At 41.4% G+C, this 1078379-nt stretch overlaps 5 protein-coding genes, 1 long non-coding RNA gene, 1 other non-coding gene and 1 pseudogene across 17 annotated transcripts; 6 read left to right on the plus strand and 2 right to left on the minus strand.

Annotated features, from left to right (window-relative positions):
* Nucleotides 1–82693: 82693 nt before the first annotated feature.
* TENM2 (teneurin transmembrane protein 2) lies at nt 82694–735582 on the plus strand. Of its 8 annotated transcripts, XM_077137594.1 has the most exons (29): nt 330123–330624; nt 331156–331238; nt 381653–381862; nt 455764–455998; nt 487445–487683; nt 537463–537585; nt 548171–548376; nt 572475–572670; nt 579023–579124; nt 596110–596304; nt 601897–602097; nt 603837–604022; nt 641619–641765; nt 666269–666479; nt 671666–671785; nt 674730–674991; nt 675752–676019; nt 679483–679626; nt 680287–680536; nt 688096–688116; nt 691006–691238; nt 692417–692571; nt 693720–694594; nt 700626–700801; nt 703084–703319; nt 715957–716253; nt 717792–719406; nt 731742–731872; nt 733494–735582. In XM_077137594.1, the coding sequence occupies exons 2-29, from the start codon at nt 331223–331225 to the stop codon at nt 734253–734255; spliced, it is 7812 nt and encodes a 2603-aa protein (XP_076993709.1). In that variant the 5' UTR covers nt 330123–330624; nt 331156–331222; the 3' UTR covers nt 734256–735582. The 8 variants fall into 8 exon arrangements, with proteins under 8 accessions (XP_076993707.1, XP_076993708.1, XP_076993714.1 ...); XM_077137592.1 differs by lacking the exons at nt 330123–330624; nt 331156–331238 and adding an exon at nt 82694–83027; XM_077137597.1 differs by lacking the exons at nt 330123–330624; nt 331156–331238 and adding an exon at nt 329558–329852.
* On the plus strand, nt 120931–121037 carry LOC143665107 (U6 spliceosomal RNA). The gene has a single exon (XR_013166779.1). It is a non-coding gene; the product is annotated as a U6 spliceosomal RNA (small nuclear RNA).
* Nucleotides 735583–756084: 20502 nt separating the features above from the next.
* Nucleotides 756085–920456, plus strand: WWC1 (WW and C2 domain containing 1). 3 transcript variants are annotated; one of them, XM_077137600.1, is made up of 23 exons: nt 756085–756401; nt 830889–830998; nt 844305–844508; nt 856521–856597; nt 857929–858008; nt 862926–863055; nt 864440–864586; nt 865824–865897; nt 870165–870407; nt 877188–877277; nt 878218–878753; nt 881790–881898; nt 882354–882434; nt 883072–883158; nt 884464–884656; nt 893533–893685; nt 895214–895305; nt 906423–906549; nt 907822–907986; nt 914489–914581; nt 916633–916866; nt 918607–918728; nt 919691–920456. In XM_077137600.1, exons 1-23 carry the CDS (start codon nt 756283–756285, stop codon nt 919755–919757), a joined length of 3333 nt encoding a protein of 1110 aa, XP_076993715.1. In that variant the 5' UTR covers nt 756085–756282; the 3' UTR covers nt 919758–920456. The 3 variants fall into 3 exon arrangements, with proteins under 3 accessions (XP_076993715.1, XP_076993716.1, XP_076993717.1); XM_077137601.1 differs by lacking the exon at nt 756085–756401 and adding an exon at nt 802832–803036; XM_077137602.1 differs by lacking the exon at nt 756085–756401 and adding an exon at nt 825739–825834.
* Nucleotides 920457–931704: 11248 nt separating this feature from the next.
* Nucleotides 931705–962161, plus strand: RARS1 (arginyl-tRNA synthetase 1). The gene is made up of 15 exons (XM_077137603.1): nt 931705–931796; nt 932641–932775; nt 936650–936838; nt 938786–938894; nt 939438–939538; nt 939962–940083; nt 941065–941185; nt 943326–943455; nt 944512–944616; nt 949323–949501; nt 950964–951073; nt 953798–953903; nt 960255–960427; nt 960874–961121; nt 961944–962161. Exons 1-15 carry the CDS (start codon nt 931752–931754, stop codon nt 962051–962053), a joined length of 1983 nt encoding a protein of 660 aa, XP_076993718.1. The 5' UTR covers nt 931705–931751; the 3' UTR covers nt 962054–962161.
* Nucleotides 962162–975610: 13449 nt separating this feature from the next.
* FBLL1 (fibrillarin like 1) lies at nt 975611–976747 on the plus strand. The gene has a single exon (XM_077138097.1). The coding sequence runs from the start codon at nt 975611–975613 to the stop codon at nt 976628–976630; it is 1020 nt and encodes a 339-aa protein (XP_076994212.1). The 3' UTR covers nt 976631–976747.
* Nucleotides 976748–987355: 10608 nt separating this feature from the next.
* On the minus strand, nt 987356–1011756 carry PANK3 (pantothenate kinase 3). Of its 2 annotated transcripts, XM_077137605.1 has the most exons (8): nt 1011597–1011756; nt 1004650–1005002; nt 1004097–1004156; nt 1002037–1002290; nt 999416–999592; nt 996623–996746; nt 994663–994788; nt 987356–993649 (listed from the first exon to the last, which is right to left on the minus strand). In XM_077137605.1, exons 1-8 carry the CDS (start codon nt 1011622–1011624, stop codon nt 993599–993601), a joined length of 1173 nt encoding a protein of 390 aa, XP_076993720.1. In that variant the 5' UTR covers nt 1011625–1011756; the 3' UTR covers nt 987356–993598. The 2 variants fall into 2 exon arrangements, with proteins under 2 accessions (XP_076993720.1, XP_076993719.1); XM_077137604.1 differs by lacking the exon at nt 1004097–1004156 and having other exon boundaries at nt 1011597–1011753.
* A 467-nt stretch (nt 1011757–1012223) lies between these two features.
* On the plus strand, nt 1012224–1057624 carry LOC143664594 (uncharacterized). Its single transcript, XR_013166534.1, has 3 exons — nt 1012224–1012335; nt 1015273–1015392; nt 1057263–1057624. It is a non-coding gene; the product is annotated as an uncharacterized LOC143664594 (long non-coding RNA).
* On the minus strand, nt 1025199–1026042 carry LOC143664593 (small ribosomal subunit protein eS1 pseudogene; annotated as a pseudogene).
* Nucleotides 1057625–1078379: the final 20755 nt, after the last annotated feature.

The following is a 1078379-nucleotide window of genomic DNA, read 5'->3' on the forward strand; positions in this document are numbered from 1 at the left end:
TTCAGGATCTATGTATTGTTTGATTCACTCTACTAGTATTTAATGAATATATAACTTGCTGTTAGTAGCACTGGAAATATAACAGAGAGCAGGAAAAGAAGGTGCATTCTTAGAGTCTGAAATAGAGAATGGACAGAAGTCTCCATCAGATGGGAGAGAGCAACCACGGTGTCACAGGTGAGAAAGCACATACCTTGCAGACGATATAACACTTAATTGGTGGGAGAAAAGGCTAAACAATTAAACTGATCTAATGTTTTGAAATACTTAGAATTTCTAGGCTGAGGACATGGAACTTTGTTCAGTAGACAATAGAGAGCTTCTTTTGGAACAAGAAAGTAACAAAATCAACCCAAGGCAGTTAGGAAACGTCAATTCTTATTGTGATAATAGGATCTCTCGTTCATTCATTCCTTCATTCGTTCACCAAATACTGGTCCCATGCATCCAGTCTAGAAGGAAGAATAGTAGGAGAGCCAAAGAAAAAGAGGTACATATGTAAACAGGTATGAAAGAGACATATTTGGAGTCAATACATGAATAGGATTTCAAGTGAAGTGAAAGTCAAAGAAATAACTGTAAATGTGTTTTCTCTATTCCTTGTTAGAAAAATAGAAGACTCTTTTCAAAAATCTAATTATGTCATTTTTGTAACCGCCTACCTTTGTCTGTTGTGAGCAAGTCTTAAAGTTGTATTGAACAGATGACCCGAGATAAAAAAAAAAGCTAGGAGAAGAAAAACCTAATATATTCAACCAACTGCAATAAATCATATTTTTAAGATTTCGTTTAGACTATCACGAATAATTTTATATTTGGCCTCTAAAATTTATGAACTATATTTAGATGGCATTTCAACCCACAAAGGCAAATAAATTTATTTAGATGATATACAGGTTTTCTAAGAGTGGAACTTTTTCACATAAAGTTTTTATTTTAATAATTTGAAACAAACACCACACATATTTGTTGAGATGTTCTCAAGGTCAAAATGTTCAAATGCCATCATCAGTTTCGTAAACCAATGCAAACTTGTCATGAAATAAACTGGCAAGGAATCATGCTGCTTTCTTTTTAAGTCCATAAAATAATGTAATTTTTCCTCCATCAAATCAAATTGTTGCATAATGGAGAGTATAGGCAGCCAGAATCAACACAAATATGGGGATAAAGTTGGCAATAACAAAGCAGAAGTTGTGCTCGAAAATTCTTTGAAGTGTTTCCTCAACCTGCAACCACAACCTATTCTGTAAGCTTCCCAGCCCATAGAATCCCTGCAGAGGACAAGAGAGACCAGGTTTGTTTGTAGGACCCAACCCTTCTGGCTGCAAATGAGTAGGGTGAGAACAAGATATAAGACCCAAGCTGAGGGTGTGCCATGGTGGCTCAACAGGCAAAGTTCTCGCCTGCCATGCCGGAGACGCAGGTTCGATTCTGCAAATTTTCTTCACGAAAGGTAGATAATGGCAGTTGGGAAGTAATGCACGTTAGGAAAAGTTCCAGCCTCATCAGTGGCAAAATACAATAGAGACATCTTGGTTTCTGCTCTTGCTGGGGTCAGGTTTGCTCCTCTCTTTACCTGGGTCTTTTGAAACGCCTGGGATTCTTGCAATAAAAGTCCTGTCTTGTTTGAGATAAATTAGTTTTCATTGCTTGCAACTGAAAACAAAACAAAAATACCTTATTCTGTACAGGTCCTTCATAAATGCCATCAATAACAATTTGAAGTTTAAAAATTAGCCTGACATTATATAGTCAGCAGGAACTATTTTTCAACTCATGGAATTTGTCTTTGGATGAAAACAGATTCTTGTGACTTCAAAACCAAAATTCAGTTTATAGTGATTTCAAGATTCTGTAAAGTCTTGTATAGGTTCTCCTATATTTCCCTCCACCATGTACAAACCCAGAATAAAGAGAATTCCTAGTGCAAGCCGAAGGAAATCAGCCATGCCACAAATATAGATGGTCTTGAACTTAAAGTCAATTGGAATGGATTGTGAAATGGAACTAGGACAAGTCCTTTTAGAAATAAAGTTAGGGCAAAAAAACTGTACTTTCCAGAGCAGTGTTGTGATCTTGATGTGATTCATTTTCAGCCCATTGCTTGAAATATTCACAAAATTCGCCTTCCTCATTTAGTTCTCTGAACTGTTCAAGGATATGTTTATCAGCAGCAGGAAGAAATGCCTGGTAGCTTTAGAAGATTGCCCTGTCTCTTTGTATTACTTCTTTTCAACTCTGATGTTTACTTCGATTTTCAAAATGACACTGAGGAGGTCTGTAGGTTCTGATGGATTTTGGTAAGCTGAAACTTGGTGTCACAGAGACCACATCTCCCCCTCAACAACAGTAATAGGTTATTAATCCCTTTTTCTTTGTCCAGGACACAGCTTCCTTTTTTCCTGCTTTTTGCTTTTTTTAAAAATTTTTTCCAGAGACACATATTAAAAATTAATGACTTTGAAATGCTTTTAGAAGAGTATCCACTTTTCTTTTTTTTTTTTTTTTTTTTTTTTTAAAGGAAAGACAGAGAGAAGGAAGGAAGGAAGGAAGAAAGGGAAACATTTTTAAACATTTTCTTGTTTTTATTGTATTCTGTTTCTCCGTTTTTGTTACATGGGCTGGGGCCGGGGATCGAACCGAGGTCCTCCGGCATAGCAGGCAAGCACTTTGCCCGCTGAGCCACCGCGGCCCGCCCTCCACTTTTCTTTTGTTAGCAGTTGTGATACAAGAATAGTATACTTCAGGAACTTTCATTATAATGCCCCTTATAGACAGAATTCAATTGAAAGATGTTATTACTGTTTTTTAATTGCTTGGGCTGAACTTTCAAGGTTTATGATGTTAGCACAGACCCTCAATTGAGCTGCATCCTTTTATTCAACTAGGGACTGTGTATTCCTGTACATGTTAACACTGAAGAATCATAGATGCTAGCCATCTGTAGATTGGATTTTTCCCCTTCTAGTGATGTAGGCCTGTATTCCTAGAGAGTACTGTTTTAAAGCACCCCTAGAGAGTACAGATTTAAAGCACTCCTATAGAGTACTGATTTGAAGCACATTAGTTGCAAATTTAAAAGCGAGGGCCAGTTTGCCTGCCATGTGGGAATCCTGGGTTGATTCCCAGTCCATACACTTCCAAAAAAACCAAACAAACAAAAATTCAACAAATGGTGCTGCAGTAATAGATACTCACATGGAAAAATAATGAAATGTGACCCCCCCATATAGTATACCAAAAAAAATAATAATAAGGGCCAGTATATAAAGTGAAAGATTCTTTCAACTGTAGTTGCATGCTTAGAATCACGGGGCATTTTCATCATTCTAGGTGACTGCTTAACTCATTGCTGAAGAAGACTAAGATCAGAAATAGTCAAAACATCTTTCTGTAGTTTAATGGACATTACAAGATTTCAATGTTACAAGATTAGTGAGACTAAGAAGGATGATAAAATTAAGGGGGTTAAAACTACCCTAGATGAAGAAGGATGCCTGAGTGTTATAGGAAACCAATCCTAGCAGGACAGGTAGGAGAGAGGAAGAATGCAACCCGATTCTCACCTTCCTCCTGGTGTCTGATGAACTATTGATACTTCCCAAAATGGTGGGACTTTTCACAATGAAGCAGCAGAACGAGAAAGATGCCGAACTTGCAGCAGGGTTTATTTCTCAGACCGTTTTCATGAATTATTCCAAATCGATAGTCTCCTACTAAATAGATCCTTACTGAGATACCTCAGTGTAATGCATTACTATATTACTGCATTATCATGGTTTCCCTTTGACACCTTGACATTGACCATGGTCAGTTTTGTCCCTTAAATGTCACTGTGGATTGAAGTTCTCCTACTTTTGCACAAGCGTGACCTCCTCTTTGAAAGCATGAGGCATACACCCCATTGCTCTGGCCAAATTCCAGGTTAGGTAATTACATTCTGTTACCTAAGGACCCCCTGTAGTTTCAATTAGAAAAATCGTTTTGCCTCACTCTTCTACCTGTGGTGTTGTATAAGGATAGATACTGCACTGCTAAGCAGCAAACTTGTCTCACCCCAGAAGGGGTTGCTCTTTATCATCATCCTTAATTAATATTTATTGGGAACCCACAGGGTGAGTGGCTTGGGACAGGGCGACTTGGTAATTAAATGTTCCCAAGTGGCAGTTGTTTCCTTTGAGAAAGAATGTGGGCAACCAAAGTTTGAAGTCTATTTGTTATCAAACATTGCATCTATCCTTGTGATATGGTGCTACCTTCCCCTCTTCTGATATCTGTCCATCTGTTACACCTCTAATCAAAAATATTTTTCAGATAGTTGGATCCTAATAACCTCAGAATTATATCAAGAAGCTCTTCGTGGGTGCTGACCAGAAAGTGTGCACTGGCCTTTCATTTCTGACCAATTACGGATGACAAATATCTGCTCTTCTCTGGAGGAGGGAGGGTTTGTTGTCCTAATGAGCAGCATGCTTTTAACATTGCTACCTGACCCCTGTGTTTCTAGGATTACATTGTTGGCTGGGCCATCTGCTATTCTTTTTTGCTCTCTAGCTCTGTTCACAGGATGAAACTCTTAGAAAGAATTGGGTTTGATGCCTCCTTTTCCCTCGCTCCAGACACTGCAGATTTATAGCTCTGCTTATTTCAGCCTGAACACAGGTCTGTCCTGATGATCATATTTCTTGCCCTGTTACTAGCACAATGCTCAGACTCTCAAGAGTTTATATTGTAGAGCATACTTTGCTAAGAGGGCATGATATTGCCATGAGGAGCAAATATTTCAGAGATTAACTTTTCAACCGAAGAGGGCGCATTCCTCTACTTGCGCTACTAACTTCTTGGTCTAAACTTTCTCATACTGCACAGCTTCACACTCTTGTATCCTGAGCACAGATGTGAGGAAGATGCAAGGAGTAAGCAAAGCAGCTGCTCTCAGAGAGCTTACACTCCAGCACTAAATAGAGAACCCTCCACCATGACATCACAGAACCTTTAGGTCTTCTCAAAGATGATCGCAAAATATGAATCGATTAAGAAAACTACTCTTTCCATTTTGTTTTCGTTGCATTACAAATTTTTAAAATATTCACACCTTCCCTTTGATTTCAGAATGAGATGACTTGTGTTAGTGTCATTAATGAAAATAGTCTCTGTATTTAGAGAGTTAATAAAAAAAAATCTATTGTTTGCATTTGTTTACAAAACCAAAGTTAAGAGCTTCATTTAAAGTGCTTACAATAAGGTTTTACCTTTAAAAATTGGGAGGGGGTGTCCAATAAAAAAAAAAATTCTCAATATACTCCCAAAGGCACTATACTTGTGAAAATCCAGTGATTTGGTTGGATGTGCTTCCTCCTGTGTTCCTGAGCCTCCACCCCAGTTCAACCTCTCCCTTTTCCTTGTCTACCTTTATCCTACTGCCCCGCTTCTTGTTCCTTCCTCTGTGTTCCATGGAACCTCTTTTTTCTGTCAAGGTATGCCTTGTATTCTTAACATTTTCCTTGAAGACCTCCTGCACGATCCCACTGTAAGAGGACTTCCACCGCAGGTGTTTAGCAGGTGTCATCCCTTACTGGCAAGCAACATCATGAATACTATAAAGATTGCAAAAATGGAAATTTTAATGAAAGGTAACTGGGAGCTCAGAGAATTGCTAGACAGTCTGGAGAGTCAGTTAGAAATTGGCATGGGGTCCATTCTGCCCCCCCAATGTACTTCTGTTGTAGAGAAGCATACTGAAATATTTATGGATAAAACGATGCTTTTTCTAGAATTTGCTTTAGAGTTATGCGGTGGAAGATGAGGGTAGATGGGAAACAAGAATGGAATGAATCAGTGTGTTTTGTAGCTGGATGTTGGGTGCAAGGGAGATCACTTACCGTTCTCCCTACTTTTGTGAGTACTTGAAATTTCCATGATAAAGAAACATTAAAATAAAAAGATATATCCAAGGCCGCTGCTGCTCCTGGGAGCTTCCTAACTACTTTGAATTGGCAGAGGTGGGCGTTGAGACTCTCAATAAGGAGATGAACTCTAAAGGAGGTGTGCTTGGTCCATAGGTATTTTCCTTGCCCTGATCCAGCCAAGAGTATGTGCATGCGTGAGAGCGTATGTGTGCAGTGTATATGTGTGAGGGTATGCACTCTGTGAGCTGTGTGTGTGTGTGTAGGTGTACGATTGTATATGTCTATGGGGTGTATGTGTGTGTGTGAGTGTGTATTTGTGCATGTAGTCGTGTGTGTGTGTGTTCAGGTATACAAGTTTGTGTGTTCTCTGAAATAGGTCTTTGTGTGTATGTTTTTAGTTGTATGAGTCTGTTCTTTGAGGGGTGTGTGTATTATAAGTGTGTGCTCTGTTAAGTATGTGTGTATTGTGCATGTAGGTATATGAATGTGTGTGTTCAGGGAGGGATAGGTGTGTGTTTACATGATTGCATGTGAGTTTGTTTAGGAGTGTGTGTTCTATAAGATGTGTATGTATGCATGTGTGTAAGGTATATGGGTGTGTTTGTTCTATGATGTGTGTTTATATGAGTGTGTGTTCTATGCGGCGGGTGTGTGTGAGCACTTGTGTGCAACTGTCAGTGTGTGATAGGTGTGGCAACATGTGAGGCCTGAGAACAGAAATGGCAGTAAGTCCACAGTAAGTCTGTTCCATATTTAGTTTGCAGCTGCCCTGTTTGATAATCATTTCAATCTTTGAGGTTTCTGTCCAGTGAATACTAGACTCAAAGTGTAAATGTCTGTTCCCGCTGGTTGAATATGTTTTATTATTGTTAAGACATGGTTTGCATGCACTCAATCATTGCATTTAATGTAAAGATACAAGCTGCAGTGTAGCTTGTTGTCAATGAGTTTTGCGTACTACATCTCCAAAATATTTAAAGATAAAGGTGCCAAGGTGACCTGGATGATTAAGAAGCAGGAAATAAAGAAACAGTGAGAAACTGAAGCCCTTGTCTGATTAGGGAACTGCAGGTAAAATGAGCACTTACCTTTCAGTCTCTGTCCCTGGGCTGAGGTCCAAATCCAGGCAGGCAGTGTCTGAAAAACTTGCTTTTCATGCCCAGTTTCTGGCTGTATCTAGAAAGTACATGGCAGATTCTGAAAGTAAAAGGGATCCTCTAGGAGTGTGGTGAGATGCAACTCTGGGTCCTTGGGGGAAGAAGCCATTCCTCTAAAGAAATATAGCAAGCTATTGGACAAAGGCACATATACTGGCTGACGCTGAATACATCCTCCTCAATTTTTCCCCAGAGCTCACAACTACTCATTTTGTTCTACAGGATTAACATCTTTAGAAGCTCTTGTCCCTGCAGGATTCACTCCATACTTTTTTAGTATGACATCCAAGTAAGAACCTTCATGAGACTTCAAGAACCTTTCCTTTTTCTTTCCCATCAGTTTGGTCCACACACAGCCTACCAACAGTAGTCACAAATAATTCTCTACTTAACCATGCTACTCGCGTCCATGCATAGATGCTTTGGGTCAAGTGTCTCCCACTGTCTGGATGGCCCTTCTTTTTTTTATTGCTATTTTTATTACTTATTATTTAGGCCTTAAACTGAGAAGTACATACAATTCTCATGGCTTAGAGATCGCCATAGTTGTAGCACCAACATAGGACTTAAAATATATATATATATATATTTATTGAGAAATTTTCACACACATACAGTCCATCCGCAGTATGTAATCAGTGGTTCATAATATCATCATAGAGTTGTATAGTTATCACCATGATCATTTTTAAAACCTTTGCATCACTCCAGAAAAAGAAATAAAAAGGAAAAACTCATGTATTCCATAGCCCTTACTCCTCCCTCTCTTTATCCACTAATATTTTAATCTACCCAATTTTTTACCCTTTATCCATCCCCAATGCTTATTTATTTTTTATCCTTATAAGGGTGAGTAAGGATAAAGGGAGCATCAGACACAAGCTTTTCACAATCACACAGTCTCATTATAAAAGCTATATACTTATACAATCATCTATAAGAATCAAGGCTACTGGAATACAATTCAGTAGTTTCAGGTGCTTCCCTCCAGCCACTCCAATACACCATAAACTAAAAAGGGTTATTTATATAATGCATAAGAATAACCTCCAGCATAACCTCTAGACTCTGTTTGAAATCTCTCAGCCATTGATAATTTGCTTTGTCTTATTTCTCTCTTCCCTCTTTTGGCCAAGAAACCTTTCTCAATCCCTTGATGCTGGGTCCTGGCTCATCCCCAGGAGTCCTGTCCCACGTTGCCAGGAGGATTTATACCCCTGGGAGCCATGTCCCACATAGAAGGGAGGGCAGTGAGTTCACCTGCCGAGTTGGCTTAGAGAGAAAAATGGACAGCCATTCTTTTCTTCTTTGCTTTACTAATTCTTACTTACCCCTCTCAATCCAAATTATGTGACCTCTTCTGCCCTCAGAAGCCTTTCTGGCCTTCTAAGTCAGAAGCGATCATCTTTTGTGTTTGTGTTGCACTTGGTTGGGTGTCTTGGTGAGCTGACCTTTACATTACCTGGTATGATCACTGTAGATTTTCCCCCTGCTTCATGCTAGAGGGTAAGCCCCTTGGAGCCAGGGATTGTATCCTTCACTCTGCATGTCTTCTCTACCATGGCATCTAGCACTATTTGACCAACATCAGGTGAACAGTTGGTGTAATGGACATGCAATCAGAAACGTGTTTTCAGTGAGTCTTTCAAGCAGTGACTGCATGTTTATTTTGCTAGTTGGCTTCGCATAGACACAATAACAACTTGTCTTAATGTGTAATTTATTAGTGGCTTAAGTTCAGTATGTTTTCATATAGCATCTTATTCTCTGTATTGACTGCTCACTCCCCAAATCCTTCTTCCATTTCCTTATTCCTTCTACACTCTGTTCACCATTTACCACCCTGGAGTTAAGATCAATGGTGGAAGCTCTTTGGCTGTGTTAATATAGATGAAGATGATGTGAGAACTCGTTGACTCAATTACTTCTTTTCCCCCCATTTCCTTAGTTAGGAAAGTACAAGGATACTATAAGTAGCTGGACTTTGCCAGGTTTGGTTTTGACTGGCAGTTAAAACTATTTGTTGAATCAACCAGCTAGTTACAACCAAAGAAGTACTGGGAAAAACAGAGAAAGAAGGTACATGGAAATATATGAGAGAGCTTGATTTTTGCTACATTTTAGGTATAATTGCCACATCCCTAAAAAGGAACTGTTTTTCCAAACTTTACACTTGACAAATGTAGTGGAGCATTTGGAAGCAAAAATGAAAACTAAAAAAGTCCTAGGTCATGTTCTCTGCTGTAGATATTTTGGCATGGCTAAGAGGAGCTAGGAATTTTTCATTTTTGACATGAACTCTGACCACTATTCACTTGTAGTTTTAGTAGAATGCATATATTTAATCAAGACAGGGTAGAGTTTGTGATAACTATTGTGGGCTGTGGCCAGAATAAGGATTTGATTGGCTTATTTGAACTGAGTGAATCTGCATCCTATGGTGCATGGACTTAAAGTCCTATTTCTTCTCTTTTTTGTTTAAGAATCAGGATTATAAGCAGTCTAATAGTGAATCAGGAGCTAATAGGATGAATACATGCAAGAAAACAGCATGCAACAATTTAATGAAAGAGAAATGTATTATATACTCAAGACACAAATAAAATGCCACTTTCAGATTACAGTTTTTACACTCGTGTTTGCTTCATTTTCTTTAACTGCTATTTTACTCAACTACAACTTTTAATATTCATTGGACAAACAATATACTGGAAAGCTCGGCTATTTTCAAATCTTTGTTGAGCTCCTTCCAGCATACTTTTATATTTCACAGTCTATAATGGAGTATTTAGCGATAATAGGACACTGCCTCTTGCATGGTTAATTTACTTTACTTCTTTTCAAGATGTCTAAGAATACTGGGATAGAAAAATCTGTTGGTTGATTCATTGATTTCAGTTGAAATTACTGAATTTCCATTGGGATCAGTGTTTTATAAAGTATGGTCCATGGATAATTTTTTCGATATCAGGTAGAGATTCATACTGAAAATGCATATTCCTGTGAGTTCTAAAACCAAGCACATCAAACCAAGGTCTGCATTTTTAACAACATTCTAGAAAAATCTGTGCATAAAACTTTTGAGAAGTACTGGTTTAAGCAGCAAAGGTAATACTACCACATAATCTGTTATCTAAGAAATAAGTAGGTTTTAAACATTGTCAATATAAATTTAATCTCCTATTTGTGTATGGCTTATATTTTATTTATCATGTTAATTGTACTGGTTTAGGTGTTAAACATCCCTTCTTTACTTTGATACCCCAATCCAAGCAAACCTCCCCTTCCCAGGTTAGGACGGTCTGTTTAAATCCCTCATGAAACCCAGCTCCTGTGGGCTTGGTCTCTAAAGCTGTTTAGCCTCCTTTTATTTCAGCTGCATTGTTTTATTCTCCTCTTTCCTCTTCTGATCAAATGCGCAGCTGTCTGATTTATGCAGATGAACAACCTACCAACTCAACTTTAATCCTTCCTACACCCCGAATCAATACTCATTAATTAATGCATGCATTTTTAAGTAGGATATTTAAGACTTTGGTTTTCAGAAATTCTTCCAGGCAAGGAACATGCCTAATTTAAGCTTAAAAATAATTTGGGGCTAATATATTATTATTTTTACTAATTGAAGTAATGTATTTTGTGGTGGGATATTTGGAAAACAGTAAAAAAAAAAAAAAAGTGAGTTAATAACTCAATATCCCAAAATGCAGAATCATTACTATTTTTAATTGAAAGAATATAGTGGGAAAAAAAAAACATTAAGAGTGCATGTTTATGCAGTTTTGCTTCCTCTTTCTTCTCACTTAACAAATCTGAGGCTTGAATTAGACAGTGCCTTGGTGAAAGTTCAGTTGTGTGGGTGGGTGGGAGATATAATATAAAAAATGAGCTGGGGGCGCACAGAAAGAAGAAGAAGAGATGAGGATGATAATATTGATCTGAAAGTTAATCTAGATGTTATATGCCAATAGAATAACCAACTCTTCCCTTTCACCTATTTTGGCATTAGTAAATAAGGAATTGGGAAACTCTGTAATGAATTATCTAAGACAACAAAACCTCACTATCAAATTCCATTATTACAGGCATGGCACATACTTCACATTAGAATTAAGAACAAACCATTACAAATATAGGAACACTAAATTTAATCACAGGATTAGGTATAGTATTGGGGGTCACTTCATCCTTTATTTGCAAAGTTAATTTGGGAATTACTTTTTTTAAGAATGTTTGATTTTCTTTGCCTAAGTTTTACAATTCTGTTGGTATCAGATCCCTGATAGTATTTCCTTATTAGCCTATCATTATTATTTAAAATATATCATTTATAATAATATTATTAATATTATTAAAGAAGTTGTGGGTTTACAGAAGAATCACACATAAAATACAAGTTTCCCATATACCACCCTATAGTAAACAATTTGCACTGGTACGGTATATTTGTTACAATTGGTGAAAGCAATTTTTTTATAATTGTACTGTTAGCTACAATCCATGGTCAAACTATGTGTCACTGTTTGTTCAGTTTCATAATATTTTTAAATGTTTATTCTAATAACATATATATAACCTAAAATTTCCCTCTTTTAACCACATTTGAATTTTTAAATCAGTGCTGTTAATTATGTTCAAAATATTGTGCTGCCTTCACAACCAACCGTTACTAAAACATTTTTGTTGTCACAAATACAAACTCTGTGCATTTTAAGCTTTAACTCCCTATTCCCTACCTCTCCCCATCCCTGGTAACCTATATTCTGGATTCTAACTGTATTAGTTTGCTTATTCTAATTATTTCATATCCATGAGATCATACAATGTCTCTCCTTTTATGCCTCTCTTATTTCATTTAACATGATGTCTTCAAGGTTCTTCGACATTATCACATGTATCAAAACTTCATTCCTTTTTAGAGCTGGATAATATTCCACATGCATAGACACCACATTCTGTTTAACTATTCATAGTTGATGGACCCTGGGGAGTGGCATCCATCTTCTAGCAATTGCAGATATTCCACTATGAACATCAGTGTGCAAATATCTCTCTGGGTCCCTGCTTTCAGTTCTTTGGGGTATATACCCAGAAGTGGGATTGCCAACTCATATAGTAATTCTATTTTTAACTCTGAGGAACTGCCAAACTGTCTTCCACCGTGGTTGCCCCAGTTTACATTCCCACCAGCAATAAATGAGTGTTCCTGTTTGTCCATTTCATCCACAATACTTAAAATTTTCCATTTGCTAATAGCAGCCCTTGTAAGGGGGTGAAATGGTAACTTAATCTCATTGTGGTTTTGGTATGCATTTCCCTATTGATCTTGAGTCTTTTCATGTATTTTTTGGCCATTTGTATACCTTCTTCGAGGCAATTTTTAGTCAAGGGTTTTGCTGATTTTTAAATTTGTTTGTGTCTTTCAGTTATCAAGTTAAATATATAAATAAAGATTTATTTATATATTCTGGGTATAAAACCCTTACTGGATATGTAGTTTCCAAATATTTTCTCCAATTGTGTAGGTTGTCATTTTACTTTCATGATAAAGTCCACTGATGCCCAAAAGTTTTTAATTTTGTTGAGGTCCCATTTATCTATTTTCTTTTTGTTGCTTGTGCTTTGGGTGCAAAGTCTAAGTAACCATTGCCTAACATGAAGTCCACTCTGCCAATCTCTGCCTTTGACTGGAGAGTTTAATCCATTTACATTTAAAGACACTACTGATAATATGGGACTTTCTTCTGCTATTTTGCAATATTTAGTCATTGTAAGTTATGCCTTTCTGTGTCCCTTAAATCTTCTGTTAAACATATTTACTTGATTTTTGTATTGTGCATTATTGAGTCTCTTCTCATTTCTAGCTGCATATTTTTTCTGTATATTCCTTGTGATTACCATAGGACTTAATTTTAATACCCTAAATATATAATAATCATATTTGATTAGATACCAACTTGACCTCAAGAACATACATAACACTGTTCCCTCTGTCCCTCCATACTGTTTGTAATTGTTACCAATTTTGTCTTTGTACATTGCATGTTGCAAACCATAAATTTCTCATTACTTTTATGCATTCTCATTTTAACATCTGTAGGGAATAAGAAGTAGAGTTACATACCAAAAAAAAAAAAAAAACAATACAATAGTACTGTATTTGTAATTAACCAAAAGGTTACCTTTTCTGGAAGTCTTTTATTTCTTTATGCCTTTTGAAACAGTCTAATGTCCTTTCCTTTTGGTCTGAATAACTCCCTTTAGCATTGCCTGTAGGACAGATTCTAGTGGTGATGAACTCTCTCAACTTTTGTTCATCTTGGATTGTTTTAATTTCTTCCACATTTTTGAAAGAAAATCTGGACAGATATTACATCCTTGGTTGGCAATTGTTTTCTTTCAGCACTTTAAGTATTTCACCCAACTGCTTCTTGTGTCTGTTGTTTCTGATTAGAAATCTGTACTTAATCTAATCGGTGGACCCTTGTGTATAATGAGTTACTTTTCTCTTATTTCAGAATTACAGAACTCTCTCCTTATCCTTTGCAGTACGTGACAAGGCATGTTTTTCAAGTTCATCCTGTTTGGTGTTCTCTGGGCTTTTTTGGATGCGCATAGTTACATCTTTTATTAAGTTTGGAAAGTTTTCTGTCATTATTTCTTTGAGTATTGCTTCTGCCCCTTTCTCTCTTTTCCTTCTGGCTGTAGCATAATGTATAGCATAATGTATGCTTTATGGTATCCCAGAGGTCCCTGAGGCTAGTTTTGCTTTCTATAATTATTTTTTCTATCTGTTCCTCAGCCTGACTCATTTCAATTGTCTTGTCTTCAAGTTTGCTGATTCTTTCTTCAGTGAACTCCAATCTGCTGTTGAATTCTCCTGGGAATATTTTATTTCTGTTATTTTGGCCTTCAATTCCAGTAGATAGACATTTTAAATGTCTGTCTCTTTACTGAGATCCTCATATTGTTCATTCATTTTTTTCTTGATATATTTTAGTTCTTTCTTTGTCTTTTACTTTTTAAACATCTTTGTCCAGTGTGTCTATAGTCTGGTATTCTTTATTGATGTTTTCTGGATTTTTATCTTCCTCCTGTTGAATAGGCCGGGATTTCCTGTTTCTTTGTTTATCTTTTCATCTTTTATTGCACACTGTACATTTATTTTAATATGTACTCCCCGAGATGTTCATTTCCTGAGTTTGAAACCAGCTGGTGATATGACAGAGATTTTCTTGAGAGTCCAGTGCTAAGAAAACCAAGCAAATCTAAGCGAAGAACACCTTTCATCATTTTTACAAATTGACTTTACCTTGTCTGATGCTTTCTGCCAGTGTTGAGCACTCCCTATCCCAAAGTGAATGCAATGTGTGGGATCCTCCTTGTCTTTTCAGAGCCTGGTCTTGCCCTGGCCATTGCTTGCTATTGAATCTGTTTACAAGAGTTTGAATGCTCCCTCTACTTCCCAGGAAATCGATTTTCCCCTACCTAGTCTTCCGCTGCAGGAATTAAAGCACATAAGCCTTTGCCCCAGGCCATCTCCCTCAGTTGTTTCATATACTGCCTTTTTTATCTCAAGCTACTTTTGCTTGGAGGGCAAATTTTGGGAGTTTCCCAAGTCAGTCTTTCCCAGTGGAACAAGGCCAGGGACCTACAAAGGGAGCTCCAGGGGCTCCAAACTGCCCTGGGGAGGAGATGAGAGAAGGGACAGGAAGGGTACCAGGAGCTTTTCCACTGTTTCTCAAAGCTCTGCTCTTTTGACTTGGCCCCTGCAGCCAATGAAGTCATTCAACTGTCCTCTGTAGATTGGAAGAATCATACTGTTTTTAAGTCTTCTCTGCCGCTTGTGTCCAGGACAAATTGAAACAGGGGCCACCCTCAGAGCCAAGCCCCCAGCAATTCAACATAGCTCATCAAAAGCTGTAATCAGTGCTCAATGGTCCGCAATCAGTCCACTTCCTTCCCCTACCCTGATCCTGGTGAAGTGGATTTATATGTCCCTCTACACCAGGGTACGGACTCCACTGCTACCTGCCATGAGTTGGGTCTAGGCAATGGTCACCGCTACTTGGAGAGAGAAATCTGCTGGTATATTTCTCTTTTTCCTACTCTTCTGTGGATGCTGTACAGTATTCTACTGGACTCTAGAGTTTTGAATTAGTTGGTTCAGACAATTTTTGCCTATTTAACAGTAGATCTGGTAGAGGGCCTGATTCCTGGGGCTTCCTATTCTGCCATCTTCCCACAATTCCCTCAATTTTAGAACTTCACAGAACTTATCTTTCGCATGCCTAATAGGGAACAGATGCAGTTTCTGTCAACTGGTAGCAACACTTGAGTTCTTCTAATGAAAATTGTTTAAGTGCAGAGTGTTACTATTCTGTTAGTAGGGTTATATTGGGCAACTGGCATTATTCATTATTTCTAAATGAAGTGAAATGTGGACCCCCATGCATGAAGATATTTATTACTTATTGATATTTAAAGGTTGTTAAATTAATCTTATTTAAATTACTCCAACTGCCAACCACTGTTACAATAATTTATTATATAATATTACTTGAGGGTTTTCTTTTCCTTTAATATAAAAGTTGCAAAAGCAATATATTGCCTGTAGATTTTTCCTACAGTTCATTGTAACTGTGACTAATTCATCACAGCTGTTTAGACATGCAAAATCTATAATACTTCATAACGTTGATTTTCTGTTTCTGTTTTCTAAGACTGGAGCTTGATTTGAAACCATATAATGAAAAATTACATGCATCTCACTGAAAGAAATATCACTTTAGCCACTTGGAGATGGGAGACCATGAAGAGCTGTGTACTATGCGAATGGGGATTGTGTACATGAAAGTCTGACAACTTCACAACTTTGTTATGCCTCTAAATAGTATAAAGACTAGCTGTTTGATTTTGATCCTGAATTAATGCTGTTGCTTTACCTTGCCTGGCTTTGGTGAGCCTCTGCTAGTTAGATCAGAATTTCTCCCAAAATAGAATTCCCCATGGAATATTAAGGAGATACTATTCCCTTTCTGAGTTATCCATACTTTCTCTTCCTTCCCCCTCCTTCTCCTTCTTCTCCCCTTTTTCCAAAAGATCATTACGCTATTTTTAATTTTCACCATTCAGAGGGGCTGGGCAGAGGCTAAAAAGAAAGTGGCAGTTTTGCTCTTTCCAGCTCTTACCAGATCTTATAATGAGTTAAAGAAGAAAATAAATCAGGGCTAAAGTAAGGCTTTGTGTTTATTGGTGGGGATGGATTATATCTATTCCATTAACATGGGTGATTGAACACTGCCTCAGTATCATTACGTTTGATATTCAAACTGATGTTATCTTTTTCTGAGTAATGACTGAAAGCTGCCTTAGTATCATTATATTTGATATTCAGTCTGATGTTATCATTCTTTTGGTTTGCATGTGGAAAAGACTGATGAACTATTAGTTACATCAAATCTTTAATGTGTGCAAATTAGTCAAATGCAAAATATGTTTATAATATTCATGCCTATTAGTCTATCATCTGTATTTTTTTTGAGGCTCCATACAAGGGCACAATATGGGATGGTCTTAACTGTCACTTAACCATTTAGAGTTTAAATATTAAAAGCACAGGGACCCTTGAAGAACAAGGGATGCATATGGGCTACAAGGAAAGGGATTTCTTTGCCAACCAAACCATTATTTTTTAAATAGGAAAGGAATTGAAGATGCAAAATGAAACAAACCAAAACAAAATCTTGATCGTTAAAATAAAACAATTTATATGGAGTTAGATAGTTTAATAACGTGGTACAAATTGAGCATGCCTTCATGCTTTCAGAAAACACTCATTTACTAAGGGCATGTAGCAATGCACACAATAGAAACAGACTTTACCTTCATGGAGTTAGGAGAGGCAGACATGAATCAAAAAACCATATAAAATGTGTAATCACTGGTTTTGACAGGTTCTATAAAGGAAAATGAAGGAGGTGATGAGAAAGTATTAAGGAGGTCATAATCTTAATGACCTTGGACAAGGAAATCTGTTTTAAGGAATTGATATTGAAGCTCAGGCCTAAAATCTGAGCAGGAATTAACCAACAGACAACTGAAAAGAACATTCCAGATGGAAATAACAGCATGACAGTAACTTGTTCTGATATGACTACCTTTTTAAAAACATGCTCACTTTTTTTTTTTTACATGCTCCATCCATGTTTTTGAGTGGCATGTAATATTTTACATGATGCTCTAGCAAAGATTTTCAGAATCCATGCAATAACTGAATTGAATATTTTATGGTCTGGGCATTAAGAAAAATGAATATGCAAATAATTTTATGTAACAGCCACCTTTATGATTCTTCTAAGATGGTTGTCATTTAACATGGAGAGAACCACTCTTAACTATAGCTAACTTTATGAAAGTTGGTTTTCAGGCCAACCTGGACAAAAAAAAAAACAACCAGAAAGCACATGTCAGTATTTTCATAAAAGGAAAATAATTTGGTATCTTACTGTTACAAATATACTGATGTCTGAAGTTATACTGAAAGCTATTTTTAGTAAGTAAGACTCAGCCTTGGTGTCAGATTTGCTGACATAGAATTCATTTGATATAATGATACCTAAGAGTTGCTTGAATTCTGTTCCACTTCCTGATGCCCAATCCCATTTTTAAAGTGAATATGAAAAAAAGGGTGACTTTTTAAAACTATCAGTTTAACAGTTTCCATCTTTGAATTCTTATTTAATTTCTAGTTACAGAACATGAGTGATTGTCTTTAGGATCGTTCATACATGGCACATCAAAGTATTTGCTGCATAGTATTTGAAGATATTTCTACACATGAGTTTCTGGGCTTGAAAATTATCCATCTTCCTGAGCCTGCTTTCTAAATGTGTCTAAATTAAATAAGTCCCAATTAATTTGTTTGTGAGAGTTCTATCACCATTCACATAATTAGTCATCAGACTTAAGCAACTTTAGTAATGTAAAATGTCAGTTAAGAATTAATACATATTATTAAAGCAAAACAAGTTGCCAGGAGCATTTTTTTTGAATCTGTAATTGGATTTCTGTATGTTGTCCTTAAATATAAGAACTCAACTATCAACTTTTTAATGATAAACTAATTGTAATCTTGTTATGTATGCCTTGCTTTCAGATACACAGAATAGTATCTATCTCTTAAGATAGTAAAAGAAGGAAATATATTTTCATTCAATCTTGTTCTTGAACTGTATTCTTTCTGGATAATTTTAATTATTTAATTTGTTAGGTAAGCATCCCATTGGCTATAGGATATAGAATCAACTCTCCCTGTTGCTCCTCATTAAAAATAGGATATCCCATTTTTATTAACACTTTGCCAGTATCAAAGGAATAGTATGTATAAAAAGAGGTTCAAAGAACCTGTGATCCAGCAATGATACCTAAGAAATCAATGGGAGGGTATACATCTTTTGTATAAAATTCCCAACCTCTATGGAAATTAGGACATAGCTTGCTGCAGTACTCTCAGAAATACCTGTCATTTCCATGGACCTTTGGGCAGAATGTATGTAGCAATCACGTCCCTGGCCTGGCCCAGGTGATACCGTGCAATTGGGGGCCATGATGTCATGAGTAATGATGGCTTCCCCTTCAGCCCTGTCATACAATATCAGATTGCTAAACTCTAACTTTCACAGAACTAAACTAGAAGAAAAAAATAAAACAAGTATCAGGTTGCTGTGGATGAATTACTGAAATGACTCGCCATTGAATAACAATCACCATAGGAGTCTGATTTTTATTTTAATGAAATCCATAAAGGTTCTTTCTCTGTAGATTTTATTTTTCTTTCTAGTATAAAATTAGAATTTGTCACTCACTATGGGATCTGACAGTTAAATAATAGTTTGCAAATGATTAGTGAAATGAGAAATTACTGCCCACAGAAAGGCTTCTGTGACTCAGCAGATAAGGCTATGCAACTCAAGTTTACCAAGGAAACCCCACCGAACATGGGGAAAGTTTTAATGGACAGAAAGGCAGAAGTAATGTTGTCTGGTGAAGCCTACATGCCAGTTTGTTAAACTTCCCTTCATTATCAGAATAATTTTCACGTAGGACTTAAAACCAATTGGCCAGAGCCTATTCCACTTGAAGCATTTTCAGCTTTGGAAAGGGGTGAGTGAATTACATCAAAATGGTTTTCCACACCCCCTTTCCTCTCCTCTGTCTCCCTTTAATGGAAAAGGGAAGCTGGTAATATAGGGCTATCTTGCTAGTACAGCACCAAGTACAAAGAAAGGACAGTAGGGGTGGTGATTTTAATTATCTATGTAAATTAAACTATGTGTTACAGTCCTGTGATTGAAACTCATTACTTTAACTTTATTGTTTAGTTATGAGTGTAAACCTCAGCTCAATTAAATTATAAACCAGATCCTAATGGCTCCAAACATTCAGCCTTTCAAGAAAAAGAGAAAAATACACATAGGACGAACGAGTCCATCACCTGTCTTTTATGGTATCACCTCAAACATACCACAGTGAGGCACATACTGGAAAGATAGTTTATGCTTTTTTATAGCCTTTACTGGATAATTTTTTTAACTCAATATTAGGAGCTGTTTATTATAAATTAAAAAAAAAAAGATAAAGTGGATACTTCTTTTTATTTTGTCAATTTTACTGAAGAAATGAAGAAATAGTCGTCTCATAATCCTCTCCCTCAAAATATGTGAACTAGAATCTTTGGCTCTGTATTCCCCTAATATTTGACACATTTTAATATTTTAGGGTTTGCTGTTTCTCACTGTGACAAATAAAGGTCATTCTTCTTGTCTATATTTTTGCTACCTCAGGGGAGTATCAATAACTATCAGATTGTATAAACTCAGTTAAGTGCAGACTAATTGTCCTTAAGTTAAAATATATTAAAATATCTAATTGTAGTGAGGAGCAATGCTTTATTTCCCCTTGAGTTATCACTGAATCAGTTTCCTCACATGAGAGATTTATTTAGAGATAGTTTTACTTCATTTTAAATAATTGAGGACATTCCCAAATGCCAAAGTAATTGGATTAACTTGGAAGTTTATTTATTCTACAGAGTTATTTAAATGTAGGTGTATTTAATTGACAATTAACACATTTACTTTTGATCAATTCTTTCTTGGAATTATATTTATCTCAATTGTGATATTTTGATTTGTAACAATTATACACTCGAGAAACTAATAATTTGGAATTTATTGGGTATTCAAAGCTATTCAACTTTTCTAGCAAAAGCCATTAATATTAATAGTAAATAGTAGTAGTAAAAAGAAAAAACACTTACCATGTACCAGGAACCATGCTGAGCATTTCACAGGCATTGTCTCAGGTAGTTTTAATAATAACACAGTGAAGTGAAGGCATTCTCAGTATTTATGGTTCCCTTATCCCATTTGAGGCCTACAGAGTCTGAGTAACCCAATGCAGTTAAAAACTAGTCAGTCTCCCAGGGATGAGCCTGGTGCTGGCATCCTGGGATCAAGAATGCCTTCTTGGCTGAAAGGGGGAAAAGAAATCAAACAAAATAAGGTTTCAGTGACTAAGAGATTGCAAATAGAGTTGAGAATTATTCTGGAAGTTCCTCTTATGTAAGCTTTAGCTAGATGTTGCAGATTGCCACAGTATGCCAAGCCCCAACCAACAGTATTGTTGAAGACCCTAAAGAATACCCTAGCTCTTTGTAAGACTCTATCAAAGTTTTTCTTAGTAAGTTTATTTTTTCAGAAACTTCAGGCCTCCAGAGTGTTCCTATGCCTGAAACCCAGAGGTACCACTCTCTCCAAGGGCATCAACCAGTTTCATTCCTCCACTCCATAAGGTCGACACCCTTTTCTAGTACAAAGACGTTAAAATGGTCATCACCCAGGTACCCCTGATCATTGAAAGAATGACCGAATGAGAGGGAGGGAGGTATAACTGAGAAATTAGGATTTAACAGGTGATTATAACTGCTGACTTATTATATAGTGTAGTAGTTAGACTCAGGTGTCAAGTTAGCCAGGTGAGGGTGCTCTGTTTTTCTGTTGCTGTGGACTTAAATCATCAGCATGTGAAATTCACCTGTGGCTGATTACATCTATGTATGGGGGGGTGCCTTCTACACTGAGTGATATTTAGCAATATCAAATTTAATTAGCTGGAGGCTAGAGAGAGAGGTTGGAAAAGAACTCAGCAGCTCAGACCCAGATATTTGGAGATATAGAAAGGACACACACCAGGGAAAGCCATTGGAACCCAGAAGCTGGGAGCAGGGGGCAGCGGATGTCACTATGTGCATTCCCACATGACGGAGAAATCCAGATAAAAGTTAGCTATCATTCTCTGGGAAATTCTAAATTTGTAACTAAATAAATCCCTTTTATAAAAGCTCATCTATTTCTGGTGTATTGCATTCTGGCAGCATTGCTAAACTAAAACATACAGATATTTCTTTTTAGATTCTAGTGTATTAGAATAGCTAGAAGGAAATACCTGAAATTGTTGAACTGTAATCCAGTAGCCTTGATCTTTGATCATGATTGTATAACTATACAGCTTTTATCGTGTCCCATGTGATTGTGAAAAGCTTGTGACTGACACTCCTTTTATCCAGGGTATGGGTAGACGAGTAATAAAATAAAGACAAAAAAAATAATAATACTAACAATAGGGATAGGTTATGGGATGTTTTGGGTTTTCTTTTTTCTTTTCATTTCTTTTTTTAGAGTAATGAAAATCTTCTAAAATTGATTATGGTGATGAATGCATAACTGATGATGATACTGTAGGAGTCATTGATTGTACACTTTGGTTGGATTATATAGTGTGTGAATATATCTCAATAAAATTGCATTATAAAAAAAAAAGCTAGTCAGCAGCAAAGCCAGAATTAGATCCCAAATCAGTTTGACTGTCAAGCCCATGTGGTAAGAATAACTAGAATGATAGAACAATGTCATTGCAGTTAGACCTAAAATACAAAAAGAGGTATCTAATATAAATGATATTTACCTATCATCCTCTGACAGCCTTTCCAGTATCTAAGTGTTATTAGCTAAACTCTTGAAAGCAGATCAGCATCTCATGTAACTTTGCATCTGGAGCATCACACAGCACTTGGCACAAATGGAATCTCAGTAAATATCTGTTCAATTGAATTTAATACATATTTACTTTTGAAATGCAATGACATATAAAATATATTTGCTCAGTTTGGTACATGGCCATATTAATGCATAAAATTTAACATCCAAAGTATTCAGATTTATAATAACCTTCTTTTTCTTGTGTCTTCTAAATGCAACACTATCCTTAATAACTAGTATCTTCTCTAAAGCAATTTTCCTTTTACCCTACTGATAGGAAATTTCCTGAAGGAATAACCCTGATCATCCCCCTCAGGTACCTCATCATGCATCTAGTTTAGTTTCTAAGTTACATAGAAACAAGCTATCAGTAATTCACAGAGTTTGCGTTATTCCCTTTGAAAATGTCTTTGCTCCTGGAAGGACACTGACTGAAAAGGGAAATGGAAATAGAGGCTCAGCTTTTTATGTTCCACATAGTAGATATCTGTCAAATAATTATTTTCCCAAAACTGTAATTATTGAAAAAAATTCAATATTTGCAAAAAATAAAATAAAGATTGATGCTAAGGGCTTTTTTTAAGGGATGAGGACTGAAGAACTTTATCTATGATTACATCTGTCACCACTTAAATTTCAATTTCAATACTTTCGCTCTTGTATATAGCACATATAAACCTCAATCCATTGTTTCCAGATACAAATATTAAACCATAATCTTTTTCAACTCCTGTTTGAAGATGAGATAGATCCCAAGTAAAGCCCTCAATGACACTGACCAAAAAAACAACTTTATAAACAGAGTAGAGGAAGGAGGTGAGTGAGATCTGTCTGAACCTGGCATCAGCCCCTTTCCTGCTGCTATCTATCCTTGCTTCCTTCTCCCTTTGGGTCTATGTCATTTGCTCTATAAACATTTATTGAATACTTTTATGGATAAAGCATAAATTCAAAGATAAATAAGAATAGCCTCATGCCTTATCTAATCTACAATCTAGTAAAGGAGAGATACAAGATAAAATATGCCAAAGAAAATGCTAATTTGTTCTCTGAGGAGGGCAGGTAGAAGACTGGAAATTCAGAGCGAAAGAGGTAACTTCTCATTTGGGAGCTGTCCGTTGGGTACTTTTTCAGTTGAGAGAGTAAAAAGTGACTTGAGCCTTAAGGACAGAGTAGGACTGGGCTTCTGTGTGTCTGTGTACTCATGACACCCTGGAGCTTCTTTCTGCACAGATTCTTTCCTCCTTTTCCTCTGTAGAACAGGATCAGCCTTCTTCCCACCACAACTGAGTCCTCATCAGCCCTAAATGCTTCTTTGCTGCTAATTCCTATGGTAGATAAGGAATTTGCATTCCTTTATCATAAAAGGATTTATCACAAAGACAATCTTAAGAACTCTGCCATCAACTAGGTTTGTGGCAGAGGAAATTCACCTCTCCTTTTTGAATCTCATTATCCTCCTCTAAGAATATCAGAAATGAACAAAAATGGAGATTACAAGTACCAAGTCCAAGCCATTGGTCCTGACTGCCTGGAATACTTTCTAGGCTGTGTACTGAGGATTAAGAGACCAAGCCTGAATTCAGCAAAAAGAGTTTGGTGGTCAGTTATATCTATCACAGGTATTGAAAAAAGGCTTGGTACACTGGCCACATATTCCTAAACTCACATTTAATCAGTTCAACTAAAATGAATTTCCACATTTTGTTTGACTAAATACCAAGTCTCTATCTCCCAATTTCCACATGAGGAATGGGGTTTTGAGGTAGAATTTCTCAGTTTAAATAATTTGTAGAGGCAATTTTAGAAAGTCATTGCCAACCTCTATTCGTAACACGTATGGCTTTTAAAACAAAACTAAAATACTGAACGCTTGAGTTAAGTGACGTTCTGTATTATTGAGAGTTTGGACTGGTGAAGCAAACAATTGGATTGGGAAGCTCTAGATTTAAAAATGGTTGAATATCAGTTGTATTGGGAGAATAAATAGACTCAAAAGATCCTTGGCTTGACTGGATTACCTGGGGAATACAGGAAATGTGACACGTGGATCCACTGAAAGCATTGGAGAATAATGGTGGGATGTATCCAGTACAAAAGCTCTGATATAAACAGAGTAGTGTGTGTTTATTGCTAAAACAATTTGGCATGGTCCACACAGCTATGCTGGCAATTCTGAATCGTGCTTACTTAAATTATGAGTTTCATCAGCAGAGTTTCGAAATAGTTCATTTAAATGAATACCGGAACACTGGATACTAAGGTGCATTACAGTGCTTAATATGCATAATCTTTATTTTATCCAGATCACAATCCATACTCTCCCATGGATGCATGTTTAATCATTGGGTAGAATGGATCTACGGCATGTGAGCTGTCAGTTCCTCTGAATAACTAGAGAGGAATAGTGTCTTCTGCATGTTTGTTTTTCTTTTACTGACATTTCTTTGGCAGTATGCTTAGTCTCCTAACTACAACTCTTAGGTATAGGAAGGAGCTGAGATTTATTATGTAATTATTTTTAAAGCATAATTTGCCTGTGGCCCTCCAGTGACACAAGTGTCAGGATTACCTATGGAACACAAGAAAAAGCAATTTAATTCTTCCTGTTCCTGAACCTTTGTTGTGTCTGTTTTTAAGAAAAATAGTTTTTGTGTGTTTTTTTCCCCTTTTGTTATAATTTGTAAATGGAGTTACTTGAGGTATTATATCTTACGTTGAAGCAAGAATTAGAGCAATAGTACAGCACTTCTAGTTGTCAATGACTTTAAATTATAATTGATTATTATACGAATAAAGAGTTGATGGGGGATTGGATTTTAACAGAAAATAGGACTAGGTGTACCAGGTTGGAAGATAATATTTTATTGTGCAAGAGTCAAAATACAAAGGTTTCCCCAAAGTCTCATTTTTCATAGACATGAGATAAAAATTGTAACTCTCATTTCACTGGGATTTGGCCATTTGTTGGCTTTAATTTAATTGGACAGAAAGCAAAGAACAGTGGTTTACTTTGAGCTCTCTTTTATCTTCCTTAGTAACATGTCACTTACATGACCCATGGACTCTGAGCGTTTTTGCAAAGACCTCCTTAAAGCATGGCAGCACTTATTTGGGCACTAAAATATGTTTTACTTGGAGATGTTCAGAGGCAATAAAATATAGATTATCATTATAATAATAGAGTAAAAGTCACTGAAAGGAAAGTAAACAGCAAATATTGGCTGAAACTGGGGCAGTGAAAATGAAGCCTGCTTCCTAGAAGTTAACGTGCTCAGTTTTATAGGAGATATATAAATGCCTTATGAGCCTGTTTGGTAGGAAACACTTAAATATGCAAATCCTCAGTAAAGTCTCATTACTTAACATTTCTAAATGCTTGTTTTGGCATGTTGTGCTCTCTCTTTGGTGTACATGTCATAAGCAGAATCCACCAGAATGGCCATTTTAGAGCAGGTGTTTTTGACTGGATGAACTGAACACACATTTCTAACTGCTCTAATGAAGAACATTTATTCTTAGCCTGGGGTATTCAGTGATGCGCTGTGATTCCTCCATATCCATTCAGCAGAAGCTTTCCTGTTTCTCAAAATACCTCACCCTAGACATTCAGGAGCCACTTCTATAGGAGGGAAAGTAGTTTAGCCTTCACTAAGGTCCTATTGTTAGCTTTGCTATTGAGTTGGCCCATCATCCTGCTGAGTAAGACTCCTCTCTCCTGAGTCTCACAGTGGTCAAATCAATGCCTTCCTTCTCAGGGAAGGAAGAATGATGTGCATCTCCTCTGTAGCCTTTTGTTCTCTTAACTGCTTCTCTTACTGCCCAGATTACCTGTGATTTAGGCTGCAGTGTTGTGTGGATAAGACTATGTCATTAGGACACATTGAGGGTTTCAACGAACTGGTCCCATGACCTTGCATAAGTCATGGTAGCTTGCTGAACCTCATTTGCCCCCTTTTTTCATTCCAAGAGTTATTATTAAGTTTCAAGCCTAGTTTTCCAAGTGTTATTCAAAATACTAGAACTACAAATACACCATCCCTAACTCTGAGGATCCAGCCATCTCTTAGAGAAGACAGGGAAGGAAGCAGCCAGATGACCACAGCCCCATCATCTTCCCAGAAGAAATAGGAGGCAAGTGAGATGATTAAACCAGTCAGTGTTTCCTAAGTTCTCTATGGTGCTATGAATTTCAGGAAGTGGCTGTGTTAGGAGTGATGCTGGTAGAGTTACATCCAGGAGCCATGTTCATCCCTAGGAACACACAAAGAGGTCTAAAGGGTTTGAAGTCTGGTGAGAATTACCAGGATTATTCCTATAAAATAAAATTAAAAAAAAAATTGCCATAGTCATTCCATGAGAAATTTAAAAACTAAGTTCTAGAATTAACTAAAGGAATGAGAGACCCCATTGGAAACTCTAGGAGAACTTCTTGGCCTGGATGACTGACAGAACTTATTCCCTCCAAGTGACACTGCATGCAGAGGGGGAAATGTAAACAACTCATATGGGATAGTAAGGACAGTTGTCTGGGATAGCAAGTTTCTGCAGGTAAATATTGAGAGTGAGAGTTGTAAAATTATTTTGGCTCTTGTCCATATGAGACTTAATTCCTTTTGAATCATGATAATAAGTAAGATGTCACTGGCAAAGCACACTGAACTATGAAACTGTCATATGTGCTTCAGATTGTATGCACATTAACGTAATTTGCCAACTTACAAGTGTTCTACTATTTATAGGGGATAGGCTAGAGTATCTGTGTAAGTAACTGCTCAGGGAAGTGGCATTGTTTATATCACAACGAATTTTATACATTAAATACAGTATTGTAGTCACAGATTTCATATCATTTTTAAATCAAGAGACATAATTTGGAACCCTTTCATAGACTGCCTTGTCTTAAGCATTTTTCCTAACTGTATATTTTGGCTATATATTTAACTCATTTATTCATGCAAACAAGTATTGATGGAGAAGCTCTAATGGCTGTGGAGACAGACGTGAGCTTAGGGCTGGAGATCCGGATGTGGAAGTCTTCAGGGTTCTGCCCACAAAGAGGCTGAAGGCAATGGGAGAAGATAAGTGCTTTGTAGGACAATAGTTAGTTTACTCTATAAATATTTGGGACAAATGTATATAAATTCACTTCTAGGCTGCTTATTAATTATATTTATTTTGCCAAAGGGAGTTTTATTCATGTGAAAATTGTTCTTTTGATGAACTCTCTAGTAATCTTTGCTCTGAAATAGCTACAATATAAGCTTTAAGAAATATTTTTTTCAGAAATTTCTCTTGATAATAAGTGCATAAGAATGCCAGAAAACTGAGCAAAATGCTAATTACTGCATCAAAACTCTTGATATAAAGTCTACCCAAGCATCTCTAAATGCAAAAAATGAAAAAAAAAAATGTAGAAAAAGGAAAAAGAATTGGGAGAACCAGATAAATCTAGATTTCTGTAAAGGGACTATAGATAGCAAATTCCTAGTTGTTAGTGAATGATATCTAACCTAAGGTGTAGTCTTTACTTCCTGACATTGTAAGAGCTTGAGGATTTGTAACCTGGATCCTTCTTTTGAAATTCCATCCCACAACTAAAACTTGAAATGCATTTCCACTTACATATCTTCCCTAGACATTTTAATGAAAAACAAAAAGGAGAAAAGTTAGGTTTCACAGTAGATCTCTAAATAGAAACCTAATTAAAGAAATTGATAATTTTTCTTTGATGCCGCACTCGGGAGTCTTTTCCCATCTCTAGTGGGAGCATCTCAGCATCTAGAAGAATTGTACTTTTGCCTGTGGTCTTGACTTGGAACTTCATATGGCGATTAAGACACATTCTTCATACTTGCATATGTACAAAGGCATAGATGTTCTTTCAAATTATACCCACCTTCTCCTTAGGCTAATGCTGTATTAAATTGCATTGAAATGCAAAGGTACCTCGGTATAATGATTTTCCACATCCCATTTACTTGTTGATTATTAATGAATGCTTCCTAAGCTGCATTCCTGCTATTTTGTCTTTAAGACTACTTTCTGGGGTTTAGCCTCATATTCAAGAGGCTAGTCAGAGTTCTGTGCTTGCAGCTTCATTAAAATTCTGTCCTACACATCATCTGACTCACACTTTATAATCTATCAGAACACCTGTTTTCTTTACAATGGCCACGAGGCAGCTCAAAACACTGTGGTATTTAGCATTTAATAATGAGCACAAGATATGTATTTTTGACACTTTAAATTTCTTTAGAAAAGTGCATGGAAGAGAGCCAAGTTTGAATGAATTATCTAAACTTTGGCAATTTCATAACGTGAATTTTAACCAACTTTTTAAAAAACATGTATCAGAAAGTGCCTTCTCTCTTTGTCAGTGGGCATTACGTTGGCTAACTAGGAATGGATGTAGAGGGAAGTAACTTTAAAATGTCATTGCATAAACTAATAGTGATATGGAAGGTATTTTAAGAAGAGTCTGTGCATTATTACTTTCCCTATTTACATATCAGTCTCACAGACACTTCATTGTAATTCTCACTCTGAAAGGAAGCTGAGAAGCTTAATGTCACTGTTAATATCTAGATATATTTATAATTTGGTGACTTAAGACAACAATGGGCATTATATTTATATGTATATGTATATATATTCTTTTAAGTTCAGGCATTTAGAAATGTAATTGTTAAATGGTCCTCAATATAATTGTATCTGTTTGAAATTCTTCAAAGGAGGGATAGGGAGATAATGGATGGTATCAGAAGGGTGAAAGTCTGTCACTATATTATGTAAATGAGGAAATGTCTCCTAGCGCTTATGAACTGCTATAGTTTTAAGCGCTAATAGAGGACATACTGCAAGTTGATTATTGTAATCCTGCGGCGTTATCTCATCAGTGAGCGGATTAAGGGAGCTCTCTCTGCTAAGGGGTCTGAATAAGCATTTTCATTTACTCCCTGCTGGGTCATTGACAAATGGAGGTTTTATCTGGGAACATTTAAAAGCATATACAGTAAACAAACCTGTAGTTTTTTTTTGCCTGGTTTGGGTCCCTTACTGTATGTGTGCTGTCTTGGAAAACCTGATATTATGCATCCTAGTGATCAGCTGATTTCTGCTGTGCTTTCCAAAGGGAAAATTATGTGCCCACGCTCGTGGGGGCTGGGGGATAGTGTGGGAGGGTGAGAATAAGATCTGCCCAATACAAAAGTATATAATAGTCTAAATTTATTTCCCCTCTTCCTTCTATCCCTTGTTCGAGTACACACAATTGGTAATGACCTGTTCCCCTGTCTGTTGACCCCAATAACGCTGTCCTCCAAAAATTTGGATTTCCCTCTACCTCACCCTAAAATTAAAACTTACCAGTCTTATGTTCCTCTCTCAAGGTCTCAAGACACCGCTAACTGCATGCAATTTAATTATAAGATTGGAGAAAATATGTTAATAAGTGAAAATAGATTAATGTACTAATATTAATTAGATTGAATCATATGAAATTGTCATTTTTGTAGGTCAAAACTGTTGAATGTTGGTAATTTCACATGACTCAATCTGGAATTTCCAGATAATATGTGTAGGTTAACTCAGATTTTAATAAGGAAGGGTAGATAATATCTGATGAGTACGTGAGTACTCACCCTCCACAATACTGCATGTAGGTACCAGACACTTTTCATACATCCTATCATTTAATCATGTTGCCAACATGAAAACTTAAACCAGGTACTTGGTTCAGGGTTACCTAGTAACAGTAGTGGAAGGTCACTTTTGTCTCCAAAAGGGTCCAAATGACTCAATGGTAATGGTGTACCCATTTCAGGGAGACCAATAGTGGCAACCATTAGGAAGATGGGGTTGGGGGGAGAAAAAGACTTTTTAGCCTTGAGATCATACGTTGGCACCCAGGCTGTGTGTTTAGATCCAGCCTTAGAGAATAGAAAACATATGACCTACTATGAGAGCCTATTTGTGATCAGTTTTAGGCAGCATTGTTTCCATAGAGAGAATATGGAGAGAACACAGACCTACTTAGTCAACTCTCTTCCTGCACTCCGTATGGGGTTCAAATCCATAATACTTTCCCCCTCTGCTCCAGAGCACGATACATTTTCCTGCTCAGGCATCTAACAGCTTGTAGCAAACAACCAAGTGTTGCATTATGTTTTGTCTAACGTTGTTCTCTTATAGCTTCTTATGCTTACACATGATCTGCTCATATACATTGGAACTACTTCCAAGGAAAAAACAATGTCTTCTCTTCATTTTACATATGCCGTAGGGTTCATCCCAGTGCTAGGCATATAATAGGTCACTAGGTACAGCTGACTAGTTGATTAATTAATGTCCTCAATTATAAATTTCATTTCCTGATCTGACATTGATCCCTTTATACAGAGACAAAACCCTAACATTGCAAGTTTTTTCTATGACACTGAGTCATTAGCCAGAAACATCATTGGCTATGCCAAAACAAAGCATGTTCTTGAATAGGATGCTAGGTATGTAATACACATTTATTATTATATCTTGGAACCAACAGCTCAATAGCTAATATTGGTATATTATTTTCATGAGAACAGAGAAATTCAAGGTGTCCAAAGATCATTGTTTTGTCCCACATACCTCTGACTAAAGTAAGGAATTACGGTTCACAAAGAGAAGGCTAGAAAGATTCTGGAAAATATGAAATCGGTTCAGCTAGATGTCAAAATTGTTTAAACGCATTATTTCCCAGAAGTTATTTCTAACCTTTAATTCATAATCAAAGGCGATTGTTTTTGAAACACAAACACACAGACTTAGACACATATAATCAGGGTGGATTCATACAGGCCCTCTAAGAAGCATGATGCCAAATTAAATTTTAAGTTAATGCTAATTTTAACTTTGGTTTGATGTTTACAAGATGAATCATTTAAGATGTAATAAATTAGTACTTTAAGATGTATAAAATAACATAGAAAATATTCTAAAACTGAAGAATCATGTTACCAAATGTTGGAAATTAGAACTTTGATTCACCATTTTGTGAGCATAGACTAAATGGAGCCTAAACATTTAATTGAAGTTAAAATTAGAGTTAATGATACCAGGTATTTAATCAACCAATGCCTTAAAATACTGAAGATGGAGCAGTTGGGGAAGTGCACATTTGAGCTTTAAAGTATCGTGGTATCGTCTGTAGCAAGTAAGTGTCTGTGTTATACCAGGTCTTATGGAGCGATACATATCAAGATGCCTATACATAGATGCCCGTATAGCATCACACAAAGTGGTTATGAAACAGCAGGATCTCTGCAGGAGGCAAAGAGATACCTCAAATAGTACCATAATCAAACCTGGAAAATGGTGTAATATCATCAGATGAATGGTTAGGTTTATATAATGTTTTTAGTTAATCTCTGTCTTGCTTGCCAGAAACAGCCTCGCTGACGTTACTTTGAGTAAGGGGTGAGAGAGTGGAGTTTTATATGAGGCTAATAATCTACTGGAACATGTAGAAAGTTGGTGTATAATGTCTAAGTAAGATGAAGAAAGAAAGGGCTATTCTGGGTACAGTTAGACTTTCCTAGAGACAGAGTGTTCCAGAAGCAAAAAGGCTCTAGAGAATTCTGCAGAATAGAGATCATGGTTCATCATTCTAGTTCTCTGGGCATGATGCCTATGGCTTTGTTTCTCTCTCTGCTTGTTCTTTCTACCCTTTACCAAAATCTACTCACTGTCTTGTCTCTACTTGATAGCATTGCTGTGCCAGTGTGAAAGAATTATGTACCTAGAAAAGCCATATTTTAATCCTGATCCGTCTTGTAGAGGCAGCCTTTGCTTTTAATTCCTATCTAGTACTGTAGGTTGGAAACTTGATTAAATTATCTCTATGGGGATATGATACATCCAATTGTGGATATTAACCTTCAATTAGAGGGAGATGTGACTCCACCCATTCCAGGTAGGTCTTGATTAGTTTACTGGAATCCTTTAAAAGAGGAAACATTTTGGAAAAAGCCTTGAGAACCATGGGAGCCCACACAGCCAGAGACCTTTGGAGCTGAAGAAGGAAAACGCTCCTGGGGTTGCTTTATGGAACAAGAAGCCTGGAGAAACAGCTAGCAGATGTCACTGTGTTTGTGATGTGCCTTTCCATTTGAGAGAGAAACCCTGAACTTCATCGGCCTCTCTTGAGTGAAGGTAACCGCTTGTTGATACCCTAATTTGGACATTTTCACAACCTTAGAACTATAGAACTATAAACTTGCAACTTAATAAATGCCCCATTTTAAAAGCCATTCCATTTCTGGTATATCACATTCCAGCAGCTTGCAAACTAGAACAGTTGCTTACTATTCTTGCTTCCTCTGGCTTGTCTATCAATTAGATCTCTTACCTGTCACTCCGGTTCTTAACTTCTTAATTCTTTCCTGATACATTTCAATTCCTGATACATTGGCTCAGATTTCTTTTATGTACCAGGTCGTATTTGCCACAAATCGCCCATAAGTTAGAGCTTACCCCAGTTAATTAGCCAAGACATGGTGAGATGGAAATGATGGGTGGGTGATATGGCCCAGACGTGGTTGTGGAGCGTATGACCATGTGCAGGCATGCCCCTTCTGGAGGCATTAAGGATGTGGTTGTGATTGCACTCAGAGTCCTGGAGGCAGTAAGTGGCCATGATAGGCAGGTCTCAGAACTAAAGGCCATCCAGCTTATCCAAAAACAAAGTTTCCCAAAAATTAACTTTCAGTATATTATACAAAATGGGTTAAGCCAAAGATATGGGTTGAGGCAAAACAAACAAATAAAAACAGAGCAAAACAAAAAAGTCAAGTGTATCAGTACTCAAATATTTTTTTTTTCTTTAGACGGGGCCAGTGGTTTTATTGCTAACGGCTTTATTTACCAGAAGGGAGAGAAAAAAATGAAACTTAAATTTTGAATCAGGGCATATCCATTGACTTAAAATGAACAGATTGTGGCATGACTAGAAGTAGGTAAAGCCATTGAATTTACCTAGGATCTCTGCAGAAACATTCATCTTATGAAAGTTTATATTGTTTATGTTGGGCATTAGTGAACCAAGCTTATTACTGTGTGTGGTGAAGTCTTGGCACAGCCAGTATTAACAGGGCATTTTAATATGCTTCCCTACTGATGGCAGAAATCCTTATTAATCAATCTCTATAGTTTTCTTCAGAGATGAGTTTTAGGGAATTGTGGGGTTTGCATTAAGGAAAATATTACTTCTGTGTTGGAGTGTGAAATTTATGCAGAATAGTGTCCAAATGTGACTGGGCCAACCTGAAGCTTAGAAAGGTGTAAAAGTCAGCTAATGCAACATTATATCCATCAGCTCTTTCCTTATTAGCGTGTCTGTGATCACTGTAGAGAAATTGCCTTTAGAAAAAAATTAATTAAAAAGGTTTTACTCTCTTTTTTCCCATATACCACCAAAAAGAGCATTAGTGTACAATATTAATTTTACACTATTAATTTTAGTGCTGAACTCTCTATATTAACTCTCAATTTATACAGTTCAATTATGTTTTTCAATTATGTTTTTCAGATTTCCTTAAGACCTTTTCAGTGTTTCTAATAAATGGGTTAAGATATAGTCTCTTGCATTTCTCTTTCCCCTTTAGAAAGTTACCAGTTGAGTTCTCAATTTTTTAAAATATCACTACTCTTTAATGCATTAAACACTACTTATATCATGACAAGACCCTTTTGTGGTTAAACATGAAGTTACTTGAATATTCTGTATAAATTAGTTTGCTTAGAAAAAAATCCCATTTGGAGATGGACTTAAAGCAATTATTTTGATAGATTGAGGGATGTCGACACTCACTTCAGAATAAAAAAGGCATTCTATTAAATAGATCACCCAGCCACCCTTATTTCAAAGATCAGATAGTTAAGACAAAAGATCCAGATGGTCAGGCAAAGAGCTGAATGTGAATTTAGCAATGACCGAGAATGAGAAGGTCTATTCCTAAGTCTCCCCTAATTATCTGTGGGACTGCAGGCCCTTTCTTTTCTCTCTCTGGGTCTAGATTTCCCCATTTATAAAATGAGGCTATGGAAAAATCAATCTCTAGGGATCTTTGCCTATATTGTGGATCTGATGGAACATGACATAAAGTTGGATTATAATAATAAAAATCTAACTAAATGCTATGCTACACTTTTATATTAAGATAGTAGCGTCATGACAGAGAACAAAAATAAGTGAATCTCAATTGGGTTCATCTAAGGGGTAATGCCTAGAATTGGAGAGTACCTCAAGTTGCTGTAACTATTTCCTATTTTGTGCATTTTATCCCATAAACATGCCTCCATCCTACTAAAAAAAATTTTAATGAGTGTCTTCTCTTGTGCAAGTGCATGGACAACTATATGCAAGTGGTGGTACATTAATTTCCTTGGGGGCTGCCGTAACAAATTACCACCAACTGGGTGGTTTTAAATCATGGAAATTTATTCTCTCCAGTTCTGGAGACCAGAAGTCTGAAATTAGGGCCACACTCCCTCCAGGGTGAAACCATTCCTTGCTTCTTCCATGTTCTGGTAGTCACTGCCGCATTCCTTGGCATATGACCACATCTCTTTCTGTTCCATCTTCACATTATCTTCTCCTGTGTGTGTCTGTCTTTAAACTTCCTCTCTGTCCCGTCCCTTTCATAAGGATACTTGTGATGGCTTTTATCCCTGACATTCAGATAAACCAGAATAAGATCCTTAGCGTATCACATCTTGGCCATATAAGGCAAGATTCACTGGTTCCAGTGATTAAAACAGGGAACATTTTGGGTGTCCCCCATTCAGTCCCCTACTGGCAGGTTACTAGTGAATGGCAGGTTACTAGTGAGCTTGGACCTCGTGTGGGCAGTGAATGGTGGCTTATGATTACACACAGGATGCAGGTTCAGTGTTGCCAGAGTTTCCAATATTAAAAGTAAAGCTAGAAACCTGGATTTTGTGTATATGTATTTGGGAATGAAAACCCTAATATTTGATGTTAGCTCATTGGAAAGAGAAAAAGAAAGACTATGTGTGCCAAATAAAACTCATCTATGGGCCACAGTCACTGCAAGGGCTGCCTGTTTGAAATCGCAGAAAAAAAAAAAAAAAAACAGAATAAAATTACCTTTGAGAGAGCACTTTGCATGCATATTCATTAACTCAACAAATATTTCCTTAGTACCTAATAGAATAATATTTATTTTAGATTGACCAGGGGAGACCTTGCTGCTTTGAGAAAATAACTCCCAAAATGTAACTCTCATAGTTTTTCTTAAGAAGAACAAAAAACATTAGTCCCATATTTTCTTTCCAGAGAGGTTACCTGTGAGGCCATGCCCTTCACTGAGATTAAGGTGGCTTCATGATGCTGAATGAAGTCAAACTCCAAATTCAGTGCCATAACTGTGGTCTCATCCTTGAGTACCTTGGAAATAATGGTTCCTCTGGGTTTCCTCATATCTCGCATTCACCATATAGTCATCTTGGCTATTTTAAGCAGGATTCCTTAACAGGTGGAGAAGGCAAGGCCACTCACGTTGCATATAGACCCTCATGGCTATTGTGTCTGCTCATCATTAGGCCAACATATAAGAATGCCAAGTCCTGCAACGATTTCGTTCTTCATTGTCTGTTAACTGCATACTTCGTTGCTACAAAGGGTGAAAATTCTTGGAGTGGTCAATCTGCCATCAATAGTTCTGAAACCTTTGGCAAATTCATTAACCTCAGTTTTACTATGTAGAAAATAGGGATAATAATAATATCTACCTCAATCAGTTGTTTTGAGAATGAAGGGGATCAATGGATGTGGAATGTTTAGAAAAGTGTCTGGCATATAGTGAGCACCTAATAAGCATTAGCTAGTATTATTATTTTCTTCAATACCAATGTTATAACAATTAAGTATCAGTAAATACCTTTGTTTTGCTATTCTATCTCTTTCCCCATGGCAGTGCTTCTCAAAATGCATCACGTGTATGATTCACTTAAGGATCCTGTTAAAAATGCAGATTCTGATTCAATAGGGCAGAGGTGGAGCCTGATTCTGCATTCTTCACCAGCTTCCAAGTGAGGCTGCTGCCACCGATCTGAAGATTTCCTGTTAAGCAGCAAGATGGTCTACAAAACTGACTGCACTTTAGCATCACCTGGAAAGCTTTGAATAAATACCACTGCATAAGCCCCAGCTCAGCCCAATCAATTCAGCATGTCTGGTACTGGGACCCAGACACTGGTATTTTGTAACAGCTTTCTAAGGGAGGCTGATAGGCAGCAGCGATTGAGAATTACTGTCCTACTGTATAAGAATTTCTTCATGCCCTCCCAAAAAATGGGATACAAAGAAATGCCAGACCTCTCTATTATAAGTTAAACCCTTGCCCCACCTGGAAGAAGCTAGGAGCATAAGCAAAAACGCCCTCTGTAGTAGTGGCCGCTTCTGATGGGAAACACAATATTTTGGTATTTCCCAACCTGGTGCTGTTAACAAGAATCATCCCTTGTTTGTGTTTGTTAATCAGCTTGATGAGCAGTTCTGTATCCATCTTCCCAAACTGTGTTGGCCTGTTTCCAAATCAAGTGCATAAATTACACACTGCCCTCTCTTCAAGCTGTCGCCACCCTTTAGAACACCAGAAAGGATTTCCTTTGAGCATGCCCGCCTGTGGAAGTGGATTGCTTATGCTGGGACTTTGTGAGTGTTGGTCTGATGTGACACTTGCATGTGTCACAATATTATGACACTGTGGTAAGAATCTTTAATGTTAAGTAATATTTTGACCAATATCCAAATGTCAGGTTTTTACAATTTTTTTTTTTAGATCAGGCTCTGCTTATATAATGGTGTTTCCTCTAAGAGTTATTTATAGGTCTTGAGCCTACAAAGTACCAACCTAAGCATTCTATTCCAAGAACAAGGAATGACATATGGTTAAGTGCCTCTGAGATTTGCTATCAAATAGAATGCATGAATATCCTGGTAGTTCTTTAACAAAAGATGAAACAAACCGAGATGCCAAGAATATAGAAATTTCGAGAGGGGTCAGCTCCTGTATTTAAAAGACACTCTGGATATCACTGGCGTCCCATCCACCTGGGACCTAGAGTATCACTTCTAACCTTTCTTTCATTTCTGTATGCACCCATGGCAGTTTATCTTCAGCTGTCTTTTCTGGGCCGAGATCCTTCTACCTTCTCAGGTAGGGCTACTACTGTAGAAGTCACCTTGAACTTGAAATTTCTAGCAGGTTACAGAATACTTTGAGAAGTGGGAGGAGAAAATAGACCAAGAAGCAAATAGTAAAATCTGCTTAAGTTCCTAGCAAGTATTGTCAGTTATGTGACTTGGTTGACACTATTAGAAGAACATAGTTTTTATTATTATCATCATCATCATCATTATTATTATTTCAGGTGTTATTTTTATCACTATTATTATTTGCTTCTAGGTATGTCTAGAATTATCATGCATGGAATTGGGGAGTGCTTGTGTTTTTAGGTGTGCTCAGAGATTGATCTGCTTGTTGATGGTTAGCAGGGGCCTAACCAATGATTACAGCACCTGCCCACGGAAGGAAGAAATGTTTTCATGGCCTTCAAAACAAAAAAGAAAACACGAACAGTAGTCACCATTTGCAGAACAGCTTCTGGTGCTTCCATGAACAACAAAAAGAGACTTCTACTGCATGAATCCAGGATGTTTAAAAGTGACTAGATAGATATCTAAGTCAGTAGATTTAGAGTGGTGGAATAACAAAAGGTCATCTCTGAAAAACTGTCCAAGATATGAATGTAAACAGTCAGCTTTTGATGTCAAAAATTATCCATCATTATCTACTTAAGAAATAAGCAGTGGCAACATTTACAAAAGAAGCCTGGAATACCCTGCAACAGATTGTTAACAGTGGGGTAGTGGGAATAAAAAGTTCTATACTTTCTGAATGTTTTGAAACAAGCCTATATTGCTACTTATATAATCAGAAAACGGCAGTAGCAACTGTTGATTGCTTTAGTTTATTTATTTTTTTCTTCTTTGGCTTGTTTGCACTTTTTGATTACTTTGTAGTCAACATTTATTGTTTCAATAGCCCTTAAAAATAAGTTATTTTATAAATACCTCCTTCCTTAAAACAACAACAACAAAAAACTTCTCTGGGTCTCTATTCCTAGGAAGTTGATTTCCTTCTTTCCTATTTCCCATTCATTGAGCAATCGGTTGGTTTGTGCCTTCTCCCATAGATTATGTCTTCCATTAGCATACATTTGGTCCCTTTGTGTGTCTCAGAATAAAATCTCAGTTTGTGTCTTTAGAAATCTGCTCTTGTGTTGTCCACAGATCTATCAAGTAAAAGAGTAAAATTGTGGGATCTTGCTGAAATGTTTATGCATGTATTTCTCAGGGTATATGCTATACCCTTTCATGACAACGAAACATCAGAAAAGCATAGAGTCCAGGTGGATTTTAGTGCAATCAATCACTTGTCTCCTGGCATTATGAAAGAACTCTCTGGAAATACAGGAACTGTGGTCAGGAGCCCCCCACTCCTCCCGCCACAATTCCCTCTCATTGACACCGCCCACCCATATCCCATATGGAAAGAGAGAATTTTTACTTGCAAAATTGGGCAACTGAAACTTCATATTTCCATGTAGAAAAAAAAATTCTTGAATCTGACTTTTTAATCTAAAAGGAATATTTCTAAATCAGTACGTGGGCCCTCGTGAACAGGCAAGCCAAAGAATCATGTTTGTTAGGGCTAAAGATTTAGCAAAGAACACCTCCCATCCTGCTGTAACCCACCCCCAAAAAAAGTAGACCCTTCATAAATAATATGTACAGGGCATCAAATATTTTGGTAATTGCAATTTCACAGTATAACTTGTTTTCCCTTTTCATATACTTATATGACATCATTTCAACCCCAACATTTTATTCCCCATGGCTTGCACTGTTTGGACTTTCTACCTATATCCATTTTCTTCCTTCTTTCCTTTCTCCCTTGTCCTATTTTATAAGTGGATGCTAATTCTTCAAAGATAAGAGCAGATGACTCTTTTTCTCTGATAGCATTTTCTGACCCCCCAGGGCCGAAATAGATACTTCTATACCTGTGATCCTATGATATCTGGTGCATACTTCTCATAATTATTGAATAAATTATTGTGCCTTGTGAGTTATAGATTCAGAGTTCTATGAGAGTGGAGACCGTGAATCCTTGTACATAGCATGCAGCACACAGTGGGAAGTCAAAAATATTTACTGAGTGGAATTTTAACCAGGTGACATAGCACTAGTGCTCCTTGCCATGACCAAAGAAAGATAAATAAGTAGAGTGTGCCAAGGGTGTGCTGCCAAGGGTGTGCTGACCAAGAGGTCAAACCACCTTGTAGCTTTTCGGAAGCCTCCAGAGAAGTTCCATACTTCCTGAAAGGGAAAAAAAAAATCCAAATGAATGGAAAAAAGTTTGAGCTGAAACCATTAAATACTTTTAAAAAGTCCTTGCAAGCTATTCAACAATTGCTTTGATAGCTACATAAAATCAGTCTTCTGACAAATTTCATATTGCCATTTTATTTAGATAAACTTCAGTAATTAAAGTGTCCAGTGTGAGTCTGACAATTTGGAAAGCTGCGTATTAGGGAGCAATTTTGAATGATGCAATGTGACAGTAGTGGGCAGTAATGGAAAATACATTCATCTTCGATAAGAAAGGTCATTCCCTTCCACTGTTCCTAGTGCTTCTGGAAGTCAAAAATGTACTGTGATGGGGCGCATGGGTAGTGCAGTGCTAGAATGCTTGACTGCCATGTGGGAGACCCAGGTTCGTTTCCCAGACCATGTACCCTTCCCCCGTTCCCCCCCAAAAAAGTAATGTACTGCAAGATTTCATGGGCAAGGGATGTGTGGTGTTTGGCTGGATATTTTGCCCTGTGGTGCCAGGTGGAAGAAGATATTAGGGAAAGAGTTTAGTTTGGGAGTAAAGCATGAGCACTACGTTCAGGATTCCAGTTCTGTCCCTTACTCATGATGTCACCTTGGGTAAGTTTCTTAATCTGAGTCTGGGTACTTTCATCTTTAAAAGTTGGCTGTAATAATACCTATACCATTAGTTGGTTGGGAAAAATAAATTAAATTCTGCATATTAAACCCTTAGCAAAGGGTGCATGGTTAGTTCAGTAGTAGAATGCCCATCTTCCATGAAGGAAACCCGGGTTCAATTCCTAGACCATGCATCCCCCCAAAAGAGAAAAACCCTTAGCAAAGTATCTGACCCATGCAAATGAGCTGGGATTCAAACCCATGTCTGTCTATCTAGCGGTATAAAGAAAAAATCTTTAACGTTTTCAAAACTCATTCTTTGAATACACCACACCCTGTAGGATACTTAGCCAAAAAGAAAATGTGATGATGTTTATGAACATCGACCATTTGAAGCTGACAATCAGTGACATATTATTTGTATATCACACTAATTTGTTGGGTTCATTGGAACAAGCTCCCCTCACTTCTCTATGCCATCATCTCTCCTTCCTATGTGCTTATAGAAACACTTTTAGCTCCTTTTCTGGTCATCTTTTGTCACCAAGAACTAGCTTCTGGCCTTTGGAAATTCTTTGCTATATATTCCCATATGATTTTTTTTCTTTAATTTTAGTTCATCTGAGTAAGTAGTGTGGACATGTGTCAAAGTAGACCAATTAAGCAAAATAAGAGGAAGATTTTCCCTATGGTCTACTTTAAATCTGTATCTAATTATGGTAAAGTGACAGTCGTGAAGGAGGCCTTGGTGTGATCTGCCCCCTTTCATCTCGAGGATTCTTTTCTCTTCTTCATACAGTATTAGGTACAGAGGTCTTGGTGATGGAGTGAATGAGTGGTGTATACTTTTTAGTTCTAAAGTTGGAAATTCAGGTGGAAAGAAAATAAGTCAGTATGATTTCTCTGCCATCACAGGCCCCTTGCATTCTGAGCCTGAATCTTAGTTCTATTCCAGACCAACTGCTCATTCATCTCTCTGTTCTTGTCTTCATATTTATAAATAAGGAGATGGAGGTATGCTTTCCAGGAGTTACTTTGAGCCCTTGAAAACATAGTAACCCCATGGTTTTAATTAACATAGCTATAACTAGACTCCATCTCCATGCTGCCATTACCTCTTCCACATTACAACTTAATTATCATCACCTTCCATGCCTGAGAGAATGTTCCTGTCTTTTGTAGGATACTCAGCATATATCTTAAACCCTGAGTGTTTCTTGCTGAATTCATGGGGTAAAGAAAGAGGGAGAGGGAGGCTGAGATAGTTTTCTTGTGAATTTGTTTTGACACATGGAGTCTCTCAGACCTTGAAAGTTGTAAATTTACAAGTGCATCCACATAAGCAATTGATTGGATTCCGTTGATTAATAAAGAAGTAACTTAGCTTATGAAGGCTCAAATAACACATTTAAAGTTAAATTTTCCAAATTCTGCAATAGAGTCTTAATTCTTCTAGACTCCAGAATGCCTCTGGAGGTAAGAAATGCACAAGTGAGAGAGGTTTCAGCATTCACAGTGGCCAGCATATATGGCCCCTCTGCAGATCTCCTACCAACAGGTTTATATCAGATGAATGCAATAGAGATGAAAGGAATGACTACTCTTCCAAAATTAGATTAATCAAGATTGTGACTTTTAACATGCTTGTTCTATGCATTGTCTATCACAAGGAAAAATCTTGTATGTTTTAAACCATTTTTTTCAGAAAAGTTCTTTGGATTAAGCCCTATAGAATGTCTTCTAAAGCAGTCTTTCTCCAAATGAGATCCACAGAACAAACTGTTACCTGTCCACACCAAGATACGTGTAGAAACAGGTGTTTAGAAAATATTAAAGCAATTTGACATTGCCGAAATATTCATTTGTCTAGTAAGTCACTTTTTATTATATTTTAAATCTGTGCCAGATTGGAAACCTTTAAAAAAAAATCAGTTGTTTACACAGATAATTTCAGAAACACTGTTCTAGAAGCAATACTATAAAAACTAAAAGAATAAAAGCCCAAGAAATTAAACCAAGAAGGTCTGCCCAACGATTTTTGTGTGTGGCTATTTGTGGTGGGAGGGTTGTGTGTGCAAACAGCTGCACACTGCCTAGTTCTGACTCTGTGTCGGGCGTGGGGCTTAACACCTTACTTCCCTTATGTCTTTTAATCCTCAGGCCAGTGTGTGTGGTGGGCGCTTTGTAGGCCCTTGTTTTTTGGCCCACAGTGGATTTTCTCACAAAATGGTAGTTATCAGATGAAAGCCCTGATTTAAGTTTTCATTCTCGTTGTATCGATCCCGTTTTGTCAAAATAGGCTCGTGACCCAAGAACGAAGTTCCTTCCAAATCCTGCGAGCGCACAGCAATCTGTCTCCTTGCTCAAGAGTCCTATTTAGGGGGAGGCCAGCGCTCTGAGGCCCCGTTTGAGAAATTGACAAATGCATAGCCCCACTGCTGCCTTCCTTTCGGGGGTAAGTGTGGCTTCTGTTACAGCAAGAGGACATGGTTGTCTGTTTGCTGTTTCCCTCAAATGTGAGCACTGCTGGTGATGCACGTCAAAAATGGAAGTAATATCATTTGAAGTAGCTCGGCTAGGAGCCCAGGAGCAATCTAACTGCATTAACTGCTCCGACTGAGTGGAGGAGGCTGGAGAGGGTAGATGGCTTGCCTGAGCTGGAGTGAAGAAAACAGCGGTACGCAAACCCATGCCTGCAAGTAGCATGGGAGCCTAGAGAGGTTTCACTTACAGCCTTCCAATAAATGACACGAGGGCCTCATAGGACATCCAATATTCTGTTTACCTATTAGAAGTGGCTGAAACAGAGTCTTCCTTCATGTTTGAGGCATGTGTAATAGTATTCCTTCCTCCACACCTCTTTGAGCTATGGATGGCTATTGCTTTAGATACAAAAATACCCTTTATGTATTTCTACTGGTGATTCCAAAGCACTATGCTGGGACCATGTGCTTTCATTATGTGTTTTCTAAGTGCCACGGTCTACAGTCTGTCACTCAATAAACTAAGGTTCAAACCATTGAAATTTTTTTTCCATTTTTTTAATAATAAGTAATGACCCAGCAAGTTATCCTAGGGTGGGGGTGAGAACCCCAGCAATTCTCTCTCCATCCTTGAACTACAGTGAACCTTATTATCCAGCACTTTCCCATCCACAGTCTCAATTATGCTGTAAGTTAAATCATTTTCTAGGTATAACGGTAGATGGAGTACCTCACTCTCACTACCATTTTCTGTGCAGCACATCTTTGCTTGGCATTTTCTTCACACATGACTACTGAGCAGTGCTAAGTGGTATGTGCAGACTCATTCAATCCTCATGCTCCCACCGTGAAGTAGGAGTTCATATTTTCCGCATTCGCAGGTAAGAAAACTGAATCTTAAAAGAGTTCAGCAACTTGCCCAAGATCTTAGTACCAGGAAAGATGTTCCTTATCTCTTTAAAACATTCAAAGTCCCAGGTGGGCCATGGTGGCTCATCAGGCAGAGTTCTCGCCTGCCATGCCAGAGACCCGGGTTCGATTCCCAGTGCCTGCCCATGCAGACAAAAAAAGTCTTATTAATAGGGCAAGATATATGAACATTTTAATTGCAGCTCACTGAATCTACCTATGTATATCCTATAAAATAAGGTATATTATCTAGTCCAGATGATAGGGTGAAAGTAAGACAAAATCCCCAACTTTCACAAAATATCAAGTAGGAAATATTACTAATAGGAAGATAAAATATATGTCCAAATACTCTAAGCCCCATAAGGGCAGGGACTATATCCAGTTATTTACCAACACATTACTGAAACCTAGGACAAAGACTAGTTCATAGTAGGCTATCAGTAAATATTTGTTGAATAAACAGTTTTTTTTTAAGTGAACAAATGAACTTAGAAATGTTGGGAAACACATGGCACACTCTTTGGGCTAATTGTAAAGTAATTGTAGAAAATGAAATTTAATTTATTTCCATTCTCCTGATTTTTAATAATAACAGTCTTGTTCCTATTCTAATGGTCTGTGCTTCCCAAAGAATTAGGCTACCCTCTTGGTAACTGAACCAACCAATCTAGCCAAATTACATAACCAATGAGCTTCTTGCTTACCCTATGACTGATTGCTTTTGGACAATTACGACTCTGGGTCAAAAATGATGCTCAGACAATCTGCTGTTTCTATCAGGGTCTGAGCAAAGTTTTTTTTTTTTTTACAAAGTTTGATTGGTATACTCTGTCCACTCCAAAAACATAAGTACACCCACAAAAACACATGAGCACACACAGAGCTTGGTTCAAAGCAATGGCAGAAACCTGGAGCCCAAGGATATTGCCAAGCTATTGGCCTTAAGTCCACAGATGGGTGATTCTGACATAAACCTTCCCAAGCTACCTCTAGCTTCCTTTCTGTAGCACCTGCAAGGTGCCCGAATCAGTCTTGGTAATGCTTCTGCCAGTACAGACCACACACTGTGAGAAAAGGAGGTGTTCTAGAGTGAGGAGGTCCACTCGTAAGGGAGGGATAGGAGAAATGAGAGCCTCGATCCTGGTAAGAGTTTCCAAGCTAAGCTAATCGAATCTGGAGATGTGGCTTTCAAGATTTTCAATCCCAAGCTTCTTCAAGTCAAGATCTTTTTTACTTCAGTCCCTATTCTCTTACACTTTCTTTTTCTTCTCCAAAGCATTAAAATGGTACTAAACATTTTACATAGATATTATATATATGTGAGTCATATGTAAGTCATGACATATAATAATAAAATGGACACTTGTAAATCACCATCCAACTGAAGGAATAGAATGTGACCACTAACATTTGGAGCCTCTTCTGTGCTACTTCTGGATCCCATCTTTTTACCTCCCCCATCCCGCCCAACGCTATCATTTCCCCTTGCTCAGGCTCTTAGTTTTCTCTGTAGCTTACCCAAAATGTATGTCCTTAAGCATATATTGCTTAATTTTGCTTGTTTTGGAACTTTATATAAGTGAGTCACACTGCATGTATTCTTCTACAGTTGCCTCTTTTCATTAAACATTATATTTCCAAAGAGTTCTCTGTATTGATTCATGTGGTTATACCGCTTTCATTCTCACTGTTTTATAGTATTCAATTATGTAAATATACCATAATCTGTTTATCCATTTGGTTTGTTTACAGGATTTGTTTTGTTTTGTTGTTATTATAAGCTATACTGCTGAGAACATTCTTGTATGTGCATCTCTTAGAAAGAACACATTGGCAAGAGTTTCTCTTGGGAGCATACCTCAGGATGGAACTGCTAAGTCATAGGATATATCCCTGTTCAAGTCTACAAGAATGTAAGCTTCAGTTCATAAAGTCAGGGATTTTTGTCTATTTTGTTTATTGCTATATTCCCAGAATCTGCAGCAGTGTTTGGCACAGATTAAAAGCTCTATAGTTATTAATCGAATAAATGAAGATGCCATGAAAAAAATATATGTGTCCAAATAAAGGACTGTGCAAACTAGAACGTGATATGCAATGATTTTTTTCTCCTGACCCTAAAGCTCTGTGCTTTCTGATTAGGATGATCACAGGAAAGCCTCTTGAAGGCAGTGGGATATAAGTAGAAACTTAAAAGACCTTGACTGTTAGAGATGGGAAGGTAGCGGTTTCCAGGTAAAAGGGCAGGGAAGAAAGAAAATGGACAGATCTAGCGATGAAACAGCTTGGTCGAAAAATGTACATGAAACTAATTATTATTGGCAAAATAGTAGATGGGGTCAGGAATGGAAAAGTTGAAGAACAAGTTAATGCCCTTGGTAGGAATGCAAGTTCCTGATTTGGAGGTGCCATGCTCATGGTGTCTTTCAGAAGATTTCTTTGACAGGCATGTATATGATGGATTATGGCAGAATCTTGGGAGAGGCATTGCAGGCAGAGAACTGTCCAGGTGACTATTGCACTTATATAGCAGGTAAGTAAAATAGCATAAGGGTGTGCATCAAGATGCAAAGGAAGATCCAGGTGCAGGATACATATAGAGGTGGAATCAGCAAAAACTTAAAGCATGGTATAGGAGATGAACATACTGATTATGAACCAGGATTCAGAAACTACTCCTGTCACTTGCCTGTCTTAGATAAGCTTCGATGAGGTTCTGAGCCTCTCAGAGGCCTTTCATCATACCGTATGGAAAGCACAGAGCACAGTGCCTGGAACCTATAAATTGCGCCATCCTCCATAAAGGATGGCCACTGTTACCATCCGTGAGAGGAGGTAGGGAGTAAAAGATGGAAAGAGTCATGGGATGCAGAAAGAGTAACAGGTTTGAGGTTTAGCCCATGTTGTGACAGTGAGCATGCCCATTAGGAAGCTCATATCTGGATTAGGACTAAGGACTTAAAGAATCAAAGTATCAGTATTGATGATTAAAACAATAATGGCTATTTACCAAGTGTCAAATGAGGTTTACGTAGAAGTCTCATAGATATTAAGTGCTGAGGGACAGGGAATACTCATAGGGAACTGCAGGGCACCGCTTAGCTGAGCAGAGAGAGGAAGATGGCATTCCAGGTAAAGGAGCTCGTGTGAGCCAGGCTTGGATGCAAGAATGCCCCTTATGTATATCAGAGAGCATGGAAATAATTTTAGTGGAATGGTAGATGATATGGGACCAAGAGGAGATATAACCAGATTCTAGAGGACATGGATTTACAGATTAAGCATGTAAAAATAAGCAATGGCCAGTTAAATTTGTTTTATCAATAAAATGGCCAGTTTAATTTGAATTTCAGATAAACAAGTATTTTTTAAACATAGCTATGTCCCAAGTAAAATTATTCATTGTTTATCATAAATTCATATTTCACTGGGTGTCCTATGTTTCCTCTGGGAATGCTATGCGAGGACAATTGAACTTTAGGAATATTCAATGAGAGCCATTTGAAGGGCATTTGAGCAATGGAATGACACGATGAGCAATTTTGAGGATGATTAACTTGGTGTGCAGGATAGAGGAAGTGAGTCTGCAAGTAAGGAGGGCAGCAGGTGAATGTTCTAGGGATAACATGGGTGAGAGCTGACAAGATTTCCCCCTTCTCCCACCTTCTCTGAAACTGTGTTAGCATGCTGCCCCATCACTCCAATTGTTCTTTATTCTGGATGCAAGCTACCTCTTTTGAAGACCTGAGCAAGAGTGCCTGAACCCAGCATTTTTCATGTCTTGAGGCTAAATTTTCTCCTTAATATACTCCCATCTTTGTTATTTTTTTTTTTTCTTTTCTACCTCTGGTAATTAGCAGCATGTATTCACATGCCAGTTCTAGGTCAAAAGAAATCATAACTTCTCAGATGAAAATACTTGTCTCTCTTCTTTTCAAATAGAGGTGCAGAACTTTTAAAATCCAAGTTTAGACAAACTTTTCAGTCCCCTTTTCTGATTGCTCCTTCTGGACACACCTCTTCAGGGGGTTCTACTAAGGAGTACAGTGCATCTACAACATAAGTTAGTGGCCATTTGGGGTATAGAGGGGATCTGCTCATTGGACACTGTAGCTGCCCTGTGGTTCAGGTAGGCAAATGGAGTTACAGCCTCCTTTGGGGTTGATGTTGAGGACTCTGCCCCTCTTCTGCAATGCAAATAGGGGACTTGGGGTCTAAGTAAACAAGGAAAAGTCGGGCAGAAATTATCACAGTGATGACGATGCTTTAACTGTGGTTGCATAAGAGCTAAATGTCATATGCAAGAAAACAGTGCCAAGGAGAAGGGACAAAATAATGAGGCTGTTCACTGAAAACTGATGTTAAGTCTTACTAAAAGGTCAAGAAAGAGGCAACATATGAGGATGGTTCATAAGCGCAATCGACTTATGGTTGTGTAGAGTGCTTGGCCAAGGGGGCAAATGGAGATGGAATCTAACTCGTGTTCTTGCGCAGTAGTTTGCTCTGCCATGGGTTGTATCTAATCAGAGGTGATGCCTTTTTCTAATTAGTATGAAGGTGTCCTGTTAGTGTATTAGATAAGGGTGGGACTGGTCAGGACAGAGTTGAATCCTGTCTAGTTGTTAGACTGTATGCTAATAACTGACCATCCTGTGTCTGAGTTTCTTCATCTGCAAAATGGGATAATAATAGTGCCTACATAGGCTCATTTTGGAGTTCAATAGGACTGATTAAATAGTGTGTAAAATGTTTAGGACATGCTACAAATAAATAATCACCACTACCAGAAAACCCTGAAGCTAGCAACACATACCATCTGTAAAGCACTTAGGAGTCATGTAAAAGGCTGTGAAAACAGATTTACCATTCCTTCATAAAGATCAGTGGACCAGAGAGTAATTATATTGGCTTTGTGGACCATACTGTTTCCTTTACATATTCATCTTTTTAAAAAAAGAAGAAACCTTTAAAATGGAAAATATGTTCTTAGCTTGTAGGCCATATACAGGCTTGAGGCAGGCAAGATTTGGCCCATGGGTGAGAGTTTTCTGACTCCTGAGAATCATAAAGACGTAAAAGAAAGCAATTGTCTGTGAGTTAAGAGTTTTAGAAGGAGCTAGACAATAGGTAAACAGAACACACCACTTACTTGCTCTAAGACCTCAGACCAGCCCCCTAGGAATGGTGAGAGCAAAGACTCTATGCTGTTTCATCCAAGGTCAGATGGTCAGCCCTAACACAAGGCTTAGCATGCCATATATGCTCAGTATATATGTTTAAGGAATGGATTGAAATGATTCAAAGGTTTTCAGCTGGATTTCTTCATCTGTAAAATGCAGAGAACAACTTTGTCAGAAATAAATGAGATACTATATAAAGTGCATTTATTACCGTGCCAGACATATAATTACCATAATCTCATCATCGTTATATTTCAGTGTCACCTTTATCAATGTGTGCTTAGCTATCATTTCAAATTACTGTATCAATAGTCAGGAACTGATAGGAAAGGAAAATTTTAAGGTTCTAAGGATAGGCTGATTAAAAGCAAAGAAACAATTGCCTCGTTCATCAGAAAGGGAATAGTTATCTCAGAATGATGATCATTTCTTCTTGAGAAACCAAAACAAGACCTTCAGAGAATGCCACCAATTTCTACCCCTGACCCTTAGCGTGGACACATGAGCCTCTATGAGCTCTCATGACCTTTGTCCTTTTCCATTCTCTCAGGCATGTTGCAAAGATTAATGTCAACAGGCACTCCTTGGGGAAAGGTGCTGTTATAACCGAGGTGGGTGACATTAGCATGAAATGTATGAGGATGAAGGTTGCTGATGAAACAGACTTTATTAAGGTAGGGATGCATCTGAACATGAAGCAATTTGCATTGTAAGATACCATTCTATTTTACCTCCAGCAGAAAAATAAGTGGCGATAACAAAGCCAGTGTATTTGACAGAGCTATAAAACAAGCAGTTTATAATTTAACAAAAGAAGGAAACTTTTCAAGTATTGCAGAACATGGGACAGTGTAGGGTAAAGGGGAGCGTTTCGCATAGGAAGTACTGCCTATGATCCAAAACTGTCAAACTGTGCCTCAGTTACCTCATCAGCAAAATGGGAACAGTTGATCCTCACCTAGCTGATGGCAGAGGTATTTTGCCACTTGCTTTCAGACGAGTTTCCATGGATGTGTGATGATATTTTAAGACATTGCATACCGGAGATAAATGCAAGCCAAATTTGAAAGTACATGTAGAGTGTATAAGGTGATTTCAAACACTTGAGTCACACGTATCCTTTATTTTTGAAATAAGGGTTAGAAATCAGCTGGAATTACAAGTCTCATCAGATTCGTTGAACTTGATGCAATTTAAATAGGCTCATTTGAGCAAAGTGCAGAATGTTGTTTGTTTTCCCAAGTTCAACCAGTCTGCCTGCTGGATTGACTGGTGATGTCTTGATTGGGTATGATTCCCCTTGACTCATTTCTCTGTTGTTGGTAATTAAAAGCTGTCTGGTTTTATTCTCATTTAATGATAAGTGAAAGGGTAATGTCTGCCAGACTTTTCCCTTCCGCTGGCGTGTCTAAACAGAGCAAAGCCTTGGGACCACCATGGATTTTAGGCTGGAAACTCTGGTAATTGAATATCAATGCAGACATTCAATTGAAGTTCTGCACGTGGAAGCTATCAACCTCCAAACCAATGGGAAAACAGCCCCCCAGAGTAAATGGACACATTGATAGAGATGACCTTATCCTCTCACTCCAGTTTTGAAAAGCAGAAGCTTGTGTGAGTAGGTAGAAAATGCTCTCTATCAGTTGCAGTTTCCACAGGTCTCTGGAAGTAGGGCAAGTGCCTAATTTTACACTGGAAGGAGAATCCATATCAAAGATGGTGACAAAATGACAGTTACGCTCTCTCTAGTCTTGGTATGTTTTGTTCTGGTTCTAGGAGCTTTCCCTTCATTATGGTTTTAATCATCACGATCAGCATTATTATAATCACAAAATGTCAGCCAGAGAAAGCGATAATCTCATCGTCATTATGTTTCAATGTCACCTTTGTCAACTTGTGCTTAGCTATCATTTCAAATTATAGTATCAATGCTGTAATTAGATATAATTTGTGATATGACCAGCATTCACAGGTGAGTAGTTTTACAAAAAAATCCCACACCGACGAAAATAGTTTATTATTATAGATCTTTTTCTTTCAGAACCTTGTATGCTAATATGGGCTTTTACTTGAGAAAGATTCCAAATCAAAATGTTGCATTTGAAGAATGCAACAGGATTTAATATTTGTGACTTGAATGTTATACCCCATGTATATGAGTTTGAAGCACTGGAATCTCTCTCTGATTCTCTATAAATTTTTCTATTAACATGGCATATGGAGGGTTTTTTTTAGGATTGTCCTCATGTAGGCAATTAATGAAAATTCATATGCCTCTATTTTATGAGTCAAATTCTTTATTGAAATGGACCATTCTGTAATGATTTCTACCATTTCATTGCACAGAATCATAAGTTTCAAATATTTTCCATCCTGTTAACTTTTCTTTTAACCAAGATGAGATTAAGGGGTAAGAGAGAAAGGAGAGTGATGATGTGCAGAGTGGTTTTCTACCTTCCCTTATGGGAAGAAGAGACACAGGCTGAAAAGTAGGACTGGTTGATCAAGCATAAAAGTGATTCATGAAATGTGACATCTCTTTAACATTGAGGAAAAAATGCTTTCCTTCATTGAGTGCTTTCTCTTATATGCAAAATATTGACACATCCCTATTATATCAAACAAAAGCCTTCTCTCTGAGAGATAATTTTATAGAGTGGCTGGTATCATGTGATCTTATTAATATTTATGAAATATGATAATAATATGGAAAAGGGAGAAGTGGAATACAACCCTATCTTTCTAGACCCTATTCATTTCGGCTTCAAAATGTTTTTTCATTTCACACATCAGACGCTAATTAGCAAATATCTAATTAGTGTTAGAAGATTAATCGCTCATGGGAGTTGTTGAGGCTTTGTGCTTTCATGCATGCAAAAACAGTGCCACTTTAGGTGCATTTGTTAAGGTACAGTAACTTTAAATGATACAACTTTTATTTTTCTTTGAAAAAATTTGAATTACAGCAATGGAGTGAATGTAGGCTCAAGTGAAAACAGCAAAGAACACACAACGGGAAACAGAAGAAGGGTCCTGGCAGAGACACACATTCAATCCAACCACCGAGGCCAGAACCTGCCCTGTTTTAAGCACTGCGGGACACCCTCAGAGGATTCAGGGTGTCTTAAACTACAGCCCCTGTCCTGAAAGATCTCAGGGAATTGAAACAGGATTTAGCCAACTAAGGTCCCTGGGGCCAAATTCAGCTGGCCACTGTTTTTTATATGACCTGCCAGCTAAGAATCATTTTTATATTTTTTAAGTGATTGAAAGAAAATTGAACAAAGAATAATAAATATTTCATGAGTTGTAAAAATATATGAAATTCAGATTTCAGCGTCCATTAAAAAAGTTTTATTGAACAATATAGAAACGTACTGTCTGCGGCTGCATTTGTGCAGTAAAAGCAGAATTGAATAGCTGCGACAGAGAATGTATCACCTGCAAAGCCTAAAATATTTACTCTTCTGGCCCTTCATAGGGAAAACATGCCCACACCCGGATTAAAGCTAATATTATATATATAATATGTTTAGGAGTGGTTTGGGATGTTAGGTAGATCAATTTCAGTTCCATCATTTGTTGTGTGCCTTCAGGCAGGTGGTTTAGCATTTCTAAGCCACAGTTTATAGTATAGTAGTTATGAATTTCTTCTTAGATCTATGGAAACTGAGGTTTTTTTGAAGAATTAAATAGGATTACTAATATAAAGTGCCCAGTCTGGTACCTGACTCATGTTAAATGATCAGCAAAAGTTACTTCCCTTCACCCCCATCCCTTCCTAGATATAGAACAAAATTAGTTTTTTTTTTTAATTAATTCTCATTTTTACCCTCCCCTGAAAAGTTCCTAAATGGAAGTGTGAATGGACCAGAAATAGGAGCAGTACAATTTTTCACCCTTTTCACTAATAAGAAGGAAAGGAGAATACTAAACTAAAATGATTTTCCTGGAGATTTTCTGCTTCTAATAGTATTGTACTTTGCCCCATCAGGTCCCCAAATGCCCTTAAGCGTCAATTCCCTCTTCTAATAAAACCTGAGAGAAGTAAGTAGCCAGGAAAAATTTATTGTTAATCTAGATTCCAATGATGTTGTTCCTGTTTTTTTAACTTATAAAATTCTCTGTCCATACCAAATTCCTATTTACAATTCATAGCTGTCAGGTCTTTCATTTAAGTACACACATTAAATTTATTGACTATATCCTGCAGAGTTAATGATGGATAACTCATTAAATGCCACAGGGAGCCAGTCTTTTATAAGTAAACTTTGTTTTTTCGGAGGGTAAGGTGTTTTGGGGGGGGGGGATTTGGGGTAAACTGGAAACTTAAAAAATATATATATTCTCTGATCTGAAAAAGCTCTGTATTTTTTAGAGAGAAAAAGAAAAGCAAGACAAAAAACAAACATCAAACTTCAGTGATATAAATAGTAAGATTGGCTTCTAGACTCAATGTATCTGCACTGGAAATGTGGTCATAATTCAAATTCCTTTATATGTTCTTGGGAAACAAGACTGCAAAGTAATAAAGGGGTTTCAAGTGAGGTTTAAACTGAAGACATAATGGCTCCATTTAATCTCTCTGATGGTCCTGAGCAACCTTAATAAGTTTTTCCTGAAACAATATACATTCAAAAAATATTTTGAGATTAAATAGATTTTAGGTGGCTGATGCATGAGTCAATAATTTCAGAAATGGAAACACAATCACACATAGCAGACAGTCACAGACCATGAAACATAAGCAGGGCTCACTGTAAGTGATTAAAAGTTGTGGGCGAGCAGGAAAAGCTGCTGTCCACCTCCACTTCTGGTCTCTGTGTGCAATGTTCCCATTCAGGCTGGAAGTGTCCTGGGCACTAGACAAACTGTATTTATGGAGAGTGGGAGAAAATGACCTCACAGTAGAAGGGAAGGATCTGCTGCCAATCATGGAATGAGCCAGAGGACTGGACTCTCTCTACTTGAAGTTTTTTCCACCATCTTATGAAAGCCAAATAGAGAAGGGAGAAGGAAACAGATTGCAATGCAAATAGAGGAAATTGGTCACCAAAAAAGGCTCTTCACATTGAAGAGAGTATGTCCCGGTTAGGTGGTGGGTTAATGTACATTTATCAAGAGACTCTCTATTATGTGAACTCCTTGGAGATTTATTACCATGGTCTGACCCCCCTGGAGCTTACATCATCTCTTTCCCATGGCTATGGATTGATATCTGAATGAGATCCAACAGGAATCGGGATAGCTATAAAAAATACAGATAATGGGGTCCTCACTCAGTCTGCCGTCCTCAGAATCTCTGTGGGGTTAAAGCCAGAAGTCAGAATTTTAATTCTGAATCACATGATTCTTAAGCCCTTAAAGTTTGAGAAAAACATTACTGGGTTATTATCAAATATGAAAAATAAGCAGGGTTTTTTTTTCTGCCCGTGGATTGCATTGTTTTTACCTATTCCTACATAGGTAAAGCCATCTCTCATAAAAGTTTCATTTTTGTTTTCCACACCTTTGCCTACTATTAATAATCTAGTTTCTTTCTGCCAACCATAGAGAACTTTTGTAGTAGAAATTCAAAAATTTTTCTGAAGCCAGTCATGAAGTAAGAATCAGGCACCTAAAATGGCCGGAATAACTAGGTGTCATTCTTATCTCTTGCTGGGTGCCAAACCACCCCCCAAACTAGGGGATCTGTAGGTCATTTTAGTGGGTCTCCTGTCTGACTCACCTGGGATCAATTATGTGACTGCAACCATCTCAAGGTTTAAATGGAAAAGAGATGATCTTGGACAGTGTTTCTCAACGTGTAGTGCCTAAATCTGCAGCATCAGCATCACCTGGGAAGTTGTTAAAAATGTAAATTTTTAGGTGCCATCCTAAGCCTGTTGAATCAAAGCCTCTTAGAACAGGGCCAAGCAATCTGGCTTAACAGTCCCTGCAGGTGATTCCAACGCACGTTCAAGTTTAAGGAACCCAGGTTTAGGGTCCATCCAACTGGGACGGTGTCTTTCGACTCCAGGTGGTCTCATCCTCCCGCAGGCTGTCATTTGTGCCATAGCCTATCAGATAAAGCAAATCACAAGGCCAGCCCAAAATCATGGGGAGAGAAAATATACTCCACCCAGTGTTGGGAGGAACTGCAAAGAGGCATGCAGTAAGGATGGAAGTAATTGTTTTGGCCATCTTTGCAAACAATCTACTACATCGAGTGATAACATTAAAATAGACTTAGATTATTCTCACCAAGATTCATCAACATTTTCCAGAAAGATTTTTCTCTCCTATGCTGAATAGAATGACTGCCTAGGTTCTGATCATATGGTTGACTACATTTTACAACATTTAGAATCAAGGAGTGACTCCAGTTCTGGGAGGAGGGGTGGACCCCGAAGGCTTAATTCAGCTTGTTCCACATGGCTGTGTATACTTGACCCTCTAGTGTGAATACATACATAAATGTTTGATGGTTTAGTGATCTATTGGACATGGAGCCCAGAAGAGAATTTTCAACATGGAATGTAATACTTATGATAGAAAAGGTACGGAAGATAGTATCTTCCTGGGCTGTGTATTTTAAAGTATCCTATCACATAACGTGGAAATCGATAGCAGCTTTTTGTATAGTAATATTAGGAGCACATTTAAAATATATGTTATAGTTTGGAAATGTTGATAGCTACAATGCATGCATGTCGCTGCGCTTGTATAAGGGATCTTTTTACTTCATCTGCCCTGGAACTTACCAAGGGTACTTTTATTCTATCTCTTGTGTAATGAGACTTCGGGTTTAGAAAATTTAGACCTATCTATGTGTATGTTTGTATTTAACTGTATTTTCATGTCTTTTCTTCATCTATTCTTTCATTCAAAAACTGTTTACCAAGTGCCTACGAGGAGATAGGCACGGGGGAGTCAGAAATAATAAAACTAATCCCTACCTTCATGGAGCTTACATTCTAGAAGGAGACAAAATATTTACATCAATAATAAATATATAGCTTTAAATATAATTTCAGCCAGTAAAACAAGCTATGATGAACTCTGCATGTTTTTGGGGAATGACATTAATATGTATTCAAATAACTCTAGCATCAGATATAACATGTAAAAGTATATTTTATAAAGTTTTATTTCTTAAGATAGTAGCATCCAAGTATCTACCCCATCATCTGGTTATATACTGATTGTTCAGGACCCTTATTCGAGTCATCAGGAATATTTTCTAATTGATATTGAATAATTTTATGAATTGTGCTTGTTCTGCTTCATGGTGTACTGTGGAGAGAGCATTTGTTTGGGATCCCACAAAGCCTGGGTCCGGACTGAGCCTTGGTGGTGTGGTTATTTAATACTGCTGGGCTTTATCGATGCCACTATCAAGTGAGGATACTAATGCCTGGTTCTTAGGTTGTCCTAAAGCTTACATGAGATGACATGTGCGGCATTGCCGACCTCAGCCCTCTGCAAATAAAGTTTCTAACGCGTTTGTACATGAGTAATCTTTCCCTCTCATTTCACTGAAGCTCTGTGGTCTTTCCAGGTTAATAGTAGTCTTCTAATGGCCACCTAAAAACAATCTTATGATGATAGATCAAAGATCCTCTTCTCTGAAAGAATACTCAAGAAACTTCCCAAATTTAAGTCCAACAGTGAGCAGCCTGCCCTTGCTGCATAAACATATATATATATATATATAAAACTTTGTTATAGTTCTGAGATTTTTTTAAAAAGGGTCATAGGTCATTTTTACAACTTCAAAAATGTACAAGTTTTCCAGTGGTGCATTTTACATCAAATACAATGAAAGAACATTAACAAAATGCATTTATGCTAAAACCTGATTCATACTTTTATGGTTTGCTACTTTTATGTGTGCATCCAAAGTTTTTGAATCTTTTAAAAGCCCTCTTTGCATACCCTGCATTCCGACTATATTTTATCTTCCTAATTTAGACTAGTAGTCTTAATTACATCTGCTGCACAGCCTTGTGGACAAGGCTCCCTGTTTCACCCTCTATGAGTAATTTACAACCACGTGGGAAGCCTTTCCAGATCATACACATCAGTGATAGCAATAATATTAGTAAGGGAAAAACTTGGTACTGTCATGTTTGACTCAGCTCAAAGTGCTGAAGCTTTAATCGTAATGATTTGCAAATGATAACATTATTAGAAAAAAGTTGTTGGATGCTAATCACATATGAAACAGCTCATTCAATTTTCAGAACTATCCCGTTATTTAGAACATATCCTCTGCGCTTTCCTTAGGAGAACCGTGAGGCTCAGAGAAATTAAGTAATGTCCAAATTCACAGGCTAATAAGTGGTGTGGCAGAGATTTGAACCCCATTATTCTTCCTCCAGAATTTATATGCTTAACCACCATGCTATATAGAGCGTCTGACGGAGAATACACTGGGACTCAGTGATTTGTATCACTTGCTCTATGGCTACACAGTGACTGTCCTCTAAGTGTATTTTTTATTACTGAAAGCTAGTGCTTGGCTTTTAAAATATTCTTATATTAAATGAGTCATTGTCTTTTGGAATTATGCCCCATAAATAGCATGATATACCCAGGAACCTTGGAATGTGAACTTTATAATGCTGAGGCTTCAATTCCAGACCTGAAAGGAAATCTTTATTCAAGAAACGGAGCCTGGTGCTTCTGTTAACTCAAACCTCCTCTAGATGACGAACGCGAAGTCTTTGTAACTGCTGAACTGAACATTTAAGTGACAGAAGGTTGCACAGAAGGTAAATATTCTTTGAGATGTAAGCCTAAATTAGGAAGGAGCGGGTGGGGTTGATCATGAATGGGTGCCTACGTTTGATAGTCTCATGATTCAGGTGTCCTGCAGAGAGATGTTGGCAGGGACTCTGATTATAAGGGGAGGGGCACTCTTCCAGGCAGAAATAATGACAACTAAGCATCAGATATTCCATGGCCCCTTGGCTTTCTTCCACACACAAAGACTGAACTAATCTCTCTGTCAAATTCAGTGTGCTAATTGACAACTTACCACCCTTAGGCCATATTTCTCTCCCCTTCCCCATAATTGATACCTCAGTCATCATGCTGGCCTACTCTCCTGGGCAATCTGGAGACAGTGACCCCACTTAACTGGCCTTCAAAGGGGCCGTCACGAAGCTTGCCCTTGATACATCCATGACATGTCAGTCCAAGGTACAGGGTCAAACTGAGGGAACTTAAAGTCCACTTCTTTTAGTAGACAAGCATCTGACAGTGGGATGTGAAGGAAAAAGAGTGATTTTGACAATATAGATGCTTTTCAACTGAGGGCCCACGCTATGGTTTTTGTAAATGTTTTGAAATGCTTCTCTTTGGTGATTTTTTTTAATCACTATGAAGATTCATGCCAAAATACGGCAACTATTCTGGCAATAAATCTAGAACTATACAATGAATAGTAGAGCCATCAGGCACTTTGGGGTTTATGTCATTTAACCTTCTCTTTTTACAGATGTATAAACTAGAGAGGTCACGTCCTTAGTCCAAAGTCACATAGCTAATTAATTTAGTCTTTCATAATATCCCCAAAGAGCAGAAGATGTGGAAATATCCACTAAACTTGTATTCTCTTTGCACTTTTAATTAATTTGATTTCTGTTTTTCTCATATTTCCAACATAGCCTTCAGTCCTTCCAATTTAAGGGACTAGAAAAAAGGTGGAGATGGGGATGGGGAGAAGGACACGTTGGCATATGTTAAAATCCTTTACAGCAAAATAAAACCTTACTTCCGATTGCTCATGGTTCTTTCCCACAGCAAGCCAAGGAATTTTCCCATAAGTAATTATAAAACAGGTTAAAGAATAAGGACTCTGGTCATTCATTGATTCCTGATTTTTATTTCCAGACTTATTCCCCAGGATGAGAGATTTGAAAGAATAGATACATTTGTAATATGACTAGAATAATTTTACCCACCTCAGGGATTCAGTGAGTGTTTAATACCATAAAGGACTCTGAAATAGTCAGATGAAAGGTGCTTTCGAAAGCAGACATGATTACTGGATTAGAATTTCAGAGAGGGAGAAAGGAGTCTTTTGTGTTGACAGGTTTTTTTTTTCTTATTCTTTTCTTTTTTTTTTTTTTTTCAGTTTTTATTCCCCCTACCAATTTTTTCTATTTCAGATCATGTCCTTGACTGGGTACAGCTCTCAGAAGAAGAAATATGTGTTGGTGTAAACTAATTCGTTCACTTTTGGATTTTTTCCTAATATGCATTTTAGCATCTTTTCATTCACAGGACTGATTTTCCTCATTTCTTCTGGTTGTGAAGTTTGTAAGGTAAAGTGGAGTCACTTGGGGACATTGTTCTGTGACTGAGTATTTATTATATGTCACAGAGGCACACACATGTGTATACACACACACACACCCCTACCTATATTGAATTGTTTGGCAACCAAACCAATTTTGTTGCATTCTCCAAAGATTGCTATCATATCATTAATCTCTCTCAGCCCTTAAATCTGGCCTTTTGCCATATTCTGTCAGAAAACAAGATATAGACCATTTATTTTTAATACCTAAAAATAAATATGCTGAATCAACACTTAGATGCAGACACATATGCATACACACACACACACAGCTGTCTAACATATTTTGCAGTTGTTGGAAATTCTGTGTGCATTGGGTGGGGGTGCAGTTTATTGAGAGTGAAATATTTTATTATATTAGTTGCAAAGTGTTCTTTGCTATTAAAATAACTAGTGCTCATTAATAATCCTGCAGAACTGTAGAACAGCCTTGGAGCTGCAAGAATAGACTCTTAATCCTTTGTAGAATTCTCCTTTTTTTTTCCCCCTCCCTCCATCTCTCCTTTCTTTCCTAATTTCTTTCTTTCTTCCCAGAAACATCTATCATAAAAAAAAAACTATGGTAGGGATTGTGTTTATGGTTGTGCTTCAATTCAGCCAATCATAGTAGAGCAATTTTATGGCCTCTACCAAGGGATGAGTATAAATATATCTTTGGTTTGAAAAGACTGGGGATAACACCAATCCAAAAATCTAAAAGCTTTGTTTTACTTTTGGTAGACCATTTGCCCTACTGGTGATTTTAAGCACAATGTCTAGTACTCTTGAACTTTACGAGGCTTATGAAAATTTGTGTCCTAAAAATGAAGTACCATGGCTCTGAAATGAAAATAAAAATATGAAATCCAGATTAATCAAGTATAACTAAATATCTACCAAACCTAACATTTTGTAAACTACTGAACTGCTCCCCAAGTTAGCAGTCATACAGTTAGATAAAATTGGATATTTGTTGCAGCTATTAACTATTTATTGATATGCAAGCTTAGTATGGAGGAGTTTTCAAAATAAGGGCCCTAGAAACAATGAGCAGTGGTGGGGATTCGTAGTGGGGGTGGATTATTTGATTAAACACAGTGTGATGCATTAGCTATTGTTGTTGTAAGGAATACATTTCCTCCTGCTTTCTCTGTCAACTAAAAAGTTGCTTGTGAGCTGACTTTGGTTCCATTATACCTATGTGCATTTATGGACTCCTCCTTCAGTACGATTGCCAGGTGTTAGCATCTGCCCTGAGTGATTTCAGGCATTTTCCTTTGAATGAAAATGGCTCACTTGGAAGGTTGCGAAAGACATATCCGGGAGGAATTGAGAGGTTTTTGTGTTGCAATGCACTGGGAAGGCTTGCCAGAAATTGCCCGTTTCAGGCTGATGATGCAAAACTAGACATCTGTTAAATTAACATCTACCTAACGTTTTGCCTTCAGTCAAATGCATTTTTTTTTCAAAAAATTAAATCTCTTTCACCCTCTCCCGCTTTCTTTCTTTCTTTTTTTTCACTGTCAAAACAATCTGTCACACGATATTTAATTTCTGTGTAATGGGTTACTTAAAGAAGCCAGCATATGGCGCAGTGAATGTACCTAGCTATGAGTTATAGGCAAGTATACATCCCGCTTGTTTGTTGTTCTCCTGAAGCATATTGTGCCCAGCATAGATGTTCGTATAATTTTGGATTCCCTCAGCTTTGATTTGCATTATTCTCATGGTTTTTTTTCTCAACTCTTGCCTTTTAGCATTGAAATATTAGTGTATTTTGGTTCTTCTTCCACCAAAGAGTCAGAATTCACTTTGTGTTTTGGATAAGTGGTGATCATGTACAGCTGTAAGTTTCAGGGAGAGAGAAATGGTGATCCCATTATATACATGACACTTTGCAGACTCCTCCTGGAGTCCAACCATCAGTTCATAGTAGCAGGCCAACCTGTGGCCTGGCCCGTGCTCTAGCAGGGCCTAATCTTTGGTCCAATGACAGCTCTCAGGACGCCAGACTGGACACATGCATCCTTGCTTGTCGCGGTAATTTCTGTATAACCAATAACCTCCTTTTACACTGCAGCTGCCCTTTTGTTGGGGATGAAGAATCTAAAGTCATGGTCACCATGGAAAACAGAAATGAAGCATAGTTACAATTGCTCATGATAATCCTTCCAGCCATCCAATAAAGTGTGGGCTAAGTGGCTGTGTATATACACCTGATATAGTACTGCTTGTGTATGTATTTAGGAAAGTGCTGATTAAGTCAACACATACTGTTCTCTATGTGCCAGACACTTTTCTAGACCCTGAGAATGATGTTGCGAACAAGAGAGACAAGATTGCCGTTCTTGGGGCACTCACATTATGATGAAAAGAGACCAATTAAGTGAATGAGCTTACTGGCAAGCAAAATATAAGGTTACAGATTATTATATCTATCCATCTATCCACCTATCTACCATCTATCTATCTGTCCATCCATCTACCTTCTTATATATCTTATTAGGTATACACTGAACAAACAAATATATCTGTGTATCTATCTTCCTACCTCTTATAATAAGCAAATAAATGGACCCATAAGCAAACTGCTTGCAAATTATTTTTACTGTCTATAACAACAAAAAAATCCATTATATATAATCTATCTAAACAATAAACGAACACCGCTGTAACATGTTTTGAGATTATATTTTCTATCTATCTATCATCTATTTGTTTTTGCCGAGTTGCTGTCATCAATTTTGCGTAAGTTAAATGGTTGTACAAACCTATTGCTTACTTTCTTTGCAGGGCAGAAAGTTCATTTCTATGTAATTTGAAAGGTCCCCAGTTTGCTCTTTATTGGGACTGTTAATAGCAAGCTCTGGGAGGCTTATTTGGAAGGGAAGGCTCCCATGCAGCGGAGGACCTCAAGGCTGTTGGTGACAGGCACAGGAGGAGGTGACAGAGCTCCCTCAAGCAAGGCACAGAAGGCATCTGCTCCTTGGCGACTGTTCTCTAATTGTTCATTCACTGAACAGCTATGTTGGACGATTTCTGGGGAGAAAAGAGCCCGATATAATACCTGCAATAAATCACTTTAGTCTATTACTTATTAATCGAAATTCTCAAGTGCCCTAGAAAGTATCTGTAGGCCGCTGTCAGTGCAAGCCTACCACAAATGAATGTGCTAGGCAAGGAGGCCAAATCCTTGGTCCACTTGTACCAAAGAACCTGGCCGAGCTGTGTTATTAATCAGAGCAAAGGAAACTCTTAAAGTTCAAACAACATAGATAGACTGAGATCTATATTAGGCAGAGTGAACAGGGCATAGTATTCATTTACAGAAAACATTGGTTTTCATCATTGACTTCTTGTTTAGGTTTATTTTGAAAATGACTACTTTTTCACATGATTTTGACTTGGAGTCTCTGAAGTCTCTGATTTTTTAAATTCTGCTTGGGAAGCTACCGTGTTTAGCCAATTCCTACTTGGGAGCCCTCACTTTAAGCAGACCTTGCCAAAGTGTCTTGAAATTGCAAGCTGAATGCCGCTGAGTTTATTAAGAACCAAAGATGGACTTTTACCCCCTTTTCTCCCACAAAAGCAGGTGGCCATGTTCATATTGTGCAGAAACCCATCGGCGCCATAGCCTTGTAATGTTGCTGCTTTGAAAATATGAAATGACGGGCTTGTCTGCAAACGTAGTTCATCCTAAGTGTTGTAGGTTAGACTGACATTTCTTTTCTTGTTGTCTTAAGAGAAGTCAAAAGTGATAGATGAATAGGGGATTACTTTTTCAACCTAACAGCATGACTCCTTGTGGCGGCATGAAATCATGAAATTCCTGCATTTGACAAATATCTGGTATACCTTACCAATTGCCAGCCACCGTAACTGGCGTTGGTGTGCAATGGCAAGTTAGAGAAAAGAGAGACAGAGAGGTAGAGGCAGAGATGGAGAGGGAGATAGAAGGAGGGGAAAAGGAGGGAAAGAGAAAGGAGGAAGGAAGAAAGGGAAGGGAGGAGAAAAATCTGAGTCCTGCTCCATGAAATAGAATGACAATCTAGTGGAGGAACTAGGCATTATTCAATAAGCAACAAATAAAAAATGTAATTACAAACTGAGGAAAATGCTTTGAAAGGCAGAAGTGGGGTTCTAGGAAACATATAGCAGAGAAAACTGGCCTATCGTGCTGGCAGCTGAAACGATTTCTCTGAGGAAGCGAGTCATGACCTAAACACTCATGAATGGAGACTAGTGAGTTGGTGATTAGCAGAAAGATCATTCCTGATGCCCGGAGAGCGTGGCCCAGCGATGGGAGAGAGCCCACGGCCTCCAGGACCCAAGGGTAGGGCAGCGTGGCCGCAACAGGGAGCCGGAGCAGAGTGGTGTCCACCGGGCTAGGGGGGCGTGCAGGACCCCCAGAAGGAAAGAATCCCCACTGTTCGACAGCAAACTCTGCCTGCCTCAGCGGGTGTAGACGAGCATGGGAGCAGCACGTTGAGGCCATCCACCCTCATACAGTGGCGGCTTCCATGCCTGGTTCTGGTCCGGGTCATGAGAGCTGAAGGGAAGTGATCCAGAGGCTCTGTGTTCACTACCAAGTAGGCTTGTGGATAATGAAAGCTTTAAGAAATGTTAAAGGAATCGTGGGCATCATATGTGATGAAGAAAAGATTGGGGGGTGGGGGTTGGAATGGACTCTCAGGGTCTGCGTGCCTTCTGCACAAGCTGAACAGTGCCCGGCTAATTTCCCTTTCTAATGAGACCAGCACAAAATCCGTCCATTTAGGCTATTCAGCTCTTAGGTAAATGTACCAAGCTGTCGGGGTAGAGGGGAGAGAGGGGTTGACATTGATGGATGGCAGTTAAATACCAGAGTCTCCAGCTTCACACAGCCATTTCTAAAGCAGTATTGTGATGGAAAGACCCCAGAAGATTCCAGGTGGGCAGGGCAGGCTGGACAGGGCCCAAGGACCTCCCTCCTAGGGGTGGAGGAGACAAGATGGGGGATTCTGGACTCTGTCAGAATGGAGAGATCCAGGCAACAGTCTGGCGCACCGAGACAAGGCCTTCAAACAGCACTTGATTCTCACGGGAAGCGGGTCCTGTGGGACATTAGTAGGACACGGGTCCTTTCCTGGCACAGTTTAACATTTTGTCCAGAATTACCACCAGAGCAATGTCACGTTGCCTTGCTTATCTCTGTGGCACTTTCTGAACAGTAAATTGTTATTTATTTTGATTCTGAGAAAGAAAGGACATGTCTCTGGATTGCCTTAAGAAAATGGTTCAGTTGATGAAAGGAAGGTGATCATTTCTCACCTCATTAGTTGGATGGATCGTTGTACCCTAAATATAAAAGATGTTAACCCAGCCAAACTCCTTGGAGAGGCCTGAAGCATATATGTTTTTATTTTCATTAATTTTTCTGGCAGTCATGCTGATCAGGTGTTTAGATTCAGTGGCCTCACTGTAAATTTTCATCATTTAAATGAATCTAATGGCTAAAGGAGATTTGGGGTTTGGGGCTGTTCTGTGGGTTGGATGCAGGGTTGACGGGTATCTTGACAGCTGTGGAAAATGCTGCTTGCCATTCCAATATGTTTAACTAATTTAATTCTCAGAACAAGCCAAAGGCATGTGCACTGTTATTTTTCGCATTTCACAGATCGGAAACTGAGGCACAGAGAGGTTAAGGAATTTGCCCAAGGTCACTAAGCTGGTGAACAAAGGAGCTGGGGTTCAAATAAAGGCAGCTTGGCTCCAGATCCTGTTTTCCTAACCACAGTCTATATTACCAAAAAATGGATTAGCCTAAGAAGGTAGCGGAGATAAGAAACTCAGGGGGCAGTTGTTTACTTCCAAAGGAACTTTTATCTTTCTCTGATCCTCCTCCTCCAACCTGTTCCAACTGTTCAGAGAAGACAGATGCTTAGGGGGATGTGAGTGGCAAAGCAAAGCAAATCCTTATAAATGATTTTTTTAATGTGAGGATTAAAAATTCAGAATTTCTCATCACTGGCCTCTCTGGAAACTAATGGCTACCCATTGAATTAAATACTTCCCCTCTCCCCAGCACATAGACACGGGTGCACACACACACACACAAACACACACATACACACACCCACACATGCACACACAGCTGTTTTTCAGTGGCCCTTGGAAAACGTTCTGTGTCTTTTCTGCGCTTGCTCTGAGTCCTCTAATTTGGGGCAGGCTCCAGCAACCAAATATATCAGCAGCTCTGAGCAATGTCCAAGGAGTTCAAACCTTAAAAATGATTTTGACAATTTTATGTTAAAAGGCCGTCCCAGAGAAATACCGAACAACCGTACCTTTGTGTTTAAAATCGAAACACCTAATGGTTCCTGAAGCTCCGGCTTTCCCTTTTCTTTGTGTCTATTTACGTATTGTATCTCACAAATTCATATTCAATACTACGTTGTCTTTCATTCAGCTTGATGTTTGTCAAACCGTGGAAAAGCATCTTGCTTATAAGTTACTGGGTTCTCTTCACTGTTTGTTTTTTGAACAACATACGGAGTCATTATCCAGTTCGTACTTAGAGATTCAGCCTTGCTGCCACAGAGCGATTGCTGCTCTATGGAAGTAGCTGGCTTCTGTCACCTGTGAAAACAGAAGAAAACAGAATGTTTAAGTCAGTATCCATCCCCAAGAGGCCACTCCTCCATTTTGCTACTAAGAAAAATAAATCCCTCCTTGACACATTGGCTCTCAATACCTCCTCAAATCAGCAAACATAGCCAATCCCAATCTGAATGTCGGTCATTGCAACTAAATTCCGGGCTGCTAAAATGCATAGAAACACCATGGTACCTTCTGAATAAGAGCAAGAACTAGCCTTTTCAACTTCCTTGAGAGGGAAAGGAAACTTCAAGGACATGATTACAAAAAAAAAAAAAAAAAAAAAAAAGGACGGCAGGGAAAGGAATCTTGCTGTTTGCAGTTCATTCTGCAGCTTTAGTTCTGAAATCCTATGTTTGGGGAACCCCTAATGGTTAAACTTACACAAGCAGAAGGAAAGTAAAAATGCCCTTATTAAATTTCCCATGAACGTATTTTAAAATTTCCCTTTCTCCTGTCTCCATGTCTCAGTCTGAGAGTCATTTTGCCTCTCTCATCTGTTTCCAGCTCAGTTGAGTTACAACCAATCAGATATAAGGAAAATTAGATTTTAGTGGAATATTTGATTTTCTTTGCTTAATTGATTTAATTGCAAGTTTCTATTTCAGACTGGTAGAAATGCAAAGATTTTCAATCAAATGTAGAAAAGCTCCCGTTTTTCTGTGTTCGACAATGACAAACTTAAAAGCTCAATGTTATCCTGGATTCTGAAATGTAAAGGAAAGAAATACTGGTATCTTTCTCAGCTTTTTAGAAGACTATTTCGGAGTTACTCTTTCTTGTACACATATCCCATATCGAAATCCTGTGTTTACATTGCCATATTCAGGTGGTGTTGATTTTCATTTTTGTTTATGAATTTCTGTTTGTCTGCGGGAACAGTGTTTGTGTATCTATTATACACACCTAGTCGTTGTTTCCTGGGGCATTTAATCCTACAAAAGGTTCTTTTTGCTGCTGGTAAGCAGATGACTAGCCAAGAATAGTTCTCAAGCTGCCACAGTAGGCCGGTGGGCCTTTCTGAGCATTCTCAGACCAGTCACGACAAATGGATTCTGGCCTAAGTCGAAGCCTGTGATGGACGCTGGCTGCTGAGGACACGGGGTTAAGAAGGATCCCTGGGAAATGATGCAAGGCTCAATTATCAATGGGAAGGGCAGCATCCCACCTCTACCCCTTTCTGGCCAGCAACATTGTTCATATGTTGCAGTTATCCAAAGTCTCTTTTCTGAAACAGTGCTGCATCTTTGCATGGTTCCTGAATTCCCTGCCTCCTTATAATGACAATATAGGGGCTACTGTGGTTACACATTTCTTTATTTGGCATTTTATGATTATTTTTTAACCTCTGTCTGCTTTGGAAAAAATTAAGGTTTTTTTTATCACTGTGAGAAAAGTGTATTATATCTGTATGTATATGTGTGTGCACAAGCCCTTGGTGTATGAAAATTTAATTGTGGGTGGTCCCTATTTGAATTTCCTATTGGGTATGTTGTATACCGATTTGTCAGTCTCTTTATTCAGAATACAAGTTTTACTAAGAAAATATGAACATCTTAGTCTGTTGTGTGCTACAGAATTGAATAGTCATTATTGTCACCATATGCCTATTTTCAATGGAAACTTCCTGCTCTACAAAGGTAGGAGAGCAAGAGGTGGAGAGCATGGGCTCAGGAGACAGATGGCCTGTATCAGGATCCTGCGATGCCACTCACTAATTGTGGAACTTCACACAAGTTACTTTGCCTCTCTGGCATTTATTTTCCTCATCTGTAAAATGGAAATAATAAATGGGCCTAGCTCACAGGTCATGCAAGAGTTTAAGGAGGTAATATGTCTGAAGTGCCTATAACAGTACCGGACATATAATAAGCACTAAATAAGTACTAGAGGATTACTCCTGCACTCGTCATATCTGCCGGATTCTAGGCTGAGCACTTTATACGATTTATTTCTTTTAATCCAGTCATTCTCAACCAAGGGGTGATTCTGCCTGTCAGGAAACATTTAGGAATGTCTGGAGAGAGTTTTGATTGTTACAGCTTGGGGGCATCTGATGGGTAGAGGCCAAGGATGCTGCTAAACATCCTGCACAGTACAGGACAGTCATCTACAACAAAGAATTATCTGGCCAAGATGTAGTAGTTCCGAGATTGAAAGACCCTGATTCATCCCGTAAAGTAGGAATTATTAATATTGTGCCCCTTTTACAGAAGAGAGATTCTTAGACTTAGAGAAAGTTTTAACTTCTCAGGCCCCAAATTCTGTGCTTCTAACCACCACTGCCTTTTGAAGAAGGGAAGTTTGTTTCATTATTGAGATAAATGTGTACATTGCACGTTAAAACCCCCACAACTGAAACCTGAGTGGTTTGTGCAAGGGGAGAGTTATGGCATGGACTCAGGCACCATCTAGGGTGTGGCAGGAACTAGGAGCCTCCTCCCACACCAGGCCTGACTCTCTTGAAATTGCTGGATTGTGGACATATTGCTGGACCCAGGAGTCTCAGTCAGTGTGGCAAGGGTGATGGTGGGCATTCCCGGAGCTGGGACAGTCTCCATATGCCAACAGTTGAAGAAGTATGTTTTTATATTTTAACAACCGATTGCTTCAGCCCCGAAGATCACTTTAAACATCTACTTTCACAGAAACTGGTGCTTTCCATGAGCTCAAGTTAAAAGTGTAAAGAGTGAGATTATCTAAAGAAAAAGCACTAAGTAAATGTCAGTACGGTTAGTTTGCAGATATGGCAAAAATCATAAAGATGTGACGCAAATGATGGATGAGCGGGGAACACTTCATTCCATATGGCCCTGGACAACAGGTGCAGCAGAGGGTTCATCTCTGTGTCCCTGTGGGGCCTGGCATATAGCGGGAGCTAAGGAAACGGGTGTGTAATGAACGCTTGTGTCCTTCCCCACTGCAGTGCATTTTGAATGGCGATGATACCAGGAACCTCAATGTATAAAAATCCCTTCCAGTTCTAGGCCTCCCATTTTATATTGGATTTGACTGTTAGCAATGATTGGGTGGTTCCACTTTTCAGTCTCTCAGCCTTTGCTTTAATTATGACCCATGTCTACATCACAGGGAATCATCCATCTGCTGCGTCTCTCCTTGATGTGTACGGAGAATTAGCTGAATGTATTCAGAGAATCGTCACTCAAAATCTGTCCCCTTCATTATGACCTACAGTTCAAATGCAGGTGTCACGAAGCAATTTTTAATCTGCTGCAGAGTCCTGTGGTTTGGGTGAAGAGGGCCCAACTGTTAAGGAGTTGGGCTCCCGAACCATTTCTTTATGAATGTTTGTAATGGGACTCCATTTCATTCCCTCTGAACCTAGCTAAATAAATGGCAATGCAGTTTATAGTCCTTGTATGTATAATCTTAATTTTGACTTTCATTGGATTAAAAAACTGATGTTTTTGGTGGTTCAGTGGATTAAAAAACTGACGTTTTTGGTGGTTCAGTGGTAGAATGCTCGCCTTCCATACAGGAGACCCAAGTTCAATTCCCGTACCATGTGCCACCCCCCCCAAAAAAAAAATCTGCCATTTTTACCCACTTGCTCCTGTCTATTTTTTATCCCATATTATGTAGACTCTTGGCCTGTTGCAGTATCTACGGGGGGACAGGGTAAGGGAGAATAAAAATATGTTTTGTGTAGCCGACAGCATAACATGTTGGAGAGAGAGAATTTTCCCTTCCAAAAGTACAAAATTGGTCACAAGAATGTAATCTGTTTGCAGAAACCAGTTATGTTCAATGGGTAGGTGTTTTCGTGCTTCAAATTAATATTTGTCCTTTAAAATAGCAGATGTTTAGCTGTATATGTGGGCAGTCAACATGAGTAGGCACACCATCCCTGTTCCAAGTGAGGGACTGAGAGACAAGTGGGGCTCAGGCAGCCAAGACACTGCCCGCCCCTGCCTCCTACCCCCTCCACTCTGTGTTGATGTTTTCTTGGCATCTCAGATACACACCATTGAGCTTCGCTTCTTGAAAACATTGGAGCTACATTGCCTGGCACACTGTTGTCCCCTGCTCCAAGTGTGGTCCCCAGACCAGTGGCATCTGACATCACCCCAGGACTTGACAGGAATGCAAGTTCTAACCCACATATCCTGTAGCAGAACTTGCATTTTAACAAGATCCCGCATGATTCTTATGCACACTGAAATCTCAGAAGCACTATGACCTCTGACTCACCTTTTCAATGGCTCTTACCATGAATTTGTCTCATTTTATATATTTCTAAATTGTACTTGCTGTTTTGTATACTTTTCCTTGAGGGCAAAGATTATGTCCATTTTTTACACCCATTTAGCATGGAGGTATGCTTCCTTAACAAAGTGGGCACTGAATTACCTGCTAAATTTAATTTAGATGCTCAGATTGTAACTGGAGGGAGGGTTCATAAACCCAAAAAGAGAAAGGGACCAATGCAGCACAGTTATGGATTTAAGCACATTTAACTCTTCTACTTTCTGGCTCTGGGTTCTTGAGCAAATTATTTAAATCGCCTACCTCTCAGCTTCCTTAAGTATAAATAGTACAAGTAATAACAGCTATCTTATAGGTTTGGTTGAAGGATCAAATATAAGAAACAATTAGCACGGTGCTGATTGGTTCATATGGAGTTCTCAATAAATGTTAGCTAATTTAATATTACCATTTAAGGTACTAGGTTGTATGCATATTATAATCCCCAAAAGAATCCTTCTACATTTTTAAAAAATAACCTTGTGGTTCTCAACAGGAATTGATTTTGTCCTCCAGGGTACATTTGGAAATGTCTGGAAAAATGTTTGATTTTCACAAGTCTGGGGAGGTACGCTATTGGCATTTAGTTGGTGGAAGCTAGAGATGCAATCATCCTATAAGGACAGTCTCCCACAAAAGAAAACTATACAGCCCAAAACATCAATAGGGCCAAGTCTGAGAAACGCCCTATCACCCAGAGTGTCTCAGGTTTAGCAAAGTAAGTAACCCTTTTCCTTGAAGATTTGAGTCCCTCGGTGTATTTATTCTGTCAAATATTAATGTTGAAGTCCCTTGTCAAAATCCATCTACTATGAGACAAATCATTGCCTTTTGGAACAGAACCACTCACTAGAAAACCTGATGCAGCCTGATTAACCTATTAAAGGTCATAAAACAATAACAATTACATTGCATATTTCATTCTTTACTATCAAAGAGAGCTGGGTCCTTTGAAATGTAAAACATCACAAGTGAAAGAATCCTGCCTCCAATTCCCCCAGGAGAACAAGGTCACTGTATAAATAACACTCTCGTTCTCCTATTAATTCCACTCCATTGTGGGATAAGCAGGAAGCCCCAATTGTTGGGGAGAAAGGAGAAGCCAGAAAAGTCCCGTCACCTTTCTCTGAGGTCAGACCATGTAGAGCTGTGATCCACAGTTCAAAATAGATGCCGAGAATGGAGCCAAATAAAGTCCTTAAAGCTGGTAGAAGGATCAAACATGAAACTCTTGTTTCTTTTTACCTAAGAAATCAGAGATGCTGCAAGAGCCCCTGAGAACATATTAATTTCCCAGGTACTACTGCAAAAAGAAGGGCAAGGAGGCGAGTGTTAGGTTTTCTTCCTACTGTGAACAGATTAAGCAGACACCAATTTACACCTCATTGTTAAGGGTAGCTTTTTTCCACAAGTGAGACCATATTTACATCTTTTGTAATTAAGCTATAGGATTTTTTTTTAATGGCATTTAAACCACCATAGATCATGACGTAAATATTTTATGTTAAATGGGATCAAATGCTGAAATATAGACAATAGAAACATCAAAAATGATTTCAAGTCCCATGACCACCATCAGCTGCTAGGCTGGGACCAGAGCTGTGCCTGTAGGTGCTTTTTGGTTTGGGAAAAGGCAGTGAATGACTAACTGAAGCAGCTAGAGAGAAGGTGGGGAGGGGGCCATTTGCAATTTGGAAGGGCTCCATTCTGCCAGCTTCTCTGAAAGCAGGAGCCATGGCAGAGACATAGCGAGTGTCCCCAGCCATTCAGGGGGCGCCAGCCTTCAGCAGGAATGCAAAGCTGCAATAGCATCCAACCATCCATCTCCTGCCTACTTTGTTTTTTGGCAATTTTCATTTCTAGGAAAACTGAACCTAGAGAGCTGTATATTAAGAGCTCAAAGAGACCAACATCCTTTATTCCACGCACAAGAGAATTTAGTTGTATGAACAGGCATTCCCCCTCTACCAAAGAGTTTGTATGGTTACCATAAACAATAGCATGACCAAACCAGATACTGAATAATTGCAGTGCAATGGGGAAAATGAGATGAGGGCAAGAAGAAAACTGGATGGTTTCAGATGAGATTTCCACAAAGATTGAGTCAATGAGGTGACGTTAAATCAGCCCAGGTCACATCTGTGCCATGGTGGGTAAGGAAAATTATTGAGAGCACACCAGCTCAGGTTACACCTTTGTGGGGCAGGCAGCACCCCCCACCCCCTGCCCCCCACTCCACTACCCACCAAGCAAAGAACTCACAAAGTATTCAAATGGTGCTTAGTCAGATTTGTGACCAATCAGATGTTGTGGCTTTAAAGAAATAGTGGCAATCCTCGCTGAGCTATGAGCTCAAAGGATGCAAGTCGCATTACATCATGCTGTAGGTACTGTAAACTGCTGGTGCTCATTCAGCATGAAAAGAAAAAAAAAGTTACTTTTAGACTTTTTGTGAAAAAGATACAGACACATCAACAACTTGGTCTTCCAAAAAAAGAGACCAGATTGACCCATTGGTTTCTTCTTTCTCCTTGTATTTTGCTTCGTAGTTTCAAGCAAGCTTGGAAAGCCTCCTTTTCTTCCCCCCGGATAAGGGTGCCTATTTAGTTGTGAAGTCATCTGTCTTTGCCTTTGATTGCAATTCTCAGTGCTGAAAAAACTCACTGTTAGAAAACTTCCCAAATAACCTTCTCCACCTACTCTCTTCTTTGACCACAAAGCCACTCCTGTGTTCTATTAAGTGATGTATCACATATTTTTGTTAGTTGCACCTGCTTTGTATCCTGACAAACACTACCCATTGTCAGCATTATCATGAAAAGTAGCTCTGGGCAACCTTAACACAGCAGAATTCTTTTTTTTTTCCCCCTCAATTTTTGCAAATACTTATTAAGACTATCCTATAGTCTTAACTAACCTTAACTAACCTTAGCATGGTTCAAGGTTCTGGGGAATCCAACAATAAACCAAGAAGACAACTTGCTGCCCTCTTGGAGCTTATGTTTTGGTATAAGAAGTCAGATGATGAACAAAATAAGTAAGCAAACTCTATAGTGGCTTAGAAGTGTTAAGTGCATTGGACAAACAGCAGAAAGGAAGGGATGGGGAATTTGGAGGGAGAGTGTAAAACAGTTTTAAATAGGGTGATCCTGGTAGGCATTGCTGAAAAAAAAAAGCTATTAGAGCAGAAACGTGATGAGGTGAGAGAGTAAACCATGTTCACAAGGAGTAGAATTCAAGGCAGAAGGAACAACTTTGCAAAAACCTTAATGCACCATCTGGTATATGAAGGACTAGCAAGCAGGCCAGGAAAGCCGGAGAGGAGAGAGAAAGATTAGTAGGAATTGATATCTGATGGGGGAAGGACAGAGCATCAAGTATGTAGAGCATTGTAAGTACTTTGGCTTTAACTTTGGGTTGGATGAGGGGCTATTGGAGAGTTCTGAGCAGAAGCATGAGTTTACCTAGCATACATTACAAAAAGAATCATTCTGATTGCAGACTTGAGAATAATCAGTAAGGGGCAGCATCAATTAGCTATTGCTGCAGAACAAGCTACACTTAAACTTGGTAGTTGGAAGTAACAATACTTTATTATTTCTTACGACTCTGTGAGTTGGCTGGGCAATTCTGAGCTTGCCTAAGCTTACTCATGCAGTCTCTTTCCAGCAGGTGGGTGAGGTGATGGCTGGACTTAGTGAAAGAGCCACATATGGTCTTTCATCCTCAAGGATACTAGACAAGACTTGCTTCGTGGGGGTGGCAGTCTTCCAACAGGGCAAGCCCCAATGTGTTAGCACACATCATGCCTTTTCTTGTGTCATGTTCACTTATGTCCCATTGACCAAAGAGAGTTACAAGGCCAATCCTGGAGTCAGTGTGGGAAAGAACTACATAGAAAGGCATGATACATTGGGAGTCCTTAGTGTAATATCGGCCACAGGGGCCAAGCCTAGAAATAATAGAAAGCAGTTAGGAGGCTATACAATAATCCAGAAAAGAGATGATGATGGCTTGCGCCAGAGTTTTATCACCAGAGTGATATCTTAAGAAGTACCCAAATTCTGAATATATTTTGAAGGGTGATCTTATTTGTACTGCCCCAAGTCAATGGGAAAAGGCTATTAAGCTTCCAGAGATTGGTGATGTTCTTGTTATGCATGAGATGATATCACAATAAAGTAAATGAGATCAGGGATAGGTTTCTTTTATTGCCAATAATTATTCAATGAGCTTTCTGAACAATCATGGACTTAGTAATTCACTTAGTGCTGTGGCTGTACACAGCACCCTGTCAATATCATCATCAGCTAATATTTATTGAGCATCCTCGGAGTACAAGGTATTGCACTCACAGCGACAGAGGTGAACTGCATTAATTCTTTCAGCCGTTGCAGGATTACTGAGTTGTTTATGGCATCAGTCTATTAATTGGTGACCCAGCAGCCTCATGGAACCTATTTCACCTCCAGAGGACAATCTCTTACTACCTTGGAATTGTTTTAGCCTAGGTGGAATCTTACTGAACAGAGAAAAGATAGGATTTCTACCTTTATGAGAATAAAGTGCATTTGCTAACACTTTTTTTGTTAATCTTAATATCAGAGACTGGGAGAATTTATTCCCATTTAGTGGATGGAAAAATTGAGGCAAATATTGACTAAGTAATTTGCCCAAGGCCATATACTGAAATGGTGGCAGATTTGGGATTGAAATACAGTAACTTTTCTATTGCATTATGCTGCCTCTCAGTGGTACATGTTATTCCCATTTCTCTCTCATGCTAATATTTGGTCATAAAAACTCCAACTAAAAAGATTTAACCGGCAGTCTTTGTTCTTGAGGGGAGTCCGTGATGCTGCTTGACATCTGCACAGCCTCCCCACTGAAAAGTGTTTTTGTTTGTTTATTTGTTTTAAGCCTCTTGTTACAGAGCATTTGTCAATTTTTAGACTCACCTCTTTTTTGTGTTAGTTAAATCTCACCAGAATGTGGTTGATGCTTTTAGAGTGCATCTAGAAATTTTAGGAACCGGCACATGAAACAGACGATTTAATTGAGCCCCCTACGTTCGTTTTGTTCCAGGAACACTTATACAATGGGAACTGTTCTGATTGATTCATTCTTTTTGAGAGGATTCTTTTTTGAATAAAAATTAAATCTGGAGGTAAGAAAAACTGAGTGGCAGGGGGACAGTTTAAATGCCAAATTTATTTGTAAATCTTGAAAGTAGCACTATGCATGTCATACACTCTCAGAATATCTGTTTGTTGTAATTCCATCACGTTGCATGTGTTAGTGTGTATCTCTTCCTAGCAGCTTCTAGAGCTTTTCAGATATTCGGCATCAGAAATTGCACTGTTTTATCCCGGATTTTACAAATAGCACCCTGATCATTGTAAAATAGAACTATCTGAGTAAAGTTGTGAATTGCTTTTGTGATTGTCATGGGTAGGCGTATGGAAGAAGCTGGCAAACAGTGCAGCACCCTGGTTACTGTACAAATAAAACCTGTAGCAGTGAAAGCATTTTTCTGATGAATATGTTCAAGGCTGTGGTCATTTTGTGCAACTTCTGGTTGGATGCTTTCAAATGTTCCGTATTGAAAAACATCAGAAACAAGAACTAAACAGTCCACCAAAGCCTGCATTCAGCTCACGGGAGAGGACTGTAAATTCTTACTTACAATTTCATTGGGGCCAACTCTATTTGGTCCACCATGGGAAGCAGAGATTTGAGTTTCTCTCGATTTGCTTCCCATTCTTACTTTATGATTAGGTGGCTGCTACTTTGGTTTTCACTAACGGTTATGTTCAAATCACTATGCATAACAGAAATGGAAAACACACAAGACCAACTTCTGCTCAGGAGACAAAAATCCAAATGCCAGAGCATGGTAATTAATGTATGCAATTTTATAAGTTAAGTAATTCATTTTAATTGGCTAAGATCTGATATAATTATAATAGTCAATAACCTGATTTCAGAAAATTATTTATATCACTAGACTTAAATCATATTACATACTCATAGCAATTTTGGGAGCTGATATTAAAATGGACCTGAATTATCTCATTTTTACCAAATAAGGATATGTTAAGAGCTTTAATCAGACTTCAAAGGTTATGCCCTTTTTTTCAGGATTTTTAAAAAAATTTTTGTAAAACAGTAATTTATAGACAATTCCCCTATCTTGAATTCTAATGAATACAGACAGAAGCAGTCTGAGGGTGAAAAATCTTTCCTTATAAAGTTTCTTTTGTCTAAGTAGAAAAGCCAACTAGGGTAAGGTGTCTTCTGTAATATTCTTCTCCATCATAGCCACTCTAAGGAAACACAAACCTCCCAGGAGAGATAAGTGTAGAATTGGTCCTGAAATGACCCCATACAAGAGACCCTAAGGAATTGTTTACCCTTTCTCTAAGGATTAGTTGCAGTGGATCAACACAAGCTGATATCCAGCTCATGTGTAAATGATTGTAGAAAACTGATATTCTACTAAAGGGTGATTACTAGTTCTAATAAAAGAACCTCAGTTTGGTGGAATGAACTAATTTTGACATTAACTTTCACACTGGTTGATTCAAAGCATGTGCTAAAAAAAAATACATGCCAAAGTAAACAAATAAATGGCCCCTCATATCAACTGTGATTAAAAATCTATTAAAAAAAAGATTCTATATACTTTTATAACTATTCTAGCCTGATTCCATCAATAATTTTCTAAAGACCAGGGACTGTATTATAAACAATTTCACATAATTTCTGAATGATAGAATTTATGCTTCTTGGTACTTGCAGTATAAACACTAAATCAACATTTTTATAAGCACATTGTATACACAAGGTAGTATTCAAAGGATAGTCATGTATATTATAACATATATATATAAAGTTATATAAATAATTATATTTTATATATATAAACTAGTTCCTGTAACATTCAGGGAACTTTAAATTTATTTGATGATGCAAGATATTAATCTAGTAAAGTGACCTAGTAATATTAGAAGAGTCTGACATGTTTAAGGCAGGACAAGATTAGTTGTGAAATTATTTATAGTAAAATATTCCAGGTAATGGGTACTCTCCAATTGGAGTCAAGAGCTTCACCATGAACTGTTATGATCTGGAAAGGCTTCTTTGAGGATGTGAAAACTGTATGTTAAACAAAAGCAGGCATTTGTGTAATGAAATAAATTTTAGTTGAATGGAGAAAATGCAGAGGCAGCAGAGGACAAAATGTGTCTGGAGGTGTATAACCCAGTTGGGTGGGAATAGAAATATGTAGATCAGAAAAGATGAGTTCAGGCAAAATTGGGATGACTCCATTCATTCATTCATTTGTTCATTTTCCAACACATATGTAACGAACACCCCGTATATGTTAGGCAGTGGTCTCGTTTACTAGGAATACAGGAGAGAACAATAACAACAGATATGCCTTGACGTCATGAAGCGTATGCAGGACTGGTATAAGCCTATGACCTTTTGGTGACATTTATTATCCTGTTTGGGGTGCAGGGGACTTTTTGCTTGTGCAAGGACAGATAGAGATCATTCAACTTTTTCAACAACCAGTAACAGTATGTATCACCGTGCACACAAAACACCACAATGCTGGTTGCCTGAACTTTTTACATCATCACAGTTATTTTAGTATTGTATAAAATTAACCAGAGAGAGAATAAAAGAAAGCATAATTATCGCATTTACTTAAAAAGAAAGGGATTACCAGGCGGGCCGCGGTGGCTCAGCGGGCAAAGTGCTTGCCTGCTATGCCGGAGGACCTCGGTTCGATTCCCGGCCCCAGCCCATGTAACAAAAACGGAGAAACAGAATACAATAAAACAAAGAAAATGTTTTCCTTCCTTCCTTCCTTCTCTCTGTCTTTCCTTTAAAAAAAAAAAAAAAAAAAAAAAAAAAAAAAAAAAAAAAAGAAAGGGATTACCTGGACTGCATGCCCTGTGTGTTTGAGTGGTCATTTCAGCCTCCTCGTGTTGACTTAATGGACAGCTTTCACCTAGTAACACCCAATTTTCCACATATGGAGTGGGTGGTCTGGGAGCCCTCCTTCAAGCATAATATACACCAGGTATGAGAAACCAACTCAGAGAGAGACGCTTTTTTTTTTTTATAGAGAACTTCACTGGATTCCATCTCCTTATCTCATTCTATAAATATTTCCTCTTTATATTATTTTGTATAATTATAATGTTTTTCACAGAAGAGATGTGAAACCATTTCCTCAAAAAACACTGTCATTGAATTTTAATTTGTTTAAAAAATTTAATCTCCAGATGATCAAGCAGTCAACAAACATTTACCCGGTTAGCAAGCTACTTTGTTTAAAGATTTATGGAAGGTACAAAAGATGCAGAGATTTGTAAAACAAGGATAATGCTCTCATTTAATTTGCAATCTGATTGGAAAATGGTGCACAATTCTAAAACCTAAATGTTAATAAAACAATAAAGCTTGGGCTAAGTTCTTAAAGCTTGTCATGGATAAAACTGTAGAAAGTAAAAAGTCAAGGGTTACATCCCAGCTTTACCATTTATTTGCTCCTTTATCTCACATCAAGCAAGTTATTTTACTGAACCTCAGTTTCCTCATTGTGAGGTTTTAGAGGCAATGATAAATAATAGTTATTAATAGACACTTTTATTATTGCTAACTATTCTTTATTATCTATGTACTAGCTATTGCTCTAATCACTTTATATTGATTAGCTAATTAAATAGATCTTCACAATATTTTACAGATGAGGAGGGTAAGGTTTAGAGAGGAAAGGAACTTGACCAATGCCCCACAGTTAAGAAGCAAATTGTACGGTCAGAATTGGGACCTAGGACCGATTCCAAATCAAGCTCTTAACTATTTATGTACATTGCCTTTCATGGAGCATTTGGGGTAGCTACTGTACTTAAAACCATTTCATCACTGTAGACCTCCTTTCTGGAGGAATGGAACTTGTCTTTGTCTTAGATGAACAGATTAATTGGAGTTAAATAAGTTGCAAGGAAGAAGACATTCTAAAGAGAACAGGAATGTGAATGAGGCTTGGGAGGGGTGTGAATGGATCCCTCCCAGGGAGCAGTGGGCTCCTGTAGGGTTGCAATATAATGAATATTTACATAGATAGATTGGTGTCAAACTGCAGAGGGGATTGAATATGAGGCAAAAGAAACGGAACTTTATTCTGTAAGGAACGGCGAACCTTTGATGTTTTTAAGCTGATACGTAAGAATGAAATACAACAGACTTTCAGTTGGCCAATCCATAACTGTGGGGAACAAATGTCATTCAGGGTGGCATTTTAAGAAGGTTATTCTGGCTTGTGAAGGATAAATTGGAGAAGAGAGGAAAACCTCTTAAAATGGTTGTTTTCAGCAGCTATGTCATGACAGCTGGGAAGAGTGTCACAACTAACAAGCCACTAAGAATAAAGCATTGGTTTGCCTAAGATTAGCTGCTTTACACGTTTGGGCAAATTCAAGGTCACACCTTCACTTAGATTCCAAATGCTTTCTTGAGATGAAGAAAGGAGGTGGTGGTACAATCAGGGTGGGACCATAAGGAATGCCCCTGGGAGTGGGGGCTGCATTGGAAAATCACTTTCACGTGTGTTAGGACAGAAAAGAAGAGTGTGGAGAAGCGTCCTATTAAAGGATTATTGCAACAGTTCAGACAAGAGTACATGGATCAAAAGGTGTCAAGGGTCTGGAAATGAAACAAGAAATTTAAGAGACATGAGGCTGGCATTTGATAGGTACAGAGGATTGAATGATAAGAGAGAAAAGAAGGAAGTTCTGAATCATACCAATTTACATACTTTACACAAATGACAGAGCTTTCTTCAAGGGAAGGCTCCAGAGTTGGTTTTAGAAGTTCTCGAGTTTTAAGAATGTTACCCTAGTGGAAACAACCAGAGGGCGGTTTAAATAACTAGAGCTTACAAGAGAGATCGGCATGAAATAAAGTCTTGTGAGTTGTCCATTTCAAGGTGATAAAATATAGTCTTAGTCATTAAAAAAAAACAAGAGCCGTTGGATGGATTTCCTAATAATAGTACCTAACATTTACAAAGCACTTGCTGTATGCCAGGAACAGAACTCAAAACAGCTCATACAGTATTTATTCCTCATGACAGCCACGTGCACAATGCACATGGTATGATTCCATCCATTTTGAGATGAAGAAATAGCTTGGTCAGGTTTACATAGCAAGCAAGTGATGGAGCTGGGATTTGATTCCAAGCAAATAGGTTCCAAAAACTGAATGCTGGGCGGCTCAGCAGGCAAGAATGCTTGCCTGCCATGCCAGAGGACCTGGGTTCGATTCCGGTGCCTGCCCATGTAAAAGAAAAAAAAAAAACTGAATGCCCACCTATCACATCATACCGCAGAGTATCTGTGAATATATGTAGCTCACCCAAGGGAAAAAGGATCCTTTCAAAGGATCCAAAGACACATTCCAATATGTGTTAACTTTATTAACCTGATTTGGTCCACTTCTGTATAGTCAGATCATCCCTCTTTACCAAGAGACCGTAAGGATAAATTATATATGCCACAGTACAAATTATACCCATACAGAGTAGCTACCTCCTCACAAAGGAAGGGGTAAAAATAGGCAAAAACACTGATAAGGATTTATAGCTTAAAATTTTGAAAAATCTCTCTTTTGACTGGCCTTGATTTCTTTTTTGTTGAATATGTTTTGCTGATCCTTTTCACATTGCCCAGGCCCACTCCTTCCCTGCTTTTATTTCACTAAAATAGTTGTATCCTTGTAATCAGGTCTTTATTTTTATTGGCAGAAAAACTCCCCATCCACTTACTCCCTTTATAAAGTTAATTTTAAGTATAGAACCTATATCAATAATGTCATTTAAAGGAAGCTGCTTCCAATACACTCTGCAAAATGTCTGCAGAGGATTCCTGATTTACCAGGGCACCACTTCCCTTGGTGCTGGCCGGTCTCTGCAGCTTCCTTTCCCTTCCACATCTGAGCACTCTCTGTTCTCTGGGCAGCTGCCTTCTGTTCAGCCCCCCTGTGTTCTCCCTTCTCTGCTCTGCCTTAATGATAAGTAAGGTTTCATCCTGATCACATTGCGGGGGTGGGTGGGAAGGTGACGCCTTTGAGTCTAAGCTAAAAACATCTCCTCCTCCTGGCAAACCATGAAAATCATGGCACTTCCAGTTTAACAAGATCAAACAATCCCTGTTTGGATGCAGCAGTGTGGCCAGGTTAGGAGAAGAGGGTGCTATTCTTGGGCTAATTCTCATTCAGTACCTGGAGGCCTCCACTAGAACTCTGAAATACTGGATGCCTCGGGTCCGGGAATATATTGTTGCAGTGCACCTTAGTTGAGTTGGCATGATTTAGTTTTTATTCATTTTTTTTAAAATGATAACTCCTAAGTGGGGCACACGGAATTCACCTTCTGATGTCGGTAATGGCTTAATTTGGAAGAGATGGTCATCAAAAGCTTGGGCGTCTCCTCTTCCTGCTGGCTTACTACTGCTTTAGGTCAGGTTACCATGGAAAGCAAGCTGTTGTTTTTACCAATAACTTATACAAAATACTTGACCTTGGAATCAGCAATTTACATCCTTATGAAGGAGGTCACTTAGGGAATTTAACTGTGTAATCATAGCCCCCAAGTGGCAGGAGATGTGTAGAAATGAAACAAAGCTGGTAAAACACCATTTGAAACTATTTAGAAGGGTGAATCATTCTTTTTTACTTTGTTTTAAAATATGTAATCTACTTTAAGATGGTACAGGAACACAGAAGGATGCAGTGAAAGTCTGTAGAAATAGTGACTCAAAACTCTGTTCCAGGCCCAAGAAAGCAAGCCTGTTGTCACATTTGGAGGCAAATCAGAAAGAATTTAGGTTTTCACTTTCCTAATAGCCTGTTTTCCAACACCCTGCATTCAAACATCTTGTTCTCCCATTTATTTTGATTTTATTAATAAAACTAATGGAGAGAAACACCTTTTAAACTTGAATCAGGGAACAGAGGTTTTGCAAGTGTTTATATTTTGGTGTGGGCTTTTTTTTTTTTTTTTGAAGTCAATTATCAAGACGAAGCATTTGTTTCTTCTTTTGTTTACCCGTGGCAGTTTGTCAGCAGTTATGATAAGTAGAGTTCCATCTGCCAGTAAAACTACATTGCAAATTGCCGTAGAAATTAGCAGCTTTCATTTTTGCCTACATAAATAAATATGCGAAATAAATTGCACATAAATGCATCCTAAAAAAAAAAAAAAATCACAGGTACACCACACAGTTAAATGCCAATCAGACAAAACCACAGACACGTTAGGATTATCTCAGTTTTCAAACCTGGAAGATACACGGATGTGTTTCTAAATGAGAGAGGCAGTGTATCATGCTCGCTGAGATAAAAACAGAAGCTGCCAGACACTGCACTGTGGCTTTATTCTGAGAATCCTTTGCCTGAAAACCGCTCTATCTTTTCTCAGTTCCTTCTCTCTCTCTCTTTCCCTCTCCCTCTCCTTCTCTCCCTCTCTCCTCGCTGTCTTTCCCTCTGCTTATTGTTCTCTCTCTCCTGCCTTTGATGCACATACGTTGTCACATTCCATTGACTCAAGCCTAGCCGTGCTTTCGCCAGGCAGCAGCAGCCTCTCCTGCGAGTTTTAGTCATGTGTGCAGCTCAGTTTGATCGAGCGTTCCTTTTCTGCCTTTTCACTCTTACAAAAGATTAAAAGGTGGCGTCACATCGCTCCCCTGTTCCTTCCCGCAGGAGGGACTTAAAAGGGACAACAAAAACTAATCACTCTCAATAAGCATTTTCTTACTGGAAAAAAAAAAAAGAAAGAAAGAAAAAGAAAGGGGGAGAAAAAAAAAAAAGGCGGGGGGTGGACTTAGCCGTGAAATTTGAGACCGGTGGAGAGGATTGGGCCAAGCTAGAGATGCTGCATGCTGCTAACAAGGGAAGGAAGCCTTCAGCTGAGGCAGGTAAGAGCGCCGATCGGAGGGTTTGACCGAGTGGCTTAGTTAAATCTCTGTTTTCACCGTTTTATAATTGAGAAAGGCATCCGCAGCTGAAGCCGATTTTTCAGTCGGCTTCCTTTTGTTTAACATAGAAAGTACCTGTATTAATTTTGATGAATTAGAGCATGCAGCCAATTCAATTGAAAATAGATTTGTATAGTAAATGCATTTATACTGAGTGATTTCTCCTCCGTTTTATTTAAGGGAAGCGATCAGAAAGATGATTTTGATCAGACTAGCACTTTGCATTATGTTAAATTCTGAACACCTAACAGGGGGGAAATAATAATCCAATTGATACTGTTTTTCAACTCCCAGCTTTCAACCCTGGGAGCAGCTAGCGTTTGAAATTTTTCTCCTGACTTAACTTCTGATGTGTTATACTAATTTTTCACCGGAGGTTTAAGCAAGGGTAGAGTTTTATTTAAGTCAAGCTGCTGGAATTTGTTTGGTTTGGATCTTTGTGGGTGAAGCGCTTCTTAGATCCTTCTATCTAACCTGTGTCCGGTTGATGTTTCATAAATGGAGACTAAGTGTTGTCCCAGATGAAAGATGAAGTTAAAACATCAGGTTAGGGCATGTCTTAGAAAAGGATCCAGTAAATAATTAGGATAACAGAATTATGACAGTTTGAAATGGGAGTTAACTCTGGAGGTGCTATTTGATATGCCGTTTCTGAATTGTGAGCAGCTCAATAATGAAGGGGACTAATTATCAGTCTCAAGAAGGAACTTTGCATGAGGACCCTAAAAATAGAATACTTGTGGATTTCTATTGTAAGTGGCTTTTAGGAATATGTCCCTTTTGTGCACTATGAATGGGAGTTTGGGATTATATTTGATGGTATTTCTCCTTTAAAGAGCTTTGGGATGAGGCTTAAAAGGCACACATCTATCTTAGCATTGAACAGACACAAAATGTAATAGTCTAATCTCCCAGCACCTGATTTTTGTTGTTGTTTTAAAGTTTTAATTGTTTGTTTTGCACCTCAGTCTTTGTTGATTTTGCATTCACTGCCTCTGCTGCTAAAATGCATTCTAGCATGAATGAACTGAGATTGAAAATGGGGGGAAAAAAAACCCTAATGAGCAGAGTTGCTTTTTTTTTTTTTAATTTAAGGATAATAGAAATCCAGTTTATATCCAGGTGTTTATCTAAGATGTAGAATGTTTTAATTCTTTTTAAATGAATTCTTTTGGATGGGAAAAGCTGAGTATTAAAAGTATACAAAATTCTGGTAAAAGAATGCTTCTCTGGAAGGAAATATAAAAAGGTGACTTCAATACCTCCACAAGGTTGGTCCTAGAAGGAACTGCTATACTATGCTATTATTAACTTCCGCAACCATATATGTGAGGATAATTTATGTATTTGTTTGATGATCACATTTTTCTGCCCGAGTTTCCAAACTGAACTGGCTCCTACAGTACCCTACTGTGGCTTGGTTTGCTAGACCATCTAATGGCATCTTGTGGGTGCAGCCCTGTGAATCCAGTGTTAAGAGGACATCAGGAGCTGCTGAATATTGGGGTGTGGAGACCAAACGGACCATGGGTCTGATCACACTTCATCATTCAGAGATAATCTCCAACACAAGTTCCCTGGGGAACCCCCTGATAACAGGTGTGGGGAAGCTTAATTTTTCTATCACGGTTTTAAAGAGAAGAGAGAGGTGCTATAGAACGTTTGGAGTATTTATGCTGGCGGTGGCATAGTTAGTTTTAAAAATCACATCAGATGTAGTTTTCTTCTTTTCTTTTTTCCACTCACATAAGAAACTTTGCAGAATCTTGAAGGAGCTCTTCTCAAATGCAATCCATTTTTTCTACATAGCTTTCTTGCCTAAAATCTTTGCTCTGGAACTCTAACTTTGCCTAGTGAGTGAGTGCTGTTATTCTGCCACTGATAGTGGTAATTATTTCTTAAATAAGTGGCAAGTGTTGAGCAGGATGTGCCAGGAGCAATATGTTGTCTGTATCATGTACGATTTTTAAATACATTGGTGAAAATAGCTTCTTTAACGTGAGATGATATATTTGAAGTTGCAGGTTATATATTTGCATCACTGAGCCACTGTCCTTCCCCTAGAGAAGTAAATAGAACTAAAAAGTAGGCAGAAATATTTCAGTTGTAAACTGGACGATATTCAGTGTGCACTTTTTAGGCAGATGGTAATCAAAGCTATCCCTCCTCAAACTAACTGATTCATAAATAGCATTTTTCTGAATTTTCCAGTAGATGTTGCTGGAGAGCAAAGAAAAGGTCTTTTTTTTTTTTTTTACAGGAAAAAAAACAGAGATGAAGTAGACTTATAAAAAAACCAAGGAAGACGAGCCTTCTCCCCAAACTCTGCTGATAGCATTTACATAATTTTCTAACTAATGAATTATATTGAATCATTCCCTTTTATGATGTTCTATAGAAAGCTACTAAAACTTGAGTTAGAATTTTAAATTATGAGATTGTTCTCTTTAGTCCTTATATATAATGTCTGTTTGCTGTTTTCTGTTTTCAAAAAATCAAGTTAACTGCACATTACTATTCAGAACATTTCATCCCTGAATGCTAAAACCCTTTAACATGCAAATATGATGTCAGAGGAAGAACTGAAATAGAATACCCTGAGAAGAGTAATGATCAAACGCATTATAAAAATATGCACCAGTTGCCAACACGTAATGAAATATTAAGAAATTAAAAGCATGCAACCTCTAAAGTAATAGAATTTCATTGCTCTGAGACTGTTTTCCCACTGAATATTAAGTGCTTAATAGATCTACCCGTAAAACAATCGAAAACCTACGTGGTTTGTCACTGAAGTTCTTTCATTATATGAGTTTGAAAAATTAGCCCAATAGGATTTTCCTCAGAATAGGAAATGTAATTAACATTGGATATTAAGTGCCAGATTTCCAAAGCAAAAACTACAAAGCTTGATGGAGAAAATAGAAATGCAGAGAGAAAGCATAAGCGCTAGAAGCTGAGAGGACGCACACTGGAACTACTCTGCTGGTAATCACTCTGATAAAATGACAAAGACGTCCCAGAGGAGCCCAGGATTCTAGTACCCAGACACCAACTGATGCAATTTCAGGCAACCCTGACCTCTATTCATGGGAATATTTATTTTTGGAAATGATCAATTAACCGATTTCAATTGTGAAAGAGAAGTGTGTTGTATGTGTGTAAATGTCTGAGTATGTATGTATATACACATATATTTTTATACACTTATGAATATGTCTTCCAGTTCTAGGGAGGCTTTAGGTATTGCAAAAGCACTCACAGACAGGACCAAATGGATAGCCTATATGGTAGTATTTTCGTGTTTTCTTACCTTAAACAGGCAGAACTCTTCGCTGGCAGGTTTTTCTTCTGCATTGAAGCACTTCTTTGTCAGTTTTCATTCCTGAGGTGTGAAATGCTCCATAGGATGTTTTGATTTAACACTCATTCATTCCTCTTTTTCTAGGAGAAAAAAAGCTTATATTTGGAAGACACGAGTGTCAGCTACTTTTATTTTGTAATTAGCACTGTAGGTCCACTGGGGTAAGGGTGTTCTAGATATTTACACTTTGATTCAAATACGTTATGTGCTTGGCCCATAGTGGTGGTGGTATTTTGTATGTTTTTCCCCATTTTTAAATAAAGGAAAGCTTTACAGTTTGGCAGGAGATCTCAGTTTCTTTTTCTGGTTTAGTTGCTCTTGGCTTTTGTTTTTCTTTTGAATGATAGCTGTCAAGCACTGACCGTGTACAGCGCACCATGAGCTAAAGTGTGCCAACTGTGACCTTCACCAAAACAGGAGTCCGTCTCCTCACTGAGGTTGTAACCTCTTGAAGACAAAAGATGCGGGCAGCACCTGCAGAAATACCTAGATGGGCTGGGTCCCAACAGGTGCTGAGGATTCCATTTCAATTAGGAGTGGAAGGTGAAAATGATCCTGACCGGCAGATTGAGAGGGATTACGTGGGAAGTAGTGCTCAAAGGAGTGACTGGTGCCCGGTCATTCGAGGGCCTTGAATGGCAGGTCAGGTTATTTAATAGTCACTGCGGAGAAGTGATCTGGAAGCATCCAGAAGGGGTATATGGAAAGACCTTGGCGTAAGAATGGAGAGGAATGAAAGAGTCCATCCTGTAGTGTTCTTCCCAGCCCAGAGACTTCAAAAGGCTTTTCAGAGAGGGCATCTGCTCTCCCATTAAATTGTTGTCTTAATGAGCTATTGACATGGGCAGGACATGATTTTACCTTTTAGGAATGTTGTTGAAAAGACAGCGAGAACTCCTCATCTAGAGGCTGGAAGCCAGTCAATCATCTATTGCATTCGCCTACGCACAGGTGGTAAGGGTGAGAAACATCGTCCAAGAAAGGGAGAACGGTTGTGGGAGACACCTCCCTGTCATAACTGTTGCAAATTCTTGTGTGCATTGTCGAAGCCCTGGCCTCATTAGGCAGGATTTTGTGTATATGCATTTGTTTTCGTGGTTTTTGTGTGTGTGTGAGAAAACCCTTCACTATTTATCAGAGATGAGACCTGTACTTTGGAAGGCATGTTCTCTCCAGACTGTTTGGGTAAAATCAATTAACGTTGTGTTCCTCTCTGGTTTCCTGATGTTGATTGGGACCGATTTTTATGACAGGAGGGTTTTCCATCTCTCTGAAAAAGATACAGACTATATTTATTGGAATTAATTGCCTCTCTGAATTTCCTGTGTTGTCAGTTACTTTCTGTAAACTTTGACTAACTTAACCTTGAGCTCTTAGATGCCTACTGTATTCGACTGATAAGCTCAGCTGTGGAGACTACTGTAACTATATAATGGAATTTTACATGTAAACATATAAGATGTTTTCATGCAATCAGTTGAGCTGCACAATGAAAAGGGGCAGCGATAATTCTTAGCACAGTAAAGTGGAGTGCCACCCTTTTCCTCAGAAATATTTATTTTACCAGCTTCGTCGGTAAGATAGGCTTACCAATATCACCTCCGAACCACACTAAAGATGCGTGTCTGCCTTGTCCTCCAGCCACTCTAGTGTAATTTGTTCCATTTACTTTTCAAAGCTTTTCATCTTCCCACTATTTTAATGCCATCAGAGATGGGGGGCTTCCCATGACATTCACACTTGACATTATCAAACACAAAAGGCATCACTCATACACTTGACTGCATTACAATGCACAGGGAAAAATAGATCCCAAAAGCTTAGAAAGTATTGTTTAGTACCCTGAATGTAGGTGGATTTTTTTTTTTCCTATTCCCTACAGCCTACCTCATTTGACTGTTTTGCTTCTGCATGTTTGCAGAGGATCCTGAAAACCCTAGCAAAAGCAGTACTCACAAATCTAAGCCATAACATCCATGCAGATTTATAATCATGGGAGGTATTTTTATTAATATGATGAAAAATTGCCACTATATTATTATTGTCTGTTATTTGCTAGGTACCAACCACATTTTTGATGCAGTACCAAAGTTGAACCTTGCACTGAAGCTGTCATTTCTCCGTTGACTTCGGTTCTTCTCCATTCTGACTGTCAGACAGCTGTGGCTGAACCTTGCCCTGACTCACTCATCTATGGTCATTGCTTGCCTGTGGTATTGCTGGGCAGGCCAGAGATCTATTAAAATCCATAGCAGACCTGTGTTTACCCATGAAATCCTGCATGTGTATGAGCATTTGGGGGATGTATTCATAAAGTTTTGATAAAGTTAAAGCAAGTTTATCTGTATCTCCCTCTGCTTACTCTTCTGAACCTTCTACTCAAAGACAATTTACCCTCCATATGTAAGACAATATTTGTGAGCTGAACAAACAGTGTTATCAGATTGTGGTGAATTGCTTCGGTAGTATTACATCATGCATTGAGAGCGTGTGTGCTGTAAAGCTCTGTAAAACAGCCAGCTTCCTGGTATCCTACAGATTTAATATACTTCTGCAGCCGAGTACTGGGGAAGGATTTCTGTAATTGGAGACAATCTAGCAGGGAGAACTTTTTAAGCCATTGGAGGCTGAATTACAAGTTTTTGAGAAATGTGACTTTATAGGCTTGAAACTAATGGATTGCAAGTATCTCTTAACTGGACAGAATCATAATTGCCTCTATAGTACCATCCTGATTATCCAGAGTTTGAATTTCCAGCACAGGGATTATCCAGGTTTCCTGTCTGACTCCTTTGTCTTCCTGTTAACTACCTGACGTGAGTCATTTCTCTAATTATTGGTACCTCCTCTGCTGTTATGGAAGGGCATATCTGAGCAGCAAAATCCGAACCAGTGAATCGTCCTTCAGAACAGCTAATTGTGCAAAAAGTCAGAGTGACTAGGTTTTTAAACCATTCACTCAAACTGATTGACTAAATTTCATCTGGGGCGGTGGAGGGGGGGTGCATCTTCCTATTTACAAAGGATGGTTTACTATGGCTGCTTGTATGCCAATGTCTTGCCAACTAGTTTAAGTATCAAAACAGTAACTTAATCAGTCTGAATGATATCAAGTAATTGGTTTCATTGTTCTGACTTTTGTCTTCCCCTTGCCCACCCACACCACCCTCCCAGTACAATCACCTTTTGGAATTAATCGGCTGGGTATTGGGAATAGCTCATATTTTGTAAGATCATTTGGATCCAGTAGGTGTAGCTTCCTCAGTGGTTCTGAGTTCTGTGTGGCATGTTCCTGTAACATTAGGTACAAAGATGCAATGTATCATATCCTGAATCCTAGTATTGCTCCAATACCAGTCCTGCATTTCCATCATTAGCTGACTGCTAGTTCAGCCTTGGAAATTATTGTTATTTTTAAGATTTGATCTCTACAGTATTTGTACTTCTCCAGAGGAGTTTAGAGATGTGAAAGCCAGACCCTGGCTAAAATGGTGAAAAGATAGAAAGCGGAGTTGCCCTTTTCAGAGACACTATAATCACAGGATAGGCGCACAAGTCACCTTCTACATTCTAAGTTTGCAAAATGAAGCACTGGGTTCTAGCTGTTGGATACCACTACAGAAGCAGAATTTGATTTCCTCTCCTATTCTAATACGTCGTTTGTGGCTTTGGGCATCTTCAAAATCCTGTGGTCATATCTGCTGCTTTATTAACACTACCTCATCAAATAATACACTCTTCTCTTAAACCCTTCCTATTTGACAGACACACTTGTCCACAAATAATTGGTTGCACTTTGAGGTCTGTTACCAAAATTCACAAGATGTTTCTATTTGTAAATGTAATATTCAATGTAATATAAGTGACAAAATATATACCGTGCTAAAGAGCAGAAAGTGGTATTATCTCTTGATACTAAAAAGTATTCTGCTCTTGCTAAATTAAAATTAAGTTCAGTAGAAAGCAGTTTACTGGACATTTTAAAATGTATAGGTGTAGCAGATAATGTGGTATAATGACAATTAGTTTTCAAACATATTTTAAATGAAAATGCAAATAGTAACATAGTACACAAAACTGAAAATGGGAAACCTTGGCGCCTGTTAGAAAAATCATTGACAAAGCTCATCACAAGCTGTGTATTTGCAGGAGATGCCTCTTATCATTTCTATAGGTGTGTAGATACACGAGTATGTACATATATACATATATAGGGAGAATTATATGTGTGTGTCTGTGTGTGTACTGAGAGGGAGAGAAGAGGGAAGGAAGGAAACGGGCATAAGGAACGGGCATATTCCTGTAAGCTGTTGTATGGTGGGTGTGTATGTGTTTCTAGCTTCCGTTATTAATTTCCCATGATGTGACAGGCAGTGCGCTGGGGGCCAGGGATGCAAAGACGAGCAAGATGTCATTCTTAAGGTGTTCCTAATCTACTCCTAAATTGGAGAATATTTTAATGTTGAATGCTTCACTCACAGATGTATTTAACAGTTGGAGATGTTGAGAAAAAAAACGCAAGATCCAAGGACTACAAAGTCATTTGAGCCTTTGCTTATGTATCTCTCGGCTTTCGCTATTTTGCTTGGTCGGGTGAAGAGTTGGAAAAGAAACACAGGCAAGCATGATATGGCAACATATCACATAAGGTGATCTGATCCCCTAGACCAATTTAAAAAAATCTGGCCTCATGGAATAAAATTCTGGTTTTATGGAAAGACAGGCCAGAATGTCTGCATTCTTTATTACCACTTAGGCTGATTCAGGTCACAAGCCAAATATAGGTTCAGTTTGCCTGATATAGAGTTTTCTAAGAATTCTATACATCATTCATGCAAGCTGAGAAAACAAGGCAAGTACTGCCAACATGTGTAGAATTAAACATGTACACAGAACGTCTTGTTTGAAAATGTAGGTAAACAATCGTGCATACTTCTCTAGAATTAAATGGGCTTACATGAATAAGATCCTTTTATTTTAAATTTCATGGTGTTTGTGGGGTATGTGTTTTATGTGTTTATACTTGCATATTGTATGTGATTTATACACACATACATATAGTCTCTAGAGGTCAGTAGAATATAAGAAATGGGCAAACATTCAAGTCTAGGTGAGACCCAGCAATTTTGAAGATCATTTTTCAAGTGGTAAAATGATGATAGTCAACTAATGACATTAGGAACTGAAATCATTAATCAGCGTTAACAAAAAAAGTCATGTCACTCTTGTTCCTGAAATGAATCTAATCTATTTGTTTTAAGCAAATTTCAGATAAATGAACATTTACATGGCAAGAAACTTGACAGAAGCCCAAGCTGTAATTACTTTATTATGGTTTATTGTAACAGACCATGATTTTCCAGAACCTTTTTTGAAGAATTTTTTTAATCTTACCCAAACAAAAAGGTAAATTGTTTTTTAAGCACTTCACTATTCCATCCAAAATAGTATTTCCTTTTCAGTTGCCAAACCTCTCCTCTCATCTCTTAGACATGGATGTGCTGATGATTTATACGATGTGATTTTATTTGTTCTTTTTCAACTAAATGTCCCTGATGTTGGAAAGCTTGTTACCAAATTGTGATTTCATTTTATATTGCAAGCTAAAATTGTTAAATGGTTAACAGTCCACAAACTGCTGCGTAATTGAGCATGTTTACCAAGTTTTTCTCTGGGAAAGTCATGCACAGAAAGTAGAGAAAATGGTGGCATAGAGCTTTGAACTGTTTGACAGTGGAGTTGTTTGTACCTCATATCACACCATCCCATGGAAGGCAAAACAGTGCAGCAGGGCTTCAGATTTCATTCAAATTTGAGAATGAATGATTATCTTTAAAGCTGAAGATGTATGCATGGCTTGGAATATAACATATCTTGCATACTAATACCACTCACACTTAGAACTAATCTATCAATAAACTAATCCCATATCTGTCTATTTACATTATTGAGGACAGCATTCTTCGCTCAGTTTTCTTCCTTGGTGAATCCTAAACTAGGGGTTGCAAACATGAATGCTCAAAAAGGAAATAAGGCAGTCAGAGAGCTCGTGGACGCCTATGGAGCAGTGAAGAAAGCATTACAATTAAACACATATATGTGCAGGCTAAGCATTTTCCGGAAGTGACCATATGCATTTAAAAATTTTTAGGGGTGGGCCATGGTGGTTCAGCAGGCAGAGTTCTCTACTGCCATGCCAGAGACCCAGGTTAATTCCCGGTGCCTGGCCATGCAAAAAAAAAAAAAAATTTGTTAGGCTTTTTCTTCAGTCATCACCAGGAAATCGCCGTTAATATTCAGTAAGTATTGATGGAGCACTTCCAAAGGCTATTCTACTCACTTTGCTGTTGTTATAAAATGAGGAAGATACAATGTATTTCCTGTCCTCAAGAAGTTTACAATATAATTGATGCTTCCCACCAATCATCTCCCCCTCCTCCTGTGCCTGCATCCCAAGCTTCTACCTTCTGTGTTCCATGCCTACAAAATTCCTTTGAGTTCTTTTAGCTTTTGTGCCTTTATAGATGCTCATCTTTCTTGCCTTCTATACATTCCAGCTTGTCCCTAACTAGCTCCTATTCATCTTTTAGGTTTCAATTTAAATCTCCTTTCCTCCCTAAGTCTGAATCTGTAACAATGCATCTACCTTATCATAGCACCATTCTCATTTTATATAACTGCTCATTTAATTGTCCATATTTCACATAAGCTTTCAAGCTCCAGAAGGAACCATGTGTCTAGCTTGGCCACTGCTGTATAACTGGTGCCTAGTAAAATACCTGCAAGCATAAAGCTTGTTTAGTCAATAACTGTTAAATGAATGTTTATATACATAAGTATTCTCAATGCATTGATAAATTTAAATGGCAATGTTACAGCTTCAAGAATCGGGAAAGGATTAATGACGGTGTTTGGGCTCCAGCCTTACTCAAGGGTAATTAGCCCCATGCGTTACCTTACGCCTCTCCTTCTTTACGCTGAAAAAGATCCAGTTTCCTAAGTACTAAACAGAACCATCCTCTTGAGATGGTGGGGCCCGTACATATTGTAACTATTGTCTCCTCCTTAGTCTCTGATGATGTTACTTGTGATGAAAGGTAGACTTGTTTTGGGGTAAGCTTAAAAGAGATGACTCCCTCTCTCCACTCCAGTAACTGTTTTCAAGATGTCAAACCTTGGGTATCAGGACTGCTGAAAAAGGCTGTGACTGCGTTTTGCATCCATGAATATAGATTGAATGCTTACTCGCATTTTGTTAGGAACCAGAGATTCAGAGTCGATGAAGCAGAATAAATATATATTGATTTGTTTTTAATTGGGTCTATGGGATCAGGTCACTTTATGTAAGGATCTTCTGCCCCCAAGTCAAACTTATTTGTATTTCTTTTCCAACTCTCCTCCTTTAGTGTTTCAGTACGCTCTTTGAGTTCTGATTTGATAAGATCTAACTGTCCTTGCTTGTTGGTGATCGAAAAGGCCCTAATTGGTACTAATCCTCCTTTTAACACCCCTTGGCTTAAGTTAAATGTAAGGTAAATAACAATGTATTTGCCTTATTATAGGGCTGTTCTCATTTTATATAACTGCTCATTTAATTGTCTGTATTCCACATAAGCTTTTAAGCTCAGTGAAGTCAGGAAGCATGCTTCTCACTGATGATACAGCAGTAAATTCAAGCTTTTCCAGGTTCCCACAGCATCAGTCTGCATGGAAGGATGTATTTGGACGACCAAACAACTTCTGGTGCATGGTGCTGCTGTCAGGGAAACCGTTTCACTTCCATTTGGGTTTTTGATTGGCCATTTTAGTTAAGGCACACCCTCAGCATAGAAAATTATTCCCATATTGCCCTGAAATATGGTTGAAATGGATGTGTAATTAAGAAGTGAATTGGCAGGTTTTAATCTTTTATGATTTAAACTGAGCTGCTTTCCATGTATTGCCACCTCTTGATTTGTAAATTTAGGATGTTTGGTGAAAAGGTATAAGGAATGTCCTAGAAAGAACATTTAGCTATTTTATCTTCTTCTTACTATTATTAATTTTTAAAAATTTCCTTCTGGCTTCATTATTTAACCCTGTGTTCCACGTTGTTTATTGTAGTTTAAGTTATGAAGTTGAATATTTTATAAAGTGTATAAGATGGGAATACCCCATGCATTTATATGATTAAAGCTATTTGGAATGAGGTTAGTGTTCAGAAAGAAGCGAAGTATGGTTTATAAAACACAAAGGGCTGGCTATTATTCTATAAACCGGTAATACTTGCTATCTCTTGTTGGTGATTTTCTTCTTAATATTGTATCCCAGAAATTAAAGAGAAGACCATGGAACATTAACAATTAACAAATTATTTTCTTTATTTTTGTTCAAAATTTAAGAACTCATCAATCAAAATATGTTCTTAAAAATGCACTCTCATTTTTACTACACAAAGTTACAAGCAAACTTACAGCTATCCTAGAAGTTATATAGATGACAATTTGATACAAATGTTAATCAAATTATAAAATGATTATTTTAAGTTATCCTAATAAGTAATAAAAAGCTGGTCAATTTTCTGCCCTCCTGGCAATATATATATTAGACAATTTGATTTCGCAAATGCAATTTCCATCTCTCTCCTTCTTTCTTTCCATTCTCTCTCAAAAGTGTCCTATTAAATCCATTAGTACAGTTTACATAGGAACTCTTAATACCAAGAATTGTGTATTATATTTCTTCTTAGATAATAAAATGTACTTAGGAAAAAAAGAGAAATAGTTCTTTTAAAAATGGAATATGCTTGCCATGAGGAAGTAGATTCAATTTGTGAAGAATCATAACCACTTCATGATATTCACAGAATCCCTCCTTTTCAAAGTATTCTGACATGAATAGTCAATATGAGAAAAAAATAAATTATTTAAATTTAGATGTGTTTCCTTCACAAAAAAAAATATATACAGTTGAAAAGAAATAGATCTTTGACTTTTTGACTCAGGTTTACTTTGGAAGATTGAAAGTGCTCATGGATTCGTTATTATTAAATTGGTAATTGTTGAGCTCTGAGGAGGGGGCGCAACATCTTCAGTCTGAGCTTATTACAGTGTAAAATATGGATTGCCTCTACCCTAATGGCCTCGGAATCCTATTACCATCCCATTAGAGAGTGTGGGATTTTAGTAATTCTGTTGTTGTTTCCAGTGGGCAGTGAATATAATGGGGAAGGGCAGGGGTTAATGCAATTCATCTCTTTTAATACTTGTAACTCCCAGTCCCGTTTCACTCACTGTGGTTTCATTAGGGTTTTTTCCCCTTCTCTCTGCAGCTTTAAAGCCAATATCTTTCTGTTGTCCTTTCCCAACCAGAAGAGATCGGGAGAATAATTTGGAGATTCTTAAGGTTTAAAGAGAGCTTTAGTTATTAGCTTTTCATAACTGAAGATAAGTAAATAAGGTGTTGCATAAGCTTGTTGTGAAACAGGCCGGAGCTCAGAAAGGTTTTCAGTGACTGTCGTTGTGCCAAGAATAGTATTGAAATAGCTCTTCAATCAAGATCATTTATAAGGCCTTTTGGAAGGAGGAGCATGAGACAAGTGGTTCGAGTCGATGCATGCCAGTGTTCTGGGTAGAATGTTTCCATGCGTTCATGGAGACAGCTGTGTCCTGGGCGCTGGTGGTGCCAGGAGAGGAGTTGGGAAGGGTTTCAAGGTTGATGCACATCAGATTCCTTTAAAGAGAAGTTTACGAGCAACAGTTGCTTTCTTACCTATCAGGCATGCCCAGTGAATGTACACGTCTGATTCTGTGTCTGTGGTTTTATTCACGAAATTTGTTTTTAGCTAATACAGCTTTTTTTTTTAAATAAATACGAACATCAGATTACTTCTCAGAATGTCAAAACAAATTAGTTTCCAACAGTGATGCAGTGAAAGGTGTAACTATTTTTCCCTTTTTATATGTCAGAAGGCATTACTAGGACAGGAAAATTCCCACTTTCCTGCTTTACCCCTTGAGCCTGGCGGTTTGCAGGGGTTTATTTAGTGCAATGCCCAAGGCTGGTCACCTAGAACTCCAGCACCCGGCTCTGCTGCCATTAATGAGAATCACATGCTGAGATCCAATGAGGAAAATAAGCTCCAAAAAAGGCAGGGAATGGTAAGAGGTGATCAGATGATTTCAGCCTGCTGAGAGTGAGAGGTATTCCCAGGGTTTATTGTTCACCTTCTCAGAGAATTAAGTTTCCGTATGTGTCATCATAAATGAAATAAGTGTGCAACATAAATGCAATATGAAAATGTCTATTGGATAACATGGTCGAAAGCTGGTGTTTGAGGGGGAAGAAATTTCCTTGTCTTTCTGATCTAGATAACTTGATTGCCCACCTGATTGAAGCTAAAAGAATAAGCCTGGTATCAGGTTGTACTTAGATATGGTGCCTCGGTATAGAATAGTTTATAAATTCCTTGAATATCCATGCACTGAGTTTCCTGAAACTTGAGATATCACTTATCATATTTTAGACAGATTGCAATGATAGGACTTCTTTCCATCCATTGGGTGCATTGAGTGAAATTCACTTTGGAAGGTGATTGTATAACTACAGATGCAATTAGTTTTCATTCAAATGAATTGCTATGAATAAGTCTTGTTAACGGCTATTATTTCCTTTTGATCCTCAATTATGAGCTATCTTTTCAATCTATTGCTGTTCCTTCAACTACTTGAGAAGCTCAAACAAAAGTAAAATAATATAAAATAAAACCTACTGTAGGTACATACTGGTGTAATATTTAATCTCTTAAAAAAAAATAGCACATACACATGAGAGAGTTTGCAAAAAAATACTAAACCCCTGGACCAGACACGTAGAATCACTGTAGAATTACTGTTTTGCAAAGGACAATATGGGGGAAACTGGTAACTCAACAAGTAGAATGTGGACCTCTGTTTCTCATTTATGATTAGGTTCCATTTAATTCCTCTTGTCCCTATGTTCTTGGAACTTGCCTTCTGATCTATCAAGGAATATGAAAAATCAGAGGACACTGTGTCTGCTTAGTGAAAAAAAATGATGCATCCCCTTTTATCTTCACAAAGCCTTACCCTGTCATACATAGTCTCTGTACAGTGCTCCTTTAACACTTGTGGAATTATCAGCACACCAATAATGAAAGTTATCTCCTCTTTAGAATAGGGTGTTTTGTTTTGTTTTCAGACTAATATCAGAATTCAAAAGTAATGTATATTGTGCCGAGGAACACATCGCATACTGAATATCATATTTTATAGCATAGTCTATCACAGGCTTTCTCGGAAAAATGCTCTCCAATAAGTTTATGATGGCAACAGAAATTAGCCCATTATATTTAAACATTTATACTCTGACTATAAAAGTAGAGTGATCCTTGCAGAAAATTCAGAAAACATTAAGGAGGATAAAAATCACCCATAATCCCCCCAATTGTTTTTTCCAACCTAATTAAGTAAATGAACATTTTAAAAATCAGGATTTTGCTTCTTGCATTTCATTGTTTTATTGTGGGAATTGTCCCATCACTAAATAGCACCCAAAAGCATTGCATTAATATTTCACTAAAAGTATATGCTTTAAATATATCATGCTGTGTCATGACTTTTTAAAAATATCTTTCATTGTTTTTTCCAATTATAAAACTCTGTGTTTATTATAAACTAATTTGAAAAATAGAAAAATGAAAGTAAAATCATTTTGAAATGCCACAATATAAAGATAAACACTTGATAGTTTGGTGTGCCATTTTTATCATATCTGGTATATGATAATATATTGTCATATATAATATATATTTGACATTATATGATATATAAATATATGATAATATATTTAATTGTATTAATTATTTCTATTGAATTTATGTAATTGAGGTATTCACTTTCCACTGAATTTTCTGCTTGTTTTATTTTTCTAAAGATGTTGTATTTTTAAATTATATTTTTAAGTACTCTTAATACCTTTGGTACTATTTTTTAGAATGTAATAAATTGCCATTTGTCATATTCATTTGCTAATACCTTACCCTGATAACTTTTGGGTTTTTTTTTTTAGCATAAAGATATGTAAAATGTTTATGTAGTAAGAGCTAATATTTTAGATATCATGGACATTCTCTTTTTTAAAAAAAGAAACACCTTACATGGTCAAGTAAGGTGTTTTATACTAGGTGTATTATATTTTCTCCTAGTAATTTAAAAAAATAATGCTATGATAATATTGCGTTCTTTAATCCATTTAGAAATCTGTTTTTAGTGTGAGGTGAGGATCTGTTTTCCCAAAATAGTTCTATTAGGTACTCACCCATATTCTATACTCAGTTGTTGTTGTTTTTTATGAAATAGTATCCATTTCAGGCTTTCTGCTCTATAACATGTCCTTGCATTTGTTTTTGTTTTGTTTGTTTTTGCCCTATTACTGCACTCTTTTGTTATTGTAAATTAAGTAAGTTTAATATAAGAGAGGGAGGCCCTGGCGGGCCATGGTGGTTCAGCAGGCAAGAACGCTTGCCTGCCCTGCCAGAGGACCCAGGTTCGTTTCCCAGTGCCTGCCCATGTAAAAAAAAAAAAAAAAAAGAGAGAGGGAAGCCCTCCTCTTTATTTCTCTTCTCTTCAGAATGTCTTGTTAACTCTTATTTATTCTTCCAGATAAAGTACAGAATAATTATATCAAAGCAATATTAAACACCCATTTTAAATGCATATATTCATAGCATAGAATGCATAGGAGCACATATTTATAACATAATTTTATTAAATTTCCATCTTGATTATTCCGTTCTATTTGTAAATGTGTGTTTAGAAGTGGGGAAATGTTGCCATGCTGTAACCATATTTTTCTCTTTAATTTGATGTTCTGTTTAATTTGGTACTTTTTCTTTTTAGCAGTAAAATATTTCTTCCTTTTTAAACATGTGGGTTTGGTGTTTTGACTCATTTCTCTTTCATTCATCTTAAACAGATATTTTTCATAGATTTTCATGAAAAGTATCTTTTTTATTTACATACAGTAATGCAGAAAATTTCTCTCACATCTAGTTTCTTTTCTTCTTGAGAAAATAAAAAATGTTAAAAAGTACTCATAATATTCGTCTACTGAGAGCCAGATTACAATCCCCTGAAATGTAACTGCACAGAATTGAATCCTGATCTAATGTCATTGGTTTTTTATCCATGAGTGTGTTAGCAGTAAGTACACTGAGTAGGCTGAAGAATTCTGAGTGCTCCAGCTTTCCTGCTAAGAATCTCCACAAAGAAAGTTTTCCTTGGAAAACATTTGAGAAATAATTCATATAGTATCCGTTTTTTGACATTTCACAGCCATTATTATCATATCAAAAGGTCTAACAAGTTTACAATAAAACCTTGTGGATTAATTTGAACCCATCTTCTCCCAGATTTAATCAGCAACCCACCATTTGCTAATTGGGGGGAGTGGGTAGATTGTTTATTTGATGGTTTGCATTTTGATATGGGGTGAGAGTAATAGCAATTAACCAACCATGCAACGTATGTTGAGTTTTCAAATAAGATAGGCATTGTTGCAATCAACTTAAATTCCCAGTGAATCCTGTTGCTTTTAGGTATAGAATGAAAGATAGTTCTACTTACATTTTTGGAGACAGATTGCAGAGTTTTTTCTTCACTGACTGATTAGTAGGAGTTGTAGTTGAAGTAAATAGTATGACATGCTCATCGTACCTAGTAGCTCTATGATTTTGCAAATAAATTAAACTTTTTTGCAGTCTGTAAAATGGGGACAGTATCTTGCAGGAGATTCTGAGGAACAGAAAGGGTGCATACAAAGCCCTTAGCACAATTTCTACATAGTGTTGCCACTCACAAAATGTTGTTGGCATTACTGTTGATAATCGCTGACAACAAAAATGCATAGGATATATTCCTGGCTCTCAAGCACCTTTAAGTGGTGCAATAAGAAGTAACAATTTCATAATGCTTTGCAATTTAAATGTATTTTAATGTACACCATTGAGAGGAGAAACATCCAAGCTAAGTAAAGTAGAAGAACAGGAAAAGTCTGAAGGAGTTGAAATAAAGTGCTGCAGCCGTCCTCGGGAGGCGCCGATTCCACACTGCAACTTGCACCGATAAAGATGAGAAGTCATCTCTTTACCATGAAGACTTTATCCAGGTTGAGCCCTGAAGGCTGTCACACAATTTGATGAAACCGAATCAAAATCGCATCAAAGTTCAGTTCTTCAGCTTGAAGTGCTTGCCAAGTGAGGCTCCTTCTCTGGTAACTCTTTTATGAAATGTGATTTTAAAAGCATCCCAAAGTTTTAAGTGCCTTTGTGCCGTGTTGATGTCTGATTCATCAATAGATAAACATCCTGCGACTGTTACTGCAGCTGTTTTCATCCTCCTGGAAGCAGAGCCTCAGCTCAGCAAGAACGATGTGGAAATGTTGGTAAACTCCTTTATTACTTAAAGCCTAGGCTACTGTAGTTCTCCATTTGTGGGTCTCCTAAACTCTGTTATTTATTGGATGCAACTTAATGGGATAAGGAGGCCTGGAATCTTCCTGGCTTTTTGTCACCTCAGCATATGTAGAAACATCATTTCAATCCTTGTGTTGGTTACCCGTGAAATTTTACATTAATTGTGATGTTGCTTTACTTGGACAAATGGCGTATCAAAGATGGGATTTCACTCTGACTGTCCAGTTAACTTGTCTTTCACCAGACCCTGTGCACTTCCAAAGGTTTGAACTTGGAACTCCTGATATGCCCCATGAGCTGGAGGTGGTGTATTCAAAGTTATGTTGACTAGTTTTCACTTTCATTGTATTTTTTAAAAGTAAACTTTTTTTTTCTTTTTTACTTAAACGAAATGCATATCATTTATAAATTTGAAAAAAACAATTTTTGCTTTTACATCATAATCTTAATACTCCCAATGAAGGGGAAATATCATCGAGATATTTTTTTCTACACACAAACTATAAATGTCTCATAAAATGAGATTAATATCACACCTATTTAGTAACCTACTTTTTTTTTCCTGGCATGGGCAGGCACCGGGAATCGAACCCAGGTCTCCGGCATGGCAGGCGAGAACTCTGCCTGCTGAGCAGCGGTCGCCCTACCCTAGTAACCTACTTTTTAAATTGGTTATTCCAGAAGGCTTTTCTATTTTTTAAAAACTTTATTTTATTAACGACATAGTATTTCATGTTATAAAGTTGTGATGTATTTAATTCATTTAGCAATCATTGCTCGGTCTGCACATGGACCTCTGTTAGTTTCTTGCAATAGAGTAGAAGATGAAACAGAGTCCATACCTCTGTGGGAATAACTCCCTACTCTTGGATATCGGAGGTCCTCTTGTTTTGGTGCTATTGTAGGTAAGAAGAGTTTGGTCTTAATTGAATCACTCAGGAACATTTAATCTAGCCCTTTCCTTCATTCATACTAAGAATGCATGTGTTTAATAAAAATGGCCATAGCCTTGGAGAAACTTTCAGTGCTCTGCTCTCTTTTGTAGATCTCCTTCTTATAATCATGTCCCCCAATTTAATCATCTTTTTTCTGGCCATAAATTATGCCATTCCCCTTGGGCCACTTGAAAAAGACTTCATTTGGACTGTCTTTGGGGGTTATAAGTCCTATGCTATTTGTCAAATCATCCTTCGCTAGAAGCCTAGCCCAAGAGTATGGGACTCTGCCCAGTCCCATTGCTTGAGGCTTCTGCCTGTCTGGGAAGAGAAGTTGGGAATTGAGAGTTAAATTAAAACTGTGAGTGTTTATTCCTCATTTACACTCTAAATTGGGAATTCGCCTTTAGATGATTACACAGACGCTTTATTCTTTCAGTCCGTACACAGTGTTCATAGAAATGTCGCTGGCATTGTAAAGGATTCCCTGGTTACAACTGTATCTTTTAGGGTTTAGTCATCAACCATCATTTTAGGTCTTTGCATTACTTTTCACAAGCATTCCTGGAATGGGTCATTACAGAACAAGAATATTTGTTATTTTCTTCTTTCTCACCTCCAGGAGATATGCCTATTGTTGCTACATCTTGCTAATCATATCACACAAATATCAATGGGTGGCAACCACAAAGAGATTTAGAGATAACTGTGATCCCTGTCTTTGCTGAAATGTGACACTTCTCATGGGTCCCTAGACTTCCTTGCTCATTCGTTAAATCGCACATCCGCTGACTGATGGAAAAGGAACATTGCATAAAGTTGAAACAATTTTTAAAATATGGAACTTAAATTCTTTAAATGTGCTAGTGGATTAGAAATCTGGCTTGACGCATCCACTGCTAAAATTAAACTGTATTATGATCATCTCATGCACTACCAGGTGCTCGTTTCTGTGTCCTTCTGTCTTTAGCCAGCCAGTATGGAAATTGTATTTCCCATTGATAGATAACATCAGACTTCACACCTTAATGCAATATGTGGGATGCAAACTTGAGAAAGCACATGGTATTTTATTTTAATCTTTAAAATAGATAGTCTATAAAAGTATAATGCTTAGTCTACCCCACATGGAAGGGTAGTGATTGAATATGATTCTAGAAGCCAGGGTTGTCATGAAGCAGGTATATCTCTTCTAGATATTGAATATCAGATCACATCACGTTATTCAGTGTATAAATAGTGTTCGCATCCAGCTTTCCTTCCATATAGCGATTTAATTTCCACGTTTTATTTAATAAAAATGACAACATTCTCTAAAGCCTAGATTCCAACTTGAATGCTTCAAAAGTAATTTTGAATTTGTGGCATGCCTCAGTTTGGGTTTTTGTTTGTTTGTTTGTTTTTTTCTTATTTGAGTCAATGATTCAGATAGTAGGGAGAAAAAGAATTAGGCACTTTTGTCTCTTCATATAAAAAGAATAAATCATAAAGCAGTGATTGCCTGTCTTTGATCATATGTTATCCTAGATGACTTAGAAGAAAATCCGATCAGTTCACCTATTTCACACTATTTTTGATACGCCAAAGCCCTCACAATTTTACTTACAAATATATATTAGGCAGTGAAAGGCTGATTTGCTCTGGCAGTTGGAAATGCATTATGTTTGTTCTGACCCCTGCTCAAATGAAAATAGAATGGTTCCAAATCTTGGAATGATCCCGAAACTAAAATTACTCATTTGAAACTGCCGGGGCTGATCGGTGCAAAATCGAGAAGCTCTTTTTGACTCCTTCATTTGGAGAACATCGATTTCCAGGATTTAAGATAATCATCTCACCTTATTATCAGATAAATCTTTTACATGGGCAGCTACTATCTCTGAAGACATTCTCTCACTTATTAAAAAAGGGAAAGGGAAGAAAAGGTACCAGGAGACTGGACAAGCAAAAATGGAATTAGTAAAACTGAATCAAAAGGCCATATGAAATAAAATTACATTTTTATCTCTTGGTCGTCACTTAAAATCACAGAACCTCTAAGGTGCTACAAAATCTCTAGTGCAAGGCCAAGTTTTGAAGAATGGAAAAAACTGAATTCCAGAGAGTCAAAATGACTTCCTCAGCAAATTAATGATTGAATCTGGTTTTGATCCCATGATCAAGATTTCTGGTTTGAAATCTAACACCACCAAGATTCACAGTAAATAGACCCATTCTTAAAGGAAAGGTTAATTTTCTAACCAATTACTTTCTAAAAAACATGTATATGTGTATATATATATATATATATATGCTAGCCCTCAAGCGTCTGTGAAATATTTCTTGTATTGTTCTCATTAAGGAGAGTAAACAGAGAATGGTTTGGGTACTTTCAGTTATTTAGTATTCCTTTAGCAATTTCAGACTTATTTGTGTCTAAAGAAAGAGGCCTCTTCTATTGAAACATGACATATCAGCTAACTGCTGGTTTTGGTTTTGAACTTCAGAGGAAGGGTTGGCAACAGTGTTTGCACTTAATGTTTGTGATGTACAAATAGAACATCGTTTAAATCCTCAGCTAGAACAGCCTTGTGCAAACCTTTATCTACCATCTCTCCTCTAACCCTCCTTCGCCCCCAAACATAAAGGAAGGAAAACTCCATTGCTGGCTCTAAGCATGGGGATTATTGGAAAGTCAGAATCACTATTTGGTTTAAATGCAATTTCAGTGTGTAAATGTTCACATCTACCTAAGGATATTATTAATGAAAGGCAACCTCCCCGTGACATCCTTCCTTAGGTTCCCACTATTGATTTGAATCCTTCCGTCCATGCTTCTTTGCCCAGTATCTCCTGGCCCCCTTCTAGTGCATTGGCAAGTTTTCTGTTAGATCACTCAACCCTGTTGGGATGATGGAGGAATAGCACCACTGACTTAGTATTAATTATGTGCCAGATAGATTGCAGTCATTATCTCAAGTAAACCTCAACACCCTGAAAAGTGAATATCATCCCCATTTCTTAGATGAGGAAACTGAGACCCAGAAAGCTTAAGTAATTTCTATGGATCCCAGAGTTAGGAAGTAGAGTGCCTGGATTTGATTGTCTGAGACGCTATTCTCTCCGCTCTCCTGGCCTGCCTCCACCGTGGACTTCCCCATAGATCCTCAGTTCCAAGAATTTCTTGAGCTGATTCCCACTGATATTATTGAACCCCTCTGGTTTTCCATCCGTGGATTTTCTCTGTTAATAACAGAGATTGGCACACACACCCCGCTCCCCCCAATAAGGCATTCAGAGCACGATAAAATTATCTTCATCCACCAAGACTTCTGTGTTAGATTTGGCGGAAGGGGCCCAAGATTTTCTCCAGCAATCAGTTTGTCTGCAGAGAACACAAAACAGTGCAAGAACTGAATGAAGCTGCCAAGAACACATGAAGAGGCCACCCCAGAGTCATGCCAAATTCAGCTTTTTCCCAGGCTCAGCCCTTCACTTTTCATCCCCCACTGTCTTGGAATTATGAATTTCTTCTGGTTAAAGTAGAAAGGCTGGGACAAGTATTCCTGGGGTAACACAATGCATGTTTGAAATATCCCTTGGATACTAGGTATATATAAAATAGGCATTTGGCACCACAGAAGGGTAAAAGTAGATGAGATGGCAGGGGAGTTAGATAGAAATAATTGGGTTCTAATACTACTAATATAGATGCGATAGCATGCTGCTACATTGTAATTAATATTTGATTCACTACACTTTACTTTATTTCATAACACTATAGTATTACTTTTAATATTATACATAAAAGCTGTCTTGGCGTTTCTATAATGTTCTATATAAATTTCTCCGATCATACTTACCCCATTCTTAAAATCACACACAGCGCACATACACACGCACACACATATACACATACACATGTGTATAACCTGCTCCCACTCTGCTGTGTACTTGCTACCACCTTGTGCTATCCACCTCAAATTCTCCACTGCCTCGAATGCATTCTAAGTACCCAGGAAGTGTTGATTGAGAGAATGAATGAACAAACCTATGAATGACAGGAGGCAACAAGAGCACACCCACCACACTCTGTAAGTTTAGAGGCGTTAACCCCTCTTGGAATCAGAAGAATTGGTTCCTGAGAGCTCAGTGAAGCCTGCAGGAGGAAAGTGAAACTGGCTCATGGACATCATATGTGGGCCACTGTCTGTTAACTTTCCATTTTTACTTTACATACCAGGAGAGCAGATTGATATTGCATTTTAATTGTGTATATTAGAGGAAGGCATATGGTTACAACATTTTCTTATTTACCTTCTGTGACATGAAATTTGTCATTTTTTTCCCAAAATAAAGGATTGAAGGGAGAGCGCCTGCTTTTTGCACGAGTTCAGTTTTCTTCCGTGTGAAAGTCTCCTGAGATGTGTAGCGAGTCTTGCCAAGATAATCCTGGCACCATTTTCTTATTGCCATGGTGATCTCCAGCTCTCCTGAAATCTCAAGGGGGACTATGATATTTTAAAAGCAACTTGAATTTTGGTAATTAAAAAGGCTGGAAGGAATAATCTTTCTACATCTTGCCAGCTTGGGTGAATATGGATAGTGAGTGATGTCTGGAGGGGAAGGAGATTATCATGCTTTATTAGGTGGGTAACCCCGTGTTAGGAGATGAAAAGCATCGTGGAAGTTATGTACGGGGTATTTATGGCAATTCAGAACCTTACTGTGAATCTGAAAGTATGTCTAATTGCAATCTTCCTACAAACAGCCATTCTCTTTCCTGGAGTCGCTAGCATTTTAACAGAGTTGAAGGTATGATTGTCAGAGCATTTTAATGACGGCAGCAGTGTGTGATATATGTAGATTTTGGCAGTTATCAAAGTAAAGGGAGAAAAAAAACGATTCTCTTAAACTGGAAATTAAGTAAGACAAGCATAATTCAGACTCCAGGTTAATCACACCTTCTCCCATTAGGTAAAGTTCTTACACTAAGAGTTCTTTTGAACTTCATTTGAGCAATCCTGCTGCCTAGAAAAGCTTCGAAGATTAAAGGGTTTTGTTTCACTTGAGAAGACAGTTGGAAAAAAAAATTAGGCATTCCTTTTGAGCTGTAAAATGAGCACTTGGAATAAATGAACATAGAAGCAAATACTAAAGGGCAAAACATCCGTAGGAGAGAAACCCTGCGAGTAGAAGGAAAGTAACTTCTTGTATTTTTGTACATAACTGTATATGGCTTCTATAGTGGAAAGTTATGGGTGGATTAAGGTAGGGCTTGGGTTTGGGTGTGTGTGTTGTCCTATTAAGACAGCGAATCATCAAGAGCAGACAAAGAGAAAGGGTGAAACAATGCTTTTTGATTTGGAACTTTACAAATGAATGTAGATTCCCAATTTGCAGATGGGCATTTTAATTGATTTTTATAAAACCACCCACACCTAATGTTTCACGGTTAAAAATAAACCATGCAACTCTCAAGCGCTGGCTCTGTCACATAATTAAAGTCTGATTATAGCTGCATATTACCACAAGCTAAATGTTAAGAATTTTCTATGGATAGTTTGAGTCAGTTGGGGAAAATACTACCAGAAGGAATGGTGTGATTGCCCCCATGGTGAAACTTAGAAACCCAATTTCTTGTTTTAAATCCCTCTGGGTAAGATCATTTACCATGTTGCTCATAATCTTATTTTTTATGCCATTTTTAGCTGCTGTGACCTGAAATAGAAATAGTCAGATGGGTTTGTTGGAGTTATGTGCGTATGCACGTGTGTGTGTGACTTTGATTTTGTTTTGTTTTTAGCACAGAGATTTGGTGATTTTAAAAAATTGCTAACTATTTTTTGATTAGTGAAATGTCTTTATCTTAGCTGGCAGACAACTTTCTGAATGTAAAATCTCAGTGAGGGGGTTGAAAAGAACATTAACAGCTTCATTATTTAGTTTTCATTTACTGACTACATGGAAACCAGAAAAATACAAAATACTCTTAAGCCTATTTTAACGTAGCAATGTGCTGATGTTCAAATTAAGCAGAGAACTTTATTCTCAGATGTTCTCTCTAATGTTATATCCCTGTATTTACTATTGTAATCTATGCATTTAACCAGGCATAGAATTTTTACTTTCCGATAGTAATATGTGTCTGAGATTAAAGGAAAGGTTTGATTTGGGCAGCACGTTAAAAACTTTTTTGGTTAATACATGTTTTAAGCGTTGTGTGTTTGTTCTCTTTTATATAGAAGAGACTTTTCCTTCATCTTAAGAACAGTTCTTTAAAAACCTGCACCATTTAAGAGAGAATTTTAACCCCGCCATGTCGTTTTAGTGTTTCTTTTCCTGAAAACAGATCGACAAATGTCATAAATTAGTCTGCAAATTTTACCTTATTATGCTTCCTCCTTCAAAAAATATTCAGGAAAGTGATTATATGTGGTGTTCAACTCAGGGCTGATGAGTTGGTTATAATTATCAAGGCAGACATAATGAGATGAAAACAACTCTTTCTCCAGCGTCTCGGAGGAGTTTCAGTCACTATCAAAACCCTGTCATGCTGAGTTAACTGTTTTCTGCCCAAGTAGATGTCAACACAATTAATTTCACAGTTTCCTCAACTATATGGTTAAATTGATTTGCTCATGGAGGCAAGAAGATCCGCATATGTTAAGGGTGGGATTGATTTCTGGGTTTTTCATAGGTAGATAAAACAAAAAGAAAGTAGGCATTTATTTTTATTTACATGGGATTAAATGGCATTTTCTCTCTCTCTCTCTTTTTTTTTGTTTAGGTATGTAAGTATGGGTGTGTATCTAGCTGTCTATCTGATGTATGTATAAAAGCTATTTGGCATTGTCACTTATTTGGCATTCTATCATTTAGTCATTCAACATGTATTTATCAAGTGCCAACGTTGCATGAGGATGTTCATCAGGCTCTGAAGTACAGTGAGAACAAAGCAGAAAAACCCTGTCCTTGTGAGGTTTGCAATCCATTTGGGGAGAAAGACATTATCAAATGATTGCACCGACTGTATATAAATAACAGAAAAATGAGAAAAACAGTGAGATGATTCACGTGGTACTGATAACTCATTCTTTCCCCCTGGTATAATTAATGTTTGCCATTGAAGATAGTTCAACAGAACTTTCTGCTTCGATGAAAATGTTCTACATCTACATTGTCCAACACAGGAGTCTTTAGTCACATGTGGTTCTTGGGCACTTGAAGTGTGATTAGTGTGACTGAAAAAACTTGGATTTTTAATTTTCTTTCATTTTAATTAATTTATACTTGTATTTAATTAGCTGCATGCAGCTAGTGACTGCCATATAAAACATATTATTCCTGATATCACTTTTGTACTTGAAAATGGCATTTGGTACAACATAATGGCAGGACAAGGTATATACAGGTTTAATTTATCATCTACTGCATGAACTATAAGGGGCATGTTCAAAAAGCAAGAGAATCCATAAGGGAATGACTATGAATTTTGCATATTTGATAAGGAATGATGAAATAATGTCCTTGATCTTAGCATGTGAGTAGACTACAAATGAACCTTTAATTTACGTCTTGAATTGTGTATACCTGGTTAGGATATCTTCTTAGGTCTAATTTCTTCTTTGTCATTGTTACTCTATGAATCACTGAAATCATGTATTAATTTAGTTGATTAATATGATTTATTACCATAAATCTGCTCCTTTAGCTTATGCTGTTACTTAGTATAAATTGCAAGCACATTTTCTCCCAGAATTATATTCAGTACCATTTCACTGTAACCATTTTCTCATTCTCATTTCTTAGCCAGTATGTATGTATTTATTAATGAAGGGGATTGAGAGAGAGAAAAGGAACTGGGAGTGAATAAGGAACAAAGACAGAAGAGGAAGGGGAAGGAAAGGAAGGGAAAGAAAAAAGGGGTGCTCTAGATTAAAACAACACAGAGAAGATAGCTTTTGTTGCCAGGAAACCTAGAAATCCTTTGGCCATGAATACTGCTATGATCATTAAAGCTGCTGTCAGATTTCCTTCCGTTAGCATTTTTATTACTCTCCAGATTCCTTTTCCCTGCAGAATTTTGTAATGTCCAGAATAATAAGGTGTGTTTGGACCTTGCATTCCTCAGCTGCTTCTTGTTTGTTTCTCATTCTGTTTCTCACCAAAGAAGGAAAAATGAGCCGAACAATTTTCTGCTCCTTCTTCTTTCCAGTGGATATCCAGGACCTTTTAACTGACTGCCTCATTTGAAACCCTGTGCTGGCCATCTGTAAGACAGAATGATGACACGTGCATGCCACCTCTGCACTCTGGGTTCATGCCTTCATATTGTCTTACCATCTGTATTTATTTATTGATGAAGGCAGAGCAAAGGAAAAAATATTTCTCTATCAATTTCTACTGAAGATTGAGTGTTTTGGGCCATGGTGTAGGTCAACTAAGCTTTGGGGGTAAAAAAGGGTACATATTGTGGAGATACTATTTAGACTACTTGCTAAAGTCCATTGCAGAGGAAATTGCCTCTTCATGAATACGTTTGAACTCAATCAGTTACGTACTTTTTTTCAATTGCTATGAATTGAGTGCATATTATACACCGGACATTTTCCTAGATTTTGATGAGAGAGAGGGAACAGGACAGACAAGGAAGCATCACTCGATGGAACTTGCATTCTGTCCAAGAGACAGAAAAATACACAAACAAAGGGACAAAAGAAAGCTTCAGATACAAATAAAAGCCATAAAAAAATAAATACAGAGTGGTCTCATGATAACTGGCCCTGAGAATGGTTCCCTTAGGGAGGATGGTCATGGGAGGCTGGTCAAAAACAAGGACATTTGAACAGAGATGTGGATAATGCAGGGCTTTCGAGGGCATGTAATGGGCCTGGATCCTGAGATGGGTCTGACCTCAATATTTTGGATTCCCAAACTGAGGAAGAACACAAAGAGAAACAGTTGGCTGGAGCAATATGAAGGAAGCACAGGGTAAGAATAGTTGCTCAACTATTTGGAATGTCATTTTGCCCATGTTATGGTTTGGTAGCTGATTAACAGACCAGACAGTTTCTTAAATTCCATTAGACATGGTAAGGTGGTAATATGATTTCACATTCATTGGTGAAGCTAAGGCTCGTGGTGCTTCCTTGAGTTGTGTAATGCCATCTGTTTGGGGGAGGAAGTCCATGTTGACTTCAGATGTCAAAGTTCATTTCTGGGAGTTAAAAAGGACTGTCCAGGTTAAGATATGCTCACAGGATATGTGAAAGTATCCTTTAAGACCATAGAATCAGTTTAGCAAATAGTAAAGAAGTTGAACTTTTACTGTGTAGGGGAGGCAGGAGGGAATTGGAGCTCCCAGCCTTGCTGAAGAGAGAGCACCTTGCTACCAAAAAGAGGTAGAAGAAGGAATGGGGAGATCACAGTCTGAAAATTATATATGTAAAGAAATGAGTTATTCTCCATTAAGTGCCTCACTTAACTGATCTGAAGTTTCATATAACGTGACTGTGCATCTAGAAGTGTATTCAGAAGAAAAGGAATGAAATTTCTCATTTTCTGAACATCTGCCTCCTATAGCAGGACACACATAACTGAGTCACCAAATTAGCATGAAACAATGTAGTAATAACCCAGTTTATGATTTTCTTAAAACACCAAATTTGAAAGCACTAAAGAAAGATAGATGATAGTTAAAAAACAAACAAACAAACAAACTATGAGAGCAGGACCTGTCAATCTTGACCACTACTAAAATAATATCTGACGCATAGTAGGTGCTCAGTAAATATTTGTTGAATTTTCAAGAATGGTGGAAGGTAGAGGTAGGAAATGAGATCACCTCTGCAATTAAAATCACCCCCAGTAAAATAGCTTAAATCTGAACTTTTATCCTTGAAATTCAAATTGAATAGTTAGTAATCAGTGAATTACCATTTCATTGACAAAATGGAGCATTGTCAATCTCCTCTTTTATGTTACAAATCAATATTGATGATCAGTGTTGGTTTGAATCATTTTCTTGAGGCTTTAGCCACTGTTAATTTGTGGGAGGGGGATAGTTTTTCTTGTAATCTAATTACTTTCTGGGTCACCATGTCTCTAAATAACTTCTCTTGCAGGATTAGGGATTCGACAAGTCTCATTAAAATATTCCCTACTGTTTGCCCATCTGAGAAAAAGTAAGTCCCCTGTAGTATGTTTCTGATGTCTGGAGCATCAGATTGGGAAGGGGATGCACCAGTGGGTTCATCCAAACTGTCTTCGGTGGACAATTGTGATGGCCTAGGCAGGTGCTTTGGGAGATGCCAGAGCTGTAAGCAAACCAAGGACCTGGCCTCAAGTGGTTTGGAGATCATTAGGGGGAAAAATGATGCACAACCAATAAGTAGTATAAAGTGATGAAAGCTCCATGAATGAAGTCTGTCAATGATCCAAAGAGAGAAGAAATGACCAAGTCTGCCTGAATAGATTAGGAAAGGTTTCACAGAGTGGAACCTTGAGAGATATTGGGATGACAAACAGGAAGATATTCCAGATGAAGGGAAACAATTTGAGCAAGGATTTGGAGGCTTGCAGTATAGCCAGGTGTGTTCCTTGACCAGCAGTTAATGGCCGGGGATGATGCAGGAGGTGCAGTAAGAGAAGAAATCAAAGAGATTGTCCAGGCTAAATCATCCTAAGGTAAACTAAGCACCCTCAACCTTATGCTGGAGGACATGGGGAATCACTAAAATGATTTTAAACAAAAGAACACCATGGCTCTATTTTTTTGTTTGCTTCTTTGTTTTAAGCAACATGGAAATAGCACAATCCAATTTTTTAAATTCTTTTTTTTATAATTAGTCATCACTGATTAATTACCTACCATGGCCATATATATAACCTAACAGTTCCTCTTTTATTTATTCAGATATGCATTTCATTGCTGTTAATTACATTTACAATGTTGTGCTACCATCACTACCATCCATTGCCAGAACATTTCCATCCTTCCAAATAGGAACTCTGTACATTTTAAGCCTTAACTCCCTATTCCCTATCATCACTCCACCCCCTGGTAACCTATATTCTAGATTCTGATGGCAATAGAATAAATTAAACAGAAAAACATAAAATCACACTACACAAACAGTGAACCCTGAGTTAAACATGGACTATAGTTAATAGTGCAATTAAAAAACAAACAAACATGATTTCATCAATTACAACACATGTACCAATTGTAACAAATGTTCCACACCAATGCAAGGTGTTAATAATAGGGGGATGGGTATATAGGAATCCTGTATTTGCTGCATGACCATCCTGAAAGCTCACAACTTCTCTCTTAATAAAAAAGAACCTACCATTGAATGAGCTTTCATCTATGTGCTGGAGATAGGGAAATAACAAAGAATAAATACTTAATGTAGAGCACACTGTGACTCTCAAAGGCACTGGTGGAAACATGTCACATTATCCAAAAAGTGCCATTGAATAACTATTTATTCCAAAGTGCTTCCCTTAAATATAGCCTTATGTTCCCACTGAGAAGTTTTCCCCTGAGATCACGGCTGATGAGCATAATTAGGCCACTTGTATGTACACTGGAGTATTGTATTGGACGAGTTCTCCTCTTCATCGGGTAGAATGAATAACATATGATGACCAATTTCAACATTGAATGCAGTGTAACTCCCTCATGGAGACTTGGTTTTGAACTCAATGTGGATTTGATACAATCACACCTCCTTACTGTAACTGCACCTGCCGGGCACGGGGTATTTGGATTGACTTTTTTTTTCTCACCATTTCTTACATGTCGTGAGAACTTGGGGGGTCTTTTTCGTCTCCTACAATGATTCTGAGCTAGGAATGCACATCAGTATCATGGGAGGAACTTTTTAAAAATAGGCAAAATCGGGTGCCACCCAAGAGATTCTAGTTCCTAGATTAGGGATGGAGCCCAGGGAAATTTGTAATGTTAAAAAGTTCCCCCAGGTGATTTTCATGCATTCACCCACTTGAGAAACCACTAATTCTAATCAGACATTCCTTTCTACCCAACAAATGCACCAATTGTTAGAGCCAGACTAAAAATCCAATCCTTTGAGTCCCACCCCAGGGCAAATTCCATTAAATCACATCTACTTGTGTCCATCCAGCCTGTCCTGGACCTTGACCCATAACATTTGTATTTGTGCTGCTTTCATCGGGGAGGTGGTGACTTGGAGGAAAACTGCAGTACAAGAATGTCGTTCTCAACCGCAGCTACATATTAGAATCACTGGGGAGCTTTAATAAAATACTGGCGCTCTAGGGCTAGCCCGTGAGATTCAGATTCAATGTTTGCTAGGCCTATCTCCTTACCTTGCTAGAGATGGAGCTTCACTTAAAGTGTTGGTTTCCTCATCTGCAAAATGGGAGAATGATATTATAACCTATGCTAGGGATTATACGAGGTCACAGATATCAAGAGAATTTGTTATCTCTGAAGTATTGTACAAATATTATTTCCAATCTCAGTTAACCAACTGTGTGTCTATGTTGAGCCGCCTCAGATGAAATCATTATTTTAAGTTTTGTGTATCTAGGCTTTAAAGATCTACGCTTTCTGGTGTCCCTGAATTAGGACTACTCCTGTTCTGAATATATCAGGAAGTCAGTCAGGCCAATGGGCATAGCTCAAGTGTCACGAATTCAAATGCCCACAGGGTCCAGGCAGATCTTGGAAATGAGGGAAGAGGGCCAGCTGTGAGAAAAATCATTCAGCCTTCTGAGCCACTTTTGATTGAGACTTGGTGGGAGAGAAATGTCTCTGTACTATTAGAAAAGTAATAGTGTAAACATGGTGACAAATAGCATCTGGCATTAGGTCTCAGAGTCTGCAAACCTCACAGGGCTGGGAAAGCTATTGAGTTGAATGCCCATCTGAAGGGGGCAGCTGTTTTCTCTTCAATCCAGTGTTGTCAGATCATCCCATTTTCCTCCTAGGAAATCCAAAACCCAATGTTGTAAAAGCTCCCAAATTTAAAAGTAACTAATTTTTAAAAACAGTAAGCATTTCAAAACTGTCATTGGCTAGTATAAACAAAGCAAATTTGTGGTCTATGCTTGGCCAGTGTATCCCATTTGGCCTGCACATCACCAGTTGATGACCATTCCTTTGGGTCTTATACTACATCCCTTCTATCAACTAAACCAGTGTTGCTGTTTTTATATATGTTGTTCATGAACAAACAAAATGTAGTGCTGCGCTAATACCCAGCTGGAAATCTGTGGCATGAATCCTTGTTTCATCTCACTAAATGTTCTTGCATTTATTCATATAGATTGCATTAATTCATTCTATCAAATTTACTGAGCAGATGCTATGCTAGACCATAAGGATACAAAATTGAATATAAAATGTATTCTGTGTACTATACAGTTTTCAGTCTAGTCTAGAAGATATGCCCAGTGCAATGACTAAGACCTGAAAGAATGTAAGGGGACTAACCTGAAAGAATGTAAGAGGACTATGAAACAAAGACATCTGACCCAGCCTCCTGGATAAGCCATTGTTTTTTTATTTTTTTTTCACACTAATAACAGAAAATCTCTTCCCTTTTCTTTGCTAGTTTTTTGAACATTTGGTCAGGGTATGGAGTCCATTGTGGTCTTAAGACCACCTCAAACTTTTGGTTCTTTTGATGCTTAAGAGATATTCGATGCCCCGAAGGTCATGATAAAAATCTAAAAGTCCTATCAGCCAATGCATTGCTAGTAACTAATGCCATCAACAATTTATCTGAAATGCAAGACACGTTGCAGCTGTATTCAACCAGGAATAAAGCCACTGGGAGCATGTGGTGCACACAGGCTCCTGGCTTTCACATTTGCTCTCCTGGTTTCGATGGTCAGTGATGCCAAGTGATTAGCCCTGGGGACTGTCTCTTGTAGAGCCTTCTCTCCAGGGGAGTGTCTCCCAAACCCTGAGATGGTTATCTGTTAATGGAATGAAAAGCAAGTTGTGAAAGTAGGCCATGTGCATCACAGATAAACATGAAAATTTCATTGGCGAGAGCCCTCCTCTCCCTGCCAAAGTGACCTTGGTTGGCGCAAAGATGACAGAGTGCTTCCTTGCCCGGGTCTGACAGCATTGCTATCACAGCACGTTTGACAAATCGTTCACATTAAATCGGGGGGCACTTTCGGCAGCGCCAACGTCCCCTCTCCATCACTCCTGATTACCACACAAACGTCAACCGTGGCACCAAGCACATTTGTCAGAGGGAGTAAAAAGCAGTTGTTAGTAAGAGCGCTACCTGTCATACTAATAGACTAGAGCTTGTTGCTTTGTGTGTCGCAGGAGCCTACAGATTTGCAAAAAACCAAAACAATTTTGGGGGAGGATGGTCCAGTGTTTCTTGAAAGCGCTTTTGTGCTTTGGTAAAGAGAGAGATTGAAAGCTTGTCAGTTGGGACACCTAGATGTCTTCTCTTGGGAGGGGAAACAGATTCTGTGTGTGTGTGTGTGTGTGTGTGTGTAACTACCCTTTAGTGACTGCTGTCGATCCATTGTGGAGGGGGTGGGGATGCCACCAAACTGGCATTAGCAACTTTTTCAGCTGAGGAAATCCATACTCTCTAAATTTTAATTAGTTAAAAGAAAAAAAGAAGGAATGGAACAATTTTTTGCTATGCATTAGTGAGCATCTTATCTTTTTGTCTTTAAACTTTATGAAACTACATGAAGGAGGTGGTGGGTGGGTCTGCTCCTTTCTATCACCCTGTCCTGCAGTGTGTATGTACCATGCTTGACATCCCATGCCTCAAGTGTTTTTCATACGCATTGCTTCAAAATCCAGCCAAAACAACCCTTAGAGGTTGCACTATTTTGCCCATTTAAGAGATGACAAAACTGAGACTCAGAAAGGTTGCTGCCCTGGATTACACAGGTAGGGTTTTATTTCTAGTCCATGTGGATTGGTTCAAGTCCACAATAGCCATAAGATTAGGTATCAAATAAAGAATATGTATAATGATGTAAAAATATGCAATTTGTTGAAATGATTGCTTTGTTGGTCCCACATTGCTCCTTCACAACTGTGCTTCTCAGACCTTCTTCTCTTCTCCTTAGGTCCTCATTCATGAGTTTATTTTCATTTAATTTCTGCCTCTCTTCTTTGCCTAAGGATGCAGAAAACTTTTATCTTGGAAAATATTTTTAAAATGAGGGAAAGAAATGTTTAAAGAAGAAGGTAGAGTGAAGGACTCTAAATAATGGCTTGAGGGAGTGTGAACTCCTGGTACTGTAAACAAAGGGATTGTTGTGTAGAATTTTGGGAGCCCTTGCTATTCTCCTTTTTAACCTTCTGCCCCTTTGGCTTCTTGTGAATTCACTCTTCTAAGCCTTGTAACAGGCAGGCATGATCAGTTTGAAAGGAGGTACAGTTGGACAATGTAGCAATTCCTAAGTGTTTGGTTCCTTTTAGGTTTTCTTCCAGAAGGCTTAGGTCAATATTTCTGGATGCTTACATTGGTGCATTTCCATTGGATATTTTAGTTCCAGTCAAGGTGCTTTTCATAGGACAAAATATGTTATCTGTTATTAGCTCTTCCTTCCTTACTTCTCAGATCCTGCAGTCAGGTAGCCCAAATGTTTTAAGCCATCTCTGATTCAAAAGGAGACAGTCCCTTATGTATGTCAAATTGTATTTATCAAATTGTATCGCATACTACTGTGTGCTCCACACTGGACTAAGCATTTGGACTATCAAGGGAGATATGGGCTTCTTTCTGGTTGAATGTGGGTTACCCTGAAAGCAGAAGCGGTCATCTGCCTTGCCCACCTTAACTGTGGGCTTCCCAAATCATCCTCCCTCACAATAACTTCCTGACTTTTCCTCACAGCTTTGCATTACTGAATGCATCTCATGCACCAGCTCCTGTTCTCAATGGACTCCTGGGTATCATATAACTCTATTTGGAGGTCAGAATGGTCTCTAAGTACCAACATTAATTTGTTTTTCTTTAGTAGACTTCCTTTCACACTGCAATATATGAAGCTGATCAAAAGAGGAGCAGTCGAGGTGAAATAGGACCCACTTGGTCTGGCCCCTGGACACCTCTAGAGAGGATAGAGCTCTGCAAGAAGAAAGTGGAGAAACCATGGTCTAGGATTGCATCCAGCTCCCACCACAGAGCGAGGAAAGCTGCTTCCCTCTCCAAGACCCCACCCGTTCCTGTTTGCATGTGTTTCCTTGACCAGCGTTGTTCTGTAGGAATGTTCATGATAAAAGAGAGAGATTTTTCAAGGAAGTTTAGATTGTGAGGAAATTTGAGGAGATTTAACGTTTCTTGAATGATAACACTTGTTCTAGTTTGCTAGCTGCCAGAATGCAACACACCAGAGATGGATTGGCTTTTAATAAAAGGGGATTTATTTTGTTGGTTCTTCAGAGGAAAGGCAGCTAACTTTCCACTGAGATTCTTTCTTACGTGGAAGGCACAAGATGGTCTCTGCTGGTCTTCTCTCCAGGCCCCTGCGTTCCAACAGCTTTCCCCGGGGTGACTTCTTTCTGCATCTCCAAAGGCCTGGGCTGAGCTGCAAGTGCTGAGATGAGAAATGCCAAGCTGCTTAGGCTGTGCTACGTTGCGATTTCTCATTTAAGCACCAGCCAATTAAGCCAAACGTCACTCATTGTAGCAGACACGCCTCCTAGCCTACTGCAGATGTAATTAGCAATAGATGAGGTTCACATACCATTGGCTTATGTCCGCAGCAACAAAACTAGGTATGCTCACCTGGCCAAGTTGACAACTGAATCTAACTAACACACACTTTACACTTTGCATCATGTTTCAAAAATTGTGAAGCTACTTTGTACTTATTTGCCTCAACTGATCACCATTTCCCAGTAGTTATCTTATTTTACAACTAAAAAATGAAATCAGGTGACATGTCAAAGGTTAACATTGGAAAGTTATTATTGGGCCCAGGACTGGAGCACGAAGCCTCAGGGTCAGGCCCTGCTCTTTCATTTTGCATCCTGCAGCTCAGAGCCATGCAAAGCCTTCCTCAGTAGAGCTGCCCCTCTCTTCCACTCCCTCATGCTGTGTTTACACAATCACATTTCAACCTGTAGCAGAGTTTCCATCAAAACACAAATTTCCATGGAAATGAACACAGAAAAAGAAGCTAGGTAGAAGGTGGCACTTATGTAATTTTCATAAGATACTTTGCCTTATTTCCTTTATGTCTAGGTGTACTGCATGATTTTTTTAAAAGGCTAGGGAATGCGGCCCCATGTTAATTTCCATGACTACATACCCAATCATCCAACAGTGGCTTAGTGGCATATGATATATTCAATACATTTTAAATACTGCTGCATTTAAAAATAACTTTAAAAGGTTGTGAATGTCAAATTGAGATTCAAAATATGTCAGATAGCTGTCATTTTTATACTCTTCATTAATTTCACTTGGACTCGGTGAATTGTATTTGACAAACTGTTATCATACATTCACTACAAGTATGCTACATTTATGGAGCCTGTTCTTGATGAACGGGATGTTTTGAAGGGAACTTTAATATACGACTTCTCTTTGACCTCCTAGATGACTTGAGACCATCAAAAGACAAGTGTGGCAGTATTTGATCCTAAGGTTTTCCAAAGGATAGCATTTGGAAAATCTTCAAGAGGTTTGCTCAGGGATGGAAATGTCCACCGGAGAGTCTCCAATAACAAAAACAGACACATTGGCTCTAGGTGTAAAATTGCAATCTTGGGACTAGCGCTAAGGCAAGGGGTCATGAATCAAAATTTCCTGTTGGCAGATCTGAGCAGGCGGAGGCATGCACAGAAGAGTTGAGCCTGCTTATAAAAATAATGTTGTTATTAAATTCAGTAGCAACTACCAACTATCGAGTGTCATATGAAGAAAATGATACAAAGAGCAGAATGCTTAAAAGCCCAGATTCTGGTGTCAGGCTCTGCAAGTTCCATCTCCAGCTCCACTACTTCTCTGTGACTTTGGGAAAGTCACTGAACATCTAGGTCCTTCAATTTTCTAACTGTAAAATCAGGACAATAATAATGCTGATGTTGTAGGTGCAGATTACCAAAAGGATAATCTGAGTTCAACAAATGTTAGTGATTATTATTATTATATACCAGCATTGTGCTAGGTTCTTTCCATATGTTCATTTAATTCTCCAGCTACCCTGTAGGTTAATATTACTAGGATCATTGCTGTTTTACAAATGAAGAAATGGCTCCAAGAAATGCTTATGTTGTCCAGAATTTATCTACCTATTGAGCGGCAGGGGCAGGGAATCAGGTAACTGATAACAATATTGGAGAAGTCATTTTGACCTTTGAGGTCAGTTTGTTCATCTGTAAAAGGAGGTAATTAAACTTGAAGGTCCCTCCTACATCAACCAGTATTGGTTGTCTTGTCTCCAGGAGACAGCCCACTGTCACCCACTGACAAAGATGAGTCATGTAAATCCAAGCCCAGGTTACAGAAAGCCAAGTTTATGACCTACCAGACTTGGAAGTTGGTTTCTAAAACAAAATTTCTTCCTTTTCTCCCTTATAAGGAAAACAGTCCATGTTATATGTATGTATGAGTATTAGTGTTACATTTTCAACAGAGCTTTAAGGAAAATGTCAATAAGTAAAAGATCTAGATATGTTTTTATATTGCAGCTCTGGAAGAAATTTTACTTAGAAATCAAAGATTTAAAAACCCTATATTGTTCTTAATAAAGAAAATTGTTTATATATATATATTACATATATATATATAATATATATTAGCTTGTTTTCTTTTTCTTTATCTCAGCTTCACCATAGGACATTTTAATATCAGCCTATAATAGAATCAGATATATTTTTTTAATTTGGGAGATCTTTAGAGATCATTGAGACCAGAATTCACAAGTTTCTCATTTACCCAAATTTATTTGCTTTAATCAGAAAAATAAATGGCAAGATCAGAGTGGGCTGTGGGGCAGAAAAGCTTGGACAAACTGGCCAACACACACCCAGACTAGAAGGGCTCTTACTGCTACTCAATTCTAGGGATTGTGCCTGAAGTTATGCTATATCTTCTGATTCTTTTTAAAACAGAATATCTGTGCTCATGGGAATGATACAGAGAAGACTAGCATGGTCCTTGCTCAAGGATGACATGAAAATTTGTGAAGTGGTCCATATTTTTTATAAGATGGTAGATTCAAGAAATGCCTTTACAGTAATAAATTTGAATGTTAATGGACTAAACTCATCAATGAGATGATACAAATTGGCAGAATGGATTAAGAAATAGGCTCAATCTATATTCTGCTTACAAGAGACTCATCTCAGACCCAAGGATACAAATACATTAAAAGTGAAAAGATAGAAAATGATATACCATGCAAACTGTAATGAAAAGAAAGCAGGAGTAGCTATACTAATATCAGGCAAAATAGGCTTTAAATGTAAAGACTCCATAAGAGGCAAGGAAAGACACTACGAATAAATAAAAGGGACAATTCACCAAGAAGAAATAAGAACCATAAATATGCTCCTAATCAAGAAGATCCAAAGTACACGAGGCAAACATTGACTAAAATGAAGAAAGCATTAGACGTTTCAACAATAATGGTGGGAGACTTCAATACACCACTCTCCTCTATAATTAGAGCAAACAAACAGAGAATCAGCAAGGAGACAGAGAACTTAAACAATTTGATGCATGAATTAGACCTAGCAGATATATATATATAAATTGTTACACCCCAAAACACCAGGATAAACATTCTTTTCTAGTGCTCGTGGGACCTTTTCCAAGATAGATCATATGCAATGGCACAAAACAGGTCTTTATAAATGAAAAAAATTGAAATTATTCAAAGCACTTTCTCTGGCCACAACAGAATGAAGCTGGAAATCGATAACCACCTAAGAACCAGAACTTTCACAAATACATGGAGATTAAATAACACATTATTAAATGATCAATGGATCAAAGAAAAAAAATGCTAGAGAATTTGGTAAATATCTGGAAATGATAAAAATGAGAATATAACATATCAGAACTTATGGGATGCAGCAAAAGAAGTTTGTTGACCTCAATGCCTACAGTAAAAATAAAGAATGAGTGGAAATCAAGGACTTAACTGCTCATCTGAAGAAACTAGAAAAAAATAGGACACTAACCCCAAGGCAAATAGAAGAGAAAAAATAAAGATTAAAGCAGAAATAAATGAATTGGAGAAAAAAAAAACAGCAACATAGAATCAATAAAACCAAAAGATGTTTCTTTGAGAAAAATCAATAAAATCAACTGACCCTACTAAGCAGACCAAAAAAAAGAGAGAGAGAGGATGCAAATAAACAAAATCCAAAATGAGAAGGGTTCATTACCAAGGACCCCGAAGAAATTAAAACAGTCATAAGCAAATACTATGAACCACTATATACCAACAAACTAGACAACCTAGATGAAATGAACAAATTCCTGGAAACAAACAAAACAGCCCACATTGACTCCAGAAGAATTAAAAGATCTCAGCAAACCAATCATGAGTAAAGAGATTCACTCTGTCATCAAAACTCTTCCTATAAAGAAAATCCCAGGGCCAGATGGCTTCACAGGGGAATCTTATTAAACATTCCAAAAATAACTAACACCAATCCTTCTCAGACTCTTCAAAAAAATTGAAGTAAGAACACTACCTAACTCATTTTGTGACACTAACATCAGTCTAATACCAAAACTAGATAAAGATGTTATAAGAAAGGACAAATGCAGGCCAATCTCCCTAATGAATATAGATGCAAAAATTCTCAACAAAATAATAGAAAATCAAATCCAATACACATTAAAATAATTATACCACAACCAACTGGGGTTTATACCAGGAATGCAAGGGTGGTTGGTTCATCACAAGAAAAAGAAATAAAAGGTATCCAAAATAGAAAGTAAGAAGTAAAACCTTCATTATTGGCAGATGGTGTGATACTATACTTGGAAAATCCTAAGAAATCTGTAACAAAGCTTCTTGACCTAATAAACAAGTTCAGCAAAGTGGCAGGAAACAAGATTAATGTGCAAAAATGTAATGTTTCTATAACAAGCAATGACCTAACTGAGGAGATGATTAAGCAAAAAATTCCATTCACTCAAGCAACTAAAAGAATCAAGTATCTAGGAATAAACTTAACCAGAGATGTAAAGGACCTGCGTGCAGAAAACTACAAAACATTACTAAAAGAAATCAAAGGAGATCTAAATAGGTAGAAAGACATTCCTTGCTCACGCACAGGAAGATTAAATGTAGTTAAGATGTCAGTTCTAACCAAATTGATCTACATATTCAATGCAATACAAACAAAAATTCTAACAACTTACATTGAAGACTTGGAAAAGCTAGTTATCAAATTCATTTGAAGGGGAAAGAAACCTCGAATAGCTAAAAATGTCGTGAAAAAGAAGGAAGTGGGAGGACTACCACTTCCTGCTTTTAAAGCTTACTATAAAGCCACTGTGGTCCAAACAGCATGATTATTGGCACAAAGATAGAAGTATTGACCAATGGAATCAAATCTGAGGTATGGAGATTGACCACCAAATCTATGGTCAGTTGATCTTCCACAAGGCCCCCAAATCCACTGATTTGGGGCAGAACAGTCTTTTTACTAAATGGGCATGGGAGAACAGGATATCAATAGCTGAGAAATGAAAGAGGGCACTTACCTTGCAAAATTAACTCAAAGTGAGTCAAAGACATAAATATAAGAGCCAGTACCATAAATCTCCTGGTAGAAGCTGAAGGAAAACAGCTTCAAGACCTAGTAATAGGAGCTAGCATCTTAAACTTTACACCCAAGTACAAAAAAAAAAAAAAGAAAAAATTGAAAATAGGAAAAAGATAAAATAGAAAATTACAAGAAAAAATAGATAAATGAGATCTCAAAATCAAATGCTTCTGTGCCTCAAAGGATTTTGTCAGAAAAGTGAAGAGGCAGGCAACTCAGTTGGAGAAAATATTTGGAAATCACATATCCCATAAAAGTTTAATGTCCTATATACATAAAGAAATTATACAGCTCAACAACAAAGGACAAACAACCCAATTATAAAATGGACTAATGATATGAATAACATTTTTCTGAAGAACAAATACAGATATCTCAAAAGCACATGAAGAGATGCTCATTTTCGTTAGCTATAAGGGAAGTGCTGATCAAGACTACAATGAGATACCACCTCACACCTAATAGAATGTCTGCTATTAAACAAACAGGAAACTACAAATGTTGGAGAGGATGTGGTGAAACTGGGACACTTATGCACTGCTGATGGGAATGTGTAATGGTGCAGCCACTATGGAAGACAGCTTTGCAGTTCCTCGGAAAACTAAATACCGAGTTGCCCTATGACCCCAGCAATATCACTACTCAGTATATACCCAAAAGAGCTGAAAGCAATAACACAAACAGACGTTTGCACACCGATGTTCATAACAGCATTATTCACAATTGCCAAAAGATGGAAACAATCCAAGTGCCCATTAACAGATTAGTGTATAAACAAAATGTGTTATATACATACAATGGAAGATTATGCAACAGTAAGACAAAATGAAGTTCTGAAGCATATGACAACAGGAATGAATATTGAAGACATAATGCTGAGTGAAATAAGCCAGGTACAAAAGGATAGATACTACATAATTTTGCTGTTATGACCTTGATAAAGCTGATCTCAGAGGCTTATAATGTAGTATATAGGGGACCGAGAGATGCACAAAAGCTACAGATGGGTGAATGGTTAGCTAATGAGGTTGAACTTCAGTGTAAAGGAATGGATAGAAGTAAAGGCAGTTCACTAGTGGGTTTATCAGTAATATTGCCATATTGAAGGTGAACATGATTGAAAGGGGTTGTATAGAGCCATGTATCCCACTGATTAACACTACAAATATAAATAAGTTCTTGCATGAACTACTTCAAAGGTATGAACCTTGTACAAAGAGTCAGTAATATTGGAGTCTAGGGGGAATACTACTATTAATGCTAGACCTTTATTTAACAGGAAGATGTCAACAGTACCACAGCAATACCAGAGGTAAATAATTGGGGGGAGAAGGATAAGAGCTAAGGAGAGGTTTGGATTTTCTGTTTGGTGAGGGTGTGCTTATCTGTATTTTTCTCTTTTGAGCAATGAAAATTGTCTAAAATGGAGAGTGTTGAGAATTGTATAACTAAATGAGGAAAATGCAAGCCATGGATTGTTTACTTTAGACATTATCCATGATGCCCAATGGATGGAGGTGGTTGAAGGTACGCCTGAGAAGCAGAAAGGTGAACTGTGGTGTATAATGTGATGAGATATTTGTAGCGACAGAAAGGAATGAAGTCATCATGCAACAAGGTGAATGAACCTTGGGGACATTGTGTTGTACAAAATAAGTCAGAAACAAAAGGGTAAATATTGTGTAGTCTCTTTTAGGAAATATTTATAAGAAAATTGGGGCCGAGATTGTAAGCTTGTATAACAGTCACATTAAATCCAGAACTGTAAATGTTATTTCTTGATTTTGAGATGCTGTGATCTATAAGTATAACCTGGCATTTCCCTGGAACTTTGGGTGCTGTGTGACATCTAAGACTAAAAGTAGGAGTTCTGCAGGTCTGAAAGTCGACATTGCTACATACACAACTATTAAAGAAACTGAAAAAGATCAGGCAGGCTTTAATTAGAGATAAGAATGAAGCTGATCTGGTCCAGACTAAGGTAAATCAGAATACAGGGTAAAAGATGACATAGTCTGTATTTTAGAACTTCACTACCATATGAGACAAAAGGAAGAGAGGTCTATTGTATCCAAAACCTAAATTTCCTGTAGCACAGAATCTAACTCAGCCTGTCTGGATAGCTCATTTAAACAACCCAAACCCATGGGAATGGGGACTTGTGATTCTTTATAGCTTAATGTAATACCCAGAGTTATAGCCCCAATACCCCTAAAGATTGGGAGAAGGATCAAAGGAGAAGGAGGAGTTATAACAGAGAAGATCAGATTTAACAATTGAATATGACTGCTGAATCATTACATTGATATTTATTTCAGTCTCCATTGTCTTAGAGCTGCTAGAAGGAAAAAAACTGAAATTGCAGTACTGTACCCCATACCAAACTCTGAAATCTGTTCTGTCACTACTACTTACCATGTACTTCAAAATGTATTGCTTTTTTATCTGTGTTATATTTCACCATAAAGTGTTTTAAAAAATCTCATTTTTATGATAAATTTAATATTTTTTGAATGGTATGGATTTAAAAAGTGTGTAAACACTGTTTTAAGATAAATACCTGTCCGAAGGCCATTTTTTTGTCCCACAGTTGGCCATTCCTTCAATCCAATCCCCGCATTTTCCATATAAGGAAATTACCACACAGAGAGAAGTTTCAGGTCACCTTTTTACTTTCTCACAGTCATGCAGTGATGTCGTAGCTGTGCAGAATCCGAACCAGGCTCCATGTTTCTAATACTTGGTTATCTTTCACTGCATCAGTCTACCACTTTTACTTGTTTTAGGAGTGGAATAAGGTTGAGTGGTCTGATAACATGAGAATAAATATTATTTTGTTCTCATATTTGGGAAGAGAAAAAACTTTCAGATTGGATTGATAAACCAAGGACTGTGGTAAATGAAACAAAACCAAAATTAAAAAATAGAAGCTTTTCTAGCCTTATGATTTTCTGGCTGCATGAAGGAAAGAGAAACACATCAAAATCAAAAGGACAGTGTGAACATCAATAAGGGAGAAGTCTGTGCGAATGAGCAGGGAAGATTGGGGATTGCTGGGAGAATTGAGGTGAGTCACCCCCATGTTCCTTCAAACCATATCTCATAGCAGTCAGGTTTTTAAAGCTTGTCTGTCCCTCGGCTCCCTTTCTGCTTTCTCTCTTTCCCTTAGAAGAAGGTAAAACCCTCGTAAGTATGTGCGAGGTTGATCTCACTTATCTGCACGCATCATCATTGTTGGCTCCAACTGGAGGCACATGGTGCCTTTATCTCACCATGGGGGTTCACCATCCTTCATATTAGTTATGTTAATGTAAACGAGGAATCTTAAGGGTGAAATGATAATTTATGAGACTTGTACAGAGCCTCAGACTATACTCATCAACAGTCTAAGCAGCTTCATCTTGTTTCAGAGTGAACCATGCATTTTATAACCTAATAAGGGTTTTCGGTATAACAAAATTTATATTTTGAAGTGAACTATTATTGTGAATAATACAGGGGTAGGGTGAAATTTTTTCTGTGTGTTCAGGAATGTTTGTCCATCACTGTGATTCCTCCTTAAGGATTAGTGGGCAGTGACTGCTAGCAGGTGACATACTTTGAACAAGTCTTGCTGATTGGGAATTGGCTGTAGGTGTCTTTTGAAACCCAGGTGTTCTTTTTGTCCTTTGTTTTGTGTGCCTTTGATCCTCAGACTCCTTGACTCATTTGGTTTTTGCCGCTGGTCATTATTCATTGTACCTTCTGCCTCTGGAAAAGCCATAGGTGATCGTTCTTTGGGGTATGAGAAATGTTCCAGGTACCCCCTTGAGAGGGGGCTCAGACTTTGTGACATGGCAGATTTTTTTTGAACTGTTAGTGTCATTGTTGAACAGACAGTCAGGCTATCTTTTAACTATGACTCAGGGACACAACAAACAGCTCATTTTCTCCCACAGTTGGCATTACTTGAGAGAGGGGGAAAAAAGGAGTATGTAACCCCCAATTAGCCCCAGCCTTCATCCCCTTAATGTTTCTTATGCTCTTGGTGAGAAAAAAGACTAAACCAGTCCATTATTTCTCCCTTAATCCATTTTCACTTTTTTAAATCTATTTTTTATTATCAAACCAAAACAACCTACAGACATGAACATTCTTAACAAACAAACGTTCCGTGCATGGTATACCATTAATGGCTTACACTATCATCACATAGTAGTATATTCATCACCCTGATCATTTTTTTAGAACACTGGCATCACTCCAGAAAAAGAGATAAAAAGAAAAAAGCTCATATATACCATCCCCCTTATCCCTTCCTCTCATTGACCACTAGTATGTCCATCTACTCCATATATTTTAACCTTTGTTCCCTCTATTTTTTTCTATACCCCATACCACTCCCTTCATTGTTCACTAGTATTTCAATCTACTCAGTTTTTTTTAACATTTGTTCCCCCTGTTATTTATCTGTTTTTAATCCATATTTTTAAACTCATCTATCAATATCATAGATAAAAGGAGCATCAGACACAAGGTTTTGACACTCACATAGTCACATTGCGAAACTATCATTATATATTCATCTTCAAGAAACATGGCTACTGGAACACAGCTCTACAGTTTTAGGCACTTCCCTCTAGCTTCTCTAATACACCTTAAAATAAAAAGGGGGTACCTATAAAATGTGTAAGAATAACCTCCAGGATAACCTTTCAACTCTGTTTGAAATCTCTCAGCTACTGACACTTTATTTTGTCTCATTTCTCTCTTCCCCCTTTTGTTCAAGAAGGTTTTCTCAATCCTTTTTTGATGCCGAGTCCCAGCTTATTCGAGGATTTCTGTCCCACATTGCCAGGGAGGTTTACACCCCTGGGAGTCATGTCCCATTTAGAGAGGTGAGGGTGGTGAGTTTGCTTGTCATGTTGGCTAAGAGAGAGAGAGAGGCCACATCTGAGCAACAAAAGAGGTTCTCTGGGGGTGACTGTCAGGCCTAATTTTAAGTTGGCTTAATCTATACTTTGTGGGTGTAAGTTTCATGTGAACAAACCCCAAGATTGAGGGCTTGGCCTATTGAGTCCCCACTGCTTGCAAGAATATCAAGAATTCTCCAAATGAGGAAGTTGAATTTTCCCGCCTTTCTCACCATTCCCCCAAGGTGACTTTGCAAATACTCTTTTATTCACTGTTCAAATCAATCATCTATCTTTCCTTCTGGTTTCATTTGTGCCCCCAGCCCTCCTCCCTCTATCGTTCTCACATTCAGCTTCATTAAGTGTACTAACATTATTGTGCTACAACTAGGTAGTATTGTGCTGTCCATTTCTGAATTTTTACAATCAGTCCTGTTGCACAATCTGTATCACTTCAGCTCCAGTCATTCAAAATCTGCCCTGTTTCTATCTCCTGATGGCCTCTGTTCTTAACTGAAATTCTCCAAGTTCATTCATTAATGTTAGCTCATATCAGTGAGACCCATGCAAAAAAAGTCGCCTTTTTTCTTAGGAAATATTTGAACAAAAGACCATTAGATAGAATCAGCTTCCAGATTTAAATACTCATCCAAGGATAACCATTGTAATCAGCTGAGCTTGCAAAGAACACACAATCATAAAATCATTTAATTAAATTCCATCAATGTTGTTTGTTTTGCTGCCCATTTGGGTATTAATAACACCGTTGCTGTTTTTAATGCTGAAGGTTTTACCACTTAATTATTATCTTTGCTTATTTGAGATGTTAGCTTCAATTTGTAGTATTCCATAATCACATACTGGGTGTAGCTTCACTGGATATAACATGCTTTCCAGAACTAGGGGTCCCACAGCCTGTGCTTGATCTGGAGATGAAGCCATGGAAATCAAATAAAAACATTTGTTAAATTGTAAAAATGTAACACAGCAAATAGGAATGGTTATTCAGACTGTGAGTAAATTTGATGGGGTGTGAACTGATCACTTTATTGCACTCTGTTTATAGCATCCTTGCCATTTTCTGAGATGGCAGCCCAATGCTTTTCATTGTCTTAATTAGATTAAGAATGGATTAGAGGAGCCAAATCTATTATTAAAAAGGCAATTCTGCTGTGTTCCTGAAAAGCCCCTTTTGGTTTTTAATTTCTTAAATTCCACTGAAGCAAAATTGCAAATGCCTTACTTGTAATTATGAACGTGCATGCATTCATTTAAAGGGCTGTAAGAGTATTAGGAAAATAAGAGCTTCAATTTTTTTCAAAATTATTTCTGAATAGGAGAAGGAAGCAAGAGACAGAGGAAGGGTGGGGTTGGAAGTCTGAGTTCCTTTTTCCTATGCAAAACAAGCAAACAACATGAGAAATAAACATTGTAACAATTTTCTTATTCTCTTGATTTATTCACACATAAAAAGAGCAGTGTATACTTATGTGAGCAGAGAATCTTCCCAGTACTTTAATTTTTTTCCTTTCATTTATTCCATGCCTGAACTATTTGAGACTATAGGCTCCTGGTTTAGATTGAATATTTGCTCTATGGGAAACTTTCCATGATGATTATCTGGTTTTGCATTTGCATATCTACCTCTCCCCCTGGTGCCTATGCAAATGCAACTTTCAGTTTAAAGCTTTATTATACAATCTGTTATAAATATTATGCAAGTATTGCTTTGAATTTCTGTCAGAGGATAGCTGCTGTGTTGAAAACTGCAGTTTGTGTGTGTGTGTATGTGGGTGGGTGTGGGTGGGTGGGTGGGTGTGTTCTTCAGTAGGTGCCCTAGTATTAATTTGTTGGGTTTTTCTCCCCTCTAAACTGTGTCACCTTGAGATGCTATTTCTCACATAGTTCATCTGCAATTTTAAAACTACGGTAATCTTGTGATAAAATTTTGTAGTACTACACACACACTAGTGCATGTTAAAACTGGTGAGATTTGAATAAGATCCGTGGCTTACTTAATACTATTGTACCAATATCAATTTGCTGATTTTAGTCATGTGCTGTGGTTATGTAGATGATATCACTAGAGAAAGTAGGAGGAGGGCTACACAGGAACTCTGTACAATTTTTACAACTTCTTGTGAGTCTTAAGTTATTTCAAAATAAAACTTTAAGGAACTGAGCATAAAGTTTTAGTCCCTTAACTCCTAAATTGCTACCAGCAAATATTGACCCCTACTTGATCTATATTAACTTTTTTGATAACCAACACTCAGATATTGCCTGCTTTTTGAGCACACAATTCTCTGAGCACATTTCATTCATTTCCTATCCACTCAATCTCAATAGGCCCATAACTGCATGGTCTTTGGAGCCCTAGAAACTGTGCTTTGGACATAGTTTTCTCAGTGCATTTGGTTGATGAATGTTCGAATTGGAAAGTAAGTCATGGCAGGATGGTTAAAAGAAAAAAGAACTACTCTGTTTGCATAAAGTATAATGCTTGACATACAGTAACTATTCTGCATATCTGAATGAAAGAATAAATTAATCAATTTTGCTCACATGTAAACTTTGTTCACATGTGAATTTTGTTACTTAGCAAGAGGAGACCCAGTTACTGCCCAGTACTCTGTTCTTTCTTTTAAATACTTTTATTAAGAAATATCTGCACACACATAGTCCAACCATATTATACAATCAATGACTCACAATATCATCATATAATTGTGTGTTCTTCACCATGGTCATTTTCAGAACATTTGTATCATTCCAGAAAAAGAAAAGAAAAAAAAGAAAAGAACTCATACATCCCATACCCCTTACCCCTTCCTCTCATTGACCCACAGTATTTCAATCTACCTCATTTTTACCCTTTATCTCCCCCTGTTATTTATTTATTTTTAATCCCCCCCCCTTTTTTTTTGTTTTACTCATCTGTCTATACCCTGTATAAAAGGAGGATCACACACAAGGTTTTCACAATCACACACTCACATTGTAAAAGCTATATAGTTATACAGTCTTCTTCAAAATCAAGGCTATAGGAACACACTTCAACAGTTTCAGATACTTCCCTCTAGCCACTCCAATACACCATAAACTAAAAAGGGATATCTATACAATGCATAAAAATAACCTCTCGAATCTATCTGAAATCTCTCAGCCACAGAAACTTTATTTTGTCTCATTTCTCTCTTCCACCTTTTGGTCATGAAGCCTTTCTCATTCCCAAAATGCTGGGCCTTGGCCTATCCTGGTGAGTCAAAGGTCACATTGCCAGGGAGATTTACACCCCTGGGAGTCATGTTGCATGCAGTGGGGAGGGCAGTGAGCTCTTCTGCAGCTTGGCTTGGAGAGAGAGAGAGAGGCCACATCTGAGCAACAAAAGAAGCTCTCTGGAGGTGACTCTTAGGCATAATTATCAGTAGGCTTAACCTCTCTTTTGTAGGAATAGGCTTCATAGGGGCGAGCCCCCAAATTGAGGACTCAGCCTAATGAATTGTTTGTTCCCACTGCTTGCGAGAATATCAAGAGTTCCCCAGATGGGAAAATAGAATATTTCTTCCTTCTCCCCGCTCCCCCAAGGGGACTTTGCAAATACTTTTTTATTCTCTGCTCAAATTACTCTGGGATATATTAGGGCATAACACTAACCTATACAAACCAACAAGATCTCACGCCCTGTTCAAGATTCCATGTAATGATAGTGTTCAACTAAACTGACCATACAAGATAAATAAAATAATGTATGACCCAAAATATAAATTGTGTTCCAAAGAAACATCTTTTCCTTTGGTCTCACACAGAGGTTGAAGTTTAAAATATAGACCATATCATCCTTTATCCAGGATTCTGATTTACCTTAGTCCTATCCAGATAAGTTTCATTCATAACTCTAACAAAGTCTGATCACTTATTCAGCTTTTTTTAACAAGTTACTGAATGGGGTAATGCTGACTTTAATAGTGTCAGTGCTCTAACTGAGTCTCAGGTGTCACATAAATACACAAAATTTCAGGGAGTACTCTGTTCTTTTGAGTATTTTGTGATGGGCTCAGATTCTGACATCATGCATTAGTTGTCATTATTTCAGTGTAATAATATGTTCAGATTGGAAGTCTTGCAGCAATGCCTAATTTAGGAAGACTGTGACAAAATTTGTCACTCATTGCCTATCCCTCAAATGGGAATCAATGTCATCACAATATATGATAATGATAATGACGGCTATCATCCATCAAGAGATTAATATTCTAATGACTTTACGTTCATTCCCTTGCTTCATTTTTACACTGCTACTAGCCTTGAGTTTAGTAAAATAACTTGCTTAGGCCCACACAGAGTTGGCTTGTGAGTCACACAGCTGGGATTCAAACTAGGAAGCCTGATTCCAGAGGACATGCTTTTAACCATCCATTATATGGTCTCCTTTTCCTACTTGTTTCCTTATCCCCTTAAATGATGAGTGGTTTTCAATCCTGGAGATGTAGCAGAATCATCTAGGAACCTTTTCCAAGCATGGAGGCCATTTATTGTACTATAAATTAATTAAATCTGTGCATAGCTCTAACGTAGTGGAGCAGTTGCCCCAGTGCCCTGCCTTTGGAGGGATGGAGGAGGAGCCTACCCTCTCTGCAATTAATTTCTCAACCATTTGTTAGCAACATGCTTTTCGTATTTCAGCTAGAGGATTTCCGTCTCTGTTCCATCTGTCACTGATGTTAATTTTAAAAGCATTTTACTCATATAAAGGTATCTGATTTGCCAGAAAAAGAGAGGTCCATACCAGGGGTTCTAAAAAGAGATGGTGAGAAAGATAATTGGGGGGTGGTTTTCACTGGGGCAAATGGGGTCTATATGTCCTGTCCCTAGTGGGTGCTCACCATGAAAATCCCAGGAGGTGGCCACCCTGAAATGCTCCCCATGTTCTGGATCTCCCAGGTTTTCAAGAGGCCAGAAAGCTAGAACTTGTTTCTTTTGTTTTCTACCTTGCTGTTAAATAACTTGGCAGCTAGTTCCGTTTGTTTGTTTGTTTGTTTTTCAGCAAAAAACAGGTCAATATTTATTCATCGGTGATAAAGCAGAAGAATTTGTATACAGCTCAAATCAAAGAGCTGCTGTATTGCTACATTTTTCTTTGCATTTTGAAATAAGTCTTTGTCTCACACTACAAAATACAATGGGGGGCTCCAATCTTTGTCAGAAAGTGGCATTCTAACTTGACCCAAAGTACAAATGTTGTGGACCTTTTTTCCTCATCTATGAAATTGAACCTAGATGGGGTCATTGTAGAATGATAGGAGGCATAATATGGTCTTGGAAGTAAAGCTGGTGTAGATGGGACCCTCTTGCTACTACCTAAGAGCCTCATGATTTTAAACAAGTTATTCAAAGCCGCATTAAACAAGCTTTCAAAGCTGTATGCCTCATCTGTGAGATGAAGACATAGAAATGGACTCACATGTCTGTCTTGAGGATTAAATTAAATTGTGTGTGTGAAGTGCTCAGTAAAATAAAAATAAAATTAAAGATCTCAAGGGTACTTTTTCAATAGACTAAAATCAAGCAAGCCATTGCCCTTGACATTGACCCATTGCTCTTGGTGACCTCGAGCATTAGGTAAACCTGTTCACTCCTCCTTTGCTACTCCTTTCTTTGGCATTTCAAAGCCTTTTCCTGTTATTCCTTCTTTTCAAAAAGTAACAGGACTGATACTTTCGTGGAAAAGGATAAAAATCCAAATTGTGTAACTCTTTATTAACCCGCCTTATGTGGATTATGCTTATCTTCGGAGGTTATGCTTAAAGGACCTTAAAGGAAATATCTTTGGGATGATTAGAAGCAAAGTGGGATTAATAATGAATATATGTATGTATTTTAAGAGCAGGGCTGTGTGAAATGTGAAGAGTCAATAAATGCCTGTTGACCTTCTCAGAGGTCACCACTCAGCTGGGTGGCTGATTTCGCAGGGCAGGGGACAGCTGCGGTCTAATTCCGACCTGCTCTTAGATCTGACGATGGTATGTGCAATTAGGAAAATGTCTCTCTAATAATGGTTATCTTTTTAAAACATGCAGACAAGGCACAGCTGTGGGGAACACTTTGGAGAGAGAAATAAGAACAATTCATAAATTCCAAAAGAAGCAAGTCTTAAACTATCCCATTTCAGTAAAAGTCTGAATAGTTCCCTATTCCTTCTGGCTCATAATTTACTGAAAATCATTTTATTTTTAAATGAGTGGATAACTCTTGAGCCAAGAACTGTTCATGGTCATGTGAGTGCCTTGGGATTTTCCATTTTGCTAATCACGCTCTTCTGGTTCTAAAATTCTACGTCAAACTGTGTTGGATAAAAAACTTTTATTTTGGCTTTTATTGTTTGCTCAAGAACTCAGCTCAAAATGTGCTACAGGTAAGCTGTCTTTTGAGAGCATATATCAATGCCACTTTGCCTCACTTAATATATTGGTATTTGCAAATAAGGGAGCTGTCAGTCTGGGGTTACAGCCCTCCTCTCTTTTCAATTCTTTAGAAAAGCAATCTTGAGAGAAGAAATGTTTTTATTTCTCTTTCGTTTTGAAAGAACTTTAGATTTCTCTTCCACTATCATGGCCCAGGTTATTTTTCCCTCCCCATCCCCTCTTTCACTAACCCCTACCTATCAGAAAATAGTTCCGTGCCTTCTCCCCTTAAAAAAGATAGTCTCAATTCACAAAAGGCTCTGAATAATTAATTATTAATTAACAATAATAATGATGTGCAAATGTTTTGCATTTATGTACTATTTTAGATTTCCAAAGTCCTTACACAATGATTACCTTACTGTTCTTAATATCAACAGTAAGAAAGAAGACAGGAGGGATGGAAAAGACTTGGAAACTTCATTTACTGTTTCATTTACTCATCCAGTCCACAAATGTTTAGTAAGTATCACTGCATACAAGACATTGTTCTAGGAGTAAGGTCTACAGTGAGAAAAAGAAAACCCAATGCATTTTATTATAAGGACCAGGCAATAATGACATAAAAGAATATGTAAGATCATTTCTGATCATGATAAATGCTTTGAAGAGGGTAAAATAAGATGCTGTCTTTGGAGGGTGACTGCTGTTGTTACTTTAGAATGGGTTGTCAGAGAAAGCAATTTGAGCTGAGACCTAAATTGCTCAAGACAAAAATTCACAAAGCCTAAAGTGATCAAGCCAGTGATGTGGGGAGAATGGCAGAAATATGGGGCAAAGTAAGTAGGGGCCAGGACATTTAGGACTTTCTACACCATGGTAAGGATATTTATTCAGAAACATTGTTTCATTGCCTGCAATAGTGCCGAGGGACTAAGCAGTTTCTCAGGATCTTTCCCCTTGATTGGGAGTAGAATGGAGTCCGGTCAGTATAAACGCAAGTAGACTTTGCCATTGCCACCACTAAACTGTGAGCTCCCAGAGAAAAGGCACTGCCTCATTCATCTTTGCATCTCAGGCTCCACACATAGAAGAACCTAGTATGTAATAAACACATCTTGTTAGACACACTGAGCTTTCAGAGCCTGGTCATGGACTACTTGCTTCAAAGTCATCTAGGGGTATTTATTTAAGATGAGGATTCCAGGGCCTTGCCCTGGGCTTATGAAATGCAGAATTTCTGGGAGTGGAGCTGTTCATCTGCATTTGCAACAAGATCCTCCAGGGATTCTTACCCACGGGAAATTTGAGAGCTGACCTCCTTTCCATTTATCCTAAGAAGTTCCTCCTATGGTAGAAAATGTTCAAAGGCAAAAATATTTAGGCTAACAGGTCTGTATATTCATGAGAGTCCTTCCTACGACTTTGCGTGTTTATACTGTCTTATAGACTGGACCTTAATAAGATCACATAGGCATGCCAATTTCGCTAAAATGCTTGCAATTTATCTTTATTAATTCAAGCAAAATGGGTGAAATTTAGAAATTAATTATATTTCCAATTTGCTCTATTCCATCCTTTTGATTTTATTATCAAGTAAGCAAACCTGACCTTGGCTAAGGCTCACATGTGACAAGGAGCGCCCCCTCTCAGCTGTCCATGCAGCACATCTCTAAAATCCAGAACATGAAACTAAAGACCCTGCATACGTGCCGAGCAAACCAAAGTATGGCATGGTTTAAAAGTACATATCAGGGTGATGCGACGGTGGCTCAGTGGCAGAATTCTTACCTGCTGAAGACCCGGCTTCAATTCCCAGTGCCTGCCCATGCCAAAAGCAAAAAAACAAACAAAAAACCCCACACATATTGCCTTGATGAGCTAATTTTTTTAAGGAAGAAGAACTGGCTAAAATGAGTTGAGATTCAAAATACGCTCTGCCTTTAACAAGTTCTATCTAAATATTGACGAATATTTAAGCTCCTCTGCTCCTCCATTGAGTTTGTAGAACGATATCAGAGGGAAAGATTCAGCATTAACTGGTAACACACAGTTCAAGGGAGAATATTTCTCCTGCTACGAGTACATGGTGCTTTTGAAAATCCCTCAAACACCATAGACATAGCAATTGCTTAAAGTAGTGTTTTTAGGGATAAAAATGACAGGCACTCAGTTGGGAGGCGGGATAGGGCTATAGAGTTTGGTTGCTCTGTGTGCATTCCAATCCAAACAACGGAGACGAGGCCATGGTGTGCCAAGTCTTTCATTTCATCTCAGGGTTTTTGTTTTATTTACTTCTTTCTGATACTTCCTTCTTTCACTGTCTTGTCAAAGTGGCATCATCTGTTATTGTCAATTTCCTGTTGCTGCTACCTGTTTTCTAACAAAATATAAAATTGTACTGTGGGAGGGAAGACAGAAAAGTCAGATCTTTTTGGAACAAAATTCTCTTAAAAGCTTGTCTCAAAATGAAATAAAATGACACCACAAGAATTACCACCAAGGGAATACATGAGATGGCAGAAGGGTGAGACTTGCTTCAGGGCTCCTATCTTAAGAAAAACAGGGCTGCTATTTCTTGTTCCAGAACAAATTCTTTTAAACCTAGATTATTTAGTAAGCTCTCCCCTCCCCAGAAAAAAGAGACTTCATTCGTTTCATCTTCCAGTACTGTGTTCTACCTGTTATTACTTGTTTGGGCCTGGCTTTTTCGATGGCACAATTTCTACAGAATAGCTGAATACTCTTTTCCCAGTTTGTGTAGTTCTCTTCACCATTTCAGAGAAAACCAAATGAGAATGTATTCACCTTCTTTCAGATTCACTTCTGCTGCCTGCAGTCAGTTGAGCCAGCACAACTTGACTTTGCTTCGTAACGCTATGCAGACCTCCAGACCTGCCCTTATTACAGTTTGGTTGTCAGCAGGTTCCATAAGGGCAGCAGATTTTGTGTAGCTAGCGTGGTGATTTTTTAAATTGAATTTAATGCCTTTAGATGAGTACAGTCCCTACTATTCACTATTGCCTCGCATCTGGCTCCTTCCCTAATGGTAGTTACCCACCTGGACTCTGAAGGAATCTTGGAAAGACTAACTCATGTGTGATCTTTTGTGGTAACTTTTTTCTACTTGTGCAACTGCTAAGTATTTGTGTGTGTGTGTGTGTGTGTGTGTGTGATGGTTGTGCAAATATGTGTTGGTGGTGTTTGTCTTGGTTGGTGCATTTGTGTGTTGAACGAAGATGGTTGAATATGGTGTGTGAGTGTTGGGTGGGGATATGATGTGCTGGTTATCTGTGTGTTACTTGAATGCATGTGTTGTGTTGGTACAGAGGGAATACTAGTGGAGAAGCTGGTTGCTTGTGCTTTGTCTCTTTTTTTCCCCATTATTGTCAAATGCACTCTTTCTGCTTTGGAAGATTCAATAATTATTATATGTATTATTATATATATTCAGTTATTCAAAATTTAGGCGGTTTTCATGTTTTATCTGCCAACATTTACCCTGTAACTCATACCGCATCTTACCCTTCTGTAAGACATAATTCTGGCATAATATTACACATCCATATTAAAAGAAGAGTGTTCTGGGCCTCAGAAGTTTGACTATCGGTTTAGACTTTGGGATGCAGGAATTTTCTTTAACAATAGCTAATGGCAATCTTTTAACTTAGGACTCTATAACAAGAAAATTTGTTGGGAATTACAAAATGTATTCTGTAATCTGGTTACCAAATACAGCTGAAGTATTTATCTGCAAATACATAACATTATAGAGAGAGCTATAAAAGGGCTACTTCTCATATTAATTAGCTCCCATCCTACTTCAATAAGAAACTGTTTGCCCCTCTGATCTAGGTACATATCCTCTTCTTTCATCACCTCATTCTGATCTATTTGCTGATTTTCAGTGTTCCATTCCTGAAGGCTTCACTTAGCAAATCACTTCTTTAATTATGGCTGGTTTACTAAAAACAGAGAAGTCTCACATGATGTTTTTGCAGCAGATAGAGATTCGGACTTTGAATACTTATGATCAACTATATTTTAGTTCTAGACACTGTTTTCCTAATTTGCAATTGAAAAGACTTTGCAAAACTAGGACAAAAATAATCATTCACATTGGCCACTGAAACTCCCTTTTATTACCAATAGATTTAATCCCATGTGCCATAATGTGGCTTTGGAAAACACAAAACCAATTTCCTGGTTAAAGAATATTTCAAAAGTCTCCCCACTGTTCAGAAATGTCTTACTCCAGGTTTATTTTAACTATTCTATTATCACATGGCACCTCACCAAAGCTTCCACAATCTTTTTATTTCATCATTACTTACTTATCCTAATTATTTAGGAATTATACTCACAGTAATGTTTATGAACTAAGAAATGTTACATATATGTGTGATTGGTGAGCACATATGTGTCTGAATATTTCAGATGAGGAATAAACAAAGGTAAAGGTAAGTCAGAGAAGGAAAGTCTCATGTATAACAGTTATCTATTGCCGTGTAACAAATGACTCCCAAGTGTATTGGTTTAAAACAACAATGAACATCTAAAAGTGCTGATGGTTTTGTGGATCAGGAATTCAGGAGTTGCTTAGTAGGGTGGTTCTACCTCAGGACTCTTGTGAGTTTGCAGTCAAGATGCCCACCTCAACTGCAGTCATTTGGAGGGTTTCCTGGGGCTGCAGGATCTTCTTTCCCAGTAGCTTATTACATGGCTGGCAATATTGGTACTGGCTGTTGTAGGGAAGCCACAGTTCTTCAGCTCTTCCCTGCTGGGGTTTCTCCACAGGTTTCCTGAATGTTATCATGACAAGGCAACTGGCCTTCTCCAGAGCAAGTGATTCAAAAGAGAGGAAGTTGGAATGTCTTTTCTGATCCAACCTTGGAAGCCATCCACCATTGTTTCTGTCATTTTCTGCTCATTATAAGTGAGCTACAGAATCCAGCCATATTAAAGAGGAAGGGAATGAGGGTCCGTTTTTGGCAGGGAGAGGTGTCAAAGATCTTTGAACAAATTTTAAAACCACCAGTGAGTTTTCTGTAATTTTTCGTCCAGGTAAACAGACCGAACTCAGTTTGGACAGTATTATGTGGTTTATAATACAGTGTGTTTCTACCATATATTCCCAGATTGAATAACAACACATTTCATAAAACTAAAACCATTACTTGGTTTCTTGGCTGAAAACGATTTCAGTCTTCCCTATTCATTTGGCAGGGTGACTGTGTCCTAACAGAACACAAGAACAGGGCTAGGTCCGTGGTTTATAAACATGGGTTCCACCTCTGACTCACCTGAAGCTTTTTTAAAAATAAAGGTCCCTAGGCCCTAGCCCGAATCTACTAAACCATGAGTTTGAGAGAATGGACTGCTGGGAATTGTTATCTTTAAAGTCTGTAGATGATTCTGAGTTGGGAAACACTGGTATCGTTCGCCAAATCTATCCACCAACTAAAAACACTTGAAAAATGGTGCCTTTGAGGAAAAGGGGAATCATTGACACTCTCATCATAAGCCATCTTATTTTGCTTTCAGAAAAGGCTCCGACTGGGTTTCCAGGCCCTTTGCCCACACCAGGCCCCTGAATGTGATGGCTGTCTGGGTCGGTAGATGCTTCCCTGAAGACAGTAACACTGGGGGCAGCAGCAGTGGTGAAGGCACTGGCCCAGAAATGCATTGTTCACGCTTTCTGGAGACAATGACTCTCTTTCTGATTATAGACGTCCTCCTTTACCCAAAGGCTTTCCATGCAACCAGGGGAGCATAACAATGACACAAGGACTTGGAAAGGAAATGTCTTCATTGATTTTTATTTCATGAATTAGAGCCTCCATAAAAATGGCACTGACTTGTTTTACAGTGTCAATTTGTGAAATTGAGGGGAGGACTGTTAAAACCCATCCATTTTCCCAAACTTTAAACCACCCTAATGAATTAATCCATAGATAATAGATTGAATTCAGTGCAATTACCCTAGTAAGAAAGGCTTGTTAAAAAGAGATCAGGCAACTCACTAAAGAAAACAGCCATTTCAGCTATTAACTGGATTTCATCTGGGCTCTGATAATTCAGGATATGTACTCCTTTGAAAAGAGAGGTTGTGGGGTCCCATTGTCAGTGTAGAGGCCAGATGCTGAGTTCACCTGTTGAAGTTGCATTATGGAGAAAAGATGATAATCCTGACAGCCATTGTCCTGATAACCTCAAGATCTCAGGATGTGTGTTTGATGTATCCCAGCAGCTCTTACTAAATGTAAGGCTTTGATTCCCCAAGGCAAGAAGCTCATCCTTACTCCAACTCCACCCCTTATTAACTTAAATTATCCTAATCACATTAGTTCTAGTGAGATACACATTGTTTTGAATAAACTGCTAAAAAGAAAGTTTCTGTAGCTATTACACAAAATGTGGATGATCACAAGAATTTCTTGTATTTGCAGAGAAATTTGCATTTGAAAAGCAGTGCTATAGAGGCCACTCTTCTAAGACATATCAAATTTCAGGCATTGAAAACAAGGAAACCTAACACACAGTCCTAGCCCTCAAAAGGTTGCCCTAGCCACCCAGGGGCCTGATTTTATTTAAGTTGCTTATCTGTTTTATCTCCTGGTTCTTGTTCCTATCCATTCCTCATTCTCAATTTTCTTCAGAAAGTTCCTAAGTGACGGTTCCTTTTCCATCTTGCTGACCATGCTCTTTGGATTTTCCAAAGACATTGTTTTCACTTTCTCACTACCCTACTCAAAAATCTTTAGTTGACCCTGTTACTTGTAGTTGTGACCCAAAGGCCATAACTTGATGTTTAAGACCTTCCATGATTTTGTTTTCCTTATGTTTCTAATATTGGATTCCAATATCTTCTTTTGTGGTATTATGTCTTGTGTATTCCTTCTTCTTTGCTCATGAAAATAGTCTACAGGTCCCAGCCAATACCTCTTTCTTTCTAAAACATTTCCTTCCTCCTCTCATGCGCAGTGATTGCCTCCAGTTTCTATGGTGGTGGAAAACACTAAGGCACAACATATGGTTCTATAGATGGTGGTTAATGATGCAGGCTTTAGAGTGAGCTGGCTTGCATTCAGATTCTGGCTCTATCACTAGCTAATTGCATGACCTTGAACAAATAACCTCTCCAGCTTCAGTGTCATTTGTAAAGAGCAAACAATAACACCTACCTTTCAGGAATATCATGGTGGTTAACTGAGGATAGAGAAATCCCTTGCAGAATGGTTTTGCTGCTAATGCTCTGCAGTTGTTCATTTACTCTTCCTGCCTTGCAGGAAGAGTAATTAGTCATTGATGTGTGGCTGTGTATTTTTTCTGTTATCTTCCAAATATATGAGCAACCACCTAAAAGAAACTAGTGCTTAGGATCTTTCACAGTTGAGTCTAGCATAGAGCTTTGCCTAAAATAATGGTGATGCATAATTTTCATATTCATTAAGTCAATTACTGTAAGTCAATTGCCCTGCCATATTAACCTTGAAAACAATTCATGATGTAAATCCTGTATTATCACCATTGTCTGCAGTAGAAAAGTTGAGCTTAGAGATCTAAGGTATCATAAGTGGTGTAACAAGTTGAACAGGCCACATTGTTCAGTGTAAAATTTTGAAAAAGAGAAAGAGAAGAAGGGAGGGAGAGAGAGGAGACAAGACCTGATTTGGTCCAAATACTGGTTTACCACTTTCTAGATGTGTGATTTAGGGACAATTTCCTACTCTGTATAAGCCTCAGTTTGTTCATCTGTAAATTGAAAGTATTGATAGTTTGTACCTCATATATAGGGCTTTTGTGAGGATTAAATGAGGTAACCCAAAATTTAAAATGTGGCATATGCTAAAGGCTTTATAACTGTTAACTATTAATTTTTCTTCTTATCCCTGTAAAACTTAAGCACTTAAACCCTATATGCAATCCTGCATTGGTACACATTTTCCAGTTGATTGGTTTCACACCATGGTCTCTCTGAACTAAAATAGTTGAAAGGAATCATAGAAAACCAGGACTAAGCAGGTACATGAACTGACTTCACACTAGACCATGAGCCTGGATAGACTCTGAACACTTTCAGGGCTTACTGGTGGGGTAATAATAGCATTCCATGCTCACCTTTGCTGTGTTCAGTAAATACACATGTCTGATTTTCACATTGTTACATAAAAGTCAACTACATTAAGGCTATAAAACTCTCTGGGATTTGGGGGAAATTATTGTACTTCTTGTGCTTATGACACCACCAAGGGTGTGTTATAATCACCCAGGAACGCACTGCTTGTTTTATCTTGTTGTGATTCCATCTGTACTTCGGAGAGAAAAAAAGAATACGTGGGGCAGTGCTGTGGGAAATTCAAAAGCACTTCTTTGGGTGACTTAGAGAGTCCAGGCAATATGTGATTTTAGAGATCACTGGTCTCAAAAATATCTCTAATTAAACTCTCCCACTTTCCCAAACATTTATTATTTAAAATATGATCACCATTCAATACTTTTAAAACCAAACACTGGAATAGTATGCTAGGAATGCAACATCAAAGAATGTCACTACTCAGAAGGGAAATAGCAAGGCAGAAATGCAAGAGCTGCATCTGTGAGTAGCTTTTCTCTACGGGGAAACCCCCAGAGTGGAAAATCACTGCCTAAGGCAAAACGATGAAGAAGATGGATTTATTTTTACCCACTTAGGAAAATGTTCCCTAGTGTCCTTGTGTAACCAATAGAGTCTTGGATCACTGGCAGAGATTGCTCCTCAATCATAGTACTTGTGGCTGTGGTTATTAATTCATTCACTCATTCAACAGATATCAATCAAGCACCTACTATGTGCTATGCACTGTTGCAGCTGTTTGGGATGATATAATGTAGATGAGAGCCTTGCCCTCTTGTTGCTTGTGTTATAGGTGAAAATGACAGGCAATAAGCTTGTAAATAAGCATGACGACTTCAGCTAATAATTTGGCTGTGAAGAAAACAAAGTGAAGTAATGGAATAGATAATACCAAGGGGATAGTGTGCATGGGGCTACTTTTTGGAGAATGGTCAAAAGGCAGACCTCACTGAAAATGCGCCATTTGAGCTGAAGCTTAGCAATGATAAGGAGCCAGCCATGGAAATATCTAAAATGTTCTAGGCAGAGGGAATAGCTAGAGAAAAGGTCCTAAGGCAGAACCCAGCAGGGTGTCTCCCGAGATAGAAAGGATTTGGATGTGGCTGTGCAGTAAGTGTAAGATGGTGAGGGTAGAAGATGATGTTGGCAGGAGCCAGATTACATGTGATCTCATAGGCCCTAATGTGGAGTTTGAAGGGCTCGTTTCTGTCACTCTAGTGAGGAGCTTTGGAGTCAAGGTCATGACCTAATGCTTACTGAGTCTTTGCCACATTCCTATTACTGTTACATCATTTGTTCAACCCTCACAACTAACCTGTCTAAATACATATCATAATGTCCATTTTACAGATGGGACAAGTATAGTGCGGAGGCAAAATGATTGCCCAATACCACGCTGCTGGTCTCAGTCTTAGAATCTGAACTCAGGTCTGTCTGACTCCCAAGGCCATGCATTTCTACCCTGTCTCTGTGTCCCAGTCACTGATAAATATTCATTTCAAAGAAATGGGTACCAATTGGGTTCCAAATTGCACGACAATTAACATTTAAAAAAAAATTATTCCAATTTTTTGAAGGGGGAAGCCAATATTGAGGGCAAAGAAATAAGTTACTAATGGCCAAATTTAAAACACTGATCAAGAGAACTTTTTTTTTTTTTTTAACTCTGCAAAGTGGCTTCCAGGCAGCATGTTTTTCATTGTCTTCTCCATCATTACTACATTCCCCTTGTTATTACATTCTGAAGTATGGATCTTCCAAATATCTCTCTATCTCCTCTTCTCTCCATGTCCAGAGCTGCCACCCATCCAAGCAATCATCACCACTCACCAAATGCTCATTGGAATAGCACTTATTCTCCCTACATCACGCCAGCCCTGTCAGTCGGTCTCTACCTTGCAAAGAGATCAATCATTTTCAAGTTGAAATTGGATCATTGAACCTGTCTTTCTTAAATCACTCAGGAGAGGCTTTCCATCATCATTAGAATAGAGAACTAATTGCCTTACCTGGACCACAGGGTACCTGGCCCCTGACTCCTCTTGGGACTCACCTTAGTATCTGAGCTCTTGCCCACTGGACTTAGTCCTTTTCTTCTGATCGGAATTGCTTCTTTCCACTTGCGGATAATCTCACCTTATCGAACAATGCTCTCCTTACATCCCTCCCCATTACCTCCTGTTTCTCCTTTAGATTTTGCTTTAACTCTACTTCCTCAGAAGTGACCCCTCCACTCCCTACTCCCAGGCTAGGTCAGCAGGCCTGCCATACATTTTCATAAACCTCTCGACATTTTCTTTCATGACCGAGATGGTGGACTGCAATTATGTATTTATTCATCTGATGATTTATCCACTTCACTCACTTGAGTGTCAGTGTTTTGAAACCAGGGCCTGGGTTGGTTTTGCTCACCGTTGTTCACGCAGCACCTGCCATGATGCCTTGCATAAGAACATGCTCAACAAATGCCTGCTCATCTCACCAGTCTGCATTCACATCTTCTCAAAGCAGTGACTGCAGATGGGTATAACCTTACTCTTTCTTCTTAAACCATCAAGTTGAGGGTTTAAACAGCTCCTGGGCATGTTGCCTTACAGAGACTCTCAAGTCAGAAGCAGGGCCCATGTGAGAGGACATTTTGAGGCCCCCTGTCGAGGGGGACCTGACATGGAAAGTCTTTGACCAATAAGCATTACTAGTCCCATTGAACATGACCGCGTCTGTGGGACAGAGCAACCTTTTGAGAAGGAGGAAGCTCTTCGAGAAAATCGTTCCGTGTTCCTTGTGAATAAATTGGCCTGTTATGAAATACGTGAATACTTATAAATGTAATAAAATACCAAAGTGACACTGGAGTGGAGAGTCAATACATTTACTCGGCTCTACATGTTGAATCAGCTTTTTAATACATATTTGTAAGGCAGCCACGGGATTCATATTTGAATCTGTTTTACCCAGTCGAGAGACATAAATCAATTGTGAATCCTGAAATGATTGAGCTTTCACCCTTTACTTTCAGTCCCTTTACTTTCCTTGGACCCAGTGTTGATCAGTGATACACATACGCACGCGCACACACACACATATGCACACATGTGTGGGGTGTAAGGTAAAGTATCCAACATGTCACCTACTCTAAGTAGGTGCTATCAAATCTAGCTATTTTTATTCTACACATTTTTAAAAAATACTCCAAGAGGGGAAATGTTTTACTCTTGATCATGTCGACCAAAAAAAGCTCCTGTCTGCTTGACAAACATTTTACTGCTAAGTGCAATTTCTCTGCTCTTACCCCATGTCATTTCCTGGGGTAAAATGGACAGAGTTTATATGTTGCAGGTGTAGAGCTTGTAGAGGGAGAAATTGAGGATAGTTGTGAAGTTTCTAGATTAGGCAGTAAGTGTCTTTAACTGAGATATAGAGCATAAACAAAAGAGCACCTCTGAGGGAAAATAGAACTTTAATTTGGGGTATTCTGAGTTTGAGATGTCGGTAGGACATTTATGTGGAGATGCCAGGAAGGCAGAATGGCTCAAATTAGAAGTTCAAGATGGAGTTGAATATTTGAGATGCAGCAGCATTTAGGGAGTGCTCAAAGTCGCAGAAAAGGTGGAGATTCCTGAACTTGAGGTGGTTGCCTAAGTAAACAGGGGGAATGTGGATTTATTCAATGTGGCTTCTCTCCTCAAAAAGCTTATACTCCTGTAAAGAGGGCAAGATACACTTGTCACCACATTCAAGGTCAAAAACGTTTGAGAAAAAGAAATGTTTAGGGCTAGAATACTTGGCAAAAGCTTCCAGGAGAGAAAAAAAAAAAAGTTGAGCTGAATTGGCCTTTGAAAAATGAGTGGAATTTAGAGAGGAAAGTAGAAGACATTCAGGAATAATTAGAGCAAATCAGTCAAACTATTCTTTAAAAACATATGGCAAATGCTGGATTTATTCCAAACAATTTTCTTCATAATATCAGGTAAAGTTTCATGCGAAGCTTCCTGAGTGTTCATTTAAGGATCTTTCCAAAGCTGTAGTGAATTTGTGGCGCCAATTGACCTAACTATTGTGTGGGTTAGCTTGGCTCCTTGAAATATGGTCCTAACAGATTAGCTACGCTTGTGTTTTCATCCTCCTTTTTTCTCCCCTCTCTCCTTTTCCTTTCCCTCCATCTTTCAACAGGAATTAATTAATCACCTCATATGGTCAAGACACTGTACCCTTCTCTAGGTACAATTTTCAAAAGAACACATTTGAATAAATAATTAATAGAAATACATCTCTGGAAATATATTTCAAAGAACACAGTCAATCATTTTGTAGTCCCTATGTGAAAGGCAGTATTTTTTATTACCAACAGCAATTTTGCTTTGCTTCATTGATTCAATCCCAAGAGAGAAATTCCTTTCTGTTATCAGGAATGGTTGGGCTTTTCCTGAGAAGCTGGTTTGTTGCTTTATTACGGTTACCACGGGTGTTATAACTGCTTGGGGTTCCTCTTTGAGTTGGTAGCTAGAAAACTTGGGCTTAGAAACAAATTTCTGGCTCAGATACACTGAATCATGAACTCCAGAGATGGGACATGGGATCAAAAAAAAAAGCTCAACAGTGATCTGAATAGTCTAATGAGTTTGAAAACCATGGCTCAGTTTTTGCTTGTTTTTAAGGCACTTTATCATGAAACTGGAAGCTGGTTTGTTTGACTATCTGCCTAATAACTGTACTGCAATATAGCCCCAAGAAACACATCCAGATTACTATTATAAGCAAGAAATTCTTCTATTTGGCATAGATGTTACAAATAACTTAAATGTTAAAATCCCCAAATATGTAGACAATTGGAAATTCTCTTCTTGGAGTTAAATGGATGTTTGAAAATATCAGTTTTCATTGTTCTTGTAACATTTTTTTCCTATACCAAACACAGAAAGAGCTCCATAAATGTCTCACAAATTTAATTTTTTTTTTTTTTGAAAAGGGAGACAGAGAAGTTAAATGACTTGATCAAGGTCATCCATCTACTTAGATGCAAGAAACCACCACTGGTGCTAGGACCTGTATCTTTTGATTCATAATCCGATGTTCTCTCTGCAGTACCAGTTTCAGAAAGAAAATTGGTGGCTCTGTAAATAAAGTTCTTTTACCATGTACTTAAGTTTAAGCGATCCCACCTGAATCCCCCAAATTCCACAACTTATTTAGCCAGGGAGGAGCTGTTAAACAAACCTTCAGTATATTGAAAGCTTCCCCAGCATTCATTTGTCCTTGAAACCTTTTTTTTTTTTTTTTTTGGCAGTCATAGAGATGAGCATCAAAAAAAGATTTTAAGTAAAATTAACTGAAAGACTTCTAAATGCTATAGGCATTAATCTGGATAGGCCTTTTCTTAAAGTTTATGGCAAACCAGAATGTCATCAGACACTTCAGGTCCCAATTGGGAAATATGGTACTTTTCAATTCTGACATTGCCTGTACTAGTTTCTCAAAGGTGGTGCAGGAGGTTGCTATTGATTTTCTTTCCATTTATTTTGTTTATCTTATAAAATGCTGTGTGCATTTGATTGCCAAATTGGCTTCATTGCAAACTCTAGTGGAGGCCAGATCACTTTCTCAGTTACTTCAGCTGTTATTATATGTAGCTATGATAACTTTCAGGTCTGCATGCTGCCATCTTCTAAACAGCTTTTAAAGAGTCACCTGCTCTAACATCACGTATGTAATACAGTGGTATATAATTCATAGATAAGTATACATATAGTGTGGGTTTGCACTTTTAGAAAAACTGACATGAACACAAAAGTAAAAATATGTTTTTGACAGCTAATATAGTTCTGAAAACTAATTTTTTTTATTGTTTCTACCCAAGGTCATTCAGAAAAATAAACTACCACTATTAGTCTCTCACTCCGTCTCTTCCTCTCTCTCTCTCTTTCTTTCTTACATTCTGGTTTTTGTTTGTTTGTTTGCTTGCTTTGTTGAGAATGTTCTCTAAGGGCATATCTGTATTCTCAGTAGACCAAACTCAAAGAAATAGAGCTTTTAAAGGTGAGCCAATCACCAGTCACATACTGAGTTCAAAGAATTTCAGCCATTCCCCAAATTCCATAGCCCTATCAGCATTGTATCTCAAAATTTTCTCTGAAACATCATCCTAATTTCCCTAAGTATAAGAATTCTGACTGTCAGTGATAAATTAGCATTTTGTTGTTATTTTTCAGATCATCATACAATCAAATTTATATACTTGGAAAGAAATACAGAAGGAAGAGGGTTTTTAAAAAAAATTTTTTTTGACCTGTTATTTTAATATATCAGCCTAGGACAAAAGTTAGCATAGTTCATGTAATTTTTAAAAGGTTTAACTCACCTTCTTACAGAGTATTTTCACATATTTAAAAGATGTTTTTTTATTTAAAGAAAATAAATATCAGCTGATTATGGAAAATTCTAAGTATACAATAATTAGATTTAAGAGGATTCTCTTGGAGCTGCAATGCATGATACACACTTCTGTGAAAAGCATAATAATCACCTATACAATTAGCTAAATGATTCTCTTGAGTACAAGAATATAAATTGGTGAGTGGCTATCTGCATTAATCAGATAATTTCCATGTTTTACTTCGGGATATAGACTTTTAAAAATATTGCTTTGTGGGTTTTATTTTAAATAATAACTCACTGAAATGGAAGCAAAAAAAAGTTGATTTACTCTATGCTTCAATGCCTTAATGTTCTGACCGATTTTTGAAGGATTTAGCACTGTGCCTAAGGGAACCACAGAGGAGAGGGAAGGAAAAGTGCATCCAGAGCCTTATCGGATTAATGTGTTCAATCATTTCATTCATTCATTCATTCACTCATTCATTTACTTAACATGTAGTGAATGCTTGTTGTGCACCACAGTCAGGAATGTGAGTTGCAGATTCATACATGAAAGTTGTGATTGCTGATTAATAAAGCATCAATCTAAAATAATACATTTAACATGAGAAAAAGAATAATAAAAACATATGCAAGTTGGGCCATGGTGGCTCAGTAGGCAGAGTTCTAGGCTGTCATACTGGAGACCCAAGTTCGATTCCTGGTGCCTGCCCATGCAAAAAAAAAATAATAGTATATATATATATATATATATATATATATATATATATATATATATATATGTATGTATAGATATATACACACAAGTTATTTTACTTATAACTTGCTTTATAATAATCTCACTGCATATAATAACAAAATGACCTCCACTATGCTAGGCACTTTAGATTCACTCTGCTGCCTTCAGCTCCTCTGCAAGTTTGACATTGTGGCCCAGCACAGTAGCTAAATGACTAGACTCTTTAGCCACATTGTCTGGAACCAAATTCTGGCTCAGCCTTCTTAACATTTCAGTGAATCAGGATCTGTTCTTTGATCTCTCTTTGCCTCTATTGCTCATGTGTAAAATGAACCTATGCCATAGAACTGTTGTGAAGATTAAATGAGTTGATGACATATTAGAACTTGGAATAGTGCTTGGCACACAGCAAGGACAACATAAGTATTTGCTCATAGTATGATTGGCACTATTTGTTATCTATACTTTATATTTGTTCTCTATACTTTCTCATCATTGCTTTGATGAGAAGTAATGCAATAGTATTAAAGGCAGAATTTATTTACATATTGATTTTGCGAGGGATGGCCTGAGACAAGCCTTTTTCAGATGTTGATTTGGCCCTTGAAAGTTGGATGGTATTTCAAGCCAAGTAAGGAAGGACAGACCAGGGAGAAGAAATGAAATGGATGAAGGCATGAATATATGAAAGTCCTAAATTTGAGGGAAAGTAAGTAATAGTGGAGTCTGGACTGCAAAGTGTATAGTAAGAATGAGAAAAATAGCAGGTTATAAAAGATCTTGAATACTATGACTTGGTTTACATAGGTAGATCGGATTGTGTGTGTGTGTGTGCTTCTGTGTATGCATACACATGTGCATGTGATGCTCACTTTGGAAAATTCATTGACTATAATAATATTTTGGTTTCAAGTTATTGTTGCCTTTAACTGTCCTCATTAGATAATCTTAGCACCCATCAAAAGCTGATCTGATTTGAGCCCTAAGAAAGAAGGAAATCACTCAGGCACAAATAATCACAGTGTTACAGTCAGTAGTACCATAAGCCAGGACAGTGGCCATCAGTAAAACAGATCAAAAATTAGCCTGAGATCAAAACCACCAGCCCTGGCACAGTAGTAATTTTCTGATTGATGGTGAGTAAGAAAAAAACCTATTGGGCATAACCTCAGCTATATTTCAGGAATCCTGTACATTTGTTCTAATTTATAAAGTATAATAAATGAAACACCAAGAAGGATTAGTTGTCAGCTACAAGACAGAGTGTGAAAGATGAAGCACTCCTGTCTTCTCCTGATGTCAGTTGATCTATTAAATTAACAAGCGTATAGATAGATTATTTAAAGATCAATTTAGCCAAGAATTGCTTTCAAATGAGTGCATCAGGCATCAAGCCTGTTTTTGTAGATCATTTTGTAATTGGAATACATATCACAGGCAACTTCTCATCACAGGGCTCAAGCAGTTTCAATCAGGAGACTTTGCTGCTCCTGCAAAGTGTGTGAAAATCAAAAATGAGCAGATCCACTTCATTATGTATAATGAGGAGATCTGTAGTTACTCTGCAAGTAAATGCAGAAAAGAATTGCTAGAAAAATGCTCCTTGTTCACATTACTGGCACTAGGCTAACACTTATGTCTTAGAAATCTTTTCAGCATGAAAGTTTTGGAATTAAGTTCCTAATAAACTTAGAAAGTCCAACAGCTGCGAGTAATTATGATACAAGCATATCAATCCATGTGCAAACAGATTTATTCGGTAAGCTCCAATCCTCTTGCTAACCCTTCACTGCAATAATTAAGCACACTCTAATGAGTTTGCTCGCAATTTCCATATGATTTTCCCCCTAATTATTATTTGAGTTGCCCATGTTTATAATACTTAGTAATATCCTTAAAGTATCAATGGTGAAGGCACAATTTTGGCTAGGGTATTAATTTGAATTTCCTCATTCATATGCCAAATAAACTAGGGGAAACGTTTATTTGAAGGTCAGAATTTTTGAAATTGGTTTTATGTGAATGTTCCCTTGTTTCTATATCCTTATTCAGTACCCGTAGAACCAATGAGTCATCTCAGCCTAAATCAGGTCATGTCTTTCCCTGCTTAGAGACCTTCCCGTTCTTTCTGTGGCTGTAAGTCCTGGAATGGCCTGGCTGCCTGGCTGTGCTTACCCTTCAGACTTGGCTCTTACCCCTTGCTTACATCCCTGTCTCCAAAATACTGGCCTTCTTCCTATTTCTCAAGTAAGCCTTTGCACTTATTACAGCCTTGCCTGGAACATCTTTTCCCCATCACTTCACTGGATGGCTCCCTTTTATTAGCTGTGTGTCTATTCAGATATCACCTGTCAGGGAGAACCCTGACTCTCTTAGCTACAAGCAATCATTCATTCTCTATCACCTTACCCAATTTTATTTATTTAAGAAAAAAATCCCATCACTATTTTAAATGAGCTCCTTTGCTTATTTACTTGATTATCATCTTTCTGTGCCCTTTCCCACCTAGAAAATAAGCTGTGTGAAGTGTAAGGATGTCATGTCAGGGCTATCTTGCTCATCTATTTGTCTGCGGCACTTAAAACAGTACCTGGTACATAATAAGCACTCGGTGAATACTTCTTTAATGACTGAATAAAGAATTGAATAAACTGGGGCAATAAGGACTCTCAGCTGTCTTGTTGATCCACCCAACTCTCAAAGAGCTCGAATCGATGCAGCCTTAAGACCAAAGCACGCTAGGCAGAGTTAGGCATGAATTGTATTGGGACTTCCGAACGAGAGAAGATTCTTTCCAATGGTGGCTGGTCAGGAAAAAGGGTGGGGATGGGGTGCCAGAGAGCAGCTTATAAGGGTTCAAGACGAAGACATTTCATAGGGTGTGACAACAGAGTTTCAGCAGAATCTCTTGACACAGGGGTTTGGAGGTTTGTTATCAGCAGTGATCAGGGGAGGGGAGCTTCATGGCCTTGCTTACATACCATCTGTGCAGTCTTTCCTCTCTGGGGAAGTCTTATGACCTTTAATGTCTGTTCCTGTCATGTAGGTAGCTACGTGCAATGACCTGCTCTCAAAATCAAGGGGAATCCTGGGCTCTGGATCCCCATAGTAGTCTACTGTCCATCTTACAGATGAGTACACTGAAGTCTACTTGCATTCATGACTTGTTGCCACAAGGATACAGCCTGCTAGAGCACATTGTAGGAAATTAGATCTCCTGTTTCCTAATTCTTGGTCCAATGCTCTATCATTATGCTACTAAGAATTGAACTCTTGGTAGGTCCGCTTTCAAGTGTGTACACATATGCAAATTCCATAGAAGTTACAAAGAACATTTCTGCCTATAGAGGAAAGCAAGTGAAATAGAAATATATAATATATATTTATATATATAGTATATGTATATATATATATTTTTTCTCTAGATGCATCTTTCTTCTTACCTTTAAAGCATTGGTTCTCTGAATGATCCCCAAACCAGCAGATCAGCCTCACCTGAAAACTTGTCAGAAATGCAGAGTGTCTGGCAGATGTCCCACCCACTGAAGTAGAAATTCTGGAGTCAAGCAATCTATGTATTTTTGAGCCCTCTAGGGTATTTTGATGCACACTCAAGTTTGAGAACCTTTGCTTTAACTGATTTAATATGATAAACAGAGCCAAATAGACCATGGATAGTAGTTTCCCACAGTGCAATAAGAGAACATTTTATCACCTACTTATCATGGCTGATTGCAGAAGCCTGTCTTATAGTGACAAAGATTATCCTTCCGTGTAGGCAGTTCATTGAGGAAGCAGTGAGTTCATCAAGGTGATTCAGGGACAAACAAACAAGCAAGCATTTGGTTTTGTTGAAAAGATGGTCACAAGCTTTCTCACCATAATTCTGGATGTTTCATCTCTCAAACAATCCTTTTGGAATCGACAAGGGAATAGAACATACTGCTGTAACAGTTTACTAACTCTTACTAAAACAGTAAAAGCTTTGGAGCATCAAAATCAATTTTTATCATAAAACAAATAGGTTTTAGAGTTAAAGCTATCTGCTTCACTTACTAACTTGGTGAAACTGGGCTAGTTAACTTTCTCTGAACATCACCTTCCTCACCAGTGAAAAGAAAGTAGCAATACCAACGTGGTTGGAAGGACTTTATTAAATAAAATAGTGTAGTTAAAGGACCTCTCGACCTATACTGGGCCCTCATAAAAATGACACTCTTTCATTTGTGACTTCCCCTTCTCTTCCTCTCTTAGATAGAAAGAAACAAATAGGTCTTTTCCTCAGGCACCGCACTTTTTTCTCTTTGGTGACACCCCACATTTCCAAACTTAGAAGTATTGAGGAAATGAGGAGGAGGAGACAATGAATTTGAGAAAAGAGAAATAATCTGAAAATGTCATAGTTTAAATGTTGGCATAGACAGTGCTTATGGAATGGACTCTTTTCAGCTGAGACAACATATTGTACAGAATAGATTCTCAGTAGCTATCCCTAAACATATAACTAAACTTTACTCACTCCTACTCCTCATGCTCTCTATATAAATGTGTGCATATAGTGTCTCTACACACACACACACACACACACACACACACAAACACACACATTGCACATACCAAATAGAGCCTATTGTAGCTTTTATTTATCTGTGCGATAGGAAGCCATTGTTTAGTATCATTCCTGAGAAGACCAGTACAAGTATCACAGCAGGGCTTAAAATCAAGATATTTAGGTCAGAGGGGAAAAGAGAAGAATAGGGCTGTAAAAAGATTGGACATATAGCATTGTTCAAAAGAGGAGCTACAATGGAAGCTGAGTAATATACTTTGCAAAACTAAGCACATCAAAAGAGTGACCAAAGGTTGATCTTCTTGGTATCATTTGGGTTTGCACATTAAGTGCATGAATTGTAAGCCCTCCTCAGTAGCTGTGTATGGGTATGGTGCATGAGGAAGGAGTGCAGTAGGAGGGAAGATGTGTTCTATGGAGAAGAGTGTTGGAAACTGCCTCTTTAGGTAAATTGCATAGTTTTATATGTGACAGTAATGCCACGGTCCTCAGCAAACAAGCTTAAACCATGAGGTTTCCCACAGAGAATATTTCCATATGTCACCTGTAGAATGGGATGTGACCTTATGATGGCCTCAGGGCCAAGTTTTTCTCTCAAACAGCCTGCCTTGTCATTATTTCAAAGTCTTCTATGTATTAATTATAGCTTCTGTTTTGGGGGTTTTGTTTATAGTTTATTGAGGAATATATCATAAAATTGTACCATTTCAATGATTTTTGGTACCTTTGCTGACTGGTGCAACCGTCAGCATAAATCAGTTTTAGAACATTTTCATCTTCTCCTTAAGATCACTCATCCCCATTTACAGATAATCCCTATTCACCTACCCAGCCCCAGGCAGCAGTGATCTACTTTCTGTTTTCATAAATTTGCCTCTTTTTTGAAGATTTTACATAAATGGCCTCATACAATATACTTTTGTGCCTCTTGCATCATGCTTCTTTCACTTGGCATAATGTTTTTCAGGTTCATCCATGATATAGCAAGTGTCAATAGTTCAGTCTTTTTTATTGCTGAATAATATCCAGACAGCTTCTCTTAACAATAAAACTGACCCATATTTTTTTTATATGTATATCTTCATAAAAACTGAAGGAAAAGCAGATGTTTCCAATAAAGAATACAATAGATCCAGATTCAGGATAGAGGTTTCTTGTTTGCATCTCATGCAATAATTGCAGCTGATTGTACTTTCTTTATCATGTCATCTTATAAAGAAAACACCATGTCAAGTATTACTTACTGTGTTTCACTTTAAAAAAAACTAATTTCACAATAGCATATTCAAACCCAGAATAGTGAAAATGTAAAAGCAATCTCAAGCAAATCATGGTTGAAAAAGTGGTAGGTGTTTGTTTGGAGACTGCTGTGATGCAAATATGGGTTAAGTAATGTAATGGAGTTAAAAATTATTCATAGTATTAAGATGAGTCATAGAAATCTGAAAATAAGTAGGAGATTCATTGCTTTTAATATTTGAAAGTAAATTAATTCAGTATCTCATAGTTTTGTTGGTTTCATTTTCTTTCATATTCTAATACCGTGTCAGAGAGAGTGCTGCAATATTTACATATTGTCTTTGCTTCATGCAATATAGTTACCCGCTCAAATTATCCACCTGGATCCATTTAATTTTATAATGGGTTTTTTTTGGAAGTTGAGTTGTAGAACGTCATAAATGTTCAGGGAAAAGCATGCCACTGTAGGCTCAGAAATTATATATATAAAAAAAGCTTCCAGTGCACATGCTAAATAAAAACGAGTCATATAAAGTTTATTAACCAAACAAATTAAACCAGCTTGGTAATGGGTGTTTCACATGAAATTCCCAGAGCAGTATAAATGTACTTTGCAACCTGAGGTTTGAGCTCATGTTTTTCTCATATAGCATTTGACTTTTTCTGTTTTCCCAGTTTCTCTTCTAAAGGGCAGATATGCTATCTTCCTTACACTGAGATAGGAGATGTCCCTCCAAAAAGAGTATGGATTTCAGGATTCAAGCAATTCCAAAAGATTGTAAAAGGAGTTAATAGGTGGTTTGTAATGACCAAACGATAGGTGTCAGGATAGTATTATGCAGTCAGTAAATGGTAGTTACCATTATATATAAGGCACATAACTTCTATCATTGTTTGCATTTGACAGTTGAGGAAACTGAGGCCCTAGGATGTCAAGTAACATGTCCAAAATCATGCAGGTAATAAATATCAAAGCCAGGATTTGACTCTGCATCTCTTTTAACGTAGCAATAATGCTAACCCATCTCTCAAAGTAGCAGGTGGGAGAACTGCCCCTCTGTACTCCCACTGGCCACCCACCTACATTAACAAGCCAAGGGACCTCTAAGGTCTCAGTATTAATCTAAAGGCTGAGAGATTCATTCCATTCCAGGTACCTTTTATTGAGCAGAATCAAATTTTCATTTCCTTGAACTCTTAAGGTGGCTCAGGGCTGGGGTGAAGGAGGAATCAGTGTAAATTGCTTGGTGGCATAGTATATAGACTGCATAAACTTTAATAACTTCCAGCAAAGTGCAAATAATATTCAAATTTGACTCTCCAGAGATATGCCAAACACTACAGGCTAAGGGCAATCCTCTACAAAATTGCCCTTCAGTCACCCTTCACAAGTTTGATGGTCCAGGCCCAGAAGACTTCTGACCACCTGACTGCAAATCTCAGGGTTCCCTTTCCCCCTTGGGTTGAAAAATTATCTGAAATGACTCAAAGAACACAATCAAAGCACCATACTTATGATTATAGTTTTATTACAGTGTAAGATATATAAATAAGAAGAGACACATAGGACAGGGTCTGAGAGGTCTCAAACACAAGGTTCTATGTCCTCATGGCATCAGAACATGTCTTCCTCCTGGCACTACAGTGTATCTTCTCAATCGTGGAGGCTCACCCAAGCTTTAAGTATCCAGAGTTTATATGGGGTTTCATTATGTAGACATAACTGGAGGAATCAATGCCTACCTGGTTGAACATCATCTCCAGCCCCCTCCATTCCCAGAGGCCAGGAAGATTGGACTGATATGATTGCCTTTTTAAGCCCCAAACACCTAATTACATGATTGGTCATTCCGGTGTGGCTAGCTCCCACCCTAAGACTACTGTGTGGCTGGCCTTACCATGTCAGCCTGTCAGCACTATGAGGTAAGATCAGGGCCCCACCATGAATAACAAAGATGTTCCTATTATAGGAAAGTCCGGAGATGTAGAGGTTACCTCCCAGGCAACAAAGACAGACACCAGCCAAGTTCATTATATACAGATGGAAGGGGGTGCCAGTATTGAGGAGATAGCACTGTCCAAACTTAGTGAAAGGGTGGGGGAAAATGGGGATGATGGTGGCTACCCATGAACCGGACGGGAGGTGTTACAGTTGCCAGGAGAAGTGATAGCACTCTTCAATCAAGTCAAACATGGAAATCAAAAATCCCTGTCGGGATTCCTCAGTGCTATTCACAAGAAAATTTTGTTTTCTTTCCTTTTGTCAAGAACATGGGATTTAGAAAGCCAGGTGTTTTTATATTATTACTAAACATTAAGGCTCAGAAGAAAATAGACAATGAATCTTTTAAAGAATGCTTTCATAAGTCATTCGATGTATGTTATCCAGTAAATAAGAGTTTCACAATATATTACTCTGTAGAAGAAAGGTCTAACGTTAAACTTTGATATCTTTATGTATTTTTAAAGGTTATCCCTGAGGGAACCATATGTAACAAGAAAAGCTACATAGATATACATATATATATATATTTATAGCACACAATCCTTTCCTGTATTCATTCCAAGTAATGGGTTTCATCTCGTAGCTATTCTTTTCTGTAAGAGGTTTATTTTATTACCCTTGTGTATTATTTTCTGATGCTATCAGTTGTAGTGGGTCATTATCCAAGAGCAGGCTTATTTCTAGAAGATGTTATTAAATGTTGTGGAGGTATTGTTATTCCCATTAAAATGCCAAAAGAAAGGATAAATGTTAAAGTAAGAGGATAGTTCTGAAGAAACCAAGCTGAACCTTAGAAAATGACAAAATTTGGGCTAAAACCTTGAGCTGTGACTAACTTCTTCTTAGGGGGTAGCTTGCTCCATTTTACCTACACAAATGCTTTGGTGCAGGGAACACAAAATCAAGTGTATTTTGGAGCTATATAAGTGATACAAATGAGCGAAGCAGGCAGGATGGTTATAGAGATATGGTAATGAGACAATTTCATTTTTTTTTTACATGGGCAGGCACAGAAAATTCATTTTTATGTACATCCTATGATATAAAAATAATGGCACAAGTGCAAGGTTAAAAAGTAACAGAGTTCTGGTCAACCAAGTTGATGGCATAAGATGCTCCAGGGTGGCGATCCCCCTAGAATCTTTCAACAACTACAATAACGGCAGAGCCATCTTCCTCAGAACTTGAGAAAATATTTAAATGGTTGCAGTCACTGGGCAAGTGTTGAATCAAGAATATGCAGCTTTAAAAGCAGCAAGAGGAGTTCATGGTGACTTTATTGGCCACCATGGCGCCTTTATTGGCCACACCCCCTCCACAGCACAGAAGTAGAGCCAGTTTGTGTTTCCATTGTGGCTCCCTGGCACTAATCTGCAGGGAACAGAGTAACCCCTATGCATGTATTGGGGTGCCTGTATGTCATTACCAATCTCTCCAGCAGCAGCCTGAAAGGCTGAACCAGGAAACTCAAATCTGGCGCACCAGACCAGAACTTGCCTTGCAGGCAGAACATCCTCTGGACAGCTGAAACTTTATGAGAAACAATTAAGTCAAAGCAGCCTGGGACAAATGATTATCTCCTTTAAGTGAAAAGATAGAGCAGACTGGAGGGAAGAAAGAACTCTACTACATAGGGAGTAGAGGGAGCATTCAAATTACTGTAAATGAGGAAGCTCCTAAGGCCACAAGCAAGTACAAGCCCTGGACAAGAACAAGCTCAGAAGAGATGGGAGGACCATGAACTTCACATATGCCTCAGGCTTATCTTCTTGATTAGAGGGCTAAACACTGAAGAAAAACACAAACCAGCACAAAGCTAATTTGAAGTCTGTGAGAGGTACTTTTTGCATTCGTTTTTGTTAGCTCCTGGCACTCAAGTAAATCTCTTGCCATATCAGGAGCTGAACAAACAGTTCAGAGTCTAACTCCCAGAGCTGACACTTAAAAAAAAAAATTCAAAGTGCAACAAAATATTACAAAGCAAACAAAGAAACAAGAAATGATGACCCATTCAGAGGAATAAGGAAAATATTTAGGAAGACTTTTCAAAATGTGGTCCTCAGTGTGTGCAAGGAGGTAAAGAAAAACACAGAGAAAGAACTAAAGGATATCAGAAAAACAAGGAATGACCAAGATTAGAATCTCAGTGAAGAATAAGAAGCTTTTAAAGGAATCAAACAGAAATACTGGAGTTGAAGACCACAATAATAAAAATGAAAAATTCCTTATCGGGTTTCAATAGTAGATTAGAGCTGGCAGAAGAAAGAATCAGTGAACTAGAAGACAAGAACACTGAACTCATTCAGGCTGAGGAGCAGAAAGAAAAAGAAATGATAAAAGTGAACAAAACTTAAGAGAACTATGAGACATTATCAAGTGAACCAATATATGCATTATGGAATGCCAGAAGAAGAAGATATGTAAAAGTTTCAGTAGGGATATTCAAGGAAATAACATCAGAAAACTATTCATATTTAATGAAAGACATGTATATCCAGTAAGAAATCCAATGAACCCCAAACAGGATAAACTCGAAGGAAATCATGTTCAGACACATAGTAGTCAAACTATTGAATTCCAAGGACAACAAGAGGTTCTGAAAGCTGCAAGAGAATAAAGCAGCATATTATGTGCAATGGAGTTCCACTAAGCTAAGTGCCAATTTCTCTTCAGAAACCTTGGAAGCAAGAATAAGGTAGGATAAAATATTTAAAGTTATGAAAGTAATCAATTGCCAACCAAGAATTTTACATCCAGTGAGATTCTTTTTCAAAAATAAGGGAAAGATTAAAACATTCCCAGATGTACAAAGGCTGAGCAACTTCATTACCACTAGACCTGCCCTACAAGCAGTGCTCAAGGGAATTCTTCAGACTGCAAGGAAAGAACACTAGACAGAGAATTGAAGTATCTCAGAGATAAAAAGACCTCCTGTAAAGGTATCCATAGAGTAAATTATAAACACAAGTTCTATTGTAGTAGATGATTTAGTATGTATTTTTACTTCTTATTTGGTTCTAATATGCAAATATATAGAAAGTAATAGTAAATCTATCATTTTGGAAATACAATGTATGAAAATATAATATGTAGGGTGGTGTGACAGTGGCTCAGTGGCAGAATTCTCACCTGCCATGCCGGACACCTGGGTTCATTTCCTGGTGCCTGCCCATGTTATATATATATATGGTAACAAGTACAAAGAAAAGGTGGGTGATGGTGAGGTATAGGAACATTGTGAGTATGTATTACTGAAGTTAAATTGGTATCAAATCAAATTTGATTGGTATAGAAATAGGATGTTAAATTTAAGATCCATTGTAACCTCAAATAAAATACATGAAAAAATATATGCAGAAAGAAATGAGAAAGGACTCAGAAAGTACACTGCAAAAAAAATAAATTAATATGAAAGTAGTCATTAATGGACAAATTGGGAGACAGAAAAGATATAACTTATAAAGACCAAATAGTAAAATGGCAAAAGGAGTCCTGCCTTAGCAGTAGTAACTTCATGTGTACATGGATTAAACCTTCCAGTAAAAAGAGAGATTGGCAGAATAGATAAACACTGTTCATAGGTGACTCATTTTAAATTCAAAAATATAAGTAGAGTGAAAGTGGAAAGATGAGAAAATATATATGCCATGCAAATAAGTAGCCAAAAGAGAACTGAGGTATTTATACAAATATTAAAGACTTTTTATCATAGATAAAATAGACTGTAAGACAAAAGATATTATGAGGGTCAAAGAAGATCACTATATACTGATAAAGGGGCCAATTCAACAAGAAAATGTAACAATTATACATATACATACACCTAATGGCAGAGCCCCAAAATATATGAAGCAATTATTGACAGATTTGTAGGGCATATTATTTAATACTGTATTAAAAGTAGGAGACTTCAACTTACCACTTTCAATAATGAATAGAACATGTAGACAGAAGATCAATAAGGATATAGGAGACTTGAATGATACCATAAACCAAGTAGACCTAGCAGGCGTATATAGAGCACTTCACCTGACAGCAGAATACACATTCTTCTCTAGTGGGCATGGATCATTCCCCAGGATACAGCATATATTATGTTAGGTCATATATTTAGATCACAAAACAATTATCAATAAGCTCAAAAATATTGAAATCATACAATGCATCTCCTCCAATGACAGTGGAATGAAACTAGAAATCAATAACAGAGGAAAAAGTGGAAAATTCATAACTATTTGGAAAATAATCAATGTCCTCTTAAACAACCAATATCTCAAAGAAGAAATCACAAGGGAAATTAGGAAACAATAATTGTGGTAGATGAAAACTAAAACACAACATACCAAAGCTTATGGGATGCAGTGAGGGCAGTTCTGAGAGGGAAATTTTTTATCTTTACATGGTAACATTATAAAAGAAGAAAGATCTCAAATCAAAGAACTAACCTCAGAACCAGAGGATCCAGAAAAATAAGAGAAAATTTAATCCAAGGCAAGCAGAAAGAATGAGATTACAAAGATTAAAGTAAAGATAAATGAAATAGAGAATTAAAAAAATCATAATAGAAACTTTGAGTCCAAAAAAGTGAATGCAAATAACTAAAATCAGAAATTAAAGGGCATTAGTACCAACTTCACAGAAATAAAAAGAATTTTATCAGGATACTATGAACAACTGTATGCCAACAAATTAGGTAACTTAGATGTAATGGGAAAATTCCTAGAAACATGTTAAGTATCTGTACTGACTCAAGAAGAATAGAATGTCTCACCAGACCAACACCATATAAAAAAATTGAGTCACTAATGAAAAATCTTCCAACAAAAGAAAGTCCAGGACCACATGGCTTCATTGGTGAATTTTACCAAATATACCAAGGAGAAGTAACACCAATTCTGTTCAAACTGTTCCAAAATATTGAAGAGGAAGGGATACTACCTAATTCATTCTATGAAATCAACATAGCCCTAAAACCAGAGACAACCAAAAATACCACAAGAAAAGATAACAGACTAATATCCTGTATGAATATGGGTGCGAAACAACAACAACAAAATACTAGCTGAACTGTGTTAGTTTGCAAGCTGCCAGAATGCGATATACCAGGACTGGAACAGCTTTTAAAGGGGGGAATTTAATAAGTTGCAAGTTTACAGTATAAGGAAGTGAAAGTGTCCAAATTAAGGCACCAACAAGAGGTTACCTTAATTCAGTGAAGGCGGATGGCTCAGGAATACCTCTGTCAGCTGGGTAGTCAAGTGGCTGGCATCTGCTGGTCCCTTGCTCCTGAGTTCCGTTGCTTTCAACCTCTGTTCCTGTGGGGGTTCCTCACTTTGCATCTCTGGGGCTGGCTTTTCTCTCATGGCTTCCCTTGGGTCTCTCCATGTTCTGGCTTGCTTAACATCTTGTGGCGATGTCCGCTGGGCTCCACGCATCTCCAAACATCCGTGTCTTTGTTCTCTGCCTCTCAGCTCTGCTCTGAAGTTTCTATCGCCTTGTAGGCCCTGAGGCTTCTGTTATTTCTGTCAGCTCTGTCATTTTTCTGTGCTCTCTCTCCAAAATGTTTCCTCGTTTAAAGGACTTCAGTAAACTAATCAAGACCCATCCTCAATGGGCAGGGTTAAATCTCCGTCTGATCAAAAGATCATACCCACAATTGGGCGCATCTCATCTCTGTGGAAATAATATAATCAAAGTTTCTGCCCTACAGTATTGAGTTAGGATTAAAAGAAATGGTTGCTCCTGTAAGATTGGATCAGGATTAAAACAGGGCTTTTCTGGGATATGTAATACTTTCAAATCAACACTAGCAAACCAAATATCCAATAGCACATTAAAAGAATTATACAATATGATCAAGTGGGATTTGTCCTGGGTAGTCAAGAATGGTTCATGTCATGGTCAGGATCATGTGTCAACTTGTCCAAGTGGTGGTACCTGTTTGTCTGGTTGGGTAAGTGCTGGCCTGTCTGTTGCTATGAGGACATTTCATAGAATTAAATCATGATCACATCAGCTGCATCCATAGCTGATTCCGTGTGTAATCAGCCAAGGAGAGTGTCTTCTGCAATGAGTGGTGTTTAAACTAATCACTGGAAGCCTTTTGAGGGGGATTCAGAAGAGACAGGCTCTCTTCCTGCTTTGGCCAGCAAGCCTCTCCCATAGAGTTCGTCCAGACCCTCCATTTGGAATCGTCAGCTTCACAGCCTGCCCTACATATTTTGGACTCTACATTCCCATGGTTACATAAGACACTTTTATAAATTTTATATTCACGAATATTTCCTGTTGATTCTGTTTCTCTAGAGAACCCTAACTAATACAGTTCAACATTAAAAAATCAATTAGTGTAATTCACATCATTAACAGAATGAAAGTGGGGGGCAACGCATAGATGGCCATCTCAGTTGGTGCAGACAAGGCATTTGATGAAATCCAGCACTCCTTCATGATAAAATCACTTAGAAAACCAAGAATAGAAGGAAACTTCCTCAAAATGATAATGGGCATATATGAAAAACCCACCAATAACATCACACTCAATGGTAAAAGACTGAAAGCTTTCCCTTTAAGATCAGTAACTTGACAAGAATGCCTGCTGTCACCACTGTTATTCAACATAGTACTGGAAGTTCTAGTCAGAGAAATTAGGCAAGAAAAATAAATGAAATGCATATAAATTTGAAAGGTTGAAGTAAAACTTTCTCTATATTTAGATGACATGCTTCTATACATAAAAAAAAAAATCCTGAAAAATCCTCAACAAAGTTACCTACTTGAGCTAATAAGCAAATTCAGAATGGGGTGAGAACAACCAAAATTCAGTGATGTCTCTATAAACTAATATCAGACAATCTGAAGAGGATATCAAGGGAAAATCCATTTATAATATTCATTTGAAAGAATTAAATACCTAGGAATAAATTTAATCAAAGATGTAAAGGATCTTATACACAGAAAAACAAAATTACCTAAAAGAAATTTAAAAAGACCTAATAAATGGAAAGACATTCCATTTTCATGGACTAGAATACTAAATATTTTAAATGTCAATTCTGCCTAAAGTGGTTTACTGATTTAACACAATCCCAATCAAAATGTCAGCAGCCTGCTTCCCAGAAATGAAAAGCCAATCATCAAATTTATATGGAAGGGTAAGGGACCCTAAATAAATATAATGAAAAAAAAAATCTTGAAAAAGAAGAATGAAGTTGGAGGACTCACTTCCTGGTTTGAAATCTTTTACAAAGCTACAGTAACCAAAACAGTATGATACTGGTACAACAGCAGACATAAACCAATGGAATTGAATTGAGAGTTCAGAAATAAATCCTCAGAACTACAGCCAATTATTTTTTGACAAGGATGCCAAGTACACTCAATTGGGAAAGAATAGTCTGTTCAACAAATGGTGCTAGGAAACCTGGATCTCCATTTGCAAAAGTATGAAGGTTTACCCTCCCTACCTCACACTATAAACAAAAATTAATTCAAAGTGGATCAAACCTAAATATGAGAACCAAAACTATAAAACTCCTAGAAGAGTAAATAGGTTAGCATCTTTAGGATCTTGTTTTGGCAGTGGTTTCTTAGACTTGACAGCAAAAGCATGAGCAACAAAAGAAAAAATAGATAAATGGGCTCTCATACAAATAAAAAAATAAAATAAAATAAAAGCCTTTGTGTATCAAAGGACTTTAATCACAAAAGTGAAACGATAACCAAAAGAATGGAAGAAAATATTTGGAAACTACTCATCCAATAAGGGTTACTATCCAGAGTGTCTTTTTAAAATACCACAACTAAACAACAAGAAGATACACAAACCAATTTTTAAAAAATGGGCAAAGACTTAAATAGACATTTCTCCAAAGAGGACATACAAATGGCCAAAAAAGCACTTAAAAGATGCTCAACATCATTAGCCATTAAAGAAATGTAAATCAAAATCACAATGAGATACAATTTCACACTCAACAGAATGACTACTATTTTTGTAGTGGGAAATAATAAGTGTGCAGAAGATGCGGAGAAATGGAAACACTGATTCACTGTCGGTGGGTATATAAAATCAACTAGCCATTGTGGAAAACAGTTTCCTATGGAATTACCTTACCACATGAAAATCCCACTTCTGGGTACATACCCAAAAGAATCGAATCTGGGACTTGATCATATATTTGTACACTGGCATTATTATTCACAGTTGCCAACAGAGAGAAGCAGAGAAATGTCTATCGACAGATCAATGGTTAAACACAATGTGGTATATACATACAATGGAATATTCTCCAGCTGTAGAAAGGAATAAACTTCTGACACGTGGGACAATATGGCTGAACTTTAAAGACATCGTGCTGAGTGAAATAAAATAGACACAAAGAACAAATGTGTTGTGATCTCATTGACAGAAATACTTAGAAAAAGAAGATTCACAGATTCAGAAACTAGAATACGGTTTACCATGGGCAGCAATTGGGTAGGAATGGGGATTAATGCTTACTTGGTACAGAATTTTTTATTGGGTTAATGGAGGAATTTTGGTAAGAGATTGTGGTAATGGTAGCACAGCATTGTAAATGTAATTAACACATCTGAATTATGTTTTGAATGTGGTTAAAATGGGAAATTTTATACATATATCCAGAATAAATATATATAACAAGAATACCATTTTTAAAAATGTGAGTGTGCAACACAAATGATAAAATTTAAACTATGGACTATAATTAATAGCATAATTATGATAATATTTAATCAATTGTAACAAAGGTACCAAACTAATGCAAAGTGTTAATAATTAGGAGAAATGACTGTATAAGGAGGATTATATGGGAACTCTGATTTTTTTTGCATGCTTTTTCTGTAAACTTACAGTTCTCTAATTAAGAAAAAAACAAAGAAAAGAAAAGTGTCAGGTGTGGCATTGGAAGTGGAAGAACTGTTGAAAGCTGGGTGGGTCATGAAAAGTATACAGCTGTAATTCATCCCAAGTGAACTGCTTCTTCCATCTTTTTGAAGAGTCTTGGTCAAAATCCAGATAAGGGTAAAGATTACCAGCAGCCGAAGGGAAAATAGGATGCAATTGAGATGCTCTTAAGTATCTGGATAGGATTTCAGAAATAAGAAAACTTATCTAGCTTTTTTTTTTTCCCTGTAGGCCGTACAAAACCCTCAAAGATTTCTTTGGATTGGGGAGTGATATCAAATATTCAGCTCGGGAAAATTATGATGTTAGGTGATTCAAAATAAGGAGACCAGTCCCGAGGCAATTACAGTAGTCTACAGGAGCAACCATGGGACTGAAATTGGCATAATTACATTGTAAATGAGGGACAGATGGAAAGTTGATGGAGGTGATGGATCCAGGTTGGGTTTAAGGTCCAAGAAGGTAAAGATATTGAGCCAGACTCAAAAGATGTTGTTCCATTGATAAAATAGGACTATAGGAAAAGGAGCATGTTGCAAGGGAAGATGCTGAGTTCATGCAACATTTACTGAAGTATTTTGCATGGGCAGGCATTCCCAAGGACAGGAACAGGGAAATGAGTAATGTACATCTGTCCCGCAGGTGTCCCGCAGGCTGACCCCCATTTGTAGGAGATGCTTTTCTGTTCAGCTTTGGATATAGTGAGTTCAAGATTCTGGCAGAAACCTTCCCAATTTAGGAACATGAGTCCCCTCTTGGCACTCTCCCTCATTTACCTCCTATATTCAATCTCTTGGTACATTTTGACTACAAGTCTCCAAGTTGTGTTTCAAAGAAAGCCTGGGGCACAAAATCTAAGAGACAGATGTTCTCTTCCAAAAGGTAGTCCTCAGAATTTGCTAAGGTGCATCTAAATGTGGGCACACCTTTGTAAAAAAAAAAAAAAAAAAAAAAAAAAAACACAACACAGAAACCAAGCCATGGAATGAAAGACAGACGAACCAGTCAAATCACAAGCATTCAGACTCTCCATAATAAGGTGCCTCAGGAAGTGCGTTATACAAAATGTCCCACTCTGTACAGAGGCTGACCAGCTCTGTCCAGTTGTGCTTGGACAAAGGGCCCCATAAGAGTGAGTTTGTCATTGTTGAAAGTCAGTGTGCAGTGTTTTTTATTTATATGTTACAAAGGTACACACACACACACACAAATGAAATATTTAGAAAAATGCATTGAATAGGAATTCTATTATTATGTAATGCACAAAAGAAGTAAATTAACATTTGCTCATCATATACTCTGCACCAGGCCCTGCCCTGGTTTTCATACCATGGTAATCTTGTTTAGTATCTGACCCAGCAAAGGGAATACAGACTGATTATTGGAAGTCTAGACCATCCTAGAAAATCTGGACCATATGTTCAGGTACCTGTAACTTCTCTCTTCTCCTAATAGAGCTTGCAAACTCCAGCAAGGTATTTGGAAGTCTGTTTGATCTTGGTCTCTAGTGAGAAGCAATGTGACTTTTCAGTTGCTACAGTCGGACGGATATGAGTCTGGGAAGAGGGTGGAGGGTAGAAGGGTTCAGGGGGACCCCATAACACAGGCTTTGATCTTCCCTGACTCCCCTTGGAATAGCTCACCTTTGATGTTAGGAATCAGTTAATTGCTAGTTAACATTGGTTTGAAGGACTAGGAAACAGTTGGAAGGCTCTGTTCTCAAACTGTCTGTACTTTGATCTGAGCAACTTTCCAGCCTATTTCCAGAGTATTTTGAGCAAATGAGAAGGGACTGGTCCAATGCCCACTCCCCAGCTGTGGCCCCAGTTTTGAGCCTCTTGTTCCATAGTGGCCCTTGTTAGCACAATTCTCACTGCTTGTGTTTACGCTGGTAGTAAAATAATTGGCTTTAGGATCAGATTGTAAACATCTTTCCCACTGCAGAAGGCATACAGCTTGATAGTTTCCCTCCATGGATCTTGATTTTGAATCTCCTGCCCCGTTTTTGTGCATATGCTAAATATTTCATGTAGCGCAATCTTAATTCTTGAGATGGTATATCAAATTAATGGGTCTGGAGTCAAATGTCTTGTCCTTTTCTTTGTTGATGTAAGTTAACATCCTCCAAGGGTGACCTGAACAGCTGAGAAATGCTTGGGGCTTTGATGGGCAGGTGGTGCTGGAGAACTCAGCTAGCTTTTCTCTTTGAAACAAGCAAACACAAGTTGGCACTGTGCCTAGTAATAATTCTCCTAATGAACATGTTTCCCTAGTCTGGGGCCAGGCATTGTGACCATGTCATGGGACTAACAAAGAGATAATTTTCAGCGCCCTGAGAAAAAACAAGAGGGAACCTTCCGAGTATGTTTTGTTCTTTTGTCATGTGACTGTTCCCTTGGAAGACGCAGACAGGGGCGATCTGAATGTTTTTAGAGGCAGTCCATTAGTTATCCTTGCTGTCCTCATCACATACCTTGAGGGTGCTAACAGTGTGTTAAGTATCCAAACAAATGTAATATGTTTGACCCTCTTGTGTCTGAACCCCTTATCCTTTTGCTATGAATCTTAGGAGTAGATTCGTACCAAAGTATCTCAGGCAACAGAATATTGTTCAGTATCACAGAGCTAAGATATTCATTCTTTTACATGTACGTTTTCTAGCTTCTCAAATGGAAATTGAGCCGTGTAGATTAAGCATGAAGACACTGAGATTCTGGAATGACTTGTTTAAAAGAATCCTTCATAAATTTGGGTTTTTTTTTTCTCTTTTCTTTTCATCCCACCCCCACCTTGGGAGATGCCCCAGAACGCAGAGTTTTAGGACTTCCTGACCTTCTGTAAGTAATAATGAAAGTCCTCAAGCCCAGAGAAATGAAGCCACAGGGTCTTTTTCCATAAAATATATGGTGTTCCCTTAGTCTCAATATCTGTACCCTTCTGTGAGAAGCTGGTTTTCCAACTGAATTTCCTCATTTAGTAGACTTCATTCTATATGCATAATTGGGAATTAATTTTCTAATTAGGTTCTTCACATTTATGAAGTTGTTTGATGGGGTGTCTTTTCTTATAACATGGCCTAGAGGCTAAAGTAGAGGTAATAATTCTTTTTTTGGCTTTGCCCCTAATTCAGTTCCTAGGAAATATATTTAACTTTTATGAGATCCCAGTAATACATCTTTAATGCTAGTCTACCTTTGAAAGGTTGTTAGAGGAGGGCTAAGGCTTCAAGACTCATTACAATACAGTTGATTTTATTTGCAACAGCTGCCCAAGGAAAATGAAGCCATTTCCTTTGCAACATGATGAGAGTACCAACAACTGAGGAAAGTAAAAACAGATGATATTGGGAGGCAAAGTCATATTGAATTGACACTTGAGATGCAGAAATGACATCAGAGATTAGAAGGCCAACATTTTTACTGTGAATATGCAAATAAAACTCCATCAGGTATAGACTGTAAGAATCTGTCACGTGGGTTCCCTGTGACTTGCTGTGATGACTCCACAGGTGAAGAGATTGACAGTCTGTGGTTCACTCCCTCTCTGATCCATGAAGGCAAGCCAGTGTAAGAAAAACTAAAAATGAACTTTTTGCTTCATTCCCATATGAAAATCTAAAGACGGAAGTAAAAACTAAATCCTGGTGTCATTATTTTTGCACCTAGCTTGGGCTTTTACTTATTAGTATGGGTATAAAATAGTATGTTGTAAGGAACGTGCATTGACAGATGGTCCTTCTCATTTTGTAGGGAATCAGTGTAAAAACCCTTATTCAAAATGTAGCTCAAAAAAAGGATATTCTCAGCAGCCTCCAAAGAAAACCCACCCACCCCTTGCACTAATTTCCTTTGAGCATCAATATCCTCTTTTGAAGTTTCACACTCACATATCAGGAACAGCAAGAAAGTAAGAGAGCCAAGTGCCTGTACAATGGTAAAAGGTAACTGATAGTGAGACTTGGGAGGAAAAATTCTTATGCCTGGCCTGTATCACCCATTACCACTTAAGACACTTTCTGTGGTCCCCATAGCTACCAAATTTGTAATCTCTACTCTAAGAGTTCCCGGTATAACAGCTACAACCTATAACTCTAAAGAGACCACAGATAATCACCTTAGAAAGAGGCCACATGACTGAATGGCAATTGTGTGAATTTTAAATCCATTCTCTGTATTGGATCCAGAGTCATCTTTTGAAAATGTAAATCAATTCACATCATTCCTTTGTTTTAAACCCCTCAATGGTCTATATTTAGAATAAAATTCAAACTCTTCATTGTATTTAACAGTAAATTTTAACTGTAACCCCTTCCTTTCTTTGTCTTTCTCCTTAGCACTTTTATTCTCCTCCATAACTTCAGCCTCCTTTCTCTCCTTCAGGAGGAGGCATCTCTAGCCCCAGATTTGTGCTCAGTTCCACACTTGGATTTGTAACAGCTAGCAGTTCATGTCCCCCTTGAATTCTTGGTCAGCATGTCCAAATTGGAATTCATCATACCCTCTCCCAAACCACTGAACAACTATGGCTTCTAACTAGTGTCAGTGGCATCCCAGGTGCTACAGGTAACCAGAATCAGAATCTCAATTATTTTGACTCCTCTCTAGCCCCTCTCTTAATTGCTTGCCATTTTTTCTATTTATACTTTAATTTGTACTACCCTTTACATTCCTGCTACCATTATTGTCATTCAAATCATTATTCTCAGTACCTGAAATAGTGAAATAACCTCTCAACAGGTCATCCAACTTCTCTTTCGTTTGTTTCCCTTTCACTCCCAGGTACGAAGCTGTGAGATTAATTTGCTGAAAGTACAGATATGATCACTTGAGGTCTGTGCTCCCAAACAATTATTAGCTAGGTAATAAAGTCTAAACTCTTTAGCTCAGCTTTCAAAGTCCTGTAAAATATGACCCCCACTGCATTTTAGGCTAGTTTCCTGCTTTTCATTCATTATTCTATTCATTCATTCATTTTTCAGTAACTGCTGAGCTAGAGCCAAAAAGATGCAAGGTCCTAGATATATAACATTGAATTATGCAAACATGAAACTTTCTGTCTAATGGAAGAGAAAGGTCAGAACACACATACACACACATAAATGTAAGTGGGAAAATAGAAACAGAGAGTATGGTGAAAAATGGAATGACAAGGATACATTTGAATACCTCTCACATTTGACCTAAATCAGATAACTTAATGATTCTAAATATTTCCTAGACAATTCTATTTTTCTTTCCTTATGCTCCCTCTTCCCAGGATGTCCTTCCCTCTAATAGTCCATATCTTATTGAAATTTAAAGGCATATTTGTTGAACCTTAGGTTGTGTGTCCCTAGAATTTACTTCTCCTGGATCCATGCATTCTAAACCCTCAACAAAAGTAGTTTGGAGAGGGATTCAACCCGGTTTAGGGGGGAGAACATGTGATCTTGTCCTAAGCCAGACAACACACTCCATTTCTTTAGCCATAGGGACTGGGTTTACAAAAGCATGTGACTTAAGTTAGGCAAACAGCTAATTGGAGGGGTTTTAAAGAAGCCTCTGGGAAGAGAAACTTATTCTTTTTTGATGGACCTGAATCTGAGAGGGTGGAAGGTTTAGAGTTGCCACAGCTATCTTTGTTGGATAATGGAATCAAACCAGATGTAGATAGAGAAAAAGACACCAATTTCTGAAGTCACAAAACACTGCTGGAATATTTAGTTACATAAACCAATGATTTTCCTTTTCGATTAAGCCAGTTTGAATTGTGTTTTCTGAAAGAGAAAACAAATGGAGCCAGCCAGTTTCAAATGCTACTGCTGTCTTTAAATCTTTACCGATACTCCCAATTCAATACAGCTTCTCTCCACTGTCAATTTTGCATCCTAGCTATGTTACGTATGCTATTCAGCCTTGCTTTAGAGTTCTTTGTGAACTTGTTTTAGTCTCCTCTCTGCTAAAACAAATACCGTGTGATGGGAAGGCTTTACAATAGGGATTTATTGGCTCATGTTTTCAGAGGTTAAAAGGCTTTCCTCCCCAGGATCTGTATCTTCTGGTTGGCTGGCAATCTTTGCGGTTCCTTCACTTTTCCATCACGTGGCAATGCACATGGGGCCATCTTCTCCATTCTCTTCTGGGTTCTGCTGACTTCCAGCTTCTGGCTGCTCCCGTGGCTCCTCTCTCCTTCTGACTTTCATTCTGCTTATAAAGGTCACTAGTAATCCAGATTAAAGATTGGCCTGATTCAGTTGGAAGAGATATTACTTACAATGGGTTCACACCCACCAGAATGCAGACAGAACCCAACAAATGAACAGAATTAAAAGACTAAGAATGTGTTCAACTTGGGGCACACAGTTCAATTCACCACACTGGCCTTTACTCTAAGAGATCTGAAGCTGTCTGAGGATAGATGACTTTTCATCTCTAGAACTCTCGGTAGGCCTAGCAAAGAAAGCATGGACTAAGATGAGGCAAGTGACGTGCCTAAGGTGCAATATTTAAGAAGACGCTCACTCTCAGGTGCCAACTCCACCTATGGAGAATGAAGTCCTCCTTAAATCTTGCTTCCTTGGTTCCTAACCCTAATTTGAATCTTACTAGCACAGTAAATACTCAGTAAGTTTTTGGTAAATTTAAACCATTGCATGTTTTTTATGGAGGTGGGAATTATCCAGGATTGCATTTTTCTTTGACATTACACTCATCTGACATACCCCGTTCACTTGTTTTCACCTTTGACTTTTCAGCTTGAAGCCAGCCATCAATAAACAATGATTATAGGGAAACATTCTTGATGGCATGACTCTATAAACCTCTAAATCACATTTCCCAAAGTAAAAACTCTGCCAGCCAATGAACTGAGAACTAATACGGAACAGGAGGATGTAAAGAACTCAATATGCACTCATTTACTTATATTTTCATAGTTCAGTGTCTGTCATGGAGCCTGAATTATACAGTTCGTTATCTAGGTCAATGTAGCAAGCCATCTTGTCAGCACAGATGTGAAACTTTTGCACTAGAATTCTCAGTGGTGAAGTTGCTTCCAAGTTGGCACCTATTATTAATAAAATTGTTAAAAGCAAATAAGTTAGAGGAACAATTAAGGCTATGAAACCTACACAATAAGCACAATAGGCTGTAAACATTATAAATGTATTTTATTCAAAATTTTATTAGTTATTTAAAATTAGGGGAAATTAATAGCCACTTTAGGTTTCTTGTTTATATCAGTGCAACTTGATTGGTTGCAAACAACAGAAATTGACTCTGAATTAAAATAAAAATGTTTTAAAAAGAAATAACAAAACCCAACAAATGAATGGAATTAAAAGAAAAGTGCTGTAACTGATTAGGAAAAAAGACAGCTCCAGAGAACTGGGTACAAGAAAATAAATGTATAGTCATTTCAAGGCAGGTAAAAAAAAAGAATTCAAACCAAAAATGTTTTCCTTACATCATTTCACTCAGTTTTTGTCTTTGTATTATTCTACTAAGATTAAGCCCCAGGACTGTGGGTCCAATTCACTTGTTCGTGATCATATGTCCACTCTTGAACTAGAGAAATCAAGGTGCCTTATTTGAAAGTCTTATTGATACTATACGCAAACAGTAGATGGCCATTACATTTTTGCAGTTAAAATCTGAAAGCCTTTACTGTGCTACATTATACATATTCGGAACCATTTGCTATCTTTTGTTGGACATGAACAAATTCACTTCATCGTGATGCTTTGCTGTAGCAGTCACATCACATTTGTTCACATTTCAGAAGCATGAAGCTGTGTTTGTAGAGTTGGTGAATTTGTTAGAAAAAAGAGATTTGGTCTTGCTGTATTTTAATCCAACCGTTGGGCTAATCAAGACGTAAGGGACCGTCTATTAGCAAATGAATTGGACTGATCATAGTGGTACTGAAGACATGTAGGTGTCCAAGACACAGGTTGTAAATGCCAGATCCTGTCCCCAACCAGCCCTTTATCCCCTGGATGATCCTTGGAAACCTGTGTGCACAATGAAGACTGGTCAGGCACAGAGATACTTTATTACTACTTTAAATATTGACTCCACTCACCAATGTAGAACTCAGATGATCTGGCTGGAATGTACAGAAGACTTTTCACCTGTGTTTATTAGGCCTTCGGAGCCTAGAACTGATGAATGCTTTTCTGCAATCACAAATCTGTTCTTACTCACGAAATCAAGGAATCTCCAATGAAACTGCAATCCCTTCTCCCCAGAGGACCACAGAAGCAAAGTATGAGGAATCAAAGGTTTGGTCAAATGGCTAGAGTTCAGCTTCCTGGAGCTGCCTAATTCAGGCCTTTTCTGTTATTCAGAGCTGTTTCCAAGGTAGCTGCGTCCATGCCCCTCCACAGAGCCACTTATAAATAGTAGGGTCAGGACCAGCTTCATGGGTGCGTGACCTGCACAGTTGCACAGGTGCCTGCCTTCAGAAGGGTCACACGCTTGGTTTAATAGCTCTGCTATCCCATCTTGAAATTCTTAATCCAAACAAATCAGGACTCTCCTGTTATATTCTTAGAGCATTTCTGATTTAACGTTATAGCAATTTTCATGTCTTTTTTGGAGACTTTATATTTTTAGTTATTTGAGGAGTCTTTCCTATATCAGACTGTAAGCTACTTAAGGGAAAGTACTAAATCTCTCTTGGTCTCCAGTGTATGCCAAGCACTTAACATGTTTCCAGAGTACATAGTAAACATCCCATAAGTATACATTATTTAAAAAAATAAATAAATGTCTGAGAGTACTTGATCTTTTTGCAAAGTTGTACTTGATCTTTTTGCAAAGTTGTGAATAATCTGTGACGGCAAGAGTATCAGAAAAGTCATAAGGGATAAAGAAGGGACATGTAAGAAAGGACTTTGGAAATCTGGATTTTGTTTTTCTTTTTTTCTGTTGTTGTTTTGGTCCATTGCTGACTTAGTGACTATGGGACTGAGGTGAGAAGAAATGGATACTTTGAATTGGGGTGATCAAAGAGAAGGTGCTTTTGGCTTGAGGCAAGAGTGTTGGAAAGGAATCAGTTATGTTAAGCACTGGGAAAATGGTTTTCTAGACAGAGGAAAGTATAAAATGCAGACACCCTACAGTAGGAACAGATGCAGGATACTTGAGGACCAGAAAGAAAGCTGGTATGCTTGGAACACAGTAAGCAAGGATGTAAAGGGGAGAAGTAATCTGAAGCCTTTGACTTAATCCAGTATCTGTGCTGGCTTGAAGTTTTGTGCCCTATGAAAACATATTCTTAAACGTAATCAATTCTTGTGGTGTGGACCTAATGTAAATCAGACCTCTTCAAGATGTTACTTAAGTTAAGGTGTGGCCCAATACAATCAAGATGGGTTTTAATCCTATTATTGAAATCCTTTATAAGCAGAAGAAAATTCAGGCAGATAGAGAAAAAGCCACAGGAAGCAAGAGCTCATCAATGAAATCTGGAAGAGAAGAGACAGGCCAGAAGAGGCCGCCGTGAGTTTTTTCCATGAGGATCCCAGGAGCAAGCACCACCCTCAGCCAGCCCCACGATGCCAGTCCGTGCAAAGAAAGAATCACTTTAATGGCATCTTGGTTTGAACTTTTTCTAGCCTCAAAACCATGAGCTAATAAATTCCCATTGTTTAGTTAAGCCAACGCATTGCATGTTATTTGCTTGAGCAAATAAAAAGCCCACAAAACTAAAACAGTCTCATTTGGAGCAGAAGTTGGCAAATGATTTCTGTAGAGGGCAAGACAGTAAATATTTTAGGCTTGCAGACTTTTCAGTTTCTGACATGACTACTTAAAGTTCAAGCAGAATGCAAATACTTACAGATACTTAAACAAATAGATGTTGCTGTATTCCAATAAAACTTCATTTATTAAAAAAAAGACAACAGGCATTTGGCTGGGTATGCCCCCATTGACCTTAGTTTGCTTATTTCTCATCCACTAGGACATGTAACCAAATGCATCCATATCACGTGGGGTGATAAAAATGCGTATTCCTGTGCCCTCCTCCAGATACACTAAAGCTAAATCTGTGGGTTTGAAATCTAAGAGAGTCTTATGCACGCTAGCATTGAGAATTACTGGTTTAGAACCCATTCCATTACTTTTGGACCGTTTTTCAAGTACTCAAAAATGGCAACTGACTGACCTCAGGTAGCACATAATCTAAGTTCTCAGGGTAGAAAGATTAGTATTGGAAATTTCTGTTTTAACTTAAGGGCAAGTGGGTTTGGGGAAGAGAACTGGTCAACAACTGGGAACGGACTGCGCCGGAAGATTTTAAGAAGTGCATTTTGTTAGTAACAGGAGAAGAAAGCTCTGTTTAGATAAGGCTGAGTAGATAGCCCTCCCTTTCAGTTCCCTAGTTTTAATTATTGATGCTAAAAATATATTTCCCTTAATTGTTTTGTGAAAATAAGTTAAATAAGGAATAAAGCTGTTCCATACATGCACAGGCAAACATTACACTCTTTTCACATAAACACTGGAATGATTCCTCAGAGTGTTCCTATTCAAATTTGGTTGCAAAATAACACCCACAGAATGTATTTCCAACCTCAAAATACTGTGACAGTAAGCAGAAAGCGCTAGAGAACCTGTTATGCTTTATAGATTGCAATGATTATCTTGCAGGAGCAGTTGATGCATTTGTTGGTGTTCATTCTATTTCACATTTGCATTTAAATTCCTGTGGAACCACGATAAGATAAAGAGGAAAACAAATGATGCTTATTTGTTGTTCTATTGAACTCCTATTATAAGTATTGCTTTAAAAGAGGATGAAGCTTTGCGAGGGAGCAATCCACATGTTCTTAACAAAACAACAGATATACATTCAATCGTCACCCACAAATATGCAGGAAAACATATCCCTAGGGCTTTAATAAAATCACAAATCAATAAGGAATGACCCAAAATATGGTTGAGCACAAAGAGCAAATGAAATACTCAGTACTCTCTTTCACACAGTTATCTACATTTTATTGATAAGTAAAAAATGGAGAACTGAATTTGGGTTTTGAAACATCATCCCTTTTTATTTCAGGCATTCTTTTTAAACAGTGCTGGATATTCACATTTCCTGTTTCAAATAATCAGTACATCCGCAGCCTGATCCCTTTGATAAATTTATGCAGAACAGTTCTACATACAGGACAATTCTCTCTGCTCCTCTAAGCTCTCTGTTTTGCTGGCATCCAAGGAAAGCATCTTTTGTAGAGTTCAATTGTACATTCTGCTAAGTGGTTGTTGGGTTTCTCTACCTGTGCAAGAAATGCATCTGCCTCCCCATATGATGTGTTCACTGTAGCAAGACCCAGAAGAATGAGAAAATGCCACCTTCTTTCTTCCGAATTAGTAAGTCGCAGATCAATGCTCGGAACTTATTTAAACCATTATTTTCAACACCGCACTCTTATTTCTATATACCTGAAATGAAATCAACAGTCCAATGACAACAGTTAATTATATAACGTATATGAACTCATAACAAAAATGCCCCCAACTTTGCTATGTTTTACAATGCTTTTCTCAAAGGAAATAGCATTATTCAAGCCCTCTTCTCGACATTGACAGTAATGGTCTGCCAAAGAAGGAGACTTTTCATAAGAGATGTTTCACAAAAATTAAATTTAGTTGTCAAGTTAGGAGCTTTAAGTCTAAGAACTGCTGTTTCCCTTATCTTATTTCTTGGATATTTACTAGCATATGGGCATATCCCATCCTGCAGGAAAGATATGTGTTTAGCTTTGTTTTTCCCGAATTTTTTTAATCAGGAGACTTGTTTCTTTTTTCTACTTATTATTTTTTAATCTAACACTTGGCCTTGGAACTTGTATTCCTGTGAACGCATGTCATGAAACTCTGATCTAAGGAGTAACTACTGGATTTTCCTGTCTTTATATATAATCATTTATATCCAGCCAGTAAAGATTTGAAGAGCTTCTCTGTATTAGGTTCTGTTGGATGCTGGAGACACATCAATTCAATAGTATGTCTTTATTCTATTTTCAACATATATGAAAACTTAGCTGCTAATGTAAACACATTTTATAAAAATCAGAGTGTCATGGTATATCAAATAGAGACAGTTTTGGAATCTGAAATCAAGCGTTCAGAAGAAATACAAAATAAAAGATATCATGCCTTCCATGTCATTAGGGCACCTTGAACTGAGCCTTGTTCCTTATTTATGTGACTCTCCATGAAATCCTGGCAATGATGAATGTAAATAACTCATGGTTAGGAATTTTAGGAACGGAGAAGCAAGGAAACTCAAAAGCATTTATTCTAGCCTCTTCCTTTAGCTGACTTTCTATTATCTAAAGCAGTCCCTTCAATGTTTTGAAAATCAGATCATAAACCACATTTTCTAAGCTTCCTTTCTTAGAATGTGAATTTAGATTTGCTCTAACCTGGCCCATTTTTCCAATTGTATGGTGAGTTGGGTTAGAAAAAGTAATTTTAGGAGAAGTAGTAAGCATTTAAAAAGTTCATAGCAACTTGAAGCCATAGATTTGAATAGTGGGGCCCGGAAAAAAAAGCAATTCTGATGATCATTTCTGCACATGCAGCTGGTACCACTCACGTGATGTCAGTACAGCTGCAAGAAGTAGCCAAGTTAACTTGATCCAGTGGTTTCCATAAATTATACGTTTTATTAATTAGGCTGTTCAGCTGCTAGTCGAGAAACGCAGTTCAAAGCGACTTAATAAAAGCAATGGTGACAATAATAATAATTAATTAATTAATACCAAAAAAATTTGGCAGGTACCGATTGTGTCACTTCACCTCACAGTGCAGGGATATAGTTTGCTTCGGGCTGGACTAGATTGAGTGGCACAAATCATGTTGTTGGGACCTTGCCTGTGCTGCTCCTTCTCCCTCTGGTTTGGCAGGGATCTCAGGCAGACCCTCCCCTTGGTTCCCAGCAGCCGCAGGCTTACATAATCCTCACACGTAGAAATTCCAAGAGAAAGAGAACTCTCCTTGTCAACGATTCTCAGCCTTGACTCTGCGCAGACTGTCGCAACTCATACCTGTTCTGCCACAAATCACTGCGATCAAGGGAATAGAATTACCTGATTTGCCAGGTTGCCAGATGATTCCATTCCTGGTATTGGCATAAACTGATAGCAAATGAGAGTGGGGAAGGTGTGGCTTTCCCTAAGGGAAATTGAGGGGTAGCTACTCAGAGAAGGGGGAATTGTTGCCAGGCAAGAAAACTCAATAGGTGCCCATTATATTTGTGTTTTTGTTTTTTGAGTGAAGATTTACATAGAACCATGAGGGGTGAAGTAAACGAAACGTGGAGTTTCTCAGATTGAATCATTAGATCACGGTGGGAGGGGGTCCCAAGATCTGACCGCTCAGCCGCACACTCAGCTCGAAAGGGAAACCGACCATCTGTCCTGCTCTGTCTGAGATGATCCTGGTTTTTGTCTGTTGTCCAGCATAATTATTAATAGCATCCCTGTTACTCCTGAAATTGTCCTGGTTTGCTTGGTAAATTTTATAGTCACCAGATCTTTGGGAATGTCTGAGACCAATATGTCCATTAAACACAATTTTAAAATTCTTGATCTAGACCAAGTCATTCATTTTACTAAATATCCCTATGTCACACATGAATAAGATGAAGATATTACAACAGTTTAACTGATCATCCCCTCCCATCTTATTCATTGTGTCTGTATGGAATTTTGTGTCTGCTCATTTCTCCCTACAATTTAAATATTATCATTTTATATCCTTTAATATTGGTTTAGAGTTGCCCACATTTAAAAAGCACTGTTTGTTCGTGATTGCTTCTTAAATCTCAGACTTTCCCCTGAGATAAATTTTCATCTTCCTGAAGTATTCCTTTAGGACACTGCAACTCCATGGACCAGGAATATCTTCATCCTCACCTGGGGACTGGTTAGAAATGCAGATTCTGGGTCCCACCCTTAACCTACTGTATCAGAATTTATGTTTATGATAAGATCCCCAGGTGATTTGCATACACTTTAAAGATAGAGAAGCCGTGTTTTACAACAGTGGTTTTCCAAACTGGCTGTACCTTAGAATCACTTATCTGGCTTTAAAAGTTACAATTTTAAAATTTTATATGTATATATATATATATATATATATATATATATATATTAGAGATAGAAATATAGAGAAATACCTTGGCCCCTACTGAGACCAATTAAATCAGAATCTCTGGTCATCGTACTGCTACTCTAAGAGTTCCTTTAGTTAGGATCTATTAAGCAACAAACTCTGGTGATTTTGTTTGTTTGAAAACTGCTTATTACTCTTACTGAAAATGGCTTAGGCAGTTACACAGTTCTAAGGTGACACATTTTCTCTTGGTATTTTAAAGGTATATGTCACTCTTTTCTGGCTTTAATTGTTGTTGCTTGGAAAACTATTGAGAATAAACTGTTTTTCCTTTTTTGGAGATCTGGGTTTATAATTTTTGGTTATGCTGGGATAGTCTCACTGTCTTCGATGTTGCATGGTTTCCCTTCATTGTGGCTCGGTGTACATGTCTTATTATTATATTTAGTTTTTTACTGTATTTTCCTAATATGAAAATTCAGGGTTTTTCCCATCACTTCTGAAAAATTCTTAGCCATGTTATTGTGCCATAGTTTATCCACTCTTTATTTTTTCTGGAATATTAGGTAGATTTATGCAAGATATTTCATTTTTTCTTCCTCTCTGTCTCATTTTTTTCTTTCATATTTTAATATCTTTGTCTCTCTTCAACATTAAGCATAAATTCTTAAATCTTCCAGTTCTAATCTGCTACTAAACATATACATTGAGTTCTTTTATTTCAAATATTTTATTTTTTCACTTCTTGAAGTTATATTTAGAATATTACATTTTATAAAATTCTCTTTAGAATATTCTATTTCTTGAAATTTTGAGAATATGCCTGGTGTTCATTCCTTAGCATCTTGCTCTTTGATCAATTTTCAGTTCTTTTTTAGAAGTACTTAAACACAGATATGTTGTATGTACTCTCTATTTCATAATTACAACATCTAAAGTTGTTTTCTACTGTTTCTTTTGAATGCTGTTCATTGAAAGATGTTTCCTGGTTTGTATTGTAATTTGGGAGAGTGAGCTTACGTTATCTAGAATTTATTTGTGGATATTTTATGAAGCTTAAGTGAAGGGTTGATTCCATCCTGGTAGAGAAATTTGTGTCAGCTTCTGTCAGGTTCTACAAGGAGCTACCAGTTCAAGATTAGGTTGGTTTCTTGTCTTAGGTTTCCTGAAATATGTTGGCTAAGTAAATTTGAATCCAAAATTTGCAAGGGGGCAGACCTGTGTGTATGAACTTTTCAGAACAGAGGGTTTTTATTTGCTTGTTTTAATTTTTCCCTCATCTAGTATTCAGCCTTAGGCAAGAAAATTCCCTGGTCTGTTGCTTTGCTGCCTGGTGAAATTTTTTCCAGTTTTCTCTTTCCTTGAGGTAAAGTGCCACAGTATGGGGCCATTCACTCATTGTTGTTAATGAGCAAGGTAATGCCCAAAGTTTAACTTGTTCAGGGTCACATGGCACAGCACTTAGAAGGCAGAGCTGAAACAAGAACCCAGATCTTCTCATAGTCTGGTTGTTTTCTCTTCCAGAAAACAAGCTGTAAAAATAGTAGTGCCTTCTTCCAATAAGAATGATTTCACCTTTGCCTCTAGTTGGATAAGTAACGGCAAGATTCAGTTATTCCTCATGGTTAAGCTTGATGAATTGTAGAAATAGGTTACTTAGATATATTTTAAAAATCATAAGAACATAAAAAAGTCATATGGGATAAGACTTATAGTCCACAGTCCTTGGCATTTTGTCTTTAATAGTGGCACCAAGGGACATTGGTGTGACATAATGATAGTTACCCTCTGTGATATTGTCCTCAAAGGGGGCATCCCTAACTGGGAAAGATCTATCATTCAAGAATTTCTCTACAACCTTCTTGAACTCTCATTATATTTTTGGTTTCTACAACCTTCAGGCACTGCTTTATATGGAATTGATCTTATGCTACTCAGAACATGGGCTAAATAACCCTGAAGTCCTTTTAAAATATGATTTTAAGTATCATAAATCTTGTTGTATAAGTAGACTCTGCAAGTAATGGGAATAGAGTAAAGCGATTAAGACATGGACTCTGCAGTCAAACAGCCTATGCTGGCTTTGTCCTTGGGTCCTAGCTGTGTGACCTTTGGCAAAACCATTTACTATTCTGTACCTCTCTTTTCTCACATGGAAATGGGAAATAGTCTGGAGTTATCCTAGGGTTATTGTGAAAAATGATTAAGATAATATGTGTAAGTTACTTAGCACGAGACCTAGCATATAGTAAAAAACTGAATGAATACATTCTGATTATTAGCTTTATTGATATATTATAATTATTGCTAGTCAATGAGTATTTTCAACAGGGTCACAAATATCATAAAAGACTAAGTATAACACCATTTCATTTATTACAAAATAACTAGATGGTAGGGGGCAGAATATGACATGAGTTGGAGAAAATTAACTCTTATACCTTCAAATTAATTTAAGTTTTTTTTTTATGGGTACTGATATGTACCCAATAAATCATCGACCTCTCAGACAGGAGTCATTAAAACATCTTTGAATTTGCTGTGGTGAGAGTCCCACATGATGAAAAAGAGAGATATAAACTGAGCAAGTAAATAATGTCCCTTGTGGTTCCATTCAGGATTTGTTCTTGTATAAATTGGCTCTGATATTTGGTCACTGGGTTCGTTCAATTATCTTGTATTATTTTTGAAAAGGAAGAAAAGAAAAACACAAAAATCATGGGGCATGTAATAGCGCTAATGTTAATAAAATTGAATGGTTTTTCCTGGAAAGTGGCCTCTCCACTCTTTCTTAAATGTCTCAGCCTGCCCCGACATTTACTTCACACTAGTAACAGCACTCAATTTTCATTGACATTATCTTCTAAATACAATCAGATCAAAAATCACCAATATCATTCTCATTCCTCTCCTGCAGGGAGATAGAACAGGACAGGGTCCTTCTGATAACCGCCTTCAGTAACCTCTGATGCCTCTACTTGAAATGCTTTGTGTGGTTTTCCCCTGGCCAGAATCAGATGTATTCATGTAAAACAGGTGATCTCCATCAGCAAAGGTGCACAAGGTGACATCTGCCTTTAATTGGACTTTCCTCCTACTGGGCAACAGGCCCTCTGTGGGCTGGTGGGTTCCTGAGGGTGGCTTGTATCAAATGGAGCCTGCACCCACAGGGACCTTTCCAGCCACGTGTGTTTATGATTTCCCCTGGGGGCTTGTGCTCACACCTGTGGGTTAGAAGGAACTGAAGTGAAACATCTAAGGAATGGTAGTGAGCATTTAGGATGTTCTAACTCAGTTCCCAAAAGTGTTAACTCTGTTTTGTGACTCTTTCAACCACAAACTAAATTTGCTTAGTCTTGCTAACAATGATTGAGAATTGTTCTTCAGTTACCCTCTGAGTGACCTTCAACAAGTTATTTTAGCTCCCGAAGCCGAAGTTTCCTCACCTGTGAAATGGGATGAACTACAACTATTTCTTTTTTTTATATATAATTATTTGCAAGCTAAATGAAGTGGTTCAAGTGTAACACTTAGCGTGCCTGACACATAATATATACTCTGTGTATTTCAGTAGCTTTTCCTACTGGTAATCATCCCGTAAACCCATGCTAAGATTCTTTTCACAAATGGTTTGAAATCTCCTTTCCTCTATCTATTTCTGAAAGCACAATGGGCAATTGAAGGCATCATTTTACATTCAGCCCAAATTCTAATTGCACTTGATCTGCACAGATGTTTGAGGAAAAAAATATTTAATTATCTGGATAACTTACCAATGTTGTGGAGAATAAAATCCATATGTTGGATTTTCTTCTCCACACTTAGGGTAACCAACCATCCAGGTTTGCTCTAGATTGAAGGGGTTTCTGAGACCTGGCACCTTCAGTGCTAAAATTGAGACCATCCCAGGCAAACCCTATGTGTTATAGCTACAAATAAATACTGTAAGACATGCAAATCTGATAAGCTTTTAAACAATGCATAGGCTTTTTATAAATTAAAAGCAAAAACCCTTTAGTGTAGGAAGTGTGGGAGAGGAGAAAAGAGATATCCTTACAACTGCTTTAGCTGCAAAAATAGCTCGATATTCAATGAAAACTGGCTTAAAAGTAAGGCACTCCATTCTGGAGGTTGATGGTTCCCAGATTGGCCCAGTAGTTCAACACTGTCATCAGCTTCTGAAGTGTCCTTCATGGTGTTAGCCATGTTTGACCTGGAACCTACATGGGATTTCATCTTCTATGAGGATCACAGCTCTCCCAGGACAACATCCAAAACCAGGAAGGGCAAATGTTGCGGAGGTCTTACCTCAAGCATCTCTCATTTTTCATTAGGGAAGAAAATCACTTTCAGAATCACCTAGCCTATTTTTCCTCAGGTTTCAGTAGATATCGTTGGATCATGTGCCCACCCATCAATCAAGTCAGCAAGTAACATGGAATTACCATAATGAGACAAACCATAGGTCATCCTCTGGGCTAAGAGAGGGCCCACCTTCTCTGAGCATGTTTAACATAAACAAAAGTGGGATCTGGTTAGAAAAGTAGGCAGGAGGTTGTTGAAACAGCTGTTTAGCTATGAGTAGGCAAACAAAGGTGTCTGGCGTGGGCAGGGAAGATGGGGCAGTCTGTCTCTTTAATATCCACTCTTGTTCTTTAGTAAGCTACTCCCACTGATCTGAAAGCTTCTTGTTGGGTATGCGTGCATTCATCTGTTGATTTCACTGGTCCCTGAGTATAATAGGAATATGGCAGATGTACCACCTTCTATGGATTGGTATAGATGGTGAGGCCCACGGAGGGGCTAAAGGCTTACAATTCATCAGAAACCTCTCCAAATCTCAGTTTTTCTATCTGCCACTTGATGCATGGCTAGAAGCCTTCTAAACTAGAAGAGTCTAACCAGGGAATACCAAGGAAAGGACTCTGCAGAACGAAGTTTATTTCCTACCTGCAAATCAAATAAGATATTGATCTTTCATCTCAGGAGACCGTCTTTCACTGGACCTTTGATGTCCCAATTCTTGTTAACAAAGCGACCAACAAGAGAAAAATATGATCTGGTTTGGTCATTTTTGAGAATCTCTCTCAGCTTTCTGAGTTGCTCCTTGCGTGTAAACTGAATGTTTATGCTCTTCCCTCTTCTCTGGGGCTGCTTTGTTCAAGGTCGTTGAAGCAGATCTTCCTTAGCTCCACCAAGAACCCTCTATGAAAAAAATCTAACTGTTGCATAAATAAGCCTTTAACGGAGACTCAGTTTGTGCTATCAATATTCCTTCTCGTTTATACTTCTTAGGTCTCTTATGAGGATATTATGAGGTTTCATTGACTAATGACCATGGTGTTGAATCCATTTTAGCAGTGTTCCACAAATCCTAATAAATGCTATTATTCCTTGGGTGGCTCCCCAGTTGCTTTACTCTGATTTCTAACGTCATCCATGCACCCTAATGGGGAAGTAGATCCTCCAAGCGCTTCCTGGTGTCTTAGAAATAAAAATATGTCAGGGCAGAATGAAGTTTAACTTTCCTAGAGATCTTGAGTGAGAATAATCTGGAAAACAGTGACTTCTGATATTAAAGGCGGAATGGATAAGATATTTGATCAGGAGTCAAAGAATACGTTAGATATGGTCCTGCATTTTAGCTGAGCACATATTTAGCACAATCATGGGCAGCGCCTTTGGTTTGGACTTTCCAACCTGAACTAAAAAAAAAAAAAATGACAGGCCTGTTTTCAAGGAATGCAGTCTGATTTTGGTGACATCCTACCTGCCATGGTTCTCAGCGTTTTCGGGACTACCATCGTGTGTTGCTTTAAACATTTCTACAGCAGTTCGTGGTTTCTGTGTTCACTTGCAAGTGAGTAATCTGTTCAGATGAGGGAGAAGGAGTTAAATGATCCACTTTCAAATTATACTGTTTGTAGATTATGGGGAGCAAATTTAAGAAAAAGAAACAAGAAAATCTTTATTTAATTGGTTTGGTGAATACAACTTGCAGTGGAAAGAAATATGTGAAACTGTCCTGCCCGAGACAAACACCACCTAAAACGAGGGAAACGTATCACACTGATTTATTCCATCGCTTGAAGACAGTAAGTTGGAGGAGGCATAAAGAGAAAAGAAAAACACAAATTCATATTCGATGACACAGAGGATTGGTTTAAACAAAGCTTTGAACACCCTCCTCACAAGCGTTGGGCAGTGTGATTTCTTTTTCTGATATGCCATGCTCAGCTGCTCCAATTCATTCCTTTAAACTGCAGTCACCCATCTCACCTGCCAAACTTTTTCAGCTCAGACTCCAAATCGGAGGAAAGTTGGTATCATACTGAATGTACTTTGTAGAAAACAGAGGGCTGGATGGCTGATGAGCGAGAGACTGCCTGTAATTAAGCAAAATGGTTAAAGCATAGCTTTCAAAAGAGGAATATTCTTAGACAAACCAGTGGTTGGAGGTCATAGGCTGCTCTTTCCTTTGCTAATAATTATAAAAATCCATTGCTGCCCCCTTTGAGCTTTTTTTTAATAAAAGGCTATTAAAACTGAATAAAAGCCTAATAAGTAGATTAGTTAGAACAATAGTCCTCATGAGAATGTTTTGATTCTGAGTATAGCTGCTAAAGATAACCCTAAATGCAATCAGGTTTACCTCCCTGCATGTATGAAAGGAAGGTAATACCCTCAGAGATTTTTCCAACAGATGACATTATTTTTTTAAGTGTCTCTTTCTACATTTAAATTAGTCTTTCCTCTGGGCACCAGCAACAAAACCTTTGTCAAGAATCACCAGAGAAACAGAGCTCTGAATAAATGCTCAGTGGAAAATTATTTTTGAGAATTTGGTTTTAGATGTTTCACATCAAAAAGATGGATGGCGGTGTATCCAAGAGGGAGCACTTTGTGATCCTTCTCTATCCTCTTTGTAATTGTAAAGATCAAAACTCCCAAGGTGGCCAGAGATAAGGACAAAGGGAGCAGTGCAATTTTACTAAACATATACACATTATAAAGGGCCGTGGAATCCAATGTCAAAGATGGCATGGCCACGTCCTATCCTCTTTGTTTCATTTTACTAATTTCATTCCCTCTGGCCAGATATTCTTTCTCGTTTCCTCTCCCTCCTCCCCCTCCCTCTGCTCCTTCCTCCTCCCCCTCCCCCCTCCCTCTTTCCCTTCCCCCCTCCCCCTCTCCCTTTCCCGCTTCCCTTCACCCTCTCTCCCTCTTCCCCTCTCCCTTTCTCTTTCTCTCTCTTCCCCTCTATACACCAATTTCCCCTCCATGAGACTCAGGAAAAACTCATAGACTTGATCATTCAAATTCTAATGGGATATTAAGCAGATTCTTCAGACAAAATAGCACAGTGAATAAGGATGATCTAGATTACCTCCAATAGCATGTCCCTTTTTAAGTGCCCTCCATTTCCCATCTCCACCTTTCCTTTCTTCTTTGAAAGGTATCTTCTCTTATGCTTCCCTTTGTTAGTCACCTCTCAGTTACACCTGCAGTTCTCAACAGTCTTCTGGGCAACTCTGTCTTGTTGCAGAGAAAACCCTGGGTGATCTGATTTTTGCAGGTGGTTTTAGGAAGTCCCCTCTTGTGAAATTTAAAGGACTCTTTACATGTGCCTGTCCACACCCACCCAAATGTGACAGTAAGTCTGGAATCTTGTAACAGATTTTTTTTTCTTCCACCATTTGAATTAAGCATTAGGTCTCGTGGTTATAATGCAGGGAGTGATCGACGTAGGACACTGCCAACGTGGTAATGGTTTCACACGCTCACATAACCTACCCACAGTCCTGCAGTGGTGATTGGTAGGCCTTTTGTTTTGTAAAGATAATGTGAATTAAAAATGGCATTTATTTTGAGACTATTTCATCATTTTATAATAGCTATGAAATAATTGGAGAAACTTTTGAGTGCCCATCAGCCAACCAGTAAGATCGTATTTATTAAGCATAGTCATAAAGCTGTTTTAGGAGCAATCACTCCCTCTATTATTATTTTTCTGCAGAGAGAATTTTATAAACTAATGCTATGAAATTTTTCTCAAGCACAGCCAAAGTAAGAGTCATTTGGAGAACTACATAGGCAGGGTTCTATTCCAAGCCTCTTCATGAGCAACTTGGATGAGGTCCCCACTGGTATATATTTTTAAAGTTCCCCAAATGATTCTGATGTCCAGCCGGGCTTTATTATTATGGACTTAGACATATGCAAGATAAATGTATTTTATATTGAGATTTTAATGTATATCTGTACAAATACATGTATTTGTCTATTTAACCATTTTATTAATAAATATCCATGTATTATATCATATTAATTCCTTAGAAACATCTATAACATATATATATAAAAATTAAAGTTATGTAAAAAAATTAAACCTGTAGCTGTAGATACACATACCCAGAATTATCATAGACAGAATGACCACAAATATTTCCCTAAAAATTGTTCACAATTGTATACATTCGACTTCTGAAATAGTGATTGCAAACTCCCTGAGATATAAATATTTCATGTCGAAATAGTTCATTTTTTGAGTTGTCTGTATGTGTAGTGTGTTGCGAAAAATGCTTTTCATGCATTATCTCATTTAATCCTCACACAAACCTGTGTAACCAGTATTGCACTTCTTCTCTAATGCAAAATATGTGTTCTTGAAAAATTTCATGGCATGCAAAATCACACACTGAAAGTAAGAGGATTTATAGGAAATCTGGGATTGGAGTAGACTATGCAAAGCCTATTCAGTTTGTTAACCAGAGAGTTAACAAAACAATGATAATCCTAAAAAATGAAATACTGGCAGTGTATTAATAGATTTCTAAATCATTCATATGTATATGTGTATGTGTGTGTGTGTGTGCATGTATATGTATGCCCGCACACACACATATATAAATTTACCTTTAATAAAAATGTTAAAGGTAGATTGACTAGAGACTGTGAAAGGTTAAGGCCGCTGAGCTCTGGAGACAAGGGCAAAATGCACAAACATCAGGGAGAACTATGCAAGTCCTTCCACGATAGAGCACTGAGCCAAGAAGAAATGGGGTGAGTGGGAGTCATGGAGTCAATACTGGATTATGCTGTGACATGCTGTATTCAGCTGTAGTGTTTGCTTTGCGTTTATCTGTGATGAAAATCATAGAGGTGCTAGAGAAAATTATATATGAATCAATGAAACTTGTTATACTGGCATCATTCTCTTATTTGCCAGTGGCACATCAGCTAATACACATTACAGAAGCACCTTTTGTTAGAGAATATATTGTTCAAATATTAGCCACATCCTACAGGTAAGGAAGTTTTAACCTACGGAGGCAGGCATTTTTGGAAGGACTGAATTTCACTCGCCCTTCCCTTCCCTTTCCTCCCCTATATTTCCAGCAACGAGGGGAGCGGTGGTCCCCGATTGGGCATAGGTTGAATCTTATCTTCAGCAGAAACAGAAGGGGGTCTGATCTGATCTTAGGCAGAAATAGGAATGTTTTCTAATCGGCAGCTATGAATAAATCTATAGAGAGATATTTCTCTGTACAATTACAGAGCTATGGAGAGGCTCTTTTATTCTAAGATATCTTCATCACTTTTTTCTGTGCTATACTTTTTCAGTTTATCATGCGTTTTCACACTGTTCATTTGATCTCCATGATCCTGTTCAGACTGTGAGAGGAGCCATCGCTAAGCCCTTGTTGAAGATGGAAGACAGAAAGTGCAGATAGGCATTTTATGGATTGAACGGCTGAATCTTTGCCACATTCTTTTCCTTTGACCCTGATTCCAACGTTCTTGGTACCCTATTGCTGAGAAGCAGAGTGACACACATTCCGAATCTTACTAAGAAGGCTGAGAGTACTTTTTTCCCTACAGGAATAATACCGTGACTTAGTGTTGTTGGAATGACTTGCTATTAGTGAGGGTCAAGCCTTATGGGCTTCATGGGACCCTCTACTGGGATCTGCCTCACTTCAGTCTGGGTGGATTGGTGGGATGGAGAATGAACTTTGGATTCAGGGGATTTTGGGTTCCTATCCTAGTTCCACTCTTAGTAAATAGTCAACTGCTTACTTATGCTCTCTGGCCTCAGTTTCCTGATCTATAAAATAGGGATAATAACTTTGGCCATAGAGGGTTGTTGTAAAGAGCAAGTATATAAAGGAATGTTAAATATATGGTAGAGTGCAAGCACAATTAACAGTAAATGTGATTATTATTAGGATGTTCCTTTGGAAAAACAGGTTATAAAATCAAAATAGCCTATTTAACGAGAGAACTTAAAAAATGAAAAAACATTCATAAGGCAGAGAATGCCTCTAGGAGTACATATGTATATGTATATACTATCAAACTAAATTATCTGTCAAATTATATAAAATCTAGTTCGATATACTGAATTTTCCAGGACCCAGGTGTAGGAGTCCATGCGAGCTACATGTTTGTCTGTATCATCCATCATATATATGAGCTCTCTAATAAACTTGATACAGTTAAAAATCAAAGGCACAAGCAAAACAAACAGCATTAATTTTTCTTACCCCCCTTTTTATAAAAACATCTAAGGCAGCTATACTATCTGATGTATTCATCAAAGTAAAAAGATAAAGAACAGAAAGCAATATAGGAAAAAATAGATTGTGAATATATCTATCGGAAGGATCAACCTAGCTGCTATTATTGAACTTCAATATTAGGCTACGATTTTCTCAACATATACATTAAGTTCATGGTACTGACTTAGATTTCTATCAGAATGGGCTTAGGGTTAGGGAAAGATGGCAATTCCTGAAAAAAAAGCAAAAGTTTTCCAGGTATTGAATTGCAGAATACAGATTTCATAGCCAATATTTTATCAGGGATACCAATGGAATCTCTAGGCAATATCCTCAGTGGCTTTTCTTGATAACCAGTGCACAAATGCACACACATATGATGTAATTTGATAAGAGCCAAGGCCATAGCATTAGAATCTGCATCAGTATAGATTCATTCTCTGCAGCATAAAACCAAGGGCCAAGCATGTGGCCTTCTGCTGATCTAACTTCAAGTATCTAGAGGGGTGCTTGGATCACATATCTCACAGATGAGCTTTTCTGACCCATCATTTCTCTCAGCCAGGCTTGCAGCACATCTTGGACTCAATCTGAGGTGATGTTCTCTGAAGAAGGCTGGCATGACGATAAATTCTATTAGATATTGATAGCTGATCTGTGTGATCTGAGAACAAACCAAGTGCTAATATGCTTGATTCCTACATGAGTATTTACCTTCACAGATGTGAGTACAGGTGTACATGCTGGCAGTTATTTCCTTTGGAAAAGGACTTTGACAAACCATTGACCCAAGGACAAAAGAAGAAGAAAAATAGAGTGACAAATAGGTAGACCAGAAGAACTTTGCTGAGGAAAGTTACTGCTTATTGAGCCAAAATTAATTCTGTGCTTTCTGGCAGCCAAAGCAAAAAGAGAAATGTGATGATTTGCCTAACACTTATGTAATAAAAGAAGCCATGCCACTTTCTCAGAAGATAGCACCCTTTCCCCGTCTACATAGAGAATTCTAAAAGATATCATTAAAAATCTTCAAGACTTTGTATAAAGAAACTGAAGCAATGCTATCTAGTATGATTTTGATTTCTAGCAGTGTTACCAATGTGTAGCTGCCATTTCCCATTTACCTGCTTCTATGCATAGTCCTATGGATGGGACACAATGAAGTAAGGCAAAATGTTTTTACTATTTAAAATATTGCATGTTTTAGGTGATGGAATATATCTCCTGTTAAATAGTATTGTTTGGATTTTGCAATGGGGTGTGTACTGTTTTAATCATCTAAAAAACTAATGAATTTATTCAAATTTTTTGAATGAAAGATGTTTTCCACTAACGTTTTTATTTGACCCCATGCAAACCAAGTTTACTCATTGCTGATAGAGTAGAATGCTGGTCTCCATGGTTGTTCGTTGGGTAGTTCCCTGAAGCACCATTTGTCTGACATTCGTTCTTTCAAGTAGCATGTATTAAGCACCCACTATACACACTGTATTTCAAGTATTTGAGATTGCTGGCCAGAAGGTGATGGGCAGGCTTCAGTGTTAATGATAAAGGATGCTTGTGCAACATTGCAGGATGACATTCAGTCCTTGAAAAGATCCAAGATTGTAGCTCAAATACTGACTTCCGGGTTGGTGGTCTCGGAGAGGAGTGTAGTTGAGAGATCCCGAATGAATCTGCAGTTTCTATTAAATTTGAACCCTAGAGACACCTTCATGTGAATACCTTATTATTTTTTTTGAGCATAGAACAATTCATATTATATACACCCTTCCACTGACCTGTCTCTTTGAACCCTGCAGGCACTTGACAACTAATGAATAAAATAATATTGTGTGCTCTTGGGGCTATTGCAGACCCCTTTGAGTCTATAAAAGCTCTCATTTTCCCATTGTATGAGAGAGGATACAACATGGAGAGCGGCTGTGTAGAATAACTGAAATAGCATGGACTAAACCCCAAGGGCAATAATGACATTGTACCCACAGAGCAAAGTTAGAATGTTCTGTAATGATGCCATTAGACTCCTGAAAAAAGCTGACTTATTGCTGACTAGAATTTCTCTATTACATTCTCTTTAAAAGAGGAAAAACTCCAGGGTGTGTGGCTGTGTGTGGGTATTGACATTGAGTATCTGTGCTCCTATCACTCTGATGAAATCGTCTGACCTTCCTGCCGCAGTTTAGTCAACTCAGCTGCCCTTTAGATGGAGACAAATGAATTTCCAGGATTATGCAGGTCAGGTCACCTGGGGTCAAAAACTGATTATTCAGTCATGCTGTCACCTTTGTTTTACCTCGACATCTTTGAAGGTTTGTTCTTTAGGCCTCCTCCTTTGATGTGGTGCCCCCAAATGTTTATTCCTGGGAAAGTACATATGCAACTCAAATACAGAGACCCACAATTTATGCCCGTAGCTCATTTCAGTGCACTCCCGTGGAGACAGATACCCAGCAGTGACAGTCCGAGGTATTGATTTGACAGGAAGAATTCTACTTTGGAGAAAAGAAAAAAGACATTAAACTTTGTGATGAAGGTTCTGTTGCTTATTAGCAATGTGACCTTGGACAAGTTATTTCATCTTTCCTCATCTGTAAAGTGATGGTATTAATAGAACCTCCCTCTTGGGGTGAATCATCAAAGGTAAATAAGCAAAACCCTTAGTAAGTACTCAGTAAGTAGGAGCAGCATTGATGAATGCGAGAGCAGGAATAGCTGTATCTGGATTTTTATCAGAGGACCATCGCCCGATGGAAATGTAATCTTCCCAAACCCAGAATTCAGATTGTGTTTATGTACTAGCTGCTCATACTGTCAGCACTGAAGCTTTTATAAATGTCTCCATATCAAAACACCACTATCTTTATGTTGCCGAGCTGTATTTAAGTTCTAGCCACAGACAGCTCCAAATTTGCATTCCCCATATCTGCATTCTCTGTTTCACTGTCTCACAAAACAAACGCAGGAAAGTAAATCTTCAACTTAGAACACCCATTCTATCAAACCGATGTTCCGTCCAACGAATGGCTAGGGGAAAAAAAAGAAAGTTACACATCACCCCAGTCATGTGCAAACATTCTGAAAATCACAACTGAGCCCAAAGCCCATGTGATATAATGAGATTTTTTTAAAAAGCAATGTTATAGTCTAACAAGATTGGCATGGTTTATTAATGGTCTGTGTCTCTTTTGAATTGGGAAGATAAAGTATCTTGTTTCCTGTTGTTTGGGGTAATACACAAGAACTTTTGCATCCCTACTGGTATTTAAATAAACCTGAGGATGTGGAATTTGATGACAGATTGCCACATGAAGCTGACTAGAAGAGAGAAGGGATTCTGCACTCAGACAGCGGTAGTCCTGTCTTTCCATTAACAATCTTTGGCTTTCTAAAATTGTACGTAGTCACAATCCATCTTTGCAGCATCTGGTCACCCTGCAAGTCAGAGAGATGGGCTTTAGTGTCCAGCTATTGCTACTGCTGTGTTCCAGTGTCACCAGGACTGTCCAGTTCTAGTCACAGCACTCCTGGGTTCATTTGAAGACAACTCGTTCTTATAAAACCTTAGGAAGTTTTGTATGACCTCATGGTTTGATGACTTTGTATGGGAGGCTGTCTAGCATGCTAGTTAAGGGTGGTTGAAATCCCAGCTCTGATATTTATGAATTGGGTGACTTTATACTTCTATTTATCCATATAAAGGAAAAATATAATAGTACCTAGTTTGGAGGGAGTAAATGAGATCCGGCACATGATCAACATTACAAAAAAAAAACAGCTGCAGTTATTATATGACAACTAGAGAGTCACATTCTCTTCTAGAGGGCACAAGAAAAATGGTTATATTGAAATAATGCCTTTACAGGAACCTGTCCTCTCTCTACCTTCCATCTTTATCCCAGTAGTTGTACATACCCTAAATCACCTGAGTAATATAGAGGTGTCAGAGATCAACATGACATTCAGAACCTTAAGGATATTTTTGGACCTCATAATGCTTGACAACAACTTGGAATAGGCAATGTGAAATCTCAAGCCCACTTCTGGAGCCAGTTTTGAAAAAAGTCATATTATCTAAGTCCCATGTCACTGTAGCAATTCAGTATTTGTGCTTACATGGGTGCCTCTTTCTATGCATTACCAATTTTTTCAGACTATTGATATTGCATGTATTACCATTTTTAGTGACAGGTCCATTTTGTGAATTTCAGTGATGGATTTTTTCCCACTATTTCTGTCTTCAATTCATACTTCAGCCTTTTTCTTTTTTTATATGTACGTGTTTACCCTTTGAAGTTAAGCATTGTTATCTCACTCACTATCCCCCTTCTTTACCCATTCGTCTTTTCCTAGTGCTATACAATTATCCCATAAACCAGCTCTCCAAAATAAACAGTACAGAATATGGTTGCTGGTTCATTTTGGAATACACAGTCTAGGTGAAAAGAGAATACTCAGAATACCTGCAGTTTATAACTTATTTCTATTACCCTGCATTCAGGAGTACTAGATAATCATTTAAGATTTTAATAAGCGGGCTCGGTAGTGTGTACAAAGCAGTGTGGCAAGGATAAAACTGTTGTATCACATGTAAAATATGTGCATTTGTGGCTTGGCATGGTTCAGGGGCATCAGTCAGGGAAGGCTTCCCAGAAAATGGCAAATAATTCTTTTTCAGAATCTAGAAAGGGAGCTTTGGGATAATAGTTTTATGCCCAGTGATTGCTACCTGCAACTTTATTCTGTATGCATATCCCATAAATAATATGTTTTCAATAATGCAGTGGCTCCTTTGTTGGGACAATGTTTCATGAAATTAAACCTAGGTTTCTCTCACTCCTGAAATGCCCTTGAAAAAGGCATGATTATGCTGGGGCTTTTGTGAATCTAATGCTTTTTGTCATCAAGAAAAAGTCAAACTAATTAAACCATGTGGGAACAGAGCACCTGAAAATGACCTCTTAGAATCAGCTAATGTGTGTATGTAATTCTTTCAACTAAATGTATGCATGTTATACAATAAGGACACTCAGTGGTCAGTGGCTTTCCTTCTATGCCCTATTCAAACTCTTCCGCTTTGCCTTTCAGTATGTCTGGGACAATGGAATGTTGTCATGTCTCTTATTCAACTGCTAGTCTAAGAACTCTCAACGCTTGTTTAACAATAGACCAGAGTGTTTCCAGTTATCTCGAGGGAATAATACAACCCACCATGATTCTCCAGTTTATTTTTGGTTGCTCTCAATGATAAGGGAAATTTTACAAAATGATCCGACAAAATATGTAATCGCATTTACTCTGTGTTGTTGAATCACTAGTTACCTTCCATGGATCTATATATGGGGAGCTGCAAGAAATCATTCAAATGTCTCAGCACTGGAATACTGGGCTATGGGGATAAGGGCAACTGCTTTTGGTTTCTCTGTCAGACGTTATTCTGTTTAAGTTGTTTGGTAGGCACATCAGAGTTAAGGAATTTACTTCCCTTCACTAAAATCTACTGGTATTTGTTCTAGTTTGCTAGCTGCCAGAATGCAACACACCAGAGACGGATTGGCTTTTAATAAAAGGGGATTGATTTTGTTAGTTCTTCAGAGGAAAGGCAGCTAACTTTCCACTGAGGTTCTTTCTTCCGTGGAAGGCACAGGATGGTCTCTGCTGGTCTTCTCACCAGGCCCCTGGGTTTCAACAACTTTCCCCAGGGTGACTTCTTTCTGTATCTCCAAGGGCCTGGGCTGAGCTGCGCTGAGATGAGGAATGCCAAGCTGCTTAGCTGTGCTACATTGTGCTCTCTCATTTAAGCACCAGCCAATTAAGTCAAACGTCACTCATTGCAGCAGACACGCCTCCTAGCCCACTGCAGATGTAATTAGCAACAGATGAGGTTCACATACCATTGGCTTATGTCCGCAGCAACAAAACCTGGCCAAGTTGACAACTGAATCTAACTACCACAGTAATTATATCATATATTCTGTGTACTAAGTTGCTCTCCTGTTTTCTTCATGTTTTTCCAACACTGTTATTCACTGCCCCATCAAACATCACTATTTTGAATTCTTTTTTTCAGCATAAGCCTCTGTAGGAACCTTCAAATATTTTTGAACCATATGATCCCAAAATAAATTTCAAAATATAATTTTTAATGGAAAATACTCTACAACTATTTGTTGATAATATTAAAGACTTTGAATTGAATATAGTTCAAATTATTGATCTCTTTTACCCCAAATTAACAGATCCAAGCTACTCCATTGTTTATAAGATAGAAGAATTGGACATAGTCTAAATGTTTGCCATAAGTTTAAGTAATTGATGTATTATGTTAATGTAATAAAACAGGGTCTGGCTTAAAATTATGACAGTTCAATTTTTATGTTTAAAGATAGGGAATAGTATTTGTGGTATATTCTTTAACCTAAAATAGCAGACATCAAAATTTTTTCTCTATAACTAATCCTGTTATTTAGAAAGATTAAGTTTTTATACCGACACATACCACACACATACACACACACAATATTAGAAATATCTGCAATAAAATTGTGGCTATCTCGGGGTGTGAGGGTGGCTCAGTGGTAGAATTCTCACCAGCCATGTGGGAGACCCAGGTTTGATTCCCGGCCCATGCACCTCTCAAAACAAAGAAACCAACAGAACCAACCAAACAAACAAAAATTCAACAAATGGTGCTTCAGTAAAGGGATACTCACTAGGAAAAAGAATGAAATGTAACCCCACCATACAGCATACAAAAAAAAAAAATTATGAATATCTCCAAACAATGAAATTACAGGAAATCACAGGTGATTTTGCTAGTTCATTTCTTTTTTGTGTGTTTTCTAAATTTTCTGCAATGAATGTGTATTATATTTCTAATTGAGGGAAAATAAATGTTTTAACAGCCAGACACAGTTCACTTATTGCTATCATGTATAGCTGATTGTTCCTGCCTTTCAAAATGAGCCATAAAAATGGGTTCCAATACCGGGCCTTGTTTGTTTTGGTGGCAATGGTATGGTGTCTGGACAGTGGCGAAATTATTTACAAAGCAGATCTCACAGGCAGAGTCATTCTCTTCCTTCGTCTGTGCTTCCACAGCAGTCTGACTTTCTGTTATAGCACCTGAAATGTTAAGTGCAGTTAATTGTTTATTATACTTTGACTCCACCCCCAGCCACCCATTAGACTACATCTTATTTGAGGGCAAGGATGAATACTTTTAGGCATTCAATAAATGTTTTTAGAGTGTGTGAATGAGTGAGTGAAAGTAAAAAAAAATAAGAATCCATTGCTGCCAACCAGACCTGGAAAACAGTGGACAAATGCCTTCTCTCACAGCCATTTATCTGGCCTGACTTTGTCTGCATGATTGCTTCAAAATCTGCATTCTCTTTACCCATCTAGTTCCAGCCTAAATGTTGACTATGGCTCTTTCCGTCAAAGGATGGCAATGAAGATTTTATTTTATTTTTTTCAATTCCTGTTGCAGGGAATGTTTCCTTTTAGGAAAACTAAAATTGAATAACTTTTCTTCGACAAAGTTGACACTCTCTTTACTCTCTCCACAATGGCTGTATTCAATCAGTAAGCAGTTGGAAGCCAAGCTGAACATAAAGTGATTAAAAGAAAACCAAAACACAAATGCATCCTCTTGAAAATCTAATCCCATTATGAAGCTTTAAGCATGAGTTATGAGGTAGCTGGAGCTGGCTGGGTCTTGAGGAAGTACCTATAATTTCATATCAGCTGCCACAGACTATTTCTTATAGCCTTTCAGACTTCTCTCTAACCTTAAAATGTGATTTACTCTGTTATCATCTACTTATACAGTCTTCGAGATCTACCTAGGAAAACTAGTATTAGTAATATGTTAAACCATAATGTTATAAGAAACTTACTTTTCCTACGTTTATATGGTGAAATTCAAATGATAAAAATAGAATAAGTAATTCAGAAGATTTCAAAGTTCTGGCTGTTAAAATGAAAACATTTTCTCAATTCAAGAATCTTGGCCTGCATATGTTATCAGTGAGTATTATAGATATACTCCCTTTGAAAACATGTATACTTTTTATTCAGTTTAAATTAGGAGTAATTAGACTTATTTAAAGCTTAGGGGTCTATGGTCATGGTTAATTTCAATATATTCTATTCATAATGAAACTTTAACCAATTTTGGTGCCAAATGAAAATTTTAATTTTAGAAAGGATAATTTAATAAGGAAATCTTCGAAATGAATTTCTTAGTCTGTTTTCTTGAAATGTGTTAACAGATATTGATCATCTAAGGCATTTGAAACAACGTAAATTTTATTCTGGATCAGTGTTCTGCAGAAAGGCTTTGATTATATTAGCAAAGAATCTAAAGTATAGTCTCTGTCTCCAGATGTAGAAAAAGGAAAACTGAACCCTTTTTCAGTGGTCACCTAGGAAAAGCTGAAATCTTTTCTGAAATTAATAGCTTCATGGCTTGTTCTTCATTATGGTAGCAGTTCTTTTTAGGTTAGCTCTTTTCATTGGTCAAACTAGTCTTTATAAATCTGATTAAATATCACAATTCTACCTCTGTATTTCCTTTCTGTGTACCTTGTCGTCCTTCAAGACACAAGCTTTGGAGGACGTTATCTTCCAGGCTGTAGTGGGATTTTCCTTCTTTAGTGCTCCCATAGGCACTGCAGCCTAGTTATTTAATTAATCACTCCATTCCTGCCACCATTGCTGAAACCTGTTTTATGCTGGGTACAGTACTAGGCTCTGGGCATGCCTTTGTAATGTTTCTAGGCTTGTAGGGAACATGAGCAAGAATAGGACTTTTGGAAAAAATATATGGGACATCCTAGTTTAGAATAGGCTCAAAAAGAAAAAGAAAACCTTCCTTGACAAAATAACAATGGGGCTGAATCTGAAGGAGCCATAGGAATTCAGAAAAACAGTTGGAGAAAGTAGTACCAGGCCAAGAGGCATTATCAAGGATTTGGGACAAATGAGGAAGCTGTGGTTCAAAGAACGGAAAGTCATGGCAAGAGGGAAAAGGCTAGAAATGAGGGGAGTTAAAGGGAGAAACACTAGAAAACCCTCTCAGTTATAGTCAAGATTTTTTCCTAAGGGCAGAGAACCGAGAGAGACATAAAGAGATCAATAGTTAAGAAAGCTTAATCCGGCTAAGGTATGGAAAACAAGAAGCTGGCATGACCTGGTGAAGAAGCTGTAGCCATTGTAAACCAGATGAGAGAGGATGTTGGCGCCCAGACTGGCTTGACAGCTTGGCCATCCAGAGCACCAGGCAGCGCGCAGGCAGGCTTAGGAGGTACAAATGCAGATAAATGCGTTTGCGATTCAAACACGGATCTCACATGCATTTTTTTTTTTTTTTTTTTGTATGCTGTATGGCAGGGTCACATTTCATTGTTTTCCCATGTGATTATCCTGTTATTACAGCATCATTTGTTGAATATTTGTTTTCTGTTTGGTTTCCTTGCTTGTTTGTTTTCGGGGAAGTGCATGAACCAGAAATCGAACCCGGGTCTCCCATATGGCAGGTGAGAATTCTACCACTGAACCACCCCCGCACCCCCCTCACATACACTCTTATCACTCTGAATTACAATTGCTTATTTTTCTATACCCCCTGTGAAACCATGAAGTTTTTTTTTTTCGTTTAAGGCATTTTTTATAAATCTAAACCCTAACCCACCTTTTGACAAATTTTAGATGCTTGGCACATGATTAGAAATAAACTTTGCTTGATGCTATGTTGTAAACGCTCTTTGAATGATGTTGTAATTATTTCTGTGCCTCTAGAAAATAGTTTCACTAAAAATGCAACATATAAACTATGTAATGTTTTCTAATGTAATGTTTACTGTTTTTACATTTTAAAGCCACGATGAAGTCAAAGTTACCCCAAAAAGGGCGTTTTTACTCTATAATCAATCATATCTACTTATGGATGGCTTGTTAAGTCCCTTAAACTCCATACTCCAAATCACACTTCCAATAGTGTTGGTAGCATTCTCCTGGAAAGTTCTGGCATTTGTGCACACGCAGAATCTTTTTTTTTTTTCTTTTCTCCTTTAATAAAAAGGTGATTATGCACTCCATATGGTTCTGCAACTTGCTTTTTTCTAACAACATTTCATGGATAGCTTTCCATTTCCTTTAACAGCTGCAGCTCATTTCAAAGATGGAAGTACAATAACTTATTCCCCTACTAATGAGCATTTAAGTTATTTCTGTTTTATTCAATGTTGTAAACAATGCTGAAATAGACATCTTTGTACATTATGCTTAATTTCTATAGTACAGATACCTAGATTAGGTTTGCTATATCAAAGGGCATATGCGTAGCAAAGATTTACATGTGTGTGTATGTGTGGTCAAATTGCCCTCCAAAAAGATCGCACCTATTTATTTTCCCACCAGTAGTGTAGGAGTACCCAGTTTTCCATATCCTCATCAAATCTGGCCAATCTGTAAAAGAAGCATTTTTCTCTCCTGTTTTCTTTCTTCTCTCTTGCAATTTTCTACATTTCCCTTCTAAATCATTTATTCACTCTTCAGCTACATACATTTCGTTATTCATCCCTTCTCTTAGGGGCATGTTTGTGAGGGTGAGTGTGTGCTGTTTGTGTTGAAAAAGAGTGCACACCCCGCTTTTGTAGTCTTTTTCATAGAAGCCTGTTTTCATGGATACAGTACCCTCTCACATGTCTCTGTGGTTAATAGATATAAATTATTTTGAAAAATAATTTCATTAGAGTCAAGCAAAACCTCTTTCCTCTGGGATAATTGTTTCTCTTCGTTCATACTATTGGCATTCCTTCCACCTGGTGATTTTTTATTGCCTATTCATATGTATATGTAAATATCGATTGATCAATGCAAAGAATTACTTGGATGTCATCTACAGTTATGTATGTTAGTTTCTTTAGGAGCCCTTTTCTTGGAATGGATGTAATAACTCAGGTTCTCTATGGTTAAGAGATGGCTGAAGCCTGTAGCCCTTTAGGCAGAGTATGTGGGAAACTCTGGGGCAAGCTGGGAACCCTGGGGTAACACTGAGACCTACGATATTAGACAATTAATGAAATGTAATCAGACTTTGTTTATACCTTACCTCTTCAAAACTTAGAGTTTACCCTTTGTTGTTTTGTTATTAGAGAGACAAGTAAGTAACAAAGAGGAAAAAAAATAATGATACTTCTTTTTGCCAAATGGAAACTTTCAAATTGGTTATATTGAGATTTTTAAATCTATACATAGCCCAAGATCATGCTGGGATACACGCTGTTGAACGCGCAACATTGTTTTAATGTGTTGGATATGTGTACTAGCATAGTCTTCTGTAGAAATAGATACTAATAGTGGCAACCACATTTATTTCTTTCATGGTATTTAGTGCAATCTGTATTGTGTGTGTACGCTTATTTGTTTGAATATTTATTACCTGTCTTCTTCAGTAGTGACAGGCAGGGGGACGTGCTTCTCTTTTTCACTAGGCATCAGAGACAGAAAAATAAAGAAAATAGCATGATCCTTGCTGCCGCTGTTTTTATTATTATTACTTTGTCTTAGTTGCTCAAGGAAAGATGATTCCTATGGCATGATCTTACTTCCTGGTTGTAAAAATACCACTAGCCCATTATTAGGAGATGAACGCTGTTCATACAAATAGAATAATGTCCATTATGCTAATCGTTAAAAACTAGAGTGTTTTGCTGTTGTTATATAAACATCTGGTTGAATGTGATGGAATCCCAAAAGCTACTGATAATTGGGTTTATGTAAGAGAATAAACACAGGCGGCATTAGAAATACATTGTCATTTTCTCCATGCCCCAAATAGCATGGTTTTCTGAGATAGAGAAGACCATATTTGTCAGACACGAAATTTGTGTTCTTATGAAAGGGGCACCTGATGTTATAATGAAACTCACAAAAGCATGTAGAGCAGTTTGGAAGAAAACAAAACGTCCCAAATCATAGGAATAATTGATGGGCTCATAATAATGCTAATTTTAATAACAATCAATCTGTGAAGAGCCTGCCAGCTTCACTCGCTAACATATTCTACTCCTATTTATGATGATTCTAATGTAATTGCAAGTATTTTAAAATTAAAAGTGCATGTAGAACTTGGATAAAAGAAATGCCTTTTGGGTGGCTGGGTGGTCATTGTGCTTGCCTGGCTCCCTGAGCTTTCTGAAAGGACAAATTGCATACTCTGTGTGCATGTGGCGGTGAGTCAAACTAGAGGGTCTACTCCAGCAGCTGGCAATGGGACCACCGTGCCAGCTCATCTTCTCCAGCCACAATTCAGTAAAAGGATCATGATCAACACTTAGATTTATTTTGATGAGGAAAAACATAAAGTGTACGCCCAAGCTTCCCTGATGAGGTCTTTAGCATCAGACCGGATGCTGCTGCATGAGACAGATGGTCACAACCTCGGCTACCTGTTCCAACTGGTCGATGGTCTTTCCAAACGATGCCGCCTGGCTGTTGGGTCTGCACGCTGGTGACCACAAGGGATGAGCCTTTGTCTCAGCAATGGCACTGAGCAGGAGGCATTTACATTTTGGAAACTCCCAGTTCATTCTCTGTGCCTTCAGCCTCAATAATACGCCGCTCTGTATCTGCCTTATCAAGAATGAGGGCACACACTGGCATTTCACTCACGGTGTAAACGAATAAGTAAGCAGGGAGAATGACTCATGCAACAAATGAGGAAAGCGTGTGCTCTCAAACAGAGCTTGGGTAATATGGTAAGGAAAGGCTCCTCAAGCCAAATAGCCTTGCCCACTCTTCTGCATGTGCAAGATGGGGGACAATGGAATAATTGGGTTAAAATACTTTATTGTAGGAAAAAACTATGCTGTATGTGCTTTTAAGAACACTGAATTGTTTTCTTCCTTCATCAGCAGTCCTCTGTAAGAATACCCCTATTTATTAAGAACCTACTATTGCCAGCCATCTTCACATACATTATCTCAGTCAATCTGTGGAACACAGGTGTTAATAGCACCAAGATGTAGATGGAGGAAATTGAGACATGTAGAGCTTACGCTATAGCCCAGGTATACCTGGCTTCTAAATGGAGAGGCCAAATTGGAACCCAAATGAGATCATATGGACTCTCTACCCCAAACCCTTATCAAGTCTCAATACTGCCTTGCTAGCTCACATCCTAGGGTCATATTTTAGAAGACTCTGGAGGCCTCATGTGAGATTGTTAGTTACCAATACTTAAGCCTTCCTTCTCATTATTGCCAAACTTTGCAGTTTCAGAAACCAACTGGAAAAGAGAATTATGGAATGAAGACTCTGAGTTTTTACATTCTATCTGGAATCAACCAACAAATCAATCACAACTCTTTTTCTTTCTTTCTTTCTTTCTTTTTTTGGTCCTCTTTTTAATTTTTCTCTTTCCTAGGAAAAGATCCTCTGTGAGTGGGTCTTTCAACACTGCTGGGCGGGAATGCATTTTCAGAAACTTAGTGGTTGGTTCTGTTGGTTTCTTGCCATATCAGTAATTATTTTTCAGATAATTTTCACCTCTACTTTATACTTGTGACCTTCTACCTGGTCCCTAATGCTTGCAAAATAGAATAAAAACATATGGCAATTTTAAGTCAAGCTCCTCATAGTGGTTTAATTCTAAACCTCATCAAGGGAACGAAGTGGTTGAGGCAATTCGTGATAGATAATCATAAAAAATACACAACAATCCATAGCAGGTGATTAAAAATAAGTTGTGTCCCTGTTACTAACTACAGAGCATATTTTCCTTTCTAAAACTGATTAAGGGACATGGAGGGCATGGAATCATGAAGGCTGGATGAGAGTGCCCTAATAGAGGATTATAGTTGGTTATCAGCTTGTAGACTCACATAATTATCAGTTTATAGAATGAAGTAGACTGAGTTTAAATTTAGCACCACCACTAGTAGTGGTTTACCTTGGACGAGTCACTTACCATCATTAGCTTCAGTTTCCCCATCTGCAAAATGGGAAAACTGCATATCTCATAGGATTGATGCAAAGATTAAATAAAATAATGTATTACAACACTTAGAAAAGTACCTGGGATATAATAAGGCTTGGAATTTACTGATCACTTGCTATCATTTGCGAGATCTTAAGTTCCTGTCCTGTGACAAAGGACATCTTTGTGCATATGCATATGAGAAGAGAAAGCTATGTCCTTCTTAAATGCTAAAGACATGTGGGTTCATACTTTTGTGACAAAAAGATTATTTTATGTGGAGCTTTGGACTTTCCCTATCCCTAATAGAGTAGATTAAAGCCGGGAGAGGTCTGTTATCTTTGGTGAATCGTGATTCATGTCTTTATGACTTAAGTGTTTAAAAGAGATGTAGCCCATTTGTTCAGATTCATTTCCTCTTGGACATCCATTCCAGAGCCCAAAGGTTGTCATGTGTTTACTTGGAGGCTCTATTTCCTTCAGGTAGTGTCAGCAGAATAGTCACTTTGATTCAGTGAGGGTTTTAAAAAGGGAAACATTTACAGAATAGAAATATAGGTAGATCTCACCTACTGGGGACTGATGAGTTTCTATGGTAACATCATCCAGCCTCACGAGGGCCAGTCTCATGAAATGGGATTATGTTCAGAGATGTGTTCTGGAATTTCTTGAAGGACAGCCTTACTATTGAGATTAAGTAGAACATAGGTGGGTATACCACTGTGGCTGTGCTGGGATGCTGAAGCCATTTGAGCCACGGGTGTCTTAGTTATCAGAGAATATAGAACCTTAGGAAGTGAAGTTTGTGGCATCTTTTCTCATAGGGAGGCCCTCAGCAGAAGAGTCCCCACTTCCCATTTGCCAAGTGCATATTGAAATCCTAGAGAGTGAGACAAAAGCATGGTCTAAGGCAGTCCAAATCTCATCACCAGATTTCTACCATTGAAAAATATGTTGCCAAATTGCATCAAATACATTGCCAGATGTGTGGTTTACAGAAAAGAGATCTGTACTAATCAGTGCATGGTGGTAAGATGCATGCTCTAAGTTGCTCATTTGGTGTTTTGTTGTTGGCCTTTCCTGATAAGTTCTCTGGTAACCTCCAAGGAAATTGACTGACTCAGGTTGCACTATAGGATATCAAGAAATAATTTAGGTTTGATTTATTTAAGTCAGTCATTTTAAATCAAAATGGCACTGTTGTAACATTTGACTTATTTACATATCTACATATATATACATACACACTCTATGTACTTATTCAGCATAATTGCCATTATGTTTATTTTTAATTATGAATGCGCAGATAGGTTATGGAGACCATTGTTTTCCAGATAAAGTTACTTAATCTTCATCATAAAGTAGGAGAGGGTGAAGTGTGGAAGCACTAGGTAAGGGAACACATATATTCTACACCTTATATATCAAATAAAATCTCTCTGTGCATGTACCTAGTGTTTTCACTTTGTTCCATAGCTGCATTGATTGATAGGCAATTTTGTTCACTTACTGTGCTAGCTTTGAGGTTGAGAGTTCACAGCTGTTTTAGTTAAGGTATTTTAAGGAAAATTCTGAGTGATTAAGGTACTCTGAATTAAGACATTTAAAAAAAAAAATTAAGACTCTTCATCCAGCCAATTATGTGCTATTTACAGTAGCAGAATTTAATACAGCAAAAGCAGGCAAGAATTTTGCTTCTTCCTCTGCCTTTCTCTCCCCTGTCCTCTTCTTTTTAAATGGTACATTTGTTTGTGTGTATGTGAGAAAACATTAGAATAAACACATAAGCAGAGAAGAAAATGTTTTAAGACCTCCCGCAATCCTATCACTTAACAAGAATCACTATCCACATTGAAAGATACGCTCCCAATCTTTACTCTACAAAGGATAGGTAATAAAATAATAATAATAGTAATGGTATTTACACAGCACTTACTCCTCTGTGCCAGCACTGTTAAAAATGCTTTATATTTAATCCTCAAAAGAGTCCCATGAATTAGGTGCACTATTATTATCATCCCCAGTTTATGGAGAAACTAGGGCAGAAAAAGGTCAGGTGACTTCAGCAAGGTTACAAAGGTAGTGACAGAGCCAGGATTTCCTCTCAGAGAGTAGGGCTCTAGATTCCCTGCTCTTAATTACTCTGTTATACTGCTCTCAGTTTGTGGTGTTTGAAGCAAAAATAGCATCATATTTTACTTACTGCTTTATAGTTTTATGTGTGTGTGTGTTTTTGCTTGATGTATTGTGAGCATTTCCCCCATGTTGTTATGTATTCTATGGGATCCTTTTTAAGGATTCTCTTTTTGATTCCATTTAAGAGGTCAAATGAGAATTTATTTAAATGATCCCCTATTGCTGGGCATATAGGCTGTGTCCATCGCAGGAGGTTGTTGAATTGAGGAATTTCTGTCTTTGTCCTCGAAACACTAGTGTTCCAACTAACTCATATACCAACTTTGTTTGAAAAGCAAAACAGATTGCATGTTGCAAGACAGAGCTGCTGGCAAAAGACTCCATCGTGTCAGATTTATACAAACCCATCTCCTGTGTATTGCACCATGTCCTAGAAAACTGAAAACCATGAAAACAAGTGCTCATATTTTAAGGAACTCAATGACAGCTGATAAAATATTGCATTTTCTGTAGCAGTCTTTGCATAAAGCGTCCACCTTAAAGAAATGGATTTGATGGGGCTAGGTGGTAATTTTTTAACACAAGCAGTGACAAAATAAACACCATCTGTTAGTATTGACTTATTCTGCAGTATTCTCATGCTGGGTGATTTTATTTCACTCTTTTCAGAAATAGTTAATGACACATCTGGTAGTCAGTGAAGGTACACTTTGGGCGATTAAATGTGGTCATAAGTTTATACAAAATGCTAACAGAACACTTCTCCCCGCCACCCCCCTTTCTGTTCCAACCAACTGAATACATCCAAGTCCCTGGCTAATTACTCATTTCAAACCTTGCGCAGAATTACCTGTTAGGTGGTGGTTGAATTGGGGGACACACTTGTATTATTTTGAGTCCTCTGGGAAGTGGACACCAAGATTGAGATTAGATATGCAAGATATTTATTGGGGGAAACACTTCTGAAGGACAAAGGGCATGGAGGAGGAGAAGGTGGGGAGAGCCTTCGGGCAGCTACGCTAATCTGACATCAAGAAAGAGTGGAAAGGGCGAAGGATTGGGTAGGAAAAGCCTCAGAATGCACACTTGCTTAAAAAGTTGCAATCAGAGCAGTGGTTCCAAAATTGCCCTTTGGAGCTTTCCCACATCCCGTAGGAATGGGCATGAATTCGTTTCTCCACTGAGCTCTGTCATCATCTGAGAGCAGCCCATCAGCACTTTGGCGTCTGCAAAAACACAGTGGGGACAGAGGGACCCGTACCAGGGCTCTCAGTCAACTCTGTCCCTCCAGCAGGAACTCTGAGTGGCCCAAGTGCATGATTGCCACAAATATAAGACAAAGCGAGAGAGGAGATGTTCACTGCATTTATTCATCTCTGCCCTTTTTCTTAAAAAAGAAAAGACTTTATTTTAAAGGGTCAATTCTCCCTCTCAATATCTCCACTGGACAAGCAGCCATAGTTGTGTTCTAAAAGGATACGTGGTTGAAGTAGCATGTCCTGTTTCTATTAAATTCTTTTGGCCAACGAAAAGGGAGGAGAGCTCAACACTGTTAACTCTTCCTCCTGCTCTTTAAAAACTCTCAGAGGCTCTATTGCTGCTACGAATTTCTCTCTCAGTGGAAAGTATTCCTTTGGTTTGCTATAAATCTTGACAGGTGAGCTTGAGAGGCCCCTCACCTATTTGCATAGAAAAATCATTTGGGAGTAGGAGTAGTTGGAATTTAGGAAAGAACATTTGCTTTCCAGTAATTCAAAGCCCGAAACATATTTTGAGGGGGAGAAGAAGAAAATGAATACCATATTATATTATCACTTCCTATCTGCCAGGTCTTTAAAATTCTTATGATGTGAGTAGGATTATGTTTCTGTTTATTTTGTTGGGTTTGTTTGTTTTTTAATAGAAAAAGAAAGTAAGTTTCAGAAAGGTTTAGTGCCTTCTCATTGGCACACAGCTAGAAAGGACAGATCTGGGGTTTAAACCTTTTCTTTCTCTGTTTTTCTTGAGTTCATATGTGGAGCAGATTTACTGACGAGTTCCCACTTATTTTATTTTACTTTCATTATTTGGGACGGAGTTCTAATGGTTGTGCATAAACATTTACTGTATGGTGAAAGCGTTCTGAACATTAGAAACTGACATTGTTTTACCATCTCTGCTCCCAAATAGTATGTGGCTATGAATTAGTCACTTAAATTCTCTGGACCTCAGCTTTCTCATCTATAAAGAAAGGAGATTGGGTTGTATAGTGTTTATCAAACTTCGGCCTTTTTCTCTTGCCATTATTTTTGCTATATCTATATGGTCCCCATAATTTATTTGCTTGATATTTTATTTTTAAAAATTCCTCCCTTTTAACTTAATAGATTCCAAATAAAATCAGTATTTCCCTGTTTAGAAGGGAATGCCAGCAGGTGGAATCTAGCTAGCTGTTGACTGCTGTACGTTGTGATTGGAGGCTAAGCCTTCCTCCCGACCCCCACCCCTTCTCACTCACTGTTTATATAGGAGATTAGCAAGGAATGTGAGGTGTTAAAGAAATGCTAGCAATCAACTGTGACTTCCTCCTTAATGTAATCAGAAAGGTCGATGGAAAATTGAAATCAAAGTATTTCTAGTGATAATGTTCTTAGATCCAGTGCTATTTGACACTTTCTACTTGTAGCATCTCACATCATTTTGCATGTGACCAGAGTCCCGTACATAGGGATACACTGGAAAAAGGAATTCTAAGTCATGCTCTTGTAATTTCCGTTCTCCTCTACCTTCACCTACCTCGGTCAGCCTCATTTCTCCTCATCCTTTCAATTGCAAAATTCCTAAAGACCATCATTCTTCCAACTGCAGAAATGCTCTGTCCACATCTTTGCACAAGAGTTAAAAAATAAGACCCAGAATGAGCAAAAACAATTCCTTCTTATTCTTTGGGGAGGGAACAAGAGATGGAAGGAGACAGAAACATATAGGCAAGATAAGCCCTGAGGCAAGTCACACTGTATCTTCTAGACGCCAGCATTTTACCCAGTTAAGAACAGTTTAAAGTATCTACTTACTGTGCGAATAAAGTTGGGGCTGAGTACATGGACCTTTATATCCCACATCTCCCATCCTGTGGTGCTGGCTTCTCCCCCACCCTGCCACCACCCAAAAGCAACCCTTTACTGCATTTTAACTCGTGCTATTTTAGAATGACTGTGGGCATTGCAATCAAAACTTGATTCAAATCCCAACTCTTCCTGAAACAGGGAAGAGATGATGAAATGATCTGATGATGGGAAAGCTGGGAGCCGGCCTTGTGGTGCAGGGGGAGAGGGTGAATTGCAGGGGCAGAAGGAGAAGGAAACAGGTTAGAGAAAGAAAGGGCTGAGGAAATTCCATCCCTGGTTTCAGAGCCTTTGCCCCTGAGACTTTGCCCTTACTGCACGGGTGTGCTTTCTAATGCACTAGCTGTGCTAAGTACTGTGCATCTGAAATCTGAAACTGCTGGCATGGTCAAAATCTTGGCTACTTTTTTTTGCTCCATGTGGGAGAGAAGGGTATCTCCTTCTTCACCCTCTGCCTTTCTACCCATCCAGCTGCCTCCCTGGTTCAACGCTTGGTCGCCTCCCTCGCCCCCATCCCTCTGCTACCTCATGAGTCCACGTCTGAAATGATTTTCTTTATGCCTATGTCTCCTTGCTTGCTGTCAGACTCCCCTCACTAGTTTGTAAACTCTATCTGACGGGTCTTATCTGTCCTGTTCACAGCTTGTTCTGAGAGTCTAGAACAGTGCTTGCCTCATAGTATCAGGTCAAAAAAATTCATCGGAAAAAAAATTGAATTGATCCAAGAGAGTTGCCCCTATCACTTTCACTCTGACTTAGAGTTTGTTCCTAATTGTGGCTGTGCAGTACCATCACCTGGGGCCTTGTTAGAACCGCACTTTCCAGATCATCACCCGTGGGTAGTTTGATTCAGTTTGTCTTGGGTGAAGCTTTGGAATCTGTATGTGTATTGAACATCTCAGTTGACTGGCACCCAGCCAGCACCTGGAGTGCTACGTGGGAATTTATCCCATGGGGAATATTACTGAACACAGAACATCACTGTCAGCATCACCTACACCAGATTTCCTGCATTGTGTGCCATTACACGTATAGCCACACATATTCATATGTATGCACATGTGATTTTTTTAAGTACAGACCTCAGAGGAATTAGCCACTTTGTGTCCACCCTTCCAGCAGAAGCCATGGTATTCAATAATACCCTGACTGCAATACGGTGGGAAAACTGGCTGCCTCCTCCCCCTAAAAAGGTAGGTAGACTAGCTTGACAAATAAAGTGGTCAACTGCTGAGAGGTTGTCTAAATGGCCTTGGAGCTTTCTTATGGAATGGCATCAGAACACGATAGCTTTGTGGCAGGTGGGCTCCGGTGTTGCCAACCCGTGTGTCTCAGGACAGCTGCCCGGTTGGCTTGGTGGTGGAGGTTGGTGCCACAGTGGAGGAACTGAGAGCACAGACATTACAGTCAGGCATCTCAGAGCTGCTGCAAACTGAAGTGGGATGTGGGGTGTTTGATGTAGCCTCTGTGAGCCTCAGGTCTTTCATTGGTAATCGGGGATAATACTTTCAACCTCTTGGGTTTGCAATGTGCTCGCAGCACAGTGCATCTGGCATTCTGTACAAATGGTGCTCAATAAATGCAAATATAACCTCTCGGAAGACTGGCTCATGCCATTCCATGGCCAGAAAATGTCCTACCATGTCTCCAAATGCCTAAGAAATCATGTGCTCATTGGTCAAGAGAGACACCAGGCAGAGGTGTTGGTGGGCATTGAACTTTGTGTTAAAATTTCTCCAGATTGCATTTGATACTTGCTCTGAATAGTTCAGATTTTAATGAATGGCTTTTTATGGACTTGGAAAATTTTCCCAAAAAAGATGAATTGAGTGTCCAGAAAAAAATGGGCTTGATTCAACTTTGGGTTTGATTCAGACTACTCAAAATTAATCTCCTAAGGAACAATCTCAGTAGGTAAACTAGGGTTTATTATTGCATGACTGATGCGAAGAACAGTTGTGCCTCCCCTTGAATATCACCTGTGTTTTAAAAAATATCTAGGTCATAATATCATTGATTAATGCATGGTTGGATAAGGCACAGGTGGGAGTGGAGGAACCAGGGGTTGATGGTGGAAGAAATAGAGCTGGGATGATTCCGCATGCACAAAACCAGTGTGCCGGATCTCTGGCTAGGCTTGATTTCTATAAAAGGGTGCACTGAATAGCATGACTGAGATGCTGCATTGGTGCAATCATTGCTATATACGTAGGCTTTTAGTTACTTATGGAAATACTCCTTACTTCTGTTTGGGGAATCCCCAAAGATTCTACTTAAGGGTGAGATCCAGGGAAGCCCAATACAAATGCTCCTTTAAATAAAAAAAAAAAATTGATCATGAAACAGAACAGATGACTTGGTTGGTTACTAGTTGGTTGTCTACCAATTGCTTACATTTACAATTCTGTGTATTTAAAATATTTCAAAAGGCACCAGAAATCTCACATTGAGTTTCTAGTATTGTCAAAGTACACTTTTTTGCGTGTATCTTTGAGCTCCTCCTAATTGGATATCTCCCTAGAGTTCCCATCTTCGTTCCCTCTCCCCTGTACCTGTCCAGCTCAGTTTCTGGCTCTCACCGAGCCCATCTGTGGGCGCAGGTTACCTGCTAGGAGAGTGCTGGTTCTCTACTGTGGCCACATATTGGAATCACCTGGGGAGCTTTATTGGAATCACCTGGGGAGCTTTACAAACCAGTGATGCCTGGAGTCACACCCTCTGGAGATGCTGGTTTAATTGATCTGGGGTATGGCCTGGGAATCAGGTTTTTGAAAGTTCCCCAGATGAGATTCTCAGGCATAGCCAGGGTTCAGAACCACTGCTCCAGAGAGAAAAGCATCCTTTTCCCCAGGACCAGAGGTGACACAGCTGTATTTTCTATACCTGACAAATTAGCCGCAAATTAGGCCCCTGACTGCTTTTACATAACAATTAACACAGCCTTGTTTTCATGGGAGATGATTTCATGATGAGCCCCTTCACTCTGTCATTTCTTTGCTTTGCTTTCTTAGTACGCTGTACTTTAAATGAGCTTAGTGGATGGAGTCTCGTTGGTTGAGACTGAGCCTCCTAATCATTTCTCGCCTTCCTCATACTTTGGAGAATTGGGCCCCAGCTCTTCATCTCTGGATGTGCATGAATAGTTCTCATTAGTTGTGGTAAGGGCCTTAAGTGAAACTACAGAAACTCACTGAAACTGGACCATGCAATCATATTGTTTGTTGGAAGGGATTTTAAAGTTTACATGCAGGAAAAAAAAAAACATTACCATCACAGGTAAATAAATAGTCCTTCCTTTCACATTTGAGTTGGTCCACGCAGGAGCAAATAGCCACCAAGCGTCCCACCTTGGGCTACAGAAAACTTGGAGATATTCTATATATAGCTGTACAAAATTCTACTCTCATTTTTGATTTTGTCATTTCCAAAAGGAATAAACACTTCTCTGAAATGGTGGTGCTTTTTTTATGGGATCCCAAACCTTAGTATCTAGCTATACTTATTCACAGAGCAGAATTTCCCAGGGTGTGGGCGCTGCAGATGCCGTAGGGAGTGCAGCTGATGTGGCATTAAATAACTTTGGATCACCTAGTGAGGGACCTCGATTTTTTTCTACAAAGGGCCAAATACTAAGTATCTTAAGCTTTGTGAGCCATAGAGTCTCTGTTACTTTACTCAACTCTGCTATTGTGGTATGAAAACAATCATAGACAATTATGTAAGTGATGGATTTAGCTCCAAAAAAGAGAGAAACGTTTTTGATGGATGTTGAAATTTGGATTTCATTTTAACTTTACATGTCATGAAATATTATTCTTGTTTTGATTTTTTTCAACCATTTAAACATATAAAAACTGTTCTTGGCTTGCAGTTTGTACTGAAACAGTTGTCAGGCTGGATTTGGCCAGCAAGCTGTAGTTTGCAGGTTCCTGCTGTATAAGAAGTGTCATTTTGATGCTAGACATTTTTGCCTCTCTAAAACTTAGGAATTTCCTTTCTTAACAAAGAGTGAGGCCTTGGGTTTATCACTTTAGCAGCCAAGAGTATGTAGCTAGAATTTAACTACATTGTGTTGAATGTTTTAAATTTCATTTTTAAAATCACCTTCTTTCTGTGGCTAAATAGATTCTCTATTCACAGCAGTGATTTTAAATAAATGATTTGATATACAGAAATTAAGTAGAGAATAGTCCCGGTGAAACATAGAAATGGCAGCAATGATGAAACTGACATTTGAAGAGTTAGAATTTGGGAAATCGCTGTCTGGCTTTGATTATCCATGGCTTTTTTTCCTTGAGAGAACTTCCTGTGGGTCTGAAAAAAATAGATTAAAATGTTTCAAACAGCTCAAGATATTAAAAAAAAAGGAGCCCCGATTAAATCTACAAATCCACCATCCTCTACTTACCAACAGCCAGCTGAGGTATGAAAAAGAAAGTAAAATGAAGTTAACATTTGAGAGGTTCTGATACCTGGTACAGCCTGAATGAAACTTGGAGACATCACGTTGACTGAAAGAAACCAGATACAAAAGGACAACTATTGTGGGATTTCACTTATATGAAATAATTCAGATATGCAAATTTATAGAGTCAGAACATAGACTACAAGTGTGGTAGTTAGGTTCAGGTGTCACCTTGGCCAGGTGTAGGTGCCTAGTTCTATTGCTGTGGACATGAACCAATGGCATGTGAACCTCATCTGTGGCTGATTACATCTGCAGTCAGCTTGGAGGCGTTCCTGCTGCAATGAATGATGTTTGATTTAATTGGCTGGTGCTTAAGTGAGAGACTCAACTAGCACAGCCCAGGGAGTTCAGCATATACCTCATCTCAGCACTCACAGCTCAGCCCAGACCTTTGGAGATACAGAAAGGAATCGCCCCAGGGAAAGTTGTTGGAACCCAGAGGCCTGGAGAGAAGGCCAGCAGAGATTACCCTGTGCCTTCCCATGTAAGAAAGAACCTCAGTTGAAAGTTAGCTGCCTTTCCTCTGAAGAACTATGCATTTTTAACTAAATAAATCCCCTTTTATTAAAAGCCACCCGTCTCTGGTATGTTGCATTCTGGCAGTTTTGGTAGACTAGACCAAGTCACCAGGGGCCAGGGTGAGGGTGAGAGTGGGGAGTTAATGCTTGTTTGGAACAGAGTTTCTATTTGTGTGATGCAAACTTTTCTGGTAATGGATAGTAGTGGTGGTAGCATAACATTGTGAGTGTAATTATTGCCAGTGAATTGTTTATTTGAAAGTGGTTAACGTGGGAAATTTGGGGGTGTATGTATGTTACCCGAATAAAATTTTTTTAAGTGAAGAACTGTGCAACACAAACAGTTCTTCTGTTTGTGTAGGATTCTGTATTAGAATCCTAATATAAACTGCAGTTAATGGTGTAATTATAAGAGTATTGTTTAATCAATTGTAACAGAAGTACCACACTGATGCAAAGGGTTAATAGTGGGGAGAACTGGGTGTGTGAGGGTGTTGTAGAGGAAGTGTATTTTTGTTTTCTTTTTAACATGGGCAGACACTGGGAATCGAACCCGGGTCCTCTGGCATGTCAGGCAAGCATTCTTGCCTGCTGAGCCACTGTGGCCCAGAAGTGTACTTTCTGCATGTTTTTTCTGTAAGCCTACAACTTCTATAAAAAAGATAAATTAAAATGAGATGCCTCTAGAAATATATAGAGCAAGAGTAATTTAAGTACCTCCTTTGATCCTGTCTAGAAAAGTTCAATATTGTTTCATTTAATTCTCCACCACACCCTTTATCTTAATAGTTAATGTTTGTACTGTACATCCTCCCTTTTCTTTCTATGAAAGTACTCAGTACATGTTTAAACAGATCAACATATATAGGAAAACAGATGGTGAAAGCATTCTGAAATATTTTTTAAGAGTGTATTCTATATATTCTAAGCAAAAATGACCAACTGCTCTTTGATTACACATTTTCCCATTAATGCAAATTCCTTGGCTCCATAGTCTCTGCAGGGAGACCTCAGCTGCCCAAGGAACCTCCAGGCTTCTGGTCTTGCTGCCTCCTTGAGCCCTTCCCTCTCTTCCCACCTCCTCCCTTTCCATTCTCTACCTAGCAACCAGTAAGACCTTGTTAAAAAGTAAATCAGCCTAGGGGGTACAAGGGTAGTTCAGTTGCAGAACTCTCGCCTGCCATGCGGGAGACCCAGCTTCGATTCCTAGCCCATGCACTTCCCAAACAAACAAATAAAACAAACAGTAAAAAAAAAAAAAAAAAAAAAAAAAAACACAAGCAAACAAATTCAACAAATGGTGCTGCAATAAGGAGATACTTGCATGGAAAAATGACATGTCATCCCACCATACAGCATATAAAAAAAAAAAAAAGATACTGCAAGATCACAATGCACCCTGGCCATAGCTCATGCTCCCTTTTCAGTGCAGCCTTTTCAGTGCAGCCCTCTGATCTTCTTCAGTTTCTCCCACCTGCCAGGTGCCTCCCTTGGGACCTGAGATCGAGGTGCTCTTCCCTCTACCTCAGGGTTTCTCAAGACATATTTTTACTGACGTTTTGAGGTGGATAATTCTTTGTTGTGGAGATCACAGCATTGTAGGATGTTTAATAGGCTCCCTGGCCTCTATCCACCAGAGGCCAGTAGTATCTCCCACTGCCAGCCCCAAAGATGTGACAACCAAAAATACTTCTGGACATTGCCAGAATTGTTCCTGCTTGAGAACAGCAGCTCCACCTAAAACACTGCCTTTATATTTTTCCTTTTCACCTTTTAGAACTCGGCATAAATGTTACTTCTGCAGAGACACTCTATTTGAATCCTATTTTAAAAAGTGTCCCTCTGGTTTGAATGTCTCATTCCACCCTTCACTTTTCCTTTTGGGTACTTGTCTCGATTTGCAATTATATATTTATGCTTCTTTGTTCCCTATACTATACATTCCTTGAAGGGTTGTTAATTTGTGTGTTGCTTTATTTTTAACATTTAGCATGGTGCCCAGCATATTGCACTATCTCAATAAACATTTTGAAAGACTGGACACCAATTTTAAGTCAAATTTTCATTGCATAAATCTATGTACCTGATAATTTGTTAGCATAAGCACCATCCATCTTTAGCTGCTCTAGTTTGAGTTACTTAAAACAAGAATTAATTGAAGGTTCAGAAATTCTAGATATAATGGTCCACCACATTCTCTCTCTTAGTGATTAAATTGCTGTCGTATTTAGGATATTAACAAAATGCTCTTGAACTTGCCTTTACCGTTGACAAGAGAGTAAACCTATCTCCAAATACCATGGAGGGCAATTTCTCCTCCTACCATTTTCCTGTTATATTAGCCTCAACAGGAAGCCTCAAATATGCAAAGACATGCACTAAATAAAAAGGCCCTCTGACCCTTAATCTTCCCTTTACCAATAAGTCCCCTGCCTCTTGAGTGACTGGTGTTATTACCGTTAGCATGACTGCTTAGGTCAAAGCACTGCATTTCTTTCTGTAAAATAATGAGCCAAGTGTTTTATAAATATAATTGTATTTCATCCCCCACAGTCCTCCAACAGGGCCACCGTGTTCAGATTGTGCACTGCGCAAGCCCAGGGGCCACCATTTGTAGAAATTATGATATGAGTGGCAGCACTTAGGGTGGGAAAATGTAGTGGCCCTGCCTTGAGGCTGTGAATGTCATCACACTTCTTGTTCAGGTCACTGAGGTTTGTGAATAGTTCTGTCTCCGTGTGGCTGGGAAGGGGCTGAGCTGGGATTTGAACCAGGGAAACCTACAGTAGAACCCTTGCTCCTCACCACTCTTAGTCTGCCAATGTCCTAAAAGGCATCCTCTCGCAAGGGCAGAGAAGCAGACTGAATAAATCAGTATGGCCATGTTTGCCTGGGTTATATGGAGTCGTTCTTTATAGAAAGTACAAAGCCAGCCTTTAATGACTTGCAGTCTTTAAATGACTAGCAGTAAATTGTGGGTATCATAATTCAGTCCATCTTGGAAATAGAAGGTATGTTTTCAAAGCAAAATAAAAAGATTCCATCTGAATGTGCCCTGATTCTATATTCCGTAGCATTGTCCTTTCTCTTAGTCTAACGTACACTGGAAAAGTGAAAGCACTGTCTGGAAATAATACTTGATTCAATACACAGTTGTTCTCTACCTTAAGAGAAAAAAAAAAAGGAAGAAAGAAAGAAGAACAACTAGCAGATTTTCTGGAAACTCCAGGGAAAACAATATGTGAATTAATTTCAGTTTCATAAGAGCAGCAGGAATTATTCAGGTAAAAATATTTATGTTAATATGATGGGAACTGCCATATTTTTTCAGTGTGACCAGTAGCGCTTTCTAAACAACAGCTGTTAGAGAAATGTACACAAGAAATGTAATTGGTCTATGTAAAATGTAATTTTTGTACTCTAGCTATTATGGTTTATTCCGATCATTACATTTTCCTCCACGTGTCAGGATGTGGGGATTTTGCAAAAGTTGCAAGTTCATGGTTAAATGAGGCACCATTCTGACTTGGCTAAACCTATATAAGCATGAAGTGATGAATACTCTGAGTTGGTTGGAAAGTTAGCTCCGTATAACGGTGGCATTATCATCATGTTCTTTTGATATCAGTTTTAAATTACTCCGCATGAAATTAACATAAGATAGCAATTACTCCCTGGTACCCTGTGGATGTTCTAAAGTTTCAATGAGAAGAGGAAAAAAAGAAAGATTCCTGGCATGTAGTGAAAGATTCCTGGCATGTAGTGCTGGAAACTACTGTCTTAGAATCAGTCCGATTAGGCATTGCTTTTCACTAACTGCAAGTGAGACCTTGGACAAGTCACTGAAGCTCCGAATATGTGTCATGTCCTCTTTTGTAAAATAGGAATGAAAATAAGAATCTCCACCCCAGAGATCGTTAGGAGGGTTCACTGAATCTATACATTTCTAAGGTGTTTGGCAAAGTGCCTGATTCCTAGTTAATGGGACTCTAAATTACAGCTATTACTATTATTGTAAATATTCTCGCCCAGCCCTAGGGAAGGATCTGCCTACATTGCTTTAAAAATATTTTGTTTTTTCATGATTTTGCTAGCTTTTCAGTTGCCCCTGACTCACCATTTTTTATTTGTATGTTATATTAAATTGGGGCTGTACTAAATGTAATTTTTAAAAAATACTATTTTCTATCCATCCCTTGAGAGAATATTTGTTTTGGTAAATAGAGGTATATCATGCTTAATCAGACCACCAGGCTTATTCAATTCAAGGAATCTTCACACCATTTTGAACACTGCAATGGTTACAGAAAACCATAAATGTAATCCTTGTCTTAAAAGATATCAGAGAGAGGATCATTGCCATCTTTTAATGCAGAAGACGAAAAACCTTGAAGCACCAAAGACAGGTTGAACACACATATAATAAATGATGTGACATGCTGATTTAACTATTTAATGAGCAAATCTAATTAGCTGTGCCCACCCATTCATTAAGTTACACAAATCAAATAAATAGCATCTGCACTTCCATGCCTGAGTAAGCAAGTTCCATGCATGAGGACATGAAGGACAGAGCCAGGGTGGCAGCAGCTTGGGCTTCCATGCCATGTCCTTCCTTTACAGAGCTCTGCCTTCCAAGTCCTTCCATGCCATCCTGTCTCTATTTTCTGAGTCCGTCTCTGCCTTGCCAAAATACTTGTTTATACGTTGGTGTTCTGATTTGGATCTTTCTTCTCTCAGTGGAGATAAGTCCTTACCAAGCTCCACTTTGAATGAATGAAAAAAGCAAGGCTCATTTTGTCACAAAGTGAAATGAGACCCTTTAACTAGTAAATGTGTTTTCAAGGACTGCTGTTCCCAGAATAAAAATCTTGTCAAAAGCCCATCTCTCTCTCCCTCTCCTGATCTTGCTTTCTCTTTTGTACACAAACATGAGCACCGGCAAGCAAGCCGAACTTTGGGGACACCTTTTGGCCTCCTTCCTTCTCGTGGTGTCATTCCGTATGTCACAATGGCCTTGCCTACAATTAGCTTAGAAACTTCTAATTTAAAGTGAAACCTACAGTTGGCAGTATGCAGCTTAAAATGGCCATTTTAGATCACTTTTTAAGCAACAAATGTATTAGGTGTGATTCCTGTTGAGTGCCCATAGGATTAGAATAAACGCTCTCTCTCTCTCTCTCTCTCTCTCTCTCTTATAGTAGGATGTACCAAGAATTATACTGAGTTTATTACTAGTCCTTAAGAAGATGACAGCTCATTGATGTATTAGTTCCAGGAAAGCTAAATCACCAACTTAGGTCTTTTTGTGTGATGTAGCAAACAGTTTTCTCCTAGGCAAGTATGCAAGAGGAAAAAGAGGTGAGGGTGTTCTCCTCTCCACCAAGACCTTGTGTTTTGTGTAGTTTCTGTTATCTCTTCCCAGGCTGAGCCTGCAGATGAAATGTAAGGAATAGGGAGGAAGAAGGAAGGAAGGAAATGTTGGGCCAAATAAGAGAAGGAGTCCCTTTAGGCTGCAAAATATTTCCCTCAGAGAACTTTGTGGTGGAATTGGCCTGAAAGCTGCTCTCTCTTGGATTAACTTGCTTGAAGCTTTCATTCCCTCACCTGAATATAGCCAAGATGTGGGGTATTGGTAGCCAGCCAGGAAGTGCCTCTGCCCCTTTTGCCTTCACGAGGTTACCCTGCCAGTCTTTTCTGTGCTCCAGGACCCCTGTCTTGACAGTTATTTTTTATCTATTACTACAGATAATTTGTTCTGTTCTTCTGACAACTTTAGTTTCTGAGAGCTGTAATCTAAGCATACCTTACCCTAAACAAGCTATCCCTGATTCTTCTAGTACAGAGCCTTTAATAAAAACAAAAGTTATTACATGACTATGTGGGGGAAAGGAAATGGCTCACCCCACCCCACAATTAGAAAGATAAAATATTTTCAAACATAAGAGTTAAATACCAAAATAGATGGTACATGATTGAGTACATAAACAGCACTGAAAAGAAAGGGATGGTAGTGCCAGCCAGAAAAATAAAAGAAGAAAAATGAAGGAATAAGAATTGCATCTAGTGACTTTGAATAGAAGTAACCTTGGGTGGCTTAACTGATTTTGCTTCTTGCTTCTGCGTTTTCAAAGAATTAGCCCTTTTATCATGAATACTTTTATGTTTTGTGAATTACATCTGGGCTGTAATTCTTTAGGGTGAAAACAATGTGGTGTCTTCCCAGCCTTTCTCTAGACTGACCAAGGAGTGTAAGAACAGGGCGTGTGTTATGTTGGGCCCAATGTAAAGAAGGGAGAAGGTATTGGTTCTTTATGTTGAGTCAGTTCTGTGACCTGCATTGCTGACACCACAGTTTGAATAGTTTGAAGTCAGTAAAAGTCGCTATCAAGAAATCACATCTTGCTTTGAATTTTCAGGGGTATCTAAGGAGGCCAACCTCCTTGCTATGCCCCAACTATCCCCAAGCTTTTTGTGAATAAAGATATGTAAAGCACTTGAGGACTTGGAATTTAAAGGAAAACTCTCATCCCTATGTGATCCCTTATAGAAGATACAGCTACCATGTTCCCATTACACATGTGTGGGAGTTTACCCAGCGCAAACTAGGTGATTATTTAATATAACATGAGTCTAGCTAACAGGAGAACAACTGTTTGAATGAAACACACACTAATAAATATGATCCTGACTTCTTATAACTGTAATTCTCAAAAATAATTGGTAGAAATCTGGCTGTTCCCATTTGTTTCTTCTTTATCCCTGCCTCCAGTTGTCGAGATGAGCTCCAGAGTGGGTTTCTTATTTATGATTGCCTTTTGGCTCTATCATTGGCATCCTGCTTGCCATTTGTCTGTATCTATGATTCATTTCTGAATATGAAGCTAAAAAGGAATGAACAGCAAAGCGTTGTTATTTACTGGCTGGGTGGGGAGGGGAATGAGGATTATCCTAACATTCAATTACAGTTAATTCATCCTCCAATAGCTTCCTCTGCTGGATGCTTAGCAATGATTTAGGCTTGTAGAAAAAAACCCTGCAATACAGAGTTGATATTAAAAATACACAATTAGTAGCAGCGTGAATTGTCCATGATAAACTTGGAGCTTACCTAGAACCCTGTGCCTGAACCCAGCCGAGAGCTCTGGAAGTCTAAAGCTCTATTCCATTTGGGCTCAACCTAGTGAACTGGACTGAAGCATCTGAGAATCGGTCTTTCTCTTGATTGGGTGGCAGGCAGGCATGACTTTTATAAGACTCTTTAAGGAGCTCTGATTAGTAGAGGTTCCTCATTACTTAGGGAAATGATATCCAGAGACATGTCCAAGTTTCAAATATTAGCTCCATTTTACCAAATGGAACCAAATGGGTTGGTTGCTCAGAGTTTTCTGGCCCCACTGTTGGTTTGCTCAACAACTATGGTTGGTTCTTGCTGTCTTGATAATGTTTCAATTCATCGATGTTGAGAGACAGTCCTCGGGTTGGAAAGACAAATTGATTTTGTCTCAAATTCTGATTCCTATTGATTGGTAGTGGCTGCCTAAGATGTTGCATGAGAAGATGATGATCTTGCAGTCAGAGCTCAGTAAAACTAAGGTCACCACAGTTGAGTAGTACTTTCTGCCAAGGGTAATGAAGTTCTAGAGGTTACCTGTGTATGTTTCTCTATCTATCTATTTCCTTATCTGTCATCTATAGCTATATCTGTGTAGGGTCATTGTAAAGATAAAATGGCACAATATTTGTGGCAGATATTGGCTAGTTGCTCACCAGACCATTCCCCCTTTTCCTCTTGGGCAGACAACTGGACTCCATGTTTACCTCCACTTGCAGTTAGGTGTGGCCATGGTACTACTGAGCTCTGGCTAATGTATCGTATGTGTGGAAATGGCACATTCATTCAGCACTTCTAGACCTCGAAAATAAATCTCTGCACACAGGATCCTCTGTTCTTTTTGTGCACTGGCAGAATGAATGGTGCGGACTCAGATCAGAGGACTTAGAGGAGAGTGGAGTTATAAGAAGAAGCATAAGTTCCTGAATGGCTGTGTGGATCAGAAACCTCCTACCACCCCCCTCACCCCACCCCCTTTTGCCTACCTACCTGTGTTGTACTACCGTGAACAAGAAATACGCTTTTACTATGCAATGCTACAGGATTGGGCTTTTTCCTACTTTGCCTAATACTATATATGGCAATGCTTTTTATAAAATGTAAAGCAGAGAGGAAGGGTAGGTTGTAAATATAAAAAAGGAAAATATGTGATTTCTATTTCTGTACACATTTGAAGTCTGCCAAGAAGATTCCCAAAAGCATTCTCTTTCTTTCATTAAATAGGCAAGTATAATACTTTCCTCCCTTCTTTATAAATCAGATACATGCCTTGAACTGTCGATGTGGTACAATCCTCCACGATGATAACAATATCGACATCCAAATCTACGTGTCAACTATACCAGGAATATATAGTTTCACGTTATACTACGTGAAATATAATAAGTTTCACGTTATACTATGTGAAACTATACCAGAGCTCTGGGGGAAATCACAGGAGTGAGCAAAAAGGGGACACTTCACCCCCATCTCTCTGCCCCAATCACAGGCATCTTTGAGTCACTTTCCTGCCTCGAATGGTCCCTGTCTCTTCAGGCTCATATGTACTCTATGGCCTTCTCTTATCTCTAGGTTATTTGATCTTTTAGTCTCATTTTCTTGCCAGCAATTTTCCTGTTAATTTTTATAGAATTTATTTTTCCTTTCCTGAGCATACTTTTTTGGATGTATCTTATTTGAATTTCATTTCATGTAATCCCTCCAGTGCATCCAGGCCATTTTGGTTCTAACCGCGTTGCCTCTTTCCTGACAGCTGGGTATTCACCACAGAGTACAAATATATACTTAAGTCCAGTGTCCACAATCTGTACAAATAGAACGGTAAAATTACAGTGAAAATCAGGAGAAGAGATGGTAGCTGTCCAAGAAGTTTTATTCTTACAACAGGGCAGCTAGATCGAATGAAAGAGGACAGGCCCTCTTCTTTCTATCAGGCTTTATCACCACATTATCATCCACGTTCTCCTCTCCACGGACATAGTTTCTTTGTTACGCAGTCCATGTGGTAGAACATAGCTGCTGAAATCTGAAAGTTGCAAGTTCTCTCTGATCAAGAAATCAGCCCTGACTTTTAGAAGTTCTTCTAATACCATGTGGGGGGTGGAGGTAGATCTCCTATTGACCTACCTTGGGTCACGTGTCCACATCTGGTTCAGTAAACTCTAGCAAAGAGCAAAGCTCTGGAGTAAACATGAGGCTGCCAGATTCTAACCCTGTGGATAAGTAAAGAGGAATTGTTCTGAACCAGAAACAATCCCAAAGAATCTGGTACAGAGAAGAAAGTGAATGGTAGAGGGGCACAGAGCACTCAATGCAAAAAGGAAGAGAAAGAAGAGAAACTGATGGTAAATTAACTTCTGAATCTGAAATGCAGTAGTTATAAATGCTCAAGGAGAATAATCTGGTTGTTAACATATGCTGCTGTGTTCTGTCCCACAAATGTCCATTGAACGTACACTACTTGGCAGGCATCAAGCCAGATACAAGGAGCGTTGCTCTCAAGTAGCTTTCAGTCTAGTGGGAACGATAGAAACAAACAGGAAAATTATAGTTTTGCAGACAGTGAACGCAGGAACCCAGCGGGCACGTACACAGCCCAGATAAGGAGAATGGGGTCAGGGAGGGGAGGAGAGGTGGTCTGCCTAAAGTGGCTGTCTCTGAAAGGCAGAATAGGAAGTAGCTTGATTAAGAATGGGTGATCAGACCATTTAGAGCACAAGGGATAACCTAAGTGAAGGTAGGACAATGAGAAATATTATGGTGTGTTCTGGGAAGGCTCAGACCACTCTTGCTGCAGCATAAATTAGGAAATGAGGTGAGAAAGGCAGTAGAGAAGGGAGAAAGGGGCAGATTTTGTTGGTCAGGTTGATAAATCCAGACATTATCTTAAGGTCATTGGGAAACCACTGAAAGATTTTGAGCAGAGGTGTGGCACAATCAAACTCGTGTTTTATGTAAATAACCAGAGCAGGCATGCAGAAAATGGAATTGAGAGAAAACAAATTAGGAGACAGAGACTAGTTTAGTAGCTATTGCAGTAATCCAGAATAAAGATGATGGTAATCCAAACCAAGTAATGATAATGTATCCACTGATTATTCATGAATTCAACAAATTGTGATTAATATGTTTTATGTGCTGTATGCTGTGCTAGGTATTTTACATGGTCTACCTAAAATGGTCCTCACAAAAACCTTAGGGAGTGGGTGGGCCACTGTGGCTCGGCAGGCAGCGTTCTCACCTGCCATGCTGGAGACCCGGGTTCGATTCCCAGTGCCTGCCCACGCAAAAACAAACAAACACCTTAAGGAGGGAGGTAGAGTTGTTGCAAATGAGAAAACAGAGGCTCAGAGCAATGAGTTTCCTGTCCAATCTTATAGACAACAAATGGGGACCACAATATTCAAACCCAAGTCAATCTGACAACAGAGCTTGAGGAATTAACTACTGCATCAATGGTAATAGCCAAAGAGCAGAAGGATGTGGGCTAGAAATATTTAGGAGGGGAAATTAGGCAGACTGGGCAGCTGGCCAGGTTCAAGGGCTAAGAAGGGAGCAGAAAGCACGAAGGACACCTACCATGCTTTGTGCATAGGTGTTTGGGAGGGTGGATTCAGAAGGACTGGGTTTTACCCAAACGTGAAATGAGTCTTTTGACATTCACTCCATATGAAACGCATCCCCTGAAAATCCAGTCATTTGGCAACGTCACTCTCTCTAAACCCTTGACCTCTAATCTGTGGGTCAATCTCTTCGCCCATTTTGGCTTCACTTCTTTACCCAGCCTGGGCCCCTTGGCCAATCTTTTCAGCTGTATATAGTTTCTTCGGTCTCTTTGTCCCCTGACTTTTGCCATTTCCTTCTTGCCAATCGCATTCCTTGAATGAAATCAACCGTTTACCATGTGCTGGCTCCCAGCAGCCATAGAGAAGATATGTAAAATTCAGCCTGGCCTTTGGTAAATTCACTCGCTCTCATCCTTCCCCTCCCCCTCTCAGTCTGCTCCTCCCGATCTGCATGGCCTCAGACTCTTAGAACCTAGCCAGCCACCTGCTCTTTGCAAGGATGATTTGGCCACTAACTTTGGATATCAAGGTCCGAGTTGAGGTCTCTCAACTCTGTTGTCCCCACCTCCATGTTCCTTTCTGTCCTTACTCATTCGTCCTCCTCTCTTCGCTCTTATTTCAGAAAAGACGTGCTTTTCATCTTGCCACCACTGAGTCTTGATCTATCAATTATGTGCGAACTCTCTTTTTAATGTGTTTAAAATGCATTCACGGTGCCAATTTAGTTAAAGTCAATTTTTAATCCTTATTATTGCTATTTAAAAATGGATTGTTTTTGTCAGAAGAGCTGCATGGACTCAAACTATGAAAAGGGCTAAAGTTTTTTCATCCTTACCTCGGGTCAAGATGAAGTAGATTAAACTCCAGTCTGGTAAACCTTAATTAGACCCAAATGATGCTTAGCTTCCATTTCCAAGACTTAGTGAATTACCAGATAAAAATAAGTCTAATGAGTAAAGAAAAGAAGAAGTCATTAATATCTGAAAAACTAGGTCTTTTAGCATGTATTATATTACCAAGTCTTAAGATGCCATCATTTATAGGAGAGATTTTATTAAGAGCAATTGGGGAAATTAAGTGTACAAATAAACGTTTAATCCCAGTTTCCAAAAGATGAAAGTGAAAATGCGGGTAGGGAATAAATCTTATAGTTTACAACAATACAGTAAATTTTCTCCCTAGGATTATGCTTTTCTTTTATCTAGCACTTGTAGCTAACTTTGCGTTGGTCACTTTATACAATTCCTTTTCATGATACAAAACTCTCTGTTTTGTATCAAAGTTCTTTATTTGTGTATTTTATAAGGAAGAAGCATCTCAGAGTTACGCTACCCATTTCTCTCTCAGTTTAGGAATCAATACCGCAGTACCTGTGTTCAGTGGCCTTATTTGGAAATATAAACATAATAAGAAAGGAAAGTCCTTAACTGCAGAGGTCTTTTTGAATAGGGTACAAAGCATGAACCTAAACATGATGAAATCAGAACACACTTTTTCAGTGCTTCACCCAGAAGGAGTTTAGGGGAGAAAACTGTTTACTTTCTCTAAAATGACAGAATATTTCTTGCAGCAAACATCGATGTGTGTTTAGGGTATGAGTGTTTCCCTTATTACATGATAAAATCACCTTCGCCTTAGATTTTGGTATCTTCCTGCTGGTAGCATCTCATTGTACAAGTTAATCCTAAAACAGAACTAGACAAAAATATTTCCCTACCTGGACTAATGAGCTCACAGTTTAGCATGTCTGTATGCACGTGTAGGTATATTTTTAATGGATTTTGAAAGTGACACCATGGTGTTTGCATTTTTCAGCAAGTATGACAGCTCCTGATCTGTGTTTATAAGAATATACTAAACTCTCTGATCCTTTGCCATGTTTTCTGCCCTCCCATGAAGATTCTGTTTTTCCCCTCATCTGAAATACAATGCTGGTAAGAGGTGCCAAATGAACAGCCCAGAAGTCAGGAAGCTACTTCTTACTCCCTTCCTGAAATACTCCCCTTGGGCATCTGCACCAAAGCTAACTGAAGAACACTCTATCTTCAACTTCCTGTTCAATTCGGCTTGGACTATCTTCCTGATGAATCATTTTACTAATTTGGGCACAGGGCACTGATCTTGTATACCAAACATATGTGCATGCACATACAAAAGCACACCCACACAAACATACACACGTGTGTACAAGCATGCATGCACATGTGCACATGTATACCCACACAAAACACATGTATGCATGCACATGTGTACACCCACACAAACACACGTATGTGTACAAGCATGCATGCACATGTCCACACATATACATGCACGCCCACACAAACATACACACATGCATGTATGAGCGTGCATGCACATGTGCACAGTGCACACATGTATGTGTACACCCACACAAACACACACATGTGTGTACAAGCATATGTGTACGTGTACACATACAACCAATGTCCTTTTACTCTTCTCTTTCCCACTGAAACTTTTTCCTTTGCTTTCATTTCCTCATTTCTCATTTTCCCCTCAACATTCCCAATACTGAGACTCTTTGGAGGTTATCCTATAGCTCATCTCTGTTAAGAATATGATATCTCTACTGAAAGGGCCTGGATTTATCTTCTTACAAGATCATCAAACAGTCCTGTACACCAGGTATGGACCTTTTCTGGACCTGCCTGAGTATAAGAAACATCAAATAATTGAAGCTTAACCCTAAAGAAGTGAAGGTCACCTCGGCCTTGCTTCAGCCTTGTGCTGGTCATGTTGTGTAGGTGAGGTGCTCCAAATTGAGAGTTCACACAGCCTTCTCTATTCCACGGTGTGATCACAAGTAGGGATTTCCATGTGTTTTCTGATGCTTTTTTCCTATTACTTCGTGTTGAGGGGATCTTGATTTTCTTGATCTAGAGCTTCCCTAGAGCTGCAGCTTTCTTTGCCATTGGCCTAAGGCAGGAGATCATTAAAGTCATTTCTTCTTTAGGGTCACAAAGAAGCATGGATTGGGGAGCGGTCTCACAACTCACTGTCAATCATGGTTCTACTCTGTTCTTCTCCTTTTGTCTCATGCATTGAGAAAGGACATCTCTGGGTCGCAGCTAAGTCTCTGTGGAAAAGGTTGGAAACAAGAGCAAGGGGAGGACAGCAATCTCTTAATTGAATTCCCAAGTTCATTGAATCCCATGCTCTTTTTTTGGATAGACCTGCAGCCTCTGAGGTCAGGATCCTCCCACCCTATCAGCTTATGGCCCAACAGGCCACTGCTGTGGAGTTCTCTGAATATAGACAAGTAATAGAAACTGGCTCTGTGCCAAAATCCAATAAAGGAGGAAAAATTTATTAGAAGGATGTGTTGGTCAGACAGAGGAACCTTATGCCAGTTGAAGTCCTAGGAGATTCTTGGGGTATTTCCCCAGTCTTTTGTTCTCCCCTGCCAGCCCCAACTCAGACTCTACCCCAAAACTCATCCCACCATGCAAATGTTCTAAGAAATGATCATGATGATGAATGTGCAGCTATGTGATGATATTGTGAATTGCTAATTGTATATGTAGAATGGAATGAGCATAATTTAAGAATGTTTGTGTTTCTTTCTTGTAATATATTTTTTTTAATTAGTAATAAAAAAAAAAAAAAAACACTCATTCCACCAGAGCTATTGCCACAGCTCCATGTTGTGCATTCCGTCCTGGATGAGTGGGGCCCAGAAATGCACCATAGGTGGGGAAATTGCTTCCAAAAATTAGCTCAGAAAGGCCTGGGTTACTGATATATGCATTAGTTAGGAATTTTGTATCCCATTCTCTACATTCTCTACACAGAACACCCTTTTTTATTGTAAATGGAAGTTAGATCACCAACGTCATACTTATCTCAGGTTAGGCTCTAAGGATACCGAGGGGAACGGGACATGGCCCTGGCCTCAAAGGTCTCAGGGTCTTGGAAGGAAGAGAAAGGAAAGTTACTATCACAGCATATCCTGAGTATGTAATAAATGGAAAAATACTGGGGAGGTTAGATAAAGGGCACCAGGGGGAGGTTGGCTTGGCAAGACATGACAGAGGAAATGAATTTTACACTGTATCTTAGGAGAAAGAGAGGGGTTAGTCAAATTAAATTAGGTGACAGGTCCAAGTAGAGGGGGCAATAGATATGAAAGGCTGTGACCACATGTTTCTTTGAGGATTTTGCAAGCCTGCAGCTTAGGTGTAAATATGACACTTGCAGGGTCTGAGATGGAGACGGGGCTAAAGAGACCATGACAGTCCATTTAATCCAAGATGAGCCATTGAAGGATTTAAAGCCAAAAAATTCAAATATCATTTTCAGTTGTTTTGACCCCTAGGATATTTTGACTTTATGATTATGAAAACAGATATTTTAAATGGAATTATACCAAGATTGATGAATTTTTACCGAGAAAGTATTTCCTAGGGACAATAAGATTAAGCCAATTTAGTTTCTCAATCAATTTCCTATACCTTTTCTCATATAAACCGTTTATTCAGAGTAAATAATGGAATCAGATTGTCTTTGGAGCCAAAATGAGAGAGGAAACAAATTCAAGGCAGGAAGAGAAATACATCAATGGGTTCAAAACTTTCCTCTTTGCGTGTTTTATATAGGTCGTGCCAGTTGCTAAATATGGAATATATTCCTGCCACATTCCGGTATTGTTTTGTGACACTTGAGAGATCCACTATAATTTGGGGATGCAGTTTTAGGAGAATGCTTCTGTTACTACAATTTTTTTTTTCTAATTCCCTCTCTTCTTTTAAGCAACTAAATATACTTCCAATGGGCCTTTTTAAAAAAGGGAATGGGGGAGTCCAGCAATTAGGCAAACATTGTTTGCTGTCGTAACACTGAAAAAGTTTGCCTAATTCCAGGACTCCCGTCTTCCCTCTCCTGGAAATGAAGTGAAATGTGGGAATGAATTGAAAATGCTTCTAATGTACTCCTCTGGAGCTCAGAGTGGAGGTAGGACCCTTCCAGCCATTGCACACACCCACCGGTGGCTGCTGATGGGCGCTATTATGCCCCCAGGCTCTTCAAGGCCTCGCGGGGAAAGCAGTCTCCCTGTGGTCCACAGCAGCTCAGGAGCCCCGGGAGGCGATAAGGTCCTTTGTAGCAGAAGCAGTACCTCCTGTCATGAAGGCCTGAAAACAAGTCGCTTGGGAGTTGATGACTGGAAAACTGTATTCTGAGGGATCCCAAGGTGTCTTTTTAACATCCATGCCTTCTCCAGCAATCCGCTTGACTGTCGACTTAAGCTTTCATCTCCTCCCATGCCACCCGGTTGTTGTGTCACGTCTGTGAAATGTACATCACTCCCTTGCCTTTCATGTAGGGGGTTATTACCAAGATTCAAGTCTTCGTCCGCAATGGGTTAATGTCAGTCGGAATTAACAGCCCTTTCACTCGTTGGTCTTTATTGTTCATACTTACATAACTCCAGATTGTGGCTTTAGGTGGGGAGACCCGGGGAGTGCAGAATGAGCCGAGTTCTGAGATAGTTACTTCTTTCTTTAAAAAAAAAAAGAAAAAAGAAAGGTTTATTGTATTTATGCTTTTAATAAATGAGTTGAATGACTTCCAGTATAACTGTCAAAAATGAAATACAAGCCTTTGTTTTATGCAAACCTTAACCATTCAATTGGATTGTTAACATTTGGTAGCTGGGCAAATGCAACTTTCTGAGGCAAGCCCATGCGGTGTCTATAATATAGAATTGTGTAAGAAAAAAAATCAGTTTTAAATCTTTTCTATTACATTTATTCTCAGGTCAGGAAAATTTACATAAAGGTATCTTTATTCAGATTTTATACATTTTCTAGCAGTACTAAGGCCACACTAACCTGCTTTCTCTCACTTGACCTTCGGCTCAAGAGTACGTGTGCTACATCCTCAGCAACAAACTGACCAATCGCAGTTCTAAATTCTCGAAGTGAAATGGCTTAGAAATAGGCTGAATATTTTCTCAAATATCCGAAAATAACCTGAATTGTATTTGAATGATTTCATCAGCATACAGTTCATAATATGAATTCTTTGCCTCCCGAGTGCTTCATTTTCTCTAGAATGCTATAGTTTTTCTGTCATCCATCCCTTTTAAGCATTTAGCAATGCTTGAAACATAAAGTGTTTTTCCTGCTTCTTGAGGAAGTAGTATTTTCCCTTTCCAGCGAAGAGGATTTATAACAAAGGATAAGCACATGAGGTTTGGAATCAGCTCACATTTATAATCCAAGCTGCATCATTTGCAGGTTATGTGCCTTTGGCTTTACATCTGTAAACCTCAGTTTCCTAATCTACAAAATGGAATTTAAAATATAAATAAATTCCATTGGCCAGAAACTCTATTTGCTTTCAGGTATGGACCCAAAGGGGGCTTTGGACAAAGTGGAAATTTGCTCTGAAAGACCACACCGCATTCAGTGCTGTCATTAGCTGTTGTTCTACATTTGACAAATACCTTGGGTTCTCCTCTTCTGAGATTTTAGTGGCCCTAATTCCCAAAGGACTTTTTTTTTCTTTTTGAAGTAGGTAATCCTAAATGTCTTTGCTGTTCTAAAATTCTGAATATCTGAATATGTACAAATTAGATTTTAGACATGCTATTGTAACTATTACCTGAATCGAAGGGGACACATTGTCTCTCCAATTCAACTAGGGGAACTGCAACTCTTCTAGCAGAGTCAAGCTCAGGGAGCCTATCAACCACTTTGTTTTAGGGAATTTTTTTCAACGTGCTCATAATTCACTCAATCCTCCATTCCATTGCGGCAAAACTAGTCCTACTTCCCTGCCCTCACTAGAAGCTGTGTGGTGTGGAGGGAACATTCTCGAGCTTATCAGTCAACAAATTGGGCCCTGTTCCTTGACCCGGGGCAAGTCACAGCTTCTCTGCATCTCTAAAACAGGATAATCATTTCTGTCCTTTCTGCCTCGTTGGAGACCATGATATTAAAGCACTTTTTGAAAATATTCCTGTGATGAACAACTTCAGGATGAACTATTGGTAGTATTAAAAAGTACAGAGACCCCCTGGAAGTAAAAGAGGTCAAAGACAAATATGTTAGTCCAAAGACAGGTCAACTGAGGTTTGATATCTGAATTTTTTTAACAAAATTCATTGCATGTTGGAAAGAATATGGGTTGTAAGATCATATAGATCAGGAGTCATATAAATTGGAGCGAAATCAATTTCAAGTACAGCCAAAAGGTTCCCAGTTAATCAAGTCTAATTTGAATCAATAGTTTGGTTTGATGTTTTTTCATCTTTCCTTAAAAATGGACCAGTTTTGTGACCTCTGGCACATCGCTTAGCTTCTCTGAGCCTCAGTTTGCTTATCTGTACAATGGTGATTCAAACACTGGCTGTTTTTCAAGATTTATGTGGGAAGCAAAGAATGTAAAATCCTAAGCACTCTCCTAGAGACATAGATGCCTAAAAGAAGTATTGATTATTATTTCTAGCTTTTATGTCTTTCAGGTGTACAATTCAACCTGATGTTGAACCCAATCCATGTAATATAAATTTTTTTTTAGATATTGAAGAATTGTTTTGCTTTTTATTCAGAAATAAAAGAAGTATGAAATGAATTCTACCATAAAAAAAGCACAGATGGATTGGGAATATGGTTAAAATAGAAGACAAGAAGGAAATTATTTGTCAGATTGCAGATCCCATTCCTAATAAAACATGCATCACCTTTCAAAGGAAATGTTAGGATGGAAACACGTTTTGAAATGGATTGGCTTACAAGCTTGTTAAGTCTCTCTTGAACTTAGTTCTTTTCTTGGGTCAGTACTCCTGTTTTCAGTGGCTGATCACAGAGGACTAGATAGAGAAGACAGCTCTTGGTGACAAGAATTGAGATTTCGGAACAACACCCAGATGTGAGAAATACTCCCGAGGGTTTGAGTTCGGAGGAACCTGGAGACACAGGGGGTGCCTTGAACAGCTGGAGCTGGGTTTCCACAGGGAAAGGAGATGTTGCTGAGGAGGTGAAAGGTTTGAAATGAATGTTTGATGAACTGAGAAGAGTGCAGAGTTACAGACAGCGACTAGCCTAAAATGCGGACGATGGCTGGGCATAGGACTAACGGGAAGAAGGAAGCAAAATCTAAGTAACATTTGTATTTACAGAATATTTGTAATAAAGTGCCAAAAAACAGAGCCTCCCTATTGACTGAGCAGCCCCTCTGAAAAATGTTTCTCAACCAAGGTGACTTTTGTACCCAAAGGATTTTAGCAGCATCTGGAGACATTTCTGTGTGGCGTGAGTAGGAGGCAGGTGCTGGCATCTAATGGGTAGAAGCCAAGGATGTTACTAAACACCCTGAAATACCCAGGCCAGCCCCCATGGCAGAGAATTATCCAGGCCAAAATGTCAACAGCATCGAGGTAGAAAACCCTTGATCCAGAACAGCATTTTCCAAACTATATTCCAGTAACATGCCAAAGGGTGATAATTAATTAATTACATGGGATGAGGATGTCCTTGAAGAAGAGAGGTCCTGTGTTCCAGTAAATTTGGGAAGCTCTGTATTCAACAAACTTAAGTAGGTTCCTTTCACACAGAATGTCTCTGAGCTTTTAATAAAAAAAAGGAAAGCATTTCCAAAACCAGTTTTCCAAGAAATACTTTGTAAATCATGAACGTTTCACCAAACACAGTATGGAGAACACTCATCTCGTATTTCACGTTAATTACTTTTTGGTACAGTATGCACTGCAGTATCTACTTGAGAAGGAATGCACTTCATCAATGTTAAATTATTTAAAAATGAACCAACAATAAACCTCGCCATGTCATAAAAGTAGAAGCCCAAAATGTTGCACCTGACAAACAACTCCATCCTCTGATGGTGGGACAGTGAAGAAACAAAGAACGTCTTATTTCATAGTCTCTCCACACCCTCGCTAGTAGTAAGAATGACAAAGGCCTGATATCTCATCAATATGCCTGGCTTTTCCATAGTATAGGCACTCAGTGCATTTGTAGAACTGAATTTATTGTTGATGCTTAAGTGATTCTCCCCACCCCTGTTGATATGTGAGTAGTTAATAGCACACGCTCACATCTGATTGCTTTATTTGTAAAAGATTTCTATTCATTTGCATTTTTCTCTGAAATATTGCATTTATTTATTTCAGGACATCTTCTTAGAAGATGTATTCAAGAGAGAGAGAGAGAATAATGTATACTCCCTGGTTGAATGCAAGGCCATAATTTAAATAGAGGTGTTTGCCTGACATCAGAGCTTTTGAGTGAAAGTAGAAACCCAGAGGGAAAAAAAAGGGACAATTTATTATTGTTTACTTGTTATACTGAAGCCTTGAGTTCCCTTTGTTACTTGAATGTAACATGCATTTCTTCCAAGGGCCTAGGGAATGAGCCCTAGGCTGAAGAGAAAATCCAGCATGTGCTGTGCTGGAGTGGAATCTACAGTCCTCTATTGCAAATGCCTATTTATTGAGAAACAGGCACATGTGTTTATTTTAATGAATTCTTGCAGTCTAGTGTCCCAACTACTTAATTTTCTAAGAGAAAAAGTATATCTCATCTCTTTTTTGATCCTTCTTACTATAATATTAACAAATTTAATAGCCTTAAGACTTTTTGTCCTTCCTTCATTCATTAGCTTGATGTTCTACCTAATCCCCATTTCCATTTGCAGAAAAATCAGAATCACTTTCAGCTTGGGGATAGCTGTTAGACCCTGGAAGTAGGCTGGGGAATTTAGGGAGCTGTGTTAAATGTTAAAAATCACCAGAATATTCTTGATTATAAGGCACTCCACATCGTGGCATTGAAAGGTGGCACATGAGGAGGCAGCTTCCTAAGCTCTTATTCTATGCCTTGCAGTAGTTTATACCTTCAGAAGAGGAAGATAGCTGTTGATGTGATGGAAAAGAAGGAAGGAAACACAAATCAGGGAAAGGACTGGCCTCATATCTACAATACTTAATATATTTTTATTTCAAGACTACTTAAATTGCCTGGAGACGAGTTTTACCAAGATGATTTAAGGTTGGTTAAGGTTTTCAATAAAAGTTGAGGGAGCTCCTCCAAATGGATTTGCTGTTTAGAGAAAATACAGGTTAAAGGCTAAGATCAGACTCTGGGGTGGAGGAATCTGTGTGTCAATTCTGCTTGTCTGGTCTACTAACTGTGTAAACATTGAGTAATTTATCAGCTCCACCCCCAACCCACTCTCCCACCCCCATTTTCTTATCTGTAAACTAGGCAGGGGAAAGGGAAGGAACATTTCCCTCCTGGTTGGGTTTGGCCAGAGTTTCTCAACCTCAGTGCTATTGTCATTTGGAGCCAGGTAGTCCTTTGTTGTGGGGGCCTGTCTTGGGCGGGCATTGTAGGATGTTTAGCAGCAACCCTGACCTCCACGCACTAGAAGTCAGTAGCGGTTGCTCCCCCACTGTTAAGGCCACCAAAACTGTCTCCAAACATGGCCAGATGTCACCTGCAGGCAACGTGCACCCCCCACCCTCTTTGCCCAACCTCCGTTGAGGACCACTGGTTGGAGGTTAGAGTCAAATGGTGTGATGCAGCTAAGGAGTTAGGGCCATGCTCAGCTACTGTGGTCAGTTACCACTACTAGGTTTATAAAAATATACTATATCTCTTGAAGTGTTCAAATAGAGTTGAGAGGCTATTCTGAGGGATACTCTTACGCAAGATTCAGCTAGATATTGCTAATTGCCAGGGTTTGCCAGCCCTCAACCAACACGATTCTTGTTAGCCCTAGAGAACACTCAGGGCTCTGTCTGAGATCCTATAAGAGTTGGCACACTAAGTTTACTTTTCAGAAACCTAAAGCCTTCTGTTGGGTCCTAGGCCACATAAGTCCTGAAACCCAGAGGGTCCAGCCTCTCCAAGAGCATCAACCAGTTCCATCCCCCTACCCCATATTATCGACAGCCCCTTCCAACATGAAAACAAGTGAAACCGGGCATAATCCAAATATGTCTAAAGATTGGGAGGAAGATCAAAGGAGAAGGAGGAATTACAACAGAGAAGTGAGGATTAACAAATGAGTATGACTATTGAACCATTATATTGATACTTCTTTTCAGTCTCCAGTGTCTTGAATTAGCTAGAAGGAGAAACCATACCAAACATTAAAATCTGTTCTACAACTAAATTGTTAAAATGTACTTTGAAATGTATTGCTTTCTTGTATATGTTATATTTTGTCATTTAAAAATGTTAATATATATATATACACACACACTACATATCGGAAAGAATTGATGACACAGGTGAGGTTATGCAGTTTGATTTTGTATTAAATACAACTGAAAACTTTGTGTGTTAGTTTTCTACTGTTGCCCGACCTAGCAAATGACCACACAAACTTAGTGGCTTAAACAACACACATTTATTATCTCCTGCTTCTGCAGGTCAGAAGTCCCACACGGATCTCATTGCACTACAATCAAGGTGTTGGTAGGGCTGTGTCCCTTTCCAGAAGCTGTATGACAGAATCTGTGTGCTTGCCTTTTTCTGTTTCTAGCGGCTGCCCATGTGACTTGACTTGTGGCCCTCTTTCTCCATCTGTTAGCATCAAGCTGTTAGCGTCTCCCTGCTTTTGTAGTCACAGCTCCCTCTGGCCCCAGCCGGGCAAAGGGGCTCCACTTTTAAGGAGTCATGCAATTAAATTGGGCCCACCTGGATATTCCAGGATCGTTTCCCCACCTTAAGGTCTGTGAAATCCCATCTGCAAAGTCCCTTTTGCTGCACAAATTCCAAGGTCATCTTTGGGATTCATTATTCTGTCTACCATACCTTATTTCTCCATTTCCAATATGTCTTGGGAGAAATTCCAGAGGATACTTATTTTTAAAACATTAGCTGTTAATTTTTCAGCTTTGAAGTTAAATGAACCTAGACACAAAAACCTCAGCCCCTTTAATTCCCACTCACTCTAGATTAATAAAACTCCCAACCTGTATGGGCTACATCCCAGAACCAAGAATGAGTAGAAGTTTCTGGAACATTGCCCCTGTCAATTTCCAGCTGTGAATCCCCATGTGTCCTATAGTCCACGTGTCTGACCCAGTGAAACTCAGCCGTGTCACTTCTGCCTCTCCCGAGGCACTGATTCCTACAAGCCCACAATTACTGGTGTCAGCAAGCATGTGGCTGCAGCTCGCTGCATGATTAGCTGTTAATATTTTGTAAGAGGAATCATTTGAACCCCATCAGTGTGCCCATCAGAGATAAATCAGTTTTCCAGCATATCAGACCAGGCTTTCTAATGTTAAGGGCTCTGCCATCACAATAAAGTGTGACTCATTTTCCAAGAAAGCTTTATCTTTTTTTCTTTTAACAAGGAGTCCATGGATCCTTGTTGTGGGTATAAGGAAGAGAGGAGGTGGGTCTGGAAAAGTTGAAAAATACTCAGCTTTTCAACTAAATTCTTAAATATGTTCCTATTTTGATCTTATACTTCTGTCTCCTAAATTTCAGAACATATCATTTTCCAAGATGAGTAGTAATGGGGAAATGGGTCAATTTATTGGTAGTGTAAGTGTGACGAGGCAGCCAACTACAAAAATCCTCTTTGGTTAGGCTCCAGTATCTTGGAACAGCTAGAAGGAAAAAATCTGAAATAGTGTAACTGTAACCCATACCAAACTTTGAAATCCGTTCTATAACTACTTGTTAAAATGTACTTGGAAATTATTGCTTTTTTGTATATGTGTCCTATTTCACAATATAATATGTCTTTAAAAATCCTCTTTGGAACCAGTACGATGGCATTGCATTTCTTCATCCCTGAAGGACTTGAGCAGTTCAATCCACTGCATCTGTCATTAAATACACATGAGGTTGTGTGCTCAGTAATTATAACTTCATTGTCATGCTTTTAAAATTTAAGGTTTTTTCTTTTAATTAATGCTTAAAACCACACTTTTATTTCCCACTCTTGGCTAGGACCAACCAAACCAAGAAAAGTAATAGAAGGTGATCTTTTGCTTAATGGTGGCTGACTTGCTTTATAAAGATTGTTCTGTCTGGTGCTTTCCTTATGTTCTGAATAAAATCCAGACGCCCTGCCTGATACGGCCCCTGCGCCTTCATCTCGTGCTGTTCTCTCCCTTGTTCATTGTTCTATGGGCTCATTGGACTCTTTCTGTTTCTGAAGCCTGCCAGATGTAGGATTTGGGGATTTGCAGCTGGAAGTTGACAAGAAAGATGTTCCAGCAAGGATGATGTTAACAGCTCTAATTAAGGCACTCTCTGCATTCTACTATCCTTGTTCCATTTTATTCCCTTCACTTACCCAACCTGTAAAATGCTCTCTTTCTTATCTGTGGATGTTTTGCCTCGTTTACTAGAAGGTTAGCAACTAAGCAGGGGCCGTGACTAGCTGGCTCACGGCTATGTCCCCCGTGCTTACTGCAATATTGCCACATAGTTGGGGCTCATAAAATATCTGTCAAATGAATGTCAGAAAGAAAACGAGCCTTCATTTACCAAAATTGGATAACATTCCACTAGTGCAGGAACACAGATACAGCTTAAATGGTGGCATGCAAACGAGCTGTATACATCAGAGTTCAGGCTCACTGAGGTAAGAATATGTGGGTTTATTAGCCCTTCTGACACTGTGGAAATGACAGTACCCCAACTGCTTGATGAGAAGTGAGTTTTCTGGGTCCTCTGTAATTTACCCAGGAGAATTTTTACAGTGAGACCAGAGTTTGGTTTCTTTGCTTTTGTCTATCTTGTTTCATACTGCATTTTATATCCGGACATTATCAATACATAATAATACAAATTTCAACTTCTTATAAAGCATACCTCTTAGACTTCAGTGTGTGACTTGCCATCCTCTTGTAAGTAGCTTTGGAAAAAGATAATCTGAAGGTAAAATACTGCCTTTGCTATTTACATGCTGTGGGACTGTGGGCAAGTTTTTTAACCTCTAAATCGCCTCATGTATAAAGCAGGGAGCTGCTTTAAGAGGTTCTCATTTACTAATTTAAGAAATATTTTATTGAGCACTTATCATGGTCTGGGCATAAACTAGGAGCTGGGGAAGGACTGGTATACGAAACAGACAAGATGCCTTTCTTCATGGGGTTTGCAGTCTAACAGGGGCAACAGGCCAAAAATCAGGAAGGAAATTTCAGTGGGTGGTAGTGTTAAAAAGAAATAAATAAAAAGAAATAAAGCTAGGCTTAATAGAGAGAGGTGAGGTGGATGTATGGAGGAAGGGGGCAACACAGAAGGAGGAGTTGCCAGGGAAGACTCTCTGTGTGCTGCAATCTGAAGGCTGAGATGGAGTCAAACGTAAGGAGATCCAAGGAAACACGTTCCTCGAGGGATAGATAACCTTAGGCACAAAGTCCCGGAGTAGTTCAGGGAACAGAAGGAAGGCTGTTGTGGTTGAAGTGGTGAGAGAGTGGTGCCAAATGAGCTCAGCAATTGAACGAGTATCTGGGCAGGTAAAAGATTATTTTAGGAGGCATCCTACGCTTGTAGCACTTAATAATTGTCCAATAAATTTAATTTGTCTCATTCTCTTTCAAATCTAGATTTTCCAACTAGAAGGACCATACTTACTCTCTCCAGTAAAATGAAGGGCATAAGAAAAAGTATGTTCAAATACTTTGTTGTGTTCTTGTTATTTTGCATTTATCTCCAATCACTATTTTGATTGCTGACACAGAAAATTGGTTCTTATTAAAATTCAATATATTTTTTAAACTAAAAGTGTTTTCCCTTAGATTAATGCAAGCATGGTTGTTATGATATGTTGTAAAATCAATGATGCTATTTTAAAACAGATGTTTTGGTATCTTCAAAAAATATATGTATTGAGAAAAAAATGCTTAAAATGTACATTTCCTGAAAGCCCCTGTGAATGCAAAACATCTGAATGTTTTCTTTGGAAAACTTTAAATGATAAGTCGGTTTTCATCAATCTGGCATATTGTTTGTTGTCCCAACGAATATTTACTATGTGCTGCCAGCTGAGTGCTATGCCTCATGCTAAATGCTTATTTTCAGTCCCCAAGCTCTGTGGATTTTACAAGACAGATACCTCTGGCATAGGTTTATTTATTTTTTCCCTCCAAACTTCTAACATCTATCAGGGTTCCACCCTCCCTCACTGTTTTTTCTGCTGCATCTTCCTAATTGGGCCTTCTCAACTGCACATCTGACCCAATATTGTCTGCCCTGAAATCTTCCTTGGCTTCCCCCATGCCTTAACCAGTTCATCAATTTCTTTACCCCTTACTTACATTTCTTTGTGAATCTCTTGCCCCTCCCTATTGGCCACATTGAATTTCCTTCGGTTCCATCAGTGAAGTCTTACTCTTTTTCTCAATATGCTGTTGTTTTGCCTGAAAGTGCATTCTTCCACTCCCCTAGGCGTGTTCCATTTAGTTTAAGTCATCTCCCCAGAGCTGCAGTCCAAGACCCTCCCAGCATCCAGTGCCCTTCTCAGGTGCCCAACCAACTTCTGAATGGATCAGAATGACTCCCCTCCATTGTCTGTTTATCCACACCAACTAGAGACTGTTAATTGATGAGGGTGGCTTCATAACACAAAGTTCCTTATTAAATCCCCAGTGCCAGGCACACTGAATGGCATAGAGCAAGCACTCAAGAAGTGCTTCTTGAGTTTAATAGTGTCCTTTAAATTTGTAAAGTAGTAGATAAGGGCTACTCATTAATTGAAGTATAGCTTCATGATTGAGAGTCAAAAAAACTGATATGCTCATACCAATGTAGGTAAATAAAGTCAGAGGGGTTTCTTTCCTTTTTCTTCCCTTCCCTTCCTTTTCTTTTTTCTTTTGTGTGTGTGTGTGTGTGTGTCTGTCATCCTTCACCCCATGCCTTTGGCAATTGCTGTATCCCACCTGGTATAAAGTCTAGATTTCTTCTTTTCTTAGTAGGACCATTTCAAATTTTGGAAATCTTGGCAGATACTGTAACTTTCATTCCATGGACTTGCTAATGACCATGGATGTCTCCAAGAGTCCTAAACGCCCCTGGCTTTCAATTTTATCCTGTAGAATTGATTGCTTTGAATTTCTAGTGTTAGTAATTAATTGAATTAATAAGTCTTCATGATAGGTTAATAAATATGTTTTATTGAAGAAATCCCAGCAGTACAAATGCAAAACTTGTGTGTTTTAAATTTTAAATGGTTACCAAAATGAAACCTTCAACTCTACCCAAAGTTCAGCTTGCAAAATCAGCAATGAATCCATTAATTTCTTAACATTGCTTTTCATATATCTTGTTTTGGTTCCCATAGGCATCTGTTGAGTCCCCCCTAAATCAAAGATTACTTCATCTATCTGCAGTTTCTCAACTTGGGTGGAGAAGCTCACAACTTCTGTAATCTAGATATAAGCCTGTTCATATCCATCCCAACTCTTGGACTTCTCGCCATCTCTGGCCAAGGTTTAAATTTAGATTCAACTAACATTTTGTGAACGCATGTTGTTCTAAAATGGTGCTAGAGATTTTACATGTATTTTCTCTGTAAATCTTCACAGCTCTGGGTAGTAAGTATTGTAACACCATTGTGCAGAGACCCAGAAAGATTTAAACATTTATAAGGCCACAAGTCTAGGAAGAATTCAAACCAGATCATTCCAACTCCAAGACAAACTCTTCCCTTTGTGTAGCACTACCAAATAAATCTCAGCTATCTCTTCCAGTTTGCCTTTTTGGTACAGATATTACCATCATTTTTATGATCTGCCCTTCTCATTGGGAAGTCAAAGGTGCTGGGCCTATCACCTAACTTTGCTGGGCTTGATTTATAGTTTTGTCAACATCTGAGCCTGTATAGCTTGCCAGTTGACAGTTTCAGGCTTGGGTTACATGAAAAGGAGATACTCTAGTTAGCTATGAGAGGTAGGGCCAAGGGATGGAGGTTCTTTGCACATGCTTTTCCTGTCCCTGAAATTCTTTTCCTCCACCCCACTGCATCTCCTACCTCTTGCATTTAATGAGCTTTATTTAACCCCCTCCCTTTATTTTAGCAAGCATCTTCAGTCCTGCCTCCAGGCAAGGATTAGATAAGTCTTTCTGATTTTAAATGGAGAAGCTGAAGGGGAGCGCCCTGTGCTTCACCCTCAACCTTGAAGCCTACACACTCTGCCCCCACCAAAAACAAACAATAAGAAAATAAGAAAAAACCTCAGTCAGCTTCCAGAAACACTGTGGGTGGGAACCGCAAAGACTCGTGAGAATTTCGGGTATGGGGCAATATGCAGAGGAGATCCACACAAAATACATGTGGCCAGTGCCAGGCTGGCCATCTGTTACTGCCAGGCAATATCAGGAGGAGCCGCTTGGTATGCTCAAATGTGGACATGCTCATCGAGAAGGCAAATACTTGCCATTTAAACAAACATCTAAATATAACCACATATTTTCAGTGATAAACCATTTTGTTTGTTTACTTTGCTTTCCCTTTCACCTGTGCTCTAAGGGAGTATCCTTACCAATATCCCACATTCCTCACAAAAGCATCACCCCGAAAACCTGGGTTCCGTTTACCACCTACAGTGGTTCCTTAAAGGAAACTTTCTCTATTCCCTTGTCACGTATATTAATGCTGACGAATATCAAGTTTTGATTTTCAAGCCCTTAAGTCTCTAATTTTATTTATTTCTAAAAGATAAAGAGCTGTTTTGATTACATGTTTATTAGAGAGCTAAAGTTTAGTTTTTGCATCTGAATAGGCCACTGTTCTCCTTCCTATATTAGTAAGTGTTTTTAAAGCTCTTGTGTTCTATTAAAATAACAATATCAAATTATGTAAATGTGCTAATTGCTTTATTGAAATTAATACCCTTATTTAGCAAGTTAAACCTTGCAAAATGGCCATTTTTATTAAAAATTATGGAAGTGTGCTGGCTGTTTAAAGGCTAATGTAATTGGGTGAACCTAGCAACTGGGAAATGTCAATTAATGAGAGATTGTTAAATAATATTGTTTAAACAATCAATTTTCTCTTGTAGTTTGGAAAATGGTCCTGGTAAAATAATGACTGTCTAAGGCCTGAGGGAAGGTTTATGAGTATTTTGTTATGTCCTGTTTTGGATCAGTTGGATTTTCTTTTTGGTTTGTCAAAATAGGTTTCATTTAGTCATAGAAATTTAAATTTAGCAGTTTAGAGGAAATTATGCTCAGGATATTTCTTCTCTGTGGAGGTCATTTTCTGGCAAAAAAATAAAAATAATTAAAAGGCCCCATAGTAGCAACTACAAGTATTTGTTGAAATATTTGAAGATATATAATTTTCTTGTTGGGATACTTTTTCTTTCCCTCCTTAGAAAAGGATTTTGAGATTATGAAGTCATCTCTTTGCTCTGGAGAGCAAAAAGCATCATATTCCATTTGGAAGATATTGAGTATTTTTATTATGGGTCTTAATTTTTTAGCTTCTCTACCATTGAAAATAATGCTCGCCAATGAAACAACGTTAAAATTCATCATCTTCGCAATAGCCTTCAACAAAAACTGCTGGTGACTCTATTTTTTTCCAGTGTTAATATTCCCGTTGGAGGATAGTTCAGAAACGTATTTATGAAAATATCTTGTGGTTTCCAAATAGTTGTACAGAAGGGAATTTTTGGTCACTCATGCAATTTATAGAATTGAGGTCAGCTGAGAGTGTTGGGACAGTTCTGACTGAGTCTGTGAAGACAAAAGTATGAATAATACTCTAGATCTCTAAGCTCATTTCTTATTGCACATTGTTTGTGAGTCACTGACTTTGAAAACCAGGAGAGAGAGTGAGGCCCACATTTCAGCGTTTCTCCAGAAACCCCTGTTCTTGGTGTCATCCAACATTTGAAAATAAGCATTGTAGGTGGTGGATCATGTGTAATTTCTCATGCTTTTTTGTGATGACTAGATGATAGAGTTCCTTTATTATATCATATGACAAGGCTCAGTCATATGATATGATAGGGTCCCCTACCCTGCTCCCCCATCATCCTGGAACCAAACCATTACGGAGTTTAATCTATTTAAGTTTGCTTTGATCACACTGGTGATGGCTTGGGTGTGTCCCATAGACTTCTTATGACTTATATGAAAAAGATTGGTTTTATTAATCTGATCATTCATTAGCAAAAGCTAACTTTTGAAATTCTTGGAACTGAAAATTTGCAAAATAGGTTCTTAATATCTTAACCAGCTGAGTTCAAATCAGAGGAATTTACCAAACTAGCTGTTATGTGTATCCTCTCCTCTACCAAATATATGCAACATGAGCTGCAGAATAATAAGCATACCAGGATAGTTATATTCCTAACAGTTTCAACATAATGTCTCTTGCAGTGAAATTGTCTGTTCAGTTATAAGACACTCCTACGCTGTTGAAATAGCCATCTAGATGTCCTCTGGTTTTGCGTCAATGCCAGCATTCTTTTGAAGGAAACATGTCCTTAGTTCCTATGCACAAGAGCACAGTGCAGCTGAATATTTCATTCTTGGAAGATGGAAATATTATTTCATTGTAGACATCAAAACATCAGACAAAAATCCCATCCCAAGTTGATTAACATACATTTTTACCCTTTAGACTTTTTTTTCCAATTCTAATGGGAAGAGTTCAACTTCTAGCTCTATCAATAGAGTTTTTTTTAGCAAGATGTAAGGTTTTCGACTCTGTTATGAAATGGCATGTGTTTCATGGAGCTGAAATTTGCTGGCACCTGCTGAGTGAGATTTCTCTGGTATGTGCTCTGGGACCATTTTTATCAAGTGCATGATCATTTATCCGGCTTTTGAGGTCTAAACCAGGTTATCCTTTTATCTTTATCTTACTCTGAATTTCCAAATGCTTTAACCAGGTCATAATAGGGCAAATCTCAGCTCACCAGGCCTTCAGAAACAAAGTCATGGTGTTGGAAGCTTGGTTGTCTCATAATAAAAACTTTTTTTTTAATTTTACCTATTTTTCTCACTTGAAAATATATTGTTTTGTTTCTGTCTAGAAAATCTTTGGCATAATTGAATCTCTTCTTGTGGACTCTGGGTGGTCTCTAAAGCACCAGTTTCTCAGAGTCTTTCTGAGATATTTAAGGCTATTTGTTTGCCTCCGAAATGGTCCCAGATTACTGTGTTTGATGAGTTTTTATGGCCTTTTTATAGTATTGCTTTCTCATTTGTTGCTTTCATGCTGTTACCTTGTCACAATGCCTAGCAAATAGTAGGCACGCATTAACTATTTGTTTAATGAATAAGTGGTTGTCACTTTCCACTTCTATTGCAGCATGTCTGGCTATAATATTTCTTCTCTCATTTTCTAACTGGCTTCTAATTTTCCATGGCTTTTGAAATCAGATAGCCACAAACAATGCAACTGTGTACAAATCAAGAAAAAGAACTGGAGAAGAGAACTTTACTCCTATGGAGAGTAAAGAGCCATCTAGGGCTTAGATTTTGTGACATCTATTTTGACTGCTGAGGGGTCTTTTTTAAAAACTTGCTTTCTACTCTGAAACTGCAAAGTTGTGAGATCCTTGAATTCCAGATTGGTAAGGTATTTTTGTATTTCGTTTGCCTTCAGATAGTCATTTCCAGCACCTCGGAGCGCTGCCAGAATCAGGATATATGAAAATCAAGTAGGCCATTACTGTGTTTGTGCTCCATTTTAATTAGATTTCTTTTAGATTTTTTTTTAAAGCTGTCCAGAGAGAAATGTGTCCCTTCTGAATGTAATGTCCATTATGCAAAACTTAAGTGCATCTGAGGGTTTGGAAAGTGTAAAATTTACACTTACAGCCCTGTTTAGTCAATGTGATAAGATTTAAGATCAATTATGGGGGAACAGAAAAAGAACTGAATACATTATTGTTTTCAAGAAAACTTAAAAGTTGATAAGAATTTTTTTTTTCCTCACTGCCAAATGGTAGACAGTTTGCTTTTTTGAATTTCACTTGAGCTTTTGCAGTTGTTGGTCAGATCCACTTCTGTCAATCTCTTAGTGTATGTCCTGGCTGGAAGAGTTGGGAGGACAAGAAAATTTCTCATTAGTGACATGTAGTGACACTTCACTTTATTGTGCACGGACGATTTTCTGACAGAGATAGATGACAAGGTTCGAGTTTCCAAGAAAATGTTATTCCATCATTCAGTGGGGAAGCTCTGAACCAATCTTTCCGATTTACAAACAGGCTATAGATGTGCCAAATATGACAAACTGATACTGAAATGCAGAGCCTTGAAATTGAAGAAGGCTCCTTGTTCGTTTTGGGATGTATGAGGTTACAGGAAACTGAACACCTTAACCATGTCATGTTTTCACTTTTCATTAAGTGTTGGCATGTGGTGCCTGTTAGGTATAGAAAACTCTTCATTAATGTTTGAATTTTTGACACTGGATTCCTCTTTTCCGATCAGAAAACGTTTTCCTGGCATGGAAAGGACAAAATAATTTTCTCCATTTTCTTGAACCCCATTATCTTTATTTAACTCATCAAATTGGTTTGCTACTGTCAAAAAGAAAGTCATGCCTCCATGCAGTGATTGACGTTTGTGCCTGCCCCAACATTCTTATCTCATCACCCACTTAGCAATAGTGCCCATTTTCTGCTTGAGAGTCCAGAAAAGGAACCCATGATTTAGGCGAAGCATATCAGCTGCTTCTCTCCCCCTAGCTACATGGTGAGATGACCTAAGCTGGGCCAACCAGAAAACCTCTCAGATATCTTAATTAAAACTTTGACACAAAGCAGCTCAGAGTGTGGGTTGGAGTGGTATAAACACTTGAGAACTGAGACTACTGCAGCCAGTTTTAACTGCTAAGAGAGAAGCCAGCCCAGAGACAAAATGGACCCTCATGAAAGGGCAGAGCTGAAAGAATTGCAGACAAATGTAAACAGAATCCTGGACCTTTGAATTAAACCTTCCCCAAAGCCTTTTCTATTTTCACACTTTCTAATATTGTAACCCCATAGATTTCCCTTTATTATTCAAGCCCATTGGATTGAATTGCCCATTACTTGTAATCAAAAGAGACTGAGTGGTGAAACCACTCAACTTGTCTTTTATTTAATTATCTGGGACTATTACAAAATTGAAAGCCATAGTATGAGATCAATGTTATTAGTTCTGATAGTATCTCTAGTCAAGGCTGCACTGGTAATAGTTAAGAATAGGCTCTCGGGACAGGGCTGGGGCTGGTATGTAGCATTTGGTGATTTGATTTTTTGTGGTGTAATTATTTCTACCACGGCCAGTTTCAAGCTATTCACATGACATCACTGAATGTGGAATTGGAAGGAGATGGTAACAGGTAGCTCACTAGTTCATAGTAGCCACACCAGCATATCACTACCTGTAGTATAAACCTCTAATTTTACATAGGAGAAAGCTATGATTCAAAAGAGTTAAGAGGTTCCCAGAAATCACACAAATAGAGGTAAGGCTTAAACCAGAATTCACATGCTCTGACTTCTGAAGCCCAGTTTTTAAATAAAGTAATGGTCTGATTTACTTATGATTACAAGTACACATGCAAGCACATTTATTTCTTTTAAATAGCAGGGCCTATAATTCTCCGCTTAAGACTGGAAAGCTGTCCAAATTTTCACAAAGTCAAATTCAGACTTTGCTGCTCCATTAATCAATAAGAATCCGGGGTATCTTAAAGGAATTCACTACCATGTATTGACTGTGAACGTGCCAGCCTCTTGCCACATATTACCTCTAGACAGCACACAGGGGAGGTAGTATCCTTTGCTCCATTTTATTGATGAGGAAATTAAGGCTCAGGGCGATGGAAACTTGCTGTGGTAGGTAGGTTCAGGTGTCAACATGGCCAGGTGATGGTGCCTTGTTCTATTGTTGGGCACTTGAATCATTAGCATGTGAAACTCATCTATGGCTGATTACATCTGCAGTTGGCTAAGGGGAGTACCTTCCACAATAAGTAATGTTTAATTTAATTCGCTGGGGGCTTAAAAGAGAGCAATCAGAAGTGCACGCAACGTAGCACAGCCCAAGCAGCTCAGCGTGCCTCATCTCAGCACTGGCAGCTAGCCAAGGCTTTTGGAGATGCAGAAAGTAATTGCCCCGGGGAAAGCTGTTGGAACACAGAAGCCTGGAGAGAAGGTCGGCAGATAGCACCCTGTGCCTTCTCGTGTAATAGAGAACCTCAAATGAAGTAGAGAGAACCTCAAATGAAAGTTAGCTGCCTTTCCTCTGAAGAACTATAAGGTTTTAATGAAATAAATCCCCTTTTATTAAAAGCCAATCCATCTCTGGTGTGTTGCATTCTGACAGCTTTGGCAGACTAAAGTAGTTTGGTACTAGAGAAATGGGGTGCTGCATTTTGCAATTACCAGACATGTTCGAATGTTTTTTTTGGATGGATAAGAGGAAGATTTTGGAGGAACTGTGAAGAGCTTGATGGAGAAGGCCTGGAGTGCTTTGAAGAGACTGTTGGCATAAACAGAACCACTGCCAATCTGAACAAAGCCGGACAGAAAAGGGACAAATTAGAGTTTGCAGACTGAGAGCTTTGGAAGCTAGGGTCTGAAGCCACAAAACCTTGGGCCAGAGGAGTGGACCACTTACATGTGGAGAGGGTGAGTTTGCCTCAGGGGCATAGGGTGGGCCTTTTGCTTCATTGCTCAGGAAGAGTTGTGTCACTCCAGGTATTGGAGAGGGTAGAGTGCATAAACTGGGGATTGGGGGAAGCCTAACTGCCACCCCATTGTTCTGGAGGGGTTGAGTATATGCCCTGGAGATGGCAGAGATCCAAGGTGCTTTCCCAAAGCATGGAGAGGGTGGAACCAAGAAAAAGTGGTCTCCCCATTGCCCCCCAAGATTACAACCATCCCAGTGTTTGGAGAGAGCAAGGCCCCTGTATAGGCCCTTGGAAGGGGTGGGAATGAATACCAGTTTCTAAAGCCCAGAGGATAATGTGACTCTCAGACTTTGAAATGCAATGGAGTTTGCCCTGTAAGCTTTCAGAACTGTTTGGGTCTGGTGACACCTGTTTCCTTCCAGTTTCTCCCTATGGAAATGAAAACGTGTATACTCTGACTGTCCCTCCTTTGCATATTAGTAGCAGGTAATTTGTTTTTGAGCTTCACAGATCCAAAGCCAGAAGAGAAATTTTGCCTTTTAAGTATGGCTTAAGGTGAGGTGTACTGTTGACAAGGGGTGAACACGTGGTAGGTAGGTTCAGGTGACAACTTGGCCAAGTGATGGTGTCTAGTTCTGTTGCAAAGGACTTGAATCCTTAACATGTGAAACTTATGTATGGCTGATTACATCTGCACTTGGCTAAGGGGAGTGACTTCTGCAAGGAGTGATGTGGCTAAATTCACATCTCACACCTGATAAGGGGTGGAGTGAGAACTTGATCCCAGGTCTGTCTGACTTCAGCTAATGGGCTAGCTGTCCCCACTTGGTGCATTGCTCTAGAGGGGTTGTTTTACCTCTGTTTGCTGGTGGGTTTGGGGAATTTCTGTACCTTCAGAAACACTTGTGGGGAACAAATATCCATACCTGTTATCATAAGAAACAAAAATGTGGATGGAAGCAAGGGTTTGCCGGACATGTAGATAATGATATCTATGGCCCTTTGGGGTTCAGGTCGTAATTATACTTATTTTCTCTGCTGCCCAATCCCTCATCTCATCTTTGAGATTTTGGGGGGGACTCTCACAGAAGAACTCACATCTTGTCTTAAAGACCCTTTTATAGTTTTGGTAACAGATGGTGGTGATGGTAGCACAAAACTGTGAACATAATTAAACCCACTGAATTTATATATTTGAATGTGGTTCAAAGGGGAAATTGGGGGCTATTTAAATATTACTAGAATAAAAATTTTCAAAAACCACATAGAACTGTACCACAAAAACAGGGAACCCTAATGTAAACCATGGACTGTAGTAATAGTACAATTAGAATAATATTCTTTCATCGACTGCAACAAATGTACCACACTAATGTAAAGTATAAATAGCAGGAAGGGAGGTAAATGAGAACTCTGAATTTTCTGCATGATTTTTCTGTAATCTCATAACTTCTTTAATAAAAGAAAGACCCTCTTATAACATGGAATAAGAAATACTCATCCACTCCCAAAAATAAATGTAAGGAATTGGTAGTTGATATCTTAAAAGCAAGGGAAAAGGTTGTATGTTCTAAATAGGTATCAGTAATTATGGCTAATAAAAGCTAGACTTGTTCAAGAGAAGGCTGCTGCATTTCATCCTTCTTGTGCCAGTTACCATTCGTTTGTGATTTCCATGGTTTGTCAGTGTGTTCTATATGCACTTCACTGAGTGACTCTGTGGCTTTCAATAATGTGGTCTGAATTATTTAAGTGGGATGATTAACATTATCTGTAATGCACCCTTAAGAATACAGGGGCAATTAAACACTGAGTTTGACCTACTGCCCTCTTGTGTAGGGCAGGGAAGATGTACACAGCAGAAGTGATTGCCAAAATCAATTCTCTTCTACTCGAGGTTCATTCTCCTTTTCCCTCTCCCTCTCTCACTCCCTCCCTCTGTCGCTCCTTCTCCACATTTTACCCTTTATAACTTGTGAGAAACTGACTTGCTCTGTTTCAGTCTAAGTAGCATTAGACTGTCTCAATGAAAATTGAAAATGCCAGTCAAACAGAACGCCAGGTATCTGGATATTTTGTAAATGGTGTAGCCAAATTCACTAGGTATATCCATTGTGCATCTACCTCTTTTTGGAGTCCTATAGAAACAATAAATACTGCGATTTAAAGTAAGTAATAACATAAACACATTAGTATCCCTTTGGAGTTCCATGGCAATCTGACTGTTGTATGTCAGGCAGCCACACCAGATGCGTCTGAAATTGTGATCCAATTTGAGAGAATACCCGATTGCCTAGCTGGTTTCTCAAAAGGTAAAGATGAGCAAAACTAAGTACAAGTACATAGGTACTTTCAGTATTTCAAAAAGCCAAATGAAACTCGTGCATTGCTTGGTACAGACGATCAAAAATGCCAGGTCTTTTTTGCCAAGAAAATTAAAAAGTTAGCTCTGTGTAAACATGGGAAATTAATCAGTTGACACTAAATAAATGCAACTTGGTAAACAAAATCTTTTATGACTAGATTTACATAGTGGGTTCTTTGAAAGAAGGATTGGGGTCGATGGGTAAGAACTGTTGACCAAGAAAGTTCAGTGGTCTATATCAATTCAACAATTATTCATTGGCCTCCCAAGTACAGCCATGCAGTAATGATATCAACACTGCTGTCAGGGTACTTACAATCTAGCTGGGAAAGAAAGAAAAAAAGTTTTTAAAGAACTGAAACAGATTTTCTAACCAAAAGGGATTTAAACACAGAAGAGCCATGTACCTATAGTCAGTGATTTTTTTTTATATGGGCCAAAAATGAGACATTCTCAAAAGTATCTATTTTTGTCAAACCAGTTAGCAAATCCTGTATCTTAGCGTCTTTAGCTTAAATATTTAAGGTCTCCATAAAAGATGCTATTTGGTCAGAAGGTCATTTAAAACCACTTTCGAACCTTAAAAGCTTTGCTGTAATAAATGGGTTGGATTTGCAGGCAGATACCTAAAAAGATTGCTCGAGGTACAAAAGAAGCCCTGGAGTTGCTGAAGAAAGGCCTTTGGAAAGAAGAAGCAATGCCTGGAAAGAATACTGCCAGGTGAAGCAGCTCAAGTGGGAATTTGGGGGTTCTGATTGATATTCGAAGGCCTTGAGGCTGAAAGATGCCAAAAGGAAGGAGGCAGCCGTAACAAGACGCCAAAGAAGCCTGCTACACAGTGAGGAAGCCGACCTTCCCTAGCCACGGTGGACTTGGCTGGCTAAACCTTCCTGTTAGACCCGGCTGCAGATCAACAGGTCTCCCTACTGAATGGCAGCAAAAATGAAGCTGAGTCTATGCAATTTGCCCAAGGCCATAGAAGCATGTCGTGTCACACCTGGGATTAAGATTCAGATCTTTCTGCCTTCCAGAAAAACAACACTGTCACTCAGGATCATGTCCTATTTTTAAGTTCATTAGTTAACCTCTGGGTACTTAGCCAGTATCAAGAGCCAGTACGTTAAAGTGTTTTAAATGGAGGAATCTAAAGTGATGAGCCTCCCATTGCCCGGCTCATGCTCTGAGCCCCCGCAAAGGTTCATCTGAAGCCAGGCTGCTCATCCCCAAGTTTCGCTGGGAGCGGGGAAGCGTCTCTTCTCTGATCAGAGCATGCCTGTCACAGAGCGTTGACGGCTACCGAGCAGTGCCTGCTCAAAAGAGCTGCTGCCCCAGCTTAGGAGTCCAAAATCTGTCTTCTGGCAGAGGCTTAACTGTTTGGCTGCTGCTTCAGAAGGTCCATGCTGGTGCCTCCCAGGAAGAGCGAACCCAGCTGAGAGGCTGCCAGTTGCAGGCAATCTTCTCCTTCATTTCAACTCAACAAGCATTTAATGAGCTCCTGCCGAGGGTCTGGTCCTGTGGGGGGCTGAAGCCCTCTGGGGTTAGACTGGGGGTCTACAGTCATGCCAGGGAGTTTACAAACATAAGGAGGCAACCAGATGAGACATCAAGGCCCTACATAAGTAAGAACTCAACGATCAGGGCTATAAGAATTTGGGAAGTGTTCCAGCTTCTGGAGGTAACACTACCCCTACACACAGACCAGTGGCAGCATTTTCTAGAGACCCAGAGAAAATTTCCCACCCTAACAGGGCTCTTTGTATCACATTTGGACACTAGGAAAAAATAAGACAAAATGAGACCACCATTGCAGGGAGACTTCCTAAGAATGAATGAGGCTGCCCCAGTGCCCAAGATGCTTTTCCAAACAGCTCCACAGGGCATTGAGCTGATCCCATGTTCCACTCTGGGGTCAAAGGGAAGCCAAGTTTTGCCCAGCAGTTGTGGTGGTTGTTGTTAATCAACCCTTCCATTGGAAACTCCTGGCTCCAATTTGCCTCATTTTTGTTCTGTGACTTGTATTATTTTGTCCTTGTTTTTCAGCAGTTGCTGAACACCCACGGGTTTCCTGGCACTCTGGAAAATGCTTGGGTAGCAGCGGACTCATAACTCAGAGACAGGTTGCTGTGCATGACTGCTTCATATCTGGCAATGGCAGTTGCACATTGGAAGTTTCTGGCTGTGCTAAATTCGAATTGTTTATAGAATGAAGAAAGTAGCATTAGGGACTGTCAGAACAGAGCGATGAGTTGAGCTGGAGCTTGCATCATGGCAGATCTGCTTTTTCACACTCTTGATCCCTGTCACCTCCTACAAGAGTGACTTCGTGAGTAAAGTGATTTGCTTTTAGAAGACTTATCACAACTCGCATTGAGTAATTATTAGTAAGATAATTTACTGTATGTCTTTCTCCTGCACAAGGCTGTAATGCCCATGAAGGCACTGACAAAGTGTAGATTCTTCATTGTTGAGATGCCAGTGTCTTAAATACCTTTGGCATGAAGTCAGCACTTGATAAATATTTATTAGAAGGATAAATGCTAGAAATGGAATGAAGTATATCACTGAAAATTGGTTCATATTAAAGTTAGTTCATATTCAGGGAGGAGTTTGAGAATAATGTCTGTAAATATTACATTAAAGTGAGTTAAGGTTATTCATCGTGATAATGTCACTCTCCTCACATGCTCCCTTGTGTGGGAATAGGTGGCATTACAGCCAGTGGGTCAGGAACTGTGTTCTAGCTACGGCTGGGTCAGAGATGACTTCTGTAATTTGGGGTGAGTACATTTCCATTCCTAGGAGTCTCGGTTCTTTAATCTACAAATGAAGGGGTTGAAATGATCAAGTCATTCTGTGATTTTTGCAAAAGGCAGACCAAAATGGAAATATTCCTAATAGCTTTTCTGTTGGACTAAGAGGATAATTTCACCAATTTTCTTTCCTCTGGGGCTTGTGGAGAGAAAACGGACCCAAAGTCTAATCTGCTTTTTCATTATCTGGATCCCAGTAGCACGCAAGTCAGAGTCCTGGGGAAACAGTTCTGTATTCCAGGAACCAATAGCAGCTCCCTAAATAGGAGAGAAGCAGGCAGAGGCTCCAGTCTGCAAGCCTGTTGACTAGAAGGCTTCACTGCCTTCCATCCATGTTAAACTTGATCAGTGTCTTTGGAGGGTGTAATGCTCTAAGCAGCTGCCAGCAGGACAGACAGTGTCTTCACAAACCTAGTGTCCAAATGATGGTGTGCCTCCGGCCACACCCACACCCTTCCACCCAGAGCTCAGAATAGAGTAAGTTGTGAAACCTCATAAAGGACATGTTTCAACCCAATTCCACTTGTGTTTCTTATTTATTCTCTCCTGTTTTGATTGCTTAGTTGGGATGTTATCATGAGCAATGAAACGACATGGTAGAGACACTTTGGAATTTTCCCCTCCCCTCCAAAGACTCCAGTGCAGTCTACCAGCATTGTATAATAACTTCTTGTGGCTGTAGTAGTTTCTTAACTGCTACCAGAAGATAATATACCAGAAAATGGGATGGCTTTTATAACGGAATGTAATCTTATAAATTTATAGTTCTAAGCCTATGGAAATGTCCAAACTAAGGCATCCAGGGAAAGGTATCTTAATTCAAGAGAGGCTGATATGTCTGGAACGTGTCTGTCAGCTGGGAAAGCATGCTGGTCTGTTGCTTTCTGCCTCTGTTCCTGCAGGGGTTCCTCACTTTGGGGTTGGTTTCATCTCTTGGCTCTCTCCAGGTTCTGGCTTGTTAATCTCATGGCAGCATCGGCTGGGTTCCACACATCTCCAGATGTCTTTGTCTCTGTTCTCCAAGTGTCGGCATCTGTATCAGCTCTGCTTTGAAGTTTCTGTTGGCTCTAAGGTTTCTGGCTCTCAATAAAATGTTTCCTCTTTCAAAGGACTCTAATAAACTAACCAAGCCCCACCTGAAATGGGTAGAGTCACATCTCCATCTAATCAGAGGTCACACCCACAACTGGATGTGCCACATCTCCATGGTAATCATCTAATCAAAAGTTTCTACCCTAGAGGATTGAACCAGGGGTAAAAGAAATGACTGTCCCCACAAGATTGAACCAAAATTTAAACATGGTTTTTCTGGGATGCATAATATTTGCAAACCTGCACAGTGACCTTTTCCCCACCCTTAAAGATGCTATTGTCTTCTGAAAATAGTTTTTTCTTTTGTAAAATAACTTCCTACTGATGTTATAATAATAAAATCCCTGGAATGACTGACAGATGTGGAGATAGATTTCTGAAATGTTTCATTAGCAAAGTGTGCTGATCTAGAAGACTCCTGGCTTGCTCGCTGTACCCCAAAAGTTGGGTTGTAGCTGCCTTTGCTTGGATTTGCATATGTTCTTCCCGTTTTCAGTTGCCTCCCCTTTACCAAAGAAATCACTTTTCTGAATTGACAACTACATATCTCTAGTCTTTACCTTCTCTGTTATTGCCTTCTCTTCATTTATCCAGTCACATAAGGTTTTAAAAACTTGAATGCAGAAACCTTATTGCAGTAATTGTGATCTTGGAAACTCAGGGCTCCTTGCATTTCAGCAGAAGACAGCAGCTTCTGAAAGACACTGAATAGAGCCTGGGAAACCTTGCACACCCACTCCTGATAAAATGCCTTTCCTGTCTGCTTTTGGATTGTGTAGTCAATTGACATTTTGTTGACTGGGCTTCCCTTCAGTCTCCCCTTCTGTGTAACTTCAATTCTCCCTCTGCTACAGTTTCCTATTTCTATTCCCCATGGTTTTATCCTTCAGCTGGGCTAATCTTCGAGAAACAATGCCTTGAATCTCTCTTATTTCTTTTCTATTCCATGCCCTACTTGATCCCTATCTTGCCTCTGTAAGTACAATTGGTATACTGCCAAGATAAGAACCATACTTTAGCCTCAGTTATTGGGCTCAGGGACCCATGAAAGGTACATGACATTTCAACCAGAAATTTCAACCAGAAGTTGGTTCTCTGTGCTTTGTTCTGCAAGACTAAGGATGAGGACAGTGATTGGTTGGTTTCTTCAACAGTAATCTCTTCGCTATATCTTACATATGGTGGCTAAACCAATCAGCCTCTGTAGCAACAAATCATTCTACTTCCTCTTCAGGAACCTAATCTAACTCTATTTGGAGGCTGAAGTTTTCTTATGCTTCTATTCTTTTTACAATCTGATCTTCACTTTAATTCATTCTCACATCTTTCCAATAACCTCCCTCATTCCCACTAAAGCCATTTGCTTCACTGTCCCCTTGACCTTCATTTCTATCCCTCTTGTATCTAGCATGGAGGGGAGACTCAGCTGGAACTTTAAAAGTGACTTCACTTAACCCCTTAGAAGTATCAAAAAGAAAACTGATTCTCATTGACTGAAGAAAGCTATCTCTAAAAACATTATATCCTGACTTTTAAAGCTGTATACCCAATACATTTTCAGTTTTGCTTGGTGGGTTTCTTTGGCCTGGCTACTATTTTAGCAGCTACTATTAGAGCCAGGCTAAAGTGTTCAAAAAAGGTGGAGAATTAGGAGGGAAATTTTCCAGAGTGAACTGAGGAAGAGGAATCTAATAAGGAGAAATGGGCTAAAGGAAGTCGGATTTGTGACTCTGTGTATCTGTGCCCCCCTCTCATCCACGTGTTGCCATATGGGTCATTAAAATATAAGACATCCATTCCCAGCCACCAAAGGTTTAACAGTCCAAGTCCTTGAATTCATCTGAACCCTGAAGGAAAAACAAAACACCCACACATAGTTGCTTTTTTTTTTTTTTTTTTTGTCTTTTAACACAAAGCCTAGGAGTACACTTACGGGGAGATAGCTGAGGCCAGAGCTTGAAAGTCCGATAATTGTTGACTAATGGTGCTGAGGTGGTAGTTCCAGCATGCCAGTTAATGCGTAACGTCTCCCTGCATGCAACCTGCTCAAAAATGTTTACAGCTGCTCAGCTGCTCCCGTTTGCTGAGGAAAACATGAGGACCATGGGCCTCAAAAGGAGAAACTACATGAGCTCCCTGAGTGGCCTGGCGTGACCTCATTCGTAGAAAAGAGACACCATCCTCAAAAAGAGGCAGAGAATCTGATAGAATGTTTGAGGTAACTATTGAGCTGACAAAGAGGCTTGCCAAAAAAAAAATGCGTAAATAAATAAGTAAAAGATAATAGGCCTTCCTCTTCCTTCTCTGTGTTTGAGAACCTTCCCATTAAGAGAACACAATATGCAACCGCAAACATGGGTCAGCCTCATTAGGAAGAAAGGAAATTGTTTGAAATACATCTCAAAGGGAAAGAAAAAAGCTGTCACTTTTTTTAAGGACACTATTATGTTCTTATTGACAAGACAAAAGAGTAATAAAGTTAAATTAGAGCCACTTTAAGTGTGATAGTTTGGTTGAGGGAATATAGAACAGCCCTTGCTATTTAAAAAAAAAAAAAGGAAGGAAAAAGTTAATCTTTTTCTCAGCGTCTACTGAAGCAGTGACTATTGACCTTACACCTCATTGAGAGCATTCTTGAGTCTGTTCCAGAGGTAAAATTCTTACCTCATTGATACGATCCAGGAATTGTTTAAGCTAGAAATGAGCTTGAATAATCATTACATCGGAGTCTCTCATTTTATAATTGGAGGGACTGATGTCTAAAGCAGTTATGTGATTTAGCCATGCATACCCAGCTTTTGGATTTCGAGATTAAATTTGGGAGGTCGGAGCAGCAAATTATTTTCTTCAGGGATAAAATTTGTTTATTCTGCCTTATCGTGAAATCAGCACACTGAAAGCAAATTTCATGGTGATTATTCGGGAATCAATCTAGACGTATATTGAAGGGTTCTGAGTATTCTCCCGGGGCTCTCATGAATTGGAAGGGCCTCAGGTCCCCTTCCTTATCTAGGAGAAGCATCAGACAGAGGAAGGGTAAGGACGTCCCATCCTTTCTTACTACTGTCGCCTGTGTGACAGTCAGCACCTCCTTACCAGCACACTCTCCTTGTTGGAACAGGCACAGGGTCTCTCTAGCCCCTGCTGTGAAAAGAATGAACCAAAAAGACCCTCCTAGCCACAAGTGAGTTATGGGATTCTCCTGAGCTGCAATGAGAAAGGCCAGACACCTTGGAAGTGACAGGCTCTTCCTTATAATATATGGTAGGAGTTCAGAAAAAGGAAAATGCAATAATTTTTTTAAGTACTCTGGACCATATTCCTCTCTTGCTTCCCGCCTGGAGAAGTCTGCACACGTTTTTATTTGGAAAGGTGCATTGTGACACTTTATATCATTCCTTCCACCTATTAATAGCTCTGGCTGCCCCAGGTGCTCATTTTCAAGACGCCCTCAGAGCAGGGAGACTTCTGGCAACTGCTCCGCAGCTGACAGCTTCTGGGAAATGGCAGGTTTTAATTGATGTATTGTGGGCACTGTGCTTTCTCTGTGTCTCTCTACAAAAAAAAAAAAATGAGATGGCTTTAGTATCCTCCTAGGAAGTTTAGATTTTAATATGTCAATTATTCCACTTTTATTGGAACTTGTATGTTTGTGGCTGACGGATGGCCTTCCAGGAACCTTTCTGTCTCTGTGTGACACTAGCACTCAACGTGAACATCACCTGTTTCGCTTTGTACAACCTCTCTAGACAGGAACCAACCAACCACCCCTGTACAGATTCTCATCAGAACAGCAATTTATACAAATTCTTCTCAAATTAGCTAGCTGCCTGTTAAATAATAATTATAATGAGATCAAATTAGGATGTGATGCCAGAAAAAGGGGAAATGTGAAATGCCAAAATTTCTAATTTTAAAGTAGTCCTGGCAGTATGTCTTTGGCTGTTCCTAAAGGAGGAATAGTTCCCCAGCCAGCAGTTCCATGGGTATTGGCTGCATGTACCAGCCCACGTAATCGTAGCTTGTTGCCAGCTTTGCAAAGGCAGCAGGATATTTCCCACGGGTCTCGGGGAACACCAGCTCTGGATTATACCGGCCAGAGAGGCCACCACCTTAGTGTCAGCTTCCATGTGGGTCTGGCAAGACTTTTGGTCTCAAAATGAATGTCGGAAGATCTCGTGCTACATCAGTTTCCCTCCACAGTCCAAAAGAACTTTACAAACCAAAGACCAGCCCAGCTCTGTTGCAGTATAATTCACCTAACATAAAATTCACCTATGTGCAGCTCTTTGATGTTTTTTAGCTTATTTGTAGAGTCATGCAATCGTATCTCCCTCCACTTTTAGAACATTTGTACTACCCCCAAGATTTGTTTGCTACCGCCTCAGCCTGCAGCTACCAGTTATCTACTCTTTTTCTCTATAAATGTGTTTTTTCTGGACATTTCATGTAAATGGAATTGTATCATGTGTAGCATGAGGTTTTGGAGGTACGTCCTGGGTAGCATGCATCAGTAGTCCACTCCTTTTTATTGCTGAAGACTATTCCTTTGCAGGGCTGTACCACATTTTCTTTATGCATCTAACAGTTGATGGACATTTGGATATTTTCCAGTTTGGGGGTCTTATGATGCTATGAACATTCACATCCATATCTTTAGTGTGGACATGTTTTCTAATAACCCTGTTACCTGCCATTTATTAAATGCTCAGGGGTACCATACCATGATAATCATTGTCAATGCATTCTTTCTAACCTTCATAACAACTGGTGAGGTCGGTCTTATTGTCAGGAAATGCAGGCTTACAAGGAACCACCTTACTTGAAATAATGTTTCCCAGGCCCCAAATCAAACTCATGTGCTTTCCAGGATGCCAGTCAACCTCTTTAGCTCTCTAAGTGAAAAATGGAAATTTGCACTGAGTTTCCCCAACAAGCCCCAATGCCCATCTTCCTGCTCTATCAAATGTCCCTCCTGTGGTCACTACAAATGGATTTGAGATTTGCAAATCTGCCTTAGGATTCTTTCGCATAGGAATATTCTCTTTTAAATTGCAGCAGTCTCAAAGATGGCTTCCAGTCTGAGTGTAACGTTGATACGTGAATCACTGCAAATTTATCAATTCCCTGTTCTATGGCCCAGCACCAGGATAGGCACTTTGAAGATGTGCCAGAGCAATGGTAAAGAGCCATGGCCCATTGAGGGCAGTGTGATTGGAAGGCAAGACCCATGTAGAAGTGTCTAAGTTACATGAAGCCAACTACAGGTGCCATGGTTGTTTCCATGATTTAAAAGCCTGTGCCCTACACTCTTAACACTCACAACTCATATGGCACCTGCCTCTTTCTTTCTCAAGTTAGGTGGACACTGCAGATGCTAACTTACTAAAACAAGGAAGGAGCTGGACTTTTTACCACTAATGAACTAGTCAGAAGACAGTCTGTGAAAACGTTCAGGAAATATTAACATCATATAAGCTGTTTATAAAAAGGCTTTCCAGGTAGTTATTAGATAGTCTCAATTTTTTCCCCTAGAAAAAGAGATAATTCTCTGTGTATGTGTAATATATATATAATGTATAATATATGCACTTATTTTGGCTCCTTTTAACTATGTAGTTTTTCATTGACTATAAGTCTTTATTAAACTGTTGTAATGCTCCAGGTACAATGCAAGACATTTAGGCTTTAGTAGGGAGAAAAATAAGTTCCCTGCCCTCCCAGAACATATAGTTTTATGGGGAATTCTTGGGGAAGATAGATATTTAAAAAATAACTCATACAAGTTGTGAGAAGTACTGTGAAGAATAGGAGACTTTTTTACAACCCTGTCAGGGACAGAGGGCAGTGAACTTATGCTCAGCTTTGCATTAAAACAAAACAAACAAAAATAATAAAGCATAAACACAACAAAACCTCTCAAGCCAATGTGTGGAGAAAGAATTAGTAGGGGCCACGTGGTTAGACTGGTGACTAGACTGGCAGGCAAGATGGAATGAACTATACACATTTGCAGATGCAAAGATCTTCCTTCTGTGTCTCTTTCACATGTTCTGCAAATCTTCCATAAAGATTGGCAATTTATCCATCAAGCCTGGGTAACCTAATATATCAATTCTCCATTTTCCTTGCCCATGTTAGTGATAACATATCTCCCATTAACCTATGCTGAAAGAGCTATTTCTTTTCTGAGAATCTATTTATGTCCCCCTATAACTTTCTTAAAAATATGCCTCTGGGATGTAATACCTCAAGCTCATATTCTATCTGAAATGTGAATACTTTTGCCAAATTCCAGTAACATCAATTGGACCTTTTCTGACTCATTTGATCATGGAATAGTGGGTATGTTGTCCCTTGGGGGAAAGACGAGGCCCATCCTTTTCATTTGAAGGAACTAAAAACTGAATTTGATTTTTTTTTTAAGCTTGTCTTGCATTTAATCTTCCCTGTTGACACTATCCTATGACATTTATTTCAATTATTTCCCATATCAGAGAAACAACAGGTAATCTTCGTTCTAAAATTTCTTTGAGTTGGTGTGTCTTCTTGTTCTTATCTCTGGTTTTTATAACCCTAAGTGACATACTGGATTTTATTTCAGCTCCTTCTCGCTGAATAGCCTCAATTCTTTGCACAGTTCCTTACATAGCCTTTCTAGCTGGTTCTTGTTACTTTCCAGTTGTCAGAAACTTTTAGCTATGTGATCCTTTTTCCTTAAGGATTTCTAAGATGAAAGCCTGGCTTTACCTTTCTTAATCTCCACAGTCCATCAAATTTGCTTTATGAAAACGTGCTAGCCTGTACCACCTTATACAGAAGAATTAGTTGTCCATTTTCCTTCCAATTGCCTGTAGTTATTAACAGAAATTTTACCCATCCATCATTTTCATATTTTTCTTCACTTCTCCTTACTGGTAAGAAGAATATATAAGCTTTTCCCCAAACATTCGTTAACTTATTTAATCATGCAGATTGAGAAGCTCTGATATTTCCACTGAATTTCTCTGATATGTTTTAAAGGTGTTGATATGTAAAGAAATTTCACCCTGTAAGAGCTGCTGGTCTTTCATTAAACTAACAACAATTAACACTTTGTATATGTTTCTTCATTTTTTAAAAGACACGAAATGTGTTATGCATCAGAGTATATCTGTTGAAGTACTTGAGTATAATTTTTACTGTAACAGTGGAGAAACTGAGTCAAAAGTGAAAAAAATGCATTATTCAGCACAAAGACTACAGAAAGCATTATCCTAAGAATTGACAGGGATAGAGTGATAAGACATGACTCTTGTCTTTAAAGGACATGTATTTTAGCAGGTGAGGGGGGAAGGGTGTTTGTATATCCACACTAAGATGAACATTAAGGGAAAGAGAGATTTGTAATAGAGTAGTTCTGAGATTTCAGTATTAGGTCCTGTGACCCACATCTGCCATGGGGGCACAAAGGAAACACAGTTACGTCAGCTTGTGACTATACATTGGCATTTGAAACCCATGTTTTTGTTGAAGGAGTATGTTGTTTTTGACCCCAGATCTCTTAAACCATGTAAATAATATCAGTAGGGACATGCCCCCCTTTTTAAAAGGGGGGAGGGAACTGATGTGGCAACTGGAATTGGACTGATCCCTAGCCCCATTGCCCATTTAGATAAAATAAAAATAACAGTAAACCTTTGCTTTGTCCAGGTGTATTAGACTTTGTCAACAGTAATGAAAATGATTTATTTTTAAGGTGAAAAGGAATAAGATGGTGAACTGAAGAATTTGTACCTTACCTAAGGGGGATGTCATCAGCCCACCTGGAGGACTTTCACAAAGGAAAATGAGCCAAACTAGCAGAATTAAATGATAAACTAGAGTCAAAGTACCCAGCAGAGGAACTGACATGTAGTAGGTGCTCAGTGAATATAATTTTCCCATCTCCATTCTCTTGCCCCTAATCCAGGATGTTTTCCCCTTTGCTTCTGTGGCTGTCAGTATTAGCCTGCTTATAGGAAGTGCAATACAGACTCCTGTGACCCCCACTAGGTTTGTGGATCTGATTCTCAGAGTTGACATCTTCCTCCTTGATGTACTAGGTAAATTTAAAAAAAAATTTTTTTTTTTATTGTACAGTGTAACATATATACAAAGCAAAGAAAGAAAAAAGCAATAGTTTTCGAAGTACTCTTCAACAGGTAGTTACAAGACAGATCCCAGAGTGTGTCATGGGCTACCATACCATCCTCTCAGATTTCACCTTCTAGCTGCTCCAGAACATTGGAGGCTAGAACAAGTAACTATTTTTTTTATCATCACAGTTGACACTTTTTTTCTTTTTTGTGAAAAATAACATACAAAAAAGCAATAATTTCAAAATACAGCCCAACAATTAGTTGTAGACAGATTTCAGAGTTTGGTATGATTACAGTTCCACAATTTTAGGTTTTTATATCTAGCTGCTCTAAGATACTGGAGACTAAAAGAAATGTCAATTAAATGATTCAGCAATCATATTTGTTTGTTAAATCCTACCTTCTCTGTATAACTGCATCATCACCATTGATCTTTCTGTCCCACTTTTTAGGGGTATTTGGACTATGCCCATTCTAACTTTTCCATATTGGAAGGGTCTGTCAATAATGTGGGGTAGGGAGAGAAACTAGCTGATGTTCTGGAGAGGCTGGGCCCTCTAGGTTTCAGGACTTATCTGGTCCAGGGACCCATCTGGAGGTTGTAGGTTTCTGGAAAGTTACCCTAGTGTGTAGAACCTTTGTAGAATCTTCTGTATTGCCCTAGGTTTTCTTTAAGATTGGCTGGAATGGTTTTGGTTGGGGTTTGGCAAGTTATGATAGGTAGCAATGTCTAACTGAAGCTTGTATAAGAGTGACCTCCAGAGTAGCTTCCTGACTCTATTTGAACTCTCCCAGACACTGATACTTTATTAGCTACACTTCATTTCCCCCTTTTGGTCAGGATGGCATTGTTGATCCCATAGTGCCAGGGCCAAACTCATCCCTGGAAATCATCTTTCACTGCTGGATGTCATGTCCCACGTAGCAGGGAGGGCAATGATTTCACTTGCAGAGTTGGGCTTAGAGAGAGTGAGGCCACATCTTAACAACAAAAGAGGTCCTCTGTAGGTAACTCTTAGACACACCTATAGGTAGGCTAAACTTCCCAGCTTATACATAAGCTTCACAAGAGTAAGCATCAAGATCAAGGGCTTGGCCTATTGATTTGGGTGTTCCTAAAGTTTGACACAATATCAGAGGTTTCCCCGATGGTGAAGTTGAATAGTTCCACATTTTCTCTCCTGTCCTTCAAAGGACTTTGCCAATACTTTTTGATTATCTGCTTAATATATTCTAGAATGTATCTAGGCATTACATTAAGCTATACAGGATTAAAGGCCCTCATTCTTATTCTGGGTTCCCTGTGTTTCAATTGTTTACATGAGCTATCCAGACAATTAGATTATGTGCTATAGAAAATTTAGTTTCTGGACAAAATAACCCTTTCTTCCTTTGGTCTCAAAGAATAGGTGAGGTTCTCAAACATAGACAATGTCTTCCTTACCCCTGTGCTGTGAATTACCTTAATCCTGATCTAATTGACTTTGTTCTTATCTGTAAATATGTTCTAAGTAATTTTTGACCAAGCTCTTGCCCTCCTCACCTTGCAATGGTCCTGTTCTTATAATCCAGTATTTTTTAAAGTTTTGAGTCTGGTGGAAAAGGAAATGATTCCAGAGTGGTACATTTGTGGTGAACTGATATCTTCTGCTGGGATAGTTGTCACACCATAGATGATTGTCTAACCATAGAGGCAATTAGTTAATCAAGAATGGTTGACTGTGGCTTCCGAACATACTGTAGTGAAGTAATACATCCATAGTTTGATCCTCTCTTTAGACCTCTGGGAGCCTTTTTGAAGATTAAAGTCATTAAGCAAATAAACCGGTCTGTCATTAAAGTGTATGTTCCAGCCTGGGTCTTTTTCATTTTCTTTTAAATCAAAATGATGTAGGTGGCTGTTATAGATTGACTTGGAGCCCCCCAAAGGACACGGTCAAGTCCCAGCCTCTGGTTCTGTGAAATGTGAACTTATTTGTAAACAGGGCCTTTGACGATGTTTTCCGTTAACATGCACTAAACTGAGTTAACTTGGGCCCTAATCCAGTGTGACCGGTGTCCTTGGAAGGAGAGGAAATATGGACAGAGAGAAAGACAGGCAGCCATGTGATGGAGGCAAAGATTGAATTATGCCACACCCAAGGAACACCATGGGTTGCCGTGAGACACCAGGGGAGAGGCATGGAAACAGGTTCTATCCACTTCAAGAGGAAGCAGGATGCCACTGACACGTTGATTTCAGACAGTTAGCCTCCAGAACCATCAGAAAATGAATGTGTGTTGTTTCAGCCACCAGCCTATGGTACTTTGTTACAGCAACCCTGGAAATTAAGACAGTGGCTTAACCAGCATGAGGATAGTTTCTCTCCTCTCTCTTTTTCCATATTCCTAAATAGGCCTGAAATGACATTTTTTTTTCAGATGAGAGAGAATTCCTTCTTTAGTGGCACAGCCCTTTTAAAGGTTTCTGAGAACTTAGGATTTAACTTTTTTGATGTGATTATATTATATTCCACTAGTATATCAGGAAATATGCTTTGGGAAAGACTTTGGAGAAAGGGTATATAGAATACAGTGATAGCAGGTAACATCAAGGGGACTGGACTTGAATGTGGTGTCAGAAAAGGCTTCCGTAAAGAAGTGAGCTGTTAATAGGAGGTAATTAGAGGAAGTGGCTGAGGGAGGGAGAAAAAAGAGCAAGCGTGAATTGGAAGAGAAAATGCTGTGATCCAGGGACCCAAAGAAGGGCAGGGCTGTTGGGTCAGAAAGAGGACCAAGAGAGAGGAGTGAAATAGAGAGAAAGAAGTGGGCAAGGGCCAGGCCGTATAAGGATCTGTGGGCCATATTAAAGGAGTATGGACTCTAAGCTTGGCAAAATGGAAGCCAGTGCCAGATTTTTCAGGAGGGGAGTGTAATACTCAGATTTGTTTATAAAAGATCACTTTATTATCCAGATGGATTAAAGATTAGAGAGAGGGGCAAGAGTGACATTGAAAGAACCAGTAAGAGGTTGTCCCATGGTGCAAGATGCTTTGATGGAATAATGGCTCCACCCTGCCCCTTGGAAGATTACAATATAGTAAGGTAGCAGACATATGTATGCAAAAATAGCACAGTGAGTATATGATAGTGACATAGGAATTAAGCAAGATAAAGTGAGGAAACGGAGAGGTCACTTTTAGCAGAGAAAATCAGGGAAATATCTTCTTATGTGATGAACAGGATCCAACTGTTAAGGTCTTAGGTGTGTTTTGTTTTGTTTGTTGTTATTCTGATTTTAGTTCATTCTGCTTCCAGAGTAAGAGACTCCTCTAAGAACTAGCGTCCCCACTGTGTTTTGTTGTTGTTTTATTCTATTTTGATTTTAAGTCATACACACACACACACACACACAAACACACACACCTATTCAGGCTCACATTATCCTTGTCATGCAAGTAGAAAGCAGTTTTTGTTACTTTCTTTTTCGCAAGAGAGGTTTAGAGACAAGCCTTCTCTTCTACAGAGGACATACTGATGCTATGTGAACAATACATACACATAGGCACACACAAATGACTGTGTAAAAGTTACCTTAAAAACTGTAGAATTGAATGCTTTTAGAAAGGCTTACACAAAGTTTTCATACACCTCTTGGGGCTCCTTCTTGAAATACCTTCACGATCATACTAATCATTCATTTATCACTGCTCACACTCAGCGCTATTTCACTGGGGGGTGACTGGTCAAGTATGGTCCACTGGTGAATCTCTTGCAAAAACACTCGATGATCTCTCTCTAAGCAACTCAGCAGGTGAACTCATGCCCTCCCTCCTCCGTGGGACATGACTCCCAGGGGTGTAAATCTCCTTGGCAACATGGGGCATGACTCCTGGGATGAGCTGGGACCTGTCATCATGGGATTAAGAAAACCTTTTTGACCAAAAGGGAAAAGAGAGAAATGAGACAAAATAAAGTTTCAGTGGCTAAGAGATTTCAAACAGAGTTGAGAGGTTATTCTTATGCATAATATAGATATCCTTTTTTAGTTTGTAGTATGTTGGAGTGGCTGGAGGAAAGTACCTGAAATGTTGAACTGCATTCCAGTAGCCCTGATTCTTGAAGATGATTATATAACTATATAGCTTTTACAATGTGACCATGTGATTGTGAAATCTTTGTGTCTGATCATCCTTTTATCCAGCGTGTGGATAGAAGAGTAAAAACATAAGGACAATAAATAAATAAATAATAGGGGGTGAAAAGGGGTAAAAAAAAAAATGGGGTAGATTGAAATCCTAGTGGTCAATGAGAGGAGAGGAGTAAGAGGTATGTGATACATGGGTTTTTCTTTTGTCTTTTTATTTCTTTTTCTGGAGTGATGCAAGGTTCTAAAAATGATCGTGATGATGAAGGTACAACTATGTGATAAAAAAATAAGTGGTCTAACTGATCATCCAGGTGTTTTGAAAACTTAATTCCAGCTGCAGGTTCCATCCAAGGGAGCTGTGAACTGATTTTTCAGAAGGTTCCTTAGCCTAGGGTCAGTTGTAAGTTTTTAATCATAAGAGGCTATCCTCAAAGACAGTGTTTGATTTTGTCCCTCGTACTGGAAGGGGGGTGGGGGAACAAAGCCTTATTCATGTAAGTATTTGAGAAGTGCATGTTGGGCCAGAAGAATGGGTGATTATTTGAATGTGAATTTTTATTATACCTGGTGGTCTCTAAGTTGAAAAATGGCACATCTCAACTAAGAAAGATAATAGTGTCCCATAGCTTTGCAGTCTTAGACCACTCCAGGAAATTCTGTTCCATTTTGAATGATGCAATTTAAGATCACTGAAAATTCCAAATGCATCCCCCCAAAAAGTGGAAAAACTGGCATTTTAAGAAATGCTGTAGAAATTTGGAAGGCTTGACCTTGAGATTTAGAGATACATTGCAGCTGTCTCAAGTATTGTGAAAGACTGTCGGGGAAGAGAAATGAGACCAATTCTGCCTGTGTATTTCTTAGTATACCTGGGTAAATCAATTGAAATTGCAGAGATCTTAATATGGACTCACTGTTGGAGGAGAAATTTCTGACATCCCGATGTAGCCAAGAAAGGAACGGGATGTAGTTCCATTCAGGTGGGGAGTGATCAGAAAGAGACTGGATATTAATAATAAAAGTTGCTAATATTTCTAAGGCAATCAATGATTCGAGTGTTTTCACATGAATTAACTCAATCATCATAGCAACACTTTGCGGTAGCTTCTATTGTTATTCCCATATTATGGATGAAGAAATTGAGGTCCAACATGGTTAAGCCACTTGCCTAAGACCATGTGATTAGTAAGTGACAGACTGGAATTTGCACCCATGCAATCTGACCATACAGTTCTCTGGGTGGCTATCGGTGAGAGATGCTGGGTGGGATTTTGTCCTGGGTTTCCCAGGTGGCCTTTGAAAGGGCACCAATATTCTGATTCTGTGGTGGTGCGTAATGAATACACAGGGGCTTTTTAGACGGTGTGCCCAGATTTCCTGAGGTTGAGCCTCCATGCTGAGTCAGTCTGTCTGCTGAAGCCATGCACAGCATCCAGGTGCCTAGACATGCCTACTCCTAGTCACTTAGAATTGGGGTTCACTGTGTCTTGGTAGGGTTTTCTTTGTCTGCCTTATTGATGCTGTCCATTTCAGCAGCCATGCCGTGGCATTCAATTTTTTAGAAACAATCACAAAAACACTACTGGAAAAACGTCCTACTTTTTTGGGCTATGGGCTTATGACTACAACGTCATTCTAGACATGATGGACAGCTGCTTATCTTCTTCACCATCAGAGACTGCACGTTGTGTGAATGTCTGAGAGGGATCTTGGCTTAATTGACCCTTTGTACCTTAGGAAACGCAATGAGAAATGGAAAATGCTTCCCGGTTCAGGACTGGGAGAGAGAGTCCTTTTCCAATTTGATAAGATCTAGCTGACCAAGAAAAACAACTGACCCCATTTCATATACAGGTACTTTAAAATAATTTGACAACAGGTAGTTAAAATGTAAGGATGCCAGGTTGTCAATCACATCTCGTCCTTCTGGATTTTAACGCCTGTTTTACTTGAGGGAAGATGATATTTGAACATTTTATGGCATCCATCAACAGAAATGTGTGCATGGTTTCAAATAAGGGTTTTCAGCCTTCTGAAACCAATTACTTCTGCCTAAGTGGAAATGCCAAAGCAGGGATGTGTCAGCAACTAAGAAAATAGTTGTTGTTTTGTTTTGTTTTTTTAAAGAATTAAATACACACAATGATGCATGAAACAACAGAGATCATGTACCAGTGCGTACACACACACACACACACACACGCACGCACAAACCTTTTTAAGAGATATTTCAAAAAGTCGGTGTCAAGCAATGTTAACCTAGAGAGATGCAGAAATGTCAGACACATTACATGGGCAGGACTTGCGGTTGGCATTTGGCTGCCAGCGGGGGAGTCATCCTCCGGCAACTAATTCCTCAGGAACTTCATGCTGAGTCTGTCTACAGGGAAGGGAGAGAAAAAAGGGAGGAGGGGGGAGAACAGATAGTGCCTATTATATTTTTCCTTCCCAGCTGGAGAAGGCCTCAGCTGTGTCAGGCTGGGCGCGCTGGTGATTTTCTGTAGTTAGAGGGTAAGGCGGGCAAGAAGAGCACCCCGTTCCCAGTCCATGCCAATGGTGAGGCAGCCCCTTCTGGTCCTTAGCATTGCTGGCACGACCCAACGCAAGCCAGACTGTTTCTTATGGAGACTCGTCAGTGCTTCGCCTCGGCCTGTGGATTTTCTCCATGAGAAGCTTGTGATGGAATGTCTGGGTAAGGACGCTGGATGTGCATGCAACAGCTTTTCAGTGAACTTTCCTAATTGATGGAGTAGTTGGCTGGTGTATTTACTTTAACCCTTCAGTGGGTGTTTGGGGAAGAAAAGGGGGTTGGCCATGAAATGGTTTGATTTTTGTACTACAGCTCTCTGACAGGAGTTGTGAATTCTTTTCGGTGTAGTTCTTCATTCCTACTAAGCTGTTGATCTGCATTTCTTTTTTATCGCCTCCCTCCATGATGGCTCCCAGGTATATCGCCAGAAAAAATATTCTATGGAAATGGATATAAAATGGGATTTATTAACTGGGAACATCTGTGAAGTCAAGTAGCATGTGTTTATTGCTGAAATACTCTTTCCAGTTACTCTCCCGACCTCTGTCACATTTTTTACCCTCCAAGTCCTGTTTCTGGTAGCTCCCCGGAACCACTTTATTGTGGTTCTGTACCAAGACATTTTAAACATGGGCCGAATGATTCATTCTGTGAACTGTACTTCTTTAAAACATGGGTTATTCCTGCTATTTGTGTCTGATATTTAGTATGCTGGACAGATGCCTTGGAAGCTCCTGGTGTCTTTTGCTGCAGGTGGCTGTTGACAAATCTTCAGGTGTACCATTTTTCCCTTCAAGTGATGTGCTGAAGTCACGGCAATTTAAATGAAATAATAACCCTTTTTGCGTTAGGGCAACTTATGGCTTGCAAAATACTTTTACTTTTATTATCTGATTGATCTCATTTTGTCGTTACAGCAATCCTATGTGTGGTTAAGGCCATTACTGTTAGCTCCAAGGAGACTAAGGGCAGTGGACTTGTAGAACGGTGCATGTGTTGTTATCTTAGCCCACTGCATGTCTCAAGCTTTGGTTTTCTTATGTGTCTAAATCATAGGCAGTATAGACACAACCGTTCAAACAAAAAAGCCTGCATCCATCTTGTCTGTTCTTATTTTTTTAATTTTGGGGGATTTTTTTTTCCCTATTTTGCCCACTGTTTTTTTTTTTTTTGCTTCTCAGGGCACAGTAGGCACAGCTGTGAAGTGGAACAAGTTCAACATGAGCCCACCTCATCTCTCTTTTCTATGAAGCCCTCAAGACACACACATGCACACACAAACCTTGTTTGCTTCCTAGGTTTAGGAGCCCTGAGATTCAGGTTCTCTGTTTTCTCTCATTTAACAGGAAAATCATTACAAAATCTGATAAAGAGTTAATATTATCTCTCAAGAATCTAGAGAAAACAAAGATAAGGTCCTATAAGGGGGCAATTTCATTTAAGTTTATCTGAATAGAGGGGTTTTGCGAAGACCAGGAGAAATCCCAGCATCCTGCAAACCAGCACACCTCAGCTACCTCAGTCTTTAGGAACAAGTGCCTATGTCCCCAGAAGCTAGTGAGGGCAGCTTCAAGAGCCCATGTCTACTGTCTCTTCAGAAAGTATTAGCATTCTCACAAAAACCCACCACCAGAGACCTTGAGAAGTAGGTAGAGATCAAGTACCTAGGAACACACAGAAAACGCTACTGCCACAAGCCTCATCTGATTCAGGACGGTGTAGACATCTCTTCCCACTTCCATCCACTTTTCCTCAACCAAGGCCATGCCTCCCTCAAACACTCTGCCTCAGTGACTAACTAGTTCTGTGTGAGAACAGGGGCTGAGGCTTGAGCTGTCATGACACACACACTCATGAAAGGGAGTGAGGCATCTCTTGTTGGGTTTACCAAGTATGCTTGGCTGAACTTTCTTATGTGCCTTTCCTTGGACTTCAGTGAAAGAACAAGCAATTTCCCTTTACATAATTCCTTTGTCAAGGCAATTTTCAATTTTCAAGCTTTTTTCTTACACCATTGACCAATACCCTGATTTCTTTATAGAATGTTCAAATACCCTCTCACTCCAGTCCCAGTCTCTCTTCCGGTTTTCATCAACACACGTATGCAGAAGAGATGTATAATATCACTGTATTTGCACTGGCATGGAGTTGGGGTGAGGGGGCAGGGCCGTCTTCTATACTTTATTTTTTGAAGTTCTGAAAACTCTTGGAAAGTACATGGAAGGTGCTTGGCCAAGGGGAGGGGGGGCGGTCATAAAACCTTAAAACATCAGAGCTGGAAAGCAGCATGCATGGTATTTGGTACAGTTGTCTGCCTATAATGATGAGGAAACTGAGGCCTGGGGAAATTGAGTTGCATCCCTGATTACAATGTCGTGGTTATGCTGCATATTTTCTGTTTGCCTTTCACATTCTCCTCAATGCTTTGAGACTCTGAAAATTGACCATATAGTCTGCATCAGTGAGCTCCCTTGACCTCTACCTACCCACCAGGTCTAAGCAATGGGAGGAAATCAGAGAATGGAGGAGATATCAGGATATTTATGATCCACCCTCTTCCTTGTCTTGGTGCCATGGCTTGGCTGTTTCCCTCTACCTGAGTGGCAGCTACCTCGGTGCTCCTCTCTGTATAGTTCTGTCTCTAGGCTCCCCTAATTGCTTCCACTCTTTTCCCTTGGGAGCCATCAATAGCAACAGCTTCCCTTTGTTGCTAGGCCTGGAATGCTGCATCATCCTTTTGATTTCCCTAAACCTTGCTCACGGTTTTTAACACAGTCCCCTTAATAAATTCTCTTCAAATCACCCAGTTGGTGCCATCTGTTTTCATGCTGGGACCTTGATGGATACGATAACAGCAAGAGTGAAAAATACAGCCCAGCTAGTTCTCCATATCCTAATACCTACGCTATTACTCTTTCTACTCTACTGCTTCTACAGTGGATGGCTTAATACTTTTCATAATTATAGGTGGTACTTTTATCAATACATAATACTTCCCATAGTGTATAATGACAGCATATAGTAGTTAAAAACATAGGCTCAAAGTTTTGGTCTCAAATCCCATTTCTGCCACGGCTAGCTGTCACTTAACTAGAAAGTTATTAAACGTCTCAGTATCTTCTTTTGTAACGCTAAGACTATTGCACAGATTAAATACTGTCTGTTCATTCAAAGAACTTAATGCATATAAACATTGAATGTTAAATGTTCATAAGTGCCCAGCACATGCTAAGTGCTCCAGAAATGTTACCTTATATTAGTATTTGCTATTTGTTCTGTACATGATCATATTTATTAGGACTCTGACTCTCCAAGTGGAAAACTTTGCATATTTTCCCAAGCCTGGCACTCTATCATAAAATTTCATGAGGATAAAGTCATCCGTTCCCAGGAATTCTGAAGAACCATGGGGGAGGTGGAGAGGTGCACGTAGGTGGAGGTGTGAGTCACAGGATGTGAGGACGGATAGGAGAGAAACCTAGGCCTCTGTGGTGGACAAGCTGTGATCTGCTTAGGAGGGACGGGAATCGGCTCCCTTCGAGCAGGGTGGGCATCCAGCTCTGGACAGCTTGGCCTGGGAGAGGACCATGGAATCTCACATCCCACAGATCCATCATTAAGGGGTACAGTCACGAGCTGGCTGTTCCTGTAACAATAAGGATGCCTGGGGTGGTTCCCATAGGTGCTGATAAGTCCCCACCTAGAGTCAGTATTCCTTTAGATTCAGGATGTGAAATTGTTGTGTTCCTTAAAAAAAAAAAAAAAAAGATTGTTTTTCCTTTTGAGTTTTTGATGAATATCCAAAAATATGAAACTGGTTAGCCTTGAACATCGTCACTTCAGTATGGATTTGACAAGAAGAGCTAGAGCCTCTGAATGTGATGCCCGGCTATTCTCTGATGAAGATACCAACATGCTCTGTTTTATCCTCAGTAGCTTTGTGCCTTGTCTCCCCAAGGGCCTTGGTAAATCGTGGCTTCTCTTACGCATGCTCTATGTGTGTCCAGTGGATTCACTTCTATCATTGCAGAGGAGATGGTGACATGCCTCTAAAATAAAGAGAAATAAAGTCATCCCATGTTCTGTCATTTAGGACAGTGACAACCTTCCGTTATTACTTTTTGTCAGACAAGGAACGAGTTTGATGTACTGTTGGAGGGCATGTGAACACAAGAGAAAGTCTTGGTGATATATAGTCACTCTGGGTCAGACATGGGGCTACCACCCAATCACAGGCCACCCAGGCTTCTTTTACACGTCCCTTTCCTGCCTGTTTTCTCTTTTGCTTTTATTATAATTTGATTTCTGGAGAAGAAGTTAATTATTCTGAGAGCCTGCAGGCTGGCTGAGGCTAGGTAGACCCTCAACCTCGATGGGGTTACTTGTAAAGAAATGACTGTGGGTGCCTCAAGAGTGTATGGCAGGGCCATGGTGGCTCAGCAGGCAAGAATGCTTGCCTGCCATGCCAGAGGACCGGGGTTCGCTTCCCGGTGGCTGCCCATGTAAAAAAGAAAAAAAGAGTGTACGGCAGCCTGCAGATGGCTTCTCGTTGCTCTGTCCACGCTGTGTGTCCACCCCAACCCCAGGCCCCTACAAGTGACTGCTGAATGTCTCTGTGTCTAGGATAATCGATGACTAAGATGGCAGAAGAATGTATCCTCCTTTCTAAACTCACTGTTTTACCACTTTCAATGAACCTTCTCAATGAGACCCACCCTTAGACCATATACCTTACCATACTGTCTAAAATTAAAAATCACCTTCACATCCCACCCACCCCCTCACTCTCAATCTGCCTTACCCTATTCTAAAACTTTTCGACTTTTCCTGTTTTTTTTCATAGCACTTACGAGTAGTCTCTGACATGCTCTGTAATCATGGACTCTGTTACTGCTTTTTATTTATTTATTTTTAATATTTGATCGATTTTTTTTTCTGTCTATCACTAACATGTAAGCCCACCAGATCAGGAATCTTTTTCTGTTTTGTTCATGAATATAGCCTATGGACTATATACTGCCTGGTATGTGGTCAGCTTTCTGCCCATATTTTGCAGAACAAATGAGGGGAAAAGTGTTCCAAAGAGCCATTCAAAGACATTACTTATCTCCAGAAAAAGACCCAACACTGACTTTCTCCACCTTGAGGAATATGTACTGCTATTAAAAATAATCATTCTACAATCGCAGTCTGTAAAAATGTCAGTGTCAATTTATTCCTGCAAAAGAAATGTTGTCTTTGTAACTGGAAAATGTTTTCATTTTAGATTAATAACAAGTTGAAAACCCAAAGTGGAAGTCTGGTTGAGCAGCAGAAATTTCTCTGCAGGCTGAATTGGCCTTAGCATTATGGACCTGATGCAAAGAATCAAAATCCATCCCATAGCACTCGAAGGAAACTGGAGGCTCCTTGAGCTTCCCAACAGCTGTTCAGGGCCCGTAGCCTTCCCATCCCTTCTCCCACCACTGATGTATCCAGCAATTAGCGTGTGTCTGCTGGTCCAGAGATAGAACTGCAGAGATGGTGCCAGAAGGGCCACATCCAGCAGCATCGCTGATTGGGAAAGTTTCATCCACTTTGAATCACCAGCATGCTTCTCCCAGTGAGCTGTGCATGCCGCAGGAATGAGCTCCTCTGCTGGAAAGCATTAAGCAGCTGCAGAAGCGCTGCTTGACTTGGGGCTGGCCTGCAGAACGTGTTCTTGATTCTCAGATGGCTTTTTGGAAGGGAATCATGGTGATTAATTTCAGCTTCCCCCATACCCACACACACACACATGCCCACACAGCTCTGTAGTATTCAACCACTGAACTAAGGATTTGCCTTGCTCTTTAGGAGAAAGAAAGTCCACCCACCACCCCCACCACCGCATCCTCCAACGTCTTTATTTTATCCTTAAGTGTGGGAGAATGTAGCTTTGTCTAATCACCTGTTTTTCATCTATGTATTCAAGTATTAGAGTTTCTTTATCATCTAGGAGAAAATACATTAAGGATCAAAAAGAATACGTGATGTTTGTGATGGCTGATCATTTTCCTAGAGAGTTGCTCTAGGAAAGTTGCTCTTTCCTCTCGTCTTCATAGTTGAATTTTGCTTGTGTAAGGGTCTGTGTGACTTAAGCAGGTATCCTGATAGGCAAGGTTCTGGTTGTCAGCGGGCCGTGGTGAGGTTAAGGATGAAAAGCCAATTTTAGATATTCTCCGCATATTGATCTCAGTTTATCAGAAAGGCTTTTGCTGTGCTGGTTCACTCCTGTGCTTAGGCAATGGCTTTTACAGATTTACTGCCACAACTTATTCAATCTATTATAAAGTAGCATCAGCATTCAGGGTGCTTTTCCCCTGTCTTTGACCCACTTTTAAAAACATCCAACTAAAGAAGCTTCATTAAGTTTACCTACAGATTGCAAGACAATCAGAATTCCTCTTACAGTGTTACCAGAAGATTTACTATAAGTCCCCCACACCTTACCCTCCCAAACCTGCTGTCTTTTGGTCTCAAGAAGGGCTGCCATGCAGGAAATTCTTTACCAAAATCCAATTGAACGGCCAGAGGTTTTTCTTTTTTCCTCCCACTATTCCTTTTCCATTGTCACTGATTATCCTGCTCACAGACTCCACTTTCACACTTTCTCTTTGCCCAGCCTCCTCCCTACGGAGCAGTCAGTGCCAGACACCACAAGTGTGGCCCTAATGCACATGCTATTAAATGTTGCCTCTCAAACTCACAAAAGAGTGCATTCCAACCCTCTCGTTGAAGGAAGTTTGTTTGAGATTCACCACTTAGAAAAATATCGTCAGAACAAGTGAAAGCTTCAAAAGATATTTTTTAAAATGCTTTTTGGGGTGGAGTGGTTTGCATTCCAGCCTGTCTGGTGTGGTCTTCTTTATTTCTTACCTATATGGACCCTAGAAAGTACAACTTGTACCAGTAAGCTTTTTCCAGATCAGATATCTAAGTCACGTTGTTTTTTTGCATTAGGTGTTTTATGCTGAGAATTTGAAATTGCAGCCCTGAGCCCCCAAGTGATCAGAAAATGTCAATGTCCCCAGACATAGTAACCAGCTGAGATACTGAGGTGCTGCATGCTGAATGGAGATTATATGATGATGATGATGATGATGATAATGATGCCTGTCTCATGAGGTGGGAAATAGAAAAGAAGGAAAGGAAAACAATGCCTTGCACAGACATAAGCACATTGTCTGCAATTGCTCCTGAGTCATTTATAAGTTTCTTAACTTCATGATCACCTATGCCTTGAATAAATGGAAAAAATGGCAATGATTACTGCCAGCTTTTCATGAGGTTGTTTTAATATCTTGTGTTTCTCCTGTGTAGTCTGAACATCCCTTCACTTGAAATGGTCTGCTTGGTTTAATTAAGCTTTCCCCTAGCTCTCCAACTTGTTGAGCTTGACAAGCATTAATTGTTATTTATTTATTTATTTGACATCAGCCCTCTCGTCCTTGCCTGACAAAGAAGCCAACGAGTGACTGACAAGCAACATATTGCTAATTCAGGCTCTTGCCAGGGAAAAGCGTCCCAATCCATGAAAGTCAGAATTTTCAAGCCACTCCTATTGATAGTCTATGTTGAATCTCTTTATTTTGACTTCTTAGGTTAGGCATTGTTAGATAGGATCTGGCAGGCAGAGGAAATGGTGGAAAATTCCCAACCTAATGTCCAGCTGTGGCAAAAAGCAAATATACATATATATCACTGGGGGCAAATTTGGAAGATCCCTGAGTCTTCCTTCCACTGTTTATACTTTCACCTAAAACGACAAGCTGGTCTCTGTTCTTTAAGATTCAGTCCAGTTTTCTTTTTGCTGCCATCATTGTGCCTCGTATATCCTGTTTAAATTAGCTTAGCGATTTAATTTAAATTGTCTAGATTGTCGGCTCTCCGAGGAGAGAGATTGTGTCTTACTCACTGGCTTGCCCCACCTGGCAAAGAGTAGCTTCTGAAGAAACAGACCTCTACGGAATGTGGGTTGTAAGCTTTGTGATCTGGAAGCTCGGGAGAGCCTACCTTTGTTTCCGACGGCCCACTGAGCTACACGTGGCATGTGTGCCTTCTTTAGATCTAAACGGAGCGCGTTCTTGGGTGGAAAGGGGGCACTTGGAGACCTTAAGCCTGTGAGGATTGACTCTACCGGCTTCGGTCTCGAGCAGAGAAGATCAGGGCCAAAATGCATATTTACAATCTGTGAATGAATGAGCCTTCTCCACCTGCCCATGGGGAGGGCTCCCCACCCTACCCTCCTCCAGCCGTACACATCTCTGCTGTGATAGATGGAGTTGACCGTGCAAATTGCTATGCTGATGAACCGCTCAGCTACCTGGGCAAATGTTCCAGAGACATCTCCAGGGATAAGCCACATTTTAGAGAGGGATTCATCCACAGCCTGGGGTGACCCTTTCAGTCCTCAGCTGGTAGAGTACAGTGGGTAGGGAAGATGAAAGGACTACATTATCAGTGTTCCGATTTCAGCAGCCCCGGTGCCACAGCCTGTCCTTCGGCTGGTGAGGAGCCTTATTGCATTTTTCACTCCTCCCAGAAAGTTATTCAAATTGAGACCTACAGGTCTGGATGTCACTGTACTCATTGAAGGAGGGAAACCAAGAAGCTGAACTGAAAGCACTTAAAGGAAGAATGCATTACCTTAAAATATGCAGATGGAAAACTGACATTATTGTCAATGTCAGAAGTCACCTTTCTGAGTAAACATTCACCTTTGGGCAAATGCAGGGATGTGGTTCTTTCCGTTTACAAATGACTGAATATGCAAATGCAAGGGTTAGAGTTGTGCCCCAGAATGCAGAGTTGTCTTTTTTTATCTATCCATAATGAGGAACATGCAGGAATCTGTCAAAAGAAGCATCGTGGGCTTGATTTGTGCCTCTGAATACAGGGGATTTCAGTGTTAAATCTGCCAGCTGGTTTTATGCCTAAGTATTACATCAGTCTCGTGTATGATCTTGCATCCTGTGTAAAATGCAATATTTTGGCCTAATGGGCTGGATTAGCAAGAGCTAGGAAGCCATAAATGAAAGTTTCTTGTTTCTAGAGAGCAAGTTAGAGCTTTTATATTATCTGCTGCAGAGCTCAGTGAATTTATATGTATCTCTTGGGCTTTGGTAATCTTCGTGTTAATGTCAAAATTGATCCCATTGTTATTGAGATGTGTGGGGGTTTTTTTTGTTGTTTCTTTTTTCAGGGCAAAGATGCAAGGTGCCTGTTGCCAGGGCTAATGAATATCTGCATGGGACACGTTCTTTCCAACCTTTTCCCAGAATTGAGTGAGGTTTTCTTGGTGCCTGCTATCATATTCATATTTATAGTGCTGCCTTTTTCTGCAATTCATTCATTAATTTCAACTCATGTTTATTGTGCACCTACTGTGTGCCAGGCACCTTGCTGGATTCTGGGAATGTAATGGTGAACAAAATCACCTGCACGCTTCCCCCATAAGATTCCAGTCTGGATGAGAAGACTGGAATAAATAAGCAATGTAAAAAATTAATTGCACGTTTACACTAGTGATGTGTGAGAAAACAGAAGGAAGTGATAAGAGGGCATTGTGGGGAGGGAGACCCCCCTCCCCCAGATCAGTTGGTAACAAGATAGTATTTAAGCTAAGACAGAAAAGATGTGATGAAGCCAGGCTTATAAATAGAGGAGGAAAGAACTTTCATGACAACAAGATTAATATGTACAAAGACCCTAAACTGGGGAAGAGTTTGGGATATTTGAAGAATTACGTGGAAGTGAGCAGATCTCGGTGCAAAGGGAGAGGGCACAATGCAATGAGATGGAATTAAAGAGGCTCCAGCAGGGAACAAATCATGCAGGGCCTTGTAGCCATAGTAAGGAATTGACTATTTTATTGGAAGTGCAGTTAGATGCCAGGGAAGGGTGTTTTTTAGTTCAGGTTACATTTTTATAAGACTGTCTAATGATAGATAGAAAAGAGGCAAGAGAGAAATAGGGCAATAATGCTGTATGTCTAGCTAACACAATGGGAGTCTAGGGTCTACAGAGATGCAGAGAATCTGAACATATTTTACAGGAAGACTCTCTGGGGCTGGATCTACACATTTAGTGGAAGAATCTGCAGCATGGATAACGTCTCACTCCACTATCAGTTTGAACTCTGATGCACTCGGAGCCTGTAGACCACACTTGTAGGGGTGAAGACTGGCAGATCCCTTTGACTGGCAGATGTGTTTAAGCTTGACATCTTGGTGCATGACAAGAAAGATTTATTTTTAAGCTTTGATAGTCTTGGATGGAATGTGGGAGCTATTGCTGTTGACATGTGAATATTTGCCTGCACTGTCATACAGCAGTCATATGCTCAGTGTGAACATGGCATTTCTTGTGATTTGCAGTCATAACTAGCATGTGGCTGGAGTTGTTCATTCTCTTTCCTTATTAGTAATGCACGTCTTCCATTAGCATATGCAGCTAACTACTCCCATTCCCCTGTGCAGTGTTGACATTCGTTGTAATGATTTATTATCCAAGCTAAATAACCCTCAATATGAAACAACAAACATGCCTGTGTTTGTGTTTTCCATTTGTTTTGTTTTCTCTTTCTTGCTTCCACATAAGTAGATAGTTCTTTATGTGATAATTACGTGGTACAGACTCAAGCAATTCAGAGCCCACTATAAAGATAAAGAATGCTGGCGATGTTTATTTTATTTTTTAAAAGAAGTGAAAACCCACCAAATTTTAGCGGCATCCCACTTGAAGCGTCGGAGTTTTGAAGAATGGTATAGATTGTTAAGAAAATGTTTGTTATGAGCAAACATGCTGTACAAAATGTAATGATCTATGAAAGGGCACTCGGGCATGCTGGGGAGCTCCCCATGGCCCCTGGAGTCTTGTTTTATTTGTTTGAGATGCTTCCGGAAATTATCTGACCCATCAAGAGCACTCGATAGTTATCAGGTGGCAGAGAGGTATGGTTGGGAGCCAGGGTTCTGATGTGTCACTACCTGAGTTTGTAGCCCAGCGACTCCGCTAACATGCTCTGCGACCTTGGGAGCTTCCCTTAGCCACTCTTCTATTAAATAGAGACAATAGTTATGGCTATTTCATAATGTTCAGGTTAAGATTAAGTAAGATCATAGATATAAGACTCTTGGAACAGTGCCTATCTCACAGTCAGTGCTCGCTGTTATCATCAGTAAATGGCCAAGAATGTTCCCATGTGGCATTATATATGAAAATATATCCATATAAACATATATAAAAAGATAGAGAAATAATCACAGAGACCCTTATTTGTAAACATGTATGTGTGCCAGTGAAACTAATATGGAGGGTGCTTTAGATTTTAGGCAGTGGTTTATTTGTCATGATAAAGGTGTGTCAGTATTTTACCCTCTACAACAGAGATTAGAAATCTGGGTCCATGACTTATTTCTATGTCAGTCAAAAAGCACATTCTCACCTTGCCCATTCATTCTAATCCTTCCAGAGTTTAGGTGGTTCCTTTTAGGCACTTCACATTTTGACCCTTCTCAACATCATCTTAGACATTGAGCCTTTTCATTGGCTAATGATAACTTACATATCCTAACATCCCAGAAACCCACATTGCATTTCCTCCAGTGAAAATTACCTTACCTGGCTTATTATCACAGTTTTGTTTTCTGAAGAATTAGGAACACTAATTTTCGATTGAGCTGCAGCCTAAAAATCTAAACAGGTTATTCTTGCCACAGGCTTTTCCCCAATAGAAAATTGTTATTGATGTTTTCTAAGTATCACATTCCATTCACAGGTAAAAAGGCTGCTTCCATTTGCCATCTTTCTAGTGATTTTTTTCTGCACTATGTCTGCAAGTCAACACTCCTGGGCTCAATTAAAATATGTATTTAGACACCGGATTTGCAGAGAGATGATCAAACTTGAATACTAATACCTGGGTTATTGTCTACAAATAAGAGGATGGTGTGCACTAAGGGATTGCTTTGGAGGCAATGCGCAGTGAACCCAGGACACCTGGGGGTGACTACAGCTCGGTACAAGCCTACAGTGGGATTTTGCAGCAAACGCAGAGTGTTGCTCATTAAAATCAAAATTTGATTGGGATCTTGTCTACATGAGCAATCTGAAGCCACCAAGAGCCTGCTGCTTCCTGCCTTCCCAGTGCCTGGCAATCCCACAGAGGGGTCAGTTCTCCTCGACCTCTAACACATAATATCATGATAGCAGCTAACATTTGTTGAGTTCTTACTATGTGTGGTGCCCCATGACCCTGACAGCGGATAGAATGATCAAACAAAGGCAGACACAGCCCCTGCCTCACAGAACACCATCCGTTCTAGGGACTGGATTTGGAGTAGGGATGGGGGGCTGGGGGGAAAGACAGGGAGAAGCAGTGGTAAGATAGAAATAGACCAAATGACCACACCAATAAATGTAAAAGGGCAATTGTGGCCAAATGCTGTGCCTGAGGAGTGGAGGTTTGACATAATCATGGTTTCCCTGCAGATATGGAGACTTACTGACTAAGAAGGAATCTTTCAGCAAGGGAAGCAACGTACTGATGGCCCTGTGGCCAGTGAGAGCATGGCCAGTTGAGAAACAGACCGAAGTGTTCTAGATGTCTGCAGCCATGGAGAATGAATTCTGAAATGAGATTGGAGAAGTGAGAAGAACTAGTCTGCCAAGACCATGTTAGAAGTTTTGACTTGACCTCTTATACCACTCTTACTCCGAGAATAGTTCCTCTTAATATTATCTCTCCGAAGTTATAAGTAGATTAAAGTTGAGAGTGAAAAACTAACCTTTTCCTCAGCTACGAATTGGCAGATGTGGGATCTGAACTAGAGTCTAAGCTGGTAAACACCATATTGTACCGCCTCTGTCAGATGCATCACTCACATTTTCACTAGGTTTTGACTCACAAAGGCGTCTTCCAGTTGCAGTGTGGTCTTTCCGTGGTCTGTTGCATAAGTATACTACTCATGGTTTCTGCATCAAAAGAAAGCCAAAGTAACTGCTAGCAGACTAAACAGGTACGTAGATGAACTTTTACACAGCAATTGTTATTTTCACACCCAATCCCATTCAGAGGGTTTGAATGGTATTTGGTCACCATGCCTGAGAGGAGATCGCTCAGCCTTCCTGGCTGCAACAAGTTGTAAAGTCCAAAAAATTGTAGTTTAAAGGAAACAAAATTATATCATTGTGTCATTATATTATTGTGTTGAAAATAAAAGAGACGGGAGGCGATGAGGAGAGAAGAGACAAATAGTGTGTTATAAGCCACTTCAATTTCTCTCTCTTTTTAGGCTTTTTCTTTGAAGCTAAACACTTGATAGATTAGCCTGGCACTAAAGAAAATGCCCTTTTTACTTGCAAAAGCTTGGTAATTGCTGCAGAAAGATATTTAGTGGCTCAGAATATTCATATAATCAAATGAGCTTTGAACCTTACCTCCACGGAGGCTGTGGAGTAATCCAATTCAGAGCAATATGGCTTGTCTCTGTGTGCACCTTTTCTTCCCCAATCATTTCATCCTTTCTGTTGGCCCTAACAGGTGCCATCAACAAAGCTACCCCAGCATCTTAGAGAAAAAGTCAAGACTCGGGTACAAAGGAAAAGAAAAAGAGTAGTTTTAAGTGTTTTGGTTTTGGTTTTTGCTCCTTTGTTTTCTTAGTGACAGTTGAAACAATCCTGCAGTTCTCAACCCATGCTACTAAAATTTTGTTGGGCAGTTAACATCTCAATTCATAGGCAACAGTCTCCTGACCAATCTGCTCTGAGCTTTGAACATATGGCTCTGTCTGATGGCTTCATTGATTTCACCAGGAGAGTTTTAGAAGATCTCTATTTGAGGGGGCAGCGACGACACAGATGAGTGATACACTCCTGGAATACATTATTGCTTGCCAAGTTTGAGAATTGATTCATTCTAAACCATCTTAATGCTGAAATGCATTTGATTAGCTGGGTCCAACTCCTCTTCAAAGACCCTGTGACCCAGTGCCATTCATACTTTGCTATTAACCGGGGACTCTATTTGAGCTCTTTAGTTTGACATTAATTTTCTTATCATAGATATATAAGTATGGTGGTGGCCATACCTTCCCTGGGACTGAGAGTTAAGAATGATCTTACCTTGAAACTCTATGCCTTGCTTCCTGTTTTTATTATTATTATTATTATTATTTCTTTGTAAAGACTTTCTTTTTTCCTGAAATAAAAGTAGCTTTTCAGCCATCTAGGTTAATCCGCTGTCCATAAAGGAATCCACTCACGTTTTACCCGTGTATTTTACCTGAATAATGAGGCTGTTCTTGATAAATAAGTGCTCTCTGGAATATAGAAATGGCCTTCAGTATCCCTGAACTTTTCAAAAATTAAAACCACTTGAGCAAATAATCTATCTAAAATAATAATTAAAATAATCTAGGCATTACTGGATTCTAATGGGAAAGGCAGCTTAGATTACAGGTTAGTTGTCTGGCAGTCTTGGAAGCTACCTAAAAGTCCACCAGTTGTGTGATCAATGTCTCACTGTCAGGACATCTCACTTATGACCTGATTTAGCGTTTGCCTCGCGGCATGGCTCTCTACTCCTTCTGGAAGCTTATCCCAGTGGGTGCTCTTCTAGGTTTCCCTGGGGAAAGGGTAGAAGCCAACCCCTCTCACTTTGTGTTAGAGCTTTGAAGTCGGATGTTTTCAATTACCTACCAGGCCTTGCATTTTCTTTAACACACCAAGAATCAGATTCATTTCTGAAGCTCTTAACACATAAAAGTGCCCTATTAATATTTTGCTTCGTACGGATTGCCACCATGGCAAGTCTAAGCACATACAATAGCCAGGCTTGCATGTTAAATAAAATCAGTGTCCTATTAGCTTTTTTTTTTTTTAATGGGTGAATCAAACTCTTTCTCGTTTTCAGTGTTTTTAACCTTGTTGAAGCTACTGGCAGGTCTTTTATTTTCGAAGTATATTTTACAGGGAAGAAGACTTTCTAAATATGATTTAATTCTTTTCTCCCCTCCAGAGAAATAGGATTTAAAACTTTGTGCTTGTACCCTCCAGAAACAGCTCCACCATACAGAGTTAAAATAACACAGCAGCGAAAAAAAGATGCTATATTGTTTCAGAGTCGAGATCTGTCCCTTGTGATAAAGAGATTTAAACCGTCACTATTTACCGAGTGAGAGCCAATCTGAGCCATGGAATATATTGAAATGATAGAATGCTTTCAAGTTTAGCATTTTTGTGTGTGCTCCATGGTTGGAAATTCTGTTGGAGAAATATGGTTCGACTATTTTGACAATTTTTAACCTGCTTAAATTGGATTTTTTAAAGTGCACAAATTGATGTTCTGCCTACTTGGAGAGTGTTTGAAAGATACCAAGACTTCAAAGAAAAACACTGAGAGTAAATCAGATGCAAACATTCCTGAATCCATCCTAGCAAAATTAGTTTAGGATTTCCTAGGGCAATGCTAAATTAGAACGATGCTCAGGCATCAGGGCGAGAACCACTGGCAATTGTCTTTTTTTGTTGTGGGGCACTGGTGGCTGAGGAATGGAAAGATATTTTCATGTGTTGTGGGAATCGCTAAAGGACACAAGCTTCATAGATATTTTCTAAGGATGCAGTTGAGGAGCCTAGCATCTCTGCCACTGTCAAGGAGAATTGTGTCAGTTTCTGGTCCATTGGAATTTGAGGTGTCTGGTGGCCTTTCATCCCCTTGCTGCTCCTTCCTGCCTTCCCATTTGGTCATCAAACATCTTTCTCTTTCTTACTGCAGGGTAAATTAGGTCTCAAAAACAGCAATGTGTATTAGACATGATATTGGCTCCAGAAGCTGAAAGCGGGTTTTTTTAATGAAGCCAGAGAGATGGAGTGATCTGCTTGATAATAAAGCTTAGCTTTAATGCCAGCTCCATGCTGTTACAGCATATTACTAAACAGCAAGCAATGTGGCACAGATGTTGTGGCGGCCATATTTTACACCATCCAAAAGGTCATGTCGCTTGTTATTACATTCAGAATCAATATTAAGTGAGCGTTCCAAATTTCAGCTGTCAGTTGAATTTATTGCTGCAAACCAAAGCTGAAGGGTTCTCGACTGTGATTCAAGCAAGCTAACAAATTAACTAATATAAGGGCATGCCTAGGAGAAGCAGGTGACTCACACGCCAACAGCAAAAGCTGGGTTCATATATAGCTGCAAGAAAGTGCTGCCCAAGTTGCCGATAAGGAACAACTGCCATCTCAATATTGAAAAAGAGAGAAAAAGGAATAAAATGCTCTCGGGTGGATGCGATATGCTGAGGACAGCTTCTTAAGATAAAGCGTAATGTAGACATATCTCTATGACAATGCTCAAGATCATAGTTAGTGCATCTTGGATCTTGGGGATAATTTCACTTGCATCGCCAAATTTTCCCCAAGGTCTGATCATCTAATCTTATGCCATAGTCTTCTATTTCATTAGGCGACTGACATATGTCCACCTAAGTATAGATACAATGAACCAGTCATTAATTGAGCTACACTCTTCTCAGTATTATCATCTCAACGGCTACATTAAGCAGAGCCCTTTGGAGCTGTCGTCAGTTCTAGGAAGGATACAAAAGATTGAATAGACACCCATACAGGGACACCCCCACTGCCAAATATGATTAATAAAAGTTTGGGGAATATCGTAGTTAATGAGAAGAAACTGAGGGTAGCGTTCTATCATGAGGACACGAGGGGCATACCAACTCTCACAAATGTCATATCGATGGACTCTGCCCAGAACAGTTGATGAGAAAGTAATGGAGAGAGCTGGCTACAGATGGTCAGCAAGCCTATGTGTCTCCATAGCCATGATTTTCTCCGAAATTATTTGTAAGACCTATTCTTAAAATTGTCTTTCTCTATAATATATTCTTTGCCAGTGCATCCATTGAGAGAATGGATGTTGCCCGATTAGCAAGTGGTCCAGAAGATGCGTTGGGGTTTTTGCAGAATATGAGCTCCCAAAACGCCAACCCAGGGTAAAGCAAACAGGAAGAAATCTGGTTCTATGGCCCAATGGCTGGTTGGAAAATATCACTGGAGTTTGGGCATATTAGTAAGTCCCCTGCTAACTTCTAAATGGACTTCAGATTTTTTTGTTGTTGTTGTTGTTTTTCTTTTTGACAAAAGCAGTGCTCACTCTTGAATATTTTCTTTCATCCTACCTTCTGTTACAAATGCAGGTTATGATTTTTAATTGACTTCACTAGAAGTGTTTAGGGGGGAAAATTTGCAATTCTAGTAAATAAGTACTTCAGTCAAGGACTATTCATTATTCAAGATTCAATAAACATTTTTTGAGTACCTACTTTGGGCACATTCTATGCTAGGTGCTCTGGTATAAAAAAAGATGAATAAGACATAGTCCCTAGTCTCAGGGACTAGGTGAGAAACAGTTATATCCAAGTAAATATAAGGCAGTATAGCAGTATGTAGTTTAAAATTCCATTAGCTTTTGACCCAAAACGTTTGTTTCTATGAATTTATCCAAAGAAACAAGTAATGTTTAACTGAATATTAGCTGCTTCATGGTGACTGGCAGGTAAGTAGATGCCCAATGACTGTTTATTGAATAAATAAATTTTATTGAGCATTATTTATAAGAGCAGATATTGAAAAGTTCTAAGTGTGTAACCAAGAGAATTGGTTAAATATGTAATGACAGCTGCAGATTAAAACATGTCACAGGAATTTTAAATCATGTGAAGAATATTTAATAACACAAAAAAAGATTTCTAAATATGTTGTTGAATTGAAGTGGCTTACAGAGTAGTATTTATAATATGATTTTGATTTTGTGGAAAGAAAAAATGAAATTCACACAGAACTGGAGAAGAAACATACACCTTCTCTGTGAGCAAACCCAGCGACTGAAGGTTTAACTGAGAATGAAACAAGAACTCATAAAAAAATCAATCCATACAAATTCAAATATTTTGTTTCAAGTTAAGGCATAGAAAAGCATAGTTTCTTCACTAATCTTAACGGGCAGGGCAAGCACTTTCTTCAAGTTTGTGTCTTCATACTGCAATTGTTTCTTTCTTGCATAAACCGCTCCCATTATGCATCATACATGCGTTCCTATTTCAGTTCTTAAAAACACAGCAGAAAATTAAGATGCATGCAAAGAAGTCTGAGTCCTGAATCCTTCTAAACCTTCGCAATTTCCCTGTCAATTGTTTCCATTTGTATCCATACCTGAATTGGCTGCTTTGCGTTTAGCAATTTGCGAGCCTCAAGTCTTTGCTAAAGCACTGAACTTAAGAAAACTCTTTGTTTTTACACCATGTTATTGGGTCATGCTATATTTAAATAAATTGTGAAATCAGATTAATATATAACTAGCATAAATAGGTTTGGCAACAAACACCATTTGCAGGAGCAAAAGGGGGAGGTTTTAACGGTAGCCTACTTGCTCCATGCCCTGGGTGGGCTTGTATGCTTTACAGAGGGGACAGAGACCAGCTCATACTGATCCCACAGGTCTTGCAGATGCAAGTTGGTTGCTTCGTGTGTGCACCTTAGCAGGAGAGAGGAGAGTGAACTGAGCAATCAGTTAACCACGATGTAACTAGTGCTTATCTCCAAAAGGGGAAATTAGGATGCATTAGTATTCTCTTTTTGTCCTTTTCTGTATTTCCAGAGTCTTTACGATGAGTATACTTTAATAAGCAGAAAAGTGATTCGTATAATTAATGAACAAATAATTAAAAGCTAAAATACAATGTGCCTGGTGCTATGCTATATGATCCCGTCTGTGTTTGAGAGGTGGCGTAACGACTCGCTTAGCAGTATCACCTTTGTGCTTGCACTCCCTAGCTTCCTTCCTCAGCTCTGCCACTTTCTTATGTGGCTTTGGGCAAGTTTACTTTAAGCTCTCTACAGGACCACAGTTTATATAACTGCAAAGCCGACCTAGTAGTAATAGAATCCAACAGCCAGGGCTGTGAAGATTAAAGTATACTGAAATCTTAGAAGAGTGCATGATTCAGAATAACAGCTTAATAAATGTTAGCTAGGTCATGTTTACTAATATTTTTCTTACACTGTCAAGGGGTTTCATTTCTAGATTATGGACCAAAGCTTAACTTGACCTATCATTCACAGAAAAATACAAGTAAGTGAACGAATAAGTGGGAGCTTGTGTGCTAGAGAATGTGGGGTCGACAAACCACAGTTTTCTTGGAGCACAGCCACGCCCATTCATTTATGTGTTGTCTGTGGCTGCTTTGGGGCACAGCAGCAGAGCAGAGTTGTTGCTGCAGAGACCGTACGGGTGGCAAAGGCCAAACATTTTCACTCTCTGGCTGTTTATGGAAAAAGTTTACAGACCCACTACTGAAGGGAGCTCATGGAGATAGATATCCTTATACAGAAGGTTTTGTGAGCTGGAGAGCAGATTTCAAGAGGTGGGTGGGGGCAAAAAGGATTCTCAGATGTAAGGAAAGGACTGCTGAAACCAACAAAGCAGTCTCACTTATGTGGAAGAGGAGAGGGAACAAAATTTTGGCTAATCCAGGTAGACAGCAGTGTGAGAATTTTTTCTGACAGCAGCAAAGCCATCTTCGTGTAGTCTGTTGGGCAATTGGGAGACATGTTAGAGGCTATTGAGCAGGACAAACACACCAGAACATGTCTTAAAGGGGATTATATGACAGCAGTGTGTGCAGGGACTGTTTAAAGTAAAACCATAACTGGAGAGTAAATGGGGACCTGTTAGAATATATGATTGTGAGGAAATAGTGTCTCCGCGAGGGAGGTAGTGGAAGGGGATAGAAAATTAAGTTTCACATAGTCCTTTAATCCTTATATGAATTATTTCCCACATTCTCACAAACAAAACACGGTGGGTTTCTCCCCTGGAAATAAGCATAACAATATATAGTCAACAGCAGAGTTTATCAACATTAGCAAAATGGCACAGTGTTTTGTACAAAAGGAATCATAATTCCAAAATGGGAACATTTAATCTGGATAAAAACCTGAAATAGGCTCACATTGCAATTCTGTAAAAAGTGTCTATATATGTAGGCTGCACAAGCTCTAATTTGAGGAAACAACATTAAACCAGTCTTATTCCATCAAGAATCCTGCAATGGCAGGATCTGGATACTTACCTTGCTAGTTATCAATGTCTGATCTGACTTGTACTCAACTTAGCCCTTGGCTAATGGTGCAAGCAGAGTTAACACATATCGGGCTGTCACCCGGTGCTTAGAGTTTCTTTAGAGTCCTTTATTGTGGCACAGAACATCATAGTGGTAATGAGGTGGAAGGAAGAAAGTTTCCATCCTCAAGGTAAAGTGAAAAGGAAAGCATCCAGCATGCAACCTTTAAAACACCAAGGAGATCAGCAGTGGTAGGTGGCAGCATTACCTGCCGGCTTGATGTGTTTTGGAAATGCACCTTCAGGGTCTTCTGTTAATTATTAAAGCTTCCATTCATGAAAGGTCCTTAGCAATTTGGCACCCAGAAACAACCCAACAGTGGAGATGTTCTTAGGGGAAATTGCCTACCAACCAAGAATCTCTCCAGCACTCAGTGGAGGAATGGAGTAGCGGAATGGCCATGACCTTCAGTAGCCTAGACCATGCATTGTGAGATTCCAAAATGCACGTTCAAGGTATCTCAACTTTTGCAAAATTTGGTGGTGGGTGGGGGTAGGCACTTGCACAGCAGACTCTTTGGACAAATGAAAACATATTACCTCCTTTTGTCCTATACACAGCAACGCTATTAGGATCAACTCTTCCTTTATAATCTTGGCACTTGAGGTCTTAGAATAGCATGTACCAGGACAAAAGCTGTTTGAAGGACTGAATTGTTGGAGAAGTCATGGTCAGTGGCCCTGGCCCTGATATTGGAGTCATATGACCAGGTAAGCTATCAGACCAGATGCAGCTCAGAGAGAAATGCTTCCTGAAATGCTTTGTAAGACCTGGCATCACCGTAATCTCCTGAGGATGCTGTTCACAAATTCTGTTTTGTTCCCAGCAATACTCTGTAGAAGTCCACATCTGACTGGACTTGAGCTTGGAGAGGTGAGTGATGAATAGGAAGAGCTTATTTAGAAACACAGCCTTCCTCATACTTTGCTAAGAAAGGTTTTGAGCTATCCTTCAGTGTTCCAAAGAGCCCTCAGCCAAACTCCTAGGAGCCTCATGACAGAGCTCAAATATCCCAAAGCTGCAGATATAATGGAGAATTTCCCAAAGCATGGGAAAGTGCCACTGCTGACACACCAGGTGAGACTAGGTGATATGCATACCTGGCATTAAGTAACACTGAATCACATAGGAAGGAAATCATTCTGTTTTTATTCTCTTTCAAGCCTTCTTATTACATCAAGGAGACAGCCTCTTGATGGTACTACCATGTTTTTTAAAACTTTATAATACTTATAATTAGCCCCAAAAGAAAGAAGCTAGCAATAACAGTTTTGCAAGAATTCATGAACATTTTATTTCTACTTAATTTGTTTTTCACCTTCCGTATTACAGCCGGTCCTTGTTATTTGCAGATTCTGAATTTGCAAATTTGTCTACTCACTAAAATTTATCTGTAACCCCAAATCAGTACTCATGGAGCTTTCATGGTTATTCACAGACGTGCAGAGAGGCAAAAAATTTGCCTTGCCCATTGTGCACATTCTTAGGTAAGGTTGAACAAGGCAGTGCTCTGCCTTCTTGTTTCGGCTCTCATACTGGAAACAAGTGTCCTATTCACGTTACCTTTAGTACCATGTTTTTCATAGTTTTGTGTTTTTTTGTTGTTGTTGGTTTTGCCTTTCAAAATGACCCCCACGGGTAGTGCTGAAGTGCTGTCTAGTGTTCTTAAGCACAACAAGATGTGATGTGCCTAACAGAGAAAATACATGTGTTAGATAAGCTTCATTCGGGCACGAGTTACAGTGCTGTTGGCTGGGAATTCAATGTTAACACATCACCGATATTTTAAGTCAGTTGTCTTTAATGAAACCACATCTAAAACAAGATGATGTATTGATCAATTGATAAAAGTATAGTGCTGAGTGGCTTGCAGGGACCTAACCTGGTATTGCCCATAGGAGCAATGTTTTAGTATTGCTAATTCAATGTCTGATGCAACTTTATAGATTATAACTACTGTGAATAATGAGCACCAACTGTATTTGTTCTTGCTATTAACTTCTATTTATGGCACAAATAGTATTATGGAATTTCTTTGTGTTATAATGTCGTGATGCCAAGTTTCCTTTCAAATATACCTATTTAAGTAAAATTACTAAATTAATTTAAAGAAAAAATAATAAGCAAATGTAAATGCAAGTACTATGGGAGTAAGGCCAAAATACCAAGTGAAGGAGACAGACAAATAAGTTGAAAGAACCTTGCAACTAAAGAAAGCATGTATTTATCACCTTTCTTACTGATTGTCTCTTTAGAGTCTGGTTCTATGGGAGTGCACGTTTAACAGAGGCGCTGTGAATTGTTGTGCAGAAAATGCAATAAGCAGATGACGCATAGCCATTCTAAGCCCAAATCTTTAGGCCTTGAAGACCTTCAAAAGAATTGATGAAAATGGAAGAAGATTAAGAATTTTCTATGTCTATTCTAAATTTCTTACAATTAGTAGCAGGCCACTGAATTACAGTTGATAATATTGCTCATCAGACTTTAAAACACAATTTGGCCAATGGCCCAAGCAAGCTGATACTCCCTGTCTGATAGAGAGCAGCCCCTGTGCAGTCCCAGGGAGGGCAGGTGCTCACACTGCACCCCAGGATGTCGCTGAGATGATCTCCACGAACAGCTCCTTGCATCACACTGTTCTTCAACCTGTCTCATCGTGAAACCCAGCGAAGGGAGGGTTTTTTGGCACTGGGAACAAAAGATGTAAAAACAAAAAAGTACAAGGGAGCAGTCAAACTGAAATGAGAGCAATTAAAGAGACAAAAAGTCCCCTTGGCTGCCTTTTGGGTACTTTTCTGATCTTTCCACCAAGGAATTAGTAGCTTTTAATTTTCCCCACCTCAGTTTAAAATACAGCTGGCGGAAAAGAAATGAACATTATGGGAAGCTGCTTTGGATTAAAAAGCAAATGTAGGTGAGTGGGCCAAACAGCTGTCAGACTGCATGAATGCAGGGTCTGCTAGCTCTGTGGTCAGGTTGATACTGGACCGAGAAGAGCCCCCAGTCTTAGAAGTAGCTGCTTTTTTATTCCTCTTATTTCTAAATATTAGATTCCTGCCCTTCTCTGACCTTGGCATTTTCTATGATCATCTAACCAACTTGTTGCTTCTGCGACTTAAAAGGCATAGGGCTTCTTAATTTTCAAAGCACAAAAGAAGAAGGACAGTGCTTTTGAAACTGGGTGAAAGCTCAGGTTCTGTTTGCAACACAGGAGATGAAACATTGATCGGCTCCAACTAAGAACAGGAACTTTTGCTTTTTGTTTGTTGTCTTATTTGTCTTTGCCTCATCCCCCAGGATGGTTTTGTTTATTGGCACAAAGTGGGTCCAGTCCACTCAGCAAGTCCAAGGAGAAGGGGTCACGGTAGTCAGGGTGATGATGAGGGTCAGGCCTGGGGCGGCTGCGGGGTGCAAGAGAGACGTGTCTGCGGATGACCAATGGGCACTGCAGGGCACACCCGTGTGGCCCCAGCAGCAGACCTCACCGATGGGAACAGGGAGTACAACATTTCAGAGAGAAGGGTTCCTGAACCCCGGTTTAACAAGCCCTCCACAGCTCTCGTTCCAATCCCCAGGAAACTCATTAAAGCAGTTAGATGCCACAGCAGTGTGCACTTAAGGCAGAGAGGAAGTGCAGCCGTGCTTCAGCTCTACCAATGCAAATGCAGCTCCTCCATTCATCAGCCCAGCCTCTTACTCTATACAGACTTTGAGATGCTTCAAGCCTTCCAGTAATTAGCTCAGGAAGGATACCAAATTGTTGTGTGGTTTCTAACCGTGCAGAAACGTTCAACCAGTGCAGGAAAGGTTCTTTGCCTGCCAACAAATCACTTGTCCTTCTGGTGATTTAAGAAAATTTAAGAAGGACTTGTTCAAGCTTAGGGGTACCGTGGGCCCCAAACACTACACCTGGCCTGTCATGAGTCAAGGTGTGTGATTGAAAGAGAGGGTGAGGGAAGGATTCTGGGGGTAAATCCTTAGGCCAAAGCTAACTGGTCCATGTAGTGATAATTTCGTGGGGGTGTTTTGCAACTCAATTCTTGGCCGATTCAATCAAGAATGGACAGGAACACAATAGTATTGTCTTTATAACAGCTGTTATATGTGTGGGTGCTAGTTCACTGCCTGATTGAAATTCTGGCTCCTATCACTTATTAATTTTTCGACTTTGGCCAATTTACTTAATCTTAGAGATTAATCTCAGTTTCATCATCTGTAAAATGGGGAAAAAAATAATGCTGACCCAACAGGATTTATATTTCGGTAAGGGGATAAGTAATGTTTGTAAATATGATTCACACAGAACCTAGCATTTAAGATACATTTCAGTAGAAGACCGATGCTCTGCCTTCTCTCCTGTTCCGCCCTTCCCACCATACCTCTCCCTCCTTTCCCTCCTCTTCTTCTTTGTCTTCTCTTTTGGTAGCAGCTGATATCAGTGCTAGTGATCCAGGTTAGTGCAAATGGTTAGATCACTTGAAGCTGGAATAGTGGATTTCACAGAAGGCATCCATTTTTCCATTTTAGTCTGAGTCATATGCTAAAGGGAAGGGAGCCCTGATCAGGACAATCTGTATAGTTACAGGATGAAGGATAATATAGTTCCCTTCATCAGGTAGTTTACATTCCTGGTGGCCTCGCTCACCTGCTGTCAGCCCCCACCTGCGTGAGGAGTTATGTGACTTTTGGATGCTACCGAAATGTAAAACTGTGTTTCCCGTTCAGCCAGCCAGTGAATGTCAGGTTTCACACATTTGCATTTGTCATTGTAATTCTTTTGTTCCAAAAGCCGGGTGAAAGGAAGGTTAAAAGGGATGTCATACATTGGAAGGAAATATCAAAATGTATCTCTTCAGAATATCACACACAATTGAGAGTTTGTGTTATTTGGGTTTTGATTCAAGGTAGAGAATCTGAAATACTGGCGACAAATGATTTGCGACACCTACTCAAGTTATTCAACTCCAAACTATTTCAATAAATCTGAGGATTCATCTATATCCTGTTAAATTAAGGTTTTTCCATTTTGAAGGAAATGGTGCCAAATTGATAAAGTCTTTTGAATTATTCTCTCTAAATATACTTAATCTTCATTAATGTGGTCCTGCATGGTATTTTGAGCCCATCTGAACTAACAGGAAAAATTTTCACATATCTAATTCTTAAAATAGAATTTTTTTCTACCATACAGTCTGCCAAGGCATGTGTATAGAGAGATGTTAGGTACATAGAGTTTTCCTCTCCTAGGCTCCTATCCTGTTTTATCCTCACCCACATTTCTAAATATCATACGATGTGATTTTATGTAGTCACCGAGTTTTCTTTATTTCTCCTGGTTTTCCTTAGTGCCATGGGAAGATAATTCAGCTATCCATTAATATGCACTTCATTCGGTGAAGTCGTTTTATGGGAGTTTCTTTCCTTTTTTGTTCCTTGCTGATGTAGCTAATGCAACGATATGCATTTCAATTCCCCGGCTCCCTAGATTCAGACCTTGAGAGTAGCTGACACACAATTGATTTCCAGCTCTGCAAGAAAAAGGGAAACAGTAGAGAAGTCAGATGGATTGACTGCTGAGATACAGACCCTGTGGGATGCTTCAATATCATCCCCATCTTAAATGTATGTGCAGCCCCTCGTCAATAGGAACATCATCAGGATAGTAACGTCAGAGAGTCCAGACAGAAGTTTAGCCCATGTTCATCCCTCTTCAGGTCTGCCCTGAACACGGTTAAGTGCCAAATTTACAAATCCAGACTTAGTAAATGGGCAAATCAGAACTTGAAACACTGAATGATAATTAGTGCTGAAGCATCTTAAGAGATTGTTAGTTAAGAGGTGGCAAACTTAAATGTCTACAAGTACCAGGAAGGGTAATGTAAGACAGCCAGAGCTAAATTACTCTCACTCTTACACAAGCATAACATCTGCTTTTTCTTAGTTTGATATGAATTAGAGGGAAAAAAATTGGCCAAGCAAAATATATCACCTAAAATGCGTGCATCATCTTTTCCTACACGCTGCCATTTGGTGACCCCTGAATTAGCCCAACCCCTCATTTATAGAAGAGGAAATTCAGAGCATGAGAAATGAAAACCTTTCCCAAAAGTGTCACACACAGACTGTCCCAAACTTTTCACAACCTTTTATGCCCTTATGCCATTATCAGATGTTGTGCTTTAAGTTCAACTTCTAGTTTTGGAGAACCAGACTCTACAGCCCTGGGCACCAAGCCTCTCCAGCATGCTATTGCTTACTGTATCAAGACATCCTTTCCCTTAAGAATCACAGCAACTCAACTCAAACTGGCTTCAGCAAAATTCCATATATAAATGAAAAGCTCAGAAAAATTCCAGCTAAATTCACGCTTAGATCAAGATGCTTAAGTGATGTCAACAAGGTATCCTCTCTTAGCGCTTTCCTCTGTCATCCCCATTCTTAGGAAGACTCTTCCCTTATAAGGTCAAGACGGGTTCCAGTAGCTCTAGGCTACCTTGTCTACCTGCTTAACCAGCCAATCAAAAGAGAGCTTCTCTTTCTTAATGGGTACCAACCACAGAATCCTAAGCTTTAGTCCCATTGGAGTCACCTGGATCATGTGTCCTTTTCCGAACCTATGATCATGGCCAGGAGAAAAGACTAAATTAAGTGGCCAGGGGATGATGCCATCCCCACTGATACTTCCTGGATTAGAAATTAGAAGGAAAGATTGAGATACAGTTCCAAAAGAAGAGGGTGGGAACTCGGCAGGCAAAACCAATAGATATATCACCTATCGTGCTTCTCCTCGCTTTGCTCAGAGCCTACTTGTCCCATTCAGGAGCTTCAGCGGGGGGGGGGGGGGGGGGGTGTTAGGTGATTAGAGTTTGTAGACCATGTCTCAGGGACACCTGAACCATTCAGAAGGTACATATTAGGGAACGGTATAACTTCCAATGGCTCAGATACAAAAGTCAACTCTTTTCTTCTATTTCCCCCATTCTTTCCTTTAGCATATTAAGTACTTCCTGATACCAGGCATCATACTAGGTATTGTTGCTTTATTTTTTCACCTAGCAACCATGCAAAGCAGGGACGATTAGTCCAGGTGTCAGAAGGGGAGCATCTGCTGTTCAAGTTTTAAACTGTGTTCAAAGGAACCTGAGATTCCACATGTAAGGGAGAAGGACATGGAGAATAGAAGAGGTAGAATATTAGACCAAGTCCTGTCTCAACCAGAGGAGTTCTTTCTTCGAACATTTTAAAGTTTTACATAATTTATTTGAAAAAATGAAAGTCACTGATGCTTAATTTTTTTTTCCTGAAAAGCACTTAACAAGTAATTAAGTGATTTTACTGCTCACTGCTCTAACAGTTGCAAATGACAGAATTCCAGCTTTAACTGGGGGGTGGGGGGGGGGGCAAGAAGAAAGGAAATTTGTAAACTGAGATGGTAGAAAAAATTCAGGCATGGCTCAGTTGAGGGGTTTGGAAGCTTTCACCAAGCTCAATGTGTCTTCAAATCTTGTTCTGCTTAAAGGCATTTCCATTTGTTTACCTCATGTGGAAGTGAGGTGGCTTCCAGCACAACTCCAGATGTTTGTGATTTGGCAATCTCAGCAGAGAAGAGACTTTCCTTTTCCAGTAATTCCAGCAAAAGCCCTGCCACTGAGCCTTATGATCATTTGGCCTAACTTACATAGCAGGCCTGTCCTCACCCACCATGGCCAGAGGAATACCAGGGCTTGTTTGGGTATGGGAGAATCAGGTATCCATGTGTGCTTCCCTGGGACTGGAGATAACCCTATTCAAAGGACATGGTCTGGGAGTATGGGAGAGATGGTCCCCTAAAGGAAAATGAGAGCATGATTACCAGAAGGCAGCACACCAAAATCCACAGGTCCACCACTGTGGGACTGCAGGAATCATAGCATAGACATTTAATTTGAAATAAAATATTCTTTCCTATATGTCATGTTATCTCTATTTTGTCCTCGGTATACCATTTGGCTTAGTTTCCCAACAGCTAAAGCAAATACCATGCAACGGGTTGGCTCAAACAGTGGAAATTTATTGGCGTGCAGTTTTGAAGCTTGGGAAAGTCCAAAATCAGGGGTGTCAGCAAGGCAATGCCTTCTGCTGAAGACTGCAGCATTCTTGGGCCGGCTGCCAGTGAAACTTCGGTTCTTGGTTTCTCTGTTACTTGGCAATGCACATGGCAGCATCTTCTCCTTTCTCTTCCGAGTTCTGTTGACTTCCAGCTCCTTGCTTTTTCCTTGGCCTTCTCTTTCTCTGAATTTCACCCTGCTTATAAAAGACCCCATCAATCCAGGTTAAAGCCCAGCCTGATTCACTTGGCCTCAGCTTAATTCAAAATATCTTCCAAAGTTCCTATTTACAGTGGGTTCAGACCCACGGGAATGGATTAAGATTCAGAACATGTTTTGGGGAGGGGCAGGTATGTAATTCAATCTGCCACATCATTCAGCATCACAGCTTTTCTATTAGTTTTCGTTGAATTCTTTTTCTTTTCCCAAGGCAAAGAGCAGTGAATAGGTGGTGGTTTCTACATTCTTCTGTTTGGCCAAAAGTAAGTGGTGTCATTTTTATGTTTGAGAAGATGCATGTACTGTAAAATGGTTCAGAGCCCTAGTTTTGAAGTCGAGAGATGGGTTCAAATCCTGACACCACTGTGGGGTCACTGTGTAGGCCGATTGCTTCACCTCAGCCCCCTCATTTGTAAATAGCTGATGAGGACACCATCTTCCGAGGGTATGCGTGAGGGTGAATTGAAATGATATGATAATGAAAAAGGCCTCAGCATGGCGCTTCATTCAAGGGAAGTGTTGCTTTTGTCTTCCTGAAGTGATTTACCCCCAGTGAGTCTTGAAAGTATGAAATTCCTTGGAGCATGTGAAGCCCAGATTAATTATAGTAAAGGAATTTTTAAAATATCTCCTGGATTAAATATATTTCATAAAGAAAAAATATACCTAGTTTACAACTCATTATGATGATTAAAGTATTATTAGTAATTGTTGGTAGTGTACCAGGTAACAATGAAACATCTAACAAGATGTCAGAATTAAAGGAAATAGCCAAGCCCCCTGAGAGTTAAAATGGTAAAACTCACCAGAGAATGGATTTTCAACAACACCGGGCATGTAGATCATGTATTAGTTAAGGGATTGATAGCTGTGGTAACAGAAAAGTCTAGACTCCCAGTGCTTAGAATAAACACATGTATCTCAGGTGGGGAATCAGGAGCTCATGCTAAGTGAGTGCAGAGCTTCTGTTTGGGCTGATGGCAACATTTTGATAATGGATGGTGGCTAATTGCTAATACCACCTTAAAAATATGATAAACACCGATGAACTGTATACTTGAAAGTGGTTAAACTGGGAAATGTTACATTGCATGTATGTTACCGCAACAAAAGATTTTTAAAAATCCCCCCAAAACCCACATCAGAACTACTTCTCCCATCATAGTCTAAGACTAAAGGTCCGGCCCTCCTCACAGTTATTCAGGGACCGAAGTGCCTTCTGTTCCATGGCTCTGCTGTCCCTTAGATCATCAATGTCCTCTCCATCAGCCCTAGGAAAAGTACTCCTGTTTCTTAGTCACTTCAGCCTGGAAGTGACATACGTCACGTCTGTTCCCTTTTCATGAATTATCATATGGCCCTCCCTAGACGCACGTGAAGCTGGGAAGTGGAGTCCTACCATAACTCTCCGCGATGGAAAGGGCGCAAAATCCTTCCAAACCAGCCGGTCATAGACCCTGCAGCACAGCATTGGGATGTGCAATTCTGCCAGCATCGTGAGCAGACCACTGTCTCTCCTTGAGCCTTGCATCTGCCTTACTCAACGTGTTTCCTGATTGAATAAAGGAATTAGTGAAACAGTTTGACAAATAATCAAGATAGACTGCAAAAATATAATTCCTAGGCAAATATTTGCAAAAAAAGAAATCCATATTTTCCTTTTGCTGATCTCTGTGCAACTTGTCCACCGTATTGGTAAAGGTTGGATAACGATCATCTTAATAGCATCTGACTAGAGGACACTAAGCAAGAGCTGTCCCTTATAGGAAGCCAGAACGAGTCGTAAGTTAGTGGTTGTTTCACCCTGACTCCAAACCCTGACCTCGGAGCAAGTGCTGAGCCCACCTCGTTCCTTAACTTGCCGGGGAGAAGCTGGAGGTAAACCCGAGCAAGTATAGGGGACAGCTTGCTCTGTTTCTCTCTCACCAGAATAGCTGAGGTTTGCTGCCCATGAGCCCCTCTGCCTAGTTGACTCCTGACTCTCCGTGGCTTGTACAATCTGTCATTTTCCAGGTTGGCCAGACATTTTGGATGACCTGTTATTAATGATCACTATAGCATCCAGAGGAGCTCATTTGGTTTGTCTTTGTTCCTTTTTTACCACATTGTCTGGATTCCAGTTAATAAACCAACTCTGCAGGCTTTCATATATATATATGAAAATATATATATATATTATATATATATATATTTTGTTTTCAAAACCAACAATATTCTCTGATACTTCTTCCTCCCTAGTTTAGAGCCTATCTGCAGTCAGATTGCCTTAGTTCAAATCCTGATTCAGCTACAATCAGTTAAATGGAACTTTAATAATAGTTCCTACTTTAGAAGGTTATTATGGAAAAAAGTTTAGCACAGTGCCTGATACATAATTTGTCCTTAATAAATGTTAAATAGCATTATTTTATTATAATTATTTGGGTATTCTTTAAAATTAAAAAAAAGGGCTAGATCCTATTATAGTTCACAGATAAAGGAAATAACATCATGGAAGTTGGGTTTCATATTGCCTGGTTTCTTGATTTAACCTCTAACTCAGCTCTTTGAGTGTATTTTTTGTTATTAACGACAAAATAAAAAGAGGTTTTTTTTAAAAAAAAAAAGATATGATGAAGCCATGCCCCAGCTTTGATTCCTGCACAGAGCCTCCATTCATGTCATTGCAATTTCTCTGCATGGATTGATGGCAGAATATGTTTCTAAGATTGTTTAAAGCAGGGCACAAAAGAAACCACAGTGGCTGGGTCCACAACTGGCAAAATGGGAGAGACGGAGTGTGTGAAAGAAGCTGTTAATACAGACCAGAAAAACGTTAAGCTAAAAAAAGTAACATGCCCAACTAAAAGTCTGAAAGCAAAAGTTTTATTTGGGCAAAGCGATGTTCAACTCGGCATGATTCCTACTTAGAAAATGCACATGCTTCGCCTTCTCCAACTGCCAGAGCATTATTTTTTAACACAGAGGAACCAAAATAGAGAGGGGAATAATGGGCTCTCAGATCATCTGTGCCCAAAAGCAAACCTAGAAATACAAATGTTGAAATGCCTGGACCGATCAGGGTATAAAAGGGAGGGTTCCCGTAACCCCTCAGTCCCAGAGGTGCCCCTCCACCGTCTTTCACCACCCCTGTGGGCAGTGGTATTAACAAGGTTTATGCCAACAGAGAGACGGCTCTTGTGAAGAGAGAAGATACCTGGTTATAGAGTCACTTTTCAGCCCTCCCTCTTTGAGTCTTCTCCTCCTCAGATCTCTGCAAAGACTTTTCTTTCCCCCGAAGCCCTCGAATGATAATCCTATTAGGCGAATGTTGCCTGAAAAAGCAGCTTCTCCATCAAATGCTTTCCCTATTGAACACAAAGTGTTCCTCCAGCACCACTCAGAAAGGCATGTGCTCAGGGAGCATCGATTCTCCCTTCTCTGCAGGCCAGTGAAAATGCACCTTTGTCTTTTTCCCTTTTCACCCCGACTCCTAGGATAGGACACGAATTCCCATGGCCATTCACATGTCTGTGACAGGCTTCTATTTTGCTGTGTCCTGTACCTTATCAATAACTGCCCACGTTGATGTGTGGCTTCGATTGCAAACCCCAGGTGTGAAAGCATGGTGTGTCCATAATAGTCCTAGAGTTTATCTAGAAAAGCATCATGTCTTTAATAAGAGCTCTCTAGTCATGTTTTAGCCATGTATTTCAGTTTTTTTCATACTTTTCATTTCTCCTTGGTAAATTGTAAACTCCTGTACACAAGACCTGTATCATATGTGTGTGCACATGTGTGTATTTTGTGTATCTTTATCATACGTGTGTATGCAGGTGTGTTTTATATATAATTTCCCCATATACAAAAATGCAAGTATTCCACATACATTATAGCAAAGTTATTTACGCATATTAAATGCTGCGTAAATAGGCATTGAATAAATCAGGGAGGAAAATGATTACATAGCACACAGAGAAATCATTTGGAGCTCCAAGTGTGATCGATGAGTCCCAAACTTCGCAATCAGAAATCAGAAAGAGAGCTTTAGTCTTGACTTCAGCCCTCTCTTAAACTGTTTAAGGGAGAAAACCAGTTTTGTGGGGCCTACAGAGGACTTAAGAAAATTTGGAATTACTTGGCTAAAATTACTAGATCTGCAGTTTCTCTTGGAAAATCTGATAGTCTGACCTCTAAGCTACATCTCTACGTGGCATCAGTCAGCCTGGGCATAGGGAGAGCTGACCCTTTAGAGGTCATATACACTCTTCCGAGGCCATAAGCCCAAATCTCTGTATTCTTTCACCAGCAGTGTAGCTAGGAATCACTTACCATTTATCATCAAGCTTGTAATATTGTTCCAAGGAAAATGGATTATTGTTTATCCCCATACCTCGATCCAAAGTAGACAAGTAAAAGACAAGTCAAGAGTATCACCCTTTCATATGGCCAGCTTTACTCCTTTGTGGAATCTTTCTAGGCCCTTTAGGCGAATGAACTTACAAGCCCTGCCTTAGACAAATCACACAGCCCTGAGCCTCATTTAAGGGTCCTCTCCTTCCGCAATTTTCCCATGAAGATAAAATATGGTCACTGTCGCAATGATGTTATGAGAAGCCCAAGGACCATTAGTATGAATCAAAGGTCAGCCGTTGGCCTCTGGCTTACAGATCATCTCGTCTATCCTGGGGTAGCTTGAGAGGAAGGCAGAGCATGGCTGAGCTGTTGGAGGGGCACGTTCTCTTTTCCATGGCCAGTTTTCCTATCGTTGTTTATGGCACAGATGCTAAGAAAGGCCTTTGGAGCTCATCTGAACCAGAAGCATGCTTCAGGAGATGAGACACTCCATGTGTGGCTCCAGGAGTATTGCTGGGGACTTTAAAACAATGTTTTCTGTCTACCTCACTGACTTTAATAGTTCCATAGGAGCCACAAACAGCAGTTGTATACAACCTTAAGTTTGGGGACTTCCTCCAGTGCTAGCGAGTCAGTCAGCAAAGCATGATGTCTCCCTGGGAACATTTACCAGAGGTCATATAAATCTGCATGGAGGTCTGTGCTGCCTTTTGTTTGTTTAAGGTGACATTTTTACCCCATGAGACATTGTTCTGTTAACAGGCATTACCAGGATAATATCGATGTCAACATTTGCAATGTTATGAAGAGAGTTTCACGGTTTCTGCAGGAGCCCTCTCCTCTGAGGCTTCTGTCCCTGATTAAGTTTTCCAATTTGTCTCCTCCTTCCTTCCTGGCATCGTGCTGAATGGAAAGTATACAGGGGAAGAAAATCCTTTCCTTTTGACATGCCCACATCTCCTGGATTCGCCAGGACCATCAACAGATACAGGTTCCTACTAGCTTTTAGTAGTGGGTTGGGGTGAAGTGCCTTCTCCTTCCCCTTAAAGCCTCTGTAGATCATTGCCCTTCATAGGGGGAATTAAATCATGGCCTAAAATTAAATATTCTCACCTCCCCTTCTGAGATTACATAGCACACAGAGAAATCATTTGGAGCTCCAAGTGTGATCGATGAGTCCCAAACTTTGCAATCAGAAATTTGAGATGGTGCAATAGAGACTGGGCTTTGAAATCAAGAGACAACCAGGTGCAGATCCGTACTCTGATACTTCCTTCTGTCTGATCTTGGGCTTGTTTTTCTGATTTGTAACGTGGGAGTTATAGTGTAACTCTTTGTAGGATTCTTCCAGAGATCAGAAGAAATAATATAATAATGACTTAAACATACATAACAGATCATAGTGAGTGCTTAATAAATATCAATTATTATTTTCAACATACTTCTACCTCTTCTTTCTCTTCTCTTCCATCTTTTTCTTCCTTTCTCTTCAGTAAACCATTTGTAAATAATGTATTCACTCTCTAATTATAATTTATCCTTAAGAAAAGCCAAGAAGGGGGCTAACATGATCAACTAGAGTACAAAGAATTGAAATACTCTAGCACAACATAACTTTCTTTGGTTTTACTTCTACATTCACCTTTCTGCTTGCTTGGGGAGAAATATTAGAAAAAATGTTAATAAGCCCTAAATTTGAGAAGTAAGAATAGAAAAATGATAGACAGTAAAGAATATCGCTTAGGGCTCCTCTCCCCAACAATTATTATTCCTGAATATTTAAATTCTATTTCTATCCACCTATTTAATTGAAGAATATATTACAGTAGATGTATCACCCAGCAGTCCACTCAGAATCCAGATAAAATCTAAAGCTGCTTCTACAAACACACGTTCTACAAATGCTACAAGTGGAACATGTTTGGCAAATAAAATCCTTGTTTAAGAAGACAAACATGTTCTTTGGGCCTGACGAATTACACATGTTTATTTTAAGACTGTTACCTCTGCTGGTGAACTTCAAAGGGAAATAAGTTATTTGGGTCAGTGCAGTTCAGGGAGGAAAGGTTGGCTATTACGAGAGTCAGGTCATGAGTAATTCCTCAACTAGGAGAATTTGGGGGGGAAATTACATGTGGAAAGTCTCCTTTACATAATGGGTTTGCTAGTCTTTGCTGGAACAAATCAGTGAGTATTTATTGATCCCTTCTGTGTCCTGGGTACTGAGGTTGATACGGGTGTATACAACAAGGGTTAAATTAGTGTTGCAAAGAGGAAGACCTGGAAGGGTTTGAAAGTCTGCTGGGATTTCACCAGCCTTAGATCCATGGTGGTACACCATAGAAAAGTAAAGTGCTAGAAGGTATTGATGAGAAAAGTGAGGAAGGCATTTAGGCAAAACCACGGGGATGCAAACTTAAAAAGCAAGGGTGCCTAATGCAATGTGGTGTCCTGGATTGGATCCTGTAGATTCCTTAGTCTTGACAAGTGTACCCTGGTTATGTAAGATGTTGACACTGGAAGAAACTGGGCGAATTTTATGTGGGGACTCACTGGGCTATGTGTGCCATTTTTCTGTAAGTCTAAAATTATCCCCAAATAAAAATGTATCTTAAGAAAGAAAACCAAGGGCGAAGAGTACTGAGTAGAGCAGTTCATTAAACTGACCTGCAGTTTGGGTAGGTGAGTAAAAGTACTGCTAAGTTGGAGAGGTATGTTGGCGTATATTATGCATTGATATAAATGCCAGACTGGGTTCTCCCCCCACTGGGGTACTGGGGAATTGTCTTACAGCAAAGTAGTAATATGACTGAAGTACAGTTTTAGGAAGATTTACTTTGGTAGAAGTATGTAGGAATGACAGGTAGCAAAACAGATTAGTGCAGATGCACACGTTAGCGAGGTTCTTTGGGGGTCTAAGAACAAGCCAGCAAGTGCTCAGATGAGAGGTTAGAAAGGAAGAGACTGGTTGAAAGGCATCACTAAGGAATCCTGAGAAGGACTTGGTAACAGATCACACATGGAAAATGAAGGGAAAGGAGTAATCAGAGATGACCCCTAGTTGTTAACAAACCTGTATACTTTGGAAATCAAGGCAGGAAATTTTTTTTGGGGGGGGGGAAGCTGGGATTTTGTGCTTGCTTTTCCTCTTAGCATTCAGAGGGTACAGTGATGGGGATACATCAGATCAGATCTGTCTTCCAAGTTATTGAAGATTCAGAAGTGAATTTCAAAAGAAATTAAGGGAGACATCCACATTGAGCTTTGTGTTGGATTCTGCAAGGGAGTGACCCAGAGAACAAACATCTAGGGTCCTCCTTTTGGCAGAAATCTAGAATAAGGAGTCATAAGGGTAAGGAAAAAGTTGCTACTAAAATGGGCTGTCCACTTCCAAGTGTTTCTGTGGCATCTCTGGAATTCCCCTCTCTAGCTGTCTTCCAAATTCCTGATGTAGCTTGAATCACCATGTCATCCTCCAGGGTAGTTTTTTTGTTGTTGTTGTTTTCCCCATCCTTTTCTCATTCTTATTATTAAGGTGGCATTTACTAACAGGAGTCATAAACTCTTCTGCCTACAGAAACCAGAGATCCACTCTATTTCATAGGGAATGTCTTAATTCCCTATGAAATACCTTATAGAGAAATTATTAGTGGTAATAAGGAAATGGAAATTATTGCTGTTAATCTCAGCCTAACTGTCAAAGTTGTTTGACCATTTGGTACGCTTGGTATTGTCAGATCCACCAAGTTTTGAGCCCAAGTCAGCTGAAGGCCCTCCAGTGTGAGGTCTCATTTTGTGGGAAGAGCCACTTGATCCTGAGAGTCCTGACCTCCTTTTTCTTACGGTTCCCCACTGAAAGCTTCCTTAGGTGAAGTAGGACCCATTCGAAATGGCATCCCCTTTAACAAGGGGCTATATTTGTCCCCTTCAACTGAACAGCTCTTAGAAGCAATGAGCATTTGGGGAATTTCTTGTTTAGAAATAATGTGTGCATCAAATTACCCATTACAGACTAATTCAGAGCTGAAAGATAAATGCTCATTTTCCCCTGTGTTAGCACCTTTTGTGGCCACGAGGCTAATAGTAGCATTGCTAGTCATCATCTTTCCATCCTGATGGGAACGGTTGGTAAACAGAAACCCCTTTCACATGGAGGCATTTTTGGAGGAAGGAGAATATGTTCCTTTCAGATTGTGCCATTCACCTGTCGTTTCAGATCCGAAGATTGAATACGCTTTGCGTGTTATAATTAATTCTCTCATTGCCTTGGAGATCATTGCTTTTGGCCACTCTCTAGGAAACGAAGAGTGTGATGTTATGTGTCAAACATGAATACTGTGTCAGGAAAGGGAAGGAGAGGAAACCTGTTGCTGACTGACAGCTGCAGGGGGAAAAAAAGTCCTTTGAAGTAGCTTGAGAAAGTGTTTTGAATTAGTTTGAGGGAGAAACATGTATCCCACAGAATGTGTTTATGGCTTCCCAGAAGTGAAACGTACTTGAGCTGGGTCATCCTGTCCAGTGAGCAGTGCTGTCATCACTTGGACAGTACGGCTGATAACAGCAGTAGTTGTTTAGTGGGGGTTACTAAGTTCCAGGGACTGAACAAAGTACTTTACATGATTTATTTCATTAACTCAGTCGGAGGGTCTATTTACAGATGAGGGAATGGCTGCTTAGAAAGGTTCGGGCCAACCCCAAGCACACCCAGTTGGAAAATGGGAGAGCCTAGGATTCGAAGCAGGGAGGCCAATCATGGGACCGCAGCCAGGCAACACCGATCACATGGAAGCCAGCTTACCTGGCACCTTCCAGCCCAGTCGCATTTCCATCAGCCGCCTACCACTTAGAGATTCTAAGCAGGTCACTTCTTTGAAAAGCCCTTCATTAAGGTCACTCTTTTGAAGATGCCAACGATGCCACTGCCGGCCGCCTACTCCCCAGGCAGGTGGAAGGGCCCCGAGAGCCGTGTGGGCGTGGGGGGAGCTTTGCAGTGGAGGGCACCCATGAAGAGATAAAGTGCAGAAAGCAGGGCAGGGGGCCAGAAATATGACAATAGATGGCAAACTCCACACTCTCGCCTAGGGCCAGCCCTGCTTCAAAATGAAACTTCCACAGGAAAACTAAATAAAGGAAAGAAAAGCCAAACAGAACAAATTCCCATTTAGTCAGCTTTTACTGTCCTCAGAGGCTCCGTGTTTATGCTAGATCTTAATTATGCTGCTTGTCAAAGACACACTAAACTCCGCTGTGGTTGAGGAAGCTATTTTATCTTTTTATCTTTACAGTCAGAAAAGGACTTTGTATGCTGAATCCTACCCTGGTTGAGCTTCAAACCTGAAATAAAAGCAGGTCTCTTTCTCTCCCTCTCCTTCCCAATTGTCCCCACCTCTGCACTGCTGTCCAGGAACACTTTGTGAGGAGGCTTTGGCAATGTCATCAACAAGCAAAGATGACCTTGGATAAATCTCTGCTGTCTAAACCCCATGCATTTTCTCCCCAAGCCTCCCTCTGCAGGGATCTTTTTTTTTTTTTCAACATGGGCAGGCACCGGGAATCGAACCCGGGTCCTCGGGCATGGCAGGCAAGCACTCTTACCTGCTGAGCCACCGTGGCCCGCCCCTTCTACAGTGATCTTGAGAGGCACTTAGCTGTGTCCTCCCACGAGGGTGGGTGTGGGAGCCTTCCTTTGGGAATACTCAGGGTGATATTTGTGGGCAAAGGGGGGTTCACTCGAGGTTTTGGATGCGCAGCAGTGTGCCTTAAATAACAGTGAATCCCATGGTAGGAATGTTATTCTAGTCATCTCTCTTTTAATCCTTCAGATTTAATCAAGGAGAATATCTTGGGTTGGTGTTCCTATAATCTTGCTTTCTTTTCCTTGTGTCTATTTTTACCTTCGCTTTCTATTTATGGCAGGTGGTACTTGTTTTATGTTTCTTGCTGTGCCATAAAATAAATTTGAATGGGGATAAAGTGAATTAATTTAAGGAAAAAATATTAATTAAATAAGAGTACATGATAATGCAAAATCTGTGAGGGGAATGGCTAACTTCTTTTTTTAAAAAGCTCTAATCAAACCATTCATGCCAACTGAGCCCATGAATCAATTTGTCCATAGAAGCATCTCTATGTACATGCATGTTTTCAGGGATTCTTGAACATTTTGGCAGATCCTTGACGCAGAATGTTCTGATGAGAATTTCAGACCTCCAAAGGAAGATATTCGAGGGGAACATGTTCCTCTCCAGTTCAAGTTTATAATCTACAAAAACAGTGGTCTGAAAGGACTTAGATGCATGCTGGATCTGGAGCTTCAATTTTCTTTACCAAAATTCAGATACCTGGACCTATACATAGAGATTCTGTCTCTGGAGGTATGGAGTGAGACCCAGATATGTGCATTGTAATAATTATAGGTGTCTCAGGTGAGCACTCCCAAGTAAGAATCACCAGTGCTAGCACTTGGTCAGTTTACCACCCAGTGTTGTGTGCAAAATGAGTGACCATACTTTGTAAATAGAAAGCCATCCAGTGAAAAGAGACCATACCAATGGAAGCTAAGTTACAGAGACATTGCTTATAAAAATATGTTCACCAAACGGCTAAGTTACTTCCCAACCCCTTTGGACTCTCTGGACTTCAGCTGCCTGACCTGGAAAATAGGGATGATAATGTTTTACCTATGTGAGGATAAAATATCTAGCTGAACAACCCATTGAGGTCCTTTTTATCTGCACGCTATGCCCAAGGTAACCCTTAAAACCTTGTTCTTAAAGAGTGCCACGGATGTCATAAAAAAAAAAAACTTTCCTAGTTCCTGTTAGAAGCAAGTCGAGTCAGGTTTGATTTCACAGATCAGAGGAGAACCATGAGTCCCTCTGGCAGAAGTTTGACGGTCCTTCTCTTCATCGAGCCAAATGATGCAGTTTATCTTCTGGTCTCCGAGAAAACCAGCAGGGTTTGTCATGGAATACCTAAGTCTAGAACGTGCTACATCTTTGACGTCATCCAGGTGTCATGCTTGAGCCTGCTTGCATGGAGTTCCCTTTCTGCATCAAGGTCTCATAACTAGCATTATCCTGCCATGCCTAAAGCCTTTGAAAAGTTTTTCAACATTTAACAAAGCAGTGCCTGCAGTTATAATGTGCTCATTAGGCCGTTTGTTAGTTTTGGCAGCACATGTAATCTGCTACTTGATTTCCACTGAATTTCAGTTCTGTCGGGCATCAATGCCCGAGAAGTGCTGGCAGCCCCCTGGGCTTTGCCAAGGGCTACTGTGTGTGTTTGTGTTTTCCACTGAGCTGGGCTGATGATGGCGTGGCACACATCCCTGTCTGCATCTCCACTTACGCATGGTCTGAGGGTTCTTTCCATCATCCCAGAGCTTTTCTTGATCATCTGGAACCAAATTAATTCCAGAGGACCCTGGAAAGAATATACCCAGAATCCCCAGTAGATTAATAAGCTAAGTCCAGCCATTCTTTGTCTACACCTTAGATTCTGAAATCTGGAGTTCATTAGTTCTTCCCTTGTTCTAGGTCTCGCTTGTACATCTCAGAGACCCTGCCTTGAAAAACAGAGCTCTTCTTCTAACTTACCATTTTTCATATAAAAGACTCTGACCAACTAATATAGTAGTTCTTTTTTTTCTTTTTTAATATATCCTTTGAAATCCAGTGCTGTGGGGACTGAAAACATTTTGGCAAGTGTTTAGGATTTTGTAAAGAAATGATTTGGGCCACTGAAGGAATTATTTTTATTTTTATTTTATTATTATTATTATTATTTTTACTTTTGGTGGCTGGTTGAGAAGGCAATGTTTATTTATTCCTCAGTCAATAAGTTAGTGCCTAGCAGTTTCTGAGGCATTGAAGGTGCAGAGATAAATAGTATCTGTTCAATTCCCTAAAGGAACTAACAGTGCGTGGGGAATGCCAGACTTCAAAACCGATAAACACAATGGAGTAAGATGAGTGACACTATGAATCGAAGCCTATGGAATCAATAGAGGGGGACTAAGATGGACTTTGAAAGATAAATAGGTCCTGTGTTGAGACAGACCCAAGAGGAGGCAGGACTGAAAGGGAGAAACAGAGAAAAAGAGAACAAGGGAAGTGATGGTGCAATAAGGTAGGTTGAGTCTAAACATTGGTGGTCATGAATACTGGCTCACATTGGAGATTTGTATATGTGGACTGGTAAGGGCATAACCTTGGGTGTATTGACCTAACTTGGAGGGCTGGGGTGGGGCCAACAGGCAGGTAATGGGTGATAGTGATTAAATGGAAGAGGCAGAAACATAGCAAGTGTGGGCACTGCTTACGACCCTCAGGACCTTCTTCTGGAGGAGTGGGTCAAGATTCTGATCACAGCTTCATACTTAATACATTTCTTCTAATGCATTTATTGCCCCTTCTGTAGTAAGACATGATAACACCTTCTCCTGCAAGGTAGTGGGAGCATTAACCGAGATGACGCTGCAGAATAATCTAGCTGAACCTCGGATGGGGAGCAATCTGTTTGGGATATGTTCCCTGGAGCCCTCCACTGCCCTTGAATGAATGGTCTTATACGGGAAGGAATTGAGCTTTAGAACTGAAAGGTGTCTTTTCCTCCTTTAGGCATTTCATAATATTTTGTTGAAGGGTGCCCAAGATGTTCCCTACAACTTGAGATAAACCAGTTTTGCACTGGGCACTATACACATTTTTCAAAGCAGCTTATGATAAGTTCCTCTACTGTATATTCTGATCATTTAAAGGGGTTCTTCCTCATTCCCACCAGAGTGATAAAGCATTCATGTTGGTTTGAGTAAGTGTAGGTGCATTGTAGTGCGACTAATGATGTCTGAACAAGTTCGCACCTGTCAACCTTCATTCTTTCACCGTGAGACTAGCAGTTATTTCCCAGGATGCCCAAATATTGGCTTGAGTGAGTCCTAGAAATGATGACATGTTAACCCTGTATATTCAAAGGAACTCAAATGAGTGCTTGCAGGAACAGTTGGAAACTGCAGGCAAATACCAGCAGGGAGACCTGAGTGCAAAGCTAATGCCTGATGTAAGAGGCATTAGAAAGAGCCTTGGGCACAGAGAGGAAATATGGCAAATCAATAATTGGCTAAACACCTCTGTGATGTTTTCAAATTCTTTACCTATTACACAGTGACAGCAAATCTGCCTGGCCTGGACCAGATATCTCCTATGTAATCATCTATATGTGATGCTGCAAAGGGCCCCCGGTGCCTGTGGCCTGGAACTAAAATTCCACCAATCAAGTGTCCTCTAAAAGGGAATGACACCCGAAGCACTGTGGAGGTCTGTCTCCCTCACTTGCTTTCTCTGTTCCTTTAAATAGATAAAGATTGGAGAGTAGGTTTTGATAGATGGGAGATTTGAGTGCAAGGGCGTCCTGCAGGAGTAAACCAGGGAGGAGAAGAGGTAACATCAATGGAAACAGAAATGAGCTGACGGCAGTTTTCCCATTCTCCACCTGTATTCTCTCCAGGTGTGGCTCTGCCCTCTGTTCATCAGATTGGTCAGGAACTACCAGACCTTTAGGGTCGTCCCATTACCAGGACTCAAATGTGATACTTGAGGACTTGTGGAAGTAGGTTATTTTTTAAAACAGAGGCAAAAGTACTGGTGATTCAGAGGTGAGGCCTCATGCCCCTTCCTTCAATCCCTCCTTCCCTCCCTCTCTCCCTTTGTATTTTCCTTCCTTCCTCCCTCCCTTCCTTCTCCCCCTCCTTTGCTTCCTTCCTTCCTTTTACCTGCTTACTAATTAATTTATTTTAGTTGCCGTATCTTTTTATCAAGGTATAAATTATATACCAAGAAAGTTAACCATTGTATGTGACGATTTTTAGTAAATTTCTGGTTATACAGTCATCCCCAAATCCAGTTTCTGAATACTTTCTTGATATCAAAATACCCTCATGCTTGTCCAATTTATCTTTAACATGCAAACCCCGCTCCAAAATTGGCTAGTAGATAATCTTATTTGAAAAATCAAGGAAGCATGTTAGTAATCTCTCATTCTAAAACTGCATTTAAAATTATTTTCCTAACTTATAGTATAATAAAATTGCAGTATCATGAAAAGAAAAATGGGGAACGAAGTGGTCTTTTATACCTTTTGGATGCAATGTGCTGAGTTGCGTTTCATCATATCTCGATGTTGGATACTGAGATTTGAAGAAACAGAAACTGTGGGTGGCAGGAGGGGAGAAGAACTTAATTTTTGGGCTACACACTCCTTCTACTGTAGGTTTTAGCTTTGGGCTGGCAGTAATCAGGACAGTAATAATAATCATCTCTGCTACTTGTTGACTACAAATCTATTTTATTCCCTTTACGTGTGTTATCTCATTTGAACTTCACCATGGCTTTCTCCCTGTATATAGATTAGGAAGCTGAGGCTCAGAGAGATCAGATCAATTTTTCAGCATCGCTCCAGAATAGGTGGCAGAGGTCTGGATCAAACCAAGGTCAATCCAGCTATCCAGCCTCTACCTTGAAGACCACACTTTACCCCATGTTGAGGCAAATGAATCAAGGCACAGGACAGCCTCTTTGCCAGACGTCTGCTGCTAGTACTAGAGCAGAAAAATGGAAAATGTGTGGCCCTAAGGTAAAAGGTAAGTTAACATAAGGTTTAACGGCCACCCCAAAGTGCTGGGAGTAAGAAATGATTTAAGAGGAGCATGCTCATGGCTCATTCACTGAGTCGGTTTGGAAGTTCTGAGGCCTCGTGCTTTGAAGCCTGTCCGTGTTGGAGGCGGCGGTGTGAGAGGGGGAAGCAATGGAAGGACAAGCCGCTGCTTGATTCACCTTTGCTGACTCACCTCATGGGAATGAACTTCACCGGGAATCCTTGGTAATGCTTGAGGAGGCGTCATGATGCGGCTGCCTGAATAAATGCGGAATAGGCATTATCATCCAGCTATTTGGAGGGCGTGTGGGGGCATTGTCGAAAGTGTTCTCTCCCTCAGCTAACTCTCCAGTGCACCTCTCATCTACCACTTAACGCATAAACATTGCCTCAGATCCGATTGTTTCCTGTGTGTGTTTTATCATTTATCCCTGTGGTTCTCAAACTTGGTTGAGTACCATGGCCATGAGAGGCACTTATTAAAAGAATAGCTTTCTGGTCCCCTGAGAAATTTTGATACAAATAGGCCTGAGTGAAGGCTCAGTTCCCTGTTTTTGTTTTTTTTTTTTTTTTTTGCATGAGTAGGTACCAGGAATTGAACCTGGGTCCTCTGGCATGGCAGCCAAGAACTTGGCTGAGCCGCCGTGGCCCACCCTCAGTTCCCTGTATCTTTTTAAAGTGTTTCCTGTGATTCTTGGGACTGAGCAAAATTTGGGATTTGCTGCTCTTTAATACACTGAGTCCGTAAGGGCGATTTGGTTTCTTAGTATCTGGCAGGGTACATGACACAGAGTAAAGCTCAGTGGATATTTGTTGATGAAATTAGGAAGTGAATAAGTATCGGAAGTTCCTTAAGGTCAGCGATGATGTATGTAACTTACCTCCCATGATGGTAGCAAACACTGATCAATAATTGCTTATTGATTGATTAGTTTTAAATCTATCGGTTTTGTTTTCCTATCCCCCTGCTCAGCTCTGAGCAAATTGCCATGAATCTGTTTCAAGTCTTGTGTTCTGAAAATCCCAGTGCCCACTTAGTCAGGTGAAGTGGTGAAGATACCATCCAGGCTGTTTTGGTGAAGTTTCAGGAGTTGACTTATCCTAGAACTCCAAGGAGAAAAGCACTTCCCCTATTTTGCAAGTTTATTTTGCTGTAGTACAATGAATAATTGTCCTGAGGGGACTAGACAGCATCGGAAAGTATTAATCTTAGATTTTCATTTCCTGTAAAATAACTTTCCACTTATGACATTCAGCGAGACTACTTTGGGTTTCAGGAAATATGCATATTTTATCACAGACTGTTCTAAGTGGGTCTCCCAAATGTATCTGCAACTAAGGAGTTAAGAGGGGCAGAGACAGGCAGCAGGGCAAACCCAGGATGCCAAACTATCTGAGAATGCTGGAGGTGGAGTGAGACAGGGCTGCTGTAGGCTGCACAGCTGGTACATCATTGTCTAATTTTAAGCTCATTGTGTTTTAAAATATTTGCATAGGAAATTATTAAATGCGTACTTGGTGCAGAATTTGTTTGGCGTGATGGAAAATTTTGGTAAAGGATAGTGGTGATGGTAGTGCCGCATTGTGACTGTAATTAACGCCACTGAATTATAAAATTGGATGTGGTTAAAATGGGAAATTTTAGGTTGCATAAGTTACTAGAATAAAAATTTAAAAAATAAAGTAAAACAGGACTGCACAATACAAACAATGGATCCTAATTTAAACTATGGACTACAGTTAATAGTACGATTGTAATACTATTATTTCATCAGTTGTAACAAAGGTGCCACATTATTGCAAAGTGTTAATAATGGGGAGCAGGGTATGAAAGCTCTATATTTTCTGCAAACTTACAACTTCTCTGATTAACAAAAAAAAATTTTAAGTGAAAATAAAAATAGGAAGAATAATAATGGGATAGCATTTGCGTAGTCCCCATATTCCAGGCATAAAACTAAGTTCTTTCATGCATCATGCTATTTATTTGTTTCTTTGCAAGAACCCAGTGAGGTGGTGTAGCAGATTGCATGTGAGTGCATTCCAGCTCAGACTGGCTGGAGGTGAACAAAACAAAACAAATCTTTTTTTTTTTTTTGCTCAGGAAACTGGAAATTCCAGGGATAGCTTCAGGCATGTTAGGCTTCAGGGACTCAACCCATATTATAGGATCCTTCTCTTTTCTGTTGTCTTTTCCTGTGTGGTGATAAAGATGACCAGATCCTCTCAAGATCAAGTCCAGTGGGGAAAAATTATCTTCTCCAATAGCACTAATAAACTCCTTGGGCTTCACAGGGACATGAGCCATCCCCAAATCAAATGCTTTGGAATGGAGATGGAATATGCTAGCTGGGTAGCCCTATACTGCGAAAACTTCTAACAGCATTTGCAAATGACTACAGTGACTTCAGTCTACAATTTACTTCAATTTTGACACTACTTGCAGTTCAGCCCAACTCCATAGGTTAGGATCAATTTCTAAGAAATTACCCTTCAGGTACAAGTCACAATTTAGGGGCCCAGGACACCTGTACTTCTGACCTACTGGCTCCAAATTTGGGGTTTCCCACAGGTTCAAGAATTTGCTGGAATAACTCACAGAACTCACTAAAAGCACTATGCTTATGATTATTGTTTTGTTAGTATAAAAGGATGCATATTAGATGTCAAAAGAAGACATGCATATGGGGAAACTTGGTAAAGTCTCAAAAGCAAGCTTCTGTGTCCTTTCCATGTGGAGTCAGAGCAGCCACTCCCACCCACCACATAGCAATGTATCTTCAGCACAGATGCTCACCCGGTTTTGAGTGTCCAGAGTTTATATGGGATTTCCTTCGGTAGGCATGAGTGGTGGAATCAGTGCCGGGTGGTTGAACTCAATCTCCAGTCTCCTTCCCTCCTTGGAGGTCTGGTTGAAATGCCCAGGGTCGAAGTCCCTAACCCCTAGTCACGTGACTGGTCTTTCTGGCATAACCAGCCCCCACCCCAAGAATAAGAGTGAGGCTGCCCCTACGTTATCACCTTGTTAACAGGTGAGCTATTGAGCCTGATAGAGAGCCTGCAAAAGGCACTCCTATCAGGAGAAATTCCAAAGATGTAGAGATTATCTCCCAGGAACCAGGGCCAAAAGTCTGACACGTTTTAAAAATTCTGCTCCTTGTGACATAGACCAAGAACAAAGATTGGTGGTTCTCCAAGAAAACTGGACACTGATCAATGTATTTTTCCGTTGCAAATAAGATAATAAGAAAAAAGTTTAACTCATGAAAAAGACTACATAGAATAAATAAAACACGAATTCCCTTTATTTTTATCTGATATCACTAGCAAGTCCATGGGAAAGTGAGCTCAAGATGATTTTTACTTAGTAATCTTTATTAATTGTGTTAATAAAGATTATTTATGCAGATTCAGTCATGCAGTTGTTTGTTTTAAAGAGACCAACTCCCTAAAATTTGGCATGTGTGATTTAGGGAAGATGAATAACAGGGGCCATTTCTTGTTGGTGAAGAGAATGTAACTGCCTAAAATCCTGATGTCCAGGTCACACCCAAAACCAATGAAATCAGGATGTCTAGAGAAGGAATCTAGGCATCAGAACTTTTTAAAGATCCTCAGGTGATTCCAATGTGCAACAATTAGGAAACCACTGTCATAGGGTGTGGAAGCAACAGCAAACACTACTGCCCTGAATGCTAATTTCTACATGGCCGTATTTACGCGATTAAATGAGTACAGCACAATCGCCAGTAGAAGAACTGCTCTGGGGGCTCAGCAGGAGGCAGTGCAAAGCCTGAGTCAGAGATAGCTGGGTTCAAATGATGGCTTTTACGTTTACTGGCAGTTTGACATTTACCTGCAAGTGCCTTAAACTTCCTTATGGCTCAGTTTCAGTTAGAGACTAGTAATCTCTGACCATTGAACCTTCTGGGAGAAACTATGTAGAAAGTTCCCTGCCTAACACATGTCAGTTCCCTTCCTTACACCATTACGTCTATCAAAAGGGAAATAGAAATTCCTTGTCTTTGTACTTACTGCTTTTCAGTCTTTGTTGCTGTCCTTTTGTTTTTAACATTGACAAAGGATTAAAAAAAATGTATTTTAATTAATGATATAAAGGTTGGTGTTTTCTTTATCATTAAATATGTTTGCCCCCCCCAAAAAAAATATATATATGTTTGTTCCCTGAAATATTGGGAGTGCCAAGAAGAGGTGGCCCATTCATGTTACCGGACAGAGGCTGTAGATTTTTCTGCCCGATGCTCTCAATAACCGATTCCTGAGACACCGGGGTCTCAAAGAGAGAAAGAGTTTATTATGAGCACATAGTAGGAGAGCAGCTGGCCTAAAGGCCCAAAATCTGTCTCTCTGAACTGTAGTAATTCTGATAGTTTCATTAGCGAAACGATGGGCAGTGTTTAGGAAAACGAGCACAGTGGCCCCTTTGATGTAATTAGAGGTGATCTAATTATTGAGCATGCACAGGTTGATTACATGCTTAGTCACAGGACATGTGTAAAAAAGTGGTGGAAGAAGGTATGGGTGACTTGTAGTTAAAGCCTAAGCTACTGCACGTGCCAGGCAGGCCCATTTTGGTTAGAGCCAGTCTTGGTTATCAAGATTACTTTGGACTTGGGGGGATTAGCTCTGGGCCGACCCAAGACCTTCATTAATAAACATTAGGGGCTGTCTTTAGATTATAAGATTCTACAGTTGAAACACTGGATAACTGGGTACAGATGAAGATTAGTCACAAGGCTTTCACAGTCATAGGGGCAGAAGATAAGGGCTATACAATCATTATCAGAAATCAGGGCAGCTGAATTACAGTTCAGAGATTTCAGGAATTTCTCTGTCTCTATTCCAATATACCAGAAATCAAAAAGAAATATCTGTACAATGATTCAGTAATCAAAACCATCCCTTAAATTCTGATTTCTCAGTAATGTTCATTCATTCATTCATTCATCCAAGCAGGATTTATCAAGTATCAACTATAACATTTCATCAATCACAATATGTACTCACTTGTAAGATGTACCTTTATTTTGTGTATGAATAAAAGAGAAAAAAAACTGCAATTAAATTGCGCTATACCTTCATGTATAAAATAAATTCCTATTTTGCAAATGTTAAAAAAAAATTTGCATCTCCGGGTTAGTGTACTCCAGGATGCTAGGCATTAGGATACCATTTCAGTCCTGAGTCAGGAAAGGACCAGTATGCACAGTTGGCCTCAATCCTCTCTCTCCAGAGAAGAGAGTCGACTCCAGTTTCATCAGGAGAAAATTCATTTTCATGCCTCTTTTAGATCATCAAATGGCATGCACTGATCACTGTTTCACCTCTGAGAAATAGTGACCTGTTTAAATGGCCCCCATTTTTAAATCACTTTTCTTCAAACAGGACTAGTTTAAAATGGTTGTACATCATCCCACCCACTGAAGGGAAAGTGAAAATGCTCTCATTATTTCAACAGATCACATAAGCCCTGCTACAGGCAGGCAGGAGGTAGGAAGTTAGAGGGAATTTAGTCTGATAATCTCGGGTGCTTTCTTCCCCCGACCTTCCCATTCAACTGAAGATTTTGTGTTTTGATCTCAAATGGATCAAAATATGAGAAGACTGGATAAAATTTTCTGAATAGAGCCTTTTGCTCATATAATACAGATAGGCACCCCACCCCCACCCCACTCTCTCTCCTTATATTCCAGCCCGAAGCCTGCTTTCCCAGAAATGTATCTACATTTACTGTTTTATTATTATTATTTTTTAAGCGTGGAGACCAGGTGTCTGGGGAGAAGATTTTTGCGATAGGTGAACCATCCCATTGGTAATTCTGACCTTTTCCACTTAAATGCATTCTTTGTATTTACTTCGGGAAATTCAATTTTTGGTGACAGAAAAAAAAAAAAGTTCCAAAGGGAGAGACCAAAAATAATAGCCATGTCAAATCCAAATGTGAATCCTACTAATAGCATGTTGGTGAAGCATGCTGAGACCCTGCTCCAGTCAACAGAGCTTTCCTTTTGAAGGTAAGCAATTTAGAGAATGAATCTGCTCTGTCTTCTGATAGGAGGATGGGTGCCAAGGTTAGATCTTTAAGGAAATGATCTTATTAGTCCCTCTTATTAAGGAAGCCTCTGCAGTGTGTAGACTTTGAACCTGCCTGATAAAAAGTAGGTCTTGTCAAACAGCTCACAGCTCCTAGTGAAAAGGTTGAACTTTGTTGGTTTAGATCATCCAATCCAAATGCAAACATGTTTCTAAGCTTCTGTTTGCATACTCTGGGAGGAAAAAAAAGACTTCCTCATTTTCCCTGACGCTGACACTAATAGCATTCCAAGGGGATGGCAGCTCCCACTGAAATTATTAAATCAGTGTGTTAATGGTGCACGCCAGAAGGCAAAAGTTTCTTGCGGAACCAGAAATTGAAAGCTTCCTATTGTCATTGTGGGGGTCCTTTGTTTCTTTAACTCTTCACCCCCCACCCCATCCCCCCCAACAGATCCTTGTCCTTCAGTTCCTCTACTATTATATCTCCCAGCTGACCCCATCTGGAAGCTGTAAGGCTGAAATTTTGACAGCTTTGTCATTTTCGTAGCTGTGAGGGTTGATGTCGCGTTTACAGGATTATTGCTCTCCAGGAATTCTTCACTACATAATCAAGCAGAAGGTCAAGAGAGGTGGAGAGAGGGGAAAAAAAAGCTCTAATTAAATCAGGAAGAGCTGACTTGTGCCCTAAGAAACACGGTGCAATTTCAGGGAGAGCCCAGTGCGCGTATCCAAGTGCAACAATTGGTCCCAGTCAGGGGCCGCACTTGTCGCGATGGACAGCAAAAAAATTGCCATTAAAGTGAGTAAGTCCTTGAAGAGTTGGGCTTCATGCTTTGCTTTTATCCTGCTATTAAGGCCCTTCTCAAATCAGATTAAGGAAAGGCACTGTAACACATAGCTTGATTATAGTAATGGAAAGAGGAGAACAAGCTCTCTTCTTGCCTCTGTAGCTCTTGAGCCTGAGATGTTTGGCTTCCGGGTTCCAGCCTGATGTGTAATGCAGCTGGACAGCAGTGACTAAATAGAATCAATCAAAGGGAAGTACGGAATTTAGTCTACTGGGAAGAGAATTAAGAAGAACCTTGCTCCAAGTTTTTGCATAATGGGTCCCTGCAACGAGGATCCAGGCAACATGTAGAATTCCCAGAGAGTCAACCTGCTTTATTCCATTTAGTCCAGCCAGTCTTAACTGAGACCTACTATGTGCCAAATACGGGGCAAACCTTTGTGTTTCTAGCACCTGTCTTACAGAAGCAGGATGGAGAGTTTAACCTGCAGCAAAATCATTAAGGAGGAAATGAGTATAACTCTCTGGTCTGAGAGTCTCATAACCTTCCCTCCTGTGGCCTCCTTTTTTCTGCAGTGGTAAATTCTGGTGGAATGAATCCCAGGAGAGCATCACCACCCTGTGTACCAGCCTGGACACTTAACTGTGGTTCATAAACACATTATTCTTCCTTCCTTTATTCCCCTACCCTACTGTCTTCCTCATTTGACTTGTCCCTTTGCTATGTCATGGGGCCGTCAAAGAATGGTACTGTTCCCAGAGAACAGCTCTCCTTGACACTAGGAGATGCAAGTGTCCTTAGCTACAGGCCTGGTCAAAAAGGTAGCCAAGAGGTAATGTCTGCTCCAACTAACCATCGTTGGACTGTCTTTTTCACTGCCATAGTTTGACACTTAGAAGGATACACTTAGGCTGCTGTTCAAAGCATGTGATGCTTTCAAGGAAATTGTAGAGCATGAGATTTGATATAGAAGCGTTAAGTTTCCCTAAGCAGTGTAATAATAATCATAATAATAAATAGGTCATTCCTTCCATTTCTATTCAATAAATAGGCTTTTAGAGAGAGTTCTACAAAGGCCTCTATTCCTGGGGCACAGACCACCCTCGGAGGGTGGGTTCTTTGCAAGGCTGGTCTACAGGGCAAACTTGTACTGTTATCACTTCAACAGAGACAGGCAATTCCAGGCTCTAGAATGAACTTTCTAAGACAGAAATTGGAATGTGGCCCTTACTTGAAATTCTTCAATGGTTTCACCACCTACAGGACAAAGCCAGTACCTTGTCTCCCTCTTTAGCTTCTTCTCCTCACCACCTGCCTTCTCCTTTATGCTGCCATAATGCCAGATTCTTGGATGATCTCATCTTGTTTCACACTTTGAACTTTTATTTACGAGGCTCATTCTATTTAGAAAGTTCTTTCTTCCATTTCTATACCTACTTGAATAACTCCTACATAGCCTTCAAGACCCATTCAGACATCTTCTTTCAGGGAACTTTCTTTGTCCACTGTCTTCCTCAGGCTGAGGAAACATCCTTGCCTTTGTGCTAAAGGCATCACAGTCTAACCATTACATGAGATGAGTTGTTTCCTGTAAAGTACTTAGAACAGTGACTGGCACTTAGTAGATGCTCAATGCTTTTTAGCAGCTATTATTGTTGTCCCTATTGTTGCATTTACGACCTTACAATTCCAGTATTTGCTCACCTGTCTTAAGTGTCCATGGGGCACAGAGTTCCTGTTCATGCCCCTCCAGGTTGAACAGGATAATTCGTGGGATTGGGGATGATACTGTAAAGTTATATAAGACTCTAAAGGAGACCAGTAGTGAAGGAAAAAAGAGTCAAACCAACCCAGACTAATGATGTGGAAGGCCTTCAGAGGAAGAAGTTCTGTGTATCTGCCCAGGCTTCTGAAAGAGGGTTGCTTTGTTAGAGTTTGCCATCCCTTTCACACCAGACACACAACACTCAGAACTGGCAGAGCACGGGACCGCTGTGCTTTAGTGGAAAGAGTTTTGCACTTTGCGATGCCGCATGGATTCTGGCTTCAGACATTGCCATAGTGAGCTGCGTGACTTAGCACAAGGCACTTTTTGCATTCAGGTATCTCAGCTCTGCCATTCCCTGATTCTCAGACCATACTGTTGGAGAATAGGAGGGATACATGATTATTAAAAACCTAGTTCTTGCTTCTGAATTTGCTACTAGTCCAGCATTTTCTCTGTTTATTCTCTCCATATAGTGCTATGTCAAACCTTGTGTTGACAAGAAGCTAGAGAATTGAGGCCTCCACCTTGCTGACTTAAACTGTAGCTGAGCTAGTAGCTGCAGACATCCCTATCTTTACCAACACATCTCACACCCTGCTAATGTCTCAGGGACAAGGCTCTGGACCATTGGCCACTTCAGCCCTGTTGCATCTTCTAAATCCTAACCATAGATCAGCTTTCTAAATCGAGCAGGTGATGAATTGTTAAATTCTTGAACCTGTGCTGCAATAATCTTTCCACTGCCCTACACATTACAATGCAGAAAAGCAACAGATGTTTTCCTTATGACTCTGGGAGCATGAAATATTGATGGGCGAAGGGAGCATGGATGTAGTATTGAGATTCGCCTACGACGAAGGCAGCAGTTCTCATTTTCCACCTTTCTCTTCAGATACTTAGGACATCAAGAAAGCCCCAAACCCAAGATACCCAAGGCTAGTTCAATGAAAGCTCTTAAAAAGCTGTGCAGTGAAATCTGTCAAAAAATGTCTTTATCAGTCTCCAGGGACCAATTGCTAATGCAGCTAATACACAGTTGATCTGTACAGATGATTTTCCCCTTGTCCCCAAGGGAATTTCTACAAACACTTTGGATTTACATGGTGCCAAACCCAAGTAGCCTGTAGAAAAATAAATAGCATTTTAACACATTGGAGCATCAGTTCCCAGGATGAAAAGTAGCATTCAGCCTCTTCTCTGGGTTTTCTATCTGGGCTATAGGACATAATAAAAATGTTCATTTTTAGAACATTTCTTTTCCTGGTGACATTTCACTCTGAGGCCTTGAATTCTGCAGGGGAAAAGGCACAAAGCAGAGACTCTGATTCAAAAAAAAAGACGTAATAAAGCAAAAAAGGATGGAACTTCATCTAGGACAGTATTTCCAACGCATGTTATGTGTGCCATATGGGTACCAGTGTATGTGCTACAGGCATAGATGACTTATTTATATATATATAAATTTATATATATATAAATATATATATATGGTGCATGATTTAATGTATTTTAATTTTTATATTCATCTATCAATTTTAATGCATATTAGAAATATGTAGTTATATGCAGCTCACATATTCAATCTGTGATTTCATGGATATTATTACCTAGGATGAGACTAAAGTTGGAAACATGAAGTCAATTTGAAAAAAGTATATGTGAAGTGAAATAATCAAGAACTGAATGGAACCGTAGCTACAGCAGCTGTAGGGAAGGACTGGAGACAGCAAAACTCCAGAAGGTAGTATAAAAATGATTAACATTTGGGAAACGCCAATCTAACGAAATTGTCCACCCTTCTTTGGTTAGTGGTGATGGGGGTGACTCTGTAACCCCTGGTACATCTGCCTATGGAGACAGCAAGCGCAGGTCCCCCTATCCTGTGAAGTGATTCCCTGTGGCCCCTCTACACAATGTCCTGTTGTCTGAAGTCCTGTTTTCCTTGTGGTTTTGTTTTTGCATGGGCAGGCACTGGGAATCGAACCTGGATCTCCAGCATGGCAGGCAAGAACTCTGCCTGCTGAGCCACCATGGCCTGCCCTCCTTGTGATCTTAAGCAGAGAATTATACATGCTCCTTATGCCTCGACCTGACATGTCCTATCAGCACTCTTCACAGTGACATGTAAGGTGGGAGGTTGCAGATCACTCAGGAGACACTCCATTTGGAGAGGGATTCCCCAGATAAGTGGACTCTGCCCTGGACTCTCAAGTGGAAGTGGAGATGTTTAACTACCCTATGCTCTATACTAGCCCATGATGAAATGATAATGATACCAGCCCCCTTCAAGTCTTCAGTATACGCCAGGCGTTACATATTGAGTCTAACCTTCAGAAGAGACAGGTGAACCACTCTTCACTCCACTATATACTGTTGGGAAACTAAACCTAGAGACTTAGAGCAGAGATTCAAACCTGGTTCTTCTGACCAAGAAGACAGACAGACTTCCCAAATCAAAATGAGGCCACTCCCCAGCTGTGAACACTTTTAGAGCCTGGCTGCTCCTGCAACTGTGCTTCTCCCCATGGTGGGCATGTGCAAGTCCTACAAAGCCTTCCTTGGAGGAGTGCTCAGTCTCCAAAGTCTTCCCTGGCAATCAAAAATCATAGACTAGGAACCTGTTGACCATGATCTTTTCTCAGGTATGGCAGAGAGTAGGAGGACAGAGGGATGGTTGGCATGAGAGGAGTCTCTACACCAGGGTTTTGTTTCCAGCTCTCTAGTAAACTCCTGCATGAACTTGGGACAACCCCTGATCCTCTTTTTTCTCACTTATAATGTGATGGGTTTGGACTAAGTACCATTAAGACCTCTGTATCCACATAGGGGAAAGTAATTTATTTTGTTTTGCCTTGACTATTGAATAGGTCAGAAGGAGAGGATGGTGTCACAGGGTGGTTGCTTAAGGAATAGAAGAACTTACCTTCACTGGTGACTCAGTCTAAGAAGTGACAATAGACTTGCATCATATCATAAAGAATCTCAGATGGTTTACGGAGGGCATTTTGCGGAACAAAATTAGATAAGATGGCCTGGGGAACGTAGGACCACATTCTGTCCCTTCCATGTGCTCCCTCTTTGGACTGTGTATGAGAAGCCCTGCTGCCATCCCAGCCACAACTTTGAATGTTGTAAAAATCCATCAAATTTTTTACCAGCTTCTATCGATGAGAAAAAACGGTATGTGTACTCTCTTCTAAAAGCTGAAGGTCAACTTCAGGGAATAAGATGACTGTTTTTCTTTGGTTTTATATAAGAAACTTATTCAGAGGCGGGGACTATACAACTTTGGATTCTTCTCTACCACTTTGACCTCTTCTTAAATCACAATTTAAAGACAGCGTTAAACAATTGTTCTGAGCCAATAGAAACAGGAAGTAGGCAGTTCCTTGTGTTGTTGTGAAAGCAAATGATAGTTTCTTAATTCCGCTGCCAATGAGACACACCTATGCCTCTAGAGAGTCTCAGCAATACATACTCAGAGGCATTCATCATTAGTAATTGCATTTGGGCTCCCAGATAGAAAAAATCCTTGAATTAAAAGACCACCAAGAGTGCCTGCATAATATTTCCAGAAACAGAGGCGAGTGGGGTAAGACTAGCATTCTAACCCCACACATTGCAGAAGTACAAATGTCCCAGAAGAGTGAGAATTACCCTCAGATGAGAGAAGAAATGTTAGAAATGTAGGAGAAGAAACGTTAAACTTAATGCTGGCTAATTGAACATGTACGATGGAGGGAAAAATAAGAAAAATGTTAACTTAATGAAGCAAAATCATGGCTCGTATTAGAAAGTGATTAGCTGTGATCTGTGCAGTGACAAAGGCAGGCCATGTTGCAACTTGATTTGGCTGATGTGTTTCAGAAGACTCATAATTCATGTTTCAACTGGAGAAACAGCTTCAGCAAATGATGCAATGTACCGTATTTTTGTTCTGGTGGTTTGATGAGAAGCAAAAGATGGAGTCTTTTCAGACTCTAAATGAGGAAAGCATCTTAAAGCTCTCCATGCACTCCAGCTGCCCTTCAGATTAAGTCACAATGAACGCTGGTAGTGCTGGTATTTCTTAGCAGGGAAAATGTTGTAGACTCTGCTTCTTTTGAAGGCTTATCATTTCAATAGCCCTTGTTTATCTAAGCAAGAATAATTGCAGTTGATACTTCAAATAACTGCATATTCAAGACCTGCTATTTATTTATATAGAAGAGGGCTGCAGTTTTCTATCAACTTGGTTGTTAGAGGAAATATATGCAGAAAAGCTCCTGTGTTTTTCAAAGATATAAGTAATAATATATATTGAAACCCAGCAAAGAAACTGCCTTATACAATAGGAAAGAGGTATAGTTCTTTTTTTTTTTTTGGAAGTGTTTAGAAAATGCTACCAAAACCCTTACGAGTAAAATGGTTCAATAAAAGCTGTGGAGCCTCCTTTTTGCAGAACTTTAAAAATTGAAAGCAATTACTTTCTGAAAAAATGTTCACTTCATCATGAAGTTAAATCCTGGCTGTGTATTAAGGCGGACACAGGACTGACTTAGAACCTATTTGTTCGACAGTGAAATGGAAATTGGGCGAGTTACACTGGTTTTACCTTCAGCTTTGTGGGGGAATGGAAGGGGCATTTCACAGGATGTCAGGTCTTGTGGGTTTCAGCTCAGCTGTGCTGAGTGGAATGAAAGTGAGTTGAGTCCCTTAACCACCCCCACCCCCACCCCCGGCTGCCTTTACCCTCCTTTGTGAAATGCTGGGCGTTGCCTGAGAGTGGAGGTTCTCGACTTCTGTTCCTTGGAGCTTGGAAGGCAGGAGCTTGGAGGTTGGGACCACTTCTTTCCCATTTCAAGTTGAGCTGCTCTAATCGGTTTTAGATGTCAAAATTCTGAGGTACAGTTTTAGTTAACAGAAGAGTGTTCAGTTGATTTGAAAATGTTTGGAATCCCCTTTTAAAAAGTAAATGTTTCATGATTTCCTCTCTGAACACTCTCAGCTTTAGTTTTCATCGACATCTCTGTCACGGGGGCAACTCGTATAAACAAGTGTATTGAAGGGAAATGATTGCAGTGACTGCTGTGCTTTGCCCACAGGCTGTCAGTAACGATGGGATTGTTTGGGGAGCCACTAGCAAGTGTGAACCATGTCACTGTGAGCTTGTGACGTTCAACTCAGCATCTTCTGAAAATTCACAATAGCTGAGGGTTATTAGGAAGTATAGCATGCCAGGGACTGAGCTAAGTTCTTTACATTTCTCCTCGAATCCTCCCCATCCTTGAAGTGAGTCTTATTTTCCATGTTTTTCAATGAGAAAGCTGAGGCTCAGGGAAGGAAAACACCTTGCCCAGGGCCACAGAGTTAGCAAACGAGTGGCAGCACCTCAGACCCTTTCCAGTCGCAGTGCTGGGGGCCAGCAAGAGTGTCCGCGAATGACCCTCGCCAAGACTTTAAGGCTGAAACTGTCTTCTAAGTTGGTTATGACTTAGTTATTAGAGGAGTAAATGAGATTCCTCAGTAGTCTTCCTCACAAGGAATGATATCTGTTTCCATCACTCCAGTTAATTGCTTCTAAGTCCTTTCCAAGAAAAAGTACAAGCTGAGTTGGATTCCTTAGTGGAGAAGACTGAGAGGAACCTCTTCTCACTGACAGCATGGTCGTGCCCCCACCTGGCCGAGACCTCCTTAAGGGTCAGCGGGCCGAGTGACCCAAAGCTCTGGGCCTCGGAGCCAATGCTCCATCCTAAAATCATCCTACAGGGCAACATGCATCTTTCACTTTCCCTCTCATCAGATCCTTGGGTGCCTGGGTGGTTGAATCATTGTGCAGTGTATACATGTGTGTGTGTGTTTTCTATACTCTACCTAAGAAATTGTACCTTTTCATGTGTTGTTGAAATCTCTGCATCTTCCTGCACAGGAGCAAATTTCCCACCGATCTGCTGGTGGTGACTTTGCCCCTCTGGGTTCTTCTCCACGGACCCACATTAGGTTCCCGTTCCAGTGCTTCCATCTCAAACATCATTTTCTACCCAGGGTATCTGAGTTGGGGTAGTAAGTCACTGGAAGTGACAGTTACTTAAGAAAATGGGCACAACCCAGGAATGCCTGTTCCAGGACAGCCTCTGGAGAGAAGCAGGCTGCTCATTGCTCCTAATATGTTTTTGGAAGAGACAACTGACTCTCCCCAAATTGAGGGCTTGCTGGGATAAGCTGACTTAACCGGGAGGTCCTGCTGAGGGTGGTTTCACTAAAAGGTGCCTGGGGCTTTCGCAAAGTGAAGTCACCTCCGCCTGCCAAGCAGAGTCTTTCTAGCTAGCCACCGGGGGAAGTCCATAGCCCTCTCACTACTCCTACAGGGGAGGAAGTGTCTGTCATCATCCACCTTTGCCGTGCCAGGGAACAGTTCGTTCTGCCTGTGGCTAATAAGCCCAGCTCAGAATACATTGTTGAGCTATCAACAAGAAGGGAAATGGCAGCCTGAAACTGGGAGAAGTGTTCATTTTGCTGAAGAACAGACTTGGGGACAGAATGATTGTTCCTCTTGGCTAAACCAGTAGACTTCCATAGGGCACCAAGGAGCATTTGCTGGGTGAGCGTGACTGCTGTTCGTCTAGCTCGGAAGGTTAGTCATTTTGCTAAATATACTGTATTTCCCTTAACAGCTCATTCTAAACCAGTCTTCCATGGATTCGACTAAATGTTTTTGGTGCCTTGTCAGCTGTGCTGCTTTTCATATCAGTGCTCCCCACCCCCACCCCCCAACCTGGGCAGGCCAAGCATTATCTGAACTTTCTTCCCAGGAGTCTCTTCTCACTCCCGGGAAAGTATCCCTTCACCCTGGCTTATCTGCCATGATGGCCATATTTCAGTGCTCTCTTGGCTTCTCGTGGATGAGTTGGGACACGCCTCGAAGTGCTTTTGTTTCCTCTGAAAGAGGTTGAATCAGGGAAGAGAGAGGGAGAAAAACATATATGTGGGAACAATTTAATTGTATCCATGAGGATTCTTAGTAATCAGGATTCCAGTGTGTGTTTTCCAGAGCCTAGAGCTGACATAAATAATGTAGCGTACCTCGCTTTGTGCAGGCTTGCTGAGGAATGCTGATGGAGAAAAAGCCAAACTGGGATCTGAAGCTCCCGGCTCCCGGCACAGCCTTTAAAATCCTTTTATTGAGTAGTAGTTTTAAAACTGCAGCCAGGGCCTTGGCAGGCAAGGCTGTATCTGCCAGGAGAAGCCGAGAGGAGAGTAACTTTGGAGGAGGCTGCTTGACTTGGTTTTTGGAGAATGAGAACCCTACATGGTCTGGCTGTCTCCAGCTAACGATTGGTTAATTTCATTTTGTTTCCCTAATCCCAGAAGGAACAGGACAGCTCTGTCAAGTCCCTGAAAGCCGGGTGAGTGTGCCGCTGTTACTAACAAGATATGACCAGCCCCTCAAATGTAGTTAAAAGCATCTTGCTGGCCTTTTAGTGGCTCTTGCCTTAATGGTAAGAGCCAAATGAGCTTTGCGGGACAGCTAACCCCAAATGAAGTCCTGCCGCGTAAACTCATTTAAAGGCGAAGTGTGCTTTGGGGAGAGCCAAATGCCGCAGTTCATTTGCAGGAAGGAAATGAATGTGTCTTTAGGTGGGATTTTTCCAGGTCTGCCAAGCCAATCTCCAATTGGAACATCTTCCAGGTTTGGTTTTAAAGTGTAGCGTAAGCCTTGTGTTGACCACAAACCATGGAAGTAAAGGCAAAAGGGGGTGCGGGGAGGCAGTGTGGAGTAGAGACATGTTAGAAATAAATCTCTGCTGGAACATTAAGGGATAGACTCTGGGCATTCAGTAAGAAAGATAGCTATTCCTCTGCTCATGTTCTGGTGGTTTAGAGAAGGACCTCAGGGAACATTTGTTTTTGTTTTGTTTTGTTTCCTTTTGATTAAGGCGTTTGGGGTCTAGAAAAGAAGATTAAAGCAGGATCCGTTTAATTTATTTAGTTTGCCTCACAGACATGAAGCTTCGGCATGGTAAGTGTCAATTACATTCCTACTGGTTTGGGTGGCTAGTGGAGTATAGGAGTTCTCTAATGCGCGTGCTGAACAAGGGTCCGTCTAACCCTTTCCAAATCCGGACCGTTCTACAGTCTTTGGAGTCTTTGGAGAGTAATAGAAGCTATTGTGTCAACGCAGAAAAGTTTAGCTGGCCTGGGAGGATTTATATGACTTTCCCCATTTAGGGATGGCTGTCTCAGCTGTTGATGATTTGACAGTTATGGGGTCTCCTTTGGAACCCCATTGTAACCCACAGCCTCAAGCAAGGCTTCCATATTGAGGGTAGTAGCATGCCCATCTGTGAAATGGGCATGAGACCTGATTAAAAATATAGCAACTCTGCTCCTTGAAAGTGTCTCAGTCATGACTGTGAATATGTAAAAAGGAGAAAATTACAGTAGAGAAAGAGCTCAGGTGTTGCATGCAAGCTGTTCTTGTAAGACCAAGGTTAGAAATGTTTGAAGTGCCCTTAAACTGTATTGTTTGTTGTTTTTATTTATAAGTGCATTGTAAGGAGCATTGTAACTGCAGAGAGAAATGCAGTGCTTCTTCTAAACAAAATTCAGTTTTTATAACCTAAGAAGTGACCTGAAGGAATCTGAGGAATTGATAGCAGGCCGTGGTTCTTGGATACAAAGTCATGGATTCATGTTTAATTTAACAAAACATTAAACATTTCATGTTTAATTTAATGAAACATTAGAGCACTAGGATTTGTCACCTTCATGACAGAATGTCAGGACTGTGGGATGGTTTCAGAATATATGTTCTTTCTGCAGAATTCACATGTGACACTGGAAATGTTTCACATCCAAAGACCTATACTTTTTCCTAGGGATCTTTTTTCCTCTAGTTAAAAAAGGAAAAGTAAAACAACAAAAACAACACATTAAGCATGCACTACTACTCTAGCTAATTTTAGGGGGGTTATTAACAGGCATTTAGGCAAATCTATTAACATTTAGCATCCGCACAAATGCGGTTGCATTTCTACTTTTTTGTCCTTCTGATAAAATAAGGACAAGGAAAGAATGGGCATTGGGACCATTTGTTAGGAGTTAAACTTTTTGTTAAATCCATTTGGATTTTTTTAATGAACTATTTAAGAAGGTGGGGCAAGAGCTACCAGGAAAAAAAAACAAGTAAATGAATCAGATTTATAAGGATTGTAACCCACGACACAGAGGCAGCCCTTTGTGCTGCCTCGCTTGCCAGATCTTTTCTTAGCCTGGAATAAGTGGTTGGAGGTTGATACTCCTACTTTGCCTTTGGCTTGTGATGGAAAATTTCCCTTTCTGTATCTCACAGTCCTGAAGTATAGATATGCGCTGCCTTTCTCCCCATATTTTGCAGATGGGCGGGGCTCTTTTTTCATCTGAATGAAATGTTTAGCTCCTTTCTATGGAAAACAAGCACTTATGTTTGAGCAATGAAGGCAATTACCAAAACATGTAACATGCATGTTGGTGTGTATATATGTGTTTATACTCATACTCACACACTCACAATATACAGGCATGCAAAGCACCCCTCCACACACCTAAATGGCTGCATCCTTTCATTTGAATTATCTCCTGAACCATTTCTGTAATGCTGTATAAAATGCAGCATAGAATCAATTGAGTGTATTGTTTTGTTTTGTGGTAACAGGAGTGCAGATATCTCTATATGTGCAGTTACTTTTTGTGCCTTGAAGTGACTGAGAGCAGATGCTTCAGAGAGAGATGTCATATTAATGCAATTCAGAGAAGCATATGGCAAGAGAAAAATCACTGTGACAGTTACTGACCTGTAGAGCAAGTGGCCTTTTTAACCCTTAGAAAAATTGTTTTAACCACATCCTAAGCAACAGCAGATACTTGATTTGGTTGAATAAATGTTCAAGTCCCTTGTATGTTGCATCCTTGGAAAGGGAGGACAGAAACGTGGCCTGGATTCATAGAGAGCCCACTGTTCATTCCCGGGGTCAGGAGGAGTGGGGAAGCCCACTGGGACGTGGCAGAATGAATGGTGTGCACCTTTGCACAGCCCGCTGCTGGGAGCTGCGTCTGGGCACGTGCTCTCAGCCTCGGGGCCTGAGGACTGAGATCCAGTTGGGTGGGTTCTGGCTGACTTCACACCGGCTTGCGATCGATCGCTCCCCCTGATTTCCTCCCCTCTACAAAGCTCAGCCCCAGTGGGTGGTTCCTGGTGGCTAGAGGTGCTCCCAGGAGCCCTCGCACGCAGCCTGCCTGCACCTTCCCTGGCCTTTCCCTGACAATTAACCTGACATGTGCAGGTGGCTCTGGTGGTCGAGGTTGACAACTTCACCACAGAAGGCCCCTTCTGAGTCCTGCCTACATGCCCAGCGCTCCCATAGCCACTGCAAGGAAAAGCAAATGAAACATGGATCCCCCCTCAAGGAGCTCATACTCTAACGGGTAAGACGTATTAACCAAAACCCAATGAAGGATCCTGTGTGCCAGGAGAGCAGAGGAAGGAGACTTTGGCATGGTCGCGGTACCTGGAAGGCACGGAGAAGCGGGTATCCAGTCCTCAAAGGAGGCCAGGAAAGGCTGTCAGGAGCCCCTTTGTCCCAGGAAGTAGCGGTTCGCCTGGCAGACGCGGGGCAGGGCATGGAAAATGGTAACACTTGGCAGGTCAGGGAACTTCAAGTGCACAAGGCACGAGGAAGGCAAAAGATTGTGCTAGAAAGATGAACAGAGCCCACGTGGTGAATAGTTTTCCATGCCATAGAGTCTGAATCTTCTCAAATAGGGCACAATCTCAGATGTCTACAGCAGCTGAGCAATTCATAGAAGCAAGCAAAGCAGGGACTAGTGCATATCAAAAACAGCACTGCAAGGGCTCTTCATGTGAAAGCTGCTAAATTTTACAGTTTCCATGACTAATTCAACTTAAAAAAAAAAAAGAAAGTTGCGGGCTACCACTGTGTGGGACAAAACAAATCACCTGTGAAAGATCCCAGATGGAGCCTGGGGGCTACTAGTTTGCAACCTCTGCAAATAGACAGTAGGGAGCCTGCTAAAGGATTTAATCAACTGGTTAACTGGATTCAAATTTGAAAAGACTTTAGAAAGAAACTTTTACAAAGATATAAATAGTGTGTTAGGGGAAAAAAAAAAAACAGGGATTCTTTGACCGCCCCCCCAGAAAATCTAGTCATAAGAGAGGACAAGTTCATGTTTATACCTGGATTTATATTTGTATATATTTAACAAAGGCTGTGTTTGGATTCCTTTAAATAGTCAAAGTTTCTGAAGGTGGAGTCTGAAAGCAGGTTGAAAAGCTGACTGAAGATAAAGACATGCCCAATTTAGCATGTTACAGGTTTTGGATTTTTGTTTTAATCCCTTTGGGTTATTTTTGTTGTTTTGGTTTTTGTTTTTTTTTTCATGTTTTTGTTTGTTTAAATTTTCTCACCTGCAATTTAACTTTTTACTATTATGACAATGGTAGAGGTGAGAATGTCCTGGAGGTATATATCTTTTGAGAATATAGCCCCCCTTGAGTTTACTTGGGATGGTGGAAAGAAGGCTGGGGATGACTCAGGAGCCTTCAATGGTTAATCTTGATGCCCTTGACCTTGCCTCATCTGCTTCCATTTGACCCTCATCTGGACCCAGGCAGGGACAAGCTGCTGCTTCCTCGTGGCAGTCTATGGGGCAGAACCTCCCAGGAAGGACTGGTTCAAAGAGTCCCATCATTGGGAGGAGAAGCGGTATCCCACAGGCCGTGCCATTCTAAACTGTCAGGGCTCCTTCGTGAGTTAAGTGCCAGGCTGGCCATGGGAAACCTGCTATTGAGCCTTGGTTTGGAGTAAGAGCGCTGGACATTTAGCATTTGTTGACATGACTGAGCTCTTGGTGCCCTAAATTATCTGTCTGAAGAGTAAATGGAAGTTCTTCTCAACTCTATGCTAGTAGTGCTAATGACAATTTTATTTATATATATATATATAAATCCAAGATACCATTCAAGCACCAATTCCGCAAACATGCCACTGTTTCTGAGTTCCAGAGGCTCCCGCCTTCCTGCCCACATTACCTTCCCACTGTGTACTCTTGCAGCACACTCGTCTAACAACCCAGCACCTCCTGTGCCCCTTGCTTTTGTTCTACTCTAGGCAGGTCCACTGTGGTACTCAGCCCCTTTCCTTTGGTGTGTAAAGGAAAACAAACAAACCAAAAGCATACAAGCAAACAAAATCACCTACCCGGGATCTTTGAGTGGAGCAGACATCTCTGAAAATTGGAGGAGAAGAAAGATTTTCACGTGCCAGCAATGAAAGGAACTTTAATAAAATATTGAATGCCCCTGGTTGGTTCTATCCATATGTGGCCCCAGCACCCTGCTAAAGGTCCCTGCTGCCTCTCTCTCCCCTCTCTTTTCTCTCTCTCTCTCTCTACTAATAGGCCAGAAATTTAAAAGTGCTCTTCCCACTGTGCTTATGTGAGCAGTTGAGCACAGTCTACCTTTGTACCCCTAAGCCAGTCCCTGTTGCAAGAGCAGAGATCACATAATGCACTCTGGCAACAGGAGCCAATCTCTTCTGGTTGCATCTCAGCTTTCTCACTTCTGCAATAGAGAAGACAATAGAGATGTATTCCCTCACAGATACGAGTAATGCCATTGCAAGCCACTGCCCCTTACCAACCTCCCAGATACCAAGAAGGAAAAAATTGCTTCTTTTTCATTATTGTTTTAAAACACAGTTTTTCAGATCATAAGCCCTTATTATGTATTTCATTATGCTTTTCAATATCCTTCCCACATGGATGATGGATTGATAGGGTGATTGATTGTAGAGGCCGTGTAGACAAGAGCCAAGAACGTGGACTCTGGAGCTCCACCACTCATTAGCTGTGTGACTCTGACCAAGTGACTTTCCGTTCTCTGAACTTCAGGTAAAAGAAGGGTAATCCTCGTTCGCCCCTGATTGGCTTGTGTGATTAAATAAGATAATGCCTTGTGAATGCAGTTATCTTAGAACCTAGCACAGACAACTGTTATCTGATTTGTCTGTGTTCCATTTCAGCATTTCATTCTGATCAACGTTTCATAATGGGATTTTCCCTCCATTTCCAAAAGAATTTCAGTTTAATTTGGTAGGGTGCTGGGATTCTGGCACAGGCCAGTTCATGCCTCACCCCAGCAGGTGGAAATTGACTCGGTGTTTCGTGATAACTGATCAGCCTCCTACTCAAAACAGGAGCTGGCCAGCCCTGCTGCCTTCCTCTAAGCAGGCTTTCAGTTTAGTGTATCTACTGTGACCTTTCTCTCCCTATTGCTATTTTAACCAGACAGCCAACAATCCCCTAGGTGGTTCAGAATAACTGGCACGAGCAGAACGTTTTTTTTTCAAGCAGGACATTACAAGAAACAGAAATGCTTTGAATTATGTCAATCATCTTTAATAGAAGAGAATCCAATTGTTTGCTCTCCGTTTGCGTCCTCAGAGGGTGGGGCTGGCGAGGGGGGGGCAAGGAACAATTATTGCAACAAAATTTTAATCAACAGTTTCAATAACAATATTGAATTAAAAAGTTACTAGCTACTAGTTAGAGCATGGCTTATCTCATACAAGGGCAAATCAGTCATTCTGTGGTGATTAACATCTATTCAGAACAGAGAATGTATTATGGGTACTAAATTATCACTGGAATTAATGCAGTCTTTTTAAAGGGTTTAAAATATGTTAATAAATACAGTATTCCAGCACCTGCAGCTCAAGGAACCAAAGTCATTAAAGATGGATATAATTATATTTATTATTGCAGGGATCTAGGTAGGGGGAAAAACAGTTTAATGAGCATGAATGAAACACGGGTTCTTTATTTAAAACTTCTTACCTAAAGAAACTGTTCCCTTCGAGAAGTTATTTCAGAGAATCATAGAGTGAGAAGAGAACTATATAAAAAGTAAATCAGGGATGATTTCCAACGTCTGGGCAGTGAAATTCCGGGGTGCACTGAGGGCAATGCAAAACACCCCCACTTCCTTCCCACTGAACTTAATATGGAATTCAGCTTCCACTGCAAAGCCTGCCATGTCTGATCAGCCTATAGCCCCTTCTCCAACTTCAGTTCCTACCGCTTTCCCACTCCTGGTCAGCCCAAGACTCACAGAGTGCCTCGTTTCATTTTCTCAAGCACTTCAGGCTCTTTCCTACCTCAGGGCTTTAGCACATGCTTTTACCTCTACTTGACTTTTTTTTATAGCAATAATTTTGTTTGTTTGTTTGTTTGTTTTTGCATGGTCAGGCACCAGGAACCAAACCCGGCTCTCCAGCATGGCAGGTAAGAATTCTGCCACTGAGCCACTGTCCTACTGCCCTCTACATAACATTTTACAGCTACTTTGATGTAGCAGTTTGCCAGGCTCTGTTCTAGACAGTTTTTAAGTACTAGTTAAATACTTACAACAGCCTGTGGACTAGGTCTCCATATCACCCCCATATTACAGATGTTGAAATAAATCAGAGAGAAGCCAGTGTTCTGCTAGCTTGACATCCCTGTCTTTGCCATGATATTCTGAGGTTTTATGGCCTTTTGGTAACATCAGCTACTTCCATCCCTAGGATCCCAGCTTAGATGCCCTCCCTGACAACTTTATCTAAAGTCACTCCCTTGCACCCCCATTTCTCTCTCTCAGGATTCATAGTTAGTCCTTTGCAGCATCCATTAGCACTATTTAAAACACTTGTATGTATGCATATTTTTAGTTGTCTTTTCCCTTCTCTTCTCCATCAACATGTCCATGAAGGCAGATACAGCTTTTGTTCCACACTTGAATAAATAATATTTTTGCTCATATGAGATAAAGATATATATTTTTTATGTATCTTGCTATATATATCATATTTATTGGAAAAAAGTCTTATATATTCTCAAACTGATGCATAAAATATAATTTTGTTAGGAAAGGTAACTCTTTTTTGTGATTAAGTATTTTCTTGCTCAATTGATATTAAAAGAACAGTGTAATATAACAATTTCTGGGTTAAATATGGGTCCTCATGCATGGGAATTGTTGACCGGGTCTAACCCCTTTTTGGCTGATTAGGAACTGGAGGACCTGAAAGGGGAAGATGCATTTTCAAGGTGGGGAACTACTTAGGGTCAGGGTTCAGTAGCTAAACCTGGTTCGTGTCACTTGCCATCCGATGTGGATTTGGCTTGCCACCTTCCTCCTACTGTAGCCTGTGCCGATAGCATTGGGAAAAGCCAATCAGAAACAAAGGAGGTTTTTCCACCTGACTCTGGCTGCTATGGAAAACATTGTGCGTGACAGGCCGGGAGCTGTAGATTGAAGCTCTCTTATTTTTTAAAATCTTGGGGATATTTGAGGTGAGAATTAACTGTCTGCCTATCCTCGTGGCAGAATGCATTTGAAATGCTGCTTCCCCTTACGAGGTGGAAGAGGAAAAATAAACAAACCCACATCGTCTGGAATTAAAAATGGGGGTCCCAGGGCTATGTATCATGCCTACCGCAAGACACCAGCCTTGGAGAAATCGCCTCATTTTTCAGGATTGCTAGCTTTGTTGGGGGCAGAGTCTGGCTGCTGTAATCCCCAGCACCATGATTCTTTATCATCTGGGAGCCATGAATTACCTAGAGAATCTGATTAAAGTTTGGGGCGCTATGTCCAGAGAAAAGGACATGAAATGTTTTGCGATCATTTCAGGGAGGTCATAATACACACTTTTGTTCATTTATGAATCTCCAAGAGGCTCAAGTTTCCAGCTTATAAAGTCTTAGTAGCACATAGTAAGATTAGTTAATAATAGCTAATAACTGTTAAGTTCTTATCATGTGTCAGGCACTTTGCTGATTTACATATACATATTCACATAAATATTTCACTTAATCCTCAAGTATCACAATTATTCCCAATTTACAGATGAGGAAACTAGGGGTCAGAAAAGCTAAATAAGCCAGGAAGTATTTGGAACTTGGATTAAAACCCAGTTTACCCAATGCCAGAGCTATACAAAGATAGCCATAGAAAGTTTGCATAAAGTAGGCCTTCCCCGGTTTGCCTGCCAACCTAGGGCTTCCAATTTACAGATGTCCAGTGGGCTGATGGGTCCTGTCTGAATGTGAAACTCTTTTAGGAATATTCAAACTGGATTGTCACCACACTTTGTAAGAGACTATTAGTGTGAAGTGTTTGGTTATCTCTTGCTTTCCTCAAGAGGATAAACAGTGAACCCATTAGAAGTTGTTTAACAGTGTTCCTTAGTCCACTTCTTCTTTCCTTTTTAATGGAAGCAGAAGTCATTTTCACTTAGGCAGGGGGTCTTATTTTGCAAGTTAGAACTAATAGTTTTAGTGGAATTAAATATCTCTAAATTTGTCCTTTTTTATTCATTGGGCTTTATCTAACCATTTGATCTAGTAATTAATTTCTTAAGCACCTGCTTTGTTCTAGGGGAAGGTTGGGGAGGTTGGGCCCTGAGAATAAAGGAATGAATCAGAGATAGCCTCTGGCCTCAGGGAATTTATAGTCTAGTAGAGGAGCATGTAGGCAAAATGAGGGTAATGCTTTCTGAGGCTCGAAGTATGGTTGTTGCAAAGGAGAGAGTGGTCAGTTCATTTTCAAAAGCTTGTGACTATATGCAAAAGACAGACCTGGAGAAGCAGCTATGAAAACTCCTGTACTGGGAGTTCTCAAACTTGGGTAGATGTTAGAATCCCCTGGAGGGGTCATTAAAACACAGATCGGACTTCCGGAGAAGATGGCGGCTCAGTAAGACGCGCGGGTCTTAGTTCCTCCTCCAGAAAAGCAACTAAAGAAACAGAAACAATACGAAACAGCTCCCGGAGTCACGACAGAGACCAAAAAAGACAGCGTACCCCATTCTGGAACGGCTGAACGGGTAGGGAGAATCCACTGCGGTGAGATACCCGAGGGGTGCACGTTTTCCCGGCTGGGGTGGCTGGCGTCTGGGGTCCCCTCCACGCACGTGGCTCCCCGGTCTGACTGGGAACATTGGATAGCGGGGCCCTCCCGTCACGCTTGGCGTCTCAGGCCAGCTGGGCAATTTGGACCGGCACTCCCCCAAGCCACGGCCAGCGACCCCCGCCTCCACGCGCGGTTTCCCGGGCGACTGCCCTGCAGACAAACGACCGCCACGAGCGCCACCTACTGGGCAGGAAAAGAAAAACAGAGCCCAGAGATTCCACAGAAAAACCTTTCAACCAGCTGGGTCCCACACCCAGGGAGATCTGATCAAATGCCCAGACACCAGCAGAAAATAATGGATGACGCTCGGAAAATTGAAGATATGGCCCAATCAAAGGAACAAACCAATAGTTCAAATGAGATACAGGAGCTGAGACAACTAATGCTGAATATACGAACAGAAATGGAAAAACTCTTCAAAAACCAAATCAATAAATTGAGGGAGGACATGAAGAAGATATGGGCTGAACAAAAAGAAGAAATAGAAAATCTGAAAAAACAAATCACAGAACTTGTGGGAGTGAAGGACAAAGAAGAAAAAATGGAAAAAACAATGGATACCTACAATGGTAGATCTAAAGAGACAGAAGCTACAATTAGTGAACTGGAGGATGGAACAACTGAATTCCAAAAAGAAACAGAAACTATAGGGAAAAGAATGGAAAAACTCGAGCAGGGAATCAGGGAACTGAATGACAATATGAAGCGCACAAATATACGTGTTGTGGGTGTCCCAGAAGGAGAAGAAAAGGGAAAAGGAGGAGAAAAACTAATGGAAGAAATTATCACTGAAAATTTCCCAACTCTTATGAAAGACCTAAATATACAGATCCAAGAAGTGCAGCGCACCCCAAAGAGAATAGACCCAAATAGGCGTTCTCCAAGACATTTACTAGTTAGAATGTCAGAGGTCAAAGAGAAAGAGAGGATCTTGAAAGCAGCAAGAGAAAAACAATCTGTCACATACAAGGGAAACCCAATAAGACTATGTGTAGATTTCTCAGCAGAAACCATGGAAGCTAGAAGACAGAGGGATGATATATTTAAATCACTAAAAGAGAAAAACTGCCAACCAAGACTCCTATATCCAGCAAAATTGTCCTTCAAAAATGAAGGAGAAATTAAAACATTTATAGACAAAAAGTCACTGAGAGAATTTGTGACCAAGAGACCAGCTCTGCAAGAAATACTAAAGGGAGCACTAGAGTCAGATATGAAAAGACAGAAGAGAGAGGTATGGAGTAAAGTGTAGAAAGAAGGAAAATCAGATATGATATATATAATACAAAAGCCAAAATGGTAGAGGAAAATATTATCCAAACAGTAATAATACTAAAAGTTAATGGACTGAATTTCCCAATCAAAAGACATAGAATGGCAGAATGGATTACGACCCAGCAATACCACTGCTAGGTATCTACTCAAAGGACTTAAGGGCAAAGACACAGACGGACATTTGCACACCAGTGTTTATAGCAGCATTATCTACAATTTCAAAGAGATGGAAACAGCCAAAATGCCCATCAACAGACGAGTGGCTAAACAAACTGTGGCATATACCTACGATGGAATATTATGCAGCTTTAAGACAGACTAAACTTATGAAGCATGTAATAACATGGATGGACCTAGAGAACATTATGCTGAGTGAGTCTAGCCAAAAACTAAAGGACAAATACTGTATGGTCCCACTGATGTGAACCGACATTCGAGAATCAGCTTGGACTATATCTTTGGTAACAGAGACCAGCAGGAGTTAGAAACAGGGTAAGATAATGGGTAACTGGAGCTGAAGGGATACAGACTGTGCAACAGGACTAGATACAAAAACTCAAAAATGGACAGCACAATAATACCTAAGTGTAATGTAACTAGGTTGGAACACTGAATGAAGCTGCACCTGAAATATGGTTTTTTGTTTGTTTGTTTGTGTGTTTGTATCTTTTGTTTTTGTTTTTTTCTCTTTCCTTTTTATATATATATATATTATTAGTATTATTATTTTAATTCTCTTCTCTATATTAACATTCTATATCTTTTTCTGCTGTTTTGCTAGTTCTTTTCCTAAATCGATGCAAATGTACTAAGAAATGATGATCATACATCTATGTGATGATACTAAGAATTACTGAGTGCATGTGTAGAATGGAATGATTTCTAAATGTTGTGTTAATTTCTTTTTTTTGATTAATAAAAAAATTAAAAAAAAAAAAAAAAAACACAGATCGATGGACTCCACCCACAGAATTTCTGATTCAGTGTGTCTGGTGTGAGTCTCAGAATTTACTTTTCTAACAAAAACTCAGATTATGGTGATGCTGCTTGTCCAGGGAACACACCTTGAGAACCACTCTTCTAGCCTTCCTAGAGGAAAGACAATATAGAAAATGCTCCTGTTGTTTCCTGATTTTCATTCCTTTAATTTTGAAATACCTAAATTTACCCTCTCTCTGTCTTGCTATGTGGTGTGAGTTTATTGATAAAGCTGCATGCCTGTTTTCCAGCCTTTAAAAGTATAGTTCTTTTTTATCTGCAGGCTTTTCTTTTTCTTTCTTTTGTCTCCTTTTTTTTTTTTTTCTTCATTGAAGTCCCTGACTTTGACCTCTCATGGGTAGGAATGGTGATAGCATGCTAAGAAAAAAAAAAAAAAATGTGCCCCTTATATGAATTATGAGTTGTATATTTTCCTGTGCAGCTGAGTCTGTGGGTATGAATGCATTTCCCAGGCAACACCGTCATCAGCACTGTTCCTCATAATTTATCATGTCTCACAAAGTACTCTGGACCTGCGGAAGGACCATAAATAGACAACAGAGCAGAGTAGTCAAATTTCAGACTCACTCCTACATATCCTTTCATCATCTCAGATCCTGTATGGCCCATATTACTTTCCTATAGGAGTAAAAGAGAGGGGCAGAGTACCTAAGCAAGTCTAAAACAGTTAAGTGGTTCTTTAAAAAAAAAAAAAAATACGATGGCCTTTTCATAAAAAGAAAATGAGAACTCATGTCAAAAACCAATACCAAGTTCCTACATTAATGATTCTTTCTCTTTCTCTTTATTTTGGGAGTCTGGTTTGCATAGGAAATTAAGAACGTTGTGGACAGAAAGATGATCATTTGTCAATCCCTTGCAGCAGTTTTCCCAACAGTTCCTTCAGCTCTAAGTGCTTTTAAGCATCTGTCAGGATTATATGATAGCCTTAATGGGAGGAAACAACAACAATAACTGCTGTTTGCTGCATAAGAATGAATTGAGTGGTTCCCTCCTTCCTGGGCTACAGTGAGAATGCCTGTGATGTCCGTTTATGGCTTGGTACATGCAGCTGTGCAGTTACTGTTTACACTTAGACCTTAAGTTGTCTGTAATTTTTATGCATGTAGGAATGATGCCAGTTGAAAGAGAGAATGGACCAAAAAAAAATATTTAGCGTCTCAGAGATGAGACAAGTCAATAAACAGCTTGATTACTAATTCATTCAGGAAAAAAATAATGGCTTTCTAAACTGAAACGACCAAATCCAATAACTAACTGTTTGTCAGGGCAGTAATAATGGTATTTGTATCTCTTTTAATTGGCGTTAACCTTTCCCTTCATGTGTGCAGTATTAAAAAATTAAAGAGGAAAGTATTTAGAGGCATAGATTTACGGCACTTCGTGGATTACATGCTTTTAATGAGGTCAGGACAATAAAACATCTGAGCAGAACCTGCTGCCCAGTGATGAATTACTCCCTTATACAATAGATAGACTACAGCGTGTGCACACGCATGCATGCGCGCGCGCACACACAGGCTAAATGCTGGTCTATATAGCGCAAATGATTCCTCACTTTGATGTTGAGCTAGCACAGGATGTTCCCAATTTACAGCAAAGAATGTCAAGAAATGTTCAAAATACGTAGTTGCAGTAAACTATCTGAAAATAGAAAGTTTCCAAACAAAATACATCGTGTTTATGTAAAAACTTAATGTAAGTCTTTATATGTAAGGATGTATATGCAAGTGTGGAAGGATGGGTGGGTGGATGGGTGGATGCATGGATGGGAAGGGAAGATAAGGGGAAAAGGGAGAGGAAAAGGAGGGAGAGAAAGAAAGGAAGGAAAGAAGGAAGGAAAAAAGTAGAAAGGACGGGGAAAACGTGGAAGGATGCACACAGCGCAGCTCTGTGTTAGCGTGCTCTGGCTTATAAGAGCCAATTACACAGCATCCTTTCCCGGCCCCATTCTTAGCTTAAAATCCGAGATGGTGGGAGTATTTATACCACAGAAATAAACAAATGTTATGAATCAGGCTTTTTTTTTTTCCTGGAGAGCTAGTTGTAAAGCCTTTATCAGCACATGGACACCAAACTATTCAGAGTTTCTATCTAGAAAGTGGGTTTATTTGGAGAAGGTAGGGGTGGGGGGTACTGGAAGGAAAACATGACCTCTTTCCTCTATATTTTATATGTTTTTTTTATTATTTGAAATTTTCTTTGAGCATTTATTATTTTTACGATGAAAAGAAACATTTTATTTTACTTTAGAATTAACCTATCACCCTGAAAACATTTTTTTAAAACTTAGAAATAAATCACTTTTACTTTATGTCAGGTACAAATTACTTATACAAGGGGGAAAAAATCATACAAATACAGACTCCAGTGACAGAGGACTTAAGACTCAGCTGCAGGTATGTCCTTTGATGGTGAAAACTTCCCCAGTTTTTCCAGAGCAGAAGGAACCACAACAAAAGCATTCACCCAGATGAGTCCAGAGGAGTGGAGTGGGTTGAGTCAGATCCCATTCCTGGACAAATTCTAGTGAGAAAAGGCACAAGATACCTCCAGAACTCAGCTCCTCATGCTGGCTGGTTGCCACAAATCTTGTCACATTCTTTGCCTAATCAGCAAACTAGAGTAGGCTGTGCAAAAAACATCGCTAATGAAGAGACAAGCACCCCACTTTAGATAAAAGAGCTTCAGTTGCACAGGAAATGTTCTAGCCGTGTGGACCATTCTGACTATCACTGAAATATGGACACTTAACTTGTTTCCACTTTGAAATGCTGAGATCTCTAGTCAGCCTTATAAAGGGGCAGAGTGAAGAAGGCTCATGGTTTTCCCTTTCTGTTCATTTTTCTAAGTTGTTCCACCTTCGCCGACAGCCACCAACGCCAGGTGATATCCTACTTTTGACAGAATTGCTCCTCTTTTCCTGTGGACACTTGCAAGTGGAAGCCTAGCTCATGGCATGAACATACCCGAACTGCTAATGAAAACAGATGCTTGGTTTTACAAACAGTTATTCATTCACATACCCAAATTTGCATTTTTGTGTGCCAGGCACTGCATTAGGTATGGGGACGCAGTGGTTAACACATCAGGCAAAGACTTTGCTTCGGTGGAGCTGACTCCAGAAGGTAGAGACAGATAGAAACAAATAAACCAATTTAAAAAATAGCAGAGAGTAAGCTACATTTGCAAAACATGAAAGAGGGGTGTGTGATAGTGGAAGGTACTTTCTGAGGAGGAAAACTTTGAACTGAGATGGAGATGACAGGAAGGAGCCAGCCATGTGCACGTTATTCTACAAAATGTGTCTTCTAAAGGCTCTTTATGAGGCCTTTTCTGCACTAAAGGAGAACTTTTTAAAAACATTTTTATTGTGCTTACAAATATGCAGCATAACGTTTCCCACCTTTGTTAAATGCATTTCACATGCTCTGCCGCCATCAGCACCCTCCGTTACCAAGACTTTTCCACACCCAAATGGAACTCTGGACACGTTAAGCATTAACTCCCCATTCGCCGCCCCACCCAACCCCTGGTACTCCGTAATCTTCTTTCTGTTTCTATGAATTTGCATATTCTAGTTATTTTTTTATGAGCGAGTTCTTGCACTATTAGTCCTTTTGTATCTGGTTTATTTCACTCCACATGTGTTCATGATCCATCATGTCATAGCATGCATCAGAATTAATTCTTTTTTAACAGCTGAATAATATTTCATTGTAGGTACACACCCCATGCTGTTTATCCATGTGTCCACTGACGTACACTTGGGTTGCTTCCTTCTTTTGGCTATTGTGAATAATGCTGCCATGAACATCAGTGTGCAAATACCTGTCCTGGCCCCTGTTTTCAATTTTTGGGGGTCAGTACCGTAAGTGGGATTGCCAGGTCATTGGGTCAGGCCTTTTAAGATACATGTCCAGAGAAGGATAGATTATTGATGCTTTGTTTCTTTCCTGGTAACACTTTCAGAGCAAGCTCAGGTGTTCTTCACTGCTCCAAGTACTTTTTAAAAATAGTCAAAACCGGGATTGGTTGCGTATTTGTAGCTGATTTCATGCGCTTAAATACTCCCAAGGGTGCTTACTGGTTACTGGTCATTGCCATCAGTGGCAACAATTGCATGATGGCCACATAGGTGCACACCTTCCCCTTCTCATGTAAAAGAAAAATAGAGAATAGGTCACTCCTGATTTGAGATGTCATAAACTATGACATCTCACAGTTGTGTCTGTACTATTCCAGCAAAAAGACAGCAGGATAGAGGGGGACTGCACATAAACGTGAAGCCAGGAATATTTAGGTTCAAATCCCTGCACTGTCACATACTCTATGTCACTGAGCCGAATATTGATCCTCTCTGAATATAGAGTATCCTCGATTATGACATAGCGATATAAAAATGCCCACTTTATAGATTGATAGTTAAAATGAAATGAAGGCATGTCTACAAAGCACCTGGTTTGGAGTAGCCTAGCGCTTCCTTTTAAAGAAGTTTCTAGATACGTTGCTAAACCATGACTCACTGGAATGAGGCTGTCATCACAAGGTGACAGAGTTCTTTCATCCATCTTTGCTTCGGTCTTTCTGTTGGATGCAGAGCTGCAATTTGGGACTTGAAGCTGCAACAAAAGTTTGCCATTTGTGCAAGAAAATTGAGAATGGCTGCCATTCTGTTACTATGTTGCATAACTGAAGACAAAAGAGGCAATGCTAATTGGGTACTCATCAAAGGAAACATCCTTCTTTTAATCCTTCACTTATTTAGAAGTTACTTTCTAACCTTCCCCTAGCCCATTCTCCCATCCCCTTGCATCCTTTAGTCCTTTTTTACTCTCCCTGAAGTTCCAGAAATAAAGCTGAGCACAAACTGGAAAGAATTTCTAAACCACATGATGTGGGCTGGGCAATTTATACAGCAAACTGCATTGCCCGAGAACAGAATTGTAAAGACATACATGAATGCTGACTATTCCTAGGAATAATGGAAGCTGCATATGAATATAAAAAAACTAAAAAAAGAAAAAACTTGGGAGAAAAATAAACACAACAGAATTAGCAAGGTAATGTTTTTATGTTATTACCTTCAATTAACTAAAAATATCAATACAATATATTCCTCAGACTGTCTCTCAAACATCCCCCACCCCTACTTTTTAATGGGAGCAGGGAGGTGGCTGGGAGAAAGAATACTCACTGGATTGAGAAAATAATTATTATTCCTGAGAAGTACAAATAATGGCTAAAAGGGGCCTTATTTTTTATTTTATACACATCTACATCGTTTGATTATTTTTTTGAATGAAGCTGTACTACATTTTTGAATTTTTAAAATAACACTTTTAGAAACTGTTGGAGCAGAGGGAAGAGCTCCTCTCTACACAAGACAGCGAGGTTGTTTTTAAGTAAGTTTTGTTAACAAGTGACAATTACTTTTTTATGATACATTTAAGATAGTGAATTATGAATGACTGAAAATCCCCTCCAGCCTAATTGAGAACCATTATGTCTGGTAATTGCCACTGATTTCTGCAAACAGTCATTTTTCTCTGGCCTATTAACATAATTTGAATTTTTAATTGCCCTTCATAATTGTCTATTGGAGTTAACAAACAGTCCCACTCACTAACGGGTTGAGGCCGACCCCTGCCCAGGGAGCTCACACCAGAAGCACCTAGATCACTGAAGGCCACTCACACACTGGCGGGAGTGTCAAATCGAGGTGGCATCTTCACCAATGCCACCTTTACCAACGGGGCATCTTTTTAAGGATCTGCTGAGCTGTGGTGTATTTTCAGACTGAACACGTCGAGTATGCCCATTTTGTTTTAAAACTGCCTTGCCAAAATAGGAGGAGCATCACACTTCCAGAACTTTCATCTCAGTCCTTAGTGTTTCCCTGTGGTAAGAGTGTACATTCTGGAAGAAGAGAAAAACACACCCCTCTGTGTCCTTTTCCTATAGGATTCACGGTATAATTAAATCACTGACATTAGGAGGGCAGGATTCCCAGTGTGAGCACACACACACATACCCCACAAAATCACTTTATGATCATGATTTAAACATTTAGGTAAATTCAGGAAAGTATGAAAAAGAAAATTCCCTATAATTCCACTAATAGCATGTATTAAATTGATGCACAAGTGCATATATATATATATAGTATATATAGTGGTTTCTCATATATTTTCAGACATTATTTAATATCCTTCTAAGATGTTTTTATGCCCTACATAATGATTCAGTGGGTGCATTTGCCACTGGTTATCTAAGCAATCCACTACTGTGGGATATTTTAGCATTTCAGTTTTTACCATTACAAAATAAGTGGCTTAGTGAACCACCTTGCAGTATTTTATATACATCTCTAATAATTGCATCAAGAATGTTTCCTAAAAGTTGAGTGATTCAAGATCACTCTACAGAAAGGTTTTATTGCAGTGTGCACTCCTCATCAGTATTTAGGAAAGCCTTTCCCGTCTTCCTCACAACCTTAGATTTTAACATTTATTAAAATGTTGGTCCAGTTGCTGAATTTTAAAAAGTAGTACCTCATCATTTTTTTAAAGTTGTATTTATTTGATTAATAGTGAAGTCAAACATCTTTGTCACCTAATTATTAATATGTGTATGGGTGTGAATTTGTGAATTGCCTCTGTGCCCCTACCCCCACCGCCACCCATTTTTTTTTATTAGCATGCATATCTTTTTTCTTATTGACACAGCCAAGGCTTTAAATTCTTTATGCTTATTGATGTCTGGAGATAGCTCTGCCTCTGAGCCACCGGGTGCTCAGTGCCAAAAGAATGGTAGATTATAACCGCACAATTAGTTCTGCCGCTGCCTAACGGAGGGCTGGTTTTTCTCTGCTGCCTTCCTGCTCTTATGTATTTGCAGTAGGTGAGAAGGGACATCTCATCTCTCAGTGCAAATACTGAAGCCATAAACAAAACTGTCGCAGGGGCCTCGACGGCTGTCTTCCATCTCCCAGGGTCCGTCTGCTCCTGTCTCAGTTCCCCTCAAAAAGTGCCAGTGAAACCTTTGGGAGCATCACCCCAGTTTCATGCTGAGGTGAACAGGAAATGCCCTTAAGAAATAGAAACTTGAGCCACTCCTCTGAAATACTAAATCACAAGCAATTTTCTCCATTCAAGTTTGTAGCATCTGACAGAAAGCGACATCTCATCCATACATCGATGAGGAATCTGAATCTTAATGATACCACAGAAAGCCCCAGAAATGGTCAGCAATTCCAATGTGAATATCTGAATCCGGGCACTTGCCTACTCAAGTCTGTTTCCAAAGTGGAAGCTCCAGGGTCCATTTAAGCACCTTGAAAGAAGTGTCCTGGCTAGGATGTTAATGGTGTTAGCTCAGGCATCTAGCTGACTTGCCCGTGTGTGGAGGGCAGGCCGAAGCTGAGACATCTGTCCTGCCTTGAAAGCTGTCAGCACTATTTGCGCGAAGGTTTTCAAAGTGGCCATGTTTCTTCATAACTTTTTTATTATTATTATTAATTTAAAAAATTAACACAACATTTAGAAATCATTCCATTCTCCATAACTTTTTGGATGAGTTCAACAGGACCATCAGGGAAGGGTGCTAAACTAATTCCTACAGTCAGGCTCCCAGAGGTCAATGTCTGCTGGTGACTAAGAGGATGACGTTGATTATTAAAGTAGCAACAGTTTGTTAACATTCCTGACACATTCTGTTCTTTCGGTTTGAAACTACCAATCTTACTTCTTTTATATCCCTAACCTCTCCTAAGAAATTCCCAGTGATAGCGTGTGTCTCTGTTTCCCATCTCACTGGGTCCTTCTCATAAGCTCACATACTTCGTGTCAAATTCAGTTTCCTCAGACCAGGTATCTGGCAATCTGCTTTCGTTATCTCCGTGACAGGGAGAAAGAAACAGGATTGTGCAGTGAAATTTGTGGTAAAATTGTGGCTGGGTTTCAACCATTACCTTGGGCCCTGCCTTCCTCAAAGTGTAAATAATACATGATCACCTCCTCAAGGCAGGTGGTTTCCTTCAAGGAGAATTATGGACGTTTGGTGACGGAAAGCTCAGTATCTGGAGTCAGAGAGAAACTGGCTTGAATTCTGGGTTAAAGGTTTTTGTTTCATTTTGTTTTGTTTTGAGTTAAGTGAGGGTTGGGGTAGGGTTGTTGATCATATTCAGTGAAACGACATGGGTACCCAGAATACACTGTTAAGTCTAAGTACTGCTATTTTTATTATTTAAATTTGACAAAGATTGTTGTGTTCAAATCTCAGGACATCTGTGTCAGGTGTTTGTATGTGTCTCCATCATCTCAGAGACATCTCCATTCCCAGTTGACTCCTGCTTGCCCAGTCCTGCTTTTTATGGAAATAGAAAGTAAAAATATGGGATAACTCAAAAGATGCCAGACGAATCTTTGCCCCGAAGCCAACTGTTTATTCAGCTCACTCAACTAACAAATAATTTCACCGGTGATTTATTGTTTTCCTCAGTGAAATTTTCCTCCATACATCCATAATTAAAAAGGGTGCATAGCAGTAAATCGGTGAACCTGTCATACAACACTTGTTAGCATCGAAAACCAAGGCATCAGAGCTTTTAGGAAAGAAAAATGGAGAAGTTAGATAGAACCTGAGGTATGTAATTTTGTTTAACCAGTTTTATTTTAGAAGCAAAAGGCTGTGGTTTTAAAGACTCGAGGCCAAAATACAGAGTAGCCTTAATGTCATGTCCTCCAATACAGTGTCCTAATTTCCATTGATATTGAAAATCTGCCTCTTATTAGCAATGAGCACAAGCTGTGATTATCATTGCTGTTAGAGAAGGAATGCCTTTTCTTTCTTTCTTTTTTTTTTGTGATAAAAAACTTTTCCAAGGTCACCAAAGATATTGAATTATTTAATTCACAAGTTGTCCTTATTTTTATTTATTTATTTTTTGCGGGGGTGGTACATGGTCAGGAAATTGGGCCCGGGTTTCCTGCATGGAGGGCGAGCATTCTACCACTGAACCACCCATGTCCCCACAAGTTGTCTTTATTTAGGGCACATCCAACACATGCTTTGCCTGTAGGGAAGGGCTAAAAGTATCAATAGGTAAGTGTTTGCATCTGAATTGATGGCAGAGAAAGAATTTTAACTTGATGGACCGTTCAGAACAGATATAGTATAGTTTGGACCCTAAGTTTTATGCCAAGCTAACAGACAGCTTTGGAATTCTGCTATATGATCTGTACACAAAGGTCTAATAATGACAATTTTAAAACATATTAGAAGAGAGAAATGATGAGAGGATTTTTAAAAAGATGTATGTGTTGATTCTATACCTGTTCAAACGTGACTGAATGTTGTACTTCAGCAAATTCTACAGAAATAAAAATGGGTTTGGTGCTGTCCTCGTTGAATTCATCCTAGAATGTCTTCACTCTTCTCCCCTCCTTCCCCCATCCCATGTTAACTGAGAACCTGATAAAACAGCAAACAAGACAGAAGCCTCATTTAAGCCTGCAAACCCTACCTAATCTCACAGGAGGATAGCATTTTGAAGGAGAAAGAGAGTAACAACAGGTAAAACCACAAGGCAGAAAAAAGAAAGAGAATAAAAGAAGCATCAATAAAATATACTCTACTAATAAGGGCCACTTTGAGGAAGATACTCAGCCTCGCAATAAAGATCACAAATGAATTAGTGTCAAAAAAAAAAAATGCAAAAACACATTTGGTCTACCAGAATACGTCAGACTGGGTTGAAAATCACGTCTGCCTAGAGAACTATCAAGCTTTCCCAACTCTCCATTTGAGCGGTAATTGTGCCAGTGATTCTTAATGTTTGGAAAGGCCTTATAAAGTATCACTTTTTTTTTTTTTGCACAAAACACCCAATTTGTTGGAGGGAACATATGCCACCTAATCAGGCAGGATATTCATCTGAAGAAAAGTTAACATTTATTTTAAAAATTGTCAAATTGTCATGGTTTTTGTTTGTAAATTTTCATTTTTATATAATTCCAAAATTACATACAAATTGCAGAGTAGTCAAAGGAGCACACATATATCCCTTACCCAAATTCACCAATTGTTTGTATGTACCCCATTTGTCATTTACTTTATCATTTTTTCTCCTTTCTTTCCCTCTCGGCCTCCCTCCTCCTTTCTCTCATATTATGCCCCTTTACCAATGAATAGTTCATTGTGCATTTCCTAAAATCAAGGGAATTCTCTTACATAATGCAGTACAGTTATCAAAAGCAAGAAATTTAGCATTGATAAAATATATTATCTAATCGTCAATCCATATTCAAACTTCATAAGTCCTCACAATAATGTTCTTTATTGCTGTTTTTTCCAACTTACTATTCATATCAAGATAAAATATTGCATTTAATTGCCATGTCTCTTTTAGTCTTCTTGAATCTGAAACAGTTCCTTTTCCTTTCTTTGTCTTTCATTATCACAAAATTTTTAAAACATTTCATTGACATGTTATATGCGCGCACACAGCATAAATACACAGTCCCATGGATTTTCAGAGACTGAACATACCCATGTTACCAACACGAGGTCAAGAAAAGAGACATTACGAGCACGGCACAAGCCTTCTTCAGCAGTTAATTTTTATGGTACTTACTGTATAGCTGCAAGAACACAAGAAACATGAATTTCTGTTGACCAAATTCAGCTGTATCATCCTAAAATATCCATTAAGTATGTCTGTGAGTCTTAATACTGTACTGCCCAGACTTCTCACTGCTATCTCTGGCCAAGCCCAGTTGAAACCCAGCATTTGCCTTGATGAGACTCAGATCGTGGATGATATTGTTTATATCCTCAGATCAGAATTCCTCAAACTGTCAGTCATGCAGGACCCTTTTATAACTTGATCCATCAGGGACCCTTTATACATTGTCCTTCTGCATATTATGATACTTTAAAAAATATTATGAAAGAGAAGCAGCGGGAGGAATTAGAGAAGAATGTGTGTTTCTCCCATATCTGTTCCGCTATAATGGAAGGTTGCACTTCAACCAATTGAAATAAAAATGATAGAAATAAACATGAATCTGATGAATGAATTCACACCACATGTGAGTCACCACACAAGCCTGGTCTACTGATGAATGTCAAGTTGTTAGAAAAGTATGTGACCACTTACTCTCACCTTCTGTTATTTAGCTCATTGGGTGCTGATCGGGCAGGGCCAGTGGATGGCACTTTGAGTAGCATTTAACTAGGGCAGTTACCTCCTAGTGGTCAGAATTCAGCTCAAGGCTTAGGTTCTCAGACTGCTTTGGGGCCCTATTAAATGCCTCTCTGGCCAGCACTTAAATCTTGTTTGTAACATACTTTTATTTATGTGATTTGTTCAGTGCCCTGACTTGACTCTGGGCTCCAGGAAACAAGAGCCTCTCTCAACCTTGCACACCATTTTATGTCAGTGCCTGCACATAGTACGCATTCAATAAAAAACTGTCAGACGGAAGACTTAAATACATCAGTAGTGACTTCTGACGGATGATGGAACAAAATAAAGCTGTGGGCTAACCTGAGAGTCATGTACACCCAATGAAGTTGCGGTTAACATAAAAGGAAAGGGATCATTTTTGCTCTGAGAATTTGAGGAAATTTAGAAGGCTTGTTTTAGGTTTTAAGGGAGGAAATCGCACTTTTGAAAGCGCCGAATTGTGTCTTGAATATACACAGTAGGCGCTTAAAAAGCATTCCTTTCTAATGAATCATGTTGAGTGCATGGCATTACTTTTGCAATTGAACTGCATGTGACTATTTTCAGAAACTTCTATATTTGGCCAACTATATTTCTTTCTTTGTTGGAGAGTCACATTTAGCCAGGGCTTGTTCCAGTGCGTATTCTTAACATTTGTGGGGGCGGAGGTGCAAAGTAAAATTTTACTAAGCAACCAGAGCCTGATTTATTCAGAAAAAAATCGAGATTATAGAAGGTTTGTAGGAAACGGAAGGTTTTAAAAACAAAACCTGTGAGTACTTTGTTTTCAAGCGTTCATGAGTGGTTGCTTCTTCACCTTCGCTTATTTTCCTCCATGAGCACGATGATGATGATGATGATAACAAAGGTTTGATGCTTGACTTATCATAACAACAGGAACTAGGCGAGTTGTCCCAAAACTCTCTCTCAACCATAGAACCTGACCTCCGGTGCAAACCCTTGAAATTGTTTACTTTGAGATATCAACTTCTGAGGATTTGGGGTGTGTTGTTTCTTCTGTGTGGCTGTACCTTAAATTAGGACCGAATCATACTAGGCAGAGCAATCAAGAGACCCTGTCACAATATAACATCTATGTGGGCTGATAAATTTTTGATGGTGAGGATCTGTATTGGAAGCATGCATTTCCTCTTCACTTGTTCATTTTAGCTTTCTCCGTCTTTTTGTGGCTTTAGCTATGACTTATAACTCAAGTGTGGCATTTTCAGAGAACCAGGGGAGAAAAAAGTAGTATAAATATAAGTGTAAAAGATACAGCTCATTCTGTCTTTGAAATTATTGGTGTGAAAAGAGCTCAACAGTGTTTTATTTAAACAAGGGCGGCTTTGACCTTGATTGACTTGCAGCAAATTGCCTGGTACCAGAGGCAAAAGGAAGTGGAGAGAAAAATGGCAATCAGCACCAAATGTTTCACATATTGATTGACAAGCACCAGAGATGTGCTGGAGTAAGATAAATTGGCCAACAGGGCCCATCTTGACAGCTCCTGAGATGGGAAAATTGTTCTTGTTAATTTGCTGCGGGAACCTTGTCATTTATGGTATGTGCACGTGAGTGCCTTCTAATTGTGTAAACAAAGTCCAGATGCCTATGCAACATCATTCCGTCTTGGCTTTGGTCATTTTGGGGTATGCCTCACCAAGACCGATTTGTAAATGGCTTCCAAATTGGGGGAGAAAAAAGAGAAACAGTGCCCCTGCTTTAAGCTGGCATTTTCACCTGTGATAAAGCAAATTACTTGGCAGGCATCCTCCATTGAACAGTAGCTTTCAGACAAACTCATGTGCAGAAGTTCACCTTCCATCCATGGCCCGTGACCCCTCTTTTGGCACCCTGAATCTAATTGACCATGTTTATCTCACCTCAGGTTTGAGTCTGTGGTTTTCCAGTATGTAGATTTTATTTCAGTGATTTGAGAGTGGCCCCCAAACTCCTTCAGAACCTTTTCTTATCTCTGCCTCTTCATTATTCCTCTATTTCTCCTTTAGTCTTCCAATTATTCCTCTAGTACCCTCTTTGCTCCTCTTTTCCCCTCCTCTCCCCATGCAGAATTAATGAGTGCCTGGCACCTCTCAGTCACCTTCTTATAAGTCTTTCTAGAGAATGGCCTATGTTTTGCAGCAGACAGTAAGCACATAGCCAAGAAGATGCACCCAGAAGTAAACTTTCAGTCCTTTTTTTTGCCATTTTTTTCCCAAATTAAATAAAAATTCATGTTGAGATTAAGGTTATAATTTAAGTTAAGCCATTTCTGCTGAAGTTTCTTTCTAATTTTTTTTCTCAGTAGACACGCTCACTATCATTACTTGCCCCCTCTCTTCTCTTGCACTCTCGCTCTTGCTGAATCTTTCAGACCATTAGTCCACTCTACATTGGGCACAAGTGATATTTCTTTTCACTGAAATCAGCTGTGTGAAAGAATCATTCTAAATTCAAAGATCTGTTCTTACTCGACCTTATTAATGGCACAGTGCATTACTTTCCCACTATCTGAAATGGGGAATCCAGACTCAGGAAACTTCTTGGCTCCCATATTACTTTGCACCCACCCCTTTAATATCAAGTCCTTCTGGTGCAGACAAGTCACATGCATGTTCAAAAGAGGCTGGAATATGGAATAAGAGAAGGCAGTGGTGGACCCTGAAGTGAACTGAGGAATATATATCCCAGTTGAGGAATTCAGTATTATACATACAGACAGACAGAAGACAGACATAGTTTTCTGCAGGCTGTAGAGCTGTAGGGCTGTCAGTCTGTGATTCCCAATCTAAGCATACCACTGTTCACCTATTTTCAAGTACCCCTTCCTGATATTTTTGTCTTCAAAGAGCCCTCAAAGGTAGGTACATGGGATTCCATTCTCCCCACTTTCCGTTGCAAACAGAATCACCAAAACTTTGACTTACCTTACTAGATGGAACCAGGACTGGAAGCCTGGGTTGCGTGGACTTCCCAATTGTCACTTTTCTACCCTACCCGGTGTCATCCAAGAGCCTTTTTCTTTCATCCCCCATCTACTCAGCAATGTCTAGTTTTTATAATGGTCTTCTATATCCGGTTTTCATCAGCCTCTCCTTCCCCAGGCAGCCTTCACCACACCTTTCCCTGTGCCCTCCTGTTACTTTAAACAGATCCCTTTAATAGTAATTGCCACATTAAAATAGAGCAGTATTTCCATGACCTATTTACATGTCAGTCTCCCCCAACTCAAGTGTGACTTGCTCAAGGGCAGGGGCTCTGTCGAATGCCACATTGTGTTCCTTCTGTCCAGCACAGCTCCTACCACATGGCTAGCCCTCGGTGAGTGCTGGTTGAATGGATTTGAAATGCTATGATACATGCATGCCTTAGGATACACGCAGCAACTTAGAAAAGTGTTGGATTCAGCATCCCCACCACTCTAAGCTTTTGTCTCCATGCTGCCCGGCCAGCAGATCACTTAATTGAGAAGTCATCCTGAGTCAGAAAAGAGAGGTCAGGGGGAGCTCTGGTCTGTAGGCCGGGCTTGCATGGCTAGATAAAGTTCATCCCCAGGTAGCCTAAAAGTCCTGAGAAGTCTTTTTTAGAATGTTCAGGTGGTGTTTACATGGTGTCAGCAATCTTTTTAGAGGTTGAGAACAGACAAAACCACAGAAGAAAATGCAACAGGTAACACTGAAAGCTTAAATACTAGAGTATTGGGGGATCTTTTTGATTAACAAATTAATAGCCCAGGATATCATATGAGCCACATTCTCGAGGTTTGCCAGGGACCACTTTATTTGAAGAGACAGTCTCTCTGAAGTCCCGCGAAGAGGTGTCTTTCTCCCCTTCTATCTCCTCCAGAACAATAGTCTAAGGATTCAAATTTACATGATCATATTCCAAATCGTGCATTATTTTGAGGGCAGTAAAAGCAGAGCATTGGAGAATCTTACTTTTGGTTTGACCCATGGAAATCATCTAATTTTATTTTCATGGATTTCTCTACCAATAGTGAAATCACTCTCACGTCAGAAGGTCCATTCAATTTATGTACCAATAAAGTCCTTTGAAAGTCCAACCTTCCATTCATCCAGACCCTTTCCCCTATGCTTCTATTTCTTTGGTTTTGCCAATAAAGGCAAACCTTCTACAACGGACGTGAATTTTTGGACTGGATTGAATTTGACCATGTCCATACCAGCCCAAGTCTCCCGTTCTCCTAGCCCAGCTTCTGAATTTTCTTCAGACCATCTTCTGACTTGAATTTACCTCCCCACACACCATCTACCCGTTTTCTTCTGAACACCTTCCAATTTACAGATGTCCATCTTGAGTGCCCTGGCTGCATCTATACATGTGTTCTCAGTATCTTTGCATATAAGTTGAAGAAGTCCAGCCTCTCTTGAGCAAAGCCTTGACTTCTGACAGTGGTTAGTTCATTTTGGCCAAACACCTTAATTCTGTGCCTCAAACCAAACTTACATTGATGTAAAACAACAAAGCCATTTTACATGTGCTTCTGTTAAATCATATCTTCCCATCTAGGACTGGGGTATGGTCTGTTTTGTTTTGTCCTGTTAAACTAAGCACAAAAGTTTACATTTATCATCTTAGATTTCAGTGTGGGTGATGCAGATATTTTTGAATCCTCATTCTCTTATCCAAAGCATACACTTTTTCTTCTAGCATAATGTTCTCTACAAATATGATAAGACTGCTATTTCTTTCCTTATTTGTTTTCTTAATGAATCTACTGAGCATGACAAATAACTGAACAACTGTGGCATATTATTAGGAACAAGCAAAAAAATAAACTTCACTGGGTCACAATGGATGGCTGAGTAGGTCATGTGAGCTGGGAGAGGGAAAGCCAGATCATGAGAGTTGCTTCAAAGTATTAAACTGTAAATGCATAATAGAATCACCGTAGATCTTATCCTTGGGTTGAAAACTCAAGTGCCCTCAGGGATTAGTTAGGAAATCGGAGTGCAGCCAGGGGTAGGTAAGAGATCATGGATGGGGCTTGTAGTAAAGTGGAAAGTACTGCATGCTTCAATCAAAGGCATTAACAGTCAATTAAAATACTGTATTGATAAAAAATATGTATGTCTGCCAGATTCTGCTCTAGAAGGCATTGTTGAAACCAAAGAATAAATGTGTATATTTCTCCCTTATAGACAGCAGCCCCCCTCCCCTTAAAGTTTTCCCGGATAGTCAGTCATTCCTGAAAAGCTACTGAGCTTTCTTTCTCCTTGGGTAGTTGTTAAGGTATTAGTTGGTTCACTAGCTGGTGACTTTATTTTTTTGCCTGTGCTGACAGTGTCAGTGTTATTTGTGTTGATTGTTGATTCGTTGCTCTCAGAGGGCTCAGCTACCTGGCTGAAGACTTGAGGAGAGGCTGGACATCTTCCTCAGCTCCACCTTATCCCCACAGCCCTGCTGCATCCAGCACCCTGTTACTGGGGCTGCTGGGAGTAGACAAGATGAACCACTTAGAGCAGGCCTTGAAAGTCACATACATTGCATTGGTTTCCTGTGGCTGCTGAAACAAATTACCATAAACTGAGTGGCTTTAATACCACACAAACTTATTGTCTTACAGTGCTGGAGGCCAGAAATTCAACATCAGTCTAGGTAGGTTGAATCAGGGTGTCAGCAGTGCCATCTTCTTTCTCGAGGCTCTAGGGGGATATTGATTTCCTTGCCTTTTCTAGCTTCTAAGGGCTGTCCATAGCTTGTGGTCTCTCCCTGACTTCATTCTGGCTTCTGCCTCCCTCTTGCCTCCCCATCTCAAGATCCATAACTGGATCACATCCGCAAAGTTCTTCTGCATGTAACATACTCAAAGTTTCCAGAGATGAGGAAGGGGGCATTTGGTGGGGGTAAGGACATTACTGTGCCTACCATATACATCATAACTGATGGACCATGAAGCCACCCGGAAAGAGGAAGCCTTCAGCTCTGTCACCTTTATTCTAAGTGGTGGATGGAGCTGAGTGTGGTGGGAAGTTCATCAAGGTGACGGTTCCACTTCTCTGCTGTGTGGAAAGAGAAGATGGGAACACCTCCCCTGGGCTCAAAATTTAAAACGAGAAGATTATTTATTTTTTCTCCCCTCCCTCCACATTTAACCCAGGGATGCTGTAGCCTCATTTCTCAGAGGAAGCAAAGCAATAACTACAAACCAGGGAAAGCCTGGGATTTGCTCCAGAAGATGGGGGCTGCAAGAGTAAGACGTTTGTGATACTTTAAGAGAATCTCCTCTCCAAAGAACCTGACTGGTTAAGAGAAAGCAAGGAATCTGAACTCTCGGGCAGTCTCCAAGGGCTGGCTTCTTTTGTTGTTGTTGTTTGTTTGCTTGTTTGTTTCTCAGATAGCTTACAAGGAGTTAAGAGTCGCTCTTAGTGCTAGATTCAGGAATTTGTGTGATGTAGATGAGGTTGGACCTTAAAAATGCTAAATAATTACAACTCTGAATTTTCTCATGTTCATTCATGAAGGTGTGATCTTTCCCACCTAGTATTATCACTCTTGGGGTGCATGAATCACTCACTAATTGTTGCCCTAATCCCAGGGGAAAAATTTCCCCATAGAACTCAACAGCAAAGAGCAAAGTGTTGAAACCTATATATGAAGAAATGTTTCAGGTTCATGGAGAGTTCCATTTCCCAACCTGGAAATTTACTAGGAGTTGTTATTATCTGTAGGTGGATGGGGACATATACTTAGTGAGTGAGAGCCAATTTTATCTTAGTTTGTCCTCTGGATCATGAATCCTGAGTCCTGGTGTGAAGTTATTTGTCTTGGAAGAGAAGCTCCTGGGTTAGTATTTGTGCGCAAAGTGATTGATTAAAAAATAAAATAAGGTAACAAAGAAAAAATTATATATAGTTCTATATCCAGATTTATCCTAACAGTCAAGGATTTTAGACAAGAATTTCTATAGTGCCAAGCACCAAAAAATATTTGATAAGGTGAGAAAGCCTATTATCTATGTTCCTTTCCTTGTACATGTTACTCATCTTCTTAGTCTAGGGTATAAAAAGTTTCCCAGAAAGGCTTCTTAGATATTGCCCTTGGATCTTACAATGCCAGAACCTGAGGGTAGACTTTTGATTATAAAGAATAAAGAAGTTCTGGGGCTGAAGCTTTGATTGAGGACATTTCTGTCTTTGTGGGAAGCAGCAGCAGCAAAAAGGAGCCCCATGGTCCAAGACCCTCTTGGGTCTTTCTGCTGGTGACAGGTGGAGAGCCCTGCAGCTTACTTGTTTAAGACGCAGGTGGGGAGGAAGAGAAAGAAATAAGAAAACTGTATTCTTTCCTCCTCTCTTCATTTCTCCCTTGTAAAAAATAGAAGTCAAGGAGTTATTGTCTCTGTTAGAAATATGTCACTTACCATTAGAGTTACACCAATCGATACTCTCTTAGCTGACCCTATGATTTAAAAAAAAAAAGTAGGGAGAGGGGTAATATTAGCTCTTTATTGCTATGTCTATCCTACAAGAGAATTGTTACCACCCCATAATTTTCATCACCCCTCCACCCCATCACTGTATCCTTGATACCACTAATGGCGAACCAGGCAGCCAGGGACATTTGAAATGATATTTAAATTATCTGAGAAAGGCTTCTAATTAAGCTAGTGAAAACTATGTATATATGTATTTCCCACTATATGTGTGTGTGTGTGTGTGTGTGTATGTTAAAATTGTAGGTAGGTGATTTGCTTTTCAACTTTTGTAGGGTTTCATGCGTTAAAGCTATCCAAATCAAAGGTAAAAGCAATAAAAGGACTGTTGATCTTAATATATTATGTCAAGATTTACAGTAACAAATTATTGTTCTCCAGCTATGAAGATATCATTAAGCATATGCCAAGCAATCAGCACATGACTGTAATAGGTTCATGAAGGAAAGGCATTTTCTAATCGTATTCAGTGGTGTTTTTCCCAAGACAGCAACAGCTTTTATAAAATGATGGTAATATCTCTTCATTATAGAATCTAATCTCCCCAAAAGACATTCAGCAGCTGCAAAACCCCAGCATCTTTTAGTTGTAAATTGTTTTTTATTATTTATCCCTATTTAAGTAAAGAAGAAACGGCCATCGAATGATTTAACAAGACGAGAATTTAGTGATTTTAACATTTGACAGCCCGTGGTTGTTAGCCCATGCATTGATCTCTTTAGATCTGGGCTGAATGGTAATTGGTGCTTTTTTTGCTCTGGAATCTCTACTGTGTGAGCTGCGTGTGGGTCTCAGAGAAGGCAAAGCTGCGTGATCGGCTCTTTTCATATTTCTCTTTCACACAGAATTCAAAGTTGTGTGTCCTCATCACAGAAATTAAGAAATTGCACAGTCAGACAAAAAGTAACATCATGTGCCTTACCTCGACTCACAATTTTGATACAGTGTGTCATTATGGACTGGATCTGGTACACATGATTCAATACAGGCAAATGACAGTCACAAGATGGAAAGCTCTGTTTGAGCAATGGATGTTATGATTTACTGGTGCACAGCCCGTTGCAAATGATACTCCACAGTGGGACACAAATTTAGGTTCTTAAGAAACTGCTCATGCCCTGTTTGAAGCTGTTCTGTGGAATTTAAAAATAAAATGGCACTAATGAGTTTTCACATCACTCTATCGGTAGACCTCTCAGGGGACAACCAACCAATTTAAATAAATAAGGTTCCATAACCCTATGGGAGATTCCAGGGGTGAGATTCATTGTAATCGAGGCTTGGTTTTAGAAGAGGAAATTTTGCTCTTATAACATATATTTAAGTAGATGGCTACGGCGTGGGTTTGTGGCAGTATTTCCTTTGTGGATGTTTTAAGGCAAATGTTTGCTTTTTGTCACAAGACTTGGCCTATTCGCTTCAAGAGGTTTAAGCAGTTCCTCCACCATTAATACTGCATGATTGTCTAGAGTAGTGGGTCACCCAGAACCAATTAAGCAACTGTTTCATTTCACAGACTATTGCAATTTGCTTTTCATTTATTCAGTGCAGACCGAAGTTATCTACTTGCGGTCATTTCCTACCCAAACTTTAGATTTTCAACCTTATAGATGGAAATCCATCTTCTAATGTTGTGATCAAATAGCTTGACTACAGCAAAATTCAAATGAGACTTTTTAAAAAAGCATACTGAGCTTTACCTAAGTAGCTGCCTCCCTACATGATAACAACTGGGAAATTCATACCTTTGTGAACCTACATTTCTACCTATTCAATAATGGTAGCCTGATGCTGTTTACCATTTCATTTGTATTATTTATATATCAACCAAAGGGAATGAACACTAAAAAACAATTTCCCATTGCCTGTCTTCCATTCCTTTTATTTTAAAAGCCCTGAAGATATCGTTTCCCTATAAATAATAATAAAAAGACACTATATTAATATTTCAGCAAAGATCCCCATCTATTCTCAGGCACTCCCGAGTACATATTCACTAATATATATACACACCCCTCCCTACAAATTAACTGTGCCTGAGGCTTGTGAGAAAATCAGGTCAAGCTAAAGGAGAAATCAGAGAACACATCCAAAATTAATTTACTACTCTGTACCACATGTGAATATGGGTGTGCAGGGGCTGGGGGGGCGGGTGGTGGTGGCAGGGAGTGACTTATTTTCTGGAACATTCCTATCCCAGTGTACTCTGAGAGCTTTTCACTCTGAGGCTCTGTCTTGCCAGGACAAAGATGAAAGTTCTCCTTTCTCGGCTTAGATTTTATTAACTTTCCTTAAGTGTATAAAAGCGGATAAAGGGTGGCTGCCTTGTTAGTTCTGTTTTAAAACATTGGCAGTTCTTTTCAAACTTTTTCTTCCTGGGAGGTAATTTTTTGGTCAAATTGTGAAATAAAATCATTATTTGCTTATCTGTGTGAGAGAGATTTTCTAGGCATGCTCAGAATCATTTTTAAAGATTTAAACGGTTTTCCTTCCGGTTATTAAATGTTTTCTGTCTGCTCTTTCAGCTCATGCTGTGTGCTGAAACCAGCCAATGTAAATGTGGTGGTGGGAATAACGCTTCTTCAGCCATGTTTAGACAGGAATCGTTTTTGACTCCTCTCTGTCTCTCACAACACTAATCCGCCAGCAGAACTTACTGGCTTTACCTCCAAAATGTGTCCAGAACCTGATCTTTTACTCCTTCGTCACCACCGCTCTAGCCCAAGCTCCTATCATCCCCTGCCTGGATTCTTGTGTAACCACCTTCTAGTGGGTGTGTCTCTGCTTCCACCCTTGCCTCCGATACATCTCCTCTCAGCACAGCAGCCAGAGTGAGCTTGCTGAACCGTGCATCAGATCTCGTCACTCCTCCTTCAACTCTCCAGTGGCTTCCCACCTCACTGGGAGTAAAAAGCCAGACTCACTGTGGCTTGTGAGCCCTCCCTCCTCCCCGTCCCGCATTCCAGCCTAGGCTCACTGATCTGCCTGCTGTTCTTGGAATCCACCAAGCACACTGCCAGCTCAGTTTCTTGTCTATATTATTCATTGTGTCTGGAATACGATTCCCCAAAATATCAACCTGTGCTCCCACCCTCATTTCCTTCCAGTGCATGTTCAAATGTTCTCCTAACTGGGAGGTCTTCCCAAATGACCTTAGATTAATGACACCCACCTCTTGACCCATACCCTGCTATTCCCCAATTCCCCTTACCTTTCTCTGTTTGTCCCTTTATATCCCAGAAATGCATGTATACCTGTGTGTGTGTGTGTTTGTAACTATCGGTAAGTATATATGTTTGATGTTATTTGTTAGTTGTCCTCTTTCCCTTGCGAATATAATTTCCAAGAAGGCAAAGCTTCTGTTTTTTTCACTTCATAGACCCAGCTCATAGAATTGTGGTTGAAATATATTAGACACTTATAGAATATGTGTTGAATGAATGAATGGGAGGGAGGGGAGGAAGGAGAGGGAGAGGGAGAGAGAGAAAGAGAAAGAATGACAGAAAGAAAGAGAGAGGGAAGGAGGGAGCAAGGGAGAATATGAAAGAAAGAATAAATGTGAAAGGGCCCAAGAATCACTTTCTATGATGGTCTAGGAACTCTGATGGAAATTCCCTACTGGTCCTTTTAACTTTCACATAATCTTTCGTCTTGACTTTCCTTATACTGGATAGAAACTCTTTTTGTTTAGGTATACATATGCCAACTCTTTGCTTAAGCAATGTGACAGGTTTTCTGGGATCATAGGTAAAAAAAAATAGTCAGGAAGAGGACCATTCCACTTTCTGACTGGACAGTGACCAGTCAACCCCCACCCCCACCCCTGCTTTGCCAAATGAGCCAAGTAAATGCACCCTTACCTCCCAGGTGAGCATTAATTGCTGTTTGCATCATGCTTTGACATCAGATGAAAGCAGTCATAAAGCAAAAAGTGTTATTACACTGCAAATGGTTTATAGGCTCTCATTTAGCTCTGGAAACTGATCAAGTGGGAATGTTGAGTCATGAGACTAAGGATGGCCAAATATTACACTTGTTATAATTAATCTGAGTTGAAGTTTCAACACAGTGACATGTTCCCTTTAAATAAAGTTAAGTCCTCTAAGGATGCCTGAGTCTATATGGTCTCAGTTTTCATGTGGGAGCTAAAATTTTTCAGGCATGGCAGAAGGCAGGAAAGCAAACATGTCCCTGACTTCCTGTGAAGCGGGGGGACTATCTGGGCAGACTGCTGAGTTTTCAGACATCTTCTAAACGATCCTCTTTGTCTCTTTCCCCAAATGGGACAAGGATGAAAATGGTCACAAAATTATGGGGATTTTGAAACTGGAATTGAATTTTAAAGTCCTATAATTGTATCTTTCATGGAATGTCAAAACACTGTCTCTACCCTTGCTGACAAGGTCTGCTCAGGACTGCTGAAATAATTCCTGTGATGGGGAGCTTACTACCTCATGAGGATGCCGATTCCAGTGTTATTCACCAATTGCTGTTAGAAAGCTCTCGGTGTGTTTATTCACTTTGCCAACAGATATTACTAGGCACAGTCTGCGTGCAAGTACTTCTTGGTGCTCTGGGAGAAGGAGAGATTAAAAACGATAACAAGGTAGATTCAACAAGCAGCTGGAGTGATGTCAGTACCTAGAAGAAAGCCAGACATGTAGTAGGTATTCAACAAATGCGTGTTGAATGAGTGAATGAAAGAGTAGTTACAGTCTAGAAAGAAGGATAAAGCCTATGCCAATGGAGCCATACGACTAGGTAGGACTTGCATAGGTAATGTGGTACAGATTGAGCTGACCATCTCTTTTCACTTTCATCATTCCTAGTACTGACATCTGAGCCACCTTATTTGAGTCATTTCTTCTTCCAGTGGGTCATGGATCAATTGTGTGAGGATTGATGCAACTTCCCTTACCTCTTTTCTAAGCTCGAGAGCTGTGGAACTATTAACCTAGTAAATGTTTTCTAATGTACACATCAATCTGAGTTTTCTCTCTTGAGCAACTCCAGCTTCTCAAATTGGCTCCTAAGATGTTATCCAGCATGGAATGCCCCATGCAGTGTAGATGTGATCACACCAATCTAGAATACAATGGGACTCTTTTTTCCTGTGATCTGGGAATGCTGCTTATGCTGTCTTATACTGTATAAACCATTTAATCATGGAACTCTTCTTTCCTGGAATGCGTTTTTGCATATTATGAAAACCCAGTGTTCCAAAGAACACAGATTGTTAAATAAGAGTCTAATAGTATTGTTTTTTAAGATGAAGAATACCAGTTTTACACATCTTGCATTGGAATTATAGGATTGTAGTCTTCTAATATGACATGCTGTAGAGTCACATTTTTATCATCTTAACTTGAACTTTGGGGTTTTCTGCTTGCCCAATTTGAATATTGGAGAGTAGTGAAATTTAGTAGAATGAGCCTTGGACTCAGGTCACTAACTCACTGTGTGGTCTAGGGAAAGCCACTTTCACTCTCTAAACCACAATTTTGTCATCAGCAGAGTCACCTGGTTTGTCTAGATATTATCTGAGGTCCCTTTTAGAGCTAGCATTCTGTGGCCTTTATCCATAGCCTTCTATCGCTTTGTCCACATCATTCAGTGACTTTTATTATTCTCAAAAAAGAGCAAAAGATAATCAGAAAGCCGTGCTAAATGGAAGCATAACAAAGGAAATGGAGAGGAGGGCAACTCTACCCTCAACTTCTGAGACTTAATTTAACAGGGCAAAGCTCCATAAATTGTGAAACAAATATGAGCTACCGGCCACAATTGTCTTTGTTCTTTATATGTGTAATATAGAAGATTTTCTGTAAGACAAGATAGACTGAGCATTACCGTGTAAGGTAACTGTCACTGAACCTTTGCCTCTTGTAGGATGGTTTTGCAGGGTGCCTACACAAGCCTGTGTGTTCATAGCAAAAATTGCACATGATTGCATCACTTGCCACTCACTCATCTTAAGTCTTCCCGCATTTCATCCCTGGTTAGTAGTGATTTCTTCTTTGATAACAATGCTTATTTGCAGACAGTGTCAAAGCAAATCATTTCCTTTGTCACCTCCCCCTGACAATCCTTCAGTGCCTCTGCCTATTCCAGAGCCTCTGCCCCATCCTCTCTTTACTTCCTCCATTCTCTCTCTCCTCCATCTATTCCCTTGTCTAATTCAAAATTCCCCTAGTTGGAAAGCAATCACAGTTTCCTGCTGTGTGGTGTTGTTTCAGAACTACGGAGAGTGGCGCTGGGCGTGGCGACAGCAGGAAAATCCATTTTTGCTGTGCCTTGCCTACGGCCCTGAGGTTCCCAGTTTGGGACACCACAGGTGGTAGAGATGACAAAACTCCACACAAAAAAAAGCTTTTCCGTACGACCGGCTCTCCCCAGGGCTCTGGAGCCAAACCTTAAACCGTCACTTGCAGAGAACAGATTGCATCTGGGCTCGGCTGCCTGTCCGATGTCAGCCGGCTCGGCATTTACCTTCCTTTCCAGGCTGACCTCTGAAGATTGGGGCATGCTCTGTGAGCACTGTTATCGTCCAAACGCTACGGCCATTGTGTCTGCATGGGCGAGCAGCCGGCTCCTTTCCAGCTCAACACTGTAATTTTATCAACTCTGGCTCGGAGAAACCTATATTTATAATGCTAATTAGGAGGGCACACATTTAATTTGAGTGGAAGACTGTTTGTATCTCTCTGAGCCTGATAGCACAGGACTCGAGCGACAGCACTCAGAGGCCGAGCAGGCCTCTCTCCCTTTTCCAAGTATTTGAAACAGGGTTTACTCTTGCCAAACAATTTCTCTGTTGGATGAAAGAGAGAGAGAGAGCGCTGAATATGCTGGAACTCAGAAAACTTTGCGTTTATCTCCCGCCTGCATAATATATTTCTCTGTGCACTGAGAAAACATGCCTCTTATGTTATCTAATTGTTTCCTGACACATTTAGCAACATTTCACACTCTTTAAAGTGACATTAACATTGCTGACAGTGGAGGTGCTTTCATTAGATGGGCTTTGAATTGTAGCCAGGATGCACTGCAGGTCTTCAAACAAGCTTGTACGAGGCAAGAAAGGCATTATTTATGAAAATAGAGACTTGGCCAACAGTGCCCTGTGGATGCATATTAATTTTGCTGAGTCTAGTCAGTTTAAGAGTGTGTACGTGCGTGCATGAGCTCACGCACACACACACACACACACACACTGCATCTTCCCATAATGATAATATATGTGTGCAGGCACGCACACACACACACATAACAACAGCTTCCCATGAGCTCTGACACCTTAGTTCTCTACCAGCTACTTGACTGCATGCTTATCATGGAAGTGCTCAGAAACATCACTCCTTCCACGTCTTTTCAACCCGGAGAAAGCAGTGGGCAATTCCATGTGCAAGTCGGTTTGCACGTGGCTATTCCACACATGTCGGTCAGTTTGCTGAGTAACCACGTGACTGGTGCACACGGTAGACATAATGGTCACGTTGCAGTGGGAGAGTTAATTCTCCTTCTCCTTTTCTCCCTTCTTGCTTCCTCTTACCCCAGAAGGCTGAGGGGGGTAGGGGGGGGGGTTGTTTGTTTGCTTGCTTTGCTTTGTTTTTTCCTTTTTCCAGTTGGCTGCATTGATGCATAATTTTCCCTGGAGGATGTTCTAAATGAGCCTTCAGAGAGTCCTCCCATACAAGTTTACTCTCCTCTGTGGGGCCTGAAGAGAGGAATTTGAAGGTTCATTCTGACCTTCATGAAGAAAGTAAGCCAGGCTTGGAGAAGGTGGGGGAAGGAGCAAGTCAGTTTGTGAATTTCTGCCAGGACGCTAGCTCACCATGTGATACCGACCCAGTTATTTATCTCCATGCTTCACGTGGACAGAATAATATTTAGAAATTGTGGAATTTTAAAGCTGAATGAAAGTTTGCTACAGATTGTTAGGTCATCCCCCCACCTAATTTACTCAGCCTTCCCAGTTTATCCTGGTTGGAATTACTCTACTTTCCCTGCATCTCTGATGTCTCAATAACTCTATGTAGATATACAATGCTAGATTGATCAGAATTAGAGTCTTGGTTTTGCCAGTCACTTGCTGTGTGACCTTGGCTAAGTTCTTTGATCGCTATAGGCCTCAATTACCTTATCTGTAAAATGGGGATAATAATAGTACCTATTGTAAGTATTACGTCGATTACAACTCATGAAACATGCTACACCTACTATCTAGAGCATCATGACTGCTCAAGAAATGTGAGCAAATATTAGTCTCTTCCCCTGAAATGTGGGTTCCATTGTAGCAGAGAACACATCATTACATTTCCTAATAGTACTAGGTGCTGCGTCAACTGAGTCCTAGCAAAGGTGAGCAGTTTGCCATCGGTCACACAGCTAGGTAGCTGCTGAGACATGAGAAATCCTGGTCTCCTAACTTCTCGCCCAGTGCTTTTTCTCACCAATTGCTAGTGGGGACTCCACAGGTACAAGGCAATGACTTCCAAGCCATTGTTCAGAAAAGGAATGAACTAATGCCTAATGACCTAATGCCAGTCTAGCACAGATTTTCAATTCTAGTTTTAAAACATTTTGACATCATTAATGGGAGCTTTTCTGCCTTTTGGTTCAGTTGTGAGTGGTTAGACTACCAATTTTCTAGTCTTTAGCATCTTATCCAGCCATTAAATGAGGAATGGGTGGGGCGCTATTACCGTGGGCAGCAGAGAGATGAAATAGCTCAAGAACCTGCAACAGAAAGTCCGTGTTTTACTTTTGCTGTCCCTAAAGCACAAAGCAAAGCAGAATATGCTTTAGAACTGTTTGCTATCTTCAGACAAAGCCTTGGAAAAGAAAAGCAAACAATAATGATAATGAAAGTAATTATCATTCATAATTTACTTTCATATATGTTGGTCACTGAGTCCTCAAAAGGCCCTGGAAGACAGTAGGCTTCCTATCTGATACCCCTTTTTTGTACAACAATATTACTATCCACTTAGAAACTTTATATAAAGTGTCTCGTTTAATACTTATAATGACCTGTGAAGTATGTTTGTACATATTTTGCTTATCAAACAGTTGAGGGCAGAGAGGTTAGGTGGCTTACCCAGTCACCCAGTGAATCAGTGGCAGAGACAAGATTGGAACTTCAGTCTGACTCCAGTGCCAACCACATTGGCACCCAGTAGTCAGTGCTCCATTATTACAAAAACTGAATTTACTCATCATTTTCTCTGCAGTGTGGTACGAGGTCTAGAGTCAGAAGACCTGGGTCCAGATTCTTCCTCATCAGCCATTTATACCCTCTGTACTTCAGCTTTCTCACCTGTGAAAGGAAGATGAATATTACCTACCTGAAGGGATTTCTGTAAGATTAAATATAATGCTGTGTGTAAAAGGCTTAGAAATAATGCCTGGTCCATCATAAGACCTTAGTAAATCTCAGCATTTCCATGTACCAGGAACCATGAGAGGTGAGCATACAAATAAGCAAGATAGATTCCCTTGCATCATGGAAGAATGTGTATTTTCCAAAGGAAACCTTTGAAAATCAGGTTTCAGCATGGCATAGAGTTTGTTTAAATCTTTCTCTTGCCATATTTCCCCCAACTAAGCTCTTTTGATAGTATAGTATGGATTCTGGGAAGGTAAGAAAATGGCCTGACGTGTCTTCTGCATGTTACTCAGCACAGAAGACAACCCAGTGGTGATTGTGTTGCCCACAGAGTTTAGCACTGTGATCTTATATTGTTGGAGAGGATTGGGTCACAGCTGCCAAGTAGTCCCCTAGGGTGGAAAGTTCTTAATTAGAGTAGAATCACATCTTGCACAGGGGTTAGGTTCCAGGCAGGTAATACCACCTCCTTTAATTCCCCGTGGTGCCATCTTGGAGACTAACGACTGACATGCCATCTCGTAATAAATCTAATAGTCAGCTTTTCCTCCAAGTTTGTGAAAGCATGCTGTGCTTTCATGTGAGCACCAGATAAAAGTATGACTTAATATTGTAGGCCACCCGATTTAAAAAAACGAACAAGCCAAAAACCAGACTTTTAAACTCAGAAGAAACTCTGCTCAGCTCAGCGAGATACTCACGCATTGAAAGGCACCTAAAACCTGAGACCAGACAGCCACAGCACCCAATAGTGAGATCAGTGGCATGGGTACCTGATATGTATCCAGGACATGTTAGCAGATTGAATTACTGTGATCAGCCAATCACACTGCCATTTATTATGTACTGGTTCTGGGCTGGGTGCTAGAATACAAAGAAGGATCATCCACAGTCACAACCCAGAGTTGATCTTAGTTTCAAGACAAGTAAACATGCTGACATGTGACAAGTGCAATGATACAAGTATGCCTTGTGGACCAGTGGGTGGTCATGACCAGGAAGGACTAATGCAGAAGGTGATGCTTGAGCTGAGACTTTAAGGAATAGGTTTTCAAGAGAAGGTTGAGACCACTTACGGAAAGGGAATACCATCCATGCACATGGAAGGATGTGAGGAAGAAAAGATACATAATCAGCAGTACAGTTGCTCTACTGTAGTTAGAGCATAGGGAATGAGGGGATGTGGCAAGAGATAATTGCCATGCGAGAGTTTGAACTGTATTATGTAGGCAGTAGGCAGTCTTGGGAGAGTTGAAAGGAGCATGACATGAACAAATGTATATGTTCAGAAATGTGCTGGCCCTTTTAAGGTGGGGAGAAGCAGGAATGAGGGATAGGAGTGAGAACCAAGCAAGCCAGAACCATCGTCACGCCCATGCTGTCTTAAGCAGTAGCCACTAGCCACATGTGACTATTTAAATATAAATTAATTAAAAGTAAATAAAATAAAAAATTCACTTCCTCAGTTGCAGTAGCCACATGTATTAGACATTGCAGACATAGAACATGCTCATCGCTGTAGAAAGTTCTATTGGATAGCACCGATTTAGACAATTACACAGGAGCAAAATAATGGTGTCATCTCCTCTTAGAGGAGCCAGGAGATGTCATTTCTGGTCCATGTGTACTCGAGGCTCTATTACGTTTTGGTAAACAATTGTCACTGCAGGTGAGGTGGATTTGTAGATGTGTCACTGCAGGTGAAGTGGATTTATGTCCTCAAAAAAGGAAACTGCACACATTCACTGCATATTCACTCATGAATATGAGAGAACTGACATTGGAAAGTTCCAGAAATCATAGTTCAAAAATAAATGTTATTCCCCATCTATAGCCTAATCTATATTTGACACCTTCCAAAGTGTCACACTGCCAGGAAGATGTGATATATAAACATGCAAGTTGCTGGTGATATCGTAGCAACACCCAAATGCCTAGAGCCCCAAACTGTGAAGACAGTTCATGCTTGAGCTCCTGAAAGAGTCCCTTTAACTGGGGCAAGTCCAATAGCATGTCACTCTTCCAATAAATTATGTATATTAGCTTCTGCAAAATCAGGGTGGTTTTGCCAGGGCCATCTGAAAACGATTTGTTTTCAAGAAAATGCTTAACTGGGCTTTAGTGAGTTCAGTGAAGTGTGAGTGAAGAGGGCAATTAGGTCTTCTGCTGTAAAAATAAAAAACTTTAAATGGGGTGATGTGGAGGGGAGCAAACCTGGTTAGGCTGATATTGCCTCATTGAGAAGACATAAGAGGTCATAATGAAAATTCCTCGGGTGAAGTTAAATAACATAAAATGGAGTCTGAAATTCTCCCTTGAATCTCCTGCCTCAAAAAAGTTTTCCCTCTGTCTGACTTAAATTTCCCAATGGCAATTTCAGCTTATTTGCTTGGTGTTTTCTTGGGGAGGGGGAAAAAAGCTGACTGAATCAAAATTTTCACTTCTAATGCCTGCCCAGTTCTCATCATTTGGAACAAAGAGTTACTTCAAGATTGATCCATACATTAAGTATACCTATCTAAAGTCATCATATATACTAGCTCTGGGTTTCTCAACCTCAGCACTGTGACATTTGGGGCTGGATGATTCTTTGTCATGGCACTCTGTCCTGTAATGTTGTAGGATGTTTGGCAGCATCTCTGGCCTCTACCCAGTAGATACCAGTAGCGGTTCTCTGTACTGTTGCATCAACTAAAATGTCTGCAGACACTACCAAATATTCCCTGGGAGGCAAAATTGCCCCTTGTTGAGAATAGCCTCACATTATAACTAAATATGAGCAGTCTAGTCTAAGGAATATATGTATAAGATTTATAACATAGAATATATTACATATAGCACATCATATATATTTTATATTTTAAGATGCTTTTCATTGTTGTCACCTTATATTCTACCATTATGATTGAAATACTTTGCTTGGTCTTTTTTTTTTTAGCTTAAGATACAGGCAAGAAATTAAGTCCCCCACCCTTAGCCAAAGATCAATGTGGTATACGTAAGGTCTGATGCCAGTTAGAAGATGATTTGAGTTTCTCTCCAATACCGAGCCCAGAAAGCTGCTGTAGTCCATGCTTGAATGGTAACTAGTAGACATCCATCTGCTTGTATCTCTTCCCCACTCTCTGATGCCCACAATACTCTTATAAATAGATTAGATTCCTCCCACCATAAATGGTTTCTCTGGGATCCCAAATGTTCAATTTCTCTTGATTTAACAGGAAGGGAGTCAGCTTAAAAGAACATGAAAATCTCATACTGGAGGCAGAAGACTTGGAATGTGTTTCCAGCTCTTCTACTAAATAACTGTGTGGCATTGGCCAAGTCATCTTCCCACTGGGGCTGCGTGATCGGTTTTAGCCAGGGATGCCTTTGGCTCCAAGTGACAAAAACCAACTCAACCCACTTCAAAAAAAAACACAATCAAATGACAAACAAACAAAAAAACAGGGTATGATGAAGTGTATATTGACTAATGTGTTGAAAAGTTCAGGTACAGCATTGCTTCACACCTGGCTGAATCCAAGTACTCTAATGATGTCATCAGGAATGCATCTCCCTTCATTTTGCATCTGCTTTCCTCCTTGTTGACTCGATTCTCAGGCAGACTTTCCCCTTGAAAGTTGGCTGCACTTGTTCAGGCTCACTACATCCTGGTTTTGCTCCACTGAGAAAGAATGACGGCTTCCCTGCCCATGGCACAGCAGTGCACACACAGTTAGGGCTTACAAGCCATCCAGAACCAAGAAATGGCAAGTCTCCTCATTTCCACTTTGGTCCCTTGAACCTAATATGTCTTAAGCACCTAGATTGTTTCTAGACTTCCCAACAACATACAAGCTAGTGATTATTATCATCAGAGAGGCTCAGAGAAGTGAAGTAAGTTGCCCAAACTTACACAGAGACTAAGCGGAAGAGCCTGGCTTCAAAGTCTGTGCCCTCTCAATTCCTTCTCTGGACTTTGGAGGATAGATAAAATTAGGAAGGTAGAGAAGTCAGGTGGATCACACCGTGGGGAGACAGAAATTAACATTTGCAGAAGGCAAATAGGCACTCGCATCCCCCAGGGCCCAGTGTTTCATTTGGGGCAAAATGGAAAATGGGATTGGGTTGAGGTGGCATGTTGAAGCCAACTAATAGGTGAATTTGAGTGTAAGGCAACTCTGGTTTCTAGAGAGGCCAATTATAATTTTTGGTAATGTACACATCTTGGTTCTGACTCTTGGAGGTGTTAACATCCTTGGTCATCTAACTTGAAAACCAGTTGACAGTGTTGTGGTAAAGATGGAAGGGACTTAAGTAAAATCATTGAGCCTGGTGTTTTTTGCATGAAAGAGGCTCAGCAGCTGTACTGGGAATCTACAGTAACAAGTAAGATCATCTGGGAGCAGGGAGTCCAGTTAGAGCTGTTGTAAGGGTACCTTGTGCAGCTGTGTTGGTGGCCGTGGCTGACATGCCCCAGTGCCTTATTGAAGCCCATTGTATCTTGATGAAGAATGCCTCACCACACAACGCTCTGCAAGTGCAGTGTGCAGAACTAGTCAGAACTTGAAAAATCCAGTGCCCTTTCCTGAAGAATTTTCTCTTGGATCTCAAGGGTAAATAGATTCTATTACTAGAAATAAATAAATAGCATGGAAGCAAAGAAGGATAATAGCTCAGGTATTTATTTATTTGCATACATATTCACATGCCTGCTTTTTGACTCCATCAAAAATAGGAGCCTTACAGGCCCCAAACATTTGAAGAAAAGTGAATAATTTAGCCAAACATCTGAGTAAGTAGCAGTTATTAGGAACGATCATTAGGACAATTTTTAAAACTTTTAATGAACCATTTTGCCTATGTTAATACAGTCCTTTTGGAATATTCAACTTTAATAAAAACCCATATTATTAAGTCCTTGAGCTTTCTAGAGTAGTAGTTAGGTTCAGGTGTCAGCTTTGCCAGTTGATGATGTCCCATTGTTCTGCTGTTGTGTACTAAAATCATCAGCATGTGAATTTCATCTATGGAGGATTACATCTGCAGTTGGCTAAGGGGAGTGCCTTCTGCGGTGAGTGACATTTAATTTAGGTCAGAAGAGAACTCAGTACAGTCCAACACAACACACCTCAGCACTCAGAGCTGATGTGGACCCAGACGTTTGGAGAGTCAGAGAAGAAACACCCCAGAGGAAGGAGTTTGAATCCAGAAGCCGGGAAGGAAGCCCAGCAGATGTTGGTGTGTGCGTTACCTATGGGACAGAGAAACCCTAATGAAAGCAAGCTGCCTTTCCTCTCAGGAACTGTAAATGTGTAAATAAATCCCCTTTATAAAAGCCAATCTATTTCTGGTGCATTGCATTCCAGCAGCTTTAGCAAGCTAAGATACCAGGCCTACAAAGGATTTTCCATTTTTGGTTCAAGAATTTCTTTCTCTCCTAGGACTTTTGTTTCTGTCCATGGTTGTGCCCCTCCTCTAAGATTACCTTCATGGTGCAAGAGAACCAAGGAATTCACGGTCCACATCATGGTTCACGTTTTAGCAATCACTCCTGTATAAGGTGGGACATAGTGGAATGAAATATTAAGTGTTAGGCTTTGGATTCAGACTGCCTGGATTCAAATCCCAGCTTGGCTCCTTGCTAACATGGTAATATTGGGAAAGTGAGTTCATCCAGGCCTTAAGTTTCTTCACCTGCAAAATGGGGATGATAGTAGCACTTAGTCCATGGAAAGTTGTGATGGTTAAAAAGAGAAAAATATATGTAAAATGCTCAGCTCAGTTCTTAGCACAAAGCAAAATTACATACATATTAAATGTTAATCTATTATTACATCTTCTATTGTTCCAGTTGGCAATGAGGTCATCTAATTTGTCATTTCGAATGCATGTATTCTTGGTACTGTTTTTCCTCAGTTTTTGAGCATGTCTCTCTGCTCTACCAGATATCCTGACACCCTGTCACTACGTAGATCAATTATGCATTGCCTACTTGAAACATTTTCATATCTGCTTGCCATTAATCTTTTGAATGAAAAAGGAGCCAGTTGTTTTGAGTGAATTTGGGAAAGTGATCTGCAACATGCTATCATAAATTAGTGAATATATTAAGAAGAGTTGGGCAGAGTAGCAATTTCACTGATCATATTTACTTCTTTGGGAACGGAGAGAAGATTACAGTCCTTTGCCTTTGGGTGGGAGAACTGGTATACCGGGATCCAAGTCAATTTAAGGCACAAAATGCTGCTGTAATGGAGACAATGGGAGTTAGCTCAACATAGCTCCAACCACAGATGGTTTAGGATAAAGAACTCAAGAGTGACTGGAGCTGAAGGTGAATGAGAGCCTGGAGATTGGATGGCAAATAAATGCTAAGCTTCTGCTCTATCTCCCTCACTCTATTCCATGTCCATTATTTTTCTAATTGATGATGACATTATTCCTCACTGAACCCAGGGCTTCCTCAGAACCCTGCTCAACACCACATTACAAACAGCCCCTACCAATCTATCAGGGTTAGCATGGAAGTTCTTTATCTGACTGTAGTTCTCTCACTCAGAAAAATTTCATGAGTTGCAATTATCCTCAAACTTTATTCCTCTGTAAACAGATAAATTAGGAAAAGTTGAATCAGTCCCCATTTTTAAGATCCTGGAGAATCCAGTTACACAGATAATTAGTTTATGCTTTGATTTATACAGGGATCTTGGAAAACACACACACATACCCACCCCACAAATACACAGGACTATATGAGCTTAATGAATGACATACTGCTGTCTTTACCTTTTGCTTTTTTAAGAAATCAGTGAAACCCAGTTTTGTATATATTTATCAGGGACTCTATACCTATCTAAAATCGAATGTCAAAATAGTTCGGGGACCACAAGGTGTCTGTAGTGCATAGAGCGGGAACCAGGTATGTGCGTACCCCTTGGTTACACGCCCATCACACGCCAAGTAGTTCTGTAAGAAATCACAGCCTATAACGTGAGCCTGTCTAAGTTCCAGCTTTCTCCCCTGTTCTTTGGAACCTGTTTGTGTCTGTACAGATGGTCTCTGTCAGTTGGAATAGTCAGGGGGAATAATGTAGTATAAATGAACAAAATTAGCAAATAGCATAGCAAATAGAGAGCAGCATATCATTTGATTGGGGCAAATCTAGGGACTGAGAAATTTCCCAAGTAACTGTAGGTACCAGGGAGCAGAGTTTAAGGAACTACCAAAACAAGGGTTTAAAGGGAAAATAACAGGCATCAGACAGTTTTGTGATATGTATTCTCAATCTGCTGAAGTAACCCCAGTGCTTTCATTGTGTTATGTCGGCTCTTCCATTGTCTGTATTTGTATAAATTAAAAAGCCATTCTGTCTGGACAATATGAAATGAATTCATGCTGAACAAAATTTCAAAAAGTTCATGTAAAGAATGATTTCACAGCAACTATCATATCAGGCGCCTGGAAAATTGCACTTGAACTTCAGTTCCACCTCAGTCACTCAAAGGAATTTAAAAATTGGCTCCCAGCCATCCTTGTTCTTCAACATGCAGTTTCAGACATGCCTCAGTGATGCAAACTTTAAAGCCTATTGATTGTGAGTTAAAATCTGTTCCTTCCAGAGCTCTGCTGCTAAGTGGATGTCAATCCTGACTTCACAATGCCCTGATCCAAACACCTGGGTATTCAGGAGCCTTGGAGCAGGTGGAGGGTAGCATTGCTATGAAGCAGTCACCTTGAACGTCAAAACAAAATCACAGGAAAGCTTTGAACCTTGTGGGATTGTAGCTGCTGTGAATTGTTATTCAAGGAAATATTTCTTACTTGAAATCTCTGGAGGATACCTTGGGATTAGGAAATGGGAAACTAGAAACCCAATTTCCCTTAAGTCGTCCCCCACCTCTTTTGTGACCCTCTTCCTTTTTGTCACCATGCCGTTTGGATGAACACCGTGGTAGAGTAGTCAAAACGGGGATTTTGGATTAGGCAAACCCAAGTTGATTTGTGGCCCCCTTGCCACAAAAAGAGGTAGAGAAATTCTACCTCTTTTTGTACCTCCTTTCCTCATCTATAAAATGGAGATTATGTTCATTCTGACCTAATGGAGTTGTTTTGAGGATGAAATGGGATAATACATAAAATTAAATAACATAGTGAGTGATATATAGTCATTTCACAATAAATGTTAGCAGTTGTAGTAGTTAGGTTTGGGTGTCAACTTGGCCAGGGATGGTGCCCAGTTGTTCTGTTGCAGTGGACTTAAATCATCAGCATGTGCATTTCATCTATGGCTGTTTACATCTGCCATAGGCCAAGGAGAGTGCCTTCTGCAATGAGTGACGTTCAATTTAATTAGCTGTAGGCTTAAAAGAGAGAGAGGTCAGAAGAGAGCTCAGCAACTCAGACCCGGACATTTGGAGATGCAGACAGGAATTGCCCCACAGAAAGCCATTTGAACCCAGAAGCTGTGAGGGACACCAGCAGACATTGCCGTGTGCCTTCCCATGTGATAGGGCAAGCCAGAGGAAAGCCAGCTGCCCTTCCTCCAAACTGTAAATTTGTAACTAAATAAATCCCCTTTATAAAACCCAGTCCACTTCTGGTTTATTGCATTCCAGAAACATTAGCAAACTAAAACAGCAGTTAAACTATCTAACTATTCATTATAATATAATATAATAAGAATTATTGTTATAATTAATATAGTGGTAGCTATTACTATTAGTGGGAGGCCTATGGATGAAATTATTGATTAAATGCTAGCATAGTATCTGCTGAAACTATGATGTGTTTAGTCTACCCTTACCAGAGCATCTAGCAAGCAAATCATGCTTTTTATGGCTTCCAAACAGTTGGGAATGAATTGAATTTTCAAAATGAAGCTCCATTTGTCCATTGATCTATTTCAAGAGATGATTCATCTTTGCTTCAATTGTGTCGCTAGGCAGGAGCCCCTAAAATTGAAACTTTAAAGGTACCTCACCTCCTATCCCTTTCTTTTTTTTTTTTTATATGGGCAGGCACTGGGACCCGAACCTAGGTCTCCGGCACTGCAGGCGAGAACTCTGCCACGGAGCCACCATTGCCCCCATCCCTTTCTTTTATTCCCACCCTCAAATAGGGTAATTGGCAAGTGATTTGATACCTCTGTGCACCATTCTGTTCTTTCTCACCAAAGTACCTTTCCTCATCTTTCAAAGATTGCTCAGGCATTGTCTTTTCTAAATATACTTGTTCGACTCTCCACCTCTCCCTTACCTGGCCAGGCTGAACCAAGTGTCCCTTTCCTCTACCTCCACAACACCATGCAATTATCTGATACCACCCTGCTTTGTGCCAAGTGACATTGAAATGGCCTATTTACCTGTCTGTCTCCTCCACCAGACTGTGAGCTCTCTGAGGGGCAGGAATGGTGTCTTGTTTATTTTTGTATTCTCAGTGACCCGCAGAGTGCACATAGAAATGCTCATAAAGATTACTAAACCAAACTAATCTATAAATAGCTTTTAAACTCACTGAGAACAGATCAGTAAATATAATTATAAAAGCACCAACAAAAATTGGCATCCCGTTGAGGCGTTTGAAAATGTCTACACATATGGTATATCTAAAAGCAAGAAAACGCTTATCTTCTGGCTCAGACACTTCTTGCCTGAGTTGAAAATCTAACCTTATTCTAAAATCTCCTTTCCCACCTGCTTGTGCTTCTCTCTGCATCCCCAGCGTTAGGGCATAACCCATTGGCTACTACTATTGGATCAGTTTCCTGAGCTTCTTAAATGAACAAGCCAATAGCCAAAGGATTGCAAGGAACCCAAGAAGTAAGAGTGAAGCACGTGAAAATACACATGGTGATTGTCCTCACTCTGTACTTTAGCCGACAGGTGCTCTCTCTCATGTGAAAAAGGAGGTTGCAGCAGTTCTCCATCTGGGAGGACTTCTCAGTCAGAGGGCAGCTCCAACTCACTCCCCCATCTCCTGCCAGGCTGGCTGCTCATCCTTGTGACCTGGAGTCATTTGTGTTTCTCTTTGTAAAATTTCTCCCATGTTAGCCACAAAATCCTCATGGTCGAGAGGAGGGCATTGTCCAACCCTTCAGGATGCAAATGCATCGCCACTTCCACTTTTCCTTCACTTCTTCCCTGGAGTGAGTGATTTGGTTTTCATCTACTTTACTTATTTGCTCATTTGTTCAGTGGGTGCTATTCTTTAGGGAGGCATTGAGGATGCAGGGGTGAATCAAATGGACAGGATGTGGTCAGGACTATGAAGAAATTTAAACAGGCTAATAGAATGGACTAAGCAGGGGTCAGCTTTTAAGGAGACAGGAAAAGGTTGAATGAAGTAAAGAAGCAGGCTTGTGAATATGGGCGAGGTAGAAGGAAGTGTCTCAGGTAGAGGGGACAGGAAGTGTAAAGACTCTGGAGGTGGAATGGCTTGACATACTCAAGAGAGGGAAACAAAGATGATCAGTGTTTGGGGAAGAACAGGCTGAGGAGAGGGTGGTAAGGAGAAGGTTGGAAGGGAGGTGGGTGAGGCCACTCTGGGCCGGAGTGAGGAGCATATAGGTCACCATAAAGACTCTGGATTTCATTCCACATGCATTGGAAAGCTATTGGCAGGTAACAGTTGGGCAAGCAACACAACCTGATATCTATCTTTCAAATATTATCTGACTGCCATGGAGACTGGATGGCGATGGTGGGGGGCGGGTTACACGGTAGGAGCAGAAGCAGAGAGACCCGTAAGGACACAGTGCATGGAGCGATGACAAAGGAGGTTTAGACTAAGAGGGTGGCAGAAGAGTTAGAAAGACATCGTTGCCTTCCAGATTGATTCCCTTTCAGCAGTGTATATGGTTATTTCTGCTCGTGCCCCTTTTTTTGAAAATTTCAACCACCCGTCTAATGCATTTGGACATTTGGGGATACATCAACTCACTCTAAAAACACATCTGGAGCATTTCATGTTTTTTCTTTTAAAATATTTTCTTTTGTAATATTTGTATGGTGAACTGCTTTCAATGTAAATTTTCTGGGGATGCTCTCATGACACTCATTGCTGACCTTTGACCCCTCTGTCCTCTCTCCCAGGTCGTCCCATTCCACCTACATCCTCGTCTAGCCTCCTCCCATCTGCTCAGCTGCCTAGCTCCCATAATCCTCCACCAGTTAGCTGCCAGATGCCATTGCTAGACAGCAACACCTCCCATCAAATCATGGACACCAACCCCGATGAGGAATTCTCCCCCAATTCATACCTGCTCAGAGCATGCTCAGGGCCCCAGCAAGCCTCCAGCAGTGGTAAGGAAACTCTGTGGTGTCTCAATGTGTGGTGTTTCGTGTGTGGCTCTCTTAATTCTCCAGCAGCATGATGTCTCTGAGACAAGGGAGGGGGAGAGAGGGATGTGGGGAGCATAAAGATGAAATACGCTTGTCATATTGTGGCATCACAGCTCCAAGGCACATTTGTTGAAGGTCAAGTGACTGAAGAGGCTGGGCTTACGTTCACAGGCTTTGGTCCTCCTTCAGTGGGAGTAGCTGGCCCATTGCTGCACGTGAGAGAACGCCGGTTTCAAAGGTGAGGTGCAAGAGACGCTGGAATATTGAATTTTGTATTGCCACTATTGAGGTCATAGCCACATGCTCAATTTGTGTGCATCTCACATCCCTTGTTTTTTTGATAGCTGCCTTCTGACTCCTTCTTTTCCTTGGTCATTTAGATGCTCTTATGATTAGAATGCATTCCCTTGACATGAATGCTGAGTGTCTTGCCAAGTCTGGAGAGCATTTGGGGATGACCTCTCCCATAACCCTGTACATGTGCACTTCAGTCAGATTTAATAAGCTGATTGTGTTGTGCTATGGTAAATATTGCCTTTACATCTATAGTTCTCATTTTGGTTTCCACAGTCACAAAACAGAGGGACTGGCCACAAGGTACCATCCTACATATGAGGACTTTGCAGCTCCTGCCACAAAGTGTAGATGAAATTACTCTGGGTCCAGCAGAAAGCATGCCTTACTTTAATTTCTTCTGTGGGTGATATGTTCATTCCTGTGAAAGTACGAAGGGGGCAAACCTAGGGGTTAGGTACTCATGGCCCTAGGAAAGACATTTGCAGAAATTAGTTGCTCGTGACCTAAAGGCTTTGAAAGTATCTTCTGAATTGGACATTCATGATGTTCATTGATTTATCCCTTCAAAAAAAAGAGTGGAGATTTACATGTAGAGGGTGTTCATTGATGAGATTTTGTTTTGGCTCCATCCATGAATATATGCCACCACTGGCCTCAACCTCTCCAATTAGAGAGGACCTGCTAAATAAATTTAGATGATTCATTCCTGGCATGGAATGATGAACTGCTACTTTTGATGTCCCTTGCCCTTCTTCAAAGCCAGGCCTGATACAGTTAGTAAACTCATATTCTTTTTCAAAAAAAATTACCTAATCAAATCTCTCATCAAATGAGCAATCCATTGTTGATATTATGAAGGCCTTTAATCTACCATAAATCTTTATTAGAACTCATCAGAGCTTCTAGTTTGAGAGAAATGTGATTATGGCACTCTTAAAATGACATTACATCATTGGGGTGATTGGTTTATCATTTGGAGAAGAGACATCAATCATAACTAGCATAACCACACAGTAAATGAATTCAACCTTTCTACCACAGAACAATGACACTGTAATTGCTCAAAATCAGACTTAAAATGAAATCCAAAAATGCTCTTTTTTCAAATATGATGTTAACTTAATGGAAAATATTATGAAAAATCATGTTTGAGGAAATTCTATATAATTAAAAATATGTAGAAATACATTCCCTTTTTTCTTTCATCAGAAGCTGATTTTAGCTACAGAATCATTTTTTTGCCGCCGAGATTATGTTGCATTTAATTGAACTACCCTCACTTATGTTTTGCTGCTTTTTATTTCATACTATGTAATCGTGATGAATATTGTATTATGAAGGACAAGAGGCTTTTGAAATGAGGTGCGCCTGCTGATAGCTTTTTAAAACAGACAATTATTAGGGAGAAAATGAGCTTTTAAAAAGCTATATCCTTTTATGCATATATGGATATGCAAGCAAAGATGATTTCCATAAGAGAGGTCAGTTCACATCTCAGGGCTGCCTAGCAATGTTTTCTAGTGATAATGCCATGAGTGATTTCTTTTCTTTCAGATAGTGTAAAAGATTGAAAGTTGTTGATATGGTATTTTTGTTGGGTTTATGCCTACTCAAGACCTCATTTTGGACACAACAGATCTGTATTTTCAGAGTCAAACTTATCCATTTTTCATCACTCCTACCAATTTGTTCAGTTCACTTAAGATTGATAGCGATTTAAGCTTTGGTAACGGAGGGGAAATACCACAGAAAATGAGGGTGCGTTTTTTTTTATCCAAAATGATTTCTTCACATGAGAGGTGACGGCCCAATTTTGAAATACCCTTGTTTTCAGCAGGTACTTACCTGAGAGCTTGGTAAACTCTGGCCAATAGGCAGTCATTCAAAATTCTTGACTGTGCCTTAGCTAAAGCAAGAGCAAATCAAGTCTGTGTATATGTGTACACTCACGTCTCTCTTGTGTGTGTTTCTTGTGGAATGGATTTGGGGTCCAGGGCAAATTGGGGATTCTATCAAGATCTGAATGCAGTTGCCATGAATTTAAATTTGACATAAAGGATTGGAAATAGAGTTTGACACAGAAGATGCAAAGGGCAGAGCTGTGCCTGAGTGTTCTGAATTGAGTTTGATGAAAGGGGCTGGATTTTTCCATAGGTACCGTGGCACAAAAAAAGCACTCCAATGATTGGCTGCATTGTGTTTAGCTGGTTAATTACACAGAGTTTTTGAAGTTGGGCTCTCAACACCCTTCTGTTCTGAGGATCTACCACCAGTTTGATCTTTGTTTCATCTTTAGATGAAATAAAACACCTTCTGTGTTAGTTAGATTCAGTTGTCAACTTGGCCAGGTGAGCATACCTAGTTCTGTTGCTGTGGACACAAACCAATGGTACATGAACCTCATCTGTTGCTAATTACATCTGCAGTCGGCTAGGAGGTGTGTCTGCTGCAATGAGTGACGTTTGACTTAATTGGCTGGTGCTTAAATGAGAGAGTGCAATGTTGCACAGCCAAGCAGCTCGGTATTCCTCATCTCAGCACTAGCAGCTCAGCCCAGGCCTTTGGAGATGCAGAAAGAAGTCACCCCAGGGAAAGTTGTTGGAACCCAGGGGCCTGGAGAGAAGACCGGCAGAGACCATCTTGTGCCTTCCATGTAAGAAAGAACCTCAGTGGAAAGTTAGCTGCCTTTCCTCTAGAGAACCAACAAAATAAATCCCCTTTTATTAAAAGCCAGTCCATCTCTGGTGTGTTGCATTCTGGCAGCTAGCAAACTAGAACACCGTCCAATACGTTCACCCCATAAATGGCCATCAAAACTGATTTCCTGCTCACCTCTCATTATTGCTGTTATCATTTCACATTGGCGAAACTCATCATTTGGAGAGTCACCGCCTACATATCTTCTCCAAGGAGCCCCTGTTCCAAAAAGACAAACTGAACATATGTAAGAACTAAAATGCTTTTGCCCAACACGAATACCTCCTCAAAGCAACAGCAAAACTTTACCTTTATGGTTCAACCATCATTATTTTCTATGACTGTAGTGCATTCTTTAGTGAATGGTACTAAAACTTGGGCACCTTTGGAACCAGGTTGCTACAACCCTCAATTTACGTCAATCAAGCAGATACCCAGGAACAGCTAGTGAGACACTTAGAAGAGAGGTGCCTCCCTTCCCCTCAAGCATTTTCTTCCCTGTAGCTGGGCTCTGGGAAGTGGCTCATCCGTGTTCTGACCTTCTGCCAGGGCAAGCTAGTTCCAGAGATGCTTCCTGTGCACAGCAACATAATAGCAAATCCTATGAAATAACCCATCTGGAAAAAAAGAATCAGAATCCCAGCGGCTGCATAACAGCGGCTCCCCCAGCTGTAAGAATGAGACTACCTTCCAAGCCAGAACAGGGTTTGCAGTTTGCTGTCAACATACGAGGCAGAAGATTCGCAGGCAGCAGTATTACAACCCAAAAGCAGTGGTTTGCTTCCTGCCCATGAAAGACTGAGTTTTAGTTTTCTTGAAAGTCTAAATAAAGGGATTTGGAATATTGGTTGCAACATCAAACCATACATAAGAAAGTTAGCGAGGATGCTTCTGCCAGGACCCTTTCAGTCGCTTCTATGTGACAAAAGACCTGTCCCAGCTCCAGAGTCTCAGTTTGTAACTGAGGACATTAAAAGTGCCAAACACTTTCTGAAGAAGAGCTATGCCTTGGTTAAGGCAAAACTGAAATGTGTATCAAAATCATCAAGCTTCTGCTTGCCTGTAGAGTGGTCTAAGAATTCTGTTGTCTGGCTAATTTAATGGTTATCTTATTTATCTGGCGTCATAAAAAAAAATGCTTTATTCATTCATTCATTCCCTTTCTCCCACCCCCATCCCACCCCCAAAATTCTGACAGCTTGTAAATTGAAAAAAAACATAAGGAGCTACTAGAAAACTGTGACTACATAACACAACCAGGTAAAGGAAAAATCTAGGGGGCAATGTTCATATATATGTATATAAAACCTGTTCCATTATTTGAGTTAGACAGAAAACTTGATTCTAACCTTCCTAGAACCCAAAGCAAAAAAGGGAAACATAGAAAGAACAATATGTAAGACATCCAGGAAGTAAAAACACACAAATTTCTCCAGGGGAATTCTGAGCTTCTCAGAGTGAGACAAAAGAAATTTCTCATAAAAAAGTTAATGCATGCATTCCAAATGGCCAAATTCTCTATAACTTCCTATAATACACGTGAGAATGAATTACTTTTTGACATTTCTTGGAACCTCCCTCCAAATAAGCCAGAGAGCACTTTCAGTTTAAAGAAGAGCAAAACATTCTACTGATGTGCAAAACTCATATAGCCAAAGGATAAAACTCAAGTTACTCTATAGATAAACCTCAGTTCTCCCAGAGGTCCATGTAAAGGGCATATCCCAAAGGTGATAAACCGTAACTATCATTTCTGATAACTGAATTTCTTATGGAATTATCAGACTTTGAGGTTATATTCACAATCCACAACCTGAAAAGCAGATGCCATATATTACACATTTGTCTTGACAGTTACATAGAAGTTAGAACTAGTATCCTCTAATGAAACTAAAGCTCCTCTCCAGGACAGCCTCACCAACCTGCCCCCTCCCACTAACCAGGGGGCTGGACTGGGGATGAGAAAAAAGGGAGTCCACAGAGGTAGATTTTTTTCTTTCTTTTTTTCTGGGCCCTCTAGGTTCCAGGACTTATCTGGTCCAGGGAGCCATCTGGAGGTTGTAGGTTTCTGGAAAGTTACCCTAGTGCATAGAACCCTTGTGGAATCTTATATATTGCCCTAGATGTTCTTTAGGATTGGCTGGAATGGTCCTGGTTGGGGGTTGGCAGGTTATGATAGGTAGCAAGGTCTACCTGAAGCTTGTGTAAGAGCAACCTCCAGAGTAGCCTCTCGACTCTATTTGAACTCTCTCTGCCACTGATACTTTATTAGTTCCACTTCTTTTCCCCATTTCGGTCAGGATGGAAGTGTTGATCCCCGTGGTGCCAGGGCTGGATTCATCCCTGGGAGTCATGAATAAAAAAATAGGTTTTTATGGTTATTTTTTTGTAAGTTAATAAAACATCTTTCTCTTATATATCTTATGTTTGGGGTAGAATTTTTCCTCAAATATGTTATAAATTACCTTGCCTTCGTAAGTAGATTGCACCCATTGTGATCTAAATTACTTTAGGATTTCCTGACTTGCTCACAGCAATGTTTATGCACGTTGATGATTGTTCTGAGCTGGTAATACCATCGTTTTGTTTTCTTTAGAAGTTATTATATGTTGTGGCATTACTTGAACTACCTCTCCTAGTGCTCTGCATTTTAACCTTGCATTCTTCTCTTCATAGATATTTTCTTTTAGCTTAACTCTATTAGTTGGAGATCTCCACTGTAGCATCCCTGGTGCCAGATTCATAGTAGATGCTCAATAAGTATTTGGTGAGTAAAGGAAGGAATAAATGTCTTTAGTAATCTTCATTTCATTAATTTTCTGCCTTTCATATATGGATGGGAAAGTGGATAATTATATCATCTGAACAAAGGGGAGAAGATATATTTTTTTACAAAACATATTTAAGACACCTATTTTTGTTTGGTTTGGTTTGGTTTCAGGTATGTAATCGTTCATCTTTAAACGATAGGATTTAAATTTTTGCACTTTTTTATTTGCATTAAGACACCTGATTGGCAGGGCCAATGCAGATAATATTGGTGGCAGCACCAGGACATGGAGTGTGCTGGAAGGCATAGGAGCCCACCTTCCATGTTGCAGAGAGGCTGGACTTGTCTGGGAGAGAGCCCATTATTTACTCTTGATATTCGGGTCAAGAAATCTAGTCCAGAGATCATCCCTGCACAGTCTGTTTCCCAAGTCAGATTTTTTTTTTTCTGCAGGAGCCATTTGATTCCAGGTTCTTCCCCACATCACTCGGATGTCCTCCTGCAGAGGCTCAGAGCTACCTGTAGCCCCTTCCCGGTGCCAGGCAGTGGTGTGGCCAGGGCTGCCTCTGCTCCACAGTGGTTCCTCGTCCACTTCACAGCCTGGGCAGCCTCCAAGATGTCATTCCCAGGCTGTGGACAGACTCCAGATGACAGGGCACAGAGACAGCTCTCACTCTGGCTCCCAGTACAGTGCCACAGGGACTTGGCTGTCAGCCCACAACCATTTATGCCCTCACATGTGGCCCATTTCCAAGCAGCCTGGGTAGCAAGCTCAGAGGGGAGTGGAAATCCTGAAGGAAGTTCCAATATGCAAGGCCAGAGACATCTATATCTGAAAAAGGGTCAATTACTGGCAACTATTGGGTTCTTCTGTCTATAAGCTATTATGCTAAGCACTTCAAATTACTTACTTTGTTCTTTTATTTAATCCCAAGTACGTCCCCATGCAACAAGGATTGCTGTTTTCTCTAGTCTATAGATGAGATTACTGTGGCACCCAGAAGTCGGAGGCTGAGGTCCCCAAGCTGGGAACAGAAGGACCTGGGTTTCAAACCCACTCTGCCTATTTTCAGACTTCTCTCCTTACACCTTGGTTATATGTCAAGCTCTAAAACATTGGTGTGGCCTAATGAGATATACAGAAGACAAGGTATGAGATTATCAGACTAAAAGACATGGTTCCCGTTTTTAAAAGATTGAAAAAAACGAAGTGCAGCACCCTGAGAATTTGGAATTGATAGTCCTCAAGACTCTTTGGCAAAGCAAAGAGATATCAGACCCGTTCTTCTTTGCATTTGTGCCATCTTGCAAACCGCACACACACAGACACATACACGCATACATCTGCAGTTTGTAGGTCCAGCAATTTTCAGCCCAGCTAGAGCAGGACCACTCTTCTGCACCACAGTGCAAATGAGCTCACAGTCAAGACGGACAGGTAATTCCTTTGGAGATACACAGCGTGAAAGTGATGTGCAGACAGAACAGCTCGTCCTCAGCAAATCATCTTGATATTGACAAAAATCCCAGGGTCGATAGGCATTGTGTACATTCTCCCTCTCCATCTTCGTTCCTGGCTTCTTGGTACATACAAAACGATGTCCCAGACCATTCCACAGGCTGGGAGCTGTGAGTGGTATCTTAACAGTTTCCTGCCCTAACTGTTTTTACCCAGAACTTCAGCTCCACTTGAATCCCCTGATGATTAACTTTAATTCTAACTAGCTTCCTGCATGAAATCCAATCGCCATATTAAAAAGTGACTCAGGGGCGGGCCGCGGTGGCTCAGCGGGCAAGAGTGCTTGCCTGCCATGCCGGAGGACCCCAGTTCGATTCCCGGCCCCAGCCCATGTAAAAAAAACAAACAAACAAACAAAATATAATAAAATAAGAAAATGTTTAAAGATGTTTCCCTTTCTTCCTCCCTTCCTTCCTTCCATCCTTCCTTCCTTCTCTGTCTTTCTTTCCTTCCCTTCCTCCCTCTCTCTTTAAAAAAAAAAAAAAAAAAAAAAGTGACTCAGGCTCTTTAAGATAGTAGAGATGCCTCGATTCTCTGCTGAATCAAAGGATATATTTCTTTTATTAACAGGTAGTTTCAACATATTAAAGCCTCAGATAAAGTTCTTATATCCCTCTAAAAGAAGAAGAATATTCCTAAGAATGTGGACTCTGAAGCCTGTGCTACTTGGATTCAAATTGTGGCTCATGAATGAAATTCGAGACCATTATGTTGAGTGAAATAAACAACGTCTATAAGGATATGTACTGTAGTATTTCACTCCTATGAAATTTCTAGAAATAGTACATTCATAGAGATAGAAAGTAGATAGGAGGTTACCAGAGGCTTAGGAACTTGTTGTCTGATGAGTCCATACTGTTTGTAAATTTTGGAAATTTTTAAATAAAATATGAAATTAGAAGATAAATTACGACTTAGCCACTTTCTACCTTTAAGATCTTGAACAAATTAATCTGTGTCTCAGTTTTGTTTTTGTTTTAAATCTGTAAAATAGTAATAAAAGTCTGCAACTCCTAAAGTTGTTACGAAGAGTCAGCAGTATTCTGATGCATCTGGATATCTTGAAGGGAGATTTAGACAATTAGAACAGTGACTGGGTTTGATAGTAATCATTTTTAATATTTAAGAAACACTCTCAAGGGCTTATTACACGACAGCCAGTGCTCTAACAGTTTTACAAGTGGTGACCCATTTTCTTCTCCCCAACGAGAAAGAAAATGGCAGCCTTTGACTCTGGGAGCTGCCCTGGCGCTGACACGCGAGTGCAGGCATTGTCAGGACCTTCCCAGCGCTCAGAGCTGGGTCTCTGTGCCCTCCCCCGGGGCATAAACAATCGTGAAGTTCACCACCATCCAGCAAGGCCACTCTGAGACTATGGTGAGGTGAGTTAAAATAGAAACAAGACCACTTCATAATCTGGCTGAAGCACCATCAAAAACAAAGGTCACTGTTCAAACCACAGACACCCAGAACCTGCCCCTCTCCAGGCTAAACTGGGGAACTGCTGTCTCCTGCCCAATTGTGGCTTTACCCTTGCCCTTGTCTGCCCTCCCTATGAGATGCTCAGTCATAGAACTATCCCTGCTTTCAGAAGTACCTGATACAGAGTGAACATCCGTGTCCTTGAACTCTCCCTGAAATACATGGAGGAGCCTGGAGACTCTGAGAAGTGTTTTCTAACACTCTTTTATTGAAGCACTCCATGGTGCACCATTGCATGAGTTCTTTGCCGCTGCAAGAGTTAATAGACCTGACTTTGTTTAATCACTGTGTGTTCCTGGTGGGGTTTTGGCTGGAGAATATTGACACCACTATGCTATGAGATGGTATTACTATCATCTCTGTTGTACAGATGTGAAAACTGGAGCACAGAGGAGTTAAGTTACTTGACTAAGGATGCATAGTTATTAAGCCGTACAACAGGTATTTGGTCCAAAGAAATCAGTCACCAGAGTGCTAAGTATATAGAAATCTAAGTAAAATTTTAAAAGACAGCTGTAAACCTCACGAAGAAAATCATGTTCAGGAAATAAAACTTAGTCTGTGCTACATGGCCGAGTTCTAAATAGCATGTACATGGCCGTAATGATGTCAACACTGAGAAATGATCTAAACAGTTTATCAGGAGAATGGGAGGGATGGGAACTGTGCCTATGTGAACTGGGTAGGTAGAGAAAAAGGACTAGATCTGCATCTTCGATAGTGTGAAGTTAATTGTAATGCCTAAAATTGAAAATTCAAGAAATAGCTGCAGGATGCATGGGTGGTTCAGTGGTTAGGATGCCCGCCTTCCATGCGGGAGACCCGGGTTCAATTCCCAAACCATGTATCTCCCCCTCCCCCCCCCGCAAAAAAGAAAGAAATAGCAGCAAAACATGTTTTTTTAATAGACCTAGGAGATAAATACCAAAATAATCACCAAAGAAAAGGTAAATATGATTGCTTCTGGGAAGGAAGAAATTGGTGGTGATGAAAGAGAATTGCTATTTTTGAGACAAATTGTAGAACTATTTAAACCAGGTTCGTGTACTTCTTTTTATGAAAAGAAAAAAATTTACAAGGTGTGTACAAGAGATTAGACATGCAAAACACTTCATATAGAATTAGAACCCCAAACACTAACTATTTAATATTCTCATACATTTTTTTCATTCGACAACTGTGTGTTGATTTGGGACTATATGTTAGAGACTACACCAGGTGCTGTGAACTGAATGGGTAGGCATTGGAGCAATTTGGGGGGATCTGAAGATTTGTCTGCATCTGCCTCTGTTGCTTACTTAGCCCTGTGAAAGCATTAGGACTTTAGCTCTTTATCCCATACCCAGCCCCCAGGTTGCAAGTTCCCAGCCTCAGGATGGCAGAAGATTAGAGAAAGTCCTACAACTCTTGTTCCTCCTTGTTGCTAACCTAGTATCCATTTTAACTAAGCTCCCGTCTCTCCCCCAAAGCATTTCCAACCAACTCAGCCTAGCTAGAACTTTTCCTTTTCAGAGCAGAATAGTCTCATAGCCTTCACTGTTCAATTTAGCACCTCATTACACTCTGATTTGTAATATTCTCCTGGTGTTGTATGCATATCAATCACGTGTGTCAATATTAAATCATCACCATTTAAGGGAAAGGTCATTCTTTATCTTTTTATATCAGTTAGCACTTGGTACAGGTTTAGATGAACTCAAGACATCATTGTTCAGCTGACTTTAAAAGGACAATGGTAGACTTATACAAAAAGATGGTAGATATTTTCCTGTAAGACCTTCAGATTGGGGCCTGTTAGCTGTAGGTCATTATATAAGTTTTTAGAGCTGAGACCATTTGAAATTATCATTGTAAACTTGATCACTCTTAAAAAGAACAGAAAAGGCATGAGTACGATGAGAAAAGATCATGTTTGTTTAACTTACTGTCTCCCTTGGAATGGACAGAACAGATGTGGACTAAGGAAATAGTCCTCTCTTCCTGGGTTTTAGTAGCTGCTCTGCTAAGTAGATGATAGCTTTGAGATAGTTGCCTCCATTAACATGTTTTCGATAATACAGTGAACTAGCCAGGGAAATGCAGAGCCTTAGCACCCAACTAAATAGGAGCAGCATAGAGTTGCTAGATTTTGGATGTGGGAGTAGAAGCCTGTTTTATGGATTGAATTATGTCCCCCACAAAGACACGTTCAAGTCCTACTGTCTTAGTTTGCCTTTTCTGCTATAACAAATATTGTAGACTCATTGGCTTAAATAATAGCGATTAATCACCTCACAGTTTTGGAGGCTACAGGTCCAAAGTCAAGGCATTGGCAGGATCATGCTGTCTCCAAAAAGTCTGGTGGCAATACATAACTCAATCTCTGCCTCCATCACCTGGTCATCTGTCTCCTTCTGTCTTCCGCTTTTCGTACTGCACTGTCCAAATTTTCTTGCTTTTAAGGACTCCAGTCACATTGAATTAAGTTCCATCCTGGTCCACACTCATGCCCAGGGCCCTTGCATCTTTTCTCTGGGAAGGCTTCTTCCTCTCCGTACCTCTCCCCGCCCCCACCTCCTCTATTATTGCATTCACCAAACTACTTAATTGACTGCATTTACCATTAAATTTAATCTCTTTGAAGACAAGAAATGTATCACCCTATGTCCCATTTTATTCTGCGAATGGAGCTAGCACAGCTCCTGGCACGTAGTGGGCACCTAATAATTATTAGATGAATGAACAGAGAAAAACGAAATGTTGTCAAAGGATGGAAGAAAGCTGTGTTGAGGGTACTTTCAATTTTCAAAGAATAGTTCAAGAGAGTGGTAGGGGTGTCTCCAAGTTCACAAGCTGTCTCCCAGTTCCTTAGTAGAACAGGTAAAGAATTAAGAGGGCATTTCTGGATGATGGAATAGTGCAGTTTGAATGGTGAAGAAACTCAGAAGCAAGCAAAGAAAACCAATACAGATAATCTTTAAACTCTAGAATCTGAATAAACTGTTGAAATATATTGAAAAAATTTCCTGTGGCACTTTAAAATTTCATCACCAGCCTTGCCTCTAATTCCCGTGGGGCCATTCCCGACCCTTTCTTTTTCAGTTTCTGTCAAATCTTTTGTTTTATGATTTCTGCCACTTATTATCCTTATTCCTTTCTTGTGCTTGTAAAGCCAAAGATGAGGGGGCACACACGCATTCTCCATCCTGAAGCATTTAGGCGGTTATCACTTAAATTAATGTTTTCTGCTAGAGTTGTATTTTAGTGGAAAACAACAATTATTTCTAAGACAGCATCTTGGAGTTGAACCAATTCTATCAGTGAACACTCAACCATGGGAAGCTAACAATAAAAGGCAATGATCAATGGTTCTTTTTTTTCTCTCTTCCATGCCAAAGGCAGGCTTTGCATCCTTTTGCTTTAAAAAACACTAAGCTGATGGTGTAGCTACTTTTTAATACCTCAGCCAAACAGTCAGTGCCCCTATTAAAGAAAGATCTCCCAGTTTATCTTTATCACATTTTTCCACCCTCATCCTCACTTAGGATTTACGAAACTGCTTCTGTGTATGTTGTGACCTCACAAACCCCTGCTTTTGAATTGTGTTGGTGTCCAACTGTGTGTGTGTGTGTGTGTGTGTGCAGGGACAGGACTCGTATTCCTTCGTGCCAGCTCCCCAAATAGTTCCACAATGCATTCGGTGGCATTCACACTTGACTGGAATCACATTTCAATCTGTTCCATCTGATTGGATACCGTGTTTTCTTCCCTTCTGTGGTAATGGAACACTCGTTCCCAGTTCCCAAGGTTATTTTCATTTCAATGACCTTTTCCATCTCCCTGGGGCGCCTCACCATTACCCACCCCCTTTGCTCTGCCTGCTTAGGGTATCGCTCTACATGTTACTCTTTCTGCAGTAACTGTTATGTCTGATACATTTCCATCAGCAATTTCGTGGCCGTGAAGGAGCAATGATCTTTACCAGTTTATGACTCCCCCTGTTTCTACTTGGGTTCTTCACGTGTTCTTCTTGCTCAGGTCAAGCAATTTGCTTTGAAAAATGGGAAGAGATAGGATGGGGCATCACCTGTGTAAGATATGAGGATGCTGGCTTTACGATTTCTTTTGTTAACCTGTGCACCTTCTCTTGAAGATTGGAAACTGGTTAGAATAGAAGAGCTGAGGATGTGTTGTGAAAATAAGTCACAGGGAGGGGAAAAATCTCATATTACACTGGGCAGATTTGGCCTTTTCTGCCTCTCTTTATTGATCTCAAATGCTGAAAGTGTTCAGAAGATAAAAAGAATCTGTGAAACAAAGAAAGAAAATCATGGTGAAGAAGAAAAGAGCCCTGGAAATGTGGGGGGCAGAGAATCAAAGTTTGAGTTCTAATTCTACTCAGAACTCACTGTAGCAACCGGGGCAGTCCTTTCACCTCTCCCTCTCTCTCTCTCTCTCTTTTCCCTTTACCTTATGCAGTGTTAGGGGAATGTGGGCTATGTGTTTGGAAAGACCTCTTCCAGCTTTCAAATGTCACTATTCTAGGGAAAGAATGATAATTAGGCACAACACATTTACTCCACTTCCATTGATGGGTTGAGATGGGAAGTCTGTCACCTCTCTTTAAAAGTGCAGAATTAATGTTCACTTCCTAAAGATGTGAAACTTAACCCTGTTTCTTCTTTTTCATTAATGGTGATGATGAATTATGATGAAAATGATGTTAAATAAAAGTGCTCCTCGAAACCTTTTTGACTTGTCCATCTTCCTATTTTTTAAGCGTTTTTACTTAGATAACAACATATAAAGATCAGGATATTTTATATAAACATTCCTAATTCTGTCTTTCTATAAATGAGATATCCGGACATGCCAGCCCGCATTACGTCATAACCGCAAAATGCTGGAGCCAAATAAAGACTGCCCAATTTTAGACAGAACGTAAGTTCTCCATGTACTCATTGAGGTGATTTGAGTGTTCTCTATCAGCGTTTGGACTTGGGACCCAAGTTCTTTAGCTTGTCAACATCATTGATGATGATGATGATGATGAAACCACAACCATTACCATTGTCATTATTAATAATCTCCATGTTTACATACTGTCTTTGCCTTTGAAAATATTATCATGTGTACTCTCTATTTAAATCCCCACTACAACCATGTGGCAAGTAGAATAGAGAGGAAATTATTACCTCACTTATCAGATAAAACAATTGAGTGTCAGCAAACTCAGGTGACTTAGTAATGGGCCATGCTTAGTCTAGCAATCTGAAACTTTCCACCACTAAAGAGCTTTCATTATTTTCTCCCTGTACCTGATGTTTTGGAGGACTTAGTCTACATAATCACACACATTTGGTCATAGTGTGTTTTCTTATTTCAGGTGACATGAAGACATGCATTCGTGTTTCACACTATTGATTAGTTTTAACAGACTAAAGTAATAGAATTCTTGAGGAGAAAGGAAAGATTTTCATACACCTTGGGCTTCTACTATCCCCCAAATTATACTCTGTCTTCATGATTGGTTCCCTAAGCTACTAAGGCTTTTCCAGCTGTATGTCCACTGTTCTTCAAACTCGACTCTCATTGATGAGTTTATTTGCCAAGTACGATTACACCTGCTCATGGACACATTCTTTGGTTCCTTTACACGATTACCTTGGATTTCTATGCTTTCCTAGCTGGACTTTTAAACAAGTAGATATGATTGGGAGGAAGGAAAGGTGAAGTGGTTCATGGAAAGGTTAGATGAGTTTTAGGGAGCCTGGGTAGCTAGATGCCCTTATAAGGTAGCTAGAGTTCATGCTGGTCTAAGATCAGTGATGAGATAGCTAGAAGGAGAAGAAATCAAGTTTTTAATATTTTTGATGGGGAACATACCACATGAAACATTACCTTACCACTGTTTCCAGGGTTGGTACTCAGAAGCCATGGGCTGTCAGCACATTTTGATTAAATACCTACAGCCTGTCCATCATGTTACAGGTGCTGGTAGTGTTGATATTGCCTGGATTTGAAACACCGTTGTCACCAGAGCTAGCTCCCTTGGCTTCCTCCTGCCATTCTGTCTGACTAATGAGTTTTGCAGCTCTGAGGTTGTCCTGGTCCTGACTTGCCCATTCCCTCACAGCAGCACAAGATCAGTGTGTGGTTGTTTTTTTTTTTATTTCAAAATAACCCAGAGGCTTCTAGGGCTTTATTTTATTCAAATCTGCTTTGGGAAAGAGTTAAACTTTTACAAAGCGAATTTTCCTATGCTGATAAAATCTATTTTTACTTTATCACAAGTTATATTGTGTCGCACACTGTCTCGTGTCCTTTATGAAGAGGGTCCACATGAGGACTAAGTAAAAGGAGGTATTCTTGACTATAAGATGACATTGGTGGTAGGCACACTGTGGACTTAATTATAGCATTTCATGGAGGGAAAAAGAAACGCTCCAGTAAACATGTGCATTAATCGTAAAGCTCATCTTAATTTCAGGAACAGTAAATGCAAAAAAAATACTTCCCAGATGGTAGAAACACAGCACACACATTTATATAAGCCAAATATATATGTATATTTCCAAATGTATAGACAATAAATGCCCAGCTCACATCCATGCCTAAAATTGCATATTTTAAACGATCTGGATCAAATTAAGTTTATCTCCCAAGAAATATTCCCATGTTGCATGCATCCAAGCTGTGATGGGCTTCTTTGACCTGAGAAGTGTTTTTCCTTTCTGAGGTGAAGATCCAAGAGTGTAACACACCTTATTGTCAGGTGCAGTCCCAGAGCCAAGAGCAGATGGAGAGAACGTACATGCCCGGGCATGGCTTATGCCACCCAGATCCATTGTGCAGCTATTTGGGGATGGTGACGTTTCCATTTTCAAAATCTATTAAGTTTCAGAGTTCAAGCCAAGAAAAGGAGCTTAGAAAACCTTTCCTCAGCAAACTTGGGGAAAAGGTGGGAACCAGAGCCCTTATTTTGGCTCCATCACAGTTCTGAGAAACCCCCTTTTAAGAGCTCCAGAGTCTATGTCTTATATTTTTTTCCATTTGGATGTTGTTACCTTGGGCTAGTTCTTTAATTAACTTCTCTGTGTTTTAGTTCGCATTTATAATGCAGGGTAATTATGCTTTAAGATTATATGTGGAAAGAATGCCCCTCCATTGCAAAGTGAGAGTCAAGCATGCAAATGATCATTATTATTTATTAAAAGCAATTATGCACCACATGGATGGGACTAAGCAGTCTCATTCATAGAACTCAGAACCTTCACCGAGATTCCCTCATTAACCCTGACATTAACTCTGGGATTTCACTGGCAGCTAAACAGAGGTAGAGACTTACCTGGTTGCTGGGTTTCTCCCTCTCTTACAGACTTTTTACCCTTCATCAGCACCTCCTGATGAATACTTGGAGTTAGCAACTCAGAACTCACTGTCTGTAATAAACACAGGGGAATTCACACAGCACAGTAACTCAGCAGCCTCTCAATCCAGAGAGTTGGCAGATCATCAAAACTACTCACATACCTCGTGTTCAAGGTGTATACATACGTGTTAATGGTCCTACTCCCTCAGAAATTGGTCAGACCAGTTCAGGATTGGATGACAGATGTGAGAGAAACAATTTCAGAGGATTTGAGCATGCGCTTTAGCTTCTGACAGCGTACTAGAAAATTCCGCTCATAAAACAACCAGGCACACTGATCAAGACCCCTGCCGTGTCCAATTAGACTTCTTTAGGAAAGAGCAGCCTCTTTAACTTTGTGAGTTCCTGGGGGCTGTTTATCTTTTCCTTTTGGCTTATCACAACTCTTAAATTACCTTAGCATATGCTTCATTGCTAGGATTTTTCTTCCGTTCCTTTCCCACAGGAAACAGAAAAGGTTTTTTATAAGAGACATTTCAAGAAAGTGTTAGAGGGAAACCATTGTTTAATGAAATAAAGAAATAATTTCCAAAAGCTTTTAAAACTATGTAGTAGGACAATCATTCAAGTACAAGATCAGCGCCTAAGTGACAGCAAGTCATATCGTGACAGAGGAATTACCTTTAGTGTATCAGCTGTGATTTCCTCTTTCCCTACTTCCCATGCTTCGTACATACTCCAGACCCAAATAATTGCCCTTGATGTGCTTTTGAATGTGGTTAAACAAATAAATAAATAGAAGTATACATGCTATATACTCAGTAATCTAAGGACCCCTCTGTTTACTTCTAACCAAAAGTGGGGCCTCATTACACGTTGGCTTCCTGGGAAACATGGCAAAGTAGTTCAACCTACCCAGCATAATCAGTTTATACTTCCACCAGGCATCTTTCCTGCTGCAAGTACTTTAGGAAATTGTAAATTCTTCAAGGGCAGAAGCTCTGTTATATTATCCTTGAATATTTGTCACCTATAGAGCACAATGCCTGGCACATTGGGAATTGTTAATGACTATGAGATGTATAGATGATATATGAATAGATAAGTGGATGGATAGATGGATGGATGAATAATGGATGGATAGGTGGCCTATACTTGACTTTCTTGGCCTATGAAGTTTCTGTATTTTATCTAGGGTAAGATTCTTACGCCTACAAATCAGGCCAAAGCAGCATGTTTAGCAACATATATATTCATTGCACTTATAATAAAATCCAGACCATTTATTGTAACTAACAGGATGTGATTTGGCTAGAGCCTAACACTCCTAATTTTATCTCTTACTGTTCTCCTTTCCTCTCCCCACTCTGCACCATCACTAACTTCTTTGCATTCTTTGAAAACACTGAACTCACTCTTGTAACAGCCTTGCATTTCCTGTTCCATCTATCCAGAATGACCTTTCTCCATTGCTCCCCATGGCTGAGCCGGGCATTTACTTGAGGCAAATGTCATCTTTTCAGAAATGCCTTCCCAATCCAGATTTTCTCCCTAGACCTTTTCAGTATACTCAGCACTGAAAACAATGCCTGGCACTTAGTATGTGCTCAATAAATATTTGTTAGGTAATTAATAAATCATTATCCATATTTGCCAAATATTCAATATGTCACTGTAAGAAAATTCTTGTAGTTATTCTTCTTCCTAAATTCCAATTTAAAAGCAAAGAATCTGAAGCCCAAATCCAGGGTGAAAATGCTCCTTTTGTTTCATTGTCTTAAATCAGCAGCAGCTAAGAGGTTTCCTTCCTTCCTCATCCAAAGACAGAAAACCTTGGGAAAGATCAGATTGAACAAAGTTTGAAAGAGAACTTGTAAGACTTCTCAGCACCTTTCAGTGCTTAGGTGAATGGATGCCTCATTTCTCAAAGCTATTTGACCAGAAAACAGTTTTCCTTCCTCCTCCTCCTCCTTCTGCTCCTTCTCTTCCTTCTCCTCCATCTTCCCTTCTTTCTTTTCTCCCCTCTTCCCCTTTCTTCTTCTTTTCCTCCTCCAAACTCCTGTTTTTCTTCAACTATTATTGACTAATTTTTGATGGCATACGGTTTAGAAAACCCTAGCTTAGGAACTACCATCTATTGCAGATTATTGTGCCCTGAGCACTGTATTCACCCCCCTAAATTTGGCCCTTCCTGCCCTCTTTTGGCCCCGACTACCTTTTACTGATGAAGAGAATGAGCCTTACAGGGTTTAACTGACATGACCAAATCCACATAACCTTCAAGCGTAGCAGCTACAGTCTGAACCATTGCTGTCGTCATTCCAATGACCTTGTTATTCTCACTGCCGCTGCTTCCCAAGGCAGTGCTTCTGGTTGCTTAAATCAGAGGCTCTCAGTAGCAAGCTGCAGAGTCACTTCCATATAAAACAGAGATTTCTAGCCCCTATCTAGGACTTCTGCTTTGGTATGTCTGGGGTGGGGCAATCAGATTTGCATTTCTAACCTCAAATTTGCACCTTCCCAGGAGGTGCCTGATAACTTCCAGTCTAAGGTCCACACCTTGAGAACCACTGGCTCAGAGCTTGACTATCACTGTTTAATATTTTTTTGCTAATAATGGTATTAGAGGCTTAAGAAGACAAAGTCACTTTCAAGTAATTTTACTGCCTTCAAAGGATTGAACTCACTTATTTCAATTCTACAAACATTTATTGAGCATCCACAGTTATAGACATTAAACAACTTATAGGGATTCCAAGATGGCTATGACTCAGTACTTGGCCTTCTGGAGACCCTTGCCTACTTAGTGGCAGCGGGGAGGGAAGGTGGTTAAGGAGACAAAGGTAAACAGGTGGGTGTGATACAACAGGTCAGATGCTCTGAGAGTTGTAGGCACAGAGTGCTGGAGTGGCACAAGGAAGCCTTCCTCAGCTGCACTGCAGCTGGAATGGGGAAAGCCTCCCCACAGTGATGAGAGCTGACTGGTATCCTAAGTCATGATTGGTAGCCACCTGGGGTGGGGAGGATTTCAGGGCAAGCCAACAGCAAGCCCAGCAGCACAGAGGCATGGAACTATGGAAGACTGGGGTGCATTTGGCAAAAAGCGTGAAATGCTTGCTGCAGAGGCTAGGTGCAAATATAGCTGGATTGAAGTGAAGGGGGTTGGGAATTCGTGGGAATGCAGTTGGAATCTGGTTGTGAAGGATCTTATCTGCACACCATGGATTAGAAACAGATATCAGAGAATTTTTTATGAGACTTCATTGTTGAGGCATGTGGCTTCTAAGCAAAATACATGGTATCATGATTCATTCATAAAAGCATTCTTTAAATGTTTTTGAGCACTGTTTGGAAGATAGGACAATATGAAGCAGAATAAAACTTTAACCTGTCCTCTAGGAAGACAAATAATGTATTTCCAATATAAAATTCAATACTAAGATGAAAATTTGCCTTTATTAAAAGGCATAAATTGAGCACGGGACTCAAGTGTGTACTTGTACACTTATTCTCTTAGCAGCATTATTCAAAATAGCCTAAAAGTGGGAACGAGCCAGTGTCCATCAACAAATGAATAGATAAGCAAGACATGGTATCTATACACCCAGAGAACTATTATCCCATCATAAAAAGGAATGAAGTTCTGCTACAGCCTACGGCATGAACCTTGTAAATGTTATGCCAAGTGAAATAAGCCAGATACAGAAAGACACATATTGAATGATTCCACTTATGTGAAATATCGAGTATAAGCAAATTCATAGAGACAGAAAATGGGTTAGAGGTTAGCAGGAGCTTCAGCGAGGGGAGAAGGGGGACTGTTGCTTAATGGGTACAAAGTTACTTTTGGGGGTGATGAAAACGTTTTGGTAATGGATGGAGGTGACAGTAGCACAACATTGTTAGTGTAATTAATGCCATGTGACTGCCTACTTAAGAAGAGTTAAGATGGCAAATGTTATGTTATATACAGTACCTCCATAAAAGCTTACCTCAAAAGAAAAGCTTCAAGACACAGTGCTGAAGTCCTGAAGCAGCATGGAGGGGAAGATGTCTCATGCTGGGAAAACCAGGGAAGGCTACATTTGCGGTACCTCCTGTAGGAAGCACAGAGACGGGAGGTAAAGCAGGTCCTCATCATTAACCTGTCAATACCTTCATGAATATTTTTGTAGATGAGTCTCTTATTCACCTCAAAGAGAATAAGGATAGAATCTGGGGGGCGTCAACTCACAAGGCTGTTAGAGAAGAATTGCCTTTAGAATCATGCCTGTTTTTTCCTCCTTGCTAAATCTCCAGAAAATAGCTCTCATGTGCATTTCTCCAGCCTGATTAAAGGGTGCATGTGCAAGCCTCTGAATAATTGCTGCATGAATCTTTATAACCACCCGAAATGAGCTTAACTCGGTTGGTCTACGATGGCAGAAAGGCTTATAATGTTAGGCTCATCATTCTATCATGCTTCAAAGAACGAGAGGCAGAGACCTCGTTCTGCTCTTCTTTCTCTTCCTGATTAATCCACACTTTTAGAATATGAGTACAGGCTGACTGATGAGCTGGTTTAGTTTAGCTTTGTAGGATTTTCCCCCCAATTTCGCAAGCAATGAGGACCCATGCTACATCTACTCTTTCATTTGGTTCCCAAGTCTCATTTGTGCCATTAGCTGAACTGGTACAACTCGTAGTACCTTTTTATCTCTACTCAAAATTCAGAGACTTGCCCTTCTCATGTAAATATAAAGTGTTCGCAGTAAAGACAGCCCTGGTAAACTTTGCTTTTGGGCACAGAAACAATATTAGCTAAAGAGGTGGTTGTAATACAGATGCTTAGAAAAGTAGGAAAAAATCTGGTCTAAAAAGATTTATCAATCCCATACCAGCTTATAGTCACCATTTTCCTTTCTTGCTGTAAACTCTTGAGAATTCAAGTGGGAACACTATTTACAATGATCCCTGTCAGGAGAGGTTGAATCCAGATTTATCTGACTGCCAAATCACTATTACCGTTAAAATCTAAATAAAATGAAAAAGGAAGAGACCTCATTCTTCCCAGTAGTCCAGTAATAGTTTTGTGCTTAATGCCTTGTTGGCATCTGGATTCCTTGTCACCTTTGTGACTGCCACCTCAGCTTAGTCCAATGGTCCTTATTTTAGCAGAAAGGTAGAGATAGAGGGATATGTACGTGACAGATAGATATAGGTAGATGAATAGATAGATGGACAGTGGCAGACAGAGAGAAGCAGAGATAGGTAGATGTACAATGATAAAGATAGAGACAGAAATAAAAACCTAAACCCATGAGCCTATGAATTCCTTATGAGTTTGATATGAATGAGCTCACATCAGCAATCCATGTCATTTTATTTTTTATATCTGCTGGCTACCTGGCACCACCTAGGAGATGGAAGTTGGATCAAAATATTCACTCTGGCCCTTCCAGAAGGGGCAAAGTAGTTGGAAGACAGGGATTCATGAAATGAAGACATAACTTCCTCTACCCCCGCTAATCTGGGTCATCTTCCAAAACTCCTTTGTCATACCACTATTTAAGACTCTTAAAATGCCCATATCTTGTGAAGTGTGATTTTCCTCCTAACTAACTCTCCTACAGATGCCTCCAGTAATGACAGTAATAATTTAGTACAATGGTTCTCAAAGTGAGGTTCAGCAGAAGATTCTGGCAACTTGTTAGAAATCCTTGGCCTCCCATCAACCACCCCTCCAGCAGCCCTTCCTCCTTAGAACCTCTTGAACCCTAAGGTCTCGGTGTGGGACCCAGCAATGGGTGGCTTGACAAGCTTTCCAGGTGATTCTCATATCTGCTTAAGTTTGAGGACCATGCACCCAGTGGCTTAGTCTTGCCTACCTATCTCTTTAAGCTACTGCTAGCAGCTTTGGCTGCACACTGGAATCATCTCAGGAGTTTTAAAACATGTGGATGCAGAGATTGAGACTGGGGTACAACCTAGGCATCACAGTGTCAAAAAGCCCTCCGGAGGCTCCAAAGTTTCACATGGAAGCAGGTGTAGGAAAATCTGGGAAGAGAGACTGAGGGCCTGCAAAAGGTTAGCAAGTTATTGTACAAGCTATAGATCAGACTCGAGAAGTAAAGGAACCTTACCTTACCCTGCGTCCTTGACAAGGGTAGGAGATGGAAGAGACTTTGCCAGGAGAAAAGCTACAGAACCCTTACATGGAATGGATGTAAAGGAAAAAATGAGAAGGAGAAATGAAAGATAACTGAGTGAGTTATTGATCAGGATTAGGAGAATGGTGAAGCCCTTCCTAGGAGCAGAAATATTGGGGTCTGGGATAAAAGGAAATGTTGGGGGATAAATGAGAAATTCATTTCTGATGCTTAGCAGGCCGTTGAAAGTTGGGGTCTGGGAGACACTGGGAAAGTGGGAGAGACAGGGCTTTTACCATTTTCTGCCCAGAGGTAATGTTTGAAGTCTGTGGAGGGAATGGCAATGTTAAGGGAGGGCTTATTCCTAGGAGGAAAAAGACTCTAGCAATGCTTACAGTCTCAGAGAAAATAGCAAATGGGGCAGTAGACCAATATTTCAAGAGTTGGGAGTAGTCATGTTAATGTAGCATCATTCAGGCTTAAGGAAGTGTGGGGGATGAGTACGGGAAATGTTATTGCCAGCAATACAAAATGCTAAAGACAAGGCAAAAAATCACCAGGAGTGATTACCTGATACTTTAGGGAAGAAGAAAGCTTGTGAGCTCATAAGAATGAGAAGAAAAACAAGAAGGAGGGAGCAGGGGAAGAACTCACATTTGCAGTTCATTTATCATGTGCCAGGCTTTGGTTCAAATGCTTTATTGTAACTCATCTGATGATCATCAACTTGAACTATTAGCTATCCCCATTTTACAGATGAGGAAACTGAGGTGCAGAGATAAGTGCTTCAACAAGGTTCCATAGGAAGTGGAGCCTAGATATCTTACCTCTCCATGGAAGATATCTGACCCACCACCTTTACTGGAGGTGGAAAAGCCAGCAAGGGAGATGAGGACAACTCTGCTCCAGACAGAGTCCTATTCCACAGAAAATGCATTCCCTTTCCTGAGAGAATGTCGCTGGGCCCATGAGCACATGCCTATCAGGTTGGAACAAAAGCACCCGATTCTGACAGAAAGTTGACGTTTGAACAAAGAGAATTAAATAAAAGAGAGTATGTTAAATTAATTTGAAAGGTCTTGTTTAAATCCACTCACACAAAGGCGTTCTCAATTAAAGCTCTTATTTTACCCTTGGCTCACCTCCCTAAGCTTAGTTCTCTTTACAGCATAGAGCACATTCCAGATGATGCCAGGAAAAGTTCATTTCACACCTGAAATGGTAGCCCTCATACCGTTTCTTACAGTATCTTTCCGTCTGTGCCCTCAACCTACTAAAAAAAAAAGAAGGGGGGTGAAAAAAGGAATGATCTCGTCCTCTGGAAACATCACACTGAGGCAAACGTTTAACTGTGGTGTGTTCGGAAACCCTTAGATGTGAGGGGCTGGGGAGATGTGAAACTTTCCCTTGCAATTTTTAAAAAATCATCAAAGCACTTTACATGCATGAAACCACCGACACTTACATGGGGAAGGAATTATTATCCGTGTATGATGAAGGTGGAAATTGTGGTACCAAGAGGTTAAACGATATTCCCAGCAGGTGAGAGAAGACGCTTCACCAGGCCTGACGTGAGAGTGTCTGGATTTGTGTTTGTTCCCCTATTAGGGCTGGCCCAGGGAGCCAAAAGAAAACTTGGGAATTCGCATAATGATCGATCTACACATGATGGTGAAAAAATCACTCCCCATGTCTGAATGTGAAATGTGGTGGTGAGAATTCATTGCAAATGGGCCTGGACTTAGCCCACTGACACAGATTAGCTTTTGAAGTGAAAGGAGTGGAGGTTTGGCCCTCTTTTCAAACAGTTAATTTTCTGGTTAATCACCGGGTTGGTTAATAAGCACCTGGTGAGGACGATGGTGGAGGAAGCTGTTCCAAAATGGGTCATGTCTTCAGTCAGCCTGGCGTGTCCTGTCTTGACGGGATGCCCTGGAAGCCGGGAGACTGGAGGGTGGAAGGGTGGGTGACGTGGAAATCGTGCCAGGACTGCCCATGTGCGACGGGAGGAAGGCAGGGTCGGCAGTGGCCACCTCTGTTGGAGATTTGCTGCACGGGACACATTCTCAGAGCCCCTGCAGCCGGCCAGGAGGGTTAAAAAAAGAAAACAGACCTGCCATTCATGTGCCTTGGAATTTCCTTTTACTTTTTTTTAAAAATCAATGTTATGAACTAGATATGCGTTTTCTGTGCTCTACAAACATAGTTGATAATTGGAATATACAAAGAAACTGTAGAAAGACAATGAATGAAAAGTACCCAAATTTGCACATGCAGAGAGAATCACCTTTTTATATATAGCTTTCCTCTCTCTCTCTCTCTCCCTCTATTAGATGTATAAGAAACTCTAAAATATAAGCTCTGTGAGAGCAGGGACTTAATCTAAATTGTTCACACCCAAATTGCTGGCACTTGGTCTCTTCCTGGGTCCTAGTAGACATGCAATAAACATTGGCTAAAACTGGGAAGAAAAATAAATTGAGTTTATTGTATGTTACACATAATTATATAATATGGTATGCATAATTATGTATAATTATATATGTGTGCTATTTTTAAATACCAAACCGAGAGACTACCGAGCAGGTCCATCGTTCAGTGTGTGATGTACGGCCCCATGAGCCAGCGGCACACTGCGGGGCTATGGCTCAGAGTTTGGGCTCCGGGGTCAGACTCTGACTTTTCCTAGCAGGTAACCTTAGATAATTACTTAATTTCTCTAGGCCTCAGTTTCTTTAGCTATAAAGTGGGGGCAATGATATTACCCATCTCATAAGGTCACTGTGAGAGGAAATTAGGACATGTGGTTAGCATCATGCCTGGCATAATCAAAATTTCTTGGTAAATACTCATTTTTAAGATGATCATATGTTATTAAATATTATTCTAAAGCACCATATTAATGTTATTCCATCATGTTACTGTGTCACAATATATCTAAACACAACTCCCCCTTTGTCAGGAGCCTCCTTTTCTGTTGTTATTAAAACTTATTTAAAATTTTGGTCATTAAAAATATGGCTCTAAAGACCACCGTTGGTTACAAACAAGTGTTTTTGCACATCTATGATTGTTGCCTTGGGAAAGAATTATAGAAGTAGAACTATAAGATCAGAGGCTTTGAATCTTTTTATGACTTTAGATAATACGTTGCCAACAGAAATTTAACAGTGTAAAAATTGGCGATAGTGTCTGAGCAAGCCTGTTTCCCACATCCTAACTGGGCACGTTGTTCTCTCTTTTGCATTTTGGCAGATTCATCTCAGAGGACAAATCCCTTGCATTTCTCAGGCCGTCTTTGGTTAGGCCAAGGAGGAGCTATACCAAGGAGCAAAAGATTTTTAGGAATGGTGAGGGATATGCAGGTGGGCGGCGCCTGAAGGAATGCGGAGGTGTGGGCCCTGGGTCCCGAGAAGCTGCAAGGAGTATCTTAGGATGAGCCAGACTGTGTCCCCTCCAATAAATCTAGGTATTCAAGCCTAGTGTAGAAAGTGCTCAACAGATGTTAGAGAAGGGTTTGGAGACTGTCTACTCAAAGTGTGTTTGGGGGCTAAAATCTTAAAGACAAGGAGAAAATGTGTCTTCTTTCATATGCGCTTTCTGTTGCCTTGTCATTTTAATTACCTTGCCCTTCTCAAGATAGCAGATTCAAGGCCATGTCAGCCTCCTCAGCCCCAGAGCCTGCCTCTGTGACACGTTATATATAGCTCACACTTGGTGGGGCTTCCCAGCAGAAGAGGATTCATCCCTCCTACAGAGCTACCTCCTCAGGAGGAAAACTGATAAGATGGTTGTAAAATTCCTCTGAGAAATGGAATCGGTTTTATAAATAAAGTGTTATGGCAGCCGGCTCATTGAGAACGAGACCCGATGTCACTTAAATGTTTTGGAGCTCACTGTATCTTATGAAGGGGAACCTGTTTTCATATTGCAATGCTTCGACTCTGCCTGGAAAGTGATCACGTGCGACAGTTTGCTTTTTTACTCCCCCACTTTATATGAAAGGAGCGGGGCACTTAGGGTGGCTGTATTTGTTCCAAAACAGGAAAACAAATCTGGCATTTTTACATATTATTCTGCACTCCTGGGAAAAATAGCTTTGGCAGCCGGAAGGAAATGCGTTTCAAACTGCAGCAGTTCCCGTGAATGTTTTGTTGCAGCTAAAGTAAATCCACTATTTGACTGGAGGTGGCATTCATTCAGCTAATAAGCATTGCACGCCTACCACAAGCCAGCACTCTTGTAAGCACTGTGGGTTGGACCGTAGCCAAGGAAGGCGTGGCCCTGGCCTCATGAAGCTTGCATTCTGAACTTTTTGTATTGACATGTATGTAATGATTGCCAGTGTGATGCTCTGTAAACATACAGGGTGCTGAGATAGAAAATAACTTGGAGACACTCACTTGGAATAGGGAAGGAAGGTCTATCAGTCTGGACTCTCCAGAGAAACAGAACCAACAGGATGTATATGTACGTATACACATTAAAAGGTTTACTGTAAGGAATCGACTTGCATGATTGTGGGGGCTGGCAAGTCCTAATGCTGTAGGCAAGAAACTCAGGGAAGAGTGGAAGGTGTAGGCTTGAGGCAGAAATTCTTTCGATTCTTCAGATCCCTCAGTTCTTGATGTTGATACCTCCAACAGGTTGGATGGGGCCCACTCACGTTAGGGAGGATGAGCTCCTTTACTTAAAGTCAGCTGATTGTAGATGCTAATCCCATCTACAAAGCACCTCCATGGCTACAACCAGGCCAATGTCTGGCCAAACAACTGGAGACCACAACCGAGCCAAGTCGACACATAAAATCAACCATCTCAGGAGGCTTTTGAAGAGGTGACTTTTTAGCTGAAACTTGGAAAGTAAAAGTAAGGTCATCAAAGTTCGGGTGGCTGGGGGTAGGGGTGGGGCAGTAGGAGCACTCTGTTTCAGCCAGTAGGAACAGAAGGAAAAGGTTCCAAGGTCGGGTAGTACTTACCTGAAGGATTTAAAAGAAAATGTGGGTGGCTGGAAGGTAACCTGCCCAGGGGAGAGGAGCCTGAGCTGAGACAGAAAGGTAGAGGCAGCGAGTTTATTAGAAAGACAGAAACCAGGCCCCATCCCAGAACTTCTGCATCAGAATCTCATATTAACTAGATCCCCTGATGATTCTCTCACACATGCATTAAAGTTTGAGATGCACTAATACAGGCAATTGTTTTAACTGCAGTGGAAAGTTATTGATAGATTGTAAGTGAGGTCTGGCATGACCATTGTGGCTGAATAGAGGAGAATTGGAGGCTGGAAAAACCAGAAGCAGGGGGACTAGTCAAGAGGCTGTGGCAGTAGTTCATCTAAGAGGTGAAATTAATTAAACTAGATTACAGAGAAATTCGAAGCATGACTATTTACCTGGGAAGCCTTCCTGCTGTCCCACGGGTGTGGTTAAACAGACAAAAATAGGCCTGTCTATGTCTTTTGGGCAAGAAAAAGAGAAAATTTCCTTACCCTACATTAGATTATTTGTCTCAGAATTCAAAGGAAGTCAACACCACCAAGGTTTGGATAAGACACAGGGGTCGTTCTTCCTGAAATATCTCTATGTGGCTAAAAGCACGGGCTGTAGACTCATCAGAACTGTGCCACCAGCTTGCTTCCTTCTCACCTTACCTGAATGGCAGTGGAAGAGTTACCCACACTCTCTATATCTTGGGTTTCTCATAGGAACAGAGGAACAAAATTATTTCAACACTTTCCTTAGTAAGTGATATGTTAATTGAGAAAATGCATTTGAGTTCCTTAACAGGGCAGTCCCGCTCTGCCCAGGACTGTCCTGCATCCTGGGAAACCCCTCAGTCCCGGGCACATTGGGATGGTTGGTCCCTCTAACTTTGGGACTTTGGGGTAAACTATAGGGAGTTGGGGAGAGCAGGTCTCAATTTAGAGTCCCTGCACATGATATCCTAGTCTACTCTCTAAGCGTCTGTTCCTCTATCTGTAAAACCTGGACATGAAAGTCTGGTCTGTATTTCTGGGCATCCTTGTAGGATGGACTTGGACATGTTATCATGCCATGTAATAATATTCAGGGACATTGAGCCCATAAATGATCTCGTGATCGAAATCATTATTATTAGGGTAACCATGTAGGGGATTGTTAGAGGTAGAAGAAAAAAGAAATCCAAACATAATTGTTTCCTAGAAACCCTCTGCCAATCTCCTTTTCATTATTGGCTGGTTAGAAATAAACAGGTAGTGTTACAATTCAACTTTCAACCTCATCATTCTGTGATGGAAAAGGGGGGAGGGTCTTGCTACTCAGAAGGTCTGGAGCGCCAGCAAGTTGCTGCTTATGAATCTTCCTTAGGATGAGAGATTAGACCTGTTGCGTGACTAAAAATGAGCCATTATGAATAATGATTATCAGAAGCTAAATTTGCAGCAGCTCGTAGAGGCAGTATGCCGTCTGTAGCTGGGCCAAGGCTGAGATTTTTTCAATGAGAGCATCTGGCTTAAAAACTCTACAGGAGTAGGATGGGAATGGAGGAAGAACATTCAAGAAATCCCTAGGAGACCTTTTTAAATTTAGCACTCAAGGCACTAATATCAGAATATAGCAGTGCGCCGATGAGAAAACGAAGGAGGTCTTTACAAATAGGAGTATTCGGGATATCTGTGTTTGAGAAATTCTTTTGGACAAAAGCGGAGAAAATGACATTATCTGTAATTAGAAATAATAATGTGTAATTGGTTCATTTGCCATATTTCTACAGTTCTGATTTAGTTGAACAATGTGATCATTATGCCACCAGTTTTCAATAGAGGTGTCACAATGAAAAATAATTGCAATATTCCACAATATTAACTGCACCCTAATTGCAAAAGTTTTGAAATATAATTACCATGAAAGCTAATGCGACAGGGAACATTAAGCATAATTAGTGTTTTTTTTTTTTTTTTTTTTTAAAAAGGAAAAACTGTTAGGAGCTTGTTATTGTCTGGTAAGGTAGCTTCAAATTAGCTGGCTGTAGAGCACTTTCATCTAGCTTTTCTATAATTTTCATTATTAGCACAGACTCTAATAAATTTATTTGACATAGCTCACACCTGCCAACCCTGCAGGAGATAACTTAGAATGTGTGCCAGCCCCAAGATTTCCCACTGAACCTGTCAGAGCTTCCGACAAGGAGGCAGCCGCAAGTGAGGTTATTTAAAATAAAATAAAATAAAATAAAAACCCTCAATTGCACATTACGCAGTTCAAATTTAACACTTAAGCTGTGTTTTAAGTAATTTCCATAGAAAGCCCGTGCTCTAGGAATGCAATTAAGAGCCTCTTGTGGGTGGCGCTAAACAATCAAATCAGTGAACATTTCAAAGCGCTCCTAAGGTGCAGCCCGCTCTCCAGAGACTAGCAGACTCTGCAGGGGAGCTGACAATTAGCCTGTGCACCTGTTTGCCCAAGTGCAGCCCCCGATTTTCTGAGAAAGGCGCCCACTGCCCACCAACCCCGAACTCAGTGGCCACACACAAACCCCTCAATTTCGCCTTTGACAAAACTACTCAAGGTCAGCATTTCGAAGCAATCATCTGCCTCCTGCTGACCCCGGTCTCAGCCTCTCTGAGGGGTTTCAAAGTCAGGATCTTGACTTCACAAGGACCATCTGATTCAGGCAAGACGTGTGCTCAGCACCGTGGGGGGCCCAACTCCAGGGGGTGCCAGTCCCATTGTTTTCCATGCAAAGTTGTGTTTTGGGTGTGTGCAATATGGATGGTGCCCCCTATTGCTTCTGAGTTTTCTTTTGAAGCGCTCTGCATTCCTTAGATTGAGAAGGGAGAGCTGGCAAAAGCAGGGCCAGAGATTGAGTGTGGATATTTTTGAGACCTGACATAGATTCCAATTAAAAATAGGCCCTGTATCCTAGATGGCATAGCAAATGAAATCTAAAATGAAGGAAGCATACCAACTTAAGAGAGCATCAATCTGAAATATCACATTCTGTGTCCATGTCTCTCAAATTTGAGGGCTCACAGATCCCAATGTACAAAATACTGCATCAAAAGTCAAACACTGTCACTTTAGATGTTGTCTCTTATGACACCAACTCGGTAATAAAAATTTGTATAAAGGTAGGTGAAAAAAAATGTTTTCTGGTCATCAAGGTGGTCCTTCAGCCTTTAGTAATTTTCTTTTAAAAATAAAGATAAATACTTTTGGAGGTGCAAGGGTAGATCAGTGGTAGAATTCTCACCTGCCGTGTAGGAGACCTGGGTTCGATTCCTGGCCCATGTACTCTCTCCCCGCCCCCCCCCAAAAAATTCAACAAATGGCATTGCAGTACAGGATAGTCACATGGAAAAAGGATGAAATACAGCATACATACACACATACATGAATTCCTTTGTAAATTATTGTAAAATATTTGTATTATAGATCTAATCACTCAGAAAGAGACATCATTCTATCTTCTTCCCTGTGGCCCTACCACAAAGGTAAAAGCATCATCAAGTTTGCTCTCATAGCTATACAACCAATTTTTTAACATGAGGCTGCCCTAACTTAATTAAATCTGATAGAGACCATGACATTGAAGGCCTTTGGAAATCAGGAAGTTCTCTGGTACCTGTAGACCCAATGTCTTATGGAAAGACATGACTAAGAAAGCAAGCCACATGTCCATGTGCCTCGGTTCCTTCATTTGTAAAAATGAGGGTTTTCAACTTGATGATCCTCTGGGGTCCCTTCCTGAGCTGAGATTCTCCATCTCTAAGTTTTAAGTTAGTTTTTGACTGGAGCATTTCCCCTGTTTGCATGTATAATATGTCCGGCCAATTCTTGGTCCTCAGAGTCACTCTGTTCTAGGCTTTCTGTTGTTAGGACCACACATTCTGTTGCAACAGATGATCCTGAAAGTGTTGTCTAGAGACTTGGAGGAGAAGTTGTATTCAGTTTCTCTATCTCTTTTTCCCTGCCCCCTCACCACCACTCGGTACCTCGCCACGTAGTCCTCCGCGCATTAGATTCTCAACAAATATCTACTGATCAAAGAGAAACCCCGACTTTGGCAGTTCTCCAGACAGAGTACATTGCTTGCTTGGAGAAAAAGCTACCATGGATCAGAGTTAATCTTTAGGTCTACAAGACATGGGTTTCCTAGGAGCTTCCCTTAGTTCAGCATTTGAGGCCCATAATCTGCTGAATACAGTATCTTTCAATTTATGGAAAGGGGTCATATATTTTAGTGGTTATGCATGACTTAAATAATGCTTAATGCTTATTATGATTCCTCAGTGTGACATTTCTGCTGAGTTTTATATTTTCTTTTTCTTTCCTTTTTTTTTCTTTTAAAGCAAAAATTGAACTAGCTTTATTCTCTTCCAAAGAGAAGAGTTTTCTTTTCTAAGGGAGAAGAAAAGCAAACTAGAAACTCACAGCATAAATCTTGAAATCTTGGGTGTCACACAGAATTTTTTTTTTCACCTCATAGTGTATCCGAGTTTACAGTTTGACTTTTGAAATAGTTACTGGATTGAACATCTGATCATTGCCTTACTGTCAAAATATTAACTAAATTTATTTTGTCCTGCTGTGAATGTGTACACAATTATTAACATGTGACTTATCTTCTAGGACTTGCCCAGCACTCAATTTAGACTTATGTAAAAATCTGGCCCATTTGGATTTATAGCTGAACTTATTGATCTGTAATAATGAGACAAAAAAATTTTCATTCCTGGTTTAGGAATTAGCTCAGCTTTGGCAGATAGTTTGTGTGCTACCACTTTTCATTCTTGCACTCAGGGCAGACATCACTAATCAACTAACACACCCCTCTTTCCTGCTGGGAACAAATACAGCCTGCGGATGCTTCTCAGCAGTGCTCCAGGTAGCCACTACTAATCAATCTAAATTGGCATGCAAGAAGAAATGCATTTGCCACACAGGGCAAAAATGATATGAAATGTCAGCCTCACAGATGTGATTCCCTGCAGTAGACAGGACGCCAAAGCCTATATTAGCCTCTTCAAAATGCGTATTTAATATTCCCTTTCCCTCCATTATGTATGGAAATAATTAAGGCATGCCAAGTTTTAAGTTCTGTTTGGGAGAAAAACTTCTAACACCTTTGGATTTCTATACAGCTTCAAGATCAAACTGTTCTTGCACAAAAAGAGCCGTCACTGCAATTCACTAACTTATAGTTCAATTCATATTCATTTTCTCCAAAAAGAGAAAAAGCCACCCTTATAGTACAATTTCAACTATTAAGTCACTCTTCCACGGGGCAGATATTTCTGAATGTTTAGTGTCTTTCTTTGTCTTGAAGTCTGATGCTAGATAGCATCTTCCCACAAAACAAAAATATTCTTAATCTTGATGGAATTATATTTATAGAGGAATACTTTATCCTAAAATGTGTTAAACTAAATAAATCCATGACAGCACAGTTAGATTCATAAGAGGAAGAACCTATCATTACTCTCAGATTCTCTTTAGATCTCTGCTAAATTGAGGACTGTGCAATTCATGAACACATATTTTTTGGTTAAATAAACCCTAGGGGTAAAAAAATATATTTATGCATCAAACACTTGTTATTAAGAGCTTAAAATGTAAACTTCTTATTAGAAGATTTGAGGTCTTTTTTCCCAACAGCAAAAATGGAATTGAGTGATTTTTATTTCCCTTTGTGGGAAGGCACAATCATACCCTCTTTTACTGGATATGAATATAATTGCTTATGGTTTTGTTTCTGTAGGTCTGGAGTTATTACACAGAAATGACAGTGGGTGCTGTGGAGTGGGTAGTGAGGTGAGGAGCCCAAGGAGATCAGCAAATATCTGTTGGGCACCCACTGTGTAAGGCACTGGGACTGCAGCTAGGCTGGTCCTGGTTAGTCCTTGGAGCGCTGGGCAGGAGCAGTGACTATGGAGTGTGAGAAGCAGGACTCAGTCCATTGCAATAGCCTTTGGGTGGTGAATATTTGCTAATGTTTGCTGAAATGGCCTTGCCCTCAATGGAAAATATCAGACTATGGAAATACATACAACCAGGGACTGATTCATTGAAGGAAGTTCTTTGTGGGCAAGGACTACGCCTGTCTAGTTCATTTTTGTATCCCAGCAATTAGCACAGTGCTGGGATCTCATAGGCACTCAATAAATACATGGAATGAAATACACAAAGGAACTGTAAAGAAACATATGGGGAGTGAAATATGATTTTGTATGTTCCCTTTGCAGGTAATGAGCTCCCTAAGAACAGGTCCAAGTCTACTCCCTCCGTGTTCTCAGATCCTGACATTTCATGATCATACAAATATATATATATGTATGTATGTATGTATGTATGTATATGTGTTTGCAGGATGATTTCAGAGGTATCCCCGAAATGAATTAGCACTAAATTAGGAGTCAGGATGTGAGACAAAGGAAAGAACCAGAGTACAAGGTGATTTTAGACCACTGTGATTTTAAATTTTAAACCTTTTCCTTCTCTCAAGAGCAAGTGAAAAATGTGGGTGATTTTTTCTAGCATATACTCTCTGTTCAGCATTATTCCTTGTGCCAGCCCCTGGTACACCTGGGGCAAAGGCAGGGAACGGTGAGGGGCTTTCCCAGGTGGAGCAAGACCAACCAAGCAGCAAGGAAGCTCCAGGCAGGTGTGAAGTGATGAATGAGGAGTTATCTCTAGGAAGGCCTACGGGCTTGCATTCCTTAGCATCCCTGCATTCCTGAAAAGCTGTGCAGCGACCTCAGCAAGATGTGGCAGCACCGCCAGGGTGCTCAGAACCTTGGGAGTGCTCGCCCGAGCTCTCTGGCTGGCTGGTGGACAACTCGATTCTGCATCTTTCTCTTTCCCTAGCACTTCCTGGAGTCCTTGACTCCATTCTAATCAGCTGCATCCATTTTCTTTGCCTGTGATTTCAGTGAGTTGACTTCATACCTAAGATCAGTGGTTTCTAGAAACTTGAACAGAGCAATGCAAGCAGCAAGTTTCACGTACAGTCACCCACCATATTTTTATATCAGACAGGAAGAATAATTTTCGGTGGTGTTACAAAGCATATTTATTTATGCAGACGCTCTTTTTATCCTTCTTCTAACAGGATATTGGCACCGCTTTTGAATAGGGGGGAAAAAAGCAACCTGTTCCCATTTCTCAATCCCCTTACTGCCAACTTGGAATTGAGGCCATCTTCAAGAGTTTGAATATTGTCATTGTTGATCTATTGCTAGTTTGTAGTGTTGAATTTAAAACAATACAAGTCAGTAAAGCTGACACAGACAGCAATGTGCGTTCACTCTCCTGATGTTTTCGCAGGCAGATCGGAGAGAGGGTTGCATCCCCTTCCCTCGCTTAGTCAGGCCATCCCATTCCTTGGGAGGCCCGTTCACTGGGGAACTTCCGTGGTTCCCATCCAGCTGCACTGATGTCTGTCCTGGTCAAAGCACCACCACCTACCTGCTTTGTAACTTTGGTCAAGTTATTTAATCTATCTTGTCGGTAGTTCCTCATAGAGTTTAATGGAGCAAATAGCAAAGCCCACTCCCTGATGTTGTGACAACAATTAAAGGAGATCGTTTATATATATAGTAAGAATGGTGCCTGCGTCTGGTGAGCATCAACATTGGCTGCTGTTGTTATTATTACTTCTCTTTTTGTTTTATGTGTCTAGAAGAGTAAGTCACCTTTGTGCCTTCAGTTGAAGGGCCTGAAATGTGAGAAGGAAAGGAGAGTTGATGCAACCAAGATTGAGTTTTCCTATTTCCTCCTATATTCCGCTTGGCCTGGGGATTCCTGCCTCAGTGATCCAAAATAGTTTGATTTAGGCTAAAATCAAGGCATCAGGGCTGCAGTCCTCATGGAGGCTTTTGGGGAGAATGCATTTCCTTATCCTGGCCTTTTCCAGCTTCTAGGGACTTCCTGCATCCCTTGGCTCATGGCCACTTCCTCCATCTTCTAAAGCCAACAGTGCTGGGCTATCTTTCTCGTGCTGCCTTCTCTCCTGTTCTTTCTCTTCTGCTTCTCCTTTCCACCTGGAAGGACACTTAGGATTATGGGCCCACCTGTGTATAATCCAGGGTAATCTCACTGTCAGGAAGTCATCCGATTAGCAACCTTAACTCCCACTCTCCTCCCCTTGCCTTGTAATCTAACATATTCACAGGTTCTGGGGATTAGGGCGTGGACGCCTTTAGGAGACAATTCTGGCACCCACTACTCTCCCTCCTGTTTGGGCCAAGCAGATGAGAAAGAGAAACTCATTAAGGAGCTAGCTTTTCAGTGGCTATTAATGCAAAAAGGGTGGACCCCAAATCAACAGGAAGCACAGCCAGAAGCAATGTTGTCAAAAGGGGATTTGGTCCACAGATATAGGAAATGGAGTTGGAGAGATGGGGGGTGGGGGGGAAGGAAGAAATCAAATCCCTGACAACATATGGTCAAATCTCATCCCAACTGAGCTTTTATTTAAGGTGCCTGAATCAGTTCTTGGAAGTGTCTTTTCCCCTCCTGTTCGGTGAAGTTTGCTCCATATTGAATTGCTTTTCTGCTCTACACCCCCATTCACCATCAGCTCCCTTCAGCTGGCATCGGCCTCTACAACTCTGCTGATATTTGAAACATGTGGCTAGGTCTCGATTTCCCAGCAAAAATCTTTTGTTCCCTAAAATCAGCTTGCCAATTTTCCACCTAATCCCCATTCTCCAATCCCTCCCCTTAGGACAACCGAAGTCAAAGACAGAAATCTAAACAACAGGAGCCCTTTTGGCTTCATGCTATCCTTTAGAGAGAAAACCCATGAATGACAAGAAAGACTACCTTCTCTATTTCTCTTTTCATAGGAAAACAAGTTCATATGTTTTTTCTCCATGAAAAAATTGTATTTCCTTAATTTAGTGGGCTTTAATTGTTCCAAAATAGACTTTACCAATAACTCTACTTATCCTGGAGGCTAGTCATATGGTACCGAAGTAAGAAATGAGGGTTCAAACTCTATATAGATGTGGGTTCCATTATATGTGTTGTCCTTTTATTGGAGTGACCTCAGATAAGTTATTTCTCCCTGGGCCTCAGTTTCCTTCTCTATAAAAAGGGGATAACAAACGTACCTGACTGGGCAGTCTACGGTGGCTCAGCAGGCCAAGTTCTTGCCTGCCATGCCAGAGACCCGGATTTGTTTCCTGGTGCCTGCCCATGCAAAAAACAAAAAGTACCTGATTTATAGGTTTGTGATGAGAATTAAAGAGGCTAAGAACATGTATTGAGCATTCCCAAGCACTTAACATGGATTATCGCATGATATTATATATGTACTGTCACTTAGCAGAGTGCCTGACACATAATTAACCATCAGCTAATGGTCGCTAGTTCTGTTACTATATGACTTCAGCTGATCTGCTACTGGAAACAAAATACTATAACTTTCTTATGTATCCAGTCCTGGGAAGAACCCAGAATCAGTTGAAAGCACCCCAGAATCTCTGGGGGTTTGTTTCAGACTTTATTGTATGACAATTTTGCTTGGCCCATCAGAGCCAAAGGACCTGGTGAAAAATTTAAATCTGATCGGCGAGAGTCAGCACTCTCCGTGTTACCCCCCCCCCCCCCCCCCACCGCACTCCACCCCTCTGCCACCAGGTCAGGGAAATCATCAGTCCCAGGGAGCAACTACAAAGCTGTCTCCAGAGCCAATTTCCTGCTGAACTGTGTGTTACACTCTTAGCAACATTCCAAAAATTATACTCTCTTCAAAGCTGGCTTTGATCTGCACCCCCTCCCTTCCTTCTGGTCCAGCCTTTGCGAGGAGCACATCTCCAGGAGTAGGGGTTCACCTTGAAAGGCTGAGATGCCTGTGTGCAGAGCTCAGCTCTTCCTGAGAGGGAGGGAGGCCCTGGGAATAAAAAAGAAAAGAAAAGAAAGAACGAAAAATCTCTGGGAGGCCTCACTTACTCTCAGTGGCCCACTACCCTTGACTCGGCAGCTCAGTCTCATCTCTGGGTAAGAAAACCCACCAGCACAGACTTTTTTTTTCCATCCACAGAACAGAAGAAGCAATTGCTATATAGTTGGCCTGCCCTTTGTGTTACCTAAACGAGAAGCTTCTTTGGGCTTCTCCCTAAGAGTTCATATGTAGGAGTTTGTAGGGAAGGGGTTAGAGAGGGGAGTAGAGAGAAAGAGCTTTTCCTAATGGGGAGAGATTGTGCCAGTTGCTTTCAAACTGAGGCAGGCCCTTTTTTTGATGCCACTTAGCATCAGATGGACATGATGGCTCTTTGAAAGGAGGAATTCTAGCTGAAGTTGACTTTCCCCGCCTTCTCTCCCCAGACCTCCTCACTTACTCATAAATTATAATATGGATGTCGGACGGCCTGTCAGTGCCCAGCTCGCTGTGCCAAAGTATCAGTCAGAAAGAGGGAGACAGCAAAGAGATGTCAACCCACTCCGGTACATGTGTTGGACTTGCCATCCGAAGTGGAGCGCAGGCTCCGGTGGAAAGACGTTGCTGAAATAGAGAATGAGTACAGCTGGTTTCAAAAGTGGGCGTTGGCTCCCCAACATCAATACCAATAACACTCCCAGGGAGGGAGTCAGCCCCCACTCATGGTTCCCGCTAGGAGGCAGCGAACCCCATGTGGTGCCCAGGGTTTATCTGTGGATGGCAGGGAAGGGTGGCAGGGCTGCCCTCGGACCATCCCCTACTGAAGTAGAGGAAGACTCTTGCTCACCAAATAAGTTTCCTGTGGAATTCTGGGTGTTTTGCAAATCCTATCCCTAGCCCAAGAGAAAATTCCATCAGAAGCCAGGAGAAGAGAAAGGAACAATTGATGATAACACTTCATCTTTTGATGAGGTTCCCTCATCTGTGGTGGGTGTGAGGATCGAATGCTATAAAGCCAATAACCATAGAACATGATCTTCGTTTCTGAGCTGGGAGTCGGGGAACTCTTTTTTTTCAAAAAACAGTAATAGGATTTATTACAGACTGGGGACTGGGTAGGGGCTGCAAAGCCTTGTTACAAGGCTTTGCTCACTGATGACCTTGAGAGAGTGACCTCACCTGTCTGAGTGTGAGCTTCCTCACCCATGCGATGGGGAATTTGGAGTGAGGATCAATGATAAAAACCCATGCAAACACTTCTCCCGGTGCCTGACATGGTTCTTGGCCCACAGGTTCGGAGTTCCGCTGGGATGACAGCAACGACAGGACTCGTCACAGCCAAGCATCTCATTCGTTTCTGTCTCCCTGCGCCTGGCACAGTGTCTTGCATTTAATAGGGGCTCAGTCTATCTTGAGTGAATTGAGTTGACTTTTGCAAAGATAGTGTTTGCAATATGTTGAGGAAGGTCTCTTTACAGGGACCTTGGGAGGCATCTTTCGTAAAGTTAAAGCATCTTTTTGTAACCGTCCCTATATTATTCTTTGATTATTGTTGTAGTATCTTGCCTGTGGAGGAATCCTCCATAATAAAAAACAACAACCTACCGAGGTTTATTCATACATAACGTTTAGGACAGTATTTAGCACAAGGCTAGCACTCCAGGAAAGTTAAATAATAGTGAAACAACCCATTGCCTGCCTTGCAAAACATTGATTTCTTTATAAATCTTTGGCACTGCATCCGTGGTCTAAAGGAAGGTTTATTTATATCTCCCATTTTTACCAAAGCGTAGCAGTTAGGTTGAGTGAATAAAATCAGTTACCACTGGCCCTTAAAAAAGCAACACTGAGGAATGCGTAGTGCAAACACAGATGCCCCAGACCCCTCTGCATCATGCTGACCATTCTGGTAATTAAAAACCACCCTGACACTTGAAACTCATCAGAAGTAAGCTGCTGCCCCAAGCCGGGGAGGACGTCAGACCCAGTCCCACCTGCACACCACCCTGTAAGCATTGCCTGCTGCATTAGCAAGCTGGGACTGTTCCATTAGATGGAGCCGCAGCTGAGCCCGCAGTTTGATTTTTGTCGCCATAAAGGCTGGACTGGAATTGACACTAGAGTAATTAGGAATGAAGTCTCAGATCTTGACTTATCAAGCACGCTGCCAGGGAGGGAGGCGGGAGCTGTGTGGCAGCGTTGGGGAAGCTGAGATGGGCGACCTTGCAGGTTGACCTCACTCTTAATCTTTCTATCACAGAGCCCAGCGAGCATTTGGCCAGAACCTCCTGTTAGGCTTGATGAGAGCGGTTCGTTTTCCTAGCCGGTAGGCACTTAGAAGAAAAAGGAACAGGAGAGTGGAGCCAATATGGGAAACAGAGTTACTGTGGGGACAAAATGTTCTTCTGAGCAGCTTGAAATGAGCATAATTTTGGAGAATTTCTGCAATAGCCGGTTAATTCATAATTGGGTTTGCTGAGCCATCAACAATGTGTTGCTTGTATTGTCATCTGCTGGGAGCATATGACTCCATGTGTGCGCGTGTGTGTATTATAATGTTCCAGTACTTTGATACTTCACTAATGTGCAATCTCTATTTCTTGCTTTTGTCTGGGGGCCTCTCATATTACATTTAGATTGTATCCTTTATCATCCCAAATTGACATTTATGCTTTTACTTCTATTGTTTCCCCGGCTTCTCCCTGGTATGGATCAACAATTTGTTTTAATCTCCGTCACGTCTCTTATCACCCTCGACACAGAGGAGTAGTCATTTTGCACTGCCATCCGCCTACAGAGGTTGTGTTACCAAGAGGGTAGTGGGTTCCTTTGCCCTCTCCCCACAGTCTGAAATGCTGGCTAACGTTAATTGCTTTTCCAGTTAGTTTATAAGAATGCAGAAACCGCTGAATGCAGCTTGACTGGTTTTGATGAAAGTAATGGAATGCTGGTGCTTATGAATAAATAAATCTGATTTACATAGAGTACTATTGTGGTGGCGGATAGGAAGCTGCCGAATGCAAGCAAATTACAGTTTTAAGGAAGCATTATTCTTTGGCTTTCGCTCTAAGTGAGGGAGAAGAGCTCAGGTTTCCTTGAGGGAGGAGGTTCTCCTGACCTGAAAGAAAAATCCAAATGCTCACTGAGAACAGGTTTGGTCTGGAACACAGGGAGAATGCATTGTGTTTAGAAAGAAACTGTGTTTCTAGATCTCACTTTCTGAAAGCCCCTTAGAGAAGGCATAGAGACCAGTAAGCAGTGAACAATTTATGAGAAAGGAACTGGAAATGTTTGAGGACATTGAAGATGGATATGGTGAAGGTTCCTGCAGGGAGCTGGAAATGCAACAGTTGCTTTTGGGGTTTATTCGTGTATCCTAAATTCCTGCAACATCGAGGTGACTTGAAAAGAAATAAATCACTATGAGACAAGACAGAAGTGAACCATGCCTTGTGTCTGAGAACTCTGATCTCAGGTTGGGAGTGCTTTCTCCATTTGCAATGGGGTGGAAGTAAGAGTAATGACATCAGGGTGTCTGCATTTTGGAATGCATGAAGAGTGTTCTAGGCCCCACCTAACAGGGAAGGAACTGTGAGCAGAATAGTAACAATTCAGGTAGGCACTCTGACTAAACAAGTAGCAAAAACAGTATGTTTTAGAAATGACCTTATTGGCTGCTTCTGATAAATGAATGAGGGTTCAGCACCAAAATGCATTCACTTGGAAAAAAAATGTTTGCTACAGGTCATGTTCTATTCTAGATGCTGAGGGTATAGCAGCGAATAAAGCAAAGTCATACCCTCCAGGGTGCTTCCATTCTCACACCCAGCCCTTAGCAAACACTACCCAGCTCCAAGGAGAAAAACAATGGGGGGGGGGGGGGTGGGATCTTGAAATTCCAGGACAAGAGTAAGTAGATAAAATTTCCAGCAGAAGGAATGGTTTTCGTTGCATTAAGTGCATTGCGCAATATGACAGCCTCCAAAATATCTAAGAAAACACCCAAGAGTGGCCCAATATTCAATTTAGGAGTTTAAGAAAAATCACCAACAATCTGAAGAAGAATAAAAACAAATCTGACTTATTTTGCCCATTCCACGGTCTTCTATCTATAAATATACTTGAAATTAGGTTATTTCCACTGTCACCCATCATCTTGCCTTCCAAGTTCTTCTTAATTATTTCTCAAATCCTGATAATGTAGCAATAGACTATAGATTAAATATGAAATTACAACAAATCTCAAGCACCCAACGATTTATGGACCAGTCTTCAGGCTTGTATGAAATCAGTCATCTAGGAAAATGTATGATTTCACCTTAATATTAAAAATTGCTGGCAGCATCTTCATCTTATCCGATTGGCATTGTCCTGATGATAAGCCACAGTTAGCAGAGAGAGAAATTGTGTGAAAAATTATGAAACAGACACTGAAAATTTTATTTGTTCCATTTGGATGTGCAAGGAATTCACTTGCTGTGTACAGAATAAATAGAGTTTACTTTTTAATGCCCGCTCTGGTTCTAAATATCTCAAAAGTCTAGGGTCAGTTAGACCCAATCACAGAAGTTACATTCATAGATGGAGAGGGAGGAGGTATAATTATAATGAAGCTATTTTCTCTAAAGGAAGAGTTTCTTGGTCAACAGAAAATGATGTGCATTATGGAGCTTAGAATAGGTAATGAGATTTGGTGATTTGGTATAGCTTAATATAATACGATCATGCATTCCAAAGTATTTTGAACAGAAAAGAAAAATGTATTTAGAAAGTCCCTTGAGGGACTGGAGGAAATATATGAAACAATTAACTTCCCCACCTGGGAAATTCCTGAAATACTCTCAAGCATTGAGGACTCCCAATTTAATAAACTAAGCCCTTGATCTTGAGGCTGGCCCTTATAAAACTTATTTCGGTCATAGTTAAGTTAAGCCTACTTATAAACATGCCTAAGAGTTACCCCCAGAGAACCTCTTTTGTTGCTCAGATGTGGCCTCACTCTCTGAGCCAAACTCCGCAAATAAACTCATTACCCTCCCAACCCCCCAACCCCCCACGTGGGACATGACTCCCAGGGATGAGCTGGCTTTGCCGTTGTGGAAATGAGAATGCCTTCTTGACCATAAGAGGGAAAAGAAATATATCAAAACAAGGTTTCAATGGCTAAGAGTTTCAAATAGAGTTACGAGGTGTTTCTGGAGGTTGCTCTTATGCAAGCTTCAGTCAGATATTACAAATTGCTATGATATGCCAAGCTCCAACCAACAGGATTCCTGAAAAACCTAAAGAAAACCCAGGGAGCTATATAAGACTCTATAAATGTTTTACTGAAGTTCGTTTTTCAGGAATGGAAAGCCTCGAGATTACTCCTAAGCCAGATAAGCCCTGAAGCTTAGAGGTGCCAGTCTCCTATAGAACATCAACCAGTTGCATTCTCCTACCCCATAATGTTCTCACCCCTCTTCAACACGGAGAAGTTAAAATGGTCATTGCCCAAATATTCCTAAAGAGTGGGAAGAGGATCCAAATGAGAGAGAGGAATTGTAACAGAGAAGTTGGGATTTAACAAATGAGTATCACTACTGGATCATTCTATAGATATTTCTTTTTAGTTTCTGGTGTATTAAAACAGCCAGAAGGAAATTCCTGAAACTGTGAAACTATAGTCCAGATCGCTCTAGTTTGCTAGCTGCCAGAATGCAATATATCAGAAACAGAATGGCTTCTAAAAGGGAGAATTTATTAAGTTACAAGTGTACAGTTCTAGGCCATGAAAATGTCCCAATTAAAGCAAGTCGATAAAAATGTCTAAATTAAGACACCAACAAGAGGTTACCTTCACTCAAGAAAGGCCAATGAAGTTCAGGGTTTCTCTCTTAACTGGGAAGGCACATGGTGAGCATGGGGAAGTCTGCTAGCTTTCTCTCCAAGCTTGTTTCAGGAAGGTCCCCCGGGGAGGTTTGACTTCTTCATTTCCAAAGTTCTCTGGCTGCTCAGGCTCTTGAGGCTCTTGTGGCTCTAAAGCTTGTTGAAATATGTTTCCTTTTTTAAAGGATTCCAATAAACTAATCAAGACCTACCTGGAATGGGTGGAGTCACAGCTCCCTCTAATCAAAGGTTAATACCCACAGTTGGGTATGTCACATCTCCGTGGAGATAATCTAATCAGATTTCCAGCCTACAGTACTGAATAGGGATTAAAAGAAATGGTTACCTCCACAAAATGGATCAGGATTAAAGCATGGCTTTTCTAGGGTGCATAATCCTTTCAAACTGACACATATACTAGACTTTGAAATTTGCTCTATAATAACTTGTTAAACTGAACTTTGAAATGCATCACTTTTCTGTGTATATATTATGTTTCACAATAAAAAATGTTTTTATTTAATTAATTAACAACAACAAAAAAAGAGAGACATGTGTTGGAAGGTCAAAATGTATTACAATCTGAATTCCTTCCTCCCCTTCAGAGTTCTAGAGAATTTTGATTCTAAGCCTTCAAAGTGTGGTTCTTGGAGCAGCACAGAGGGAGGTCGTGGGAGCTCTGAGCAACCCAGCCTCTTGGGCCCCACCCAGACCCCCTGATCAGACTCTGTAGTGGAGCAAGATGCCCAAGTGAGCCACACGCACTTACCATGTGGGAAGTGCAGGTCTGGAGACGAGTTGTGCTATCACAGGCAGGAAGTCTAATGGGAGGAGAGGATTTCTTAGTGTCTGTCAGAAAACATGTTCAGTGGGAGCCCTGACCCAATAATAATAATAGTAGCAACAACAACAAAGGTTTATTGAACACATTCTGAACAAGACACTATGTAAAAGCGATCATATACGTTACCGCAATGTAATCCTCATGCTGACAGCCCTACTGAGCAGAGTAGTCATGTCCCTACTTTACAAGTGAGAAAATGAAGGCTGAGCAGAGTAAAGAACTCTCCCCCCATCACAAGGCTTGTGAAGACCAGAGCAGGTTTTCTTCTTAACCACCCACATGGGTCTGACTTCTTAACCCATTTTACCAAAGTCCCCTCAGTCAGAGGTGCTAGTGGATGGCAGCAGCCATGTAATGAGGGAGAGATCAATGTGTTGAGAAGGAAAAAAAAGAAGTTAAAAAGTGGGAACCATCCTTAGGAGGTAAGGAGAAAGGAAAGGCCAGCAAAGTAGTCCTTGACATTTTATCACACTACGCCCCCACTTTGCATTCCCCAGCTAGAAACCTGGCAGTCTTCCTGGAGTCTTCGCAGCATGAGGCCAGGAGTCCACCCACCTCTGTCATTTCCTCACCCCACTATCTCTTGATAATATCCATGACTCTGAAGTCCACTCTACTGTCCTAGTGGACCTCATCATCTGTAAGTGGGTCTACCACAATGAATGCCCTCTGAACTGGCCTCCCACACTCCTGCCTCTCCCTTTTCCAGTCCACCTGCTGCACTGCTCTTCATAACTCCTATCTTCCTAGAACGAAACCCAGCCATGTTCCTACTCTGCTTGGCTCTGTGCCACGTCCTGAAACTCGAGGGCTGATGGAATATATGTTTTGCTATCGAGGAATTGACAAGTCCGTGGAAAGCTTCACAATCTTTCTGATCTTCCTCTCATTCCCCTCACTCCCTCCCTACACATAGTGCTCTGGCCACCCTCAGCTTCTCACCAGCACCTTCTTTCCACAGCTCAGGATGCTCTCCCCCCACCCCATCTAATTGGTGAACTCCTGTCCATCTTTCAATAGCCAAGTTAGCGGTGCCCTCCTCTGTGAAGCCTCTTAGACTTTCCCAGGCAGAAGTACTCTCCCTTCACTTATAACTCCTTTAGATAAGTCATCATTTTGATCATCCACTTTGTTTCCCCTTCTAGATTGGGATTTGTAACCCATCATGTCCCTGGAACAGAAAAAGCACAGAGTAACAATGAAATGGCTTAGGGATCCAAAAAATAATTGGACTTTAAAATAGGTTGTTGTACTATGTGATGATATTAAGAATTACTGATTGTATATGTAGAATGGAATGATATCCTAATGTCTTGTTTGTTAATTTTTTTAATTAATAAAAAAATTTTAAAAAAATAGGTTGTTGTGATTTAAGCCTTTTTAGATCCATCCCCTCAGTGCCATTGTCTCTTATAATCTAATCAAAGCTGTATGAAGAGGTTGTGGAGTGTCACAGGCTTTAATTCATGATCTAAGGGCATCACCTGGTCTACCAGCCAACCGCTTTGACAATAGCCTTGTTTGCATTTGAATGGAAACAAGATTAATTTATGTATTAACAATTTAAATTACCTGTATAATTTCAGAACATCTGCCACTGAGGAAGAAAGGCAGTTTGGGTGACTTCAAACCAGAATTATGTTCTTAGGCAATAGGTTGTCAGAGTCATTCACATCTGAGGTCCTAATAATGTTCCAGGCTGAGTGGTTGATGACTTCCGCAAGCATTAGCTCATCTACTGTTCATCAGACCCATGTAAAGTAAATGTTATAACTTCCAATTTACAGATGAGGAAATCAAAGCCCAGGATGTTAAATATTTGGGGATATGCTAAATACTTTGCCTCCAACGCTATCTCATGTAGTTAGTAAATGCGGAAGTTGGGAGTTAACTTTCGGGTGGGAAGCCCAGATTCTTCCCACTATAACTTACTGCTTCATCCACTTTTTCCTCTCTTTATTGATGATCATTTTCCTGTGAAACTTCCTTGGGATGGAGGTGATAATATGTATCTATATTGATACACAATATCTAACTGTAAAGCCCAAAGATGCCAGAATAAAACATACGTGAGAATATATCTTAATGCTTTACAACCATACCTGTTATGTGCATAATTAATTGTGAACAGTGCAAGTCCTGGGTCTCCTCCTTTCTGCTTTCTTCTCTCCTAAGCATACCATATGGAAGAAAGGATGCTTCATTTTAGCTCAGGGATCTGATTGTAGCATCTCCCCACATCAAAACCCGTTAGTCACAATTTGTCTTCCTACTTATTCCTTATAGGTAAGCAGAATCAATTGCAGTTCTTGGCTCTCAGGCACAGTTAGCTGAACAGAGATGACAAGCAGGGCACTCTTGCTGACTCCTGTGGTGGGGTTGTGGGGACCAGCTCTGATCTGTTTCTGCCCGTGGGCGCTTGCCAAGAGCCGTGCAGCCGAGTCAATAGGATGCCCAGTGATGGGCCAAACATTGTTTTTCTCGACAGGAGCATGCAGAGTAGGTGAGAATGTCCAACTGGCTGGGTCTGGCCTGCCAATTTTGATGTCTCCCAGCAATAGCTAAAAAATGGTAAAACTATTTAGAGTTTGTGACATAGGTTAACACTTTCAATACAAAGTAGCCAAAGCATTGAAAGCATTCATCAGAACTGAAGAGACTCCACTGAAATAAGCACCTCGACACATGAGACTTATTCCCCAGCACTGTTATTCAAAGTGAGACAAGAACCACCTCCATTCGAAGAACTGGAGAGTTTGAGATTAGCTGCCTTATTTAACATTGCCCAGTGGGATGCTAAAACTGGGGCTTCAACCGAGATCTGAGGCCAAGTCTAATCCATACATTGGATTACAGAATCCGCATCTAAGAAAGACCCTCTTTCTACCCTGCCTTTGGGTAGGAAGGGATAAAACACTAGGTATCATTTCACATCCACCAGAATGGCTAAAGTGAAAAAGACTGACAAAACCAAATGTTGGCAAGGAGGTAGAGCAACTCTCATACATTGCTAGTTGGAGTGCAAAATGTTACAATCACTGTAGGAAACTATTTGGCGTTTTCCTATGTAATTGTATATCCAGCCATCACGCATCTAAGTATTTACTCAAAAGAAATGCAAATCTTTATCCACAAGATATCAGTGTTCATAGCAGCTTTAATTCTTTTTTTTATTAATAAAAAAAAAATTAACACAACATTTAGAAATCATTCCATTCTACATATGCAATCAGTAATTCTTAATATCATCACAGAGATGTATGATCATCATTTCTTAGTACATTTGCATCGATTTAGGAAAAGAACTAGCAAAACAACAGAAAAAGATATAGAATGATAATATAGAGAAAAAAATAAAAATAATAATAATAAAAATATATAAAAAATATTTAAAAAACAAAAAACAAGCTTAAAACAAAAAACACAAACAAACAAACAAACAAAACTATAGCTCAGATGCAGCTTCATTCAGTGTTTTAACATAATTACATTACAATTAGGTAGTATTGTGCTGTCCATTTTTGAGTTTTTGTATCTAGTCCTGTTGCACAGTCTGTATCCCTTCAGCTCCAATTACCCATTATCTTACCCTGTTTCTAACTCCTGCTGGTCTCTGTTACCAATGACATATTCCAAGTTTATTCTCGAATGTCAGTTCACATCAGTGGGACCATACAGTATTTGTCCTTTAGTTTTTGGCTAGACTCACTCAGCATAATGTTCTCTAGGTCCATCCATGTTATTTTACAGCAGCTTTAATTCTTGATAACCCCAAACTGGAAAAAAAGTCAAATTTCCATCCACAGGTGAATAGATAAACAGTGATCTCATCATACAAAGCAATACTATTTAGCAATACAAAGGAATGAACTAGTGAGAAATGCAAAAACATGGATGAATCTCAAAAACATTACACTGAAGGCGGGCCACGGTGACTCAGCAGGCAAGAATGCTTGCCTGCCATGCCAGAGGACCCGGGTTTGATTCCCAGTGCCTGCCCATATGAAAAAAAAAAAAAATTACATGCCTGCCCATGTGAAAAAAAAAAAATTACACTGAGCAAAAGAAATCAGACACAAAATCATACACGCTTATGATTTCATTTATTTAAATTCAAAACAGGCAAAACTAATTTAAGTGATAGAAATCCATATTTGCTGGAGAGTGGGGGAAAATGTCAACCACGGGTGATTTTGCACATTTCCCAGGCAGTGCAGTGGTGCTAATGTAGTCTCCTGGATGCGGGGACACCCACCGGGATTATGTTACTCCCTTGGGGGCCTTAAGTGCATAAATCAATCCTTATTTTTATGCCAATCCATATTTGGAGGGACAGGGATTCCCTAGAAAGGAGCAGGAGGCAACTTTCTGGGGAGATGGAAATATTCCATGTCATGAGAGGGCTGATAATTGCGTGGGTGCTTTTATTTATGTACATAAATTTCACCTCACTTTTCAGAAAATGAGAGGGGGTGGGGTATGGCTATAAAACGGCAACATGGAAGAACCTCATGTTGATGGAAACATTCTGTTTTGCAACTGAGTTTTCATCAGTATCCTGCCTGTGAGATTGTAAAGGGTACCCGGGATCCTTCCGTTTAATTTCTTATGACTGTATGTGAATCCATGTTATCTCCAAATTTAAAGTCTATAAAACAAAATATCCTTGACAGCCCCAAAATTGAACTCCTTGTACTTATGTAAACCCATTGTCATGTTTGAGTGTACGTAGACCCATGCATGCACCACGAGGGGAAAAAAAAGAGGATTTTTATGTCTCTTTAAATCTCTTTTGCTTTGTGTTTTAATTTCTCCACAAATGTCTTTGTGGTCATGACTAAGCACCTACCTTACCGATGGGGGTAATTTCATCACTCTAAAGTCAAAGATCGCTGTGACTGAGAATGACTTAGAATTTCCCCAGTGTCTTACAGTTCGAAAATTGCTATGCAATGCAAAGAACCCCTTTCCTGGGCATGGCATTATTCCACTAGCATTGTGGAGCACACAGTGCCTGTGGGGCATCTTCGCTGGAGAGTGGGGGAAAATGTCAACCACGGGTGATTTTGCACATCTCCCAGGAAGTGCAGTGGTGCTAATGTAGTCTCCTGGATGCGGGGACACCCACCGGGATTATGTCACTCCCTTGGGGGCCTTAAGTGCATAAATCAATCCTTATTTTTATGCCAATCCATATGGAGGGCTTCCTCTTGTGTGCTGCACACAGAGAGGTAGGGCAGGATGCTTCCCGGAGATAGTGATTTGAGTGCAAGGAAAGCAAGTGATGGAACGATATTGGAATTTAGCTTTTTAGGGTTTTTTTTTTTTTGGAGGGGGGAGTTATTTCTTTATTTAAATCCCTTAGGAAGGCAGCATTGGCTTGCAAAAAAGGAGAGAGAGGGATTCGTCAATGGGAGTGAGGTTAATATCAGGACAAAATCCAGTATCTGCCTTGGCTTGCTTAGAGGCTGTGGCACGCAGCCGTTGGTTCTTCATTGCTGACCTGTCTCCTGGGCCGCTGCCCACACCCCTCTGAAATACACTTAGCCTCGTAGATTCTGCCTTTACCAAGTGCCTGCCATAGTAAGGCTGATATTCTAAATTACAAATGCCAATGATTATCAGAGTGTATTTTAGGGAGGCTAATTTTATTTTTCTGGAAGGGCTATCTCCAGCATTATCCCAGTATGCCCACGGAAGTCCACGGAGCTGAAGTGGTTGATTCCATTTAGCAGGAAGGGAAATCAGCTAATCACAACCAAACCTCCTTCTTCTTCCCTTTTTTTGATGGTGAGGCAGCCTAGTAAGACTCGGAAGGCGAATCTGTTAATAATGAAAAGATTTTTTTGTCATTTCTCATCTCTCCTATTAGCATTTCCTCACTCCCTCTACGAATCTCCCCTGCCACCCCACCCCCGAAATGAAAAAAGAATGCCTGTGGTCCCATCTCATCCTTACTCCCAACAAGAAAACCTGCCAACTTTGCTTCCCTCAGCGTCCTGCTCTTGATGGGCCCTGGGTGTCAGGTTAATCAAATAACATGAAGTTTTAATGCATGTGAAAGCATTCATTTCCCCAGGCCCACAAAGGATATTCCTAATGAAATTTTTAGGCAGATAGCTAAAGCTTTTGTATTTCCAAAATTATTTCCCATGGGATGAACGATTATTGGGTGATTCCTAAAGATGGATCAATAGGCTGATCTCATTCCCTGGTACACAAGAGGCACCGAAATACTTGTTGGAGGAAATGTATAAAGAGAGACAGGGTAATTCCTAGACATTTCTAAGAGCATTTGGGAAATGCCTGGTAGAGGATGTTGGAACTTGGCAGACTTTCCCATGATATTGCTGTGGTCTAGAAAATTCTTTGAGTCCGTGCAAAATCCATGAGTTTTCAGCTGTGGTCATTTTAAGAAGATACTCCCAGAACTCCCTGCAATTTTCCCTTCTTTACCACTTATCAAGTTCTATTGAAGTTGTCTGTCTCTCCGACCAGACTACAAGCGCCTCAAGGATAAGAAATGCATCTGAGACACCCCTACATGCTCAGCTTCAAGCTCAGACCCTGGCACGAAATAGATACTCAAAAACTATCGATTGAATTCTAACATCAAGCATTATTGTTGGCTCATTTTCAGGAAAGATTGCCCATTGAGTGGATTATCAAAGAAGTTGGGCTCTGGACCTGAAGAGGTCGGAGAGATGTTCTTCGGGGGCATGATCTTATTTCAGATCCCTATGAATTCTTTCAGGGGAGAGTGGATTCTAATCAAGGTCAGCCATGGGCCACAAGCAAAAATAGAGACCAACAAAACTGGTGGGAGAAGATTTATGAAACTTTTCTTTATGGCTCAGAGCTATGGTTTCACGCAAGATAAGAGTGTTGTCCCTCAGATAGGAACAGGAGCGAGCAGTTCAGCTCTGCCTCTCTGCCTTCTGTCCTCTTCATGCACCAGTTCTCAAGACAACACTGTTATCTTGCCAGAAAATACAGCTCAAAGCATTACAGATGTCTGGTACAAGCGGAACCCATCTTAATGGTTATTGCTTAAAGAAGAGGCATGCTCAGATCTCTTTACTGTGCTCTGGGGAAATAGCAATTTTTACTTTATTCCAGAGAAGACCAGAGACATAAAAAGATCAATTGGGTTTGGCCTATCTTGGATAGAGGAGGCTTTTTCAGAGGTAATTTAAATGAAAAGCTTGGCATGACCTTGAGACTCTTCGCCAGAAATACGGATTTCTTAATAGTTTTTCTTGTGGTGCTTATGGATGTTTAAATGCCGAATTTTGAGTTGTTGTAGGAACAAGTGAGTTAGTACAAAGAAGCAATGAGGACTTAAAAGACGAATTTTGTTTGTTTGGTTTTTGGCATGGAATCCAGGCTTACTACAAAAAAAAAAAAAATCCTGATTTTTGAGTTCTTTTGACAATTGACTTGTGATTTATTTGAATTATCTACTCTTTTTAATGATGCTCAGCCAGATTCTGACAGAGTAGATTGCACGAAGAGCAGAGAGAGATTTTTTGTAAAGAAAGTATGATTTCTTTTCAAGGTGCCATTGAGTAAACAAAACTGGAATTCATTAAATGGCAAAAAAAAAGTTACTGTTTTGCTCTAATAGACAGTGATCAATCTGAGACATACAGTGATATGTATGTACCAAAAATGCATGATGCTTATGATTTTGTTCATCCTAGGAAGAGTTGTTTCTCTTTGATTTCTGCAAAAAGCAAACAGATCCTGAAGTAGCGCAATCCCATTCTAACCACCCCTTATCCCATATGCTCTGGAGATAAAGTAGTACCTTTTGTCCCTTGAAAAGTATTGCCATTTGTAATCAGCCCAAGTTCCCTGCTATAGAGACTGTCAACAGCAGCAGAAACTTTTAAATTGCTTGCCTTTGATGAAAATGAAAATGTTATCCATGAAACATCTCTAAGAAAATAAATTCCAGTCCAATTCCTGCTATGCAAACAGATACATACAATATCTCCCTGAATCAGCTTTTTCTAGTCTGAAATGGAGCTACTGTACTTTATTATGATGTCAGAGATTGAACTTGGGTGAGAATGCGCTTCTGATAATTAAGATCATATCGGGTTTGGAAAGCCTAATTCCTTAAAGAAGATAAAAGTTTCCTGATGGCATAGACTTGGAATGCTTATAAACTCGGCCATAGCATGGCATAGATACAGGAGGATGGGTTTGAAATTCCTTCTTGCAGAAATGTGCAGCTAATAACAGACGGGAGAGCACCCCAATTCCATAAGCCTATTAAAAAACAAAACAAAACAAAAATACAAAGCATCTCTTGGAGCAGGCAGGTGGTGTATCATATGTTCCCGGGGTGGAGAATGAGCTTCTTGCCTTTAAAAGTAATTGATTTTATAGTGGAACGTGTCAAGAGCACTGTTTTTCAAAATGATTCTGTTCATGAGTGTTGGGAAATAGTACATGCTGCTAATTGCTTCAGAAATAGCTGGATTATTTAACTTTGGTTTAGAGGGTCATTGGTGGGAAGATCTGGTACCTTTTCCCCTATTGCAGATTAATAGCTGTTTTGAAACTGCATCTCCTTTTGCTGTTCCAGAGATGAAACTGGCATCCCCTTGCTTTTTGTCTAGGGCACCAGCCACAGTGTTTTTAGCTCAAATTCTATGAGCGTTCTAAATATAGCAGTGTGACATTTCTGTTTCAGTGAAGCCCAAATAGTAGGTGAGACGCAAAACACAAGAGAAGAAAAGAAATTCATGTTTGCTGATTTTACCTTCGTCCATATTGAGCTGCTTAGGTGAACAGTTTTAAGTAGGGAAGCTGATTGCATCTGGGGAGGAGGAGAAGGAGGGAATGTTACATTCTGTGAGGTATAATTTATTGGACGCTTAGCAGCATGCCTCCTGTTGTAATTCTGTATGTAAATGTCTCGATCCTGTACAGATTGATTGTGAGAGGATGTAATGTGGAACCTGAGCAAGGCAGCTTGGTTGCGTTTCCTTGTTGTATGTTTTTTGGTTTTGTTTATTTTCCCCTCAGTAGCTTCTTTAATGAGCTGAAGTGGATGTGTCTAATTCAGAGACAGTCTGTGTTTGTTCAAGGTGTCAACCCACTAGTATAAACCAGGACCATAAAACTGTTATTATAAACTATTATTACAAATAATAAAATAAATATTCTAAAATACACATATATAAATATATGTGCAAGACTGAGTCAGGCTTCACTTCGCAAGCCACATATGGTCTCTACCACATACTCTTCTTTTTTTCAAAGCTTTGAAAGTGTAAAAACATCTTCATCTTGGAGGCCAAATATGTCCCTTGGGCCATGGTTTGCCGACCCTGCCCTCACCCATGCCAGACGCTTCTTGTTTGAATCCTCACGGCACCCTGCGTATTGTACTGTGAATAGCGGGACCCTACACTCCTGGAATGGAGCTTGTCATCGTTGTATAACCTATGCACTGACAAGGATTTCTTTCCTGAATATAAGGTGATCTCCACCTTCCAGTTTCATATTCCGACTGAGGAAACAAGGTCATGTGCAAAAGCCATTTGGGTAACAATTCAGATCGCATTGGGTGTTCATGACAGTCTTTTGGCAAATTTGGCTTTCTGGAATGTAACTTCAAGTTGAGAAATAAGTTTTTAAATGACCCCTTAAGTTCTCAAATTAGCTTTTTGAAAGCCTGGCTGTGCACCTTCCTACATTCCTTCATTTGGCCTTCATTTCGTGTCTTTTTCATTCTTCGTTACCATACCATCTTTAACAAGCTTAATTATTTTTTAAATAAGACATAAGAGGTGGACAGTGAAGACAGAGGAGCATATACATGATGGTGCAGGGCTGTGGGCCCAGAAGGCTCCCCAAGAGAATCCCCTGGCAGCTGACCTCGAAGAGGGAGACGAAATAAATCAAAGCGCGATGCAGAGCTCTGTGACTGTATAGTACAATTGTGTTTGCTCTTAATTGGTTTTCCATCATCAATTAAGCATTGGATTATGTTCATTATGCTCTCTATAAAAAGGAAGCCAACTCTAGCTTCCAATTTTGAACTATTGTATCAAAGTGGTTAAAATGAGAATGTCTAAGCACTTGCAGACAGTTAAGTTTTGGTTTTCTGGAAAGCTCGTTTTATTTGGACACTTTTCATTTACAGACAGTGTGACAGGAGACCCACTCATGACCCAGAATCACCGGGTATTGGAGAACAGGGGCTGGCAGGGCAGATGTCGTGGGCTGGCTCTCACTTTCCAGCTGTGTGACTTGAAGCAAGGTATTAACCTCTCTAAACCTCAGCCTTTGATCTCTAAAAGGGAAAACTTCCCGCAGAGTGATTGCAGGGATTAAATACGATTACCTATGTAAAATGCTCAACATAAAACCTGGCATATAGTAAGTGCTCAAAAAAGAAAAAAAAAAAAAGCTAGCCATTATTATTATTATCAATATTATTGATGATTAAGTATGGACATGAATGTCACAGTGTGAAGGAGCTAGAGAAAAGTATACGTATGGGGAAGACATCTGGGATTACACCTTGTAGGAGATGCTACTCACTCTAGAATTATCAAACCAGTTCTAGAATTAGGTTAAACTAGGGGTAATTCCCCTGGGTCCCACAGTACCCGGTCTACTTTTTTTTGGAAAGGTTAAGAGAGCCTGCTTTCTACCACAACTTAATCTGCCAACATAATATTAATCAGATCTTACTATAAATTTCCAAACTGTTTAAATTTCTGGTTTTCTATGACATTGTTTTACTCCTAAACGTTGGGAGATAGAAAATGCGGAAGTGGGTGGAACAATGACTTTTTCCTTAAACCAGAAGAACATACCCATTCCCCCTAGCACAAAGGGAAAGATGCAAATTTTCTCTCCTGAAATTGTCTTTGAAGTTGTTTTGCCTTCAATCTGTACTGTGTCTGACAATGTAATCCCAGTGGGTGCAGGTATGCCACATTTGTTTAAGCGTGAGGACCCAAAAAGGACTCTTTCCCCCCGGAATACAGGCACCCATCACAAGTCTAGCCACTGATGTAACACAGAGAAAGGGCTGCTTCAGAGGAAGAAATCAGGGCGAGGGAGTTTGGCTGGAGCAACGAGAAACACCAAACCCCTTGGGGTATTAATCAAACCGGCAGTGAGGTCCCTGCAAGAGAAGACAAAGATAGCAGCCGCCTCTGGCTCGGGGCTTGCCCACCTGGCTCGTGCCTCCCTACCCTGCAGCAAGCCTCTCCTAGTGCAGGGCACAGGTCTCCACCGAGTGGAAACCTCAGCCACTGCTTCCAGAGCCTGCTGTCCGCATCCTCAGCACCGCGGTCGGCAAGCAGGAACTTTTGCCACGGAGAAGGCTTAGCTTACTAAGCTTTCAGCAGGGCGCTTGTGCAGGCAGCACTGTCCTCAGATCGTCCCAGGTAGGCAAAATGATGGGTTGCATTTTCATTTTCGGAGCCTAAACAAAGAAAAGGGGTGGCAGCACAGCCACAAAACAGCAGGTGGCATTTTAACTGTAGTCTCGTGAGTATTCGTGGGAAACGTCAGAACACCTAAGGGACGGGGGGGCAAGAGCTAGGGGAAGGTGTTCCCCCCAAAATGTAAGAAGAAATAGGACAGATGCTGCTGTACAAACGGAAGGGTGAGCAGAGGAGATGAGAAGAGCGGTTGATGAGTTAATCATCGGTGACTATGGCACTCTTAGAACTCTCATACTCCCCCCACCTGTTCGTGTCCTCTTTCGGGGATCACCAGCTTTATAAGCTAAAATCGCCGTTTGATTCTGGTTTCCGTACTCCCCTCTCCATTCTCCTGGTCCTCAGATCCCTGGTTTAGGAGCCCCCCAGGCTTGGATGAGCAGGGCTGTTGTGGGTCACCGGTCTGGGGCAGTATAGCTATGTTCATTGCACCACACCTGTTTCCCCAGGTTAAGCCATTGCCTCTGGAAACCTTGATATCCCTTTCCATTCATTCCCTTACTCAGCAAGCAGCTGCTGTCCCCCCACCCCAACCCCTGTAATAGGCTCATGGGGCTCAGGGCTCAACCCATCCATCGTGCAAGTGGATAAGGACAACACTGGGTGGGAAAACAGCATCTGCATGTGGTACCCTAAGTCACAGAGAAAAGAAGAGCAAGTTCCACCTGTAGGGGAGGAGAGTGGTCGGGACAGTACTCCAGGAGGCTCTGAGACCTGAGAGATGAGAAGGCACTTGCTAGCTGCCAGTATTCACCGCAGAGGAATACAACAGGCCAAGTCATTTTAGATGTCGCATAAATTGCCAGTACCGCATTCCGTACGGCTGGCATTCCTTACATTCCTGAAGGGTTTTCTCCCCTCCAATAAATCCATGGTCTCATGCACAGCAGTGCCATCACATTCAACAAGCAGGTAAGAGGGCAGGCCACAGTGGCTCAGCAGGCAGACTTCTCGCCTGCCATGTTGGAGACCCGGGTTCGGTTCCTGATGTCTGCCCACGCAAAAAAAAATGCAGCTAAGAGTTTCTCCATTTCTCCGAGCTCATGTTCTGTATCTCGGCTCAGTATATAGCTGAGCTGTGAGAGCCATTAGGGCTTCTTTTAAAAGGGTTTTTAGAATTTCCCCCCTTCTTTTGTCATTTTCCATTTTTTTCCTTCTCATTCTCTCTGTTCCTTATGTAGTCTAGTGTCTTAAACAGCTGGCTGTAGATACAGAAGCTCTGAGCAAACGACATTCAAAGAAAGCCAAGTACAAAAAACTATTAGGATATTCCTGTAAGGCTTTTACATTCCTGTTGGTTAGGCTTTTTGTTTTGCCAGTGTGTAGATTTTTTTTCTTCTTTCTTCTCTGATTATTATTTTTTTTAAAGGACATGGCAAATATATTGGAAACAGACTTTGAAGTTGCCAGGTTGATTTCCTCCCTTGTTTTTTAGGGAATAGCACTTCGGCTTTTCTGCCTGAAAAGGTTCCTGCTCAGATGTGGGATTTTTCCGCCATTGACATGAAATAATTCTGTCCAGTTCTTAGCAGGCGTCAAAGAGTTCATATTTTTTAGTTATATTATATGTTAAAAATTAGTATAAAGTAAATTTGCCCTTATTGTTTACCATTTTATGAATTTTAGCAGATATATAGATTCATGTAAGTGCCCTTATCGGTACAACTCCATGACTGCAAAAAATTCCCTAGCACTATCCTTTTGTTTTCTTTTGTTTTTTAATTAAATGTGTTTTTTTATTGTGAAATATAACATAAATAAATAAATAAATAGAAATAAATATAATATATACACAGAAAGCGATAAATTTTCAAGTACTTTTTAACGAGCAGTTATAGAACAGATTTTAAACTTTGATATGGGTTATAGTTCCACGATTTTTCATTTTTTCTTCTAGCTGCTCCAAGATACTGGAGACCAAAGAAATATTGATATAATGATTCAGTAGTCAGGCTCATTCGTTAAATCCTATCTTCTCTGTTACACTTCTTTTTTTCCTTTTTTGTGAAAAATAACATATATACAAAAAAGCAATTAAGTTCAAAGTACCTCACAACAATTAGTTGTAGAACAGGTTTCAGATTTGGGTATGGGTTACAGTTTCACAGTTTTAGATATTACTTCTAGCAGCTCTAAGGTACTAGAGCCTAATAGAAATATCAATATAATAATTCAGCAATCATACTCATTTGTTAAACCCTAGCTTCTCTGCATAAATCCACCATCACCTTTGATCTTTCTCCCACTCTTTAGGGGTATTTGGACTATGCCCATTCTAACTTTTTCATGTTGGAAGGGGCTGTCAATAAAATGGGATGGGGGGATGGAACTAGTTGGTGTTCTGGAAAGGCTGGCCCCTCTGCATTTCAGGACCCATCTGGAGGTTGTAGGTTTCTCTAGCGCTATCCTTTGGTAGTCACACCCTCCTCACTCCCAACCCTTGGCCATCATCAATCTGTTCTCGGTCACTGTAGTTTCATATTTTTGAGAATGTCATATAAATGTGTCACACAGTATGTAACCTTTTTGAGTGTGGCTTCATTCATTCAAAATGCCTTTGAGGTTGAACCAAGTTTTTGCAGCTATCAGTAGTTCATTCCTTTCTATTGCCGAGTTGTATTCCTTATACTGATGTACCACACTTTGTTTATCAATTCAGCAGTTGTGGAACATTTGGGGTTGTTTACATTTTTTGGTAACTATAAATAGAGCAGCTATACGCTTACATCTGCAGGTTTTCGTCTGAACATAAGTTTTCATCTCCCTAGGAGTTGAATTGTTAGGTGGTGTGATAAATCATTATGAAAAACTGCCAAACTGCTTTCCAGGTGGTGATACTATTTTGCATCCCCACCAAACATAGGAGAGTCCCCATCATGATATTCGGACCAGCTTTTGTGTCTGTCAAAGGTAAAATGTATGTTTCTAATATTGTACTCGCCCCTTTTGTCATGGGCTGCCTCTGGTTAACTCCAGAGGTTGGTTTGTTTTGTTTTGCTTTAGTTCTCTAATGGAACACAGTCCTTACATTTTCTGCCAGTCACCTCATTTTTTTAAAAAAAGAAACCTAAAGTGAGTTCGCCTACTTTCTTAGTCCTATTTTTGGTTTCTTCTTCGCATCAAACTCCATGTGCTTCAATTACAAAAAGGCCTAAGTGATGTATTTGCACTGTCCGTGGAGGCAGGGGGATGATGCTGAGGATAGTCCAAGGAAACCCAGGTGATTTAACCTCTTCTTCCCCTCCATTTCCATCTTCACTTCATGAATCCAGATGCCCTGCCCTACCCCAAAGTAGGGTACCCCATAGTACCCCAAAGGTCATTACTATTTTGCTCTATGGTATAGACTCCATTCAGCCATTCAGAATCCAGGGCAGGAATTCTGTGCCTGAACCTTACAAGAAAAGCACTATAGCGCATGTATTCTGTGGCAAAATTCAGGACACCAGTTCACCATACTCTATTGTCTAAAAGTAAACATAGAAGGCAGTTGGTAAATATCACATTCAACTGAAAACACAAATGAATCAAAATGTGATTCATTTGTGAATCACATGTGATTTCTCTCCATGGGTAGTTACATTCTTGGGAGTTTTCCTGTGGGCCATGAGACATCCTTTCAATGGTCTTCTAGCAGCAAACCTTGTACATTGGGGCATATTTGTGTATAGACCCTACTGAATAGTGAATTAGCCTTGGGAGAGAAGTCTGGGGTGGGAAAACGGCAATGATGCTTTTATTTGGTTTAAAGATGTGCATACATGGGAACTTTTCAGAGTGAAATGTCATAATAGCCCTTACACGATTTTGTATACGTGACATAAACCTTTATTTAAACCATACATGGAAAACGGAAGCACTTTGATAGTTGTAACCACAGTGAAAACAAAAAAGCGTTAAGGTTGATCCCTTGTGGCTCCACCGAAAAGTCAGCATAAGACATAGCTACCTTTCTGTGCACTTCCAAAGGCCAGGGACTCTGTACCTAAAAAATCCGTCAGACCTCAGGTAGGTGCTCAGTCATTAGTTGCCGAAAGAATGTACACGTGAACAAATGAAGGAATGAATGAAGGAATAAATTAGCAAACAAGTGATTGTTAATGGTTTGTCATAAGTGGGCTTAGTCCATCAAGAGAAGGCAAAAGGAATCTTGTGGACAGAACTATCACTTCTTTCTCAGTTTCTCTTGGAGAATATAAAAGGCTTTATCAAGCAGCTACTTGCACATGACATTGCTAGGATCTGTACAAAGAAATCCATAAAATGGAAACTCTTTCCAATTAAATACCATGTATAGGTCAGAAAGGCCTTTAAAGATTTAATGGGCTATGGGCAAATTCAATATATGATGTGTCCGTGTTAGCTCCAGTGTCCATTCAAGAACAGAGCAACCATAAAACGTCCCAGGCTTGTCAGGACAGGACTGAGGAAACCATTGGATTTCATCCTGATCCAATCTGAAAAGGCTTCCTGATGGGAGTAAAATTTCATATAGTTTGCTTTTGATTTGCAAACCTTGAGCAGCCCCGTCCTTTCTCTTTGCCACATCCAGTGACTTTTTATATCACCAACTACATGGATGAATCAGGATTCGCCATGCGCAGGTGAGCCCGTGGCCTTTAGCAATGAGTCTTTAATACAAGAGATTCATGATGGAAAGCAAACATTTTCAGGTGGCAGGAAGAGCCACAGGAGATCCTGTTAGTCAGAGTTTGGAAGTGAAATGTGTCTATTCCCACTTGGGGTGTGTCAGAGGCCTCTGCCATCATTAGCTCCATGGGGATTTCTGCTTGTAAAGCATTTGTTGTTATGTTTGGGTTGCTACAGGAAGAGAAAAAATTGCTACGGTTTGCGTGAGATAGAGCTGTGTTTTGGCAAGGAGGCCCACGATATATTTTCTTCTTAGAGCTTCAGTCACGTTCAAGTTTTTAAGATTTGTCTCAAAATACCATGCATCTACCCCTTTGAAAGATTTTCATTTCTGTTGGAATTTGGAATGTCCCCTCAACTCTTTTCTTCTTGCCGTACTTCTCAATGTGCGCATAATCATTTTTTGTGTCTACTAAGTGTTCCAGGAGCTGAGTATTCAGCAGAGAATAAAATAATAACATCCTTGCCTTCACTGTGTGTACTCTCTAGTGCAGAAAGACAGATAATACACCAACAACTAAAAAAAAAAGCAAAAATGAATAATGTACCAGGTTGTGTTATGTGCTTTAGAGAAAAAGAAAGCAGAGTAAGAAGTAAAAGATGGGTTGAGTTTGCTCAGGAAGCGTTCTCTTAAAAGGCGACTTTTGAGATGAGACCTGCAGACATCCAAGGAATGAGTTTAATTAGCTCTACCCCCAAGCCGAGGGTTCTGCAAGTGCAAAGGACCTGAGGCAGAAGCTTGCTTCGTACAGTCTCCAATCAAGCAAAGGCCAGTGAGGACCCATCTCAGAGCTTTTCTTCTTCACTTTACCTGTTTTATTTTGAGAATTAGGTTTGAGGCTGAGAGAAAGAGACACACCTAGGCTGATATTCTGGGCTCTTTCTATACATGTTCCAGATTTTAAATGTTTTTGTTCTTGATTTTCCCTCTGCCTGAGACATTCTTCCTCCAGACACTGAAATGGCTCTCTCCCTATTTCCTTCAGGTCTCTGATCAAATGCCATCTTATTGGGAAAGCCTTCCCAGACCACACTTTTAGAGTGTCATGTAGGCAGTGTTAGAAATGGAAATCATTTTCTAACCAAACCTGAGTATTTCACAAGAGAGAACAATACCTCACTCTCTACATTTTGGAATTGAGAATGATCCCATTTGAGATGATAAATACTAAAAAGTTTTAGCAACCTAAGCAACCCTGGAAGACAAATTGCCAATTTGTGACTTGAGCCATCAAAACGTGAGGAGCACTTCTGTGGGCTGGGAAAGGGTGGGTTGCAGTGATGGAGCAAACTCCACAGACAAGCAAAGAAACTCAACAGTCTTGGGTTTCACCAGAGGCTTTTCATATTAAGTGGGGGCTGATGCTGACCAGCATTGCCAGGGTCAAGGAAAACTCAGCCTTGGCTAACTTTAATAGGGAATAAGAGAATTTTTAAAAGAAAAAAAAATCTACTTTGAGGCACTTCAAATTGCCCACCCTCAGGTGGTTTTATTTCAGCGTATTTACGCTGCAAGTGGTAAAGATTAAGCGTGCTAGTTATTTTGATATCCTGTAAGACCACAACTACTCTATCTCATTGGTAGGAAAAAGAATTCTTTATTCATAACGGTGCTATTTACCTTAACAGTACCCGGCAACAGAAAATTTTCCAAGTTATTAAAATAATAATCTTTGAATCATAGGGTCTGTATCACCTCTCTCTCCACCATCTCAAGAGAGAATTAGCCTATTCAGGAAAAATTAAATAAATGCTGACATTTACTAAATAATTTGACTGTAAGACATTTTCTAAGCACTTTAACTGTAGTATCTCATTTAACTCTATCTAAAAGCAGGAACTAGTATTAACCACATTTTATGCATAAGGAAACAGAGAAAAGGAGTGATTAAGTTTATCATAAACCTGGGTGCCTAACTCCAGTGGTTTCCCAGAAAAATCTGGAGATAGCATTGTCAAAAGTCTGAAGGACTCTGGAAGTACCATCTTGAACCGGTGACACAGAGCGGGAGCGCTGACATCATCCACTCCTCCTTCCTTCCGCCACAAAACCGAGAGCCCCAGAGCAGCCGGCCCTCCCAGGGCTCCTGGACTCTTCCAGGGGCTGTTTGTATCCTGGTGCCCTGGGAGGGAGTTTTCTCCCTTTCCCTGCTCAGCGGCTGGGTACTCCTGCCGATGGCCCAAGCCGCACGAGAAGAAGTGTACCGTGTGAGATGTCTGATTCTTGCACACTGTGAGATGTCTGAGCCACTTGAATTGAGAGAGAACCCCAACCCCAGGGCAACTTCGAGAGAAAGCAATGAACAATTACAAACCAACTCCAAATGATGACCCATCAGTCCACGAACCATGTAAGCCTGGATAGTGCATGCTTCTTCTACAAGCTCCCAGATGGCCATTTCTCTTGGGTGACTTGCTTGTGTGTGTGTGTGTGTGTGTGTGTGTGTGTGTGTGTACACGAACACATGTGTGTGTATTTCAAAGGCAAAAAGGGAACCCTGAAAATGTCTCCAGCATAAGCCCTATATATCCCACTACATCAGGTGTGGCTTGACATAAAACCAGATGCAACTCAAGGTCTGACATTCACTGACTTATGTTTATATAGGATGGAGAAACTTTTGTTCCCCTGCCCTATAAGGCATGTACCATGAGAGATGTGGGGAAAAGGTCACCCAGATAGTAAATAATTCTGCAGAGCTTTGAAGTGAAAACGCCCCAGGAACCTTTATCCCGTCCTTACCATTTAACTGGTGTGTTTCCGTCGTTCTTGGTATTAATGAATAAAGTAGATCAGAGTTTCTTCCCATCCTCCTGTATATCAGAGACTAAATCCGAAATCAAAATCATACTTTATCTTTGTTTTGATACTCTTCCTGTATTCAGGAGAGAGCCAGGTGAACGGAGAGAGAGAAAGAGAGAGAAGGAAGAAATACACCCCAAGGAAAACCTAGTAAAAGAGCTGGAGTGGGATCTTGATGGAAAATTCTACTGTGATTGTTTTTTTAATAGTTTGGTCTTTGAAAAGCATGTTATCTTTCATGGGTAGGGAAATATCCCAATTTTGCCCGGTATATTTTACAATAAGACGTTGAAAAGCTATGTGATGAACTGGAATGAGAGGAGTTTAAAATTTTGATGCAATTCTCTGCTTAGGAAAGTGATAATGCAGCTCAAATAACAGAAAGAGTATTTTCTGCCACAGTGCAACAATCAACATATAGCTGGAGCGTATTAATAATTTCACTCCTAAACTTCTCGACAGGGAGAGCATGGGTCTTAATAGCATTGTCAGGATCCTCAGGGCAATTGAAAAACCCAAAATCATTACTTTCTACTGATAGGCTTTCCTCTCCCAGAGGATGCCAAAATACCTAGGGTAATGTAGATTTATTGAAATGCTCAGATAGGCGCTGCTCAGATGGAACTTTGTAATAAAATCGTCTCTTTAGAAGAGTTCCTCAGCAGTATTTCATGGGATCTTTTTTTTTCTTCTTCTTATGACTGTCGCTTGGAAAGTAGCTAATGCAGTTGACATTGATCTCAAGTGATAATTTCCTGATGATTTAGGAAAGAAACAAATGAATTTAGGGGCATGGTAAAATGATGTGGCGCATATGATTAAAATGCCCGTCTCACCCATCACGGGTCAGAACTTGTGCAATGTGAATATGTTGGTCCCAAACCCACAATTGCTATCATGCTCCTAACCTCAGGGCAGCTGCTAATGTGACACCCAATTCAGAAGGCCTGCACCTACCCACCGCAGAGTGGCTGCCTGCACCCGGCGGGGTTTTGGATGATCATAAGAACAAATTCCAGATTTCCCCTCAGACCCTCAAGCATACAACTGGCTCTCAAATGACCAGCTCCTATCTCTGTCTGGAAAATGTCAATAGCCATGAAGTCCCCACCAAAATGCTCCTGTGGAGGGCCCACTTCAGGTTGCCAGGGCAAGATGTTGTTTTTTTCTTTTTTTAACTTTTTTATCATGCAATATAGCATATATGCAAAGCAAAGAAAGAAAAAAGCAATAGCATTCAAAGCACTTGTCAAGAAGTAGTTACAGGACTGATCCCAGAGTTTGTCATGGGCTACAAGACCATCATCTCAGATTTTTCCTTCTAGCTGCTCCAGAACACTGAGGCTAGAAGGAATTTTTTTTTTAATCATCACAAGCAACATTTTTTTTCTTCTTTGTAAAAATAACATATATACAAAACAGCATTAAATTTCAAAGCACGGAACAACAGATTACAGAGTTTGGTATGGGCCACAATTCTATAATTTTAGGTTCTTACCTCTAGCTGCTCTAAGATACTGGAGACTAAAAGAAGTATCAGTATAATGATTCAGTAGTCATACTTGTTTGTTAAATCCTACCTTCTCTGTGTAAGTCCACCATCACTTTTGATCTGTCTTCCACTCTTTAGTGGTATTTGGGCTATTGCCATTCTAACTTTTTCATTTTGGAAGGCGCTGTCAATAATATAAGGTTGGGAGATGGAACTAGCTGATGTTCTGGAGAGGGTGGACCCTCTAGGTTTCAGGACTTATCTGGTCCAGGGACCCATTTGGAGGTTGTAGATTTCTGGAAAGTTACCCTAATGCATGGAACATTTGTAGAATCTTATATAATGCCCTAAGTGTTCTTTAGGATTGGCTGGAATGGTTTTGGTTGAGGTTTGCCAAGTTATGGTAGGTAGCAATGTCTAACTGAAGTTTGTGTGAGTGACCTCCAGAGTAGCCTCTCGACTCTATTTGAACTCTCTCAGCCACTGACACCTTATTTGTTACACTTCTTTTCCCCATTTTGGTCAAGATGGCATTGTTGATCCCATGGTGCCAGGGCCAGACTCATCCCCGGGAGTCATCTCCCACACAGGGCATAATGTGTTTAAGTGGTATGGAGTGAGCCCCATCTGAGATCTAACTTTGGTTAGATAGTCTGCTACAGACAGGCATTGAGGTTATAAAAAGCAGAGGAAGTGGCCTTTTGTATGAAGTGTCCACAATAGGCAATCCCACAGAAGCAAAAAGTCCATTTGTGATTGCCAGGGGCCAGGGGAAGGATGGGCACGAGAGGGAATACTAATGAGTGATGGCAGTGTTCTAAAACTAGTAGTGATGGGTGTCAAACTTGGTGAATATACTAAAACCTGCTGAATTGTACACTTTAAAAGGGTGAGTTTTGTTATATCACAATAAAGCTGCTATCCAAGAAAGAAAGAATCAGTGGTTAGGCATCACAGGAGAAAACAAACAGACCAAAACAGAGGAGGTCACAAGGCACCTTCCCCCTGGGTTGGGTCATCTCCTGCTAAAGGGACTTCTGAGGACAGTATGAATTAGGGGACTAAAGAATGGCCCACCCTGATTACAGCAATCAACTGCTAGGAACACAGGCAGAAACCTGCTCTGATCCTCTCTGTTGTGGCTGTCCAAACATAACCCCCAGGGACGTGAGTTGTTTATTCACTCGCTCATTCATTCATTGAGCACCCATTTTGTACCAGGCTCTATAGCCTTGTGCCGGACATGTAAAAATAGGACAGACAGAGTCCGTGAGGAGTTCACAATCTTTTGGGGAACATAGTAGAGGAGTCCAAAAATGATATAAAACTGTGTGCCAAAGGGTTTGAAAAGTTGTACCCAGCATGCAATTATGTACCTAGAAGTGCAGATGTTTTACGGTTAAATACAAAATGTATGGAGGGAAACTTATAATCATTTAACCTCTCTGCATCTCAGCTTCCTCTTCCTTAAAACAGGGGAGACCCATACTTTGAAAGTGATCATAAGTTTTAAATAAACTGAAAGATTTGGAGTGCCCATCACATAGCTGGGTGCTTATTAAATCGGCACTTTTATTCTCAGATGATCTAAGATGTCCCTTTAAATTCTAGTCTTTTACGAGTTTATATAGAGCTGCCAAAACTTTGTTTCCTGAGCTTTCAAATGATCGCTGCTCATGACGGCGATTTCCTGGTCTCTGCCATGCCATGTCGATCTGTGTGTCCTTGGCAATGCACTCAATGTTTTCTTCCCTCTCTCTGAGGTCATATATTTTGTGTAAGCAAGAACACTACTAAATCATTTCTTATGGTTGAGCACAACCGTTCCCTTCTCTGGCTCTCTGTTCAGGCTGAATGAGGCCGTCCACCAAGGACAGTCCCCAGACACAGGTGTGTGGAGCCCAAGTCAAAAGGCACCAGCCAGTCCCCCGGGAGCTGCCAGGGGAGGATATAACGTGGCTCACTCCTTTATCTTCCTTCTTTTCTTCTCTTTCACTTTGAAATTTAGAGGATGGCTGCATTTTCAGCTTGTTGCAATAGTGGCCATTTTCTGAAAATATTCTAGACAGGCCAACTGCCCTGAAAAGCTATAAATCCCAGTTGTGAGTTTAATAATAATAAAAAAAAAACTGACAAAAGCATATTCTTTTGGAGGGGGGAACAAATCATCTAAGAGCTAGCTGTTAGGCAAAGAAGAAAGAAGCTCAGTGTCCAACATGCTCAATACTTAGGGACAAAAAGTAAATTTCTTTCCATCTCTTTCCAAATGCAGGGGGCAGACGGATTTGGACCCATTCCCTGTCCCCCACTCTCACCCCAGATTGTTGGCAAAGTACCTCCGGTAGGCAGGGCAGGCTGAGTTGGGAACGAGCGTGGCCCTTGCTTCTGCGTCTAGCAGACCTAATCACTGCTGGTCCCTCATGCCACTGGTTACGTGAGCCAGGGATGCAGCAGACAGCAGCAAGTTTGGGCAGGACCTTTGGGGAAGACATAGAAAAGAGATTGCACTGCAGTTTAACTGTTCCAGCCTATTTCTCCTGATTGAAGCAGCACTGAGAGGTGCAGAGCTTTGAGGTAGGAGAGTCCCTCCAATTTCTCACAAGATTTGGTTCTGCCATTTAAGCAAATGTGCAAAGAAACAAGTCGAGGCAGTTTTCCTCTGTATTTCCTAGGGAATATCTAAGCCAGGGCAGAGGTCCCTGCTTCCTTCCTGTGTGAGTGCACAGTGGTACCTGCTGTTCCTTTGCATGTGGCAGAGTGGGGAAGAGACCAGGACTCTGTGACCTTGGGCATGTTACATATCCCCCCTGAACCTTAGATGCTGGGTCTGTGAACTGGGGGTGATAACAGACCTAGCATTCACATCCACAGAATGGGGCTTAGGACTTAAACATGCCTTGTGGGGGTCCTGATTTTGTCCCCCAACACTTGCCTTCCACAATTCCCACTTCCCCAGGGCTGGAATGTGGGAGTGCTCTTGTAGAGCACCTTTGACCATGAGGATGAGGAATGAATGGGAATATCTGGAAATAATTTTCATGCAGCCCTCAGGACGGTGCCAGACACACAGGGAGAGCTGAGCACCTAACAGCTATTGTCAATATTACTGTTCTTTTGGAAACAGTGCTGAATCCCAAGTTCCATTTGTGTGAACTTCTACAGAGAAGCTCATGCAACTTCTCTTTGGCCAGGTTACTTGTTTACTGTGAGCTTCTGCAGTAGAATTATTGAAGATGGAGGGGGTCTACCATGGTGGTTTCGCCTCCATATGTTGATTGGTCTCTCCCTCCAAGAGTTGCCCCGCCAAAGAGGTAAGAAAAGTGGGGCCCACAGTGCCATAGGAGGGACCCACCATTTTCTTCAACACCACATTGTCATCACTGGCATTGCCATTATCACTGCTATCAATGAAACAAAGAATAATTACTAATAGCTTACTGTGTGCCAGAGATTGTGCTAGGTTCTTTATAGACATATTCTCATTTGATTCTCCTAACATCCATATGAGATGAGTAAAATCATTATCCCCATGCACAGATGAAGACACAAATAGGTAGTTCGCCTGTGGTCACACACTTAGTAAATGGCCAAGCAGGGATTTGAACCAAACCATAAGCCTAGTCCACTGCTATATATTACTCCCCTTACTTCTAATCAGAGGCAGTAATTGTTCTTGAAAATCTTCATCCCTGATTCCCTTTGGATTACCTTCAAGGTCAAATTTGAACAGGGTGGGTGTTCTGGTGCCTGCTTTCACCAACTAGAGACTGCCTATACTATCCCTACTCCTAGCTTCCTCAAATTGCAGTTAAGATGCAACTTGCTCCCAAAAGGATGGTTCAGTAGAAGAATGCAGAGAGTTCATGGTTAATTCACCATCTCCAGGCCTGAAGGCGTTGAAATTTTTAAGAAAAACAATTGGCATACCATTTCCAGGAATGAGTGATTTATTAGCCAATAGGCAGGTCCCTACTTTATTTTATCTTTCATATAGTTTATCTTTATTTTTAATCATAAAGAAAAAAGTGGTGTACATTGTAAAGTAAGACAAGGCTTTCTTAGTTTGACCCTGCCTTCCCACCTTGGGAAGGGTAGGCCTAGCCTAAATGCCTCTCCCAGCTGTGTATTTAGAAAGATTGCCCCAATGATAGCCAGTTATTAACAATTTAGCCCCCTAAAATAAATTGGGTAGATTGAAATACTAGTGGTCAGTGGGAAGGAGGGGTAAGGGGTATGGGATGTATGAGTTCTTTTCTTTATTTCCTTCTTGTTTCTTTTTTTGGAGTGATGCAAATGTCCTAAAAGTGGTCACGTGATGAATGCATGACCATGTGATGATATTGTGAGCCACTGACTGTATACCATGTATGAACTATATGTGTGCGAAGATTTGTCACTAAAGATTAAGAAAAAAAAAACTTACCACTCCCCCACCCCACAGCTCCAAAGAAAATTCTTCCTTTCTACCTTACCTAAAGTGTGGGCATTGTTATTTCCCCATGCTGTTTAAGCAGCTCCAGTTTGGTCAACACAGGAGTTAGTTCTCTAGGATTTTGCAGCTTCCACATAAAACTTCATCGGAATTGGTATTGTTACCCAACCAAGAATTGGTTTACGTTTCTTAAGACTCTAATCTCAACTAGTTGGCATTTAAGAAGGACAGAACATGTCTCTGTGAATATCAAAATTTCTGGCACCAACCATCCCACAGAAAATCTAATGTCCTAACAGCATTTCTACAACAGAACAAACAGTAGTCTTTATTCAAGTACTCAGTTTTTTTTACTAAATATTTTTATAGTGATACGACACACATTTTCCACTTTAAACCATTTCCATGTATTCAGTTCAGTGGTATTACCTACATTTGTGTTATACAACCCTTATCACCATCATTGCCAATACTTTTTTATCACTCTAAATAGAAAGTGCATACACATGAAGAAATACGCGTGCACACACACACACACACACACGCACACACACACACATACACACATACACACATGGCCCCTGGTAACTCCTATTCTACTTTCTGTCTCTGTGAATTTGTGTTTTGCAAATATACAGGAAGCACCTTCTTTACCAATACATTATCCTTCTCAGGAGCCTTGCCTGTCCCTCCTCCTCTGTTGGCAGAGAGCCACTGAAGCTACTCCTTCTTCCTATTGACAAAAAGCCACACAGCATCAAAAAATAAGTTCCAAGTTCGTGACTCAAGTAAATCAGAAACAATGTAATAAGTCAGCACCATGATTTTTATACCAGTTGCCTTTTGCCTGCTAATAGAATACAGTTCTTATTTGGTGGAGACCATGTAACCATTTACATTACATAGTTATCTGTGCTTAAATTGCATTATTATCTGATTTCATATTTATGTAATTGAGCAGTCACTGATACTATGCACATTAATTAAACCAAAACAATGTGAAACTTTAGCGTGGACTTTAGCGTTCCTTTATTGAACAGAGTTTTTCATTTCTGTTCCACCACAGATTGAAGACATCAGATATTGTTATAGATTGGATTAAGTGCCCCATCAAAGGACATGTTCTTATTCTTAATCATTATTCTTGTGCATATGAACCCATTTACATACAGGAGCTTTGGAAGGTGTTATTTTTAGCTTAGGTGTGGCCAACTGAATCAAAGTGGGTCTTAATACATATTACTGGCAGCCTTATAAAGAGAAGAAACTAGAAGCCAGAAGTCAGAGAAGGCCACAGGGAGAAGCCAGAAGTCAGCAGATGCAAAGAAAGAGACCTAGCCATGTGACGGGAGGCAAGCCAGGGAATTCTAAGAACCTTAGTGAGCCAGCACCAGAACACTGCAGACTTTCAGACAATGCAGGGCCCAGCTGATGCCTTGAGACTGAACTTGTAACCTCAGAGACCATGGTTCAATATATGCTTGTGGTTGAAGCCAACCCACTGTGTGGGGTTTGTCACAGCAGCCCTGGGAAACTGAGACAGGTACCTTGGAGAGGGGCTTTTCTTATATTTTGTCTTCTTGAAGAGCGGTAAGAATGGTGTAGGCTATTGTTTACATTTTTGAAATGGAAAATCTTTGCACCCAGCCAACACACTGAAACTGATAAATGGAAAAGGGCTTGACATCATCAGTAGCAGTGGAGGTGTCATATTAGAAGTACATTACCCACACCAAAGACCAGGTACACCAGTTTAAAGTAGGAGTTAAAAACCCAAATGCCTCCCAGTGCGTAACAAATGCATGCATTCAGCCCGATAAAGGTAACACAGAGCTTTAGCTCTGATGGCAAACCAGAGAAACCACCCAGCAGCACTTAGCACTACCCCACTGTTGCCATAAGGATTACAGATTTGGTTTTGTTTTGTTTTTGTTTTTTATTTTCTGAGAGAAGTCAGAAATATGAAGCACTAGACAGCATGTTGATCTATCTTTTGATAGTATTTATTTATATTTAAGAGTTTCGTTTGTAAAACTCTTACATTTTGTTGAAGAAAGAACTGGGAGGGTCAAACTCAATGTATCCGTCTGCAGGCTACAGTCAGCTTGGGATTGCCTGCCTGTGACTTCTGTCCTAGATGGATGAAGTCTGAGCTTATCTGTCCTCTCAAATCTGGGCTCCTGGTGAGCTGCAGTTCTATCTCGCCCATACTTTTATCCCTGAAAGAACAAAGCAATGCACTATACACCTGGGTTTTGGTACTTTGCCAGGCAACAGGTAGAATGGTTAGCACTTTACATTTATCCTTCCTCTTTAGCTTTCACAGCAACCTTAGCAGGTACTTATTGCTACTTTCACCATTTTATGATAAATAAACTGAGAATTAAAGAAATAAGGTAACATGCCCAGGCTCACATAGCTAGAAAGTGGCAGATGCAACCCCTGAACCCAGTTCTTTCGATCTCATCCCCCAACCCTGGTTAAATGCCTCTCACAGGTGGCCCCAGGGCACTGTGTATATACCCCAGCGGTAGTATTTGCCACTCTGTACTGTAGTTGTCCTGTCCTTCTGTCTCTCGCACATACCTGAAAAATATGACTTTGGGATGAATAGACAGACGAGCACATATTAACATTGTCACTATGGAAATGAGCGATGTAACGAGGACGTCTTCTAATGCAGAGGCTGCTGGGGAATGTTTGCTATTGTTGCTATCAGTAATCTGATTTATTTACAGTAAAGGAGCATGTTGCTTATAGGAGGTCAGGATGAGAGGAAAATTAAGTATACTTTCATCTCCTGCGCTTCTTGTTTCGCCCCCCTCACCCCCCTCATTGAGTTCGAGGCCTTCTCGTTTAGGATAAGTGCAAAGAGGACCTGTTCTCTCTTTCAGTTCCCTGGAAAACCCGCCACCCACTTTGTTTGTCCCACCCACCCCAGGTGCCTCCACACCCTCCTTGCAGCCCAGAGGCAACCGCAGGAATTCCACCCCCACGCAGTGCAGATGGGCCCAGGAGGCCACACAAGCTGGATGAGGCAAAGAAACCTTAGCGCAGGGTGAACAGACAGGAAGCGGCAGGGTTCTCCTGTATCACTTAGTGAATTAAATCGCTCACAAGGCCCCTTTGTACCGGGGAGAGTGTGTGGTCTAGAGGGGCGGTTGCTGCGGGGGTGGGTGGAGGGAGCCCGAAAGTCCGAGCTCAGGGCAGAGGGGGGTGGGTTCTCACATGTGCCCTGACTCACCTTGCCTTCCTGAGGTGCGTTTCATAATTACCTACCTAACAGGGCATAATGACACCACTTGGATGGGAGTTGAGAGAAGGGAAGAGAAAGGCATGAGAATTCATTAATGATGTGTGCAGGCCTTAGATAGCATCTCTGAAGGATCATTCGTACAGCATCTCATCCCCTTCCCCACCTCTTTCCACTAATCCGAGACAGACGAATGCTAAATAACTGTAGAGTAAGACATCACTAGACAGACAACAATGCCAGGAAAATATAATAACCAGCTATGGCTATGAAACTCCCCCAAAGATGTATTTAAAATGTCACTGACGCATGATGTAAAATATGAATTACAGGTTCGTTTGGAGGACGCTGATTTTAAATCTGTACAACTGTTCGGTGGCATTTCCCACTGGGTCTGAGTTTTAGTGGTCTTTTTCTGGGCATAAAATATATACATATATTTCCAAGTAATTTCAGCCGGGAGATGCAAACTTGGAGAAAACAGCTTCCTTCGTATTTTTTCTTTTTTGTTTTTGTCTTGAGGCTCTCGAAACCAAGCATCTTCTTGACTTGTCTTTTCCTCAGAATGTTTCTGTAGGCTTCCCGGGAAGCCTAAAATGTAGATGACACCTTTTGGAGATGTAACCCGGCCACATCAGGAGACAAGTAGTTGAAATTTGTGTCCAATTGCTTGTTTAAATGACTTGAGCCAACATCTTAAAGCCAGGACAGCGGGGGCTGAGGATTTTAAAAGTTGGCAGGGGCCAAAATGACAAGGCTCAGCAGTCACCTGGTGAGCTGCCAGCCCTGACTGGAGGCTTCAAAAAATAAACTTCCTCAAAGGATACAAATTAAAAGTCATGTTTCAGCATCCATTAAAACCAAATTATAGGCTTATGTCGCATAGTGAACCACTTTCGTTTTTATTAGGCCTAAGACATTTCATTTTGTCTGTGTAGAATCAGTTGCTAGGAAAACCCTATGTGGAGTTGTCATATATGTTGATTGTTTTCTTTACGAGGGGATATGCACAAAGGTGTAGTTCTCCTTAGCAAGTTTTGCCTGCCAAAATAGGATAGAGGCTTTCCATATTAGAAAGTAGGATACAATTTGGAGAAAGGGTCATGGTTTGAAAACATCAACCCTTTGCAGAGAGACTGAACCTTCAGGCTCCGTCTCCCAGGGAAGGTTATATACCTGCTGCTCTGAGCAAGCTCACAGGTGTGTTTGGTCAAACTCTTATTTTTTAAAAAATATGTGTACACATACATATATAGATACACACACACACACAGTTTTAATTTGAGACAATCATCATCAATTTCATATAAAAGTCCAGATTTTCAGCTTTCCTAGAAAATGTGGCTGCTTTGAACCCTCCCTCATTCCCAGCTGCCCACAGTTGCCTGGAGCTGAGTGACAGCTGTCCCCTGCCCTCTCCAGTTCCCCTTAATCCACAGCTGGCCCACTTCACTTTCCTGACTGGCCCCAACAGGTACTTAAATTTGCTATACCCCAACTTAGACTGTACCATATTCTTAGTACCTTTAGGAAGATTAAATATTTTTAAGGGATGTGTACAGTGTCCTGGTTCACCAGGGAATGGAGTGGGGACTTGCAACCATCATCATCCTTGAATGTCCCATTACTTTCACAAAGGTATCAAATCATTCCACCGGTTTCAGCCCCTCTCAGCCTAGTTTTGCTGATGCTTACCTCCTCCTCTCCTTATTCTTCATTGGATGCCTACAGATAAATGCCAATCGAAGCACGTGATTTATTTACAACCACCTCTGGACAGCTTCACGGAGTTTCATCTGTCCCCCCGGTTTGCAGTTTCCAGTGAACGTCAACCAAGAGACTTTAGCCCTAGTCTTCCCTCTGCAGGTTCCACGAGTGTCTGAGCCTGTCACGTGCGCATGCTGATAGCCTTTTTCTCCTTCCTCTTCGTTCCAGGTCCTCCAAACCATCACAGCCAGTCGACCCTGAGGCCCCCTCTGCCTCCGCCCCACAACCACACGCTGTCCCATCACCACTCCTCAGCCAACTCCCTCAACCGGAACTCGCTGACCAATCGGCGGAGTCAGATCCACGCCCCGGCGCCGGCGCCCAATGACCTGGCCACCACCCCGGAGTCGGTGCAGCTGCAGGACAGCTGGGTGCTAAACAGCAACGTGCCGCTGGAGACGCGGTAAGTCTCCGCCACGCGCGCCCGTGCCATCGCAGCCTGCCGTCGCCCTCCCCCGGAGTCACCCGCGCAGAGCCCCTGCGTGGCTTAGACTTCTGGGTGGGGCACAAAATCTTTGGCATAAGCGATGCGGCAAGCTTATCACCTCTTCGTTGTCCCCTTGGTAATTGGACGCCGGACGGTAGGTTGAGAGGGATTTCTTGGTTCACGTGTGTCTCCTTTTAATGCTTGTTTACTCTGTTAGACAGCTCTTGTGTACCCAACTAATAGAATTAGCATAACATATTTTTACTCAAAGGCTCATGGGAAACACGCTTATAAGGGTATATTGACTGAAAGCTGCTGATAAATTATGCATTTGGCCTTTCTTGAAGTAATAAATGAAGACTCATTTGAAATCAAGTGTTTGGGGAGACCTTGAGAAACAATCCCTGTTTTCAGACTGGCAGAAGTGTAATTTTAATTTATATTTCATCCAACATGCAGTCTCACTTTAATCCCTCCTGTACACACTAACAGCTTGATGCCTGTAGGGCAAACAATAATGTATAAAAACAAACAGGAGAAAAGGTGCGGCACTTTGCCTAGGAGGGAAGAGTTTCAAAATGATCTCCGGGTCCAGCCCGGCTTTGTTTGTCCTTGCTTCTGTCCTTTTTTCACCTTGGCTTCTGGTATTCCAAAACTGTGCCTGCCTTAATGACCTGAACGAAGGGACATCAATCCTAGCTTGGCAGGTGGGACTCTCACCGACAGGGAAGGCTGTGAGTGGGTGGGCCAGATGCTGAAGCAGCCTTACTGCTCATCCCCAGGCGCATCCATGGTTTGTATGCTCCGATTGCTGCTGTTTCCTTGTCCGGAGAGCCAGGGAGACTAAACCAACAGAGGGGCTAATTCATATCGACCCATCACCAAGTTCTCAAATAGTTTTCAAACTTTAATAACTTAGGTCTGAGGAAAGACAGAAATAATCTATAATCTTTCTGGTAATGACCAGTGAATTTTCTGCACACAGCTGGAAGCGATTTTGAAGGCCAGAGTGTTTGGTGGTGTTTCTCATCTGCAATTTGTTTTATAAGCTCTTAAACATGAATATGTCACACACCATTGTCACTGTAATCGCTCCAAACTTTTATTTTCTGACAACTAAGGGCTATTTTTAGTGACACCTACAATCTTAAACTCTAAAGCTTAAAAACTGTAAAGTCAATTTAGAAACTCTATTTCTACATCTTAGATATAATTGAATATCTGAACCGATGGCCTAACCTACTAACAAATAGCTTTGCTGGAAACTTTCCAGGCTGACAGCTGACTAGTCCACCAGACTAGACTCAAGATATTGTCACCATTGATGGCAGTCTTAAAGATGACATTTTCTTGCTTTATCCTCCCCATACTTATGAACTCTCCTAGAGTGTTTTTGGCAGTAGTCAGTATATTTTTGCAGGCTCTTGTTTGAAGAACAGTTTCCATGTATAAAGGCTGCATAGAATGGACTAAATGAAGAGGTAGAGAAGGAGAGGAAGGGTGAGTGTAGCAACAGATGTAGGAAAAAGAAGAGGAGAAGGAAAGGAGAGGAGCACATCATCACAGTCAACCTAACAGCCAATTGTTATTGCGTGCTTTATATATGCCAGGCATTGACACTTTACGTGCATTCTCTCATTCGTGCCTAAAAGAAGTCTTATGAAGTAGGAAGAAACCATTATTATTGTCGTTTTAAAGATGCAGAAACTAGGTGTAGAAAGGCAAAATAACTTGTCAGAGGTTTGGGCTTCAGAGAGATGATAAGTTATGAGCCATATGGAATGGAACTCTACTGGTTCCTATACCCAAAACCCAAAATGTCTGAAGGGTGAACAAACCCATATCACAACCTACATTTATTGACCTAATTGTTGCATTTACAGGGCAAGATCCATCAGAGTATCTGCTCCTCACGAGGAGTCTTCCCTTGGTGATAAGAAAAAGCATAGACCACATAAACATATCTCCTATCTCCCAGCTTCTGATGCTAATCGATGGAATTTTCAGGAGATTTGTCTATTTTTTCAATACAATCTTTTTTATTAGAGAAGTTGTAGGTTTACAGAAAAATCATGCAAAATATGCAGAGTTCTCATATACCCACCCCCATTATTAACTCCTTACATTCTTTTGCTACCTTTATTATAATAGATGACAGAATGTTGTAATTATACTAGTAACCATAGTCCATAGTTTACATTAGGGCTCACAGTGTTGTACAGTGGTATTTTAAATAATGTTTGCTCTAGTAACATATATGCAACCTAAACCATTTGAACAGCCATTTGTAATACACTGTCCTCTTGAAAGGACTCCAAAACCGAGCAAATCACGTTCCTCTTTTTCTGAAGAAAGCTCTCCCGAACTCATTTTCTGTTTTGTAGAGTCCTACCCATTGTTTGGGTAGCTAGCATTTCTCCAAGGATTAAGGCTTCTGCTTGATGCCTTTGAAAGAGAGGCATGTGAAAGCAGAGCTTGTGGGTGGGGGTGGGTGGGAGGGGGTAGATGGGATTGCCAAAACCTTCCAGCAGAGACGCGATTAACTCTCCCAGGATGAGCGGGAAGAGCTTCATAGCTGAGGGATGATCGAGCCGTGTTTTGAAGGGTGAGTAGGAGTTCACTTAGCAGACAAGTGGAGAAAAGTCAGTTATATCATATTGCTTTTCCCATTCCTCAGTGTTTTTTCATATAGCATTGGCAGCGGAATCCTGAACAAATCCAGTCATTCGAATGCTTAAATATTATAAGTTTGTTGCAGTTACCTTCTTACCATGAGAGAGAATATAGGTATGACAGCTCTTCTTTTTAGGAACATGATGCTGTGATATCTCATTCATATCTAGAATAGGAAATAAGAAAGAGTTGATCACATCTAGGAGAGAGACCATTGAAAGCAAGACATTCTGGTGGCTGAACCATTTTGAAAATGCAGTGGAAATTTACAAACAGCTCCACCACCGCTCCTCTCATTAATGCAGACTTTAAGGTGCTGAGCAAGTGTTCTGCCAAGCCCAGAAACTCTAAGCCAAGTCCGAAGTGTTTTTTTAGATTAATGGGGAATGAACCCTTGCCTCTCTGCATCGCTATTTTGATGTCCCCATTACTCTTAATGAGGCACATCAGGTCTTCTCTGAACTATGCTTTTTCCTTTTTTTTTTTTTTTTACCCTATGGCAAATAGAATTGGAGGTGCTGATTAAAGAGGCATAGCCAGAAAATAGGACTGTATGAATTTGGAATTCAACACAAGACAAAAAAAAAGCATAAAAGCATATGAGGAAAGTTCTGTATCAATGGTAATCATATAAAAAAAACAATGCATATAAATTTCTAATCCCAAAGGCAGTCAATTCACATTTATACCATAATTTATCAAAGAAAAATCAAACACAGGGCAGAGGAAATAAGTGCAAGCGGTCTGTGCTGTCCTTTCTAACTCGGTCTGTAACAAAATTGCTCTGTCCCACCATCTTCCACCCACACGCTTTACAGAAAGTCTTGGCACAAAGTCCACTTGCAATATTTGGTTGATATCACCTCTCTAGTCCTTCCTCTGCTGAGAGCGAAAAGGTCAAGAATCTTTCCGGTCTGCCGCTTCTTTGGGAGTTTCTGAAGTCAGCTTCTCTTGTCCAAAACAGCTCTCTGATGGAAACTAACTTCCCTTCCTTTGTGTGTTTTGCTGAAGCAAACCTCTCTGAATGCATGCAGGCAGCGAGTCACTAACGAGAATTCCTAAGCAGAACTAAACTTCCCTCTGCGTTTACTTTTGACCTGAAATCCTAGAAGCCTTCATTTTAATTATTAAGGTCCTCAAACTGCAAAGAAACTTGCAAGTTGCTTTTTAAAATGGTCATCCACTGTTCATTCAAGGAATATCTTTGAGAACCTACCATGTGCCAGGCTCTGAGAATTCTGAAGAAGAAAAGCAAAGTCCCTGCCCTTATGGAAATTCTACACTGAATCTAAACAGAACATGAACAGATGATTACGCAGATGCCTCTAAAATGACGTTTGTGGTAAGCACCATGTGAGGTGTCCCATGAGAAACGAATATTTAAGCTGAGACCTCCATATGAGCAGGTGTTAATCATACTTCAAGAACGGTTCAAGGTGGCAAAACAATGCCCCACTAGCGAAAAGAAACACTCGGGTGGCAGAAGAGAAGGTGAGCTAGAGAAGGTGGGCATGGAAGGAGAGCACAAAGCTCTGGGCTGTTTTAAAGCCTTTGCATGCTACTGCAAGAACAATGAAAAGTCATTAAAGCATTTTGGCATTTTAGCATGATAAGACATTGCTGTGTTTTTAATTATGAGCTGTCATGTGGAGTGTGGATTGGCAAATGGAGTAGAAAGTATAACAAGTCTAAAGGTCCCAGTTTGAAGGATGTTGTAATAGTTCAGATGAAGATGATGTGGCTTTGACTAGAGTGGTGGTAGGTATTGACCACTCATAGATAGAAGACATATTTTGAAGGTAGAATCGATAGAAATCAATGATTGCTAGGACGCAGAGTTGAGGGTTAGGAAGCTGTCAGTACAAAGCGTGATTTTCTAACTCATCAGGCTGGTAGCTACTCATGCCTTTTACTGAAGAAGTAACTGGCTCAGTGGGAGAAAGTAAAAGTTCTCTTTTGGCCATGCTAAATCTAAGCTGTAATAAGAGAATTAAGTGAAGTTGTTATTGGACAGATTTATTTTGATCCTAAAATAATGTATGTAATGTAGAAAGTTATCTACTTACAAATAAAAGCAAATTTAATATATCCACGCCTCTCAGCAATTGATTCTTCTCTTTTAAAAAAATCTCTATAGATATTTTTGTAAATGTTACAACTGTCCTACATGATCATATAGATCTGCAAAGAACAACTTTTCTTTATCAAATTCTTTTTCCTTAGCACTTAGCTTTACATGCATGAGCCCCTTAGCAGTTCTCTTGGTTGTATGCTACTATCCCTATTTTAAAGGGAGGGAAATTAAGGCTTGTGGAGATTGAGTAATTTACACGTTATCTAATTAGCATGTGGCAGAACTGGGGTTTGAACCTGGGTCTACATGACTGCTGCTCCTGTGTTCGTAACCACCGCAAAATAGTACCTTTTGGGGACTAGGGAAGGAAAAACAACTAAGCTCATCTTGATGGCAGACAAATTAATTTGCCCGGGCCACAGGAATGGTGAAGTCGATGCATTCTAAGTGACATAAGGCAAGAAATGATGTATGTGAAAAAGTCCAGTCCGTTCCTGGACACAGACTCAGTCATTGTCAAAATCACAAGCCAGGCAGCACCCCTGCAGCTCTGCGGGAGCAGTGGCAACCCAGGGGTGGTGAATCTGAGACCTCCCTGCTCTGTGTGGGGACAGCCTAGGACATGCGTGAGTCACTTACCATGAGCTGCATGGTGCAAAGAGTAAAAGAAAATTGGCACCACACAAATAAGAAACGCTGTTTCTCTGTTAGCAATTTGTAGGCATTTTACCAGCTAAACAGGGCTTTGCCCAATTGCTAGGAGTGCATGGCCGACCATTTGGTTGTCCTTTGGCTGCCACTGTAGTCCCTGTTAACAGAAAGCCATGGAAAGCCTTTCATAAAGAATGGAGCACCTAGGCTTTGATGAGTGCTATCTAAGGAATCTATTTTTGGTATTAGAGTTTCAGAAAACACACTTTCTTATCTTCGAAATGAAGTGATCTTCATCCGATCTGGATTCTTTGTTGGTGATGCATATTTGGGAATCGAGACACACGACCTTTAGTAAATAAGGTCTTCACAGAGAAGCACCGAGATTGTCGAAACGTCCTCATCATGCTGAGTCTGAAGACTATTCCGAACTGGTTCTCAGATTGATTTTTCTTCCTAAGGATTAATTTTCTGACAGAATCACTGACAAGCTTGATCTTGAGAATATTAAACCAGGGTAACCTGTTTGTTTGGGTTTTCTTTTTTTCTTTTCTTCTTTTTAAATGTCTTTGAGTGCGGTTTAAAACCAGGATTCATTCTGGACGAGCCAAATGCACTGAAGCACTTTTCGAATCAATCGGCAGCTTGATTTCTCCACATTGCAAGACATTATGCCCCCTCTAAATTCTCATCAAAGGCAACATGGAAATAAATGAGACCTTTGGGTTAGCCTTTCAAGCTCAGCCTTATTTTATAGCTTTACCTTGCCTTTTTGACACCATGATCCCGCCTGGCCACCAGTAGCATTTCACATTGCAATGCACTTTAATTTTGCAGTTTTCTTAGTCTTCCTTGGAAACTGGCAGCTTATTAATCTCAATAACTGAGCTGCTCAACAGGCAAACTCACCAACGAGAGGCCAGGCTATGTTTTCTCCCCCCTTGGCAAATGGAGACAAGGTATTGGTTATTGGATGAAGGCAAAGAGGGGAATAGTAGAGAAAAAGAAAAAAACAGTTAGAAGGGCACCTAATATGCCACATCACTTTCTGACAATCGACTGGAAAATAAAGAGCGCCTAGCCTGAGCCACTGCCCTGCAATTTATGGCTTGTGGTATTAAACACACTCAACCCATTAATAAGGAAATAAATAAAGTGTTGTGGCGCATGTGCAAATTACAAGGTGCATTAAGAAGAAGCAAGCATTACATCTCATTCAAGACCACTCCAGCTTGCTGCTGGCAGGGTGTGGCGACCTGGAAACATCTGTGAAGGTGGAAGTATCCAAGGAGAATCTCTCCTTTTAAAATTTGGCCCCTGCTGTAAAATGTAGAACCTGCTAAGCCTATTAAGGTGCCGGGATTTAAACTTCTTACTTGCAAGTTACTGTAGTTTAGCAGTAACTTCTAAAAAAAAAAAAAATCCCATCCCTCAGCAGCCCCTATGGTGGGGACCCAATTACTTCAGATCGAGGCCACCTTGTGGCCGTACCGTGGAAGCACAGGAACTCTGCCCTGAGTCTGTGTAAATGTCTAAGCTTCTTGGGTTATGTTCGCAGTTGAAAAAAGCCAAATAGTTCCATCTCTGTCTGTGCTCTTTCACCCATTCAGCTAATATCAGCTGTCGTTCCCTTGGGGCATTTCCTGAAGTCTCTCCAGAGGGTATTTTATCTGGCTCAGACAGGGAGACTTGATGAAGCACAAGTCCTTTTCTAATTCTGGCTCCCAATGATCCTTTTCTTTCTACAGAAGCCAGATAAGGTGTTCACGGTTCTCCCGGGCAGGGGAAGTAGGCTCTGCAACTTTGCTGAAGGTCCTTTGATTTATTAGTCTCAGCCTCGCTTGCCTTTGTGAGTTGGGATCTCGTGTCTCCAGAACTGCAATCTGTCACAAGGCTCTCGGCCAGCTTATTCAACTGGCACTTCACCCTTTAGCTTATATGGGTGTGTTTAAGAAACTTCTTATATGCATTTATATTTTTTCCCCTTAAAAAAACAGTTCGGGCTTATTGTGAGTCTTGTTTGCAAATACTGGTTTTTAGAGGTCTTGACAATGCTAAACACAAAGGATGACTCTCAAAACTGTGTATTTTTAAATCCCTTATAGAACCAGTTGAGGAGTCAGCAAAAGCCCCCAATCTCTGTCATCGGAATTTTAGTTGTGGGAGCTTATATTTCAAAAGAGAATACATAACAATATGTTAGAGCCTCACTTGGGTGCTAAGATCCAGGACAGCCTGTTTCTCAACAATTAGTCCTTCTATAAAGATTTTGCATACCAATGATACGATGATTTAAAGCTTATTTTAAAAATTGTTAGAGCCAACAGAATAAAAAAATCCAATATTGGGAGAAGTAGAACATGTGCTGTGTGCTTTGCTAAGAATTGAAAGGGGAATGTGTGATTTTGGTGACTTTGCAATCTTGTATCAACCTGGATCCTCTCTACTATGCTTGGAAACGTGGGATAAGAAGGCAGAAAGAGATATTAAGCTTATTTAAAGGTGTGGTGAGACCTTAAAGAAATCTGCCCCACCCTGGCCAATTCAATAAAATGAGCTATCTGGGTGTGCTGGGACTCTGTCAGTGTCCTGCGGCAGCGCTGCAAGGGCAAGGGATGATGACTCCAGCTTTGCAACCTCAGAATCCACGTGAGAGGGGGAAATTGTGGCCATATTGAAGACCTGTTCACTTCCCCCAAACCAGTGAACACTCTTTTTTGGTTTTGGTTTTTAAGCATCATCATCCTTTAAATGCCTGCTTTGTGTTGAGTGTCATAGTAGGCGCTCTATTTTATGTTACCTGATGTCATCTTCACGGAAGTCCTGTGACATAGGTTCTGTGGTTCCCCTTCAACATAGTGGAAAGATGAAATATGGAAAGATGAAGAATCTGGGATAAAATCAAGATTCTGGCAGAACTGGATTCAAGTACTTAAACTAAGGCAAGAGGATTCTGCCTCTCAGCCTTGCTTTTCTATTTCCCGACATCATTCATAAGTAGGCATCCTTTTGGGATGCCTTTATGGGAAATACAGGCTGTGTTCTCACACTTAGAAACCTAACAGAAAGAGGATTTCTTCTTCCAATATTTCAGCAACACTCCTTTCATTTGAGTGTCATTGAATCCAATAAGAATTGCATTCTCACAACTGACCCAACCCCTGACACTGGAGACCTGGACTTGCCAATGGACTAGGCCAGTTTCAAGTGCTCAGTAGGGCCAAAAGTGGGGAAAGAAGAGGGTGGTCCATAACCAGAACGATGTGCAGCCCTCCTACAATGGTCCATAACCAGAATAATAGGCAGCCCTCCTACAATGGGGAGTGGGGCGGGGTGGGGGGTGCGTTTCCTAGGTCAGGCCCAGTGCTAGTTTTTTACCCCTCAACTGCCTTATCTCATTGCCCAATGATAGTGATTCTCTTCTCTGAGAAGTCCTGGCTGAAGGGGAAATGTTCAAAAACTTTAGGGTTATCTCATTTGCCTGGGCACAAGGGCTTGTTTACAGCCCATTCCAATATGAAGTAGAAAGACTAAGTTCCTATCCCTGCTGATTCGTTGCCTTGTCTAGTTCACCTCTCAAAGTCCCATGACTTTACCTTTGAGTTCACTGTGGTCACTTAATTCATTTTAACTTGTTTTAGTCTTCTGACGTCTCTTTAAGCTATCATCTTCTTTCTTGCAAAAGTGCATGCATTCCACATTTTCTAATTAAAACATGCTCCTTTATTGTCTTACTGAACAGTGTTCTTTACGAGGGCTCATGATGAGAAAGTTAACTCAAAACATCTTGATGCAGTTCTCATCTCCTGGAAATAGCTGGAGAAGCAGTTTTACCTTTAGAAGGTTAGATTGCTTTGGAGAATTTTTGGTTTTGCTTTTTCATAAAACCATGAACGGGAAACATTTAACTCCATACTCGAAGCTTATAATATTCTCGGCAAGTTATTTTATCCTCTTTGTTGCAGAAACCTTGGGTAGGCTGTTTTGCATGGGTCAGTTGACTCCATAATAGGGCACATCAGAATAGTTGTACATTTAATTAGACCAAGTTTGTTGTCCTGATTGCAATAATGTCCAAATGTCAATAATTATGCCCATTGTTATTTACCTGCCTGTGCATTAAGTTGATATTACTAGCTATAGTAAGGCTCACTAAAAGTAGCACACATGCATTTAAACCCCACCGTGGAAAATATGAAAACAATGTTAAGATGGGTATCTCTTCATATACTGTCTATAATATGCATCTTCAAAGTCACAATTCTGTTCCATTTCAGAAAAGGGGGAAAGTAGAGCCTCCTCCACAGAGCTAAAGCAGAAAGACTTTTTCAGGCACAGAGAGAGTGGGAGAGAGAGAGAGAGAGAGAGAGAGAAAAGAAAAAGTAAAAATATCTGGTCATGAAGATAAGGAAATAAGTAGATTCTCTCTTCTGGAAGGTTGACCCTGGATTCTGACCACTGCCTCAGACCAGGAGAAAGAATCAAGGTCAATGTGACTTGAGTTGGCTAAAATTGAGCCCTGATAATTTAACACAAGACCACTGCATTTGGCAGTGGAGAGACAGAATTTTTAACCTGGAACCATGTTAGGATCACCGAGTATCATCCAATGTCTTTGTTTGACAGGCGAGGAGAGTGAGGCCAGCAAGTTCCACAGCCTGCCCAAGGCTCCCAGTCTGAATGTCCATGTGGAGCTAGAAGCAGGTCTTCAGGCCCTCACTTTCCCACCACTCTACACCATTTCCTGCCTGTTCAGCATATCTGCCTATATATCCTGCACAAAATCTTCATCTCTGTGATTGTGATGGTTAAGTTCATGTGTCAACTTGACTAGGTTTTGGTGTCCATTTGTTTGGTCAAGCAAGCACTAGCCTGAGGGTTACTGTGAGGGTACTCTGTGGATTTAAATCATTAGTTGATTGTATCTATGGCTGATTGCATCTACAATCAACAAAGAAGATTGTCTGCAGCAATCAGGAAAGTCTTATCCAATCAGTTGAAGACCTTAAAGGGAGGACTGATGATTTCAACAGTTAGAAAGAAGAATTTCAATCTCTCTTTCAGCCAGTCAGTTTCTCCTGGGGAATTCATTGAAATCTTGATCAGAGTTGCCAACTTACAGCCTGTCTTATAGAATTCAGACATGGTCAATCCAGATAATTGTGTGAGCCAATTCCTATAATAAAATCTTATAACTCTTTGGAGATTCTGTTTTCCTGGAGAACCCTGACTAATACAATCTCTATTTTCTTCTGCAGTGGAAAGGTCAAGAATGTAAGGCAATGAATTAAAACACATTGCAACATTTTGGGTCTTCTCGGTATTTGCATTCTAAAAATAATACATTCTTTTGGTAAAAATATTTAACATTTAGAAGGATAAAAGGAAGAAAGTAATATTCCCCTATCCCTCCAATCCTAGTTCCAAGGAAGTCTCTCTAGAACGTTTACTATTTTAGCCTTCCAGAAATGTTTATGGATGTCTGAGCATATACTTTTTAAGTGTAACATAAACAGGATCATATTTGGCAACTTCCTTTTTTAACTTAAGGAGATATTGTGGGACTCTACCAGGTAATTTCATGTAATCTGCATAGTATTCCATGATGCTATCATTCGTTTAGCCAAACTCTTCTTGACAGACATTTAGATTTCTTTTAGACTTTTGCCATTATAAACAAAACTTAAATGAGTAGTAATATATATGTGTGTGTATGTGTGTGTTCTAGTTTGCTAGCTGCTGGAATGCAACACACCAGAAATGGATTGGCTTTTAATAAAAGGGGGTTTATTTTGTTAGTTCTTCAGAGGAAAGGCAGCTAACTTTCCACTGAGGTTCTTTCTTACATGTGAAGGCACAGGGTGATCTCTGCTCACCTTCTCTCCAGGCCCCTAGCTTTTAAGAACTTTCCCTGGGGTGACTTCTTTCTGCACCTCCAAAGGCCTGGGCTGAGCTGTGAGTGCTGAGATGAGGAATGCCGAGCTGCTTAGGCTGTGCTATGCTGTGCTCTTTCATTTAAGCACCATCCAATTAAGTCAAACGTCATACATTGCAGCAGGCACGCGTCCTTGCCAACTACAGATGTAAATCAGCAACAGATGAGGTTCACCTACCATTGGCTTATGGCCACAGCAACAGAACTAGGTGCACTCACCTGGCCAAGTTGACAACTGAATCTAACTACCACAGTGTGTATACACACACATACACACACACAATGAATTACCAAGGGAACTAGTTAATGAATAGTTATACACACACACACACACACACACACACACACAAAGATGTGTATATGATTATATTCAAAAGTTAAATTCCTGGAAGTGGAATTGCTAGATCAAAGGGTATGTATACTGTGCATTTCAATTTTTAATAGATTCTGCCAAATTACGTCCATTTCAATTCAGATGTTATGATCTCTCTCTATTCCTCCTTCTTTAATGGCCTGAATTTCTTTTATGGGTTTCAAATGAAAGCCCTGAAGTTTACAGTGCTGGATTTTAGACATAGAATTGCAAGGATTTTTTTCAAGGAATAATGTACCAAATAGTATTCAGATGCCTTAGAAACGTTGCTGCCATTTTTAGTTCCTGGTGTGGTGTGAGAAAGAGGCATAGCTGTGGGGAGAATCTGACTGCCTCACCTCCCTTGGTTTTAGCTGTAGGGCTCTTTCTCTTGATTCTCAAACTGTGCTGCAGTGTGGCCAGTGTGATTCAAGATGTCTAACCTTTGGCTGCCTTGTTTTTTTTCTCACTTATAATTTGGCAATACTTAAATTTGCCTCTTTTCCCTTTCTTCCTTGCCTCTATCTCCCTAACCAGGGATATTATAAAAATGTCTAAGATGACTCAGTCAAGTTTCTGAAATCCCAAGAGAACTGCCTAGTCCAGCAGAATTATTGTTCTAACTATTATTAGAGGAAAGCATTATGATCAAGGGCTTGACAGTCTGGTGAGGAAAACAGCCTCTTTTCATGAAATAAATATGTGAGGTCTCTGTCAATAAGAGGTCCTCAGGCCAAACTTAGAGGGTTTCTTTATCTGAAGCTCAGATTTTAAACTAAATAAGGATTTTTGTATCTCCCACTTCCTCTCAGTAATCCCATCACCACCTATTTTCATAGGAATTGAGCTTCATTCAGCCAACATCTATGAATGTCCTATTCGGGACTGAGTGACTTGCGAGGCATTTAGAGTAATGGATAAAAAAGACATGTTGTGTGTCCTCTGGGTATTACAGTTTAGTGGGAGAAAGGCAGGTGAGCAAATAATTTATATTCATGGAGAAGGTCGTAAGATAGATTGACGCTTATGGGAACTCGGGGTAACCAGGAGCATGCCTGCCTAGTCTGGGAAACCTTGCTGATGGGAATATATCTGAGCCTTATCTTGTTGAAAAAGTTACCCAATCGAAGGACTGTTCGGAGCAGAGGCAAGAGAAAAGGAAAAGGCTCAGGAACACAAAGATGTGCAAGCACCCTGGGTCAACTGGCATATAAAGGAAGGGCCAGGAGCCCTGGGATACCCCTGGGGAGGGCCAGGAGCCAGGTCAGGGATAAGTTCTGGGCCCAGCCAAGCACTCTGTGTGGGGCGAGGAGCATTATGTCCAGGAGTTGGGTGTTGATCCAAAGTGTGCCGTGGTTGGGCTTGCAGAGAGAAGGAGCAATACCCTCAATGGATGCCCCAGAAAGGCAGGAACCACACGTGCCCTGTAGGCAACCAATGGAGTCCGTGTGGAAGGAAGGGAAGGAGGGAGGAAAGAATGAGGGAAGGAAGCAGAAATAAAAAAGATTGATGGTGATGATGGATGATGATGATTATAGATTAGATAGATAATGGAGAGATGATTGGTAGATAGATAGATAAATGATGAAAGAAAGAGAGGAGGGAGGGAGAGAGAGAGAAAGAAAAAGAAAGGGAGGGAGGGAGGGAAGGAGAAACTAACTTTATATACTTAAAGTAGGCCGTTCATGGGATTCATTGATAATTGTCTCCACAAAAGTAATAGTCAAAATGTATCGAGGGCTGCCTTAGTTTGCCAGGACTGCCTTCACCAACACTGCACAATGGTTTGGCTTTACTGACAGGAATTTACTGGCTCATGGTTTCAGTTGGCATTCTGGTGCTGGCTACTGACAACCCTCGGGGTTTCTTGGCTTGTGTCTCTGCTTTCCGTTGTCGTATGGCAATGTCCTCTCTCTCTTTTTTGTTCCTGCTGACTTCCAGTCTCCAGCTTCCTTCCTGTGGCTTTCTCTTAATAAGGCCTCCTATAATCTGGTTTAAGACCCAGCCTTAGTCAGTTAATCACACCTTAACTCAAAATAACACCTTGAAGAGGTCCTGTTTACAATGGGCTCGCACCCACAGGAATGCAGATTGAGTCTAAGGCCATATCTAAATCCGGGTATGTAATTCAAGCTACTCTGTGTCAAATCTGTGCTGAGCCCCTCATTGGATCTACACAATATTCCTATGAAATGCTTTTCATGTTTTCACAATTTTTCATATGAGAAAACTGAGATTCAGTGATACCAAGTCATTAGCCTAAGGCTGCACAGCCTGCTGGTGGGGCAACCAGGCTCTAAACCCCACATGCTGCCTTTGGTTTAACCATTAACCACTGCCCTGTCCAGCCTCCTAAAACAAGCAGGTGCGTCCCAGTCCAACCCAGAATTTCCTCCTCTTTCTCTCTCTTCCCCTTCTCCTCACTTCCATCACAGAAATGCAGATACTGCTTCTTCTTCTTCTTCTTTTTTTTTTTGCTTTTGTAAAACCAGTTAACTTCTTGGCAAGCAAAACCTAGGAGCAGGAAAGTTCCCCTGCTCAAGTCCAGTCCTTTGAGATGTGTGCAAAGGCAGCCGCCTTCCACCAGATTCTCCTTGAGGTTTCTTTAATTCTGCCACTTGCAAAGAAAGTGCCTGAAGGCGGCACCTGCCTTTTAGCCTAACGCGCCACCTCCCTGTCAGGCAGTTTTCAATTTACCCTGCCTTGGCTTGTCCAACTGCATCTTCGTCAAGATTTCCAAGATGGCAGTGACAAGCTTTTTGGGTACTTAAGGCAAACATGCATGACAGTTTCCTTGACACTTGCATTTTTAAAAAGCCTTGCCCCGGGGCCCCACAAAACCCAGGATTTAAGAAGCCAGGAGCCTTTCAAGGAAGCCAACCAAGCTTTTAGAGCCTGCTTCCCTGGGACTTGTTCTGTGGCAGGAACTCTGCAGAATCTGCTTGAAGTATATTAAGTGCCATGGCGATATTCGCGTGTCGATGCTAAATGATGGTTGCCTTTTTTTAATGGTTTCTTTGATGACTGAAATGTATGGCTCTGTCCTGTGCATTGTCAGAGGGTATGGAGCTGACCTACAAACACGTTCAAAGGGCACATTTCTGTAAAACATTAATTTTTGGGTGTCTGACAGATAGATATATGTAGACAGGCAAACATGTTAGAGGGGTTGCTATAAAGCGCTATTAATATACCCGAAGAGCTTGTCTGTCATTTCAAGAAGAATGCTAAATAAGAAAAAAAATGGTACCTATGGATATTACACAGATTTAAAAATGTGGGTAAATATGCTTATTGGCCTAACATATTTTTTCATGCCTCAAAGGGTCTGATATAAATTCCAGTGGGAAAATAAATGGTATTAAAAGCAACCATCTTTTATTTGAGGGTCAAAAAAAGCAACAATGCCTCAAAGTTAAATGTGAGACATCTCTACATACTGTTAACGTGAAAGAAGCAAATCAATAATACATAAAATTAAGGGTAAGTTTTCTTTTTTTAATCTTTTCTTTTGTTTTTCTCCCCTGCAAGTTCCTAAATCTAGGATTGTTTTTGATGATTTAATAATTTTTAGTAACTGTGCAAGATTTGGGGCAAGTCAGTTTTGTTTCCCTTTCAATATCTTGAAAAAATCCCATAAAATATCTAGCCTGTTCCCTTTAATTTAAAAGTATAAACCTTCCTGCCTTCCTCCCTTCTTTCCTCTATCCCTATATCCCTACCTTCAGTTCTTCCTTTATTCTACTTTTCCTTCCTTCCTTCTATCATCCACCCAATGAATAGGTCTTGAGCCCCTACAAAAATCTAGGAAACAGTCATTATTGTGTTTTGTTTTGTTTTGTTTTTTTATATATTTGTTTGTTTGTTTTCATTTCTTTCTGAGACTTAAAGTACTCATCTGGAAATAAAGGAAAATACATGAAAACTTGATTTCTCAAAGGTTTGCACCATGGAATATCAGATTACGACTAGGAAAAGGGATGGATTGAAATGTATGTGCTCAAAAAAGAAAGGGAAATAATAAATATTGTGTAGCGAGTACTAAGATATTGAGGATATTTAAAATTCTAAAGTCTTGTGAAAACCTTCAGTTTACTCCAGTATTTTGCAAATATCACAGGCCTGTTTCTTGACTTGAAACAATTAATATAGAAATACACTTGGTGATTCAATGAACACATCTGGAGATCTTACATTTTAGGTCCTTTCTGATCTCATAAGAGAATTAGGATCTAGCAAATTGAATCCGATGACACATTAAAAGAATGTAGTATATACGTACAATGGAATATTATGCAGCTGTAAGACAAAATGAGGCCCTGAAGCATATGAGAATGGGGCGAACCTTGAGGACATAATGTTGAATGAAACAGTTAGACACAAAAGGACAGATACGGTATGAATTCTCTGTAATGACTCTGGTAAAGGTAATCTCAGAGGTTACACTGTAGAATATAGCAGACCTAGAGGTACACAAAAGCTAGAAACGTGGGAAAGGCTACCCAATGAGGCTGAACTTAAATGCGAGCGAATGGATAGAAGTGATGGTAACTAATTAATGGGTTATAAGTAACATTGTCATATGGAAGGCAAATATGATTGAAAAGGGATATGAAGTGCCATGTATCGCACTGATTAAATCTACAATTATAAATAAGTTCTCGCGTGAACTATTTCAAAGGTTTGATTTTAAGCAAAGTCAGTAGTAGATGGGTATATAGGGAAAACTAAAATTGCATGCCGTGGCCAATAGTTAACAGGAAGACATCAACACAGCACTACCAAGGCAACTAGTTGGTGAGGAGGACAAATTAATAAGGGGTGGTTTTGACTTGATATGTGGTGAGGCTGTGTTTGTCAGTTCTGTACCTCTATGGACCAATGAAAATTGTCTAAAACTGAGAGCACTGCTGGTTGTACCACCAGGTGAGGATGCTGTAATATATGGTATGTTCATCTTGGACATTATCCATGATGCCCAAAGATGGAAGGAGACAAAGGGTACAATGACTAAGTAGCATAATGGCAAACTGTACATTTATATGATGGAATGTGGTATGGCTACAGAATTGAAGAACATCAAGAGGCATACAATGAACTGAATAAACCTTGGGGGCAAGGTGTTGTGCAAAATAAGCTAGAAACAAAAGAACGAATATGCTAAGGTCTCTTTCAGAAAATACGAGAAAATCGAAGCCTAGGTTGTAAACCCTTATAGCAGCCACACTTAGTCTGATACTAGGTTCTGAGGGCCCTGAGCTGTATGTATATCACCTGGTGTTTCCCTGGAACTTTGTGTAACTCTGTGACACCTAAGACCCAGAAATGCGGAGTGCTGCAGCATAGCTATCTACAATAACAGTTAAAATAGCCAAAAAAGAAATCAGGCTCAATTAGAGATAAAAACAAAGTCAATCTAGCTGGGACTAAGGTAAATCCGAATACAGGGTAAAAGATGATAGACTAATACTCTAGACCTTCACCTACTGTATGAAACCAAAGGCAGAGAGGTTTATTATGTCTAGAACCTAAATTTTCTGTAACACACACAATCTAAATCACACTGTCTGGATAGCTCATTTAAATAACCCAAACTCCTGGAGTCCAGAACAGGAATGAGGCATTAAAATTCTGTGTAGCTTAATGTAATACCTACATACATCTCAGAATATGATGGACTGATAAAAATTACTAGTAGAGTCCTTTGAGGGTCCAAAGAAAAAAAAAATGGAACTAGTAAACTTTCCCATCTGGGAAACCCCGGGTACCCTCTCGACTGCAAGAAAATAGGCCAAGCCCTTGATTTTGAGGCTTGCCTTTATGAAACTTTCTTCAGTAGAGAAGTTAAGACTAACTATAATGAGGCCTAAGAGTTGCTCCTAGGAAACCTCTTCTGTTGCTCAGATGTGGTTTCTGTCTCTCTCTATGCCCAACTCTGCGAGGAACATCATTCCCCTCCCTCCTACATGGGACATGGCATTTAGGGGTGAGAATCTCCCTGACAATGTGGGGCATACTTCCCAGGGATGAGGCTGGCCCTGGCACTGTAGAACCAACAATGCCTGCCTGACCAAAAGGGGGTAAAGAAATATAATAAGGCATCAGAGGCTAAGAGAGAGAAAAAAGAGTTAAGAGGCTATTTTGGAGGTCACTCTTATGCAAGCTTCAGTTAGATATTCTGTGGTTGACTGATTAAATCATCAGTCAGTTGATTGTATCTGTGCTCAACTAATGTGTGTCTCTCACAATAAGATAATCCAATTAGTTGAAGGCTTTTAATGAAGAGGAGAGACTCTTTCACTGCTTCTTCAGCCAGCAAGGCTCTCCTATGGACTTCATCCAGACCCATCATCAGAGCTGCCAGTTTCACAGCCTGCCCTATAGATTTTGGTCTCTTCCATTCCCACAGTTGCATGAGACAACTTTATAAATCTCATATTTACAGATCTTTTCTGTTGGTTCTGTTTCTCTAGAGAACCTTGACTAACACAGTGTTAGAAAAAAAAAATCTGTTCCCAAAACATGCCTTGAAATGAATCATTTTGAAGGCACTACACAATACAAGCATGTGTGATCTGATTAATACTGATAAATGGGTCCAAGCATATAATGGGTTAAATTCTGGAAGACTGTCAACACTATCACCATTCAGCATAACGATAAAAGCAAATTTTCAGACTTTCCTGAAGTCCTCGAACACTATCAGTAAGAAAATAGAAGCCTGTAGGGCAGGACTCCATTGTTCTAGAGGTGGAGGGACAAAGTGGGAAAAAACAGATCCTTCTCTGGGTGGAGGAGAGTAAACAGACGATTTTTCAGAGATCAAAACCATTCTGATCATACTCTGTTCAAGTGCTTTGGAAGAGGAAATGCATCATGAAATCTCCATGTTTGCAAAGATATCAAACCTATAAAGATAAACTGCTCTGTAGGTGGGCAGAAAAGTGACAGATAAGGAGCAAGTGCATTTACCATAAATTCATCCAGACTGTGCTTATGGGAAGATTATCTCTGAGCTCCCAGTTACCAAACAGGAAGCCCCCTGAGATTAGTGTAAACTAATGCCCGAATTTATACATTCAGTGGGCTGCTGTGAAAAGAAAGGAAGGGAGGACTGCAAAATGCACTGCATCACTAAATAGAATTTTAGAAATTAAACAAAAAAATGCATTATCCCGTGTTTTCCAGAGCCACTGTTGTCACAGTGGAAATTATCAACATAATTATGGTTAACACAAATGCCTCAAAAATGGACAGAAAATTTGAGAATTCCAATTTAAAAGATCAAGAAAATGGGGACGTTCTTACAAAACACACTAAAAGACTGCTCAGAATAGAAAGATGAAGGTTTGTCAAAGCGTTTTAAATAATCTGTGCAGGCATAATAAAAACGTGGTTCTCTTCACCAAAATCTTGAAATCCAGAATGACAGGACATCTTTGAAGAAGAAACTACAGGACAAGCAGTTAGAAGTGTAGTGCCTGAAAGCAAATGGAAAGCTCTTAAAATTCGTCACCTCCTACAAGCAGTATAAAATGAATTTGTCAAGATCTAGATTGAAAAAAGCACGAACCATTCACTAAAATATGACTGGACACCAAACATGTGTCAGGTGTTCTTCCAGGATCTTAGATGCAGTGATGAAGGCCATGAAGGCCTGACCCTTGGGGACTGTCAGTGCCCTTGGAAGCAGGCAATAAACAAAAAATGAATGCAATCACTTCTAAAAGTAATTGGTGTTAAAGGAGTTATCCCAGTGTGGAGTGGGGAGTCTGGCCTTTATACTTCCCCTCCCACCATCTACCAGCCCTGGAGGTATGACTTTGGGCAGGATAGCAAGAGTCAATGATGGGGTGGGTAGGGCTGACCAAGGAAGCTTTTGAGTGGGGTGGGGAGCTTGTAAGGCCTGAGAAGGAGGAGTCATTCATAGATCTGGGGAAAGAGCATTGCAGACTGAGAGAAACATGGTGTGAATGCCAGAGATGAAGAAGAGCTTGACCTCTTTGAGGGACAGCAGAAAATATGCTTGAAGCTTTTGGAGCACAGAGATGTAGAGGCTGGGAGGAGATGTGATAGATTATCAGGAGGTGCCTTGTATAGTACAGTGAGAAGTTGGTTTAAATTCTGAGTAGAATGGCATTGGGAGATTTTAAGCAGGAGGGTAATGTGATCTGGCTTGCATTTGTAGAGGATGACTAGTTCCTCTTGTAAGGAGAATGGATGTTGTGGGGCAAAAGCAGAAATAGAGATACCTGTTTAGAACTGATACAGGCAGTTGGCTAGGTGAGAGGCAATGCAGAGGTGCAGGTGGTAAGAAGAGGGCAGGTTGGGATACGTGTTGGAGGCAGAGAGGACATCAACCAATGATGGGTTAGATGTGAGAGAAGGACAGAACAGGAACTGCAGGAAAACCTAGTCAAGTAGATGTATGATGCCTGCCCAGATCCCATTCTCCAGGACTAGAGCACATGTTACCCCCAGTTGCTGGGAACAGATCTTAGCCAAGTGCCTCTCTGAAACTTGTCTTCAGCTGAAAAGAGCCGTTTCTCCCAAAGCTGTGCCTCTGGAAACAGCTCACATCCAGTGACTGGCTGATGTGAAGGAATTAGAACCAGCCCTCTTAGCCCAAGTTGGGTCAACATGCAGAGCCATCCCAGCTCCAGAGCTTCCTGTGTAGTTGACTGAGGCCCCTGTGGCAGCAACATCACAGATCAGCTTTGCTTCGGCCCAGCCTGCTTCCTTCACTTCTCACAGGTGGCCCTCCCAAGAGCATTTTCCAATAAACTTCCTACATGCAGATTTCTCCCTCAGAGTCTATTCCTGGCGATAGGACCTGCAAAGCCATGTGAGTAGTGGTTTCTTTACCTGATCTGGGTATAGGCTAGAGAAGAAGGAAAGTGTGGGGTGAAAATCAAGACTTGAGTTTTAGATGTGTTAAACTTGAGAGGCCTAACTATGTCCAAGTGTCAATAGAGTGAGAGGTACAATGTTAAGGGGAGCTAGAATATTCTGGACAGAACCCACAATGGTCAAGCCTGAGGCCAAAGAAAGCAACCAAACCTTTTCATCACCGAGTATTGAACTGAATTCCCCATGAGTCTGTTCTACGGTGGTTGGGTTTTAAGGTCATATGCTCCTAAATCTGCTTCCTTTCCTCAAAGAGAAATCATAGTTTAAAACCCTTTGCAGTCGAACTAAAACCTAGACTCCATGCCCTCAGAGTTGTGCATGATATATTTTTCATCATGCTTACTTCTTACTGCCACTTATCACCTGGACAGCTGTGCTCCAGCCACACTGGTCTTCGTTCATGTCCCCAAAAGTTAGAAGGTCTTTCCCAGCTCAGAGCCGTTGCTGTGCTGTGTCCTCTGCAACAGATGCTCTTCCCATCACTCCTTGCATGGCCACCTGCTTCTGATAAGCCTTCTTTATTGATCATCTTCTGAGAGAGAAGTGACCATACTAAGTTACGTCCACATTTTCTCAGTCTTAGTCCCTTGTGTCTTTCATGACACTTTTCACAATTTGTAAATATTTCATGTATGTTTCAGTTTACCTGGATTTGAGTTTTGTTCATTTGTCATATCTTCCCAATTACAAATTCCACATGGGAACAGGGACTTGTTGATCATTGTATCCAAAGCATCTAGCACCTTGTATGATACACATTCCATGCTTGATAAATAAAGGTTGACTTGCAGCTTCCTATCTACAGATATGGTATTATTTCTAGGAGGCAAGGGATATAGAGTACACACACTCATTAAACACTCCTGTGGGCGAGCTTCTATGTGCACAGATTATATTCTTTATCTCTTTCAGCCCTTCCAGCTATTCTGTGATGCAGGTATTGTTATTCCAATTTTTTTTTAAGACAAGGCAATCAGAAGCTCATGGAGGTTAATTAGCTTTGCCAACATCACTTAGTTCCCAGTAGAGCTGGGATTTGAGTGCCTAGCTCCAAAGCCTACACATTTTGCACTCTACCATTATTTGTATATTCCTTATACAGATATTTTGAGTACCTACTATGAACAGTGGAAGATACCAGGAAGCAAAAAACATAGAGCCTGCCTCTGAGAAGCTTGTAATTTGATTGGGTAGACAAGACAAATATGTGAGACAAATGTAATAGCATGAAGCAACATATGATAAAGGGACATACCCTAAGGTTCCTTCCAGCTTTAAAATTCTCTGACTCTGTAAATGGTGCAGGCAATAAACTAGATGGAAGAAATCATTCTGCTCATTGATTGTATCTGATGGTATACATTGTTCTTCATCTACCTCTGCCTGCCAGTGGACACAAATGCAAGTCCATTTGAAATGACTGTCTCTACAAGTCCATGTTATAGTGTTTGGTGGGTTCAAGGTCAAGTTTGAAATCAAAGTCAGAAATCTCTTTTCCCCCTACCATACCAAGATTGTTACCAATTTGCTGGAAAAAAGTCTGCAAGTTAACAACTCTTAGGGAGAACAAAAAAAAAATAAGACTCCTTATCTCATCCCAAAGACTCTGGAATGGATTTTTGTATAAATACACAAGTTTCTCTAGTGATGCTGAGAGACCTTGCCTGTCACACCGAGCAGTAGATCATTTTATGGGGGGGGGGGGGTAGTTTTGCCCTGAAAAATGCTATGTTGTATCACAGTGTGACATTATTTAAATATCGAGAGTCGAAAGCTTCTTTTTAGGAAATGGAAGGCAATAAATTGGATTGGTAATTATTCCAGCTGTGAGTATTTTGGGTACAGCTGCAAATTTTAAAGAGGGCAAAATAGAGGATTTTCCTGTTGTTTGTGGCATATGCAAATGGAGTAATGGTCCTCCAGGATCTGAAAGGTTCAGGAATGAGAAATCTGGAAAGCCTATTTGTCATTAAATCAAAATTGGTTTCAGTTTAAGCTTAGGGGACTGTGATATAAAATGGACTTTAATTATACTGATTGGGTTATCAGCTTCTTGTTTATCATACTTGGAAAGTTGCAATGTAAATATATATATGTTTTATTTTTGAAACAACAGCTCACTACTAGACAAAAAGAACAAGCACATCAGTGATATCACCAATCCATTCAACCCCTTGCCTCCCTTAAAGAATTATTTTGGAAGGAAGGCATGTCTACAGTGCGTTGGTTACCATGCTAATTAGAGCAACTCATTCATTCAATACATATTTTTAAATGAGTAGGACATTCTGCTAGGTCAAGGGCATCAAATCAAGAGCAAGTTGTACATGGTTCCCTCCTTCAGCAATTAATAGCTACATATATTGACCACACACTAAGTGCCATACTCAGCGCTAAGCATGTTACATGCACACACTCAGCCCATCCCCGTAAAGGCCCATGAAGAGTATGTGCTGTCGTTCTCTCATTTCCCAGATGAGGCCACCAACACCTAGTGAGGTTAAGTCACTTGCCCAAGATCTCACCAGTAACATGTATAGGAGCCAAGACTCCAACCCTTGCTGTCTAAGTCCAGAATGAGCAAGCTTAAAGATTATGTTGCCTCTTTGGTATGACCCCATTAATTGATTAATCAATTAATTAATTGATGATGACTATAAAAGGGCATTATGTATAGAAAAACATCTGACTCAACACTGCATATTTACTAGTCTACCTCTCAAGGATAAGCGCACAGGGGAGTCTTACTTTCTGGATTTTTTTTTCAAGTTTAGTATTTGTTTTTTGTGTGTAATAATGTGTACATTTTACATCTGCAAACAGAAAAATACAGATAAAACCCTTAATAGAATAGCTGGTTTTGCTAGCTCAGGTAGTGGCTGAGCAGGACAGTATCTAATGTCATCTTTCTCCTCTCTCATTCTTTTTCCATCTCTTCCTGTAGCCTTCTTTCTCTCCACCCCACACATCTCTGCCTCTTTCTCTCTTGAGAACCCGCCCATCAGCTCCTGAGCTCTCCTCTTGTCATCGTCATTTCTTCTCTTTATATTGGAGAGTATAACAGTGATGCCAAAAAGTGTAGTGATTTAACCTCTCTCCAGCTAAATGTTTTATTATAACTCCTGAAAACCTAATTACAGTAACTTTACATGCTACAGTACCCTTTATGGGCTGCCTCTTTATTAAACTTACTCCTTCAGAGACAATAAACCTGATGTTTCAAAGGGCATGGCCAGGACTAGTAAAATGTGATGAAATCTTGAGTTTTTTCAAGCACACCTGATTTCCCTCACTGATCACCACGCCCCCATTCCCTGAGTATTTCTGCCTCTGTCCTTTCTCTAGCCTTATATCAAATTTCAGCAATTACATGTATGATATTAAAAATCTATTAAGGATTAATGGGCTATGTATCGATATCTTCATCTACCACTCTGAATATCTGTGAGCTTATTTACTAGGGAGGTCAAGTCTCTTGGTAGAACCACAATCAATACCTGGTTTTCCTGATAACCAGCATTGCTTTTTTGGACAGGATGCTACATTGAGACCATTAAAGGCTTTTGCTCTGTTTCAAGAATGTTTGCTGCAGCAAACTTCATGAGCAAGGGAGAAAGGCCTTTGCCAATCAGTCACAGACATCCTGGTTGGCTGAATGGTGCAATGATGAGATAGTGGGGATGCAGGCTGAGATGGGAACAGGGAAGAAGGTAGGAGAGATAGAAAGAAGAGAGAGAAAAAGAGAGGCAGGGAAGGAGGTGGAGAGGGAGAGAAGGGAGGGACCTAGACTGAAAGAGAGATTGAGAGAGAACAGGGAAAGAGTAAACTTGACCTTTGGAGTTGAGGCAGCACAGTTATTTGTGTAGTGCATTTCTGTTTTGCAGCCCTGCTGGGTTTTCCCCCTAGGGAATAGAGCAAACAAACAGGAAACAGGGAGGCTGCCTCTTAGGAGCCTCACTGGTTGCAAGCTGAAAAATGGTACTTGGTGCTAAGGGATTTTATGAATTTGTTTGTTTCTGTTTTCTTTTTTTCCTTTGGCAGGGTTTGGGGTTAATGACGGAACTTACACGTCATTGACTCAGAAATATAGGAAGAGAAATCTTTTGTGGGGGCTTCAGGGAGGTTAGCCAGCCACCACGTCTCAAAACTCCCATTCTGGATTAGTCAACCTCCTTTTGTATCATGAGACTAAAATAAAAATTCACAGTATTTTGAATCAGTGGGGCTCTCTTACATGGAATCTTTGCTGAGTTTTGTTTAATCAAAGGTAAGTTTAATCTTCTGTGGTTGTTTAATCAAAGGTAAGTGTGTGTCCTTAATTTCTAAGCCAATTTGAAGCAGAAGCTTGGCTTCCCAAGGTTCTGCCTCAAATCCGTGTCTTTGTTGTCACATAAAGTGCCTGGGAGAATAGCTGTTTGGTACATTCCATCGTTTTTTATTACATGATTTTGTTTTCATGTGAGAAAATGTCACATTTACCAAAAAGATGGCCAGTTTGGGGTGAAGTGATGATCGCCATGTCCTTCAGAAATCTGCAGGACCCAGGGTACACAGTCACACTCACCCAGAGACCATCCTTCCTTAAGCTCGCTGTTCAGTTCAGTGACCATTCTCTGAGCCCCTGACCTGGGCCAGGCAGGATGCTGGGTACTGGGGTGGGAGTCCCTGATACCCGAAGTGGATAGGAAGGGAAAGGCTAGGAAGTGTTCAGGCTTTTCTTTATATTGCATGAGCCATCAAGGACCAGTTTCTCCTATGCCTTTGAATGTTAGCAAACTTCAAGGACAGCGCTTTGGGGGCCCCTCATTTGCCTTTCCTTTCCGAGGCACAAGTGGCCAATTCTGAGAGCAATTGAGTTGTGCTTGAAAAACGTCAAGTGCATTTGGAAACTACACATTTTTGCTGACGCCAGGAGTCCTGAGCCGAGCTACTTCCACAGCCAACCGCTGGGAAGAAGTTCACTTGGGGCAGCACAAATGATCCATCCCAGCACACAGAGCGGGCCCCTAAGAGGGAAAAGCTGTCTTAACAGCCAGTTCAGGGGAAAATCGAAAGAAGCTCTCTATGCCTTCTTGGTCCTTCCCACATCCATCTGGTAAGCTCTCTCTACCTTGTGGGTCAGGCTTCATTTGATTTATTTATTTTTCCAGCAGCATGTGACCACAAACCTTGGGGAGAATCAAAGCTTGCATTGTTTTTTCAACATTTTTGTATGAAAATTTCAAATATAGAGAAAAGTTGGAAAAATAGTACGGCATAAGAATAGCCACCTGGTTTCGATGATGGCTGTCATTTTGCCCCATTTGCCTTATCTATCTATACAGAGATAAAGAGATACAAATTGTTCTGTAGCCTCATTTGAAAGAAAGCTGCCAACAGCATGGCAGCACACCCATAAAGGCATCAGTATCCAAAGCTTGCATTTAAAAAAGGATATCTACCAACAATCTGATTTTAAAGTCAGACTGATTTTAAAGGTGCAAAAACACTTAGGGTTTAGGGTAGAGGGTAGTGCAATGGTGGCTCAGTGGCAGAGTTCTCTCCTGCCATTCCGGAGACCTGGGTTCGATTCCCAGAGCCTGCCCATGACAAAAACAAAGCAAAATAGTTAGGTAGAGTGTCTTATACTATAACCTACATTAGGATCACCGGGAGCTTCTTAGCCAATACACTCTCAGACCTCATCCGCCAGGACTCTGTTTCAATGGGTCTGGATGGGTAGGGGGAATTAGTGCTTTCCTAACAGAGCGAGCACTCATGTGATCCTAAAGCAGGTATTTATTGGATACAATCTAAAGATCACTTCTTCTAGACTCTTCTTGTTTGTTTGCTGAATTTAATATTTTAAAGATTAGTAGCAGCAGGATGTAACTGTACTCTGGGAGAAGCCGGATTCTACCTCTTTGGTATTTTGGTTGGGTAATTTTACGTACCAGAAACTAGAAAGAAGAAATGCAATGACTATATGAGTTTTATTAACTGTGATTATCACAGATACCACACTGCCAACGAGTGCCTTGAGACATTGCTCCTGCAAGAAGGGTCACTGCAGTGCCAAAGAGCATCCATTGTTATTGAGATGGATGGATCTGGCCCTGTATGTATAAGTATAAAGATAGACAATTGTCCATATGCACGCTATCAACATCTGCTTATATGCACTTATGCACACTACAGACAACTGGCCATGTGTATTATTCAAACGGTAGACAGCTGCCTATATGTACTTATGTAAAACATAGACAATTTCCTGTATGCCCTTATGCAAACTGTGGACAACTGCCTATATGCACTTATGCAAACTGTAGACAACTGTCTTATGCACTTATGCAAAACTACAGACAATTGTCTATATACACATATGCCGACTTGTAAATCGCTTGAAAATAGAAGTTGATATGACCTAAAGAACCCAATTTTAAGATTAAATGTGTTCACGGTGCTGCTCTTTCAGCATTCGTTATTTCAGCTATAAGCCATTCATTTAACAAATATTTGTTGAATACTCACGGCATGCCAGGCTGTATTGCAGGTGATAGGAAAACAGCCTTGAACAAATCAGACAAAATGGCTGATTATTTTGAACTTCACAGAAGTTCAGTTCTAATAGTAGAGACAGGCAACAAGTAAACACATACATATATAAGAAGTAAAGTAAAGCAGTGTTAGTGGGATAGAGAACGAAAGAGAAGGAAATGCTATTTCTTTTAGCGGGCAAGAGGAGAACTCAGAGAACGTGACATTGGAGCAGAGAGTTGATGAAGTGAGGGGGCAAGTGATGCAAATATTCCATGCATGGGGAATATCAAGTGCAAAGGTCCTGAGGCAGGAACGTGTTGGATGTGATAAGAGGAGGAGAAGCAGGACAATGTGACTGATGAAGTGAAGGAGAAGAGGGGTAGAAGATACAGTTGGAGAGGTAACCAGAGGACAGATCATGCAGGGCACTGTAGGCCATGGGAAGAAATTCCGATTTAATTCTAAGTGCTATTGGAAGCTTTAGTGTTTTGAGGGTGGGGAGCAAGAGAGGAGGGAGAAGGTGAGTGACATGATATGAAGTGTGTGAAGTAGACTGGGTGGATTGCCAAGGGCATAATATTAGGATCTAGTGAAGCAATCCTATGTATAAAAAGATACTAATCTTATGCATCTACTTTTTTCTTATAAATGAGTGAATTGAAAGTAGCATTCAAGTTTAAATGAATTTCTTAAGCTTCATTTTGTGATCTCTCTTGAGTTGCTAAAGCATCCCTGTTTTCAATCCCTTTGTTTGTTCTGTCCACAAAAACGACTAAGACAAAAACGACCTTGGAGATACCAAGGTGTTAAGTGTCGTGGAGTTCAGAGTCTGGTTTGGGGCAGACAGATTAAAAGGAAAAATGCAGTCTATTTTAACAAGTCTCTAGATTCCTGAGTGCACATGTGCTGAGGGGCATGCTTACCTAGGTTTCCCACAGGGGTGGATGGAAGGTGAATAGGAGTTGGCAGGGTTGGGATGGGCAGGGAAGAACAGGAAAAACCATCCCAGGGAGCCTGGCCTAGCATTTACAGGGGCTTGGCAACATGAAGGGACTTGTTAAGCAAAGATCATGCATCTTTTGGTGTGGCGAGAGCAGCCAGTGCATGCCAGCTCAAGAGGACCAATTTGGAGATGAAGATAAAAAAAAGGTTGGGTAGCAACTTTGAAGAACCCCGTCCCATGTTGAAGTTTGAGTCTCCTCTTTTAGACAACAGAGGATAATCAGGGACTAGCAAATCAGGGTGTGATATCATTTGGGGAGGATTAGTAGGAGAGGTTTTCAGAGTTATAATTGCGGCTAACCAGAGATAAAATTGCTAGGGGGATAGGAAGGTGAGGGAAAGGAAGGAGATGCAAAAGACTATACAGTTTCTTTTTGCAACTGGGGAAAAGAGGAATTCAGAAGGATTATATTTGGCGGGGAAAGGAAAATAACCAGTCTGTGTTTGACTGTGACTTGTTTGAAATAACTATGGAAAGTAGAAGTGGAGATGCCCCTGTCACAATAGGAAGGAGGTCATGGGGCTTGGAGAAGAAATCAGGCTGGAAGTTGAGAGCTGGAGATTTCAAACATGTCTGGACTGGCTGAAGCCATGGGAATGGGTGAGGTGGCTGCAGGAGTAAGAACTGGTGCTTGTGTATTTTTAAATACTCATCAATAACCACCTACAATGTCTTTATAGTCCTTTGTTTTAGTTTGATCTCCGATTTTCACTACTCGCTCTGGGAGAATTCTCAAAGAAATGAATTTTAAGTAGTTCTAAATCATAACTGACTGTTTTTCTATCACTCTAGCATTCTGGTGTGCATATGTTCTAGCCTAATTATAGAGCAGTGGACTATTATTTAGTGATTTGGAGAACTCTTCAGGTGTTTGTTCGACATTTGTCAAGCTTTAAATTAATGCTCATGTTTCAGGCTCCTTCTGTTGCTCTGAAGAATTCGCAATAAAAGCTATTCTTAATATTTTGAACACTTACTATAAGACATACCTTCCACTAAGTGCTTTTCATGCATGATCTTGTGTTATCTTCACAACAAGCAGATGTGCGGTGCTTGTATTATTATTATCTCCATTTTGCAGATGAGGAGGTGTAGACTCTCTAGAGCAGTGCTCAGTAACTTATTTGAGCTTACTTGTCCAGGAAATGTCCCATCCCAGTCTCTCCCACTCCAAAACACTATTCTTTTTTGTTAAATGAAATTGTATGGATTTCAAAATAATCCATCCAAAGTACACAATCACTGGTTCACAGTACCTTCGTATAGTGCAGTCGTCACCACAATTTTAGGACATTTGCATTACTCCAAGAACAAAAATAAACATAAAGAACACCCAAAACATCCCATTCCCCTTATCCCCCCTATTTATTTATTTTCAAAACATTACTCTTAGCTGCTATGCCTGCCCCATCCTTTTCCAAAGGATTCTTTTAATCTAGAGTATTAGAAGGAGGCATTGGACAAGGAATATAAAACTTTATTCATGGAATCAAACTTCTTGGCTTTATTCAGATCATTGAATACTTAAGGTACAAATTAAATTTAAATCTCGGTTGTTTATTTTAATGGTAGTCATGTTAAATAATTCACTAATCAGGTACTCATTGTCTATCATTGTGAGTCATCTCAGGCTCTGTTTGATCTTTGTAAAGGAGTAAGATCCTGTCAACAGTTTATCTGGAAGCAGCCAAGATACAGATATTTGTAACTGATGGTTGATCTGCCTCAGGATCCCTCTGGGAAAGCTTGTTCTCAGCCCCAGATGCAGAGACAGTGTAGTGTAGTAGATACAGTTAGAGATTTGGAGTCAAGCAAACCAAAGTTTGAGTCCCAGCAACCTTGGGACTCAATTTTCTCATCTATGAGACAGAGATGAGAATAGTATTCTCATCAAAGAAGAAGAAGAAGGAAGAGTTGTAACAGAAAAGTCATGATTTAGCAAATGAGTATGACTGCTGAATCATTATATTGACATTTCTTTTTAATCTGCAGTGTCTTGGAGCAGCTAGAAGGAAAAACCTGAAATTGTAAAGCTGAAACTCATACCAAACTTTGAAATCAGTTATATAACTGCTTGCCAAAATGTACTTTGAAATTTATTGCTTTTTGTATATATATTATATTTCACAATAAAAAGTGTTTTAAAAAATAGTACTTTCCTCATAGGGTCCATGTGAGTTTTAGTTGTAAATAAGACATTTAGCATCATAACTGACACCTTGTAAGTGGTCAAAAAATAGAGTTGCAGCTACTAAAAATGGAAAAAGAAATACCTGTATGACCTTCTAAATCTTAGAGTTGTGATGGAGTAAAGTCACAAAACCATGGGTAAAATCACGTAAATGAGGGAGTGTCACTCAATTATTCATTAATTCATTCATCCTCTAATCATCCCTGCCCCCCTCCCCCATACAGGGATTTGAATTGGGTAATAAGAATGTAAAGATACTAGTCAAGACACAGTCCCTGGCTTCTAGCTGCTCAGACTGTAGATTATACCTAACTCATGTGTTAGAGTCATCATTTTGAACAAAGGTGTGACAGGTTGCATTTGAAGTCTTATAAATGGCATTTGTAAGAGATAGTATAATCTGCTGCGAGAAAGAGACTTGATTATCCTTGAACTGTCCTTGGGGTAATCGTCTTCTGACTCCTAAGAAAGGGTTATATCACCTTAGGTGTTGACAGGAGACCCCATCACCTCTCATTAAAGGTGGCCAGGGACCCTATGTTCAGTTGGTAGGCAAAGAAATTTCCAAAGAAATAACCATGGTCACAGTACCTAAGGAGACAGTCTCAGAACAGGAAGCTGGATAGAGGCTGAAAACATCAAGAACAAGGACCAAGAGAGAAGTGTGGGTTATCATTTTAAAACATAGACTTTGTTGAAAGCCAGACTTCTGGGTTCAACTCCTTGGCTCCTCCGAGCCTGAACCTCATATCTGACATGGGGTTGTTATGATAGTTGCTTCGTAAATAGTTATGATATATCCAGGTGCCTGCAAGGTAGTAGGTACATAATACAAAATAGTGCTTAGCATTATCAGCAGCAGCATCTCTGGGTGATTAACTAGAATTCGGTTTCCTTATCATGTTGACTCCCTCGCAGGGTTATTGCCGAAGATGTACATGTGAAAGCATAAAATTACGCAAGTGCATGGAATTAACATGCGTCACCACCAGATGTAACGTTTCCCCTTTCTTCCAGGACAGGGTAGGGCGGGTTTGCCAGGACCACGTCCATCAGCACGATGTGACCTGGTTAGCCACGGACGGCGGCTCTGACGCTCTCCCTTTTCCTGCAGGCACTTCCTCTTTAAGACGTCGTCGGGGAGCACCCCTCTGTTCAGCAGCTCCTCTCCGGGATACCCTCTGACCTCAGGCACCGTGTACACGCCTCCGCCCCGCCTCCTGCCCAGGAACACCTTCTCCAGGAAGGCCTTCAAGCTGAAGAAGCCGTCCAAGTACTGCAGCTGGAAATGTGCCGCCCTGTCGGCCATCGCCGCGGCCCTCCTGCTGGCGATTCTGCTGGCGTACTTCATAGGTAGGTCGGGGCGGCCGTGTCCCTCCCGGCGGGGACAGCGTGGGCCGCGGCCGTGCACCCGTGAAGGCACGGGGCCTCTGTTGTCTGTTCAGTTTGCTCGGTGGCTCCTGAAAGAAGTAATAATGAGTGATGGATGGGAGTGATTTTTCCCTCCTGAAACCTGTTTCAATCTGACGCGTTTCTCCTTCAGCATTCTAGATGACATTTATCAGAACTGAAATTAAACGTTCTTACTGTAGTCTTTCTTGGGGGTGAGCTGAGAATCGTCGTGCCTGCAAATCCATCCCTCACTCCAAACAGCTTTGTGGTCTCTTCCATCATGGAATTTTTATTTATTTATTTATTTATTTGTTTATTTATTTATTTATTTTCCATCATGGGATTTTCACCCAGGTCTGTGTGCTGAAAATCATGCCACACTGGTTAGCTTCAGCCCATAACCAAACCGCAGAAAAATAGCGGTCCACGTATGTGGGAACTTGTTGATTCAAGGGAAAGACAAAGTAGCTCGCTCATCTGCAGAGCTGGGGAACAGAAACACCATAGGATTGCCTGGCCAGAGCATCCAGCCAGGTCTTCTCTGCCTTTGTCCCCTTAACCTCAGCTCTCCTCTTGCTGTGCGCTGCTGAACCCAATTCAGGCTCACCTCCGTGACAACTGTGCCCCTGGTACAGCTCAGGGAGCAGATCAGTGAAGTTGCTAGGGCCTTTCTTCCCATGCCAAGGACGTGTGTTTGCACCCACGGGGCACAGCCATATCGCTGCCGAAAGCAGCAGATGCTGAGAGCCCAGGGGCAGGGTGCCACATGCATATCAGCACTCTGGACTAGATACAAACCCTGCTTTCAGTTCCTGGCCCCACGCAAGAGCCCAGCACTGCTGCTCTGTTGACTGACTGAGCTTGCCAGTGGCAGATCTCCTGGCCCAGGCGGAGGCCCATGGTGAGGTTTGCTTAAGTTTATTTGAAACACTTGATGGCTCTGGCTGGCTTTCAGGCAGCTCTGACAGGCCTCCCCAGTTTGGCTGTGCCTATAAAACATCAGCAGAAAGAGGCCAACTCCAAGCAGTTCCCAACACTTATGCTAAAATCCTTCCTATGTCGGAAAGAATAAAAGGCAAGGAAAAAAGTTCAGGCTGGCCTTGCCTGCTCCCCCCACACAAAGCCTCCTCCCCCCGCAGGAGCTGGGCCTCGCAGTTCCTTTCTCCTCTTGGTAGCCACTTGGGTGCTTGTCAGCAAAGAGGCTGCTCCTGTACCTCCAAACCTTTCTACCTAAGCTTGCCTGATGGCAGAAGAGAGTAATGCTGCACCCCCAAAGATTGGGGGGCCAGCCCAGCACAGACCATTGCAAGCCAATGCTCTTCTATATATATATATCTACACTTGCCTTACTTTGGAAATGAGCTTTATAGTCCTCACCTTATATTTTATATAAGTAGGCCTTTATAATTTATCTTTTTAAGCTTAAAAATAAGCTTTTATATTTATTATCTCTTCCATAAGACATCTGCCCTTATCTTAATGTGGAAAAATAAGTTTTTATATCGCCCTCCAAAACTGAGAAAATTGATGTTCCAGCAAAAGACAAAAAGTCTTTGTGCTTTAAACCCCAGATCTGCGTGGGGACTGAGGTCAGACACCCAAGCACCCCGAATTTAAAATCCCATCTGCTTCTCATCCTGTATTGGCCTGGGTGAGAGGGGAAGGGTGTCTGTTGCACCCCTCAATTGCTTGAGCAGAATCTTCTGTTAGAGGTAGTTTATTGTGAGTCCGCAGGTAGCTGTTTCCAGGCTCAGGGGAAGCAAATCGAATGTACCCTCAGGGCTTTTGCATGATTTGGCTTTATGTCAGAAACTTCAAAAAGCATCCCTGTGTTCGCTTCTCATGCTTAATGTTCTGCTGGGCTGGTGGGCACCATGGGAGCCCAGATATAGAAATGGAGGCCCTACCTGCCTCTGCCAGTGGCGTCCCCAGTGTGCCCCCCACTCCATTCGCAGGAGAGAGATAGATGGCTACTGCCTGATTTATTGAGCTTGATAGTTAAAATATAATAGCTTTCTGTAAGGGCGATCATATAAATGGGAAACCGTATAGTGAGAGTTTAATGTTTTAATCGGGTATATAACTTGCAAATGATGGATTAGGAAACATATTTATCCTCAGTCTGGAGGCTACTGGAAGCTGGGCCCGAGCATCTCGGGATGGTTTATTAGTTTATAATCCATCATTTCCTATTATGTATGCTTTAGGTAAGAATATGCTTTGACCCTGGAGTATTGAAGAATAGTTTATGACTCAGAATGAGTGATGTAACGGGCCAGTTTCACCGTCAGTAACAGTGGTGAGCGTGGAGCTACAGGGCTGCACTCAGCTGCTCTCCGGAGATGAAGATAAGATCTGAAAACCGGACGAGGGGTCAGAATCCTCAGTGCCAATCTCAGCCCCAGTGCTTTCTCTCTCCTTAGCCTTGGCAAAGCCGCTTGCCTTCTGGGTCTTGGTTTCCTAAGAAGAAAATGGGGGGATGGTAGTTATTTACGTGCAGAGACTCTGAAGTATGTTGAGGATTAATTAATGTGTATAAATCACTTTGAAGATGAAAATCAGTATACTATTAATTACAGAGCTTCGGGGGCATAAACCATGCAGTACAAACACAAAGGAGGGTGCTAGTGGGAGCCACACGGGACTGTGCCTACCTAGAAAGCAAGGCATCAGGGAAGGATGGACGGGTAACATAAAAACCCCCTGTTGAGAAGAGGGGGGGCTTTGAAGACCTGAGTCCATTCTGGTTCACCCATGACTCCAAGGAACCCTAAAACGGGCAGATCCTGAAATTGGAGCCCAAGCTCCAGGACTTTTATGGAGAGGCACGGGGCTCAGGCCTCCCAGGAATCATGACAAACAGGTCAGATTATCTCCCTTGCATGTTCAAACCTGTCAAGAGAAGCCTTTCCAAAAATGAGCAATTTGGAATAGTTCAACCCCATGACAAGTTCTTCCACAGATTCAGGCATGTGGGTGGGTGTACCAGCAGAATTATGCCAGCCCTCCTACAAATTGGAAGATGGGTCCTTTACCAATTCAAGAAAGTTCCCTCAGTTCCTGCGCACATGGCTAGGGTCAGAGATCTTTTAGATACTTCTCCATCAGCTCCTCGCTGGGCCAGATTTTCCCAGTGTCTGCACCACGTCCTGGAGTAAATTACCCTGAAAAGCTGCATGAGCTCTTTTAGGCCACTAGGGGACCACTCTGTATGCCACACAGTGCCTGAACTAAATGGTTGGTAGGGAATATTGGTTTAGGAGAATCTGGCTGTGCAATGCAAGAGAGCGTCCTTCTCAGGAACCTGGCTTGCTTCTTCCTTGGGTAGCTCAAGTACATCCATAGCCTGCCACCCCAGAAGTCCCCTATATCCGTAAGTTTCAGAATCCCATAACTGACAGAGAGTTCCCCACCTGTTTTATATCAAATGTGTTGTGCTTTTATCTTTATACTTTATGTATGTACTAATAAATGGTATTAACCTTGTACCTGCTTAGAACTGGAAACTTTCCCATTAAAGTCCTTTTATATAATTATTAAATTAGATCCATGCCCCCAGTCCCAATATGCATTTCAGCAGAAAATTAAATCGACATATTGCAGTCATTCTGCAAAGCCGATGCTGAGGCCCGCTTTCTCTTAGTCACGTAGCTAGCTGCTCATGGGGCCAAGACTAGAGCCTTGTTCTCCTAATGCCTGCCCGTCATTTTCCCTTGATTTCCTCGACCCTCGGGATTGCGACCAGCCACATTTCCCAAGCACTGCATGGAACCTAAATGATCCTTTCGTCAAGTCAATCATTTCACCTAGTTCTGTCCTGACTAGCAAGAGAGAGCAATTGGGTCCTCTCATCCCCGCCTCACCAGTGACGCAGAGGACAGATGTATCTTCCCCTCAGTCCCCTAACCTCATCTCATATTCCTGCTTCCCCAAATGTTTTCTGTTACTGGGCTCAGCAAACTTTGTCTGTAGAGAGCACAGATAGTAAATATTTTTGGTTGGCCGGCCACTCAGTCACTGGCACAAATATTCAACTCTGCCTTGTAAGGTAAAAGCAACCACAGACTGCATGTGAGAACCCCGGGCATGGCTGTGTTCCAATAAAGTTTAATTATGGACACTGAAATTTGAATTTTATATAATTATCGTGTCATTCTTTTGATTTTTTTTCAACTATTTAAAGTTTTAAAAACTTTTCCATACCTCATGTGCTGTACAAAAACAGGTCGCAGATTAGAATTGGCCCACAGGCTATAGTTTGCAAACCCCTGTTTGATCATATTACCGTTCTTTTCCTAAGAATCCCTTTTCAGGGTGTTTCTACCTTAAAAAAAAAAAAAAGAAAAGAAAACTGTTTTCACACTGGCTAAGAGTCCAACCAGGTGCCCATTGTAAATGAAACAGCGATTGACATTTACTACCACGATCCCATTTCATAATGAATAATTACATCAGTCTTCCTGGCCCAAAAGTGGGAAAAGCAAGCAAACTTCCTCTTTAATTAAAAACTTTCTACAGGATAAGAAAAAATTCTTATCCTAATAGTGAAGCTTTTTATGAGACTTCTCAAAACAGTGCCCCAACCTACTGATGGGGTAGAATTGCCTAATAGTCTTGCAGGCTCACTTCTCCTCAGTCTTCCATTACTCCAGATTCTTCTACAAAATCATTGCCTTTTTTTTTTTTTTTTTAAATTACTCAGTGCCTGGTGTCTCTCTCGTTGAGGTTTCCTAACAGGTTATAACAGTGCTGGGTCATTGAATCATTGAATGACACCGGGCTTACTTATCTTAGGTCAACAAAAGAAAAGATTAGAAATTTCCTTAAAAGGCAGAGGATGCCCTTGCCAGAGCTACCTCACTACAAGGAGGAGAAATACCTCCGATTAGTGACTTTGCTTTGGAAATCCAGATAACCTGAGCGTCAGCACACTGTTGAGCAAGACACAGGACTCAGACTCTCACCCCCAAGTTAAAAACAATGTGTAACATGTGCCGAGCTCCTGTCAAAAAATCTTGCCATCGCTGGGGAGGGAAAGTGAAGAGAGAAAGATAAGAGCATTTCTGTCATCCTAAATTAGATTTTAGCTCTTCAGATCTCTGCCAAACTAAAATACATATATATATATTAGAAAGTCACCTTGTCTTTTTTCACTACAATATTTCCTGCCAAATATAAAATACTATGTTTTAAGGAAGCTGCCGAACGCTCTGTCTTCTGCCACTCCGACTTTGATCTGGAAAGAACGTGGCCCATCAACATGTCAGGAAGTTAAAAGTGTGGTAATTTGGGGTGCTTTCAGTCTCTTTTGAAAACAATGAAAGATTATTTTCTATGGAAACTAAAAGCCTACAATGTGTTTAAAGTTGCCACAATTGAAAATTGATATGTTGAGACTCATACTGATGAATTCTGCGATCTCAGCTGCTATTTTGTGTATTCCCATCTCGCTGAGCAGAGCAGTTTTGGGGGAAATACAAAGAAAATGACAGGAAACGATGAGAGCAGTACACTCACCTGGCATCCCTTCCAAAGACACAGCCTAGGAAAAACATTGGCCCTCTATTCAAACTCTCTGCTCTTTAACTATCCAGAGATGGTAAACCTCACGCTTGCAATGTGCGTTCCAAATTATGTATTTACCTCCCGGTATCTAAAGGGCAAAGAGCTAATGATTAAATCTGAAGAGTTTAGCAAATAACATTTCCACCCACCTCCTCGGCCCCAGATGGTCAAACCTCAGAGCTAGCCACGCGCCAAAAAGGAGAGCTGTTTGCCAGTAAGGTGGGAGGGAGGGCGCAGGGGAGACCCAGGTAGGTTACCCACCGCAGTGTGAGGAGCAGACTTTTCATCTAATAGATATGCTAATGTACTCTTAATCTGGTAATAAAATCCTGTCGGTGCTTACACGCTGGTGGGTCTTTGCAGGGGCTGCTGTCTCGTCATTGTACACCTGATTCCAGGGGGTCCCTCAGTTTACCGGAAGTAAATTAAGTCCTTAGCGAGCCTCCGTCACCTAGCAGCCATGAGACAACATTCATGTCTCATGCTTGACATTCGGAAACGATGGGTTCCTCCTCCTCAGAGAAAGTCCCGACCTTTTTTAAAGACCTCCTTGAGCAAGTTAGGGGGCTTGGAAGTCTGCTTCTGGGGTGGTCGGTGGCTTGGGTGAGATGCCTTTGCCTTCCTACCCAAGATGTTAGTCAGAAATCAAAGTCGTCAGCCAAATAGGGCTTTCCCGGAGTCATGGGCAAACAGTGCGGGAGAAAGAGGAAGCCACTCTGGGTGGCTGAAGAGTATCTCTGCAGAACGAGAGGGGAGTGAGTAGGGTCACCAGGATGACAGAAGGAAACCAGTATATCACATAGTCCGTGAGCCCAGCACTTTTCACCTCTGCAAACATGTGTTGTGCAAATAAGCAGTGAGTGCTCGTCATCTTGAATCTCCATTCAAGCCTTGGCCCTCACCTCTTTTTGCAGCAGTTATCGCTCAGCAATCATCAGAGCAGAAGCAGTAGCAGGATGCTGTGGCATCATTGCCCCCATCTCCAGGCACATTATTTATTTGTCTGGACTCCTTAGGATGATGCCAAGTCCACAGACCTTTCACCTCTCCAATAGGAAGCTTTTAAGTTCCCAGTTTCCTTTGTCTTGTATTTGTTGATTTATTCATGCCGCTTTCATGATTTAGGATTCTGGCGCAGTTTCTAATTTACATTAAATAAGTATTATTTCATTCTACATTTTGCCCTGAACACAACTGCAGAAGTTTATGCCCTGCCTTGGTGGTTAGACAAGAAGCAACTTGATGTCATGGAAGACATATGCGTGAGCTTTGATGTCGCAGAGACCAGGGTTGGCATTCTGATTTGTGTACATCGAAGCCATGTGACGCAGGCTTGCTATTTAGTTTCTCTGTGCCTTAGTTTCTTCATCCAAAAAGTGGGAATAGTTCCTATCTTGTAAAGATGCCTCAAGTTTTCATTGAAATGGTGCATGTATACAACTTTTCTTCAAATCCACTTCCAGTTATGAGAAGTGCTACTATCATCTGCATCCCTAAAGGGAAAAACAGCTACCAACTAAAACTATGACACAATTTCTTAGCATTTATAATCATTATCTTGCATTTTTCAGAAGGCAGTAGACACAGTCCAACTCTATTGCTGTCATGACAATATGAATAGATTGGTCCCCGTTCACCCCTGCCCAGTGGCCTGCAGCAATTGTAAGACAACACCAATTATAACGGGCATTCTGATATCAGAGATGGGGGAAATGTTGAAAAAGTGCAAGTCTTTGAGTTGGTGAAATATGGTAGTACCTGGCACATAGTAGAAGCTCAACTAAATGGAATCTGTTGTGCTCATTGGGTTGACTCCCACACTCCAAGGCCAGGCCCAAGTTCTTGGGCCATTGTACCCCCAGCACCCAGCACAATGCCTAGCCCCTTACAGGCAATCAATATTTGTTGAATTAATGGATATTGATTATGATGAGGACTGAGTTGGACTATTTGTGGAAGACATTTTCCAAGTACCCAGAATCCCCAATCCCTTTTTTGTTTCTCCCTTTCTTGTTCCTTCATATAAAGGGAAGTTTCTGATTCCCCGATGTTGTAATTGCCTCTGTTCCCAAATTGCAGTTCTGAGCTAGAAAACATTTAGGCAAAGGAACAGTTGTGGGGGGTGGGGGGGGCTGTGTAAGCATCACATTTAAGCCCTCTAGCAGGAATCACAGATTCCCTGAAATCGAGAGAGCTGGCTGAGTGAAACTGGGAAGTGTTTTGTGTCTGGCATACGGCCACCATTTGGCACTCCCATTACAAAAGTGTAGCAGAATTTAGTTGGAGTTCAAGGTGAAGGAGCAAATAATGGCATAAATTTGAAAGTCTGTTGGCTGTTTCTCGGTAAATGAGGATGCGCTAAGGAATGAAAGCAATTGCTACAAGGCACCAAGTAGAGAAAAGAACTATTATATGGTGAATTAGGCCTGTGTACACAAGCCATACAAATCTTTTGTGCTCTAAAATGCCCCACTTAACTCTGCAGCCTCATTCGACAGAATCTTGACCCAGAAGTGAACTTTTAAAACTTAGGTTTCTCCTAAGGTCTCCTTAAACCAGACTTCTTTGTGTACTTTATAGAAAATTCCTTTATAGAAAATGCATATTTTGGTTGTTAAGAATAGACACCCAGAATTATTGCCTGAGCCCTTTTTGCATCAAATAAACGGCTTATTAAATTGATGTCTCATAAGATCCTCTGCATTTAGAGGAACAAATGGTCCATCAACTATATTAACACATTTAATATTACCATTAAGAGGAAGATAACTGCTTGCATGTTCCCCTAATTTTATGTTTTATATTACCAACCTTCTGGCCTTAAAAAAAATAAGTAAATATCAGAATGTATCAGAAAATATGACACTACTAAGCTACATGTTGGTTATTAAAAAAAAAAAAAAAAAAAAACCCACTTGGCTGAAGAAAGTAGTGTCCTCCCCCTGGAGAAAGAGAAAGCTATTTATGAGACACATATAATGTATCATCTTTCAAAGACATTTTTTTGTTTCTCAAATTCAAGGCTATGGATGAAAAGGCAGGATGAGCTTGCTTCCAATCTTTGCATTTCTTTCATCGTGACTTTCTTCACAGCTGTTAGGGAAGGCCCTCCCCTGGGGATGGGTTTTCAGCTGGGTTAGGTCATTTGTGGGAAGATTTGTGCAAACATGTTGGGCACTCCCCTGGGAACTCTGATCTGTTTAAAAGAAAGGCATATTCCCTTTCTTTTGCCCGTGCAGTCATGATGCAATTCTATCGGTTTGCTTACTTACATTACACCACGAGCATTTTAGTCACGTTAATGAAGTTTAGATTAGACTTGCTTGCATCCGCGGGGAAAGGTAAGTGACAGTGTGTCAGATGCATTCTCTTCTTCAGGCCGTGATGAGCGCGGTGACATCTTTAAGGACATTTCACATGCCTTTGAATTAGGGGTACTTTTGAAACTGGTTGTAAGGCTACCCTCTGCCGCAAATTTCACCAACAGATTTCCAGAGCTTTGTCTGAATCTAGAGTACATATGTGATGTGTGAGCTCTCTTTGGATATTTTTAGACTTACCAAATCTTGAGGGAACTGTGGGTTAAAGACTCTTTATCCCCATGAAAGAAATCCTTGTAACTTTTTATATTAATTTTAGGTATTATTAATTTTATATTAATTAATTTGAAATTTATTAAATTTCTATATATGTGTATATATTAATTTCATATTTTTTTCCATTCTGTAAGAGATTCCATTTAAGTGAGTGAATGGCTTCCACATTATATGCTGGAACATGCTAACCAGCTTCAGAAGCCAGGATATTTTTATTTGAAAAATTCTTCCAAGGCATAGAGTCTCATAAACAACCCCATAAAATAACACAGTTAATAGGGAAGCTTAGAGTATGTGGGCAAGTTATATTCTGCATAATTGACTCTTGCTTTGATGTTACGGGTACACAAAGGTGACGGAGGACACCTGGGTTTCACTTTTCCCAGATCTGTCAACAAATAGAAGCTTTCATACCCACCAGCCTTTCATTAAACTATCGAGAGGAGTTACCATCTTCCTAGAAATGTGGAGTGATTTAACCCATGTAGAATAAGAGATGGAGGAGGTGTGTCTGTTTTTAGCCAGTCTGGTTTTTTGTCAAATTTTACTTTAAGAAATGTAAAGGAAAAATAAAGAAAAGCTGACCTGAGATTAGCTTTCCCTTCTCCCTACCAGACCTGTGAAGAATGAAAATCCAAAGAAAGGTGAATAAATACTAAAAAGAATCAGATGAAATTAAGTCAAGCACTAAGGATAAAGCCATAAGATCCTGTAAAAGAACAATTAGAGTTATTAACTAGCGGCACAAACTATGAAATGCCGTAAATTGGGTAGAAGAAAACATGGAACAACTAGAAGACACAAATATGAGGAGGGAATAACACCCAAGATACCAAATTGCATATGATATCCCATTCAGTGTCTTGAGTCCGTAAGTCCAACCAATGTGATGAGATGCACAGCAATCGCTGAGAATTGCTTGGAGGTGCTGTTTCACCACCTCATCTTACATTATTAAACTGTTGGTTCCCTCATGAACTACTTAGACAAACAACAGTGGACAGCTCAACATTTATCCAAATAAACCAGAAAACTACCATGACACAGGAAATTGAGTTTATAGACACAGCAGGCTCTTACCTAATAGATGAGAGTAATGTGTCTGGTAGCAAACATCAATCTGTATTTCAAATGCAATGTATGAAGCGAGCCTCTGCATATACCTCCTCCTACAAAATCATTTGACACCAAGGGTGGTTTTTCTTCTATTGTGTCTAATTGGTATCCATGTAATTCAGCTACAGTCTTTGCTACTGAAAATGATGTAAGAGATTGAAAGAATGAATGTGGGTGTTGATTCCCAGGAGAGCGTTGCAAGTTGGGGGTTGGAAGTTATGGTTCTCCTCAAATACATTGTCTGTGGAATGACCCTTGAAGCCAGAGAGTGAGGCATTCTCTCAAATCTCCTTTCCTATCCTGATAAAAAAAATCTACAGGAGGGAGGTGACTTATTTTACGGCAGATCCTTTCCCTGCCTTATTTTACTTGTGTTCATGTAGAGGAAGTTCAGTGGAATATTTGGGATTACCTAAGGCTGTAGCTCCCAGTCAAAGCCAGTTTCCAAGCCATGGCAGATGATGACAGGGGAAGCAATGGGCATATGTGGGGGTGGGATGGGAGAGAAAGGAAGGAAAGTCATCCCACTACCTGGGAGAAATGTAAATGATGCACCACCACCCCGCCCATCCCCTGCCCCACATATTCTGGCCAGAAATATTTTTTAATGAGTATCCATGCTAATGAAATGTCTTCACAATTCGGCTTGACTTTATGGAAACCAACTTCCAGGTCTGCCTCCAAGGGTTTAATCGTTCACACTGTTTGTTTGTATTTGTGCGGGTATGGACATCACTGTTTCTTTTCCCTTCTTTCCCCTCCCCTATACATTCCACCTATAAATATCTTTGGGGGAGATCCAAATTTAACCTGCTCTGTCAAATTTAATTTATAAAAGCAACATACATGATGCAAAAGACATTACAGTTAATTTAATGTTAGGCTTTTTAAAAATTTACTGGCCTGACAATCCGTGGCTTTTCTCCAACTGTCCCCCTCCCTCCTTCTCCCTTCCCCTACCCCCTTCGCCCTTGCTTCTTTTGGTGGAAGGGCATTGGGGTAAAAGTACCACCTGAGGGACTCATGGTCCCAGCCCTGCCTGGGAGGAGATGTCTTTATTTCCTAGGTGGGAATGTGGTTCCTGATTGCATGGTATTTTATTCTTCTCTTCAAACTGACAGGAATTAGGGCTTTTGGAAAGGTCAGCTGACCCAGCGATGTTGTCCGTATTGCAGTGAAATACCGATGGCATGTTTGAATGTCAGAGGCAAATAGGAGAGCAGACCCAACTGAAATGCTTGCAGTTAAATCTATCTTGAAGGAAGAAAAAGGATTGTCTGTCATGTTTATATGACTAAGGGATTTATTAAACAAGCTGTGTACCCCACCCAGGGAGAATGCTGTCAAAACATGAAAAAAAAAAAAAAAAAAAAACATAGATTGCAGAAAAGCCAAGCCTGAACTTTTCCCATGATTGCAAGCCTGAGTCGCCTTGCTAATTCAGTCCACGCCCTTTGTACGTCTTTCTTCATCACACACCATCCCTGCCTCACCCCTAACCAAAAACACTGCTGTGCCTTTTCCTTCCATAATACCGCAAAGCAAAGCAAAACAAAATGAGAAACAGCTAATGGTGGAGATACCGAATTGGCTGTTGTCTGAACAGTCCTTACACCCTTCCGTGACCAGTTACCAAGACATACATCCAACAGGGGTTTTGTTGGAAGGGCTGGTCTTTGTGTCTCTTGGTGGAAATGTAGAGGAACTCCTGACATGGAAAGCAACTAGGTATGAAAGCAGAGGAATGGAAACGGTGGTCCATTAGAGTCTATATTGTGTGATTCCTGTCAAATCTGGGCTGATTTTTATTCATATGATGGCCCAAGTAGAGTGCAAAGCCTAAAGACAGAGAATTTATTTTGTGCAGAGGGGAGAAAAAGTAAGTACACGAGAGAGAAAAATAGGGGAAGATATTCCTTATAGATACTGTGGCATATGTATATGTTTGTATACAGTGTGTGTGTGTGGAGGGGTGTGTGTGTGTGTGTATATATAAACAAATGCACACATGCATGTATATCCCAGAAAATAGGAAAGGAGAAGGAGGCCAGAAAACTAGCTAGAGAGAATTATAGCTCCCACTGGCTTCTATAGAACCAGAAAGGACGTGTCCTCAACACTGGCCTCATAGTGAAAAGAAGGAAGCTCCAACCTCATGGTCAGTTCAGAAAATCCCCTGACTTAAATTAAGCCAGTTCTTATGTTTCCCCTGGATGGTGAGGCTACAGTTTTAGCCCATCAGTTCATTGCCCCATCCCCAACACCCAGAGAGAGTCTGTCCATTTATCTTTGAAAGCTAAAGAGAAGAGCAGGATGGGGGGAGATGGGGGAAATAAAACCGGTAGCCCAGGAAAGCTGACTCTCATGCTCAATGGGGAGATTTAAAATCTCTGCCCTGCACCCCAGGACCCCAGATGCGGCGCTGAGCTCCTCGCTCCCCAGGCTCACCTGGGTGTCATGACTGAGGACCTTGCACATATGCATAAAGGTTCTCTACATAGAAAAGAATTTTTTGATTTTGATTTGGGGCTTTAATGCCTCTGAATGCGTATCAAGAGTAACACTGACACGCTTTCACCATAGCCTTGGAATCCTAAAATAAATAATAGAAAAATTGTGATTTAAAATATAATTCCAAATACTAACTGGGCCCCGCTGCCTAGATGAGTAATAAGCTTCAATAAATGTGTGACAGGCACAAGGCTCTTCAGTATGAAGAGTAGTGAGGCCTCAGAAATAGAAATAGGTTTTTCATTACATGAGGGATTATGTTCAGCCTGACTGTAGAGCCTGTTTGCGGGGCCACAGCTGCACCGGCGGCCGCGCGCCTATTAACCGCTAATAGTAAAACAGTGACGCACAGCGGTTTGTTTTAGGGGAGAGAGAAAGGTCGCTTTCTCCCCGCTTAAGTCGGGATTACCATTGTTTACTACACAGTTCCCCTTAAACATCTATTCCTCCAGGCTAATGGGTTGCAATTTGAGTCAGGTTCCATCTGGGTGCCTGCTGAAGTTTGTGAGAAAGCCAGGGTGGAGAAATGGAGATGGTTTGGTGGGGTGGAAAGGGGGGTTGTTGCTGAGTTATTTAACCCGTATGTCTTCGTCAACCCATACAAGTATATCTTTTTGAAGGTTGTACGAAGTTGGGGTTTCGGAGTGGTTTTTTGGTGTGTGTGTGTGTGTGTTTAATTTCAAGGAGACTCAACTATCCATTTGGGTTTTCCCCAATACCAAAACTGCTGGTAGAAATGTAGAGAAAACTTTGTATTTATAGCAGGATGCTCACCCCAGGTGTCCGTTTTCTTGGGTCTGGCCAATAGGATGTGTCAACGAGAAATTTATTGGAGTTGAATGCGCTGCTAGCCTGACTTTGCGGCACCCAAGGAGAACATGGTATGGTCAAAGGGGAGTTTTAGTAGGTTTTTGAGAAAGGTTTCTTTTGGGGAGGGGGTCAGGTTAGAAGGACCCCCTTTATGCAGAGAGGTGATTAACAATTTCAGGTTTCCAGGTGGGTTTTGCAGGTTAACACAGAATTTCCTATTTCTGTTCCAGTGATCCAAATTGTGGATCGCTGAGACTTTTTCCTTGAAGAATCATTGTTCACCTGAATCAGAAAACCTGATTTGTGGTCATCACAGTGCCTCAGTGACAGGGTAATCCAGTGAAGAAAATGCTGGATTTGGGTTAGGAAGGAAGCTAGGTTCACATCTCAGCCCTGCTAACGGAGTGCTTTTGGGAAAGTTGATTAAATCCCCTGAGCCTTGTTTGGTTTAGTTGGAGGAAGGGGTTGATGCAGTCATACTGATGATGATACCTTTCTCATTGTCATACCACGTGAAGTTTAACGTAAGTTTTGATGTCATTATAACTCCATGATTTCATTCGCGAGAAAGCATGCACATGTGCTAAACTGCAATGTAGGAATTGAACCATAAAGACCAAAATGGGAAGACGTCCCCAAGGGCTAGAGTAGTTGGGGATGGCTGAGTGGAGGAAGTTCCAGCCTGACCCAGTGCTGGGAGGATGGACAGAAATTGGACTAGGATTTGGCTGAGAGGCATTCCAGACAGAGGAACTCACAGCAGGGGAGGTGGGAGGCAGAATTAGCAGGGTATTTTGAAGAGAAAATGAGAAGCTCAGCCAGAGGGGAGAAAACTGTCTGTTGAATAACAGTAGAAAAGGCAGGTGAGTTAGAGCATAGCCAGACGATAGATGACCTAGAAATTTGGCAGGAGATTCAATTTCTTTAATTTGGCAATAGGGAGGAGCTTTAAATTCATAAGTTGGAGTATAATATAAAATTATGACATGATATTATATCAGTTACTTGGTAGAAGCTCCATAAATATTTGTTTGCTAATCAATTAAAGATTCAGAATAGTTTCAGATACAGGGCAGGAGAAAGAGAGGCTTATCGAAAGGGTCTGACCGTAACTCCAGGGCTGTGTAAGTTGGTAAGAACCCAGATTAGAAGGAGCCAAGGAAAAGGGAGATTCAGAGTGAATCTATGAGAGATTTCTTCCAAAGAAGGAAAGGCAGAATTTGTGATAGAATTCATATTATATTGACAATGGAGAATAAAGAAGACAGAAGTACCTAATATGACTTTAAGTTTTCTAACCTGGATCCTTAGTGGAATATTGTCAGAATGGAGGAACTGAAAAGTTATAAATTAACCCACCATCTTAAAATTGCCACTTACTGCTCCAAAAGCACGATTGGCCAAGATATTTTTTATTGGTATGTAATTTTCCCTGGGCTGGCTAGAATCCATTCTTCTTAAATGTGCTCAGTAACTCCCTGGTGGTTTCTCTATTATGAGAGAACCTCTTGAGCCAATAGAACCCATCAAGACCCCTTCTGACACATTCACTTTGCATGTTGTTTGAAAGTCTGTAGAGAAAAAGGAGAGGAAGGTTAGGTTAAAACTGGGCTCTACAAGGCTAACACAATTTCTGTGTAACATAGTGAGAGGTTTATATGTACTGCAATTTTGAGAACCCAAAAAGAGTCACCAGGATATAAATACAGAGGGAGTTCGGTTTCAACGTACTCATTTATAAATAGAAAAACATGCTCCATGACTTGAAGGCACTTGCCTTACAAATGCAGAATGTGGTCCTGGGAGTTTGTTCCATTGCCCTTTTTGATTTGGGGCAGTGAAGCTTACAAATGAAACCTTTAAAAGAAGAAACTTGCTTTTTTGATCATCTGGTTAGAGGCAGGTTTGAAATTATGATAAATCTGCTACCTATTCACTGTATGAGCAGGTTTAAACACAAAATGCACCAGCCTGTGTGTCTGCAAATGAGGCCGACTCCCTGTATCCAGGCTGAAGGGTGAGATGGATGAAGTTGGTTATGGGTTTATGGATCTGGACAGAGAGGGCTGGACATCAGGGAGTGAACCTTTGCCCTCCTCCCCCTGCCCCCTCTCTGCACCACTCTGAAGTCTCAATTTATTTTCTATGTTATAATATTTGACTGAAGTGTATGAAATATCCTCTCAGATGCTAGGTACCCAGCAAAAAGCACAAGCAGCAGGCTAGCCTAGAGAATTTTGAAATTAGCCTCCCAACCATCCAGGATAATTTAGATACCAAGGCCCTGTAGTTGTGCTGTCTGAATTAGCTATGTGGATGATCCTAAGCTTAGTAGATAATTTTGTCTTTTTTCTTTCTTCTTGTCTTCAGCCTTCCTTTCCCCTCTTCGAGTCCTCTTCTACTGTAGGGGTGCCACAGATGAGGCTTGGCCATGAAGCCAGACATCCTATTTCAGCCTAGGTTTGACCCTATGCCATGGTTCTAATCTTTGAGGAGGCCTGTATCTGGAACAAACTCTATCAGTAACCATTTCCCAACTCAGGTTGAGCTAATACCAAGATCAGATCCTTGAGTTCTCCACCTTGCACCAGGAGCGGCAGTCAGAAGACGACACAATGATAAACCCATCCCTGGAGCCTGCAGGATCTTTCTGAAGTCTCCCCAGCCCCAGTGAGAGTGAAATTGTTGATGTCATGTCTTATGTGAAAATTAATTTAGGTGGCCATTACCAGCTAGCCCATAGCTCAGTCATAAATGTGGAGAGTTACTACTTTTAAAATGACTTTTACGTTTATTCGACTTATTAGCCAGGTTGAAATAATCATAGTATAATGATGGTGTTATAGTCTAATAGTAGTTCCTGTTTCTGACAGCACTTTGAAAGCCTCTTTAACATAAAATGGAAACTGTTCTTGGGATTCAAAGATTGGGTAAGAGTTGTAAGACATCCGGGAGAAGTTTAAAGTGGAGTTTGGAATAGTATAAACAGGCTCTTAACTATGGGTAAAATTGTAAGAGAACAGCTTACATTGTTCTTGCAAACCAACTTGTCACTTCTTGAGTGTATAATGAAATAATGTGTGTGAATATTTTCATGCGGAGCAGCCTTTCCCTCAAGTTTTTCCCTCTTCAACACTTCATAGTATCTACAACAGCCTTTTAGAATAGTGTTTTATAATCTCAAGACCACGGACTACCCAAAAGATCCTGAGAGTAGAGTAAATGAGTAGCAACTCTCGGGCTACATTTTTTGAAAGTCAACAGATAGCAGATAATGGGAAGAACTCTTTAACAATTATTAGGAGTAATAGAGAATGAATGTAATATTTAAACACTATTTTGCAGCCACACTGATTAGCAGATCTTTTCTAGTCTCAGTCTTTGAGTGGAGCACAGGTCTTGGCAAACACTGTCCATGTAATTGGAAAGCATTCCCTTCCGTAGTCAATTTAGGAGTGTTAGAAAACAGAGAATGAGTCTCCTTCTCAGGTTCCACTTCCTTTTCCTAACTGCTCTTCCAGTGATCCTTTTGGCTGCAATAGTGCTGTCTGTGAAAAGAATGGATTGGAATCTGCTAGGTTGTTTTTTGTTTTGTTTTGTTTTTAACAGAATGCCTAATATTTTGCCCATTAAGCTGACTTGATCTGAAGAGCTCCTTGGCACAGATTGATGAAATAATCCAAATATTCTCACTCCATGTTCTGAAGTCTGGACAGAGTAATAACCAAACTCATGTACAAGGTGTCTGCTCATGTACAAGGTGTTCAAGGCCCAAAGATGTAAAATATAATTTCTGTTCCTTTCTTGCTATTTTGCATCTTCTGTGGGGTTATGGATTTTTTTTTTGCTCCACTTAGCAAATCATCCCCAGCAAGATCCACCCAGTGAGATTCTTTTGTACGTCAGAACTCCATTGCCTTTTGTCAAACTTGGCGTATCCTTATCCCACCTCTAGGAACATCTGGCAATGTCTGGAGACGTTTTTGATTGTTGCAACTGGGAAGTTAGTAGATAGTTGGCCCAGTTATTCCTGACCTCTACCCATCTGGGATCTAGTGGGCAGAGGTCAGGATGCTGCTGAATAGCCTACAGAGCCCCCCCAACAAAGAGTTATTTGGCCCAAAATGTCAATAGTGCCAAGTTCGCAAAAATCTGCTCTAATGCGTTTATAATCATGACTTCGGTTGTATTTTTTTCTCCTCTGCCACCATGTTTAAAATAATAGCTGTATGTTGTCCAGTGTGTGTCACCGTTGGCTCTGCATTGCTTATTCCTTGGGGTGCTATTTTTCATGCTCAAGGCCCATGATCTCCTTCGTGGAAGCAAACAGTGCTGCTAAAATCAGAGAAGTGATTTGACCAAAGTAGTCAGCTTTGGGCCATGAATGGAGAATTCAGCAGAGGAGGTGTAACAAAAAGCACTTCCCAGCATCTTTCTTTCCATAGAAAGATTGATTATCCTTTCATAGGAGCCACCATTTATTAAGGATCTCCAATGTACAGAAATTTCATATTCATTCTCTAACTTAGTCTTCCCAATTATTATTGTTTGTTTTTGATAACTTGTAGCTGAATGCATTCCTCACTGAAATACTGTCTTGACTTACCAGGTTCCCTCCTCACTTTCAGTTTTTAATAATTTTCCAAGTTATAATTATAAATTATCATCTTTTCTAATTTTCCAGGTTATAATTAAATGATTCAGAAAGATTATGAAACTTTCCCAAGGTCATGTACCAGTCAATAGTTGGGGTTTGGAATTCAGAGCACAGGTTTGGTCACCTCCAAAGCCCACATTCTCACTGCCAAGTGTACTGCCATCAACATGGGTTTGAGTGAACTTGACGCTGTATGTTTCCATTCCCCCAGAAGTCCAAGAAAAGGAGTCTTTGATCATGCAAAGGCTGGTACTTTCTCAGTTCCACTTTGCCTGTGAGCTGGAAGACGACAGATTCCTTAGTCAGTTCTCCTTTTTTATAACCATATATGGTAGGGAATGTGGGAAGATTGGAAACAGGTTAGAAGGAATTAAGAGAGAAAATGAAATACATGTCAAAACTGAAAGTGAGGAGGGCACCCAAAGTCCTGGTAACTCAAGATAGTATTTCAGGGAGGGATGCGTTCAGCTACAAGTTATCAAAAACAAACAACAAAAATTAAAATCCTAAGAGTGACTTGAGAAACGGAAGGCTGTATTTTCCTCATATAACTGGATATCCAAAGTTAGCCATATCTAGCATTCTCTATGCTGCTCTGTGATACCATGCAGGGCCTGGGCTCTTCCTGTCTTTCCACTTTGCCGTTCCTTGCACTTTGGTTTCATTTTCTTGGGTTTCCTGCCTCATTGTCACAAGATGGCTGGTGCTGTTCCGGACATCACTCGAAGAACAAGGAATATTGAAACTATTTAAGGAAAATACTAAGCCTCCTGCCCCCTCCCCATACACCTCAGCAGAACTTAATTTTACTTATATCTTATTAGTCAAAACTGTGTCACATGTCTGTCCCTTGCCTCAAGGCTAGGAAAACTTTTCTAGTCCCTTCAGCTGAAGGTAATGAGAGAGAAGAAAGTTAGAATTGTCTTATGCATCCCAAAACCAACATTGTCTAATTGAAGTGATTTTATACTCAAAAACCAAGTTTTTGCTTTTCTGGAAACAGGTGCAACAATCTCTTAAATACTTATCTGATGTGGCACTCTAAAGAGGGTTTTCTGAATCCTTCTTAATATCTGATATTACGGGTGATAGTTATTTTTTTAACATTTACCATAGAAAAATAAGGAGTTCAAAATGGATTTTCTCCTCTAACCTTACTACCACGATATGAGTAGATGCTATTATTATTCCCATTTTACAGAAGAGGAAACTAAGGCACAAGATTTTTTTAGTAACTTCTTCCAGTGCACATAATTAGCAAGAAAGAGTGCCAGGACTTCAACTCATGTGGTCTGACCTCTGTGTCATCTAGACTGTCTTCACCATCTTCGTCTCTGCGTAGAAATACCTCATCAGTGCCAAATAAGGGTAGACACATTGATTTCCTTAAAGTTAAATTTTTTCATGAAAGCGTTTTTTGCAGCCTTAGAGACAAAAAAAAAAAGGCACTTCATTCCCCACTAGGCATAAAGCTTTCCCCTTATTCAAATGCGGGGCCATCTGCACAAAGTATTTTATTTCATCATTCATTGAAGTTCACTTTAAAGACAAAATCACCCTTAATGCAGCAATGAAAGGGAATGACTCCCAAACCGAAGGCAGATGGCTCATGGGGAAACCCAAATGTGCTGCCTTTGAGGCCAAAGCGAGGGACTCAGCTTCCTGTCCCGTGTCTTATTGGTTCCTGGGGTTTTGCACTTAAAATCTCAGGGAGGAAAAGGGGTTTTGGGGAAGCCAGATGAAATGGTACTGTTTATGGCCAAGCGGTTCATGAAGCTGCTTCTGTGTGGTCCTTCCAACCTTCTCAGCTATTAGAAGCCTGATATCGATCCCTGTAAATGGTGAAGCTTCACCTGATTCACAGGCATCACTTTGGCTGAATCGCCCCATAACGGATCCCTCTTGCCATAAAACAGCCTTAGTAGCCTATTGCAATCACCCCATGCTTTGCCATGGGGAAGGAAAGCTGGTTCCTCTTAAATAAAGGACTGAAGACGTCGAAGGAAATTTGGCTTTTTGAAGGCAATAGCGCAGGTTTCTCATTTCCTCCCAACTAGGGGGCAGATAAATCAGGAAATCCTGGCGAAAAGCAAGTAGTGCTTTATGTTTGTGTAGTGCTTTGTGATTCTGCCCAGTAGACATCAGGCGATTATTATCTGCTTTGTACAATTGCAGAAACAGGCTTGGGTAGGGAAGGAGACTTGTGTAAGACACACAGCTCATAAATAGCAGATCTGGGGCTTGTACTCAGGAAGTCTGAGTCCAGTCCGGTGCTCTTTGCACAATAATACTCAGCAGTGCCTCAGAGAACTGTAAAAACTGCTTCTCATCTGAGCTGAGAGAAGCTTCCAGAATCAGAACCAAAAAGAATCCCATGTAAAGGAACACAACACTCATCCCAGGAGCAGAGCCTCAAGGAGAAGTCTGTTTGGTTTGGGAGAGGAGTGTACTTCAAGCAACTTCTCCTGTGTGGCTTCTTTTAGTTTAGGATTTGTCTACTTCACAGTTGCTTCTTCTCTGTGGCGAGTGTTTTCAACTTCTTCTCTGAGCCAGCCAATAGCAGTGGAGCAAAGTTTCTTCCTATTTTTCTAATCTTATTCCCTAAGGATAAAACCTATTCTTTTTCAAATCAGAAGGGAAAGAATAATTCCAGCAGTTAACATTTAGCAAGGACTAACTATGTTTCAGGCTGAGGGCTTTGCTAGCATCACCTCATTTAATTCTCTCTACATCCCTGTAAGCAGAGGTGAGAGGAATTATCCCCATTCCACAGGAGTTAAGTAAGTTGCCCAGGAAGCTGGGGAGAAGCAGCTAGAACCAGAAGTCAAGAGGCTTGTACTCTCTTGCTGCTGTGACTGCTAAATCACCATGGATAGCCATTGGCCTTCCTAGGACCTCCGTTTCTCAATCATAATAATCAGAGCATTTATGCAGCATTTACTCTGTGTAGGTCCCTGGACTCTGCCTGCATCATCTCATTTAATTCTCCCAACAACCCTGTGGGGTTGTACTATTTCATAGATGAGGAAACACAGCCGTCAGCTCCCTGTCCAAAAAACCCCTGCACCTATCCATGATGCTTACAGCCTTCCAGGGTATTCCCAAAGACCTGCTAATGAACTTTCTATCATTCCATTATTTTATATGATTTATTAAACTTAGTTCATATTTTTCTTCCTAAACATCATTTAACCGTCAAATGTCCTGTGGCATTTCAGGGAACATACATGATATCCATTGTTAAATTCCCCTTTACAAGCGCAAAACCTCAGGCCCAGATCAAAAATTTACTGGAAGCCATTCAATTAGTGAGGAGTCGTCCCAGTCCACCCTGCCTGATCCCAGTGTCCATGTTAACAACAATTTTATGGCGCTGACACTCAGAAATCATGATTCTTTCCTCTTAGCCTTGAGCTTGTGTGAGCGTTCACCTTGTGATCCATATAGGTGTTCTCAGAGCATCTCCTCGATGGGAGAATAAGAAGGCAGATAGCTTGGGTAACTGAGAACAGACCCTTGGGGCCAGACCGAACCGGGCTGGAATCCCGACTCTTGCATTTACTAATTGTAGGACTTTGAACAAATGACTTAACTTTTCTGAGATGGTTTCTTCGTCTATAATATGGTACTAAGAAATGCACCCACCTCCAAGGATTCAATTAGGTGATACAGCACAGGTCTTTACACCATGCTCTGGATAGAGCATTCAGTAATTATTAGAAAGGATTAGAGTGAACCTCGTAAGATCACTAGATTCAGCCAGCCAGGATGGTACCACACTTTTCAAGGGACTTCCTCTCACAGCAAGCATGCCGCTCCAGCGCCTTACCTGCATTGATGGTTTAGCATCTTCTTCTGCTGCCCCTTGTGATATCTTTGCTTCCTTTGTCCTGACCCAGCAGGAGGGGCCTTGCTTCATCTCATTAAAGGAAATGGAAATACATCAATGATCAATTTTAGAAGCAGAGGACTGGGATGAGAATAATGTAGGCTTTGCATGTGCTCAGATCAGGGTTTGAAATTGGATATCATTTAAAACTCCGAGTTTCAAATTCATTCTAAAATTAAGAGAATAATACCTTTGCAGAGTTATCATTAAGACTAAACAAGATGATAGTTATAAGGTACCCTGACATGTAATGGGAAATGACTGTTATTTTTAGATGGGCCAACTCATTTCCATTGTACTTTTTGTGGTGGGCAATTGAGAAGTGATCTGAGTTCTACAAATATCCTTGGCTCATTTTATCTGGCGTTGTTTGTGTTCTGAGGGTTTTTTATTGTTGTTAAGACTGGTGGGAAATCACTTTTAAATAACATCCATTGCTATTTAATTCTTATCGAGTATAGAGATGAATATGCTAAGCAAAGCAGTATGCCCCATCAGGCTTTTCAGAAGCCCATTTCCTTGCACTCCAGCCTAAGGTCAGTGACTCATCAGTAGATTCATCCTCCTGAGAATAAAGGGTCTGGCTCCATGGCTGGATAAGGTTTCTGATTGTTTTTCAGTGTAGCTATTTGAGAAGGGGGCTTTAGCACAGAGGAGCACAAGCACAGAGGAGAGGAAGGAATCAAAGTTATTCATGACATTTATGCCCCTTGTCATTGATGTTGGGTCAACCGGCAGGCCTTCTCCTCCTGCAGCTTTCTTCTCGAATCCTTTTCCATCATCCCACGTTGTTCATCTCTCCCTTGTCTCTTATACTCTTTACTTTCTAGGCCCAGCTCTCCCACTATTAGGTTGCAGAAGGCCTGACTTTGTTGAAGCTTAAAATTTCTCTTCCACCCGTATGGAGAAATTAACTCCCTGTCAGGATCTTGGCATTAGTTGTGGGGTTCACAGAAAGTTAAATATTTGAATATACATGTTAATTACTTTACTATAGAAATGCAAGGAATCACTAGTCTTTCTCTCTTTTCTTCTCTCCCTGTCCCTCATCTCCTCCCAGCATTAAGTCTGATTTCTTCTCCTTCTGAATTTACCCAGCTCACATAATTTGCCTTTTCATTTTGTGAATGGAGATAATTTGTGAATAGAAATTACTTCCAAATGTTTCAAAAATATTTTCTAAGCAGTTGCTCTAACATAGTCTTGGAGCTTTTTCCCTCTTTCTTTTTTTTTTCTCCCCCGTGAGGAAAGAAATGTTTCCAGAGAAATAGAGCCTGAAGGAGAAAAGGAGATTGGATTGTCCTCTGCCCTTGGGCCCCTTTTATTGAGACAATTGTGGGCTCCTAATTGCTGGGGTTATTGCAGCTATGGATTTGCTGGCCCTCTGGGTTGGGGGGAGGAGAGCAGTTCTATTCAACCCCCCAGCCCAGAAGTCCCAGGAAAAAATAGGATAGGCAGGAGGAAAGAAGGGGGAGCAAATGAGTTCTGAAAATAGAGCTAGTCAGCTGGCAGTTGGAATTTTTTAGGTGAAAGAATATCCATGTTGGTATATTAATTTTAAGACTCATTCTCAAGTTTTGGTTGATTTTGGAGTACTCCTTGAGGACTGACTTTGTCTTCTATCCACTCATTCAGCAAACGTTCACTGATTGCTTCCTTCTCTCCCTGGTGATGCGGAGATGGGGGGTGTAGATCTCTACCCTCCAGGAGACAGATCCCCATCACACACAGGGAGAAAACAGGTGTGTGAACACTCCAGATGCAAGTCTAAGGTGAGCACACTATGCTATGCTGGAAATGAGTGGAGAAATGAAAGAAGTACTTTGTTTAAAAGTATCCAGGAGCACTTCAGAGAGGAGGCATTTGCCAGAAAGGTGAGGTGGGAGAAGTGCATTTCAAGAGTAAAAAGCGTCAAGTGCAGTGATTAAAGCATGAGAAAAAGCAGATTGTTGTACAGAACTGCATATGGAGCAAAAAATAATAGGGGGAGTTGGGATTTTATTGGAGATGGGACTGGACTGGCCACAAAGAGCCTTTCATGCCATACCAATGTGTGTTTGGATTTGACTCCTAAATGTTCTGATACCTGTTGAGCATTTTGCGGAGGGGAAGGCATGGGGCTATCTGGCAGCCAGGCACTGAAGGAAAAGGAGTGGCTTAAGACCAGAAGCAATAAGAGCTGAGGAGGCTATTTCAAGAGTATGGAAAGATGAGAATATGAGTCAGAGCAGGGACAATAGTAGGGCGGGCAGAGAGGAGAGCAGATGTGAGTCAGACATTTTGAAAATTGAATAGTCAAGTTTGGTCATTGACTAAATCTTATGGGAAGGAGAGGGAGAGACATAAGTCAATTTGACTGATCAGCAGCCCCCTCCAGGATTTCCCCTTGAACAGAGTAGCATGGGAACAGCCCCTGGAAATGGAGAGCTCAGAGAAATTTTTCTGTCCATACATCTGAATGTCCAAGACACAACAGAAAACTGATTAGTTACAACTCCATCGCACCTAAGCAGGGCTGGTTGATTCTTGAGGCTCCAGGACAAAGGAAGTATTTCCTAAGTTATTTTCCTATGTGTAATGGAAAAGATAAAAGACTAAGAGACAGTAGAATTGGGTTTAATAGACTTTTCTATTTTAATGGTCACCGAATGATGTTTTAAGGACAGTAGGTATTAGGGGAAAGAAGAGATTTAAAAGCACCTGCTGCTTCTCTTCACCTGAAATGCTGTGTTTCACTTACCTGGGGATTCAACTGCTTAAGCATAAGAAACAGTTAAAGGACTGTTAGCCTGGACTGGGCTTTAGAGAGAAGCATGGATTTCTACTCATGTGGTTGTTATATTCTGAGGGCTCAGGGATGGTGATCAGGGATTAATTATCAGAATTGACAATCAGCAGTGTGTTTGCAGGGTGATGGTGAGCATATAGGTAGGTTGAGTGATTGGGTTAATTTAGACCTCCCCCCCATACACACACACACACACACACACACACACACACACACAAATATATACCCACCACTTATATTGAAAAGATGGGGCTAGGGCCTTCAAGGTCACCCCAAGACTTTGGGACTGGGCCTTTTGAGTTTCCACATCCTCCAGAGATAAGTAAGGAAGAAGGATTCTCCAAAAGCTCTTCCTTCAAAGGCAAAGGCATAAACTTTGATTCTGGGAGGGGAGGTCTTGGAGTAGACACTGCCTGATCCTTGCTCCTGTTTTCTTCCTGTGAAGGTTAATTTTATGCTTTCTTATTTGGCCCAGTATGCTACCACAAGACATCTTTCAGCCGTGATATGTTTGACCTACCTAGTTATCTCCGTTTCATAAGTTGCAGTGTTGTTTTTGTTTTTCTGTGTGGTGGTTCTGTTTTGCTTTCTTGTCAGTTGCCCGCTCTCTGACAGCTGCTGGATGTTCTGCAGCTTAGGTAGCAGATCCTGGAAATGGTTGCCACCTCCCTCTTTTTCCAGTGATGGGTGCTTGGGTAGGATGGAACTACCACCAGCTGATTTTTCCAAACTGCAATGTGGGCTTTGCTGAACCTCCAAAGTTGCTAACATACTGTGGGTCTTTGGACACCGTCCAAGCTGTTTCCTTCCATGCTCACAGCTTTGACTGAATATTTCCTGTCCCTGATATCGTTAGATAGGTTACATGCCAAACCAAAGTTAGAACTGTAACAAGACATTTCTTTGAATGCAGTTTCCTTGGTTCACCCATTCATCTGCTGTGCTGGAAGAAAAAAGTAAAATCAGAAAAGCTCCATTAAATCAATGCGCCAAGTAACGAGGAAAAAAAGAGAAGTTTCTTCAACTTTTATATGCTCAGAATTGTCTAACAAGCATTTTTCCTCCTTTCCTCTATTTAAAAATTGATAACCTAGAAATAAAGTCTGGAGAGGGCTCGGATTGGTTTATGGCACGAAAGTGGCACCTACTGGCAAACTTTGACTTAAATTTCATGTTTAGATTTGTGCGTGACCTTGACCAAAGTTATATCCTCCTGAGAAGGCCTCCTAATGATTTCCTATGTCTGGAAGGGCAAACCCTCTTTAGATGTATAAATATTAAAAAGTGCTTCTTTGGCATGAGGGCACTGGTTTCAGGGCTAGAGAATGACTTTTTCAGCCTGTAGTTAAAAACATCTACTGGATAACTAACCAGCAGCACTGTTTGCTTAAAGGAGTGAATGTGTTAAAACTTACTGGATCGCACACCAAGGCATAATGACCTGTGGACAGCTTGTCTTACCTCTGGTTTCTAGAAGCAGCTCCCCCAGGCTCTTCTAACCACTGGTTTCTTGAAACCCACAGCCTTCCTTTCCTTCTAGCTTTGGGATTTTTTACTCTATCCTGGTGCTACTTATTCTAAGTTTTGGCTTCTTTTGTCTTTACTCTTGCATCCAAATCTATAGGAATATTCCTTAAAGGGCCCTTCATACACTGCAAGCTTCCAAGTGATACACCAAAAACTTACTGCATTGAACAGTCATGTTGGACGGGCTGTAAAATTTTTCAAGAAACAAAGTTCTCCTACATATTTGAAATCCATTTTTATTTTTAAAGGCAGACTCCAGGAAATGATGCAAAGGGAGCGTAAGTTATCAGGAACAAATAGTTGTAACTTGGAAGAGAAGTTCCAAGAAGGGTCTACCTTTCTCAACAGTAATTGGCTCTTTTCATTCATTTTTTCATCTAAGCTTCAAAATGATTCTGCGTAGAGGTGCTGTTATCAGTCACATTTTGCAGATGAGAAAACAGACCTGGAGGTTATTTGTCCAATGTCATGTAATAGTTTAATGGTCTCATGAGGAGTCTTTCTAATCCTAAAACCCTTAGAAAGCAAAGTCCGCCTTTGTTCATTCATGCATTCACTCACTCCCCAAGTATCTATTAAGTGCCTAATAATGGCCAGGTGCTGTTGTGGGGGTGGAGGCTAGGGAAAAAGAGCACCCAGGACCCCCTGCTCCTGTAAAGCTTGCTGCCTACCATTACCCTGAGCGTCCTCAGACCCCAGTTCTCTCTCTGCTCTGAGTTACTTTTAACCCCGGAAGGGAGGAGTTGACAGTTAGCAAATATCAACAGCTATTGAATTGATTTTGTCCCAAGGCTTCTTCAAAATAGTTTTCGACAAGTGCCAAGCCCTAAATGTCTCCCAAGTCTTCCTGGAAGCAATCAGGGCAGGTTATATTTTGATGGTCCAGCCACCTTTGGCGGTAAGACATTTCATCTTTTGCCCAAGGAGCCTTTGTTTCTGACAACTTCTCAGCTTCTATTACTTGAGTTAAGTTTTGCCTTGAGCATTTAAAATAAAAACCTTCCAGGCATGGGTGTGGCATGATCAGAAAAGAAATGGTCGGGGGGTGAGGGAAGACAGATTTGGGGGCCTGGTGGGAAGACTCCATAAGATGAAGTGCAGTCATCGACCAGGTTGTCCCAAGGCGTGGCTAATTTTGTCTTCATTTTCAGTCTTGATGGAGGGAAAGATTGAGTCAGAAAAATTGCCTCCAAAATTGGAACTGGCACTGATTTCTTGAACGGTGGTTTCCTCCCTCTGAGGTCAGTGGGCAGTCCTGCCCCGATAGCACCCACTCTGCCCCCGAGTGCTACATTTCCACTGCGTTTTGTTTGTCCAGCCTGTACTCTGTAAGGAGCTTTTCATGTGCCAGTCCTCACATCGTGGATCCTTTTGCCTCCTATTAAACACCCCACTGCACTCCCCTGTCGTTCTTTAATCAGTGGAAGAAGTTTGCGCGACCACCCCGGCTTGGGTAGTGTGGGACCCAGATTAGCACAGCGTCTCTCACTGCTGTCAGCATGCAGCCTAATAGAGTTGGTAGAGAGGGTTCTTTAGAGGGCCTGGTCCTGACAAGGAAAGCTTCTGTAATCTTGCCTTTGTTTAGAAATATGAACTTCGAAACCCTACTGCAGAGAGTGTCAGCAGCCACGCTGATCCAAGGCCTTGGGCGAATTCATTTGAATTGCTTTGAAATTGGATATTCAAAATTCAATAAAAATAAGCCAGCCTGATGGTACAGCTGCAGCATTCCACCCATCCAGCTGGGTAAGCTGAGATGATTTCCAGACCCCAGACCAGCAAAGCCTGAGTGTGATGGGAAGACGAGCGCCAGAGCTGCCAAAGAGCGCTCCCTGCCATGGCACCCTGCCAGCTGGTTCACTGAGCAGAGCTGGCTTTGGCACTGAGTGGCTCCTCGCTCTGGCCTGCCCAGGCGGGAACGTGGGGCCTGCCTCAGTCGTGGCTGGAGTCCAGGGAGGAGGGAGTGCCTCCAGGGCAAATGGATGGGGTGTCGGAAAAACAATAAAATCACAACACTCCAGTTGTTTGGAGAGTGGCTGGACTTCCCAAATACTCTGCCACCGATGGAGAGCCATCAGACACATAGGCGGGTTTAATTAAATTGTATGCAGATGCAGGCAAACATCATAATTTGCCCTTGATCAGATGCTACTGCTTTGCCCCGTAACTCCCAGATGTGGCATCACCCTGGGTGGTGCCCTCTTGCCACCCTACCCAGGAAGATCTCTCTTTATCACTGTCCATTTGAAAAGGCAATTCAAGCAGTGATTTCAAGAAATGACCATCTTCATGCTCCCCTAAGATTCATGCTGGTTGATCTCTCTGCTTTGTGATTGGGCATCACAATTACGGATAAAATTGTGAAATCCCTATAAGATAGGTGCATATAACCAGAAAAAAGAGGCATATCTGTGCATGCTATATAGATAGACAGATGTACCTATGAAGAGATAGAATCCACATGGGAGAAATATGTCTTATTACGCTAACCAACCTGCTCCATTTTCACAATCGGGCCAATCATTTGCCATACGTGAGTCCAGACTCTTCTCTTCACTGGAATTTGTGTGTGCGTGAGCTCCCTTGAGTGAGATTCCAAGAGAAATACATCCGTCAACCCTCTCATTGTCGCACCTACGCCGTCTTCAGCACCGTACCTAAAGAGGGATAATTGGAGAATCTACACACAGGAACAGTGTTAGCCGCCCGCTCCATTGGCCTGCATGATATCTCCCCAACCACTCAAGGGCCAGCCATGAAATTTAATTTGGAGTTTTACAGACACATTCTGAATCCGAAATCTCAATAATCACTTTCCCTTTGCTCAGCCTTTTAACTGTGAAATTCAGTTGGGGAGTTTCGAAGCAGCAGGTAATGTCACAGCACTCCAGAGGGATTTTGCCAGAATTCTACTAAAGTGCTTGCAAGTGTCATTTCCATATTTAACTAATTTCAGTTTTTAATTAGCTCCATGTGAAAAATGAGAGTTCACGCTGAGCTCCTCTGTCAGCACAGACGCTTGTTTCCTTTCTAGGATCTCAGGACAATTAAGAAAAAAATAGTTGATGCTACAGTAAGTGTGAGCATGCTTAGCTCTCTCAAGCCATAACATTGTTCACCGACAGAGAAAGTGGCCCTGCCAGACTTGGAAAGAGCAGTGTTCAAAAGGGTTTATGATGCAGATTTTTGGATCCAGGGATCTGAAAGATCTCTTAGCTATGGGAGTTTATTCTCATCCCCGAATACACCAAAATGACCCATGATCAGTGTTTGAAAGAACTTTGTGCAAAATGAGTAGCTGCAAAAATGGTGTTACTGTCAATAAATAGATATCCCTGGTCCGTGTATGAGCTCAGCGCCAGCATTCGGGTGCCTGTAATATAGATCACGCTGTGTCACATTCTTAAGATCCTTGGCATATGCAAGTCACTTCTTCATGATTAAGTTTCAAAATGCACTACAGACATGGAAATTTGTTAATCCTACATTCAAAGTGTAAATTTACCACTTGGGACTAACATGCAAATGGAGGACTACATACTCTTCAAAAAAAATGTATTGAGAGTTTCTGTTTTGCATGAAATGAAAAATGTTTGATGTGATCAGGTTTCTGAAACAATTTCAAGAAAGCCAAACAAATACAGACCCTGCATTTCATTTGCATAGCATCCATGCTAATGGCATCATTTGTTTAAAAGAAACCTTCATTAAAAGTTTTGAAAATGATTAAAGTAGAGAACTATTTAACACTTCCCTTTTGCAGCAGTTCTTGGAAATTGGTTTGGGAAGAGGAACACTTTTTCTTTTTTTTAATGTGTCTCCATGTTGGGTGGTTTTTCCCCATTGGCAATGGAAAATAACAGATGAGGTGATATTGAGAATGCTGAATATCACCAATGGGAATTGAAAATTGGAATCCAAGTGGCAAGAAGCAGCCTCATGCATTGGGTCTATATGAAATAAATGACCGAGGAGCAGATTAGGATACGAGAAGGATCTTCTTCCATGTTCTCTTGTCTGTGTCCTGGACATGCATTTCTAGGAGCAAACACAGCTCTGCGGATGAAGTAGGGAATGCCCTTTTGGAATGGGATCAGAGAGGCATGGGCTTGTGGGGTTGCCAGAAATTCCACCACTAGAGATTTGGCTGTACATGTCATTGGCAAAAAGATGGAGGCAAGCTTTTGAACATAAGGAGACAATGCAGAAAGTTTACAATAAAATAGCCATCACAGTGAGTATGGCCAGCAAGTGAAGGCTTCGTTGACCAGTGAGGTTGGAATTTGACCTTCGTGCCTGAGAAACTTCCCATATGAGTTCAGAGAATGGAATACTCCTTTCCCAGGGGCATGATTTGGGCCCACCTGTGAAGAGAAGTGGATTTGTGAACGGAGAAAAAAAAAAAAAACAAACAACTTTTAATTAGGATTGTGTGTTCACCCATCCAGAGATGACTGTAGTTTGGAGCTGTTGCATTTCTTTGCTGTCCTCAAGGTGTACCCTCTGGCCGACCTCTTCTGGGTCTCCATGAGGAGAACTGCAGTGACGAGAAGCTTGCCCCCCCCCGAGGAGCTGTGACCCTCAGTCCTTTGAACGATGAGGACTTTCCGTTTTCAGGAGACCCTTTTTGAAATGCAAATGACAGGCGGAAGTGGCCGTCACTTAAGCGTTTATCCGCTGTCACCGTGACAGGGGATCCGCCTGATGGAATCGGTGGGACTAGCACACGCTCTGGAGGTGAAGTGGGGATAAGCAGTACAGGGTGTGGATGGCTACTAGAAGCTGAGAAAAATCCTGAAATGGGGAGGGCATTGAGAGATTGTTTGGGTGAATTCTGGGCCTGATGATTAAGGATAGAAACAGTCATCAAAGGCACTTCACTCATAGCCTCACCAATCACTCACTTATTGATTAAGTTAAAATCAGGATTTTTTGGCAGAAGGTTCCGGTATCCGGACTTCCCCAGGATCGAAACCCAGCTTTTCTACTTATTGACTGCATGCTTGCAGACAAGTTACTTAACCTCCCTTTGACTCCGTTTCCGCCCTGTTGAATGGGCACGATGCTAGTACCTGCCTCATCCTAAAACGCGATCATTCTTGAAAAGCCCTTAGCACAATGCTCGATAAAGGAAGGAGCTAAAATAAAGACTATTTTTACCGTGCTGCACTCGGGGTGTACAGCAGGGCACCGGCCACACATAGTTACTACCTTGCCGGATACCCAGCCTAGAACTGGTGAGAATGAAATCATTCAACAATCATTTGACAGTCAGCCAACCTTCCAATTTCTATATGAAGTAAGTTCACCAGATTGGGACTACAGAATGAGGAACATCTCAGCAAAAATAAACAAATTACATAGGCCACTTATTAAAATGGTAGCCCACACACACAGAGAGACAAGACAGTTACATGTACACCTGTGAGGAAATTAAACACACACACACACACACACACACACACAAGATGAACCTGAAACAGATTTCCCAGAAAAAATGTATAGAGCCGAGTCAACTTTACCCACCGAGAATCAGCTCCTATGTTGCAAAGCACAGGGCTGTGTAGACAGGAAATTGAAGGTCAATTTGAGATCACTGGTGCTTCATTAAGGAGTGTGTTTTAAGTGGATGGGGCTTTCTCAGAAGAAGAGATACAGCCTTCCCCTTAAATCTAAGCATGCTGTCCAGAAGCCCCTAGACTGGTTTTCTGTTTCCCTAAAGTCATCAGATAATTCACCCAGGACTTTTCAGGCACCATCGCTTCTACTAGGAGACTGAGGAACCCAAAGGTAAAGTTGCTCAGCTCAAAATCATACCCACAACTGATCTTGCCCCTGAGCCGGCTTTTCTCCACCCTAAATTTGGTCTCAGTTCCTTAAGCCATTCTTTGCTTGTGGCAGGTTCTGGGCCCTGGGCTCAGGGTTCCTCCTTGGCTACATGGTGGTAAAAGAGTCACTCCTGGTGGCCAGAATAAGGAGGTATTGCGTAAAAAAAAATAATTAAGTTGAAATGTTTGGTTTTTCTACTTTAGGAAATATAATTGAACTTCAGCTTTCAGAGGCGCTATCTTGTTAAGTATTCTAATGGAGAATGAGTCTATGGATAAGTTGTGTTTGTTGAGTTATTTTTGTTTCTGGTTTTATTGTTTTGCTCTATGTGGAATGTTGCAGTTACAGCTGTTTGTTCTTGCTGTCTAAGAAGTTCAGCATACAGGTACTATCGCAGATTTATGTGGTAGTAAGAAGACATTACCTATTACTTTGTGTAATAAACTGCCTTCCAGAAGGAAGAGAAAAAATGGACTGTGCCTTGACTGCAGAGATAGTTTAGCAAATATTTACAGGAATGAACACTGTTGGCTGGAGGGCGCTTACAAAGATGCTTAGATTCCAGATTTCCAGTACATCCTGGAGAGGAGCAGATCTTGCAAACTGGTTGTAGTATGCCTTCTAGGAGGAAGGCACGCTCACCCTGCCTAAGAGAGGGGTTCAGACAATCTAGTTAGCCTCCTGCTGACTCTCTAAATATCACATTCTCTAGGGAACTTTTGGCAAGAGTGAAATAGCAATTTGATCCTTGCTGAATTTTCTGATGAATGCCTTTAGTCCCTCCCAGGAATCTGTATGGTTGATTAAAAAGAGTAGTCCATACGCTTTACACACCAGACAGCCAAGCAGCTTTGACACTTTGTGGAAAGTATAGAAGCTTGATAGGAATTCTCATGGGGACAGAGAGCCAGCTCGATGCTGCCTGGCCATGAGGCTCAGGGGTGCCTCTGGGCATGGTCGGTGCTTTATATCTCTGTAAGAAGCTTTTAAATAAGTTATAGTAGATGTAAACCAAGTTTTGGTAGATGTAAAATAAGTTGTGGTGGATGACTGGTTCACACCGATTCCCTTGGTGGCAGGGTTGCCAGATTAAATGTAGGATGCCCAGTTGTGGTGGTTAGATTCCGTTCTCAACTTGACCGGGTGAAGACACCTAATTCTGTTGCTGTGGACATGAGCCAATGGTACGTGAACCTCATCTGTTGGTGATTACGTCTGCAATCGCCTAGGAGGCATGCTTGCTGCAATGAATAAGGTTTGACTTAATTGCCTGGTGCTTAAATGAGAGAGTGCAAGTAGCACAGCCCAAGCAGCTCAGCATACCTCATCTCAGCACTTGCAGCTCAGCCCAGGCCTTTGGAGATGCAGAAAGGAATCACCCCGGGGAGAGTTGTTGGAACCCAGAGGCCTGGAGAGAAGGCCAGCAGAGATTACCCTGAGCCTTCCCATGTAAGAAAGAACCTCAGATGCAAGTTAGCTGCCTTTCTTCTGAAGAACTAATGAAATAAATCCCCTTTTATTAAAAATAAGCCAATTCGTCTCTGGTATGTTGCATTCCGGCAGCTAGCAAACTAGGACACCAGTTAAATTTGAATTTCAGATAAACAATTTTTAGTGTACGTATGTCCCAAATATTGCATGGGGAATTTGCATTTAACTGCCATCATGTATTTTTATTTGCTAAACCTAACAACCTTGGTTGGTGGACCTGTCTGTATCCACCCACTTCTTTTGATCTGTGTTCACCATCGCCTTCAGCTGAGCACAAGCAAGGCCCACCGTATTAGCTTGTATGCATGGCCATGAGGTTTAATCTAGCGAATGGGATGTGATCTAAGCACAGCCAATCAGAGTCTTTGCCCAGAATGTCTAGAAGTAAAGCTGGAGTGGTGAAACTCCCTTTTATTTGTTGGCCCATGGGGGCAGAATCTGAGTCCAGCACTCTCTGTGGCCATGGTCCTCTCCTCATGGAAAAAGTTCATTGTCAGAAAATAAAGACAGGGCTTGATTGGCCAGTGACTCCTTCTCTTCTATCAGCTACCATAGTGGCTTTCAAAAAATTTCCCCTTTTCTGCGAAAGCAAGGTCAAGTTGACTCCTAAGAATCCTGAGCTGCTCAGCTCAAACGCCTCCTGAGTGTGGCATGATGAACTATAGAAAAATGGTATTTTCCCTGGGAATGCTTACAGGCAGGTGTTTACAATCAGATGGTCCAGTTACAACAGATCCTCAGAGGAACTCTAGTGGCTCATCTGGCTTTGGGAGACTCTGTGCCTGATAGTGGGAAAGGCGATTCGATCACTCTGCCAAAGGGAATGCAGTCCCTCTACCAGATAGGGCAGATATTCCCCCAAGATGGGCCTGCCTTAGGCCTGGACACAGAATGGAAGAGGGAGCCCTCCCTTCATGACATTGCAGAGCTTCCAGGAGGCCCTTCAGTCCAAATATCTCTCTACCCCTCTAATTGACATGATGCCTAAATTTTCCACCAGGAGAGTTCATATATTTAACTTAAATCATTAATTCTCCCTACAGCTGCACACCCTTTCATGGTGGAAAATATGAAGTTGTTATTGAGAAGGTTGTGTATGAATTAATACATAAAGTTCCAGCAGATTTTTTAAAAATTCCATCCAAGTGGCTGATAGTTTAGAAAGCAAAGTTCTGAGAGAGTTGGATGGGAGCCTAGGACACGTCAGTTCTGATGGGGAAATGTTCACACACGTGGTACTGCTGAGTTTGAAGGTGAGCCTTGGATGTCTTTGAAGCAGGTCATCATGTGAACAAGCAGAGTGGACCCAGACCAGGTACTGGAATAACGAGGGGAGAAATGCTGAAAAGAAAATTCACCTAACTCACCACCGCCCCTTGCCCCAAGTCTGGGTCTGGCATAGTTTCCATCTTTTCACCCTGGCTTGAGCTATTCTTTTTCAGGTTTCATCTTCCCAGCTGCTTCTGGTGACATCCTACTGGTATGGACAGAGGTTGGCTGCCTACACTGAGAGGGAGGCGTTGGAGCGTCCTCACCCCCTCCACCTTCATTTGGAAATAGGCAGAAGGAGCTTGTTCCTTCTTTCATGTTCTTTCTCTAATTGCCACTGGTCTTGCCTCATATGGTTCCAGTGGTTCTCAAACTTGAGCATTTATCAGAATCATCTCAAGGGCTTGTTAATGCAGTTACCTGGGCCCCTCCCCAGAGTTTCTGATTTATGGGGCCCTCTAATTTGCATTTCTAACAAATCCTCAAATAGCGCTGCCTGCTGCTGGTCCAGGAACCATGGCCTGAGAACTACTAGCCTAGACTGGAAGCGTTTTGAGGGCAGGGACAATGCCTTATTAATCGTAATATGCCCAGAGGCCTAGCTCAAGGTTAGGCACACAGTAGGTTAGTAAATGTTTGTAAAGTTGAACTCTCCCAAGTTCTGCACAGCTTTGCCTTCTTGCAGTATCAAAGCTAATGACGTAAGCTCCCTGAATTTGCAGACAAGTTAAAAGCAGAGCGTGTTGCTACTTAATCTGGTTTTTACACAGTGCCATCTCCAGAAGTTATGTATAGGAGAGGATTAAAACTGGCAATCTGGATGAAAATGGGAGATTGGGGGGCTTTACTTGAAGCTACATTTGCATAGGAAACACATGATTTTATTTAGACCGTTTATTTGTGATAGCTTTGAAGAATTTCCCTACCCACCTCTAACTCCACCCCAACTGCACCTCACAACTATAGCTTAATGTTGCCACTGATTTCACACCTGCTAGAAATATGTGAGCCAGGTCAGCACGGTCCAAGGTTCCTCGTTAAAGCATCACTCTAATAGAATCGCGTGGAGAGCCAGTGCAGTAAGGTGGAAAAGCAAATGAGACCCAGAATCTGTGATTTTCTCTAAAGACGAACAACCTCTCTGCCAAGATAATTTTAACCCTTCTAGGTCTCTATAACCTCTGCTACAAAATTAATCTGGAAGAGGTGATCCCTAAATTTTTTCCTGTACAGAATTCTGTGATTTGTAATTCAAAAGACAGGTAGTCTCTAATTTAGGAGTAGGCTATTTGCTCGTAAACTAGCCGTATGGAATTTTAAAGATAAATTTTTCCAGACAGTGCTGCTTCTGGCCAGTCCACAAAATAAGTTTTGTTTCCTGGACTCTTATTCTCTGTTAGACATTGAGCTAAGGACTTTGCATGCATTATCTCATTTATTGTGGCAAACCCTTGAGAGGCAGGAATTTTTAAGATTCCCATTTTATTTATTTATTGTTTTTTTTCTTGTTTTACATATATTTTTGGCTTTTGCTTTTTTATATTTTTTAGTTTTTTCTTTTTTAGATTCTCATTTTAGAGTTGAGGAAACTGAGGATTTGAGGAGTTTAAAATAGCAATGACTTTCCCAGAGCCTCACACCTACTAAGGGACAGGACCTGGGTTTCGAGCTAGATCTGCCTGATTCCAGAACTACTCTAACCACAGCCACCATGTTCTCTTGCTGCCCATGGAAACAAATTTTATCCACAATGTGTAATATAGAGCATGGCCTTTAGGCAAAAGAAGGCTTTTTTTTTTCTGGGTCTTTTCCTGCAGAGGCAGAGAGCATTGTAAGGCCCTGCATTCAGGGTCCAGCTCTACCATTGCCAGCTGAGTGACCTTGGCCGAGTTACTAATCTCTCACTCCCACACCTTCAGCTGTGAAATGGGTATAACAAAGTACCTGCTTTTAGAGATATTGTATTAGGCGAGTAGTGGAGTAGTAAATTGAACCAGATGAAAGTGCAGCTATTATATATTTGACCTACAGAAAAGATGGTATTATCACAGGGGTTCTATGTATTTAAAATGCTTAGAATAGTGTCTGGCACACAGTAAACACCATATTAGGTTTGGCTTTTATTCCTACTGAAACATGCTTTGAAGGTTGGCAGCCTCTGGTATATGTAGAGGGTGCTCAATGATTGCTGGCGAATTTATAGAGTTAATTCGAAACTGGGATGCCCGGGAACGTAGTTGGAATGGTCTGGGCTGGGCAGAGCTTCCAGGACCGGGAGGAAAGCAGGTGGCAACGGGGGAGGGGACTCGAACTCTAAAATACGCTTGGACTTTAGGGTATAATGGATTAGAAACTCTCCTGGCACCTCCCAGAGACAAGGCTATAAAGACCTCCCCGGGTAGCGCTAACCCAATGGATGCAGTCTTCCTTCTGGAGCAGTTCTTATCTTCTGACCCTGCGGGAGGGAAGAAAAACCCTCAAAGTCTTAGATATTGTGGTTTGCTTATGTTTTTGCTTTTTCACAGCTGAGGATGATGAGGAACAACAGGCAGGGAGCGCCTGTCTTCCAGGCTGCTCCTCTACTGCTCTTGCTTTTTTCCTTGGACTCCTGTGCAAGAAAGCAAGATAAAAAAGAAAACAGAAACAACAGTGGGTCTCTGGGAAGAGCCCAGGCAAATATTGAAGGTCTGATGCAATCTAGCAGGGGGTGATGTTTCCCCAAGTTTCATGGGCATGTCACTGGCGGTGCACAATATGGCTGTGTGGTGTGGGGGAAAACTTTGTCTCCGTGGTTACATGTTCATTTTAATGTATTATGAAACTATGTAACTAATTCATAAGGCTTTTCATTTCATAGATGTTGTTTGGGATTGAGGCTAAATTTATTCAAGTTAAGAAAGAAGGGGATAGCTTTTAAATGTAGTTAAAGGAATAATAGTACAAGTGGAGTTCAGATTTAGTAGAAGTCATAGACATGGTTGATGAAAACTGAGGTTAGAGAAAGATTGGCTGGGTGATTAAGATACATCTGTGGTTTGAACCTAGGCTCCGGCATGCAGTAGCTGTGAGAGTGTGGGCAAATTATTTAATCTCTCTAAACCTCGGTTTCTCATCTATAAGGTAAGGATAACTCCTACTTGAAAAATGGTTTTTTGATGATCAAATGAGAAAATGCCTTCAAAGCAAGGAGCAGGGAGACAGCCTGGCTCACGTACGAATGCAGTAGATTGTTCTGGTTTTTCTTTTTTTTTTTTAAACTATTGCCATTATTATTCTTAGGTTGGCACACTGGAAAAGCTCAATAAATTGCGTTTTTTAAAAGACAAGTTTCCCAGCTACTTTTTCATTCAATAAATAGTTCTTGAACGTTATGGTGTTTGCTAGGGCATATCTAAAAAATGGTCTCTCAAGATACTCATGGTTCAAAGATGGATGGACGAGACAATCAGTAAGTAAGTAATAAGTAATTACCATGCAAAGCCATGAATGCTCTAAGAGCTGGATGCAAAATATCCTGAAATCACAGAGGAGCCTCTTTAGGCCACAAAGCTCTGGAACTGCTGTTCCAATAACCAGTAGCCCTACATGGCAACTGTGCACTTGAAACATGGTTAGTGCAAGTGAAGAACTGATTTTTTTAATCCCTTTATTAAGTTAAATTTAAATTTTACATCAAAGCAATAGAAATTATTTTTCTGTTAAGCACACATTTATTGTTTTAATAGAAGGCCATTTCACTTTAACCATTGAAAATCTGGCATCTGATCTGAAATATCCTGTATATATAACATACAAACCAGATTTTGAAGACTTAATGCAAAAAAAGGAGTAAAATCTCATTAATGATTTTTATATTGACAACCTTTTGAAATGGTAATATTTTGAATAATGTTTTGAAAACATATCACTAAGTTTCTTCTTTATTACTTCATGGGGTTACTAGAAAAATTTTAAATTGCATTTGTGGCTGGTATTTTATTTCTGTTTGACAGTTTTGGTCCAGAGGCAGAATGCAAATCACATTCAGGGTGGAGAACTGCAAATGTGGGCATCTCAGAAAGGAGAGTGAAGCTCCCTCACTTGCCACAATTCTTTTTAATAGATCTGGGAGCAAAACTTAAGGACCTGAGGCCACTGATTAGGAGGCTATTCTGGGGGTGCAAAAGAACAGAGGTTTAGTCCTCACTCTGGAATCTTGGCAGGGTTGCCAGGTTTGCAAATTAAAAAACAAAGCTGACAACCCTAAACCTTGGGCATGTTGGGTAACGGAGCCGAGCTGCAATCTCCTCATCTATAAAATAGGGATAACAAAATACCTTCCTCAGGAATATCTTGTCAACATTAAATGAAACCCAATGAGGCAATTCATAGGGACGAGTTTAGGAATTTTACCCTCAAAGAGTTAAGGAATGAAAGCAAGTTGGGGAACTTTACAAAGATGCTCATCTGTCTTTAGCTCCCAACAGGGCTGTCTGTCTCACCCGGACATCTGACCTGAAGGTGGTCTGGGTTCCACCTGGATTAGAATCTGCAGTAGAGTTATGATAGAGTTATATAGAGAACAAAGGCCATGGGAGGGGTCATTTTGAGGAGCCACGTCAAATGTCTTTCTGCTATCATCGCAATGCTTTCTATAAGCAAAAATACCATGTCAGTCTACAGTTGCTGCCTATTGAGAGAAATCTGTAGATTTAGCATGGAAGACATGTATATGACCAAAAAAACTGAAATTACGTCTATAAAAAAAATTTTCAGAAACTTAAAATAAGTCTAATTGTGTCATTTATCTAATTGCAGATGAAAATGTAGTTATTTTTATGGGGACAGGTGGCATCCATTCCACAAAGATATTATCTTTTTTTTTTCCAGATTAGCTTTTTCTTACCAAGAAGCTAGCCATTAAGAAGTCAACAGAAGTTTTATTGAACATATCGGAGGGCTAAGAAGACTACCACATTTCCAGAAATTTCATTCCCCACCATGTAGCCAGGCCCTCAGAGAGAGAACTCATTTTTTTAACACTGGTAGTTCTTTCCATCAGAATCAAGTTTTAAATGTTTCAGGTTAGCCATTTGAAATCCACTTAACTAAAAACCTTTAAAGAGGAGGCTCAAGCCCAATTTGCTAATACAAAATTTTATATTTCTGAGCTAAAAAAAAAAAAATCCCTTTAATTTTGACCATGTCAAAATTAAAAATTTAAAAGGACACTGGCAGCCTCCTCCCCATGTGCCCAATTTGGCTTTGCTGAACAAATGACCAAATTGGAGTGAGAATTACATACAAGATTTGCTCCACATTCTTATTTCTTCACTCATTTCTCACTTCTGAAAAATCACCAAGTTCATGTGCAGGAGGCCACATGTGTGTATCAACCACAGCATCATCAGGCTGGGGAGATATTTTAAAAATTATTGATTTTAGATTCTATTTGTAAATAACCTTCTGCAGTAGAAATAACTTGTCATAGAAACTCAGTGTCATAACTATAGGATCAGAAAGAACCATGGCGCCCCTTTTGTGGACTAATTTTGTTAATAGGTTATTTTGCTCATTCCCTCCCTCATAAGCAGTAGTAGTAAAAATATCGCAGATTAGTGAGAGGAGGATCTCTCCCGCAGTCCCTTCATTTTCTATTTAATAAGGCATTCCATTCCACATAGGCTTAGACATTCTTCTCTGTCATTCTTCACGGCGATTGAATAGTACAGTGGAAAGAGAACTAGGCAAAGAGTCAAGAGACCAAGTCTGATTCCTGACTCAAGCAGCCACTGGTTGCCATGACCTTGAGCAAGTCATTTCACCTCTAAATAGGGCTCAAGGTCACTATCTCTACAGCAGAGCCCCAGACAAAATAATCTGGAGACTCATGCTGATTGGGCTCTTCTATTCTAACACCTCCCAAAATTGGAGGCTGATGAGGAAACCACAAAGATGTCTTTACAGGGGGGTGCAGGCAAATGGAGGACGAATATGTAGATAAGCCCACACCCCCAACTCTTCTCTCCTCTTGAAGTTGAGCTAATGAATATCCTGCTGCAACATAGGATGGTGCAGTTCTCAAGGACGCTGGCCTTGGGTGTCATACAGCTCAGGTTCAAATCCCACCTCTACTGCCTACCAGCTGTGTGGCCTTGAGCATATTAGTTTCTTCAGCTTCCTGAGCTTCAAATTCTTCATCTGCAAAAATGGAAAATAATGCACACACCTCCTAAAATTGGTGGCAAGTGCTTAGCCTCATGCCTGCCATACACAAAGCACTCAATAAATGTTACCCACTACCGCCTTTGCTATAATGGCAGAATGACCTAGGATCTGGCAGGAAGTGTGTGAGCCACGTTATTGGAGTGCTTCCATGCCCCCGATAACTTCTTTATACCTGCACCAACCCCCTGTGAGGTTGGAATGGCCATCCCTTGCCCCAGAGGTATGCAGGAATAGAAAGAGGAAGTGCACGTGGCAGCCTCTGCCTGCTTCCAATGCCAGCTGCCCCTCCCACCCAGCCCTGGCAGTTTGAGCAAATCTCCCAATGCCTCTATGCCGGCGTTGCCTCATCTTTTAAAATGAGAGTAAAAAGGATACATACCTCTAGGTTTAGTGAAAAGAAGTAAATGCGTAATGCATACCAGGTGCTTAGGATAGTGCCTGACAATTGAGCTGGTACTTTTTTTAAATATTAGCTTTCATTACAGCTACGGAAAGTGTTTGTGAAAGCAGTCCAGGGATTTGAACCCTGATGGGAATGTATCTGGTATGTCTCAGAGTCCTCGAATAGGGGAAGTTTCTCCTTTGCCATATTCCTAACCCCTCAGCCTCCCACCCCAGCCTTTTCTGCCCCGTTTCAGGCTGCCTGGCTGTGCACTCCAGACTTCAACCTGAGGGCTCGGTGGGAGCAGTTTGTTGGGGGCTTCCTGGACTCGGGGAAGGACAGTGAGTCTGGACCCTCCCTCTCTTGTTTGCTACAGCCGCAGGTGAAACTGCCCTGGGGACAGGGTAGGGCCGGTGCCCCCATCGCTGCCTTCCTCCTGAGCCCCTGACCGCTCCTTCCTACAGAAGGTTCTTTTCCACGGGGGAGTCTCTCCCTCTTTGTTCTAGCACACATTGCACATCTGCCGATCGATATGACATCTTATCCTCTAAAACATTCATAATGTCTGCTTCCTAGGATTCCGGTGGCCGCATGCTGCATGCAGCCGCCGCCCCCTTCCCTTTGTAGCTGGTGGTCTCATGGCTCTGCCCCCCTCTTTAACAGGGCTGCTGGTCGCTGGTCTTTAAAGAAAGGCTAATACTGCTTGGGTTGTCAACACTGAATGACAAGCTGGGGGAGGCGGGGGGCAGGGGTTGTGTTTATAGGTGTATGGGTGTGCGGATTGTGGGGATGTATCTTATCACACGAGCTCTTAAAATCCCAGACCCAGATTAAAACCTACTGATATTATCGTTTTCTGAAGGTATTTGGATCACGTGGGTCTTTTCTTGGAGAAAGAAAGGCTTTTATTTTATTTCTTTCTCAGAAAAATAGCAGCAGGAATAGGGTAGTAGGGGCTGGGCAGTGATGCCCAGGGCGGCTGATGGCTCCAAGGTTATGTTTGCATGAGGATGCGTCTGCTCAGTGCACGGTGGGCTGCCTGACCGCAAATCTGCACGTTCCTGGAGACTCCACACAAAGAGAAGGGCTGCACGCCCGAGTGTTTGTATTGCATATTGATCCGCCCTGATGTTGGGAACCAGAGGGCCTTTTAGAGGTCACCTGGGCCCCCCAGCACCACGCACCCCCAGTGTCGACACTCGAGGGGCCCCCATCGCCGCAGGGGGTTTGAGGGGAGTGGAGTAGATAGCACGAGGTTGGGGGTCCCTGTGCCTCCCAAAGCTGCAAGGAGCCCATTCGTGTACTCCAAACCCAGGGACTGATTAATCTCGTGGCTGTTCCATCCCAAGCCTGTCATGAGAATAGATGACTGCCCGGGTCCTCCGTGTGGATTCTTCTTGTCTCCAGAACATACTGCTCCCTGGTCCCAAAGCCGCCTCATGCAGCTGTCACCTTGCTCCCGTGGCAGACATGCAGAAGGGGGGAGAAAAACCGTCGCTTTTGCAGGAAAGGCTGAAATTAGGAAGGCGGCTGACAAAAATCCCTGCTGAGGACCGATTTAGGACCAGGGCTAGACGGTAAGAGAGTGCCCTCAGAGAGGTGAAAGCGGGCACATTTCCCCAGAGGGCCCCACTCATTCCCAGTGGTCATGCCAGGATCCTGGAATCACAACCACGACTCATCCTTCCTCTTGTGTGTAATTCCTGGCCATAAGTTGTGCAACCATTTTGGAAGCTGCAAGATGGGAGCTGGACAGAGGGAAGTAAGTTTTCAGAGCATTCTTGGGAGATCAGTGCACAAATCCCATTACTAGTAAAGGCTTTTGTGGGCGTCACTTCCAGACAGTGCTTTGAAAATTCATTCCGTTCAGTTTATTGCAATACAGTCTGGGAAAATAAGAGAAATCATTTCACCAAGGTGGTTTGAAAGGGATTTTTTTTTTAACTCTGCTGAGATTTAATTTTTTTAAAGCTCCTTTAAGACTTAAAGCATTTCTGTGAACGTTAGCCTCATGGTTTTCTTTGCATCCTTTATTTTAGGGCAGAAGGTAATTTTGGCCCTGACAGTGGCCCTAAAAGGGATACAATTAATACATTGCAGCAGCCTCCCCTTCTCTTCAAGGATGAAGCACTGCGTCCCCAAAGGATAATAAGCAAACCGACCAAGGAAAACATCCCCAAACATCTTGATTGTTAGCCAGCCTGAGTATAAAGTGAAGTAGCCAAAGAGATTTATTTTATATTTACAATAGTGGTTCTTCTAAGTTAAATAGCAAACCTGTTGGTGACCGAGGACATATGAATAGAGGGCTAACAGCTGCCTACAGAAGGAGGTAGGCATTCATGAGTGAGCGTCCACAAAGTTTAGAAGGTAATTAGTAAGAAATAATAGACCTGCCTTGCTTAGTCTTGGCTAAGCAGTTATTTACTTAGGAAGCTCCAAGAGCCCCCATTCTCCAGGAGAGTGGGAGTTGCTAGCAGGAGAGCACAGTGGTTAGAAGCTTTGACTCTGCTCTTAGAACTGTCTGGGTTGGAATCCGGATTTCCTATTTACTAACTGTGTGATCATGGGAAAGTCACTTAGCCTCTCTAAACCTCAATCTCCTTATTTATAAAATGTACCTTACATTGCCAGCACATAGGATGAGAATGGAAATGAATGAGCGTTCATCCTCAAAACGCTCCATTGGCATCCTATCTCACCCAAGGTAAAATGCAAAATTACTGCAACAGCACCTTTCCCTGCCACTCCGCTTATTCCATCACGCGCCACTCTTCTTTCCCGCTAAATTCGCTCCAATCTGGAAGGCTCTTCCCCAGAGGCCAGCATGGGTTGCTTTCTCACTTCTTTTAGGTCTTGGTTCAAATAATACCTTTCATAGAGTCATGCCTGACCACTCTGTATCAAACAAAATAAAAAACCACTTTCAATTCCCCATACCCCACCCCCCTTGTACTCCCTAACCCTATATTCTCCTTTCCACTTAAATATTTAATTTCTCTGTCTCCTGCTAGAATGTAAATTCCATGAGCACAAGGAATTTTGTTAACTGTTTGACTCCTGGTACCCAGGACACACCTAATCCACAGTAAGTGCTCAATAAATATTTGTGTTATGATAAATAATGAATAAACAATGGAATTGAAGTAATTAATATAATACCTGGCATCTTGCAAAAATAAATGTTAATTATCACCATCATAGTGGATGGGCTTATTTGCATGTGTTAATTTTCACCCATTTGCCGAGATACCTCTGCAGGTTGGCCAGCAAGCCCAGGGTTAGCCTGTGCATTTAGCCCTGACCCATTCACCGCAGTGCCCTCCCCACAGCATTGGTACTTTTGCAACTGGCTACATGTCCCACGGAGCCCTGCCATCGTGGGGGCAGGGAGGTCCAATTCGGATCCTCCCCATCATCCTACCTGGTCTGTGAAGGTGCTTTCCCCCATCTCTAAGACCCTTTTGAATCTGACCACATGCTGAGGCCCCAGGCCCAGCAGGCTTACCTCCCTCCTCCCGCTCCCTAGCTCTCCTTGGGCTGAAGTCTTTCACTTTCAAAGGGAAAGCCCCATCTCTTCCTCCGGTTCTGTATCGACAAGCCTGATCTTTAAAGATAGCCCCTGCTCCTGGGGGCCTGCTCGGCAAACACAGAGCATCCGTGGCCTCCATGTTTGCCCTCTTTGACAAGCAGGAGCTGAGCAGCTCTCTGGGAAGTGTTGCTGACATATTGATTGACTCTCTTGTCAGGCTGATCCTCTGCCGGCCAATGAACACGGAAGGTTCTAAGTGGCACCCAGCAGGGCCCACACAGACCCTAATTACTATTGCAGACAGCCCCCATTCCAAGCTGCCACCTTTCAAGGCAAATATTCTCCCTGTCCTTGCTAGAGAATTCCTGTTCCTGCCCTTGCTGGAGCATTCTCAGCTACCAGCAACCCACCCGACTCCCTTTCTCTCGCTTTGGCTCCCTCTGAGTATTTCTTTTCGAGCCCATCTGGCACACAAAAAATATCATAACTTCAATAAGAAAAATAGCACCCTAACTCCAGTTTGGTCCATTTATTATTCTCGCTGAAATCCGCTATCTGTGTGTGGTCTGTCCATCCTGCCTTGGTTCATTTTCAGGATTCTACGCAAGTTTTCTCCAATTAGCCAGGTGGATACATTCAGACTTTGGCTGCCTATTGTGTTTTTAGTGGCTGATTTCCCAGCTGCCACCTGGATGACACGAGCTTCTACTCGGAGCCCTTCGCCATCCCAATCTTGCTGACCCATGGAGCCCCGATGTTCCAGCCAGGGGTCTCTCTGGAGCGGAGGCTGTCAAATCATGATAAATTGTGCATTGGGGCTGTTGGTGGGAGTGAGCAGCGCTAGGGAGAGGGCCTCCCAAACTCATTTCACTTCTGACCCTGAGATCCAGACCTCTGGGGATGAACCGCTGGAATATCAGTTGAGGGAGTGGGGGAATCACTTGTTAGGTAAAATGTAAGTTGATGAGGCCCATGTTTACCCAAAATCTTGAGATGAAGAAGCAATAACTCTGGCTAATCTGAACCCTCTCAGCTTTCCACTTCTAGCTCTGATAGTAGGTCCAAATTGAAGAGACCAGGACACAAATGTTGAAAGCATTAATATGTGCTAGCAGGATTTTAGAACAGATCCCAACACAATAAGATATAAAGGAATGCACAGAAATCTGTTGTATAAAAATAGCGTTTCCACTTTAAGCCATTTCCTTTTAAGTGACTGTATCAGGGAAGGCAGTCTCAGATATGCTGCTGTAACAAAGAACCCCAAATCCTTTGTGGTTTGCAACAATAGTAGTATATTTCTCACTCTTTCTATATTCCATCACTGCTCAGCCATGACTTCGGACTCGCAGTATCTTCACTCATGACCCAGGCTGACTAGGTGGCAGAGGGAAAAAGGTATGACAGAGTACATGCCGGCCAAGTCATGTGGTCATGCCTGAATTCTACAGGGTGACAAAACTCTCCCTTAAGAAGGGGTGCTGACTGTGGTAGATGGTCCTTCGTTAACCACATGCGTTTGAGACAGAGGCAAGTGAAGCTCAGTTGCCTAAAGAACTTGTAAAGCGATCACTGTGAAATATGAAGCAGATAACCATCTCCTACCATAATCCCCCTTTGATTCTGAGATCCCCCTGTCCTCGAACGTCCACGATCAACAGGCTTCTCATCCCGGGGGAGTTCAGATGCGAAGCCTTACTCTGCCCGTAAGGAGCCATTATCTACCCGCAAAAGGAACCCTTTACAAAAGGTACAGAGACGGGTGGATTGAGAGACTGATTTCTCAGCCCAAGCCATAGAGCTAAACAGAAGCAGAATGAGAACCAGCATTCTCATTAGGAAACTCATTTATGCCACAGTTACCTTGCGTCTTTAACCTAAGGACATTTAAGTCCATCCCCACAGCCCAGAAAGATATTCTCATTTTCTTTCTTGAGTAAGAGAGAAGGGATAGCTGAGCAAGACAAAAAAAAAAATTGCAAACAGAAGTCTATTTCAAACACCACCACCACCCCCCAAAAAAACAAGAGAATGCGGTTATATCCCCGATATAATTCTCACTTATTTACTTAACGTTGAGTTCAACAACAGAAAATATGTCCAAACTTGAGTTTCATTTTTGTTGCATTGCTTCTGCTGGGAAGTCAGAACTTATGCTCAGCAGATTTGGCTTTTCCCCTTTTCCCATCTTCATTTCACTTTCTTATTTTTCTTTTCACTTCTGGGAGTTGTCTGAAAAGTTACTTGCATATTCTGACCCTCACCCTTTGCACCTCAGCTTTGGTTTTCTTGATTCAGAATGTTTTTTCTTGATTCAGAAAAAACAGCATTTTTTGTTGTTTGTGAAAAGATCCTATGGAACCTAAAACAGAAAGGGTTTGGGGTTGGGGGGTCGGGAGGGAAGTCTTTGAAAGAGAGAGAATACAGTTTCATGACTGCCCTCTTTGTGTTTAGTAAGATGAGGGTATTGTTTGCTGGCTTTTTTTCCCAAAGGTGACAATTGCAATATGCTCTGTACCTGGGAATGACAAGACTGAGTGCTCTAACAGAGGAGCATCTTTGACGAGACTATTCATATTGATGAGCCACAAGGGAGGTTGTCATTTTTTTGCTGATGGACCCACCACTGCCTTCTGTAGATGTAAGAATCAAAGCTTGGTTAACGTGAGCCCCAGCTGTACCTGTAAGACCTGACTACATCTATCTTAAGACACGGAGAGACCCTCTCTAAAGAATCACAGCTCCAATGCAGAAGCAGCTGGCTCAAGGCAAGCCTTGATAACCCAGTAATAGCAAATTAAACAACAACAAAAAAATCATTTAAAAATAGCTCATTTCTTGGCCCTCTTCACCTGGTAATTACAAATCAGAAGTTATCACTATCTTAAAACAGCCATGATTAGTTCTCATTTCCTGACCTCTGTGCAGTGAAAATATGTCATTATTTGAAGCAGTAGAATCTGGTCTCTTCAAATAAGTAACCTACATATCACGGATAAACTGCAGGAGAAAATTAGGTGCTACCTTGACGGAAAGTGTACAGTAAATGTCACTTATTCTTATTAGCCTTTACATTCTCAAACACTTACAACACTGGGACTCACACTTCAAAATAATGTGTAGAAAGACAACATGGTTCTGAGATTGGGATGTGGGAAAGAAAAAAGAATCAGACACTTTACCCAGGGACACCCAGCCACCTTAGTCTGCTGCCATCAATCTGAGCTTCATTGTTTGGAGATAGGTTTTTAACCTTAATAGAACGCAGTCTGACTTTAAGTGGTGGTAGGCATGTAGAATTAATTGCTGTGTGAACAATTTCCTAAGCATTGTTAATTGCGTTTCCTGTGGTTAATTGTTTCTCCCAATCCCTGCATCCAACTCGGAACCTTTCTCTATCAACAGCCCTTTCTCTCCCACCGTTGCTACATTGGCTTCAACTTGTGTCCAGCTGAAATGCCGGACAGGCGTGACACCGTGGTTGTCAGATGGGAAATATTCAAGAGAATTAACTCCTTGTGTATTTGCAAATGAAGCATTTCTTAGATAAGGACTTGGGAAAAAAATACCTGTGTTTGAGATCTGCCTTTCATTCCACTCAATATTAACAATTCACTGCAAACCATGAGGGGGGAGGGGGGGGGAGGCTTGCGCTTGCTACAGGTTGCAGGGAGAAGGGCCCAGAGGACTGAGGAGGGGGAAATGGAAGACGGAGTTTGTGTCTGGGGGCTGAGAAGCACATGGAAGTGAAAACTGAGCTCTGCAGACTTATTTCTTTCCTTAGCAAAGAAGTTGCAGTGCCTCGGAATTCTTTGTCTTAGTCTGTCTTTTGGAGATGTGTGCATGTGTGTACGGGAGAAAAAGAGAGAGCAAGAAAGGACTAGAACATTTCTGGGAAAGGAGCCCATCATCACCGCTGTGAGCTATTCCCACAGCCTTACCGAGAGGTGTCAAATTGTCATGAATAGGGGTGGAGAGGAGAAATGTTTTTTTGAGTTTGAAACAAGTACATGGGCTTTCAAATGGGCCAATACAACTGCAAATTCTGCTGGTGGCACTGGGATTTCAGTGCAGGAATGTGAGATCAGCAGACCTGTACCATTTAGGAAGTCTTATTTTGAAACGTTTACATTGTGAGTAGTTTGGGGGAAACCATCCTTGCCTATAGTCCTGGACCACCAGTCTGAAAACAGGAGCGTCCAGAGTGTAGGAAAGGAAGGGTGTAATGGACCCCTGACTCCTCTGTGGAGATTGTGATTGCCGAGGTGCCTTTTCCTCTCCCTGGTAGCACCATTTCAAAGGTCTGGGCAATGTCCTCTCCTCCCTCTTCCACCCCCCAATGGGGGGCCCTCTTCTCCTGAAGCTGCGGGCCACAGCGGCAAAGAGGAGCCCTAACTGCTCAGATCAACCTGCTTTCATATTTAGTTAATCCCTAGGGCTTCTGGCAAGCCATTTTTGAACTGCGGCTTCCTTAAAAGGCAATCGCTTAGAAAAGGCACCTGGCCCTCCCCCTTGACATTTGCATTGCTGAATTATCTATTCATATTTTCATTACTTTGTCTCTCCTGCAGCAATGCATCTGCTCGGACTCAATTGGCAACTCCAGCCGGCAGATGGACACACCTTTAACAATGGGATAAGGACCGGCTTACCAGGAAACGATGATGTGGCAACAATGCCATCTGGAGGCAAAGGTGAGGTTACAGCTGCTGCTTGCCCTCTTGAGGTCACAGGAAAATTCAGAGCTCTTACCAGCTGCTTCAGGTTTTCTAATTCAAATCTTGGAAGGTATGCAAAAATTTAAAGAAAGGCGCGGAAAAAAACCAAAACATCGCCTTTCCTAGGTGTCCCTGTTTAAAAGCTGTTTGCTGTTCCCTGTCTGTTAGCTGTGCTTGGCTGGAGCCATGGGGACCTGGCAGGTGCCTGCTCAGAGCAACGTGCATACCTGTGCTGTCTACGATAACCGGTGCAGTCTGAAGCTGCTGGAAAGCCTCCCAAGGCCTGGGCAGAAGCAGCAGCTACAACAGCAGCTGGAGTGGCAGCAGCAGCAGCAGCAGGAGAAAGTCCTGCCTAATCAGAAGGCGGAAAGCAGCAGGCAGCACATGCCAGGAGACTAGGTCCCTCTCCTGCCAGGAGAGATGCGGTGTCCCTGGGGAGGAAGCACCGCCTGGCATGGCATAAAAGAGAGATGCTCAGTGCTGTCCCGCTTTTTGGGGTGGGGGAGAGAAAGGAATTTGACAACTAGGGAACAAAGCTTCGCTTTCCCAGAACAGAGCCGGGGACAATAGAAATGTTTATTGAAGCAATCAGGCAACTGTATTCTTGCAGGAAAAAAAAAGTGCTAACAAGGTGCTAAGAAGGAGGAGAGAAAACAGAACCGTGGGGAGGCGGGGACAAGGGAGCAATTAAAAGACAACAGCAGCCAATGGCACAGCTCTCTGGCTGGCACATGGTGGGATGTTGCTGAATTCAAGATGGAAATCACAAACAGGAGAGGTTGCATTGAAGGTTTCCTCCAATCACAGAATTTTCCACCTTTCCTCCCAGCATATAAAACCAGTTCACCCCATGTTTCTTAAAATATCCCACAGACATAGTTCCAAGAAGTGACAGGAAATAATATTCACTGGGTGACTGTTATATGCCAAGCTTAATATTGTGTAACTTCTTCAACAACTCTGAAGAGGGGACAATTATCTCCCCAAAATTGAAGCCCAGAATATTTGAGAAACTTGGCCCAAATCAAACAAGTAGGCAGATACAAACCTGAACTAAGATCTGGATTCTGTGTGTCTTTGGCCAGGACATTGGAGTTTTTCTTCGATCAGTCATTTTCCACTTAACAGTGGCAGGAGACATCTACTCCATCCTACTCTCTCCTATTTGTAAAGTTGCTCAGAGAAGATTCCAGAATTCATCTGCCCTTAGAGTTACACATTAATCATCATGAGATGTTAATGTTGCTTGAATTGTTCTCTCTAGAGCTGTCCTAAAGCCTGCAAGCATGACTTTTTGCCTTTTTACCCAGTCTTCAGGAATCACTCAACTTATCTGTCATTATCTTAACACTCAATTACCTTTAAGTAAGCATGAAAAAGTTGTATCTGAAAATGAAATTATGTGTTTTCTATTATCAGGTACATTAAATAGACCTAAAAAATGAAAACTTTATTTTGCCTTAACTGACAAAAATGGCTGGAGCCAGAATGGCCTCAGATGGGTAATCTCTTCACTTCTAATATTTGACTCCATCTGTCTGCTCCTTCATTTCTTTATAGCAGTGGTTCTCAGCTGCGGACAACTTTGCCCCCCAGGGAGCATTTGACAGTGCCTGGAGACGTTGGTTGTCACAGGTGGAACGGGTGCTGCTGGCATCTAGTGAGTAGAGGCGAGGGTGCTGTTAAGCCTCCTGTGATGCACTGGACTGCCCACCACCACAAAGGCTGATCTGGACATCTTAGGGGTCTCAGTTATGTTTTATCCATAAACATCCTCTAATTTTATGTCCACAGCCTGCCTATCCTTTCAGAAGAATGCAGAATATACACTTGACAGTGAATGTGCATATTCTATCATCAGGCCCTGGGATATATTTTATATGTGTTTACGTTCTGAAATTTTATACAAATCCTTTGCAAATAGAGTCCTCCATGGATGGGAGTCACAGCTATGCCCTGACCTTCACAAACTAGCACCAGCCCCTCCTGCCATTGGGGATTAAGTGCCAGTTTTAACTCCCACCCCCTTTCGACATCCCTAAATGGCATGGTAGAAAACTCCTCTCAGAAAACAAGTCTTGATTGAGAGGATGGTGTCTTTAAGTGAACAAATGAAGAAACACTTTCTGTTAAGTCTTTGGAAAGACTTCAGTTATTCACTGCAGATGCAACACGTCTTAGAAAATATTGTGTAAGTCGTATAATATCACCAGTTCAGATATTTTCCAAATGAGTTATGGGACAGACAAAACGTTTGCCAGATCATTTCCCGGTGAATTTTGTCGATAAGATACTTAAGAAAAAGTGAGAGAATTTTAAATTGTCTAAAGTGGAAATTGAACTTCCTTCCTGAATACCAGAAGAGTAATCTTCCAGTGACTGAAGAGCGTCACCTCTCTTCTTAAGTCTTTCTAAAGTTTAGGTTATAAAATGACTAGAAAAGTTGGGTGGTGTGACGGTGGCTCAGTGGCAGAATTCTCACCTGCCATGCCAGAGAACCAGGTCTGATTCCCTGTGCCTGCCCATGTTTTTTTAAAAAAGAAAAATGTATAGAAAGATTTGGGCCTTCTCTCTCTCTCTCTCTCTCTCTCTCACACACACACCCCTAACTCTTAAGAGAAATTGACCTTAGGTTTCTTTACCCAGTGACCTCCCTTCTGCCCCCTCCTCAATTCTATACATTTAAATAACCCGAATCAATCAATCCCAATCCACTACTTTTCCAGTGTTGTAGAGGCAATCAAGATATATTGGCAATAAGTAAATTAAATAACACCCCCTCCACGTGTGTGTTTGTGTGTGCACGTGTGTGTGGCATACGATAATCTTTCACTCTGGTAATGTTTTAATCAAGATACACCACACATTGCCAGGGAGGTTAATCTTATTAAGCAATTAGTGGGTAAGTACCCTGCAGGAGCAAATTAAAATGTAAGCAAAACACTGACATGTGAGTCCCATCTAAGATGGCACATCGATAGAGATTTCATTACCTGGTCTTTAGGAGTGTTTACATTCCTCAGGTTTGGAAACGAGTTTATTAGACAGGCCAGCTACACACTGTGATATGTTAGTGGAAACAAAGCACTTGATTAATTGGTTGAGAGAGTATGTTCGTTGGGTTTTGTCTTCCTTTCCATTTCCATTTGTTGTTGTCCTTGGTTTATTTTTTTCTCCTCTCTCTCTTTCAATTAATTAATGCATTGGTTGTTGGGTATCCCATCAAGAAGAGGGAGCACACCTACTGCCAGAGTAACTCGCCATGTCACATGTATTTCTGCGTTAAAAGTAATGAACTAATCCAATCTTCATTACAACAGCAGGAGCACTTTTCTATACACCTGGGATTACATAAACATTGAGAGGGAAGATTCAATTCCGGATTCTCACCTGGTCAGAGAATATAAGGGAATCCAGTTTGATTAGCTGAGATCATGAGAACGTTTCAAGGACACATACTATGTGCCTAGTTTGTCCACTGGTTTTAAGAAAGTTTAAATTCCCAAGTAAAATGTCATGGGTCATTCTTAAAACCTATCACAAATTTCATGGTATCTTCTGTATGAGGGGTCAGCCAACTACAGCCCGTGGGCCAAATCTGGCCAGCTGCCTGTTTCTGTAAATTAAGTAGGATTGGAACACAGCCATGCTCATTCTTTTGCACATTGCCTGGGGCAGCATTCCTGCTGCAATGGTGGAGTTGAGTAGTTGTGACAGAGACACAAGCTTTGTGGGATAGAAAGATATATATATATTTTTTTTAATATCTGACTTCTTGCAGATATTTACTATCTGTAAAAAATTACTTATTGCAGATATTTACTGACCTTTTACAGTAAAAGTTTGTTGACCATGCTATATCATCCCCAAGCCCACTTCTGCTTCTCTAGGGACACAAATTATAGGGGATTAGGAGAGGTCAAACCCCTCCCCCCCCCCGCTGTATACATCAGTTTTTTCTTCTTGACCCAGTACTGGTTATAATATGTTTTTGGTAACTCTGCATTGAAATGTCCTCTGTAATACATGACTCAGGAGTCAGTCTGGCTGGATTCAAACGTCAGCTCTTTTCGCTTAGAAACTGTGTGATCTTAAGCAGATCATTTGTCACCTCTAAGCCTCCAGTTCCTTATCTGTAAAATGGTACTACCTCATAAACTTACTGTCCAGGATATAAGAGACAATCCTTGTCAAACACTGTGGGTGGTGTCAGGTACTTAGTCAGCAGCCCATGAATATTAATTGTTGTCACTGACGTCATCATTACACCTCTCAGTCAGTCCATTTAACATGTCTCCAAGGACTGCCATTTTTATGAGGTGCTGTGTTTTCCAAGGGCAAAGGACTGCCTTCAGAATGTCAAGATAAGCAGTAATTCCTCTTCATCTTTTTCCTTTACCTTGTAAGGATTCAGATGGAGATTTCTTCCCAAACACTTGCTTGATGAGGTCTGTGGCAAGCAGGACTTCTCATTCAGAAGGGCCAATGCACAGAGCAAGCTGGCCCAACCCCCAGCATTATTTGTCTGTATGCAGCTTGAGCTCCATCATTGCCAGCCTGTCTGTTTTAAGCCCCACCGTTCTCGGTTTATAACTCAGCTGTAAACATTTATTTGTGCCTGGAGCACATTTCTTTCCTACCCTTTGGAAAAAAAAAATCAGAATTTCCAGATGGTATGCAAGTTGGAAAAAATGGCAAAGACTGTTATTCTGTTTAGAAACATGTTTTTCTACACTTGCCCTTTCAGCAAAAACTTCATAATGATTTTTACTAGTTGGCTTAATGCATGGTACTGGAAGCCAGATTAGCAGGGAGGTTGGTAATTCTTCCTTTGGCTCTCGGCAACCTCTCAATGAACACAGCCCAGGGTTTCAAAATTATCACTTCCCTACGTGGGGCTTTTTCAAAATCAGTGAAGTTCCCAGAAGGGCAAGGGGTCATTATGTTTGAGCCAAGCATCACAATGCATGAAAAGATTGTGCATCTACGGCCAAATATACCAACTGCCTTTGTACTGGCGCAACAGTGCCCCTCATTTTGGAGGCCGTGGTGTTCTCCTATTGTTACATCTCCCATTGTCAAGTGCGCCACACTGGTGAAGTTCTAGCTTCTGAATGCCACCCATAATCCTGTGCTAAATTGCACCGTTGCTATTGTAAGCGACAGCAGCACGGCTTGACTTGCGCAGGTAGAAATCCTTCACCAAAATATCGGGTCTCTGATATCTGCATGGGCAGGCACAGAATGTGTTAGCATCGAGTCTGAATTGCGGTTTAACATCTTGGTTAGATACGTGGATTTTGGGGTTAGTCGCATGTGACTTTTAATCCCAGCTCCACCACTTACGAGCTATGTGACCTCAAGCAAATCACTTTACCCCTGTTAACCTCAGTCCCCTCCTCTGAAAAATGAGAAAAATCATAAAGGCATATGGAGATTACATGGCAAAAGTAACCACTTGACAAATGGTAGCTGCTATAACTAATGCTAATAAACTGAACTACATATCAATGTGAAAGCAAGTTTCACCTCAACTGTGAGATGTGTAAATATTTATTAACACCCTTAGTGGCAAAGCGTTGACCATTGTTTTCTAGGGCCCCAAACTGAGATCTCAGAAGATACAAAGGCCACATAGAGTCCTAAGAGCTAAAGGATTTTTATCAACATCATTTTGCTGTGTGATGTTGTGTCTGTCATCACGGGAGCAGTGGCTCTCAGGATGGAAATCTATTCCTGAAGATTTAGCCAGCCAGCAGCAGGCTGAAAGCTGCTAGATTTCTCATAATTTGGTCAGGCTATATTCTTGGGCAGTGAATTTAAGGTCCTTGGAAGAATCTTTTCACTTATCTCTTGGTTAAACAGAACCCTCAGATGGTTGTCCTGATTCCCAAATAAATGGAAACGAGGTGTAATGACTGAAGCAATATTCGAAATTCAACTTTATTTGCGATAGATAAAAATATGTGAGGCAGAAGAATCTGCAAGGCAGATTTATGCCGAGTTGCCTCCTGAGTTCGGTTAAGTTTAGGAAGTATTAATATGAGGTTTCATTTCCATGGTATGACTATGAGTCCATTTCCTTTATCACTTGTTTGGGGAATAGTTTTGCGGTTTCCATAAATGAATTATAGCAACATTTTCTGAAATGATTAGCTCCTAATGTGGCTATGGAAGGCTGTCGTTTTGCTTGACATCAGTCTTATTTAACTGGTTGAAATTTTAGGTATATGTTTCTGAAATAGGCAATATCTTCACATTTTCATGAGCAATCTTCCGTGGAGTTGCAGAGTTGGACTAGCCTATAAAATTGATCATTAGAGTGTTGCCTCTAAAAACCCAGAAATTTCATCTCTAAGCTGGAGCTGAGCTAGCCAGAACTATCTGCTTCTTAGGGCAAAATGATGATCACCTCTCTGTGCTCACTGTGCAGCTCATGGATGGAGCAGTTAGGAAATTTGGGCATGGAGATGTGGACTGGACACAACCCAGTCAGCTTGCCTGATGCCATGCTCAGTCATTGCCTAGAATCCAAGAGTGGTGGCCAGCCTTCCACAGAATGATTACAGAATGCTGCTCAATACCTCTCCTGGTGTTCCCAGCTCAGGCCTACCCAAAACCCTGGGATCCAGTACTGCAGGCTGCCTGGATAAGTGATGGTGGGAATGTGACATGCGCTCCAATTTTGATGTTGACCAAAGATTACCTAGCACTATAGCAGATGCTCAATAAATATTTGTGACAAAAAAAAAATGTCCCACCTGACATTGCTTGGGACATTAATTAATAACCATTGTTGAATAAAATCCACCTGCTCTTCACTCACGCAAGTTATACAGAGCTGCTCACATAAGCTTCAGCTGGAACACAAATCAAAACCTGCCGCTGGGAGTGAAGGATCTTATGACGTGGTCTTCTCTGAACACAGCACCTTATTCACTATCCCTCCCCTCTGCAGACTCACCGGCTGACCTCTCACTGTGTATTCATTTCAGCTTGGTCTGGAAAATGGCTGTTTTATTAAGGTCCAGCCCACCCCGTGACTCTCTTTAATTCATTGTACATGCATCAGGAAGCCTCTCTTTTACATAAATCCATCACAAATTTACCCTTTAAATTTAGAATAAATACTTATTGGCTGTTTTTAAGTGGCACAGCAACAGACAAGATCCTAAAAGGTAGAACAACAGGTACTACCATAAAGTTAAGTGTTATTGCTATTGAAAGTCAGAAAATCAAAGAATTGATTTGTTCTAGCATGGGGTTATAAGGAACAGAGCGCTTCCATGGGAAGGTGAGTGCCAATCAACGAAGAAGGTGAGGGGCCCTTCTGGCTTCTGGAAGCATCCATCAGAAATCAATGGTGCAACCAGACCCTGACTCCTAGTTTGGGGATTGTTGCCAGAGATGAGTCTATTCCAGAATAATTGAACTTATCTAATTATTAGTAATAATAATAATTAGAAACCTCCTCCTTCTCTCCTTGCAGACATATATACATACTTATATACTTATATCACAGATACATTTTTTAGAACACCCTATATTCTGAAAAGAAAGCTTGATGCTTTCCTTTATGGTGTTTTATTCTTTTATTTCATATGCTATAACTAGCTAGTGTCCATTTTGCCATTATTATGTGCCAAGCATTGTGCTAAGCCCTTCCTTGTGTGCTTCCACCTGATTCTCCCACCCTATGAAAGAGTTACTGTTGTTGTCCTCTTTACACAGAAAAGGAACAAAAGTCAAGAGAGGTTAGACAAGTTGCTAGAGGTTCCACAGCAAGGAAGATTCGTCAGGATTTGAACCCAGTTCTGTTTGCCTCTAAAACCTGTATTTCATCACCCAGCCTCAGTACTTCATCTCGGGGATGGACATACAAGGAGAGAATATGAAACCTTAGGGGGAGGCGTAACTATTACAATGCTATAAACTAGCCAGGAGTCGCTACTGTTAATCGCTAGTTTACTGAGGTCAGTGTCCTGTAGTTGGGGGTTAGTAAAAAAAAGGGGGGGATTCCACTCCTTAAAACAACTATGAGACTCCTTGTCTAAATTCCTCCAGAGAGACCACGCTGAGGACGCCAGCTCCCTTGCACGCCTCCAGAATCCACATTTGGCTTGACACTATCAAAATCCATTTAGGTTTTGACGGTAGATTCGGGGGTCTGTGGGTGCTGATTTTCAGCTTCTTTTTCATACCCTGCCTTAACCCAGCAACCTCTGAAAGTCCCATGGAAGGGAAAGAAAGCCTGACTTATTAACTTTAAAGATAAATAATTCCTTTAAAGTTCTTTTCTTATTTTTATTGCGTGTATTTAACTTGTTGCCACAATTTGATTGGTGAGGTTGCTTTTGGTCTCTACTAGAGGCCCCCAAACCATTCTTTCCCAGGGGTCCTTTCTATTACATCCCTTCCACAGACAGGTCTTTTTTTTTTTTTTTTTTTTTTTTTTTGGTCTATTCAAAAGCAACATTTTGAAGTAAAAGCTAGTTTCCAATTCATGTTAAACAGAGCTCCTGATCTACGTGCGCTAGCAAGTATTTCCCCTTGAACATGCCATTATTTCATCAAAACCCCCAAATAAACACTTTACTTTGGTTGTAGATCCTTACAGATGATAAAATAATGATAGCTTATTTTTTACTTCTGGCCTATTTTGTACCAGAAACTATTCTCAGAGCTCTGCATGGATGAACTCATTAAATCCTCATAACAACCCTATGAAATAAATAATAATAGCATTCCAACCTTACAGAACAGGAAACTGAAACAGAAAGTTCATTCAGTTAACAAGGTCAGAGCTGAGATTTGAACCAAGGTGGTCTCTCTCCAGAGTCTCTGCTCTTAAATTCTATGCTATTTTCCTCCCACTACAGGTGAGTAGTCCATGTTCATAGAAACTCTAGCCAACATTAAAAAAAAAAAAAAAAAAAAAAAGTTTAGAATATTTGAGGGGAGGGGAAAATCATCTAGTCTCCACCTGAAGGTCTGAACTACTCAGTCAGGACTTCTAGTTTATTTTCTTCTTAAGGATAATGCATTATGGAGGCTTCCAAACCTCCCTATTCCTGAGGTTTATTATTTTCTAAGTCAAAGGGTTTTCTTAAGGTACAAACCAGTGTTTCTCTTGCTTTATTTTAAGCTTCTGTTGCTTTCTTCTTTGATCCATGAGCAAAATGAAGCATCACTTCACATGTTGAAGAAAAAACTTCATACCCTCCACTCTGCCTGTAGTTTTCTTTTACAATTGAGTGATGTAAGACCTTATGAGATTGAAAAATGTCACCCCTCTATTTTATAGATGGGGAAAGTGAGAGCAAGAGAGCTATGAGGCTTGCCTTCATTCAGTAGCTACTTAGTAGCAGAACCGATCTCCTTTTGTAGCTACCTCCAGCAATTTTATACTTTCTCCTGATCATACAAACTCTTTACAACTTATGGTGGCCCAATATAAACTTTTTCCGGAAGAGTACCTCCATTGCAAACTGCAAGATAGTGTTTCATCCTTTGCCCATCAGGCTGAAGCAGTTTTCAAATCTACAGGTGCACCAAAGTAGTCAGTCACCTCAGAAGTGAAAAGCTATCCTTACCCACCCCCCCACCCCCAAAAAAATGACCTGCAGTTGGTTTAGAGGTTCTCAAGACAGGAGAATGAAAAAGATAGGATTTCATATTTCTTACCAAGTTCAGATCCATTTGAAAGTTTCTGAATTTATAAAACTAGATTCCAAGTAAGTTTCATGTAAAGCTACTAGTATCTCCCAAATTTTCTTTAATTCTGTTCTTGCAAAGAAAGCCACTCTTGAAAGTATAGGAAGCACTGACTGGCTCACTGTTATTTAGAAATGCTCTTTCAAAATAAGCATTTCAAAAAGTCCAATTATTACAGTTCTGAAGGATGCTGAATATGGACAACTCATATTTTCAATATGAGAAATTTTAAGTATAGTAGTCATAGATGCATTAATTTCCCTGAGAGGTGTGGATTACCTCCACGGTTCTTGGGTCCCTCCCCCTAATTCAGGGAATAGGTCACCTCCATTATTAGGTCAGCCTGAGATCAAGCTCCAGTTTTCTATTGAGTTGTTTTACTCTGAACGGATTTTTATTCAGTGTTGTTTTATTTTTTTTTAATTTATGAAAATGTCAGAGTATATTGGACTTGTTTGTGGATGGAAAGAATAATTAAAACCTGAAAGAATTAAATTTGGTGCCAAATTAATATCACCCTTCCCTCCCCTGCTGATAATTTTTACATCCCAGTCACATTTGGGGTGGTTGGAAGCTTTACATGGATTTATCAGACTCTCAGCTCTTATTATATTTGATCAGTAAAGAGCAATAACAGAATTTTTAAAAAGCATCGTGCCAAGATTTCAGATGCCCTGGGATATGAGTTTATAGCTTTGTTATTTAAAATCTAAATGTTTTAAGCTGTGACTTGAAGAGAAACTTGTCATGCATTTAATCTTAAATTAAAAAAAAAAAAATCCTGGCATATAATTGAACAGACGTGTATACAGATGGCACTGACTTGATGTCTCTTTCTGTCTCCCAGTGCCCTGGTCACTGAAAAACAGCAGCATAGACAGTGGCGAAGCCGAAGTCGGGCGGCGGGTGACCCAAGAAGTCCCTCCAGGGGTGTTTTGGAGATCACAGATTCACATCAGTCAGCCCCAGTTCCTCAAGTTCAACATCTCCCTCGGGAAAGATGCTCTCTTTGGTGTTTACATTAGAAGAGGACTTCCACCCTCTCATGCCCAGGTATGGCCATGCTTGGTATAACTGCGAGTTTTTTAAAAAGTTAACATCCCCACCTTGAGATACTGCTTCCCGTGCACTCGGAAGGCCAGCATCAAAAGGACAGCGGGAGTCAGCGTTGGTAGGTGTGGGGAGAAATTGTGGCCCTCTTCCATCGCTGGTGGGGATGCACAGTGGTGCTGCTGCTGTGGAAAACTCTTTGACAGTCCCATGAAGAGATCAGCATAGACTTAGCGTATGACCTAGTGTTTCTGCTTCTAGGCATGTATGCAAAGGAATTGAAAACACATGTGCTCACAGAACTTGCACACAAACATTCATGGTAGCGTTATTCAGAATAGCCAAAAAGTGGGAACAACTCAAATAGCCATCAAGTGAGAAGTAGATAAACACAAATGTGATATATTGGAATACAGAGGAATATTATTCAGCCATTAAAAGGAGTGAAGTATTATTACATGCTGCCACCAGGATGAACCATGGAAACATTATCCTAAGTGAAAAAAAAGAAGGGCAGGTGTAAAAAGAAACACATATTTATGTCTATAAAATGCCCAGAATAGGCAAATCTGTAGAGACAGAAAGTAGAGTATTAGTTGCTAGAGGATGGGAGGGGACAATTGGAATTAACTGCTAATAGATAAAACATTTCTTTGGGGGGTGATGTAAATGCTCTGGAATTAGATACTTGTGATGGTTACACAACGTAGTAAATACACTTAAAAAATAATAATAATAACCCTCACCTGATAGTCAGCTTTGCTAGGGGTGGAGTTTCTGTTCTGGTGATCGGTAATTGGGTTAATTTGTTGAACTATCACCAGGAGACATTTCACTATATATAACAAAACTGAAATAACTTATACTAAAATTCAATGGCTTCTCTGCTCTCTTCCCTGCACTAGGCTTCTCGGAAAGTCTTTGGCATTAAGCTTATTGACAATGTTAGGAATGAAGGGATTGGATTATATTAGGGGTTTCATTATTTTTCCTCCCATCCCTTCTTTAATTTGTCCAGATGAAGGTTTTATTATATATTCTACTCGGGGGAGTGAATCAATACCTACCTACTTGGCTCGGGGGGGGGGGGGGGGTTTCAGAAAAAGAATTGTATATTCTGAGAAGAACCAAGTGGGGGCTTTTCCACCTCATTTGCCCTCACATCGAGCAAGTACATAAAGAAGTTCATGAGGAAATAGACGAGTGGAGAAAAAACACTCTTAACTGCCCATTATGTCCATATGACTCTAAAATGTGTTAGAAAGGTAGTCAACTAGAAAATTCTATTGAAAGGACTTAATGCTTTAGAAACATTGGCAAATGCAAGGTAGTCAGACCACCAATTTTTTGTCCTTAGCTCCTGGCAGACACATTGCTGATCAGTGACAGCATTTTTTCCTCACTGGGTCCAGTGCATGAACACCTCCAACATGACTTTCAAGGCAATCAGCCAGTGTTGACTCTCAAGATGAAACTTCTTTGCAATGCCGTCTTCACAGCCTGGAATGATAGAAGAGCTAAAAGGACTATTTCTTTTTTGAGTAGAGTGGGCTGTCTAGGTTTTTATTAGCAAACACAGCCCATGCTGTAGGGACCAATACATAAAGTAGTAATCAATGGCTCCTCCAGCCATCCATCCAGAAAACTATTTATTGGGCTGGGCAGTGATTATCTAGAGATGAGTTAACACAACCCCTGACCAAGCAGAACTCTTGATGTAGAAATCACATCTGCTCCTCAAAGAGATTCTCATCAAGAGAAAGAGAAATTCAGCTAAAAGGAGCCCCGGGAGGCATTTCTGTAGCTTCTGGGCAGGCGGCAGGGTGCTGCTCTGGGAAGTTATGCAAATTGTTAGGTGGTCTCCTTGACCTTCAGGCTCCACTGATTCTACCAGAGCATAATGGAGGATTTCCAGGGGTGAAATCTGCTTATTGCCATTATTCAGTTAAATCTGAACATGCCTCTGGGCACAGCTGAGATAACTTTCTTCCCAGCCAGTTGGATGCAAAGAGCTTTTCTGGGGAAAAGACTTCTTCCCCACATGTTTTGAAGCCCTGTTATCCTCCTTGCCTTGTATGCTCTCAGCCGCTAGAATCATGGAAAAGTCAATGATCCTGGCAAGTCAAGGAGGTAACTTTCCCTTTGTAACTGTGCTAGTGGACAGCAGGCAGACACGTACTCTGCCCAGTTCTCCCTGCTGTTCTGACATTCAGGGCTCAAATCCTCAATAACAATGTCTTTTCTCCTTTTGTGAGTATGCTGCACTGTCCATCTCCTGCCAAGCCTATGATTGTTCTAGTGATTGTCCTCTCAAAATGTCTCCACTCCAGGGACAACCCCATCACACATTTGAAGGGGAGGGAAAACGAATGGGCAGGGGCTGATGTGTGCTTGGGTTTCAGTCCAGCTGTCAGTTTGGGAGTTCAGTGTGTGCTGGGGGTGTCAAGGAAGCGAGGCACAGTACAAATGCTTAGAAATGCACAAAACGGGTGTAATATAAGGACACTTCTTTAAAAAAGAAAAAAAAGAAAAAGACTCCCTCCACATTCTCACATTCACTCACTGTCATTACATGCATACACGTCCATTTGACGAGCTACATTTCCTCCAGGAGATGGTGCTTAGTTCCGTGCAAGGATAGGTGACTAACTCACGGTGCAAGCCATTATAGAATTTCTCATTTCTATTGGCATATCCTATCAAGGAACATAAGTTCTGTGGGGATTGGCGGTGTAGCCAAGGTGACTCCTTTGAGCTGGAGAGAGAGAGAGAGCGAGAAAGAGATGGGAGGGGAAGAATAGGAAATGCTATTGGCTGCGTTGCATGAAATGGTTATGCTAAAATTTTATTGAGTATCATGCTGTGACCAAGAGCCTACAAGGTGTAGTAGCCTTGTCCAAGAATATTAATACAGATGAGAATCCTTTTTTTACTTGCTTAAATTTCCCAAGAATCACAGCCTGTCCCAGTTGACTTTTTGAAACTGGATTTTTACAGAGATGTGGAGGCAATGTGGCATTGTGGGGAAAGTCATGGAATTGGAGAGAGAACCCTGGAATGTAGGCTCTGCAATGTCTAAACCACGTGAACTTGAGCGGCTTCCTTAACCACTCTTAGCCTCACCCTCCTTGCCTACCTATGTCACTTACTTCATAATATTGCTGTAATTAAACAACAACAAAAAAAGTGGGATGGAAAACAGTTTGTAAACTACAGCACAAAGTAGAAATATTATATACAAGTGTTTCATTGTACTTAAAAATCCTGGTGGGTGGCCCTAACAAATACTCTATACCAATAAGCAATTATGTAAATATAGATTTTTGAAAATAAAATCAATTATCTAGGGTTTTTTTTCCCTTAAACACATTCTTAAACGCAAAAGGAAAAAAAGGAGACGCATCCATAATTTGAAGCAGGTCTCTATTACTAGATGTTTACATTTTGGTTTTGCTATAACAAACCGTATCAGCCATCGTTAAACGCAACCTCAGTATCTTAGTGGCTTAAAATAACAAAGGTTTGTTTCTTGTTCACACCACATCAGTGGTTTTCAACCAGGAGCAATTTTGCCCACCGCATCCCCATTCCTATGCTGGGGACATCTGGCAATTCTAGAGATAAGTTTTGGTTGGCAGAGCTGGGAGGGAGGGTGCTTCTGGCTCTAGTGTGCAGAGGCCAGGGATGCTGCTTAACACGCACAGGGCAGGGAGCCCGAGAAAGAATCACCCAGCCCCAGATGTCAGCAGTGGTGAGGCTGGGAAACTATGCTTCACATCGTCATCTTAAGCTAACGAGGACTTTGCTCAATGTCAAAACCGACTAAAAACACACTCCTAAGGCGCCTCCACTGTCAGGTATATCCGCTGTCCCTGCAGCAAGGGCCAGGGAAGATGGAGAATTGTGCCCCATTTCCTAACAATTTCTGCTTGAAAATGGCACATATCCTTTAAGTCCTTCTTTTATTGACCAAAGCGAGTTACATCCGAACTTCAGTGGAACAGGAAGTACATTCCTATGATGTCCCTGGAAAGAGAAGCCCCGGAAATATCAAACAACAGCCTGAATCAAATAACTCACACAGAAAATGTGATGCGTGTCCTTGTGGCCAGTCTTTCGTGTGCGTCCTTAGTCCTATTCATGCAAATAAACCCTTAAGGATGTTATGTGCATTGCCTAGCTGTCCTTTGAAAGCTTGCATCAGTTATACTCCCTATACTCCTACATTTTATTTACTTGAACCCTTGCATAAACGGGGTATCATCATGTTTTCTCTTTGTCGGTTTGAAAGGCAGATACTATATTTTCTTTTAAATGAAGCATTTTTGACACCTGTGTTGCATTTTTTAAGATGGAGCCCAGAAAGAAAGAAAACAGTAGTGAATCTAAGCCCTTCTTAACTCACCAACTCTTAAATTCTTTTGGGGATGGTGTGTGCACAGAAGCCTAGTGCCTCTTGCCAAATATTTGAAATCCTACACACTGTGTCAGATTTGTTCAGCTCCAGTTGTCGAAAAGGAAACAGATCAGACTAAAAAGTATAATCTGACCTGGCTCCAGTGCTAGGCATCAAAGGAAACCTCAGAGGCCTTTGCCGCAAGTCAGGATCCTGGGTGGTTAAGGCAGTGAGCAAGTTTGCTTGACAGTTCATCACTGATTGCTACTGATATGTCAAGCCTAGGAAAATCCTGTGCGAGGACAAGTCAATAATCGGCAAATTAGGTACATGATTAACCTGAGACAACAAGATGCTGTTACCGCTTGGGAGCCCTGCCGGGACTTCACCTTCTCTACAATCCTGTTTAGCAAATATTAAAAATGCTTATTTCATCACTTAGATTGATGGAGCCACAAGCCCCGTGACTTCCAGAGGCAGCTTGGAAGTGCAGGGTGGCTTCCAGCTTCGGAGAGTTGATTGGAGGCAGTTCTTGGGCATTCGGTGGTGGGTAAGACAGGCGCAGGCGCTGTCAACCCCTAATGCTCTCCGCTGAGATGTGCCTGTGGGGCGGGCAGCAAAACTGTCCAGGCATCAAGCACATTAAACAATAGAAGGGAAATGAGAGACCACAAATTGCCCCATGATCACACCAAACAAATGCAAATATGGCAAATCAGGCATGTGTGGACCAAGATACAATGAGCTGAGCAAACACTCCTATTTGTCCTCATCAGCAGAATTCCCCTAATGACATTTTTTAAAGCAAATTTATAGATGGCGATTAGCGGTGTTAGCTTTTGCCAGCTCGGGTTTATCCCTTTCTAATTCAAAGCCTTATTTGAAAATGAACTCTCTTTCCTCATCCCCAGCTCTCGTGACTGAATAAGTACACCTGAACATGCCTTCACTTAGAGGGGGGACTAGTGGGAGACGATCAGAATTCCTGGGCGTGGGGCTGCTCTTGTTTCATGAGCACCCTACTTCTCCTGTGACCTTGGCTCCCAGAGCCCATCAACTGGTCACCAACCTTCTCCCCTGGCCTCACCCTTCCCTTGAAGCTTTGCAGTCCCTTGGCGTTTTGCAAGCGTAAATGTGGAGGGAATGCAACTGTTTGGCTGTTGGCTTGCACAGCCCTTCACGTAGTAATTTGCAAAAGCACCAAATTTTTTAGTTCTTTTTGGAGGAAAACATATTTTTAAAGAACTTTCCTTTCCAAGAGTGCTTGAGATACAGAGAAAGAGTTTGTGAAACCAAGAGCCTCTTGGTTTTTACTGCATTGGACCAAAAGTGCCTTTGGAAAGGGCCTTCTTGGGAGACCCTTTATGATTGTCTGGTGGCCTCCTAACTGAAACTGCCATGTGAATCCGTGGGTACCCTCCAGGGCGGCCACCAAGCAGAGCTGAGGAGAAGTCTCGGGGGATGCTTGAGTTTCACAGGAGACCTGACGTTGAAGAGGGCTGCATGGGGAGGACTTTGCAAATGTTTTTCAAGAAGGGTGATGCCTGAGTTCATGGAACTCAGGAAAAAAGACAGGAACAGGAGAAACAGAGATGAGTAAGAGGGGACAGCCACAAAGCCACTTAATTTTGAGTAGAGTGTCAGAGGTTCTGCTCTGCTGGAATTTACAAATGTTCTGATAGGATTCTTATCCTCAAGTAACATCTCATGTGGAAGCCCAATATATAAAAGAGCTAAGTGGCAGTTTTATTACCATAAATACAGCTTATACTTCAAATCCACATTTATAATGATAACACAAATCTCTGTATATGTATATTTGTGTATAGTAAATATTTATGTGTGTCTATAGAATGGGGGGTTAGAAGACGGGGGTGTTAAACTCATGAGGGGAATTGCCTCTAGGAGTAGGGAAGGAGAATGGGACTAGGGATTAGGTCTACGAAGTACTTGGCTTTATCTATAATAAAACATTAAAGGTAAAACTGCCTCCCCACCAGCTCCATCACACGCTCCCCACCAGCTCCATCACACGCGCTCACATGCAGATGAAACGAATATGGCAAAATGTTAACATGTATTCATTTCAATGGTTGAAATACGGATGTTTGTGACAATAGTCTTTATACTTTTCTCTTTTTTGTAATCTCTCCTTCTCCCTCCTCCGCACCTCCCTGTAAAGTAAATCTATGAGAAGGTTGAGTCTATTTTGAGTTAAAAAAAAAAAAAGAAAAGTACTGGGAGGATGTAGATGATGGCTGTAATCTTATATCTCTCTCAAGATTCAATTTGCTTCCATTTATTTATATACTTTGCACAGATTTGAGAAAAATCATAATGGATGTATAGACATATATGTAGTTGCAAATAGCAACAGTAGTTTCTTTAATCCTTCCCCTCTCCTTCTCTGAATACTCTTCAATTAAATTGATCTGCAAGCTTAAAAGAGGAGCCACAGGAAATAATTGTTTCAAGTCTGAACCGTTAAAAATATCTAACTACTCACCTCCCCTTGCCTAGGTTTCAAAGTACAGAAGTTATACCCAAAACTTAAACTTTGAAACCCTTTTTTAAAAAGTGTATCACCACGGCAGGACATGTGATGAGTTCGTTTGGTATTGTACTGCTGGTTTTACATCCTGGCACAAAAATGTGCCCAACAGATGTACCTCCGCTCTGTCTGGTATTAGGTTGAGCATGAGCCACCAGTGCAGCTGCTTGTATAACTTTATGTGAGCAGACACACATCGGCCCGGATTCAGGGAAGGCTCTTGGCAGCTCTGGAAGCTTCCTAATAAATGACAGAGTTACAGAAGTTCAAATCTACCTTCAAAATGTCAGAAGAGCTTCGTTCCAAGATCTTCACAAAAATTAATGGCCCCTAAAATGTTCATTTAAACCCCTCTCGATTAAGGATGTTCTGTAGGAAACCAAAAGTTGTTTCAAGATAAAAATATTCATTAATCATCTGATCTCTTATAAAAATATTCCTGGGGAGGAGAGCGGAACGGAGAGTTAGTTATTGCTTGACGGATACAACGTGATGAAAAATTTCAGAAATAGGAAGTGGTGGCTGGTTGTACAACTATGTGAATGCAACTAATGCCACTGAATGGTACACTTAAAAATGGTTCAAATGATGAATTTTACATTATATTTAATTTATCACAAAAGAAAAGAAAATAATTAAAATGAAAAGAAACTGCTCTCTACTCAGAGAACCCCACCTTACTCATGACAAGAATAGCCAGTACCACTTGAGAACTTACAATGCATCAAGGACTAACTCTTCCAACATGAAATATTTTAATTTAGCCTCCTAACAATCCTATGACATAGATCCCATTGCTAGCTTCCCCATTTCACACTGAAATGACTGAGAGAGCTTGAGGCCACAAGGCTGGCATATAACTACTTTTACACTGAGAAAAACACAAATAAAAGTCATCTTTAACAAATCATTGAAAGTTGTTTTGTTTTGTTTGAGGGTATGTGGGGCTTGCATTATGGAGACTTTGATAAAACATGAAAACAGTAGCTTATATATTTTTTTCTATGTGCCAGGCACAGTTCTAGGTAATTTATGAAGATTATGTAATTTACAACTCACAACATTGTGCTGATTGCTTAATATTATCTTCATTTTGCAGATGAAGTAACTGAAGCACAGAGAGTTTGAGTGACCTGCCCAAGGTCACACAGCTTGGAAATGCTAGAGTGTAGAATTTAAGGCCAGGTAGTTTAGCTTGATCCACACTCCTTTCACCCACACTCCTCGGTCCTCACTTCTTTCATCTGTGTCTGGAATGGTGCTTTAAGGGTTTCATAAAATGTTTATTTCAACCTTATTTTAAAAATATATACATATATATTTAAAAGTGCAATCAACCAGCCAAACACTCCCCACCCCCACCCTCTTCATTCCTCCTGTTGGTCGTTCACTGCCAGGAGCACCCCTGAATAAAATGCAAATCCAGTCCTTTATGGGGTGAAATTATAGTATGCCCCAAACAGGTTTTTCATTAAAGCAATCAAAGTGGTGCTGGAGACCCGCTTTACTATGCTGGAGCATCTAGGTGAAGTAGCACGGTTCAACTCTGCTGCAGAGAAGCTTAACAAGGAAGGTGGCAAGACAGACACTTCAAAGAAGATGATTATAATAACGCAGACATAGGCCCAGGAAACTTGACAAAGACATCCAGTGTTATTATTTTTTTTTTTTTACAAAAATGCCCATTTTGATTGTGTTGCACAAGTCAAGCTAAAATGATGTTGTATTGTTTTCACATATTTCATTGAACCTAAGATACACATAATGCTTGTCTTTTGACATCTCTAAAAACAGGATGTATTTTGCAATCGATGAAGCTTCAATTCAGTGAAATATTTGGCGTCATATTTTTGTGCGTATGCAGGGAATAAAATGAAAAGTCCATTCTAGCAATAAGAGCATAGTTGCAAATATAACTTGACCTTTGCTAAATAGGAGATAAAATAAACTTCACAATTAGAGTTTCGTTTTTCAAGATAACGTCCTAACCAAGCATTTTCCCCTTTTGTTAAGTGTGCTCTTTTTAAATGGCCTTTTACTTATACCAAATCTCCTCAAATAACTAAACCACTGCATAAATCATCAGGGGTAGGGTTGATTGCACTTTTAAATATATATGTATATATTTTTAAAATAAGGTTGAAATAAACATTTTATGAAACCCTTAAAGCACCATTCCAGACACAGATGAAAGAAGTGAGGACCGAGGAGTGTGGGTGAAAGGAGTGTGGATCAAGCTAAACTACCTGGCCTTAAATTCTACACTCTAGCATTTCCAAGCTGTGTGACCTTGGGCAGGTCACTCAAACTCTCTGTGCTTCAGTTACTTCATCTGCAAAATGAAGATAATATTAAGCAATCAGCACAATGTTGTGAGTTGTAAATTACATAATCTTCATAAATTACCTAGAACTGTGCCTGGCACATAGAAAAAAATATATAAGCTACTGTTTTCATGTTTTATCAAAGTCTCCATAATGCAAGCCCCACATACCCTCAAAAAAAACAAAACAACTTTCAATGGTTTGTTAAAGATGACTTTTATTTGTGTTTTTCTCAGTGTAAAAGTAGTATTTGTTTATGATAAGAAAAACAGAAAAAGTATTAACATTTTAAAATATATTTTCCAGTTTCTGTTCATGTATAGTAATTATTTTTACAAAGAGAGGATCATACTATACATACTGTTACCCTGATTCTTTCGTTTTCTAATAAATAGGGAACATATTTACTCATCTGAAATCTTTCCATAAACTCATTTTAAATGCCTGAAAAATATTTCATCGTATAGAATGATTTTTTTTTTGTTAGATCAAATCCCCTTTTCAACATTATAAATCATTCTACAGTAAATATCCTTACAGGTACACGTACATGTATTTCTTTAATAATTTCCTTACAATGAATTCTTAAGAGTGGAATTGCTCAAAGGATTTACGAGACGTCAAACTTTATAAGAATAATAACCAGGAGAGTAGCCGACATTTATTGAGCGCTTATGGTGAACTGGGCTCAATTTATAGTGACCCAAGAGATAGGAATTACCTAGAGGCAGGTTAAGAGAAATGAGATTCCAAGGGTTGAGATGAGTTGTCTAGGGTCATCCAGCTACCTAGGAAAGTTTCAGGTCCTGCTCTGAGGCACGCTCGCCCATGCCTAGAATTCTGCTCCCCTTCACTGCTTGGACAGTCATTTCGTGACTGGACACAGTCCCAGTTTGTTCCCTCTCCTCAGTGATATATTTGATTTATTTTCACAACCAGCCCACCTGAGACCCTCCTGTTGATCCTGGGAGGATGAGGAGCGAGATGTGACATTTTTGATAAGCTGCTAGCTAAAGAGAGCTAGATGAGAATGTGCAGCAAATAAGAAATCACATTGGCAAGGCACAAAGAGGTCAGGCATCCACACTTCTGGCTGCGTGGTAGAGACTATGTGCATCTTGGAATGGCTTTGTGATGTTTGTATGTTGCACTGACCTCGACCTCATCTTTGTATGGCTCACTTGGTCTTCGGAGCGCTACCTTCCACCCTGCTCCTGCATTGAGTCAGAGGCAGCCTGATGATGAGGGCATGACCTTATGGGCAGATGAAATACAAAATCAATCCATTCATGTGCTATACAAATACTCATTGAATGTGTCTGTACTTGGATGCACAGATGAAAGGCATTGCCCTACCTTTAAGGAGATGGGGCCTGACAAATTCAGCCGCAATGGCAGCAGCTTGTAGAGACGGCTGTGAGATGCAGTATGGGGTGGAGAATCAGCCTGGTCTGGGTTTGAATCTTACGTCTACTGTGGAGTAGCTAAGGGTCCCTGGATGAGTCTCTCTAGATTCAGTTGCATCGTCCATAAAATAGGGACTAGACCTCATCAGGTTGTTGTGAGAATAAATGAGACAAGGCCTCACAAATACTAAGTATCCTACGGAGATAAATCAGTCAGGATAGCAGCTCTGCAACCCTTACAGCTCAGTCACAGGTAGCCTAGCAACAAGCAGACCCTACGGAGAGAACTGTCAAGGCCTCTGGCTGAAACCAATGCTGATTTGCAATGTGAGTTTTAGCTGGTCAACATGAAGCTTGCATACAGATAGCAAAGCTCAAGGTGTTCCGACTCAGCCAAGTGATTCCTGTCTCCTCCCAGTCCTGTTATGTACATGTGAGTTGGCAAGGGGTTGGAGTACCTCTTCTGGGACACCACCCATAATGTATCCAGCCATGCTCAGCCCAAGCCCAGCCCTCCGTGGGATGAGAGAGGAGTGAGTTGTATTCATCCTGCTAGCATAATACTATTGCCTGGGTCTTGGAGCCAATGCTTTGTATCACTTTGGCATATGTTCCTGTTCCTTGCATAATCCACTGAACAAATGTTGGCTATTACTAATACTAAAGAGTTGGGTATGGGTGCTTTAGAAGCATAAAAGTAGGCCACTCATCCTAACCTGTGAAGGATTTGGGAGCAACTTCCTAAAGAAGAATCTTGGACTGGGTGGGAGTTAGGCAAAAAGAAAGGAAAGAGAGGGAATGATCTTTCCAAGCAAATGGCAGCACTGAAAACCCTTGTTATGTGAGCTCTAGCACAACCTCATATAACTATTACCTTCATCTTAGAAACTGAACTTTTCTTTATCCATCACTCACCAAGGAAGACCTCGTTTTCCTTTTAGAACCGGCTCTTGCAGACAAGCAGTGACTGAGAGAGGTAGCCCTCCCAAAGGCTTCAGTGGCCATGACCCTCTGTCAAGTTGTTGCAGATATAAAGCTATGGGTTGCCCTGGCTGATAACTGGGCATGCATGCTTTTAAGAACTTTGGAGAAATCCTTGTGGAAAACAGAAGATCAGTCAGTACTTAGGGTTTTCAACCATTTCTCTCTGCTCTCGGATTATAGAAATTTTGTGTGAGGTTAACATTCCCCCTGGGAAACTCTGCCTTCAGGTAGCTACATTATTCTCCCAGAATCGGGCCATAATGTTGTATTCAGTCAACTTTTCTGATCACCTAGTATGTGCCACATGTGAAAGGCCTGCAGCAGTGAATAGGGGAAGCCTGGCCTTGCCCTTGGGTGGCTGGTGGTCACTGGCATTGATGTCCCTCCAAAAAGTCCCAGGAAAGCCCATCTTCCAGAAAATACTTTGTCCCTCTTCCCCCAGACTAGGAAAGTCAGTTTGCCTACAGTTCACCTGTTTCTGTCGAGATTTCCACCCAAAAACATCTCTGAGAAGGAGGCACATCAGTAGCAGCAGTGACAATTCCACCTTCAGTAGTGATAATTTATCCTTTTCTATTTGTTTTTCATCCTTCTTACTTACCCCTCACACCAGTATACCAGCGACATTCGAAAACCTACTGCTTTGAAACTTGAAAAACACAATTTTAGGCTTGTCAAAAAAAGGTGGGGGGTGGGAGGTGGGAGGAAACTTGGCCAGATCTCATAATCTGCTTATCTTCCACCAGCAAACCATCCTAGCCACTGCCGACCCAAGAGAGCCCTCTTGGCGAGACACCAGGCATAAAGCGCTTGTCACTACACAGAAGGCTCTGGTCTCATCGTCTGTATTCGTAGATCAAAGCATTCAGTCTCTGAAAACCCAAAATGCTAAAGGGAAAATCTGAAGTCGTTCTAGAATGCCAGTTCTGTGAGGGCAGAGCCTGTGTCCTGTCCCCTGCTGCCTCTCTGGTGCTCAGGATAGCGCTGGCCCATGACTCACTGACCATCTGTTGGAAGCTCACTTGCTGTGGCCTTCCGGCCCCCTCTCAGTCGGGTTGACCAGCATCCCCTGCCCCACTCCCTTACTCCAATGAACTGGCCCTCTTGCTCTCCCTCAGCCATGCCAAGCTTATTCCATCTCTGCACTTCTGCTCTGGCCTTTCCCTCTTTCTAGAATGTTCCTCCCCCAGTTAACCGCATGCCTCTTTCCTTCCTCAGACCTCTGCCCAAATGTCAAGCCCTTAGAGAGTTTTTTCCTGATAACCGAATCTAAAACAAAATATACGTTTGCACGTCATCTCTTTATTTTTCCTCAGTCAATTTTATTTACCTATAGTTTACAAACAATCCAATGCACACATTTTAAGGGTACAATTTGATTCCCCAAAGTTGAAAAATGTATATATCTGACTCAATACCCCCACAATTATGACATAAAGTATTTCCAACCCCCCAAAGCTTCACTGTGCCCAGTGCCCATCACCCTACCACCTGGAAACCACTGATCTGCATTCTGTCTCTCTAGATTATGTTTGTCCTTCCTAGAGTTTCATATATATGGACTCGTGCTCTTTTGTATCTGGTGTTCTCACTTAGCATAACGTTGGTGACATTTCGGCCATATTGTCACATGTAGCAGTGGCTCATTCCTTTTCTTACTGAGTAGATTTCCAACAGCATGGATATGCTATCATCTATCCATTCATCTGTGGCTGGCCCTTTGGGTTGTTCAGGGTTTGCTTTAGCATCTATTTATAGCCCTCATCACTCTCTGACATTATATTCATCATAGTACTGTCAATCCCAGGAGGGCAGAGCCCTTTCCATATGCTCCAGTGCTGTATCCCCAAGGCCAGAGCATGCTGGGGACATAGATGGAACTCAGTATGTGTCGAATGAATGAACAAATCTCATTATGTTCATGCTTCCCTTGTAGCGTGAGACCTGAGCAAGATGCACGCTCGAGAGCCATGCTTCACAGCTTTCTTTCCTGGGTACCCCGACCCAGAGGACTTTAGGCCCTCCAGGTGTAACCTGGTGATAGCTGGGACACCCCCCACTTAACCCATCAAAGCCTAGGCTAAGCATGCCCTACCTCCTTGTGAATAGCCCCTTCTGATTTCTCTGAGTTCCTGTAGCTTCCTCCTTATGTGTCTCTTGGTCATCACTTTCTTGCCCTGTGATGTCCAGGGTACTGTGCTCAGTCTCTTTGCTGGTGTCCACAAGGAATTTGGTCACCTTGATTATCTTCACTAGGTCTCTAAGACTTTTTCTTTTTTTCAGATGTTTAGGTGCAGGGAGGAAGTCACAGAGACAGGTGTGTTGTGGATGGCATGGTCACCTGATATCTTTCTGCTCCTCCCCTCCTTTCTTTACCTCCCTCTAGCTCCCCTCCCTGTTGTCACTATCCCAACAAAATTCTTCCTTTGTCTCTCCTAGGAGTGTTCTGCTAATGTCCAAGTGACTTGATTTCTTAGTTTCTTAGTCTGACAGGGTTCTGTTTTCTCAAATAATGTTAATAAAATTGCTTCACTTCATTACACATGGGCAGGGTGCCCTCTGACCAACAAGCAGCCCAGTCTTTGACTCACCACTCCAGCATTACAAGAGAATGGCGAGGCACTGGGCCAAAGAAATGGGATCTACCAAAAGAAACCAAGGAGTCTGACACAAGTCTGATGCTGTTAATAATCCTTCTACTTCTGTTTGAAACTCCACAAGCTGCTGCAGGAGCTCTTAATGTCCTCAAAAAGCTATCTTGCCCTTGACTCATAGCATAACTTCTCCTTCCCAAGAACAGGGAAAATGAAAGATGTTCTTTTTTCCCATTTAAGAGAGTTTGTTCTAATCCCTACACCGGGTCCCGTTAGGCATATGGAGTGACTTGTAAGGCAGTGGGTTAAGGGTTTGTTATCTGAATCTGGCTGCTTCAGTTTTGAATCCCTGCTCCAAAGTGTACTAGTACTTGAGCAAGTTATATAACTGTGCCTCAGTTTCCTCAACTGTAAAATGGAGGTAATGATTGTATTATATGAGGTTACTCTGAGCATTGAATAAGTCAGTACACGTGAATCACTTATAACAGTATATCTGAGCATTTAGCACTCATTGTGACATACCTGGGGAAATTGTATATATTTACTGAAATTTCCTAAAGTCATTTCCAAAGAAGTTCTATCCTTTAAGTAGTTGTATCACCAAAACTCCACCTTACTGCCCTAGGTTTCACTGTAGGCATTATTTCCTTTGGACCTAGATCTTTTCATTCCTTCCATCAAGAGCTTACTGAGGACCCGCTATGTGACAGGCACTGCTCTAGGCTCTGGGGATATTATGATGGATAAAATGGACAAGTCCTCAACTCTTAAGGAGTTTATATGTCAGAAGAGGGAGATGGACTATAAATCAGTGAATATATATCAGGCATTTGTTCAAGGAGTAGTGAGTTCTTGCCAAGGGTGGAAAGAGGGAGATAAGATGGAGGTGGCTTCTGGATGGGTGGTCAGGGAACGCCTTTCTGAGAGTGTGGCATTTAGGCAGAGGCAGGATTAATGAGTGGGCAACTGTGGGAAGATCCAAAGGAAGAGCAGTCCAGGCAGGGGGGAGAGCTGATGCAAAGGCCCCGTCTTAGTTTCCTAGGGCTGCTGTGGCGAAGTCCCGCAAACTTGGATAGCTTAAAACAATAGAAATTTATTGCTTCATAAATTTGGAGGCCAGAAGTCCAAAATTAAGGTTTCAGAGGACCCCTTTCCATCTGAAGTCTCTAGGAGAGCTTCCTATCTTGCCTCTTATGGCTTCCAGTGTTTGCTGGTGCTCCTTGGGTCCTGGTTTGTAGGTGCATTATCCCTGCCTCCATCGTCACATGGCCTTCCTTCTGTGAGTCTGCGTCTCTTCTTTTGAGGAGACCAGTCATATTGGCTTAAGGGCCCACCCTACTCCAGTATGACCTCATCTTAACCAACTTCTTCTACAATGACCCTATTTCTAGGAAAGATCACCTTCTGAGGGACTAGGGGTTAGGACTGCAACGTATATTTGGGGGGAACAGTTCAACCCCATAACAGGCTCTGAAGCTGAGTTGGACTTGTCATGTTGCAGGAATGGAGAGGCTTGCCACATGGCTAAAGCATAGAGAGAAGAATATGGAGAGGTGGGCAGGGGCTGCTCATAGGCCAGGTATGGCAAGCTTTCAGCAAAGCCTTCCAGACCCTCCCTGGCACCCTCTTGTATTCTACTCTAATGAGATGACCCTGTCCTCAAGCAGCCACCCTGCTTTAGCCCAAATCTGACCCTCAGCCCTCTGAGCTCTGCTTCTTCTCTTCTGTTCAGTGGCATCTTAGAGGACTTAGAAATTTTCCAGGTCGTCTGCCTAGGGATGCTGGCAGCTACACCCAGGTTCTCAGAAAACCTAAAGCAACTTTCCATAGTTGCTGAGGCATGTCAATCAAAGTTCAAGACCTTGCTTAGCCATTAACCATGCCCGATGGTGTTGGGCACCTCACCTACCCTCTCTAGCAAACTTTGCTCTCTCCTGTGAAGTGGGGATAAGAATAGAGCTTCTGGGAGGCTGGTATGAGATACCAGATCAACACTTGCCCCTGTGCCTGGTGCAAAGTAAATGCCCTCCCAGAAAAATAGATTATAATTTTTTGATGATCGTGTAAAGAACTCTACTCGTGTAGATTTCTTCTCCCATGCTCCTTATTTTAATGGTTCTTCTCTATCTTCAGTCTGCTTGCTTCTGACCTGGGGAGCTTAGCATAACAAGTTGTCACAACCTGGAAATACAGGTGTGGTTTTCTATCCAGAAGTCAAGGAGCTCATTCATTCTCATGGCTTGTAGGCATGTGGCCCGAGCAATACCTGGCATCATGTTAAGTGACTCAGACACGGAAAGTGGCACTGAGTGAGGGGGTACTGAGAAGACAGGCACAGGGAGCCTGTGACCAGCCATGCGCTGTCATCCTCCAACCTTCCCTTAGCATGCATTCCCTTTGAAAGAGAAAGAAGAAATGGTGCTGAGCTTTAATGAGGAATCAGCTGGGCACACTTTGCCCTGGGCCTGGCTGGAGGCAGAGAGAGATGAGCAGGCCCCCGTGAGTGGCTCCCAGCAGCTAAGTCATTTCCATCACCACTGGATATGACCAGGGGCCTGGGGTAATGTGGCTTTAAGCAGCCCTTGCTCACACTCACTGCTTCCCTGCAATCCCACCAACTGCTGAGCATGCCTTGCCAGCTGAGGTAGAAACTACATCAGACACCGGCAGCTGGGGAGACTGCCAGTGCAGACTCGGGGAGGGGAGGGTAGGCCCTCAGTGGAAAATGTCAGCTTTTATTGCTTTTCCCATCCACTTCGACCCTCAGCAACCAGACATTACAAATAGCAATAAAGTTATTTCTTCCCCCTTTTCCAGGGTTCTGGACCCAGTAATAATATCTTCCTGAAGGGCAATGAGTCTGTCTTTAACCTTGCTCTCTTTGGCAGGTGTGTATCTGCATGGCTTCCAGAATCATCTCTGGGCTGTACACCTCCTGCTTGTGAATGCTTTCCCTTCTGGGAAAGTGACAAGCCCTGCTCCTCTGTCCAAGCCCCTCTGCTCTCTCTTCCAGCATCTCTGGGAACCCGCTAAGTTATCTTAATTACCATTCCTCCTCGGTGTCTGCCAAGTAGGAAGGAGATTTATAATTGGATCAGTCAAATATTTGCTGTGGTTTATTTCTTTGCCTCTCAAGTTCTCGTAAAAGTTGCATTTTCATGCCACTTTTGGGCATGACTGATGACTCAAAGGGACAGCCCTCACATTGCATGCTAACGTGGGCTGTTTTTCAAAGGCCTGGAAAAAAGAGAGAACTTAGGGAGAGGGGAGGTGTTCATTTTGGCTTTTGTGCTATCACCCTTTGGGTGGCTGCAAGAGACTCAAGAGAGACGTGCTGCCTTGGGATGCAGGCTTCCTCCCACAGCCAGCTTGGGCACAGATAAATCCTCCTATCAAGATTTGCTCACGAGCTTCCTATCCTCTTCTAGGCCTTTTGCACACTTATTAGATAGGTGTGTTATGGAGCAACTGTCTTATTCAACTAAGCACAGCCCAGTCCCCCAGCATCCCTCAGTCTTGGGTTGATCATCATGGACATCCTGAAATGGACAATACAGATGTCCCTTATGCTAAGCTTGAGGTAGCAATCCCCATTCCTGGTGCATAAAAAAGCAGCTCTGGCCAGGGCCTGGGCTTTTGGAAAATGGCCTCTTTCTAGTGTCAGCCAGTCTGCCAAGCAAGCTGGCCAGACTGCAGTCTAGGAATCCTAGAGAGCAGAGGCTCTCTTGAACCAGATGGCCTCCACACAGACCAGCTTCTTACTGAGCTCTCGCTCTCCCCGCCCCAGACTGCAGTCTCCGCATTTGGCTGGGTTGCTAGGTTCCAACCCCTTCCCCAAATTAGAGCCACAGCAGATGATGCCACAGTACAGTGCTGGGCATGTGTCACTTATGAGGAAGGTAACCACAGAATCCAAACTGGGACACTTTTGAGAATGAAAAGGAGGGACAAGAGGTGTAAATTGGGACTCTTGGGGCAAACTGAGATGAATAGATGTTCAACATGTAACAAAAGTTGAAACTTGACCCACAGAAAACCCTGCCATTCTTTCCTCCTGCCCCATAAAAAATGGAAAATACACTGGAACTTGCTGTGATCCCATGGGGCAAACTGGATGGGAAAAGAGGTACAAGGTCAAGAAATTTGTGAAGGTTGAAGAGAGTTAGAGTAAGCTCAGTTATGCTAGAGTAAGCTAGGTTATGCTGAGGTAACTAATAAGCCTCAAGATGTCAATGGCTTCATTTAATAAGCTTTCATTGCTTGCTCATGCACAGTTTTAGGCTCTCCTCCTCATTCTAGGATCCAGGCCACCCTCAACTGGTGGCTCCACAATCTTAGGCTTTCAAGGTGCTCTGGCACCTTGATCCACCAGTGAGAATGGAGAGAGAGCATGTGGGAGATTGCACAGTGCACTCCGTGGCAGGGTCTAGAAGAGAAATGCAGCCCATCCAATGCTTACATTCCATTGGCCAGAACACAGTCATATGAACTAGCTGTAAGGTAGTTCAGAACACCTAGCTGTAAGGGGGGCTGGGAAAGAGAGAGAACCCGATGTAGATGATAGCTAACAATGTAGACCACATGGGACAGTAGGCCAAAGGAGGAAGAGAAGGAAAAGAGAACAAAGGAAGTTGGAAGGAAGGAAGCCCATCTATGTCATCCCATTTTGAATGGAAAAAGCAATGTCATAGAGGTCTTTTTTTTTTAACCCTTTAAATCATATAATATAACATATATACAAAGCAAAGAAAAAAAAAAGCAGTAATTTTCAAAGCACTCTTCAACAAGTAGTTGCAGGACAGATCCCAGAGTTTGTCAGGGGCTACCCTACCATCAGCTCAGATTTTTCCTTCTCACTGAGCCTAGAAGGAATAAACATTTTTTATCATCACAATCTACTTTTTTTATTTTTTGTGAAAAATAACATATATAGAAAATAGCAATAAATTTCAAAGCATAGCACAACAATTAGCTGTAGCACAGGTTTCAGAGTTTGATATCAGTTACAATTTTAGGTTTTTACTTCTAGCTGCTCTAAGATACTGGAGACTAAACGAAATGATTGAGCAATCATACTCACTTGTTAAACCATACTTTCTCCGCATAACTCCACATCACCTTTGATCTTTCTGTCCCACTTTTTAGGGATAATTGGGCTATGACCATTCAAACTTTTTTCATGTTGGAAGGGACTGTCAGTAATATGGGGTAGGGAGATGGAACTAGATGATGTTCTGGAGAGGCTGGGCCCTCTAGGTTTCAGGACTTATCTGGACCAGGGACCCATCTGGAGGCTGTAGGTTTCTGGAAAGTTACCCTAGTGCATGGAAACTTTGTAGAACCTTATATATTGCCCTGTATATATTTGGTTGGAGTTTGGCAAGTTATGAGAGGTAGCAATGTCTGATTGAAGCTTGTGTAAGAGTGACCTCCAGAGACTCTCTACTCTACACAGAAACCTTTTTAAGCAAATCTCAGACTTCAGTATTAAATGTGAATGTGCAAACACCTTGGGCCACAGTGACCAATCATGGAATGTTTTGCACTGGTGGTGGGTGATTCCAGGCTTCCAGGCTGATACTCTACCCGTTTCTCTCCCATATGAGAAAGCACATTGCAAGGCAAGGAAGTAAAAGTGATTATCATTAGAGACATATCCTTGAATACATTCCACTTCAGTTTCTTTAAAATGGAGTCCATTGACAAATTCAGTATTGTATTCATTTAATATTTTACAAACAAATATTTGTGGATCAGCTTCACCTCCAGGTGAGGGGAAACATCAATAGATTATAATAGCTGACATTTTTAATACGATCTACCATATACTAGATACTTATCGTTTTAAGCACTTTATGTATACCACCACATTCAATCCTCACAGCAAACTTATGATATAGGTACTATTGTTTATCCTCATTTAAAAGATAAGGAGTTTGAAGCACAGGGAATTTAAACAAGTTTGCCCAAGTGTTGCAGCAAGTAAATGGTAAAGCTGGGATTCGAACCTGAATTGTCTAACTCTGAAGTCCACCCTCTTAACCACTTGACCATGCAGAGAGTGTCCCTGCTTTTCTGGAGTTTACATTCTTCATGAAACAGCAATAACAAACATGTAAACAAAGAAATTATAGTATCTCGGGAGTCATGAGTGCTGGGGAAAAAATAAAGCTCAATAAAGAGACACAGGATTGAGCAGATACCATATCATATCATGCCCACATGTCCCAACACCCTATTTGAGAGCCCCCTGGCTAGCAGATTCTTCCTTAAATGAAAACTGTTCTTCATGTGTCTATGAAGAGACTCTGAGGAGCCAGCTAAAATAGACGTCTTCTCCCTCCTCTGAAAAATGTCTTTTCCCAGAGTAACTTGATGGGTGGACATCAGGCACTGCCAATAGTCCTAAGCCATTTATGTCCCTTGGTCATTCGGCCAGTTCAGCAGAGATGATTGATGCCCAAATTAGTAATGAGCAATAGCTGCACACAAGTAATTACTTTCACCTAACTTTTTTCTCAAGGGGGTGATATCTTGGACCTCAAATGAAGTATATTCGTCTCACTTCTGCACCAAGGAAGTTGTACTCATTCCTCTGGCTGACAGCAATTTGTAGACTTTGGTTCTGTGTAGTTGGACATTTATGAGGTTGCTAAGGAACAAATGCTTTCGTTACAAAGGTCTTCAAAAGCAGCATTGGTTTGTCCTATCATTTCAAGTCATTTATTTTAGCCCATAAAGACAGCTGTGATCAGTGGGATATATGGTGGAGGGAAGCTAAGCACAAACACTCCTTTTCCAAGATTTGCAGAACATTTCACCTTCCTAACCAATGGCATTGCCCGCCCTCCAGAGGTAAGAGCTAAAACCAAGGGCCTCTCTTCTATGATCATTATGATGTGTAAGTAAGTGAATCATAGTTGTTAGGTACTTAATAAAACAGTATTATCTTCCAGGAACTGCCCTGTGCGTTAGCTCCTGTCATCCCTACAACAACCCTGAAAGTTAGAGGTATTTATTATTCCCCAAATATTCAAACCAGGAAGAGGGTAAAAGTTGTTTCCTCCAGTGTCACACCATAGCAAATGGCAGAATCAGAATTGAAACCCAAGGTCATCTGACGACAAAGCCTTTTGTGTTTAAGATTACAAAGCTTTTGTTTTTCAATTATCACATTTCAGATGGGAAAATTCTGATGATAGGGAAGTCACATTAGGAGATTTATGGAGTTTCTGTCTATGAAGTTCATGAAAGGGGCTGTATTGATGACTGAAACCTATGGAAACCTTTTTAATGAAGGGGAAATGGACAGAGAGCTTACTCCTATAGTGGTGGTTTTCATTTCCTAAAAACTTACTCTTCAATTGTTCTTTGAAAGTTGCAATGCAAATGATTTTCCTATGCAGTGATACAGAAAGAGTTTGTATGATTAGTCCATTTCTATTGGACAGTTACCAATTTTCTTATTGATAAGTGAAAAACATTGGTGTTCTTTTTGCCTTCTCCTTTGTCCTCTCTTTTTTTTTTAAAGGTCTTTTTAAACTTTTTATAATTGTATAATGTAAAATATATACAAAGCAAAGAAAGGAAAAAGTAATAGCTTTCAAAGCACTATTCTACAAGTAGTTACAGGACAGATCCCAGAGTTTGTCATGGGCTACCATACCATCATCTCAGAGTTTTCTTTCTAGCTGCTCCAGAATATAGGAGGCTAGAAGGAATAAATGTTTTATTATCATCACAATCAAATTTGTGTGTGTGTGTGAAAAGTAACATATATACAAAAAAGCAATACATTTGAAATCACAGCACTACAGTTAGTTGTAGAACAAATTTCAGAGTTTGGTGTGGGTTACAATTCCGCAATTTTAGTTTTTACTTCTAGATTCTCTAAGATACTGGAGACTAAAAGAAATATCAATTTAGTGATTCAGCAATCATATTTGTTTGTTAAACCCTACTTTCTCTGTATAACTCCACCATCACCTTTGATCTTTCTATCCCATTCTTTAGAGGTATTTGGGCTATGCCCATTCTAACTTCTTCATGTTAGAAGGGGCTGTCAGTAATATGGGGTAGGGAGATGGAACTAGCTAATGTTCTAGAGAGGCTGGGCCCTCTAGGTTTCAGGACTTTTCTGGTCCAGGGACTCATCTGGAGGTTGTAGGTTTCTGGAAAGTAGCCCTAATAGATGGAACCTTTGTAGAAACTTATATATTGCCCTATGTGTTCTTTACAATTGGCTGGAATTGTTTTGGTTGGGTTTGGCAAGTTATTATAGGTAGCGATGTCTAACTAGAGCTTGAGTAAGAATGACCTCCAGAGTAGCCTCTTGACTCTATTTGAACTCTCTCAGCTACTGATATTTTATTACTTACACTTCTTTTCCCCCTTTTCATCCAACCCATTTTGACAATGGATTGACCCCTCTTCCTCTGAAATTGTTAGAACTGGTTCTCAAAATTGTTCCCTCTTTTTATTCACCATCCTAATTGAAACCCTTGTCATGTCACCCTTGGGTATCTGCAATTATTTCCTAACTATTTTTCTAGCTAGCTTCCTTTTATTCTACCCTCATATCCTACCTGCAAACTAATTCCTCAAAACATCCCTTTCATCACATCAGTCACTACTCAGGGATCTTCAGTGGCTCCTACTTGCCCATCACAGGATTTTACCTGTTCTCTAGGATAGGCCTCTTTTGGGTCACAGTTGCTCTCTCCCAGCTCCCCACTCTGGTAGCTTGTGCTGAGCACTCCATCTCTCCCTGATCACTTCCATTTCTGAACCCAGCTTCCATAGAAGTAAGGTTTAACATTTAATTGCTGGTTTGCTAGAGACCAGACACTGGGAGAGCATGAATATTGCAACTGAGCAGATCTGTATCCAAATTCTTACTTGGCCATTTAGGAATTGTGTGACTTTGGACAAGTTGCTTGAATTTTCTGGGTCTCAATTTCCTTATCTGTACCATATGAATACAAATAGTACCTGTTTGATAGTTTTTGTAAAAATGGAACAAGATGATGATAGCAATACCGCTAATGATAGCTAATGTGTAGTTTGTTTCTGTTGCATGACGTGCGCTGTTCTAAACACCTTCGTACTCCTCACAGCAACCCTATAATACAGAGACTATTATTTTCCCAAATTTTCCAGGTGGGGAAACTGAGGCGTGGGCTGGTGAACTAGTAAGTGCAACAGCACCCATTCTCCCCCTAGGTAGTCTGACATCACAGCCCTCATTCTTAGCCACTTTGCTGTATCACCTTCTGCTAACAAATGACCAATGAATAGTAGCTGGTAACTTAGGTCCATAATTCTTTATATCTGAAACTCTTGGGTAGCCAAATGTATGTTGAAATTCAGAATTTGGGGGATTATAGAAAAGTAATACTTGACACATACCATGTAGTCTATACCACTCTAATGGGGGGCTGGAGCAAAACCCATCCTCAAACTCATTAATTTATCAGCAGCAAAATCAGTGATGATTCCTACTGTGTGGGATGAATAGATTATAAAGGGCCTCACTCCATCAGGTTTTGTCATCAAATGTGTTTGCTGCCAGTTAAAAACACACTTTTGGGTTTCAGAGCTTTTGGGGACTGCAGATAAGGGTTTGTAGCCTACAGTAATGGAATCAGCATAACTGTGGGTAGAAAAAATAGTGCTGTTATTATCATCATAATTTTTTTTGTACTCTTCTTTTACTGGATGATAGAAAAATGTTGTAAAAATTGTTTCTCCAATGACCAGTGGGGTGGGAGGGGACAGAGTGCCAGTCAGGGGACCAGGTCTGCCCCCTGTCTTCACCCACGATTGTCCGTCTGCTTTCCCTAGTATGACTTCATGGAGCGACTGGATGGGAAGGAGAAGTGGAGCGTGGTCGAGTCGCCCCGGGAGCGCCGCAGCATCCAGACCCTGGTGCAAAATGAAGCCGTGTTTGTGCAGTACCTGGACGTGGGCTTGTGGCATCTGGCCTTCTACAACGACGGCAAAGACAAAGAGATGGTTTCCTTCAACACCGCTGTCCTAGGTAGGTGCGGGGTCCCGGAGGCAATTCGAGGTGAGGAAGTTGGGTTTCTCTGTAAAAGCTGAATCATTCGACTGTGTGTGTGAGGTCAAACCAGGTCCCTTATTTCAGGTCCTCCAGGCTCATCCGCGTACAGCTGGCTCTAGTGGAACAGGAGTGCAGCTTCCACCATGATGGGGCCCCTGGCACCCTCAAGCGCTCAGCTGGGGGGCTGGGCATGGGTGGGGTTGGGCTGCCTGGGCAAGTCCTGGCCACACGCCCTAAGCCATCACTGGGTTTTTGGAAGACTTGGTTTACTCAGGGTAAGATAGAAGGAACTCTAGAACCCATCTCACAGTGTTAGTGTGAGAATTCAGCAAAATAAAGAAAATAAATCTCTACGCACAAAGTAAAGCCAATAAATACTGGCCATTCACGTTAGCTCAGAATTTCTCTCAGAAACTGGGGAAGGCTCCAAATAAGAAGTTATAAAAAGAATTCCTGGCCCATGTACTTCCCCAAAACAACAAAAGAACTATGAAAACAACAACAACAAAATCCAACAAATGAGACTGCAATAATGGGATAGTCACATGGGAAAAAGAGTGAAAAGTGACCCCTACCATACAGCATTCAATAAAAAGTTAAAAAAGAAACTTAAAAATAAGTCTCGGAAAAGATAAAGAACAGGAGAAAAAGAAAATCTTATCTTTGTTCCCAAGTAGGTAAATTTCAAAAATGTTTAGATAAGCATTTGTAATTGGAGCCTGTTTTAGTGCTGCTTTTTGTTAACTCGTAGGGCAAAGACTAAGTTTTATCCAAAATTTCATCTGATACGTGGGTGTGAATACCTAAAAGGGTCGTGAGTGTGAGAAGATTTCACAAAGATTTCTTAAAACAAATCCCAAGAATTTTAACCATCAGATAAACTGTAGACATTTTCATTAAATTTATGTCATCATTGGTTTTTAATCTTCTTACTGATGTTAATAACTGATCCTGGGTAGAGCCCCTGTGAATCCCGGAACATTGTTAGGCCCATTTCACAGAGGAGTAAACTGAGGTTCAGAATGCCAAGTGGATCGCTCAGGGTGCCAGGATATGGAAATGGTAGAAATGACATCAGTTTCTGGGCTTCTTCCTTTGCCTTTCCACAATACCTTCTTGTCCTAACAGCTCTTGAATTTAGATCTCAAGGCCCCCCAGAAAAGTTTAGATAAGGAAGTTTCATGAGGAAAGCCCTGGTAGACCCAGAATCAGTCCCAACTTTCCTTTCCCACATCCTAACTGGACAAGTCGCTTAAGCCCTCTGAGCCTCAGTTTCATCATCTGTGAAAAGGGAATGACCACTTACGTGAAGCGAAGACTGTTGTATCATCATGGATGGGACATGTCTGCACAGGGTTAGTAGTCACTAAATGACAGTCAGTTATTTTGGAAGAGTACATCTTATGCAACTAGTTGTTTTGTATCAACTGTGTTTTAAAATCTATTGTCATGTCTTTTTCTGAGGGACTCCCTGATTCTTGAAAGCTCTTTATGAGCTAGCCTGACCTTCCAGTGGCAATTCTTCACCGGTGACCACAACTTGAGGATGGTATAAAATCAGCTAGGCTTTAGTATTGGCCGTAGAATTGAAATCAATCCTTGTTCCCTCTACTAAGAAAAAATTGGCCATATCAGAACCAGCCACATGCACTAACGCAGGTTGGCACACAAATCTGGCCCACTGCCTGTTTTTTGTAAAGTTTTGTTGGAACCCAGCCATGTTATCTGTGGTTGCTTTCCCACTGCAGCAGTGGAGTGGAGGAGCTGTGGCAGAGACTGTATGGCCCACAGAACCTAAATATTTACTATTATCTGTCCTTTTACAGAAAAAAAGCTTGCTGACCCCTGCTCTAAACTTGCTATAACATAAGTCATTGGAAAAATCTTCCATGGAAAGGGGAAACTTCCAGTATCAGGTTATGCCCAACTGAAAAAAAAAAAAAAAAAGTAAAGGTGTAGAGACTAGGTCACGTAGGTAAAACATTGGAAACTTATTTGAAACAAGAAGAAAAAAGCAAACCTAAAGATTTGGAACATGATGGAATGATTTATTTCTTCCTATCTTACATTTAAGTTAAAAAAAAAACTGGACACACAGATCACGGCACATATGATACATAGTAGCTGGCTTATTTGGGGCCACAGGGACTCAGTGAAATGATTAATAACACAACAACATCTACACGTTTATAGAGTGTTTTCTATGTGTCAGCCCCTGTCCTCGGCCCTTTGGGTGGATTAGCCCAGTCAACCCGAAAAAGAGGCAGGTGCTTTCACTATTCTCTCCATTTTACAGTTGAGAAAGCCAAGGCTGGGAGAAGTTAAAAACAACTTGCCCAAACTAGAAAGAAGAGGAATCAGCATTCAAACTTCCCAGGGCCTCGGCTGCTAAACGCTGAGTTTCTTTGGATTCTAGCCCTGTAAATCCACCCCACCGCACCCAGCAAGTTTTAGGTTGATCAGGTTATCTAGACAATAGCCTCTGCCCTCCATCTCCTCTAGGCACGTAGACTTAGACTTGGAGATGTTATGAGATGCCTTTCCCCCAGGCTCCCCTGTCAGAGCTGGGAAGAGCAATTCTCCCTGGTGCATTTCTCCTGTCTGGACTGTAGCTCAAACAGAAAGTCAAAGGTAATCAGCCTAATGGTTGGGCAGACATCCTGATAGAGCAAGGATAGCAATTGGCCTGAAATACAGGGAAAAGAACAGTGTTTTATTTGGTTCAGAGGTTCTCCCACATATATCTATTATCAGAACATTCTCCAGCAAGAGCAGCTGGGAGTGCCAAGAGCCTCTGTGATATCAAACAGAAGGAAAAATATTAGGCGGGTGTCAACCAGTGATCACAGCAAATATACCTTTGACACAGCCAAGTTCTCTGATGTGTTTTGGAGAGAGGCGACCTGCTTTCAGAGATGCGTTTCATCTCAGGGGACTGCAGAGGGATGTTCCTGCAGCTGCGTAGACCTGGTGGAGGCTGGCCTCCCCTGGTGTAAAATCCCATTTCCTGGGTCAGTTCTCACTTCTGCCCATTTTTCCCTCAAGAAAACTTAAAGTAGATTGAAGAAAAGAAAGCTGATAATATGTCAATAGTAATATTTTAGGGTTGGAGAAAGGGGACTGGAAAGGTAGACTCCTTTATATTTCAAGCAATACTACATAATTGTTTTTTTCTTTCAAACACTATAAAATGCTTCAAATATGACCTTGGAAAGATTAAATGAAAAGTACTCTTCCTAACAATTTTTGCTGATTTTGGATTCTCCTACCTTCCTACGCACACAGAGACACCAACACACACACACACACACACACACACACACATCTCGACAACTACTTACCAAGGTCCGACTGTGTTCCAAGTACTGCGAACACCTTGGCAAAAAATTCAGGTCTGGTGTGAGAAAACAGATGCATAAAGAGGCAATTATAGGACTTAAGGGAACAGTGACAAAAGGGGAAGCGAGGGAGGACAATGCCCAAGTGTTAAATGCTCTCTAAACTGAGACATGAGAATCAATTCCTTAGGTAAAGGGCAAAGGATGCCTTCCAGCCAAATGAAGAGTGTATGCAAAAATCTCAGCCCTTTTCTGTGGGATTGAGGTGGCAAGGGGCTCCCTGGACCTTCACCTCCCCAGCTCTGAAGATTCAAGGTTTAAGTAGAGGGAGCTTTGGCCTCACCAAACCATCACTAGACCCACATGCTCGGTAAGCAGCAATCTCTACCCCTCACCCTAGGAATGACTTCTTAAAACATTAAGTTAGATAAAGCCGTTCCTCTGTTGAAAACTTTTCATTTGTTCCCATTGGTCTCGAAACAAAATACAACTCATCCCCTGCGGGATCTGCCCCCTGCATCCAAACTCATCTCCTGTCACTCTCTCCCTTACTCTGTACCCTCCAACCGCATTGGACTCAGTTCTGCACTTTCCTACCTCAGGGCCTTTGCATAAACTCTTCCACCTGCCTGCAATGCTCTTCCCCTGGCTCTTCTCTTGCCTGATCCAGCTCATCCTTCAGCATCACCTGAAGGTGATGAAGACTAGAAAGCCCAGCCCTGACCATCCTCTCTGAGTAGATACCTCCTATTACTCCCAATTGCAGTGCACTATTCTCTTAAAGGCACTTATCACGATTTTTCCCGTATTTATTTGTTTGACAAATTTCTTTTGCCTGTATTCTTTACTAGACTGAAAGTTCCACGAGGACAGGGACTGCATCTATCTTTTTCACCATTGTATCTCCAGTGCCTTGTACAGCAGCTTCAAATATAATAGGTGCTCACCTAGTAGATGGGGCCATGTCAAGAGTTGTGATGGGTCTGAGATTTTACCCTACTTTATGCTAACGAGTTAGCCTCCCACAGTCACAATGCTGACAGAGACATACGAGTCCTGTGTCAGAGACAAAGGACTTTATTCCTCAGAGCAATGCGATATCCAGAGGATCAGCATGTGTGCCAGTCCCCCAGACCCCAAGTCTCAAAGGACAACATGAAGAGGGCAGGTGATACATGCACATGCAGAAGTCCTGAGTTTAGTAAGCCTCAGTTCTTTCTAATGGACAGTAAGCATGCCTGCCCTTTGCTCCAGAAGGAGACTTTTTTTATTATATTGGATAGTAAACAAAGCTGCCCTGTGCTCCAGAGAGAGACAGAATGAGGGGGAGAGAGAGAGAGAGAGAGAGAGAGAGAGAGATCTCTGTCTACCAAGGCTTTGCAGTATGCAGACATCCTGGAAAAGGTTTTCCAGAGCAAGGGCATCTGGAGCCTCTGCTCATAAGACATGGAGAAGCATGACAGACCCATGGAGAATTGTCTCCCACGCAATATGAAATTGCTGCTTTCTGACCTTAGAAAATGGCAATATCATATGATTCTACCTAATGCTGTTTTAATGAATGAATGGTGAATAAATGAATCAAGTAATTACTTGGATGATTTGCAACCCCCCCTCTACAGAGCCAACCTCAAAAATTTCGGACTGAAATGTTAATAGTTAGACATTAAGGAAAATGGCTTGATGGCATCTATAACCCTTTACTTGCTTTTGGAAAAGCAAATACGTTCACTGAGTTCTCCTAAGAGTGCCTGAAACCAACTACAACCCGATTTCAGAAGAAGAGAACTGAGAAGTGAAATGCTGTAGAAAGAAAGCAAAATATCATGGGTTGAGTTTTCGGTCCAGAGTAGGAATAAATAGGAAATTGGCTTTAAAGGAAAAAACATCTTTTCACACTCTCAGGTGGCTCCACTGGGAACAATTAGACTATATAGTTTTTCTTTCAACATCACTGAGTCAATGTTCCCACCTCTTCAGGAGTTGTGTAATGTCACATTCTGAGTACCAGTGGCTTTTTTTCCCCATCATCCTAATAACTTGGAACCTGAGAATCTAAATGTGTTTATTTTAACTTAAGGTAAAATTGAGGGTAATGATAATTTTAGAAGAATGCATCTATTTCTGTGCAGAATAAATCAACATGAACAAGTTCCAAAATGATCCCTTTGAAGGTTTTATTTGAGAATACACAAATGAGGGCATAAGACGGCTATACGTGCTAGAACCAATGTCAACTAATTGATTTTCATGAAAAATAAGACCCTCAAAATCTAGGTATATAAGGACTTTTGTGTAACCCGAAGCCTACTACCCAATGAACCCAGTAAGTCATACCTAAATTGATGACTCTTGGGTATTTAAATTTTTCTTTTATTTGAATTACACAAAGCAGGGAATATTTTTACTCTATAAACCTGAGACTGAGAACAACTGTGGTGATTTTAGAGAACTGTCCTGTATATCAGAGACCATAATCTACATGCCAGACCAAGTCTCACATTGGTGGGATGATTCCTCAGGGGAGGCAAGGGAGAAAGAGTTTAAAAAATTGTCAAGGACGGGTCACAGTGGCTCAGCAGGCAGAGTTCTCGCCTGCCATGCCGGAGACCCAGGTTTGATTCCCGGTGCCTGCCAATGCCAAAAAAAAAAAAAAAAAAAGATGTCGACATTCAAGTATAGGAGATGTTGTTTTTAAATCCAGATATATGATTCCTGTTGTAAAAGCAAAAGTTACAGCAATACCTGCCTTGCATTCTTGCCTGGATTAATCAGTTGAGGGTGGTACCCTTTTCCATGCCTTATCCAATTTGTCCTTTGTCCCTTCCATTCCTTATTCTCTTACTTGGCTCCCTTAGGTTCCCTGCAGCTCCCCTATAGGCCATTGAGTTTATCAGCACTGGTCTTTAAAAATGGCAGGCAGCTGATGATTAAATTACTTCACCAGCAGGCACAGGAAAAGGTAGTTGCTGAGTTCCTCTATTTTTCAGATTCGGTGCAGGACTGTCCACGTAACTGCCATGGGAATGGCGAGTGTGTGTCCGGGATGTGTCACTGCTTTCCAGGATTTCTAGGAGCAGACTGCGCTAAAGGTATTTGCCACCACTTCTCTATGATGGTTGGGAAATAGAGGAGGGGTTGGGAGAGGGAGCACTGAAGCAGCCTTCCCAGAAAATTCCCACCCAGACTCTTGTAAGCGCATGCATACTCGACGGCCTAAACTTTTGGCAAAGCATAATCTTTGATATATGACAATTGGCCAATGCACCTGTAGGAGCAGGGCAGTTAGCGTTGGCACCAAGGTGTGCTGAGAAGAAAAATTTGCTAAAAATGAGATGAATGGATTTCCTGTAAAAGCAGAAGTGAATTACCATCACTCCTTTCTTATAATCATTAACTTTTATGTAATGGAAGATTAAGCATCTCAGGGTTAGTAAATTTCATTCATTCTGGCCAGCTACGCTCTTAATCTAGGAAGCGCTATTTATCTTAGTGGAATCGGTTTTAAATTGTATTATTAATTTATCTATACTGCTTTGCCCAGAATGGCTAGGGCCCTGGGAATCTTGGGAGAAAGGTAATATAAGAAAGAAAATGACTCTCAGAAAAAAAACTGGAAATTTAGGGGCTGCAAGAGACCTTCAGTGTGACCTTCAAGTGGCTCCATCAGAAGCAAGTGTGTTTCTCACACTTTTGCACACATGCACACACATACACACATGTGCACATGTCTCTAGATATATATATAGACTATAAAACTGAACCAAATGAACCAAAATGGTCACAAGACGCTTATCTTTACTGCATATTTCTTTTCTATTCTATCTCATTTTTTAACATGCTGATGGTGACCTTCTATAGCATTTTATTTATTTATTTATTTTTATTTTTATTTTTTTAGATGGCCAGGGACCGGAAATTGAACTCAGGTCCTCTGGCATGGCAGGCAAGCATTCTTGCCTGCTGAGCCACCATGGCCCGCCCTCTATAGCATTTTAAAATTGACCTCCCCATCCACTGGTAGGTCACATCCAAGTCTGAAAATAACAATGAGGATGTTAGGAGCCCTTGTTCTAGAGTCAGACTATCCTGGGTTACTATCCCTGCTCTGCCTTTGAGTATCTTCGTGACCTTGAAGCAAGTGATTTGACATTGCTGAACCTTGGTTTCCTCATCAGAAAGATGGGCATTTATTTCACAATTTCATCATGAGGACAGTATGAGATAACACACAGAAACCTCTTAGCAGGGCATTATTATAAGGCCTCAGTGAGTGAGGCCCCTTTTCATAAGAATCATTTACGCTTCAGTAAAAGACCCTCCTGCCTTGATGCTCTGAGACAGAAGCACTTATTAGTAAATCTGCCCCATAAATCCTAAATGATGCCACTTCTTTTCTCCCACTCTCACTATAATAGCTCAGAAAAAATGGCATTTTACATATTCAAAGTATGTCCACAATTTAAGATTCCCTTCCTTTTGAAAGCTGAAGCCACAATTGATTGGGACTTTTATGCAGCTGAAGTTCTGGATTTGGTGGTATGTGAGCCAGACTCCAAAGTGACACCACCTTAATATCCTCTATCACACAGTACAGTGAAAAGTTTGGTCAACTCATCAGATGCAAAAGGAAAACAAAAGCAAGAAGCCACCAAATGAGTCCTGTGGCTGTTTTGCAGCCTTACGCTGTCTGCCCAGTGGAATATGGATACATCATCCAGTAAAAAATGGACCTCGGAGCCCATAAAGATGCACCTTGCTCAGGCTATGAGTGGTTCAAATGGAGCCGATGGGTGACACACAGCCGCTGTTGCCGAGTGCTTTTCCTAGCGAAAAGGCTTTAGAGGAAGGAAAACCTCAATATCATCTGAATGGCTTTTCTTACGTAATCTAATTTTCCTGGGAGTGAAGGCATTAATGAGAGAGACGACAGAGCAGTCCTTTTATATGTGGCTGCAAATGTGCTGAGCACTCAGCTGCACGGCCTGCGAGCTGTAAACGTATATTAACATTGACACACATCGATGTATTATTAATCCTAAAAACTGTATGTGCTCTGCCTGCACATCCAGTGCCTGGCCTTTCAGACCCAAGTACCCTGGCCATTTAAGAACTCGCTGCTCTGAATCCATTTGCAGACGGGCGTCCGTTTTGCATTATGGATCTGTAATGGGGTGCACATTTAGCTGCTTAAAAGGACTCTCAGTGTGTGTTTTGCATTCACCGCCAGTCCTGTGGCTGGCGGGTGCTCCGACTATGCATTAGCCATGGTGTATAATTGATCCTGGCGAAAAAAATATCGAGTGGCTATTAAGGGTAGTTACTCCTCTATACTCAGGTGCTGTTCCTGAAATCGAGCTTTGAACTTGTGGTATATTTTAATTCAGCTGTTTCTGCATACAGTGGACAAAAGTGAAGCATTCAAAGAAGGAAAATGTTTTCCCCTTGTTTCTGCATTTATTCTTGGTTTAAGGGTATTAGTGTCAGCCCTTAACTATTTGCCTAGGTATTTTTGAAATGGCCATAATTTCAGCCCCTCTTTTGCTAACAATACTATTTGAAGCCCTTTGTCTCCAAATGTTGATCTTTTATGTAGCACCTTTAGTATTTTCACCCAATTCATGAACCACTGGTATTATTTTTGACCGCCGTATTTCTTCAGATCAACACATTATGTTCACATAGATGAATTTCTTTTAAAAGGAACTCTGCCACAACCCATAAAATGAGAAAGGAAAAATTAGAATCAATTACCATACATGAGAAATATTCATACTATTTTAAATCCTCTCAAAACATGAATATTTTCACAGTGGTAAGCATTCAAGCCAAGTAAGCTTCTAATATACTTATTTCACTTCAAGAATCTCCAAAGTAGTCTTGACCACATGTAAGCAAGCCTTGCTTCTAGAGAAACCCAAGGCTTGGCGATCTCATCTCATAAGTACTGACTCCTGAAAATAGCAAAATTCTCTAACTACACCTGTGTGATGAAGTGAGAAACCAGTAATAACAGTCATACAGATTTGACTGTTCCTGCTTCAAGTGGGTTAATCTGATTATTAGTACCTGATTTATTTCTGATGTTTACGCCTGTACTGCAATTGTTTTTAATGACAAATAATAGTTATTAAGTACTAAATAAGTACCAGGCATTGTGCAAAGAACATACTCGTCTCACATCTAATTCATCTTATTCCTCCTCATAACAGTATGAGGTAAATCAGGTTTTAATCAATTCCTGCCCAATTCTTAAAACCTTTTACTTTGATGTTGTTTTAGACTTATAGAAAAGTTGCAAAAATAGTACACAGAACTCCTATGCATAGAGTTCCCCCTACTCCCTCTAATGTTAACATTTTAAATAACAGTAGTTGAATGATTGAAACCAGGAAATTAGCACTGATGAAAGCTGTAAAGTAGTTTATAGACCATTTCCTAATTTCGTCCTTTTTTTTATGTCCAGGAGCCAATCCTGGTTCAGACACTGCGTTTAGTTGTCATATCTCCTTAGTTTCTCCAGGGTCTGCCAGTTCCTCAGCCTTTCCTTGTCTTTCATGACCTTGACCCTTGGAAGGGTACCGGTCAGCTCTTTTGCAGTCCGTTCCTCAATCTGGATTTGTCTGGTATCTTCTTATGACTAGAGTGAGATTAGGCATTTTTAGCAAGATGTTGTGCCCTCCTTGGTGCCCTGACATCAAAGGAGCACCTCAGATTTTTAACAAGAGAAAGGAAATAAAATTGTGGCGGTGTGTGAGTGTGTATGTATGCCCCCCACACACACACCACCAGCGACACCACCGCGTAAGGCAGCGAGGCTGGCGACTCCAGCCTGTCAGCTCTGCAGTGGTTAGAAAGCAACTTGCGAACCCAAGAATCCACTAAGTGTGAGCAGGAAGTGACCTAGATGGGGTAATCATATTAGTCAGTGAAGAGAGGGAAAGAGCTGGTCCCGCTCCTGCTGTGCAGGTCAGTGATGCCATCTCCCATTATTTCCCCTCTTTCTCAATAAAAACCTGAGTACAAGGTCCTCCTCTCTTGTCACAAACTCGCTTTCACCTCTGTCCCTTCACTGACTGCTGTGCCCAGGATGCCTCGAGGTCCGCCTGTTTCTGCTCCTGCAGGCCCTCCCGCCAGCAGGTGGATTTCCCATGTTAGCGAGCCAAATTCCCATCCCATTGAGTGATGCGTCCAGGTGACAGAAATACTGGATAGTCTCTTTTTTTTTTTTTTATTAATTAACGGAAAAAAAGAAATTAACCCAACATTTAGAACTCATACCATTCTACATATGCAATCAGTAATTCTTAACATCATCACATAGATGCATGATCATCGTTTCTTAGTACATTTGCATCAGTTTAGAAGAACTAGCAACACAACCGAAAAAGATATAAAATGTTAATATAGAGAAAAAAATAAAAGTAATAGTAGTAAAAACAAACAAAACAAAACAAAAACCTATAGCTCAGATGCAGCTTCATTCAGTGTTTTAACATGATTACTTTACAATTAGGTGTTATTGTGCTGTCCATTTTTGAGTTTTTGTATCTAGTCCTGTTGCACAGTCTGTATCCCTTCAGCTCCAATTACCCATTATCTTACCCTGTTTCTAACTCCTGCTGGACTCTGTTACCAATGACATATTCCAAGTTTATTCTCGAGTGTCGATTCACATCATTGGGACCATACAATATTTGTCTTTTAGTTTTTGGCTAGACTCACTCAGCATAATGTTCTCTAGGTCCATCCATGTTATTACATGCTTCATAAGTTTATCCTGTCTTAAAGCTGCATAATATTCCATCGTATGTATATACCACAGTTTGTTTAGTCACTCGTCTGTTGATGGACATTTTGGCTGTTTCCATCTCTTTGCAATTGTAAATAACGCTGCTATAAACATTGGTGTGCAAATGTCCGTTTGAGTTTTTGCCCTTAATTCCTTTGAGTAGATTCCCAGCAATGGTATTGCTGGGTCGTATGGCAATTCTACATTCAGCTTTTTGAGGAATCGCCAAACTGCCTTCCACAGTGGTTGCACCATTTGACATTCCCACCAACAGTGGATAAGTGTGGATAGTCTCTTGACCTCGTGCTGTACCTCCCATCCCCTCAGGTGTGCCGGTGCGAGTGGCAGCTCCTTACCTTCTTATAAGCCTGCCAGTCTGCAAAAGGTACCCGAAGACACCTGTGCAGTTAGCAGGGGAACTGGTTAGCCTATACTTCCTGGTCATTCATTCCTTCACCCCCACACTGCTGAAAGCTCAGAAGCATAAATGAAACTCACCCTCATATCAGAAGAATGGATATTGTTCCAGCAAATATACTTGTTCCAACTCAGTTGAGGGGTCAGAACTTATTCACGACTCAGTGAGTACTTGATGTGTGACTACTGTGGGCCAGAAACTGTGTAAAGTGCTGGAAGTACCGTGGTTAGCCAGGGAGCCGTGGGCCCTGCCTTCTGAGAGCTTCCAGCTTAGTAGAGGAACATGAAAAACAAGTGGGAAATTTAAGTCCAAAAGGTTGAGGCGCAGATTTTCTATGTATAGACACTGTTGAGAAGATAAGGGTGTTAATGAAGCAAGAAGTGTGGGCTTATGAGAGTAGCCAATCAGTATCAGGGAGAGTAGAGGGATTCCAGTGAGAGAGAACATGGCAAAGGAACTACAGAGAACAACATCATTCGATATGGAATTCCATTAATTGTGCAACATTAAAAGCAATGTGGGGCAGTTCAGTGGTGGCTCAGTGGCAGAGTTTTCGCCTGCCATGCCAGGGACCCGGCTTCGATTCCCAGAGCCTACCCATGCCAAAAAAAGAAAGAAAGAAAAAGCAATCTGTTCAGATTTAGAGCTGAGTAAAAATGGCCTTTCCTCCCCAGTAATCTGTATCATTTCCCATTAGGTGTCTCTCCTGTTTGGCTGTAATTGTACTTATTATTCATGTCACTTTTTAATTCTATTTTTTTGTTGTTGTTATTGTTTTTGTTACTTCCTTTGCATGGCTTTTTCATTACTTTACCTGAATGTTCTTCACTGGGGATTAGAGGTTTTTAAAATTATTATTCTTTCTCCTTTTATTGGAAGGTCTTCCATTTACTTAAGATGCTTCCTTGGTGGTTTATAAAGCAGCCTTGCATTTAAGAAGAGATTTGAGAACTTCTGGTTTTTCTCTATTGACATTGACTTCTTAGCTGGCTTGTTTGGACTAAGCTTTGAGTCTCCAACCTGCAGCAGAAACCTTAACACACTAGAGCTTTAGTTGTTAGATAATGCATATTTAATAGCTGTTAGAAATGACAACTCCTACTGCCAAACAGCTGTCAGTGGCGGTCCAGAAATGCTATAATCAGGAGAGCATAAAGTCTTCTCTCTAAAGGTTGCTTTCAACTCCTACCCATATTCTTCAGAGTCTTCAAAAACAATGGGATCTTTACGTTTTCCCTCCTGTTACCTGGGAAATATGGCCACTCCAGAGAGTGTAATGGCCAAATAGAAATAATGGCCAAATTCTAACACTAAAATCAAATTGTGAATTGTAAATCATCATCTAGCTGGAGTTTATTGAGTTCTTACTATATGCTGAGCACCATACTATCTACATAATTATTAAATTGTCATTAGCCCTATTTTATAAATGATTATCAACCCCATTCTATAGATGAAAAAAATGAAACACAGGGAGGTTAAGTAACTCGCTCAAGATTACTCAGCTAGTAAGTGGTTTTGCTGGGATTCAAACCAGGCAATCTGGCTTGGACTCTTGACCACTAGACCAGCAAAGAGAGTGATTGGCCTTAGGTGAGACAAAGAAATTTGCTTTGGGGGCAGTTTATATAGTGACCACATGACTAAGATTCTGAGTTCAAAGCCAAATACACCCTGCTTTTCAGGAGAGGAAATGAGGTTCGCTGGGTAGAAAATGGTAGAAACAGCAGTGTGTGAAACAAAATCCATCTGACCTCTGAACCACTCTCTACCCGCGTTACATTCCATCCCCTTCCTCATCCCATCATTTGCCACCTCCTATCTCACCGACCTCCAGCGTGCTCTGCTACATTTTTTTCTCTCCCTGCTCACAGCCATTGCCCTGTTCAGACAGCCACCTTACAGCCTAATCTGATAGCATCCTCCTGCTCACCACCACCTGTGTGGCCCCAGAGCTTCAAGAGCATGCCTCTACCCTCCTCAAACACCTTCAGTGGCTCCCACTTACCTCCACAATGCATTGTTTTCAAGCTTCGGTTTAAGGAGATGTAACCGGGGAATTGTTAAAAATGCCTATTTCCAGGCTCCTCCCCCACAGCAGCCAATTCTGAATCCATAGGACTGGCATGTGGCTCAGGAAAGTGCATGTTAACCAAGCTCCCAGGGGGCTCTGGTGCAGGTGGTCAAAGACCGCATTTTCAGAATAAAGAGTGACAGTGAAGGTCTTTTATAGTCTAATCCACTTGTGCATCAATATCTCCCACCAGCTCCTTATACCAGAGGTTCCAGACCCACCAGATACTTTTGTCCCTCACAGAGCATGACGGTCCTGCCTCTTCCTAGTTGCTCATGCTGTTTCCCCAGCCAGAACATTCTCGTCAACCCCAACGTTTCCTTCCAAACTGCTGTTCATTCTTAAAGGCCACACTCCCACGTCACCACCATCCTGAAGCACCCCCAGCCACCACCCTGCAAACACACGGAGCTTGGCAATGCCTTGGGGTACGGGGAGGCTTTGCTTTCTGTCGTGCCACATTCCAGCTGGGTGGTTAGATCAGTTTCTCTGATGGGTCATAAATCTCTAGAAATCCTCTTTGTACCTCCCTGTACCCACCTTGGTACCTGGGATATAGGATGTCCTTGCTAAATATCTGATGACTAAAATTTAGCAGACAAACTGGACTCCTAAAGATGAAAACATCACCGAATAGTGTGTAAGAACCAATGTGAGCAGCAGAAAACAAGGTTCTGATAGCCAGATCAATCAGGCAATGATAAATCAGCCGCCTGCAATGAATGAATCTGAAGGATGAGAGAGGGAGAAGATGAAAAAGGAGGAATGAAAAGAGAAAGAAAGAAAATGAGTTTTCAAAAGGAAACAGCATCTGTTTAGCAGTTTACATGCATAATCTCCAATGGACAAAGCATTTAAGAATGAAGGCCTTAGATTTGAATTTGTCAGGTTTCAGTCCATGGCCCTCTAGTTAAGTGTACCCATTTTGGAAAATTACTTGACCTCTCCCAGCCTTAGCTTTCTCATCTGTAAAATGGGGGCAAGAGCAACACCACCTATTTTGTTGCTGCAAGGACTGAAAAAGGAACTACATAAAAAGTGCGTAGAAAGTGCCTGACGTGTATTAAATGCTCTCTAACTGTTACCTAGGATTAATCCTCACACCATGGCTTTGAAATCATTCTTATTTTTCTCCTTCTTTTACAGAAGATACAGACACTTAGAGAATGTAAGCTCCTTGCCCAAGGTCACATGGCAGAGCTAGATTTCGAGGCCGTGTCTGCCTGACTCCAAAGTTCAGTGTGATCATGGGCACGCAGGCGAGATGAGGCAGTAAAGCCCCTGGACTCAGGGCAGAGACCTGTCTCAAAGACCCTAGCCATAAGTCCCGCATGACTCTCCTGGAAGGCTCAGCCTCAAAATGTGTTTTCCTCTCTGCCCATTGGGAGTTCCCTTTAGTAGGCATCTCCCTCTGTGTGCAGAAGAGGGATGACAGGTCCTCTAAATGCCTCCCAGATGGTGGAGGAATCCCTTCCCCACCGCCCCAGCAATGCCCCCTCCACAACCTTCTTGGCAAAGAAGCCACCTCCTCTTTCACTGCTGGTCTGACCCTCTTGGTGAAAGAGGCTCAGGTCCCATCTGTCCTGGGACAATCACAGGTGTCCCCTGGTTGCTCCCTCAGATCCCCCATCTTTCACACCACCTTCCTCTGCCACCCCTGCCTGTCCACCACCTCCGCTAATGCAGCAGGTTAGGGATGGTGAAGGTGCCCACAGGCATCACTCCAGAGCCCACTGCGGTTTGTTGGTGGAATCGCATCTCTCCCCACCCCACCCCAGTTCTCTGACTTGAAGAAATGTGCATGAGTCCCTTGCCATCAAGGACCCAGGAAGGCAGATTTGAAGCAGGTGCAGGCAGCATATACTTTGCAGAAAGTGACCAAGTGGGTGCACTTGGCAAAGCCATCGCTGATAAAATAGCACGGGAAGAATCACTGCCACTTATTGTAGACTACCTACCAGGTACTGTGCTAAGGGTTTTTTATGAATTATCTCGCTGCATCTTCACAGCATACATTGTTATCATCTCCATTTCACAGCTAAGGAAACTGAGGCTCAGAGAAGTTAAGGCATTTACCCAAGTTAGAACTACACGCAACCACTAGATCGGTGGTTCCCATTCTTATGTACATCGGATTTCCTGGGAGGGCTTGTCAACACCCAAACTTTCTGATTCAGTACGTCTTGGGATGCCAGCATGGTTTTCACCTGGGAGCTGGTGACAAATCTACTCTCAGGCCGCCGTACCCCTCACCTACTGAATCAGAGTCTGCATTGTAACAAGATTTCCAGGGGATTCAAGTACAAATTCAAGTGTGAGAAGCATTCTAGTGACTCTGCCCTGGACTCGTCTGAAACTTCCCAGGGAGAACTGTGCTCAGAGACAATCACATTACTTTCTACCTTCTCTCCCCCTGGCTGGCTAGGTGGGTGTGGGGAGACCTTGCCACCCTACTGTTGAAGTAGCGGAGAGCATTTTTTTGGTGAATGCGTGGGAGTCCACATCCACAACCTCCAAATCTCGACAGCTTGTGATGTTTCTCATGCCTGTTGCATCGCTCACCAGAAATCACTTGGTGGGGCTTAACTCAGCCAGCCCGCCCCCTGGGTAAATTGCTTCTGAGACTAACTCCCCCCTCCCGCACTTTTTAAACTGCAGTTTTACTGAGATATATTCACACACCTTATAATCCATCCAAAGCGTACAATCGATGACTCACAGTATTATCATATAGTTGTGCATTCATCACCACAATCAATTTTAGAACATTTTCATTGCTCCAAAAATAAAATAAAACAAAAATAAAAAAGAACACCAACCATCCCATGCTTCTTATTTTCCCCTGCTATTATTTATTTCTTTTTGTCTTTATTTTATTACTCATCTGCCCACACACTAGATAAAGAGAGTGTCAAATCGCAAGGTTTTCAGAATCTCACAGTCACACAATAAAATCTATTTATGCAATCATCATCAAGAATCAACAGTTTCAGGTATTTCCTTCTAGCTAATTCTAATGCACTAGAAACTAAAAATGATATCTAAATAATGCATAAGAATAACCTCCAAAATCACCTCTCAACTATATTTGAAATCTCTTTGTCACTGAACTTTTTTCTTTCATTCCTTTTCCCCCTTTTGATTAAAAAGGCATTCCGAATCCCACGAGGCCTGGGCGAGGCTCATCCCTGGAAGTCATGTCCCACGAGCTGTAAATATAATCTAAATACAGAGTTGGGGAAGTATTGTAGTTTTAGAAAATCCTTCCGTATTGGAAAATAAGCCAGTCTTTAGAAAGGAGATCAGCTGAGATGGATGCAAGGAAAGAAATTACTTTACCCTACCATGTCTCTTTACAGCTGTGACCAGTGTTGAAACAATTTTCTTGTAATAAAGTTAATGATGATAACCATATTGATGGATTTTTATGTCCCAGGCACTGTACAAAGCATTTTATATGCATTAATTCATTTTATCCCCTTAAAAACACTGTGGGTAGGCACTCTGGAATTCTTACCCCCATTTTAAAGATAAACCACAATATAAAGTGTCCATCAATAATCTTGCAGCCGATAAAAATGAAGGAAAAGGAGAAAAATTCAGGCCATCTAAATCATAAACCTACACAAAACAGTCCTTGCATGTCTTCAGGAAGCTTCTATGCTTGTGGATAATGGGGCACAAATTGTAAACTTTCCTCAGTGATTGAATCACAATACAAGTGAAAAGCTGTTTCAGTCCAGACTTGAACTGCAGAAAAGCTTACAGTGTACTACGATGAATTCAAATATTCATTATGTAATTATTGCTGTTCAGTCACTAAATAAAAAAAAAAAACAGACTTTTTAAGAACAGCTTAAGTACTTATCGATTGAGAACTTTTTTATAACTCTCAAAATGGAGGCATCCTCATATCTCTACAGGTATTTTAAATGAATTGAATTAATCATAGGCTTAAAAGTCTCTTGCGATCTTCGTTAACTTCCCTGGGTTTAATTAAAACATCTGTGCACTTTTAATTTATCGATTCATCCAACTCATATGTCATGTTTTTAACACACCCCAGCATGCTCTGCATCATTTTTAACCCGATTTCCACTTAACTAAAGCAATTAAATTCACCCCGGATTAATTAAAGCATCCATACTTTCGTGCTTAAGTCAGCGTGTGCTTCTTTCCCCACATGGCTCCTGAATGTCAGTGATTTGACACACCTGATGAGTTTTTTGTCCTTCTGGAAATTCTTCCCTGGATCACTTCCTTGCTCATTAATGTGCCATTTGACAGGACTGGAGTGGGAAAGTTGTGCACCTGAACCTTGGCCCTCGGAGCTGGGACTTTGACTCTGTTGTCAAAATGCTTCCTCTGGTTCCCTCTCTTTGGGAGTACCCTGCAGGATCCTGCCAGCCCCACCCCCATCCCTTCTACTCAGTATTCTGGGCAGCAAGAGGCGGGTGGGTTCCAGTCTGGGGTGATCACTGGGACCAGAATGGCTGGTGATCTTTGCATTTGTACTTTCTTAATGGTTCCTTAGCTCTACTTTCCAACTTCCTTGCTCTTCTTCCCTGCAAGGGTCATCCTTCTTGTCCACTCCACTGAACAGGCAGGGGAGATTGAGGTGCCCAGAAGGTCAACCTGCTTCTTGGGTGGGCACAATGTGCCGGGAAGCTCTCCAGGTACTGACAAATTATCCTCCTAGAAGCCCAGTTGGGTCTCTACTCACGCCAACACCAACTCTACTCTTTAAAAGCGCCCATTTCCCCTCAACCTCAGTAGCATTGGGTGTTGCCAGTTTTTTTCATTTTTCCAATCTGATAAAGCAGCAATTATTTCTCATCTTTTTTGGCCTATTCTTGTTTAACTTTTAGTAAATTACCTTTCAATATGGTTACTGTCAGTTTAGTTATTTCTCTTTATGTCCTTTGCCTGGGTTTCCATTTCTTTATCTCTTTGTATAGATGTGTAAGAGCTCTTTGTATAATTCAAAAATTAAAACTATTTCTGTGATATGTGTTAAAATATTTTTCCCTATGTTCTTTCTTAATTCTATTTAGGGTATCTTTTATCATGTAGAAGATTTAAACTTAATATACTCAAATCTCATCTTTCCTCTCTTCCCTCATGTTTTTTTTTGGAATTTGCCTTACTTACATAGCCCCTCCCCAAGAAAGTTAAATTAGTCTCCCCTTCCATATTTTCCTCTAAATATTTGTAGTTTTTTTTTTTTTCTATTTAGATATTTGATCTGAAAGAATTTTTTTTAGTACAATTGTACAATAAGGCTCAACCTTGACTCTCTCCCAAATGGATTGTCAATTGCAGAGATCAAGCAAGAAGTGAAACTAGCCTTTCCTAACACTGTTTTGCTTAGCACCGAGCCAGGTCCACAGCCTGGAAAGGCAATGGGGTACCAGTGTTATTTTCAATAGCACCAAACTCTTTTCCGCCTCACCGCCACAAAGCAAATATTACATCCTCACTTGCTTTGGACATCTTCTTTTCTTCTTTGCTTTTTCCCCACCACCTGACCCAGCTACTAGCACATATTACATTATTAATCAGTATTTATTGATTATCTAGGATATAAGGCAACCCATTGTTAGTGCCGTTTTGACAATTTATCTTGGGTACTAAATTCAAGTATTCTCAAATGTCTTTTCCAGAGGGGTTTCAAATGAGATTTGAAATACTTTTTAAAAGCTATATTGTTTGAAGTTTCCTCTCTGCTCATCTAGTCCCACTCACAAATGATTTCCTTCTGCTTTTATGATTGAGCCTCCAGTGACCTCTAACTTTTCTCCAGACATTCTCTCTATGCAAGCTCCAAGTGGACAGAACTTATTTTACTTAAAATAGCGAACACAGGTGGCTTGGCCTATTACTTCCCCCAGAGTAAAATAACACCGATGATTCATCTCATCCCTCACAGAGAACTTTAGGAGGAGGGAGCTCCAGCTTGATCATTAAAATGAGCTTTACACCATTTAGGTGACTCTAAATTGTGTCATTTTTTTGTCATCAGCCTGTTAACTTGTCAGTCGTTAGTGGCAGTGGTAATTTATTTTTCTTCTGCATGAGTCTTAGAGCTTCCATTTACTAGATTTAGTAAAACAGAAATAGTCACTTTGTACAAACATTTTAATTAATTTTAAATAGGAGCTTGAATGCACAATGTTCTGCTTCTGTAAGCCTTAGGAAGAGGGTACGCGCACACAGTCACAGGGACATAAAGCCCACTGCCTGTGACTCCTAACCACCTCCCGCTCACAGCTAGAAAATCCAGGGGAGCAAAAATAGACAAGCTCACAGATTAGAATCATCTTGATCCTGGTCTGGTGGGGTATGTGGGGGTGGGGGGGTGTTTGAGACCCTCTTGCATTTCAGATTGTATTAATCCTTGTAGTCAGATTGGAGATTCAGTTAGAAATTCCATGAGGGAACATCTGTTAATTGCTTAGTAAGTGGCAGCTACTGACTGCATTGAGGCCTTTCACATGTTATATCACTTAATCCTCCCAATAACTCCAAGAGACAGTTATAATTACCCCCTGTTTTGACGGGGAAATTGTGTCCCGGAGAAGTTCAGGGATCTTCCCCACATCCCACAGCTGCCATACGACAGGACGAGCTTTCGAACCCAGGTCTCTCTGGCCCCCAAACCTTTACTCTTTCCACTTGTACTCTGTACTACTTCTTGAGCAGGGAGTGGCGACAGAGTTGCTTTTCCTATAATGTGTCATTTAAAAAATGGAGATTTAATGAGAGAAGAAGATAAGAGTTATTCATTTTGAAGGTCCCCATTTCACATCCAGCCTTTCAGCTCAGGACTGGGCTGAGCTTCCTACGTTGTCGTTTGCTTTCTGGGTTGAGTTATGTCTGAGAATGAATCCACGAGCCCCGAGGGAAGGTGCTGTCGGTATAGATCTGCCCAGTGATCATTGGCTAGAGCTCCGGTGGTGTCTGTCTGCACTCTTTTTGCCCCAATAACAAATGAATTAGGAGAGAGCTTCACTCCCCTCATTACCCACCTTCAGCTTTTTCAGCCTAGCACATTGAGTGTCCTGCTTTCTGGAGCCCATCAGACCGTTTTGCATTTCTGACCACACTGCCGATGAGCATGCAGCAAACATATTGAAGGGAGGCTGCATTTAGACTGTGGAGAACCCTTTGACCTGACTATTTTCCTTTTTTTTCCCTGAGTAATTTAAGTAGGTCACATTTTAAATTTGATTTCCCAGGCATCTAGTTTTAAGTAAGATCCATTCTTACCTTCTGGTCAATCTGATTTTTTTTTTTTTTTTTTTTTTTTTTACCACTTGGAGGTTATGCAGAAGAAAAACAATGTAAATAGGAATAAAGATAAGAATCCTAGCTGTATTTAGCAGTTAATAAAGACAATAGTACTGGGCGGGCCACGGTGGCTCAGCAGGCAGAGTTCTCTCAGACTTCTCCATGCTGGAGACCTGGGTTCGTCTCCCAGTGCCTGCCCATGCAAAAAATAAAAATAAATAACCAGTGGTGCTTTGTTTCTTATTTTCTGCCCTGTGCCACCTTTCAGAAAGAGGAGGGGGAATAATAGGAATCCATAGTGGTGAGTTGACGGATGTACTTTTCTTTGCCATCCGTGACAGCACATCCCATGTACAACACATGGGGCAGGAACTGCCCTTGGAAGCCCATCTGACTGCATGTCATATAGCCACACTTTCCACTGATTTCTTCTTTCAGTGTGTGGGGGTGGGAGTACAGTGAGAAATGATGCTGATTCGATTCTTCCTACCAAAGATATCTTTGCTTTTTCCTACATCTGAAATGGCAAGGAGTTTTTCTCTGGAATACCAGCTCTGGCTGCTTAGTCACAGCATTGAAGGTTTCAAGGCTCTGGCAAGGCTCAGAGAAACAAGATGCTGTGATCGATTAGTGATGTCTGCAGAGGGGCAGAAAGGAGAGAAAGTTCAGGTCCACAAACTTACCATTTAGAGATCTGGAGGTTAGCATGGATCTTATGAGGAACTGACATGGAACACACTTACTTTGTCCTCAAAGCCTTCTCAAAACTTTGAATGAGTCCATGGTTTCTTGTTACTTCATATGTTGTGTTAAGTTACTTCATATTGACACAGTCCCTAGTTTGAATTTTGGCACCCTGGATTCTAAGCTCTTTCCTCCAGCCTCAGACAGTTAACATCTTGAGTAACTCTACAGATCCCTCTACCAAGACATTCTGGAAATGAAAAACATGCTCCCTACATTCGGAGAAAGTCTGATCTAGGTTCAACACTGCTTTGATGTTCTCCCTTTTGAACTCTTTCTTCTTCTCCAATAACTTCATGAGGATAAGAGTTTTTATGGAAATTGTGCGCCCAATAGTTCTCACAACTATCCTATGATGAAGCATTTGGAGGGGAAATTCCCCCCCCCAACCATTTATCAACCATTGAGATATTTTTGTTTCTGCTCAGTTTTGCAATTAAGGTAAAACATGCACGTTCCCAATGTATGCATTGTATATACAACGTGAAGTCATTCCAAAATTGTTCTTTCCCCATCTTTCATGAATGACCACTTAGTGCTTGTTCATAACCCCACCACTTGGAATCCCTGAATACCAGGATCATAGGAGAAATGCTCACGTAAGCCGACACTCATGAACACAACAGCAGAAGGAAATCAGCCATGATGAAACTAGTTCTTATCCTAACAAAGCTTACCATATATTTGGGAAATGAGACATTGACAAAAGGAAAATTACTATAAAAAATAAACAGGAGCATGACAATGAAAGGGGACTGATAAAATGGGGCCAGGCAATTGACAAAAGCATGATATGATCCGCTGTACAACAGCTTCACGGGATGGGAACGATCCCTTGTATGGTACATGTGCATGTAGAATTCTTGGAACCAGTACCTTCCAAATCACTGGTAACAAAGGAGTCACTGGAGCATTTACACTGGTCATTTCTAAAGGTCTTGGAATGCCTGGTGCAGCAGTGCCAATTTAGGCTCTAAATTAGGAGCTGGGCTGGCATAGCTTTGAAGTTTAGCTTCTTTACAAACTGTTGTTGAAGTGAAAATTCCAAAGCATGGAGCTGACCACTAAAATCCTAAAAGGAGGGAATTGAAGCCAAAGCAGTGAAACTAGAGGCAAACTCACACACGAGGAAACCCGCTGATTTTCAGCCTTCTCCCCATCAATGTAGGCAAGAGGGTCTCTCTGCTAGAGATTTCCTATCTTTAGCCTACAGTTGCCCTTCCTTCTTCATGGATATAAATTTAGTAATAGGAATAAACTGATCCTGAGGACATAATAATCCACAAAATAGATTCTGATCCCCAGTAACAACAGCGATGGTGAAAATAGGGGAGTCAAGGTGAAGGACATAGCTTTAGAATCCGACCAACCTAGTGTCCGATTGGACTTCCCTCTTGTGTGCTACAGACTCAAGTCCGCAGTAACTTCACCAATCTGAGCTACAACTGTAGAACAGGGGTCAGGAGTCAAACATGTACCTCACAGGGCGATGGTGGTGTTTGAATAACAAACTGCTCATAAAGCATTCAACACCATGCTTGGCACGAAATAAGCTTTTAATTGGTGGTAGCTGCTGCTGCTGCTTCTCTTCGTGGTGATCTGATTGTTGTACTTGTTCTCATGGTTTATTTGGTCAAAGCTGCCAGCCTAGAACATTGTAGGCAAAGCTGAAACGCCAGGCGGCTCTGCCTCATTAGCCGGATGCAGCCCCCCGGGCGCTGGCCTCTGTGACCTGGTGCTCTGTCTTTGGGTTTTGCAGCCGCCTGCCCTGTCCTGTGTAGCGGGAACGGACAATACTCTAAAGGGACGTGCCAGTGCTATAGCGGCTGGAAAGGGGCAGAGTGCGACGTGCCCCTGAATCAGTGCATCGATCCTTCCTGCGGGGGCCACGGCTCCTGCATTGATGGGAACTGTGTCTGCTCGGCTGGCTACAAAGGCAAGCACTGTGAGGAAGGTAAGCACCGCCAGGCCCGGGCTGGGCAGTGGTGGAGGCGGGAGGCAGGTACAGACCAAGACCTTTGCTAATGAGCCCAGTCCCTGGCTCTGAGTTTGCACAGAAAACTCCCAGCCGCTCAGGCTTTGATGGGCTTCTTAAGTTGTAGAACAGAGACTGCCTGTTGAGATGGTTGTGGAAGGAATGTTTTGTTCTACTCTCCTTTATGGAAATTAGCTCTTTTTCTCATTCTCCTTTGCTTTTCTCTTTACATTCCTTTCTCTGCCTTTGTCTAGTCTTCCATCTTCTCGTTTCTCTCCTCTTCCCCCTTCCTTCTCCTTCTTTTCCTCTTTCTCCTTATTTTGTCCCCCATGTTCCTTCTACTTTATTGATAGTTCTCCACATTGGGAATTGTTAAAGCTATCCAGAGAGGGTGCACGGGTGGTTCAGTGGTAGAATGCTCGCCTTCCATGCGGGAGACTGGGTTCAATTCCTGGACCATGCCCGCCCCCCCCCAGAAAAAAAAAATCCTTAAAGCTATTCAGAGAAAAGAAACAAGACTTCCTAACCTCTAAGACCCATGCATGTCTATGTAACTATTTCAGCAAAAATGAGAATAATGAATGTGGAAAAATGATACATGTGTCCATGTTATTTGGAGACACCACGTAGGGCAAATTATCTTGGTCACCTTCAGTCACACAGAATTAGAGGAGAGCAGTGTGCCACACGAGGGCTAGGGTTAGATGAGTACTGAAGAGCTCGCTGTGGCACATGTGTGTATGGCCTCTAACCCACATAGATAAAAGTCAAGAGCTGTAATAAGCTGAATCCAACTTGTCAAAATATGGTTAGAAGTCAACTCAGAGATCAGGAGAGAGCGTGAGAAAGAGGGAGGGAAAGTACTACTGGAACTAGGAAGGAAGAGTACCTTTCTGGAAATGTTCAGAAACCAGCTCTTACTAATCCCAGTTACTCTGGTTAGTTCTTTCAGAAGAGCATTTTGGTACCAGGGTGTTGGGACTAAGTTGTATATGTGGGACAAGGAGAATTCAGCCAAGCTCCCTGTCAGTCTCCCCACTCTGGATTTGTCAGAACACTGTCTCTAGTTGCCCATCTATTGCTTCTCACCATCTAAGTCCTTTCCTGTAAGTCCTCGTGAAATGTCCCCATGCACTCAAACAGCCCTTTCCCCACCCATGTTCCCAGTGGAGAAAGTAGTGTCAACTCACCCAATAAACCAAGGAAAAAAGGGGATCCCACTGCCTGCACTGTGTGACCACCGAGGCTGTCCTGTAGAAAAGATCCCATTAGGAGCCATATGGCAGTGTTTTGTCTCAGCTTCTCACAGCCAGGCTGACAGCAGGCGGGGTCCTTCTTGCTGATGAGGAAAGACTTCAGGTTCTATTGTGGACCGTAGATACTGTCCACTAGTGGATCCCTTCTCCCATCCTATCAACTTATGATCTCTAAGGCTTAATACAAAATAGCCAATCGTTATAGCCCTCCCTACAAAATAATAACAGGCTTATTTTTAGATACATGCACATGTGCTTCCCTCATGAAAATTTACCACTTCATGGTTTTTAGAACTCTGGCTTCCAAGAGTGAGCATCCATGACGTGGTTCTTCTTAGATTTTTCAATGTAAGAGCTTCACTTGCTCTACTCTCTATATATTTTTCTCTATTACAGAAGGTAGCCTCCCCATGTCTGCATCATAAAACCAAATTGGGAGTTTGGATGGAGGAAGTACTGATTTAATAACCCTGCTGGAAAGGTTAAAGTTCTTGAAGATAAATGGATTGCAGGAGGCAAAGCTGCATCTGCTGAAAACATGGGCTAGGCCAATAATATGACAACAAAGGTTAAAATGACCTTTTGCATACATCATTTGGCAAGAGGAATGCACTAAAGCAATAGCATTGCCAGTCTTAGAACGTTTTTCCCTCCAGTGAAGATTGAGAACATCACTATGAGTGGAATTTCAAGTGATTTCGCAACTCTTTTAATATCGCAACCACTCTTACTCAAATTTGCAGAATGAATTAACCATCTGATGAAAAAGTAAGCTACGGGGGTCATTATGATAGGATGAAATCGCCTCTATTGATTTGTTACCCCAAAAGAATGAACTGGGGTGATTCATATTCTGTTTTCAAGATAGGCAATGGAATCAGAAAGCCTGGATCAGCAGTTTGTCTTCCATTTAGCTTTTTTAGTTCTGATATTCATCATAGTCGTAACGTTCAAACAATTTACCTGAAATGGCCATGGCAACGAAATCAATAGTGGCCATCCTTTGTTTTTGCTGCATATACGTTGTTGGACAATTAACACATTTGCACAAGAAAATGAAAGGACGCATTCGTGAGGTTTCACTCTGTGATATCTGGGGGACTGGGGAGGTGATGAGAGAGGAATTGACACATTAGCTTAAGTCAGCCATGTTTTCATGTCAGTTTCATGCTTGAGTCATTTTTCAATGACATTTAACTTTATAAATGTAATTCATGGTTCTTCGGGGGGTTATAGTACATATTGTTTGTAAAACTCCTTGACCTCCTTTTTTATCCTTAGGGATAGAAATTGCATTCACAACCTTTTTTTGTCAAACCTACTGAGGGCCCAAGATTAAATGAGTTCTAATGATCTCAACTGCCAGGGGGCTGGTGTTGCCAGGCATGTGAGACGTGGCTGGTAAAGGCCACTGTCCCCTTTTTAAGTATAACACCGTTTCTATTTATAAAGTTTCGTAAAATGCCACCGTCCCTCTTGCCTGCTAAAGACTCCAAGGAGGTGGCCACAAGACCATCTTATGAAATTGGAACCAAATTTAAAATTCATAGTGAAATTGCTCCTCAGAAAGTCTGCATTTAGTTATTCCATCAGCTGCTGTAATTATATGGTACTAAGGGCTTATTTACTGGTATCACTGACGAGAGAAAAGGATAGCTCATGTTTCTAGAAACAATAAATTGTTCTTTTGATGACATTCTAGTACTGAACTAATAAATCTCCATGGATTTTCATCCTTCCTTCCATACCATAATTCAGGATAGAGAAGAGAGAGCTAATTTATCTGGAAGAAAAATGGCATTTTCATGTTTTTTGTACATTGCTTTTTATTATTTCATCCTCTTAAGAAAAAGATTATGATATATTTTTAAAAGCTACTAGCTGTTGGCACCTCACCAAACATTTTAAATGGTTAATTATAGTTAGAGAGCAATATTTGAGGCACATTGTAGGCAAGATATTTTTGTGTGTATTTTGATTTTGCTGTACTAGAAATGAGGACAGAATAAAAAAACTAGAACTGTTTTTTTCTGAATTTTCTTTTATTAAAAGAATATGAGCATGATTATTCAGAATGAATTAGTTCAGATATTGCAGATCCCAAATGCATAGCATTCTTTCCAAAAGAAAAAAAATTTGTTAGCGCCATTCCCCTTTGTCAGTCCTTCAATATTGAGAGTTTATCCCATTAATGGCAAATGCTTATAGCAAAGCTTCAGTCTGTCATTCATCCTTACAGCAATTGTGTATTAAGCACATACCACTTCCCTTTCGCTGAGCTGGGCAGGACACGATGAAGACACCACACAGCCCCTTTGTAAATGACTTCTGTGTCTTCATACCTGTCACGTCAAATTTACGTGCAGATGTGCTTCACCGCCCCAAAAGGGACAAATTTAAAGGTACGAAAAGGGTTTCTATCATCAGGAGTTATATTCCCAAGATAATTCAACATTAAAAGTGATCTTAACCAGGCCAGGTAACATCATCATAAACATCTCACAACTAATAATGAATCAGTAAAATTCACCTTTCTGGCAATGCTTTCCTGATTTCAAAAAATTGCTGGCAGCTTCTCTTTCCCAGTGGCTCAGTTGTGAGCTGATCTCCATAAGTAATGCCTTCCTGAGAATATCCAAGTGAGACCCTGAGAATCATCTCGGAACACTGAAAAGTCTTATATTTGTCTCTACGAAGCCTTGGATGCTTCGTAGAATATTGTGATGACAAATACCTCCAAATTCCTCAAGGCTGATGTCCCCCGTTTGTGGTATGGATAATCTAAATGATGTTGTTTTTCATCGGAGCCAAGATATCATCAACTTTAAAGCTATTATTTTGTGTACCATAAGAAAGAAAGAGAGAAAAAAGAAAAACAAGGGGTGTATAATGGGAAACACTGCAAAAAGCTGAACTCTAAGTGGTAACCACCTCAATGTAATGGTGAACTATTTAAAGACCAAAACTTGGCATATTTCAATCTTGACATTGGGCTTAGGAGTGAAAAAATCTTCTCTGAGAATGTGAACCACAAGATGGCACGCATACGCACGAGGAAATGAATGACACTCTCAGTGTGATTCAAAACCTCAAAAAAAGAGTTTAAAGTGGTGTCAGGCCAGCCGTGCCTCCAGATGATGGCTAAAGCAAATGCTTTTATCCAGACCAATAAGCCTGATAGTAGGGCAGTTAAAATGGGGGAAATGCATGTCTTAGTCAAATACAGTGATATGATCTCCACATTTATTTGGTCCACAATGTGATATCTGAGCCCTCTGTAAGAGCATGATTCCCCATAGAAACCCACGTTTTGCAGAGCCCTTGTCTCCAAATGCAATGCATCATTTTGTAGGTATACCTAAGAAAGCTGGTCTGCCTCTAAAAAGCCCTCTTTATCCAACCTTTAGGCTGGATGGATGTCAAAGTTCTGTCTTCAAGAATGAGCCTTTTGCAGCTCACTCTTCTCACTTTGAATTGATTCAGAGTAGCAATCTCTAGTTACCCCCTGGATGTGTAGCCACTTTGATTAAGAGAACCAAGCAATCAGACCATGAAGCAAACAGGTGGCAATGACTTGGATCTGCCCATTTACTCATCCCTCCCACTGACTGTCTGGAGGAAGGTCAGGTCCATGCCCAAAGAAACTCACCCATCCAGTCCACTCATGATTCCCTGCAGGAAGAGTACCCTGTCTGAGAGGTCACTTCCCCATCCAACTTTACCTCTGCTACCTACCCTGCACATTTACTATCTCCTTCAGCAGGTGTGCTCTGAGAATGGAAACGAATTTTAGACTTAGCCTAAGTGAAACTCAATTAGGAAAGTGACTCATTTATGAGCTTCATCAGTTTTATTTCTAAGTCTTTTATTACCTTCCAAAGTCAAGTATTAGTGAAGTTAGTATGAGCTTCCCTACTCGTTTCTCATGAGAGGTAACTGGGTTTCGCAGTACATGTAGGAGTATCGCAGGTATCCACGTTCCAGGTTCAGAAGCTCTGCTACATTTAGTCAAGGTACTAATATTTATGAGTACAGGATTGATAGTGTCACCTCTATGTCTGATTCTTCCTAATACTGCTTGAGAAGTCCCCTTTTGTTCTCTTACATTCTGTTCAAGCTCGAGATTGGACGTTTTGACACAAAGCCTTTTACTCTTTATAGATACACTTCAAGGAATGTGTAAGTATCTCCTAGGCTGTTGCACTTACTTTCAAGTGTGCGGAATTGGGGAAACACTGGTCCGTTCGGTGGTAAGCCAGTGTCTTGTGGCCTGGGCCCCATGAGTAATGATACTTCTTCCCTTTGTCTCTTTCAGTTGATTGTTTGGATCCCACCTGTTCCAGCCATGGGGTCTGTGTGAATGGAGAATGTCTCTGCAGCCCCGGCTGGGGTGGTCTCAACTGTGAGCTTGCGAGGGTCCAGTGCCCAGACCAGTGCAGTGGGCATGGCACATACATCCCCGACACAGGCCTCTGCAGCTGCGATCCCAACTGGATGGGTCCCGACTGCTCCACTGGTAAGCCCAGAGGTTTTCTCTTTGCTTTGCCCAACACTCACGCCACCAGGTTCCTTCCAGGAGCCCAAAAGAATGGGAATGTACTCTTTCCACCCCGCTCGGAATAAGAGGACTTTTATCAATTACCTAGTGGTTTTCCTACTCTCTTCTCCCCAGTCAAGGAATCTGTATTCTTTGAGGAAAAAAGCAAACAGACAAAATGAATAGTGTTTGGGTTCTTGTGCCTCGTTAGGTCCATCAGCGCGAATGGATGAGGTGCCCAGGAGGTATGCTTCCATTTGCATTATAGGTTCTCCATGTACACGCCCTAAAGGTACCAGAAAACAAAACAGAACAATTCAGTCCAGACAAACGGAATAGAACATCCTATAAACTAGAAAAGAGGCTCCCTCGGGGTGCTGTGTGAACATGTTATAAAGCTCTGCAATACTCTGGTGGCAGGAAAATAATGAAGTTGTGCTGTGTAGTTTATTTTCCTAAAATTAAGAGTATGTGTCTTACCTCCCGAGTGACCTTAAAGCGAAACAGTTCAACAGTTCAAACCAGTCCCAACCTTTCCGAGAACGGTTCCGTTCCCACTGACAAGTGCCTATCCAAGCAAACCATCATCATTCCACCCCCTTCCTCTGGGTAGTGAGACAGCTGTCAGATTGCCATGGCAATCAAGAAGGGAATATATGCAAAGCTTTGCCTACAATGGGAGAAAAATGAATATTTCATTCCAAAAATGAAAAAAAAGTCAGTTGAAAATGGGCTATTCTGGGATGTCTTCTCAGCCTGCTTGACTCAGGCTTCAACTTTGATGCTGGTGGTCCAGGCAAATCTCTGAAGAAGATGGAGGGTAGGTCCTAGATGGGAGTCCTCGTTGTGCCACAGACATGCTGTGTGACTTCGAGTGAGTCATTGACACTCCTGGTCTGGTTTTCCCTCCCCTGGGATAATGAGCCATGCCTCCCTCAGTGGACTGTTGCAAGGATGGATGTCTGGCACGTGCTTGTCCTCGAGTGAGAGGTCTGGAACGCCAGAGAGTGAATATCTGTCTGTCTGTCTCCTCCCCAACCACAAAAGACTTTGAGCTCCTTTGAGAAAGAGACTGTGTAAAGGTAGCACAAATTCCGTGCTCGTCATTGCCGCCAAGGTGCCGGTCAGGGTCCCGGTGGGTCTATGGTCATCCTGGGGATGGAGCTGTGGGGTCCCCACCTGGCCTGTCAGGCCGCTGGTCAGTTCAGACTCTCCAGGGGGGATATCCAGCTGGGCAGGCAGCCGGGCCCCATGAGGTATCTGTTCAGGTGGGTATCTCCCAGTTAGCTTTGCCAACTGGATGGCCACTGACTGTCCTCCTTCTGGGATGCTCTCAAGCTCTAGCACAGCAATTCTCACATTCTAGTAAGCATCAAAATCACCGGGACAACTTGTTATAACAAATTGCTAAGCTGCATTCCCAGAGTTTCTAACACAGTAGGTCCAAGTGGGGCCTGAGAATTTGCACTTTTTCTAAAAAGTTCCCTGGTGAGATTGAGGCTGCTAGTCAAGGGCTCACACTGTGAGGACCACTGCACTAGGGAAAAAAAATGAATGAGTTGATACCCAGCCAGTGGAGAGACATGCCTCCAAAGATGACATAACCGCTGGGGCCTTGGGGCCAGCTCCAGGGGCCCAGGCCATGTGGTGTGGTCTGGCCCCCAATGGAGGGTTTCACCAGCTGTGGTGTTGAGCTGTAATCATTGTTTTTCTTCCAGAAGTGTGCTCAGTAGACTGTGGCACTCACGGCGTCTGCATCGGGGGAGCCTGCCGCTGTGAAGAGGGCTGGACAGGCGCAGCTTGTGACCAGCGCGTGTGCCACCCCCGCTGCATTGAGCACGGGACCTGTAAAGATGGGAAATGTGAATGCCGAGAGGGCTGGAATGGTGAACACTGCACCATTGGTAGGCAAACGGCAGGCACCGAAACAGGCACATATTGCTTTATTTTCATAAATTGTAGATCGATAGTGCTGGTCGTGCATTGCAACTGGCTGTTCCTTCAGGGACACAAGTGCTCCCCAACACTCCTGCTGCCTCTCCAAATCTCCCAGGGATAGGGAAGGGAAAGTAAGGTCCCTGATTGGAGAAAAAGTCTTTCCCTTCATTCCAGAGTTCCAGTTTGGGAGTAAAGGGACCTGACCAGGCCAGAAAACCCATCTGAACTACTGATCTTGGGGAAGGAGAAATGCGCATGCATGGGAAATTGTCAGGACCTGATGGTCTCAGGCTCCCCAAATCACTGTGACATGCAAGCCTCGCCTTTGCAAATATGCTCCCAGCTGGCTGGATCACTGGATCCCTGCTTGCTGGCAACAATGTAACCTTCAGATCAGTTAGATGCAGGCAAGGCTTCCCCGGTTTCCCTGAGTGGCCAGGAACCACTGTAATAGGTTTGAGCAACTTGCTGGCCCAAAACTTCATCCTTGAGCCTCTTCCCCTCTTCATTACCACTCCCATCACTAAGTGTCTTAACCTCTGGTCCCATTTCATTCTCACTCAGCCACCTCTCTATATCAGCTTCTTGACCAAGAATAATTTTTAAGATAATTTTCCTTATTAAGAAGAAAGAGTTTTGAAGTTTTGTTTTGATTTTTGTCATTTTTTTTGTCATTATTGTGATTTGGGGTTACTGAATCGAGTAGAACTAATTATCCTTTGAATTGAGGTGATCTGAAACCATGCTTTTGGCTTCTCTGCCTCTCTCAGACAGTTTGACTTACAAAGTTGTCAACCCGAGCATCATTTAATCTCCAGTTTTTGCCTTCATTATTTAATTAGGTCAAGCCCAGGATTCATTTCATGCCAAGCCGGCTAATCCAGTTGCCTGCAAGGAAACCCTCAGAGCAGTTTCAAACCAAACCGCTGACTTCCCCGCCCCACCCCAAAGTTACCTTTGATTCTGGCTGTTGGGTTTGGCCCCCACTGTCTTAGCCCCCAACCCCAGCCACCTCCAGTGAAAGATGAGGACAAGAGCTTGCCAAGGCTGACTCAGGAGATCAGGTTCAGTTTCCCATGCTGTTCATTGGGGGCAGGGAGGGGAGAATGGAGATGAAGTGGGCTTTGCATTAGATCTCCCCAATTCCATCTAATTGGACATCCGAGGGGCAGCTTGCCAATCAGGGACTCAACCACAGCACCGGGACCCTGCCGGGACAGTCTGTTGGCAGTGACTTGTTTTGCAATCTCTCAATGATGCTCCAGCTCCTGCTCTCCCCCTGCTCCCCCACCTCCAGCTGCTTTCATCTTCAGTTCCTGCAGACTCTGAGGGATAATTCAGGAGACTTTCAAGGGGAGGGATGTGTGAAGCCTGATACCAAGAGAGCTTAGAATTCAAAACAGTAGCTTCAACTCTTCAGGGTGTTCCTTGAGGTGCCCAGTGTGATTTAGATAAAGACACCCCTGCTCACTCTACGTTCCCATTGTCCTCCACCCCCAAAAGCTCTTGCCAGTCAACAGTCCTCAAATAGATGCTCTCCCTTTCTCTCAAGTCACAGGGTCCAGCCTCACCTCCGCTGTCACTCCCCTTCCCACATCTGCCAATGGCATAGTGTTCCCACGGTGAAACCTGCTGGCTTTCTCCTCCCTACACCTGTCTGTACTCTGGAAAGAGCTCATAAGAGTGCAGCCCCAATGAATTAAAGCAGGGGTCGGCCAACCATGCCGGCAGACCAGATCTGGCCTGCTGCCTGTTTTTGTATGGCCCACAAGCTAAGAATAGTTTTTACAATTTAAGGGTTGAAAAAAATCAAAAGAAAAATATTCTGTGGCACATGCGAGTTAAAGGAAATTAAATTTCCATGTCCATCACCAGAGTGTTATAAGAGCAGAGCCAAATTCACTTGTTGACATGGCATCCGTTCCAGGCTACATTGCAGCAAGTATTTGTGACCAAGAGTACATGGCCCACCAAGCCATTTGTTATCTGGCCCTTTGGGGAATGTGTTTGCCAACCCCTGGATTAGAAAGTTGCACAGTTCTTGATGGGAAGGGAAGCAGGTCAATGCCCCTGTCAGGAAAAGGATATCAAAGAGCAAAGGACCAGACATCATAGACGGGGTGAGGGCAGAAAACAAGAGTTGGGTTGAAATGTCTCCGAAGCCTTTGAAAAGGAGATGGGAAGATGACAATTTTGGCCTCACCAGAGAATAGTGAGGATATGGCCAGCGAGAGAACACAGGAGATGCTTTGCTCTAGCTAGCCCTTTGGATGAGATGAATCGAAAAAAGGTGTTTCTGCTGCTTGAAGTGTTTGGTTCAAATTTCACATTTCCATGAGCTGACACGCATGAGTTCTTGAGAGTGATAGAGAAAGTGCAAATTTATATGCCGCATAAAGCTCCCCAAATGAAGAGGATGATGGTCCAGGACAGGCTGTTGTTCAGAACTCTGATTAGTGACTTGAACTCTGAGTTCCTGCTATGTAACTTATAGAGGTCTTTATCATCAAAGCCTTTTCTTATGAGAAATCGGGGCTCTGGGGTTTTATTAGTAGGATGTATGCTATCTCCTCACAGTTATATTTACTGGGGTTTTCTCAAAAAAGCCAGATATACGTTGGCTGGTGCAATTTGCTATTCAAAAGCTAGGGAGATGTTCATGCACACATAATTGCCTCTTTTTCTTTTCAACCTTTGGCTCCAGAGCTGTTTCGTGGAGTTTTTGTCATTGCTTTTGAGCAGACGCTCCTGTCAATTCATTTTAAGTAAATGCCACAATTTACAAGCACAGAATCAGTCCTTGTCCTCAGGGATACTGACAGAAAGGAAAGGGGCGGGGGGGCTCTTTGGTCCTTCCAAGCAGAGCCTCAAATGCTATATTTTAAAAATAGAAAATAAATAGGAATGAAATGGCACCTGGTGGGCAAACAATGCATAGGGAGACTCGGGGTACGGTGGAGAAGTGGGCGGTTAGTGTTGGGCACTTGAATTGTCTGTGGCGTATTTTCAAAAGGTCACAGTGAGACGGTTTTCTTGGGGTCATTGCAAATAGTCAACGGAACAATTCGCATCAGTGCTTGAGGCTTGCATTTATTTTGTTGAAGGAAGCAAGGTGATAGTGGGGGGAGGGGTGCATAGAATGAAGATAAGAGCATTGACTTCTGAAACTTGGGCAAGTAGAAGCACCAGGATCTGTCTACATTTAGTCAAACGCATTTCTGTAATTTCCAACCAAATTATTTATATTTGGAAATGTAGTACCTATTACTAATGATTTGAATATAAAATTTAACATTTCAATGCTAACAGCGCTAACTCCTCCATAGATTGAATTCAACCAAGAAACAATGCAAAATTTGACCAGTATCTACAGAATTACGTAGCTGAGAGATATGCTTTGAATCTAAATCAACCACAACGTATGTATAACTTTGGAATATATGGACGGGCTGCCCTTTATGCTTCTGAATAAATCAGAATGCACATTGTGTGGTTAGAAGGGTAGTCTTCTTTAAATATTTTTCTAAAATGGATCGTTGTTCCTATTTGCCCACCTGTATTCATATAGGAAATATAACTTCAGAATGCCATCCAAAGACTGTAACATCAGGGCATGAAGGAACCCTATAATTTTTATTATGTCAAAATCACTATGGCCTGCAATAAGCATATAAGCATCTCTTACGTCACAAAGAGATGGAGTAGATTTTAGCAGGTTGCAAGGGGAGAGTAGTTAGCAAAATACCAGGAAAACAAACATTCACGTTGCCAGGGAATGCATGGAGGGAAACTAAATGCTAATTGAGGATGCTGCAATTATCTCCCAAATGTGGGCTGTTCAGACATCCCCTCCAAATAGTACAAACTAATGTTGGGCGCCTCCCCACCCTGGGTGAACTGTCTGATGTTTAGGCAGCGAGCAGTGTCTGTGCTGGCTATTCCAACTTTGTTTCCTCTAAGGAGATCTGAACTTATGATCGTGTTTCACAGTCGTGAGGACTGCTAGGACTGTGTGTCACAAGTCATAACAGTTTTGTTTTGCCTCTACTGCCTTGGGGCGCTTCTATTTTTCCTCTTTAATAGATTGGGGGAAGAAATAGGTTCTTGTGATGTTAATAAGGAAAATGAATCTTTACCCAAGGTAAAACCAGCCATGCGACAATCTGATGTGCTGATTAAGAGATTCTAATCAGAAAGAGACAGGGTCACAGTCCAAGAGGGAGAGCACTTAGGAACTAAGGGAACAGGTGGGAAGAAAGCAACTATAGAAATTAACCAATTGCGGGCTCAGTACAGCTGCTTCTCTATCTCATTCCAGTTTCATTCTAAGTTGTGAAAATCTTTTTTTTTCCCTTCTTGTAGCTATTTTCCTTGCACATTTGAACTTTCATAACTCACCAGTGAGAGCAAGCTGAGATTGGATTAGCCATATTGTACCATCCTTAGTTCCAGGGTCTATAGAAGCAACTAATTCTCTGATTGGTTGATGGATCTATTCCTTCAAGGTCTCTTGCTGTTGCCAGTCTTAGGAGGTCCATCTTTTTGAACTAAAAGCCTGGAGTGATGACCTTTTATTGTCAAAGACTGTGGGCAGACTTAGAGCAGTGTGCAAAGGATGGTCCACTGCTGATTTTCTCTCTCTCTCTCTCTCTCATAATTTGGCCAAAATGTGAGCCTTCTTGTTGCAGATCAGCCATCACCAGGCACCCAGAAAGTTCTCTTTATTTCTTGGTCACTTGGTCTGCCCCAGATTTCTTTCCCAAACCCAGAACAAGGATCGTGTGGCAGAAGTTACAGGCACACATTTTCACCTCACTGCAAAAACATAAATCAAAATGAAAGTTTAAAACTGTATTACATGTAGGAAGATGCTCACCCCTGAAAGTATTCATTTTCTTGGCCTGGAAGTCAAAGGAATTTCAGCACCAAGTTGGAAATGGGCAAGATAGACACAAACCTTTCCCTAACTTTATGATTCAACTATTCTGCAGTTAAAATGGAATATTGTTCCCTATGTAACTTATTCATATCTGCCCAGGTAATCAACTCCCGTGCAAAAAAGGAAACAGGGAGAATTCTTGGTGTTTTAGTTCTATGACAAGCAGGAATTTGGGGCATGCTCTGTACTATCCCCTTAAAATGTTTGAGGAACTGGTTGATATACTACTCTGTGCCCCATGGTGACAGGACCAGACTCAACAAGTAACTTTCTTGCTTTGAGGATTTGCTGGCTTCCCAAGAGAACAGAGAATTTAAAATAGTTTGGAACTTTTGGAACAGAAATCCGGGCATGAGTGTTAACGTATGGAAGATTCCAGACTCAAAGAAAAGGGAAACATGTCAGCATAGGAGCTGTTGAAAAATGGGGTGTGCTGCCCTAATGGATGGTGAATGCTCTGCCGCTCGAGCTTCCTGTAAATCAAGGATCCAACAATGTGCATGAAAGATGACATCACTGGGAAAGGTATAGCAAAAAAAGGGTCCCAAGAAGCTGAGCTCCCTTAGATTTTTTGGGGGTAGGCATCTTTCTCTTCCTTTGCTATCTGATTAATTGTGGTGTCATAAGGACCAAGATTGGCTGAGAAAAGAAAGGATCTGCCTTGCAGGGTTGATTCTCCCACAAGCATTCTGTGGGCTGTGGGGCAAGTCGCCCAACCTTCCTGATCTCAGTGTTTTCGTGTGGCAAATGAGGGGGTTGGAGCACATAATTGATTTCTAGAGTGTGGTACACAAATGAGATGATTTTCATTGGTGTGCAAATATGCTTCATAGACTATTTGTGTGGGGTTTTTGAAAATAAGTATATAGGAAAAATATAACTAGCACATCAAACTCACAATTATACAGGTATTGTTGCTTAGGGAAGTGGTGAGAGTAGATAGTGAGGTAGAGTTGAGTAAATTTAAAGAAAGACGTTAAGTAAATAACAGTCCAGATATTGCAAATATCACAAATGCAGCATGGGATTAGCTGAATTTAGACCACGCTTGGATGAGAGGCTCTCTAAGGGCCTGTCCATTTCCAGGATTTTATTACTTTTGATGCAAACCATGTGAATGAGCCACTCTAACACAATCAAGCCTCTCTCTCTCTTCTAAGGGAGAATCAGTGTCGGCTCCCATAATATACACTGAAGACTTGATGTTAAAGCGATAGCTACAGCTGATGCAGTGTTGAATTGTTGAGGGTAGCAAACTGTGCTTTTTGTTAGTTTGTTTATCTTCACCTCAGCTCCAACTTATATCCAATTTCCCCAGGGAACCCTTTTCTACACCAAAAAAGTTCTTTCCATAGTTTGAGTAATCAGGTCCTGCTTTATCCATTTATATTTGTATTTTCTGATAAAAATAAATGTCCTCAAAGTAAAGGCTCCTCTATCTATACACACTTCGCTTGGATTCTTCTTAGTGCAAACAAGATGACAAAGTGGCTTAAGAACCCAGGCTTTTTAGGTACATCTACCTGGGATCAAATCCTGGCAGGTTTCCTAAACTCTATATTCCTTAGTTTCTTTGCCTGTGAAATGGGGGTAAGAGAACTTGCCTCCCTGGCGTGTATGTAAAGTGTTTGGCACAGTACCTACCATAAAGTAACAGCCAAATAAATATGAGCTGATGTCATCGCCAGCATTATCATCATTGCCACCATCACTACCATTATTAATCACCAATGTGAGATTAAATTAAAGGGTGAATGTGGATCTTCAAAATAAACTTCTCTTGATGTATTTCATACATCAGCCTCTAGTCCAAAAGCAGCTTGTGTCATGTTACCTACCCACTTTCCATGGCCCAAACAAAGGCTTGTTGCACAATCTGTTAGCACCCGGTTCTTGCAAAGAAATATAACATGCCTCTCTTAACTGGAATTGAACCTCCTTATTTTACTCAATAGCCCCAATTCTACCCCAAGCAAATATCTGAATATCCTTACATTAGTAGAGACTGACTGTGAAATTGGGGCTTGTCACTTCAGCCCAAAGTTTCCCAAACTAAACCTCTTGGATATGTTCTGGGAGAGCCAAATCATCTATGACAATTAGTTTTTAATTCTGAGTTTCATTTTCATAGTAAGAACAGTTAAAAAGATGAAATTTCTCTTTTGATGTGGTATTTTGAAATCCTCTTATTAAGCAAATAGAATAAAACTTCAGTTTGGGTTTTGTTTTGTTTGTTTTGTTTTTTGAGTCCGTCTTCCTCAAACCAAGGATCACAGACATAATCTTGAGGCGTTTGGAAGGTACCAGATTCTGCTTTAAGAAGGACTCTGGCATTTCTCAAGTTTGAGACTGCTGCTGGTCAATGTCTCTTAGAATAAACTGTCCTGGTCTCTCCTTTTCTTATTCCTTCTCACTTCTCATGACTGTGGGGTCTAGGATTATATTTGCACTAGCTCTGTGCATCAAGGAAGAACCTAAAGGGCCCAGCTTTGACTCATTCGGCAGCACACAGAGCACTGCAGAGATTCAAGACTCCAGCTGATTCCCTGTCCCCATTCAGCCCAATAAACTTCCCAATTACCCTCATTCCTCCCAGGCTGCAATTGCCTGGCTCCTCGGAGCATGACCCGTATGTCACAGCTGGGCAGTCTTTGCAATTCCTTGGTTCGTCTCCGGGGTTCTCAGGAGCCACACGGGGTATACCAGATGGTCATGTAAGAAACAGACTTGGCATTTCCTCTCAAGGTAGCTGCCTGATGGGGTTCAATCCTACACTAGTTCTCTTCTGTCATGACATTCTACAAGCTTTTAAAAGGCTCTGGTAAAAGGGGTGTCATCAGTTTTGAAAACCCGCCAGTCAAACTTGGGTCCTGTGGCATGCCTCCTTATCCTCTCTACTCGTGCATTTCTCTGCAGCTTTATAATCAGGCCTGCAGAAAACCATCACATCCTTGGTCGTCTCTGAGCTTTTCCATTGGGCAGTAAAGAAAGAAACTACCCAAAATAGCAGCTAGGAGGAATTTAAGTATTTCATCATAAACATTCTCAGGATAATTAGAATGGATTAAATTACAAGAGAAAATGCATTTAGTTAATCTTCCCTCTAATTAAAAAAATATCCCTAGTTTTAAGTAAAGTGTTTGTTTTTAAAAACATATTTTCATTGTAATCAGTAAGGGAGAGGACTGTTTGGTCCTCGGTGGTATGCTACGACATCTGCAAAGTAATTAAAAGCTACCAGCCTGTTATTAAGATCCTGAAGAAGCCAGACCAGCCTTTTCCCGTGGCTGTCACTATGGGAGTCTCTGCGGACAACCTCACCCCGTGGTGGGAATCCACTCTTCCTATTCTCAGACCCCTGATGATGTGGTTGGCGTCTGTTGGCCAACAAGCGTCAATTGAAGAAATTACTTCGGCAGAGGAGGAATGAGGTTTTCCAAGTGAGCTGGCCTAGGGCAGGTGACACAAGATGTTCCTGAGATGGAATAGGAACACGCTCTGTCTCATCACAGGCCATTCCAGGACCAAGAGAGGCCAGATTGCCCCCAACTCCTCCACACTGGTCTCACAGCTAAGACATCATTAACATCACCTCTCCAATTTCGTGGCTCGTCCCGACTACAAAATTTGCCCCCCTCACCCACCCAGATATTTCTTGAAGTTTCCAGGGGTGTCTCACTTTAGTCTATTCATATTCTTCAAGCTTGTTCCCCTCATTGAAGCCTGCTATCTACAGAATTCACTTTGGGGAACCCTCCAGCACTTTCCCTACTGCCAGGACCCATGCTGGGGAGAGGTGTCTGGAGTCCAACGACACTCTTCAGTGGCCGCCCTACGGAAGTCCTGCTGTGTTTACACAGTGGCGGAGGGAATGTCACACTCCCCCATGTTGTGAGACTCAATCATCTAGGTCCCAAAGCTGTAGAAGTGTGTCCCACATTCCTTTGAGAAAATAGCCCTTGACTGTTTGCCTTCAGCTCTTCCTATTCACCAAGGTTTTGTCCCAACACCAGGCTGTGGATCAGACACTGTGGGGTCTTTTCATGTTTCCTCGTCTCCTCTCACACTCAGATACCCTCCATAGACCTGGGCATGGGGAGTTCATCAATCACAGCCAGTTTCTGAATCCTGGTTTACACTCAGTCAGGACCCCCACATCTTAGATGGCCAGCTCTTTAAGAAAATCTCCTTGGTCCTCCTCATTTATGTTGTAGGCTGAGTACAGCTTCAGCCAGCTCAACTGCAAATCAGAAAGCCCCTGTGACGTCCCCACCTCCATACTGATCACATCGCAGGGCGAATGGGGAGTGAGCTGCTTAAGTATTTCCCAGACTGCAGGTTCCAAGCTGCCCCTCGAATCATGCAGCCCAATGTGCACATCACAAAAACTACCTCCTGCCAGACCCCAGGGAAGGGAGGCATTAAACCACCTTCTAGTGGCATAAAGCCCCATGTATCTGCTGTCCCTGAGGAAATAAAAGAACTGAGAATCCTGGACCATAAATCCCAAGTTTGGTAGCAGCAGCACCCGGTCAAATTAGCAGTGATGTTACTTAGATGCTGCTCCAGAAAGGTCATCTGTCTAAAGCTGAAAACACTGAGTGATGTGCTCTGATAAGTGTGAATTACATTTCCTTATTTTCTAAATTCTGCTTTAACTTCAAGAGAGATTGGCAGACAGCCTTGTTTAGTTGTCTAGAAACAATTGCCAAAGGGGTGGGGAGCCCCAAAGATTATAAAATAACCACCCCGCAAGCACAGAGGCAACGTTTGCACCAGGTTTCATTCCAACAAGTTACAAGTGTTGATCACCAGTCACGCTGCTGCGGCCAGAACACGTTCTCTCTAATGACACAAAACCCAAAGCAGTGGCTTCTGCTTTGCAGAGAGCATCGTGGCAATGGGGTGGTGTGATTGTTTCTCTCTGTTAGGTGTGTGGGAGCACAGGAAGCCCCAATTTCACTGCTGATTGCAATTCCTGTGAATAGGGGGAGATAATGAACCTATTGGAGGCAGTGAGAGAAACTAGCTTTTCCCTATTAATCCAGGGAATACAGACAAGTGAAGTTTGGTCCCTTAAGTATGTTGCTATCATACTTTGAATATGAACTGATTTAACATTTATTTCCATTTAATGGGGCCAAGAAATATCTGTATCCATTCACTTACAGATCTGCTCTCAGGGGATCCAAATACAGGAAATGTTATCATATCAGAGAGAAGTCTAGCACAGAAAACAGTATACCCAGAAGTAAACAGTGTGAAACACATACTGTACGTCAATACTCTAAACTTTCAGTGTCTTCCAAATTATGTTTGTAAAATGCAAGCATTTTACTCACTTTACTAACTTCTAACTACTAACATGTACTGTCAGTGCTTTATTAGAGTAGTTACTGGGCATTCTGAGAACAGGAGACAGTGTGGGGGGATTTGTAGCAAAGGAATCCACATGGGTTTTGGAATCCGGCGTCCTGGCTTCATATCCAGCCTCCATCACTTACGAGTTGGTGCCCTTTGACCAGTTATTGAACTTCCATTAGCCTCGATCACTCTCTACCCCCCCCCCCACCTGTCTCTGTAAATTGGGAATAATGATATTTATATCCTACTATTGTGAGGACAAAATGCGATCTTCTGCGCGAAGCATTTAACACAGTGCTTGACACTCCTTAAATGTTAGTTTAAGAATAGCTGACGCCAGACCTTCATGCCTGTACCATAGTTTCCCAAATCTGTCTTCCCAGCGTGAGCAGTTAAGAAAGCAGTAGAACTACATGCAGCCACACAGAGCTACCACAAGGGACCAGAAACTCCAGAAAGAGAGGCCAGAGGAGCCAAACTCATGCGTTTGTCCAGGTGTTCTGTGCCCCTCCCCTCATTTCACTCTTCCCAAAGGAGCTCAGGGGGACACCTGGCTCCCATTCCTTAAAGAAGGGAGCATGCAGGGAGCGAGGGGAAGCAGGAAGAGGTATAGAAATGGCCCAGTTGGCATCCGGCTGCCAGTTCCAGGAACAGGGGCATTATAGATATAAACAAGAAAACTGCTTGTATGTCACCCCATGCCACGGCTGGGCACCACACTCTTCTGACCAGTTCCAGCTGAGCAATGAGAACTCTATTCATTCATTCGTGAAGCATTTATTGAGCACCTACAGTGTACCAGCGCTGTGCTGGGTAGGACATAAGCTCACTGTGAGTATCTCTGAGGCAGCTGGGCCAAGAGAGACGGAGCTTACAGAAAGGGAGGGCAGTTTGAGGAACTGTAGAACCGACTACCTTTTAACCACATGAAACTTTGCTGTTTTACAACACAGGATACCCCTCCTGGTGTTTCTGCCAATAGCTTTTGGTTTATTTTTTGACACTGCCCCTCGCTCACAGCTTCCCAAGGAGATCAGTGTAAGGATGGATGCCTTCAGCTTCAAGGAGGAGTTTATATTCATTTGTAGCACAATGTAATTACCTCAAAGAAAGCAGTCAGGTATCAAACTGTGTGCATACACACAAATGACTCCCTCATAAGTGTTAATATTTCCTACAACGAAGGAAATTTAGTTAAATCAAATGAAGATGGCAACTCATTAAAATTTGATTTCCCTTCCCATCCTGTTTTATCTTTTAATCCTACATAGATGGCACAACTTGTTCTGTTAAATAACACTCATTAATTAAATCTCATCATCTCTTAGCTATGTCTATATTTTTATTTATTACGAAAACCTTCAGGTGCTTATAATCTAATTTAGTTGGATTACTGGTCGGACATCTCTAAGTAAGAAAACCTTGAGCTTTTAAGGTAGAATTACTCACAAGGGGAGGGAGTGGGAAGAGCCGTGTTGCCTTCTCATTTCTGTTTGGCAAGAGGTGGATGGGCAGATCTTTCTTCTAGAAGAGTTAGCCTGGATTTGGACAGAAAGGGACACTATAAATCCAGGGTCTTTGTTGGCTTTGGGAAAGCAAGGAGGGCAGAACCTTTAGAGAGAGTTGTAAACTCAGATACCCCGACATGGGAGAGGCAGAACAATCTGAGTGAGGCAAGAGCACTTAGAGAGGGGATAAGACAGAAGGAGGGGGAGTGAACTTTATCCTGCCTGCCGCAGCTGCAGAGGGCAGCCACAACCCAGCTCCAGCAGAATGTCATCAAGCGGAGATGTTTGGCCAAAAGATTTTCAATAGAAACCATACAGCAGGGTTGTTCTGCATACTCTTCCAGTTTTCAAATGTCAGCAGGCAAGTCAAAATTATTTAAAACGCTGTGCGGGCCTTTCCAACAAGGCTGAGGGCCAGTGGGCCACCCACTTTCAGCCACCAACACTTACACCCAGCAGAAAACTAATATTGAATTAGGAAACGTCATATGCCTAGATTGAGACTGGGACCGCTCTGGCTCTTTCTGTTGGATGCCCAACTCTCCTTGGTGACTGGCTGAAGTTGGTGGGAGTCTCCTTACCATGGTACAATGGTGACACTTTGCACTTACATAGTGAATTTTCTCCAAGGAGCTCAAAAGATTTTGTGTTGCCTCAGTAAACCTCACAGCAAGCCTGTGAGGTAGGCAGGTAGCTATTGCCCTGAAACACAATGAGCAGCAACAGAATGCATTTTACATGAGGCAGCTAGGTTGACTCACTGATTTAAATGCAGGGTTTATAAACAATTGGCAAATACAGCATTCAAGAAGCATGGTCAAGGTTTCCCATAACTGCCTCCTCTGCCACCCTGGATGGCTTCTTAGCTCCCTTCCATCTGCTCCAGTTGACAGCAGCACCCCAAGTCTCAATGATATATACCAGCAAACTGAGTCAGTCTCAAGTTCCTGGTGCGCGTGTGAATGTGTACACGTCTGTGTGTGCATGCATGTGTGTATCCCCATCCAGCTTCTCGGCAGGTTCAGCATGGCATATCCACACCCATCGCAATACGTCTCAACATTGGTCATTGGTCTAACGCCATGCTCTGAAATGCTACTCTTGCAAATGTTCCAGCACTAGAAACTCCAACTGGGTATTCAGCATGCTGGATACCTGTATTTTATGAACAATGCCTAATAATTCATGCTGCTTGGGGGGGAGGTTGTCCCTGTATCCTTTACTCTTCCGTAGACTATGAGGATTTCAACTCTGAAGAAGAGGTCTTTCCCATACGGAGATGGCATGCATACCCTCTCGCTGGCCACAGTGGATGACCAGGAGTGGCCATGTAAAACAGCCAAAATGGGGCTAGAGCAGTACAGTAGAGGGTAGGAATGAGGGTCTTCTCTGGGTTGCCTTGGGTAGGACACTCAAGAGAGACTGGCTCACCTGACAGTGACTGAGCTGTTTTCCAGTCATCATTTTCCCCTCAATGACTGGGGGCTTTGCTGCCCAGCTCCCCTGCCCAGCCTGTACCCCTGTGTACTTCATGGACATGATCACTCTATGTCCTGCTCTACTCAAGGAATTCCTTGGGCTTTTCAGGCATGGGCCAGAGAGGAGATTCCAGTACAGCGGTGTAAACCTGTTGATCTTTTTCCCAGGGCAGCACACACAGAAGTATCCTGTGTTTTCTAGATTGCCTGGCTCTCCCTCCCCAGTTTTCTCAGATCAGGCTACTGATTCCTGGGCGCAGTTCCCAGCATGCTATTCTAGTGTAATCATTCACAGCTTCTGCATGTGGGCATGCCATAAACCTCCTCCAGAGGCAGATGCAAAACCAGAGAAACACCTGGCCATTTGAAATGCATGTGCTAGAAACAACTGGAACTATCGGCATTGGAACAATAAAAGCTGACATATCCAGCAGGTTCCCATCTGATCCCGTGAATCTCTTCTTTTAAAGTCAAAGGAAACCATCTTTTCCAGGGGTGAAAACTTTAAGGATCCCACAGAAAAGCACTGGAAACCCCTCCTCGGTCTAGTCAGAACCAGGAATTGATTGAGTATTCAGAATCAAGATTGAGGTTGTCACTCTCCCCAGTGGATTAAAATCAAAACTGAAGATTTAAAATTATGGAGACTTTTAAGCCATTTCTTTGCATACGCAAGTATATAATGCAATGGCTTTTGTGCTGGTTTGGGAAAAATCAACTTTTATCCTATACTTAGCCATTCAGAGTGGAAACAGTACACACTTTCAAAGGTCAGCTGAGGCATATCTTTATCATTGTGCCCACCTAAGTATCAGACAGATCAATCATAGTTGGTATTTTTCACACATGCACACAAACATAACTTCTTGGGAGTTTAAGAGTCACTGTATGAGGACATCTCTGTCGTGACAGCCTCAGGGTGACATTCTAGAAATTCAAAAAAGCCAGGGAAGCCACATGTATCTTCAGTGCTGCCAAATCCAGTCAAACCAAAAAAGAGTCATCTTGGTCAGGCAGTAGACTGTCCTCAGGGAGGACCAGCTCAAGTGAACCCACAGCAGGTCTGCCAGCAAATCTGAGCCCATCAGGCGGAACTAGCCTTCAGGTCAAATTGAGTCTCAATGACAGATGGCGGGACTGGGGAGGCTCAGGCAAGCAGACCCACTGGTCAGCAGGGAGTTCCTTCACTGGAGTTTCCACCCTTCTCAGGTATCAGAAGAAATTCCAGATTGGGCTTATTACACAGCCAGGCCAACAGGCCTCTCTAAATTGTATCTTGTCTACCTGATCTCAGTATCCTGGGTCGGCTTTGCCTTGACATTTAAATTTTTGCTTCCATTGCCTGTGAGACTGAATTAGGCTTAGTGATGGAACTTTAAAATATTTTCTGAGCAGTAAAAGCAAATGATTGCAGTGTTATAAAATCATGTCTTTTAGGGAACATTAAAATGTTACTGATACTAATCACAGTGAGGTTTAATGCCCCCAAGCCAAGACTTTAAGAGAAGGAGAAGGCAGAGGTCCTGAAAACAGCACGTGGCTGATCTATAAAGAAAGTAGTTCAAGCCAAGCTGGGAATATCTTCAAGAAGCTAAAAATGCACATTGCTGAGGGTTTTCCTTTTAATTTGCTTTTCCTCCCAGGCTGCTGCTTTACTTCTTTCTATTAAAACCCTAACAGTCCCTCCCACGAAAGGTGATGTCTGGCGGAGCCAGCTTCTTTGGTTTGGCCCTGGTACCTAACAGCAAAAGATGCTATTCAGAAAAGAACCTAAATCTTTCCCTGCCGTGGAACCTGGCATACAGCAGGTGCTCAGTAAGTGCTGGGCCGTCTTGAGAGATGCTGAGTCTGATCTCCCAGAGTCATTTAAGAGAGAAAAAGAGATATCATGTTGTATTTGAGTAAAAAAGCTGAGAAAGAGAGAGTGGGAAGCTACCACACAAAAATACCGTGTTTCTCAGCAGCCTTAGAGAACTGGGTTCAAAGAAGGTATAGCAAAGGGAGTCGTCTAGTAAATAAATGATTTCTCCTAAGTTTTTAGTCAGCAAGCTTGAACAAGGGATCAGTTTACCCATGAGCAAATGTGTGCATTCATAACGGGGACCATATCACCCCCTATGGGTGGAAATTAGTTCTGCAACGAGAATGGAATCTTACTCTTCGTATATAAAACAAAGATATATGTGAAATGCATGAGCACAGATATGCAGTATATCTGTGGCACAAAAATTTCATGGCAGGAAATGATCAGGGGGGAAAATCTACAGAGGCCTTGGGAGAGGGAGAGATGATAAAAAAAAAAAAAGAGAGAGAAACACCAATCCTGAAGAAGAGTTGATAGATTGATTTGGTTCTAGAACTTCAATAGAAGCGGCCCTAAGTGTCTTTCCTGTAGACCCACTATTGTGTCTACAGTGAAGGAAATTCCTGCTACCTCATGTTTCTGTCTCTGTCATCCCTGACTGCTGGCTCAGTTTTATACCAAATCAGTTTGGGCTGAAATAACTAGCCGGTCCAAATAATGGATGTCATTTTTGATACATTTTTAAATGTAAGGACTTTTAATTTACTGGCTTGACAATAAATTTGTAGATAATAACAGCTAGCAATTATTGAGTACTTACGACAAAACTTGATGGGTTTTTGATGTGCCATCCCTCAGCTGATCTTCATATCAATTTTGTGAGATGGAGACTCATCACCACTGTTTTACGGGTGAGAAAACTGGTCCAGAGAGGCTCAGTTCTTTGTCAAAGGCTAAACTGTCAATGAGAGGTGGAGGTGAGCTCTAAATCTGATTTCCCTGACCAGAGTCCGGGCTTCACTATTGCACTATTTTGATCACCTGCTCCTGAGGTGGTGGCAGCAGGAGGACTTTCTGCAGAGCCCAGCAATGAAGTCAGAATAAAAGGGGCCCCTGGGAGTGGCAGCAGTGGTGACCAGAAGCAGTGTTTCTTCGGCCATGGAAGATGACCCTCCTATTACAATTCTTTGGGTGTGTCAGTTTTACCAGTGCTCTCCAGGCCACAGAGACACCATGGGAATCTCCGACCCTGAAGCTGACCCAGTGCTTCTCAGCCTAGGCATAATCAGCCAACTTCCCTAAATTTCAGTTGACTTTCTATCAGAGTTCACATTTCCACCAACTTTTCATTAAATTAATTATTCAAAACAATTCAGAGTTAGCGTTCTCGCAGCAACTGTAACTCTGCCACGACTATATTAAGGCGTAAATTGAACAGCATGTTTTGCAATAAAGTTAATTTTATATTCACCAGAGAACTGAGTTATAGTTGCTGTGGGAACCATCATTTCAGATCTCTTGACTTTGGTGCATTTAAATTCTCAACCACAGCATTGCACTCTGTAGCATATTTTGCGTGGACTTTTAATTTGCTTCACACCATAGCCTGGCTACCTTGAACTTGGAAGTTCCATCAGAGCCTAGCGCAGTAGCCTTCTCGTTTGCACAGTCTTCTTACTTAGCCTGGTATGTATGCCGCTTTCCAGAGTAGCAGCCAAGATAGTAGAGTGATTCCCATTTTTTCCTGAAAATATCTGTTTGGGGGAGGTGACTTTCCTTAGACACACGATTAGGGAGAAGCCCCAAGTATCAGGAAATGTCGAGGAAAGCAAGCTGTGCCATTGCATTTGTGTGGGGGCGGGATTCTCATCCAAGGGATTTTTGGTTCTGCCCTGTGTTATTCAAGATGCACAGGGTGACCTCTGAAAGCCCCAAGTCCTTGCATGTGCCATTAATCATGCAGACATGTGCAACCATACATCAATCAGAACTTATTGGAGCTCTGGAAAAGCTAAGCAACATTTCCCAGAGCCACAGAAAACCCAAGCATCTCTAAATCAAGACACATTGCGGGTCCTCTCTAATAGGTGCATTCAGCAGAACTGGAATGGCAGGCAGGCAGTAGCCTGGTGGTATGGCATCGGTAACATGTGCCAAGGTAAAGACAGAGGCTTGTTTGGGAGGAATAGCAGAGGTAGATGGAACTCTGAGATGGTTAGAGATGCGAGCATTCCATCTGCAAGAGTTATCGATTTTTTGCAGCTTTATTGGAAAAATCAGTCATGCTTTCTGCCTCCTGGGAATTGCTCCATTGCAATTTGGGAGCGTGTATGTATGGAAACTCTGCAGGTTAGCAGCTGAGTAGCATCTCCTAGTCACCATTCAATTATCCATTTAGCTACAATGTGGCTTAGCAGAAGCAGACGGCTGTTTTGCATGTTTAAAATGTATTTGAAAGGAGGGATTTTTTGTTTCTCCGTAAAGGAGAGGATTTCGAAGAGGAAGCCCTTGCCTTCCTAAGGGCACATTCATCATGCAAAACTGAAGAATAGCACCTAACAATAGCACGTGGCAGATTGTTGGAATTCTGGCTGACAGTCTACACGCTTACAGAAAACAGAAGTCTCCTTACTCCTCACGCAGTGCCGCAGTTAGATTTACCTCCTAATCGAGACCATTGCAAAATCTGGAGATAAAGACCCAGAGTGGTTCTTCTGATGCCCTTGGATCAGCTAAAAAAAAAAAAAACAGTGTTAAATAAATTAGGACACGACGTGCAAATCGAGTTTCAAGGAGCGGTATAAGTTCTTGTCGGTTCCGAGTTACCCAGGGTAGATGGATGAGAAGAAGCCACATGATAGATGGTGCTGGATTCATGACAAAGGGCAGAGGGTGGGAGACACCATGCAAGCCAGAGAAAAGAAGGCAGGGTGAAGAAACCAGGGAGACTGAAATGTTTTTGTTTTTATAAAAGGTATAAAAAAAAAATAGCGTAAAACTGGATCTAATACAGGCTGCTGTATGAAGTCATCTGAAACTTAGTGCTTTGAGATAAAGTCTGCAGAGGATTGGGAGGGATTGGTTGGTAAGAAAGGCTTGACGGAGAACCACAACAAATGTACACACACACAAGCATGCACACACACGTGTGTGTGTGTGTGTGTGTGTGTGTGTGTTGAAGGGTGTTTGAGTGCCACAATTCAGATACATGGGTGAAGCTGGCCTTATAGGGATAAAGAGGATGCAAAGGGATTTAAAGATCAGGAACAATAAGGTGGGAGGGTACCTGGGGGTAGTCCAGGGAGGCCCTGCCACCAAGAAACTGACTGAATCTGTGCTGCCTCTTGGTACTTTAAGAAAGGTGGGGAGTTGGCTTGTAGGCACTGTCCTGCCTGAGATTTTCATCCCCACACTGCAGGCAGAGCCTCTGTGACCTCTCTGTTCTCTCTGCGCTCTCCTGCTCTGTATAATGTGTGTCCTCATGCAACATGATGCTCCCAAGCCATCCTCTCCCTTCATCCTTGCATGCTGTCTTTAATATGGAAGAGCCACTCAGAGAGGAGGGCAGAATCGCTATGAAATCCAGCCCCCCAACCTCACTCCTTTGCTAATTCCCAACTGAGGAGTTTAATTTGTTTGCATCAACAGGAGCAATATTTTACTGACAATGTATTTTATCTTCTACTTTTGTGTCCCCAAAGCCTCTCCTTTCAGAGGAAATGTGTAGGGAAATGTCTAGAATTAGCCGTGCCACGTACAGTTGTGGCAGCAAGACAAACCTGTATCTTTGCCCCAGCCTCCAGGGACTCCTGGTCAACCTCCTTGATTCTGTCTTCACCTCATCCTCAGTCTGGTCTCCACCTAGCAGCCAGAAAGATCCTTTAAGAGGCAAGTCAGATCAGGTTGCTCCTCTCACCCTTTTCTGTTCAGAATAAAAGCCAAAATCCTTACAGTGGACTATGGAGCCCTGCCCTATCACTCTGTCCCCATGCCATCCTCTCGTTCACACTGCTCCAGACTCACTGGCCAACTTGCTGTGTGTCCCTCGGGGCCTCTGCACCTACTGTTCCCCTCTGCCTGGACTACGGACCACCAGATCTTGGCATCACTTGCTCCTGCCTCCCTTTAGGTTGTCACCAAAGTCATTACTGTATTGGTGAGGGCTTCCCTGGCTACCCAATATAAAACAGCAAGCCCCTTCACACTGAGCCCCATCCCTCTCCCTGCTTAATTCTTCCCCATAGTAATTATTACCATCTCACGTACTATATTAATTTTTTGTTTATCATTGGTCTTCCCCTCTAAAATGTAAGACCCTTGAGATCAAGAATTTGTCCCTTCAGTGTACCACTGTATGTCCTATGCATAGAAACGACCTGACATACAGTCAATGATCAATAAATACTTATGAAGGAATAAAGGAATAAACGCATGTGTCTAACCCAGAATTTGGCACACTGTAGAATGTAAGTAAATGTTTGATATTGGATTGTTATTTCTCCACCAGGTGTCTTTTGATCTTTCCATTCTCATGCAGGCTAGACTCATGAGGGATGGGAAGTGGAGTGGGAGAGCAAGACCAGCGCCTTGGCTGGGAATCCCCTTCCCCCTCACGCAGGTTGTTATAAGATGTCTTCACCTGGTGGGGTCATCATGGTACATGGCAGGTTCTCAGCCTCAGAAACACCATTTACTTGTGTCAACAGAGTGGATCAGGCACTAGAGTGACTCCCTCACACTACCTAAATTCACATATAAACCCAAAATGGCAATTCATTAATTCACGGTGAAGAAAACCCACGTCTCCTGCTCCGTGTATTCTCTCCCTAAAGGGAAATCTATACAAGAAATGAAGTTAAAATCAGAAGATTGCTTGGGGACCAAGAAATCAAAGCAAGAAGAATGATGTTATGAGGCTGCCATCTCCCTGTAGAATCCTACCTGCCTGGAGGGGAGCAAGGAGTAGAGGCTCAGAGTTGGACAGGTCTGAGTTTAAACACTTGATTTACCACTTGCAGTGATGATGGCTCTGGACAAGTTAATTAACTTCTCTGAGCGTCGGATTTTCCAATCACAAATGATGAAAATAATACCTACTTCATATGGTCCTTGAAATCATTCAATGAAATGATAAGGTATGTGAAGGCTGAGCACCTGGCACCCACTCATAGCCGGTAGGCTTATTACTTCCCACCCCTCAGTTGAGCAGGTATGTGTCTGAATTGATTGCGACTCTCTCTTGCTCCATGAGCTCCCTTTTCATGCCCCAAGCAGAACTCCCAACCCCGTTTTGCTTACCATCCTCAAGCCCAGTTGGGACCTCTAAATACTGTGGTCCATTATATTTTCACCTCAGATGCCTCTTGTGTTTTAAGGAAATTCTGTAGATTACCGTCTCATCCATTATCTGTAGATCTTACTCATGTAACTTTCAGGAAATCACCTTATTTTTCTCATTTCCATTGAAATCTCTGGAGAACACCTTCCTGGGGTCTTTGCTAAACCTACTCTACCGATCTGATTTTGGATGAAAGTGTACCATTCCTTCTAGTCACTAATTCCAGTGCAAATCAAAGGTTCTCCGAAGCCAGCCAGAACTTTTTGCTACCATCTGAAGATACTTTAATAAAAATTATGGCACTAATAATAGCTGTCAGTTCTCAAACATTTATTATGTACCATGTGTCGTGCTAAGCATGACCTACATATATTCTCACACTTAGACCTCAACCAATGAGACAGTTACTTATATTGTTCCGGGTTTACAGATGAGGAAACTTAACTAATGAAGAGACTGTAATTTTTGTCCAAGATCACACAGCTGGGTGGAGCTGAAGTTTGAAGCCAGGCAGCTTGACCCTGCCACATGGTTCCTGGGCCAACTGGGCACTTTGGCCTGAAGAGGCAGCAGAATCCACTGAAGCATACTCAAACAAGTGGCAATAAAAGTATGTGCAATCTCCCTTGCCCCTGCAGGCCTTCACCTCTGTCTCCTCTATCTGCCTCCATGACAGCCAATGAAAAGTTTCCAGTCACCATTCCTGGTTCTTGATGACGACAAACCCTCCCAGCTTGCCTGGTACTGAGGGATTTCTTGGGACACAGGACTTTCAGGATGGCCCAGGCAAATCGGAACAGCTGGTCACCCTAACTAAGACCAGGGAATACAGAGCCCACCTGCCTGGTGTGGAATCCTGGCTCCAACACTAACTGGCTCTGCACCCTTGGGCGGGTGACTTATCTTGTCTTATCCTGCAAGGTGGCTTCACCTGGCAGGGTCACCTACCTCCATTTTCTCACCTGTAAAATGGGATTAATAAGAACATCCTGCTGCAGAGCAGTTGTAAGGATGAAATGACCAAAGGCATGAGAAGTGCACAGAAGAGTTGTGCTGGCACAAGGCAATGTCTATTTGAGAATTTGCCATCATTGTTGACATTATATAAAAAGCCGCCTAAAATCCAGGGCTTCGTCCATGGGCAGTCCTTTAAACATCCATAAGGAACAACCATTTAGTGATTTCCTTACGTTTTCTAAAGTTGTACTGGGAACAACAACAACAAAAGTGGGCAATTTATCGTTGGCCTGATTTTACTGTAGTTAAAAGAGAGCCATCAGCCCTGCAGTAAGGAACGAGTCCATGCCCACCGGCCTCCTAGGTGTTATTTGTATTTTTATTACCCTCCTGTGGCTGTAAGGATGTTCAATGGGTGTAGAAATTGGATGGTTAAAAATAACAAATAAGAAATCAAAGTCATGCCTTTGTCCCTATTTCCACGCTGGTAGGTACCACATTCATTATCTGCTGGACAGCTGTGGGAATAAGCAACCCAAGGAACAACAACTTGATTATCCTCCAAGAACCAAATTAAACCACTGGGTTTTCTTATTATCATCATGCCTTTCTTATTATCATCATGCCTGCCTTTGGGTAACGCTCGTCACCCTCTTCGACCCCCATGCTTTCTCTTCTACGTCACCGGGCGCCCTGTTCTGTCTCCTTCAGTCAAAAGGTATCGGCTTCTTAAAAGTTAAGAGGCACGGATGTGCTGTGACACTCACGCCACCCTGCTCATCAGCTTGATTTGGGAGCCTGGATGCGACCAGCTGTTTCTTCTTTTGCTCTGTGAAGTGTCATCCCTCTAGGGGACAGTGGTGTGGCCTGTGGGAAGCTTTTCCTTTTACCTGGTCACCGACTCAAGGGCACAGTGGAGCAGCGAAGAAACCACAGCAAAGTTTATTTATGCATTTACTCCACAAATATTTTTAATGTTAGGCCCACAGGGTGGGCATTGGGGAAACAGCCATCAACAAGAGAAGCAGAGAATTTACCCTCCCGAGGCTTAAAGACCCACGAAAAGACAGTCATGAAACCACTGGCTCTCATCCTTGGCCGTTCGTAGGAACCACCTGGGAGCTAATAATGGTGATGCTGACGATGCTGACACTTGGTTCGTATCCTCAGAGATTCTGGCTTAATTGGGGTGCCACCTAGCATTGGGATTTTTCAGGGTCCCCAGGTGATTCCTACGTGCAGCCAAGTTGAGGCCCACTGCTTCAAACAAAGGATTAATTAGAATTACAGTTAGCGCTGGAGAAGGAGAGGGTGCAATGGAAGCGTGGAATGGGGGAGAAACCCTGAGCTGGCAGTCAGGAAAGCCTTCCTGGAAGAAGTGCCTGCTAAGCCAAGGCAAAATGGCTTTAGCTGGAATTGGGGGAATATTTTGTTTTTGTCTTTGTTTTTTTTTTAGGAAAAGGGCTCTGCAAAGGCCCCAAAGTAGGAACCAGGCTATGTTCTGTATCTAAGAGGCTGAAGGCCAGAGAGTGGAGACAGAAGTGAGGTGCAATGAGAAGGGAGAAATTGGCAGGGACAGATAATGCAGGGTGCTGTGGGCCTACTTAGAGAGTAGGGCTTAATCCTAAAACAGTTCACACCCATGAGCGGTCATCAGACTCCCCTGAAGGACTTGTTCAAATGTAGGTTGCTGGGCCCACCCCCAGAGCTTCTGTTTTAGTGGGTTCAGGGTGGGGCCTGATAATTTGCAATTCTATCAAATTCACAGGTGATACAGGGACCGCACTTCAAGAAGCACTGCTCCAACCTAAAGCCACGGGAGAAACTCCTGGTGGGTTCCTAGCAGGAGTGTGGTATGACCTGTTGTGTGCTTTAGCAACGTGGCGAGATTTTGTCTTGCAGCCAAGCCCACCAAGTCCTCCTTTGATTAGGACACATGACATAAAGATCAGCGATGTTCCAGAGGGAGAAAATGGGCTCCCCCAAGGAAGCCGCAGGCTTGTGCCAGGAGATGTAAAAAGGATGCTTATGAAATTGGATAATAATGATTCCATTTGGAATTTACTAGATAACTGGCAGGGGGTTCTCTCCCAAGCAGAGCTATCCTGACTTTTGTTGTCTAGACTGTTTCCTAACCCCATGGTCTTCAGGTTGAACAAAAAAGAACTCATAACAGCTTGAAACATCAAAAGAGAAGCAAAAAAATGAATATAAATGACAAAATAACAAGAAAAAGAGCAAATAAGATGCATCCCCTTTTTCTTCAAATGTGGAAGGATTTCTTTTTTTTTTTTTTAAGGTCACTAGTTGTTTGAGACAGAGGTTGAACCACCGCCTCCTTGCCCCTCACAGGCAGAAATGATGCTCGTCAATGAGACTCCAGGTGCATCCAGGAAACTTGCCCCATGGACGGTTGGATTATATCATCTCAGGGAGGCTCTGCTGTTTTGTTGCTGTTTAGAGGGAGCAGCGAGGAGGGAGTGATTTCTGCCTTATGAGCAAAAGATAAGCCATAGACCATGCCAAGGGCCAGTCACCTCCCAGGCCTCTCCTCCCCAGCACCCCCCATGCTCACACCTACACCACCCCTTAAGGATGCGCAGAAGCTGTTGAAACAAAGAGAAACGTCTGCCTCTGGATTTTCCATGTCTTTTTTAACAAAGCAAGGACAGCTGTTCCAGAGTAGGTTCAGGGCTGAGCATCCATGCCAATTTGTGCCTGGAAGCAAAGTCCCTATGCACTCACCTCCTACACACGCAGGTGAGCAAGAGGGACAAGTCCTGCCGATTTCCAGAGACCCAAATGCTTCGTAGGCAGCCCATCTTCTAAAATTAGTTGGAAGTTTTCCCCAGAGTGTCTCGGAGCAGCAGATTAATTTTCTGAGCATTTGACACTGCTGTTTAGTATAAATGGCTCCTGAACACCTAGTGATACCCAGTCTCCAACATCTCAGCTGTGCTCAGCTGTATGAAAAGCTCTGGAATGCAGCAATATGTGTACTTCTTAATTCTGACAATGCACAGTTCTAGGAAAATAATGATACTTAACACGGTATGTGGTGTATTAAATAGGAAGTGTCAACTCCCTATACAAGTTAACATTCAAACTTCTTCCCAAGAGGAAGTTACCGTATATTACTATGTGTGTTTCTTTTTGTTAATTAGAGAAGTTGTAGGTTTACAGAAAAACAATGCCTAAAATACAGAAACCCCATATACCACCCTGTTATTAACACCATGCATTAGTCCTTGCATTAGTGTGGTACATTTGTTGCAAATGATGAAAGAACATTTTTATAATTGTACTATTAACTATAGTCCATGGTCTACATTAGGGTTCAGTGTTCTGCCCAGTTCCATGGATTTTTTTTTAATGTTTTTATTCAAGTAACATATATACAACCTAAAATTTTCACTTTTAACCACATTCAAATATACATTTCAGTTCTGTTGATTATGTTTACAATATTGAGCTACCCTACCACTGTCCATTACTAAAACTGTTCCATCATCCCAAATAGAAACTCTACAATTTAGGCATTAACTCCCCCATTCTCAACTCCCACATGGCTCATGGTAGCCTATGTTCTGGCTTCTGACTTTAAGAATTTGCTTTACTGAAATTACATATCCGTGAACTCACGCAATACTTGCACTTTTGCGTTTGACTTATTTCACTCAACATGATGTCTTTGAGGTTCATGCATGTTATAGCATCATCAGAACTTCATTCTTTTTTTACGGTTGAATAATATTCCAGTGTGTGTGTGTGTGTGTGTGTGTGTATACACACCACATTTTGCTTATCCATTTATTGGTTGATGGGCACTTGGATGGCTTCCATCTTGTGGCATTTGTAAATAATGCTGCTTTCAACATAGGTGTGCAAATACCTGTTTGAGTCACTGTTTTCAATTCTTTGGGGTATATTCCTAGAACTGGGATTTCCAGGTCATACAATAATTCTATATTTAACTTTTCTAAGGAACCACCAAACTATCTTCCTAGCTGCTGTACCATTTTACATTCCCACCAATGGATGTGTTCCTATTTCTCGACATCATCTCCAAAACTTGTAATTTTCCATTGTTTTAGTAGTAAGCATTCTAGATGGTGTGAAATGGTATCTCATTGTGGTTTTGATTTGCGTATCTCTAAGCTAATGATGTGGAGCATTTTGTCATGTGTTTTTGGCCATTTGTTTATCTTCTTTGGAGCAGTGTCTAGTCAAGTCTTTTGCCCATTTTTTTTTTAATTGGGTTGATGGGTTGATTATCTTTTTATTGTTGAGTTGTAGGCTTTCTTTATATATTCTGAATTTTGAACCCATATCAGATATGTGCTTTCCAAGTAGTTTCCTCCATTAAGTAGGTTGTCATTTTTATGTTCATGATAAAGTCTTTTGAGACATAAAAGTTTTCAATTTTGATGAATTTCCATTTATCTATTTTTGCTTTTGTTGTTTGTTCTTTGGGTGCAAAATCTAAGAAACCTCGGTCTAACATAAGGTCCTGAAGGAACTCTGTTTTTTTGGGTTTTTTTTTTTTTTAGGAGTATTATGGTTCTGGTTCTTATATTTAGGACTTTAATCTGTCTTGAGTTTATTTTTTTACATGGCATTAGGTAAGGGGTCCACCTTCATTCTTTTCATATGAACATCCAGCTTTCTCAGGAGCATTTCTTGAAGAGAATATTATTTCCCAATTGAGTGGACTTGGCATCCTTGTCAAAAATCAATTGGCCATAAATGTGAGAGTTCATTTCTAAACTCTCAATTTCATTCCATTTGTCTATATTTCTGTCCTTGTGTGAGTACAGTGCTGTTTTAACTACTGTGGCTATATAATAAATAAATTTTAAGATCAGGCAGTGTCAGTCCTAGAACATTATTTTTCAAAATGGCTTTGGCTGTTTGGAGCCTCCTACCCTTCCATATAAATATGACGATTGGCTTTCCCGTTTCTGCAAAGAAAGCTGTTGAAATTTTTATTGGGATTGCATTGAATCTGTAAATCACTTTGGGTGGAATTGACATCCTAATAATACTATGTTTTCCAATCCATGAACATGGAATGTCCTTCCATTTATTTAGGTCTTCTTTGATTTCTTTTATAATGCATTGCCATTTTCTGTGTACAAGTCCTTTACATCTTTGGTTTGATTTATTCATAGACATTTGATTCTTTTAGTTGCTATTGTGAATGGGATTTTTTCCCTTGATTTCTTCTTCTGATTGTCCTTTAATAGGTGTAGAAACACTATGGGTTTGGGGGTGGTAATCTTGTATCCTGCCACTTTGCTGAGTTCGTTTATTGGTTCTAGTAGATTTGTTGTGGATTTTTCAGATTTTCTGTATATAGAGTCATGTGATCTGCAAAAAGGGAACATTTTACTTCATTCTTTCCAATTTATCTATTATTCCTACCTAGTTGCTCTGGCCAGAACTTCTAGTACAATATTGAATAACAGTGGTGACAGTGGACATCCTTTTCTTGTTCCTGATCTTAAAAGGAAAGTTTTTACTCATTTACTGTCAAGTATAATCTTAGCTGTGAGTTTTTCATATATGCCTTTTATCATGTTTAAAAGTTTCCTTCTATTCTAGTTTTCTAAGTGCTTTTATCAAGAATGGGTGCTGGGATTTTGACAAATGCCTTTTCTGCATCAATTGAGATGATCATGTTTTTTTAGCTTCATTCAATTAATGTAGCATATTACATTAATTGATTTTCTTATGTTGAACCACCTTTGTATACTTAGGATAAATTTTACTTCATCATGAGTATAATTCTATTAATGTGCTACTGGGTTACATTTGCTAGTATTTTGTTGATAGTGTTTTAATTTATGTTCATAAGAGATAACAGTCTGTAATTTTCTTTTCTTGTGGCGTCTTTAAATGGCTTTGGTATGAAGGTGATGTTTACTTCGTACAATAAGTTGAGATTGTTCTCTCCTCTTCAATTTTTTGGAAGTGTTTGAGCAGGATTGGTGTTAATTCTTCTTCATGTATGATAAAATTCTACTGTGAAGCCATTCGCTCCTTGGCTTTTCATGGCTAGGAGGCTTTTTTTTCTAAAAGATTTTGTTTGTTTGTTTGTTTGTTTTTAATACATGGGCAGGCACCGGGAAATGAACCGGAGTCTCCAGCATGGCAGGCAAGAACTCTGCCACTGAGCCACCGTCGCACCACCCATGTTGTTGGGAGGCTTTGATTACTGATTCAATCTCTTTATTTCTTATAGCTTGTCAAGAGCTATTTCTTCTTGAGTCAGTGTAGGTAGCTTGTGTGTTTCTAGGAATTTGTCCATTTCACCTACGTTGTCTGATTTTTGGCTTACAGTTATTCACAGTTATTCTCTCATAGCTCTTTTATTTCTGTGGGGTCAGTATTATGGTCCCCTTTTCATATCTGATTTTAGTTATTTGTGTCCACTCTCTTTTTTACTTTGTCAGACTAATTAAAAGTTTGTCAATTTTATTGATGTCGTTGATCTCTCCAGAGAACAAACATTTGTTTTGGCTGATTCTCTCATTTGTTTTTCTTATTTTCTGTTACATTTATCTCTGCTCTAACCTTCATTGGTTTCTTCGTTCTGGCTTGATTTGGATTTAGTATACTATTCTTTTCCTAGATCCTCCAATTTTGAATTTAGGCTTTTGATTCGAGCTCTTTCTTCTGTTTTAATATAAGCATTTAAGGCTATAAATTTCCGTATCAGCATTGTCTTTGCTACATCCCACAAATTTTGGTATGTTGTCTTTTCATTTTCATTTGCCTCAAGATATTTCCTAATTTCCCTTTGATTTCTTCTTTGATCCATTTGTTGCTTAAGAGTACATTATTTAATTCCCATGTATTTGTGAATTTTCCATTTCTCCATCTGTTACTGATTTCCAGTTTCATTCCGTTGTGGTTGAAGAAGATAATTGTATAATTTCAATTTTTTAATTTATTGGTCTTGTTTGTGACCTAACTAACCCATGGTTTCTCCTGGAGAATGACCATGTGCACTATCAAAGAATGTGACCTCTTAGGTGAAATATTCCATATATGTCTGTTAGATCTAAATGGTTTACAGAATCCTTCAAGCCTTCTATTTCCTTATTGACCTTCTTTCAAGATGCCATATCCTTTATTGAAAGTGGTATATTAAAGTCTCATACTATTAATGTAGAATCATCTGTTTATCCCTTCACATCTGTCAATATTTGATTCATATATTTTGAGTCTTTGCTGAGTGAATATATACTTATAATTGTAGTGGGTTTTTTTGTGCAATTGATGCCTCTATTGGTATATAATGACCTTCTTTGTCTCTTGTTATAGCCTTTGACTTAAAGTCTATTTTAGCTGCTATTTGTTTAGTTACTCCAGCTCTCCTTTTGTAACTGCTTGTATGGTATATATTGATTCCATCCTTTCACTTTCAACCTACTTATGTCTTTGAATTGAAAGTGAATCTCTTGCAAACAGCATAGAGTTGGGAGGTGTTCTTTTATCCATTCTGCCAATCTCTACCTTTTGACTAGAGGGTTTGATCCATTTACATTTAAAGTAACTACTGATAATGCAGAACTTTTTTCTGCCATTTAGCTATTTAGTCATTGTAACTTTTATACCTTTTCCAACTTTGAATTATTCTATTAATGCCTATTTTAATGCTAATTTGATTTTTAATAATGTATCATATTGAGTCCCTTCTTATTTCTTTTTGGATATATTTTTCATCTATTTCCTTTGTGGTTACCATGGGGTTAGAATTTATCAAACTAAATATATAATGGCTATTTTGCATTTTGTACCAGCTTAAGGTCAGTAGCACACACAAACACTGTTTCCATACTTCTCTGTCCCCTCACTTTTTCTTGTACTCGTTACAAATTATATCTTTGTACATTGTATGTCTCAAACCATAGATTTATCATTAGTTTCTAGGATTTGCATTTTTGTAACTTTAAGAATTAAGAAGTGGAGATACATACCAAAAGTACAATATGATAGTACTGACATTTATAATTACCCTTATGATTACCTTTACTGGAGGTCTTTATTTCTTTACGCTGCTTTAATCCACTGTCAAGTGTCCTTTCCATTTTGTCTGAAAAACTCTCTTTTAGCATTGCTTGTAGGGCAGGATGTTGATAATGAACTGCCTCTACTTTTATCTCAGAATGCCTTAATCTCGCCCTCATTTTTTAAAGTCTTGCCAAATAGAAACTTCTTGCTTGGCAATTGTTTTCTCTCAGCACTCTAAGTATTTCAACCTACTGTCTTCCTGCTTCCATGGTTTCTGATGATAAATCAAAGATTAACTCAATTGGGACTCCTCTATACATAGTACATTGCTTTTCTTTTGCAACTTTCAGAACTATCTCCTTGTACTTTCATGCAACAGTTTGACAACTATGTGTCTAGGTATATTTCTTTTCAAGTTTATCCTCTTTGGTGTTTGTTGGGATTCTTGAATGTGTATATTCATGAATTGTGCCAAGTTTAGAAAGTTTTTTGTCGTTATTTCTTTGAATATTCCTTCTGCTCTTTTCTCTCCTTGTTCTCCATCTGGAATTCCTCATAGTGCATATGTTGGTAGACTTGATGGTGTCTCACTGGTCTTTTAGTCTGTTTTCACTTTTTCTAATTCTTTTTTTCTTCCTGCTTCTCAGCATGACTCATTTCAGTTGAGTCTTGCCTTTGAGTTCACTGATTCTTTCTTCTGCCAGCTCCAATCTCCTATAGAAACCATCCTGGGAATTTTTCGTTTTTTTATTTTACTGTTCAATTTCAGTAGTTCTGTTTGGCTCCTTTGTAAAATTTGTTTCTTTGTTGAAGATTTCATACTGTTATTCATAGTTTCCTGATATCCTTTCTCTGTACTTTCTTCATCTCCTTGAGCATATTGAAGATCATTTTTAAAAGTCTTTGTCCAATATATCCACAGTCTGGTCGATTGTTTCTGGATTTTTATCTTCTTCCTTTAGATAGGCCATAATTTCCTGTTTCTTTGTTTGCCTGTAATTTTGTTGCACACTGTACCTTTTAATAATTTAAATGTTAACTTTGTGTTTTAGTCCCTGAGCTGTCTGTTTCTTGAGTTTGTATCCAGATAGTGATATGACAGAAATTTTCATGGGTTCCAGGAGCTAACAAAACTGAACAAACCAATGCAAAAAACACTGTTCACAGTCTTTGCAAATTGACTTTGCATTGGGTGGTGCTCTCCTTAAGAGTTCAGCCCTCCTATCAAGAACATCAACCCAAGGCAAATGTAAAGTGCAAGGTCCTCCCTATCTTTTCTGAGCCTGTGTCTTATCCTGGGCTTGTGTTTGCTAGTGGCCTTAGGAGTTCCCCTGTTTACAGGAATGTGGATGCTCTCTCCACTCCCTAGGAAACAGACCTCCTCCCTCTCCTGGGTTGTCCATGGCAGGACTTTAAGCATTTTCCCCAGGCTGCCTCACTCAGTTGTTTCTTACACTGCTTTTCTCATCCCAAGCTGCTTCTTCCTGGGGGGCAAATTCTGGGCAAATAAGCAGGAGAGGAGTTTCCTAGATCAGTTTCTCCCAGACAGAAGGAAGCCAAGGATCTTGACAAGGGGAGTGCAGGTCCATTCCACACTGCTCTGTGGAGGGGGTGAGGGTGGAGCCAGCAAGGGTACCAAGAGCTTGTCCTATGGTTCTTTGAAGCTGTGTTTTTTTAATTCAGCTCTTGCCCAGTAAATGCAGCTCTTTAACTGTTTTCCATAGCTTTCAGGAGGGACACTGTTTTTAAGATGCCTTTGTCACTTTTGCCTTAGGCTTTTGCCCGAGGCAGGTTGGAACAATGACTGTCCTCAGAGCCAGGCCTCCAGTGACCTGAATCAGCTAATCAAAAGCAATGATCACAGTCAGACCACATGCCACTGGATCTTGGGGAACTATATCCTTCTCTGCCACAGCAAGCTGCACCAGGAGCTAGGGTTGGGGACCTCACTGCTGAGGTCTGAGCAATGTTAGTGGTTGCACAGAGAGTAAAATTCACTGGTATTTACTGCAATTTACCAGGCTTTTCCTCCAGTTCTTCCCTGGATGCTGCCAGATTCTGGAGTTTCTCTACCAGATTCTGGAATTTCAAAACAGTTGTTTCAGACAGCTCTTCCTTATTTACAAGTTGAACTGGTGGAGGGTCTGATTCCTGGACCTTTCTACTCTGCCATCTCCCCACAATCTTTCCACCATATATTCTTCCTTCAACATTTCTGCCCCTCTTAATTGCCTTTAACTTTGGAGTATTTTCTCCTCACTCAGCAGGACCAAGCAGGGATTAGTACTTTCTTAGGTGGTGGTCAAAGGGAGAAAAATGATTTCCGAGGATGTGGTACAATCATCCACAGAGGACACACTAGAAGCCTTCATTTTTTAACTCTAACTAGGTTGGGTGCTTGGTTTTTTCCTGATCAAGGAGTGAAGCAAAGAGAAATGACCTATATTTTAGGCTATGTCCCAGAGAAGAAAGCCTACCACTAATCATAATTATTTGTAATAATAATTATATCAACACTAACAACAATAAGTGCTTCTCTCTATTGAGCACTTACAGTGTCTATCAAACTCTAAGCTAAATTCTTTACCTTTATCATTTCATTTAATACCTCTGGCATCTAGGTCAATAGGTGTTACCATAATCCCACTGTTATTCATTCAATAAACATTTGCTGAATGTCTATTATGTGCCAGCCATGTTTCTAGACACGAGAATATAGCAGTGAACAAAACAGACAAAAAGCCCTGCCTTCATAGAGCTATATTCCATTGAGAGGAACAATAAGTAATATTAAGAAGAAAACTCTGTAGCTGTAGCGATAAACAGACTGAGACTCCCAGTCCAAGGTCACCCAGAGGGTAAGAGGCAGATCTAGGTTTCAATTCAATTACTTTCTGATTGCAAACCTCATTAAGGTTTTCCCCCTAATTCACAAAATACTTTCCACAAAGGTTTAATCCAGCATATAGGAGCTTTCCTAATGGTCTCTTTAATCCATCAGGGCAACTCACTTCTCAGCTCTCTTTGTCATCTGTTTGCAGTTACGTGCCCTTTGTTTTGAATTTCACTTGCATTTCCATTTGGGCAGGATGTTGTCCTCCGTACTTTTCCAAGGTGTGCTTGCTTTTGAATGTTAAAATCGTATTTCTTTCTCCATACTCCTTAGACAATATTAGCCATTTATTTCTACCTCTAAATTGCAGCACATGGCAGAACATTTCTTGATGCTTTTTTAGAAAAGCCTTTTATGGTAATTATAGCTTTCTTCAAGTGCATTTATGTTCCCCTTTTTTACTGTGCTATAGACATTATTTTGCTCGTGCCTAATATTTTTTTCATGCCTAATTTTTTTAAGGTAAAAAGCCCGCTACCTGGTAACTGTCGACAGACTTTTTGTTGTTGTTAAATTTAACGTATAGCAAAGTTTTGGAAACTATTCCATTTCCACTCTGCCAAAGACATGAAGATGCTGATTTCAGTTGGAAGTTATTCATTCATTTCCCAACTGTTTATTTAGTAATGACAATCTAAGAGTAAACAAGACATGGTCCCTGCCCTGACAGGTTTACAGCATAGCAGGAATGCCTGGGAAAGTTGTTCAGTTGTACGCTGCACAATTCTAGGGTCTACCATTCAAATTGCAGTTAATGATGATGTGCATATATGGAATGACAATTGTCCAGAAGCTGAGAATACAGTATCTTAAGGAAGGGCTACCACATGGCTAGCAGACCATAATACTGTGTGTTGAGTATCATAATGAGGAAAGGATAAAAGTGCCATGACAGGTGCAGCTAGTCTGGACTTGGGGGCTTTGTAAAGGTTTGCTGAAGGAGATGGTTCCTGAGTGGGGCTCTGAGGGATGGGGTAAAGTTAGGCAAATGAGAAAAGGGAAAGGCCGAGTGGCTTCAGTCTGACTGTAGCAGAAAGTGGTACTGAGATAGGCTGATAAGGTGGAAACCATGAAGGACCTCACACTTGACCCTGGGGTCGATGAAAAACTCCTGAAAGTTTTTCAGCAGTGTGGAGAACAGAACAAGACTGGAGGCCGGGAGGCCAGTTAGGAGGGCTAATTCAGGTATCACAGGCCAGAGATGAGGACGGCTTTGGTTAATGTAGTGGCAGTATGCATGGAGAGTGGAGGACACATTCAAGAAATATTTAGGAGGACAGACAGTACTTCTTATAGTTAAGAGGCAGATTAGGCAAGACTTGGTTGTTGATTAGATGCAAGCTATGAGAGAGGTGTTGGGGTGGGGAGAGAAATTAAGAATGATGCCGACGTTGAGTCTCAAGCAATGGGGTACATGGCGGTCCATACAGTGATCAAGGAAACAAAGTTAGGGGCGGGCATGAAGAGGCTGATTCAGTTTAGGGCACATTGCGTTTGAGATGCTTATGAGTGAACAGATGGAGATGAAATGTAACTTAGGGTCCAGGTCTGGAGCTCAATGGAGAGGACCAGAGTGAAGATCTGGGAGTCCTGAGAATGTAGGGTGTTTTTTGTTTTGTTTTTGGTGGTTGTTAACATTTAGTCCCTAAATTGCTGCATCAGATACGTATAGATTGGAAGTAGGTCAGAACTAGCCTAAGATATCACTGATGTCCTTGAATGTCCTCCCTGGGAAGAGAACCCTGGGCTTTGAGAGAGAAGTCCCCACTATCTTCTTGTGGCTCTCAGAAGAGTTCATAAATAAGGGCTAGTGTGAAATGCTATCACACCACCTGATTGTAACCCAGTCATTCAAGCATCTCCTGTATGCCTGCCACAGGGCCATGCTCTCAGATCCAGTGGTGAACAAGGAAGTCTTAAATCTCATGGAGTTTTAGATGTAGGACAGGGTTTCTCAACCTTGGCACTGTTGGCCTTTTGGACAGGATAATTCTTTGCTGTGGGGAGGGTTGTCACGGGCACTGTAGGATGTTGAGCAGCAACACAAACCTAAACCCATGAGATGTCACTCTCTCCCCAAGTTGTGATAAACGAAAATGTCCCAGACATTGCCAAAGTCCCCTGGGGAGGAGGGAGGCAAATTTCCCCCAGGTGAGACCCACAAGTCTAGAGTTATGATAGAACCTGAAACTTCCAGGCAGCCATCTCTCTAGCTGAAAAAAAAAAACAAAGAACCAAGCAGGTGTGCCTCAAGGCTCTCTGTATTGGTGGTCTTAGAGGTAGGCACTCAAGGAAGTCAGCAGTGTTACCTACAATCTGGGAGATTCTGCAAAGGAGACCCCTTGGATCCCCCAGGTGTGAGCCCATAAGCCCAATTCAACTCCATTATAGGATCCTCTCCAGAGAACAGCTGCCACCTGATACCCATTTGCCCTCCAGACTAATTACTTCCCACATTTTGTTTTTCCTTAAGCAGAAGCTGGCTTTGCACTTTACAAACACAACGAATCACCTCCTCCGAAGGCCACCAGCAGAATGAACCTGTGCTAGGGGGTAGCCTGGGTTGCCTAGCAACGCCACGCTCCTACCAAGGCTGCTTTCTTCTTCTTCAAGCTAAAAGCAAAGACCTGTCCATTAATTCCCAGCTGCCCTGAAACTTCTCAGAGATTTGCCAGCTTCCCACTGTTCATATTTTCATCTTCTTCATATGATGTGGAGAAAACCTGCTACTGTGGTCTGTTTATCTCACTTCAGTTGGCTGGGGGCAGGGGAGGGTGGGGATGGCCAGTAAATCATGAGAGAAAGAGAAAGGAAAAAAGCTTCATTCAATTCATACATATTTTGTGTGAGTATCTCAGATTGAAATGCTAGTGTTCTTTGCAAATTTAAATTTTATATAGTGGACGTGGGTTACCTACTAAGGCTTCAGTGGACACTTTGGGCATGATTTTCACAAGGCATTAGACCTCAAAGTAGCTAAATAACAAAGCATATATAATAGATATCTCGCTGAGCAAGTGTGAGTAGGTCTGTCATTTGGTGTGTTCTCTGTGATCCATTCCCCAAAATGCTACTGTTAGAAATTGTAAAGCTGGAGGTAATTGGAGGTTGAAGCTATTATCTTTTCCTTGAGAACCTGCGAAATGTCCCTTGGGTTTTTCCTACTGGGTTCCATTTTGCTCCTGCAGAAATATCTGTAGACTTTCTCTGAAACTGGGGATGGCTTCCCCACTGAGTACCCTCTCACATATGGACAGGGGGTATAGCATTGGTTTTCCAGGCAGGACCGTGGTCACTTCATTGTTAAGGAAAGGAATGGAAATGTGATTCCAGGACAGGTGTGGAGACCAAATGAGCCTTTCTCAAGGTGTATAAACACTGGTGCTTTGTTTGCATATTGGATTTAGTGTCAGGCTGTGCAGTTAAAGAAGATGGATTCCCTAGTAAAACTGTCTCGTTCCCCTCTCAAAAACCTGTTTCTTTATGGAGACTACCCCACACAGAGTTTCTCCTCCATTGCTTATCTTATTCTCTCAAGTCCTAATCTATGTCACATTCTGGAAAAGATGGGAGGGGACGCACATTGACAAATAAAACTCCTCTTGTTAAAGAAGTAAAATGCAATTGCAGACCCCAGAGACCTTTTTCTTATGTGAAGTCCTTTAAATTCCCACCACTGCCACATGCACAAATGAGGTTTATTGGCATTTTCATATGGGGTGTTCGAGGGAAGAAAGGAAAGATTCTAGGTAGTAGGTGAAGGCCTCTAGAACACTGGAGAGAAAATGCATGCTTTTGATTCAGAAGATTTGAGCTCAGAAGTTTTCAAATGAATTACATCCATCATGACAAAGCCCTCCTCTGCCATGGTCCAGTCTTCTCTGCACTCTGTGTGGTTTAAAATAGATGAAGAGATGGAGATAGATATGGCAGCAGAAGTAGAAATAGAATTAGAAAATTAGAATTATCTCTATGATAGATATCCAAGAAAGTTTTTTTCTGGGGACAATTAAATTAGTGGTCATTGGGGGTGCATTTAATTGAAATGAGAAAACATACCTATGGGCGGGCCACGGTGGCTCAGCAGGCAAGGACGCTTGCCTGCCATGCCAGAGGACCCGGGTTCGATTCCCGGTTCCTGCCCATGTAAAAAAAAAAAAAAGAAAACATACCTAGCTTGCATAACTCTGTAAATTTACTAGAGGTCATTGCTTTGTACACATAAAATATGGTATGTGAACTATGCCTCAATAAAGGTGTTAAAGGGAAAAAAGAAACATATCTAGGAATTCTTGCCAGCAAGTAGGTTTTGTGAGTGTGGCCTCATCCTATCAACTCTGTGCTTCCCTCTTCATCTTATAAAAGGCAGAGGAGGATGTTGGGGAGACTTTCCCCACCTCTCTCTAGTGCCCCCCAACTTTTCTCTTCCTTCCTCACCCAAATTTCCTTTGTCCAAGCTCAGGTCAGGAGAGAGATGGCTGCAATTGTTTTGAGTGGAGCAATTAGGTAGGCGGCTGATTTCACAAAAAAAAAAAAAAAAAAAGGAGGGGTTTGGGGAGAAAGAAAAGAAAGCCACAAAATAAGAACTACCCTTACCTGTGCCCGCCTCCCCCACATTCGTCTTTCTTTTCCCAGTTCATGGCACTTGACACTCAATACTTCCGCAGCCTTCAGATCCCACCATATCATTAACTCCTGCCATAAATAGGTTAAGTGATAAGCAGACAACATTTTAAGGGGCCCCTTCAAACTATGTATTATGAGACTATGAATATAACCCAACAATACAGTCCAGTCATAGGTCATGAAAACCTCCAGACAATTTTATATAAACCTGTCTTTAAAATTCTGAAAGTTTAGGGCACTCTTCTCTCTTCTTCAGAGGTAACATCTTAAAAAAATAAAAATAGCACCAATCCTGACTGTCTAGCTGGAAATACAGCCTAGTTGGTCTGGTTGTAAGCTCAGAGCTGGTTAAGTTTTCTGGGATGTGCCTTGAGCTCCCCACTTTGGGAAGGTCACCTCAGGCCCCTTACTCAGGTCAGAGTCATTGGGCAACCCCTGCACCTGCTGCCCCACTATGTCTTGCAACTGCATGTGTCGCCTGCTTCCCTGGACTCTTCCAAAGGCAGACTCGGGGGCCCCACTCTGAGGCTGGCCCGGTGGCTGCCCTGCGGCCTTGCTCCCCCTTTGCATGTCTCCCCTGCTTCCCCAGCGCGGCCTCCCATCCCTCCTTCTCATCCTCTCCCTTTCTCCAACCAGATGGCTGCCCTGATTTGTGCAACGGCAACGGGAGATGCACACTGGGTCAGAACAGCTGGCAGTGTGTCTGCCAGACCGGCTGGAGAGGGCCCGGATGCAACGTTGCCATGGAAACCTCCTGTGCTGATAACGAGGATAATGAGGGAGGTGAGCAAGCATCTTCTAGTTTTCAGACCCTCAAGAACAGAGGCTTGTCTCTGCTTTCATCCTGAGTCACTTTTTTCCAGGAAGACCTCGTCTATACTCATGTCAAATGTTGTAACGATTCCTCCTGAAACAAATTTAGAAGAGGATGAGCAGCCTTGGGCCACCGGAGGCTCCTGGAGACAGGAACTGGGAGAGGCAAGGCACTGGGGTTTGATGCTGAATTGGGTTCCCAAGTACTCATCACCTCACAAGTGTGTCTGGTCCCCGGCTTTGGCTTCAGGGCAACTTTCCCAGCCTAACATTTCAAGGCAGGGCACTACAAACAAATCAGTGATAGGGATAACCCCCAGATGTGCCTAGCTCTGTGCTGAGTAATCATAAGCAATACATCTTTCATCCTTCTGGCACTTTGACATGTTACTATACAGATGAGAGAACAAGAGCCTAGAGAAAGGTTAAGTAACTTTTTTTCAAGGTGAAACAACCATTAATAGTAGAATTGGACCCAAACCCACCTCTGACTCCAAAGTCCAAATTCTAAGCCACTGGTTGACAAGCTCCAGCCTGCCAGCCAAATCCAGCAACCCAAGTCCGTGAGCTAAAAATGGTTTTGATATTTTTAATAGTTGGGGGGAAAAATCCAACCCATGAGCTAAAAATTATTTTGTTTTACATTTTTAATAGCTGGGGGAAAAAAGCTGAATCATATTTCATGACACATGAAAATGATATAATATTCAAATTTCAGTGTCTGCACATAAAGTTTTATTGGCACACAGCCAGCCATGCCCATTCATTTGCTTTGTCCAACCCCTGCAGTAGAGACCCTATGGCCCACAGAACCAAAGTATTTTACTATCTGGACCTTCACAGAAAACGTTGGGCAACCCTTGTGCTAACCTCTGAGCTGACTGTTCCAGTGTTCCTTCCTGGTGCAGTGCTAAGGATTCAGGGGCTAAACAGAGCTGCCTTTTCATATGGGCCCCCTGGTATCCTAAGGACACCAAGTAATGTTCCCCAAATGTCAGTACAAATGTGTGATCTACCACGCCAAGATTAGTAACTGGTCAGAATTAACTCAGGGTAGGAGTTGTTTCAGGGTATGAGAGGATCCATGAGTCCAATTATTTCATTTAACAAAAATTTGTAAAGTGACTGCTATGTGCCAGGCATTGCCATAGATTCTGGAACAGCCAAGCCAAAACCTATCTCTGCCCTCATGGCCCCAAAAAAGATCAGCTTCAGCAGGATCCAAAGTAGGATACAATCTGTCAGAGTGGCAGACAAAAATATTAGACATTTCAGCTTTATTTTTCATCATCTTTTTAAACTTCCTATGTGTTGCAATGTTTGTAATATATGATTGCAGTAGTGGTTTATAAGATTTTCCAATGAGCAAATGTACACGAACCAATAGGTGTACACAAGTTTATAGGCGTGATGCAGTCTGCAGTGCTTCATTCATTCATTTTCTCTTTCCTGAAATAGAGCCAAAACAGAAGCCACTTTTATTCGTTTTGAACATTTTTGAGGTATAACTGCATAATGCAGTTTTTTTTTTTTAGAGAAAGTCAGAACCACACTACTTTCTCACTCTGCTTTTGCTTCTGCTCCCCAGTGGCTTCACTGAGTACAGTGGTTGCTTACAGATCAGCTTCAAAGGCACAGCCATCCTGGCTCCCTTCCCTGTTATGGGTGTCAGCAGCTGACAGCGGAGCCAATTGCTGGAATGCGGCACAGAGGGAGACTCGGTGCCCTGTGGCACCCACCGCTCTCTCCACCGGTCCCATCTCAGCTCTCAGCTCCCACCAGCAGAAAGCCAAATTCCTGCAGTGGTGGAGCAGGAGGCGACCAAGTGGGATCCCCTGGCTCACGACTGCCAAAGGCACAAAGCACGGTCCCTCCTGGCGAGCAGAGGCAAAGCATCAGAAAGGCTGCGCCCAAAAGCAAATGAGCCAGTGATTATGCTAAAGACAATAATCGCCTTGTTATGGGAACTATTAAAGTGAACCTCCCAAGGAAGTAATTAACCACACACACACACACACACACAAACACACGCGCGCGTGCGCGCGCGCACACACACACACATGCATACACATAAAGGCTCCTCAAGGTGTTTATAAAAAAGGAAACTCCTGGTTAATTCAGAATTTAGAATTCAGAAAGAAACACCGATTCTTTGTCACCTGGCATAAGCAGATCGCAATGAACAGAGTTCTTTTTCTGGAGGAGATTCCTTGGTGCAGAGTATCCTTTTTATGGCTGATTACTTCCTGGGAGGTGTGCTAAGCATTTTGCTGTTTATTGGTAAATATGAAAATTGCTCATCAGCTCCAAATCCACGCCCACGGCACTCTCATAGATCACTTTTTTGTTTGTTTTGGGATGGGGTGGGAGTCCTGCTTTGTGAGTCCTCTTGGGGCCGTGTGAGTTTATGAACCTGCCGGGAGGAGGGAAGAGACACCCTGGCGGAACAGGAATGCGGCCCGGGGAGCAGCTGCAATGAACACATTTGTTATAAATCTCATGAATGGGGAAAATAATAGCATGCTCTTCCAGAGTGGGCTGGAAAAGGCAAATCATTTTTCCATCTAGGAACTCTGAGCTCTAAGAAAAAAAAAATCAGTTTAAAGTGATATATATATTATTTTCTTAAACTGAGATAGATATAGATACAAATACAGATATAGATATTTGAAGCCCTTAGCAGCCGTTTTCAGCCTGGGTTCCTCCGTGAGAGAATTATGCCCTGCTGCTTTATTGCTACCAGCAGTTCTGAATGTTTGGCTTGCAGCAGAATCACCTAGAGGCTGTGCAAAAGCACAGATTGCTGAGCCCTACCCCTTGTGGGACACGAGAATTTGTGTTTCCAGTATGTTCCCAGGTGATGCCAATACCCACAGGACTACTCTTGGAGAACCACTGTCCTAAGACACCCATTGCATATCATGAACTAATTTCTCTCCAGACCTCTAGAATGGTGCTAGTTATGTATTAGCCTAGGGAGAATTGAGTAAGCTATCACTCAACTATTTCCTGTGTTCTGTGGTGTTCAGAGAAACCCTGTTGGAAAAGGTTACCTTAGAATATCCCACAAAAACAATTTACACCACCTCCCTGTAGTCTTACTGCTGCTGCTTCCAATGTCTCCCGACACCCCCAGCTCCGACTACTAATGTACCCTGGGGCAGCAAAGGCAGAATCTAAAGGGACAAGCTTTAGCTGCCATTGCCTCTAAGAAAGAAGTGGAAACTATTCAGACGGACGCATCAGCAAGCAGACTGTCTTTTTAATAGTGAGAGATCTTTGCTTGAACTGCTTACCCCAACTTGAAAAAGAAGAGACTCAAAGAAATATATTTATTAGAGAGTTTGTGGGTTAACAAGCAAGCATAAAATATAGGGTTCCCATATACCAGCTTATTATTAACACCTTGCATTGGTGTGGTACATTTGTTACACTTGGTAAAAGCACATTTTTATAATTGTACTATTAACTATAGTCCATGGTTTAACTTAGGATTCGCTGTTTGAGTAGTGCAGTTCCATGAATTTTTATTTATTTATTTTTTTTATTCTAGTCAAAGAAATATTTTTGCTTACGGAAGACAAATACCAGCTCATTAAAGTCTGAGAATACATACAACATGTGCTCCCAGTGACAGGCGGATAATATTTAATTATCACCACCAAGGCAGAGGTGTGAGATTTAGTTCATCACAGCCAGGGCTAGGAGAAGGGTGCAGCTTTCCTCTAAAAGTGGTAACCACAAGGTGGAGAGGTGTTGTTAGACTGTCTGGCCTGAGGAAACAGTCCTTAGTCTTTCTCCACACCCCTTCGTCACCCGGAACTTTCCCTGGCTCTCTGTACATGTAAAGCCCAACTCCCATCATTTCAAGCCATGGTGGGCATCTGTCCAACAATCCCCCAGAATCCTATCAGATGCCTTCTCCAGCCTGAGGGCAGCAGCTAAGGGTAGGCTGGGGAAGGTAACACCTGGACTTCAGTGATCTGCAGCTCAGGAGGAAAGAGGAAGCCCTTCCTAAACTGAGCTGCTGTGCAAGTAAGCAGTCCGCCATCCTTCCTTACTACACGAGGGGAGCTCTCTTTCCCCGCTGTCCTGTTTCAACATAATGCTCAGAGTTAGACTGGTGGTATGAGCTCTACTTGCTCCTCTTCCTAGCACTTCCCTGGTTTCTGAATAGGTGATATTGTAACATATTCACAATTAAGAACCTGGCTTAGAAGTCAGGTTCTGTGTTCCGGCCCTGCCAGTCATTTTGTTTCTCAAAGGCTCCGTGGAGAATCTGTTCTCCGTGACACAGTTTGCTTGTCTGTAAACTAGGCAAGATGATGTCAACGCCATGAGCTGTTTTGTAGTTTAAGTGAGAAAATGCATGTATTATGTATTATATTTTATCAGGTACCTAGCCCGTGACACACCCTCATAGATTGGCAGCTTCTAGCATTAACATTATTAGTATCATGTTATATATTCTGAAACTGAGACAGAATCCATATAGATGGGGCCCTACCAATAATTTTCAACTCTACCTAACTGCCAAGGTTCTAACTAGCACTTGTGTAAACTTCAGCATGGCTTAACCATACTGGAGAACTTGTTTAAAATTCAGATTTCTAGGCCTGCCATGGAGAGCCTAATAATATTATTAAGTCAGGTGCAGAATCCAGGAGTCTGCATTTGTGATGAGCGACCCCAAAGGATTCTGATGCAAGTGGCCTGCAGACCACATTTGAGAAAAAGTTGCTTAAATTACAGTTGCCTCTGGTTGGGCTGATCCAACCTCATGTCAGAGGTCTGATATATCATAGCGTCATGGCCCCCAAATCCCTTCTCAGAACAAATGAGAGGGAAATTTTACTACTTCAAAATGAAAAAAAGTAATTTTTTATAAATGCATTTTCATATTTAGTCCCTGAGTGAATAACTTGCAGCATGATTTAGAAGAGTTCATCATTCCTGTTTGGAGAGGTGACCATTATTTCAACATGTAAAATGCCTTTACCTCTGTCATTAGGGTGTGAATACATCCATCCCTACATTAGTTTATCCATTCACAGTTTAACAAGCATTCTTTGAGGGTCTGCAAAATGTTAGATACTGGAAATAGATATTTGGAATTACCAAGATAAATATGCCATGTGTCCACAAAGACCTCACAGTCCATCTGAAATGCTCCCTGTATAAACAAGTTGGTAGTCTTACTACAAACCAATGTATGAGGAATGATGGGGTGGAGTGCCTTAAACATAAAGCAACATAAAGAAGGGACTGTCACAGGAGTCGATTGCGGGGCATAAGTGAACACCCATCACAATGTTGAGTGCAGTGTCTTCAGCCTGTCTCCTCAGACACCCTGAGATCAGCACTCCCTGGTGGGCACTCTTTTAGTCCTCTAGCAGCTTCTTCATTTCCTTCCCCAAATTATGGCTTCTCTATTCCAGACTTCTCTGCAGAACAGTATTTCCCACCCCATTTCCATCTTCAAGGCTTTGGTTCCTTGTTCTGCTCCAGAGGAAGCTGCCTTGGGTTAAGAGATGTGAGGATGCTGGCCTGAGCTCTGGGCACGCCATCTGAGGTTCTCTAGCCAGGTCTAAATGAGGAGAAATAACACTGGAGCCTATCCAAAGTACTTGGAACAAATGAAATCCACCCCTCGCCCACTGCTCCCTCCAACCTCCCTCCCCATCCCATAACCATCCAAATTGGTTTGACATGATTCAGGGATGCGACTCTGGCATTTATCTCACTTGTTAATTAATAACTCACCTTGTCTGTGCATTTAGCAGAGCCAAGTATGGGGCTTCAGGGATTCTGGAAGAGTTAATGACTCTCAAGTCCAAATAGCCCAGTTTCTTCCTCCAATGAGAGATAAAGCTTGGTGAGCCCATTGTAAATGCCTTGATTAACATGTGGCAATTGTGTTGATGGATTTGTTGGGTGGGAGACAGCTTAAAAATGTGACATAACTCTATTACTGGGGTTGGATGAGGATTCCCCTTGCGGTCCAAAGACCTTGTGGCAAATGTAGCTGGAGCCATAAACAGAGTCCCCGATTAGCTCCCAGAGAGGAAAGCAATATATTTAATGCTTAGTAGGGGAACTTGGCCTTAAGGCCACTGCCAGCTGGCCTGGCACTGGGTCCCTCTTCTTTGGGAGAGAAGCAGATCTAGCCCCAACTGAAATCCTAGAGGAGGCCATGGCAGCAGGGGCTGAAATGATTCTGAATCTTTCCAGTTGAAATAAGTCTTTGATTTCCTGGTGATATTTGTCCAACGAATCTTCTATTTAGGAAACTGAAGAAGATTGGAAGTTTGCTTTTCTTTTATGCTATTAACCTTATGAAATTTAAAAAATAAGGGGGATAGAATCTGTTCTTTTTACATATAAAAATTACAATCAGTGAGTTTTTTGAGAGTGTACATGCACTAGAACTGTGCTAAGCTTTATATGCTCCGGATAATGGGAGCAGCTTCCCTATGGGTCTCTCTGCAGCTGTTCTTGCTCCATGCTCTCTGTTGCTCCCACAACAGGCAGAGGTATGTTTTTCAATAACAAATCGGATCCCGCCAGACCCTCAAAGGGCTTCCTGTTTAAAATCAAAACCAAATGTTTCACCTTAATGTAGAGTGCCCTATATGCCCTTGCTTCCTCTCTGATCCTCTCCTACTGACCCCAGGAGCCCTGCTTCATTCACCCTGGCCAACTTTCTCATCCTCACACTCACTAAGCCTGGTCCCATCTCAGTGCCTTTGCCAAACCATAGGTAGAGATGCCTCACTCTGGTCATTTTGCGTGACTGGCTACTTCTACTCATTCGGTTCTCGGCTCAAACATCTCAACCCCAAAATAGCATGCTTTGATCCTAAAAAGTCCCCCTCTGTCTATCTCCCATCACCCTTTGGTGTTTCCTTTATAGCAGATGTCATGCTCTGAAGTGATCTCATCCATATTTTTCCTATATGGATATTGTCTGTTTCTGCACACAGGAATTTAAGTTCCATCAGTATCTTGTCATATTTCCATTTCACAGAGTAGAATGCTGAGGCTCAAAAAGGTAAATTTCAATACAGGTCTTTCAGCTAATCACTGAAATACCGGTTTTCCACTTTAAAGCCATTCTCTCATTTCTACTACAACACTTAGAAAATTCAAAAAGTGTTTCTGCAGAAGATTCAAAACGAGTACAGAATGTATGTTGTTGAAAGAGGCCTCAAGAAAAATTGCCTCAAAGGTAATTTTTTCCCACTGAAAACTCTTCCCCAGTAAATTTATTTGGCCATGGAATTTGTTTAAGAAAATAATAAAAAGATGTTTAAAGTCCATGAGTTTACCCAATATAGCACCTTCATCTTATCCCTTTTCTAATCAAGTCTTCTGTAGTTTAAATGGTCATTAAGTGTCTCTTAAGAGATTTTATTTTTCCCTGATTAGATGACAAATCAAATAGTCATCATAAAATGGCGATTAAAATGCGTAATCTGAAAACTTTTAATAATTCAAATCTTTACAGACTTATTTTAGGGAATTAAAGCATTAAAACACAGGTTAAACTGGTGGAGAAGTGGCAACATTTCCATCTTTATGTTCGTTTCTGCCCAGACTGAAGCAAGTGGCTCCCTGGTCTCTCTGACCAGCATATGAATAAAGGTTCAAGGCCCCCTTGCGTCACAACCCTCCCCTTAAACCAGACCAGTGGTTCTCAGTCAATGGTGATTTTGCCCCCAAGTGGGCACTTGGCAATGTCTGGGGAAGTTTCTGATTGCCACAGCTAGAAGGGGATACCAATGGCATCTAATGGGTGGAAGCCAGGGATGCTCCTAAATTTCCTATGATACTCAGGACAGCCTCCACAGCAGGGAATTAGCTGGGCCAAAACATCAATGGTGCCAGCGTAGAGAAATCTGGTGCATATTTTAACATCACCCAGAACCATCCAAGGGACCTGGGAGATGCCAGAACAGGAAGTGTTCTTCAGCCTAATGTCAATACCAGAGCATGCACTTACCAGGACTGGGCTAAGACTTCATCCACATTACCCGAACAAATCCTCACAAGAGCCCCGAGAGACTCTTTATCCTTTAAGTGAGGAATAAACTGAGGGCCAGAGAGGTGAAGCGGCTCACCCCAGGCCCCACAGCTCAGGTGCAGCCAAGCCAGGTTCCAGAACCCAAGTCAAGACCCTCCCTCTGGGTGAGGCCTGGGATCTAAGCAGGCCAGACTGCGGGCGCTTTAACAACCTCAGCCTCTCAGAGGGATGAATTCTGCAGCATTCTGAGAAGTAGCATGGGCATGAGCTTTTCCCCATCACTTCTGGACCTGGACTGCATTTTTGCCACAGAGTGCTTATGCACTGGAAGGCCAGGGGGCCAAGAAGAGGAAAGCTGAGCATTTGGACTTGAACTAGCCAGGTGCTCTCCGCAGCCAGGCAAGAGCAGCCACTCACCTGTGTGCTTTTCTTTGACTTTCCATCTTGTTGGCCAGAAGTTCAGAGGGATTGGAGAGAGGCCGGCACTTTGTGGCCAAATGTGAATCTTAGAAACATGCAAGGTGTTCCCCAACCCACTGTGTCCAGTGCTTTGCTTTCTCCATTTGCTACAGGACCCAAACCTTTCCGAGGGGATGCCGTCCCTTTTCCTCTCCTCGTCATATGTGATCACTGATTGGCCCACACAATTTCCTGGAACTCAGTGGCAACAGGCCCTGAGAGGGGAAGGGGGGCACTAACTCTTGAGTCCTGGAATGTCAGAGTCCCCAGCCGCTTCTTCAAGGCCAGAGAGAGGGCAGAGACAGATCTGGCCTGGAGACTCCATGTCCCAGCTGTAAATCCAGTACACATCCCTCCATGCCATGCTGCCACCCAAGAGACCCAGTCACCCTCAGGAGAATGGTACCTGGCATTGCTGGCTTGTGTAAGCCAAGACCTATCTCAGGCCTCAGACCCGGACTAGGAAGAACTGAGCGAGGCACCTAAGGCACTTAAAATTCCTCCAGTTTTGCACCCCAAGCACCTCACTTGGCTCATCCTAGTCTTGGCCCTGCTCTTTGGCCTCTTGCCATTAAGTAAACCCCTTTCCCCAAACCAGCCACACTCCTGGACAGAGCCCCACACAATCATTCATTCATTTGACAAATATATACTGAGCCTCTAGTAAGTGCCACGGTACTTGAATGAAATTCAGACTCTACCCACCAAGAATCCACAATCTGACCAATTATGACACCATTATTAAGACCAAGGGACTGTGATGGCCCAGAGAGGAGGTATCAAAGGCTTCCAAAATCAGTAAAGCTTGAGGGCAGACCACGGTGGCTCAGCAGGCAAGAATGCTCTCCTTGCCATGCTAGAGGACCCAGGTTTGATTCCCGGTGCCTACCCATATAAAAAAAAAAAATCAGTAAAGCTTGAATTTGGAATAATACAGAGAAATTAGATAAGGGAACATGGAAAGGTGTTGTGGGCAAAAGGAATGGCATATACAATGGCAAAGAGGCAAGAAATAGCCTTGCATATCTGGGGACCTCTGAGAAGGTTGATGCCACCACAGCATAGAGTCCAGCATAGAGAAGGGGATGAAGCTGGGAAAAGCAGGCCTGAGACACTGAAATGGGTCTTGTTGGCCAGGCTGGGCAGAGTACAACTTGCCTGAAGTATTTGCTTTCTTGCCTTCCTCCACTCAGCAAAATTGCAAATACATATTTTCCCTCAGACAGAAGCTTGTTTGATCTACTTGAGTGGTCACTAAATGCACATGCTTATAGCAGAGAGGAAAGCCTAGTTTTTATTTAGGTGTCCTGCATTGCACATGGGCATTCTTTCACTGTGGAAGGAGAAGAACTCTGCATCCTGAGACTATGGGATTTGATTGGCATATGGAGCCTGGGGACATCCCTGGGCTCACTGAGGTCCCTGCCACAGAGGCACGGGGCATGGGGGTGACACTCAGGGCTCCAGCTTCCTGAGATCTACGCTTCTCTCGCAAGAGCGTTGGAGTAAAGAGCAGATGTGGGAAGAGCATGCTGGGAGAAAGAAGCTGGGAGCAAAGACCATCCCTAGCTCTCGTTGATAGTCAGCTGCTTCCTTAGTCCCCCCTTAAGTCAGTACCTGCCTTGGACCTGCAGGTAATGCTGTGCCCTAAATTCAGTGCTGGGGTCCACACCTGGGTGTAAATTCTGGCTCTGCTGCTCACCTGCCATATTGCCTGGAGCAAGGGGCCTAACCACTCTGACCCTCTGGTTCCTTGTCTGTAAATTGGAAACAATGATACCAACGTCACAGGCCTGTTATGAGGTTTGACTAGAAAGTCCATATAAATCACTTTAATGATACTTTATTTAAATGACAACTACAAAAATTAACATCTGCCTATGTAATGTACCTTCAGAAATTCTGAAACACACCCACGCACACACACACACACAAACAGCCCCCGTCCCCAATCAAATGCCTCCGTCATTTTCTCTAGTTATGCATAAAACTTCAAAATCAAAAATCCATCCCAGGTTGCCTGTTATATTACATCCCCTTTCCCTCCTCCCCAGCCCTGCCATCCCTGGAGTAAGTGCAATTTTTTTTTTCTCAGAGATCGTAAACGAGTGGCCCCCAAGCTGAGTGGCAATTTTTTGAATTAGTTGTCGATATTTAAAAATAAAGGATTTCGTTTTACCAACAAAGAAGCTGAGGGCTAGGAGTTAACTTGCCCCAAGTCAAACGGTAGAAGAGTCAGGATTCAAGCCCAGCCCTCCTGAGTCTATATCGCGTGTGCATACTACTCTCAGAACCTTTTCCTGAAAGTAGATTTATATCAGGTTGGCCTGGAAGATCAAAGCTGCCGGGGTGTCTCCAGGAAGAAAAAGGGGAATCCGTGGAGAAGACAGATGCAGGAAAGTGAATTGCAGTCACGGGAGCAAGCTTCTGCCCTTCCTTCTGCCGTGCTCACTTCTCAAGCTTGGGGCTCAGGAGGCACAGATCCAGGAAGAAAATCCCAGCCCAGCTGGGGCCCATCACCTACAGTCTTGATCCTTTGATAGGCAAGTCGAATGTCACCTCACCTGGTCTGCCAGGGCAGCCCTTCTCTTGGCCTTTCACAGCCCATCTTTGCCTAAGCATGTTGCTGCCCAGATTTTTGGATGCTTCCTTGCCTGACTCCTCCATGCTTTACCTTAATCGTTAAATCCATGGTTTCTTAATATCTTACCACCTCCATCCCTTCCACCCTGACCACACTGCCAATTTCTCTGAGCTGGATTATTGAGCCTGCATCTTCCAGGCTATTCCATACAAAGCAGCCAGAAGAATCCTTTTAAAATATGGCAGATCGAATCATGCCTCTGCTCAAGCCACCCCCTCGGAATGGCACCGGCTTGCTACAATGGTTTCTGTTGCTTTCGATAAACAGATCTCTGCTTCCCCTTTGACTCGCTTCTCCCTTCTATTCCCCTTCCTGATGACCCCCTACACCTGCCGTCTTCTTGTTCCTCCAACTCACGAACGCATCCTCACTCTAGGCTTCTGCATGTGCTGTTCCCTCTGCTCAGAATGCTCTTCTGCCAGACGTTTTCCAAGATTTGTTTCCTCATTTCATTCGGGTTTCCACCCAAGCATCTCTTCGTCAGAGAAGCCCTCTCTTATTTTCCTTCCTAGAGCAGCAAAGCTCCTCCTCCCTCACTATCCAACCCTTTGCCCTGCTTTGCTTTTCCTCAAAGCACTATCACTCTCCTAAGGCATATTATATATGCATGTGTCTGTTGTCTGTTTCCCCCTCTAGAAGCTCAGACTATAACCACAGGAGCCTTATCGAGTCATTGTTAGATGAAATGAATAAATGAAAGCTTTGAGAAGTATTTGGGATAGGAAGTAGTTGTCCTTTATTAAATAGATTATTTGGGTATGCATAAAGTCCACTGTAGGATTTTAAAAATAATCACTTATACACACACCAACAACGACACTTAAACCACTATGCCATTGATACCATTTTGTTAATGCAAAGAAAATCCAAATGTAACATGCGTTATTCCTTTTCAGTAAGACGTGAACACAGGATAATACACTTAGCCCCATTATTCGCATTGCCCCGTACATTGCTTTCCTGCGGGCTGATGGCAGCAGGTTTGCAAGCCCCCTCCCCGTCCTCTAAAACCAGAGGAAAGGTAGAGGCTGCTGAGGATCTCCCCAAGTAAGCCCCGGCCTCTCAAACTCCGCTTGCTTGGAGAGGCGGATAGCAGTGGGGAAGAGCAGCGAGTCCAAGGCTGGGCCAGAGGGAGCTGAATCCCGGCTCTGCCACTCAGTAGCAGCTGCCTGGACTTGGCCAAGTAACTTAGCCTCTCCAGAGCTAAGTTTCACCATCTGTAGAATAGGAATAAAACAATGGTAGTGTATGCTAAATGCTTTTGCATAAAGCTTATTTATGATTAAAACTGGTAGGATTATTATCTCCATTTTAAGGAGGAGGAAATTGAGGTTCAGAGAGATAAAGCAACTTACCTAAGACCACACAGCCAGGAGGTCCCCTGACCTAGGGCTGGACCTGGGTTATCTGTGACCACGATTGGCAGTATAATACTGGCTCCGAGTACTTGCTCCATAGAGTGGATGTGAAGACTAAGCAAGAAAGTCTCCAGGGTGTGCTTGTAATGTGCCTGGTGCAGGGCAGTGGCTCGACACTTTTTAAGATTAGTACTTCTGATTTCCCTAACCAAGGGGGTAGCTGGGTCTGGCCCTTTCTCCCAATTGGCCGTCCACTCGGTATTTCTTTATGTGGCAGGAAGAGAGCCATCATACCCCCTGCTGATGCTCCCAGTCCTGAGACCAATCCTCAGACTTCCCGGCTTCTGAGCGACTGTTCTGGCTTATTGCTCCGAGGTGGGGCAGCGATAGCCGCTTCACACTGCCAGGGGCCCAGCAGGGCAGCGCCTGGCACCCCGCCAGACTGCCACCCCCTGCCGGGCCTGGGCTCCTCTGGCTGTCCGTCAGTAGCTCAGTTCTGTCTGACATGTCAGTGGACCCTTTGAGATGGAGGTTGATGAGGGGAGAAGTGGGTGGGAGCAGACTGGGGCGAGAGGCGAGAGACAGCAGGCAGAGGGCAAGCACTGGGGGAAATCCGAGGCCGAGATCAGAGGCCTCTGCTCCCTGTTGCCGCTGGTTTTTGTAACAGAGCCAGGGGGAGACAGCAGCAGCCAGGGTAGAAATCTCCCAGGTATGGGAAACATGGCCCTGGGCTAACAAGGGTGAGACGGTGCCAGAGGGGGCTGTCAGAGGTTGTCCAAGGTGGGAAAATTCTGATCAAATGAGATCCTTCCCACAGGCTCTGTCTGGGCTGAGGAGACTCAACAGTGGCAGCAGAGGGAGAGAGGGACTGGGGCCTGGGGGTGGCGGGGAGAAAGAAAACAACAGCTAGAAAATGAAGATATATTCCGAAGCCTCAGCCTTTCCTTCCCCTAAGCCCTGGAACATTCACTGAGAACCATTTTATGGCAGTGATTACTCGCAGCCTCCTAGGAAGAACTGAGAGTAGACTCAAAATCATGGGTGTCGAAGGAGGAAAACAGCTCCGGCACTTCCTAGCTTGGTGACTTTGCCTCTCTGAGCCTCAGCGGCTTCTTCATTTGCTCAATGGAGATGATAGGACCTCTCTCAAACGGTTCTTGTGAGCCTCACGGAATGATGGCTGGGTAATGGGTGCAAGGCATAGGCTGGGGAGGCACCGAGAAGCTTAAGCAGCTGGGTGGGGATAGCCCTACTGCAACCCACCCCAGTCTGAAGGGTGAGCAGGGTGATGTTATTTGCTGGGGCAGAGGGTCTGCCCAAATGTTCTCGAGATATTATTTATCCAAAAATTAAATTGTATTCCAGTAGCTATTTAAATCCTTATTCTTCTGTTTGACTTTGGTTGCCTGTCAATAAAAGAGCTTTGTACCCGGTATGGCGCTGTGGATGGCATACCAGGGCCCCTGTGGGTATGAATCTCTGAGTGTTTAACAGAAACGTAACTTTACTTGGTGGCATCCTGTAGGATTTGGCTTTGGAGTGAGGTAAACTGGGTTCAAAACCCAGCACCAGGGCAGGTAATGGTGGCTTAGTGGCAAAGTTCTTGCCTGACATGCCGGAGAACTGGGTTCAGTTCTTGGTGCCTGCCCATGTAAAAACAAAAAAAACCAAAAACCGGTACCACTTAGAAGCTGTCAGATCTTAGGCAAGTTGTTTAATCTTTCTAAACCTTCCATTCTTCAGCTGCAATCAAGGATGTTTAATAATCTCTTGATTTGGGTAAGGGTTTAATAAGGGAAAGCATGTAAACACTTAGCCCAGTACCTGGCACTTGATAAGCCCTTCATAAATGCCAGCTAGTTGCTGTCATTGGACTGGCTGCCATTCGCACTCGATCTCCCTATTCACCTCCAAGAATGCCCTCACCTCTTGCAAGCAGTGGGGACAACCAAATCAATAGGCCAAGCCCTCAATCTTGGGGTTTATTATATGAAACTTATCCCTGCAAAGGATAGACTAAACTTACTTAAAATCAGGCCTAAGAGTCACCCCCAGAGAACCTCTTTTGTTGCTCAGATGTGGCCTCTCTCAGCCAACACGGCAAGCAAACTCACCACCCTCCCCCTCTCTATGTGGGATATGACTCCCAGGGGTATAAACCTCCCTGGCAACATGAGACAGAAATCCTAAAATGAGCTGGGACTCAGCATGAAGAGATTGAGAAAACCCTTTTGACCAAAAGGGGGAAGAGAGAAATGAGACAAAATAAAATGTCAGTGGCTGAGAGATTTCAAACAGAGTCGAGAGGTTATCCTGGGGGTTATTCTTATGCATTTTATAGATATCTCCCTTTTTTTTAATTTTTATGGGCTGGTACTGGGAATCAAACCCGGGTCTGCAGCGTGGCAGGCGAGAAATCTGCCACTGAGCCACACAATTTATCCCCTTTTTAGTTTAAGGTGTATTAGAGAGACTAGAGGGAAGTGCCTAAAACTGTAGAGCTGTGTTCCAGTAGCCATGTTTCTTGAAGATGATTGTATAATGCTATAGCTTTCACAATGTGTGTGACTGTGAAAATCTTGCATCTGATGCTCCTTTTATGTACAATATTAACAGATGAGTAAAAATTATGGATAAAAATAAATAAATAATGGGGGAACAAATGTTAAGATAAATTGACTAGATTGAAATAGTAGTGAGCAATGAAAGGGAGTGGTAAGGGGGATAGGAAAAAAATAGAGGGAACAAAGGTTAAGATCTATTGAGTAGATGGAAATACTAGTGGTCAATGAGAGGGAGGAGTAAAAAGGGGTATGGTATGTATGATTTTTTCTTTTTTCTTTTTATTTCTTTTTCTGGAGTGATGCAAATGTAAAAAATGATCATGGTGATGAATATACTAATATGTGATGATACAGTAAGCCACCGATTGCTCACCATGCACGGAATGTTTGTATGTTAAGAATGTTCCTATTTGTATGTTGCCTTGGTTTGATAATAAAAATAGATAAATAAAAACAATATTAAAAAAAAAAAAAGAATGCCCTCATCTAGCACAGGGTCTGCACGCTGAAATGCCTTGGCTTTGGGCAGCACTGGGTCCCCCACTAGGATCGAGGCTCTGAGCTGAGGTGCTGGGAGTGAGACTGTGGTTTAGGTTGGGCCTGATCACCCAAAGGCCTACACCTTATGAAAAGATTGATCAGGGATGGGACTCACTTTGGAAGAGCTGCTTTGGTCCCTCAGGGTCAAATATTCAACTGTGATATCTGAAGGTTCAAGATTTAGTGACCCAAAAGCCACACAGGCGTCTTCTTAAAATGCAGATTCTGTCTCCACCCTCAGGAAGTCAGAAGACCTGAGGTGGCAGCAGGAAGATGCATTTGAACATTCCTCAGATGACCCCAGGGAGGTGGGCAGGGTGTGGGCTTTGAACACCGCTGCTTTAGAGCCAGGCCACCGAAAGAGAGTCTGATGTTCAGAACAGCGTCTTTGGCACCATCTGAGAGTTGGTTAGAAATGCAGAGTCGTAAGCCCCACCCAAGACCTAGGAAATCAGAATGTGCATTTTAACTTTATGCTTGAGTGATTCTGATGAAGATCAGAGTTTGGGAAGCATTGGTTTAAAAGTGTTTTGTTGATGGTGTTTGGTTTTGTTTTGGTCTTTGTTTACTTTCGTTTAGTTTTTGGCAAATGACCACTAAAAACAACAACAACAACAACAACAACAAACTTGGGCAAAAATTGCAACTAAATTGTCAGATCAAATAGCCCCCAAAGGCTTCAAGGTAAGACAAGGTCATATGAAAGAGAGGTTTTCCTGGATCATATCTTTGCCTTCAGTCACAGTGCTTTGCATTTCCTAAGCAGCCTTTGCTTTCTTTCCCACATCCATCAAGAAGAGCAGAAAAGCCAGCAAAGCAGCTTTCAGTGGGGCCTCGACGCTGCCAGGTCTCTGGTTGGACATGATTGATCTTCCATTGCTAAGTCATAAGAAAAGCCAGAAGGTGCTTTGGGGCAAGGATCTCTGGCCTTGCAACTCAGAGACTGACAAAAACAATTGGCAAGAAGCAAGAGGAAAACTTTCAACAGGCCTTCCAGAAGGAGCACAAACACAGTTTTACTTCTTGCAATATTTAAAAGTGGTGGTAGCTCCATGGGGCCAAAGTGGGGGGTGGCTGCAGAACAGTCCATCAGGCATCCAGGGTGTTAATGGCAGGTGAAACCTTCCAAATGAGCACCCTGTCAGCCAATCTATTGCTTTAAAAGGTTGGCAATGCGGGAGACCAAACAGAGGCAATGAAGAACTAATCTCATATTGCCAGGTTAAATCAAGTCAGCGTTACCATTCCTTTCACTTCTTAGTTACATCAACCCAGAATACTTTCAATTATCCCTCACTTCCAACTTGTCAGTAGGCATTGGGTAAAATGCAAATGGAACAGTGCCCTTCCCTGGCGGAGGGCAGGAAATACCGTTTGTCAGGCTCTTTCTCTGTATTAAGTGCTATATTCAGATGCATCATCTCATCTCAGGCACGTTGTCATATAGCATCCCTGTAAACTCTGGTGAAGTCCATTCTACAGACTGGAAAACTGACAGCAATTCAGTCACCTACCCAAGATCATGTAGTTATTAAGTGGTAGACCAGGTTTTGAATCTAGATCATTCTAACTCTAAAGCCCACCCTTCTTCGCTTATTTTTCTAACTGGGCCAAGAGTTCAGTGCCACCCTTAGACTAGACCTGAGCAAGTGGAGCCCCTGACCAAAGCCCTGTGTCTGAGACACCTACTTTGGAGTGTCTTCCTTGAAAGTTTCAAAGTGTTCCTCCAGTGGCAGGGACTGGCAAGGGATAGCAATGCTGTCTGGGAGAAGCACCCCAGCCAGGCAAGGACCCACAAAAGCCCTGGTCCCTGCATCTCCCCTTTTAGGTGCTCTCCCACCCACTGCCATTCCTCACCCTGTTCCATGCATATGGAATCAACCAGATGCCCCCAGTTGTTCTGGGGTTTGCACCTTTGGGGTTAACCCACTGTCCAGTTCATAGCCCTAGTCCCAGGAGAGTGACCTGGTGAGCAGATTGCACCTGCTAGCCAGAGAGGTATTTCTTTCTCAAGATCATGTGGATTGGGCTGCAAGAATGATGCTGATATGCTGATGTTACTGATGTAAATTGTATATATAGACAGGAATACAGCAAAAAATATTTGCCCAGGCCTGGCAAACACACACCTACACATCTTAGGCATGACCCTGCAAGAGCTCCTCTTAAAATAACTCCTAAAGCAAAACCAATCTCATATTTGCCATCTTTCTTTTTACACAAGAACTCCTTTATGTCTCAACTAATATTCACCATGAGCCTTTTTGGCCTTTGCCAGCCAGTACATGTGGCCTCCGGGCCTCCTATACTTTCCATCACAAAGAGCAAACAGCACCAAGCTTCTTCCTTCTTGCCCCAACTGTTGCCTCCATTCTCTCCATTGTTTCATTAATTTTACATTTCCCCATCATTAACTGATCTCAAAAATGGCCCTAGGATTTATTGGGCTTACCACCTGGATTCCACATATTTTTCTTAGAGGGAATGAGAACTTGACAAGTACCTAATACTACTGTGCAGCTAAACAAATCTACGTGGTGTCATGAAGACTCAAAAAGAATAGATGCAGAAATGACTCAGAAGCACTTAGAAAGTGACTAGGTGCCTGCAACTGTTGTAAATGCTTTATGTGGATTAGCTCAGATAGTCCTCCCAGCAGCCCTGTGAGATGTCATCATCTACTTCGTAGATGAGGAAACTAAAGCAGAAAGAGGTTGCTATTTCGCCCATAGTCCATCTCTTAGCAGGTGCATAGAGCACATGACCTTGAATGTGCAGCTTGATGAATTCTTACATATGAATACACCTGTATAACCACTACCCGGATGAAGATCTAGAACATTTCCAGCACCCCAGAGGGTTCCCTGTGCCCTTTCCCAGCCAGTGCCTTCCCATAGTGACAATTTCTGACTTTCTATCATGATTGATTAACTTTGCCTATCTTGAACATCTTATGAATGGAAGTGTGCCTTCTTCAAAGCACATGTTTCCAGCCAATCAACTATGTAGCTATTGGCCCTGTGATTGGAAAGATACATTTGCTAGTTGGCGGTGCCTCTGGCAAGAGTGGGGCTCGTTTTTTAAATCTAAGCTACTGACCAGTTCTCTGGCAGGTGCTGAGTGCAGGCCCCAACAGAACTCTTCATGGCACCTGAGATGAATTGTTGGCCCCAATCTGTGTTATGCTGTCACAAAATGAAACTGAGAAAAGTAAATGTAGATGTTTCTCTGAAGCCTTTAATATCCAGGAAAGCCAGAGACTTCATGCCACTTTCAGAGGGAGTCACTTGCACCGAAGCCACAGGGAACAAAAGGTACCAAAAATGGAACAAAATATTTCCATCCATATTGCATCTCTCTAAGCTGCCCAGTTTATGAAGATCAAAGAGGAAAATAAATAAACACTCCCATTCCTGGAACCATTTTCTCTTAAAAGTGAAGCAGGGACTTACACAACTGCTTTTCCTGCCCTCCCTCATTCCCACCCCCTTTTGCAGGAAAGAAGCGTATGGTTTAACCAACTGTGAAATATCCCAGATGTTTATAGTGGCTTCTCTGAAGCCTCTCCATTTACCCTCGGCCTCATCCCCCCATCTTATTCTCCTAGGGCTACTGTAGCAAAGAACCACAAACTGTGTGGCTTAGAACAGCAGAAATTTATTGTCTCAGAGTTTTGGAGGCTGAAAGTCCAAAATCAAGGTGTCAACAGGCAAAGCTCCCTCTGAAGCCTGTAGAAGAAGGTGCTTCCTTGCCTCTTCTGGCTTCTGGCAACCTTGCTGGCAACCTTGGTGACCCTTCACTTGCAGCTGCAGCACTTTGATTTCTGCCTCCATCATCACAGGAAGTTCTTCCCTCTGTCTCTTTGTTTCTCTTCTCCTCTTCCTATAAAGACATCAGTCGTATTGGATTAGAGTTCCCTCTAATCCATTTTGGCCTCATTCTAACTTTAAAGATTCTCTTCCCAAATAATGTTCCATTCATGAGACTGGAAGTTAGGACTTAAACATACCTTCTTATATTTGTGGGGCGGGGAATGGAGGCGGAGCGAGGCACAGTTTCCCCCATAGTACCTGCTGGGCTTTTGACGAGTAAGTGTTTAAAGCCTTGAAATCAAGCCTCTTGACTATTTATGAGCTCCTTTTAAAATGTAGCAATGCAAACTAGGCAGAGATGGAGCAGCTAACACCAGCCTATAGCCAGCACAGAAGGGAAGTGCCTACTTGTACCAGTGGTAACAGCTGAATGGGGGGCTGAACCCCAAAGGTAAATAATGTGGTCCTCAGCAGCCCACCTTGCTAGGGATGTATTCCCAGGCATCTTGTTCCTCATGTTCGTTCCTTTTCGGATGCTCATTTCAACCAGCCAGACTCTTTCCCAGCCTTAGGAGTAACCAGGCCCTCCAAAGTGACACACACACTTTTCCAGTTGATGGGTGAATATTCCTCTGTCTTCAGACTCCCTTTGGGAAGAAATTGGCTCCTCCTTCCTATAAAGGAGAAGACAAAGGTGATACCCACACCGGTTGCCTTTCCCTACTTTTTATCCATAGCTGTTGCTTAGCCACAAGGATAACAGACTCAGCATCTCTGAGCCTCAGTTTCCTCCCCTGTAGGATGGGTATTCTAATGGTGAGAACACCCACTCTATTGAGTTCTCACTGTACCAAGCCCTATTCCAAGCACTTTTCATATATTTGCTGCTTTAACCCCCCACCCCACCCCCCCCACCCCCCCCACCCCCCCACCCCCGCCTCAGTGGCTTTTTGGCACCATTATCATCAGCAGCTCCGTTGTTCAGATGAGGAAACTGCATCACTGAGTGCTTAAGGTAAATAGCCTGTGGCAGGTGTGAGACCCAAACCCAGACACCCTGGCTTCAAAGTCTGTAAACCAGCAGTTACATTATTCTGTTTTGGAGGGTTGATGTGGATTTAAACTGAGATATATATAAATGCTGCTCAATCTATAAGATCTGTTATTTCTATCAATTATCACTAATCCATCACTATTTGAAACACGACACTATTCTTGCTAAGAGTCAACCAGCCCATAACCCTTACCAGGGAATGACTCTAAATATAAAAGGATATTAATTTCTTTTCTTTTCATACCCAGGTTTTAAAGATTGAAAAGGTTAAAAACTTCAGGGAGTTTCTGGTTGTAATAGTAACTGCAATTCATTGAACACATGCGATATAACTGACTAATATTATCTATATTATAATATCTATGTAATTATATATAATTATAATAATCATATGTTATAATGGTTATATAATAGATGTAATCTCATTTACCCCCATCATATAACCTATTATAACTCAATTTTAAAGGCAAGGAAACTGAAGCTCAGCAAGGTTGATTATCTTCCTAAATTCACACAGCTAGGAACTAGGAAAGATAAGATTCAAATCTGAACCTATCTAATTCCAGGGGCTGGGCTCTTACCTCTGACAGCCTTTTTCCCCTCGTGATTTCTAGTCCAAAGAATTCAATTTAGAATTAAATCTGATTTCTGCTTCATGCTGCCAAAACTGTTAAGGAAGATATTCTCTTATTTTCTTTATCAAAAGTAATAAAAAGAAAGCCTTAACATATTGTTCCCAGAAAGTTTCTCCACATCCATATTTCTTTTAAACTGCCATTGCAATTAGCGAGTGTTGTATATGTGTATGGTACAGGACAGAGCTGTGACTTAGCGTCCTTTCTAACAGGCAGTACCATGATGAACCCCCTTGGCCACGTCTGACAGGGAAGCAGGCGTGGGGCAGCGTGCGTGGCCACGCTGGGACAGCCTCCGAAGCCTTCCCATAACCGCTGAGTCAGAATCGAGCCCTTTTCGAGAACCCTGCCAGGCGCCCCACCCCCACCCCCCACCACCCTCCCCAAGGAAACACCCTCCAGACAAACAAATAAGTAGGTAGATAAATAAAGAAACTGTCCAATGCCAGCGGAGGGCTGGGCTTGCTTTCCCGCCGCCGTTGAATGGAGATGTCCACAGCCTCTTGGGTCCTGAACTGGCAATTCAGAACAGTTTGATTGCCTGCTTGATTGTTTGCGAGATAACTGCAAGATTGTCAGTGACAGGGTAATTTACTGAAGATTGCAATGTCAGACTCCATCCAAGGGGCTTGCTGGCATAAAGATGCGATTTTCGTGACTGACAGGCCACTGGGAGATTGGAGTGCCAATTTAAAGTTCACAGTGTCATCTGAAAGTGTTCGGCCACTGCAGCCCATAACCATACAGCTCGAAGAGGTCATTCCAGACGGAACGTATGCTCACGCTGAATAACGTGTGAGCTCTGCAGCAGGTAGATGTAAATATGCAAGAGGAAATAATTTATTGCCTTCTTTATTATATATATATTTTCTAACATTTGCCGTCTGCTATTGCTGATGTGTTTATAGGCTGTCTCCTGCCAGACGGGCCCTTGAATAAAAAGCCCAGAATCAACAAAACGGTGGGGCAAGGGGAGGCTCAGGGTTTTGAAGCAATCGCAAGCCCAGAAAGGGGAAGATGGAGGGGACTGAAGAAGGAAAATTGTCTTGAGTTATTACTGGAGCCCAGAGAGGTCTCCAGCTGGTTATATGAGGGGGTGGTCAGTGGGTGCTGGGCTGCAGTGGGGCGTCTTCAGGAGAGAAAGGCCACCAGAGATGGATGGGACTCCTAATGGGAAGAGGCCAGCCACCTTAAAGGAATCTATAATGCTAACAACAGTGGCTTTCTTCTCACCTGAGAAGTTTCTGCAGCTGCTGAATGAACTGCCAACATATCTCAGCAGGTTATTTTTAAATCCAAAGCAGGCTTTCCATCGCAGATTCCTTCTGTGTAATGGAGGCCGTCCACGGAAGGCGATGTTATAGATGGGATGCTATGCTTTTACTTTTCTTTTTCTTATTCTTCCAACGGCTCTTGGATCCCTTGGTCAAGCTGAGCATGGGTCTGAAACGGTGCGTCTCTCTTATCCTCTTACGGATTCACAATCCTCCAGCACCGGTTCTGGGGTCTGAGGTTTGCTGGGCTCTGGAGAATAGCCCATTCAGCCAGCCCATCAAGCCGAGACATGCAGAGCCTGGCTTTCAAAAGTCTCTAAATTTTTAACGTTTGTGCCTGTTCACCCTCCTGTGTCAGCATTTCTAGGAAATTTTGTAAATCGACATGCGTTACAAGGCACACAAGCAATATTTGCCCATGTGGAAAATGAGAGGCTAGTTTTAGTAATTTAAAGCCAGGCAAAACATGCAACCTCCTAATGTGTTTGTTTGCTAAAAAGAAAGTAATACATTAAAATAATTGTACATTAATTGCTAAATTACAGTGGAACTTTGGTGAAATTACATATTTCAATTTCATTAGCAGAACCAAATGAAAAGGGTAATGCCAAAAAATTACATTTTAATATATTTAAAAGCACACAGGCAGGCCTCTGATTCAGCATTTCAGTACATGAGTTTGTCAAGTCACTACAGAGGGTTTGAGTGCAAGTCTCCATAATGCTAATTAAGGCCATAAAAAGCTTTGCTATCAAATGTGAGGGCTACAAGCAAGTTATACTCTAAACACCTCGACTGTGTGTTCAGCCAGTTACCAGCAGGGTGACTAAGGGATGGCCAACTAATCACTTCTAATATGAAATTCCAAGAAGCAAATACTGCCCATCATGTTCCAATCCTCAGCCCTTACAGACACATAAGGAATGAGAAACAGTCATTTATTCATTCAACAAACATTTGTTGAGTGCCTAATTCCATGCCTGGCACTAAGCAGGTTATCAATACAGAAAAGAATAAGACATGTTCTTTCTCTTCAAAGAACTCATTTTCCAGACAGGAACGCAAGCATAAAGAGGTAATTAATTCCAGTATAAGGAAGTTAGCATGAAAAGCAACTGTTCTAAAATTTATTGTGCAGTAGAATTACCTGAGGATCATGTTTAAAATGAAGATTCCAAGACCTGCCCCTGGAGGTTCTCCCTGGATTCTAGCCGGAGGATTCTGTTGCAAAGTATTCTTTGAAAACTTCTGGTTCAGGCAACGTACAGAACAGAAATACCTAAACTAGCCACGGGCATCATCAGAAAGGCTTCCTGAGGGAAGGGGCCACACATAGAATGGGTCTTAAACACTAAGTTATGTCTGTTTTATTTCCAGCATATGGATGACAGTTAATACTCGTTGAATGGCAAATGAATGAATAGGAATCAGAAAAGAGGATAGAGGGGTGGAATCTAGCAAGTAAATCAATGGTCAAAGACTTCAAGATATGTGGAAAGGTAGAGCCAGAAGCAGTTGCATGAATTGATGATTTAATTTCTGGGTGCCCGAGCTATTTCTCCCCATTTCTTGGAAAATGTGAAACTCACAGCACCTGGTTCTATCACAGGCCAATAGCTTCCTCTCTGGCTTAGAGAGAGCCGCGATGGAATGAGTTTCTTCATTAAAGAGAGATTTAAGGAATCCCATGCATCCTGATTACAAGTTCACCTGTTTGATCCCTGAGAATTGGCTCTGAGTCATTTTCATTTTCTTTGCATGTGTTGTTTAAATGCAAAGTGTTTTCTTCAACCACACAAATAATACTTGCTCATAGGACAAAAAAGTAGGAAATCTGGGAAAAGTATAATAAAGTGGGGATAATCGTACCAATCAACAGCCCAGGGAAAAGCATTTGTCAACATGTTCAATTATTTTCTTTCCATCCTTTTTAATTCTACACACACGTATTGGCAGTATACTCAGCTTGCTGCGTGAAACCTGCGAATACGAACCCTTAGGAAGGTTGGCTGCTGTTCAGGCCTGTGCTGGTGAGATAAAGGTGTTAGCATCTCCTAGCGACCTTGTCCCATGAAGTTCGCTGACCTTGGCTGTGTCTCTGTCCTTCCAGATGGCCTTGTGGATTGCCTGGACCCGGACTGCTGCCTGCAGTCAGCCTGTCAGAACAGCCTGCTCTGCCGGGGGTCCCGGGACCCCCTCGACATCATCCAGCAGGGTCAGACCGACTCACCAGCGGTGAAGTCCTTCTACGACCGCATCAAGCTCCTGGCGGGCAAGGACAGCACCCATATCATTCCTGGAGACAACCCCTTCAACAGCAGGTGGGTGTCATCTGGCCCCCGTGTTGGAGCAGGAGGAGCTGCTCCTAGTTTTTCCGTGGGCCGGGTTTTCTGGAAAGTGCCCTGTGGAGGGAGAGCTCTGCTATAGGGGACCCTTTCTTCACGTCAGGCCAGGCTCCTAGCAGAGTCCTGGTCTCTGCGACGTTTGGCCACCTTCAACCCAGCATCTGCTGGAGACGCCTCGTTGGTTCCCAGGGTTTTAGATCATATTTATGAAGTGCTACTTTAGGTGACATTGTTGTTTTTAGTTTTTAATCGCCCTTATTCTGCATCTGATAGCGGTGTGTGTTTGATCACTGATGATACACTTGGTTCAGTACTGTTTTTTGAAAGCTGTGACTGACTTGCTTATATAACATGTCATTCGTGGTATCTCAGAGTCAAGAAGATGCTGGCTTCTAGGGTTTGTTGAGCACCTATAACGAGCAGAGCTCCAGGTAGATGACCTGTAATCTTCACAGTAGCCCTGTCCATTCCATCTACTAAGTACCTGCTATGTGCAAAGCATTCTACCGCTGCGTTTGCATTTCATGCCTAATCCAGAAATGGCAGGGGTTGCTCTTGAGGTTTGCTCTCAGTTGCTAATTAGAGGCTTATTCCAGCATCAAAGTTGGATTTATTTTGTAATCAAATTGGCCCATTCCATTCCCCCTCCCCAGGACAAGTTAGAACTGTGCCCCTGCAGAAGAGGGCAAGGGAGAGATTTGGTTCCGAGACATCCCATCTCCATCCGCCTTCCTCTTCTGGGCACTGCTTCTAATGCTGAGGGCAGAGGTGAGGGATGGGCGAGGCAGGGGATCTTCCTATGGCCTGGCTGCTTGGCAGTGACCTGGCTCTGGGTCTCTCTGAGTCCCGCCTTGGATGGTGTGTGCTGATGTGGAGACCTCCACAGAGGCAACAGGCGTTGTCTTCTTCCTGGGGGCCCCCCACCCCAATCCACACACTCCTTCACATGGAGAAATAAGAACCACTGGCCAGGGCCCTCTTCAAAACCTCCAGCAGCCCCCAGGATGCTGTCTTCCTCATAACTCTCTTCAGCCTCACTCGGGTAGGCCCAGGAACAAAGCAAGAAATGTGCTGCTTACACAGGCTTCCATTCGAGAGAGGAAGCACCAGCCTTCACTTCTTACTGGCGCCCCTAGCATTATAACTGATTCTCTCAGAGGCTCCCTCTTTAGGCTTTGGGGAGGGAAGAAGGTCATCAGGACACGACCCCAGCAACGCCCCTTCCTGGGAGACACTGACGAGGCCCAATGGGGTGGAGGTGGGTAGGTACCGTACAGGTGATTCTATAGCCTCTTAGAGCCCTCAGAAATGTGCTGCCCAGTCCTTGACAGCTCTTTTTTTCTTTTTCTTTTTTTTTTTTAGCATTTTTATTGACAAATCTTCAAACATATACAGTCCATACATGGTATACAATCAGTGGCTCACAATATCATTACATAGTTGTGTATTCATCACCATCATCATTTTTAGAACATTTGCATCATTCCAGAAAAAGAAATAAAAAGAAGAAACTCACACATCCCATACCCCTTACCCCTCCCTCTCATTGACCACTAGTATTTCCATCTACCCAATTTTTTTAACCCTTGTCCCCTCTCTTATGCATTTATTTTTTATCTCATCTGTCCATACCCCAGATAAAACATCAGACACAAGGTTTTCACAATCACACAGTCACATTGTAAAAGTTATATCTTTATACAATCATCTTTAAGAATCAAGATTACTGGAACACAGCTCAACAGTTTCAGGTACTTGCCTCCAGCCACTCCAATACACCATAAACTAAAAAGGGGTATCTATGATGCATAAGAATAACCTCCAGGATAACCTCTCAACTCTGTTTGAAATCTCTCAACCACTGAAACTTTATTTTGTCTCATTTCTCCCTTCCCCTTTTTTGGTCAAGAAGGCTTTCTCAATCCCTTGATGCCAGGTCCTGGCTGATCTTGGGAGTCCTGTCCCACATTGCCAGGGAGATTTATAACTCTGGGAGTCATGTTCCATGTAGAGTGAGTTCACCTGCCAGGTTGGCTTACAGAGAGGGGCCACAGCTAAGCAACAAAAGGGATTCTCTGGGAGTGACTGATTTTACTAAAAATAAAATAGAAAAATAAATAATAATAGAAACTAAAATAATATCAACCTTCTTCCATTTCAGTCCTGACACCTCCCAGCTGTGTCATGTTGGGCAAGGCATTGAACCATAACCTTGTTTTCTTGAACTGTAAAATTACAATAATGTTATTATATACTACATACCTTATAAGGTTTCTAAGAGGATTGTATAGTTTGTTAAGCTATACAATATACCAAAAATGGAATGGCTTTTTAGAAGGCAAATTTAATAAGTTACAAATTACAATTCTAAGGCCATGAAAATGTTCAGGTTAAGGCACCAACAAGAGGTTACCTTCACTCAAGAAAGCCTGATGCCATCCAGAACACCTCTGTCAGCTGGGAATACATGCGGCTGGCATCTGCTATTTCCTTAATCGTGGGTTCCATTGCTTTCAGCCTCTGTTTCCTTTGTTTTTCTCTCTAAAGTGTCTGGGGACCTTTGCTTAGCTCCTCTTGGTCACAACTCTGGCTTCTGACTTGTTTAGCATCTCATGGAAAGACACATGTGACATTTGCTGGGCCCTGCATCTCCAAGTGTCTCGTGTTGGCTCTGAAGCAACTGTTCTTCAAAGATTTTCATCTGAGGTTTCTTCAAAATGTTTCCCCTTTTAATGGACTTTAGTAAACTTCTCAAGACCCACGTTGAATGGGCAGAGTCACATCCATCTAACCAAAAGGCCACACCCACATCTGGGAGTGCCACATCTCCATGGAAGTGATCTAATCTAAAGGGTTTCCACCCTACAATATTGAATGAGGATTATAGGACATGGCTTTTCTGGGGTACACAATGCTTTAAAACTAGCACAAGGATAAACAAGACAGTGTACATAAAGCACTTAGCTCACTGTCACCTAATAAGTACTCAATAATTGTTAGGCATATTATGATCTTAAAAGGAGAATCCCTCAAAAAAAAGAGCCATCCATAAATCTCGGATTAAAAAAAAAAAAGTAGTTCCTCCAGGAAAAGGAGTCTGTAGGTTCCTTTTAGTTAGGAACCATAATTCATATTGCCAGAGACTCATGCCAGTAGGCCATCAACATTTTGGTATGGATTGTGTGCCGTCTGCTTATACTGTAAATGACCCTCTCAAGGCCCAGCATCCATTTTAATCAGCTTCCTGATTAACATTTCATCATTCCTACCCTAAATCCAGTAATTTCCTAGTGCTTTCCCTTTTGTTACTCTTTCTTCACTTATCCCTTATAATTTGATCTCATCCTCTTCACTATGCCATCACTTCCAGAAGACGCATCGTGCTATAGCTGAGAAGCAGCAGAACAGGCAGGGGCCACAGAAAAGTTGGTATACTATACTGGCCCCAGAAACCTGGGTGAAAGAAACTTATTTATTTTATAGAAAGCTTCTTCTAAAATTTAAATGTAACAATAAATAACGTTACCTAGATAAGCCCACCGAATGACACCACCTAAAGGAGCCCACACTCTCCAGCATGCCAGCACGGATGCATAATTCAGAAACACAAAGTGTTACTTCCAGACCTGGGTTGAAGTTCAACAGGCATGTGGATTTCAGCACATTGCCATCTGACAAATAATGAAGGACAAAGCCAGAAGTAGAAAAGAACTTAATTCAAGACTTCTCAGAAGGCATTTCCCCTAGATAATGGCATACAAAAATAACTAAAGTGCCTTGACTACACCACTATAATTTATAGAGCAGATCTCACTATCTAGATAATGTGATAATTGTTACACATCAATAATCATAAATAGAAATGAACTGATAGCATGTCTTAGCTGAATCTTTTCTGCAAATTGACTGCCTGGAAACGATAGAAGCTAGCAGCAATGAAGAATTAGAAAAACATAGGGTAGAAATCACAGACAACCCAGCCCATTTTATTCCTCTGGCACTCCACAAAGTCTTACAATTACAGGAAGGATTTAAAGAAAATCACAGTTGTGTAAAAAAAAATTTTTTAAGAGGAGGGGTGGACAAAAACCCCACTGTGAAATGTACTCCGTTTTGTTTTCTTATTTTGAACACTGTGAACCTTATGGCCATCAACACACATCATTGATTTTAAATAGTGTCTAGTAAGGCCTTAAAGAAATCATGGTTTGAGCAAGATAAGAAAACAGAATTGGAAAAAAAAAATTATTTTCAGAAATTAGTTTCCCACTTTGAAGAGACTCCAGCTCTGGGGTTGGAACCAGCTACAAATGGGATTCATTTGTTAAGCAGCCAGCAGCAGACAATTAGAGCTGTTGGTGAACAGTCTAAATGCTACTAAGATCATCAAGGGGCTGGAGTTGAACAGTTGGGGGTATTGCTAATAAATGGAGAGGTATTTGGAGACCACCTCCCTCCAGTTTTAAGGACACTTGGGAGTGCAGAAATAAGTAGATTCCAAAAAGTCAAGCAGACTTTGACAAGATTCTGGCAAAGAACAGGTAGGCTTGGTCACCTAGTCCAGATATTGGGAAGATGTCCAGGAAACTTAGAGCCGGAGAACATCTCTGCCTTTGCCAAATTGCCCAGTGCCTTGGAAGGCCAATAAGACAGCTGCAGACCTGTCTGGGAGGATGGGCTCTGTGCAAAAATGGAGTTGCTCATTAACCCATTTGTCCATGAAAGCAAGAGAATTCATATGAGAAGAGACAAATACATTCTCCACCTGTGGACTTTGAATAGAATATTGTAGCATCTCCATGGCTTTATGAGATTCCCCAGAGGCAGCTGGCTGGAGACTGGCATGCATGGGAAAGTTCTAGTTTCTGTGATCTGAAGAGAGGATAGCTTTTCATGACAATCCCATGGATTTCACCCCAAAATTTCGACACTTCTGCTTCTCAGGAAAAGCAGAGCCTTGAGACTGCCCGTTCACCCATACCTCTCTGTGCGGTGAGGTCATGTGCAGCTAAAAGTTAACAGAGAAAGCCTCCTTGCTTTAAAGAGCCTAGTGAGGGCAGGAGGGAATAGAGGCAGTGGGGAAGGGGGACTCCACCACTCCCCGTGTCTCCTTGTTCTCCTGCAAGTTTGTTCAATGTCCTTGTGTTTTCTTTCTCCCTCAGCTTGGTTTCTCTCATCCGAGGCCAAGTGGTCACTACAGATGGGACTCCCCTGGTCGGCGTCAATGTGTCTTTTGTCAAGTACCCAAAATACGGCTACACCATCACCCGCCAGGATGGCACGTAAGTAGCTTTGTGAGGCTTGTGCCAACTCAGGACCAAATGCAAAGAAATAGATGATGCTATGGTCTTGGGACCACCCCAGTCCCCTTGGCCTCCATAAAGGCCAAACTTCTCATGAAGATCCCCCCAAAGATATGTCTTACTTTTTATGTGGTATAAAAAAAGGAAAATAAATGAAAAGGCCAGCCTATCCATAGCCGCTAACAGCTATCACCCTTCTTTTTCACTGGCAGGTAAATGCTCTTCTTTGTGTGTGTTGGAGGTGTGGGGGGCAGGGGGTGTGGATTCTAGAAAGAAGATGGGAAGGTAGCTCTTGAAAACCATTCCACCCTCTTTTAAAACAAAGGCAGTTCAGGGTGACAGGAATCCACATGGCACAGTGTCCTGTGGTGAACCCCTTCTGCTTTCATCTGTGGCTTTAGGCGTTCTGTTGTTTTCTCTACCGTCTGAGGGGGTGGCATGTAATCAGAGGAGTCTAATTAAATACATTTAGCAGTCACCCTGCTGTGTGAAGGAGCCAACCTTTCCCTATTATCTTCTGATTGGAAATGTGCCCCATTCGGCCCCCACCAAGATGAAAGCTCTGTCATTTTCTTAATCCTTTGGGCACGGAGTTAAAATATAAAGAAAAAGATAAGAAGAAAAATAATTCTATGGGAAGGTGTTGGGGATGGAATCACATCTCCTGCAAAAGACATGTTGGGATCTTAACCCGTGTTTCTGCAGGTGTGAACCCATTTGTAAATAGGACCTTTTGAAGATGTCATTAAGTTAAGGTGTGGCCAAATTGAAAAAGGGTGGGTCTTAATCCCTGTGACTAGAGAACTAATAAAAAAGGAAATTCAGATGCAGTCAGAGAAAGCCCCAAGAAGAAGCCAGAGGAGGAGAGAGAACTCACCATATAACAGAGGATGCCATCACCAGTGCTGTCCACTCGGGAGGAAGCCTGGCCTTGCCGCCATCTTCACGTTGGACTTCCAGCCTGCAAAATGGCCAGGCAGTGAATGCTTGTTGTTTAAGCGAAATCATTGTGCGGTATTTGTCATGGCAGCTCTAGCAAACTGAAAAATGGGGAAAAAAATCTCTCACTTTGGTCTAAAAAGAAAACACAAACTACGGCATTCTTTTCCAAAGGAAAGAAGGGGCTGCTGCTGTAAATCAGATGTAACATTTTTTTCTATAAATTTGGAGTCTGGAAAATCACAGTTGTGTATATAGATAAGAACTATAATTCTTGCCTTTCTCCAGTAAAGAATCTAGGCTTATTTTCTACTGTCCTAAGATAGCCCTGCAGGCAGTTTCAAAACTTACTAGCCCACGGTAGCCTCACCCTCATATTCTCACTCAAAGGAGACTAGATTTGCCATCAAATCCTCAATATCTGATGTCTCACACGTACATTTCAACAGCCAATTTAATTCTTTTAAAGCACCAGGATTGGGGATGTGCACTGTGCAGGGCTACCTTGGCCCATGTGCATTTTAGAAGTCAGTGTCCTTGAAGAACTGACATCCTGAGTCGGTTCCGGGAAAGCCCCTGGGAAACACTGTATTTCTGAGCCCTTGGCCCGCTCTCTTTCCTCGCGGTGCTGGCCCATCCTGCTCAGCTGCTTCCCAGGACTAATTACAGCCCAAATCCACTTCCCGGATCATCCGCCCAACCTCCTGGCTGGGTGGTTCTTCAGCTCATTCAGGTCAGAAAGCCATGGAAGTCACAGGGCGTGTTTGGAAATGCCCCTGGAACCCCACATTCCGTTGTGGAGCGGTGGGTACCATGGGCATCGGATGCTTTGATTCTATCATACCAACTAGATCAATTTTACTTCAAAACACCTGACTCTCTTTTCTGCCTCCTATGCAAAAGCTCCCCAGCCATGAGCACGACCACTAAACAAATACATGATAAGTGTATAAGCTGTCACACTGTGTGTGCTCTGATAGTAACCTTAATAATCGTGTCCTCCTTGTTCATCCACTTCATGTCTACTAAAAATCACCAAAAACATTATGTAAATTGGGAGAAGCCGGGGAGTTCGTGTATTTTCATTGAGCATCTACTATGGCCCAAGCACTCTGCTGTCTGCTGGAGACTTGGAAGTGTGCAAGAGAGACAGTGTCACTGCTCTCAAGAAACTGACATTCTGGTGGAGGAATGAAGCTTAAAATGGAGAAGCTTCTTTCCATTAATCTCCTTCTTTTATATTCATTGTGAAAGAACTTCCTTTATTTTATTGTCCTGGTACTACACCTCTGTCTAGCTCTTGAGTAACAGACAGGGAATAGTTTAATAACCATCGTCAAAGATTTCAGAAACAGAGCAAGGCTGATCAGAAGGAAGCTTTGATGAGCCTTCTCTGTATTCTAGCTTCATCTCATGATAGCTATGCTATTTTTTGAACACTTCTATTAGCCTAGCATTGTTCTAAGTGCTTTACACCAGGGGTCAGCAAACATTTTCTGTAAAGGGTCATATAGTAAATATTTTAGGCTCTGTGAGCTATGTGGTTTCTGTTGCATCTACTCCACTCTGCCATTGTAGTGTGAAAACAGCCATAGCCAATATATAATGAATGGGCATGGCCAAGTTCCAATAAAACTTTATTAACAAACTAGGTGGTGGGCCGGATTGAACCCCTGAGGCATAGTTTGCCAACCCCTCCTTTACGCTCACCATGATACTTTATTCACTCAGCCACCCTGTGAAGCAGGAACAATTATTCCCATTTTACAGATGTAGAAACTTGGGCTCAGAGAGGGTTAGGAACTTGTCCACAGTCACACAACTAGTAAGTGGTAGAGTTTGGGTTCCAGCCCAGGCTGGCTGCCCTCAAAGCCCAAGCTCGCCTGCTCCATGCTCGCCCACCTTTCACTGCCCTCCCGGGAGGGGTTCAGAGCCCCCCGCCTCATCTCAGGGGACCCTCCTCACCCATTCGTCCTCTCTCCAGGTTTGACCTGCTCGCCAATGGGGGTGCCTCCCTGACCCTGCACTTCGAACGGGCCCCATTCATGAGCCAGGAGCGCACAGTGTGGCTGCCGTGGAACAGCTTCTACGCCATGGACACCCTGGTAATGAAGACTGAGGAGAACTCCATCCCCAGCTGTGACCTCAGCGGCTTTGTCCGGCCCGACCCAATCATCATCTCCTCCCCGCTGTCTACCTTCTTCAGTGCCGCCCCTGGGCAGAATCCCATCGTGCCTGAGACCCAGGTAACAACAGCCGGTCCCGGGGTGGTTCTCCCAGAACCGCCCTGAACAAAGGTGACTGGCCTCCTGCTGCCCACCACATCGCCCCATAAGTGAGCCCCAAAATAATAATAATTGGGGGTAGGGGGGAGCCCAGCTGAACTTACAGCCACCAAAGACTAAACTTTGAATTACTTCTGGACATGCCGGCTGTTTCCAGATAGTCGTTCAAGACTTTGGCAGGCTCCAGAGCTTTTAATAAAATAAAAACAATATACATATGTGCAACCCACCTGCAAATTGCTTTTTATTCCTGTTAGTCACAGAGATACACGATAAGAGGCACTTTAATGATCTGCATCGGCGTTACGAAGAGGGCATATTACATTATTGCCTCCCTGTTGCTTTATACCGATTGTCAGTGGAAGTTGCAGGTTCATATAATTACAGCCTCTCGTGGCCTCCTTGCACGCAGCTGGCAATAAAGCCTGCTGTTCTTATTTACATCTTTTGCCAACAGTGTGGTTTTTAAAAAGAAACACCACAGTGACCAAGAATAATTATTAATCCAAAAATCATAACCTCAGCCCTGCACTCCATGGTATAGGATCTAGTTGGGGTTTTTTTTGCCCCCTCCTTCAGCTGTGGGAGGTGATTCTTGCACCCACATAAGCCATGATGCTTCGGTGCAGGAGGCAGCAGGCACGCAGCCTCCGGTTGGAGAGAAGCTCACCTGCCAGGGTGCTTGTGGTGCAACGTGTCTCCTGCATGTCCCCCCCTCCAGGTTCTTCATGAAGAAATTGAGCTACCTGGTTCCAATGTGAAGCTTCGCTACCTGAGCTCCAGAACTGCAGGGTACAAGTCTCTCCTGAAGACCACCATGACCCAGTCCGCAGTCCCCCTGAACCTCATCAAGGTCCACCTGATGGTGGCTGTGGAGGGGCATCTATTCCAGAAATCATTCCAGGCTTCCCCCAACCTGGCCTATACCTTCATCTGGGATAAGACGGATGCTTACGGCCAAAGGGTGTATGGACTCTCGGATGCTGTCGGTATGTTTTAGTTTCAGCCACGGATTGACCGAGTCATGCATTGCTCCAGTGAGTGTCCATTGAGTTTCGTATGTGCCAAGCACTATTCTATAGATAGGGATGGGGTGGTCAGTGAGAAATACAAGCTTGTATTTCAGTGAGAAATACAAGAAATACAAATCCATCCTCCGCTCATGGATTTTATGTTTGACTGGGGAATAGAGATGATGAGCACTAAATGGACAAGGAAATATGAAGCAGTGATGAGTGCTAAGATGAAAATAAAAAGGAAGGGCAATGGACCAGGAAGGAGGGGCAACTGCATTTAGGTGTTTTGAGGATGGGCCCTCACCCAGGTGACATGGAAGCTGAGACTTGAATAACAAGAAGGAACCATGTGAAAATCAGGGAAAGGGCATTCCAGGCAGAGAGAAGCATGAGGAGTGTTTGAGAAGCCAGAGAGAAGGCTGGGAGGCTGGAATAGAGTGAGCAAAGAGAATATATAAGATGAAGTGAGAGAGGAAGGCAGGGGCCAGATCACGTTCCAGAGAAAGTGCTTGCAAATGATGCAGAATGCCCCGAGGGAACCAGAAAATGGAGCCTGAGGGGATCTGAGTGCCACATATTATGTTTTGGGGACTTGCCTTGGAGGGAATCACCTGATCCTCCCTTGTGAAAGAGAAGGGTCCTGTAGCCATCAGTCTTTGAAGAGCTGTGAGCTGCGGATTGAAAAATCAACCTACCTGGTAGCTTTTCCTACTTATGGAAAGCTGTCTGGGGATCAATCCAGAATCCTGTATTTTCTTCACCAATAGGCCTGTGGTTTCCAAAACTGTGAGTAAAGATAAGTTGCCAAAACAAGAAACCAGCAAACTCAGAAATTTTCACTGTTACTCGACAGCCAATGTTTTATCAAGCACTCACTTGGTGCAGAACTGTATGCAACATGCTTTGTTTTGGGTAACTGCTCTCTAACCTTATCAAGTAGACCCCCTTGTAATCCCCATCATGTCCAAGATTATAAGTTGCTATTATAAGATGAAGACTTAGGAAGTCATGCGTTCTCAGCAGGCTGACCTCCAGTGGTCTGTCTCCACGTAGCTTCCTGCTAAGTGTGCTGTGCCATCTCCCTAGAAAGTGGAGATAAGAACTCAATAAACATAATAGTAAGGTATTGGAGGGACTAATGCATTTTATATAAAATACTGCCTAAAAAATTTCATATATCTGGCTTTAGCTAATATCAAAATAATAGCCAATAGCAAAAAGTGGACTAAATTATAGTGCACTCCCATGAACTCCAGCTCTTACCATTATCAACTCATGATGAATCTTGCTTTGTTCATACCCTCATCCACTCTCTTGCTCTCAGAATTTTCTGAAGCAAGTCTCAGGCATTGTATCATCCCATCGGTAATATTTCAGAATGTATCTCTAAAAAGCACTTTTAAAACATAACAGCAAAAAAAAAAAAACCAACATAACAGCAATACCACTATCACAACCAAAAAAGAAACCCACAATAATTTCACACAGTCCATGTAATAGTTCAGTTGTGTCATGAATATTATAAAATCAAGAGACTTTAAATCAGAATCTAAGTAAGTTCTACCATTTCTGATTGGTTGATTTCTCTGAAGTTGTTCTAATCTAGAGCGTACATCTCCCTTATCTCACCCTCTCTTTGTTGGAGTTGTTAGATTGTGTACCTCTGGTTGTTTAACATGCCCCTCTGTCCCCTGTATTTCCTGTAAATTGAAGTCGAATCTTGAGGCTTTCTCAGGGGCAGGTTTGGTTTTCTTTGGGCAAGACAATTTGATAGGTGGTGCTATGTTCTTTCCATCAGGAGGCTCATAATGTCAGGTTGTCTAACTTTTAGTGATTTTTTTTGTGCCATTTCTGCTCATTGCCTAGATCTCTTAAGTTATCATGGGTTGCGAAATAATGACCTTGTAATTCTATCATTCCTTCTTAATTCATTAGCTGGAATACTTTCATATGGAAATAATCTCTCATTATCTATTTGGTTATTTGTGCTAACTTCACATCGAATGGTTAAATGTATGATTCTTTCCCCCTTTTTACTAGTTTTCCATATAGTGAGTGAGTTCTCTAGAATCCTCCCAGGGTGGCCAATTAATGTTTTCTTAAGTATCATAATGAACTCAAAGTTTCAAATATGTTATAATCCATTGAATTATTGTCCTAATTAATGGTCAGATTTCTCCATATTTGGTCAGGTTCCCAAATCCTTTTGACATGGCCATAGTAGCTTTTGATGGCTTCCTTGCCATCCCGTATGATAAAATGTCCTGGGCTCTTCTTGCTCCTTCCTGCCTCCAGCCATTTCTTCAAGGAGCCCTGATTCCTTTTAAGGAGAAATGATAGTTCAAGGCCACCAGCCAGGCACTAGCGATTTTCTCTCTTACTATGTTGGTCGTTGTTTCGTGGCATTTTCAGAGGCCAAGGTAAGAAATATACATTTTTTTAAAGATACAATGCATTTCACATTCACCTAAGTACTCCCATATCCCCGGATTTTAAAGGAGCTGCAGAGAATCCCCAAAGGTGACACATGTGGTTAAGAGTTTAATGTAGTAGGAACAGCAATAATCACAAGGCTTCACATTGCCGATTAAAAATGCATGGCATCTGGAAGGTTTGTTCGGTGTGTGGATATATCTCAATAAAACTGCATTAAAAAGTGCACGACAGCTCGGCATTTGATCTCATCTATTCTTGCCATATCTCGCTGAGAAACTGATGTTTTGCTCACCCCCTTTTATACATGGGGAGAATGGAGACACAAAGAAAAGTGAGTTGGCAGCAGAGCTAGGAATAACGTCCTTTTCTCCCTCCGCCCACTCTCATTTGCCCACGTGGCAAAATGTAGGGTTTTTAAAAGCGGTTTTTGGACTCTGTTCTCCGTTGACTCTCCACTTAATTGGCAGGCTATGTTCCCCGTGCCTGACAGTTCTAGGACCCTGAGTGAATGAGCAAAGTGCCTTAACTTACCCAAGCTATTGCCCCCAACATCTCCTTGTAAACGAGCCGCTGCGTTTCCCAAGTCCTTTCTCCTAGTGAGTGAAAATAAACAGCACAACATAGAACAAACACAGGCCATGAGCAGCAGGCTGAGAGAAACCATCTCCTGTCCATCTCTAAAGAAGGGTCTCATCAGGCTTTGAAATGACTCATCTCCTCCCCCCACGTCAGTGGAGTCCTTTTTGAGAGCCACCGGTTCTTTGGAAAAGGTCTTCTGGTCCTCACAGAGGACCACCACATAAAGTTTCAAGGTTGAGTCCAGCTTGAACTTTGAATTTGCTAGTGTGGAATCACAAAGAGAGCAGCAATCAGCCGCCTCTTTGAGTGAGTTTTTGGGACAGAATCTCTCTGACTGCGAACACGTGTCTCTTGTTCTCGGTGGAGAGCCCTGGAGTAATCAAATCTCTCTTTTCCCACCCCACCCGCTTCCCTCTCTCAGTGTCTGTCGGGTTTGAATATGAGACATGCCCCAGCCTAATTCTCTGGGAGAAAAGGACAGCCCTGCTCCAAGGATTTGAGCTGGACCCTTCCAACCTCGGTGGTTGGTCTCTGGACAAACATCACATCCTCAATGTCAAAAGCGGTATGTGAGCCCATCTCCTTTCCTTATCCCCGTCTCTAGAACCTTCTCTCTAGCCTGACATTTAAGTGGTAGCCCCTCTCCTTCATCCAGCCATTTCTCATAGAATACCCAAAATATCCATAGGTTTTCCCACTTGTTTGCTTTTTTTTATATGATGTATGCTGAGGTCACGTTTCATTATTTTTCAATTGAGTATGCATTATTGCAGCACCATTTGTTGAATTTTTGTTTGTTTCTTTTGTTTGCTTTGGGGAAATTGCATGGACTGGGAATTGAACGGGGGTCTCCCGCGTGGCAGGGGAGAATTCTCCTGCTGAACTACCCTCCCAACCCCTCCCACTTTTTTTTTCCTCCCACTTTCTTTCAAATGCCAAAGCATGTTGGGTTGGTGTTCCCAGATCATCAACCTTACTGTACCTCACTATACTTCAATTATCTCTGCAAATGTTTATCTTACCCCCAAACCACAGCACTTGCAGTTCACCCTTCCCTTGCGGCGGCCTCAGAGGCGAGGCAGAGAAATTGGAGAGCTCCTCCCAGATGGACATTTCCTAATTATTGTCTCCTCCCCGTCACCTCCCCTCACCCTCAGTCGGCCAGCAGACGTCTCCTCCCCGCAGCATGGCCGTCACCACTCCCGTTTGCCCCCCTCCCCTATAGGAATCCTGCACAAGGGCACTGGCGAGAACCAGTTCCTGACGCAGCAGCCTGCCATCATCACCAGCATCATGGGCAATGGGCGCCGCCGTAGCATCTCCTGCCCCAGCTGCAACGGCCTTGCCGAGGGCAACAAGCTGCTGGCCCCAGTCGCTCTGGCTGTTGGCATCGACGGGAGCCTTTTTGTGGGTGACTTCAATTACATCCGGCGCATCTTTCCCTCTCGAAACGTGACCAGCATCCTGGAGCTGCGGTAGGTGGCCGCATGGGAAGCCTTCTTTGGCTCCTCATTGCCCTAGAGCTTTGCTGGTAAACGGTGGCCGCATTGGGGTTCTCCAGAGGACGCACTGAGGATAAAATACCTAGCCCTAGAATTAAATCAGGATTTGGGAAAATGCCTTGTGAATCGGTAGGCCATCCCTCACGGAGCTGATGCAATTATTGCAAACACTTGACTTCAAACAAGACTAAAGGCTGTCAATCAGGGGGTCCAGGTGGACCTGGTTAGTCATAGGTTATAAAGTCTACACAGGTGCTTCTAATATACCAGACTTGCGAGGCCCACTCCCTTAAGCTGTTGGCCCATATTGGTGGTTTTCAAAGCGACACCTTAAAAACAGATTCCCAGAGGCCACCCCCAGAGGCTCATGAGTCATTACGTCTGGAGAATGGCTTAGGCATTTTTGTTTCTGACAAGCTCTGTAAGGAGATTCTGTTGTGCATCGGAGTTTGAGGACACATGTTCATTTAGTAATTCGAAAGTTTATATTGTCCACCTCTATGGCTAGCTTTGTATAAATTCTCTGGATTTGTGCACATTCTCTAGGATGTGACCTAGCACACTGAGTAGGCCTTGCTCACAGATTTCTGGCCTCCCTGGAAGACACCTCCTGGCCCTCGCTTGCTGCCAAGTCTGAAATCCAGGCTCTTCGGGGCTGGAAAAATGTTGGTCCCCAAAGCTCTTGGAAACTCGCTCTTCCCCGGAAAGTGGAATACAGTCCCTCCAGCCCAGGGGGGATATCTGGAAATAGAGGAAAACAGAGCCTGTAAATAAGGGAGGAAAATTCATTCAACAAATATTTGGTGAATGCATAATACTGTGTTCCGGGGACTGGCGGGTTGGGAGGGAACAAGCAAAGTCCCAGCTGTTGTAGCACTCAGAGTCTAATGGGGAACTTCAGCCCAAAACATGGGGGCAGATAAGAAGTAATTCCAAATAGCATGAAGTGCTATAAGGAAAATCAAACAGAGTAAGAAATAGGGATTATTGGGGCGGGGGAGCGGGTGGAAGATGGGAAGTCAACTTGAATTAATCAGAGAAACCTCTCTGACTCTGACTAGGTGACATTTGAGTTGAGACCAAAATGCTGAGGTTAGCCATGTGCAGATCTGGGTAAGAGTATTCCAGGCACAGTGAAGGGTTCTGCAAAATCCCAATACCGAGAAAAAAATTTGGCTTATTTAAAGCACTGATTAGAAAGCCATTGTGGCTGGAAGGTGGTGAGCTAAGGGGAGGGTGTTTTGGAGGAGGTCACAGAGGTAGGCAGGGCCCAAATGCTTTTATTGACCATGTGGAAAAGTGTAAGTTTTATTTTAACTGCAGTGTACAGCCACTGGAGGTTGCATCAGGGAGTGGGTGGAGTTGACATCTGTGGCCCTTTTTTAAAGATGACTCCAGCTCTTGTGTGGAGGATGGACTGTAAGGTTGCAGGCGTGGAAGCAGGAAAACCCATAAGGGAGCTGTGGAAAATTCTAGGGTTCGGGGGATGGTGGTTTAGATGAAGGGGGTAGCAGGAGAGATGGTGAAATATTCGTATGGTATATATTTTCAAAAGGTCTGATGGGAGTTTCTGATGGATGAAGTATAAAGAATGAAGAAACAAAGAGAAGTATTTAGGGTGCAGCCTAGGATTTTGGCCTGCACAACTGAGGCAGGAAGTAGGGAGATGGTGGTGCCTTCTGAAGGTGCCTCATTTATAGTATGAAGGACTTAGAAGAAGCCAAAAGATTGCACTTGCATTTTAGGTGTCTTTAAGACCCCTGTGGGAGAGATGCCAATGACCTGACCCCTAGCAATTACTACTGAGTGCTCTTGGGGGCTGAGATGGCACCAGGCACTGGGAGGGGTAGAAAGGAGAAGAAAACTCTAGTTCCAGCCCAAGAAGGGTGCAGCCTCAGTGATCCCCAAGCAGTGACTGAGCATGATGGTGAGACAGACCCTGTGCTGGGCTCAAGGATAGAGAAGGGGATGAAGCACAGGCCCAAAGAGCACCTGTCAAGAGTGAGTGATGGGCACCCGCGCAAGTAATGCCAGTGCAAAGTGGGTGTTCTGGACAATCCAAGGACCAACATCACAGAAATGCGGAGGAGGAGGAAGTGCTTAAATCTGCTACTGGGGAGAGGGGGAGTGGAAAGAGGACAAAGGATGGCTTCATAGAGAAGAACCTTTCATTAGGGAAATAACCAAAAGGAGAGCACTGAGAGCATAAAAGAAGAGAAGGGGAAGAGTGTGGATAACTCTCAAGCTGACAAATTGACGGTTAGACACTTTTTTGTATGTCTCCCCATCTCGGTCCCTTTCCCACAAATGTTTCCTCCTTTTTAATCCTAGGAAAGCCATCCTGTGATCAATAAAGAACCACAAGAGAAGGCAGGGGAGAAGAGAGAGGTAGCATTGTGCTTTTTCATGGCCTGCAACAGGGGAAAAAAGGTCAAATTATATCATCTGTCATATGTGGCCATGAACATCTGGTCGTTCCTGCTAAATCCCACACTCAAAGCCAAATTGGCTCTTGCCTTGCACATTCCCAGCTCCAAACCTTGACCCAGGCTGCTCCCTCTACTTAGAATGCCTTCCTGCTTAATCTTATTCATCCTCTCTGCCTTCAAGACCCAGTTTGGGGGTCTGCTCTGCCATGACGCCCCATCTCCCCAGCAAGAATAGTTCTCCCCCTCCTCTGTGTCCATTTGCTCTCTGAATTTCCATCAAGCGTTGACACCATATAATGCCCTGAGTTCCAATTATTTCTGTGTGTGTCTTTAGGGTCCTAATGTGTGAACGTCTGTGAGGCAGACGCCTTTGTCATCTCTGCCCCTCGATGCATGGCACACACAAGGCGCTCAAGACATGTTGCTTAAACTGAAGGAGACACAGGCCCATTTCTTTTTCCCAGCCCTTCCAAGGGACTTGGTCCTTGATTCCTTCTCCAGTTGGAGAGGCCCCAACATTGACACTCTGTTTTAGAGTGAACCATGCCACACCCACGGACAGACACTGAGTACAGCTTGAAGGAGTGTGACACCCCATTTCCCTTCTCAGCTGTGTGATATATATATTTTTCTCTTTTAACTGCCTTTGGATTTGTTCTTGTTTTCATCAGACAGCTACCCAGAGCCGATTAGAAGTTAAGCTTTTACAAGAACACTGGTTTGATTCTTCTTTTCTTCCCACTACATACCTGAAAACAAAAGGCTGTCAATCCTCTCTCTTCAAAACAGCAACCAGCAAAGGGAGGGAGGAGGGTGGAAGAGACCTGTCTTGCTTATGTCTTTCCTCCATTGTGAGTTGGCAGCTGAATTATTCAATTTCAGGAGATGGAGCCTATCTCATTTACCCACCCCAGAGCTGAGCCTCAGCATCGGAATTCTATTTAAATGTTCCCATGGTTCTTTCCCTATCCTTCTCCCTTCCTCCTTCCTCTGCCTGTCCAAAACTTGTAGGGAAGAATTCTACGCCCTGGCATAACCTCTGATGCTAGAAAGAGCCTTCTTCTTAGATAAAATGGTTATCACCTGTGTGCACCAATGCATTCGGGACATTTTCAATACCCCCTTCTCAAAAAGAGTCTGCTGTTCCACCAATGATAGTTCATTTCCCTTCTTATAACCATCCCCTCTCCAAATGGTTCTTGGAAAGCCTAAGCCTTCTGGAGGAAAGTAAATTTGTCAGTCACTGACATCCTTGTGTGAATTTCTGTCAGAGAGAAATCCTTCTTCCCTACCCAATTTGAGAATATAGGGCTGTGAATCATAAGGACTGGGGCAGTGTTATCTGTTACCTTTTCTTAACTTGATCTTCTTTTGAGAAATATAAGACTCTCCCACCTCCCTTGATGTTCGAAATTCTGAATATTTTTTTCATTTTCCAGACTTAAAATGATATTATTATATTTAATATGTTCTTTGGTAAATTAAACCACTTCCCCCATGTTGCAATTCGATGGCACTTCATTGGGGTGGACCTCATTGCATTTAGGCAGGTAATTGTACAGCTCAGATAAGAGAGTACTGAAAGGATAGAGCCACAGCTTAGTGGGAGCCCAGAAAGGAGGGAAAAGCAGCAGAAATAGGAAGTAAGCATCACCAACAACAAGCTTTGCCTACTTGCAAATATCAACCAGGCTAGACACTGTCTGATGCCAAGGTAGAAAATTAGTGAGAGATATATGGGTGTCATTAGAGAATGCAAATGCTTTCCCTGTGGGGTGATGTATGAGCATCGAGGGCAGGAAAAAAGAGGGATCCATCCCAGCATAACAACAATAACCCCATCAAATGGTGCATAGTGCTGGCACAAAGCCCTTTTACCAAGGACAGATGCAGATTTCGTGGGTCCTGAAGTTTATTCAATTCGGGGACTATCTCTAAGAAACAACCAAAAAAAAAAAACAAATAATGAACACAAAATGAAGGAAGAAACTGGATATCTGTTTAGGATAAGAGAAGAATCTAACGCAAGATACAAAGTTTAAAAAGCTGACATCGCAAAATCCAGACAAATAGCATAATGTTTTTATTAATGAACTGCCATCACACCTATGACGCTTGTTATACTACACTATTTGGCTGCATACTTTTTGATCACCTTTTAATATGACAGTGATTTTACAATGTCATTATCTAAAGAAAGAATGGAGGGATAACCGTCTTCCTGTAGTATAATGGATTAAAAAATTGTCCAGCCCAGTTATGATAGTGCTAGGGGAATAGGATCCGAAATTGATCAAAAATTGTTTCCAAATGTCCATAAATTAGAAAACGTTCTTTCTACTTTGGAGTTTGTTACTGGTAATGTGTAAATTGTCAGAGTTGTCAAATTTAGGTAAACTTCTATTAAGTTATTTTAATAGTATTTCTGAGCATTTCAAGTTTCCTTGTGCAGGAAAGAATCTACTCTTTGAATTGATGCCTGATATTAGTGAAATATGAATTCTGTGCCAGGCATTACACTTCCAGTACCGACGCTGGGATAGTCAACTCACTTGGCCGGGAGTACTTCTGAAAGTCCATTCCTGTACCAGATGGCTAACAACTTAACTAGATGCTGAAGTGACTGCAAACCATATAAATATACATTCCTATACTTAAAAGTATCCCCAAGACAACTTCCATTTAGTCTGAACCAAAAAAAAATAAAGAGAAGAAGTACCTGTGGCCACTACAAACCCCTCCCTCCCCATTCAAAGGAAAATGGGGCAGAGGTGGAGTTGGAGTGGAAAGAGACAACAGTCTCAACTGTTTGCAGCTAAAATATCTTGTACAAGTTTTACCAAAAATGTGGCCAGGTGAACACAACATGAGGGCACCTCCCAGAGCTTTGGGAAAGGGCTTCAAGAGAGTGCGGCCCAGAAACTTAAGTATACTTTGCTTCTTGGCAACTCCACCTGCTTTTTTTTACGTATATGATCACAGGGTAAGTATTAATCCCCATTTTACAGAAAATTAAATTGAGGTCCAAGGCAAAGAAGAGTCCCTGGCTCTTTTATGACACTGAGCTAGCACAGCCTTGTGATTCTGAATAGAAGATAAGAAATTAGAACTAGTCCAAGACAGAGTCTGTTCAGTACAAAAGGAAACAGCCTCATCCCTTCCTCCTTCACTCCCTTTTCCCAGCCCTACATCTCTGCTGGGCCCTCCACTAGGCATTAGTGATATAGAGATTAGCAAGGTATGCACTGTATGAGGAAGACAAGCACATGGTCATAATTCTCGAGACAGTATGGCAATTGATCTTTAAGTCAGGCTGAGAATGCTACAAGGCTTCTCTGAGGAGTAGTTGAGACTGGTGTGAATTGCTAATCCATCTCAGTTCTTGGAGCCTGGGACATCAGTCATTCCTCAAAGGGTATGCCTAAAGGATTTGTGCTATTGAGACCATGGGCCTGAGGTCTAGGCCTGTCCCTTATAAGTAGGGCATCTGTGTTCACCTGTCATAGGCAGCTTTGGTGTAGGTTGACTCAATGATGGTGTTATTTTGGTTTCTTGCCTGCTAAGCACACTCCCTGTTAATGTCCCTGGACTGGAATAGCAGTGACCTCAACCTTTCTCCAAAGCTCAGGTCCATACCATCACTTGGACTTTGCACTCTCCAATGACTTGATCCTACACCCCTGCCTTTCCCCTCCCCCAGCACAGATATTATATTAATCAACTTAGAGCAGATGTTCTTAGGGAAGAAGTAGGTCAGGTCTGCAGACCCAAATCCAATCCAGTCTTCTCACAAAATCTTGACTAAAAAAAAAAGTGGAATTGATATTGCAATAATTAAGAGCCAAATATGACTACCACTGGTGGCAGATAACATTTCACTTTCATTAAGCAATATAAAATAGATGCGAGAATTCCCGGCTGCCACCCTGACATACCATGCTTTGCAGAATGAATCTTAAATTGCACTATGTCAGAGCTCCGGAGTTATCGGCATCATTTAATTAACTTTTTTTTTTTTTCAAAAACTAACACGTTGGAATGAAATATAAAAATGTAATCCCTGTGCAAACCCATCGCTAATGATGGCCTCTGGCAAGGCCCGAGCTGCACCTAAGCAGGAACCAGGGCACGAGACTCTCTTTGTCCCTCCCTTGAAGCCTCCTCCCTCAGCCAGAAGAAAGGGGAAGAGCAGTCAGGGGCTCCTTCCACTTTGCCTTGGAAACGTCCAGAGTGGAAAGCAGTTCTTCTCTCTTGAGGCTGTAACTTCTCCTCTGTTCCCTGATGTTAGCTTTCAGACACTTGCCTGCTGAAATTAGAAAATACTTTTGTGCATAAAAAAAAAAAAACTTGTCATACTTCTCTGGAAAGGGGTCTCCAATTAGAAGAAGTTGTTGTTACCTATAAATTTCATTTGTGGATGTTATCACAGTATTGCAGGTTACCTGTAAAAAGAATGCATATTTGGGGTCTTGCATGTGCAGGTGAGATGGGGGGAGGGAAGGTGGCATGGAGCAGGGATAGGAAATGGACAGGACTCTTAGATTTCAACAGGTCTTTGCTGAACTGCAGTTGGGAATGGGCTGGGGCTTTCTTGGTTGCTACTGACTCTATCCTGTGATGCACCTATGGCAGGTAGGTACACAGGTGGCACCACTCCCCCTTATACCCAGGAAAAACATTGCAGAGGAGTTACAGCACTCTTTACTTGCTAAGCTTGAATTTGGCTTTAGACTCCTTTAATCACTGCCTTCCTGGCAGCCATTACCAATTGGTGGGAGTTGGCACTCAAGATGTAAATTATTTGCCACCCTCCCATGTATCAGAAGTCCTATCTCACCTATTGCCAGCTGTGTCACGTAACTGCCAAATTGCCAGGTCAAAGAATTCAAGAATCCTTGTCTCCATTTTCTGGTAGCCCAAAGGAGTCCAAAATGTGGGTGCTTCGCAAGTAACTGAGCCAGGAGCTGTCAGATGGACAAAAAAGAAAAAGGAAAGGACTGCCTCTTTTGGGTCCCCTTAGACAAGCAACAAATATGTTATGTTTATCATCAATTCTTCAGCTAACTGTTTGTTCTTTTTTCCTTCTGTTTTCTTTCTATAAAGAAATAAAGAGTTTAAACATAGGTAAGACGAAGAACTCTTTCCTGTACAATTTGACATGTTTCGTTTGCTTCCTTGTGTTTGCTTTTTGTTTTGTGCTTCTTGTGTAATGTATATTTTAATGCACCAAATATAGTAACTTTTTATGTGCTAATTGTGTGTTGTGGATATGATAAGCTTTAGCGATTATGAAATGCAGTCAAAAAAGCAACCAAATAAGCTGACAGTAATTAGAATTTCTGGGAGATGCAAGTGCAGGGTAATGAACCCTCTGTGAACTTTTATCCCAACTGTTCAGTGTAGTCCATAATTGGGCTAAACAGTTGAGGCAAACTTCTGGCTTTTGTAAATGCTGGACTGGGTTCACAAACGCTTTAATGAACTGGAAACTGGTCAAAAACTCATTTTCAACTCATTAATGATTTTTCCCCTAGATATATGGTCATTTTTTTAAAAACCAAGTTAATTGCCAATCTGCTGGTCAAAATGAATTCAGCAGTCAGATGCATTGGGGATTTTCGTGGAGTTAAATCATTTTTGAGTAGCAAAAAGTTGTAACCAAACTGCCATTTTTTGCCTAAATAGCCTCTGTCATTAGATTAATCCAAAGTTATTTAAGGCCATACTGTGCAATCCACATATCTATTCACATATATATGTGCAGGCACTCACACGCTGCACCGAAATGGAGTTACATGAGTTTTGTGGAGGAAATGTGACCTTATTTTTATTTAGGAGAGGAGGAAGAAAACAAAGCCATTTCATTCAGTACTCAGGGAAATGTGTTTCCTTACTTCTTGAAATAAAACTAGGGGCTTCCTTGTAATATAGGTCAAACCTAGACAAAGAGTAGAATCAAGTTGGATGAGGCCGTCAGTCAGTGGACAGGTGATACGTAGGGAAAGTCCTCTGGCTTCTTCTCAGGCACCCCCAAATTCACTGGCTACAGGTACCCCATCTGAGCCAGACTGTAAAAAAGGAAGTAGAAGTGTTCTTCTCCATAGTCACAGACGTGGAAGCGTCACTATGCATCTGACCTGAGATTCCCTCCAAAAAATTCTTGGAATAAATGTGAGGCCACAGGAAAGAGTGGGCTCGCCAGCCAGAACTGACCTCACACCCTCAACCACTGCTCTTCTGCCAGAGATTCTGCAAAGCCTCCTCAAACCAGACTCCCTAGAAAGTCCGGAATTAATTATCTTGCTCACAGAAAGGCACGGATGTGTGGCGCCCCAATCCTTCTGTGGATCACGGCAGCTGCTATTCGTTCAGTGGCAAAGTGCAGCCTCTAATTAAGAAGTGGCACAAATTCTTCCCTTCCTGCCCTAATTTGTTTTTTCGTATATGGATAATCTCTAATGACTTAACAGCCCCCAAAAAAAAGAGTGAAAGGAGGAATGGAATGGAACCCAGGTAGCTGACTTCTCAAACGGGTTCTCTATGCTAGAAGTTTAGAAAGACTGACTTTGCATTCATTCATGTGTCTTAATAGCAACCTGAGGAAAAGCTGGAATTAAAGATGGTCTCAATTCACAAACTGTTCCTAAAACATATCTTCCTAGCTCTTTTTTACCTTAAATCAGGGGAGAACCCGAATGGTGGTGTTTTAATTAGTAATTAACCAGCTAATGCCTACAGGACCAACAGATCTAACACTAGCCTTGCTCTCACCTTCCCTTCACCTCTCCAAGCCCCCCTCCTCCTATAATGCCAAAGAACAATTGGAAAATAACTGAGAAAGAGAAGCCCATGCTCATTTTAGGCATGGCATGCCAAAACTTAGTCTAACACACAGGGACAGAGGCGTTCGCTGTTCCATCCTCAAGGTGGGAATTTTGGTCACCAGGAGGGGACAGCTTGGGCACATGTTCTGGCCCCAAATGCCAACTAGTGACAGATGCTGCCAAGGGAAGATCTGTAGGATTTTCAGGCAGAGGGGACATTACATTGACACACCTTGATTTTGTCATTTACCAAATAAGGAAGCTAAGACCCAACACAGACAAGAGGCTAACCTCACGTCACCAACTGGGTCAGAGTTGAGTTTGGAGTCTTAGTCCTGACAAAAGCTCTAGAAGTCCTGCACTGTCCTAGGTAGCATTGCATAGGGCGGCCAGAAGCCCGGCACAGAAGGAGGTCCTGGTGTCTGGCACTTACGCCTCCCTAACCCATTTCATCCGGACGAAATTGGTGATGTGTCGGTGTGGCTTAGGGGGCTGGCAGATCCTAACTCATGCCTCTGACTTCGCTGTTACCCGAGATTTGAAAACAGCACCTCCTCCCTCAGTACTTCTGTTTCTGAGCATAATATCAGCAAGACTTCCACACTGAAGTCACTTTACATGAAGTGAGGGCATCTCGTGCGCTTTTTATTCACCTGCCCACTGAGGGAAAGGAGAGAAGGTCTGAGGATGAGGAGTGGAAATGGCTCTGGGATGCTTCCCAACACAAAGACAGGAAAAGTCCAGGTTGCCCCCGTATTAATGGGATGCATAGATTAACACAAGAACTTGGTCACATGGAAATATTTCCCAATCTCACTCAAAACCCTACTGAGCCACAGGGGGAAACAGTGGAGAATGCCACATCTGTGGAGTTGGACTTGAATGACTATGCAAGTCACAGAAACAGGACCGCGGTGGGGCCTTTCCTACAGACTAAACGTAGCCACCGTATTCTAGCATGATGAGAAATGATGAGTTCTAAGGTCACACGAGGAACTTGAAGTCCAATGAGAACTTGGGACCGTGGTATGTTAAAACCCTGAGTTATTATGTTGGATTCTTTCCAGTTCACTAAAGTGGAAAGACACTAGAGAAGTAAGAGTCCTGCTAGGAATTTTTTTTGCCAGCCTCTTTGATCCAGTAGGTCATAGCCCCTTTCTCATTTCTGTGTGCGCTGCTCCTCCTACAGCAACAACCCGGCACACAAGTACTACTTGGCGGTGAACCCCGTGTCCGGTTCTCTCTACGTGTCTGACACCAACAGTCGTCGTATCTACCGTGTCAAATCTCTGAGTGGGGCCAAGGACCTAGCTGGAAATTCAGAAGTCGTGGCAGGGACCGGAGAGCAGTGCCTGCCCTTTGATGAAGCCCGCTGCGGGGACGGAGGGAAGGCTGTGGATGCCACCCTGATGAGCCCGAGAGGTAAAAGTTGTGAAGCCACAGAAAAAAAAAAGCAACCCGCCCCAAACAGAGCTCGATGCAATCTCAGCTTTCCTCTTGCTGGAACTGAATCCAACCCAGCAGTATAAAACACAACTATCCCTAGAAGAATTTAACTCTGGTAGATTGCTTGGGTGGGTGGGTGGGTGTTTTAAAAAAGCAACTTATTTGTTTAGTTGAAGCTCACCTTCTCACCCACATATGCTACAAATGGAATGTGGGATGGTTTGTGCCTGGAGATTTCTGACTGCTGCCCGTCACAGAGTTCCAGAAGCAAGTGTTATTGATTCCCCAGGCCAGAGCAGCGTCCAGTGGGGGCCCCGCCCACCCCCAGACCTCCATCTTAGACAATTGTTCTGTCAATGCTCAGTAAACAGCGACCGTTAAGAATGGGTATAATTCCAGGGGCTGGGGATGGGACAGTTCTGGGAAGGATGGATCTCTGTTTAAAAAGGACTAAAGATTCTGAAAGGTGAGGACCAGGCACTTAAGGGTTGAATACCTGTTCACATTTTTAGCTACCATGAAAGAAGCAGGCAACATGGATTTAGGATGCAAAACAAGGTGAAGATTCTAAAGAAAAAGATGCCACAGTCATCTGCAGTCCTGCTGCAACAGGGAGTGTTAGGGCCCAGTGCACCCCCAGGGCATTTGAAGTGCTGAGTGGAGTCTAAGCTGTCTTGGGGAATGCTTCCTGGAGGATGCCTTTTGAATTAGAAGTTTGTGACTGCAAGAATGATTGTTCCTCAACCTCATTTTGCAATCCGTCGTGAAGGGCATTCCAAGTAATTTCCTACTAATAATTCTAGAGCTTAAAACTTTGGAAATAACTCCTTTTCCAAAAAGACCAGTTGCAAGGTTATTTCCTCTAGTGACATTACTCTCAGTCATTTGCAACCCAAGATGCTTTCATCAGTGGGAGGGAGGTGGATGGTGATGCAGCCAGTTCTTCAGGAATTATGCATAACCCATCACGGTGCTCATGAGGAAGGGTCTTGCCTACAATGGTTGAGAACCTCTCTTCTAAGCATCATGCTAATTCATCCCAGTAGGTCGCTGGTCCAAGCGGAGAGTGCCCAGCAGGGAGTCTCCAACTCTACCTCCCACCCCAAACCCTGCACCTTTCTAGGGGACACACTCACATGGCCTGTCTTGCTCAGGTATTGCAGTGGACAAGAACGGGCTCATGTACTTTGTCGATGCCACCATGATCCGGAAGGTCGACCAGAATGGAATCATCTCCACCCTCCTGGGCTCCAATGACCTCACTGCCGTCCGCCCGCTGAGCTGCGACTCCAGCATGGACGTGGCCCAGGTGGAACTCTTCTCTCTTTCTCTCATTTGTTATAGCTGAGCAACACCTGGCTCTTGACATGAAGTTCTCACCTCCTTCCTCTCTTGCTTGGAAGTGGGTGGGAAAGGGGAGATACAGATCACAAACTTGAGTGCAGGAGGCCTGTGATGAACTAGCCAGCAAGATGGAATGGAAAACGTCATAGAGTAAAGAGAGAGAGAGATTCTGCTCAGGAAAGTGGAGCTGGTGACACACACCAGCCATAGCAGATTACAGGGTAGGGCTGCTATGTAATTACCTCTTTCTCCATCATTATTGCAGGTTTGAGACTGTACTGTACAGTGTTATATGTCAATCAGAGCTTCCCTGTTAATCAGAAATGATTGCATCCTCACTATATAAACCTTTACTCTGTGCAGTAGTAACTGGCACAGAGCCCTCCACAATGTGCCCCACCGTGTGTGTTTAGTGAGAGCAGAAACTCACTCAGTGGTAAAGCCCGAGAACAGGTGTTTATTAAATGGATCCTCAAACAACATGGAATACACGTTCACCCGTCCTGTAAGGGCCTTTATCACCGACAGTTAACCACATAAATTTCAGCTCAAATTCTACAACAGATCGGCAACTTGCTACTGAGATTTTTATGTCAAATTCCACAGAGAAGGAATTCATTTCCTTTTTTCAAGCAAGTCGTCATTTGGGAAGGGCCAGGGCCACCTTCCAAGCAGCATGTCTCTTTTGCATGAATTATAAAGGGGCACCCTCTAAATGAACATAGCCTTGCAGCCCCATGACTTGGCAAACAGAGGTCAGGTTGGATTCCAGTGGCCCCTTGTGCAGTGAACTACCTCTACAACCACACATGACTCTGACCCTGGTACAATCATGTGCGGCTGGGAGGCAACATGGCGCAAAGATCCAGTGATCCATTCTAGCCACGGCAGATACACAGTAGATATTTGTTACACAATCTACCCTCCATCATGCACACTCAGCATGGACCATGGGCAACTGATTCCATGACTGATACTTCTAGTACAGTGTGTTGGTAAAAAGCTAAGGCTTTCCCCACCTCCAGTTGCATAAAACCACTAGCAGTGCCCTGCGCAGTTAGAGGTTGGCCACGTTCGAGGCTGTTCTTTAATCTGACGCCATGCCATCTGCAGGTTCGCCTGGAGTGGCCCACAGACCTCGCCGTCAACCCCATGGACAACTCCTTGTATGTGCTAGAGAACAACGTCATCCTCCGCATCACTGAGAACCACCAAGTGAGCATCATCGCGGGACGCCCCATGCACTGCCAGGTCCCCGGCATCGACTACTCGCTCAGCAAACTGGCTATTCACTCTGCCCTGGAGTCAGCCAGCGCCATCGCCATCTCTCACACCGGGGTCCTCTACATCACCGAGACGGACGAGAAGAAAATCAACCGTCTGCGCCAGGTCACCACCAACGGGGAGATCTGCCTGTTAGCCGGGGCGGCCTCAGACTGCGACTGCAAAAACGATGTCAACTGCAACTGCTACTCGGGGGACGACGCCTACGCGACAGACGCCATCTTGAACTCCCCGTCCTCCCTCGCTGTGGCCCCTGATGGGACAATCTACATCGCAGACCTTGGGAATATTCGCATCAGGGCGGTCAGCAAGAACAAGCCCGTTCTCAACGCCTTCAACCAGTACGAGGCTGCGTCCCCCGGAGAGCAGGAGTTGTATGTCTTCAACGCCGATGGCATCCATCAGTACACCGTGAGCCTGGTGACGGGGGAGTATTTGTACAATTTCACCTACAGTGCCGACAATGATGTCACCGAGTTGATCGACAATAATGGAAATTCTCTGAAGATCCGTCGGGACAGCAGTGGCACGCCCCGCCACCTGCTCATGCCCGACAACCAAATCATCACCCTGACCGTGAGCACCAGTGGGGGACTCAAGGTCGTGTCCACGCAGAGCCTGGAGCTGAGCCTCATGACCTACGATGGGAACTCTGGCCTCCTAGCCACCAAAAGTGATGAAACGGGATGGACAACTTTCTATGAGTAAGTAGGTTTGTCAGGTATCTCCCGAGAGCCCCTGTCCTGTCCTCACTGTCATCAGGACTGGCTGTCCATGTAGCTTTTAGCATTGCTTGGTCACAGGGACTTCCTAACTTCTAATACCTCCTTGTGGTCCCGATTCATGTCCCTTCTCCCTGACTCCTAAACAATTTGCTCTACTGGGTCTCTGCCAAGAGTTTGGAATTCTTGTTGCTTGCTTGCTGTTCAAATTTCAGGATATTGGACACGTACAGCACCTGGGAGAGCCAGTGTTGATTAACTTTGCTGATTATTCATGTTTGCCATGGGTGCGGAAATTAGAACCTAAAAGGCAAGATCCCAGTGGGGCTTCTGTAATTTGCCAATAGTCCAGCATCACACTTGATTGCACAGACTGGCAGATAAACTCTGAATTTCCTCTTTAGCAGAAGCAGATCAATACAGATAAAGTGCTAGGTATATTAAAAGATGCGAGAGCTGGTCATATTTCCCCTAACAATTATCTCATGCTTAATAGTACCGTTGTTTGTTTCACCAGAAAGCTGTTTCCCCTAGTTCCTGCAGGCAGCTCTCGGCCAAACCGCTTGTGCAGCAGGTAGTAACTGGTGGGGTGCTGGTTGGAGGAAGGAGGTCACCGAGGCAAGATCCCCACAATCACTGGCTGAGACTGGGATGGAATTTACAAGTATCTGGCTCTCCTTGGTGGTGAATGGTCGGTCATGTTAGCATCTCTATTCTCAGAGCCCTTGCTTGCTTTCTGTGTAGATATAGCTGCTAGCTGAGAATGCAGTAACTTAGGGAGGGGGTGACACAAAGGGAAAGAGGGATGAGAAAGAACAGAAAACCTCCTTGTTGATCACTCCAAAGACCAGGAATGCGCACTTCTTGTTTGTATTCCAAAGAGCCTGGGAGGATGCAAAAGGAAGCTGTTGCCACCTACTGGAGATTCTGCTTTGCAGGATTGCTTTCCCTTGTTCTGGCTTCCTTCTTTGGGCAGAGCTCAGTCTTTTGACTTCTAAAGCATCCTAACATCCTTCAGGGCATTGGGACATCATCAGACTTTTCCAGCCAGTGACTCTGCTCTTGAGGACATCCATCGAGTGCCATCTTTGGCTCTCACATCAAGTTAGATTAAAGCTACATTTTAACCCAAATGCCTCCTGGATTCTCATCTTGCCTCCTGGCAGCTTTGAAAGACCCAGTGTATTTCAGAGATAATTTGTTGACTCACCTGACTGAATAAAAAAAATACCAGTCTCAGAGAAGCCAGACTGAATGAGGAGACTTAGTGAAAGAAGACCAAATTTAGGGGCATCCGCAGACGTGGCCTCTAACTGAGCGAGTATTGCCCGAGAGGGTTCCTCAGTTTAATGAAAACATAGGCATGATTTGTAAATTTTAAATGTGTGTCCAGAAGTCATATGGAAACTGCATAATATTTTTCTCTCTTGATCTGAGGATCAGATTTTTTTTTTCACCCTCGTAATGTGGGTAAATCCAACGATCACAAGTTCTCCATTAACAGGGTCCACATGATACAATTCTCTTTTACCTCCCAAAAAAGACGGAGTGCATTTTGGTTTTGACGCATTGTATACATGGTCAGCAAATTGGCTGTTTACTGCACTTTCTATAAAAATTGTGAGGTTTTATGAGGTTGAGACCAACCTCTCACAGCCTTGGCCAGACCCTCAGAGAAAGAAGATAAAAAATAAGGAACAAAACCATGCGGAGGCCACAGGCCATCAGAAAACAGCCCAGCCTTCAATAGGTACTTCTTTAGGGAAAATCACCCTCCCACCCTGGTGTTTGAGTGAATCCTCCCCTCTGCAAGGAGAGTGGCAATACCCACTGCTACTGCATCATGTGCAAAAAACCACATCGCACCATCATAGCTAGACAGGTCTCTCACTGCTTAGCTGTTACAACAGCCCTCTCAATGTAGGGTCTCTAATTTTTATGTTATAGATAAAGAAACTGAGGCTCAAAGAAGTGAAGTGATGCCCCCAAAGCCACTGAGTCTGTAACGAAGCAGGACTCGAACCCAGATCCCGACTGGTGTTCTGTGCATTATGCTCCAGGGTCCTGAAGCAGGGCTGTAAATAGAGGAAATCCCACCACTAGACTCCGCAAGGGAACTCTCATAGAACTTGGGGGGAGATGTAAAACCCAATATGGCCAATCCGTCAATGACTCTGGGAGCAGGAGAGAGGGATAGTGAAAAATAATTCTGTGGAATCATCCTAACCCCATCCTCTGGTGAGCCAGTTCCAGAAAACTCCGGGAAGCTCCAGTCTTGGAAGGAAGATTTCCCCAGATGTAAGCGTTTGGGTCCTGATAGAAGATGTAATCTGACCTAGGTACATCCCTGAGAGAACTCAGGTTTTCATTGCCTCCAAATGACAGGATGTTATACCAGAAAGTTTCTGGACTTTGGAACCAGGATGACAGGGGTTTGAATGCCTGTTCTGTCATATAGCTGCTGATTGACCTTGAACAAGTTACTTAACCTTTCTGAGCCTTAATTTCTACTTCTGCCAAATGGGAATGGGATGCTGCGATAATTCACTGAGCTAATATATTTTCAGAACCTAGCAAAGCTCCTGGCATATAGAAGTTCAACAAAGGGTAGGTGCTAATGGAATTTGGGGGGCAGGGTGGTAATTAAACACACTCTTGCTTCCATCCACTGGTCGGATTCCAAACAACAACTGCATAGTGGGATATAGGAGTCAGATAGAAGGAGATTTATTTTGGAAGAGCAGCGCTGAAGAATGCAGTTTGCACAACTGGTCTTCTTAGTAACTCACCTTGAATTTATCCTGCTCACCACTGGCAAGGGCAGAACGTGATTTAACAAACTTGGGGCCGAGAGGAGTAGACAGCATGCGATCCCCAAGGACAGGCCCTCCAGACAAGAGAAATGCTTTTCAAGGCATGCTCAGGTCTTTTTCCCAATCCACTACTGGAGGAGGAATGAACACCAGATCAAAGGAAGGGACGGGAGTTGTCTTACCATTTTATAGAATAAGCAGGCAGTGAAATTCATGGAGACTGGAATAGGTCCCTTTAGAAGTTAGCTTTCCTCCCCTTCTCTCTGGGCAGGAATAGATCCAACATGGGAATGTCCTTTGGAAGTCCTATTGGGCCTGCTAAATTCCCAGACAAGGGAAGAGTAGTCTGTGTCCCCAAAAGACCCAAGAATGTATTTAAAATTACAACCACCTTGTGCACACACAACCACACACGTACATTCATACTCCCCCTCCCTCTCCCTCCTCCCCTTCCCTCCCCCTCCCTCGGCTCCTTCCTTCCCTCCTTTATTTTAATCCTTAGCTCTGTCACCATCTGACAGACTCTATATTTTAATTCTTGGGGGTTTTATTTTTTTTTGGTTCTTCTTCTAGCAGTGACACATGATGAGAGCAGAGATTTGGGTCTGTTTTGTTCCCAGCCATATCCCCAATGCCTTGAAAGGTGCCACATGATAGGTGCTCGATGAGTGTTTGTTGAATAAATGAGTCAAAGGCAGCCTTCAGCCCCACCTACCTGCCTCAGCCCAGATGGTTCCATTGGGCTGGCACTGAGATCCCGTCACTGAACTCATAGCTCCTTGCTCCTCCGTACAGATTTATCTGCAAAGAGATCTGGATCAGCAAATCCTTACCCCCGTGAAGGAAGTCAGCAGAGCTGTAGGCAGCTGAAGTATCTTGGAAAGTTAAGAACATGTTTGTTTCCCTGTGGTCCCTGAGAGTCTGGTCCCAACCCCATGCCTTATTCTCTGAGCTCCTACTACTTCTCTCATAAGGAAGCAACTCAGCCTGCACATTGCAAGGGTCCAGGAAATACGGGGGAATTGAATTAAATCCTCACATGAGTCTCAGAGAAGTTAACTCCTCACACATTCCCTTCTTGGCCAAAGAAGGTGGCACACTGTGGTCCCTGAATACTACGTACCGTGTACCCAAACACTTAGAGCTGCTTTTATTTCTTCTTTGTAAATACCTTTTTTCCTGCTTATAAAATATGGAAGCATATTACAAATAATTTCTAAAATATGGGAAGAGTCAAGAAAGAAAACAAAACTTAGTCAAAATCCCACAACCCCCCCAAATTAATATTTAAATGTTTATATTTTCAGAAAATTTATTCTATATAAAGATGCTCATATTTAGTAATCTCCCAATAAAATATACAGCAGAATGTATTTTGCACTCCAACTCTTTCCACTGAATATATACCCTTTTCCACACCAATCAATAGAAATCCACACCATCAGTTTTGATGGCGTCATAGGTTTCTACTTTATCAGTTATTTAATGACTCTTTGATCGGTGACCCTTTAGGTGGTTCTGATTTTCTCTCTTGTAAATAGCATCTTTGTGCTCCCATCTGAGAGGCAATTTCTTCAGTAAGTAAAAAAGCCCAAGGGAGCCCCCTTTCTGCAGTGCTGTCTTGGAAGGCCCCTGTTTATAGTGTTGCAAGTCCAGGCTTTCCGTGGGAATGCACTACCTGTCTGGCGCCTGAACAAGGGATGGGGTAAGGACAAAGGGCTGGGACCCTGAGGTTGGTGGGCTCCCAGCTCTCAGTCCCCCCCCCTTCACCCCCACCACCACTTTTAGCCAGTGGGTGGTCCCACGTGAGGTGGTTCCCATTCTCAGCCTTTACACATCCATTGAGCTTGACACTTGGTGGTCCTCCCCTTAAGCAACATTTCTCAGATCACTGGAAGTCTGAGCCAGGTTTGCATTCATTCATTCAGACATTTACCACCCCCCTCCACATGTGACTGTAGACCTAAGCACTAAAGCAGACCACAGGACCCGCCGCAGTGGTTCCCTGCTCTCCTCACTGCAATTCTGATCTCAGGGCCTCCTACCCCCAGATGCTGGACAGGCTCTAATCTTCCTCACTCAGAACCCGCCAACTCTTTTCTTCTCCAGAGGAAATCCAACCCAGAGACCAAGCAGTTGTCCCTTCTTTTGTAATCCTCCAAGCAAAAGCCTTCACTGCTCCACGTTTTCTCCTCTTCCTCCTCCTGTAACAAGGCTTCTCTGGGAGACCTCCAAAGCCTCGCCACTCAGACCTTGGAAAGACTGGGGTATTTTTCCTTCCTGGGGAAGGAGGGCCCAGGCTTTCAGAATACAGTGGATCTGCAAATGGGACAGCAATGCTCCTTGCTAAAGGAGGTGGTAAACACATTCCACAAGTTGAGGAAAAAAAGTAGAGCTCTCCCCCTCCCCCTCTCCCTCTCTCTTGCTCTCTAACATACACGCATAGAAGAAGGGCTCAATTTCAGGCAATCTGAAGACCAGCAGGCCACTGGGCAGATCTAGATCTGGGTTCGCAGGACTCCTGAGGTTAAGTGATTTATGCAGGAAAACTGCCTAAAGAAGCTGATTGAAAGGCTGAGCCTGGGTTAGCTGGGAGCCATGGGACAGGCGAACAGGTCACATGCAGACCGGCCTGCTGTGCTTGGGCTGAGCTGCAAGGGTGGCATTCAGCCACCCCTGACTGTCCAAGAGGGCTATGAGGTAGACCAGTGGGACAAGGCTGTGCCAGCATGTCAGACCCAGGGCATAGATGGGCTCATGCCAGATTTTGATTTGATGGAGCAGCCAATGGAAAAACAGAAGTGATTTGTTCAGCAGAGAAGGGACATAATGAAAATGATATTTTAGGAAGATTAATTCAGTGGCTTTGTGGAACACATAAATTAAAGAGCAAAAGATGCTCCCAAGTAGCTGTTCTAACTCGGGAAAGCATAATTAACTAGATGCTGCCAGAGCCCGAATGAAATGTTTCCACTGGGTTGAAGGCGGTTGTGTCGGTCAGTGAGAGAAAGGGTCCCCCCACCCACCCACCCGCCATTTCTCAGGGCAGGGCAAGGGCTTGGATTCTGATGAGGGGCCTCAGTGTGACGCCCCACGCGGTCGCTCTGGGCCCCATGCGTCTGCCTCTCGGACGGTCCTGAGTGCTGGGAGAGCCTTCAGCTCCAGCGACCGTGCCTCCAACCGCTGTGTCCCTCCTCCAGCTACGACTACGAGGGCCGCCTGACCAATGTGACCCGCCCCACGGGCGTGGTAACCAGTCTGCACCGCGAAATGGAGAAGTCCATCACCATCGACATTGAGAACTCCAACCGCGATGATGACGTCACAGTCATTACCAACCTCTCCTCGGTGGAGGCTTCCTACACAGTGGTGCAAGGTGAGCCCCCAACCCAGCCACGCCCGGAGGCGTGAATCCCCTGGGGGGACATTCCAAGACCAGATATATCAGCCCTCCGCTTTCTGTTATAGCCAAAGGTCCACTGCAAACATCCCCTACAAGAGGTCAGTCTTGTAGAAAATGACTTAATCAGACACAGAGGCGTGTCAGCCACACTACAGAAAATGGCCAGCTATTTGGAAATGTCCACATACTTATCCGAAATGTCTGTTTTCATCCCCACATGCCCTCTCCCTACTTCCTACCCCTCCACCATCACAGCTCCCCCCAACCCAACACAATAGTCTTCTCAAAGGCTCTCGTTCTCTGGAGCCCGCCATCAGATTTTGTTAATACAGTTTTATTGAGATATATTCACATACCACATAATCATCCGAAGTGTACACTCAGTGGTTCACAGTATCATCATATGATTGTACATGCATCATATCGTTGTTCATTCACCATCAGCTTTTGAACATTTTCATTATTCCAAAACAGTACCCATAAGAATAAAAATGAAAAAGAACACCCAAAACATCCCATACCGCTATTCTCCCAGTATTATTTATTTATTTACTTATTTTTGTCTTTATTTTCTTAACTCATCTGTCCATACACTGGATAAAGGGAGTGTCAGCCACAAGGTTTCACAATCACACAGTCACATCATAAAAACTATATGATCATACAGTCTTCTTCAAGAAGCAAGGCTATTGGAGCACAGTTCAACAGTTTTAGGTATTTTATTCTAGCTGTTCTAATACACTAAAACCTGAAAAGGGCTATCTATGTAACGCATATGAATAGCCTCCAGGATAACCTCTCAGCTCTGTTTGAAATCTCTCAGCCACTGAAGCTTTATTTTGTTTCATTTGTCTTCCCCTTTTTGGTCAAGAAGGCTTTCTCAGTCCCATAATGCTGGGTCCCAACTCATTCCCAGAAGTCATGTCCCACCTTGCCAGGGAGAATTACCACCTCCAGAAGTCATGTTCCATACAGGGGGGAGGGCAGTGAGTTCACCTGCCAACTTGGCTTCAAGAGAGAGGCTACAACAAAACCTGCCATCTAATTTTGTGTGCATGCACCTCATTCTGTTTCTCTCTCTAAAGCAGTTTTTAGTTGAGTTGGTGGCCCTGGGATCAGGGTCCTTTAGCCATCTTTTGCCTAGACTGGGATCTCAAACGATTCTGACCTCCCCATAGTAATTGCTGCTGTTGGACATGACATACATTGCAGGACAAGTGCGGGGCTGGCAAGAAAAAGAATCGTGCAGATTAATTTTTCTTTTAATTAAGATATAATGTCAGTAGGCTAGCCCATTGTCAGAGGATCAGAGTGTCCTCTCAGTAGATAAATGGTGACATTTGTGCACTATTATCCCAGGACAGAGCCAGTTTCGACAACTCCGTGTCTGCGCTGCCATATGATTAATGGTGTCGCTTCTGTCCTTCTGCCTGATGGCGGGAGTGACAGGTATACTACGCCAAAAGCCAGCATCTCAGAGGCTGGCTCAGCCGGGCCTCTTTATCCTCTGCCCAGATAATCAGGCAGCAAACTATCTGTAAGAGGACTCTGCCTCACGTTGCCTTCCTATAACTTTTCGATAAAGGAGAAGGTCAGAAACCTGACTGACTGGTGTAGATCCCATTCAGGAAGATAAGCGCACGTTATCAGCACCCAGTGCTATTTGAGTCTCTTCAGAAGTCTCTCGAGTAGAGGTGGTATCGTAGTGGCGTCAGCAGCAAAAGCACGAGGGGAGAGAAGTTGGCTTTTTCCCTTGATTTTCTTTATTAATCCTCAACTCGGTTTGCAGTGGAGCTGACCCGTAACGAGACCATCAAGCTCGGGTGAGGTGGTAGGCAAAAGGGGAAAAAAAAAAAAAACAATTCAAGTGATTTTCCTTTCATTTATTTTTTCCTATTTAAACCAAAATATATATGTTAAAGATCAGGAATTTGACACAAATTGTGTAGGCAAAAAAAAAAAAAAATCTTTAAATGTTTCAGTTTACTATTAATAGCCTTCAGTGAGTCAAAGAAAAATATCAGGGCATCATTATTTCTCAAGTGTCCCATCTTAAGAATGTTTTCCTTTGCACGGGTCAGTAGCATGTCTGGTAATGACCTTCACGTTGTGTTGGTGCTCACTGAAGGCAGCCTTCGACCGGCAGCTGCAAAGGACCGTGCAAACGTGTCCAAACAGGGGCTGTGTGTCCTCTTGGGACGAACCGAGGGGCTCATGAGCTTCCCTGTCCCCACCCCCTGCTCGCGTTGCTGCAGATCAAGTGCGCAACAGCTACCAGCTGTGCAACAACGGCACCCTGAGGGTCATGTACGCCAACGGGATGGGCGTCAGCTTCCACAGCGAGCCCCACGTCCTGGCGGGCACCGCCACGCCCACCATCGGCCGCTGCAACATCTCCCTGCCCATGGAGAACGGCCTGAACTCCATCGAGTGGCGCCTGAGGAAGGAACAAATCAAAGGCAAGGTCACCATCTTCGGCAGGAAGCTCCGGGTAAGTGGCTCCAGCCGTCCCAGCACCAACGGTGTGCCCCGGGCAAGCCCCTTCCCCACGCGGCTGAGCACGTGGCCCGGCGCCCGGGCTTTCGCGGCTCTTTTCTTTTCTGGAAAAAGGTAGGTTCGTCCCTCAGAAGGTAGAAGCCATAGCCCTTTGGGATTCAAACCCAGGTGAGACTGTTCTCCATTCTCCATTTGCTGCTACGGAGATCTACATTATGCTACAGCTAGCCAGAGCTTTCGGTCTTCTTTTCCTGCTTTACCATCTTCTCCCTCAAGGTTTAATGTCTTGGCCACATCAACTAACTTAATTTGTCGCACCTACTCTGTGCCGGGTGCTTGGCAAAATACTATAGGAACAAAAGTTTGAAGGCTGTGGGCTTTCCCTGGAGGAGCTGACAGCCTGAAAGAACGTTGGGACACAATAGAATTGGGTGAGTTAAAGGGAAAAGACAGAATTCAATGTCTGATGAGATCACAGAGGAACCCTTGTGGGGCCTGAGAGGGTCAGAGAAGACTTCCCAAGAGGAAGTCACAGCCAAATGGCAAGCTTTAGGCAATTCAGGCTTAGGGGCAGATTGCTGCCACTTAGGGGTAATTTGCCCCCAAGTTATATCTTCTAAAAACTAATATATAACATTTATGGAGCACCTTTATGATGCAAGCACAATGTCAAATTCTTTACTTATATTACCAGATTTTAATCTTTTGCCCAGCATCCCATTTTTCACATGAGGAAACACAGGATGGGGGAAGCTAGATAACCTGTCCAAGGACACGATGGCTAGAAAATGGCAAAAGCCAGGGCTCGGCCCCAGTTGTGTCCTTCTGTTTGGCTCACACGCCTGTACTCTTGCCCACAGCTTCCTGTTTAGATGCACAGTCATCCGGATAATCTCAGCCTTAGGGGGTCCTGTGGTCAGTTACCGGGCACCGGGAGGGACTGGTTTCTACCACCATGCTCAGCCTTGGGTGGGGGGAGGGGAGAATCTCCGATATTTACAAATTTGGCATTTATTTATTGAACATCTACTATTTGCCAGACATGGTGCTGTGCACTGGTGATGTATGGTACCCAAAGCGAGTTCTCTGCCCCCTTGGGGGAGGGGGTGAGTGGGAGAGGGAAGGTAGGGGGAGAGGGGGAGACAATGACTAAGCTAGTAAATATCGAAAATAATCACAGATGGATGTAGGCACTGGAAGACATTAAACAATGTGGTGTAGCAGAGTGGAACACATGCTTCAGAATCCCTCAGGGTGGAAGGCTCAGCAACGGCAAACTTGGGTCATAATTTCTGTCGTGCGGCTGAGTTGAATTCCAGCCAGCCCACGTGGGCCCTGCCTAGCCAGGCCACTCCATATCAAGAGTCTGCCTCTGCCCAATTGTCTGCCTTAATTCTCCACATTAGGTTATCAGCGGTCTCCCATGCTTGTCTTCCCTTACTAGTATCTGCAAAGTTGCAAGCTGCAGCATCTTCCTTAAGACAAAAATGGAAAGAGATTAGTAGCTAAATCCTTAATGACTGGATTTCAGGGCTGCATAATTGATTTTTGATACGCTGCACTGTGGAAGTTGATTATAAGAAGTAACCGTTTCTTTTCTCTGATATATCACTTATGCATTTTGACTGAGTTTCCAAAATAAAGATAATTGTAGCCCTAAAAATAAAATGGCTATAATCCCAACTCTGAATATTAAAAATCTTAATAATGGTACTTGTGATAATTAGCAGAAGTTAGGTACGCACGTCTTAAAACTGAATTTCTGCCAGGGTTAGATTTGCTGGCATCATGTTTATGCAAATCAAAACACAGCTTTATCTACCAACACCTCAACATTTAATTGTCTGGTGTTAGTTCCTGTAACAATAATCACATATCCATTTAGCTCTCTTAAATGAAAATCACTATGAGATTATAACAGGTTGAGTGGACTGAAAATGTAATTTGAAAATGATGGAGAAAGCCTGGAATTTATTTGCATCTCATTTATTTTAATTCAGTTCATAAACTGTTTAGTGAATGAAATAAAAGCAAGTCCTGGGAAATGCAGGGGCGCAGTTGGAAGAAAGTGATGTGGATTCAGAGAACTGGGGAGTGGTCTTTTCCTCCAGCTTTCCTCAATGTTTCCTGAGCCTATGGCAGGGAAGGCCGCAGCCCCTAAACCAAAGGACCCTCCTCCCCAAGGCTAGCAGGCTGACCGGTCAATACAATGCAGGCTCTTCTCTCCCCATCCTGCCACTTCTTTTCAGTACTGCTCCATCATACTGCTCAAATGGGGCACCAAAAATTTTCATTCATTCAAAGACATTGACTAAGTGCCAATTAAATTCCAACCACATGTAATGAGTAGATTAAAGAGTTATACAGTCTAGTAGAGCAAAACTGTAAATAGTATGGCATAAGCTATTATAGGGGTCAGTACCACAAGGAAAAGAATATCTAATTGTATGAGTCAGGAAAAGATAGGCTATGGCTGGATAACAAATAAGCCCTCAATTCTCAATGGCTTAATGCATCCTAGACCAACTGAGTCAGGCAGCTCTTCTTCGTGATGCCTCACTCCTGTCACTCTGTCTTGAGACCCTGCCAACTGAAGTACATGGCCTGCAGGGGAGCTTTGGAAGAGGAAGATAAGATGGATGACTGAAATTGTGTGTAGCCCTTCCACCCCTGCTGGCCTGAGCCCAGCTGGGTGACCTCAGCTTAACTGCAAGGAAGCCTGGGAAGTGAGGTCTTCCTGAGTGCCTAAGAAGAAAATGAAAGGGGAGTTGGTGAATACATAACAGGGTCTCTGCCACCCTGGCCAGGTTCACAGAGAAACTGGTGTTAGTTCTAAACGACAGGAGGAATTAGCTAGGCAAAGAGATGGACAAAGGGTCACTGACAGAGAGTGTCACCTATGAAAAGACAAAGAGGCTAAAAAGAGAATGGTGTGTTTTCAGAAAGTTTCAAGGAACTCACTTCGGCTGGAGAGAAGAGGGGTGTGTCATGGTGTGGTGCAGAGAAAGAGAAGGCTGGGCAGGTGTTGGCCAGGAGCGGCTCATGGCAGGGAATAGTAGGCTAGGCTGGCATTTATCCTGAGGGCAGTGGGGAGCTGTTCAAGGGTCTAATTAACAGAGTGATGTGTTGGGATGTATAATATTAGAAAGATTCTCTCAGGCTGCAGTGTGGAGGGAGACAGATTAGAAAGGGACAAGATAGGAGGAGAGGGAGAGCAAGGTGACTGTTGCAATAATGCAAACTAGAAAATAAATCACTGGCAGTGAAGAGAGAAATCAAAGGGAAGGAGAGACGTGAGAGAGACTAAGCACCTGCAATTGACAGGATTTGGCACCTGGTAGGGTGGCTGTGTCATCCTCACCTTTTGAAGGGTCCTCTCCGTGAGGGGCGACTGCGTGGCCATCCAGACTTAGCGGGTGATGAGGGAGAGAGGCTGAGAGTTGAAACCCAACCCAGAGAAGTGAGATTCTCGCAGCCCCAGCCCTGCACCTAGTAATGGCAAGAAAATGAATGTACTTTAAAATGCAACAGTGTAACCAGTGCTATGTAATCATTGCTTCCTCATGGTTAGCAGGGAATTTTTAGACTCTGCAGTGCTGCAGTGGAGAATATCATGTGCTGAAGCAAATGGCCTGCCCTTCCCAGGGACTGGCAAGCTGCTGGTGGTCTGGCCAGTTGAATGATACTAAGAGCCCAAGGCTACCAAGCATCCCCTGGGGCTGAGAGAAGGCCAGAAATCCCAGTGAAGGCATCATATTTAAAACAGAACCCAATGCAATTTGAACCCGACTCTGCACCCCTTTCTTCCCACAGTCCTCCAATCAGAGGCAGCCCTTCAGTTGAGAGCAGCAGCAGCTCTCCCTTGTAGCCTAGTGAAATGCAAGGAGGCAGGTGGATGGAGCATGGCACATCCTTCTACCAAAAACTTCTTGATGCTTTGACAAAATTGGAGTGCTTGTCCCTTCATCCCTGCCCAAACTCAGTGTGGGAAAGGTTTTCATTATGCCTCCCAAAGATTTCTCAAGGAATCTCTTTTGGCTCCCTACCCCACCCCACCTCCCCTCACCACCCTCCATACTTTCTCTTTTGTCTCTGGCCTTTCAAAACACATGAAGCCATTTCCATGAGTGCAGGGCCCATCTGCCTGGCTTCCGGGTGACAGGTGCCATGTGGTAGGCGCACAGACAACAGGCAGCAAGGAAGAAGATTCCTTAGACTCCTCCTTGGAATGTGCTTAATAGGTGAGCATCCCCTCTGCAAGGCGGGTATGGGTTCACGAACTTGTCGCCCCTATATTTGTCAGGAACCTTTCCATGCAAAAAACAGAAATCACATTCAAACTAGCTCAACAAAACATGCACACGCTGTCTCGTCTAAGGGAACAGCACAAGAGAGGAGTTGCCCTTAGAGACTCCAGGATCCCAAATGATGTCATCAGGTTGATGCCTCTCCTTTTCTGCCTTTCTTGCCACCCCCTACCATCTCCCTGCACTGGTTCTCTTGGCAATTAGCTAATTGTTTTCCTACAGTGGACTGTTGTCCTTCTTGTATTTGGCAGTCGGGGCAGACTTGGCCAAAGTTGACCTCAGGCTGACATCATCTTAGCTTAGTGGACCCAGAGGAAAGATGAAGGGGTCTTCACCAGCATTTATGTGTGTGTTTGAAAATCCTATAGAAGAGCTGTGGTTGGCCTGGCATCAGCAGGGTTCTCCTCTTTGGGCCAGTTGCTCATCAGAGAGGAAGGGACTCCTTCTGGATTCCTGGGACTCAAGTCTACCGGGGACTCTTGCGATGGCACCTACATAGAGGATACCTTAGAGGAAGGGAGCATTGTACCAAATAAAGAAGGAAAAGATGGCGGGTTTAAAAAAAAAAAAAAAAAAGAGGTCAGGAGTGGCTTCTACCATCTCCATACCTCCAAAGCCTAACTGTAAAGCAAGGTTCTGGCCCTGATAATCTCTTCACGCATTACCACCCCTCAGCAAACCTTAGGTGTTGGCTTTCGGAAAAGGGAACCAAAGCCACCCCTTCTATTAAGATTTAAAATTCATGCTGTCTCCTACCATGGATTTCGTGCATGATTCTCTCTGAAAAGAAAGGCACACAACCACCCTCTAGGATATTTCTTCCCGATTATGATTTACCTAGAGACTGCAAAAGCGAGAAACAGCTACATGTGTAGGGAGCAGAACAAAAGAAAAATTGTTTCCAAGATAATCTTCCATCATGATATTGGTATTAGTGTTATTAATATTCCAAGAAGAAGTGGGAGTTAGTAATTTTGTTTTGGTTTCCATATAATGAATATGACATTGCAATTACACGCTGGCGTGTGTTACTTTCACTTACGTGGCAAATCACAGTGAGGCAGCAGCTCATGGGGGGGTGGGCAAGTGTGCATTCACACGCACACTTGCACGTGAGCTCAGTCATCCGTGGCGCAGGCTTGGCAGGTCTGTCAACACACCGTCACCGGGACACCCTGCATTTGTTCAGCCCCTCCTGCCACCACACTTCCATCCCCCACCCAAGTGATATTTTCTTTTCCAGATACCTCATGTGTTCTGGGCACTGCGGTCAGCACTGCGTGTGTATTGGTAACAGACAGACAACAGGACTTAGCGTTACACTGTAGCCAGTGCCTGGTAGACAGAAAGATGGGTAATAAATTTAACATTGGCTTAAATAATACATGATCAGAAAGGCAAGCCTTTGCAATACAACATCAAACGTATTCCCCACACAGACACTGCTTTCGCATGACTTGCTGTTTCAAATGGTGCAGTGGAAAGGTGGAAAGACCCTCACAGGGCTGATGCCATAGCAGGGGGAAACAGATAACAATCAAATAAATGTATAAATAATATAAAGAAATTATGATGGGTGCTACGAAGGAAAAGATCATGGAGAAAATGGGAAATATCTGATTTAGGTTAAGGGCCCTCTGAGAAAATGGCATTTGAGCTGAGACCTGAAAAACAGGAACTTTCCAGGCTTGAGGGGGAAGTTAAGTTTGTGCGAAGATCCTGAGGCAATAGAGACCAAGATCTGTATCCCAAGCACAAGGAAAGCCTGCATAGCTAAAGCAGATTATCTGGGGTGAGGTCAAGGAGACAGAGCCTTATCAACTCTGGGAAGGAGTGTGAATTTTATTCTAAATTCAGTGGACAGCAGGGAAGGATTTTAAGGTTGAGATTTATATGATTTCATGCTCTGATCTTAGAAGTATAGCTCTCCCCAGGCTTTCCTACTGGTAAAAGGAGCACTCACCTGGAGGCTAGGAGACATACCTGACTTCTGCAAGGTCAAGGCGAAGGATGCTGAGTCCAAGCCCATTTCCGGTCGTTTGCACCAAGCCTCCACACCAGACACCTCTCTTCTGTGGCTCATTTCTACCAATCCACCCCTGACCTTCTCTAGAACCTGCCTCACAGCATCTGAAATGGGAATTTCTCCACCCACGGGGCCCCTTGCTCACCACCAAGGCTTTTGCTTGCTACATCCCTACCTGGAATATTCTCCCTGACTTCTGTCTCATCCTCATCTAAGGCTCAGTCATGCTTCAGCCAAACCCCCACCCCCAGCAGCACTTCCTCTGGGAAACCTTCCTTGTCCACCCCAGCTCTGCCTCAGTGTCTCCCCTCTCTTCCCAGAGCTGCCCATGTTTACTCTCATTGCTGCACTAACGCTTTTAATTGTGACTGTTCTTGTCTTTATCCTCCTCTGACCTGTAAGTTCCATGAGTGCAGAGGCCCTATCTGTCTTGCTCTATTTTAAGTGTAGATCCCACTAACAAGCACACAGTAGTTACTCAGTAAATACTTAATCTATAACATTTATAAATGAACAAATGGGGTTTTAAGTCACTACCATGAAAATCTGCCCCCCTCTGGCCTCTGTCTATTAATTCTAGTTCTCGGGGGCCCCCTCCGTGACCCTCAGTGCTCTTTGGAATGAAGCCTGTCAGATATTTGGAGATAACCGATGTCCTGGCCGCAGTCTCTTCTCCTTTTGCTGTTAGAACCTCAGGTCATCACAGTTGGTCGGGTTTTTTCACTAGGTCTAATCTAGCCCCCTTATTCACAAACGTTCACTGAGCACCAAGCACCTTCCAAAACAATAGGGACGCTAAGAAAGATAAGCTGAAGTCCCTACCCCCCAAGAACACACAGACCGTTACAGAACAGAAAGCTGAGGCTGAAAGGTGAAGGGACTGCTTTGGAATGACAAAACTGATCAACATCAAAACCACAACTCAAATTCGGGTCTTTCTACCTTTCCACTTCACCATCATCTGAAACAGCAAGTCATCCAAAAGTAATGTTCGCTTGGGGAATACATTATTTAATGTGTTTGCAGAGGCTTGCCCTTCTAATTATGTATTATTTAAGCTAATATTAAATTTATAGCAAGTTGTTTTGTCTGCACAAGTGCCGATCCCGATAGTGTTCTCTTATCATATGGGAGCTGGTAAGCGTTGCTGTTTAAATCCTAAAGGACTGACACGGAAAGGAAATGAAGATGTCATCTGGGCCAGACTTTTTCTCTGGGTAAGTGAATAAACCATGCAAGGCAGGAGAGTCTGCTTTTAAACATCACCAGACATGGAGAATTGCCTGCCCTCTCTCATTCATCTTTTGTCGGTTTCCCATATTTCAAGTAAGTTCTTCCATAAGTCTGACTGAATTCTCTCCTGCTGTGCTACAATTCCATTTCCTAGAGGAGACCCAGCTCAACGTTAATTTCCTCCTTCATGTTCCTCAAATCACCAGCTCCCATCATTGCCCCCAGAGCTAAGGTAGAATCACTGGTTATAGGCCCAGCAGGGCTATTTTGACGACAGCGTTTCCTTTTCTCGGGGTTTTTTATGAGTCTCCTTGTGGCAGGCGAGCGTTTGGTGAGATCAAAACATTCTGGGGGGAAATTCCACAGGGAAAACTACTTCCCAAAGTCTGCCCTCTGCAAAAATAAAAACCATGCTAAATAGCTGAGTTTTATTAACTGGGGAAGCCAGGCTGAGGAAAATGCCCGATAATTAAAAATAATGGCTTCCTTACAAACACAAAATTGTATTAATTTAAAAATTGGTTTCTCTATCGCTGAATTCCTACCGAGCCGGCTGGGAAGGGAATTGTGCTGATCCTGGCAGTGAAAATAATTCAAAATAACGTTTATGTTCTCCAGGAAGCCTCAAGGTTAATTTAAATATTGTTAGATGGGTAATTTAATTCCGAATAAGAGAACAGTGCGGCTAAATTAAAGCTCCTGCACACTCTCAAATGGGAAGGCAGGTGCCCAGAGAAGGCCAGGCCTGCCCAGTGAACCCTCCACCAGCCCACGCCCCCAGCTGAGGCACCTACTCTTTATTACCAGCACCCTCATAATTAAAGATATTTGATTAGATTACACAACTGGCCTGAACTCTTCCGCTTAGCTTCCAGTGTATTTATCATATTTAATTATTAGAAGGATTGGACATTTTTACAGAAATTTCACAATTCAAAAGTTCACTAGAACCAGGGCTGTAACAAAGTCCCATTCCTGGGGACATGGTGAATTTGGAAAGAAAAATCCACCCTAAATTATCTGAGGCTAACGGTCAGTCCCAATGACTTCTTTCTGGCGGTGGCCTCAGGCCAAGAGTCCAAGGCCCCCTCAGCTCTGAGCCGTGGCAGCAAACCCCGAGGGTGGTCGGTCAGAGGTTGGGACCCCTCTTCTGTGCTTGCGGCTTTCAGTTCTTTCTGCCTTCTTAGCTCCTTCCCATGCTAATCTAATTGTTCTGATGAATAGTCGTGATTAAATGTATGATTTAGTGTTGTCTCTCCCATGAGCATTATATGCTGGGTGCGCGTGTGCGTGCGCGTGTGCGTGTTCCTTTGCCCATGCAGGGACCTCAGCCACCACCAGACCTTTTGCTTGCTGACCTCACTCCCTGACTACTCTCTCATCCTCACCTAAGTCCCACTGATACTTCAGCCCACCTCCACCCATCCCCAGCAGCCCTCTGGGAAACCTTCCTTGTCCACCCCAGCTCTAAGTGTCTCCCCTCCCTTCCCGCAGCCTCCCATGTGTACTCTCGATGCTGCACTAACGCTTTTAATTGTGAGTGCTGTCTTTTCCTCCTCTGCCGTATCTGTCTTGCTACTATCTTAAGAGTAGATCACAATAACAAGGGCACAGTAGGTGCTCAGTAAATACTTACTCAATGCATTGGGGGTTTTAAGTCGACATCAGGAAAATCTGTCCCCCTCTGACCTATGAATTCTGGTTCTCGGGGGCCTCCAACAATAACTCATTGCTCCTTGGAATGGAACCTATTGGATATTTGGAGCTAGCTGATGTCCTGGCCACATTCTGGTCTCCTTTTGCCATGTTAGAACCTTAGATTGTCAGTGTTGACAGCGTTCTTGTGCTTAGTCTCATTCAGACCCCATGATATATACAATCATATGCATGACTTATCTGTTGCTCTCCCAGTTACCCCCAGGTAACTCACTGAGTATATTTTAACCAAGGGCACCAGTGCCCAGCTCCTAGTCCCTACAGGGTGGGCAGCAGTGTTTTGAGAGAGCATCCCAGGGGACCACAGATGCACGCTTGCTGGAGATGGCCCCTGGTCCAAGAGGCAGTGCAGCTTGGGGGTGAAGTTCTGGGCTGTGGGCTGGGATCCCGGCTCCAGTACTTGTTATTTGTCTAAACTCCAGCAGGTCACTTAAGCCTGTCTGTGCCTTGTGTGTAAACCGGGGATGATATTACTGCTTACTACGAGTGTGGCTGTGAGGATTAAATGAGATAAAACAAATGCAGTGCTGAGAACAGCACTGAGCACTCAGGACACTTTGCTGTTTCTGTTTATCCTTGTATACCAGAGCAGGCACTAAGCCTGACATTCCCAGAGATTTAATGGTCAATAAATAATAAATGTGCCTTCCTGGGGGCCGTATGTTATTAGCAAAGAGAAGAAGAAGTGGGAAAAAAATAAGTCAGAGGAAGCAGGAGGACAGGAGAAGGATAGCTGAGAAGATGGGAAATAAGTAGGCATGGTGTGGAGTTAGAAGCAGTTGCCTCGGAAAACCCAGATTCCTTCCCAATTTGTGCCACATGCAATCTGCCCTAATAGAATCTTTGAGAGGTCAGAAACTGAAATTCTTACTTAAACACACAGGTTTAGGAATCTCGGTGGTCTTCTGCAGTTGTCCCAAATGAAGCACCCCAATATAGCCAAATCTGTGTTTTGAAAGGAAGTGACCTGGCCCCAGCTCTAGAAATGGTGACTGTGATTTGGGAACAAGAGCCCCAGCAATTCTAACCCCATTAGCTTCTGGACCTATTTTAAAAACTACCATTCATTCTTTGCCTTTTTGACTGTTTTCAATTGCTGTACATTTCTCAATATGAAACTTCTACTTGAAGTCAACTTTTCTTACCCCAAGAACCCACAACCTTTATTCCTACCTCTGTGTTTTGATGCATTTTCTTTTCTAATCATCTCAAATGTTCTGTCTCTTTCTCTTTGGGATGAGCCCATGCAAACAGCAATGGTTTGAGGAATCTGGCTTTGCTGGGTTCAAATCCCACCTGTGCCACTTGTCTAGTTACATGGCTCTGATGAGCTCTATTGTCCATATGTAAAGTAGTTTTGAACTAAATATTAATGTGATGGGAATTAAAATGGAATTAAGTATGTAAAGGACTAGCACAGTACCTGTCAGACTACCAGGGGCTTATGACTGTTTAGTTTCACCTGCCAAATAACAGATTGGGGATAATAGGGGCTTAAACAATATATAGGTTTATTATTTGTTATGACCTAAAAGAAGCCCAGAGATAGTCAGTTCGTGTTGGTATGCCTGACTGTTGAAGGTACCCAGATCAACAGAGATCTCGACTCTTCTCTGTCGAGTTAGCATCCTAGAGATTTCCATCCTGAAAACCACTTCATATTCACAAGGGAAATGCTGGTGCTCCAGCCATCAGATTCACATTTCATTTAGGAAAAGGAGAATATTTCCCAGAAGTCCCAGCCAACAACAACTACCACTTATATCTTGTTGGCCTCCCCCATCTGAAAGGAAAGCTACAAATTATAGATCTTTACCAGAGCAAGATGCTGCTCCCCACAATACAGTTGTCAAAGGCATGAGAATGGTTCTTTGTCTTTTCCAAAAGCTGTAATGTTGAGGCCTCAGGGCTGTGGCAGTGCCTCACAGTCTCTTCAACACTTGACATATTTCAGAGCATTCCCTGGCTAATAATGCAGAAAGCAGTAAATCTGATGAAATATCTAAGTGATTAAATGCTAAATGGTTAACTGGTTGACGTCTGAAGACAAGTTCCAGACCAACCCTACGAGACTACATTGTAGCTGTGTCACCTTGTGCAAGTTAGGTAACCTCTGTTTTGGCTCAGTTTCCTCATTTGTGAAGTAGTCTTTGTGATCGTCAACTACAACAATGGATGCAAAGCGCCTAACTCGAGGCCTGTATATATAAGCCCTCAACATATGTTAAAGTTACCGCCATCATATCATCATCATCGGTGTTTTTATGATCAAGTGCTGTTGAATAAGGGTAAGGTGAGAAGGTAACAGACTTCTCTCAAGCATCTTCCTTCTGCCTGTTTACATCTTCCCAGATCTTCCCTCACCTTCCGTAGCCACCCCAGGGACGTCTGCATTTGCAGTCAGTTATGTTGAAAAGAGTCTGGGCTGAGTCTGCCTTGTTTCATTTTCCTCCAGCCATCCATTCAGGACTAGCTGATTCTCCAGAGTCCCTCTCGTTTGCCCCTAAGCAGAGTCTGGCCTCCCAGCTCTGCCTTCTGGGACAGACTTTCTTCTCTGATCAGATCTATATCTAAATAAATATTAAAGTATGTCTGGATGTGTTCCACTATTCCTTTCAAATCTAAGAAAATCAGTTCTTCCCTTTGTTGGAATTCCCCCAGCCCCACTGAGGCCTCCCCACTGATGTCATCCATCCTTTGACAGTGGCAAGATTTTTCTCTAAATATTGAGAGCAAAGGAGTTCACATAAGAAGGAGGCTTTGTATTCCCAGACCTTTGTAAAATATGGATTTCTAAGTCCTCCTTGCCACCTCAACTAGGGACATTTAGTTGAGGATCCAGAAGAAATCTTGGCACTTGTTTTTAAATATCATTCTCTCCTCAGCTAATGGTGTGCCAAGAAAACTCTAAGTGTGCACGTATGTGAATTCTCTTGCCCCCTGTGTATCCAGGCAGGACAGCTAGAAATTCCCAGCCCAGGGCTATCGTGTATGGCTGTGTAATTTGTGCACCACACAACTTCAGGGGCACCATTCACACTTCGTACAACACGCTGGCACCCCTTGTAATTGTGCAGCGCACAGCCTGCGTAACTGCTCACAACAGCCATGCTCTGATGGATCATCTCCAACATAAGTAACCTCATTTCTGTATTCTCCCGTCCCATTACAAATATTTCCATCTTCTATGAGTGCCAGGATGCAAAGAGGCTCGGAAAGCAAATCACCACTCTAAATAACTTCCAACACATACTGAATTCCGTGGCCGTGGTGGCCATACCCTCTGCAGAAAGCCAAGCTGGCCTGCCTGGGTGGCAGCTTTCAAACCAGGTGCAATTATGTTTTCCTAGGTCCATGGAAGAAACCTCCTGTCCATCGACTATGACCGGAACATTCGGACCGAAAAGATCTACGATGACCACCGGAAGTTCACCCTGAGGATCATTTACGACCAGGTGGGCCGGCCCTTCCTCTGGCTCCCCAGCAGCGGGCTGGCCGCCGTCAATGTCTCCTACTTCTTCAACGGGCGCTTGGCTGGCCTGCAGCGTGGGGCCATGAGCGAGAGGACGGACATTGACAAGCAGGGTCGCGTCGTGTCCCGCATGTTCGCCGACGGGAAGGTGTGGAGCTACTCCTACCTGGACAAGGTGCGTGGACGCGCGTCCCCGTGTCGCCGGGGCTCTCTGTTAATCAGCTGCTGCTTCTTAGCTGACCTGGTACTCTCTGCCACGAGAAGTTTAGCATCCTTACTCTGACTCTACAAGGACTCCCCTGGCTCTCTTACTGTCACTGCGAGGGAGGAAAGTTGAAGGAAAATGTTATTCATAGCCCGGCACTATTAGCATTAAAAGAAACAACAATAAAAGTGCTAGACACTCAGTAATGGCAAAAAGGACGGATTGTCTGATTTTATTTAAAAAAAAAAAGTGATATAGACGCGGACAGAATCATCCCGCTGGCAGTGGAGCTAATCATTACTTATGAATTGGAAATGCAGCGATTCATTTCTGCCTTGCCCTAAATTAAGCCATCAGGGTAGGGAATTTTGCCTAAAACTCAAGCATGCAGAGAGACACCCACTTACTCAGCCTACTGGCTGAAAGAGCCAAAGGAGACTTCTTGTATGATTCCCAGTGTCTGAAAATGCCAAATTCGGGTCTCCATGCAGGTAAAGGTCAGGTTGGACAGCAGTGAAAAGAGGCCCCTACAGGGCGGCGTGAAGACTTTTGCAGGCTGCCTTCACCATCTGTCATTAGATGAGGGCTTGCTCAGCCTGGGTCTCTCACCTAGCCTCCCCCTGCCACACCTGCCCCCGTACATCCCATTGCTTCCTCTCAGGCCTCATTACAGTGGTGCCTGGCAGAGCTGTCATCTCCTCCACAAGAGAAGACCTTCTGTCCCCTCAGTCCACCCTGAACACTGCCTTCTTCACGCCATTCAATCCTGGAAGGCTCACTGGGGGAGGCAGCAATCTCCCAATCCCTCAAATTCAAGGCCACCTTTTTCCCCTAAAGAATCGCTGGTTCTGGGTTATTTGCTCTTTACAGTAGCTCCTAAATTGGAGGGTAAATGCTTCATCATTTTTTTTTTTTTTTTTTTTTTTTCTGCATGGGCAGGCACTGGAATTGAACCCGGGTATCTGGCATAGCAGATGAGAATTCTGCCACTGAGCCACGGTCGTACTGCCCTGGGCTTCATCTTTAGATTTACCCAGGGGTGGCAAAACTATAGTATGTGCATCTCACCTCTCTCCTGTTTGGCCAGTGGTAGTCATTTCTAAACAATCACAGATTCCTTGTTATAGAGCCTGATGGCAAAATCAACGGCTCTCACCTCAGTCCCTTAGGCCCTTGCTGCTCAAAGTGTGGTCCAAGCTAGAGCAGCGTCACCCAGGAGCTTGTTAGAAATGCAGGTTCTCAGACACCACCCCAGACCTACCAAGTCAGAATCCACAGTCTAACGAGATCCACAGGTGTCTCTCATGCACGTGAACATCTGGGATGCAAGGCTCTGGGCAGCTCCGAGTCCATCAGAGCCGGCCTACCGGATGAAATGAGTGTCAGCTTTCCCCAGCCTTCACGGCTTTTGAATTGACATTGGGGGAACTGCAACAACTTTCTGTCCCCTTGAGTGCCTGGTCCTGAAGCTCCAACTCATGCATTGCCTTCCCCTTTCCTTCCCCCAGTCCATGGTGCTCCTGCTTCAGAGTCAGCGTCAGTACATATTTGAGTATGATTCCTCCAACCGCCTCCATGCCATCACCATGCCCAGCGTCGCCCGGCACAGCATGTCCACGCACACTTCCGTCGGCTACATCCGCAACATTTACAACCCTCCCGAAAGCAACGCTTCCGTCATCTTCGACTACAGTGACGATGGCCGCATCCTGAAGACGTCCTTTCTGGGCACTGGGCGCCAGGTCTTCTACAAGTACGGGAAGCTGTCCAAGCTATCGGAGATCGTCTATGACAGTACTGCTGTCACTTTCGGGTACGACGAGACCACAGGCGTTTTGAAGATGGTCAGCCTCCAAAGCGGGGGCTTCTCCTGCACCATCCGCTACAGGAAGATCGGCCCGCTCGTGGACAAGCAGATCTACAGGTTCTCCGAGGAAGGCATGGTCAACGCCAGGTTTGATTACACCTATCACGACAACAGCTTCCGGATCGCAAGCATCAAGCCCGTCATAAGTGAGACTCCCCTTCCCGTGGACCTCTACCGCTACGACGAGATTTCCGGCAAGGTGGAGCACTTTGGCAAATTCGGGGTCATCTATTATGACATAAACCAGATCATAACCACCGCCGTGATGACCCTGAGCAAACACTTCGACACCCACGGGCGGATCAAGGAGGTCCAGTACGAGATGTTCCGGTCCCTCATGTACTGGATGACGGTGCAGTACGACAGCATGGGAAGGGTGATCAAGAGGGAACTAAAACTGGGGCCCTACGCGAACACCACTAAGTACACCTATGACTACGATGGCGACGGGCAGCTCCAGAGCGTGGCCGTCAATGACCGCCCCACCTGGCGCTACAGCTATGACCTCAATGGGAACCTCCACCTGCTGAATCCGGGCAACAGCGTGCGCCTTATGCCCTTGCGCTATGACCTGCGGGACCGGATAACGCGCCTTGGCGATGTGCAGTACAAAATCGATGATGACGGCTACCTGTGCCAGCGAGGGTCTGACATCTTTGAGTACAACTCCAAGGGCCTCCTGACAAGAGCCTACAACAAGGCGAGTGGGTGGAGCGTCCAATACCGCTACGATGGCGTAGGGCGGCGGGCTTCCTACAAGACCAACCTGGGCCACCATCTGCAGTACTTCTACTCTGACCTCCACAACCCGACTCGCATCACACATGTCTACAACCACTCTAACTCGGAGATTACCTCGCTCTACTATGACCTGCAGGGTCACCTCTTCGCCATGGAGAGCAGCAGTGGAGAAGAGTATTACGTAGCCTCGGATAACACAGGAACCCCCCTGGCGGTGTTCAGCATCAATGGCCTCATGATCAAGCAGTTGCAGTACACGGCCTATGGGGAGATTTATTATGACTCCAACCCTGACTTCCAGATGGTCATTGGCTTCCATGGGGGGCTCTATGATCCTCTGACCAAGCTGGTCCACTTCACCCAGCGTGACTACGACGTACTGGCGGGACGGTGGACCTCTCCAGACTATACCATGTGGAAAAATGTGGGCAAGGAGCCAGCTCCCTTCAACCTGTACATGTTCAAGAGCAACAACCCACTCAGCAATGAGCTGGATCTGAAGAACTACGTGACAGGTGAGGACTCGGCTGCCTCCGTTGGGCGGGGGCTCCCTGTGGGGTGGTTGCCAGGTAGGCTCTGTGGGGGACTTGGAAATTAAATCTGATGGCAGGAGAATCCTTGAGAGGTGCAAACACTGGGCCGTGCAGGTGACCCCTGGAACGTACCTGGGACAGGAGAATACAGCAGTACAGTGCAGTAGATGTGTTCTAAGATGTCCTGACTATATCCAAATCCATTCAGTTGAACTAACTTTTAATGAGAGTCCTTCCCACCCTGCATAAGAAAGCAGCCTTAGGAGAAGAGGAAAGTGTTGGATTCTGGGGTCAAAAATACCTGGTTTGAATCCTCTCTTCTATTTTACAAGGTGAGGATCTTGGGCTGGTTGTCCAATCTCTCTGAACTTTAATTTCCTTCTCTGTGAAATGAAACTGATAAACACATCCCGTAGAGTGATTGTGAGAAGTAAATGAGCATACAAAGGTCAAGTCTTGTCTCAGTTGTTAGAGCGGATGTTCTTAAAATGGTATCCACTTCTGTTGTTAACACTGGAACATCATACTATGAAGCTATGAGTTAGCACAGGATACTGAGATGACTGAGACCTAGTCCCTTCAGAGACTCAGCCAGGCTGGGGAGATAGATATATACATGATCAATGATAATGCAAAGCAGAATTAAGTCTGTGTTACCATGTAGGTGTCTGTTCATTTATTTATTCAATAAGCATTTATAGAGTGGCACTTTCCTAGATTCCTTGGTGAATTAAACAAACACTCTGTCCTCAAGGTATGTATGTGAGTGAGTGTGTGTGTGGAGATGAATTCATTGGGAAGATGTGACATAGTACAGAGAGGTCCATGCCAAACTGGGCCTCATAGGATGAATGGGACCTTGGTTGGCAGAAGTGAGCTCAAGGCTGAAGGAAGACCATGAACAAAAGTCAGAAGTTCATAGGAAGCCTTGAAAAGGGCATGGAGGGAGGGGCCAAAGAGTTCAGGTGAGAAATTGCCAAAACAAGCATCCCTATCCATCCATCCATGTGATAATTTTTTCACGGCACATCTAACACGTACCAAGTACTAGAGATGCTGTGGAGAGCAAGACAAAGTCCCTTTCCTCAGGGAGATAAGCAAGGAAGTCCAAAGGTTATGTATGTAAACTCTCTCCCCCTATAGAGACCTAATCCCAATGGGCCAACTTCCAGAAAGCAGACCAAATCTATCTCTCCTGGCCATGCATCATAAAGTATGCGACATTGGGGACCCCAAGACCAGGACCACCCCAAGCTCCAGAAAACCCACAGCTCTTGGCTGTGAGCCTGAGAGGCATCAAGCCCAGAGAGTCCCTACCCTCAGGTGACCAGGGGCCACTTGCCCATTCCCCAAGACAGGAAAGGAAGTAGCAACTGCCTGGATGACTGTGCTGCCCTCTGGGTCCCATGCTGCAGAAACAGACAACCTTAAACCTAAACTGTGACCAAGCAGTGCCCCAGTGATAAGTTCTAGACCCTTTGAATTAGAACCCAGCATCCCCGTGGGTTGTCTAGGGTCCAAGCTAGATCCCTCCTGTTGTTTTTCCCACCCTGTATCCCGTCAGGAGGCCCTGCCACCCCATGGCTTACCACGACTTTTGTCCCCCAGTTCACTTGACTGCAGTTTCAAATTAAAGTACTTCTTAGGAGGGGAAAATAATAGATACACACACACACACACACACACACATACGTACACACATAATTAGTTTCAAGTAATGGCAGTGATGCTAAGAGAAATAAAATATGGGATTAGACAGAGTGGTGGGTAGTGGCTCTTTGATTTAGGGTGGTCAGGGAAGCCTTTTCTGAGGAGGTGGTATTTGAGCAGGGACTTCAGGAAGTGGGGGAGTGAGGAGAGAGGCATGTAAAGACTTGGGGAAGGAATGTAGCAGACAGAGGAAACAGTGTGACATGGGGGTGGGGTATGCAGACCACGCCTAGCTTGGCCATAGGAATAGAATCTTCCGCACCATAGAATGGGCCTCCCAGCATCCCGCTTGACTCTGGACATGCAGGGAGGAATCAGCTAGAGGCAAATCAAAAGAAAGCCCCCAGAATGGGCGAAACAGACCCCTGCTGCTGTCTAGGCCCAAGTAAAATCATTCACAGGGCACAGTCACCTCACTGACCCCTTTCCCCCCACCTTGGCTACTTTCCTGGTTTTCCTGAAAATTTAAAAAAAAAAAATTGTAGTTTTCCAAGTAGCAAGATGACTTTCCTCATTCTGGTGCTTCATGGAGACACAATAAAGGGGAATTAAATTAAGTTGAACTAAGAAAAATTGAATGCAGAAACAATCAGAAAGCATTCAAAGTAAAGGGTGGTGTGGGAGGAGCAGCTCAGGGTCTCACACTGCTGTGGAAGCTGGGTGGGGGTAGGGGAAGCTGAGAGATGTCAGAGGCAGAAGCAGGCGTAAGCCCACACATGGGTTGCCCTGACCCCTGGAGCCTGGATCCAAGCAGAGAACATCAAATCATTCTCCACTATTGGAATTTGGGCTAATCTGTAATCCCCATCTAAATTAGTCTTAATTTGCCACTTAGCAGACTAGCAGAGTGGTTGAACTTGCTGCTCACAATTTAAGCACAAGAGGTAAATAACATGTAGTCAGGAGGAACGCAAAGAAGCTTCTGACTTCTCCAGTTCTCAAAAGTATCATTGCTGTTTTCCCGGTGCCTGCCCGTGCAAAAAAAAAAAGTATCATTGCTGTTTGGAAACAGCTTCCTGACTCCAGAGGAGGGCTCAAGTCCTCCCAAGGATGCCAGTAGGAAAGAAGGCAACATGGCATGCTGGTTAGGAGCAAAGGCTTTGGAGCCGAAGACACCTGGGCTGGCACAGATGTGCATCTGCCAGGAAGGGCTGCGGGAGGCACCAAGTGGTTCTGTCCCACTCACGAGCTGCAAAGCACTACCCTATCTAACAGTTATTTATTTACGGTAACATACTGATGATTAATAAGTCTGTGATGAAAAGATGTTAGAGGAAATAGCATAAAGGAAAGTCTGGGAGACAGAGTCCCACCTGACAACCTGCAAAGCAGGGCCCACCCAACATGGGGTGAACTCTTCACAGCTTACCCTGGACTTTTCCAATTTCAGAGTCCCAGGATATGCCTCTGTTCCTGGACAAAGAGGGATCATTGGTCCCCCTACAAAGAGTTCCAAATGCTGCCCTGTCCTCAGGCCAGTTCCCTCTGATGTTAGCACCTGAGCACATCTCAGGAAACAAACTTTGGCCTCATCAGTCCCTTGCTGTGCAACTTGGACAAATATCTTAACCTTTCTGGGCCTCTGTTTCTCCATCTGCAGAATGGTGATACTAACGGCACTCGCCTCAAGCAGTGGGGAAAATTAAACGAATCAGGATACGGGAAGAGCCTAGCATAGAGTGAAGGCTAATGTATGGTAGCATGGTGTTCCGGTGTTCCTTATTTATAAGCAGCTGTGGACGTCGAGACAGGGTGTTTGTAGATGAAGAGTGAAGCCACCACGTGTGCACAGTTTTCTGAGGAATGGAGGGAGGTGTCCCCAGAATGACCTGGAAAATGATTCAGACTTTGCTGTAGCAAACCTGAAGCTGCAGAGAGAAATCTGGGTTGTGGCCCACCTACAAGTAGCCCCTGTTGGCTTGCATTCTTCCATATCCTTTTGTCCCAGGGGCCTTAGGGCTTACAAACCCTGGGCACGCTTTAACTTCCAGTCGGGTTTCGTGGAGTTTTAATTTCCCTAAGTGAGGAGGAAGACACAACCTCCTTCTCACATCTTCCACTGCTGATATTTACACTTAACACCTGAAGACGCGGTGCCAGCGGCGCGTTGGGAGGGCGCCGTGCTGCGGAGGCAGCTTCGGCCGGCGCGGTGGGGGACAGCGGGAGCGGGGGCGGGGGCGGGAGTCACGAGCCATTAGGAGGAGCCGCGCCGCCAGCTCCCACCCCCACGACTCCCTCTCAGCAGATGGTTTAGGGCACCTTTCACCGGATAACACCAATCACCTCCAAAGGAGGAGGGTGTTGGCGCTGTTCCAGAAAAGCCTTCTGCGGCGTGGGGGAGGAGCCGCGGCTAGAGTGAACACTGCAGAGTAGGTCTGACTCAGAAACCAAGCCATGCTAGAAACTCCCAAATACACACACACACACAAGGTAGGTGACATGAGTTACTACCGTTCAAGCAGTGGCCATTAAAACCCATGTGCTCAAAAGCAGGGTTTTTTTTCTTTTTTTTATTATTAATTAAACAAATTTTTTTTAAATATAACAAACGCAAACGTTCTTTTGATCATTCCATTCTACATATATAATCAGTAATTCACAATATCATCACATAGTTGCATATTCATCATCATGATCATTTCTTAGAACATTTGCATCAATTCAGAAAAAGAAATAAAAAGACAACAGAAAAAAATTCAAACATACCATACCCCTTACCCCTGCCTTTCATTGATCACTAGCATTTCAAACTAAATCTATTTTAACATTTGTTCCCCCTATTATTTATTTTTATTCCGTATGTTCTACTCGTCTGTTCACAAGGTAGATAAAAGTGTAATTCTCAAATTCTTACAAAAGGAGCATCAGACACAAGGTTTTCACAGTCACACAGTCACATTGTGAAAGCTATATCATTATACAATCATCTTCAAGAAACATGGCTACTGGACACAGCTGTACATTTTTAGGCAGTTCCCTCCAGCCTCTCCATTACATCTTGACTAACAAGGTGATATCTATTTAGTGCATAAGAGTAACCTCCAGGATAACCTCTCAACTCTGTTTGGAATCTCTCAGCCATTGACACTTTGTCTCATTTCACTCTTCCCCCTTTTGGTGGAGAAGGTTTTCTCAATCCTTTGATGCTGAGTCTCAGCTCATTCTAGGGATTTTCTCAATCCCTTGATGCTGAGTCCCAGCTCATTCTAGGATTTCTGTCCTACATTGCTAGGAAGGTCCACACCCCTGGGAGTCATGTGCCATGTAGACAGAGGGAGGGCAGTGAGTTTGCTTGTTGTGTTGGCTGGAGAGAGAGGTCACATCTGAGCAACAAAAGAGGTTCTCTTGGGGGTGACTCTTAGGCCTAATTTTAGGTAGGCTTGACCTATCCTTTGTGGGGTTAAGTTTCATATGAACAAACCCCAAGATTGGGGGCTCAGCCTACAGCTTTGGTTGTCTGCACTGCTTGTGAGAATATCAAGAATTCAACTTGGGGAAGTTGAATTTTCCCCCTCTCTCAACATTCCCCAAAGGAGACTTAAAAGCAGGGGATTCTTTTTTTTATTAATTAAAGAATAAAAGAAATTAACACAACATTTAGAAATCATTCCATTCTACATACGCAATCAGTAATTCTTAACATCATCACATAGATGCATGATCATCATTTCTTAGTACATTTGCATCAATTTAGGAAAAGAACTAGCAAAACAACAGAAAAAGATATAGAATGTTAATATAGAGAAAAAAATAAAAATAATAATAGTAAAAAAAAGGAAAAAGAAAAAAAAAGACAGACAGACACAAAAAAAACCTATAGCTCAGATGCAGCTTCATTCAGTGTTTTAACATGATTACTTTACAATTAGGTATTATTGTGCTGTCCATTTTTGAGTTTTTGTATCTAGTCCTGTTGCACAGTCTGTATCCCTTCAGCTCCAATTACCCATTATCTTACCCTGTTTCTAACTCCTGCTGGACTCTGTTACCAATGACATATTCCAAGTTTATTATCAAATGTCGGTTCACATCAGTGGGACGATACAGTATTTGTCCTTTAGTTTTTGGCTAGACTCACTCAGCATAATGTTCTCTAGGTCCATCCATGTTATTACATGCTTCATAAGTTTATTCTGTCTTAAAGCTGCATAATATTCCATCGTCTGTATATACCACAGTTTGTTTAGCCACTCGTCTGTTGATGGACAGTTTGGCTGTTTCCATCTCTTTGCAATTGTAGATAACGCTGCTATAAATATTGGTGTGCAAATGTCCGTTTGTGTCTTTGCCCTTAAGTCCTTTGAGTAGATACCTAGCAATGGTATTGCTGGGTCGTATGGCAATTCTATATTCAGAAAAGCAGGGGATTCTTAACATTGCCTCTTGCCCTCCTACAAAGAAGCTCCAGATAGCCAGGGAGAAAAAAAATCATGACCTCTCTTGCTTTTCTTGGAATTCCCTCTAGAAAGCTCCCTCCATGTACCTAATGAGAGATAAGGTGACTTTATATGATATGCAGACGAGGCATTAAATAACATTGAAACATAGAAGGGGCAAGTGATTCCCTGCTCGGTGTTCCTTTACTTGTTCCAATTCATTGAAAGAATTGAAAATTGTTCTGTTTCTGAAAGGAGAAAGCCTCCACGGGACGCTGGTGTGTATTTAACACTCCAATACTCGTTAATGTCCGTCTTTAACAGAAAAAAAGCAATCCGGGGAGGTGGGGAATGTGATGTTTTGGGTTTTCTTTTCTACTTTTACTCTTATTTTTATTTCTTTTGGAGTAATGAAAATGTTCAAAAATTAGTTGTGATGATGAATGCGCAGCTATATGATGATACTGTGAGCCACTGACTGTGCGCTTTGGGTGATTATATGGAATATGAATATATAATATATCTCAAAATTGCATAGAAACAAAAAAAAATTAAAAAGAGAGAAAAAGCAGGCTTAAAGCTCCCTGGGTGTCAGGTGACAGAATCATGCTCTTTGCATTGCTTTAATTGTTCGATTATTTTCTGTTTCTATCAAGCGATTCTGCTTTTCTATTTATGGCAGTAACGTAAGGTTTCTTTTTTCAAAATGAGTTTACCTAAGCAGAAAAAGGTAATTTTATTTATTGAAAATCAGGAAGTGAAATAAAGTGCAGGTGATACCTGGGTACGGTGAAAATCATGCCAGGTGACCATGAATATCCAAAGTTGGGAAGTCCACGCACTGTAGACCCAGCACCCACCCGGCCACAGTAGGTGCTCCAGAAATTAGAGCAGTTGCCAGATCCAAGCCAGGCTTCTCTCTGCCTGACACTGACACACTTTTTAAAGTCAGTCTCCAACCTATATTCTTAAATTACCCTTCAGTGCACTGTGGCTGGTGTGTGTAAATATCAAATCATCCAAAGAACTTGTCTGTGTCCTAAGAAATTGTATGAACTGCAGATCCCAGATTCCCTCTCATACGAGGGTTCTTACATGCCCTTTTATTTAGCAGCAAAGTCAGCCTTAAATCCCTCTCAACAGTCCCAGAACAGAAGTTAGTTATACTTTAGTCCCTTCAAAAGCATGTTTGCTGTCAGATACAGCTCCTCTGTCACATTTATACTAGTCAGGGAAGCTTTTGCTATACAGGGACAGTGTTCATTCATTCATTCATTCTGCAGATACTTATTGAGAGCACCAATTTTGTGTCAGGCTCATAGAGCCATCAGTAAATAAAATCCCTGCCCAAGTGGATCTTACATGCTTAGTAAGACAGACAGACAATAAACGCACAAATGTACAGCATGCTAGAATGTTATTACTGTTTTGGAAAAAAAAATAGAGTAAGGTAAGGGGACTTGGGATTGCTGGGGGTGAGTTTGGGGTGGGGATTTTTTGGGGGGGGCGGGGATTTTAAATGCGGTGGCCAGGGTTGGCCCTAATGGACAGGTGACATTTGAGTAAAATGTGAAGGAGGGAGAGAGAGAGAGAGAAGAAAAACCATGGGTTGGTCAGGTTTGAGGAAGAGGACCAGTTCAGTTTGGGGTGCGTTCAGTTTACAATGTAAGTGGATATACAAGTTTGGAGTTCAGGGAGAAGCAGGCAATATGAATTTTGGAGTCAATATCAGCATGTAGATGTTATTTAAAGCCCTGAGGCTGGATAAGTCCACCAAATCTGTGAGTGTACTGAGAGATCAGAATTTCATGGACTCTAGGGCACTTCAAAATGAAGAGGTCAGGGAGATGAGGAGGAACCAGCAAAGGACTTGGAGTGAGTGAAAGGGAAACAAGCGAAGGTGCTGTCCAGAAAGCTAAGAACAAAGAAAGGTTGCAGTGGTCAACTTGTCAAATACTTGTGATAAGTCAGATTAGGTGAGGCCAGGATAGACACCAGACTTAGCGACATGGAGGCCATCCGTGACCCCAACAAGAGTTGCTTTGGTGGTGTAGCAGTGGCAAAAGCCGGATTCAAAGGCAGGTAGAAAAAGCTTTGGAAACAGGGACAGAAAATTATTTTGAGTTTGAGAAGTTTTTGTAAAGGGGAATGAGATATGGGTGTTAGCTAAAGAGAGAAGTCAGGACAAGGGAGGACTTTTTTAAAACGTAGGAAATTTAGTAGCATGTTTACATGCTGATGGATTGATCCACTAGAAAGAGTGCATTGATGCTGATGTCAAGGAAAAGGTGAATTCCTGGAGTTATATCCTTGAATAAACAAGGGATGATGTGATATAATGCACAGAGGAAGGTTTGAGTGTAAACAGCTTATCTGTAGTAACCGGCAGAAGGCAGGAAACATGGGTACAGAGGCTGGTGGGCTAGTACAGGTGATGGAAGCTTAGGGAAATTCTCCCGTGGCTACATCAGTTTTCTCTAGAGAATAGGAAACAAAACCAGCTGCTAAGAAGGGGGGGGGAGGGAAAGGAGATATCAGAGGTTTTAGAAAATATGAAAAGATGCAAAATCTTCTAAGAGTGGAAAAGAGAAAGAATGCAGTGTAGTATGACTGCCAGTGAGCAAGAAGGCACACCTGAGGTTCGAGATCATGAATTCAAAGTGACAAAAGTTGGCACGGCCATGCCTTTTGCCTCAGACACATTCAGCTGCACAGGTGCCAATATGGGATAAGCAAAAACTACTGTGACTTCACCACAGAGGTATGAGGAAGTGAGAGAGAGCCGAGGGATCTGAGAGCATGTACAAAGAAATGATTCCAATGACTGTCACAGAATCTGTACTGGGTAAGAAAGAGATCTAGAATGTGGAGGGACAGTAAAAAGGAACTTAGGATGGACTGAAGGTCATGGGGGAGGATCAAAAGATGGTGGTTGTCAGGACACAAGGAGGAGTAAGATAGAGTTGAGGCAGTGATCAGAATGGCCTGCATGAAATTGAGGTAATGTGGGGATCACAAATATGGGTGATGACAAGGTCCAGATTATGACGATGAGATTGAGGAGATCATCAAAAAAGGAGAAGATGTCAAGGAACTAAGATGCCAGGGTGTTTAATTAATTCAGGAGCACAGTTAGAATGAATGACGGTGGATCAGACACTAAAAGCTTTAAGAAGTGCAGGTGATAATATAACTTATGTAGACAGCTTAATTGAACACCATGAGTACATGGAACCTTGAGTAGGGCATGACATTTTGTAGGTTTGTCCAGAGCAGTGCCCCGATAAATCCCAGAGTGATTTGAACAGTGAATAAAAAAGTATTTGCAAATACATTCCCAAGGGGAATGGTGAGAAAGGGGGTAAATTCAACTTCCCCATGCAGAAAATTCCTGATATTCTCAGAAGCAGTGGGGACAACCAAAGCAATAGGCTGAGCGCTCAATCTTTTTTTTTTTTAGAGTATTTTATTTTTTATAAATCTTTTTTTTATAATTAGGAAGGTTGTAGTTTTACAGAAAAACCCTGCAGAAAATATAGAGTTCCCATATACCCCCTATTATTGACCCTGCATTGATGTGGTACCTTTGGTACAACTGATGAAAAAAATCTGTAGTCCATAGTTTATCCATTAGGGTTTGTCTTGTACAGTCCTATGGTTTTGAAATTTTCTATTGTAAAAACATACATACAACCTACATTTCCCCTTTTAACCCCATTCAAATATATAATTCCGTGCTGTTAATTACAATCATAATGTTGCCCTACCATCACCACCAACCATTACAAAACATTTCCATGGCCTCCAACAGAAAGAAACTCTGTACTAGTTAAGCATTAGTTCCCTAATCCCTATCCCCACCCCCAGCCCCTAGGAAACTATATTTTAGTTTCTGAAACCATGAATCAGCTTATTCTAATTATTTCATATCAGTGAGCTAATGCAATATTTGCCCTTTTGTGTCTGTGAATCCTCAGTCTTGGGGTTTATTCATATGAAACTTAACCCTGCAAAGGATAGGCTAAGCCTACTTAATATTAGGCCTAAGAGTCACCCCCAGAGAACCTCTTTTGTTGCTCAGATGTGGCCTCTCTCTCCAGCCAACACAACAAGCAAACTTACTGCCCTCCCCCTCCCTACATGGTGTATGACTCTTGGCAATGTGGGACAGAAATCCTAGAATGAGCTGAGACTCAGCATCAAGGGATTGAAAAAACCTTCTCGACCAAAAGGGGAAGAGAGAAATGAGACAAAATAAAGTATCAGTGGCTGAGAGATTCCAAACAGAGTTGAGAGGATATCCTGGGGGTTATTCTTACGCATTATATAGATATCACCTTTTTTTAGTTAAGGTATAATGAAGAGGCTGGAGGGAAGTGCCTGAAAATGTAGAGCTGTGTTCCCGCAGCCATGTTTCTTGATAATGATTGTATAATGATATAGCTTTCACAATGTGACTGTGTGATTGTGAAAACCTTGTGTCTGATGCTCCTTTTGTCCACTTTATCAACAGATGAATAAGACACATGGATTAAAAATAAATAAATAACGGGGAAAAATGTTAAATTTAGTAGACTGAAAGGCTGGTGATCAGGAAGGGGGAAGGGGTGTGGTATGTATGGATTTCTTTTTTTTTTTATTTCCTTTTCTGGATTGATGCAAATGTCCTGAGAGGTGATCATGGTGATGAATATACAGCTATGTTATGGTATTGTAAGTTATTGATTATATGCCAAGAATGGGACAATCATATGGTAAGAATGTTCGTGTTTGTATGTTATGTTTAAAACAAAAATTTAAAAATGTTAAGGGTCATATCCCCATGGGGGAGCCTGCCCTTGTGCAGCTGCACATGCAACTGCATATCTGTTTAACTCAGAGATGGAACCTAAGCAGGCCCACATATATCATATACTCTGCTATGATCTCTAGACTAAACTTAATCAGCAATAAATGTGACATCTTAAAACAAAAAAAATGCAGGTGAGGGCATGGCCCAGAAGTCAGCAGTGACTGCAACAGCAGTACTTTTACCTTTGGGTCCAGTAGTGGTAGGAGAAAGAGCAGCCACTAGTTGAGAGGGCTCGCAGGGTCCTTAAGAGGGAGATGGTCTTAGTGAGAACAAGAAGGGAAAGGAGCCAGAGAAGAGGCTAACACATGGGAAGCTTTGCTGATGGTTAATGCGAGTTCCAGAGGGTGCAGGGGAGTTGAGGAGCAGTAGAGATGGGAAAGGAAAGGGTTTGGAATGCAAGCCATGAGGCATGCTCTTGGGAAGCCTGTTAAAAGTAGGGATATGGAGTAGAATAAGGTTAGTCCTGGTGGTCTCCGGGCAGATGGTGTCAGTGAGGCCAGGTTGGAAAGGATGGATGTCTAGGACGCTCTACTGGTTCCCATGGAAGACGAAAAGGAGGCCTGGGGAGAGGCAGTCTTACTCTGAGACCCTGGACCTTTCAGTGGAGGGGGTCACCTGGTGTGGGGTGGTATAAATCCCAATGCAAGGGATTCAATCTTGACCCCTGCAGGGGCAAAGGGCAGTCTTACTCTGAGCATGCAGAGCTCTCTGTTGACCTCTTTGTGAAGAGCAGGAGGCATGGAGAATTGGGTTTCAAGAACCAGAAGACTAAGCCTGTTCCATGCATGGCCATGCTCCCGAAAGCCCCTTTCCATAGCAAACCAGCTCCATGCAGCACCTCGCCTACATAGTGCTAATATTCATCATTTATCCATCTGGTTGGTCTTTGTGTCCTAGCTTCTAACACAGTGGCTGGCCTAGAGCTGCTGCCCCTTAAATACTTGTCTAATGGAGGAGTGCATATTTATTGAGTGGTCCATGCTCACAGTTCTGCAATAAGCCCTTTACATGGATTTTTTTCTCATTCGATTCTCACAACAACCCAACGAGAAAGGTACAATTCCTCGTTAATCCCAATTAGGGACCTAAGCTAAGAGAAGTGCAGGAACTTGCCCAAGGTCACACAGCTAGGGGATGTGAACCAGATACACTTTATTCTGACATTGGCATTCTTAACTGCTACATGGTCATTATCCACTGACTGAGTTTGGAAGGTCTATGTAAAGCAGCTCTGAGATGGACCCAGAAGACTTTCACAAGCCCTTGCCTCCCTCTCCTACTGGACTGCACACCCAACTACCTGTTTTGTTCTCTCTCCAAGATCCTCTGCTGCTTTCCATCCATCATTATTTCAGAAGTCTTTTTTTTTTCCACCACAGATGTGAAAAGCTGGCTTGTGATGTTTGGATTTCAGCTGAGCAACATAATTCCTGGCTTCCCAAGAGCCAAAATGTATTTTGTGCCTCCTCCCTATGAATTATCAGAGAGTCAAGCAAGTGAGAATGGACAGGTAAGCAGACGTTGCTGCCAAGAATCCAAATGATTCCATTTGTGAATCCCATTTGCAAACAGAACCCCGTAGAAACTGAGGGCATGTCGGTAGAGGAAGAAGACACTGGGGCTGGGTATAAAAGGGGCACGAGCTGTCATGACTTCCCAGGAAAGCCAGTGTCAGTGCTGTCACCCATCTGGCACTACACATATTTCTTCCTAACCTCGATTATTACCTTAATTGTGGTATCATTATCTGCTCAGGATATACCCTTGAGTCACTCCTTGATTAACAGCACAGAGAAATCTAGCAGCAACCTACCATCTGTGCTGCCTATAAGAGCATAACCCTTTCAGCTTTTATGGAAAATAATAAAACCATGGTTTGCAGTTTCTGTCCCACTAACATTTTTATGCCCCACATAAAACCTCAGTGCTTTATGGCCCAAATGTATACAGAATGCGTTTTTGGATCAGAATCTGTGCTGGGGTCTTTCAGTGATGACTGAGGGGTGGTCAGTTTCAATTTGGGTGCTGCAGAGCCCTCTACCACGAACTGATAGGGAATGGAAGTCAATCCAAAAGGCAGCCTCTCCTAACCTCTGCTACAGAGCCATGCTCAGCACTAAAAAGCCTGCAAGGTCTGCAAGCTGCTCTGAATAACTGTCCAGATAGGATAACTATGCCGAGGTGAGGAGGAGCTGCTGGGTCATTGAGAGTGGTGTTCTCACAGCCCCTGCCCCTTGGGGACCACTACGAGGATGAATAGCCATCCTAGCCGTCATTCTCTCATTTGTCCAAGTGCCATTACCTTCCATACACGGCCTCTTCCATTATCCCAGTCTGTCCCCCACCCGCCAATTGAGATAAGTTGTAATTTGTGAGTGGAGAAGTCAAGGCCAAGGAGATGATGGTGATTTTGTCCCTCTGCAGAACAGGGCTAGGATCCAAACCTATGGACTCAAAGCCCGAGGATAGTCCCCCTGGCCCCAGAAGCCAGTATCCGTTGTGCTAGTTCTTGTCACCTTTAATATGCACTCAGATGACCCAGGGACTCTTGTTGAAATGCAGATTCTGGCCCAGTAGTTCTGGAGGAAGGCCTGAGAGTCTGTCTTGCTAACAGGTTCCCAGGTGGTTCCAGGGCTGCCACCCACGCTTGGAGAAGCAAGGTCTCAACTCCAAGGAAGTTAATGTATATCTAGGGCTTTGGTTCCAAAGGAACCTAGGTCACAGCAGCTGGGCTTACAGCTGCTCAAACACTTACCTTCAGGTCAACATATTCCCGAGTCTAAAGCATGTGAGGCAGCTGCCAACCCATCCACCGCTGAGCGGCTCCCTCCTCTCCAGCAGTGGCTGAAGGCAGTAGGTGCTTAGGTCCGTGTGCAGAGCCAGCAAGGGGGTGCAACCCCCTCCACCCTGTTTTTGGTCAGCAGCACTGTTACGGGGTGAACAGGCCATGCCATCAGGGCACCGACAGCCAGTCAACCTGTCCCGGTTCTGAATCCCGGGGCCCCGTCGGGTCCCATCAGTACCAGCACAACAACCGTCTCTGGCAGGGAGGCCGAGCATTTTTCATTCTCCTTTCCATTGAGCGTCCCCGGCCCATCATCTCAGCTTTCTGTGTCTTCTTGTGCCCGCAGCTCATCACGGGTGTCCAGCAGACGACAGAGAGACACAGCCAAGCCTTCCTGGCCCTGGAAGGGCAGGTCATCTCCAAAAAGCTCCACGCCAGCATCCGCGAGAAAGCAGGCCACTGGTTTGCCACCACCACGCCCATCCTGGGCAAGGGCGTCATGTTCGCCATCCGAGAGGGCCGGGTGACCACCGGGGTGTCGGGCCTGGCCAGCGAGGACAGCCGCAAGCTGGCCTCGGTGCTGAACAACGCCTACTACCTGGAGCGCATGCACTACAGCGTGGACGGCAAGGACACCCACTACTTCGTGAAGATCGGCTCGGCCGACGGCGACCTGCTCACGCTGGGCACCACCACCGGCCGCAAGGTGCTGGAGAGCGGCGTGAACGTGACCGTGTCGCAGCCCACGCTGCTGGTCAACGGCAGGACTCGAAGGTTCACCAACGTGGAATTCCAGTACTCTACGCTGCTGCTCAGCATCCGCTACGGCCTCACGCCCGACACGCTGGACGAGGAGAAGGCGCGCGTCCTGGACCAGGCGAGACAGAGGGCCCTGGGGGCCGCCTGGGCCAAGGAGCAGCAGAAGGCCAGGGACGGGCGAGAGGGCAGCCGCCTGTGGACGGAGGGCGAGAAGCAGCAGCTGCTGAGCACGGGCAGGGTGCAAGGGTACGAGGGCTACTACGTGCTTCCCGTGGAGCAATACCCCGAGCTCGCAGACAGTAGCAGCAACATCCAGTTTTTAAGACAGAATGAAATGGGAAAGAGGTAACAAAATCAATCTGCTGCCATTCCTTGTCTGGATGGCTCGGCAGGGGCAACTGGTATCTCCTCTCCTAAGGAGATGAAGACCTAACAGGGGCACTGAGGCCGGGCAGCTTCAGGATCTACCAAGTGGCAAGAAAGCTCACATTTTCTGAGTTGGAATGCTACTGTCCAAGCGCCAAGTCCCACCACCCTGAAGCAGACTCAAAGCCTGGCTGAAAACTCTGAGGAAAAACAAACCAACAGGATGAAACGCACCAACGGGCGGAGGCGCCCCGAGTTCCCCTGAGCTATGACCCACTTGTTCTGGGTCTGAGACAAGACAAGCCGTCCGAAAAGGAGCGGACTGGAAAACACAAACGCAGTGGCCGAAGAAAATCGAGAAAGGAGGAGGCCTCACACCCTATTACCTCACTCACCCACTCGTGCGCGCACGGGGCACCCGGGAGCGCGGCTCGGCCCGCCCGTTGGACAAGTACTTTAGACGTTTTCGTTTAAGCAAATAACAGGTGCATTTAAAACACGACTTTGGGGTGATTTGTGTGTAGCAGCTGGGGTGGGAGGGGCAGGGGATAGCAGTAAAAGAGTGAGCACTGGAAATGCTTTTTAAAGGAAAAAAAAAAAGAGAGCGCGAGAAAGAGAGAGGGAAAATACAAGGGGAGGGGATAAAAAAAGAAACCAATAGATTGAAAGAAAGCAAAGCGAAGTAATACCATCCAGCACTTAACACTCAGGTCATGGCTTAGTCCAGCCTGAGCTAATTTATTTGAGCGCAGAGTGTACAATTGAGTTCAGACCACGGTGGCTAGAATCACTACTGAGAAATCTCATACTCTTTTGTCTTTGAAGATTCCATTGTGGACAGTAATCCGCAGTTACAGGGTGTAGTCTGTTTAGATTCCGTAGTTCGTGGGTATCAGTTGCAGTAGAGACGTGACACTCTTTTGCTAACGAGCACCACTTCAGATCACCCTGTACATACATGAGCCGTAAGGCACAATCACTGTTTCCGATTTCCAATTATTAGTGTGTTTGTTTGGTCCAGAAACTGAGACAATCACATGACAGTCACCATGAGGAGAGAAAATAAATAAAAAAACAAAAAGAAAAAAATGTAAAAAAAAAAAAAAAAAACAAAAAGAAAAACCAAAAAAAAAAAAAAAGTCTAATAAGAACTTTGGTACAGGAACTTTTTTGTAATATACATGTATGACTTGTTCATCGAGTTTTTATATTAATTTTAATTTGCTGCTAAGCAAAGACTAGGGACAGGCAAAGATAATTTATGGCAAAGTGTTTAAATTGTTTATACATAAATAAAGTCTCTAAAACTCCTGTGGACACTGGCCTTCTGTGAAACTGCTTTGAGATGAGGACGGACAAGAGTTGCTGGAGAAGGGGGGCGATATCAGGATGCTGAGAGTTTTGGGTGGCGGTTGCTCCATGCTTCCCTGAAGAGCTCTAAATTCTAGGCAAAACTGCCTACATCAGCAGTCCCCTCTCTGCACGAGCAGCAGTAAAGAGGAGAGTGGATGCTACGGACCCTCAGGTCCACTTATGCCTAGAGCCCTGCAGCCTGAGACACTGGCAAGGGAATCGAAGGCAAACACTCGTGCACCTTTGAGATGTGTGTCGGTGTGTGTGTTTGCTTTTCTATTTTCTTCCAGGCCAGATCAGTTTGCCCCAAAACTTGCACACCTAGGGCAACCCCAGGTGAGAAGAACATTTATAATTTGGATGAATTTTTGTGTTTTGCCAATCCTACAGTTAGAATAACATTATCATTAACAGCTAACATTTATTGATGCTTACTAGGGGCTAGGCCATGGTGCTAACGATATTTTCATTTAATCCTCACCTTTCATTCATTCAACACATTTTATGGAGAGCCTGCACCATACCAGGTCCTGTCCTTGGGATGTCCCCTAAGTTCTGCAGATAAAAGAGGTGAGTAGAAACAAACATGGACACTCGCTTCCTGATAATTATGGTCAGGTGAGTGGACAGACAATCATCAAATAATTACAGCAAAGAAGTAAAACTGACAGTGATGTCAAGTGCCAAGAAGAAGAGATTTATAAAGCTATGGAAGCACATAATAGAGGATATAGCCTTATCAGAGAGTTTCACAGACACTACTGAGGTCCAGAAGTTAAGAACTGAACCAGGAGAAGGGAAGGAAAGGCATTTTAGACCAAGGGAACAGTATATCCAAAAGGACTGTGGTGGGAGGGAGTAGAGTTAGTTCATGGAAATATATGACAGGTTAGGCTGGAACACAGAAAGGTTGGAGGGACCAGAAGACACAGGTTAGAGGCTGGATTTTGTTTTTCACATTAAAAGCAATGGGAAGCCATAGGCTTTGATTTCATAAAGTGCCCTGGATGCAGCGTGAAGGACAGGTGGGAGGAGCCTGTGGTCTCCAGGTGAGATGAAGGAAGGGGCTGATGGGTTCCTCTACCTGAAGGTAAACTGGCGCAGAGAGGAGATGGAAGTCAACTGAGTGATGGATTCAAGGACCAGCTCCTGTGATCATTCACTCTGCAGATGAGGAAACTGAGACCAGCCATCACCCAGCTGCTTCAGTGGTGGAATCTGATTTGCGCCCAGCTGTGGCTGATTTCAAAATCTCTCAGGAAGGCTGGCCCGGTACAGCACCCTGAGGCCCTCCCTCTGCTCAGCATCACCTTCAGCCAGCCAGGTGTGGTTGCCACAGGTAGAAGAAAGGGAGAGAGAGGCAGGGCTTGTCTGTTTTAAACCAAATACCGTCCTCGAGGCATGCTAGCAGAACGAGCTATGATTTAGCAAAGCAAACAGGACAAGGGAGATATTCCAGAGAACTTCCTTCCCAGATACATAAGGGAGCAGCCTTGTTTCCCCAAATGCGGTGAGTCTGGGGCTGTTTCCCTGCAGGAGAACAGGAGACAGTTCATTGTGTGGCCTTTGGCCCTGCCCCCTGCCTTGTTTAATCCTGGCCCATTGGAAAAATCCTCCCAGAGCAGCCTCCAGGCAGTCGTGAGGCCGGCTTGAATCCTGGTTTGGTGGGTGCTGTGAAGGAAGTGCTCAGGAAATGCTTGATGAGCCACCATGTTGTCTTGCTGGGGACAGTGTAGAGTGACCCAGCAAGACAGGGACTCGATCCCAGGCCAGAAGCCAGAGGGGAGCTCGCCCTGCCCAGAGCCACTCTGCTCCATCCTGCTTCTTGGGTAGCAGGTAGACCCAAAGGGGTGGGCTTTGCCTGGAAACCTGGAGCACAGAGGATGTGCAGGGAATCACATGTCATCAGAATTTCCCTAGAACCTAAAATCTTCTCTTTGGGCTCAACCACCTTTGAACTATCCATGAGTTTTCTGTTATGCCTCCCTTCCAGTATATACTCAAACAAACACACAAATGGGAAGAGACTGCTCTGGGTGACAAATCCTCTCCTGCTTTTCCTCAGGCCAGTCCTGGATTAACCGGGAAGAAATGTTTGACTTCTTGCAGAAATACCTGCACATCGTTACAGCATTCTGGAAAGGCAGCATAGCCTTGGGGGTTAAGACCTTGTTCCGTGAAGTCAGCCAGCCTGAGAACAAAGCCTGGCTCACTAAATGTGGGAACTTGGGAAAGTTATAGGTATTAATTAGGATAAACAACAATAGGTGCTTTAAGAGAGACTAGAAGTTAACAGAACAAAATAAAAGTTTATTTCCCACTTACATCATAGTCCACTGAGGGTTAGTGATGGGAATGGCTCTGTCTCTGCACTCAAGGACCCAGAATCTATCCATCTTGTGGTTTGGCTTCTTCTGGAAGCTCCACGTCCTCTCCGTCCAGCTGCTTGATGGAGAACGAGATCCAGGATCACACGTGTGATGGTTGTTTTGTGTGTTCAATGGTTCACACCTGGAAATGGTTACATAGCGCCTCTGCTCGCAATCTATCTGCCAAAACTCAATCCATGGACCCACCCACCTGCAAAAGAGCCTAGAAAATGTCATCTTTCCGTGAGCCCAGAAAGGAGGAACTAGACACTGGTGAGACCAAGTAGTCTCTGCTACATGGCTCAGTGTCTCAGAGCCTCAGTTCCTTCCCTGTAAAATGAGGACTGATACATGGGATTGCTCTGACAATTAAATGACATATCACATGTATCATTGGTACATGGTAAGTACTCATTAAACACCAATTTTTATTCCTTTGAAAACCTTGCTCAAAGCACACATTTTCTAAGGGTGGAAACTGGGGCATTACCCATTAGCCACGAGGAGAGATTTTTTTTTTTTTTTTTTTTTTTTTTAGAAATCATACCATTCTACAACGAGGAGAGATTTTTAATGGGGGTTGAAAAGGATGGCAGAGGACCCTCCCTTCTCAAGAGCTGTTTTGTTGCCTCCCCTCTCCCAGGCCCAGAGAACTTTCAGTGTGAGACCATCGTCCTCACCTCAGAAAAGGGGACACTTAGAGGGTCAAAGGATCTCAGCAGCCTGAAGACTGGCTATCTCAGCAGCACCTAATTTGGGGCCTCATCACCATTCACAGATGCAGAGCCCAATGCTGACCCTGGCAGTTAGAAGCTTGGAATATGAACATACTTGAAAACGTGGTTTAAAAAAAAAATCTCGAGTGCACAGGTGGTTCAGTGGTAGAGGGCTCGCCTTTCATGCAGGAGACCCGGGTTCAGGTCCCAGACCGTGCACCGCCCCCCACCCCCCCCAAAAAATCTCATGATCCCGTGTGTGAGACAAACTCACAGGCCGGTCAGGGAGACACAGGAGGGTCAGAGCTGGCAAAGAAGGGATGCACAGAAATGCAAATCCTGAGGACAGGCCCATGAGCTCTCCCCCATGAGAACCTGCACTGGGTACTGACTGGGAAGAGATCACCAGGTAGAATAGGTGGCGGATGGCGTCCTGGACATCTGCAATGGGCTTCAGGTGTGGGAGGAAACGGTGCAAAGAGGCTGGGGGGAAGCTTAGTGAGGCTGGAGCAGAGGTTCCCACACCTGACTCCACGGTTGAGCACCTGGGGAGCTTTCTAAACACACTCGTGACCTCCATATCCCAGGCCAATGAAACAGAATGGGGATGGGACCAGTGTTTTTAAAGATCCTCAGATGATTTGAATGTGCCATCAGAGCTGAGCAGCACTCGAGATGAGGAGGCTTAAGATAAGGCCTGACGAAGCAGGAATACTATCAGGCTAAGAAGCTGGGTGTTTTCCAGGGCGTAAAGAATCTACAGCAGCCTGGGCATGCGGTGGGGGGAATGGCATGACGGGGAAATCCTTCACTTAGCAAAGAAGCAAGAGAAGAGGGGTGGAGAGGCCAGAGCCCGGGAGTCTCTGCAACCACCCACGCGGGAAAAGTGATGAGGGCCTGAAGGAAGTCTGGGGTTGTGAGAACAAAGGGAGGGAGCTCTTTAGGCAGGATTCAATTTGGGGAGCAAGAAAGAAGTTCTATAACTTCCTAAGACATGGGGATGGTGGATGGGGGCCTCCAGGAGATGCTTCATGATGCACCATCATCCCTCCTTCCCCACCTCCCAGCTGAAGGGATACAGGCCCTTGGGAAGGAGGGTTTAAAGAGAAGCCTAGCCCAGCTTTAGCTTCAGAGATCCCCCAATGGGGGACAAGATGGGACTTCCCAGGCATCCACCATGTGCACGCCTAAGCCCCACTGTCTGTCCTGGGACAGCTGGGCAGCGTTACATCTTTCCGCAGATACCCAGAGCTGGCACTGTGACTGTGGGGCAGCTCTCTTGACAGCAAGGCTGCACCAGCTAGGGTCCTCCCCCCGCCTTCCCACACCATCACTGCCCCTTGAGGTTGGGTTTGCTGTTTGGCCACAAGGTGGCAGCCTTTCCCATAACATCTTCCTGGAGTCGGTCCCGTGAGGCTCTACACGGTAGTTTAGAGAAGATATTAAGTAGCAAGAGATTTACGAAGCACGTGACTGCTAGGACCGCTCTGGACCCAAGGGAAGGGCTCCTGGAAGAGGCCAGGGACCCACTGGGATTAGTTCCAGGAAGCGAGTTTCCAAAGAAGGCGTGCTCTGGGAACACCCAGCCTGGATGCTGATCCCAGCTTTACCATATATTCCTTGGGTAAATTTCCTCACCAAACTTCACCTTCTTGAGACTCACTTTTCTCTTTTGCAAAATAGGAATCGAAGCTACCTACTTTATAGTTTGCTTGGAAAGACTAAAAAAAATAATAATACATGCTGATTTTATGCTAAGGCAGGGGGCCATTGGCCCAAAGGAATCTGTCCCATTGGATGGAAATCAACCACATGAATACTTACTGAACATTATTATGTAGGAGGCTGGAGTGGAGCAAAGATGCAAAAGATGAGCACAAAGTGGCTTCTACCCTCAAGCAGCATCACTGTATGAGTGAGGTGTCTTGCCATTTTAAGTGACAGAACCCCAAATCAAAGCAAAAGAACTGGCCCAACTGGCTTTAGACATGGTTGGGTCCAGGGTTCAAAGGATGTGCATGCACGCACATGCACACACCTTAGTGGGAAAGATGGCATAGCAGTTCCAAACCTACATCCTTGCTGCTTCCCTCCAAATGTGAGAGACCCTTCCTGTACCTGAGAGAAGATCTTGAATTGGCCCAAACCCCACCAGCTTTTCCAGGACCATAGAGAAGGAAAAAGGCATGGTTCCCCCAAGAAAAAGAACTGCTTAGACAAAAGTGCATTATCTGCCAATCTATCTTCTGAAAACAGGCACTTTCCCAATCCGTGAACAAATGGTGCCTGACACACTAGAGGTGCTTAGTGGACAAAGCCAGGTGCTGGGAATACAAGGATGAGTGAAATACAATAGGAAGTTCTGTGGTGAGGGCTGTCACAGGGAGGGGCTGCTATTTCAGCTTTGCTGGGTATCTGGAAGAAAGGGCCCTGGCGGGTGCACAAACAGTGCCCAGGGAGGACACAGACTGACCCTGAGTAACCAAAAAGGCGCCCAGCTCCTGGGGGCACAGAGCTACCTGAGGGCCTGGGTTCCCACCGAGGCTCGTACCCACCCACCCAGAGGACAAAATGGGTCCCAGGCCCGGTGAGCCTGTCCCCCAGAGGGGCCTTCCATGTGGGTGCCATGCTCCTCCCCCCGATCCCCACTTGCTTCCCTCCCCACCCCAAGGGGAGCAGGACTTCCCTTCGCTGTCCGCCATGTTCTGTCACCAGAGGTCGTTCTGTCCACTGGGCCACACTGATGTAGGGCAGGTTCCTCACCCCAACACTAATGGCGTTGGGGCCGTTTGCTGGTTTGAATTGTGGCGGCCCCCGGGAAAGCCATGTCCTTTCATCCTTGTTCAATATGGCTGGCTGGGAGCTTTTTTATTGTTTCCATGGCGATATGACACCCACGTGTGGGTGTTAACCTTGATTAGATGGAACTGTGACTCCACCCATTCCAGGTGGGTCTTGATTAGTTCACTGGAAACCTTTAAAAGAGGAAGTGTACCCCAGAAAACCCATGTCCTTTAATCCTGATTCCTAGGGCAGAATAACTGTTGTGTGTTCCCTTCCCTCTTTGCAATCTCCCCACTCTGGGCCCTGCCTTGGCCTGCTGGGAGCCTAGCAGAGGGGAAGACCTGAGGACCAGCACATAAAGATCCAAGATTCATGCTCTCAGAGGCACATCCCGTGGATGGAAAAGTATTGGAGGGAACAGGATGGAGACAGAGCCAAGGCCATTTGACGCCCAAGTACGCTCAGGCCCCAGAACAGGCAGGCAGGGGCCCCACCTGCCTCCAGGCCCCAGCCCCACCGTCCTGCTCCCGTTATTAAAACCTAGCAGTGCCCAGAGGCGTGCTGGAAGCAGCTCGAGAGGACTGATTATATGTTTCTCTTCCCGACTCTGCGCTCAGCAACATCACACTGAGAGCGTGACGTCGGCCCGAGTGGGCGTATTTACACCACGGAATCTGGCAAACACTGCAAATCAGGGCCACTTTTATTCCATTTGAGAGCTGGTGTACTGGCACCCCGCTAACTACACATGTGATGAAACTGAGTCAGGGTGGGGTACACAAAAGGGAATAAACACACCAAAGAGCCACAGGGAGAGGAGGAGGAGAAAGAGGACATCCACAGGACAAAGCTTTCCCTGTTGATCTCAATGGCATGGGCACCTTGGCACCCTAGGATCAGAATCTCGGGCCTGGCACCATTCTTTAACAATGCCAGCGTATGAGCAGTAAGCGCGCATCGTATAGTCTTCCAGAGTCTAACCTTGCTCAACCCTTTCATAGTAAGACTGTTTGGGACGCGGCGCGGCTGCCCCTTAGTGGAGGCTGTGGGCCCCCACCCAGGGCCCCTTCTCAGGCCTAAGTGCCCGTTCCCACAGCTGCCAGGAAGGCGCCTGCCGAGCCACGCAGCTGAGACCCTTCCCGGGAACTGCGCCCCAGGAGGGGCGCTGCCTGCTCTGTCACACCCCCTCCCCAGGGGAAGCCACATCCAACGGCTGAAGGATCCAGGTGGTATAAGGTCCGGCTGCGTGCCTCAGGGAGGGACATCTCGGAAAGGCTCACCCAGCTCCAGAGCCCCCAATGGGATCAGCTGAGGCCACTGTTGCCACAGCAACACAGCCAGCATCTCCCTCTGCCCAAGCCTGCTTTCCTCATCCCTCGTGAGCGGGGTTCCCGAGGGATGCTCTAACAACTGCCCTGCACTCAAATCTCCAGCTCACAGTCTATTTCCAGGGAACTCAACTTAAGACACCCCTACCCTGCAGAGGGAGGACGTGCACAACGCATTGTAGGCTGGAGATGCTACATGGCCCCCACACAGGGGGCCTGATACCATCCCCGTATGCTGATACTACCCCCGTATGCAGTGAATAGATTTCTACAATGCGGGTGTGTGTGTAGGTTGTGAAATGCTGGGTACCTAGAGGGAGCTGATGAAGGATGCTTCCTCGGAAAAGGGGCAACACAGTGTGTTTGCTGGTAGCAGAGGCGGGCATGCGATGCATGTTGGGGGGGGGGGCATAAGGGAGAAGCTTAATGAAGCTCGTGTGAGTATGTGTGTACGTGAGCTGGTGCTTGTTTTCCAGGCTATCATCCCTGTTCAAGGACATGGTAAGGGGAGAGAGACAACAGAATCCCACTTGCTGTGTGTTGGATTTAGCAACACACGTGCCCTTGACAGCAACAGTCACCCGCTTGGTTGGCCACACAGAAATCTGAGTGTGCACAGACATGCACCTGCCCCGCCTTCAGGCACAAAATACTGTCCCAAACCCAGAGGCAGCATTCCAAGTCCTGTTTTCTTGAGTGGGGAGGGGAAGAAGTTAGTAGCCCTGCTGACCTGTAATGGAAGAGCGAAAGTTGAGGAAATTGCTCAGTCCCTGGTCACAGACAAATCCGAGCCTCTAGCACCAGCTACTCACCTCTGCATAACCCATCAAAGTTCACAAAGTGCATTTGTTCATTCCTCGAAGACTTACTGAGGGTCTGGCACACTCGTGCACTGCGCTCAGTGCCTGGCTCCGTGTGTCCAGGCTACCACCTCGAAGCTCACGCTGGGTCATCACGTATCCTGCAGGTACAGGCTGGCGACCCTGAATGGAAGGCTGGGTGGGACTCAGCCCCAGCCAACGAATTAATACCATTTGCCATCTTTCTGACTCAGAACCTCCATTTATGATCCGAGCCCCAATTTGCTATTCACCAGAGGATGCTGCACAGATGGGGAGCTTCCTTACCACCTGGAAGATGGGAGATCCCGGCCTCCCCGCTGGTGGGAGAACTTGGCCGAACAAACTCCAGGCAGTGGACTGTATCCATGCCAGGTGGCTCCAAGTGGAGGCAGAATTGGCCTCCCACCTCCCCCTGCTCCATCTAGACACTCGCTGATAGCACGCTGATGAACTTTGCCCCTCCTGGGGTCAACCCCGTTACTTGTTAACTTACTGGTTGGAATTTAGTTTCTCTTCTCAGCTGTTGGACCTGAACCTGAACGCCTGGGCAGGGGAAGGGCTTTCTGGTCCTGGAATCCTCAGGAGAGCAGTAATGCTAATCACCTTTTAAATTAACCAGAACTTTACCAACCCATGATGCAAGATCTCCTGGGACCCTGGAATCTTCTAAAATCCCAGGCGTTTTTAAATCACCATTTCCACTATCATAGATTCAAACCACCTGCCCTCTCAGCTGGACGGGTTAAGTTACCACCGGCTACTCTGCAGTCAGACAGACTTGGGTTTGAATCCCCAGTGTTACCTATATTTTGAAGCTGGATTGAGTGCAGGGAACAGGGCATGGAAGTGTCAGCTCAGTGCATGGCACAGGGAGAAGTGTTCAATCAGCTCTCATTATCATTAACGCCCTGTGCTGCCCCCCACCCCCAGAGGAGTCCCTGCTCACAGCAATGAGCCCCCTGGGCTTAGGGTGAGCCCAGCAACTGCCTGCTCCTCCCCAACCCATCCCTGAGCCACATCAGAGAACCGGCCACTCTCAATATGCCTGTCCCCGGACCAGATCTTTGATCATGACAAAATGGAAACATGATATGCCAACACACTGAGGCCAGGAAAGGGTTGCATGAGCCTAAGATTCCCTGTTAATGTCACAGAGGCTCGAGTCTGCAGCCATCCAGACAACTTTGGTCCTTGGGCTGGGTAGTGGGACTGGGCATCAGTGGGGCCACCCACCACCCACAGCACAGGGGCACGAGGGAGCTGTCCAGGAAGATGAGATGGGGAGCAGCTCCATCCCTCTTCGTCTGAATTCATCAGAATTGGGACCCACAGTTACATCCGAACCCAGACTCCTGTTACCTTACCGGGAATATAGGGGGCAAGTGCCTCCCCAAATTAGTTTTATTCAACACCAATTTTACTATGCAATGTTAAACTAAATGAAATATAAACATGAAACATATTTAGAGTTTGGGTCGTACGGTGCACTGGGAGAGAGCTGGCTGCTGGCTGGGTTCTCTGGTTTTAAAGCTGCACAAAGCCTAAATCAGGAGCCAACAGATCATCTTGTAAAAGTCAATGTGGATTAAGTTTTAGGCAACTTACTAGTTCTTTAATTATTTACTGTTGTTGTAGTTCAGCCAACACTTATCGAGGTGTATTTCATACCAGACACAGTGCTAAAATGAGATGACAGTTGAATAAAATACACTGCCTTTTAAAAATGTATTATTTACCAGTTCTCAGCATTTTGCCACATTTGCTCCCCACCCCCACTCCACCCCAAAATGTTCAAATTGTTGCAATACTTTCAAATGTTTCAGCAAATATCATGCCATCTAACTCCTAAATGTTTCTGCTTCTATCTCCTAAGAACAAGAACATTCTCCTAGTAACTACACCACCACCCTCACTTCCAGGTGTTTAACACTTACACAATAATATTGTGCAAAGCGCATTCCATATTCTCATTTCCCCAGTTGTCCCAAGAATGTGCTTTTGGGTTGTTTTCATTTTATTGTTGTTTGGGTTTTTTTTTTTTTTGGTAATACAAGATGCACTCATGGACCACCCACTGCATCTGGCTTCTTCTTAATCCTTTGGCGGATAGCTACGGAGCTCTGTAAAGGGAAAGGCAAACCTATCTCTTAAAAAGAGACCTTAGATTCTGAAGGTTCTTTCTCAAACTAAAAAGAAAAAAATCATCCACAAAGGCCCCTCACATGCTGCATAATTCTCAGTCCTCACTACAGATGGGCAAACTACTTCTCAGAGGGGCATATGGGCTCCTAATTATTCCAACAAATCAATGCCATCTGCTCTCCACAAGAAGGAAAAGCAGTTAAAAGGTGGAGTCAAGGGGTCTGGGGCCCTGACTGGGCTCTCTAGGGACCTATGCTGTGTTGGGCCTGATTTAGGCACTGGGGGTGGGGAGGGGTCTGCTTTCGCCATCTAGTTGGGGGGAAAAAAGAGAGAATGGGGGAATAAAATGATAAAGCTGGATGCTGAAGGATAAAGTAGATGGACACAGAACCTGACGTGGACAGTGAGAGAAGTCGCATCCAGGATGGAACCTAAAAAAGGAAAATTCACCTGCCAAGGACGAAGTATATTCTTGGCTGGAGACACAGCTTGTATGAAGGTCCTGCAAGGAGAGGAGCTGGGTGTGTGTGAGTCACAGACACAAGGCCAGTCGTGCAGTGTGGGGAAAGGAATGGCGACACTGAGATTGGAAGGGTGGGCTGGGGCCAACCCACATGGACCTCACAGCACATGGTAAGGCATTTGGACTTCATCTTAAGACCAGGGAAGAACTATTGACTGGGTGTAATGTGGTTGGGTTTTCATTTTACTACAGACATCCTGGCACTATATGAAATAATGGGACCAACAGGCAGAGAAGGCCCAACTGAGAGGGCAGGGGGTCTGAATTTATGGGAGTGGAAGTGGTGATGGAGAAAAGAGAACAAATTCAAGAAGTATTCTGGAGACAGAATCCAATGTTCTTATAGATAGAATAGATGTAGGGAGTAAAGAAAGGGGAGCAATCCAGGATGATGCCCTCATCATTTCTGTAATGAAAATGAGAAGTGTTTTAGACCAGGGGTGGGCAACCTACAGCCTGCAGGTGAGTGGTACCTGCTTGTAAATAAGGTTTTATTGACACGCAATCACACCCATTTTTTTTTTAATATTATCGATGATTGCTTACAAGCTACAACAGCAGAGCCAAATAGTTGCAATATGACCTGCAAAGCTGAAAATATTTACTGTTTGGTCCATTACAGGAAATGTTTGACAACTTCTATTTTAGAACATTGTACTCTAGAGCTGTCTTGTGGAGAAAAGAGATTTTTTAGTCAAATAAGTTTGGGCAATCTGTATTGTTTTCTTGGTTATTAACCATACATTTAGGCACAAAGAGATCAGGGAATTCCCTTTGTAAATAAGTCTCTTTGAGACCAACATTTCCTAAATGTACTTGCTCTCAGATCACTTTTAAGTTTAATCTTGAGGAATTCACCTGCGGACACCTTCTTTAGAAAGATCAGGAGATACACTGGAGAGTAGACTAGTTGGATACAAGTCATGAGACCAGTTAAGACATCATTGAAATGACCAAGAATTAGAGAAAAGGCTAGGAACTAGGGCTTAAGGGAAAACTGAAGGCGAGACATAAGGGAGACTGGGAAGGCAGAATTCTTGTTTCCACACTAGATACCTGTAGGTTGTATGAATGGACTAGGGTGATGGAGTGTGAGGAAAAGGAGGAGGAGTTGAAAAAAAGGGCTAACTTCAAGGTCAGACACACTGAGAAGTTTTGTTGGTTCGGAGTCAGCATCAAACTTCTGCTTCCAGGAAGATGGAGTAAACACATTTTCCCTCTTCTTCCCATTAAGCGCAAATGAAAATGTGGGACACTATATACAAACAAACATGAAAGATGGAGAGACGAAGGCAGATGCCTAGGGACCTTGGGACCCAGGGAACAACATGGTGGTGAGTTCCTGGGTCTTCTTTCTGTCCCAATATCTCAGACTGGGTGCTAGCAAAGCAAACAACCCAGAGATGCTGCTGGATATAGGCCAAAAAAAACCCAACTTCAACAAAAGTCTGCTTTTAAAGAGGCAACCAAGCAAATAGAAACTTTTTAGATAGTAACTGCTCCACTAACCAAATACCACAGAAAAAACATGGCCTCACCCCTACACACACCATCAAAGGCCAGGTGGGGAATCTAAACTTTTACCCTTAAGAGCCAAAGCAAGGAGCCCAGAACCCATAAGAATGAAGTCAGGGAAGGGCAAATAAGGAACCAAGTCCCCACCATGTGGTAATGAGCCATAACCCCCACTTTCGCGCCAGTGGGGATCATGCGGAGAGATGGACTGCTCATCCTTTCCATCAGCGATGAGAACCTTCCCCTTGGGGGTCTACAGAGTCTGAGTGGGAAACTGAACTTGAACCCTCTACCTGGCAGCAACCAGCCAGTGCCTCCTCTTCCCCTGCCAGAGTGGTGTCCAAAAATCACCAGCTAAACAATACTACCTGACTGTAATACAATAATGTTAGAACACTGAATGAAGCAGAACGTGAGAATGATGGAGGGAGGAGGGCTGGTGGCATAGACGAAATCAGAAACAAAGATAGATGATAAAGACTGAGAAGGTATAATTAGGAATGCCTAGAGTATATAATGATGGCAACTGAATGTATAAATTTTAAAATGTCTTTGCATGAGGAAGAACAAAGGAATGTCAATACTGCAGGGCGCTGAAAATAGATGGTAATTCATATTTTAAAATTTTAACTTATGTGAGACTAAAGCAAAAAATGTTTATTTGGTACAAAATTTATATTTTGACTACTGCACCTCCTAATATAACTTATGTGGACAGCTTAAACACCATAAGTACATGGAACCTTGAGTAGGGCATAAGACTTTGTAGGTTTGTCCAGAGTGATGCCCCGATAAATCCCAGAGTGATCTGAACAGTGAGTAAAAAAGTATTTGCAAAGTCCCCTTTGGGGAATGGGGAGAAAGGGGGAAAATTCAACTTCCCCAAGTGGAGAATTCTTGATATTCTCACAAGCAGTGGAGATAACCAAAGCAATAGGCTGAGCCCCCAGTCCTGGGGTTTGTTCACATGAAACTTAACCCTACAAAGGATAGGTGAAGCCTACTTAAAATTAGGCCTAAGACCTCTCTCTCTCTCAGCCAACATGACAAGCAAACTCACCACCTTCCCCACCTCCCTCTCTCTATGTGGGACACGACTCCCAGGGGTGTCCACCTGCCTGGCAACGTGGGACAAAAATCCTAGAATGAGCTGGGACTTAACATCAAGGGATTGAGAAAACCTTCTCGACCAAAAGGGGGAAAGAGAAATGAGACAAAATAAAAGTTCAATGGCTGAGAGATTCCAAACAGAGATGAGAGGTTATCCTGGAGGATACCTATATGTATATACCTATAGGTATACCTATACCTATTTTTTAATCTATTACGCATTAAATAGATATCACCTGTTTAGTTAAGGTGTAATGGAGATGCTGGAGGGAACAGCCTGAAAATGTAGAGCTGTGCTCTAATAGCCATGTTTCTTGAAGTTGATTGTATAATGATACAGCTTTTGCAATATGACTGTGTGATTGTGAAAACCTTGTATCTGATGCCCCTTTTATCTAACTTATCGACAGACAAGTAGAACATATGGATTAAAAATAAATAAACAATAGGGGGAAAAATGTTAAAATAAATTTAGTAGATTGAAATGCTAGTGATCAATGAAAGCGAGGGGTGAGGGGCAAGGTATGTATGATTTTTTTTGTTTTCTTTTTATTTCTTTTTCTGAATTGATGCAAATGTTCTAAGAAATGGTCATGATGATGAATATACAACTATGTGATGATATGGTGAATTATTGATTATATATGTAGACTGGAATGATCATATGGTAAGAATGTTTGTATTTGATTGTTGCTATATTTTAAAAAAATAATTAAAAAATAACCAGCTGGGAGAAGGTTGAAATAAGATTCAGAGTCTCAGAATATAATATGAAAAGTGTCCAGGTTTCAGTAGAAAAATCATTTGGCATGCCAAGAACTAAGAATGTCTCAAAATGAATGACAAAAAAATATAATCAAGTGGGCCAAGGTGGCTCAGCAGGCAGAGTTCTTGCCTGCCATGCCAGAGACCTGGGTTCAATTCCCAGTGCCTGTCCCTGCAAAAAAAAAAAGACATTTCTTTCAAAAATAATAATAATCAAAAGATTCCAACACCAAGATGACAGACATGAGAATTATCTGGCAAAGAATTTAAAGCAGCCATCATCATCATAAAGACTCTAACAATCACAAACATGCTTGAAATATGTGAAGGAAAAAAAACAGAAATCCTCATCAAAGAAACAAAGACTAAGCAAAGAGATTGATAATAAAAAGAACCATCAAATGGAAATTTTAGAACTGAAAAGTATAATAAATGGAATAAAAAGTACAGTGGACGGGCTCCAGAGTGAATGGAAATGACGGGGAAAGAATCAGTGAACTTGAAGATAAAACAATCAAAATTCTCCAGTCTGAAAAACAGAGAGAAACAGACTAGAAAAAAATGAGCAGAGCCTCAGTGACCTGTGGGACTAACACAAAAAAAACTGGGAGTCCTAGAGGGAGAGGAGAGTGAGGGTAGGGCTAAAAAAGTACTCAACGAAATACTGGCTAAAAACTTTCTAAATTTGACGAGGAAAATAAAACCGCAGATTCAAGAAACTGAGCTAAAAGAGAAGGTTTAAATAAGCCAAATAAGATAAATCCCAAGGAATCTATGCCAAGATAATATCATAATTAAACTTCAGAACACTAAAAACAGAGTAAGCCAAGTATGCAACTTGTAGCAGGCTTTATGCCTTCCTTACAGGGCTAAGGAGTAGGGACTCTGTTCAATGGATCAGGGTGGAAAGGACAGTGCAGAGAGCCATATGTTTGGGAGTCAGAGACTTGCAGGATTATAGGATGAACACTTCCTAGCTTGGATACTCCTATAAAGAAGCAGCCTCATGGTTTTCAGTGGAATGGAAATAGCGTCTTGGACATACTAATCTCCAGGGCCTTTGAACCTGCTGTTCCCTTAGCTTGGAACGCACGTTCTTTCACTTTTCCCTCTGCTGTCTACGTCAGGTCTCTGCTTAAGTGTCACTGCCTCCGGCCTGGCTAGCAGATTCTCTACCAACCCCCACGCTAAGAAATTTTGTCATAGGGCCCTATTGGTTTGCTTCGTAGCACTGACCACAACATGCAATTATTTATTCATCTGTTGACTTGATTTTTGATGTCTCCCCTACTAAATTGTAGTTCCCTGAGGTCAGGAAACACCCTTGTGTCTGCAGCACTCAGAACATTGCCACACACAGGAGGCAGACGGGAAAGTCTTGTAGAACAAACGAAATAAAGAACTCGAAGGGAAAGGACGCTACCTTTAAAAGAACATGTTGCAAGAATGTTCGCCTGCCATGCCAGGGGACCCAGGTTCGATTCTTGGTGCCTGCCCATGTTAAAAAAAAAAAAAAAGAATATGTTGCATGTTTCAGAAACTGAACTAAGCACCGTATTTCCATCATCTCATTTAGTTGTCATAAATCAACAGTCAGGTGGATATTGTTGCTCTTATTTTACAGAGGAGAAAACTGGGGCTCAAAAAACTGGGGCTCAAATTGTCCCACATTGACCAAGATGCAGAGGCAAGTTTGGGATACAGATTTTTTTTCTTTCTCATGTTTTCTCTACTCTACACAGCCACGTTGTCAAGGCAGGTATCTGGGTTTAAGCCCCAACTCTACACCCTCCTTGCTGGGTGGCCTGTAAAATTCACTCCGATTGCCTATCTACAAGGTGGTGGAATTCTGAGAATGAGGTGTTGATCCATGCTCGGTGGACAGGTAAAGGGCATTTCATTGCATGCTTCTCTAGGCAGCTGGGCTGGAGTTTAATTTAAGCACCTCGGTACCATGGCGATGCAAGCTCTATAAATACTCCAGAGAGGCTTAGGATTCAGGCAGCCTGCTGGTTACTGCACTCGCACCCCACCCCCCTTTCCCACCAGGTCTCTGCTTGCTTCTGCTGTTGGGTGGGAGGGAAGGAAAGCGCTGCTTGCAGGAACTCCCTTCCCCCACTCACACTCTTTTCTTTTTCCTCTCCACACCCCCACCCTTGAAACTGAGATTTCATCTCCACCTCCTCCTTCAGTGCATAATTCATTTCCTAGTTGGTGAAAGACAAAACAGCTCCCAGCCCTCAAGTATCCAGAGGGCTCACTGATGGGAGAGTGGGAAACAGACAAGGGACTCAACCTCTCCTGCCAGTCCCAGGATAACCTCGCATCCAGGAGAATTCCAGTTTAGTTGACGAATGCACTAGCCAAGGAAAAAGGGGATGGGTAGGGCAGGCAACAGAAGGAGACAAGCACCATCCTTCCACAGAGACAGGTCAGCTTAGAATCCAGAACCCCAACTCAACTCTGCCCTCTCTTTATAAACTCAGCGAGGACAGAGTTTAGTACCTCCTGCCCCCACAAGCCTCCTCCAACCACTCCAAATAGAGATGCGATCCAAACTAAAGCAGAAACTCAAGACTATTCCCCTAGTCCAACCAGACTGGTGACTGAAGTCCCATCTTCATAGGCATTTTAGAGCCCACACTGCTGGGAATTCAGCAGACAAGTGAAAACCCAGAGGAAGGAGAGGAGTTTGAATCTTGGCTTTGTCATTTATTAGATGATTGTGGAAAAGTCTTCTCACCTTTGAGTTTCAGTTTCCTCGGCTGTAAAATGGGACTAAGAATTGGGACAATGAATCATTATTTGTAGAAACCTCATTTTCCTCTTTACAAAATGAGTAGGCTGTGCTAGATTGATTTCGCTGTATGTGCCAGCATTGTATGAAGCACCAAGGATCCAGAGACAGATCAATGAAAGGAACCACCTCTACTGCCTTGCCTGTCATTTTGCCAAAGTTTCTTCCACCCTAATTTTCTCGGGCTTAGGATGTGTTTTCCCATCACTGAGTAAAACAGTCAATGGCACAATTATGAACCACAAATAATGCATGACTAAAGAAAGGGGACATCATTGGCTCAATCACAGAAACGGAACTGCATGCATCTCCCAGGACGCGTTGGGAGGGCAACATGAGGTAGGGAGGCTTGGTCAGGAGCAGGAAGAAAAATCCCCGCAGAGTTTTCCAGAGCCTCCATTTCCCTGAAGAAAGCAGATGCTAACAGGAAACTATCTACTCTTGGCATGACCCTTCCTTTTTGAAGCTCAATGCCTCTTCCTCACTCTCTCTCTCTCTCTCTCCATGAAATATGCTCCCCGGCCTCTCTGAGAGTCCCTGAAACATGTCTGTGGAAAACAGCCTTTCTTCTTTGCTGTCACAGTAGGGAAAGAATTTAGGCTGGCTCTTTTCAGAAGCAACAGGACCATGTGTCCCAGGGGGTCCCTGGGCCCCCTGGATGTGAAAGGTCCCTTCGTCTGCTTGCCTCCAACCCTGGCCACGTCAGCCTCCTCCAGCTCAGCACACCTGCAGCCGGCCACAGCCCTAGGGGGAAGGCCGGGAGAGGCCTGGGCTTCTTGTCTTCTTGTCTTCAGTTCAGATTCCTTCAGTTCAGTCACCTGTGGAATAACATCCAATTTGGCCTACCCTGTGGCAGAGCCGGTTTTACCTTTAATCCCTTTCACATTTGCCCTCGGCCTCTCAGAACGCCTGGGGGTGAGTCACCCACCACCGCAGGACCATCATCTGTTTTATTACCTCATCCTTCTTGCAGCTTCTGAGAAGATCATCTAGGATTCTTTTGTTGCGGGGAGGGGGGTGGCAGGAGGTAGGAAGGTGAGCAGAACAAGACCTAAAGGAGTCAATGTCTGCTCAGGTCTCTCCTGCGCCCCAGCTCAGGGAGAGAGGGCTAAAAGAGCAAGCCATTTGGAAAATGCCAAGGTTTGGGCACTTGGGCTCAAAAAGAACATAGGATCTGGCAACCTACAGGGATCTCTTCACAACCAACACCAACCAATGAGACGTCTGGGTTGGAAACCAAGACAAAAGAAATGAGGGATCAGGAGGCTTGGCAGAAACAACCACACCCGACTTTCAGGAGGGGAAAGGACATGGGCTTGTATTTGAACAGAATACATTTCATCAATCCACACTGAACAGCTGCATGCTTGCCGCCAGGCACCATGCTCCAAATGTGCCACAAGGAGGCCCCTGAGATGATGGCATCCCATTGAGTGCCAAGCCCTTTAAAGTTTGCCATTTCATTCAGCCGGTACAACAAGCACTAAGGGCTGGGTACTATGGGACTGTTCTCAGACCCAGTACTCGGACTTGTGTTAAGCAAGTCTCGCAAGGGCGTACAGCTAGAAACTAGGCTTGGGACTCGAACAGCCTCATTCCCAAGGTCTTCCTTCTCTGCCAAAAGATTACCAAGGAAGCATCAGCAGAGAGACAAACACTTGTCAGCATCTGAAATATATCAGATGCAGAGCACTGAAAGGTCCTGGAATTGGAAGGTGATATAAAGGGTATTACTTAAAGATTGAGAGCACAGGCCCTGGAGTCAGACAGCCCTGGTCCAGCACCGCTGCTTACTCCCTGTGCATCTGTAGCTTACTTGTCCTCATCCATAAAATGGGTATAATGGCACTACCAACTCAGGGGGTTAGCGTGAGCATTAAATACATGTGTGAGAAGCACTTAGCACCAATTGGCTTTGTTTCGGGGCTACTGGCCAAATCGATACAGCAGCGAAAGTGTAGGGAGCTGGGGAAATTCCCCATAAATGTATGGGGATACCAACATTCGGGAGTTGGAGGCCAACTTGCTCCTGGACTCTTGTTTTGGGCACACAGAGCAGGAAGAAAGGAGGAGAGAGTCAAACACTGAGCCCATAGGCCTGGCCCCAAGAAAGTAACTTGGCAGAAGGCACCTGGAGGTGAGATGCTCCCCGTGATGGGACTTCTCTGTTAAGAGATGAGACCACAAACATGGGATTCCCCGCAAGATGCTGGCCCCTTTGGGAGACTGTGGGGCTCAGACGAGAGAACACATGGCCCTGAGCTTCGTGCCTCCAGTCCAGCTTCCTGTCATATTACAGGGCAAAAAAAAAAAGGTTAAACATATACTCAGGAAACACAGGCAGAGAGATGTGTGAATGCAAAGTCAGCTGATCCTTCACCCAATGTGCTGCCTTCTTTCTTCGTATTTAAGTTTTACATTTTTCCTGTAGAAATATTCTCTTATTATTTTTATTTCTTCTCTTGACATGTTTTTTTTTTTTTAACTTTGCTTTCATTCTTCTTTTTCATACTCCTTTCCCTAAGATTCATAACAAAACCTGCCTCAAAGGTTCCCAGGAGACCACGCCTGAGAAGCTGCTCACCCACAGCCTGGCAAGGGGAAATACCCAATTCCCCTATTATCCACATCTTCCTTACTATTACTTTCATAAAGTGTTTCCTTGATACCCTCTGGAAGTCCTCCCGGGGAGGTGACCCATAGCATCTAATTTTAGGGGTCCTAAGAAGAACGAGCCATATTGGTGGGTGGGGGAGGAGGACAGGGCACTGAGACGCCGAAACTGGGCGAAGGATTGAATAAGGGAGAGACAGATGGCACATGTGTTGGGGGAAGGGAACAGAGATCCTGGAAAACTTATGCTCCCTGATTTGCAAGAATGTTTCCATTTAACCACTTCTTGCCTGACTCCTGTTCTACATAATAGAGAAGCTAGGAGTTGTGAGATTTGGAGCCACCTGTGTCAAGGGCCTGGCCACTCACGGAGGAGAGAGGCAGGAGCGCCGAGCAGCGCAGGCAGAGCGGCTCGCGCCCTAGCCTCCTGGGACGCCAGAGTGTGGGTCCGGGAAACAGGTAAGGGGCGGTGTCCTTTTCCCCTGGCAGGGGCAGGGGAGGGGAGAGGTAGCCGGCGGTTCCGACTGCCCCACGAGGGGGCGCGTGCTAGGCTCTAGGACCCGCCCTTGCAGCGCCGGGCGCGGGGAGGGGACCCGGGAACCCAGGCGGCCGGTGCTCCGCCTCCCGTTTCCGGGGCAGCGTGGTTACCTGCACCGTCCGGGTCGCACCTGGCGGAGGCAGAAGTCGCAAAGCCAGCGAGCGCAGAAGGCCGAGCGGAGAGGAGGGGGGAGCACACCCGGCTCGCGGGAGGAGGAGGAGGAGGAGGAGGGGGAGGCGGCGGCGTGGAGAGCGCGGCGCGCCGCGCGGCGGAGGAAGGCGGGCGGCCCCTGCGCTGGGCTCGCGGTGCCGGGCGGGCTGGGCGCGCACCCGAGCCGCACCGCGCCGCTGCGGGCGCACATGGCAGCGTGAGAGGCCGGCGGCGGCGGGAGCGGGCGGTGCCGGGCCGGGGCCGCAGGGCTGCATGGACAGCGGCGCCACTCCGCCTCGCCCCCACTAGGGCTCCCCAGTCCGCGGGCGCCCACCCCGACCCCCCGCCCCGATCATGGTGCCTCGGCGGCCGCCGGGACCTCCAGCGGCCAGCCGGAGCTGCTGATCCGGGGACCCCTGCGGCGGCCGGGAGCTGCATGGGGGAGCGCGGGCCGCGCTCGGGAAGATGCCCCGGCCGGAGCTGCCCCTGCCGGAGGGCTGGGAGGAGGCGCGCGACTTCGACGGCAAGGTCTACTACATAGATCACACGAACCGCACCACCAGCTGGATCGACCCGCGGGACAGGTAGGACCCGGGGAGGCTCCCCCACGCCCCCAGCCCGGGGACGCCGGCGGGGGAGTCGCAGAATCCGTCCAGAGCCGGCAATCGGGGAAGCTCGGCGTGCCTCTTGCCCCTTCTTCACTTGGCCCCCTGCCCCCTCCAGGAGCGCTGCCCGTGCCCGGGCGGGCTGCTGGGAGGAGGAGACGGCCACTGAGCGGGTCCTGGCTGCCCGCCCCGCCATCCCCAGATGGAGGACTTAGGCCCCTGCCGACACCTACCCAGAGTTTTGACCTTAAGCTCTAGCCCCGCCCCTCGCCCCCTTTAGTAAGAGAGGTTGGGCGGGGGCGGGAGGAGCGACCTAACCCGGTGAAGCTGGGGCTTCCCGGGGAGGCTTTCCCCACCGTGGGGGGGGGGGGGAAGCATCTGGTTTAGAGGGGGTGGTAGGGACGCGGGATTCAGTGGGCGACTGCTGGAGAAGGGCACTCAGAGGGGAAGGCAGCCAGGAGTATGTTTTTTGGCAGGTGCCGGGAAGGCTCCTGAGAAGAACCCGGGAGCAGCCAGGGGGGGTCCTGAAGGCAGGCGGAGGGTGGGAGGGGAAGGAAGGAGCGGGGGAGGGCAGATTAAAGAGACTGGTTCTCCAGGAATTTCACAGCAACTTGGAAGCTGTTAGGATGTTGATGGAGGTGAGAGGCCTCCCGTAAAGCCCTGCCCATCACCTTTCTCCTGGCCTTCTTCCCCATGGGGACCGTGCCTCCTCTGCCCTGCAGCAGCTCGCCCTGACCTTGATGGCCACCGGGCCGGCTGTAGCACGGGATTTTTTTTTTTTTTTTCTTTCTTTCTTTGCTGAGGCAGATGGAGTCTGAGATGGCTCAGTGTGGCTCTTAGCTCTCCAGACTTTCTCCTGATTTTGTCTGCTAGCTGTTTCATTTCACTGCCCCCCTCCCTCAACCCCATGAGTGTCCTGGAGGGAGCGAGTGGAAAAACCACCCGCTGGGACCCTTCTGTTGTGGAGAGTTCAGAGTGTCTCAGGAGTGGGTAACTTTCACTTGGTCGGTGTGACCTTGTTGGTCAGGTGCCTGCAAAACAACTGAACTGAATTTTTGGGACCCTTCATTTTATGGGTTTAGGATAAAGGCCTCAGAAGTCCAGGATGTGATGTTTAGCAAGATATTGGGTTAAAAAAAAAAAAAAGCAGCTGAAAGAAAATGTGAGTTGAGACTCCCAGTAGCCTCTATAAGCACATAGTTCATTCATTCACTCAGCAGCTACTGGATGCCTGCTCTGTGCTCAGCATCATGATGACTGTCTCATTAATGTAACCTGGGAGAGAAATTCGCTAAAGAGAGGCCCTTGGGCAAGTTGCTTTAACCTCTGAGCCTCAATTTCCCAATTAATGGTTTGCTTGGAAGGGAAGGAATGAGAGTGGGAAGCTTAGGAGCTGAAAGGGACCTAAGCGATCAGAGCCCAACTCTCAATTTTCAATTATAAGAGAAATTTTTAGCCCCAGAGGTATGATTTGCTCTTCCGTTGATCTTTCCACTCCTTCTGCGTACACCAAGTTCTTTACCAGTTCTGAAGTTCCAACCTCGTAAAGTGTCATCCTGGCACACTCTTCTTCCCTGTCCCAACAGGGTCAGCTGTCCATTACTGTGTTGGTGAACTGGGCAGTCAGCTCTGCCCCTGCCCGTTTCTCCTTGCCTTCTCCTTGAACAGACATAATTCAGGTTTACCTGTCCTCCTCCAACCGAGGTCCCTGCCACTAATTGAGGCAGGCGCACTGTCAGCAGCTGGAAAACAGCCCCGTGCCCAGGACTGCTGGTCTCCCTGGGGTGGACAACTAGTGACACCTCGGGCTCTGAGATGACAGAGCCACGGGAAGCTTTTCAAACAATGGTAGTTCTTTTCCCTTTGAAGAGGGCAAGTGTGCAGCTTCTCTGGAGAACTGACTTGGCTACACCACAACTTCCCAAATTTTAGTAATATGTGGACCACCTTCCTGATGTGTGGCTATGTCCACATACCACCTGTGCTGTCATTTACGTAATATTGGACATTAAATCAACCCTCTTAAAAAATGTTGTGAAAAATAACATATATGCAAAAAAGCAATAAATTTCAAAGTACGCTGCAACAATTAGTTATAGAACAGATTTCAGAGTTTGGTAGGGTTACAGTTTCCACAATTTTCAGTTTTTTCTTCTAGTTGCTCCAAGACACTGGAGATTAAAAGAAATATCAATATAATGATTCAGCAGTCATAGTCATTTGTTAAATCCTGTCTTCTCTTGTTATAACTCCACCATCTCCTTTGATCTTTCTCCAATTTTTAGGGGTATTTGGGGGGCTGTGCCCATTCTAACTTTTATATATTGGAAAGGGCTTTTGATAATATGGAATATATCGGGGGATGGAACTAGTTGATGTTCTTGGAGAGGCTGGCCCCTCTGGGTTTCAGGATTTCCCTGGCCTAGGAACCCATCTGCAGGTTGTAGGTTTCTGGAAAGTAATCCTAGTGCATGGAACCTTTAGGGTGGGCAGAAATGGCTTTGGTTGGGGTTTGGCAAACCATGATAAATGGTGATGTTGAGCTGAAGCTTGTGTGAGAGTAGCCTCCAGAGTAGCCTCTTGATTTAATAAATCAACTCCCACTTAAAATTTTTGTACCACTTTCACAAATGGAAAACTGGTGGTATCGATTGTCATAAATGGAAGGTAACCTTAAAAACACAGTGGGAAAATCCCCAGAACAGAATCATTATATTTTAGTTGGATAAAAAAAATAGGCTACCTAAGGCCCCAGCCCCAGGCCTGGTCAGTCTTGGCTGTAGGTGGATTGGCCAGCTTTGGGGAACGTTAGAGACATACTGGCATTGAGCTGTTGACTTTGCTACTCGGTCTGCTTCAGTTGACCTCCCGATCATTCTGCCCACACTGGGCTGACTCGGGGCCTTTGACCTGGGGTCCTGGTGGTCTCTGAGGTGGACCCTGGAGGTCACTGTAGTGATTGTGCAGCTTTGAAAGTGTGGGGAGAGACATGATCCCCGTGGCTCGGGAAGGGTACTGGTCAGACGGGTGGGCTCTAATGGCCCTGCCTGTTCTCAGATATATCTGACCCCTCTGCCTTGTCTTACCCCTCCTGACTCCATGACAGGGTAGAGGGAGAAGGATTGGGCTGTGAGGAGGAAGAGGGGGAAGAAATTTAACAAAGCTAAAAGTAACCAAGCTTTTTCGGGGGGTGGGGGTGGGGGTCAGGGTTAAATTCAGCTGAGACAATTACATCTCTGGGGCTAGTTAATGCTGTGAAATTAAAAACAACTTTAGAAAACATTCCACTCATCAAGTGTGTGTGTATTTGCCTTGGCTTATTCCTTACCTGCATCGAGGAGATCACCACCTGCTCCCCTGAATTTTAAAACAAGTCAAATGGTTGTTCAATGAGAAAAGTGATTTCTTAGCCACCGAGGACAAAATAGCATCTCCGGTTACCAACCCTAAAGAATGTCTTGGCACATTCCTCCCTCTGGGGTTGAGCTGTTCTGTGTGCTGTCCCGCACAGAGGCTGCTGGGGGTAGGGAATCTAGTTTTCAGCTTCCCTTTCACCAAAGGGGTTGGAAGAGCTGCCAGGCAGCCTGCCTTGCCAACTCTCTCCCCTTCTCACTGAGGGGAAAACTGGGAGGCCGAAATTCCTGAGGACAGTTGCCCCAACAACCAGAGAAAGTCCAGTGGGCAGCTTGGGCCCTGCCCACTGGGCCAAAGGCGGCAACACAGCCCTTAACTGAGGTAGAGGCCAATCCTGGAAGGTGCCGGGTCCTTAGGGAATCAGGTGCCGTGACTCAGGCCTGCATAGCTCCTTGGAGCCGTGCTTCTTCTGCAGAATAACTCCAGGTGCTTCTGGGAGTGCCCAGCAAAGCACCGGTGTTTCATGTGTATTTAACTGAGTGGTATGCAAAAACAAATAGACTCTCCTCTGAGGAAGAATGGATCATTGGAAGTGGCCCTGCCAGAGAAGGTTCCTGAAGCCTGATTCCTGCTCATTTTGGGGTTTGTGTTCAGATCTTCTTCCAAGAACCAGCAGGGAACTCTGGGCAGTGTCTAGGACCTTGACACAAGCCCTGGAGGCTCACATTGCCTTAGAGGCCATTTTGAGAGGACCCAGAAACTTCTCTCATGAGTAGAGAAGGCACTTTTGCTAGTCCTTTTATTTTAGAAATAATTTATATTGTAGGAAGTTGGCTCTATAGTAGTCACAGTTCTACTTGTAGATCCTTATCAGAATCTAACAGAAGTTCAGGACTCTCCCCAGAGAAGAATGCAAACAGTTTTTTTTTTTTTTTTTTTTGCAAATAATTTCAGGTGGCTCATGAACCCCAGGTCCATAACTCCTGCCAGAGTTTAACTTGGAAGCTGGCCGTCCTCACTTATATGTATGCCTATTTAGCTGGGTGGGAATAGCGATTGAGCATTTACTATATCCATGTGGTCTGCTGAGAGCTTTACATGGATTATTTCTTTAAACCCTCACAACAATCCTGGGACTAGGTAAAATTAGCTGCCTACAGACCCAAGACTTGGGGAAGCTGAGTTTGGTGAAAATCACTCAGCTTTTGTGGCGCTGAGACATACGCTGTTCAGCATGCTGCTGAATTAATTGCTGCATCACGACCTCTGCTCCACTGCCTACGGAACTTGGCTGTGGGAAATGGAGCTGGGACAGGCATTTATTTCACTTACCTGTGACCATTCTAGTGTGGGCAAGTCAGGCTTAGCTAGAGAAGAAATGTGGATAAGGTAAGGAAGGTGAGTCTTGGAATCCTGGAATCTTGGATCTGCTCATTTGCTACCTCAGTGACCTTGACAAGCTACGTATTTTCTCTGAACCTTCCTTTTGTCTTCCGTAGAACAGGAGATGCACACGAAACATCGAGGGAGTTGTGAAGGCTGTTGAATAAGCTAAAACAAGTAGGACTCCCAGCCCAGAGCCTGACTGGCAGGAGGCACACAGGAACATCATTTCCTTTGGCTTTTGCCAGAAAGTATCAGCAAAATACCTAAACTAAGTGGAGGCCAGTTGCCTGCCTGACTCTGTAGCAATTTAAAGCTGCAATGGGCCTTCCTGGTTATACCCAGCTCTTTCATTTCACTGATGCTTCTGAGACTCTGAGACAAGTGACTTGCCCAAGGTCGCACAGCAGAAGTCAACCCTGAGGCTATTGCAAGCCTCCTTTCCTCTTACTCATATGTAACCTTCTCCCTCAAAATCTAATCCAGGTTCTTTTCATCAGTGGTAATGATTTGGGCATGTTTTATACTTGTGACTGAGTAATTCTTCATAATCCCTTCAACTGCATAGTCATTTGTGAGCATTTGTTGAAAATATCATAGGCATTTGTTATATATACATTGAACAGTTAAAAAAAACCAAAGATGGCAAATGAATTACTATTTTCATATTCAGTTAAAATGGATTTAAGGTTATGGTCGTAAGAATGTACTTTCCACCAGTCTACATTCCCACGTGCTCTCTGCTGTTGGGGTCATAACCAGCCTGCCAGGGAATTTATCCTATAGCCTCTATTCTCTATAATTCTGTTCTTAGGCATTCATGAATACCTATAGATATGGCCTTTACAAATGATTTAGAGCGCTTTTCTTCACCTCCTAACGTTTGATTTTAAGATCTACAAACATCATGGTAGTCTGCCATGCATGGGAACATCTTGTGTCAGTTATTGAGAGAAATAAGGTTTAAAAGCCCTAATATAGATAACAGGAAGAAATGAGAAACTTTGGGAACCCATGAACGAATAAAATAATAACGTGCTAACAGTGAGTATTTACTTTATGCTGTGCACTGGGCTAATAAGCATTTTAAATCCTCTCAACAACCGGATGAGCTAAGTACTATTATCTTCATATTCACATGAGGACCCTGAGACTTAGAAGAGTTAAGTAATTTACCTTAGGTTACTGGAAATTGATGCACCCAAGATTGGAACCCAAGTAGCCTGACTCTTGAGTCTACAGTTGTATGAACAACGATTCATGAACTATAGCCTGGTCTGGCTCTACCCTGACTCATTGATCCATTTCAGGGCCCCAGGGTGCTGTGTTGACAAATTGTCTTGAGAGTTGCCATTTATTCCTAAGATGGTGCAAACCTGATCTTGGCGAGAGATGTTTCTGGGGAGCCTTGATCAGAGAAGCCGGTGGGATGCTTATGGCGGCTCAGGAGACTGTTTGGCACAAGCACTTTACCTTCTGGAAGCAGCCAGCTCTCCAGAGCTCTGGAGAAGAAAGAGCAAAGATGGAGGCAGAAGAACTCTTTGAAGGATGCAGTGTGTATAGAGCTCAAAGTCACTTCCGAGTCACTTGGGTGAATGCTTCCAGCAGCCGGAGACTCGGTAGCCAAGGCAGCTACTTTCTGTCACCACCCCTCCCCCTCCAGAGAGAGGGCCTCGCCAGACTGACCTGATTTAACAACCCCTTGGGACCCCAGGTAGCCATGAGAGAAACACTGCCCTTTTGGAGAGAAGAAAATCGGGTTGCCTTAGTTACTGGGAAAGTTGGAACTCTAATCTCAGGTGCACGTAAGGAGATATAAGGCTGGAGTAAGCAGATGTCAGAGTGGCTGGGTGTTGCTACTGAGCTCTGCAGATGGAGGGAGACTTGGTCACTTTGGTGGCACGTGGCTGTGTCTGTACCTGGCTTCATTCAGGTGATGAGGATTGGAAACCAGCGGATCCTAAAGCACAGGAATCCACTCCATTTGGGGAAGTGACTGGGGTGGCATCCTTGCCACCGTCTCCTAGCTACTTGCTGGAGGCCGCCCTTCCACGGGGACGAGGCTGAGGGCTGCATCTGGGTTGAGTGTGTGTGAAAAATGTATCTGACTCTGCCGGCCAGCCGTGCAGAGAGAACCAGGCGGCCACACACCCTTAGGCAGGCAGGGGAAGGCTCTGCCTGCAGCCGCCAGCGAGTGTGTGTCTCAGCTGCCTCGAATCCCTGTTTCAGAGTGAGAAAAAAGGAGGGAAAACCGAGAAAGTAGATACAGTGGCGTTTTTGTTATTTAACCTTCACCAGCAGGCCATTATGCCTCTGGCTCCTGAGCAGAAAACCTCTTGCCGATATAATGGAGAGGGAAGGGGAGTGCACATGCATTCTCTGCTGTAATGTAGAGAGAGCATCCTATAAAGAGTGTGCTGGACAGAGAAAAGGGGGTGGAGTAGGGAGAGTGGGGAGGAGGGGTAAAAAAAAGAGAAGTGTGGTGTGTCATATCCCCTCCCCACCCCAAATTGCAGCCTCACTGCTTCTACCTGTGACATCTCACCGTTGGGAAGAAATGGGAGCTTTCCGTTTCAAATGTCTGCCAAAGAAAAGAGATGGAGGCTTAAGTTCTCACTCCACGGTCAGCCAGAAAAAAAAAAAAAAAAAAAAAAAGAAAGCTGCATCAAGATTAGGGACAACTTTGTTGGCTTCTTTTCTTCCCTTGCCCCATTCATCATTCCCTGGCAGTGAGAACACCAGCAGGCCAGCCGCAGCTGCTGACTTTCCCCGGGCGGCTGCCTACTGTTGCGGGGGTTGGTTGGGTCCCCAAACATCCCTCTCTCCCCACCTGGCTTCCTCCCAGCCCCCTGGCCGTTATTTGTTTGATTTGTCCCGGGCAGCCCTTCGGATCCCCTGCCTGTTCCTTGCCCGTTACCTGCCCAGGAAGGATAAAATACCGAGATCCGGACCTCAGGTGGCTGCTTGGATGAGAATACCCTGGGACGCTTGTGGTCCTGCATCTGTTGTGGTTTCCTTGGATAGTTAGGACTCGGTTAGCATTTCACCGTGTACTCTAGTAATTTCTTATGAGTGCATTATTTGTCTCCGTATCATTCACAACGAGTACAATAACTGATGATGATGATGGTAGTTATCTTTAATGATTTTTATTGAGTATCCGTAATGGGCCAAGCACTGTGTTTATTATGTTTTTCTGTCATTCTGCAAGGAGGAAGGGGGGTCAGTGAAGCTAAAAAAGGTCATGTGATGAGGTTAAATCAAGGCCATACAGGAGAGAGAGTTGGAATCTGAATCTAGGTTTGTCCGATTTCAAAATCTTGCTCTTTCCACCAATCTACTCTCCTTCACCAAATTTGGAGGGAGAAAAGCAGGAGAGAAAGAGAGAGCGAAGGGAAAAGGGCCTTTTAACGACCAAGAAATAAACAGAAAGGCCTATCTGCCTATGACTCTCGTTCTCATTGGAGAAAAATGTTTGTGTGGTTCCAGCCAAACATTGCTTGGTACACCACACCATCCCCTGCAGTAGATAAGACTTTCCTAAAGGTCTTCCAAGGACACCAAACTCAAGTCCCAGCTCTGTCACTCACAAAGAACAAGTAACCTTGAACGAGTTCCTTCTCCTCAGCTGTAGAGCAAGGACGAGAGTAGAACCTTTGTTCCCCCGTGGGCAGTGGTGAGATGGAATGACATCAGCCACGTAAAGTGTTTGCACCGTGCCTCACATGTACCAGGCTCTCAAATGGGAGCTGCTGTTATTTAGGCTAACTTACCCTCCTGTGCATTTTTAGGGGAACTAGAACCCTGGTTTCTTCTTTGCCAACGCAAGTCTCTTTCTGATGTGCTGGGGCTGGCAAACCACCTTGGCGTCAGTCGTTACATAAATAAATCAATAAACTTTCTCCCCCTGGCCTTATCTGAGGCAAACCCTTCTTTGGAATTTCTGGAGTGAAGTGACTCTTGCCAGTGAGCTGGCACCGGGGCTGTCTGTGAAGCAGGTAATGAATTGCTGTTGTCACGGCGGAGCTAAAAAGGCTGAAGCAGAAACTGGAGGTCTCTGAAATTAATTTGTAACTGCATAGATGCCATGTCTCTTCACTCGGTCTTCTCCCTGGCACTGTTTGAGAACCTGGCTGATTTTCAGCACAAAGATGGTGCAGAAAAGCATGGGCACTTATCACATTCCAGCCAGCCAGGGGTTGACCCTTCATTCAACAGGTATTTATTGGATGCCTGCTGTATGTCAACCTGCTTTCCCGGTGCCGAGGTCAGAGCAAAGTCCCTTGCTGCAAGAGGGTGTACACTCACACAGGTGAGAGAGGTGAGCAAACAGTTAAAGATAGATTTGTATTAAGATGGGGAGGTTGGTTTCCTCGACTTTTCTTACCCTTCTTAGGAAGATGCAGGGATGGACTCATCTGGGACACCTGTTGGTAGGGAACCTCGATTTGCAGCCAGGAGATCTCTGTGCCTTCAACAAAGTGTCACCCAGGGCCTGCCGTGAGAATCTGGGCACTGATCTGAGTGACGGGAATGCAACAGATAAGACAAAACCAAGTCTCCACCTCATAGATTCATTTGATAATTGAACAAGTATTTATCGAGGGCCTCTTATGCACCAGGCGTTGTTCCTGGCCCTTGGAATTCAGCAACAGTTAAGCCAACAAAAATGCAGGTCCTCATGGAGCTTGCATTCTAGAGCAGCAGTTGTGAAGCTAGAGGAAGCAGTGAACCACCCAAAAGGACTTGTTAACAGGGGATGGCTGGGCCCCACTGGCTGGAGAATTTGCTCTTCTCGCAAGTTCCCAGGTGCTGTTGAAGCTGCTGGTCCCAGACCCTACTTTGAGAACCACTGATATGCTCACTCACAGGGTCCTCACAGTGACTTCAGAGGGGTGCTGTGTTCTCCCTGTGGTACAGGTGAGGACGCCAAAGAGAACAGGTGAGGTGACCCGCTTCTCCTTGTTAGGCGCAGAGAGTGAAGGGAAATGGTTTCATGAGAAAGCACTGTTTACCTGCATCATTATTGTCATAAGCATATCATTGTTCTAGTTTTTTTGTTTGTTTGTTTTTTGCTGACCCAAAGCCTGAGTGGTGGCAAAATCTGTAGGGTTTTCCTGGTCCATTGTGAAATAAAGCACAAGGAAGCAGGAGACATTATCTAATTTAACTTGTATAGTCAGTTTACTTGAACACCATAAATACATGGAATCTTGAATAGGGCATGAGATCTTGTTGGTTTGTATAGGTTTGAGATGCCCTGATATATCCCAGAGTAATTTAGGCAGAGAATAGAGAAGTATTTGCAGAGTCCCCTGGAGGGACTTGGGGAAAAGGAGGAAATAGTCAACTTCCCTATCTGGGGAATTCCTGATATTCTTACAAGCAGTGGGGACAATCAATTCAGTAGGCTGAGCCCTCAATCTTGGGGCTTACCCCTCTGAAGCTTATTCCTGCAAAGAAGAAGCTAAGCCTACTATAATTATGCCTAAGAGTCTCTTTTGTTGCTCAGATGTGGCTTCTCTGTCTAAGCCAACTTGGCAGGTGAACTCACTGCCCTCACCCTATGTGAAACGTGACTCCCAGAGGTATGAATCTCCCTGACAACATTGGACATGACTCCCAGGGATGAGCCAGGACCTGGCAACATGGAAGTGAGAAAGCCTTCTTGACCAAGAGGGAGAAGAGAGAAATGAGACAAAATGAAGTTTCGGTGTCTGATGGACTTCAAAGAGAGCTGAGAGGTTCTCAAGGTTATTCTTATGCATTATATAGATATCCCTTTTCAGTTTATGGTGCATTGGAGTGACTAGAGGGAAATACCTGAAACTGTTGAACTGTTTTCCAGTAGCCCTGATTCTTAAAGAAGACTATAATTATTTAGCTTTTACAATGTGACTGTATGATTGTAAAAAAAAATAAAGCAAGGGAGCAGGAGGTCTGAGGGGCTTCCAGAGGCTAGAAGGGGCTTCTCTTTGCATTTGCATGTCCATATCCATGGCCATGAGAGCATCAGAGGAAACACTCCTCCCTGTTTCTCAGCGCTTCTCTCCAAAGGAAGGGTCCCTTGGGCTCATTACCCCTGGAAACAGGACATGTCCTAGGATGTGCAGGGAGCAGGCGGGCAAGGGAAGTAGTCCCTTCTTCTACTGAAGAAGTATTATCCTTGGCTGGCTCTCCTTGACCACCACTTGATATTTTTTTAATCAAGAGAAAAATATAGACAGTTGATTTATTCTGTTAGAAAAAAAAATACATCATGCCGTATACATTACAAGTTTAGAATTGCATCGCTGAATATACCAGTGGTTTCCAGTCCATTTCAATTGTGTACACAAAATACTTCATTTTATACTGAACCTGTGGAGTGTCAGTACCAGAATCTTAAGTACAAATAAAAAGGTAACCTGGTTCAAAGTGATGATTATGTTTCTACAAGCAAATGCAAAACAGTGTCTTAGATTTTAAATCTCATCTCTGCCACTTGTTAGTTCCATGGTCTTGTTCAAGTTGCTTATACCCTCCTGAACCTCACTTTCTTCACTGGTAAAAGGAGAGTAAATTAGAACCTACCTCATAGGGTTGGTGAGAAGCAAATGAGAGATCTCATTACTCTAGTGCTACTGGTTGGACAGCTTCAAGGGCACAATTATAGCCTGCCCATCACCTTTTATAGCTTTACCTATTTTTAAATTGTTACTACTCAAGTCACATATTTTGAGGACCTTATTTTTGGGGTACACTCGACTTTTTTATTTCTAGCTTGTTTCCTCTGAGTTGGCCAGAAAAAAACCTGGAAAAAAATTGACCATATTTGAGATGATAGATACCCCGCAGCAAACAATGACTTTTGCTACTCAGGAATATTACACGGCATCTTAACAGCTCAAAGAATTTCAAAATCAGCCTGAACAGTTTATTTCCACTGCTGACATTTGCCAGCAGCCAACAGAGAACTGGGGTTTTCCTTCAGCCTCTTTAGTATTCTCTTTACTAAGTCCTCCAGGGTCTTTGCCTTCTTACAGTGGTCCCAAAGTTTGGTCCTGGAATCAGCATATCAGCTTCTCCTGGGAACTTAGTAGAAACACAGATTTCCTGAGTCTCCCCTCAGACCTACTGAATCACAAACACTGGGGGTGGAGAAGTGGCAGTGATCTGTGTTTTAGCATGCCTTCCAGATGACGCCTTGCTCCCTCAAGCCTGTGGAACCCCTGTCTTCTTGTTTGTAGCTGGGATAACCAAAGAGATTCTGTTAATGACTGAATGGCAGAAACTGACCAGTTTTGAAGAACCTTTGAGCACAAACCAGTTAAAATGGTCCAAATTGGTTTCTGGACATTTTGCCCTAGTTTTGCTGCAAGTGCATTGTAACTTCCCTCAGCCTCCACAAATATGCCCTGCCTGAGCTAGCATCATCCCCAAACCTTTCATGGTCAAGCTGGACCTCCACCATCACCTGACAGCTTCTTTGCATGAAGATTCAGCTCAGGGTAAAGTTTAGAAAAGCTTTCTCTATCCCCCATGACCAGGATCTGCTAGCTTCAAGGGTGCAGTTTTAGTAGAAGGCCTATTATATCAGAACCATGTGGTTACTTGTGCCTGCCCCGCCCCCTCATCTCACTGGATTTCTTACATCTTCTCCATTCTTTGTTAATGAATAACTCAATGGCTTGCACACAGTAGGAAAATCTTAAGCTTGGCAATGAGTGTTCCCCAGAGTTTTGGATCATTTGTGGCCCTTCCTCTTAGCAGCAAGTCCCGTGCCCTTCCTAAGTCCTAGGTTCCTTAGCAGGAAAATGGGCAGGACTGATCTCTGATCTGCTTTCCACAAGAGAGAGTGATAGAGTGCATTTGGAGCTGGAAGATATCAGAAACAGCCAATGATTCTCAGATCGGGCTGCACAATGGAATTACTAGAGGAGTGCTTGGTCTACCTCCAGAGGTTCTGATTTAATTGGCCTGGGTACGGGATTTCTAAAACATCCCCAGTTGATTTGAGGGTGCTGCCAGATTTTAGAACCACTGCTCTCACAGGTAAATATCCAGCTCAGCTGCCTTCCGCACAAGTGCTTGTGAAGTTTGAAAGAGATTAATGTGAAAGCACCTTGTCAACAGCACAAGTGCCATATGAGTGTCAGACATCATTTTAGAACTTGAGATATCTATACAGTTCTACTTAGAAAAATTGAGATAACTCAGGAAGCATTAAAAAGGAAAAAAGTAGTTACAGGAGGCAGAGGAGTGGATATTTGGGCGATGCTAGGTGCCTTGCTCTTTGATAATTTCCCCTTTTTTATACCCATCTTCTTTCTTTCCTTGATGTGTTAAGTATCAGAGAGATTTGGACTCATCTTTGCCTTAATGTGAAAAATCTTTCAGCTCCCCATGCAGCAGTAATGCTTTTAAATAAATTGGTTTAAGCTACTTAGGGTTGTAGGCCTGGGGCTGCCTGCCTTAAGCAGAGCCCGATCTGGATTTCATGCCCACTTCTGCATCCTCCACGAGGGTGGGGTTGCTCTTGACTGTCATTCATTCAGATGCGCTCCCCAAATAGGTCATAGCTTATTGATAAGAACTAATGATATCGGTGGTAGAATGATCATCATCCATGCGGGAAATCCGGATTCATTCCCGGACCATGCACCCTCCCCCAAGAGAAGAAAGAACTAATGATAGCTAACATTTACTTAGACTGTAGGTTGTGCCAATCCCTGGGTTATGTGCTTTGAATGAATCATCAAAATTAATTATTATAGCATGGCAAGAACTCTTACCGTCTCCATCCTTCCAATGGGGAAACTGAGGCTTTGAGGAGTTTAGAACTTACCCAAGGTCACACAACTGCTACGTGGCAGAGCTAGAAAGTGAACCCTGTCTGTCTGCCCCCAAATGCATGCCTTTTCCCATTCAGCCATCCTGTAGGTCAGGCTAGGCTGTCTAGGAGAGCAATACTGGATTAGCTATGCAATTTAGTCCACAACCTTTCCACTCATAAAGTTCCTGCAGCACCAACTTCTTCCATCTCTCAAGATCTGTCTGGAGAGCCAGGCCTCTCGCCTCTGTTCCCATTTTAGCAGATGTGTTTCTCTCCGTGAGCAGGGTGAGTGAGCTCACTTCCTGAGTGCATTCAGTTCTTCAGAGTCCCTCCAGGCATCCGTTTCCTTGACCAGAGTCCCCTACCCTGTGGTGCTGACCAGCATCTTTGCTTCACTCTGCTTGAAACTCTGTTCTGCTCAAGGTAGCTCAATCCCTTATTACTTTGGCATGAAAGGTTTAGCAAGAACCATGTTCCCCTTTGATTCTGGTGCCTGAGGAGCACATGGGCTTGGTCTGCAGCATTCTTGCTTTGCCCAGTGCAACATCCTTCCGGATGTTTGTTTTGGGTGCACTGGAAGTCAAGTGAGTCCTCTAGGGCTGAGCTTCACGGAGCAGGAAGTGGCCATGGCAGTGCGTGCATTGCCTTCCACTTCTGCTGCAAGTTGGGCAGACTTGAAATCAAAGAATGTCATTGCCTTTGTGTGTTTGGTTACCGGTGGGAACTGTACGAGAAAAGGGGTAGAACACTGAACAAAGACAGACATGATCCCTTGTGGAGATCACCAATAATAAAAACCTAAACAAAATAGTAGCAGATGATGAAAATAAAGAGAATGCTGTATTTAAAAATAACTTATTGTAAATGGGACACCAGGAGTCAAGCTACCAAGTCTGTAGTCAGAAAAACTGAGTCTGCTTTTCACTTCAGGTATGATCTAAAGCAATCACCTCCTTACCCCTTCAACCAGCTTTTCTTCATTCCAGTTAGGAGTTCATGGCACTCTACTGGCAACACCCTGTGTGTTTTGTTTTGTTGGGGTTTTTTTTTTGACATTGGTCTAGCAGCTCTTTGTTCCCAAGGCAGTGTGATCTGTTGACTACCTGTATCTTATCCTCCAAAGAGAGTGGCTCAAATGCAGGTGCCTTGGCCCAGCCCAGTTAGTGTAATCAGAATTTCTGGGAATGGAATCCAGACTCAACAATTGTTAAAAGAAACCCCAAGTGGTTCTGATACAATCTTAGGTTTGAGAACCACTGATCAAAGGAATAGACTTGCCCAAAATTGCGAATCACGCTAAAATCATCCTTTTAGCCTCCTCTACAGTCTTGCCTACTTCTTGGTTAGCTCATCAAAAATTGTCTGCCTTTACAATAGGCTAAGCCCCCAATCTTGGAATTTGTTCATATGAAACTTAACCCTGCAAAGAATAGGTTAAGCCTACTTAAAATTAGGCCTAAGAGTCACCCCCAAGAGAACCTCTTCTGTTCCTCAGATGTGGCCTCTCTCTCTAGCCAACACAACAAGTAAACTCACCGCCCTCCCCCTCTCTACATGGGACATGACTTCCAGGGGTGTGAACCTTCCTGGCCCCTGGGACAGAAATCCTACAATGAGCTGGAACTCAGCATCAAGGGATTGAGAAAACTTTCTCCACCAAAAGGGGCAAGAGTGACATGAGACAAGTGTCAATGGCTGAGAGATTCCAAACAGAGTCGAGAGGTTATCCTGGAGGTTATTCTTATGCATTAAATAGATATCACTTGTTTAGTTAAGGTGTAATGGAGAGGCTGGAAGGAACTGCCTGAAAGTGTAGAGCTGTGTTCCAGTAGCCATGTTTCTTGAAGATGATTGTATAATGATACAGCTTTCACAATGTGACTGTGTGATTGTGAAAACCTTGTGTCTGATGCTCCTTTTATCTACCTTATCGACAGATGAGTAAACCATGTGGTTTGAACATAAATTAATAATAGGGGGAACAGATGTTAAATTTAGTAGATTGAAATGGTGTTGATCAATGAAAGGAGGGGGTAAGGGGTATGGTATGTATGAATTTTTTTTCTGTTTTCTTTTTATTTGTTTTTCTGAACTGATGGAAATGTTCTAAGAAATGATCATGATAATAAATATACAACTGTGATGATATTGTGAGTTATTAGTTATATAGCAATAATGGAATGATCATATGGTAAGAATGTTTGTGTTTGTATGTGGTTATGTATCATAAATAAAAAAAAATTTTTAATGAATAATGTCACATCACAAAATCTCTTTCCTGTAGACAATGGTGGTGCTAATTCAATCAGATAGAATAAACAGGGGAAACCTTAAAAAAAAGAAAAAGTCTGCCTTTATTCAGGTTTCCTTTGACCAGTCTATTACATGTTCAGGTATTCACTTTTTGAAGAATTAGTCTTGCAATGTTATGCCCTGACCCCATAGTAGTTACTTACCCACTGCCTCCATATCCCTCTTTCAAGCTTCAGCAACTTCCATCTCTCGTCTCACCCCCATCCTCTGAACAAAATTCCAGAAGTGTGATGAGGGATATGTCTCTTGACCTCCTGGTAGCATCAAACAGTGTTGCAGCCTCTCCCTGTACTAGGGTCATTTTATCCAGAAAAGCTCAGGCATTAAACCTTCATCCCACCTTCCCTACAGGTACGCATTTCCAGTTACCTACTGGACACCATTTCTGTCTCCAGGCAAGAACTGCAAATTACAACAAATCTAAAACTGAATTCCCTTTGCCCCTTCCCTTTGCTGCCGTTATCGTGAGACCAGTGTGATGACTAAAACATACGCACGCTTCAGACTTCTCACTGTCAAGAAGTCATACAGTGAAATGCAGCTCTCCCTCTCACCTCATCCCTAGCTACCCAGTTTCTCTCCCCCAGGAGGTCCCCCTTTCCAGAAACTTCCATCTTGATTCTTCTTTCTCCTCTAGCTGCCAAATTCTGCCACCCTTTCTTTTGTAGACTCTGACTCCTCATTCCTTTGCTATGTTTGTTCCCCGCAGAGGTTAATTTGGTTGAAAATGGAGATCAAATGAGAGCCCTCTCCCCTCTGCTGTCCAGCCGGTGGCCTGCTTCCAGATTAGTTTCGCATAACCCCATCTGGCTTCCTGCCTCTGCATCCTCGAGTTCCTGCCCCTGGTGTGTTGAGGGGACGCACTTCTGAGCTTGACACTCCAGACTTCATTTTCTAGCTCTCACACTGTCTCCCTTCCCTCCTCTAAAAGATGGGGATAATAGTAGTATTTACCTCATATTATTTTTAAGGGTATTTTAAAGAAAATTTCCCATGAGTTTTCTGGTATCTTTTTCATTTTGATATAATTTCAGACATACAGGAAAGTTGCAAAAATAGCACAAGAAATTTCCTATGCCCTTTGCCTAGATGTATCTTATCTTCTCTCACTGCATCTGCATATGTAATTTTTTTTTTAAGTACCTCAGAAGAAGTTGGGGACCTCATGTGTCTTTACCACGAAACACTTCAGTGTGGATTTCCTGAGAAACAAGGATGACTCTTTATACAACCAGCCCACCCGATACAGTTTTTATAAGGATTAAATTAAATAAACAATGCAAAATACTTTGCAGGGTCCCCAGCACTGTCGTAGGTGCTGGCTATTGCGGCTGCTGTGTTCTCTTCACTGGTCCCTGGCTTCTGGCCGACCTGGGGCCAATTTGGCTGTGCCCAAATTGCCCTACCTTGGCCACTACCCCACCTGGGCTCTCTCTCCCCTTCCCACCTGTGGTCACTGAAGCCCCACCTGCCCTATTCTCTGGGGACCTCTCTCATCCCTCATCTTCCTCCCCACTGCTGGCTGGCAGAGACCTACTTTGAGTCAGGTCTCCTCTAGTCAAAAGGAACGAAAGCCTGTGGATAGTGGTTCTCGAAAACAGGGCGGCTAGTGGGGTTACAGAGAGCTCCCAGGAATCCAAGGAAGGAAATAGTGACCCCAGGCTGGCTGAGGGGATCTGAGGCAGCAGCGGCGTCTCCCTGAACCTCCCTCCCTTCCCTTCTGTCTGCTGACCCATCATGGCTTCTGTCCCTTGAGACCCACTTTTATGGATCTGCCCCTTACTGACTGTGTAGCCTTAAGCAAGCTGCTTAATCGCTGAGTCTTTGTTTCCTCGCTTTATAAAAATGAGACCAAGAGTAATGAAATAGCCAAAATTGTATTGAATGCTAAGCATTTTTCCAAGCGGTTTTTTTCTGTTAATCTGGCTAATCATCACAGCAACCCTCTGAGGGAGGAAGTATCACTATCCCCATTTTATAGATGAGGAAATGAAGGCACAGAAAGGCTAAGTAACTTTTCCAAGATCACTCAGCCAGAGAGTGGCATAACCTGAATTCAGACTCAGGCTGTCTGGCTCCAGAGCTCACGTTCTTAAACTGCCACCTGCTTTGAAGAGTTGTGAGAATGACAGCCTGGGTTATCTTGTGTGAGGCACTCAGCAGAGAATACGGCTCATCCTAAGTACTCAGAAGTGTTAACTGTTACTGCACTATCATAGCATTTGCTTGCACATGACCCATAATGGTCCGATGGTCCCCAGTGCCTCTCTCATAACTCTGCAGCTCAGCAACCACTGCTAACCCAGTGTCCCCAAACTCAAATTTTGAGAGATGCTGATTTGGAAAGATTGCGGCACAGGCCCTACACTGCACTCCTCTGATATGGGAAAGCATGATGAGGTCAGGGGTTATGTGGTACCAGCCACAGCAGCTGCCTGCTCAGGAGAGGTCATGAGCAATGGGCATCCCTGGGTCTATGCTCTCTCAGAAACTCCAGAGGATGTTGTTGTAGATTCGCGTGGCAATCAGTATGACCTGGCAATTAAGATGTCTGAGCAAGAGTCCTCTTCTGAGCCCTGCCTTCCCCTCCCACCCACCTTCTGCACATCCCTTGAGAGCTGGCATGGTAGTCATCTGTATGCCCACACCATCTTGCTCCCCAGTGTGGGGTCCACAGACCGGCATATCAGCATCGCCTGCAGAATCTCAAGTTCTACTCCAGTACCTGGGAATCAGAACCTGCATTTTACAAATTAACCAGGGATTCATACCACTCACTTAACGTTGAGTAGCACTGACAGTTCAGCATAACTTCTGCCTGCATAGCCCCTTTTTTCTTCTTCTGTGGCTAATTGGGCCTCTTACTAATTTTGATCTGGGAAACACCACATAGTTGTGATATCAAGTAAACAGTAGATTTTTACAACCAGTTATATTATAAACTCTAAATAGGGAATGGAACTTCTCAGCTCGTTCCTTGAACCAACATGGGATCAGGCATTGAAGGGGGCGTGAAAAGGGCTCAGTTGGACCCTTCACACCTGTTGAGAAAAGGTAAGGTCCTACCTTACCTTTGGGGGGGTAAGAGGCCAAAGGCCAGAGCAGGTTCAGGCCCTGGAAGGAAGTCCAGCCAGGATGGCAGAACGTGACACCCAGGTGGTCTGCAGCCACCAGAAGGTGGGGACCTGGGTAGGACAGGAGGGCTCCAGCAGTTACTGAGGAGGGGGTTGGTGGGCTCTGGGCAGAGATCATAGGATGCCAGTCCTCAGAGAATGTGGCAAGAGCAAGATGAGGAGGAACTGGGATCCCGATATGCTTCCCAGGCAGGGGCTTGTGCAAACAATCTAAGTTACAGGCTCCCTGGATCTAACTCTGAAAAAGGCAGAAGTACTGCCGCAGGGGGCTGGCAGAAACTCTTGTCTTTGGCCAAAGCTTAAGTGTGCAAACCAGCTCCCTACATACAGACCCTTCCCAGAGCCAGGGCCAGCCTGAGCCTGGGGTTGCATTGGAGTGGCAGAGGGCCGTGCCCTGGTGAGGGGCAAGGAGCCCGCCGAGGGCTGCAGGGAATGTAAGAGGCAGAGAAGCCCCGTGGAGCGCCTCCCTTCTCTTGGCACGGGCTGGCAAGGAGTGGCCGGATTCCGAAGGGTTTTCCCATCGGAGATTAGGGACAATCGCCAGGCCCCGGTTCACCTGTGAACAGCATTTCAGTGTGGACCTTACCCCAACACATTCCTGAGATAACGCTCCCTGCCCCCTCGTCTGCGCTGACTGTCTGCCAGAGCGCGCGGGGCTGCCGACACCCCTCTCTGGGTTTGTGTCCAGCTTGTTTGATGTTGGTTGGTTAGTCTGTACAAAATGACTGAAGAACGAGTCATTAGTGAGCTGTCCGAAGTCCCTTTGGAAACGTTCCAGGGAAATAAACCAATATTCCATCAAAGCCATAAATAGCTTTATTTTCCCCCCTTCCAGTTCTTCAAAGAATTTCACAGGGTATGGTCTCCATTAGGAGCTTCCTCTGCCCCAACCAGGGGCTTGTAAAATGCAGATTCCTGGGCCCCACCTTGTACCTGCTGGATCAGAATCTGCATTTTTTTATAGGCCACCCAGATGATTTCACTACACCTTAAACTTGAAAAACCTCTCGCTAATCTTACCCACTGGCCTCACACCTTCCTTTGCGGAAACTGTGTGCCCCCTGCCTGATATTCCCTCTCTGTGCTGCTTTACCCAGAGAATTTCAGCTAAAGGGCCACCTCTTCCCACGAGCCTCCCCCACTGTCTTTGTCCCAGCTTCTTGGGGGGACTCATCCATGCATCCCTCTAACATGCATTTACTGCATTGTAATCATTTTTCCACGTCTGTTTTCTGCACTGAATTGAGAAGCATCCTGTTGAGTCTCCCCATGCCTAGCAGAAAGTTTTGCCCATATAGGTACTGATCAATGTAGGAACACAAGGGAAGGGGACTGGGAAGTGATGGAGAAGCCATGGAGTAGAAGCAATGGGAAGATGCTTCCAATTAAGAAACTGCCACCTTCTGACTCCTCTCCTGCTCAGCCTGAACCCTAGGTCAAGGTCAGGTTCCAGAGCCAGTGGGCACACATGGGAGCTGAGGAGAGCCCAGAGTGCAGCCTTTCTCTTTGGGGCTGAGGTTTCCCCTGTGGAAGTCCAGCTCCCTGTCTGTCTCTTAGCAGTCTCCATAGTGCAGGCTTCTCCCATGCAGGGATGATTTTTCAGCCCAGGCCTAACCCCTAACACAAGGCAGCTGGAATGCTCAGCTCCCCTTCTTGAGAAGCAGAAGTGGAAGAATACAGTGATGGGACCATTAAATTTCCCAGAGTCCTCCTCCAGCACGCCGCAGAATTTGCTCGGATGATTTTCCGTGTGAGGCTCAGGATTGCTATTTGCCAAACAGTAACTGTTGACCCAACAGAAATCAAACAGAGATACCAGAAGCCCTAGGCAGGCTGTCTCAATCATGTTGGGGAAGGGAGAGAAGGAGAGCCAGGTGCCTATGGTCTGAAGAACGTGCTGCCCATCACTTAGCTCTGACAAACAAGATGCATTTCCTTATTCTCAGCCGCGTTAGTACCACAAAACCTGCTTTACCGGTCCAAGTGCCTCCTCTGATCTTGCTCGCTTATCTGTGTGTTATGTGCTGGGGGTTGAGAGAGGTTTCGGGGGAATTTGGAAAGGTCTGTGAATCTCCAGGGGTCAGCCCAGACCTTAACACAGGAGACAGGTTGACCTCTCAATGCCTGGGGTCAGGGCGAGGGTGGCTCTCTCATGCCCCAGGAGGCCAGAGCCTTTCCTTGGTTCTTTGAAAAGAAAGAAAGGATTGGTTGAAATATAGGCAAGGCAGCGTTGCTGCAGGCTCGGTGCACAGTGGGCCCACAGCAAATGCTTCTCGAATTGAATTGGTCAAGGGAGGGGGGCATCAGTTTTAGGGAAATGCTGACTGCATCAGAATCCTCCGGGTTTGCTGTCATTTCATGAAGGAGTCAGGTGTTATAAGATTTTAGGTAATTAGTGTGGTTTTTTTTCATGCTTGAGGTCTTTATTACTTCTGAATCCAGTCCTTCTTTTATCTTCCCCAGTTTACACCTGATTTGCCTCCATGTGGAAGACAGTATAATTGGTCAAGATTTCACATTCATAAATAAATATAGTTCAGGCAGTGCGATGGTGGCTCAGTGGCAGAATTCTCACCTGCCGTGCTGGAGACCCAGGTTCAATTCCCAATGCCTGCCCATGCAAAAAATTAATAATAATAACAATAAAGTTCAGAAATCTTATTAGAGGCTGTGGATGCCTCAGCTGGAGGTAGAGACTGCACCATTTACTGAGGAATTTTGCAGTAACTGTTACCTGTTTATTTAATCTTTTAAAGCAGCCCTGCAGGCTGGGGCTGGGGGGGTTGGAGAGGGAATTGTCTTCAGTTTCCACAACAGGCCCCTGAGGGAAACTTACCAGGGTCACTCAGGGCTCTGTGTCTCCAAGCCTGGGTGCCTGCTGGTGTTGCATTGTCTACTCAGGGTAGTTAGCGTGTGTGAATGTTAACACACCTAAAATACGTATCAAGCACCCTCTCTTCACTCAGGACATTTTGTGTACCTACCCCGATTTGGAAATTAATTGAGCTCTTACACTCTCCAGGATGCAGTGGCTTGAATCCAGGCCCTGGAGGAAGTTCCTGCCCCTTCCCTGGAACCCACAGCAGATCCCAGAGACCCTGCTCTTCAGGGCCGAGGACAAGACGTATGGTCCGGTGGTTGGCAGCATGTGCTGGGGCGGTGCTGTAATGACCCAGCAGATGAGCGATGTCTGTCCAAGAGGTTCCCAGCCACTGAGTCCAGGGCTCTCTCCCCAGCCATGCTCTCCTCTCTCATTTCCCTCTTTGCTTACTGCCCTCTTAGGGGCCATAGCTATTTGGAAATGTGAGCCCAGAGGCCTTTTCTGAAAGTCTCCTGGTCTTGAGTTTTCCCAGTATCCTACCCCCCTGGAGAGAGAAAGGATTGTGTGGGTAGGGGAGGCAAATGTACCAGGACAGTTTAGATCTGATTTCTAAGGACTCCTGAAATTTGTCTCCTGAGTGTCCCCATTTTCATTCAGAGACGCTGTCTGCCTTTGAGAGGGACCATGCCGTGTTGAGTGATGTGTTATCAGTGCAATGCAATAGCCCGATGATGTCATGAAAATCCTGTGCTCTGCACTCGGGGCTTTATGAGAGCAAGTTCATAGGCGACCTAAAAGAATGCAGCACTGGAGAGATCGAAGGGCCTGGTTACACAGAATAATCCGGCTTTTATTCTATAATCCTTGGGTTTATTGGCCCTTTGTTCCTACTCTCTTTGACAAAGGATGTTTTTTTAAAAAAAACTTTCTGATTAGAAATCAGTAGCTTAAGCCTCCTAATCAACCCTTGGGCCTGGCATGCAGACCAAGGAAAGGCCACAGCACTTTATCTGTGAACGTTCGCCCCGTTCCAGAAGTTCGGAAATGTAATCATCCCCCAGATTTCTTTATTAGATTGTTATTCAGGATAATTCCTACTGTGATCATAATCATAAATGTTCAGAGGTTTATTACACAGATACCTTTGTAAAAACTAATTTCTGATGTCATTTCTAAGCTCATGAAACAGTACAGTGTAACATCCAAGAAACTAAGTCTTGGAAACCAAACAGGGTTTATTCCCAGCACCGAAACTTTCTAACTCTGACTTTAGATAGGTTATAAGATCTCTCTGTGCCTCCATTTCCCATCTGTAAAATGGGATAGTAATTGAACCGACCTCATAGGGTTACTCCCAGAGAAGATTAGATGAATTAATACAGGTAAGTCCCATAGAATAGTGTGGGACACTATTTGATTTGCTTTAGGGTAAGGGTTTGCTTAGGGCTGGGCATCTGTACCTTCAGTGAACAGAGTGAAATCTGCCACTTTTCATCACCCAGGCTGGTCTTCTTCCCTGCATACTCCTTTTCAAGTGGGGAAAAAGACCTTGGGAGTCTGAGATGAGGTGATGGCTGGAGCCTGGTGGGTTTCACAACACAAGGGTGGACATGTCCAAGAGAGAGAACAATCACAGCCTCCAGTATCCCTCCTCAAACTTGGTAGTATCTGGGTGTTTTTGCTTTTGTTTTTTTTTTTTAAATATTTTTATTGTGACATCTTCACATACATACAGTCCATACATGATATACAATCAGTAGCTCACAATATCATCACGTAGTTGTGTATTCATCACCATGATCATTTTTAGAACATTTGCATCACTCCAGAAAAAGAAAAGAAAAGAAAAAAGAAAAAAACACATATACCCCATACCCCATACCCCTCCCTGGCAGCATCTGGATTTGAGAGCGTTTGCAAAGTTAGCAGCCAGGAAGTGGGAACTTGGCCTTGGAATCCAATGGAAAGGTAGCTGGTAATGGTTCCTTCAGCCAATAATTGTTGGGTCAAATAATGATCTGGCTGATGAATGACTCCTAATTGCCTTAAATTAAGGCAGTTAGTTAACGGTGTATTGCTACCTGTATTGTCATAGAACACTACATTGGAAGGGCCCAGACAACTGTGCTCAGGCGTGCATCCCCTGGGTACCCCTATAGAGAGACATCACCCCCATCCCACAGATATCAGGATTTCCCTCTCCCTGGGGTTAATTCCAGGAATATCAGAAGGATCCTGGATTACAGCTTCCTAGAGCAACTTTCTGATTTGGCCACTCACCCCTAGGGAAGATGTCATGGGAGAAAGTAATTCCTATCCCTAATTCCTCTTTTTTTTTTTTAATTTTTAAATTTGTTTTTAAAAATATAGCAACAAACAAGCACAAATGTCTTAACTTATGATCATTCCGTTCTACATATATAATCAATAATTCACAATATCATCACATAGTTGCATATTCATCATCATGATCATTTCTTAGAACATTTGTATCAATTCAGAAAAAGAAATAAAAAGACAACAGAAAAATATTCATATGTACCATACCCCTTACCCCTCCCTTTCATTGACCACTAGCATTTCAATCTAAATTTATTTTAACATTTGTTCCCCCTATTATTTATTTTTATGCCATATGTTTTACTCGTCTGTTGATAAGGTAGATAAAAGGAGCATCAGGCACAAGGTCTTCATAATCACACAGTCACATTGCAAAAGTTATATCATTATACAATCATCTTCAAGAGACATGGCTACTGGAACACAGCTCTATATTTTCAGCCAGTTCCCTCCAGCCTCCCCATTACATCTTGACTAACAAGGTGATATCTATTTAGTGCGTGGGGATAACCTCTCAACTCTGTTTGGAATCACTCAGCCATTGACATTTTATTTTGTCTCTTTTCACTCTTCCCCCTTTTGGTCAAGAAGGTTTTCTCAATCCCTTGATGCTGAGTCTCAGCTCATTCTAGAATTTCTGTCCCACATTGCCAGGAAGGTCCACAGCCCTGGAAGTCATGTCCCACGTAGACAGGGGGAGGGTGGTGAGTTTACTCTTTGTGTTGGCTGGAGAGTGAGGCCACATCTGAGCAACAGAAGAGGTTCTCTTGGGGGTGACTCTTAGGCCTAATTTTAAGACTCTTAGGCTTGACTTATCCTTTGTGGGGTTAAGTTTCATATGAACAAACCCCAAGATTGGGGTCTCAGCCTATTGCTTTGGTTGTCCCCACTGGTTGTGAGAATATCAAAAATTCAACTTGGGGAAGTTGAATTTTCCCCCTTCCTCACCATTCCCCAGAGGGAACTTTGCAAATACTTTTTCATTCACTGTTCAGATCACTCTGGGATTTATTGGGGCATCACTCTGGACAAACCAACAAAATCTCATGCCCTACTCAATGTTCCATGTACTTATGGTGTTCAATTAAGCTGTCTACATAAGTTATATTAGGAAATGCACTAGTCAAAGTATAACTTTTGTACCAAATAAACATTTTTTGCTTTAGTCTCACACATGAGTTAAAATTTTTAAATATTGATTACCATCTATTTTCGACACCCTGCAGTAATGACATTCCTTTGTTCTTCCTCATGCAAAAGCATTTTTTTAATTTGTACATTTAGTCACTATCATAATACACTCTAGTCATTCCTAGATTATACCATCTCAGTCTTTATCGTCTATCTTTCTTTCTGATTTCATTTGTGCTCCCAGCCCTCTTCCTTCTCATTTTCACATTCAGGGAAGAGGGCTGGGGGTCCAATGAAATCAGAAAGAAAGATAAAGACCGATTCCTCTTTAAAGCCTATCTTAACTTCCCTAGCAAGGCAGGAAGAGCAAGTTGCTGAAGGAAGGGAGAACTTCCGCCTCTCCCCACCTTTACTTGGCTAACCTCCTGCTCATCTCTCAGAGCCCAGTTTGAAAGTCAGTTCTTCGAGGAATCACTCCCCACCTCCCAATGTGAGTTCAGGTTCTCTGTTTACATTCCTTCATAGGGCAGCATACTTTACCTTTGAATCAATTGTTCAGTTGTAACTAGTTAAGACCTCATTGTCCTTCTGTTTAATGTCAGCCTAGGACTTTTCTAGACCAGAGGTTCTCCAAGTACGGTCCCTGGAGGTCCCTGAGATCCTCTCAGGGGGTATGTAAGGTCAAAATTATAATAATACTGAGAAATTATTTCCCTTTTTCATTCTCAACCTCTCAATAGAATATGGTGGAGTTTTCCAAAATCTACATGACGTGGTTTTGCAAGAGATTGATGCAAAAGCAGCTGTGAGAATCCAGCTGTCTTCTATTAAGCCATACATTAAAGGGATTTGCAAAAAATGTAAAATAATGCCACTCTCCTCACTAATTTCGGGGGAGGCATGTTGGAGAATATCTCTAAGAAATGTTATTTAGTCAACATGTAATGGATCTATTATTGTTTTAAAATTATTGCTAAATATTTTCAAATTATCTCAGTTTCATTTCCTAATATGGTCAATACTGAGAAACAAAACCCACATAAATAAAAACTCTTTGGGGCTCTCAATTTTTAGAGTATAAAGGCGTCCTGAGACCCAAATATTTGAGAACTGCAGCTCTAGACAAGGGGATGATGAACTTTCTTCTGTACAGGGTGAGACAGTAAATACTTTAGGCTTTCTGGGTCATACCATCTCTGTTTTAACTACTCAAAACTCTGTAGCATGAAAGCAGCCATAAAGATATTATGTGAACAAATGGGCATGGCTGTGTTCCAATAAAATTTTATTTACAAAAGCAGGCAGTGGGTGGATTTGGCCTTGTAAGCCATAGTTTGCCATCCCGCATTCTAGACTATAAGTCCTGAGAGGGCAGACCTACACCTTTCTGATCAATTGCTTTATCCCCAGCAGCTAGCACAGAGCTTGCTATTTAATGAGTACTTAATAATTTTAATTGTTAGAAATTGTGTTTTGCTGCTGGCAGCACAGGTAAAAAATAGCACTGGCTTAACTTTTTTTTTTTTTTTTGACATGGGCAGGCAGTGAGAATCCAACCCAGGTCTCCGGCATGGCAGGTAAGAGCTCTGCCACTGAGCCACCATTGCACCACCCTGGCTTAACTTTTTTTTTTTTTTTTTTCCCCACATGGGTAGGCTCCAGGAATTGAACCCGGGTCTCCAGCACAGCAGGCAAGAACTCTGCTGCTGAGCCACTATTGCCCGCCCCCTGGCTTAACTTGTAAGACAGAAGTTTATTTCTTTGTTACTCAATGAAGAAATAAAGAAGCAGCCCAGTCAGGACTGGGATGGAGGTTTCACATTGTCATCAAGGACCCAGGTTCCTTCTGCCCCTCTGCTCCACCATTCTTTGCACATAACTTCCTTATATTCACCTCATAGCCTAACAGATCGTAAACAATAAGCCTAGCAGAACAAAATAACATTCCTTAAAGATGGAACAAAATCCAAATTCTCAACAACTTAGCATCCACAATGTCCAGTCTACAATAAAATAAGGTACTAGAGTTACAAAGAAAGACAGTCAATAGAAACAGATCCGAAATGGTAGAAATGTGGGAATTAGCAGAAAATGACTTTAAAACAATTGTTTCATATATGTTTTAGAATTTAAACAGTATCAGTAGAGAAATGGAAGCAAATGGAAATTCTAGATAAAAACTACAATATCTGAAATGAAAAATTCACTACGTGAGTTTAACAGTAGATTGAGTGCTGTAAAAGAAAAAGATCAGTGAACATGTAGTCAAGGCAGTAGAAGCTATCCAAACTAAAGCAGAAAAAAAAGCTGGAAACGTGCTCAGAACAACCACAGTAGCTTGTGGAATTGTATTAAGCAGCCTAACATATGGGTAGTTATATAGATAGAGAAGGGGGGTGGGGGGGGAGAGAGACAAAGGGAGGGGAGAGAAAGAAAGATAGAGGTGGTCAGGATGGGAAAAAGCAAGACTAAAAGTGTATATGCTGCTTATAAGAGACTCACTTTAAATATAAATACATAGGTTAGAGGTAAAAGGATGGGGAAAATATACCATGCAAATACTAATTAAAAGAAAAATGAAGTGGCTGTATTAATACCAAAGTATACTAAAGACAAGGACTTTTACCAGATACAAAGAGAGAACTTTTATAATAATAGACTGATTTATCAAAAAGAGCAATCCTAAATGTGGTAGTTAGATTCAGTTGTCAACTTGGCCAGGTGAAGGCACCTAGTTCTGTTGCTGTGGACATGAGCCAATGGTACATGAACCTTATCTGTTGCTCAGTACATCTGCAGTCGGCTAGGAGGCATTCATGCCTGCTGCAATGAATGATGTTTGATTTAATTGGCTGGTGCGTAAATGAGAGAGCACAACGTAGCACAGCCCAAGCAGCTCAGCATACCTCATCTCAGCTCTCGCAGCTCAGCCCAGGCCTTTGGAGATGCAGAAAGGAATCACCCCGGGGAAAGTTGTTGGAACCCAGAGGCCTGGAGAGAAGGCCAGCAGAGATTGTCCTGTGCCTTCCCACATAAGAAAGGACCTCAGTTGAAAGTTAGCTGCCTTTCCTCTAACTGACGAAATAAATCCCTTTTTATTAAAAGCCAATCCATCTCTGGTGTGTTGCATTCCGGCAGTTAGCAAACTAGAACACCAAATATATATACACACTTAATAATAGAGTTCAAAATGCATGAATTAGTGACCGGATCAGGTAGAGCAAGCTTTCCGGCTCTTCACAAGCAGAAGGACTGATGGAGTCATTTCCTCATTCCAGTCCTGATCTCCTTTGAGTCAGTGACAAGGACAGAAGGGGCAGAAACAAGCTGAATTCCCTGGCCTCATTCTGTATTCAGCATTGAGGTAATTTTTGTCCCTGTGCCTATTGAAAGGCAGATTCTGGGACTCTACAAACAACTGGCACAAGGTCACCATCCCTAGCTCTTCTTGCCATAAGCAAGTTTTCTGGAATCTATCATGCTCACATGTGAGGAGCCATGTGCCCTAAGGTGGAGAGGACTGGAGTGGCAGAAGGGACCCCGCTGGCCGCTGGGAACTCAGCGTGCCCTAGGACTCAGGAGAAGGTGGCACTGTCCACCTTCAGGCGTGCTCCTGCCATTCCCATACTGCAAGGGCTGAGTCATCACTAGGTTGGGAAGGGGAAGAGGCTGGGGGATTTTTTTTTTTCTTCAGTAATGAAAAGGTTCCCTGGAAGAGGAAAAGCTTAAGCCACAGATAAGGTGTGCTTAGTTAGTAAAGAATTGCATTGTTTTCAGGCAATCCCAATTTGCCCTGAAAAACCACATTAGCAATGATTTCTTTTTGCTTCATTTTGTTTGGATTCGTTTTAAGGTATTGAGGTGTCTATAGGAATAAGAGTTAGGGGTCCAGGGTACCAGCATGAGTCTTATTTCACATTTGAAGAGACCCTAGAACAAAGATAAGCATCTGGGGAAGTTTATTCTTGCAAATCTGCATTTTTGAAAGTACAAACACTGGGGAGATCCTTTGGTAGTTGAGGTCTTTTGAGCCCTCACCCCATGTTTTGGCCATTGCAACAGTCAGCTAATGGGGTGGCCAGACTGCAAAAACATTCCCCACCAGTCTCTCACAGCAGCTACTTTTGGAGTTTTCTTCCACAGTGCTTTCCAGAGCAAATGGCTCTCCTCAGAAATTTCTCGTGGTTCTCCACTGCCCACAGAAAGCCGCATAACGTTTGAACGTGATTCAGGGCTGCCATTGGTCATCCCAGTTCCCTCCTCCTTCCCTTCATTTATTGATTGGCTCATTTGTTTGTGCTCTGTCCTGTATTCTTATATTTGCTTCTGACATGCATGCCTAATATTGACTCATTCAGACAGTGTGTTAAAGGGCCCACCACATAGTAAGTGCCGGAGTGTTTGTAATTAAAAGAATTTTTTCTTCTGGGATCTCGTTAGCTTTTCATTGACAATCTTGTGAGGTAAAATGTTTGCTTCCCAGTTGACACATCAGGAAATTGTGCTTTAAGAGTGCAGAGGAATGTGTTGGTGATTATGGTCCTTGGACCAAATTCAGAATCAAAATCAGAATCAGGGTGTTCCTCTGAGTAAGATGCTCAGAAGATGAAGACAACAAGAATAAATGTTTGGAGGCTCTGGGTCTGCTCTCTCCCTCTAAGTAAAGATGACGCTTTGCTGGTGCTGAGTTTGAAGATGCATAGAAGGTCATTGTCTATAGATGTCCCCTGAATGAAAGCCTGGGTAGTAAAATGGTGTGGTGTAGCATTAAGTTGGCTATTTTCTCTGCTCTGGAAGAAGATAAGAATATAAGCTCCTATTGGAAGGAACATGCTTCCTACCTTACAAGGAGCCCAAGAGCAAGGAAAAAGCCTTGCCCCAGTCTTTTGCATTTAGGCTGGTAGAATCAATCAGGATGCTAAAGCAAGCAGGTAGGGTAGTCTCCTCTCCAATGTATAACCCACTGAAATGCCACAGCTGAGGACAGATGTAGGCTAAGAAACACCTGAAGATGCTTGAGTGACTTGCTTAAAATCACCCAGCCAGCAAAAACACAGAGCAAGGCACATCTTTGGAGTCCGGGCTCCATAAGCGCTTCTTCCACCTTATCCTTTGCATACTTCGAATAAACGTCTTCCCTTTGGAGGTGGCACAGTGCAGTGGAAAGGCTTTGTATCATTGGCAACCTCAGCCTGCCTAGTTAGCCTCAGCGATCTCATCTGTATACAATGGATAATAACTAACCTATCACCCCGGGCTGCAGGAAAGACTAATGAGCTAATCAGATCAAGCGGTCAGCAGGTGCCTAGGACACAGTCGGTTATTAACAGTGCTATTTCCTGGTGAACCCTTGCTTTACCAGATCTTCCTTCACTTGGCAGTGCACAACAAGTGCCTGGGACTTGCACGCACGTGGCCAGGATTCTTGTTTGATGAGGGCTTAGGTGCTGTCACTAAACTAGTTGAAAGTTCTGATAGGATACATATGACATACAACTGCAATTATCGCTCCTTTCTTTATGAGAGTATTTTTATTGGCCTACGAGACTAGCTACCAGCAATCCCAGGTGGGTACTGGGAATTTTTTCATTTCCTTTTCCCCAAAAGTACCCACATGACCTCAGCGTCTGGGGACTCTGATTGCCATGGCGTCAGCATCCATCCCGAGCTGGCTGTTCCCCACCCCTTCCTTCACCTCCAGTAAAAGTCATGCTTCATTGAGAAAATCAGCTTTGTCGGGCATAAGCAGGTGGGCACTGGAATCTTTCCCACGTGTAAAGCTGAACTTGCCCTTTCACTCCACCTTTGTAGGGTATGCTTTTCTTCCTTCCCCTTTGGTAATATCTCAGTCAGAGAGTTCCTTCCTAGGATTTCCAAGAGGCTACTTGATTGCATGGCTGCTGGAAATCCAACTTACCCTGAAGCTGAGAGATCTATTGTTTTGAGTCATATTTAAGCTCTAACTTATGTTGGTGTCAAGGCCCAAAGAAAGACCGAGAAGACCTGCTTAATGCTGAGCCTCTACTCCGAGTTTGCTCAGAAGGCTTTGAGTTTTATCCTTCCAATGTGAGCTTATTTTCCTATTTTGTATATTTAAAAAGGGATCCGTCTTCTTGAGGCAGAACTTCAAAGGAAGCATTCCAGGCCACACTTCCCTTTGGTAAATCTTAACCAGTGTAAATGTTTACTTATGTGTTATAAATCCAAAGAGATGGGGGGAGGCGGGGTTGATTTCAGAAGCAGGTGTCCTGCCAGCAAAAGTTAAAACTTAATCTGCTGTTTTGGGTATTTGGGGGAAGGAGGGAGGAGCGTTTATAATTAACGAGCCATGCTAATGAGCTTGGAATCAGCAGACAGAGTTTTTTTGCCATGCTCTGCAAGTTTCTAGATCTTGTGCCCTCTGGAAAGGTGGAGAAGTTAGGAAAACCTGTTCAGGAGGTCGGTGGATGAAATGGATAGGGGCAAAACAATATGTAGAAAAAACTTGGACACAGCATTCACCTCTGAGCTTCCTTCTCAATAAAATGCTCACCCACGTCCGTGTGTATGTGTATATATGCTGATGGCGATAAAATGCAGCTGCCATCTCCCACCTTCAGAATTAAGGGTGGATTGGGGGTGCTCGACAAGGTGTTTGCATCGATGCCCCTCCGCCCCCTGCTCCAAACCCACCCCAACCCCCGAGCCCGCCTCACTAAGACCTCCTGCCACTCCTCCAGCCCCATGAGAACCCCCCTTTGCCTTTCTCTTTCCTCTTTTCACCTAGGAGGAGCTGGAGCTGGTCAGGGAGGTCAGAGACATCGAGCAGTGGGGGGCCTGGGGCTGAGGCAGGCAGCGGTCTCCAGGCTGCAGAGCTTTGCAGTTGAGGGAGAGCTGGGCCCTCCTTACCATGCTGTCCGGTAAAACTGCTGAATCTTCTGACTCCCTCAGCCCCTCCAGGCCCAGCTGCCATCAGAGCACCCCTCCAGGGGGGATGTAGCTTCAAAACTGCAGCTTCCTTACCTCAACCTTGCTTGTGAGAGGGAAAAAAAAAAGCAAAAAACCTGGAAACAGGCTAAATACCTGTTGCCTGGGGGGCTGTGTAGATAAGTGGTTAGTGCCTCGCTTAGAGTGGTGCAACGTGTGGACACACTAACAAGAGTGAGGTAGAGCCACAGGTGCTGACAGGAAAATAATTCCAGGACATACGATTAAGCAGCAAGATTCAAATGGTTTGCTCTGCAGGTACAAACGAGGCTCAAAGTACACACACGTTCGCGTTAAGGTTTGACCCACAATGGCTGGCCCACCCAGTGTTTAAGTTTGAATACATGTCTGAAAATGACAGAATTTCCCATGATGCAAAAAATAAAAAAAAAGCCAGATTCCCGACTTCTCTTGAAAAAAATTGATGCGAGTATAGCACTCTGTTGGAAGACTGTATCACCTGGAGATGAGCCCTGCCTGTTCCCTTTCTACCTGGGGAGAGCGGGGCTTGTTAAACACAGAAACGCCCCCCGAATTTCTGACTCTGTAGTCTGGGATGGAGCCCCATAATTTGCATTTCTAGCAAGGTGGGATGAAGCTGAAGCTGCGAGTCTGGGGCTGCTGCCTTGAGAAGTGCTGCTTTAGAAGGAATGAGCTCCCTCCAGCCCCACCAGCTCACTCTTGGAACTACCTGCCTGGCCCACGTGGTTGTTTGAGTTTTCAACCCCAAGTCAACTCAGAGGAAACTGATGGGGACTGTATGTGCGCAATATAATTCACTGACTTTAAGATTACTATTATTATTTTTGACATTTTAACATCTTTAAATGGAAGATGACTTAAGCACTATTGGACTTAAACTTTGTTGGGGTCCTTTGTGGTACCTTTGTATATCAGTCAGCAAACCAATTAAGGACCTTTGCAGATGGAATGCAAATCTTTGTTCTTACTGAAAAACCTTTCTTTGACCTCTGGTAAAATCAGGAAGGCACTGGTAATTGTCAAAAGTAAATGTCAGTGGCTTGGAAGAAAAGGCACATGTGGGAGTCTCTTTCAAGAAATGCTGTATCAACATCCTCAGTGGCACAAAGGATGACACGGAGGAAAAGACAGGTGCTGATGAGCTGAATTTTATGAATACCGTAACTAATGCATTTCACTTATATTTTTCTTCTCACATATGGGAAAGAGCCATATGATAAAATCTATGCCAACATAGGTCTCTACAGGCTTTTCCAATAAATATATAAAGTAAATGTTCTAAGATAAGGGAAGCTTTGGGTCATGGTTTATTGGCAGTTTCTCCTTCTTAGTTATGCATACAGTAATCCTGTGTTTTATAAATGAGGCTTTCTTAGGTTTGATGAAGTATCATGTATATGTGTGTGCAATCAGCATATCGATGTATATATGTGTGCTTGTGCTGGGTACATATACAAGCTGGCATATTTATGATAACATTTCCAGAAGGACACACTGGAGATGTTAGCAGTGGGAGCTTCAAGGGCTTGCACTGGCAGGTAAAGAATAAGAAGTTGTTGATTTAAAAAATTTTTTTTCATTCTATTCTCTCTGTTATTTTTTTTTTAACTTTTATTTTAGAAGGAGGGGAAAACTCCTTTACAGAGCCTCAAACCCCACAGATCTCCTAATTTCCCAATATCTGGGAGTGAGGTGTCAGGTGCTGGGCATTCAGATTTGGTTCTTCATCTGACCCAAGCTGAAGGCCAGCTGGCATCTGCATTCAGCGGCCCAAGAAATCCACTCACCAGAGTTTCAGAGAAATTACTAACTAACCACCCAAACATCTTCTTGCCCTTCTTTCTCTCTTCCTTCCTCAAGGATTTTTGGGGACCCTCCAGCGTATATGTCAAACACCTACAGACCCTCCTCTTCCTTCTGGAGCTGGAAGGGATGTCCATTTTGCACTAGAGCTGTCTCAGAAACCTGTGCTGTGTAGATACAGTACTTGATCATCTCTGCATAACCTTCATGCTTTTATCCAGTGCCATGAGTCCTCAGTAGGGAAAATAGCTTTCCTTCCCTCAAGCAATCTTTTATGTAAGTCCAGTTGCACATTTGTTAGGTCCCTAATGATGAGCAGCACCTCTGTGACCTTTATAAGCCAGAGAGGCTGCTCTGAAATGATGTCCCCACAGAAATGTGGAGCTCGGTGCTGGTGTAGCTTCCTGAAGCCTCCCTGGAGGAGAGCACGTGGGAAAGGACCTTTGGAAAGGGGATAGCCAACCACCCAACCAAGTCCCTCATCACGGGGACTTGGAAGTTGCTTCTAAAATTCCCTGATTTCCTTGCTTCTTACTTTAACACTCCTCCCATCCATTCTCCAAGATGATCTTATTATATGATTGTTATAGAAATGCTGTCTGATCATGCTATCCCCCTTACATAAAACATTATAATGCTCTGCCATGGCTCTTAGATAGAAATCTGCTCTCCCCTGACAGCACATGGGATGCTGTCTGTAAGTCAGACCCAGAGTTTGCCTCTCCAGCCCATCCTGTCTACACTACCCTCTACCTCCATCGCACTCAAGCAACGGGGCTTCAAGGGCATTACAACCTTGTGACTTACAGAAACTTTGCAAAGGCGGGTGCCTCTACCTGGAATTTTCTTCCTTCTTCTCACTTGTTTACACCTACTCACCCTTCAGCTCAGAGCATAGTCATCACTTATTTGAAAAAGCCTTCCCTAATTCCCCGTCCCCACTATATTGTCTCATGCCACTGTGTGCTTCTTTGTAGAATTGTCCAATTATCTTTGTGACTGTCTTTTGCCTCCAGAGCACTGCGAGCTCCCCAAGGGCAGGGACTCTGGCCATTTTACCATAAAACGTGTCCACAGTGCCTGACTCTAGTGAACTCTGAACATACATGTAGGATGAATGAATGAATGAGTGAATGGCTCCTCTTCTAAGCAATGACTCTTTGACTCCCCCAAACAAGTGGCAGGCCTTTCTCCCAGTAGGGAGGCAACCCAGGATGTGACCAAGCGGTGGCCTCCGCAGCAGGCCTGGGAGGCTGATTGGTGGGATGGAATGCGACAGGTCCCTCCAGTATCCTGGATACCAAGAGGGTGGGAATGTAAACTGGGCCCTGAGGCTGCATTCTTGAAATTTCACTTCAGCCTAGGAGGAGCCTGCAGGGAAGTGAACCTGACCTTGAAGTTCTTGCCTTTAGTTCTTGATTTTCCTCTCACAAGAAAATCAAGATAAAAGGTGCAATCATGCAACACATTCTTTCTGAGGGAACTGCGAGGTGGGGGCTCCTAAGTCATGCTTCACTCATCACCCAGACCTGCTGCTTGTGGGTGTAGGTGCTTCTTCCAAGATTCCTCAGAGGAGTTGAGGTCCCTGGTAGATACCCCCTGAGACACAGGGGAACATCCCAGCAGCAGCAGTTGTGGTCTGATGTCCTAGGCAATGTGCTGGGCACTTTGCATGCTTCATATGACCTGAGCCTCCCAACACACCTGTAAGGGAGGGATTATTATGCCAGTTTAACAGGTGAGGAAATAAAGCTCAAAGAATTGAAATGATTTGCCCATAGCCACACAGCTTGGGGGTGGAAGTGCCAGGATTTGAACACACATCCGTCTAGTAGCCCCAAAGCCTCTGGTCTGACTACTGGGCTGTCTCCAAGTAGCTCTGACAGCCAGCAGCCAGCTGCTTATAACAGTCTTCCAAGCACTTTACCTTCAGTTGCTGCTTTCATTTATTCAAAACTTGATGAGGAAGATAATTCATCCCATTTCTCAGATTACTAAACTGAGGCTTAGAAAAGTTAAGTGGCAGAACCAGGATTCAGATGCAGCTCAACTGCCACCAAAGTCCTTGCTTCCCCTTCCCCCCGCCTTCCCCATCCCCAGGCACGTAGGGAAATCTCTGTGGTTTAGAGCAAGTCACTTTTCCTTTCTGGTCCTTGGTTTCTTTACCCAGAAAATGAGGACACCAGACTCCATCACGGGTTGTCAAATGTTTTTTTAGCAATGGAGGCATTTCTGCAAGCTGAACTTACACTGGTATAGGAAGCCTGCCTCCTCCCCACTGCCGCCAGCATGCCTGGATTTGTGTATTCCCCAGACACCAGTTTGAAAACCTCAGCGGTAGGTGATTTCCAAAGGCCTTTCCAGTGAGGTCAGCCATCTCTACTTCTCTAATTTTCAGTCCCAGAAAAGAGACAGGGTAGGTTCTCATTTTTAAAACAGTACCTTGTGGTCCCCAGCCCCCTTACGGTCCCACGTCAGATGGATCCAAACCTGTGTCTCAGAATGGTTTTCCTGGGTCTTTAGATACTGAGTTCAGTTTAGGGAGTAAAGATGGAATTCATCATTTTAGTTGTGGGTTCAGGGTTCTGACTTTCTGGAAAATCAATGTAAATTAGTAGTTAATGCAAGACAGTTGGAATTAAAGTAAGTGGGTTCAAATCCCTGGACCTTTGCTTTTTAGTTTGTGATTGGGCAAGATACCTAATCTGTCTGTGCTTTCGTTTCTCGCGTGTGTCAAGGACCTGTTGATGTCTACCCCGGGCCGTAGCATTCCCCTAGAAAATGTATGTAAAGTATTTAGCATCATGCTCAATAAATATGAGCCAATATTACTAATCTCGATTGCGAAGCATCCATTATTTCTAATGTACTATGACCTCACTTAGAAACTGGCACTCAGCTAGATAAGCTTGGGTTACGTAAAGATCAGGGTGACATCCTAATAAAAAGGAGCCTTGTCCGATACGGATGACAGCAAGTAGCAAATTGTTTGGGCCCTGTAAAGACCTGGTCTTGTAACTCTCCCCTCCCCTCCACTGTCACACATGGGGAGAGGGCCCCCTTCTTAATGCTCACGTGACACTTCAGGTAGAATTCTTTTATCTTTGGCTTTAATTTACTCATTCATTCAACAGATATATCAGTGGTTCTCAGCTGGGAAGATTTTTGCCCCCGGGGACATTTGGCAATGTCTGGAAGCATTTTTGGTTGTCACCATTTGGTGGGGGGGTGAGTAGAGACCAGGGACAGCCCCACAACAGAGAACGACCCGGCCCCCCAGGTCAGAAGTGCAAGGTTGAGAAACCCTGAAAGAACGTGTGAAGCACCTGCCGTGCCAGGCCTGGTAGATGAACAAGACACATGGTCCCTACTTCCCTGGATCCGTAGTGTAGGGTATGTGTGGGTGGGGAGTAGAAATTAAATTACTAAGCCAAGAAATAGACGTACAATTTGCCATTTTTCATATGTGCCATAAAGGAAATAAAAGGGTACCTTGGTGCAGAATAAACAAGGGGTCGTAATAAAGATGGCTGGGTCAGACAAGACCTCTCTGCGAAGGTGACAGGCAGACTGGAATGTGCATCAGATTGAAATGTGCTGGATGCAAGGATAGAAAGAGGGTCTGGAGGGCAAGAGTAAAGTAAGCCATGGAGAAAATGGTAGGAGCTGGAGGAGGCTGGAGAGATGGGCAGGAGGGGTTTTGAGGGCTGGGTAGGAGTTTGTGGGTTTTGTTCTAAATGCAGCAGGAAGCCTTTTGCATAGAAGTGATGTGATCTCACTTACTTTAAAAAAGATGTTTAAAGTATGAATTGGAAGGGATTTTCCTCTTTTGAAAGTGTTGGCAGGTGCCAAAAAACAAGGTGGTCATGGTAGGAGCTGAGGACCCCAGATCAGGCGGGTGCAAGGACACTTAGAATGAACAAAGGAGCTTTGAGATAGGTGAAGAAGTGCTTGGCTCTGACTCTCTAGAAACCAGACTCCCAGGGTTCTGGAGTAGGCGAGGGATGGAGCTGCCCCACAGCTAGTTTCCTAGGGGGAGAGAGTGTCTGGGGACAGGCTACGATCCCTGAGGGGGACACTCCCATTTGGTATTAAGGATGCTCCCATTTGATGTTAAGGACACTGTTTTGTTTGCTTTTTGCCAAGTGGTTTCCACTTGGAGTTCAGAAGCTTCTGGTTTGGGGAACATTGTTTTGTCTCTTTGTGAAGGCTCAGGACACCAGCTTTGCCTGGTTCTGCCACTTCCTAGCCATGACACTTAGGCAAGTGACTTGACCTCTGTAAGCCTCAGTTTCCTCATTTGTGAGTGGGGAATATACAGTACTTAACTCACAGGGTGATAAAGGTGAAATAAGTTACTATTTGTAAAGTGTTTAGCAGAGTGCCCTGTATAATTAATGCTTCAGGAGTATTAGTTGCTATATAGTTAATTTGGTAACACTTTGACAAATAATAGTACATTTAATTTAACCCTTATATTAACACTATAATTGTTCTAGATTGCTAGCTGCCAGAATGCAATATACCAGAAACAGAATGACTTTTGAAAAAGGGAATTTAATAAGTTGCTGGTTTATAGTTTCTCCAAGGCTGAGAAAATGTCCCAATTAAAACAAGTCTGTAGAAATGTCCAATCTAAGGCATCCAGGGAAAGATACCTTGGTTCAAGAAGGCCGATAAAGTTCAGGGTTTCTCTCCCAAGAGAGAAGGCACATGGCAAACATGATCAGGGCTTCTCTCTCAGCTGGAAGGGCACATGGTGAACATGGTGTCATCTGCTAGCTTTCTCTCCTGGCTTCCTGTTTCATGAAGCTCCCCGGGAGGCATTTTCCTTCTTCATCTCCAAAGCGCTGGCTGATGGACTCTCTGCTTCGTGGCACTGCAGCATTCCCTGCTCTCTCTGAATCTCCTTCATTCTCCAAAACGTTTCCTCTTTTATAGGACTCCAGAAACTTATCAAGACCCTCCCAAATGGGTGGAGACCTGTCGTTGCCTAATCCGGTTTAACAACCACTCTTGATTAAATCACATCTGCAGAGAGATGATCTGATTACAGTTTCAAACATGCAGCATTGAATAGGGATTAGAAGAATCGACTGCCTTTACAAAATGGAATTAGGATTAAAACATGGCTTTTCCAGCACAATAATACAGATATTATTTTTAACAGTTTTATTGAGATGTAACTCACATGTCAGACAATTCACTCCTTTAATGTGTACAATTCGTTGAATTGTGCACCCATCACAATTAATTTTAGAATGTTTCATTGCCCCACAACGAAAATCCACACCCCTTAGTCACCTTCTCCCCGCCCGTCTAGCCCTAGGCCACCACTAATCTACCTGTGTGCTTATTCTGGGCACCTCATCTAAAATCATATAATAAATAAAATCACAGTAGTTGGTCTTTGTGACTGGCTTCTTTTATTTAGCATAATGTTTTCAAGTTTCGTCCATGTTGTAACATATAGCAGTATTTCATTTATTTTTATTGCCGAATAGCATTCCATTTATATAGCCATACCGTATTTTGTCTGTCCATTCAACAGCTGAACATTTGGGTTGTTTCCACTTTTCAGCTATTATGAGTAATCCTGTTGTGAACATTCTGTACACGTTTTTGTGCGAACATCAAATTTTCATTTCTCTCGAGTGTATAATAGGTTCTCTTCTTGTCCTTATTTTCCAAGTAAGGAAACTGAGGTACAGAAAGGTTAATACGCTGACCTGAAGTCACACAGCTAGTAAGCAACAGAGCCATAACTAAAACTCAGGCTGTCCAGCCCCAGACTCTGTGTTCTCAATCGAGCCCTCTCTTTAACAGCTCGCTACCCAGTGACTGCTGTGAAAGAGCCCGGGGTCCCGGGGAGAGCAAAGCAGAATAGTCCCCGCCTCCCTGGAGCTTACAGAGAGACCACAATGCAATCACTGAAGACATATGAAGCAACTGTTATGGCAGTGTTCCGTGGGGTACAGTAGAGCGCTACATGGTTCTGGCGGGTGGGTACTGGGCCTTGTCATCATCAGGGAGGGCAGGGAAGGAAGGCTTTCCCAGGGGAGTGGTGCCTGAGCTAAGAGCTACAGGATACATAGGTGGAACCAGGTGAAGATGGAGGGAAGGAAAGCAGCAGCCTTTTCTGGGTACCAGCCCCCCAGGGTCAGGCCAGTATAGGACTCATCCTTCAGTGGCTCCCCTAGAAGAGACCCAACATATAGGGGTGCACAGAAAATGGGAGCTAGGGGCACTGTTAGTGAGAAAAACCCCTCCAGCTCACGCACTAGGCAGGACCACATCTTGTCGGAGCATTACTGATGTCCCATTCAGCGACCCAGATTTCAATCCCCACCTCTCATCTTAAACATCAAAAGGCTGCTGTGCTTAGATCTAAACCGGGGATGGCATTTTCATCTCCTTCCCTCCAGGTAACAGGCCTTTCAAGTCAGGGGGGGAAATATTCATTCCTCTTCAAAGGGGTGCAGTTGTCACGTGCTGATGAAAAATGGATTTGGGAAAAAGGAGGTCTCAGTCATCAGATATGCCCTGCCAGGCGTTTGGACTGTCTGCCCTCCCCAAAGCTTTCATACATGAACCATAAAGAGGACCAGGTGATTCACCCATAGGCAGGAGAAGAAAGCTCCTGTTATCTCTTGCTAGCAGCTTATGAGCCCCACCCCCCACCTCCCCCAGGAGGGTCGGGAGTAAGCACTGTTAGCTAATTATGCTCACCCCACTCACTTAGCACCATCCCACTCCCAGCCCCATGCCAACAGGCTTTAGTGCCCAGAGCCAAGGCTGCAGCTCTGCATCGGACACTGAAGTGTAATGGGAGGAAGCAGCTTCCTGTTCCCAGGGTGCTGATTCCAAGTGCTTCATCAGACACCCTTGGCGATGGGGTGGGGGTGGGGGACTTACTGAGAGACTTCAGATGTAGGAGGAAAATTGGACATAGCCTGCATCCAACTGAGCTGATTTTACTGGGGACTGCTTGGAGCAGAGGAAGGGAGAGGGCAAACATAAAGATCAGGGTAATTGGTTCTGGGGGTCAGTAGAGCTGCATAGGGAGTGGCCACAGGAGGTGAAACTATTGAGCAAAACTCACATCATCAGCAATCGGGCAACCACTAGTCTAGGTCCAAGTGGCAGTGACAGGGGCTATGGGTAAATTGCAGAAGTATGTGGCTTGACCCCACCTTCCCAGGAGCTCACAGTTAAGCCAGTGGCACGTACATGGAAATGTTAAACGGTGACATTTGACATGGGGTTGAAGATTTGAGGGGATGGAAGTGGTGGTAGAGTGGGAAAAGGAGGTTGTGAAAGATGTTCACACGCTGAGACACTGAGACGGGAAGGTACAAAGTATATTTGGGATGAGATGCAGGTACTAGACCAGGTTGTCCAGGTGTCCACTGCCAAGTACCCATGTCTGGGCACCAGGCAGGGATCAAGAGGGGCTTTCAGTTCCAGCGTTAAGCAGTTCCTTCCCATTTATCTCCTCCAGGCAGTGATGGGGCTAGCAGAAGCTTTGGAGATCTTATTCTCTACCTACCAGCCCAGCCCTGAGAGTCCAGGGTCTGCATGCATTTCCCATTGCACAGAGTGAAATCCCCCAAATCTGTACATTTTTTTTCTATGCCTCATGGCAGGGGTTGTATTTCATACTTTTTCCATGTGAGTACCCTCTTATGCAGCACAATTGGTTGAATTTTTGTTTATTTGGCTTTTTGTTTGTTTGCTTATTTGTTTGAGAAGTGCATGAGCCGGGAATTGAACCTGGGTCTCCCAGTTCACACATGGTTTTGAAGACCATGAAGCCCCCTGTGCTGGGACACAGGAATACCTTCTTGATGAAGGGACCTAGCATTAATTGAATACCATTAGTGTCCAGCATTTTGATTCATTCATGACAACCTTGATGTTTCCAGTGTTTACCCTGAGGCAGGCACTGTGCTCATAGTGGATCCACACGAGCTCGGATAATTTTCACAGCAGGTGGAAGGGATGATCCCCATGTGATAGACGAGGACAAATGAGCTTCCAAGAGGGGAAGTAACTTGGCCAAGTTTGCACAGCTGGGGGGTGGCAGAGCTCAGGTCTGCCTGACTGTAGAACATCCCTGCTTCCACCCACATTACTGCTTGGTAGACAGCAGCACCCAGAGCTGGTTGCAAAGGAGTTACTGACTCATACCTCAAGAGGTTGAACTTTTTTTTTTCCAGGGGTATCTCTTCTTAGTCCTCAGGGGTCCAGGCCACTCAGCTTTTTAGTTCTTTTTCCCCGGCACCTCATTCAGTCTCCCACTGATGACATTTCTTAATAATTCATGTGCTTCTCTCTTGGCTCAGGTAGGTATTCCTGAACACTGTTACATCTAAACCACTGCATCTGACAAGAAGCTATCATGCAGCAGACTCATGCACTGGCTTACAAGGACCATAAATTCTGAACAATTGAGCTCGAGCTCCTCTGTTCCTTATTTCCCACCCAGAACAGTCATGATAGAGTAGTAGAAATATGTTATCATGGTTATGCTTAAAATTAGACTGCCGTGGAAGGAAATGAGATATGTTTGTTTGGTTGTTTTAAGGCAGCCTTGCAGATAACATTTAAAAAGAATTCATTGGCCTGAAAAAAGGTTTACTAACCCTCAGGATCTCTGTCTGTCCTCCCTAAAGCTTGAGAGATCTGAATGTCCCATAGGAAAGCATAAGCTGTTAAAACTTGCGTTCCAGTTCGAAAACTTCTACCAATGAGTCATAGAGCCTCAAGCAAATTCTTTAAGTCTGAACCTCAGTTTTTTCATCTATAAAATGTGAGTGTTACTTATGCCCTGCCTACAGCAGGATAGTTTTGTGGGTTAAGGTAAAATAGAGGATGTGATAAGAGCTTTATACTACAAAATGAGATATATGTGTGTGGGATAACAGTACACCATTTCTCTAACTCCTGAAGTTCTTGAAGGCATCAGATGAAACAATGGATGGGAACGTTCCATGAAGACGGAAAAGGTCTCTGAATCTCTGAGGCAGTGTCATCATGGGTCAAGTCTTAGCAGGTGTCTCTTCTGCAGGTAGCAGGGAAGGCTTGATGAAGTGTTAGAGTTCTTATTCCAAGGAGATTTCAATTAGAAGAGAAACCACTTAAATTAGAGAACAAAATTTTATTTTGGGGGTTGGGGAAGGGATTTGAAGCAAAATAAAAATTATAACAATAAGTGTATTTTAAGTTATAGTTAAAACTTTATAGATGCAACTGCTCTAATTGTTAGTACAAAGTGTGGATTTACTTTTTGCACGAATATTCTGATACAATTACTGATAGCAACAAAGGACACCTGCCTCTTCTCATTTAACTTTCTCTGCAGACTCATAAAGAAGGTCGTTTCTGCATAATATTAGGGAGGGTGTTGTCAGATTTCTCAAGGACATTTTTAAATCCCTTATTACCGTTGACATCCTTCTCTTTTGAAGGGCCTGTTGTCTCTTCTTCATCCTGGTAGACTTTGTCTTTCTCAGTTGTTAACTCTGCCATTCCTTGGGCATGTTTTCAGTAGCTCTTCAATATCACTTTCACTAACTTCATGATATCCTGCATCTTTTAAAACATGAGCTGGGTCCCCTTTCAGTTGATGTGCATTGAACTTGCGTCACTTTGTCAGGTACTAAGATCCAACCAACCCATAAAGATGTTCACTTAAAATGTTGACTTGATGGGTTCACCTGATATTAAATGGGGAGTGATATTTGAGTTGGCACTGATTGTACTAGTGCTCGGCTCATTGGTTAAATTCTCAGATTTTGATGACTTGTAGTTCCTAAGTAATCTAAAGGTGGGGTTCAAACTAGTAAATGCTCAGTTACTGCACTTCCCATGATTAAGAATGTGGGCTGTGGAGTCGGAATGCCCAGGTTTGTATCCCAGTTTTTACTTATATAATCTGTGTAACCAGATAATTAAATTATCAGAGCCTCAGTTTTCCCATCTATAAAAGGGGATAATATTAACCCCTAAGTCATGGGGGTTTCCTGAGGATTAAAATAAGGCAGTCAAGGTAAAGAGCTTGGTTTCGTTTCGTTTCTAGACTGTAGTATGCTCTCAGCCAGTGTTAACTGTTCATGCTTATGGTTTCCACTGGAATTTTTACTCACCTGTTGAGCTGCAGTTCATCATTTCAGTGATACCCTAAATTCAAGCCCAAGATCTAAACAGATAGGCGGCATCTCAGCACCACATCACCGTCAGAAACCAGAGAATCGCCAGCATACAAGGACTCTGTAGTGAGAGAGGCTCTATTCAGCACCACCTCTGAAGGGAAAAATGACTAGTCCCATCTCATCACAGGATCAGATGGCCAAGAGAGCATTTGACCTGAATGCCCTCACCCCTTGCTGTCCAGCCACCCCGAGCTTGCTGCTCCCTGAGATTGAGAGAAAAGGGCAGGTTCTTGCAGACCGATGTCAGCAGATCTGGAGTTAGGCTGGCAACCTATATTTTGCAGGTGCACAGACACTCTGAAGAGAGACCTAGCATACGCCTTGCACTCAGCAGGCATGCCTGAAATACTTGTTGAGAGAATGGATGCATGCAGAATAGGTGGCTCTTCTTTGAATACCTCATGTTTTGCTATGAGCAAAGGAATTCAGGTGAGCTATTGTTGAGAAACCTGTGTGACTAGTTCGAATTAGTTAACAAGTAAAAGCTGGGGACCTCCCAGGGTCCGGGTTTGGTATGCTCTTTGAGTGAGATTGTTCCGTAAATTGGTGGTGGTTTAGAAATTATTGCCTGGCATGCCTTATTTTTTAATGGGACAGTGGGTGTTTGGCCCTGTGTAAAAGGATTTGGTAGATGTCAAGCACTGCATTTCACCCAGTCCCCTCCCCGCCCCATGCCTACCTTTTGATGTTGGGGGACTGAACAGGAGTTCTGAGGTCCTACAGTTGTCTGGGGAGCCTTGCAGGGCAGGGTCAGTCGAGCAGAGCAGGAAACTAACCAAGGGCCTCCTGTCTTATGTTGTTTCCCTGGTTGCCAGAAAATCCTTCAGAATCTGTGATGCTCCAGACTTGAACTCTGGGCTGCTCACTTTCCTGACTGTAAGAATGGACAGTGCCTGCACCCACTGGACGGTCCCCAAGTGTCAAGGGTGCTCCTAAGATGCTGTAGCCAGGGTCTCCCCAATCCAGTGGCACTGACCTCAGGGCACCCGGGCACTCTTTCCTGGCCTCTGTGACACTGTGGACTTTGGAGTTAACTGTTTGGGGCCACACGGCTCCAGGGCAGACTCCAGGAGGAAAATGTTCCACGGGTACTGCTTATTCCAGCCAACGCAGGCAGTCAGAGTTGTCCACTCCATGCCTCCAATTTGCCTTTCCCGGTTCTCACTCTTGCCTCTCCTGGAGGGGGCGGGGGTGGGGTTTGGAATTCTGTACAGCAGATTCCAGCTGCCTCTCCCGGATTTCCTTGCCCCTTTCCTTGAGATCTTGGTTTTGAAGAAAAGGTCTTGTGACATCCTTTGCTCATTCTGTTAGGGCCTATTTGTGGATCCCCCACAAAAGGAGAACTAAACCCCTGTTTGTGGCAGTGGGTCAGCTTCTGCCCCAGTCTGGACATGGCCCTCATTTTCCCTAATACGTCTTCGCAGTCAGATGTCAGGGGAAGGGTCTGAAAAAGGTGACAGCAAACCTATGGGAGGGTCTGTTTCACTTATTAGCCTGGCTGACATGTGATGGAAACTTACTTCCTAATGCCATTGTCAGGTAAAAAGTCACTCCACGCGAACAAAGTCTCTCTCTATCCGCTGTTAATATTATCCACTGTCCACCGAGGATGCTGCAGTGACTGAAGCAGGCACGTGCCTGCCCTCATGGAGAGCACTGCGTGCAGGGAACACCTGTAAGCAATTGTGAAGAACTAGGAAGGAAAGCTCTGGGGGCCGGGGCCTCTTCTGATCTGGAGGCTCAGAGGAGTCGCGTGGAGGAGAGCATGATTTAACCATTGGACATAACCCCCGTGAGAATGGAGAATTGCATACCTACTGTGCAAGCCCCAAGTACTGTGCAAAAACACCTGGCGTGTCTGAGCCGCGTTCCTCCTCCCCAACCCCTGTGAGATGGGTGTTGCTGTCAACCCCATCTAACAGGTGGGGGGCAGGTGTCATCGAAAGGTGATGTGACATGCCCAGGGTCCACAGCTAGCGAGTGGTAGGGCTGGTGTCCGAGCCGAGAGGACGTCCCTGCCGCGCAGGTGTGGGCGCACGGGCGCGCAGCTCAGGGAGGGTGAGGCACGGGGAGGCTGGTTTTTCTGCCAAGGAAGGGCATGTTCCCCAGGATGTTTGCAGGCTTTTATTCCGCCTGGGCAGCTGCCCAGGCTCTCCTTTAATCCACGGATGGATGGGAAGAGCTGACTTGGCCCTGCTGGCAGAGGGAAGGGCCTCATATCATTGTCCCTTTCACTGGAACGCACCTTTAGAGAAGTTCCGGGGTGGGGTGGGGGCTTGGCCAGGAGCACAGTCCTGCCTTTATCCCACCTCCAAATCAGACGGACCAAGGAGAGACGCGGTTATTTGCCAGCTGGAGGTAAGCGCCATCTCAAACAAGGGCTTCTCCAAGGAGGAAATACAAAGGCCCCTCTGGAAAGCTGGGGACGGGGACGACCGGAGGGTAGTTAGTTGTCTGGTCAGGGTCCACTTGAGAAAGACAAAGAAAGAAATGATCAAACTAGGAGTGGGCCTAGAAGGAATCTGGCTGGGGCTGGGCAAGGAGTATCCAGCTGCCAACCTGCAGCCTGGGTATTTGGGTTAGGTATGTGGGAAAAAAGGGGTTTCTCTCCCGGTGGAGAGTTTCCTGAGTGGTCTGAAAATTACAGTAGCTTACACGCCTCAAGTGCTTTCTACTGCCAGAGCTAACACCCGACATTTCACGCACATTATCAGGCCACCCTACCCTCTGTCCTGTGAGATGGGGACAGCTGTTACACCCACTTTACAGAGGAGGAAATGGAGGCACAGCAAGGTTAACTGTCACGCCCCAGGTCACAAAGCTGGGAGATGGCAGGGAGAGTGGGGTTCCACTCCTAGCTCTGCTACTGAGTACCATGGCCAAGTCCTCCCTCTCCCTTGGCCTCAGTTTCCCCATCTCTACAATGAGACAGCTGGACAGTGATTTCTAAAGGACCTGTCAGTGCTGAGTCCCCATGATTGCATCCCAGGAACTTGCAAGGTCACTCAGCCACTCAGGAGTAAGTCCTCTTGGACGCCGAGGTTCTGTGACACCTCTGCCCACTTCTCTTCCCCCATGCTCACCTGTTGATGTTTATAGCATACTTACCTTACAACTGTAGGGAGGTTTTTTGTTTTGCTTGTTTTTCATTGTTTTCCAATTTTGGAATCAAGAAATCTCTTTTTTTCCTTCTAATTCTTTCTTCCTCCTGTCCCACTGTTCAGGTCCGTCTCATGGCCACAGACCACCCCCCTCAGCACAGCCTGGTGGGCAGGCTTGAGTCTTCCCTTTGACTGATAGGTCCTGAACACCTGTCATGATGACTTGCTGAAGGTCACACAGTTAGTGAGTGGTCAAGCCAAGCTGGGACTTACATCAAAGTTTGCTGTTGGGCACATAGGCCCTCAAAGTGTGTTACCTTCTTTCCTTCTCATTAAACCAGCTCTGCTCTTTGCCTCTGTTTGCAGACAGAAGGAGGACAGGGCTTGGGGTGGAGTTGGCTGCTTATGGCCCAATAGGCTGGGGTCTCGCCAGATTTTAGATTTTAGTGTTCTGGGCCAGCAGCCCCAACTCTGCAACCAACAGCATCTTCCTTTGTTTTCTCAGAATTGTACTCAAAACTTCAGCCAGCATAAAGGGCAGTAATCTACCTGGGTACTATCTTCCCGGATCCTCCAAATGTGAGATCTTACTATCTTTCTTGCTCAAAACACCTGCTCACTCCCTACTCCAGGTCATTTCTCCAGAATCTCCCAGAGAAACCCTCAGCCAATTTGGACATTAACTATCAAAGGAGTATGTTGGTTCGCATACTGAAAAAGGTCCAGGAGAAGTCACTGTTAGGTCTGGAGCCTCTAGTCGTATCGTCAGGATTCAGTCTCTCTCCATCTCTTCACTGTGTCTGCCGCTGTTCTGCCTTCATTCTCAGTTTTCATATGATGTCTTCAAGGATTCAAGACAAATATGAAAAGAGGTCTCTGTCCTTCATAGTACAGACACAAATCCTCTCACTAGCCCATTAGGAATGACTTGCCAGCCCCTAAGTCAGAAACTGGGGTCCAGGGGTATAGAGTGGACTATTTCTTCAGGCCCAGCTCAAATGTCCATCTTGGGAACTGGGTAAAATCAACTTCACCCCAAAGCACACAGATTGAGAATCCTGGAGAGATGATTTCCCCCAGGAAATTTGCACCATTCTCACCAAAGGAGTTGGGAATGATAAAACTTACACTCAAGTGTCCAGAAATTAATTAGATGGATGGATGGATGGATGGATGGATGGATGGATGGATGGATGGATGGATGGATAGAGTAGATAGGTAGATAGAAAAAGGAAGAAAGGGAGGGAGGGAAGAAAAGAAAATGTGGCAAAAGTAAAAATTGGTGGATCTGGGTATCTGGAAGGGTCAGTTTTCTGAAAGGGATTTGTATTATTTGTGTAACTATTCTATAAGTTTGAGCATATTTCAAAATAATAAGTCAAAAGAAGAAAAAAGAGGCAGGAATGTGTGCTTAGTGGCAAAAACCCAACAATTGTTCTTCACAGTTTCCCGTGCTGGTCCCCGGGCCCCAGGCCAGGAGGCTACCCAGTGAGGCCAGATGGAAGGAGTTGAGAGAGCCCTTCCTGAACTGACTCTCTTCCGTCCCTGTGCTCCTTACATTTAAGCTCCAGTCTGTTTACCTATGTCCCCAAATAAAGGGCAGCTGGCCAAGGACAGGGCAAGAAGGAAAAGATGTGGAGGAAAGTCAGTCACTATCGTGATCCTTCATTCATTCATTTTCATTCTTCTCATCAGTCATTCATTTGTGTGCTCAACGAATGTTAGTTGAATGTCTCTGACATTGAAGGTAATAAATGAACTCAGGGTTTGCCAAATATCAGCCATTGGTGTACCCTTTTCTCAGTTTTGGCCAGCAAAGGCAGAATGGTGTTATCAATTCCTAGCTAGATGGTTTGTAGAAAGGCTCTAAGTCTGGGGCCTGATCACCTCTTGTTAAAAATGGAGCCTGGCAAATGTTGGAGGTGTTAAGAACACACTAGCCTCAGACTAACTCTCCTTTCTTGATTAAAACAGTAAAGGTGAAAAAAGAATTGAAAAGGGAGTCGTTTTCTCACTAAGAGATCCGGTGCTTATTCCTTCCTTGTGTGTGTACCACACAGAAGTCATCCTGTGTACCCTCTAAAGTCATCTTGTACTTCTGGGAAATGTAAAGTACCGATGGAATTAGGAAATGAATCTCATGTGAGCCTTGCCACGAGGGAACTCCTGCTCTAGAAGGAAAGATGAGCCCAGGACACAAATGAAAGTGCTGCGAGGTAGGAAGTGACAGAAAGAGGAGACCAGACAACATGTTGTGGGAGAACAGAAGACGCTGCTACACCAGGGCCCTGGTGAAGGCTACAGGAAGAAGATGGTATTTGCGGTGGGCCTTGATGCCAGGAAGATTTTGACCTCCAGAGAAGGGGATAGGGCATGCCACAGAGAAAGGAAGCATGAGCAGAGACAGGGAGGCTGGGGTGTCGGGAGAACAGTAAGGAGGCCTGCCCATAGACATGCCGTTTCTGTGCCTGGTGTCACCTGCCCACTCAGGGGTGTCCTCTTTACACTCAGATCTAAATACTGTTGTTTAGAGAACTCTTCCAAATTGCTCCAAAACCTGAGCCTCAGTTTCATCATCTGTAAAATGGGACCTCCTCTTCAGGAAACAAATAGCATATATAAAATAAAAACCACATAGCATGCTCTTAGCAATTATTTTCCTTGCCTGGATGGCTTTGGCTCTGCTTTAGGTTTATGGAATGACTACTCAGGTACCATTCGTTGAGTTCCAACGTGATGCCAGAACCTTACATACTTTTTTTTTTTCTAATTGCCAAAACAACTCAGCAGTATTGCATGATTTCATTTATACAAAGAAGCTAAATTATGCAAATGCAGAGAAACAGAAAGTAGAGTGCAGGTTACCTGGGGGTGGGGAAGGGGAGCAGAATGGAGAGTTCATGCTTAATGGTATAGGGTTTCTGTTTGGAGTCATGGAAAAAGTCTGGTAATGGATGATGATGAGAGTAGAACAACTTTTTCCACTGTGAATGTGATTAATCTCACTGAACAGTATGCTTGGCAGTGGTTGAGATGGCAACTTTTATATTATATATATTTCCACAATTAAAAAAAAATAATAAAAAAGAAAGAGCAACTAAAGAAACAATGACAGTTAAATACAATACATCATCCTGCATGGAATCTAAGGATGGAGAAGAAAAGGTCCAAAAGGACATTATTGAGACATGAAAAAATCGAAATATAGACTATAAGCTTTATATCAATGTTATAGTTCTTGAATTTGGTAATTGTACTTAAGATGATTAAATAAGTAAATGTCTTTCTTTTCAGTAAATAAATATTCATGAAAGTATTATCTGTTCAAGAGCATGATGTATACAACCTATTCTCAGATGTTTACGATTAGATTGATAAATGGATGGATGAATGGATGGATGGACAGATAGATGGATGGTTGGAGAGAGTGCACATGGTGGTCAAATATTAAAATTGGTAGATCTGGGTCTCTTGGAGGAGGGGGTATGTTGGAGTTCTTTGTATGGGTTTTATAATACTTTTGCAACTGTCCTGTATATTGGAAAATCTTTTAAAATAAAAAGATTAAGGAAAAAGTTCTGCAAGGTTTTGATATTTTTATTCCCCATTGTACTAATTACATGGTGGGTGAGTGTACAGAGCTTCCCTACCTGGATTCAAATCCCGACTCAGCCACTTACCGGCTGTGGGGTCTTCAGCAGCTGGCTTAGCCTCGCCGTCCTAAATTTCCATCTAAAATGCAGATAATAACCCTTCATTATATGATGTAGTATCATGTCACAGGATTGCTATGAGGATTAAATTAATAAATGTAACTCTGAGTCAGCTCCTGGCACATAGTAATGCTCTGTAAAGGAGGACTATTATTACTAAAGAGAAAACTAAGGTAAGATGGTTACTTTCTCACTTGGAAAATGACTGAACTAAAATCTGAAGCCCCTGTCTCTTCCATTCCACAGAGCAAGCTCCCTCTCATTCTGAAACATGTCCCGTGTGTTTTGTGCTCTCCTATGAAGTGTGCCTCTTCTCTCAAGCCCAGGACACCTCTTCCCATGCTGCTGCTCATCCTCTAGGGCTTCGCGGGGTTCCCTGGGCTCCCCTCCCTCTCCCGCATTCTTAATGACACTATAACTGAACCTGCCCCTTCTCCCCAGCTTTCCTGGAGCTACTCCGTGGCCAGCCTGGCTCTTTCTTACAGGCATTTTTTTTCAGTCTCAAGCTGTCCTCCAGCCCCTGAGGCGAGTTCTTGCCTTTTGCATGTGGAGTTCTTAAGTAAAGAGACGAGGTGCTGCTAATGTGCAAACACACGCAGCCCCAGCTCCTCAGCTGCCCTGACTTGGCTGAGCCTCGGGTCCTCCTGCAGAAACTGGCGCAGAAAGGGCCCAGAAGTCCCTCCCTTCTCCTCTCGCCCCCAGCTGGGGTTTGCATTGTGTCCCCCAAAAAGATGTATTCAAGTCCTCACTCCTGGCCCTGTAAATGTAGACTTATTTGTAAATAGGATCTCCGAAGATGTTATTAGTGAAGATGAGGCCAGACTGAATCAGGGTGGGCCTAATGACTAATGTCTTTATAAGGAGACAGAGAGAGAGAGAGACATGGCCAGGTGACAGAGGCAGAGATTGAGCTGTGCCACCACAGCCAAGGAAAACCTTGGATTTCCAGCTACTGCCTTTAGGAGGAAGCACAGTCCTGCTGACACCTTAATTTCAGACTTCTGGCCCCTAGAACTGTGGGAGAATGAATTAATGTTGTTTTAAGCCACCCAGTTTTTGGTACTTTGTCTCTGCAGCAGACGCCATCCAAAAGAATTAGGTGGCTGCCTTCCCCTCTCCTGGCTCCCCGGGCTCCCCAGGGAGTCCAACCTTCTTTGCACCTGGATCTTTGTCTTGAGAACTAACTGTTCCTCCATAGGCATGCACCCCTAAGGCCAGTCCCCGCACCTCTAGAAGCCTTAGTTCCCCCCATTGCAGAGTGTGGTGAATGTGAAAGTTGAAGACAAGACGTATCATATTATTTACTTGGTTGAAGAATTTCTGCCTCGAAGGACCCATGCTAAGTCCTGCTGCCTTTCTGGGGCCTCTTGAGGTAGTCCAGCCCCAAGGATCTCTCCTCTCTTTGAATCTTGTGGCACTTTTCATGGAAATTTAATTTTGAACCATTTCTTCATTGTTTTCATTCCTGCATAATTATCTTATGATGTGCAAATGAATTTGTTTGTATGTTTATTGCCAGCTGATTTTAAGCTCATATATAACACTTGGTGTTAGGAGTCAAGCAGCCACACAAAGTATATTCACTAATTGGCTTGGGCTCTTTCAAAAATGAATGTCCTTCATCTTTTTTTTTTTCCCAAGATTGATGCACTTGAGCAAATATAAATCAGATGTTCACTGCTGCTGAATCCTTTCTCATGGGTTTCTATCTTCTCAAAGGAAAAGCAAAATTTAAAATATTTGGATAACATTTTTGAAATGTATTTATGCTTTCTTTGAAAAAAATTATTCATGCTTTTTCCCCCATTTCACAATTTCAGTAACCCCCTGTTATGTGCCTATTACCATTCCAGGTACAAAAATAAATAATCATTCCTGAAGTTTATGGGATCCTTGGTTTTTCCCTGTGGACCCAATTCCAGGGTTCAGCCTTTCGTTGGGCTGTGGGTAGAGGTTTCTGGAATGCCCATGCAGTTTACTCCATCCGTGAAATTCCACTTCAACGGCCTGTTTGATTTTTTCACATTAAAATTTCCCCAACGAGGATCCTCAGAGCCTCATCCTTGGTAGTTTCCAGCTTGCTCTTGGGGTGTAGAGGGTGTTGAATTTAAGGATAAACAACTCCATAGCAAGCCCTGGAGTGGGCTGTGCCTTTTGTGCCCCTGAAATTTTTTTTTGAAGTGTCTGGTGCTTGCTCTGTAAGTACAGGGCTCAGTGACTTTAATGCAGGAAGAAAAAGGCATAAAATCCCTTTCTCCTTGGAGAGGGGGGAGTGCACGTGGGTCCACTGTTTTTCTTTCCTTCAGCAGTATGGGGAGCACCAACTACATACCAGGCCCTGTGTGTAAGATGGTGGTGAACTAGGTAAGCTTGGCTCCATTTGAGTGGGAAAGACAGTCCACATGCCAGCAAATGAATACAATGAGAGATGGGACTGCCAGGGGTGGCCACATGGGGGAGAAGGCATTTCAACTGAGAGCTGAAGGACAGAAGGCATCAACTGGCAAAAGGCGATGGACTTATGGGCAGGGGCAGGAGTGGGTTACTGGGCGTAGGAGACTGCAGGAACGAAGGCCGGGAGGTGGGAAGGCGCTGCATTCTGAGGACTGATGTGCATGAAGCTGGAGAGGCAGGCAGGGGCTAAGTCATGGAGGGTCTGGAGAGGCCATAGCAAGGAGTTTGCATCTAATTCTAGTTTAAGTGAGAAACTTTTGAAGGTATTTAAGCAGGAGAGTGACAAGATTGAATCTATATTTTGCTGTTTGTTGTTTTTATGGAGAGGAATGAGCAGAAGGGGGGAGGGTAGAAGAACTAAGAAACACAACAGATGGAGAAATGAGGAGAGGAGGTTGCAAAATAAGGAGAGAGGGAGACAGGCAGAGGGGAAAGGACTGAGACAGATAGAGCTAGAGAGAGGTAGAGAGTCAGGGAGAGATAGATGTCAATGATTCTTTCAGGGATAAGAACAAATGGGGGAACTCATCCATCAGGCAAAGGTTCAGGCCATTGATTGGGGAAGCTCAAAGCTCAGGGATCACTTCAGCATCCATGTAGGGCATGGAGAATGAACCAGAAGGGTAGAGGCTTGGTTCAGAAACCGGTGCTGTATCCAAATATATTCTTTTCCACCAAAACATCTTGACACACGGTTTCTACTGATTAGGCTCGTCTAGTTACCAAAGAGCATATTTATTGGAAGGCTTCATTTGGGGAAGAAATTAGAAGAAAGGAAAGGAACTCAACTTCTTGAGCCCCATTCTGTCCCGAGGAATGAGCTCCATGAGGAACACCAAGGTGAAGAGACTAGCTGCAGATCTCACAGCCAGGGAACCCAGAGCCCTGGTCTCTCAGAGCCCTTGCCTGCTCCCCTGACCCAGTTAAGGTTCTTGGCTCTCATATGCTGGGATCCATGAAAAAGAAGTCCTAGCCCATCAGTATCAGGCAAGACTGGGCCAGGCGAGCTCCCCGTTCTGATCTGGGAACCATGTGTAGTGATGGAGTCTGCAGTGGCTCCCAAATAACTAAAATCCATAGACTGTCTACAAGGATCCTTTCTGTCCTCAGCTGTCACCACCTTCCCAGGACTTTTGAGCAGAACTATCTAAGGGCTGCAGAATGTGTGTACTAGAGAGAGTTGTGCTTCTGCGTGATGATGGTTATACTAATGAGAATGAAACAGGAGTAGGAGCCAGAGGCCTCTGTTGGCCACCCAGGGGACTAACCACTCCCTGGGGGAAGGAGAATTGGCTGTTGCTACACTCCTCCAGTTACCAGCTGGGAACAAGGCTGGAGGCCCATGGAGACAGTACGTGGTGAAGGGGGCCAAGCTCTGGGCTGGGGTTCAGGTGACCCATGTCTAATCTGGGCACAATCCAGGGACCTGGGAACCCTGTGAGTTTGAGAAAGTCTCCAAGCATCCATTAGCTCATCTTTAAATGGGGGCAATATTAATGATGGTCACGAAGCTGCTGTTGTGATGGTTGTTTGCAAAGGAAGCTAGATCAAGAATGCAACAGAACTTTAAGGACCTTAAAGTATGTCTTCAATCACAAATTTCTCTTCATTAGGATGAGCAAAATTTGGTAGATAGAGGTACTGTGAGCCCTACCGGGAATTCCAGTGAAATAGTCCTTTCTAAGTTTGTTCTTTCATGAGTTCATTTATTCATTCAATGAACATCTTCTCATATAAAAGCTGAAGTTACAGTGATTTATAAGACACTACCCAGACCCTCATGAAGCTCACAGGGACAGGCATACATATAATAATAAAAGTATATATGTGGTTAAGAAATAGCTCTCCGATCCCTGCCCCCAGATAAACATGTGCCCAGGGAAAGATTTTATGGGTAGAATCAGCAGCAATGCCAAAAGACATAAGATCTGTGAAATAGCATGGGGTGTCTCTGAGCCATGTCCTAGGCCACCAGTGCCCGCATCGCCTCGGAATGCCGCTGTCCCAGACTTGACCAGGAGCAGCTGGAAGCGGCTGTTTTCCCCGAGACCATAGCATTCTCAGAACAGAGGGGGGCCAGGAGAGTGGGGGTAAGTTGTTTTAACTGCTCCTACCGTTGAATGTTCTATCCATGGCCTGGCCACAGTTTGTCATGACAGGCCAATCTGATCAGTCTCAAGTTTCCATTGGGTACACCGAATATTCCAAACTGCCTTGTACTTATTACTGTCCAGTAAAACCAAATTAGTTGTAATTTGGGGTAATCAACGGTGGTTTATTTTTTATAAGTGCTTTGTACCCAGATGCCTGCAGAGAAGTATCTAGAAATTATTTTCATGTCTCTTCAGAGCCTCTCACATCAATCTCTAGAAAACCTCCCAGGCTGGTCCCTCCTGGAAGGTGCAGGTTTCAGGCAGGCTGACCCCATTCCTCTCCTGGAAGCTGGACCAGAGCCACGCTGAGGGTCTCCACGGCCTTCACTCTGCTTTGTGGTCCCTTTACGAGCAGGGGTTCCATACCTGCTGAATAAGGATGTGTTGCTCTTTTTTTTTCTTTCAATATTCCAAGACTTTGCTGTACTTTGAATTATTTCTGTAAGAAGAAAATTGGAGTTAATTTTAGAATGACTTTCTTATGAAAGGGTAAGATGAGGTCCTGAATTTTGAAAGACTGAAGCTGAGTAGAAAAATATCATTTTTGGCCTTTTGGGGTTGGTTTTTTATTTTGTCTTTCTTATTTTTTGCTCTGAGGACAGTAGAAGCCCTCAAGGTTGGAGGCAAATGCTATGAACATTTTGGCATTTCACCCTTGCAACCATTTCCCCTTTTTCTTGCAGACGGGTGAGATGATGTGCTACCTGGACAGTTTTGTATCCTGCCTTTTTTTTTCCTTTCTGTGGTGTGATGAAAGTATTCTCACCATGTCACTCAACATGCATCATGAGATACATTTCACACAGTTGCATCAAATGGTTGCAGCCATGGTCTATTAATCATTCATTCCCAATAGACAATGAGACTGGATCCATTTTTTCCCCTATTATCAATAAGACTGTGATTATCCCTGTGTATAAATCTTTCTACCTGTGTGGGTTGAGAATAGCAGCAAGACATTTTGCTGGATTTTCTTCAAGATAAATGGATGAGATTTTGAGGCCTCTTCTCTTTTTTGGAATTGGGTGATTCTCTGTCTTTTGCTTTATCCCTCACCAGCCTTGATTGCTCCTGAATTGAGCTCCAAGATTGAGCTGTCTCTTTCCATTTGTCTCATACACAATTCTTTTTCTCCTTGTCCTCCCCAGCCAACCACCTTGTGTCCCACAGCCTCACCAGCTGTGTTCCTAATAACATTCCCAATATCCAGTTTATAGCCAGAGACAAAATATCGCCCTCTAATTTTCCCTCCTCACCAGACTTCACGAAGAAAAGCTCTTTCTGGGGACAGTTTCAGGTTTCATAGTATTTTGGATAGTCCCTCTTCTGGCCACCCAATTCTGTAGAGTCAGCAATCTCCATTCACTTTTTGAGGATTAATTAAGACTTGAATTCTAAACTTCATCCTACTTAACAGCTATACAACCTCGGGCAACTTAATGTCACTTCTGTAACGTGTTAAATGTAGCTATTCTTTAAAGGTTTTGACACTGGGGGCTTACAAAGGAGCATGTCAGTCACCTCTTAGATACTAGGTTTTAATGACAAAATGATACCATTGAATGCCAAGCCAGGAAGGGTTGGTCGAGATGAAGCCCATCCCACTTGTTTCATTGATGGTGAAACTGAGACCCACAGAGGGAAAAGAACTTGACCAACATTTCATGGATGGATATAAGATAATGATGTCACAGGACAGACCCTTTGTCAGGCAGTGAGAAGCAGTGATGGCTTCAGAGTCCAGCTTCTACCAAGCCTCCTGGACACATTCTTTTTTTTTTTTTTTCCCAGTAATTTGTGTGTGTGTGTGTGTGTGTGTGTGTGTGGAGATGTTACTCCTTTTATTGTTGTTGTTGTTTTTAACTTTTTTTTTTTTAATTGTGACTATGGGTACAAAAAAGCAATAAATTTCAAGGTACATCACAACAATTAGTTGTAGAACAGATTTCAGAGTTTGGTATGGGTTACACTTACACAGTTTTAGGTTTTTCTTCTAGCTGCTCTAAGGTACTGGAGACTAAAAGAAATATCAGTGTAATGATTCGGCAATCATACTTATTTGTTAAATAAGCCCTTCTCTGCGTAACTCCACCATCTCCTTTGATCTTTCTCGCACTCGTTAGGGGTGTTTGGGCTATGTCCACTCTAACTTCTTCATGTGGGAAGGGGCTGTTGACAATATGGGATGGTGGATGAACTAGCTGCTGTTCTGGAGAGGCTGGCCTCTCTGCATTTCAGGTCTTACCTGGTCCAGGAACCCCTCTGGAGTTTGTATTTTCCTGGAAAGTTACCCTAGTGCATGGAACCTTTGTAGAATCTTATGTAATGCCCTCAGTATTCTTTAGGATTGGCAGGAATGGTTTTGGTTGGAGTTTGGCAAGTTATGCTAGGTAGCAATGTCTAACTGAAGCTTGTCTGAGAGTGACCTCCAGAGTAGCCCCTGGACTCTATATGAACTCTCTCAGCCACTGATACTTTGTTACACTTCTTCTCCCCCTTTTGGTCAGGATGGCATTGTTGACCCCATGGTGCCAGGGCCGGGCTCATCCCTGGGAGTCATCTCCCACCTGGTGGGCACATTCTTTTGACACCTGGATCTTTAGAGGGCTCAGTGTGGGGCTTTTATCCTTTTCTGCAGATCCCACCGCATTGTCTATTGAGCTGCCTGAGCAGCTTACAGAGTATTAGGGAGTCTGTATATTCCCTGTCCCTTTCACTCTCCCTCTCTCTCCCTCCTTTGGCCAATTGGGAATTCGTACGTTCTCCCCTGGCACTGGAGCTGGAAGCGCCTGCCAACCTGTGGGCTTCTTTCCGTGTGGCTCACCATCTGGAGTGGCAACCTGGCTGCCATGTGGGATATGTGTGCACGCGGGCACCCGAGTCCCTGGGCCAGGGTATTGTGTTCCCTTTCTGTGCTTGAGCAGCTGAATGAACAAGAGAAAGAGAACAGAGGCAAAGAGAACAACGCCCTGAAGTCATCCTAGCAGTATGAATGAATTATTCATATTGTATCTGCCTCTTCCCAGGGCTGCCCAAAATAACTGCTTTAATTGCTTATTTGTTTCACTCCTGACTTTAATTCATCTGCCTTTAGCTTGGATCATGTTGGTGTTTAATGTTCACTTGCCGATTGGGCTTTCCTTCAGGGAACAACATTCTATTTACTTTCTTCTTTAAAAAGGAATAATAAAAGCAAAAATAAATCCTTAAAGAAAATCGCACTTTACAGAAGTAAAACCATTTTCTTTTCAACTCCTGTGCAGGACTCCTTTGTAATCAGGCTTCTGTGGACTTGCAAATTAAGGACAGAGCAGTTGGACAGACAGACAAGGTGAACTTCTGGCTAGATTAGTCTGTCCACAGTGATACAATCAACAAACACTTGGGAGTCTGCAGACTTTTCAGATCTCCGGACACGGCCGGGCCACACTGAGTAACCCTTCTGCTTTCTTAGGCGTAGCAGCTGCTGCATCTAGAAAAGGTCTCAGGAAGTCCATACCCACCCTGTGTGGGCAAGCTGGGGGCCTAGCCTGGCCCTGCCGCCCTTGGAGGGAGGAGGAGGCCAGCATCGTGTCTCCTGGGGGCTCAGGCAGGACGCCCCTGGTGCCGAATGCACGCTGTGCTTGGAGAGAGCTTATTGCAGGGGTCCCAGGAGAAGGAGTTGGAGAGGGGCCTGGAGAAGGTAGTGGGTCAGAGTCACTTTTCCCAGTGCACACAGGGGCAGTGAGAGGTGGCAGAGTTTGGAGGCCTGGCAGATGTGTCAGTATGAAGAATCAAAGGGGGCCGAGAGGGATTTGGTGGTTTCAGACCTGGGGCCAGTGGGCTTTGTGACCAAGACCTGCACCTACAAAACCAGGGTGCTTGCACACCTGTACCAAAAAAAATGTGGGGGGGGATATATAATCAAAAACAGATTGGTTCTAGTGTTCCTAAAACATCTTCCCATTCAGAATAAAACTATTTGGAATCTCAATTTTCAGTCCAGTGTTGTTGATCGCTGTGCTTGTAAAATTGTGCTTTGTGCTCTCAAGAGCGTTGGTGATGTAGCATTGTTTAAAGGATCCAGAAAATGATCTAACAAGCTTTTGGTGCTGGGCTCTGAAGCTAGCTTGGCAATTATGTAGAGCTAGCCTACTTTTGACTCCTGCTTGGGGAATGTTGCTAAACATGTCTGTTCGCTGCCTCCTCTACCACTCCTCGCAACCATTTGGTTTCCCCGTTATTGTCTCAGGTTTTACTCCAAGCCTGAAACACCCATTCTGTTAGTTCCAACTGGGTGCCTTTGACACGATGCACGCATAGGAAGAGGACAAGTCCGTGAGGACTGCGGCCTGGCTGACGGCAGTTGTAAGATATCAGCAGTTGAGCTGTAACAACATTCTAACTCCAGAAGTCTTAAGAAAGTCAGACATGCAAAAAACAAACTGTGCATCTTAGTGTTGATGAAATGAAATGTAAGCACTTTTAACAAAATTAAGCAATTGTTGTTATCACAATTGCTATTATGCATTAGTTTCCTGGTTGGTTAAACAGGAGAGGTAGTGTCTGCCTCACAAAAATGTCATAGAGATGAAGAAAGAAATTTATCTTATGTAGAGCATTTGGTACTGTGCCTAGTACTTGATTGGCCTTCGGCAAGTGTTTTAATTCCATACTGTTTCATTGCATCCTCACAACACCCTTGACCTTTGCAACAGGCCAGGTATTAGACTTAGGAAGATTAAACTGCAAAGGGGGCCTTAGAAACTTTATATTTCAGGACCCTCATTTTGCAGATGGGAAGCTAAAGTACAGAGAGGTGCCTGGCCCAAAGACATGGCTCGCCTGGTGGCAGCATCAGAACTCAAACACAGATCTCTTCACTCTCTTTCAGGACACTGTCTAAAGCATGTGGGCATGGCTGGGTCCTAAATCAGAGAAGCCTCATAGACCCATTCCATTTCTAGAAAGGCCAGCTTCTCAGTGGGATGGCTGGGATACAGAACTCAAGGAACTGCAGATTCTGGGATGGACAAACTCCAGGGAAGTATGGGCCGCAGCCTCTGCTCTTAGAGTTAAGGAAGTTCCTGGACCTTCCCCCTCTCTGCGTGGGACATGACTCCCAGGGGTGTGGACCTTCCTGGCAACGTGGGACAGAGATCCTAGAATGAGCTGAGACTCAGCATCAAGGGACTGAGAAAAACCCTAGAATGAGCTGAGAATTAACATCAAGGGATTGAGAGAACCTTCTCGACCAAAAGGGGGAAGAGTGAAATGAGACTAAGTGTCAATGGCTGAGAGATTCCAAACAGAGTCGAGAGGTTATCCTGGAGGTTATTCTTACGCATTAAGTAGATATCACCTTGTTGTTCAAGATGTAGTGGAGAGGCTGGAGGGAACTGCCTGAAAATGTAGAGCTGTGTTCCAATGGCCATGTTTCTTGATGATGATTGAACAATGATATAGTTTTCACAATGTGACTCTGTGAATGTGAAAACCTTGTGTCTGATGCTCCTTTTATCTACCATATCAACAAAAGAGTAGAACATTTGGAATAAAAATAAATAATAGGGGAAACAAATGTTAAAATAAATTTAGTTTGAAATGCTAGTGGTAAATGAAAGCGCATAAGGGGTAAGGGGTATGGTATGTATAATTTTTTTTCTCTATTATCGTTTTATTTCTTTAGCTGTTGTCTTTTTATCTCTTTTTCTAAATCGATGCAAATGTTCTAAGAAATGATGAATATGCAACTATGTGATGATATTAAGAATTATTGATTATATATGTAGAATGGAATGATATCTTATTGTTTTGTTTGTTGTTAATTTTTTTAATTAATAAAAAGAAAGAAAGAAAGTTCCTGGATAGGAAAGATCCCTCAGAAATCCAGCTTGGGTGCTGAAAGAAGTAAAGCCGAGAGTTGAGTTCCCCAGGGTCCTACACATGAGAGGAGGTGGGCAGGAGGCCAGGGGTTGCATGCCAGCTACTGTGCTAAATAACTTCCATGCAGTAATCCATTTAATCCCAACAAGAACCCTGAGGTTTTTGCAGTTGCTTTTCACTGAGGCTTCAAACTGGGTAGGAATAAGCTAAGATTACTTAACTAGGAAAGATGGAACTGGGAGTCCATTCTGGTTCCATTGGCCCTTTCTAAGGGCATTGGATCTCTATAGCCAAACTCCCAATTCAGAAATGAAGATGAGACAGAAGGAGAGCTTGGGGGTGGAGGTGGGAGGCAGCTAACAGGTACCAGGTGCTCTATTCTACTTTGGTGTTAGTTATCAGGAACTCACCCTCCAGTGACGTGATGGGCAAAATAAAGTGCCCATCTCTCAACCTTTGTCTCTCCCTGATCCAGAATGGGAGCTTCATAGTGTCATGTCTGTTGTCCACACAGTGATAATATTACTTCTTGTATAATAGGGCTATTAATAGTTAGCCCTGGAAAATATGGTCAGTAACTACTTCTTGGAGGCTGTTTGGACACCCACTGCATTTCAAATGGCGCTGAACCAAAATGCCAGGCTGACTTGATCCTCTGGTGCCATGAAGATGTTGCACGCCTGGGCTTGGTCCCCAATATTTACTCTCAGCCCCGTCTCTGTGTCCTTAGGTGACTCTGGGCACATTTTTTGTTTTTGTTTTTCAATTTTATTTTTTATTGAAATATATATTTACATACCATGTAATCATCCAAAGTGTACAGTCAGCGGTTCACAATATCATATAACTGTGCATTTATCATCACAATTGGTTTTTTTCTTTTTTTATGAAAAATAGCATATATGCAAAAGTGATACATTTCAAAGCACATTGTAACAGTTACTTGCAGAACAGATTTAAGGGTTTGGTGTGGGTTACAATCCCATAATTTCAGGTTTTTACTTCTAGCTGCTTTAAGATACTGGAGACTAGAAGAAATATCAATATAATGACTCAGCATTCATTTTCATTTGTTAAACCCTACCTTTTCTGTATAACTCCACCTTCACCTTTGAGCTTTCTCCCACTCTTTGGGGGTATTTGCGCCATGCCCATTCTAACTTTTTCATTTTAGAAAGTTTGTCGATAACATGGAATAGGGGAATGGAACTGGTTGATGTTCTGGAGAGGCTAGCTGCTCTGCATTTCAGGGCTTATCTGGTCCAGTGATCCATCTGGAGGTTGTAGGTTTCTGGAAAGTTACTCTAGTGCATGGAACCTTTGCAGAATCTTATATAATGCCCTAGGTGTTCTTTAGGATTGGCTGGAATGCTTTTGGTTGGGGTTTGGCAAGTTATGATAGGTAGCAATGTCTAACTGAAGTTTGCGTAAGCATGACCTCCAGAGTAACCTCTCGACTCATACCTTATTTGTTACACTTCTTTTCCACCTTTTGGTCAGGATAGCATCGTTGATCCCATGGTGCCAGGGCCAGGCTCAATCCTGGAAGTCTTCTCCAACACTGCCAGGGAGACTTTCACCCGTGGATGTCATGTCCCATGACATAGTGGGAAGAGCAATAGCTTCACTTTCAGAGTTGGGGTTAGAAAGAGAGAGAGGGCACATCTGAGCAACAAAAGAGGTCCTCTAGAAGTAACTCTTAAGCATACCTATAGGTAGGCTAAGCTTCTCCACTATGTACATAAGCTTCACAAGAGCAGGTCTCAAGATCAAGGGCTTGGCCTATTGATTTGGGTATCCCTAATGTTTGACACGGTATCAGGGGTTTCCCTGATGGTAAAGTTTAATAGTTCCATATTTTTTCTCCCATCCCTCAAGTCCCTGGGCAAGTTTTATCTTTCTACACCTCAGTTTTCTCATTAGTAAAGCAAGGGGATTGATTGGTTGGATTCCAGATGTCCCTGTCAGTTTTAATATTCTTTAACACCTCGATGTGAGGGGGCTATTTTGGAAAACAATGTAAATAATAATAATGATCATTCACATTTATTGAGCACTTATTGTGTGCCCACCATTGTTCATGCATTATCTCATTTAATCATGTAAGAACACTGAGGTAAGTCTGAGTGTTACTTACCCGAGAGAGCTGTTATGAGGACTGAGTGAGTCGATATATGTAAAATTCTTAAAATAGTTCCTGGCCCATAGTGCATGCTCAATAACTGTATTTCTATTTCTGCTTTGTAGATGTGAAAACCAAGACTCAGAGAATTTAAGTATCTTACCTAAGCTCACATAGCTAGAAAAATGGCCAAGTCTGGATTCAAACCCAGGGAGTCTGGCTTGAGAGCCCTGTACTCTTTTTATTTTTTAAAATGTTTTTATTGAGAAATATTCATACACATTCAGTCCAACCATATTATACAACTAATGGTTCACAATATCATCATATAGTTGTATATTCTTCACCACAATAATTTTTAGAACATTTGCATCACTTCAGAAAAAAAGAAATTAAAAAAAACGCATACATTCCATGCCTCTTACCTCTCCCTCTCATTGACCCACAGTATTTCAGTCCACCCAATTTCTACCCTTTATCTCCCCCTATTACTTAATTAATTTATTTATTTTTACTCATCTGGCTATACCTGGATAAAAGGAAGATCAGACCCAAGGTTTTCACAATCACACAGTCACATTGTAAAAGCTATATGGTTATATAGTCTTCTTCAAGAATCAAGGCTACTAAAACACAGTTTGACAGTTTCAGGCACTTCCCACTAGTCACTCCAATACACCATAAACTAAAAAGGGATATATCTATAATGCATAAGAATAACCTCCAGGATAACCTCCCAACTCTATTTGAAATCTCTCAGTCACTGAGAATTTATTATGTCTTGTTTCTCTCTTCCCCGTTTTGGTCAAAAAGCTTTCTCATTCCCATGATGCCAGGTCCCAGCTCATCCCTGGGAGTCATGTCCCATGTTGCCAGGAGATTTACACCCCTGGGAGTCATGTCCCATGTAGTGGGGGGGGGGGGTGCAGTGAGTTCACCTGCCAAGGTGACTTAGAGAAGCCACATCTGAGCAACAAAAGATGGCTCTCTGGGGGTGACTCTTAGGAATAATTGTCAGTAGGCATAGCTTTTCCTTTGCAGGAAAAGTTTCATAGGGGCAAACCCCAAGATTGAGGGCTCAGCCTATTGAACTGAATGTCCCCACTGTTTTCAAGAATATCAGGAATTCCCCAGATGGGGAAGTTTAACATTTCCTCCTTTCTCCCTAGTCTTCCAAGGGGACTCTGCAAATACTTTTATATTCTCTGACAACATTCCTCTGAGACATATTGGAGCATCACATTAATCTGTACAAACCAACAAAATCTCACGCCCTTTTCAAGATTCCATGACAATTATGGAATCTTGTCAAATAAACTGACCATACAAATTATATTAGATAATATGCTACCCAAAATATAAATTATGCTCCAAATAAACATCTGTCCCTTTGATTTCACACAGAGGTTGAAGTTTGAAAAACAGGGAGAGCCCTGTACTCACAACCACTACCCTATGCTGCCCTTGATGGACAAGAGGCAGGTATATCTCATTAGAGAGTAATAGGAACCATGTGCAACCAGAGAGTCCCTGCCCCCCCCCCAATGTGCTCATTCCATTTTCAAAAATAAAATACTATGGTGGATAAGCAAACATATCTACAGGTGGATTCTCATTGGCATACCTGTTCTAGTCCGTGATCTGGTTTTCAGAACTATAAACTTAAACTCCAGCAGGTGATACACAAGAGAGGTGTGGTAGCCCAGTTTCATCACAGTGTCAGTGAGGTGGAGGAAACCGGGGGAGTGAATGGGGAGTGCGTGTTGAGACACAGGAATAGAGGCAAAGAAAGGGAACAGGCCCAAGGCTCAAATGTGTCATCCCAAGAACTCAGCACAGGCAGTGAAGACAACATCTGAAATTTGGCAGGGGGAAGTGAACCACTGGTCTGTGGGGATCCACTGAGGGGGTGGGGACTGTCTGGAATCTTCCCTCTGACTCTCCCTCCTCTTCTTTTCCCCGTAAAAGAATTCCAGGAGTAGGAGTGACCAGGCCAAGAAAGCTTCTGGATAAACCAGCCCAACCAAAGTAGGAAAGCAAGGAGATCTGGGGGTCAGAAAACTGGAATGTTGAAATAGGTATTTTGACAGTGGGAACAGGAAGGAGGGAAGTGTTCAGGAGAAGGAGAACTGGGGGATTCCTGGTGTAGATGCCTCCTCTGCAGACACCCCGCCACCACCACCACCAAATGTGAGAGCCAAATCCAGTCCAGCTTCCATCTTCTACCTTTTTCATGTTCCCGAAAGGAGAGAACTCAGTGATTCCAGCTCCTCCAGGAAAGGAGGCTGTAGAGAGTAGTGAAAGGCTAATTATCTGTGTAAGCCTTGACTTTTATTTAACCTCGGTTTCCCCACCATGACAACAGGATACAAAACCTCATTCATAATAATAGCTCATAGTGGTTGAGCCCTAACTGCGTGCCACGAAAACACAGCTCATTCTAATGAGGTGGTTACTCTGAGCATCTCCATTTTACAGATGAGGAAGCAAAGTCAGAGAGATGAGGGCTGATTCTCAAAAGGACAGAACTACTAAGTGAACCCAGATGGCTGACCACAGAGCCTGTGTATTTTAAGCACCCCTGTGTACGACTTTGGGGTGAAGGATGATGGTGGTGGTGGTGATGATGATGATGGTGGTCATAGCTAAATATATTGAGCACTTAAGATGCTTCTCACCATGCACAGCACAGACGTCTCTCAACGGATCATGCCAGGGCCTGTGCTAAGCACTGGATATGAGTTATCTCATTTTATCTCTACAACACCCTTTTGAATTAAGGACCTCTCATAGGTTTCACAGATAAGAAGACTTCTCTTAACGAGGTTACAGAAGATGCCCAGGGTTGTAGAAAAGGCGGAGCATTGGTTTCAGCCCAGAGTCCCATTCCTGATTCTTTGTGAGCAACATCTGCCCTGTCCCTTTATGAACCGTGAAGCTGCGATTTTCTCTCTTGCTTCTGGACTCCCTTCTTCTCCACCCTTCCCCGACGACACCCTGTTGCCGCCACAGCCTCACCCTTCTCTCAACTGCTTGGCCTTTAACTTCTGTACTGCTGACCTCCCACCTTTCTAACTAGCCCTATATCCTCTAATAACCTGTGGTTCACAGTCTTGGGTAGCATTACAGCCACATAGACCTGTCTCCGAATGTAACTGAAAGTCATAGGAATTGTTCACTGTTTAAAGTGAAAGCCTTCTTTCCCTGGGAGGACCATCTGCTTCTTGAAAGCAGAAACAAGGCTGATTGCAATGTCTGACCCCTCCTGGTGCCCAGCACGGGGCTGGACGTGTTGTGTTCATGCAATCAATTCTGTGTGTATGTGTGTTTGGGTGTGAGTTTTCTTACACATTTTATTTTCTTTGCCACTGGAGTTAACTGTCATCCAGATATGTCTATAAATTCTTTTATTGAGATATATTTACATGCCATATAAACATCCAAAGTGTACAATCAATAATGGCTCACAGTACCATCATATAGTTGTACATTAATCACCACAGTCAATTTTAGAACATTTTCATTACTCCAAAAATAAGAAATAGAAATAAAGAAGAACACCCAAAATATCCCATGCCCTTTATCCTCCCCTATTATTTATTTGCTTTTTGTTTTTATTTTCTTACTCATTTGCCTATACCTTAGATAAAGGGAGTATCAGTCACAAGATTTCCACAATCACACGGTCACATTGTAAAAACCATAGAGTTATACAGTCATCATCAAGAAACAAGGCTACTGGATTACAGTTCAACACTTTTACGTATTTCCTTCCAGTTGTTCTAATACACTAAAAACTACAAAGGGATATATCTATAATGCATAAGAATAACCTCTAGAATGACCTCTAACTCTACTTGAAATCTCTCAGCCACTGAAACTTTATTTTGTTTCATTGCTCTTCCCCTTTTGGTCAAGAAGGCTATCTCAGTCCCACAGTCCAGGGTCCAGGCCCATCCCCGGGAGTCACGTCCCATGTTGCCAGGGAGATTTACACCCCTGGGAGTCATGTCCCACATAGAGGGGAGGGCAGTGAGTTCACCTATGAAGCTGATGTAAAGAGAGAGGCCACATCTGAGCAACATAAGAGATTCTCTTGGGGGCGACTCTTAGGCATAATTATAAGCAAGCTTAGCTTCTTCTTTTCAAGAATAAGTTTCATAAGAGCAAGCTCCCAAATCAAGGGCTCAGCCTATTAAATTGGGAATCCCCAATGCTCGTGGGAATATCAAGAATTCCCCTGGTAGGAAAGTTTAATATTTCCACATTTTTCCCTAATCTCTCATGGGAACTTTGCAAATACTTTTTATTTTCTGCCCAAATTACTCTGGGGTGTATCAGGGTATTACATTAACCTGTACAAAACAACAAGATCTTATTCCCTATGCAGGGTTACTTGTAGTTGTGTCATTTGAATCAACTGGCCAGAGAGGTTAAATTTGATAGTGCGCTACAGAAAATATAAGTTTTATACCAGATAAACATCTCTTCCTTTGGTCTCACGCAGAAGTTGACATTTAATACAGTCGCTATCATCCTTTACCCTGTATTCTGATTTACCTTGGTCCTAACCAGATCGACTTCATTTGTATCTCTAATTGAAATCTGGTCTCTTTTTCAGATTCTTAAACAGTTGCTGTATGGAGTAATGCTGACTTTCAGAGCTGCAAAAACTCTTAGCTCTGAGTCTCAGGTGTCACACAGATACCCAAAGTTTCAAGGAATGACCAGGTTATACACAAAAAGCACAGCATCTCAAGATTTACAAATAACAGTTAAGACTCAGAAATAGGTGTGACTGCTGTAAGAGCTAACAATCTAGGAACCTTTACAATAAGCCTTTTTGAACATTCCGTACTTCTTAGTCATTGATTGCCCAATCTCTGCCCACATTCTATCGCCTGATAATCTGCTCTTGAATTCAATCCTCAGGGTTTGCACGTTATACTTAGTCCGTATTAGTGAGGACTTACAATATTTGTCTTTTTGTTTATGGCTTATTTCACTCAGCATAATATTGTCAAGGTTCATTCACCTAGTTCGTGCCTCACAACTTCATTTATTCTCATGCAGTAAATTCTTGTTTGCTGTGTCGGCTGTAGTGAGGGTGAGAGAAGGTAAGAGGAGGAGCACAGAGGGTGAGGCTGGGAACCCCTCTCCAACTCTTGACCCAGAGTAGGTGCTTAGAAGAACAAAGTCCAGAGTCCTTCCCAGGGATCACAGAGCCCTAAAATCCAACCTCTAGCTCTGCCCTCCCCCTACTTTCTTACGAGTATACCGCATTCCTGCCACTTGGGCTTTCTTTCCTGTTCCTGAAACTCACCAGCGTCACTCCTGCCCCAGAGCCTTGGACTTGCGCTCCGTGGCCAACCCCGCTCCCCAACCCCCCACTCCATCACACACACACTCCCCCTCCCTGGATCTCCCTCTGGCTGCCTACTTCTCATCATGCTGCCACCCCTCAAAGACCGCTTTCGCGGGGAGCCTCCCTTGAGTGTCCATCCCCCACCCACCCCCATTCACACTGATCCCACCACCTGATTCCTTTTCTTAATAGCCCGAGTCCATCTGGAATGATCGCATTGACTTGTTTCCCGGTTGGGGTGTGAGGACAGCGTCTTGTCTATCCACTTCTGTAGTTGATGTTTATTAGGTGTCAACCATGTGCCGTGTGCCCAAGTCTGCTCTCACCCCACTTTACGACCCTGTGAGATGGTGATTGTCATCATCCCCAGATTTCTGAAACAAGTGAGTAAAGGGTGCTTGAACAGAACTGACTTGAAGGTAGGAGAGGGAACTTCTGCTGTGTCACTTTCTCCGTGTTCTTCCCAGCGTGCAAGGTGGGGAGTCGGGATTAGTTGCAGGGCCCTGCCGCTGCCTGTGGGAGGATTGGTGAGGACTGTGAAGTCTATGCTATGGGTAGTATGCACGTGAAACACCCTGGGGCAGGAAGGGCCTCCCTTCTGTTGTGCCTGGGCCGGAGGAGAAGTTTGGCTGAAAGTTTGGACAGTTCTTGGCTTGAAGTCTGGAGGCCCTTTTAGAAAGCGATTCCGCCCAGCTGGGGCTGCAGAGAGAGCCGAGTCGGGGGCCAGCGTCCTGCTGGATGGCAGTAAATAGGTGACTGTGGGAAGCATTCGGATTGCCCGGGAAGTACCAGGAAAATGAAAGCTATGTTACGCATTCCTCGGTCCCCAGAGAATCACCACCCCGCGTTAGACTTGGCAGAGGTTTTCCGCTTCTTCTCTGAGCTGCTTCCTTAGAACAGACGCGCAGTCTGAATACCGAGTGCCAGCCGCGGCGGTCCGGTCCCTACGCCTTTCCCATAGATGCCCGTGCTACCACGGGTGGTTCTGCCCAGGGCGGAGGGCAGGGGCCGGGGCCGGTCGGGGGCTTCCGGCTCCCGAGGCTGCTTTCCCGGCCGAGGGGGCCGCGTGGTTTACCCGCCGGGGCCTGTGCGCTCCCTGGGGGGTGAGCCGGGAGGACCTACCTGTCTCCAAGGCGACACATCCGGGCCCGTTTTTTTTTCCCAGGAGGGCCTGTTGCGAAACCTTTAGGAATGTTTGTGTTCCTTCAGAGATTTGCAATTAAGAAGAGGCAGAACTAGTTCTTTCTTGGCGCCCTTCCCGCCCTCCCTCTCACCCCCTCTAGCATTTGGGTCATTTGATCTCACGATTGGGGCTTTAAGCAGCTCTGGACATGGAGGCTGGAGGCAGGGGCTGGACGGGGCTGGAATGGAGTGAATCGCTTCATCAGAGGGAGGGGGCTGGGAGTTCAGGGCAGGCCCCCAAGCTCTGGCTACATCTGAAAGCGGACAGCTCTTCCCAGCTCGCATTCTTGGCACTTGCCCGAGGTGAAACATTGCAGGCCAGAGAGGTTTCCCAGAGGGACTGGTTTAGACTGACAATTCTCTCTGGCAGGAACTGTGTGTGTATGTGTGTGTGTGTGTGTGTGTGTGTGTGTGTGCGTGCACGCGCATGTTGGGCAAGGTGTACATGTGTTTGCCTGCATATGTGTGTGTTTAAATGCTTATGCAGCTAAAACCACTTCACTTCATCTGGATTCTCTGAATGAGACATCTCTGCACACTGAATAATTCATCGCCTTAGCATTTGCTCCAGAGAAAATCTTGCTGTCCAATTTCTTGCAGGTTGCATAGTCCTTCCATAGAAGTCTTCCTCATTCCCACGAAAGAGCTCTGGGTGCATCTTAAACGGAGGTCAGGCTCTCAGCCCTGTGGCTTTTCCCCCTCGAAGGGGACCCTGAATGTAAAACCCAACGTCTTCCCCTCTCCTCTTGCCATCTCCTTCTGACTTTGGGTCTTGCCTCAGTCTGCTTTATTCCTGTTGGGTACAGCACCTGCATTCGCTGCAAAAGGGAATCGACCTCTCAGCCTGGGTAGTCCACCTGTCTGCATGTCCACCTGTCTGCATCATTACTGATCAAAGACATGTTAGTAACATGCCTTTGAGCTCTGACTTTTTAACACCCGAGGCTGAAATAATCAATGGAGTCAGTGGTGTTCAGAAAAAGTACTGCATTCTTCATGTTTTATTCCTGCCGCCTGCCCGCACCCCGCACCCCGCACCCCTCCATCCCCCACCTCACGCACAGAGGGCTAAGTGAATTGCTTGTATTAATAATTTTGAAACATCTAATTGTCTTTTCATTAAGCAGCCAAGGATTATACAATTTCATTGAATATTTATGCACCAAGACACCAAAGAAGGTATCACCTTTGTAAAAGCTCAGGTATCCTTTGGCTTGCTTCAGTCTCCCTTCTGGTACAGCTTTGCATTTGTTTTTCTGCTGGAACTCACTCTGTGTTCCAGATTGTTCTGAGACTTACCAGGTCTTGTCGAGTTTTTATTAGCAAAGCTTAGGATTTGGAATCAGACAGTAGGGCTTCAGCTTGTGCCTGTGGCCTTACTGATTAGTGACATTGAATGTGTTTTCTCATCTGTAAAATGGGGAGGGGGTTAAGAGCACCCACTCCCCAGTGAGGGTACATGATATACATAGCATGCTTTCTGGGCCTGGAGTTGGCCATTATTATATATTTTAATTAAAATTAATAGATGGACACTTTAGAGAAATTGATTTTATTGAAAGATAAAGAAAAAGATCATTAAAATCTCATTAAAATCCCTGTACCCTGATAACATTTTAGTGCATTTCTTTCCAGTTGCGCGCTCTCTCTCTCTCTCTCTATCTCTCTCTACACACACACACGCGCGTGCACACATTCACACACACATTTTAGGCAAAATGTCATATTTTAACAATAGCCTGTAGCTTTCTCCCAAAGTGGTATTGTTTTCCTCACAGCGTAATATCTTCCCATATTAGCAAAATACAGAACACTGTATCATTACTTTTTATTCCTGTATATTGATTATGCCATTCACCTATTCCATAAATATTTTTTGAGTACCAACTGTGCTGGACTTAGGATTCCATTGCTCAGATGCTCCATTGATTAAGATGATTTAATTAATCCCCAGGGAGGAATTTTGCAAGGTGATGATCCATACAGAGATGAACAGAGCTGTCAAGAGGGTCACATCTTCTTAGTTTTCTGGGTTGCAAACAAGATTTTCCACAGCAGGGCTGACAGGCGGAGCTTAGCGGAGCAGAGAGCTGGGAAGGGAGCGAGCTGGAAGGAGAGGGCGCGCTGTGGTGGCTGGAGCATTACATGCCCCTCACAGATTAATTAGTCTTTCAGCAAAATGGAAGCTCGCCGCCGAGAGGTGTGCCTGTGGTCAGAGACTATTGCAGAAATTTGTTAGATAAAGTGATGTTGGACAAGATTTGGTTCTTGGTCACCAGTCTTCATCCTCTGTAAGGAATAGGGAGGAACCACTCAGAGATCTTGAGGGAAGGAGAGGCGCTAAGGGGAGTGGCCCTTTGTTCCTGAAGTCTGGGCAGAGAGGGCAGGGTGGCGGTGAAGTGGGCCCACGGCTGCCTTGTGCTCGGGCTCCCGAACTGAGAGCACTCCAAGCTGGTATGAGAAAGTTCCAGTCACCCCTTTCTTTACTGTTTTTCCCTCCTTTTACTCCCAGGTGCTGGTTTGTAGTGGGCTCAGGAGATGTATTGAAGGTGTCCAGAACACATGGGCTCAGGAAATAGGCCGCCTCGGTTGCGTCCCAGCTTTGTCACTTTCTACCTATAAGATGTTGTTTATGTTGCTTAGTGTTTCCTAACCTTGGTTTCCTCTTGTGGGAAATGGAGATAATAATAACTAATGTGTTTTTGAGTGCTTCTTTATGCCAGGATCTTGCTAAATCGTCTTACCAACATGAGCTTGTCTAACTTAACCAACAATCTGGAGGGATATTATTATCCCCATTTTACAGATGAAAATACTGAGTCTCAGAGAGGTTAAGTCAATTGCCAAAGTCACAAAACTTATTGAATGTTTCCTTGATAGAGTTTTGCCTGTTACCTTTCACATGTACCTCTGGCTTCAACCTCATGGAACAAATAGTCCCCTACAATGGGGCGGTAAATACTGAGTGACGAAATTTGGGTGTTATCCATTCATTCAGTCAATAGATGTATATACACAATGATATATAAGATATACCAGGTCCTATGCACCAGGGACTTTTGCAGTGTTTCGTGTTTCATGTGTGTGTGTGTGTGTGTGTGTGTGTGTGTGTGTGTTTGATTTGGAGTGAATTCAAGATGGAAGGAGATGGTACACTGTAAGAGAGAGGGTGGTTTCCTATGGCTTGGGTGGAAGTGCCTGATCAGGAAATCTGAGATACCTTCCTTGTCATCTTCCTTCTTTTCATTTTGTGCTTTGGTTTGCCCATCTATATGAAGGGAAGTATATAAAGAGATTTGTAAAGGGATCCCAGAATGGGGAGGGAGTAGGCAACAGAGAGGAGAGGGAAAATATTAGGATACACATTTTAGGCAGAGGGAACAATGGGGAGAAACCAGAGTGGCTTCCTGGTGGGGTGACCCAGGCTGATTTCTTTATACCTAGACTCCTGACTCCCTCCGCTGTCTAAAATACTTGACAGGTGGTTCATGGTGTATTTTTCCAGTCTTGACCAAGCATTGGTTAGTTTAGTTGGATGATTTGTTTGTTTGCTTGCTTGTTTGATTGCCTGATTTAGCCACCGAGGCTAGGTGATTGCTACTAGTTCACTCCCTCCGAAATAGGGACTAAGATGGTGATTGTTGTGAAGAGACAAGCTGGGCCTGAATTGTCATGGGAAGGGCAGCCGTGGGTATAGGCATTTGGGAACCAGCTCAGGAGGCAAATAAATGCTGCCTATTGGCCAGACCCACAGGGATGCAACATCTGCTGTTCTAGGTGTCACAGTAAGGCAGCTCTCCAAATGAGCAGTGGGCGTGACGAGTATGGGGATAGAGCCAGGATGAAGGTTGGGGGTGCTGTGGGTGAGTGAATTGCTGCTGGAGAAGCCAGAGCAGGCTGGACTCCAAATCAAAGAGCAAGAATTACCCTTCGAGACCTTACCTGTAACCCCCTCAGTCAGAGATGCAAAAACAGAGGCCCCTAGAAGGAAAGCAATACGAGCCACTCCCAGGTTAGCGGCAATGTTGGGACTGGAACGCAGATTCTCTGTCCCCCTGCAGGGTGATCTAATCATGCCGAAGCCATCTGTTCACCTTCCCCATAACAGTGGGAAGAGCCGAGCTGGAGTTACAGTGCAAAGCTTCTGGGTCTGTGGGGCTGGCACAGAGGAGCACGGGGTGAGGGGCGGGGGTGAGGGAAATGCAGCCTGCGGGACCATGGGCTGATGGGGTCTGTTTCTCCTCTCCCTTGCCAGGTACACCAAACCGCTCACCTTCGCTGACTGCATTAGTGATGAGCTGCCGCTAGGATGGGAAGAGGCGTATGACCCGCAGGTTGGAGACTACTACATTGACCACAACACCAGTAAGTTCCTGGCGGCCACCCCTCCCCCCTCCATCCCACCTCTCCACCCTGACCCCCACCCCCCTGTCTGGGAGCACTGCCCCAGAGACTCTCAAAGCCACAATGTAACTTGTTCTATCTAGAAGTAGATAGAGATGTGGATAGGGATATTGCTGTGTAACAATAACAGGTTAGAAGGGTTCTGCCCTAGAACCTAAAACTCTTCCTCTCCACAACCCATCGCCTGGTTTTACAGAGGCAACGGCTGATAATTTGTGTATGATTCCAGAGATTTCCCAATCATGTGTATGTATATAATTGTACGTATTCTTTATATAAATGTTTGTGTGTATAACTTTTTTTTCTTGTTTAATAAATGGCAGATTTGTCACTGCGTGGTCATTCCCAGGTCCTTGTGGGGCAGCCAGAGCCCCAGCAAGCCCCCAGCCGTGGGTCCCTGCGTCACAATGTGGAGTGGGCTGGCAGCAGTGGGGGGGTGTCTGGCTCATCGTGTCACTCAGCACCCCCTCACTGCATGTCTGTGAGCTACGTGTTCTGATCCAGGATGCACATTTGTAGGATCTTTGTCTCTGGGGCTGAGATGGAGGAATCGGTTGGAAGGGAGAAGCTTGCTGTCTGACAGGTGGAGGTGCCCAGGGATGGTCCCACCTTGAGCATTGAAACACCATATGGGCACGCCTGGCTGAGGCTGATCCCATTCTCTGAAATTTGCTGCCCTGTTTTCCAGGTCCACAGAGAACAGAGGATTTTCTTCTGTCCCACACTCACCCTTTTGAACTTGAACTGTGGGAGTCCCTTTATCTTCTCGGGTGAGAGGATAAGGGAATGGAATGGGAGGTTCTGGCTCAGTCTGCAGGCTGAGAAGAGGGCTGGAATCCTGAGCATCCCTGTTCCCTGAGCACATATGCTGTACCATGTGCTGTGCTATAGGCATCATCTCATTATGTCGTCCCTGCTACCCTGCAGGGTATTAGGGTGATTCTCCCCACTTTATAAATGGGATTTAGAGGTAGTAATTGACTGCCTAAGACTCAGAGCTAAACCATGGCAGAGCTGATGTATTAGTCAGGATTCTCCAGAGAAACAAAACTGACAGGATATTTGTGTGTGTGCGTTATGTGAATTTTAAGAGATTTATTGTAGGAATTGACTCATGTGACTGTGGAGAGTGGTGAGTCTAAATTCTGTAGGGCAGGCTACAGGTTGGGAACTCTGATAAAGCTTTTTGATAAATTTCCCAGGAGAGGCTGGGTGGCTGAAATAGAGATAGAAATTCTCCTTTCTAACTGCTGGGCCTTCAGCTGATTGGATGAAACTTTTCTCGTTGCTGAACACAGTCTTGTTTGTTGATTGTAGATGCAGTCAGCCATAGATGCAGTCAGTGGACTAATGATTTAAATGCACGAAATAACTTCACAGACACAACCAGGATGGTGCTGGCTTGACCAAACAACTGGACACCATAACCTGGCCAAGTGGACAACATGAACTTAAATGTCACCCTGGACTTGGGACTGGTGCTGGGGAGTAGCTTGGTGGTTTTCTGACCTCTTCCTCCTCTGGGTTTCAGGAGCAACTGCCCACACTTCTGTTGTGCTTCTTGTCATTCTGCATTATAACTGTTGTGCTGGTTTGAAACTGTTATATACTCCCAGAAAAGCCATGTTCTTTTCATTCTTATCCAATCTTGCGGGGGCAGACTTATTTTTTTGGTGGGACCTTTTGATTAGGTTGTTTCTATGGAGATGTGATGCCATTAGCTGTCTCTCAGAAACTCTTTTATGCTTTAGTGCCAAGAACAGTCGCCCATCCACGACCGTTGTGTGCATGAAATCACGGAGCCATTTATGAAAGAGAACTCAGAGCCAACAGAGAGAGTAGAAAGATGGGCCAAGTGACAGATGTTGGAGATGCTTGGAGACAAACAAAAGCTCAGAAAGGGGTCATTGGAACCAGGAACTAAAAGCAGTGAAACCCAGTAGCAAAGGGCCAGCAGACATCGCCATGTGCCTTCCTATGTGACAGAAAAACTCCAGATATGATTGGTCTTTCTTGAGTGAAGGTACCCTCTTGTTGATGCCTTAATTTGGACATATTTGTGGCCTTAGAACTGTAAACTTGTAACTTAATAAATCCCCTTTGTAAAAGCCAGTCCACTTCTGGTATATTGTATTCTGGCAGCATTAGCAAACTGAAACAGATTTTGGTACCAGAGAAGTGGGGTACTACAGTTTGCAAATACCGAACATGTTAGAATGACTTTTTACATGGATGAGAGGCAGATTCTAGAAGAATTGTGAGGAGGTGAATATGAAAGGCCTGGACTGCTTTGAAGAGACTGTTGGTAGAAATATGAACGCTAAAGGTTCTTCCAATAGACAGAAATAATGAATAAGTAATTGCAAACTGGAAGAAAGCCAATCCTTGTTTTAAAGTGGCAGAGAATTTGGCAAAATTGAGTCCCAGTGTTGGATGGAAAGTAGAATTTGAAGGTGACAAGCTTGGATAGCTAACTGAGGAAATTTCCTAACTAAATGTGGAAAATGTAGCCTGACTTCTTCTTGCAGCTTATAGTAAAATCTGCCAGGAAAAGGATAAGCTGAGAACTGAACACTTGGGTACAAAGAAACCAGAAACTGAGGATGGAAAATTCTGAGCCTTTGGAAAATGAGACCCCAGACAAAATTGCCCCATGTGAGGGTTTAACCAAACATGGAACCAGTCAGCCATTCCAGCACAAGCCAGGATTGGAGATGGAAGGATTAGTGGAGAGCCATATTGGCTGATGGTTGTGATCCCTCTGTGCTGCATAGAAAAATTTTTTGTGAGATCCATGTGAACAGAACCACTACCCGTCTGGACTAAAACAGACAAATAGAAGGAAAACTGACTTCAAAGGTGGAGCCATGGAAGCTAAACTCTGGAGCTAGGAAATCTTGGGCCAGGACAGTGGATCTGCCCCTGCATGTAGAGAGGGTGAGTTTGTCCTGAAGCAGAGAATGGGCCCTCCTCCTAGATATTCAGGGAAGAATTTTTCCCCCTCACGCCTCAGAGAGGGAGTATACCCCTCAGGATTGGGGAGAGCCTGCCCACCACCCCACTATTCTCAGGGAGTTGAGTTCTGTACCCCAGAGATGGCAGAGAATCTGGGTGCTGTCCAGATGTTTGGAGAGGGTGGGGCTGAGAACAAGATGGTCTCCCCAATGCTCCCCAATGTTGCAAACCTCGCCCTAGTGTTAGGAGAGAGAGGGGCCACTGCATAAACCCTTGGAAAAGGTAAGACTGCCACTTTCTCAAGCTTCAGGGATAAATGATTCTCAGACCTTAAAATCTTGGGCAGTACAATGGTGGCTCAGCGGCAGAATTCTTGCCTGCCATGCCAGAGACCTGGATTCAATTCCTGGTGCCTGGCCATGCCAAAATAAATAAATAAATAAATCTAATGGTGTTTGCTCTGCTGGTTTTTAGAACTGTTTGGGTCTGGTGACCCATTTTCCTTTTGATTTTTTTCCCTAAGGAAATGGAAATATCTATTCTGTGACTGTCCCTCCTTTATATATTGGCAACAGATAACTTGTTCTGAGTTTCACAGGTCCATAGCCAGAGAAGAATTTTACCTTATGTACCCCAGAAAAGCCATGTTAAAATTTTAATCCTTATCCAGTCTTATGGGTACAAACCCTATTGTTTGTGTGGGACCTTTTGATTAGGTTGTTTCCATGGAGATGTGACTCCGCCCATTAAAGGTACCTTTAATCCTTACCTGGTACCATTTATGAGAGAGAACTTAGAGCCAACAGAGAGAGCAGAAAGATGAAATCAAGACATTGGAGACAGAAGATCAGAGAGGAGCCCACTGGAACCAGGAGCTAAAAGCAATGAAACCCAGGAGCAAAGGGCCAACAGACATCACCAAGTGTCTTTAAGCCACAGATGTGATCGGCCTTTCTTGAGTGAAGGTATCCTCTTGTTGATGCCTTAATATTGACATATTTGTGGCCTTAGAACTATAAACTTGTAACTAATAAATCCCCCTTATAAAAGCCAATCAATTTCTGGTATCTTGCATTCCTGCAGCTTTAGCAAACTGAAACAACAATTTACCTGTTGTTGTGAGTGTTTCTTGACCAGTGACCGTGTCTAATTCATCTGTCTAGTCTTGGGCCTTTGTCAAGCAGGGCACATAGTAGGTGTGCATTTAACTTTGCTAAACATTTAGAAAAGGGCATACGTGCATGAAAGCATGAATCAGTGGCTAGATGGGTGACCGTTCTTGGCAATATAAAGAGTAGAAGAGTTTCTGAGAGACAGCTAATGGCATTAATTGTATTGTTGGGGATACAAAGGTTTTTATTAGCACTCATGATTGCTTATTGGATAATGAGAAGTAAATATGCCTAATTGAGTGTGTATGGGGAATGAGGTTCATGCTTGGATGGCTGCATGGGATGCTGGGTTAAACACTGATGTACAGGGACCCTAATCAGTCCTTTCCTGTGTCTAATTACTGAGTGCATCTCCCTCATTAAAATCTGATGACAGGAGTGGGATTCTAAGGTCCTGCTGGGAGTTGCTGGAGAAATAGAAGGAAGGAGTAGCAGTCAGTGACACAAGTTTGGTTTTGAAGGGCTGATCCCAGAAATGAAGTGTACGGGGAGATGATGAGAAGTGTTCAGATGTAGGATGCATTTTTCAAGATAGAGCCAGCAGAATTTTTTAATAGATTGCCTCAATGGTGTGAAACAAAGAGGAAACAAAGACCCTCTTTTGTCCCAAGCAATTAAAAGGAAGGAGTTGCCATTGATTGAAATGGAGGAAACTGCAGGAAGAGTGAAAGGTCATTCAGACAAGTCTAGTTTGAAAAGAGAAAGATGTTGCCAGACAATTTGATAGGAGTCTGGTGTTTGGGAAAGAGATCCAAACTAAAGATATATGTTTGGATGTTGTTGGCGTATAGATAGGCTTTAAAGAAATGAAGCTGAATGAGGTCACCAAAGGAACAGATAAAAACAGAGAAAAGAAGAGTGCTGAGGAACATGCCATTGCCTCTTCGGACAGTGAGAGGGTGGGGAAAGAAGAAAAGGCAGCCAGGATCCTGAGAAGGGCAACCAAAAAAGATGGGAGGAAAACCAAAAGTGTCTTGGAAACCGCGTGAAGGAAGCATGTCAAGAAGGAGAGTCCAGTGAGATTGGGCACACAGGTGCTTCAGTGGTGAAATGCTCACCTTCCATGCAGGAGACTTGGGTTCGATTCCTGGACCATGCACCCCCCAAAAAACGGAGAGAGTCACCAACTGTGTCAAATGCTTCTGATAGGTCAAGTATGATGAGGACTGAGGATTGACCAATAGGTTTAGCAACATGGATGGCCCTGACTTTGGAGAGCAGCTTTGGAAGAGGGCTGGGGCAAAAGTCTGTCCAGCATGAATCAAAGAAAATGGGAAGGATGGAATTGGAAACAGCAAAAATATAGACAACTCTTTTCAAAACATAACTGTTTCCATTATTATGACTGTTGTTATTCAGTATTCCCACTGACTGTTTGTATGTATTATGATTATATGGTTTTAGTCAGTGATCAAATTATGTGTTCTTCTATTTTCTCTTAATACTATATCATGAATGTTTGATGGGGTGCCACATGATTTTCATAGTTTTCACTTTTAATTTTATCAAATGGACGTACCAATGCATTTTAACACAAAAGGAATGTATCACAGTGTCTCTTGTTAACCTTTTGGGGTTATTTCCATATGTGTGGAATAAATAACACTATAGGGAAAAGCTTTATGTACATTAGGGTTTTTTTCTTTATAATTTCTTGAAGATACATTTCCAAATACAGGGTTTTTTTAAAAAATATTTTTATTGAGAAATGTCCACACATGTACTATCCAACTACATTATTCAATCAGTGGCTCACAATATCATCAAATAATTGTATATTCTTCACCATGATCATTTTTAGAACATTTGTATCACTCTAGAAAAAGAAATAGAAAGAAAAAACAAGAACTCATACACCGCATACTCTCCCTCTTATTGACCCACACTATTTCAATCTACCCAATTTTTGTCCTTTATCTCCCCTTATTATTTATTTTTATCTTTTTTTAAAAAAAAAAACTCATCTGTCTATATCCTGGATAAGAAGAGCCTCAGACACAAGGTTTTCAAAATCACACAGTTACATTGTAAAAGCTATATAGTTATATAGTCTTCTTCAAGAATCAAGGCTACTGGAACACAGTTCAGCAGTTTCAGACACTTCCCATTAGCCACTCCAATATACCATAAACTTAAAGGGGATATCTATATAATGCATAAGAATAACCTCCAGGATAACCTCTCAATTCTATTTGAAATCCCTCAGCCACTGAGAATTTATTTTGTCTCATTTCTCTCTACCCCCTTTTGGTCAAGAAGGCTTTCTCATCCCCATGTGTCAGGTGCCACATTGCCAGGGAGGTTTACAGGTCCCACGTTGCCCATGTAGCAATCATGTCCCATGTAGCAGGGAGGGCAGTGAGTTCACCTGCCAAGTTGGCTTAGAGAGAGAAGCTACATCTGAGCAACAAAAGAGGCTCTCTGGGGGTTACTCTTAGGCATAATTATGAGTAGACTTAGCTTCTCCTTTGCAGAAGTATGCTTTATACGGGCAAGCCCCAAGATTGAGGGCTCAGCCTATTAAATTGATTGTTCCACTGCTTTGTGAGAATATCAGGAATTCCCCAGATGGGAAAATTGAATATTTCCTCCTTTCTCCCCAGACCCCCAAGGGGACTTTGCAAATATTTTTTCACTCTCTGCCTAAATTACTCTGGGATACAAATATAAGGCTGTTAAGTGACAGATTTGGAATACTTTTGGATTTGGGGTACATATTCCTCAATTGATGAGAATTTCCAAAGGATTGTATCTGTCTCTATTAACACAGGTGATAAATGTATCATTTTCCCCTCATCCTCATCAATACGGAGCCATTTCTGTTTTAATTTTTGCTAAACTTACACCTCTAACGTGCTAACTCCATTACTTTTAATTGGCATTCCTTTGCACGGTAGCAAGGTTGAATGTTTTCCAGATGTTTGGCTGTCTTTAAGACAATTGCTTTCTTGTTGTTAAAAACGCTTGGAAACTACAGTATCATACCAGGTGGGTGGGTATGCGGAAAGCATGTGTGTGACATTTATAGGGGTTGTGTTGTGGAACGTTTATATAGAGTATAAGTGTGGTGAACTGGTAAGCTTGCATGGAGAATGTGTGTGGAATGTGCTTATAGGTAGAGGTTTGGATTATATGGGGGGTAGGGAGGGTGGGACCATGAGAAGCGGTTCGCAACCATGTCTGCACTAAATCAGCTAAAAATGTTGAAAGCAGTTGCCTTTAAGGAAGGAGGCTCATGAGAGAGAAGGAGATGGGGGGTGCGTTTTTATGTTGCAAAGATTGTAATATGCTAAACTAATAAACAATGGCCCATGAATAATTTTAATTAAAAATGAGAACTAAAAAGTGTTGACCAAGGTGACCTATAGGATTCTGCCCAGGTATAAAATGATCTGTTTAGGTGAGATGGACTTGAGAAAGGATGGTGTCTGCAGAATGGCTGGGCAGTGGCTGACCTCTCAATGTGGCTGGCAGCACTTACCACAGCACTTCTGAGCCACCTGGGGAAATTTTTTAAAAGCTTGATGCTCCAAAGGATATCTTCTCAAGAAATCTGTTGGTACAGGTGATATCCATGTGGCAAAAAAACAAAAACTCCTCCACTCTTACCCTACCTCACATCACATGCAAAAAACATGAACTAAACACCTAAACATGAAAGTTACAACTATAAAACTTCTAGAAGAAAATCTTCAAGATTTAGGGTAGGTGAAGATTTTTCTGACAAGTCACAAAAAGAAAAAGTTGATAAATTGGGCCTCATCAAACTAAGAACACTATTTCTCAAAAGACCATTAAGAAACTGTAAAGGTAAGCCACAGATAAGGAGAAAATATTTGTAGTACATATATATGACAGAGGACTCATATCCAGAACTCTTATGACTTAATATCAAGAAGATTAACAACCAACTGAAAACTATGGGTGGAAGATTTAAGTAGATACTTCACCCAAAAAAGACATACAGAGTGGTGCGAGGGTGACTCAGTGGTGAGGATTCTCGCCTACCAAGCTGGAGACCCGGGTTCGATTTCAGTGCCTGCCCATGCAAAAAAAAGACATAAAAATGGCCAGTAAATAGATAAATGTTTGCTTGACATCATCAGATATCTGGGAAATGCAAATTAAAATGGCAGTAAGACGCCATGCATACCCACTTTAATGACCACAGTGAGAGATTGCCGATGTGATTTTTGATGAGGATGTGGAGCAGCTGGGCCTCCAGCACACCCTGCTAATGGAATGTGTAATGGGACAATCATTTTGGAAAACAGTTTGCCACTTTCTTCTAAAGTTAAACATACATTTAAATAATAAACATGTATATACAGCCCAGCAGTTCCACTTGTAGGTATTTTTCCCAAGAGAAATGAAAACATGTCCACACAAAGACTTGTGTGTGCAGCTTTACTCATCATCAAAACTGGAAACAACCTAAAAGTTTATTAAAAAGTGAACTGTGATACAGTCATACAGTAGGATATTACCCAGCAGTAGAAAGGAGTGACAACTCATACAACAACATAAATGCATCTCAGAAAATGAGCAAAATTAGACATGAGAGAGTAAATACTATATGATTGCATTTATAGGAAGTTCCAGAACAGGCAAAACAGGGAGGAGTAGAGGGTATTGTGTAGGAAAGAGTAGGAGGGATCATTTGAGTCAAGGAAAGAGACTACATGTCGATTTGGGTGGTAGATTATGAAGTATACCTTTTTTCAAAACATTGAACTATATACTTTAAGTGGCTGCATTTGATTATATTTCAATCATGCCTTAATAAAATTGATCTAAACAAAATATCAGTGCCCAGATCATACTTCAGACCAGTCAAATTGAAATCTCTGGGGTAATTCCAATGTGCAGCTGTCCTGAGAACCACTGCTAAAATGGGGGGGAGGGAAGTTGTGGATGTCTATTTGTCCATCCATCTGTCTGAGTTGGTTTATACCACAAAGGGGAGCATGGATTCCTGACAATGGTGGCTAAGCCACCTGGTTTGGCCAGGACTTCAGTTATGCCTTTCACATACTTTTATATCTCAAAGAGGAAGGACTTAGCCAGAGGGAGGGGCTCCACTCCCAAACCAATCCAGAGCTCTGTGGGAGGATTCACCCAGTGGGGCCCAGGGCACCTGCCAGCCTTGGCATTTCAGCCAAGCCAGCCCACCTGGGGCTCAGGCTCACACCTGCCAACTTCAGTGGCCCTTCAGCCCATCTGTGTCATCACCTCTTAGAGCAGTGGCTCTCACCTTTGGCAGCACATTGGAATCATTTGGGGAGCTTCAAAATTTACCATTCCTTTGCTCCCACACCCAGAGACTGTCTTAATTGATCTAGGGGTGGGGCTTGCCCATGGGAGTTTTTAAAGGCTCCCCAGGTTATTCTAATAGGCAGCCTAATAAGGGTTCTCAGCCAGGTCTGCACAGCACAGTCACCTGGGCAAGCTTTTAAAACTAAATGTCTGGGCCCCACACCTGGCATAAAATCTGATTTTTGTGTTCTGGAGTGGAACTCTAGTATTTTTTGTTACTGGTTTTGTTTTTTTCAATCTCCCACACCTGATTCTAATGTTTAGCCAAAACCTGAAATCATTACATGAAACTGTGACTTTAAAACAAAACAAAACAAAACAATTTTGTTGAAAATATGAGGGAGCAGGCACTCTCATCGGCTGTTTGTGAGAATAGAAATTGGCAATAGTGATTTGGTAGTGTCTATTAAAATCTTCAGTGTTATATTCTATCACCTAGTATTTCCTTTCTGTAAGAAATCTGCCCTGCAGAATTAATAGCACAAGTTCATAAAAAGTATGTGTTCAAGAATGCTCACAATGTACCACTGATTGGGGTGCAGAAGGACTGAGGAGAGTCCGAATGTTCTCCATAATACCATACCATGGAATATTATGTAGCCAAAAATATTCGAACTAGCTCTCTATAGAAGTTGCAGGCCAATATATATATTTGGCATGGTCATGTTGCATTAAAAATAAGTTTGTGTATATAAAAAAGAGATTTCTATATCCTCGCAGGGCATTATCTGCTAGTGTACTAGACTCCTAATAGTTTTATCTGGGAAGTAAAACTGAAGGCATGGAAACTCTCACCTCTTATTTTATGAATTTGTAATAATCGAGTTATGGGGATTTCTCCCTCCTTCCTTTTTTTGTATTTTTCAATGAAGATTTCAATTTTAAAAAGTTACAAACTTTAAAAACTATCCTCATCCTTTCTGTGGCTAGAGGTGTGTGGCTGGTGCCCAAGGTGTATCCAGGAGTCTATTTATAGAAGATGGGGTCCCAGGAGAGGTGCCCTTCAGCCCAGCTTTATAAATTCTCCCCTTTCTTCATACCCCCTCCCCCTTCTTTTGCAAATGTTCCTCCCTTTTATTTGGTTGAACATTTGTAAAACTTTCCTCCGGGGAACAATTTTATGACCCCATCAGCAGTCTTCAGACCTCATTTTCTCTCCTAGAAGAGAGAAGAAAGGGCTTGAATAAATGCTACTTACAGATAATTCAAAACCTGGCCCTAGTCAATAGTTTTGCATTGCTTTCACCATAATTTGTTTACTTTTCCTGGGATAGGTGCTTTTAGGTTCCTAGAAACAGGGACGCTCAGGCATGGTGATTCCCTGTAACAGATGCAGAAGTAGATTCAGAGCAGTTATGTGGCTAGCCCATTATAACCCAGAGATTATTGGCAGAGCTGAGATGAGAAGTGGAGTGAGAACTTGGCTTCCACTCTTCTTTCTTTCAGTAGAGATGCTCACTTGGGCCTATTCCAGAGGAATGAGCAGTAAAGGTCTCAGGTTAGGAGGCACAAACTCATATGTCCACGGGATCTAGGCACATGACATTAATGAATGAAACAGACCACATACTGATGGAATGCAATGCTGAGGTCTTTGGCAAATTGGTTCACACTTCCAGGCAGGTGGACCCAAGGTGGCCAGAAATTCTGAATAATTAATAAAGTCCAGAAATCAAGATTTTAAAGTGTAATTTCCCCTATCTTTACATACCAGTAATCAACTCATAGTTATTAACATACTTTGGGCTAAGGAAAGTCTGTCTGCAGACTAGGTTCACCACATGGCCTAGATTGTACAATTTGTGGCCTGTCAATCACCTCTGACCCCAACCACTGACTGGGAGGTGACCAAGTAGTTGACAGTCTGTGACCATTGATTTTTCCCCAGTGCCTTGACCTCTTCCATGCCTGCTCACTACCAGGTCTCTGGCTGCATGGAGTCAGTTGGTTCCAGTGGCTCTCGTGGCTCTAAAGCTTTTTCCAAAATGGTTCCCTCTTAACGGGCTCAAGTAAGCAACCCTGTTCTAGTTTCCTAGCTGCCAGAATGCAATACACCAGAAACAGAATGGCTTTTAAAAAGGGGAATTTAATAGGTTGCTAGTTTACAGTTCTAAGGCCGAGAAGATGTCCCAATTACAACAAGTCTATAGACATGTCCAATCAGAGGCATCCAGGGAAAGATACCTTGGTTCAAGAAGGCTGATGAAGTTCAGGGTTTCTCTCAAGTGAGAAGGCACATGGTGAACACAATCAGGGCTTTTCTCTCGGCTGGAAGGGCACATGGTGAACATGGCATCATCTGCTACCTTTCTCTCCTGGCTTCCGGTTTCATGAAGCTCCCTGGGAGGCGTTTTCCTTCTTCATTTCCAAAGGTTGCTGGCTCGTGGACTCTCTGCTTCGTGGTGCTGCAGCATTCTCTGCTCTCTCTGAATCTCCTATTCTCCAAAATGTGTCCTCTTTTATAGGACTCCAGTAAACCAATCAAGACCCACCCAAATGGGTAGAGACATGTCACCTAATCCAGTTTAACAATCACTCTTGACTAAATCGCATCATCCGGGGAGATGATCTGATTACAGTTTCAAGCATACAGCATTGAGTAGGAATTATTCTACCTTTATGAAATGGGATTTTGATTAAAACATGGCTTTTCTAGGGGACATACATGCTTTCAAACCAGCACAGACCCCACCTTGAATGGGTGGAGACACATCTCCATGAAACCCATCTAGTCAAAAGTTACCACCCACAGTTGGGTGGGTCACATCTCCATGGAAACAATAAAAAAGATCCCCCCCAGCAATATTGAATGAGGATTAAAGGACATGGCTTGTCTGGGGTACATAATTGCTTTCAAACCTGCACTGTGGTCATTGTACCAAGAAGAATAAAGAATAATTTTATTCTTCATGGATGAACCTTGAAGACATCATGTTGAGTAAAATAAGCCAGACACAAAAATATAAATATTATATGGTCTTGCTTATATGAAGTACCTAGAATAAACAGATTTCATAGAGACAGGTAGTATATTACAGGTTACCAGGAGCTAGGTACTGAGAAGGAAAGGGGAAGTTATTGCTCGTAGGTGCAGGGTTCCTGTTTGAAGTAATGAAAAAGTTGAGGCAATGGAGGCTGGTGATGATAGCACAAGATTGTGAATATAATTAATACCACTGAATTATGTACTCGAAAGCAGCTAAAATGGGAAATTTTGAGTTGTATATATGTTACTACAATAAAAATTTTTTTAAAAATGAGTAAACCCCCCAGTCAGAGATAACTATTGTTGATATTTTGCTAAATTTCAACTCAATTATTTTTGAGTATGTGCATGTTTATTCTCATTTGTTCAACAAAATTATCATTTTTCACCTTGCATTTTTACTATTACATCATAAGCACTTTCCCATTTTACTAATTTTTCATCAAAGACATTGTATTTAATGATTATATAATAATGAAACATTAGCTATTTTACTTTTCTTTGTTTTTCACCAAGCAGATGACCTTGAGCATCTATTAATTTGCTTGAACCTCTCTGCCAAGATTAGAACTCAAATCTGGTCCTTCTCTTGACTGTTCTTAGGCCGAGATTGATTTGGGGCTTGGAAATCAATCATGGTTTATTTTTCTTTGCTTGCTTAATCCAAATGGAGAGTCTCTATTGTTTAATAAGTGATTTTAACCTGTTCACGTATATTGTGATTTTCTGTTTAGGAAGTTTTTTTGTTTGTTTGTTTCTTTGGTAATGGACTCTGTACACTATCAACCCAACAGATCCCTGTGAGATGCTAACTTAGGATCTCTGGGGTCTATTCCAGAAACCACTCAGATTGAGGATCCCCGCGTACAATGGCGGCGGGAGCAGGAGCACATGCTGAAGGACTACCTGGTGGTGGCCCAGGAGGCCCTGAGTGCCCAGAAGGAGATCTACCAGGTGAAGCAGCAGCGCCTGGAGCTGGCACAACAGGAGTACCAGCAGTTGCATGCCGTCTGGGAGCACAAGCTGGGCTCCCAGGTCAGCTGTGAGTACCTCCCATTGCCAGCACTACCGCCGCCACCTCTGTAGGGAGGAGGGAATGGCCACACTGAGTTCTGCCAGTATTGCTTCTCCAATCTGCCCATTCTCCTTTCCGCTCCATCTCCAAATTCCCATCCTCTCAACTGCTCTTCCTGCTTCTACCTTTGTCCTGTAGTAATTCGCTTGCCCACACAGAGCCAAAGCAGTCATCTCAGAATCCCAACCAGGTGGCATAGCCCCTTGTTTACAACTCTTCAGTGGCTCTTTCCATGGTCTACAGAGGTTGACATGACTGAGCCCACACCTGCCATGTCTGCTTCTTGGTGGTCTCATTCACCAAATCCCAGACATAGCGAGCCCCCCGTTCCGCTCCTCTAGCATGCCCTGCTCTCTTCCAGTTCAGGTCCTCTCTGTATTTGCTGTTCTCACTTCCTAGTGTTCTTTCCTATTGATCCATTTGCATGGCTGCCTGCTCATTCTTTAACTCTCATCCTTCAGGTTGTCTCTGAGAAACTCTATCAACAGGCTCCCTTCCCCAACATTAGCCTCTGTCGTGCCCCTTTGTTTATTTTCTTCATAGCATGTATCATAGTATACTTATTTATTTGTTCAGTGATATCCCTGTCTTGTTCACCGTTATATCTGCAGGATGTGAACAGGCATGCTAGAGTCCTCTATTCCCAGTGTAATGTGGTGCCAGATCAACAGTTGGTACTGAACCCACTGACTTCTTCCAATGTGTTGGATTGTTATTATTATTTATTGATTGATCTTTTACCACTATTTCTAGTAACCAATACTTTCCTGCGCCTGTTGTGCTTACTACACACGAGGCAATCTGCTAAACTCTGATTATGTTATTTCAGTTTATCTTCATAGCAGTTCTCTAGGGGCAAGTGCTATTCTCATCCCCCTTTAATGGAAAAGGAAGCTGAGGCTCAGAGAAGATGACTATTGTGCCTGGGGTCTAACAGCTGGCGAGTAGTAGGGATAAGATGCAAACCCAGTTCTATCTATCCACCCCTCCAACGTTTTCAGCAAGGGCCGGGAACCCACATGAGGCCATGGTGTCCAGGTGGTATACATGGCTTAGCCCCCTGACATTCGTCCTGGGGGAAGCCCTCACCTTGAGAAGTTCAGCCTGCCAGCAGGACAGGGGGTCGCTCACTGTTCTAGCACTTCCCTTTTCCCTGGCAACTTAGGAAAACCCCCAGTGTCCCGGGGGCTATAGAAAAGAATTACATTCATTAGCTGTTTCTGTGGGTCAGACAATGTTCTAGAGACTGTCATGAGAGTTTAGCACCTCTTCCTTAACACAGCCCTGGAAGGGAGATTCTTTTGTCCCTACTAAAGCTCAGTCTCACAGAGGTACAGTGCCTCAGTTCCCACAGTCTGACAAAGTGATGAGAGACAAGTTTATATAGAATAAACCTTACTGTTATTGGGGACAAGGGATTTACATGGATCCAAAGTATCACCCCAGGCATCACTTATTTCAAAGGGTAAAATGAACTGTTTTTTTTAATAAACATTTTTAATTTTGAAATATGACATATATACAAAATAAATTTCAAAGCATACTGCAAAAATTAGGGATAGAACAGATTTCAGAGTTTGGTGTGGGTTACAGTTCCACAATTTCAGGTTTTCCCTTCTAGCTGTTCTAAGACACGAGAGAAAGAAATATCAATATAATGATTTAGCAGTCATACTAATTTGTTAAATCCTATCTTCTCTGTTTCCACAGTCCAACAAAGTGATCCAGAGGCAAGTTTATATAAAACTTCTCCTTCGGGTACACGGGTAGTTCAGTGGTTAGAATGCCTGCCTTCCATGCGGGAGACCTGGGTTCGATTCCCGGACCATACATCCAAAACAAACAAACAAACCAAAAAACTTCTCCTTTGATCCTTCTCCGAAACTTTAGGAGCTGCTCATTCTAACTCTTTCATGTTGGAAAGGGATGTTGATAATATGGGATAGGGGGATGGAATTAGTTGATGTTTTTGAAGAGGCTGGCCCCTTTGGGTTTCAGGACTTATCTGGCCTAGGAACCCATTGGAGGTTGTAGCTTTCCGGAAAGTAATCTTAATGCATGAAGCTTTGGTAGAATCTCAGATAGAGCCCTAGGTGTTCTAAAATGTACTTTTACATCAGCCAGACCTGCAGTTACCACCATACTCCGTGGTAAAATTAGCATCAGTAATAATGAGATGAATTGACACCATGTGCCTTCTGAGGCAAAGCAATAAAAATAGCATGTAAGATTCTCTGCAAAAATTAAATCTGAATAAAATCACAACGAAACAACCCGACAAGCCCATAATGTAGCATATTCCACGAGATAATTGGCCTAGACTCATTAAAAAAAAAAGGAGGTGGGGAGACTGTTCTGGATGAAGAAAGCCTAAGAAGGCAGAGCAGTCAAATGGATAGTTTATACCTTGATTATATCCTGGATTGGAGAGGGAAATAGCCATAAAAGACATTTCTCAAGACAACTGAAGAATTCCTGTGGGTATGATGGTGGTGTGGTGGCTACGTAGACTGTCCTGTTTCTCAGGAGGTACTTACTCCAGTGTTTAAGCAGTAAAACGACATCATGGTTACAACTCCAAAAGAGATCCAGGGGAAAAAGAAAAGAGAAATGGAAAGAAAAAAACTAGGACCAAACCAAGTGAGCTGATCAGTAGATGCTGATGAACGCATTCGCAGCTTTGAGGGTGGCATGGGTTTGTCTTTTACCAGCACTTCTAGTAATGCTGTCATCGAGTTCATCGAGGGCTTACTATGAAAGAAGTGCCCTACTGAGAGAGAGGATGGGGGAGGGAGTGGAGAACAAATGTGGGGAAATGTTAAAAACGATGAATGTAGGGGAAGGATATATAATTATGTTGGGTTGGTTGGTTGGTTGGGTTTTCAAATTTTCCGTAGATATAAATTTTTCAAAATAAAAAGCCAGGGGGAAAAGGACTCAAACCCTGCAGGAATGAAGCATCCCATAGGGAAGCACTGCGATGGGTTAGTGACAGTCTTTGTGCTCTCGGGTCAGAGGGCCTGGGTTCAAGTCTTGGTTCCAGAATCACTGTCTATGTGGTCTTGGGGAAAGACTTTGCCTCTTTAAGTCTCAGTGTCCTTCTGTTTACAAATGGAAATGTTGATAGTACTCGCATCTCAGCAGTCTATGTCAGGGTTTCCCCACGCTGGTGTTACTGACATTTTGGATGGCTTATTCTTTGCGGTGGGGGTGCTGACCCACTAGATTCCAGGAGCAATCCCGTCCTCCAATTGTGACTACTGAAATGTCTCCACATGATGCCACATGTCCCCTCGGAACCAAAATCTCCCCACACTGAGAACCCCTAATCTGTAAGTATACATCTAGCACAATTTCCTTAAAACATATTAATGTATTGATAAATACTGTTTCTCCAGGAAATACATTAGTATGATGTTTTGAGAGTATGAGCTCTGGAGCCAGATTACTTGAGTTCAAATCCAGTATATGCACCTTACTCACCATGTAACCTCACTTCTCTGTGTCTAACTTTCTTCATCCATAAAACTGACCTAACAGTGGTATCAACTTCATAGGTATGTTATGGGATTTTAATTAGTTAACAGATGTAAAGTACTTAGAACAGTATTTGCCACCTTCTTAAGCTCTCAACATTATCATTAATTAATTGGCATTATAAATGGCATAGATTTTTCAGCAGAGCCCTGGAACCAGGAAGAGTAAATACCTGATCAAAGGTAGGAAATAAATCATGAAGTGGCTCAGCCCTGTCTCATGACTCCCAGCTGCTCCCAATGGCTCCCCAGACTCAAAGACTCCACCGTTTTCGATGTTAAAGCTCTTCCTTCTGAGCGGATTGAAGTCATCTCAGGTAACCAGTCCTGATAGCTGAGTCAGCCAGGGATTGGGGATGGCGTAGTATAGGCAAGTCTCCCAGCCCAAGCATCCCAATTAAAATGGGCGTGACCCAAGCCTCATGATGACTCTTTCTTAGGGTTTTATGAGCCAGGTTTGCCTTCCCGGTTGAGCTCTCTAACGTGACAGACTGGTGAGACCACATGCTTTGCCTCTAACTCAGATGACCTGCCAGGACTTGTGAGGACTGCCACCTGGCCTTGGCAGCTGTAGGGCTGGGTCATAGATAGAGCCCTGCTTTGGGGATGGAAACTGTGGTACAACCTCCAGCTCCATGGAGAAGGAGAAGGGAGTTAACATTTTGGGTATAGCTGTTATATGTCTACAGGGCCACATGCTAGGCACTCTGCAGATGCAATTTAGAGCACCCTCGGCACACAGTCATACCAGACATTATTGTTCCCAATTTACAGATAATAAAACTGAGACCCAGAGAGGGAAAGTAACTTCCCCAAGGTCACACTGGCAAGAAGTTGCAGAAGTGGTCTTTGTACCCAGGTCTGTCTGACCTCAAAAACAATTCTCTTAATTTAATCCAGATCAGGAGAGTCAAATCCTAAGGGTCCTGGCTTACGCTTGGGTCATCCCATGCTCTAAAGAGTGAGGACTTGGGAGAGCTGGGTTCCTTGGACTTCTTAAGCTCCTTCTCTCCTCTGGGCCTTGGTTTCTTGTCAAAGTAAAATCACTGGGGGCCTTGCAGTTAAAATGCCAGTTGAACCACCCACCTTATTTTACTTATTCCTGAAACTAATAAAATATCGATAAGAGATTTTTTTTAAAGGCATAAATGTATAAGGACAGGAAAAAATGGAGAGGAAAGAACAGCAATAAAATTTTGGAAGCTGGAAAGCAGGTGGACAGGCAGAAGCCTACTTGGTAGGCCTGAGAAAATAGAAAAAGGAAAACTGATAACGCTCTAGTGTATGTAAAGGATTTGCAAAAGCCTCAAGTATTTGGTGGCAGCATCTGCCTCTGAAAGTGGGGGGAAGCGGGTAGGGTCTCGGATAAAGAAGATGAAAGGAAAGTTGTCCGGGAGATAGTGTTTCGGTCACCTGCAGAGGTAGGTGGGCCTCACCCAGGGTTTGGTTGGGGTGTGGAGACTGATGCCACCACACACACACCAAGAGGTTTATTACCTATGTAGTTGAGGTCTCAGGGAGAGCAGGCTAAGCCACGTGAGCAGGCACAAAACGGATTGAGAGAACAAGGAGACTGACCTACACTCGGTGTTTTATTATGGTTTGGGGGTGGAATTGGGTGAGAATCCCCATCCATGGGCACAGCTTGCGTGGTTTGCATCTCCTGCTGGGCCCCACTGGGTGAAGCTTCTAAGCTCTCCTATCAACTTTTCCAGATACTGAGTGCAAGAAGAAGAGGGAGAAGTGAGACCTAAAAGCTGTTCACAATCTTACATCAAAAAATGGAGTTAGACTCCTCATTACAGGCAGTTAGAGCTCCAGATCCCATTCTCACATCTCTCTCTCCAGGCAATTGCCCATCCCCAGCCTGGCAAAAGACTTGAGGTTTTATTTTCTGGGGAGGGTCTTAGTGATAGCTCAGTATCTCTGGACCACGGGATCCCAAGCAGGTTCAAAGCCGGGCACGCCACACCAAAAACAAGGGGATTAAGTGAAACATGGACGTAGAGGATTTTGAGACGCCAGCCCTCATCCACCACTGGATTCACCCATTGCTCCGAGGTCATCGTTACCCTCCAGGCTGCACACTGGGAGAGTCTGTGGAACCTGACCAGTTCCAGAGAAAAGGTGTAAAAACCCGAACAGGGACTCCTGGCTGAAACAGCTCGGCCAAATCATAAACCATGAAACCCCAGGCAGCAAACTCCACTCCAGTCAGCTTTTTGGAGCCCCACTCTTAAATGTGAGCAGGCACTTGAGATTCCAGACATCCAAGGAAAGACGTTAACATAAAAAAATGAACATTAAAACCAACACAAGGGGGCGGGCCACGGTGGCTCACTGGCGGAGTTCCTGCCTGCCCTGCCGGAGACCCAGGTTCGATTCCCGGTGCCTGCCCATGCAAAAAAAAAAACCAACACAGGTTAAGGGGACTAGGAGGAAGCAGGGCTTAGGCTTAGAGAAGAAAGCATCAAAAGAGAACCATCTATCCAGGGTATGGACAGATGAGTAAAAAAAATATGGATAAAAAATAAATAATGGGAATGTGGGATAAAATAAATTGGGTAGACTGAAATACTAGTGGTCAATGAGAAGTATGGGATGTACGAGTTTATTTTCTTTTTTCTTTTCATTTCTTTTTCTGGAGTGATGCAAATGTACTAAAAATGATCATGGTGATCAGTACACAACTATGTGATGATATTGTGAGCCATTGATTGTACACCATGTATGGAATGTGTGTGAAGGTTTCTCAATAAAAATATTTAAAAAAAGAACTGTCACTAATATCCTCAGAAAGAGAATAGAAGCTGCACAACTATGAAATCAGAGCAGGATGCTACATTTTATGAAAAGGAGCCTTCAAAGAACAAATATGCATCTTTGGAAATTAAAATATGATAGTAGAAATAAAAACTCCATAGAAAGACTAGAAGATAAAACTAAAGAAGTCTTCCAAAAACAGAGAAAAATACAATGGGGTGGAAAATAAGAGAAAAAAATTTAGAGTACCAGATCAGAAATTTTATATGAAGTTCCAGGTACAGCAGAGAAACAGAAGGGACTAAAAGCATCAATGGAATAATCCAGGAAAATTTCTCAGGATTGAAGGAGGTGAGTTTTTAGATTGAAAAGGGGACTCACTGAGCACTTGACACAAACGTTGAAATTCGGCTCCCATGCAAGGCATATCATTGTGAAACTTCAGACACTGGAACAATTCAAGATCCTAGAGACTTTCCAAGAGGGAAAACTAGGTCACATAAAAACCATCAGAAGTGAGAATAGCTCCAGATGTCTCTGCAGTACTAACAGGATACCTGAAAGACACGAAGTAATGCCTTCAAAATTTTAAGAAAACCCCTTTCGAACTTAATTCTGTGTCCAGCAGAACTACCTTTAATCAAGTGTGGGATCGAAAAAGATATTTTTAGTCCTGCAAAATTTCGGAAAGTGTATTTCCTTTATATCCCTTTCTCAGGAAGCTACTAGAAGTTGTGTTCTACTAGGTAGACCAAGAAGACAAAGTCATCGTATACAGAAAATAGGAGATGGCAGGGAAGAGGCCCAGAGTAATGGAAAGGGGTCTCTCCAGGTGGCGACTGTGTGTAGAGGGCAGCCCGCTCACACTGAAACAGGGCAGAAACCTGGACAGGATAGAACCCAGAAGAGGAGACTTAGTAAGCTGGCAGTATATGACCCTGAATTAGTGATAACTATGTAGAAACAAAACAAACATAAAAATGGCAATTATTAACTTTAGAAAAAACAAAAAAAATTGTGCTGGACAAGAAAAGTAATCAAAGCTGACTGTGTGACTTTGCCCTAAATAGTGTTTACAGAGTCAAAATAATGCAAACACTGAATATTGCGTATACTGCCGGAATGCAGCATAACAGAAATGCAATGGCTTTCATAAAGGGAATTTATTAAGTTATAAGTTCACAGTCCTAAGGCCAAACCAAAGCATCCAGAGAAAGATATCCCTTGACTCAGGAAAGGCCAATGTCTCTGGAACACCTCTGTCAGCTTGGAAAGTACGTGACTGGTGTCTGATCCTTTGGCTTCTAGTTTCAAACAGCCTCCCTGGGGCATTTTCCTTCTGCATCTCCAGAGGTCTCTGTCTCTCTCAGCTCTGAAGCGTTTTCCAAAATGGTTCCCTCTTAAAGGACTCCAGTAAGCGACCCCACCCTGAATGGGTGGAGACGTATCTCCATGGAAACCACCTCATCAAAAGGTCCCACCCACAACAATTAGGTGGGTCCCATCGCCATGGAAACAACTTAAGAAAAAGATCCCACCCAGCAATATTGGAAGAAGATTAAAGAACATGGCTTTTCTGGGGTACACAACAGTTTCAAACCAGCCCAATTGCTTTCACCAAAATTATGCTAGCTCTTCTAGGATGATGGGAGGAAAAAAGTATATGAGTAGGGCTTGGAGAAGGAAAGGAAGCTAAATCCCCAACTTCCAAAGAGGGAAATGAGTAAATAGTGCCCAAAACTGAAAGAAAAAAAAATCAAGCAGCAGCAATACGCTTATATTATTAGAGATAGAAGGAGATATCCAGTAAATTGGCTGAACAAGTAGAAAATGGTTCAACCCTTTGGGGAGTGAGGTATGGAGTAGAGGGCAGGGGAATGTTCTTTTTTATAGCAAACTGTATACTCTGACTATTGATAACATTAATAAAAACTAAAAGTTAGAAAGTATAAATAACTTGGGGCAAGGTTGTCTTTAGGATCCTGTCTGGGTATAAAATCCTTGTGGTGAAATGGGCTTGAAGGAGGGTGATGTCAGCAGAAGGGCTGGGCTGTGGACCAACCACCTCATGCCTGGTACAGTTGGTTCAAACAAATAGCATTTATGCAGTCCAGCCTTTACTCCCCTCATAATCATGTGTTGCAACCTGTCACTTCATTTGTTTCTTCATTTATTCTCCATCTCATTTTCCCACATGCTTGATATATTGAGTGAATTGTCCTTTCCTGCAATGCACAAATAACATGGTGATACTTTGGCCTAGAATGTCATTTATCTGGCAAACTCCTACTTATATGTTAAGGCCCAACTCAAGCATTTCTTCCAGGACACCTTCCCCAGCTCTCAGAAATGATTTCTGGCTACTGCTTATAATCATTCATAATGCACATTGATTATGCCATATTAAATGCTCTGTTTTCTTGTTTATCTCTCCTGTCATGCACAAACACGTTAACCTCTAAACTGCAGAGAGGGTATTATGTATCTTTCCAGCCACAACACTTGACACCTGTTCCTGAAGGTAATAACACTTGGCACCTGTCCCTGACAAGCATACCTGACACTTATTAAGCACTTACTGTGCGCCATTGCATACATTCTCATTTGTACATCCCAATAACTCAATGAGGTATGTATTATTATTATTATCCTCATTTCACGGTTGAGGAAACTGAGGCTCAGAAAGGTTAAAGAACTTACCCAAGTCAAAGCTAGTAAGGTGTGGAATTTTAACTTGAACACCAGAGCCCAAGTCCTGAATCACTCTGTGATGTTGCCTTTTAAGTGTTCAATAAATGTTTGCGAAATGAAGGAAGAAATGAATGGACCTGAAAACATGTAATTAACACGTCTGTTGTTGATGTTCATTAGCAGAGCCATCTTATTATACAAAATTCAAACCAATTAAAAAAAATTGAAGCTGTAAAAATTCCTAATCTCTAGGAAAGTGCATATAACATGGTATAATCAGAAATACCATATATTCATAATATCAGTATAAACTGTCTCTTTTCAAATTCACCGGAATGGTAGCCAGAAAGCAAATTTCTAGACCTAGATTTTCTTTCTCTGTTTAGAAGAGATCAATGAGCAGCCCAAGACCTGTTGGGTGCACCGAGTTAGCTTAGGCTCTGGATATAACACTTTCTCAGATTTCAGCAACTTCGTGTACAAATGATGCGCTTCACAGTGACACTCCAGGGAGTCATCATTCAAGTCCCTGGTGACCTAGTTGGCAGAAATCGGTTCTTTTTTGGGCTCCCTTCCCCCCAGGATTCCTGAGCATGCCCGCGGAATACTTAGGCATTCCCACGTCAGCCCTGGTGTTGCTGGTCCCCATGGCCACCTCCTTCCCGTCAGGCTCAAATCTGCAAAGTCTTGCAGATTTTAACAGGCTCTTGCAGACTGCTGCCCCTCTTACCTTAAAACTTCCCCAAGGTGATACACACATAGACAAAGAATGAGATGTGACCCCTGCCATACAGCATAAAATAAAACTTCCCTAAGGTATCGTCCGGGGGCCTGACCTGCTGAGCGAGGCGGCTGGTGGGACAGGGAGGCCTTTGGTGGGCACACCTGTTCGACGGCCTTTCCTGTATTTGTCCCTGTATTATTTCCACACCGACTCCTCTGTCTTTGTACCTTGTTCTTAATATTGATCAGTGGTTAACAGAAACAATGGTAACTGCCTGAACATTTGTTGCAAAATGCTACTTTGGGGAATAAGCTTAGGTAAATGCCTCCAGCTAGCTTTCCAACACCCAGGTTCTTCCCTGTAATTCCCAAGTCTAGCAAAGACCAGAGGAATTAGAATGCAGAGAAAGGAAGTTCCAAATTGGAAATAAAGCATCCTTGTGCCAGGGGTCCCCTGTTCAGTGCTTATGACAAAAACCACAAGGCTGTTGCCCAGCTGTTCCTCTAACTCACCTCTTCTGGTCAACCCCAGCCTGTTATCATTTTCATCATTATCATCATTGTAATCACCATCATCATCGTCATAACTCAGCAGGAATACAATGCTGCCCATGGTGAAAAACATTATTATTATGCACAGTTTTATTTCTCTTTTCGCCAACTTACTAGTAGTCTATGTTAAGTCTCTTTATGCACAATCAAAAGGCCCATGAAACTATTTTAGCTAAATCCAAAAAGCAATGCCCCCTCTCCACTCTCATCTCTACCTCGGGACAGTGAAAGTTGCCAGCAATCTCCAAATAAGCTCCAGGTCCCAGCAGGTGATTTCAGGGCACAGCAGGCGGGTCAGATAATAGTAGGTGGAGTCGTGGCATGCAAGGAGCCCTGACCTCACGCCTCTCTCCTGCCGGTTCCCTCCTCTTGTTTTCCCTTTGCCTGCTTTTCCTCATTTAAAATGTGTTTTGCCCTGTTGTGTTCATCTTTGTAAGTTTTACAGTCCTTTTTGGGGACATAAATAATACAGTTTTAAAAATCAGTTCAGAGGGTGCAAGGGTAGTTCAGTGGTAGAATTTTCACCTGCCATGCAGGAAACCTGGCTTCAGTTCCGGGTCCATGCACTTCCCAAAAAATAAACAAATAAGCAAAAAACAAGTAAAACAAAAATTCAACAAAGGGTGCTGCAATAACGGGGTACTCACATGGGAAAAGAATGACATATAACTATACAATACAGCATACCAAAAAAATAAAGTTTACCATGCAGGTTCAATTTCTGGCTCACGCACAACCCACACCCACCCACACACACACACACACAATCCCCCCCCCCACACACACACACAAATCAATTCAAGAAGATTACAACCTTATGATACAACCAGAGCTAAACATTGGAAGGCAATTAGGGAAGAAGATAACTGTGCTAGAGTTTAGGATGATGGATGATTTTTTTTCCTTCTTAAATTAATATTGTAAAGTTGAACAAGGAGTACTTTTTCAGTAATCTTTTTCTGATTACAAAAATGCATGTTCAAGGAGAACACCCCTGAGGCAGCTTCGTGGGGCAGGAGGGCTCGGGAGAAGGCTGGCAGACATCATGCTCGCCCTGTTCACCGGGTGCCTTTCCAGTTGAGAGTGGGCCCTGGGCACACTGGCCTTTTTGGGCCGGGGTCTTTCCCTCGATGCCTGGATTGAATGTTCCTACAGATAGCCTTGCTTTGGTTTGGACATTTTCATGGCCCTGGAACTATAAACTTGAGGTTTGGTGGGTTCCACCTTTTTAAAAACCAAAAAAAAAAAATACTTGTTCATGTCAGAAAATGTGGAAAAGACCAAAGCACAAAGAAGAAAATTTAATCTCATTCATTATCCAGTGCTCTACCTACCAGTGTTATCATTTTGGTATATAGCTTTCCAGTCTTTTTTAGATGCATAGTATGCATATATGTTTTTAAACTGTGTTTTTTTCCTAATCTAAATTTTCTTTATATTTTTTATAAATTAGTTTTTCATATAAAAATATGTTTTGGACATTTCCCTTTGTCTTTCAGTATTCTTCTGCACCATCATTTTAAACTGTATAAGTTTCGTAGTTCCCACTTTATGCCTGGACCACATTTCTTTAATGTATTTCCCTCAGTTGGATGTTTAGATTGTTTACTATTAGTTATTACTTACTGGGTTTACTTAGATGGCCAAATAAGCCAACTTTTGCCAAAATGTGTTCCTTCTACTGAAATACATAATTTTTTCTTTCTCATTGCAGTGGTCTCTGGTTCATCCTCCAGTTCTAAGTATGACCCTGAGATCCTGAAAGCTGAAATTGCCACTGCAAAATCCCGGGTACGGCCTCTTCCCCTGTGCCAATGACGGGGGTCACCCAGGCAGCCTCAGGCCACGAGCCCACCAAGAGAGCCAAAGCAGATGCTTCAGCCAGGCCACGGCTTCCAGTCCTGACCAGCAAGCCCAAAATAATGACAGTGGAGTGGTGGCAGTCGCAGGGATGGTAGTCGTAATACTTACATGAGCTCCTGTTTCATAAATAATCCTCATATACTGAGCACAGTACTAAAGTCTTCAAGTGTATTATCTCATGTCCTTACAGCAACCCCAGGAAGTAGTTACTTTCATTAAAAATGAAGAGACAAAGGTATAGGGGAGCTAAGTAACTTACCCAAGGTCACAAGGGACTTAAGCCTTACTCAGAGGTTTTAATGTACTTTAAAATTTAGGAAGACGCTGTCTCCCTAGCTCCTGCTTATTTTATATTATTTAATCTTCATGGTTACCTTGGAACATGGATATTATTATCCCCATTTTACTGATATGGAAACTGAGGCACAGCACTTCAGTGACTTACTTAAAGTCAGTATTTTGAATTCTGGTTTAATTAAACTCAAGGTATGTTCCACAAGCTCAGATGCCTCCAAGAAAACAAATGGGGAAAGCGGGCTGGGTGTGAGGCAGTAGGGATTGGTGGGGACTGTGTACCCTAGATGGTTGTGCCCTGTCTAAAGGGGACACATCATCAGATTGTTTTAGAAAGAAACTATATATCTAGGCTTATGTGTGAAATATCTGAATACTTAGTTACTAGCAACTGATTATTTAAAAATTTAAATAATACCGTGCAGTCTAAACCAAGCATTCCTGACGGCTGGATCTGGCTTCTGGGCCATGTCTTCCTTCCTTAGTTGTGATATTACCTCTCACCTGCATGCAGTGCATTTCCATAGCCCTCACCTGCCTTAAGCAATACACAACCCTGGGAACTGCCATCATCCTGCTCAGTCAGGACAGGAGAGGAAGCTTCTAAGAAGCTAGATGGTTCAGGTCACTCAGCTAGGAAGTAGTAAGGCCAGACTCTATCCCAGGTCAGCCAGGTCCCGGCCATGTCCAGTTTCCCTGGAGCGGGAAGTGGTTAAGTATGAGGTATGGGAAAGTCAGAGTGGGATGCCAACAGAATAGGCATCCTGAAGAGACCAAGCCAGTATCGGTGAAGGGAAGTTGTTGCAACCAGTATGGCCCAGGGGATTTTGACCTGAGTCTCTGTGTTATCCAGGGGCCGCTGGGGGCTCTGGGTTCGTGCTCTAGCTGCCCCTTCAGGAAGACAGCAGCCTGCAGCTCCGTTTCAGCCTCTAACCTGGCCCTGCCTGTTGTCTTCTGCCATCCAGGTCAACAAGCTGAAGAGGGAGATGGTTCATCTCCAGCAGGAGCTACAGTTCAAAGAGCGTGGCTTCCAGACCTTGAAAAAGTAAGACCCCCCCCCCCAACCCATCAGAGCACAGCGATTGGCCCTATCCGTGCTTCCCTCCTGCCTTCTCTATGCTTGGCTCTCTCTTTCTCCTTCAGTCCCTTTCTTCCCTTCTCAAAATGTGGCTCTCGAATCAGTCAACTCAATGTCTATTCCACTGACATTTACTGAACATATTGTCACCAAAGGTTAGGGTCTGGACCACAGAACTCTCATCATCCTCTGAATGCCTGAAACCTGTAGAGTGTGTTCCACGCAATTGGGTTTTACTATCCATTCACAGAACCAATATTTTTGAGCATCTCCTGTGCACATCTCTTCTCTTCAAGTAGATCCAATTATTTCCCTTTTCCCCATGGCCCCTAAAAGAGAGCAGCTACTTCTACCAGTGCTTCACCGAAGGAACAATGGTCTATTCCAACATCAAATAAAATACTGGAAAAGTATGCACGATGCCATTTATACCGTACGTGATGACTGACTTAAAGAGTCTCCAGGACGTCTTTGACCAAATGGAATGTTAACATTTAGAAGCTGACTTGCAGCCAAATAAGATGCAACTCTGTGTTTCTTAAGAGCAGATGTATAATGATTATCTTGGTTATACTAGCTAGGATTTGTTGAGCAGTTATTCTGTGCCTGAAAATGCATTCAGTGTTTCTGCATTGGTATTCTCGTTTTTGATCCTCATAGCAACTCCCTAAGGGCTGTTCTTTTACTAACCCCATTTTATAGATGAAGAAACAAATCACATGATGTGTGCTCAGTAAATGTTAGCTTATTCTAATCATGAACCACAGTGTATAACCGTGACTTGTTCAGTGGGTCTGTTTCGGTAGCTGCAATGGGCTCGTGGAGCCCTCATTATAGCAGTTACCTGGTAGCCCCCCCCTTGAAGCTCCAGGGAGGACCCCCAGCAGTGGATTTCTCTGTTCTGAGGAAATCCTTGTCTGGAGTCCCAGGAAGGCCACATCCATATGGACAGCTGCTTCTGTAGTCACGTGCTCATCCTCTCTCCCTAACGGGACCTTTTCCTCACCCAGGAAACCACAATTCCCCCCCCACCGCTCTGGCCACAGTCCCAAGCCTTTGGATGTCTGTCCCCAAACCCTATAAATTGAGGGAACAGCGGCCATCAATCAAGGTGCAGTTGATTCTTTTTCACATTGTTTCACCTTCAGGTTCCCACTGTCTGTGATGAGCTGCCACGAATCCACCCCAATGTCTAGAAGAAATTGTGGCTTTGTATTATAAATGGTGTACAATCTTTTATTTTGTATTTTGTGTTACACATTATTATAAATTATGACTTTATATGTTTTGTATGTGTATGTCTATCCCATGTATATATAATTGAATTCTGTCTCTTAAGCCAGATTCTAAAGCCCCTTAAGATCAGAAACCATGCTTTATGCTTCTTGGCAATCTTAAGAAGTGTCAAGGACAGGGCGAAAATGTGAGCTCCTGTAAAGCAGTAGCCTCGGTCCCCCACTTTCTAGTGGTGAGATAGCTTCTGAGCACATAGTTTAAGGGCTGCTCACTGCCCACATAATCTTACCAAGTGTGCCTTCCCCTCACCCCCCTCTCACGGTCCTCCAGAGCTCCTGGTTAGAACACTTCCCATTAACCTCAGAGCCGCCACAAACCTGTTTTACCACTTTGTCACCCTGTAGCAGCATTGAAAATCCTTGTCGTTTGGTAAGCTGATGCTGAAACTCTAAAGACAAGCCTCCTTTTTTCCTCCCCCTGCCCGGACGTTTGATATCAAGCCCCGATAAGACTCCACCTGGCCTCTGGCAGGCTGCTCTGTGGGTAGCCGGAAGCCTGGCTCCTTACTCGGGGTGGAGGAGGTGTCTGCTTTACAGCAGACCTCTTGCAGTGAGGGTTAGGAATTTGGCCTCAAGAGGCAGATGGCCTGGGTTGAAATCCCAGTTCTTTGGCACCTTGGAAAAGTGACTTAACCCCTCTCAGCTCCAGTTGCTTTTTCTGAAAAAAATAAATGGTCGTAGAGATTCAACTGGAAAAATCCATGTCAAATGCATAGCACAGTACCTGGTACTTAGTGAGAGCTGGGGGGGCCGGGGGTGCTGCAGGGTGGGGACAGGAGGGGAGGGGGAGTGGAGAGATGGCTTCTAGCTAGTTGACTGCTTGGACTTGGGAAGGGAATGAATTCTACTTCTGCCCCGGGCTAGAAGCTGTGCTGGATAAGGGCATGATGTCCATCACCTCATTTCATCTCTTTACCCCCTCAAGAGAGGTTTTTGTTTTGCCATATGTTAATGATGTAGGTAGACACCGATGGAGTAAAAAACTATACCCAAGATCAGAGCTGGGATTGGAGTCCAATATTAGTGGGGTTTGAAGCTCATCCCCTAATACCTCCTTTCCTGGCCTCTTCCCATACAGCACCTCTTCCATACCCAAAGAATGTAAGGCCCCTTGCCAGCTCCCTTGGGATCAGAAGATGCTCCGGCCACCCCTACTTCTTAGCCTCCTCTCTTTGCAGACTATTAGAGGAGGGTGAAACTTACCTATTTATTCAATTCCTGGCCAACAACCCCAGTCCTAAAAAGAAAGAAAAAAGTTGATGAGGATTGAAGGATAGCTGTGAGACAGGATGGAAAATCAAAACAAAAACTTGGGAGCTGGGCCCATCAGCTTTCCGGAGCCTTTGCAGTGGGGAAGATGTGACACTTGGCAGATTGTCACAGTGGGAGGAGGGCAAGGGGCATCTTTGTGCACCTCATGCGAGTTGCCCTACACAGGTAAGAGGTGTCGGGGCCAGGTGAAGGGTCACCCGCTACTGTCAAAGCCTTCATCCTGCCTCTGTGGCTTTCCCGTGGGTGCGTGAGAAAACTCTGAATTTCTGAGAGAAAGGAAAGCTGCATAATTTGGAAATCATACAATACGGACATTCCCCCCCACCCACCCAACGCACAACTTTTCTTTCCTTTAAAAAAAGGATTCCTTCACTGAACACATAATGGTGAACCTTTGTTCTGTCCCCCTGCTTCATCCCAAGAGTGTCCCCTCTTGGAACTGCTCTGTGGAGCCAAATTCCAGAGCCCGGTTGCTAAGGGCCCTGAGAGAAATCAGGTAGAGCCTGTCGGAGAAGCCCCGCGGCCCAACAGACAAGCCTCTTCTGTCCCATCCTGCTGGCGATTCAAACCCATTCTCACCCAGTTGGCAGAGAGCAGCTGGGCACAGTCCCCTCCCCAGAGCCCCTGGACATGCTCAAGCAGACAGCAGGGCTCCCCTGCACCCCCTGTCCAGCAGGCCTACCTCCTCTGGGTGACCCCCATTCCCACAGTGCATCTCAGACTCAGAACTCTGAGGGGAAAGCTCTGGGGAGACTAATTTTTTTTTTATTAAAGCTGAGACCTGTCTTAGCTGACCTGGCAGGGCTGCCCAGGCCCAAGTCCTCAAAGGGAAAAGACAGGCTATTTTTATAGTGGGGAGACATAAATGGGGCTTTGTTTTCCCTCCACAGAGGCTGAAATAACGGAAGGGGGAGGGCTGTGTGGAGACGTGCCCCGGCCCTCTCTCCTCCTCCCTCTCTGAGGCGCAGACGATGAGGGCAGCCTGAGAACCTGCTCCCCTCAGTGATCCCCCCCTCAGTTTATTTTTAGCCCAGGACAACTTGGCCTCCAGCACAGAACCAGAAAGGAATGCCTATGAATGGTTTATCGGTTTATCATCCTGAAATAATGGGTTTATGGTGTTCCCTCAGACTGCAAAGCTTCCTTTTCTTCGCCCTGGATTATAACCTCAGGTCTCGCCTCTGGCGAAAGTGTGAAGCAGTTAAACATTTATCTCTGCCCTTGGAGCCTGTTCCCTACCACCGTCCTCCTTCCCCAGAGGTCTGAGACGCCCCCACTCCCACCCCACGCCCATTGCTGGTTTGGGATGACCTCCAGGGATGGACATCGAGACCCTTCAATTCTTTTTACCCTTTTCCACCCTGTCAAAGTGGAGTGCCTGGATAAGCCGATCAACTCTCTGGGCTGGAAGCCTTTTAATCCCTTACGTGTGTACAGTTGCTTCTTAGTTCCCCGCGTGATGCTCCACCCTTTACCCATTGGAAGTTGCTGACACCCCCTTGCTCATAGGCTGGGTGAGTGACGTGTCCCTGTTTCCTTTGAGGAGGAGAAATCTCAGGAAAAGCTCAGTGTGGTTGAGAACCATGCCCAAGGTCACACAACCAAGAAGTAGGGTTTGGGATTGTCTTCCATTTAACCTTTCTCTGTGTCCATTAATTCAACACATGCATATTAAAAATGGTGATTCTCAAGCAGCAGTGATTTCACCCTCACCCCCAACCTCCAGGGGGACATTTGGCTATGCGGGCAGTTTTCATCCTGGCCGCTGGAGGGTGGCGCTTCTGGCGTCTGATGGGTAGAAACCAGGGATGCCGCCCAGCAGCCCACGGTGCACAGAACAGTCCCCCACGGCAGAGAACGATCTGGACCCAAAATGTCCAGGCTGCTGAGGTTGAGAAACCAGCATTAAGTTCTATGCCAGATCCCGAAACGACTCAAACCCATTTAGCCCTATGTCTGTTGACAAGCGCGTCAGGGTTACTACTAAATAAACTATTAATCATAGCACAGCCTCATATGTGCAGGGTCAGGACCCCTAGCCCAGCCTGGAGGACCCAGGGAGCTGCTCAGAGAAAACAATGGGAGCTGAGGCTTAAAGGGCCCTAGGCTGCAGGAGCAGTGTCGCTTTTATAGCCACACACTAGGGCATTTGCAATTTCAGGGGCTATCCCCACAGAGGACTCTGGGAGTGGGGAAGGGTGTACAAAGAAGATTCTGAGGGACTGATGTACTAGGGTTTATGCTTTTCCCCTGGGGACCCCCCTCCCCCATCCCTGGTTATACCTTTATCTCATCTATTGCATTAACTCTTGCCTAGAATCGATAAGAAAATGTCTGATGCTCAGGGCAGCTACAAACTGGAGGAAGCCCAGGCTGTCTTGAGAGAAACAAAAGCCATCAAAAAGGCCATCACCTGTGGAGAAAAGGAAAAGCAAGATCTCATTAAGGTAATTTGTTCATGAAAATGGGCCCTGTATCCAAGGGGCGGATTTCTTCTGAGCAGCCCTGAGTGCCAGGACATGTGCGGTCTATTCCCACGTGCTGCATAGATCCTGGGTTCTTATGACTAGTCTCCTTGGGGTTTGGGTTCCATTGCAGAGGAGAAAATGGAGGCTTAGAAGCGACTTGTTCAAGGTTCAAAGTCACACAGCTCATTTAAATGGCAGAGTTGGAACTGGAACCGTCTTAGGCCACATTCTTGCCACTAGCTCCAACCAACTGGTTTATTTTTCAAGGAAACAAGTAGAAGGAGGTGGTTTTGACATTGCTAACCTTGACATCAAAATGTAGCATCTTTATAGGCATTTAATTGCATGTAATGACTTAATGCTGGGAGCTGAACAAATGATGATAGATATTACTTACCATGCCAGGCAGTTGTGCCAAGAGCGTTGCATGCACCGTATCTCACTTATCTCTTGCAGCAACCCTAACTTATCCCCATTATACCAATAAAGTTTGGAAAACTCTGAGAGTAAGTGGTAGAGCCACCATTCTCACTCAAAAGCTCATTCTCTTAACCCCTGGGCATATCACCTCCCCACACAAGACCTTCCCTGACCTCTGAGATGTTTTATTATGGTTCCTTTCTATAGATTAGGCGTTTGAGACTCAGAGATGCTATAAAGACTTAGTGAAGGACACTTTGTGCTTAATGACAGACAGACTAATTCTGAAGCTCCTGCCCAAGACAGCAGCCCAGTGAGGTCCAAACAAGGTGGACTGTGAGGTTGTGAGGTTGTGTTCCCATCATGATAAAATGGTTAAGAACAGAGTTTTAAGTCAGACCAGGTCCAGATCCTGGCTCTGTCACTTGCCAGTTTCTTCATGTGACAATTCCCTCACCAGTAAAATGGGAATCATCATAACATTGTTACTGTCAGCATTAAATAAGAGAATGGTAGAGCTCACGGTTATTGAGTGTTGGTTGTACTCGTGCTTTACACTTGTCATCTCATTTCATCAGTCTTATAACCCTGTGAGATACTTACTTTATTCCCATTTTACAGGAGAGTAAACTGAGGCACAGAGAGGTTAATTTACTAGCTCATATCACACAGCAAGGAAGTACAGAGTAGGAATTCCAACTCGAGCAGTCTGGCTCCAGAGCCAATGTCCACACTGGCCTCTCCCAGGATAAGGGCCCAGCAGAGCATCTGAACCTACTAAGTTCCCTCTTACTGCTGGCTCTTTATCACAGGGGAAGTGTAATGTCTGCGGTGAGCAAGAGGTTCCTAAATAAAGGTGGAGAGGAAAGCCTATGGAGTATGGCATGTCCAGAGCCCCCTCCTAGGAAAGTACATTCCTAACCATGCCCTTGTCGCCCTTCAGACGCTCGCCATGCTGAAGGATGGCTTCCACACCGACAGAGGGTCCCACTCAGACCTGTGGTCCAGCAGCAGCTCTCTGGAGAGTTCGGGCTTCCCACTGCCCAAACAGTACCTGGACATGAGCTCCCAAACGGACATCTCAGGAAGTGTGAGTGGGCAGTGCATGCCACTGTGGACCTCAGGCCTTTTAAGCCAGAGTCTGTGAAAGGAGCTCGGCTCCACCTGCTCTTCTCAAACCAACACAGGCTGCTGGGAAGTGAGCCTTCTAGTCCCTCACCCAAAGAACTGGCCAGGGGCCGTCTGTGAGGCTGGCTGCTAACAGCCCTCTGGACACGATGCTCTCTGTATTCCAGATCTCCTGGTCCCAGGATGATACGAGATAATGGTGTAGGGGAAAGGGCAGCTCTGGCTCCAGGATCTGGAGTGTTGCCTGGCCAGGCTCTTGCATCTCTCGATGCAGCACAGAAAGCATTTTTGAAGGACGAGGTGTCTTTCTCTGTTTCTTTTATCCTATTTTGCAGCTCCATTCTGTTTTTCTTTCACCAGCTGGAAGGCAAAGGATATTTTCCTCTTGTTAGTCCCAAAACAATGCATACAGCTTTCAGACAGCTGCTTGACTCCCAGTTCAAAAGCTCAAGCTGGTTGTCGTAATGAATAGCAAAAGTGCCATCAAGTTGCCCAGAGCTTGTGAAAGCATCAGCCAGGGGAGGACTGGCTCACAGGGATCTGTAACTTTTGAAGAACTGTTATTTCACTAGAGCAGATGACTTTGAACAAACCTTCCTCCCAGCCTCTGTGGCTGAATGCTATTCCTATCTGATTTCTATAGCTGTGTTCCCACTCGTGAAGAGAAGCTATGTCCATACGTGATTGGGTGAGCCTTGTAGCTGTCCCCTTTTCCCCCCATACCTCACCCATGTGTCTAGCCACAAGCCACCTGTGCTTCCAAAGTGTTGATCAAGAAACCGTGTGCCTCCTTCCAAGTCCCAAGACCTCACTGTGCTCACCCCATGTTTCACTCAGCCTCCCTGAGTTTTTGGTTGACTCTCCGGTATCCCCAGAATGGCTTTCTTGTTCATTGGCTGTCCCTTTTTTCTCCTCACCAGCTGTCCTCCATGCTTCTGTGGCTTGAATTGGCTCTGAGCCGTTTGGGGCTGCAAGTTGATATTCTGGGTCCTTGGTTTCTCTTCTAGAAGTGTGATGAATGTCTAAGTTTGGGGTTGAGTGTTTTGCTTTACTAGCTTCTTTGCCATTCGCTCAGCCAGCCTAATAATCGGGGGCTATTCTTAGCTGCTTCCCACTCAAGCTGTCAAGTCTCTTCTGAAACCCAATGCAGCACTGGCCACAATAGCCGTATAATTCCAGACTTTGTTCTTCTCCTCCAGTTCGGCACCAGCAGCAACAATCAGTTGGCAGAGAAGGTTAGATTGCGCCTTCGATATGAGGAGACTAAGGGAAGGTAATTCAAGGCTGGGGGCTGGGGGCGGGTTGGCTCCAATAATAACTATTATTGTAAAGAGTCTACTCCGTGCCTTGCCTGGCTTTTTACATACCTCACCTTGTTTACTCCTCACAGATTAGGAAAGATAGATATGATATTCCCCATAGTTTATCTTCTCAGAAGCTGAGAGAGGAAATGATTGGTTCAGGGACACTTAACTAGATAAAAGAGTAGAACTGTGCTTTGAAGCTAGATCTGTTTGCACTCAAAGCCTAGTTTGTCTTTCCAGTTTCCTGCCTCTGTTTCTATAATCATGGTTTTCCCCAAAATGCTGTAAATAGTTTGGTTTGAAGGAGCACAAGTGGGGTTTTGCCAATAGGCTAAAAAGACTATGGAAACTACCTGCTTTGATGAAGTCTGGACAACTGGGAGCACGCTGTGCCTTTTTTTTTTTTTTTTTCATGCTGTGCTTTTAAAAGCCTAGATCCCACTGGTGACTTTGGGTATTCTGTGGCTTTATAGAATCCTAAGCCTTCAGTTCCGTGGCCACAAATGAAATTGAAATTAAAATTGAAACAATAAAAGTTATCATTTTTAGAGTATCTCTTCTAGGCCAGGCATTGTACTACAGCACTGGGACATGTATTATTACCTCATTTAATTTTAAAAGTAACTTCATAGTGTAGGCTATATCTTATTATTTCCACATTAGAGAAGAGACAGGTAAGACCCAATATGTCTCATGACTTTTGGAGTCAGAATGTGAACTCCAGGCTATCTGGCTTCAAATCTATGATTTTCTATACAGTAAGTCAGCCTTACTGGAAGAGAACTCCCTGTGCATTGTAAGGGTGAATGAAGCCAGGCCTCCTGCATCCATTATCCTTACGATGATTACCTGGCCAGGTAGAGTGTGGCAGTGCCCAGCTCTGCTCCTTTACCAGCTCTGTGTGAGGACTCTTTGTAGCATTGATAGAAACCAGAGGACACAAAAAAGGAAATTCACTAGCTTATATAACTCCAGAGTCCTGGAGTGTCTGCTTCAGGCACAGCTGGATCCAGGAACTCAACCAATGCTACATAGACTGAGTCTCTCACCATTCCTCCAACCTGCTTGCCTTTATATTGACTTCACTCTCAAGCAGGCTTTCCTGTCAAAGTGACAAGATGACCCCCATAAATTTTACTACCAGGTTAGCAAATGCAGTGGAAAGCAGGCCCGTGTTTTTCCAACAGATTTTGCAAGTCTTTTTGTAAAATCACTGGTCTTTTTGAGTGAATCAATTATTATTGTAGGGTGACAAGAAGTGGAGGGATTAGAATTTTCTGAAGATTCCACCTCTGAGAAAGGGACTGAGGTCAGTTATTTAAAAGTATAGGGGAAGTGGTTCCCCCAGAGAAAAATGATAATTATAATATTATTGACAGAAAAAGGAAGAATTGGATACTGGACAGGTGGGGAAAAAATACAGATCCCCTATACACTATTTCAGCTCCCCCTAGGGGAGCAAAATAGCAAGAACTTCTGCATTTGTACAGCCACTTCTCATCCCCTCTGAAGGGAATCATTCAGAACTCTGGATCCTTTCTGGCTTGTGATAATGCCTGTCTAAGTAATTAGTCCTACTGAGGCTGAAGGACTGAAAAATCTCCCCTCGAGGGTTGAGCCATTTATACTTCTCAACACAGAACTTCCTGGCTTATCGGACTTTATCCAGTGTCTTACCTCCTCCTCCACCCAAAGATATTTTAAATGTGAAGGATAGAGCAGTCTGCTGAATTGGAAAGCAGAAGCTGCAAGACTTGACAGAAAGGGAGCAAGTTACCAACATGCAATGTCTGATCATTATACGCCAAATTTTTCACCTGGAGAGAAAGTCTGGAGGTTTTCATTAGATTTTCTAAAGGATTTATGGCCAGAATTTTAAGAGCACTGCTATAAGAAAAGAACCAGTAGAAATTGAATCTGAAGAGGAATCAATCACACCGTCAGTGTCCAACGTGTAGCTGAAATTGACGGTAGATTTGGTTAGAAAACAGCAGCCACGAAGTTGTCCCAAAGTTGTCCCAAAGCCAACTTGGATGGATTGCTATGTACAAGAATACGGAATTTAAATTAATTAACTTGAAAAACATCCTTGCTGGGACACTTGGCTGAGGAATAAGGATGTTTCTCTGAATGAAATTTTTTCTGAACCTCAGAGATCTCATCTCCAACTGTGTCGTGATAAAATAGGAGTTTTGACCATTGTCTAGAGGCATGATCAGACTGGCAGTCTAGAGACCTGGGCTCTGAATGAGTATCAGCCATGTTTAGGATTTGCCACCTTAGGTGAGCCATATTCCCTCTGGATATCTGTCCAGCAGGGTTAATGACTCCTGTCTTATCTACCCTTTAAGTATGGAGTCAGGCTAGGGCATGGTAACTGAAAGTTTACAAAGACAAAATCCTAAAGGACGGTGGCATGATTGCTTTTAGATATTTATAGCAATATTCTTTTTCTTTGGTATGTTAACACAACAACACAAAATTCTCCATTTTAGTCACTTTCCTGTGTACAATTCAGGGATATTGATTACATTCATAATGTTATGCTACCATCACCACTATTACGAAAACTTTCCCATCACCTCCAAATAACATCCCAAGTATCCATCAACAGTTGAATGGATAAGCAAAATGTGGTATATCCACATAATGGAATGTTATTCAGCCATAAAAGGGAATGAAGTTCTGATACATACTACAATGTAAATGAACCTTCAAGACTTCTTATGGGGTGAAAAATTCAGACACAAGCAGTCTCTTCCCTGTTCTAAGAGTTTTGTTTTATTGAAACTAGGATTGGAGGTTCTTTAAGAGACCCCCTAAGAGATACTTTACCCAAAAGCTTCTGTTATCTGTCAGACCCTTTAACCTCTATCACTCATTTAAACCTCCCGAGAATCCCGAGGTTAATCCCTATTTTACAGATGAGGAAACAAAGCTCACCTAACATTGCCCAGTGGCAGAGCTGGGATTAGAACTTGAAATCATTATGCTAAGGAAAGTAAACCAGACACAAAAAGGACAAATACTGTATAACTGCACTTATATGAAATATCTAGACTAAGACAGAGACAGAAAGTAGATTACAAGTTACCATGGATGGGGGAATGGGGAATTATTGCTTCATGGGTATAGCAATGTTCTTATACTGTATATTTTATTTTGATCCAATGATAATAATACCCAACATCTATATAACACTTGACAATATGTAAAGAGCTATTGATAGGTTCTCATTGGGTCCTCATAACTTACTCCCTAGGTACCATTTATCCTCATCTTACAGATGAAGATACTGAGTCTCAGGGAAGTTAAAGGATAGAGCTCCAAGCCCCTTCCCTTAACATGTATTAAGTATCCATAGTGTAGCAGGCACTGTGGTAGATGCTTGTGACACCAAAATGATTTCTTAAGAAGTGCTCCCTCCCAGCAAGAAGAAGCCAGGAGTCCAACTCAAGTCTTCCCTAGTTCACACTCTGCCAACCACCACTTTCTGAACTGAGGACACATGGTTAGTAATTGTAGTATCCACCATAGTCATAGTGGGTCCATGACTGCCACATACTCAGCACCTGTTATGTGCCAGACATAGCAATGAATAACAATGAATACATCATTGCTAATTTTCACAGCAATTCTGAAGGGTGAGTAACTATATATATATATATATATATATATATATATATATATATATATATATATATATATATATATATATATATATATATATATATATACACATATGAACTTCAGGGTGTTTGCCCAATGTTAGCAATAGCAGTACAAACATTTATTGAGTGCTTACTATGTACCAAATATTGTGCTTTGGGAGTTTATGGATTGTGTTGTAAAACCCTCAGCCTGAGGGCTTTTTGTCCTTCCTGTCAGAGAGATAAGTGACTTGCCCAAAGTCACACAGCTAGCTGGCAAGCAGTCATTGCCTGCTGATGAATCTCTTTGTTGTACCAGGCTGTGTCCCTCAGAGCAAGTACCATGTCTTGTTCATATCTGTACCCCCATTCCTTCAAAGCCCTCTCTGCTTGACACATGGTAGGCACTCACACATGTTTGTTAGGTAAATCTATTTGTTCCTTGAGATGATAATGCTGCTCAAAAGAAAGACAATGAATGTCCAGGGTTGCTCTGAAGATGCCATGGCTCCTGGCACGTTAAAACTGTGCGATGTGCAGTCTATTCATTGGGTGCACACGTCATCCTCACCCTCTCGGCCCCCAGGATCGCCAACCTGAAGATCCAGCTGGCCAAGCTCGACAGTGAGGCCTGGCCTGGGGTGCTCGACTCGGAGAGGGACCGGCTCATCCTCATCAGCGAGAAGGAGGAGCTGCTGAAGGAGATGCGCTTCATCAGCCCCCGCAAGTGGACCCAGGGGGAGGTGGAGCAGCTGGAGAGGGCCCGGAAACGACTGGAGAAGGACCTGCAGGCGGCCCGGGACACCCAGAGCAAGGCGCTGACAGAAAGGTGGGGCTGAGCTGGGGCTGGGGGACATGGGACCCTCCTCCCTGCCTTCTGTCCACCAGCCCCTGGTGGGAGAGAGGCAAGGGGACAAACTGGCACACTTGGGTTCCACTCTGAGAACACTCAGTTTAGAGATATCATAACTTTCCAAAGTAGCAAATGAGGATAAGATGATTCTGTGCACCAGCGATCTATATGCTTTACACAGTGAATTGCTTTACCAGAGAGCCTAGGTACAGATTATCAAAGGCGTATCATCCGACAAAGGGAAGACACCATACTATACAATTTAGAACGGTGGTTTTCCAACATGGTGCCAGTGAGTCACATTTTATATTGTGATCCAAAAATACAGAAGTTTCACAAGATAGTACATATTTTTTTGAGATGAGATGGTCCTCCAGTTTTTTTTTTTTTCTTGTATGTTGCATTTCTTTGACTGCTGGTCATGGCCCACTAAATTGTTATCACCACATGCTAACAGGTTACAAAGTGCAGTTTGTAAAGCACTGTTTAGATGAGGGTTTGCAAAATGAGTGCTTATGGGACCAAGCAGGTAATATGAAGGCTAGAGGCAGTAACCATGGCAGGCTGGAGAGCACAGACCTCACTTGTCTGAACTAGGAGTCATTGCTCAGCTCTATCAAAGTGAGGGCAAGCTCCAGGCTGCCAGAAGTCCCCACAATCCAAGAAAATGGTTGTTTAGATTTTTAATTTTTAAATATTGGCAACTAATCCAAATTGTAAAAAAGCAAAAGCACTGTGAAGGCTTAATCAGCCTCATCTGTGGGCTTGTTTTAACCCAAAAGGCAATGGTTTACGGTCTCTAGTTTGGGTCTTTATTTCCGTGAGTGTCCCCACCAACCTCTACACCCACATTTCACCGAGTAATTACCATGTTCACAGTCCAACAACTCCCACTTTCTCCTTCATTCTTTCTTTCTTTCCATCAGTAAGTCAGTCACTTATCCATTTGTAACCAGAAATGTTACACATCTTCTGGGTGCAGGATAACTTGGGATTCAGAAATTAGAGACATGGTCCCTGCCCCAGTGCCCTATCTATTCTAGTTATTTTCTCATTTTTTGTTTTGTTTTTTTGGCAGCAGATTGTATTGAGCAAGGCCCCTAGTGGCTAAAAGTTAAAGCTAATGATTTTCAGGCTTTTGTGTGTGTGTGTTGGGGGTAGAGGTGAGCAAGGAAATTCCTCTTTCCAGTGGAACTGAAGGGAGAACCACAGTTCTTACAGGAAAACAGGCACCAGGAATCCTGGGTGCCTAGATGTGCTTTCTCCATGATAGGGCCTAAGACACCCTCAGGGTACCTTTGAGCTCTAAGAACCCTGCTTGCTATGTGTTCCTAGCAATTGCCCTGTTTGCCCACTGCAGTTTGCCAGATCAAAAGGCCCAGCCTCTGCCTGGCCTCTGGTGATTTACATCAAAGCATCCACTGACCGGTCAGTGTGGGAAATGTCTCCCCACTAAGCCCTTTCTCAGAACTGCTAGCCCAGAAGCCCAAAGTATGGGTGTTGCTTTGTTCTCTGCAAAATGGCTGGGAATGGCTGATTAGCACTGACCCATCCTCAGGGAAAGGGAGGAGGAGAAGGATTGAGCTTGAATAGTGTTAGGTAGTCCTTGGAAGCAGTTGCTAAAAATCTTCCTTTAGCGCTTCCTTCTGCACCCTCCTTTCCCTGGGGCTAGTGCTTTGGGAACAAGCCCTGTGTCTGTATGCCTTCATGCCTTAATGTTAACTGAAAAACAGAGGGTTAGCTGACTTGGACAGACCCTCACCTGGCCTTTGCCTGAATCTCCTGGCCTCTAACCAGGAGTCTCACACTTACTCCCAGACCAAACACCTGCCATTGGGAAACCCTTAGCTGTCCATCCCCCTCATAGCCAACAGCTGAAGGTGATGGAAGAGACACCTTTCCCACCTTCCCCCCTTTTCTAGGTCACCTCAAGCAAGTCGTTGGCCAGCATGGGCTTCAGTTGCCTACTAGGGAAAAGCCAGGACGATTATGTTGAATACCTTTACAGTCTGAAGGCAGGCAGTTGGACCAGACTCCGAATTGAGACTTTTCCCGGCTCTAACAATTCTGGTTTATTGAAACTAGGATTGGATTCTTTTAGACACCCCCTAAGAGATACTTTATCCAAGAGCTTTCATTATCTGCCAGACCCTTTAACCTCTATCACTCATTTAAACCTCTTAGGAATCCCGAGGTTAATCCCTATTTTACAGATGAGAAAACAGAAGCTCACCTAACATCGCCCAGTGGCAGAGCTGGGATTAGAACCAGGATTTTTGTTGTTTTTTCCTTTTTTTTTTTTTATTAGAGAAATTGTAGGTTTACAGAAAAATCAGGCATAAAGTACAGAATTCCCACGTATCACCCTATTATTGGCACCTTGCATTAGTGTGGTACATTCGTTACAATTCATAAAAGTATCTTTATAATCATTACTTATTAACTATAATCTATTGTTTCCAATAGGTAGACCTCAGGTTTTTTGCTCCAGGGCCCACGCTTCCTTTAGGTCTTTTATTACTGACTTCAACCTATCTTTCAAAGGGCTGATTGCCCCCTTGGAGCAGAGGACTCACACAGCCAGTCCAGGGAAACCAGAATTTCCTCTCAGCAGAGCAGGCAGCCCCGAGGTCCTGGAGGGCAGGGTCCTCTGGGGAAGACCAGAGAGAGTGCAGGCAAGAAGCCACAGCGGTCTAAAAGCAACTGAGCGGAGAGCCCAGGGCCAGGCACCAGACGGTACTAAAGGCTTTACGCCTCCTGCAGGAGAGAGGGAAAAGCTGCCCGCAGGAGAGAGGGAAAAGCCGCCCTCTCCCCCATCCTTGTCTGTGTCCACAGCTGTTTGTATCAGGCTCCACATTTCTGTCTTCATCCCTCTGGCCATGTTTTCTCTGTTTGCCTCCCTGTTTCCCCTTGGGTTTCTCAGGGGGTCACTTTCTCTGTTTCACATGCATGCACTCCCATGTGTGTGTGTGTGTGTGTATGTATGTCTGCCTGTCTACATGCACATATTTTTCAGTCTCTTTTTCTCTCTCAGAATGGGATTGTTAGTTTTCCCACCTTCACAAAATGGCTTCGCCATTCAAGGTGACTTTGAGAAGGACAAAACGGATTACATCCAGGAAATTCAGACCTAGGGCCTGCTCAACCCCAGTCACCCTAAAGCACCGACATCTGCACACCCTTCGCCCTGCTTCATTTCCCCCTCCACCCCTGTGGCCCCCGTCCCCACCGCCTCCCAGAGTAGGTGTGCAGTCATGCAGGGAGCCAGTTAAAGCATGACTGCCCTGCCCCCTTCCCAGGGACCAATAGCTCAGGCTGGAGGGGGGCCCAGGCTTCTGTATTTTTAATCAGCACCTGAGGTGCTGCGCTACAGCTTGTTGGGATTCCAGCTCCATTTTCTGGATCCTCCACCTGCTTGCATGCTTGTTGTGTTCTCGGCCTCCTAGCATGAGCCAGGCATCACACAAAAATGCCATATGGCCTGCTAAGCCCTCCACCACTGGGGGGACACCGCTGCTGGAGAGACACCCCTATGCTCAGAAAGTTGAGGCAGCCAGACTCCCAATCCCTTCAGCTTCCTGGGGTGGGGGCCGCTCCATTGAGGACCTCTGTTTATTCCTGGGACTCCCTTCTTAGGCTTTTTTCCCAAAGAGAAAGAAGAAAACAAAAGTAGAAGTGGCAACACCTAACTCTTTTTGCACTGCTGATCTCACATCCTTGCAAGGCATTGCTCTTGTGGAGGGCAAAGAGATTCCACAGCTTGTCCCTTCAGCTGAGAGTCAAGGTTGTCGTTCACCAAGGACCCCATCTTCCAGGCCTGCTGCCAGTTCCCCGCCAGCCCAGGCAGGACTCGTAGGAAGTGCCAGGGATGGAGCTGGCCAAGAACCACACCCTGGCTGGGCTGCCCAGTACTGCTTCTGTTGTCTGTGGAATTTTACCGGTGGGGCTGCCTAGTAACAGGCCCCACCTGGCCTTCACCACTTTTCAGTTGTGTCTGAAATAAGCTGGTCTTCATTGCAGGGCCTGTCCTGCAGACCTGGTCGTGTTAGTAGAGGGATAGTGTGGTTTGGTGTTCCCATGGAAATGAACCCTTTTTCCCAGTCCCCAGGCTGGATTGGCTGTGCTCTAGGGTAGAATCTCCAATCCAAGGAGCAACAAGTAAGAAAGTCCCACTGAGGCAAGATAGCACAGGGGATAGCGAGCTAACTGTGGGATATGTCTGTCCACGGAACATTTAATGCCCAGGTCTTTCAGCAGGGCACATGGACTTGGCCGACTTCAACTGGGAGAAGGTCAACCATCCAGCAGATAATTATTGAGCATGGCCATGTCACAGGTAGCAGGCTTGGTGCTGGGTGGGAAGAACACAGACCCTGCCTTTTCGCAATTCCCCATTGCTGCAGCAGCTCAGAAACCTCAATGTGCCTAGAAATCACCTAGGATACTTAGCAAAGATGCAGATTCCTGGGTCTCCCCCCTCAACATCCTTAATCAGTTGGTCTATGTCAGACTCAGGAATGTTCCTTTTATGGAGCATTCCCCCGTTTCTGATGCAGGTGGTCTGTGGACCACACATTGAGAACAGCTAACTGGTGGACACAAGAGCAGCCCAAGGCATGAGTTGATGTAGATGTGGGCTCGCATGATGGGGCCCCTTCCTATCAGATCCTGGGACCTTGAAATGGGCCCACTGCGGGAGTCAGAAGGAGTCATGCCAGGACCAACATATTCCACGGAGCCAACCAAGCTGCCCTCCATGTGGGATTTTAGATGAGAGGTCTGAAAGGTGGGCCTGTGTCTGGAGGTCTCCCAAATACAAGGAATTTGCCTCAAGGGAGGTCGCCATTAAATTGGGCTGTAGTATCAGATATGTCTGGGTGCAGACCCTTTGCTCTTGGACTCTATGACCCTCCAAAACATTCACTGAGCTCTTTCCAGACTCTCCAGGCCCATTCTCTCAGTTTTCTTTGCTGAATATTGCTAGTCTCTTCAACCTTTTAATGTTGTATGGACTCAGAGCTTGGTCCTGGCCAACCCTTTTTTTCATTCTATATTCTGCCGTAGAGTGGTAATCTTGTCCAGGTGATGGTGACCCCCATCTCTAAAACTGTCCACCTGTTCAATGTTCATATCCATATAACCATAACAAGTCTCTTCTCTTCTCCCAGCCTGCTCCCCCTCCAGACTTCCCAGCTCAGTAAATTCCATCTCCATGCATTCAGTTGCTCAAGGTAGTCACCCAGTGTTCCTTCTCCTTCACTCCCTTTGCCTCCCCCCCACATCCAGCCCTTCTGCTTTTCTCCGTCTCTTCCAGCATCATCTTGGTCCAAACAATCACACCATTGCAGCCACTCTAGCACTCCTCCCACCATTCAGTCAACAATCTCCTGCCCATTCTCTTTACAGCAGCCATGATAGTCTTCAAATGAAACAGGTCTCTGCTTAAAACTCCCTGCCTGGCATGTTCTACCCCCTGTACCTTTCCTGGCTAACTCCTTATCATCTTTCATGTCAACTTCCATTTCTCTACTAGTCTGCATCGCCAAATGCTGCAAGAAACAGCCCCCAGAATCTCAAAGGCTTAATATAATACAAGTTTATTTCTTGCCTATGTACTATCCAGCCAGGTGGGTATTCCTGGTTGGCAGGAAGGCTTCTGTGCGATGGATGGTGTTCTAGTTTGCTAGCTGCCAGAATGCAACACACCAGAGACGGATTGGCTTTTAATAAAAGGGGATTTATTTAGTTAGTTCTTCAGAGGAAAGGCAGCTAACTTTCCACTGAGGTTCTTTCTTACGTAGAAGGCACAGGATGGTCTCTGCTGGTCTTCTCTCCAGGCCCCTGGGTTCCAACAACTTTCCCCGGGGTGACTTCTTTCCGCATCTCCAAAGGCCTGGGCTGAGCTGCAAGTGCTGAAATGAGGAATGCTGAGCTGCTTAGCTGTGCTACCTTGCGATCTCTCATTTAAGCACCAGCCAGTTAAGTCAAACATTACTCATTGCAGCAGATACGCCTCCTAGCCAACTGCAGATGTAATTAGCAACAGATGAGGTTCACGTACCATTGGCTTATGTCCTCAGCAACAAGACCAGGTATGCTCACCTGGCCAAGTTGACAACTGAATCTAACTAACACAGATGGATTCAGGAACCCATCTTGTAGCATGTCCCTTTTAGACTGCAAGAAGCCTTCTAGTCAGAAGGATGAAAGGGAAGGAGACAGGGGAAGACACACTCCTCTTAAGCTTCAGCTGATGCACATCACTTCTGCTCACCTTCCACTTGCCAGTTCTCAGTCACACACTCCACCCCACCCACCTGCAGGGGAGGCTGGGAAAGGTGGTCCAGCCATGAGCCAGGATGCTGAGGAGAGTACCAGTCCAAACTGGCACTGTCTTCTTTTTTTTCCACCATCCTATACTTTTTTCTTCATGGGCATTATACCATAATGTCTTAATTATTTGTTAACTTATTTAATATTTAAGCCTGGAAGGCTTATTATAAGAATGAATCAAGGTAGTGTAGTATGGTCCCTAGAACAGTACTTGATAATACAGTAGGTGATGAATATAGCAATTACTGTAGGATTATATGCACAGGCTTTATCTTCCCAAACACTAATGTTTCTAGAAAGTGCTTGTAGGTGTGACTTTGGGTCTGTGTGTACAATGCGAGAGAGCATGCCTGTGTTTCCTTTTTCAGGCAAGTGGAGGGCTAAACTCCCTCGGCCTCCCCCTCATGCCTTCTTTCCCCTCAGGTTAAAGTTAAATAGTAAGAGGAACCAGTTGGTGAGGGAACTAGAAGAGGCCACTCGGCAGGTAGCAACTCTGCACTCGCAGCTGAAGAGGTGAGTGGTTGGCAGCAGGGTGAGTGTCGCTTGGGGATGGTCAAATGCAGGCACCCAAGGTGGCCCAGCCCAGGCCCTGCTTTCCCTGCCCCTATGGCTTGAGTGTGGACATCTAGAAGCACAACAGATGCTAAGTCCAGCAGCACTTGGGCTTGGACTGGTGTGGACAGGAGCCTCCATGGTCCCAATACCATAGGACTAGTACCTAATGCCATACCTAATACCTAATACCATGACACCTTAACCATACTTGTACCTGTCCCGGTCGGGTGTTGGTATATCTTCAATGCCTCTCTAACACCTGCCAATCCACTTTTATACAAGAGGGAGTCTAGGCCTCAGGCATAAGCCACAGTGGACAAAAATGCATCGCTGGAATTTAATAATGTTTTGCTTGCATCCAGCTTTTTTAAACACTTTTCATCGTGAAATAGAACATATACAGTTTATTGTTTGCATCCAATTTTAATGGTTGGTTTCTATTTATATTAAGTGATAGTGCTTTTCAAATCATAACTATGATATAAAGTTTCCTTTTTTAAAAAAATGTGCTAAAGTATGAAAAGTGAGTTGATATGAAGGAAAAGATTAAGAAATATTGGTGATATATTAGCTCAAATTGTATTCAGATATGAGAAAAATCATGAAAATAGAATATAGCTGATGAAGGTTTGGAAAAAAGTGGACTTTTAAGGGCAGCCAACTTGGGTTTAATGTATAGCTCTGCTACTTTCTGATTACATGGCCTTCGTGGGATGTCAGCTTCCTCTTCAGTGAAATGAGGGTGTATTATCTACCCTGGGGCCTGCTTTGGGGGTCCAGTGAGATCATGTATTTCAAGTGTCCCTGATGCTTTTTTAGGCCCCAGGTGTCCCAGGAGGTCACCAGATAGCCCACCTCACTGCATGTGTCTCTGCCCCCTGTTCTCTCCCACCCCCAGCCTCTCAAGCAGCATGCAGTCCCTGTCCTCGGGCAGCAGTCCTGGCTCCCTCACGTCCAGCCGAGGTTCCCTGGCTGCCTCCAGTCTGGATTCCTCCACTTCAGCCAGCTTCACCGACCTCTACTACGACCCCTTCGAGCAGCTGGACTCGGAGCTGCAGAGCAGGGTGGAGTTCCTGCTCCTGGAGGGGCCCACAGGCTTCCGGCCATCCGGCTGCATCACCACCATCCACGAGGACGAGGTGGCCAAGACCCAGAAGGTGGAGGGCAGCTGCCGCCTGCAGGCCCTGCGCTCCCTGTCTGGCACCCCGAAGTCCATGACCTCCCTGTCTCCCCGCTCCTCTCTCTCCTCCCCATCTCCACCCTGCTCCCCTCTCATCACCGACCCCCTCCTGGCTGGAGATGCCTTCATGACCCCGCTGGAGTTTGAAGACCCAGAACTGAGCACCACTCTTGGCGAACTGAGCCTCAGCAGCGGCCCTGGGGAGAGGTATCAGCTGGAGGACCCAGGAACGGACAGCAAACAGTTGGGCCAAGGTAGAGAGAGCTCCGTTTGGAGGGCAGGATACCAGGAGGAGGGAAGAAGATACTCTGTGCTCAGGGCTGAGCGTGGACCCCCAGGGATAATCATGGTCAACGTTTTTTTTTTTACTACTTTCTGTGTACCAGCCTTGTACTAGGTCTTTACATGATAGATTATTTACTCACTCTCTGCAAGGTCCTGTGATAAGGGTTTTCCATGGTGCATGTGTTCATTCTAGATACCTATTAAGTGCCTACTAAAGTTAAATGTCAGTGCCAAGGGATGTATATGGATTCATTGATTCACTCATTAATTCAATAGATATGCCACCTACTGGCTTAGACACTAAGGGTGCAATGTGGAAGATAGATAAGGTCCCTGTTCTCTTGTAGCTAATCTCCAAATAGAGGAGCAGACAATGACTGTGCAACCAGGCAAATAAACGCACTATGAAGATAATAAAACGGGGCTGTGGTAGAGCCTTTCGTGTTGAGGGTTGGTCTGCTGGTTCAGAGCAGGTCATGAAGGCAAGTGGCATTTGTGCTGAGGCTTGAACAGTGAGAAGAAGCCAGACTTGTGAAAAGCGAAAAAACAGTTTTCCCAGCAGCGGGAACAGCAAGAACATAATCTCTGAGGCAGGAGCAAGGGACTGAAAAAAGGAGCTAAACGCCAGGAGTCAAAGGTAGGGAGTCACCAAACAAGGCTTCAGGCTGAGGCAGGGTTAGTTCATAGAAGGCCTGGCGGGCTGGGCTAAGGATGTGCGTTTTCTGATTGCGACAGGGACCTATGTGAGGGTTTGGAGAAAGGGAATGATAGGATCTGATTCACATTCTACATGGGATCAGAAAACATTCTGGTGTCGACTGAGATTCCAGTTGGAATCTTCAAAATGGAAAATAATGCTTATGATGACATCCGAAGTGTATTAGGAAAAAACTCTCCATCTTTAGCAACAACCAAATAATAAATCACAGTAGTTAATATTTATTGGGCATGCATGATGTGTTAGGCAATGTGCTGAGTGCTTTACAAGTGAGATAAGTTACTTCTGTTATGCTGATTTCACAGAGGAGCAAACAGAGGTTTGGGGAGGAGGTACCACTTGCTCTAGGTCACCCAGCCAGCAAGTGGGGAAGCAAGGATTGGAACCTGGGTGTTTCTGACCCTAGAACCCAACCCCTTTTAGGATGCCAGGGAGCTCAGTGTATTCATTCCTGTTACTTTCCGCATACTTGCAAATACCTCCAAGGTCAAGTGGCCCAGGAGAGCAGAGGTCAGGACTGAGTAGAATGCCAAGTAAGCTCACCTGGAGCTCCTTGGCCTTCCTGCCACCTCTGTGAACAGCAGCAGGTGTGGTTTATTCCATGCATGTGTACAAAATGCAGATGCTGTTTACATATATTGACTCATTTAAGCCTCACAACAACCCTGTGAGGTAGGTGCTACTTTTATCCCCAATTTCCAGATGAAAACACTGAAGCATAGATTGGGTAATGGAAGTTGGGGCGAGTAGCACCATAGTGTGAATATAATGAATACCACTGCACGGTACACTTGAAAGTGGCTAAACTGGGAGGTTTTGAGTTGTAGATAAGTTACAACAATAAAAAGTTAAAAAGAAAAAGCAAGGCACAGAGAGCTTGAATGACTTTCCCAGGGTCAGTCCCACAACTCTGAAGAGGCAGAGCCAGGACTGGCACCAGGGACAGCCGAGCCGAGATCCACACTCTAACCTGTGCCAGGCTCTGTCTGCAAAGGCCCCCTGGTCTTGGCTCCTTGTGAAGTCAGCTAGAAGCAGCCTGGCCCATCTCAGCCTCAAGGCTCCAGGAATGGGCAGGAGTCTTCTGCAGTACCCACAATTGTCTGTTCGTGCACAGGGGCCAGAGGAAGGAAAGGGAAAGACGAGGTTTTCCAGTTAATTAAAGGCACTGCTGGATGAGTGCCAGCAATTTCCTGAGAAGAGGAACCGGGGAGATCCCTGATGTTCCCTCATCAGGAAAGGGAGTCTATGGCTTGCTGAGTGTTCTCAAACAAAAATAAAAACAGGCTTCCTACTACAGCAGGTGGCAAACTTCAGAAAATTGTTCCCCAGAGAGAAGGGGTGCAGGTGGAAAATCTAATGAGCTGCAAGAAGGGCTGGTGACACTCAGAACACTCTAGCGGTGCTAAGCCACGGCAGGGCTGCTCAGACCCCAGCCGCGTCTTGAAGGGACCCCCTCCTCCTCCTCCACAGGGTCTTTGGGGCTTGGGAGCCAGAGACAGAACCTCGGCTCACTGTGGGTCTCTGCATGGCATTTCCTTTATCCGATCTCCAGAAGCTTCCCCGGCACTGAGCGAAGCCAGGCTGGGCTCAGACGTTAAGCAGGTTACACGATTAGTGCCGCTGTTCAGTCAGCAGACGAATTAATCTCCTTAAGTGGGTTCGTGAAGGGTGGAGATGCGCGGGGCTCGGGCGGGAGGTCTCCGCAGGAATGGGATGCAGGCTAGGAGAGCTGCTCCCCTGCAGCCAGCTGCTTTGCTTCCATATCGCCGACTCCTGCCTTCCCCCAGGCTCAGTTCTCCCTCCCTTTGCCAGCCTGCCATGCCCCCCCGAGGGCTCTGTGCACATCCTCGCTGCCAGCCCCCAGTCCTTCACCTGTCTGTCCCCAGTGCCCAACACAGTGCCTGGCTCACAGTGCGTGCTGCAAAATGTTGGCTGTGAGGTGGGGGGGATATGAATTTGGCCTTCTTGTCATACAGAGAACAGAACTGTCTTCATCTTTGCAGCTCTGAATCTGATGATGGGCTGGGCACACTGCTGGTGCTATTATTTGGAAAAAGAAGAAATGTGTGTTATTTCTAAGTGCCCAGAGTCAGGAGCATTAACCACGAAATCATACACTACCCCTCTATCACCCCAAAGCAAGGCAGGATCTTGTTTTAGAGTTAGAGGAGGTTGGAATTTGGTGGGTCGGTTATATGACTGTGGGTGGATAAAATGCACGTGTGGCAAAGATGCCACCCTGGTTTCTGAAGGCCACTTTTCCATCCTTTTCCCTCTCTACTTCCAGTCATGAATCCAGTTCAAAGGTGTGGCCGGAAAGTGGCCTGTGTTTCAGCTGCAGTTTCCGACGAGTCTGTGGCTGGAGACAGTGGCGTGTACGAGGCCTCCGTGCAGAGGTAGGGTCCCCGAGCCCTGGCTCCGTCTGTGACCCCTGAACATGTGGAAGGCAGGCCTGGGATTGCTTGGGCCTTGGCCCCCTTGGGTGTGGAGAAGGGCCCCCTAGGAAGGCATTCCCAAGTGACCCCCACCTCACCCTGGCAACAGTGTTTGGGATGGCACATTCATCCTGGGGCTGGGGATGCTGCAAATTCTGGAAAGTTCTACTTCCAGGATAGCCATGAAAAAAAATCTATGACTGGGGGAGCAAGGATGAGAGATAGGGAAGCCCCTTCAGGAGAGGGGTCTCAAGCAAGTGAGGAGGCAGGATCCCGAGGGTCGGTCACCAAAAGACCCAAACTTTCCTCCTTGAGAATCCAACCACACTCTCCCAGGGAAGCCTGCTTCTGGAAAATGGCTTGGCCCTGGATTGCTGCAGGGAATCCTGACTCTCCATTCCCTTGTTACCTTTCAGACTGGGTACTTCAGAAGTGGCTGCTTTTGACAGTGATGAATCAGAGGCCATGGGCGCCACCCGGGTTCAGATTGCCCTGAAGTAAGTGACAAGGAGGACGAAGGGAGGGGAGTACTGTGTACGAAGTTCCTTCTTTGTCTAACCACTTACCAGCATTTATCTTCACTGCAGAACCTGTAGAACCTGCTGACAGTCACGGACTGCTAACTAATGGGTTGTGGGTTCTTTCCCCACCTCCTAGATCCCCATTTTATGGATGAGAAAAAGTGATGTTTTTGGAAGACCTTCTGACTTGCCCCAAATTGGTCAGGACCAGAACTGAGACGACCCGATTCTCTGCCTATTCGTTGACTGTTGCTGCCACTTTTGTCTATGACCATTTCCATTCAAGTTTTAGGACTCTGGATGGAAGTTGCCTGCTGGGAACTATAACCCAGCATTGGTCACTAGACACATGTTTTCCTTTTCTTTTTTTCTCATGATGAGGGATAACTTCAGTATTTCTTTCAGTATGAATGAACTGCCAACATTTAGATATCAGGAAACTTCATGCAAACTTTTGGCTTGAAAATTCAGATGACTGACCGCTTTGGGCTTACAGCCTTGCTTGGCAGCCCCCAGAGCAGCCAACAGCCACATCTTGTGATTATTACAAAAGAAAGAGTAAGAAGTAAATTGTGTTACTAATAGGTACTCCAAATGTCCTTTTTTATTTTAGGTATGATGAGAAGAATAAGCAATTTGCAATCCTGATCATCCAATTGAGTAATCTTTCTGCTCTGTTGCTACAACAAGACCAGAAAGTGTAAGTCTGTGGCTGAGTGGACTACATATCATCCCCTCACCCTCTGCCTGTCCTCGCTGGGGAGCGCTCTCTTGCTCTGTTCTGCACCAACAACAAGCTTTATAGCCCCACAATGGGGATTTAAGTGCAAGTTACCGTGATGCAAAAGGTCAGTATTGTTCGTGTGGATACGGGCAGGATGGCAGACATGCCAGCTATAGAGAGAAGCCTTCTAGACAGTTTTGACTCCTTCCCAAATATGTCCTAAGCACTTACCCCTGCCAGCACCAGGAAGGAGGTGGTGAGCAAATCCTTCATAGACCTATCCTCATGGCCTTCGAGCCTCGGGAAGAATGGTCTTCTTTTTTTGAGGGGGTGCATGGTCTGGGAATTGAACCTGGGTCTCCCGCGTGGAAGGCGAGCATTCTACCACTGAACCACCCATATACCCTAAGAGTGGTCTTCTTTTGTCTGCTCTAAGCTCAAGCATTCTCTGCAGAAAGAGAGCTGTCATTCTCAAGAGCCAATCTCAACCACTGTGCTTTTCTTGCAAAGGTAGTAAGTGGGGATTACCTTGAGGTTGCTAGTACAGTAGACACCCTTTCTGTCTGCAGATTGGCCCTTCCCACTGTAGACGAGTTTTATGTTTTATTGCATCATCTGCCTACGTGTTTTCACCTGTAACTAGACCATAGCCTTTTTGGGCAGCAACAAGTGCTTCTATTTCTATAGTCTGTACCCAGCCACATATATTGTGGTGAAACATGTGGAAGGAAGCAAAGAAGGCAGGAATGCAGGCAGATAGAAGAAAGACAGGAGGACACAAGTCGTTTTCAGTCTTTTAGTCTTACACACTGTGCTGCTATGAATAACCTTCTCCATCTCTTATTTGTCTTTTGTACAGAGGTATCATGGTGCTTAGAAGTCAAAGGGTCAGAGAGACAAAGCACTTGTAATTTTGTGAGAATTGTTGAGTCCCCCACTGCAGAGGTTGTAGCATTCTGCATACCACCAGCAGTTTAGGAGGGGCCTGCGTTCCAGATTCCTCAGTGTGAACATGCTGCTTTAGAGATCTTCTGCAAACTGAAGTTTGCATGCCATTGGCCTCAGGCTCTACATACTTTGAGAGTCTAAGGATTTAGAGGACTCGGGAAAGAAGAGCACTGTTTTATCCTTATGGGCCCTCTCTGCATCCCTCATAAATATCTATATAAGGACTTGAGAAATGCTCTGAACTCTTATCCACTGTTTTCATGGAGATTTTCAGCAGCTGTTTAGCCCAGTCCATACCAGGCTGACACCAACTGTGTGTGTGTCTCCCTCTAGGAACATTCGCGTGGCTATCCTTCCTTGTTCTGAAAGCACCACCTGCCTATTCAGGACCCGGCCCCTGGAAGCCTCGGACACGCTCGTGTTCAATGAGGTGTTCTGGGTGTCCATGTCCTACCCAGCCCTTCACCAGAAGACCTTAAGAGTCGATGTCTGTACCACCGACAGGAGCCATCTGGAGGAGTGCCTGGTGAGCACCCTGTCTGTCCGTCCATCCTCCTGGAGATTGGTCCATCCTGAACTTCAGTGAGAAAGCTAGAAAGAGACCCAGGCTGTAGTGCCCACGAAGCCTTTTTAGCATCTAGGCAGAGACGCTTGCGCTTTGAGTCTGTGACACTATGGGTTGGGGGACCCCCTCCCCCAGAAGAGCAGTTGGCCTGAAAGTACTTTTTCACCTCCAGAACCTAGGTGATAACCACATACCACATATCACAGCTTTACTGTACAACTTTAGAGATTGGAGAACAAGCACAAAATAATGAGAACAGACAGACGGGTTCGAATCCCACCTATACCACTTACTGCATAGCTAGGTGACCTTGAGCAAGTTACTTAACGTAGTGATCCTTGGTTTTTTCTTTCACAAAGTGGGAATGATAATATCTACCTCAGGCCCACTAGAAAGGCTGGTATAAGGATTAAGTGAGCTAGCACATGTAAAGCACCTACTCTATATCTGACATGTCTCATGGAATGGGGCCATTACAAGTCCTCTTCCAGGAACAGAGCTGCCCCAAATTCCTTGTCACCCCATTGGCAGGAGTTGGGATTAGAGAGGAAGGAACCCCTTAGAGTTAAGCAGAGCCAAGTGCAGAGCCTGCCCTTCTCCCTACCAAGTCTATAGCCTCAGGCATGCGGCTCATCTTTCTCATCTGCAAAATGGGGATTGATAGCTAACTCGGGGTATTGTGATGTACAAATGAGTTCTTTAAAAGTGGAGGGCTTTGTCAACCTTTATGCCATTTAAATGTCAGTGTTGAATATTTTAAAGATAACTGGGTTGTGGGTATAAAGGATCCCAGACCTGGGCATTACACCTGGAAGGTAGCTCTGCTCACTCACAGTTCCTTGCTGGGTGCCCGTTACATACCCACCCCTATATTGGGTGCCAAGGATACAGTGGAGAATCATGCAGGCAAAGAACCAAGCTTTAATAGCTAATATCCAAACAAATACAGATAAATGACGCATTGTGATGAATGCTGTTAAAATGGGATGGGCTAAGGTGACAGAATAATGTGGGAGAAGTACAAAGGAGAGAAACACGGGATGTGTCCACCCTCTGACCTTTCTCCCTGCCCCTGTCTCAAGAAACGGGGAAAGTGGCATCTGCTCCCTTCTCATCAGGCAGGTCTCCTTTCTCCTGGTGTGAACCATGGGCCTCTTCCCTGAGGAGGGGTTCTAGTTTGCTGGCTGCTGGAATGCAATATACCAGAAATGGAATGGCTTTTAAAAGGGGAATTTAATAAGTTGCTAGTTTACAGTTCTAAGTCCAAGAAAATGTCCCAATTAAAACAAGTCTATAGAAATGTCCAATCTAAGGCATCCAGGGAAAGATACCTTGGTTCAAGAAGGCCAATGAAGTTCAGGGTTTCTCTCTCAAGTGAGAAGGCACATGGTGAACATAGCATCATCTGCTAGCTTTCTCTCCTGGCTTCCTGTTTCATGAAGCTCCCCAGGAGGCATTTTCCTTCTTCGTCTCCAAAGGTCACTGGCTGGTAGACTCTGCTTCTCATGGCTGCGTTGTTCTGCTCTCTCAGAATCTCCCTCTTTCTCCAAAATGTTTCCTCTTTTATAGGATTCCAGTAAACTAGTCAAGAACCACCCGAATGGGTGGAGACACATCTCCACTTAATCCAGCTTAACAACCGTTCTTGATCGAGTCATGTCTCCAGGGAGATGATCTAATTACAGATTCAAACATACTGTACTGAATAGGGATTAGAAGAAACGGCTGCCTTTACAAAATGGGATTAGGATTAAAACATGGCTTTTCTAGGGTACATACATCCCTTCAAACCAGCACAGGAGGGATTCTCTTTCTCTCCACCCTTGAGCTGGATCTGCTTATGCTGTAAAACCTTTCTCTGTCATGGGATCATGGGACCACCTTCTTGGAATGTCAGGATTGTGGCTGAATCACAGCCTTACCCTTCCCACCTGGGTCTCCTAAAGCAGGGCTTTTCAATTCTCAGTCTCTGTTTACCTATCTGTAAATTGGGGTGAATACTGCCTACCTCATATGTGGCTGTGAGGATTAATAAGACATTAAAGCAATACTTCTCAAACTTTACTGGGTCCACAAATTACCCTGAGCTCTGGTTAACGTGCAGATGCTGATTCAGTGGGTCTGGTGTGGGGCTGAGATTCTGTTTCTAACAAGCGCCCAGGTGATGTCGATGATGCTGGTCCACAGTAGCAGAAAGGCAAAGCAATTAAGTGTGTGCACACACTAAATGCTCAGCGGATCCCCATGTCCCATCCCTTTCCTCCTTAGCTGGAGTACCTGACAGCACCAGTGCTGTTTGTGTTGGTGCAATAGTGAACATACATCATTGGATGCAGTGTATGTGCCAGAACTGATCCTAGCTCCTTCCATGTATTCTCTCTCGCACTCCTCATTCCAATCTTATACGGTCAGTCCTGCTATACCCATGAGGAAAATGAGGCACAAAGAGGTGAAAGAACTTTCCCAGAATCACGCAGTTAGAAAGTGGCCAAAGCAGAGTAAGACCCTGGGCCGGTCTTACCACGTACGGCCCTCTATGTTTCCTCTTTGCCAGCATACTCCCTGTGAGCCACAGGGCGACTCAGTGCACAGACGAGTGAAGGGGTGACTTGAAGGTTCTGTCAAGCAGCTTCTCCAAACCCCAGCTCCTCCAATGAAGCATTTCCTCAACCCTGGGGATTCCTAAGTGAGAAGAGAGGCAATCCTATTTTCTTCTCCTAATTGGATACCTTTTATTGCTCCTTCCTAATTGAAGTCTAGCCATTGCTAGTTGCCATGGCAGCAGCCAAAGCACTCATCTCACTATGGCTTGTCTCCATCTGTGGCCAATGAGAAGCCTACTCTCCCGAAATCCTGTGGGACATGAAGTGTCAGGCTGCCATATTTTGGTGGCTGGAGGAGGAGAGGAAGTGAGACAGGAGGAGAAAGGGCTTGTCTGTTTCTACGCAGAGGGTCCCCCACATTTCTGGCCTTCTGGAACTCCTTTTCTATTTTAAACCATTCAGTCAGCTTGGCAGCACCATCATACCCATGAGCAGTTTTTTTATGTGTCTAATACTGGGCAAAGAGCTTTGTGATATCTCATTTAATCCTCACAGCAGCCCAAGAAAGAAGGATTAGTGTTACCTCCATCTTACAGGTAATGGGTCAAAGCCCAGAAAGGCTAAGTGACCTACCCAGGTCATCCAGCTTGTAAATGGAGAAGCCTGGATTTGGACATAGATGGCAGCTTCCTTCTATGCAGCCACTGTACTATACTAGCTCATAGGTGGTTACTGTGGGCATCTCTCATGTCCTCAGACCTGGGTTGAGAGTGTGGGGAAATATGTGGCTGGCCTTCCTCAATATGCCAGGTAATAGTTCTTCCAGATGTTTGAGCATGGCATAACAAGGGGTACTGACTTTCTAGCTGGGCCCTCATTGCCTACTACCTGGCTGCCAAGCTCAGTGTCACACACATTTCACATCCTGCAAAGGCAACCCCATTTCCCAGACCCCACTTTTATTCCATAGTTCATCATTATAACAGCTCCTTGGCATGCCCCTTCGGCTTCCTTGCCTCTTTCTCACGTTGCCATCCTCACTTGGCAAAACTACCATGCAGTCAAAGTGAACTCCTCTCCAGCCATGTACCTGAGGAGAACACCATACAACTGTGACACATCATCTCATTGGAGATGATCATGGCCATTGACCTCAAATGCTGCCCAGCAATTAGACCCTGTTTTCCTGGACCATTGCCTCTCCCACTTGGCAAAATGACTAATTCACATCATCTCCTGTCTCCTCAAACCTCTAGCAATTCTTTCCCCATCCTTAAATTTCTACTGGTGGCATTGCTTCTCTCTCAGGGAGAGAACAGAAGGAACCAGAAGATAGCTCCCACAAGCAAATCTAGCTGTTCCCATAGGTTCTGCCATTTCACCTGCTGCTAAGGATGGGCCTTTGGTCTTTTTCTAAGGCCACCCCTTCCATCTTCTCTCAAGGGCACCACTTCAATAGTTAACCTGCCCTCTCCTCTCTCTGCAGTTTCCGTCCCCCACCCCCTCAACTGGATCTGGTCTAGCAATATACCAATAATACATGGTATTATTTCTCCTACACTTAACAAAAAAACAACTTTCTACCTCATTTCCACCTTCAACTACTCCATTGTTTCTTTCCTTTTCTTTGTAACAAAACCTGACAGGTGTTCACATGCTCTCTACACCCCATTTCAATTGAACTTTTGTGCTCATCACTCCACTGAAAATGTGCTCATCATGGTCCTCAAAGATACTTCTTGTTGTAAATATGGTGACCAGTTCTCCATCCTCATTTTTCGTGACCTGTCACCTGCCTTTAGCACAGTTGCTCATTCCATCTTCCTCAAAACCCTTTGTCCTTACTTGGCTTCCTGGACACCTTGCTCTCCTAGCTTTCCTCCCACATCACTGGCATCTCTCTCTTTGTCTGCTCTGCTGACTCTTCTTCTTCATTGCTGTGACCTCAGTCCTTAGTCTTCCCCTTTTCTAATCACATTCACACCCTTGGTGGCCCCATCCCGATCTCATAGGTTCAAATACCATCCCAAAGGTATGTCTCCATCCTGGACTTCTCTGCCCATCTCTAGACTCATGTACCCTGCTGCCTATTTGACATCTCTTCTTCCATGTCTACTAGGCATCTTGAACTGTCCTGCCCAGACAAGTGCCCCTGATTTTCCTCCTAGTCTTCACTTTCTCCATTGACAACTGCATTCTTCATTGCTCCCTTCCTCATATGCCCCATCTAGTCCTTCCAAAAATTTGCAGACTCCAGCCACTTCTCTCCACTCCCACTGACCCAAGCCACTATCGCCTCTTGCCTGGATGTAATCTCCTAATTGGTCTCCCTGTCTCCCGTCATCTCTTTTCAACATATCAGCTAAGTCATCCTATTAAAGCATAAATCAGTGCATGCCACCCCTCTGATTAAAATTTTATAATGGCTTAATCACATCTAGAATCCACCCTTGGTCCAAGACCCTTCAAGACCTGGCCCTTGTCATCTCTAGGGTTTCGTCTCCCAGAGTCTTCCTCCAGCCTGCTGTGTTCCTTGAGCATCCCAGGCATGCTCCCACCCACAGCCTTTGCCCTTGCTGTCCCTTTGACCAGAATCTCCTTCTACACGTGAGTGGGCGAGGGCGAATTTCCTCACTTTATTCTGGGCTTGACCCAAATGTCACCTTCTCTTTGAGGTTTTTCTTCCACCTTATTTTCTTTTTTTTAATTTTTATTAATAAAACCAATCAACGTGCAATATGAACATTCTTTTTTTTCATCACATAGTTGTGTATTCATCATCATGATCATTTCTTAGAACATTTGCATCAATTCAGAAAAAAGAAATAAAAAGAAAACTGAAAAAAAATTCATACATCCCATACCCCTGACCACCTCCCTTTCATTGATCACTAGCATGTCAATCTACTAAATTTATTTTAACATTTGTTCCCCCTATTATTTATTTATTATTATTTTTTATTAATTTTTACATTCTTTTTAAAACACCAAAAACACCAAACAAACGCAAACATTCTAACTTTCGATCATTCTGTTCTACATATATAATCAGCAATTCACAATGTCATCACATAGTTGCATATTCATCATCATGATCATTTCTTGGAACATTTGCATCTATTCAGAAAAAGAAATAAAAAGAAAACAGAAAATAATTCATACATACCATGCCCCCACCCCTCCCCCTCACCGATCACCAGCATTTCAATCTAAATTTATTTTAACGTTTGTTCCCCCTATCATTCATCTTTATTCCATAAATTTTACTCGTCTGTTGATAAGGTAGATAAAAGGAGCGTCAGTCACAAGGTTTTTACAATCACACAGTCACGTTGCGAAAGCTGTATCATTATACAATCATCTTCAAGAAACATGGCTGCTAGAACACAGCTCTACATTTTCAGGCACTTACTCCAACCTCTCCATTACGCCTTAACTAAAAAGGTGATATCTGTTTAATGTATATGAATAACCTCCAGGATAACCTCTCAACTCTGTTTGAAATCTCTCAGCCATTGACACTATATTTTGTCTCATTTCTTTTTTTCCCCTTTACAGTCGATCCCTCCACCTTACTGAAAACCGCATTCCCCTCTCCACTCACTTCCCTCCACCTAAATCCTTTCCCTGTATTATGTTTTTCTACATCACTTTTCTCATCATCTTACATTCCACTATATTTTATACATATAGGATTCACATTTTGTCATCTGTGAAATCACAATACAATTTATACTAGATGGTAGGTCATAGTTTAATTGGCTATTCTTTCTTAGTGCTGCTAAAAAGTAGTAGTAAACTTTATAATTGTTGGCTTCTTAGACTCACTGAAACACAAAGTATAGTTGGCTTACTGATTTGCTTATCTGATTTCTCCATCCTCCAATATAAGCTCATGAGGGCAGGGTTTTTTATCTGCTTTAAACCCTGTCGATTCCCCACCATCAGCACAATGCCTGGCACATAGGGGCTACACAGGAAGTTTACATTTGTTGAATAAATGAATGAATGAATATGTAAATGTCCTCAAAGTGCATCTCCTTTTGTAGATGATATTTACATGCATCAGCCAGCCCAAAAGAGACAGTGTATCTTGTTGGAATTATTACTAATCTGATAGAGGTACCAATCCTCAAAACTGTGATCACATCTACTCCCCTTTGCACATCAAACAACTTCCGTATTCTGAACTGTCGTATCCAATGTATTTGTTCATCTTCCCTCAGGAGACTGTGAGCCCTTGGAGCGGGAGTGCAAAATGTTTCTGTAGCTCCAGTGTCTGAGAGGGGCTCTGGAAATTTTTATTAAATGAATAATAAACACCTATTTGTGTATATTCACATTTATTCCATGTGCCTAAAGTGTGCCAGACACTTTAATACCAGAATGGACTGTAATTCTCAAAACAGCCCTGCAGGGAACAGTTATTTCCCCCATTTTCCAAGTGAGGAAGCTGGTACCAAACAAGTGAAGTGGCAGAGCCGTGTTCTTCCATCTACTAGCCTCTTTTCCCCCAGAAATTACCTGTAGCTGTCCCAGACTTAGTGCAGTCTATGCCGTCCTCCAGTACAGCCCGATAGAAAGAAAAAGCCAGAAGGAAGGATCCTGGGTGGATGGAAAGGTCCTCCTCCCCCTCCCAGCACCAGCCTGAGCCTCTGCCTGGCTGTTAGCCCACTTGGCAGTCTGGCTGTTGGTATTTCTCCTATCCTTGACATAGCCACCGGTGTGTTTGGGGAAGGTAAAGGCGCTAAGCTCCAAACATGATCAAGGCTCTCCAAAACAGGACAAAGCCAAACAATAAAACCTCTGAGGAAAGGTTAAAATTATTTCGTAGTTCTTTCCACTAAAGAAGTACAGTAAAAATAACTCAATCATTGTACTGATATTTCTCATTAGTCTCTAGTGTATTAGAACAGCTAGAAGGAAATACCTGAAATTGTGGGCCTGTGACCCGTACCATACTTTGAAATTGGCTGGATAACCATTTATTAAACTGTTCTTTGAAATGTATCATTTTTCTGCATAAATGTTATATTTCACAATAAAAAATGTTAAAAAATAAAAAAAAGAAATACAGTAAAAATATTAAATCTCTTGAAATAAATCCTTTCTCTTTGAGATTATGTTCAGTTGGGTAATTTGTTTGAGTTTGTTTCCATCTTATAGGCTGCATGTACAACATTCAAGGAAAATTGTATAGACAGGTTTAATGAAGAGAAATCCTTCTCCACTTGTCATCTTCTTCCCCCATATTCCATCACCTTCCCTGTATAGATAACACTTTGTTTAGTTTCTTCACTATCTTTCCATTATTTCTTGTTATAAATGTGTGTATAAACACATACACTAAACACATATACACACATAGTCTTATTTTTCCCTCCATTTCTTATCCAAAAAGTAGTATACTACATATATTCTTTTCTGCCCCATACCATTTTTTCCCTTATTGACTATATGTCTTGGAGAACTCTCCAGTACAGGGATCTCTTCCTTATTCTCTTGTGTTGCTATATAACATTCCATTGTATGGAATACAATGCTACATCCTTGAGTTTTGTTTTGTTTTGTTTTGTTTCTAATCCTTTGCTATTACAAAGACAGCCAGAAGGAGGAATTTTATTCATGGGTCATTTTATACTTGTCCTTATGTACCTGTGGGGTAAATAACTACAAGTAGGATTTCTGGATCAAAGGGTAAAATGCATTCACAATTTTACTACATTTGCCAAATTCACCCCACGAGGTTTCTGCCATTTTGCATTCCAGCCATTGAGATGAGACAGTGCCTGTTTCTTCAGTGCCTTGCCAACAGAATGTGTCGACAAATTTTTGAAATTTTGAAACTTTAGAGTAGAAATAATGTATCAGTGTAGTTTTTCTTTTTTCAGTGTAGTTTTTACTTCTCTTATGAATGAGATGGAGCAGTTTTTCAACTCACTTGTAGTGAATTTCTTGTTCAGTGTCTGAGTTCCTTGGGAGATGGTCAGTTCCAAGAAGTTAGAACCCTGTCATCCTTGTCACTTATCCCCAGTATCTAACACAGACCCCAGTGCTCAATTCGGTTAACACAGGATAGATATTCAGTAAAGACTTGATGAATGAGTAAACCAGTGAACAAATAAGCGAGGGAATGAGCAAGTTGTTGGCGACAGTCAGTAGTGAGCCCTTTCTTTCTCCCAGGAAGCCTTCATCTCACCTGAAGTGATGTTTTCCATGCTTCCCCAGGAGCCATATTCCCCAGAGCACCTTATCTTTCCCTGCTGATTCTCCCCCTTTTCCCATCCTCAACAGGGGGGCGCCCAGATCAGCTTGGCTGAGGTCTGCCGGACTGGGGAGAGGTCAACTCGCTGGTACAACCTCCTAAGCTACAAATACTTGAAGAAACAGAGCAGGGAACCCAAGCCAGTGGGAGCCAGTGGCCCCACCCCAGAGCCTGAAAACATGGTAAGCTGGGATGCAGGTCTGTACCATCCTCCCACACATCCAGCCCACACATCCACCCTGGGTGGATGGAACAGCAGGCAAAGCTTCTCCCAGAACAGGAGATGGCTGGGCTTCAGAGGTGGAGATAATGGATTAGAGAGCAGTAGAGAGGAGAGGAGGAGGATAGGGAAGAGGTCTCTGCTAAAGGGCAGGTACCAGGGTGGGCCATGGTGGTTCAGCAGGCAGAGTTCTCACCTGCTTCCCATTGTCAATTCTTGGTTACTTTGGACAGTCACTTTTAACAGAGGATGGGTTTGATCGTATGGATGCTGATAAGGGTGAAAGATTGTCTATTATTTTTTCTTCCACCTTCTCTCCTCCTCCTTTTCTTCTCCTTCCTTCTCTTTCATCACCATCATTTTCTGGATTTCGTTTTCTTTTAGGCACTGTCCTATTTATTACATGCAGTTTACCAAGGTACAGAAAATTTAATCAAATTACCCAGTGTTACACATCTAATAAGCAACAAAGCTAGATCTCAAACTCAGGTCTCTCTCACTCCAATAAGGAGACCACAAGCTGGCAAAGCTCATGAAAACAAAGTTCTCTACTTTCTAGTGGAGAATAGGTAAATAACATTAACCCTAGAGACCAGACTTTCCTTAGTCCCATTTCTTGAGGGAATAATGATAGTCCCTACTTATCAGAATGGTTTTTAGGATTAGATAAGGTACCACACAGTAAACTTTCTAGCGCCATGACTAGCATATTTCAGCCTTTCAGTTTGTTTTAGTTCCCTATTTCCTTTCCCAAAAGAAAATTTCAGGAATTATCTCTTGGATCTGGCCCATACTCCATAACAGCAAGTGTACTATATGCTTAGAAAAGCATAGGATCTGGTTTTTGCTCTACTCTTAGCCTCCATTTACTGAGTACCAATTATTTGCCAGGTGTTCTTCTGGATACCTTTTACATATATTCTCAATTAGTCTTCATAACAACCTTGTGTAGAAGTCATCAGAGGAAACTCAGTCTCAGAGAGGTTTAATAATATCCTTAAGTCACACAGTCTTCCCCACTGCATGTACCTTTCAGTAGAGATGTTCTTCCTCCAGGACGTCTTCCTTGAATGCAACCCCTAAGCTGGTTTTGCTGCTGCCCCTATGTTTCCATACACAACATTGATCTTTTCCTCACAGTCCTTCTCACATTGTTTCGTTGTGGATGGTTCATGTGTTGGTCTCCCTGGCTATGCTAAAATCTTCTTATAACCAGAGACCTATAATTCTGTCTCATGTAATGCCTAAATTTCCAAAACTCTTGCTGAGTAGGTCTACACATACAGGGTTATTCTCTGGAGAACTGCCAGTTTGAAGAACTAAGGACTGTATTTCTAATTTTAAGTGACCTAGGACAAGACATTAAACAACTCTGGTCTTGTTTCACACTCAACCCATTAGGAGAGTCTCAGCTCTGAGAAGCCCTGATTCCTGTCAGTTAGGGCATGGCCCATGTGTACCAGGTGAGCCCACAGCCTTTGTCTCTGCAGGATGCTGTGTCTGCTCTATTGGAACAGACAGCAGTGGAGCTGGAGAAGAGACAGGAGGGAAGGAGCAGCATGCAGACCCTGGAAGACAGCTGGTAAGTGAGGGCTCCCTTGGGCTTTAGGAACTAAGCTGTCTTGGACCTGGGTCCAGGGATGCGATCTCCGAACTCCAGGGCAATCAAGAGTTCCCCTGGGGAAACTGAGAACCTCTCTTCTCATAGGTCTGGCAGTGTAACCTGCTATAATAGTTCCCAAAACCTTCTCCCAATTTGTCACATTGTGTTCCATGCATTACCCATGCTATTTCATACCTAATGTTACTCTTTGTCTTGATGCACTTACATTTATCTTGGTAAAGAAAAAAATCTCAAGTAACTTTATGTTATATAAATGGAAAATACATACTGTCTGCCATAAAAAGAAAACAGGTGAATAATACTCCACTGTGTATATATGTGATATATATATACCATATTTCATTTATCCGTTCATCCATTGATAGACATTTGGGTTATTTCCACCTGTTGGCTATTATGAACAATGCTGCTGTGAACATTTGTGTACAGGTATTTGAGTCCCTGTTTTCTTTTCTTTTCTTTATTTATTTTTTATATCTATACCTTAGGGGTATAATTACTGGGGAGACAATCCAAGGCTCAACTGGCAGCTCCCTGGTGTCACTGGGAGCCCAGGCTGTTTGTACTCTTTCTGCTTTGCTGTCCCTTCTGTGGGACTTCTAAGGCTGCTCTGTAGTCCAGGGGCTTGCTGGATCACCAGCTATTAGATCCACCAGGCATTAGGAAAGAAGGAAAAAGGATGTGCCCCTATGCCTTTTAACCAAGGCATTTTGCTGAAAGTCCAACCCAGCAACTTCTGCTTTTTAGTGGCCAAGCTTAGCTATGTGACCTACCTAAACACGGGAGACTCGGAAATAAGATCTGATAGCTGGGTACATAAATCAAGGTTCTGTTTACTAAGGAAGAAAGTGGGAATGGATATTGGGTAGGTCATGAGCCAAGTCTGTCTCAGAAGATAACCGTGGAAAATTATATGTAATGTACACAAAAGAACATTAACACGAAGTCTAGCTAGCTATATTCCTTGCTCAGCATCTAAGCCTGAGGTCTTCTCTCCCTTTGTTAAAAAAGATTAGCATGCGTTTCCAGAATGTTACAGACATCCCACTTGGCTCAGCAGGCTGAGTTCTCGCCGGCCATGCCAGAGACCCGGGTTCAGTTCCCAGTGCCTGCCCACGCAAAAAAACAAACAAACAAAAAAACATCCCACTGCCAAAGTGAAACTTCCTCCTTGATGTAATCAGAAGGGCTAAAAGAGAATTGAAAGGGGAACAGCTTTCTCATTGTGCAATGCAGTGCTGTTTAATTTGTTGTATACTAACAAAGAGTTCTTATCATATACTTTAGAAAACGGTGATGTAGAATGGGATTCAAATGTGTCATTTTTTTTTTTTTTAGATTTTTTTAAAGATATTTTTATTGACAAATCTTCACGCACATACAGTCCATACATGGTGTACAATCAGTGGCTTTCAATATCATCACATAGTTTTGTATTCTTTACCATGATCATTTTTTTGAACATTTGCATCTCTCCAGCAAAAGAAATAAAAAAGAAAAAAACTCGTATATACTGTACCCCTTACCCCTCCCTCTCATTGACCACTAGTATTACAATCTACTGAATTTATTTTAGACTTCGTTCCCACTATTTATTTTATCCATTTTTAAATTTAATTAATTTTGTATTATCAAACCAAAACAACATACTAACATGAACATTCTTAACATATAAACATTCCATGTATGGTGTACAATCAGTGGCTCACAGTATCATCACATAGTCGTATATTCATCACCATGATCATTTTTTAGAACATTTGCATCACTCCAGAAAAAGAAATAAGAAAAAACTCACACATCCCCAGAATGAGCTGAGACCCAGCATCAAGGGATTGAGAGAACCTTCTCAACCAAAAGGGGGAAGAGTGAAATGAGACAAAGTGTCAATGGCTGACAGATTCCAAACAGAGTCGAGAGGTTATCCTGGAGGTTATTCTTACACATTAAGTAGATAGCACCTTGTTAACCACATGTAATGGAGAGGCTGGAGGGAACTGCCTGAAAATGTAGAGCTGTGTTCCAGTAGCCATGTTTCTTGATGATGATTGAATAATGATATAGCTGTCACAATGTGACTGTGTGATTGTGAAAACCTTGTGTCTGATGCTCCTTTTATCTACCTTCTCAACAAACGAGTAGAACATTGGAATAAAAATAAATAATAGGGGGAACAAATGTGAAAATAAATTTAGTAGATTGAAATGCTAGTGATCAATGAAAGGGAGAAATAAGGGGTATGGTATGTATAAACTTTTTTTTTTCTGTTTTCGTTTTGTTTCTTTTTCTGTTGTCTTTTTATTTCTTTTTCTGTATTGATGCAAATGTTCTAAGAAATGATCATGATGATGAATATGCAGCTATGTGATGATATTGTGAATTACTGATTATATATGTAGAACAGAATGATCATATGTTAAGAATGTTTGTGTTGGTTTGTTAATTTTTTTTAATTAATAAATAAATAAAATTAATCTAAAAAAGAGAAGGAACATTGCCAACTACCAATTGGAAAATGAGAGAGTGAATCCCATCTTAGAAATGGCCACACCCTGTGAATCTTGCCATGTCAGAGGAAGTATGGATTGGGTTTAAGTGCATGTGCTTTGAAATAAGACAGATGTGGGTTCAGAGTTTAGTTCAACCAACTTATGTGGGATCCTGGGTCTGGGTACAGCCTGAACATCAGTATATTTTAAAAGCTCCTGAGGTGATTCTAATGGGCAACCTGGGTTGAGGACCATCACTCTAAGCCTCAGTTTCCTCATCTGTGAAATTTTTATTTTGTAAACCAACTACATCAGGAGGCATTTTGCAGCTTCTTTAAGATTTTGCATTATAAGCACTTAACACAGACCCTGACACATACAAACACTCCATCTGCTCTGTCATTGTTCTATTATAGCCCTAAATTTGTATATTTGGTCTCAGAAGGAGTCCTTTCCCAATATCTTTTATTCCAGAGGTTGGGAAACATTTTTGTAAAGAGTCAGACAGTAAATATTCTGTACTTGGCAGGCCATATGCAACTCTGCTATTGTAGTGAGAAAGCAGCCATGGGTGCTTGAAGGGCTGTGTGCTTCATGAAACTTCATTTATGGGCAGTGAAGTTTGAATTGCATATAATTTGCACATATCATGAACTCATTCTCTTTTTGTTGTTGTTGTTTCAAATTTAAAAGTTTATAAAACCCATTCACAGTTCTGGATCATCCAAAAACCAGTGGCAACCTGGATTTGTCTTCTGGAGCTTTAGTTTGCCTACCTCTTTTTTATTCTTCTCCTTCACCTTTCCTCCACTGTGTTAAAGAGTAAGACAATATTCCTGGAACTTTTGTTTGTTTTAGGGTTCTCTCTAAGTCACGTCAATTTCTCTCTCTTTTCGCTCCCTATCTCAAGCTCTCAATCTCTCTCTCTCTCTCTCTCTCTCTCTCCCTCTCTCTCCCTTTCTCTCCTTCTCTCTCTCTCTCTCTCTCTCTCTCTCTTTTCTTCCTCTCTCCCTCTCTTCTCTCTCTATCCTCATATCTCACCCTCTCTCACTCTCTCTGGCACACTGCTGTGCTAAGATACCCTGTGAGTCACACAGGCGAAGATCCGATACTGAAAATAGGCCCAGGACCTGTCTCCCAAAACCCTGGCACAAGATCAGTGCTTTCGGCCAAATTCCAAGCTTGTGTTGAGACTTTTCACGCTGTCTCCTAGCAACCACCTTCTGTTCTCTCTCCCTTTGGGGCCCTTTCTCCCCACCCCTTACCATTCAAACTTCCCTAGACACTGACTTACAAAGAGGGCTGGGGATCCCAAAGCTGCTATAGTGGGGTAAATCCATCTGCAGCTCCCTCTCCCCAGACTGAGGGCTTCTTTCAGTCCTGAATACTAACTAGCCTTGCTGTGCCCGCTCAGCTCCAGAGTCACGTGTTGAGGTTTCCAAAAGACTGGCCCTCTGTTCTAATCTACACTCCTTCTCTCTCAGTACCCAAGCAGACCATTGTTACTGCCTTCTTTCATTTCTTTAGTTTTTTTTTTAGTGCATATAAACAGAAGACTGTTTTTTTTTTGTTTGTTTTAAGATCTGCAAGCAAAACAAAAAGAGTATTAGAAAATATAGAAGAATATAATCACAAACAATACTGGAAAAAAATGCTTGTACTTTCTTCCTTTGGGAACTTGCACGTGTGATTAGGGCAGCTGTTGAAAGGAGGAATTGTCCCAGGGCATGAGTGTCATATTTTAATAGACATCGCAGAATAGTTCTCAAATATGATTATACTAATAAATGCTCCATCAATAAGGATGGACCTTAACCTACAATGTAATACTCAATATAATCCAACTATTATTCATAATCTAGAATATGTACATTTTAAATTTTAACAGATAATGACAAATTGACTTCAGAATGTGAATTGACTGATCTAATTTATGCACCCTGCTGGGATGTGCCTGTTTCTTGTACTTTCACCAACATGATACTATAAAAATGAAAAATTTTTGCTACTCCAGTGGGCAAAAAGATATGATTTATTTTAATTTGGGTTACCCCCCCCCTTTACAATTGAGATTGAGTATTTCTTTTTCCTTTCTGAAATACTTACATGAGATTCACAGTCAAAGAGAACAGATATACAGAGTGGTTGAACACTTAGTGATATTGGACAAATCTGGGTTTGAATCCTGGCTGTACCATTTAACAGCCTCATGGCACTGGGCAAGGCATGTCAGCCCTCTGATACTTAGTTCTCCGTATCTGTAAAATGGGGATAATCTCCTTCAGCGCTGTTGTAAGGCCTTAGCATAGCACCTGGGACATATCAAGCCTTCAATAAATGCATGTGGCTTCAGCAGAATTCCTTTAGAGAAGTGTTCTCTAGTCACATGTTTATCAGTTCTTTAATGGTAAACAGAGACGCTGTAGAGAGAACCAGGGTAACCAAAGAAACTTTCGTTGAAATAGTTCTCACCCGAAGCAGGGCAAGTTTTAATTGCAAAGTTGATGGTAGAGATCCAAGATCTGTTTTTCCTATTGGGAAAATCCTAAGAGAAATTTTATGTTTATCCACAATCTCACTGAGCCAACTAACTAGAATATTAAATTTTCTGCTTTTGGCTGGAATTCTGTCAACTAAGTATGGTTATACTGTCTCATGCTGATCATAACTATCTCATACCCAACAGTTATATATCTCTTTGAAAACTAAAAATGGGAATAGAAATAAATTACTATTTAACAAGTTCAGTCCATTTGTCACTCTACATCCTTCCAACCCTGCAGTCCAAGGGGAAAAGATAATTTTTAAAAATATCCCCCAAAATCAGTCTCTTCAACAAATGGTGCTGGAACAAGTGGATATTCATATGGAAGGGAAAAAAGAAAAAAAAAAAGCTTTATTCCTTACATTGTTTTCAAAAATTAATCTTCAGTAATTAGGTTAATTCAGTAGACCATACAGCTAAACATAAAAGCTAAAACTATAACACTTCTAAAATATAGGAGAAATTCTTTGCTTTGTTGGGGGAGGCAAAGATTTCTGAGATTGGACATAAAGAACGCAAACCATAAAAGAAAAATATTGATTAATTAGACGTAATCAAAATCAAAACCTCTCTTCTTTGGAAGATACCCTTAAGAAAATGAAAAGGTAAGCTAGAGACTTGAAGAAAATATTTGCCAATATGTATATATGAGAAAGGTCTCATATCAGAATAGAAAGAACTCCTAAAACTTGGTAATAAAAATAAATGAATGTAAAAAAAAATATATATATATATTTATATATATATATATATATATAGAGAGAGAGAGAGAGGTTTTTTGTGGCTGTGTATCTACAAAGGCTTGACTGCCTCTGGATACAGCGGCAGGACTTTTCAGGTTGCAATTGCCCCAGGCGTAGGCAGAAGTGAGCTCTTTTGGGGGCTTATCTGGAGACTGTGCCTTCCCCAGGGGAGGGGTGAAGCCCCACCCAGGTGGAATCCCTCCATCAAGGAATTCAGACACCAGGGCTTGGTAATTTGAAGCCATTAAAACCAGCCTACAACCTCTCCTCTGTCTCCACCATGCCCCCAGCAGGGAGAGTCTGCCAAAGTTAAAGGTACCGCATCATCTTATGCTGGTGGGACCTGCAGTCAGACAAGCCCCACACACAGGGCAGGATAAGAAAAAAAGAGTCCAGAGACTTCACAGGAAAGTCTTTCAACCTGTTGGGTCTCACCCTCAGGGAAAACCGACGCAGGTGACCCTTTCCTCCTGATAGGAGGCCAGTTTGGCCTGGGAAAATCTGGCTGGGGTCAATAATATCTAAGTAGACCCTCCTAAGTGTGTGTGGGGGAAAGGCACCATACAAGCAGGGCAAGAAACAAGAAAACAAGAACTGAAAAATTCTCCTCTGTTAAACAAAACTTAAGCTAGAGATCCAGATAAAACTGAACTGAATGTCAAAGAACAGATAGACAACAAATTCATCCAGCAAGAAAACCCTAGATAAAAGAAGTGAAAGCAATCTCCAGAATAAACTAATTAAGGTAATTAAATGCCTAGACGCCAGCAAAAAATAACAAATCACACTAGGAAAATTGAAGATATGGCCCAGTCAAAGGAACAAACCAACAATTCAAATGACATACAGGAGCTGAAACAATTAATTCAGAATGTACGAACAGGCATGGAAAACCTCATCAAAAACCAAATCAATGAATTGAGGGAGGATATAAAGAAGGCAAGGAAAGAACAAAAAGAAGAAACTGAAAGTCTGAAAAAACAAATCACAGAATTTATGAGAATGAAAGACACAGTAGAAGAGATGAAAAAAACAATAGAAACCTACAATGGTAGATTTTGAGAGACAGAACATAGGATTTCTGAACTGGAGGACAGAACATCTGAAATCTGACAAGAAACAGAAACTATAGGGGAAAAAATGGAAAAATATGAGCAGGGACTCAGGGAATTGAAAGACAATATGAAGCGCATGAATATACATGTTGTGGGTGTCCCAGAAGGAGAAGAGAAGGGAAAAGGAGGAGAAAAACTAATAAATCACTGAAAATTTCCCAACTCTTATGAAAGACTTAAAATTACAGATCCAAGAAGTGCAGCATACCCCAAAGAGAATAGATCCAAATAGACATACTCCAAGACATTTAATAATCAAAATGTCAGAGGTCAAAGAGAAAGAGAGGATCTTGAAAGCAGCAAGAGAAAAGCAATCCATCGCATACAAGGGAAGCCCAATAAGTCTATGCACAGATCTCTCAGCAGAAACCATGGAGGTGAGAAGACAGTGGGATAATATATTTAAATTATAGAAAATATAAATTGGTTGGAGAAAAACTGCCAACCAAGAATTCTATATCCAGCAAAATTGTCCTTCAAAAATGAGGGAGAAATTAAAACATTTTCAGACAAAAAATCACTGAGAGAATTTGTGACCAAGAGACCAGCTCTGCAAGAAATACTAAAGGGAACACTAGAGACAGATACGGACACAGAAGAGGGAGGTGTGGAGAAGAGTGTAGAAAGGAAGACTATGAGTAAAGGTAAAAAAAAAAAGGAAAATTACATATGACATATAAAACCCAGGAGGCAAAATAGTAGAAGAAAGTACTACCCATGTAGTAATAACACTGAATGTTAATGGATTAAACTCTCCAATCAAAAGACATAGTCTAGCAGAATGGATTAAAAAACAGGACCCATCTATATGCTGTCTCTACTCAAAGGACATGAGGCCAAGGACACAAATGGACATTTACACACCAATGTTTATAGCAGCATTATTAACAATTACCAAGAGATGGAAACAGCCAAAATGTCCATCAACAGACAGTTGGCTAAACAAACTGTGACATTTACATAAGATGGAATATTATGCAGCTTTAAGACAGAATAAACTTATGAAGTATGTAACAACATGAATGGACCTTAAGGACATTATGCTGAGTGTGATTAGCCAGAAACAAAAGGACAAATACTGTATGGTCTCACTGATATGAACTGACATTAGTGAATTAACTTGGAATATTTCCTTGGTAACAGAGACCATCAGGAGATAGAAATAGGGTAAGATATCGGGTAATTGGAGCTGAAGGGATACAGATTGTGCAACAGGACTGAATATAAAAACTCAGAAATGGCACAATATTACCTAACTGTAATACAATTATGTTAAAACACTGAATGAAGCTGCATATGAGAATGATAGAGGGAGGAGGGCTGGGGCATAAATGAAATCACAAAGAAAGATAGACGATAAAGATTGAGATGGGGTAATCTAAGAATGCCTAGAGTGTATAATGATAGTGACTACATGTACAAATTTTAAAAATGTGTTTGCATGAGGAAGAACAAAAGAATGTCATTACTGCAGTGTGCTGAAAATAGATGGTACTTAATATTTTAAAATTTCAACTAATGTGTGAGACTAAAGCAAAAAATGTTTATTTGGTACAAATCTATACCTTGAACAGTGCATCTCCTAATATAACTTATGTAGATAGTTGATTGAACACCTTAAGTACATTGAACTTTGTATAGGAAAAGAGATTTGGTTGGTTTGTCCAGGTGATGCCCTGATGAATCCCAGAGTGATTTGATCAGTGAGTGGGAAAATATTTGCAGTCACCGAATGGTGAAAACGGGGGAAAACTCAACTTCCCCAAGTTGAATTCTTGATATTCTCACAAGCAGTGTGGACAACCAAAGTTATAGGCTGAGCCCCCAGTCTTAGGGTTTGTTCATATGAAACTTAAACCCACAGGGGATAGGTCAAGCCTACTTAAAATTGAGCCTAAGAGTCACCCCCAAGAGAACCTCTTTTGTTGCTCAGATGTGGCCTCTCTCTCCAGCCAACACAGCAAGCAGACTCACCACCCTCCCCCTGTCTACATGGGACATGACTACCAGGGGTGTGGATCTTCCTGGCAGCATGGGACAGAAATCCCAGAATGAGCTGAGATTCAGCATCAAGGGATTAAGAAAAACTCTAGAATGAGCTGAGATCCAGCATCAAGGGATTGAGAAAACCTTCTCAACCAAAAGGGGGAAAAGTGAAATGAGACAAAGTGTCAATGGCTGAGAGATTCCAAACAGAGTCAGGAGGTTATCCTGGAGGTTATTCTTATGCATTAAGTAGATATCACCTTGTTATCCAAGATGTAATGGAGAGGCTGGAGGGAACTGCCTGAAAATGTAGAGCTGTGTTCCAGTAGCCATGTTTCTGGATGATGATTGTGTAATGATATAGCTTTCACAATGTGACTGTGTGATTGTGAAAACCTTGTGTATGATGCTCCTTTTATCTACCTTGTCAACAGATGAAAGGAACATATGGAATAAAAACAAATAATAGGGGGAACAAATGTTAAAATAAATTTAGTAGATTGAAATGCTAGTGATCAATGAAAGGGATTAGTAAGGGGTATGGCCTGTAAAATTTTTTTTTTCTGTTATATTTTTCTGTTGTCTTTTTATTTCTTTTTCTGAATTGATGCTAATGTTCTGGGAAATGATCATGATGATGAATATGCAACTATGTGATGATATTGTGAATTGCTGAGTGTATGTGTTGGGAATGTTTGTGTTTCTTGTAATTTTTTTTTTAATAAATAAAAAATCAAAAAAAAAGAATAGGATAGAAAGATCAAAGGTGATGGTGGAATTATACAGAGAAGGTAGGGTTTAACAAATGAATATGATCGCTGAATCATTAAATTGATATTTCTTTTAGACTCCAGTATCTTAGAGCAGCTAGAAGTAAAAACCTAAAATTGTGGAATGATAGCCCATACCAAACTCTGAAATCTGTTCTACAACTAATTGTTGTGCTGTGCTCTGAAATTTATTGCTTTTTTATTTTTCACAAAAAAAAGAAAAAAAATCTGTTGAGATGATAAAAAAAATATTTATTTCTTCTAGCCTCCTATGTTCTGGAGCAGCTAGAAAGAAAACTCTGAGAGGATGGTTTTGTAGCCCATGACAGACTCTGGAATCTGTCCTGTAACTACTTGTTGAAGAGTGCTTTGAAAATGATTGCTTTTTTCTTTCTTTGCTTTATATAATATGTTATATTATACAACTAAAGAGTCAAAAAATATATATAGAAATATGAATGGTTAGGAAGCACATGAGATCCTCTACAGGGAAATGCATATTAAAACCACAATGACATACCAGGACACACCCAGTAGAGTGACTAAATTTAAAGACTGACAGAATCAAGTGTAGGTGGGAACTGGAATCCACATAGCATTGCGAGTGGGAATATAAAACGGCATAATGACTTTAGAAGAACAGTTTGTTGGTTTTTTAAAAAGAAGAGCTCACATTTAACCACATAATCCAACAATTCCACCTTTAGGTATATATCCAAAAAAATGTCAACACATATCTATGGAAAGACTTGTCCACAAATGTTCATGGAAGCTTTTTTCATGATTACTAGAAAGTGGAAACAATTCAAATGTCCATCAATTGGTGGATGCAATGGAATATTACACAAATAACTACACAAAGGAATACTACCCAGCAGTAAAAAGGAATGAATTACTAATATATGCAGCAATAGGGACAAATTTCAAAAACATCATGCTGGGTGCGTGGGTCGTTCCATGATAATATGCTCACCTGTCATGCAGGAAACCTGGGTTCAATTCCCTGCCCAGGCACCCAAATAATCAGACAAAACCATGCTGAGAAAAAGCAGCTAGACACAAAATAACACTATTTGATTTCATTTATATTAATCTCTAGAAAAAAATCAAACCTAATCAATATGACAGAAAGCAGAGCAGTGGCTGTCTGAGGCTAGAGATTAACTGGGAAAGTGACAAAGGGGTGATCCATATCTTGACTGTGATAGTGGTTACACAGGTGAATACATTGAATAAAAGTCATTGAATTTTACACCAAAAGTGGATGCATTTTATTATGTACAAATTACAACTTACTAAAATTGTTTTTTTTTAATGTGTCCTCAGTCCTGAAGAGGGCTGGAAGTCCTGCCATCGTCCAACTAAAGGCAGGTGAGCAGAGGCAGCATGATCTCTGGATGCGTAACCAAAATCTTTTGTCATCACAGGAGGTACGAGGAGGAGAACAGCGAGAACGAGGCAGCAGCTGAGGAGGAGGAGGAGGAGGAGGAGGGAGAGGAGGATGTTTTCGCTGAGAAGACCTTACTGGATACGGACGAGAGCCCAGCATTAAAGGTAGGGAGGCGTGTGGAGATGGGAGGAGCGATCTCTAGAGAAAGAGTCCTTAATCCTTGAGCCCAGGCAGTCAATAAAGACTTGAGGCAAAGTCTCATCTCCAGAATCAGGGGTCAGGCCCTCAGAATGGGGTAACCTAGAAGGTTGTATGGGAGATTCCTTTTCTATACCACAAGTCATTTCTGTGACAGTAAACCAGATAAGGCTACTTGCCCCTCTTGTCTCTGCTGTCCTTTGCAGTTTCTATTTCTCTGGACAAATCTCAATATAGTCATATGGGTTTGGGCTCAAATTTGGCTCTGCCACTCCCTAGCTGTGTCATGTTAGGTAGATTCCTCCACCCTCTTGGGCCTTCATGTCCTCATCCCTAAAATGGATGCAATAAAACTGACCTTGCAGATAGGTCCTATGGCTTCGAAGGGATATAGTTCTTTATTGGATCTGCCCAGCATACAATATGAGAAGGGATCCAATCAAGATCCCTTGCAGCTTCCCTGCAGCTCTAGGATGGCACATAATACAAGATTCACTTTCCATAAAGATCTCTATTTTCTTTCCACCTGTAGGACTCCTAGAAATAAAGCACCTGTTGGGTTTAAGTAGGGTACCTGGGGGTTGAGATGCAGACCGTGTATGGTACAGAGGTGCCCAACCAAGGCAGGGCTGGAGAACAACCTTTTGCAATTTCTCCAACCAGAACAGATGCTTTTTAAAAACTTGCACAAAGGCACTGTTAGGCTAACAAAGGCCCTGCATATAGGTGTTTTTGTTTGTCTGTTGACCAGTGTAAAAGGAAAGCAGAAACTCTCATGACCTAGTTTTAAAAAACTAGACTTGCTGATTGCCTCCAAATTACAAGAATGAGTCTGCTTTTCTTGGTGGGGCAGTGGAGGCCTTGGATGCGGCTTTACCAAAATGTCATTGGCACACCAGTCTTCAGGGTATAAAGTCTGGGACATCCCTGCACGAGGAATATCTGTTGTGCACATGGTTTGTTTGAGGACTGAGTGGGCTCCCAGTAGCCCCAACTCCCCAAGTTTCATCAAAGAATATAGGCACCATACTCCCCGCCTTGGGTGCCACCTGACTGGACTGAGCTGAGTAAATCAAGCAGTGCTAGATCCCAGGAAGTCTCCAGGTTCCCCTGTTGAATGGGCCAAAGACGAGATTATCTGGAATGGGAAGGAGCTGGGGACTCAATCCCATGTGTCTTGGGGAGGTGTCTGGGTCTGTGTGAAGACTGGTGGTTTCAGGCTCTGACTTCTTCCTCAGGTGGACAAAGAAACCAACACAGAGACCCCATCCCCATCCCCCACAGTGGTACGACCCAAGGACAGGCGGGTCGGTGCCCCACCATCTGGGCCCTTTCTTCGAGGGAGCACCATCATCCGCTCTAAGACCTTCTCCCCCGGACCTCAGAGCCAGTATGTATGCCGGGTAAGCAAATGTGGGGCCCCCTGCCACCTCACAAAACACTGCAACTCCCCAGGATAGCAGAGAAGCTTCAGCCTCACACAGCCATGGATGCAAATCCCAATGACTCTCCCTCACACATAGTTGGGTATCCTCTGAGCCTCAGTTTCCTCATCTGGAGTTAATAGACCAACATCATAGGATCTGAATTAGACTGAATTAGATAAAGCATGTAAAGGGCACGGTCTCCAGTACTTGTCAATGTTATTATTATTCCACCTGTCTCGCCACCTCTTCCATGTTCAATCCCTGCCCTCCATCCTACTCAGCCACTTGCGAAAGTCACTGACCCTCTACTGCACTTAAATGTGCATTTTTCTTTCCCACCTCCAGGGTGTTTCTTGTGTGCAGTCTAAGATTGCAAAATGGCAACAGACATTTTATTTGGTCTCGTTTTTTAGTTGAATTAGTTACCAACATTTAAAATCAGGAAAGGCAAATAAAATAAAAATGGGAAGGTTTCACATAAAATCCTAGTTTACTCTGGCCTCCACCTGGCCCTCTTTACCTATTTAGTTTGCCAACCTGCTCTTGCAGGTTCCACCAGAGCTTATAAGCCCTGCTCTAGGTCTCTGTTCTTTCACACTCTTGCCTTGTATCTTGGTTTGTCAGGCTGCGATCACAAATGCCACTCAATGGCTTGGCTTAATGATGGGAATTTATTGGCTTATGATCCTGAGGCATAGGAAGTCCAAAATTTCGACTGTATTCTGGTGCTGACTGCCAGCAATTCTTGGGGTTCCTTGGCTTTCTCATCACATGGCGATGTCCTCTCCTTTCTTACTTCTGTGACTCCCAGATTCTCTTTATGAGACTTCCAGATTTCTGGATCAAAGGCCAGCCATCATTCAGTTGGGCAACACTGTCACTAAAAGTAACATCTTTAAGAGGTCCTATTTACAATAGCTTCACACCCACAGAAATGTGGATTAAGAGTAAGAAAATGTTTTTTCCGGGGTACATAACTCAATCTTCTACACCATGCTATCCAACTCTTCTGCCCCTTTCCAGACCAGCCCACTGTATTAGTTTGCTAAAGCTGCTGGAATGCATCAGAAATGGAATGGCTTTTAAAGGGGGATTTATTAGGTTGCAATTTTACAGTTCTAAGGCCGTGAAAATGCCCAAGTTAAGAACCAACAAGAAGTTACCTTCACTCAAGAAAGGCTGATGCCATCTGGAACACCTCTGTCAACTGGGTAGTCACCCGGCTGGCATTTGCTGGTCCCTTGCTCCTGGGATCTGTTGCTTTCAGCCTTTTTTTGTGGTGGTTCCTCACTTGGCTTCTCTCTTGGGCTGCGTTTCATCTCTTGGCTTCCTTCGGCTCTCTCCAGATTCTGGCTTGCTTAATATGCCATGGGAAGGCACATGGAGACATCTGCTGGGCCCTGCATATATCTCCAGACATCTGAGTTTCATGTTGGCTCTGAAGCAGGTATTTTCCAAGCATCTGCATCTGAGGTTTCTCAAACATAGTTTCCCTTTTAAAGGACTCTAGTAAATGAATTAAGACTCACCTCGAATGGATGGAGTCACATCTCCATCTAATCAAAAAGCTACACATCAATGATACAATTGGGTATATCATATCTCCATGGAAGTAATCTAACCAGAAGGTCACACCCACAACTGGGAGTGTCACATCTCTTTAGAGATGATCTAATCAAAAGACTTTCCACCCTACAATATTGAATCAGGATTAAAGGACATGGGTTTTCTGGGGTACACAACACTTTCAAGCTAGGACATCCATTTGCCTTTATTCTACAGTGAGTGGAGGGTTTGATCACTTATCAAGTCTGAGGGGTCGTGATGCTTGCTGGGGCTACAGAGCCAGACCCTGCACAAGAACTTTCAGTGGAGATGATGCAGATAAGGCACGTGTTTCCTAAGTCCTAGTTGAAGCAATGTGCCAATGTCCTTACTTCCCCTCTGCCATAGAGAACCACTGAATAACAAAGAGAAGCATGAGCAGAACCTTCCTGTCTAACATTCTAATCAGTCATCACAGAAGGAAATAGTACAAAGGCCAGTGGAACTTTCCCTCCATCAACCTTCCATTCACCTACCCTTATTGGTGAAGAGGATACCGAGGGGAGGTCTTAGTATCTGAGAACTCAGTATTTAAGACCTCAATGATAGGATTGTGTTGAGAAACTAACTTCTTTATAACATGGGAAATTTCCACTAATTCACTGGCTACTTATCATGTTAGTCCTCCCTAAAAAATCCTCTGCATTTGCTCTCAGTAAGACCATAAACCCCTCCTTTCTGTGTCAAATCTCTAGCTAATTGTAAGCATTCTGAGCTTTTAAGCTCTGAAAAGACAATGCAAATACAGTGCCCACTGACAGCGCATTTTGCCAAAGGCACAGGGTGTCCTGAAGTCTGAATGTAAGGTGGAATTCCTGAATCGCAGGTGAAGGCTCTTGCAATTAAGCCAATTCGCATCTGAAGAGAAAAAAATCCAATCAGCGCTTCAAAAGTGAATAATATGAAGGATTTAGAAAAGCCCTTTGGATAATGGATAAAACCCTCTGTTTTTGCAAAAATTTACTGCCTTTATGAGCATGCACTGGAAATCCAGCACAACACGAACAACGTTGCTCGTCAGAGAAATCACACCAAAAGAAATGAGGGTCTGATTCAGTATTTTTTTTATCAGGATTAGCATGTAGTTGTAATTTGGTTAAATGGAAGATATAAAATGGAGTGACAGTGTATTCTGTTTTCAGACTAAAGACTCAATTCAACCTCTCCCCCATCAATATCCCACCCTGATATTTACTATAATTCTAGTCCCTGTTTAAGTAGATTCACTTTAAGTGGTCCTTTTCCAGGACTGGCATCCTCAGATAACAAGGTGCTCCAGTCCCACCTGTAACAAGCCTAGCGCTATGCTGGGCACTTCACATAAATTATTATCCATGTGAAAGTGTTAATAATGGGAGGATATATAGGAATGCTGTATTTTTTTCTATGATGTTTCTGGAAGCCTACAACTTCTCTAATTAAAAATTAGAAAAAAAAATATTATCCATGTGAGTTAAGATGCTTCCTTTTTTCCCAGTCAACTTGATTCATATACCACGGGCAAAAAGGGACTTTCTGAGCAAAGCCATATCTTCTTCCTTCTTTGCTTTCCAGCCGGCCCACTTCAGCTCATGCTTATCTCTAAAGTAGCCAACAGTCCAACATCCTGACTTTTTTCCTGTCATCTCCCTTAAAACTCCATAGACATGCAGTCTGTCTCTCAAGGTACAACAGGTAACAAATTTAAATCTGTTTTGCATCCACATAATGAGTGTTAAATTCCCAACAAGGAATTTTGGTGTTCGTGCTGCCCACTCTCCAATCCTGCCTCCACTACACAGCAGTTCCACATTTTCCAGTTTTTTACTTACATTACTCTACTTCCTTGTACCAAATCCTGTTCTGATCAGGGCTTCTAATTGCAAGCAACAGAAACAGACTCTGAGCAGTAGAAGCAGGGAAGGAATCTGTGGAAAGGTAATTGAATAGCTCACAGATTCATCGGAAGGCTGTAGACCAGCTTCAGAAGTCAGGTAGGGACTCAGGGCCAAGGGATTGAGAAAACCTTCCCGACCAAAAGGGGGAAGAGAGAATTGAGACAAAATAAAGTGTCAGTGGCTGAGAGATTCCAAACCAAGTCGAGAGGTTATCCTGGAGGTTATTCTTACGCATTATAAATAGATATCACCTTGTTAGTCGAGAGGTAATGGAGAGGCTGGAGGGAACTGCCTGAAAATGCAAGGCTGTGCTCCAATAGCCATTTCTTGAAAATGATTGTATAATGATATCGCTTTCACAGTGTGACTGTGTGATTGTGAAAATCTTGTGTTTGATGCTTCTTTTATCTACCTTATGGACAGATGAGTGAAACATATGGATTAAAAATAAATAAATAATAGGGGGAACAAATGTGAAAATAAATTTAGTAGATTGAAATGCTAGTGATCAATGAAAGGGAGGGGTAAGGGTATGGTATATATGAATTTTTTTCTGTTTTCTTTTTATTTTTCTGAACTGATGCAACTGCTGTAAGAAATGATCATGGATGAATATACAACTATGTGATGGAAAAAAAGAATGTTCGTATTGTATGTTGATTGGTTTTATTAATAAAAATTTAAAAAGAAGAAGAAGAAGTCAGGTAGGAACATGGCAGGCCTGATCACAGCCAAAACCACACCGCAGAGCCGGTCGGGTGAGGACCCTATCAGTGCTGCTGCAGGACTTGGCCCCCAGCTGGCCATACTGCTGCCTTGGTCTCAGTACCAGCTCCCCCAACGGGTCTCCTGTCACTGCTGGCCATGGAAGCTTTGGTTGCTGCTGCTGTCACTGACTGCACATGGCTTCTCCCTAAGGTTCTGATAAATGTAGCATGTTTGTGGAACAAGAGTGTGGCCTGCTTAAATCAGAGGGGATCTATCACAGAGAATTGGGTCCAACTCACCAGGTTGTGATTCAGAGTCTGGGACAGTTGCATCCAGTTGGGAGAGCCCAGTCCTGTGCCTGCCTCTAACTGCAAGGACAACTGTGCAAGCCAAGACTCTGGTGCTTTCATTTTTCAGTAATGGGAAGTGGGCTGTCCTCTTACCAAGACTTAGATGGTGGAGATTTCCCCACCCATAAGCTGAAATTTCTAATGCTAACTAGCCGTGTCCCCCACCAAAAAAAAGAGATTTCCTGTCTTCTAATCTCACAAACAATCCTACAAGGCAAATTGTATTAACTCCATTTCATAGATGCCAAAGCTGAGGCTCATGAAGTCAAAGTGTTTTGTTCTAGGTCACACAGCTTCTAACTGGCAAAGCCTGGAATCTGACTCTAAAGCCTGCAGCCTTTCTGCTGCTTAGAACCACTTGCCAAGGGGGGTCTTTCTGCTATTAAACACTACCACAAGACTATACTATGTCTGAGATTAAACACACGAAAATACCTTTAAATAAAAAAATGTCAAGTTCAAGACTTATTGTAGCTTTCATAGATCTTTTATGACATGGTCTTTAACACATAATCAATGCAATGGAAGGATCAATTGTCCTGATACATATTTCCTGTTATTGTAGCACATCTTCTACAAGTGCCGCCTTTGAAATGAAACAATGTAGTATCCAACCCACCTTCCCAAACTATATCCAGCCAGTCTATCTAGATGAATCTACCAAAGTTGACAAGTGGCCCACCTGTCGTTCTGCACATTTGTGTCATCTCTGAGCCATATGTGCATCTAGAGACCAGGAAAGGGCATGGTCCTGGAGTCCAGCATACCTTGTACTCTTGTTCTGATGCTCACCAGCTGCATGATGCATAGATGCGTCTTATCATCTCTGGGGCTCAGTTTTCTCATGGTTTTCTATTCCTGGTTCTTGTGCAGGCTCTGCCTACTGCAGTAGTTATTTCATCAAAGAATACCCTGGGGTTATTGTGTTCATTAACTTAGCAGGACTATTAATATGATTATCGTTAATAATTATTAATAACCATGAGAATGACGACACTAACAGCTTCTCAGGAGAGACGTGCAGCAATGAGCTGAGAGCTGCTGGAATAGGCTGGGTAGCCCTGGTCTGTGGCAGCCCCACCAACTTTGGAACCTGACTGTAGAAGGAAACCACTACCACACCCACCTCCCACCCCTTCCCCACATCCACTTCCCAGGATGTACCATCACCTGGACCTTCCCTCCACAGTCCCCCTGGGTGGAGATGGCACATTCTTAGTAGAAAAACTCGCTCATCTTGACCACACACCTGCCTTCTAGCTATGGAGGGGAATGTTAGCCTTCTGGGGAAGTTTAAACCAGTGATTGAGGAGATTATGATGGAGGATAGCTGTATTCAGCTGAGCCCTCCCCAAGCCTGTTGGCCCCCATCTCTTCCAAGAAGATGGTACCTGAGGCTTTGCCTGTGAGCAGCTCTTTTTTTTTTTTTCAATCAATTTGCCCTTGTCTCCATTTGAGCCAGTAAAGGTGGGCTCTTTGAGCAACAAGGAAGACTAGATTCAAATAGACTTTTGTGGAGTAGGCCAAGGGAGCAAGCTGTCCTGGTGATTGCAGGTGCCCGCCCTGGAGGTTCACTGCCCACTGTGCTGCTTACTAGCTCTCCAACTTTACAAACTTTTATGCCTGTGTCTTCTCTTCTGTGAAATAATGATGCTCCCATAGCATGGGGTTGTTGTAAGGATCAAATGAGGCCCTGCATGTCTAGCAAATGGCGGTGTGCATCACACATGATACATGCTCAATGAATGTTCCCATAAAGGAAAGCAAGGTCTGAATGAAGCCTGCCTCCTGTGGGTCCAAGGCAAGGGTGACTCTAGGTGTGTTGGCACAGGAGAAGAAGGACCAGGCTGAGTGGGGAACCTGACCTCCCTCCTGGCCCCGGGAAATTCCATATTGTACTCCATCCATGCTTAATTTTCCACGGCACTTTTCTTGCAGCTGAATCGGAGTGACAGTGATAGCTCAACTCTTTCCAAAAAGCCACCTTTTGTTCGAAACTCCCTCGAGCGGCGCAGCGTAAGGATGAAACGGGTAAGAGTATTATTACCTCGAAGCTATCTGCATGCCTGCTCCTCCCAACTGTCCCCAAATCCTGCATCTCACACACACACCCATCATCAGGAATGTCTGACCCATCCCTCCTCAGCCACTGATTTGAATAATGTCGCTTTTGCACACAAGGTCATATTTGCAAAGGGAAGTCTGTGAACTGAAAGGTTTGGGGAGGCACTGGGGAAGGTGTTAAAGGACAGATGTTGTAACATTGTTATTATCATGGTAAATAGGATGGATGAGGAATGTGCATACATTTGCTTTGTCTTCCTGGATAGAAATCAAGGTCATTAACAACCAACCATGCCAGGTGCTAGAGGACATGCATGGTGGATTGAGCTGGCTAGCTGAAGGTTCTCATACCCTCCCTGCCATCAGGGAAGCTGAACTGACCTGAAGCAGGGAAGTGTGAATGGGCTTCTCTCAGACAAGTAGGAAATAGAAAGAGAAGAGGCCCTAGGCTGGCCCTGCACAGAAGCATTAGACACAGGACTAGCTTTAGGTAGAGGGCCTACTCCTGAGTCTGTCTTTTACCACTCAGAGCTGCAAGAGATGCAGAGGGTCCCTCACAGAAGTGGTTCTGGTAAGTTTGCAGAACCAAAAGAGACTCGAGGGCTAGAATGTTGGAAGACAAAGAAGTAGCAACAGCAGGGAAAAGAGTGTACAGGGAAGGAACGTTATGCACAAAGCCAGCAGTGGGGAAGGGCTAGTTGTATCTCTTGCACACCTGCCTTCTGACACCCCAGAACCAGGAGCTGGTCCTTTGTCTAAGGAACCCCCATACCCCCTCTCCCCAGCCAAGTTCTAGTAAGAACTAGACAGAGAGCAGGGGAGAGAAAGCAAATCAGAAGAGAGTATACAGGGAAGGGAGAGAGTGCTTCTTGATAGCTACTGGCTGGAGGCTACTGTTAGCAACTAGAGGCTCCTTTCAGGTCCTTGCCCTCTCTACAGAATGGTAGTTTGCAGTATCTTAGTAAAAGGGTAAAAAAATAATAATTTATTTTTTAAATTATTGTTGGGCATTGATGGGAAAAGAATTAATGGTTGTATTAATCAGGGTCTTTTACATACAGATAACTGAAGAACCTAACTCAAATATAGCTTAAAGTGAAAGGGTGTATTGGCTCATTTAATGGAAGAGACCTGGATGTTTTACTAGTTTCAGGAGTGAATTGATCCAGGAGTTCAGACAATGTCATCAGGCCTTAGTCTCCTTCCTGTGTCACTCCTCCCACCATATAGCTTAATTCTTAAACAGAATCATCCCATATAATGATAAAGATGACCATCATCAGCTCCAGGTTTATATTTTGCTGGCTTAGCAACTTCTGGGAGCAAACTCTGGGTGTCTTTTTTTCCAGATAGTTCAACAAAATTGCCAGAGTTGAATACTGTAGGGTATTCTGGGCTTGGATGACATGCTCACCCCTGAAACAATCAGTAAATTTTGACTGGCCAGTCTTAGGCCACATTTTCTTCCCTGAAACCCGTACAAACCACCTGGATGGAGAGTGGAGGAGTGTGTCCCCAAGGGAAAATGAGAGTGCTGGTATTAAACAAATGGGCAATGGATGCTGGGCAAGCAAAATCTACAGGTGTCCATTAGGAACAAGAGTAGAAGTCTTGACTTCTACCCTTGGCTCTGAGACTAGGAAGCTAGCACAGTGTCTGGGTCAGGGGTGGGGTCAAGAGCCAACTGCCTGGGTTGGAACCTCTGCTTTAGACTTTTTTAGCTGTGTGACAATCTCTGTGAGCCTCATCTGTGCAAGGAGGATGATAACGGGACCTTATCAGGTTTTTGTGAAAATGAAATGAGGTTAGGGAAGTAAAGCATTAGCACCATGCCTGGGACATAACTGCTCAATAAATATGAGCTTGTATAAGTGAGACTATTAAAGACAGGTTTACAGGAGAGTGGAATCCCACAGATAAATGAAGCAGGGTATCTGCAGTCTCAAAGGAAGGGGTTGTGTGGGTTCATTCGGCTGGTGCCCTCTATTAACAGGCCAAAACCATTCCCCCCCTCACAGCCTTCATCAGTGAAATCCCTCCGAGCTGAGCGCCTCATCCGCACCTCACTGGACCTTGAGTTAGACCTGCAGGCAACGAGGACCTGGCACAGCCAGCTGACTCAGGAGATCTTGGTACTGAAGGAGCTCAAGGAGCAGCTGGAAAAAGCCAAGAGCCACGGGGAAAAGGAGCTGCCACAGTGGGTGCGCGAAGATGAGCGCTTCCGCCTACTGCTGAAGATGCTGGAGAGGCGGGTGAGTGGCTGCCCCAGAAAGGCAGGGGAGCTGGGCGCATTCTGCTGTTGAAGGACGGTCACTACCACAGGTATTAGAGCTGAGAGTTTTTAACTGGCCCTACCATTCTGTGGGCCACTGAGTGTTGCAAGGACCCCTAATTCCCAGGCAGCAAAGGGATTCAGGAATCCCTTCTGTAAGTAAACCTTAAAAACTCTTAACCTCACTGCAAGGACCCTTTTGCTGTGATTGTGTGTTTATGTCTGCAAGCCCTTATTATTCCTACTTATTCATTTATTCATTCATACAGTCCTTTATCAAACATATTAGGTGCCTAATCTATGCAAGGGCAAATACTCTAACAGAGTAAGGCTAGGACACCTGCCCACACTAGTGCCTGGGCACTGCCCTTGCAGTCCCACAGAGCAGGCATTTCCAGAGGGGAGAAAGCCAATCATGCCCAGGTAGGTGAGCTGACAGACAACTAGGAGGATAAATCTGCTCACACCCCTGGCCTGGCATCCCCAAATTTCCACCCATGTCAGGAATGACAGACCATTGCTAGTTCCCTCTGCACACAGTCAGACATTACACAGAGCACTTTACACAGGATGAGGGCTGTCAGCTGGTTTTTGACCTGAAATCCCAGCTCTCCACGCAGGCAGTGATGTCTTAGGGCAGGAAGGTGGTGCTGGATACCATAAGCTTGGGTTAATATGAGAGCATCAAGTTGATTCTGGCAATTTCAAAGTTCTAGAAAGATGTATTTATCAATGTATTATACCCTATATACTTATAAACAGGATTACCATAAGAATATTAAAGGGGAAATAGAAAATTGGAAATCTTTAAGGAAGAGAAGGAAAAAAGTATATCCCAGACCTAAATTAACCTACTTATAGTTGTACATCACATTTATCTTTGAGCTGCCTGGTAGCCAAGGCAAAAAGAAATGAGAAATCAAGTGCACAGGTGTCCTAATGAACTAGGAAAATATGCCCTTTCAAATAGGAAAAAGTAGTACATTCAGGACTGCTTAATAATGACCTTCTACTAAAGAACCATTTAAATGATGGTAGCATGGACCCAAATTCTGTCTTCATGTAGTATTTTCAAGTAAATGACATTTAGATATTTTGGGGCTCTTTGTAGTTTGTTCTTGGAAGTACTTACATAGATTTCTATCAGGAATGGGTGTAATGTTGTGCCTAAGGCTCTTAAGCCTGACTTTGCATGGCTTGGAATTGGGTTTCTACCACTTCTTAGTTGATGGATATTGGAGAAGTTTCTTAACATGACTGAACCTCAATTTCCCCATCTGTAAATTACAGGCTTTTTTTTTTTTTTTTTGCATGGGCAGGCACCAGGAAACGAACCCGGGTCTTGAACCCAGGTCTGTGGCATGGCAGGTGAGAACTATGACTGCTGAGCCACTGTGGCCTGCCCAATATGGGCAATTTTAAAATCTAACTTCCTAAAGTGGCTCTGAGGATTTTAGATATGGTCATTTTACCAAACAGCCCTCATCCTATATCCTAAAGATCCACGCAGGCATTCTATTCCTAGACCCTGAAAATCTGGCCTTTCAGTTTCCCTTATCATTCTGAGTAAAACCTATCCCACAGTAGGGCAGGAAGAGTGAAAGTGCCAGTTATGTAACCCTCAGGTCTTTTGACCACGATAAACTTTTCCTTTGCGACAGAAAACTCTCCCCCTGAGGGTTGTCTGCTTTCTCACGGCCCTGCCTGCTTTGCCCTACAGATTGACCGAGCAGAGCACAAGGGTGAGCTGCAGGCAGACAAGATGATGAGGGCGGCTGCCAAGGATGTGCAGAGGCTGCGGGGCCAGAGCTGTAAGGAGCCCCCAGAAGTGCAGTCTTTCAGGTAAGGTAAATGCGCACCAGCCAGCCCCCCTCTCCCTTTCCCTCCCAGTCTTAGTCCTCTTCTCACTGTCCCATCCCTTGCTTCCGCCTCTAGCAGAACGCCAGCTCTTCCTGTAACAGATGTTTATCCTCTGCCGAGCTGTCCCTGGCGATCTATGCGCTCTGCAGTGCGCTTCCCTCGCCTGTCTTTATCAGTCCCCACACACTCCAGCTAATTTGTTGGATCCTCTTGTTTAATGAATGAGCCACCTGCTCCGGCCTTTCCTCTTACCGTTTCCATCACCGGTAATTGTGGAGGACTGGCTGGGTGATAAATGAGCCTGTGGGTGAGGAGGCTCTTTGCCTCCCTGGCTCTGCCTGCTGCCTCCCAGGAGCTCAAGGAGGCCCGTTTTTGCTACTGAACCGGTGTATCCCGGGAGGGCCGCAAACACCATTTGGCCCGGGCCTCATTCACAGAGGGCTTTGCATTTAGACTTCTAATATTCTCTCAGATAAGATTACATGTGTTTGTGTATGGGCTTAGAAGAAATAGTAACTAAATGATTTGTGGAATATAAACTTTAAAAATATACTATAATTTGAATACCCGTATTTAAACATTTCTTAACGTTTCAACAAATTAGGAATCTAAAACACTGGAAGTGGCCTGAGGGTCCTTTTAAACCCTGAGAGGCCTTTGATTTGAACTGAAGGTGGCTGGCCATGCAAATGGATCCTCTGGTCCAGAGGTTCTCAACCAGGGATGATTCTGCCCCCCAGGGGATGTCTGACAATGTCTGGTGACATTTTTGTTGTCATGACTAGAGGAGGGGATGCCAAAAGCATTCACTGGATAGAGGCCAGGAATGCTGCTAAATACCCTACAATGTCCAAGACAGTCCCCACCACAAAGAATTATCTGGCCCCAAATGTCCATAGAGTGAAGTTGGAAAACCTGCTCTAAGCGGATGGTGTCTTTTATAGGGAGAAGATGGCATTTTTTACCCGGCCTCGGATGAATATCCCAACCCTCTCTGCAGACGACGTCTAATCGCCATTAAAGTATTTTCTTTGTTCCACTGACCACGCTGTGAACACATGACTGTGGCTAAAGTTATTTATGTGATGTTATATGAAGGTACCGAGTCATGAGTCCTCTAACACTTGTTGGTTTGAAGATGAATGGATTTTTTTTTTTTAGTTCAGGTTCTATTATTATTATTAAAAAACAAAAAACATAAAAACCAGCATTCAAATGACAAGATTGTATAGTTTGTATATTTAGGAATGTATTTTTGGGGAAACAAAATTTAAATGAACTTAAGCAGTGTTAAGATGCTGCTCTTCTTAAAATTGTTTAGATTTTTTTTTTGTACAGCTCTACCTTTTAGAGGTTTTACTGCAATAAGTATATTTGTGGGACGCTAATCCTAAAAGGACGTCCTGCAGATGTCACAGCACAGCTGACCTTTCCTAGTTAACATATTTTGTACCATATTAGAAAAAAAAAATGTCCAGGAACCATTTGGGGGACTCTGAGGTGCATCCGCGAGTCTTCCTGAGCTGTGATGTGTTTGTATTTGGTCGCCTGATTGACATAGGCAGTGGAGAGTGGGCCGAGCACCTCATGCTGGTGACAGGCCTGCCCAGCCAGTCTCAGATGCCCAGTGAAGCCACTGATGTGAGGGGAGGGCTGCGGAGAACTCCATTCAGTTTTATCTTCTTCAATAAAGTGGCCTTTCTAAAAGAACGTTCTCTCTTTTTCTCTCCTGCCCCTCACCTGTTTTTTACCCCTGGTTTTTGTCTCCCCCCTTTCTAATCATTTTCCTCCCACCTATCCCCACTCCTTGTAAGGTTTTTTCTTTTGCCCACTCTGCTCACTTCAAATGACTGCTCTGCTGGGGCTGTCACAGACCATCAGTAGTCAGCCTTTAACAAACAAATAGCAACAATGACAACAACAAAATCTCTTCCTCCTTTCTTTCTCTGTCCTGTGCAGTTTTTACCAGAGTCTGCAGCACAACCAGCCATGTCAGTACCCTAGTAGCAACCTGGGGCAGCTTGCTAAAATGCAGATTCCTGGAACCCACCTCTCTGGATAAGCCCAGAAACCTACATTTGAACCATGTTCCCACTGTAAGTCTTATGTACAGTGCAGTTTAAGGAACCTGCTTCTCTAATGTGAATGAAGCCCAGGCAGAGAGGCTGCAGAGAAGTAAGGCCCTGCCTCCTGTTAGTAACTCATCCAGGAAGCACTGGTGCACATGGCCCTCTCCAGGTGATTGTGGGGTGGGGAGTTAATTGAGGGAGTGAGCTTGGCTGCTCAGATTTTTCCCATCCCACACTTCATTCCTTACATGGCTCTTTCTACTCAGGTAGAAGGAACCCACAAAGGCCTAGGAGCCACTGCTCTTCCCCGCATGGTTTCCAGGGCTTTCAATGGCCAGGAACCATCTAGTCCAGTTTCCCATCACTAACCCCAGAGCTTCCTCTTCCTTTATGGCTTCACTTCTCTGAACATACCAGTCTCCAATGTATTCTCTCTCCTTCCTTGAAATTCTACCCCATCCTTGGAATTGCACCCCACACCTGAAGGGTTTGCTTTGTGATTTCTTCACAGAAGTAACAGTGTTGTCCCAACCCAGCTGTACCAGGTACTAGAACTCACAGATTGCGCCTTTTGCTGCTCCTGTGGTCCCTTCATGCTTATCACAGCTTAGTGCTTGGTAGAGGCTGATGTCCCTGTTGATCCTGCAGTCTTCCCTGCCCTTGTGGTAAGGACACTGGCACAGCAATGAGGCAGGTGGACAGGCATAGTGGCCCATCCCATTGTCTGCCATGATTAGACCCAGGATGGGCATGTGACCCCAGCTGGGTCAATCATGGGCCTTCCCTTGTTATGGGGAAGGTTTGAACTCACTGGTAAATGGAATCTTCAAAGATCCTTTTAAGATGAGAGCAAACTGAATCAGGGTAGGCCTTAATTCAATATAACTGGAGTCTTTATAAGCAAAGGGAATTTGGACACAGAAGGAGAAGCCACAGGAAGAGACAGGAGACAGGCAGAGACACCATGTGATGGAGGCCAAGACTGAGCTATGGATTGCCAGCAAACCAACACCAGAGTGCCTGAGCAAACATGCCCTGCCAATACCTTGGTTTTGGACTTTTAACCTCCAAAGCTGTGAGACAATAAATTCCTGCTGTCCGAACAGCAATATTTATTACAGCAGCTCAGGCGAAATAAGGCACCTAGCATTTTCCACCTGGGAATGACACACTAGATTTTTCTCTTCCCAAAACTATCTGTTGCCATGGTTCCAGCCTTGCAGGGCCAAAAGGCCTTTGAAAGTGAGGCCAACTTGCAGAAAGCAGATGCAAGAGGTGGGGAAACAGAAGGGTCTGAATTCATTGACACCAGAGATCAGAAGCATCCTTGCCCCACTTGTAGTCCTGACAAGAACAGCGCTCAATAAAAACTTGAAGGTACAGGGATGAATTTCTATCTCTCAGTCACACTGTATCATGTTCTGCTCACTCTAAAAGGCTCAGTCAGCCCTCTTGCATCCCTACAGCATCCACCTCTAGGAAAACAGTTCACAACACCCTCCTTTTTTATGGGAAAAGCTAAGTGGAGCAAATTCTCCTACTGAGAGAAGTGTGCCTCAGTGCTTCACCAGCTAATGGAGGATGTGTATGGAAAACAAGACAACGTGTATGGGGTCCCCTTTAAGCACTGGCATTGTGTTCTCAATAAATGGTTCACTCGTGAGCCACCAATATTTTCTTGTTGTTTGCAAGAAATTTAAGACTAAATAAAGAAATTTCCACTCATAATTGTGCATGTGTCTTCTCTACATTCTTCGAGAAAAAAAAGCCCAGAAATGTGAAATGACCCACTCAAGGCTACCCCCATAGTAAGTGACTGGAACTAGGATGCAAATCTCATCTTCTGATTCCACAATCTCTCTCCTCTTTCAATTCCAGTTTCTGTTTCAGGGTGTCACCAGGTCACTTGAAGCCTAACTGCAGGGACCCTGAAACTTTGGTTTTGAAGAATAAAGTCATGAAATCCTGTGGGTTTCATCTGAGAAAATACACTCAGCAAACTTTGCTGTGTCTGATTACCTCATTCATGAAGCCAAGTTTGCCTTTTTGACTACAGTGTACATACAAACAAAATTTGTGCTTTCACCCTCCCAGAAAGATTAACAACTAAGATTTTTCTAGTTAACTATCACCTTGCTAATTTTCTGGCATGCTGGACTCTCTTGTCCTCATTCTCTTTATACTTTTTTCCTCAGAGCCTTTATACTTCTGATCCCGTCTGACTGACACACCCTTCCTCCAGGGCTTCATAAGGTCTTCATCCAGACAAGCTCTTTATTCCCATTCAGATTTCAGCTCAAGCCTTCTCAGAGCCCTCCACACCACAGGCCACCTTATCCAGTGCTGCCCCGCCCCACCTTCCCATACCCCTACCATTTACTAACAATAAGCCTGCCTTACTTGCCTTCAGAGCACCGTCTCTCTTTCTAATAATCTTGTTACATTCTTGTATTAGTTTGTTAATGCTGCTGGAAAGCAATACCAGAGATGGGATGGCTTTTTTTGTTTGTTTTTTGGCATGGGCAGGCTCTGGGAATCAAACCCGGGTCTCTGGCATAGCAGGTGAGAATTCTATCACTGAGCCACCACTGCACCGCCCTGAAATGGCTTTTAAAAAGGGAATTTACAAAGTTACAAGTTAAAGTTCTAAGGCCATATATATGTCCAAATTAAGGCATACCTTGGCTCAAGTAAGCTGGTCTGGGGAGGCACATGGCTGGCATCTGCTGATCCTTATTCCCAGTTTGTTGCTTCCACTTCTGATGCCAGTGGTTTCCTCTCTAAGCGCCTGTGGGCCTTCACTCAGTTCCACCAGGACACAGCTCTGGGTTCCGGGTTGCTAAGCCTTTCATGGGAGAGACACGTGGCATCTGCCGGGCTCTGCCCGTGTCCAGCAGGCATCTGCTCTCTGCTGGCGCTCCAAGCCACTTCCAAAATCCATCCATCCGTCATACCTGAAGCAACTGTCCTCCAAACCTCTGCATCTGAGCTTTCTCTAAAATGCTTCCCCCTTTAAAGGACTCTGGTAAACGAATCAAGACCCATCCTGAACTGGCAGAGTCACATCTCCATCTAATCAAAAGATGTGATACACAATGACTGGGTGTATCACATTCCCATGGGAACAATTCAGCCAAAGTTTCCCACCCTAAACTATAGATTTGGCCCCACAATTTGGCATCAGGATTAAAACTTTGCCTTTCTGGGGTACCTATTAGTTTCAAAATGGCACAATCCTCACAGTCTGTCTCTTCCCCCTAGAATGTAAGATTTTAAAACAAAATCATTGATTTTCTGTTGGAACTTATACAGTGTGGGTCCTTATTAAATATTCAAGAAATGAATGAATGAAGGTATGCTTAGTCTATTCTCCTTTGTCATTCTTAATCAGGAAGCAAGGAAGGTTCTGGGTTGGACAGGAGTACTGAAAGTTGCTCTTGTTAGGTGCTGGGGTGCAGGCCTCTCTCTGGTCAAGTTCAGTGCACCCACACACACATACATACATGCACACCATCCTCAGCATAAAGATACAGGGGGGTATGAGCAGAAGTGATTGGTACTTCTATGCTAATACACATACAAGATGTTTCAATTCTTCTGAAGAAAGAATTAGATTATTTACCCTGAAATCAGTCCTTTTTCTTTTTTGCCCTTATATTCTCATAACAATTATTTCTATTATTTTAGTACCTAATACTTGCACATTGCATAAAATCCAGTGGCTATGCCCTCCCCTCTACATGGGACATGACATCCAGGGGTGAAAGTCTTCCTGGTGGCACTGAAGATGACTCCTAGGGATGAGCCCAGCCCTGGACCCATGGGAACAACAATGCCATCCTGACCACAAGGGGCAAAAGAAGTTTAACAAATAAGGTATCAGTGGAGTCGAGAGGCTACTCTGGAGGTCACTCTTACACTTACTTCGGCTAGACATTGCTACCTAGCACAACTTGCCAAACCCCAACCAAAACCATTCCTGCCAATCCTAAAGAATACTGAGGGCATTACATAAGATTCTACAAAGGTTCCATGCATTAGGGTAACTTTCGAGAAACTTACAACCTCCAGAGGGGTCACTGGACCAGGTAAGACCTGAAATGCAGAGGGGCCAGCCTCTCCAGAACATCAACTTGTTCATCCCCCATCTCATATTATCAACATCCCGTTCCAACATGAAAAAGTTAGAATGGCCATAGCCCAAACACCCCTAAAATGTGCAAGAAAGAATTTAACAAATAAGTATGACTGCTGAATCATTACACTGATATTTCTTTTAGTCTCCAGTACATTAGAGCAGCTAGAAATAAAAACCTAAAATTGTGGAACTGTAACCCATACCAAGCTCTTAAATCTGTTCTACAACTAATTGTTGCAATATACTTTGAAATGTATTGCTTTTTTTTGGTATATATGTTATTTTTCACACACACACAAAAAAAGACAACTATAACAGAGGACAGGATTTAACAAATGAGTATGACTGCTGAATCATTATAGCAATATTTCTTTTGGTCTCTATGCCGGTTTGAATCTGTGGTGGAACCCAGAAAAACCATATACTTTAATCCTCATTCAATATTGCTGGCTGAGAGCATTTTGATTGTTTCCATGGAGATGTGACCCACCCAATTGTGGGTGGTAACTTTTGATCAGATAGCTTCCATAGAGTTGTGACTCCATCCATTAATCCTTTAAAAGAGGAAACATTTTGGAAAGAGTCCTTTTTGTAGAGCCACGAGAAAACCAGCAGACACCACCATGTTTGCCATGTGCTCTTCCAGCTAAGAGAGAAATGTTTAACATCATCAGCCTTCTTGAACCAAGGTATCTTTTCCTGGATGCCTTAGATTGGACATTTCTATAGACTTGTTTTAATTGGGACATTTTTTTCAACCTTAGAACTCTCAACTAGCAATTAATTAAATTCCCCTTTTAAAAGCCATTCCATTTCTGGTATATTGCATTCTGGCAGCTAGCCAATGTCTTGGAGCAGCTAGAAAAAATGAAAAATCATAGAACTTGTAAACCCATATCAAACTTTAAAATCTGTTCTATAACTACTTGTTAAAATGTACTTGAAAATTTATTGCTTTTTTGTATATATGTTACATTTCATAATTTTAAAAAGTTAAAAAAAAAATCCAATGCTATTCAAGAGCCATAGAAGCAAACCCTTCCATTCACTACATGTCCAAGCATTGCTCTAAAATGTTTACTTATTTTTAACTCACTTATTCTCACAATAGCCCTAAAAAGTATGAAGCCCTATGATACTATTACTATCATGCCTGTCTTATAGTGGAGGAAACCATGGCATAGGGAGGTTAAGCTACTTGCTTAACATCACTCTGCTGGTTAAGTAGTAGAGCTGGGATTAAATCTCACATTTGCTCTTGAGTTACCTCATTAAGGTGACAAGTAAGTTTTCTTCCTACTTTTCTCCTCTGCCTGCCCAGTTCCCTCCCTAAAATACCCTGTATTGCCAGTTCATCCATGTCATTCCAGAGATAGGCATTGCATATATGATCTTATTTTTTTACTGTCTTACACCTTGCCTTAATAAGTTATCTGTAAGCTAACTTATTACATATCATTCTTTCTAACAACCATGTAATGTACCACTGAATGGATTTACAATGTTAATTGATGGACATTAATATTGTAGTCAAGCTCTCCTGCTTTTACTCAGTATTCTAATCCCTCTCATTGACCAAACATCCTCTTCTACCTTAAGAGGATTACTGTTATCTGTAGAATACATTACTTACATTTCTTCTCAACATGCTTGCAGTCTCCATTGCTTGCAGGGCACTCGGGGGTGTGGTATGGGATTCTAGAACCCAGGAATTCTGGGTTACATATCCAAACTGTACCTACTTCTAGCTCCAGGATTTTGAGCAAGATGCCTCAGTTTCCTCATCTTGAAAAGGAGGAATAAAAATAATGATTTGCCTTCCTTCATTAAATTGTGAGAAGAATCAGTAGGCACTGAACACATGTAAGTTATTAATAGATGGCAGGAAGGTTATTACAGTCTACTATGGAGAAGAATTTGGGAGTAACTAAACTCAAAAGCCTGGTCTACACACAAATAAGCCTTCTTCTAGGGCACATGCGACAGAACAAATTTATTTAGGAGAACATGGTAAGTCACATGTTTACAACTGACCATAGAGGAGCTGATAAATATATATAAAGCTGATCAGAGAAGTGACAAAAGAACACAATCTTGGCATTACAGTACTTTACCACTTCCATTTGTTTACTTATAAATCTTAGTTTTATCTGCTCCTGTCGGGAACAGGAGGGCAAGTACTATGCTTATCTTCCTCTCCATTTTATTTCCAGGCCAGAACAATCCCCAACAGATGGCAGACCCTCAAAAAATTGTCCAGTAAGTGAATTAGGCTAAGACCCAAGTTCTAATTCCAGTCCTGTTATTCCAGTCCTGTCAGTTATATGACTGAGCAAACACTTTCCAGTGGTTTTTGACTTGATGCAGTGTTTCTGCCCACAGCAAGGCATGAGTACCACTGGTGGTGCACAAGAAAAACTATAGGTGATATGTGGTGAAATTTTTTATATTTATAGTTTTATATTTATTTTAACATACATTAGATTATATATAACTTACATACCAATCCCATGAATTTAGAGACATTACTGCTTAGGATGATAAAAAGTAAGTTTAAAAAGTGAACCAATTTAAGAGATATGCCACGTAAATAATACAGTGACAAAGAAATGGCAAAAATAGTGATGACAGGAACACTTGGAAAACCTTTTGAGTTTAAGGTTCTCAGTAGGCACCTAACCAGTCTCCCCATTGTACAGATGAGGGAAACAGGCCCAGGGACAACTTACTGGTAGCAAGGAGCCATGGTGCTTAAGCTCAGTTTTGGATTATTTGTATCACTCCTTCTGTGGGATGGTCCAAGCAAGCAGCAGAAACCTGGGCCTGCTAACACATGAGGTCCCCTGGGTGTATCTGAGAAGGCATTTCTTACTCCCTCTACACCCATCCCACCCTGATATGTGCCCTATGATCCAGTGCCCTGAGTTAATTATCACTGCATCTTCTCCGTAATCTCTTTGCCCATTTTAAAAAGCTATATACGCTCTAGTTTATATTATTAAACCACTGGTGTTCCCACCAACATAAAATTACTGTATTGGATATGCTTCTTTCCAACATATCCCTCTCCTAGAAATTCCAATGGACCCCTTCCTTCTCCCATCTATACTAGATAGAAAAGCAGCAACAACTTTAGTCCTGTCCTCCGAGTACAAGGCCCAACCTCTGTACTGATGCCAGCCCCCAGGTCTTGGACATCTTGTATCACTGGCAGGAGAGACAAAATGGATCAGTGTATATTTTGTTCTACCATGGGGCTCTAGAAATGAGCTGGTAACACTGCCACCACACCCACACCCACACCCACACCCATTACCGGCCCCTGCCCCCCAAGTGCAAACCCAGAAGACAAGATGGACTCCTTCAACCAGACCTTGGGGCTAAGGATGTAACATGCCTCTGTCCACCTGGAATGTACTTTCACATTTGGAACTCCCTTTCCTGTTCCATATACAGCCCAAATATCACCTCTAGAAGCCCCCCCTCTTTACTTAACACCAGCCAGGTACTCATACACTCACACACACACACACACACACACACACACACACACACACACCACCACCAACAACAACAACAACAACAGCAACAACCCTTGCACCCTTTCTCCCTAACATTAAAGATTTTGTTGTTGCATGACTTCTCTCCCACTAAACTAGACTAATCCATCTAGTCAATTCCTTGAAGACAGACAATAGGTTGGATTCATCTGTGTCTCCAGGGCCCAGTACTGAGTCATGGGGGGCTGGTAACTGTTTGTTGACTGACTGACTGGGTGAAAAGGAAGCAATTTTGGGAGGTTTCTGGGGCTGAACTAGGCCTACCTCTGCCCTTTAACCCTCTGAATCCCAAGGTTCATTCTCCAAGCTGGGAGAAATCATGGGAAAGCTGCCTTTCTATAGGCTTCCCAAACTTTCTCTGGCATCCTCCTTGTGAGTCAGACTCCCCTGCCTTAATGTGAAGACAGGGGCTTGTGTGACCCTGGGTCCACAGAGAGATGCCAAGGCAAATGCCTCTCTATCATCCTTCTGACAATAGGGAGAGGGCGTGGGGAGGCATTTCGGGGGTAGGAAGGATCTGCCTCCTCCTTGGAGTCCCATCCCCCTCTCCAGAGGAGTTACATCTATGTTCGGGAAAGTTCTCACTATGCACAGGAAGTCAAGAAAGAGGACCTATCCTCCACCAAAGCCTAAGTATGGGAGCTTGGTGCCTTTTTTAAAAAAAAATTTATAACTTGTTTTCAATTATTTTGTATATAATTAATACACATGGGAAAACACTTAAGCACTACTGAAGGATATAAAACATAAAAGACACGCCACCCTCTGAAATCAACTATTAACAACTGTTCATTTGGTGGTTGCCACTTAAAAGAATTTACCTTTATTGTTTATTTGTCATATTCAGGCAAGCTCTCCCAACCACCTGACATAAAGATGAGAAAATCATAGCACATACCCTTCATTTTCTCCTTCCCAAAATGCCTTCTAACTTTCGTTAGTTACATTATTCTTATTTTTATATCGTTTTAAACAGGTATCACATTTATATGCTGCTCTATAATGGTAATTAAGCTTCCCCGGCTATGGATTGATTTGACAAATTTAAGAACTTTAGTAAACAGAATTTACAACATGAAGGTGAAGTTCATATTCCCTATAGAACCAAATAGCATAATTGGACTGAGGTTATTAAGACTTTGCCACTGGAAGGAAAATGAAGGGAGCCAAGGATAATTTTTTTCTCCCTAGCTTTCTGCATTTCTTTTTGGTCATACATAGCTTTCATTCTTTCTCATTCTCCATAGGTTCATTTTTGGATTACTAGTCCAATAGCAACTTTTGTCATTTCTACCTACAAAATATATCATAAATCTATCCATTTTCTCCGTCACCACTTAGGTCACTCATCCCTCACTTGCACTAGTGTCAACGACTCCCTTTCATAAAATAAAAATTAAACCTCACTATCTCATCCAGATCCTTTCACGGTTACCACTCTAAGAGTATAATTTAAAATCCTTCTCTTGACCAACAAGTTCTTACGTATCTTGCTTTTGCCCATCTCTTCAACCTCTTACCCAATCCCTCTCCTTTGTTTTCAAATAAACTTAGCTTCTGACACAGACCATTTGCATTTGTTTTTCTCTCTGTCTAGAAAACTCCTCTTCATTCAAGAAACAGTTTTTTAGCAATCACCCTGTGCTAAGCACTGCTTTAGGTAAGGGCTTTTCCAAATTGGGCTTTGTGTACTTCAGGGTACAGGAGGACTACGCCTGGGTTCCTTCTGAGAATCCATTTCCAGTTCACTAAGTTTTGTATATTCTTTTCTAAAATCAATTTGCTGGCAAACTCAGTTTTCCCTTTTACAAGGAAAGGCACTCTCCCATTGCCCTAGGTGTGAATTCCCAGGAACTGAACAAGGTATATTATCAATAACGTACTTCTGCTGAGGATGAATCCCAGAGTCCTATGCAAAGGGAACTTAGTAAAAAGATGTAAAGTTACTGCTTTATCTTAAAAGTGGATGTCTATCTGTCCATCTATTCATCCACCCATTCATCCATCCCACCTTCTATCCATCTTTCAGAATTTAGAAAAATGTGCCACAGGCATACATATTAACACACTTCTTTTAAAAAATGAAAGCAGACTTTTTTTTTTTTTTAACATGGGCAGGTACCTGAAATTGAACCCGGGTCTCCAGCACGGCCAGTGAGAATTCTGACACTGAGCTACCATTGCACCACCCAACTCTTTTTTTAATAGAAAATAAATCTGATATGGATGATTTATTTGACAAAGAGGATTAGATCTGCCAATTCATGAACATGGTGAACATTTTCCATAAATTCACTGAGCTAAATTTGTGACCCCACAGTTTTGATGAAAATATATTGGGAACATTTTTACAAGAAACAATGTGCACGAAAATAATCTGATGCCACTATTTAAAAACGTGATAAGATTTTTCACATGGCAACTTAAAAAATCTACACTGAGATATAAATCCTTTTATAAGGCACACAGGCAAAAATATTCACAAATCACATCCGGTACTTTCCTTCTCAAAACTTAACATCTCAAGTTAGCTGCTTATGATTTTAACTCAAACATCACTTCAACTGACCCAAGCTACTATATTGTATCACCTTCCTGACAATTTAAACTATCAGCAATTGGGTGGGCCATGGTGGCTCAGCAGGCAGAGTTCTTGCCTGCCATGCCAGCAGACTCGGGTTCGATTCCCAGTGCCCATCCATGAAAAAAAAAAATAAAACAAACCTATCAGAGATTATTTCATCTTTCTACGTACAATTATCTCTCCACTCTAGAAGTAACCCCTATTAGGCCAGGGACCTTGTTTGTATTGTTTTCTATGTAACCCCAGCGCAAAGAAGAGTGTCTCACATATTCATGTGTATAACAAATGCTTAGTAAATAATTGAAGGATTGTGTTAACCTTGCGCTCGTTTCTCAAAAGGGCAAACTGAAGCCCTCCAGAGACAGGCTGTAGGGAAGTGCTTCTCTCCAAGTCAGTCCAAGCCCCTGGGCTCCAACTCTTCCCAGTTCCTCTACCTCACCCCAACCTTGGAATCCAACCCAGGGCTACAGGCACGGGTCCCGGCAGATTCGTCCGCGTGTTCTCCTCGCAGTGAGCAGAGACCCCGGCAGGGGACAGCAGAGGTGACTACTTCGAATCTAACCCGAAACGGCGGCCGCCGGAAAGGATTTCCGCTTCCGGCGAGGTAACCATTTCCGCTTCCGTCCACTTGGTGTGGGAAGTGCTGACGGGAGGATGGACGGCCTGGTGTTTGAGTGCTCCGCGCGGCTGCTGCAGCAGGTCTGTCTGTGAGACCGGGAAAAAGGCGGGGAAGGGGAGGGACCAGGACTCTGCCCGAGGAGCATCCAGGCCTCTGCCCAAAGACGGTGGGGACCGCCCTTTACCCCTTCAGAAACGGACGGCGGGATCCCGAGCCCCGGCCTGCTGCTCAGAGACACGTTGCCTCCACGGTTCTGTTTCTTATTCTCTTGAAGAGGGGAGAGGCGGGAGGGTAAAGTACCTGTCATCCCAAGGCCTTGTGGCGGAGTGTCGGGTCCCGTCCTCTCAGTCCTGCCCAAGCCAGCGTCTCCGGTGAACTGGAGCGTGGCACGTTCAGTACAAGTCCCTTTCCACAGCCTTGCACTCTTCAGTAATGGGTGCTCATTAATGGCAACCTTTTTTGGCTGTAGTTACTTCATGGTAAACTTTCGGAGATTTCAGCTAAGAACTATCCCCCAAGTTTTACAGTTAAATTGGAAACCTTATTTCCTTATGAATTGACAAAATATTTGGGAATAAAAGCAGATTGGTCACCCTTAAACTTAACTATTATTCTACCTATATCAGTGATTTATTGAGCCCAGGAAAGAAATTAGGGATATGAGGCTTATCCCATTATATGCCTAACACTCCTATTCCTCTCCCCCAACACACATATCTTATTTTTTCTCATCGAGGATAATATGCTGATGTCAGCATTTCCTCAGCAGAGGAACAATTACAACTTGTGAAAGAGAAAGTCCATCAGTCCCATAACCTTTGTTATGCCATGTTGGAGAAAATAAACAAGAAAGTATAGTTTATGGTACAGTTTATCATACTATGGATGTCAACGCCTGGAGTGATGAAGGTGCCTCTTTTACAGGAAAAAGAAATTAAGTTTCTCACTGCTGAGATCGATCAGTTGAAAAACTGTGGCTGTTTAGAAGCTTCTCCAAATTTGGAGCAATTGCGTGAAGAGAATTTAAAATTAAAGTATCGACTGAATATTCTTCGAAAGGTGAGTACTCTGGGTTCTCGTTTCATTGTGTGGATAGTATAATTGTTTAAAACATTGTCATTGAAGATTCTGAAAATACATCCTACAGAATTTGAGCAAGGAAGAAAGAAACCCTATCCTTTTCCCTGCATTAGTCAAGTTATGACTGAGTTAGTGCAAATAATGGAAAAGTTGATGTTATCCTGTTTAACATCCTTTCAGGACCCTTTGAAATGTTTCATCATACTAAATCGTTGGCCTGTTAAACATTTTAGGCTTATCAAATGGTATAATTAATGAATTGAAAATGTTTTAAAGTAGGATTCAGATAGGGTTGGAGCGTTTCTTGTACCAGCTTATACCTTTGCCTTTTTAAAAAGGCATTTTTGATTGCTAAATCATTGCCTCTGTCATAAAGGAAATATTTAAGTGTACATCCACATTCCTTCTCTACCCAGAGTTGGTTGTTTTACAATTTTATTTTTCTATTTTACAATATCATGTTTCTTTTTCTTTTAATATTTCAGACATTTTTTTCCATGAAACTCGTGCTATATTTATTACTAAATGACTTCATAATCTAATGGTGTGTATCACAGTTTTGTCAAAAAATGAACTTGCTTCAGTTACAGTTTTAGTTATTTGGCTTGCCTTTCAGATTTTTACAATAGATATTTGCCTTTCTACATCCTAGAGTAGGACCTCATTCCCAAAATGGTTCTCCTTTGTTCACTACTTTCAGCTGGGCTGTGCTGGCATTGCCTCTAGTCCCAAAACTGATCCCATCCTACTCATCCTAGACTCTGTCCGCCACACCCACATGAAGTCTCTTTAATTAATAATTTGTGATCTGCTCTGCTTGAAATAGTTTTGTCTTTGAGTGCTTTAAAGTCGCAAAGTGCCTTTTCCATAGACGTTTCCCAAAGGAATCTCACCTTTCTGATCACTTTGTTCATTCTGCATTTATTCTCATATTTATTTCAATTCAACAGGTATTATTAAATGTTTAATACATGCTAGAGGCTATGAAGGAAAAAATACAAAAGGAAGTACAGCCTATTCTATACATTTCTATAGGGGAATGCTGTCAGTGTAATGTGGAAGGTACATTTGGTTGTTTTACAAATATTTTGCTCTTCTGAGTAACAGCTGCTGACACCGGGTTCTCAAACATAACCCAAACCAGCAAGTCACATAGGGATGCAGTACTGTGTATGATGCCCACTCACTCTATCTTCTTTCCTTGGCTCACTTTGATCATGTTTTCTGCCTTATGAACAGCACTTATTGGATGGTTGTCTACATTATTTTTAGAATGTAATTTTTTATATAATGTGAGGTTTCTCAGGAATCTTTATATCAAGTTAAGCAGAGATGTTCATATCATATATCATATTCCTTAACTTCATAGAACTTAGTGGGATTTTTTTTGAGGAAAAAAGACTTGCACATGTGAAACAGGTACAGAACAAGTCTTAAATTGATTATAATCAAATATTAAATTGCATGGTGCAAAAATCAAGTACAGTGGATTTCAAAGGCATGTGTGTGAACATACATATATGCATACATACATGTGCCATTGCCCTTTAGAAATAGAAGGGTTAAGATTATTGTAGTAGACTTTGGAGCCAAGGATCATATCTAAATAACTTTAGTATCTGCTATTGGAAATGTTTAGCTTGCGGAATGCATATCTTCCCCTTTTTTGAGTGTATTACAAAAAGGAGTCAATTATTGACTGATTTTACTTAGGAAAACTTAGGAAAAATCAGATTTTTAAAAATTTCATACAGTAGAGAGGAATGAAGAGTAAGCATAGAACTTGTAAACTCCATTTCAGAGGTGCGTCTGAATCCTGGCTTTGCCACTAAGTCTCTGTGCTCTTAAGCAAGTTTCTTAATCTCTAGGTCACTTGGAAATGGTGATAATAGTAACAAACTGAATTTTGTTGTATAGATGAAGTACGATAATACATATAAAGCATTTGACTCAGTTCTCAACACAAATATTAGCCTTCATTGTTGTTATTAATGCACTTCATTGACATTCTGATTAACAAAAATTGTGATTAAGTTGTAAGCAGCATTTTCATTTTTATTCCATTAAAGACATGTGCTCCCCTTTTCTTTTTTTTGTTAATATTTTGACGTTGAGATATCTTTCACACATATAGTCCATCCGAAGTATACAATCCGTGGCTCACAATATGATCACGTAGTTGTGTATTCATCACCATGATCATTTTTAGAACATTTGCATCACTCCAGAAAAAAAATAATAAGGAAAAATCTATACATCCCATACCTCTTATGCCTCCTACTTATCGACCACTAGTATTGCAATCTGCCCCAATTTTTTTTTTGCCCTTAGCCCTCTCATATTAATATATTTTTGTCTTATCTTTTAACTCCTCTGTCCATATCCTGTGTAAAGGGAACATCAGACACAGAGTTTTCACTAATACATGTAAAAACTATATGGTTATATAATCATCTTCAAGAATCAAGGCTACTGGAATACAATTTAACAGTTTCAGGTATTTCCCTCTAGCTACTCCAGTGCACTGCAAACTAAAAAGGAATATATATAATATATAGTAATAACCTCCAGGATAACCTCTTGACTCTGTTTGAAATTGCTCAGCCACTGAAACTTTATTTTGTCTCATTTCTGTCTTCCCCTTTTGGTCCAGAAAGCTTTCTCATACCCATGATGCCGGGTCCCAGCTCATCACACATTGCTAGGAAGGTTTACACCCTTGGGAGTCATGTCCCTCATAGTAGGGAGGGCAGTGAGTTCACCTGCCAGGTTGGCTTAGAGAGGCCATACCTGAGCAACAGAAGAGGCTCTCTAGGAGTGACTCTTAGGCATAATTATAAATAGGTTCAGTATGTTCTTTGCAGGAATAAGTTTCATAGGGGTGAGACCCAAGATCAAGGACTCAGCCTATTAAATTTTTTCCCTCTGCTTGCAAGAATATCAGGAATTCCCCAGATAGGAAGGTTTAATATTCCATTCTCTCTCCCTAGTCGCCCAAGGGGACTTTGCAAATATTTTTTAATTCTCTGCCCAAATTGCTCTGGGATGTATCGGGGCATCACACTAACCCATACAAATCAACAAAATCTCACACCGTGTTCAAGATTCCATGTAATTATGGCAGTCATCATTTCTTGATAAACTGCTCTATAGCAGGTGCTTTGCTAGGTGCCAGGAGTAAAGTCATGAAAAAGACATTTTCTCTGCATCTAGTTTAAAGGTGAAGAAAAAATTTTGAGATGGTATGATAAGTGCAGTAATTGAGATAATTACAAACCTGTTTTAAATAACTATATTCCACTTCAAAGAAAATGAAAAATGGGAGGTAGGAAAAGTCCAACATGAGATTATCAAACAGTAAGTCAAAACTATCTGTTTTTCTGATGTAGTGATACCTCCTTCTTTGCTCCCCTTCATTTAATGTCTTGAAGAAGTGACCATTTTGATGGAGAGAACCTGTTTTTAAATTATGCTTTTGTCATTTGATTTTCCACTACCAACATTTGAGTGAAGCCATTTAGGACTAAGCACATACTATTATTTTCTCAGAGATTTGGAAGAACACCTGAGAAGAAGATTCAGTTAGCCCTTTTTACTCCCCACTTCCTATTTTCTTTTCTGATAAAATGAATGTAGAACTAAGACATTACCCCCTTTTGTCTTGGAAGCTATGGAATGGACCTGTCTATTAACTGTCTCAATCTGTCCCATACGTGAGAGCATTGCACTAGAGTGCATATTATCTTTTAATTCTTCTCAAGACATCAGAAGGTTTGTCAAGATATTTGGGAAAGTTTTGTACACTGATGAGCGCTTCATTGAAATTTGCATACTTTTCATTCTTTTCTTACAGAGTCTTCAAGCAGAAAGGAATAAACCAACCAAAAATATGATTAACATCAATAGCCGCCTACAGGAGGTCTTTGGTTGTGCCATTAAGACTGCATATCCAGATTTGGAAAATCCTCCTCTGATAGTCACACCAAGTCAACAGCCCAAGTTCGGAGACTATCAGTGTAACAGTGCCATGGGTATTTCTCAGGTGATGATGTATAATTATGAATTACTCTTGGTGATTTGATTTTATCATCATTATCATTGCTGTTTGCATAAATAATAACAAATTATTGTATCCTTGATGAAAATGACATTTTCCATAGTTCTGAAAAACTTGAGGTAAAGGGATGTATGTTTTCAATAAAAACAAGAACAAATTTGAATTTTCAGTAAAATTTCACATATATTCTCAGTATAATAGAGTGATTCATATAACTAGAGCTGATTTGAGGTGGTCTGAGTTTGCTCTATTACTCAAAGGTATATGTTCCCTTCTTTTTTTTGTTTTTTAAATTAAGCGTATAGTTTCTAGGTATTCCTGTAGAAGTGTGTGACTCTCTTATATGATCATCTAACTCTTCTGCTGCTACAGATTTTTTACTTAAAACCTACAGCCACTTTCTTTACAATAGAACCAGATATTTTTTAGCAATTTGGGTGCAGTAGTTGCTATTAAAACCATTTACTAAGTTTAGGTACTTGCTTTCTATTGTGTCCAAGATTGCTGTGTGAATGTTGGAAGTTGAAAGATTAAAAGGTAGCCATATGCCGAATAGCATCTCCATCAAAATTTGACACAGCTTTGGTGTCTTTGAGGTAGGGCTTGCATATTTTCTGTGAAGATTTCCTTGGTTTTTTTTTTAGCATGCCAATTTTATTTTCTGAATCTATTTGTATGCTTAACACTCTAGTATTAATTTCACAAATAGCATGAAGAATGTACTACAATGATACTAAGTTGCTTCTACTCAGAAAAGGTAAAATATTGACTCTGAAATATTTACTAATTATAAAATAATATGACCTAATGACTCCATGAAGTTTAAAATGTCAGTATTTCAATGTAAAATGTTAATAATATCCTGCCTTGTAAAAAAATTGACTAAACATTTGTTAAAGGCCATGCACAAAAACATTTTATGAAATGTTAAACTCTAACATCAAGGTGATGAAATATAAGAAAGCAACTATTTAGTGCAATGACTGGTCAAGTAAATTATTTATTCAATATAATAGAAATTCATTAAGTGATAAACACCAAAAATGTAACACAAAATTTAGATAATTTACAATTCTTTCTATCTGTGACTCATATACTGCCAGAATTAATTCTGCATAAATCAGTTATGTTAAAAAGACAATAGGGCGGGCCACAGTGGTTCAGCAGGCAGAGTTCTTGCCTGCCATACCAGAGACCCAGGTTGGATTTCCAGTGCCTGCCCATGCAAAAAAAAAAAATTTTCACTGCATGATGACAAGATACATTTATAGTTCACATAATACTTAAATGGGAACATCTTAATTCTGCTAACAAATGGTAAGTAAAAAGTTGCATAGTCATGCCAATTATCTTTTTCAGCTCGTTTTGTCACATTTTCAAACAGAAAGTATTTCCTTTTATTATTTCCCACCCCAAAAACGTGCTGATTTCTGACTTCCTTGTTTTTAATAACTACGTTGTCTAATATGTCTGGGCAATTGCTTCTGGCTTGGGTCTTTTTATTTACCCTCCTTTGTTGAATAGGAAAGTGTTAATCTAAAGAGTCCAGATTTTTCCCTGAATAATTTTGATGTTGGGATTAAGTATTATAATGGTGCTTTTTATTACTCAAACCTGAATGTAACAAGGTTTCATGATTTAAACATTACAAAAACAAATTATATTGCAACAGAGCTTCATGATTATAGATTTTTTTATGTCTTCATAAAATAAAAAGTTGTAGGGGTATGTGCTACAAACTTATTTTGAAATGGAGAGCACATTGTTTTGGTACTTTTGTATTACTCCTGGCACTACCTGTTTGTTGATGAAGTTGTTGAACTCTGCTTCTGCATTTTGATAATGCTTATGTAAAAATCATCTCATGCTTTGTTAGTTATGCATTTCTGAGTAGTTTACTGAAATTTTTATTTATTTTGTTTTGTGTTATAGATGCTCAAAACCAAGGAACAGAAAGTTAATCCAAGAGAAATTGCCGAAAACATTACCAAACACCTTCCAGACAATGAATGTATTGAAAAAGTTGAAATTGCTGGTCCTGGTATGATATAAGTTACCCTTCTTAAGTCGTCATATTAATGCTGGGTCCTTTTTTGAAGTAAAAATTTTTAAAAAGTAGAAAAACATTAAATACAAATGTTGGCTTACAAGTTGTATCCTGAACAGAATGGTGAAAACACTTTGGACTGTGAGTCAGGAAACAGATTTTAGCCTAGATTCAGCCAGCATTTAGCTACCTGATTTGGGGTTAATTACTTTGCCTTCCTATAATTCCATGTTTTCAATAGCCAAAGAGAATAGATAATGGCCGATAAGTCCATGGCAAAGAGGCCTTCTAATTTCTCTTAAGAGATGAACAAACCATTTCCTGAGAGTGAAGAGGGTGGTGTAAGTTTGAAATAGATGCATAGATAGGGAGCTTACAAGAGGGTTCAAGTCAGGGCTCCAGAACCCTGAAGAATTTTGCCAGAGCTAAATCAGCACTCTAGAGCCAGTATAAGTGAAATTGAGAAAGTCCTTGGTTATAAGCAGCCATTCAAGATAGGAGTATATCTAATTTTTTTTCTCTTCTACTGTCCACTAGGTTTTATTAATGTCCACTTAAGAAAGGATTTTGTATCAGGACAACTGACCAATCTCCTGGTCAATGGAGTTCAACTACCTGCTCTTGGAGAGAATAAAAAGGTACATACACAATCTTCTATTGGATTCTTAATACCTTAGAACTGTATGGAAAGTCATAAAACTAGGAATGCCTGTAATTCTTTTATATTGATATTTAATTATTAAAATGTTACTTTTTTCCTGAGCCCTGTTTGTTATGTGATTTTTTTTTCCACCTCATTCCACAAAGTATTTGAAGTTGCCAATTGATACTGATGATATGCTGCTGATGTAGAGGATAGATAACTTTTATAAATTAGTTTCTTTTTCAGTTAATAGTAAACAAATAAAATCTTCAGAAAACCAATATAATTGAATGACAACACAAGCTAATTTGCAAGTCTTATAGTTTATTATTAAATATATTATTAATGAATATGGCTATGTTATCAGAGTAAAAATTTTATCTTCCTTTTTAAAACATTTCTTTATTGTTTATCCCAGGTTGTAGTTGACTTTTCCTCTCCCAATATAGCTAAAGAGATGCATGTAGGACACCTTAGGTCAACCATCATAGGAGAGAGCATGTGCCGCCTCTTTGAATTTGCAGGGTATGATGTGCTAAGGTATGTACTAGTACTTTTGTTTGGAGATTTCTATGGGAAATGAAATGTCTTATTTAAGAAAGAATCTTTGGGCAGGTCACAGTGACTTAGCAGGCAGAGTTCTCGCCTGCCATGCTGTAGACCCAGGTTTGATTCCTGGTGCCTGCCCATGTAAAAAAAAAAAAGAGAGTCTTTGACTGTTAGTGGTGCATACTTTCTGGAGGTGAAACCAAGGAAAAAGCTTTTCCGTTCATTCCGCAAACATATAATGAAAGCCTACTATATACCAGGGATTTATATTCTTATGGGGGAGAGTCAGGCAAGAAGCAGATATGATGGGCCTTTTAACCCATGTTAAGAAATTGGAATTTTATTCTACTTATAATGGAAAGCCATTGAAAATTCTCAATTAAACTAATTGAAAATTACTCTGGCTACTGTTAAGAAGTTAGGCAAAGAGGAAAGGCTGTATTAGGAGGCTATCATAATAATCTAGTTGAAAGGTGATCTGGTAGTTTGATATTAAGTAAAAGCAAAAAGGGATGAGAAGGAGTTGGATTGAAATATTATCAAGAATTTTGTCCATTGAATTTGGAAAGCACTGATCTAAATTACACTAAGATTATTGATTGAAAAGTTAAATTTTCATATAATTGTAGTAATGATCAATATTGGCTCCATTGTCATTGTCCCAATTAGCAGTACAATAAATAGATCACAGTCTGTTGATGAGAACTTCATTCAGCCAATCCTGAATGCCTGCTATGTGCAGCCTCTATTAGTGTATAAAATGCTGAGTATAACAGATGTTGTTCTCTCCTCTCATAGAGCTTCCAGGCTCGTTGGGTAAACAACCAAGTAAACTAATTATTACTGTTTTACATACAAACAATTAAATGGTAGTAATTTTTAATGGACTATAATTCCTCTAATTTAATTTAAACATGTTATCTTTTTTTCTTCATGTTTATCTTTTTTTAAATGTATGTTCTCTAATATTAGGTTAAATCACGTAGGAGATTGGGGGACTCAATTTGGTATGCTCATTGCTCATTTGCAAGATAAATTTCCAGATTATCTAACTGTTTCACCTCCTATTGGGGATCTTCAGGCCTTTTATAAGGTTTGTTATCATTTATTGTTCTATTTATATGTTTACCATTCATCATAATTATTCCTTTTCTTTAGGGAGCTCAAAATCGTATTTCAAAGCTACTAGGAAGTTAAAGAAAACTTGCTAAACTTCTGAAGGCAGTTGTTTCACCTATGTCCTACTCTTGTAATTCACACTCTCTTGAACTCAGATTACTTAATAAGAATATAAACTTTACTCACAGTGGCCTAGCCATAATGATCTAGCATCACATGGATGAAAATAAAAGACATTTCATTGAGTTCACCTTTTTGAAAAACCAAATTCTTTTTTATTTACAAGTTCATTGCATTGAGTTGTATATGTAGAAACAACAATTCCTCCTTCCACCCTCTAGTATGTCTTAGTGTATATTAAAAATTGAATTTTACCACATTACCTATTAGGTGAGTTCAGGGAGTTAACTAAAATAGTATTTTAAAAAAGTTTGATACTATTCTCATTTTTGCATGTCTTGAAATTAAGTGTATATAAAACAGTTTTTTTAAGACATTTATACTTAGTCGATAATTTTAAATCACCCACTTTGTCAGCTTTCGTTGACTCCTGGACTTACCCATGCAAATACACTTACATATTCATATGCATCACTTGTGATTATAGTAGTTTTATATTCTGTTTATTTAATATTTAATGTTTGTAAACTTTTTCACGTTTTATATTATATGTATAGTATAACTGCATAGTGTTTTTGTTGGATTGGCATACCAAAATTTACATTAATTCCCTATTGAATTGTTTTTACAATTTTGCGCGGCTCTTATTAATTCGGTAAGCAACTTTGTACATGTAGGAATTTTTTTCCCTGTCTTAAAAATTATTTCCTTATGATAAACAATTTCCCAAGAATATTATTACTGTATTAGAGTAAATTTTTGCTAAGGAGATTGCGTTTATGTTGTTTTTGTTTTTTGTCTTTGGGTAAGTATTTTCTAATGAAAAATTAAAAGCTAAATATTCACTGATGTGCGATTTGTAAAATAAATAACATTGTGGCCATCCATTGGAATTCTGTGCATTGAATGCAATGAGGCAGATCTGTTAATACAAAAAACATTTATAATACATTGCTAAGTTTAAAAACTAGGGTAAAGAAAAGCCACATATTTCCCATTTTTGTTAAAACGTATGTGTTTATTTGCAAAGAAATATCTGCATATATACACCAGAATGTTATTGATTAGTTTGAACTAGTGGGATTAAAAGTAATTTTATTATTTTATAGTAAACATTGCTTTCAAAATAGATTCAATAAAGGCAATATTCTTTTTTCTATTTAATTTATTTTGTATTATCAAACCAAAACAACAAACAAACATGAACATTCTTAACATACAAACATGCCATGTATCAGTGGCTCCCAGTATCATCACATAGTCGTATATTCATCACCGTGATCATTTTTTAGAACATTTGCATCACTCCAGAAAGAAATAAAAAGAAAGAAGAAAAAACTCACACATACCATACCCTTTACCCCTTGCTCTCATTGACCACTACTATTTCCATCTACTCAATAGATTTTTAACCTTTGTTCCCCCTGTTTTTTTCCTATACCCCTTACCACTCGCTTTCATTGTTCACTAGTATTTCAGTCTACTTAATTTATTTTAACATTTGTTCCCCCTATTATTTAATTTTAATCTATACTTTTCACTCATCTGTCAATATCATAGATAAAAGTAGCATCAGACACAGGGTTTTCACAACCACTTAATCCCAGGCAATCTTCTTTTTAAATTAAAAGTAATAAAGTACTCACCCAGAACTGCATCCAAATATGAAGAAAATTCAGCCCAACCTGTTAATTATTCTTTAATACCCTCTTGAATACAAATGCATCATGTGAAGTAGGCTTTTGTGACTCAGAAACGTAGAGGGAGGACAGTGGTGAAGTTTTCAAAAAATGGTTTCAGAGGCAATAATGTGGTTCTTTGGATTTGTAACAATGTTCTTGACTACTATTGACACTTACTCTGGTGTTCTAAATTTACACTATTTTTTTCCTTTTTTTTTTTTTTAAAGAAATGAATAGTTCTTCATCATGCCTTGAAACCTCTAGAAATACAGAGTTGCGTCTTTTTTACAACTCTTCCTTTTCTTCAAACAGGAATCCAAGAAGAGATTTGATACTGAGGAGGATTTTAAGAGGCGAGCATATCAGTGTGTAGTTCTGCTCCAGAGCAAAAATCCAGACATCATAAAAGCCTGGAACCTCATCTGTGATGTCTCCCGCCAAGGTGAGTTTCAGGGCTTTGTTCATTTATCCAGCAAATACAGTTCATATGGCTTCATTGAGTCTTTACTTAGGATTGACCTTGAGTGGCATTTTTAAACCTCTGAAGACTGGGAATTAGATTTTTTATTAAAATAAAATGTTTTCTAAAACTTAATAGAACAGCTAGTAAGAAAGTTTAATAAGACAGGTAAATGGAAGATCTGGCTTTCTGTAAAAATGAATTAGAAAGTTATTATTCTTTCTATTAATTAGAAAGAATGGAAAAGAGAGTTTGAACACAACTCAATTAAAGTAGCAACATGTCAATAAAGCACTTAAGAATAGATACATCCAGAAACATGTAGGATCAGAATGAAAAGAAACACACAACAGGGTATACTAGAATGTTTGTATAAAGTATCCTATCAGGTTCCCTAGTTCTCCAAATTTATTTACAATTTTGAGAAAATTTCAAGTTTTAAAACTAATTTACTAATAAAACTACTAATAAAAGTAATTTTAAAGTCACTTTAATGAATAAATGCATAAGAATAGCCAGTAGATCTTTGAAAAAGTAAACTAACATGACTGATTCGTAGCACTGAGGAGTAAAAATGTTTATAATGCTATAGTAGGCAATGCTGTGGCACTGGCACGTGGCTAGACAGGCAGGTAAATGGTACATTTTGGAAAATCGCTACAAAAATTTAGTAAGTGGTCTCCAAATAGGGAAGACATTTTTTTCTTTTTTTCTTCTCCTTTACATTTTCAAAGAATATGTTTTTGAAAAATTGCACAAGAAGTAAATATTCCTTGTAAAGAAAAAGGAAATATAGAAAGGGGAAAAAAAGAAAAGAAGAATCATCTGTAGTCCCACCTGCTGTGGGATGTGTCTTACCCACCCATACTCTTTATAATTTTAAATAGAAGCATGTATATCATGTTCTTTATTGTATATTTTATGTAATTAATTTCATTCCCTCCAAATGTCAGTTAAATTTATTGTAATTTAAAAGCTGTTCCTGTTCATTTAAATTTGTATAAATGTTCTTTATTTGGTGGAATTTTTTCCCCTTAGAGTTCAATAAAATCTACGATGCATTGGATATCTCCTTAATAGAAAGGGGAGAGTCCTTCTATCAAGATAGGATGAATGACGTTGTGAAGGAATTTGAAGCTCAAGGTAAGCACTCTAACTTTTTTTAATATAGAAAATTTTAACCAGGCAAAAGTGAAGAGGATAGTACAGTGACCCCAAATCCCACATACCCATCATCCAGCTTCAGCAATTATGGATACTGGCTAGCCTTAATGTGTCTATATCTCCCCATACACACTGTTTACATCATATAAGTTCATCTATAACTAGTTCGTTATGTAATTCTAGAAGACACACACAAAATAAGGAATGACTTATTAATATTTGCAGCTAGCCAGTCGGAATTCAAATTTTTCAAGTTGACTCATAGTTTTCTTAATCATTTGTTTGTAATGTGTCTGCACAATACATTTATTCCATGTTTCTCTCAAGATTCTGTAAACCTATAGGCCTTTCCTTCTTTCTTTTTCTCTTTCATTGTTGAAGAAACTGGGTGGTTTGTTTTATAAGATTTCTCATATGGTGTCACTTAACATAATTCCTCTATCTGTATTTTGTAGAGAGGTTTTACATACTTGTTTGTGTTTTCTTCTTTGTTGTTGTTTATTTGCAAGAATGCAGACATTGTCTTCATAAAGTTCCCTGTCAGACTTTCCCAAAGTGACTTTAGCACCTATTGATGATCATTGCAAAATGGTAGTATTCTGTCATTCCTTCTCTATTTTTAACCTGGAATCTTATAAGAACTTCCTAACATAATTTTTTTTGGTTATCCTAAAGTATAGTTCATATAAGACGTGCAGTATAGAAGTTTGATTCTTTTCTATTGTTTATCAGTTTTTGAAATAATAAATTAGTTTCCTAGTATGTTCCAGATATGACCAGTGAATTTGCTTTTAGTGTTATTATGAATTCATGGGTTTTAATATATTTCATATTTTTCAATCAATTTTCTTTATTAAATCTTTTAATGCTCAAATTACCTCCATTTTTGGCTGTTGGTTCTCCCCTCAGCTTTCTTGTTTTGTTTTGATTTTTTTTTTTTACCTCTGCAGTCTGATGATAGATCCTTTACTTTCAGGTGTACAGTATTCCAGGCTCATTTTGTTTGTTGTCTCAGATCTGGACTCTACTATTTCTCTAAGGAAACCTGGTTCCTAGAATGGCAATTGAAGGCCCTTAATCACAATTTAGGGCCTAGGCAACATACATTTAAAATAATACAATTTTTAAAAAGTTTTTTTTGTTTTTGATGATGAACACAGGCACAGATAGTAACTTCCCAAAGTCACACAGCTAGTTAGTGATAAATCTGAGATTCAAACCAAGGCAGTCTGTCATACTTCAGAGTTTATGTGTTTCCTTTTTTTTTGTTTATTTGGGTTTTTTTGTTTCTGTTTTTGTTTTTTTTTTAATTTGAGTATATTTTATTTATAAAGAGTACAAAAATGACATCAGCTGATAAGAATCAATTATTTGATATAGTTTAATAGTTCATGATGTAAATTACATAATATTTTAATACAACGTGGTATGAATTTTAGAATAGTCATGTGATATATTTTGTGAAAATTCTTGCAGTCCTATCCCCAAATGATAAATTTATTATAATTTATTTTGTAACCTTTTCCCTATCTTATGTTTTCAAAAACATAATAATTTAATTTTAAAACTCTTTTAAAGTACAATTTAGTTTTACTTCTTTCATTTGCAGTTTAAGGGATAATATATTCCCCATCATAGCTCTTAAGGTGAAAATATTTTTAGAAATCCTGTGAGGCTCTTTTTTTTTTCAATTAATTTTTAAATTAAAAGTACATATATTACAAGAAAGAAACACAAACATTCTTAAACTGTGATAATTCCATTCTACATATATAATCAATAATTCATAATGTCATCACATAGTTGCATATTCACATCATGATCATTTCTTAGAACATTTGCATCAATTCAGAAAAAGGAATAAAAAGACAACAGAAAAATAAAACGAAAACAGAAAAAAAAAATTATACATACCATACCCCTTACCCCTCCCTTTCATTGATCACTAGCATTTCAAACTAAATTTATTTTAACATTTGTGCCCCCTATTATTTATTTTTATTCCATATGTTCTACTCGTCTGTTGACAAGGTAGATAAAAGGAGCATCAGACACAAGGTTTTCACAATCACGCAGTCACACTGTGAAAACTATCTCATTATATAATCATTATCAAGAAACATGGCTACTAGAACACAGCTCTACATTTTCAGGCAATTCCCTCCAGCCTCTCCATTACATCTTAGATAACAAGGTGATGACTACTTAATGCGTAGAAATAACCTCCAGGATAATGTCTCAACTCTGTTTGGAATCTCTCAGCCATTGTTGACACTTTGTCTCATTTCACTCTACCCCCCTTCGTCGAGAAGGTCTTCTCAATTCCTTGATGCTGAGTCTCAGTTCATTCTAGGATTTCTGTCCCACATTACTAGGAAGGGCCACACCCCTGGGAGTCATGTCCCATGTAGACAGGGGGAGGGTGGTGAGTTTGCTTGTGTTGGCTGGAGAGAGAGGCCACATCTGAGCAACAAAAGAGGTTCTCCTGGGGGTGACTCTTAGGCCTAATTTTAAGTAGGCTTAACCTATCCTTTGTGGGGTTAGGTTTCATATGAACGAACCCCAAGACTGGGGGCTCAGCCCGCAGCTTTGGTTGTCCACACTGCTTGTGAGAATATCAAAAATTCAACTTGGGAAGGTTAAATTTCCCCCCATCTTCACCATTCCCCGAGGGGGACTTTGCACATACTTTTCTACTCACTGATCAAATCACTCTGGGATTCATCAGGGCATCACTCTGGACAAATGAACAAAATCTCATGTCCTGCCCAAGGTTCCATGTACTTATGTTGTTTGTTTTTGTTTTTTATTGACAGATCTTCACACACATACAATCCATATGTGATATATAATCAGTGACTCACAATATCATCACATAGTTGTGTGTATTCATCAGCATAATCATTTTGTAGAACATTTGCATCATTTAGAAAAATTAAAAATTCATACATCGGGCAGGCCATGGTGGCTCAGCAGGCAAGAATGCTTGCCTGCCATGCCAGAGGACCAGGGTTCGATTCCCAATGCCTGCCCATGTAAAAAAAAAAAAAAAAAGGCTCATACATCCCATACCCCTTATCCCTCCCTCTCATTGACCACTAGTATTTCCATCTACCCAATTTATTTTGCTCCTTATTCCCCCTATCATTTTTTATCCATATTTTTTTGCTCATCCGTCCATACCCTGGATAAAAGAAACATTAGAAACAAGGTCTTTTTTTTCCTCCTGATTTTTACGCATTTTTTATTTCACTTTCTTTGCGTTTCTTTATAAGACAGTCATCTCCTCACTAGCAGCTCTCTCCCCTAAAGTGGGGGAGGTGGGGTGGAGGAGGTTGGGCACCTCCAAATCAAAACAAGGAGAAAGGGCCCAGGGTTACCTCCAGAGGTTCTTCTGGGCCTATTTCAACAATGACACACAACGTTTTCACAATCACACAGTCACACTATAAAGTTGTATCTTTATGCATGGAGCTTATGGGGTTTTTTTGTTTTTTTCTTTTTTGGCTTTTAAAAGGGGGAATTTATTAAGTGCAAGTTTGCAGTTCTAAGGCTATGAAAATGTCCAAATTAAGGCAAGGCTATAACAATGTCCAAATTAAGGCATCCAGGGAAAGATAAATTAGGTTCAGAAAGGCCAGTGATGTTCGGGATTTCTCTCTCAGCTGGAAAGCACATGGCAACATCTGCTAGCTTTCTCTCCAGGCTTTTTCAATGGCTGCCTTGGGACTCTATCCATTCTTTTGGCTCTGTCAGTTCCAGTGGCTCTAAAGCTTATTCCAAAATGGTTCCCTCTTAAAGGGCTCCAGTAAACAACCCATCTTGAATGGGTGGAGAAACATCTCCATGGAAACCATCTAATCAAAAGTTACCACCCTCAAGTGGGAGGGTCACATCTCTGTGGACATAATCAAAATTGATTGAGGATTAAAGGACATGCCTTTTCTGGGGTACATAATACCTTCAAACCGGCACAGTATACATGGAGCTCATGTTTAATCACTACACATTGCCTTTACATAACGGAGCTTTAGTTTCCAAAACTCTAGAAAGGCAATAATAGTCTTTAGTGTAGAGAGTTATTGTGAAGTTAGTTAAATTCACAACTTGGCCTAGTATGTGGCTCATAGGATCACTCAGATTTAGCTTTCGTTTTTATAAGCGTTATATTCTTTCCTTTTCCTTGCTGCATCTAAGAATTTTGTCTTTTTAATGAGTATATGAAAATGAGTTTCTTTTTTTCCACTTAAACTTCAGATGCTAAATTCTGCCATGTCTGTTTCCTGGATGCTGTTACAATTTTAACTTTTTAAATATGTTATAAAAGGCAACTATAGAAAGTTCACCTTCCTCCCAGAGGAAGGTTGTGGCTCCAGTTTGACCGCAGAGTCACATCTTCTAGGACTGCTCAGCAGGTGGGCTGCAGTGACCCGTTCTGTAAGAAGTTTAGGATTAAAGTATGGTGTGAGTTCAGAAAGCTGCCAAGATGTCTGGCCTGTGTTCTGAAAACAGCCTGGGTGCCCAGACAGCCTTGGCAGTAGCCATTTTCCAAAGTTCATAGTAGTCATGGTAAGAGAAATTTCATGAGATTTCATCAGCTCTCTAATAAATATCCTAGAATGGCTAAGCATTTATATTCCTTCAGTGTTCTTTTAACATTATTAATAAATAACTTTTTTTTCTAGGTTTTGTGCAAGTCGATGATGGCAGAAAAATTGTGTTTGTACCAGGGTATTCTGTACCATTAACCATAGTAAAATCAGATGGAGGTTTTACCTATGATACATCTGATCTGGCTGCTCTTAAACAAAGACTATTTGAGGAAAAAGCAAACATGGTTATCTATGTAGTGGACAGTGGACAAGTGAGTTTGATGTTTCTGTATTTTCTTAATTGTCTGATTAGAGGTAAGATGGTGTGGTAGAGCTTGGCAGTAGAAAACTGTAAATTTTCCCCAAAGCCTAAGATTCGGAATAGCAGTGTAACAGGAAAAAGAATAGGTTTTTGGACTCAGGCAAACCTGGATACTTGGCTCTGTGTAGTAGAAGAGGGTACCTCTCTGAACTCCAGTGGCCTATCTATTAGGACTCTTATGAGTTCTAAAATTTGTTTTTTATTTATTAATTTAAAAAAAAAATTAACAGCAAACGAACAAAAACATTCTTAACATATGATCATTCCATTCCACATATACAATCAGTAATTCACAATATCATCACATAGTTGCATATTCATCATCATGATCATTTCTTAGAACATTTGCATCAATTCAAAAAAAGAAATAAGATGAAAACAAACAAACAAAAAAAGATTATACATACCATACCCCTTACCCCTCCCTTTCATTGATCACTAGCATTTCAAACTAAATTTATTTTAACATTTATTCCCCCTATTATTTATTTTTATTCCATATGTTCTACATGTCTGTTGACAAGGTAGATAAAAGGAGCATCAGATACAAGGTTTTCATAATCACACAGTTACATTGTGAAAGCTATATCATTTTTCAATCATTAAGAAACATGGCTACTGGAACACAGCTCTACATTTTCAGGCAGTTCCCTCCAGCCTCTCCATTACATCTTGAATAACAAGGTGATATCTACTTAATGCGTAAGAATAGCCTCCAGGATAACCTCTTGACTCTGAAATCTCTCAGCCATTGACACTTTGTCTCATTTCACTCTTCCCCACTTTGGTCAAGAAGGTCTTCTCAATCCCTTGATGCTGAGTCAGTTCATTCTAGGATTTCTGGCCCATGTTGCCAGAAAGGTCCACACCCCCGGGAGTCATGTCCCATGTAGACAGGAGTAGGGCGATGAGTTTGCTTGCTGTGTTGGCTGGAGAGAGAGGCCACATCTGAGCGACAAAAGCAGCTCTCTTGGTGGTGACTCTTAGGCCTAAATTTTAAATAGGCTTGACCTATCCTTTGTGGGGTTAAGTTTCATATGAACAAACCCCAAGATTGGAGACTCAGCCTGTAGCTTTGGTTGTGAGAATATCAAGAATTCACTTGGGAAAGTTGAATTTTCCCCTGTTCTATGAGACCTAAAATTTAATTTGAATTATTACATGTGAAAAATGGGCCCTTCATTCAGTTGGTTTTAAAATATTTGAACATAGCAGTATGACAACAGTTCTATTCCTACTGTTTTTCATACTTAGAGGATAAAAGCAGAGCTTTTATAGTTATATTTACCTCACAAGATTTGTGAGTGATTTGAATTTTACAAACCTTTATCCCTAAGCATAAACAGAGCCTTAAATCATTGTTTATTATTAGAAAATGTAGTAAGTAACTTTGTGCTTCTGTTCTTTTATAGTCTTTGCATTTCCAGACAGTATTTGCTGCTGCTCAAATGATTGGTTGGTATGACCCTAAAGTAACTCGAGTGTCACATGCTGGATTTGGTGTTGTGCTGGGGGAGGACAGGTAAGTCTAGAAAATCTAAGTTGGTAACAATATACCTGACTCACAGATATCTTTGGAAGAGGCTATGCTTTTGATACCACATTAGAATGAAGAAACTCCACAATTTTGTTTAGCCTGCATATGCTATAGCAGTAAACCCAGCTGAGTAATTTTGTGCCTATGTCTCATCACTGAGTAAGAATGCGACCTCTTTGGGAGATTTGAACAAAGTTAAATGAAAGTCAGACTAAAGCCTTAGGAGATATAGATCATAAAAGGGCTTTCCAATTCCACAGATCTAAATTGCGAAATCTGTACTGATACCTTGAATTTTAGACAAACTATTCAACAGTGTATTTCAAACATTCTATAAATGTCTTTGTTTTTTTCCAGCACAGTTGAAAACACCTGTTCAACAGGTGTGATTTCAGCCAAAGATTGCAATAGTTTAAGTTTCACTCCTCCAGCTAAAGATCTCTATGTCCATCTCAAATATATTAAGTGTATTGATACCTACATGTTAATATCCATATTTTCAGTTTCTCTATTTTCCAGTCCTTTCCCACTTTCTGCTCAGTATTTACAAAATAGAAAGGTAAATACAGTCAAATAATTACACTTCTTTTCACATCTTAAAATCTTATATTCAATAGGGTGTTAAGATCACTCAACCATTTATTCAGCATGTCTCTCAAAATCTGTGGCATCTTAGATTAGGTGGCAGTTCCAAACATTACCATCATACAAATGTGATAATACTTCTAGAAGTACCACATGAAGTAGCTCAAGTTGCTTGGTCAGCCAGTGGACAAAAGCCCTAGTTAAGTATATAAAAGGCAGGTTAGGTGTTTTGAAGTATAATATTACATGCAGATTATGAGTCAACATCAAATATTTTCTGATTGTAATATGTGACTCTTCTGTGAGGCAGTACTTTTTTGGAGTCAGAAGACACTGGGTCCTTATGTTATTCATGGTCCTAAAACAGTGCTTAAAAACTAACCAAATAGTTGAGTGTTGCTTATAGTATTTTATTTGGACTAACATTTTGATGATTATTCCTACAGTTGGGTGACATTATCAGGTTTACTTTCTATACCTGACATTTATCACCAATCATATCTTGGCATTTGTATCATTTATCATGTGAATGACCGAGTCTTTCCTTGGTCATTTTCTTTAATATTTCTTTACTCTCAGAGTCATATAATTACAGCCCTAACCTTTAAAAAAAAAGACTTAAATGATAACTAGTAGCAGTTTGCCATACTTTAAGTATTTACATTTTAATGTTCACACATTCTGTCCTCTTATTTTTTAGTGAAATTTTTTGTTTTGTTTTATTACCACAAATAATTTATCCTTTCGTAGAGCCCCTTTCTGTCATTCCTTGTCCAACTGTTTATTGAGCATCTTCTGTGCTCACCACTGGCTAGGCGCTACATGGTGTATTTATAAAGATACATAGAGCATTGGCTTCCAAAGAGCCTAGCAAATTAGTTTCCTATGGAGTCTGTTAAACTACATATACCATTCCCCACCACACTTATTTGTTAGGTCTAAAGTGGAAAATTGAACATCTCTATTTTTAAAAAGCTCTAATGGTATCCTGATATGCATACCTCAGAACCACTGATCAGAGGAATGGACCAGAAAAAAAAAAAAGACAAATGCAGAAAGGGAACATCGGAAGGAACCCGTAATTGCAAATTGAGACATTAAGGCTTTCCTTTGCGTTTTGGCTAGGCTTTTTAATGAATATTGCTTCACCAGAGATTTGGGACTCAAGGAAGAAGGAATATTGAAGGAAAGCCATGGATGTATGTAGTGTATTTGAGGGATAATAAAGAAAGTATATTTCTGACAAAGGCAAGTAGATCTTTGCGAAGTTAAGCTAAAAAAATGTAACTTTAATTGGAAGTGCTGCCATTATGTTGGTAGGCTTGTGTTAGATAGAAAAACATGCTTCATTTGTACCTTGTTGCCTTTGAAAGAGTTTTAATTTGAAGAAAAAAAAGACCAATTATATACCTGGAATCACGTTAATCTGTATTCTATTTAATAGGTGAAATCCAATTTTGTTGATACTTTTATAGTACTAGTTGTGTAGAGCAGTACTTACCAGTGCCTGGACCCCATTCTCAGAGATTCTGATTTCACTAAGTGTGAACAGTTCCTGACATTTTTTTTTTTTAATACCCCAGCTTTGTTTCATATGGTTCCAGGGTTGGTTACCCATAGAACTGGAGAAATCACTGTATAGAAAAATGCAAATGAGATTCCAGTTAAGAATCTGCTCACTTCTCAAATAGTTCTAGAAATAAATATGTACTTTATTAATAATTTTTCTAAAAGGGTAAAATAAGCCTAACTTTGTGTTCTAGGAAAATCAACAAATTAACAAATATGTCTTCCCCTTTTAGAGAATATATTATTGCAGGTAAACATGTAGAAGATGCTATTAGGGGCTAAGGCATAGGATGCTTTGACTTGAAAGCCGTAGATGAAAGACACTTGAAAGTACCCCCATATCTTTCTTTCGGCATCCTCTCTGGTAGCATCACCATTGGCATTACACTCTCTTTCAATAGTGATTCATCACTGAAGCCTATATATCTCAGAGACTTGGAAACAGGCATATGTTGCGTTTCATGATCAAGTCCCTCAACCCTTCATTTTCGAAGAGTTTTAAGTCAGAAGTTCTGTTTCAAAATATGTTTAAATGAGACTTTTAAATGTTTTTAGGAAAAAGTTTAAGACACGTTCAGGTGAGACAGTGCGCCTCATAGACCTTCTGGAAGAAGGACTAAAAAGATCCATCGACAAATTGAAGGAAAAAGAAAGAGACAAGGTAATCTAAGACCTTTTTTACATTGTTTGTGCCACATAGTCTGTTGTGATTTTTTTCATTTTTGTTTCCATTGACAGAAATAGGGAGGAATGTAGGGAGTCAGTCCACTTAGGACAGACTTACGTTATTCAGTAAGTTTGTTTAATGAGTTTCTGACCATTTATTTTGAATGAATAGTTCTTGGCTTTTACCAAAGGCCATGATGTTTTCCTCCTTAGTTAATGTAGCATAATATCTCTGTTACTCCTTTCAGCCAGTGATGGGAGAATATTGCATACAGGGTGCAGGAGTATGTGTGATTCTCCAACCTACATGAGAGTCTTTTCTCTAGAAGTATTTGTAGAACAGACAGAGGTCAACACCTCTCATCCAGAGCCGCTGATGAGCCCTCAGGGAAGGCAACCTGATGAGCATTCATAGCAGCCTTAGAAAGGACTGTGGTTGGGTTCATGTGGAATACGGGGGAATGATATGAAAACGAAGAAAACTCAACAAGAAAAATATTTTTAATTTAAAAAAAAAATGAAGGAAAAAAGGGGGTTTACGGAGAGTGCAAGGGTAGTGCAGTAGTAGAATTCTCACCTACAATGCGGGTGACCCAGATTCGATTCCCAGCCTATGCACGGCCCCAACAGCAACAGAAAAATCAATAAATGGTGCTGTAATAATGGGATAGTCACATGGAAAAAAGAATGAAATGTGATCTCCACCATACAGCAAACTAAAAGAAAATTTTTTAGTGAGGTTAACTGAGGAGGAAAGTTCAGAGAATGAAATGCAGATAGGGTCTTACGTCTTTACGCTCCAGAGAGTGGAGTGTTATTTTGGAATGAGCACAATCATTACACAAAAAAGTGAAACTGTAGAGAGAGAAACAGAATAGGATGAAATAGACATGAGAAGAACACGAAAGAAGTCCTGTTGAGGGAAGCTCTTACTTGGTTCAGCTAGAACACAGAATCCAGAGGGCATGGAGGCAGGCAGTAAGCTACATCCTCTTTACTTGTTCTTTTCCCATTGCTAGCAAAACGAACTGTAAGATAGTTTTTCTCTCTATTTTTAGTATATATTAGCCAGATCTATTCAGCTGGTATCTCCAGAATTAGGGAAATTTAGTCCAGATAAAAAGTGAAAAAATTTAGTCACCTAATTGTTTAACCTGCCGAATAACGAAAACCTGTTTCTCTTTTATTTGACCAATCCAGCTAGTATTTTTGAAAGTTAATTTGCATATAGCAATATGCACAGATATATGAATTTATACACACACACACGCATAAACACCACCTAGATCAAGATATAGGATATTTCTCATCACACTAAAAACTGTGTTCTCATTATAGTTAAGTTTTGTTTACATATATTCTGAAACCTCATATAAATGAAATCATATGTCGTCTTTTCCATGTGTACCAGTAGTTCATTCCTCTTTACTGCTGAATTGTATTCCATTGTATGGATATACTATTTTTTTTTATCCATTCTCCTTTTGATGCACACTAGGGGTATTTCTAATAATTGACTATTCATTAAAAGCTACTCCAGACATTGTTGTTCAATTCCTTCTATGGACATTTTCTCTTGGACTAGTCCAGGAAGAGTATTACTCTGTTGTAAGGTTGGCTTATACTTACCTTACTAAAAATTGCCAAATAGAAAGTTGTGCCATTAAACACTCCTACTCCTAATATATGACAGTTCCAGGTGCTTCTTCACTGACACTAGTTTTTCAGTTTTTTTATTTTAACCTTTCTGGGGATTGTATAATGGTATCTTGTGGTTTAAATTTGTATTTCTCTGATGAATAATGATGTCAATTTATTAAAAGTGACCATTTGGATATATATCTTACTTTGTGAAGGGTCTTTGCAAGTCTTTTGCCCATTTTGTATTATTGTTTTTAGTTCAAATGATGAGTGATCATTTATGATTATCCACATGTTTACCCTTTTCTGTTTGCTGTATTCATCCTTGTAGTTTTTTGCTTCCATCTGGGATTACTCTACTTCAGTCTGAAGAACACTTTTAGTATTTTTTTTGTAGTACAAATTCAGTCTGTATTTGCTTGTCCAAAAACATCTTTATTTTGCCTTCATTTTTTAACAGTATCTTTATTAGGTATAGCAGCTGTTTTCTTTCAACATTTTTAAAGACGACATTCTCTTGTCTTCTAGCTTCCGTAGTTTCTTTTTGAAAATCGGCTGTAAGTCTCATTGTTGCTCCTTTGAAGGTAATATATCTTCTTTCTCAGACTATATTTAATATTTTTCTTAGACTTTGTTTTCAGCACATTGATTAAAAAGTTCCTTGGTGTGTTCTTTCATTATTTGGGTTTTTATTTTTTTCATCCTGGCTTGGGAGTTGCTAAGCTTCCTGAATCTGTGTGTTAAGTTCTTTTGCAAAATTCTTGTTTATTATCTCCTCAACTAATGCATTTCCTCATTCTGTTCTTTCTAAAACTCCAAGTATATTATGTGAGAACTTTTGTCATCTCATAAACTCTGATTTTTTTTTCCATTTTTTTCCTTTGTGCTTCATTTTGAACATTTTCTACTTCAGATATTACATTTTGTTATTGTGTGTTCCAGATCTCTTGTGAAGTTTTGCATTTTTGTCCATTTATACAGCTTTTCCTCTGATATCTTGAACGTATTAATAATAGTTTTTCAACATTTCATTTTGAAGTAATTTTAGACTTAACACAAAGTTGCAAAATAGTATAAAGAATTCCCTGTATCCTTCACCTAGTTTCCCAAATATGAATATCTCACTTAACAATATGATTATCAGAATCATAAAATTAGCATTGATGTGCTGTTAACTACTGTATAGACTTTACTCAATCATTTATCTCACTAATGTCCTTTTTTTGTCCCAGATCCTATGTAGCATTTAGTCATCATGTCTCTTCAGTCCTCTTTAATCTGGGCAGTTCCTTGGTCTTTGACTTTAATAATCTCTACAGTCCTGAAGAGTGCTAGTCAGTTACTCTAGAATGTTCCTTGGTTGGATTTGTAATGATGTTTTCTCATGATTAAATTCAAGTTACACATTCTAGGGAAGAATAGGCATAGGGTCCTTCATATCAGTTCATCATATCAGGAGACACACGAAGTTCATTAGTCTCATTGGTAATATTAATTCTGATCCCTTGGTTAAGGTGATGCTGTCATTTTTTTGCCACTGTAAAGTTAATGAGGTTTTTTTTCCCTTTGTAATTTTTTAAATAGTCTTAAAAATAACTTTTCAGATTGAATAATTCCAATAGTTGCTGCTATTGTCTTTTTTTCTGTTGTTTCTATTGTCTTGTCCTTCCTCTCCCCCTTGCCTTAGTTTTCAGTAATTCAATATTGCTTTTTTTTTTAACAGTTCCAATATTTTTTATTGAATGCTGGATTATGAATGAAAAGTTATAGAGATTCTGGATGATCTCATCTTCCTCCAAAGAGGGTTAAGTTTTCTTCTGTCAGGCAGCTAGAGTATTGATTGTATTGATGAAGTTGATCCAGTAAAGGTTGATCTTGAGTTTTGTTAGGATTGGGCTATCTCAGTTTTACCTTTACTACTAGAGTGGGGCACTTATTCCAGAAATATGGCCTTTCTTGTGTCACAGCCGAAAGTCTGTGGTATTTGCTAGTCCCCTTCCACCTTGCTGCTGTCCAGACTCCAAGTTCTATCTCCCTAGCCTCACTCAGCTGTTAAAAATCTCTGCTCAGGTCTTTTTCTACTAAATTTCTTGATGTTCTACCATGTACATGTCAGCCATATAACCATTTGAAGGAGATTTGTCCTTAATTTTTCACTGCTTCTCAGTGGTTCTGATCTCTATCTCCTTACCCCAGTAAAACCACTGCTTTCTGTGTGAGTTCTTTCTCCCCTTGTCTAGCCACATGGTGATTTGGAAAATGCCCTCAAGGAAAAAGCCAGATGAGTGTCGAACTCATTTCCTATGTTTCCCTTCTCCCAGGGCTTATAGTCTTTCAAGCTTTGCTTGTCTTGGTGATGATCAGTAACTTCAAACAGTTCATATATTTTATCCAACTTTTAAATAGTTGCTTGTGGTGAGAGGGTTAGTCTACTACAAGCTACTCCATCCTGGCCAAACCAGAAGTCCTTAGTCACTTAATTATAGCTTGACAGTGCTTCAGAGTACATAACCAAATATTACCAACATAATGCATGAGTTCTTTCTACTAATTTTAACATCCTATTCTGATTTCAGTTAATAACTTGACCATAATTATTTGTTTTTGTTTTACTGTTTATTTATTAAACATATAAATACAAACATTCTTACCACATGATCATTCAGTTCTTGATATTTAATCAGTAACTCACAATATCATCACATAGTTGTATATTCATCATCATGATCATTTCTTAGAACATTTGCATCAGTTCAGAAAAAGAAATAAAAAGAAAACAGAAAAAATTCATACATACCATACTCCTTACCCCTCCCTTTCATTGATCACTAGCATGTCTATCTGCTAAATTTATTTTAACATTTGTTCCCCCTATTATTTATTTTTAATCCATATGTTTTACTCGTCTGCCGATAAGGTAGATAGAAGGAGTATCAGGCACAAGGTTCTCACAATCACACATTGCAAAAGACATATCATCTTCCAGAAACGTGGCTGCTGGACACAGCTCTACATTTTCAAGCACTTCCCTCCAACCTCTCCATTATACTTTAACTAAAAAAGTGATATCTATATAATGTGTAAGAATAACCTCCAGGATAACCTCTCGACTCTGTTTGGAATCTCTCAGCCATTGACACTTTATTTTGTCTCATTTCTCTCTTCTCCCTTTGGTTGAAGGTTTTCTCAATCCCTTGGTGCCGAGTCCCAGCTCATTCTAGGATTTCTGTCCCACTTTGCTAGGAAAGTTTACCCCCGCGAGTTATATGCCTCACGTGGCGGGGGGGGGGGGGACAGTGAGTTTGCTTTTTGTGTTGGCTAAGAGAGAGAGGCCGCATCTGATCAACAAAAGAGGTTTTCTAGGGGTGACTCCTAGGCCTTTTAAGTAGTCTGAGCCTATCCTTTGAGGGGATAAGTTTCATAATGAACAAACCCCAAGATTGAGCGTTCGACCTATTGCTTTGGTTGTCCCCACTCCTTGTGAGAATATCAAGAATTCTCCACATGGGAAAGTTGAATTTTTCTCCTTTCTCGCCATTCCCCCAAAGGGACTTTGCAAATACTTTTTTATTCACTGTTCAAATCATTCTGGGATTTATTGGGACGTCTCTCTGGACAAACCTCAAGATCTCATGCCCTACTCGAGGTTCCATGTACTTAGTTAAACTGTCCACATAAGTTATTAGGAAATGCACTAGTCAAAATATAAATTTTGTACCAAGTAAACATTTTTTGCTTGTCTCACATAGGTTAAAGTTTTAAAATATGAATTACCGTCTATTTTCAACACCATGCAGTATTGACATTCCTTTGTTCTTCCCCCTGCAAAAATATTTTTTAATTTGTACATTTAGTCACTATCATTACACACTCTAGGCATTCCTAAATTATACCATCTCAGTCTTTATCACCTATTTTCTTTCTGATTTCATTTGTGTCCCCAGCCCTCCTCACTCTATCATTCTCACATTCAGCTTCATTCAGTGTACTAATATTGTATTACAGTTAGGTAGTATTGTGCTATCCGTTTCTGAATTTTTACAATCAGTCCTGTTGCACAATCTGTATCCCTTCAGTTACAATTACCCAATATCTACTATTTCTATCTCCTGATGGTCTCTGTTCTTAACTGAAATCCTCCAAGATCGTTCTTTAATGTTAGTTCATATCAGTGAGACCATACAGTATTTGTCCTTTTGTTTCTGGATAATCTCACTGAGCATAATGTCTCCAAAGTCCATCCATGTTGTTACATACTTCATTTTGTTTCCTATAAGGTACCCTAGAATCTTTATGGAATGAAATGGGTATAAACTAATAATTGGTCCTTTCAGTCTCAGAGCAAGTGAATACATTGGAGAAAGAATATTCAGGCTTTTTACAAATCAGATATCTTTTAAACATGTCCTTCATCTGCAGAGCTGATGTGTTGTTTGTTTTGGGAGGTTTTTGGATGCATGGTTCGGGAATCAAACCCAGGTCTCCCACATGAAAGGCGAGTAATCTACCACTGAACTGCTCATGTACCCTTAAGCTGATGTGTTTTATATTTTCTTTATACATTGGCCCATGTTGTTCTACCTCAGTGTTGATCTTTATCAAATTTTATTGATAGAGTACCATTAGTTGCTCCCTATCCCAGTTTTCTGCCAGGACAGAGATGGTTGTTAGTAACCTATAAAGTATTGTTTTGTTTTTCCCAAAGGTCTTAACCCCAGAAGAATTGAAAGCTGCTCAGACATCTGTTGCTTATGGCTGTATCAGATATGCTGATCTTTCCCATAACCGGTTGAATGACTACATCTTTTCCTTTGACAAAATGCTAGATGACAGAGGAAACACAGCTGCTTACTTGTTGTATGCTTTTACTAGAATCAGGTAATTGTGGGTAGAACATTGTTTTATTTTGAATCAAATGAAGACATTTAGTTGCTCAAAATGTTTTTTTTTCTCATTTATTTTGCTTTGTTAAAGCACCTTTGGAAATGTAGCCTCTCTTCTAATTCCAAGTTATACCTGATTCTCTAAACCTATCTCTGATGGCTCTGGCAGGTGTCCTTGGCATTCTTGGGTTAAATTCCAGGAATTGTCAGCTAACCCCTTAGAAAAATTATAGTCCCATTTTTAATATTATGAAATGCTTTAGAACAAATTATTAGTTTTGTCTAATGGTGTGCTTTGTAATAAAATACTTTGTCCATTTTATAGAATTTTTAAATCCGTGATAATATCTGATTTATATTATTCACCTCTTATTATGTGTTTTTGAGTGAAGAAGAATATGCCTAACAAAAGCAAACAGTGGTTGCTGTCTGATTTTTCAGATCTATTGCACGATTGGCCAATATTGATGAAGAGATGCTCCAGAAAGCTGCTAGAGAGACTAAGATCATTTTGGACCATGAGAAAGAATGGAAACTAGGCCGATGCATTTTACGGTTCCCTGAGATTCTACAAAAGATTTTAGATGACTTATTTCTTCACACTCTCTGTGATTATATTTATGAGCTGGCAACTACCTTCACAGAGTTCTATGATAGCTGCTACTGTGTGGAGAAAGATCGTCAAACTGGTAAGTATCTTATCCAATATGGCCAATATTGTGATGGGCCACATCAGGACATTTGAATTTACTAGGAAAATTTTCAAACTTGATGTGGAACACCTCGCTCCATACACACACACCTTTTTTCCCAAACAATTGCATAGTGAAACCAACAGACAAAATCTGAACTAGCTATGATAAAAGCAGAAATGGGATCCTACCCATTTAGTTTGGCCCACCCCTTTGGAAGACCGCTGGAGAATAGGAAAACATTGCCAACAAAAAGTAATGTGACTCTGGGTCCTAGAGTATTAAAAATAAATATTTCTGGGTTCTTTGGAATGGAGACTACCCTTGGATAAAAGTGGCTGTCTTTTCGGACTCTTTCTGCTCTCTGTCATACTACGTATTTAAGGAAATAGATGAATTTACTGTGTTACAGAGCAGGTAGCCATTTGTGAGGGTCATCCCTCAGCACTGAAACTTTATTAGGACTCTCATCATTATTATGCTGTTAAAGTTTATATTTATTTCAGACCATGGAGCCTAGGGAAACACTCAGAATAAAAAGAAAGATAATATTTACAGTTTTAATCATTGCAGACCTTTTATCTCTTGCCTTAATTATCAGTTGAAAGCATTTCTTAAGCAGTAAGACCTTTGCTTCTTGGATTGCCTTTTTTTGTAGTTTAAGGTGAAGATGATTCTAGTTAAAGTCCCCAAAACATATATGGGTTGAGGTGTTCACTTCTCAGTAAATTCCAGAAGCAACATAGATTCTTAATAGTTATTTTCAAAAAGAAAAATTAATTAATTACTCTCCCTTTTTTTTCTTTTTTTTTTTTTCAGGAAAAGTGTTAAAAGTGAACATGTGGCGTATGCTGCTGTGTGAAGCAGTAGCTGCTGTCATGGCCAAGGGGTTCGATATACTGGGAATAAAACCCGTCCAAAGGATGTAATCCTTCTTAGGTTTGAACACTGTGTTTTTACCAAAGTGGCCATAGCACTGTTTGCTTTTTTACAATCATGTGGATACAACAAAAACAAGTAAAGAAAGTTTGTCAAGACATAAGATGTGGTTGTCTATTACAACTAGGGTTCTGAAAAGAAAAAATTCACTCTCACAAATAATTAATATTTCTTCTGAATATTAAACCACAGTTACCTAATGGGAGCTGTAGAGTAACTTAGGAATTGTGTAACACAATGAGAGATTTTTTTGATTCTGCAGGGATGTGTTTCCATTAATTTTAATTAGATAAGGAATCCCAATTATTAAGAACTAAGATCCCAGGAACTTAATGTACTTTTGGTGTTTCATTTATTCTTCATTCTGTTGCTCTGTGGAGCATGCTGTCCCTGCTTTACAAGTGAGGAAATGAAGGTACCATGTACTGGATTGCTCAGGAACAAAGTCAGGATCATAGCCAGGTAGGTGTATCAGGCTCCCAAGTTCAAGCCCTTTCCATTTTATAATAATGACATTGGCATTACAACAGACCTGGGTTCAAGGGAAGGGGTCAAGAGAACTGATTATCAGGGTGGAATTTTCCTGTAACCCCCAGATGAACCCTTAAAGTCTCATTGCCAGAATTTGGTCATATGACCAATCCTAGTTGCAAGGGAAGCTGGGAAAAGTATGAATAGCTAAGCAAAGAAGAACAAGATTGCCTTGATTTGCTTAGACCAATCAAGATTCATCAACTTGGCATAGTCTCACTCTATGAAATTAAAATTCTTTTAGCAAGACAGAAGGCAAAATGTGCTGGGAGAAGGAGGGCATGATAGCAGTTAACAGTGGGTCAAAACTTAATGGGCCAATACTACCTCATTAATTTTATAAAGATGAAATGAGAATTCATGTAAAAAAGCTAACATAATAACCTGGGGGAAAATTGTGCCTAATAAACATTAACTATATCGTGACCATGCTTTTTCCAAACATCCCCAAAATCAAAGGAACCTTAGAGATGATCTTAATGAATTATAAATAATAATAACCATTAAACAAACTGATATGTAAGTCTGATATATCCACATTAGTTCACTACTCTGACAAGTATGGGGAAGCCAAGTAGTTTCCTCTTAGCCCACTTAGCTATAGAGTCCACGTATACTCCTCATTCCATGGGTTAGTAGATCCTAGAGGTTTTATGGATTAAAAATGGGGTTCACTGAAGGTTGGAGAAAATAAAAGTCTGTGAGTATATGTTAAATATACCAAAGGTTATGATTAGTTCATAGATTGGCCATCTCAGCTTCCTGACCATTATTATACCTGATTGTTTCATCTTTCATATATTCTATTACTATAATTTATAGAAATATAAATATTAATATTAGCTTTTCCTTGGGAAATGATAGATGATTAGTCTCTTAAACACTTTTAGTTTACTAGTCATTGGAGAAAATAAAGACAACAAAGTCATTATGACTTAAAATAATCTTTATTTGATCTCATTCAAGTCAGTCCTTATGACCCCAAGGTTCCCTTTATTTGACCTCTTTGAGGAACCCAAATAACTTATTGGTTAACAGAAAAAACTTGAGCTTTTCATATGACTCTGTATCCACTCATTAATCCTAATTAATGGAATGAGCTTTCTGTGGATAGTACTTATACTCCACTTTCTAAGGAATTACAATACTGCATGTATTTCATCAACTCTAAAACACCATAGATGTTAAAATACAACTTATTTTGCACCATTCAGAAAGAACAAATCTTGGCCAGTAAAACTGACACAACTACAGGATTTAGACATTTCATATTGTACTTACTAAAAGAGGTCTTTTAAGTTTTCATCATATATCACTCCTGGGCAAATTTAAAAAGGAAATACAATTGAAATAAATTGATGAAGGTATTCCTAAAACAATCAGAACGTCACTTTTCTGAGACATCTGGTGATGCGATGTCGTCGGTGTCTGTCTTCTACACAATACCATCTTCTGTCAAAAGCATTGACGATGCAGTGTTTTGAATGTTTCATTATTGTCCCCAGGATTAATTTTTCAAGACACTGGCAGCTCTTTGAGTTTTTTTTGTTGTTGTTGGCAAGGGCAGGCATCAGGAAGTGAACCTGGGTCTCCAGCATGGCAGGCAAGAAGTCTGCCTGCTGAGCCACGATGGTCCGCCCCCTCTGAGTTTTGATGCACATGTGAAGTCAGTGGCAATTGTGTCGCAACCATCATTTGGTCAATAGTCATTGTAAGATGCTTCACAATTTCAGGTATTTCATAATGTGTATCCTAGAATTGATGAAACACTATAGCAAATGAGGACAATTGCTCAGAATAAATACCTTGTATGACCCAGTGTCCCTTTATGGGCTATATTTAATCTCATGACTCCATTTGTGACCTCATTTCCTGCTTTCCAGTAAGTGAAAAAAAGTAGAAGACGGGAAAAGAAGCAAGTTTGTCAGCACTTACAGAAAATTGCCCTGCGGTGACCCCAGTCTTGCCCTCTGTACCGCTGACCTCTTGAATTTAGTTACCTCTGAAGAATCTACTGGGTCTTCTAAGAAGGGGCTTTAAATTTTTTCTATTCAAAAAAAATATGTTAATAGGGACTTAATAAATGAAGCGTGGTGCGAGGGAAATTCAGTGATAGAGTTCTTGCCTGCCATGCTGGAGACCGGGGTCTCAATTACCAAAACAAAGGAACCAAGAAAAACAAAAAAATTCAATAAATGGTGCTACAATAAAGGATACTCACATGGTAAAAGAGTGAAATATGATCCCACCATAACAGCATACAAAAAAAAATACATTATGAATTTATTGGTTCCTACATAAATATAAATTCTCTACATTCAATTATTATATAAAATTATTTTGTGCAAAACTCAACTTTCCAAAAAAATTCTTCTGTTTCATTTTGAGACAATTTTGAACTTAGAAAATTTAAAAACAGCTCCCTTCTGAATTTCATTCAGATTTACTGTGTTAACATTTTGCCACAAAGGAAGAAATTATAAGAGGCCTTTGCTTACCTCTGAAAGCCAAGTTTCTTCCCTTTGCACATCACATATTCCCCCCTCACCATGACAATTTGAAAACTTAAACTTCATTATTTACTTGTTTGCATGCTTGCTTTACCATCTCTGAGCCAATGTCTTCTATCCCTATCACACCCCTTTTTGGAGAGATTTTGTTTTAATAAAGGATTTTAAAACTACCTGATTATATAACCTCCAAAGGCCCTATGACACAGTAAATGTTAAGAAGGTGTATGTTAAGGGCTTGACTTAGGGGGATAGGAATGGGGGAGAGTGATTGAATTACTAGCACAGCAAACATCCCTGTATTAGGGAAGATTTGGGGCAGCTATGTATTAGAGGAGCACTGGGTCCAGAAACCTGGGAAATAGACCCAGCCCTGTGTGGGCTTTGGCCCTCAGAGTCTCCTGTAAAAGAGAAGTTCAGACTAGAACATTTTTAAGGCACCACCTTTCAACCAGGACATCTGGTGACTCAAACGTGAACATATGAGGCCAGAAATTGTCCATCTTTACCAAATAGCTGCCTGCCAGATTCTAATTGCCTTTTTGTTACCAAGCCCTGCTTTATATCCGTTGTTGGAAAACATACATTTCTATTCTGAAATATGTTATTGCAATCCTGTGAAATTTGTTGAGACTTGCTTTATGGCCCAACTGATGTTCAGTTTTTATAAGTGCTCCATGTGCACTTGAAAAGAGTCATTTCTGCAGTTTGTTAGATGCATTATTCTATATAGTGCACCCATTAGTTCATTTGTTATTCTAATATTTCATATCTTTTATATTCAGACTTCAGTCGTAATGGAGGAGTAAGGAATTTCAGAAGTCCACCCCTTCACAAAACAATGAAATAAACTGTCAAAAGCAGCCTTTTGGAACTCTGAAAACTAACCAAAACCTTGGTCAACTAGGGAAATGCTTAATCAAGAAAAACTGGCCGAATCTCATTAAGAATAGAGAGCTTTATGGCATGTTAACCTACCCTTTTCCCAACCCCTGCACCCCAGTTTGACAGTGGCCTTGAAGATAACCTGTATTCTTGGTACAGGTACAGTTAGTTACTTGAGGGAGCAGAACAGATCTCATTTACAAAGATCGCCATTTTGATCTGTCTGGTGGCTCCTTGGAGGACCAACTCAGAGCTTGCCTTTATCTCACCTAAATCTAAAGTCTCCCAGTAGTGACGTGGTTAACCAGGGGAACTTTGTCAAAAATATTCCCATGCAAATATATTGGTCACTGTGCTTAGGGCAGTGGGTACCATTTATTTATTAGTTTCCTCATCTATTCACTGTAAGTAATAATACCTACTTCCAATGATTTCGTGAGAATGAAAGGAGATAAATCATTTAGCCAAGCGCCATGAACAGAGAAATAACTTTTCCCGCCTTGGAGATATTTTAGACACCCATCTCAGGAAAAAAAAAAAAAAAAAATGGATAATGCCTGACTCTTAAATAGCCCAAGAGTCTTTTACGTGAAGAAACTCACGATTGGGGACTGGTCAAATTAAATCTTTGTCCTTGCCAAGATAAACATTTTTTCTAAGAGAACAATGTTCTATGACCCTTTTGGCCTGATGTTCAGTTGCCTGCCATCAGTATGCCTAACTGCAAAGATCTTAGAAAGGCAAAAAAGAAAATCAGAGACATCAATCTAGAATGAAACTGACATGAGAGTTGGGATTTGGTGGGGAAAAACGGTCTCTTTCTTCCTGTGTTCTCACTTAATAAACACCTGCTGCTTTTCAAGAGGTTGAAAGCATAGTTAAATAAAGATGTGCCAATATCTAGCAGTGAAGGCACTCTGTCAACACCATAAGTCCCTCTGCAGCTGCTCGGGCTTAATAGCTTCGATAAGAACTACTCATTATGGAGCACCTACTGTAATATTCTATAATCCTTGCAACAACCTCGCAAATATGCATTATTATCCCAATGAAGACACAGCCGTTCATAGAGCCAGGACTGGGACCCATGTCTGCTTGCCTTTGAAATACATGATTTTCATTATTTTTTCTCTTCCTCCTCCTCTTTCTTGTCTATGACTTTTCAGATTCCTGCTCTTTTCTTGTATCCCACCCAAGCTTCAGGTCAGTCTTTGTACCGACACAAGCCTTTGCACCTTCACCTCTCCCAAGGATTTCAAGGTCACTTGTTCCCATAACTCTGTACTTTGTAGACTGAGAGGGATGCCATCTGCTTTCTTTGCAGGGCAAGGAGCCCTGAGTACTGAGCCAAGGTGTGCCAGCACCTGGTAGCTGAGGGCTCCTGTGGTGCCACTTCTACTTCAGAGTTACTGAAGATGAGGCAGCTGTTCCAAGGAAAAGGGTTTGTCTTATCATGGAACACAAAGAAGACATTAAAGGCACTGCATCTTAGTTTGCCAGGGCTGGTAATGACAAATATCACACAATGGGTTGACATAATCAATGGGAATTATTCTTTTCTTACTTTTTAATTGTGAAAAATAACATATTTACAAAAAAGCAGTAAATTTCAAAGCACACCACAACAATAAGTTATAGAACATATTTCAGAGTTTGGTATGGGTTATATACAGTTCCACAATTTTAAGTTTTTCCTTCCAGCTGCTCTAAGACACTAGAAACTAAAAGAAATATCAATCAGTAGTCTTACTCATTTTTTAAAACCTATCTTCTCTGTTATAACTCCACCTTCTCCTTTGATCTTTCTCCCAATCTTTGGGTGTATTTGGGCTATGCCTATTCTATTTTTTTCATGTTGGAAAGGGGTAATATGGGATAGGGGGAAGGAACTAGTTGTTCTTGGAGAGGCTGGCTCCTCTGGGTTTCAGGACTTATCTGGCTTAGGAGCCCATCTAGAGGTTGTAGGTTTCTGGAAAATAATCATACTGCATGGAATATTTAATCTTATCAAGTCTGTTTTGGAGGCTAGAAGTCAAAAATCAAAGTCTGAATGGGTCATGCCTTCTCCTGGAGCCTGAAGGTCAATGAGAGGTAGGGGAAGGGGTATGATATGATTTTTTTCTATTTTCTTTTTGTTTCTTTTTCTGGAATGTGCGAATGTTCTAAAAAATGATCATGGTGATGAATATACAATTACCTGATAATACTGTGAGCCATTGATTGAACATCATGTATGGAATATATGTGTGTGAAGATTCCTCAATAAAAATATTTTTTAAATAAATAATAATAAAAATAAAAATAGATATGTTGTTTTAATTTTTATAGCTATATTTGAAGTTTCCCCAAAGGTTTAGCTATTCTTAGAAAGCAGAGGAAACCGATGATGCAAATGATGCCAGAGAGAGATTCCTATGAAAATATTGGGGGAAAATGAGCGGATCATCTGAGAGCCTTGTTTTTTTCCTCCTCACTGAACAACAACAAAAAAATGCTTACAAAATACGGAATTAAATTAGGGCATGAATAGTAACAGGAAGGCATCACTCAAAGTGAATTTGGGTCATCAGGATAGTTTTATGTTAATTTTCCCTTTCAGTCTTTGATTTTACTTGTTGTCCAATGAAAGCTATTGTAGAAAAATGGTCAAATAATATTTAATTGGGCCACAGAAATTTCATTGAGAGTACATGGGGTCATCTGTGGTAAAACAAAACAAAACAAAAACTGTTTTGTTTCATTGTTTGGTCTGTGAACAGTTTCATAACGTAATTACAGACAGTGCTTGTCAACGGTAAAATGTAAGGGGTTGGAAGGGAGCCCAGTTAGACTCACTGTATTTTTGTACACTTGTGTAGTGGTGATTGTAGATTGTTTGTTTGTATAAATGTGTAGATAGCTTTTAGGTTTTGTGGTGTGGACAAGCCAGCTAAGCTCTGAATCTCAATTTTTTTTTTTCTATAAAATGAGGAGTTAGAGATCATGGCTAGGGTTTCCTCCAGAAAGAAGGCTTTTGGAATGGTAGCCAATCTAAGCATTTTGGAGCATTTACAGAGTACCACCCACTAATTCACATGCAGAAATGGAGTGAGAGTCTGAGTCATCCCAAGATGAAATGCCACATACAGCAGAAGAAATGGCCAAATGTTAGTGAGATCCCAAATAAGAGATTTAAGCTATTCTTCAAGGCCCAGACGTGAGAAAAAGGAAAAGATTTCTCTTTCTACTTTATTCAATAAGTTACATTATAAGTGTTGATTGGGAACTGGTTTTGATTCTGGGTTTTAGTCATGTGTTAGTAAGAAGGTGTTATATTTTGTCTTGAGTAAATTTAGATATGGTCACACTGAATAGTGCATTTCTTCCATGATGTTTGCATTGGGTGCACTGATTCCAACACTACCTGGCATTGGGCTTATGCAATATGTAACTGTGGCAAAAACATTTACTATTGTGCTGTTTAAAAAGGATTGTGTGTCACAGAAAAGCCATGTTTTAATCCTGATCCATCTTGTGGAGGCAGCTGTTTCTTTTCATCCCTATTCAGTACTGTAGGTTGGGAACTTGATTTGATTATCTTCATGGTGATGACACCCATTTGTGGGTATTAACCTTTGATTAGAGGGAGATGTGTCTCCACCCATTCCAGGTGGGTCTTGATTAGTTTTACTGGAATCCTTTAAAAGAAGAAACATTCTGGGAAAAACTTCAAAGCCACGAGAACCACAGAGCCCAGGCAGTAAATGACCTTTGGCGATGAAGTAGGAAAACGCCCCTGGAGGATCTTCACGAAACAAGGAACCTGGAGAGAAAACTAGCAGACATTCCCATGTTTACCGTGTGCCTTTACAGTTGAGAGAGAAACCCTGAACTTCATCGGCCTTTTTTGAGTGAAGATAACCTCTTGTTGGTGTCTTAATTTGGGCATTTTTATACACTTGCTTTAATTGGGACATTTTCATGGCCTTAGAACTGTAAACTTGCAACCTAATAAATTCAACCTTTTAAAAGCCATTCTGTTTCTGGTATATCGCATTCGGGCAGCTAGCAAATGAGAACAACTATTCACCTGTTAACCTATACATATTTCCCAGCTGCCTTTCAATAGACAAGGCATATGATTAGTTCTGGCCAATGGGTTGTGAACAGAAATTATTGTGTAGAAGCATCAGCTGTAGCATAGAAAAAATATGTGTTTTCCATGAGCTCTCTTTCCCTAACATAATGTCTTAGTCAGGGTTCTCCAGAGAAACAGAACCAACTAGAGATATCTGCATCTGTATCTACATATGTATATATAAAGAGAGAGAAATTTGCTATAGGAATTGGCTCACATGACCATGAGGGCTGACAAGCCCAAATTCCATAAGGCAAGATGCAAGCTGGAAACTTTAGCTACCCTAAAGTTGAATTCACCAGAGGAAGCTGGATAGCTGAAGTAGAGGCAGGAAATTTCCTTTCTAAAATCCCTAGTTCTGTTTTTTAATACCTCCAACTGATCAGATGAAGAGACTCCCCTTTTTGCTGAAAGTAATCTCCTTTGTTGATTGTGGATGCAATCAGCTGTAGATGCAATCAGCTGATTGTAGATACAAATTTATCTACAAAATGCCCTCAGAGAGCAGTGCTTGCTTGACCAAACAACTGGACACCATAAGCTAGCCAAGTAAACATGTGAAATTAACCATTACACATAGTAACAATGGAAACCCTCCTGTTTCTCATGTTATAGTTATAGGATATTGGGGCTGGGCCCTTTAGTGACCATGTGCCATAAACTTCCCACTGACTTTTTTCTTTTTTCTTTTTTTCATATGGGCAGGCACCGGGAATCAAACCCAGGTCCTCTGGCATCACAAGCAAGCACTCTTGCTTTCTGAGCCACCGCAACCTGCCCTTCTCACTGACTTTTGATGAACATGAAATGTAAGCAAAAGATTAATATAGTTGTATAAATCCATTGAGATTTGGGGGTCAATATGTATCTGCATCATAGCACAACTCATCTTGTCCAAATACAGCTGTGCCTGTCATTGGGGATGGCGACACAGATCACTGGAGTCACTTTGGAAATGGGCCATGGCTTAAAGAAGATAGGTAGGGAGGTGAGTTTGTACATGATGTTTAAACAATAATGAAAATAGGATGAGATTATACAGACTTCTAGCTGGTTCTTAAATCATGCTAAAATGTCTGAGAAAATAAAGCAAATTCATCATATCTTTTTTAAGTCTGTGGGTAGGATTCATGTACTGCATGCTAACTGCTCAGACCCAGTTACAGATGCAATTATGAGCATTGCTATATGGTACAGATTACAGAATAACAAGCAAATTGTAAACAAAAGTCTAAGTGACTATAATCGCTCTTATTGACTGTCAGAATGAAATATATGGGCAATAATGCCAACTTAAACCACTGAGAAACATTTTGAGTAGATTGGACCCTTGCAAAATCAACTTTAGGAAAGAAATAGATTTCAGTGTTATCAGTGGCTCTCAATGAAAACTTTAGTGGAAGAGTTTGACCCCTTTATGAAACAATACTTGTCATGGGTTCCTGATCTGGTAGAATTCTGGTGGTTGGCACAGGATAGGTGGGACATGCATAACTGGATTGAAATCTTGCTGATTGATGGGTGCTCTGGGTCAAAGCAAGATTTGCAGACTTGATTTGTACCAGTTGTAATGCTGCCACCATCAGTGAGATGGTGAAAAGAGATATGAGCAAGTCACCTTAGGCTTGCATACTTTTTTTTTCCCTCGTGGGCACGTTCTGGGAATCAAACCCAGATCTCTGGCATGGCAGGCAAGAATTCTGCCACTGAGCCACCATTGCACTGTCCAGGCCTGCATACCTTTAAGGTGGGAAGTGTGATTATGGCACCCTTAGCAGATTACTTTAAAATGACAGCACTAACATGATAAATTTTATGGATAGCTTGGGGGTGGGGGATGAAATGAAGATATCTGGAGAAATTGTCACTGCTAGAATGTAGTGGAGGCTACCTCAAGCTCTGGTATGAGATCTGGTGACAGAGCAAGCCACCAAAACCTGGGAAAATAGGAACTACTTGTTGCTAGTTTACTGTAATTACTTTAAAAGAGTTACTCTAAATCCATGAAGATATCTTTTATTAGATGTAGAGTTTGTAATCACTAGCCAGCCCTCCCAATGGGTTTCATTTAATAAGTCACATGGGAATACATGATTGTGAAATGAACAGCAAATGGGCTAGAAAGGTCACCTCAGTCTCTTTCAAACAAAGACTATGGACAGGGGCTTGGGAGATACATATATTATGGTGGAGGAGAGTTAACAACAATGTAACAGAAAGTAGTAAGACAAAGGTAAGTAGCGAGGCCTCTTAAAGCTTCTACCTGGCAGGGCAGACAGAATTATCTAAATTATTTTAGATTAAAGTTTGCTGCATCCTTTGGTGTTGTATTTAAGGTGCCCTCCAGTAGCTTAGAGGCATAGAGAAGGTTCATTATGAGGTATTGGGCTTTAGCACCATGAACAAAAGCAAAGAAAGGAGATGCTAATAAAATGTAACTGTAGACCTTTCATGGTACTGTGTACCAAAGTGAAAAATATGAATGTTCATTGATGAAGATTTTGAACTGCTAAGTTGAATGCCTGTATTACATGTAGTGTTAATACAATTATGATATCGCTTTCTTTCCTAATGTAATAAGCTTTATTAGTTCATGCACATCTTCTAAGTTAGAAAGTTCTGGTTGTATATGCGATGCAACTAAGTTGCAACCAAGTTTACTAGCCAAGTAAAGCAGACATTGTGATGCCCTACTCCATATTCCTCAGGCCCACCTCTGAGTTCCCCTGTGGCTAAGTGGTAAACAGTATCCTGCAGGCTGGTAGATTCCCACCTCAAGTGCCTGCTTCTCTTTGTGGGGGCTTTTTGTATGATCATGGGAGTTTGCTGAGCCATGCACAGGAGCAACTCAAAGGGCTGAGGATTTAATGCCCCAGAAATGACTCTCAACAACAGGAGAAATAGGGGAATAGTAGATATATGCCCCAGCTTCCAAGTATCCAGTGAAACAATTCTGAGATGCCTTATACACAATTTCTTAAAGGGTGCTAAGAGGAATTGAGCCCAGTTTCCCAAAATGGTTATCTTGTCATAATGTACCCTTTATTGGCTTTTCTCCCTGACTCATTTTCCCCATTCCACCTGTTCTAGTTTGCTAGCGGCCAGAATGCAACACACCAGAGACACATTGGCTTTTAATAAAAGGGGATTTATTTTGTTAGTTCTTCAGAGGAAAGGCAGCTAACTTTCATCTGAGGTTCTTTGTTACATGGGAAGGCTCAGGGTGATCTCTGCTGGCCTTCTCTCCAGGCCTCTGGGTTCCAACAACTTTCCCCAGGGTGATTCCTTTCTGCATCTCCAAAAGCCTGGGCTGAACTGCAAGTGCTGAGATGAGGTATTGCCGAGCTGCTTGGGCTGTGCTATTTTGAGCTCTCTTATTTAAGCACCAGCCAATTAACTTAAACATCATCCGTTGCAATAGGCACACCTCCTAGCGGACTGCAGATGTAATGAGCAACAGATGAGGTTCACGTATCATTGGCTCATGTCCACAGCAACAGAACTAGGCACCTTCACCTGGCCAAGTTGGCAACTGAATCTTACTACCACACCACCTCACTTGTGCTTCCTGGAATCACTTCTCCCCAAAACCTACCGGACCAAAGTCCTTGTCTCAAGGTATGAATTGGGGGAACCTAAATAAGGACACCAAGTATAACTCATCATTTTGATGAACATTTGTCAAATTGCAATGACAGTGGAAGCCTCTCAGTAAGGTGCTTTATGTGAACTATCCATCTCTGGAACCATACCTTGCAGTCTCTGACCCCCTGTCCACATTAAGATGAGTAGTCTTTTGGCCCCATTAAGAAGGCACTTTGACCCTTCAAGAAAATGAGACCTTGTGTCACTCTCCATAAATTTGAGACAGGAAGAATCATGGTCCAGGAAGAAATGAGTTCTGTGTACATCTGGACGAATTCAGTAATCCCTGCCTGGCACTTGCCCTGATCTCTCTGAACCAGTCACTAAGTTCAACTAATAAGGTGGTCTTCTGGTTATTAACCTTGTCTACACCGCCTTCCTGGATCTTGGATAGGCGGCAAAGCCCCCTCAACAGCAAATCACAGAACAGACCCAATTGGTGTCTCTGTCCCTGGTGCTGACCAAGCACAAGCCTCTATAGTGAACTGTTTTGCTGTCCTTGGTACTCATCTGTGGTTTGGTTTGTTGTTTTTAATGGAAGAGACTGCTGGCCACAGGATTGAAATTTTGCAGTGTAGACTAGAATCCAAAGATAAACATGAGACATGTTGGCTCCTTCCAAGGATCATTATAGGATTAAGGGTACTGGCCTGTTTTTCCACTTTTTTGTTACCCTGTATTCCCTGTACAACTTCTGGGATTTAATACAGTTGATGGAGGAGAGCAAAGCTAAGTGGAGAGGGAAGAGGGAAGCCACCATAATTTGACAATCCCCAGCTTGAAATTTTCCTCTTTCTGACTGTCCATATCCAATCTATCTAAAAGTCCTGTGAGTTCTGTCTTCTAAATAGCTCTTGCACTAATACATTTCCTCTCACTCCACACCATTTCCATGACAACAATGATCACCTCACTATCACCACACACTCACTCCAATAATTCTAAATGACCATAATTTCCTGCTTGGATCATCTCTCAAGGATAAAATTTTCAAAGTGGAATAAAAGAGGCAAAATATACGTACATTGTTAAAGTGTCTTGATCAGAATATCTGTACCAGTTTCTATTCCCACCACCCTTGCAAAAAAGGATCTGAGACGGCAAAAGTTCTAACACCAAATGTATTTAAAACAAAACAAAATGGTACATTTTATTGCATGCAAACTATACCACAATAAAAATACTGAAAAGAAATTAAAAAAACAAAACCACTAATGCTTATAAAGCACTTAGCAGGTGCCACTGCTGGGGTAAGTGTGTGTGGCACTTGAAAACTAACCTTTAAGGTGTGTTCTGTTTTACAGATGGGATGATGCGACCCAGACAGATCAAGAGACTTGCCCAAGTTCATACAAGATCCTCGGAGTGGTGCAGGTAAACTTACTGAGAGCACACAGCAAACAAATGGCACACCAGGACTGAAACCAATTCTTATCTCCCCCTCTCCTGCGGCAGAGACCCTCCCTTCCCAGTGACCTAAGAGAACTGCCAGGTGTCTCCGAGAAAGCAGTACAGAGAAGGGGAAGGGCTAGAAAGGGCAGGCTGCGTTTGCACGCGGGCTGGGAAGCGGGGCTTCGGAGCTGCAGGGTCGCCAAAGCGCGCGTGATGCAATCACGCCAGTATGCTGCGTCAAAGGCGGCTCCGGGGACGCGGGGACTGCGGTAGAGCAGGCGCTGTCCGCCGCCCCCACCCCACCGCTGCCGCCGCTGCCAACCACTGCGCCCCGCCCGGACAACCGCCCCGAGCTGCAGGCGACCCCGCGTAGCCACCCCCAGCCACCGGTAAACCCTGCCAAGCGCCCCGGGCTGCCGGTGACCTCTGCCAACCGCCGCCGGCCACCCGGGCGCCCAGGGCGCGCCATGAAGTCGGCCGCGGGCACGCGCGGAGGCGGCGCCGGAGGGTCCGGCGGCCGCGGGGGTGGCGGCGGCTGGGGCGGCGGCTGGGGTGGAGGACGAGGCGGCGGCGGCAAGGGAGGAGGAGGCGACGGGGGCGGCCCAGGGGGCAGGGGCGGCTTCGGGGGGCGCGGGCGCGGCTTCGGCGGCCGGGGCCGGGGGCGCGGCGGCGGGGACGGCCGGGACCGAGGTGGCGGCGGCGGCGGCGGCGCGGGGCGGCGCGGCGGCGTGGGCAAGGGCAAGAACCGGCGCAGGAAGGGCGCCAACGCCGTGTCTGTGGAGCCGCACCGGCACGAGGGCGTCTTCATCTACCGCGGGGCCGAGGACGCGCTGGTCACGCTGAACATGGTGCCGGGCCACTCGGTGTACGGCGAGCGGCGGGTCACGGTGACCGAGGGCGGTGTGAAGCAGGAGTACCGCACGTGGAACCCCTTCCGGTCCAAGCTGGCCGCGGCCATCCTGGGCGGGGTCGACCAGATCCACATCAAGCCCAAGTCCAAAGTGCTGTACCTGGGCGCCGCCTCAGGGACCACCGTCTCCCACGTCTCGGACATCATCGGCCCCGACGGCCTGGTCTACGCGGTCGAATTCTCCCATCGCGCCGGCCGCGATCTGGTCAACGTGGCCAAGAATCGAACCAACATCATCCCGGTCCTCGAGGATGCCCGGCACCCCCTCAAGTATCGCATGCTCATCGGGATGGTGGATGTGATCTTCGCAGACGTGGCCCAGCCAGACCAGTCCCGCATCGTGGCTCTGAACGCGCACACCTTCCTGCGCAACGGGGGCCACTTTCTCATTTCCATCAAGGCCAATTGCATCGACTCCACTGCCTCCGCTGAGGCAGTGTTTGCTTCCGAGGTGCGGAAGTTGCAGCAGGAGAACTTGAAGCCTCAAGAGCAGCTGACCCTGGAGCCCTATGAGAGGGACCACGCGGTGGTCATCGGGGTCTACCGGCCCCTTCCCAAGAGTAGCGGCACCAAGTAGCACCCAGCTCAGGCTGTCCCTGAGAGCTCCCCGAAGGCTGCTTTGTGTTCAGTGTTACTATGTATGCATTTTTTGTGTGGGTTTTGTTTTGTTGTATTTCTATTAAATGGCATAAAGAAACAGTACCAAGGTGTATGCGTGAGGCTAAGCTGGGTTTCACTGCAGTAACAATCAGTTCCCAAGTCCCAGCTTGCATAGAGGTCCCTAGGGGACAGCTGGGTAGGTTGCTTACTCCAATCACTCAGGGATTTGACTCCCCAGGGCCCCATCTTCACACATATTTTCTCCCTCCAAAGGGCAGGGAAAAGGGAGCTGAGGAATTGCTAATGCTAAAAACTTTGAAAGTTTCCCAGGGAACTGGCTTGGCTTTTTTTCACGTTACCCAAGTCAAATGACCAAGCCAGTCTCCAGGGGTACTGGATATTGATGGACAGTAATATTGCCTAACACACCTAATATATCTGGCTCAAAGCCTTTCTTAACCACAATGTGGTGTTCAGTATATTACTGAAGGCCCTTGTGCCTTCTTTATTGCTTTTAATCATCACACCAGCCCTGAGGTGGTTTTGTTAGTTGGTGTTGCACATGTGAAGAAACAGACTTTCAGAAGGAAAACTAGGTGTCCAAATTTACACAGCCAATAAGGCTATGGAATGCAAAAGCCAGTCATTATGGCTCTAAAGGCACTACCATTTTCTTCGACCCCAGAGTGGTCTTACCTCGCCCTGTGTGGCACTTGATGAACAGACCACAAGCCTTCCTGCTTTCATTTAAAGCGCCAGGACACACACAGATACGTCCAAATATCCAAACGATGTGGGAGTTGGGGGGGAGGTAGGACTTGAATCCTCTTAGTAGAGTGTCCACCATGCTGCAGGGTATAACACACGCAAAGTGGCATCACCAAATGTCTGAGGGATGGCTAGCAAAACGAGTCCCAGAAAGTACCTGCCTCCAAGGGGCATCTCCTGCAGACCCTGAGATGCTGGATTCAATCCATCTGATTCGAGCTCGCCAAACCAGCCCAAAGGGAGTAGAGAGTGAGGAATTCCAGGAATGTCCCAAAGCCTGATAAATCCACCCCCCAATCAAACCTTCAAAAAGGTCTTTCATTGATTTATTCACTCATACATTCAAAAAATGCTCACTGCTGATTGCTAAGGTCATCAGCATTTAGTATGGGAACAATTACCCGCAAACACGTCATTAGGGGAGCAGGCTCATCTTTCTAAAGATGTGCATGGACTGAGGTTGTGGGTCATCTGCCCTTTCCAAGGGAAGACTTTCTGAACCAAAAATATAGAACATATTTTTAAGAGCAGCGACCCCATTCCCGGCCACACATATATATAAATAAGGGAGAACGTTAGTGATTCGGAATGATTCAGGAACAGGAGGATGAATGCGGTAAGTGTCTAGGGAAACCCAAACGAGTTGTTTACATAAACAATGTGAAATTTTCATCACAACATGACAAAGTAACAAACAAGAAAACTGCAGTTCACAGAGGTAACGTGACTTATTTAAAGTCCCTCAGTAAGGGTTACAGCCAGAAATCAAATCCATGTCAGTCTGACTTCCAAATCTCTGCCCTTTTGCACTGAAGTCCATGCTGGTTCCTTGGCTGTGAAAAGTCTTCTCTCCAATCCTAGGCTAATTAGTTAATTGGGGATGAGGCCCTGGGGCTGGGATTGGACTCCCCCGAAATAGAACTTTTTTTCTCAGTAGGAGAAAATTATGGTCCCTGAGCAGTTCAGAGAGTAAGTCCGTGCAGCCGCTGGGGCACGGGATCCAACCTTTCCTCACAGCCAGTTCAACACTGATAAGGGGCTCTTGGTTCTTCCTTACAAGGTGTTTGTCCCCAGGATGGAGGACAGAGCAGGGAGAAGGGATTTAGAGGAAACAATGTCTTTCCTTGGTGCTGGCAGCTCCTCACCCATCCCCTCTTCCCCACTGACGCACACAATGTACAGTCTGTCTGAAGATGCTCAAAATGGGGACCGTTAATGAAGAAATGGCATGAAAGTAATTTCTCTGGTTTGCAGATGGGTTTTTCGGCCAGTGAAATGGCATGGTAAGTGCCAAGAGAAGTATAGTAACTACGTATGGGGGGGGGGCGGGGGGGTGGATAGAGGAGGGAAGCTGGAACCCAGCTGTGGGGGGTGAACGCAGGAAACGGATGGAGCTGTCACTGATAGGCAACTTAAAATTAGGCCTAAGAGTCACCCCCAGAGAACCTATTTTGTTGCTCAGATGTGGCCTATCTCTCTCTGAGCCAACAAAGTAAGAAAACTCACTTCTCGGCATTGAGACACTTAAAAATTCTTGTCAGCCATGGGTTTAGTTTGTATTTTCCTGGTTACTAAGGACAGTAGCGAGTTATATGCCAATTAGTCATCTGGAAGGCAGCCCTTTGTGAAGATTTTTGAATCTTTTGCTTTGTTTTCTATTAGGTTATTTACTCTTGTCATATTAATTTGTGGTAGTTAGTTTTTTTAATATATTTCAGAAACAAAACCTTTTATCATTTATAGTGTATGAGTGCAATTTTCTCCCACTCTATGGGTTGTCTTTCCATCTTCTCAGTGGTGTCTTTGGATAAACAGACATTCTTAATTTAAATGTAGATGTATCTATCTTTTCTTAAATAGTAGTTTCGTACACTTAAGAAAAAATTTCCCTCTTTGAGGTCAAAAGAATCCCCTCCACTACTCCAGCACTTGCCACCCCCTCTTGCTTAGCTTTTGCTTTGAACCACTGGATTAACTCATTTACTCTTTACAGTAACCCAATGTAATGGTGTCAACTTAGTCAGTTGATGGTGCCCAGTGGCCTGGTCGGGCAAGCACTGGCCTGACTGTTGCTGCAAGGAGATTTCACAGCTGGTTGATAAACCAGAAGGCTGGTGTAGTAAATCATCAGTCAGTTGATTGCAGCTGTGGCTGACTACATCTACGCTCAACTAAGGGCGCGCCTCCCACAAACGAGAGAAACTGATCAGGCGAAGACTATTAAGGAAGAAGACTTTGTCACTGTTTCTTCAGCCAGCAAGCCTCTCCTGTGAAGTTTGCCCAGACCTTTCAGCAGAGCTGCCAGCTTCACAGCCTGCCCTGTGGATTTTTAGACTCTTCCATTTCCATGGACGAGTTGCATGAGTCACCTTTATAAATCCCCTACTTTACAGATGTCTGCTGTTGGATCTGTTTCTCCAGAGAGCCCAAATACACCCAGCAAGGTAAAGCTATATTATTATCCCTCTTTTATAGGTGAGAAAACTGAAGTTCACCCAGTTAAACTCAGGGACCAGCTAGTAAGTAGAAGGAGGCAATGCAGTGGGTGTGGGTGTGCAGGATAGGTGGACAGGGGTGGCCCACAGTCTCTACTCTGTCAGCAATGATGCATATGGCTAGTTTTTCCATGTGAGAGGTGTAGCCCCTTGAAGGGCAGTGTGGAGTTCCACAGGAGGCTAGGGGTAGGGTTGCCGTATGATTCTGCAACCCCGTTGCTCAGTGTATACCTGGAGGAGCTGAATGTGGAGATGGACATTTGCACACTGGTGTTTCTGGTGGCACTGTTCAAGATCCATAATGAATGGAGGTGGCCTAAGGGTACAACTGAGGAATGGAACGGGGAACTATGGTGTACATAAAATGGACTACTGAGCAGCTCCAAGAGGAAGCCGAATCTCGGCATTCCTCCTTTAAGGAGAAAAGTCTATCTCCTCCATGTAGTTCTTCCAGGCCCTTGGGCTCACAAAGTTCTCCTGACCTGAAATCATAGCTCTTGGTACTTATTCTGAGTTAGACACCATCATGCACATATAATGTGTCAGGTGCTTCCATACATCCTGCTTTGCTTAATCTGTGCAGCACCCATTGGGAGGCAGGCGTTATCACCACCATATCACAGATGGGGAAACTGAAGCTCAGAGAAGGGACATAAATTGCCATGGCAGTGTAGCTGGGATGTTTTGGAGTAGAATTATATCCTTTTTCTAAGTCAGTTAAATTAAATTATGTATTTTTTTGTAAGTCATCTAGGTGATTCTAATGTGCACCAGTGCTGAGAGACATTATTTAAAATTCTGTATCATTTGGGGAAGGCAAATTCAGGGCAGTATTTTGAATAACTGGAAAAAGATAGCTATGCATTTCTGCAGTGGCTGCTGTAGGACTCTGTGAAACCCAGGATGCTCTCCCATTCACCCTGAGATTCCCAGGAGGAGGGTTCAAGTCAGAGCCTGAAAATAAAGTTATTGATGCTCCTGTTCCTTTAGAGCCTAACTGAGTGCTGATAGTCTTGTAGCCTCATCCAGTCTCTAAGTTGGGTCTTCCCTAGTAATCAGTCAGGACCTACTCACTGTCAGTAGGGAAATGAGAGGTGTAGCCCGTTGGAGGGCAGTGTGGAGTTCACAGGAGGCTAGGGGTAGGGTTGCCGTATGATTCTCCAACCCCGTTGCTCAATATATACCTGGAGGAGCGGAATGTGGAGACCCAAATGGACATTTGCACACTGGTGTTTCTGGTGGCACTGTTCAAGATCCACAATGAATGGAGGTGGCCCAAGGGTACAACTGAGGAATGGAATGGGGAGCTGTGGTGTACATACAATGGACTACTTAGCAGCTCCAAGAGGAATGAATTTGTGAGGCATACAGCTAGATGAATTAAGAGCTAAATGCTGAATGAAATGTCGGAACAAAAGGACAAATATTTTCATGCCTCAATCATACAGACTAACTTTAATATAAAAATTTGGTGAACTAAGGTTGAGAGCATGAGATATCAGGACGGTACATGTTGTAAAGGGTCCTAGATTGTGAGCTCTTACAGGAGTCATATATATATTCAGGAGGTGTAATTGTTAATTCTAAATTATCAGATACTGAGCTGTTTGTATATAACATGGTCTTTCCCAGAAACTTCGGGTATTTATGTGAAAACAGACTCAGAGTTAGAGCTTTGAAGCTATGAAAGTCAGCAGTACCTCATACAGGAACTGTTTTAAAAGTCAAAAAAGTGACCAGACATCGAGCAGAGAGATGAGTAAAGCTGATCTGGACAGGACTAAGGTATATCAGAAGACTGGATAAAGGATTATATCATCCATGTTTTAAAACTCCAACTTTTGTGTAAGATTGAAGGGAGACTATTGGAGAATTCTTGATACTCTCACAAGCAATGGGGACAACCAAAGCAATAGGCTGAGTTTCCAATCTTGGGTTTTGTTCATATGAAAATAAACCCCAAAAAGAATAGGTAAAGCCTACTTAAAATTAGGTCTAAGAGTCACCCCCAAGAGAACCTCTTTTGTTGCTCAGATGTGGCCTCTCTTTCTAGTCAATACAACAAGCAAATTCACTGCCCTCCCTCTGTCTACATGGGACATGACTCCCAGGGGTGTGGATCTTCCTGGCAATGTGGGACAGAAATCCTAGAATGAGCTGAGACTCAGCATCAAGGGATTGAGAAAACCTTCTCCACCAAAAGGGGAAGAGTGAAATGAGACAAAATAAAGTGTCAATGGCTGAGAGATTCCAGTCGAGAGGTTATCCTGGAGGTTATTCTTATGCATTAAATAGGTATCACTTTGTAGTCAAGATGTAATGGAGAGGCTGGAGGGAGCTGCCTGAAAATGTAGAGCTGTGTTCCAGTAGCCATGTTTCTTGAAAATGACTGTATAATGATATAGCTTTCATAATGTGACTGTGATTGTGAAAACCTTGTGTGTGATGATCCTTTTATCTACCTTGTCAACAGACGAGTAAAAAATTTGGATAAAAAATAGACAATAGGGGGAAGAAAGGTTAAAATAAATTGAGTAGATTGAAATACTAGTGGTCAATGAGAGGGAGGGGTAAGGGGTATGATATGCATGAGTTTTTTTTATTCTTTTCTATTTCTTTTGCTGGAATGACGTAAATGTTCAAAAAATGATCATGCTGATAAATACACAACTGTGTGATGATATTGTGTACCACTGATTGTACATCATGTATGGAATGTTTGTATGTCAAGAATGTTTGTATGGGGCAGGTCACAGTGGCTCAGCAGGCAGGAATGCTTGCCTGCAATGCCAGAGGACCCGGGTTCGATTCCCGGTGCCTGCCCATGTGAAAAAAAAAAAAAAAAGGAATGTTTGTATGATAGTATGTTAAGTTTTTACAATAAAATATTAAAATCAAAAAAAAGGAAAAGAGGCTTCCAGTTTTCTGCTCAGGGATAAAATTCCTCTTACCAGCCTTGTCAATAAGTAGCAACTGAAAAGGGGGCTTCATTTGTAGGTTTTTAGCCACCCATCATTCAGCCCCCTTATTATAGCCCATATTTCCTCTGGAAAATCATAACTCTCTCATCCCATTTGCATGTAATTGATCACACTTCCAGGGAAGGGTTCTGATTGGCTTATGCCAAATAGGATATCCTGCCTTTCTGGACCAGTGAAGGCTTCAGAAAAGAACATAGAGCTTAGATAAAGCTAGTGAATTAGATGGCTGGGCCTTGTGGGTATGAGCAGTTCCCTTTTCTCAGAAAGCTTCTGAAAGAGATAGTGTTTTGCTTCTGAATGGTGTGGTGGTGGGATGTCTGGAACTGAGGCAGCCACTTTTGAGATTGTGAGGAGAGGAAGGCTCATGCTTTTAGAGGCTGTCCTTCTGAGAATGGGTGTAACAGGCTGACCCAGAGAAAGGACCCCAAGGATATTGTTTGAGGTTTAATTGAAGCTATGCCTGAAACCACCCGACCTCTGGACTTCTTATTTATGGAGCCCAAATACACTCTCTTTTTAGCTCAAGTTAGGTGGGATTTTCTGTCTCGAGACAGAAAGCTTATGAATCTCCTTCCAAAATCTTGTCTTTTCCCATTTCTTTTGTTTCTTATGTTTACAATTTCCTTTCCCTGGTGGCCACTGAACCCTGACATCAGCTCTGGCTCTAGGTCCACTGTTCATTAGACACTTCCCCAATCCAATGCCTGCAGTTGAGCTTCTGCTTTCTGCCTGGAGGACCTAGGTGCCCGCACACACAACAATGGCTTGCAATAGCCATTGTACTTGGCAGAGTTTTGTCTCTAAACACAGTAAGGTTTCCAGAGACATTGGAAAGAAGAGCTGAAAAAGACATATAAGGTTGCCTTTCCCGTGTTTCATGTGATTTTAATCTTCTCCCATTCTAAACCTCCTTTTTTCCCCATTTATCTGTCCTGCTCACTGCCTCCAACAGTTATTCAATCCCATGAGGACTTGCAGTCCATCAGTCCACATTTTCATTCTCCCTTCAACTCCTGTCCCCATATTCTCACTTCCCTACTTACCTGGCTGAGTTTCCATGGTCCATCATTATATTCACTTTCTGGCATAATTCCTTGTCCCTTGCTCCCTTCATTTGTTTACAAACTGGACAATTCTTTTTTGAATTTATCTTTTTCTTGAAGAACATTATAAAATGGGAATTAAACTGCCAATACATTTTACTAACATTCTGTGTACCAACTGCAACTACATTGGTATGTTACTTACCTTCCAAGTCATTTTGTGTTACCCAATTTCCACCTCTGCATAAAATCAGTCACCATCCTTCCAGCCTTGATAATGGTTTCTTTGCCACCTAATGCCAGGGCCTAATCCAATGCCACATATTTTACTTTTATGTTATATAGTGGCATTCGGTAGCTAGTACCAATTTCTGTATCGGTCAGAATAGGCCAGACTATGCTTTGGTAACAAAGAATGCCAAAAATCTGTTGTCTAAAAAAACTAACACTTATTTCTTCCTCACACTAGTTCATTATTTGTCAGCAAGATGTATGTGTGTGTGTGTGTGTGTGTGTGTGTGTGTGTGTGTGTGGTCAGCTAATCTTAGTCACTCAGGGATCCAGACAGAGTGGCCACCATCTTGAAAGCAACTAGTTGTCAATTAAAGGGAAAAGAGGACTCTGGAAAGTCTCAAAGCCGAGAAGGGCTATGTTTCTAATCACAGGTTGCTGGTTGGCCGGAACTACACATATGAACCTACTTAACCACAAGGGAGCCAGGAAGTGTGCAACCCTACTATATGTTCAAAATGTAGAAAACCGAAAAAATTTGTTGAACATTAGTGATTATCACAAGAAGGTAATATTATTATCCCCATTTTACATCTATTGAGACACATGGAAGTTAAGAAATCAGAGCAAGATTTGAATCTATGCTTCATAATTCTTGCCTTTAAACACTATTCTATACTTCCTTTAAGCCATCAGCAAATATGTAGGGATTTTTAATTTATCTTCCTGTCATTATGATGTAACTAGACTGTGATGTGCTCAGAAAATGCCATCTTATTTTCAGAACTTTATTGAAGTTTGGCCTTGAACATGATCAATTTTTTTTTTTAATGTACTGGTTTTATTATTTTTACCTCATTCACTAATAGTTCTGTGATGCAAGTTTACCATACAGTTAAATAATGTCTGCTTTGCACGTCTAGGGCTATACAGCCAAAGAATCAGAATTAGTATGAGAACTATATCTACAATCTGTATACTCAAGCTCCAAATATCAGTTATTTACAAAACAAAACATGAAAATGACAATTTGAAGTTAATAATATACACTGTTGCGAATGTGCTCAACTCCTTCACTGGGGAGAGATCAGTCTGCAGTCTTGGTTCAAAAAGGCCACTTATGCTTCATGGACTTTGTTTGTTGTGTGTGAGGATGGTGACAAGAGATTTGACTCTCAACAAGTACTTTAGAGCCACAGAGTCTATGATGATGCTCTAAAAGTGAGAAGACTGATGATCAATTTTTTAAAAAGTTTTTTTTTTAATTGTAAAATATAACGTATATACAAAGCAAAGAAAGAAAAAAGCAGTATTTTCAAAGCACACTTCGACAGGTAGTTAAGAACAAATTCCATTTGGAATGGGCTACCATTCCATCTCAGGTTTTTCCTTCTAGCTGCCCCCAAACACTGGAGGTTAGAAGGACTATCATATAATGATTCAGCAGCTGTATTCATTTGTTAAATCCCATTTTCTGTTATGCCTCCTTTTTCTCTCAATCTATATGGGTCTTTAGGCAATGCCCATTCCGGCTTTTTACAATGAATAATTTTTATGAATGTTCCATGTGTGCTTGAGAATGTGTATGCTTTTATTGCTTGATGCAGAATTCAGTATATGTCCATTAGATCAAACTTGCTGTGTTCAAATCTGTATTTTGCAGATTTTTTTGTTTGCTTGACCTATCAATAATGAAGTTTTCTAAATCTCCTACTATGATGGCAGAATTGTCTAATTTCCTGTAAATGTTCATTAATTTTTGCTTTATGATCATATATATTTGAAATTATGTCAATTGAACTTTGTAGGATTATGTTACCTTCTATTATTAACAGGTTTTGTCTTCAAGTTTATATTGCTTAATATAATTCACAAGCTTTCTTTTGGTTAGTGTTCACCTGATCTTTTTCGACCTCAGTTCAAATTGTTCAGGCCCTTTTACTTTAGTTACATTTATTATAACAAGCATTAACTCAAAACCTTTAAATCCAATCTCCTTTAATTGTTCAGTTCATTTATACTGTGTTGATAGGTTTGCAATTCTTCTTTGACTTTTCTTGCTTGCTCATATGTGATCTGCTTTTTTGTGTAGCTAGTCCTCTATTGCTTAGATGGTACCTAATTTTTATTTATTTGGATGACATCCTGGTGCCATGTGGTACATGCTACTTGTCCAAAAAGGAAGGACTGTAAAAATAAAAAATAAAAAGGACAAGCTAATACCTTGCTGTATGATCTAGGATAATTCCACTGAATTCAATTTACCTTCTTGTTAAAGTCTCAAGTTTGAATCAGCAGTCTGTGAGATTCTACCTCTTGGATTTTCTGTTCCCAAGCTTGATGGTTACTGGCTCTTGGTATGTGAAAGATCCTAAGGCAGCTCTAACTTACAGTTTGTCCTTAATACATTTACTCTTTCTATAAAGACACACACACACACACACACACACACACAAGAATGCCAGTAATTCAGTTTTACTTGCTTGTCCAGAGCTGGTAATATAATAAATTTCACAATTAGGGCCAGGAGAGGGAACTGGTTGTGATAACTCAAGTGTGAGTGGTTACTTTACATCTTTTTTAAAAAAAGCTTTATTGATATATAATTTGTGAAAAATAAATTGTACATATTCAAAGTATATAATTTGATGAGTTTGGACATTAGTATACACCTCTGAAACCATCACAAAAATCAAGGAAATGAACATACCCATCACTCCACAAATTTTCTCCTGTTCCTTTGTAACCTCTTTCCCTCCCTCCAAACTCTGGGCCCAGGCAACCACAAAGAAGAAAGGATACTCCTTTCAACAAACGATGCTGAAACTGGACATACATATCCCTAAAAATAATCCTCCCTTTTCTTCATGCCGTACACATCTTATTGCCTCAGAGTAAGTCTGAGTTTCATTGTGAGAGGAAGGTGGGCAAAGACTATAATTTCTCCTGTCTTATAAAAGGCACATAGGATAGATAAGGACACTTTTCTACACTATTTACTAAATGTCTACTCTGTGCTAGGCACTGGGAACAGGGGAACAAGACTTTCACCAAGTCCTAATTCCACTGAGTTTGCATTCTATTATAGTTAATTTCAGTTAAATCCATAATCTTACGTTTAATCATAATGGAAAAATGGGAACACAATATACAAATAAGGAAATGATGAAAAATATACATATAGTAAACAATTTAGAGAATTTATTTGGAAAGTAGGAAACAAAAAGCATGATTTTAACATTCATTCAGAATATGAACTAGAAAAAACTGAATTACAGAAAAGGTAGATTACTGAAGTTGGCTTAATGGCTGTATTATACATATAAGCAAATAAAATTCAAATTTATTTCATGCGAACAAACATTAAGGAAATGTACAGGAATGTTTATAGAACAGGTCACAAATATTTAAAAAATTTACATAAGAAACTGTACAAAAATGAAAAAATAAATTAGGCAATTTACAAGAAATGTTTTATAGTTTACATTAGACTATAACTTAAAGTTCATGACGAATCATTTTTGTAGCACATCATACATTTTTACATCACAGGTTCAGTGTTGAAAGAATTCAGACATAACAAAGCTTAGACTTAACAAGAAGAATGCAATACAGAATAAGGCAGCTTAAACTGAAATGGCTTGTATAAGTAAAATTAACACCAAAATCATAGTGATAGACTGGAATATATAAACATCTTCTAGGTATGATTTGGTCAATAATTGGGCAGAATTAATTAGGACATCTGCCAATCAACTTTAGTTAAAAAGTCAAAGTTTCTGCTGTAGTTCAAACAAAAAGCACATAATATATTTAAAAAAATGATAAAACTATCTTAATATCACTTATGTCCTAATTCCATCAATTATATTTGTGAAGAATCTAGGATGCTGATTTTAGGTCTATAAAGTTATCTTTTAATTCTAAATGCTATAAACTAAAAAAGGCTACTCAGGAAAAACTAGCAAATTTCAAAATTGCTTAATACCTGCAACAACTACTATGTCAAGTATAACATCCAGATGAAACTGTAGATATTATATAAAGCTAAAGTAATCTCAAGCTATTTGCATTATTAGGTACACTATGCAAATTATGTAAAAACTGAAAAGTTTCCTTTGAAAACTATTAGTACTTTAAGGACTATAATATAGGAAACATATTTAGAAATAGCAAAAAAGAGTAATATCCCAGATTTGAATTTTAGTTGCATGTTTAAACTCTTGATTTTTAACTTCATTCACTCCTTTGAAAAATACATTAGCTCTTTTCTTCTTTCTTTCTTTCTTTTTTTTTTTTTGCATGGGCAGGCACCAGGAATTGAACCCGGGTAACCGGCATGGCAGGTGAGAACTCTGCCTGCTGAGCCACAGTGGCCTGCCCTGAAAAAATACATTAGTTCTTTTAAATAAAAAAATAAGTGCAGCAAAAGAAAGACTGAAATATAACCTAAAGGAAAAAACAAACCAAAAAAAAGCCCTCTGGTCACTGAAGGGGCCAAAATATAAATAATGTTAGAATTTTCTTTAAAAAAAAAAAACAAAAAACAAATCTCTTCCCTGCAATCATTGAGCACTATATTATGCAAAGTCCCAGTATCGGCGCACTCCAAGGTATACTGAAATAATAAGGTAAGTAATGCCAGACACAAGTCCATTCGATTACTCCCAGACAATCCTAAGAATGAAAGTATTTAAGTCTTCAACATATTTAATGTGGAGATGCCTGTATTTTCAACTGATTTTGAAGGTAATTAAACTCAGGTTTTATAAATTCTGGTATGAATTACATGTCTGAGACAGCAATCAGTATTTCTAGGATGGATTCATTCCATATCTATTCTCACTCTAATGATCTGAAATAAGAAATAGCTTGAGGAAATGGGCTCCTAAAAAATTCCAAATATATATATATATAATATTATATATATATAATATTCAAACACCTATGAATTTAGTGGGAAGTTTTCTTTATATACAATAGAAGTTGTTATAATGCTTATATAATTTTGAGGTTAAACAGAGGATTCAAAAATCTAATATCTATTAACATACACAAATAAAAATCTTAAAAATATTACATAAGCACTAAAATTAACTCTAAAACATGACCCTAAATATCTGAACAAATTATTTGTTATCCTAAATGCTGCCATGAATGAAACAACTGTTTAAGAGATCCTGACGATACTTAAGTGATTTTCTATTACAACAAAACATTTTAGAGCTAGAAAGGGACCTTAGAATTTCAAGCTCAATTCCTTCATTTTATAAATAAAGAAAATATTCAGCGAGGTTATAACAGTGATGGTGTTATTTCTATTACAATATCAGAATTATGATATCTTGTCTACTGAATACAGAAGACAGACTGCAAACAATAGGTACTGCTTTTAAGAAAACATTTGAACCGTGTGGAAGAGACAACTACTCAAAGTTGAGATATGGCAGAAAACCCATAATTCACTTTTCATGCCACCATTATTCATAATGGGCTTACTAAAATACATTAAAAGAACAAAATTACTCTTCATGTGAATTTCACCTCAATAAAAAGTACCCAGGCTTTTGGGGTCTTTGCTGATTATTACTAAGTTTGAATGAAAATATAAGACAAACTACTATCCAAAATATTTAAATCAGATATCATATAGATAAAGCACATTATTTTCTGGGAATATCTGATATATAGGGCATTGGGTACCAGAGCTACTTAGAGAAATGAAGTTGACTGAATTCCTTCTTAAGCACTCTGATATGTATACTTATTGGGAAATAGGACATAATCGACAATTCATTGCAAAACTTAAGTATTAAGATGAGATTATTAATATAGAAAGGCAATATATTTCTAGTATCTTGTGTTTACATGCACTGTAAAACAGTAAGTCAAATGCAAAATAACATACTCCTTTTTCTGGTCATTATCCTTTATCAATTCTTACATGGCTTTTAGAGGATAAAATTTCTAAACTACATTTCTCAAATGCAATGGGCTACAAAAAAAAAGTGCTCAGCAGAAAAAAAATACACTAAGCAAAATATGAAAATATTTCTGCCTACAATGAGCAGAGTGGTTATAAAGGACATTCAGGAACTACTGCCTACTTAGGTCTTCCACCAAAGAATGCAATCTTAGAATAAAGACAAGATGTGATGGACTGCTCTTTAAAGGCAAAGAGTACCACTGGACAAAGAGGAAACTTCTTCACATTCAGCTCCCTCATTCTGCTTGCAGAAATGGACCAAGCATTTCAGTAAGTGGCACTCAGAAATCAGCAATCACATTTGCACTCAGAAAGTTTTTAGAATCGAATATTTGGCAAATAATCTGAAGCTCTGAGACTTTCAATCATAATGTATATTAGTGGCAACTGCATTGACTTTGCCTAAACTCAGTCAACCTATTTCTCAGCTATTTAAATTTGAGGAGTTGAATAAAATGGAATGACCAACTGACAAGGCAGGCAAGCCTGATCATATTTTGCTTTTGGGAAAGTAGTGAAATAGAGTCAAACTGTCTGGGTACAGAACTAAAAGCTGTTAGTTCTAAAAGTCTCTAGCAAAAAGGCCACCTTTTTTCAGGGGTAGGGCAGAAGGACAATGTGGTGGGGTAATGCTAAATCCCATGTTCCTTAGCACACCTGAAAGTTAAGTGTCAGGTTTCCTTGAATTTTATGGAGGTTGTAAGAATCAAAATTAAGTCCAAAAATTATAAAAAGGAGAAAAAGATTCTTTTGTTCATACAAAAGTCAACAAAGAATTAAAATACATCTCTCTTTAATCTTCTAAAGTTAGTTAATGAATGGTCAATAAGATTAAGTTCTGTTGGGGGGGGGTATTAAGTCACTGGCATTATTAAATTTGGTTCAGTGAAGGAAATACGCATTTTGGAGATTCCTGGGATTGCCAGAGATATGTGTCTTGGTCAGCTTTATTTACCAGTATCACTGAAAGAATGATGAACATTATGATGAGACAGCAGGATGCAATATAAGGTATTTTTTTGCCTGGTCATAAAGATGGTCTGTGTAAAATAGAATAAACTAGCCCAAATAAGTGATTTCTTATTCCACTGTCTGCATGGAAAACTTAAGGGTCCTGTGTTTTCTTTCTCAAACATTTTTAAAGAAGTGCATATTCAGAATGTTTTCCTAGACACACAATAATGTTCATTTTTAAGAGCTGGTTCTAGAACTCTGCTCTCTAATACTAAGCTGTCTAATTTTTTACTTAAAACAGGCATTTCATTTTACTCAGCTTGAAATGTGGTTATATCTAAACTGAAACATGCTATAAGTATTAGTACACTTAGCTGTTTTCAAAAACTAAGTACACACAAAAAAGAATATAAAATACTATCTTAATTTTTTTATATTGATTACATGTTGAAATGACTGCACTGAATAGAATGGGTTAAATACAATATAATTACAGTGAAATTCACCTGTTTTCTTCTGCTTTTTTAATGTACCTAGTAAAACAATTTAAAATTACAGGTGGCTTGCATTCTAGTACTATTCAAGAACAGAGTGTGAGGCTTTAGGTGGACTGGGATTAGAACCAAATCTATTTACCATAGAATGCTTAGAGAGGAAATTTCTTGAGATAATAATCAAGAAGTACAATCTTGGCAGCCTCCATCATAGACTTTGACCATTCTATTCCATTCTTTCTAAGACTGCTCAAACCTATGGCTGGTAAAAATGAAAGAGTTTGCCACAGGTATACAGCTTGAATTAGTATTCAAAAATAAGATTCATAATTGTACAGAGGCCCAAATCAGAATAAACAGTATCAGTGGCATTTTGAAATACCTAGTCATCACAACGGAAATATGAAAGAAAGTGAAGTTACTGGAGGATTTTAAAACGTCTAATGAATGACAAATAAGTTCCCCAAATTCTAAAAAATTAGCTTAACATACTTTCCCCCCTCACAGCCATTATCCATGTTCATATCTTTAGATTAAGGAAACTGATTAGGTATTTGACCACAATATTTGGAAAGTACATGGAGAAATGTCTTCATCAAGCACTTCAGTGTCTATGAAAATTGCTCTCTATTGAGCATACATGGGTAAAACTGTTAAAACAGACAGTAGTACTTCTTTCTTCATGTAAACAATTTTTAAGCTCTTCAAAGTATATCCAGATTTACTGATAATTTACAGAGATGAGTTTTTTCCCAAGTGTTTCCACTTTCTAAATCATGAATAACAGATGTGAATAATTACTTCACATTACTAAACCTCCAAAATGTTACCACCAAAGCAAAAATTAGAAGAATTTTACAACACAAGAAATAATGACTTCAAAAGGCAAAACAAATTCCAGGGAAAAAGAATTTAACTGTAATGTTTTATGGCCAGAATGTATAAACACTGATCCTTTTATAATTCTGCAATACTGCCTCTGATTCCTGCAAAGTTTCTAAACAACTCATCTTTCAGATTTCTGTAACATCCTTTTCAGAATTAATGTGATTTTCTTGTTGTTTTTCATAATAGAATAAAGTCTTTAGCTTTGATAACTCAGGCTTAATAAAAAGGAATGATTAAATTCAGTCTTGAGATAAACAAAAGTGCATGGAACTCTACCAATCCACTGAAGTCATATTCTAGTAGAATAGTTCTAGGACCTCACTAAACATACTTTGAGTAACTAATTAACCCTCCAATTTCTAAATAATAGGAATTTTAAAATGTATTAACTCATAAAAGACAGAAAGTACAGTATCACCAAATATGCGTATTTTCTAGGATTCGCTTTAAAATTCAGGCTAAAGTTTTTAAAATATTTCAATTTAATGATGGCATTTGAGAAAGGTTATACTTCTTGGGGAAGACCACATAAACAAGCTTTTTAAAGGGGAGGATGTTAGAAAAACTACAGTAATAAACAGCTGATCTTAACATGTCTAAAATCAGACAAATATGATCACCTTTGATTGCTATTTCAATAATTTTTGATTCAGAGTATGTGACTGTTCTCTTACTAGTACCCAAAAACACACATAAAACAGACTTGTAACAAATATTCGGAATCAATTATTTTGATGTAGATAAAAATTTCTAAGATTTTAACAGCTGTGCTTGAGAATACAGTACTGCAATATAGGCTACATAAAATAAACAGAAAATATTTCTGAGAAGGTCACTAATCAAAGGCTGCATTGCATTTAAAGATTTAACACTGGTGATATACAGAAGGGAAAACATTTCAATTAGAAATACTTAACTTGTTACTGGGTGCTCTCTTTTAATATGGCAACATTCAGCAGCTTACCATTTTGACATTTAAAAATCAAAAGGAATAACAGTGTTACTCTCTTATCCTTTGGTTTCCAGTGACAAACAATGCAGTAATAATGCCTGTGGTTCTCGGGTCCTCTTGGATGACATTTATAGCAGAGAGAAATCTGATACTTTAGCTGAAATTTGGCAGTCCAAGAAGTGCACCCACTGCTCCAAAGTATCCCTGTATAATTATTAAACAGTTGTTAATGTAATATGGCTTTTAATTAGCATGCAAGATTAACTACTATCAGGAACATACATTGATATATTATCTATTTATTCAAGGACACTTATCAAGAAATCTACCAATGTATGTATTAGCTATTTGAATTAAAAAATTTTTCTTTAATTCGTCCTTTCAATTATACACACCTTTAAAACAAGTATTTGAAATGAGGCTTTTAGACACAAAAGGTTCCAGGGCTATTATGGAATTTCTGCTCTCCCCTTCCCTTTACTCACTCAATAAACAAACTTCCTTTGGCTCTGCCTGATATTTTTATGGCATGCCACGTGGAACTGTATAAAAGCATAACCTTCTGATCTGTACAATGAGCAGTGATGAGACACGGAAGTTAGAGGAGTAGAACAAATACTTTGAACCTGTATTATCGATTCTTGATAAATACCCATTTGACTTTGACTATAAACTAAATGACTGACATCCAAAAGTTTATTCATTCTAAAACATTATTTGAAGGGATATTTATCAGAAAGGAGTTAACCGATGTAGTAAATTAATAGAAAAAAAAAATCCTGAAGAATAAATTCCAAAATGCTAACAGGGTACTTCTGGAGATGGAGTGTGGTCATAGTGGGAGGATTCAGAAGTTCCATTGCTAAATTATGTGTTTTTGTATTGTTCACATTTGTTTTACTTTTGTAACCTCAAGGTGGGGGGGGAGGGAGAGAAAGAAGCAAGGCAAAACAAAACAAAGCATCCACTAAGTGCACAAGCAGCCCCATATCTGGGATTCTCAGACCTCACTTGTGGGTTAGGTCAGAAGTAAACAGTTATGAAATTCCCATCTTAACTGAGAGCCTACAGAACCCACTCTTACCCCACAACTCAAACTAAAATGAAATCAATATACTATTTAAACAATTTATAGTTTTATAATTTACTTATAAATACAGGTAAGAATCAACAAATCAAATTCGCACATAAAAAGCACTGTTATTTTCTCATCATACCTCATGTTCTAGAAACAATGCTTTCAGTTGACCTTTTGACCAGTAATCCAGTGCATATGCCAAAAGTTTCATTGAGAGAGTATTGACACGTAGAAAATTTCCAACAAAGACAACTCTGTTTATTTTCTAAAAGAAAAGAAATAAAATGGCTTATAAAAAGAATTACTAAGATTTACAATACAATATGGTTTACAACAATCCTTGCTTAAAAATGCTAACTACCTTTATTAGTGCCTACTACATTCCCAGCACCTAAATGAACAATGCTGAACATTTAAAAAAAATAGTTCTGGAAAGAACCTAGGCAAATGATTATAGATGAGAGATTTGTTTTTTTAAAATGGTCAATAGTCAATTTAGCAAAGCATTTTTGAGACACATCGTTGATAAGATTAAAGGAGTCAAACCAAGGAAAAGTATTTTAAAATGCATTTAGGAAAAAGTCGGCTATAAACTTGGTCAGTATGTTCAATGCCATGTTCAATAATGACAATGTAATTGTGGAATATATATAGAGTATACTGGAGAGTGACAGTGACTTGGGTAGGAGTTCTGTATAGGCTGGTGTTTATATCCGACTCCTAGGCTTCCACACATTCTCTTTAATACAGCCTGACACATAAAGCCACTCTCTCTGCTAAGATGCCAAACACTAATTTGGTTTCATAGATGTCTCTATGATTAGGAAATCCTTAGATGGGGGAATTAGTGTTCGAATCTCTGGAAAACTTATTCCTACCTTCACAATAATATGCTAACTTTAAGTACAAATCTTTACACATGTTTGGAGAGTGTGAAACAAGGCCTTAATTACTGTTAAGGCATTTGAGCAGGGGGCATCTAGACCTATAGAGCTAAGAACAAAGACTCTGGATTACTAGCAACTCTGAAAATGAAATACTCCTCATACTAAGCTTAAAAGACCAGCTAGTGGCTCCTTCAACCAACTTAAATCACTGTTATTTACAAACTTATGAAAAAATTTTGGATTTAAATACAGAATAATTCAGAGTATTAATGAGGACACATTCTCAATAAAACTTACCTTAACCACATTATGTACTCCTTATTTGTCTTCTGCCACTCCCTACCCTACTCCCAAATTCTCTTTATTGATTTTCTTTCTTTTCAAAACAGCATTTATCACCTAATTACATACTAAACAATACTTATTATGTCACGAGAATGAACATAAGCTCCACAAAGTCAGAGATCTTTGGGATCTTTGGGATTTCCTTTGGTAATCCCAAGTGCCTAGAACATTAAAATGCAAACTTTCCAAGTCATTTAAGTGTTTGATATTTACAAAAATTAAATTTATAATGGGCCAGTATATCTTTTACATGAAGGTAGAACTGTATATTCTCTTCTAAATTAAAACAAACAAACAAAAAAACCAGTGATGTGGTGAATCTAGCAATATATATGCTTTTTACACTTAAAAAAATACATATATATACACATATATATACATTAATTCAAACTTCATGTGAAGAAAGTATCTCAATGCCTTCATAGCCCTGTACAATGCTGCTTGATCCATATGCAACAAGGCAGCACTGTAAAGAAGCCGAGGGCAGTAAGAAAACCAAGTATTCCACCAGTCAAATACAACATTAACAGCAAAAAGTCTTCAATAAATAGTTACTTCAAAATGTTTTAGGCTTAGAAAGAATGTTCTCTTACATCCTCAAGAGATTTAAGGCTGTATATTTCTGAAAAAGTTTCTGGATAAATACAATATGTAAATATCTTTGTTTTTAATTTCCAATTTTAATTAATCTGACGCTGTCTTTAAAGACAATGTAATAAGTGGGTACATAACATATATACTTAATGGGTCTTGTGATTTAACAGGACATTTCAGTCCTAAAGAGCTCCTTAAGGAAAATGAAGAAGGCTTATTGGATGTACTTAAAACTCTAATTCATACTTTTCATAAAAATAACTTTTTTTTTACCTCATTAACAGCACACATCCTTGCTATAGAACCAATGTTATTGGTAATAGTAACTAAAGTAGCTCTTGCCAGATCTTCTTTACTAACAGATTCTCGCTTCTCCTTATAAATCATATTACCAAAACTGCAGAGAAATGGAGAATAAACAATATAAGTCAAACCTGCTGTTAATAAGTAACATTTCATACATTAGCAGATGTAACTACAATCTTGTAAATTTTTATTAAATTAGGACCAAGAGAGTAATAAAAGCATGTAGGGTAAAATTAAAAGAAACTAATCTACACAAGGAATAAAGAATATATTTTAAAGAATTAGGGTTAATATTTAATCTCAAGGCTCTGTCCTTATCAAGGTGGAGGAATGAGATGCTTCAGTGCTCTGCCTCCTCCAGAAGCTTTGAACCACCAACAAGAACTGGCAGAAATATCTTTCTAACAACTCTAGAAAACAGTCAAAGGATGGCAGTAACAGGGTGAGTGCTGAATCAAGAAAAAGGCTACTTAAAAATGGGAGAATCCATGAGGGGCATGAAGTTTTTCTTTTCGAGTAATCAAAATATTCTAAAATTGATTGTGGTGATGAATGCACAACTCTGTGATTATGCTAAAAACCAATGCTGCACACCTTGAATGGTTTGCATGGTATGTGAATATATCTCAAAAAAACTGCTAAAAAAAAAAGTTGTAGGTCCCGCCCCACCCCATCCCCTCACCAAGACTGGGGCACAGTTTGTCTGCATTCTTAGTGTGGATCCCTGGTCTCAGATCTGGAGGGAGCAGAGCAACTTTCATGAATACACTGGGAGCACATATGTCCGGCCCAATCTGTCTAGTAGTGGACTGAGGGACTTGCTGTCCTAGAACTTCATTCAGTGTAGATGGCAGCTCCCCAAGCTCTCCTACAGAAGGCTGTGGAGTAACAGTCAAGTTGTGCTGCCTCAGGTAAGGCAAACTTTCCTAGGGATGAGGGGGTGTTCATTCCCATGTAAATGGTGGAATTCTTAGGGCCAGGCTAGAAAACAAGAGGCATGTGCAGAAAGGATGAGGGAGGCCCCTAAGCTTTGTCCTGGGCTATACTCTACACTCAGTATATGGATAAGCCCCAAAGGAAAGCATTTACACAGGTCAATCTGTAAAGACTGGGAAAGGTGATTTCTCTTTGTTAGCTGACAGCATTCAAAAAAAGCTGTGTCATAACACTAGCTGGATGCGAGCTTAAGGAAAAGAAAGCCTTAAAGTGTAAATTCCTGCACTAATAAAAGATTACAAAATATACAAAGAAACAAGAAGTGACATGCAAACATATGAAGAAACAAGTGACATGCAAACATACAAAGAAACAGTGACACGCAAAGGGGAATATGAAAGCATCAGAAGCTGTCAATAAGGAAGATCAAACCTAGGATATTCTAGACAAAAACTTAAGAAAAAAGGAACCAAACAGCTCAAGATTACAGAATAGAAGTAAAACATTGCCTGGAGGGGTTCAAACAGCAGATTGGAACTGGCAGAAGAAAGAATCAGTGAACTTGAAGATAGGACAAATGAAATCATACAGTCAGAGGAACAGAAAGAGGTAAGAATAAGGAAAAGGGAACAAAGCCTGAGAAACCTGTGGGATGCCACAGAACATACCAATAAATGCATTATGGGAGTCCCAAAAGGAGAAGAAAGGAGCAGAGAGAATACTCAAAGAAATAATGGATGACAACTTTCCAAATTTAATGAAAGATATGAATATACACATTCAAGATGTATAATGTTATAACTAAAGACAAAAAGAATTCTGAAAGCCACAAGAGGCAGGCAACATGTCACATACAAGGGAAGCTCAAGAAGATGAAATGCTTATTTTTCCTATTCGCCATATTAAAAAAGGTAAAACAGGTGAAATTAATTTTAATAGACCTTATTTAAGTCATTATATTCAAATAGCACCATTTCAACATGTGACAAGAGACTACTGTCTTGGACAGCACAGACCTAGAGGAAGAGATGGTGAAAGAAATGCTAACCATAACAGAAGAAAAAAAAAGCACAGGCTACCTCAGGAACACAAAGAAAAGAAAAACTTATTGTCACTGTGAAAAAGAGAAAGTTTAAAAGGGGATCCCCCCCCGCCCAAAATAAAAGAACAAGAAAAAATTAGCTAAAGAAAGAAAAATTGTAGGTATAGACAACTAAAGGTTAAAAGCATATACAAATAAGAAAATGGAAAAACTGTGAAATCACAAGTACTCTGAATGATCAGAATAGAGGGTCCATGTAAGGAAAAGAAATGTTGCTGTGAAGTCAGGCAGGGTGCACTACTTAATGGATGCCTTGACAAAGAACTTGGAATCCACAAACAACAACCAGTTATAAACTACAGTGAGAGAAAAGACTGAGAAGGGAATACCATGAAGCTAAGAGAGAGAGAGACTTATTTATATATATGGAAACATTTCTAGGATATATAGGTGATGCTAGGAATACATATAATATACTACATAATGGTATATAAAGTATGCTACCTTTTATATGAGGAAAAAGGGGGGAGTATAAGAATATGTATTTGTATTTGCAAAGAGACAGGCTGGAAGGACAATGAAGAAGAATGATAAAAGTGGTTTCCTATAGGATACCCTCAGGATAGAGTTCTTAACATATACTTGATTTCTGAAACTATGTGAATGTTCAAAACTTGGAACCTAAACTGAGGAGAAAGAGGAAGTTCTCTTATAACTGCCTGATAATACCGCTTTCTAAACACATATGTTTTGCTGTATTACAACATGAATATTAAATGTACCTAGATGCTACAGCCCAACCTGGCAGACCAAATCTTTCATAATCTCCTCCGTAAATATCACGGACCAGCTTGTCAGCATGGGTGCTGTCACCTTTGGATGCCATTTCAAGAGCCTCTTCAAAACTTTCACAGCCAGTCAGTAGGCAGCACAAACCCAGGAAGGTGCCCCCACCAAGGCTAAAGAAAAGAAAGAAACCTGGTAAGTTACATTTACATACTATATTCTTTCTCCAAAGTAAAAGAGTTAAATGTTCACTTATTCAATAAACACAAAAAGAGGATAGTATTAAGTGCTGAAATAGTAACAAAATAGTAACAGTTAAGAAAAATGCATCATAACCCAAAACTCAGATTAAAGAAAAACTCAAAGATGAAATTACTTGGTGGAAGCAGTAGTGAGGACAGGACTCTGCAGTTGCTAAACATGTATCTGTATGTGTGAAAAATTTATCAATTTTTCAGAACCATATAAATTAAAAGGAAAAAACTGGTAATTCTAAATTTGGTGTTCTAGTTTGCTAGCTGCCGGAATTCAACACACCAGAGATGGACTGGCTTTCCATAAAAGGGGATTTATTTAGTTAACTATCATTCTTCAGAGGAAAGGCAGGTAACTTTCAAGTGAGGTTCTTTCTTAAGTGGGAAAGCAGAAGGCGATCTCTGCTGGCCTTCTCTCCAGGCCTCTGGGTTCCAATAACTTTCCCCAGGGTGATTCCTTTCTGCATTTAAGGCCTGGGCAGAGCTGCAAGTGCTGAGATGAGGGATGCTGAGCTGCTTGGGCTGTGCTACAAGCAGCTCTGCTTGGGCTTGAGCTCTCTCATTTAAGCACCAGCCAATTACATTAACTATCATTCATTGCAGCAGGCACACCTCCTCGCTGACTGCAGATGTAATCAGCAACAGATAAGGTTCACATGCCATTGGCTCATGTCCACAGCAATAGAACTAGGCACCTTCACCTAGCCAAGTTGACACCTGAATCTAACTACCATACCAGGCAAATTATTTTGTGAAATGCTTATTTACCTGGCCTCACAGGGCTGAAATCAATTTAGTGTGATACATTTAACATGACTTAGAAATAAATGAGAAAATTTATGTCAGGTTGTTCATCATGTATATGATAGAAATTTACCTGGTTCTATTCTTCTTTTGGATTTATTTACAAAGTGAAATCGTCTCTATAATACTTAAATAAAAAGTTCTGTTCCCTAGTCTCACCTTAATTTCTAATAGCTTCTATCCCTGAATATGGTCTGAAATTTCTAATAGCTTCTATCCCTGAATATGGTCTGAATTGACAGATTGACTTTCTGTTTATTAGAAATAACCAAAATGGGTAATATTTGCTTTTCTAAATTTTTGGAATAGAAAATTACATTATAACCCATACCAAAATAAAATACTGATTAAATTTGAGTATAATTTAAACAGGAACAGTACTTTAATACTGAAATGAGCTTTCCCACAAAGTATTCCAAAATATTTGCTCTTTAATTAAAAAAAGCAATAGCTTCCACCTCTCCTTAAAAGTTATAAATGTTAAATCTCATTTCACACTCATATTTCAGCTATTATAGAAAATTTTATGGGTTATTTGGAAGATTAATGTTATCCTGTAACGAGCTTCCAACAGTGCTGCCACTGTGGAAAACAGTTGAACGATTTCTCAAAAAGTTAAATTAGAATTACCATAATGACCCAGCAATCCCACTTCTAGGTACACACCAATGTATTGAAAGCAGGGGCCCAAACAGATACTGGTACACCAATGTTCACAGCAGCATTCTTCACAATAGCCAAAAGTTAGAAACAACATAGGTGTCCATCAATAGACGAATGGATTGACAAAATGTGATATACAGATACAAGGGAATATTCCACCATAAAAAGGAGTAAGTTCTGATTCATGCCACAATGTGGATGAACCTTGAAAACATTATGCTAAGGGAATTAAGCTTAGACACAAAAGGACAACTACTATATGATTCCACTTTTATGAAATACCCAAAACAAGCAAATTCATAGACAGAAAGTAGATAAGAGGTTACTTGGGACTGGGGATAAGTAAGTAGTTATTGCTGAATAACTATTAACAGACTTCCTGTTTTGGGAGATGAAAAGGTTTTGGTAATGAATAGTGGTGATAGCACAATATATATATATTTTTTTGTATGGTCAGGCACCAGGAATCGAACCTGGGTCTTTAGTATGGCAGTAGAGAACTCTGCCTGCTGAGGCATCATGGTCCGCCCTCTTAATTTATTTTTAACAGCACAATATTTTAAATGTAATTAATAACAGTAAATTATACAAATAAAAAATTGTCAAAATGGCAATTTTTATATTCTACCTTAATAAAAATATTCACTCTAATCACCATAGAAATTTTGATGCTAATTTATGAGGCTGAACAATAAGTATTTAATGATTATAGTTAATAACTGAGTCTTTACACATTCTTTACAGAAAGATTATTCATAACATTCAATTTATATACATTTTTTTTTCACAGTTGCACAAATACATGATATTTTCCTGGTAAGCCCAACAATAATATTTTTTCACATCTGTGTATATATAATCTGAATGCTGCAATAAGATTAAAAAGTTTACTATACCTTGTCCCAGTCACTCGTTTATAGTCATCTTTGGAATGAACTGCTAAAATACTGACTCCTGAGCCTATGTTCACTACCAGAAGTGGATAGGGATCATCCAGGTTAAAAGGCATCTTTTGGCATCGCTCAGGTTCTGAGGCATTAGCAAAATAATAGCACTCTGCTTGTCCATTGAAACTGACAGAATCTATATACAGCAGGCCCTTTACAAGGCAATCAAGTTCATCCAGTTTGTGCAGGTGGAGGTTTCCAATCTGTTGAAAATTAAAAAAAAAGTTGTGTGATAAAAGGAGGGCATTCAAAATATTTGACTCAGCTGTACTATATAGTCTTCATGTACTTTATAAAGCTTCAAATCATCTATGATCCACATTTTCATCAGCTGTGTCAAAATCTCTAAGGGACGTCAGTGATTTTCAGTGTGGGATGGTATCATATGTAGGGGCATTTTGCAAATTTGTTGGGGCACCTTAGTTTTCACTAAGATAGGGAGGAAAGGAGAACCAAATGGCATTTAGTGGGCAAGGGCTAAGGAAGCTAGACATTCTGCGAGGGTGAGGCAGTTCTCCAAAATAAAGAATTACACCATCCCTGCATATTTGAAGGTTCGATGTAACATTTACATAGTCAAAAAATTTGTTTGTAATTATGAGCCTATATAGTTATTTTATCTACCTAACACCTATCTAAACACAAAGTATTCTATAACATGATTCTGAATACATACTAAATTTATTAGGTATGCAGCTACCAAATAAATTGAGGAATTATGCTTTTTTTTTTTAACATGAGCAGGCACCGGAAAACAAACCCAGGTCTCCAGCATGGCAGGCGAGAACTCTGCCACTGAGCCACGGTTGCCTGCCTGAAATAGCATGCTTTTTTAAATCATGATTTTCTTTTTTTTTTTGCATGGGCAGGCACCGGGAATTGAATCCAGGTCTCCAGCATGGCAGGTGAGAATTCTGCCACTGTGCCACCATCGCACCACCCTATGGTTTTAATTGCTTGGAGTGTCACCAAGCTTTGCTTCAGCATTTGGAAAGTCATGTCAGCCAATAACATTGCTACTTCATGGCACGTGATTCTCTAATAAAAAGCAAGTATTAATCTAGCATTTGTACCTACAGTATTCATAATAAATCTATGCATGGTTGCAAGCATTTAACTCCTTTCATTATGTTCTCTGGTATGATCATATTGGAGAATGTACCTACTGACAAATACCTTAACTCCCTGCCTTGATAATTTGTGTACTAGTTTGAAATTACCAAATTCATTTCCATTTAGGAAAGTATTAGAAAACATCTGTTATAAAAGATCTCAGTTTAAATAGCACTTCCTCTGGGAAGCTTTTTAATTCTCTAAGACTTGTCTTCTGTGTTCCCATAGCAAGTCTTTTCATAGGAATAGCATTATTTATAATGCATTGTATTTTTACTTATCACTTACTGTCCGGAGTAGAATTCCATACTCTGACAGCTAAGTCTGTGTCTTATTCCTAGCTATGTTCACCATTGTCTGGCATAGTACCTGATGACATATAGTAAATGCTCCAATATTTGCTTAATCAATGCTTGAATATCAAGAAAGATAAACACTATAAAGAACTTCAACATCAGAAAATATTGAAACATATTTTTTAAAAAGTAGAACTTGTATTTGGATTTTTAGTGTCCTTGAAAGCTGGCTTTAAGGACATGCTTTTGGAAAGAATACTGGCAAACCTGAAATATCACATGACAAAAGAAACTGGTCTCAAAGTCGTGAAATTTATGTTCAATATACAATAAAAATAAAATGAATACACATGTTTTAAAATAAACATTCAAACTACTGCAAATTACAAGGGGGCTCACTTAAGGGAGCCACGCAAAGTGATTACTTATATTCTATTAACAGAATTTTATGAACTTAAGAAATTTAATGGTCCATATGCATGTTTTGAAGGAAAACAAACTTCAGTAGACCTAAAAATCAATTTTTGAAACTTCATTCTAATGGAAAGGCCTAGAAGCTTGGCAAACCCTCAATAGCACACAACTCAAATTAATACTCACAAAATCCTCCTGCCATATCCAAACCACCCCTTTTGAGACAGGAACATGGTAGGGCTGGTGCTGTACAACCAGGAACAAAGGGGTAACAGGGATTTTCTTTCAAGTATCTACTAACCAAATGACACTGGCTTCAGTTGGGGTTTGGGAAGGAGATGGCCCTAGGAAAGATGACTATATTAACTACATAGCTCTTGAGTTAATTATCAAAACACCATGCAAATATAGGAAATAGTAAAAAAAAATTCAAACCCCACTTATAGCTGGTTTCGTATTCTGCCAAATTCATTAAAAACATCCCCCTTTACTACAGCTTTGTAGCAAAGTCCTAGATTTAGCAGGTCTTACCAAATATTATGTTAAAGAACATTATTTAATTCATGATCCAAATCTAGGCAATTTTGAGTCATTCTATAACGGTGTTTAAATGCCCCAAACCAAAGGTTAGTCATCCTTTGTATCAGGAGGGGAACTGACCTAAGAAGCAAGATAGATAGAAACATAGTGGCATATTGAACAGAATGTCTATCAATTTTTGGTTCTAACAGATACCTACTGTACGAAAATCTTTTTCAAACTTGTAAGCACCACCTCCTGTGGCACATAGCACCGTGTGTAAAGTTGAGAAGTTTTTATCTCTTCCCATTTGGATAAAAGTAGGTAGGTCCTGGGTTGGAAATCTGATAAAGTGCAAGTTCCCTCTTCGGCCAAAAAGTGTTAAGTCCTTCAGTTCAAGGTGTACATCTCGAATGCCAGTGGATCCATATGCTACATTAGAAGTCAAATATTTCCGGATACTTTTTAAACTTTCGACTTCTTCTTGTTCTTCCTCTGCTGTGATATCGATAGGTTCAAAATATGCGAGCTTTACTAGAGTTCCCCCAATGTCCATGCCAAACCATGGGAAAGCTGTAGGTATTAAAAAAACAAACGAACAAACAGAAAAACCTTACTATATATGCACACATTGATTTTAGAAATGCAAATTAGGAACTGATTAGACACAAATTTCATTTACCCTGAATCATTATTCAGTCAATAATACTTATGGAATATCTTCTATGTCATTTACTTTTTTCTTCAAAGTGTTACTTGTATATTTTCTAAAAATCCATATAAAGGATATTTAGAATGGGCCCAAAGCCTTTTAATTTACTAGTCTGGCAGGGTTTTTTTCATTTATTAAATACTGATCATATGCCCCCAGGGAAGAGAAAGAATTTGCGACAATTTTATTTCAATAAATAAGTCATCACCTAGGACTTGAAAATCTTTGTATAAAGAATCCAATAACATTAGTCTATAATTGCTTCAAGTAACCCAAGGGAAAAGTAACCTCCTTAAAAAAGAAATCTTCCTTTCCTTTGCTTGTTAAGCATGTAAGGTTTCTTCGGTGCATCTGGTTAATGCAATTAGGTATTAAGAGTGTTGAGGGTACAGGGGCACAGGTAGTTCAGTGGTAGTCTTCTTTCCTGCCATGTGGGAGACCAGGGTTTGATTCCCCACCTCCGCATTCTAAAAAAAAAGTGTTGAAGGTAAGTCTACTCAGGGACAAAGATTTGGACAGTCAGTATGGTGTATTGAAATGATCAAGTTTAGAATTTGGTGTTGTCTCACTGAGACTATGATTTTGAAAGAACCATTAACCTGTCTGAATCTTAGCTTCCTCCCTTCAGTAAATAATTATTGAGCCATCTCTTCTATGCCAGGAAATGAGAATGTGAAGTGAGCAAGACAAAATACCTGCTTTGTAGGAGAACTCATTTTAGTAGGGGAATATAAATGTAAATATATACAAGAACAAGGTGGGTGAAATAAGTAAGTATAGACCAGTAGAAAGAATGCTAAATAAATGAGCCTACTGGAATACAAAGAGGCATAAGTCATTATAATTCAGGAACAAACTAGGAAAAGAAGTGAGGCTGAAAACACAGGTAGGAATCAATCACATAGGGCCTCGCATGTCCTTAGCTTAAGCTAAAGTTACATTTAAAACCTGTAGACAATGGGGGGGCACTACTGATGTTCTAAGCAGGAAGAATCCTACAGGCATAGCTGCAGATTACAAAGTGTAGAGGCAGTGTGCACTATAGACTGCAAAAGTTACTTAAGTAAGGCTAAGGGATCCTAACTAGTAAAACATCAGAATTACCTAGGTAGTATTTAAAAAATAATTCCCTAGCTCTTATTCCATAGGTCCTGGATAATACCCTTTAAGAGTGAGATTTGCGGAATCAGTTTAAAAAAAAAAATAGGTGACTCCTTCTATAGCTAGATGGCATTTGAGAATCACTGGTCTAGTTTCCCTCTAAGATCTCTTCATGCCATCACATTCAGTTCTACAAAAATTTCATCATTTATTGGTCATATATTTAATCATTACTCCCAAGGCTGGGGTGGGGGTAGGGGAGAGATCATACTATTATGAATTAAAAAGATTCTAATTATTAGAATTAGTTTAAAGCACTACTGGCTCTATTTTCCACAGAACTATAGCTAACATTTACTGAGAACTCACTATCTGCCAGACAATATGCCAAGAATTGGATATGTACTGGCTCATTTAATCCCCAATACCTCTACAAGTGGCATTGTACTATTATGTATGGGACTTTTCAGACAAAGAAAGGAGGCAGAGAGATTACTAATTTGCTTAAAGTCAAACTGTTAAAAAGTGATAGAGCCAGGATTCTAACATAAAAACTTTGTCCTCTGGGTTCTTAATCATTATTATGGACACTCAAAAATAATACCATACTTAAGTCACATTTTTTGTTTCATTTTAGTGCACAGATATAAAATGCCTGGGAGAAAAATCTAACAGTTTTTACGTAAAAGCTACCAAGGAAAACTTATTTCCTCTAAAATTTCTATTTCATATCTTAAATAATTATATTTTACCTATTTGATACTAGTGTGCCAGTAGAAGACCAAAAACATATGATTCAATGATAAAGGATTCTAATTTTCCATTTTAGAATTTACATTTTTACAAAACTTAGTAAATAATTTTGAACATAGGAAAAGAGTAATTCTCATGATCTTCTAGAGAAATAGATAATTTATTTTTATATTTGAAACCCAAATTGCAGATCTAGATCTACATTAAAGGCAACCTTAAAAATGAAAACTTTAAAGTAAAATGATTTAAGACACTAATTTGGGAAACTAAGAGTAGCAAGACTCCAAAGAGCACTATGTTTTTATATATAAGACAACTAAAATACAGAGAAAACCAACCACGTTTTCTTAATTTTGTTGGATGGTTAGCAATGGAAGCCGTTTTTCACTCTTGAAAGGAATAGAAATTATTAAACTCTAGAATTTCTGCTCACTGCCCCCCCCCCCCCAATCAGTAAGTAGCAAGTAACAATACTAACAATTATAGAGGAGGAAATGTGCACAGTGTGGACAAATACACTTAAAAAGAACAATAGGAACAGCTTTCTCTGTTCAAGAAACCATAATGATTCCTTCAAAATTTTCCAAATTTGTTCATGAGACATGTAATTAAGTAATTTTCAAAGGGCATTTGGTAAAACAAGGGATCCTTCTGATATTAGATAACCAAAATGTATTCTATCTGATTGATTCTAGACTCTTAAGATTCTGTGTTGAGGGGAGGAAATCACTATGGCCACAAAGTATATTTTGGGATAGACAAATTTCTACAAGGTAATACAAATTTGATATTTATGAAGCTAAAAATCTTTATTTACCAAAATTTAAAACAACTAAGATTCAATTAACGTTTGATTTTTTTCTTTCTGTGCCTCAGGTCAAATAAATGCTGATGTCAAAACACATGCGCAAATAAAAACGTAACTCAAGGAGTAAACTACAAAACTAAAGCGCTACCAGGTTCAAAGTTCATCGTTCATCGTATTTTTGTTTTCAATTAGAAGCTCTGCTCCCAAGTTTATAAATACTCAAATACAGTCATTTTTGAAAGTGAAAACGCCAATTAACACTTACATGAAGAACTTTTAATCCATACACAAAATCATGAATTTAGTTTCACAGGAATGTTACTGTCCAGTATATAGATTAAATATTGGACAACAGCAAATCATATATTTTTATAAAACTATGCATGAGTACCAGGGTTTCTGATCCCAAAAATATACCACCAGCCAACTCCAAAATAGATATTTTTGATTTGTACGTAGTGATGGAACACCTCTCCCCTAACCCCCACGGCATGTAGAGTGCAGGAAAGTGTTAATGTTTACTCAGTAATCTTTCCTAGAGAAAGAAAATGAGTTTTTAGGTATAATTAGAATTAAAATGATAAACCTTCCATTGATTCTTTAAAAGGCTTTTCAGGCATACTGATCTATTCACATGAAATGGCTAAATTTATTCTATCACACAAAGAAAACGTTACACAAAACGTAAAACACATTCCTAAATAAAGGTATGCTGTTATTTTACACACACATGCATTACATATACTACCTATCAAACCTCTCATTTGTTTTAAAAATTATATTAAATATTGAGGTTTAAAAGTATCCAAAAGAATTGATAAAAATTTAAGAGAAATGGGCAAAACAACAGTCACCAACAACTAGGAACTTACTAACCATTTTAAGAAACAGAACATTGCCATTATCCTTGTATGACCCACATGTTTGTATATTGGACTAGAAAAACAGTGCTCTATGAAATTAAATTGGAATGTTCTGTAATTAAATTGAAAAGACTGTACAACTTCCTAATGGATTACTCTCAAAGTAGAAAGTTTTTTTAAATCAGTAATGCAAAAATTCATATGATCTCATACTCAGCCTGTTAGATATGTCTGCTCAACTAGAGATGCTAGATTGCAGGCAATGAATTTCTTAAATGATAACATGTAAACTACAAAATGACATGCCCCTTCTATTTCAAGCAGATCCCAATTTTGAAAATTTCCTTCTTAATATCAGGAAGGTAGGAACTGAAAGAGAACTCAGTACTGTCAGTGGCTCCAGTGAAAAAAAGTTGTTAGCCTTAGTGAGAAACTATAAAAGGTTCTTAACCATCTAGGTAATCTGCGTAGATGATAAAGATTCTATGTCTTATCAGACCAATATACTTATTGATATGTATGTTGACCATCTCCTTCCTTATTGTTTTAGACAACGCTCACTTAAAAAAAAAAATTCGTCTTTTTAAAATGTTAACTCCTCTATTTACTTTCAAACTTTTATGTCACTTTGATTAAATAAAGAACTCCCCCCAAAAATTGTTAGCCTGCTTTTGCTTAGAAATCCTTTCAATTCAGTGGAGTTCTGGAACTCGTTTCCTTATGTTAGAGCAACAATCACACTCAAAAAGTATGGAGGAGGCAGCAAAAACACAGAAGATGCAAATTCTTAATTACGGTCCACTCCTATCATTTAATGACCAACTTTTACATTTTCTAATATACTAAAAAAAGTACTTATGTTTATTATTTTGACACTGAGCAAAAAAAAAAAGTGTGAAAGAAAAAGAGATCATGAAGCTCAAATTTTACTTATTTGCAAGGAAGACATGAGGGAAAAACAAGGACAGTAAGTACAAACTACAGGTCCACCTAACAGTTCCATGAAGAAAAATACCAGTTTCCTAGGAAATCAAGCAAGTATCCATATATCCTTAGTTTTGTTACTGCTAGCCAAGGGGTTGGCTAAAAGTAGGTGACCACTGAGTAAGCAGCCTACTTATTGTATATAACCTAAACACTTATTCTTTTGGGGGAAAAAAAAGCAAAATATATTTAGAAAACAAAACATTCCATCTACGAAGGTTAAGTACCTTCTACAGACTGAGAATGTCCTTAACTATTTCATGACTTGTTCATTTGGCTTTTGAAAAACTAATAGCTCCTAATTCTATTTCTTACCTGACCCAAGGAGAGTTGCTATCAGTTCCTCATAGTAACAATTACACCCCCAGTACTATACAGATAGATTTTACTATGAATTACCTGTCTTACCAGGTAGATTATGTATGCAAAAGGAGAAAACTGCATGTCCAATCTTCCTTTTAAATGATTAAACAGCAGAAGATACCTAGCCACAGGGCAGACTATTAATTTCTAAGAAGATATGTTATAAAAGTTCAGTATCTTGCCAGATATTGGCAAGGGGCTGGGGAAGAATTGTTTCTATATTACTTTGTCACTTAAGCCTTTAATAATTGTTTCAGACTCCTTGAGGAGCTCTTCAACTATCACAAGAAATCATCATTACAAATTTTTCTTAATAAGCAGATAAACTATCTGATCAGAAAGGTTTATGTTTCTCTAAGTATTTACATTATGCCCTATGGGTGCAGAAGAAAGAACACTGGATTAAGAGTCAGGCAATTCAGGGTCCTGAACTTCATCAGGTGGTATAACCTCAGAAAAGTTACTCTGGAGCACATTAAGTTGAATTTCCTCATCTGTAAAATGAAGACCAAATTATCTCATATTTATGTAACAATTAACAGTTTTCCCAGTGCTTTCTGTGCTGTCTCTTCTGTGAAGTTTTACAAGAACCCTGATAGGCAGACAGTGAAGGTGTCAGTGTTTCGTTTTACAGCTGAACATTTTTTAGAACTGGTGGGAGCATCACATAAGACACTGTATATGAAAACACTGCAGAAACCACAAAATATTAACAAAACTCTAAGATATGAGCATGAATCCCCACATTCCTAGTAGTTCCAAAAGACTGTACTTCAAGTACGAAAAGCACAATGGCTGAGTGATTAAATAAGCCATTTGCAGGAAGGAAATATTTTTTAAAAAGCTAAAAATAAAAAGGGGCAAATGAAATTTCATCTACTTTCTTAAAGCATGGGAAGAATGTTTCAAATAAAAGTACATGCATACAGTCACAGGAAAATCTCTGGGTCTTCACCAAAATATTAACAATGGTTAGCTCTGGGTGGCGGGAATAAGGGTGATTTTTATCTTCTTCTTGGTGATCTGTATTTTCTAAAATAAATACGAACTAATCCCATAAAAAAAAAGTCAAGGGAATTACACACTGGCAGTCTGCATGCACGTGAGTTTCAAAGCTCCAATTATAGCGACAAGTGACAACTCCCAGAAACCCACCGGGATTTCAAGGACACAAGCAGGAAGCCCGGAAATCGGTAAAAACCGGTGGAAATGCCCGCCACCCCCACCCCGCGCCATCTGACAGCCATGACTGCCCCTTTTCAACCTGACTTCGGAGGGAGCTGGGAAGGGGAACGGGTCGCCCTCGTTCTCATTCCGCCAAGCCCGAATCAAAAATCCTCACTCGCACCTCCGGGCTCTCCAGAAGGCAGTCGGAGGAAAGGGACAGGGGGCCGCAGACGTTCGTCATGCCCGGGCGGAGATGAGGAGATGCCTTAAACCTGGTGTTGAAATGGCCCCTCCGCCCCCGCCGGTTCTAGGCGCGGGCGAGGAGCGACCGCTTGGAGCCAGGCCGCTCCGCCAAGGCTCCCGGACGGGGCTCCAGGGTGTTCTCCCAACCCGACCATCCCAAGGCCCCATCTTACAGGGTTTCTTGGCATCCTTGATCTTCATGTCGCTGGCCTAAAGGGCGAAGGGCGTTCTCTCGTCCGGAGCACGCGAGTGAGTGGCGGCGACTCCAGAGGTGGCGGGTAATGAGGTGAGGCCCGGCCGGTTCCTCCCCTCAGGCCAGGCGGGGCGGGCCTGGGGCGGGGCGGCGGCGCCCGAGGCGACGCCCGGCCCAGGGGGCGGCCTCCCACCCCCGTGAGGGGCGGCCGGGTCCGAGCGAGCTGGGGAAGGCCGCGGCCTAGCCGCTCCCGGGCCCCCCGCAGCTACTCGAAACAAAAGGCCCAGGTCCCCGGAGCCGCCGCCACCGCCGCCGCCGCCGCACTGAGAAGCAGCCCGCCCAGGCCCAGCGCCCACGTCAGGCGAGCCCCCCTCGCTCAGCTCCCTGCCCGGCTGCTGGGGATTGTAGTTCTCCGGGTCGTGAGGCCCCGCTCTCTGGCTACAGCTATGCAGATGAACTACCAAGCCCAGGATGCATCGCGGGCCCTGCTCTAAGGCCCCTCCGCTACCCGTGACCGCATCAGAGTGGTCCCAGAGGGAGGGGGCGGGGCTTTAATCACGCCAGCGACGGGGCGACCAATGGTGGCTGTGATGGGCGGGCAGGGGCAGTCCAGGGCTCAAGGCCTCGCCCCGCCGCTGAAAGCGAAGGGAAAAGCAGCTCTTTGCAGGCGGTGTCATGGCTGTCCTACCAGCCGCAGATCTCTTGAGGCACGAAACCTGGTAATTGTGTCATGGAAAGCACTAAATTCAAGGCTCTAGAGCCTTCCGTGTAACAGACTGTGGAAGTACATTTGTGGGTTAAAAATTTGCAAAGGAACCCCTTAATAGAGACACCTCGAATTTTGGGGTTGGGAAAATGTAGATGATGATTACGGCAACACAGTAATGGATCTGAATGCTTTTCACGTGCCGGGGATATCTGCTAAGCACTTTTCGTGAATTATTTATTTCGGTAACTTTGTAATCCATGAACAATTTTTCGTTTTATTGTCGTTCAGTTTGAAGATGGGATAGAATCTAAGAGATTAAAACGCTTTCTGAGCACATGCTCTTTTCACCTGTTCCATGTTACCCTCAGGGACTCGCCAGCTTCCCTCATTCATTGTCCCAAAATAGAAACTGACTCTCAGAAAAGAGAATTAAGTACTCCTGTTCTCACAGCAAAGCCAGGACGTCCCTTCTCCCAAGCCTGTAGAGCAAGTGTTCTAGCTGAAAACTGGAAAGGTATCTTTTTTCTTGGCAGTGGGTTTGGCAATGGAGCGTGTGAGAGTTGGCAATGGAGGATTGGGCATTCTTGGTGAAGAACCCTTTTGCCAGAGAATAAGAAAAGGGATGTAGAGAAGGGCAGGAAGGGACATGAACTTCCATTTATGGAGTGCCTACTATGACCTGAACTTTGCAAAGTGCTCTACTTTAAAAAAAAATTTAAATTTAATCCTCACAACTACCCTTTGAAATATAGTGATTACGAATTCAAGTGTGAATTCTTAGTTCTACCACTTAGTAATTACTAAGTTCTACCACTTAGTAATAAACATAAGCAAATTATTTTAAGCCTCCTTGGAAATAATGATGTCCATGTTTTATGAGACTGATGTAGAGATGAAATAAAACAGTGCATATAAAGTGCTTACCACATTGCCTGACATAGTTAGTGAGCAGTAAGTGCTGTCTCTGTTTATTATTGTTATTGACAGTTTAAGGAGAAGGAAGAAAGGTTAAGTATCTAAACTATTTGCCCAGGGTAAAAGTTATTTGGGATTGGACCCCAAGTCTGATTTGTGCCCTGTGGTTCCTTATCTTTTATTATTTTGATTCCAGGTTCCACATTTATTGTTTAGAAATATGTTTTCATTTGTACTTTTCATTGAAACATCTTTCTGAGCCCCTAGATATGTAACCTGGAAACCCAGAATCCTGAGCTGCAGGCGTGCCCTTCTCTTCCTCTTTTCTTCCTCCTATCACTCCATCCCACATAGATCCCTAGATATTCTAAAATGGTCTTGTTTTCCCTAATTATGGTGGTGTGTGTGGGGGGAGTATATGAGGATCATCATCTCTGATTTGACATAGCTTTGTAGAATGTTCTCTGTCTCTAATGTAATTCACCTTCCTGTTTTGCAAGTCTCTTATGCACAGTTTGTTCTCTTCCAGCATTTATCTTCGAGTTGTTTCTTGCCTCTCTTTAAAAGTATCAACTTGGAAATCAAAGTGGAAGCGATAGGCATGCCTTAGAGTAGGCTGGCCATGGTCTGAGAGGAAGAAGAACTAGAAATGAGAAGGTGTAGAAATTAGGGTGAATTTTAGACACAGGCTCTTGCAAGGTTCATTGGCCACAGAGATAAGTGTACACATGGATGTCACTTACTGGCAGATTAGGTTTACACACCTGTGATGCTACTGGAATTATTTATCTATTCACTGTTGGCTCATATTTGGGTCTGCCCTTTGGACTATGTTACGTGCCAAAAACCCCCGAAATTTGAGTAATGGGAATTTTAGTCTTGGCTCAGGCATGGAATTCCTTTGTGACCCTGGGCAAGTCCTTTCTCTTCTCTGGGCCTCAGATTACCATCTGCAAAATGAGATTGTTGTCTAAGGTTTCTTCCATCTCTACTCTTTGAGAATCCCTAGAATCTGTCCTTTTTTTCAGGAGCAATTTAATATGTATTCAACTATGTTTTTTCCTTAAGTTTTTTCCAGTGTCATTAAAACTGACACGTTTTCTTGCTTCGTTTCCTGGCCAGAGTCTTTCTTCTGTAGCCCCATTGGCTTTCAGTCTCAACCCTTCCACGAGCACTATCTGGTTAATTGCATTTTCTCCGTTTTTTAACATATCTTCAAAATCATTCCCGGCAGAGTCAGTGTGGAAGCTGGGAAGAGCATCCAGAGGGGCCAAGATATTATCTTTATGTCTCAATATTTATTGTCTACCAAATCCAATAAATCTACCTCATCTTGTAAGGTGATAGAGGAAACCTGACGCATCCTTATTTTGCTTTAACTGCTTGGGTATCCATAGGAGACAGGTAGTGGATTATACCTGATGATAATTATGAGGTCTCCAGGTATGAAGTAAACACACACTTAGACATACACAAATACACACATACCCTTCAATGCCAAAACCAAGCTTGTAACAATGGATTCTGTCTCTAATTAGATGGTCAGGAGCCTACTCCAATCAGTCCTTGGATCCAGAATCTCAAATTAATCTCTCACAGTGGGAAAGCATCACAAATATCAGCAGTGGTCTTAGTTTGCCAGGGCTGCTAGGGCATATACCACACAATGAGTGGGCTTAACAACAGGAATTTATTGGCTCAAGGTTTGGAAAGGCTAGAAATCCAAAATCAAGGCATCACTGACAATGTTAAATTTTTATCTGAGCCTTGTAATGAAGGTTAAGCACCCCTCCCCACCCTTTGTAGTCTGAAAAACAGCCTACTGCAAAGAACCATTCTTTCACATGGTCTGATAAGATCATGGATGCCTTCTTGTTTACCCGTGATAAGTCCAGACACAGCCCCTCTTCATTCCTATCTTTTGCTTCATAAATGATTAGCTGGTGTTTCCATTTGCTAACGCTGCTGGAATGCAATATACCAGAAATGGGTTGGCTTTTACAATGCGGATTTATTAACTTACGATTTATAGTTTTTAGGTCATGAAGATGTGTCACATCTCAATTGAAGTAACCTAATCAGAAGGCCCTACCCACAATAGGTCTGCACCTACAGGAATGGATTAAAAGAACATGGCCTTATAATCAATGAGGTAATATCATTATTATTTTCAAAAAGCACTTTTTCTTTAAGTTTTGAATCTTTTTCTTTTCAGGCCAAATTCCTAAAAGGAAAAGCACTTAAACATCTTGTGTATATCTTTACCACTGTACTGATTACATTATACTATAATGATCTCAACTACATTATAATTATCTATTAACTATCTTCTTTCTCATGGGGCAATGAATCCCTTGATGGCGAAGACTGCGTCTTCGGTATCTTTGTGTCTGCGGACTAGCATAGAGCAAAACTTAATAAGTGCTTTAAATGGATGAACGAGAGGACCTTGCATGACTTTCTAAGGGTTTTTTTTTCCCTCCATGAGTGACCTAAAGGTCTTAGCACACAGGAATTGATTGCTATTGCATACAGGTAATGTGCTCTATCAGAAAACTATGGAGAGCAAAGTTCTAGTTAACCTATTGGTTTAGCTTCAGTTTCTACCTTGGTAATAAATTCTTTCCTAAGTAGTGGGCTCAAGCTGAATGACTCAGGAGGTCTGGCTCCAGAGGCCTCTGTAGGCTCAGAAGACTTCCACGAGTCTGCCACCACCAGCTCTGGTGGGGCCAGCTTCTCCCCCAGGTGGCCCTAGGGAACAGGGGAATCCTAGGAGAGGACTGTTCTTTTGCCCAAGTAGAAGTTCACCGACAGCATAAAATAGGTTTCTAAATACCAGTTTGTTTTATTGTAGTTGTAACTTTAGATTTTATTAGGAGACAGAGTTTTGAGAGGCTTTAACTATAGCTAACCAGTGCTCACCATGATTCACCTTTATGCTTAGAAGCATTTGGGTGTGTTTTCTCACTTAATCCTTGCTGCTTACTTATGGGGTAGGTTCCTTTTTTATAGAGCAAGAGACTGAAGTTGGAAAACATTCAGCTACGCACCTGAAGTCCAAGTATGGAGAGGCCAAGCTGGGACCCAAATGCAGTGCTTTGAATGTTGAGCCCAGGACTTCCCTCCATGCCATAAAGAATTTGGGTGGAGGGTCAGAGGGTTCCCCAGCTCTAACACTCAGTGGTGTGAGGGTGCCAGCCCAGTCGTTCCTCTTCCTGAACCTTCCTGAGTTTCCTTCTTCTCCTTGTGACCTAGTTTTAATTTGGCAGTTATTAATAAAGTTCTGAGAAAATTCATGGAAGACTTATTGAATGTATCTGAACATAGGCTTACTTACAGGGATATGCCAGTTTCTATATTTGAAAATGTTAACAGTACAGATAAAAACAAAACAAAGCAAAAACAAGTTCTAATCTACAAAATTGGGGAAAATGTTTCTGATTGTGAATGATATAGTAATAAAATATATTTTTACTACTTTGGTGACCCAGGCTTGTCCTGTGCACCCCTGGGTAGGAATTCTGCAGTGGCAATGGGGGAGGGACCAGTTGTGCCAGGCCAGACCTGGGCAGTGGCTCCTGTGCTCTGCGGTTCTGCAGCCAGGATTGCCAGGTCATCTCCAAAGTCACGTCATTCAGGAACTTTCTGCTCTTCCTAAACCACATCTGTGGGTTCTTGATCACTGAATGCAAAATGTTTCCTTTGGTGAAGTTACCAATTCTTAGCTTCAAGAATAATGATATCAATAAAGCTCCTGCATTTCTTTTCAATGTTAAAAAAAAAATATATATATATATATATATATATATATATATATATATATATATGAGTGTTTATCATATTTTGGGCTGCTTTACATTTGGAATTTGCTTAGTAATACTGGAAGAACTTTAAAAACATGTTTTAATCCAATTTGTATACCAGAGAGGTTTCAAAATCATAAAATGACATGAAACTAGTCTGGGATTTTCTTAGTTTTTTTTTTTAAACAAATCGGTCATGTCTTAATTGTAACATATTTATTTGTGTGGTTATTTGATCGATGTCTGTTTCCACTGCTACCTGTGAGCTCCAGGAGAGCAGGAGACTCACATTTGTTTTTTTCTTTGTATCTCCAGTATTTAGTACACAATGGCACATAACATAAAAACAACAATGAATAAGAATGATAACTGATACTTGCTTTATACTTACTAAGTCATTTAATGTACCCTTTCAACAAACATTGGTTGAATGACTGAGACTTTAATATAAATGAAAATAAATTTTAAGTTATATCCAGTAAAAAAGAAAGTGTGTATGACAGCTTCAAACTAACACAACTGGACCACTTGTTCCCACTGATTGGCTAGGAAAAAATGCTTGTTAACCGAGTTTGTTAAGCTTCTCTCCTTCTCCCAGACCCCCTGACATTGAGACACGGCCCAGAGAACAGACTGCTTCAGCATGAAATATCTCAGACCTGCTATCTGATCATGCCATCCTTTTATCCTACCTCCCTACGCCTAATTTTTTCCTCTCTATAAAAGAAAAACCCTTTTTGCCTAACTCATGAGATGCTTGCAGACCTTATGGTCAAGAGCATTCCCCTTTTGCAATGGGGATTTATTGCAGCTGCTCCTTTTCCCCACTTTGAATAATCCTTTCAAATAAAATGTCTCTCTACCGAGACCTGATTCATTTTTTTAAAATTTCACAGTGAATGATGTCTTGGATTAGGACAGCTTCATTGTTGGATAGATTAGTTTCATCACTAGACCCACGACTTCTCACCCAGGTCTTTGTCTTCATGTCTGACCGATTGGTTGAGGATACGCTGGTGGCACTGAGTCCTGATTCAGTGCTCTGATATTTGTGCGTTGAAGGAATTATCTTTGGAGGTCCCAGCAAGATCCAGTCTGCACTGCCTAAAGTCACAGACCTCAGCCTTCAACTGGGTATGGCACCCACAGAGGTCCCTTATGCCTTGCTGCTTGCATATTGTCGGGTTCATGCTGCTATGGTAAATTAGCACCAGACCTGAACACTGCTCTCTTTGTGTTGAATTCCTTGGCTATTTATTCTAAGTTTGATACCCGGATTTTGGTTTTGGTTCAATTTGTCTGGCATTCTTGATAGAATTAGGACATTCCTTTTCTTCTCTTTTTGCTGTCTTCTATGTTATTGTTTTGTGTTGTGCTCCCTAAAGGTGTTGTTTATCATAAGTAGGAAAATATAAGGTATAATACAAGCATAGGACCTACAAGCTTGTTGTCTGAACCAGGTCCTCAGACCAATGGGTTTGTGGTTTTCACTGGACTGGTGACCACTTGGATAAACTTTGTGGTAGGTTACCAATAAAACTGGGTAAGGTTCCCTTTCCATTTTAATATTTGTCCTGAATTTGGGTTTCATCCAGAAGAGAGTACACTTTCTGGTTTTCTGCCTGCTGGAGTAGAGGGAGAGGAGTGGGCATTGTTGGGTGAGCATTTGGAGACTGTGAAACTGTCAGGTTGGAGGTCCAAGATACAAGGTGCACAAGTGTCACGTTGGACTAACTGCTGTCAGCTCTATAGCACTGTCTAAATCTATGTCCCATTATAATCTGAACACTTGCAACTATCTTCTAAGGGGCATAACTTACCAAGGATGATTTGGGTTTTAAGTGGCCACTTTGGGGAACATTAGATTTGCCTTAACTGTTCTTGTTCTTAACTAATTGTTCTGCAATTACCTCCCTATGTCCAGTTCTCCCTCTTCCCCCTTATACTTCTGATCTTTCTGCTTCTGCACCTCCATGCCTAACTCTTGGCACGCTTGTAGACCTTTAGTCAGAGCATTCTCCCTATTGCAATAGTCCCTCTCCTCCTTTGCATTAATCCTTTTGAATGAAGCTTGTTTTTTATTTGATATCAGTAAGGCAAGCTTTATCCCCAATGTCTGTAGCATTCTTTTTTTGGCTTGCTGCAATCCTTGGGGTTTCTTGCTTGCATCTCTGCCTCCATTATATGGATGTCTCTCTCTTCTTGTGGTTTCCATTGACTTGCAGCTTCCGGCTCCTCTGGTTTACTGCGTCTGAACTGCTTATAAAGGATGCCAGTGATACAGATTAAGACCCACCCTAATTCAGTTGGGTCACACCTTAACTAATAATACAGTTTCAAAGTGTCCTATTTACAAATGAGTTCACACCCACAGGAACACAGATTAAGATGAATAACATGTCTTCATTGGGGTACATGATTCAATCCACCATAAAGAGCAGCAGCAGTAACAAAACCATCTTGGAAGCACAATTTCATTCAAGAAATATTAATTGAGCTCTTAATATGTGCTAGGCACTGGCGTACTTGCTGGGGGTAGGCAGAAGTGAAGAAGAGAGAAACATTAATCCAATTAACAAATCAATAAACAAGAATAGGTTGTGATAAGTGATGTGAAAGAAATATTCAGGTTGATGTGCTAGAGCGTACTTGGGGTTGCAGAGGAGGAGGAAGGCTCTATTTTAGGTTGATAGTCAGAGAAGGCTTCTCTGAGGAGGTGGCATATAAGCCGGGACCCATGTGAATTGCTGGGAAAGAGCATGCCAGACAGAGATGCCAGTGGTACTTGAGATAGGTCCTGAGGATCCTGAAGTGCTCAGCAAGTTCGAGGAGCAAAAGAAGCAATTAATGGGAAGCAGGGAGCAAAGGGAGAAAAATAGGGGATAAAGTTGGGGAGGTAGGCCTGCTGAGCCTTGAGGGCCAGTGGAAGATTTTAAGCAAAGCTGTGATATGATCTCTGATTTTAGAGGACCACTCTGGCTGCATTGTAGCTTTTAGTGTTTGGGCTTGAGCTTTGGGTATATGGTGGTGCCATTTACAAAGAAAGGGGAACATGAGTTTCTTAATTTCCTAAGGTTGCCATAACAAAATACCACAAACTGGGTGGTGTAAAACAGAAATTTATTTTCTCACAGTTCTGGAGCCTAGATGTCAGAAATCTGTAGGGGACAAGCCTTCCTTGTTCCTTTCTAGCTTCTGGTGGCCTGCTGGAAATCCTTGGGCTTTGATCTCTGCCTTGATCATCATAGGGCATTCTCCCCTATGTCAGTCTGTGCCTCTATTCCTCTTATAAGGACACCATCATATTGGGGTAGGGCCAACTCTAATCCAGTTTGGCCTCATATTAACTAATAGTATCTTCAAAGGCACTCTATATCCAAATAAGGTCACTTTCACAGGACCAGGGCTAAGGACTTGACTACTGTCCTCTTGAGGGGCATAATTCAACCCATAACAATGGGAAATAAATAAGTGGGCTACCAAGGAGTCTGCCTTAGCCTTGTTGATGCTCCAGGGCCATTCCTCTCCTCAGGTGGGGCTGTGATCCCTGTTTTGTCATAGATACCAGCCTGTTTCAGCGTCTTCTAATTTGTATCTCAGAGGCCCCTACTTAGGTATACACACTTTGACCCTGCCCAGGAGTGAGTCCTTTGGGCATTTCCTTGTCAGAACAAAGAAGAACCTCTCTCTGGAGCTCTGCTTTGCCTCTAATCACTGTTTTTTGGCACATCAATCTCAACAAGTCCAAACTTGTATGTGGCATCCTCTCACACCCTCTTCATTCGCCTGCTCGTTTTCCTAGTGGTACCAGCAACCACCCACTGCCCCAGACAGAAAGTTGGAAGTCATCCTGGACTCTTCCGCCCCCTCACAGCCCACATATAGCCAGTCACCAAAGTCATCTTACTGCTATCCTCAAATCTATTCCTTCCTGTCCAACCTCATTGCTATCGCCTGAGCTCCAGCCTCCACATATCTCACTAACACTCTTAAATGCCCTTCCTGTTCTTGGCTGGCTTTATCAACCCACCCTCCTTATTGAAGCCAGAATGAGTTTTCTCAAAAGCACACCACTAGGTATAATTTTCAGGGTTTAGAGCCATGGCTCCCTATGTCTTTACAATAGAATCCAAGCTCCTTAGCCTGGGACATAAGACCTATCATGATTGGCTGCTGAGGCCTCTCTTGCAGCCTCTCCTATGTCCCTACCCTTTTTTAAATTGGTCTGATAAGAAAAAATCCTTAGAGCAAACTGAATACATGTTACTGCCCAAAGTTGTCACCCCTTTACAGGTGTAAGGCTTTCCTCTTGAATTTCCATTGAACACCTATTTATTTTTTAAAACCCTACCAAGAAATCCCCTCCTCCAGAAAGACTTCCTTTTCTTTATTTTACTTCTGGTCCTTATACATGCTTCTACCTTTGCCACTCACTGCATGATAATATAGTGAAGCATTTCTTTGTCTGTTTCCTTCACTATGAGATGAATTCCTTGAAGGCTGGGATTGTGATTTATCCTGCTTGGTGTCCCAAAACCCAGCATGGAGTCTGGCTTAGAATGGATGCTCACAAATAATTAAATTGTATGGATTTGGGCTCAGGACCTTCAGATGCAACCTAGAAACTCTCATCCTTGTACAAACTTCTAGGAACCAATATTTGACAACAACAAAGGCAGTTGAGCACCTCTGGCAGTAGTGAGTCACTGTACCTTATGGTGGTGGCATTGAAGAGAATATGACCTGGGAGTCATTATGCATTATTCATTATTAATCACTGTGGCTTTAATTATAGTTGGATTTCTTCTCGGGCCTGAGATGCCTATTAGAGTCTATTTACCAAGACTTTGACAAGGTTAGAGAGAAGTGATTAAAAACAAGGCAGCATAGGCAGATTAGTTGTGCAACTTGAGGAGATGAAGTTACCTCTCTTGGTCTTGGTTTCCTCATTTGTAAAATAAGGATAAAAATGACTCCCATGCCAGTGAGCTTTTGTGAGGATGAAATAACTTCTTGTATCTAAAGTGTTTAGCATACTACCTGGCACGTGGAGACAAAAGGGTGGCCTTGGTGGTGACTATTAAAGAAATAAAGCATTTATGCTAATAGTCAAGCCTTGATTTAATGCCACTCTGCATGGAAGCCTTATGGATGCTATTGCCTCCTTGACCAAATACCACCAGACTGGATTAGGGGGCATGTTTTGCCCTCTTACAGAATTTTTATGTTTTTATTCATAGCATTCATCACAATTAATTAAATGTTATTTATATCACCTTTAGTTTGATTTCCTCACTCAGCTTAGAAAGCTCCAAGAAGGCAAGGACTCTATCCTTTATTGGTTCACAATTGTATCCTCAAATTCTTGCTTTTTTCAATGCAGTTTTATTGATATATATTATATATTCACATACCATGTAATCATCCAAAGTGTACATGGTTCAAGGTATCATCAAATAGCTGTGCAATCATCACAATCAATTTTTTTTCTTTTATGAAAAATGACATATATACAAAAAAGCAATAAATTTCAAAGCCTATGGCAACAAGTAGTTGTAGAACAGAGTTCACAGTTTGGCATGGGTTACAATTCCACAATTTTACGTTTTTACTGCTAGCTGTTTCAAGACACTGGAGCCTAAAAGAAATACCCATTTAATGATTCAGCAATCATACTCATTTGTTAAACCCTACCTTCTCTGTAAAACTCCACCATCTCCTTTGATCTTTCTCCCACTCTTTAGAGTTATTGGGCTATGCCAGTTCTAACTTTTTCATGTTGGAAGGGACTGTCAATAATATGGATGGGGGATGGAGTTAGTTGATGTTCTGGAGAGTCTGGCCCCTCTGCATTTCAGGACTTATCTGGCCTAGGAAACCATCTGGAGGTTGTAGGTTTCTGGAAAGTTACCCTAGTGCATGGAATATTTGTAGAATCTCATATAAAGCTGTAGGTGTTCTTTAGAGTTGGCAGCAATGGTTTTGGTTTGAGTTTGGCAAACTGTAATAGGTAGCGATGTCTAGCTGAAGCTTGTGTAAAAGTAGCCTCCAGAGTAGTTTCTCGACTCTATTTGAACTCTCTCAGCCACTGATACTTTATTTGTTATGCTTCTTTCCCCTTTTGGTCAGGATGGCATTGTTGATCCCATGGTGCCAGGGTCAGACATCCCCACAAGTCATCTCCCACCCCACCAGAGAGATTTTCACCCCTGGATGTTATGTCCCATATAGAAGGGAGGGCAAATGATTTCACTTGCAGAATTGGGCTTAGAGACAGTGAGGCCACATCTGAGCAACAAAAGAAGTCCTCTAGAAGTAACTTTTAGGCATACTTATAGGTAAGCTAAGCTTCTCTGCTACCTACATAAGCTTCACAAGAGCAAGCTCTGAGATGTTATGTTTTACATTATGGCATTACATTAAGCTATACAGGATTACAGGCCTGCTTTCCCATTCTGAGCTACCTGTGTTTGAGTTGTTTAAATGATCTATCCAGACAGATTGAGTTAGATTTGTATCCTCAGTTCTTCCTTTTTTGGGGGGTGCATGGTCTGAAAATCAAACCTGGGTATCCCACATGGAAGGCAAGCATTCTACCACTGAACCACCCATGTACCCTGAATCCTCAATTCTTAACACAATTCCTGGCACATAGAAAGTGCTCAATTTTGAATGAATGAATGAGCAAATCTTCTTACTGGTTGCCACCTTGAAGATGTTGGCACAGTGTGTTTCTAGGTCTATGTGTATATTTAGGGGCTGTTTGACGAGGTCAGAAGTGCAAAAGCTGGTAGAAAGCATATGATATTGGAGAGTGGGGCACATTCTTGGTTAAGGGGCTCTGCACCCATAGAACAGAAGTCTGAGAGCACACAAGGACAAGTCCCTGCATCATAGGATTTTTCAGGCTGTTGCTACCTCGTCTGTGAGGCCAGTGTGTGCGATAGAAATAGTTTGCACAGTTCTACTTTAGAAATCAGGGCTTTGACTGAAAGCTTAGTCAACTAGCCAGCAAGAATAGCTTTCTGGAGTTTAAAGCCTCATGAAAATTCCAAAACTGGGGATAATCTCTCCCCAAATTTTCTTGCTGGCTTTGAAAAGCAGGAGATATATATGTATATCTAAACCCTTTTCAAAATTCTCTTCATCTATGGTATAAATTATCTGACACTTCCTGTGCACAAGCCCACAGATGGCAGGGAGAAGGAGCCAGAAATAAACTGGGGGCCTCAGATGAAGTCATTGGCTAAGACATGAAGAAGAGTTAGAAGTACAGTGTAGTGTCCTAGACCTTAGCAATGATAACTCAAAGTATGGTCCACAGACAGGTGGACCCCCAAACTGTTACTGATTCCAGGTGACAGGTGGAGCTAGCTGCAGAATGCCAATCAACTACACTAAGCACACTGCTTTTAGTTCAAGATACGGTTCTTCTCAGAGAAAGACTTTCTTGTTGAAGGTAGAACTGTGTTGATTTACATTTTTGTACAAACTGTCATTGCCCTAGGCTTGAACCAGTATCAAAAATTCTCTGATCAGGTACTTTGTACAGCTCTGGTCTAGAGCATGGGCTTTGGAATCGTCCCAACTTGTCTTTTCTATTTTAGCAGGTTACCTAAGCTCTCTGAGCCTTGGCTTCCAAATATGGGAAATGGAGATACACTCATTAAACCAAAAGTTTAAAGACCTACTATATGCCAGGCATTGTTCCACAGGTTTTGGATATTGCACTGATCTTGCAGATAGGATTTCCACTTTCAAGGAGCCTCTACATAAAGAAGTGAGGTACAGCTTCTGATAAATGCTATTAAGAAAGTAAGCAGGATGAATTTATAGAGAGTAACTCTGGATGTATATGGAAAGACTTTCTTTTATTTTATTAAGATGTATTCACATACCAAACAGTCCATCCAAAGTATACAATCAGCGGTTCACAGCATCATCACACAGTTCTGCATTCATCACCATGATCATTTTTAGAACATTTGCATTTCTCCAGGAAAAGAAGTAAAAATAAAGAAGAAAACCCCAAACATCCCATATCCCTTGCCCCTCCCTCTTATTGACTACTAGTTTGCACTCTAACCAATTTTTTTAAATTGTGAAACACAACATATATACAAAAAAGCAGTACATTTCAAAGTATATCTTTTTTTTTTCACAAATAAGACTTTTTATTTGTCACTTTTAAAAGTCCGAATTTTAAACAGATTCTTGGACTGGTGGCTCATATCCATCAGCTTGCTCCACTTTAGCACCTGTCTCATCTCCAGTTGCTTTTCCAGAACTACTACCTTCACCATGAAGCTCCATGAGTTTTCCCAATTCAAACTTGGGCTTCTTCAGCATTTTTACTTTTCTAACAAACACACCATGGAGAGGATAGATAGACTGGCAAGCCTTTTCTATGTCTTTACCAATGCTGTCTGGAATCAACTTGTTGACCACTTCTTTCAAGTCATTTGTCTGCACCTCTCGGGTCATGATTTCCATCATCTTCTTCCGGAACTGATGGACCTGTTGGTGCTGAGCATAAGAGGTCTTCCAAATCTGATTGTTGCTTTTTTTTGTAAAACCACCACAGAACAGACGAAGCAAATGACCATCGGTAGTTTTGACATCAACATGAGCTTCTATCATGGTCTACCACTTTTTGACCATGGAACACATTTTGTCACAGGTGAGATCCATGCCATGGAAGTTAGTTAGGCAGTTTTTGCCCTGCACATCCTCAGTAATCAGCTTGAATTTTCTAAATGCAACTTCATCATTCTGCAGATCAGCAAGGCTCACTTCAAAAACACGACCCTTAAGGCCATCAGATGCAATTTTGGTTCCTTGAGTCCTTGTAACTGGTGTTTTCCCAATATTTCTTATATTAAACATTGTTGGTGCTTTTGCATCATACCAATCTTTCTTAGAAAATGGATCAACCACTTTCTTCTTGGCTCCTTTCTTGCCACCTTTTGTAAGGTGCTTGTTCTTGCTAACCGCCATGGTGCCGCACCAAGAGCTCAAAGTATATCTTAACAAGTATTTATAGCACAGATTTCCAAGCTTGGTGTGGGTTACAGTTTCACAATTTCAGGATTATCCTTCTAGGTGCTCCAAGACACTGAAGACTAAAAAGAAATATCAATATAATCATTCAAAAGTCATACCCATTTGTTAAATCCTATTTTCTCTGTTATAACTCCTCTTTCTCCCTTGATCCTTCTCCAAATCTTTAGGGATATTTGGGCTATGCTCATTCTAGCTTTTCATATTGGAAAAGGCTGTTGACAATATGGGATAGAGGAACAGAACTGGTTGATGTTCTTTGAGATGCTGGGCCCTCTGGGTTTCAGGACCTATCTGACCTAGGAATCATTTGGAGGTTGTAGGTTTCTTTTTCTTTTTAATATTTTTATTGATGAAACAACATACAAACATTCTTAACTTGCAAGCATTCCATACATGGTGTACAATCAATAACTCACAATATCTCACAAATTTGTGTATTTATCACTGTGATCATTTTTTGAACATTTGTATCACTCCAGAAAAGATGTAAAAAGATAAAATACTCATACATACCATTCCCCTTACCCCTCCCTCTCATTGACCACTAGTATTTCCATATACCCAATTTATTTTAACCTTTGTTCCCCCTATTATTTGTTTTTGTTTTTATCCATATTTTTTACTCATCCGTCCACACCCTAGGTAAAAAAGAGTATCAGATACACGGTCTTCACAATCACACAGTCACATTGTAAAACTTATATCATTGTACAATCATCTTCAAAAAAAAAAGAAGCTACTGGAACACAGCTCTACAGTTTCAGGTAATTCCCTTTAGCCACTCAAATACACCATAAACTGAAAAGGGATATCTATATAATGTGTAAGAATAACCTCCAGGAAAACCTCTTGACTCTGTTTCAAATCTCTCAGCCACTGACAATTTATTTTGACTCATTTCTCTCTTCCCCCTTTTGGTCAAGATGGTTTTCTCAATCCCTTGATGCCAGGTCTCAGCTCATCCCAGGATTTCTGTCCCACGTTGCCAAGGAGATTTATACCCCTTGGAGTCATGTCCCATGTAGGGGCGAGGGCGGTGGTTCACTTGCTGTGTCGGCTTAGAGAGAGGGGCCACATCTGAGCAACAAAAGAGAGTCTCTAGGGGTGACTCTTAGGCCTAATTTTAAGTAGGCTTAGCCTATCCTTTGTAGGGATAAGTTTCATAGGAGTGAGCCCCAAGATCGAAGGCTTGGCCTATGAATTTGGATGTCCCCACTGCCTGTGAGAGTATCAAAAATTCTCCAAATGAGGAAGTTGAATCTTTCCCCCTTTCTCCTAATTCCCCTCCTAAGGCCCCAGGGGACTTTGCAAGTTCTTCTTTATTCACTGTCCAAATCATTCTGGGATTTACTGGGATGTTACACTAACCTGGAAAACCAACAAAATCTCATGCCTTATTCAAGATTCCTTGTACTTATGGTGTTCAAGGAGGTTGTAGGTTTCCAGAAAGTAAATTTAGGGTGGCAACTGTTGTAGAATCTCAGGTGTTCTTTAGGATTAACAGGAATGGTGTTAGTTGGAGTTTGATAAACTCTGGTAATTAGCAATATATAGCTGGAATGCATAACAGTAGCCTCCAGAATAGCCTCTCAACTCTAATTGAACTCTCTTAGCCACTGACACCTTATTTTTTTACATTTCCTTTCCCCCCTTTGGTCAGGAAGGTGTGTCAATCCCACGGTGCCTGGGTTAAATTCATCCCTGGGAGTCATGTCCCACGTTGCCAGGGAGACTTTCACCCTTGAGTGTCATGTCCCAATAGAGGGGAGGGTAATGATTTTACTTGCAGAGTTGGGCTTAGAGAAAAAGAGAGAGAGAGGCCACATCTGAGCAACAAAAAAGGTTTTCTGGAAGTAACTCTTAGGCATAATCCATAAATTTAAATTCTCCACTATAGAAATATGCTTCTTAAGAGCAAGACTCAAGATTAAGGGCTTGGCCTGTTAACTTGGGAGTCCCTACTGTTTGAGAGAGTATCAGGGGTTCCCCAGGTGGGAGTTTAACAGTTCCATATTTTTTCTCTAATCCCTCAAGTGACTTTGTCAATACTTTTTAATTATCTGCCCAACATACTCTGGGATATTTTTGGTATTACATTAAGCTATACAGAATTACGAACCCTTGTTCCCATTCTGGGCTCCATATACTTGGGTTGTTTAAATGAATTATTCAAACAGGTTGAGTTAGATTGTGTGCTACAGAAAATTTAGGTTGTGGACAAAATAAATCTCTCTTCCTTTGTTCTCATACAGTAGGTGAAGTTCTAAAATACAATGTCATCCTTTACCCTGTATTCTGATTTACCTTAGTCTCAACCAGATCAGCTTCATTCTTACCTCTAATTGAAGACTGATTTCTTTTTCTCTTTTTTAACAGTTGTTGTATGCAGTAATGCTGACTTTCAGAGCTGCAGGACTCCAACACTGAGTTTTAGGTGTCACAAAGGTAGCCAAAGTCCCAGGGAGATACCAGGTTATACATATACAGTGCAGCGTCTCAAAATCTAGACATAACATTTACAGCTCTGGCTTAAATGTGACTGCTATAAGAGCTTACAATTTCGGCCCCAATTTTCTTGTAAGCATTTTCTAAAAGTGCCTATACAATATTTGTCCTCTTGCTTCTGACTTATTTTGTACCACATAATGTCCCCAAGGTTCATTCACCTTGTTGCATGCCTAATGACTTGGTACCTTTCTGAAGATACACAGTATTCCATTGTATGTATGCACCACAGTTCACCATTCTACTTCTCCGTCAATGTATTCTCTAGCTACCTCCATCCATTGGACATCATGGTTAATGTGCAAAATAAACAATCCATGTCTCACATTATCCTCACTCAGTTGTATGATCATCAACACTCTTAATTTTAGACAACTTTCATTGCTCCAAAGAGAAAAATAACAGACAAACACACCCTCACCAAATAGAAAATCCAAAGTTCCCCTTAACTTTTGCCTTTCTCCAATTATTTACCCCTACTATTGCTGTGGTACTGTTGATGTAATCCTCTTACATATGGGCCATAGCATGCAATAGTAGTTTTCCCCCTATAACCTTCTATGATTGACTCTTTGTACAAAATTCATACCTTTGAAATAGTTCATGCAAGAACTTATTTATATTTGTAGTATTAATCAGTGGCATACATGGCTCTATACAACCCCTTTCAGTCATGTTCACCTTCAGTATGGCAATATTACTTATAAACCCACTAATGAACTGCCTTCACTTCTATCCGTTCCTTTACATTTAAGTTCAACCTCATTAGCTAACCATTTACCCATCTTTAGCTTCTATGTAACTCTTGGTCCCCTATAGTCTACATTATAAGAGTCTGAGTTTACCTTTACCAAGGTAAAGGTAAATAATAGTGAAATCATACACTATCTGTCCTTTTGTGTCTGGCTTATTTCACGCAGCGTTATGTCCTTAAGGTCCATCCATGTATGCTTCTGAACTTCATTATGTCTTACTGCTGCATAATATTACATCGTATGTATTTACCACATTTTGTTTATCCACTCATCTATTTATGGGTGGTTGGATTGTTTTCATCTTTTGGCAATTATGAATAATGCTGCTGTAGACATTGGTGTGCAAATATCTGTGTCACTGCTTTCAGCTCTTCCATTTTAGATTGATTTTCTATGTTAAATTTACAGATGAAAGCCAGAAGAAGGAAAGAAGGAAGGGGTGGATAAGAAGGGGGAAAGGAAGGGGAAAAAGGTATGGGAGAGATGGAACTGGTTTTTTCCCCACAAGAAATAAACATGCTTTCATTTTATCCATTTTTTAAAACATTTTTCTACATTAATTTTTTTAACATTTTATTATGAAATATATATACAAAAAAGCAATACATTTCAAAGTACATTTTAACAAGTAGTTATAGAACAGATTTCAAAGTTTGATATGGTTTAGATTATAGTTCCACAATTTCAGGTTTTTCCTTCTAGCTGCTCCAAGACACTGTAGACTAAAAATTCAATATCATTATGATTCGGTAGTCATACTCATTTGTTTAATCCTGACTTCTCTGTTATATCTCCTCTTCCTTCGATCCTTCTCCTAATCTCTAGGGATGTTTGGACTATACTCATCCTTTTTTTTTGGCCTTCTACCGTGACACTCCTGGCAGCTATTGCCTTAATCGCTCTCCTTTTAACACCCAAGTATTTTTGGGGAAAAGGTCTATATTTGTCTCTACTTACTCCCTTCCCATTTATTTCTCAGTTTGCTGCAATCGGGCTTCTATCTCCTCCCATCCACTAAAACTGATCTGAGTTCACTGGAGAGCACTTAACTGCAAAATCCAATAAACTAAAACAAATAAAATATATAATTTGTAAAAAAAAAAAAAAGAAGAGGGATTGTAATCTCTCTTTCTTGAGACGTTCCCTTCCTCCACCTTCTTCTTGAATACTCTCTTTCTCTCCAACTCCCTTTCTTTCTTCCTCCACTAACCTTTTAATTTCCAGGGACACTTCTTACTCCTTTTTCATTTCTTACTCTAATCACTTCCCCAAGGAGACATTCAAATCCACAATTCTGACAAGAACTCCACTGATGACTGTGTCCCATCTTGACTCTTCCAAGCAAGGGTTTTTAAAGAAAAAGAAAAAAATTAACGTTATCACCATCCAACAATTCTCCTTCTTGCCCTTTCCCAGTCACCATCTTTCTCCACAAGTAATCTATCCTGACTTCTTAAAACTAAGGATTAGTTTTTGAATTTTATAAAAATGGAAGCACATTGCATATACCCTTTTGTGTCTGGCTTTTTTTGGTCAATGTTATGTTAGTGATACCCATCCATTTGTTGCACGTAGCAATTCATTCTCATCGCTGTATAGCAGGGTTTCTCATTCTCAGCACTAGTGACATCTTCAACATCTAAATAATGCCTCCAAACATTGCCAAATATCTCCTGTGCTGATTTGAAAGGATTTATGTATCCTAGAAAAGCCATGTTTTAATCCTAATCAATCTTGTAGGAGCAATGGTTTCTTCTAATCCTTATTCAGTACTATAGGTTGGAAACTTGATCAGGTTATCTCCACGTGTGACTCAATCAATTGTTGTTATTAACTTGATTAGATGGAGACATGTCTCCAGCCATTCTATGTGGGTCTTGATTAGTTTACTGGAATTCTATAAAGAAGAAATATTTTGGGGAAAACTTCAGAACACTGCAGAACCACGAAGCAAAGAGTCCACCTGCCAGCAACCTTTGGACATGAAGAAGGAAAACACCTCCCGGGGAGCTGGAGAGGAAGCTAGCAGATGACGCCATGTTTGCCATGTGCCTTTCCAGATGAGAGAGAAACCCTGACCGTGTTTTCCATGTGCCTTTCCACTTGAGAGAGAAACCCTGAACTTCATCGACCTTCTTGAATCAAGGTATCTTCCCTTGGATGCCTTAGATTGGACATTTCTATATACTTACTTTAATTGGGACCTTTTTATGGCCTTAGAACTGTAAACTTGTAACTTATTAAATTCCCCTTTTTAGAAAGCCATTCCATTTCTGGTATATAGCATTCTGGCAGCTAGCAAGCTAGAACATCTCCTAAGGGGCAAAACTGCCCCCAGCTGAGAATCACTGCTGTATAATATCCCTTTATATGAATATATCAATTTTTTAATCTGTTCTACTATTGATGGACATTTGGATTGTTTTCAGTTTGGGGCAATTATAAATAATGCTGCTATGAATAGGAGTAATATTTTCAAAAGTTTTAAAGGAAGAGAATATCAAACCAGACTTTTTTTTTTTTTTTTTTTTAACATGGGCAGGCACCGGGAATCAAACCCGAGTCCTCTGGCATCACAGGCAAGCATTCCTACCTGCTGAGCCACTGTGGCCCGCCCAAACCAGACTTTTAATCTATATAAATAGCCTTAGTTTTATCACTCAAAGACCCTCTTCAAAAATATTTTTGTGGGAAGTCCTCCAAGAAGAAAAAATCCAAAGGAATGCTGCAAGCCAGATGTGAAACAAAGGTGAGTAAATAGTGTAGCAAGGTGTACTGCTATTTTTAAATAATCTGGACAAAGAACCACTACTTCTGAGTAGGATATAGGCCAACAGTGCCGTGGCCTACAGCTATTAAAATCCAGTTAAATTATAGGAATTACATTTTAGAAATATCAAAGGGCTGTGGAAGCAAAGCAATAAAGACTAAATGGACTAAAAATCCTAGGGAGGAAAGAATAGTTCAGAGCTGAGCTGTCAGATTGGCCGCTGAGTTTTTTTCCTCCTGTATTTGCCAAATCTTGGCATGGGCTGAGGAATGGGTCTTGGCCCAGGCAGTCAAGCACTGCTGGGAAAAGAAAACCAGCAGAACTTTACACTATTGCGTAAGGCTGGAGTGACACAACCGTAAATATGAGAAGCCTCAGACACACCTAATTTTCCAGTCAAGACATTTGCTGTGTCCTAAGGCTGTGTAGGAGGTTTAGACACTAAGTTGAAAGTTTTAGAAAGCTAAAAAAGTGAAATAATACAGATGCCAGGGTCATAAAGTAATAAATTTACAGAAATTGAAGTAATTCAAAGTATGTTTCCCTACCACAATGGAATTAAATTAGAAATTGATACCAGAAAGGTATTTGGCAAATCCTCAAAATATTTGGAAATTAGTTAACACAGTTCTAAGTAGCCTATGAATCAAAGGGGAAATCATAAGGGAAATTAGAAAACATTTTGAGCTGAAGGCAAACAAAAATATAACAAAATTTATGGGATGTAGCTAGAGCAACACTTACTGGAAAAGTATAGCTTTAAATACTTTCACCAAAAAAGAAGAAAGACCTCAAACTGATGTTAAGCTTCTGCCTTCATAAACTAGAAAGAGATGGACAACCCAATACAATGGAGGCAAGATCTCTTCATGAAAGAGAATATCCAAATATCTAATAAATATATGAAAAGGTCATCAACTTTGCTAGTCTTTAGGAAAATGCAAACAAAACCACAATGTGATACCAATATAAATCCACCAAAACCAGAACAGCTAAAATGAAAAGTCGTATGTGGGTAAAAATATGGAACAACTAAAACTTTCATACATTGGTGATGGGATGTAAATTAGTAGTACTACTTTTTTATGTTAGTTTGCTTTATTAGTATATGCCCTTTCTTTATTAATTTTTTTTAAATACAACAAAAAATGCAAACATTCTTAACTTATGATCATTTCGTTCTACATATATAAACAGTAATTCACAATATCATCACATAGTTGCATATTCATCATCATGATCATTTCTTAGAACATTTGCATCAATTCAGAAAAAGAAATAAAAAGAAAACAGAAAAAGATTCATACATACCATACCCCTAGCCCCTCCCTTTCAATGATCACTAACATTTCAATCCAAATTTATTTTAACATTTGTTCCCCCATTATTTATTTTTATTCCATATATTTTACTCATCTGTTGATAAGGTAGATTAAAAGGAGCATCAGATACAAGGTTTTCACAATCACACAGTCACATTGTGAAAGCTATACCACTATACAATCATCTTCAAGAAACATGGCTACTGGAACACAGATCTACATTTTCAGGCAGTTCCCTCCAGCCTCTCCATTACATCTTGGATAACAAGGTGATATGTATTTAATGCATAAGAATAACCTCCAGAATAACCTCTGTACTCTATTTGGAACCTCTCAGCCATTGACACTTTATTTTGTCTCATTTCGCTCTTCCCCCTTTTAAGTCAAGAAGATTTTCTCAATCCCTTGATGCTGAGCCTCAGCTCATTCTGGGGTTTTTCTCAATCCCTTGATGCTGAGTCTTAGCTCATTCCAGGATTTCTGTCCCACACGTTGCCAGGAAGGTCCACACTCCTGGGAGTCATGTAGTCACTAGACACGGGGAGGGCGGTGAGTTTGCTTGTTGTGTTGGCTGGAGAGAGAGGTCACATCTGAGTACTACTACTTTTTATTTTTTTAAATACCAAAAACCACCAAACAAATGCAAACATGCTTAACTTATGATCATTCTGTTCTACATATATAAACAGTAATTCATAATATCATCACATAGTTGCATATTCATCATCATGATCATTTCTTGAATATTTGCATCAACTCAGAAAAAGAAATAAAAAGAAAATAGAAAAAGATTCATACATACCATACCCCCCACCCTTCCCTTTCATTGATCACTAGCATTTCAAACTAAATTTACTTTAACATTTGTTTCCCCTATTATTCATTTTTATTCCATATGTTTTACTCGTCTGTTGATAAGGTGGATAAAAGGAGCATCGGACACAGGGTTTTCACAATCACACAGTCACATGGTGAAAGCTGTATCGTTATACAATCATCTTCAAGTAACATGGCTATTGGAACACAGCTCTACATTTTCAGGCAGTTCCCGTCAACCTAGGGGTTTTCCCAATCCCTTGATTCTGAGTCTTAGCTCATTCCAGGTTTTTTGTCCCACACGTTGCCAGGAAGGCCCACACCCCTGGGAGTCATGTAGTCACACAAACAGGGGAGGGCAGTGAGTTTGCTTGTTGCATTGGCTGGAGAGAGAGGTCACATCTGAGTGCTACTACTTTTTTTTTTTCCTTTTATTATTATTTTTTTTAATACCAAGAAACACCAAACAAATGCAAACATTCTGAACTTATGATCATTCTGTTCTACATATATAATCAGTAATTCACAATATCATCACATAGTTGCATATTCCTCATCATGATCATTTCTTGAACATTTGCATCTATTCAGAAAAAGAAATAAAAAGAAAACAGAGAAAGATTCATACATATCATATCCCTTACCCCTCCCTTTCATTGATCACTAGCATTTCAATCTAAATTTAACATTTGTTCTCCCATTATTCATTTTTATTCCATATGTTTTACTCATCTGTTGATAAGGTAGATAAAAGGAGCATCAGACACAAGGTTTTCACAATCATACAGTCACATTGTGAAAGCTGTATCGTTATACAATCATCTTCAAGAAACATGGCTACTGGAACACAGATCTATGTTTTCAGGCAGTTCCTTCCAACCTGTCCATTACATCTTGACTAACAAGGTGATAGCTATTTAATGCATAAGAATAACCTCTAGGATAGCCTCTTGACTCTGTTTGAAATTTCTCAGCCATTGACACTTTATTTTGTCTCATTTTGCTCTTCTCCCTTTTGGTCAAGAAGATTTTCTCAATCCCTTGATGCTGAGCCTCAGCTCATTCTAGGGATTTTCCCAATCCCTTGATTCTGAGTCTTAGCTCATTCTAGGATTTTTGTCCCACATTGCCAGGAAGGTCCACACCCCTGGGAGTCATGTAGTCACACAGACGGGGGAGGGCAGTGAGTTTGCCTGTTGTGTTGGCTGGAGAGAGAGGCCACATCTGAGTGCTACTACTTTTGAGATTTGTTTAGCAGTATTGATTAAAGGTGAATATGTACACCTTGTGACCCAGAAATTCTACCCCTAGTTATATACTCAACAGACAGGTCATGCTTACCAAAAGCCATGCATTAGAATGTTCGTGGTGGCTCCATGCATAGTAGCAAAAGAAACAAACCAAGACACTGGAAAATACACAGATGCTCATCAATAGCAGAATGGATAAATAAATTGTAGTGTGTCACATAATGAAATACTGTGCAATAATACTACACAACAATAAACAAACTGCAACTACATACGACCACATAAATGAATCCCACAAACAAAATGTGGAGCAAAAGAAGACAGATGTCAAAAAGTACATATTGTATGATTCCTGTATATAAAATGGAAAAATTGATGAGACATATTTATTCTGTTGGAAGTCAGAGTTGTGGTTTCCTTTAGTGAGGGTGTGAGTGATGATTATTAGTGGGCATAAGGGAGTCTTCTTGGGTCCTGGTCATGTTCTGATTTTTTATTGTCCTAGTTACACTGGTGTGTTCATTTTCTGTCATTGAGCTGTACCCTTATTATATGTTAATATTTGTGTATGTAAATATAATATATTCAGTAAGTGACTGAGACAAGATTCAAACCTGTGCTACTGTCAGAAAACACAGTTCTAAATCCTCAGGCCCACCTGATCCCGCTTCAAACAGAGAAACAAGTCTCTTTGTCTTGGTGAGAAGGTGAGTTTATTACAGGTGCGCATATAAGGGATTGAAGGAAAAACTTTCTAAGACCAGTTTGTAGTGTGAAGGGTGGTTTGGGTTTTTATAATCCCAAACAGATAAAGAAATGGCCAGGATCCAGAAGAAAGCAGAAGAGGGAAAAAAAAAAACAGAAGTGGAAAAACTGGCCAGCATGTTCTGTTATCTTGTAGACCCTCTCGTTGTTGACCATTTGGGCTTTTGATCTTCTTGTTCAAAAGGAGGAAGGCACTGGTATGATGTTTCATTACTGTAAACAGAGCAAGGGAGGGGTTCTGGGAATAGAGAGTAAGATTTTTTTTTTTTACATTGCGTTAGACCAAAAACAAACTATCTCAACAAGGGCTTTTTATGCTTAAAATAACTCAAGGCTGCTTGAGTGAAGTGATTATACTAAATAGATTTTTTAGCTCTGAAGACTATGCTAAGCATTTTCCAGCTAAAGGATTATATTGAGTATTTTTTATTTATCTGGCTATCACCTGGGCAGTCAGAATTAAAAGTCTAAACCCTAGATCTTAAATCTAGACTCAAGGTTTCTGGGCTGCTAGAGAAAATACAATACAATGGATTGGCTTAACAACAGGAATTTATTGGCTTACAGTTTCAGAGGGTAGAAGGCTTGATTGCTCTAAGAGACAGTATCTTTTGGGTGGCTGGCAGTTTTTTGGGATCCTTGGCTTTTCTGTCACATGGTAACAAACATGACAGCATAGTCTTTGGACTCTTCTGGCTTCCACTGACTTCCAGTGTCTTGCTGTTCCCCGTGGCTTCTCTTCCATAAACAATTTTCTTTGCTCATAGGACTTTGGACATATTGGATTGAGGCCTACTCATTCAGTTTGATCACCCTTAACTAATAACACCTTCAAAGTTCCTATTTACACATGGGTTGACTCCCACAGGATGAGGGGTCAGGACCTGGACATGCTTTTTGCGGGAAACATGATTCATTCCCTTACAATCGCCAACAATTCAGAACTAAACTTCTAAATAGGAAATATTGCCATAACTCTGTGTTTGGTGGGGGTGGGTAGCTGGCATGGAGAGCAGAGCAAGAGGGAGAGAATAAGGGAAGTGAAAGCATACCAACATGTTTTCTTCGGGAGAAAGATAGCAGTATTGATAAGTTTAAGAAATAATTAGGGAAAATAAGCACAAGTATTTATCTGATTAGTTAAAAATAAAATGCATGTATTTCAAACCAACAGAACAAATTTCAATTTAGTGGAAGGCAAGAAAGGAAAAAAAAGGTATAAAAAACAAAGATTAGCAAAAATGAAATAAGATAGCAGAAATAAATCCAGATATTTGATTTGATTTGATTTATTAAATTAAATTAAATTTGAATAAAGTTTATTTAATTTGAATAAAGGTAAACTCACAGCTCAAAAGATATAATTTCTGAAAGATCTAGCAAATATGTTTTCTATAATTGACTGATAGAATATATGCCTACAAATAGTTAAATACATTTTGAAAAAGAACAAAGAAATGGTGCTTATCTTATAAGATATTAAAGCAATAATTAAAACTACAATAATAAATCTAGTAGGTCGACCCCCAGTGCCTGCCCATGTTAAAAAAAAAAAAAAAATCTAGTAGGGTGATATTAAGAAACAAACCAGTGAAACAGAATTGAGAGGTCAGAAACAGACCCGAGTATACAGAGGAATTTGTTATATAATAATAAATGGAAATGGTGGATTATTTTAGAGGTTATTTTGGGAAAACCAGTTCACCACATGATGAGAAGTAAAGTTGGATCCCTATATCATTTCATATACAATGGTGAATTACAGCAGAATTAAAGACATAAATATGAAAAGTAAATCTATAAAGTTAATAGAAGATAACACCTGTGCAACCTGTGTAAAGGACCTATCAAAACTCTGAAGCACACATCAACTAGGGGAAATACTACATTTGAAGCATCAGAATTAGGGAATTTATAGCAGAATATGTAGGTGACAAATTGGATAAAAATACTTGCAATGTTTAAAGGTGATAAGAGGTTATGTCTAGAACACTCAAGAACTTTACAATTTATTAAAATAAAAGGTCAGGAAACTCAACAGAAAAAGGAACAAGTGAAATGCATAGGTAATTTACAGAAGAGGAAGCTCAGTGGTTAACAAACAAGAAAAAGAGAAGAATAAAAACCTACATTTACTTGTACACAAAGCAATTCAAACTATCGTTGGATCTCCCCATCAAATTAGCAAAGATTAGAAGGTTGGAAAAATATGGACAAGGATATGGGGGAAACAGCAACCAACCCTCTTGGTTTGCTGATGGGAGAGTTGTGGGTACTCTTTTTTTGTTTTCTTTTTAACCTTTTTTATTGTATAGTGTAACATATATACAAAGTAAAGAAATAAAAAAGCAATTGTTTTCAAAGCACTCTTCAGCAAGTGGTTACAGGACAGATCCCAGAGTTTGTCATGGGCTACCATAGGATCCTCTCATATTTTTCCTTTTAGCTGCTCCAGAATATAGGAAGCTAGAGGGCTTAAATATTTTTTTATCATCACAATCCACTTTTTCCCCTTCTTTTTCTGTGAAAAATAACATATATACAAAAAAGCTATAAATTTCAAGGCACAGCACTACAATTAGTCGTAGAACATATTTCAAACTTTGACGTGGGTTACAGTTTCACAATTTTGGGTTTTTACTTCTAGCAGCTCTAAAATACTGGAGACGAAAAGAGATATCAATTCAATGATTCAACATTCATATTCATTTGTTAAATTCTATCTTCTATGTATAATTCCACCATCACCTTTGATCTTTCCATACCTCTCTTTAGGGTTGTTCGGGTGATGGCATTTCTAAATTCTTGACATTGGAAGCATCTGTCACTAATACGGGGGGTAGGGAAATGGAACTATCTGATGTTCTGGAGAGGCTGGGCTAGGTTTCAGGGCTTATCTGGACCAGGGATCCATCCGGAGATAAGTGCATGCAACCCTTGTGGAATCTTATATATTGCCCTAGGTGTTCTTTGGGATTGGCTGGAATGGTCCAGGCTGGGGGGTTGGCAGGTTATGATAAGTAGCAAGGTCTACCTGAAGCTTGTGTAAGAGCAACCTCCAGAGTAGCCTTTCAACTCTATTTGAACTCTCTCTGCCACTGATACTCTATTAGTTACACTTTTTTCCCTCCATTTGGTCAGGACAGAATTGTTGATCCCACGTGCCAGGTTGAATTCGTCCCTGGGAGTCATTTCCCACGTTGCCAGGGAAATTTTTGCCTCCAGATGTCATGTCCCACGTAGTGGGGAGGGCAATGATTTCAATTTCAGAGTTGGGTTTAGACAGACTGAGGCCACATGTAAGCAACAACAGAGGTCGTCCAGAAATAACTCTTAGGCATGCCTATAGGTAGTCTAAGTTTCTTCACTACCTACATAAGCTTCACAAGAGGAAGCCTCATGATCGAGGGCATGGCCTATTGATTTGGGTATTCCTAAAGTTTGACACAGTATCAGGGGATTCCCTGATGGTAAAGTTTAATAGTTCTGTATTCTTTCTCCCCTCCCTCAGGGGACTTTGCCAATACTTTTTGATTGTCTGCTTGATAAACTCTAGGATTTTTCCACGTATTACAATAATCTATACAGGATTGAAGGACCTCTTTTTTATTCTGTGCTTCCTGTGCTTCAATTGTTCAAATGAGCTATACAGATAGGTTGAATTAGATTATGTACTACAGAAAATTTCAGTTCCAGATGAAATAAACCTTTCTTCCATTGGTCTCAGAGAGTATGCGTGGTTCTAAAATATGGACACTGTCTTCCTTACCCCTATGTTCTGAATTACTTTAAACCCAGCCTGTTCAGCTTCATTCCTATCTCTAAATATCAGGTTATATATATAAAACAGCCTCTCAAAATCCAGAAATATTAATCACCACTCTGGACATAATGTGTTTGCTCTAAAAGCTTGCAATCTAGGCCCCTGTTTTCTTATAAGTATTTTCTAAAAGTGACCATACTTTTGTTTCTGGCTTATTTTGTCTCATCAAATGTCCTATATGTTCATTCAAATGGTTGCATGCCTCACGATTTTGCTCCTTTTTGTAGCAGCACAACCTTCGTTCATAAGTATACACCATTGTTCGCCATTCTACTTCTCTGTCAGTGCATCCTTCAGCCACCTGCATTCATCAGGCATCATGTAGAAGGCCCAAAGTCCACAGTCAGTATCAACATTCTCAATTTTAAATAATTTTATTGTTCCCAAGAGGAAGAAAACCAATACATACACCCTTGCCAAATAGGAAATCTAAACCTCCTCTTAATTCTTGTCCCTCACCCCATTATTTACCTCTGTTGTTGCTGTAGTGCTGATGGTTTCCTTTTGAACATGCTCATAGCATGCAATAGCAGTTTTCCCCCTGTACCCTGGACTTAAACACTTTTTATACAAGAATCATATCTTTGAAGTAATTCTTATAAGAACTAATTCATATTTCTAGTGTGAGTCAGTAGGACATATAGGTGTATACAACCCCTTTCAATCTTGCTCATCTTGAATATGGTAAAAATTACTTCTAGACCCACTAAAGAATCACCTTTGCTCCTATCTATTCCCTTACATTGGAGTTCAACCTCAATAGCTAGCGGTTCACCCATCTCTAGATTCTATGTATCTGTAAGTCCTCTATCTTCTGTATTATAAGCCTCTGATTATACCTTTATTCTAGTCATAAAAGTGGAATCATACAGTATCTATCCTTTGTGTCTGGCTAATTTCACTTAGCATTAGGCCTCAAGGCTTATCCATCTTGCCATGTGCTTCAGGATGTCATTTTGTCTAACTGCTGCATAATATCCCATCATATATATATACCACGTTTTGTTGTTCCACTCGTCTTTTGATGGACATTAGGTTTGTTTCCAACATTTGGCGATTGTGAATAATGCTGCTATGAACATTGGTGTGCAAATGTCTGTGTTGTTGCTTTCAGCTCTTCTGGGTATATACCAAGTAGTGCTATTGCTTGGTCATAGGGCAACTCGATATTTAGTTTCCTAAGGAACCGCTGAACAGTCTTCCATAGTGGCTGCCCCATTGAACGTTCCCACCAGCAGTGCATAAATGTCCCAGATTCTCCATATCCTCTCCAACGTTTATAGTTTCCTGTTTGTTTAATAGCAGCCATTCTTATAGGTGTGAGGTGGTATCTCATTGTAGTCTTGATCTGCATTTCCCTTATAGCCAATGAAAATGAGCATCTCTTCATGTGCTTTTGAGCCATCTATATTTGCTCTTCAGAAAAATGCCTACTCATATCTTTAGCCCATTTTATAATTGGGTTGCTTGTTCTTTGTGGTTGAGTTGTATGATTTCTTTGTATATACAGGAAACCAAACCTTTGTCTGATATGCGATTTCCAAATATTTTCTCCCTTTGAGTTAGTGCCTCTTCACCTTTTTTGACAAAATCTTTTTTTTTTCTTAAGCAAAAAGGAATTTATTGGCTTATGTTTTTGAGGCTAGGAGAGGTCCAAAATCAAGGTGTTGCAATGTGATAGTTTATCCCTGAAGACTGTGACATTCTGGGGCTGGCTACTGGTTGACAAAGTCTTTTGAGGTGCAGAAGCATCTGATTTTGAGGAGTTCCCATTTCTCTATTTTTTCTTTTGTTGCTTGTGCTTTGTGTGTAAAGTTTAGGAAGCTCTCTCCTATTACTAGTCTTGGCGAAGTTTCCCTACATTTTCCTCTAGAAGCTTTTTGGTGCTAGTTCTTATATTTAGGTGTTTGATCCACTTTGAGTTAACTTTTGTGTAAGGTGTAGATAGGAGTCTTCTTTCATTCTCTTAGCTATTGATATCCGGTTCTTCCATGCCCAATTATTGAAAAGACTATTTTGTCCCAGTTCAGAGGATTTGGTGACCTTGTCAAAAATCAGTTGACCATAGATTTGATGATCTATTTCTGCATTCTTAATTCCATTGGTCAATGCTTCTGTCTTTGTGCCAGTACTGTGCTGTTGTGACCACTGTAGCTTTATAATAGGTTTTTTTTTAAACATTTGTTCCCCCTATTATTTATTTATTTTTAATTTTGAAAAAATATAACAAACACAAACATTCTTAACATGTGATCATTCCATTCTACATATATAATCAGTAATTCGCAATATCACCACATAGTTGCATATTCATCATCATGATTTCTTAGAACATTTGCATGAATTCAGAAAAAGAAATAAAAAGAAAACAAAAAAATTCATATACACCATACCCCCCACTCCTCCCTTTCATTGATCACTAGCGTTTCAATCTACTAAATTTATTTTTAACATTTGTTGCCCCTATTATTTATTTATTTTTAATCCATATGTTTTACTCATCTGTCTATAAGGTAGATAAAAGAAGCATCAGACACACAAGGTTTTCACAACACACAGTCACATTGCAAAAGCTGTATCATTACACAATCATCTCCAAGAAACATGGCTACTGGAACACAGCTCTATATTTTCAGGCAGTTCCCTCCAGCCTCTCTGTTATGCCTTAACTAAAAAGGTTATATCTATTTAATGCTTAAGAATAACCTCCAGGATAACCTCTTGACTCTGTTTGAAATCTCTCAGCCATTGACACTTTATTTTATCTCATTTCTCTCCTCCCCCATTTGGTTGAGAATGTTTTCTCAATCCCTTGGTGCTGAGTCCCATCTCATTGTAGGATGATCCACACCCCTAGGAGTCATGTCCCATATAGAGAGGGGGAGGGCAATGAGTTTGCTTGTCATGTTGACTGAGAGAGAGAGAGGTCACATCTGAGCAACAAAAGAGGTTCTCTTAGGGTGACTCTTAGGTCTAATTTAAGTAGGCTTAGCCTATCCTTTGTAGGGTTAAGTTTCATATGAACAAACCCCAAGATTGTAGACTCAGCTTATTGCTTTTGTGGTCCCCACTGCTTGTGAGAATATCAAGAATTCTCCACTGGGGAAGTTGAATTTCCCCCCTTTCTCATCATTCCCCCAAGGGGACTTTGCAAATACTTTTTAATCAGTGTTCAAATTCTTCTGGGATTATAATAGGTTTTAAAGTCAGGGAATGTTTATCCTCCCACTTCATTCTTCTCTTTTGGATGCTTTTAGCTATTTAGGGTCTCTTTCCCTTCCAGGTGAATTTGGTAGTTAGCTTTTCCAAATCTTCAAAGCAAGTTGCTAGAATTTTGATTGATACTGTGTTGAATCTGTAGATCAATTTCGGGTAAATTGATATCTTAACCATATGTAGCCTTCCTATCCATGAACGGCGAATATCTTTCCACCTATTTAGATTGCCTTTAATTTCTTTTAGCAATGTTATGTAGTTTTCTGTGTAGAAGTCCTTTATGTCCCTAGTTAAGTTCATTCCTAAATATTTGATTCTTTTAGTTGCTATTTTGAATGGAATTTTTCCCTTGACTGACTCTTCAGCTAGGTCATTGCTTGTGTATAGAAATGTTACTGATTTTTGCACATTAATTTTATATCCTGTCACCTTGCTGAATTTGCTTATTAGCTCAAGTAACTTTGCTGTAGATTTCTCAGAATCTTCCAAGTATAGTATCATATCATCTGCAAATAATGAGTTTTATATCTTCCTTTCCAGTTTGGATGCCTTTTATTTCTTTGTCCTGCTTGATTGCTCTAGCTAGAACTTCTAGCACAGTGTTGAATAAAAGTGGTGACAGTGGGCATCCTTATCTTGTACCTGATCTTAGGGGGAAAGCGTTCAGTCTCTCTCCATTGAGTACAATGGTGGCTATTGGTTTTTCATATATTCCCTTTATCGTATTGAGGTAGTTACCTTTGATCTCCTATCTTTTGGAGTGTTTTTATCAGAAAAGAATGTTGAATTTTGTTGAATGTTTTTTTAGCATCAATCGAGATAATCATATGATTTTTCCCTTTCAATTTGTTAATGTGCTGTATTACATTAATTTATTTTCTTGTGTTGAACCATCCTTGCATTCCTGGTATAAACCCCACTTGGTCATGGTGTATAATTCTTTTAATGTGCTGTTGAATTTGATTTGCTAATATTTTATTGAGAATTTTTGCATCTATATTCATTAGGGAGATTGGCCTGTAGTTTTCCTTTCTTATAGCATCTTTACTCAGTTTTGGTATTAAAATGATATTAGCTTCATAAAACAAGTTAGGTAGAGATTTTCCTCAATATTTTGGAAAAGCTTGAGCAAGATTGGTGTTAGTTCCTTTTGGAATGTTTGATAAAATTCCCCTTTGAAGCCATCTCGCCCTGGGCTTTTCTTTGTAGGAAGATTTTTGATGACTGATTGAATCTCTTTACTTGTGATTGGTTTGTTGAGGTCTTCTATTTCTTCCTGAGTCAGTGTAGCTTGTTTGTGCATCTCCAGAAATCTGTCCATTTCATCTAAGTTGCTAGTTTGTTGGCATATAGTTGTTCATGGTATCCTGTTATGATTTCTTTTATTTCTTCAGGGTCTGTGGTAATGCACTCCTTCTCATTTCTAATTTTATTTGCATCTTCTCTCTTTTTTCTTTGTCAGTCTTGCTAGTGGCCCATCAATTTTATTGATTTTCTCAAAAAATGAACTTTTGGTTTTATTGATTCATTCTATTGTTCTTTTGTTCTCCCATTCATTTACCTCTGTTTTAATCTTTGTTATTTCTCTTCTTCTATTTGCTTTGGGGTTAGTTTGCTGTACTTTCTCAAGTTCCTCCAGGTTTGCTATTAAGCTCTCAACTTTTGCTCTATCTTGTTTTTTAATATAAGCATTTAGGGCAACAAATTTCCCTCTCAGCACAGCCTTTGATGCATCCCATAAGTTCTGATAAATTGTATTCTCATTTCATTTATCTCCAGATAGATACTGATTTCTTTAGCAATTTCTTCTTTAACCCATTGGTTGTTTAGGAGTGTGTTATTTAATCTCCATATATTTGTGAATGTTCTCATTCTTTGGTGGTTATTGAGATACAGCTTCATCCCATTGTAATCAGAGAAAGTACTTTGAATAATTTCAATAGTTTTCTATTTATAAAGACCTGTTTTGTGCCCCAGTATATGATCTATCCTGGTGAATGTTCCATGAGCACTAGAGAAGAATGTATAACCTTGTGCTTTTGGGTGCAATGACATGTATAGGTCTGTTCATTTATCAAGTTTTTTAACTTCTTGATTTCCTTGTTGATTTTCTGTCTGGTTGTTCTATCTATAGAGAAGAGTGGTGTATTAAAGTCTCTTACTATTGTTGTTGAAACCTCTGTATCTCCCTTCAGTTTTGCCAATGTCTGTCTCATGTACTTTGGAGCTCCTCAATTGGGAGCATAAACATTTATGATTGTTATATCATCTTGGTGAATTGACCCTTTAGTTAGTATATGGTGTCCTTCTTTGTCTCTTATAATGACTTTACATTTAAAGTCTATTTTGCCTAATGTTAGTATAGCTACTCCTGCTTTCTTTCAGTTACAACTTTCATGGGAAATCATTTCCCATCCTTTCACTTTCAACCTATTTGCATCCTTGTGTCTAAGATGAGTCTCTTGTAAGCATCATATACCTGGATTATGTTTCTTAATGCATCCTGCCAATCTGTATCTTTTAATTGGTAATTTTAGTCCATTAACATTCAAAGTTATTACCTAAAAGGTGTTTCTTGATTCCACCATCTTGTCTTTTTAATTTTATTTGTCAGATCTATCTATTCTTTTCCCTCTTTCTCTTTGTATTCTTTACATTACCCTTAGTGGTACTCTTCAAGTCTGTGCCCTCCTCCAGACCTCCCTCTCCTGTCTTTTTTTTTCAGCTGGCAGAACTCTTTTTAATATTTCTTGTAGGGATGGTCTCTTGTTGACAAATTCTTTCAGGATTCTTTGTCTTTAAAACTTTAATCTCTCCCTCAATTCTTTTTCCTCCCTCAATTTTGAAGGACAATTTGGCTGGGTACAGAATTCTTGGCTGGAAATGTTTCTCTTTCAGGATCTTAAATATATTATTCCACTGCCTTTTTGCCTCCAGGGTGCTAGTTGAGTAGTCTGAACTCAGTCTTATTTGATTTCCATTGTTTGTAGTGGATTGTTTTTCTCTTGCTGCTTTCAGGATTTTCTGCTTCTTTTCAACATTTAACAGACTGATTAGTATGTGCCTTGGGAAAGGCTTATTTGGATTTATTCTGTTTGGAGTTCTTTGGGGTTCTTTGACTTGTATATTTATGTCCTTTATGAAGGTTGAGAAGTTTTCCTTCATTATATCCTTAACTACTCTTCCTAGCCCTTTACCCCTCTCTTCTCCTTCTGGGATACCAATGATTCTTAAATTTGTGTGCTTTGTTTTGTCTATTATTTCCCTGAGTTCCCATTCAATTTTTTCCATCTTTTTTGTCATTTGCTGTTTTGAGTGTTTGAAGTCAATTATCTTGTCCTCTATATTATTTATTCTTTCTTCTGTCTCTTAAAATCTGGTGTTGTGTGCCTCTAGTATGTTTTTTTATTTGGTCAACAGAGTCTTTACTCTCTGTTATATCCACTGTTTTTCTGTTTATTCTTTCAAATTCCTCTTTTTGCTCTTCTACTGTCTTCTTGATCTCCTTTATGTCATTTGCTATCCCACTTTATTTTATTAAGTAGAGTTGTATGAACATCTCTGATTAGTTGTCCTCTGGTGTTTTAATTTAGTCATTAGGCAAGGCTATATTTGCCTGCATTGTGATATGCTTAGTGATCTTCTGTCTTCATGGCATGTAAATATCTTGATTGGTTTACTTTGGGAGTTGATTTCTTTCAGTAGTCTAAGGCCTTGTGTTTGAGGGATGGTTGTACATCAGGGAGCAGGGCACAGGGTGGAGCACGTGGTACTGTGATTTGTTTCAGGGTAGGTATAGGTGCAGGTTGGGATGGTACTCTGATGCTTGTGAAAGTGGACGCCCAGTGGCCAGGGAGAATATAGGTGTGCGGGTGCACTGGTCTGGGGAGCATAACCCTGGTGTGCATTGGTCTAAGTCCCAGGGCCCTTTGTGCACATGTATAAAGCCATGGCAGCAGGTCAGCATTTACCTTTATGGATTGGGAGCAGATGTGACCTGGCTGTGCAGGTCAGCACTTTCTCAGGGCTGGGAAATGTGGCTGAGGGCCATGCGCATACGCGGTTCTAGGGCTATGTAAAATGTGGTTCCCAGAGCTGAATGACATGATTGGGGGCCCGTGTCCATGCGTGGTCCTGGGAGTGCCGAAAATGGATCTGCAGAGCTCAGGGAGGGCGAGGCAAGGCTGAATGACACAATGGGGGGGGCAGGGGTAGCCTGGGTATAGAGGTTAGTGTCCACAGTGTTTATGTACTGGCAACAGCCTGCAGGGAACAGGGAGGGGAAGGTAGTGCTCCAAAGGGGTGCAAGACAGGTGGGTTGGGCTGCCCTTGGGGTGGGGGTGTGGAGCAGATATGTGCACTGGGCACTGGTGGGATGGGGGTGCCTGGAGCATGGAGAATGGGAGCAGGTGGTGGGGTTTGGGTACACTCCCGAATCGCCACCTCAGTTGCCCTCCTGTCCCTTCTCTAACTTTTCCCTGTAGCAGGGCTAGTCTACTTGGCCATCTTCCTGGAAGTCCTTGTGGGTACTCTTATTAGCCACAGGATTAGTCAACATATTTTTCAGAGAGAATGGAGGATATTGGTTAAACTAGCAAGGCAAAGTAAGTAAAGGCCAGCTAATAGAGCTTTGGCTGTATATTAAATTTCCTTGGAATGGAGGGACATGAGTTTTCAGAATGGAAAGCCCCACCAAACATTCAACAAAATGAAATTAGGGTCCATTCCAAAGGTTCATGGTGGACTCTCTCTTTACTGTGTAAAGAGAAAATCTTAAACGAATCCAAAGAGAAAGAATTATTCACATGCAAACGGAGTCACAATTGCATCAGATTTCTCCATAGGTTCAAAATTCTGATGGAAAGTTATTTTCACTCGAGATCTTTATGAACAGCCAAACTATCATTCAAGTGCGGGGGAAACCCAGCCACAAGGTCTCCCAAGCAATCTTTCTTATGAAGGAAATGAAAAATGTACAAGAGAGTACAATACAAAAGTAGACAGAGGACCCAACCCAGAAGTATGGCACTGTATCAGTCAGCCAAGACTGGAGAAGGATGATATGGGGAAGCAAGAGAGAGGTTTCCGTGAAAACGAATAAACAAACTCACAAACAGAATTGATTATTTGATGTCTTTGAACATTTAGATATCTTGATAGGTATTTGACAGATCTGTAGGAGCCTTGGGGAAAAAAAGGAGAAATAAATATCGCGAAAAGTAAGCAATGAAAAAAAATAGCAAAAATAATCTCTTCCCCCAAAAAAACCAAATGTAAAAAAACCCAGGAAAAATAAGCAATGACAAAAAACTGAGACTTAATTAACTAGAAAAAAAAAGACAAAGGAAAACAAGAGCGGGGTGGTGCAGTGGTGGCTTGGTGGCAGAATTCTCGCCTGCCATGCCAGAGACCCAGGTTCAATTCCCAGAGCCTGTCCATGTTTAAAAGCTGTCCAGAAGTAAAAATATCCATAGCATGTTTCTTGGTTGAAAAGAGAACAATATTTTATAGTTATAGTAATGCAGACTCTGACTATTGTATAACTAGAATATAAGCTTTATGGGAACTCAACCCTATGTTCACTGCTATATCTCAGCATCTAGAATAGTGCCTGACACATTGGAAAATTCGAAGTGATCTACTTTTTGTTTAATGATAGTAATTAAGCACAAAATTTTCAATAAAATATAATACAGATTTTTGAAAAAGATTTTTAAAAAATTTTTATTCATAAGCAACATACAAGCACATACATTCTTAACATACATACATTCCATACATGATGTATAATTAATGGCTCACAATGTCATCATATAGTTATATATCCATCACCATGATCACCCTTTAGAACATTTGCAGCACTCCAGAAAAAAGAAATAAAATGAAAAAAGAAAAACTCATGCATACCATAGCCCTTACCCCTCCCTCTCACTGATCATTAGTATTTCCAACTACCCAATATATATATACATTTTTCATATACATTTTATTTTATTTTAATTCATTTATTTTTTATTATGATACATAACCACATATACATTCTTATTGTATGATCATTCCGTTCTTGTTATATAATCAATAATTCACACTACCATCACATAGTTGTATATTCATCATCATGATCATTTCTTAGAACATCTGCATCAATTCAGAAAAAGCACTAAAAAGAAAACAGAAAAACATTCATACATACCATACCCCTTACCCCTCCCCTTCACCGATCACCAGCATGAGAATGATTTTTAATATGAGATGAATTCCTGGAGACATAGAGAAAACTAACTAGTGGGAAGTGCCTGCTATTCTCCCAGGCATTTCATCTCTATGAGAACATGACTTCATGCATATTAATTTTCTATTATAGTGTCCCAGTCCCAGATATTCACAATTGGGCCACATGTATTTCTGCTGCTTCTGTTTAATAGGCATTGGATGTGAAGGCAATGTCACTCATCAGGATTGTTGTAAATGTCCCAGTGTAAATATCTTGCTCTAAGGGTGTACTCGTTCATGGGGTAGAGCCTACTTTAACACATTTCTTAGGGTTTTTGGTCTCCCAATCTACATAACATGGTACCATAAATGTCTGTTTTCATACAAATGTAGATCTCTGATAGTTAAAACAAAGAAGACAATTTTTTAACCTTTTCGTTTTCATTGCCAATGTAATATATGAAAGTTATGGAAATTTTGGAAAATACAAAGAAAAATATTCCTCCCAAATAAACAGATATGACACTGCTAACATTTTCTTTTTTTTCTAAATTGCATTATTTTTTCTTTTTGAGTGGAATGATAGTCTCTGACCCAAAAGAAGATTTTTGAAGACAAGAGGTTAAATTAGAGACAGCCACCATTTTATTTCTTTCTCATGAGAAAGGGCACCCACCAGATCTGCACAGTAACGAAGATTATATAGGCCCCCTGATGCAGTTGCCTGCTCACCCATCTCTCATTGGCTAGGAGTTGTGGGCTCATACAGTCTTGAGCAGGAAAGCTAATCCAATTAGAAAGAGACACTACCCTGCCTTAGAAATGTCCGAAGTTATGGTTACAGCTCCCTTGTGGACATGGAGTCAGGGAAATGGACCATTGTAGAGGAATGTGTATCTTAGCTTGTGCTTATCAGGACTTAAACAAGGAACCAGGATGTGGGAGGTTGGGCAAGCACATCTGAGCCATTTTGTTTCCTGAGAAGAGGCCATTTTCCCTATTTCCCTCATTTTAAACATTGAGATCTTTCTACTGTAGGTATAATTTTGCATCTATCTTATTAATCATAGGAAATAAGCATTTCTCTACTCATTAAAAATAACCCTTGAGACTATATAAAAGATGGTTTCAAAATTGTTCTATATAGGGGAGAAGTTTAGCTTGTAAACAAATATCTTTTTTAAAAAGTGTAGGAGGTTCAATATTTCTCTGAGAAGCCCTCTCACAGGGCATTTCCTTAGAGTGTTGGCCTTTGGGAAGCTCTTGTGGTATAGTGGGTTGCTGCTTACAACCTAGGGCTCTGCATTCAGTCACCCCGGATTCTGGTACCAGTATGCGACTTGCTAGCTGGCCACTTTAGAATTTTTGTTTACTAGTAATCACCTCCCTCATCTGTAAAATGGGGATAATCATATCTCCTCCATAGGGTCATTAAGATTAACCCTATGATACTATATATTGAAAACCTTGAAAAATCCACAGCAAAACTACTAGAGCTAATAAATGAGTACAGCAAAGTGGCAGGTTACAAGATCAACACTCAAAAATCTGTAGTGTTTCTATACACTAGTAATGAATAATCTGAGGGGAAAATCAAGAAACGAATTCCATTTATAATTGCAACCAAAAGAATAAAATATTTAGGAATAAATTTAACTAAAGAGACAAAAGACCTATACAAAGAAAACTATAAGAAATTGTTGAAAGAAATCACAGAAGAGCTAAATAGATGGAAGGACATACTGTGTTCATGGATTGGAAGACTAAATATAGTTAAGATGTCAATTCTACCTAAATTGATTTACAGATTCAATGCAATACCAATTAAAATCCCAACAACTTACTTTTCAGAAGCAGAAAAACCAATAACCAAATTTATCTGGAAGGACAGGGTGCCCTGAATAGCTAAAAGTAACCTGAGAGAAAAAAAATGAAGTTGGAAGTCTCACACTACCTGACTTTAAGGCATATTATGAAGCTACAGTGGACAAAACAGCATGGTACTGGCATAAAGATAGATATATTGACCAATGGAATCAAATAGAGTGTTCAGATATAGACCCTCTCATCTATGGACAATTGATCTTTGATAAGGCAGTCAAGCCAACTCACCTGGGACAGAGCAGTCTCTTCAATAAATGGTGCCTAGAGAATTGAATATCCATATGCAAAGGAATGAAAGAGTATCCATATCTCACACTCTATACAAAAGTTAACTCAAAATGGATCACAGACTTAAACATTAGATCTAAGACCATAAAACTGTTAGAAGAAAATGTAGAGAAATATCTTATAAATCTTATTCTTGGAGGTGGTTTTATAGAACTTACACCCAAAGCAAGAGCATTGAAGAAAGAAAGAAAGAAAGAAATGGGAACTCCTCAAAATTAAACACTTTTGAGCATCAAAGAACTTCATCAAGAAAGTAAAAAGACAGCCTACACAATGGGAGACAATATTTGGAAATGACATATCAGATAAAGATCTAGTATCCTGAATTTATAAAGAGATTGTTCAACTCAATAACAAAAAGACAGCCAATCCAATTACAAAATGGGTAAAAGACTTGAACAGACACTTCTCAGAAGAGGAAATACAAATGGCCAAAAGGCACATGAACAGATGCTCAATGTCCCTGGCCATTAGAGAAATGCAAATCAAAACCACAATGAGATATTATCTCACACCCACCAGAATAGCCATTGTCAATAAAACAGAAAATGACAAGAGCTGGAGAGGATGTGGAGAAAGAGGCACACTTATCCACTGTTGGTGGGAATGTCAAATGGTACAACCACTGTAGGAGGCAGTTTGGCAGTTCCTGAAAAAGCTAAATATAGAATTGCCATATGACCCGGCAATACCATTGCTAGGTATCTACTCGGAGGACATGAGGGCAAGGACACAAACGGACATTTGCACACCAATGTTTATAGCAGCATTATTTACAATTGCAAAGAAATGGAAACAGCCAAAATGTCCATCAACAGATGAGTGGCTAAACAAGCTGTGGTATATACACATATGATGGAATATTATGCAGCTGTAAGACCAAATAAAGTTATGAAGTACAACATGGATGAACCTTGAGGACATTATGCTGAGTGAGATTAGCCAAAAACAAAAGGACAAATACTGTATGATCTCACTGATATGAACTGACATTAGTGAAGAAACTTGGAATATTTCGTTGGTAACAGAGACCATCAGGAGATAGAAATAGGGTAAGATATTGGGTAATTGGAGCTGAAGGGATACAGATTGTGCAACAGGACTGAATATAAAAACAGAAATGGACAGCACAATAATACCTAACTGTAATACAATTATGTTGAAACACTGAATGAAGCTGCATGTGAGAATGATAAGAGGGAGGTGGGCTGGGGCATAAATGAAATCACAGAGAAAGATAGACCATAAAGATTGAGATGGTATAATCTGGGAATGCCTAGAGTATATAATGATAGTGACTAAATGTACAAATTTTAAAAATGTTTTTGCATGAGGAAGAACAAAGGAATGTCATTACTGCAGGGTGCTGAAAATAGATGGTAATTAATATTTTAAAATTTCAACTTATGTGTAAGACTGAAGCAAAGAATGTTTATTTGGTACAAAATTTATATTTTGACTAGTGCATTTCCTAATATAACTTATGTTGTAAAGAAGGATTTTATAAAGCTTAACAGTAGCTAATTTTTCTTGCTTAATTTAGCTATTTACATATATTTTAGCTTCTGAATGATAGAAATATCCAGAAATATCCACAAATATCCATTTGTGTCATTTTATATTCACTGCTATGCATTTGGTGTGAGTTAAGAATTGTAAAGAAAAGAGTTATGGGCCCCATCAGGCTAAGGAAAACAACCCGGGACTTCCCAGGGGCGGTTATCTGCTGCCTTTGTTATGCAAGGTTATCTGCTGCCTTGGTTATGCAAGGTTGTAACTGCTGGAGGAAGTTTATCTAAGAATGCAACTGAGAAAGTTGAGTAAGGGAGTTTTGCACAACGAGACAGCTGCTTCTTGCATGAAGCAGCTCCCATGACTCATGCGCGAAAAATGTTTGTTATCTGCTTCTTGCAAAATGTTTATCTGCTTCTTGCAAAATGTTTGTTACCCATGCTCGACCCTCACCCCCCTCCTCCTACCCCATAAAAGCTTCCCCAAACCCAGGCTCGGGGCTCTCTGTTCCTGCGTGTTCAGTGAGCCCCACGCATGTGTGGTAAATAAACCCCTTGCGTGTTGCATGACAGAATGTCTCTTGGAGTCTTCCTTTGCATGGCAAAACTCTCGAATTCTCGAATTCTTACAATGTAGATAGCTTGGTTGAACATCATAAGTACATGGAACCTTGAGTAGTACATGAGATTTTGTTGGTTTGTCCAGAGTGATGCCCCAATAAATCCCAGAGTGATTTGAAGAGTGAATAAAAATGTATTTGCAAAGTCTCCTTTGGGGAATGATGAGAACAGGGGAAAATTCAGCCTCCCCAAGTTGAGTTCTTGATATTCTCACAAGCAATGTGGACAACCAAAGCTATAGTCTGAGCCCCTAGTCTTGGGGTTTATTCAAATGAAACTTAACCCCACAAAGGATAGATCAAGCCTACTTAAAATTAGGCCTAAGAGTCACCCCCAAGAGAATCTGTTTTGTTGCTCAGATGTGGCCTCTCTCTCCAGCCAACACAAGCAAACTCACCACCCTCCCCCTGTCTATATGGGACATGACTCCCAGGATGTGGACCTTCCTGGCAATGTGGGACAGAAATCCTAGATAGAGCTGAGACTCAGTATCAAGGGGTTGAGAAAAACCCTAGAATGAGCTGAGACTCAGCATCAAGGGACTGAGAAAACCTTCTGGACCAAAAGGGGGAAGAGTGAAATGAGACAAAGTATCAATGGCTGAGAGATTCCAAATAGAGTGGAGAGGTTATCCTAGAGGTTATTCTTATGCATTAAGTAGATATCACCTTGTTATTCAAGATGTAATGGAGAGACTGGAGGGAACTGCCTGAAAATGTAGAGCTGTGTTCCAGTCGCCATGTTTCTTGAAGATGATTGTATAATGATACAGCTTTCACAATGTGACTGTGTAATTGTGAAAACCTTGTGTCTGATATTCCTTTTATCTACCTTGTCAACAGACGAGTAGAACATATGGAATAAAAACAAATAATGGGGGAACAAATGCTAAAATAAATTTAGATTGAAATGCTAGTGATCAATGAAAGGGAGGGGTAGGGGTTATGGTATGTATAATTTTTTTTTCTGTTTTCGTTTTATTTCTTTTTCTGAATTGATGCAAATGTTCTAAGAAATGATTATGATGATGAATATGCAACTATGTGATGATATTGTGAATTACTGATTATATATGTAGAACAGAATGATCATAAGTTAAGAATGTTTGCCTTTCTTTCTTGTCATATTTTTTAAATTAGAAATTAATAAAAAAAATTAAAAAAAAAAAGATTAACCCTGCTGTTGCCTGACAAAGACCACGGATTCTTCTGCTGGAAGTGTTCAATAACCAATTCCTGAGATACCGGGTTTCAAAGAGAGAAAGAGTTTATTACTACACGTGTAGCAGAACAGCCTTAAGAACCCAAAATCTGTCTCCCCAAGCAAAGGAGATTCAAGGCTTTATTTCAGATAGTAAATTCAAGGGAGAAGTTCAAAACAGAAAAGAAAACATTGTTAACATTAGTTAACATAAATTGAAAGGAAAGGAGGCAGAACTATTTATCTTTCAATGGTAGAGTTTAGTGGATGATTTACAAATGTATGAGACTGAGGCTGTTTTTCTTACCTTTAGGGCCTCCTAAGAAAATGACCAGATAAAGGGCTAATAGCTGTCACAGGCACCAGATAAAAGATAAGGCCTTTTATAATCCTTCTAGTTGTCCAAACAGCTTAATTACAATTCAGGACTTCCAGGTACTCTCCCTTGTTCATTCCCAAATCCCAAAAAGCAAAAGGAACATTTATATAATGATTCAGTAATTGAAATAATCCTTTAAATCCTGATTTCTCCGTTACAGTATGAATGTGCTTAAAAGGGGAAACTCTGGTTGTGTATATAGTCACTGTAGTAGTTTGAAGCTGTTATGTACCCTAGAAAAGACCTTGCTCCTATAATCCACTCCTGTGGGTGTAGACCTATGCGGGTAATGTAATTGAGAAGTCAGGATTTAAGGGATGATTTTGATTAGTAAACCATTACATAAAAATTCCTTTTTGCTTTCTGCAATGTTGGAGTACACAGGGCAATACCTGAGGTCTCTGAATTGTAGTCCAGCTGCCTTGATATCTGAAAGGATTTTGAGAGCTGATCATTCTCCTGTAGAGCAAAGGCCCCAATGTTAATGAAGTCGGCCATTGACTGCTTGTTCCGTTTGGTTTACACCTTTAGTACTGAACCGATAGCTCTGCCTGCCCTCCTTTGAATTTGAGTTCTCCTATTGAAATGATAACAACACTTGTCTCCTTTTCTGCTTTAAACTAAGCTATTTGAAACGACATCATCTCCCCTTGCTAAAATCCTTTAAAACCTTGAACCTCCAAACCTTGTGTCTGATGCTCCTTTTAGCTACTATATCAACAGAAGAGTAGAACATATGGAATAAAAATAAATAATGGGGAACAAATGTTAAAATAAATTCAGTTTGAAATGCTAGTGGTAAAGGAAAGTGAGGGGTCAAGGATATGGTGTGTATAATCTTTTTTTTTTCTCTGTTATCATTTTATTTCTTTTCCTGTTGTCTTTTTATTTCTTTTTCTAAATTGATACAAATGTTTTAAGAAATGATGAATATGCAGCTAAGTGATGATATTAAGAATTACTGATTGTATATGTAGAATGGAATGATATCTTAATGTTTTGTTTGCTAATTTTTTTTTAATTAATAAAAAAGTTAAAAACAAAACAAAACAACAAAAGAAAACCTTGAACCTCCTAAACTTGGGGAAACAGATTTGGGCCGTTAGGCTGTCTGCTCTCCTGCTACATATGTAGAAATAAACTAAACCCCAGCGTCTCAGGAATCGGTTATTGAGCATGTTGGGCAGAAGAATCCATGGCCTTTGTCCAGTAGCAGTAGTGTAACTGCGAAATCAGGATTAGGGATGATTTTGATTACTGAATCATTATATTCCTTTTTGCTTTCTGGTATATTGGAGTAGAAGAGGGAAATCCCTTAACTCTCTAAATTATAATCCAGCTACCTTGATTTCTGGTAATGATTGGATAGCCCTGTGATTGTAAAAACCTTGTGACTAACCTTCATTTGTACCCAGTTATCCAGTTTTTCAACTTTAGAGTCTTGTAATCACTAAAGACAGCCCCTAATGTTTATCAGCCCAGAACTAACTCATTCCAAATCTAAAGTTATCTTGATAACCGAGACTGGATCTAACCAAATTTGGCCCGCCTGACATGTGCAGTAGCTTAGACTTTAACCTACAAGTCACCTATACCATTTTCTTAGACATGTTCCATGAGTAAACATGTAAATCAATCTGCACATGTTCAATAATTAAATCACCCCAGATTTATTTCATCTGGAGCCACTGTGCTCATTATCCTAAACCCTGCCCATCTTTTTCTCTAATAAAACTATCAGAATTACTGCAGTTCAGGAGACAGATTTTGAGCTGCTGGGCCGTCTGCTCCCCTACTATGCGCCTAATAATAAATTCTTTCTCTCTTTGAAACCCCAGTGTCTCAGGAATTGGTTATTGAGCACCACAGCCTTTGACTGGTAACAGTGGGACTATTAATTCAATTGAGATGTGACCCACCTCAGATCCTCTTGTTGGAGTCCTTTATAAGAGAATACAACACATACAAAAGCTAAGAGAAGAAATACAGAGACGCACCCAGAGAAGCTGAGAGACAGAGCAGCCAGAAGCTGGAAGCAACAAAACCCAGGAGAGAAGACCAACAGACATCGCCATATGTCCTGCTATCTGATAGAGGGGCCCAAGCTCCTAGGTAACTGGTCTTCAGAGAAGGTATTGTCCTGTGGATGCCTTAATTTGGATATTTTAATGGCCCTAGAATTGTAAATGTGTAAACTAAAAAATCCCCATTGTTAAAAGCCAGTCCACAGGTTATTGTGGAAACAGATGAATAAGAAAATAAAAACAAAAAAATAAATAAATAATAGGGGGGCTAGGAAGATGGGATGTTTTGCATGTTCTTTTTTACTTTAATTAAAAAATTTGTTTTGGAGTAATGAAAATGTGCAAAAATTGATTGTGATGTGAATGCACAGTTATATGATGATATGTGAACCACTGATAGTACACTTTGGGTGATTATATGGCATGTGAATATGTAATATATCAATAGAATTGCACTTTTTAATTTTTAAAAAATTTTTTAAGGCAGTCAATTTATGGTATATTGCATTTGGTCAGCTTTAACAAACTGAAGAATAGCAGAATATGAATTTTAAAAAGTTCATGGGGGTGGTATGGCAGTGGCTCAGTTGCAGAATCCTTGCCTGCCATGCCGGAGACCTGGGTTCGATTACCAGGTCTGCCCATGCCAAAAAAAAAAAATAATAAATAATACATTGAACTATACTACAGAAACAGTGAACCCTAAGTTCAACCATGGACTATGGTTAATGGTACAATAATAAAAACGTGCCTTCATCAATTGTAACAAATGTCCCTCACCAATGAAGTTATCAATAATTGGGTGGTGTATGGGAATCCTGTATTATATGTATGATTGTTCTGTAAATACACAACTTCTCTGATAAAGAAAAAAATGTAAAAATAAAAAAGATCAAAGGAAATATGGCATGTCAAGGGCTTAGCATTATGCCTAGAAAAGAAAAGTGCTCAGTGAGTACTACCTTCTATCTTCACCATTGTCTTCATCACCACCATCATTAAGGGTTAAAAGAAGCAGGCATTCCTAAGGACTGGTTACATCTCTTGCTGTTAACATGGCAGCCCAGAGATTATTGTCTCAGCTTATTTGATCCTGCATATTTCTGTTTTAATTATACTCAGCTGCTTCTTGGAATGCAGGCGATTTTTGTCTTCTAAAGTGAGTAATTAATGCTCTCACCGATTCTGTTTCCTACCTTCCTATCCCTGTGAAACTCTAAGAGTCTAATTGCCAGCTTTGGTCTCAAGCCACACATGAGAAAGTAAAGGTGTGGGCTCAATATTTGGTTGTAGTAAACTGAGAAGGAAGAGAACTGACATATACATATACATTATAGTGCCCACTGTGAGCTATAATCTGAGCTAGGTTGTTATCTCACCAAAATTTTGCAATGCATGTATATTGCTCCTTCTCGGTAGATGAGGAAACTTTGGCTCAGACAGGCAAAATAAATTGTCTATAGTCACATGAACAGGAAGTGGCAGTCAGAAATGGGAGCCAATTCTGGCAGATTCCAAAATGCTGATTTCTTCCATTCGATTCTGCTGCCTCCAGAACACCCACTGCTCAAAGCAGCTCAGATAAAGCTCTGTTATCAATAACAGTTAACATTTACTAAATAGTCACTAGATGCCTGGTATCCCTATGCTAATCTATTCCATGTGAACGTGGACTGAATCCTATTATCAACCCTATGAGATAGACACCGTGTCATCCCCATTTAACAGATGAGGAAAACTGAGGCTCAGAAAAGTTAAGCCACATACCCAAGATCATATTGCTACTTAGAGTCATTGCTGGGATTTCAACCCAGGTCTGCCTGATTCCAGAGAGCAGGCTCTCAACCTTCACACTCTTCTCCTTCCCCCACATCCCTGCCCTTCAAGCCCACCCAGAGCCTCTGGTTGAAAAAAAGAAAATCAGTCCTTATAACTGTTATAGATTGAATGATGTGCCCCAATTTAGACATGTTCTTAATCTTAGGCAGCATTGCTGTGGGTATGAATCTGTTGTTAATAGGAATTCTTGAAGATGTTGTTTTTAGCTAAGGCATATCCCAACTGAATGAGAGTGAATCTTAATCCAAAGAGAAGAAATAGGAACCAGGAAATAGAAGAGGCCACACAGGGAGAACCCAGAAATCACAGAAGCCAGAAAGGAGAGGACGTTGCCATGTGACAGAAGGTAGAGATATAAGCCAAGGAACCCAAGGATTGACAGCAGCCAGCACCAGAACGCTCAAACACTGGGAGATAGTGAGTCTTTCCGATATCTTGATTTTGGTCTTCTAGCCTCAAAAACTGTGAGTCAATAAATTCCCATTGTTTAAGTCAACCCATTGTGTGGTATTTGTCATAGCATCCTGTCAAACAGGACAATACCCCAAGTTCTTCAGGTTTCATATTGATTCTCTTACCCAGTCATCATGTAGTGAACATCTGAGGAATCAAGGCCTTGGAAACATGGTCCCTGTACCGTCCATGATTATTCAGTTGTAGGCTCCCAGAGGGTTAGATTTGCTTCATAGCTACATTGTGCCAGGCCTTTTCATTATCCCCATGCCAATAGCCATTGCAGTAGAGACAGTATCAGTGACATGGCATTACAATGAATTAAAATATTTTCCAGCCAGAAATTGTTTTCCAGAGAAATTGAACCAAAGGCCTAATCTCTTCTTTGAGTGTCTCTTCCCCAAGGCTGAAGGATCTGCCTTCCCCTGAGACAGGTTTCTGCAAAAGAGGAAAGAACAGGACAGCCTGAACAGCTTGCAAGGAGAGGATGCCAGTGATGCACTGAATTGGAGGATATAAAAAGGCAGGCTCTCTGCTTTAAGTCAGGACCAACTCTGTCATGCAGTTTGTGCTTCAGCCCCCATGAAATTAGGCAGAAGCTTAGTCTCCCAAGAAAACCACATTCCTGCTTAGCTTTTCCCCCCAACATTGTCCTGCTTCCATCATTCCCCTTTTTGTTTTATTGGTCCCTCAAAAAGACACTTGAACAAGAATTCCCATTTTTGTGGTTTGAATTATATCCCCCAAAAAGACATGTTCAAGTCCTAAGCCCCAATCTGATGAATATAACTTTTATTTGGAAATAAGGTCTTTGAAGGCATTATTAGTTAATATGAGGTCAAACTGAATCAGATTAAGCCATAATCCAACATGATTGGCATCTTTATCAGAAGAGGAAATTTGGACACGGACAAAGAAAGCCATCTGGGAGAAAGCCTGCAAAAATGGAGGAGGCAGAGGGAGGAACAATGTACCTACAAGCCAAGGAACACCTAGGATTGCTGACAAACACCAGAAACAAGAAAAGGCAAAAAAAAAAAAAAAAGTATTTCTTCTTATAGGTTTTAGAAGGAGCATGGCCCTGCTGAGACCTTGATTTTGGACTTCTAGCCTTCATAACTCTGAGATAATAACTTTCTTTTGTTTTAAGCACCCCCAGTTTGTGGTAATTTGTTATAGCGGTGTCAGGAAGCTATGGAGCCCATCTCAGGTTCTGCTTCTAGGGAAACCAACCCCAAACTGTTGGTAGCAGAAGTGGTTCCATTACCAGACAAAGGCCATGGATTCTTCTGCCCGATGCACTCAATAACCAATTCCTGAGACACCAGATTTCAAAGAGAGAAATAGCTTATTACTATACATGTAGCAGGAGAGCAGACAGTCTAATTGCCCAAAATCTGCCTCCTCAAGTTTAGGAGGTTCAAGGTTTCTGAGGATTTTTGCAAGGGGAGATGAGATCATTTCAGATAGTAAGTTCAAAGTAAAAAAGAAATAGTAATAAAAGAGAGACAAGTGTTATTATAATCATTTCAATAGGAGAACATAAGTGGAAAGGAGGGTAGGCAGAGCCATCACATATCATTTCAATAGGAGAACACAAGTTAAACAGGGGAGATAGAGCTATCAGTTCAATACTAAAGGTGTAGACCAAAAGAAAGAAATAGTTAATGGCCAACTTCACTAGCATTAAGACCTTTGCTGTACAGGAAAATGACCAGTTCTTACAATTACAAAGGCACAGGTTAAGGGCTTTTTACACTCATTTCATATATTAAGGCATTTGGATTACAATTTAGAGATCTCAGGTATTTCCCTGTTTACTCCAACATTCCAGAAAGCAAAAAAGAATTTTTATATAATGATTCGTTAATCAAAATCATCCCTCAAATCCTGATTTCTTGATTACAGTTCTAGGATGCAAATTTTGGAGCTGAGTCACTCTCTGACTAGATGGCAGTGAGAACCCCACCCTCAGCAGGAGAGTATCGATATTCCCTGCTATGTTCAAGCAGTGCAATTCCTAAACCTTCCACCTATGGCGAACAGGATGAGATAGAGTTGGAAGGGATGTACCAGTTGCAGCATCCCTGGCATATAAGAAATCTGGAGAAAGTGACCAAATGGACTCTGGAATTGGATGGCTCTTACTAAGCACCACTGCTTCATTCAAGAAAGAAAATTACAGGCTTAATGGCCAACAATTTCAAGCAAATGGTGAGAATCAGAGGGCCTGGTTGGCAGCATTTAAAGAAATTCTTACCTCCTGCAGCCAGAGAGCTGACAGAACTGAAGAACAAGCACTGAATTGTAAGGGGATCACAACATCGAAGAATGTTAGTTCTCTGCTAGGCACATCTCATTTAAGGAAGGAGGTGGTGCTGAGTCTCATAAGGGGATATCTGAAAAGATCAACTTCTGAACCTTGAATCCCCATGGACTCCTGAGTCCTTTTGGCCCACAGAAGTATCCCTATCTCCCTGTTGGAATATCTACCCCAGCAGCACCTTGCTTGAAAACTGTGTGTGTTAGTTAGATTCAGTTGTCAACTTGGCCAGGTGAGCATACCTAGTCTTGTTGCTGAGGACATAAACCAATAGTACGAGAACCTCATCTGTTGCCAATTACATCTGCAGTCAGCTAGGAGGCGTGTCTGCTGTAATGAGTGACGTTTGACTTAATTGGCTGGTGCTTAAATGAGAGTACGCAATGTAGCACAACCAAGCAGCTCGGCATTCCTCATCTCAGCACTCGCAGCTCAGCCCAGACCCTTGGAGATGCAGAAAGAGGTCACCCCGGGGAAAGTTGTTGGAACCCAGGGGCGTAGAGAGAAGACCAGCAGAGACCATCCTGTGCCTTCCACATAAGAAAGAACCTCAGTGGAAAGTTAGCTGCCTTTCCTCTGAAGAACCAACAAAATAAATCCCCTTTTATTAAAAGCCAATCTGACTCTGGTGTGTTGCATTCCGGCAGCTAGCAAACTAGAACACTATGCAAGGCCTCAAATGAGACAGGTACCTCACATAACGATGTTTGCCCTGGTAGGGATTTGCTCCACCTCCTCTCCTGGCCACCAGACTGTTAACAAGGGTAAAATCTCAGCATGGACCAACTTAGGAAGTGCTAGGCCTGCTATGGAAAGAGAGGTATTACATGCCAAAGTGACTTCACATTTGGCTAACATGCACAATAGGAACAGTGGATTATACCTGTGGAAGGTTCTGGGAGTGATTTCTTTCTAAAATATAAATAACTTTAGGTAAAGTGCCAAGAAGAAAAACAAAGCAGGTCAGAGGGGGGCAGAAAGAGAGGGAGAGGTGTTGTAGATAACCAGGAGTTGAGTCATGTGAGGGACAAAGCCATGGGAGGGTCTAAGGGGGAAATGTTCTGGAAAGAGGAACTGTCAGGTACAAAGGCCCTGAAGGAGCTTGATTCATGAAACAGCAAGAAGACCAGAAAATGATCCAGGGAGAGGATAGTAAGCTATGGGGTCAGAGAGTCATGCCAGTCCTACCTCACAGAATCTGATTGTAGAATACCAAGGGAAATCCTCCACCCCAAGTAAAATCATCCTCTTCATCACCACAACATTTAATTTGAACAACTGGCTTTTTCTCAACCTTACGTAAAGAAGATATTTAGATCTTTGGAAAACAAAGATTTTTTATAGTTCTATAGCATACAACCTATGGGTAAATCATATTCTTTCCAGGCAATTTCCATTTCTTGACTAATCAGGTTGCTACACGCAAGGTCCCTATTGTGAAATTCTGGAACAACTACCAGAGACGGAAACTCTTCCCTCTCTCCTAGGCAATTGCAAGTATGCTCCAGTTATGAGCCACCCAAGCCATAGTGCCTGTGCTGGTTTGAATCTGTTATGTACCCCAGAAAAGATCATGCCCTTTTAATCCATTCTTGTGGGGGTAGACCTATTGTGGGTGGGACCTTTTGGTTAGGCTATTTCAATTGAGATGTGACCCAGCCCATTGAAGGTGGGTCTTAATTCTTTATTGGAGTTCTTTGTGAAGAGAATAAAAGACAGTAAAAGCCCAGAGAACTTGGAGAGAAACATTCCAGAAATGCTGAGAAAAGACTCCTAGGAGTTAAAAGAGAAAGTCTACTGAAACCAGAAGCTAAACCTAGGAGAGAAGGACCAGCAGACTCCGGCCATGTGCCTTCCCATGTGACAAAGGAACCCCAGATGCCACTGGCCTTTCTTCAAATAAGGTATCATCCTGGTGATGTCTTAATTGGGACATTTTCATGGCCTTAGAACAGTACATTTGTAAACTAATAAATCCCCATTGTAAAAGTCAATCCATTTCTGGTATATTGCATTCTGGCAGCTTTAGCAAACCAAAACAGTCCCTAAGCCTCAACTGGGATGCACGTGAAAGGCACTGGGGAAAGACTCGAGTTTCTCTATGTTTTCAGATCTTGCCAAGCCTGTTATTTTTCATGGCAGAGTGGATTGACAGATCTGATCAATTCTCAAACCACTGGAGGTATTTAAATGGGCTTGGCCTCAGAGAAGTAAGTAGGGAGAGGATTCTGCAAAGTTTCTTTTATTCAATAACAGCACCACAAAATTGGCCAGTGGTATCTACTTTCCTCCTGATTACCTTCTAGTTTTGAAAATAAAAACCCATGAAACAGATGTCAGATGGCTTAGGAAATCAAATACAGAGGTGGATTTTGGGAACTGCAGCTTTAGAGAGAAATATCTGGCCACTTATCTAAAGCAGTAATTCTCAACTAGGGACAATTTTAGTCTCCTTTTCCACAGTGGACATTTGGCAATATCTGAAGACACTTTTGGTTGTCATAACTTGGGAGGGCAGGTGCTAGTAGCATCTAGTGGATAGAAGTCAGGGATGCTGCTAAATATTGTTTTAACCTACTAAGTTTTGGGGCAGTTGTTGCAGAGCAATAGATAATTGGAACAAATTTTGGTAGTATATGTGGATTGATGCTGTAACAAAAACCATGGGGCGTTCAATGTTTGAGCAAGGAGTGAAAGCCTAAAGGGCCTTGATGATGACTTAAAGGAATGTGAGGAAAATATTATTGGAAGCTGGAGGAAAGGGAACCACTGTGGGTGGTAGAAAATCTGCTGTATGTGGAAAAATAGGAAATGTATCTAATGAATCTGATGATCTAACAAGCTGCACATAGTAAATGGAGAGGAGAGAGAGAGGACTAAAAAAGTTATGTTTTTTGGTTTTCAAGCAAAATTGAGAGGATATGTTTTCTGGATTTGAAAATAAAACCGCTTCTCATACCTAGCCTCTCCAGAGGGCAAGCTATTGCCAAAGTAAGAAATGGCTTCCCAGCAAAGGGTGACTTTTTCACATCCTTTGTTAAGACTTTCAAACCAACAAAATCTTTCAAAAGAACTTAAGGGTGTGCCTCACTTTATTAAAGAGGATTTCTAAGAATCTTAAGGACCTTGCCCCACAGTAGCCTCAAAAGGAATCCAAGGTAGCTCATCCATACCTGGAAGTTAATCCAAATGACAAGATCTTGGACCTCAAGCCTGAGGGTCAGGGAGATTTACACCCCTGGGGGTCATGTCCCACCTAGGGGGAGCATTATTTGCAGAGTTGTGAACAGCCTTGCTTAAGATGGCTGACTTGAGGAGTTTGAGAGGAACTGACTATATAAAGAACTCAAGGATGATGTAGAATATAATATTATGCAGCAGTAAGATGAAATGAGGTCCTGAAGCAAATGACAACATGGATAAACCTTGAGGACATAATGCTGAGTGAAATAAATCAGACACAAAAGGATAGATATTGCATGATTTCGCTAATATGACCCTGGTAAAGGTAAACTTAAGCATCTTATAATGTTGAATATAGGGGTCCTAGAGATACACAGAAGTTAGAGATAGGTGAACAGTGTTCTAAGGAGGTTGAACTTTAAATGCATGGGAACAATAGAAGTGATGGTCATTCATTAGTGGGTTTATAAGTAATATTATCATATTGAAGATGACCATGATTGAAAGAGGTTATATAGAGCTATGTATCTCACCGATTAATGCTAAAACTATGAATAAGTTTTGCATAAGCTACTTCAAAAGGTATGAATCTTGTACAAAGGGTCAATCACAGAGAGGTGTAGTGGGAAAACTACTATTGTGTGCTATGGCCTATATTTAACAAGAAAACATCAACAGTACCACAACAAAACTAGGGGTAAATAATTGGGGTGGGGGGAGGGAGTGACAAGAGTTAAGGGGAAGTTTGGATTTTCTCTTTGGAAGGGTGTGTTTATTTGTTATTTTTCTTTTTGGAGCAATGAAAGTATCTAAAATTGAGAATGATGATGATTGTACAACTAAGTGAGGTATTGTGAGACACAGATTGTTTACTTAGACATTAACTATGATGGCCAATGGATGGGGGTAGCCGAAGGGTGCACAGAAAGGTGAACTCTGGTATAGATATATGATGGAATATCGTGCATTTACAGAAAGGAATGAAGTTGTGAGGCATGTAATGAGCTGAATAAACTATGAAGTCATTATGTTTGTGCAAAATAAGCCAGAAACAAAAGGACAAATATTGTATGGGCTTTTTTAGTGAATACTTATGGCAGTCACATTGAGTCCGGAGCTGTAAATGTTATTTCTAGATTTTGAGTTCCGTGTGCTATATATTTATAACCTGGTGTCTCCCTGGAACTTTGGCTACCTGTGTGACACCTAAGACTCAGAGTTGGTGTTTTACAGCTCTGAAAGTCAACACTGCTACATACAACAACTGTTAAAGAAACCAAAAAAATAAACTGATATTTGTTAGAGATATGAGTGAAGCCAATCTGGTTGGGACAAAGGTAAATCAGAATACAGAGTAAAGGATGACATTATCTGTATTTTAGAACTTCACCTACTGTATGAGAACAAAGGAAGATAAATTTATTTTATCCAAAGCCTAAATTTTCCATAGTACACAGTCTAACTCAACCTGTCTGGATAATTCATTTCAACAACCAAACATATAGAGCCCAGAATGGGAACAAGGGCTTGTAATTCTGTGTAGCTTAATGTAATACCCAGAAACATCCAGAGAATGGTGGGCAGATAATCAAAAAGTATTGGCAAAGTCTCTTGAGGGACTGGAGAAAAAATATGGAAATATTAAACCTTTCCACCTGAGAACCTCTGATACTCTCTCAAATACTAGGGACTCCCAAGTTAATAGGCCAAACCCCTGAATTTTTTTTTTTAATATTTTTTATTGTAAACAACAAACACACATACAAATATTCTTGACATACAAACATTCTATACATAAGATACAATCAATGGCTCCCAATATCATCACATAGTTGTTTATTCATCACCATGATCATTTTTTTGGAACATCTGCATCTCTCCAGCAAAAGAGATAAAAAAGAAAAAAGAAAAAACCCATACATGCCATACCCCTTACCTCTCACTCTCATTAACCATTAGTATTTCACTCTATTCAATTTATTTTAATCTTTGTTCCCCCATTATTTGTTTATTTTTATTCATATTTTTTACTCATCTGTCCATACTGTAGATAAAAGGAGCATCAGACACAAGGTTTTCACAATTACACAGTCACATTGTGAAAGCTGTATCATTACACAATCATTTTCAAGAAACATGGTTACTGGAACACAGTTCTACATTTTCAGGTACTTCCCTCTAGCTACTCTAATACACCATAAACTAAAAAGGGAATATCTATATAATGCATAAGAATAACCTCCAGGATAACCTCTTGACTCAGTTTGAAATCTCTCAGTCAATGACACTTTATTTTGTCTCATTTCTCTGTTCCCCCCTTTTGAGAAGGTTTTCTCAATCCCTTAATGCTGAGTCCCAACTCATCCTAGGATTGCTGTCCCAAGTTTCCAGGGAGGTTTACACCCCTGGGAATCATGTCCCACATGTGTGTAGGGTGGGGGGAGTTGGGGGTGGGCAGTGAGTTTGCTTGCTGTATCGACTTAGAGAGAGAGAGGCCACATCTGAGCAACAAAAGAGGTTCTTTGGGGGTGAGTCTTAGGCCTAATTTTAAGTAGACTTAGCCTATCCTTTGCAGGGATAAGTTTCATAAGGGCAAATCTCAAGATTGAGGGTTTGGCCTATTGATTGGGTTGTCCCCACTGCTTGCAAGAATATCAGAAATTCTCCAAATGAGGAAGTTGAATTTTTCTCCCCTTTCTCCCTATCCCCCAAGGGGACTTTGCAAATTCTTCTTTATTCACTGTTCAAGTCACTCTGGGATTTATCAGAAGCCCTTGATCTTGAGGCTTGCTCTTATGAAGCTTAATTCTGTGGTGGAGAAGCTAAGCCTTCCTATAGTTATGCCTAAGAGTTGCTTTCAGAAAACTTTTTTTTTTTTTTTTTGGTGCTCAGATGTGGCCTCTCTCTCTCTCTCTAACACCAAATCTGCAAGGAAAACCCTCCTCCCTACATGGGACATGACAACCAGGGGTGAAAGTCTCCCTGACAATGTGGGACATAACTCCTAGGGATGAGCCTGGCCTTGGCACCATGGGATTGACAATACCTTCCTGACAAAAAGGGGAAAAATAAATTTAAAAAATAAGGTATCAGTGACTAAGAGAGTTCAAATAGAGTTGAGAGGCTATTCTGGAGGATACTTGTTACACAAACCTCAGCTAGATATTACTAATTACCATGGTTTGCCAAACCCCAACCAACAGTATTCTGTTAACCCTAGTGAACACCTCAGGCTCTGTTTGAGATCTGATTAAAGCTGCATGCACTGTTTACTTTTCAGAAACCTAAACTTTCAGATAGTTCCTAAGCCAGATAAGTCCTGAAACCCAGAGGTGCCAGTTTCTCCAAGAACATCAACAAGTTCCCATCTCCCTATCCCATATTGTTGACCTCTGTTTTCAATATGAAATCAGTTACAATGGGTATAATCCAAATATCCCTTAAAACTAGGAGAAGGATCAAAGGAAAAGGAGGAGTTATAGTAGTGAGGTTAGGATTTAACAAATGAATATGAGTACTGAATCACTATATTGATATTTCTTTTTAGTCTTCAGTGTCTTGGAGCAACTAGAAGATAAAACCTGAAATTGGAGAACTGTAACCCGTGAACTATGAAATTTGTTCTATAATTACTTGTTAAAATGTACTTTGAAATATTTTGCTTTTTTTGTATATATGTTATATTTCACAATAAAAAATGTTAAAAAAATTAATCTGAAATGAATAGGAAGATCTAGAAGAGACAGAGGGAGGGAGGAGAGGGAGAACGAGAGAGAGAGAGAGAGGAGAGGGAGAACGAGAGAGAGAGAGAAAGAGAGAGAGAGAGAGAGAGAGAAAGAGAAAGGAGAGAGAGTTGCTACTTGAGGAAGGAACTAAATGGCTAAAGGTGACTCTCCCTGAGAAGGCAGAGTCCAGCTGGAGGAATGGGCCTTGGATCCTTTCCCAAAGTTGCAGGAGGGTTAGAGGAGAGATTGAGTGTTTTGTGTAGGTAAATTTGCAATGGGGAGAGATAGGGATAGGGAAAGAATATAATCAGGGTTTCTTCTATTTGTATTTAGTATGACTGATAAAAAACCTCAAGAGGCTTAGATGATATAATCTGGGTTTCTTCTATTGTATTTAGTATGACTGATTAAAAAAAACTCAATAGGCTTAGATGTGAGCCTTTCCAAAGACTGATAATATTCTTCCCACAGAGTTCTTTGAAGATAAACTCTGAGATAAGATGAGGTGTGTGGAAGGGCTCAACAAAAGAAAGGCATTCATTTATAATATTCAATCTGTCCTGGTCATTGGCTTAGATGATGCCAGGATGCAGTGACTCAAGCTCCACCTCCAGTGTTAGCCCCTGGGAGACCTAGGCACAGAGGAAATGTGACCCTGATACTCCTTTCTTGGAGTGATTTTGTTGTAATTACCTGGGGACTATTATGACATGACCCCTGGAAACTTAAACGAGGGAACCAGGCTGCCTTGAATATGCGTGAGATTTTGTAGATTTGTCTAGGGTGATACCCTGATAATTCTCAAATTAATCTGAAGAGTGAATTAAAAAGCATGTGCAAAGTCCCCTTGGGGGAATGGTGAGAGAGGGGGGAAATTCACCTTCCCTGTGTGGAGAATTCCTGATATTCCCACAAGCACTGGGGACAACCAAAGCAATAGGCCAAGCTCTCAATCTTGGAGTTTGTTCCTATGAAACTTATCCCCACAAAGGGCGGGCTAAGCCTACTTAAAATTAGACCTAAGAGTCACCCTAAGGGAACCTCTTCTGTTGCTCAGATGTGGCCTCTCTCTCTCAATTGACATGACAAGCATACTCACTGCCCTCCCCCTCTCTACATGGGACATGAATCCCAGGGATGTAAGCCTTCCTGGCAACAAGGGAGAGAAATCCTAGAATGAACTGGAACTCGGCATCAAGGGATTGAGAAAACCTTCTCAACCAAATGGGAGAAGAGAGAAATGAGGCAAAATAGAGTGTCAATGGCTGAGAGATTTCAAACAGAGTCTAGAGGTTATCCTGGAGGTTATTATTATGCATTATATAGATATCACCTTCTTAGTTAAGCTATACTGGAGAGGCTGGAGGGAAGTGCCTGAAAATATAGAGCTGTGCTCCAGTAGCCATGTTTCTTGAAGATGCTTGTGTAATGATATAGCTTTTGTAATGGGACATATAATTGTGAAAAACCTTGTGTCTGATTTCCCCTTTTCTTTACAGTATGGACAAATGAGTGAAACACATGACTAAAAATAAATAAATAATAGAGGGAACAAATGTTAAAATCAATTTAGTAGATTGAAATGCTAGTGATCCATGAAAGGGAGTGGTAAGGGGTCTAGAAAAAAATAAGGGAAACAAAGGCTAAAATATATTGGGTAGATGGAAATACGAGCAGTCAATGAGAGGGAGGGGTAAGGGATATGGTATGTATGTGTTTTTTTCTTTTTTCTTTTTATTTCTTTTTCTGAATTGATGCAAGAAATGATCATGATGATGAATATTGTGAGTTATTGATTATATACCAAGAATGAACTGATCATATGGTAGGGTTTGTGTTTTTATGTTGTTATATTTTAAAAAATTAAAAAATTAAAAAAAAATGTGTGGAAGTACAGCTGAAGGAAACCCGATGGTCTCCGAGCCTGCAAACTTCCACCACACCAAGCTAAATCTCTTCATAAGCATATGGGATATATTGGGCCCCATGATGTTATTGGAGATAATTCTACCCAAATCTCTTAGGATTTGCAGCTATTTGTTGTGTATATAGGGAATTTACAAAAGAAAAAGAAAAAGGTGGGGGATATGGTATTCCCTATTTTCTAATATTCTGTTTATCTTGCACATAAGTACTCATTCCTCCTTCTGTATCAGGTTTGAGGGGGATAGGGTCAGGGCTGGAATCTAAAATTGCCAATTAGAGCTAGATCAATCCCTTTTGGTTAAAACAGACTGTTGTTTTAACTCAGTCTTCTTGCAGCGAATACTCAATCTCTTAAAGTTTTGCCCAGCCTCCCCTTTTATTTCCATATTAAGGAGGGACTTGGGGTTTGTTTCTGATTGTGGGGGTGGGTCTGCGGATCCACATGCTGTCCTTTGTGACTTTCCTAGTGGGTGATAGGCTTTGTCTTGCCTGGACTCTGGCATCCTTCTGGAATGTCAGAGGTGACACTTGTGGTCAGTTCTCTCAAGACCTAGTCATGTTTCCCCTGAGGGGGAAGCTGGACTCTGAGATGTCACTTCTTGCCTCCCCCCGACCTCCCTTCTCTTCTGGCCTCTCTTCCCAATGGCCAGGACTTTACTGTATCTTTCTGCTGATTGTGGACTTTCCTCCCATCATGTACTCTGATCATATTCCTCTTTTTTGGGGGGGTGCATGGTCCACAAATCTGACCCAGGTCTCCCCCATGGAAGGCAAGCATTCTACCACTGAACCACCCATGCAATCCATACTCTTCATTTTGACATATGATATTATAAAGCTCTCTAGCCTTGGCTCTTGCTATGTACAGGGAATTTTTATAATCTCTCAAAAAAGCTGGCTCTTGAGACAATATTCTTGCTACAAACCAAAGTCCAACAAAGAGCAATGACTTTATTGTTACAGCCAGTGTCTGCCCTTCCCTTGAAATGCTGAACCCATAAATGTACTGGGTGGGAGCCAGCCATTGGGCATTGACCTCTAGCTCAATGCTGAATATGAATGGTGATAGTAGAAATCCTTGTCTTATTCTTGACTTTAAAGGGAATGCTTTTATTTTATTATTTTTTTCTTTATTAGAGAAGCTTTAGGTTTAAAGAACAATCATGCATTAAATACAGGATTCCTTCATACCACCCCACCACCAATACTTTGCATTGGTGTGGAATAGTTTTACAATTGATGATAGTACATTTTTATAATGTATATTAGCTAAAGTTCATGGTTTAACTTAGGGCACACTGTTTGTGTAGTTTGATGGATTTTTTAAAAACTTTTTTATTATATAGTATAACTTTTATACAAAGCAAAGAAATGAAAAAGCAATAGTTTCAAAGCACTCTTCAACAGGCAGTTACAGGACAGATCCCAGAGTTTGTCATAGGCTACCATATGATCTTCTCAGATTTTTCCTTCTAGCTGCTCCAGAAGTGTTCTAGTTTGCTAGCTGCCAGAATGCAATATACAAGAAACAGGAGGCTTTTAAAAAATGAAATTTAATAAGTTGAAAGTTAACAGTTTATAGGCCATGGAAATGTCCCAATTAAAACAAGTCTATAGAAATGTCTAAACTAAGGCATCCAGGGAAAGATACCTTGGTTCAGGAAGGCTGATGAAGTTCAGGGTTTCTCTCTCAAATGGAAAGGCACATGGTGAACACAGTCAGGGTTTTTCTGTCATCTGGAAAGGTATGTGGCAAATATGGGGTCATCTGCTAGCTTTCTCTACTGGCTTCCTGTTTCATGAAGCTCCCTGGGAGGCATTTTCCTTCTTCATCTTCAAAGGTCGCTGGCTGGTGGACTCTCTGCTTTTCATGGCTATGTCATTCTCTGCTCTCTCAGAATCTCCTGACTTTCTCTCTTGTTCTTTCTTATAGGATTCCAGTAAACTGATCAAGACCCACCTGAATGGGTGGAGACATGTCTCCACCTAATCCAGCTAAACAACCACTATTGATTGAGTCACATCTCCAGGGAGATGATCTAATTATAGTTTCAAACATGAAGTACTGAATAGGGATTAGAAGAAATGGCTGCCTTTACAGAATGGGATTAGTATTAAAACATGGCTTTTCTAGGGTACATACAAACATTCAAACTGACACACATGTTATTGACAGCCCTTCCAACATGAAAAGGTTAGAATGACCATAGCCCAAATACCTCTAAATAGTGAGAGAAAGCTCAAAGGAGATGGTAAAGTTATGCAGAGAAGGCAGGCTTTAATAAATGAGTATGAGTGCTGAATCATTTTACTGATATTTCTTTTAGTCTCCAGTACATCAGAGCAGCTAGAAAGAAAAACCAAAAATTGTGGAATTGTAACCCATACCAAACTCTGAAATCTGTTTTACAACTAATTGCTGCAATGTACTTTGGAATCTATTACTTTTTTTGCATTTGTTATTTTTCACACACACACACACACACAAAGAGATAAGGAAGAGTATAATAGAGAAGATAGGATATAACAAGTGAATATGACTATTGAATCAATATATTGATATTCCTTTTGGTCTCCAGTGTTTTGGAGCAGTTAAAAGAAAAAATGAAAAATTGTGGAACTGTAACCCATACCAAACTTTAAAATCTGTTGTATAACTACTTGTTAAAAGGTACTTGGAAATTTATTGTTTTTTTTTTTTTGTATATATGTTATTTTTCACAATAAAAAAAAGTAAAAAAAAAAAAAAAAAAAAAGAGCTGAGTAGATGATGGAGAGAGATGCCCAGAGTAGGAATCTCTTTAAGAGGTGCTGTGTACTGTGTATGTGTCTCCATCCAACCCTCCACATACACTTAAAGCCAAGTGAGGGGCTCCCTGAGAACCATTCAGAGAATGTGACAAATGAAATATAGGGGCAATCTGGAACAGATGCTCAACTCCTGCCTAAAACTGTCTGAAAGCAAGAGGCTGGCTAGAGAACCCTGAGTAGGCAGGGCTACAAGTGGATCAAGTAGGGCTTCCACCAAGCCAGCTAGAGAGGGAGTCCAGGTAATTCATTCCTCTGGAATTAGCCTCTTAGAGGTAGAGATAAAAGAGACTGGGTAGGCTAGTGGCGGTTGTAAACAAAGAAATTCTGAAGGTTCATCCTCAGTGGGCATACTGATGGGGATTTCTGGGATACTTATCCTCAGCATCTTCCTTCAGTGACAGCTTGGAACGAGTTCAAGACTTTAACTCATACCCTCCTCTGCCTCTCAAGTTTACTGGGGTTGACTAGAAAACTTCATTGCATTCATCTCAGAGCCAAGGCATTTCAGCAACTTGTCCTCATCTTGCAACACTCGTGTAGAAATATCAGGATGGCTGTAGGGATTCCCAGGGCCTAGAATCCAGGGACAGGCCAGTCCAACTCTATGGATGGCTCTTTCAGATCTCCACTCTTCTTGAACCTCCAGAATTCCTGATACCTATCCTCAGTTCCGTTTTTTGACCTCTTATCTATGACCAGAGAGATGGAACAACAGAGATAACTTCTAGGTTGGCCAGTGCTGGGTGCTGGGGCCATGAGGTTTGCTTAAGAAAATCCTAGAGATATGGTCATAAGTTACCACACTCCAGATAGAGTGCATGAAATTCCAGTACCATCTGGAGAGCAGATGCTTAATCGAGATTTCTCACCTTCCCTGGAAGATTTCACAGAGCCTTTGGCACTTTCTTTAGCTGTTATCTCAAACCAAGACAGGAAACAATCACATAACTAGACCTCTTATTCAAAAAGGCTAGACCTTTTTGTCAGGCAGAACTGTACTCTAAGCCTGGCTTTATCACTCACTAGCTGTAGGGCCTTGGGGGTGTCACTTCCCCTCTCTGAGGCCCATTTTCTTTCCCTTTGAGGTAGAGATGATAATATCTATTCTAAAGGGTTGTTGTGGGAATGCAATGAGATGACAAAAGCAGAATGACTTGCGAAATGTGTGAGAAACAACACAGGTAACATAACAAATGATTGCTTTCTTTTCCTGTTAGCTTTTACTTAGACCCGAATTTCTCATTGTATTCATGGGGCAACCACTGCCTGCTGGGAAAAGACAAGAAGGGCAAATTTCTGCTTCAGACCCTTGTAATGCATCTCTGACAGTGGAAAGATTGGGCATGGTTCCTCTCAGCCAGCCACGTTCACTCCTACAGAACTGGATGGGGTCACTGTCACTGGGGTCACCAGGGCCCAGTATATGCAGGCATGATGGAGAGGCTCAAAGGGGCAAACAGAAAGCCACAGCCTGAATGAAAGGCATGGCTCAAGTCTCCTACTATATGGTCTTTCCCCAAACCTAATGGTGTCCTTTGATCCTCTGACTCCAGCCTCACACCTTAAATCCATTCTCTAAACTGCACCAGAGGGAATTTTCTAAGCACTAACCTGTTTGTTTTTTTATGTATTTTTATTGAGAAATCTTCAGACATGTACAGTCCATACATAATGTACAATCATTGGCTCACAATATCATCACATAGTTGTGTATTCATCACCATGATCATTTTCAGAACATTTGCATCACTCTAGAAAAAGAAATAAAAAGAAAAACTCATACATCCCATATTATTTACCCCTCCCCATCATTGACTGCTAGTATTTCAATCTACTCAATTTTTGTCACCCTTTTATCCCCTCAATTATCTATTTATTTTTATCTATATATTTTTTACACATCTGTCCATACCCTGGATAAAGGAGCATCAGACACAAAGTTTTCACAATCACACAGTCACATTTTAAAGCTATATTGTTATACAATCATCTTCAAGAGTCGAGGCTACTGGAACACAGCTCAACAGTTTCAGGTACTTCCCTCCAGCCACTCCAATACACCATAAACTAAAAAGGAATATCTATATAATGCATAATAATAACATCCAGGATAACCTCTCAGCTCTGTTTGAAATTTCTCAGCCACTGAAAACTATTTTGTCTCATTTCTCTCTTCCTCCTTTTGGTCAAGAAGGCTTTTTCAATCCCATGATGCTGGGTCCTGGCTCATACTGGGATTTCTATCCCATGATGCCAGGTATATTTACATCCCTGGGAGTCATGTCTCATGTAGGAGGGAGGGCAGTGAGTTCACCTGCTGGGTTGGCTTAAAGAGAGAGGCCACATCTGAGCAACAAAAGAGGTTCTCTGGGGGTGACTCTTAGGCCTAATTTTTTAAAAATCTTTTTTTATTAATTTTTAAAAATTTATTTTTTAAATACACAAAAAAACCCCAAATAAATGCAAACATTCCTATTTTAATCATTCTGTTCTATATATATAATCAGTAATTCACAATATCATCACATAGTTGCATATTCATCATCACGATCATTTCTTAGAACATTTGCATCAATTCAGAAAAAGAAATAAAAAGACAACAGAAAAAGAAATAAAACAAAACCAGAAAAAAAAATTATACATACCATACCCCTTACCTCCCCCTTTCATTGATCACTAGCATTTTAAACTAAATTTATTTTAACATTTGTTCCCCCTATTATTTATTTTTATTCCATATGTTCTACTCGTCTGTTGACAAGGTAGATAAAAGGAGCATCAGACACAAGGTTTTCACAATCACACAGTCACATTGTGAAAGCTATATCATTATGCAATCATCTTCAAGAAACATGGCTACTGGAGTACAGCTCTACAGTTTTAGGCAGTTTCCCCCAGCCTCTCCATTACATCTTGACTAACAAGGTGATATCTATTTAATGCATAAGAATAACCTCCAGAATAACCTCTCGACTCTGGAATCTCTCAGCCGTTGATACTTTATTTTGTCTCATTTCACTCTTCCCCCTTTTGGTTGAGAAGATTTTCTCAATCCCTTGATGCTGAGTCTCAGCTCATTCTAGGATTTCTGTCCCATGTTGCCAGGAAGGTCCACACCCCTGGGAGTCATATAGTCATGTGGACAGGGTGAGGGCAGTGAGTTTGCTTGTTGTGTTGGCTAGAGAGAGAGAGAGAGAGGTCTTAGCCTAATTTTAAGTAGGCTTAACTTATCCTTTGCAGGTGTAAGTCTCATAGGGTGAACCCCAAGATCGAGGGCTCAGCCTATTGATTTGGTTGTTCCTACTGCTTGTGTGAAAATGAGAAATTCTTCAAATAGGTAAGTTGAATATCTCCTCCTTTCTCCCTAGTGCCCCAGGGGCACCTTGCAAATATTTCTTTATTCACTGCCCAAATCACTCTGGGATTTATTGGGCATCACACTAACCTGGACAAACCAACAAAATCTCATACCCTATTCAAGAGTCCATGTACTTGTGGAGTTCAACTAAACTGACTATACAAGTTAAATTAGGAAATGCACTTACCCAAAATATAAATTTTGCACCCAATAAACACCTCTCCCTTTAGTCTCAAACAGAAGTTGAAGCTTTAAATTATGGACGATATCATCCTTTACCCTGTATTCTGGTATACTTTAGTCCTATCCAGATCAGCTTCATTCATATCTCTACTCAATGTCTGATCATTTTTTCAACTTTTTAAACAGTTCCTGTATGGGGTACTGCTGACTTTCATGGCTTCAGATTCTAACTCTGTTTCTCAAATGTCACATAAATACCCAAAGTTTCTGGAAAGATTGTGTTGTATACAATAGCTCAGTATCTCAGAATTTATAATGAGCAGTTATGCCTCCTGAATATGTAACTGCTGTAAGAGCTTACAACCTAGGACCCTTTACAGTAAGCTCCAACCTGATAACTCATGCTCTCAACTTTAGTTCACCAAATTTTTATATTATAGTTAGTTCATATGGTTGAGGCATGATAATATTTATCTTTTTGTTCTTGACATTTCATTCAACACACAGCTTAAGGTTCATTCACTTAGCTGCATGTCTCACAACTTCCTTCCTTTTTATGGCCATTCAGTTGTACATTGTATGTATACACCATAGTTCCCCCTTCATTTCTCAATCATTGTACCTTTAGGCCACCTCCATTCATTGTGGATCGGGAGCACTGCCACCAGAAATGGCAGTGTGCAAATGTCCATTCCTATCCCCACACTCAGTTCCTCCATGTATATACTGAGCAATGGGGTTTCAGGGTCATATGGCAATCCCACCCGTAGCCTCCTGTGGAACCACCACGCTGCTGTCCAAGGGGCTGCACCTCTCAGTTTCCCTACTGACAGTGAATAGGTACATTTCTTTCTCTGCATTTTCTCTAGAACTTGTTTCTCTCTGTTGATTTTTAAAGAGTTTTATTCACACATCATACAATCCAACCTAAGTGTATAGATATGCCTTTGGCACCATACTCTATCTGAAGACATTTCCTTTTCTTTCACAAAGAATCCATACCCCTTTTCCAATCCCCCTGCCTGTTGACATTTAGTTTTGGCATAATGCCTTTGTTATATTCAGTGGAAGCATATTACAATGTTACTGTTGACTATAAATCTTAGTTTGCATTGCTTGTACTTTTCCCC

The sequence above is a fragment of the Tamandua tetradactyla genome, chromosome 20, assembly GCF_023851605.1.
Source record: "Tamandua tetradactyla isolate mTamTet1 chromosome 20, mTamTet1.pri, whole genome shotgun sequence".
Lineage (NCBI taxonomy): Eukaryota > Metazoa > Chordata > Mammalia > Pilosa > Myrmecophagidae > Tamandua > Tamandua tetradactyla.

Bases quoted from the DNA above. Each gene is read 5' to 3' on its own strand.
- TENM2 (XM_077137592.1), top strand. From the start codon at position 82,982: ATGCTGCATGCTGCTAACAAGGGAAGGAAGCCTTCAGCTGAGGCAG. The intron at 596,305-601,896 runs GTAAGCACCGCC...TGTCTCTTTCAG, and splicing joins AGGCAAGCACTGTGAGGAAG to TTGATTGTTTGGATCCCACC. The intron at 680,537-688,095 runs GTAGGTGGCCGC...CTTTCTATAAAG, and splicing joins ACCAGCATCCTGGAGCTGCG to AAATAAAGAGTTTAAACATA.
- WWC1 (XM_077137600.1), top strand. From the start codon at position 756,283: ATGCCCCGGCCGGAGCTGCCCCTGCCGGAGGGCTGGGAGGAGGCGCGC. The intron at 830,999-844,304 runs GTAAGTTCCTGG...GGTCTATTCCAG, and splicing joins CTACATTGACCACAACACCA to AAACCACTCAGATTGAGGAT. The intron at 895,306-906,422 runs GTAAGTGAGGGC...TTGTCATCACAG, and splicing joins CAGACCCTGGAAGACAGCTG to GAGGTACGAGGAGGAGAACA.
- RARS1 (XM_077137603.1), top strand. From the start codon at position 931,752: ATGGACGGCCTGGTGTTTGAGTGCTCCGCGCGGCTGCTGCAGCAG. The intron at 944,617-949,322 runs GTAAGCACTCTA...TTTTTTTTCTAG, and splicing joins GAAGGAATTTGAAGCTCAAG to GTTTTGTGCAAGTCGATGAT. The intron at 949,502-950,963 runs GTGAGTTTGATG...GTTCTTTTATAG, and splicing joins ATGTAGTGGACAGTGGACAA to TCTTTGCATTTCCAGACAGT.
- FBLL1 (XM_077138097.1), top strand. From the start codon at position 975,611: ATGAAGTCGGCCGCGGGCACGCGCGGAGGCGGCGCCGGAGGGTCCGGC.
- PANK3 (XM_077137605.1), bottom strand. From the start codon at position 1,011,624: ATGAAGATCAAGGATGCCAAGAAACCCT. The intron at 1,005,003-1,011,596 runs GTAAGATGGGGC...TAATACCTACAG, and splicing joins CAAGGATGCCAAGAAACCCT to CTTTCCCATGGTTTGGCATG. The intron at 993,650-994,662 runs GTATGATGAGAA...ATAATTATACAG, and splicing joins CATTGTTTCTAGAACATGAG to GGATACTTTGGAGCAGTGGG.